The sequence below is a fragment of the Narcine bancroftii genome, chromosome 7, assembly GCF_036971445.1.
Source record: "Narcine bancroftii isolate sNarBan1 chromosome 7, sNarBan1.hap1, whole genome shotgun sequence".
NCBI classification, from domain to species: domain Eukaryota; kingdom Metazoa; phylum Chordata; class Chondrichthyes; order Torpediniformes; family Narcinidae; genus Narcine; species Narcine bancroftii.
The window spans coordinates 98,174,576-99,328,008 of NC_091475.1; the positions used below are offsets into that span (position 1 = coordinate 98,174,576).

Consider the following 1,153,433-nt stretch of genomic DNA (forward strand, 5'->3'; position numbering starts at 1 on the left):
GGGTCATTTACAGTGGTCAATTAACTTAACAGCACATCTTTAGGTGAAGGGCTGGGTGGGGAGGGAGTGAGACCAGCACACCCAATGAAAAGTAATTCACAGCGAGAACCTAAAAGCCTCACAAAGACAGCACTATAGGCCAGAAACGAGCCTAGGTCTCTCGAGCTATGAGCAGGCAGAACTTCTGCATCCCCATGCTATCTGCAGTGGAAATTAATTTGTTGAGAGGGCAAGAAGATGACTTTGCTTTATCAAATACACAAGAGTGAACAGCCATGAGCAGTGTGAGAGTTTGATAAAAATCTCCCATTGTGTTTTTTATTAGAACAGAAATGCGTCATGCCAGCTCTTACAAGACATGGAATTTTCCCTTCTCATTCTAATCTCAGGTGTGAAAAAATGACTAGAAATTTGTTTCCAATTAATAAGAAAATAAGCAGAACAACATTAGAATTAGGACCATCAGTCAGCCATCTGTTCCTTCAAGGCTATTCTACCATTCATCCAGACATCTGAATTGGGTCAATTTTCCTATTTTGTCCACATATCTTTTGATTTCCTCAATATCCAGAAATCTATCACTCATGATTTTGAATGAACTCAAAAACTTCCCTTCAGCAGCTCTCTTGGGTAGAGAATTCCAAACATTTGCAATCTTATGAAACCCTGGGTGCAGGAACATGTTGAGGTAAAGAAAGAAGTAGTCATCCAACATCTTAAAAACATTCACATTCAGAAGTCCCTGGGACTGGGAGATATACCTCCCTGTCCACAGCAGAGATCCTGGAAGATTGGAAAATGGCAAATATAGTCTTCTTGTTTAAAAAAGGAAATAGGGAGTATCCTGAGAATTATGGATCAGTGAGACTTATGTCATTGGTGGGAAAACAAGTGGAGAGAATTCTTAGGGACAGGGTTTATGAGCATTTAGAGAAGTCTAGTCTTCTCAGAGATAGTAAGCATAGATTTTTGAGGAGCTGGTCATGCTTCACGTGCCTAATCTAGTTTTTGTTTTAGGAAGTGACAGAAGAAATTGCTGAAGGTAGGGCAGTAGATGTGGTGTATATGAATTTTTGTAAGTATTTGATAAGGTTCCTCATGGTGGACTCGGAGAATCATGGAACCTCAACTATGCAGATTCAGAATCAGCTTCCATGCAGAACACAGAAGGTCGTAGTAGATGGTACTACTTTCTGCTTGAAAGTCAATGAAAAGTGGAGTTTCACAGAGATTGATCCTGGGAACCCATCCTCTTTATGATACATTGTTTATAAATGGGCTGAATGAAGAAGTGGAAAGCTGAATCACTAAGTTTGCAGATGACACACAGGTTGGAGGTGGTGTGGATCGTGCAGAAGGTTGATGCAGATTACTACAGCATATAGGCAGGATGCAGGGTTGGGCAGAGAAATGGCTGGTGGAATTCAGTCTGGAAGAAATGCATTTTGGAAGGTCGAATTGTAAGGTGGAGTACATGGTTAATGGCAGGGCAGAGGGATCATGGGTTCAAATCCATTGATCCCTTAAGGTTGCTGCACAACTTGAGTGGGTAGTTAAGAAGGTTTATGGTATGCCCGTCTTCATTAGTTAGTGGATCGATTTCGAAAGCCCTGAGGTAATTAGAGTAATTTCAATCCAATAAATAGTTGCTTGAAGGCTAAATGAGACATTTATTCGTGATACATTTTCAATTAGTTTCAATAATAGTCCACTTGTGTTTTAATGTTTTACTTTAACACAAGCATGAAATTATCTTCTTAAACATTGAAATGAAATATCCATAAATAATATCTGTATAAACTTCCAGGAACATTTATAATCATGGTCAACTAAAGTTATGAGTGTTTCACTCGCCCTTTTCTTTGTCACTGGCACGTTTTAACATTCTATCTGAAATCTCGATTTGTGTTCTGTCCCTCCGCGCATGCTCAACTGGCACTAAAACACCCAAAGAACTGCACATGTGCACAACAACAAAGAGGACCTTGGAAAGTAAGACTAACTCAGGATGCCTCTGACACTCACAGAACTAAACCGGATACCAATCTAACACAGTAAGTCACAATTTGGCCACTACAGTAATGTTTCATCATATAAAATTCTGGTTGGACCACACTTGGAATATTGTGTTCAGTTCTGGTCACCTAATTACAAGGATGTGAAAGCTTTGGAGAGGGTGCAAAGGAGATTTACCAGAATGTTTCCAGTATTGGAGAAAATGTGTTATGAGGCAAGGTTAGCAGATCTATGACTTTCCTCTTTGGAGCAAAGAAGGATGAGAGGTGACTTAATAGAGGCCTACAAAATTTTGAGAAGCATAGATAAAGTGAATAGCCAGTACCTTTTTTTCCCCCCAGGGTGACAGAAGCAAATATCAGAGGATATCTATATAAGGTGAGTGGAAGAAAATTTAGCGGCAATGTCAAGGATAAGTTTAAAACAAAGAGAGAGTAGTGAGTGCCTGGAATGCATTGCTAGGTAGAAGTGACTGTTCCAAAAGGGACATATAAAGATTTTTAGGCACATGATGCAAGAAAAAGAGGGTTTTGGGATGAGGGAAGGAAGGTTTAGATTATTGAAAGGGTTATATAATTCAGCATAATTTCTCCTCATTCTCTGTTCAAAATGGCCTTGACATCATTCTGAGACTGCAATCCCTAATTTCCAGAGTCTTCACCTTGGGAAAACAGCATTTCTGTATTTAGCCTCTTAAGCCCTGCAGATAATCACTTTACCATTTCCCCGCGGGTGAATACAGGCCTGGTTTATTTAGTCTCCCTTTGTGTGCCAAACCTGTCATCCTGGGAACCAAACTGATAAAACTTTCACCACACTCTCCCTAAGGCAAGTAACATTTTCCTAAGTAGTAAAACAAAAGTATACACTATGCTCCAAATGCAGTCTCACCAAGAAGCTGCAATAGCTGTTCAGGCTGTTATTTGCATTCTACCTGGGAGATCAGGATGGCTATTACAGACAGAACATAGGTGATGTGTGAAATGGTTGTCTGCAATGGTCATCCTGAATTTCCAGTTGCTTTTAATTTTAACACCCCTTCGCATTCTTGGTCTCGACCACTGCCAGGGGGATCCAATGCAGAAAGCACTCCTCATATTCTGCCCAACGTCTACAGGGATGAACAATTAATTTTCTGATTTCAAGCAACTCTCACCACTTTTCTTGTCCTATTTCCCTCCACCCTCTCTGTCTTCCACAGTCATTTCCCTCCTCCCCCTACCCCTAACCAAACTCACCCTACATTGAAATGGGCGGGTAGAGATGTTTTATTCACTAGATCCCCTCTCATTCTGGTTCCAACTAGCTCCAACTTTCCCTTACTACTAGATTAAAGACCTGTCAGATTTTGTTTCCACTTATTACCCTCCATCGTTTCCATCATTGGACACCCCTGGCTCATCCTCCCTCCACCTGACCCTCTTGTTTTGTCTCTTTTCTTTGCATCTGGGCCAACTCCTTCTGCTTCCAAAATCCTCTCTTGAATTCCTTCCTTTCCTCCCACACAAGCTCCATTGGTCCATTACCCTTCACCTCACTCTGGCCACCAATCCCAAAGAGGACTCTTTCTCACCTCCTAATCACTCCCCTCCAACCTTCAAGATCAATTTTAATAAAGAACATTGACCCAAATGTTGACAATTTCTTCTACTCCTTGACCCAGAGTTCCTTGAGCACTATATCCAGTCAGAGTAGTAGAAACAACATTTGAAATGTTCAATTTATGGTATCAGAAGGATGCTTGTTTTGAAATGTGCCTGAAGCTTAATCTGCATCATCCAACCTTTGCCACCTGTGAGATTTAAGATGAATAAATGTGTGATTTAAAGTTACCCTTCAGTACATCTTTAACATATGGCACACCAATAGCACTAAGCATAAAGCCCTCCAAAATGTCATGGAACCAGCCAGAACATCACAGGCAAACCTCTCCCCACTATGTTGTGAATTGAAATGTGCAGTAGAAGGGAATCTAAAACAATTTTAAAGAATTTGATATACTGTAAAAATTAAAATGTTGGCATCATGGGGAATAAGTAAGATGATGACATTATTTGGAATGCTCTTTTAAAGCTCTGCCATAAACACCATGGGTTTATGGGCTTCCCTGTGCTGACAGCTCCTAAAATACAGTATCAGATCTTCTATGACACAGTCACTCAAAGGTGACAATTGAGATGGTGTGGGACATCTACATTGAACACTGTCGTCGGAGAGCAGCAGCAATCAGCATGGACCCACACCACCCAGCACATGATCTGTTCGCACTTCTGCCATAAGGAAAGGGATTTAGGTGCCACAAGGCCCACAACACCAGGTTCAGGAACAGCTGCTACCCCTCCACCATCAGACACCACAACAACAAACTCAATCAAGGACCCATTTAAGGAATCTTACTTTTGCAATTTATTGATTTAAAAAAAATAAATTATCTCCACATTGCACTTTGTTTACATGCATATCTCGTGAGGTTTTGTTTGCATTTCCAAGAAGAGGTGATTCTGACTTGCATGCAGGAAAAAATTATGTATGAAGTCTAAAAATTTGAAATCATCAAGGACCATCCAGGACTTTTCAGTAAAAAGTCCCACACCATCTCAATTGTCACCTTTGAGTGACTGTGTCATAGAAGATCTGATACTGTATTTTAGGAGCTGTCAGCACAGGAAAGCCCATAAACCCATGGTGTTTATGGCAGAGCTTTAAAAGAGCATTCCAAATAACGTCATCATCTTACTTATTCCCCATGATGCCAACTTTTTAATTTTTACAGTATATCAAATTTTTTAAAATTGTTTTAGATTTCCTTTTACTGCACATTTCAATTCACAACATGTTAAAAAATTCTTCCACTCTTCATCGGAAAATAATTTAAAATGCTGATTACTGACCACCAAAGCAGTGGAATTGTTATTGTTGATCTGCTCTATCAAAACCCCTCAGAAATCTTGGTTTGTAACACATGGGATTTTTACTCCTGCCCTATTTACCATAATTTGTACCATTTTTTCCACATTTATTGGACAATTCCAATATAAATCGGTAGAAATTTACACACATTATTTTGATTTATTTACATCTTTCTAGAGTTTGTTGCTTTTCTTAACCTGTGCTTGAGTTTCATTTTACAACCCTCTGGGGATCTATTGGTATTTATATTCTTGTGTATATCAGTTTAAGTATTGCAAATAATGTTTGGCTTCAGGAAAATTGTGACATTTCTTCAATGGATCCGATGTTCTTCAGTGGCATCTGATGACAGTTAATAAATCTCAGGTGTAAGGGCCAAATACTGATGCTAATTAAGTGTGTCGGGCATGCAGTTTTCCATAATCATCAGTTTAGACTTAAAGGGAATGCATATAACACATTTGATTCCATTCCAGGAACACTAGGGAGTTGCAGAACAGTTACATATTCCATACTACTTTCTTTGAAACCCCAATCAGCAGATGTATGCGAGCATCTACAGTTGGCTTTAAATGAAATGCAATGCCTGCCTATAAAAAAAAGTTTAAAATAATGAATTAACTATTACAAAATGAGCTGCAGGAGGAACTTATTAGGTCCTTATGGAGGGGAAAAGACAGTTGACATTCTGGGCTGAGATACATCATTAGGTTGGTCTGTTTGGAGGTCGACAGGTAATCTTAAGAATGGAATCAGAGAGGCCCCTCCTGGAACATATTCATTATTTGGATTTAAAAACACAAATGACTTTGGCAACATGGTTGATATGGCAAAAAAATGCTTTAACAGTGGACAAGATGGGCACAAAGGTGAATTGAATCAAAACATACCGTAATGCATTTTGGTGATAAACAGAAAAGAGAATGGATCTATGAAAATAGATTTTTTAGATTAAAATAGAACCGTTCCCTTTAATTTCCTGTTTGTTTTTTCTTGTGAACCAGATACACCTCTGTCTGCAACCCAGGAGAAAGTTTTAGCTGTTATCCTGTTAATTGCCAGACGAGCAATTTTAATGAAATGGAAAGATGACTCTTCACCTACACATATACAGTGGTTACATGATGTAATGTCCTATTTAAGCTTAGAGAAAATTAGATACATGTAGTAAACCACAGTAATGCTCTGATTGGCTACTGCTGGATGGACACGCCTCTTGCGATCAATCCTACCCACAATTCCTTGCATGCTCCCATTCATTCTGCCAGGATCAGTCGATGAGGACCATGGAAAGCCTATCGATTTCACAACCTCAATCTTTTGTAGTACCTAATGGTGCATCACAACATTAAAGATCATTAACCTTTCAATTTGAAACCATGTGGTCCCCATTCATAGAATATGTCATGATTTGAAGATTTAAGAAGTTTGGATGCTCCGGTGATTTTCTGTCTAGTTTCTGAAGGTTGCTATTTGATCCATATCTTTACATTCTTTTCTACACAGTAATCTTGATTGGATGCTGGGGGGGGGGGGCATAGATTATATTTACTTTCTGTTTTTTTGCTTTTAATTTTTTTTTAGATTAACATTAAATATGGTTTTAAATATGGATGTCATTGATCACATCATTAAATTAGACAGAATTTACCCTTTGTTTAGATCAAGGGATTGTCAAATGTAGTTTTACTATTTTCTATCCAGAATTATTTTTTAAGAAATATTGTTAAATAAACAAATATGGATAGGTTTTCGATTTAGATTTATATTCATTTTTGTGATATGTACATGATATGGCTGTTATTTGTGTAATTAGAAGATTTTGTATGTAGGATTTATAGGTTAAACTCAAAAATATTTTAAATAGAAAGAAAATATATGTGCTGAGGATAAATGGATTTTGGATTAAATGCCTACTAATTACTGAAGTTAATGGGAAAAGTAATAAAAGAAGGGGAGAAGAAGGCACACGAGTTATTTGTCTTGTCTATGCAGTTCTGAGAGATTTCTATTGGCACTGGAAACTATGAAACTGATGAGCTCCCTTGAAATATTAGTGTTTTTATTCCCATGAGTTCATTGAAGACAATACCTTCATCTGTCCCCGAACAAGCTATCCAGACTATAGAAATTCATCAAAGAACTGTAATTGAGAGTCACGTGACCTCTTCAGCAAGCTTGAGATTGGAAAGTGACCTCACCTGCCAATCAATGGTTAGATCTACCCACAGGTGAGGCTGACATGCGATTGGTTCTTGTAGATCACGTGGACGGGTCCTGCATGAAAAAGCAGCATGTGTTTTTCTTTTGCTCTCTGTTTTGCTGCTGCCTTGGAGGTTATCACTGAACTCTAGACTGAGAGCCACAGGAAGCTTCGGAGGGCCAACTGCAATACGCCTGTCCTGGATCCTGAGCCGTGGATGACACTAGAGACCAGGTTCATGTGCATGTATTTGTTTAGTTACATGGGTGGATGAGTATGTGATAGTACAGATCTATCACCAATGTATATAGTTACAATATCTAGACTGTGCTTACAGCGATTGGCTAAGAGCTAAGCATGCCTACTGTCTGGGCCTTAAAGGGTTGTGTCCATAGTCAGGTCGGATCATTCCAGACTGGTCGGCCACCTGTGAAGAGCTTCTGTCTTTTGCTAATAAAAGCCTTGGTTTTGATCAACAAGTCTTTGATTCTTTCGACGAGCTCTACAATTTTATTAGCAAAAAGAATTTTTTTTGAAAGGGATGGAGCGTTTAACTCGGCCAGAAAAAACTTGATATCGACCCACAGTTAGCTACAGCCTTCAAAGCCTTCAAGTTCTGGCTGCTGAATTTTGAAAACTTCCTGAGATTCATTCAGGTAGAGGAAGATAACCAGCGTCTAACAGCATTACTGTCTATGGTGTCCTTGAGAGTCTACGAGAGCATTCAGGATGAGACCAGTTACACCGCAGCCATAAAGGTACTGAAAGGACTGTATGATCAACCGGTGAACAGAGTTCATGCCCGGCTCGTGCTTGCGTTGAGGAAGCAACAGCCCGGAGAGTCCAGCAGGGCATATTTACAAGTATTAAAGGCATTGGGCAAGGACTGTAACTGTGTGGACAAAACTGCTGCTGAGATCACAACGATCTCGTCCGGGATGCCTATGTGGCCGGGCTCCGATCGAACGAAGTGAGGCTCCGCTTGCTCGAGCAAGGGGTAGAAAAACTAGAGGACGTGGCCCGGATTGCAATCACAATGGAGGATACAGCCTTAAAGTCCACCGAGTTCTCTAGGGACTGGACCACTCATTCTGATGTGAGTAGAGTGCCCTTCTACCCTACCACCCCCCGAGATACTGACGGCCTGTCGGCTGCTGCTACACTGCCCCGTGCGAACCCAAAATGTTATTTCTGCGGGAGGGACAAGCACAACAGGTCCCAGTGCCCAGCAAGAAAAGCCAGGTGCCAGAAGTGCCTTAAAAACAGCCACTTTGCTGCAGTCTGAAGGTCTAAAAGGGTCGCCGGCAAACACGGTGCCTCATGTGAAGCCCAATCGCCACTATCCCATTCAAACTCTTCTTCCCCAGAGCTCTCATCCAATGAAAGTGAGGGCTCCCCTGCACGGCAACGCCTGACGTCACGGAGACGCTAAACCCAGAAGGGGCAGCCCATCCTCGCAACCATGGTGTTGGCCCGCCTCTCGCCCCCGACTGTGGCAACCGCTGCTGCTGCCGCCGCCACAGCCACCCCCGCGGCCGACGCTACTGCTGCTGCTGCCCGCTCCCCGTCTGCCGCTGCCTAAGCCACCGCCGATGGGGCCACCACGACCGACTGGGGACCCGCTGCGGCCAACCAGGTACTCACCCTAGCGTCCATCGCTGACGACCGCCGGGGCCCGACCGCCGCAACTGACGACCTACCCACCGCCAACCACGAGCAACTACAAACCCCACTACTTACCTTTCATCTGCCGACGCCGCCACAACAGCACTTCCGGGAGGTCCTCCAACCTGCTCCTCCAGCGTTGACTATGTCTATTATGTCATCCCGTTGCGTGACGTCATCGCGCGGAACTCCCCTGTCAACTGCTTCAATAACACTAAACCAGCAATGCTCTCATCCCCTCACCAGAGCAATGGAACTGATTAAAGTGCATGGACACTTCCCCAATTGCTTATTTGACTCTGGGTCAACTGACAGTTTTATCCAGCCAGATCTGGCCCTCCGTTGGGGACTTGACATTATCTCCACTACCCAGAGGATCTCATTAGCGACGAGATCACACTCGACCGGGATAAAGGGGTATTGCATTGCCACACTGGAAGTACAGGGTGTAACGGTCACCCACTTCAAATTATTCGTCCTTCCCCAATTGTGCGCCCCAGTGTTGCTGGGATTAGACTTTCAGTGTCAGTTCCGAACAGTGTCCGTACACTTTGGGGGACCCCACGCCCCCCTCTCGGTCTGCCATCGCCCCACCCCTGAAGTACCCGAGCAACCCGTCCCCGTGCCCCGGGGCCAATCCTGCAGCCTTTCCACACTCCGGATTGCCCCGCCAGCACTCTTCGCAAACCTCACCCCTGGCTAGAAGCCTGTGGCCACAAAAAGTCGGCAATATAGTTACGAAAACAGGCAATTCATTAGGAGTGAGGTTCGTAGATTGTTGGATGAGGGCATCATCGAACCCAGTTCAAGTCCCTGGAGAGCCCAGGTGGTGGTTGTCAAGAACGGGGAAAAACTATGGATGGTGGTCGACTATAGCCAGACCATTAACCGCTTCACACTCCTGGATGCGTACCCCCTGCCACGCATCACGGATGTGGTGAACCAGATCGCCCAATACCGCATATTCTCCACCATTGACCTACGTTCGGCCTACCACCAGCTCCCGATCCACTGTGAGGACCGACCATTCACGGCCTTTGAAGCAAATGGGCGGCTATATCAATTTCTCAGGGTACCATTCGGGGTCACGAATGGTGTCGCGGTCTTCCAGCGGGAAATGGACCAGATGGTTGACCAGAATGGGCTAACCGCTACCTTCCAGTATCTGGACAATATCATCATCTGTGGCCATGACACGTAGGACCACGATGCCAACCTAGACAAATTTCTTCAAACTGCCCGTCGGCTGAACCTGACTTACAATTTGGACAAGTGTATCTTCCGGACCACACGACTTGCTATTCTAAGTTGTGTGGTGGAGAACAGGATAGTCATGCCAGATCCTGACTGCATGCGTCCCCTAATGGACTTACCCCCCCCTCCCCCCCACCCATACCCAGAAAGCGCTCAAACGCTGCCTGGGCCTTTTCTCGTATTACGCCCAATGGGTTCCACACTACGCCGACAAGGCGCGTCCTCTTATCAAGACCACCTCCTTTCCCCTCTCGACCGAAGCCAGAGCGGCTTTCGGTCGAATCAAATCCGACATCGCCGCTGCAACGCTGCACGCGATCGATGAGTCTGTCCCGTTTCAAGTTGAGAGCGATGCATCCGACTTCACCCTGGCAGCCACCTTGAACCAGGCCGGTCGGCCTGTACCCTTCTTCTCCAGAACCCGCCAGGGTCTAGAGAGTAGACACTCCTCGATCGCGAAGGAGGCCCAGGCCATAGTTGAAGCGGTGCGTCGTTGGAGACATTACCTCGCTGGGAGGCTCTTTACACTGCTGATTCTCAACGAACCACCTGACGCGCTCTCCAGGGGGACGTGCGCCAGCATACAGATGGACAGACTACAGAAAGTCCATGAGGCGCTCTGTCATCCAGGGGTCACTAGGTTTGCCCACTTTGTGAAGGCGCGCAACCTACCCTACACAGTCAAGGAGATCCACTCCATGACCCGAGCCTGTTCAGTGTGTGCTGAATGCAAGCCCCACTTCTTCCGTCTGGATAACTCCCAAGTTATCAAAGCCACCCGCCCCTTCGAGCGTCTTCGCATAGACTTTAAGGGACCCCTACCGTCGACCAACCGTAATACATACATCCTTACGGCCATCGACGAGTCCTCCCGCTTCCCGTTCGCTGTGCCCTGCCCAGACACCACTGCCACCTCAGTGATACAGGCCCTTCACAGTATTTTCGCCATTTTCGGGTACCCCAATTCCATCCACAGTGATAGGGGGTCCTTATTCATGAGCGCAGAGCTGCAACAGTACATTCTGGAGTGTGGTATCGCTTCAAGCAGGACCATGAGCTATAACCCACGCGGTAACAGCCAGGACAAGAGGGAGAATGCCACCATATGGAGAGCGGTTACACTGGCTCTCCGGTCTAAAGGTCTCCCCACCTCTCACTGGCAGGAGGTTCTCACTAGTGCCTTACACTCCATCCGCTCCCTCCTATGTACTGCAACAAATGCCACTCCCCACGAAAGGATGTTCCTTTTCCCGAGGAAATCCGAATCAGGAACCACTGTACCGGCATGGCTCACCGTCCCTGGCCCCGTCCTTTTGCGACGCCACATCTGGCACTCAAAGAATGACCCCTTGGTCGACCGAGTGACTCTACTCCACGTGAATCCGCATTACGCCTACGTTGAGTTCCCAGACGGGAGGGAGGACACTGTTTCAGTGCGGGACCTAGCTCAGGATGCGGTAGACCCATCAAACCCCCTAACCCAACCTTCCCCAATCCTTTATTCCCCAGGCTCCATGCCGCAACAGAAGGACCAACAGCACCCCAATGACCCGGGCCACCCTGCCGACAACACGACTGGGGAATTGAGCGAGGGAGTGGTCGCACCTGACGAGCCCGCTGGCGAAACCACTCCAGAGACCCCAATCCCGGCACCACGGCGGTCACGCCAGATGGTCAGACCCCCTGACCGCTACAGTCCTTAACCTACCCCTTCCTTTAATTCTCTCCCTCGTTTTTTTTTCCAGGGTCAGTTCTCCAAGAAGGGGTGAATATGATAGTACAGATCTATCACCAATGTATATAGTGTATATAGTTACAGTATCTAGACTGTGCTTACAGCGATTGGCTGAGAGCTAAGCCACGCCTACTGTCTGGGCCTTAAAGGGTTGTGTCCCTAGCCAGGTCGGATCATTCCGGACTGGTCGGCCACCTGTGAAGAGCTTCTGTCTTTTGCTAATAAAAGCCTTGGTTTGGATCAACAAGTCTTTGATTCTTTCGACGAGCTCTACAGGGTACTATAAAAGTTAAACCCTTGTTGATTTGTTAGTTGATATACCGTAACTGTGCGTGGATGGGTAGTATGGAAATTTAGCTCTAATTTATTTGAGAACTCAGTATACATGTTTGCCTGAGTATGTTCTTATTTTTTGTGAATTTCCCTATGTGTAAATAAAGACCACTGTTTGGTTAATAATAGAGGGTCAAGAACTTGAAATTCCTGGAGGTCAACATCTCCGAGAATGTGTCCTAGAGTCACCATGTCAATGCAATCATGAAGAAGGCTCGCCGGCAGCTATACTTTGTGAGGTGTTTGCAAAAATTCAGTACGTCACCAAAGACTCTCGAAAACTTCAACAGGTTTACTGTGAAGAGCATTCTGGCTAGTACAGAGGTGCCACCGCTCAGACAAGAAAAAAATTCCAGTGGTTTGTTAACTAAGCCTGCGACATCACAGGCACCAGACTTCACTCCATCAAGGACATCTATAAGAGGTGGTGTCTTAAGAAAGCAACTTCTATCCTCAAGGACCCCCACCACCCAGGCCATGCCCTCTTCACTCTGCTACCATCTGGAAAAAGGTACAGGAACCTAAAGCACAAGGACACCTTCTTTCCTGCTGCCATCAGATTAATGAATGATCATGAACAAAAATCACTGCCTTTTTTTGTGTATTATATTTATTTATAAAATATTTATTTATTTTTGAAAGGTGGTTTAGATGAATGTTTGCATGCCACAAAACAACAAATTTTGTGACTTGTTCATGACAGTAAATTCTGATTCTAATAACACGTGTCCAGCCTTGATTCTCTTTGAACTTGTTGAATCTATTCTAATTTAACAAAGACTGCAGTCAGTACTTGGCCCTTCCAAGATCATAAGTGAATGTTATCATTCTTCATGAATATCTGGTGTTTCTGAGGAAGGGGAGCAGTTTCTCACACTCCGTTGGTAGCCACTGCTTAGTGGTGGGAAGCCAATTATGCTGAACTGTAAGGGTCCATATTAGGTGTTTATTCATTATTCTTGATGTGTTGTTATATTTTTATTTATAATTTCTGATATTTGTTCATACATCAAAAATTCGAGGGGAGATTGAAAAAGAAAGATTGCAAGCCGGAGGAGATTCATTCTCAAGTGAGTTCCCTTATTTGAACTTCTAGTATTCCCTTAATTTTTTTTTAAGGCTATGAAAACAGACAAAGGATAACTATCGCTAGTCAAGGCACCTTCCAATTTTCCTTCATCGAGGAAATGCAAGTGATTGAGCATTGTTGGGTGGTATTCAATACAGGGGATGTAGATATTCCCCTCCTTCAGTCCATTCAGAGGAACAACATGGTGAATGTACCTCATGAGCTTCCTGATCTATTGCAGATGAATTAATTTAATAGATGAACAAAATCAATTCTGATTCTGTTGCAGGCAATAAAAGCTGATGTTTGGTCTGTAATTACAGAAAGGTAATTTCATAGGGAAATTTTCATGCGATAATAAGTTAAAGTATATCATGTATGTTACAATTTTTAACTTTTAGCTGCCATAGACAAACAACAAGTCACCATGAGCATTGCCTGGCACTCTTAACAATAGGAGAAAGAGAAGCAAAAGTAAGCCCTCCAGAGCTTCTGTGGATTTGCCTCCAGTGCTTCCGCAACCTCTGCATCCACACAGTCTCATTGGCAACCCCAACTCCAGATTCGAACGTCCAACAAGATAAGGAAGCTTTCAGCACCCAAACCCCTTTGCCCTCAGCACCCTCTCAAATCCCGGCACCGATACCCAATTCCCATGAGACAGTATCCAGCAACCCACAGCCCATACAGGTTCTCCATTCATAAGTTGCCTGGAGTCTGCATGGGTCCATCAGCTGCCATTGTCCTACGTGAGACAGTGCACTGCAATGGGCTTCCTTTCCAGCTTGTTAATTCTTCCAACTCTTGAGGCATGTTGAAGCAGAAATCTTTTAGTCGTTTTGTAACCTATACTGATTAGGCACCCACAAGGGATGCAAGGCATGATTACAAAACCATATTTTACTTGCTGTTCCAGTTGCTCTCTCCACCTTGGTCTGAGATGCAACTCAAGTTAGTCAAATTCTACTAAAGATACCTTAATGTTCTCTGACAGCACAGATTCCTTTGGCTGAGCTTATTGAATTATTGAATTATTACATTTTAAGTAGACAAAATGTTAAGAAATGGCACAAAAAGTATAGTAAAGAATCCTCATTCAGATTCAGGGAGTGATATTGCTCATAATTCATGAAAAGTCTATTACATCCAGAGCTTTTGGAAATTCATAATGCTATCAAATTTACCTACCATTCAGCCCTGCAGAAAAAGTGGGTAATTTCTTTGGGGGTAACCTCTAATTCTCAGCTGAATGGAAAACAGAAATCGTATTGTTGCGCTGCTGTCACCTGGAAAAATAGGGATGTTAGGAAGTCTAGGTTGATTTTGTACTTTATGGACAGGGCAGATCTGGCAGAAGTGAGTAGCCAGAACTGCAGAAGGTGCAAGTCTCTGATACCACTGATTTTGTCAGCTGTTTCCTCCGGAGCCACCGGTCCAAGGAGAGCTTAAGAGACAAGAGTATATCTGTTACACTCTTTTGGGGTATCGGATCTGTGAATGTGAACACTTTCAGCAGATTGCCTTCCAAAATTCCAGGCACGGGTTGGAGCTGATGGACAGATGTTAGACACCTTGTCTCCAACCACTGTCCTCCAATTCCAATTTACATAGCAAACTGAACAGGCAACAATGTAAAGGGGGTTTAGGCACAAAAATAGCAATGGACCTGACATAATCTTTGCAGTTAATAGCAGCAGTACTCACAATCACCAATCGTCCTCCACAGTAGATGTTTATTCAAAAGGTTACTGAGAGGTCCGATAAACTGAAAACTCATCAAACTACACCAAATTATATCAGTCATTGGTCCATGTGACCCAAGTTTTCAAGGGAAAATGTCACACAAAGCTTTACATTATAAAGAGTGAATGGGCCCTCTGTGTATTGCAATGGTCAGTGCCAGGTCTAATCTGTGGAGTTGTACCTTCTGACCACAAATCCCTACAGATGGCGTTGAACATTGCATCTGGGAAAAGCGTGGCACCCACAAATGAATTCCTATTTATAATCCTCCTTACGTTCTGCAGCCAATTTCATTATCAAGTCAAAAAAAGTATAGGTATGCACAGCTTAACATCCACAATACATTCTGAGAAATAGGGCATTATGCGATGTGAATGTTATGTGAACACCATATTACTGTACGTACTGTACTTAGCAAAGCTATATAGGATACTGAATTTATGCTAAATTAAACTCTTGATTTTTTAAAACTTTTTAAACACAATTTAAATACAACTTAACAAAGAGGATCGGGATCATCCACATCACCGTTCTCATCTTCCTCAGTGTTCCACTGGAAGAGTTTCAGGTCAAATAAACTCCATTGATGAACTGTAATTCCATAATGTCTTAAGGACCTGGCGGAGGCTCTTCTTAGGGAGGTGTTGGCTTCTTCAGCAATATGTTCAGTGTTGTTTGCTGAGATGAGCATTCCTCTCTATCAGTGAAAACTGTTCAGTGTTTAGAATCCTGGCAGAGGTATTTGCTAGGGCTACTCAGGATTCTTTAAACTAGAATGGTTGGGGGGAGGGAACAAAATAGTACAGAGCAGTAAGGAGAAGGTTAGAATGCAAACAAAGAAAGTTTGTAGTAAGTATTTGAATATTGATGGGCAGGTGATAGAGAAGGGAAATGCTCTGGAAGAAGATGAAGGGCAATTGGCAGGAAAAGTAAATAATGTTGTTATTAAAGATGAGGGAAAACAGGGATTAAAAATTGGGAAATCTCTGAAATTCATATATTTTAATGCCAGGAGTATTGTAAAAAAGGTGGATGAGCTGAAGGTGTGGATTGATACTTGGAAGTATGATGTGGTAGCGATTAGTGAGACATGGTTGCAGGAGGGATGTGATTGGCAACTGAATATCCCTGGGTTTCGTTGTTTTAGGTGTGATAGAGTCAGAGGGGCAGGAGGAGGTGGGGTTGCATTGCTTGTCAGGGAAAATACTACAGCGGTGCCTAGGAAGGATAGATTAGAGGGCACATCCACGGAGGCTATATGGGTGGAACTGAGGAGTAGGAAAGGAGAGGTTACACTTGTAGGGGTGTATTATAGACCACCCGAAGGGGACCGAGACCTAGAGGAGCAAATCTGTAGGGAGATAGTAGATATTTGTGATAAGCACAGGGTTGTAATTATGGGAGATTTAAAATTTCCACATATAGATTGGGAAACACATTCTGTGAAAGGACTGGATGGGTTAGAGTTTGTGAAATGTGTGCAAGATAGTTTTTTACAACAATATGTAGAGGTGCCGACCAGAGAAGGAGCAGTGTTAGATCTACTGTTGGCAAATGGGATGGGTCAAGTGACGGAGGTTAGTGTTGGCGAGCACTTCGGGTCCAGTGATCATAATGCCATCAGCTTCAATGTCATTATGGAAAGAGAGAAGTCAGGGCCAAGGGTTGAGGTTTTTGATTGGGGAAAAGCTAGATTTGAGGAGATGCGAAAGGACTTGCAGGGTGTGCATTGGGACAATTTGTTTTATGGGCAGGATGTAGTAGAGAGATGGAAGTCTTTTAAAGATCAGATTTTGAGAGTGCAAAAGCTTTATGTTCCTGTTAGGTTAAAAGGAGGGGCAAAAGGTTTGAGAGAGCCGTGGTTTTCAAGGAATATTGGAAACTTGGTTCGAAGAAAAAGGGAGGCGTACATTAGATATAAGAAGCATGGAGTTAAGGAGATGTTTGAAAGATACATTGAATGTAAGAGGAATCTTAAGAGAGGAATTAGGAAAGCTAAAAGAAGGTACGAGGAAACTATGGCAAGCAGGGTGAAAACTAATCCAAAAGAGTTCTACAAATATGTTAATGGTAAGAGGAAAGCTAGAGACAAAATTGGTCCCTTAGAAAATCAGAGCGGAAAACTGTGTGTGGAGCCTAGAGAAATGGGGGAGATATTGAACAGTTTCTTTTCTTCGGTATTCACTAAGGAGAAGGATATTGGGAGATGTGAGATAAAAAAAAAGCAATTGGGTAAATATGGGGAATATAGAGATTACAAAAGGTGTAGTTTTAAAGCTTTTGAAGAATATAAAGGTGGATAAGTCTCCAGGACCAGACGGGATCTTCCCCAGGACATTGAGAGAAGTGAAGGAGGAAATAGCAGAGGCTCTGGCGGTAATTTTCCAAATGTCATTAGATATGGGGATAGTGCCGGAGGATTGGCGCATTGCGCATGTGGTTCCGTTATTTAAAAAGGGTTCAAGGAGGAAGCCTGGCAACTATCGGCCTGTAAGTTTGACGTCTGTGGTAGGTAAGTTAATGGAGAAAATTCTTAGAGATAGTACTTATAAACATCTGGATAGACAGGGTCTGATCAGGAGCACTCAACATGGATTTGTGGGAGGAAGGTCATGTTTGACCAATCTGATTGAATTTTTTGAAGAGGTGACTAGGAATGTGGATGAGGGTAGCGCAGTGGATGTTGTCTATATGGACTTCAGTAAGGTCTTCGATAAGGTACCACATGGAAGGTTAGTTAGGAAGGTGCAGTCTTTAGGTATAAATTTTAAGATAGTCAAATGGATTGAACATTGGCTGAAAGGGAGAGGCCAGAGAGTGGTAGTGGATAATTGTCTGTCAGGTTGGAGGCCGGTGACCAGTGGTGTGCCTCGAGGATCTGTATTGGGCCCATTGTTGTTCGTTATATACATTAATGATCTAGATGATGGGGTGGTGAATTGGATTAGTAAATATGCAGACGATACTAAGATAGGTGGAATAGTGGATAATGAAGAAGGTTTTCAAGGATTGCAGAGGGATTTGGGCTGCTTAGAAAAGTGGGCTGAAAAATGGCAGATGGAATTTAATGCTGATAAGTGTGAAGTGCTTCATTTTGGTAAGAAGAATCAGAATAGGACATACGTGGTAAATGGGAGAGCATTGATGAATACAGAAGAGCAGAAAGATTTAGGAGTAACGGTACATCGTTCCCTGAAGGTAGAAACTCACGTGAATAGGGTGGTGAAGAAGGCTTTTAGTATGCTGGCCTTTATCAATCATTGCATGGAATATAGGAGTTGGGAGGTGATGTTGAGATTGTATAAGACGTTGGTGCGGCCTAATTTGGAGTTCTGTGTGCAGTTCTGGTCGCCTAATTATAGGAAGGATATAAACAGAGTGGAGAGAGTGCAGAGAAGGTTTACCAGAATGTTACCTGGGTTTAAGCATCTAGAGTATAGGGAGAGATTGGACAGATTAGGTCTTTATTCTTTGGAGCGTAGAAGGTTGAGAGGGGATTTGATAGAAGTATTTAAGATTATGAAAGGGATAGACAGAGTGGATGTGGATAGACTATTTCCGTTAAGAGGAGGAAAGATTAAAACAAGAGGACATGAGTTAAGAATTAAGGGGCAGAGGTTTAGAGGTAACATGAGGGGGGACTTCTTTACTCAGAGAGTGGTAGCCGTGTGGAATGAACTTCCGGGAGAAATAGTGGCAGCGGAGTCAATTGTATTATTTAAGAAAAGGTTGGACAGGTATATGGATGAGAAGAAGATGGAGGGTTATGGGCATTGTGCAGGGAGGTGGGACTAGAAAGGGGTGTTTGGTTCAGTGCGGACTAGAAGGGCCTAATGGCCTGTTTCCGTGCTGTAATTGTTATGTTATGTTATGTTTAGGTCCATCTCTTCAGCACACTATTAAGGTCTGCAAAGAATTTGGCTAACCCCTAAACAGTGAACCTTTTCTGCACCTGCTCTTCTCCTTCTAGCTCCAATTTGTTAGTTCCTCAGGAGTTCTAAGAGTCCTTCAATGACCTCATCATCTACGTCAAGGTTCAGGCTGCTGTTAACCATGTCAACAACAACTCTATTAACCCTTGCAATTTTAGCTTCTTTTTCAAATCCATTAAGATCATGCACAAACTGCTTCAGTATTTTTTTTCCATATACCATTCATGCACTCTTTGGTCACATCATCCCAGGCCCAAGCAAGGTTCTTTATGCAGTGGAAAATGTTGTACTCCTTCCAGAACTCCATCAGTACCTTGCCAGTGTCATCAGATGCAGCAACAGCCTGAGCAAAGGTCCTCCTCAGGTAGTAGGCCTAGAATGCTGCAATTACCTCTTGGTCAATTTGCTGGATTAAAGAGGTGGTGTTTGATGGGAGGAAAACCACTTTGATGTTGGGGTGAAGGTCACCAATGAAAGGGGGATGTCCAGAAGCATTGTCTACAATTAACAAAATCTTGAAAGGTATGCCTTCCTTCGACCAGCACTTCTCCATTTCATTGGCATAGCAATCAAGAAGGGCATCCTGAAACAGCATTTGTGACATCCGGGATATTATTGTTCCTGTAATAAACCAGTAGGGTGTGTCTGTTAATATTCTTGAAAGCCCTGGGTTTTCACTATGCCAAAAAATAAATGACTTTAACTTGTAGCTAGCAATATTGCTTCCTAACAATATGGTCACCATGTGTTTAAAAGCCTTAAAGCCTTTCAATGACTTGGCCTCCATGTGGATGAAGACCTTTTTTGGCACGTAAAGGTTAAAACCTTGTGTTTTTGATTCTTAGTTAATTTTGTGCCTATCTCTTAAAGAAAAAGTATTGTTTGTAGTGCTACCATAGTGACTATGATGTGATATGTCTTAATATCCACGCAGACTAAGAGCTTGCATCTCATTCTTCGACGAATGAAGCTTGAGGTAATTTTCTTTGAATTAATCTTTTGTCTTATTTCTTGTATATCTCTTTAAAGTTAAATAACATTATCTTTAAATACAGTATAAGCTTTGTTTATTCATCATTATGAAAATATTAATATGATAATGCAAAATGTTTATCCACTTTATCAGTAAATTAAAGTTGTAAAGCTACAAATTTTGGTTTATTGGATTAATAAGATAGTAATTCTGAATATTGTCCACATTTGTCCTTGAAGATGACATGGTTTTGAAATTAGAAAATACTAGAACCTGGAAAGTGTTGTCTATATTTTGATTCAAAGAAAATTATAATTGTGAACTTTGTTTGGAAGAAAGGCTCGTAAAATTTGTCTGAAATAACTCAACTTGTTAAAAGGCAAAGAGACATTCTCGCTGAAAAATAGAATATTTCAGAAGCCTCTTTTAGAATATATCTGTGATTGTGCAGTTTTAAAATTGAGCCAAGTCTTGCAAGACACTTGTGAGCTTGGAAAGATAAGATACAGCTCTGATTTGCAGAAGCCCAGAAGAATGTGTTCATTAAAGTTATAAACAACCAGAGAACCACAAAGCTTGTGCGTAGAATCACACAGATTCAATCAAGCAGAGATCCTCTTAAAGGGACCAAGCAAGATACAAATTTGTTTACAGTTCCCAGGAACCAGGAGAAGCCAGACTGTTGTGTGAAGAACCCAAGATGGAGAAGTAGTAATCCCATCAGGCTAAAGACCTTAAGCAAACAACTCCTCTCAAAGAAATGCTTGGTTGTGAGTTGAGCAAGCAAGGCAGGCCAACCACACTTGACAGGAGATTGATGCCAACCACCATAGAAGAAGTGGCTTCAACTACCAAGTGAAAAGAGAACACAATCAATGCACTGCAGGACTTAATAGCTGGCTTAAAGTTTAGTGGAACTGGAACAGATGAATGTATGTTGCAAAGTCCCATTGGTGCTGTTCCAAGTGTAATGCAGAAGATAGAGACTCAATGAGTAGTATCTGAAAGTACAGATGTGAATCCTGATGATAGTATTTCCAAGGTTACGTGCACTGGAGCATCTTCAAAGGCAACTAGAGCAAGTACAGCTTTGCGTGCTTCAAGCATATCAGTTATGCATGGTAAGGTGCAAGCAAACTTGGCTACTGTCTGAGCACAATGCGAGTGGTTTGAGAAAAGACATGCTCTGGAAGATATGGAAGCTGAAATGAAGAATCAGCAAGAAGAACAAAATAGATTACTGAAGAGAGAAAATAAAAGACGAGTGCTTGAGGAATATGTTCTGATGTGGCCAAAGTAAAAGCATTAGCTTAGGCTCCTGCAAGAGCTATCACTCAAAGGGCTAACACCTAACATTCCAACAGATCAATGGGTACTGCAGCCACAAGAAATGAGAATACTCGAGCAAGGAGCCACGGTGCTGCTACTGGTGCTCAAATGACAATGACCAACACTGTGGAAAGAGCTAGCAACATTAATCTCTTCCGAGCGCATAATATATGAATCTTCGTGAAAGGAGAGTATTTCCAAAATGTTCAACCATGCGAGTTGATCAAACTCAAACATTAACGTCTCTTCGTGTTGCTGAAGAACCAGCGACAAGTCAAAGATCTCCACAATGCCATCACTTACTGCCAAGGATCCCTATTAAGGCCATCACTTTCAACTCAAGGTCCTACACCTAAGGCACCAGTTCAAGTTCCATATGCTTCATTTGCAAGATAACCAGTCACAAACTATGGTGGAGAAGACAATATATTATCACTCATTGCGAACAAAATGAAATGTCTAATATATTAGCGAAGCAACAAGGTTCATATGGTTTACTCAAGAAGGAAAGTCCAGTTTTTAAAATGATGATCCATTACAATATTTGATGTTCAGGAAATCCTTTGAACATCACATCGAAAGTAATACTAAAAATGCTAAAGATTGTATGTATTACCAGTAACAGTAAACTGGAGGACAGGTGAAGGAGTTGGTCAAAAGTTGCCAATATATGAATCCAGAACAAGGTTTAAAAAGGGCAAAAAAAAATTATTGCATTATCATTTTGGCGATGAACATAAAATCACAAGGGCCTACATGGACAAGATTATTTCTTGGTCAGCAATAATATCAAAGGATACAAAAGGATTTACAAGCATATGAGAAGATGTTGTAACACAATGCAAAGTAGTGTTCATTTGCAAGAGTTGACTTGTTTGCTAATTTGTCGATAATTGTAAACAAATTGCCTGATAAGCTGAAGGATTTATGGAGAACCAAAGTTGCAGCGCTCAAGATTCTTCCCAGAATGGATGCCACTTTTGAGGATGTTGTACAATACTTGGAATGGCATGTTTACACCATACCAGCATTTGCTAATGGATGCTTCAATAGTTCCTAAAGATGTAAAGAAGTCTAAGTCATTGTCTCAAAAGAAACCAAAGGGAAGTCCCTTTCTTACTGCTGTATCATATACAAGCACAAGAAAGAACAAGGAAACAATAGAAAAAGATCAGACTGTTCAGGAAAGCTGTTATATTGCAAAGATAAGCATGCTTTAGAAAGATGTTCATGTTTGGAGAAAAAGTCACATGACAAGAAATTAACCTTTTAAAAGAAGAATAGAATATGTTTTGGTTGCTTGTGTAAAGGATACATCAGCAAAACGTAGTAAGCGACTCATTCATGATATATGCAGTTTAAAGCATCCCAAGTTACTGCATACTCAAAGAAGTTGAGAAGGAAGTTAAACAATCTGAATCCAAGACTAAAAACACAGTCAGAGAGGATGCTTCAGCTTCAGTTCAGACAAACAGTCTTACTGGGGCCAATGACAAAGCTCTCTTAATAGTTTCTGTGCAGGTTAAAGATTTTTTTTAAAAAGGGAGCTTCATACTGAAGACCTGCACATTTCTTGATCCAGGAAGTACCATCTCATTTTGTATTGTTGAATTAATTAATAAACAATCTTCATGGTAAAATATCACAGATCTTGTTGAAGACAATGAATGATGAAAAGAACATAGAAACTAATGTAGTTTCAAGTTTATAGATTGTTGCAATGAATTTGATGATTTTTCAAGTGTATGTATTCAGAAGTCTATGCCTGTGAATAAGGAGAATATTCCATATTAGGATGATTTCAAATAGTGGGATCATTAAAAGCTGTTTCCTTACCTAAGACTGATGCCAAAATCGAGATGTAAATTAGATTAGATCTACCAAAGGCTCTTGAACCTCTAGAAGTAATAAGGAGACAAAATGATGTACCTTATGCTGTGAGAACATTATTTGGATGGAAAATTAATGAACCATTAGGTGGAAAAATGAATAATGATCAGGAGATATTGATCGTGAATGTCAACAAATTTCAGTGGCCAAATTTAATGATCTATGGCACACATGACAAAGTCATGCCCGTGGGCCAAATTTGGCCCATGATATAATTATATTTGGCCCGCAAGATCATATCAAATATGTATTAGAGCTGGCCCGTTGGCCGCCGCGCCAGTATAGCGCATGCACAGCTAATACTACAAATCCCAGAATGCTTTGTAAATGCGTTGGTGCCGGTCCGTCAGCCCGCTAATCGCTCCCACCTCCTCTGTTTACTTTCATTAGCATCTGCGACCTGTCGCCGAACTCACATGTAATAAACCCCTTACGAAAAATGGCCAAACGAAAGACAGAAAACAGGACCTTTCAAGACAGGTGGGAGGCAATGGAGCCAGCGTGTCTGTAGTTAAAGAATATAACATACGACGACACTATGAAACGAAACACCAGGACAGGTATAAAGATCTGAACGAGAAGCAAAAGCTCCAGAAGGTGGAGGAGATGAAAATAAGTCTGGTTTTACAGCAAACTTTATTTTATATTTTATTTTTCATGCTTCTTCTGGAAAGAATTTAACCAAAACTATTATTAAACATTTATTTTAATAAGAAAAAGTTTAACATTACATATGTTGAAAGAAGAGAAAACATGCAAATGTTGTTGAAAATTTTCAATAAATATTTTGATTGGCCCACGACTTAGTCCAAGTTTTTAAATTTTGGCCCTCTGTGAATTTGAGTTTGACACCCCTGATCTATGGGAAACACAGTTTAAAATGGATTTCCCTGAATGTCTCAAAGATATTCAAGAACCGTCGAAGGAGGACAAGCAGTTTCTGTATTTAGTTTCAAATTCCAGTAAACATGTCAATGGTCATTACTGTATAGCATTTCCTTTGAAGAAAATGGAAATTTGTATGCCAGACAACAAAATAATTGCAGAAAAGCACATGCTGAATCTGAAGAGAAAATTCAAGAGAAATTCTTCATTTCATTTGGAATATACCATTGTTTTGTTGGACATGATAACCAAGGGTTATGTAGAAAAGTTATCTGAAGGTATCTTGGAATATAAAGATGGTAGAAAATCGTATTTACCTCATCATGGAGTTATACATCCAGAAAAGGAGAAATTACATGTAGTATTTGATTGTGGAGCATCATTTCAAGGAGTTTCATTGAATTCTCAACTTCTACAAGGTCCAGACTTAACCAGGACTTTAATACGTGTTCTGATAAGATTTTGTAAAGAGTCTATTGTAATTGCTGCAGATATTGAAGCGATGTTTCATCAAGTGAAAGTACCATCAGAAGATCATGATTTTCTACGATTATTATGGTGGCCTAATGGCGATTGCAGCAAAGACATGATTCAATACATATTGAAAATTCATTTATTTGGAGCAACTTCATCACCGAGTTGTGCAAATTTTGCTCTCAGGAAATGTGCTGAAGATAATGAAGAGCAATTTTGTTCTCGAGCTATAAGCATCATCAGAACTAATTTCTATGTTGATGATTATCTTACTTCAGTAGTTTCAGGAAAAAAAAAGCAATAGATTTTTATCATGAGTTAAAAGAAATCTGTAATAAAGAAAATTTCATCCTTATGAAATGGTTTAGCAACAGTTGAGATGTGTTGGCTGTTACTCCTGAGGCAGAAAGGGCAAAGGAGATAAAATATCTTGACTTGGATTGTGAACTTCTACCTATCGAAGAATTCTAGGGGCACAATGGTGTGTTCAGTCTGATGTTTTCAAATTCAAGATTGTTTTGAAAGAAAGGCCTTTAACAAGAAGAGGTATTCTTTCAATTGTAAGCTCAATATATGATCCTTTGGCAATATTGACACCAGTAATATTAATAGCAAAGAAAATTCTGCAAGAATTGTACAGAAGAACATTTGGAGGGGATGAAACTATACCGGATTCCATCGCACAAAATTGGGTGAATTGGATTGAGAGTCTTAAAGTGTTAGAAAATTTTGATGTCAACAGACTTTGGAATTGCCACATTTGCTCAGTTACACCATTTTGCTGGCGCAAGCGAAGGTGGTTATGGTACTGTCACTTAGTTAATACTGCAAACTAATTACAAGCGAGTCCATTGTGGATTTGTAATGGGAAAAGCCAGAGTGGCTCCATTAAAGCCAGTCACCATGCCTCGAATGGAATTGACTGCCACTACTACGGCAAGCAAAATGGACACTATGTTAAGAAAAGAATTACAGATAGAGTTAGCAGATTCCATGTTTTGGACTGATAGTACATCAGTGCTTAAACACATTAATAACAAAACCATGAGATTTCCTACCTTTGTAACTAACAGAATTAATGAAATTGAGAATGTTTTGCATGTTAATCAATGGAGATATGTTAAAACAGTGGATAATCCAGCTGACATGGCTTCACAAGGATTAAAAGTTCAATTGTTTCTGAGAAGAGCCAACATTTGGGTGTCGGTCCTCAATTTCTTTTACAATGTCAAGAAGATTGGCCTCAAAATCCAGAATTTTCAATGGAGGATCCAGAAATCCAAAACACTAATGTGATACTTTTCAAATATCTAATGAGAATGATGCAATCAATTAATTTGCTATCATTCTTCATGGTTTCATAGTTTCATTTGAGAAAAGCAAAAGGATGGCTTTTTAGTTTAAAAAGTATGCTTTTACATCATATCAAAAAAAAAGAGAATCTGAAGTCTTGAAAAAACCGTTACCTAACAGTTGATGAGAAACCGAATGCCGAATTGGAGATAATTGTTTTTAACCAAAAAAAGGGTGTTTAATAATGAGATATCAAAATTGAAGAAGAATCTGAATGTTACAAAAGCAAGTCATGTTTACAAACTAAATCCTATTCATGTAAATGATGGATTGAGAGTAGGAGGAAGATTTGATAAAGCAATAATGCTAGAAGTGAAACATTCAATTATATTAGCTAAGTACTTTCATATTTCTGAATTGATTGTTTGACATATACATGAAAAAAAAACTGATCATAGTGGTTGTAATCACATGCTTCAGCATTGATCAAAAGAATGAAATCAAAATGTGTTAATTGTCAATGTGAAAATGCTAAACCTGGACAACAAGAAATGGTCGATTTACCACAAGACAGAGTTTCACCCGATAAACCCCCATTTACATACCTGGGAGTTGATGATTTTGGTCCTTTGCAAATAAAACACGAAAGAAGTGTTGAAAAATGATACGGAGCTATTTTTACTTGATTAACTATGAGAGGAATTCATATTGTGTCATTGCTTGATACAGAATATTTTATCAATGTTCTTCGACGTTTTATTGCCAGACACGGACAAGTAAAGGAATTACGTTGTTAATAAATTTAACTTTACAGCAGCTCAATTAGAATTACGAAAAGCAACATAAAATTCATGATGCATTACTTCAGAAAGAAATTAGTTGGATATTTAACCCACCCACAGGATAACATCATGGAGTGTGTGGGAAAGGATGATTAGCTCAATTAAGAAAATTCTTAATTCCATTTTGAATAGTCAATGATGACAATCTTCAGACAATATTGTGCAAAATCGAAGCTACTTTAAATAGTCGTCCAATAACTAAAAATTCTGTCGATTCAAATGACATTGAGGCACTTACACCGAATCATCTCTTACTTCTTAAATCTAAACCTTTAATGCCTCTGGATCAATTTCAAAAAGAAGATATTTAGCAAGATGTAGATGGAAACAAGTGCAGTTTATTGCAGATTTGTTTTGGAAAAAATGGATTAAAGAATATCTTTCATTATTATAACAACAAAAATGATCTAAAGCTAAACACAATTTTATATGCAGAGATATTGTAATCATTATGGATAATTCTGCACCAAGAAATTCTTGGTTGCTGAGGAATATCATGGACACAGTTCCAGACAAGAAAGGTTTTGTTTGGCAGGAGCGGATTAAAACCAAGATTGGTTACATAAATCGACCTATTTCTGAAATATGTCTTTTACAAGAATCATAAAGTTTTGATTTCTAATTTTATATTTACCATAAGTACTTTTGTATCTGCAATAGAATTTTTTTATATATTAGCCATTAATATCTATTATAATAATTAGGGCCGGAATGCAAAGGTTAAAATCTTGTGTTTGATTCTTAGTTAATTTTGTGCCTATCTCTAAGAAAAATTCTTGTTTGTAGTGTTACTAGAGTGACTATCATGTAATATGTAATAATATCTGTGCAGAAATAAGAGCTAGCATCTCATTCTTTGATTAACTATGAAGGAGACGCGAGCTCAAGATAATTTTCTTTGAATTAGTCTTACTTTGTCTTATTTCTTGTATATCTCCTTAAAGTTAAATATAATTAATTATATATTTAAATACAGTTTAAGCTTTGTTTATACATCATTATGAAAATCTTAATGTGAAGTTATGCAAAATGTTTATCCACTTTATCAGCGAATTAAAGCAACATGAAGCTGCATCTATGAAGGTTGGTTTATTGGATTAACAAGATAGTAATTCAGAATATCATCCCCACATTTCCTTGAAAATGACATAGTTTTGAAATGAGGAAATACTAGAACCTGGAAAATGTTGTCTATAAGGCATTTGCTTCCAGAATAAGGAGGTTTCGTCCATATTAAAAATTTGCTGGGGCAAATAGCCTCCTTCTGCGATTAGTTTATCTAATGTTTCAACAAATTCTTCTACTGCCTTCGTATTGGCACTCGCCGACTCACCACTCACTTTCACATTAGGTAGCGAAAAACAATGTTTGAAACGCCTGAACCACCCAGGCCTAGCACTACACTCGATATCGTAGTCTGGTCCTGCTTTTTCTTTAAGCATCTGGAACAAACTTCATGCCTTAGCAGTGCGTCAACATACTGAGAGGCACTTGTTTTTGTATTTGATCCTCAATCCACATTATTAGCAATTTCTACGCATCTGATACAGGTCCTTCTCACATTTTTGTTAGCTTTATAGCTTTCAGTGGATCTGATCCTTTAACAGCTTGGAGAATTTTTTCTTCGTTTTTGATGATCGTTATGATTGTCGAGTGCGACATGACTAAATCATGAGCAAGAGCATTCACCTTTGTCTTGTTAAAGATCTTGTTTCGCTTTCAAATCAATACTCTTCCTTTACCATGAGCTGGTGCTATCACTAGCACTTGTTTTTCTGTGTTTGGGAGCCAGGATAGATAGAAAGTACAGTTCAGTACCTACATACATAACCTTTGTATACAAAAACACGAGATACACGGGTTGCAGGCAGGAAGTTGTTCCATACGTCCGTTAACATCCACTACATCCTGTTCTCTAATTGAATTTTCTGATCTCTTTCATAACAATAGGGGATCATGGATGACAGATGTATATGCAATCGAACAATATCCAAATGGACGCCAAGTGGAATATTCCTGCATTGGAAATTTTAGAAGAAAGTATTGGGGTACTGCACGGTCTGCAGAACCTTTGGAGTGAAGCAGTTCAGGCAACATCCTTGTGAATTCCCTCTATAATCTCTGCAGCACAATCACATGATCAAATCTCCCAACATCCTTTTATTTTCATAACTAAATGCATAGAAATTTGCACAGTTAATTAGAGACTCACATTTCTAACTCATTTAATTAAAAAAGGCACATTTTAAGATTTAATCATGTAATTGCACTGGTGAGAGTGTTGGGTGACTCAAGGAGACTGAATTGGAAAACATCAGTTATGGAAAATAATTGAACACATTGGACCTCTTTCCCAGAAAAGGAAGCTGAGGGGTAACTTGATAGAAGTGCAGAAGATTATGGAGCGGAAAGATAATGGTAGATATTTTTGTTCCAAAGGCAGAGATAGAAACAGAGAACGTAGGTTTAAGGTGGGAGGAAATGGTTTAAAGGGGATCTTTGAGGAAAGGTTTTGTTTTTAGTGAATATGGCGGTTATGTGAAACACACTGCTAGATGAGGAGGTGGAGTCAGATTCAATCACAATGTTTATGATGAATACCGACAAGCACTTAAATAGGTGCGTCATAGAAGAATACAGGACTAGTGTGGGCAAATGGGGTAAGTGTAAATGGGCAACAGATATGGGAGGGAGGAGGTTTAAAGGGGATCTGAGGGGTAAATGTTTCACAAGAGTGTCTGGAATGAGATGCCAGAAGGAGTGGTAGAGGCAGAAACAGTAGCAACATTAAAGTAGAATCTTGGCAGGTACTTGAATGAGCAGGGCACAGAGGAAAATGGGATTCATGCAAGCACATGAGATTTGTATCGATAGGCATATTAGTTGGCACAGATGCCATGGGTCGAACGTTCTATTTCCATGCTGAACAACTCATCTTGCTATATGCAGATTCCCATATCTGCTCCTACCTGTGTCATCAGTGCATTTTAATTTGGAAAAAATATAATTGGATATGAAATAACGTGAGATGATCTGGGATCATGAAAAGCAGAATATGCATTCCAGTTCTTTCACAATTCCTCCCAACTATTCTAAAAGGAGATTTTAAACAAAGGGAATGTAGGAAAGGAAAAAAAAAATATCCCCAGTACCAACAGCTTAAGGATAAGATGGATTTTATTTGCTTGCTTGGAATTAATGGCCACTTGGGAATTTGTCATTCAAACTTTAAGATTTGTGTGAATTGAAATGTGCCTTTCATATTGTGAACAATCATAATATGAGAAGATGGGTCATGTTAGTTGCATGACCAGACTTGTTAAGTCTACTGAAGGGAATTGCAATGTTTTTATACCTTCTTGTTAGTCGTATATGGAGTTGGCAATAACAGAAAAAAATATATTACTGATAGAAAGCTGTGCTATTGGCATATAAAATTAATTGGCTGCTCCAATTGAGTCTATTTGACAAACAAGATATGAACAAATGTATCTTTGTGTGATCAGACCTTTGAATTTCTGTAATCTTGTCCAACATATATTCACTAAGTGGTGTAAGCTCATTAATTACTAGGAATCAAATTGTAATATCATACTGTGCATTTCATTTTAAATAATTAAAAAATATATATGATTAACAATTCGCCTGAAGTATATTATTCCTGCCACAAAGAAAAATAAGCAAATGTTTGCATTTTTGTAGCACCTTAATTTTGTTGTTCCCAATTACCTCAAAAATATAAATGAGGAAATGTTTTTTTTTTCAAGTCAATGAATGAAATACGAGAGGTAACAAAATATTTACTCATGAATGTTGGTTTGAGGTAACAAAACATTTAGTCAAGGAGGCGAGCTTTAAATGAATGTTCGAGACAAGTCTGCTTGCAGAAGCTGTCATTGTATCAGGTATGTTGTTTCAAAAACTTAAAAAATTGACGAACACAGAAAATGATGGGATGAAGGGAAGAAATTGCAGTTTTTGGATCGATAGCTGAAAGACTGGCCACGAACCGTGAAGATATTAATGGATTAAAAGATTCTGAGAACCAAAGGGTTTTAGGATTCCAAACATCTGTAAGGAGTTTGTATGTTCTCCCCATGTCTGCGTGGAATTTCCCTGGAGGCTTGGATTTCCTCCCACTGCTCAAAAATGATCCAGGGGTGTAAGTTAATGGTAAGTCAATTGGATGGCACATGTTTGTGGGCCAAATGGCCTGTTACTGTGTGTATGTCTAATTTAAAAAAAAAATTAAAATGTTATTGAGAAAGAGAAAGAGCTTAAATTCAATAAAGATTTCAGAGTTCAAGGTAGAGTCTGCTAGAATTATTTGTAGCCAGTGAACTCTTGATCCATCCCAAAAGATATTCAGAAAGTAGACTAAAAACAATCATAACTTTGGCCATTGAAACAGAGCAAATGATGTAAGGCGGCCCATTTCATAGTAGTCTAAACTGCCAAAATGTTTGGCCTGGAAGTCAGCCTGAAGAAAACTGAGGTCCTCCATCAGCCAGCTCCCCACCATGACTACCAGCCCCCCCACATCTCCATCGGGCACACAAAACTCAAAACGGTCAACCAGTTTACCTATCTCGGCTGCACCATTTCATCAGATGCAAGGATCGACAATGAGATAGACAACAGACTCGCCAAGGCAAATAGCGCCTTTGGAAGACTACACAAAAGAGTCTGGAAAAACAACCAACTGAAAAACCTCACAAAGATAAGCGTATACAGAGCTGTTGTCATACCACACACTCCTGTTCGGCTCCGAATCATGGGTCCTCTACCGGCATCACCTACGGCTCCTAGAACGCTTCCACCAGCGTTGTCTCCGCTCCATCCTCAACATCCATTGGAGCGCTTACACCCCTAACGTCGAAGTACTCGAGATGGCAGAGGTCGACAGCATCGAGTCCACGCTGCTGAAGATCCAGCTGCGCTGGATGGGTCACGTCTCCAGAATGGAGGACCATCGCCTTCCCAAGATCGTGTTATATGGCGAGCTCTCCACTGGCCACCGTGACAGAGGTGCACCAAAGAAAAGGTACAAGGACTGCCTAAAGAAATCTCTTGGTGCCTGCCACATTGACCACCGCCAGTGGGCTGATAACGCCTCAAACCGTGCATCTTGGCGCCTCACAGTTTGGCGGGCAGCAACTTCCTTTGAAGAAGACCGCAGAGCCCACCTCACTGACAAAAGGCAAAGGAGGAAAAACCCAACACCCAACCCCAACCAACCAATTTTCCCCTGCAACCGCTGCAATCGTGTCTGCCTGTCCCGCATCGGACTTGTCAGCCACAAACGAGCCTGCAGCTGACGTGGACTTTTTACCCCCTCCATAAATCTTCGTCCGCGAAGCCAAGCCAAAGAAATCCAATAATTAAAAGGCTCAGATTCACACACGTGGCATCATCAACAGATACAACATGAGGACGATTTGAGAGATATTACACGGAATTCCTTCAGTAATCAATCCTGAACGTTTTATGGCTGGAAATCCTCAAGAGCTTACATTGAAAGCAGAATCCGACACAGAAATTTACTTTAGGTCTCTTGAGACCAACATTAATGGCAATGGAACTTCTTACACCATTTCCAAACTTTACACTGATTGATGATACCAGAACCACCTAAGCCTTTAATGCATATGGTCAAATAAATTTCTGCCATAAAATTTTGTCAATAATCACCCTCAGAGTGGCCGTATATATGGGGGGGGGGGGGGGGTTAGACTGATTTAAGTTAGGTCATTAATCCTGTGTTGTAATAATTACTTTATTTTTGTTTTTCTTTAAATATAATTTTTTTTCTTTTTTTCATGTGATAAAATTTTTAAATAAAGTTTTAAAAGATGTATGATTTTACCTTTAAAAATATATCACCCTCAGAACTCCAATTTTGTCTGCTGCTTGGTTTGCTGACTGCTTCCAGCATTTTCAGTTCTTTTTGAAGACTGCATACTGCTATGTTCTGATCAATAATGGCCCTTCTAATCTTAATAACCTTTAGGCTGGCCCTAATGCATCATCTGCCATGAAAATTGATAGAATTGCTCAAGGAGTGATCCAACTGCTCGGTGACCCATCTCAGTCAGCAAATGGAAAACAAAAATGCTTTTTGATTATACTAAGCTGGAAAAATGACCCAGCCAGTCTTAAGGTTATGACATTGTTGGGGATCCCATGCAGTTAAAAACTTCATAATTTCATGTAAACTACATTTGCAAAATATGTAATTGTACAAACATTTTCCAAAGTAGACTGCAATATCTCTTCACATGGACAATGACACAATTTCTTCACATGATTTTTTTTTCTGATCAAGTTTATTTTTGCACCAGAAAGCCCAGTTTATCTTTATTTAGTCAGATTATAACATCAGGATATTGGTTAAAAAGCTTGTAGGTAGCAGATGAAAGATTATGTGAACAATATGTGACCATAATTATATGAATCTGACATTTATGTTGAGAAGTGGTGGGTGAGTCACAAATCCAAATTTATAATTTTGGTGAGGCTAATTTTGAAGGGATGAGATTGAAATTGACTACAGTAAACACTTGTCTGGGAATCAACAGGGCAAGGTATTCAAAAAGTCTTTAGTACAAGATCTGTACCTAAACAGACCTCATAAACAAGAAAAAAAATCTTACAAACATGGAGATGCTATAAACTGAGGTATATGCGCTAAGAAATTAAGTTACATAATACCTTTTTTTTGCACTAGCCATAGAAAATGGCTTTAAACTTTTCAGTATGTGATTGTAACCATTTGATTCCAAACTCAAGCTCCCCTTAAAAACTAAAACCTCTAATTTTGTGCAGGCTTCAACTTGCCTAACCTCCAAGTCATTGTGGACCATGGAAAATTATATTCTGGTCATTGAATTTTATCCAAGAAGTTCACTCAAATCCTTTAATCCTCAAAAGTCCACTTGTCATATATGTTTAACAGAAACCATCCCCTAGAGGGATGGATCTTCAGTGACAAGATTCTGGCTTCTGACAAGTTGATGTTCTCCATCAGAGTACAACCAGGGCGTGTGCAGAATGCTGATTGCACGACTGGCATTCATAATGTCGAGATCCATAAATTCCTAAGGATTTCTCACGGGATACAATATTAGAGCTAAGCCTGACCCTATATCACAGCTGTCTACATTCTTCAGTGTTCCCCTGGAATTCGCTTTCCATTCTGATGGGGCAATACTGAAATGCTGATTAAAAATTCCATATTATAGTTGTTCAGTTAACAGAAAATTGCCCTTACAGATATCACAAATTTGAGATAAAAAAATAAAATTAGATGATGTGTAATTTATGTGTAAAGAGTAAAAAAGAAATTATTATTTTTTTAAACTTTAGTTTGTAAGAGTGGATACTGAAAGGAAGCTGAGTTGTGATTAATAATTCCACATTAAATAGCCATAATTTCTTTGTGCCTCTAATATGAGAGAGTTTTGCAACACTGCAAGCTATGAACACATGCCCAGATGATGAGGCTTTATCATACAGAAAAATCACAACACAGTCAGTTTTCTAGGAATGCAATCCTCGCCATAATGTAGGGGCCACTCGAAGACTGACCAGAGGAATTATCTATCCATTTTTGCAGAAGGGTAGTCATATCCCGGTAACTCAGAAAACGTGTCAGAAGATTGCATAGCATGGGGAGATGCACAAGTTGGTAGGGAGCTGTAATCAGGCAGGAGATAAAGTGAAGCTCTTCAATGAAGGGGAAATCCACACACCCGGTTCTGCATTGGAAAATGGATGAGGATGGTGATCATGAGGTTTAAATGTCTGGTGCCAATCCATCCAGGCAAATGTTGATGCAGCAACCAATTAAATTCCAAGAGGTGTTGGTATGAACATGGGTGATGATGGATGTGGGTGAATCTGAATACCTTTGGGAATGGGGTTTATGGGTGTTATGGATGAGTATGTATTAGTGAATGTGAATGAACATTGGGTGGGGGTGAGGATATGTGATTGCTGTGACTAGAGCATTTCAAGAGCTGTAGTTCTTGCATATCTTGTGAGGTTGAGGTAATTTTTTTTTCAATTTTAGTTCCAAGCTCTGCAGAATGTCATTTCTGGAAGGCAGGATTTCTACCACCTTGAGCCATCCTCTTCTGATAATTTGCTTCTTCCTCTCCCTTCTAGTACACAATACTTCCCTGTTGACAATGATTCAACAACCAGATTTGTAAAGTCTTGATATGTAAAGAACTGCTCTTCCTTCCCTCTGGATTCTGACTTCAGCTGTTATTCCTGCTGAGCTGCAATGCTGTGTCCCTTTCTGAGCTGAAACCCTGCCGTGACTGCAATGCAGTAAACTGCCAGGGGCTGCTGGGAATTTAATAAGAAGACGTGGTTTCCTTGCTCGTGTGGAATGTTGCTTAAAATGCATCCTTGTGCATTTAGACCATTAATGTGTCTATTAATTGTTTTCATATTTTGCATGTGACATAACTATCAAATTCAGAGTAGGAAAAAAATATGCTGATATATTGTGGAATGGTTAACCACAATACATATGCCCACATGCTCCAGTTTCCTCCAATAGTCCAAAGACATGTGGGTTCAATAGATTAATTGGTCACATGTATGTATTTGTACTCTCCTACCATATTGATATACATCACAGCACACTGTTAATTTATCTTAATGACTGTACAAAATTCATTGCAATCTTTTCTGTAACTATTGGAGGTGAAAACAATACTCCATACACATTCTTCATTGCCTCATTTATTTCAGTGGTATTTGAGGTATTCACCCTGGGTTTGCCTGTTTTCTTGTTTCCTTGCCTGCCCTGAACATGAACAGGAGCTTTTACTGTTTATTATTTTCTGCTTGCTTTTGTGAACTGTGCAAAATGTCCTATTTTACTGTGATTGCATTAACTGACTGATTCTAATGGGCAAACGAAAGTTATGTAATTTTCTTGGAACTCATAGCAGGGGCTTCTCTTTCGTAGCCATGTGATCAATTTGTTTTCTGACTTTCGGGATGTAGTTTTTTTTGATATAAATCATTGATGTATTAAAAGTTGGGAGAGATTAGATGGTGGAGTAGAAAAATATGAATTTCACAATCATTTACGTATGATAAAGGTATCATGGTGTGTGAGGAGGTTAAACAAGGATGGGGAAAATAATAGGATAACTGGAGGGCATTTTTCAACTTGAAAGTTTAGTGATTTAAACAAAATTCTAAGTCACAGCTTGTTCCAATCCAAATAAAGCCTGGGCATAAGTATTTTGGAGAAATAGCTTTTGAACCATTGAACATCACAGCACAGAAACAGGCCTCTTTGGCACTTCTAGTCTATGTCTGTAGTGATACACCACTAGCCTACTGCAGGGGGTGAACTGTGTACCTGCAGGAAGCAGCACTCGAGGACAAGACAACACATTGCTAGCTGTCAATCAGCCGACCTGAATGGACCAAGCCACATCCAGTCGGCTGCCAATCATCCGCTGGGATACAAGCCACATCTGGCCCCTCGAGGTCGGTCACTCAGAGCTACAGCTAACTGCAGCAGGGACTTAAAGACTGATCAACAGGCTTTATTCCACTTAAAGTTTTGTCTGCTTTTCTGTACAACAGCACACCACAGTGTCGAACCATTTTTTTTTGCCTAGTCCCACTGACCTGCATTCAGTCCATACTTCTCCCATCCAATTACCTGTCCAAATTCCTTTTAAATGTTAAAACTGAGCCTGCATTCACCACTTCAGCTGGAAGATTGTTCCACACTCTCACTACTCTGTGCTGGTCCTTCCAGCCCAGAGCCCAGACCAGCCAAATACTCCAATGAACCTACTGTCTGTAGCGAGCTGCATGACTGCACGGTTAGACAGGCCGAATCACCACACCAGTCGCCCGACCCAAGATGGTCCAGGCCCCCATTCACTACAGAGGAGAAGCCCGTGGTTGACGCCACATGTGGACTAAGGGAACTCCCTGCTTCAACATAGCATACCACTGACCAAGGAGTGATGCTGTGATGCGCTGACATCACTTCCTGAAGCCAGCGCACACGTCACCAGAAGTGGGCATCCACTTTGCGCAACGCAGTGAATTCTAATGATAAAATCAGTTTACTGGTTCACCCTCACACTGTGTGGATATCTCTTTATTCCATAATGCTGCCGTAGCTGATGCTACATGATGACCGTGACAGTTCCAATGTTTTGGAACCTGCATCAAACCCAACAGGATACAAGACACTGCTACTACTACAGTCTCAACAGCTGTGACCAACATGGTGAGCATGCATTTGCCATCCTTCTGGATAAACCAGTCCAGGAACTGGCTGGGTCCCAGTTCCACATCAGGGAAATTGTCTCAGAGAACACCAAGTTCTGGCACGTCATCAGCGTGGGACACTGCCACCACAGCCAAAGTAAGCTCCTTCATGGACAACCCTCCAATGGTGCGCAAGTATGATTAATTCCAGTGGTCTCTCGTTGACTCCCTAGAACTCAGCTAGCACAAACATGTCGTTCGCATCTTAAACATGCAGGGCCTGGGCGACAGAAACCCCTCCGATCTCATGCACAAGATTTTGGCCCTAGCGAACGGACACACAGACTGTTCCCTTTTCAAGGCCCTGTTCCTCTCCAAGCTGCTGGTACACGTCTCCTCAATGGTTTCTGACATGGATTTCAGCACCCGCACCTGGTAGTCAAGGAGGAAGACAGACTTTTCTGTACCCCACAGCAGAGCTCCATCCATGTGCAGCCCATCTATGTCGTCAGTGCCACCGCCTCAACACCCTGTTGGCCCCCCCGCCCCCTGCAGTGGCTGCGGCACAACCACAACACGACCGGTGTCCAGAGAAACAAAATGGATACTGTTTCAATCACAGCAAATGGGGACAAAATGGCTGGCGGTGCACCCCCTCCCCCCATGCTTCTACCCCACCGCCAAACCTAACACACTGATAGGAAATGCGCAAGCCAACTGCCAATAGTGGCTTTGGTGGTTTTAAAGGCCTATTCTACCTTAGAGACCAATGGACAAAGAGGGATTTCCTAGTCAACATGGATGAAGAAATCAGCCTCATTCCACCAACATATTTTGAGGCCAGTCACAACCCCAAGGGCTTCCCCCTGGAAGCAGCCAACGGATCTTCCATTCCGAACTACGGAACCCACCTGGTCACAATCCACGTCACAGGCATAGTCTTCGAGTGGGAGTGTACAATCGCGGCCGTGGGACAGGCTCTACTCGGAGCAGACTTCCTCTGTGCACGCGAACCGCTGATGGATGTGACGAGATGCCAGTGGGTAAATGCTACGTTTCCCTCTCACCCTGCAGCAGCACCCTTTACTGCCATTAGGGAATCATGCCCTGGACCGAGATGTGTATGCCCACCTACTCACCAGGTACCCAGCCTCGCTAGTGCCCAACTTTCACAACTCCAACCCACCACATGGCGTGGAGCACTACATCAATACTGCTTGGCCCCCAGTGCAGGCAGGGCCCCGGCACCTTCCACAAGCCAAGGCAGAGTTTGCTGCCATGGAGGAGCTGGGGATTGTCCGCTGTTCAAACAGCCCCTGGGCCTCCCCACTCCACATGGTGCAGAAGAGCTCCGGTGGTTGGTGCCCATGCAGTGACTACAGGTGGGCAAATGATGCAACAGTCCCAGACAGATATCCCATCCCACATGCCCAGGTCTTTGCCATGAGGCTACAAGACTGCTGAACATTTTCTAAGATGTACCTCGTAAAAGGATACCACCAGATTCGAGTACACACCAGTGACATTCCTAAAATGGCAAACATCACACCCTTAGAATTCCTGCAAATGCCTTTTGGACTGAAGAATGTATCCTAGACATTCCAGCAACTGATAGATGTGGTCGGCAGGAACCTCAACTTCATTTCTGTCTACTTAGATGACTTCCTCATTGCCACCCCTGATGCCAGGACCCACAGGACACACCTGATCGACAGACTGCTGCATTTCAGACTCATGGCGAACCCGGACAAGTGCCAATTCGGCCTAGACTTTCTGGGACATTGCATCACCCCAGAAGGAGCCACGCCAATGCCAGACAAGGTTGAGGCCATCCAAAACTTACCCAAGCTGAGCACAACCAAAAGCCTACAGGAGTTCCTGGTGTTGGTAAACTTCTATCATCACTTCCTACCGGGAGCGGCCACCCTCATGCAGCCCCTGTTCAACCTTGTCAAGCTCAGCGACAAGACACTCCAGTGGACGCCAGACACCTCAGAAGCATTGCACTCCATAAAGGCGGCAATGGCAAGGGCCATAGTCCTGGTGCATCCAAACTCAACCTCCCCCTGGCCCTGACAACAGACGCGTTGGACAGAGCGGTGGGCGCAGTGCTGGAACGATGGTTTGATGAGCACTGGTGCCCCCTTGCCTTCTTCAATAAACACCTCTGGACTCTTGAGCTCAAATACAGTGTGTTTAACCGCAAACTGTTGGCCCGGTACCTTGCAATACAGCAATTCTGATACATGTTATAGGGAAGGGTCTTCACCGCCTACACAGACCACTAACCTAAGCACTCAGCAGTGCCTCGGGCCAGTGGTCAGCATGGCAACAGCATCACCTCCCTTACATCTCAGAATACACCATGGACATTCGCCATGTCGCGGGCAATCCAACATGGTGGTCAACATACTGTCTAGACCCACGATCGTGACAACCTCAGGAGGGCTCGACATCGCCCAGCTGGCCAAGGACCTGATGGAAGATGTGGACGTCCAGGCCTACCGGACTGCCATCACCAGCGTGAAGGTCAGGAACTTCTGCCCCTCACCAGGAGGCTCATCCCTGCTGTGTGACATCTCCACAGGGTTTCCCAAACCCACCCTACCTGCGAACTGGCGATGGTGGGTTTTTGGCCAGATCCACGGCCTGCCCAACCTCTTCATAAGGTCCACAGTCCACCTGGTGTCTGACAAGTTCGTGTGGCATGGCCACCGCTGAGAAGTGACCCTATGGGCCAGAACCTGTTTGCAGTGCCAACTCATCAAGGTACACAGACACACAAAAGTCCCACTCCAGACTTTCAAGCTGATGTAGCTCCGGTTCAAGCACATACACATTGTCAGCTCACTCCCCATGGGCCAGGGCATGTGGTACCTGTTCATAATGATTGACCATTTTACCTGTTAGCCAAGGCCATGCTCATACCCATGTGTGACATGGAGATGTGTGCCAGAGTATTCTTATCCACCTGAGTTGTGCATTTTGGAGTCCTGATCCATATCACCTTGGACTGAGGGGCACAGCTCACCTCCTCACTCTGGACTAACCCAAGTTCTGCAGCAGCCAAGTACTCCACACCACAGCCTCAAGCAAATGGCCTAATCAAGTGTTTCCACAACTACCTGAAGGCTGCTTTGAAAGCCCAATTGCAAGGCCCAAAATGGGTGGACAAGCTCCCATGGGTGCTCTTAGGCATTAGCACAGCACCCAAGGAGGACCTGCCAGCCTTGTCCGCTGAGATGGTGTACAGTTTTCCACTCACCATTCCCAGGACCATTCAGTTCAACACCCCCCACCCCCCACTCCTGACCAACAGCCTAGTGCCTTAGATGTCCTCCAGAGGTTGAGGGTACAAGCAGGTGAACAGCCCCCCACCCCAGTTATGACACCGTAGACCTGCAATCCGCCCACTACATCTTCATGCAGAGAGGACAACAAGGAACACCCTTACAGTATCCATACGAAGGCCCATTCAAGGTGCTGCAGAGAGATGGTGTTGTGTTTACACTGGATATTGGTGGCCGACAGGACAGATTCACAATTGACCGCCTCAAGGTGGCACATCTAAACTCAGATCTGCTGTCCTCAGATGCCCAGGTCAGGCGCAGAGGCCGACTGCCCAGAGACTACAAGTTAACCTGCTCAAAAAGGTGATAGCGATTCCTAGAGAGGGGTGGTGCTGTAGCGGGCCGAGTGACCACGCAGTTAGACAGACCAAATAACCACACCAGTCGGCCAACCCAAAATGCCGGAGGCCACCCATCACTACCATAGGATAAGTCCGTGGTTGACGCCATGTGTGGACTAAGGAAACTCCCTACTTCCGGGTGGCATACTGGTGGCCAAAGAGTGATGCTGCGACGTGCTGACATCACTTCCAGAAGCCGACGCACACGTCACCGGAAGTGGGCATCCCCTTCGCGCAACACAGTGAATTAAAACAATAAAATCAGTTTACTGGTTCACCCTTACACCATGTGAGCACCTTTTTATTCCATAGCGCTGCCATAGCAGACAGTACAAACCCCTGTATATTGTGAAAGGTGGGAAGAAACCGCAGCACCCAGAGGAAACTCACAAAATCACTGGGAGAACATACCAACTCCTTACGGATAGAGCCAGATTTGAACATCTATAGGGAACACTATCGTTGGAGAGCAGAAATCATTAAGGATCCGCAATACGCTCGGTTCACGCAGCTACCATCTGGAAAGAAGTACAAGTGTCACGAGACTTGCACCACCAGGTTCAGGAACAGCTGCTGCTCCTCCACTATCAAACTCAACAAAAAAACCTTAATCAAGGGGCTCATTTTGGGATTCTTAGTTTGCACTTCATTGATTTTTTTCCTCTCTGTATTGCAGTTTACATTTATTTACATGTGTACATTGACTATAGTTTTTCTTTGCACTACCAATAAGATTATGCTGCCTTGCCCGCCGGAAAAAAAGAATGATGCTATGTATGTAATCTGACAATATATCTGAAAACTAACCTCTACGCCAATCATACCTCCCAGCACCAACTCAGGAGGAAGCAATAACCAAGATTCAAAACTGGAAAAATTAGTATTTTTACTCAGCAGCTTCATCACAATTCAGATGAGTTTTGCCAGTGAAACAGTTCACAGCATGGTCTGTTGGAAGGAGTCACATTAACCAAACCAACACATACAAACTCAAGGTGGATCTCTGGTTTCCTCTGCTTCACAGCCAGCCAAAAATTGCTGAAATTCCCTGCACGTCATTTAAGTTCATGTCACTGAATGGTGACCACCTAGCCACATTATGAACTTTGTTAATGAATGGTACAACTCTTCTTTCTACCATAACAGCTCTGAAATGGGAGTCTATCAACCATTTTCCTGCATGGTACTCCTAACAATGAATTCCATCCTCATTGATCATGGAGGTGTAGGTTATTAATTCACCTGTAACAATAAGGTGCCTTGCTGGTGATAATGGAAGAAATAGAGAGGTCATGCAACAATGTACAATGTTCCGAATGTACATGACACTAGGGGTGTGAAGAGACGTTGATTTTTTTTTTGTAAATATTTTATTGAGAATAAAGTGTATTCTTAAGGAAAAAAATAATTCACCAAACCCTTGATTCACCAAATGATCAACTTGTGATCAGGTTGCACCTATTTGATTGAGTTTTGAAAACAAAATAATAATTAGCTTCACATCTTTGGAACAGTGATACAATTTCACAGAATAAAGTATATTTCAGAAAAAGGGGAACCCAAAACAAAAGTACAACTTTAAAAATCATTGAAGTGTGAAATTAAGAATTATAAGTGGTCACAGACATCGGGAAAACTCTGTCCCAAAAGAACTGTGTGCTCAAGGGCCTGTTGTACTGTTCGATGAAGCATTCATAATCAAGGTATTTCTAATGTAAAATAGTTAATTCAAAGAACATGGAGCAAAGTCACAGAACATTATAAAACCGTACAGGCCCTTCGGCTGACAATGTTGTGCCGACCTATATAAATATACTTAACAACAATCTAATCCTTCCCTCCCTCACACCAGTAACTCATTCTCCACCTCCACCTCACAGGATGAGGTCTCCTAATCCCAGACATCTGAGGTGACCTTCTAAAGGAAATATGGCTTCCCCTCTACTGCCTTTAACTCAACCCTCCCGCATCTCTTTTTCCCTTACATTTGTCCTGGCCCCTTGCACCTCCCACCCTCCCCAAAAAAACTCAACAAGGATGTGACAACTGAAAACAATGACTACCTTTGACTTTCTATAGACCTGCTGAATTTCTCCAGCACTTTTGACCTGTACACCTTTCTCAAAATCAAACTCCAGCAACACCACCACTCCAGCTAATAAGAAAGAAGAGCCCAGTATCAATATCTTCAGATAAATAAGGGATGAGTTAATGAAATTGATGCGAGAGTGAGATTATCTGAAATAGTTGTTTACAAAGGTCATACCAAGATCAATCGAATTAGGCCAAAGATAATGAGAGATTACAACCATGTTACCAAAGCTGTAATACCTGATTATTTGTGATTGATTGATCAATTAATAGCATGAAGTAATTAGGATATTGATGGATAGCAAGCATTTGTTGGCTCCTTGGAAAAATAAATGATCAGATAGACCTCAAAGAAGACAATCCAGCAGCTGACCAAGAGATCTTTGAGAGGGACCCTTCATGTTACTCTTGATTTATATTGGCTTAATAGCTTGATGAGATGAAGGAGAGGAAAATCAAGGAGGAGCTCAATGTAGTCTGTACTAACGCTGAAATACTTTGCTGTTTCCTGCTTAACAAACAAGTCATTACAAGCGAGGCAACATTTTCATAACATTTTCACATATCAATTTTATTTTGTTATACTATGATAGGCATAACTGCCATTTCTTTGTAAATCAATAAAACCACTATTTTTCTTGACATTTCAGTAACTTCAGATCTTTGGAAAAAGTCATTGGATTCAGAGTTAAAGGATAAGGGCTTGCACAATTGTAATGATGTATGAAAGTTAACAGATTTTAGTTAGGACTTTTCAGAGAAGGTAAGAGAGTAAATATCTCGTGGGATGTCAGAGGGTGTCAATGTTGCCATTTTAACAAGGAAAAATTTCTGAGAAGAGATATTACTCCAGAGAAAGGAGGGAAATGTGTTTGTTAAGTGGAATTCCTTATACAAAGATCAATATTTTCAAGTTGTGTGAAGATAAGTTTTAATGTTTGTGGTTTGTGTCCCAGTCTTTGAAAAAAAAAGAATATTAACTATTAATGCTTTAGCAAAGGACTTCAGCATGATTTTTCACAGATGACAACTCGAGAAAAAGATTTTAGCATTAAGATGCAACACTGAAAGTTCTAGTTTTACTATGGACTCATTTTAATTAGTTGGATGACAGACAAGTTACTTTTGTTTCATGGAGAATGAGTTAAAATTAATGAATAATAAATTGCTGTGAATTTTTTTTTCTTTTGAGTAGCTAGTTCTGCTATTCAAATCAGCTGACGAAAATTATTGGCTGAATTAAGCAGTCAGTGTTCATCCTTCCATTGAGCTTATCTAAAAATAAATTAATATTAATAAAATAGACCTGTTTCCAATTTACAAATCAGCTGTAAAAAATGTCTTTTTTTTTTCTCTCCAGAAATGTTACTTGATTAACTGGTTATTTCTACTATTTTCTCATTATAGAACAAAAGTGAGGTTGTTTTTTCCTTTCAGTTAAACAGTTATTCACATCTTGAACTATTTGCTAACAATCACTAGAATGGGGCGTATTTTACACTATCGATAATATCAGGCTATTGATATTTTTCTCTCTAATGGTTGGTTTCATCAATTAAAAAGTAACTTTATAAATCGTTTCAATATTGGTCTATTTGCTGATAGTACTCTATTAAGTCCTTGACATTTATTAATTTAAAGAAGATTGTATTTTTTTTTCTTCAGTATTTATACCACTTAGTAAATTTGCAAAGAGAAATATCTATAGAATTATAAATGTCACAATTCTATCTGGTCATGAAGCAAACAAAAAGTGAAAAAATTAGCAAAAGCAGTGGCTTCACAAGAAAGTACAGAAATTGTGGGTTATTAATAATTTCAAAGGGAACAGAAATATTAAATTTATTAAAGCAACAATAAGTACTGTATTCACTTGAAAATGAAAAAAATAATCACCAGGAAAACTGCCAGCAGAGATTAAATGATTCTATAAGTTTCTTCTTTCTGTTTACATCACTTCCAAAGTTCCATATGCTGCCGGAATCAAATAATACTCCAACATGAGTGTATATTCTAAAAACATTTTTTTTTTTGATAATGGATACCAGAAATTCTTTCAAGTGCACAATGGAATGACAAAGCACCTTGAAACTGCAAATCTTACTCCTGCAACCATTTTCCTATCTCTAAAATCTTCATCAGTCTCTTGAACTTCCCCAGACTTTCAGTACCTATCAGGCTCTTGAACTTACCTGGACAATCCCCAATTATAAACTATTCCAGGACCACCAAAAGATCAGTCTCCACTGTTGAAACATTACATATTGTTGCACTATCTGGACAAGAATATTTATCTATCCTTTGTACACTTTATCTTTTCTTTTTCATGGTGCACTATGGTCATTTAGTTTATAATACTATTGTTTGTATATGCACCTTTGTGTCTGCAGAAAGAACTTCAATATATCTGCAAGTATATAGCAATAAACTCTCATATCATATCAGAAAGTACTAAAAAATCAATCAGATTGGCCTACTTTGTTGAGCCAAACCTGAGACTTCACAGCCCCTAGTTCAGAGAACGCACAGCTTTCACATTCCAAATTTAAAGAACACACTGAACTCATTCTCTCCATCTGGTTGTGTTGAATCTTTGATTGTTTGTTCCAAGGCCCTGTTTATTGCTAGCCTCAAAAATGCAAGAACTATTGCCTTGGTAGAACTAGCCACCAAAAATCCTCCAGTAAAAACTTTGTAACATGTCAAACACCAAGACCCTCCCCCTTTAACACCCCACCATTTTATTCAGGTGCCTACCAACATTTTGCTCAAACATTGATGAAGGGCTTAGGCCCAAAACATTGGTTATGTACCTTTATCTTTGCTATATACAGAAAGCTGTTTAATCTGCTGAGTTTCTCCAGCATTGTCACAATGTCCACAGATTTTCGTATTTCATTTGCAAAGTTTTGAACATGTGTTAAGTATTGTATAAACACCACACCCTTAATACAACCCTAATGTATATTAAGTCTCTATGTTAATTGGGAGGCTTTTAAAAATAACTTTGAGCTGCAAGATTCAAATAACAAAAGGGACTTTACTTACTGATGCCTTCCACCATCTCAGGAAATGTTTCACACACTCATATGCATACGCTCCACAGTGCTGCACTATGGTTACTGCAGGGCGAAGGGTGCATTCATATGCAGTTACAAAATAGTTCACATTATCTTGACTATATAACATCCCACCTTCTCAAGATGAAGAAAAATTTAGTGTTCTTTATCACTTTCTTTCCAAAGTAACTGAACTTGTATACTAGTTATTTATACACTATTTTTAAATAGTTCTTACTGATATTGCTCTGGTGGCAATACTTTGCTTAGCCATCTTGTGGATTTGGCTAGGACCATTGAGCTCTGTGTTGCTGGTACACGTGTAGGTGATGTAGCTTGTTGTGCTTCACCTGACAACTGCTGTGTTGATGTTTCGGTATTAGTGGTTGTGGTCTCTTCACTTGATACCTCACTTGATATTGTTGTTGCAGGCTTTGCTGGTATTAAAGCTTTCTGCTTCACCACATCTTGTGTCATTCCATTGTGCATTTGAAAGAAATTCTGTTCCTCCTCAGCTGATTGCCAGAGTCCGTCTCAACATTGTATGATCTTGGTTTCTCAGCTTCTCTGATGACCTTTGCTGGGGTCCATGTTTTTAATATTGGCTCGTGAATATGCACATGCTGCTGTCTGAAGAATTGTGGCAATGTTTGTGCATATTTGTTGTAATGCTGGTGTCCTACTTCTTGCTTGTCAACCAGTCTTCTTCTGGTTTCCCCTTGGCCTTCTGGAGGGTGTAAATTGATTGGCAGAGTTGTTTTATATCTCCTGCCATTTAGATTCTGCTGGGGACTTCATGTCAGCCCTTAAATATGTTGCTCGTAATGGTAGAAGAGCTAGGTCTGGGACTTATTTTATTTTGTGACACTTAACTAGAGTGCATTTCACAGATTGCACTTGTCTTTCAATGAACCCATGACCTTTGGGGTAGTATGGGGAAGATACAGTGATAGCAAACCCATACTCTGCAGCCAGCTTTTGAATTCTTGTCACATATTACTTGCTTGGGTATTCCTTGTTCAGCAAGGAGTGCTCTCATTTCTCAGGCTGCTATTAAATATCACTCTTGATTCTCGGTGAAGAAGTTTGCTCCCATTGTGTGCCATGGCCTGGCAGGTACTTCTATGAAAATCATTTCCTCTTTTAGTTGTGTTTATCTCTTGATCCTTTTGGATATCTTCTTTGTCTGAATCTCACAATTGACAGAGATCGACTGCAACTCCTGGCAGCTGTCTAGACCTAGAATTGCTGATCCGCTTGCATCTACCACATAGCGTATACAGAGAATGTTCTTTTCCTTATGGCAGCCATTGATCTTAGCTCTCCCTAGCTGCTTGATCATGGTTCCACTATAGCCCATTAATGTACCATTTGCTGTTTCAAATACACAGTCTTTTGGATACCCTTTTATTATTTTCTTGAGGAACATCTGACAGTAGAGTCTGAATGGAAGGACGTTGCTTTGTGATCCAGTATCCAACCATCTTCAGATTAACTATCATAGTCTTGCTCTGGATTGTCCTCTGTATTTTGATCCTTGTGTACAACTCACTTCCTTCTTTCATCTCATCTGACATCTTGTGAGGGTGCATAGATTCTATGTCCAGTATCTGCGTGTCGGAGTTATCATTCTTGTTTCCTTTTATGTGGAAGATCTCTTCCTTGTCTTTTTTCTTGACTGGTATTACTGTTTTCTTCATACCAGACTTGCACATCTTCTCCCAGTGGTTTGCTTTACCCCAGGTAAAGCAGGGCATTTGTTTCAATCATCAAAGGGGTGTTACCTGCCGCACTTCCTGCAGGTCTTGGGAGTTTACACTTTTCTGATTGTTTTCTTACCCCTTCCTTCTCTTTGCTGTGGGCGGGTATGTATAGGTAGGAATTTCATTTATGTCCTCGTTGCTTCAAATGTTCTGGCTGTGTCTATAGCTTCGGCCAGCTTCAAGCTAACCTTCTCTGCAAGATATTTTTGCACTCCTCCATATTAGTTGATTAACAAATCTTTCCTCTATATCCTTAAATCTACATTTTGCAGCAACAATTTTTAGTCTAATGAGGAAGTTAACAATAGTTTCATCAGCCTCTTGAATTCAGCTTTGAAATTCATAACATTTAATTCTATGATTAGACCTGGGTTCAAGGTGAGAAGCAAACTTTACAAATATCTCCTCTGGATCATTTTTCTCCACCTCTGTAAGCTCCCAACTAGTAAATAAGAAAAAGGCCTCACTCCTCTGTCCAGAAAAGTATATAACTGAACATCTCCTCTGCTGTGGCATTTAAGAAATAGTTTGTGAATGCAAAATGGCAATTTTGCAGAAAGTTTTTAAATGATTCAATAATGTCTTCAGGCTCCCAGCCCATCACTGGGTGAACTGCTGTTGCTCCAGCCATTTTTTCAGTATTTTTTTTCCTCTTCTTGCCTTTTGTATTTCAATGACTGACAATCAATTGTATGGCTTTATTGTTCTCTTATACTGCTTATACAGCGTTGTCTCCGCTCCATCCTCAACATCCATTGGAGCGCTTTCATCCCTAACGTCGAAGTACTCGAGATGGCAGAAGTCGACAGCATCGAGTCCATGCTGCTGAAGATCCAGCTGCGCTGGATGGGTCATGTCTCCAGAATGGAGGACCATCGCCTTCCCAAGATCGTGTTATATGGCGAGCTCTCCACTGGCCACCGTGACAGAGGTGCACCAAAGAAAAGGTACAAGGACTGCCTAAAGAAATCTCTTGGTGCCTGCCACATTGACCACCGCCAGTGGGCTGATATTGCCTCAAACCGTGCATCTTGGCGCCTCACAGTTTGGCGGGCAGCAACCTTCTTTGAAGAAGACCGCAGAGCCCACCTCACTGACAAAAGGCAAAGGAGGAAAAACCCAACACCCAACCCCAACCAACCAATTTTCCCCTGCAGCCGCTGCAACCGTGTCTGCCTGTCCCGCATCAGACTTGTCAGCCACAAACGAGCCTGCAGCTGACGTGGACTTTTACCCCCTCCATAAATCTTCGTCCGCGAAGCCAAGCCAAAGAAGATACTGCTGCCTCCATGTTATGCCTCTGTGTTACTTGGGAAGCTTCTTAAATAACAAAGATGCAAAATTCAAATAACAAAAGAGACCTTACTTACTGATGCCTTCCACCATCTAAGGAAACTGTTCATACACTCATATACCCCACAGGGGGAAGGGTGTATTCTTTCGCGGTTACACAATAGTTCACGTTATCCTGACAATGTATGTCATTCTTGACTCACCGATCACTTTGTGTTTGCTTCTTACAAACACTTCTCAACCCAAACCGCTGCACACCTTTTCATCCTGGGAATTATTATTTTTTCACTGTATTGTGGGGTAGGTGAGTTTCTTCTGCAGTTCTTGCTTGGAGAATTATGCTGGGTTGCTCAGAGAATTATGCTTTGTTGCTTTTAACATTTTCCAGGCACGTGTGGCTGAAGAGAAACGGTGCCTCGAACGTCTGTGTTAGTGCATTTATCTATTGCAACAGGCTGGTTAGAAATGCAAATATCGATAGGTGTAAGAATTGGTCATGTTCGAGACAATCTGAAACAACGTGTTATGCAATGGGGGTAAATTCCCACTGGAAATAGAGGGTTAGGACTTCTGCAACTTGGTGGTAGCCCAGCACTGGCAACGACCAGCCAGAAGGGCCGCAGCCGATTCTTGGGCGTGAAATCTGACTGGCAGCTACACTGGCCCGGATCAAACGTAATTTCCCCATTAAAGATCCCAGGACGGAATTCGAGGAAGAACAGTGGACTGTGTTCTCGTCGGCATGTTATTCCCCAATGGCAATAAAGCGGCGCTCGGTTATGGCTCTGCCCGCTTTGAGAGCAGCGACTAGACCTGAAATAGGCAATGACACGTTGGGATGTTCTGGGCTGACGGTGCTGCAGAAAGTCAGACCTTTAACTGCCGCCGTTTGGGTTTGAGACTTCAAAACAATCTTTCTCTCGGATTGTCTTTCCTCCTTCAACGCCCTTCGTCTGCGCACCAATTAAATCAGCATGGCTGGAGATCCCCCTCCCTCCCTCCCTCCCTTCGTTCGTTTTCCCTGGCTCGTTGGAGAATACAGATCCTCGATAGAGTTCCAACCTGGCGCTGGCCGATCATTCAAGCCCAACTGTTACCAAACGTCCGCGCACGTTTCTTTTTGCTGGTTTTTACTGATAGCCGTTTGTCAACCGGGAAAGAAACTAAAATATGCTAAGTGTGGCAGGTGTAGATTGTGAGAAAATTATGACCACGGCGCACGGTTCCACTTCTTGACTTGTCTGAGTCGACCCCAGAAACGTGCAGGGTGAACGACCCCCCCCCCCCCCCCCCCAATCTGATCACTTAACAGGTCGCACTCCGCAACAGCGGCCGCTGCCTGAAGCAACCCAGCGACCTGCCATCTCCTGTTCAATGCACACTCCGAAAGGATTGGAAGCCCCAGTTTGGTGGAAGCTCACTGCAGTCACTGTTGCAGGACTGTGTTTCGGAACGGACGGCTTCTGAAGGGCTGAGTCGGACTCCGGTGTGTGCTTTCTCAGGGGTTCACGGTTTGCTTTCCTGCCCTGACTGCGCAGAGCAGAGCGGGGCACTCGGTCAATCACTACGGGATCTCTCGCCTCTCGTTAGCTGGCGGCCAGAGTTCACTTCTTCAGGGCGAACGACGGAGCCGGGGATATATAAAGGGCAAAGACTGACAGAAGAGTCTGTTCAGCTCTTCGAAACTTCGCTCGGGGAATCTTTGAGACTGGATGTGACTGCGTGGCGAACCTCGCTCGAACTGACCTGATGGACAAGTCGGTGGAGGGTTGATGTGAGTCTCCCTCCCTCCTCTCTTCGACAACCCGCAGATGAATGTGGAAGAAGGGAGCTCACTCGGAGCTGGGATGACGCAAGCCATCGTCCTCAACCGCAACCCCCACCCTCCGCCCAAAACTAAGAAGAGGTGTTTCTGGGCGAAGATGGCCGCAGTTTCCATCCAACGCGAAGATCGCGGCGCTCCAAATGCCAGGGCGAGCGACGTTTCGTCGCCGTCGGGAGAAATGGCTAAACTTTTCTCCGCTCGCATTTGATCAGGTGTTCGTTGGGCTCAGATGTGTGGTTGGTGTGATCTGAATTGGCAGAGTGGGTAGGAACGAGAAGCACACCGGCTCCCAGAGCATGCTGTCACCCAGAAGTAGGCATCCCCCGGACTATCATGGATAAGTCTGATTTGAGCGTGTCTGGTTTTAGCTGCCCGCTTCCACGGATTGGATGGCAACAGTTGACCAGACGCGGAGAGTGAGAGGCACATCCGACCCCAGCAAACGTCCAGCAGAATAGCAATCAAACAGACCCAGGAAGACCCCCTCGGTCAATGTCTATTGGGACAAAGAATCGCTCGCCGTGGAGCCAGCCGGAGCTGCACTTGCCCACAATATGACCAAGGGCGCTTGGATGTGTCGGCAGCAGGATGACGGGTTAAAAATCTGGTATGTCCCCCGACAAAACGACAAGCCCTGCACGGATTCCGAACGAGCCCAGAAATGGCGACTGTCTTTAGCCTCTCTGTTGTTTTTTACGGTCCTGCTTTCTGATCACTTGTGGCTGTGCGCAGAGGCGAACCTGACCAGAAGCAGAGTCCAGGAGCAGAGCACCTCAGCAGAGCCGAAAGGGGGGAATCGGGTACTTTCCCCTGCCGCCTTCAGAGCTCGGCAACCAAGGAAGACCATCAACCGTGACAAGCGTGCTTTTTTTCTAGGTAATACCACGACCAAACCTGTCTGCCAACTGGAATCGTGTCACCCACCTTCTCCCTCTGAGCAGTGTGTAAGTATTGAAGACGCGGAGACTGTCTGCGGGAGTGTGAGGGAGGGAGCGAGCGATGGATCCCCTCCGCCGTCTTTCAACAATGTTCACCTTTCCTTTTGCGACTCTTACACCCTCTCGGAACTGTTCGTCGGGATGTCGAGACCTGAGGGCTCGAATTGCGACTTGAGCCTTGCGCCGGATGGCGATGCCACCGTTTGCGTTCAGTGCGTTGAGATTTATCAGCGGTTAGATCAACATGCCCAAGAAAAATATGAGGAGTTCCAGAGCACGTTTCAGAAGTATTTACAGTCTGGAGAATACTCTGTGAAAAGTTGCATCGCTGACTGCAAGGTAAGAGCGTTGACTTTTTATTCACTCTATTTGTGGCTTGGCCTCGTTGGAGACGAGGAAGGAAGTTGGAGTATCTTGCTGTGGGCACGGCAACGATTTCGGTGGCAGGCGTGCGCCGGGATTCCTCCGCAAAGGCTGTTGTTTGGAAGATGTGATGCGTTGAGAACGCTGTTCGTTTTTTAAAATGCTGTGGCCGAGTGGTCTGGCCGGAGAATAGAGCTGTTGATTTTTGTTCTGCGCGCTTTTAAAGTGCGGACAAGGGGCGCAGGTCAATGGATCTTGCTAAACCTGCGGGATCTTGCCAGCTTCGTGATCCGAGGTACCGGAGGGGAGGGTTTGTGGAGGAAGCGGCGCTTGTGGAGGAGCGGCCCCAACCACCGGTTGAGGTCTGAGTGGTGACTGGGCTCTCGATTATCTATTTCCATCCAAACTTCCAAAGGATCCATGAGCTCGCCCCGGGCTGCCTGACCCACGCCAGACGCGCACTGGCTGCAAATCGCACTTGTGCCTTTTCTCACCCGAACCCAGTCGAAGTGGGACTCCGACAGCCACATTAGCATCCAAATAAATATTCACGCCTGATTCCCTCCTACCGCTTCTCTGGCATCTCTTCCCCGATTAGGTAGGCAAATATATTGTACAATGGAAATGGGCAGAAGAGAGGGGAAAAAACTTGGTTAATTTCCTAATTTTAGCTGTACCTTACTGCTTGCATATTCACCCAGTGTCAGATTATGTATGCAAAGATATTGTACAATGGAAATGGGCAGAAGAGAGGGAAAAAAAAACTTGGTTAATTTCCTAATTTTAGCTGTGCCTTGCTGCTTGCATATTCACCCAGTGTCAGATTATGTATGCAAATATATTGTACAATGGAAATGGGCAGAAGAGAGGGAAAAAAAAACTTGGTTAATTTCCTAATTTTAGCTGTGCTTTGCTGCTTGCATATTCACCCAGTGTCAGATTATGTATGCAAATATATTGTACAATGGAAATGGGCAGAAGAGAGGCGAAAAAAAACTTGGTTAATTTCCTAATTTTAGCTGTGCCTTGCTGCTTGCATATTCACCCAGTGTCAGATTATGTATGCAAATATATTGTACAATGGAAATGGGCAGAAGAGAGGGAAAAAAAAACTTGGTTAATTTCCTAATTTTAGCTGTGCCTTGCTGCTTGCATATTCACCCAGTGTCAGAAAAGTTGAAATCACAAGAACGTGACGCCCAAATCTGGGGTTATTAGAGTCTGCAGAGGCGATGATATCCGCCTTGTGTAACTCAGTGTTTGTCCGCCCTCTTCGCATGCAGTGGAGAGCAATCACGGGAGTGTAAATGCGAGTACAAGGATATCAGAAGTGCGATTAAAAGTAGATCAATCACAAGCTTTGTCAGATCACTTGCAACTACTTGAGAGAAGGGGAGTCAGCAAGAAACTTTTTGATTTACACTCCGCATTCTTATTTAACTAATAGGATTGTGACAGTCGTTTCTTATTGTTCATCCTCGCAATGTTTTACCAAGGGGAAAAGCAGAGTAAGAAAGAAAAGGGAACTCAGAGAAGTCAAGGCAATGAAAGTAAACGAGTCACGAAGGAGAAAGAAGTGTTTTTGGACGGGGCAGGAGAAAAGGTAGAGAACAGGTATTGAGAGTTACATTTCAAATACATTTGGCTAAATTACCACAGATTGTTAGTGCACTCCTCGGTGATGAATCTATATGCCATTTCAAGAATGATTACATTTATCTTTCTGGCGAAAGTTTCAAATTAACATTTATAGTACTTATTTTTGTAAGATAATTTTACTTCTGTATTTACAGGCCATTTTAACACTATCAATTTGAATGTTGGTCGTCGAAGGCATATTTAATTAGGTTGCCAAAGAAGTTATCAGTTCGAATTCAAAACTATCTCAGTTTACATTAGGCAACCCATACTTTTTTGATCATGGAAAGTTGAATCATTTTTCTGAACATTTTATTTCATTTTAAATGTTTTGAATGGGTGTTAGTGATATTTTTTTAAAAATCTTGTTCATCAGAATAAATTACATAAACTGGAAAGAGCATATGGCAAAGAGTGTAATCTTTCTGTGGTATAATTGTTTAATCTGCAAAATGTCAATCTGGGATTGGGTATTGTTCATTTAATGTGTTCTATGCAGATGATTGAGATTCAAAATTAATTCCTAATAATGATATTTTGATTCCATGTATAATTAGTTTTCATTATACTCTCTGAAAGCCCCAAACACTTGAAAAAAAGACATGGCTTGTAATCTTTCTTTATTGATATTTTTGTCTCTACAATGTGATGGATATGCACTGTTCTTGTTATTTGGCTTGCTGATATGTTGACAAACACTTTTGATACTTTGATCTTAAACTATAACAGTAAACACATTTTTAGAAGTTCCCATTGGAATCTTGTTTATTGATATAGGATTTGCAAGAAGAGCAGTGTTATTTTCCAGAAATAGGGAGGTATGGAACCATTTTGTGCATGCATGGGATTTCCACACTCTTATCCCTTTGCTGACCATGACAATGGGCAAACAGTAACAGGAAGGTCGGTCTTCTACATGATATTGCTTAGAGATCTTTTTCAGTAAGTTGCATCCTCTGACAAAATTATTGCACTGTTGTTCTCTGAGGTATATTACAAGTGAGAGAGCTGCTGTAATCCAATAGTTTATAATTCATTCATACGCACTATAACATGAATAACAGAAATATTTCAGATATTAGTCGTCACATAATGCCTCTTTTCCTCATTTAGAAAATTGAATGCCTTTTTATTACATCAGAATGATAGATTTTGTTCCTAATAAGGACTTGATTTGAAATATCATTGCATTTCTTTCACTCTTTTTATTTCTATGCTTACCTCATTGCTAGTTCTTTTTGTCTTCATCACCTTATGACATTTAATCACTCCAGCTCTCCACCCAAACAAAAACCTTTCCTCTTGTTCTTTACCTGCCCTCACATTTGTATCTGCACTTTGCATCTTGCTTTTCCCTTTTTTCACCAGTTTGAAAAGGCAGCCTTCTTTTTCACTTTTTTTCTCCCAGCAGTTTGTTTATTTTCCACAGTATTTTGCTTTGTGTTCAAAATTTGTTCTGCATCAAAATAACAAGGTAACAATTTGTTTTCAGAAATAACCACAAAGAATAAAGCATGAAATGTCAACATTTCAGTCCAACAAAAATGCAAAGACAAAACAGGCTTAACGTTCAAAAAGTGCCAGATTCATTGAAAATGGAAATTGGAGTTCTGTGATTGCAAAAGAGAATTGTAGTGAGAGTTTTAAAGTGAACCTTGTGCAATATACTGAGGGCGATCCTGCTGTTACTTTTATATTTGGGAGGTTAGGAGAAGCAGAATAATTCTGCCAAACTCTGAAGATCTTTGGCCGCTGTTGCTCTACTCTTGTAGAGCTTAAGATCTGCACTTCATTCAACTGACTTGTATTCTTGGTACTGGGCTCAGGTTTGCTGAGGGGAGAGATGGGGATGGGTGGCCCAGAGTATTTAAACTCCAGTAGTAATCTGGTAGTTTAGCAGCATACTTAGCCTTCACTATTCAGTTGGACAAGAATCTACCCTGAAGGAAAATGAGTCCTCAGCAGAATAGGGTTACAATTATTATTGTTTATTGGAAAATGAAATAGCCACTATCAGTTAAGATAGAATGATGTTTGATAGTCAATAGTGTTTGAAGGCACAATTGCCAAAGAACACAATGAAATATAGTTATATCACACTTAGTACTAAATGTTAGTAGCATTGACCTGTGGCTTGTGTCTGAAAGAAATGAATATTTACTGCATACAAAATTACCATTTCTAGTGGTTCAAAATGTTGACTCCTTTGTGTTTCCGCATTTTGTTAGGTTAAACAGTGTCTATGGATGCAAAAGTTGCAAGTTCAGGTTTCAGGTTGAGATCCTGAATCGGGACTAAAATGGAAAAAGATTGCCAGTGTAATAGCACTGCTAGGGGTGGGATAGAGAAGGGTAGGTAGAACTAGATGGAGAGCGAATGATGGGCAGGTGGAACAAGATGGAGAAGGAAATGGGAAAGGTGCACAAATGCAGAAGAAACCTAGTTGAACAAATATGGAGGGACAGTACAGTGTGTGGGTTACCTGACTTCAGAAAATTTTGTTTATATTATTAAGATGTAATCCACCCATGTGGAAAGAGATTTTACTCTTTTAATTTGTGTCTGGCTTTCCATATGAATTAAGATTGAAGATGAACAAATCAGCTAGGAGTGGGAAAGAGATACAAAATGACAGCTCATGAGGTCCACTGCAGCAGAGCACAGATGCTGTACAAAATGGTTGTCTGGATAACATTTGGTTTCTCTCAACGTAATAGACCAAGTTAGAAAATAGGCAGGTGAACTGCTGCCTCACTTGGAATAGATGTTTATATCCTGGAAGATGGTGAGGTAGGGGGTGAAAGGAAGGACAGGTATTACACTTCCTATTAATGCATAGGACAGTGGTTAAGTGAGGAGAACAGCAGGTGGGGAGAGGATGATCGAAATAATGGTTATTTGTATTTGATAATCAGGAACCGGTATTATGTTGCATGAGAGATGCATTCTGAGAAATAGATCTATATTTGATTTATTTACATTCACATCACATTTCACCATCTGCAGATTTGGGTTAAAATTGGTGGGAAGATTGAAGCAGTAGGGTATGATTTATACTAAAATCAAAATGTAGATGTTTTATTAGATGCCCATAACTGTTGTGTAAAATCCTAGCTATAAAATTTCTATTTCAATAACAGTATTTGGTGGGTGAAAAGTCAGGTTTAAACATGCATGGCCTATTATTCTGTGAGATGTCTTGCAGTATGTACGGAAGGTTTTTTAGTGGTTTAACACGCACAAATATTTCATCTAAGTCATGTAAGTGCATAACTAATTGCAGTTTGTGGAGAGTGCAAGGAAAATTGGGGAAATCTAGGGGTACATCAGAGAGTAATTGAAGTGATTTTATGAAAGGATATTTGTAAAAGGATTGCAGAGGAGATTTGAGGTGGTCATGCAAAAGGCCAGAGAAGAGACCAGGAGAGACTGGGTCAGAAGCAAGGGAGTTTGAAGGTGGGGGCATAACTTAGAGAGTAATGAAACCAGGCCTAATTGGAAGTAATTGGATTCTTTTCTCCTGGCAATTGTTTAGTTAAGGTCAGTCCCCTTTTATCTCAATATAACATATGTTTCAGGTCTTCCAGTTAAGATTGGATTCATAGCATTGGCCTTAAATTGGCAGAACCAAATGTTTATCATTATGCTTGAAATTGGTGTGTCCTCTGGAATGATCTGAGATAGCTTTGGGCAGGCAACTGAGATGTGCAGAAATGCAAGTGGCATCAATAACTAATCTACCCTTCTTTAGCATTGTTCAGATATACTGCTGGTCCATGGCCCAGTGGATACACCAATGACACATGCCATTGTGGAACTGCACACTTTCTCTCAATTCCCTGCTGATGTTTAACTTTGATTCTTGCTAATTTGACTAAGCCAGATGGGACACATGTTGTGTTGGGCTCTGATTTGGTTGAATGTTTAAAAAAAAATTGATCAATGAGATTGAGATACATCAGGTCTTCAAAAATGCACATGATCACAATACTATGAACCTTGATATGGGGGACCACCTAAAAGTAGACCAGAGGTTTGCAGACAATACTTGTAAGTGCAGAAGAACACAGCTATATATGTTGGGTTCTAGTAAACATGAAATAAAATGTCTCAGAAGTAATCAGGAGATTATGTAGCTTAGAAATTGATTCCAATTAGTACTTGAGGGAACTTGGGTGTCTAAATTCATAGATGGGGTAGTTAAAAAGGCCAATGGTATGCTGAACTTCATTAGTGGGGGGGCGGGGGGGCGGGGTTGAGTTCGAGCTGAGAGGTAATATTACAGCATTATAAAACACTGGTTAAATGACACTTAGAATATTGTGTTCAGTTCTGGTCACTTCATTAGAGAAAGGATGTAGTAGCTTTAGAGAGGATGCAGAGGAGATTTACCAAGATGTTACCTAGATAGGAGAACATGACTTGTGAAGTCAGGTTAACAGAAGTAGTTCTTGTCTTTTTGGAGTGAAGAAAGATGAGGGGTGACTTAACAGAGATCTGTAAGATTGAGAGGCATCAATAGGATGCAAAGCCAGAACCTTTTTTCCTAGAGCGACACCTTTTCACCTAGGGCAACAAATATCAGAGGACATCTGTATAAGGTGAGGGTAGGAAATTTAAAGGGAGGTGTCATGGATAAGATTTTTACACAGGATGTTGTGGGTGCCTGGAATGCATTGGCAGGAGTGGTGGATACTTCTATCATACGGACATTTAAAAGGTAGGCATATGATGCAAGAAAAATAAGAGGTTCTGGGCGTGAGTTGGGAAGATTTAGATTGTTCAGGAGGTTTACATAGGTCGACACAACATTGTGGGACAAACCGCCTGTACTGTGCTTCTATGTTCCAAAAGTAATTTCTGTGATCATTAGCTGCATTTGTCCAGTAGAAGTTGTATGGCATTAACACAGTCTTCATCTGCAGTTTTGCACATTCAGTGGATGAAGCAAATCTTTGTGACAGATTGCAACTTTGTTTTTTTTTAGAATTGCATTAACAATTCCAAAGAAACACAGGAAAGTCTAATCCTTTGCAATCTGTGGTTGAATTTCTTTCATGGCAAATCTTTTTGAACTATGATGAAATTTCATCCCAAGTGTTAAATATGGAAACTTTATACTTGAAACAGTCGAGTGAATTATGGATGCATCCAATTAAAATAATTCTTAACTGGCAGGATCAAAATTCCTCAAACAACATTTAAACAATTGAGTCTGAATTTTTGCATAGATTAAACTTAAAAAGTGGCAGTAGTTTTCTGTCCTGTTGAGGACGAAATCTTTGTTCTGAAGCTACATCAAAAGGAGGCAAGATGGTAAAGGTTGTGCCTTAATTTTTCTTGGAGAAATTAACTGATTCTTCAGTTGTGATCAGAAGCAAAGTATTCTATAGATTTAATTTTTATCATTGTATTTTGAATTTTTTCATATAAATTAACAGTGTGATAATGGCCTTGAAATGAAGTTGGCAGATTTACAATCCAATTATTTTTGCTGTTGCCCACAGACATTTTTTGTAATCAGAGTTGTAAAGTTCCACAACATCAAACAGGCTTTTCAGCTCATCTTGTCCATGCCATCCAAGCTTCAGAATCAGGATTTATTGTCATGAACAAGTCATGAAGTTTAGTGTTTTGTGGTAGCATCGTGCACATAACCATCTTATGACATTACTATAAAAAATAAAATAAAAATAATAGTGTACGAAAAGTAAGGCAGTGTCTTTGGTTCATTGATTATTCAGAAATCTGATGGCAGAGGGGAAGAAGCTCTCCTTGTGCCACTGAGTGCTTGTCTTTAGGCTCCTGTACCTCCTTTCTGATGGTAGTGAAGCGGGAATGGCCTGGATGGTGGTGTGGGGGGGTGGGGGGGGGGTCTTTGAGGTGAGAGGATGATTTCTTTAAGACACTGCATCATGTCGTTGTCCTCAATGGAGTGAAGTCTGGTGCCTGTGATGTCACAGACCAAATTAACAACCCTCTAGAGTTTATTCTTGTCCTGAGAGTTGGCATCTCCATACCAGGCAGTGATGCAACCAATCAGAATGCTCTCCATGTTAGAAGTTTATGAGAGTCTTCAGTGACATACCGAATCTCCTCAGACACCTCAAAAAGCATAGTTGCTGTCACATTAGCCTGCATTTAGCCCATATTCTTCTAGATTTTTCCTGTCTATATATGGGTCTGAATCTCTTTTGAACATAACTGTTATCCTGGCTTCTACCACTTCTGATAGCAGCTTGTTCCACAAACCCACAATCACTTTGTCCTTTTTTTAATCACCTTAAATCTATGCACTCCAGTTTTAGATTCTCTACTCTTGGGAGTTGGAGGCTGTGACATGTTACGTTAACTATGCCCCTCATGATTTTGTATATGTGTATAAAGCTCCCCCCACTCCCTTCGCCTCCTCCAATCCAAGGAGAAAAGTATCAGCCTGTTGAGAATGCTCTCCAGTGTCCTACCATTCTCTAAAGTAGTCTGTGGTAGAGTGACTGAAGTGTTGATCGATGGTTGTTGCTAGGATAATGGAAGCCCCATGATGTCCATTGAATCAGATTCAGTTTGGAGCATCTGGACAAGCCCAAGCAGTGAAAGAGATGGTTGCAAACTTCATATAGATAACAGGTGAGGTCAGGATTGAGGCTGGATCCTTGGTGCTGGAGGCAGCAACACTAACTGCTGTACCATTCTAATCAAACCTCTAACAATTTAGTATTTTTATAAACTTTTTTTATTTTCAGGTTGTTGAATTTGCCATAAGTTTTCAATTTTTTTTGTCAATCAGGCACTACTTCACAAGAATCAAATCCTCTCACTGACCTTTATCAACTTGCTCAGCCAGGAACAGTAGCAATGTTATCCTTTGGTTGATCTGAAGTTTTACAAAGTGAAATTGTTTTGCACTTTTTGAACACTGAAGGCAAAAATACTTCTGATTAGATCTCTATCTGCTTTATCACAGATACCATTAAGTATGAATAATATTTTAAAACTGCAAGTAATCCAGAAAAGGGAATATTGGCTGGGACACTGAATTTAACTCCTTCCATCTTCTAAATAGTATCATCTGAATATTCATGCCTGCGCAAGTGGGAAGCAGGACCTTTGTTTTGCATTTTATCCAACTCAGTAATATTTTACATTTCAGTAGTTGGAACTTGAGCCTTCAACCTCCAGACATGTCAAGAATGCTACCACTAAGCCATAGCTGAGAATTGCTGCAGAGCTACTCTCAACACTCAATGCTGACAAATACATTGCATGCATGCCTTCTGGTTATTCCTTATTGCATTCATGATGTATATTTGTCTTTACAGGTATTTATAATAAAGTTTTGTGATTCCCATGTGAGATCTGAAGTTCCATTTGTAAAACTCCAGGAAATGCATGATCCACAGCGTGATTTTTTTTGATTAAAAATTAAACTGCAATTTAATCAGCTTGATGATTGATTGGTCATTCCTGAGAGACTTTAATTTTCATTACGTGAGGTAAAATTTGTAGAGTTTGCAATAATCAAAATCCATATAAGTATCTTCCAAACTGCTGAGTTTCAACAGCTGCTGCTGGGGATGGGAGGGTGGGGGGGAGAAAGAGGAGGGCATCTGCAAAAATGACACTTTTTGCACAAACATTAATGTTTATTTTATTGCCCTTGACATGTTCAGAGAATGCAAGTGTCATTATCCAGACCAGCATTCATTGCTTGTACATCAGAAAATGTGATAGCGAGCAGTCATTGTGAAGTAGTGCAGATTACTGAACAGTTTGCTGGAATTAGCAGTCAATCAGATTGCTTTGAGCTTGGAGATGTATGGAAGAACAGGCAAGGGCAAGAGATTCTCCTCTGTTTGTGTTTGTCAACAAATTCAAGGTCACTATTACTGATGCTTGTTTCCGTTCAAAGATTAATTTAATAGTTCCATAAGAAATGGGAGCAGAAACAGGCTTTCTGGCCCATCGAGCCTGCATTGCCATTTAATGAAATGGTAGGACAAGGGAACTGCGGTTGACTAAACAAGTGAGGCAGCTAGTCCAGAGGAAGAGGAAGCGTATGTTAGATATGGGAAGCAGGAAGGGCTCTTGAGAAATATATATTAGCTAGGAAGGAGCTTAAGGGACATAGGAGAGCTTGAAGAGGGCATAAGAAGGCCTTGATTTGTAGGATTAAAAAGAACCCCAAGGCATTCTATGTGTAAATGAAGAACAGAAGGATGATGAGAATTAAGGTGGAGTTGATAAAGGAGGTAACATGCGGAGACAGAGGTTGGGGAGATCCAAAGTGAATACTTTGCTTCAGTATTCATGAGAAAAAAACCTGGATTAGAGTCTGATCAGAATAGGCTTGTGCGCTGGACAATAGTGAGATTAAGGAAGTGTGGGATCTTCTTAAAAACACTTAAATTTTAAGTCCTTGAGGCAAGATGCAATATATTTCAGGTTGCTGTGGGAAGTGGGGGAAGAGATAACCGGGCAGGGTTATGATCTTTAAGTCCTACTTGGCCACTGCGGAGATACCAGAGGATTGGAGAATGGTAAATGTCATCCTGTTGTTTTAAAAAATATAATGGGGAAAATCCTGGGAATTATAGACCGGTGACTCTTACCTCAGTGGTGTGCAAACTATTGGAGAGGATTCTTAAGGAAAGGATCTATGAGCATTTAAGAGAAGTACAGTCTATCGAGGATAATCAGCATGGCTTTGAGAAAGGAAGGTTGTGAGGAGGTAACCAAGAAAATTGATGAGGGTAGGGCAGTAGTGTGTGTATGTATGTATATATATATATAATGTGTGTATATTTTTAAAGTCAGGTATTTGACAAGGTCCCCCATGAGATGCTTGTTCAGAAAGCCATGAGGCATGGAATCTTGGCTGTGTGAATAATAATTAAAAAAAAATGGATTTGCATGTAGAAATCAGATTAGTAGTGGAAAGAAAGTATTCTTCCTGGAGATTGGTGACTAGTCGAGTTCCACAAGAATCTGTTCTGGGATTTTTGCTCTTTGTGATCTGTATAAATTCTCTAGATGAAGAGGCGAAAGGAGGGTTCAGTAAGTTTGTGGATGATATGAAAAATGGAGGAGTTGTGGATGGTTCTGAAGGTTGTTATAGGTTACAAAATGATATAGATAGGATGTAGTGTTGGGTGAAAAAGTGGCAGATGGAGTTCAATCCACATAAATGTGAGGTGCTGCATTTTGGAAGGACAAATCAGAAAGTTGAGTACAGGGTTAGTGTTCCATTACTTAGGAGTGTGGATAAACAGAAGACCTTGTGGTGGTGGTGGGGGGGGGTCCAAATACGTACAAGATCACTGTGAAAATTGATGGGATAGTTAAGAAGGCCTATGGATGTTGAGCTTCATTAATGGGGTATTGAATTCTAGAGTCAAGAGGTCATTTTGCAATTCTACAAATCTCTGAAACCACACTTAGAGTAGTGTTCATTTTACGAAGAATGCAACAGGTATGGAAGGGGTGAAGAGGAGATTTACCAGGATATTGCCTGGATTTTAAAATAAGCCTTATGAGGCAAGTTTAGCAGAGCTGGGACTTGTGACTTTTGAGCATGGAAGAATGAAAGGAGACGTAATTGAGATCTACAAGGTTATGAGAGTCGTAGATAGGGTAGACAGCCGGCCCTTTTTTCCCCAAGGGTGGGAAGAGCAATTACCAGAGGACATGCATGTAAGTATAAAGTGAAGGGAGAGAAGTTTAGGGGAGACATCAGGGGTGTTTTTTTTATATAAAGAGTTGTGGATGCCTGGAATCTCTTCCTAGGGTTGGTGGTGAAGGCTGAGATATTGGGGGCATTTAAGAGAGTCTTGGGTACGTTGGTGGAAGAAGAGGTTTATAGAGTAGAGAGGGTTCAGAATTTTTTTAAAGGAATATATGGGTCAGTACAACATAAAAGGTTGAACGACTTGTACTCTTCTGTAGTGTTCTATGATTCGGCTCCACCTACCTGCCTTTTCCACATAACCCTTACTTTCCCTACCGTGCAAAAATCAATCTAACTGTGTCTTATATTTTATGAGGCAGTCTCTAGTGCTTCCTTGGGCAGTTCCACTGCTATACAGTGATATTTGAACTTTGGATTATTCGCCCAGAGGATTTTGTCAGAAATGTAGTCCACAGCCTTGGGAATATGAAAAAAATATTTAGTTGAAGCAATCAGGATATGTTGACATGAATATTCTTGAATCCTCTTCCCCGCCCCCATGGCATTCATACATTATCTAGCTTTCAAAGCAGATTTATGACTTTCTTTATATTTTCCATGGAATAACACGTCATTCCACATGGGACATTATTGGTTTTCTTAAATTCTAAAACATTTGCTAATTTGTACAATTAATAATTTAGTTCTCCTCATTAATAAGTTTCCTTTGGTGCCCAATTTTTCCCTTCAAGTCCTGATTGTCTTGGATTTTTGTCCCCTCTTCCCTATGAGCCACTAGTCCTTGAATGTGACCCACACTCCTCCTGTAACCCCAGTAGCTTTTTAGAAGCTTCTTGAAAGTAGATTTAGGGGGAGAATGTCAAAGTTTAGCTATTTATTAATAGGTACCATACTATCCATGGGAAGTTGATAAAATTAAGATGTAATCAAGATGCCAGGATTTGAATAGTGAAGATATCTTGCAACATTAAAGGACTGGGAATAAATTACTGCGGGGCAAGAGGAGGAGCCAAGGAGGGATTAGAAATCAAGGTTAAGAATTCCAACATCAAGATTTTGCTTAGTGAACCCAGAACAGGTGACTGATCACAGAAACATTGGATACATGAGACTTGACATGATCAGAACTTGAATAGTAGCATTCGAGGGAGTGGTTATCATTGGCTTTGGTGAAAACGGGTAAGAGGTGAGGGATAGTTGAAGTAGGAAATGGTTGCAGGCGCCTCCTCATCCCACTCCAGGTCCTCGGGCTGGACAGAAGATCATTTGAAGAGTGACTGCTCGATCCTGGCTGCCGCTGGTAGAAAACAATGGTAGAAATTTGCCGTGCCTACAAATTTCTGCAGTTCTTTAACTGGAAGGCTGGGCAAACCTGAGTACAGCTTTCACCTTGGAAGGAAGTGGCACTGCCCAAGGAAATTGATGGTTGTAAACCCGATCTGGCATTTGGTAGGATTGACAGCCAGTCTGATTTCACTAAGGCGCTGGGACAGGTTCTTGTTGTGCTTCTGATGGGAGTGGCTGGTATTAAGAATATCATCCAGGTAGATGAACACAAAGTCCAAGCCATGGCCATAAGCCTCTGGAAGATTTATGCCACATTATTTAACCCAAAAGGCATACGCAGGAAGAGCCCAAAAGGAGCGAAGAGCGACGTTTTTGAGACATCATCAGGGTGCACTGGAATCTGATGGTGTCTCCTAACCAAATTGATTTTCAAAAAGATATTCATGGTGTGAAGAATGGAGGTGAAATCCTGGATATGGAGAATTGGGTATCTGTCTGCTGTCATGATGTTACTGAGCTGGTGAATCATCACAAGGTCTCCAGCCACCAAATGCCTTGGGTACCATATGTTGGGGGGGGGGGGGGAAGATACCCATGGGCTGTCAGAGCTTTGAACTATCCTCATTTCTTATGGAATTCCTCCTTGGCAAGCTTAGCTTGTCAGGAGGCAGCCTAGGGGCCAGGGCATGTACAGGTGGTCCCTCTGTGGGGATGTGGTGTGGATACCATGCTTCAGCATGGCTGAGAAGAATTAGGGGGTGACTATGCTCAGAAACTCTGAGATCTTGGCATGAGTTGAGAAAAAGTCAGAGTTGAGGTGAGGTACTGGTAGAGTGACCTGGTGTAGGTAGAGGGACTGGGAGATCTTGGAGTTCTCTAAGCAGTGCCCTTTTAAGTCTATGAGGAGGCATTGTGCTCAGGAAGTCTGTGGCATCAGGGATTGTGATATGTCTGGCAGTGTGAAGATCCATAAAACCAGCAGGGGCTGAATTCCAGAGGAATGGTCCACACTCCATATGAATGGATATTGCTGCCATAGCTGCAGTGAGGCAAGGCTCAGTCTTTCTGGCGTGAGTGTTCCAGATTGCGGGAGGCAATAAGTTGATCTCTGCTCCCGTGTTGACCGTGAAACGCCGACTGGAATGCTGGTCCCAAAGATAGAGCAGGCTGTCTCTGTGGCTGACCGCTGTAGTCATCAAGGATAGCGAGCCAAGGCATTTCCCAGATGCAAGCAAGGTGGTCGGCAGCAGTAGCCCAGCACTGATGGTAGTAGCACCACCATTCCTTCTCTGAGCTCTCCCCAGCTGTGTTGGTCTTTCTCTCTGGCACTGGAACAGTACAAGGACCTGGCGTGACATAGCAAAGTAGTCGATGGCAAGTCCACAACTTTGCTTAGTCTTCCACAGGGCATTGACTAAGGCAGCTAATCTGCCAAAGTCATCATCAGCCAGGAGCAGGTGAATGTCCTCTGGCACTTGTTCTAGGAATATTTGCTCCCACAGTGGATGGGGTCCGTGACCATCCATCAATGCTAGCATGTCGTTCATGAGGGAAGATGATGTGCAGTTGTCCAGGCCGTCCCTATGCAGCAGTCTCACTGCTCACTCGTGGCGCGGAAGGTCAAAAGTGCATATGAGGAGTGCTTTGAGTGCTTCGTGTCTTCGGGGAGTGGGGTGGTGGGGGGCTGCTGCAGGAAATTGACAATCCTGCCGATGGTCTCTTGGTCTAGCAAACTTACCATGTAATAGTATTTTGTGACATCAGAAGTGATTGGTGTAACATAAAACTGAGCCTCAGCATACTGGCACCAGCCCAATGTCTCAGGGCTCTCAGCCTCTCGTGAGCCTGCATCTCAGTGACCCGGTTCAATTGCAGATCGGTGCATCCTGCGACAAATTCAGATTCTGTTTGCCATTCCCAGAGCTATCGCTTTTCAATTTCTCTTTGTGGGCTACATTTGCAGCACAACACTTGATTATCCTAAATGGTTGGGACTGGGCCTATGTCAGTTATTTCCCCCCCCCCCCCCCCAGAGAACTGGTAAGTTTAAAAAAAAAACATCCCAGTAGCAACAGCAAATCACTTGTATCAATATTTAAATAACAAGGGAAGGCTTTTTAAGCATTACAATAATCTTTAATTCTCAGCAATAAAATGCTGGCCGCCTCCGATCACAGAGGCCTTCCAACTGCAGCCAATCCCCAATATATATGCACTGCTGCCGTTGATCCTTGGTGAGGCTTCCCAGGCTAGTACTCACTGACAAATCGGCAGGCTCCTGTTTTCCCAGTCGCTGGAGCTCCCAATCCTGCCACCCCCCCTCCCCCATAATGCCCAAGTCCTATTTCCAAATCCTCCCCTGCTAGGCTGACCACAAACCCACACTGGGGAGTCCACTATGTGCTGTGATAGTAGGCAGAGGGGAGGGTTCAAAGTCAGTGTTGTGGAGTTCTGCTGTTCTGGGGAGGGAATGGCACTGATCCCAAGGACCTGTTCCCGTCCATGATGACGCTAGGACGGATGATTCTTCCGACAGCTATCTGCTGGGAGACCGTGGCATGCAGTTTGAGAGGGAGCGTTGGGGAGAAAAGTAAATAGGGGAAGGTAAATAAGAAATGGAATGAGAGAAGGGAGGGAGGTACTGAAACGAGGATAATGGTCAATCTAAATTCATGTCGGGTGAATTTTCTTTGTAATCTGTTAGTCAGTTTGACTCCAAAAAAAAAAATTGGATAAATTTGTTTTGGATATCCTTATTTATCTGAATTTTTAAAAAAATTGTATAAATGAGAATTTTGGAGAATCCCATTTTGTATAATTGGAATTGTACTGCATATGAAAGTAATTGGGTTTTATTTATGTTAATCTTGTATCCTGATATTTGACCATATCATTCAAAGGATTGCATCAATTTGGGTAAAGAGTATGTTGGTTGCCCTAAATACATCAAAATGTCATTCTCATAACAATTTGTGCTCTGACTCTTAGATAGTAATTGTCTGATATCTTCATTCTGCCTGATGTATTGAACTAATGGTTCGAAATACAATGTGAAGGGTAGTGGTGACCAGGCACAATGCTGTATCGTACCCCTTTCGAGTATAAAACTATTTGATAAATATCCATTGATTTTAATCCTATCAGTAGGATTGTCATATAGCGCCAGTATAGTTTTTAATAGTTGTATCATTTAAATCAAATCCATGTAAAACTCTGATAAAAATTCCAATTAACCAAATCAAAAGCCTTTACAGCACCCAGACTATTAACTATTGCTTTAATTTAATTTATTGTATGATCTATAATGTGAAGTGTCCTTCATATTATCATGTTTGGCGTTGTTATATAAAACCTGTCTGATCATTATGTATCAATGTGGGTAAAAATTCTTCTAATCGTTTGGCCATAATGGAGGTAAATAATTCTTAATCTACATTAAGAACAGATATTGGTCTTTGTGATCCACATTCCATTTTATCCTTTCCATCTTTTGGTATAGCTGTGATTATCACCTCCTTCCAACTGGTTGGCATTTGTGCCCCTCTAAAAGTTTTATTTCAGGAGTAAGACTGGAATGAACCCCTCTCCAAATTTTCTATACCACTCTGCCCTATATCCATTGACTCCTGGTGACCCACTCAATCCAAGCCTACTAATTGTAATTTTTAGTTCAACTTCTTTGCTTAAAATGGGCAATCCCAAAGAATTCAAGAAGGTGTCAATTTGGGTTATGCTCCACCCCCCCCTCCCAGAACACAGTTTCATAAAACACCTCAAAAGCTTCTTGAATTTTACCCAGCTTTTTTTTTTTCAATCACTTGTTCTTGGATGCCCAATTTCACAAGCAGTATTCTGCTATCATTTTTCTCAGCTTCCATGCCAATACCTTCATATATTTAGATACACTTTAATAGAAAGTTCCAGAAACACCAAATCCTTACCAATTTCATGTGCTGTCAAACCATGAATTTCACTCCTAATTTTTTCAATGCCCTCCAATGTGTCCCATGCCAAACTCAATCTGTGCACCCTCTCCAGTTCCTTCATCCTGTAATTCCTCCAATGTTTTATTCCTTATCCCTTTCCTATATGAAGATATTGCCATAATTTTCTCTCTCAAGACAGCCTTCAGAGCATCCCATAAAATAGGGGATAAAACTTATCACTGTACTCCAAGCACAGATTAATTTCCTCTTTGATTTGTTCCCTAAAATAGGGATCATTGGAGTAGATTTGAATTTGGTTTCCAAATAACATTCTTTGGTTGTAGGTCCTTTCAAAAATATTTTAATATATTTTTACAATAGAAAAGATGAACAATATTAAAATGTTCTAAAAGTCCAAGAAGATAAAAAGTTACAAAAATGATAATAAAAGTTCCAAAACACGATCATGATATTAAAAACACAACAAAACAAAAAAAAACAAAAAGGAAATAAATTTCAGGACCCATCCCTTAAACAAGGTTGAAGGTTAATGCTAATAAATCAAAGTGGCACAATCCTAGACTGGGACAACACAATGCCAAAATTTCACATCAACACTAAATCTTAAAGTTGAGGTATTAGTCCATGAATGAGCCCCATATCATTTGGAATTTAATGCTTGAATCAGTGATTGTATATCTAAATTTATCCCTAATTTAAACATGACATAATGTCCTTTAGCCATTGTGCATGTACAGGTGTGGTATTATCTTTCCACTTAATCAATATTGCACATCTGGCCAGCAATGAAATAAAAGATAAAATGCAGCATTGAATTGAAGTTGGTAAAGCATCTTGGAATTTTCCAAAAAGAGGCATTAGAGGGCTAGGTTCCATTTTTAATTTGAGCATCGCTGATAATGTTTGAATTCCATTTTTTTTCTAAGTTAGGGCATTCCCAGAACTTGTAAATTAAAGAAGCACCACCTGTTTTATATTCATCAGTTCAAGGATTTATGTCCAAATAAAAACAAGACAATTTAACTTTAGACGAAGGAGCTCTGTATCACTTTGAATTACAACAGACAATCCCAAGCTCAAAGAGGTGTAGTGTTAATCAGTTTAAAAATAGAATCCCAAACCTCAATGGACAGTGAAAGGTTCAAATTTTGCACAAAAGTGAACTTTTACCCTTAAATGCTCCGATAACACAATTTAAAATTGTGAGAGATCAATTTACTTATCTTGGTATTACAATTATGAAGAGTTATAATCATCTTTTTTAAGGAAAATATTTCTACTTAAATTGTTAAATTATCCATAATGAGATGATACTTTATCTATTTCTATGATTGGTTGTATTCAATTAGAATGATTTTACCTAATTTTTGTATCTTTCTCAATCTTAAACCAATTTCTATACCTAACTTTTTTTTTAAATTCACTTGATTCACTTATGTGCAGATTCAAATTGTACACCAAAAAATGAATAATTTGAGGTAGAAAAGATGGTATGAATGGTAAATATCTTGATTGGATATAAAAAGCAAAAGATCATCTGCATATAGGTAAAACATTATGTTCAATAATTTGGTTGTAGGTCAAAATCAACTGATAAATATATAGGTGCATGGTCACTTATATCTGTCATCCCAATTTCACAGGTGTTTAGTTTGTCTCCATCTTTTCCAAATATTATAAGATGGTCTATTCTTGTACATAAAGAACGGAAAGCAGAGTAATGAGTGTTATCCCTTCTATCGGAAAAGGTCTCTCCATATATCAATCAGTCCAATATCCTCAAAAAGTTAACCCTCTTATTTGATGATTTTAACTTTTTTTTTATTGGAAGAATAACTTTGGTTGTAATTGTAAATTTAAGTCTCCCCCACATATCGAAACCTTATGTTTCTGCTACCATAGCATTAGTAATTTTCTGGAAGAAATTAATATCGCTTCTTGGAAGTGTGTGTGTGTGTGTATTCAATAGAGTAACTGGATTCCCATCGATATTCCCTTCCCCCTTACTAGAATATATCTGCCCTCCTTATCTTTCATTACAAATACTTTTTTTTTCAAAATTTAGTTTGTTTGAGATGAGAATAACGACTTCTCTCCTATGTCCTAATTTATGTTAGAAAAGAAAATTAGTGAAGTCCATTCTCTTTAGATTTCCATGCTCGTTATCATTTAAATGAGTTTTCTGTAAATATACTACATGGGCTTGTTCTTCATTTTGGATAGAATTTTACTATATTTGATCAGATTTGATATTGACATTAAAAGAAATGAAATTCACCTTATCCTCTATCAATATATCTTTTTAAATTTTTTTTAATTTTTCACACTATAAACCATACTGACAAAATGCATACAGACATTTTTGCTCTTGAATATATACAGTGTCATTTTCTCCCCTTTCCCCCCCTCCCTCCCTCACCCCCCTTCCCATTTATTTAAAGTTCAATCTATAAGATACATTAAACCCGTTAAACAATGTCGTCACTTAATAAAAATAAACAGAAATTTTTGTCTTTTACTTTTATATACTGAGTCAGTTCATTTTGTTGTCTTCTCCTTCTGTCATTTTAGGTGGTAGAGGTCTGTGGTAGGATTTCTCTATTGTATTTCATGTATGGTTCCCATATTTGTTCAAATATTGTGATATTATTTCTTAAATTATATGTTATTTTTTCCAATGGATACATTTATTCACTTCTATGTACCATTGTTGTATTCTCAAGTTGTCTTCTAATTTCCAGGTTGACATAAAATCACAAAAAGCAATATACCAAAAAACCCAGAGATCTTCCTTCTAAGTAATATAAGAAATAAAGAATTTGGACTTGATTTAGATGGAGCACAAAAAAGATTTATTATGATAGCCTTACCTGTAGCAAAAAAATGTATTATCAATAAATCATTGAAATGAGCAGAATACAACTTTATCTACTCCCTGAACACATATGAAACAAGTTATGTGAATGACCACGTCTCGGGTCACTAGTAAATGACCCTGAATTGGACTAGAGCATAGATTCTCAAGGAGGGGTGTCTGCCCCACTGGTGGGGTGTGGGAATATTTTAGGAAAAATTAAAAAGTTAGTTTGAAAAAATGAACTCATTATGTTGGTGTGAAAGATGTGACTTTGCAAAACTCTCAGTACAACACAATTATGGTAACTTCCAAGTAAAATTGTTTTGTTCTTTTATTTTCATAATGTGTTTTTGTTTCTCTTATTTTAACAGTTATCCTTGGTTAACATAATTTTTTCAGTCTATACCTCTTTATTTTTTCAGTTCAATAGTGAGTGAGACCTGTATCTGTATGTGTCTTTGTACACTAGCATTTGGATGGGGGTGGGCTGCCCCAGGTGCCAGCCTGAAGGGGACACCAAAATCAGGAAAAAAATAGGGACCCAGAAAAAGCTGTTGGATTAATCGGTTTCGGGGAGCTCGCGCTGTTGGATTAATCGGTTTCGGGGAGCTCGCGCTGTTGGATTAATCGGTTTCGGGGAGCTCGCGCTGTTGGATTAATCGGTTTCGGGGAGCTCGCGCTGTTGGATTAATCGGTTTCGGGGAGCTCGCGCTGTTGGATTAATCGGTTTCGGGGAGCTCGCGCTGTTGGATTAATCGGTTTCGGGGAGCTCGCGCTGTTGGATTAATCGGTTTCGGGGAGCTCGCGCTGTTGGATTAATCGGTTTCGGGGAGCTCGCGCTGTTGGATTAATCGGTTTCGGGGAGCTCGCGCTGTTGGATTAATCGGTTTCGGGGAGCTCGCGCTGTTGGATTAATCGGTTTCGGGGAGCTCGCGCTGTTGGATTAATCGGTTTCGGGGAGCTCGCGCTGTTGGATTAATCGGTTTCGGGGAGCTCGCGCTGTTGGATTAATCGGTTTCGGGGAGCTCGCGCTGTTGGATTAATCGGTTTCGGGGAGCTCGCGCTGTTGGATTAATCGGTTTCGGGGAGCTCGCGCTGTTGGATTAATCGGTTTCGGGGAGCTCGCGCTGTTGGATTAATCGGTTTCGGGGAGCTCGCGCTGTTGGATTAATCGGTTTCGGGGAGCTCGCGCTGTTGGATTAATCGGTTTCGGGGAGCTCGCGCTGTTGGATTAATCGGTTTCGGGGAGCTCGCGCTGTTGGATTAATCGGTTTCGGGGAGCTCGCGCTGTTGGATTAATCGGTTTCGGGGAGCTCGCGCTGTTGGATTAATCGGTTTCGGGGAGCTCGCGCTGTTGGATTAATCGGTTTCGGGGAGCTCGCGCTGTTGGATTAATCGGTTTCGGGGAGCTCGCGCTGTTGGATTAATCGGTTTCGGGGAGCTCGCGCTGTTGTATAGTTGTATATTCAAAATTAACATACCAAGCAAGCAAAAGATTTGTCAAGATTCAATGGAGTTCTTGGAAGTTTGGGTTGATAGCTGCTGTACACGAAGAATGTTCACCTTTTTGCCTATTATGCCAACAGACTTTGACAAATGATCAATGAAAGCAGGCTATCTTGAAGCTAATTTGAGGGTAAAACAGCCTAACCATGTCAATTCAAAATTGGAACTTTTTAAATCACTAAAAGAGAAATTTGAAAATAGATTTAAAAAAATTACTTCATTATTCGCTGCACAAACTACAGCCCTTAAGCATACCCTTGATCCTAGCTATGAAATTTCTCTACTGATACCAAACCATGGGAAGAATCATCTGATGGGGAGGAACTGATTATACCACAATATCATTGTTTCTCAAAACACTACTGCAAAATGATGACAAAGATGTCCGAGCAATGCCATTGAGTAATAGTACTGTCTGCAACAGAATAGATGACGTGGGTCAAGAAATTGAAAAACCTCTATTGAGAAGTTGATCCAGTTGTATTTAGAACTTTTGTGATTTCAATCTACCATATGGAACAGCGAGGCTCTGTTATTGGCATATGTGAGATATATTGATCAGGAAATGTTTCAAGAGAAGTTGTTTTGTGGATCATTAGAAACAACCACGACTGCAGTTTATATCTTCAACAAGCTTGAAAATTATTTCCATGAAATACCAAAAGGAAACATTGTATCATGTGCTGCAGATGGCGCACCTGCTATAGTTTAAAAAAAATGTTTAAAATCAATGAAGGAAATCACTGAGAAAACATAGTTGCCAAGAAAGTTTCCCCTGTTCTACATGAGATGCACTTGATCACAGAATGCAGTATCAATGTCATCAAGGCTAATGCCAAATGTGAACATTTGTTTAAGCAGTTTTGTTTTGATAAAAATGCAGAACATGTGAGACTATTGCTTCAAGCTGAAGTAAGGTGGTTGTAAAAAGGAAACTGTTTCAAAAGGTTTATTGAACTGTTTGCTCTCGGCGAGTTTTTGAAGGACAAAGCTGAAATGAAGCTCTTGCTGCCAACAGATGGCAAAGCTTATGTGACATTTTTGAGAAACAAAGTACATTGAACAAGCAACTCCAAGTAGCAAATATGACACTTTGATGCAAAAACAAAGCTATTTGGATTCATGATACTCCTAGAGTTATGTCAAAATAATATTTTTGCAGGAAACTTCAATCAATTCTATTGGTTGAATAAGTGTGAGGTAACTAATGCTGCTACAAATGTAATTGTTGACCATTTGAAAATGTTGGTTACTGATAGATTTTGTGATTTTTTTTATATATATAAAGGCAATGGATTTTCCATCTTGGTTAACTCAGCCATTGTGGGAGGACTTACTTTTCCAATGTAACTTCTGTCATTTTTTTCCTTTCCAAATTTCCTTACTTAGTTCTTGAAAAACATTTTGATGGTATAAATGTAGGTAATATTTGAAATAAGTATTGTACTCTAGGAAATGTACTCACTTTTTTAAACAATTAATCTTTCATATTAATGTTATAGGTAGTTCCTTCCATTACTGTAAATCTTCTATTTTCTTAAACAATGATGTATAGTTCAATTTAGTTAAGTTGTGTAAATTGTCAGTTTTAATACCTAGATATTTAATTGCATCTCTTTGCCATTTAAACTGACTTTCCCTTTTACATTGCTCATAATCTGCCATGAGTGTAGGCGTTATTTCACTTGTATCACAATTTATTTTGTAACCAGATACTACACAATATTCTTTTAATCTTAAATACAATTAAATAATGACCTTTCTGGTTCAGTCAAATACATAACATCTTCTGCAAATACACTAATCTTGTGTTCTTTCCTGTGTACTTTAAAACCTTTTAATATTATCAAGTCTAATTAATTCTACCAAAGACTCTGTTGTTAAAATAATAATGGTGACAATTACATACTGTCTACTTGATCTAGTCAATAAAAAAGATTCTGATGTTTTTCTATTTTACTACTTTCACTTTAGGTTTATTCAACAGAGCTCTGACACAATTTAGAAATGTGGGTACTATTCCAAATTTTCCTAAGACTTTAAGTTTAAAAAAAATCCCATTCAAGTCTATCAAATGCTTTTTCAGCATCTAAAGTAACTACTAAACTGGGTTCCTCTCTTAACTGTGCTCAGTGTATTTTACTCATTAAGTTGTTTCATTAACAAATCCAGCTTGGTCCAGATTTATTAATTTAGATAAATATTTCGCTATTCTATTTGCTAACATTTTGGATATTATTAAAATATGCATTTAACAATGAAGAAGGTCTATATGATAGCTTCAAAGGATCCTTACCTATTTTTGGAATCCCTTATTATTGCTGTCTTAAATGGTTCTGCTAAATCATTTGTTTCTCTCCCTCTTCTAATACTTCCATAAATGGAGGAATTAATAAAGCTTTAAATGCTTTAATCAGAGGGAAAACCAGCTTCTCACAGAGATTTATTATTTTGTAATGAATCCAATGCTTTTTTAAATCTCCTTTTGAGTAAATGAGTAAACTTTTAAAAAAATTTGGTAAATTTATTCGTCAAATTATTTTATTTTTATCTTTTAGCAATTCTGACAAATTTTTAAAACTCTTTATAAAATAAATTCATTTATTTTTTGTGATTTATAAGTAATCCAATTTGATTCTTGGTTGCTCTAATTGTTCTAGATACTTGTTCTGCTTTTAATTACCATGCAAGAACCTTATCTCTCCTAATCCATAATATATTTGCTTAGTTCTCATTATATCTTTCTGTTTTTTTTGCAAGTATTATACTTTGATTTCTTATTACCAATTTTTTTCTTTCATTTGATTGAACATGTAATTTTTTTTCTATTATCTTTTCCAGTTCTGCTTCCATGTAATCTTTTCTAATCTTAGATGTATAACTTATTATTTGACCTCTTAAATATGCTTTCATTGCATTCCATAAAACAAATTTATTCATTATGGAATTAGTATTTCCATAAATCCACAAAAACATCCTTTTTAACAAAATAGAATCAAATCTCCATCTATAAGATGGTTTCTCTCCATTTTCTATTGATATTGCTAAAAATAGTGGTCTGATGAATTCTTGCTTTAACCTCAACTCTTATTCTTTCCTGCAATTGTGCCAATATTGTGTGCCGATATTGAGAAAAAAATCAATTCTGGAGTAAGTATCATGCCTTTTTGAGTTTAAAAAAAAAACTCCATGCATCTATTAATCTCATATGTTTCATTAAGGATTGTAAAATTTGGCTGCTTTACTTTTAATAATCTTCTTTCTCACAAATCTATCCAACAATGGGTCAATACAAAAATTAGTCTCCACCCTTTAACACATTTTCATTGGCATTTGCTAAATTGAAAAAAAGTTTCTTATACAAATTTCTCATTATCTAAATTTGGTGCATATATATTAAAAAAAAGTCCAAAATTCAGAAAAATCTTAATGTACTATTATATCTACCTACTGGGTCCATAATTTTAACATTAAGTTTTTATTAATTAAAATTGCTACCCCTCTAGACTTGGAATTAAATGAAGATGCTGCAACATGTCCTACACAATTTCTTTTCATTTTTTTAATGTTCAATTCAGTTTTTAAAAAAAATAAGTAATATCCACTTTCATCTTTTTCATATGTATTTTATTCCTTTCAATTATTTTAAATCCCATTAATATTAATACTTACAAAACTTGCCATTTCACGCATCAAGTATTATGATAATACCACCTCTCACGCATGCCTCTCGTTCCAAATACTAGTTCTACTACATTATCATATTTCTTTGGCTTGGCTTCGCGGACGAAGATTTATGGAGGGGGTAAAAAGTCCACGTCAGCTGCAGGCTCGTTTGTGGCTGACAAGTCCGATGCGGGACAGGCAGACACGATTGCAGCGGTTGCAAGGGAAAATTGGTTGGTTGGGGTTGGGTGTTGGATTTTTCCTCCTTTGCCTTTTGTCAGTGAGGTGGGCTCTGCGGTCTTCTTCAAAGGAGGTTGCTGCCCGCCAAACTGTGAGGCGCCAAGATGCACGGTTTGAGGCGTTATCAGCCCACTGGCGGTGGTCAATGTGGCAGGCACCAAGAGATTTCTTTAGGCAGTCCTTGTACCTTTTCTTTGGTGCACCTCTGTCACGGTGGCCAGTGGAGAGCTCGCCATATAACACGATCTTGGGAAGGCGATGGTCCTCCATTCTGGAGACGTGACCCATCCAGCGCAGCTGGATCTTCAGCAGCGTGGACTCGATGCTGTCGACCTCTGCCATCTCGAGTACTTCGACGTTAGGGGTGTAAGCGCTCCAATGGATGTTGAGGATGGAGCGGAGACAACGCTGGTGGAAGCGTTCTAGGAGCCGTAGGTGGTGCCGGTAGAGGACCCATGATTCGGAGCCGAACAGGAGTGTGGGTATGACAACGGCTCTGTATACGCTTATCTTTGTGAGGTATTTCAGTTGGTTGTTTTTCCAGACTCTTTTGTGTAGTCTTCCAAAGGCGCTATTTGCCTTGGCGAGTCTGTTGTCTATCTCATTGTCGATCCTTGCATCGGATGAAATGGTGCAGCCGAGATAGGCTATTGTTATTAACTATTCCATGAGAAAAAGAAAAGAAACCCTGTAAAGATTTAAAAAAAACCATGCTAATGTTGTTAGACTCATAAACAACATTACTCCCCTCCATGTTGCAGGCAGTGGCTTGTGCCACAAATGCACACAAGAATTGACAGCTATTGTTGTGGTTTGTCAAACACAAAGAATGACCAGGAGACGCAGAAGATTCATGAAGTTTTAAACTTTTATTTACAAACAAAAGCTGTGTCAGTCAGAGAGCTGATTACTGACTGCCCACACAACAAAGAACATAGGCTTTTTATATTATAACCCTAACTTAATCACACTTTTGCACCCAATCATTCATAACCACTTCTTAGCAGTATGTCATCTCTTGGCTCACCACAATTGTTTTCCTTATTTTCCACCCATTAATCTGATCATGTTCTGAATCACATGTTTCATCATATCATGCCATCTGCTACCTTCTTCTTGACCCTTTAACTGTGGCATAGTGTAGTAAATAAATGATGAATTGTTATTTTTGTATAGTGTAAGTAAATTGTTACATAGCAATGGATTAATGAATACATAGTGAATAGTACAGGTGCATAGTTTCTGTGGTTTATTTTACATATATTTCCCCCCTTTGAGATCCAAATGGTCTCACATAGAGAAGACCGAGCCACACACAAATGGTCAGAATAAACTTAAGTAGTTATCCCCAAAATTGGTCTATTTAAAATTTTCAGGTATAGATCTCTAACCTCCCTGGTCATTTGAGCCAAAAAACCCATCTCTGTGTATGAGACAGGAAAAAAGACCCAGAAACCCTCACAGGCTATTTTCAACATTATCACACTCTTCCTGAATATCTTGTATGTTGTGTAGATTATGACAGTACATCAGTATCTGCCAGTGGGATTGTCTGATTATCCCACTGCCCCCTGGGAATTGAACCCTGGTCTCCCAGCAAACAGAAAATCTGTACAGAGAACCTGTCACATATTTCTAATCTGCATTGCCTGAAATACAAAGCCATCTGTTGGTGGCTTATGAAGGTTGTACCAGTCTATATTATATTCATGGAGCCTCTCCTTAATCTAGACATCAAGATTACATTTTGTGTTTTAATTCACTTTAGTACTTTGAAGTTATTTTATTCACTTTAATACTACATATGGACTGCCTTTTTTATCATGGGATGATGTCTACTAAATTATAATATCAAAATGGTTCTAGATGAGTAATAAAGGTTGGGAGGTTAATACGATAATGACAGTGGGATAGAGGCAGATAATCGTGATGTTAAGGTTTTACAGCCGATATTTACACAAGTAATTGCAGCAGAGAGAGCATCTAACCCTGCAGCTAATATCACAATTGCATGTAAGATGTATAACCCCCATAACCCTCCACATGTTTTCAGGTTAGCCAAACAAACCATCCATTCTGTTCCCGTGATCCCTGTCTGAAACTGTCTGTCTGATTATGGATATCTTGTATAGCCTTGGAGATGTTGAAGGAGTCATCTGTAACTTTAGTAATGCACTTATCCCCTACAATCGAGCATTCACCATCCTGGGTAGCAAACTGGTAATCTACGGCATATCTGGTTTGTTGTCAAAAAGAGCCTTAATTCGATCAGTTCTTGATTAACAGCCTCCAACTCTGCCAGTCTCATTGGCCAAGATAATTAAGTCACAGATTAGATCATTGATTCTTGGCAGCCATCACCACAGCTGATCTTTTGAGGGCTAAAGATCTGAGGACCCTCCATCTGATGTCAGATCTTAGGGTAATAGGATTGGTATAGTCTGCACAAATTCCTTCATCACTCCTGGGGTGATGATCCGTCTTCTGAGCATGGGACAAGAAAAGGTCCTAAATTCCCAACCGCAAACAAGGCAGAAGGCTATTTCCTGTCATAGCATTAGTAAAAGTTCCATTAAAGAGGAATGCACAGCCTTTCTTTAACCGATCGGTACATTTGTTGGTGCTGATGTCTGGGATTTGTATATATCTACCGTTTATATTTCCCATTGTTTTTCCCAACAGCATCCCCACAAACCACCTGAGTTCATAGTTAGATTCGAACAGTCCTTTCTTAAACAAGTGCATGAGAAGTGTTCTTCCTTAATCCTACATTTGTGTTCCCAGCAAGGCAAATCCTCTTTCAATTTTACTATCCCACATCCCCATTCCATACCATCAAAATATATGGGGTAGCTATTAAAAAATATGCTGACTGTTTGTAGTGTGAATAAAAGCTCTCAGAACTGCAGGGAGAGCAAATGTTTTTATTAGCTTATAATTATGGGTAGGGTCTCACAGAAGTCTTCAGATGGGTTCTGGGTTTAGGTGGGAAACCAGGGTTATAAGTGAGCAGATGGGGGTGGAGCTGGGAGGTGGGGCCAGCCATCAGCACAACACCCTACCAGTGAATCCCATTTCACTGCATTCACCCCTTTGTGTAGAATTGTGTTGAAAAATAGTTATTTAAGCAGCCTGGAGAGCCTTGTGAAGCGCTTTAGCACGGGGGAGCCTTGGACTCCTTATGAGGAAGGAGAGGTGGCCTGGGTCTCCAGCTCAAAGGTGGAGGGGAATGCACTTTCCTCCTGAACTGAATCCCCTGAGGCCCTGATTAGGGGCAATGATAACGATCTCCGTGGCTCGCAGGGCACTTGAGGCACTGCTCCAGTGGGTGCCAGGTACCTAATGGTGACTGTGTCCTCTCTGCCATCTGGGTACTCCACATAGGCAAACGTGGGATTGGTGTGAAGCAGTTTCACTCTTTCCACCAGGGGAGTCGGACTTGGTTCTCCTTGTGTTCTTCCTGAGAAGGACTGGACCAGGAATGGTGAGTCAGGTTGGGAGTGTAGTTTCTGATGCCGACCTGCTTTTGAAAGTGAATAGGAGCTTGTGAGGAGTAGCATTGGTCACGGTACATTGTCATGACTGGATGCAATGGAGTGCTAAAGGGAGGACTTCCTGCCATTGTGAGTCTGGAATGCCTTTAGACTTCAGAGCTAGTTTGATAGCCTTCCAGACTGTGGCGTTTTCATTTTCAACCTGCCTGTTTTGTAGCTAGTAGTCCTGCTGGACAAGATGCCCCTCACCAGCAGGTACTGATGTAGCTCGTTAGTCATAAAGGTTGAGTCCCGGTCGCTATGAATATAGCTGGGATACTGGAACAGGTCAAAAATTGAGCCTGGGTCCTTTATGACTGAAGTGGATGTGTCTGAATAGCAAACAGGAAGTGGGAGGACTTGTCAATGATGGAGAGGAAGAAGGTGTTCCAGTTCATGGAGGGGAGAGGTCCCTTAAAATTGACATTGAGCTGTTTAAAGGGCCTGGATGACTTGATCAGGTGTGCCTTTGTGGGGTGGTAGAAGTGTGGCTTGTACTCCGCGCAGACCTGGCAAGACATCGTTATTTCCATGGAGTAGGGCAGATTGTGTGCCTTGACAAAATCAGCCATGTGGGTGACCCCTGGATGGTAGAGCTCATTGTGTAGAGGCACCGATTCCTCTGGATAAGGCATCTAGAGGGTCACTGAGGGCTTCTGACCAATAGGCAATGTCATAATAGTAGATGGAGAGCTCAATCCTCCATCTAGCAATCTTGTCATTCTTGATTTTGCCCTTCTTGACATTATTGAACATGAATGCGACTGAGCACACATCAGTGAGGAGCATAAGTCTTCTACCAGCCAGGTAGTCCAGTGCCTCACGGCTTATAAACTGGCTTGAATCTCCTTTTCCACTGATGGGTTCCGGAGCTTGTGGCCTTGGAATGTCCATGGGGGGAAAAATGCAACAGGCCTGTCCATCTGGTTTAGGGTAATGGCCAGGGCTACGTCCGAAGCATTGCTTTACACTTGGAAAAGTACATTCTCGTCCACTGTGTTCATGGAGGCTTTTGCATTGTGGTTCCGGAAGTAGTCAAAAGCAGTTTGGACTTCAGCTGAGTGGCCTTTAGAGAGGGCGAACCTTATCAGCATATTGAGGGATCTACTGGGTGTAATATGAGAAAAAACCCAGGCATCCCTCAAAGCCTTTGTGATCCTGGGGAGTGGGAGCTCTAACAGGGGGTGCATCCTATTGGGATCGGGGCCAATGATGCCATTCCCCACCACGTAGCCAAGGATAGCCAGCATTTAGTCCTGAACACGCACTTGTTAGAAGTATAAGGGAAGATCCGGGCTTTTGCCATTTGGAGAAAACTCTGGAGGTTGGTGCCATGATCTTCCAAGATGTGGCCGCAGATGTTGATGTTATGGAGGTAAGGGAAGGTAGCCTTCAACCCATACTTGTCCACCATTCTCTCCATCTGCCTTTGGAAGATACAAACGCCATTAGTAATATTGAAAGGGACGCTCTGGAATTGATAGACGAATGTTAGCCTCAAATGATGTATATGGATGGTCCTCGGAATGTAATGGCAGCTGCTGATGAGCTGCTTTCAGGTCAATGGTCGAATAGACCAGATACTGCGCAATATCATTCACCATGTTCAAAATTGGAGGGAGTGTGTACCGATTAATATTTTGGCTATTATCAATTACTAGCCTCGACTTGTTTTCCCCTTTTACCACTTGTGCTCTCCATGGGCTGATGCTAGGTTTGATGATGTCTTCATCGCGCAGACATTTTTTCTCAGACTTTATAAAAGTCTGCTATACTGTACCTCCTGCTATCAATGGGTTTGCAGTCTGAGGACAGATTCGGGAAGGGGGAGGGCGCAATATTCAGTGTGAAGAGGCTGCATGTGGGTTCTGATTTTAGCGGCCCTCTGTTCTAAACTGTTACAGGTGGGGAGGGAACCAGAATGCTTCAAAGGTCTCTCATTTCAGGTGACACAGGAAGTCCAGACCCACAACACCAGAGCACACAATTCATCAAGTATTATATACAAGCAAAATTTACAGGATTCCTCCCCCCCCCCCCCCCCCCCCCTCCCATGTGCAGAATGCGAATGAGACACAAGGAATATGCAGTAATTAGAATGATACATTTTCAGGTTGCATTTTTTTGCTCAGTCCATGAGTCTATGAAGCTTTAAGTAGATCCCATGTCAATTATGCATTTAGTGGAATGTCCGTTTATCTTCACAGCACTAAGGAGTTGCCGAGCTTATGAGATCTGTCCTGATCTAGGACCATTGAGGGTGGGTCCCTGGAGACTCCATGCTCCTCACTCAAGAGGCCCCCAGTGTCCTGGGTTGGATCACCTTCCTTTAGGTGTGCTTGTTGTAGCTGTGAATGCATCTTTCAAAAGTGTTTTAGTTAGGTTGCTCAAATATTTACTTGGAGCATCACCTAATAATAAATCCATCCCTACTGGCAGTGTGGGCTTTGCTCCCCAAGATGTCAGTATTGGGTGTGCGTGGACCATCTCTGCACCAGATAGCCCTGACTTAGCCTGCGGTGTCATCCACATTTTAAACAATGCTAGGGGTAGCACTTTTTAACCAATTTTAGTCCGGTTTCCTCAGTCAATTTATCCAGTTTAGTTTTTTTTAATGTTTCTTTTGCACATTCCACTATTCTTGTTGCCTGGGGTTAATGAGAATAATGGAACCACTGAAATCTCCAATTCCTTATACAATTCTTCATTCATCTTGGCTACAAAATGAGACCATTACCTGAACTCAGTGCCTCAGGCGGACTATTAACGGGGAATTATTTCCCTTAACAAAATTTTAAAATAATAGTCAAAGCAGTAAAACAAAATCTTAACTGAGTCAAGGCAGTATTGTCTTTAAATAAAAAGAAAAATGTGGATGTAATCAAGCAACACATATATCAAGTACTGGACGCCTGGTTTGATTCTCCATCATAATCTTCTGAGTATTTGTCTGCAAAATTTGCTATTTGCATATTTGTTTAGTTATCTTGTCTCTGTTGCTGTGTTTCAATGCATTTAGAAGTCGTATGATCTTATTAATTTTTCAATATAACCACTTATTGATTGCATTACTTTTGATGGTTTGCAGGAACACTAGGTTTATTTATGATTCACCTTGGACTCCTCATCTTAAAAAAAATATTGGAGTGTTTAGGTCGTCATGATTCATACTCAATGATTATTAAGCATTGTTCTACATCAAAGCACTGGGCTGGAGGAGGGCCACATGCTGCCACCAATGGGTTCCTCAAAATGTCTGTGTTTCCTGCACCTGAGAGTGTGAACTGATGGTGCTTTGGTGAGTTGCTGTACATAGCTGATGGTTTTGTTATTTAACTCATTTTGTTATTTAAGACGTAAACCTAAAGTAACATCAAGTCAGTCGTAGGATTTTAACGCTGTACTGCCTTGTGGGTTTATAAGCATTTCAAATAAAGCTAACAGCAATACCTTTATCCAATTCAACCCAGTTTCGGCTGACAACTTAGCTTATTTGTTAAGGTCCCAGGCAAATCAATAATGACAAGACAATTACAGTTGTGTACTTTAAGTAATTTTATAAAATCAATCTATATACACTCAAATGGTAGATATACATGTCTTTCCCATAGGGCACTTATCTTTCCACAAAATAATCCTGGTAAAGAAATTGATACTATCCTTCCTTTGGTAGGTATTCTCAAATTATTGATGTGGCACTCCTCCTTAGTCAAATATTATTGCATGTATATATTCAAGTAATAGAGGTAAAAAAAAATTGCATTATGTACAGAAATTATCCAGCATGGGTGGTTCTTGATTCATTTTCTGGATTTCTGTCACAACCCCTAGTGTTTACAGAGCTTGATGAAATTAGGATAGGGGCATACCCCTGGAAGTTATGTCATACTTCATCCCAATGTCAGGCATGACTGTTCTATTTTCACTTTTTGAATAAACAGTCGCTCGGTGTAATCCAGGAGGAAGAGATGCAAACAGACAGCAGTCTGGGTTGCTTGAAGGAGAGTATCTCAAAGCTGGGGAGCAGGATGAGGGCAGGAAGGAGTAGAATCAGGATTTGGTTATGGATGAGCTCCCTTCTCCCAGGGGTGGATCTGTGGGTTCAAACCACCTGCTGCCTTGCAGGTTTTGCCTCTTCAGGCAAAGGCTAGGAGAAGGTTACTCTGACTTCAAGTCCCCGGGCTTGGCTAGCCCAGCCGTCAGTACATGGAAAGGGCCCCAGCTATGGGCAAATAGCACATGTCACTCTGGCAGCAGGGGCTGGCAGCTGTGACAGAGCACAGGAAGCAGTTTCCCTAGTGGTCTGCAGTCAGTAGCAAACTCAGTGGGTAAAGGATCTGTAAGGACAACAGCCAGCGAGCACAGTCTTAGAACAGACCACTGCGGGGCAATCCTATGTCACTCTGGCTGTCGTGCCTCGCACTCCTCCAGGCCCAGTGGCGTGGGACCCAGAGGGAGGTGTTTGTCCTGAGAAAGCACTTGCCTCCAAGTCTTTGCCCTGGCACATGGTGCCTAAAGCTCCATGAAAAACAGAACAATTTTCAAGTTCTGTGAGGACAGAAGAGCTACAATACTCGGTGCTGTTTGAAAAATTAGCAGAACTGGGGGTTAAGTCAGTCATGAATGGATAGCAGAGAATGTGTTACAATTTTAATCATAAATATCTTTAATCTGAAATTCTAAATCAGTTTCACATTCTGTAGTTGGTACTGGTCTGTTCCTTATTTAAATTTAAATTTTTATTACACATCTTATCTGGAGAAAAGTTTTATTACAGCCTTAAAAAATATCCTGCACAGAAAGGGGGTGAGCTTCCAATCATTATTAACGTTGCTTACGAAGTAATATGCCAGACACAGAATTAACATCCCCAAAGTTTCCTCCCCTGTGGCTCCTATGATCTCTCCAGCCCTTATTTTTTCCCCCACCTTAGTTGTTTTGCCTCGTCTGTATTGCTTCCATAATAAATTCTTCCTCCTGCTCCATGTAATTGGAACAGTACTAGGAAGCTAGACATGGATGGAACTGATCCCTTTTCTGATATATCTTTACCTTTTTAACTCTATCATAAATTTTCCTATCCAGCCCTTTTCTGGCCTCAATTCCTATTTAAAAAAAAGTTACACAACTCTCTGTCCATTTTAAGTTTCTACCTTTAATCTTTAACATATTTCAGATGCAAATAACACATTGGCTGACCCAGTGTCCCCACATCACTCACTTCCAACCTTTTACCCAGAGTGTTTACTCTTGATTTATCACACACTTGTCCCATGTTGTCCTTTTGTTCCACTGCGCCCACTTCAGGGTCTTGACCTGCACCTGGGGGATTTCCCCTCTTAACAACCAGTCTAAGGCAGGGCATCAAAACTAGGACAACACATTATGTTGGACAGCACTTCCCCTAAGTGAATCCTCAAACCCTTATTTTCTCTTTCCCCTGGTCAAACCCTCAAGCCCTGCCTTTTGTGTGCTCAAGATGTGACACTTTTGGTTCATCTAGAGTCTGTCAGAGTTATGCTACAGGGAGGGAGGGATCAGTTGATCTAACACCTTAAGAGAAGAACAGGGGTCCCATGGGCCCATTTTCTAGTCTTTAGATGCTAGTTCAGCCAGTCACTGAAACCATCCAGTAAGCATTTCTCAATCTTGGAATCCTGGCTGGCTCACCAAATGTTGTCTTGAAATTGATGTTTCGCGATGTTAAGCACACATCACACTGAACTGGTACAGTTAACTCTTCACTGGACACCAAGTTAACCTGCGAGAACCCTAACTGCTTTCAGCCTCAAAAGCAGTCTCTGGGGATCTCTGCTCAACAGAGGGATGCATCAACTTTTATACACTCAATTAAACAAGTTGAACTAAAAGATGACATCATTATTCTACAATTAACATAAATTTCCATTATAGACAAGGGAAATCTAACCCCTTATACATCCCTTGTAGCTCCCTCCCCTATATCCCTGTATCAAGTTTGAATAAGAAGAATACTGAGTTACATTTACTTCACATTCAGCAAAAACACACATTCCTTTTAGATTTGTCTTTTGGTTTGTAATTTTTAATTAGTCCTTCCATCTCATCACATAAATTAACATTGAAAGTTCCTTCTTTTGGTCAATTTGTAACTAGATTTTTGGTTCTCTTTTCCCATTTCTCCAAAATTTCTATAATATTTTTGGATATTGGGAACTTTTTACTCCTATCTCAATTGCAGTTGTTGTACTCATTGTGCTATGTTATTCAATTCAACTAATCACTACACTATTTTCTATACTACTTCCATTTTCAACCTTTTGTCCCAAATTTATCACTTACCAATTTCTGCTGGCTTTTTCTAATTTTATGAAATATTATCCAATTGGTTCAGATTTATCTAACCTACCTATTCTGCCCGAGCAGATCCCTACTCTCTAGGGTGGTATCTGCAGGATGGCTCATCCACTCAGACCGCTACTCTATAGTGTTGTATCTGCAGGATGCCTCATCCATTCAGACCCCTACTCTCTAGGGAGGTATTTACAAGGACCTTCTCTGCCCTGACCATACAGATCCTTGTTACCCGTAGGGCAGTATCCACAAAGACTTAACAACACCATGTGGAATTTTTCTTTACTTATTCTATGTTAACTATATTCACTCCCACTGCAGGTTTTCCTGATAAATCTTCTGAGCTTCCTTTAACTTGAATTTTGCCAGATTCCTTGGGACGGAGAGGCCCTTCAGCAGTTGTTTCACACTTCTGTGTCCCTGAGACCTCACAAAACCAACAGAATTTTTAGTCCAAATTTTAGCAAAAGCCCTTATTTTTTTTTTCTGGGTGCACCTTTAATTCTGTTAGTCTTGTGAGGGTCCCTGAGGGACTGGGAAGCGTCCTCAACCTGCCATTCCCTTTTTTTTGCATGTCTCTTTCCGACCCTGCTCGCAGCGCCAAATTTTGTCGTGGTCTGTCGAATGCCAAGAATGACCAGGAGATGCAGAAAGTTCTTCAAGAAGTTTTGAACTTTTATTTGCAAACAAAAGCTGTGGCATTCAAAGAACTAGTCACGGACTGCCCACACAACACAACACAACACATATATATTAGTCCTGACTTGATTACATTTCTCCACCGAATCATTCATAGCCACATATCTTAGCAGTATGTCATCCCTTGGCTCACCACAATTGTTTTCATTATTTTCCACCCATTAATCTAATTATGTTCTGAACCATGTGTTTCATCATATCCAGCCACTTGCTGCCTTATCCTTGACTTTCACTGTGATGCTTTTTAAAAAAAAAATCTACATCTATTTTCTCCATTCATGCTTCCTTTATCAGTTCATATATTTTTGAGAACTCTTGTATTTGGCAGATTAATGAGGTAAAATGTTATTTTTTTCCTGAAGGGGCTATTTTAAGATGCCATTCCGAACTATGACATTGCTGGAGCCCCGGGCCACCCTTTTCAATGAAGAAAATGGATTCAGCAGGTAGTCATAAGTAAGGGTAGTTTTTAGATATCATATATTTTGTTCCTCTAGTCATAAACAGTGATAATGGCAGTCAAGGCAAGGGAATGCTCCTCTTGCAGAATGTGGAAGGATAGGGAAGCCAGCAGTATCCCTGACGACTTCATCTGAGAGAAGTGCATGCAGCCGCAGCTCCTGACAAACCAAGTTAAGGAATTGGAACTGGAGTTGGATGGACTCTGATCATTCGAGAGACAGAGGGGGTGATTAGGCAGGAGTTACCAGGACGCTATCACACCTAGGAGGCAGAAGGAGAATACATAGGTTACAGTCAGGAAAGGGAAAGGGAACAGACAGGCAGAGCAGAGCAGCCCTGTAGACAATCCCCTCAATAACAAATATACCAAGGAAGTCACGTGATGGAGTAATGACCGGTAAGAAAATACCAGCCCTCTCCAGAAAAGTAGAAAAAAGGTAGAGAAAAACTACAAAACAGACAGAGATGAAAAGATGTAACAAGAACAAAAATGACAACAAACTATATATATATAAATAAAATAGAGTATAAGTAAGAACTAAGAAGGGAAAGAAAGGAAGTAAGGAGGGAATTAAGAGAATGACCTTGATATATGAAGATTAAAATCTTTTCTGGGGGGGGGACTGGGTGGGGAAGAATAACAGTCACTGTGAAATCAGTTGACGCTTGTGAGCAGATTCGCAAATCCAAATGGAGAGGGGAGATGTGGTTGCCCAACAAGGGACAAAGGGCTACTCAGAAAGGGGAGGGACTATTGGGGTTAAAGGAATTTTAGATATGAGAATAGTGGAAATATTTTATGTTTTAGAAATGTTGTCTTTAATGTGTTCAAAAAAAGAAAGCAGACATGGATAAGAAGGGAAGGTGGTGATGAGGAAATGGAAAGGAAAGATAAACAAAGTATGAAATGACTATGTTGAACTATATGACTTTAACTATTAATGGAATACATAACCAAATCAAAAGGAAGAAACTGTTAAATTTACTGAAAAAAATAAAAAATTGATATAGCATTCGTACAAGAAACACATCTAACTGAAGTGGAACACAAGAAATTAAAGAGAGATTGGATAGGACATATAACAGCAGCATCATATAATTCAAAAGCCAGAGGAGTAGCTGTATTAATCCACAAAAATGTACCAATCAAAAAAGAGGAAATAATAGATCCAGCAGGGAGATATGTAATGATAAAATGTCAGATATATTCAGAATTTTGGAATTTACTCAATGTATACTCACCTAATGAAGAAGATCAAAAATTTACGCAAGGGAACATACTAATAGGAGGAGATTTTAACCTTAATTTAGACTCAAACATGGATAAAACTGGAAAAAAAAACTAACAGAAAGAACAAAGTAACCGAATTTATAATTAAATCGATGCAAGAAATGCAACTTTTGGATATATGGAGGAAAGAACACCCAAAGGAAAAGGAATATTCATATTATTCGGGTAGACACAAAACACACTCAAGGATAGACCTATTCCTATTATCAGCCCACATTCAAGGGAGAGTTAGGAAAACAGAATATAAAGCTAGACTATTATCGGATCACTCATCCCTGTTATTGGCAATAGAGCTAGAAGACATCCCACCAAGAATGTATAGATGGAGATTAAACTCCAGGCTACTTAAAAGACAGGATTTTAGAAAATTAATTGAATAACAAATTAAAATGTACTTTGAAATAAATACGGAATCAGTGAAAGATAAGTTTATAGTATGGGACACAATGAAAGTGTTCATCAGGGCAAATAATAAGTTACGTAACTAAGATGAAGAAGGACTACAATCGGGAAACAGAACAGTTGGAAAGGGAAATAACAAATACAGAAAAAGAATTAGCAATAAAGAAGATACAACTAAAAGAAGAAAATTGGCAGACAAAAAAATAAAATATGAAACACTACAAACATATAAGGTGGAGAAGAACATAATGAAGACAAAACAGAAATATTATGAGCTAGGAGAAAAAACGCACAAAATCCTAGCGTGGCAGCTTAAGACAGAACAAACTAAAAGAATTGTATTGGCATCAAGGAAAAGGGACAAACAAATTACATATAATCCAACGGAAATCAATGAAAACTTCAGGGAATTCTACGAACAACTATATCAAACTGAAAACGAAGGGAAAGAAGGCAAAATAGATGAATTTCTAACTAAAATTGAACTACCAAAATTACAAACAGAGGAGCAAAATAAATTAATAAAACCATTTGAAATAGAAGAATTACAGGAGATATTAAAAAAACTACCGAACAATAAAACACTAGGAGAGGATGGACTCCCAATAGAATTCTATAAAACATTTAAAGACTTATTAATTCGTCCCCTCCTGGAAGTAATCAACCAGATTGATAAAAACACAAAACATACCAGATTCATGCAAAACAGTAATAATTACAGTAATACCAAAGATAGGGAAAAATCCACTAGCACCAGCATCATATAGACCAATATCTCTACTTAACACAGAGTATAAGATAATAGCTAAACTATTAGCAAAAAGATTGGCCGACTATGTACCAAAAATAGTAAATGTAGACCAAACTGGATTTATTAAAAAAAAAGACTAAACAGACAATATCTGTAAATTTATTAACTTAATTCATGCAGTAGAAGGAAATAAAACTCCAACAGTAGCGGTTGCTTTAGACGCAGAGAAAGCCTTTGTCAGAGTAGAATGGAATTATTTATTCAAAGTACTACAAAAATTCAGCCTACCAGAGAAATATATTAATTGGATTAAAGCATTATATAAGGGGCCATTTGCGAAAGTGACAGTAAATGGATATATATCAAACCAATTTAAATTAAGCAGATCAACAAGGCAGGGATGTCCACTATCTCCCTCACTGTTCGCGTTAGCTATAGAACCACTAGCAGAATTGATAAGAACAGAAAATAAAATAAGAGGGATAAAAATAAAAGAGAAGAAATATAAAATCAGTCTATTTGCAGATGATGTTATAATATACTTAACAGAACCAGAAATATCAATAAAAGAATTACATAGGAAAATGAAGGAATATAGAGAAGTAGCGGGGTACAAGATCAACGCAAATAAAAGTGAAACAATGCCAATGAATAATGCAGATTTCACAAAGTTTAAGAAAGAATCACCATTTTGATGGCAAACATAAGCAATGCGATACCTAGGTATACGACTAAATAAAAATCTCAGCCATCTATATAAACTAAATTATCATCCATTAATGAAAAAATTACAAGACGACTTAGAGCATTGGAAAGACTTACCACTAACACTGATAGGAAGGATAAACTGTATTAAAATGAACATCTTCCCAAGGATACAATACCTATTTCAGTCATTACCAATTCACCTAACAGAGAAATTCTTCAAGGAGCTATCGAAGATAGTAAGGAAATTCTTATGGAAAGGGGGGAAACCGAGGATAGCACTAGATAAATTAACAGACAGGTATAAACAAGGAGGCTTACAACTACCAAACTTCAAGAATTATTATAGAGCTGCACAATTAAGATACCTATCAGATTTTTATCAAACAAGGGAAAAACCAGATTGGACCAGATTAGAACTAGATAAAATAGGGGAGAAGATACCTGAACATATACTATATAAATGGGATGAAATATTGGTGCAACGTACGAATTTATCGGTATTGCATCATCTGCTCAACATTTGGAAGAAGATGCACGTAGAAAGGAATAAAACAAATTACCAGCTACCAAAACTAATTTTGATGCAAAATGAACTAATCCCTTTCACAATAGATAACCTTTCCTTCAGAGAATGGGAGAGAAAAGGGATCAAAAGAATAGAAAATTGTTTTTCGGGAAATAAATTATTATCTTTTGAACAAATGAAGGACAAATATAATATAACTAATGATATAATGTTTGCATATCACCAACTGAAAACCTACTTGAAGGACAAATTGGGAAACAGTCTGAGGTTACCAGAAGGAAGCAATTTTGAATATGTGATTACAGACACAATGATAATTAAAAAATTTATAACAAACATGTACATGAAACTGCAAGAAAAGTTGAACGAGGAAACAAATGGTAAACCTAAACAAAAATGGGAACAAGATCTAAACATAAAGATAAAGAATGAAACATGGGAAAAGCTATGCTCCGGAACTATGAGAAATACAATAAACACGAGGTTACGCATGATGCAATATAACTGGATACACAGGCTGTACATCACACCTCAAAAGTTAAATAAATGGGACCCAACAGTATCAGACAGATGTTTTCGCTGTAAAAAGGAAACGGGAACAACAATTCATGCAATTTGGACATGTGAGAAAGTGAAAAAATTTTGGGAAGATCTAAATCAGATATTAAGTAAAATCACAAAAAGCAATATACCAAAAAACCCAGAGATCTTCCTCCTAAGTAATATAAGAAATAAAGAATTTGGACTCTATTTGGATGGAGCACAAAAAAGATTTGTTATGATAGCCCTAGCTGTAGCAAAAAAATGTATTATGTCAACCTGGAAATTAGAAGACAACTTGAGAATACAACAATGGTACATAGAAATGAATAAATGTATTCCATTAGAAAAAATAACATATAATTTAAGAAATAACATCACAATATTCGAACAAATATTGGAGCCATACATGAAATACAATAGAGAAATCCTACCATGGACTTGCACCACCTAAAATGACAGAAGGAGAAGACAACAAAAAGAACTGACTCAGTAAAATTTCTTGTTTATTTTTATTAAGTGACAACATGGGTTTAATATATCTTATAGATTGAACTTCAAATAAATGGGAAGGTGGGTGGGGGAGGGAGGGAAGGGAGGGGGGAAAAATGGGGGGGAAAATGACACTATATATTCAAGAGAAAAAATGCCTGTAGGTATCTTGGTCAGTGTGGTTTATAGTGTGAAAAATAAAAAAAAATAAAAAAATAACAAGTATACCATTTTGGAAACTGTTATGGGGATGACCTATCGGGCACAAGCCATAGTGCTCAGGTCTTAGCCACAGAGTCTGGTCTTGTGGCTAAGAAGGGAAGGGAGGAGAAGGGGTGAGCTATAGTGATAGGGATTCCATAGTTAGGGGAACAGATAGGAGGTTGTTAAAATTGAGCTCCTGTCAAGATACAAAAAGTATATCCAAGTCACACAGAACAATCCAAATATACTTTATTCAAATAATGCTAGTGGGAATGAGCAGTCTGTAGTGTTGGGTAGACAAGGTCGCCTCACTAAGACTGTTTCATCTCAGTCGCAGGGTACAATATTTAAGGCATTTTTCTGCAGACAAATTGGCTAACATTTCTTTGAAGGTATTGCTACAGCTTATGTTTTACATTTTGCTTATTCTTTTCCTAAAGATAAGGAAATGATTTGTTGTTGGTCATTTAATCCCATGTACCCAGTTATAATTAAGAACATCTTTCTGGCATACAAAAAATCAACAGAAGTCTAGAAGCGTTGCTCACAGTACAAATCAGTATCTATTCTCTGCCTGTCTGATTTCTGGTTTCCAATTTACACATGTAAATGGATAGTTTCATAGTAATCTTAGATTCTTGAAATTGACAAGGGTGGCCAACAGTTTAAAGCAGAAACCATGCGATTCAGGGACTGAGTGGTGCTGGATGCTTGTTGCAGCCTTTAGATTGAATCTAACAAGTAGTAGTCAGCTAGCACTGGATATGGCTCCGTAGAAGAGGTGAGAATTGATTCATGTCTAGAATGTCCTTACTCTCTTTATCATAGTTCCCATAACTAGATATTCTATAGCTAATCTACAAGATTCTGTGGAAGAGATTGAGTATCTTGGATACTCAACAGAGGTATGTTGCCTCCCTGCTGCTAGGGTCTGAGATATCTCAGATAGAGTTCACACCATTCTCAGGAGGGAGAGTGAGCAGCCAGATGTCGTAGCCCTGGTAGAGTCAAATGACATGAATGGGAAAGATGGGGTGGTCCTGCAAGGAGAGTTTAGGCAGTTAAGCACTAGACAGAACCTCCAAGGTAGTGATCTATGCCACATGCTAGTGAGGTTAGAAATAAGAGGATAGTTCAGCTTAACATGATGCAGGAGGAAGGGCTTCAGGTTTCTGGATCATTGGGCTCTCTTCCAAGGAAGGTGGGACCTGTTTTGATGTGGCAGTTTGCATCTGAACTGGAGGGGGACTAATATCCTTTCAGAAATTTTGGCTAGTGCTGTTCCTGTGAGTTTAAATTAGATTTACAGGGAGATGGGAAACAGAGTGCCAGAGCAGATTAGAGGAGTGGAGGATGGAAAAGATGTGAAATTTACATGCATTATTAGAAGTCAATGGGTTGTACGTGGTGGAAATTTTCTAAATTTCATCAATTTTGATGCCAGGAGTATTGTAGGAAAGGCAGATGACCTTAGAGCATGGATTTGCATGTGGAATTTTAACATGTGGCCATTAGTGAAACTTGGCTGTAGAAGGGCCAGGACTGGCAGCTAATGTTTGGAGCTTCCATTGTTTTAGATGCAAGAGAATGAGGTGTATAACAGGTTTAGACAACATGGAGCAAATGAAGTACTTGAGGAGTATAAAAATGCAAGAAAAACCTAAAAAAAAATCAGGATGGCAAAAAAAAATGTTGAGGCTGTTTTGTGAAGGAAAATGCTAAAGGTTTCTACAAGTTTATTAAGAGCAAAATGATATTAAGGAACAAAATTGGTCCCCTTGAAGATCAGAGTAATTGGCTTTTTATGGACTCGAGATGGGGCATATCTTAATTTTTTTGCTGCTTTCCGTATTCACTCACGAAATGGGCACAGAGGAAAACAAGCAGTGAGGTCATGGAACATCTACAGATTAAAGAGGAGGAAGTGCTTGCTGTCTTAAAGCAAATAAGGGTGAATAAATCCCCAAGGTCTGTCAATATATTCCCTTGGACCTTGATGAGGGTAGTGTAGAAACTACCGGGGTTCTGGCAGGAATATTTAAAACTTCCTTAACCACAGGTGTGGTGCCGGAGGATTGGATGGTAACTTGCTTTGTTCCGTTGTTTTAAAAAAAACTCCTTAAATAACCCTGGAAATTATAGGCTGGTGAGCCTGACATTAGTAGTAGGTAAATTATTGGAAAATGTTGTAAGAGATCGGATATACAATTATTTGGATAGCCAGGGATAATCAATGAGCTTTGTGCATGGTAGGTTGTGTTTAACCAATCTTATAGAATTTTTCTGAGGAGGTTCAGAATCAGAATTTATTGTCATGAAGAAGTTATGAAATTTGGTGTTTTGGGGCAGTATCATAGTGTGAACAGTCATATTAAAAGCCATCTTATAACATTACTATATAAAAAAAAAGTACACAAAATAAGGCACTGTCTTTGGTTTATTAATTATTCAGGAATCTGATGGCAGCAGGGAAGAAGCTGTCCATGTGTCACTGAGTGCTAATCTTTAGGCTCCTGTTCCTTTTTCCCCCAATTGTAGCAGAGCTAAGAGGGCTTGCTTTTTTAAGACACTGCCTCATGTAGATGTCCTCGATGGAGTGAAGTCTGGTGCCTGTGATGTTGTACGCCAAGTTCACAACCTTCTGGAGTTCTTTTTTGTCCTGAGAGTTGGCGTCTCCATATCAGGCAGTGATACCACCAGCCAAAATGCTCTCCAGAGTACACATACCGAATCTCCTCAGACACCTCATAAAATGTAGCTGCTGGCATGCCTTCTTTGTGATTGCATCAATGTGGAGGCTCCAGGACACATCCTTGGAGATGTTGACACCCAGGAATTTGAAGTTCTTGACCCTCTCCACATCTACAATCATCTCCTTGGTTTTGCTGATGTTGAGTTCACGGCTGTTGTCATTACACCATTCAATGAGCTGATCTATCTCCCTCCTGTCCACTTCTTTATTGCCATTTGTGATTCTGTCGACAACTCTGGTGCCATCTGCAAATGTAGATAGCATTGGAATTGTGCCTGGCCACACAGTCATGGGTGTATAACGAGTAGAGCAATGGGCTAAGCACACATCCTTGGGATGCCTGTATGGATTATCAGTGAAGAGATGTTGTTTCCAATTTGTACTGATAGTGGTCTTCCAATGAGAAAGTCAAGGATCCAGTTGCAGAGGATGGTGCAGAGGCCAAGAGTTTGTAGCTTCTTGTGCTGAGGGAAATAATGGTATTGAAGGCTCAATACGCGATGAAGAGCAGCAATATGTATGAATTGCTGTTTTTGAGATGATCCAGAGCTGAGTGGAGAGCCAGCGATATTGCATCTGCTGTGGAGCAATTGTGATGATTGGCGAATTGCAATGGGTCCAGATCTTTGCTGAGGTACATGTTAATTCTGGGCATGACCTGCCTCTCAAAGCATTTAATCACAAAATAAGTTGGTACTACTGGGCGGTAGTCATTGAGGCAGCTCGCACTACTCTCTTGGGTACTGGGATGATTGATGCCCTTTTGAAGCAGGTGGGAATCTGTCTGCTGTAATGAGAAGTTGAAAATGTCCGTGAACACTCTGGCTAGTTGGTTGGCACAGCTTTTTAGTACCAACGCAGGTACACTGTCAGGGCCTGATGTCTTGTGAGACTTCATCCTCTTGAATGATGTTCTGACATTGCCCTTGGAGACAGATATCACAGGAAAGTTGATGAAGAAATGACTATGGATGTTGCGTACCTGACTTTAGTAAGGCCATTAATAAGGTCCCAACTGGGAGGTTAGTCAGATAGGTTCAGATGCTAGGTATTCATGGTGAAGTTGTGAACTGGATTCAATATTGGTTGGACAGGAGAAGCCAGAGAGTGATGGTGGATGATTGCTTCTCAGACTGGAGGACTGTGACTCAGGGATCAGTGCTGGGACCTTTGTTGTTTATCATCCAGATCACTGATTATAGATGACAATGTGGTAAATTGGATCAGCAAGTTTGCAGAAGACCCTAAGATTTGATGCCTTGTAGACACTGAAGGAGGTTTTCAAAGCTTGCAGTGGGGTTTGGGCCAGCTGGTAAAATGGGCTGAATAATGGCAGATAGACTTTAATGAAGACAGGTGTGAGGTGTTGAATTTTGGAAGGACAAACAAAGAAAGGGAGTACCTGGTGAATGGTAGGGCACTGAGGAGTGCAGTTGAACTGATGGATCTGGGAATACATGTACATAATTCCTTGAATGTGGCATCACAGGTGGATAGGATTGTAAAGAGAGCTTTTGACATATTGGTCTTCATAGATCAAAGTATAGAATATAAGAAATGGCATGATATGGTAAGGTTGCCTAAGACATTGGTGATGGCAAATTTGGAGTATTGTGTGCAGTTTTGGTCACCTAACTACAGGAAAGATATCAATAAGATAGAAAGAGTGCATAGAAACATTTCTAGGATGTTGCCCAGATTTCAGGAATTGAGTTACAGGGGAAGGTTAAACAGATTAAGACTTTATTCTCTGGAGCGTAGAATAATGAGGGGAGATTTGAGAGGTATTTATGATTATGACGAGGATAGACAGAGGAAACATCGACTTTTTTCCACTGAGGGTAGGTGAGATAAAACCCAGAGGACGGATTAAGAATGAAAGGGGAAAAATTTAGGAGGAACATGAGGGGGAATTCTTCACACAGAGAGTGGTGGGAGTGTGGAATGAGCTGCCAGCTGAGGTGGTGAATGCAGGCTCAATTTTAACATTTAAGAAGAATTTGGACAGGTATCTGGATGGGAGAGGATGGAGGACAATGGACTGGGTGCAGGTCAGTGGAATTCTATTTCATTTTTTTTTTGGACACAGACTAGAAGAGCCATATGTGCCTGTTTCTGGGCTGTAGTTTTCTATGGTTCTAGAAAGTTATCAATTTTATTATGACTGCATAGAGTGAAACCACAGTGGTGTATTGGAATAGTCATGCCTGAGGTACCATTTCACCAGCAAATGAACTAACGCAGAGCTGGAAGTGGGAGCTGAAAATATTTGGACTTGGAGATGAATAGAAATGCAATTTGAAGCAGATTTCAGGGTCAAATATGACTTTTGCAGTAGGTTTGGTCAGTTTCAGACAAAATTGATTCAACTTCCCAAACTAGATTTCCTGCCTGAGTCTTGACTTTGCTATTTACCTCACCTCCCACTGGTTCCATCTAGCAAGAATAGCCAGATCTGATTCCAAAATAACTGCCTTCCTTTCCAAACCTAATTTCACACTGGAGGTTTGAGCTTCCTCAAGATTACTTATTGGATATTTTCCTGTTGAACTCTGACATTGGCTCCTTATCACATCCAATGGAACCTGTGCCAGATCAGTCAATGAACCAAATTAATGGAGAAAAGACAAGTATAAAATGACTAAACTACATTTAATCAAGTTAATTTTAATGTATTTTGCTTTAATTTATTTTATAATCATTTGTTAGTTTGAATATCCTTGAGTGTTTAAAAATGTGAGAGACATTTATAAACATTTGATCTCTGATGGCTTTGACAGTCGACATCCTTTGGCATTCCTGCACTGACTGTCAAAATGTCTCCTGGGTCCGTTATTTAACTACTGGGAAATTCCTGCACGATCTTGCCAATCGGCTGCAAATTGTTTTTCTTGATACAGCTTTGCCAAATGACCTGCAGGAATTAATAGTGGGTTTTACAGGCAAACGAAAAGTGAGGCTGATCAGCTTGCTGCATGTAATAAAATCCAGAGCATGGGCCACTTGCCTATTTTTAGTTGGTGGGGATTTTTGTTCCATCAATTTTGGATACAGTTTTAACATTTGAAGAGAGTTGAGGTATTGAAAATGGGCATGTTGATGCAGAGCTTTTTGTGAAAGTTTGAGGAAAAGGATGAATTAGATGCTGGAAGCTAACAGCAGGGGAGGCAGAATCAATGGAGAGAGAACCATAATTGAATGAATGGAGAGAACTTATTTTATCTCCTCAGGAGGAGGTGTGGGAAGAAAATATAAATGTCAGCAGCATTGCTTCCATTGAGTTGAGCTATTTAACTGAAAGTGAATTCACCTCAATCCAATACAGCATGCTTCATAATATATTTTAACTTGTGTTTGTGCACTTGACATCTTCCATGTTTTGTTTGGAAATTGCATCTTGGTCACTGCACATAAGATGGAGCATTTGAAAGGATCTCTTATTTTCTAGGCAGAATACAACACAAATTTTTATGGTTGTTGTTGAACATCAGTCTTCAAGCTGCCTCTTCACAGGATCCATGCACTTGTCCACTCTTTATCCCAATGGAAAATGACAGTGGCATTGATAAGTTACTGGTGATGTTAAAGACTTATTCATTCATGCCTAATTTTTCTCATCCCTTCACCTCACATATTCTGCATATAAAACAGCAGTGATTCCAAAGTGAAATCAAAATATCGGTTCTCTAGTGCTGCAGCATAACACTTGTTTTCTCTACAGATTTTCAAAATCTGGAATCTCCACAGTCAGAAGAGGAGAATGCATTTAACTTTCTGGTTAGCAGCTCTGAGAGTGATATTAGTTATGAAATATAGTCAACTATAGGAAGCCTGTTTTTTAATCTGGAAATACTTGGCAGAATATATGGCATCTGTGAAAGAGAAACCGTTTACATTTCAGGTTGGAGACCCTTAGAACAAAAGAAGCCTGTTAAGCTGTGGGGATTGGGAATGTCTCTGATGTGACTATGGGGATAAACTGTAAAGATAGGTGGCATAGTCAGTGATGTATGGGAGCAAGTAGAGAATGAGAACATAGATAAATAGTGGGAGCAGGAGGATTTGTCGAGTTGGACAGGCTGGATAGGTCTCCACCCCCAGAGGGGGAAAAAGAAATAGAAGGGAAACAAGGAAGCTGAACTAATAAAATAGGCAATGACTAGTGCAGGCAGAAATCCTGTAAAACCTGCAGAACTTACTATTGAGTCCAGAATGCTGCAATGTGCCCATACACAGAATATGAGATGTTGTTCATCAAGCTTGTGTGTAGACCTCATTGTTACAGTGTATGGGACCACAGGCTGAATTGTCAGAGAAGGAGTAGGATGGAGGATTAAAGTAACAGGCAATGGTTAGCTCAGTGTGCACTGAATATATAAAAAAAAAATCACAAATTTTTCACCCAATCAACATTTGGTTCCTCCAATGCAGAGGAGATCATGTGAACATTGAATTCAGTACACTCTTTTTAACTAAAAGTCAATCACTCTTTCACCTGAAAAGGCTGCTTGGGTCCATGGATGATCAGAAGGGAAGAGGTGTACAGAAGTGTTTATCATCTCTGGGTGCAAGGGAATATGCTGTAAGTGGAGTGGCTGGTAGGAAGGGAAGAGTGGCCAAGGGGGTTGGGAAGGAATGGTCCATAAAAATTGCTGAATGAGAAGAGAAGATGTATGTAATGTTGGAATCTATTTCAAGGTGACAGGAATTGCAGAAAATAATCTGTTAAATGTGGAGTCTGAGAAATAGGGCAACTCTATCCTTGTTGTAGAAGATATGGAATGAGAAAAGGGGCACAGAAAATAGATGGGAAGCTTTCAAAGGCTCTGTCAACAATGGTGGAGATGAAGCTGTGGCTTAGGAAGAAGAACATTCTAGAGGTACCTGTACAGAAAGTGGCAACATAAGAGCAAAGAGGATTGAAATTAAGGAACTGGGTGAATGGAGTCTTTACAGGTGGCAACGTCAGATTTGGTAGACATGCAAGTGATGTTGTTATCTAAGATGGAGGCAGAGAGATGCAGAAACCAAAGGGAAGAGTCAAAAGTTGACTACATGAAGGTGAGGGAAGGTAGGATTAAGCAGCATAAGTAATGAAATTGTTGGATTCAGCATGATGAGTGTAAGGGTCAAAGAAATTAACACTGAGCTGGAAGCGGGTTAAGAAGCATTTAATGTTCTGTGGAGCTTGGAATTTTTTGAGATGGGGACATTAAGGGAATGAAGCCGAGGCCTATGAGAACAATTAGTTTGGAATCAGTGAGGAATGATTATAAGGGATGATGAAACACAGCAGGGGTTGGGACTGGGGGAGGGAAATGGGAGTCAGAGGAAATTGGTGCAGGAGGAAGATCAGGAGGGGTATTGCAATGCAGGAACATTTTTTTGACATCTAAAAGGAAAGTAAAAAGTTGTGTTGCAACACTGAATGCAGCAAAGAATCAACTATAGACCAGTGGTTTTCAACCTTTTTCTTTCCACTCACATACCACTTTCAGTAATCCCTATGCCATCGGTGTTCTGTGGTTGGTAAGAGATTGCATAAGGTGGTACGTGAGTGGAAAGAAAAAGGTTGAGAACCACTGCTACAGACTGACATTATAGTTGGCGTTATTGTAAGGAGAGAGCAGGACTCTGTGCTGAGGTGAAGAACTGAGCATATGAAGAGAATGGTGCCTTGCAAGCTGTTGGACATTTTGCACGCTGTTGGACATTTTGCACATACTGATTGATGATCCAGAGTAAGCTAGAATTGGAAAGGGCTGAGTTTCAGTCTCCCTGAGAGTTTGTTTAAACAAAAAGCTGAAGTTTGGAGTTTAGATCGCAGTAAATGCAATGTGAAATATAAAGGGCTTTTTCTTTGTTACTGTCTATTTTCCTCCTTGTTCTGAATATTTTTAGCTTGGAGCTCTTGGGAACAGCCTCTCATTGTGGTGAAGCAGGAAGTGAGTGGCAGTCAATTACAGATTTGGAGGACAGTTTAGAATAAGGATCTAGGGCAGTGGAACTATCACCTGAGATGTTGATGTTGCTTTTGGTAATACTCCTGCAGACATCATGGTCCTCTGTGAAGGTAATGCTGTGCTCTGCAGCTATTTGCCAGTTCCTCAGTGAAGAATTGAGACATAAACAGAGGTAATGTCTCTTGTCACCCTGCAACCTAGCAACCTGCTGACTAGGTTTGAATAAAGATAGAACAGGGGGCTGAAAACATTACTGACCTTGACAAGCTTTCGTATGGGGATCTGAACAATATGCTGACAATTTGAAGGAAAAAACCATTCAAGTGATTGCCACAATTTGTGTCAATGGTGGAGAAAACCACCATGTTGAAAATTTTCCTTGTCTCCTTCTATCAGTCAATTATGAGGAAGTTTTTTGTGTTCATTGCATCAGTGCTGAATCAATGGAGTGTTAAAGATATTCCATGTTGCAGACTGAGAACTAAACACTGAAATGCTGGAGGAACTCAGCTGGTTTTTTCAGTATCTAAAGGAGACAAATATACACTGCTGACATTTTGGGCATGAACGCTTCAAGGAAAAATCAGAAATGGCAGAAGCAGAATATATTAGAAAGTCTCAGAATTCAAACAATGGGGGAGGAATCCAGACCAACAAAAGATGTTAATTGGACGTGGTAAGGGACCAGGGAGAATTTATTGTCTGTGCGAAAGGGGAAGGGAATGGAGAGATGATGGGGGAAGAAGGATGCTTTTTAATGAAAGCCATTGAAGTTGATATTTATGCCATCCTGTTGGATGGTGCCCAGTCAGAAGATATGGTTTCTCCAATTTACAGGTGGTCTCATTCCAGTGGTACATGACACCATGGACAGATATGTCAGCAAGGGAATGGGATGGATAATTGAAATGGGTGACCACTGGGAAAGCCGATATGCTCAGTCTGTGTCCAGTCCCTCTAATGCAGAGGACACTACAGCGGGAACACTGGATGCAGTAGATGACCCCTGCAGATTCACAAGTTGCTTCACTTGGAAGGTCTGTTTGGGACCATGGTGCTGAGGGAGGATGTGTGGGTGCAAATGGAGCATCTCCTACAGTCACATGGGTAGGTACCGAGGGGACAATTGATGGGGAAGGAGGAGTGGACAAGGGAGTCATGGAAGGAGCAATGGCAACCTGGAGAGGGGAATATGTGTTGAGTGATGGGATCATGGTGGAAATGGTGGAGGAGGATGTGTTGGATGTGGGTGGAATTTCAATCAACACCTTTTGTTGGTCTGAATTCCTCCTCCATTGTTTGAATTCTGAGACTTTCTGATATATCCTGCTTTTGCTTTCTGATTTTTTCTTTCCATTAAAGAAGGGCTCAGGCCTGAAACATCAGTAATATACCCTTGCCTTCTATTAATGCCACAATTTCTTTTCTCCCACTGAATCTCCTCGCCCCACTGAATTCTTTCAGCAGATCATCTTTTACTCTTTAGTCTCACTTGTTATTAGGAGCACAGAAGGATGAGCATTTATAGATCTAACTTTCCATGATTATGAAGCAAATCCATGCTGAATAGCGACACACATCCAAGTATTGATGACATGACCAGGACCAATCACATTGATGTGTCTCAGCAAGCACACCAATGCCTCTACTTTCTTCCAAGACTAAGGAACTTCAGCATGATCCCCACATCATCAACAAATACCACCTCAGTCCCTACAATCACAGCATCTACAGCCTATCACGTTTCACTCAAGCTATTGAACAATTTATGTCATGGGGATGCAACAGCTTCCAATAAAACCATGCAGATAAAACTAAGACATCACATACATCGAGTGACAGTAAGGGTATGATGAACCAAGTACTGTTTAAAGACCCACTGCTGATTTAGCAATCTGCTGAGGGTTACTTCCTTTTCTCTCCTTCCGGCATTGGCGACCCAAACATTCAGTGGTTCCTGAGCTTTTTGAAGTCTATAACAACAAGATGAAAGCAAAAGTAGCCAACCCTCTACTATTGAAGGTGAAATCTGAAGAATAATGCCACAAAGCTATGATTAAAATGAAAATAGCAAGTATAACACCAGCAACAAGTAGTAAAATTTTCATTGGCCTTTAAGTATTGGTCATCTTTTAATTATAATTGACCAGTGGGTCTTCCTGCAGGTTAGCATCCTGTTCTGAGAAATAAGCTCAGCATGTAACATCTAATGATCAAAACGTTGCGTGAATTCTGCAGCCTGTGGGTGCCCCTCACTCGAACAGATTATTTCTCAATTTAAATGATGTTGCTGCAACCACACTTTGAATGCCAACCCCTGTTCCAAAACAATATCTGCCATTTTGGACTCTTCAGCGATTGTGTTTGGGAAAAATATGCACAGCCCAATATGTAAAGATTGTTAAACATTACAATGCTTGATATTAAATCCAGTTTCAATGAAATGGTTGCTCACATTGTTCACTTGAAAAAGGATATTTTTTTAAAATTTGGGATCTGTACTGATGGTGGAATAAATTATCTTCAAAAATACTTCTTTAAATACTTTTGGTTTCAGCTAATGTTTTTGCTGAAATCCTGCTGTTTTGAGTTTTAAATGAAACCAGTTCACCTTGAGGAAATCAAACAAATGCAAATACTATAAAAGAGCATTCTATTTTTGCAGCGATACATGCCCATTCTATTTTCAGAATGTTTATCAGAGTGTATTCTCAAACAAAAATCAGTAGTCATTGGGTTCAATAAATTTTCAATGGTTAGGTAGATTTTTCTCAGGTTGCAAAGATCATGGGAAGGAGGAAATGGGGGTGGGGAGGATTATTTTGCTAAAAGTTCCAGTATTTCTTGAAAGAAATACAGATTAGCTTTGCATCCTGCATGCTTAAATTTGTTTGTTTGTCGTATTATCTCGTAGAGTGATGAGGGTTCTTCCACAAACTGTCTAACAAGTTAACTAACATTCAGGTCGCCCTGGAAAGTTGAAGAAGAGGATGGCTTCAGAGTATAGAGTTACAATGATGCTAAGTTATTTAATGCTAAGTAAGAGCAGCATTAAAGCACTGTTACGGAATGTGTTCAGGAGTCTGATGGCTCCAGGGAAAATGGTCTTCCAGCCTATTGCTGTGTGATAGCACACTATTGAGCCTTCTCCCTGATGGGAGGAGAGAGGAGAAAATGTTTCCATGGCATGATGAATCCTTCAGTGTATAGGTTGCATTTTCCAACCAGCAGAGTATGTAGGTAAAGTCCATGGAGGGGAGGGAAGTTTGAGTAATGCTCTGATATAATTCCAGCTTCTGACCTTGAGCAGATCAACTCTCATACCACATTGTAATGGAAGTATCCATCTGATGATACACCTGTAGATGTTGTTGATGATGTGGGGATCATGCTGAAGTTCCTTAGTCTTGGAAGAAAGTAGAGGCATTGGTGTGCTTTGCTGAGACACATCAATGTGATTGACCCTGGTCATGTCATCAATACTTGGATGTATGTAGCTATTCAGCATGGATTTGCTTCATATTCATGGAAAGTTAGATCTATAAATCCTTCTGTGCTCCTAATGACAAGTGAGAGTAAAGAGTAAAAGATGATCTGCTGAACGAATTCAGTGGGGCGAGGAGATTCAGTGGGAGAAAAAGAATTGTCAACATTTCAAGTCAGAACTCTTCAAGACTGATTAAAGGCCTGAGACGTTGACTGTCTTTTTTTTCTCCCATTGATGCTGCTCGACCTTTTGGGTTTCTCCAGCAGATTGCTTTTCCCTCCCCTCAGCTTCCAGCACCTACAATCTCTCATGTGTTACGAGTAAAGAGAAACCTCCCCTCATGCATATATCTGCAGTAAAACTGGTATCTGGAATTCAAGCATCTGGCAGCCTCAAGCAATTGGCAAATAAATCAAGGAAAATAAATAATTTAAAAAACAAATAAGAAGAAAATAATAGGTAAAAATACGTAAGTTTAAAATGGTGAATATTCTTCAAAGTAACACACAAACCTTTGCTGATGATGCGAGCAAATATTCAGTCTTGGTCATGCTTTGCTCAAAGCAGCTGTTTAAATAAAGTTGTGTTTAAATAAAATGGCATTGCCCAGGATAAAGAGCTGGTTGTTGATACTTGCCGTTGGGATGACTCTCTTAAAGCATCTCCTTATCCATGCTTAGTAAGAATCACCCTGGTCAGAGACTTGATCTGTAAACTGGGTGGGGTGGGGGGGGCGGAAGAGGGGAGGAGTAGCTATGTTATTGTTCCTCTCTTAGGCGGCTCCGTGGAGGGGGAGGAAACTGCAATGCAGTGACAATTAAATATTTTCAAAGAGTGTGACTAAAAATAAAGTAAAATGCTTTAAGGTTTATATATTAATACAAGTGAAGTTTGTTCAGTGTCAGTACAGTATTTTTGTCTTTTAAACTTTTTTTCTTAATGCAGGTGTATTAGGCATTATTAAAGTAAGTCTCAAGAAACTGGAAAATACATTTATCCGGCATCTACCAATTTGCATAGGTGGTGGATACCAGGGGCTTTATTGTATATTTGTAAATTTTACCAGCATTTAGCCCCTGAGAGGGTACTTGTTAAGTGGAAAAAGATGCATGGAAAATTATGTGCATCCATTGACATGATTTGTGTCGTGTATTGGCAAACCTTCCTCTGTCTGGCTACACCATGCACTTTACAGCTTCATAGGGTGATAAATGGGGAGATGTGATCTGAAGAGATCCCCAAAGAATTCATGCTGTAATGTTTTGGAACTACAGTGGTCACATTCAAGAAGAAAAGATACTGGATGATGTTCTGAAGCATTATTCCCATCCAGTTTCACTGAAATGGGGAGACCTCCTTAGTTCAAGTTTATTGCCATGTGAATAGAGAGAGGTACAATGAAAACTTTTGTGCACTGTCCAGCAAATGAATTGGTAAGTACAGAAAATAAAACAAAGTTACAGAGAGAGATCAATTAGAACAGAGCAATAGTAAAAATAAACTTTCTGTGTTTCGCTTGGGAGTCTCATGGCAAATGGAAATGAAACTACTTAAATCTGGTTGTGCATGACTTCACATTCCTGAATCATTTTCCCAACTAGAGAGCATCAGAGCCACTGCACGATAGTATTAGATAAGTCTTGTGATGTATTTGCAATTTCTCCAAGCCAGCATGAAGTGTAGGTGGTGTTGATGAAGGAGAGGGCAGTTTGTGATGGTCTGAGCTGTGCATAATTCTCTGCAGTTTATTTCTGTCTTGTATGGACATGATCCACTGAGGTACACATCTCATCAGGGCGCTTTTGATGGTGCATCATGAAACTAGATGAATTTCCTCAGGCCTTAGAGGAGATGGAGGTGTTGGTGCTCTTTCTCAGCTATGGTGTCGATGTGTTTCAATCAGGATAGATCATTGGAGTCCATAATGTCTACCTTAACTGACAATAACCACTTCAGATATCCTATTGGCCTTCCTGAGTGTGAACCCATTGCAAGTGCCTGGCTCAGTCAGAGGCTCTGGACATGTCAAGAATTTATGCAGATTAGTTGGTAGGACTCACTTTCTCTTTCCCCCCCCCCCCCAAAAAAAAAACCAGCACATTGATGCAGTCTGGGCAATGAGCTCTATTCCTGCTAGTCTGACCAGTTCCTTGTCTTGCTAACATTGAAGGAGAGGTTGTTGGTTCCAAGCCTCGTGACTCCCTATCTTCCTTCTATAATCTGTCTCATTATACGAGATCCTGCCAAAAGTTGTGATTTATATAAAAAAAAAATTGTGAATTTGTAGATAGAATTGGAGAGCCCCCTGGAATTATGGCAGGGGGTTGAGTACACAGCCTTCTGGGGTCCCCGTGTTGAGGGTGATCATGGAGGAAATGCTGTCATTAATCTTCACTGATTGCAGTCAGGAAGTTGAGGACCAAGATGCTGAAGGTATTGCTGGTCATGGAGTTGAGGAGGTTTACTTGGGATGGGCATATTGAAGGTGAAGCTGTTGTCAGTGAATGGTAGACAAACACTGTTATACTCGATGTCCAGATGTTCCAGGACTGACTAGATTGCAAGAGAGATTATATAATTTGTGGAACTGTTGCAATGGTCAGTGAGTTTCTTTTAACCCCCCACCCCACTTTCCACCTCCCCTCTCTCTCTAATCTACCCCCAAAAAAGAAAAGAAAGAAAGGAGATCACATAACATAAAATTCATTCATGGTTCAGAGCAACACCACTAATGTTCAGAAATAGGATTTAATAATTCAACCCCATATAATCCAAATACGGGTTCCAAGTTTGACTAAAAAAGGAATAATTATTATGTAAATTATGTTATCTTTTCCAATGGAATACAAGATCTCATCTCCATATGCCATCTCTGAATACTCAAATCAATCTAATTTTTCCAAGTAATTGCCAAACATTTTCTAGCCACACCTAATGCCAATTTCAAAAAAAGCAATTTGAAGTTTAATTTCAATTCTTATCTAATCCTCTTAATATTACCCAACAGGAACACCACAGGATCTAATTAAAATTTCACTTTCAAAATAACTTCTTAAAAATTCCTTAAGTTTAATCCAAAAGGATTTCACAGTCTCACATAACCAAGTAGAATGTAAAGAAGAACCTACCTCCTTATGACATCTAAAACATAAATCTGAAGAAATAATATTCTATTTCCTTAATTTTTCTCGAGTTAAATATAATTGATGAATAAAATTATAATGAAACAATCGATAATTTGCATTTACAATTTTAGTCATACTATCCTTACATGAATTCATCCAATTATCCTGAGAGAGACATATAGCTAAATCTTTCTCCCATTTTAATATAGATTTATGAATATCTGGCTTAAGCATTTTATTCTGTAATTAAGCATATATCTCAGATATAAATCCCTTCTTGTCACCCTCAGAAAGTAAAATTTCAAACATAGATCATCTAGTTAACCATAAAGTATGTCCAAAATTATACAAAAATAAGGCTTTAATTTGATAAGAAAAAGAGTATTCAAAGATGTATCATATTTCTCTTTCATTCTTTGAAAAGAAATTGAATATCCTGCTTCACAACAATCTTGCACCAATTTAATACTCTTTTGATCCCATAACTCCAAAAGTTACTTTTCCCTTCTACGCTTAATAATCTTATTTTGATACAAAGGAGTTTTACCTGAAATTTTGCCTTGAGTACCTATTATTTCATTTTTTAATACCATAAATCCATTAGGTGTTTCAAAACAGGTAAATTATAATTACTCAATAATTTAGGATTCCATCTGTAAATAAACTGATCCATCTTCTCACCAATCTGTGATAATTCAATATTAGCCAATATCAAAGGTTTATCCACTTAAACACATTACAGAAATTAACTTAGAAATATGAATTAGGAAGCTTTAAAAAAACTAATTTTCAAAATTATGAATCAGCTCAATTAAAATTTGTTAATAGGATGTTTAAGTTAATTTCTGTAATGATACTCTTATCATTTTATATTTCCATAAAAATGTCCTCATCAATGCATTTAAATCCTTAAATTTTTTTGAGAAATCTTTAAAGGAATAGACTGAAAAAGATATTGAATTTGAGGAAAAATATTCATTAAAATAGAATTAACTCATCCAATTAATGTAATCAGTAAATTTTTTCGCCGATTCAAATCATTTAATTTTAGACAATAAAGGCAAATAATTCAATTCATTTAAATGATTGTAATTACAATCTACCTTAACACCTAAATACTTAATCCAATCTGACCATTTAAATTTCACAATATGCCTACATGAAGAATAATCCATTTCAGCTAAAGGCATAATCTCACTCTTTTCATAATTAATTTTATAACACAGTACTTCGCCATACTATTCCAATCTATCATGTAAGTTCCTCAAAAAATTCAGAGGTTTTGTTAAATATTTCAAAATATCATCTGCAAACAAATTTATTTTAAAGTAATCAGATTTCACCTTAATACTTTTGCTATTACTATCTTGTATAATCATCTGAGCCAAAAGTTCAATAACAAATGCGGTCAGTGAATTGAAGTGGGTCAACACTGGCAGAGAGGCTGGATTTATCATAACCAGCCTCTGAAACACTTTGTGATGATGGACATCGGAGCCACTGACAGGAGTCATTAAGGCCCCTTATTTCTTTTTGTATTGGGATGATAGTGGCCTTCTTAAAGTAGATGTGTATTAAACCTGTAGCAGGAAATAGTTCAAGATGACTGTGAGTAGTCCCACCAATTGATCTGCACAGATTCTCAACGTTCAGGGCCTCCGACTGAGCCTGGTACTTCCCACGGGTTCCCGCTCAGGAAGGCCGGTATGATGTCTGCGCTAGTTACCGTGGGTACAGGTTTAGTGCAGGTGGTTGTAGTGAGTGCCATTGTCTAACTGGCCTCTTGTTGGAAGTATGAAATGCATAGAGTTTGTCTGAGAGGGATGTGCTGTGGCTTGCTCTTCTGCCTGGCCTGGCTTTGTGATCCATGATAGCATACGTGCCCTATAATATGTAAACTTTGAATCTGGATATTAATTTTTTTTTTAAAAACTTTTCATTTTGGATGATGCTTTTGAGGATAGTTAAAAGGAAGTTGGAACTTGGGTTATATTGGAATTACGGTCCATTCTTTTTAATAACCACTGCTGCTTAACTTTTATTGCTGTATTTATTTCTAGTTATACTTTATTACAATTTGGTTTCATCCCATACTTTAATCAAAATGATGGAAAGCATAATTACACCATTCCAAGGACCAACAAATTACGATAATTACATTTTGAAGCGGAAGATCATAATTGAGCTGACATCCAGCCATTTGAATGAAGACATTTGTTCCACCAGCTACTGATGATCCCAGGAAGAAATGTTTATCAACTAACGATTAAAATTACAGACAATTCGTGATTCAAGTGACTACATATGCTACTTTATAGCATATGTATGCTAATAAAGATGTCATCTATTAATTACAATAACTTTCTACATTTGTTTTTGCAAAAACAAGAACAATTATGGTTATCAATTATACCCCATAATTATATATAGGCAACACTGATAGCAAGATGCCTAGTTGTTTATTAAACTATTGTATTTTAATTACATGATGTGAACAAAAGAATATGAACATAAAAGTTGTATTTAATTGTCATGTAGGTATAATTACTAACTTCAAAAATATATGCTACATCAGTAATTTCTTTCCCTCATGAATGAAAATGGAATTCCTGAGGAATTCAAGCCAGTTCACAGTCAATAGTAGATCAATGTCAAATTGCTACATATCTGCAATTAACTATGAGAATATGTAAGCACTTCTTTACAAAACCATTTTCACATAATTCTATCTTTTATATTGTATTGAAGTTATAATTCCATTCAAATGGTGATGTCAATATAATAAGAATCTTGTTCTACTCTGTATCTTGAGGTGAGTGAACAGGAGCACAGATTTCCTGTAATTTCCTGTTAAGCAGGTGCAGTAACACCTTAATGGACTGAGTCTATTTGGGGAATGTAAATATATTTACTGCTTGAAATTTAAAATCCTTTAATAATTGCTGGCTGAACTGTAAATCCAGGTATTTTTCCAGAGTGAAGTAAGGGATAATTTTTCTTAAGCCATGCTGCATCGAACCCAACATGAACCCTGACCTCTGAGCAAACATACATCCAATTTAATGTAACACGCTGCCTTAACTTTTCTGCAACTAACAACTTAATGAACTTAAAATTCCCAAACTTCATTGATTTTACATGAACCTTTCCTAAAATTGACGGAGGTCCACTTGTATGTCTGATCTTGAATGCACACTTTTTTAAATAGATAATGAGGATGGTAGGGTGACCAAGACCAATATTACGTTATGTGCGTGTGAGTCTGCTGAGCACTCGTAGCTCTGCTTGGCTCAACCCAGTGTCTGATTTTTGTGGCTCAGTGGAGATGGGGAGAAGGCCTGTTATCACCCAGCAGAACCCAGAAGGTCCATCCCTATTCACTCTACCAGTCAACCAATTGCTCATTTATATGCAAGACATGTCCTTATGACTGGTGTTTGTAATCAGAGAGGACTTGTCCAAGCTTATAGTGGAGAATTAATAAGTAAAAGCAGAATGCTGGAGAAACTCGGCAGGTCAAAATGTACTTTATGCAGCATAGATGAAGATACTTAACCAATGCTTTGGGCTGGAGCTCTTCATTGAGGTATGAAAAAATGTGGGCAGGTGCCCAAACAAAATGATTGGAGGGAGAGGGACAGGGGGAAGGAACAGTCCCACAGGCAGGAGAAAATAGGTAGATAAGGAATAGAGGGCACACCAGCAAACAAGGGGAGGGTAGATGGCTCTGTGAATGGAAAGGGATGGGGTATTCATTGTATCTGTTCCCCAGATAAGGTCTTCCAGACCAAATCATGTCCTCCTCCTTCCTAAAACATGGCTTTCCCTCCACCACCATCTACTCTGACCTTACCCTCATCTCCTCCATTTCCCACTACTCTGCCCTGGTCCCTTCTGCCTGCAGATTCAATAAAAGCAGGATTCGTCTTGTCTTCACAAACCACCCCAGCATTCAGGGTTCCGGTTACGATTGGTCAAGTGTGAAAGGCCAGACCCCCATTCTTACCCTGGGACAATGAACGGCCAATTTAGTGGGATGCAAGCGTGAAAGAAGCTAATAACTGGTCAGCCAAAATTGGCATCCAATCCTCAAAATAACAATTGTTTCCCTTCGTGTGTAACAATTTAGCACTGTTTTTATACAGTGTTCAATGTTAACTCAATTGTTTAGAGCAGCCATTCTCAACTGGGCCCTCTAGGGGTCACAGCACATGTTAGTAAGAGCCTTGATTTCTTTTTCACCTCCCGTAACATTTTTTTAATGCAGTTGGTAGAGAAGTACAGAAGAAACCAAAACTGAATTGCTTCATGGGGTAGGGGGCCCATAAATTTTGAGCAGAGTTCTAAGGGGACCATAGCCAAAAAAGGTTGAGAATGCTTGGTTTAGAGGTGAATTTGAGAGGCAAGCACCAAGAAATTATGCTAAAAATTAATTGGAGTCATGGTGGGGGTAGCTGGTCAGCTTTGTGTTTCCAGGGTCTGGGTTGGTATGATTTTTCAGGGAAAACTGAAAAATATGATCAGCATTGGCGGAGGGCTGTAGTTTCCATTTGCAAGAGGGCAAGATGTAGCCTATGTGTGCACTGTTCATGTTTAAAAAGCAAGTCTGATCAGGGGCACTTAAAGCAGTTTTGGAAAAAAAAACAAAACCATCATTGTTGTGCTTGATGACAAGAGACACTAATTTCCTATGGATTGTCCTGAAAAATAAACCTCCCCGTTCAGTGCTTGCTTTTTGGAATCTTGCTCTTTACAATTGCTTGGTAATGCTGACTGATTTTTCTCCTGCATGGCAAAGAGCTGTGTAGAGGGACCCAGTTTGTAGTTTAGCAGCAGCATTTAAATGAGGAGAAAACTAAAAAATGGTTTGTACCTCCCAGAACCAAAACTGATGGGAAGCTGAATGATTTAAATGGTTCTCCTGGCCATTTTAGACAAACGTCCAGGGTATCTTTACCTTTGCTACATAAAGGCACTGCTTGACCTGCTGAGTTTCTCCAGCATTTGTGTGGTTTTTTCATTTAACCACAATATCAACAGAATCTTGTTTTACCTCATTCTCTTCTGGTTGGAAGCCACACATCCTTCTCTGCCCGCAATGGTAGTCACATCTTCAGCTGTCTTAGCCTAAGATCTGCTATTCCATTCTTGAAACTCAAACATTTACAATACTTCTGCTCTTTTAAATACAACTTAAAACTGACGATTTAAACCAAGCTTTAAAAATATATTTTAAAAATGTCTAATAGCTCATTGTTTGACACATGCTATTGCTTGTTTAATTACTCTGCTGTGAAATTCCTTGGCATATTTTAGTATGTTAAATGAGCTGTAATAGTGGTTTTTGTTGGAGTAAAGGTGCTTGCTCTTGTACCATATATCTAGCTGGGATTTTCTAAAAGTGCCCACCATTTCTGAATGAAGAGGAAAAACACTTTTAATTCTAAAATTGTTTTGGGTTTGCTTCTTTTAAATTCATTGCTTTGTCTGCACGCTTGCAATGATGTGTTTCCTCCATTGCATATAGTTATTATTGTCGGTTGTATATATGGAGCTGGCCCGCCCACGGATGACTCGTACCCAGTGGTTCCTCCCCTGTGGTCCTGGGGCATAAACGTTGAGCCACCATTCCTATCCTGGGATCCAGGCTAGCAAGGTTCTTCTGTGTACTAAGCCTCAGCTTGTCTCTGTGGTTACTGGTAGTGCCCTACAACACTAAATTCTGTACATTCAATGGCTCCTTTAAATTTTGCAGGTACAATTAAAAATGCATTTGTATTTAATTGCAAAAGCCAATAGATGAAAGATATTTCATTTTGTTTAGCATTTCATCAGAATATTTTGTTAAGTGGATCTTTCAAACCACCGCCAATGAATCTATATTCTGTGTATTTCAGACTAAAACATGTAACAGAGGAAGTTCTTGGTTAATGTTGGTGTTTGTTACTAACAAAGGTCAACCAATGTACAACTTCACAATAACTCTTGTAGTCATTATTATCACATCTGAAATACTTTCGAAATTTTACACTTATTGTAAAGCTATTTTAAATATTTTCCCAACTGTGCACTTGGAAAATTTCAAGTCAGCATATTAATACATCAGTCTTCACTGCAGTGTTGCTGTACTCTGTCGTGTAGTTTTTATATCTGATTGGTGAAGCAGTGCTTGCCATGAAGGTTACAGTAGACTTGTGTGCATCAGATGCTTGATGTCTTTAGGATAGCAGATACACAGCAATTTTTAAAATGCCATTAAGTGAAATGCCAAGGCCAAAAGTATAAAAATATATTTTGCATGTTATTTTCCCTTTGTTGAAAGAATCTCCAAAAATGATCATGCTTGCTGTCAGTTAAAAATGTAAATGTATTCTTGATGGCAGTAAGATGGATAAAATTGTTTAGCAGCTTGGTAGTGAATTGGGAAATCACTACTGCTGTGATGCTCTAAGGACTGGCTCCCCCCCCACATATCCTGATGTAAACCCTGAACCCCCACCAAAACCCCAGTTCAGTCCACAGACCATATGTACCATTCTTACTGAATAAAAGCATGTTGTACTCTCTCTGGTCTTGAGTGCTCTTAGTCGCACTTCAATTATATTCAATAAAGAACGGGATGGAAATACTGTAGAAGCCCGCAATGCTCCTCATCGACTCTCTTTCCCTGTGGTCTTCGGAAGAGTTCACATACTGGCTGCAGTGCCTCCAAATGTACCTGTCGGCCACGCAAGAGGTCTACTCAACGGATGAGCTTGAGGTCGGCGCTCCTCTCTCGCATTGGACCTAAAGTATGCCCGATCATCAGGGACTGTACAACTTGCGCAGTGGCTGATGAGAAGCTGAAGGCTCACTACGATGCCTCAAAACATCGGCTGAGCGAGGCATCAACTCTTGCAAAGGAAGCAGCGGTCTGGTGAGTCCATTGAGGACTATGTCCTCATCCTACAAGCACTCATGAGGAGCTGCGGGTATGAAGACGGCACAGCCTGAGAACGGGAGGATGAGCAGATCTGGGATGCTCTGGTCACTGGAGTGTGGTTCAAATGCATTCAGCAACAGTTGCTGGAGAAAGGCAGCATGGTGCTGCCTGACAACGTACTACTGGGCTAATCGCTGGAGATGGTCCAACTGGGGGCTGACAATTTGGAAGGCAGTAGCACCCTTGGCTGCATCAGCTCTGACGGTGGCAGCCTTGGGCACTAAGGGATGCTTCTTCTGCAGTCGGCAACAGCACACAAGAACTCTATGTCCAGCTAGAGACTCCATCTGCTCTGGTTGTGGTAAGGGACACTGGGTGAAAGTCTTCATGGCTGAGAGGTCTGTTGCTTGTGCAACCTCTGAAAGGCCAACTTGGGCCCAAACCCCAGTCTCCTGGTGCCAATATTGTATGCCATGGCCTTCCTACAGGGCCACGCAATGAGAACAGTGATGCGGGAAAACCTAGCGGTCATCCTGCTGCATTTTGAAACTGGCACCATCTTCATCCAACGAGGAGGAAGCACGGCCATCTTGTTGCACCGCATGGTCTCTGCCATCTTGCCGGCATTAAAATTCTGCACCATTTACAACTGAAAGGAGGAGGAGGAGGAGGGTGGCCATCTTGCCGTGCTTCATGGCCCCTGCCATCCTGCCTGCATGATGATCTGAATGGTGGGAGCGACTCCAGTATGGGGAACAACAGTGTCTCTTGAGTCTTGGCAGCGATGGTGTTGGACCAGGAGAACGCATTAACTGAACAATTCCACGAAAAAGATGGGGGTTAACAGGCATAAAATGAGAGCTTTATAGATGCAGAGACGGTCCAAAATCTCGATCTCAAAGTGTATCCCGCTAACTATCGTATTTATTTAATGTCCCATATGTAGTCTATAAATATTCAAAACATTGTATATGGTTCATTTATCTTTGAAGGAGGGGGGAATTCTGTAAGTTCAAACTGTATGTACTTAGGAATTTATGTGCTCTGGTTTTGCTGGGTCTTGACTTGTGTCACTTTAAAAACGTGACCCTGGAGTATTCTGATCCTCTCCCTCCCATTACGGTTTGGAACAGAATGTTTCAAAACTCTGATGCCATTTGCTGTCTCTCCACACTGAATATAGATCCACCCCCTCTGTTCCCCAATTTGAGAGCCGATTGCAGACCAATTACTACAAAAAGTAGACACTACAACACAGAATCACAGTGACTGCTTGATGAGAACATTATTGAGCACAGTACTGGCCCACGGAGAGCACAGGTAGTTGTCTTAAAAGAAGAGGAAAAGTCCAGGCTAGTAATTGACTATAGCCAAACTATTGATTACTTCACACTCCTGGATATATACCCCCTTCCTCGCAATTCAGACAAGGTGAACGAAATTGCGGAGTAGCAGGTCAATTCAACAACCGATCTTAAATCTGCTTACCACCAGTTCCTAATCCATTCTGAGTTCCATCCCTACACCTCTTTTGAGGCTAACGGGAGATTTTATCAGTTCTAGAGGGTCCCATTTGGTATCACAAATGAGGTCTCAATCTTCCAGAGACAGATGGATGGAATGGTAGATGAATTCAAGTTTAAGGCCACCTTCACATACCTCCACAATGTTACCATTTGTGACATCACTCCCATGGTTCATTTTTTTTTCAAGGCACGCAATTTACCCTACTCAATTGAGGATGTCAGGAAAATGACCAGGTCATGCCAGGTCTGCACGGAATGCAAGCCACACTTCTACTGTCTCAGAAAGGCACACCTGATAGTCATCTAAGCCCTTCGAACAGCTCAGCATCGATTTCAAGGGACACTTCCCCTTCATGAGTGGGAACATATACTTTCACACTATTATTGATAAGTACTTCCATTTCCTGTTCGCCATTCCCTGCCCAGAAACACCAACACCGTCCATCATTAGGGCCCTAGAGTCTATTTTTGCCCTGTTCGGGTTTCCTGGCTATATCCATAATGACCTGGGCTCATCATTTATGAGCGAAGAGCTATTGCCAGTTTCTGCAGGTAAGAGGCATTGCATCCAGCAGGTCAACGAGCTATAACCCCCAGGGGATCCGACAGGTTGAGAAAGACTGGATTACAAAATGGACACTCATTAGTGGCCTGACAACCCCATGCAGTTGCACCGTGATTTAAAAAAAAATCTCTCTGGTGGAGGGAGGTCTGCTTTGTCATTCATCCATATATGTCATCTTTCTGGTCAAAAAATGATTAAATTCCCATCATACCTATCTTAATTATTTGAGCACATCACTAGTCATGTAATCTTGTAGACTGACTGCACCTTGAGAATTATGTGTTGCCTCAGGTGGGCATGGTGAAGTTGCCCTTGCAGCAACATCATGACACAGATGGTGGTATGTTATTTATTTTAAACAAAGTTGAGTTTGCTTGGCACCATGCACATGGTGCTCAATGCATAATCCAAATCTGACCTTGTTTCTACCTCTGGCTGCTCGCTCCATCTTCTATTTGAGTGTTTACAGTCTTTTTTGTGAATGGTTTTTAGTTCTTATTTTCCTCATCTATATTATGCACTCTTTCCCCTATACACAATGAATTTGATTTTAGTTGTTTGCAGTTCAAAATTCTGATCGCACTTGAACAACCTTGGCTACATTTTCCCTTTGTGCTGTTTGTTTGACACTTCCTGCTGTTGACTGTCCTGGCTGTCGAAAGCTCCACAGATTTAAATATTACATATTTACATAATTTTCATGAAATTACTATTGAAATAAAATAAATAAATAAAGCAGAACAACCCTTTTCTATGATGAAATCCAGCCTCTTGAACTGTCCTCTGATCCTGGTTAACATTATCTCAGGTGGCCATTCACAGGTTGTATTCCCAGATTCAACAAATAATTTCCAATGACCAACTCATTCAATCTGCCTATCTGCAATTAATGAGTTCCATTAAGAAAGTATCAAATGATTATAGCTGAGCCTGGTTACATTTAACAAAAAAAAACCAACAATGATTCTTTGAACCAACAGTGGGGCAACCTTTTAATTTCTAGATGGGTTACAAATATATTTTCCAAAGTTTCATTTGAGAACATTATGGTATGATACAATTCTCTTTCCTTGTGAACAGCAAGATACCATTGCCATCCTTTGCCATTTCTGAGGAATCTGCTATAAACAGTTACAAGCTCATCTGTCTTTGTATTTTTTTCTCTCTCACAAATAATAATAATATGCAAAACATTAGTTTTTACTGTGACCTTCAGAGATAGTCTTGCAGGTTCCACACTCAACAATGTCTTTATGTAGCTGGTCCTTTCATAAGTCTCAGCGTGTTGAAGGGATTTTCGTGTTGAAAAGCCATTGCATCAGGAGGTGGCCTGATGAGCTGCTGCAAAGAGAATCGCATTTGATTTGTTAACCAACAGGTGATCTTCAAGTTTACCTGTCAATTTAAAGGTTAAACTATTGGCATCCATTTTCATTACCACATTACAGACCGATAAATACTAGTTTGGAAGATGTCTTTGTAGATACCCAAGTGACTGAAGGAAAGGAACCTAGAAATTCCAGCTTGTAATTGATCAGATAAATGTTAACTAATTATTGGGGAGGATTGATTCTCAGAACTCTCGAGGCACAAGGGAAACTGCAGATGCTGGAATCTGTCCTGATGAAGGAGTCTGATCCGAAATATTGTCCATTCTTTTTCTCTCACTGTTCTTCTTTACCTGTTGAATACCTCCAGAATATTTTTTTTTGTTAAAGGAGACTCTGTGGTTTTCTGTGTTCTTGTAATGTATTTTAAACATCACTCATCTGATGTTTCTTTTTCTTGTATCGTGGTTGTAACTTGGACAGTGATCATGAATTGTGAACCTTAATTGCCCTTAAGAAGATGGTGCTGAATATTCTTCTTATAATACCATACCATTGTGCACTTGAGCAGGGATTTGAGGCTATTGAATCAACAATTACTAGGAAGTTTACTAACAGGGATTCAAAGGAGATAACATTGTCCACATGCTAAAAATTACTCTTTATCAACCAGAATTGGATGGTGGCATCTCCATATGAGGTGATATCACTCTGAAGTTATTTATCAGACTCTAAATTGAAATTGTATATTAATTATAAATATTTTTCAGGAAGTCATATTTAATTCTTTAGTCTAAGTATACGGCAAACAATTTTATGCTTGCAACTTTAGTAGAATTATTATTTAATCTCAGTGTTCTAAAACTATGACCCTCACACAGAAAAATGCAGTGGAATAATTTCATGAGGAAAATATCTCATCTGTGGTAATTACAATTCAGGATCTCTGAAGGGTTGAGAGCACATGCCAAAACAGACTATCAGTATTTCCTCAACATGGATCCAGCTATTGTTTTGTTTTTAATTTTGAGGAATGGGACAGTGGTTAAGAGAGTGAAGAACACAATTTGTCACAGTGGCTTCAGCAGACAGCTTGTTGGAAGAAGCTTAAGCCATTAGGAACTGGTGCAACTAGTCATTAACTCTGATAATTTTCACAACAAAATAAACAGGAATCAATTATATTGGACTGTGGCTCAATGTGAATGCTATAAATTGGATAGAAATAAGTTAATTGACTATCAGTAAATAAATGGATTATTTCAATCGGCAGCTTTGCATGAGACTATTCCTAAATCAGGATATTATTATTTTATCAGTTTGACTGGAGGAAAATAAATTAGGTTGCTATCATTTTTCATCTTTAAACTGCATCTGATTTTTGCTGTTTAATTTGCCTGCAGGAAGTTTATTTTAATTGTTTTGTGAAAGGAAACATACCATTGAAATTAGATGAGATGATTAATTTCAGTGTCCCTGTCTGTGTATATGAATTATATAGAAAACATTCACATACTCCAAACTCTGACTTTGGGATCATTCCAAGTTTTCCAAAATTATTTTTATTTTCAAGGTTTTCTAAAAGATTCAACAAATCAAGATTTTTTTTTTGTTTCTGATCACTAAAACCGTGGACTTTGACAGCTGAGGTTTTATTGAACTTGCAGTATTTTGAGGGGATACCAGATGTCTTGAACTACCCGAATGAGGATAGAGGGGTTATGTCATTGTATCTTGTACAGAATTGCTGATTTTACACCACCCTTGCATTCAATAATCTGTGCATACATTACTAGATCTTCTATTGGTGAATTTGATAGCCAAAGTTTCTGCAATATTAACCCTTCCGTCAAGTTTTCTTGGGCCAGGATTTTGATGAAATTTCCAGGAAAGCCTATTAACAATATATTAGATAATTTGATATTTGCAAAAAAAATAAACACCATAAATGATTGCAGGAATGTTGAATTGGTCACATCTCTTTTAAGTCATTTAAAGCTTCATGATGCATATCACTGTGAACATAGTAACAGGCCCATTGTCCCATGAGCCCATACTAACAATTTCACCCCATTGGACCTATACCCTGGTATGTTTTGAATGGTGGGAGGAAAGCAGAGCACCTGGAGAAAACTTGTGCAGACATGGGGAGAACATACATACGCCTTACGGATAGCGTGGGATATGAACCCAGGCCACTGGCGCTGTAACAGCATTGCACAAACGGCTATGTTAATCGTGCCACCCAATTGAAACAGTTAGGATTTCTGAGCATATTTTTCAAAGTAGGAATTTATCACGCGATGCTATAAAAATTTTCAAAACTGAGGAATAGTTATAGCTGATCCAAAGGCCAATGCAGCATTTTTTCTAGAACAATATTGATGGTGAATGGAGGTAAGAAAATTAAGAGTGAAAATGGTCTTGAGATGTTTATTCAGAGCTCTATTGTTTTGGAAGTTATTGGAAGAGTGTACACAATTCTCACAGCCACATGGATTCAAAATACCAAATAGAAAAATTCAAACAACTTTGTTAGTTTTGTTCATTTTCAGTCACTTCCAGAATGTCTCTAAGATTATATAAATCTGCCAGTGTGAATCTATCCAGTCTGACTTAATTCTTAAGGACTTTCATTATATTTTCACTACATTTTCCAAGATTGATCAATGTTTCCTCACATATACAATTCAACTCTATATGGAAGCATAGAATCTAGCAGTACAAAAGACAATACAATCAATTATTTTAAAAATACTGGGGCAATGTGGCTGACTGTTCTGCTTGCAACAACTGATTTCAAAAGGCACCAAGCCTGCTAATTTAACTCTGGAATTGAATTACTAATATCCATTATCCAGAATTACAGAGCCCACATTTTGACTCAAACCAAGAAGTGCCATGGAGCACATAAAGAATTAAGGCAACAGAAAAATGCATTTTCTGGCAACATATGAAGGTGTTCAGTGTTAGGATAGATTCGTTTGTCCTCTGGAATACTGCAAAATAAAAAGTAGCCATCATATCTTACCCTAATAAAATTTTTAATTTATTACACCAAGAATACATGCATGGCCAATTTTTTTGTCATTACCTTGTCCTTACCTACATTAAGAAATTCCTTCTTTATCATATGTGAGTTTGCATATTAAATTTGTCACATTATATCTGGTACAAGCAGTCAAACTGGTCAACTTTAATATTCATACAGCTATATAAAGTAGAAGGGCAAAAGCACAATCACAGAGCAGAGTTGCAATGGAAAAAAAATCAGTTAGTACAAAGCAAGGGCAGCATGAGAACATGGTTATTGGATTCATTCAAGAGCACATTGGCTGCAAGGAATAAATGGTATTAAAGCCTTTTATCGCATAATTTCACATTCAAGCCTTCACAATGGAAGGAGGGAGAAGCAAGTGTGTCCAGGGTGGGATGGGTTCTTCAATATTTTGGCTTCCTTTCCGAGGCACGGTGATGCAGATGAAGTCCATGGAAAGGAGGGAAATTTGTGAAATGTTCTGGGCTACATTCACCACTCTTTACACTTACTTCCAATCCTGAATATAGCTGCTGCTAAACCAGACTGTAATGCAACTAGCAATTAGGCTTTTGATCCAGTACTTGTAGAGATTGTTGAGGGATGTGGTGAACATGCTGAAATTCCTTAATCTTCTCAGAAAGTAGAGATGTCAGTACATTTTCTTAACTGTACTGTCAATCTGATTGTTCCTCGTCAGCTCAATGAAAATGCTTACTCCCAAGAACTTGAAACAGTCTGCTGCTACCTCTATTTCAGTGCTATTGATGTGGATAGGGGGATGGTGCTGAGCCCTTCCCCTGAAGTCTATGCTGATCTCTTTCATCATATTGATGTTGAGAAACAGGTTGCTACCTTGGTAATGTGCCAGTTAAGGTTGTCTCCTTTCTGTATCATTATTTGATATCTGGCTATGACTGTATTAAAAAAAAAATTGGAAAGCAAGTTGGGACAGTAATTGGATGTATGGCATTGAGAGTAGAAGGAGTATAGTTAAGGACTGTGTACACATCCTTGAGGAGCACCAGTGTTGAGTATAATCATGCTGAAAACATTGTTCCACATCTTCACTCTTTGTAGTCTGTTATACAGGAAGTCTAGGATCCAGTAACAGAGAGGGATAATGAGGCCAAGATTCTGAAGCTTGAGGATGAATGTACAGGGACTTTTGAATTGAGGGTGAATCTGTGTGTCCAGGTGTTCCAATGAATGGAGGGCAAGGAAGATGGTGTCTGTCATAGATGTGTTTGGACATTAGGCAGATTGAAGTGCCTCATGGCTGGACAGTAGGCTCAAGTGGCTGTGAGCCATAACTAGTCTCTCAAAGAACTTCATGATAGTAGACATCAAATCTACTGGTCAGGAATTATTTAGGCCTTTTATTATACTATAATGCTATTACCCTGTATTCTGAGTTAGTATGATGGTGGTCTCTTAAAGCAAGTAGGAACAATGGTCATGCTCCTCCCTTACCATCTATTGGGAAAATATTTTTTGTTCCTTGTGTTTAGTTCTTAATATTGTTACAAGATCAAACCAGCAACCACAAAGAAGGCATATCACACAGGGGTAAAGATGAGCAATTACTTTATTAACAAAAGTTCACCTTCAAACTTTAATTCAAAATCCCCCCCTTTTATAAGAATGCCCACTGGTTACTATGCAAATTTCTATAACAGTGTAAAACTAATAAATTCCCCAGCCTAAATATAACATATGTAATTAAAGTCTAAGTTATATTTCCAACCAGCCCACAGAAAAACTTAGACACAAGACTCACAAAACTCAACCGAAGCAAAGATCATAAACAAAATTCAGTTTGTTTGGTAAACTGAAGCCAAAAGATCTTTGAGAGAGAGCACAAAATTTGAAATTGTCTTCTTGTGTTGCTTGCAGAGAGAGGAACAATGGCTTGGTCCGGATCCTTCTGGCTGCCTTCAGAATGTTCATCCCTTTTAAAATGCCCAACATTCTAAACTGCCTCCCAGACAATGACTCTGCTTGGGCCTCCTTCCACTTCACAGCCACACCCAGTGGTGGTTTGTCTTCCAAGTCCAGAAATTTCTAGATCATCTTCTGCATATGCCCAGTCCATCTGCCACTCTCTCAGCAGACCACCTTCACCTTGGCTCTCTAAGGCAAACTGTCACTTTCCAACACAAAACCACACAACACATAGGCCAATACATAACACAGAACTCTGTAACAATATTAATTTGAGTCCTAATCTTTTTCTTGCCCTGTTTAGAATGAGTAAGCCAATTGCTATGAATTTGTCTGGGCTACAATCCCATGTAGTTGCTTTTGCTCTCCTTATTGCTTCGAAGAGCTATATTAGTGAGATGGAAAGATGCTGTCACTCCTACTCATATTCAATGGCTGTCTGATGTGATGGCATGCTTGACTCTGGGGGGGGAAAAAGAGATGTTTTACTACTAAAATAAAATCTAACTTTGTAAGTTTATTGTATTCTTTTCTTAATTATTTTGTTGGATCCCATTTTGTGGTTTAATTGATTTCCCTTTTACAGTAGTGGAACACATATCTTCAACCAATAACTTCACAGGGGAAGGTTTAGATTATTAGCATATTTTTTTACTTTTTTTTTTAATGTATCATAGGTTTTTTTGTAGCCTTATGTAATAGTATATCTACTTTGTTGGATACTTATTGTTACCTATGTATGGTTTACTTGTAAAATTCAATAAAAATAATGAAAAAGGGGAAAAAATGAATTAACTCTGCTGGAGTCGAGGAGGAAATCTATGATATCCTTCTCAGAGAAGATGGAGATCAACAATTAATGCTCCCTTTCGATTACTGCCCATATTTCCCTCTATTTAAAGTTTGTTCCCTTGTGATCTAGCTCTCATAATCAAGGCTAGCATTTATTGCCTATGCATCATTGGAAAATGTGGTGGTCAGCTGATAACTTGAATGGCAGCTGTCTGTCTGGTGATGATACTAACACCAGTGAGAGAGGTGATGAGAGAAGCATAAGCGCCTTTCTGAGGAAAGATGTGATTTGGAATGGATTCCACAGCTGCCTGCTGTCTGTCCTTTGTAGCAGAAATTTCGGGTTATTGATACGCTGGCAAAATCAACCTTGAATTAATACAGTGCTTATTGAAAATGTTGAGAATGCTGTTTCATTCTGATATGGTGGGCTTCTTAAGTGTTAAAGGGAAGACTAACAGGTATAACAAATTAAAGAATCAAAGTTCAGATTTATTGTCAGATGACATAAATGACATAGCGTTCAATCCTGAGATTTTTTTCATGTGGACGAGGCACAATTTACCACTTATTGGTAGTGCAAAAAAAAACTACTGAATGAAAACATGCAAGCAAATAAAGAAATGTAAACACCCTGTGCAATACAGAAAAAAAAATCAATAATGTGCAAAAGTAAGAGTCGTTAGATGTGTCCCTGATTGAGTGTTGTTGAGTCTGATGGTGGATAGCAGCTGTTCCTGAAACTTGTGATGTGAATTTTGCAGTACTTGTACCTCTTTCCTGATGGTAGCAGTGAGAAATGAGATTGTGCTTGGTGAGTTGGATCTTTAATTATTGCTGTTGATCTCTGACAGCAGTTTACCTGTTGATGGTAAGGAGGGTTTTGCCTAGGCTGTATCCACTACCTTCTGCAAGGCTTTGTGCTGAGGTGAATTGGTGTTCCCATACCAGCCCATGATGCAGCTGTCAGCACACATTCCACCACACGTCTTTTTGATGTCATTACCAAACTTATGCAAACTCCTTAAGAAGCAGAGGAGTTGACGTGCTTTGTTCACAATCCCATTAGTGTGTTGGGCCCAGGAAAGATCCTCCCAGATAGTGACTCCCAAGGACTTTACATTTGCTCATGCTTTCCTCCTCTCATCATTCTCTGCATCATACACCTCTGATGTGCACCATTCAGCCAAGTTTTCATTCTCCCTCCTGCATGCTGATTCATCGCGCCATTCCATGCAACCCACTACCGTGGTATCATCAGCGAATTTGTAGGTTGTGTTGTTGTCTCACTGAGCCACACAGTCATAGATATATTGTGAGTTGATGGGGCTAAGAATGTCACCCTGTGGGGCTGCGGACTGATGGAGATTGTGGAGTAGATGTTCTTATGTCATTGATTGTCGTCTGGAGGTGAGGAAATCCAGGATCCAATTACACAGTGAGGTATTGAGACCCATGTTAGCTGATCAAGTAAGGTAGAGTGGAAGGTAGACTAATGGTTATAGCAATTTTTGGTTGTTTTTTAAAAAAATTTAGCCACCTGTCTGTTCTTTTTCTTATTCCAGATGAAGGGCTCAGGCCTGAAATTTTGGTTATCTTTTACTTACAATCGATTTTGTATGACTTGTTCAATTTCCCAGCAACATTTGTGTATTGCACTTGACTCCAGCATCTGCAGGTTTTCTTGTTTAAATTTTCAAGGGATATTGAGACCCTGGTTTGAAGAAGTAACAATGTGCACACAGGTACGGGCAGCAAAGAGATATACATCATGCAAGAGAAGGAAATCAGGAGGGTAAAAAGAAGGCATGAGTTTGCTCTGGCAAACAAGTTGAATAGAAATCCCAACAGCTTCTTTAGATAGATTAAGAACAAAAGGAGAGTAAGGGACAAAATTGGTTCTATAGAAGACCAAAGAGGTAATTGAAGCAATGAATCAAAAGAGATTGGGGGTGGGGGGGGGGGGATCTTAAATATTTGTTTTCTTCTGTAGTTACTCAGTTGATGGGTGTTATATATTAAGGAATAATGTGAACCATTTAGTGCACCACTGTAGGGTATATGTATATGGGAGTGTGTGAACAATTTCCTGAGATGGTGGAGGACATCAGTAGGTTATTTGAATCTTGCATCTCTAAATTACTTAAGAAGCCTACCAAGTAACATAAAGACATGGTGGCAGCGATATAAGAGAACAAGAATAAAACCATACAATTGATTGTAAGCCACTGAAATAAAGAAGAGAAAAAACATTACTGAAAAAATTGGCTGGAGCAACAGCAGTTCACCCAGTGATGGACTGGGAAGCTCAAGACATTGTTGAATCATTTAAAAAGATACAGCAGAAGGGCAATTTAGCATTCAAAAGCCATTTTAAAAATGCAACAGCAGAGGGGAAGGTCAGTTATAAACTTCTCTGGATAGGGGAGCGAGGCCTTGACTTATTTACTAGCTGGGAGCTTACAGAGGTGGAGAAAAATGATCCAGAGCAGATATTTGCAAAGTTTGCTCTCACCTTGAACCCAGGTCTAATCATAGAATTAAATGCTTTGAATTTCAAGGTTTAAGAGACTGATGAAACTGTTGATAACTTCCTCACTAGACTAAAAATTGTTGCTGCAAAATGCAGATTTAAGGATATAGAGGAAAGATAAGTTGATCAACTAATATGGGGGAGGTGCCCATCCCAAAGTGCAAAAGTCTCTTATAGGGAAGGTGAGCTTGAAGCTGGCTGAAGCTAAAGACACAGCCAGAGCCTTTGAAGCCATGAAGATGCAAAATAAATCACTATCTATGCAGACCCACCCACAGCAAAGAGATGCTATAAAGAACACCATCTGAAAAGTGCAAACTCCCAAGACCTACAGGAAGTGCAGCAGACAACACCTCTTCAATGAGCGAAACAAATGCCCCGCATGCGGTTCTGAATGTAGAGCAAAGCAAACCACTGGGCAAAGATGTGCAAGTCTATTATGAAGAAAACAGTAATACCAGTGAAGTAAAAAGACAAAGAGAAGATCCACCACAGAAAAGGAAACAGCAATGAGGATTCCAACATCCAGATACTGGACGTAGAATCCATACACTTTCATGAGATATCGGGTGAGATGAAAGAAGTGAGTTGCACACAAGGATCCAAAAACAGAGGACCATCCAAAACAAGCTTACCATATTTAACCTAAAGGTGAAGCAGGATACTGGATCACAAAGTAACACCCTTCCACTCAGACTCTACTGCCAGATGTTCCCAGAGAACATAATAAAAGGGCATCCAAAAGATGGTGTATTGGAAACAGCAAATGTCACATTAACGGTCTATGGTGGACCCATGATCAAGCAGCTAGGGGGAGCTAAGATCAATGGCTGCCATAAGGGAAAGAGCATCCTCTGAACATTCTATGTGGTAGATGCACACAGACCAACAATTCAATGTCTGGATAGATGCAAAAAATTGCAGTTGATCTCTGTCAATTATGAGATCAAGACAAAGAAGATATCGAAAAGCATCAACAGAAACACACAACAAAAAGAGGAAATGATTTCCATAGAAATACCTGCCAGGCCATGGCACACAGTGGGAGCAGACTTGTTCACCAATAATCAAGTGGTATTTAATAGTAGCCTGTTACTACTCTAAGTTTCTATTCGTCAAAAGGGTGAAAGACCTGAGAACGTCCACTAACACCTCAGAAATGACAGCGCTCCTTGCTGAACAAAGAATACTCGAGCAAGTAATATGTTGCAGTGGAACACAGTTCACATCACAAGAATGCAGAAAGCTGGCTACAGAGTATGGGTTTATCACTACACCATACCCATACTACCCCAAAGGTCATGGGTTCATTGAAAGACAAGTGCAAACTGAAACACAACTGCAAAACAAAAGACCCAGACCTAGCTCTTCTGACATTACAAGCAACACTTTAAGGACTAATATGAAGTCCATGGCAGAACTTCTAAATGGCAGGTGATATAAAACAACTCTGCCAAGCAAAATACACCTTCCAGAATACCAGGAGGAAGCCAGAAGAAGACTGGCTGATGTGCAAGAAGAAGGACACCAGCATTATAACAAACATGCGCAAACATTGCCAGAACTCTTCAGAGGGCAGCATGTGCATATTCAAGAGCCGATGTTGAAAACATGGACCCCAGCAAAGATGGCGAAGCAGCGTACTGCCGCCAGTGTAATATTGATAAGAACTATTTAAAAATAGTTGTGTAAATAAACTAGTGTACAAGTTTAGTAACTTAATTTGTACTTGAAAGAAAGTGATAACGTACACTTTTTCTTTATCTTGAGAAGGAAGGAAGCTATATAGTCAGGATAATGTGAATGATTTTGTAACAGTGTAAGAATACATCCTTCTCACTGTAGAAACTGTAGTGCACCATGGTGGGATATATGTATCTGTATATGAATGTCTGAACAGTTTCCTGAGATTGTGGAAGACATCAGTAGCTAAAATCTTTTCTGTTATTTGAATCTTGTATCTGTGAGTTATTTAAGAAGCCTCCCAAGTAACACAGAGACATAACAATGAGCACCGTCAAAAGAAATAAGGTAAAGAAATTAGGTCATGGACCTCACAGGATTTCACAGGAGGAGGTGCTTGCAGACTTGAGGCCAATAAAAATGGATAAATTCCAAGGGTGATAGGGTCAAAAAGAGAGCTTTTGGTGCATTGGCCTTCATAAAACCAAGTATTAAGTACAAGAGTTGGGGTGTTATGTTGAAGTTGTATAATATATTTGTGAGACTAAATTCCTACCTGGAGGAACAATATCAATAAGATTGAAAGAGAGCAATGTTGCCAGAACTTGAGGAGCTGAGTTCTAAGGAAAGTTTGAATAGGGTAGAACTTTATTCCCTAGAGCATTGGAGAATGAGAGAAGACGATAGAGGTGCGCAAAATTATGATAAGTATAAATTCACTGAGGTAGCCTCCACTGCTTTAATAGATAGTGAATTCCACAGATTCACCACCCTCTGGAAAAACAGTTCCTCCACATCTGTCCTAAATCTACAACCCTGAATCCCAGATGCCAGCTACCTGGGTGTTGAGACTTTAATAAAGCCCTGCTTGACCACAAACTAATCACAGATTAATGCCATTTGATGGTACTGTAGATGATATTTTCCTCCTCGTTGAGAATAGGTTCAGTAGGTAGTCTGATTAGATTTCTCCATATTTGTGGAATTACATGGAAAAATATCCCACAATGAATAAACAAATCAGTTCTGCCGAGCTTGAGCTGAAAAAAAAATTGGTATTCCAAATATACAAAGTAGAATGGAATTTTGCAGCAAGTGGAACAAGATGTGCTTTGTCCCACTTGAAAGTCAAATTGTATGTTAAATAGCAAGAACTATATTAAGTACATTTCACTAAATTATAAATATTCAAATTGAATAGATCATTGGTACAAACATTTCATCCTAGCACATTGCATTATAACATGCCTGAAAGAAGAAGATGATTAATTGCAAGTAATTTTAACCTAATTTCCATCTAGATTTGGGAAACTAAATTGAACAATGTGTCAAGTGAGCAGGCAATCTGATCATACCAGTACAATGCTCATCAAATCAGCCTGCCCTGTAACATCTTATCACTCCACTGAGCTGGTTCAATTTAAACTCAAGGGAAGCTGTAAGATTGATTAAGTAGTTGAAAAAAAATGTTTCAGTAGATGCTGTGGAAAATCAAATGGGAGAAGCCAGGATCAGTCTTCCACCTCATTTGCTGAAGTCCAGTGGAAACTACAGGAGCAACTCATGCATGGTTATTTAATGTCTGTCTGATAAACTCTTTATTTATCTCTTTAAAAAATGAATGAGGGAAGAATCAAATCATGAGTGGAGAATTATTTCAACAATAAGAGTTAGATACATGCAGGGTAACTGGTTAATTGTTCCATTGTTAACGTATTCATATGACTGGGACATTAAAATTAAGATTGGGAGTAAACTGTCTGGCCCATTTAGCCTGATTCACAATTTCTCAAGCTCATCGCTGATCTTTTACCTCAGATCTATTTTCCTGCATAATCTCCATAAGCCTTGATTAGAAATTAGAAAGGCTGAAATGAGATATGAGGCTGCCTTGGCAGGCAAGCGATCAGGACTGGGGGTTTAAATTCCACACTATCTGTAAAGAGTTTGTATATTCTCCCCGTGTATGTGTGGGTTTTCTCCAGTTTCCTTCCACTGTTCAAATAATGTACTGGGGGTGTAGGTGTAGTGTAAATAAAAGCTCTTACAACAGGAAAGAGAACAAATGCTTTTATTATCTTATAACTGAGGAAAGTGTCTTACAGTGATCTTCAGATGGGCTCAGGGTTTAAGCAGGAAAGCAGGTTTTTATATATGGATAGTTGTGGGTGGAGCCGGGAGGTGGAGCCAGCCATCAGAATAACACACCACCAGTGAATCTCAGTTCACTACATTCACCCCTTCCTGCAGAATTTAGGGTCTATGGATGAAGAAAGAGAAAAATTTAAAAAAAACACAATTATTTACAAATTTAAGCAGTCTGGGTATCTGGAGATCCTGGTGGAACACCTAAGCATGGGAGGGCCTTAGGCTCCTTGGGTCTCCTGGTCCCCTTGTGAGGGAGAAGATGCAGGCAGAGTCTCCGGTTCTATGGTGGAGGGGGATGCACCATTTCCTCCTGAACTGGATTCTTTGAGGTCCTGAATGGGGGTGGTGAGAATGAACTCCATGGCTCACAGGTCACTTGAGGCAGTGGACCCTCTGTTCCGGTGGGTATCAGGTTCCTGATGGAAACAGTGTTCTCCCTGCCATCCAGGCAACCCACATAGGAGTTTGTGGTGTTGGCATGGAGAGTTTCAGCCCTTCCACCAGGAAGTCGGTCTTGCTTCTCCTCGCGTGCTTCCTGAGAAGGACTGGACCAGGAGTGGTGAGCCAGATTGGGAGTGTAGTTCCTGATGCCAACCTTATTTCAAAATTGAATAGGAGCTCATAAGGAGTAGTGTAGTAGCGACTGGATGGAATGGACTGCCATAGGGAGGACTTCCCACCAGCGTGAGTCTGGAATGCCTCTAGACTTCAGGGCCAGTATGATAGCTTTACGGATCGTGACATTTTCCTTTTCAACCTGCCTGTTCCCCTGGGGGTTGTAGCTAGTAGTCCTGCTGGATGCGATGCCCCTCACCAGCATGTACTGATGTAGCTCATCACTCATAAAGGATGAGCCTTGGTCGCTATGATTATAGCTGGGATACCCGAACAGGATGAAAATAGAATCATTTATGACTGATGAAGTGGATGTGTCTGGACACACAAGGGGAAATGGAAATAGGAGTGCAAGGGGAAATGGAAACTGGAAGAGTTCCCGTTTGTAGAGGGATGAGATCCCTTACAATCGACACTGAGCCGTTCGAAGGGCCTGCATGACTTGATCAGTTGCCCCTTTGCGGGGCAGTAGAAGTGCGGTTTCCACTCCATGCAGACCTGGTCATTTCCCCAACATCTTCTATGGAGGAGGGCAAATTACACGCCTTGACACAATGAACCATGCGAGTAACCCCTGGATGGCAGAGCTCATTATGCAGAGTCCACAGTTGACAGTGTGTGCAGAGATACAGCTTCCTCTGGATAAGGCATCTGGAGGGTCATTAAAGGCTCCTGGTCGATAGGCAATGTCATAATAGTAGCTGGAGAGCTCAATCCTTCACCTAACAATTTTGTCATTTTTTGATTTTGATTATTAAACATGAATGAGACTGAGCGCTGGTCAGTGAGGAGCGTAAATCTTCTACCAGCCAGGTAGTGTCTCCTGTGCCTCACGGCTTCTAGGTTTCCAGAGTTCATGGCCTTGCAATATCCAAGGGAAAAAAATGCAACTGGCCTGCCCACCTGGTTGAGGGTAGCGGCCAGCGCTATATCCGAAGCATCTCTTTCCACTTTCCACATCTCATTCTCGTCCACCGCATGCATGGTGGCTTTCGCAGTGTGATTTCAGAGATAGTTAAAAGCCGTTTGGGCTTCAGCTGAGAGGGGGGATTGTAGTGGCTTTTAAGAGAGGGCGAACTTTATCAGCATATTGAGGGATCTACTGGACGTAATATGAGAAAAACCCAGGCATCTCCTCAAAGTCTTTGTGGTCCTGGGAACAAGGAGCTCTAACAGGGGGTGCATCCTATGGGGATCAGGCCAATGATGCCATTCTCCACCATGTAGTCAAGCATAGCCAGACGTTTAGTCCTGAACGCACTTGTTAGAGTTATAAATGAGGTTCAGGGCTTTCGCTGCATGGAGAAAGCTCTGGAGGTTGGTGTCAGGTTCTTCAAGGTGACATTATTGAGGTAGGGGAAGGTAGCCTTCAACCCATACTCATCTACTATTCTGCTCCTCTGCTTCTTGAAGATAGAAACCCTGTTAATAATACCAAAAAAGACCCTCCAGAATTGATAGAGATGACTGTTAGCCTCAAATGCCATACAAATACTGTAGCTTTCAGGTCAATGGTCAAATAGACCTAATACTGCACGATATCATTCACCGTGCTTGAAATTTGAGGGAGGGGATATGCATCCAGAAGTGTGTACCAATTAATAGTTTGGCTATTGTCAGTTACTAGCCTGGACTTGTTTTCCCCTTTGACTACCACCACGTGTTCTCCATGGGCTGGTGCTAGGTTTGATGATACCTTCATCGAGCAGACGTTGTGTCTCAGACTTTATGACATCTCGGTCTGCAATGCTCTACCTCCTGCCCTTGGTAACAATAGGTTTGCTGTCAGAGGACAGATTCAGGAAGAGAGGGGGGGGGGGTCAATATTCAGTGTGGAGAGGCTGCATGTCTGTTCTAATTTTAGAGACTCTCCGTTCCGAACTGTTACAGGGGTGAGGGGACCAGAATACTTCAAGGTCATGCTTTTAAGGTGACACAGAAAGTCCAGACCCAACAGCACTGGAGCACACAATTCATCAAGTACATACAGGCATATCTTACAAAATTCCTTCCCCCCCCCCCCCCCAACCCCCCCACAAATGACAAATGTACTATACAATATTGTTGAATACACAGATTGTGACTGAGACACAAGGAATATGTGATAATTTGAAGGATCTATCTTTAGGTTGTATTCTTGCACAGTTCGTGAGTCTATGAAGCTTTCAGTAGAGCCTGTGTCAGTTAGGTATTTAGTGGAATGTCCGTTTACCTTCACAGTCATTATGGAGTTGCTGAGCTGGTGAGGTCTGTCCTGATCAAGAACCATTGAGACTAGGACCCCAGGGACTCCATACTCCTCACTCGAGTGGCCCCCACTGTCCTGGGTTGCCCTGCGTGGGTAAGCGTGTTAACCTCGTGGTTCGGAAAGATGGCCGTCCTCCTTCGTCCTCTGACGATGATCGTGGCAAATTTGAATTTGGGTTGTAGCAAGGTGGCGACCAAGCCATTTCCTCACTGCCACTGCCACCCTCCGTCGGCATGTAGCACAGCATATTATTGTTCAGGCGAATTCGGGGCAGACAGCTTGGTGCTGCAATCTGATCCGGGAGCGGTGCAGTCCACAGACTTCCCTGGGCAAAACCTTGCCTGATGACCTTTCTTGCCACAGCTGAAACACAGTGTTTAGCTGGGCAAAGAGATCGGGGATGCTGACTCTTGATGCAGAAAGATCACTCCCTAGTGCGGGAGCGCTCCCTAGCATGGGAAGTGGGAGCTGTTAGGGCAGGGGTAGTGGGAGCAGACGGTCCTTGGAAGCGGTCACCTAGATGAGCGAGCTCGCTGGCTTCGAGGTCATCATTCTCAAGCTTGGCCTGTTCCAACGATTTGGCCAGTTCAACATAGCAACCAGGTCCTTCTTACCCAACTTGAGCAGTTGCTGCCTCATGTACTTCAAGCGGACGCCCGCGACTAGAGTGTCCCAGATCTGTGCTTCCGTACGAGCATGGCCTGTAGCCTATTCATACCTGCACTTGGCAAACGTCCAAAGATCCAGAAGGTAATTATCTCCTGCCTGCTGAAGATGTAGAGCAAGTCGATGCCTCGCGAGGACCTCGTTTAGTGACTTCAGGTACCGAGCCTTCAAAGGTTCGATGGCACCGTCATATATAGTGCAGTCCATGATGACTGCGTATTCTTTTGTTCCAACCCTCGAAATGAGTGTGGATCTCCTGAGTTCATCAGTGTGGAAGACTTCTCTGGTCACGTTCCGGTAGACCTAGAAGCAGTCTAGCCAGTACGTGAACTCCTCAGCTGCATCAGGGGACAAAGGGTCTATCAGCAACATCCCTGGCTTGAGTTGCACTTCCATCATATAGGGAATAAGCTAGTAAAATTGTAGCGTGAATAAAAGCTCTCATGACTGGAGGGAGGGGGCGTGGCAAGCTGGCGTAGAGTTAAGATGTGTAATCTCAACCTCTCTGGCCAGAATTTTAAGTACCTCTTTTTTAACTGTTTGTTTTCAAGTTTAAACTTTTTAAATTTTAGTTTAAAGTATCAAGGAATTATTATGGCCACTAATTGAAAAAGATTAAACCTCAAGTACAGAAGAAGTTACATTTTTGAAATGCTGAAGATTTGGGGCCAAGATGTCTTGATACAGCCTCAGGCTTAATCTCTTCAGTGTCTAAACCTCAAAGACTGCCTGTGGGAGTTGAAAAAAAATGTCCATTACTCACCAAGTGAATGAAGGCTCTGGAATTACTCGTTCTCTGGAAGAAGGTGCGTGTTCACAAGAAGTGGACCCTGATTTGGAAAGCCTTTCGATTTCAACAGAGGGAGCACGCAGGAAGACGACTCCATTGTTGGAAATGCATCAGGAAGCACTTCAATCGTGATTTCATGAAAAAACAACGAGATGTGGGGGGAGACTAGCAGCGACTCCCTTTGGAAGTCGAAGTGCCGTCACTGGGAGTCCAGACCAGCAGTAAAACTTTTAAAATGCCTTCTGTTGAGTTGCAGCAGGAGCTGCAGTTACCTTGTTCTGTCACTACATCAGAGAGAGCAGGGCTGAGCTTTTCTGACCTACAGTGTATGCAATTAAATGATGTTGTTCAAGCTGTTATTATGCCTTTGACATCTCAAATGAATGAAATGGCTCAAATGATTGCTGGTATAAGTTCAGAATTAAATATGGTTAAGACACATGTGGGTGCATCTTATGAAGAATTAAAAAAAAATTCAGACTGCTTTTATTTGGACTGTAAACAACAAGTGGCTTCTAACACAGAAAAAGTGCTGAAGGTTGAAAAATCAGTCATAGAATTTGGAGAACATGAGAAGAAGCTAGAGAGGAAAATAGACTACTTGGAGAATCAAAGCAGAAGGAATAATGTGAAAATTGTTGGTTTGCCAGAAGGTATAGAAGGACAAGATCCTCTTCGTTTCTTTAAAGACTGGATCCCGCAAGTATTAGGGCAAGATTTTTTTTCTGGGGGTTGGTACTGGAAAGAGCCCATAGAGCTCTAAGAAGAACACCCTCAGCTGGTCAACCACTGAGACTGGTAATAATTTAATGTTTGAATTATTTGGACAGAGAAGCAATACTTTGACTAGCAGTGCAAAATGCGAGACAATGACAAACTCCGTTATTGATTCAGAATAGCAGAGTTTTCTTTTACCCTGATTTGAGTCAAGAGGTCATTCAACATCGACGTCGATTTAATCCAGTTAAAGAAGTTTTGTGGCGTAAAGGTTATAAGTCTACTTTTCGCTACCCTGCAGTGTTGAAGGTGTTTTATGGAGACTATCAATTTCGCTTTTTTGAAAATGATCGTGAAGCAATGATTTTTGCTGATTCATTGCCAGATATAAGAGGACAAACACGTAGTCCACCATTATCTCCTAAAGAAAAATCTGGTTGTTTTGGAAATGGAAGAAATGGCAGAAATGGGAAAAACGGGAATGGAAAAAGTCCAACTTCTGAAATGGGATCTTCGAGATTGGAATCTCATGGATGAAAAGATTTTTTTTTTCTTACTCTATTTTTTTGTTATGATATTTTGATGTTATTGATTATTTGGCTGAGGAGGGAGAGATTTGCTCTAAGTTCTTTACTCATCATCACCCACGGGTAGGTGATCCACACCCAATTTTTGCTTAGGGGATTACTACCTTTTGGTAGTTTTTTGGGGGGTTGGATTTTCTTTTTTTTTCTATTTTTTTTTCTTTTCATTTTAGTTAATTTTTAATTTGTGATTTTTTTTATCCTATTGGGGGGCCTATATACGTTGATTTGAGTTTTCATATAAAGATATTATTTGTATTTAGTAACAATAGTAAATATGACAAAGTTGAGATTTGCTACTTTTAATGTTCGAGGATTAAACAGTCCGATTAAGCGTAAACAAGTTTTGGCATATATTAAGAAAATGAAAATGTTGCTTTTTTACAAGAAACACATTTGAATGTGAAGGAAAGTATGAAATTAAAGAGGGACTGGGTTGGGCATATATATTCTTCCTCATTTAATTCTAGGGCTAAAGGTGTGGCAATTTTGATACATAAAAAATTATCTTTTGAATGGAGAAAAAGGCAGGATGTATTCTTAAATTGAATTGTAAGATTTTTAGTGAATTTTGGACTTAATTTTTGCCCCAAATGCAGTTGATGAAATATTTATTTCAGATGTATTTTTATGTTTGGGTCAGGCTAATGATAATATTTTAGTTGGTGGTGATTTTAATTGTGTTTTGGTACCTCTGAAGAAAGTTAAGAAATCCAAGATGACAGTTCAGGTTCAGGTTCAAGAGTTGATGAAAGATCTTAATTTAGTAGATATTTGGAGACATCTTAATCCGACAGAGAAAGATTTCTCTTTTTATTCATCTAGACATGAATCGTTTTCAAGGATTGACTTCTTTTTAGTATCGGCACATTTACAAGGGAAAATACAACAAGCGGAATATAAAAGTAGGGTGATTTCAGATCATTCTTTGTTGGATTTTCTCAGAAGTTGCATATGTAAAATATAAGTGGCCTATCGTTGGAGGTTTAATACAATGTTGTTAAAAAATATGGAATTTATTGATTTTTTGAAAAAAACAAATTAATTTTTTTTGAAAGAAAATTCTAATTCTGTTCAAAGTAAGTTTGTATTATGGGATGCTATGAAAGCCTATTTGAGAGGACAAATAATTAGTTATACTTCTAAAATAAAGAAGAATCAATTAAATCAGAGTTTTGAATTAGAGAAACAGATTGATGAGTTAGAAAAGGAATTTCAGAAAGATGCTACAAAAGATCATAAATAGAATTATCTCGGTTGAAATTGGAATACAATACTTTGCAATCTTATCAATTTGAATGTGTGATTAATAGGACTAAGCAAAGGTATTATGAATGGGGAGAGAAATCACATAAGGTACTGGCGTGGCAATTGAAAAAAGAACAGATTTCGAGGACTATTAATGCTGTTAGATGGAATCCCCTTATTACTTATAAACCTCGTGAGATTAAGGTTAAATTTATTCATTTTATAAAAAGTTATATACATCTGAAGGAAAACAAGAAATTGGATCGATTGATCTTTTTTATTAAATCACAATTGAATTTACCGATATTAGAAGATGCAGATATACAGGAGTTAGAAGAACCATTTACTGATTTGGAAATTAAAATGGCTATGCTGGAAATGCCGAACAGTAAATCGCCTGGTGATGATGGATTTTTGGTTGGATTTTATTAAATTTTTTATGATGATTTATCTATAGTGTTTGGGGATATATTATGTCAAGTTGGAGAATGTTATGAATTACCTGAGTCTTGTTCCAGTGCTTTAATTACAGTAATTCCAAAAAAGGATAGTGATCCTTTGATGGTATCTTCATATAGACCAAGTTAATTGTTAAATGTAGATTATAAAATAATAGCTAAAATATTAGCGAATAGATTGGCTAAATTTTTACTGAAGTTGATTCATATGGATGAAACAGATTTTATAAAGAATAGATATGCTTCAGATAACATTTTGTGTGTGATTAATTTGATTAATAGATTTCGACAATCTTCAGATCATCAATGGTGAGATCTCTAGATGCAGAAAAGGCATTTGATAGAGTTGAATGGAACTTTTTGTTTAAAGTTTTGGAGAAATTTAGGTTTGGTCCTTTTTTTATTGGTTGGATTAGGGCTCTATATAGTAAACCGGTAGCTAGAGTATTGACAAATGGTTTGATTTTGGAACACTTTAAGCTATCTCGATCAACTCATCAAGGTTGTCCTTTATCACCGGTTTTGTTTGCATTAGTGATTGAACCTTTAGTACAATTGATAAGACAAAATACACAGATATAAGGTATGAAAGTTTTAGATGAGTATAAAATTAATTTATTTGCTGATGATGTATTAGTGTATTTAATAAATCCAGCTCAGTCACCTTTGCACTTGAAGGAGTGTTTAATACAATATGGATGTCTTTCTAGACATAAAGTTAATTGGGAAAAAAGTAAAATATTACCAGTAAGTGAAGGAGATTATTCAGTTTTCAGTTTTTAAGAATATCATTAATTTGAAATGGACTGATCGAATTAAATATTTGAGTAGAATTTTGAATGTTAATTATCAATCTTTATATAAATTATGTTCCGTTAATGAAAAAAATTAAAACTGATTTGATCAAATGGAAAAATTTACTTATTAATTTAGTGGGTAGGATAAATACAATTAAGATGAATATCTTTCTGCGTATACAATATTTGTTTCAATCTATTCCGTATTTACTTGATAATATTTTTTTCGAGATTTGAGTAAAATGGTTAGGGTGTTTTTATGGAGAGGTACATTTCCGAGAGTGGCTTTGAATTAATTAACTTAGAAATATGAGTTGGAGGATTACATTTACCACATTTTCAAAATTATTATGAAGCAGCCCAATTTAAATTTATTAGTTCATTGATGGATTTGGTACAATACATAATCAAAGTTTATTGCATTGGAGATTTAAAAGTGTGAAAAATTTGGGAGATTGTTTTAAAGAGGGTAAATTTTTTATCTTTTAATCAGATGAGGGAAGGTTTTGGTATTGATAAGAATTCTTTGTTTCTATATTGGTAGAGATATGATTTTACCTGAAATGACTACATTTGAGACTTTTCTTATGAAGGTACCAGAGAAGGGTTATATTTCATTTATGTATCAAATATTACAGGATGGTATGGATAAAAAGGGTTGGGATAGATCTAAAAGTAAATGGGAAGCAGATTCTGGTTTTATTTTTTTCCGAAGATGATTGGTTAGATATTTGTTATGATAGTGTAACTAGATTGATAAATGCCTGTTATGTAATGATTAACTATAATTTTTACATCAATTATATTTAACACCTGAAAAATTAAAAAAAGTATGGTTTTCATGAAACAGATTTGTGTTTTAGATGTGGTGATACGGTTGGAACTTTTTTTCATGCCGTTTGGTCATGTATGTGCAAACTTTTTAGAAGAAAATTCAATCGTTTTTAGAATATTTGTATAAGATTAAAATAGTTTTAGATCCAACAGTATTTTTATTGGGCAGTTTGCAACCTTTGAAAGATTTTGGGTTAGATAAGTTTGAGCTTGCTTTTGTATATTTAGCTTTTTCCATAGCGAAAAAATTGCTAGTACATGGAAAGATACAAATATGATTGATATTAATAGATGGCATAATGAGATGAAATATTGTTTAATAATGAAAAAAATTATGTATGTTTCACATGGTAATTATAATTTTTTATTAATAAATGGTAATTATATTCAGAATATTTACATTTCAATTTACATTGGTTAGATCTTAATATGTATATTTAATTTTTCTTTAATATTTTTTCTTTTTTTCTTTATGGCTCTCCTTAGGCGGGTTGGCTGAAGGGGGGGGGTTTCTTTTCTCTTTTTTAACATATATATATAAAAAATAACATTCATGTTTATGGTTAATTGTTGTATATGTCATATTGTTTTTTTGAATGAATAAATAAAGTTTAAAAAATATTACTGGAGGCAGAACATATGCTTTTATTTGCTTATAACTGAGGGTATAGTCTTACAGTGGTCTTCAGAGGTGCTCAGGGTTTAGGTGGGAAGCCAGGGTTATATATGGGTAGAGGTGGGCAGAGCCGGCCATCAGTATAACAGACAACGAGTGAATCTCAGTTCGCTGCAATAAGTTAAGGATGTAACTAGGCAGCATGGACCCGTGGGTCAAAATGGCCTGTTATATCTAAATTTAAAAGGTGCTCATTAAACTACAAGTGGGGTAGGAAGGAGATTGAGTCTGATAGGATATTTGACTTGAATTTTTGTTTCTCCATCTACAGATGCAGCTTGATGGAATGAATATTTCCCACATAATGTTTTTATCTCTAGAGTGTGAGGCCAGGTTATTGAGTCCGATGCAGGGAATTTAAAAAAAACCCAGCCTCCTTATTGAACTTTAGAAGGATTTTGTAAACTAAAATGCAATCACCATTCATTCTTACAAATTTTAAAGAATGTAAGCCTAATCTATTCAATTTCTCCTCAAAAGCAGTGTATCTAGGACTATTCTGGTGAATATTCACTCTGAATATTACTGAAAGAGTTCTGACGTCAGAAATAGGGATGCTCGCTAATGATTGTACAATGTCCAATTCTATTTGCTATTACTCAGCAGATGAGTCACAGTTCCCTTTTTGGGGATAGAAGACCAAAGCTATATACAGTACATTGTAGCCTTACCTCTGTTTAATTTCATTGCTGAAGACATTCAATTGTAGGTAACCCCTCCTCCATCTGGTTCCAATGCTCCTATCTCTTCTTTATTTACTTACCCTCTCCCCTTTCTAGTGATCTCTCACTCCAAGTCTCTCTACCTCCTGTCTTATCACCTCTATTCCCTTCTTCAGCTTATTTGACCCTTTATATATGTAAGATCATCTTCTTAGTCTTGATAAAGGGTCCAGACCCAGAACAGTATGTCATGGGCCCAGAGGATCCCAAAACCCAGCAGCAATAGGAATTCACTGACAAATGGTTACTTAAACAAAAGTTGCTTTTAATTATCTTTAACTTTGAAAACAGGATCAAACTGTAACTTATTACTATTAACTTAACCTAAATTAACCCCTTCTAATTCTAAGTGCATGTGTATTTAATATGTATGTAATGTGTATAAGTTCAGAAAAGTTCTTTGATTCACAGTCCAATCTCACTTCTCACTCCTCCAAGTTCACCAGTATCTGGCAATTGTATACTGAACACAGAATTTAACATTTATGAATCTTCACCAGGCATTGGTGCTTGAAAGGTAAATGGTTACTGCTCTGAAAGGTTCTTGTCAGTTTTCAGAGAGAGATTTGTTGCTCGTTGGACACCAACTGATTCCTTCCGATCAGCCACTTTAGTGCCTTGCTGAAAAAACTTGCCCCGTCAGGGTTTTCAAGATGATAATCTCTTTCTTTCAGGTCACCATAGAGTTCTTTTTCTGTTTCCCTTATTTCAAGTGAAACATTATGCAGCCAGCCATCTCCTCTTGTATGGACTAGAAAGCCTTTGAACAGGCTGAACTAAGAACTCATCACCTATCTTCAAAATGAGGTTTTTCCACAAGCTTGTCATGTTCCAGTCCAAGCTGTTGCTGATGAACCGTAGAACTGAATTCTCTCTCTGAGATAGCCACATGACCCTCTTAGAACAGCCAACTCCACTCAGACAGACTGCGGCACCAGAACTAATCTTCCAAGTCTGTTCATCTGTTGTTTTCCAAAACAATAATCCATTACTCCACAGCATGTCCAAGTCTTTCTAGGCATTCTTCAAAGATTTTGCAAAGGCACTTGGAGCCTGGACTGTCTGGCTTGAGCCAAGCTCTTGCATTTTAAATTAGATCTGATTGAAGTGTTTGTATCTGTATGTGACCTAACTAAAAAACCCAAAATATATTTTCCAAAAACATATCTATACATAATATAAAGTAAAACAGTCTGTCACAAGTGACTGATCATTTTTGCCCATGGATGCTATCTGACCTGCTAAGTTCATCCAGTGATGATCTGCGTAAAACTGCTTTAATCCTTTTACAATGAAACCCAGAATGCCAATTGTCCTTTCAACTGCCCCCTCTACTTAAATATTGGCTTCAGTGACTGATGTACAAGTACACCCTGGTGCCTTTGAACATTAACAATTCCCAGTCTGTTACCATTTAAAAGATAGTCACTTTTTCCTGTTTTATGCACTCAAGGAGCAGACCTCACACTTTTAAATAATTTCCATCATCAGGTACTCTCCAAAATCATTTATATTGAAGCTACTTTATACCTTCCTCCCTGCATACAACACTGCCGATTTCAATATTATAAGAGTACTTGGACATGTGGTACTTAGTCCCATTGTTGGCCAAGTCACCAATGTAGATTGTGAATGGGCACCAATTCCCTTGAAATTGGGACATTTGACTTTGCAGAAGATTGTGAGCACTCAGGTATGTTTAATTGCTGCATTGTTGCAGATGTAAGTGACCTAGGCTTGCTTTTGATCATCTTTGAAGACTGTAGTTTCCATTTTTCAACATGAGGATGAGAGTTGCACCAATAAAAGACAAAGAATAAATAATGAAGACAGAAAAATCAGAATATAACCAAAAGAGATATCACCTAAACATTAAGATTACCAAAATCAACTGTTTGAAACATCAGTAATTACAAAGGGACTGGAAGGCCAAGGAAGACCTTCAATGCTGATGAAAGAAGAATTCTCATTATATTGAAGAAAATTCCCAAAAGCCTATTCAGCAGATCAGAAACACACTTCAGAAGACAGGTGTGGATATGTCAATAAGTGTTGTCCACAAAGGACCATGAACAGAAATACAGAAGCTAAACTGCATGATGCAAAATATCAGTTAGCCACACACAGGATGACCTGATTACAGTTTGCCAAGAAGTATTTAAAAGAGCCTGTCAAATTCGAGAGAAAAAATATCTTGTGGACAGATGAGACCCAGATAAATCTGCATCAGAGAAAACTGCACAAGATCCAAAGCATACCACCTCATGTAGGAAACATGGTGGTGGGGTATTATGACCTTGGCATGTTTTGCTTGCCACACTTATCTTCATTGATAACGTAACTGATGATATCAGGAGAAAAATGAACTCTGAGGTGTATAGAAATAACTGCTCAAGAGAAAACTTAAGGGGACAAGTCTTCGAAACAAGCAGGATCTGAAGATGGTAGCAGTACACACCTGGTAGATCATCACCAGTGAAGATATTCAGCACCTGGAGTAGTCTACAAATCACAGATTTCAAACTGTCATTACATTCAAGGGATATGCAACAATGTACTAAATATGATTACTTTAAATGAGGGTACTATGTGTAAAATGTGCTGTAATTTCTACATGGTCGAACCAAAATGTAAACAAATAATCTTGTATAAAATCTGAAATGTGCATTTTAATCCACTGTGTATTTTGACTACAAATAAAGGAAAAAAACTGTCTTTGTCCTATGGAGCTTGCTCACTCTGTCTCTCTTGCTTTTCTTTTTTTCTTTCTTTCTCTCTCTCCTCTTCCTCTCTATATAAATATATCTATATAGTTACACGTGTGTGTGAATATATATATATATATATATATATATATATATATATGTGTCTACATACTCACATACAATTTATATATATACCCATCTATCTATCTGTCTACATACACACTCACACTCACTCACTTGATACTGAGTAATGATGAAATGGTCAAGGCATTGAACAAATATTTTGAGTCAGTCTTCATGGTGAAAGACATGTCCAGCATGCCAAAGAGTGGTGATAGGGATGCAAGGGGAGGTGAGGGCTCTAATGAAATAATTGTTACAAAAGATATAGTGATGAGCAAACCAATAGGACTGAAAGCAGACAAATCCCATAGTCTTGATGGGATGCATCGCAGGGTACTGAGGGAAATGGTAGGAGTTCTAGTCGATGAGTTGGTAGACATTTACCAAAATTCTCTGGATTCTGGGCAGGTCCTGGCAGATTGGAAGACAGCAAATGTCACACCACTTTTTAAAAAGTGATGTAGGCAGAAGACTGGTAACTATCAGCCAGTTCGCTTAATGTCTATAGTCGGGAAAATGCTTGAAGCTGTCACTAAGAACAAAGGGTTTTCATTAGGCAGACCCAGCATGGATTCAGAAAGGGCAGGTCTTGTTTGACAAACTTGCTGGAGTTCTTTGAGGATATAATGGGTGCAGTAGATAGAGGGGAGCAGGTTGATGCTGTATATTTAGATTTCCATAAGGTGTTTGATAAGGTACCACATAAGAGACTTATCAATAAGGTACAGAAGAATGGAGTCAGGGGAAATATATTGGCATGGATTGAGGATTAGTTAACTAATAGAAGGCAGAGAGTCAGGATGAATGAGTGTTTTTCTGATTGGCAGACAGTGGTAAGTGGGGGGGCCGCAGGGGGTCGGCGCTGGGCCCACAGCTGTTCACCATTTACACTGATGATTTGGCGGAGGGGACAGAGTGTAGTGTAGACAAGTTTGCAGATGATACTAAATTGAGTGGAAAAGCAAATTGTACAGAGGATGTGGAGAGGCTGCAGAAGGATATAGCTAAGTTAGGTGAGTGGGTAAAGGTCTGGCAGATGGAGTACAATGTTAGTAAATGTGAGGTCATCCACTTTGGCAGGAAAAATAGAAGAGCAGTTTATTATTTAAATGGTGAAAAACTGCAGCATGTTGTCATGCAAAAGGACTTGGGAATACTTGTGCATGAATCTCAAAAAGTTGGGTTGCAGAAAAAGAACTCTATGGTGACCTGAAAGAAAGAGGTTATTAAGGAGGCAAATGGAATGTTGGGTCTTCATTGCTAGAGGAATTGAATTCAAGAGCAGGGAGGTCATGCTGCAACTGGTCAAGGTATTGATGAGGCTGCATCTGGAGTATTGGGTGCATTTCTGGTCTCTATACTTGAAGAAGGATATACTGGCCTTGGAGATTGATCCCAGAGATGAAGGGGTTGACCTATGAGGAGAGACTAAATTGTATGGGATTTTACTCACTCGAATTCAGAAGAATGAGAGGAGGTCTTATATAAACATAAAATTATGAAAGGGATAGATAGATAGAGGCAGAAAAATTGTTTTCACTGGTAGATGAGATCAGAACTAGGGAACACAGCCTCAAGATTCAGTGGAGTAGATTTAAGACAGAGATGAGGAAAAACTGTTTTTCCCAGAGAGTAGTGTATTTGTGGAATTCTCTGCAAAGGGAAGCAGTTGAGGCTACTTCATTAAAGATATTTAAAGTTCAGTTAAATAAATCTTTACATAAAAAAGGAATTAAGGGATCTGGGGGGGAAAAGCAGGTAGGTGGAGTTGAGATCACACACATGCACACGCACACACTTTCTCTCTCTCTCTTTCTTCATGGCAGGTTTCTTAAAATCTTCAATATACAGAGGGATCTGGGGATCCAGGTCTTTAGCTCACAGAAAGTAGCAATGTGTGTTGATGTGGTGTTAAAGAAGCCATATGGTGTGCTTGGTTTCATTGGATGGTGTATTGAACATAAAAATAAAAAAGTCATTTTGAAGCTCTATAAAAATTTGGTTTAGCTGTACTTGGAATATTGTGAGCAATTCTGGTCGCCCCATTACAGGTATGGTGTGGAGGCTTTTAAAATGGTACAGATGAAATTTATCAGAATGTTGCCTGGTTTGGACGGTATGTGTACTTTGTTTAGAGACTGAGGGTAGACCTCATCAGGGTGTCTCTCATCATGAGAGACATTAATAGGGTGAACAATCAGAATTTTTTTTCACCCTATGGATGAAAGCAATGCATCACAAGAGGACATGCACTTGAGATGAGGCTAGGAAATTGCAGGGAGATATGTGGTGCACATATTTTACACAGAAAGTGGTAGAGCTTGGAACGGTCTGCCAGGGGTTGGAAGCAGATGCAATAGTAGCATTTGAGAAGTTTCTAGATAGATACATGAATATGAAGAAGATGGAAGTATCAAGTGCAAGCACCAGATTTTTAATGTGTGTGTGTGTGTATATATATATATATATATATATATAGGTTACCATAGATATACATATATATATATATATATATATATCTATGGTAACCTATGTCTGTCCTCCTTTGGAATGGCCACCCTACTGAGATATCAGTCCCACACAAGTCAGATTACAGTAACTATGGTTCTAAATGGAATTGACATGTTTGACTGGTGCTTAGTGATTTTAAACTGCCAAATTCACAAAGACTCTACCAGCCATGGAATTGATACTCTTTCCACTGGTCTCTAAAGCAGCCATTCTCAATGGAGGTCCGAAGCCCCCACCCACCACTTGAGGGCTACAGCACATTGAAGTAAAAGCTGCCTTTTCACTTCAAGTAACATCAATTTTTTTATGTTTTATGTAGTCCGTAGAAGAGAAGTACTGAAGAAACCAGAACTTGTCTGCTTCACAGAGAAGTTGGGACCGTGAACGGAGTCCTAAGGGACCATAGTCAAAAAAGGTTGAGAATGGCTGCTATAGAGATCCACAAGTAAAATGCAGTCTTGGTAAGATGCATTAACACTGGGGAATTGCTTCCCTGATGGTAAATCATATGGACGTGGCAGAAAATCCAAGACCCAATGACATCTGATTATTTATTAATTTAGTGTTTTTCACAATTTACCTGATGAATGAATGAATATTTAAAAAATTATATTTTGAATGTTTTTAATGTTGCTGTGTGTCAAAGACATTTAAAAAATAAGCCTTCCTTTTGGGCTTATGGGACAGTGTTTGCTATTTTATCAATGCATTGCTTTAATCATTTTTACATGCTTCTCATCGAGAGGAGAGTCATGTAATACTTGTTCTTGCACATATGAAAATATTGTGTTTTAAAAACATTTGTTCCTGCCATATTCCTGGGTGGCAATTATATTCAATGGCACTTTTCTACTTGCCCTTTGTTAGGCACTGCAGTGATAGCAAACACTAAACAACCTATGTTATGCATCAAACAAAATGGGATGAAAAAGAAGCCTTTGGTTAAAAATTTCTTATTATGACTGTTGTGTATATACTCACACAATTAATACTCGGAGACATGATGCTTTTTCATCCTTTACTTCTATTAGACTAACGTGCTACTGACACAAAGGGTTATATATATGGAAGGGTGAAATCATGACGTGGGCGTTATGATGTCCAGCAGAGGGTGGGCTTGTAGCCAACGCTCTTTCTTCACCCCCCCCCCCCACCCAGGTGCACTAAGTGCTGACTGGGCCCCTTCGAACTAATAAGATTACATCGGGCCCAGGACTACAAGAGAGAATTAGAATACATCTCATGAGTAATTATAATTATAAAAAGGAAAGTATTTAATAATAATCAGGGCAAATAGTCCTTAAAGCCTTTAGGTGGTCTTCTTTCTCTTTTGAACCACCTCGGCATAGTTTGCATTGCCGGTCTTTGGTTGGGACCTGTAGATAATGGGGTTGGCGGTCGAGTCGGCGGCGATTGCCTACCTTCGCTGCTCTCCTGGCTGTGTGTCTCAGTTACTGGATTCCTCACTGGATTGCTTGGCTCCACGACCGTCTCAGCCCCCTCCCCCCCTCACTTGGTCAGAGGGGTGGGGTAGTCAGGGCAGACCATAGCAGGTCTGATTCCACCTCCTCCAGTTCATGAGGCAGTTCATTGACCTTAGTGTCAGTCAATGCTTGTAATTGGTCAATGTGTCACTTCCACAATCTGTCCCCCACTAGAACACAGTATGAGCAGGGGCTCAATTTTTGTAAGATTACTCCGACCACCCATGGGTCTTTATATTGTCTATAATCTTGTATGAAAACTCTCTTGCCCACTTCAAGTGTTTTAGGTGAAGGACTGTGGCGATGCTGTTTTTTGCAATCGGAGACCCAAATTTGGATGACTATGGACAGCCTGGTCTTCAGATTGTGGCCAAACATTAGTTCTGCTGGGGTGCATTTTGTGGTAGAACGTGGCGTGTTTCTGTACCCCAATAAGAAATCTGAACTTTTGTGTGTCCAAGAGGCATTTAAAAGTTTCAAGGTTTTCATTGCTTTTTTGTATGTTTGTACAATACCTTCTTCCTCCCCATTAGTAGTTGGGTGATAGGGTGCGGACAAAATATGTCTGATATTGTCGGTCATAAATTTTTAAAAATGTTCTGATGTAAATTGAGGCCCATTGTCCGTAACTAATTCACAAGGCAATCCATAAGTAGCAAAGATAGCTCGTAGGCAGTCAATCGTGAGAACTGCTTTGGTAATTTTCAGCTGTGAAACTACTGTCCATTTGGAGTATGCATCCACAGCTATTAGGAAAGTCTCACCCACAAATGGTGCAGTGAAATCTACATGAATCTGATGCCAGGGTTTGGATGGCCATTTCCATGGGTTAGCTTCGGCTTGTGACATTTTTGGCTGCATTGACTGACATACTTTGCATTCTCTTACTGTTTCAATGTCTCTGTCTATGTAGGGCCACCAGAAATGCATCTGGGCCAGTGCTTGATGGTTGTGGTGCAGTTCTGATAACATGGTAGTTTGTCATTTGGCTGCAATGATTGTACGTGTACCCCAAAGTAACCATCCTTCTTCAACTGATAGTTCATGGCGGCATGTGTGGTAAGGTTCTAGATATTCTGGAATGACTTCAGATTTCGGCACCCATAAAGTGTGAAGTATAGGATCTTGCTTATTGTTGCCTCTTTTTGGGTTTCCTTTCCAGTCATCTGGGCTGTAACGGGCAGTTGTTGAAGTTGTTCTTGGTTGATGTCTGCTGCCTCTGCTGTCCATTTAATAATTTATTTTTGTTGTTTTGTCTCGGGTGGTGGCATGCGTGATAAGGCATCTGCATGACTGTTGAGTGTTCCTGGTTTATTTTACGCTGCTAGTAGCATGACCCATCTTTGAATTCTGGCTGCAGCTAATACTGGTATACCTTTGTGTGGTCCCAGGATTAAACTAAGAGGCTTCTTGTCTGTGATCAGGGTGAATGTTTTTCCATAAAGATATTGGTGGAATTTTTTTTTACACCAAAAATGATTGCCAATCCTTTTTCTAGTTGGGCGTAAATTGTGTTCGCTTGTGGTTAATGTTCACCTAGAAACTTCTCCTAATTTAGAAACCTTGGTAGAAGACACCTTGGTAGAATGACCTTTGCAAGGGGAAATAGGCTGGGAGCCACAAATCAGAGTCTGAATTTGTTTTGTGTCTCCAGTTCAACCATGTTATAACGTGTAGTTTGGGTCCACAAAAAATCGCATCATAATCATGCTAAATCAGGGTTTCAATTAATCATTGCAGTAACAGTTGAAATTAAAGCACACATGAATTTTTAGTAAACTGACATCCCCATTCCCAGCACCAGCCTTAAGTCCCTGTTCTCTTCAGCAGCCCAAAGTCCCCATACTCGATCCTGTTGGCTGCCCATCGCCTGAATCAACTGTACTTCATCTGATAATGAGTTTCTTGTCATATTCATTGTACAATATAGCAAAATACTTACTTGATTCAGATGAATGGAAAGAACAGCTACAATAATATACATTAGATTTTAAAAAGCTATATGCCAAAAAATAATAATATTGTGGTGGTGTCATCATGCAGACAGTGCTTTTATTTTGTCAGAGCAGTCCATGATTAGTGCAACAAAAAGAGCTTCAAGAGCCTGATAGCTGATGAAAAGAACTGGTTCTTGAACCAAGAGGTGCTGGCTTCTGTACCTCATACCCAAAGATTACAATGAGAAGAGGTTGTGACCAGGGTGATGGTTTAAATATAAAGATGTCATACAGCATGGTAATAGGCCATTTTGGGCCATGAGCCCATGCCACCCAATTTACACTTGGTATGTTTAAAACAGTGGGAGGACACCAGATCCCCTGGGAAAACCCACGCAGACATGGGAAGAATGCACAAACTCCTTATAGACAGCGCAGGATTCAAACCCCAACCCCAATCCCAATCACTGGCGCTGTAAATCCATTGCGCTAATTCCTACACCAACCATGCCACCCTTTCAGTTGTCCATTACAATGTTGGTTGCCTTCTTGATGTCGTGCCTCACATTGCCTTTAATGGATTGACAGTCTCTACTAAAGGACATTAGTGAATTAGGTTTTTTTTAATGACATCTCCCATTTGAAATCTCTTTTTTTTTTAACTTAATTTATTTGAAAGATCATTAGTAATAATACATCATACATTCCGTAAAGACAATTTTATACAAGTGTATGTATATATATATATATATATATATATATATATAAAATAATAAAAAGAAATTTAAAAAAAATGAGTCTCCACACCCTCTCACCCCATCTGCCAGCTCTCTTAAGGAGAGCCAAAAATGTATAAACAGAAAATAAGAATATATAATAAATCTAAATGCATATATTCCAAATATGGTAACCACTTATTAACAAAACAATAATTATCATGCAGATTATATGTAATTTTTTCCATAACAATACAAGCTTTCAATTCATTATGCCACCGCGTTATATTAATCACTGTTATCTTTCCATGTACTTGCTACACATTTTCAAGCTACAGACAATGCTAAGCGTACAAATGCAATTTGAAGTTTATCCAACCCTTATCCCTTTAAAGGAATCATATAACCCATTAAAAAAAAATAGATGGATCTAGTAGTAAAACTAGCGTCATATAATTTTTCCAAAGTTAACCTCTTTCTTTTCTTTGGCTTGGCTTCGCGGACGAAGATTTATGGAGGGGGTAAAAAGTCCACGTCAGCTGCAGGCTCGTTTGTGGCTGACAAGTCCGATGCGGGACAGGCAGACACGATTGCAGCGGTTGCAAGGGAAAATTGGTTGGTTGGGGTTGGGTGTTGGGTTTTTCCTCATTTGCCTTTTGTCAGTGAGGTGGGCTCTGCGGTCTTCTTCAAAGGAGGTTGCTGTCCGCCAAACTGTGAGGCGCCAAGATGCACGGTTTGAGGCGTTATCAGCCCACTGGCGGTGGTCAATGTGGCAGGCACCAAGAGATTTCTTTAGGCAGTCCTTGTACCTTTTCTTTGGTGCACCTCTGTCACGGTGGCCAGTGGAGAGCTCGCCATATAACACGATCTTGGGAAGGCGATGGTCCTCCATTCTGGAGACGTGACCCATCCAGCGCAGCTGGATCTTCAGCAGCGTGGACTCGATGCTGTCGACCTCTGCCATCTCGAGTACTTCGACGTTAGGGGTGTAAGCGCTCCAATGGATGTTGAGGATGGAGCGGAGACAACGCTGGTGGAAGCGTTCTAGGAGCCGTAGGTGGTGCCGGTAGAGGACCCATGATTCGGAGCCGAACAGGAGTGTGGGTACGACAACGGCTCTGTATACGCTTATCTTTGTGAGGTTTTTCAGTTGGTTGTTTTTCCAGACTCTTTTGTGTAGTCTTCCAAAGGCGCTATTTGCCTTGGCGAGTCTGTTGTCTATCTCATTTCATTATCGATCCTTGCATCTGATGAAATGGTGCAGCCGAGATAGGTAAACTGGTTGACCGTTTTGAGTTTTGTGTGCCCGATGGAGATGTGGGGGGGCTGGTAGTCATGGTGGGGAGCTGGCTGATGGAGGACCTCAGTTTTCTTCAGGCTGACTTCCAGGCCAAACATTTTGGCAGTTTCCGCAAAGCAGGACGTCAAGCGCTGAAGAGCTGGCTCTGAATGGGCAACTAAAGCGGCATCATCTGCAAAGAGTAGTTCACGGACAAGTTTCTCTTGTGTCTTGGTGTGAGCTTGCAGGCGCCTCAGATTGAAAAGACTGCCATCCGTGCGGTACCGGATGTAAACAGCGTCTTCATTGTTGGGGTCTTTCATGGCTTGGTTCAGCATCATGCTGAAGAAGATTGAAAAGAGGGTTGGTGCGAGAACACAGCCTTGCTTCACGCCATTGTTAATGGAGAAGGATTCAGAGAGTTAACCTAATTTCTTGCCAAAATGGTTGTACATGAACACAAGACCAAACAGCATGTAAAAAAAAATACCAGTACATACACTCCATCTCAAACAAGAGACTGAATTATTAAAAACATTTTTTTCAATTTCTCTGGGGTTAAATACAACTGATGTAAAAAGTTCTAATTAACTATTCCATACCACACATTCGTCAATTTAGTAACACTATTATGACACGTATCTACCCAATAGTCTTCAGGAAAAACAAAGGTTCAATCATTTTCCCATTTAAGCTTAGACTTCTTCCATTCTGGTTTATCCATGTTGTCTTGTAATACTTAGTACATAACAGAAATATAACCGTTTTTTGGTATAGAAAAAAAATCAAAGACCCAAATTCCGTCAATACAGGTAAAATCATCTCTCTACCATACATATCTTTCACCAAAGCTCGAAGTTGATAATAAACAAACATTGAATTTTCAGCAATATCAAAACGCTCTTTCAATTGATTGAAAGAAATAAACTGTCTTTCTACAAAACAATCCTGTAACATCTTTATACCCTTCGAGTCCCAACTCTTTAAATGATTATTAAACATTGAAAAAGGAATAAGCTGATTGTTATATAATGAGGTTAAGCAGGCGGAGGCCCCGGTCCGGGCTGAAAGAAGGAGGCGGCGGCACCGGCCCCAGTCTGAGCAGAAGGTAGGCGGTGGCGGCCCCGATCTGGGCAAAAGCGAGGGGGAGGCGGTGCTGATGTTGAAACAAGCCAGGAAAGACCTCAACAATGAAGACGGTGTTTACATCCGGTACCGCACGGATGGCAGTCTCTTCAATCTGAGGTGCCTGCAAGCTCACATCAAGACACAAGAGCAACTTGTCCGTGAACTTCTCTTTGCAGACGATGCTGCTTTAGTTGCCCATTCAGAGCCAGCTCTTCATCGCTTGACGTCCTGTTTTGCGGAAACTGCCAAAATGTTTGGCCTGGAAGTCAGCCTGAAGAAAACTGAGGTCCTCCCTCAGCCAGCTCCCCACCATGACTACCAGCCCCCCCACATCTCCATCAAGCACACAAAACTCAAAACGATCAACCAGTTTACCTATCTCGGCTGCACCATTTCATCGGATGCAAGGATCGACAACGAGATAAACAACAGATTTGCCAAGGCAAATAGCGCCTTTGGAAGACTACACAAAAGAGTCTGGAAAAACAACCAACTGAAAAACCTCACAAAGATTAGCGTATACAGAGCCGTTGTCATACCCACACTCCTGTTCGGCTCTGAATCATGGGTCCTTTACCGGCATCACCTACGGCTCCTAGAATGCTTCCACCAACATTGTCTCCGCTCCATCCTCAACATTCATTGGAGTGACTTCATCTCCAACATCGAAGTACTCGAGATGGCAGAGGCTGACAGCATCGAATCCACGCTGCTGAAGATCCAACTGCGCTGGGTAGGTCACGTCTCCAGAATGGAGGACCATCGCCTTCCCAAGATCGTGTTATATGGCGAGCTCTCCACTGGCCACCGAGACAGAGGTGCACCAAAGAAGAGGTACAAGGACTGCCAAAAGAAAGCTCTTGGTGGCTGCCACATTGACCACCGCCAGTCGGCTGATATCGCCTCAAACCGTGCATCTTGGCGCCTCACATTTCGGCGGGCAGCAACCTCCTTTAAAGAAGACCGCAGAGCCCACCTCACTGTCAAAAGACAAAGGAGGAAAAACCCAACACCCAACCCCAACCAACCAATTTTCCTTTGCAACCGTGTCTGCCTGTCCCACATCGGACTTGTCAGCCACAAACGAGCCTGCAGCTGACGTGGACTTTACCTCTCCATAAATCTTTGTCCGCAAAGCCAAGCCAAAGAAAGATATAATGGGGTTAAAATTTACAATTTACCTTTTGATCCTAAAATCTTTTTTTTATTCCATACCTTTAATAGATGTTTAATATCAGCATATTATATTCCTGCAACAAATTTACATTCCATCAAAATGTAAATTGATGCACCTCAACTTCAAAAATACAAGCCATCTCAACTTTAGCCCAACTGAGAGGTTGGTCCAAATCCATCAGTCTACTAATAAATTTCAACTGGGCTACTTCATAATAATTTTGAAAATAGGATAATTGAAGCCCACCTAATGCATACTTCCAGTAAGTTTATATAATGCTACCCGTGGTAATTTGCCTTTCCATAAAAATTCTCTCATAGCTTTATTTAAATCCTGAAAAAATCCCTTTGAAAGAGAACATGGTGTTGATTGAAATAAATATTGAATTTGAGGAAAAATATTCATCTTAATGTAATTAACTCAGCCAATTAAAGTTAACGGGAGATCTTTCCACTTTATCAAATCTGCTTTAATCCTTTTTAATAAAGGAACATAATTTAACTTATATAAAGATTGATAATCAACATGACAATTATTCATAAATATTTAATTTTATCAGACCATTTCAATTTGATAATATTTTTATATTGTGAATAATCTCCTTCTCTAACTGGCAAAATTTCACTCTTATCCCTATTAACCTTGTCTCCAGATAATGCTCCATATTTTAATAAACATTCCCGCAGATGCGGCAATGATTGTTCTGGATTTGTCAAATGTGTCAAAACATCATCTTATATTCTTCATCCATAACTCTCATCCTTCTTATCTGTTCATTCTGTCTTATTGTTTGAGTCAACGGTTCAATAGCCAATGCAAACAGGGCTGGTGACAATGGACACCCTTGTCGGGTTGAACATGTCAATTTAAATGGTAATGAAACTTAACCATTTATCACCACCCTGGCAGTCGGGTCCGTATATAAAGCTTTAACCCAACCAATTAAAAAAAGGGCCAAATTTAAACTTTTCCAACACCTTAAATAAAAAAAATCCCATTCAACCCTGTCAAACGTTTTTTCGGTGTTGATATGCATTGACCAAAGTAATTAATCGAAGAATATTATGTGAAACATTTCTATTCTTAATAAAATCTCTTTGATCAATATGTATTAATTTAGGTAAGTACTTGGCAAGTCGATTTGCTAACACTTTCGCTATGATTTTATAATCTACATTCAGTAAAGAAATAGGTCTATATGAAGACACTTTCAACAGATCTCTATCTTTTTTCAGAATTACAGTAATTAAAGCACTAGAACAAGATTCCGGCAACTCATGCTCTTCAGTTACTTGTTGTAATACCTCCTCAAACACAGAGGATAAATCTTCGTTAAAAATTTTATAAAATTGCACAGAAAATCCGTCATCCCCTGGTAACTTCCCATTTGGCATCTCCGATATAGCTTCCCTAATCTCAAATTCTGTAACGGAGCTTCCAATTCCATAACATCCTCCTCTTCCAATGCTGGTAGCGTTAATTTAGATAAATAAGATTCAATATAACCACTATCCCGTTTCCCCTTAGAAGTATACATTTCTTTGTAAAATGAATAAAACTGGTCATTGATTTCCTGAAGTTTATAAGTAACTGTTGAATTCTTTTTAACAGCATTAATAGTCCATGAAACCTGTTCCGTCTTTAACTGCTACTCAGCTAAACGCACCTTATGTTCCCTCTCACCCAACTCAGAATAATTTTGCTTAGATCGATTAATTAAACGCTCAAATTGTTAAGTTTGCAATGTATTATAACGTAATTTCAAATTAGCCAAAGCAACTTTTTTTTTAATCTTCCAACTTTTTTTTAAATCTTCTGTCACATCTTTCTGAAATTCCTCCTCCAATTCAGCAATTTGGTTCTCCAGTTCCAAACTCTCTGCGATATACTTTCTTAACTTTAGTAGTATAACTAATAATCTGCCCTCTTAAATAAGCTTTTAAATCATCAATACAAAACGACGATCTACAGAATTAGCATTCTCAGTCAAAAACAAAGGAATCTATTCCTTATCAAAAGTAACAAATTCTGTTTCTTTCAACAACATTGTATTAAATCTCCATCTATAAGATGAACATACCACTTCTGAACTTACGCAAGAGAAAAATAATAATGATCCGATATAACCCTACTTTTATATTCTGCCTGTAATACTCTTCCTTGTAAATGTGCCGATACTTAAAAAAAAATCTATTCTGGAAAATAAATCATGTCGGGACAAATAAAAAGAGAAATCCTTATCTGTAGGATTGACCCTTCTCCAAATATCCACCAAATTTAAGTCCGTCATCAAGGCCCCAATTTTTGTCGCCATCTTTGATTTCTTTATACTTTTTGGAGATCTATCCAATTAAGGATCCAAAACACAATTAAAATCTTCCCCCAACTATGATATTTTCATTAGCTTGATTTAACAATAAAAAAGCATCAGAAATTAAATACTCATCATCCACATTAGGTGCGTAAACATTGATCAAAGTCCAAGGTTCAGCAAAAACTTTACAATTCACCCTTAAGACCTGCCCAACATTTCCTTCCATATTTTGTAATTCAAAAGGAAAATTCTTATGAATTAAAATTGCTGCACCTCTTGCCTTCGAATTAAATGAAGAAAAAAACACATGACCAACCCAATCTCTCTTCAATTTCAAATGTTCTTTTAAAGTCAAATGAGTTTCTTGTAAAAAGGCAATGTCAATTTTCATTTTCTTAATATTATTTAACCCCTGAACATTAAAAGTTGCAAATTTCAAATTAGACATCCTTACAAATTAACAATATAAACTCTCACTACAAAATATCACTCCCCTTATAATAACTTAAATCACTATCCCTCCCCTAGATATTTAAAGAAAATGTAAAAAAAAAGGAATATTAATTATCCCCCCCAAAAAACTACCCAAAGGTAGTAATGCCCTAAAAAACTGGGTGTGGTAAACGCCACTAGTGGTGGATGACTATAAAATATTTCAGTGCTATCCACCACCCACTCCAGCCAGAAATACACAATTAAATGCTGTAAATATATTCAACCCAGTGACTCCATTCTCAATGATTGTTCCAGATCTTCAATGTCAATAAGACTTTATGTTAAAACTTTTTCTTTCCATTCTTCCCATTTTTCCTGTTCTTCCCATTCCCATTTCCATTTCCATTTTCATTTGCCTTTTTAGGTGACGGCAGCAAAGATCTTCCATATCCTTGCAAATCTGTTAGTGAATTAGCAAAAATTAATGCATCATGGTCATTTTCAAAAAATTGAGATTGAAAATTACCATAAAAGACTTTTAATCCAGGGTAATGTAAAGCAAATTTGTAGCCCTTCTGCCACAATATTTCTTTAGCCGAGTTAAATTCCTGACGTCGCCTAATAATCTCCTGACTCAAAACTGCATAGAAAAATACTCTGTTATTTTGGACCATCATTGGAGTTTGACTTTGCTGTGCCTTCTGCACCGCCAACTGTAATATTTCTCTGTCCTGGTAATGGTTTCTTTCATAATGCTCGTATGTGCCCGTTCCTACACTAGGCCTTCTGAAAAAAAACTCCTTGTCCAACACCTCAGGAATCCAGTTTTTAAATTTTTTTATTGGATCAAATCCTTCAATATCTTCTGGAAGACCCACAATTTTCACACTATTTCTCTGACTTTGATTTTCCAATGAATCATTTTTTTTCAATGTCTTTCTTCTGAATTCTCCAATTTTCAAAGGAGTCTTCCATTTTTCCCTATTACGTTCAACTTGATTTTTGCATTCAAGAAAAGCTGTTTTAATTTAAAAAAAATTTTTTGCACTGCATCCACTGATTTAATACACTTATTAACATCATTCTTCACTGCAGACATATCTTCAGACATAGTAGTCATTTTGGTTGTCACTTCTAAAAATCCTTGAGTCATTTGTTTAAACATGTTGTCCATTTGATAAGCAATTCCTTCCAGGACTGTACACACAGACTCCATTCCAGATTCCAGTTCCACTTTTTGAGGCCTACCTTCTGTGGTCTCCGCCTCCAATTGTTCCTGTAAGCTGCTCAGTAAAGGGAAGTCATCATCTTCCAGCGTTGTCGGTCCCCTCTCGGTGCGGCTGTGGGTCCAACAAATCCCGGATCCTAGAAGCACCATGCATGTCCGGAAAGGCGCAGGTGCGACTTCTGATGCCATTCTGTGCGTACCCAGCCCACCTGATGGCAGCCTGGTCTCAACAGCTCTTCTCAGCCAGGTCATCTGCGTGCCCGACGTCGTAGATGTAAGGTTCGGCACCAGCTGAACTCATTGCCAATCCAGTGCCATCTTGCGGAGGCAAGATCGGTGCCGGCATCATACTTAGCCAGACAGGAGTTCTCTGCGCCTTGGAGGTTCAAAACATCGGTTCCATGGCTTCAATTGAACAGGTAGGCCTCAATTCTTCAGCACTTTTAAAAGGTAGTTTCTTCTGCAGTTGAGTTTTTCTTTTTTTTTACATTAGTAGCCATTATAACCCACTAATGTTCCCAAAAGTAAAAATAAACTTTTAATCACTTTTATAAACCTTAAAAACGGGCACTTTAAAAAAACTAGCTGAGGAAGGGTAGGACCGCGCGTCTGTTCTCTACGCCATCTTGCCATGCCCACCCCCCCCCCCCCCCCCCGCCATTTGAAATCTCACTTGCTATTTGATTAATCTGAGAAGAATATTCAAGGGGACAGCTTGGGTATGAATTTTGTGTTGTTTGATTCTTTTTGGCACAGGGTAAATAAGATGTTATCTACATTTCCATTACAAGACAGCACTGCCAATTGGACAGAAAAATAGGATGCTGAACACCCTCTCTGTGCATCTGCTCCAGTTCCAGTTTCCCTGGATTACAGCTCTGTGAAGCAGCTCCAAGAAAAAGAATGTTGTTCTGGAAGAAGGGTGATATCATCAAGCTTATTTTGAATCCCATCAACACTGGAAGATTGGCATATTCCTTTGAGGCCCTCAAGATCTTAGAGTCACCCTCAACATAACCTTCAAGAATTAGATGATCACTGACTTTTGAAGCCAGGAATAATTTTCCATTCCATCAATATGAAAATGTGAGAGGATGTTCTCTTCTATATCATGTTCAATATTGAGAGCAGCCACCTCCTTGGATGAATTAGTCCAGCTCCTTATAATAAAAAAAAATCCGCTGCTGCCACTACAAGCCTTGTATGATACAGGTCTGCATGGTTCTTGAAATATTCAAGTCTGCTGCCGCTGTCCTTGAATATATCAGCACTTTTATCATCTCTGTTACCCTGACTGATTTTATCACATGATCATTGAGGTGGAGAGGGTGAACAAATTTAAATTCTTGGGAGTTACTATCTTGGAGGATATTTCCTGGACTCAACACACTAATGGCATTGTGAAGAAAGCACGTCAACGCCCCTACTTGCTGAGGAGTTTGCTGAGGTTCGGAATGACATCATAAACCCTGGCAAATTTCTTGATGTGTGGTGAAAAATGTGCTGACTGGTACAGGGACACCAATACCCCTGATATTAAGGGCCTGTTAAATGTCGTGGACACAGCCCACGACATCACAGGCAAAACCCTCCCATTCATCGAGAACATCTACAAGGAACATTGCCATCGGAGAGCAGCAGCAATCATCAAGGATCCACATCACCCAGCACATACTCTATTCTCACTGATACCATTGGGAAAGATGAAAGGTGCCAAAGACTTGGGAACACCTGCTACCCCTCAACAACAAACTCAATCAGCGACTCATTTAAGCACTCTTACTGTTCCACTTTAGGAAGCTTTGTCTCTCTGTATTTCACAGTCAGTTTGTTTACATATCTTTGTGTATGTTGAGTGCATTTTTTTTCCACTACCAATAATTGGTAATTCGGCCTCACCCACAGGAAAAAGAATTTCAGGTTGTATGTGATGTCAAGTATGTACTCTGACAATAAATCTGACATCTGAATCTGACAAAAGTGAATAGATTAAGCAGAGGTCATTGAATGCTTCAATGACAAGTCTTGCTCGAATTATTTCATTTTTTTCCTGAGGTGGTCAACATCAAATTCGGGGCACAACATTGATTTTGATCTATTTACTAACCATTTACTTTATTCTCTGTTAGCACACCTCTGTTCTCCATGATGCACTTCCAGGGATAGCATTCTACCTCATCCAATGGAAGGCGATGCAAAAAAAGCCAATTTTATCAGCAGTCAGTTATATAAATAGGTTGTGGTTTGTTTGAAGAGCCACTTCTTTTAAGGTTCTGTGTAAATAGCAGTGCATGCATTTCAGCACAGCTGTCAATCTAATGGACAGCAATCTTTGTTGACGTAACTGATCAAGTGTTTTAATTGCTGCTTTCTGTTAACATGTCATTGCTTCTGACCCATTAGAAACAGAATGCTATGGCACAGAAAAAAGGCCATTTGGCCCTTCTAGTGTGTACCAACTATTATTCTGCTAGTCCCATTGACCTGCTTCAATTCCATTACCCTCCAGGCTACTCCTATCCATGTATCTGTCCAATTTATTTTTCAAATGTAAGATTGAGCTTACATTCATATCATCAGGGCAGCTCATTCCACACTCCCACCACTGTCATTGTGAAGAACTTTCCCCTAATGTTCCCCGTAAATCTTTCCCCTTTCAGCTCAAAACTATGATCTCTCATATTTATCTCCCCCAATCTAAGTAGAAAAATGCCTACTTGTATCCACTCTGTCTCTACCTCTCCAAATATTGTAAACCTCTATCAAATCTCCCCTCGTTCTTCTTCACTCCAAGGAATAAAGTCCTAACATATAATCTTACCCTGTAACTTCACTCCCGAAGACCTGGGACAACATGAGCTACCCTCCAATCCTCTGACACCTCACCCGTGTCTGAGGACATTTTGAATATATATCTACCAGGGCCCCTTCAATTTCTGCACTAGTCTCCCTCAAGGTCTGAGAGAATATATCTGGCCCAGGGGATTTATCTTCCTTTATTCACTGTAAGGCAGCAAGTACCCCTTCCTCCTTAATTTCCATATGTTCCAAGGCCCTTCTGTTTATTTCCCTTCTTTCTTATGAACCATGCCAGTTTACTGAGTAAATACTGATGCAAAAAGAAACTTTTGAAGATCTCTCCATTTACATGAGGCTCTACCACTCTGATGCTCTAGGGGACCAATTTTGTCCCTTACTATCCTTTTAATATACTTGTAAAAACCCTTCAGGTTTACCATTACAATATTTGCCAAAGCAACTTTGTGTCTTTTTGCCTTCTATACTCTACAAGTACCTCATTTGCTCCTTGATGCCTGTACCTGTTATACCCTCTCCTTCTTAACCAGATTGCCAACATCCCTTGAATTCCAGGATTCTTTATGCCTATTAACTTTGGCTTTATGATGAAAAAGACTTCATAAAGGTAGGATGAAAATCAAAAGGACTCAATTGTGTTATGTAAATGTTTATGAAGTAGTTTATAAAGTTTTCTGAGATGCCTGTGTAACGATGTGATGCTCTTGAAGCCGTAAATGACTTAGCCTTATAAAGATGCACATATTTCCTCAAAAAATGATTGCGAAGGCAGAAGCCATTTTCTTTATCACCACCTCAAGCTCCAATCAATAATTAGTGACACAAACTCCCACGTGTTACAAGCCCAAAACCCAGCAGCAATAGATATTCACCACGAAAAGTAATTACTTAAACACAAATTGTTTCTAATTATCTTTAAACATTAAAACAGAATCAAATTTCAACTTATCTCTATTAACTTAACTAAACCCAAATGAACCCCCTTCTGATTCTAATTCTGTGTGTAAATTTAAGGAAAGTTCTTTGGTTCACAGTTCAATCTCATGTCTCATTCTTCCAAGTTCACCGGTTGTAGGCAATTCTTATACTGTGCACAGAATTTAACATGTATAAAGTACACCAGGCTTTGGTGCTCGAAAGGTAAATGTTTGCCGCTCAGGAAGGTTCTTTGGACGTTTGTAGAGAGAGATTTGTTGTTCCAGGATTTCCACAACTGAGGTACCACCATTAGTCACCTCAATGTCTTGCTGATTAAACTTGCCCCATCAAGGTTCTCCAGATGATAACCTCTTTCTTTCAGGCTACAACAGAGTTCCTTTCTGTTCTACTTATTTCAAGAGAAACATCAGACAGATAGCACTCTGGAGCTTTCTGTTTCAGTTCCAACAAGCTTTTCCTGCTTGCCTCAGCTGTGACTCTTCAGTCTCTCTCTCTCTCTTCAACTGCCAGAAAGCCCATGTGACTCTCTCACTTGCAAACCCCCCCCCCCCACTTCTTCAGCAAACAATAGGAGTTATCGTTCTGCTCCCATCTGTTGCTTTAGGTAAACAAAATTTCTAATTGACCTTTGAGTGAGCACTTTGTAGAGATGTCCCTGCCAGCCAGCCTGACTCCAATCCAAAACAATGGTCTGTTCATTTTATGATGTCATTTCAATTAGCATATACTTGTGAAATGTGCATAGCATTCTCCATAGTTTCTATAAAGTTCACTGAATATGAATTCTTCAGTATTTCAAATAAGATCTGTTTTTAGAATGTGTGCATGTATGTAACCTACTCTAATTTTACCAATTTATCACAATATTTATCTACATTACACTAGGTCTGAACCTGAAGAAGACATTTACATCTTAAATGTTACATTTGTTCCCTTCATTCAAACTCTCACTCTTTTCTCAGGAGCACATGATTCAACTCATCTGCTGATGAAGCCCTGCTGAATGTGTTTGTTGCCATTCGATTTATTTCATTATCTATTTCAATACTCTTGGTCTCTTTTTTTCAGGAAGATTTACAATTAAAAAAGAGTTGTGTAGGTAGATCCTTGCAGATTTCTCGATTAAGCCTTGAAATGTAATGTGGTCTTTGGTGCAAAAGAGACTACACTCTTCGACCTCTGTTCTTGAAATTTCCAAAGCTCTGCTAAAGACTAATGCAGCATATTAAAGCATGTAATAGATGCTGTGTTTACAAATGGTGATGTACATATCAGATTTGTTAATGTAATCAGGATGTCTAACCTTTTGAATTTGCAGCTTTAGATCGTTTCCTCTGGATTTTCAATGTCTAAATTCCAGTTATACAACTATAAAATCTTCCATACCTGCCTGGTGTATTCAACAATCATTTCATTAACCTTCTGCAATCAAATGGCAGACCATTCTCGGGTCTTTAGAACTGCTGAAATTCCTGCAGTTCTTAACATTTCACCTCCTTATTGCAGTCGATTCTCTAATCAGCCTTATTATTAGGGTATGTGGGCAAATTGAAAAACTACCAGATGATGTTGCCAAGGATACCTAGCAATAAGCTAAATGACTGTTACAGTCAAAGATATCTGGTCAGAAATGTTACTGTTCAAGCCATCATATGGCTGAAATGTATCTGAGGTAGACAGGAGACAAGAATCAATACACATCAACTTGATGTTATACACTGTGCTGGTCAGAAATAATGCGCACAAATGCATTTCTGGATGCACAATGATGGTTTGACCTCTTGCAAAGTTTCAAAACTCCAAATGCTTTTGCTCGTGTCACATCAAAGATTTAGCCATCCTCGGTTTTTATGACATGCACCTTCAGAGGAGAAGGCAGGTTGACCAGACCTTCGATACAAACATTGAGAAGATCTTTGGTGATGTCTTCTTGATTTTAGAGCTGTGAGATCCTCTCAATGGTCACCTCCACTTCCACCAGTGTCAGAGTAGACCTGGTGATCAAAAGGAAAGTGATTAAAAGGGTTACTGATTAATAAGAAGGAATCCCCATTTCCATAACCAGTCTCCAGCATCATGTTCATTGCCCTCCTTGTAACTCTACCAGCAGACATGCTGTTGAACACCTAAATCAGTTAATGATCATCTGAAGCTGGAATACTTGTCATTCCATTGAACCTTGCCTCCATAATGTGCAAGTCATAGGCCAGGGTCAGAGTGGACTTGTTGGATTGCAGCATAATGCTAAAGGATAGTAACCACTTTTTGATTGCTTCAAAGGCCTAAAAAGTTAAGTTGGAGGCAGGCCTTTCACCTAGCTTGCAAAAGTGGACATGTAGCACAGCTATTAGAGCCATTCTCCTTTATCCACAATCATGGTTGAGATGCCAAAGTTATCAGATGAAAACTTAACTCCACTGGATGGGAGCCCAGAGCTATGTGTGGATATGCTGGGATCCCCTCTGAGGAAAGTCCATCTGAAAGTTTCTCCTGGAATAGCAAAGGTCCTGTGGAAAATTAACAACATAGATTAGTACTTTCAAGATAAGAATAATTAACATATAATCACTCACATCCATACAAGTGGGTTTTTCGCGCAGTTTGACTGCATGTGCTATAGTTCTCCCCATAACTAGTTGTTGAAGCCTTACCTGAACCATTTATCATCATATTTTTGTACATGCTGCTATCCAGATCATATCTGTGGATTTATCTCTGCCAGAGATATCAGCTGGGTATTGGATGAAGTCCTGACTGCAGTTCTCTGACTCCCCTGGTACTCAATGATCTCTTCCTCTGCAAACATGGAAAAAAATACAAATAAGAGTAATAATGTGTGTTTAATAATTGGAAGATTGGAGGTATTGTGAGCAGTTAAAGTACTTCTAAGAAGTAGGATGTTGTAAAAGGCAGCGGTGGCTGGACAGGTGGAGCTCTGGGGAAATACATTAACAGAGAAGAATAAATGTACTTGTAGGCTGAATAGTTACAAGGAATAAACTTAGAAGGGCAAGTGAGAAGATTGGATCAATACATGGATCAGTATGCAAGTGAAAGTGACGTCCTCAACTTCACTGATAATATCGCACTAGGAAGCAACTTGTGATACTGAATCAGAAGTGGAGACAACAGTCATTCTGCGGACTTCTGTGACCTCCTCCAGCTATTCCTCTTTGATGTTCACTGAAACTTCATATAACCATCTGTTGGGGAAACAATCTACCTGCTGGCTTTGATAATGTCCATGTAGTGAAGCTTCAGAGAATATGAAGGTTAGGGTTGCAGTATTCCTTATTCATTTTCTCTTGTTTAAAGCCAGGAATTCTGAAAGTAATATTTTCAATGATGTTTTTACTTAACATAAAAGAATTTGAGTTATATGCATAGTTCTCATGTTCATTCTGCCTCACCACTGATAATGCCAGAACTGTTGGGAGGGCAGTTGACAAAAGTCAGTTCTGACAAATTTTCCAGCCAAACAAAAACATAAAGCATGTTGTGATCAGGATTGCAGCATTGTACAAATTGCTTCTAGTACACGATGAACACTCTCTCCCATAGTGTCCACCCCAGGCGCAGTCGAGTGGAGACATATAGGATTATGAAGGGTATGGATAGGATAGATGTAGGAAGGTTTTTTGAGTTGGCAAGGGAAACTAAAACGAGAGGACATAGTCTCAAGATTCCGGGGAATAGATTTAGGACAGAGATTAGGAAAAATAGTTTTTCCCAGAGAGTAGTGAATGTTTGGAATTCTCTAACCAGGGAAATGGTTGCGGCTGCTTCATTAAACATATTTAAAATCCGGTTAGATAAATTTTTACATGATAGAGGTATTAGGGGATATAGGGAGAAGGCAGGTAGGTGGAGTTAGGTCATAAATTAGATCAGCCATGATCTTATTGAATGGCTCAGTGGGCCATTTTTGGCCTACTCCTCTTCCTACTTCGTATGATGATGAGATACTGCAACTCTGGATTTTCTGAATGGAATATACTCTGCAGTTTATGTTGACTATTGCTTTCTGAGAAATGGTTCCATAGTGGTTGATCAAGACAATAAGAAAGAAATTTCTCTTGGGAAGTCATGGAAAATTGAATGCTTTACACTCGGGACTAATTAAGGGAAACACCATTACAGCTTTAAGAGAAACCATTGATCACGACTTAAAGCAGCAGGTGATGTAGAGTTTTGGGGTGAGCATGCCTGGGAGGTGGGTGTCTTTGAGGATAGAGGCTGCTTTATTAAGACACCGCCTCTTGTAGATGTCCTTGATGGAGTGAAGGCTGGTGTCTGTGATGTCACAGGCCAAATTAACAAACTTTTGGAGTTTGATCTTGTCCTGAGAGTTGGCGCCTCCATACCAGACAGTGATGCAATCAGCCAGAATGCTCTCCACGGTGTACCTGTAGAGGTTTTTGAGAATCTTTGGTGAAATACTGAATCTCCTGAAGTACCTCACAAAGTATAGCCGCTGGCGAGCCTTCTTTGTTGACATGGAAACCCCAGGACAAGAACATTGGAGATGTAAACACACAGGAATTTGAAGTTCTTGACCCTCTCCACCACTGAGCCTTCAAGGAGGACTGGTTCATGTTCCCCTGACTTCCTCCTGAATTTCACAAACATCTCCTTGGTTTTGCTAACGTTGAGTGTGTAGTGTGCGCTACCACAAAGTGTGGAAAGAATGACATTCATCGAAGAAGTCAAAGTCGAAGATTGATTTATTTTTACTGGTAGCTTTGCTTATATTCTCTCCCTGCTGCTGACGAGAGGAGTGAGGTCATCACAGTGCCAGACTCAGATTGCTTGGCATTTGCTCATTGTTTCCCGTCATGCAGGTGGTAACCTGGGACAAAGGTCATTGACTTCCGCTGGGTCTGCGTGGTCGCAGCATTCGTCGGCCATCTTGTGTTCTGAGTCATGATTCAGTTGTTGAGCTGCTACAGGACCCTTACCCCTAAAGAATCATGGATCGGAGCGCTGTCTTCCACTTTCAGTGGCCTACCTCTGCATTGCAGGGGCTGAGTGGAGACCGGTTGGCTAATGTCCAGATGTGCTAGTTTGAGGCGGTAGATGGTGAAAATCTCTTCCTTACCGTCAATATCCAGCACACGTGTCAACCCGTTGTGTCTGACTACTTTATATCGACCCTCATATGGCCGTTTCAGAGGTGTCCAGTGTGCCTTCCTCCAAGCGAAAACATCCAGGTCTCTAAATTTTGGGGGACATAGGAATTAACCTGGCCAAACCACATAGGCTGTAGAGGTGCTAGAGTGCCCAGTCTTTCCATCAGCTTAGTCAATGAGGCTGTTGGGTCCTATGGGTCCCTGGTAGCAGCCAAGAACTCTTCTGGTATCGCTGACGGTGGGCCGTACTCCATCTCGGATGCTGAGGCATTGAAGTCTTTTTTCAGCGTGGTACGGATACCTTGGAGGACCCAGGATATCTTGTCTGTCCATTTTGACCAGTTGAGCCAAGCCATTAAGGCTACTTTTAGGTGTCTGTGGTACCTCTCCACCAACCCATTGGCCTGAGGGTAGTAAGCCATGGTATGGTGGACCTGGGTTCCCAGCAAATTGGCAAGTGCCACCCAGAGTCCTGAAGTGAACTGTGTATCTCTATCGGAAGACTCTGAATCTCAATACCCAGGTGTTAATTAATGTACTGGGCAGGTCTTGGTGGCTGTGTTGGTCAGCGGGACCACTTTCAGCCATCTCACGGAGTTGTCAATCATGGTGAGAAGATAGCTCGACCCACGGGAGACCAGTAGCGGCCCTACAATGTCAATATGGACGAGGCTGAACCCATGTCATGCTGGCTCAAAAGTCTGGCGGGGGGAGATTCCCTTGATGTGTAACTGCACTTTCTATGCATGGCAGAACGTTCAGGTTTTGGCCCGCTAACTACCTGTTTCTGGAGGCCGTGCTAGACAAACTTACTGGCCACCATTTTGACAAGTTCTGATGGCTAGGTGCACCAGGTTGCACACCGTGTCGAAATCTGTCATCTCCGTGCTGCTGGAACAATGAGGCAGGGTTGCCGGTGGAACATTGCAGAAGAGCATCTGGTTACCAGGGCCAATGACGACATCCTCCAGGCTGAGCCCAGAAACTGTCGTTCTGAATGCCAGGATCTCAGGGTCTTCCTGCTGTGCCCTAGCTAGGGCAGAATAGTATATTCCCTGGGACAGGGGCTGGACGGACTTGACTGTGAGATGGACAGTGAGTTGGCCACCATGTTGGTCTTATCTGTGATGTGTTGGATGTCCATGGTGAACTCAGACACATATAAGAGGTATCACTGCTGCCTGGCCGATCACTGACCCGACACTTTATGGAAGGCAAAGGTTAACGGTTTCTGGTTCATGAAGAACCTGAATGGTCTACCTTCCAAAAAATACCTGAAGTGCCTGACTGTCAATGCACAGATAGCTCCCGTCAAAGGTACTGTATTTAAATTTGGGTGGCCAGGGGTGCCTGCTAAAGAAGGCCAGGGGTTGTTATTGCCCTTCAATAAATTGCTCCAGTACCCTTCCTACCACTGTGCTGAAGGCATCCACTGTGAGAGTGGTTGGGACCTCTAGCCTGGGGTGTACCAGAATGGTGGCATTGGCCAGAGCATCTTTGGCCTTCTGGAACGTCTCCGTGGTCTCATTGTCCCAAGTAATGTCTCTACCTTTCTCCACCATGAGTGCGAAAGGGGCCACATGATGCGGGCCGCTGCCAGCATGAATTGGTGATGAAAGTTAATCATACCAGTAAATTCTTACAACCCCATTACTGTGCAGAGCTTGGTGAAGTGCTGAACAACCTCTATCTTTTCAGGCAGTGGTTTTGTTTCATGCCTGTGAAGTGCCAGTTGATGAAGGAGACAAAGATGATGCCGTCAAACAATATTCATGGCTTTTATTAGCAGAAACTTAATGGTACAATCATGTAAGACAATGGGTGCATACACAGTTATACTCAAGGGGAGTGTCTTTAACGGTAGAGATAATGCACAGCCAATGTTAGTACAGCAAGGCTTGCCAGAGGGGAGACAGGCAGCTTAGCAGAGATTCACCACAGCCTGTTGATTTGATGCCCCAGGAAGTCTATCATTTCCAACCTAAACTGGCACTTAGGGTTTATAATTAGTCCGAATTCCTGCATCCGGGTGCACAGTCACCTTAGACGGGCCGCGTGCTTTGTGTGATTGCAACTGTGGATGAGAATATCGTCCAAATAGATGTAAGTGAATGGAAGATCCTGACCCACCATATCTATCAGCCTCTAGAAGGTCTGGCCTGTATTCTTAAGTCCAAAGGGCATTCTTAGGAATTCAAAGTCTAAAAGACGTGATGATGGGGGTTTTAAGAGTCATTGGGATGGATCTCGATCTGGTGATAGCCCCTGATTGTAGGTTGTAGGTTAGTGGTAAAGTCTTGGATATGAGGCAGCAGGTATCTGTCAGATACAGTGGCCTCGTTGAGATGGCATTGGTCACCACATGGCCTCCATCTTCCTGCCACCTTCAGTATCATGTGCAGGGAGGAAGCTGAGGGGATGTTGGAACGCCGCTCTATCCCCAACTCTTCCATTTTTTTAAACTTCTTTTTGTCGAGGGTGAGCTTTTCTTGGGAAAGATGACATGCCCTGGCATTGAACGAGAGGCCCCCGTAGAAAATACGGTGCCTTACGCCATACTTCGGTTCGGCAGAGAAAAATGTGGTACTAGGATCCATGTAAATGCATTGTCAGATTGAGTAACTGAATCGAGTTGGGGGGGGCAAGTAACTTGTCTTCCCCCAGGGGTATTGTTTGAAAAGTCCTGGTGTGTAACAAACGCCACCCCTTAAGGTGCACTAGTTGGCAGTGGGCTTGCAGGAAGTCTGCTCCCAGGATCGGTTGTACCACAGCCACAATCGTGAATGTCTACCTGACCAGTTGCTGCCAAAGGAGAGGGGGACAGTGCAGGTGCCGGAAGTTTGTGTGGTGGTGCTGTTCGCTGCTAATACTGTTGGGTCAGGGGGTCCACTTTCCTCTTTATTTGCTGTGGCCTTGTTGCCAACTGTGTGTGGGGCCTAGCAACCTTGTCCATCAAGGTGCCGTTTTCTTTCTTCGCTCTCCAGAGCACGTCCTGGGTCGCTGCAAGAATCGGATATCCTCAAGTAGGTGCTCCAGGAAAATCTGCTTGAAGAACAGGCAAGGTCTGTGTCCCTCAGCAAGGGCAAGCATTTTGTTCATGAGGGCTTATGGGGCCCTGTCCCCCAAACTGTTCATATGTAGCAATCGGGTGATGCACTTGCACTGTATGAACCCGAAGGTGTGGGTTAATAGCTCCTTGAGGGCATCGTATTTGCCTTGCTCTGGAGGCTGCTGCAGGCATTTGATGACCCTTGCTGCTGTCTTCTGATCGAGCCACATAATAGTAACGTGTGTCGTCAGTGTTGATCTGTCGAAGGTGGAACTAGGCCTCTGCCTGTTCAACAAAACCACGTGAAGAGCTGCTTGGTCCATCATCTTTGGGTCCAACTGGCAGTTTGACCTGCCAGGGTCACCAATGTATCGTGCGTGCTACCACAAAGTGTGGAAAGAATGATACACACAGAAGAAGTCAAAGATTGATTTATTGCACTGGCAGCTATTCTTATATTCTTTCCCCACTGTTGATGACAGGAGTGACGACACTGCAGCGCCAGCCTCCATTGCTCATTGTTTCCTACTGTGCAGGTGGTCACCTGGGGTAATGGTCGTCGTCCCCTGTGGGGTCTGCACGGTTGCTGCATTCGTTGGTTGCCTTCTGGTTATTGGGATACTACAAGCGCAAGATTGTTGGAATGACACCACTCAACGAGCTGATCTTTCTCCCTCCTGTACACTTCCTCATTGCCATTTATGATATTGCCGACAATTGTTGTGTCATCAGCAAATTTGTAGAAAGCAATGGAATTGTGCCCGGCCACACAGTCATGGGTGTATAATGAATAGCGGGCTAAGCACGCATCATTGTTTCCAATTTGTACTGACTGTGGTTTTCTGATGGAAAAAGTCAAGGATCCAGTTGCAGAGGCCCAGAGTTTGTAGCTTCTTTATCACCACTGAGCTGTAGTTGATGAAAATCAGCCGTATGTATGAGATTCTGTAGGCGAATTGATGTGGGTCCAGACCTTCGCTTAGCTACGTAGAAGTAAGAGAGCTGCAGGGGTTACGGATGGGGAGCAGTGAGAGAGAATCACTTCCGAAGCAAAAGTGCTTAGCTTATATATGTGTTAATTCTGATCACGACCAGCCTCTCAAAGCATTTAATCACATTAGAACTTAGTACTACTGGCCGATATTTGTTGAGGCAGCTCACCCTGCTTTTCTTGGACACTGGGATGATTGATGCTCTTTTGAAGCAGGTGGGAATTTCTGACTGCAGCATTGAGAGGTTGAAAATGTCCGTGAATACTCTGGCTAATTGGTTAGAACTCGTTGGCGCAGATTTTCAGTATTCTGCCAGGTATGTTGTCAGGGCCTGACGCCTTGTGAGGGTTCACCCTTTTCAATGATGTTCTGACGTTGACCTAAGACACTGATACCACAGGATCCTCAGCCTTTACAGGTATTCTAGTAGACACTGTTTGGTTCTCTTTCTCAAAGCAGGAATTTAAGGTGTTCAGCTCATCGGGTAATGAAGTGTCACAGCCATCTATGGTGTTCACCCTCACTTTGTTGGCTGTAATGGTCCCTGTGCCTAGATGAAGCATTCACAAGAGGAATGAGAAAAAAGATGCAGTGATTTTTCTTATCTCTGTCAGTTGAAAGTAATGTTTGCAGCATGCAGTGAAAGAGAGCATGAAAACACGACCAGTGTGCATAAGTTACTGTACTCTATGCTCCAATATACTATTAAACAAAATGGTATATTTTAAATGCCAGATTACTGACAACGGAAGCAATGAATAATTTATTTTATTTTAACAATGAAAACAGTAAAGTTTCCTCTATTTCCAGCCTGCCCTAATGCTGTAAAAATATAGTCAGATTCTGTTACTTTTTGCCCTTTAATTTCCAAATAAATGTTTCATGTCAGTTGAAAGTCTTGATCAGAGAAGAGTATAGAATCTAATATGGACAATATCAATTTACATGTAACAATTACATATAAAATAGAAGCTCTTTGAGAAATTTCTTTGCCCAGATAATGTCTCTACATTGATCTTTGAGAATGGTTATAACTGCACTTTTGACTGTTTTAAATACAAAATGTATATAAATATTACAATTTACTATAAATGTTTCACTGCGACAAAAACTGCTTGACAGATCTTTAGATCACAGAAGAGGTTTATGTGAAATAACATGAAACATGAGCAAGACAGCAGATATAAAAACGATATTTTTCTTTGATGTTGTTTGCTCTCTCTTCTACCATATTTAATACCAAACAAAGAACTTGGCAATCCACCTGACGAATGTACTGCCACCCATGCCATTATAAGGGTTTAGATTTTGATTGGGCAGGGCATTGTGCAATGCATGCAATTGCACTATTGGAATCCAGAATCCTTCTCTGCACCTTTCATTTTGATCAATTATATACTGTAGGGTGTTGGAATTACTGAAATGTAGGACCTAATTTGGTGAATGATAAGACTAAACTTCATTTCCTTGACCTGATTTGAGGTTGAGAAAAAAGGACAAGATTCAAAATAATGTGAATCTGAATAAAATAGGATTGAAAGAAGAAATAAGAGTGAATAAAAGATCAGATTAGATCAAGACATTGAAAGAAAGAATAAAAGAAAATGTTCAAACAGACAATGGTAACTTGATGTTTCTTAAGTCTGAATAACTTTAAGCAGGAATGAAATTAAAAATTTCAACTTGTTTAAACTTGAGCACACAAAGGTTATTTGTCATAATTTTAACAAAATTCATATTCTTAAAAATGTACAATGCTCTAATATTGAGAACATGATAATGTCGTGTGATTTTTTTAATAAAAAGACTACAGATGCCGGAAATCTCAAACAAAACCAAAAAAAAAATGCTGTAAATTGTCAAAGTCAAGTTGTATCTGTTGGAAGAGACATAGGGTAAATATTCAGTCCATGGGAGGGACCCTGCACATCCTGTTGTCTACCACTTTAATTCCCCATCCCACTCTGACAGATTGGTACATGGCCTCCTGCATTTTAAGTGTGAGGTTCATTGGAGCACTTTAGCATGATGAAGTCTTCTGGACTCGGTATCAAATTCCATAATGTTAGGTCATTTGATTTCTCGATGTGTCTCCAGTTTACTACTCCACTGCACCCCTGAGGCCTCCAACTTGATTTCTTTCTGTGTATCAATTATATTAGCTCACCTTGTTTCTGTTTCCATATCTGAATAGCCTGAATAGTAGGGTTTGTTCTCCTACTTCCGTATTACAACTCCCATTATTTTTTGCCTATTTTCTTTCCCTTAAACTGCTCCCATTCACACAATGGCCAGAAATCTTCTTTACAGATTAAGCCCCAATTCACCCCTTATCAGTACTTTTTCTGAGGGGGGGGGGTTCTTTTTGAATTTTTTGGGAGATTTCTTTTCTATATTTGGAGATGTTGTTTGTTTTTAAGATTAGCTGTGATCTGCCGGAGCAGGAGACGAGAGTTATATATTCTTAAAATTGTGGTAAATAATTTGAATTATGTAAATTTAATGTCAATGGGCTCAATAACATAATTAAGAGGAAGAAAAAAGTTTTAGTTTATTTAAAAAGTTGAAAGTTGATATTGTTTTGTTTATTCTAACTTCCCATGCTGTGCCTTATAAGGCCACCCATAAGTCCTGCCCACGTGCTAGAGATGACGTCGTGCTGCAGATCCATGCATATATGTACCCGACCCAACCAACAGAAAATACGCTCCCGGTGGCACCATCATGATGCGGCTGCTCAACTGCAGTGGCCATAACATGCAGAGCCAGTTCACCTGCCGTCATAGATGTGCCCAACCACACAAGCCCCCCCCAGAACCGGCACTAGCATGGAATGCCTCCAGAGTCACTGTTGGTCTCTCTGGTTGGCTGAGGTCGAGGTGTGCACACTTCAGGTGGTCGGCTTGCCCCTAATGTCCAGTGTGAAAGTCTTATCCATTCTGTTGAAGACTTTAAAGGGGCCCTCGAAGGGCCTTTGGAGGGGTGGGCTCTGCAGCAGCTTTCAGCAAGTCTTGGGGCATGGAAGTGAGTTGCAACCCGTGGTGTGGGGGAGGGGTGGTTGCGGTGCCAGGGAGGCCAATCTGTCTTTCCATTTTTGCAGTGCAATCCCTCCTTCAAGCCTTTGGTGCGGAGGAATTCATCCGGTAGGGTCAAAGGGGTGCTGCACACCAACTTTGCCAAGGATGCCTGTAGGTCCACTTTGGGTACAATGTGGATGCCCAATAGCACCCATGGAAGCTTGTCCACCTAGTTAGGTCCATTCAGGCAGGCCAGGAGTGCTGACTTTAGGTGCCGATGGAAGCGTTTTCCAGGCAGTTGGACTGAGAGTGGTAGGAAGTGGTGTGGTGGAGTTTTGTGCTGAGGAGCAACATGACCTGTGTCCATAAGGCTGAGGGGAATTGAGCCCATCTGTCCATGGTGATCTGGCTCAGGGTTCCGAATTGGGATATCCAATGAGCAAGCAGTGCCCTGATGCAGGACTCTGTGGATGTATCCTTTAGAGGAATGGCATCTGGCCATCTCGTGGCTTGGTATACCACAGTGAGAAGATACCAGGCCTTGCATGAGATAGGCAGTGGGCCGATGATGTCTACGTGGATGTGGCCAAATCATTGGACTGGTAGCTCAAAGTGTTGGATGGAGGCCCTCGTGTCCGACAACTTTGGAGGCCTGACAACGTGTGCGCGTGTGGGCGCATTGGATGACTTGTTTCCTTAAGCCATGCCAGACAAACCGTGCTGCAACCATGCGAGCTGTGGTTTTGATGGATGGCTGTGCGAGGTTGTGAATGGCTTGGAATACTCAGTGCCTCCAGTGTTCTGGGATCACCAGGCATGGTGAGCAGGTGGACATGTCACCCAGTAGGGTGTTGTCGCTTTCTGGCAGACTGATGTCCTGGAAATGGAGGCCTGTGATGGGTGTTCTGAAATCCTGAGTTGCCTTGTCATCCTTCTGTTCTACACTTGCACCAGCTCGGAGTAGTCTAAATCCAGGGACAACACCTGAATGATGGTCCTGGAGACGGTGTCCACGTCGACGTTGTCCTTGCTGGAGAGTTGGTGACTGGTGGTTGTGAATTCCAAGATGTACGCCAAATGGAACTGTTGATGTGCTGACAAGGGATTTGAGACCTTGGAGAATGCATAGATGAGGGGTAATGTGGCATATTTACCTTCCTCTGGTAGGTTTTGCACGAAATCGTCCACTCTGGCCATGGTTTCCTGTTGCAGGGAGCTGATAATATGGTAGTATTGATGGAGTCTGAGGTAATTTGTTTTATCTGGAATTGTGCTTCAGCTATGCCTGAACCAAGTGTGTGGGTGAAGCATCTAGAAGGTTAAAGTTTGAGGGTGACTGCACTGACTGCTGCAGCATCCATGCTGTTGAGTCCAGAGATGTCTGGACCCGTTGGGGGTCACCAAATGTAGCGGCAGCTAGATGAAGCTGAAAGAACGAGACCAGCACTCAGTAGGTTCGTCTGCACTCCAGTTGTTTATTCTAACTTCCCAGGCTGCGCTTGTAAGTCCCACCAATGCGCCGGAGGTAACGTCATGCCGCAGCTCTGTGCACATGTGGACCTGACCTGAATGGCAGAAAAGATGCTCCAGGTGGCGCCATCTTGATGCGGCTTCTCCGTTGCCGCAGCCATAACATGCGGAGCCAGATCGCATGCCATCATAGATGTTCCCCACCACAAATGTATAGAACAGAAATTAGTTGAGGGAACAAAACAGAAAAATTGTGAATTGGAAGAAAGACACATATGGTTTTGGCTTGACAATTGAAAACAGAACAAACATCAATAACTATTAATGCTGTTAAAAAGAATTCAAAAATTTATTATAAAGCTCAGGATATAAATGCCATTTATAATTCATTTTTAAAGAATTTTATACTAATTTATATAGGATAGCCCTCCTTAACAAGGAGGCAAGAATATCCATAGAACTCCAAGTGGTCGTGTACAATTTACAAAACTTCCCAACCTCTACTCCCACTGTAGTAAAAAACATTCCATTGTTTTCCAAATTGCTTGATAGATCCCCATACTAACCTTTTGTTACACGTACAGAGACACTCACATCTGACTGCACCTCTTCTATTCTTCCCAACAAATTAGATAAGCTTTCATTATAGTGTGTCTTTGGAACTTTTAGTCATTCACATATCCCATTTACAGTACCCTCCATAATGTTTAGGACAGTCACTTTGTTACTTTATTTGTCCCTGTGCTCCACAGTTTTTTAAATTTGTTATCAAACAATTCACTTGATTAAAATGCACATTCCAGAGTTTATTCATGGTTATTTGTATACATTTTGGTTTTATTATTTAGAAATTACAGCATTTGTTTTACACATAGTCACCTCATTTCAGGGCAACAAAATCTTTGGGACATTTGGCTTCACAGACATTTGTCAATACTCAGGTATGTTCAATTGCTTCATTTGTGTAGGTATAAGAGAGGTAGGCTTGCTTCTAAGCTTTTTTAAAGCTTTTGATCACCTTTGGAGTCTGTAGTTGCAATGTAATCAACATGAGGACCAGAGTTGAGCCAATGGAAGTCAAAGAAGCCATTATGAGACTGAAAAACAAGAATAAAACAGTAAGAGACATCACCCAAACCTTCAGATTACCAAAATCAACTGTTTGGAACATCCTTAAGAAGAACGAACGTACTGCTGAGCTCAGTAATCACAAAGGGACTGGTAGGCCATGGCGGACCTCCACTGCTGATGAGAGAAAAATTCTTATCATAATAAAGAAAAATCTCCAAACTCCTGTCCGACAGATAAGAATCGGGCTTCAGGAGGCAGGTGTGAATGTGTTAATGACTACTCTTTCCAGATGACTTCACTAACAGAAATACAAAGGCAACCACTGGTTTGCCACAAAAAGAGGATGGCCAAATTTCAGTTTGCCAAGAAGTATTTTCAAGAGCCTATCGAATTCTGGAAAAAATAATCTTATGGACAGATGAGACAACAATTAACCTGTATCTGAATGATGGTAAGAGCAAAATGTGGTGACATAAAGGAGTTGCTCAAGATCCAAAGCATCCCAACTCATCTGTGAAATATGCCGTTGGGGGTGCTATAGTCTCAGCATGTATGGCTGCCACAGGTACTGGCCTTCTATCCTCATTGATTTAACTGCTAGTGACAATAGCAAAATGATTTCTGAGACATATAGAAACATCTTACCTGCTCAAGTTAGAGCAAATTACTTCCCACAGCAAGTTAATGGTCTTAAACATATTGCTAAAGCAACAAATGAATTTTTCAAAAATAAAACCTGGAAAATGCTTGAATGGCCAAGTCAGTCCTCAGTCTTAATGCAATTGAGCATGCATTCTATATGCTGAAGAGAAAGCTTAAGGGACCAGCCCCCGAAACAAGGAGGAGCTGAAGATGGCTGCATTAGAAGCCTGGTAGAGCATCACCAGAGAAAATGCTCAGCACCTGGTTATGTGCATGAACCATAGACTCAAACAAGGGTTATGCAACAAAGTATTAACACATGACTATTTTAAGTAGCATACCATAGCTATTATAGCTACCTGACATGAGGGTACCATGTATAAAAACTATTTTCTGCATAGTCAAACCAAAATGTACACATATGCCCTTCATTAAAATCTGGAATGTGCATTTTAAACACGTGAATTGATTGATTACAAATTTAAAACCGTGGAGGATAGAGGAAAATAAATGAAAAACGAATGTTTGTCCCAAATATTAAAAAGGGCTCTGAATATCCCTTCATTCTTCATCACAAGTTACTTTCTGATCAAACTCCTTATTTGGTTCTAATGTGCTCAGTGTCTTATTTCAGCGAATTCACTTATTACAGTGAATCAACCTCAAAATAAGCCATTTATTCTGACTCTGTGTTTTCTTTTAGTTTGACTGTCCACATAAATATTTTACTCTCAACGCATTTTGCATGGCCACTTATTGATACCTTTTGGAAATTTAACATACTTTGTCTACGTTCTCCCTTATTGATAATTATTCTTCAAAGAACTCTAACAAATATATCAAAATGCAATTCTCTTCCTTCTGTCCATGTTGACCTGCTTAGTTTTCCTCAAATCTTATAGTGATTTTAATAAAATATTAATGTGAAAATAGATTTTTTCAAAAAAATTATGAATGCTAAGGACAACATGTTCTTTGTCAACGTAAATGGTGGAATAGTGTGAATCAAACATCAAGTTGTGATGTATTTTTAATCTTCAGTTTCTTGGCCAGGTTACATTACACTATTAACACACTATTCCAACAGCATTGGCCCTAATACTGTTTGTTTCTTTAGTTAAAAGATGGAAATAAGCTGAATGAAACTGAAAAAAATGATGGACGATTGGTACTGATTTGTATTGGTTGTTGATATATGAATATATTTTTGGTTGCTGGATATTGGAATCTCTTTTATTAGAAAACAAATATCAACCATTGGCTGGGGAATGAAATGAGGTTGATTCTTCTATTATCTTTCATCAGAACTGTAAAATGTAGAAGTATTGCAGGTTCAAAGCAAGTAAAAGATAGAAAGAGAAACAAACTAGAAAGCAAAATAAAAATGTAGGAAATGAAAATGAAAATACAAGAAAAGATAAAGAATATAATGCAGAGAAAAAACTAATACATAAAATTCTCTTCTTGCACCATCCATAATCACAACAGAGTTAACTAATTTTAAGTGTTAATGTTGTTAGATTGGCAAACCTGGCAGTATAAAAGTATCTTCTGTGGAAAAATTGGAGAAATAATCAGTTTATCTGTTTTTGTCATGTTGATTGAGAGTAGAATGTTAGACTTGTCAGCTCCTTGCATGTCTTCATATTACATCAAGATCTTTGATAGTCAGCTGAAACGATGGATTGGACATCAATGTAATGTTTCCTTTGAAGGTCAATCTCTGCACGAAGGTAATACTTTATCTTAAAATATTGTGGCAAGTCCTGGAAATGTCCTTGAATCTATAAGCTTCGGAACAAGCAAGCATCCCTTCAACAAATATATCTGAAGTGTACAGTGCTTTAGCAATCCGTCATCTTTTAAGTGAAGAGAATAAGAAGACATGAAAAGAAATTCAAGAATTAGAGCAAGGTACCAAAAAACAATGACATATAAAAGCAAAAAAAAAAGTAATTTTCTCGTAAAAATACATTTTTTTTCCTGACTGCGCTGTTTCCACTGGGTAGTCAAAGGGAAGTTCAACTGTGGGGTTGAAGTAGGAGTTGGGTATGTTACTGACAGGAAAGCATATCTTGGGCTGTAGAGAGATAACAGGATATGGGATTTACTACATTGCACTGACTTAAAGCCTGACAATAAGAACTGCATCAGATATCCCTAAAAGTGAAAAGATGTTTAAACGTACCATACCTTTTAACAAAAGCTGCCGTCTGGTGTGTCTGACAGGCACAATTATTGCCTCAGTTTGCAACATGCTTAATGGCATTACTTTGTATAAAATCTTTAGGTCTCTAAATCAGTGGTGCACTTGACACTGTGGCTTGTTAATTAATCTTGTTAGACTATCTGATCGCTTTATTTTATTGTCTCCAATGGAAAGAACCATGAAATAGACCTTTCACTAGTTTTACCCCGCGTTACACCACATGCATTGTATTTCAAGATTTGACAGGCTTCAGAATAAGGATATTGAACTGCTGAGTAATATTAATTTTAGCAAGATTATGCAAGTTGTGACTATTGTCGAGAAAAATAAGGACATTGTTATTAGGATACCTTGATGAATAATGCATTTTAACTCTGAGATCTATAGTGGCTTATTCCTGTGGTAGAGAGGAATATGTTTCCAATGACCTGTGAATTTGGAAGTTGGTGAGGGCTCTTGTAAAAGTGGCAGTGATCAGATTGTAAAATGCATTCTATTGACTTCTGTATTTAACTTCTGCATGTTAGAATTTGTGACGAGTTATCAATGTTGTGATCTGTAAGTGAGTTGCTGTGAGGAATAGTGTGTGCTGAAATGAATGCGTGGGGTGTATGAGTGAAGTATCTGTATTGCTGCAAAGTTCTCCTTCATTTATGCAGCATCATTAAAATGCCTTGTGCACGTCTGGGTCTCATTTTCCTTGCAGTTAGCTCTATGTCTGGTTAATAGTTGGCACAAAAGTTCTTATAAATTAATTGATTATAATTATTTATTTAGATATACAGCACAGTTACAGGCCATTTCTGTCCAGGAGTCTGTGCCGCCTAATTACAGCCAATTGACCTACGATCTCCGGTACATTTCAAACGATGGGAGAAATCCAGAGCCACTGGAAAAAACCTGTGTAGACACAGGAAAAAACATACAATATTCTTACAGACAGCATGGGATTCGAACCCAAGTCCCAATTGCTGGCACTATAACAGCATTGTGCTAACTGGTATGCTAACCATGCCACCCTATGACTGACCAGAACAGCAAATAAAGGGCTTTGTCCTTGGAGATCATCTTTGTCTCTGGCCCCTGACACCTCTTGTTGCAGGCTTCTGTTATTTTTATCTTCATTTTGTATATTATATTTTAGTGTTACTGTGGGGGGTTGGAACAGGGTAAGACACAGATAACAACCTTTTGAAAAAGACAGCCTGGCACTTAAGCCAAAGCCATAAAACTAGTGTTATTGTTCTCGATTGAAAGACTGAAACAATGAATGTTTACTAAGGAAGACATCTGTTCAAACAGAAGGCCATCTGCCATATGACTCAGTATTTTTGGGGAAATTGAAACTGAAAAAGCAAGTCATGTGATTGACATGAAAAAGCAGCATTTTAGTTCCTCAGAAAATCATCTGGGGAGACAGGGAAGATGGTCACTTCTGCTGCATCTCCTTGTCAATGGATCATTGTAATGGTTATTACAATTATAATGCTTATTTTTGATTTACCCATGTCTGGGTAAAGGAAACAGGATCAGTCCTGTATTTGGATCATAACCATTCTAATGGTTATTTCGTTTAACCCTTGTCTGGGTTCATGGAGGCATCACATTATGGCAGTCATAAGTTTTGTAACCCCTACACAAGGAAGAGGGGAGTTGTGACAAATCATTTGTATGAAAAAAAATTCTCTGCAAGCATCTCAACAAGAATTTGTGAGTTTTGAAAATTCTGATGACTTGGTGTCTCACCTTCATAATTACTTCTGAACATCAGTTTAAAGTTCTGAGTTTCAACACAAAATTTCTAAGACTTAGCTTTGAATTGACTTTTCAGAATTGTGTCTAAGGTGTTATGGTTTGGGTAATCCACACACACATATACTTTTGCACATAATTAGGGTTAGGTTTAGATTTAAGTAGGATGTTATTTATAGTTATTAATAAAAATTATTGTTTTAAGTATTGTCTTGGTGAATTTCTTTTGCTGCTGGTCTATAACATAACACACCCCAGCATTCCATATTTTTCCTAGAACCTTTTGGTCCATCGAATGTTTATCATCATTGAAAGTAATGAATACTAACTAAAGCAGATGATCATTTTATCTGTCACTCATGTTTATAAAAGCTAATGTATGGGAGAAGGACTTGTGTCATCTATAAATTGTAAAGTACTTGTGAACATTCTGACAATATGAATATAAATATTACATATCCATTTTACTCTTTCTCCATTCTATATAAAATTGAAGCAGAATTTTAATTTTGATAATATCAGGCAATATTGCAGTTTATGTTCTTGGGGAACACATGGCATAAGCAGTCAAAAGGCTGACTCACAATGTCATACCTGGGTTTAATTCTGACCTCTGTTTGGAGTTTGCAAATTCTCCCTGTAACTGTGAATTTCCTCCAATATCTCAAAGACGAGGGACTTGGTAGGTCATTTGGCCAGAATAAAATTGCCCATCGGGGATAGATGAGTCATATAATCTGGGTGAAATTTATGAAAGTTGGATTGATGCAAGTGGGTAGTTGATGGTTGTGCAGATTCAATGGCCAGTTGACTTGTTTCTCGTTGTGTCTCTCTGTCCACTACCTTTAGCAGGGATATCTGCTCAATGGTATTGGTGCTCCCAGACCAGGCTGTGATGCAGCCGGTCAGCACACTTTCCACTGCACATCTGTGGAATTTTGTCAAGGTTTCTGATGACATACTAAACCTCTGCAAACTCCTGTGGAAATAGATGCTTTGACGGTCTTTCTTTAAGATGGCATTACTATGATGGGTTTAGGAAAGATCCACTGAGATAGTGACCTCCAGGAATTTGAAGTTGCTCACCCTCTCCTCCTTTGATCCCCCAATTATCACTGGATCATACACGTCTGGTTTTCCTTTCCGAAAGTTGACAATCAACTACTTGGTCTTGTTATCATTGAGTGAGAGGTTGTGGTTAGTGCACTATTCAAGCAAGTTTTTAATCTCCCTCCTGTATGGGTGACTCATCACCCCATCTTATTCAGCTCATTATGGTTGAATTGTCAGCAAATTGGTACATGGTTGTTGTTGTATTGTGCAACGCAGACATGGGTGTAAAGTGAGTAGACAGGGGACTAAGTACACAACCCTGTGGTGCTCTGGTGCTGATGGAGATTGTAGAGCAGATGTTCTCACCAATCTGCACTGACTGGAGTCTGCAGCTGAGGAAATCCAGGATGCAATTGACAAGATGCCATTAAGATCCACCCGGGCTGAACTCTCTTGTGCAATCTAGAAGGCAAAGCCAGGGTACACACAGAAGTTCTACAGTCAACTGTGTGACACCGGTAATACAAGGCACATGTGGCAAGGGATTAAAACTGTAATAGACCACAAGACGATCTTGCAAGTTAAAGATAATGATGCCTCCCTTCCAGCCAAACTGAACACCTTTTACTTGCATTTCAATAAGAACATGTTGATGCCAAAGAAAGCTTAATCTCCCCCTGATGAACTGGTCTCTTGCATAGCCGTGGCCAAAATGAGGAGAACTCTATCCAAGGTAAACCACACAAGGCAGTGGGACCAGACCACATACTCGGTTGTGTACTGAGGGACTGTGCAGATCAGCTGAAGGAGATGCTTATGGACATCTTCAACACCTCACTGAAGCAGTCCATCATCTCCATGAGTTTCAAGTCAGCCACCATTATCCTGGGTGACAATAACAGGCCTCAATGACTACAGCCCAGTGGTACTCTCCTCCATTATTATAAAATGTTTCAAGTGTCTGGTGATGGAATGCATCAAAAGCACCTCCCAGATATTTTGGATTCATTTCAATTTGCCTACAGATGGAACCATTCCACTGATTATGCTGTAGCCTTGTCCCTCCACTCCATCCTGTCACATCTGGAGAATGACACTTCACACTCCAAGCTGCTCTTCATTGACTTCAGTTTGCGTTCTAAAATCATACTCGAGATGCTGGTGGTGAAGCTATCCTCGCTGGACTCAACACTCCTCTCTGTAACTGGATTCTGGACTTCTAAACAGAAAGATCACAGTCTGTCAGGTCATTAACAGAAGATCGAGCATGGTCAAGCTGAGCACTAATGCTCCTCAGGGCTGATGCTCAGCATCTGGTGATCCACAGCTGCATCACCAGATCCAGCTCCAACAGTATCATCAAGTTTGCAGATGAAACAATAGTAGTTGACCTCATTGGCCACAATGATGAGTCGCACTACAGAGAAGAGGTGGAAAATCTCGTAAAAGGGTGCGAGAACACAACCTGCATTGTCAACTTGAAAGAGATTGTGGACTTCAGGAGAACCAGGGATGTCCTCCTTCCACTGCACGTAAATAGCTCAGTAGCGGAGAGAGTAGAGAGCACCAAGTTCCTTGGAGTCCACTTATGAAGTAACCTATTGTGGACACTCAACATCTTCTCACTTGTCAGGAAATCACAACTACCACTGGACTTCTTGAAAAGACTGAGGCAGACAAGGCTACCGGCCACCATCCTGTTAACTTTCTATAGGAGCTCTAACAAGAGTATCCTGGCCAGCTGGATCACACTGTGGTATGGTGGCAGTAGGGCATCAGATTAGAGATCAATCTACAGGACCATAAAAGCAGCAGAGAGGATCACTGTGGTCCATCCAACTTATTACCTTATTTACCGGGATCATTGACTGAAGAGGACTTGTAAAATCAGTGAGGACCCTTACCACCTGCACACAGCTTCCTTCAGCTATATGAGAGCCAGAACTGCCAGGTTTCTTCCCACAGGCAGTGAGACTGCTGAACAACTGAACTGCTCTTACAAAACCCTCTGTGACTCGACTATTTATTTAATAATAACATATATTTTTTGATATTTGTGTATAAGTGCTATGCAAATATATTGTTTGTCTGGATGTATGTTTGCAGCATGAATCAGAAAGTACTATTTTGTCAGGTTGTACTTGTACAATCAGATAGTATATAAACTTGAACACAAAGGGGTATTCAGCCCCAGGTCTTAGAGTTTGCTACTATTCTGGTTGGCTATTTGCAGCTATACTGCTTGACTATCAGTGCCAAATACAAAATGGTTCTTTAATCAAATATGATGTGTAGACCCTTTATCCCTTTCTGTAATTCAAATTACAAATTGCCCTTTAAAAATACTATGTACATCTGGTGAGCCCTTTGATAATGACTCTTCTATGAGTTGTCTCACAGTGTTAATTGCTGTTGAATTTTGAGTAGTTGTTTCATGGAGTGATTCCAGGAATAGGTTATGAATCTCAAGTGGTCAAATTCCAGTTTATTGTCATCTGATTGCACAAGTACAACCTGACAAAACATTGTTTTCTGATGCAAAATACACAGCCAGACATAATACATACGCAGACAGACAGTGCATATACAGGGTAAGTACGTATTTACAGAGTCCTTATTTCCCCCCTCATTACGCCCTCCCCTCCCTATCCCTTAAATTATACTAATACCAAATTATAAAAATACATGTACAAACATACAAAAAAACCCTAAATATAGACAAAGACAATGATCCTCCTCAAAGCTAGATGACCTTGGATATTAAATTAAAAACAGGTAGGGACAAAAACACACGTTGTCTGCACCACATTCCCCATTTCATACTCTTAAGCCTTTACTTACTGGGACAGATTGTTTCTTTTCTCTTATTTGGGCTGAGGGGGGTGGTGGATGGGTGTGAATTATATCTGTGCACCTATGTACCTCAGATACGGTTGCCACACTTCAATGAACATGTCATATCTCTTCCGTAAATTGTAGGTGATTTTCTTCATGGGAATGCAACACTGTATTTCCATATTCCATTGTGTGATGTTTAACAGGGAGTCAGACTTCTACATATCTGCTATACACTTCATGGCTACTAACAAGGAGACTTTCACAAATTGAATTTGGTGTTTGAAGGAGCTGATTGTTGATTTCAGGAAAGAAAAGCCAGAGGTATACAATCCAGTGATCACTGGGAGATCAGAGGTGGAGAGGGTGAGCAAATAAATTCTTGGGAGTCAGTATCTCGGATGATCTTTCCTAGTCCCAGTACACCAATGGCATTGTGAAGAAAGCACATCAGCACCTCTGCTTCCTCAGGAGTCTGCAGAAGTTTGATATGACATCAGAAATCCTGGCAAATTTCTACAGAGGTGTGGTGGAAAGTGTGCTGACTGGCTACATCACTGTCTGGTATGGGAGCACCAATACAGACATCCAGGACAAAAGGTAATGGATACAGCCCAGAACATCACAGGAAAAACCCTTGTACTTTTGAGTATATCTACAGGGATTGCTGCTGTCGGATATCAGCAACAATCATCAAAGACCCACACCACCCAGCACACGCTCTGTTCTCACTGCTGCCATCAGGAAAGAGGTATAGTGCCACAAGACTCACACCATCAAGTTCAGGAACAGCTGCTACACCTCCATCATCAGACTCCTCAATTATTAACTCAGAGACTCATTTAAGGACTCTTGTGCACTTTATTGATTTTCTTTTTCTTCTCTCTGTATTGCACTGTCAGTTTGTTTACATTCATTATCTGTTTAGAGTTATGTGTTTGTTAGCATGTTTACACTGTGTACAGTTTATTTTTTGCACTATCAATTAATTGTAATTCTGCCACAACCACAGGAAAGAGGAATCTCAGGGTTCTACGTGATGTGAAAAAAAATCTGAAATCTGACAAGTGAGGAATTGTGTGTCCACGATAGGTCACTAGTTAAGTGGATGCCAGGGAATGTGGTGGGGCTTTTCACTCTCTATACTACAGAATTATTAATGTGTAGTGGTAAGTGCTCATTTCTAGTCCTCTGGAAGTCCACAATCATCTTCTTTGTCTTGACCTATTTCGCCTACTTCAGAAACAAAGGGAATCTAACTGAAATTCTGTCTCTTCCACATCAGTATTAGAATGCTGCTAACAAGGTATTGAATCCAAATACTTTTTAAATTTAATTTAGATTATTAAAATGAAATTGTCATAGGAAAAAAAACAACAGGCTTTGGATAGAAAAATAGAGTGAATGTTCCAGAACCATGTTGGATCACTATATATATGACTGCTTGAAAAGATTTGCAGTTATTATGTTCTCATCTTTAATTTTAGAGCAGCTACCATTGCTGGAACAGCAACCTAAAAAGAAACAGGTGGAAAACAGATGAATACAAATTTATGCTATACATATCCTCCAAAAATACATCACAATCACAATGTTTTCAAGTGAATTGAAATAATGGGGAAAGTGTGTTTGCATATGTTTTTTTTTTGCAATACTGTTTAAATCTTACAACTTTATTTTGAAACACACTGTACAGGCATCCAGTGGTGTCTCAAAGCAAAATTACTGGCCAATGTCGCTACCCATAATCTCTCACACAGCTGAAACAAATGTACCAGCTCCAGTGCAGGGGAACTGAGAAGGGCGGCATTACCTGGGTTTGACACAGTGGGGTGGGGGGGGGGGGCAGGAGGAGAGAGCAACTCAGGCAGATGGGCAAATGGTGGGGGAGGGAGACGGCAGCGTGACTTGGGCGGGCAAGTGAGCAAGCAGGGGGGAGAGGGAGACAGCAGCGCGACCCAGTTGGGCGAAGGGGAACGATGGCAGCACGACTTAGGCAGGTAAAGGGGAGAGAGACAGTGGTGTGACTCGGGCAGTCGAGAGGCGAGAGATGGCAGCAAGACTCAGGCAAGTGAGGGGGAGGGAGAGACAGCAGCATGATGCAGATGGGTGGGTGGAGGGAGGGAGAGAAGGCAGCATAACCCAAGCGGGCTTGAAGGGATTTTAAAATGATTCTGAAATCTGAAAGTTTCCAAACAACAGCAGATCCCAAATAAGAGGTTAGGTTAGGCACCTGTGTGTATATATATGTGTGTGTGTGTGTGTGTGTGTGTGTGTGTGTGTGTGTGTGTGTGTGTGTGTGTGTGTGTGTGTGTGTGTGTGTGTGTGTGTGTGTGTGTGTGTGTGTGTGTGTACAACATGTTTGTGTGTGTCTGTATATATGTATTTGTGTGTTTTGGAATTTTCATCATAAATTAACTACTGAGCAGTATAACTCTTCATAGGAGCACTGGAAGACCTATCTCTGCTCTCCTGGCTTGCTTGCACAAGTAGTAGCATGATACACCATCAATGACTCCAAAAGACTGAAGTTGAACAAACTGAATGGCTTTTATTATCTTTAGAATGGAGCACATCCATGCTGCTTGATTGTCTGTATTGGGCAGAGTGCTGTGGAACATTCTGGAGCCTGTGGGAGGAGCTACAGGCACAATTAACCAATGGGTTTGCCCAAACAGACAAATATGTACATACAGTGGTTTACCACACAGCGCTGCCATTTTTTAAGTTGAAATGAGAGACCTGATATTCTGTCATGTTATTTATCTGCAAATCGAAGTGATTGGCCAATCGTAAAATAAGTGATTTTCTTTAAATGCTATTGAATTAAACTGCGTGACACTTTCAATACTTTGCAATGTTTTGGACAATGGAGATTCTGCTGTGTAAAGAAATCTGATCTCAAACAATTTCATCAATTCAGTTTGCTTCATTTCGTGGGCTGTGTCTCCCAACCATAGGCCCATTTCCAACATGAAATTTTCATTGCTGAACCTTGGTGGAATATGATTTTTAAAATGTAAGGATAGGATTGATTATTTGCTCTGATGTGACTCCTAATTTAAATAAGTATTCTTCTCCCAAAGATAATCTACCCAACACTTCCAAGGCTGGGAAATGTTGATGTACAGGCAGGGCTACTCAAGTGATACCTCATGGGGGAACAAAAAAGTGTTGGCAAAATGAAGAGTTAGGAATAGAAATAGAAATAGAATTGAAACATAATGGGGCAGAGATAAAGGTCTCAAATGGGAAGCAGTAAAGAGAAAACACAATATGGAAGCTCTTGCAATGCAAGAGCCCTGGCACAAGTGTGAGACCAATCCAGTCTATTACAGATCCATTTGACTGTACATCAGGAAAAGAAAATACACATTATTACTAATAATTTTACAGTGCCTGATGTAGAAATTTAATCTGCAGTATCAACATGATGCATGCCATCCGAGAGATAAATATGAAAGGAATAAGAGTGGGAAAATGCTTCATACTTACAAGTCATTATTCATGTTGCATATTTACTGTTTGCTCTGTCATTGCAACAAAGTCCCAAGTTTGTAACATATTTCGAACAATCTTTTGAAGAATTGAGGTTTTGAATATCTAATCCAGGGGTTGCCAATCTTTTAATTTTTAATTTAGACATCCAGCACACTTACTGGCCAGTTCGCCCCTCGAATCGGTGCCACCCAATTAAACTCCACCATTAAGTTATTCAGGGAGTTGAGCAAGATTTAGAAGGAAATAAAATTTATCATTTGTTTTGCTGAAAGATTTGTCTTCAACTTTTAATTGTGGGTTGGAATGAAATTTCACAGATTATGTTTGTTCCACTCTGAAATACTTTCAAAATCGTTCAGATTTCCCATGGAGTTTGGATTTCCTCCATTGGTTGTTGGGTGCTCACTGCACTTTTACACAGACATCATGGGCAAAAGGATATGTCCCTCTACTGAACTGCTCTATTTTTTTTATCTATAGATAGGAATTCACTCACTGCAATGATGTCTTCTTAACCCTAAATTATTTATCAGGGCAATTTAAATGCCAAAATCTGATATCTTCAATCACCTGAGTTATTCTTGCTTGACCAAAGTACCAGAGAATTGGAGACTTGGTTCCATCTAATACAAATTAGGTTTCTGTGATTTAAAAAAAATGCATTAGCTTGTAAACCATCACAATAGAAACAGGCCCTGTCCCAAACTATCCAGACTGAATTAGCCAAATCAGTGACTAACTGCTGATTAGGCCTATTTGACAGCCTTATACCCATGTTTCTATGGCATAACAAAAGTTAAAATATTAAAATAGGAATTAATTTGTCAAGAGTCTGAATACTATAACTGAATAAACCATGTTAATGTTTCTATGTAGTTTTAATGTTCACATACTCATAAATGGAATAGTCACTGATAATCCATTATGCACTCCAGTTAAAGTGATTTTAGTTGTGCAAAAATATTCCATTATTTTACAACCATAAATAGATCACTGAATGTTCAAAGCTGCACGAGAAATGATGCATTCTAAATGATTGCTCAATGCCCTGCTTCACAATCTATTTGAGAATCAAAGGTCATGCAGTGATACAACACAGAATGGGCCTGATGGCCCAACTTAACCAGGCATATCAGATTGTTGACCTGAGCAAGTCCTATTTTGTCCATATCCCTCTAAAGAAAATATATTTTCTCTCCAGGTACTTGTTTAAATGTCTTCCCAAGGCAGGACATTTCAAAGACACTGTGTCGAAAATAGTTGTCCATTAAGTGTATTTTAATTCTTGCCCTATTTACCTTAAAACAATTCACTCACATTCAATGTTCCTAATGTTCCTATGATTTTGTAAAGTAATTAAGTCTTCAATCCATGAAAAAAAATACTCAAGCATTCCAGTAACATCCTCATGAATCTTTTCTGCACCTTCTCATCTTAATTCAGCTTTATTGTCAGAGGACATGTTTGATATCACAACCCTGTTGTTGAGGAAGAATTACCACTCATTGGCAGTGTTTTTAAAAAAAATGTACTCAATGTACACATGTAAACAAATAAAGAAATGTAAACAAAAGTAAGAGTCCTTAAATGGTCCCTGATTGAGTTTGTTGTTGAGGAGTCTGATGGTGAAGAGGTTGCAGCTGTTCATGAACCTGGTCAGAGAATCTTGTGCCACCTACATCTATTTCCTGATGGTAGCAGCAAGAACAGAGTGTGTGCTGGGTGATGTGGATCCTTGATTATTTCTGCTACTCTCTGATGGTAGTGTTCTCTGATGGTCTTGGTGGTGGGAGGGATTTTCCTGTTATGTCCTTGGCTCTGTCCATGACCTTTTGCAGTGTGATTAGGGGTATTGGTGTCCCCACACCAGACTTTGATCCAGCTGGTCAGTACACTTTCCACCACACATCTATAGAAATTTTCCAGGGTTTCTGATGTCATACCAAACACAACAAACTCCAAACAAAATGACATCTTTTCTACAGTTTGACAACCAGTACTGTATACTCAGGTGTGGCCTCATCAATATCTTGTGCAGCTGTAAAATGATGGCCCAATTCTTGCACTTAATGCCTTGACTGATGAAGGCATCAGCAACTGTATCACTGCCCCTAATTGTATCTGTTCAACAAAATTCTTCTATGAGTCCCAGCCTGGTTTAACCAACCAAAATGCATCACCTTACACTTGTCAAATTTAAATTCCCTCTGCCATTATCCTTGGCCCAATTCCCCAGTTGATCTAGATCCTGTTGTAATATTCAAATACATTCATCACTGTTCACGTCAGCGCCAATTTTGATCTTGTCCGTAAACTTGCTAATCATGCCAATTGCATCGTCATCTAAATCATTGATATTGAAGACGATCAACAGGAGAGTCAGCCCATATTCCTGCAGTATGTCATTGGTTACAGTCCTCCCATGTTAAAACAAAATGACTACAACTTTCTGACTCCTGTGGGGTTGAACCTTGTGGATTTGACCATGCATCAGGATTGAAGAACTGACTCTGTCTAAATGTATGATATTGAAAATTCAACTCAGCTGGTTGCAACAAGAAATTTTACAATAGCCTGTGTGACATGGATTGCCCTCCATAATGTATGGGACAAAGACACTTTTTTTCCTTTTTTCCTTTATTTGCCCCTGTGCTCAACAGTTTATTAATCAAACAATTCAGGAAAGTTTTCTAAATTAATACATAGAAGAACTGACCAAAGAGGGGGCAGTATTGGATCTCCTATTAGGGAATGAGATAGGTCACATGACAGAGGTTTGTGTTGGGGAACACTTTGGGTCTAGCGAGCTTAATACTATTAATTATAGGGCTGGGGCTCAGGTTAAGATTCTGATTGAAATAAGGCTAATTTTGAGGAGATGCAAAAGGATTTAGAAGGTGTGGATTAGGATTTTTTTCTGGGAAGGATGCAATAGATAAATGGAAGATATTCAAAGGGTAAATTTTGAGAGTCATTATGTCCCTGTGAGAATTAAAGGAAAAGTTACAAAATACAGTAAAACCTCATTAGAACACGGTAGTTGGGGTCCAAGATTTCATACCGCGTTACAGTCAAGTCGCGGAACAGATGCATATATGTCATGATTCAGGAAGCAGGAAAACAGAATACCTAAAATAAGACCTTTAATATCCACATATTAACATACACATCTTGTAAATGAGTTATAAGAGTCCATTTTCGAGTTTGTGGCTGTTAGTCACTGTTAGCCTGGCTCCTAAAATCAATGTTTGGGGTCCACAGACACTCACTCTATAAGCAATTCCGCAGATTAACGAATCGCGTTCTAATGAGGTTTCACTGTATAAGGAGCCTTGATTTTCAAGGGATATTGGAAATGGTTCAGAGGAAGAGAGATCTGTACAATAGGTTATAAACAGCAGGGAATAAATGAGGTTCTTGAATATAAAGAGTGAAAAAAAATTCTTAAGAAAGAAATTAGAAAGGCTAAAAGGAGATGCGAGGCTGCTTTGGCAGTCAAGGTAAAAATAAATCCAACGGGTTTCTACAGGTTCATTAAAAATAAAATAATAGTGAAGGATAAAATAGGGCCCCTTGAGAATCAGAGGGGTAGGAGTCAGAAGAGATGTAGAAATTCCCTCAGGAAGGGAATATTGAGTGAGGTGAGGTAAGGGAAACTAATAGTGAAGTCATGGAAAAATACAGATTAATGAGGAGGTAGTACTGGCTATTTTAAAGAGAATAAAGGTGGATAAATCTCCATGTCCTGACAAGATATTTCCGAGAACCTTGACAAAAGTTCATGTACAATAGTGGAGGCTCTCACAGAAATATTTAAAATATCATTAGTCATTGGGGAGGTGCCAGAAGATTGGAGGGTAGTTCATGTTGTTACACTGTTTAAAAATGGTTCTAAAAGTAAACTGGGTAATTATAAGCCTGTGAGTCTGACATTGATGGTAGGTGGTGTTCTTAGAGATGGTATATTGTAGCGGCTACTATGGTAGATGCTACTAAATGAAGGCAAACACACTCAAAGGTAGTCAACTCCAGACTGATTTATTGCAGACATACACAGACTTTTTACTCCCTGCCTGTTAATGAGCTCATTAGTCTACAGGACCAGCAGGTTAAAGCTATGAACCATTAGCGCCCCGCGCCTTTTGGCTGGAGAATGTACGGACGCCATCTACCTTGTCTGATAATGGAGATATGCCGTCTGCTGTTATTTTATGGCTTAAGAATTCTCTATGGTTGACTTGCCAAATTGACACTTGTCAAGGTTAATTGTCAAAGTCTTAGAGCTGTTGGAAAAGGTGGCGCAAATGCAGGCATTGACCTTGCTTATTTTGACTTGCTACAAGGTTGTCATCCAAGTAAATATACGCAAAGTCTAAATCTCAGGCTAGAGCACCCATAAGCCACTGAAAAGTTTGCGCGGCATTTTTTCAGCCAAATGGCATTCTGAGGAATTCAAAAAGACCAAACGATGTAATAATTGCTGTCTTGGGAATATCATTTTCATGAATCGGTATCTGATGATAACCCTTAACCAAATCAATCTTTGAAAATATGTGGCAATGATGCAGATGGGTGGTGAAATCCTGTATGTGTGGAATTGGGTATCCATCAGGTGTAGTGACATTATTAAGCCTATTAAGCCTGGTCTCCATCCACCTGTCTTCTTGGGTACAATATGCAAAGATGAGGCCCAAGGGCTGTTTGAGCGTCGGATGATACCCAATTCTTCCATTGCTTTAAATTCTGCCTTTGCTTGCCGCAAATTATCAGGTGCCAGACGACGAGCCCCGGCATGGACCGGTGGGCCTGATGTGTCTATGTAATGAGATACACCATGGGCTATCCTTCAGGCACTGAAGTTATGGGTGAGAATATGGGGAAATTCATTGAGTAGAGCAGTATATGCCTCCTTGTGTAACATATGTACTCTGAGCTGTGAAACTCTCCCCTTGATGCATGCCATCTGCCATCTTTCATCTCACTTTTCTAACTGGCCTGTATCCCACTACAAGCTTTGAAAACCTTCTTCACTGTCCATGACATCCAGATCATATATGTGTGTGTGTGTGTGTGTGTGTGTGTGTGTGTGTGTCTGTGTGTGTGTGTATATATATATATATATATATATATACACACACACATATATGACAAACAAGAATGGACCCTTTACCGATCCCTGAGGTATTCCACTAGTCACCAGCCTCCAATTTGACAAACAATTTTCCACCTCTACTCTCTGGCATCTTCATCCAACCATTGCTGAATCCACTTTACTACTTTAACATTAATACCGAATGCTTGAACCTTCCTAACTAATCTCTTATGCGGAACCTTGTCAAAGGCATTACTAAAGTCCATTATAGACAACATCCACAGACTTCCCTTCATCAATCCTCATCTTTCCAGACGTCACTTCTGCCTTCCTGGATGACATCACTTCCACCTTCTTCCTCCTTCTCGCCCAGGATGACCGCGTGGTCAAAATGGAGGCCACCATCTTACCAATCGGGCGCCGCCTCCAACATCGATGATGATCCAGTTCTGGCATCCGTGATCAAGGCAGCCCTCAGCCGATTGCTCACTTGACGATGGACATTGAGGTAAATGGGAAAAGAACTAATTGCCTGTTTGGCAGGGGGAGCACAGAGAGCATCATCCACCTGGACACTGGATGCAAACACTCTCCTCTGTGAAACCAACAAGCGGCACGATCTATGGCCACAAAGGACCAATCTGCTGAGATCCACGGGTACTGTATTGCATCATTAATGGTGGGGGGTGAACATTATGATAACTTTCATTTAATTGTAATGCCACGGCTCTGCGTGTCAATCCTCCTGGGCCTTGACATCCAAAGCCAGTTCAGGAGTATCACAATAGCATTCAGAGGACCACAACTGCCCATAACAGTAGACAACCACCAGCTCACGGGACCCCACCCCCCCCCGGCAGCCATCCCTGCTTGTGTCCTCTCTACCCTCCGCGTACTCCATCCATTATTATTTGAGAACCTGACCCTGGACTGCAAGCCCATTGTGATGAAGAGCAGGCGCTGTAGCGCTAAGGACAGGGCATTTATAAAGTTGAGGTGCAGCACCTCCTGGAAGAGGGGGTCCTAGCCCACAGTTCCAGCCCATGGAGAGCCCAAGTCGTGTGGTCAGGTGTGGGAGTAAACCCCGTATGGTGATCAGCTACAGCCAGAAGATCAACCGCTTCATGCAGTTGGATGCTTACCCCCTCCCTTGAATCATCGACATGGTCAATAAGATCACTCAGTACAGGGCATTCTCCACTATTGATCTGAAGTTGGCGTATCACCAACTCCCCCCTTCACACAGGGGACCGCCAATATATCACATTCAAAGCGGATGGCAGGCTCTTCCACTTCCTCTGGGTACCCTTCGGAGTCACTAACGGCATTACGTGTTCCAGAAGGAGATGGATTGGATGGTAGACAGGCACAAACTGAAGGCCACGTTCCCCTACCTAGACTATGTCACCATCTGTGGCTACGACCAGCAGGACCACGATGCAAACCTTGCCAAATTCCCTCAGGCAGCAAAGCCCCTCAATTTGACTTATAATGAGGACAAATGTGTATTTGGCACAACTTGCCTGGCCCTCCTCAGATGCATTGTGTCACATGGTGTCATTCCCCTGTTACGGTCACAAAGGACTTCAAAACCAGCAGCAATAGAAATTTACCGACAAATGGTTATTTAAACAAAAGTTACTTTGAATTTTCTTTAAACATAAAAACAGGATCAAACTTTAACTTATTACTATTAACTTAACCTCCTTATAATTCTAAGCGCATGTGTATGTAAATATATTCAGAAAAGTTCTTTGATTCACAGCCCAATCTCACTTCTCACTCCTCCAAGTTCACAGGTATCAGACAATTCTTATACTGTGCACAGAATTCAACATTTATGAATTTTCACCAGGCTCTGGTGCTTAAATAGTTACCACTCAGGAAGGTTCAGAGAGAGATTCGTTGCTCATTGGGCACACACACAAACTGATTTACTTCTATCAGTCACTTCAGTGTCCTGCCTAAGAAACTTGCCTCATCAGGGTTTTTCCAAATGATAACCTTTTCTTCCAGATCATCACAGAGTTCCTCTTGTTTTCTTTATTTCAGGTGAAACTCCCCAGCCATCCATTTCCTCTTGTAAGGACCACAAAAGTTATCAACAGGCTGAACTCAGAACTCACAAATGGAATGTAAACAAGCTTCCAAAAGCCACTGCAGAAGCCAGTTCTCTCTCTCTCTCTCTCTCTCTCTCTCTCTCCTTACAAAACGACATAACCTTCTTAGAACAGCAAACTGCAACTGCGGCCCCGGCCCCAATCTTCTGCGCCTGTTCATCTGTTGCTTCAAAACAATAATCCATTTACACCTACTTTTGAAGTTTCTTAGCAAAGCATTTCCAAAATAGTTTTTATTGTCTTTGCCAAGGCTCTCAATGTCTCACTTTCAGCAAAGCTCTTGCATTTTAAATGAGATCTGTTGTGCGAAGTGCTTGTTTGTTTGTGACCTACATTCTAACACCCCCCCCCCCACAATCTATCTCCTTTAAAACATATTTATATATAATATATGAATCACAGCCCGACCCTGACCACATATGCCCCCTCATTGAGCTCCCGATCCCAGACAATCTCAAGCACTAAAAAGGTGCCTGGAGTTATGTTCCTACTATATCCAATGAGATCCCAATTATGCTGATAAAGCCCACCCCCCTGGAAAGATCTATAAATTTCCCCTTATTGGAAGAAGCCTGGGCTGCATTCACCCAAATCAAAGGAAACATCACTAAACCCATTATGCATGCTTTATATAAATCCATCCCATTCCTGGTGGAAAGCGATGTCTCAGACTTCGCATTGGCCCCCTCTCTCAACCAGACGGGCAGACCAGTGGCATTTTTTTCCCCGCACCCTCCACGGCTCTGAGACATGGCACTCCTCAAGAAGGAGGCACAGGTGATCATTGAGGCAGTGCGCCACTGGCGTTATTACCTGGCCAGGAAAAGATTTACCCTGCTAATGGACCAACAAGCCATGGCCTTTATGTTCAACACCAAATTGTGGGCTAAATCAAGAATGACAAAATCCTGAGGTGGAGAATTGAGCTCTCCACCTATAACTGCGATATACTATAATAGCCAGACAAGCTCACAACCTCCCCAGATGCCTTATCCTGGGGGATGTGTGCCAACGCGCATCTCAGCCATCTTTAGTCCCTCCATGATGACCCCGGAGTTACAAGACTGTTTCACTTCCTAAAATCCCAGAACTTCCTGTACTCCATCAAGGATGTCAGGTCTCTGAACAGACTCTGTAATTTCTCTGCAGAATGTAAATCACAGTTCTTCCAGCCCGACAAAGCCATGTGCCCCTTTGAATGACTCAGTATTGATTTCAAGGGGTCCCTGACCTCATCTAACAGGAATATCTGTTTCCTCAAAGCCATCGATGAGTTCTCCAGATTCCCTTTTGCTATCCCCTATCCTGACATGACCTCAGCCATTGCCATCAGGGCAATCCATAGCATATTCACCATCTTTGGGTACCCGCACTATATCTATAGTGATCGGGGGTCCTCCTTCATGAGCAATGAGCTGTGGCAGTACCTGTTGGCTAGAGGCATAGCCTCTAGTTGGACTACAAGCTACAACCCCAGGGGCAACGGCCAGGTATAAAGAGAAAACACCACCATTGGAAGGCAGTTCTCCTGGCCCTCAAGTCTAAAGGCTTGACATTGTCCCTGCCTCAAGCACTGGACGCCATTCACTCCCTCCTATGCACTCAACCCCACATGAACGCATGTTTTCCTTTCCCAGGAGGTCTCCCTAGTTCTCATTTCTGGGATCCGTCCTGCTGTGTGGCCACAGGACCAATCTGTTGGTCGAAGAGGTATGCCAACCCTCAGTAGGCCTACGTTCTGTACCCCAATGGCTGGGAGGTCACAGTCCCTATCTGGGACCTGGCTGGTTCCAGAGACCGCTACCCACCCCCACCCCCACCTTAGCCAACCCAGAAATATTACCTTTGTTACTGATAAGCTCTATCAATGACTCCAAAGACAGTGAGTGAGAAACGATGGGCTTTAATAAACTTTAGATCGTAGCTGGCCCGATTCCATGTGCTCGAATAAATGGATAGGTGGAGGGAGGTTGACCTTTATGGGCACCTCAGGGACTTGGTGCAGGTTCGCGACACATCCCGGGCACCCATACCACACCCCCAAGACTCCCTTCCAACTGCTCCAACCATCACGACTGCCCCCATATACAACCAAACTCCACCTTCTGTGGAGTCAGCCCCCCTCCCCAGTCTCAAGACATACGACTGGTGATGGAACTACCAGTACACAACCGGCAGAGCTGTGCAGGTCCTGGCTGAGCCTCTAGGATTTTGACCCCGCATGGTTTTTTTTCAAATAGGTGTTAAATGTGATGACGTGTATTACAACTGTGTACTAGTAGTTGGCCCGCCCACTGATGACTTGCTCCCTAGTAACTCCTCCCCTTGTGACCTGCCCATAAAGGTCAACCTCCCTCCACCTATCCATTTATTCGAGCACATGGAATCGGGCCAGCTACGATCTAAAGTTTATTAAAGCCCATCGTTTCTCACTCACTGTCTTTGGAGTCATTGATAGAGCTTATCAGTAACAAAGGTAAGTAAAATGAGTTAAATTGTATCGAAGTACAGGCCTAATTATTGAACTGCATTCTTATGTTCCTGTTGTTACAACTCTTACACATCTTTTTCATGTTATAGCTGTTGCAATCAACAATATTAGCAACAATGCCAACTTAATACAACAAAATGAGTGGTGTTTCTGCCTTGGGCTTTTATGACTTGGAGGCTGAAATATTACAAGCAACTTACTGATTCAAATTGATTTAGGAAACATACTCTATTTCATTTCCATTGGTTTATTTATTTTGGTTTGACAGAAATAACAGTGGCAAGCTATGCCAGCTTCCGGCTCTTTAGAATTCCCAGAGCATTAATCCTTTAAAATTAGCATTATTATAGTTATGTTAACAAAAAGCCTATAATTACAGTGAATTTAAAATTGTCCAGAGCTAAACTGGGACAGTGGCATTTTATTTTATTGGATTTTACAGTTAAACAATTCATGGTTGGCACAAGGCTATTAGAGAGCCAGCAACCTGGGTTTGAATGCCGCTGACTGCAAGGAATTGATAACTTCTCTTGTGTCCATATGGCTCCGGACCAGGTACTCCAGTATCCTCCAATGTACCAAAGATGTATGGGTTGGTTGGTTAATCAGATCACATGGGTATAATTGGGCAGTGCAGACTCATGGGCTGGAAGGGCTCGATACCATGCTGTATCTATTTTAAAAAAAACACATTATTTAATTTTGTCCTGAGTGATGAAATGGAACAGATTATATAGACTACATTCAAGACACAATACCATATTAAAGTAAAAACAAAAATGGAAATAAGGCAGGAATAAAGCTATTTGATTGAAATAAAATAAATGGTAGCAAGATAAAAAAAATAATGTGGCTCAAATTAAATGGAGGAAAAAATGTCATTCAGAAGTTGTGACAAAGATTTGCAATACAGAAACAGAAAATTTATGAAGGGCAAGAAGGTTTTGTATGGTTCTATAAAGAAAAAGAAGCTTGTTATAGCGTGAGAAGAAATAGACCAGCTTGTGCAAAATATCAGGGAAATAATGGATGCAATGAAGTATATTCCCCCTCATTCTGAAGAAGGTTAATATCGAGAAGACTTGAAGCAAAACCTTGTTTAGGTATAAGCTGTCTTCACAGGCAACTGAAACTTGTCAGTTGCCTGACACAGGAGTTCACTGTTTCTTTCAACATGGTCCTGGTACAGTCCTCTGCTTCCCAAATGTGAACAAAGGGGATAATGATAAAGTGCTTCTCTGAATGGACACCAGTGCCACCTCCAACCTCACCAACAATGAAGCCTTTAATTGAAACCAAATGGTTGTGAATATCTCTGATATTGTCAAATGTAAAAAAAATGCTGGAATACCATTTAAAAAAAGTCTTTAAAGAAAGATTGATTACTTTAAAAACTGGAACACTAGAAGCAGTCAACTGCATAAAAAGGTGAAATTAATTTAGATGAATTGAATTAAAATTTTAACAGTGACTGCTGTTACTAGGCATTCCCAATAATGTCCGGAGGATCACTATGCTTCAATGAGATCTAAACTCAGGCAGATTTTCCAACCCAATTGATGGGAGCCTCAGAAGGACAGTTTTAACTCGAGATTTCATGAAGAGTGGACAAGCTGAGGTATTGGGACAAAGACAATCAATATGGACTCTTCTGCTTTGGCCCTCAAGATCAGCTACATCCAGTTAAGTGCTGCAAGCAGGTTCTAATCGATCTAAGCTTTTAAGCAGATAATCCACCTTTTCCTTGTTCAATATCTAAGACTAAAGACCTTTACCAAATCTGTTCAATGAACACACCTTTACCAATGCATTTGGAACCTGAAGCTGGTCATCCACTTTTTTAATACTCTTGCTCGCTACTCCATCCGCACTGGATACTTTCCTTGGATTCTCTCTCCTCAAGGCAGACCAAATGTCATCCTGGGTTACAGAGAGAGGATCATTAGGGGACATGGGAGTGTGCAGTGTTGTTCCTTCCTCGTTCCTATGGCCGAATTGGGCATCAAAGGCAATGAATTCATCTGTGAGAGAGTCTTTGCCATCTCCTACTGCACCAGATTTAGGTTTGTAGCATGTAATGTCATTTAGACCTTGTCACAGCTGTCAGGTATCCTTCGATGTATCCATTTTTGTCTGATAACTTTCCAAAGGTCATACCTGCTCCTTCTATAGTGACCTGGATCTGGCTCTCAACTACAGCATTTGATACTTTAGGGAAAACCAAGATCTCAAGGGATGGCAGATATTGTGGACAGAACAATTAACTGTATTGTCAACACAAATAAAAGTGCAGATCTTCAGCCTATCATCTATACCATTATCATTCCAAGCAATTGGACTTCCCAATGCTGTATTTCTCCTGATCAATTCCTGACAGACTTCTTCGGACACTCCCAAATAATAATTTCCTTATCCACAAGAACAACATCACTGGAAGAGCTGCTGCTTCACAGCTCAGGTGACCTGGGTTCAATCCTAAGTAGTGTTTGCAGGTTCTCCTTGTTACTGTTTGGACTTCTTCCCTCCCCCATTCCAAGAATCATGAAAGTTGTTAGGTTAATTGGACTCTGGTGTCCAGGTGAGTACACAATAGGACAATGGAATGTGGGGAAAAGAATGGTGTAAATAGGTGCTTGATAGTTGTGGTGCAGCAAGCAGACACAAAACACAGAAAGACTGTATTACAGGCTTTAATCCACTTAAAGTCTTGTGCACCAATTTTAATCTCTATGGTTCCATGTGTGACTGGTGTAAGGTAAAACATCATGAGATGGGAATGTGTAAGGAGTTACCCTGTGCAGGGCTGTAACAAGATGTGAATGCATCCTTGTACTTACAAGATAAGAGAGACATTGATGGATTGAGAGGCAGGAAGCTAGCAGGGAAAGGATAGCAACAGTTTTAGTCATTGGACAAGTAATGATATGATGATGTTCTAAGCATGTATCCAAGGGTATAAAAAATCACCATTTTGCTGATAACGGCAGAATGCATTCTCCGACTAACATTGTTAGTTGCAAGTGTTACAATCCGGTAATAAAGAACAAAGAACCCTGATTTCGACTCAGTCTGGTGTTTGTCTCACTCATTCATGAACAAAGCAGACCTAACACTGGCCAGGGAGGGGCTGGCTCAAGGTCTATATTCAGGTTGGTTGATTGACAGCCGGTCTTCTTCCAGGTATAAAGCTTGCCCCCTGCATTAGGCTGGTGGTTGTATCACCACATTCACCCCCTTAAAATAAGTCAGGAGCGGGAGTAGAGAGTGCAGAAAGGTGCCAGGTTGTATCTTGCAAGTTCAGACGGTCTGATGGCCATCTGTACCTCTGAGACCATTGCATGGTCGGCTCCTGGTCAAACATTGCTGAGGGTGGGGTTGCCTAAGGGTCGGCTGAGCTCGGGGTGGCTGGGGCAGGTGGCGGTGGGGGCAGGTGGCGGTGTGGGCAGGGTGGTGTCTGGCAGTGAGGGGATGGCTGGGTGGGTCTGGTCCACAAGGAGTGGGCCCTCTGGAGAGACGGAGGAAGGAGGTTGGCTCCCAGTGAATCCTGAGTGGACCAAGGGTACCCATGGTGGGGAGGTTGGGTGGGGTATTCATGGTATTGGGGTGGGGTGGGGCCCCTGCTGGTGCCAAATCCCTGGTCAAGATGGTGGCCTCACATCCATTGGGGTACCTGATGTAGGCGTAGTTCATGTTTGAATGGAGAAGGAGCACCTGCTCGTCCAGGGGGTCAGACTTGTGGATCCACTCGTGCTTGCGGAGGAGCACCAGTCCCAGAGACATTAGCCATGTTGGGAGGGAGACGCCAGTTACCAATTGCGTAGGAAAGGAGAAAATCCAATCATGCGGGGTCTGATTGGTAGCCATGCACAAGAGTGACCGTATGGCAGGGAAGGCTTCTTGCCATTAGTCAACGGACCAGCCTTTGAATCTCAGGGCCAGGAGGACTCCCTTCGAGATCACCACACTTTCACGTTCCACCTGGCCATTACCCCTGGGGTTGTAGCTAGTCGTGCAACTAGCTGCAATGTCTCGCACTAGCAGGTACTGGCGCAGCTCCTCCCTCATGAAGCCAGATCCCTAATTACTGTGGATGAATGCCGGGTATCTGAACATAGTGAAGATTGCATCAGTGCCCTGATAACGGTAGCTCTGGAGGTGATAGGGTAAGGGATGGTGAAGGAAAAACAGGAGTATTTGTCTATGACCACAAGGAAGTAGACGTTCTTGTTCGTGGAAGGCAAGGGGCCCATGATGTTGATACTGAGCTGCTCAAAGGGCTGAGTGGCCTGATGACGTGGGCCTGTGGCAGGCGGAAGAAGCATGGTTTGCACTCCGCACAGACTCTGCATGACTCGGTCATGGTCCAGCCTCCTTGGACAGTAAAGAGGAGGTCCTGGGACTTAATGAAGTGATACAGGCATGTGATGCCTGGATGACAAAGGGTGTAGTGCAGCACATGCAATTGGTGGGACTTCAAGCTGGCGTAGATCCGGGACAGGACTTCGGGTGATTTGTTGAACTTCCCAAGTCTGCATGGGATGTCGTAGCTGAACATGGCCAGCTCGACTTTCCAGTGCAAGATCTTATAATTCCTGATCTTGCCCTAATAGGTGGTGCTAAACATGAAAGCCACTGCATGCTGGTAGGTGAGAAGGGTAAACCTCCTGACTGCCAGGTAGTGGTGCCAGTTGCGGACCACTTCCATGATAGCCTGGGCCTCCTTTTCAATGGCAGAGTGCCCGAGCTCTGAATCTTGGGGAATCCTGGAAAAGAAGGCCATGGGTCTGCCCTCTTGGTTGAGAGTGGATCGCTCTCCACCTGGAATGGGGTGTCCTCATCCATGGCATGCATCGTGGCATTGGCAATGTACTTTCTGATATGAGCAAAGGCTGCTTGCACCTCAGGGGGAAGGGGAAAAGTGGTGCCTTGAACCAGTAGGCAGACCTTGTCTGAAAAATGGGGAACCCACTGTGGGTAATAGAAGAGCCCTAGGGACCTGTGGAGGGCCTTGAGCATGTGGTGGAGGGGAAGTTCCATTAGGGGGCGCATGCATTCGGGGTCGGGGCCAATGACACCAGGTTCCAAAATGTACCCTAGGATGCTGAGGCAGGTGGTGCAGAACACGCACTTCTCTTTGCTGTAAGTGAGGTTCAGCTCCTCGGCCGTCTGGAAAAATCCTCTCCAGGTTGTCCTGGTGGTCATGGCCGCATATGGTTATATTGTCCAAGTATGGGAAGGTCGCTCTTAGTTTGTGCTGGACTACCATGCAGTCTATCTCCTGCTGGAAGACAGAGACCCCATTAGTAACCCCAAAGGAAACCCGGCGGAACTAGTAGAGGCCCCCATCTGTCTCAAAGGCACTATACAGTTTATCCCAGGAGTGGCTGGGGAGGTGGTGACAAGTCAACTTCAGGTCAATCATTGTGAAGACCTTATAGTGAGCTACCTCGTTGACCATATTGGCTATTCTGGGTTGGGAGTAGGCGTCCAGCTGGGTGTACCGATTGATGGTCCAGCTATAGTCAATGACCATCTTCGATTTGCTGCCCCCTTTTAGCACCAGGTCCTGGCTCTCTGGGGGCTGGTGCTGGGCTTTTGCCAGAAGCTGCCTCACCTCTGCCTTGATGAAGTCCCTGTCAGCCGTGCGATACTGTTGTTAGGTAGTTGAAGAGGGATGGAGGGGGGATCCACAGTGTGGAGAAGCCCTAGGTGGACTGGGGGTGGTTGCTGGGCTTTGTGCTGTGGATGGTGAGTGGGAGAAGTGGGCTACTGAAGGCAAGGGTGAGGCTGACACTGGAAGCCCAGCCCAAAGATGATTGGGGCACAGAGCTTGGGTATGACCAAGATCCTGAACCCTTGATATGTTTCCCTACCCATTGTCAGATCTGCTGAGCAGCGCCTGAGTGGTGTGATAGAGTGGTCCTGGGCAGCAAAGGTTATAGAGAAGTTCGTAGGTTATACCTTTAATTTCAGTGTCTAGGCCACATTCAGGTGCACAAAGCTCTCACTGCTGCCACTATCAAACAGGCATTTTATTACCTTGCCGTTGACAGCGATGTCAATCATCGAGTGCCCGAGTCCATGGTGAATGTCCTTCTTTAGAGTGGTGGACACTAGGACCCACTAGGGGTCTGACTCGCTGCTCCCCGATGGTTGTGGCAAGTAGTGGCTAGCGGCTTCCTTCTAGGATATGGGCTGTGTTGGGTGTGCGATCCTTTATGCGCACATGCTGACCATGTCATACTGTCTAAGAGGTGAGCGAATTGTGGTGGTCGGGGGCTGGCTTGCCCATGATGGTGGTGCCCAGCGGACGCACATGCCCTCCGTGCGGTTGGGCCACCCGACCGGAAGTGAAGCCAGAGGTGATGTCATCATTGCTGGTGGACATTACTTCTTCGGGGTAGGAGGAAGTCGAGTGGAGGAAGATTGTGGCACCCAAGGTGACTACACTGTGGTGGTGTAAGCGGGTGGCCAGACCCGAAGTGGTGTCGGTGTTGCGGACAGAAGTGACAGGCCGAGTAATGGCGCTGCCCAATCCTCGCATGTGGCAACATTCAGGAGGGCTCCCAGCTGGTCATGGAGAGCAGCAGCACTCCCAGCAGGTCTGGAAAGGCACACCTTAGCGGTGGCTTTTGGGAGCACCTGTCTGACCCACACTAGGACCTGCAATATTTACAGCAGTGGGCTGCATTGGCGATGGTGATCATTTCCTCCCTGTAGGGCCCTTCAGCGATGTCAGTTGTCGGCATTGGCCAAGCAGAAGGTTGGGAGAGTCAGGCATCGAATACCTCCACATGGTTGGCTGCAGCTGCCAGAGAGCGACCTACCTCCATTATTCTGGCGAGGGAGGCAGTATTTTCCTCCAGCAACCTCCATCGGGTACCCCTCGATCATAGCTCTCGCATGCAGGCATCCTGGATGAGTCGCTCCACCTCCCCTTCGATTAACCCAGTCTCAGTCAGGCACAGGTGAGCTCACTCATGCAGAGCCCCAGATAGACATCTGCTGTCTCACCTGGCTGCTGCACCCTGATGCTGAGCAGGTACCGGGTGAAGAGCACGTTCATTGTGGGCCTGTACATGCTTTCCAGTATGGCCATGGTATGTTCATAGTCCGAGCTGTCTCTGGAAAGCGCAGGAGCCCAATTTAGTGTGGAGTACCATGAGGTATTTCTGGTTCATGTTAATTACCTCAGTCTGTGTCTGGATGATCGCCTCAATTGCATGCTTCCTGATCTTGAAGCGCGCTGGGGCATCCAGGTGTTGGAAGTCGATTTCCAGACTTCCGACGGTGAGGAACTTCTCCAAGGTCTTTACATTTTTAAGTGGATTAAATTGTGGTGTATTGTGGTGCTGCAAGCAGACACAAAGCACAGAAAGATTGTACTACATGCTTTAATCCACTTAAAGTCTTGTATACCAGTTTCAGTCTTGTAGATTCCACATGTGACTGGCCTGGGAGGGGGCGGCTCAAGGTCTATATCCAGGTCAGTTGATTGACAGCCATCCAGGTGGAATCAGCCTCCCAGGTGGACTTCCTGCAGGTAGAAAGGTCGCCCCCTGCTGTAGGCTGGTGGTTGTATCAGCACAATAGTCAGCCAGACCTTGTTCCCACCATCTTCCGTCCAAACCTGACCTGAAGTCCTCCTGGATCTTCTTTTAAAACTGGCTCCCCTAACCCCTTCCCCACCCCCCTCAACACTTGTCATTTTGCAGACATCCATCTTCAACTTTTCATCCACCAATCAGCTTCTTATCAATGGCACCTCATCACCACCCGCCTGTTTCCACACACTTCTTCACCCCTGTCCAAAATCTTTTCCTGTTCTACCATCTCTCTGTTCCCCAGTTGATGATATCTTGCACCTTTGCTCCTCTCCTTTCACTGAGTGCAGTTTGCTTCAGCAGATTATCCACATCCCGCCTGTGCATCCAAATAGAATTTATCAGCCCAGCTGACTGCGGTCAGGGAATACATTTTTCAAAATGACCATTGTGTTCTGACACTTAATTTGTCAGGTCCTGACCTCATCACTAAACTGTAGTACCACTGCACCCTCCCCTATTCTGTACCTGACTCCCTCTAAGGTTTGAGGCCAATGTGATTGATTACTGTATAATATGTAGCTTGCAGATCTAGTGTATTGACTCAGTATTTTGAGGAAATTTAATAAGGCTGAGTAATCCACAAGGAACAAGATTCCTTTCTGAAATCTAAAACATGAAAATAAAGTAAAATGCACTTCAAAGTTCAAAGATCAAATGTCAGAGTACATAAATGACATCACATACAACCCTGTGATAGCTTTTCCTGCAGGCCAGGCAGAATTTCTATTTATCAGTAGTGTACAGTATAATAAAGAAAAAAGAAAAAAGATTCCACAGATTCACCACCCTCTGGGTAAAGAAATTCCTCCTCATCTCGGTCCTAAATGGTTTGCCTATTATCCTCAAACCATGGCCTCGGGTTCTGGATTTTCCCATCATTGGAAACATCCCATCTGCATCCATTCTGTCCAGTCCTGCCAGAATTTTATATGTCTCTATAAGATCCCCTCTCAATCTTCTAAACTCCAGCGAGTACAATCCCAATTTGCGCAATCTTTCCTCATAAGTCATTCCTGCCATTCCAGGTATCAGCCTGGTGAATCGCCTTTGCACTCCCTCCATTGCAAGAACATCCTTCCTCAGATAAGGCGACCAAAAATGCACACAATACTCCAGGTATGGTCTCACCAAGGCTCTGTACAGCTGCAGTAAGGTATCCTTATTCCTATACTCAAACCCTCTTGATATGTAGGCCAACATACCATTTGCCTTTTTAACCGCCTGCTGTACCTGCATGCTCACCTTCAGTGACTGGTGCACAAGAACCCCTAGGTCTCTCTGCACTTCCCATCTCCCAATCTATTGCCATTCAAATAGCAATCTGCCCTCCGGTTTGTATTACCAAAGTGGATAACCTTATATTTATCCACATTGTAGTGCATTTCCATGTATCTGCCCAGTCCCTCGATTTATCCAAATCACACTGGAGCTTCCTGACCCCCCTCTTCAGTGCACACAACCCCTCCTAGCTTAGTGACGTCTGCAAATTTGGAGATATTACATCCAATCCCCTCATCTAGATCATTAATGTAAATTGTAAACAGCTGGGGTCCCAGTATAGATCCATGTGGCACCCCACTGGTCACTGCCTGCCACTCAGAAAATGAGCCGTTTATCCCAACTCTCTGTCTTCTATCTGCCAGCCAGTTCTCAATCCACATCAATACCTTGCCCCCAATCCCATGAGCCTTGATTTTGCATGCCAATCGTTTATGAGGGACCTTATTGAAGGCCTTTTGGAAATCCAGGTACACCACATCCACTGGCTCTCCCCCCATCTATTTTACCTGTCACTATCTCAAAGAATTCCAATAGATTTGTCAAGCACGATTTACCTTTTGTAAATCCATGTTGACTCTGTCCGATGACTCTGTCATCAGGAAGGAAGTGTAGGTGACACAGGGCTCATTCAGGAACAGTTGCTATCCATTTACCATCAGAGTCTCATTTAAAGACTCGTACTTTGAATATTATTTATTGTTAAGTGGAAATTCTGCCTGGCCCACAGGAAAAAGGATCTCGCAGTTGTATGTGATGTTGTATACATACACTAAGAATAAATTTGAACCTTAAGTTTTGAATTACATCATTTCATGGGTGCTTGTTGCTGAAAAAATGGCATAAATGCAAGCAGAATTCATAACTGTAATTCCTCATTAAATTTCTGAAGTGCTATATACTTCAACAAAAAAGTGTGGGGCTGTTAAAATAATGTGATTCATCAGGTTTTCTAATGCATATTTTATATTGCCACAAACAAGAATCATGTGCCTATTTAGATGATATGTGTGTTGTGAATATTATACCTATGCCATAGAGATTACTTAAGGTGGTATGTGAGTGGAAAGAAAAAGGTTGACAACCACTGAATTAGCACATGGCCAGGGCAACATTGGAAAACTAGTGTGAGGTTCATTTAGGAGCCTGATAGCTGCAGGGAAGAAATGGTCTTAAAATTTGTCAGTATGCAATTTAATACTCTTGAACTTTGCCTCTGGAAGAGGGAGAAGAGGATGTGGCTGGGGTGAGATGAACCCTAAAGTATGATGGCACAGCAACTGGAAATGAAGATGGAGGGGATGGAGGTTTAAATAATGTTCTAAGCTGTATTCACCACCTTCTGTAACTTATTGGATGAACAGTTCCCATACCAGTTTTGATGCATCCAGTTTGGATGCTTTTGTAGGTGCACCTATAGAAGTTGATATGAGACAAGGAGGACATGACAAATTTTGTTGCCCTTGAAAATATGCCATAAAATGTGAAACTAATTCTGATTTTATTACATGGGTTAAATGATTGTATTCACATCCATCTGCCACAATTCTTTCTAATTTACAATCTTAACCTTTGAATCTGCAATGTGGCACTTGTCAAGGTGCCCATTGAGTCCTTTATTATTTGATCTGGTAATTGAACCATTAGCAATTGCATTTCATGAGTGTACGGATATTTCAAAGATATGGAGGGAAGGGATTGAACATAATGTCTCCCTTTATGCATTTTGGATTCAGTTGCCTCCCTTCCCCAAATATGTCATGACTTTCATAATTCAGTCAATTTTCAACATATAAATTGAATTTGCATAAAAGTTAACTTCTTCTGTTGAATTCTCTAGCTTCAATGTACAATGGTTTTCCTTTTAAGATTGTTAAAAACCAATCTTGGTATTACAATTACAAAGAATCATCAACGCCTTTTTAAGGAGAAATACCTTGCTACATATAAACTAGTAATTAAATGGTCACCTTTACTAAAAACTTTGTTGGCCATATAAATTCAATTAAAATGAATATCTTACCTATTATTTTTATATCTTTTTCAATCAGTTCCAATTTTTATTCCTAAATCACTTTTTGACTGACTCGGCCATCTCATCTTTCATATGGAAGGGTAACCATCCTTGCCTTAACAAAGTTCTTCTATAGAGATCTAAGAGAGATGGTGGAATGGCTCTACCTAACTATAGATTCTATTATTGGGCAATCAATATTTAATGTCATACGTTTTGGTCTTTTTTGCATAATCATTCTGACCGTCCAATGAATATCAATAGAGCTGAATTCCCTCCCATATTATTTTTTTTCCCTGTGTAGCACTTATTGGTTCTTTATTTACACATTTAACTAAGTTAATGAGAAAATTCCATTGTTAAACATTCAGTGAGAATTTGGGCACAAGTTAGAAAACATTTTGCATTTCATAATTTCTCTTTCAAGCACTATCGTATCAAATCACCTTTTTCAACCTTCTTTACATGATGGTATTTTTCAGAAATGATATAGAGAGGGTTAAGGATCTGTTCATTGAATGATGTTTTGCATCATTTCAGCAACTAACTGCTAAATTTAACCTGCCCAAATCTCAAATTTTTAGTTATTTGCAAATCTGTCATATTCTTGAATCACAGTTTTTCATTTTCCCAAGAGTCAGAATCAAATTATGTAGATCATTTTTTTAGATTAATGCCTTTTCATAAAGATTTATTATCTATTATTTATGAGAAATTACTCTATTTAAAACAACCTTTACTAGTTAAAACTAAAAATGCTTGGGAACAGGATTTAAATTTGACTATATTGGATGTGGATTGGGACACAGTTCTTAAGTTGGTTAATAGCATTAATAGCTCTTTGTTATGTGCCCATCATTGTCTATTACAACTTAAGGTAGTACACAAAGCATTTATGTCTGAGGTTAAATTGTCTCACTTTTACCCTGATATGAATCCTTGTGTGATAGGTTTAAGAGCAGTGAAACGTCATTAATTCATATGTTCTGGACATCCAATTAGAAAAATACTGGAGAGAGCTTTTCTTGCATTTTGTGTACAATTTTTAATTATGATTTAACATCAAATTTTTTGGTAGCCCTCTTCAGTTCAATGGGAGGAAATTATTCTTCTTTGTCTCTGATTCAGAGTTGTGCTATCTCTTTTGCCTCTCTTTTAGCGAGCAGTGGGATTTTACTAAAAATGGAAGGATGCTTCCCCACCTACCTATGATCAGTGGTGGTGTGACATCAAGTCCTGTTTGAATATGTAAGAGAATGAATATTCAGTTTATAATTCACATATAAGATTTCAGATGTTGGGGCGGGGTGGGGGGGGTGTTATTTAAGACTCACTTTCTTACTCTATAATTTTACTTCATTATAATTGAATTGTCTGATATGTGTCTTTTCCAAGTTTTTTTTTTCTTTTCCTTTATTTTTCTTCTAATGCTAATCATATATAGCACCTGGCAACACTATTAGGGAGAGGTACTGAGTTATCTCTTTTTGTTTCTTTTTTTTCTCCTCCTACCTTTTCCTATTTTTTACCTTTTTTATTATGTTTTTTTAATACTATCTGGATTATGAATTATGGATGTGTTTTACAATTTATGTTTTGTTTTTGATATACTGATTATTTTATTAATTATGTGTAACTATTCATATCATCTTATTGTATTTTAATATGATATTATATGCTGTTTATAAACAAAAAAAATATTTTTAAAAGAATGTGAAACCCTAGCATATATATGCATGTGCATTATCAAAATGCAAATTTACCATTTTTTAAAAGATTGTCATTTTGCAAATACCTGAAGGATTTTGCTGGGACATTAAAAACAGTTATTTTGCTTTTAAAATATCAGGCATCATTGCACATTACCATAGAACTGAGAAATCTTGCACAGATGAAATTTTGTTTGCAATGTCAGCTTAAAGCTAGGAAATAAAATGCATTTTACAACTGCTACATATCTTGTCATTTATTTCAAATCATTCAGACTCATTATTGTTGAATATTATTATGTGTTCAGGTGACATAAAGCCATCGTTAAATGGATTTTGAGTGGCATATTGATATTTTGGCATACAGGCAAAACAAACTGAAAAACCTGAGGAGTAAAATGTAGGAAAACTGCAGATTGGTTTAATCTTATTTGTATATTTATGATCCTGTATGTAATATTGCTGAAAGCATTTTTGTTTTGCATATTTACATTATCAAAGTGTTTGACTATTCATGATATTACTCAGGAAAGCTGTTTATTTGGGTATAAGTTTTCCAGTAAGAATTAAATCTATTAAAATCACAGCTGGATTAAACCTGTTCATTTTAGAATGCCAGTAAAGTGCACAGGTCACTGTAATAGCAATAGAAATCATGTAAGCATGGATACTGTGTCCGAATTAGCAATATGGCATAATGTTTCTTGTTGCCAGAGCTGATCACTTTGATGGTTTTCAATTGACTCTTTTGGTCATCAAAGATGCTCTCCCTTTGTTTCCTCTGCTGACTGAGTTAGCCTCTCATTGAGGTTTAATGCTTTCACTTTCCAAATATGGCCCAAACAAATATAAGCTATAGCCATAGAAGTTGAAAGCTATTTAAACATCAGTTTTGTCTTCAGCTGACATCCAGCACAGTCTGGATAACAATCAGGGGCCTTGGCATACTTTTCCTATTTTCCTTAACTCCAAACCAAAGTTCTGATTATTTTACCTGCTCTTACAGTACATTCATTAACCACTGGAGTTGTGTCTTTGCACTAATTTCCATGTTTCCAATAATTTTCTACAATAAGCATTTCTCTCTCTTTGGCTTGGCTTCGCGGACGAAGATTTATGGAGGGGGTAAAAAGTCCACGTCAGCTGCAGGCTCGTTTGTGGCTGACCAGTCCGATGCGGGACAGGCAGACACGATTGCAGCGGTTGCAAGGGAAAATTGGTTGGTTGGGGTTGGGTGTTGGGTTTTTCCTCCTTTGCCTTTTGTCAGTGAGGTGGGCTCTGCGGTCTTCTTCAAAGGAGGCTGCTGCCCGCCAAACTGTGAGGCGCCAAGATGCACGGTTTGAGGCGTTATCAGCCCACTGGCGGTGGTCAATGTGGCAGGCACCAAGAGATTTCTTTAGGCAGTCCTTGTACCTTTTCTTTGGTGCACCTCTGTCACGGTGGCCAGTGGAGAGCTCGCCATATAATACGATCTTGGGAAGGCGATGGTCCTCCATTCTGGAGACGTGACCCATCCAGCGCAGCTGGATCTTCAGCAGCGTGGACTCGATGCTGTCGACCTCTGCCATCTCGAGTACCTCGACGTTAGGGGTGTGAGCGCTCCAATGGATGTTGAGGATGGAGCGGAGACAACGCTGGTGGAAGCGTTCTAGGAGCCGTAGGTGGTGCCGGTAGAGGACCCATGATTCGGAGCCGAACAGGAGTGTGGGTATGACAACGGCTCTGTATACGCTTATCTTTGTGAGGTTTTTCAGTTGGTTGTTTTTCCAGACTCTTTTGTGTAGTCTTCCAAAGGCGCTATTTGCCTTGGCGAGTCTGTTGTCTATCTCATTGTCGATCCTTGCATCTGATGAAATGGTGCAGCCGAGATAGGTAAACTGGTTGACCGTTTTGAGTTTTGTGTGCCCGATGGAGATGTGGGGGGGCTGGTAGTCATGGTGGGGAGCTGGCTGATGGAGGACCTCAGTTTTCTTCAGGCTGACTTCCAGGCCAAACATTTTGGCAGTTTCCGCAAAGCAGGACGTCAAGCGCTGAAGAGCTGGCTCTGAATGGGCAACTAAAGCGGCATCATCTGCAAAGAGTAGTTCACAGACAAGTTTCTCTTGTGTCTTGGTGTGAGCTTGCAGGCGCCTCAGATTGAAGAGACTGCCATCCGTGGCCAGGAATCCTGGGCAAGCATGGCGTCGGCAAGTGCAACGACAATGGGCGCCTCCTGTTGGAGCTCTGCGCAGAACAGCGGCTTGTCATTACAAACACCCTTTTTCAGCAGAGGGACAGCCTTAAGACCACCTGGATGCATCCCCGATCCAAACACTGGCACCTCCTGGACTACATCCTGGTGCGAGAAAGTGAAAAACAAGATGTGCTCCACACCAGGGTCATGCCTAGCGCGGAATGCCACACTGACCACCGGCTGGTTCGCTGCAAGCTCAACCTTCACTTCAAGCCAAAGCCCAGGAACAATAAAGCCCCCAGAAAGAGGTTCAATGTTGGAAAACTGCAGTCAGACGAAGCGAGAGGAAACTTCCAGGCAAACCTCAAAGCAAAGCTCGACGTTGCAACCCGCCTCACGGACCCGTCCCCTGAAACCTTCTGGGATCAGTTGAAGACTACCATACTGCAATCCACTGAAGAGGTACTGGGCTTCTCCTCCAGGAAAAACAAGGACTGGTTTGACGAAAACAGCCAGGAAATCCAGGAGCTGCTGGCAAAGAAGCGAGCTGCCCACCAGGCTCACCTTACAAAGCCGTCCTGTCCAGAGAAGAAACAAGCCTTCCGTCGCGCATGCAGCCATCTTCAGCGCAAACTCCGGGAGATCCAAAATGAGTGGTGGACTAGCCTCGCCAAACGAACACAGCTCAGCGCGGACATTGGCGACTTCAGGGGTTTCTACGAGGCTCTAAAGGCTGTGTACGGCCCCTCACCCCAAGTCCAAAGCCCGCTGCGCAGCTCAGACGGCAAAGTCCTCCTCAGCGACAAGATCTCCATCCTCAACCGATGGTCAGAACACTTCCAATCTCTTTTCAGTACCAACCGCTCAGTCCAAGATTCCGCCCTGCTCCAGCTCCCTCAACAGCCCCTAAGGCTAGAGCTGGATGAGGTTCCCACCCTGGATGAGACATATAAGGCAATCGAACAACTGAAAAGTGGCAAAGCAGCAGGTATGGATGGAATCCCCCCAGAAGTCTGGAAGGCTGGCGGCAAAACTCTGCATGCCAAACTGCATGAGTTTTTCAAGCTTTGTTGGGACCAAGGTAAACTGCCTCAGGATCTTCGTGATGCCACCATCATCACCCTGTACAAAAACAAAGGCGAGAAATCAGACTGCTCAAACTACAGGGGAATCACGTTGCTCTCCATTGCAGGCAAAATCTTCGCTAGGATTCTACTAAATAGAATAATACCTAGTGTCGCTGAGAATATTCTCCCAGAATCACAGTGCGGCTTTCGCGCTAACAGAGGAACCACTGACATGGTCTTTGCCCTCAGACAGCTCCAAGAAAAGTGTAGAGAACAAAACAAAGGACTCTACATCACCTTTGTTGACCTCACCAAAGCCTTCGACACCGTGAGCAGGAAAGGGCTTTGGCAAATACTAGAGCGCATCGGATGTCCCCCAAAGTTCCTCAACATGATTATCCAACTGCACGAAAACCAACAAGGTCGGGTCAGATACAGCAATGAGCTCTCTGAACCCTTCTCCATTAACAATGGCGTGAAGCAAGGCTGTGTTCTCGCACCAACCCTCTTTTCAATCTTCTTCAGCATGATGCTGAACCAAGCCATGAAAGACCCCAACAATGAAGACGCTGTTTACATCCGGTACCGCACGGAATAAGCATTTAACCCACTTGCAAATCTATGCCTCTATAATTGTCTCATAATGATTTAAATAAGCCTTTCTTTATTATCACGCATGCCACCAAATTGCTACTGCTTTTGGTTCAAACACAATCCCTCCCTTTTTTTTTTACATTTATGTTTTAAAAATTTAATTATACAACACAGTGACAGACACTTCTGGCTCACGAGATCTACTGCTCAATTAACCTACAACCTCTGAACATTTCATACTCCTTTTCCTTGACCTGTTCATCCATGAGTTCTTTCTGTTTTAATGAAGGATCACTAAACTCAAATGTATGTTTTTGATGCTTTTAATATTCTTAACTCATTGTTTTACTCATAACTTGGAGAATCTTTTGTTTACTCAAACCAATAGATGGTGCACATACCAATCTTAGGTGTGTCTGAAGACAGATGGCATCCGATGGAAACATAATTTTTAAATTGCATGCTGTTTCAATAAATAGCAAGATTTAAATTTAATTAAAACAACCATAATTGTTCTATGCTTTTTGAAGAATATTTTATTTAGATGTGAAAGATCTGCCATCAAGTGTTCCACATATCTATCCATCAATGTATCGCATTGAACACTAGGGCAGACTTACAAAAGCAATGCCAGAGATGAACATTCACTTAATGACATCACATGTTGTGTGAACTTTCAACATCATTGTACTATGAGGTAGCACCTCCATAAGCTGCCTTAGTTAATGTTTTATTATAGGACTTTAGTCATAACTTATTCAAGCCAATTTATGCCAGCACATTGCTCAGAATTGCTTAGATTATCTGGTCCATTTCATCTGAAATTTTCCAAAGGGCAGTTCTCTAGATTTACATCCAGAAGTTTAGGGCCAGGGTGAGAAAAATTATTTGACTTGAGCATGCCTGACATTTTGAAGTTGAGCGGTGCTTTTGTTAATGTGTTTTGTTTTGGTAAGAATTTTTAATCAGACTGCATTATCCTTAATCAAGTTTCTGTCTGTTTTTGTTTGCTTCAAATAATGGGATGCTGGATTGCTTTTTGTAAAAAGGATAATCTGCAAAGTAAAATCAATCAAATTAAAGTAGCAAAGATAGAGCTGACTGAAGCATCATGTGGAAACAGTAGTCTTCTTGCAATCATTGCTGATTGATTGGTGGTGTTTCCCTTTATTCAACACAGATACATGTGTAGAATTATATTGATTCTAAAGAAATAGTGCCTTTCACAAGATCAGCTTTATCACTAATGTTTTAAAGCCAGTGAAATACTTTTGAAGTGTCAGCACTCTTGTAATGAAGAAATTCTGGTAGTTTGTGTGTTGTTAATCTGTGATGATGACCAGATAACCAATATTTTTAATGTTGATTGAAGGATAAATATCAACAAAACTTATTTCTTAATGGAAAGGATTTTTTTTCTGTTCACGTTAAAGGGCAGCACTCCCCCGATGCTCCTCCTCGATAGTGTCAACTTTTTTTTTGCAGTGCAGTGTTACATTTTAATTTAATTTAACATTCAGGTGAAATTGCTGATGTAGCACAGGATATTCAGCCCAATTGTTTTATGTCAACAATTTATATCTCTCTCAAGCCTACCCCGTCAGACTTCATTGAATCACATCAACTAATTGTGCTGTCTCTTTCACCTGAAATAACAAAGTCAGGCTTTTCTTTCAAAGCTTCCTGTTTGCCTCAGTTGCTCCCAGTGATATTAACAAACATATCGTCAGCACTTTTACACTCTATTTCAGGTAAACAGGCTTCGAGGATGTACAACCAGTGTAAATTTTAATGCAACTTCTGGACCATCCAGAACATTTGTTGTGATATGTATCATTAATTCTATTAACATGCTTAAATTCAAAAGAAATTTGTGGGAATGATGCTTCAATCAGCCTGTGAAAGAGGCTCTCTTGGGAGATGGTGGAAGCAATTAATATTGATTTATTCAAGTTCAAATATGGCTTCATTCAGAATGTGGGTAATTCAGGATATAAATGGGATAAGGAGGGATCAGTGATTCCTGAAGACCTCTACAATAGGGTTTTCCTTATATCACCCATTGAGAATTCTATATGTAGTCAAAAGCACAATATCGTTTGCATTGTGTGACTCAGGGAATGGCAACAATTTAATTAGGTAACCTGTTAATGTCTAGTTGTTCCAGAAAATTAGTTGGTTTGATGAGAATGACCAGAAGATCCAGGATCTTATAAAACATAAAAACAAGGCACCTCTCAACTGGAAATAAGGCTGAGGTCGAAAGAAAAATAAAGATCTGAGAGTGTGTGGAAATTAAGTGGTTGACCTGTGTCGATTCTTCTTCATTGTTAATTGCAGCCCCAGCCCAAATACATCTGGATGCACATAGTTAAGAGGGAAGAAGAGTGGAGAGCTTAGCAAGAGCAGTGGATCAGTTAGCATTTCAAAGATCTCCTCCACTGAGATTCCCTTCAATGTGAGTTTGCATGATTACATTACACAACTTTGGTGTTATCCTGACCTGGCACTAAGGTAAAACAGCATCCAACATCAGAGAAAAAAAATGTTCCTAGAGCAGGCAAAACAGAGTTGAGAAGTTCTGGCACAACTCAATGAGCTCATCTCCCTCTTCTGGAAACAGGAAAAATGCCATGAAATCTGAGAGATGTTGTAATGACAACCATATTCAAGAGAAGAGAGAAATCTAATTTTGGTAATTTATGGGATGTCTTTCGGTTCTCTGCCATGGGGAATCACGTTTGCATTTCAATCACTCCATCCCATTGCAAAAATGCAGATTCTTTCCATCAAAGATTCATGTGCAGATTTTTCACTGAGAAACCAGTACATGACAATGTTGGGGGAAGCAGCAATAACTATAAATTGACCTTTTTTTGATTTTCAGAAGCTTTTAATTCTAAGGATTTTGATTTTTTTTTCACACATTGTCTTCACAAAATATCTTAACCAATCTGCATCAGCTCCCTAAAGATGTGCAAGCAGTGATCCATTCATGATCTAATTCTAATGGAGATTGAGGTCATTGCCCAGCCCTCTTCTCAATTTTCATTTTTGCAATATTTCACCTCATCTCCAACACGTAACATGATTGGAGTTGATCTATGTGATGTCAAAAACTATTCAGTCTTGATTGTTTTCACACTATCATTAAAATCACTAGAATTTCAGGCATTAATTTCAGATAACATACAGAAGCTGGGCATCAAACCAAAGTTGACTTCTTTACCAAAGTATATAAAAATATATTGAAAATGGTCGGGGCCAGGCCTATGTCGGATAAAGGTTTTTTTTTTGGAGAACTGGTCATTTTTATTAAAAAAAACAGCCCATAGCTACAGCAAATCATTTGTAACAATGTTTAAACAACAACAAACAAGAGAAGGCTTTTAAGCATTAAGATAATGTTTAATTCTCACCAAAAAAATGCTGTCTCCAGCTGATCACCGACATCTCCCCACCAAGGCCCCACTGCTGCAGGGAGCCTGCCACTGCCAGGAGTCTGACGTCCTCACCCCTCTCAGCAGCCCGAAGTCCCACTGCTGCCGCTCTCCTTGATGATGCCAGGACAAGGGTTTCTTCTGACTGCTTGCAGCTGGGAGACAGTTTGAGAGGGAGAGTTGGGGAGAAAAGTCAATAGGGGAAGGCAAAGATGAAATGGAAAGAGAAGGGAGTGAGTTAGCTGAAACAAAGACAATCGTCATTCTAATTTCACGTCAGGTGATTTTTTTTCAATCTGTGGGGTCAGTTCAGCTCTGAAAAAAATTGGATAAATCAGGATTTCATAGAATCCAATTTTGGATAATCAGAGTTGTACTGTATCTGGGATTCAAATGACCATCAACCTGTGAGCACTCCAACCGTAATCATGATCAATAATGAGACTCTGGTTTGTGTACATCATCTCCAATGAGGGAAAGCATCAATAATTGAGTTCACCATTACCCCCCCCACGATGATCAAAGGCGCATTTACACCTCTTTCTTTCTAAAATATTTTTTATTGGTGTTTATACATTATAAATACTTAAATGATACAGTTAGATATTATGCTATAAGATTCAAAAGAAAAATAAGTAATTACTTCAGCTTTTTATGACAAAAAAATCCAGAGCACAATCATATTGAAGAATAGAATTAACCACTCAAGAAATCCCAAAAATCTCCAAAAAAAACCTCAAAAAAATCAAAGCCCCCAAATCAAGGTTAAAAGTTAGCATATAGGAATCAAGTGATAACTACTTGGAAATGGACAACACAGCACCAAATTTTCTTAATATTTTAATTTTAATGGCATATCTAATTTTTTTTCTAAACTTAAATGAGAAATAATATCATTTAATCATTGAGTATGTATAGGTGGAGTATTATCTTTCCATATAATCAAAATTGCAAGTCTGGCTATCAATGAAGTAAAGGATAAAATTTAGTTTGAATTGGAGTCAGTAAAATGTCATCTTATTGAAATGATCCAAATAGAGCAATTAAAGGGCAAGGTTCCAATTTAAACTTGAGAGTCACCAATAATGTTTGAAAGATATCTTTCCAAAATTTTTATAAACTAGGACAAGTCCAGAACATGCAAACAAAAGAAACTTCACCAATTTTACATTGGTCACACAGAGAATTTATACCTGAATAAAAATGAAATAATTTACATCTCAAACCGAGAACTGTTATAATTTCCTAAAAAGTCTTGCTTCCCACTCTTGTGTATATTGGAGGCATAGACACCTCAAAACACTAATCTTTGTAGATAACACCAGTGACTTTACTGCAACATCTTCAAATGCACTGGTAGGACAATCATAACAATATCAATTATCTCCCTCAGGCCAACTTCCCAGCAGAAGCTCTGATTTTTTCTCAAATAGCTGCTTAGGATGTGCTACAAGAAGTTGAAGTTTATTATCATCTGATTGTATAAGTGCAGTTGGACAAACGCATTCTTCAGTCCTCAGTGCAAAAACGCGCAAACATACCAAATAAAATAAATAACAATGTTGTATTACGCCAAACAATAATATTAGGGCAGCATGGTTAGTGCAACACCTTTACAGTGCCAGTGATCGGGACCAATGTTTGAATCCCAAGCTGTCTATAAGGAGTTTCCACATTCTCCACGTGTCTGCATGGGTTTCCATGGGGGCTCCAGTTTTATCCCACCATTCAAAATGTGCTGGGAGATGCACATCAGTTGTGTGGCATGGACTTGTGGGCCAAAATAGGCTGTACTCATGCTGTATGTCTAATAATAATAACATAAATAAAATAAAATTTTCAAAAAACAAACCAACCAGTAGATCATGCCGATTGGAGGGAGGGAGACCCAGTGATCCTCTCTGAGGCTATTTTGGTACTATATTGATCTCCAATCTAATGTTCTACAATATCTATACCACAATGTGATGCAGTTGGCCAGGACATTCTCAATAGAGTTCCTGCGGAAAGCTGACAGGATGGTGGCTGGTAACTTTGCCCACCTCAGTCATCTCAGGAATTGCAGTCACTGTTGCATCTCCATGCCAAACACCTGACTCTGCAAAAAGCTCTCCATTCAAGTTCCATCAAAATATTCCCCTTCCATTGAGTCAGAGAAAATTGTTTAAAGGCATTCTGAAAGGCTCATTGGAAAAACCTGTTGCAATCCCAGGGATTGATGGGAATCCCTGGCCCCAGACTGCTGAAGCCAGCACTTTGTTACTCCATTGGGACAAGAAGAGGATAAGCATAGACGGAAAGTGAATGTACCATATCCCAAACTAGAAAACCACTCTATCAAACTCTACCTGCCCAATTTGTGACAGTCAAGTGATCCTCTGTTTAAGTTATCAGCAACCTCAGTATTTATAGAAACTGGATGTTATCTGCAAATATTACCATGTTGCATAGGATAACAGGAAATTTAAAATTGTGTTGTCTTGTACAAAGGGTCTAAAATTCTTGCCTTGTCAACAGTTACTACACTAACACCATCTTCCTGTTGCCTCTGACACCATCTAACGCATGCCCTGTTCATTATTTGTGAAGTCTCAGCGCTCCTCCATGGGGGTCTATCCACTTGGCAGACTGGTGTCAGCTCTGTACAGGCTTTAAACAGTGGTTTATTTTAAAATATCCAAATAAAATTTAAACTTTAAATGATCACTTATTATTGAAATATTGTGATTTGCTTTTAATAGCTTCCACTGGTCAGCAGTAAGTGCCAGATTCGGGGAGGTTGTCGTATGAAAACCAACACTTTAAGGTGGAAATTATGGGGTCGTTGTATACATGAGTCTTCTTATATCATTATACCATGGCATATAGTCTAAGGGAATTCTTAAGAATTCCTATTTTACTGAAAATTTTAGAGTGAAATCTTAATCTCTTCATAACAGATGGATTATCCTGTTGAAATTCTTTTGTGGAAAATCATATTAACGCCATTCATCCATAACTTTATAGAAGTTTAAAAATGAGGTCAGATCTTAGACAGATGTTATCTATTAATGTGGCTTTAAACTTCAACCAGTTGTTGAAGATAGATTTTCAAGTGCTTAAAGGCAGATATTTGATCTCGGCGATTAAGGAAAAAACAAGTAAGTAAATTATTGAATAATTTTCATGGAAAAAGACTTTTCAGGACAGATTCATACCCTGCTCCTTTATTGGAGCACCACATGCAGAAATTAATGATGTCTGGTCCAAGCATAACTAACTTCAAAGGAAACCAGAGTGAAACACCAAAATATGCGGATGTTGTGCTTGTCGTAAAAATACAATGCCGGAGAAACTCAGCAGTGCAAACGTCAACTTTATATAGTGAAGATAAAGATACTTAACTGATATTTCAGGTCTGATCCCTTCATCAGGGTAATATTAAAATGTAGGCAGGTGACTGAACAAAATGATGGGGGAAGAGTCAGGGGGAGGAGCACAATCCCACAGACAAGAGGTCAGAGATGGACATGGGAGGGAGACCACAAGAGGGAAGTTGGGGGGCAAGGGAGGGGAAGAGAAAGTGGAGGGCTGAGGAGGCCAGAGGGTGGAAATGCAGACAGGGCCTTCCCAGCCCTCCATCTCCCTCCTCTGACCTCCCCAGTCCTCCACTTCCTTCTCCCCACCCTGCTTCCCACCATTTTTCCTCCCTCTTGTGCTGTCCTTCCCGTGTCCAGCTCTGATCTTGTGCCTGTGGGCTGTGCTCCTCCCCTTCCTTCCGCCATTTTATTCAGCTGCCTGCTTACACATTGATCATACCTTGGTGAAGGTCTCAGGCCTGAAATATGTAAATATGTAAAATATACTGTTTGATCAGCTGAGTTTCTCCAGCCTTGTGATTTTTTTTCTCAAGGGAATCCCATTACTCAAGGGCCTCAGTTAGTGCCTGAATTTATTTTTTACCAAGCTAGTGGAAAGAACCCTGCTCTTCCTTGGCCATGACATTACCACCAAGCAATTTCCACGTATGAGTTGAAAAGTTATAACATCCTTAAATACAAATAGCATGTTGTAACTTGTTAGAGCAACATCATGGTGCTGCAAGTTGTCGCACAACTCCTGAGACCCTAGTTTGATCTTGACCTCTGGTGGTTCACACTTTCACCCTTTGATCTCAAGGATTTCCCTTGCGTGCTTCCACATCCCAAAGACATGTTGGTTGTCATGTGATAGGCTGTAAATTTCCATTAGTGCAGGTGGGTGGTAGAAGAACTGTGTTTGAGGGTGGGATAGTTGTTAATGAATATGTGTAACCAGAGGTTCAGTGCTATTTTTTTAGGTGCTGGAGCTCATCAAAAATGGTGACAAGGAGGTACCTGGAGTGGTACTCCAGTGACTTCTGCCAGTACTGCACCCCTGTACGTAAAGGACAAAGTTTTAAAGGAATAAGTGATTTGAAAACCCCCATAGATGAGGGGCTATAGATGTCTGGTAAGGAAATTAAAAAATATATATATTTCACATATCCCACGCCATAGGAGAAGGGTATTCTGCTCTTCAAATGTATGCAGCTCTCAGAGCATTCCTTTCAGTCTCATTTCCCCAATAATTTCCCCTGTAACCTATTCTCTATCACATGCCCATTCGCCTCCCCACTGCTCGCTAATTATTCTGACACCCACATACACTAATGTCAATCTACAGTAGTAAATTAACATACTAGCTTGGCTTTCAGATGTGTAAGGAACCAGAACTCTAACTTTTACAGGAAAAATATGGAAATTCCATCCAGGAAATCCCAACATCATAACTAAACCTGAGTCACTGAAGCCAATAGGTGTTTCACTGGGCCGCTCTATCGTAAGCATGCAACATTCTAATTACTTTTCTGCTAATTACTTTTCTGCTTGTTAAGAGGAGATTACTAGCCTTACTGTTAAACCAAAATTTAGTGCATTTGGGCTGAATCATGAAAGGGGTCCCCACTTTCAGAATTTAACTTGTTCCCTCCCACCTATTCTGGGGAGTTGCAAATTTCTTCACTGTGCATTGAACTAGTAACTTTGGCAGGCATAACAAGGAAAAAAAAGTAAATTGCATTTTCCTTTTCTTTTAACATTGAGATTGTGTTGGGGACATTCAAACATCCAGTTTACTACCACTTGTTGCAATTCTTCCAGTTCTGACATCTTTTTCTCCACAGAAACCGTGAACGTGATGTTGATGTTTCTGGGGCAGGGATTTGTCAGCATCATGTGATAATTTGCTTTGGGCATTCTCTAGTTCTCCCAGCATTATAATATTTGTAGATAACCACTGCATTAAGTCAGACTTAATGTATAACCCCTTTCACACTTGCATCCCACTAAAATGGCCGTTCAGTGTCCCAGGTTAGGAATGAGGGTTTGGCTTTTCACACTTGGCCACTCATAATTGGGACACTGAACATTTTCACACTTGCAAAGAGCCATCCCTGGGGTTAGGACTATTCTACCTTCCACTGGTGATATCATGATGCATCGAGTGATGGTGGATCTGCCCGAAATCCTGATCAATGTATTATGATTTCATATTTGAACAAAATTAATCATGCATAATTTTAACATAAGCCATTCAGCCCCCGTTGTTGTTGTGCCGACCTATATAAACCTTTATAAGGGACCATGCGAAAGAGCGAGTAGCAATAGCGCTCAATTTATATAGCGTGGGAAAGTTGGTAGCACTATTGCGTACAATTTATAAATACCTTGAGAAAAAGCAATGGCAGATCTGCCCTCCCAGAAATCCATGCGGCAGAGAAAGGGCTGAATGCCCAGCTGAATGCATGGAGTATTCATAGAGAAGCTTCTCTGCGCATGGCATTCTGGGAAGTCAGGTCTGCCATTGCTTTTTTCCAACAGTCTTTATAAATTGTGCATTATAGTGCTGTCAATTTTCCCATGCCATTTAAAAATTGTCCATTATTGCTATTGATTGCTGTTCATTGCTATTTATTTCCTCTCTTTCTCCCCCACTATGACTTTCTCATAGCAAAGTTTACCTTCATTTTAATCTTTTCTTCCTGCACTCATGCAAAATCTTGGGTCATTACAATCCCACAATGCAATTACCTGTTTCAAACTTTTCTGATCACCACACCAGAATCTGCAGATCCCGGAGATTGTACTAGGGGTTGAGGCTGTCAATCCCTGGCATGAGATGACGTCATTTGACGCTAGTGTTGAGCTGATTTTGCTTTCACGCTAGACACTTTAAAGGCCGATTGGTGGTTAATTCCTGGGATCACTTGCAAGTGTGAAAGGGGCTTATAATTAGTGCCTGATAAGCAGGCTTGGCAGAATTATTTTCTTTCATTTTTGTCTGATTTCAACAGAGAAAATAATAATTTAATTATTGATATTTATTTCAATATTTATTGATTTGTATTTTGACAATTGAATAAAAGAAAGCTGTTGGATCATGGAATTTATTAATAACAATATACAACTGACTTTATATAATTGATAGACAAAATATGAAAAATATAGGAAGATCAATATAATAATTCCTACCTCATTGTGTTGATTTTAAAACTGGTGTAATGGCTCAAAATATCGTGAAGCTAACCTGCCACTCAGTGTTTTCTTTGGCTACAAACAATATATCTAGTAATGTTATTAGTTAAATTTATTTTCTCCTTAGCCTGTGAGATGATCTCAACAATTCATTGAGATTAACTGGCAAAAGTCTTATTGTTCCAAACCTATTTTTTAGTGTTGGGAGAATCTGTTACATTCAAGCTCAGAAAATTAATGTTTTTGGTAATATTTAAAGTCAATACACATAGAACTTTAGAATTTGTGGACATTTGGCATGACACCAGAAACCCTGCCAAATTTCGACAGATGTGTGATGGGAAGTGTGCTGACTGGCTACATCATGGTCTAGTATGAGGACAACAATACCCCTGAGCATAAAGCCATGCAAAAGGTAGTAGACATAGCCCTGGATATCACAGGCAAAACCCTCCCCAATATCGAGAACATCTACAGGGAACTCTGCCATCGGAAAGCAGCAGCAATTGTCAAGGATCCACACTTCCCTGCACACACTGTTCTCGCTGCTGCCATGCACTAAGTTCAGGACCAGCTGCTACCCTTCACCATCAGACTCCTCATCAAAATAAAGTCACATTATTTGAACAAATTTGGGAACCGTACATGGAACATAACAGAGAGGGCTTGCCTCGGACCTCCACCACCACTGTGTATATTTAAGAGGGAAATGTTTGTATGTATTTTGATTGATATGGTTCACAGTGTGAAAAATTTAAAAAAATTAAAAAAACAAAGTCAACCAGGTACTCATTTAAGGACTCTTATGCACTTTATTGATTTTTTTAATAATCTCTCTGTATTACACAGACAATTTGTTTACATTTGTTATCTGTTTACAGTTCTTTATTTGTTTACATGTATACACTGTGTGCATATTTTTTGCACTTCCAGTAAATGGTAATTCTGCCTTGCCCGCAGAAAAAAAAAGAATCTCAGGATTTTATTTGATATCATGTATGTACTCTGACAATAAATCTGAAATCTATGATTGTTGTTAGAGATATTTTATTGGTTAGTAGATAAAGAAATGAAAACAACTGCCAGGTCAAAGGGTGTAATATTGTGCTTTTGTAGTTTATTTTATCTACTTTCCTATTTAGTTTAGTTTAGTTACACATTTAAGGCAACTCACGTTGACCAGAGTGCTATACAGATCATAAATTACATTTTCATTTAAGCAACTATTTAAAGTGCAGTATAAAATGGGTACTCGAGTTTCAGAATTGGACAAACAATATGGTAACAATCAACAATCATTTCAAAATGCTTGCGAATGAAAATACAACTTCAACCTGGATTTAAAAGAGTTAAAGGAAGGGGCTGATTTTATGGAGGGAGGAATATTGTTCCACAGTTTGGGGGCGCAAAGGCTCGATCTCCCCTGAGTTTGCGATTTTTAGTGCGGAGCACCAAGTGCCCTAAATTGCCCGATTTGAAGGGTCTTGAAGTGGAGTAGGGTGTTAGGAGATTGGTGATGTAGTAGGAGGCTGGTCCATTAATGGTTTTGTAAACAAACTGGAAAATTTTAAAATCTATTCTGATCCGTACTGGCAACCAGTGAAGGGAGGCTAGAATAGGGGTGTCATGGTTCCTCTTCTTGGCTGCTGTCAGGAGCCTTGCTGCAGCATTCTGAACCAGTTGCAGATAGGATAATGATAACTGACTAATTCCCGTAGAGAGTTAGAGTAGTCTTAACGGGAGAAAATGAGGAATAAAGCAGAAGTTCAAATACAACGAAATAATTCCAGTGCAACAGTAATACTAAAGAACACAAGGTTAGGCAAGTGACATTAAAATTTTCATTTCTTAATTACATTAGTTCATTATACACTTAGTGATTCAACTGCAACATTGGATGTAACATATCAGATGCATGACTAATTATATTGTCAACATTTCACTTTCCTGAGAATACGTTGCTTATTTCAGAAGATGAAATGTGGCAATTCATGCTGAATGCAATTTGATCAAGGGCTGGGTGCTACATTACCTGAATCGATAAAGAGGAACATTGCCTGTGACAACTGTCGTGTTCAGCACCATATTAAAGAGAAAATAACTGTTGCAGGATTAAAAGGGACAAAAAAATTGAATTTTAAAATAATTTTGCAGCCAATGAGATTTTTTGAAACATATGAAGAGATTTGCTCGAAGAAACAGACCATCATGTTTCGGATTCATTTCAGGGATTAGCAAGGTGTTTGGGTTTTGATCATTTGGAATGCTGAGATAGAAAGCATTCTTAAACTTATGTCATTTTTTTATCCACATATGGGATTTATAATTGCTCATGGGGTTCCAGTAATCACAAAAATTCACATAATTCTTTTTTGTTCACTTTGTCAATGTTACAGCAAAATAAAATTTCAGAGTACAATGTAAAGTTTTGATAAATGTTAGTCTTCATTAATCTGACAGAGCATTCAGCTGTTTTTCTTTTGAAAAAAACTATGGTAATTAACTCCCCATTTCATTAAACTGGCAGGTTATGATTTCCATCAAGATTTTAGCTCATTGGTGCAGGTGAACATTTATCCTACTGAACAGAGAATTTGAATAGAAAAAATAGATAATGATATTCAACATTGGAGAATGTATTGGATTGCAATTATTTTTATTCAAAATGTAAAACTGATTCTGTTTGTCCTCTCATTCCTTAAGCAGTTGTCAGTCTCTAAGTGCATGTGGTGCTCATATGTCCTTTACAATTACGTTTATCAAAACCTCAATCCATAAATTTGATCATGCGCTTAGTGGGAAAATTAATTTGGCCCTCCATGTAAATGAACCTCAAACAAATACCAAGGGCAGTGGGTGTTCGCTCTGATACTAAAACAACTCAAAATATTTATTGTATGTCATGTGTGCAAAATCCCTCCACAAATAAATGTTTGGGCATGATGCAGACCATGAATGTTGAAGATGTTGAGCCCCAAGTTAGATGTCTGGTATTGTTTAAAGGCAGCCTGATTTTATATGATTCACTTACAGGGAGAATGATGCATCCATCATCTTCTGAGTTTGACCTCCTTTCCTTAATGTTTGTTCCAAGATTTACCTCATTGTCAGTGTCCACAGGGCAGCTGATCTGTTCACTCAATCCATCCAGTCTGATGACAATCTCTGATTACCTCCATAATCAGACACAAATCTATCTGACCAACCACCTTAAAAACCAATCTGAATATCTCTCCAAAATCTCAATTCTGACCCTGACCCTAGCTCTTCCTTATATCTCTCTGGGTCAAATCCCACCCATTCCCTTGACTGTCACTATCCCAGCCAAATAATTTCATCTCTCTTCTCATCCCCAGGTCCACTATCCTGGAATTCCCAGTCTGTCCGTTGATAACCTGTAGCAGACATAAGTTATGCAAGGACTTTTTCATCATGCATAATTCCTTGGGCACCAAACTGAGGGGCTTTAACTTTTGGCGAGGACTTAAAATTTAGCCAAACAGCACTGTAACAAGCCCTTCCAGCCTACAACCCCGTGCTAACTGTTGCCCAAAACCAATATGATCCTCCTGTCTTGTCAGGCACCATTCACGTTCTGCTGAGAGAGATTAAACATCCTGATGCTCGACTTTATCCACCCTGCTCATTTTAGTTTATGTTTCTTTTTGCACGCCATGCTATTAGTGTATTTATTTCGTGTAATGTTTGTATCTGTGAAGCTGCAGCAAGCAAGAATTTTAATGGATCTTTACACTGTATTTATGTACATGACAATATACCCTCTTTCATTCATTCATAACATGAGGAAAATTTGCTGTGATTAAACATTGTCGCTTCAGGTTCAGCCAGAGCCAATAAAAGGTGACCTTTCAATGATCCCATGGTACAGCATTTCCAATTTATCATTACAAATGCTGATCTTCTCAATCAGATATTAAATAAAATAACAGAAAACAATATACCAAAGAATCCAGAGATCTTTCTCCTAAGTAACATAAAAAACAAAGAATTTGGAATTGATTTGGAGGATGCACAAAAAAGATTTGTTAAGATAGCTCTAGCCGTAGCAAAAAAATGTATTATGTCAACCTGGAAATTGGGAGATAATTTGAAAATACAACAATGGTATATAGAAATGAATAAATGTATTCCATTAGAAAAAATAACATATAGTTTAAGAAATAATATTGAAATATTCGAACAAATATGGGAGCCTTACATTAAATACAATAGCGAAAACCTACCGGGGACAAACATTACCTAAGTTGATGGAAGGAGAAGGAAAGAAAAGAATGGACTCAGTAGAATTTCTGGTGTATTTTTGTTGAATGACAACATTGTCTGACTGGTTTAATGTAACCTAGATTGTATACCTAAAATGGATGGGAGGGGGGTGGGTGGGGGGGTGGCTTGGGAGGAGGGAGGGGGGGGGAGAAAATATCACTGTATATGTGTGAAAAAGAAAAAGTGTGTATCATGGCTAATGTGATTTATGGTGTGAAAAATAAAAAATTTAAAAAAAAGTGCTGATCTTGACATTATTCATCATTTTTTACTGCTTTCTGGTATTTGAAAATCCAGTGGCAGAAATTGAGATTTTTCTCTGCTGGATCCTGAAGGCGAGCCTTCAACATGGCATCACTCCTTCAATGAAAGGCTTTCATTGGTGAAGGAAGCTCATGAATGAGTGAAATAAGGAAAGTAGTCAAATGGAATTGAAGAAGAGATCAGCCATGATCTACATCTAATGATGAATTGCGCTCTAATATTCTGACCTTAGAAGCACATTTTGTAGCACATCTATTGCAAAGCAGCTGACACAACCACATGATTAAAACGTAGTGCATGACTGGAACAGGCCCTTCAGCCCACGATGCCAATGCAAACTAAATCTCTTCTGCCTGTTCATGAATCATAATCCTACTTTAATGTATTTATCCAGGAGACTTTTAAATACAACTATGTGCTGCTTCCATCTCTACTTGGTAGCCTGATCAGACACCCACCACTGTCTGGAAAGAAATAAAAACCCTACATTTAAATTTAAATGAGACCTGAGGGTCAGCATTTTCATACAGAAGGTGGTGGGAATATGGAACAAGATGTCAGAGGAAGTGGTTGAGGCAGTATAATTATAATATTTAACATGCATTTTAACAGTTTCATGTATAGGAAAGGGTTGGAAGGATATGGGTCAAAGCAGTCAAATGCAGCTCAGAAAGGCACATTGGTTGGCATGGATGAGGGACTGAAGCTCCTAATTCCATGACCCTTGCAACTCAATCCTGGATATTCAGTTCCTCCACCATCAGCAGGCTTCAATCTGGACTACTTGCAGTTGCATGCATCCAGTGAAATCCAAACTGGACATCATTGAGTAGGTTTTTGATGAGTGGGCACCTTTTAAAGACTTGAAACAATTGTGATGTATCAAGGGCCCCCTATGGTTAAGTATGATTCTGTGAGAATAATTTCACAAGAAGAATGTGTGTATTTCTTTTTGTGTACTGGAGAAACTTTGAGTATAGTTTGAAGTTCAAGTAGTTAACATACACAGTCAAAAGAATAGAGACAAGACCCACATGACTTGATAGAGTGAGATCTAAAACTCAAGTGGTTTATTCTTCTAGCGCATGGACCAAGCGGTGGTCAAGTCACATTCCAAGGCGGTTCAGTCATAGCTGTACAGAGTTTACATTTTACCATATATGGTTATAGTGGAACTAATTATGCTACAGATTATTGACATAAAACAATGAGATTAATGACTTAGCATAATTACATAGTCACAAGATAGTTATATCCACATGGATGCTGATTTATAGGATACTACATTCCTCCCTTCTAGATTCTGACTTCTAGAATTCTTTTCAGTCATGAGTCTTCAAGAACACACATGTTCACATTTTTCAACTTAGTGTAAGTGCATACAATAGATATTGTACCTTATCTTTTTAAAAAGATTTAGTTTCTGCTGTTTCAATTCCAAATCAATTACACAATGACTGAGTATTATTGCTTATTAGGGTATTTTTTTTAATTTATGAGGGTGCGTACCAGGTCATTTCTGACCTTACTTTAAATCTGGAAATATAACAGAACATACATAGGCCAATCATAACATTTTGGAGGTTGATCGACTCTGCCTGACCGTGTAACTAACTACAAGTGAGATCAGAATTAGGTGTTGAGTGTGAACATAGTGTCCGTACCACATCATCATCTGATTCAATAAGTATGTGTGCTTCAGACTGATCATCTACAGGTTCATTACTCCTAGAATCATCTTGGATTGGATGATCTTCATCTAGAGTCCGAGAGTCATCTGAAATCAAATGATCTGCATGAACAACTCTTCCATTGTTTTCTGGAACTCTAACCAAGTATGTGAGTGGCCCCTTTATTAATACTATAGTCCCCGGTAGCCATCTTTCCTTCCCTCCTCTCACATTTCTGACTCTAATTGATTGATAAAGATCAACTGATCTTATTTTGCGATGTGCCCCATCTCTTTCATCTTTGGATGAAATTTGTTTCTCCTCTACTTTCTGCTCGAGACTGGGCTTCAATAAAGAAAGTTGAGTGCGCGGAGCGCACTTGAGGAATCATTCAGCTGGAATTTATCCGGTGTTTGTGTGCGGTGTATTTTTGTAATGAAACAACACGTTTGCTACTTTATGTTTGATGGGTAGCTCCTTGTCAGATTTTTCAAGCAGCTGCTTGAAAATCTGAACATGCCTTTTGGCTAAACCATTGCTAGCTGGGTGGTATGGCAGGCAAAGATGTGCTTGATGCTGTTACCCTTGAATAATGATGCAAACTCCACAGATGTAAACTCCGGGCCAGTACCTGCGAGAGCAATCCAAAACAGTCAAACTGGGATGGCAGCACAGTGATGGTTGCAGCTGATGTAGTGCTACTCATCGGAAATGCTTCCAGCCACTTCAAATGGCTGTCTACTACAAGTAGACATTGCTGACTTTTGACTTTGGCAAAGTCAGTGTAAATTCTCTGCCATGGATCCATAGCCCAAAGCAATGGAACTTGTTTAGGTGTGTCATGAGTTTCAACACACATGGAACAAGTGCACACTGTGTTTTTGAGATCCTGGTTGATACCAGGCCACCAAATGAATGATCGTACAAGAGCCTTCATTTGGTTCATGCCAGGGATGACATTCCTGTAACTCAATGAGTATGTGTTGGCTTTGTACATCTGGAATGACAACTCGTCTACCCCATAGACTGCATCTGTCTTCCAAGGACTGCTAATGTCGGCGTGTGTGTGAAATCATCCTCACCATCCCAACAGGGTGTGCCCATATACCTTTGCAAGCAGCTGATCTTTTCTTTCTCGATCTGCAATTTGCTGTGCAGTTACATGTACCTGATCTACAGTGGTTTGGTGCTCATACACCCCATCTAGATGAGGAGGAGGAGTAGTCAGGGATAACCAATAGATCTGCATTTGGTTGTGAGACAAAGATGGATATTCAATCTGATATTGATAACCAGAGAGGAGCAAAAACCATCTCTGCATGCAAGCAGAGGGGGGAATCCCCGATTTCAGACTGAAAATACTTATAAGAGGCTGATGGTCTGTAATGAGAGTGGAATTTCTACCATAAAGGTAGTGGTGAAATCTCCACATGCCAAACACAATTGCCAAGCCTTCCTTGTCTATTTACACATAGTTCTTTGTCAGCAGCACTCAGTGTTCTCCATGCATATGCGATTGGCTTTTCTGAGATGTCATCCAGTTTGTGCCTTCGGACAGCCCCTAGTCCCTAGGGACTTGCATCCACACTCAAAATTAGTGGTTCAATGGATCGTAATAGACTAGAACGTGGTCACTAGCTAACCTGTCTTTTTTTGCAACTCAAAGACTTCTTTGCATTTTATGCACGATTTCCACTCTGCGGAGTGTTGCAGCAGTGCATAGAGTGAGTGTAGTTTTCCGCTCAGAATCGGAACAAATTTCCCATAGTAATTCACCATACCAAGGAAAGATTTCAGTTCAGAGACATTTTTGATCACCTCTACCTTGTCCTGCAATGTTTTAATGCTGTCAGCAGTGAGAATGTGTCCAAGGTAACTGATAGCTTCAGAAATTGTCATTTCTTACAATTGAGTCGCATATTCTGTTTGTCCAGCCGGGAAAACAGCTTTGATAGCACTTTCATGTGCTGGTCATAGATATTGGTAACAATCAAAATGTTATTGACATAGCAAAAAAACATGCTCCATGCCTGACAAAATCTTATCCATATTTGCTTGGAACAAGACTGGCATGGATTTCACTTCAAAGCACAAGCATTTGGGTGCCAGCAAGCCTTTGTGAGTGTTGAGCACAAGGAGTTCAGCCAACTCCTCATCGAGAAATAGCTGGTTAAACACTCCAATGACCATATACACTTTCTGCATAATACCATCTTATACAAGTTTCATGAACAAATCTTATGCATTGGGCAGCTTGTAGCCATCATGGTCAATTTCCTTATTCATGCACTTGTAGTTGCCGCACAAGTGAATATTCCCTTGGGACTTGGAAATGTGAACTATGGGCAAGGCCCACTCACTATGTGCATCAGGGGTCAGTATGTCATTATTTATGAACCACTCATACTCTTATTTACAGTTTCCACCAGTGTATAGGGCATAGGTCGCACATTTTGAAACATTGGTTCCATCTGGCTTGCATTTAATTGAAGCAGTAAACCCTTTTATGCCTGATCCTACATTCCCAACATTTTGTCATGCCTTCTAACTCCGACTGGGCAGAAGATGTGGCAACCTGTTTATCGTGTGATTTTGGGGTTGGCTTGGGCTGAGATTTGGTCTCATTACCCCGATCATTAACCACCAAAATGTTCTCCCAATTCAAACTGATTTTGGTGAGCCAATCTCTCCCAAAGAGGGTTGGATGACTTGTTTTCACAATCAACAATTCTAGCAGGTATGTTTCACAATTTTCAAATCACACTGGGACTGTTATCTTACCGAGGAATGGTACTATCTCCCACAGTACCTCTTATGGATGATATTTGTTTCTTCTAATAGAAACTCTGACAATTTTGCATAGAACACTGAGTCGGACAGAGTGAACCGGGAAGCTCCTATATCTACCTCCATCTCAATACATGCATTTCCTACATTTACATTAACCTTATACGGTAGCGCTCACCCTCAAGCTGACACAAACCATTGTACACATTGTACACTCACAGTCTTAGCATCATCGTCAGAATCCGTTTCACCATATTTTGTCTTCTCATGGCCATGCTTTGACGAAAAATACCCTGAGTGACTATATCCTCACTTATAGCATCTGTGGCATGTAACGTCTTTGAATCGGAAGGTGTCAGCCCGATGTTTTCCTCCATAGCACTTGCACTGCATCCCCTTGTTGAATGAGTTAGAAGGAAATTTGACATCTACTTCTTCATCCTATGACCTAGCCGATGTGCCTCATCATTGCTGGTTGCTTTCCCCATGTATTCCTGGTTTGCCGCCCCTGCCATCTCATCATGATGCCTTTAACTCTTGCGTCATTTAACTTCAAATTACGAACCAAAAGAAGATGTTGGGACATTTTGGGATGTAGTCCCAAAACAAGTCTGTCTCAGAGTGCCTCTTTCAAAAAGGTGCCAAAGGAACATGTTGAAGCCAACTGTTTCAGTTGGACAACAAAGTCTTCCATGGACTCTCTGTCTCCCTTTTGTGCTGTCCAAAACTTATGCCTCTCTGCAATGACAATAGGCTCTGGCTTAAAATGTTCAGTAAGCAGCTTCTTCAAGTCTGCCTATTCCTTTCTGCTAGGCTGATCCAGACTGCACAGATTTTTCAGCAACTTGTATGCTGCCAGTCCCACACTTGCAAGAAATAAACTTGTTTTCTTGCCCCCAGCAATGGTATTGGCATTGAAAAACGCATCCATGCAATCAGCATAATCCTCAAAAGACTCCATAGTCTCCTCAAACACAGCAACGTTACTGAAAGCTCCCATTGCCAGGACTTTAAAAGACTTCATCGCCAATTTTGTGTACTGGAGAAACTATGAAAATAGTTTTAGGTTCCAATAGTTAACGTAAACAGTCAAAGGACAGAGATAAGGCACTCCTGACTTGATAGAGAGAGATCTAAAACTCAAGTGGTTTATTCCCCTCGCACATGGACCCAGCGGTGGTCAAGTCATATTCCAAGGCGGTTCAGTTATAGCTATAGAGAGCTTACATTTTACTATATATGGTTATAGTGGACATTCCTAATTATGCAACAGACCATTGACATAAAACAACAAGGTTAAAGACAGCATAATTGCATAGTCACGAGGTACTTATATCAGCATTCTTGCTGACTTATAGGATACTACATTGCCCAACACAGTTACTCAGCCTGCTTGTATGTGTACTATCATATTGTATGTCTACGCTGACTACATGAGGCATTGCCTGTTGAATCAGTCAATTTAGGGTGACTGATTTCAGAGTTAATTCATTCTGCTAAGACATTGTTAAGTGAAGTTACAGGCTTGACATTGTCAATATATCTTATAATTCAATCAACTCATTAAAGTTGCAGACGATGTTCCTGCTTTTATTTAAGCTGTCCAACAAAGCTATATAGCATCATAGCCTAAGAGTGGTCTTTATCATTCAATGAAAACCTGCACTTGATTACTTCTTAACATTGTGCACGGTAACAGGCCCTTTCAGCCCATGAGCCTCTTCCGCTTAATTACACTCAATTGACCTACAATCCATAGTATATTTCAAACTGTTGCACCTGAAGGAAACCCACGCAAGACAAGGGGGAGAAAGTACAAACTATATAATATAGTTTTTATTTTATATTTATGTTTTATGTGAGCTACATTTCATCCTTGAAATAGTGTTGGTGCAGCATCTCTTTCTAGCTAATTGAAAGCTACTGTATTGTTTTAAAAAACATTCTTTGATGTATTCATTTAGTTCATTATTTGACATCATGTCATGTTATTGTTTCAGAAATTAAAGTTTTTTTTTCTTTTCAATCTCATAACAAGGAAAGCTGCTGTGTTTCAGCTTGAGTCAATTTAATTTCCAGAAGGTCTTCTTTATGCCCAGGATCATTTTCCGTCTCATACATCATCCCCACAATTACTGAACTTCATTGGCTTTGAGTAACAAGGACCAGTGATATAATTCAGTCCTCTTAAGTTTCCAGTTCAGGAACAAAGCAATATGATGTTCAATTCCACTTTAATAAACAACCATTGTATTCTAGGAAAGTTGATGAGAATAAGTGGAAGTAAGTTATTTTCCATTCAGTTTTTTAGTTTACTGTTTAAATGTCCACCTGTACCCACCAAACAAGTCAAACCCACCACAGGTGATTAGTGACCTCAACAATTGTGTACATACTCTTAATCCATAGCACTCATTCTCAATCACTGAGCAAACAATGAGAAACTGGATGAATTTAGCAGGTCAGGCACCATCCATCGGCTGAAATGGACAGTTAATGTTTCAAGTCAGGATGCTTTCTTGAGGCTATCCATTGAGGAACTGGAGGTCCTCAGCAGGTCAGACTGCATTCTTGGAGAGAAATGAGTGGTCACTGTTTCTAGTCAGGACCCTGTTTTGAGATTAGCTGCAGTTTTGCAGTTCTTGCACTTTTCTCGCACCCAATCACTGTACAGAAGCCTGTCCAATCCAACAAAACCTATCGTTCGGGAATTTCTTGTTCATTACTCTACCTGCGACACAGCCCTGTGTATTTTTATGTTATACTACAGTGCTTACTTTGATTGCAGTCACCATGGTTCTGATCTCCATTCGGCAAATAGCTCTTTATTTTTGACAATTCAGCATTTTTGAATGATGGACTGTTGTTCCTCCAAAACTCCTGAGTTATTTTTTTCTTGAATCAAGTCTTTGTCTACTTGAATGTTAGTTCAATATGGCAATTGTTATAAGCACATTGCATTTGGGGTGTGTGGCAAGGTGGAGTAGTGGAAAGACATGTGGTTCCACCTTTCCCCAGTTAGACTTCTAAATACCTGAAGTTAAAATTTGTAAAAATGGTTAAAATAATATTTACAGACTTTGGAATATTGGAGGATTGCAATGGCTGCAAATGTGAAAAAATCAAAAGCTCAATTGCAAAAGAAATTACCTTTCAAAAGTGTTGAAGAACTGAGGCCTACTTACCAAGTTGAAGCCACGGAGTCGTCGATTGGAGTCACCAAGCCGCAGAGGATTCCTGCATGGTTGAGTATTGTGCTGGCGCCGATCGTGCCGTCATAAGATGGCACCGGCTCAGTGACGGGCTCGGCCAGCCCTGACTCATGCCCCCATGAGTCCGGGGGTGCAGGAAGGTTGGTCAAGCGAAGACAGACCCGGGAGTGTGCAGTGTAGTATCGGAAGATGCACCTGCGCGGTCGGTGTCTTTGCCGGGCATGTGCAGAGCGTCGTGGGTCCAGGAACTACTGGACAAGGTGTGGACTGTGGGGGAGCCTGAACATCAGCGGGCTGACGGGGTTGGCACACTGTTGACGGGTGTCCAGACCCGCAGCCGCTCTGGAAGAGGATCTATGATGTTAGAGGAGGAAGAACGATTAACATTATAGGAACTTACACAGGAAGAAATGGGGATTGGGACCAGAGAAGATAGGCCTCAAAGGGAGGTGATGGAACCTGGACTGGATTTTGTGTTCACAATTTTGGAAGGGATTGCTCATCAAATGGAATATATGTCAATACCGATGTTAACTCAGACAACTCAAGGATTTATGGAAGTGAAAACTAAAATGACTACTATATGTGAAGAAATGAGTTGTATGAAGCAAGATATTAATGTAGTTAAAAGTGATGTTAGTAGATGTATAAAATCAGTGGACGCTGTACAAAATAACCTTAAAAAGGTTGAAGAAGCTTTTTTTGAATGTAAGAACCAAGTGGAGAGTAATAGGGAAAAAAATGGAAAAAGTGAAGGACTCGTTCATGGATTGGGGGATTCAGAAGAAGGAATTATTGAAGAAGATTTATTCATTAGAAAATCAGGGTCAAAGAAATAACGTAAAAATAGTAGGTCTTCCAGGAGATATAGAAGGTTCTGATCCAGTAAAGTTTTTTAAGAAATGGATTCCTGAGGTGTTAGGCAAGGAATTTTTTCTGGATGGTCTGGAGTTAGATTGAGCACATGGAGCACTAAGGAAGAAACCATTTCCAGGCCAACCACTACGAGCAGTTTTGATTCGCTGTTTGAAATACCAGGACAGAGATATCATTTTACGAATGGCGGTGTAGAAAGCACTACAGAATCAGACTCCAATGATGGTCCAGAATAACTTTTTTTTAATGCGGATTTGAGTCAAGAATTAATTAGAAGGCTCCGAGAATTTAATTCAGCTAAAGAAGTGGTGAAAAGGATATAAATTTGCCTTTCGTTATTCAGCCGTGTTGAAAGTTTTTATGGGAATTTTCAATCTCAATTCTTTGAAAATGATCATGATGCTTTAATTTTTGCTAATTCTTTGCCAAATTTATGAGGAAATGGACGATTGTCATCACTGTCACCTAAGGGGAGGGTAAATGGCAATGGAAATGGGAAGAATGGGAAGAAAGTTGAATTGACACAAAGTCTTCTTGATATTGAAGATCTGGAACAATCATTGGGACTGGAATCATTGGGTTGGTTATTTTTGTTTCAGTACTTTGTGAAAGTCTGACTGGGGGCGGTGGATGACACTGAGACCTTTAGTCATCTGCCACTAGTGGGTTTTACCACACCCAGATTTTTAGGGGGCTACTACTTTTTTAGTAGTTTGTTTTGGGGATTGTTAGTTTTTTTTTTCTTTTTTTTGGAATATTTACATAAGTGGGGTTCGAATATTAAGGGAATTAGAAGGGGAGCATTATTTTATAGTAGTGGAATATATTATTAGATTAAGATATGTTGAATTTGAATTTTGCAACTTTTAATATTCATGGTTTGAATAACCCAATTAAGCATAAACAACTTTTGGCTTGTATAAGAAAAATGAAAATTGATATTGCTTTTTTGCAAGAAACACATTTGACTGAAAAAGAACAATTGAAATTGAAGAGAGAGTGGGTTGTTCATGTATTTTCTTCTTTTAATTCTAAAGCAAAAGGTGTAGTGATATTAATTCATAAGAAATTACCATTTGAATTGGAATCGTTTGAAGGAAATGCTGGGAGGGGTTTTGCTGAATCGTGGACTTTGTTAAATATTTATGCACCTAATGTAAATGATGAATGATTTATGTCGGAGGCTTTTTTATTGCTTAATCAGACCAATAATAATATTTTGGTCGGGGGAGATTTTAATTGTGTTTTGAATCCTTTATTGGATAGATCTCCAAAAAGTATAAGGAGATCAAAGGCGGCAACACAAATAGGAGCTTTGATGAAGGATTTGAATCTGGTTGATGTCTGGAGGAGAGTAAACCCTACAGAGAAAGACTTTTCCTTTTATTCCTCTAGACATGATTCCTTTTCTGGAATATATATATTTTTTTGGTTTCGGGACATCTGCAAGGCAGAGTATTACAGATTGAATATAAAAGTCAGGTGATATCAGATCATTCTATGTTATTTTTTTCATGTTTAGGTTCAGAAGTAGTACAATTGTCTTATAGATGGAGGTTTAATATAATGCTTTTGAAGAAACTGGAGTTTATTACTTTTGGTAAGGAGCAGATTACTTTGTTTTTGGCTGAGAATGTCAATTCAGTACATAGTAATTTTGTATTGTGGGATGCTTTGAAAGCATATTTACGAAAGCACATTGCATTTTACACAAAGTTCTGGAAAATGTGTCCTCTTTCATTATGTCAGCAAAATTTTAAAAATATATAATTTGAAGTATAGAATTTGGAATAATAAATAAAACTCACTACAATGTCAAGGCTGCTTGTTCCAAAATCAAATGTAACAACTTCTATTTCTGCTGCCAATCACATCAGTGCAGCTTTCTTAATTCCTGATTTTCAAGTTACATCTTGCTTGTTTGCTAAAATTGACAATTAGAAATTTCTGTTGTGTATGTAATCAGCAAAAAGAATTACCTGGAAATGATATTAAAATTTGAACAATGTTCTTGGTGGGAGGGAGGGCTAAGAACTGCCCACTGTTACAAGATCAAACCAGCAACCACAAAGAAGGCATATCACACAGGGTAAAGTTGAACAATTACTTTATTAACAAAAAATTCACCTTCAAACTTTAATTCAAATTCTCCCCCCCCTCCCCTTTTATAACAATGCCCACTGGTTACTATGCAAATCTCTATAACAGTGTAAAACTAATAAATTCCCCAGCCTAAATATAACATTTGTAATTAAAGTCTAAGTTATATTTTCAACCAGCCCACAGAAAAAAATAGACACAAAACAAACACAAAACACACAAAACTTCGATCTCAACTGAAGCAAAGATCATAAACAAAATTCAGTTTGTTTGGTAAACTGAAGCCAAAAGATCTTTGAGAGAGAGAGAACAAAATTCAAAGTTGTCTTGTGTTGCTTGCGGAGAGAGGAACAATTGGTTTGGTCCGGATCCTTCCGCCTGCCTTCGGAATGTGTTCATCCTTTTTGAAATCCCAACATTCTAAACTGTCCTCCAGACCATAACTCATGCTCTGGGCCTCCTTCCACTCCACAGCACCACCCAGTGGTGGTTTATCGTCCAAGTCCAGAAATTTTTAGATCATTTCTGCACATGCTCAGTCCGTCTCCCACTCACTCAGTAGTCCACCTTCACCTTGGCAAACTGTCACTTTTTAACATAAAGCCACACAACACATAGGCCAATACACAACACAGAACTCTGTAACACCATACAACCAAATAGTCTCAGAAGTCTGTGAAAGTGTCTCATTATGGTATTATCAATGTGGCATTCTGGCAACCTTCTATTTTACAATGAAGGGACCAGGCTTTCTGTCACCAATGATCTGAGAATTTCCTCTAAAGTGGATTCACTACCGCCTTTGATTCTGAGAGGACAGCTCATTTATGCATTATATTTGGTTGCAGCACAAAGCTATATTTATAGTGGCTTTAAAACAGTTTGTGATCATGATGATTGCAGTCGTTTTTTCATTATAGAGTTTCCTACTAAGGAAGCCCCTTAATGTGGTGTTTATTTAATAAGATTAAAAGGCTGAATTATCCATAAAGGTTTTTCCCCTGCACCCTTTGCAATATCCTGTGTGATTGTAAAACAAGTTAAGTTAATCTCAGTCATTTGCAGATGTTAGTGTATATTGATTGTTGCAGTGTCACTCCTACAGTCCAAGCATTGAGGTATTATTGTCAGATTCCTCAGTAATACAAGTACAACCTGATGAAACAGCATTCTCCGGTCCTCGATGTAAAAACACGCAGACATACAACCAGACATTACACACAATGCTTATGCTGGCAAGTATTTAATCTATACAAATAAAATAAATAGATTTTGTTTCGTGAACAAAATGGTTAGTGTGAGGATTTCATTTGGTTGTTCTGCTATCTCACTGCCCATGGGTAGAAGGTGTTCCTTAGCCTCGTGGTGCTGGTTCTCTTTCCCATAGGAGTAGCTGAAAGATGCTCTGTGCGGAGTTGTAGGGCTCTCAATGATTTTGTCCGCCCTCCAGACAATGATCCCAGTAGATCACATTGAGAGTTGGGGAGGGGGAGGTGCAATGGGAGACCCCAGTGATCATCTCTGCCACTCTTGTGGTCCTGTGGATTGACCTCCAATCCAATGCTCTACAGCAATTGTACCATACTGTGATGCATGGCCATCTGCTTTCAAAAGACCTCCTGTAGAAAGTTAACAGAATGGAGGACTGTAGCCTTGCCCACCTCAGTGTTCTGAGGAAATGCATTCACTGTTGGACCATCCTAACAAGTAAGGAGCTGTGTGTGCAGGATAGGTCACTTCTTAAGTGGACTCTGAGAAACTTGGTCCTCTCCATTTTCTCTACTATCGAGCTATTAATGCATAAAGGAGGGTGGTTATCCCCAGTCCTCTTGAAGTCCACAATCATCTCCTTCATCTTGTCCACATTGAGACGTAGTTTTCATTAATGCATAATTTCAGGAGATTTTCCAACTGTTTAGTGCAACTCATTCTTGTTGCTGTTGAGGCCAACTGCTGTCATGTCATCTGCAAACCTGATGGCTCTGTTTGAGCTGGATTCCACTGAGATGGAGCAACCATGAGAATGTAATGGAGTCCTGACACTAGCAGGGTTGCAAGTGGCTTTGCAAGAAAGCTGCAGCAGTTGGTGACTTTATCATGGACATTGGTTTCTGAGATGTAAATAGAGATGTAAATGAAAAGAGATAATGAGTTAGATATGGAGCATGGAAACTGGCTGCAAATGTATTGAAATTCCTGATTGCCTCAGTGGGCCTCAACACCTATTTTTGAAACTGAATTGTGGACTTCCTAAAGGAAAAATAAAATCACAGGCTGTCTGGAGCAGCAGCAGAATATTGAGAACCATTATGCTGAGCACTGGCGTACCTCACCTCTGTGTGGTAATTCTGCTCCTGTTAACACACCAACGCAATGCCAAATTCAGCTCCAATAGAGTCATCAAGTTTGGAGATGAGGTAGTTGGCCTATCAGCAACAAGGATGAGTTGCAATACAGGGAAGAGGTGGAAAATTTTGTGATTATGATGCAAAAGTAACAACCTGAGTCTCCAACCTGAACAAGATGAAGGAGATGATCTCGGACTTCAGGAGGATGAGAAATAGCCACAGTGGAGAGAGTAGAGACCACCAAGTTCCTCAGAGTCCACATCATCTCCTCAATTGTCAGGAAGATGGAACAGCAACTGCACCTCCTGACAAGACTGAAGCAGGCAAGGCTACCATCCACCATCATTCAACTTCTTGCATGAGCTCTATCAGGAGCACCCTGGCAGGCTGCATCACAGCGTGGTATGGTTTCTGTAGAGAACTGGATCAATGGTCAATCCACAGGATCATAAGAGTGGCAGAGAGGAACACTGGTGTCTTCCTTCCACCCATCAATATGATGTACCGGGATCGTTGTCTGAAGAGGACGTGCAAAATCATTGAGGCCCCCTACTGCCCACACAGCATCTTTCAGCTGCTCTCATCAGGATAGAGATACAATACATGAGGATCAGAGCCAGTAATATGAGCTGAGGATCAGCTTAATCTCACAGGCAGTGAGATGATTGAACAGTTAAATGAATTGCTCAATTAACCCTCTAAGACAGACTCTACTATTTATTAAGCAATTTTTATTTAATTTTATATATGTATGTTTGTTTTGCATATGTATCATTTGTCTGTCTGTACCATGTCTGGTTGTGTGTTTGCATGTTTTTGCTCCAAGAACTGAAGAACGCAGTTTCATCAGGTCATACTTGTGCAATCAGATGATAATAAACTTGAACTTCAACTATATAAAGCAGCACAAATACAATTACAGTACATTTCCCCATATCCAAAAAACTTGGGATTCAACGTTTTTTCAGTTAACTGGATTTTTCAGATAACCAAATAATGACTGTAAGTAGCCCAGTAGCACCTGAAGAATACTTGTATCAGTGGATAAACAACAACAAAAAAAAACAATGGAAGGGTTTTCATGCATGAAATATGTTTAATTCTTACCTAAATATAATGTGATTTCTTTTAACAAAATAAGATGACATAAGTATTTCCTCCTTCCTTTTTTTTCCACTGACATCAACAGTGCTATCTGCAGTCCTTTTCACCATTGTGCAATACGCGAGAACTCTAATGCATTCAAAATGGCACTAACAGTGCATTAGAGACCCACATGAGCACATCAGATGATTTTTTTTCAACTTGTGATGTCATGTGACCGATTAAAAAGCTCAGATAATTGAACTTTGTGGTTAACTGAATTTTGGATATGGGGAAATGTACTGTATCTATTTAGTTGAAAAAGAGTTGCGAGAGGGGACCAAATTGGACTGATCTCGGGACTGTTTAACATATACAGTAAAGAAATGGGCATTGATTGAGATCATGAGGTATAACTTTTGAGATCATATGCATTACCAAAGATACAACCTTGAATTTGAGAAAATGAATGGAGCTGAGAAAGATGTTGATCAAAATAAACTTAAGTTCAGCCCTCTGTAGGAAAATGATGGTGGAAGAGACTATAGCCTCTTTTATAGAAAGAAATGTTAGGCCTTCACCTGATGTGTGATGGAGGTGTAGGGGGATTGGATGACCCTGCTGAACCAGATGAAACCAGGAAAATGGACTGTTAAGCTGATGAAGTGTCTCAAAGGTGCCACCAATATAAATTGGAAAGATCTACTCAAGGGGACTCAATGCAGCAAGAAGTGAGTGGTCTGCATGGTATTAGATTTTCCCATTGTCTGTTCCATGAGACTGTGGAGGCTGTGGCTGGAAGATATAATGAATAAAAAAGAAATGTAATGGCCTGATGTTATGAGTGGGGTTTGGACCAGTAGAATAGATGAGAGTGCCTGAGAGATGGGTTCAATATCTGAAAAATAGAAGTCCATTTGCCAAACCACAATGGCATCAACTTTGTCAGCAGATTTGATGAAGATATGGAGGATGGCAGAAGAACAGAATTTATGGGGAAGTAGAAGGGAGGAGAAGATGAGGTTGTTGCTGAGGAAGAATTAGAATTCATGATTTATTGGTTTACAATCTTTAATAACGTCTGAAAGAATATGAAAAACACCAAATGTGGTGGAGTGTAATTGAACTGTGGACCAAGAGAACTTTGAGATGAAGTGAGGTGCTACTGTTGCAGAGAAAGATTGTGCATAAGAAATAAAATAGGTGTGAGCTTCTTCCCATGGCAGTCAGAATGCTAAATGACCAAAGGAATTTCTTACACATCTGAGATTCTCATATTCATGAAACAATATTTATTTATTTGTATAGATTAAATATTTGTCCTGCATATGTATTGCTTGTCTGTATAGGGTTTATATCTGAATGTATGTCTAGTTTTGTTTGCACTGAGGATGGGAGATTGATTGGTCAGTTTGGACTTGTACAATCAGATGACAATAAACATGATTTATAATAGGCTCTTTAAGTATGCTGCACCAGTCAAGTCTCATTTGTTCCTGTGGCTCAACCCCTTTCCCTACTATCCACTTAGTGTCCAGAAATCTAGAGATCATGACCTGGAATATACTCAGTGACGAAGCATCCATAATAGTCTGTAGAGAATTACAATGAAGAATAAATCTTCATCACATTCCTAAATAACTTACCCAATCAGAGGACTATGAGCTGCTGGTGGAGCTTCATGGATCAGGCATCATTCATGGGTAGAAATGGCCAGTCAATAATTTGATTGGAACGCTTTGTGTTTTTTTTTAAATAGAAAAAAAAATGGCCTATTATTGAGCACTTTACATTCTCTTCAGGACTGCCTCACTTTGGATCTTGCTCCTTCGCATTAAAGGTCAGCATATCTGTGGGCTTCCTAACAGCTTGTCATGTTGGCCTATTTACTTCTGGATGTCAGGATCTAGCACACCACAATCCCTTTGTACACCAGTGGGCTGTTCTATTAATGCTGACTATCCAGCCATGTTATATGAATGTTTAATGATTCTCCATGTTTTGTTTTTTTGTCTTTTTTTTAATATTATTTGGAATTCAACAGAAAATCATTATCCTACTGGTACATTATACATAATGGATTATATTCAATTATATTCAAGAGATTCCCATTCTCTTGAAAACTTGAACTTAGACTAGTGGAAGCATACAAATATCAGCTTGCACTGCAATGTCTGTCATAATTAAGTAGCTCTTAAAATATGTATTTTGCATGAGTTCTTTATTAAAATTGATGAATGCCTCAGGTTGAAACTGATCTTCTCAGCAATGTCATTGCTTGTGGAATATACAATGAAAAATTATATTTGTGATGTTTCCATCATAAATGTGAAAGACCCATAACTCATGAATGTCTAATGCAGGAGTAAATTACATTGGGAATGTAGAGTAAGTAATGGTACACATGGAGCTTCTCATCATTGTTGGGATGTGTTAATGGTATGAATGTGCTTTACCCAGCAGAATCATTTACATCCTGCTAATTAAGTTATGGAACACTGCCACTGGCTATTAATTCAGAGATGAGAAACAATAGTTGATCATTTTATGACATATCCTTACTGAATTATTTCTTATTAATCATTGGAGAAGGTTGATCATTGGTGAGTACCTTGTACTTATAAATCCCAAAGCTTCCCATTTTATTTTTGGAGACACAGGACTCTTTGAGGCCATCATGTTAGATGAGAAAAAAAGACAAAGATTAGAAAGATGGATTTTTTATAATCTTTTGAACAATGTGTAAAACTATAAATAGGATAAAATAGACTGCAGATTGAATACAAATGCACATTGAAACCAGTTACCTGTGTGCCATTAATTCAAAGTAACTTCTTTGGCTTGGCTTCGTGGACGAAGATTTATGGAGGGGGTAAATGTCCACGTCAGCTGCAGGCTCGTTTGTGGCTGACAAGTCCGATGCGGGACAGGCAGACACGGTTGCAGCGGTTGCAGGGGAAAATTGGTGGGTTGGGGTTGGGTGTTGGGTTTTTCCTCCTTTGCCTTTTGTCAGTGAGGTGGGCTCTGCGGTCTTCTTCAAAGGAGGTTGCTGCCTGCCGAACTGTGAGGCGCCAAGATGCACGGTTTGAGGCGATATCAGCCCACTGGCGGTGGTCAATGTGGCAGGCACCAAGAGATTTCTTTAGGCAGTCCTTGTACCTTTTCTTTGGTGCACCTCTGTCACGGTGGCCACTGGAGAGCTCGCCATATAACACGATCTTGGGAAGGCGAAGGTCCTCCATTCTGGAGACGTGACCCACCCAGCGCAGCTGGATCTTCAGCAGCGTGGACTCAATGCTGTCGACCTCTGCCATCTCGAGTACTTCGACGTTAGGGATGAAAGCGCTCCAATGAATGTTGAGGATGGAGCGGAGACAACGCTGGTGGAAGCGTTCTAGGAGCCGATGGTGATGCCGGTAGAGGACCCATGATTCGGAGCCGAACAGGAGTGTGGGTATGACAACGGCTCTGTATACGCTTATCTTTGTGAGGTTTTTCAGTTGGTTGTTTTTCCAGACTCTTTTGTGTAGTCTTCCAAAGACGCTATTTGCCTTGGCGAGTCTGTTGTCTATCTCGTTGTCGATCCTTGCATCCGATGAAATGGTGCAGCTGAGATAGGTAAACTGGTTGACCGTTTTGAGTTTTGTGTGCCCAATGGAGATGTGGGGGGGGCTGGTAGTCATGGTGGGGAGCTGGCTGATGGAGGACCTCAGTTTTCTTCAGGCTGACTTCCAGGCCAAACATTTTGGCAGTTTCTGCAAAACAGGTCGTCAAGCGCTGGAGAGCTGGCTCTGAATGGGCAACTAAAGCGGCATCGTCTAATGGTAAAATAGAGGACCAGTACTTGCAATTTTTTTTTGACTGCCAAGGATAGAATCACAAGAACATTAGCACCACACCAAACAAGCTTGGACAGTGAGAATATCACATTATAGATCGTCTTTATGCAACTGATACATAGGCATAATTATAACTTTTCATGGTAACAGGCAAAAATTGATTAACATAGACAACCCAATTCCCAGCACCTTCAGTCAGTTCACCTGATTTTAATGGAGATGGGTTGGAGCATTAAGAACAGGAGGATGGTTATTAAACTATTCCAAAGAGGTTAACTGCCTTCAGTTGAATTTTAATATCTGCAGGCTTGCTTTCTTGAGATTGGCAATCCCTGCAGTGGAAGAGACTCAAAAATGGCCATACACCAAGTTATGGCTTTTATGGCAATACTCATGAACCAAGGTGTCATCGAATCCTTTTCACTCAACCAATCTACCTTACCTACTTCTGGCATATATCGTTGGCTCAGGGCCACTCCCTCATCTGTGATCTCTGATATCCTCAATGTGTCTAATGCTATTCCTGCCATATCTTAGCAAATCTCTTCTGTACTTTTTCCAAATCCTTCACACCCTTCCTACAATGGGGCAACCAAAATTGCACACAATACTCTCAGTGCAGCATAACCGAGTATATTGCTACCACAATTTGTGAAAGAAGAAAATAGGATTGGTTAATGAAAATGTAAAATTGCAGATGCTGAAAATCCAAAATAAAAATATAAAATGTAGAAAAACAAAACAAGTCACTATGTTTACCTCTCCATATATTTTGCCTAGTCTGCTGGGTATTTACACTCTTATCTTATCCATCTATTTCAAACTTTCTAATATGGCACAAAATTGCTTATCAGGTGACATTTGGAAGAATTTGCTTTAGGATTCAGATTAGGAGGATAATTTCCATTGCACCTGTTCACAAGAAACTCTGGACAAGCACTGTTCTCTTGGCTACAGAAAGAAACTACACAATTAATAGTAGCTTCACATTAGACTCAGATTCCAAAATTAACTTCCACTGAAGTCATTTTGTACAGTTCATTTATTTTCTCTTATGGTTGAAACAGCATCCATAATTGTCTCAATTTTGTGACAAACCATTATTCTCATTCCAAGCCACTTTTTAAAGGGGAATTTCATTGGTAAGGTTGCGATCATTATAAAATATTTGGATGATGGTGTGATCTTCATTTTGTTTTAGGTAACAAGCCAAAATGAAAGTCCATGTTGTGCTTCTGTATTTACACATTACAGAAGATTACAGTCAACATCCTTGCATTATGCCTCTTGTGACTTTAAATTCATTGATCAAAGGACTACCCATTGGGGCAGATCTGTTCAAATTATTGTATCTTTTTTTAAATCAATTGAGATTATTTTAGCAGGGGTAAAATAGGGGGCTTGTTAATAAATTTGGATTGAACACACAATTTTGGACTATATTGCTAGAGCCTTTAAAGGATAAACATTGAATTTTAACATTAAACATGTTCAATGTTTAATATTAAACATTGAACATGTTTTTTTATAACATCAACAACTCTGAAATAGAGAAGAGTGGAAAGCACCAAATTCCTTGGAATTCACTTAACTAGTGACCTATCATGGACACTCAACATCTCCTCACTTGTTAGGAAGGTGCAACAGCACTAAGAAGGCTGAAGTGGGCAAGGCTATAGGCCATCATTATGTCAGCCATCTATAGGTGCTCTATCAAAGTATCCTGCCCAGCTGCATCACAGTGTGGTATGGTTGCTGCAGAGAAATGGATCAGAGGTCAATCCACAGGTCCATGAGAGTGGCAGAAAGGATCAATGGAGTCTCCTCCCCCCATCGACCTACTAGGATCTACCAGAATTGTTGTCTGAAGGTGCCGCACAAAATCATTGAGGATCCCTTCCACCCTGAACGCAGCATCTTTCAGCTGCTCCCATTGGGGAAGAAATACAGGATTATCGGAGCCTGCACCACTAGGATGAGGAACAGTTTCTTCCCATGGGCAGTGAGAGCACTGAACAACCAAAGAAACTGCTCACACTTACCATCTAAGACTCTCATTTGAACAAAATATAATTGATTCATTTTTATTGATATAATACCTGTCCTGAATATGTATTATATGTCTGTATGTGTGTTATGTCTGGTTGTGTGACTGCATGTTTTGCACCAAGGACTGAGTTGTTTTGTCAGGTTGTCAGATGACAATAAACTTGACGACTTCATTGTATGTGGGCTTCTCCCATGCGCTTATGACACTTTCCCCCAGATACTTACATAGGTTGCCTATATGTGCAAATACACAAAAGGTAGCAAGTTGCTCAACCTATTCACATGAAGTTTTGAATATAATTCTTCAAAAACAATAAACTGGGGGTCCCCGAAACAGCATCACTTTGTGCAGATTTTCCTGTAAACAGAAATATCACGTTAAATGAAGTTCACACTCCCAAAATCCCTACATCTCGGCTCCAGCTACCAGCTGATTGGAGCTCCTGACACCTCTGACATTTCAGACACTTACCGTGGTCCTGATCGCCCCCTGTAGTAGGACATAGAGTATGTTTTGAAGTGCAGAACCTATTATTTCTTTATTTATTGTGTTTTTGCTCTTTATTTGTTTAGAGATCATTTGACCTTCTGCTACTAATGTGGTATTTTGGATTCGATTGTGAATTTCAGCCCCTCAAAAGTATCCATGTAATAGTCAACCCCATAAATTTAAAATTTAAAATGGTCTATAAAATTCAACTTTTACATATATATAGTAAGGATTTGTTTATACGTGTTTCTTCTTCTCCATGTTCAAAGTAGTTGTTTCCACAAAATGCAAGAAGCTGATATAAAGACATGAAACACTGGTGATATACAGTAGGACAGGTGGGATCTGAGAAGAGAGAAATAGTTAACTTTTCATGTTAAAGGCTCTTCATCAGATTGGAGTGGTGACAGATTAATTGTGTTTGCAGTTGGAGAGTAGTGGAACAGTGAAAAGAACCAAGGGAATGACTGTAGGAAAACATCTTCAAAGTCGGCATGCCTTTAAGTGACTTTGCAGTGGAGTGATAAACTGGAGATGGAGAGACTGCGGATGCTGGACTTTGGTGCAAACAATGATCTGCCAGAAACTGATGTTTGGAAAATTGATTCGTTTCTCCTATTAATGCTACTCTACCTGCTGGATTCCTCCAGCGGATTGTTTTTAGCTGTAGATTTCAATACTTGCAGTCTCTTGTGTATGACTGAGATTGGGCGGAGACCATGGTTGTCCAGATAATAGAATGATTTCAATACTGTTTTGAAAATGGTAATGATTGCTTGTTAATCATTGCTGTTTTTCCTGGAGGTGAATAAATAGAGGGACAAGAAGGAGAAAGAGAGAAAGAACAACTTGCTGGGATTGGGTGAAGCAGATCAGAGTAGTTGCTAGAAATCCAAAATAAAAAAAATATATAGCTGGAAAATCTCAGTAGATTAAGTTGCATCTATTGGAGAGGACAACATTGAGTTAATGTTTAGGGGGATGACCTAATATTAAAATGTATCAATTCAGAAAAGATTCATGATCTGAAATTATTAAGTTCCATTTTAAGTACCAAGGGCTACAAGATGGAGGAGGAGGTGCTGTTCCTGAAATTTACACTGAGCTTCATTGGAATATCAAAGGAGTGGAATGAGGGTAGAATATTGAATGTTGTCATGCCACTGGAAGGTTTGGATCATTCTTGTAGATTAACTTGAACTGCCCAATAAAATTATTGATTTGGGGCTCACATGTAATTTTCCCACACACACACACACTCACACACACATACTTCTTTAGTAATGATAAAATCTTGTGTTGACAGCTGAGCATGGTTGGTGCAACAGTTAGCGCAATGCCTTTACAGCCCCAGCAAATGGGACTAGAGATCGAATCCCATGCTGTCTTTAAGGAGTTTGTACGTTCTTCCCGTGTTTGCGTGGGTTTTCCCTGGGGGCTCCGACTTCCTCCCACCATTCGAAACGTACCAGGGGCAGAGGTTAATTGGGTGTAAATTAGAGTGGTACAGGCTCAAGACCCAAAATGGTCTGTTACCATGCTGTATGTCTCATTTAAATTTTAAAAATTAAATTAAATTTTAAAATCTGCAAGCAGGCCTTCTGAATATATTTTCCATTGGCTTGCACATTTTCAACGGACAGTTACAAAACCAATTTCAAGTCTGATCTTAGAATGCAATGCCACCTAGTCTTCTAAATTATATGTTGAGGTACATTTGAAATATTGAAGGGCATTGCTGGAAGACTATTTTATCATTTAATTTTTGGGAGATAAGCATCAGTGATAAGGCTAACATTTATGATTTTGCATAATTTGCCTTGGAGATGATGATATTGGGCTGCCCACTTCATACAGTTAATTCTGCATGCTGACGGTACTGTCAGCTGGGCAATTCCAGGATATGGATTGGCAACAGTGAAGTGGGAAAAGTGACCAAATTAAGTTGCAAATAAGTACCTAAGATTTGTATGCAAATTGAGAAGCTCAAAGGGGATTTCAATACCACTTAATCACAAGGAAAGTTAACTTTGCTTTTAATGGTATTTACTAAGTTGATGGAGGTTTAAAATAATTCCATTATTGAAGTATGACATTCTGTAACCCAGTGGTATTCGAAAAAGATCAATGCTGGGACCTTTGTTGTTTCCAGCAGTGAGAGAATGAGGCTGGAAAAACACCATTATTTCAGAATAAAATGATTCCATTTTCCATGGGAAATAATTCTTTTAAGATTTGGCAATGTCAAGGAATTAAGATAGAAGATGTTTTGAAGCAGGGAAATGTATTTAGTTTAATACAATGAAGGATGTATTGCCAACTTAGAAACCTAATACTGATCTGGGTATAGAAAGATGGGTGGTGAAGTTCGGAGTTGTATACCACTTGAGAAAATTACTTATAATTTATGAGACAAATATATATTTTGGAAGATATGGAGTCCTTATTTACAAAATATGGGTGTTATATTTAAAGGAAGCTCTGACATTATAAGAGTCCTTAAAGTAATAGCACCCCCCTATTGAGGGTCTCTTGTCCCGTTCTTACTCTTTTCTTTTGTGGGGTATAGAGGGGGGAGTGGTGGTATATGGTGGGGGGGGGGTTCTTATTTTTATTTTGTATACCACATTGTATTTGTATTGTTTTGAATTATCTTTAATTATGTTTTATTGTGTGGTTTTAAACTAATATTTTTTTACATGAAAGAATGAGGTCATCTGATTTATCAGTTTAGAAAACACAAAAACTGCAGATACTGGAATATTGAGCACACAAGATGCTGCTGGAGGAACTCAGTAGTAGACAGGCTGGAAAGCAACAGGGATTATAGATCAGGAGCATGTTTGGAGAACAAAGGAAAACTTCCTGAGGCTGCAGGAAGTGCCACGCCTCCTCCCTCACCACCATTTGGGGCCCCAAACAGTCCTTCCGAGTGAAGTTACACTTCACCTGTGTATCTACAGGAGACATCTACTGCATCTGCTGCTCTCCTTATGGCCTTCCCTACATCAGAGAGACTGGATGCAGAATGGGAGATTGCTTTCCCGGGCTCCTTTCCTCTGTCCACATCAGTGACAGGGATCTCCCAGTTGTCAACCATTTCAATGCTGCACCCCACTCCCACACTGACATGTCTGTCCATAGCCTCATGCTGTCAAACCAAGACCACCCGTAAATTGGAGGATCAGCACCTTATTTTCCATCAAGGCACAAACCCACTGACTCCCACAGCTACCTGGATTCTACTTCCTCCCACCCTGTCCCTTTCTCCTCATTCCTCCACCTCTGCCGCATTTATTGCGAGGAAAAAGTCTTTCATCCCCAAACAATTAAAATGAAAAGTACGGATAGAGTAGATCGACAGAATATTTTTCCCAGGCTGAAATGTCAGATACCAGAAGACATCACATTAAGGTGAAAGAGGGAAAATTTATAGGAGATCTGTAAACAGACTTTATACACGGTCTATAGTAGGTCCTGGAAAACACTGCCAGGGGTGGTTGTCGAAGCAGACAGATAGGATCATTTAGATTAGCCTTTTGGTCTGCATAGACATGACAGGCTGAAGGACCTGTTTCTGCACTGGACTGTTCTGTTTCTTGCTCTACAAACTCTTTTTGGTTCGTTTGAATATTGGCTTCAAAGCACTATGATCTATGAGAGTGGCCTGACTTTTCTTTTTCCCAGATCAGCAATCTTTTTAGCCTCTTTGAGGGAAATTGTCAGTTTACGACCAATTATTCATTCGCTGTGAATGAACCCGTTGAGAACCAGGATGATAGTGTCAAAATTAATTTCACTCCAAGTACATACAAACTGTCAGAGGAAGGGAACATTTTTTATTCTGCATCAATATCAGAGTTGAATGAACTTTCTTTTTTAAATGATGAAAGCTATAATTTTGTGATTTTTTTCCACATGAACTCAATATGTTTTGTTCCAATTGGCAATATTAAGCATTGAGTTTGCTGGCTACATTCACCTTTTGAACATGTTGTAATATAAGATATTAACATGTCCTCTGGAGAAATGAGGCAGCCACATCCTTTTTTCTGCATATTTGTCAAAATTATTCTGATTAATTTTACCTTTTCCCTCAAATCAAAAATGTAAAAAAAAACACTTGTTCTTCATCATCAAAACATGTAATTAGTCGTTTGCTTGCAGGACAAAATAGAAAATTGTGCACTATTTAACATGCAGTGATGAAGTGTGTGCCTACCCATTTCTTTGGGAATAACTGAGGATCACTGCAAAGATAAAATGTTCAGAATGTTTAACAATGCAAAGCAATGTAAAGTATTTAGAATTAACTCTTAGATTCTAGATTGGATGTCAAGTGTATAATATAAGTCTTGTAATTAAGGGGCACTGGAAAACATATAGAATAATGATATATGTGCAACTTAGAATTCAAGTACAAATCCAGTCAGCAAAAATAACAGAAGTGTAATTTTAGGAACTGCTTTACACCAGCTAAAATTAACTGATATTCGCAGAAGGCTTCCCTGCATTGCTTCAAGAACTATAACCACTTACAGCACAGAACAGGTCAGTTTGGCCCTACTAGTCCATGCTGGAACAAATCCCCACCCTCCTAGTCCCACTGACCAGCGCCTGGTCCATAACCCTCTAATCCTCTCCCCTCCATCTAATTATCCAGTCTTTCCTTAAATGTAAATAACGTTCCTGCTTCAACCACCTCCGCCGGAAGCTTATTCCACATCCCAACCACCCTTTGCGTGAAGAAATTTCCCCTCATGTTCCCCTTATAATTTTCCCCCTTCAATCTCAAATCATGGCCTCTAGTTTGAATATCCCCCACTCTTAATTGAAAAAGCCTATCCATGTTGACTCTCTCTGTCCCTTTTTAAATCTTGAACACCTCCATCAAATCTCCCCTCAATCTTCTATGCTCCAGAGAAAAAAGCCCCAGGCTGCTCAACCATTCTCTGTAACTCTAACCCTGACATCCTGGCAGCATTCTCGTGAACCTTCTCTGCACTCTCTCTGTTTTGTTTATTTCCTTCCTATAATTTGGTGACCAAAACTGCACACAGTATTCCAAATTTGGCCTCACCAATGCTTTGGACAATTTCATCATAACATCCCAACTCTTGAATTCAATACTCCGATTTATGAAGGCCAACATTCCAAATGCCTTCTTCATCACTCTATCTACCTGAGTATCAACTTTGAGGGTACTATTTACCATAACTCCTAAATCCCTTTGTTGCTCTGCACTCCTGAATTGTCTACCATTCAATGTATATGACCTATTTAGATTTGCCTTTCCAAAACGCAACACTTCACACTTATCCATATTAAATTCCATCAGCCATTTCTTAGCCCACTCCTCTAGCTTTCCTATATCTCTTTTTAAGCTACGGTAATCTTCCTCACTGTCCACAATACCACCAATCTTTGTATTATCTGCAAACTTACTTATCCAATTCACTACCCCTTCTTCCAGATCGTTAAGATATATAACAAACAGTAGTGGACCCAGGACCGATCCCTGAGGAACTCCACTAGTCATCGGCCTCCAATTTGACAAACAATTTTCTACCAGTACTCTCTGGCACCTCCCATCCAACCATTGCTGAATCCATTTCACTACCTCCTTATTTATACCTAATGCCTCCACCTTTTTTCCTAACCTCCTTGGGGAACTTTGTCAAAAGCTTTACTAAAGTCTAAATAGACAACATCCACAGCCTTCCCTACATCAATCTTTTTTGTAACACCCTCGAAAAACTCTATAAGGTTTGTTAAGCATGATCTACCCCTGACAAAACCATGCTGACTACTTCCTATCAATCCCTGTTCTTCCAAATATTTGTAAATGCCATCCCTCAGAACACTTTCCATCAACTTACCCACCACAGACGTCAGACTCACAGGTCTATAATTTCCTGGCTTACATTTGGACCCTTTCTTAAACAGTGGAACAACGTGAGCCACCCTCCAATCCTCTGGCACTACCCCCGTGCCCAGTGACATCCTAAATATCTCTGTTAATGGCCCCACTATCTGTACACTAGTCTCTCAGAGTGTCCTTGGGAATACTTTGTCCGGACCCAGAGATTTGTCCACCTTTATCTTTTTAACACTGCCATCACTACCTCCTCGGTTATCCTTATATGATTCATGACCTCCCCACTATTTTTCTTTACTTCAACTGGTTGAATATTTTTTTCCCTAGTGAATACCGAGGAAAAGAAATCATTTAAAATTTCCCCCATCTCCTCTGACTTTTCACATAGCCTACCCTCCCTATCTACAAGGGGTCCAATTCTATCCCTCACTAATCTTTTACTTTTAATGTACCTATAGAAACTCTTTGGATGTATTCTTACTCTGTTTGCCAAAGCCTCTTCGAGCCTCTTTTTGGCCTTTCTAATTTCTTTCTTAAGATTTTTTCTACACTCCTTGTAGTCCTCTTTCAATTTCTCAGCACCCTGCTGTTTATACCTCTGTACTCCTCCCTCTTTCTCCTAACCAAATTACTAATATTCCTTGAAAACCAAGGCTCCCTATGACTTCCAGCCTTTCCTTTGATCCTCACTGGGACATATCTACTCTGTACTCTCAAAATTTCTTCTTTGAATATTCTCCGTTTTTCATTTACATCCTTTCCTGAAAAAAATAATGTCCCACTCAATACTCCCCAAATCCATTCTTATTCCTTCAAAATTTGCTTTTCTCCAATCCAGAACCTCAACTTCTTTGATCTTCCCTAAAACTACCCTAAAACTAATAGAGTTGTGATCACTAGACCCAATTTGTTCTCCAACATTAACCTCAGACACCTGACCTATTTCGTTCCCTAATAGGAGATCCAGTATTACACCGTCCCGAGTCGGTTCCTCTACATATTGATTAAGAAAACTATCTTGTACACATTTGATAAACTCTAGCCCATCCAGCCCTCTTACTGTATGGGTATCCCAATCAATGTGAGGGAAGTTAAAATCTCCCATGATCGCTACCTTATGTTTATTACACATATATGCTATCTCCATACAAATTTGTTCTTCCAATTTTCTTGGCCCATTTGGTGGTCTATAATACACTCCCTCATGCCTCCTCCACCCCTCAATTCCACCCAAACAGCCTCACTGGACGATCCCTCCAAACCATCCTGCCACCTCACGGCAGTAATGTCCTCTTTAACAAGCAGAGCAACTCCTCCCCCTTTTTTACCCCCTGTTCTATCACATCTAAAACATTTGTATTCTGGAATATTTAGTTGCCAGTCCTGTCCCTCCTGTAACCAGGTCTCACTAATTGTCACAACATCATGATTCCAAGTGCCAATCCATGCTCTAAGCTCATCTACCTTGTTCACTATGCTTCTTGCATTAAAGTACATGCATTTCAGAGAATGACCCTCACATATATTCCCTTTTCTACCTTTTACCTTAACCTCCATCCTTCCTTTGTTATCTTTATCATTCTTAACTAGGTGACAATGCACCCTAGACACTGCTCGCAAACTCTGCTCCCCACCCCCCTGCCAAACTAGTTTAAACCCACCCCCACAGCTCTAGCAAATCTGCTTGCCAGGATATTGGTCCCCCTCCAGTTCAAGTGAAGTCCATCCCTTTTGTACAGGTCTGACTTTCCCCAGAAGAGATCCCAATGATCCAAAAATCTTATCCCCTGCCCCCTGCACCAGCTCGTTAGCCATGCATTCATCCTCCTCATCCTCCACATCCTCCTATTACTACCCTCTCTAGCGCGTGGCATTGGCAGCAATCCAGAGATTACTACCTTAGAGGTCCTGCTTTTTTAACTTCCTGCCTAATTCTATGTTTTCCTGTTTCAGGACCTCATCCCCACTTCTAACTAAGTCATTGGTCCCCACATGGACCACGACTTCTGGCTGCTCACCTTTCCCTTGCAGAATTCTGTGAACTTGATCAGAGACATCCCTGACCCTAACAGCAGGGAGGCAACAGACCAACCTGGATCCCCGATCTCATCCAACAAACCTCCTATCTGTCCCTCCCTCTGACAAGTGAGTCCCCAACCACAATTACCCTGTTCTTATCCCTCCTTCCCTTCTGAGACTCAGGGGCAGCTCCTGTGCCAGAGACCTGGCCCCCACGACTCATCCCTGATAGGCTGTTTCCCCCCAGCAGTATCCAATGCTGAATACTTGCTGAGGGGCACTTCCACAGGAAAGCACTCATTGCTTCCAAACAATGCTAGATATCATCATACATCTTTGAAAATGTTGATGCATTTCCTAACAGACCAATGACAAGAGTGAACATCTTGATATTTCAATGCTATTTTCATAATATTAGTGGAGGTGGGGGGCTCAAGAGAAATCCTCAATGCCAAGGGGTGCAGGAAACACTCAAAATCAGCTTTGAAGCTGTAGTGGGAGTTCTTCAGCATGATGTCAACACTGTGCGCAAAGTACTAAAACCCTGGATGTGGTTTAATTTTATTTTATTGATATAGCACAGTAGAAGGCTTTTCCAGCCAAGAAACCCAATTACACCCAACTAGCCTACCAAACCCATATATTTTTTGGAGGATGGGAGGAAACCGGAGCACTCAGAGAAAACTCACACAGGTCACAGGGAGAATGTACAAACTATTTACAGATAGCGATGGATTTAAACCCGGATTACTCACACTGAAATAGTGTGAGCTAACCACAATGCTTACCATGCCAGTTGTGTTGTGTGTAGAGGAAATGTGACCTCCCTACCTGACTGGAATGTGTGTAATGTGGGTGGTCACATATCCATCCCCGTCTGGAACTTATTCAGAAATCACATCACCTGTCAGTCGAGGTTGAACTCCAGCTGCTAATTAGTGCTCACCTCGCCATTGGCTAATTCAAATCACTCAGGATCACTATTGGCTAGACACAGATTAGTACTGTATTTAGCCACATGGTCTGAGACCCAGGCACTTTTCCATGTCAGCTCTCTACTGTGAACGTCGCTTGGAATGGTTGTGGGTAAGGTGTGCACTGTACTGAAGCTGAACTGTAGTATTGCTATAGATCAATAATTGGAGTAAAGCTGCACCTCCTGACAATCAGGGGTCCAGAAGTGTGTGCATACTCCTGTGTGTACATTGTGTACTAGAGCTATCTGCAATTGATCAGAGGTCTGGGAGGATGTGTATACCCATGCGTACAGAATATATTAGAGCATCCTCCCAATAATCAGGGGTCTGGGAGTATGTGTATTACCCTTGCTTATAGCGTGCGATTGTCGGCACCAACTGCATGAATTAGTAATTGTGTACTGCTTAATATTTTCCCATTCTCTTTTATAAATTGTGCGTGTTTTATTCCTATTATAATTTTCCCATGTAATTCTATAAATTGATGTGTTAATAAAAGTTACGTGTGATTTCAAACTCTTATGTCCAGACTCATCTCTCTGTGAACCCACCAACCTTGATACTCTTTCTCAACTCAACACTTTCTCCATGTCTCTCTCTCCCTATCTGTCTGTCTCCTTTCCTCCTGCTCTCCACATCATAATCCTTCCTTCTCCTATCAGAGAGCTACTTTCTGCCCTCTCCCACTCTCACCTCAGCTATTTCTCTTCTACCATCCCATCTGTATCCACCTATGACTTTTCAGCCTGTTTTCATCCCCTTCTCCTACCCCCCCCCCTTTCCTTTTTGTTCAGGCATCTACTTGATTTTTCTTATGCCTGACGAAGGGCCCAGACCTGAAACGTTGGTTATCTTTTATTTCCTATGGATGCTGCATGACCTGCTGAGTTTCTCCAGCACGTTTGTGTATTGCATGCAAACTCAGCATCTGCAGATTTTCTTGTTTAACTCCCATTTAGTTGCAGGATTGATCAAGGCTATCCTCCATAACCAGCTGCATCCTACTCCACTTCTACGGAGCACCCTTCTCTAACTTGGGGGCACTCCTTCAGCCCATGATGTCTAATCCAACTATGAGGCCAATATAAACTAATCCCATCTGCCTGCTTATGGTTGATAAACTTCCTTTGCAAATGCACAAGGAAGTAAAATATTCAGATTTGTAAAAGTGTGATTGGTCAACAGATGTATGCACTTGCTATTGATTGGATGTATAAATAATATTTGTCATATTGATTCGGTGGATCTAGTACTCAAAATTTAAAAACATCAAGACATTAACATTATGAATAAATGGCAGGAAATATTATGGAAATTTTGTTCCTTTGGGAATTCTGGTTAATCTTCACTCATATTCAGTCACAAACAGAAGTATTTAGTGATCATTCCTAATTACCCTTGATTGATAGGTAGGATTCTTTGTTTGACCTGCTATAGAGTTGTTATCTTTCTATATGTTAGTCTTCCAGATGCTGTTGAGGAAACCTTGATAAGTTAATGACATTTGCATGGTAGGTTGTACACCTTTCTGCCAAAATTAATCTTTTATTGACAACAAATCAACATGAAAAACTATGATGGAATTGTTATTCAATTCATGCTTTAATGTGATTGGAGTTTCAATCATCTAAAGAAGTGGTTTTCAAACTGCACCCCTAAGCTCACATTCCACATTACGCAATCCCTATGCCATAGGTGCTCTGTGATTAGTAAGGGATTGGTTAAGGTGGTAAATGGGTGGAAAGTAAAAGTTTGAAAACCACTGTTTTAATTATATCTCATTGACTTGTTATGTGCACGGTTACATAACTCCAAAAAAAATGGACCAATGACAATTTTCATCAAGCAAACTATTTCAGTAACAATTGGGTCTACAGCAGTGTTCTCAACCTTCACTTGCCACTCAAATACCACCTTAAGCAATCCTTTGCAATTCACAGTGCACCTATGGCATAGGGATTGCTTAATGTGCCTCTTTTTCACCAATACTTGCTATTGCATTGTATTTTCTACAGATCCTGGTAATTTGTATTTTCCAGGAAACCTTGATCACATTCCGTCACTGTCCAGTATCTCCTATCAAAATAATTCTTCAAATGGATTAAGTGTACATGGTACAAGGTGCAAACTATTTAATACTGTACTTCCTAAGAGCACATCTGGCCCAACAATAGATCTTGTCCCAACAATGACTCTCAGAGGCAGTATATTCAATTCCTGTCTCGATAGTCCCTTTGGATATAATTATGGATCAGCACAGCCAACACATTGTGATTTTGTAAATTTGCATGGCATTTAAAGCAGACAGAAGGAGGTATTACATTGCACTACAGGGGACTGAATTTAAATCTTAAACACAGGTTATAAAAGGACCAAGGACTAATCAATTGTTAATTTCCATTTATCACCAGATTATTTATTTATTAATTTCCTGGTCTCATTGACAAAAGACTAAATGGTAGTGAATCATTCCTTTGGTTAAATTATTATTATAAATGCCAGATGATTGTAAATGACTGCGATGCTTATCTAGAGTATTTCCATTTGTCTACATTGTGCCTGTATCACTCCCTTTTTATCCAAGTCCAATTGTCTTTTAAACATTGCATTTGTTTCTGCCTCTTACACCTCTTCTGACAGCTTGTTCCATGTAAATATCCATGTGGAAAAATTTACCCCTCTTAAATCTATTTCAGACTCCTCTACCTAAGGGAAAAAAAGACTGACTCAGTTGATGCCCTCATTATTTTACAAATTATGAGTTTTACAAACTTCTACGTCCAACACGCTGCTTAAAATAAACCAGGCTATTCAATCACTCTGTAACTGAATTCCCCCCATTCCAGGCAATGTGATTCACTCTATCAATGACTACGAGGTCATAGAGTGAGGAATGATAGGCTTTATTACACTTTAGACTTGTAGCTGGCCTGATTCCAAGTGGTCGACTGAGGGCAGGGAGAGGGAGGTCGATCTTTATTCCAGGGCTATAAGGGGAGGAGTTACCAGGGAGCAAGTCATCAGTGGGGGACAGGCCAGCTACCCATTGACAGTCATATTTGCATATACTTGTATCACCACACAACTCTGCCACATCCTTTGTGTAATGTAACAGCCAAAACTGCACAAGACACTCCAAGTGTGGTCTGACTAATGTTTAGTACAGTTGCACTATGACATTCCAACTCATATACACAATGCATCTTTTGTATCTGATATTGTTTCCCCTTTCTCAGTTTTCCCAATCTACTTCCACCAGGTCCTATTTCATATTACAAAAATCATTCCCACCCCCAATTTAAAACTCCTCCTTTTAATTCCCTTTAATAAATGATATTTTATACCTGTTCACATTAAAGACTATGTCCTTCCTGCTCTCTGCACTACTCTTGACTGATATTCATGATGGAGGAAGAAGTTTGAAAAAGTTATTAGTGAATTTTAACTTTATATTTTAAGAACACTCAGGGAATAATATTAAATTCCATGCATACTGAAAGATACATTACCTGTTAAAATTATATTTGATGAGATTAAGTTCTTGGATATTTACTCCTTCAGTGTGTTCATCAGATTGAATGGAAACTGTGATTGCTAACACAATAATTACTGATTGAGCAAGCATGATAGGAACAGAGAAATTGTCCCCTCTCTCATGTTATGCAATGACCTGATTTTCTTCCTATCTGCATTCTGTATAGTCAAAAATCCTGGTGTTGAAGGTGTAGAGAAGAATGGAGCAGCTGATGATAGGACATAGTTTGTACATCTTCTGGTAGGTTGTCTTCTGTCACTGTCAAATTGAAATGCCAGTTCCCTCTCCGAAGACTCAACTGGGAGTAATGCTTAACTCATGGTACAGATGCAGAATCACTTGCAATTTCACACTCTTTTGATTTGCACTGATCTTTCATTTAATAGATTGTCAAGTCTATTTGCCAAAATATAATTGTGCTGCACTGTGCAGCAGGAGTTATCACTTCAGCATCGAGCTAATCTGCCTTCACTGTGTGCTGTCTTTTATCATCAGATGATTGCTGTGTAAATATAAATAACCAGAGGGTCACTTGGCTTCAGTGTCTGAGCATTTCACCATTGGAACCTGCTTGTTTTTCTGTATTGTGTAAAAACAAAGTAGTGTATGAATAGTGATCGTCAGAGAGTCACTGGACCATCCACATAGCACACATTTGTCAGCAGAGGTCTGCTCAATGACAAAATTAGAATCGTAATGAACCAGAGCAAAACCCATCCTGAGCTCAAAGATGCAATTTATTTGATACTCGAATAAGAACTGCATTCACAGCCAGTCCTGAAGGCTGTGTGTCCAGACTCTCATGGAAAGGCATGCGATTCAAGCTTGGAGCTGCATCAGTTCAGCAACATTTAGCCTGCTTCCCATTTGTATTTCATATATTTTTGTAATCTTTACTTACCGATATGTTTATTCATATTTTCCTGTGCAAAAGACAGAGGCAATTTGGCTCATCAAATCTATGTTGACTCCCACAACAACCCCATTGATCTGATTCCCCCACTTAATGCCCTGCAAATGCATCTCTTTCACATTTCCATAAACTTCTCCCAATTTTGAATTATGATCATTTATAGCAGCCAATTAACCTACCAACCAGGAATAAATGAGGCAACTGGAGAACCTAGGAGTGCCTCTGGAATGTGCAAACTCCACACATCACTAAAACTGTGAGGCAGTAGGATGACTTGCTACACCATGGTGCTGCCTACTGTGGGGGAATCCTTGCCACAGTCTACTTTCCTTGCCCTGACTGCTGGCCTCAGGGAAGTCCCTCATTCTCACCTCCATTGTGTTTTTACCTCTGATAACGTGTTGATGTATTCCTGAAGCATAGAAAAATCAAGGAAGATTTGATAGAGGTATATAAAATGATGAGGGTATAGATAGAGTAAATGCAAGCATTCTTTTTCTCCTGAGGTTAGGTGAGACAAGCTCTAGTGGATGTGGGTTAAGGGTGAAAGGTGACTTGTTTTGGCGGAATATTAGGGGAAACTTCTTCATGCAGAGGGTGCTGAACATGTGGAACAAGCTGCCATAAATGTTGAAATTGACCCACATACATCGCTTCCGCTGGTAGCTTGTCCCTCAAATGTTCCCCTTAAACATTTTAACATTCACCCTGTATCTATGTCCTCTAATTCTTGTCTTAACCAACTTTGTGGGCAAAAAGCCATCTACACCCTTAATAATTTTATATACCCCTAATAATTTTATATACCTCTGTCAACCCCCCACCTCACCATCCCATTTTCAGAAAATACAATCCTAACTTGTTCAACCTTTCTCTCTAACTCAGCTCTTCAAATCCCAGCAACTTTCTCTCTGCACACTTTCAGTCTTATTGATATCTTTCCTGTAGGTAGGTGAGCAAAACTGCACACAGTACTCCAAACTACTCAGTATCTGATGATGAACTGACCTCCATCTTTTCGAGGCCAAATATCTGCTCTACCCAAACTCTCCCTCCAGACCTTGATCATGCCATCATCTCCCAGAGAGTTATTTCCTCAGGAGATCCTCTATTTACATCCAACACTGTTACAGATTCCTAATCTTGCACAGCCCACTTTTAATTCTTTTTCCAAGATTCATAAAGGGAGGCATTCATTATTTCAGCCTTTTCTTACTCAAGCATACTTATGTCTTCCTGACACCTTTGATGACCTTTCATACTCTGTTTGCAATTATTTGATCCCATCTGGTCCATCTTCACCATCTGTACCTTCATTCCATATTAGAAATGTCTTAGGACAATCCACTTTTCTTCCTTAACTGACTGCCCAAGCAGTTCTCTACAAGCACTCATTCATTTTGCTGAAATTATGCTCACATTGACATTTTCTTCAGCTCCAGTCACACTTTCCAAATTCATGGTTTAGCTAAGGAAACCTTCATCTGCATCTGGTGGTCAGGTGAAAGAGTTCCTTTTTCAATCATAGGTAGCCTCCCTCAATCTACTATTTTTCCAGTACATTTAGGACTTGATCAATGCTGCTTCCTGCACTAATATAGAACTCAAGAATCTCATTGCTTTTGCTGCCAATTTCTACCCAGCTCTCACATTCACTTGTTCTATATCTAACCCTTCCTTTCCCTTTCTAAATGTCTCCATCACCATCTCGGGGCTAGGTACAGATTCCCTCAGTCTTCTCAACCATATTTCTTCCCACCCTTCCTCCTGCAAGGATTCCAATCTCTCAGTTCCTTCATCTCCATCATATTTGGTCAAATATTGAGCTTCCACAGAGGTGCTCTTCTTTCTTAAACATGGTTTCCTCTCTACCATAGTTGATGGAGCTCTTGGGTGGATCTTATCTATTTATCACACCTCTATTCTCAGCCTCTGTCCTCCCAAAATGAGCAAAAATAGCAATCCCCTGGTTCTCACTGTCTACCCCAAAGTCTTCCCCATTCAACAACTCTGCAACTTTACCACATTAAGCAAGATTCCACCAGCAGTCAATTTGTTTCCTTCCTTTCAGCATTCCTAATGCTTGATAACTTTGCAACGCACTGGTCTGCTCTTCCATCTCTCGCAACCATTCCCTTGTTAAGGCACCTTCCCATGCAATTTCATGAGATGCAGCACCTGTTCTTACAGTTCTGCCCATCTCTCTATCTGGCAATCCAAACACTTCCTTCAATCTCATGTACTGCATTCCACTGTTCACAATGTGGTCTTCTCCACAGTGCGAAAATCAAATGTTGTTTCGTAATATTTTTGTGTTGAAGGCAATTGTATCATAAGCTCCTGTGATATCATTAAATAGAAGGAATTATTCATTGATTTTATCACCAACGTGTATTAAGTAGCTTTAGGAGCTGTTTCAATTCTGTGCCCTGGCAGAGAATGAAGCTTTAGGAGCTGTTTCAATTCTGTGCCCTGGCAGAGAATGAAGCAGAAAGACTTAAAAAGGGAGTTCCAGGTGAGAGAGAGGATTTAGACTAAAATATGTTCAATATATACTCTCCACAGTCTCATTGTTGGAAGCTATTTTGTGTAATCTTCAATATGCAGACTGTGTGCCATGTAACTTATTGTGATTGAAGGTTATCAATAACGACATTCAGAACTTGCAGACAGAAAACACTCTGTTTAATAATTGCATTTGGAGGGCTACCGACTGAGATATTATCGGAGAATGTATCTTAGTTTGCAGAAATGCAATATGGTTAATGTCTATGCAGTCTCTCATGTTGTATAATAAATAACGCATCTTTCAGTGGAGTGACATAGCTTCAGAGGAGTAAGAAAGGAAATCAAGGAATGAAGCAAGAGAATGTAGTGACACCGGCAACGTGTAATGGCACCAGTATCGTGATCGTGTGAACCGCTGGTCAAAACGTTAGATGGAGGGTTAGGGCGGAGCTGTGCTCTAGATGGCGCCGAGTCGCTTTCTTCAATGGCCAGAAAGACTACAAACAGGGAGCATGCTGGGATGATGCAATGATGTCACTTCTGGCTGAGAAGCTTGGGACATGAAGTGGTGCCATTTTTAAATTTAAATCCTTCTTGCTTCAGCCACAGAGGTGTCTGTGTGTTCTTCCATTAGCTCTGTGTAGCACCTCAGTACAATTAATGACCCCAAAGGTCAAAATTACTTTGGGCCAGATATGGATGCAGCAGCATTGAATGCCATGTCAATAAAATTGCCAGCCTTCTGGCCTCTCAGAGCCCGGTTGTACTTTGACCAGGCAGAAGCCCAGTTCAACTTATGCCAAATTACAGCTGAATCCACTAAATTCTACTACATGGTGGCTGTGTTGGACCAGGAGACTGCTACCAGAGTGGACGACTTTATTCATGTGTCACCGGAGGAGGGTAAATAGATGGCATTAAAAGCTCCACTGTTGAGAACCATCAGCCTGTCCTAATGCGAATGTCCTCATGCATCTGGATGGGTTGGGAGATAGAACCCCCTCTGAGCTAATGAACGAAATGCTCGCGCTGGCTGAAGGCCACTCAAAATGCTTGAACAGGCATTCTTCGAGCAGATGTCAGATGACGTTAGGCTCCTATTAACTCATGCCAACTTCACCGACCCTGTGGAGTGGCCCTCCTGACAGACTTATAGTGGAAAGTTAGGCAGGACAGAGTATCCTCTGTGCTCCAGGTTTTGCGACCCCAGTGTTGGTCCAGTCCACCGGCAGACCATCCACCCTGCAAGGACAAAAAGGCAGAATGGCAGCATTGATGTTTTTACCATTGTCGGTGGGGTTCAGATGACCACTGGTACATGGGCCCCCCTTGCACCTATATGGGAAACGGCAAGGCCAGCTGTCAGCAATGGCTACAACGGCTGGCCACCGTGACAGCCTTTTGCATGTGTGGGACATGCAATGTGTGGCCCTGGTGGATACCAGGGCCAAGATAAGTGTCCTACCACCTACAGCGTAGGAAACTCGCAACAGGGCACAGGAGCCCAGACTCGTGGCTGCCAACTGGGATATAATTTGCACTTTTAGTAAGCGCAGGGTCCAGTTGCAGTTTAGTTCCACCCCTTTCACATAGAACTTCACGCTCGCTGCAGTGACATGACCACTGTTAGGAACCGACTTTCTACGGGTACACAGTATTCTGGTTGACCGGAAGGCTAAGCAGTTGGTCCATGCACGTATGTTCCAATCCATTTCCCTGAATGTGGCATGAGCCCCACACCTGGACTCCTTAGCCCTTTTGGACAACGAATTCACCGTGATCTTAGCCGAATTCCTGTCTATACTGATGCCTCAGTTCAGCACCGCCATGCTGAAGCATTGGGTGCAACATCATATTTCCAACCAAGGCCCTCCTCTACGTGCCAGGGTGCGCTGCTTTCCTCCTGACAAACTCCACCTAGCTAAGGAGGAGTTCACATGCATGGAGGAGTTGGGAATAGTCCGGCAGTCTGACAGCCTATGGGCCTTCCCTTTGCACATGGTTTCACATGGGCTGGAGGTCTTGTGGCGATTACCACAGGCTCAATGATTGCATGACCCTGGACCGCTATTCTGTCCCTCATATCCAAGAGTTTGCATGAGGCATACATTTTTTTTCAAAAGTGGATTTGGTGAAGGGCTACTGTCAAATTTCGATACATCCTGATGACATACCCAAGATGGCCATTATTACACTTTTTGGCCTATTTCAGTTTATGTGGATGCCTTTTGGATTGAAAAACATGGCACAGACGATCCAGTGCCTTATGGATATGGTGGTTCGAGGACTGGATTTCAGTTCATATACCTTGATGACATACTGGTCACTAGCAATAGCTACAAGGAACATCTGGTGCACCTCCTCAGTGATTTCGGCCTCACTGTCAACCTTGAAAAGTGTCAGTTTGGCTGCACTTCCATTGATTTTTTTTAGGCCACAGGATTCCCAGTGATGGGGCGGTACCCTTACCCTCTAAGGTTGAAGCCATTCAATGTTTCCCAGACCATCTACAGTCAAGGGCCTCCAGAAGTTCCTTGGGATGGCCAATTTCAATCATCATTTCCTACGGTCAGTGGCCCGCATCATGCATCCACTTTTTACCATAATGGCGGGTAAAGCCAAGGACTTCTTGTGGGATGCTGACTCGACAGCGTCTTCAAGGCAGTGAAGACAGCCTTAGCCAATGCAACTCTACTTGTCCACCCCAGGACTGAAGTTGAAACCGCCCTCACAGTGGGTGTATCTGACAGTGGTCAGCAGGGTGCTTGAACAGTATATTGATGGATGCTGGCAGCCCCTAGCATTCTTCAGCTGCCATCTCCAGGAGCCAAATACAGTGTTTTTGACAGGGAACTCCTTTCCCTGTACATGGCCATTTGCCACTTCCGTTACTTCTTAGAGAACAGGGTTTTTACAGTATTCACTGAATCACAAGCAACTGACTTTTGCTCTTGTAAAGATTTCAGATTCTTGGTCCACACGCCAGCAACGGCACTTGTCCTAGATTTCTGAGTTCATGACTCGGGTTCTGCACATCTCAGGCAAAGATAATGTTGTTGCGGATGCCTTATTGAAGCCATTCTTGAACTCTCTGATGGAAAGCATTGATTTTATGAAGCTAGTGGCCATGCAAAAGGATGATGAGATCTTCAGTTACAGGACCACAGTTTCCAGACTCCAATTAGAGGATGTGCAGTTGTGTTCTAGGGATCATACGATCCTGTATGATGAGTCCACTGGTCAACCCTGTCAGATAGTCCCAGCTTCTTGGCAGCAGCCCATCTTTGACTCCATCCATGGACTCTCCCAGCCTTCTATCTGAGCAACAATCAAGTTGGTGGCCAGTAAATTTGTTTGGCACAGACTCCAGAAGCAGGTCACAGCATGGGTGAAGACATGTGTAAAATACAGGTCCACTAAGGTGCAGCGTCATACTAAAGCCTATCCCTGCAGCAGTTCATGCCTGCAGCCCATCGTTTTCACCACGTCCACGTAGACATAGTCGGGCCCCTGCCAGTCTTGCAGGGCTACCAGTACCTCCTCACTTTGATGGACCGGTTCAGTCATTGGCCAGAAGCTACCCTGCTGATGGACACATCTGCAGGGTTGTGTTAAAAACTGGCTGGCCCGCTTTGGTCTCCCTACACATATCACTTCAGATCATGGAGCCCAGTTCACCTCCAGCCTATGGTTGGCTTTGGCAAAATTATGGGGGTCGTAACTCCACCACTCAACAGTGTATCATTCCCAGTCCAATGGCCTGGTAGAATGCTTACACCAACATCCTAAATCAATGCTGATGACTCGTCTCGCCGGACCAAATTGGGTGGATGAACTATCTTGGGTGCTGTTCAACATCCACATGACTCAGCTACACTGCTCTTCGGCCAAATTGGTTTTGGTTCACCCCTCATTGTTCCTGGAGATTTTGTGCCAGCCGCACAGGGGCAGAAAGATCAGCCTTCTATGGTGCTGAACTGACTCCGTGATAAGTTATGTAACCTGGCACCAATTCCTACTTCATGTCTTGGTCAGCCACAGTCACATGTTCCTGCTGACCCACTTTTGTTTTGGACATTGGGGACCGGGAAGAGATTTTCACCATGGACCACCTTAAGCCGGCCCATTTGGACTTAACTAGGCCAGTGGAATTTCTAGCCCCACGATGCTGAGGCAGACCTCCCAACTGGATGACCACTCTGTTGTGAACATTTGTGTTGATGGTTCTGGGGGGAAATGGTGTAGAGGCAATGTGTAACGGCACCAGTACCGCAAACCCCTGGTCAAAATGTCAGATGTAGGGTTAGGGTGGAGCTGTGCTCAAGATGGCGCCGGGTCTCTTTCTTCAATGGCCAGAAAGACTACAAACAGGGGCTACAAACACTTCTGGCTGAAAATGTTGGGACAGGAAGTGACTTAAAAGTAGTACATTTTTAAAATTGAATCCTTCTTGCTTTAGCCATAGTGATGTTTGTGTGTTCTTCCATTAGCTCAGTGTGTAGCACCTCATGACAAGAATGTCATAAAAGAAAAAGAATTTGAAGACAAATGCAAGAGAGAAGGATTGTTGTGTGAGGGAAGAACAGCTGAAGTAATTAAAAGATTAATCTTTCTTGATGCCATATTTTGCAACAGTATTTGTTAAAAATGAATCATTGCCTGTAAGACACATCACCCAATTGAGAGTAGGATGACAAGGTTCAATAATTGATAGGAAGAAGTCAGGTAGGGCAGGGTAAGGAATCAAGGCCCCATAAAAAGTAGGACTGATAATTAAATATAGAAACATTTAGCATATTCACAATGTTGAGGTAAATAATGGGGAGAATGAAGGCTTGAATGGAGGAGTTGTGCAAAGTAATGGGAGGCAAGAGGGAGGTAACATGAAATAAAATCAAAATTCTTACTGATTGGGATAATGGAAATAATTGAAAAGTGTGAATGGGAAAATCTTTGTTTATGAATTTATGAAGAATGACTATTGCTAGTCAGGCCATCCCCAATTGCCCTTGAACAAGTGTCTTCTTGAATTATTATAATCCTTCTGGTGCATTGCTCCCAGCCAATTACTGAGCACATTGTTCCAAGATCCTATGGCAAGTAAGATATTTTGATACAAGTTGGAGAGAACCTGCAGATGCTGGTCGTGGGTTTGTGATGTGCTGTGGTAAATACCTTAGGTGAGTTACAATGGTGATTCTTATAGATGGTGCCCCTGTAATCATTTGCAGATATTTAGGTGTTGTATGGGATGCCAAATCAAGTAGTTTAATGTTGGTCAGGTGCCCTTCGTCTAGTTAAATGAGATTAAGTCATGAAAATCCAGATTTGTTTCAGACTATGAATGCTTTGGGGTGTCAGATGAATCATTCACTGCAGGGCATCCCTGCTTCTGACTGCTGCCGCCCATGTTTTCCATGACAGAGGGCAGTACGGTGCAGAAGCAGCAATGTTGGTAGAGGCCATCTCTCTTGTGAAGTTCAATGACATGCAGGGGGCAGTCTTAATCTCTATACAATACATTCTTGTTTCCAACCTCACTAAAGTAATTAACCATGGTCAAAATCAATGGATCAACAACACAGCTGTTCTCAATGAAGGTTGATATGAACAGTTCTGTGTCATTGTCCAAATAACTTCCTGAATCTTTCTTATGAATAAGAGCTGATGAGAAAGGAAAGAGGCATCCATGGAATGTTAATAGTGGACAACTTAGTTGAGTCAAATGGATTGTTGAAATTGAATGTAATACACCATGAGAAAATCTGATTTTGAACTAATTTATACAGACAGCCTTTTGTATCCCAGGTTTCAAATATACATTTCAAATTAGTTCTCTCATTTCATTTTAAATTTGTGTTTCAATACTGTCACCTTGCTGTGGGCTGTTAACAGTCTCTGTCCATGGATCCAGAATAAGCAATATAATGGGACAGACACAGAAATAAAACTCTCATTAGTAAGAACATCAATGAAGTCTTGATAACTGGGAAATTATTTGATAATCTCTTGAATATATGAACGTCTATTTAAAATTATGTCATGCATTTAATTTTGAACTTTTCTGCCATAATTATAGAATTGAATGAGATAGAAACATATTGTTGATTGTGTTTAAGTAGCACAATATCCTTTTTGTTATTACCTCTTCCAAAATAAAATATATTTGCCAAACTATTTTGTTGATGAGGTCATACATCTTAAAGCTTAATTGTTGTTTCACCGGTGGGTTTGTTGATTAACCGCCTCACCAAGCTTTATTTCCATTATGACCTAAAAGATTGCTTGACTGTAAATATGTTATTGTCAACTGATATCTTCCTTTCCAATTCATCCGCAGATCAGCAAGCTGTTCCAACTAATGCTGTAGAAATGATGGATAAATTAATCGAATATCCAGCGCTTAAAGCTGTTGCACTTACTGCACATAAAAGCAGTAGGCCATTCAGCCCCTCAAACCAAGTTCATCATCTAAACACATCATGGTTAGTTTAGTTAGCATTTCTCTAACAGATAATGTGTCAACTATTGTAAATAAAAAGAAGTACAAATCACCACCTGGAATGGGAAGGGAAAGAATCTGGTCATAGTAAATTTAATAACATCAATAGAAGGTTCCTGGAAGATTTTCAAAGCATATTTAGATACACCAGTGTTTCAGATTCAAACTGTCAGTGCTTAATTTGACAAAAATGCATTCAAGCATATAATAACACAGAAAAACAACTTTGCAAAATAAAGCACACATGCTGTTAACAGTGAGATATGAAGAAGGGCATGGAGGGCTACGAGCTGGGGACTGGGTAGATTACTAGTTCAGCACAGACTAGATGGGCTGAAAAGCTTGTTTCTGTGTTGCAGTGTCCTATTGTTTGTATGGTTTCTAAGAAAAAGAAAGTGACAAAATTGATTTTCCTGTTAAAATGAAATTTGCAAAACTATCAAAATAATGACAAAAAACCTGCAAATGCCTGAGGGAATTAATGTTATTCAGGAGAGTGTTATGAAATCTTTTGTTTTAAATTATTTTGATTTTGTAAATGAGAGTAGAGTTGCTGCAATGAATTAGACTAGGACCATAGCTAAAAGAGGTGGAAGAGGCCAGGTATCCCTTGTAAAATAATACTGATCAAATATATCTTCTCCAGAAAATTAACATTAGCAGAAAAAAAGCAGTCATGAAGAATAAAATGTGCTGAAGATTTCAGTGAAGTGTCATTAAGATTGGAAATTTGGTCATATTAATATTTAAGAAAGGACAAAGGAAAATGCAGTGTCTGTTATTGTGGTTTATTTTGTTTTCAAATAAACATAAACATCTAGTTTTTAAAAATGAATTTTTAAAATGATGGGACATGCCTGAAAAATGGTTTCAATATTTTGAGGAGTATTTTTTTAAAGTAATGGTTGAGAAATATCAGTGGAAGCTAATCATATTGACTTCCGTTTGGTTTTTAATGAAGACTGTAGCATGTGTACTACCACAAAGTGTGGAAAGAAGACACACCACAAAGAGTTAAAGTTGAAGACTGATTTATTGCTCTGGCAGCTCGACTTGTATTCACACCTCGCTGCTGACATCAGAATGATGTCTTGGCAGTGCCGATCTCCGACTGGGCGGCGTTCCCTCTGTTGCTCGCTGTTTCCCATTGTGTGGGTGGTCACCTGGGGTGAAGATCATTGACCGCATTCATCGCCGCATTCGTCGGCCGTTTTGTGTACCGGGTTGCATCGTGGTTAGCAGGCTGCTGCGCAAACCTCCACCCTTCCAGAACCGGCAATCGGAGTGCTGTTCCACACTTTGCCACGTGGGGAGACCAGTTGGCTAATGTCCAGGTTTGCGGGTTTGAGGCTGTCGATAGTCACTTCCTTTCTGCCGATATCCAGCACACATGTCAACCTGTTGTGCCACAAGTGACCATTGCAGAGGAGTTTGATGTGTCCCACTCTGCACGAAAATGTACTCACAGGTTTCTATGTTTTTGGGAACGTAGGTTTTGTCCTGGCGGTGCACTAGAGGCTACGGAGTTGCTAGAGTACCCTGTTTTTCTCTCAGTTTAGTCAATGATGCCATGGGTCTTCTTGACGGTGGCTAAGAAATCCCCTGGTATTACTAATGGTAGGCTGCATACCATCTCGACTGAGGAGGCGTTGAAGCCCTCTTTTGGTGCAATGCAAATCCCCAGGAAGACACAGGGTAATTCGTCCACCCAGTTTCGCCCCTTGAGTCAAGCCATCAAGGTTGCCTTTAGGTGTCTGTGGAACTGCTCCACCAACTCAATGGCCTGAAGATGATATGGTGGAGCTGGGTTCCCAGCAACTTGGCCAGTGCTGCCTAGAACTCCGAAATGAACTGTGTACATCTGTTGGATGTACCAAACCTCGACACTAGGTGTTAATAAGTACCCTGGCGTAGGTCCTGATGGTTGTATTGGTCAGCGGGACTGACTCTAGCCACCTTGTGGAGAACTCAATCATGATTAGGAGATATTCTGCCTCATGGGAGACTGGCAGCAGCCCTATAATGTCAATGTGGATGTGGCTGAACTAGCATTGCGTTGTCTCAAAAGTCTGGGGGAGAGTGCGTTGACGTGTGCCTGCACTTTTGATATCTGGCAGAGCTTGCTGGACTTGGCCCACTGACAAACCTGTTTTTGAGGGCCATGCCAGATGAGCTTATTGGCCACCATTTTAACAAAATTCCTGATATCTGGGTGTGCCAGGGTGTGCACCATCAAATAACTGCCACCTCCATGCTGCCGGCATGATGGGAGGGGGGGGTGGGTTTGCCGATGGAGACATTGTAGAGGAGTGTCTGGTTGCCAGGACCAATGGCGACATCCTCCAGCCTGAGGCTGGATACTGCTGTTCTGTATGTCAGGATCTCAGGGTCTTCCTGCTGTGCCTTGTGTGCGGGACCTAGTGACCTTCTCCACCAAAGTGCTGTTTTCTTTTTTCATTCTCCAGAGCACATCTGCCTAGGCTGCGACTTTCCTGTGGTCACTGACGTGCTCATTGGCAAGCGAGAGTCAGATATTTTCAGGCAGCTGCTCCAGGAAAATCTGCTTGAAGACCAAGCAATGCCTGTGTCCCCTCAACATTTTGCTCAGGAGGGTGGATGGGGCCCTGTCCCCAAACTGTCCATATGTAGTAATCTGGCAGCGTTCTTGCACCTTGGAAGTCTGAAGATGCAAGTTAATAGCTCCTTGAGGGCATCGTATTTGCCTTGCTCCAGAGGCTGCCGTAGGAAATCATGACCCTTACTTCCATCTCCTGGTCGAGCGAGCTCACCATGCAATACTAATGTGAGTCGTCGGCTTTGATCTATCGGAAGTGGAACTGGGCATCTTTGAACCACGAAAGTTGGCAGCTTCAAAGAAACCATGTGAAGAGCTGTTTGTTCCCATTGGGGTCACCAATGCAAAGTGTGGAAAGAAGACACACCACAAGGAGTTGATGTCGAAGACTGATTTATTGCACTGGCAGCTCTGCTTATATTCACTTCTCACTGCTGACGTTGTGAATGATGTCACAGCAGCACCGATCTCCGACTGTGTGGCATTTCCACTGTTGCTCACTGTTTCCTGCCATGTGGAACAAAGGTTGTTGGCCCCCATGGGGTCTGTGCAGTCACCGTGTTCATTGGCGATTTTGTGTACCTGGTCGCATTCCAGTTAGCAGGCCACAAATGGACTCTCATAAGAAAGAGCTAATGTTTAAATGCTACAATTGAAAGCAACTTATTTGTCTAATTAACCATTTAGTTGAATTGCAGGAGATAGAATTCCTGTTGGTATTCTAAGGATGTGACCATAATGCCCCAATGTAATTTTGGGACTTTAACTATTTATTTCATTTATTAACAATTTAGATTGTGAAGTGGAGAGATCAAGTTTGCCAACAATATAGAGATAGCTAACCAGTCGAGGGTGATGCATTAAATTACAGGAGCTCAATGGGTTTGCTGAATAGAAAAAAAATGGTCTGGAATGAGCTCATCTATTTCTGTTCAAAAAAGTATAAATCTGAATTCTTTCAAGGCAGTAAAAAAGATAGAAACAGGAGAGACCAAAAGAGATGGGCTTTTATAAAGGCTAAAAGACTGCTTCTGCATCAATCTAAGGTGCTCCAACTGCTCAGGACAATAAAATAAATTACTGTGGAGTGATGAGAAGTTTAGTGCAACCAATACAGACTATACGAATATAATTGTCAGCAATTCTGGGCACTAAACATTAGAAAGTACAACTTGGCCTTAGAGTGACTGCAGAAAAGATTTAGCAGAATGATGCCTAGTCATTGTTGCATTAATGAGATTTTATTCCCTGAAAATTAGAGGGTTAGGAGATGATCGGTTATCAATATATCAGAAAAGCTATTTTGACTGGTTGGACAGATGAAGACCAAGTGAAATTGTCTAAAAGTTGGAGTTAGACTTCTTTAGATTCGAAGGTAGGAAATACTGCCACATACAGGAAGTGAGAGAAGTTTAAAACTTCTGGAAAACATGATTTTGCTTTCACTTTTATGATTTAAAGATATTTGTTTGAAAAAGACATTAAAGAATATGATGCAAAGGTGGGTTTTCAGAATCAGCTCACAGATCAGCCTTGATGGATTAAATATTGAAGGGATAAATGATTCTTCTTTCACTGTGTCTAACTTAAAACCATCTTGGGTGACTATTCCCAAATGGCAAAGATCTGACCTGCATTTGTACATTGCCAAAACAAATCTAAACTGTAGAGGGTACAAAATCAATTCTCATTATGATTACAGTAAGCGAAGAGCCGTGTAATTGCATGGTTCATTCAACATTAATAAAAATTGAAACAACTGCAGATGTTGGAAATCTGAAATGAAAACAGTGAATGTGATATCACTTTGTGTCTGCTGAAGAGATGACCTTTAATCTCTGGGGAAAATAAGATGTCATGTGATCAATGTTCCAATGTTTGTGATAGCAACGGGTTCAGTGGGCATTAAAGTAAGTCATTAGATCATGTGAACACAACTAACCATTTTTTTGTATATTTTATTTTTCATTTGCATCAATACAAATACAGTATTAAACATCCATCTATAATCTATATTTTGCTCTTCTTCATATAAAATTGACAGAACTAAAAGTGAATGATCAGACAATATTATTGCTTGATATTCAATATTTTGAACTCTTGCTTTTAGTTAAGAGAAGATTAAAAACATATCTATACATGTATAAGTCTTGTGTCTAAAAGAATAAAATGAATAATCTCTAATACCAGGATGCATTTTCCTCCACTGTCAACAAGTTTCATTTCATTTATAAAATTCTTCACTGTTTTAACTACCTTGTTTTTAAATCATAATTCCACCTGATCTATCCAACTTTGAATTAAAATTAAAATCTCCTCCCATATTTATTTTCCCCTTTGCATTATCTAATTGCATAAAAACATCTTCTATAAATTTTTTATCATCTATTTTCAGTGCATATATATTCAATGTCCAATATTCCAAATAAATTTCATAATTTACCATCACATATTTTCCCACTTTATCACTAAATACATCCACTATTTTAATTGGTAAACTTTTATTTTTTAATATCGCTACCCTTCTGGCTTTAGAATTTAATGAAGAAGACAATACCATTTTTGCCCAATCTCTCGATAGTTTTGCATGCTTTATTTCCGTTAAGTGAGTTTCTTGTAAAAAACACCACATCTACTTTAGTGTTTTTTCATATGACTTAATTACCTTTCTCTCTTTATCGGATTCTGAATTCTGTTAATTAAAGACAATTTCCCTGCCATTAAATACCAATATTAAAACATATGTCCATCCAGTATCTCCCTCCCTCATCCCTGATCACCCTAATTCTCATTATATAACATACTACATACATTAAAAATTCCAGGCTTGAAACAAAAAATAGAAAAGAGGTAAGAAGAAGAAAGTGAAGTAAAACCCCAGAGGTGCCTGATGTTAAAATATCTTTAATCCCCTGATCTATATGGGATGCAAAAAAAATCACATTAATGCCCTTGATTCCGCAGTGGTCAGCAGCATATTCCCCTCTAACTCACTCGATATTCCATACCATCCCATACTATAATTTTTGCAATAAATCTAATAATCCATTAAACTTAACAAATATAATAGATCACACATATTATAGGTTAAACCTCTCCCCCTTTAAACTCTATTGAAACACAATATAATTTCAGTTATAGCAGTATTCTTTCAGTTATATATTTAATTCTAGGATGAATACTTTCAATACAGCAGGGTATCTCCAAACAAAGGCTTAGTCTTTTTATCCATGGCACATCTTTAACCAGATTAAACTCTTTTCTCTTTTTTAACAAATTAAAATTTACGTCTGGATAAAAGAGAATCTTATTTCCATTATAAATCAAAGATGATTGTCTTTCTTTAGCTTGTTTTGCTGCCAACTCTAATATCTTCTCTCTTACTTCATATCTAAGGAATCTGTCAAGTATTGGATGGAACTTTGGTAAGGCTGAGGTCTCAGTGCTCAATCTTTCAATCTCCTTGAAATTCAGTCTGACCCAAAGATTCTGGTATCCATCGTTGTAATTTTTTTTTTCCAAATCTTGATTTCATCCCCTTCTTTAAGTTGAACAATCTTGATATTATCAATAAAAAAAAATTTCCAAAATGTCTATATTTTGCATTAACTGATCATTCTTGGCAGCAGCTTTTGCTTGTACCTTTTTTTCATTTGATCTTTAATATTTTGAATCTCAAATTCATTTCCTTTAATTTTGCCATCCACAATTTCAAATCTAGTGTTAACTTCTTGCATTAATCTCTCCATCTTGTCACCATTCTTCCTCACTTCCTCAGTTAACACCACCATAGATTGTTGAAAATTACTTCATTTCTCCAGAAGATAAAAAAAACTTCTGCACCTTTTTCTGCTTTTTTTTCTTGATTATAGGTCATTCTTGACCTTTGCTTTTCCAGGTCCTCCTCTTGATCACAGGAGCTGTGGTATCTTGTATTTTTTAAAAATTTCCTCCTTTTTTTATGTGCTCTACACATGCGCAGAATCAATTCTTCCGTCGATGTTGGTGGCCATTGTCGGAGGAAACCTTGTGCAGCAGTGTCCAAGGTCTCCCCGGTGTTTGGCCTCTCTTTCCTTTGGATGCTACCTTACGGACAGCTCCAGGATCCTTTCTTAAGGTAGATATCTCTTCCTTTTCTTGCTCAGTTTCTTGTATTGCAGTAAGGCCTTTATCCTTCTTTGGTGGTATTGTTAATGTCTTCTATTTCTCTTTAAACAATCCTTCCTTATAATTTCTGTAACTTTTATAGTCTTTTTTTATCACTTTTTATCACTTTTTCTCAACTTTTTCAAGGAAAGAAGGGATTACCAGTCTAACCCCTCGTCATCACGTGGCACGCTCCCACAACTAACCATTCTTGATACAGGATGTCATCCACACTAAATGACACATCTGTAATTGAAGAAACTTATAGATCCATACATGAGTGTACAATTTCATTTCTTCCAAATCACTAGGTATTATATTTTATAAATGAATCCCAAATTCTGTGACACCCATGTTATTTTTTTTGTGTGGGGGGGGGGACCTGCATGTTTGTGATCTGTGCCTGACATCAAAAATTCAAATCCTTTTCTCTCAAATTGGCTACGAATTAATCTGCACTCTCTCCATTTTGCAGCCATTCTTGTCTTTATACTCTTTAGCCAAATTACTTCTAAGAGCGTGAGGAAACATACAATAGCTTCTGTGCTCTTATCTGAGATTGTTGAAGGCTTCAGTCCAATTCTTTTTTCTCTCTCTCTGTTCTGTCTTTTCTATTAACTTCATACTTCTTTGTCCTGCAAGATAGTGGAAGAGCAATGGGGTCACTATGATCTTGGCAAATAACGTGATGTTAATCTGTCCCAAACAATGAGAATTAAATGTTGAGAAAAGTATTATAGAAGAAAGTAAATGGAAATAAAAGTGAAATCAAATACAGTAAAGGAAAGATAAAAGGAATAGAGAATTGAATTCTGATACAGAGACAAGAAGGATAAGTAAGGAAAAAATATAAAAATATATATTTTTTGTTGAAATCAAACATTTAAATTTGAAATCTGCAGAAGTGAAACTTTATATTTTCAATTACTTTCCTCCTGGAATTGATACATTTAGGGTCTTTGCAGTATGTACAATGACGTAAATCTAATCACTAAAACATGTTAATGCTACTAAGCCCCAGCACTATCAAGTTTAATTGGTAATTAATGTAGAAATGCAACAATTTCTCTTCATCTTTAAAAAAAAAATTCAGACTTTCTGTTGTTCTCACAATTGCTTTTTATAATTCATTTTCAGTATTCGGGTATCATTGGGCTACACCAGTCTTTTGCTAACAGTTAATTATCCTCGAACAGAGTGCCTTGTGAGATCATTTGAAAGGACATTTTAGAGTCAAACATGTTGGTAGGTGTTGATCAGATAAGGTAATTATGGTAGATTTCTTCATGTGAAGGACATCATTGAACCCAATGTCTTCTCACAATAAACATCAGGTTGTTCGTCTTTAGCAGTCCTTGCTATTTTTTCCCTTCAAATTCCAAATTATTAATTAATTTTAAATTCTATACTGCACGGTGAGATTTTATTTCAGGTCTCCAGATTGTTAATCTGAGCCTCAAAGTTAAATAGATTGTTAATTTTACACAAAAATTGTAAAATTCAATTATTTTAAATTTTAAAATTTAAACATATAGCATGGTAACAGGTTCTTCCAACCCACAAGTCCGTGCCCCTACTCCACCCGTATTCTGTTGTGAGACAAACTATCCTGAGATATGGCAGTTCATAATTCATTGACGATCACCTCCCTTTCTTATCGTGATCTCTTCGTTCAGGAACAGAGATATTAGTGCAGATGACTAAAGCTTGCAGTGACAATGGAAATGCGAAGAGAAACCTTTGTCAATAATGCTCAAAGAATAGAGAGTTAAAGAGTCACTTGTATTTTGGTCCCAGCCAGCTGCATACTGGAAGAGAGGATGGTGATATGCCAAACCATTTCAAAGGATACAGGAAGGTTGTGGGGGGTGGGGAGGGAAAGGTTTATTAGCAGCCCCATAAAATAGAATATGTGATTTTGAATGTGGTAGCAATTGTAAACTTTGTGGGATTGATGTGGGTAGATTTGGAAGATGACAGCACATTTAGAAATACTGGCAATATTGGTGACATTGCATTGTGTATGTATAACCCCAGCTGTGGTTATACATTCTTCCTGGGAAGAAGATTTGGGTGGTTGGTCATTTAGTGGAAATAGGCTCATGGGTGCAAAATAAGGCTTTGTGCACAAAATGAGTATGAGATAGGGATGAGGTGGGGATGGGAGATAAAAAAAAATATCTATATAAACTTTTACTGTCATTTTTTATGTTCCGTGCTGGCTTTCTCTCATAATCCCTTTTACCTTTCTTAATTATTCCCTTTGTCCTCCTCTGTAGAACTCTGAATTTCTCCCAATCCTCAGGAATATTTTTTTTTTTGGCTAACTTATATGCTTCTTCTTTGGATTTGATACTTTCCTTGATTTCCCTCATTAGTCACAGATGTGCTACCCTCCTTGATTTATTATTTTTAACAAACTGAGATGTACATTTGTTGTAATTTCTCCAAGCTATCTTTAAATGATTACCATTGCATTTCCGCCGTTAGTCCTTTCAGTACCATTTGCCAATTTATTTTAGACAATCCTCATCTCAGAACATCAAAGTTACCCCTCTTCAAGTTCAGAACCTTTGTATCTAAATCATCTCTGTCACATTCCATCCTAATGAAGAATCCACCATATTGTGGTCACTCTTGCCCAAGGGATTCCTCACAACAAGTTTGTTAATTAACCCTCCCCATTACTCAATACCCAGCCTAGAATGGCCTGTTTCCTCGACATGCTGATTTAGAAATCAATCCTGCATACGTTCTAAAGAACTCCTCTTCCTCCTTACCAATTTGGTTTACCCAATCTACATGCAAATTAAAGTCACTCCTTATAACTGCTATCCCTTTGTTGCTCGCATTACCAATTTTCTGCATAATGCCATGCCTAACCTCATTGCTACTATTAGGTGGCCTGTACACAACTCCCACTAGCATTTTGCAGCTTTACCCATATTGATTTCACATCCTCCAAACTAAAACAAATAGCACTCTTCTGACAACTTGCAGGGCAAACTTTTACCACAATCTAGAATCCTTCCGCTACCAAACTTTGATGGGCCGGGATTGGAGGGGAAGCCCCCCTCCCCCAACCCCAATCAATGGACAGGGAGTAACCACAAGGGATCACCTTAAACCAATGCACATTTTAAGATCCACTGCCTTGGAAAAATATTGTGACCTTTCATTGTATTTATCCCCCTTCTGACTTTGTTTAAATCTTTAAAGACATTTCTCAGTTTCCTACCCTCCAGGGAAAGAAGTCTCTTGACTGTTCCAACTCAAGCTCTCCTTGTAAATCTTTTCTGCACCTTTCCAGTTTAATAACAACCTTCCAAATAGTTGTGCAAGCAGAACTACACACAATCCTCCCTATGTGGTCACATCAATGACCTGTAATATGATGTTCCAATTCTTGTACTCGGTGCTCTGATGGATGAATGCAAGCATGCTGAACAAATTCTTCACCCCCTTGATAATCGGTGAAGTTGCTTTCAGGGAAGTTTGCATCTGTGCCATAGGTCTCTCCATTCTACAGCACTCTTCATGGACTATACCTTGCTGTGCAAGTCCTGGCCTGGTTTTATTTGTCCAAATGCAACAAATTGCACTTGTCCAAATTAAATTCCCACTACTGTTCTTTCCCCAGTTGATTAGATCCAGGTCAAACCTGAGATAACCTTCTTCACTCTCCACTACACCATCAATTTTGGTGTTAACCACAAATTGTCATGCAAATCATTAATATTGATAAGAAACTGTGAATTCAGCATGGATCCCTCCTGCACACCACTGACCACTGTCCACCAATATGAGAAACAACCATCCACTTCCATCCTCTGACTCCTGCCATCAAGCCAAGTTTGTAGCCAGCTGAAGCAGCTCACCCTGGATACCATGCAATATAATCTCCTACCCTGATTTGTAGTATCTTGTCAACATTCATGTAGACAAAGTCCACTGCTATTCCATCTTCTTTGTTGCTTCTTCAAAAAATTCAAGTCAAATTCGTGAGACATGATGGTTTTACAGGCTCAAAGGCACACTGATTATGTCAAAGGGCCTGGCCTTTCCGAAGGCTACTAGGTCCCTGTCCCTCACAATCTCCACCAATATCTTTTCCAGATTAATCAAAATTAAATTTTCTTGTTAGTATAATTAATAGCCAATTAGGTACTTCTGAAATGAAGGATTATGGAAAACAGAGGAGTAAGTGGTGCTGAGTCTACTGGCTCGATGGGCCAGGTGTCTGACTCTTGCCCCTATATCTTATATTTTGGATCATTATATAAGTACACCACAAATTACTTGCTAACTTCATAAATTTCAATTTATCTAGGTCACACCAGCACACATTATAGTTGGAGGAAGGAAGGAAACATCACAGCGGCTAAGCGAACACTTTATATTCAGTTATTAGGCACCATCAATCTTCTTAAAGTAGCTCCAAATGTTTAGATCTATGGGGATGAGCAATAACCTTTGTGCTTAATGTGCTATATTATCTCTTATCAGTTCCTCTGATTAGGCATAATTCTTTCTGAGCTATTTTTGCTCTACCCAGGAGCCTTTAAAACAGAAGAAATTCATTGCAGGTCCAAAGCAGCAAGAATGGTTTCTTTCTAATGACCACATTCTGCACTGAGACAGACCGGACAATTTACAAGGATGTGAAACTGCTCTTCTTGCAGGCAGAGGAACATCAATGCTTGACAGATTTCTGCACCCTGCTGACATGCTCAATAACCTTGACAAATTAGTACAGTTTGGGAAAATGTCTTTGTTCCTGCCTTGTGTGGTTTCTTGGCAACTGCTACTAAAATTTGTTCATTTTTTTGGAGGAAATGCAACAGTTGATTTCTTACTGCAACTAGTATCTTTGATTGCTTGTCCTTTCAGATTACACCTGATAACAACAGGAAGAGAAGCACAAGTCCATTGTGCTCTTAACTGCACCTATGGTGGGAAAGGAAAGATTTGTCATACCTTAGCCAATTTGTATAACAGAATTATGTCAGTTATGAGAGAGCATGGACTTTATATTACCTATATCATAAACTCCAATATCCCAATGCTTTATTACCAGATACCCTCTCATAGAGTTCACTAGCCAGTGATCAGAAAATTATCAAAAAACATCATTTTTGTAATGGTGGTAATATTAGCCAAATAAGAGTGAAGTGTCCTGCACGTTATATGTTCATAACACAAAATAGTTTAATTGTACCATGCTAACTTTTGGGGGGGGGAATATAAAATGGGAAATCTTCGCAGCAAATCTATGAAGAATTGTTAAAAAGACAAACTACCCGTAATATGAACTGAGAGAAAATCACGTACAAAAATTAAAATATTTATTCTTTGAAATATTCTTCCCATTATTTTAAAATTATTTGCAGAATTCTATGATAGTTTTTGAAGGTTGTGTTAAAATGATGTGTTTTGATGAATATTTAATGTGCTCAAACAGCTAAGCTAAATTTACTAAATTTATTTAAATTACTATGAGAACAAAATATTTAGTTTAATTAATCCTGGAGGATGTGGATTAATGTGTTGTCCTGATGAGACTCAATTCAGTTAATTTATCAACAATTAAATTTATCCTCCACATTACTGAATGGTTGTGAATGGAACAATTTGCTCCTCAACTGTATATTCAAGAGGGAAATGTTTGTGTGTATTTTGGTTAGTATGGTTCATAGTGTGAAAAATTAAAAAATAAAAATTAAAAAACTTTGGTTGAGACAGGCAAGTTATTGTTAGCTCAGGCCTGTTTTGCTTCAGTCAGTTGTCCTAATGCTCCTTCTTGCCATGTGCCCTTGGCTACATTCTCTTATAATGTAACCCAGTTTGAGAAAATTCAAGTAAAGGAGAGAATGGAGTAGAAAGAAAGAGAGAGAGATTTGGATTGGCCACAAGAGAACAGCACCAGAGGCAAAAACTATTTTTTGGTATACAAACATTCTGGAGTTTGCAGCCAGAATTATTGCTGTTACATTCGATAAATATTTTTCAACATCAAAGTTCAAAGTTCATATTTAATGTCAGAATACACACATGACATCACATAGAACCCTGAGATTCTTTTTCCTGTGGGTGCAGCAGAATTACCATTTATTAGCAGTGCAAAAAAAATGCACTGAAAAAGATACATGTAGTTGTAAACCAATTAAGAAATATAAACAAACTGACTGAGCAATGCAATGAAAATCAATGAAGTGCAAAAATAAGAATCCTTAAATGAGTCTCTGAGTTGTTGCCAAGTCTGATGGTGGAGGGGTAGCAGCTGTTCCTGAACCTAGTGGTGCAAGTCTTTTGGCACCAATACCTCGTTCCTGATGGTAGCAGTAAGAACAGTGCATGTGCTAGGTAGTGTGGATCGTTGATGATTGCTGAAGTGGAAAATCTGGATGAAAATGGAAACAACACCTGACAGCTGTGGCCAGGCCTAAATGCCATAAACTGTTACAAAACCAAATCCAGTAAAGCAGCAGCTGGCAAAGCATCTCTCCCAGAGGAACTCAATGCCTTCTATGTCCAATTTGATTATAGTATCAGTGAAGAACAACATCTCTACATCCCTTCATGATCCCATCCTGTCTGTATCTGATGATGATGTGCATGCTGCCTTCAGGAGAGTGAATCCAAGGAAAGTATCCAGCCCAGATGGAGTACATGGCTGAGTATTAAAAATCTATGCTGACCAATTTACCAATGTATTCACAGATATCTTCAATATCTCACTCCATCAGGGCGCGGTACCAACCTGTTTCAAACAGGTGTCAATCAGACCAGTTCTCAAGACGAGTATAGTAACCTGCCTTAACAACTATCGACCAGTAGCACTTTCATCAACAGTGATGAAGTGTTTTGAAAAGCTGGTGATGAAGCAGATCAGCTCCTGTCTGAGCAGTGACACGGATATGTTTCAGTTCACCTATCGTAATAACAGATCTATAGTGGATGCCATCTCACTGGCTCTACACAAAGCCCTGGAACACCTGGACAGCAAAGATGCATACATCAGGATGCTCTTTATCAACTATAGTTCAGCTTTTAATACCATCATGAAGAAAGCATGTCAGCACCTCTACTTCCTTAGGAGTTTGTTCAGGTTTGGTCAGAAACTCTGGCAAATTTTGACAGATGTCTGGTGGAAAGTGTGCTGACCGGCTGCAACACAGTCTGATATGGGAACACCAATATCACTGAGTGTAAAGACCTCTGAAAGGTAATGGGCATAGCCAAGGACATCACAGGGAAGCCCCTCCTCACTATTAAGTACAGGTGGTCCCTGACTTGAGATTGTAATTGGGACCGAAGGATTGGTCGTAATGCAGATTGAATGTAAATCAAGTTAACACCACCGCTCACGGCTTAACGAGGTCTAAAAGCAATTTATTCTTAAAGATTTTCAACAAATTAACCTTTAATGAGGAATGTCAACAACTGTACAGTACAGTACCTTTAATAACATATGAACTTCTAGTAAATAATAGTCATTAGCCTTGAGTGTTAGGCTGCTGCCGGGAGCAGGGACCTTGGGCTGCTGCTGAGAGTAGGGACTTCAGGCTGTCATAGGGAACACGGATATCAGGCTGCCTCCGGGAGCAGAATCCTTGGGATGCCGCAAGGAGCAGGGACCTCAGGCTACTGCCAGGAGCGAGGACTTTGAGCTGCCGCTGCGAGTGCGGACCACTTATACAGTCTTTTAATACAAAATATGTACTTGTACAGTAGTTTTAATTTTTTTTAAATTGGTCGTATGTGCAGGTGGACGTAACTTACATAAGTTAGAAGTCGAGGCGGCGTTCCCTATAAGATTGTTCTTAATAGTGGGGAAGGTTTTTCCTGTGAGGTCCTGGGCTTTGTCCATTCCATTTTGCAGGGCTTTCTGCTCAGTGGTATTGGTGTCACCATACCAAACTGTGATGTAGCCAGGCAGCACACTTTCCACCACACATCGGTAAAAAATTGCCAGGGTTTCCGGTGTCATACCAAACCTCCGCAAACTTCTGATGAAGTAGAGGTGCTGCTCTGCTTTCTTCATGATGCCATTAGTGTTTTTTGGTAGAGGAAAGATAATTTAAGATATCCAGTTAACAATACGAATACTCCCCGACATTTGTCTAAGTTCCATTCTGACCAACCGGTGGTATCTTAAAATGGACGTATGTTAGAAATTAACTGTATCCACTTTATCATTTGTCCATTGGGAGTGGTATCGTTGTGGGGGCTAGTGACAGACTGTGAGGAGGGAGCAGGGCAGCGGGCCACTGGGAGAGAGCGGGGCAGTGGGACCAGTATGGGGACTGACAGCGGGCTGCCGGGAGAATCTCCTGACAGTGTGCCACCAGCTCCCAATGATAGATGGCAGAGATGCTCATTAATGATGTTAATTTTTACAATATTTTTTTTGGTGGTAGGTAAGTCGCATAGGTCGTAAGTTGTGGGGAGTCTGTTTGTTATTTTGCACGATATCCAAATGGCCTTGAAGCTGTTTTCGGGTGATATTAGCAGGTTCCTTCATCTGGGGCTCATGTTCATTTCTATATTCTCTACATCTGATCCTCCAATGATCGAACACCTCTGGTTTTCCGTTCCTCAAGTCAAATATCAGCTCCTCGATTTTGATTATATTAAATCTGAGGTTGTTGTTGGTGCACCATTCAGCCAAATTTTCAATCTTCCTCTTGTATGCTGACTCATCGGCCCTTTTTATACAACCCATTACCATGGTGCTGTCAGTGAATTGGTAAATGGTATTGCTATATCAAGCCACACGGTCATAGGTGTACAGTGAGTAGAGCAGGAGGCTAAGAACGCAGCCCTATAGTGTTCCAGTATTGATGGAGATTGTGGAGGAGATGTACTTACCAATCCTCACTGATTGTGGTCTAGAGATGAGGAAATCCAGGAGACAATTACACAGTGGAATATTAAGGCCCAGGACTTGGACTTTGTTGATCACTTATGAGGGGATGATGGTGTTGAATGCTGAACTATAGTCAATAAAGAGCATTCTTTATTTTTCAATTTTTTAATTGGTTTTTATAATAAATACAATACAATGAATAAAAGGGAATGAAACTGAAAAAAAAATCATTATCACATGCTATGTGTGTAGACAGAAAAGACATCAAAAATATTGATTATAAAATACTGTATTTTATAATTATATATATATATATATATATAAATATATATAAAATAAAAACACCTACTCTATTAGAAAAAAAAGCTAACTAAAATAAAAACATCTGAGCAGCTTATCCTGAGGCTTACACATATTATGTAGCTTTTGATTCATACCGTGAATCAAAAAAAAAGGTAAGTCTATACCTCATCTAGAAGAGTAAATGCATCTAATCACTTTAAAAACATTTACATCAAATGAAAATAAGACATAAAAGACATATAAGACATATCTTCAAATTTCACTGATGAATCAGATACATTATGTCTATTTTTTCATAAACTTAAACAGGACGCAATATGAGAGAACCATTGAAACATTGTTGAAAGACTAGAGTCTTTCCATTTGAATAAGATGGCTCTTCTAGCCAACAATGTAGAGGAGGCCACAACCCTTTGCACCAGAACAGAAAAGGTCCCTTTGTCTGGTTCAATAAAAGAGCAGTTATTGGATGGGTCAAAGCTCCATCTGAAATACAATTGAAAAGAGATTAAAAATTTATTTCCATTGGATTTCTAAGGATGGTCAAGACCAAAACATATGTGTCAATATAGCAATATCATATTTGCATCTGTAACAAGTATGGTTAATATTAGAAAAGATACAAACTAGCTTGTCTTATGTGAGCGTGATGTACCACTTTGAATTAGATCATATATTCACCAGTTTAAAAATCTTGACCCTTCTTCTTTGGCTTGGCTTCGCAGATGAAGATTTATGGAGGGGTAATGCCCACGTCAGCTGAAGGCTCGTTTGTGGCTGACAAGTCCGATGCAGGACAGGCAGACACGGCTGCAGCGGTTGCAAGAGAAAATTGGTTGGTTGAGGTTGGGTGTTGGGTTTTTCCTCCTTTGTCTTTTATCAGTGAGGTGGGCTCTGCGGTCTTCTTCAAAGGAGGTTGCTGCCTGCCGAACTGTGAGGTGCCAAGATGCACGATTTGAGGCGATATCACCCCACTGGTGGTGGTCAATTGGCAGGCACCAAGAGATTTCTTTAGGCAGTCCTTGTACCTCTTCTTTGGTGCAACTCTGTCTCGGTGGCCAGTGGAGAGCTCGCCATATAACACAATCTTGGGAAGGCGATGGTCCTCTATTCTGGAGACATGACCTACCCAGCGCAGTTTGATCTTCAGCAGCGTGGATTCGATGCTGTCGGCCTCTGCCATCTCGAGTACTTCGATGTTGGAGATGAAGTCGCTCCAATGAATGTTGAGGATGGAGCGGAGACAACGCCTGTGGAAGCATTCTAGGAGCCGTAGGTGATGCCGGTAAAGAACTCTTGATTCAGAGCCGAACAGGAGTGTGGGTATGACAACAGCTCTGTATACGCTAATCTTTGTGAGGTTTTTCAGTTGGTTGTTTGTATAGATCCTCCAATAATGGTCTTGCAAGTTTCAATTCCCAAGCCTTTTTAATCTTATTGTGAAATTCTGGATGTTATTTAAATAATCTACTATATATAATTCCAATTAATCCTTTATGAGAAGGATTCAATTGAAAAAAATATTATCAACTAGATCTGGTGGATATACAAATGGAAAGTCTGGTACTATGGTATTTAAAAAAAATTCTAATATGTAAATATCTAAATAAAATGAATAGTTGGTATGTCATATTTACTTGTTAGCTGTTCAAAAGACATTAAACAACCTTAATAAAGAGCAGAAAAATAACTACAAGAAGTGTTAAAGGTGGAAAGAAGGAAGAAGAAACTCCTTTATCTATGGAGAATATCACTTCTTTGTTGGAACACCACAAAGTCAGTAGCTCATGGTTTTAAAGGCATTTTTGGCTCAAATTGATGTTAAATTGGATGCTTTAAGAAAGAGAATGGATGATTATGAGGAATGGATCTCTGCTGTTGAAAACAGTGGAAACAGCTGATGTGACAGTCGATAATATGGAGGATATCTGCGGAAAACTAACTAATACTGTTTAGAAATTAGCACGGAAGCTTATAGACTTAGAAGGAAGAAGTAGAAGGCAAAACATGTGAATCGTGGGCTTGAGGGAAGATACTGAAATTGGACAGCCTAATAAGTTCTTTGCTGACACTTTGTGAAGCTCTTGGATCGGCGGTCTTACCGTCTCCTCTAGAGTTGGACCGTGCACACAGATCTTTAATGCCTAAACCAGTTTCTGGATATGGACCCCATTCGTTTATTCTAAGACTGCACCATTACCAAATAAGAGATTCTCTTATACATGAATCTTGTCGTAGAGCAGGGGTGTCAAACTCAAATTCACGGAGGGCCAAAATTAAAAACTTGGACTAAGTCGAGGGTCGAACTAAATATTTATTGAAAATTTTCAACAACATCTGCATGTTTTCTCTTCTTTCAACATATGTAATGTTAAACTTTAGGATATAACTTTAGGAGGATAATGTTACAGGTCAGGAGTAGGTAGCTCAAGTTCACCCTTTGCTTGACCTGAGGGAAACATATTTGGTCCCTGTGGAGATGTAGTCAGCATTCACAGGCTGTGTCCATTTTGGCCTGCATCAGGACTCAGCATTTCCTGCTCACTCCTCAGGTTCTAGGCCTCTATTCACCCTCGACCCACCATCTCTCTACCTGACCAGTCCTTTACCCAACCTCTACTCACCCCTCACTCCACTCGCTATGCCTCTACCCACCCCATCCTATACACGCCCCTTTACTGCCTCGCCCCTCTACTGCCTCTCCCCTCAACCTGTTCCTCCCTCTACCCATCTCTCACCCTCTAATCACCCCTCCCCTACTCGCTCTGCCCCTCCCCTTTTACCTCTTCCCTATCCACCCCTCCTTCTACTCATCCCTCACTCTAACTGCCCCTCACACCACCATAACTTCCCCTGCCCATTACTCTTCACCTACATCCTCTGCCCAGCCCTGTTTACCCACCCACTCAGGCCCAGCGCGCTGCCGATCAGCCTTTGTGGAACAGCGGGTGCCGTGCGCAGCCTGCCATGTCCGTCGCGCCGACAGGAAATCACAGGCGCTCGCCAATCCGCCGCACCGCTCGACAGGTGGGAGAAGTGACTGGTTGTGCGGGGAGCCTTCCAACTGGCTTGCCGGCTGATGACATCGACAGACGTCTCGTGTTACAATTTTGTTTTCCCCTTTCTCAAAGTTTGCATGGTCAACCTGCAACACTCTTGCTCCCTCCGCGTCCTGTGGATCTGATGCCCAGGTGTTGTTAGGATTCCCAGCAGAAGGTTTGTGGAACTTTACCATTCTGGATTCCTTTTTGAGAATATTCTGGCCATCTTTTAAGGGGTGTGGTTTTAGGGGGGAGGGGATAGTTACGGGGTGGGGAAGGATGTGCAATGAAGGGGGAGGATGGTGGGGGTGACATTACCAAAAAACAGCATCGGCTCTCGCTGCAGGGCGGGCCACCTCTAATACATTTTTGAAATGATCTTGCGGGCCAAATATAATTATATCGCGGGCCAAATTTGGCCCGCGGGCCAGAGTTTGACATGTGTGTCGTAGAGGGTTGCTTGTATATCATGGTCAATGCATCAGAATTGTGGAAGACTTCTGCTCTGAGGTATTGAAGGAGCATGCTGCGTATAAAGAAGTTATGTCAGAACTGTATAAATTTGGTTGAAAACCTGCATTGCTGTATCCTAGGCATTTTCAAGCCTTATTTCCTGATAAGTCTTAATGGCTATGTTTGGTACAGGAAGCCCAGGAATATTTGGAAGACCTTTTGTCTATTTCTCGACCTTAGTAACTGGACTGAAAATGTCTGATAATGTCTTTTTAAGTTTCCTTTAAAATCAATAGAGGATTTTTTAAGTGTAAGGATGTTTCAGATTTTCTTTGCAGTTTCAATAATAATATGTGGTAAGAATTTACTTAAAACAATAACATTTAGGTAATGTTTATTATTTTTTCAATCATGTGAAAAAAATTAAAATAGTTATAAATTGTCCTTGGATTTTATTGGTTGCAAGTCACAGATTGTTTTTTTTTAGTCTGGAAGTACTAACAAGATTATATTAGAATTAGAGCTATGTCAGTAGGAAGATTAGGGTGTTAATTCAGTTAGTTTATAGTATATTGCCCTTCTTTAAGACAAATTTCTGGTTTTGGGAGGGGGGAAGATCGGAATTTCTTTGAGAGTTGTATTGGCCTTTCATAGACATGTTTATCTTAGTCCTTTGTGACTTACTTTGATTTCTATGCTAATGTTAGCCATTTTGAATTTGTGTCTTTTTTTCAGAACAACTTTCACTATTAATTGGAGATAATGAATATTGATAATAACCCAATTAGTTTGAGTATTAATGGCCTTAACTATCCTGTAAAGCGAAGCAAAATATTTGAACTAATTAAATGGTTGAAGGCTACAGTTATATTTTTGCCGGATACACAATTTTGACATGGTGATAGTTAGCGGTTTATCACAAAGTGGAGAGGGAGAGGGGCAGTACTTGCATTCGTCATAACAGGCTAAAGTCTGAGGTGTGTTGATTTTTATGGACCAAACCATACCCTTTGTTCAGGATAATGTTGTGTCTGATATTAATGGTCGTGTTGTGATCATAGCTGGCAAATTATATTAGTTGGTTGCTTTCACCAATGTCTATGCTCCTAATACTGATGATCTGGAATTTTTTGAACATTTTTTTTTCTCTTTTTGCCTGATTTGAGTGTATATTCCCTTATGCTGGGTGGAGACTTTAATTTCTGGCTTGACCCTATCTTCAAACGCTCATCCTCCAACCCAGTGGTTCTGAAAAAAAATCAGCCTTTATTTTATTTATTCCATTTTATTAAAATATGGTATTTTAGATGTTTGATGTCTTTTGCATCCAAAAGACAGTGAATATTATTTACTCATGTCCATCATACTTATTCATAGATTGATTATTTTTTTATTGATAGTCAAATGGTTCCATCAATTAAATCCTGTGAATACAAGACCATACTAATTTCTGACTATGCTCCCATGTAATTATCATTACGTTCTCCTGGTATATCTCAAATTAATAAGCATTGGCATTTTAATTCCACCTTATTATCTGATAAAGTATTTAAAAAAATTTTTACAAGAACAAATCCATTTATTTTTTAAACTAATATTTCTGATGAATCTTCTAGTCTGATTGACTGGGATTCTTTGAAGGCTTACCTCAGGGGCCAAATTATTATCTTATACTGCAAATGTTAAAAAAAAGTTAATGGGGGGGGGGGAAATGAATTAGTTGACATATTGAAACTATTAGATCAACAATATGCTTTGGCTCCAAACCTTGATTTATACAAGAAGAATGATGAGCTTAAATCTAAGTTTGAGCTTTATTTGACATATCCAATTGAAAGTCAACTCTATGCAGAAATAAATGATTGCTTCAGAAAATTTTATTCTAAATTCTATACTTCTGAATTTCTAAATGATAGCAGTTTAATGAATAGCTTTGTTGAATATTCCTATGCTATATTCAGATAATCAAATGCAGTTAGATAATCCTATACCACAAGAGGAGATAGCAAAGGCATTTTTTTTCTTTACAACCCATGAAAGCACCCAGTACTGATCGATTCCCAGCTGAGTTTTTCCAGGCTTTTTCTCATTTACTTGCATGCTGCTTACAGTCTGTCCTTTCTGACTCTTTTAAATTGGGCAAATTGCCAATGACATTTTATGAAGCTTCAATCACTCTAATTGTGAAAAGGAACAAATACCTATCTAATTGTGCATCTTATAGGCCAATTTCTTTATTAACTGTTGATGTCAAAATTTTAGTTAAAATTTAAGACCACAGATTAGAGAATATCATGCTCCCTATAAGTTCAGAAGACCAGATGGGTTTTATTAAAAATAATTATTCACACTTAAATATATGTCGCTTATTGAATATTATATATTTACCTTCCACTGTGGTCCCGGAATGTATTATTTCTTCAAATGCAGAGAAAACTTTTGACTGTGCTAAATGGAAATATTTTTTTGAGATTTAAAAAATAATTTTCAATCTGGTTTCATTACATGGATTAAGATATATTTATCTCCAACAGCAGCTATTCTTACCAATCTTATCATGGTCCTAGACAAGGCTGTCCTCTTAGTCCTCTACTATTCAACTTGGCTTTAGAGACTTTAACTATTGCACTTTGAGAATCTGAGAGCATTTCAGGAATCTGTAGGAAGGAACTTCATAATGTCTCTCTTTATGTAATTAGTTTTTTTGTTTTTTCATTTCCAACCCTGCAACTTCTATTCCTTCCATGTTATCATTGTTTATAAATTTAGACAAGTTTCAGGCTATAAATCAAATCTTCATAAAAATGAGCTTTTTCCTATTTATGCTGATCTTTCTTTTAATTTTGTAAGAAATCAATTAACTTATCTTGGTAGCATAATTACAAAAAAATATCTATTTAAAGAAAATGTTCTTAATTTACAGAAACAGACGAGGCAGTCGTTGTTGAAATGGTCACCCCTGTCTTTGTCTTTAGTTGAATGAATTAATTCTATTAAAATAAAATATTTTACCTTTTTTTTAAATATATTTTTCAAGCTATACAACGTTTATTCCAGAATATTTTTTTTATTCACAATTCTATTTTACAACCATACATATGGAAGAATAAACATCCTCATTTAAATAAAACCCACCTTCAAAAATCTAAAAGAAATGGAGGTTTGGCTTTACCTAATTTAACATTTTACTCTTGGGCAGTTAACATACGTAATATCATGTTTTGAACGTATAGTAACAATCGATTGGATTCCCCAAAGTGGGTCACACTGGAGTTGAAATTGGCAAGAAAATTCTCCATTACTGCACTTCTTGGATATGCACTATCCTTTTCTTTAATTAAGTTAAATAAATTAATTGATTACCCAGTGATTAAACATACAGTGAGGATATGGTTGTAATTCAGAAAACAACTTTGGTTTGAGCAGTTTTTCTCTTTCCAGACCTATTTTATCCAATTATTTTTTTCCAACCTTCTATGAATGATTTAACTTTTTTTATGACTGATATAGAAGAGGTATTACAAGTTTTAAAGATTTATTTGTTGACAATAGTCTTACTTCATTTGAACAATTGGCAAGCAAATTTGCTTTACCTAAAATCTATTTTTTCAGATGTTTGCTGATTAGAAACTTTCTTCATTCTCCTTGACCTGAGTTTCCCAATGCTCCTCTTCTGAATATTATTGACACAATTTTAATTTGCAACCTTCACAAAAAGACTCAACATCTACTATTTATAATAAGTTGATCAAATTGTATCAAGCTCATTAAGTTAAATTTAAAAGAAAGCATGGGAATAGAACTTCTATTTTTCAATATCTGAAGAGAGTTGGGATTTGATCTTTAAAGTGGTTAATAACTCATCATTATGTGCTTGTCATTCTCTTACAATTTAAAATATTCCATAGAGCTGACATGTCCAAAGATAAACTTTCTCGTATCTACCTGAATACAAGTCCTCACTATGACAGATTTTAATAATGGGGATGCCTCATTAATTCGTATGTTTTGAGCCTTAGAAGATCCTGGATGGAGATTTTTTTTTTACTTTATCACTAATCTTGACTTAAACTTAGAGCCTAATCCTTTCATTGTTCTTTTCGGCACTACTGGAGAGAACAGACTTTAATGCAAACTGAATGTCAATAATATGTTACTTTCCTCATGGCAAGATGTGTAATGTTACTTAGCTGGATGGATGGTCCTCCACCCACTTACCCTCATGGTTATGTGAAGTTATATCTTGCTTTAATCTAGAGAAAATTTGATACTCTGTAACTGATATGAATATGAATTTTCAAAATATGTGGGGACCATTTGTAAACTATTTTCAGAACTTCTAAAACAACAACAATTTTTTTGATAATTTTATGTTCTTTTTTTTGCGCACTCTTTTTCTGAAGTAGAGTGCTAATCTTCTAACCACATGACTCCAGTCTAGATAGTGGGGATAGATATATATTATAATAAACTATTTCATATCATTCCTTAGTTTAGTGTTTAGAAGTGGTTAGTGATATGGGTACTGATTATAATAGCTTTGAATAGAATGTTGTGTTATTTTCTGTTCTTATTATGCATTTACGTGTTTTATTATTATTAGATCAATAAAAAGATTGAAAGAAAGACAATGAAACCAATTTTTAATCCACACAGCCAAAGTTCAATTGATCTCACGCCTCGTGACATTCTGATGTTTCTCATGGGGTGCGGTGGGGGGGGGGGTGTTTGTCAAATGCCTTACTAAATCCATATAGACCACATGTACCTTCATCAATTCTTTTGTTACTTCCTTAAAAACTTAATTAAGCTTGTCAGGCATGAGCTTCCCCTCACGAAGTCAGGAGTAGATTGTACTTCTCTCAATGCTCATAAATCCTATCCTTAAGAATCTCTTCAATAACTTGCATGACACTGAAATAAGTATAATCCACCAGATTCTCTCTTTTAAACAAGGGGACCATATATACCATTCTCTAATCCTCCAACATGTCCCCAAGGAGAATACCAACAAGGACTCGAAGATCATAGCCAATGTATCAGCTTTCTTTTCCATCCCTTCTCCCAGCAAGCTGGTGTATATCACATCCAGTCCCAAGGACTTATCTTCCCTTATCTCAACATCATTGAGCATACAAGCCTGTTCTGTTCTGACTTGATCAAAGTCCTTTTTTCTGGTGAATACTGAAGCAAAGTATTCATTTAGGAATTCCCAACCTACTCCGCCTCCACGCATATGTTACCTCCTTTATCATTAAGCGGCCTCATTCTTGTCATCCTTCTGTTCTTCACATATGCATAGAACACCTTGGGAACACCTTGGGGTTCTTGTTAATCGTACTTGCCAAGGTCTTCTGATCCCCCCTTTGAGCTCTCCTAAGTCATTTCTTAAGTTCCATCCTGGGTACCATATATTTTTTATGAGCCCTTCGTGCTTCATGCTTCATTCTTCTTAATTATCTACCTCACCTATTTTGTCAGGTGATGGTCACCTGTTTTCTGACCATCTCTTCCCTGTCTCAGTGGGACAAAGCTTTCCTGAACCCGGTGCAAGTGCTCCCTAAACATCCTCAACATTACATGTATACTTTCCCTGTAAGCATCCTTTCCCAATTTACTCTCATTAATTCCTGCCTCATCCCATCATAATTAGCCCTACCCCAATTAAACACTTCCCCATTTTGTCTGCTATTTTCCTTGTCCATATCTATGCTCAATCTTAGGGAGTTGTCCTCACCATCACCATAATACCCCACTTCACCGCACGAAGAGGTCTGCCACCTGACAAGATTCATTACTGAATAGTAGATTCAGTATGGCCTTTCCTCTCTTCGGCTGGTCCAAACACTATCAGGAATCCTTCTTGGACACACCTGAGGAATTATACCCCATCTATCCCTCTTACAGTAAGGAGATGTCAGTCAATATTAGAGAAATTGAATTCTTCCATAAAAACAACCCTGTTATTTCTGCATCATTCCAAAATCTGCCTAGTTATCTGTTCTTTGGTGTCCTAAGGGCGATTTTGGGGCCTATAGACTTCTCCCAATACAATGAATTGTCTACTGAATTAATTCTCAGTGAATTATCAGATGCTGATTTTTCACAAAATGTTGTATTTAAAATATCCATTAGATCAGCTTTATTGGAAACTTGTGAGTGTTTCTTACAGATCCAGTGCAATACCTGTCTATCATGCTCCAAGATTAATTGATCCATGAGTGGAGTCAAACTAATGTGATTAGATAAACATTGGAAACTGAGGAGAAGCTTTTAAATATTAACCTGCTTTGAGATTATTGCATCTCAATTTATTGTTACTGAAGTCAAAAACTGTGCTAATGTTGTATGGATTTCATGACAGGAACATTGCAGTAGTTTGAAATGTAAAACTTGGTTTTGATTGAGATTTGTTTAAATAGAAAATGTGATAAATTATGTAGCATTGATGAGGACAAACTGAAAGTAAAAAAGTAATATTTATCCTCTCCAAATAGAGCTGATATATTCTGAGGTGATGTTCTAGAACCATCAGCAACCCCCTCCCCTCCAACCTACTGATTCCACCCCATCTCCCCCATCCTCCATCAAACCACTGCAGAAGAAGTCCAGTGTGACTCTCTGTTAGGTGCATTAATTTTTTTAATATAGTAATATTGGCCACTTTGGATCCTTGTGTTCAGAAAGTAAGAGTGGGTTCTTGGATGCATACATTAGACCATTTCCAAAAGCAGTTGAGAGTCAGCCCAAGTCATATGTAACTGAAATCACCATGTACAGACCTGACTGAGTGAGAAAACCAAACACACTGGAAAATCGGTTGTATTTCTGAATTCTTTTATTATCAGATTTTATTAACTTAAAAATATTGCATTCACGTTTCACAGAAATTTTTGAATACACTTCTCTTGTGTTATTTGAAACACGAGTGCACTGTGATCTTTGAGCAGGTAATCACAGCGTGGCAATCAAGCACAGAACCAGGCTGTCTTCCACTCCTCATATCCTATCCATCTCCTTCAAATTTCAATTGCAACAAACTTGATGCACAGCTGTTGCTTTGGCTGAAATCAATTCACTTATTGAGAACCCTGTGATGGAGTAAATCATCCAATAATATGTACAAATATTAATTTTAAATTATATCTTTATGTATATAATTATGTACGGTGTGTGAGCACCATGGTCAGAGAAATGCTGTTTCATCGGGTTGTCCAAGATTTCAGATTTATTGTCAGAGTACATACATGACATCATATACAACACTGAGGTTTTTTTTCCTACGGGCGAGGCAGAATTACCACTTATCGGTAGTGCAAAAATAAACTGTACACAAGGTATACATGTAAACAAATAAAGAATGGTGAGGAATTTAAACAAACTGACTGTGCAATACATAGAGAATTTTAAAAAATCAATGAAGGGCACAAGTCATAGTCTTTAAATGAGTTTGTTGTTGAAGAGTCTGATAGTAGATGGTAGACGGTTCAATCCGATGATAATAAACTTGAAATTGATTGGTAATCAAACCTGGTGTGAATTCAATTATTTATCCACCACATCGTTCCATGTGTCTACCCTACTGCTGAATCTCTTCACATCCTATACCAACTTACTCTATTTAATGCTGGCCTCATTTTAGTTTCTATTACTGACTTAAGAAAAAAATTCCACAGCATTATAGACATAGATTTTTTTTAAAAATACCTTGTACTAATTTCAAATCCTAATAGTTAAACTACCAATATACCTTGATTTTGGCCCTTTTAACAGATGGGAAAATTGTCCATCATCTCATTTCCAGCCTCCATTGCTATGCTGTGAATGTAACCACAATAAAATGGAATTCATAAACAAGTCACATCATAACTGCAGCTGAGGTGAGGAGAACACTATCCAAGGTGAACAAACACAAGGCATCAGGACCAGGCAGCATATCTAGTCGGGTACTGAAGGATTGCGCAGACCAACTGATGAAGCTCCTAACAGATATCTTCAACACATCACTGCTGCAGTGTATCGTACTTTCAGGTTTCAAGACAGCCAGTATCATCCTGGTACTAAAGAGGGCAAGGGTAACAGGACTCAATGACTACTGCCCAGAGGCACTGACCTCCACCATTATGAAATACTTCAAGTACCTGGTGATGGAACACATCAAAGTGTACCTCCCAGAGATATAGAACCCATTTCTATTCACCTACAGATGGAACTGTTTCACTGATGATGTAATAGCATTGTCTCTCTACTCCATCCTGATCCATCTAGAGAGCAATGCCTCATATATCAGGCTGCTGTTCATCAAATTCAGCTTGGCCTTTAATACAATCATTCCTCAGAGGCTTGGGGAGAAGCTGTCCTTGCTGGGACTTAACACCCCTTTCTGTAACTGGATTCTGGATTTCCTCTCCAGATCGGCAGCAGAGCGTCGAGCACTGTCACACTGAGCACTGATGCACCTCAGGGCCATGTGCTCAGCCAGTTCCTGTTTATGTTATTGACCCACAACTGCATCATCAGTATCAGCTCCAATGGAGACATGAAGTTTGCAGATGATACAACAATAATTGACCTCAGCAGCAACAATGGTAAGTCACACTACAGAGAAGATGTAAAAAATCTTGTGCAATGCTGCAAGTATAACAACCTGATTCTCAATGTGGACAAGACAAAGCAGATGATTAGGGACATCTGGAAGACCAGAGATGATCACCCTTGACTACACATTAATAGATCAGTTGTGGAGAGCACCAAGTTCCTTGGAGTCCTCTTAAAAAGTGACCTAACACTGCATCTTTCAGCCATTGGGAAAGAGATAAAGGAGTATCTGAGCCAAACCTATCAGGCTGAGAAACAGCCTCTTGCCATGGGCAATGAGACTACTGAATGACTGATGAACACCTCATACTAACCCTTTGAGACTCCACTATATATTTAACAATTTTTTTTATGTGTGTGCGTGTGTGTGTGTGTGTGTGTGTGTGTGTGTGTGTGTGTGTGTGTGTGTGTGTGTGTGTGTGTGTGCGCGCGCGCGCGCGCGGATATATATTTATATATATATATATATTTTTATTATATATGGAATGTTTGACCGTATGTGTGCTATGACTGTATATGTGTTTACATGTTTTTTTTGTACCGAGCACTGAAGAATGCTATTTTATCCACTTGTATTTAGACAATCAGATGATAATAAACTTGAACTCAACAAAACTAGACACAACTGATTTTGTCCAATTCCAGATAAATTCTGAAAACTTTGAGTGGGAGCTTAAGCCAAGCTCAAATTCACGGAGGGCCAAAATTAAAAACTTGGACTAAGTTGAGGGCCGAACTAAATATTTATTGAAAATTTTCAACAACATCTGCATGTTTTCTCCTCTTTCAACGTATGTAATGTTAAACTTTAGGATATAACTTTAGGAGGATAATGTTACAGGTCAGGAGTAGGTAGCTCAAGTTCACCCTTTGCTTGACCTGAGGGGAAACATATTTGGTCCCTGTGGAGATGTAGTCAGCATTCACAGGCTGTGTCCATTTTGGCCTGCATCAGGACTCAGCATTTCCTGCTCACTCCTCAGGCTCTAGGCCTCTATTCACCCTCGACCCACCATCCCTCTACCTGACCAGTCCTTTACCCAACCTCTACTCACCCCTCACTCCACTCGCTCTGCCTCTACCCACCCCATCCTATACACGCCCCTCTACTGCCTCCCCCCTCAACCTGTTCCTCCCTCTACCCATCTCTCACCCTCTAATCACCCCTCCCCTACTCGCCCTGCCCCTCCCCTTTTACCTCTTCCCTATCCACCCCTCCTTCTACTCATCCCTCCCTCTAACTGCCCCTCGCACCCACCATAACTTCCCCTGCCCATTACTCCTCACCTACACCCTCTGCTCACCCCTGCTTACCCACCCACTCAGGCCCAGCGCGCTGCTGATCAGGCTTTGCGGAACAGCGGGGGCCGTGCGCAGCCTGCCTTGACCGTCACACCGACAGGAAATCACAGGCGCTCGCCAATCCGCTGCACCGCTCGACAGGTGGGAGAAGTGACTGGTTGTGCGGGGAGCCTTCCAACTGGCTTGCCGGCTGATGACATCGACAGACTTCTCGTGTTATAATTTTGTTTTCCCCGTTCTCAAAGTTTGCACGGTCAACCTGCAACACTCTTGCTCCCTCCGCGTCCCGTGGATCTGATGCCCGGGTGTTGTTAGGATTCCCAGCAGAAGGTTTGTGGAACTTTACTATTCTGGATTCCTTTTTGAGAATATTCTGGCCATCTTTTAAGGGGTGTGGTTTTAGTGGGGAGGGGATAGTTAGGGGGTGGGGAAGGATGTGCAATGAAGGGGGAGGATAGTGGGGGTGACATTATCAAAAAACAGCATCGGCTCTCACTGCAGGGCGGGCCACCTCTAATACATTTTTGAAATGATCTTGCGGGCCAAATATAATTATATCGCGGACCAAATTTGGCCCGCGGGCCAGAGTTTGACATGTGGGTTCTAGATAGTGGAGAGGGTTTTTCCTATGATGTCCTGGGCTGTGTCCACTATCTTTTGGAGGGCTTTATGGTCAGGGTTATTGGTGTCCGCATTACAGACTGTGATGCAGTCAGTCAGCACACTTTCCACCACATATCTGTAGAAATTTTCCAGGGTTTCTGGTGTCTTACCAAACCTCTGAAAACTCCTGAAGAAATAGAGGCGCTGACGTGTTTTATTCATGATGTCTTTAGTGTGTTGGGTCTAGGAAAGATCCTCTGAGATAGTGACTCTAAAGAACTTAAATTTGCTCACCCTCTCCAACTCTGATCCCCCAATGATCACTGGATTATATACCTCTGGCTTTCCCTTCCTGAAGTCAACAATCAGCTCCTTAGTTTTGGTGATATTGAGTATAACATATATAATGGGAAAAATAGGGATCCTACCACTGATCTATTGAGTACACAGGAATCAGATCTTGTTACAGGAGTCGGCAACCTATGGCCCAGAACCCAACACTCAGCAATTAGCGACATGTCTTTTGTTAAACCTTGCCAAATTTGGCAGCTTGTGCAAAAGTGTTTCATTTTGCTACCATAGTGCAACATTGTGGGACAATCGAGTGTTGCCATGCTTAATTTTGATGGGGCAACCATTGAGTTCGCAACACGTGGGTTTGGCTCACCAGTGTGCTTACGTCATTGAGTCGGCAGTGCAAGATTTGCACCACAAGGTTTAGGAACCACTGCTACCAGGTGAATAAGTGAAGCTCGTGTCCGGATCCTACAGGCTGACAGCTAAGGTTTGCTGGTGGGTGCAGTCAGGGCTTCCCCGCATCAGTGGGCTATAACTGCTTGGTGCTGCAGGAAATCATTCCGGGATGAGGAGGTTAATGACCACAGGACAGGGAAGAGCTTCAAGCGAAGGCGGGAGACAGGCAGAGAGAGTAGACATGGACTGGGGTGGAGATTGATCCAGTGTGTCCTAATGTTAACACCATTTGCATCATTGTAGTATTTTGGAAGGAACACAGTTGATCTTGTTGCTTGAACTTTTTCTGTGGATTGTTGTTTGATAAATTATCATCAGTTATACATTGTACATTACATACTTCAAGCAGAGCCAATCAAAAACTTAAATTAGTTTATGTCTGTGTTTCAGTATTTATTTCATTTATGGTGACATCAGTGCGGACCGCCATTCAACCACTGACACGTCATTTGGCCCATGCATGGTAAAAGGTTGCCCAGCCATGACTTGCAATTTTGTAATGAGCAAACAAAGAATTTCTGGAGACACTCAGCTGGTCAGAGAGCATCCCTGGGTAGAAATGGTCAGTCAACATTTTGAATCAAACCTTTATCGGGACACATATACAATGGGCAAAATTACATACATAAAAGGTGGAAAGAATCTGGGAGAGGGCCCCATGGAGTACAGGACAGAAGGGATAGAGAGAGATGAAACCATTAAGAAGGCCGGTGGGGAAAGAAAAGTTAGAGAGAGAAAGATCAAGTCCAGAATTAGGTAAAGAAGAGATGGAAACAGTTGTTAGAGATTCTAGAGTCTTAGGAGCATAGAGTTATAAACCACGGAAACAGGTCCTTTGGCCTACTTATCCATACTGGCCAAATTGCTTTGTTGAGCTCATTCCATTCACCTGTGTTTGGCCCATATCCTTCTCTGCACTATTTTGAAGAAACTTTCCTTTTCTTTCATTCATCATTAATAATTAGTCTATTTGGCCATTGTCATATTTTGTTAGTTGTGGAATATTGGATTTTGCAAAATACCTGATGTACTTTCTAACATACCAGTGGAACATTCTTCATTGTTTATATAATGTTTTGGGTTATCTTGAAGTCATGAAAGATGCAATATTATTGTTCATGGAAGTTGCATTTAATGTTGTCAGGCAATGAAAAACAAACAAAAGGAGAAAATACTGCAGTGAAGAATTTAGCATTCCAGGAGTAATTCCACTTATGTCAAAAATATCCATTTGTAGGCAATTTAATACACAATTTAGCCCAAGGGTATCTTGTATGTTTATGAACACTAATCCTTTCAAGTCTATTATTTTTTTGTTTGATGTAATATAAGATCTCTGGGCTATTATGGAGGTATGTTGCAAAAAACAACATTCCAGGATAAATGATCCAAAAAACTATTCATATTTGAATATCTGGTTGAGAGATTCTTATACATATAAAACTTTCATGGTTTCAGTTGAGCAGATTGTTCCATCTCTGGCAACACTCTGTCCTTCTTTGATCTATCTGTTTTCCACATCAGGAAACAAACACTTAACAAATATCTTCTATAAACCCACTAACTCCCACAGTTACCTCAATAATACCTCTTCTCACCTTGTCTCCTGTGAAGATTCTATTCCTTTCAGTTCCTCTGTCTCCATCACAAGGTCTTCTATTCCAGGTCATTCAAGATATCCTCCTGCTCCAAAAAATATATTTTTTCCTCTACTGCTATTAACTCAGCCCTCATGGTGGCATGGTTAGCGTAGTGGTAGTGCAACACTGTTGGAGCACCAGCTATTGGGTCCAGGGTTCAAATCCCACGCTGTCTATAGGAGTTTATATGTTTTCCCTGTGTCTGTGTGAGTTTTCCCCAGGGGCTCTGGTTTCCTTGCACTGTTTGAAATGTACCAGGCGTGTAGGGTAATTGGGTGGCACAGGCTCATGGGCCCAAATGGCCTATTACCATGCAGTATGTCTAAACTCAATCCTATCTCCTCTAATTCCCACTCATCTATTCTGGTCTGTTCTGTCCTAAAATGGAGCCAGAACAAGAGCCCTCTTGTCCTCACCTACCACCAATTCAGCCTTGCTATCAGCATATTATCCTCAGCAATTTCCATCATCTACAACAGGATTCCACAAGCAGACACATCTTCCCCTCCCCTCTCCTCTCCACTTTCTGCTCCAATCCCTCATCCACTTATCCCTTCCCACAAATTGCCCCCTTCTTACCTATCTGCGACAGCAAGAAATGCTACACTTGCTTTCACAGTTCCTCCCTTACCACCATTGTGGTCTCCAAACAGTCTTTCCAAGTGAAGCAACATTTCACTTGTGAATCTGTAGGGGTCATTTACTGCATCTAGTGCTCCCAATGTGGCCTTCTCACATCAGTAAGACTGTTTGTAGACTGGGGGATCATTTTGTTGAGTACCTTTGACCTTGCTGCAACAGCAAGGACCTCCCAGTTGTCAACCATTTCAATTCCACAAACTGTTGCCAGAGCAACATGTCTGCCCATGGCCTCATGCTCTACCGAACTAAGACCACCTGTAAATTGGAGGAACAACACCTTCTATTCCATTCTTGGCAATCTCCAACCAGAAGATATTAAAATCAACTTCTCCAATTTCCAGTAACTCCCTCCCCATCTCTCTCTCTTTCCATTCCTCTCTTGCAAGATATTTATTTATTTTCACTACACAAGTGTTAAATCCTGAGCAACCATTTCCATACCTCATTCAGATAACTGCTTGAATGAGAATCAGAGAATTTGTAACCTGGTGTCATGTTTGAACAAGTTGAGTTTCAGACATTATATTTGTAATATGAGTAATACTGTTTTGTTAACCATAGAACAGCGAAACACCATCCCTGTTTCAGTTCATCAGCCATTGCTTTGTTATGTCCAGATTTGTTTTTCTCAGTGCACGACTGGCTAGACTTCCTCCGCCTTTCTTCCCAAACACCAATTCCAAGTTTTATTCATCCTTCACCATTATGTTTTTTTCCCCTCGAATATATTTTAAAGACCCTTCTCCTCTCTAACTCTATACCCTTCTGTAGCCCTTAGTGCAAAGAAGGCACTTCATTTTTAAGATTGTGATGGGTGGACTTGCAGTCAGTGTATTTCTTCTTTCTTCTTTCTTTCTTTGGCTTGGCTTCGCGGATTAAGATTTATGGAGGGGTATGTCCACGTCTGCTGCAGGCTCGTTGGTGACTGACAAGTCCGATGTGGGACAGGCAAGCACGGTTGCAGCGGTTGCAAGGGAAAATTGGTTGGTTGGGGTTGGGTGTTGGACTTTTCCTCCTTTGTCTTTTGTCAGTGAGGTGGGCTCTGCGGTCTTCTTCAAAGGAGGTTGCTGCCTGCCAAACTGTGAGGTGCCAAAATGCACGGTTGGAGGCGATATCAGCCCACTGGCGGTGGTCAATGTGGCAGGCACCAAGAGATTTCTTTAAACAGTCCTTGTACCTCTTCTTTGGTGCACCTCTGTCTCGGTGGCCAGTGGAGAGCTCGCCATATAACACGATCTTGGGAAGGCGATGGTCCTCCATTCTGGAGACCTGACCCACTCAGCGCAGGTGGGTCTTCAGCAGGGTGGATTCGATGCTTGCGGACTCTGCCAGCTCAAGTACTTCGATGTTGGTGATGAAGTCACTCCAATGAATGTTGAGGATGGAGCGGAGACAGCGCTGATGGAAGCGTTCTAGGAGCCGTAGGTGATGCCGGTAGAGGACCCATGATTCGGAGCCGAACAGGAGCGTGGGTATGACAACGGCTCTGTACATGCTGATCTTTGTGTGTTTTTTCAGGTGGTTGTTTGTCCAGACTCTTTTGTGTAGTTTTCCAAAGGCGCTATTTGTCTTGGCGAGTCTGTTGTCTATCTCGTTGTCGATCCTGGCATCAGATGAAATGGTGCAGCCGAGGTAGGTAATCTGGTTGACCGTTTTGAGTTTTGTGTGCCCGATGGAGATGTGGGTGGAGCTGGTAGTCATGGTGGGGAGCTGGCTGATGGAGGACCTCAGTTTTCTTCAGGCTGACTTCCAGGCCAAACATTTTGGCAGTTTCCGCAAAACAGGATGTCATGCACTGGAGAGATGGCTCTGAATGGGCAACTAAAGCGGCATCGTCTGCAAAGAGTAGTTCACGGACAAGTTGCTCTTGTGTCTTGGTGTGAGCTTGCAGGCGCCTCAGATTGAAGAGACTGCCATCCGTGCGGTACCGGATGTAAACAGCGTCTTCATTGTTGAGGTCTTTCATGGCTTGTTGCAGCATCAGGTTGAAGAAGATAGTAAAGAGGGTTGGTGCGAGGACGCAGCCTTACTTCACGCCGTTGTCAATGGAGAAGGGTTCAGAGAGCTCATTGTTGTATCTGAGCTGAGCTTGTTGCTTTTCGTGCAGTTGTTTAACCATGTTGAGGAACTTGGGGGGGCATCCGAGGCGCTCTAGTATTTGCCAAAGCCCTTTCCTGCTCACAGTGTCGAAGGCTTTGGTGAGGTCAACAAAGGTGATGTAGAGTCCTTTGTTTTGTTCTCTGCACTTTTCTTGGAGCTGTCTGAGGGCAAAGACCATGTCAGTCAGTAGTTCCTCTGTTTGCGCGAAAGCCACACAGTGATTCTAGGAGAACATTTTCGGCGACACTAGGTATTAGTCTATTAAGTGTATTTCACAGAGATGAGATTCAACAGCCTGCCTACTGTAAACTCATTCAGGTGGCGGCATCTCTTATAGGACTGAAACCAGCAATTTCTTCAGGCCACCAATAGCTCTACAAGAGGTGTCTGCCCAGTTGCCTCCACAGCCAAATGCAATAATTAAACTTGAAATCAATGGTGAGAATATCTGTCTTCCCTACCTGATTCCGCCTTGAAAGCATTCTCAAAGGTTTCTGAACTTTGGCTTGACTCCAGCTGTGACGTGAAATCAATGTTGTGTCAGACTAGTCTTCTGTGAAACACTTTGAGTTGATTTTGCTATTGATTTGATTCCATTTAATGAAACCAATAAATGCTTTGTGATGGAAGTTGTTGTTGCATAGATATTTTGATATTCTGTTGCTAAACAGATCAATTAATTTTCCTTTGGGTTGGCTTAGTTTATGTAGTATGATTGAGACAGCATGCTACTTTTATCTTGGGAGCACAAATATGAGCTCATGATTGCAGCTTGCAAAATTGTTTTTTTTTAATTTAATTGAGATCAATATAAATGCCAGATGTCCAATTTTTAATGAAAATTACACCTCCAGAATGATGGGTATTTGCACAGCAAAGGTAATTGAATATGGACTGAGAAACCGGTAATGAATTAAATAAGATTGTGATTTATTTGTAATTGAAAGAATTCTCTCTCTTATTAGTAAATGATCTTGGTTATATGCCATTTTTCTAATTATACCTGACAACTAATTAAATTTGTTGTAATATTTTTTTAAAAATTCCTTGGTTATTGTACATTTTTCTCAGATAAGATTTATATTTATTTGTACATTCCTCAGTCCTTTTGTTAAATCAGTAATTCACATTTCTATTGCAAACAGACCATTTTTTTAATAAGTTTCCCAGAAGACTCTGAATGTTGGTTCCTCGTTAGAAACACATGGGGAACCTAAATGTTTTTAGGTGTTTACATTTTGGGTATAATATTTATTCACTTTCAGATTGAGAGCTCCACCTATTTCAAATTGCCTCAAAAATCTAGTGGCAGATTTTTTCCTTGAAATGCATTGGTCCTGTAGCTAATGATATACCCACAGTACTGTTGCATGGTGAGTTCCAATATTAAGGCAAAGAAATGGGTGTAAATTTACAAGTCAGGATGATATACAAGTTCAAGATGGTAGTGTCCTAAGTGCCGAGCAAAATTATGCCAGTTTTGCAAAGTGAGCACGATTGATTCTGTTTCCTTTCAACAGCCTGCCTGATCTTCATTTCCATTGATTTTAAGATCTGTTTTAACAGTATAAGGGTGGAGATGCTGTCAGACAACAGCTGCCACCAGTCTTTTGAAAGTCCTCTGTTTTGGTTGCGATGAGTCATGGATATGGCTATCAGATAGAGTTCAGTGGGTGGTTAAAAAAAATCTAACAAAGAGGACAAGCCTCACGAGTTTATCTGTATGTGGTGCGCTTTCGGTCAGAAGCAATCACAAAACCACAAGACTGTACAACAGGCTTTCTTTGGCTTGGCTTCGCGGACGAAGATTTATGGAGGGGTTAAAAGTCCACGTCAGTTGCAGGCTCGTTTGTGGCTGACCAGTCCGATGCGGGACAGGCAGACACGGTTGCAGCGGTTGCAGGGGAAAATTGGTTGGTTGGGGTTGGGTGTTGGGTTTTTCCTCCTTTGCCTTTTGTCAGTGAGGTGGGCTCTGCGGTCTTCTTCAAAGGAGGTTGCTGCCCGCCAAACTGTGAGGCACCAAGATGCACGGTTTGAGGCGTTATCAGCCCACTGGCGGTGGTCAATGTGGCAGGCACCAAGAGATTTCTTTAGGCAGTCCTTGTACCTTTTCTTTGGTGCACCTCTGCCACGGTGACCAGTGGAGAGCTCGCCATATAACACGATCTTGGGAAGGCGATGGTCCTCCATTCTGGAGACGTGACCCATCCAGCACAGCTGGATCTTCAGCAGCGTGGACTCGATGCTGTCGACCTCTGCCATCTCGAGTACTTCGACGTTAGGGATGAAAGCGCTCCAATGGATGTTGAGGATGGAGCGGAGACAACGCTGGTGGAAGCGTTCTAGGAGCCGTAGGTGGTGCCGGTAGAGGACCCATGATTCGGAGCCAAACAGGAGTGTGGGTATGACAACGGCTCTGTATACGCTTATCATTGTGAGGTTTTTCAATTGGTTGTTTTTCCAGACTCTTTTGTGTAGTCTTCCAAAGGCGCTATTTGCCTTGGCGAGTCTGTTGTCTATCTCATTGTCGATCCTTGCATCTGATGAAATGGTGCAGCCGAGATAGGTAAACTGGTTGACCGTTTTGAGTTTTGTGTGCCCGATGGAGATGTGGGGGGGCTGGTAGTCATGGTGGGGAGCTGGCTGATGGAGGACCTCAGTTTTCTTCAGGCTGACTTCCAGGCCAAACATTTTGGCAGTTTCCGCAAAGCAGGACGTCAAGCGCTGAAGAGCTGGCTCTGAATGGGCAACTAAAGCGGCATCGTCTGCAAAGAGTAGTTCACGGACAAGTTTCTCTTGTGTCTTGGTGTGAGCTTGCAGGCGCCTCAGATTGAAGAGACTGCCATCCGTGCGGTACCGGATGTAAACAGCGTCTTCATTGTTGGGGTCTTTCATGGCTTGGTTCAGCATCATGCTGAAGAAGATTGAAAAGAGGGTTGGTGCGAGAACACAGCCTTGCTTCACGCCATTGTTAATGGAGAAGGGTTCAGAGAGCTCATTGCTGTATCTGACCCGACCTTGTTGGTTTTCGTGCAGTTGGATAATCATGTTGAGGAACTTTGGGGGACATCCGATGCGCTCTAGTATTTGCCAAAGCCCTTTCCTGCTCACAGTGTCGAAGGCTTTGGTGAGGTCAACAAAGGTGATGTAGAGTCCTTTGTTTTGTTCTCTGCACTTTTCTTGGAGCTGTCTGAGGGCAAAGACCATGTCAGTAGTTCCTCTGTTTGCGCAAAAGCCGCACTGTGATTCTGGGAGAATATTCTCGGCGACGCTAGGTATTATTCTATTTAGTAGAATCCTAGCGAAGATTTTGCCTGCAATGGAGAGCAACGTGATTCCCCTGTAGTTTGAGCAGTCTGATTTCTCGCCTTTGTTTTTGTACAGGGTGATGATGGTGGCATCACGAAGATCCTGAGGCAGTTTTCCTTGGTCCCAACAAAGCTTGAAAAACTCATGCAGTTTGGCATGCAGAGTTTTGCTGCCAGCCTTCCAGACCTCTGGGGGGATTCCATCCATACCTGCTGCTTTGCCACTTTTCAGTTGTTCGATTGCCTTATATGTCTCATCCAGGGTGAGAACCTCATCCAGCTCTAGCCTTAGGGGCTGTTGAGGGAGCTGGAGCAGGGCGGAATCTTGGACTGAGCGGTTGGCACTGAAAAGAGATTGGAAGTGTTATGACCATCGGTTGAGGATGGAGATCTTCACAAAACCACAAGACTGTACAACAGGCTTTATTCAATATAAAACTCCACAGAGCCAGCTGTGAGAGTGTGCTGCTGTGAGCTCAGAGAGTGACTTCGAAAAGAGCGGCTCAGGCTTATATTCCGGAGGGTGATTGACACTTGACCAGGTAGGGCTTGGTCCATTCAGGTCGGCTGAATGGACCATTCAGGTCCTGTAAGGTAAAACATCATGAGATGGGAATGTGTAAGGAGTTACCCTGTACAGGGCTGTAACAAGATGTGAATGCATCCTTGTACTTACAAGATAAGAGAGACATTGATGGATTGAGAGGCAGGAAGCTAGCAGGGAAAGGATAGCAACAGTTTTAGTCATTGGACAAGTAATGATATGATGATGTTCTAAGCACGTATCCAAGGGTATAAAAAATCACCATTTTGCTGATAACGGCAGAATGCATTCTCCGACTAACATGGTTAGTTGCAAGTGTTACAATCCGGTAATAAAGAACAAAGAACCCTGATTTCGACTCAGTCTGGTGTTTGTCTCACTCATTCATGAACAAAGCAGACCTAACAGTCCCCATGCTCTTCTGCAGATACAGAGGTTTCCCCATGCAGTAGGTCAGTGGTGTACCACCACACTGTAACAGCTGTATTTGTCCAAGGTCGAAATATCCACACACAAGTTATTGGCTTCATTATATGGGCTTTGTGCCATATGGCTCTATCATTATAGAATGGATTCAAACAGATTGAGCAACACACATTTAGGGAACAGGCAGGATTCAGGACAACCTGGGCCATTGATGCACTTCCTGAGTGAAAGCCCACTGCAGCATTTTTTTTACATTTTTACTCTCCTTCAAATGATTGCTCAGGCAGATGTGAACACTGAATTAATATATATGTACTTGTACTCATTGACCAAATAAGGTTATGCTCAGCCATTGATTATTGTAATTTTTTTCAACAAAATAACAAATTGTTCATTCAAGCATATGTTGTGTGAACATGTGTTGAAATCATATACCCAATGATTGTCTATACTCATACTCTGTCCTTTTCACATGCAGATCAGAGATATAATTATCCTCAACTAGATTCCTGATTAATTCCAAGCATACAACCTATTGGATAACAAGTTTAAAATACTAAAAATGAGAGAAAGGCAGCTTTAGAAAATGTAATTATTCTGCTGACAGAAGTAAAATTTTCAGTGTATTTGTGTGAGAATCTTAAGGCCCAGATGGTTAACCAGTTGTTCTGTTGTATTCTACATTTATCATCATAGTTTCAGACTGAACAGACACAAACAAAATTAAAATATTATCCAAGTTATTATTTTAGTCTGTAAGACAGTTTAATTATTTCTGTGTTATTTCTATTAAGGTAAAATGTTTTAGCCTGTAAGATAGTTTGATTATTTCTGTTATTTCTTGTATTTTGATCATTTCATTATCTGCAATTTACATTAATAATCTCAACACCATATTACTTGGTTATTGAGTCATCATGATAGATTTGTGATTCTAGAAAAGATATGACTATATTATATTTCAACAGCTCTCTTATCATAAATGATCTACTTCCCACTAATGAACTCATGCACTGAACAAAACGTCAATTTTGAACCAACAAATATGGCAGTCTGGTTTCCATCGGGCACACAAAACTCAAAACGGTCAACCAGTTGACCTATCTCGGCTGCACCATTTCATCGGATGCAAGGATCAACAACGAGATAGACAACAGACTTGCCAAGGCAAATAGTGCCTTTGGAAGACTACACAAAAGAGTCTGGAAAAACAACTAACTGAAAAACCTCACAAAGATTAGCGTATACAGAGCCGTTATCATACCCACACTCCTGTTCAGCACCGAATCATGGGTCCTCGACCGGCATCACATACGGCTCCTAGAACGTTCAGTTTTAATTTAGGTTTAATTCATCTAACATCTCTTTAATTAATATAACTACTCCTCTTGCTTTAGAATTAAAAGATGAAGCGATAACTCAGTCCACCCAATCTCTTTTTAATTTAGAATGTTCTTTTTTTCTGTCAATGAGTTTCTTGTAAAAATGCATATCAACCCTCATCTTTTTCAGATAACTTAATTTTTTCCCTTTTAATTGGACTGTTTAGCCCTAAATCATTCCTAATCCTGCATTTTAGCATTTTTTCTGAAAAAGTCACAAATCGTTTGTTACACTTCTGCTGTAATCCATGGTCGAGCCACTTTTCCTATTCTGATTTTGTCCTTGAAAGAAAGGTACCTTTCATACTGCATTATGTCTTTAAATGCTACTGCCTGTTGACTGTAATGGAATATCCCAGCCAACTTTGTGTTCATAACTTCAGAGATTGCTATACTCAATTTGAAAAGCCTGAATTCAGATTGAAACTCTACTATTTTTAAACAATTAAAAATACTATTATATTATGATTATTCTTTACAAGGGGTCCATTTTCATCATGGTTAACTAATCCTTTCTCACGTTAATAAATCTAAAAATAGTCTGATCTCTAGTTGCTTCCTTCTGCTTATCTGGAATTCCACCCCATAAACATTTCACAAATTAATTGCTTACATTTTAATAATAATTTGGTTTGCCTATTCTACGTGCAGAATTAAGTCCGCCATTATATTGATTGCATAATGGCTATGTGCCACCTGATATATTCTGTGCTTGATATCACTCATACAATTCAGTCATGTGAGCTCCCATCAAAGTTTTCAGCCCACTGCTGTTTCTTAGTTCCTTACACACTGATTCAAAATGTAACACGATCTGTACAGTCAAGATGTTGTCTAACAAGCGACTGATGTTATCCTCACCAATAGCATTATCTGACTTCCTTTAGTTTTCTGACTATCCTTCCAGAATGTCAAATAGAATTCCATTTCCAATTTTGATCATCCTGCAGCCATGTTTCAATGGAAATTAGATTATACCTATTTCTAACGACGTGGAACATTGATCCAGCCACCTCACTGCGGATGGAGCACATATTAAGATAAAGGCTTTTTAAAACTGGCCTTCGATAATTTTTAAAATATTTTCTTTATTTCTTTTTCCTTACTACTAACTTATTTACCATACTAGTTTTATAACTTCCATTTCCAGCTTTACTTTTCCACTCCTATTTCTCCTTGTTAGTTCCCACCTCTTGACCAAGTAAGTTTACACCCCTTCTGAAAGCACTGCAAAAACTCTCTGCAGATATTTTTGTCATGTGACCTCTCTGACACATACACGTCCCACCTGACCTAGACCTGGTCAAAAAGGTTCAGAAATTAAAAGCACACCCGCCTTCATCACCTTTCCAGCCGTGCATTGATTTCTGTATTGATTAAAAAAAGTAATTGTGAGTAGGCCTCAGATCTGGCTTTGTGACGTTTGCCGAGCTATCTAAAATCTACTTGTTGGACCTTCTTCATAGTTCATTGTTGACAGTGTGGATAATATCTTCAGCCTCTCCCTCTGAATGCTCCACAACTGTTCAGTATTGTTCTGGACTCTGCCTTCAGATAAGAAGTCCACCCTGAAGTCACTGTCAATGGCATAATGGCTCCCTCACCCCTAATCTATGATGTATCCAGGTCAAGTGGTGTCCTAAAGCTGCCACTGACATTAGCACCCCCCACCCCTGTTTAAAACAAAATGTACAAAAACCGCCACACACACACAGATTGTGACTCTATGATGTAACATATTTACTTAAGATTTTATTCTATACTTTGAACTATATTGTTCAGTGTGTTGTTCCATTAAATAAAACATCAATGAGTATTTCTTAGTTTTATATGATGCGATATCTAAATTAACTAATATCAACACCCATCAATTCACAGAATATATATTCGGTGAGGTATTAATTGGAAAATCTCTGCAGGCAGCTGTGGTAGGCTGCTGTCGGCACGGCTGGGGCAGGGCAGGCTGTTGACAGGGCTGACAGCGGGTGGTGGGGCAGCCAACGACGGTCAGCAGGGCTGTCCACTGTCAACCCACTCCATCAGCCACCCAGCCTCTGGCACCTCACTGGGCCGCTTTGGCCTTTGGGACCACTCATCGGTGTCAGCGGCTCAATGCAGGATCAATGGGAAAAATGGCCATCTTCCCAACCCATAATCCCTCACACACATTTTCCCATTGATCCGTATTAAGCCACTGCTAGGTGCCACTTGCATGCTAGAGCAGCCCAGAACCAGCCTGATGAGATGCCGGCTGTGAGCAGCACTCCAGTGTGCTCAAGTGAGGCCTGACAGCACAGGACTGCACCCCTGGGATGGAATTTAATTACTGGGCTCGGGACTTGGATATTGGGTGGATAAGGCGTGAACAGTGGTGCCTCCCTAAAAGTGGCATCCCTGTTCTCTGCCCCACCTGCCATACCCTAGACATGCCTATGCCCCTAACTATGGAATCACCTTTCATTATTGCTTTCCTCTTCTTCCTTGGTCAAGTTGAGGTCAAAATAGAACAAGTGTATGTGCTAGACCATGTTGAGATTAAGAGGAAATGCTGGCTGGATCTTATTAAAAGCATTATGATTGACAAGTCCATAGGACTGGATGAAATATACCCCAAGATGTTATGGGAGGGCATGGAAGAAATTGAAGGGGTGTTGTCTCCGTCTTCTCATCCTCTTTAGTCACACCCTAAGTGCCAGAGGATTGGAAAATGGCACATGTGTTTTTATAAGGTAATATGGAGAATCCTGGGAATCATAGACCAGTGAGTCTTATGTCAGTGGTGGGGAAATTATTGGAGAGGATTTTTAAGGATGGGATTTACGAACATTTAGCAAACTATGGACTTCTCAGAAATGGCATGGCTTTGTGAGGGGAAGGTCAAACCTCACAAGCCTAGTTTTTTGAGGCGGTAATAAAATGACTTGATGAAGATAGGCTGGTAGATGGGCTCTAGGTCAGAGATTAGTGGAGTTCTGCAGGGATCTGTTCTGGGACCCCTGCTCTTTGTCATTCGTAAAAATGACCTGGACAAAGAAGTAGAGGGATGTGTCAGTAAGTTTGTGAAAGATATGGAGGTTGGAGGTGTTGTGAATTCTATTGAAGGTTGACATAGGTTACAACAGGATATTTTCAAAATTCAGATTCAGATTTCAGATTTATTGTCAGAGTACGTACATGACATCACATATAACTCTGATATTTTTTGCAGCGGGCCAGGCAGAATTACCACTTATTGGTAGTGCAAAAAAAAACTGTACACTATGTATGCATGTATACAAATAAACAAATGTGAACAACTGGCTGTTCAATGCAGAGAGAAAAAAAATAAGCAAACAAGCAATAAAGTTCAAAAGTAAGACACCTTAAATGAGTCCCTGATTGAGTTTGCTGTTCAGGAGTCTGACGGTGGAGGGGTAGCAACTGTTCCTGGACTGGTGGTGCAAATCATGTGGCACCTATGCTTCCATCCTGATGGTAGCAGCGAAAACAGAGCATATGCTGGATGGTGTGGATCTTGATGATCGTCGCTGCTCTCCGATGGCAACGTTCCCTTTAGATGTTCTCGATGGTGAGAAGGGGATTACCTGTGATGTCCTGGGCTGTGTTCTCTACCTTTTCTAAAGGCCTTACATTCGGGGTTACTGATGTCACCCTACCAGACTGTGAAGCAGCAGCTCAGCACACTTTCCACCACACCTTGGTAGAAATTTGCCAGGGTTTCTGATGTCATACCAAATCTCCACAAACTCCTGAGAAATTTGGGGCATCGGTATGCTTTCTGCACGATGCCATTAGTGTGTTAGGTGCATGTTGTGTTTGGAAAATATCAGGTTCGGTGGGATCACAGAGAGACGAGTTTGGACACAAGTATAACAACCAAAGATTTTCAAACACACTCCCGATTCCCTATGCCATTGGGGGTGTGGATCTCTGCAAGCACTGATCTATTGCAGTATTATGATTCAACTCATTGCAGTGCACACCTTACCTATGACTTCTCCAGCAAAGTCTACAGTAGTGACTTGGCATGGAGCAATGTCCATGACTTGGACCAAGAAGCAGAGAGAGGGAAATGTGCCATTTGTTGATGTTTATACTGTTCTGAGCTGGGTGTCTGGCCATTGATGAAGTGGAATCATTTAAATAAGTTGTGCAGTAATAGATGGCCAGAGTCCAACCTTGATTGGCACGTGCGACTTCCAACTAGGTTTCAGACAGGGAGGTCATATGATTCTCCACAATCCACAATGTTCCAAACAGGGAAGCCACGTGTTCCTCCACAGTCCAGGCAAGATCCTCCAAGTTAGTGACTCCCAAGGACTTAAATTTGCTCACTCTTTCCACCCCTAATTCCCAATGATCACTGGATCATACACATCTGGTTTGCCTTTCCTGAAGTCAACAATCAGCTTCTTCTTTTTAGTGATGTTGAGTGTGAGGTTATTGTTGGTGCACCATTCGGCAAAATTTTCAATCTACCTCCTGTCATACCTTCAATCTACCTCTTGTCATACGGCCTATTATCATTGTATGGACAGCAAATTTGTAGATGTACCGAGCCATTATCGAGTAGAGCAGAAGGTTAAGAATGCAGCCATGTGTTGCTCTGGTACTGATGGAGATTGTGGAGATGTTCTTACCAATCTCCACTGATTGTGATTTGTAGCTGAGGAAAGATGAGGTCAGAACCTGACAGGATGCAGAGTTGGCAGAAAAGAGGCAGATAGAGTTCAATCCAGATAGGTAAAAGGTGATACATTTTGGAATATGAAATTAGAGTACATGTTTAATCGTAGGATACTTAACAGTGTGGATGAATTAAGATACCTAGGGGGGGTTGAATCCACAGATCTCTCAAGGTTGCTGCATAGATCAATAGGATTGTTAAGAAGGCCTGTGGTTTACTGGGTTTCATTTGTCAGGGAATTTATTCAGGAGACATTAGGTAATGTTGCAGCTTTATAAATCTTTGGTGAAACCACATATAGAATATTATCTTCAGTTCCAGTCACCACATTACAGGAAGGATGTGGAGACGGTGCAGAGGAGATTTACCAGAGTGTTGCCTGGAAGAAAAATATGCCTTCTGAAGCAAGTTTAGCAGAGCTAAGGCTTTGGAGTGAAGAAGAATGAGTGGTGACATAATATAAGATTATGAGAGGCATACTTAAGGTAGGTCATCAGAACCTTTTTCCCAGGGCAGGAGTAGCAAACACCAGAGGACATCTGTATAAATTGAAAGGAGGAATGTTTAGGGGAGACATCAAGGGTAATTCAAGGGAATTGTCAGGGGGGGTGGAGGCTGGAACAATTGGGGCATTTAAGAGACAAGCACATGGATGAAAGAAAGGTAAAGGTATAAGGTATGAAGGGTTTAAGTTTTTTGGAGGTCAGTAAAACATTATGGGCCCAAGAGCCTATACTGTTTTGTAATGTATTTGAAAACCTTATTTTGTAATTAGACTTCCTGCTGCAGTGTTCCAGCTTCTTTTGGGTGAGTAAAAAGTCTCCAAGTAAAGGTTGCAAGTCATTCAGTGTTTCTCACAAAAAGGCACAGTTGCTGCTTCTCTCTGTTTCTCTCTTCGCAGATGGAGCCTAACGGGGTGTGTATTTACAGCACTTGTTTTGTATTAAATTCAAATTTACAACTTATTTTGTATTTTCTTGTAATGACCTTTCTGTACCTCTGGTTGCATTAGATCCACATTCTATTCTGGGTGAAAATAGTATCTGCAATTATTTACACGCATAATAACACATCTAAAGTCACAGCCACTGATTGTGTAAGGAGAGTACAATCAATATTAGGTCTGTGTGCATTTAAAGAGCTCAACCTGGTGAAAATAGTTTCCGTACTGGCTTCGCAGACTGAAGATAAGCACACAAAATTCATGGAAAAAAAAGGATAAATACATTGGAGAAGTGATACCTAATATACAGAGAGAATCAACCTCATTACATGACATGACAAACTAGAAAATGAGTTGGCAAGTAAGGATGCCTTTTTAAGCCAGCTCGAAGACAAAAACGCTTACAGCAATGTTTGGATCTGGCTGAACAGAAAATGGAGCAAACCATAGAGACCTTTACACAGCCGCTTCATTCCAGGATATTTGTGGCTTTTTTACACTCCACCTGCTGCATAAAAAAACACTGACACAGAATGGTGGGGTCATTCCAGTCCCAGCATTTTTCTGTCAGCTCCGGAATGCCATCTGCATAAAAGGGAAATCCGGGACCAACTCGGGTAAGGATGTATACATGTACCATATTTATTTTAGTGTATTTATGGGTAAGCATTTAAAACTTGGACAAAACATGCAAGAAGGACAACAAGAAAAATCTTTTTAATAATAATACCGCTGTCCTGCTCTCTCCCGGTGGTCCAATATTAGAAAACAAAGGTAAAAGGCAGAATCAATCTGGCTGACAGTGAAGAGTTCACTCAGGAACACATGGGGTTTAGCCTATCTCAGATGTCTGTGAATGCTCCCATAAATGAAGAATTAAATGACCTGTAGATGAAATGGCAGGAGCTGGAGATAAAATGAGCTGCTGTCGAATTAGTGATGCATCCTTGACTCGACTCACGTTTCGTTAGGTGGGTGAAGCACTGATGTGTTGCTCGGAGGAGAATGAGAGATGATTTAATTCGTAAGTACATAATTCTGGTCTTGACAGGATAAATGTGGGGTGGTTGTTGGTCTTTCAAAATAGGGCTTGATCATTTATGAATAAGATAAAAAGTATATATCAAAGGGTACTGAATCTGGAACTCTACAGAAGGAGGCTGTGAATACTCGGTTACTGATTGTATTTAAGACAGTCACTGACAGACCTTTAGATATTAAGGGAGAGGAGTAGTGTTAGGGAGTGCCATTGTGATAAAAAACCAGACCCCACACTGATCCCACCGCCCCGCTCTCAGCTGTCCCCAGGTGACTCTAGTCACCTTGTGCTGTGAGCAAGGTGGTCCTCAGTTTGAACAGTCTGAAGCTCACCACCCCACTCCCCCCCCAATAGCTCATCACCAGCTCCCAATGAAAGACAGCCCTTTCGCATCACTTTTGTCTATACCTCTCATAATCTTGTAAACCTCAATCAAATCTCCCCTCATTTTTCTTCACTCCAAGGAATAAAGTCCTAACCTGTTTAATCTTTCCCTGTATCTCAACTCTGAAGACCCAGCAACATCCTAGAACATTTTTTCTGCACTCTTTCAATCTTAATGTTAACTTTCCTGTAGTTAGACACCCAGAACTGCACACACTATTCCAAATTTGGCCTCGCCAATGTCTTAAACAACTGCAACATAACATCCCAACTCCTATACTCAATTCTTTAAATTTATAAAGGCTGAGGTATCAAGAGCTTTCTTTACAACCCTGTCCACATGCAACGCCACCTTCAGGGAATAATGTATTTGTATTCCCAGATCTCATTGCTCCTCCACACTCCTCAGTGCCTTATCATTTACTGTATATCTCCTACCTTGGTTTGCCCTTCCAAAATGCATCACCTTACACTTGTTTGCATTAAATTCCATCTGCCATTTTTTGGCCCATTCTCCTAGCTGGTCCAGAACCCTTGCAAGCTTTGAAAATCTTCCTTACTGTCCTCCTATCTTTGTGCCATCAGCAAACATGCTGATCCAATTTACCACATTATCATCCAGATCATTGATATATACAACAAACAACAATGGTCCCAATTCAGATCCCTGAGGCACACCACTGGTCACAGGCCTCCAGTCTGAGAAGCAACTATCCACTACCACCCTCTGTTTTTTTCCCACGCGGCCAATTTCGAATCCAGTTTGCAACCTCTCTGTAAATACCTAGTGTCATAACCTCTGAACTAAACTAATCATACTTAATTGATTCGGTATGTGCACGGTTTCATAACTCCAAAGGAAATGGGCCAATGACAATTTTTCTCAAGCAAAATATTTCAGTAACAATTGGGTCGAGAGCAGTGATTCTCAACCTTCCCTTCCCACACACATACCACCTTAAGCAATCCCTTACTAATCATAGAGCAGCAATGGCATAGGAATTACTTAAGGTAGTATGTGAGTAGAAAGAAAAAGATTGAAAACCACTGCTATAGATCAATACTTGCAGAATATTTTCTCAAGCTCTTTTATAAATTGTGTGCATATGTTTCATTAAATGGTGCGCATAATTTTCCATGCTCTTTTATAACTTGTGCACTTGTGTGTTTTACTCACGCTATGATTTTTTCACGCTCATCTATTAACTGTTTGATGTTAATAAAAGTAACATTTGATTGCTGATCCTTGTGTTCAGACTCATATTTCTTGAACCTGACACTTTCTCAATACAATAATGACCAATGGGGGGACAGATAACTGTGTTGTTAAGGAGCCATGGAGTAACAATGATCACTGTCGTATTACTCACCATTATCACTCTAATTTCAACTTTGCATATCAAACTAGGGGAATATTTTGGGGGGAAAAAAGTGAGTCTAACATGCTGTCAAATATGGTATAAGTGACACTAGACACTGATGCCGACACTGTTGAGTTACACGTCCCACCTCTTTTGCTCCCAGAATGCTGGCTTAGTGTGTAAAAAGACATCATGCCGGCTTTGTTCGGTTGGGTATAAATGACCAAAGTTGGCTTAATACCAGATCTTCTTTATGCCCATATCACGCAAAAATCTGTGCAAAAATCTCCAATGAAGTGAGCAGAAATGTTACTGGATGTAGAAGCTGAACTTACTCAGCAAATTGCAGCTCTGACCAAGGCTGAAGAGTGGTATAACAGCTTGGAAGAATGTTTGAGACATTTAAAGACTAAGCTTGACTCTAATGAATGACTTCAGCTGCATCTAAAAGAAAGAATGGCTGCATTAGAGGATAAGAATATATCGATACAATAATCTGAACTCTTAAGAAAACAACAGAGTCTCTTCATGGTAAGCAAGTGGAAAATGCAAACCATCTTCTTTCAATTACAAAGCTTAAAGGAGCCACCACAACTATCAGAAGAGGAAATCATATTTTACATGAAGATGAAGTTGGTTCTGCTGACATAAACAATTCCTTTGAAGTGATTTCCCTGGATCTGGTGACCTACTGTAATGTTGAGGAACTGCACTAGGAAAATCAACAGCTACTGGTGACTGTTTTTGAACTTTCTGATAAACAGGCACCTCTTCATAGATTTCTGAAATTCAGCTGAATCTTTCAGATGCTCTGAATGTTCTTGAATGCCCTCATGTAGTCAGAAGTCATCAGATGGAACTGTGGAAAGAGACTCTCTACAGATTGTAGATAGTTTTGCTGCAAACATAGTGTTGTGTTTGTGTTTTTTTTTGTTTTTTTTTAAATGGGAAAGGTGTTACTGTGCATTTAAATAAGAGCTACATTTCCCAGCATGCAGTGCGCATGGTTGGGTGGAACCAGATGTGCCATAAGAGGGCATTGTCAATAGATTGTCAGTGATTGTCAGTTGGAAGTCACTGTGTCAGTTTAAGCAGCTCATGGAAAATAAAGTTGGTTAAGTGTTAAACCCACATAAGGTCATTTGCCTTAAAAAAACAAGCATAACATAAGCTAGACCAGCCATTCTCAACCTTGTATTAGCTGTGGCCTATATAGGATTCTGCTCAAAGTTTATGGGCCCTCTTCCCTGTGAAGCAGTCAAATTTAGTTGGTTTCTTCCGTATTTCTCTCATATCCAGTGTATAAAAATATTTTATCATTTCAGTCCGACTCCCCTTACATGTGCTGTTGTCCCTGTTGAGAATGACTGCACAGGACTATTATGCAACATGGACCTTTTCATTGAAAGTCTAGTCCACATCCTTAAGTGTGGAGATCTACAGATCATATCTGCAGAGCTAAGTCCCTGCCAGGCATAGTTAAATATCCATTTTAACATTTGATCTTGAAGTGCCATGAGATATGTATATTGAACATTGTTTTAAAAGTAGTGTTAAAGCATAAAATGTATTTGGTTGTATTCTGCAGTTTGCCTTTATAATCCTTTTTGGTTTCATTTTATTAATTGAACCTAATCTTGTATCAACAGGAGGTTACAAATTAAACCAAAGTTAAGATAGTTAAAGTCCTAAATGTCCCAGTCCTCCATCATGTTGCCATTAATTAATCATAAACATTTTTAGATGGTGTTTCATTTATGCATATTATTGTTTTGCTTTCTCTCATTGGAATTCATTTTTTTCAACCATCATGAATTTAAACTGATCTGCTCAGTTCTGAAATTGATGTCACCATCCAAAGTTTCCTTCTCCTCTTTATAGATGGCCTCTGTCAAAGCTCTGATAATGATCCATCCACTATATCCATGACTTACCAGTGTACTTTTGTCAGTTGGCTGATCGAATATGAACAATATGGGGACAAAGACAACAGTGGCCAAACTGGTCCTGCCTCAAAACTGGAAATAATCACTGGCTGGACATTTGTTTAGGGTCTTGGTAAGATCAAAATATTTCTTCTGTAAAAGCAAAAATTATTGGAATGATTTATTCAGCACCCTTATTTTTCCTGATCCAATGTTTAAATATTTAAGATGTCCCCAAGGCTTATGCTATTTGCATGCAAATTATCTAGGTAATTTAACTTTGAAGTTATGAATTTTTCAAGGTTGCAGTTCATGATTATCTTGCAAAATATCCACTAAATGGTTCTTATCATTTTTGCTTTGAAATTTTGAACTTATCAGGGAATAACAACAGCCTTAAATGTGCATTTAACCTGTGATGCCTGGACTGAGACAGCATGAATCAAACATTGTGCAAAACAGCAGAATGATATTGAATTATTTGTCCATAAGTTTTCTAAGGATAAGAGGTAAGTCATTTAGGATTATGATAAGGAGAAACCTTTTCACTCCAAGTTGTAAACTTGTGGAACTCCAAACCACAGAAAATAATTGAGGCAGTCTTTAGATATATTCAAAGGCAATGGATGTGGTCCTTTTGGCTAAAGAGATCAAGGGGTATAGAGAGAAAGCAGGAAGAGGGAACCAGAATTGTATGATCAGTAATGATCATCTTGAATTTTGGAGCAGGTACGAAGACCTGAGTGGCCTGTACTTGCTCATATTTTCTATGTTTCTTTATTTAAACTGGCAATATCAGGTAACAAAAATCAAAACAAGGATTTGTGTAGCACCTTTCCAAGCCTCATTACGTTCCCAAATTCTTTATAATCAAGGTGACACTATTGTAGAGTTGTTACTGTTGCACTATGTGCTATCACACGAGAATAATTTACAGTAGCCATTTAACCTAGCCTGCACACACTTTTGCAATGTGGGAGGAAACCTACATGGAGAAGATACATCTACGGGTAGCATCAGAGGTCAGGCCTAAACCCAATTTGCTGGAGCAATAAGGCAACACATTTATTTCCTGTGCCGGTGAGCTGACCCTCAGAGCATTGTGTATATCGGGGATGTTCGTTATGGTTGTGTCCATTAATCACTTGGAATTCCGGCAGTTTGTGAATTGACCCTCATTGTGCGCCTTCATTGCTGGATCATTTGATGATAAATATTGCCAGCTAGCCCTGCTATGATAGAAGGATAGCATATGGTGGACGTTTCTTTTTGTAGTGCCAGATTATATGTAGCAACAGAGTTAGTTCCTCTCATGCTTAAATGATAATCATTTTGATGAACATGCAAACAAGAGCCAACAAAGATACGGTACAAATAAAAGAAACAAAATGTTGAAAAGGTTGGAATTCTGAAAAAAATTGGAAATGCACAGATGAACAGGATTGCATAGCAATGTTTTCTTAGCCCTGTAGAAGCATCGTAAAGCACTTAGTACAAATGATGTGCTCGGTACTGACCAACCCAGAGCATAAATTGAAAACTACCTACAGTGAGGCAAATAATATATGGCTTCCATTTTAACAGTTGACCCAGAAATATATTATAAACATGCCTGTAATTGTGAGATAATGCTATTGAACCACATTTAAGCAAACAAGTGCAATAACGCTTCAGATTCAGTTGCACCACTCTCTTCGGTTTCTGGGTACTAATGGAACCTAAGGGATCAGCAAATAGTGGTTGCTGACAGTCATTCTTTGAGGAGTCATGGGTTATATTGGTTAGTTCTTCAGTCTTTTATCCTCATTCCACTCTACTCCACTCTCTTTGAAATTGGTTTTAGCCACCGCCTGTTTCCATGAGTTTTTGTTTTCCTTTTTTCCAAATCTCTCTACATTGGGCTTCATATGAATTAATCTTTTGAGATGTAGGCACCAGCATGGGTTGAAGGTGGTTAACCAGAAACCATCACTCAGCTGAAAGTTGTAGGTGCTGAGTGGTCATAAACTTGGGTTATTAGTTGTGTTCTGTGGAGCCAGGAGAGACAAGCCACTGATTGACTTTGTAGAACTATACAAATGGAAATCACTTTATTACTATCTGATAATTGAAGTCAGTGGTGAATGTGCTAAGTATCCAGAATACAGTGAAAGAAAAATATATTATTTTTTTCCTTTAACATAGAAGAACAAACACAGCATCTTCCATCCCAAAATTGCAAGTACTTAAAGTTACTACTGACCATTTAACAAAACTTCCCTGGAATTACCACTGGCATGATCCATTGTTGCAGAGAAATGAATGACTAAATAAATGGAAGCTACAATGATAGGAGTGGATAGAATAGTCCTTCAAAGATGGCAGAAGGACATCAAGAACTGTTGAAAAATATAGCCTTGGGAACATAAGTTCTTCTTACAATGGGTCGTGGACATCTTCCTGGTCCTCAGTCAGTGCTAATTCTAGGAAGGTCTTGTTACAATAGTCAGTAATAACTTTAAATACTTGCAATTTGGAGATGTTAGGCTGTGTCTGTTCTTTTTATTCCTCTATATTAAAGGAAAAATAGTGTATTTTCTTTCACTATGTATTCTGGGTTACTGAGCGAATTCAGCATTGAGTTGTGAGTTGATAGATATAGCAGGGATCAATAGCAGCAACGTGGATTAGGCTTGAAGCCAGAAAAGTGTGTGTGACTGTAATTCTGACCTCCACAAAAGCAAATCAATTACAAAGCATAACTGAGGTTGTGTTTGAGTTTGCAGGAGGACAAAGAATGCAGGCTGAATGTTAACAAGAATCTTTATTTTTCAGTTCAATATGGCTGAAAATCTCACAACTGGATAAATTAACCACATCAATATTAATTGGGAATTTCACACCAATTTAAAAAAAAATTAACAAATGAAAATCCTCCAGAAGACTCAGGAATTGAACTTCCCTCCAGGAAATTAAAAGTGCCAGCAAAGTTGGTCTACTCCAGGTTAAATTCATTTTCAACAGGTGTTACAAACTGTGCATAACGAGCAGCAATAGGCAATGAACCAGACAGTATTTAATAATTTAAAAACACTAATTTTATTTCTAACTATAATCTGAACTTTTAAACTATCCTTAACAGTAAACCTATCCCCAGCTGTGCACAGTTGTGTGTGTGTGTGTGTGTGTGTGTGTGTGTGTGTGTGTGTGTGTGTGTGTGTGTGTGTGTGTGTGTGTGTGTGTGTGTGTGTGTTCAAAGTTCAATCTTTTAAATTCAGTGTTGAAGTGTTGGTCTTTGAAATTTGATGCCCAGAATTAATGATGAACTGATGCAAAGACTGGAGTTGTGGCTGCTACAGACCCACAAATTCTTTTGGTGTTGCCTTTGAAGAAATGTCCATCAACACGAGCTATGGTCATAACATTACTGGTCCTTTTTTAGGCAAGACTAGTACTGTACTGGGTGGCTATGGTGGTACACCACCAGCCTACTGCAGGGGGAAACCTCTGTACCTGCAGGAGTGTAAGGGGACAGGACAACACCTGGCCGGCTGCCAATCAGTCGGCCTGAATCGATCAAGCCCCACCTGGTCAGGATATAAAACTGTGCCGGCCTCCCGAGGCCTCACACTGAGTTGCTGCAGCCACAGCCAGTCTGGCTCTGTGGAAGTCTTTGTGGATTAAAGCCTGTTGTACAGTCTTTACCTTGTGTGTGTCTGATTCTGTCTAACAACACACCACAATTTAATCCACAAAATTTTCCCACGGCTGCCTTGGAAAAACTCCTGAGCACAGGGAGTCTCGAGGTCGACCCACGCCACCCGGAAGCCCAGACACGCTTCGAGATCTGGCAGCACGCGGCCGAGGCAAACATCGATGGAAACTCTTGAGAACTTGTACAAGCCCCCCATGAATATGGTCTGTGTAAGGTACCTCCTCAACACCTGAGCCCAGCAACTCGGGGAGACGGCTGAGTCTTACCTGGGACACTTGCGAGAGTTGGCCCGACCGTGTCTGGCTGAACCTCGGGTAGGTGTAGAGGAGGTCGAGAGGCTGATCTGGGACGCCTTCATCCAAGGGCTACGCTCGAGGGCCATCCGGCAGAAGCTGCTAGAGGCAACAGCTATGCCCTAACCAGGACTGTGGAAATAGTCCAACCTTGGAAGCAGCAGCTCTTCATGTTGAGACCTTCAATTCCGGTTTTCCCCAGGCTCCCTCATGGCCCTCTCACACTGCAGTTGCAGCCCCAGGCCGCTGGGGAGGAGAACGTCACTGCGCCAGGCGCCCAGCGCCCCTGTAAGTCCTGTGGGTCCTGGTGCAGGTCAGATTGTCAATCATACCAAAACTGCCCATCTAGGAACCTGTATTGTTCCTGATGCAGCATTAAAAGCTACTTTGCGAAAATGCGCCTCTCTCAACTTGCCATCAGCTCAGCAGCCCTCTATAACCTCCCTACCTCCCCCACGGAGCCCCCATGTGCGCTTGCAGGACGGCCCCATTGTCCCCGTGACAACTTCCGCCTTTCTCGACTTCAACCGCGCAACATCCGGCCCCATCAACAACCATTGCAGCATGTGCCCCGAGCATCTGCACCAGCTCTCGCCCTTGCCACTCACTGAGAATTACAGCAATGTCACTTCTGGCTCATGGTGTGACATCACTTCCGACTGACGTAATGACATCACTACCGCTGGCCGTGATGATGTCACTTCCCCAGCTCAGTGGACATGGCTGGGGAAGGAGGCCAGCCACGCAGCGGCTCCCCATGTGCCACTGCCATCTTGGGCCAGGCAGCGCCCAACATGGAGGGCCCCCGACGATGTTGAGAACAGAGTGGTCAACATGGGCGATGACCAGGCCGCCCTTCTGATGCTCCCCATGTCTCCGGGTGCCAGCAGCTGCTGCACGCCACACCCAGCGACTGATGGCAACATGGTCAACATGGGCGATGACCAGGCCACCCTACCGACGCTCCCCACGCCTCCAGAGTCCATCGGCTACTGCATACTGCACCTCACGACAGATGTCGATGTGGTCAACACGGGCAATGACCAGGCTGCCCTATCAACGCTCCCCATCCCTCCGGATAGCAAGGACTCCGACTCCGAGATGGTCCTGACTGCCATTGTGCTGACCAGGGACTTTCCCCACGATCTCGGGCACTTGATGATGGACGTGCAAGTCAATGGGCAGGTAACAAAGTGCTTCTTGGATAGTGGCAGCACCAAGAACTTCATTCACCCAAGTGTGGCCCACTCCCTAAGGTTAAAGGTCCACCCTACTACCTGCTCGATCACCCTCGCCACCAAGGATAAGACTGTTGGTACCCTCGAGCACCCCTCGGTTAATATAATGGTGGGAGGAGAGTCTTACACAGGATTCAGGCTCCTGGTCATGCTCAAACTCTGCGCACCACTCCTCCTGGGCCTGGATTTCGAGTGCCACCTGCAGAGTGTCACCCTTGCCTTCGGGGGGCCCCAACCTCCACTCACATTGCACAGCTCACCAACCTACCAGCCCCGGCCAAGCTGCAGCCTCTCCACACTGCGCATTACCCCACCGGCGCTCTTCCCACATCTTGCGCTAGGCTGCAAGCCGATCGCCACCAAAATTATGTGCTATTGCACCGTAGACAGGGACTTCATCAAGGCAGAGGTGCAGCAACTCCTGGCGGAAGGTGTTATAGAGCCCAGTAAACAGCCCTTGGAGAGCCCAAGTCCTGGTGGTCAAAGGGGGAAGTAAGCCGAGGATGATCGTGGATTACAGCCAGACCATTAATCGGTACACCCAGCTGGATGCCTACCCCCTGCCGAAGATCATCGACATGGTCAATGAGATTGCCCGTTACCGGGTTTTGTCAACGATTGACCTTAAGTCGGAGTATCACCAAATCCCTATCCACCCGAAGGACAAGCCCTACACTGCCTTTGAGGTGGACGGGTGCCTGTACCAGTTCCACTGCTTTCCTTTCGGGGTCACAAACAGGGTCTCCATCTTCCAGTGGGCGATGGATAACATGGTAGACCAGCATAAGCTAAAGGCAACGTTCCCATATCTGGATAACGTCACTCTCTGTGGCCGTGACCAGCAGGACCACGATGCTAACCTGGAAAAATTCCTCCAGACGGCCGCGGAGCTGAACATCACTTACAATAAAGAGAAGTGTGTGTTTAGCACCACCGCCTTGCCATCCTGGGGTACATCATGGCCCATGGAGTCGTTGGCCCAGATCCGGAATGGATGCACCCATTAATGGAGTTACCTCCCCCCCCCCAACACTAAAGGCATCCACGATTGCCTGGGCCTGTTTGCTTATTACTCGCAATGGGTCCCTCACTTCTCAGACAGGGTCCACCCACTGGCCCAAATGTCCTGAGTAAACTTATACCTCTCATTTTGTTCGTTTTAGATTGCTCACAGTGTTTGAGCTACCGAAAGAAAATAGACACACACACACCAAGAGCAGTTCAGTTTATACAAATGTTTATTACTAATTCAAAAGCTGATTTCGCACTACAATATGCAAGCCCTTCCCAACTATACTTATCAATGCTTGGACTGGTCCCAACTGCAGAAGCGAGGCAACGACTGCACACTTGTAGTAGGTTGTCAGGGCGCCGGTAGCAGCTTCTCCACCTCCCCCGACCGGGACATTGCTCGGACTCTGGCTGTTCTTCCTTCTTGACAAGGGGTGTTCCCACCTCTCGGAGAGTCTAAACTTCAGCAGCAGGACCTCAGGCTTATATACCCCAAAAACAATTAATCATGCGTCTACTCCTTCTAATATTTGTCAGTCAAAATCAAAACTGAACATTATATTCTACAATTTAGAAGATTAATTATTATGGAACCAGGATGTTATGATTTCCTGGTTTATCTCGTAGATACAAAGACTTATTAAAACTTCTCGAGCAAGACAGGTTGTGACCAATTCGTCAATTTCAGAGTGTTCCATTTGACAACTGCTTTCCCTGGGCCTCACAGTGGAATTCCATTTCAAAGTGTATCTTCAGATGAGTCCCCGTGGCTGAGTTTAATTACATCTGCTAGTTCTGAAAGTAAGGTGACCTGCGTGTGGACCCAGTGTCGTCAGTTCCACATAAGCAAAAAGCATCTGGGTACATGGTTTTAATCCTCCATTACACCAAGCCACAATTTTTACCCTCCCACCTGAGGCGCAGGCAGCCTTCACCCGCATCAGGCAAGACATCGCAGACGCCACGATGCAGGCTGTGGATGAGGACTTCCCCTTCCAGGTGGAGAGCGATGCCTCCGAGGTGGCCTTCGCTGCTACCCTCAACCAAGGGGTGCATCCTGTCACCTTCTTTTCCAGGACCCTCCATGGCTCCAAGCTAGGGTACTCCACCATTGAAAAGGAGGCCCAGCCGATTATGGAAGTGGTCTGCCACTGTTGCCACTACCTGGCCGGCAGGAGATTCACACTCCTCACGAACCAGCAGGCCGTGGCGTTCATGTTTAACACTTCCCACAAGAGCAAGATAAAGAATGACACGATCCTGTGCTGGAGACTCGAGCTTACAACTTACAGCTACGACATCCAGTACCGCCCCAGGAAATTTAAAAACTCCTCTGATGCTCTCTCTCGCACCTATGCATGATGACAGGTTGCAGGCATTGCATGAGTCCCTCTGCCATCCGGGCATCACCCAGTTGTACCATCTAGTTAAATCTCGAAATATGCCGTACACCATTAGGGACATCAGGGACATGACCGAGGCCTGTTGGGTCTGTGCGGAATGTAAACCCCGCTTCTTCCGCCCCCCCCCCCCCCCCCCACTCCCAGCCCCACATTGTAAAGGCTACTTGGCCTTTTGGACTTCAAAGGGCCCCTGCCTTCCACGAACCAAAATGTCTACTTCCTCACGGTAGTGGACAAGTACTCACACTTCCCTTTCGCCATCGCTTATCCGGACACCTCCACGGCCACTGTCATCAGGGTTTCGGGGCAGATCTTCACCATGTTTGGCTACCCCACCTTCATCTATAGTGACCGGGGGGAGTCTAGTTTCATGAGCGACGAGCTGCGCCACTAACTGATGGCAAGGGGTATCGCGACCAGTTGCACGACAAGCTATAACCCAAGAGGCAATGGGCAAGTGGAACGCGAGAATGGGGTGGTCTGGAAGGCAGTCCTCCTGGCTCTCAGGTCAAAAGAGTGGGCCATTGAATTCTGGCAGGACGCCCTGCCCGAGGCGCTCCATGTCATTCAGTCACTGCTGTGCACGGCTACCAACAAGACGCCTCACGAACGTCTGTTCTCATTCCCAAGGAGGTCGGTGACTGGAATGTCACTCCCAGCATGGCTCACGTCCCTGGGACCGGTGCTTCTGCGTAAGCATGTACAGACACACAAGGCTGAAGCCCTGGTGGAGCAGGTTTTCCTCCTTCATGCAAACCATAACTACGCTTACATTAGGTTCGGCAGTGACAGGGAGGACACCTAACCCTAACCCACCATCTCAACCAGGGACCTGGCACCAACAGGAGCACCCAACACACCACGCCACCCTTCAACCCAGGACGATGCTGACCGGGCATACATCCCGTCCGCATGCAGCTATGGGGCATGCAGGGCCTCCTTGACCACTAGGGGCCCACTTCAGCCTTAGGAGACAAACCCGCCCCCCCCACCCATCCTATACGACCCGCATATGTTGACCCCAGCCCCTTGGCCACCCCTCTGCGCGATGCCACACACACCCCTGCCGCCAGCCCCCCCACTTCCCCTCTGACCAGTGACCAGGAGCCAGTCCTATAACGGTCACAGAGACCCCGGCGGCTGCCGAATCGTCTCAACCTTTCAATGTTGTTTGTACATAGTTGGTGTGATTTCTTGTTACTGACACCCCACCCCCAACCACCCCAGGACAATTTTAAAGAATGTGGTGGTACACGACCAGCCTAATGCAGGGGGCAACCTCTGTACCTGCAGTAGTGTAAGGGGGACAGGACAACACCTGGCCGGCTGCCAATCAGTCGGCCTGAATGGATCAAGCCCCACCCGGTCAGGTGTCAATCACCCTCCAAGATACAAGTCTGCGCCGGCCTCCCAAGGCCTCACACTGAGTTGCTGCAGCCACAGCCAACCTGGCTCTGTGGAGGTTTTTGTGGATTAAAACCTGTTGTTCAGTCTTTACTTTGTGTGTGTCTGATTCTGTCTAACAGTGCACCATAGCAGCCTCCACGAAGCTTCCAAGACCCTGGCACCGGTCTCTCCAAACAACGTCACTGTTAGTTACACTTAAAATGAAACAGTCACTCAAGTGAACTCCACTGTTAGTCACAATCAAAATGAATCACTTTGCTTCCCAAAAAGACCCTCCCGGCAAAGGTCAATCCACTGAAAAGGCCCAGTCATTCACAGGGCAGGCTTTGCTCTGAATTCCACAAAATGGCTGGCCAGAAGAACTGCTTCAAAAAGCTGCTTTCTCTTCAGCAGTCAGATGGTTCTCCCTTGCAAAATTACAATGTCTTTGCAAATGTATCGAATTCTGGAACAAACTGACAACCTTTCCCTAGTTCTTCCAATGTATCGAATTATCATTGGGGTGTGACCTATGTTGTGCTTGTACGAAATGTTAGATGTTAACTGTGACCATTCAGTCCTTCCTGTCTATACTGCCCCTTACAGTGATAATCCCATTTTAGTAAAATAGGAACTCATAATACAGGATAGTACCTTGTTTAAAGCAATGAAAAATAATTCTTGCTCAAAATAGTTCAGGGCTTCCGATTGGACTATCAGGGGCAATACCAGATGGATGGAGCTAATACAATACAAATTCTACTCAAGTAGACTCAGCTTTTGTATCATATTATTTTATCTGATTTGATCTTCATTTATGTATCTAATATCTGGACATCTGATAGACATCTGCATTCAAAATAGTGAATCAAGCATCTACTGTACATCATGAACCAATTTTCATGCATCTATGAAAATATCAATTAGGTAAAAATGAATATTTTTTTGTTATTCCTGTCCACAGACTTCCTTTGAGTTTTTGCACTGTGTCTTGCAATTAATATGGTGATATTTCCACAGAGTGCCCCCTCTCCCTGCACAGCTATGTAATTCCTTCATCTCTTAGGTTGTACAATGGTTAATAAGCACCACAGAAAATTAATTGCATTGTTTATTGTCATGTTTACCAAGATACAGTGAAAATTTTTATTTTTCATGCAATACAGGCAAATCAACATATTTGGATACTAAATGCACTCCTGCTGGAGAAACTTGGGTACCATTTTGCAGAGTATCTGCTTTCTGTCTGCAATGGCCATCCTGAAATCCAGTTTGCTTTGCATTTCAAATCCCCCACCCATTCCCACACAGTCTGGGGTCTTCTCAATTGCCAGAGTAAGGTGCACCTAGAGGAAAACCTTGTAGTAGGAACATAGCATTTTACCGTTCTCATCCCTCCTCCTCTTTGCTTCCATCCCATCCACTCCCATCTCCCCCATCCACTCCCATCTCCCCACTGAAGTCTTCAACTCTCCCCCCTCTCAGTTCCACCTGGTCGTTCTTTCTACTGCCATTGCCACCTTCTCTAACTTATCAGATTTGAGCATGAGCAGCCTTTGCCTTCTAATCACTCACCATGTTTTTTGACTCATCTTCCTCCTCCCAACCCCTTTGATTTCCTTGGATTTCTGTACATTGGTCTGGTACCTGTCTGTCAATTTTTCACCTGTCTCATTCACTAATCCCATGTGGGGTTCTGTCCCACCACTCCCACCCTATCCTCTTCTTTTACTGGCTTCTCTCAAGACATTTTCCCAGATTTAATCAAGGGGTTTTAGCTCAAAGCCGACCTTTCTGTTTCATCCATCGATGTTGCTTCACCTGCTGAATTTCTCCAGCAGATTCTTTTTAGCTTCAGATTCCAACATCAACAGCCTTCTGTGGATCTGCTTCTTACTTTGGTACAGTAATTAGTGTAATAACAAATAAAATTGCAGGAAGTAGTGTTGAACAAGTACACAATCTTTTATCCGGAACCCTTGGGGGACAGTGTGTTCCGAATTTCGGATTTTTCCAGATTTCAGAACAAAAGCCAGCTGCCCCATAATTAAGCCCACCCGAATTGTGCTGCCGTATCCACCTCCTTCCAGTCACGCTGGCGTCTCTCCCCCCCACCCGCCCGAGTCACGCTGCCCTCTCTCCCCCCCCCATCCACCCGAGTCGCACTGCCGTCTCTCTCTCCCCTGCCGACCCTAGTCACACTGCCGTCTCTCTCTCTCCCCCCACCCACCCGAGTTGTACTGCCGTCTCTCTCCACCCACCCACCTGAGTCACGCTGCCATCTCTCTCCTTCCTCGCCTACCCGCCCACCCAACCTAGTCGCACTGCTCTCTGTCTCTGTCTCTGTCTCTGTCTCTGTCTCTCTCTCTCTCTCTCTCCCTCTCTCTCTCTCTCTCTCTCTCACTCTCTCCCTCCGCTGTACCAGCACCAGGAAAAAAAATGCCAGTTTTGGAGCTTTCTGGGTTTTAGATGTCCGGATAAAGGACCGTGTAGCTAGTTAGTCAAAGAGTACAGGGTAAAGTGTTACAAAACATGGTACAATGAGATGTCCATAAAGGAAAGAAACTTGACCCAGGATATATTGTTTAAAAATATGTAATCATGTTCAAATACATCAAAAAATGCAATTTTTAAGTTAGGATGAAACACGAAAACAAAAGAATTCATTTTTAAAAATTTGGATCATCTATGAAAACTGTGCACGGCAGATACAGATTGTTTATTTTTGAATGTGGATATCAAGAAAATTGAAAGAGTGCAAAGAAAATTTACTCTGATGTTTCTAGGACTTGAGGAACTGAATTGAGGGGAGATCTGTTAGAGCAGTGGTTCTCAACGCTTTTCTTTCCACTCACACACCATTTTAAGTAATCTCTATGCCATAAGTGCTCTGTGATTAGTGAGGAATTGCTTAAGGTGGTATGTGAGTGGGAAGGGAAAGTTGAGAATCAAAATCACTGCTCTAGACCCAATTGTTACTGAAATATTTTGCTTGAGAAAAATTGTCATTAGCCTATTTGCTTTGAAGTTATGAAACCGTTCACATAATGAGTCAATTAGGTACAATTAAAACAGTGGTTTTCAAACTTTTTCTTTCCACCCACATACCATCTTAAGCAATCCCTTACTAATCACAGAGCACCTATGGCATAGGGAATACTTAAAGTGGCATGTGAGTGGAAAGAAAAAAATGTTGAAAAGCACTGTGAAAAAGGTATACAAAATTATGAGGGGTATAGATAGGGTAAACACAAGTAGGCTGTTTCCACGGTGGTTAGGTGAGATCCAAGACAGAGGACATAGATTAAGGGTGAAAGGGGGAAAGGATAGGGAAACATTAAGTGGAATTTCTTCACACAGAGAGAAGTAGGAGTGTGAAACAAGCTGACAGTTGAAGTGTTGAATGCAGGCTCAATTTCAACATTAAAAAAAATAATTGGACAGTTACATAGATGGGAAGGGTATAGAGCGATATGGACTGGGTGCAGATCATTGAGACTAGACCAGTGGTTCTCAACCTTTTTTTTCCACTCACATACCACCTTAAGAAATCTCTTAAATGACCAAAGGAACTGCTCACACTAATCACCCAAGACTCTCAAATGTACAAAACAATATTTATTTATTTATTATATAGATAAAATACTTGTCCTGCATATGTATTGTTTGTCTGTATGTGCATTATGTCTGGTTGTGCATCTCCATGGTTTGCTCCAAGAACATTGCTTTGTCGGGTTATACTTCTAGAATCAGATAACAATAAACTTGACTTATTAACCACGGGACACTTATGGCATCCAAGGGGAACATAGGTGAAAAAAAGTTGAGAATGGTTGTTCTATGGTTCTCTGGTTCTATTTACAGATGTTAATCTTCAGAGCTACAGGGACTGTGGCATTAATTCATAGTTGCTGCATTATGCAAAGAGCACTTACACTTGGATAGTCAAATCCTCTGGTTAACTTAGTGTTTATAAAACAGCATTTTGTCAACTTCACACTGATCATTCAATGCTGAATCTCTCAGCAAGATATAGCAGGAGCTATTTTTAGAGGAGCAGACAACTTTGATAACAAGTTCATTATATCCAAATTTAACTGTTCATGTGAAGTGTTGCCTCATGTTTGCTTTAATAACAATGAATACTGATAACTTTGTGATTATGTTTTGTCAAAAGTGCCTGCTGATATCTGCTTATCTTCCAACTGAGATTAAAACGCCATTTAGCCATGTGACCTGGCTGCATATTTCACTTTGGACTTTATGTTTTTTAGCTGATAATTATCTTTTTCCCTTTGCAAAGACTGCTGGAATTACAGCACAAAATTCCATCATTTCCCCACACCCATTCATCACTGGCACCAACAGTAAGAACAATGTTCCCCACAACTGAAGCTGATCTGAGAGCATCCAAATGAATCAGGTTAGGTGCTCATCAACATCAGCACTGACTAGTTCTATTTCCAGGCTATTTTTCAGTGGATCCATGAACATTGATGATAAATTTCAGTAAATCTTAAAGGAGAAAGAAAACTATCTGTGAATTAATTGAGAATCCAAATTGCTTGATTATTCACGTACATCCAGAGAATAACTTGATTTGAACTATTTTAGTCACAGTTTAACTTTTGTTGACCAGCATTGAAACTAAAGGTGAGTGGGGAACCATGTGTCATTACAACAATGTTTCTGGGCCAGGCATGATTTCTCAATGCCAAATAAGATCCCCTATAATCCGTATTTCTCTGCTTCAATCACTGTGTAATCTGTCAGATTTTCATTCATTGTTCTCTACACTTTCTTCCTATGATTACTTTTAACATCGGTCATCATTCAGTACCTCACCTACTCTCAGTGGAAAAAAAAAGCCTATCTACCTTTACTCTGTCTACCACGCTCATAATTTTAAATACTCTATCTAATCTTCCCTCATTCTTCTATGCTCCAGGGAATCAATTCCTAATCTGTTTAACCTTTCCCTGTAACTCAGTTCCTGAAGTCCAGGCTACATCCTGATAAATCTTCTCTGCACTCTTTCTATCTTATTGATATCTTTCCTGTAGTTTGGTGACCCAAACTGCACACAATGCTCCAAATTTGGCCGCACCAATGTTTTATACAACTTTACCATAACATTCCATCTCCTATACGCAGTACTTTGATCTATGAAGGCCAATAAGCCAAAAGCTCTCTTTACAACCCTATCAACCTGTGATGCCATATTTAGGGAATTATGTATCTGTATTCTCAGATCCCTCTGCTATACCACACTCCTCAGTGCCTTACCATTTACCATGTATGTCCTTTCTTGGTTGGTCCTTCCAAAATGCCACACCTCACGCTTATCTGCATTGAATTCCATCTGCCATTTTTCCAGCTGGTCCAGATCCCTCTGCAAGCTTTGAAAAACTTCTTTGCTGTCCACAACACCCCCAATCTTAGTGTCATCTGCATACTTGGTGATCCAATTTACTAAAGTATCATCCAGATCATTGATATAGATGACAAACAATGGTCCCAACACTGATCCCTGAGGCACATAACTAGTTACAGGCCTCCAGTCTGAGAAGCAATCATCCATCACCACTCTCTGGCTTCTCCCATCCAGCCATTGTCATATCCATTTCGCTACTTCACCATGAATACCTCGTGTCTAAACCTTCCTGGCTAACATCCCAAGTGATACCTTGTCAAAGGCCATGGAGACAACATCTACAGTCTTTCCTTCATCAACTTTTCTGTTAACATCCTCAAAAAACTCTGTCGGTTTGGTTAAACATGATCTACCACGCAAAGAGCCATGTTGATTATCCCTAATCAGTTTCTAGCCATCCAAGTAATTGTATATCCAATCTCTCAGAATACCTTCCAAACATTTACCTACTACTGATGTCAGGCTCATCAGCCTATAATTTCTAGGGTTACTTTTGGAGCCATTTTTTAAACAATGGAATAATGTGAGGTACCCTCCAATCCTCTGGCACAAGACCCGTGGCTAAGGAAATTTTAAATATTCCTGCCAGAGTCGCTGCAATTTCTACACTAGCCTCCATCAAGGCCTGAAGAAATATCTTGTCAGGCCCTGGGGATTTATCCACCCTTAATTGCTTTAAAACAGTAAGCACTTCCTCCTCTGTAATCTGTATAGATTCTTTGACCTCACTGCTTGTTTTTCTTACTTTCCATGACTATGTGGCCATTTTCTGAGTAAATGCTGATGAAACAAAACCATTTAAGATCTCCCCCATCTCATTTGGCTCCATGCAAAAGCAGACTACTCTGATCTTCAAGGGGGTCAATTTGTTCCTTACTAACCATGCTTAGGGAATTATGTATCTGAATTCTCAGATCCCTCTGATGCACCACACTCCTCAGTGCCTTACCATTTACCAGTGCTCTTAATATACCTGCAGCAGGTATATAAAGCAGCAGGTATGGATGGAATCCCCCCAGAAGTCTGGAAGGCTGGCGGCAAAACTCTGCATGCCAAACTGCATGAGTTTTTCAAGCTTTGTTGGGACCAAGGTAAACTGCCTCAGGATCTTCGTGATGCCACCATCATCACCCTGTACAAAAACAAAGGCGAGAAATCAGACTGCTCAAACTACAGGGGAATCACGTTGCTCTCCATTGCAGGCAAAATCTTCGCTAGGATTCTACTAAATAGAATAATACCTAGTGTCGCCGAGAATATTCTCCCAGAATCACAGTGCGGCTTTCGCGCAAACAGAGGAACTACTGACATGGTCTTTGCCCTCAGACAGCTCCAAGAAAAGTGCAGAGAACAAAACAAAGGACTCTACATCACCTTTGTTGACCTCACCAAAGCCTTCGACACCGTGAGCAGGAAAGGGCTTTGGCAAATACTAGAGCGCATCGGATGTGCCCCAAAGTTCCTCAACATGATTATCCAACTGCACGAAAACCAACAAGGTCGGGTCAGATACAGCAATGAGCTCTCTGAACCCTTCTCCATTAACAATGGCGTGAAGCAAGGCTGTGTTCTCGCACCAACCCTCTTTTCAATCTTCTTCAGCATGATGCTGAACCAAGCCATGAAAGACCCCAACAATGAAGACGCTGTTTACATCCGGTACCGCACGGATGGCAGTCTCTTCAATCTGAGGCGCCTGCAAGCTCACACCAAGACACAAGTGAAACTTGTCCGTGAACTACTCTTTGCAGACGATGCCGCTTTAGTTGCCCATTCAGAGCCAGCTCTTCAGCGCTTGACGTCCTGCTTTGCGGAAACTGCCAAAATGTTTGGCCTGGAAGTCAGCCTGAAGAAAACTGAGGTCTTCCATCAGCCAGCTCCCCACCATGACTACCAGCCCCCCCACATCTCCATCGGGCACACAAAACTCAAAACGGTCAACCAGTTTACCTATCTCGGCTGCACCATTTCATCAGATGCAAGGATCGACAATGAGATAGACAACAGACTCGCCAAGGCAAATAGCGCCTTTGGAAGATTACACATAAGAGTCTGGAAAAACAACCAACTGAAAAACCTCACAAAGATAAGCGTATACAGAGCCGTTGTCATACCCACACTCCTGTTCGGCTCCGAATCATGGGTCCTCTACCGGCACCACCTACGGCTCCTAGAACGCTTCCACCAGCGTTGTCTCCGCTCCATCCTCAACATCCATTGGAGCGCTTACATCCCTAACGTCGAAGTACTCGAGATGGCAGAGGTCGACAGCATCGAGTCCACGCTGCTGAAGATCCAGCTGCGCTGGATGGGTCACGTCTCCAGAATGGAGGACCATCGCCTTCCCAAGATCGTGTTATATGGCGAGCTCTCCACTGGCCACCGTGACAGAGGTGCACCAAAGAAAAGGTACAAGGACTGCCTAAAGAAATCTCTTGGTGCCTGCCACATTGACCACCGCCAGTGGGCTGATAACGCCTCAAACCGTGCATCTTGGCGCCTCACAGTTTGGCGGGCAGCAACCTCCTTTGAAGAAGACCGCAGAGTCCACCTCACTGACAAAAGGCAAAGGAGGAAAAACCCAACACCCAACCCCAACCAACCAATTTTCCCCTGCAACCGCTGCAATCGTGTCTGCCTGTCCCGCATCGGACTTGTCAGCCACAAACGAGCCTGCAGCTGACGTGGACTTTTTCTTCTTTTTTCTTTGGCTTGGCTTCGTGGACGAAGATTTAAAGGACGTGGAGGGGGAGGACGTGGAGGGGGAGGACGTGGAGGGGGAGGACGTGGACCTGTCCTCGGGCCTGCGCAAAGGAGCTTTTAGGTGGAGTGCAGTGCGCGCAGTACTGGCCCCACCCTTTACACCCATGGTTCGTGTGCCGTGGCCAAGCAAGCTGGGACGTGGCAGCGAGGTCCTTGGGTCGTAGGTTTTATATCGGAGTGACCTTCTCCTATGCAGGTTTCTTACCCGGGCTGGCGGTGTCTGCCTCCCCTCTTAGGTTGGTCCATACTGCCCGGACCGGGGCCGAGGCCGCCGCCGCTCTCCCTGTGCCCGGACCGGGGCCGCCACCCACAACTCTCCGCCCGGATCGGGGCCTCCGCCTGCCCCACCCGACCGAGGCCGGGGCCGCCGCTTCCCCCCCCGCTCCTGCCCGGATTGGGGCCGCCGCCGCTGCTCCCCCTGTGCCCGGACTGAGGCAAGGGGGAGGCGGCGGCCCCGGCCCCGTGGACTTTTTACACCCTCCATAAATCTTCGTCCGCGAAGCCAAGCCAAAGAAATAATATACCTGTAGAAACCTATAGGAATTTCCTTTATATTGTCTGCAAAGTAACCTCATGTTTTCTTTTAGCCTTCCTGATTTCTTCCTTGTGGTTTTTCTTGCATTTTATATTCTCCTCAGGTACTGTACTTCATTTGCTCCATTTTGCCTATACCTGCTATGTACCGCTCCCTTCTTCCTAACCAGATCTTCAATATCCCTCAAAACCAAGGATCTCCCTGACAGCATACATACTCTTTATTCTCAAAATTTCACCTTTGAACATCCTCCACTTACCTCGCACAACCTTACCGAAAACAACTTATATGGTTCGGTGCGGACTAGAAGGGCCTAATGGCCTGTTTCCGTGCTGTAAATTGTTATGTTATATGTTATGTTAATTCTAGATCCTTTCTCACATCCTCAAAATTAGCCCTTCTCCAATTTAGAATTTCAACCCAAGGGCTGAGACACATCCTTCTCCATAATTAACTTGAAACTCTCCTCCATTATGTCTCTGTATCCCACAAACATCCTACTCTTTTGTTCCCCTCTCACCCACACCCCCATCCCCAAATGTGATGTTTGTTTGGTTCTCATCTCCTGTGCTGACTTCACTTCCACCATTGCTCTATCTCTTTGTTTGACAGCACAACCACTCCTCTCACAATCTGTCTCCTCTTCACAATCTGTTTATCATTTCCTGCAATCTATGCAGTAAACCTACTGGCCAGGAAACCTAGTGAATAAATTGAACAATGATGCAAAGTTGAAACTCAATGATTTTAGATTCAGATTTTTTGAGCATAACTCCTCACACCTACTTGCTGATTTACATCTTAATAAATGCCAGGCCCATTTCTTCAGACATCATAAATGTCATACCCAGGACATAACTTAAATGTTACTACAGGACAATTAATACAGATCAATAACTTAAATAAACAATTATGGCTATGCTATAATTGCCATAATTATTAACTGTAATAAAATGGTGCAATAATTGCTAAATTATGAAGGCATTATCTAAAAGGAGGTATGAAGGCCAAATGATTTTTTATATTACTTTATTTAATTTAGCTGCAGAATTATGCATGTCCATACCACAACAGGTACCTCCTATATCTCTTTTAATTGCAGGACATCACAATTCTTAGTTTGTATAATTAAACAAATTGAAAAGAGAGGAGTATTGCAGTTAAAGGTGCTTAATGTGTTGTAATCTGAGACAAAGGAAAAAAAGATTGTTTATACTCTGCAGCTTGCATTTAAGCAAGCTCCTTTCACACATTAGATTACCTTACAGTCAATTCAGTACTTATTCAGTCATTGTTATAATCTAAGAAATTTGACAGCCAATTTCCCATATTAAAAACAGAAATTATATAGTGACCAGATTAACTGTTTAAAAAAGTATTGTTTGATTGATTAGCAAGTCCTCATAGGTATTCTGTGGTTAGTAAAGGATTATTTAAGGCGGTATATGAGTGGGAAATAAAGGTTGAGAATCATTAGTCTCATGCTTCACTGAGGAATTTGGTACCTGTGAAATGCTATCACTCTTGCAACAAAAAGACAAAGAAACATAATTAAACTTAGATTGAATACTTTCTTAAAGATATTGGCATTCACTCAAATAAATATTCAGGTCCAAAGATAGACCTTGTCCCAGATCAGTATCATCCAAATTATTAGGACATTTGCACATATACTTTTCATTGACTTATTTTTAGTTTAATATTGCAAGACTCTTTGGATAAAATGTCAGTGCTATGTTGGGGAAGACACAAAAGTGCTGCAGAAATTCAGCAGGTTATGCTGTATTTTGAATACAATACATTCAAAGGAAACAAAGCCCACTTTTCACAGTCTAAAGTGGGAGTGAACAAATGATACAGTGAATCATTTTGAACTGAGCGCAGCAGGTTCTCAGTGGCATTAGCAGTATAAAAAATTAATCATCTTTATTTTGAGAAGGATAGATTGTTGTGAAATGTACAGATTGTACCAACACAGCTCAAAAAGGATCCGTCAGATTGGAGAATGTGCAGAACCAATAATGTTGCAGCACAGATATTGACATCACTGCTCCCATTACAGCACCACTTGAAAGTACTGGGCTCTCCAGCGCTTCAGTCTCTGATATTCAAGTTGAGATGTCTCTCAATCTCTTATCCAACAGTAGTTCAACAGTTTGCAAAAATGGCTGAATGACTGCCCTGGGTGGTAGCACTGCCTTTATGGTTCAGGATTCTTGTTTCTTCTCTTGGGATGACAGTTTTTGTTATCCCACCATTGTCCGTCATCCAGTGTTTGTCCTGTTGCCATTCAATCAGTTCACACTGTTCCTGCTCATGCCGAAACCATGCAATTTATCAGCATGACATGTTTAGCATCCACAACCAAATCATTCCACACTTTACCCCATGAAGGCAATTTCAGGGAAGAACAGATATCAATACACATTCAATGAATTGTTCCTTGAAGGACAAGGTTGATATCTTAACCAACTAGGAGCTCTCCTCACCTCCTTCTTCTTCTTGTAGCAGCATGGACTAATTCTCATTTTATCAATCAGACTGCATTCCAAAAGATGAATAAATAATCATGCAGATGCTGGAAATCTGAAATTAAAAATAGGAAATGCTGGAAACACCCAGCAGATCAGGTATCATCTATGGAAAGAGAAATGGTTAACCTATCAGATTGAGGAACCTTCATCAAAACGGAGAAAGAAAGAGAGAAAGTCTGAGCAGCAGAAAAAGTGGGGAGGGCAATGTGAGATATAAACCAAATCTCAAAAATAGGATAAATGACTGTGGCCAACTTTAGATAACTCAGTCTGCATTAATGTCTATAACTCGACTGCTTGTCATTCCTTTGTCCTTTTATTTTCATTCCTTCATGTATTTGAGGCTTGCTCAGCTATTCTCAAGCTACATTTGCATTCTCCAATGTAGAGGAGGCCAAATTGTGAACACTGAATGCAAACACTAGATTGTTAGGTTGGAAGTAGTATGTGAATCTCTGCCTGGAAAGACTGTTTGAGTTCCTGGAAGGTGGGAAAAGAAAATGTGGAAGGATAGATACTTCACCTCCTGTGAAAGTGCCCTCCAAGAGAAATGTCTGTTAATTCAATTAATTGTTGGTGTAGAAGCTACGCATCAGCCAAAACTTTATGGCACTTCACAGGTGCCAAACTGCTGACTATAATGTCTTTTAAGGAACTCCAGAAAATACCAAACCTTTGTACAATTTTAACATTGTAAAAGTCAGCCAGGAATGACGTATTTAATCACTTTGTCAAATGACAGCCATTCATAACAGATACGCACAAAAAAAAGGTAATAGGAAGAATATAGGAATTATAGAACAGTGAGTGTAATATCTGTGGTGTCAACACTATTGGAGAGGATTCTTATGGTTAGGATCTATGAGCATTTGGACAAGTACAGACTACTCAAGGATAGTCAGCATGATTTTGTGAAGAGAAGGTCATGCCTCACAAGTCTACTTGAGTTTAATGAGGAGATAACAGAAGAAATTGATATGGGTAGGGCAGTAGATGTGGCCCACATGGATTTTTGCAAGGTATTTGACAGGATCTCCCATGAGAGACTCATCCATAAAGCCATGAGGCACAGGATCAGTGAAACCTTGACTGTGTGGATAAAAAAAATTGGCTTGCAGGAAGAAAGCAGAGAGTAGTAGTGGAAGGAAAGTATTCTGCCTGGTGGTCAATGACTAATGGAGTCATGCAAGGATCTATTCTGGGGCCCCTGCTATTTGTGACTGAGTTATCTAAAGTTGGCTACAGTCTTTCATCCTATTTCTGAGATTCGCTTTATATCTCACTTTTTCTGCTACTAGATTTTCTTTCTCAGTTTTGATGGAGGTTCCTCAGTCTGATAGGTTAACCATTTCTCTTTCCATAGATGAAGAGGCGGAAGGATGGGTCAGTAAGTTTGTGGATGACGCAAAGTTTGGAGGAGTTGTGGTTGGAACTGAAGGTTGCCAAAGGTTACAAGATGATATAGGCAAGATACAGAGTTGGGCAGAAGGCTGAGTACAGGGTTAATGGTCGGTTACCTAGGAGTGTGGGTGAATAGAGGAACCTTGAGGTTCAAAACCATACATCCCTCAAGGTCGCCGCACAGGTTAATAGGATAGTTAAGAGGGCCTATGGGATGCTGGGCTTCATTAATAGGGGGATTGAGTTCAGGAGTAGAGAGATTATGTTGCACGTTCTGCCTGTGTCTGCTTGAGCTTCCTCCCACCCTTTAAAACATACAGGGTTTATTGGTCAATTGGTGCATTTGGGGCAGCACAGGTTTATTGGCCAGTAGGAGATTCTACCATGCCGTATGTTTAAAAAAAGATGTTCATCAGACTAATGTCTGGACCATCGTATAAGCAGAACTCAGGTTGAATAGGTGTTTATTTAATTGAGTTTAGAAGAATGAGAGGGAATTTCAATGAAGCATACAAAATTGTGACTAGGATTTACAGTCTGAATATAAGAAAAATGTATCCCCTGTACTTGGTACTTGTAACAAATAAACTTAAACTTAACATAAAACTTGGTTTCATTAAGATTCACAGTGTCAGGATTCATGTATGAGGTTTAGGACTGAGATAAGGATAAAGTTCTTCCCTCAGTGAACCTGTTGGATTCTTAACCACAAAAAGGCCAAATCACTGAATATATTTAAGAAATAGTTAAATAGACACAGGAGCAAAGATGTGATAGGGTTGAGGACAGAATGCATGAGAGATGGAGGGACAGATAGAGGGAGTGACCAATAGGAAGGGAGTGAGAAGAAAATTTAGAGAGAGAAAAAGTAACAAAGGAAGTTGATATAAAAAAATAGATGAAGGCAGTGGAGCCAGATGAGAATGGGGGTTAGCTAAAATTGAAAAAAAATTCAGTGTTTGTGCTGTGAGGTTTAAGGCTGACCAAGAGGAATAAAAATGTTGATCCTCAAGTTTATGGTTGGCTTCACTCAGACAATGGTAATAGTGTGGGAATGGAAAAGGGAATTAAGATGGTTGGCTACAGGGAATTTAATCTAAGACCCACAGACAGAGCTCAAGTATTTGGCAAAATAGTGTTTGGCATCACTGATGTTAAGGAGGTTGAACTTAGTGTTATAAAATTGTTCTCTATGCTCACACATTCTGTGTCTCAATGGAGGAAAACAGCATCTATGCCTTCTTAAGCATGTTCTGTATCTGTGCAACCACCTTTATGGATGATTGCCAGCTGATCCTGAAGCCAGAGCTCAAGAATTCTCTCCGAAATCTATTAATCTTTCCACCTCTCTTCTTTTAAACCTACACTTTGACTACGTTTTCAGTTATCCATCTTCAAATTTGACTTACATTAACTTCTACCTGATTACATTCCTGTGAAATACATCAGGATATTTTACAGATGTAAAGACTCCAGGCCAGTGCAAATTCTGTTATTAACATGCTGGTTAAATATTCCTAGTTAGACATGATGGGCTAAATCATTTTTTTTTTCTGTTCTGAATCATTGTACAGTTCAACAATCCAATTTCACACCTTGCCAATAATGTTAGTAGGAAGGGTTAATTGAATTAAAATGAATATTTTTCCACAAATACAATATTATTTTCAAACCTTACCAATACTATTACCACAAATTTTTTCAAGAATTAAATAAACACATAAGGAAATTTCTTTGGAAAATAAAATGTCAAGAGTTTTTATAGAAAGATTAACATGGATTAATATGAATTGGGAGGTTTACAGCTTTTGAAATTTAACAACTATTATCAAGTGGCTCAAATGAGGTTTCTGACTTCTTTTTCAGAGGGATCAGAAAAACGACATGGGTCAAAATAGAGTTGGACAAAATAGAGGAGAGAAAACAGCAGAGGAATTTATATATAAATTGGATTCAAAGTTAATAAATGAGTGTAAAAGATACACCATTATTGAAACACTTGATTGCTATTTGGAATAAGATAAATAACCAAATGGAACAAAAGGAAGTATATCTCCTAAAACATCTTTGATTCAAAATAATCTTATATCTTTAACTAAAGATTTTTTTAAATTGTTTCATGAAGGCATTAAAAATATAGAAGGTTGTTATGAACAAGGTCAATATATGTCATTTCAACAATTAAGGAATAAATATGGAATAACCTGGAATACATTTTCTTTGCCATCTTCAATTGAGAGGCTATCTGCGGGAAAAGTTAGCTCCAGCAATGTTTTTACCGACTTGTAGTGAGTTGGAAATTCTTATTATTTATTTCTGTAATGTACCTTTTATTACAAGCAGGCACTATTAAACAGGGAGATCACAAATCTAGACAGAAATGGGAAACAGATCTAAATATTAAAATTGATGAGAAAAGATGGGTCAGATCTTTGTTGAGGCTGTATAACAAACATTATAAATGTAAGGTATAGATAAGTTCAATATAATTATTTGCATCAATTATACTTAACGTCACAAAAATTGAATAAAATGAAATCAGATTTATCAGATAAATGTTTTAAATGTGGTGAAGAGAAAGGAACCTTTTTACATTCTAGTTGGTCATGTTCTAAAGTGAAGTCTTTTTGGGTGGACTTATGAAAATTTTTTTTAGAACAAATTACTGATATCGTATTTCCACAACATGCAGATTTGTTTTTATTGGGAAATATAGAAGGAACAAGACCTAAGTTAAAATTATAATTTTATCAAATGACATTCATTAAGTGTATTGTAATGACTTGGAAATCTGATGCATATTTAGGTATGGAGAGTTTGACTGCATAAATTCAAAGTTGTATTCCTTTGGTGAAAATGACACATAATTTAAGAAATAAATACACTGCCTTTTTACAAATTTGGAGCCCATATTATCCAAAGTTTAGGCCTCTTAAGACCTGTGTTAATCTTCTTCCCTAAAATTGTTGTATAAATACTGTAGGATCCCAATGTGCAAACCAACCCTTTCTGCAATCCTGGAAACTATTTTTCTCTCTTTTCTATATTTCATATAACTATACATCGCACATCTATATTTTTTGCATAGTTTTTGAGTGGGAGGGGGTATAAGCAAGGAGGGAGAGGAAGGTAAGGGTGGGGTAAAACCAGCATGTAATCATTGTAATTTTAAATTTAATCAATGTTTGTTTATTTAAAAGTTAATTAATTACATGTATGGAAAATTTAAAATAGATATTTTAAAAAATCAATTACACAATTTTGACTGAAAATGGAAAAAAGGAAAATGCTGAATTTATCGGTACATTTCAAACCTTATGGTGTCCCAAGAATGCAAATAAGTTTTACTTAAAAATGGTCAATATGATGTTGTCAAGATCTGCAAGTGCACAAGTTCAACACTGCAATACAAAGTGCAGTGTGGAGAATTACAAAATTGCAGAGAGAAATCATTAGAACAGAGCAAAGGCTTCATTATTTTACCGGTGTGAGGTTTGTTCGTTCAGGAGTCAGATCATGGCAAAAGTCCTTGAAGCTGGTGGTGTGTGATCTCATACTCCTGTTGGGAGAAGAGAGTATGGCCACAGTTTGATTTCTAAAAAAATGGTGGCTACTTTTCTGAGGCAGCGGGAAATGTAGATGGAGTCAATAGAGGGGAGGGTGGCTTGTATGATGGTCTGAATCTCTGAAATTGCTTGTGCTTTTAGGCAGAGCTGTTCATATAGCATACGGTGATGTATGCTTTTTGGATACCTCTGATGGTGCAAAGGAAGCCAATGAGAAATCAATTAATCTGCTTTGCTAATGCTAGTTAAGATATGAATATTGACAATAATAAAATAATGTTTTATTCTCTTCAACCAAGAGGCCTTGAGCCAACTTGAGATCTAAGCTTTGCCTGTATCCTTTTTCTGATCCTTAATAAGTGATGTGATTGTATAAACTAGGAGCATGAAATTGATTTAGCAATCCAGTTTTATTTTGTTGTCATATTTGCTTTCACTTTGAGTTTGAAATAAAGAAGAAAATCTGTATCTGCCATGCATAATATTGAAAACATCTCCAGTCGTATTACAAAATTAGTTTTGAAATGCAGGAAAGGAAATGAATATGAAGTAAAGAACAAGGAGCTCACTGGAACTGAGTGTTCACTTCAGCTCTCTCTGAATATGGACACGCTCCATGGTCAGCCAAACTGGTCTGGCTTCACTTTTTTTCTTGGATGCAAGTCAGGAATGAAAAAATAACTTTTCAATATTATTTGCATGACTCAAAATTATATAATCCAGGAAAAATATATTTGTTCTGTTATTCTTGGAAAATTCAAATGTAATGCTTTCTTCCTCTTTAATTATCTTCAAAGTAAATTAATTCTTTGTAGAATTACATAAGCATTTTTAAAAAGTATATTAGCTTTAGACAAAGGCTAATTTTGATAATGAATAATGATATAAATGGGCAATCACATTAACTGTTCTTCATATACCAATCATTGTGATCAATACAAATTAAAATGAACAGCTATCGTATAATGTGTTTGAAGTCAAAACTACTTATTTGAAGTTTAGTGCTAGACATTAGCCTTCTGTTCTAAGTTAGTTTACATCTTGTCAAATATACTTTTAAAAGCACGGGGACTATTATTAATTTCCCACCTTTCTTGTTCTGTTACAGTGCCAGCAACTCTGGTTGGAATCCGGTGCACTCAGAAAGAAATTTGTACATTCTCCTGAGGGATGTATAGAGAATGTACAAATTCCCTTCATCCTTCAAAATGTACAGGGATTGTAAGACACTTGGGGTCTTTGGGAGGCATGGGCCCAGAAGGGTCTGCTACTGTACTGTATGTATAAACTAAAAATAAAATTTAAAATTTCTGTGCTTTGGATTTAACAAAAGACCACAGAAAGTCAGAGCATAAAGCTCAGTTATGAAGTCCGAGTGAAAATTTGAATGAGTCAATTATATTTAATATCCAATGGAGCTGAAAATGTGGCAAAATATTCAGAGAACCTGACGCAAATATCATCAAATATAACCATACAGTAAACCAAAATACAAACCAAAGGATATTTAAATTGAACTGTTGGATCCCAATGTACTTTAATTACTTTTTGATGTACAGTACTTGAACTGTCAGTGATTGAACTGTCAGCAATAAAACCTGGCTTCTTAAATCTAATAGCATACGGTAAGTGAAAAATTCAAATTGACATTATCCATAGCAACTGCTAGGGCAGTTTTGAAAATAAATATGTGTTTACAGTACTTGCACATGTCAACATATTTTCAGTATTATCTGTACAACAAGAGCATAGACTATGTAATCTCTCAAATTAGATGGCACAGTGGCACTGCTAGTAGAGCCACTGCCTCATGGCACTAGGTTCAATCCTGATTTCGGGTGCTGATGTGTGAAGTTTGTCCATTCTCCTGATGACCACAGGGTTTCTTCCACGTTCCAAGGACATGAGTTGAGGTTAATTATCGATAATGAAGTCCCAGCAACTGGTTGGAAAGGAGACAACAATCAAAAGTGAAACAACCCGTTGCATCCAATCATTTGAAAATCATCCCAGAAGGTCCCGACAGCCGCACACAGGATTCCCACCCAAGCCTCACCGTTCCTTCACATTCAGTGCATCTCAGCACACCCTTCAAGTCACCCGACGCTAGGCATGGAGGCACCTGAGCTTGAGTCAGAGGCTGTGCGTTCGTTCAGCTTCCAAGATCAAAACACAGAAAGCAGAACTGCCGTTTCCGTGCTCAGATGGAGACTACGCTGTTGCTTTTTCCCCAAAATGCTTTTACTTTGGGATGTCATTATACCAAGGGCCCATTTGCTCTCTTGGAGTCCTTGGTAAGTGCAAGATATCCAGTGGCATCAGTTTAAATATCGGCTAAACAACAGCTGGAGGCTTGTGTGCAGCTCCAGTCAACACCCTCTAGGCAGAACGTGCTGCAATGGATAGAGTCAGAGCAGATTCACCTGATGATGCCTTGACTACAGTGAGAAAGCTGTGTTTGTTTACCCTGAATGCTGGGGTGGGGGTTGTATGGGAAGGGGAGTGTTCAGGTAAAGGTCTACAACATAATGAGGGGAATGGATAGGGTAGTTAGTACATTTACCAAGACAGACATTAGACTAGCTAACACTAAATAAGGACTAGATGTACCTGTTCTGACTTACCTACAAATTTGACTTAAATGACAAATTTAGGAACGGATCTCGTTCGTAACCCAGAGACTGGCTGTATTGGGGGAAAAAAATGATAGGATGAATTTTCATCATTTTTTCCACCATTTTCAGGATGATGCTTTTATCAACTTCACCTCAGTATTTAATACAATTATTCCCCAGAGGCTGGTTGAGCACTGTCACACTGAGCACAGGCACACCAAAGGGCCTGTCTTCTCAACCTGTTCCTGTTTACACTACTGACCCATGACTACATCACTAGATTCAGCTCTAACAGCATCATCAAGTTTAGAGATGGCACAACAGTCGTTGGCCCCATCTACCACAACGATGAGTTGCACAACAGAAAGGAGGTGGAAAATCTCATGATATGTTGTAAGAGTAACAACCTGAGTCTCAATGTGGACAAGATGAAGGGGATGATCAATTGTGGACTTAAGGAGGCCCAGGAATGACCACCCTCCACTATACATCAATTACTCAGTATTGGAGAAAGTAGAAAGCCCCAAATTCCACAGGTTCCATTTAACAAGTTGACACACAACACCTCCTCACTTGTCCGAAAAGTGCAATAGTGGCTGCATTTCCGAAAAAGACTGAAGCCAGGAAGGCAACCAGCCACCATCATGTCAACCTTCTATAGGAGCTCTGTTGAGAGATTCCTGGGTGGTTGCATCATAGTGTGGTGCAGTTGCTGTAGAGTATTAGATTGGAGATCAAACCACATGACCATAAGAGTGGCAAAGAGGATGACTGGGGCACTGGGTGTCCCTTTCCCCCCATCCCCCACCCATCGATGTGATCTACCAAGATCATTATCTGAAGAGGGCTCACAAAATTGCTGAGGATCCCTACCACCCAGCACATGGCATCTTTCAGCTGCTGCCATCAGGAAAGAGATAGAGGAGTATAAGAACCAGCAACATCTGGCTGAGAAACAGCTTCTCCTGAGCAGTGAGAATGCTGAACGACCAAAGGAACTGCTCACACTATCTGAGACTCCAATACTTATGAAATAAATTTTATTTATTTATTTTTATATACTTCTATGTCTTTGTCCTGTGTATGCATTGTTTGTCTGTATTGTGTGTCATGTCTGGTGGTGTGCTTGCATGTTTTGCACCAAGGGCCAGAGAACGCTGTTTCATCAGGTTGTACCTGTGCAATCGGATGATAATAAACTTGAACTTCCTAGCAACAATAAAAATAACAAGGATACTAACAAATATATTGATTATGGAATGCAAAATACAAGATCAATCACAATCCATTCAGCCATTTAATGATTTATCTGACACAAAGCCAATACTCATCAAAAGGAAGTATGATTGAAAGATAAAGACACTCAATATGCAATAAATAATTCAGAAACTGAAGATCCATTTTGCTTATATAATAATTATTATGCTTCACAATGTAGAAAAATAGGTCTTTGAAATATCCACAGAGATCTGACAAAATCTAATATCAATGGACACATTTTTTAATTTTTTCAGAAAATATAAAAGAGTACAGTCCTATAATGGCAGACACAAAACTTTTTCCAGGAGCTTGACATGAACATGCTAATCTGGATTTCCATCTATTAGGCTGAACAGGCACATATGATATTTTAGATAGATATAAAATTGAAAATTCTGTCTCCTCTCCTTGGTGGATGTAAAAGTTGAAGTCAAGGGAGTAGTCTCTGATCCAGTGACAAATATTCATTTTGCAATCAAAATTGTTTTTTGAGAGCTCGCTGGGCTCTAAAGTGATCACATTTAAGGGCTATCAAGAGCTTTGACCTGAAAGGAAAAGGAAGGCAATCTTTAATTTTATTTCCAGTGATGATAATTCTCTGATCTGCTCTTGTGGGTCGTCCATCTGAGTTTGTAAACAACTATTTCTGGTTATCACATGGAGTTAATTTAATTGACTGAAGTCTGGCTTCTGTGTTGGTGGGGATCTCAGGAAAAGCTGAGATGAATCAGCTATTAGGCACTGAATGTGATCACTATTTGTTTTTTTTGCAGTAAAACAGAGCTTCAAAGTAACTGAATCAGACTTCCCACCAGGAAGATTACTAAATCTCAATTGCGATAAGAAATCCCATCAATGGAGCTAGCCACAGACAGAACAAATCATAGTTTATGATGGCAAGATTCAACCTCCTGGAGTGTTGCTAGTGTGCACAATGCACGATTTGTATTGATGAAGATAGAAACTGGTCTTAACCTTTATTTAGATGCCTGCTGGTTGCTCTCACAATCCTGATTGCTTTTGTGAAAAATATTCACGGCAAGCTCAAAGTTCCAGAGAATGTAGGCATGAGAGAGGTGAAGGTTAGAGAGGTGGGGAGTTGCATTTTTAATGGGGGAAGCATCAAGGCAATAGTAAGAGACAATATTGTTAGGAATTTTATCTGGTGACACAAGTGAGTGGAACTTAGAAATAAGAATCATGCCTTAAACTAATGAATAAGGGGGAAAAAAAAGGATGATCACTTTGATGGACTTGTTTTCTAGGCTTCCCAATTGTCAACAAAATTACAGAATAAAGTATGTTGGAAGATTACTTTCATTTTAAATACACTATTATGAGAAGAAGACTGCAGAGATTATTTTGCCTAAAAATTAAATTACACTTTTGTATATTATACATTTCAAAATATTTGCCAAATCAGAGAAGTCGTATAATTATATCCATATAGTCTATACTGATTACGAGTCGAATACTTCCATTGGCTTTTTGCCCTTCTGTTTTTTTTTTAAATAAAAAAAATCAACATCTTATTGTGAATTCCAGAAAGTCTACAATATCTTTCTGCATTCTCATAACAACAAAAAATAGGAGCAGGTGTAGCCATCTGGCTTATTGGACCTGCTCCACCATTTAATATGATCATGAATGAGTTGTGGACTGACTCATTTCCATCTATCTTCATTTTTTTCCCATAATTCTTGAATCCCATATTATGCAAAAACATTCAACTGATAAATAAATATATTTATTGAAGTAGCATCTGCTATTTCCTTGGGCAGAGAATTCCCACAAATTCAGTACTCTCTGGGAAAAATAATTCCTCCTCATCTCTTTCCTAAATCTATTCCCTAAATCTTGAGCCTTTAACCTTTAATTCTGCTCATACCTCCCAATGGAAACAATTTTCCTGGCCCTATCTTATCTAACCTCTTCAAAACTTTAAATGTTCCAATAAGATCTCATTTCTTTCTTCTAAATTCCAGCAAATATAGTCCTAGGTAGTTCAATCTCTCCTCATGGACTAACTTCGCATATCACAATCAACGGAGTGGACCTCCTCTGAACTACCTCCAAAAGCAGTATATCATTTCTTAAGTGAGGAGAATGCATGTGGAACTCCAGGTGCAGCCTCACCAGTACCCTGTAAAGTTGCAGCAGTCTCCTTCCCTGCTCTTAAATTCAAATCCCTCTTGAAACATGTACTCAAGGCATAAATGCAGACTGTGGAATTTTAGTTCCAGTGCACTTTTTTTAGGGCAACAAAAGTCACATTCTGCTAATTAGAGCATCTTCCCATTTTACTTATACTTTCCTGTGGTACATAACATGCATGGGTATTCTCCTGTCCGGTTCTTTTATTAGTCCTTAAGAACAAGTCTGCCTAGTTCATCAGGCATAATGTAGCCTGTATAAGCTCACACTAACTCTTTCTGATCAAATAAAAATTGTTCAAGTTCCATGCTTAATTTTCCCTCAGTTTGCTGAGAGGTATTTCCCCAGTCAGTTAGTTGTACTCCAAAGTCATTCTGTTGTTGTCTTTCCAACAATGTACGGATCAGGGATGAATTTCTAGGTTTTTATTTTTAAATATAATTATTCCATACATCTCTCTTTCTTTCCTTAAAATGTGTTGATGTATTCATTCAAAAGATTTGGCACCATTTTCAAGAGATTGTTGAAAGTTTGTAGTGTTCTACAATGTTCTCGGTACATCTAAAAGGGAATTGCTGGTCCTGTTCTTTTTTTATTCCTTTGTACCACAATTCTTCATTCTATTTTCTAAGCATAACTTTGGTGACTTTAGTTTCCTTGTGAAGTCCAAGCATTTTATTCTTTCCTCATTGAAGTATGGGAGCAAAGAATTGTTTAATGACCCCCATTTCCTTATTTTAATTTGAATTTAATCATTATTAGCTTTCAGGAACTGCCCCACCGAACTTGCATTCTTTTTCATTGATTGATATATACTGTATGCTGATTATATTAGTCCCTTTTAAATATTTTTTATTGTTGTTATAATCTGTTTTTATCTTGTTTTATTTTTTCTTTGTGCATTTTATTATTTTTGCCATTTTATATGGTTTTATTTAGTTTTATGTGATGAAACTCATTAGTCATTCATTTGGCAACCAGGGCTCTTCTCCCTTCAAGGTATAAATTGATTCCGTTTCATGTTATATTTCCCATGACTACCTCCCACAAGTGTCTGGTTTCAAATCAATTTATATGTGCTCAGCTTCCTGTGGACAGTCTCCACCTGATTAATGAAAGCCAGCATTGCTAAATGACAGAATCTTGACAGCTGTTTCATTTAAATTAGTCTGTTCAAAATATAATGATACAGTAATGATGAATGCTATAAGATAAATGTTGACACATTATAAGGTTGTTTACTCAATCCAACTTGTTACTCATTTTTAAGTTTCATCTGGCCTATCCTTTGTGGATTCTAAAACATATTGTCCTAAAAATATCTTGAACATGAGCACTCAAGAAATTCACAGTCTTTCTGATATGATGTGATAACACCAATCTGTGTGAAAAATTAACATTTCCCCCTTCACATTACCACTTTAAAAACATGCTGACTTTGTAAAAAAAGCATGTGTATTTTGGCATTTACACATTCCACTATTTCATTGGCACTTCAGAATCTTATGCATCCTTGGACTCAAGGCTGAATAGTAGTGGTAGAAATATTTGAATTGGTTGATATGCAATGAGTCATTGAGCATTTTGCTCAATCACCTGCCACTGCAAATCTATGAATGTTTCAGACCACAGAAGGTCACATTTGGAATACGAGAGGTCATGGTGGAGGGTGGGGGTGTGTAGGTGGTGGAGGCTTACCAACTGAGTGATGGGAGGAGGGTTCAATAATTAAGTCATGGCAGTTATCAAAGGTGAGGGTCATGAGGAGCAGGTATTGGTGTGGGGGATTGTCATTAGGACCAAATGGTCAGTGAAAGTCTATGAGTGAAAGATAGGGAGTGGTGCTCAGCATCAGATTGGCACATCGGTCAGGCATCCTGATAGTGATGTGGACTTAGGCCGTAAATCAGTAGTAATCTATCAGATCAGTGGACTGAATGGGATTGAGTGAGAAACATGAGCTGGGAAATGCTAAAGTGAAAGTTTTTTTTTCCCTAATACTGAACATCACAGCCTTTGTTTATTCCTTGAGTAAAAGAAAGAAGAGGGAACATTTTAGGCTTTCTTGAACTCACAAAAAAATTATTTTCAAGGTTTTTTTTTATTCACTTTTAGAAAATGGAAGGATAAGAGGCCGATGAGATTGTTCTACTAGGATGGTTGGCCAGGATGATGTCGCAATAATTCTGATTTTAAATACTATGAGCAAAAATATAGATCTGTTTGATTCAACTTTTAGGCAAAAGAGTCTTTTTTACTTCTCATTATAGTCTTTCTAAAATGAAAGTAATGCCTGCTTTATCATTAATCAATTAATCTCCAGTTTTTCCACTGAGAGGAAAACACAGCATATTTTCATGCAAGTCTTCACCATCTTAAAGTGATGCTTCAATAATAGCTCCTTCTGTCATTTTAGGCGGTGGAGGTCAGCAGTAGGACTTCTCTGTTGTGTTCCATGTATGGTTCCCAAATTTGTTTAAATACTGTGATGTTATTTCTTAAATTAAATGTTATTTTTTCCAATGGAATACATTTATTCATTTCTATGTACCATTGCTGTATTCTCAGGCTATCTTCTAATTTCCAGGTTGACATAATACATTTTTTTGCTGCAGCTAAGGCTATCATAATCAATCTTTCTTGTGCTCCATCCAAATCGCCTAAAATGACAGAAGGAGAAGAAGACGAAATGAACTGACCCAGTATGTAAAAGAAGAAGACACAAATTTCTTGTTTATTTTCATTGTGTGATGACATCGTTTAATGGGTTTAATGTATCATATATGTTGAACATTGAGTGAGTGGGGGGGGAGTGAGGGAGGGAAGGGAGGGGGGAAAAGGGGAGAAAATGACACTGTATATTCAAGAGGGAAATGTCTGTGTGTATTTTGATCAGTATGGTTCATAGTGTGAAAAATTTTAAAAAAAATAATAATGGCTCCCACATCATAACCATCCATAATATTTTAAAAGCAAATGATTACATTTTTTCTGATATGCTTTGTTTTTTTTTGCCATATATTAGGGGTGGTAGCGGTTAGCACAGTGCTGTTGTAGCACCAGCGATAGGGACATGAGATCGAATCCCGCACTGTCTGTAAGGAGTTTGTATGTTCTTCCCGTGTTTGCGTGGGTTTTCCCCAGCAATCCAGTTTCCTCCCACCATTCAAAACGTACTGGGGTGTTGGTTAATTATGTGAAATTGGGCAGCATGGACTTGTGGGCCAAAATGGTCTGTTACCATGCTGTATGTCTAAATTAATTTTTTTTTTAATTCTTATATTTCTCTGCTTTAATGCTTAAATGTAATTTTCATGACAATTTATTTTATTCCACTCTTTATTTTAGCTTTGTGAGAAGAGTTATTCGTGCCACTAATTTCTGTAGCATTTAGCAGAAATTCAATAGAAGTATGGAGCAGAGAGAAAAAAAGGTAGTTCAAATAAATTATTAGGCTGAAAGATTTAAATGGCATGCTGCAATGTCTTTAGGATATGCTCTATTCGTTTGTCTAAAGATTGATTACTGTATGTGTTTGGCACATTTACTTCAGCATAATGCAATTAGGTGAGGAGTAACACATTTCTTTGGCACAGAACATTCTTACACGTGCGTGCAGTTAAAATGCCATTCAGGTGGGGTCTATAGTCCTGCTCCAGAACTTATACTTGCCTAAGCAGCAGTCAGGGAGTCTATTGGTGAATTAAAGCCTGGAATCTTCCAAGATTGACACATGTGTTCTATTTTCGTTTTCACTTCCTTTTTGCTGGGTGATCTAGAAGGAAAACTACTGTCTGAAGGGGCATAAAGTTCCCATGGCAAGCGATTTCACTTTGCAATAGTTTCTGCACATAATTGAAGAATAAATCCACAAGTTACAAGGCACGTTGCTTATCATGTGCCTATTCTGCTATGACCCTTCTAAAAAAACTAGCTATTTTAACATGTTTATAAATACAGAATTTCTTGTGCCTGACCTTTAGTGTAATCTTTATAAAGTATCTAGTTTCTTAGGTGGATTTGTTTCATGAGCCCAGTGACATTCATGAATGGTCTTATCATTGAGCTGAGCTAACCATGATTTGGAGGCTGCTTTGTCTCCTAATTCATCCCTTCCATCGCTTCAGTCATCTTTATCCAAACTTGCTTCAATTTAAAGATTGAATCCTCATTGGCTGTCCTCAGCAGTAACAATGTAGGGTGCCCACCATTGTACAATGTAGGGTGCCCACCATTGTACAACTCAGAAACAGAACTGGTTTTGTGCCAAACTCTCTTCAATAATCATGTCAAATATGACCCACTTTGCCGGATAAGAACATACTTAAATGCATTATTTGTGCGATGGATTATTTCACCAATAATATTAGACTGCTTTCATTCCTCTCAATACCTAGCAACAGTGACCAGGCTTCACTAAAAATGGCCTCATTCTCAGGTACAGTCAGTGTTTGGTGATGAAGTAGTTGTGAATAACGAAGGGTTATTTTCCATTTTCTATCTTTAGTAAATTATTAGACAGGACTATGAGGCAATGTTTCCAGCTTCATTTCGCTAAAAATAAAGTTGGAAGGGAAGGAAATAGCTACAAATATCAGCTGGACAATTCTTATCATTTGTTGTAAACATTCAATTTTAGTTTCACCCTTTTTTTAGGTGGTTAATTAATAAATATATTATTAAATCTGCATCATATAAACTCTGTGATGGTGAATACATTTCAGCTGATGCTGGACAGTGGAAGCAGTTTTGCTGATTCCCCCCACCCCCCTCCGCCTCCCCACCCCAGCTATCAGAGCCTTTGACCTACATGCTTTAATTGCCCTGATATCTGTTCTCTGGGAGATATTATAAAAGTGCAGACAGCTGCAAACAGATGACAATAATTTAATCCCTGAAGTATCAAATTGCTTTCAAGTCAACTTTTTACTGGCACACTGGGGCCTGGAAAATAGCACATTTCTATTTTGCTCCCAGGTAAAATCTGCACATTCTTTTCAGACACATAATTGCTCCACTTATTCCTAATCATAATTCCCCAAGGTGCCTTCCTTGCTCTGGTAAAGTGGGTCATCAGAATGCTCTGCAAGCAAGAACACCATTATCCAGCATTAAAAAGTAGCAGATGCCGAGAAAGTAGAAGTAGATTCAACCTCTTGAGGTTCTTGCCATTCATTTTGGGTTTGCACAAGGCCAGATTCTAGTGGATTAATTCGTGTAGGGATGAGGAAATATGAGAGGCAGAATAGGTATGAAGAATGCACCACTTATCCTGTTAGTTCTTGGTTGTTATTTCCAGAATCAAAAAACAGCATACCATAAATGTTCTGCAAATGTGACTGCAGGCAAGATTCTGTCAGCAGCAGCAGCATCCTACTGTCAGTAAAGTCTTCTTCTCTCCTTTCCACAAAGATCATTCTCTCTGTGACTCATCCCTTCCATTCCATTCCCTGCAATTATAGAAGATGCAACATTAATCACCACACCATCTCCCTCACCACTATTCAGAGATGTAAATAACTTCCCTGGTGAGGGAGAGGTTCTTGTGCACCACTATCAAACTCATCTATGCTTTTGGTGCTCTCTGTGGCCTACTTACATAGGCCAAATCAAACATAGATTAGGTGACCCTATGTCCTCAGAGGTCACCTTGGGCTGCAGGTTTTATGCTGCTTTAATTCTCCTTTCCATGCTGATCTGTCTGTCTTTGACCTTCTCCACTGCCACTATGAGCTCAACACAAACTTGAAGCACACCTCATATTCACTTGGGTAACCTGTAACCCAATGGTATGAACAATTAATTTTTCAGTTTCAGGTAACCCACATTCCCTGTTTCCCTTTCCTGCTCCTTCTGGCCCAACTTTCTCCCACCCTTTCTACATCATTATCTGTTCCAACAGTCCTTCACCCACATCACTGTCCACGTGAATTTCTTCTCCCCAACCTACACTTTCTATTCCCTCCATCAGCTTCCATCTGCCTGTCATTCTCCCCTTATCTGGTTTCGCATTGCCTTCCAGGTTCTATCTATGCCTTCCTTTTCCATCTGGTGCTCTCTGCACCCCTCCCGACTTGGCTCCACTTGTGCTTTTTTTTTCTTATCTGTTCCATCTTTCATTCATCATTCTCCAAACTTCGTTCTTTTTCTCCCACCTGATTCCATCATTGCCCACCACACCTATCATCTGCTAGTCTCTGTTTCACTGCTGGTCTCTGTTTCACCTCTTGTGTTTACCTCTTTATATTTATTCTCTTCTCTCTAGGCAGATGCAGGCTCATGACCTGAAATATCAGCTTTCCTGTTGCCTCCACAAATGCTGCCTGAATGTTGAGTTCCTCCAAATTTGTTTTTTTTTGCTCCAGATTCCAGCATCTGTAGTCTTTGAAACATTTTGAAACTTTCTAATTCTTGAATACCATTTTTTTCTTTCAATAAAGTTCAAACATGGTGGTATTCATGTTCAGTTATTCTTCTGCGCTGGGTGGGTCACGTCTCCAGAATGGAGGACCATCGCCTTCCCAAGATCGTGTTATATGGCGAGCTCTCCACTGGCCACCGTGACAGAGGTGCACCAAAGAAAAGGTACAAGGACTGCCTAAAGAAATCTCTTGGTGCCTGCCACATTGACCACCGCCAGTGGGCTGTTATCGCCTCAAACCATGCATCTTGGCGCCTCACAGTTTGGCGGGCAGCAACCTCCTTTGAAGAAGACTGCAGAGCCCACCTCACTGACAAAAGGCAAAGGAGGAAAAACCCAACACCCAACCCCAACCAACCAATTTTCCCCTGCAACCGCTGCAACCGTGTCTGCCTGTCCCGCATCGGACTGGTCAGCCACAAACGAGCCTGCAGCTGACGTGGACATTTACCCCCTCCATAAATATTCATCCGCGAAGCCAAGCCAAAGAAGAAGAAGAAGAAGATTCTTCTATATTAATATGTATCACAATACTTGTACTGAAACCACATACGATGAAATGAACCAACTTTATGATCTAAGTAACTCTAGCCAACCTTGTCCAACTGCATAGCTGTTCATGACCAAAGCAGACAAAGTTGAAAGCCTTTGGAATTATGTGGAGAACAAATGTGATGGCAGGTAACATTCTACCAGCTGCAACAGCAAAAGCTGGAACATTATCAATCTGGTAATCTTAGACAATTTCTCCATTAGACTGATTCTCATACTGCTCTCAAAGCAAAATGAAAACTCCCACCCATTATACCCAACAGCCATTATAGAATCTTACATTTTACTAGACCTTTCTTTGTGTTTCAACAGCCAGCCATGATCACTTTGGCCCACATCTTTCATTCAGGTGTGCTTAAGAAACTAACACAGAGGAATTCAATGAGCCCTGTGGTGTAAATGTCCCCTTTGCATCAAGGCAACAACTTTGGCACCATATATTTTGCAGAATGTTTCATAATTATGCTGTTAAGCCCACATTTATGGCATTCAAGAAGTGTGTCGCTGTCAAACTGAGCAGAGTTATAAAGAACAAAAAATTGTCAAAAACCAGAAAACAAAAGGCACAGCATTTGATTAATCATTTGAATTATTTTGCACAAACTTAACTAGAATTTTGTGTATGATTAAGTTGGTAGTTTAAATATTTAAAAAAACTTTTTTTTAAAATCAAGACAGTTTCAACTTATTCTGAAGAATGAACACTCCATGTTAATACTTTTTGTAGTCAGGGGGATTGTTCAACTGTAAAATTTCAGATTTCAGATTTATTGTCTGAGTATATACATGACATCACATACAACCCTGAGATTCTTTCTTCTGCAGGTGAGGCAGAATTACTACTTAATGGAAGTGCAAAAGAAACTGTACACAGTGTATACAAATTAAGAACTATTACTAGATAACAAATGTAAACTGACTGTAATCTAGAGAGAATAAAATAAATCAATAAAGTGAACAAGTAAGAGTTTGTTGTTGGAGAGTCTGATGGTGGAGGTGCAGCAGCTGCTCCTCAACCTGGTGGTCTGAATCTTGTGGCACCTAGACCTCTTTCCTGATGGCAGTGTGTGGTAGGTGGTGAGGATCCTTGATGATTACTGCTGCTTTCTTTGAGCAATGTTCCCTGTAGATGTTGTCAGTAGTGGGGAGGGTTTTGCTGTGATGTCCTGGACTGTGTCCACTACCTTTTGGAGGGCTTACCATCAGGGGTATTTGTTTCTCCTTCCAGACCGTGATGCAGCCAGTCAGCACACTTTCCACCACACATCGGTAGAAATTTGCCAGGGTATTTGGTGTCATAACCAAACCTCCATAAACTCCTGAGGAAGTAAAGGCGCTGATATACTTTCTTTATGATGCCATTACTGTGTTGGGTAAGGTCATTCTGGTGATGGTGTTATGTGGAGAGTTCCAGGATTTAGATCTTGGACCGGTGAAGAAATTGTAACATATTTCAATGACTGATAACACATGACCAAGAGTACAATTTTACATATGATCATGTTCCCACATGCCTACAATTCACTCTGATGATGGGAATCAAGGATTAGGAAGATTTTATGGAAAAGAAGAGTGTGAAGAAAAGAAGATAGTGAATTCATGCATAGTGATGCATATCCATCAATGAGATCACCCTGTCTTGAACAGTATCTTGCTTATATTTTATATCTGAAATTAAATTTCAATGCTTGGAACCAGCTTTTCAAAGTGGTTCCAATTCCTACATGTGACTATATTGTGTACTTTCATTGAGAAAGACTGATGGAGACAGTAGTAGTGAATGTTCTGTCCCTTTCAAACTTTTACGTGCTGAATGTTGGCTTTCCAGAAAATATTTTGTTCATAAAAATTAATTACAAATGTTTGTTGTCTTTCTGAAAATCTGAGGATGAACTATTCATGATCTTCCACTATCAAATGCTTTGAGCATTCACACATATAATTTAATACTGATTTCTCTTACTGACCTGTTAAATTAATATACCAATCCCTTCAGCTGCCATTCAGTATTGAATGCATCTCTGCCTGAATTTGTCTAAGAACTGTAAAACAAAAAGATGCAAATTTCAGAGTAGATTCCAAACATTTAAATTAGTTATTAAATCATTAAGGCCATGAAAATTATTAAAAGCTGCATGTTGAAATCATTATGCATTTGAAATGCTCAGGAATGGGATGCACGGTTGATGGAAAAATAATTTAGTTTTATTTGCGTTCACAAGTACAATGGAAAACCTCCAAGATCACATTTTGAAATATGCATTTATACTATATTAGCACTATCCACAATACTGAGAGGGCTGTGAACCTTACAGAAATAGAATCATTGATTATTATGGCCTGTAATTTAAATCTCCAGCTGAGATACCACTCCATTGACTTGGGTCAAATCCTGCTCAACTCCTCATGAGAAGCTTAGGAGTTTGCAGGCTCTCCGTGTGACAGTGTGGCTTTTATGCTAGTGTTCCAGTTTCCTTCCACATCCCCAAGATAAACAGGTTGGTGGGTTAATTTCCCCTATTATGTAGCTGTGTGGTAAAAGCTTAGGGAAGGTGATGGGAATTTTGGATTTAAAGAATGGTGCAAGACTTAGTGTAAATGCGTACTTGATGGATGACACAAACTCAATAGCCTGAAGCATAACTCTGTAATAGTTGTGTAAATGCAATTTGGCATTGGAGGTAAAGGTTTTGGAGACTTATTCTTCAACAGATGGAAGAAACAGTGATAAATTCCATCCAAACATCATTCTTTGATAGTTGGAAGTTGAGAATAAAATGGTGGATGTTGTAAATGTTAGCTATCTTTTTCTTTGGCTTTGCTTTGCGGATGAAGATTTATGGAGGGGTATGTCCACGTCTGGTGCAGGCTCGTTGGTGACTGACAAGTCCGATGCGGGACAGGCAGACACGGTTGCAGCGGTTGCAAGAGAAAATTGGTTGGTTGGGGTTGGGTGTTGGGTTTTTCCTCCTTTGTCTTTTGTCATCTGCGGTCTTCTTCAAATGGTCAATGTGGCAGGCACCATCAGGCATTAATAAAAACTGTCATAAGAGACAGTTATTGAATATCATTAGAAATAATTTTATTTTTAAAAATTGCAAATTTTTTAATGAAAGTGAAAGTCTAACAGGCTTTCAGAGCTGATACTGAGATTAATAGTTGCTCAGCAACTTGGAGAATAAGTGGCAATTAGCAGATTCACTTGCAATAAGTGCACATACTAAGCCAGAAGTATTAGGTTTTGAGAAGTACAGAAAGCATGTTCCTTAGTCATTTGATTAATGGGTAAGATAGCTAATCTTCTCTTACTAAATGAGGAAAAAAAAGGATCTTCTTTCCAAGTCATTAAGAGTTTTCTTCCTATGGTGTTTTTGATTTATGACAGTAGAAGTAAAATTTGTGCCAAAATATAGCTTCAGGAATGCTCAAACTACATATAACACAGCAACTAAATTCTCTCCTCAGTCTAGCAATAGATTAGATTGTTATCCACAATAATGTAAAGCATCTCACATAAACCCTATCCATATGCGTAAACAATTCGCTCAGCTAAATTACAGTTTCTTTTGAAAATTTATTTCAGAAAATTTGTTGGTATTCAGTGTGAGAAATTTCTATTTGGTTTTATGTTCTCTTTTTTGTCAACTTTTTATGACTATCAAGAAGTTACATGGAGAGGAGAGGACTGGAGGGGTATGGATCGGGTGCTGGTCAGTGGAACTAGGAGGGTGGGAATTTGTTACGGCATGGACTAGTAGTGCCGAACTGGCCTGTTCTGTGCTGTAAGTGGTTATATGGTTAAGTCCTAAGCACATAGATTGTTGCTGAAAAGAATTCTCATTAGGTTTTCAAGAGAAGAGTTCCAAATGAAGAACTGTGCTTTGAATACTTCTATAATTATGGTTCCTGTTTATTTTGATTAATGCATTTTTTTTTTACAGTGTAATAATAAGACTGTAAAGGCTAGCCCTAAGAATCCTGTTAGCTCATTACTGATAAATAAAGGAAACTGGGACAATATAGGACCTCTTATTAAGATGTATAAATTATTTTCGGGAGCAAGGATTAAGTGATTATGCCTAAACATTAGTGTCACTTATTTCAATTTCAGTTATGATTGGATAATTCTTGCTGTTCATTTCACTACTTATACCTGGTAATTTTGAAGTATGGTATGTTGTAGTTCATGAATTGATGGCACTGTTAATGCACTTTATTCCTTTCACAGTGACTGGAACGTCAAAGTCAAGTATAGTCTTCAAACAAAGCAGGGTATATAGTTGGACAAGGTTGTACTGATATAAATCAATTGTATCTTGAAATTCAATAATTCTGCTCTCATTTTTATGTGAATTCAATTTTATATAGTTATTCAAAATCAAATAATAAAATCCATTTAATTAAGAAGAAAAAATAATTGGAGGGTAAGTTTCAGTCTAGTGCAGGTAAGGATAAGTATAGAAAAATTATTGGCTTAATTGATCCTAGAGAGATATGACTTTAACTGGGGATTGGAACTGACAAGAAATTTTATGGACGGTGAACCCACAAGTCTGAGAGATATGGATTGGAAGCACTAGTTTTTTCAGTGCTGTTTTACATCAGACTTTGAACTTGTCAGATCACTCATATGTATTACCCTGTCAAACAGTACCATTTTCAGTCAGAATCTTGGTACCATTATAACATCAGACTAAACTTAACACTGCATTTATTTTGGGCTAATACTCCAATGACCAACAAGGATAATTAAAATTCATTAATTTGACTTAAAAAAGGGATGGAATTGTCTTCGTGCCCCTTACTTTTCTCTGATGAGTTCCCACAAATGAGAGATATGAGAAATGTGCTTATTGCTGTTTCCAACACGAGGATGAAAGAAACATTCTGGATCTACCATAAAGGACCAGAAAAATTGCTTGAGCAAGTCAGCAATATTGCAGAGCAAAAGAGAGGAGGAATGAAATGTGAAACACTGCAGACTGAGTGACTGTAGTAAAAGCACAATGCTGGAGAAACTCTGAAGGTCCTACATGTACTTTATTTTATATCTCCGAGACTCACTATGTCATGTTGTGCCAGTGGTTGTAAGCTTCTTGCTGACTTTTCATAGTTTGCTTTTTGTCTCCATTGCAGACGCTTTTGTTTCTGTTTAACATCTTCAATGTCTCTATTCTTGTTTGGATCTGTAGAGTAGTTAAATGTGGTGTGTAGTCTATATCCCATCAGGAGCCCAGCGGGTGACACGCCATGTTCAAGTGGCGTAGCTCTGTAACTCAATTGAGCTAGATATGGATCTGAGCCACTGTCTAGTGTTTTTTGAGCGACTGTTTAACTATATGAACTCCTTTTACTGCTTTACAGTTTGACTGTGGATGCAGGGGACGAAATCACATATCAAAAATCATACTCTTCTGTAAGTCTGGAATTCTCTACAATTGTAGCATGGTCCATTATCACTGTAGACAATTTGAGGAATTCCACGTCTTGCAAAGATTGATTTCATATATTTGATGACACAAGCAGCAGACATAATAGGAAGCAGCGCTATCTCTGGATGGTTCGATAGATAGTCAATAGGCAACAAGTAATTATTTCCATCAGGGTGGAACATTTCAGTCTCACCTTTACGCCTGGTTCTGCTGGTACATCAGTTATTATCATGGGTCCCTTTGTCTGCTTTGCGTGGTGTTTCAAATAGTTCTCATAGCTGGAAACAATCCTGTTGATGTCAACATTTATCCCTGGCCAATAAACAGCAGTACTGGGCTCCTCTTGTATTTTTCCATTCCAAGGTGCACCTCATGCACTCTTTTCAGCATTTCTTGTTGCAGCAATTGAGGAATGACAATTCTGCTCTGTCTGAGTAGAAGCTCATCGACAACTCTTAGTTCAGCTCTGATGTTGCAGTATGGCTGATATTCACCTCTAGGCAATCCTTCATTCAGATTCTTGACCTTCTGTAGAACTATGTCCTTTTCTGTTTCAGCTGTGATCTGCTTGGATTTCATGTTGGATATGGGAAGAGATTCATTGATCATGTTCACGTGGGGATTCACACCTGTCTTTGTGGAACTCTCATTATGTGGTTCACTCTGTCATTGCCCTGGATAACGCATCAGCTAACATAATAGGATTCCCTGAGGTGTACACCTTTTTGTCTAGGCTTTAGTTTTCACATGCTTTGTCACCAAGCAGTGATTCATGGCCATCTGGGACTACTGTGAACCTGAGATGGTGCTCATTATCTTTAATTTTCACCTTGAGTTTACATAAACCTTTTATGTCAAATTGCTGTCCATTGTAGACTTTGAACTGTACAGGATATGCATGGATGTATGGCTTTATCTTCATTGCCCTGATGTTGAGCTCACAAATCAAATTAACCTATGCCCCTGTGTCCAGCTTGAAAGAATATGCAATGACACAGACCACTTATCCTGCTCGACTCTGTTCACTTTGGCATTTTAGTGTCTGTTGGTTTATAATCTTTCTGCACTACCATGGAAACAAAAAATGTATCACTCAGAGCAGTTTTTCTATAGTGTATACAGTGTGCACGCTTTCACTTCTGTTTTGCTTTCCTTTGGAAAAACATTGCTTTGCATTGTGATTCTGCCCTTTGCACTTATTACAGACTTTTCCATAGGCTGGGCATAGGTTTTTTTGCATGTTGAGTGCCATATTACTTACAATGGAATGTCACTCCAGCTTTTTTGTTGTTTCCTTTATCTTATTTTTTGTTTGTATGCGTCCCCGGACACTGCCTTCATTTTCACTGGCATTTGCACTCACACCAAACTTTTTCACGTGCTGCAGATTCACTGGCATGGCATATCTTCACAGCTCCAGCTAAAGTAAGCTCTGTCTCTCATAGCAACCTCTCTCTTGCTTTCTTAACAATAATCCCAAACACAATTTGATCACAGATCATTGAATCTTGCAGCGATCCAAAATTGCATATTCTAGTTTTTAAATTTCATGTCCTTTAAAAAAAGTATTAAAGTTCTCTCCCCGCAACTGCATACATGAGCAAATCATGTACCTCTCAAACATTTTATTCTTTTGTGAACAGTGCTCATCAAACATCTTGATAACCTGGTCAAACTTGCCCTCATCAGCTGCCTCAGCTCAAAAAAGTGTTGAAAACCTTTAGTGCTGCAGTCCTGTTTTGATAAGTAACAGTGAAATCTTCTGTGCATCAGATTTTCTATCAAGTCCAATGGCTTGCAGGCACAGCATGAATCTTTGTTTGAACAATCTCCACTCATGGTTGGCATTTCCAGCCCAATTTACAGCATCAAGAGTCTTTACACTCTCAATATCTCTGCTGATAAAGACTGTTACAAACTCTGCACACTCCTGGTGTTTCTTCCACTCCTGGTACCATGTGATGTTTATTTTATGGTAATAAATAAATGGTTTTTTTTAAAACAATTATACTTTATTAGCTATAAGCTCAAGACCGTGTGGAGGCATCCATCTTGAATCCAACTCAAGCTGCAATAAACTAGTTCCTGACTCCCTCTAGATAACAGGAGAATCACTAGCATTCCATCACTTCATCTTCCATCCACAAAATCTCTCATTTCTCTTTTGCTCTGGGACTTCTAGCTCTAAAACCCTTAAATGATTCTCCAACTCTGTCATTTTTTTTAAAATCTTGCTCACTTTTTCAACTAGTCAAGAATTGGTGGATAGCTGAGGGATTTCTATTTGAAATGATGTCCTCATTAAGGGTATCCTGTTAAGTATCATTCCTGTGCAAAGTTATCCAATTATGTGTAAAATAAAATATGACATTTGATAAAATATTGAAATCTTTTGCAACAATATTACTTCCATGTGAATTATGATTTAATTAGTAGAGTCTGTCATCAGTTTAAACCGGAATGCCTCTTTCCAATAAGGATTAAATGCAATTGGGAAATAATATCTTCAAACAGTATGCATGGACATGCGCTTTAAAGCAGTTTCTGCCTTGAGAGTTCAGGTGATGAATCTTCCACTTTAATACTTCATTTAAACTCTCAAAAATGCAAGTTCCTTAATCAAGCTATTCATTATAGTAAATACAAATAAGATTTTGACTGTTATTATGAATCTTAGGTTAGTTTGAAACACATTTGTGAGCAGAGACTCTCACGGCAGCTGCAAGCATGGATTTTCAAGCATCAGTAAATGTGCTACAGATGTCATTTATAATCCTGCCTGATGAGTGAAATCATTCACAAGTTTACTGCATTTTCCAAGTTCTGGTGGCACTTCTTGATATATGTGTGTGTGTGTGTGTGTGTCATATATCAGCATAGAGCAGTGGTTTTCAAACTACCCTGCTAAACGCACATTCCACCTTAAGCAATCCCTATGCCATCAGTGCTCTGTGATTAGTAAGGGATTGCTTAAGGTGGTATGGGAGCGGGAAGGGAAGGTTGAGAATCATTGCTCTAGACCCAATTGTTACTGAAGTGTCTTGCTTGAGAAAAATTGTCATTGGCCCATTTCTTTTGGAGTTATGAAACCGTGCACATATCAAATTAATTAGATATGATTAAAACAGTAGTTTTCAAACTATTTCATACCACTCACATGCCACCTTAAGCAATCCCTTGCTAATCACAGAGTACCTATGGCATAGGGAATACTTAAATTGGTATGTGAGAACATACATGTACCTGTTTGTGGTTAAAGATCATTTTACCTATTTTAGGGTTAAGCTGACCAAAACATATGAAGATCTACATAAATTTAACTTTTTCTTTCTTTGATAGATTATGCAAAACAATCTCTTTCTAAATGATCTCCATTGCATTTATGTTTAATAAGTTATATTAATGTTATTAAGATGATAATCTTTCCTAAATTTTTGTATTTATTTCAAGCAGTCCCTGTTTTTATTCCAAAATACTTTTTTGATAATATGACTCTAAAATATCTTCTTGTGGCCATTGGAATTGCAGTGGACACGATGAAATAACCGCACAAGGCATTTCCAGAGTGAATCAAATGGATTTACTCTTCTTCACCTATGCAATCTTTTAAAAGCCACAATCATACACTCGACACATGTTGACGTCATCGTCCACTGATATCATGTGGTGATCCCTTATGGAAGTTATAGTGCCGCCATAGCACTGCTACATTGCACCCACTCTCCCTCCCCTCCCAGAACCAGTAGAAAGATTTATCTGTCTTTTAGGTGGTTGACCTCTGTGATGGACTGTTGGCTGCTGCAGTGGGGAAGACTTGTCCACATGAGCTGGTTTAAGCCTGTCAATAGTGAAAGTCTGTAGCTTCCCTCCATTGTCCAAAATACAGGTCGACCTAGTTTGTCTGAGTATCCTATAAGGTCCTTCGAAAGGCATCTGCAAAGGTTGACCAAGTGTTCCCCTTCAGACGAAGACATATTTGCAGTTTTTGAAGGTTTCAAGTACAGAGGAAGAGTGTTCTCCATGTGAAGATGGTGGTATAGGGGTCAACTTTTCTACAGTATCCCTTAGCCTCCTCAACTGTTCCTTAGGATCATCGCTGGAGTTGGAATGGTAGGGGACAAATTTCCCTGGGTCAACCAACGCTGTGCCGTACACGAGTTCCACAGATGAAGCTTGGAGGTCCTCTTTGGAGTTGTTCTAATGCCTAGTAATACTTAGGGCAGCTCATCAGCCTGGTTCAGGTCTTCTAACTGAGGCATCAAGGCTGACTTGAGATGTTGATAAAATCTTTCCACCATTCCATTGGCCTGGGGATGATAGGCATTCATAAGATGAATGGTTGTACAGAGCAAGCTTGACAAGGATGTCCACTGCAAGGAAATATATTGTGGTCCTCTATCCGAAGTAATGTGCTGGTAAACCAAAACAAGTCCCCTAGGAACTGAGGAACGCCCTAGCACAAGTGTCTTCAGTAGCATCTATCATAGGCACACCAAAATGAAGTGTAGGGAGTGATGTGCTAAGAGCTCTAGAGTGTGACATGGGGTCAATATTGGAGGGTTTACTTTGAGATGGTGAAATTGTGCTTCGTCCTGTTGGAACCACAGTTTAGGCTCTGCTGTCTAGAAAGTTGGTAGCTTCACAGCAATGGCTGCAGAGTCCATGTTTGTCCAAAAATACATTTTTTGGACTTGTTGGGGTCACCAATTGTGGCCACTGGAATCATAGTGGACATGACAAAATAACCACACAAGGCATTTCTAGAGTGAAACAAATGGATTTACTCTTCATCACCCATGCAACCTTTTAAAAGCCAGAATCACGCACTCGACACACGCTGATCTCATCATGCACTGATGTCACATGGCCAGTTCAATGCCTTCTGGGAGTTGTAGTGTCCATTTGGAATAAAAATAATACCAGATTGAGTAAATTCCATCTACATAAATTAAAGAAAGATAGTTGTATGGCTTTACTTAAATCTTAAACTCTATTACTGGATAGTTAACATCCACTATATTATTTTCTGCATCTGCTATTCTGATAAGTTTGAACACCTTTATTGGATAGATTTGGAATTGAATTCCATGCATAAAGCCTCTTTATTGGGAGTATCTCTTCCTTTTACACTTCCTAAGATTAGTAGGCATATATTCAATCCAATACTTAAACATACATTAGGATTTGGTTTCAATTTTGGAAGTTCTTTGAGTTGAACATTTTTATTTTATCTAATACCATTTCTCTTAAATATTTTTTTTAACAGTCTATAATTGATCAAGCCTTTTATTTTTGGAAAGTTAATGGAATTGTCTCTTTTTCAGATTTGTTTATAGATAGTAGGTTAATGTCTTTTGAATAATTATCCAATAAATATGTTATATACCCAAGTCACATTTTTTTTAGATATTTCCAAATTAAATATTTTCTGATTATTTTACTGTCTAGCTTTCCAACATTGTACCAACTGGATTTGATTGATACTCTTTTTTTTCATTTGAATCAGTCTCATAAGGGTTTAGCAGGTAACATTTATAATAAGTTATTAAGGTTGCAATCAAATACTAATGACAAAATTAAAATTGCCTGGGAAAAGGAACTTCAGTTACGTCTTCCAGAGGAATCATGGGAGTAAATTTTTGGATTGGTTAATACCTCTTCAATATATGCTCATCATTCTTTGATTCAATTTAAAGTTGTACATCGGGCTCATATGTCAAAAGACATATTGGCCATTTTTTTTCCCTAACATTAGCCCTATTTGTGATAGATGTAAATCAGGCTTCTCTAAATCATGTTTTGCCCCATGTTGAAGATGTATTGGATAGATTTTTTAAGATTTTGTCAGCTATACTGGAATTATAGTTCCAGAGGTCAACAAGTTTCCACTTTTACACATTGAGTTGTAGCCTTTTCTACATTGTTTGCTAGATGAGCTATTTTATTTAAATGGAAAGATTCTAATCCACTTACTTGAGAGTGGTTCTCTCAAATTATGTCATGTTTAAGTATCTAGAAAGTTAGGAGTCATACATTTGATACTTCAGTTAAATTTGAAGAGACTTGGCGACCTTTTATAAATTATTTCCATGTGACTTAGTATAATTATTTTCCCTTCTGGACTACATTTAATTTTATTTCCTTTCTCTTTGTTGGTGAAGATCAAACAATTAACTTTTATTTAATAAATTCTTAGGATAGGCTGCCCAGTCTTTTTATTTCTTAGATTAGGTGGGATTTTATATAATAAAGAAAAAATCTTTTTTTTTAAGATTTCAGTTTGAGGAAATGAGAACATATTTGTTAATTGTGGTGTAATTCATTATGTTATATCATATGATGTCACACAGTGTTCTATTTCCTTCTTGATTATGAATTCCTATTCTCCTTGTGTATTGTTTACCTATAATATAATTAATAAAATGATTGAAAAAGAAAGGTAGAATGTGAGTTTAGGGGCAGTTTGAAAACCACTGGGAAAGAGCAAGAATTTTGGATTTGTGGGAGATTAGGATGATGTTTTATTTATTAATTTTTTGGGGGGGCAGCACTTCACTGGCAAAGCCAGAATTTCATGTCCATTCCAAGAGATTGGATAATTTACAAACCTTTTCAAATGCCCATATTGCCTGGAATAGAATTGTTCAGCTCTGAGAAGAGACAGGATTGGTTGTGTTTGGTTTCCTGGCAGAGAAGAATGCCTGTCAACAGATTGTATTTAGGAGAGCAGTTTTGGTCACGAACATCACCAAGAGCTTGTTCATAAATAAGGAACTACCCTTTGAAATTTTGTCTGCACTGCTCTCTTTCAAAGCACCATGCAATGTAGCCACAGTTTCACCATATGCTTGAATGATACAAGAGTCTTGGTTACAAGTCTTGAGAGACGAACGCTTGCAGAATGTGGTAGTAGAAGTATTGAACTAATTGCAGAAACTGGGTGTTTGTTTAAGGAGAAGAATGTATTTTCTTGGGGAATGTAACGGTATCTGGGACACTGTGGTAGTCCTGAAGGAACAACTAGTTAGAAGGAAAGTGATAATGCTCTTGCTGCAACTAACATAACGGAACTAGGGTCCTTCTGAAATTATTGAATTATCCAAATAAATTCTTGCCAATTCTAACATTTGCAATTCTATTGGCCAATTGTTGTAAAAAGATGTGGAGTGGAGGAGGACTGAAACCAAGGAAAGCATATTCTGAAGAATCGCCAGTCTGCTGATGTACTATTAGAATTCTTCAAAGTTAATCTGTGACACATCAACAAATAGTGTTGTGTCTGTGTTATCCCATCAAATGGAAGATGTCTTTTGAAAAAACAATGTCCAGAATGCTGACAGCAGTAGTGATAAAATACTCTGGGCTTCATAAAGGAGGCTTACTCATAGAGTTTGGAGTGCAGTGGCACCATAAATAAATATTGAACATCACTTCACCAATACACAGATATTGTTCCAGGAAAAGTACCCAGTATTTCAAATAGTTTTCCTACAGATTCAAGGTTGTCTATGACCTTGAGTATTATGAAAAAACTATTTCCAAAATAGGAAATAAAGTGGAATTGCCAATACTCATGGATGGTGTCAGAGAAGACTGTTGATGAAGGAATACAGTTCCAACTGCTGTTGATAACCAGTATCATCTATAAATATTGGGCAAATGAGGCAATAAATCCTGTACTTAAATATCAAAAGGTCTTATGCAGTCACAAATTCATGAATGTATATGAAATGAAAGGATCATAGTTAATGCCTTACCTTGGACTCTAGATCTTAGCATAATTGATAGATGTATCATATGATTGGGCTCGATGTGAAAATTGTCATTGCATTGCTTAGGAAAGAAGTGTATCAAGCTATTAATAATAATAAAGGGTTAGTCAGATTGTAGATGTATTCTGTCATTGAGCAAGAATTTCAACCTTGCCCTCCAGGTCAAGACAAGAAATGTATCTGCTTCTACTCTCTTGTACAATTGAGACCAGTCAAAGCAACCATGTGCTTTGGAGACTCTTTGGTTAGGGGGGGGGGGCAGAGGGGTTGATTAGTCTAAAATTTTACATAGATAAAAACACAGTACCAATTTCTAATCAATTTTTTTTTTAGTGAATGGATGACGCACAGTTAGCACAAATCACACAACATGCAACTTAAAAGAAATATTGTTTTCCCCAATGTTTTGTCTGAATTTTTTGGGGGAGTGTCCCCCCCAAAAAAAAGTTGTACACCCTTGAAAGCAACCATTGGATTGACACCATGTTGATTCTGCTGGACCATTCTTAAGGTAGATGTTCCTGCTGATTAATTAATGCCCATTTGAAGTGCATTAACATATATCTAATGACTATTACAGGATCAATTCAAAATCTTAAGCAATCATCCAGTGTTCATAGATTGCCACACATCTATCGGCCTGTAAGTTTGACGTCTGTGGTAGGTAAATTAATGGAGAAAATTCTTAGAGATAGTACTTATAAACATCTGGATAGACAGGGTCTGATCAGGAGTACTCAACATGGATTTGTGGGAGGAAGGTCATGTTTGACCAATCTGATTGAATTTTTTGAAGAGGTGACTAGGAATGTGGATGAGGGTAGCGCAGTGGATGTTGTCTATATGGACTTCAGTAAGGCCTTCGATAAGGTACCACATGGAAGGTTAGTTAGGAAGGTGCAGTCTTTAGGTATAAATTTTGAGATAGTCAAATGGATTGAACATTGGCTGAAAGGGAGAGGCCAGAGAGTGGTAGTGGATAATTGTCTGTCAGGTTGGAGGCCGGTGACCAGTGGTGTGCCTCAAGGATCTGTATTGGGCCCATTGTTGTTCGTTATATACATTAATGATCTAGATGATGGGGTGGTGAACTGGATTAGTAAATATGCAGACGATACTAAGATAGGTGGAATAGTGGATAATGAAGAAGGTTTTCTAGGATTGCAGAGGGATTTGGGCTGCTTAGAAAAGTGGGCTGAAAAATGGCAGATGGAATTTAATGCTGATAAGTGTGAGGTGCTTCATTTTGGTAAGAAGAATCAGAATAGGACATATGTGGTAAATGGGAGAGCATTGAGGAATACAGAAGAGCAGAAAGATTTAGGAGTGACGGTACATCGTTCCCTGAAGGTAGAAACTCACGTGAATAGGGTGGTGAAGAAGGCTTTTAGTATGGTGGCCTTTATCAATCATTGCATGGAATATAGGAGTTGGGAGGTGATGTTGAGATTGTATAAGACGTTGGTGCGGCCTAATTTGGAGTTCTGTGTGCAGTTCTGGTCGCCTAATTATAGGAAGGATATAAACAGAGTGGAGAGAGTGCAGAGAAGGTTTACCAGAATGTTGCCTGGGTTTAAGCATCTGGAGTATGGGGAGAGATTGGACAGATTGGGTCTTTATTCTTTGGAGCGTAGAAGGTTTGAGAGGGGATTTGATAGAAGTATTTAAGATTATGAAAGGGATAGACAGAGTGGATGTGGATAGACTATTTCCATTAAGAGGAGGAAAGATTAAAACAAGAGGACATGAGTTAAGAATTAAGGGGCAGAGGTTTAGTGGTAACATGAGGGGGAACTTCTTTACTCAGAGAGTGGTAGCTGTGTGGAATGATCTTCCGGGAGAAATAGTGGCGGCGGAGTCAATTGTATTATTTAAGAAAAGGTTGGACAGGTATATGGATGAGAGGAAGATGGAGGGTTATGGGCATTGTGCAGGGAGGTGGGATTAGAAAGGGGTGTTTGGTTCGGTGCGGACTAGAAGGGCCTAATGGCCTGTTTCCGTGCTGTAATTGTTATTATTATTATTATTATTATTATTATCTTACCATCAGATAATGGATGTCCAAATCAGATACTGTTTATTGTCATGCAATAAAGCAGAAATGTAATATTACACAAAATTGCATTTAGTTTTCAATAAGGCAGGCAAAAATTTGCATTTGCCTTAGTATTGCCCAGCCCTTACGAACAGAGAAAGTGAAACGAAACAGAGTTACCTCCAGGGTCACCAAGTGTCTGTGGATTTGCCTCCAAAACCCCTGCAGTCTCTGCAGCTTCACAAGACACCAGTTCAGTTCAAACCATCAGCAACCCGAACCCAGATCCAAACCTCCAACACGATGAGGAAGCCATAAGCACCCAGGGCCCTTCGGGAGCCCTTCTGACCCTCAGCACCCTCTTGCATTTCAGTTCCAATACCTGCTGCTTGTCATGGGTGTGTCACCACCAGTCCACAACCTTGTTACAGTAGCTTCAGCAGCACTTTCTTTTAGGATTATCTGAAGCAAATTACACAACTCATGTGACATCAGCACTTTTCATAATCTTCATGAATTAGCTGGGAAAGCTATTTGTAGCTTTGAAGAAGGAATCCAGAAAATTCAATGAATCAACATTGAAACAAAAAAGTCTAAGTTGATCTAACATTCCTGTGCCCATACCCTTGTATTTAGCCCCTAACCTCGATTCTCTTACCAATTAGAAATTCATCTCTCTCTAAGCCTGCACTGTTCTCTGCAGCAAGGATTTCCAAAGACTATGCCTTGTGGTTCTGGGTTCTGCCATCAGAAAGCAGCATGGTTAGTGTAGCAGTTAGCCAAATGCTGTTACAGCACCGGTGACCCAGGCACAAACCTGCTGTTGTCAGCAAGGAGTTTGTACATTCTCCCATAAATGCATAGGTTTCTTCCAGATGATCAAATTTCTCCCACATTTTAATGAGATATGAGGTTAGTGCATTAATTAGGCACATGGGTGCAGGCTCTTGGGCTGTATGGGTTGAACCATGCTTTTTCTCTTAATTATATATATTTTTAAGCATCCTCTCAGCATTTACCTGTCTAGTCCACTGAGTCTTATGTTTCAATAAACTCTACATTCCCCCTCTCCCCCCAAAAAAACTAAAGTTCTAATGAATAGGCTCTCAACTTGCTTAAACTTTCCTCATAGGGTAATTCCTCCATTTTTGGGATCATCCTTGTGAAAGTTCCCTAAACAGTTTCCATTAAATAATATCTTAGTTATAATATCTTATAACAATAATTTAACAAGGAAAATCAATATTGTTCATTTTCCAGGTAAAGGCGAACTGATCCTGTGAGACCTCAGCTATAAGAATACTGAAGAAGACATTAGCGAGAACAATGACAGCATACCATGTTCCTGAGTTTCCAGTAGCAATGTTTTCAATAAGGGAAACAATGTCCGGAACTGCCGAAGCAAGTGGTGGGGCATGTTTGTTCAAAAATGATAATCAACTGTCATTCTCCAGGAGCCATCCGGCTTCTGGACTGGCCAAACAGGGCTATTAAAGGGTGACGTTGTGGGCCTCACTACCCCTTCTTCTTGCAAAGCATCGATGGTGGCAGTATCCTCTTACTGCCCTCCAGGGAGGCGATACTGTGGAATGCATACTGGTTTCGGGGGGTTGGGGGGGAAGGCACCATCACAGGATCCCACTTTGCCTGACCCTCCACTAGTCTTTTTGTAATAGTCCGAATTCCAAATGCAAATCCCCCTTGACTAGTATTAAGGGCCGTACCGGCCAACATATTAATACCTAGGATACACTCATCAGTAGCAGCCACCAGGGCATGTAACCAGACAGGGGAAGGGCCATCACCCACCATGGCATGGACTTTTATTTCCTTCACCAGGGTGATCGCTCCTTCCATCCCCTCTATTCGAAATGTCGGTCCAGTCCAGAGGTCGGGGTTACCAGGAATCACCGAGTGCTCCGCACCGGTATCGACCAAGGCCACATATTGGTGGTCATTACCCCCACCCCAATGGATTGTTAACGGTATGTAGGGCTGCGGGTCTCCGTGTATCTGCCGTATCTCAATGGAGTAGACATGGGTATCCTGCCTGCACCCTCATGCCTTAGTAGGGTTCAGGGGCTTCCAGGACCACATGCTACTATTATCCAAAAGAGCCTTTTTAACCAAATATTGTATCTCATCACGGGTAACTGGAGCAAGAGAAGCTGGCTCGATAGGAGCATCAGTGGGAGCAGAAGGCACAGCTGGGTCAGGAGGACTCAACAGCTGGGTATGATGTTCCCCTGCCTTCCTGCCGAAAGAAAACAGAGACACACGCCGAGAGAACTTCAGTTTATACAAATCTTTATTATTAAATCTAAAGCTGATTTCAAACGACAATATGCAAGCCCTTCCCAATTATACTTATCAACACCTGGACTGGTCCCAACTGCCGAAGCAAGGCAACGACCGCACACTTGTAGTAGGCTGTCTGGGCGCCGGTAGCAGCTTCTCCACCTCCCCCGACCGGGACATTGGTTGAACTCTAGAAGTTCTTCTTCTTGCTGAGAGACGTTTCCATCCTTCAGAGAGTCTCAAACTTCAGCAGTGGGACGATGGCTTATATTACCCAAAAATTGTTTACTCATAGCTTATCTCTTTGAATAAATGATTTACTTATCTTCAAGGTCTCCTGACAGTCTGCAACCAACAAAAGACAACTACATCTCTGGGCCTCATGGTGTAAATTAGATTATGTCTACTGATTCAACTGCATACATTATTCTCAAAGTAGGTGGAAATTAGATTATGTCTTCTGATTCACATGTATACATTCTTGCATAAGCTGGTCTAAATCCTCCATTACAGTTATAATATCTTATAATAATAACTTAACAAGGAAAATTAATATTGTTCATTGTTTGCAGTACTTAACAGTTGCCTTGAGACTTCCTTTTATATTCTAACCTCCAGTATGCCATACATTTTCTTGACTATCAGTTGGACTTGTGCGCTAGCTTTCATTGGATGATGCCTGCTGATCAAAATTCACAGTTCCAGGATACTGAGAATGCTACTGTGACAGATTATGTTGTATTTTATATTGTATATAGATAAGTTTTAAAGGAGATAAATAGTTACAAGGGTTTTTTTTATTGTAGGTCATATAAAAACACTTCAAAACAGATCTCATTTAAAATACTGGAGCTCTGCTCAAGCCAGACAGGTTGGCTCCAAGTGCCTTTGCAAAAGCCTTGGGGAGTGCCTATAGAGACTTCAGAAATGGATTGTTGTTTTTGAAAGCAACAGATGAAAGAACTCTGGGTATTAGATCCAGAGCTGTCTGAATGCAGTTTGCTGTTCTAAGAGGGTTATGTGGCTTTGCAGCAGTGAGAGAGAAAAAACAGGTTTTTCTCTGAGAGAGAGAGAGAAAGAGAGAGAGAGAGAGAGAGAGAGAGAGAGAGAGAGAGGATTCAGTTCTACAGTTGTTACAGTCAAGTCAAATGGCAAGAACACTAAAATGCAAATTATTGTTGTGAGCCAGAGGATATTTACTTTCACTTAATTCCTACTTTTGATTTAAGTGGCCCATTCAGCAATTCTTTAATTCAAGTAACAACACTCCATCAATAATTTGACTTGTTCCACATTTTATCCAAGTAATCTTGCAGTTTACGACAATCTCCAGAAATTCCCCAATGCCCACAGTAGGAGCAAGTTCAACTGTCACTATATGATGCACAGGTATTTCTCAACTTCTAACCTACACAAGTTACGTCTACCAGCACATAATACCAATTTTTTTTTAATACGTGTCTGTGCATATGCAGCACAACATTATTTTGGGCCATGTGCACAGTCGCCATTCTGTAGGTATGCTGGAAACATGGCAAGCAAGAGGAAAAACATATCCCTTGCTGATAGATCTGCTAAGAGACCAAGGTAAACATACCTTTGGAGGTAAAAATGAAAGTCATTAATCAACATGACGAAGATAGAAAGGTCAATGATATTGCACTCAGTCTGCAGTTGTCGCATTCTACCGTGTCAACGATTATAAAAGATGAAGATAGAATACGCAAGGCTGTAAGAAGATCTGTAAGATTGAAGAGCACAATTAAAGTTTAAATGTTGACAATCTTAATTAAAACTACTGTATAGGTACATATTTTGTATTAAAAGTACCGCATATATGTTGATATTCTTTATTATTTACTAGGTTCAAATGTTTGAGTATCTTTATTAAAGGTACTGTGCATATGCTGAGATTCTTTATTAAAGGTTCATTTGTTGAAAATCCATTTAAAAAAAATTGGTTTAAGACCTCGTAAACCCATGCTTGGTGGGGTGAATCCGGATTAAGACCAATCCTTCGGTTCCAATTATGGTCGTAAATTGGGGACTACCTATACCAAACTGCCTTGGTAGTAGGCCTGATGTTTAGAATTTTAGTGACATCCAGGGCTTGAGGAGTCAGGTGCAACTGACACATGGAGTGGCTCAAGGCAAGAGAGATTTAAAGTGGTTTCAGTAGTTAGATAGGTGTTGCGAAGATCAGGACCTTGAGGGTCAAGAAAGTCCCATATTCATCAGTGTCATAAAGGACTGGGGCCTCAGGCTTGAGTACAGACTGCTGGAGGAATCCAATGGGTCAAGGAACATCTGTGAAGGCAAACTGATAGTTGATTTCCTGCCTCAGAACTGAGAATGCAGGGAGCTAGTACAATGGGGTGAGAGGGATGGGTGGGACAGCCTGCTTGGTGATGGATGGAATAAGATTAGCTCGGGGATGATGGGCAAAGGAGCCAAGAGGTGGAGCGTTTTGAGAGGGAGGCTGGTGGGTGATGGTGAAAACAGGTAAGGAAAAGAAAGTGACAGACGGTGCTATGTTTGCAGGAGGCCAGTGGAAAGGTAAAGGCAGAGTCTGTAAGGTAATATTGGAACCAGATAAGGGAGACACAATGAACAGATGGAGGAGGGAGAGTGTGAGTAATTAGCAGGTGGAACCAGGTAGAGAGGAAATAAATCTAGATAATGGGGAATGAGAAAATGAAGAAAAAAGGTAGAACTTAATTGGGAAAATGGGAATGGGAAAGGAACATAGTGAGTTAACTGAAATTTTTAAAAACCCAATGTTTATACCAGTGGGTTGAAGACTGCCCAAGTGGAATATGGGGTGATTTAAGGTGCAATTGTTCAAAATGTACACTTGGAATGTGAGCAATGGCTCATGAGAGTCCCAATGTATTTAATTATATATATAAAACTAATAATCTCCATTCTTTCTTTCTTAGGGGTAGTTATAGGGGAAGGAGGGTGGGGATTAGTGGGGAGGGATAGAAGGTAAGTTTTTTTGTTATATTATCCACATTTTTTATGTATGAATTTATTAAAATTTTATATAATTGTGGTTTTAAAATTTTAAAATTAAGTATTCAAAGAAGAGAACAGTGGGGATAAGACAGTTAATTATAGGCTGGTGAGTTTGAGTTCAGTTGTACGGGAATTAATAGAAAATATTCTGAGTGACAGGATTCCTTGAGGAAGCAGGGAATGATCATAAATAATCAGCACGGCTGTGATAAGATGTCCTATCAACGAATTTGATTATACCTCTTGAGGAGGTTAACGTGTGCCGATGAGGGTAGAATGCTTGATGTAGCCCATATGGCTGATGATAATGGCCCACACAGAGATTGTTCCAAACATTTAGAGTCCGTGAGATTCAGGACAAGTTGGCAAATTCGATTCAAAATTGGGGTGGGGGGGTGGGGTGGTGGTAAAAGACTAGCACAAAAGCAAAACTGCTAGACGAACTAGAATGAGCAGCATCACCAGATGGAAAGGAATTGTTGACGTTTCACATTGAGATCCAACTGCAGGGATTGGTGTTGGGAGCCTTACTGTGTGTTATATACATGAATGATCTGGATGAGTGTATTGGAGGTATGATTAGTTAGTTTTGTGGATGCCTCAATGATTACTGGCATTGAATATAGTGAGGAGAACAGTTTTTGACAATAGGCAATATTGATCAGATGGTAAATTGCACAGAGAAACGGTAAATGGAATTTAATCCTGAAAAATGTGAGGTCTTGTATATTGGGAAGATGAATAAAGACAGAATATGCACACAAAATGGTAAGGCATTAAAATTTTTTGAAGAATAGAGGTACACTATCTTGGTGTGCAGGTCCGAAAATTCCTGAAAGAATTGAACAGATGGTGAAAAAGGCATATGGAATACCTTCATGAGCAAAGGTAGAGAATGTAAAAATCAGTAAGTTATTACACCACTGTATATGGTTCTGCCACAGCTAGAGCATAGGTCAGTTCACCACTGGATAGGAAGGATATGATGGCACCACAAAGGGAGCAGAGGAGTTTTAACCAAAATGTTGCATGGAGTGATTCAGCTATGAAAAGCAATTGAATGGGTTGGGATTTTTTTTTTGGTGCAGAAAAGACTAAGGTGTTCTAAATGAGACATGCAAGAACTATGAGGGACATAGATGTGATAGATAATGAGAAACTCTTCCATGTAGCAGAAGTATATCTTAAATTTCAGATTCCTTGTCAGAGGACATACATGACATCCCATTACAACCCTGAGATTTATTTTCCTGCAGGCAAAGCAGTATTTACCACTTATTGGTGGTACAAAAGAAACTGTACCCAGCATATACACGTTAGAGTCTTTAAATGAGTCCCTAATTGAGGAGTTTGATGGCGGTGGGGTTTTAATCGGGGGGGGGGGGGGGGGTGGGATAAACACAGACGTTCAATATGGTTTTTCATTGTTACTGCAGAAAGATGAAAACAAATGTTGGTTAATCATTCATAGTGCCGTCATAAACATGGGGGCCTTTTAAAATGCAGGGCCCATAGCATATGCTACTATCACTACTCTGTTAATCCAGCCCTTTTCCTTGTGCTAATAAAACATTTCTGATGTAATAGAGCAATAGTGCGCAGAAAGACTGCTGTGATACAAATGTACAGCAACAACTTGTGCATGAAATTTAATGCAGATTTATGCATATTAATCAATAAATAAAGCAATATTAGTAAGATGTCAACCATTATTAAGAACTAATGATTAAAAGGTAAAGCATTAAAACTGTTGTGAACAGAGAACAAAGGCATACATTTCAGCAGGTTTACTAATTTATAAATGATGGCATATAATTAAGAGACGTTGTGGCACTCAAACCTGCCACGTAGAAACACTGAAGAATTTTGTCATAACATTTGCCACCTGACAATCGTTTGAGCTCATTAATAATTCAGCAAGGTGTATTATTTGAATGTATTAAGTTGCACATGCAATGAACCGCTATTGGGTCAGCTGTAGTACCTTCAAATTGTCTCTTAATTGATTAGTTCATTCATACATCCAAATCAAACTGAGTTTATTTTCCTGATTACAAACAGTAGTTCAAAGATGTGGGCAAACAAGATTGCAGGTGCCAGATTCCAAACTTTTTCTGGCATGAAGCACTATTACCTTCCATGGATGCTGCTTGACCCATTGAATTCCTCCAGCAATATGTGTGTTGGTCCAAAATCATTAAAATGTTTGAATCATGAATCTTGCAAGACATCATCTTCTTGCAATGGTTGATTCAAGACACAGTGATGAAGGTTTTTAAGAGTAGGAGGAAATAATAAGAGAATCTTAAATCTGAAGACATGGCTCGGAACCCTCCATATCATGTGGAATACTCAGACTGCAAGAAGAGATTTTTGATTATTATTTATTTTGGGATCACTGATATTTTGTGGGCACTTATATTTTGCTGCACATACAAAATACTAAGTAGCACAGCCAGTGGAGCAAGTCAGATTCAATCCTGACCTCCAGCCCTGTTTGGATGGAGTCTGTTTGTTCTCCCTGTCTTTTTTTCAACGGTTCCTCTTGTTTCCTACCACCTTGCCAAAGATGTGCAGGTTTGCAGGATTAGTGATCACTGTAAATTGCCCTTTGTGCTTTTGCAAGTGGTAGAATCTGGGGCAGTAGAGAAGAATAAATTGAGATTAGTGGTTGGGCCCTTGACAGACCAAAGGCATATTTTCTTGCTGTATAACTCAAGAATCCTCTGCTCCCTTTGTGGTTCTATGGTGCTTGACAGCTTTGCACACAGGCAGCTGGCTACAATATTTTACTACTCCTTTGGCCTGAGTAATCCTTTTTGGTGAAATAAAGCATGCAAGTGGAAATCTTTCTTCCAACCATTCCACAGAATTGTAGTAATTCACTTTTCTGCAGAAGCATGGTTGAGAAATGGTAGAAGGTGATGAGGGAGGGTGGAATCAGTAAAAATGGAATCCTAGCTGGAGAAAAAAAATGGATAACCTAATTTTAGTTCTAGTAGAATCAGATTTCAGATTTATTGTCACTGTACATACATGACATAACATACAACCCTGAGATTCTTTTTACTGTGGGCGAGGCAAAATTAGTAGTGCAAAAAAAAACTGTACTCAAACTGTACACAGATAAAGAAATATAAAGAAATATAAGCAAACTGACTGCAATACAGAGAGGAAAGAAAAATCAATGTGCAAAAGTAAGAGCCCTTAAATGATTGAGTTTGTTGTTGAGGAGTTTCATTGTAGAGTAATAGCAGCTGTTCCTAAACCTGGTGGTTTGAGTCCTGTGGCTGCTATACCTTTTTCCTAATGGCAGCAGGGAGAACAGTTGGGTGATGTAGATCTTTGATATTTGCTGCTACTCTCCAACAGCAGTGGTTATAGTTAGAAATTGAAATAGAGATTGAAAACTTGGCTGAATGGTCCACCAACAGCAACCATGCACTTAATGTCACCAAAACTAAGGAGCTGATTGTTGACTTCAGAAGGGAAAGCCAGAGGTATATAATCCAGTGATCATTGGGGGATCAGAGGTGGAGAAGGAGAGCAATTGTAAGTTCTCGGGAGTCACCATCTTGGAGGATTTTTTCTGGACCCAACACACTAAAGGAATCATGAAGAAAGCACATCAGTGCCTCTACTTCCTCAGGAGTTCACAGATGCGTGTGGAAAGTGTGCTGACCGGCTGCATCACAGACTGGTATGAGGACACAAATACCACTGAACTTAAAGCCCTCTAAAAGGTAGAGGACACAGCCCAGGACATCACAGGCAAAACCCTCTCTCCACTATGCAGTACATCTACAGGGAATACTGCCATCAGAGAGAAACAACAATAATCAAGGATCCATACCACCAGCACAAGCTCTGTTCTCACTGCTGCCATCAGGAAAGAGCTATAGGTGCCACAAGACCCGCACCACCAGGTTCAGGAACAGCTGCTACCTCTCCACCATGAGAGTCCTCAACGACAAACTCAATCAGAGACTCATTTAAGGACTCTTATTTGTGCACTTCATTGATTTTTTTAAAATCTCTGCATTGCACAGACAGGTGGTTTACATTTGTTATCGGTTTACAGTTCTTTATTTGTTTACATGTATACACTGTTTTTTTTCTACAACCAATATATGGGGATTTGTCATGATGGAATAGAGAGTTAGAAGCAGTGTTTCTGAAATCAGACAGCATTTAACTTGTGATTTCCATGTGCAATTTATGCTTACAATAAATACCTGAAAATTCTCTGTATTTTTTCTGGATTCCTTTACATGGATCATGGGCACAGTACAGGCCCTTTAGCCCATAATATTGTGCTGGCCTATGTAAACCTATTCCAGCCATCTAACCTTCACAACCTCACAGTTCAAAACCATCTATTTTTCTACAAGTGCAAAAAAAATTAATTGTTATCCTCCCAGGCCTAAAGGACCTTGGGATTAGTTAATCATGAAAGTTTCCATTTATAACCCATTTACATCTCTTTGGCTTTGCTATGGCATCTTTAAGAGGCTTAAAATTGAGTCATAGAATGATACAGCACAAAAAAAAGCCATTGGTCAACTGAGTTCATGTAATCATCAGGTAACCATTTGTGCTAATCCTACAGTATCTCACTATATTCTCCCAACATTTGTATATAGAGCACCTGCAGGGAGAATGTGCACTCTCAACATAGAGAGCATTGGAGGTCACGAATGAACGTGAGTTGCTGTAGCTATGAGACAGTAGCTCCACTAACTGCACCACAGTGTCGCTCTAATGAGATTATAGTAATTTAGAAAAAAAAATGCTAATTAGCATCCTCTGTGACTGGGTATGTATGGATCTCCTCTTGTAATGAAATTTACTTCAATCATCCGAAAGGCAATAATGTGTTTGTGTGAAATTTTGAATGAACACATTTCCCTGCAGCAGAAAACATGAATAATTAGAGCACAGCAATTAAGCAAACAAGAGGGGAAAGTGATAATATCACATTATTGAAGAGAGAACAATAAAACAATTATACACAGCAACAATGGGGTTGAAGATTACTTCCTACGCTAAATACTCTTGTGCATTAGAAAATTCTCAACGTGAAAATTTCTCAGCCTTATTTAGTGTACGTCCATTCCTGAAATAGCAGAGGAGACAATTTGCTGATGTGGCGCTCATATTTTGGAAATAATTGAAAGGGAAAGGGTCTATAAAAGAGATTTTTGCTGACATAAGAAAAGCTGAGTTGATTGGCTTTGGTCAATGCAAGATATGATTTTGTTTGGTAATCTACTTATACTTTCTTCTTTCTAGCAACGCTTTAGCCAGAAAATGTTTTATGCAGGACACGAGATAAATTTACTTTATGGATCCATGAAGAATGTTGAGCTTTTTTTAAAGGCATAAAATGAAAATAAAACTGCAGATGTTAGATCATAATTAAAGCAACAATATATAAAATGCCACTGAGTGCTAGGAAGAAATGCAACGCTTGTGATGTTTCAAAGAAATCTTTCACAAAGTCTCATTCAAATTGGAATTCCTTTTGGGGGTTTAATTACATTTTTCATGTTTAATCAGTTCCCTTACTGAAGGCCAAAACCACATGAATAAATGAAATGTAAATTATGTACAAGTATGAGTGTGTGACTGTGACAGAGAAGCCCATGAACAGTGTCCTTAACCTGGAAGATCTTTCGTGTCGGTGTTAGCCATTGTGAATTTTGCAGAAGAATTCTGTGCTGCTCTAATCCCTGTAGGATTGTGATCATTAGAACAGGCTATTCAGTTGTTGATGTGCCGAGAGGCACTCTTTGGGCCCAGATATAGTTTGGGTGGGTAAGGGATCATGATGAAGGGAGTCCTGAGGTAGGGAGGGAAGGTTCATGTAGGGGTCAAGAAGATTGAGATTTTCAAGATCACTTTGGGACCACAGAGGATTAGAGTTGAAACATAGTGATAGGGAGGAGTGAGTCAAAGCCAAGGCAGGGAGGTAGGTGTTAAAAATTCATTGCATCCACTGCAGCTGGACATTGCAATTTACTAACTTGCCTTTTATGCCAGAGATTCTCTCCTCCCATTAGGGAGAAGGCTCAAGGCTGTTAAATCATGCATCAATGGCCTAAAAATGATTTCTTCCCTGCAACCATCAGACTACTAAACAAACAGTGCTCCAGTGCCACCCTTTTGATGTGCGAATTAGTTTCTCATTGCAACCTTGTGCTCTGTAACTGCACTCTCATTTATGCAGCTCTAGTAATTCTAGTCTCCTTGCAGAAGATACCTTTTGAGTTTACCAGGCATAATGTGAAATACTGGAACTTGAACTTAAGATTTCACTGAAGTAAGCCTTACATGCACCAAGGACTGGAGAATGTTATTTTATCGGGATATACTTGTACAATCTGATGATAAATAAACTTGAACATGCTGTGTGGAAGTTTTATGATTTTGCAGTTTTGATCTCTGCAAGTGAAAATCAAGAAGATTTTCTGTCCAGATGTGCCATGCATGCACTTTATTCAATTTGCTGTGTGAAAATGCTCTCTTCTATTTCTGTCTCATTAATGGAATCCTTTGATGCTGCTCTAGTTGGGCAGTAAATATAGAATGAGTTAACTACAGAAAGTTAAACAAATAATTTCAAATCTGAGACTGTTTTATCAATACAGCACCTATTCATTATTTTCAATCTTTGTCTTATAATCAACTATAATCAGACACATGTTTGCTTCCCTTTGTATTTGACATGTTATTGTTGATTTTGAAAGTGCACAATTAAATATTATTCTTTTTCTTTTCTTTTTTTTCTCAACCAATTCATCTTTCTTCCCTCTTCCTATTTCCCGTTCTGAGCCTAATTTGGAATTATATTCCTAATCTCATAATCCTTCATCTTGATTTGTTGTCACATTTTTTCCAGTCACGGATACCTTGTTCTTTGACAGAACTTTAAAAAAGATACCTTGTTCTTTGACAGAACTTGAAAATCACTTTAATCTCAGCCATCTAGCTGGATTGAAAATTCACAAAAATACCAAGCAAGACCAATTCCAACAAATAGTAGATGCTCCTGGATGTCTTAAAATTACATAACTTGATCCATAATTTTAGCCATTAACAACAAATGTGAATTGTTCCATTAGTAAAACATGAAAATTTGCAGACACAGCGGTTGAAGTAAAAATACAAAGCTGGAGAAACTCAGCAAGTCAAGCAGTGTCCTTTATTTAGCAAAGATAAACAAAACAACATTGACGTTTCAGGCTAGAGATCTTAATCAAGGTATGGAAAAAAGATGGCATGCGACTGAACAAAAGAGTATGGGGGGGAGGTGTGGTCACAAAGGCTGGAGGTGATAGGTGGAGCAGGGAAGGAGGGGCCACCAGTGATTAAGGGGAGGAAGGATGGCTAGGTGAATTGCTTCAATTATAGTCAAATAAAGCTGAGTTTTGAATAACAAATTTCCAATGAATTTAAATATTTATTAAATCAACAAAATTAATGTAGAGCCAATCATTTTACAGATAGTATGAATTGGATGCAAATATATATTTAAAAATTACTTTACATATATAGATTTTTAATCATTCAAATTTAATAAAATAGCAAAACAAGGTGCTGTAAAAGAGCAATTGAAGATAAAATCATCCTAGTTTATTTTCATGTGTTTTGTTAAGTTAACTTGTTACCATTTTTAAAATATGTTCTCTTCAATTAAGTTTGGGTTGAACACCACATCTAAAGTGTTAGGTCTGCTTTGTTCATGAATGAGTGAGACAAACACCAGGCTGAGTCGAAATCAGGGTTCTTTGTTCTTTATTACCGGATTGTAACACTTGCGACCAACCATGTTAGTCGGAGAATGCATTCTGCCGTTATCAGCAAAATGGTGATTTTTTATACCCTTGGATATGTGCTTAGAACATCATCATATCATTACTTGTCCAATGACTAAAACTGTTGCTATCCTTTCCCTGCTAGCTTCCTGCCTCTCAATCCATCAATGTCTCTCTTATCTTGTAAGTACAAGGATGCATTCACATCTTGTTACAGCCCTGTACATTCCCATCTCATGATGTTTTACCTAACAGGAGTACAAGGACACCTCCCCTTCTTGTTACTGCCCTGTACAGGGTAACTCCCTACACATTCCCATCTCATGATGTTTTACCTTACAAAAGTGACCGAGTTTTTTTTTGAAAGGTCTCTTTTAAGTAATGTGGAGATATGTTTACATATTTTAGAATGTAGTTTTGTAGAGTGAATAGATTAAGTTGGATGATAGCATGCATAATTCCTGTGGTGATGAACATATATAGGGGCTCCCTACTTATGATAGTCTAACTTTTGATTTTTCGAAAGTACGGATTCAAACCATCATAACTACAACTGCGAATTCCGGTCTGTGCCCACACTTGCGATATATAGTATGTGAATCACCTCCCAGCAATTAATTTTAGTTCTTTATGCCCAGTGTGCTTTCAGCTGTGTGCATTAATAGTTTTTTTCAGTGTGGAATAAAGGTATTCAAAATGTATTTCTAAAAATGGTAGATGCGGTAGTCTTTTACGACTTACGATATGTGTTCCAGAACGCAGCCCTGTCGTAAGTTGAGGAGCATCTGTTGAGCCTGTGTGAGTCCAAAATACACCTTAATACATTAAGTCCACAAGATTAGAGAGGTGTTCCATTAATATTCACTTACAAAATTTATTACAATGAACTTCAGAATGGTTGCCTCTTTACATGGTTACAAATGATGGCCATTAAACACAGTTTGACTAACATTGAGCCGCAAACAAATGAAAAGTAATTTGGACTAAAATTTGGTTTGGTTTATCCAATTCAATTTTAACAGTTGCTTAACTTGATTGGACTGTGAAACTCTTTCGTGGTGATGGATGGCTTCTTGCCAACTGAAGTTGTTCTATACAGTGACAAATGGTTTCTTCCCACTAATCCTTTCTCATCCACTTTTTCCAGCAGTGTTGTATTTTTTTAAAGTTTCAGATTCTGTATTTTTTTTAATTTTCATTTATTTTATTCCTCAAATGGTAATTCAAAATTTTACATGATAAAAATCTATTGCAGTCTAGTCCTGATTTTGTTGAGCTCATATTCCTAACCATAGCAAAAAAAATACATTTTGTTTTCTGCTATGAAAACAATGCTTCTTCTGAATGGCATAATTCAAAGTCAAGGTGATTAACCACTTGTTTAGTATAAAGGGTGCACCTCTGTCACGGTGGCCAGTGGAGAGCTCGCCATATAACACGATCTTGGGAAGGCGATGGTCCTCCATTCTGGAGACGTGACCCACCCAGCGCAGCTGGATCTTCAGCAGTGTGGACTCGATGCTGTCGACCTCTGCCATCTCGAGTACTTCGACGTTAGGGATGTAAGCGCTCCAATGGATGTTGAGGATGGAGCGGAGACAACGCTGGTGGAAGCATTCTAGGAGCCGTAGGTGGTGCCGGTAGAGGACCCATGATTCGGAGCCGAACAGGAGTGTGGGTATGACAACGGCTCTGTATACGCTTATCTTTGTGAGGTTTTTCAGTTGGTTGTTTTTCCAGACTCTTTTGTGTAGTCTTCCAAAGGCGCTATTTGCCTTGGCGAGTCTGTTGTCTATCTCATTGTCGATCCTTGCATCTGATGAAATGGTGCAGCCGAGATAGGTAAACTGGTTGACCGTTTTGAGTTTTGTGTGCCCGATGGAGATGTGGGGGGGCTGGTAATCATGGTGGGGAGCTGGCTGATGGAGGACCTCAGTTTTCTTCAGGCTGACTTCCAGGCCAAACATTTTGGCAGTTTCCGCAAAGCAGGACGTCAAGCGCTGAAGAGCTGGCTCTGAATGGGCAACTAAAGCGGCATCGTCTGCAAAGAGTAGTTCACGGACAAGTTTCTCTTGTGTCTTGGTGTGAGCTTGCAGGCGCCTCAGATTGAAGAGACTGCCGGTGCACCAAAGAAAAGGTACAAGGACTGCCTAAAGAAATCTCTTGGTGCCTGCCACATTGACCACCGCCAGTGGGCTGATATCGCCTCAAACTGTGCATCTTGGCGCCTCACAGTTTGGCGGGCAGCAACCTCCTTTGAAGAAGACCGCAGAGCCTACCTCACTGACAAAAGGCAAAGGAGGAAAAACCCAACACCCAACCCCAACCCACCAATTTTCCCCTGCAACCGCTGCAATCGTGTCTGCCTGTCCTGCATCGGACTTGTCAGCCACAAACGAGCCTGCAGCTGACGTGGACTTTTTACCCCCTCCATAAATCTTCGTCCGCGAAGCCAAGCCAAAGAGTATAAAGGGAAAAGGATGCTTGAACTCTGGCATGTAATCTGAAGTCCTGCAAATACTCAGAAAACTGGATTTCTATAGGGAAAGAACAATGAAAGCATATGGGGCTCTCTTCACTTCTGTGATTGGTTAGGTTTAGCAGCAGATTTAAATTTACTGAAAGTAATGGGTGTCAACATTAATGAGAACATGTCATGCTGCAAGTAGGAACTCCTTGTAATAATATCATAACTTGGAATTTTAATTGCTATGAACTTTATTTCAGTGTATATGGATTCCTAGAGTTTCTTGGATCTCATTAGAAAGCTCAGGAATAACACTGTGACAGTGGAGGGGTGCTAAGAAGATGACCAACATTTTATCAATAATCCCTCTTAAGGAGGGTAAATAAAGGGTATTGAATTGAATTGTTATTGTCATATGTACTGAGACAGAGTAAAATACTTTGTTTTGCCTGATATCCATCCAAATCAATCAGTCATTGAGTACAACAGGAAGTTGTACAAACAAAAGTGCAAAGTATCAATTACATTGAAAAATGTTCAGTTCGAACAGTGATTGGGATGCATAATTTTACTAATGAGATGATCATTTAAATAGTTTGAAACTATTCTGGAATCTGAAGATGTGAATTTTCAAACTCATGCATCTTATGACCAATGGGAGAGAGGGAGAAGAGAGTGGGTGAGGTGCGGTGGTTCTTTTAAAATGTTACCTGCCTTCCTGAGCAGTTGATAGTGGGGAGATTGATTTGTGTGATGGCCTAAGCTGTATTCACAACTCAATGCACCCAGACCAGTGATTCTCAACCTTTTTCTTTCCATTCACATACCATTTAAGTATTCCCTATGTATTGGTGCTCTGTGATTAGTAAGGCATTGCTTAAGGTGGTATGTGGGTGGAAAGAAAAAGTGTGAAAACCATTGTTTTAATTGTACCTAGTTAACTCATTACGTGCAGTTTCATAACTCCAAAGGAAATGGGCCAATGACAAATTTTCTCAAGCAAAATATTTCAGTAACAATTCAGTCTAGATTAGTGATTCTCAACCTTCCCTTCCCACTCACCTTAAGCAATCCCTTACTAATTACGGAGCACTCATGGCATTGGAATTACTTAAAGAGGAATGTGATCCACACAGAATATGTTTTATGCTGCTTCTACATCACTTGGCCTGCAAGAGATGGAAGTGTGTCACAACTGCATATTCATTTGGGTGTTGAATCTGTCTTAGTTGAACAGCTGACAACGAGTGCAGCTGTGAAGTATGGGTGTGAGACTTTCAGCACTTGTAAGTGTGTAAAGTTGATGTCTATTTTTGAAGGGGAGGTGTGCATCCAATGCACAAAAGGCAGGTTGGCGCCTGATATTAGAGACTATTGGTGGGTGTGGCTTCTAACACAAGTGGAGCAATGGATTGAGATGTGATGTTTAAGAATTCAGTCACCAACTCTACAGTGCTATGGGGGTCACTGAATTTTTTTGGTAGTAGCTTTTTGCATCTTTTGAGGCTTGATCCTTGGCATTGATCACAACACCAATCCTTGACTGGAGAATTGCTCATTTCTACAAAGGATTAAATTTCTTTATCTCCCTCTTCTTAGAGGCTTGCCAGGCTGTTGCCTGTATTAGAGGATATGAGCTATGAAAGGCCAAATTGGATTGTTTTCTCTGGATCGGCAGAGACTGATAGTTGATGTAATCAAGTATATAAAATTATAAGAGGAACAGATAGGTTATATTCTCAGAGTCTTTTTCCCAGAGTAGAAATGTTAAATACTGCAGATTATAGGTTGAGCGTGAAAGGGCAAAAGTTTAAAGAAACTGAGAAAGGCAAGTTTTGTTGACATAGACAGTGGAAGATGATGAGGTAAAAGAAGCAAATACAATATCAGTGTTTAAGAGGGATTTAGACAGACACATGACAGGAATAGAAGCATTTGGATAATGTGAAGGGAGATGCAATAAGTTAAGATTGGCATTATAGTCAGCACAGATATGGTGGGCCAAAGGACCTGTTCTGGTGCTGTGCTTTTTTAAGCGGTGTAATTCTTTACACTTTCCTTGGTCAGTTACTTATGATTTAAGGCCTGTCAGCAAATCACTTTAGAGGTGATAAAGGACTTCAGGAATTACAAGTAGTCATTTTGGTTCTGGCCAGTCACACTCTTGGGTCCCTGGGTGTGTGGATCAACCAGCATATAGTGTGATTAAAGTGGGGATTCCATTTAGATATCAATTATGTTAGTTAGCAAGCATCGTGAAGTTGGGTTGAAGTCTGTTTGGAAGCAATAAGCACAAGTTAATTGCCTTTTACTAACTCTTCTGATGCCTGTGCTTGTGTTGGGACAGCTTTTCAATTTAACCCCAAATATGTTTTTCATTGCATGGATTTCAGCCATCTGTGCATGTGTCAAGCTATTATAATGTTCTGTAAACATGCAATGTGGTGTAACTTTTTCTGCTTCACCCATTAATTTAGCCCAATTGGTTTACTTGCAGAGCTCTTGAACATTAATTATGTGTGCTTAGGGCAGCAGATGAAGGACTTTATTTTGTATCATGTTTGTGAGCTTGGATCATTGTCACAGACCCAGATTTGGAAAATAATGTTATAACCTGTGGCATGCTTACTGTGCAGCCTAACAGCAATGCAGAATTGATTAAGCATTTTGAGGTAAGCAAACTCGAGGGATGTACAGCAATGATAAATTAATACTGTATCATGAAAAACCTTCTGGGGAAATGCAGCTTCTCAAGAAATGCTGGAGACATTTTGATGGAGTGTCAATGTGAATTGGCCTCTACATCTCAATGCCAGCCTCCAAAACTAAGGAAATAAACCAAAGTTCGACAGTTAATATTGTTGAAGAAATCTAGTTTGCTTTCCGTGAGTTATAGAATAGCTTCGCACATCTATCATTTGATGCACCATCAATAACTCCAAAAGACTGAAGTTAAACGAACTGATATGCTTTTATTAGCTTCAGAACAAAGACACATCCGTGCTGCTCGATACAATTTTATAGTCTATATTCAATAATGATATGTCTATATGAAGAAGGTTGTAAACAATCTTTCCCTTTTTTTGGAATTACAGTTATTAATGCTGTTTTAAAAGATTCAGGTAGATCGTAAACCTCTTTCATTTGACCATCAATACAGGTATTAATAGCTCCTTAAACTCTTAATAAAATTCACCTGATGCCTTATTATTCTGTAGAAACATTAAACTTCTTTTTCTGAAAAATTCTGGGACAATCTTATCTTTTTGATTTCCTTTAACACCGATAATTTAATTTGTCTCAAATAATCTCTTATTATCATCTCTCTTTGACTCTGAATAATAAAGTTTAGCATAAAAGTCTTTAAAATTATCATTTATTTCCTGCATTTTATGTTATCTGACCTGATAATTTCATTGTGGCAATTACTGTTTTAAAATCTGTGCCGTTTTTAATTTCCATGCTAAAACTTTATGGGCCCTTTCACCCAACTTGTATTGTTTTTGTCCTGTTCTCATTATATCTCTCTCCACTCTATCAGTCCGCACAGCATTAAGTCTTAATTTCTTCAACTCCAACAATTTTCTCTTCTTCTCATCTTTAGAAAATCCACGTAGACATGAGGAGAATGTACAAACTCCTTACAGACAGCGCGGGATTCGGACGCAGGTCTCGATCGCTGGCGCTGTAAAGGCATGTGCTAACTGCTATGCCAACCATTATTAGTTCGGAATGTGGACAAAGGAGTAATAGGTGGAATTTTACTTTGACAATTGTAAGGTATTGTACTTTGTAAGTCAAACCAGGGTAGAATACTAAATATCAGGGTCCAGGAGAGTGTTGTAAAACGGAGAGACCAAGGCGTACAGGTGAATAGTTCGGTGAAAGCAATGATTAAAATGTACAGGGTGGTGAAAAAATTGTTTGGCATATTTGCCTTCATTGGATAGGGTATTGAATACAAAAGTTGGGATGTCGTGATAGAGCTGTGCAAGACACCGGTAAGAGTACTGTGTGCAATTCTGGCTATCAGTAAGCAGGAGCGAGTGCAGAGGCAATTCACTGGGATGTTGCTGGGATTGGCCTGAGTAATAGAAAGAGCTTGGAAAGATAACTCTGCAGTATAGGAGGCTGGGTGACCATAGAAAGGATTATAAGATCATGACGGGCATGATCTTTTTCCCAGAGTAGATGATTCTAGACTCGAATGCATAGGTTTAAAGAGAAGGTAGATATTTAAGTGGTGCCTGAACGATAGCGTAGTTTACTCAGAATAGATAGTTCATATCTGGAACTAGCTGCCAGCAGAAACTGTAGGTGGGATGCAATTACAATGAAATTTGGGAAAATATTTGGATGGGAAAGGCACAGAAGGATATGGATCAAATACAATCTAATGGGATTAACCCAGAATGTCAACTTGATTGGCGTGGTCAGAATGGCTTTTTCTTTGCTCTATGACTGCATGTAGATGACATTGAATTTACTACCCTCACAGCACAGTCAGTCAGAAAAAAAATCTCCCTTAATTATTTTTTTTTTTAATTTAGATGTGCAGCACAGAAACAGGCCCATGACCCTGTGTTGCCAAAAAACACCAATTAACCTACATTTTTTTTTGTAGGAAACCAGAGCACCTGGAGAAACCCAATGCAAAATGGGAAGAATATAGAAACCCCTTACAGACAGCGCAGATTTGAACCTAGATCTCTGATGCTATAATAGCGTTACGCTAACCATGCGGCTTGATAACTTCATGCTTTATGCTGGATATTCTGAGTTAACCTGTGCCTGTCTAAATATTGAACCTGCTCAAATATTTTATCAATGTGGCCTGCCACTGATATTAGGCTGATACACAGCCATCCACTTCACCATTTTCAAAACAAAACTCTCATTAATTGTTTCTTGTCCTTTGTCATCACCTCTGATGCCATACTGGATTGGAAAGTCAAACAGACCTTTATTACTTTTTCTTGTGCTTTTTTTTCAAAAGTTCCTTATATTGTCACATAATAGTACATTAAAAATGTAATACACATGACATACTTTGATTTTCGTCTACTGTAATGCAAACAGTCGCCGTGAGCATTGGCTGGTGCCCCAAACATAGGAGAAAGTGAAGCAGTGGATGTCTGTGGATTCCCCTCCTTAACTCCTGCAGCTGCACAGATTCCAGTTCAAACCACTGGCAACATGTGCTCCAGATCCAAACCTCCCATACAATCTGAAATCTTCAGTGCCTGAGGCCCTTTGGGAGCTTTTCTTGCCCTTAACACACACTCTAATCCCATTTCCGATATCTGGTTCCCTTGACCCAGTCGCCATCGGCCCGCAGCCTGTGTGAGTCCTTCGACCACACGTCAGCAACTTCCTCGAAGCCTGTGTGGGTCCTCCAGCCACTCATCCCCTCAATGATCAGTTTGTATGGTCACTGCCCTCTTGGGTCATCTCTTAGGTTTCTCCTTCTCAATGGGAGGGGGAGGTGTGTTCACCATTTCTGGTGCCTTCCGCTAGTTCCACTCACGGTCACTGCCTTGTACAGGTGTTACCATCTTGGGCACAGACCCCATGGTTGCAAGATTTAAAAAAAATTAAAGCCTATATGGAGCCACTAGCATTAGGAGTGGGCAGTGGGACCCTGTGGAGCAGTGCTGTATCTCTGCTCCCCTTCTTTGATCATTCCCAACCCCCATATAATAATACCCCAAAAACTCTCCCAGCCAATCAAACAGTCCCAATCACTAACCACCACCTCAGCTCCTCAATTTTCTCCACCACTGAACTGGTGTTTGTCATTTAAGGTCTTTTCTTTCCCCTCAATTCCCCTTATGAGTTGATGTCTCCATTCCCTACCACTTTCATTCGTTTTCCTAGATCCTTCTCATATCCTCGAGGAAGATTTAATCAACAAACCAATCTCTTCATGAAATTACTAATCCCCTTCCCTCTTTCCCACCCCCCCCCCCCCCCACTTTCCAAGTGCTTCCTGGTGCTGAGAAGATAACCCACTCATCCCTTGACTGCCAGCCAGTTCATTAATTTGGAGAGAAGAATCCTAACTGGTGCTGTTGTTAAAAGGATACCTCGCCCCTCCTTGCTAATATCCAGAGCGCAGCTCCAGCTAATGTTTTAATTCATTGATTCAACATAACTTTCTAGCTCTTGTACTATATACCTTGTCATTCAAGCTAAAGTTCCACATGATTTAATGCCCTTCTTAATTTTTTTCATCATCAGAGGTTTCAGTGGTGCCTATGTACCCCATTGATTTTGGTGTTCCTAAATCCTCATGAAAACATTATCATTCAATTAATATGACTCCTTTATTCTGCTTAGATACTATCCAATACCAAACAATGGAGAATCCCCTGAACATAGTTCTCTTCAGTCTAATAAACATTGTTCACATCTACATTCTGCTAGCTATCTCTCAGCCAAGTTTGTAACTATATTATCATTCTCCTGGGCTTTACGTTCTAAATATCATGAAGCACTTCATCAATTAGTAAAATTGAGACCCATGGAACAAATAGGACTGAAAGCAGAGTTCTGTTATCCACTGGAGATGGACAGAGTTGGATCCTTTGGTGTTATTTCTGGTGAGATTACTTTGGTTTGCTGTATTTTAATGATCTGGATGTGTGGGGTAACATTTCAAAATCTGCCAAATTTGAAGTTCTAGCAAAAATTGAGAAGGATGGAAATAGTTCAAAGGGAACATAGATGGTTGAAAAGATTGTCAAACAAGTAGCAGAAAGGATTTAATGCCATGTGTGAAGTGACAGATTGTCATGGAAAGAACGATGAGAGACAATCGAAATCACAATCGAAATACTATTCTGAAGTATGTGTTGGAACAAAGGGATGTGGGTGTATATGTGCACATATTTCTGAAAGTGACAGAACGTGTTTGAGATGTGATTATTAAAACAGATGAGACCCTGGAGTTCATAAAGGGAATCTTAGAGTAGAAAAGTAGGATGGTTTTGCTGAACCATTGCCGGCTACCATTTTGATTATGGTTTTGCCGGCTACCATTTTGATTATGGTTTTGCCGGCTACCATTTTGATTATGTGCTCAATTCTGGAACACTTTAAGAAGTGTCAAAGAGGATGTAAAAGAGATTTACTAAAATGCTTCAAGGGTGAGGTTTTACAGATGCAAATTAGACTAGAGACTTCAAGCTAAGAAGTTTTGAAAGGAGAAATAGGTATTCAAGGCAAAATAATTTGGAGAGCATTGGGAGAATGAGGCTCTGAAGACAACCTGAAGTGTTGATATGGACTTGATGGGCCTAATGGACTGTTTTTGTTCTATAATCATCAAGGATGACAAGATAAATCATTTACTCTTCCTTCATCAGATGAATGATAACACTGGACAACAAATTGTTTTCAAAAGGTTTGCTTCTTAAAAAAAATGTGGGGATTACAATAGACAATTTCCAAGTTGAACACAAAGATAATTTTAGATTTGCTGCATCACATAGGACATTGGAGAAACATTAAATTAACTTTTATAAAATTTAGCATGTTTAATCACATAATGATGCTGACACATTGCATTAGTTCAACTCACCTAAAAATGTTTTTCTGTTGATTTTTGTTTGTACTCAGCATCTGATGACTCTTGCGTTAATGTCCAATAATAGTCGGCCAGTATTGATGAATTTCAGTTGCCTTGATATTGCTTTTCCATGGTCGCAATTGTGATATTTCTTCTATTGTGGTAAAGAAACAGGTTCTTTTTATTACTTATATTTTATTATCAATTCATGACCTTATGTGACACATCCATTTTGTGCATCTCACCTGTGAGGGTGACATTCCATCTCTGTTGCCTTCTAATGGTCAGGAGTATCACCAACTCACAGTAAGCACATCCCTTTTCCTTAAGATTTTCAATCTAGCAAAATTACATGGTAATACAGTATTCATTTCAATTTAAAGTTAAATACAAACTTAAATAGAAACATCAACAGCACAAACTTTTTAAGTGTGGATCTTCTCAACACAGTTGCATGTGTTAGCTCTGCTGATCCACAACTGTCCTCTGTTGCTGTGTAGGTTGAATCTTCTGCATTTGACTGTTCTTGCACGTGTTTTCAACAGACTTTCGATTCCTCCTCAGTATTTGACCATCCTCTGTTCTGTCAGTGTAGGATCTTGGATTTGCATCTTCTAAAACAGTGGCCTTCTTGTCCCAGGTGTTTTATTTTCTCCAAGACTCACTATGTCGTGTTGTGCCAGTGGTCTGACTTGTCATAGTTTGCTTTTTGTCTCCTTTGTAGACACTTTAGTTTCCATTTGATATCTCTGTCATTGTTTGGGTCTTCAGAGTAGGGAAATGTGCTGCATAGTCTATGTTCCTTCAGGAGCCCAGCAGTGACCTTCCATGTTCAAGTAGTGAAGCTCGGTAACTCAACAGAGCTAGAAAAGGATCTGAGCCAATGTCTTGTGCTTTCTTGAGCAGCTGTTTAACTATAGACGAGATACATTTAATTGTAAATGATGTGGCACAACATCCACCAAAACAACAGCCAGCCTATGGAAAAGTCTGTAAATAGTGCAAAGGGCAGAATCACTATGCAAAGCAATGTTTTACAAAAGGTGCTTTACTATTTGACTGCAGATGCAGAGGACTTGAAGTCACATGTCGTAAATCCCAGTCTTCTCCCGCAGCCTGAAGTATGGCACCTATTCTATCATTTGCAAAGTTCGTAGATATTTTTATCCTTCTGGATAGATCAAAGAATGTCAAAAGTACTGATTCTGTAGTCAGAATTGTCATTCCCATTCTTCCTTATGCTTGGCTGTCCACTTGAATTCACATTTGTCATGTAACAACTCCCTCCGTTACATTTTTTTGAAAGACAGCTTTGGTATGCATTTATCAAATAATTTGTCATTCTCAGCACACTCAATCTATCATTTTAGTCTGTGGGTCTGGGCATTTCTAGAATTGCTTTCACTTTGCTCTTGTCTGGCTCCACACTTGCCTCCAATAGCTTATCTCCCAAAAAGGTGATTTCCTTTACACCAAACTGAAATTTTACTCTGTTTAACTTTAATCTATACTTCTGAATGTATTGTAGCACTTTGTTGAGCCTCTCGGTGTATTGCTCCTGTGTAGATCTACATAAGATTATTTCATCCATGATGTGTACCCCATTTATCCCTTCTATGATGTGCTCCATTGACCTGTGGAACACTTCAAGAGCTGAGTAAATTTCAAAAGGTATCCTTAAACAGGAATATCGGCCAAACAGTTTATTGAATGTGAAGTATTTTATAGTATCTTCATGCAGTTTTAATTGCCAGAAGCCATGGGATGCATCCAATTTGGTGAAAAACTTTGTACCGGCCATCTCACTTGTAATTTCATCCCTGGTTCATCCCTCTTTATATTGACGTTCAAGTCTTTTGAGTCCATGCGCACACATAGGTCACTGTTCTTTTTGACTCGCACCATTGAATTCACCCATTTTGTGGGCTCCTTCACTTTCTTTATGACGAATAATGACATTATTTGGTCGAGTTTCTGGTTGAGCTTGTGTTTTAATGGCATTGGAACCATCTTTGGGGCATGTACTACTGGCTGTGCATCCTCCTTTAACTATGCCTTATAAGTGAATGGTAGAACACAAACCCCTTGAGGATGTCTGGAAATTGATCCAGTATTTTCTCTACGTTGTTCTGTGCATTGGCACTGTTAATATGGTAACCCTGTTAACCCTCTTGACTAGGCCCAAGTTTTCACATGCTTTGTCACCTGGCAGTGAGTCATGTCCATCTGGGATCACTGCAAACATGAGGTGGTGCTCTTTACCTTTAACTTTCACTTTGAGTTTACATGTGCCTTTCGTATCAATGTGCTGTCTGTTATAGCCCTTAAGCTGAACAGAATTTGGATGGATGTGTGGCTTTATCTTCATTGCACTCAAGGATCAAATTGGCCTTTTCCCCATGTCCAGCTTGAAAGGAATATCTGCTCCATTTGCATGCAATGGTACCATCCACTTGTTCTGCACAACTCTGTTCATGCTTGACTGTTCAGTGTCTGTTGGTTTGAAACCTTCCTGTGCTACCATGCCCATGAAGAATGCATCGCTGAGGGCAGTTTCTTCTATAGTGTGCACACTTTCACTTCTGTTTTGTTTGCCTTTTAAAAAACATTGCTTTGCATTCTGCCCTTTGCACTATTTACAGACTTTTCCATAGGCTGGCTGTTGTTTTGGTGCATGTTGTGCCACATCGTTTACAATTAAATGTATCTCGTCTATTTGTTGTTTCCCATAGCTTGTTCTCTATTTAAGTTTGCGAACAGACTCTTGGCTACAGATGTGGCTTTGTTTTCACCAGTCCTTGCACTCTCACCAAACATTTTCGCATGTAACAGAGCTAATTTACAGGCATGGTTTAATTAATGTAAACTCTGTCTCTCAAAGCAACTCCCCTCTTACTGTCTCATCAGTAATTCCAAACACAATTTGATCACGGATCATTGAATCGTGCAGCAATCCAAAACTTCATGTTCTTGCTTTCAATTTCAAGTTTTTTTTAAAAAAAGTATCAAGCTTTCTGCCTGCAGCTGCATGCGTGAGAGGAACACATATCTCTTGAACGTTTCATTTTTATTTGGTGAACATTGCCCATTAAACATCTTGATAACTGTCAAATTTTCCCTGGTCATCTGGCTCAGCAAAAACAAACACATTAAGAACCTTTAGTGCTTGAGGTCCCGCCACGGTAAGTCTCAGTGCAATCTTCTGTGCATCCAGTTTGCTATCGAGCCCAGTGGCTTGCAGACTCAGCATGAATCATTGTTTGAACAACCGGCACTCATGGTCAACATTGCCAGTCCAATTCGCAGCATCAGATGGCTTCATACCTCCCATGTCCCCTGCTGATAACCATGTGATGGTTCTACTATTGTGATAAATAAACTTGGGTTCTTTTATATTACTTATACAGTACAACTCTGATAATCCAAAATCAATATCTCCAAACTCCTCATTTATCCAAAATGTTTGGAGCCGAACTGACCAGAGATGTTAGGCTCCCGGTGGCAGCAGCAGTGAACCTTGGGCTCCTGGTAGTGGGATCTGCATACTTTGTGTTTCTATCACCAGCAGCAGTGAACATCGGGCTCCTGGCAGTTGTAGCAGTGGACCTCTGGCTCCCATCACTGGCAGCAGCGGACTTTGGACTCCCAGTGCCAGAAGCAGCAGACCTCAAGTCCCTGGCAGCAACTTCAGTGGACTTAGGGCTCCTGTTGCCAGCAGCAGTGAACCTCGGGCTGCTGGCAATGGCAGCAGTGGATCTCAGGCTCCCAGCGGCCACAGCAGTGGACCTGTGGCTTCCCACAGCAGTGGAGACCTCGTTCCCAGCCAGGAGTGGGACCTTTTAACTCCCGGCATGAGCGGGGCCTCAATGGGGATGTGTCGGATAACGGCGGCAGTGGCCAGCATTTTTTTTCGTGAGAATTATACATTATTTTAATGTTTTAAATGCCTTACCTTGTTATTTGTTGTTGTTCAAACACTGTTACAAATGATTTGCTATTGCTACTGGGCTATTTTTTTTAAATGACTGGTTCTCTGAAAAAAACTGTTTATCTGGGATGGGTCCAGTCCCGACCATTTCGGATATTCGAAGTTGTAATGTATTTTATTATCAACTCACGAACTCGTGTGACACATCCATTTTGGGCATTTTACCCAAGGGGAACATTCTGTCTCTGATGCCATCTTGTGGTCAGGAGGATCACCAATTCCTAATCACCACAGCAATGTACTGATGAAACCTTTCATCATGTTTGTTATTGACTGCACCAAGATCAGCAGGAAAGAAATCCAAGTGTGAATTCAGAAAATGAATTTTCAATGACATGCTGGTTTTCATGGTTTTGTACGCTTGAAGCATGTCGTCAATCAGCTGGATGTAGTTTGGTGCTGTGTTGTTGTCAAAAGAATTCTCAACATCTTTAACCCTTCCATGCTATTTTCTCTTGCCTCATGGTCAGTCCAGGGACTGACCATAACAGCTTGCTTTTTGGGCAATATGCAAGTAGATTTAAAATATGACCGGAAATCACAAAAAATAGGTTTCATTTTTAAAAATTGGTATATGGTAGGAATATTTTTAGGTGAGTTTCATGATGAGCAGCCCAAAATCCATAAAAAGTGTCCAGGAAGCAAAATCTTTGCTGTCCACTGTAATCAAACATAGTTTATCTTTGACAACCCATCTTGACCTTTTCCAATGCTGTTGGTGAAAACATTCCCTCTCAATGTTTTCCCATATAGTTGATTTGTTTGCACTTGCCAAGTTTACCCACTTATCCTTTATATTAAAAAAAAACTGAGATCTTATAGGATCCATCAGTTGTCTCAATGAAACAGCTGACCAGGAATCCAGATGTATTCTCCTCTTTTGTGAAATTAATATTAATGTCCTTGATTTTCCTATTTTCCCTTGTGTTCTTGACTTCACTGCCATGGGAATTATTTTCTTTGTATCTATTCAATGAAATCCTTTCAGCACTTTAAACTCGTGTTGAGATTACATTTACACCTTAATTAATAATGCTCCCCTCCTTCAGTTTCTTTCCCCTTTCTGTTCAGTAATGTCTGGGCCCCTCCTTCCGCTTCAATCCCCTTTATGTATGTAACTCTTCCCGAAATGGTTCTGCTGTTTCCATTTGTTCTTTACCTACTTCTGTACTTATTTTTCCCACTCTAACTTTTTTCATTTCCCACCCTCCCCCCTTTGCAGTAGTCTCTCCACCTGACACTTTTGTCTTGTCAGCTCTGAGCACCCCCTCCCCCCCACCAGCTTCTTTCCCCCTTATGGACATGATATCACCTGTAAGGGTTGAAACCTTGTGTTTGCGATTTGTGGTTATTTTATGACTAAGAAATTTTGTTGTTTTTGTAGAGTTACCATAGTTACTATGACATCATATGTTGTAATATCCAAGCGGATGAGGAGTTCATTCTTATTCTTGGAATAACCATGGAAGGAGAGTAAGCTCACTTGAGAAACAATTCTTTGAACCATTATTATTCATTTATTAATCATTTATTATGCTTTTAATTCATTTATATTATTTGAAGTTGAGTATTGTTATCATCTACAATATGCTTTATTTTACTCATCGTTATGAAGTGCGAAGCTATGAAAATGTTTATTCACTTTTATCAATGAAAATAAAAGCTATTTACAACTGCAGTTACAAAGTTTGATTTATTTGGATGAATAAGATGTAATTCAGAATATCGAGGCTTACTTTCCTTGAAGATGACATGTTTTGAAAGTGGGACATATTAGAAGGATGGAAGTGTCATCTACATCACCCTCCTCCCTCCCTATAGTCTTAAATAAAGAATTCAGTCCTGAAACATTGACTGACCATTGTTACCCATGGATGCTGTCCAACCTGCTGATTTTCTTCCGCAATTATTTGTTCTTTATCAATGTAAAAGTGGAGTAATATAAATGTAAACTAATTATTTAAGTGAAACTAGTTTGAATTATTTAAATGGAGAAAAATGAAGAATAAAGGGTAAGTACTCCCCAGTTCTCCTAAACAGCACATGTAAATAAAGGTATAAGTAAAAAAAATCTTCTACTGCAAAAATTCACAAGAGAGATTCAATCAAACAAACAGGAAAAAGTGTAGATGTTTGAATCTGAAGCAAACAGTGAGGTGCTGGAGGAAGTCAGCACTTCAGACAACATGGTTGGCTGGTGCCTAACTGGCTGAGCTCCTCCAGTGGCTCGTTGTTTGAGAATCTAGCCAAGAATTGTATGTAAAGATGGGGAAAGAAACAGATGTCAGTATAGTTTTTGTGTTTCTTCTTTGTATTGCTGGAGCAGTGGATTGCCAGTAATGGGATCCAGTTAGCTAAAGTTATATAGACAACCATTCTCAATGGGGCCCTAAGACCCCTTGGGGGCCACAGCATATTTAAGTAAAAGCCTTCTTTTCCTTTCACGTAATATAAATATATTTTCTATGTCGTTGGTAGGAGTGAGGTATGGAAGAAAACTTGACTGTTTCACAGGGAAGGGGGCCCATAAACTTTCAGCAGGGTCCTAAGCAGAAAATAGCCAAAAAAAAAGAGACCCCAATACATTTCATTTGGGTTTTACAAAACCGATAAAGAGTAAAGAGAATAACATACTTTGGCAAGGATTACCGGTATGTAAAAAAAAAGAAAGTCAGGCCAACAGTGTTAAATAGATTAACAAAAGTGATCCCACCAAAATTTAGATAGAATAAATGACAATGAGCGAGAAGGAAAGAGCAGTCTTTAAACAAATATTTTACATCTATTGTCTGATTGGATAGTTCTAAAAGGAAACCAAAAATAGTAGAACATGAGGAGGAGAAGGGCAAAACTTAAAATAAACTTTATCACTGAGGAAAATAAAAGTGTGTGTCATAAATTTTAAAATGACATATCTTCAGGACTGATTACCAATATCTTGGAGTCTAAATTGATTACAATGAGAATCAATGTACTGATTGTGACCATTCCTACTTCCTTAGGTTCCAGGTGAAAAAAATGCAAATTTAACATGGTAATTCAAGAAATTAGGAAAAAAAAAAGTAGAAAATTGTGAATGAGTTAGCCATATACTAACCATTGGGAAAAATCTGTAGTCTGGTATCCATTATTAAAGAAATCACAACATCAATGGAAAATATGAACACACTACTCAGCAGATAGAGCAGCATCAGTGGGAGGAAAAGAATGGTCAACATTTTGGACTGAAACCCTTCATCAAGATCAAGCCACAATCTTAGTGGACAACAATGGAAGGATTTGTTTGAATGGGTGGGATAGGAAAGGACTAGGCGATGATAGGGAGCATGTGGAAGAGGGAATATATGATCGATACACCATACTGGTTGCAAAGAAGAATAAATCATGCACCTGCGATGAGCTTGTCAATTTCATTTACTTCACGGCCAACTTCCACCCCGATCTCAAACTTGCCTGGTCCATCACCGAAAACTACCTTGACTGCACTTCCTCACAAGCTGTCTCCTGCAAGGATTCCATCCACTTCTCTCAATTTATCTGCCTCCATTGCATCTGTTCCTAAGGTGAGGTCTTCTAGTCCAGATCTTCTGAAATGCCTTCTTCATCAAACGTGGCATCCCCTCCACCACCATCAACTTACCCCTCACTCGCATCTCCTCCATTTCACGATCATCTGCCTTGACTTCCTCCACTCCCAGATGCAACAAACATAGAATCTTCTCACCCTCCACCCCACTAGCCTCTGCATCCAACACATTATCCTCCAGAATTTCCAGCAAATAACAGGATCCCACTACCAGACACATCTCCTCTGCTCCCCTTTCTGCCATCCATAGGGACCACTCCATCCATGACTCTCTCATGCACACATCTCTCCCCACCAATCCCCCCCCACCTCCCCCCCCAGGATCTTCACCTGTGGTCGCAGTTATGCCACATTTGCTTTCACACCTTCTTCCTCACCACACTTCAAGGCCCCAAACAGGCCTTTCAAGTGAAGCAACACTTTACTTCTGTATCCATTGGACTGACTTACTGCATCTGGTGCTCCCTTTGTGGCCTTCTCTACATCAGAGAGGTGGGATGCAGACTGGGAGATGGCTTCACAACACCTCACTCCATCCATACAAGTGCGAGGGGCCTCCCAGTAGCCAACCATTTCAATTATGTGTAACCCTCCCATACTCACATGTCTGTCCACAGCCTTATGTACTATCACACCAAGAACATCTGGGCACTCTTCAGCCTAGATGGTATTAACATCGACTTTTCCGGTTTCTGCTAACCTGCTCTCCTCTTCCCCCCATTTCCCTTCCCCATTCCAGCTCTCCTACCCCTATCCTTTCTAATCACCCATCTATCCCTCCTCCCCTTGATTGCTGCAGTCACCTCCCTCCCTTCTCCACCTAGCATCTCCTGCCTTTGCAACCACACCTCCCCCCCTACTCTTTTGTGTGGACACCAACCGACATTTTTCCATACCTTGATGAAGGGCTCAAAACATTGGTTATGCAAAGAACACTGTTTGACCTGCTGAGTTTCTCCAGCATTGTGTTTTTACCTAGAATTTTTTTTAAAAAAACCTTGTTGGTTTTGGCTTTATCTCATGGATGTTTAGTCTATTGAAGAAGACAATAATGTGAATTGCTTTGATTAATTCCATGCCCAGCCAATGTTAAATAAATCACAGACCTCTGGGATTTTTACCCTAGTGCTATCAACTTGAACTGAGAGAAAATATCAGCAAGCCATGAGGAAGACTTCTTTCTAATTCAAGTTTGAAAGAGAAACTCAGATTCCAACATCTGTAATTTCACCCCCACCCCCACCCTTGCTGTCTCTCTCTTTCCTTATCCCTGTCTCCTTTCCCTTAGCTCTTCTCTCTCTCTCTCTCTCTCTCTCTCTCTCTCTCTCTCTCTCTCTCACTCACTTCCCATTCCCCTGCCTCCTTTCCTTCAGCTCTGCATTCATAGAGTTGCACCCCTTGCCAAATGAATTCTCACCTTTCCTTTCCTGTCCTCCCATTCATGTCCAATTACAGTGGATTACAATTTTTTTCAAATGGTTTTCTTCCTGATAAAAAAATAGGGATTATGATAGATAACTTCAGGCTGAACAAAAAGAAAATGTCAGAATTGCTGTATTTTGTAGGAAATTGGAGAAGCATTAAATTAACTTTTATTGAATTCAGCATGTTTAATCGCATAATGATGCTGGCACATTATGTCAGTTCAACTGACCTAAAAATGATTTGCTGCTGATTTTCATTTGTACTCAGCATCTGATGCCTCTTGATAGTTGGCCAGCATTGAAGGATTCCAGTTGCCCTGATACTGCTTTTCAATGCTGACAATGTCCTGGTGAAGCCTTTCACCATGTTCATCACTGACTGCGCCAACTTAAGCAGGGAAGAAGTCCAAGTGCAAATGCAGAAAATAAATTTTCAATATGTTGTACTTCATGGTTTTGTATGTTGAAGCATGTTAAAAATGGCAAGAATCAAAAGAATAAGTTACATCTAAAATACTGTGCATGATGTGAAAAATTTAAGGTGGTTTTCATAATCAGTGGTCCAAATATCATAAAATACACCCAAAAGTGTTCAGAAAGCATACTTTTCATTGTTTGCTGTTATTGCCTTTTGCCTGTTGGCCTATGCTCTGCCTCTCCCAGCCTTTTTATTCAGGTACCTGCCTGCTTTTTATCCATACTTTGATGAAGGGCTCCGGCACGAATCATTAGTTATATACAGTATCTTTACCCCCTCACAATGCACATTTTGCCTGAAATGTCTGCAGTGGAGTGGAGATAGTTTCCCGTCTCTTTGCAGAATGTAGATTCGCAAAGAGTGTGTTGAGAAGAATGTAAGGGTCCTTGTCACAGGTCATCACCTGCAGCAGTGTGACAGATTACTCTCTAATTTACAGGGTGTTCCTGGTGATGCACACAAAGTCAGACTCAGTGAAAAGGTCTACCTGAAACCTGTTAGTCTTCCAGCACATGGCAATGTTGATGAGGGAATGCTGCCAAATGATACATTCCAGGCTGCAGGAGAATGTACTTAAGAACACACTTTTGTAAATAATTTATTGTGAATAAAGTCTATTTTTTCTTTTAAAAATTATACATACATGCACATAAACACACACATGTGTGTATATAATAGATACCATATATATAAATTTATCTATATATATTGTATATTTTATATATATAGAGAGAGAGTGCATAGTACATGTGTGTATATAATATATACATGCATTTAGATAGATATTGTATAGATATATCCATTTATATAGATACACACACACAAACACACACACACACACACACACACACACACACACACACACACACACACACACACACACACACACACACACACACACACACACACACACACACACACACGCACCTGCTGAGAATAGAAAATACTTTCCTTATTCTAATATAGCATCATTTCAAAGTGTCTTCTTTCAAGGTGTGAGCTATGATATTTTGATCTCTATAATCCAACAAATCAAACTCTGTGGCTTTTAATTTATGTAGCTTTAATTTGTTGATAAAACAGATAAACATTTTGCATAGCTTCGCATTAAGACTTTAATAATGATGAATGACAAAGCATTTAATGTATGATTATACAAAAACAGAGATACTAGCTTGATGAAATAAACAAATATTAAAGAGAAACAAAAAAAGTATTTAAAGAGATCCAAATAATTCAAAGAAAAATTTCTTGTGCACATGCTTCTTTCACATTTTGTCGAATAATGAGCAAGTCATTAGTCTGGGTGGATGTTATGACATATTACATCGTGGTCACTACAAATAATAGTTCTCTTAAAGAGACAGGCACAAAATTAACTAAAAATCAAAACAAAAGGTTTTAACCTTTACTCTGAGTTCCTGCAGCACTTTTGTGTTTTTATCTGCAGTCGTGTGTGTGACTGTGTGGGGGGTGTGCATGTGTGTGTGTGTGTGTGTGTGTGTGTGTGTGTGTGTGTGTGTGTGTGTGTGTGTGTGTGTGTGGGGGTGGGGGTGTGTGTGTGTGAGTGTGTATGTGTGGTGGGGTGTGTGTGTGTGTGTGTGTGTGTGTGTGTGTGTGTGTGTGTTCAAAGTTCAATCTTTTAAATTCAGTGTTGAAGTGTTGGTCTTTGAAATTTGATGCCCAGAATTAATGATGAACTGATGCAAAGACTGGAGTTGTGGCTGCTACAGACCCACAAATTCTTTTGGCGTTGCCTTTGAAGAAATGTCCATCAACACGAGCTGTGGTCATAACATTACTGGTCCTTTTTTAGGCAAGACTGGTACTGTACTGGGTGGCTATGGTGGTACACCACCAGCCTACTGCAGGGGGCAACCTCTGTACCTGCAGGAGTGTAAGGGGACAGGACAACACCTGGCCGGCTGCCAATCAGTGTGTTTGTGTTTAAAATCCAAGGCATTTTATACTATCTGCAAACAACTTATTGTCTACTCCATGTCACATGATTTTTGTTCAGCATAAACCCTTATGTAGTCTTCCATTAGGAGTACTGTTCCCAAGACTTTGTTTTGCCATGTAGAGCACTGGGTCCAGCTTAACACAGGTAGACAGATGGCTTCATGGAAGCACTTTGGCAACAGGCAGGTCTCTGCCTTCATAGGAAACATAGTTTGTTGAAGTATAACACAATGATGGAGAAAATGAGCTGGTCAAATAGTGTACTTTATGTAGTAAAGATAAAGATGTATAACCAATGTTTCAGACTTGAGCCCTTCATCAGTTTGTCAAAATATGACTGGGCCATTGAATACTTCTGATATTTTTTAACATTCACAAACATTTGGTGACACTCAGAACACATTAAAAGGAAAAGAATGTTGTTTACAAAAAAAAATTCTCCACATTTAAAAAGAACAGCCACAGCAGAAGTCAAATACATTGAGTGAGAATAAATTCTAAATAGAATCATAACTACATGGTTTTCTCTCAAGAGTTGATGCTTCCCCTTCTCCAACTGAGGATTACATGCTTGAGATAGGTTTAATAAGCTCAGTGCACAGACTTCCCATCCAAAAAGCTGGTTGGCCAGTAAAAAAAAAGTCACACTAAGAACAGAACTACTGCCTTTGTCTAATGCTGAAAAATGTGTGCTAGCAGGAAACCCTGGTTTATTCCAACATTAAGGCTGGTTTGACTCTTATCCAGAGTCAAAATGGCTTTATGAAAAAGAGATTTTATGTGTAAAATTATGGGGTCTTTCTGGATGTAACTCCTAGTTTAAAAGGGAACAGTAAATGTAATGTATGTGGATCTCTCCGAGGCATGTAAATGTTACTCCACACTGTATGAGCATGTAGTTTTCAGAGTAAAATATTGGTATGGATAAAGGATTAGCTAATTGACAAAGAGAGAGAAGGGTCTAGAAGCTCATGTACAGGTTGGCAAGTTTAAAAGTGGTGTGCTACAAAAATTGATGCTGGACATCAACTATTTACAATTTATATTGATGCCATTGATGAAGGGACATGAAGTATTGTCCTAAACTTTGTTTAAGGTGTAAAATTAAGTGAGAAGGCCAGGTATGAGAATATTTTAGGTCTGAAAAAGGACACAGACAGTGAAGTGAGTGGTCAAAAACTATGACAGACACATAATGCAAGGAAATGTTAGGTTTCAACTTTAAATAGAATAGTCAAAAAATAGCAATCATGTACATGGTATGATTCTAATGAATGTTGGTTTGTAGACATTCAGTTGTTCAACAATCACAGAAATATTGGATCAAGTACAACAGGTAATAAGGAAGGCAAATGAAATGTTATCTTTTATTGCCAAATGGATGGAATTGAAAAAGTTCAGAAGTCCTTCAGCATATATGGAGGACTTCAACAAAATCACATTAGAGATTCTGCTTATGGTTTTTGGCCGCCTTCTGAAAAGAAAGGTTTACTACTCTGCCTTGGAATCAGTGCAGGGAACGTTCAGCAAGTGATTCACATGTGAAGAGATAGCCTTATGCAAATAGACAAAGTAGATTGGATGAATATTCCCTTGACTTCAGGACTGGATTATAAAAAAATTCCAAGGAGGCTTGTGAGGACTCAAAGTGGGGCCATAATCCCAGGATAAAGATGAATAATATAAGGAGAACTTTCTTCTTTGAGAAGGTTGGAATTTTTGGGGGGAATTTTGTGCCTTGGGGGTGTGGGTTGAATGATCTGGATTTTACAAGTACTGGGAAATCAAGGATTATGGAATACATTGAAAGAAAAAGAAAGTTAAAGGCTCAAAATGGCCTACTTCTGATTCCGCTTCTTATGCCTTTATATTCAAAAAATTGTACCCTTGAGTAATCTCTCCTTCCGTATCCTGTCTGTTGGATTAGTAAAAATGTAAAAGTGAACAATGTTGAGGGCTTGCATGTTTCTTTCTTTGTTGCCCGAGAGTCTTGCACAAAGGCTGTCACAATTGCATGAAAGCATTTCTCTTTATGATAAATTGATTGCTCAGTGTAAATTAATTGAAAAGGTAGATGAGCAAACACTGAAAGAGACAATAAAAATGAATTCTTTGCCTGTTAGAATGACATGCCTTGCAGAAGTACCTCAAGTTGATCTGCTTCCTTTATTGTCAGCTCATTTGTGGCCCAGCAAAGAGCAATTTAAAAACCAGTGTGTGATCATAGGGAATGTAAACCAAAGAAAATCACTATAATATCAATGCAGGATATAAAGTTGTTTAATGGGACTTTTCTAAAGAAATCAGTTTTGGTGAAAAGTTGTTAAAAATAATATAATGGGTTATCTACACATTAAAGCACAAAGCATGAGCAAAAAAAGTGGTGAAAATTGTTAAGCAGAGATTTTTTTCAACTTGTCTATATTGGCTGAACAAGTAGTATCATCCTTGAACAAGGTTATGAAGAGGTTGAGTGAAGCATTCCATAATGTTGAGTGACAGGCAATGTTCAATGGTTGAGATGTCTCCAACTGTTGGTCACTTACTGGTTCCGTAAACTCTGATCCATGATTCAAGATTAATTTATTGTCAATAAAAGTGACTTATGATATGAAATTTGTTTTTCCTGCTGCAAAGCAGACAAATTTGCCACCAGCAGAAATTACCTAAGTGCCTCTTACATTTCTTACAGTCAGACCTACACTTACAGACAGAGTTCCCCCAGAGTCACCGCATGTAGATGGATTTAGCCACCCACTCTGTTGCTTCAGTGCTCTTGAAATTTATTATGCCTTAAGGAGGAATGGAGGTGGGAGTCACGTGATGGAGTAGTAGCCAGTAGGAGAATACCAACCCTCTCCAGAAAAGAAGAAATAAAGTGAAGAAAACACAAAGTTCAAGAAACACAAAACACAACAAATAAAAGATAAAGTTGTGGAGAAAAGAAAGAAAATGGCACCCAAGAAGGAAAAAGCAAAAACAACGGGAAAAAAAAGAAGAAAAGATGCCGGAAGAGAAAGGAGAAGGCCTTACCTGCATGAGGAAACAGGGAGCCGTCGTGGAGAAAAGAGTCCACTCCTCAAGGTTGGTGATGGCCCTGCAGAGTCACGACATCCCGACCGCTGAACTGCAAAAATGGCTCTCTAAGCCAAACAAAAGTGCGCAACTGTGCATGTGCGAGGAGTCACGTATGAGCAATGTGCACACTAAGGAAAAAGGAAACACCGATGGGAGGGGGGCCCAGCTGAGGAGTGAACTAACACAGCGCGACCAGCTGAGAGATGCCCGATAGCAGGGCTCTCAGCTGGAAGAAGAGGAAAGCAACAGGAAAGGGAGTGATAGGAAAGAAGAACAGCAAAAGGAGGCCCTACAGATGACTAGCCCAGAAGAAGAGGACCAACAGCAAGAAGCTATGCAAAAAAAAAGCAAACTGAGGCAAGCAGCTCAACAAGAAAGTCAGAAGAGACACAGATACAAGGAAGAGAAGTAGAAGACACAAACACAGGTGCAAACACAGAAGAGAAAGAAGACCAAGCTCTACACAGAGGAATAGAATGTAAAATAGATGGACAGTATATAGATTTTAAAGAAATGAGAGCATTAAAAGAATGGTTGACATTAGAATTTAGTGAAATGAAAAGAAAAATGAAAAGTACAGAAGAAAAAGTGAGTAGAATAGAGCTGGTCATGACAGAAATAGGGAAAAGATTAGAAAATGTGGAAGAATGAGAAATGGCTGTAGAAATGGAAGTAAATGACAAGAGAAAATTGGAAGACAGTGACAAAAAAGTTAAAGAAACTCAGAAGATGGATATAATGGAAAATTATAGTAGGCGAAACAACATAAAGATAGTGGGCCTAAAGGAAGATGAAGAAGGCACAAATATGAAAGAATGTATAAAAGAATGGATCACAAAACTCCTGGGAATGCCAGAAATACAGGAAGGTATGGAATTAGAAAGGGCACACAGAACATTAGCCCCGAAACCACAGTCACAACAAAAACCAAGATCCGTTTTAGTAAAATTTCTGAGATACATGACAAGAGAAAATATACTGGAGAGGGCAAGGAATAAAATTAGAGAAGACAAAAAACCATTGGAATAGAAGGGTCAAAAAATATTTTTTTACCCAGACATAAGTTTTGAATTTCTAAAGAAGAGGAAGGAGTTTAACACAGCAAAATCGATCCTATGGAAAAAAGCTATAAATTTATGCTTAAAATATTTATCCCGGGGGAGCAAAACTGACTGTTCTTGGATACGGAGAAAGCACGAGAATTTGGAGAATGCCTGCAAGACAGAAAGAGATTTGAAGAGATGTAACAAGAATGAAGAACGACAACAAAGTACATATAAAGATGTAAAAATAATATATAAGTGAGAACTAAAGAAGGGAAAGAAAAGGGAAGAAAAGAAGTGAGTGGGGGGGAAAGAGGGTGAGCTTTGTTAAATGTGAAGATAAAAGTATTTTCTGAAGGGGCTTGGGTGGAAGAGAATAACAGTCATTGCGAAATCAGTTGATGATTGCGAGCGGGTTCGCAATGCAAATGGAGAGGGGAGTTGTGGTTTCCTGGCAAGAGACAAGGGACAACTCAGAAAGGGAGGGGGGGAACACTTGGAGTTAAGGGAATTTTAGATGTGGGAGTTGTTGAAGTATTTTATGTTTGAGAAGTGTTGTCATACATTGAGTTCAAAAAGGGAAAACTGAGAGATGAAAATGGGGAAAAGGGGGAAGGTGGTGGTGAGGAAGCGGAAATGAGCTGTAAACAGAATATGAGATGGCCATGATGAACTATATGACTATAAATATTAATGGAATACATAACCAAATTAAAAGGAAGAGGCTATTAAATTTACTGAAAAAAGAAAAAAAATAGATATAGCATTTGTGCAGGAAACACATCTAAATGAAGTGGAACATAATAAATTAAGGAGAGACTGGGTAGGGCACATAGCAGCAACATCATATAATTCAAAAGCTAGAGGTGTGGCTATATTAATCAATCAAAATAAAGGAGGAAATAATAGATCCAGCAGGGAGGTATGTCATGATAAAGTGTCAGATATATTCAGAATTCTGGAATTTGATCAATATATATGCACCTAATGAAGAGGACCAAAAGTTTATGCAAGATATTTTTTTGAAGATTGTAGATATGCAGGGGAATATATTGATAGGAGGGGTTTTAATCTTAATTTGAATCGAAAGTTGGATAAAACTGGACAAAAGACTAGCAAAAAGAATAAAGTGGCCAAATTTATGGTTAAATCAATGCAGGAAATGAAACTTATGGATATACGGAGGAGGCAGCACCCAAGGGAGAAGGAATACTCATATTATTTGAGTTGGCATAAAACATACTCAAGGATTGATATGTTTTTGTTGTCAGCCCATATTCAAGGGAGACTTAAGAAAACTGAATATAAAGCTAGATTGCTATCTGATCATTCACCCATTATTAGCAATAGAACTGGAGGACATCCTACCAAGAACATATAGATGGAGGTTAAACTCCATGCTACTTAAAAGACAGGAATTTAGAGAATTTATTGAATGCCAAATTAAAATGTACTTTGAAATAAATACGAAATCAGTGAAAGACAAATTTATATTATGGGATGCAATGAAAGCCTTCATTAGAGGGCAGATAATAAGTTATGTAACTAAGATGAAAAAGGACTACAATCAGGAAATAGAACAGTTGGAAAGGGAGATAGTAAGTACAGAAAAAGAACTAGAAACAAGGGAAGATATAACAAAAAGAAGAGAATTGGCAGACAAAAAAAATATACGAAACATTACAAATGTATAAGGTGGAGAAGAACATAATGAAAATAAAGCAAAAGTATAATGAGCTAGGAGAAAAAACGCACAAAATATTAGCCTGGCATTATACAAGCTAAAAGAACTGTATTGGCATCAAGGAAAAAGGACAAACAAATAACATTTAATCCAATGGAGATTAATGAGAACTTTAAGGAATTTTATGAACAATTATACCAAACTGAGAATGAGGGGAAAGAAGACAAAATAGAAGAGTTTTTAGCTAAAATTAAACTGCCAAAATTGCAAGAAGAGGAGCAAAACAAGTTGATAAAACCATTTGAAATAGAGGAAATACAGGATATATTAAAAAAGCTGCCAAATAGTAAAACGCCTGGAGAGGATGGATTCCCAATAAAATTCTGCAAAATATTTAAAGAGTTATTAATTCCTCCTCTCCTGGAAGTAATGAATGAGACAGACGAAAAACAAAACTTGCCAGATTCATGTAAAACAGCAATAATTACAGTAATACAAAAGATGGGGAAGGATCCACTAACACTGGCTTCATATAGACCAATATCTCTACTTAATTCAGATTATACGATAATAGCAAAACTATTATCAAACAGATTGGCTGACTGTGTACCAAAAATAGTAAAACAAGATTAAACTGGATTTATTAAGAAAAGACGAGCAGCGGATAATGTCTGTAAGTTCATTAATTTAATTCATGCAGTTCAAGGAAATAAGATACCAACAGTGGCTGTTGCTTTAGACACAGAAAAAGCCTTTGATAGGGTAGAAATGAATTATTTATTCAAAGTATTACAGAGGTTCAACCTACCAGATAAATATATTAATTGGATTAAAGCATTATATAATGGACCATTGGCAAATGTGACAATAAATGGATATGTATCAAACCAATTTAAATTAAGTAGGTCAACTAGGCAGGGATGTCCACTATCTCCCTCACTGTTCGCTTTAGCAATAGAACCTTTAGCAGAACTGATAAGAACAGAAAATAAAATAAAAGGGATAAAAATAAATGAGAAGGAGTACAAAATCAGTTTATTTGCAGATGACATCATAGTATACTTTCTTTGGCTTGGCTTCGCGGGCGAAGATTTATGGAGGAGTATGTCCACGTGTGCTGCAGGCTCGTTGGTGACTGACAAGTCCGATGCGGGACAGGCAGGCACGGTTGCAGCGGTTGCAAGGGAAAATTGGTTGGTTGGGGTTGGGTGTTGGGTTTTTCCTCCTTTGCCTTTTTTCAGTGAGGTGGGCTCTGCAGTCTTCTTCAAATGAGGCGCCAAGATACACGGTTGGAGGCGATATCAGCCCACTGGCGGTGGTCAATGTGGCAGGCACCAAGAGATTTCTTTAAGCAGTCCTTGTACCTCTTCTTTGGTGCACCTCTGTCTCGGTGGCCAGTGGAGAGCTCGCCATATAACACGATCTTGGGAAGGCGATGGCCCTCCATTCTGGAGACGTGACCCACCCAGCGCAGTTGGGTCTTCAGCAGCGTGGATTCGATGCTTGCAGATTCTGCCAGCTCGAGTACTTCGTTGTTGGTGATGAAGTCATTCCAATGAATGTTGAGGATGGAACGGAGACAGCGCTGATGGAAGCATTCTAGGAGCCGTAGGTGATGCCGGTAGAGGACCCATGATTCAGAGCCGAACAGGAGCATGGGTATGACAGCAGCTTTTTACACGCTGATCTTTGTGTGTTTCTTCAGGTGATTGTTTTTCCAGACTTAAGTATACTTAACAGATCCAGAAATATCAATAAAGAACTACATAAGAAATTGAAGGAATATGGAGAAATATCGGGGTACAAGATCAAAGCAAATAAAAGTGAAGCGATGCCAATGAGTAATGCGGATTACACAAAATTTAAAAAAGAATCACCATTTAAATGGCAAACACAAGCAATCCAATACCTAGGTATTAGATTAGATAATAATTTAAGCCACCTATACAAATTAAATTTTCAGACATTAATTAAGAAATTACATGAAGACTTAGAACATTGGAAATAATTGCCACTAACATTGATAGGGAGGGTAAATTGCATTAAAATGAATGTCTTCCCAAGGATACATTACCTATTTCAATCATTACCAATTCCCTTAACAGATAAATTCTTCAAAGAACTAAAGAGAATAATAAGGAAATTCTTATGGAAAGGGGGAAAACCGAGGATAGCATTAGATAAATTAACAGAGTGGTACCAACAAGGTGATTTGCAGTTACCAAATTTAAAAAATTATTATAGAACAGCACAATTAAGATATTTATCAGATTTTTATCAGACAAGAGAAAAACCAGATTGGACTAAGATAGAGCTAGATAAAATAGGGGAGAAGGTACCAGAACATATACATTATAAGTGGGATGAAAAACTGGTGCAATATAGAAGTTTACCAGTACTGCATCATTTACTCAATATATGGAAAAAGATTCACTTAGAAAGGAAAAAAACAGATTACCAACTACCAAAATTATTATTGATGCAAAATTAACTAATCCCTTTCACAATAGATAACCTTTCCTTTAGAGAATGGGAGAGAAAAGCAATTAAAAGAAAAGAAAATTGTTTTTTTGGGAAATAATTTATTAACATTTGAACAAATGAAGTAAAAATATGGAATAACCCATGGTACAATGTTTGCATGCTATCAACTGAAAGCCTACTTAAAGGACAAATTGGGAAGCAGACTGAGATTACCAGAAGGAAACAGCTTTGAATATGTGATTACAGAAACAACGATAATAAAAAGATTTATAACAAACATGTACATCAAGCTGCAAGAGAAGGAAAATGATGAAATAAGCTATAAACCCAAACAAAAGTGGGAAAAAGGTTTAAACATAAAGATAAAAAATGAAATATGGGAAAAGTTATGCTCTGGAACTATGAAGAATATAATAAACACAAGGTTATGCATGATACAATATAATTGGTAACACAGGTTATATATCACGCCCCAAAAGTTAAAAAAAATGGGATCCAACATTATTAGAATAGATGTTTTCACTGTAAGAAGGAAATGGGAACAACAGTACATATAATTTGGGCATGTGAGAAAGTGAAAAAGTTTTGGGAAGATCTAAATCAGGTATTAAATAAAATCACAAAAAGCAACATACCAAATAATCCAGAGATCTTCCTTCTAAGTAATATAAGAAGTAAAGAATTAGGCCTCAAACTGGATGAAGCATAAAAAGATTTATTATGATAGCCTTAGCTGTAGCAAAAAAATGTATAATGTCAACTTGGAAATCAGAAGAGAGCCTGAGAATACAGCAATGGTACATGGAAATGAATAAGTGTATTCCATTGGAACAAATAACATATAATTAAAAAAATAAAGTCACATTATTTGAACAAATTTGGGAACCGTATATGGAACACAACAGAGAGGGCTTGCCTCGGACCTCCACCCCCTAAAATGATAAGAAAACAAAATGACTTGATCCAGTGTGCAAAAGTCGATGACACAATTTTCTTGTTTATTTTCATTGTGTGATGACATTGTTTAATGGTTTTATTGTATTGTATATGTTGAACGTTAAATTGGTTTGGAGAGGGAGGAAAGGGGGGAGGGGAGAAAATGACACTGTGTATATTTAAGAGGGAAATGTTTGCATATATTTTGATTGATATGGTTCACAGTGTGAAAAATTTAAAAAAAAATAAGGAGGAAAGGAGGTCAATCTAGCCATATAATTTCTAATTAAATATGCAAAATCATAAGTAAAATGGCTTTACAAAACATTTGAGAAAAGTAACTTATTCATGAGCAGAATTATAATTTGACTAAGCCCAATTCCTTGAATGAGAAATTGATCGCATCATGTCAGTCACCTATTTTAGAAGCTGTGCATTTGTGTCTTCAACTGATTGCCTTGATTAAGAGAAAATAAGCTACCATCATGAGCATGCAGGTCCATATTAGTTCTAAGAAAATGCAACAAAATAAAACTTCATCCTCTGTAACACTACACGAGTAGCATAATTACATTTCTGGGAGCCACTATTTCAGAGGACTTTTGCGGACCCAATATGCTGATGTCATCATGAAGAAAGCAAATCAGCACCTCCACCTACCTATACTGACCTCAGAAACCTTGGCAAAATTTGACAGCTATGTCGTGAAAAGTGTGCTGACGAGTTGCATTGCAGCCTGGTATGGGAGTACCAATATCTCTGAGCAGAAATCCCTGTAAAGGTACTATAGTGGACACAGGCCAGTACACCTCAGGCAAAACTCTCCCCATTGAAAAAATCTACATTGGACACTGCCATCAGAAAACAGCAGCAATTACCAAGGATCCACACTACCCAGGACATTCTCACTGTTGCCATTAGGAAAGAGGTATATGTGCCACCAAGTTCAGGAATGATTGCTATCCTTCTACCATCAGACCCAAAACAACAAACTCATTTAAGGACTCTGTGCATTATTTATTACTGAATATTTTTTTCCTATTCCAAAGTTAGTTTGTTTACATTTCTTTCTTTGCTTACATGCTCTCTTTTGCAAATGTATTGTTTTCTTAAGTACAATTTGAACTTCTGATAAGTAGAAATTTTGTTTGGCCCGCAGGAAAAAGAAGCTCAGGGTTTTATGTGATGTCATGTACATACTCTAACAATAAATTTGAACTTTGAATAATTAACAATGTTAAAGCTTGTTCAGAAATTTGGTTCCATTCACATTGATGAAAGCAAATTTTAAAGGTGGAATTCAATAGTCATGCATTGTAAAATTGCATATTTAATGTATTCAATAGGAATAGATAGGAAACTTCTTTACACATCATACTACATGATGCTGTTGTGGTGTGAAATTTTCAAGTTAAATTCTGGAGGCTGCATGAAATTTTGAAGTTTATATGTTTTTAGTGACATTTTATGCACCTTATGGTTTTGCTTTTTTTTAAATCAATTATTGAATTGCAATGGAAAATCACTTCGGGATAATTGATCAGATTTACTATTTTGAGTGCTGCATGTGCTAAAGTGGTATTTGACCCATCTGCATATATCTGTGGCCTGAGTTTTTTTTTGAATACTGGGAAGGGAGCTAATAGCTAAGCAGTTAGCGCTAACCAGAAATGTCTAAAGTAGTCAGATTATAATGCCATTCATTGTTCAATGATATCTAATGCCAGCCATCATGTAACTATGGTTCAGCACTCCAGCTAACACCTTTGACTAACCTCACACATCCAAATATGCATTCAACATTAGGAAGGAGGGCCAGTAATTGCATTGAAAAGGATCATTGACTAATATTAAGATAATTACTGACAGATGTTTTCTGAATATTCCAATAATTTTACAGGCATTTAAATCTTTCCACTGTTTGGAATGAACGGTGCAGCAGATGTTGAAGGTCACGATTTAGCTAGGGGAACCAACCATTTATTTGTAGCCTTCATTGAATTAATAAGCCAGCCTCCTTGAAAGTATTAATGACAAATGACACACAGAGCAGAATAAGCTGGGAGGGAATTGAGAAAAAGTCTTCAAATAGAAAGTTATTTAGGTCTTGGATGCTCATCTGACTGAATCACAGCATGGAATAAGATGTTGGTAAAAAGGAAGTCCTCACTGAAATCTGTTATGAGTAGCAGCGAGAGATACAGTATATGAGAAACTTAAGATGATGGAATGGGTGTAATTCAAACACTAACATTATGGATGGAGCTTTACAGCACAGAAACAGGCCTTTCTGCTCAACTTCTGTCAATACCTACTAAGTTAAACCCATTTGCCTATGTTAAAGTAATATCCCTCAAAACTTATTTCTACCCATATTCCTGTCTAAGTGCCCTTTGAATGTTACAATCAACCCCTCTTCTACCACTTCCTCTGGCAGCTCTTTCCATAAATCAATAACTCTCTGTGTGAAAGAGATGCTCTCAGGTCACTTTTAAATCTATCTCCTCTCACCTTAACTCTGTGGCTTCTACTTTTAGATTGCCCTACCCTAGGAAAAGACCTATTTACATTATCTATGCCCCTCGTGGTTTTATAAACTTCTATAAATTCTCCCCCCCCACCGAACCTCAATGTTCCAGGATAAAAGCCCAGATTATTCAACTACTCCTTATAACTAAAAGATATTAGTCATGCCAACATTCTCACAAAACTTTTCTCCAACTATTCCAGCTTAGTGATATCTTTCCTATGGCTGGGTGACTAAAATTGCATATAATATTCCAAGTATCATCTCAGGAAAGTCCTGTACAGTTGTGATTTGGTCTTCCTGCTCCTGCTTTCAATGCCCTGACTGATTGAAGTTAAATATGTCAAATGCCATCTTCACCACCTTATCTATCCATGTTGCCACTTTTATGGAATAATGTACCTGTACACCCAAAATATCTTTGCTGTACAACACTCTCCAGGGATCTCTCAATCCCTGTGTACCTCTTCCCTGGTTTAACTTCTTAAAATTCAACATCTCATAGTTGTCCAAGTTAGAATTCATTTGCCATCCCATGGCCCACATCCCCAATTCATCTAGATCCTGTTGTGATCATAGATAATCTTCTTTGCTGTCCACTATACCTCTATTGTTGGCTTATTCCGGAAAACTTATGAACCATGTTAACTATGTTGTCATCCAAATCATTAATATGGATAATAAATAGTGGGGATTCTGCATGGAACCCTGAAGGACATTGCTGATCACATACCTCTAATCTGAGTAACAACCCTCCACCATCACCCTCTGTCACCTACCATCAAACTAATTCTCCATCCAATTGGCCAGCTCATACTGGATTCCATGCGATCTGACCTTCAAGACCAACTAACCATGCAAAACCTTGTCAAAGGCCTTGTTAAAGTTCATGGACAATGTTTCCCATTCTGACATCGTCAATATTCATAATCACCTCTTCAGTAATTCATTCGAGTTTGTCAGACATTATGTCCCACACACAAAGCCATGCTGATATTTCCTATTCATTTATTGTCCAATTTTGAAATTCCAGCAACTCTGCACAACCATTACTTATTGTAGTCTATCATCTGCAAGCTTGCAGATAATTTAGATCTGCATTAAGGACAGGGTGGATTGCTGAGTTCTCCAAGCATGGTTTGTATGTGTTGTTACTTGATTGTCACCACCCAATTTGGTAATGCTGACCATCAAATTAACATTCCATGTATGTTCAGTCTCTGCTATGAGAACAAAATTGGCATCTGTGGAACTGAAGCAACTTCTTTGGAGTTTAAAGATAGAACATCATAGCACAGTACAGGCCCTTTGAGCCTTGATGTTGCACTGACCTATATAAACCTACTCAACTAACTAAACCCACCCTACCTTAAACCCATAACCCTCTATTTTTCCAGCATCCATGTGCCTGTCTAAGAGTCATTTAAATGTCCCTATTGTACCAGCCTCCACCACCACCTGTGGCAATGTACTCCAGGCATCTACTTCTCTTTGTGTTAAAAAAAAAACTTACCATTGACATCACACTTAAACTTTTCTCCTCTCACCTTGTTCAAATGTCCTCTGCTTTTTTTTATACTCTCACCCATTGAAAAAGGTGCTGGCTATCCACCCTATCTATGCCTCTCATAATCTTAATTCTATTAAGTCCCCTCTCATCCTTCGTTTCTCCAAAGAGAAAAGCCCTTGTTCTGTTAACCTTGCCTCATAAGACACTTTCTCCAATCCAGGCAACATCCTGGAAAATCTCTTCTGCACCTTCCTCATAGCTTTCATATCCTTCCCATAATGAAGAAAGCAGAACTGAACACAATATTCTAAGTGTGATCTAAGCAGATTTTACAACCCAGGCTGCTGGAATGTAATTTTCTGAGCATTAAACAATGATTAATAGATTAAGTCCAACTAAGCACAACAGAATCAAGCTTAGCACAGTTAGTGTGCAAAAGAAAGCTTAATTCAATGAACTGAACTCACTTCTGCAAGACTAAAGGTCTAAATTTCTTTTTCCCTTCTAATCTTAATTTCTTTCTCAGGATAATCAATATTTTGAGTCAAAACCCTGTATCTGGACAAAGGGCTGGTAGCTAACATGGCGAGTCAGGTGAGGTGAAGGATGCTGGGCAGTTGAGGCTAATCTGGAGAAGGAGAGAGAAAATGTAAAGACCTCCCCTTTCCCAGCCACCCACCTGCTCCATTTTCTCATTATCCCTCATAACACTTGTATCCACCTGTCACCTACTAGCCCCTGTCTCTTTCCTCCCTCTTAACTTCATATCAGCTAGCCTCTGTTTATATTCTGTCCTGTTACAGAATCTCAATCCGAATCATCAACCATCCCCACGCTTCCACAGATGATGCCTGACCTCCTGTTTGTGCATCAGCATCTGCCATCTTTTGTCTGTCTTTATTTCTTTCTTCATCTCTTTTTTATCTTTCTTTTTCTCTTCTGTTTTCCATCATTTACTCTTTTCAGTTTCACTTCTATTTCTATTTCACTTTCCTTTTCACACATTCTATTCTTTTTTCAGTCTTTTTTCTCCATATCTTCATCTCTTTTAGAACTTTCTCTTTTACTCTTCCTTTCGTTATTTTTTTCTAAATATCTTACATGTTCTATTTCTCTGTCTCTGTCTCTCTCGCTCTCCTTTTTCTCTTTCTTACCTTTCTCTATTTCCTTTCTCCTTCTGTTTCAAAATGGTTTATGATGTACATTATTTCTAATGAACCTAGTTAAGCTCACCTCCTGCAGCACCAAGGGACGTTAATTAGATAGAAGTGACAGAAGAGGATATTTGGACCAGAAGGGCTTGTGTTAGGGAAGTGGAATTAAAATCCCAGGCCAGTGGTTTCACACAGTAACAATTTTGCCCTGTCACAATACTTGGTGCAATGATATGGCAGCATGAACCGCATCCTTATAATATCTGGCGTTATGACAAATTGTTAGAGACAGATTTCCTGCTGGAACCAAGAAGAGTGATAAAACTGTGTGTTGGTGTTTCATGCAATGTTTCTTATTTCTGAGGATGTATCTTGAGGCATTTATCTAATGAGCCACTGGACATATAATGAGCATGTGTAATTGTTTTACATCTTTTAAATCATTTTGTAAAAGACTCATAGTAGATACAAAATTGACTTGCTTTGTTGTTTTCTAATCAGTGAATTATTTTGTCAATAATTTCAGTTCCTTCATTTGGCTGGTACTTTACTATCGACATAGATGTTAATGCAACACCAGCCACCCAGATTTGAATTCGGCTCTGTCTGGACAGAGTTTGTACATTCTCCCCATGTCTGCGTATGTTTCCTCCGGACATTCCAATTTCCTCCTGCCGTTCAAAAATGTATTGAGGTTGTAGGTTAATTGGGTGGGACAGGCTTGTGGGCTGAAAGGGCTTATTACTGTACTGTATGTCTGAAAAAAAAACAATGTAATATTTGGCATTCCCTGTCCAATTCTGCTGATTTGACTTTTTTTTAACTTTTGGATCGATTTGATAAACCTGGGTATAAATTGAAAAGCCTCTAAAAAGAGGTGCTGGGATTATGATGTGCAGTTAATGCAGACCTGTTGCTTATCAATTGCTGTGTATGGTCAACACTAATCACATGAATGATAGGCTCGAAGATCTGCAAAAATCCCTTTGCCAGGCTGGAATCGAACTGGTCCATTCTACTTAACAGTGTATGCAGGAGTTCAGATAAAGCTGACTATTGTTAGGTCTGCTTTGTTCATGAATGAGTGAGTCAAACACCAGACTGAGTCGAAATCAAGGTTCTTTGTTCTTTATTGCCGGATTGTAACACTTGCAACTAACAGTGTTAGTTGGAGAAGGCGCATTCTGCCGTTATCAGCAAGTGGTGTTTTTTTTATACCTCAGGATACGTACTTAGTAAATTATCATACCATTACATTGTCCAATGAATAAACTGTTGCTATCCTTCTCTGTTAGTCTGCTGCACATCATTCTTGTTAGTGCAAAGCTTATCTTGAGTGTACAAGGTCACATCTGCATTCTGTTACTCCTTAGTACTGGGTGACTCCTTCTCCGGTCCCATCTCATGATGTTTTTTACCTTACACTATGCACCAAGCAGTTAATTGTTTTCTTCTGTCAGCTACTGAATTGAAATCTTCATTTTGGTTCTAAATATCACACTTTATGTGCAATTTCACTGGGCAAAGAGTTGGTGCCTACAATATGTTTGCCCTCCCAAGCTTTCTTCTAATCTACCGTTATCTACCTGCAGTATCATTGTTTCACGTGGTTGCTATGAATGTGCATTTCTCTGTCATTCATGCCTCCCTATCATTCCACCTATTGTTTTTGTAGTTTTTCTGTAACTGGAAGGCCAATAGAAACCAGGAGAGAGAGAAAACACATGCAGTATTTCTTCCTCTCTGTCTCCTTCCCTATCAATTCTGGATGAAGCAACCTGAACCTCCTCAGTTTGCTGTTATGCCATTCTTTATCACATTAGAATGAGTTCCACAACAACTGGCAGGACATATTGAGGCACAATTCAAAATGTACAGCCTGACTTTGTCATCCAAGCCAGTTTGACAACTTGGTTTGTGTCATTACACATTGCAAGGATGATAATTAGCAGAAAGCATGAAATTGACATTAGACCAGCATCTGTAAATTACCCTTAAGGTGTAGGAGAGTAGTGGAATCTGGAGGGAGATGACAGGGTGTGTAGAATAAAATTGGATTAGTACAGGACTGATGTAAATGGTGTGCTTGATAGTCACCATGGACTCAAGGGGCCAAGGCCCCTTTGGCTCTGTCCTGAAGTCTCCATTTAACTTTTTCAATGCATGATATTTATGCTGAAGATCTTTAGGCACCATTTGAAAATCAGCAGGATTTGGTCCATATGCAGAGAGACTATGGCATTTGTTCACTCATTTCAAAGTGATTAATTATTGCTGATGCTTGCAACAAGACATTATATAAATACGAATCTTTCCTTCCAGCTACTCATGAATTTGATTCCTGATTTTCTTGACAGTGTTTACGTCATGAGTCTCATTTGGACTCACTCAGTTGAGCCTTGATTGAAGCACTTATTTTAATTGCGTCAAAAGCATGGCATTCCCTTTATTGTGTCTTGTACCACTGTGTGTGGTTAAACATTAGATGGGTCAAATCATAGATGAGATGCTTTGTTTGGAGAGTAAAACAATGACTTCAGTCCACAGATCAAATCCACTGGTGAATTGGTATCATATGGATGCAATATCCAATCCATTAAATTCTTATTCACTAAAACAAAAAAGGTCTGATTTTATGCAGTTCACTGATTAGATTGCATAGAGATTATTATACCCAGATTTGGTCAAGCCACACTGGAAAAGTCTTGAGGATTACGGCCAAAATATTAAAAGAGCCTCAACTAATCAGATGGTCAGATGGTACACATGCCTTGCTTAATTTACTATTGAGGGAATTAATTGAGGCCAACAAAATAATTAAAAGGTTGGCTACGATTCTGTTCATAAAAGCTGTTCTCTCTCTCGCTTCCCCCTCCCCCTTTCTGCTCACTCTGTCTGTCTGTCTCTTTGTCTATCTCTCCTTCTTAATCTCGAAAGTGTGTGTGTGTGTGTGTGTGTGTGTGTGTGTGTGTGTGTGTGTGTGTGTGTGTGTGTGTGTGTGTGTGTGTGTGTGTGTGTTTATTTGCAGGATGGGGCTTTATAGGAGCAAGAACCTTTGCTCACCAAACTGCGGCCATTGCAGAGAGTGAAGATAATTAACAAAGAGACATCTACCCTTGTCATCCGTGACATTACTAACCTGTAAGTTCCCAAACATCAAAATCCTGGAAGCTCAACTGGACCAGCAAGTTAATACAGTGACTGTAATAGCACATAAAGACAGGGTATCTGCAAATAGTTATTTTCCTGAAAGATCTTGCAACTGTCTACATGGCATAAGTAAGAAATGCAGTGGAAAGTTCTCTCCCAGTTTAGATGGTAGCAGTACCAACAACATTATAAGACAAAGGAGCTTGTTTACTTGATAAGCACCACATCTTGTCATCTTGTAAGCATGAATCCCCTCTGCCATAGGTATACTGTAGCTGCAGTGTGTACCACCTACAACATTCACTCCAGCTACTCACTCTGACTTCTCCAATTGCACTACCCAAATCCAAGTCCTTGACCAAGAAGAAAGGCAGCAGAGGCATGGAAACAGTGCCATCTGCAGGTTGACTTCCAAGATACACCGCAGCCTGACTGAAAAATTCTGATGCAGAGTATAGACCCTCTTCTTTCTTTGGCTTGGCTTCGCGGACGAAGATTTATGGAGGGGTAATGTTCACGTCAGCTGCAGGCTCGTTTGTGGCTGACAAGTCTGATGCGGGACAGGCAGACACGGTTGCAGCGGTTGCAAGGGAAAATTGGTTGGTTGGGGTTGGGTGTTGGGTTTTTCCTCCTTTGCCTTTTGTCAGTGAGGTGGGCTCTGCTGTCTTCTTCAAAGGAGGTTGCTGCCCGCCAAACTGTGAGGCGCCAAGATGCACGGTTTGAGGCGATATCAGCCCACTGGCGGTGGTCAATGTGGCAGGCACCAAGAGATTTCTTTAGGCAGTCCTTGTACCTCTTCTTTGGTGCACCTCTGTCTCGGTGGCCAGTGGAGAGCTCGCCATATAACACAATCTTGGGAAGGCGATGGTCCTCCATTCTGGAGACGTGACCTACCCAGCGCAGTTGGATCTTCAGCAGCATGGATTCGATGCTGTCGGCCTCTGCCATCTCGAGTACTTCAGTGTTGGTGATGAAGTCGTTCCAATGAATGTTGAGGATGGAGTGGAGACAACGCTGGTGGAAGCGACCCAAAACATTAACTATATCTCTTTTCCCTCCCTGTTACTGTCTGACCTGCTGAGTTCCTCCAGCAGATTTTTTTTTATATTGCTCTAGATTTCAGCATATGCATTCTCGTGTCTCTTGAAAATATCATTACTGGGTGCATATTCTGGAATTTTCTGCTCCACAGTATTGTGCCGTCCATAATGTTTAGGATAAAGATACTTGCTTCTTTTATTTGCCCCTGTGCATCACAGTTAACCATTTGGATTCTAGCTATTTTTAACCTTTCATGATATATACTCCAGATTGGGTCAATGGATAAATTATAGAATGAACTAGCTGGTGGTTTGGTTTAAAAAACAGTCCAAGAAAATGGGGACAAGGAGTACATGTGCCTGTTGGAAGTCCCTGAAAACTGGTACACAGAGTTTATGTGCTTGTTAGTAGTCCCTGCAATCAGGGACAAGGAGTCCAAGGGGTTACATTTGTAATCAAACAATTCCCATGTTATTAAAGTGCTCATTCCAGATGTTATTTATGTTTATTTGTATATATTTTGGTTTGAACAAATAGAAATCACAGCACTTTTTATACATAGTTTCCCCATTTCAGGGCACTATAATGTTTGGGACATGTTGGCTTCATATGTGTATGTGATTGCTCAGGTGTGTTTAATTGCTTCCTGGTGCAGATATAAGAGAGCAAGGATTGCTTCTAAGTTTTGGAGTCTGTAGTTGCCACTTTTCACATTGGGACCAGAGTTGTATCAATGAATGTCAAAGAAGCCATTTTGAGGCTAAAATCAACTGTTTGTACATGATTAAGAAGAAAGAGCATCCTGGTGAGCTCCGTAATTGGACAGTGACTGCTAGGCCAAGGAAGACCTCCACTACTGATGACAGAAGAATTCTCACCATAATCAAGAAAAATCCAAGGGACGTCACTTGAAGCCATAAGATCAACACATAGGCTCCTGACCCTCTTGGTTAATTAGTAAAAAAGTGCTCATTTAAAAATATTTTAGTTATTAACTTTTTTTAAAAAGACTTTTAAATACTTCTACTTTTCACTAACAATGCTTCCAAAAAAAGAGAAATTACAGCTGCATCTAGAGCCCAACAAGAAGAAAAGAGGCTTGAGGCCTACCTCAATGTCGAAGCATGGACCTGGCGCCTGGGCTTCCCCCTGATTGAGTGGGTCTTTTGAAGGGCCCTCTACCAGGGTCTCCCATCTGTGACAACAGAGAGGAACCCAGCACTGAATAATGCATGGGCGAGTCGTCACACATGCATGGTGGGGGTGTGCACAAAGCATTACTGAGAGTAGGGCATCAGAGGTTTTGAGAAGTCAGCCCCCAATGATGAAGATTCAGGCTCCAGAGGAGGATCGAAGACTGAAGATGAGGGGGAAGAAGAAGAATTTTAAAGTAATGAAGGGGGAAATGAAAGAAGGTTTGAAGGCTAAAATGAAAGAAATGAAGGAGGAAACAAATAAAAGTCTGGATGTTGTGAAGAAAATGAAGAAGAGGTTGGAGAAAATGGATGAGAAAAGTACAAGAGTACAGGATCATATGCAACATGTTGAAGACAGGGTATCTACTGTGGAAAATACAACTACTAGTTTAATCACAGTGAAACAAAAACCTTTAGACAAAGTGAATGTATTGGAGAATTTCAACAGAAGAAATAATAGTAAAATTGTAGGCCTTCCAGAAGGAAAAGAAGGTCCTGATGCAATTTGTTTCTTCCATTTGCTAAAGCTTTAGGAGAGTAGAATTTTGAAAAACTAATTGAAATTAAAAGAGCTCATAGGGCTCTGAGATCAAAGCCTCTTCCTAATCGAAACCACGTTCTGTATTATTTTTTTTAATCAAGACAGAGAGAAGGTTTAATGTCTTGCTGTGAAAGGGATAAGAGAAGAGCAAGGCCCACTGCAATAGGAAGGAGATACAACTTTATTCTATCCCGATCACAGTGAAGATTTGTTGAAGAGAAGGAAAGATTTTAACCCAGTTAAGAAAATTCTCTATGTCAAAAACTATAAATTTGTTCTTCGTTACCCTGCGACTGAAGAATATTGTGCATGGAGACCAAAATAGATTCTTTACTAACTTTGCTCAAGCGGTAGAATTTGCTCATAGTCTCCCTGGAGCACAGCCTCAGGAGGATATTGTATCATTGATGGTATAAATTATTTTGTTTTGCTTTCCTCGTTTTATTATTATTTGAAATGGGGAAGTTTGTGAGAGGGAATAAATTGAATAGCAATTATTCTTTTTACTTCTTTCTTTGGATTTCTGGGATGCTATTTTAATTGTGGTAAATGATTTAAATAATTAAATATTATGTATTAAATATACCAAGGGAATTGGGAAGAGTGGGGAGCCTGCTGATTGCAGTTGGAATTTATGTGTTTTTGTGACTTTTGTCAAACCTGTAAAATGGAGGTAGTGTTGTACTTTTAAACAACACTTATGGGAAGGGTTTTCTTATATATCAATATAGTTATAACTATGGGATTTTAAATGATTTGTGTCTTTATTCATATTTCTATTTTTTTTAATTTTTGGATTGCTGGAGTAGATTCGTACTGGCACAAGAAGTATTATTGGAATTAGAGGAGTCATATGGGGAGGTGTTGGAAGGGGATTGATTATATCTTATATGGATGAGTAAATTATTAAAGTTAGTAAATTATAGTGTATATGTGTTAAATGGGCTGTAAAAAGAAAGAGGGTATTAATAAATATTAAGAAAATAGGAGCTGATGTGGCCTTTATTCAAGAAACTCATCTATCTGAAAAGGAACATTTAAAATTAAAAAGGGACTGGGTTGGACACATGATGTCTTCTTCATTTTAATTCTAAGGCAAGAGTTGTAGCAATTTTGATTTAAAAAAAATCTTCCAATTAAAATTCAAAATGTTGTGACAGACCCACCAGGGAGATATGTAATGGTACACTGCCAAATGTTTTCTGAATATTGGACTTCTTTAAATGTGTATGCTCTGAATATTAATGATGAGAGATTCATTCAAGAAGCATTTCTTAATCTAGCAGAGGCACATGACAAGATTTTCATGGGATGGGATTTTATGTTTTGCTTAGATCCATTGTTAGATAGATCTACTTAAGTAATGATGAGAACAAAAGCAGTTAAAGCAACATTGATTTTGATAAAGGATTTGAATTTAATAGATATTATGGAGAAGGATTCACCCAAGCGAGAAAGATTAATCATTTTATTTGAATAGGCATGATTCTTACTGTAGAATTGATTTATTTTTAATTTTGGCACAAATGCAAATTAGGATTCTTGAATCTGATTATAAATCAATGATTTTATCAAACCACTCGCCTTTGGTAATAACGATGGAAATGCCAGATAAGGAAAATATGATTTTTAGATGGAGATTGAATTCTTTGTTATTGAAAAGATATTTTTGTGAGTTTGTTCGAACACTACCTTGGATATTTTGTTATACAAATTTGAATTTGGTAAATTATAAGTTTATTATATGGGATGCTTTAAAAGTGAACATAAGAGGTCAAATTAAAAGTTTTATTTCCAAAATTAAAAAGGAGTACATGAGAGAGCTTGACCAATAGAATGAGAAATAACATTTTTGGGAAAAGATCTTCAAAAGTCTACCTCTGAAGATAAATATGGACAATAAATTAATAATAAAAAAGACCAGTATAATGCATTGTAAATTTATAGAACTGAGAAAACAATTATAAGAACCAAACAAAGATATTGTGAATTAGGTGAGAGATCACATAAAGTATTAGCTTGGCAATTAAAGGTGGAACAGACCTCGAGAACAAACAGTGCAAATAAAATGGTTAATAACGTGGTTACATATAAGCCTCAAGAAATAAATGAATAATTTAGAAAATATATTTGAAATTATATAGTTTGGAATCTTTAAAAGTTGAAAATCAAATAGATAGTCATTTGTTACAGATAATGTTCCCTAGGTACATTTGGAAGAGCAGACTGAATTAAATACTCCTTTTACTGACCAAGAGGTGAGGGAAGCCATGGATTTATTGGAGAGTAATAAGTCCCAGGGAGAAGATGGATTTCTGACTGAATTTGATAAATAATTTAAAGATTTGTTAATTCCTATATATATGCAAGTAGTAGACCAGGCATCGGAAACTAATACTCTCCCAAAATCGTTTTCAATGGCAATAATGACATGTGATCACAAAATAAAAGGTAGAGATCCTTTACAACCTTCATTCTATAAACCTAATTCACTTTTAAATGCAGATTATAAAATTGTTGCAAAAGCTTTGGCAAATAGAATGAACAAATTGTTGCCTAAATTAATAAACACAGATCAGACAGGTTTTGTAAAAAAAAAGATAGTCATCAAAAAATGAAGCTAGATTATTAAGTGTACTTCATCTAGCACAAAAAATAGTGGTGATATAAGTGTTGCAATGGCCTTAGATGCAGAAAAGGCACTTTAGAGATTGGAATGGGATTTTTTTTAATATTGGAGAAATGTGGATTTAGACTGAACTTTATAAATTGGATTAGGGCATTATATAATCCTAAAGCTAAAGTAATAACTAATGGACAAATATCTGCTCCATTTCAATTAGTGAGTTCAAACAGGCAAGGACACAATTTATCCCCAGCTTTATTTATTTTAGATATAGAACCACTTGCTCAAGTAATGTGGAATGATTTTGAAATTAAGGGTATTAGGGTAGGTCAAGAAGAACATAAAATTATTTTATTTGCAGTGTTAAAGGCCCAAAATCCCCAGCAGCAATAGAAATTCACCAAGACAAATAGTTACTTCAACAAAACTTATTTTAATTCTCTTTAAACATAAGAACAGGATCAAACTTTAACTTATTATTATTAACTTAACTTAACACCCATCTAATTCGAAGCGTGTGTGTATGTAATGTGTACAAGTTCAGAAAAGTTATTTGATTCACAGATCAATCTTACTTCTTACTCCTCCAAGTTCACTGGTATCAAGCAATTCTTATACTGTGCACAGAATTTATCACCAAGCTCTGGTACTTAAATGTTTACCACTCAGGAAGTTTCCTGTTGGTTTCAGAGAGAGATTCGTTGCTTGTTGGACACACACAAACTGATTTATTTCCATCAGTTAATTCAGTGTCTTGCCGAAGAAACTTGCCCCATCTGTGTTTTCTAAATGATAACCTCTTTCACCATAGTGTTCCTTTTATGTTTTCCTTATTTCAGGTGAAACATTCTAGCCACTCTTGTATGGACCACAAAGGTTTTTCAACAGGCTGAACTCAGAACTCACAACCCTTCTTCAAAATGGGGTTTCAACATGCTACCTGCTTTCCATGACTGTTTGGCCTCCCCCCCCCCCCCCTCTCTCTCTCTCTCCCTCTCTCTCTCTCTCTCTCTCTCTCTCTCTCTCTGCTTGCAAAACCACATGATCTTCTTAGAACAGCAAACTGCATCCAGACAGATTGTAGCGCCTGACAAGCTTGAGCCCGTTCACCTGTTGCTTTCAAAACAATAATCCATTTACACCTGTTTTTGAAGTTTTTTGTGCTCAGGTTCTCTGTTTGCAGCTCCTTGTGAAAACCTTCAGCAAAGCTGTTTCCATTGTCTTTACAAAGGACCTGGGCCCAGAGTGTCTGGTTTAAGCAAAGCTCTTGCATTTTAAATGAGATCTGTTTTGCGAAATGTTTGTGTTTGTTTATGACCTACCCCCATAATCTATCTCCTTCATAAACATATCTATATATAATATATGATATAATCCATCACAGCAGATTATGTTTTTCAAGATACTGGACTGAATCAGAGATATCTTTATGTAAATTATTTGTCCAATTAGAAGAATATGGTCAAGTTTCAGCTTATTGAAATAAATTGGGATAAAAGTGAAATTATGCCATTAATGGAAGCTGATTATACTCAATGTCAAAAGAATACTCAGTTCAAATGGCCAAAAGAGGGTCTGAAATATTTAGGCATACATATGATAACAATACATAAATTGAATTATTTACCATTACTTAAAAAGATTGAGGAAGATTTTTTTAAATTGATTAATTTATCTATAACTTTAGTGGGAAGGGTTAATTGTATTAAGATGACAATATTCTCAAGAATACAATATATTTTGCAAACATTACCTAATTTAATACCTAAAAAAACCTTTTCAAGAATTGAATAAATATATAAGGAAATTTATTTGGAAAGATAAAATGTCAAGAGTTTATTTAGAGAAGTTAACATTGAAATATGAATTGGGAGGCCTACAGCTTTCTAATTTTACAATTTATTATCAAGCGGTGCAAGTTAGATTTCTTGCATCCCTTTTCCAAAATGCAAAATTGGCATGGGTTAATATAGAATTGAATAAAATAGGAGAGAGGAAAGCAGAAGAATTTATACATAAGTGAGAATTGAAATTGATGGTGGGTGATAAGAATACATCATTATTGAAACATTTAATCAATATTTGGAACAAAATAAATAACGATATTGGTGCAAGAGTAGCTATATCACCCAAAATGCCTGATTCAAAATCCCTTTATATCTTTTTCAAAGGATAATCCATTTTTGAATATTTGGTTTCATAAGGGATTATAAATGTTGGATTGTATTGAAAGGGGTCTTAATGTTATTTGAGCAATTGAGAAATAAATATGGTATAACTTTTCTGCTACTTTTAACTAAGAGCATATTTGAGGGATAAGTTAGGACCAAATATGTTGTTGTCCAGCTTCAATAAAGTAGAACTTCTTGTTGGGAAAGATTGCTATATTCTATATGATATATTCTCTTATTACAAGTAGGAACTGCTAAATGAGGAATTTATAAGACCAGACAGAAGTGGGAAACAGATTAATGAACAAGTATGGACAGACTTATGTAAGGATTGTATGACTAATGCTATCAATGTAAGATATAGATTAGATCAATATAATTTTTTACATCATTTTTATCTTACACCACAGAAATTGAATAGATTGAAATCGGATTTATAGGATCAATGCTTTAGGTGTGGTGAAAATGTAGGAACTTTCTTGAATTTTATTTGATAAGGCCCTTTTGGGCAGATTTAATTTTTTTTTTGGAATGAGTTACAGGACATGTTTTCCCACAAAGTCAAGATTTATTTTTATTAGGAAATATTGAAGGCATAAGACCTAAATTAAAATTATCAATATACCAATTGGATTTTGTTAATTAATGTTGGCGGTGGTGAGGAAATGTATTGCAGTTAATTAGATATCTGATACATCTTTAGGTACGCCAAGATGGCATGTAGAAATTCAAAGTTATAACCCTTTGGAAAAAAATACATATCGGTTGAGAAATAAAAACACGATGTTTCTGCAAATTTGGTGCTCATATGCCCAAATATTAGGATTTAATTTGTAATAATGTCCTCTCTATGCCTCGAGATCAGCAAAATTTTCCTCTGAATTGAAATGAAGAATTTTTATTTATCTGTGTTAGACAACATCTCGCTGTGAAATCCTAAAATAAATATTTTCTTATCTTTATGTTTATATAGCTATGTTATATCTTATGTGTTCATTGTTTTGGGGGGGTGTGTTGGGAGGGGTGTGAGGTTTAGTATAGGGGTGAATACCATCACATATATATATAATTTTTAGTTTGATTTTTTCTGGAACTTGTAAAATGATATCAATTTTGATTACTACACGTATGGAAAATTTTAAAATAAAATATTTTTAAAAATAAAAATCCTCAAACACCTGTCTGACGCATCAGAAACACTCTTCAGGAGGCAGATGTGGATTTCTACAGGTATGTGGTGAAAAGTATGCTGACCGGCGTCACCACAGTCTGGTATGGGGATACCAATACTCTTGAGCATTAAGCTCTCCAAAAGGTAGTGGTCATAGCTCAGAGCATCACAGGCAAAACCCTCCCCACCATCAAGAACATCTTCAGAGAATGTTGCCGTTGGAGAGTAGCAGCAATTGTCAGTGATTCACTCCACCCAGCACAAACTTTGTTCTCGCTGCTGCCATCAGGAAAGACATATAGGTTCCACAAGACTCTCATGATAAGGTTCAGGAACAGCTGCTATATCTCTACCATCAGATTCCTCAACAACAAACTCAATCAATTACTTATTTAAGGACTCTCGTGCACTTTATTGATTTTTTAAAAAACTCTCTTTGATTGCAGTTTGTTTATATTCGTTATCTGTTTGCAGTTCTTTGTTTACATGTATATGCCATGTATGGTTTTTTGCACTACCAATAAGTGGTGATTCTGCCTCTCCCACAGGAAAAATGAATCTCAGGGTTGTATGTGATGTCATGTATGTACTCTAACAATAAATCTGAAAATCTCATTCTGGATGTGTAAATGACTACTGTCTGGAGAGGACTTCATGAACAGAAATACAGAAGCGACACTGCAAGATGAAAACCATTAGTTAGCCACAGAAACAGGATGGCCAGATTACAGTTTGCCAAGAAGTATTTAAAAGCACCTACAGAATGCTGGAAAAAGTTCTTGTGGACAGATGACAGACCAAGATTAACCTGTATCAGAGTGATGGCAAGAGCAAAGTGTGGATCCAAGATTCAAAGCATACCACCTCATCTGTGGAACATGGTGGTGAATGTTTTTTGGCCTGGGCACATATGACTGCCATAAGTATTTTCATTGATGATGTAACTGCTAATGGCAGTAGAAAATTGAATTCTGAGGTTTATCGAAACATAGGCTCAAGTTTGAGAAAACAACTCCAAACTCATTAGGTGGCACTTCATCCCACATCAAGACAACGATCCAAACATACTGCAAAGGAAGTTTTTCAAAAGTAAAAGCTAGAAAATTCTTGAATGCCAAAGTCAGTCACCTGATCTTTATCCATTTGAGTATGCCTTCCATATGCTGAAGAGAAAACTTAAAGGGAAAAGTACCCAAAACAAGCAGGAGCTGAAGATGGCTCCAGTAGAGGCCTGGCAGAGCATCACCAGAGAAGATACTCAGCACTTGGTAATGTCTATCATGCCACCTAATGAGTTGTGGACAGATGACAGACCAAGATTAACCTGTATCAGAATGATGGCAAGAGCAAAGTGTGGATCCAAGTAGACATTGCATGCAAGGGAAATTAAACAAAGTACTCAACATGAACACTTTAATATACATATAATTACTATGTTCTGATTATTGGGAAGCTGATCATTGTCAGGGGAATAGTGTGGATGGAAAGAGAAATGCAGGCTGCAAGAGATTTGGAGAGAATGGAGAGAAATAATAACCTGCGAGAGTCTTTGAGTTGAGAAGATGATTGCAATGAAGATATGATCTGGCAGAGGAGAGAGTATTGAAAGAATAATGAAGGAGACCTGAAAGAGAAATGATTGGGAGTTTGAAATAATTGGTAATCTGTTAGAGAAATAATCAGATGGATTTGGGATGATGATCAGGAAGTGACTTTGAGGATCTGCAGGGAGAGTTGATAGGGGATCAAGATAAGGGGAATATAGAAATAAAGAAATAAACTTGACTGGGTGAATTCACTACAGTAGTGAATTCCTGGTGCAGCCCAGGTAAAGTCACGCCTTTTATAAAGTTAAGAGACATAGCTCTACAGCACAGAAGTGTGCCCTATGACCCAAATTTTCAATGCTGACCAAGATTGGGCCATTTGCCTGCATTATATGCATCTCTCTCTAAATCTCTCCTATCCATGCACCTGTCTCAATAAATTTTAAATGTTACAAATGACCTTGCTGCCATCACTTCCTCTGGCAACTCATTCCAGAAACACACATCAAGACCCTTCTACATCTTTATCATCTTAAGAGCCTATTGATGAGCTACATTCTCAAACAGCTCCAGTGTTTCCACTGTTTTGTTGAAGAGGGAATTCGAGGAATTAAATCCAGCAATGTTGAAGAAGTGTCAAACTACTGCACATGAGTAAAATGTATGACTTGGAGGGAAACCTGCATGTGAAATTATTCCTATATGCCTGCTACTTCTGCTTTTGGTGGTGGAGGTCATTGACAAATTAAATATCTTGTTCTATGTAGGAGAGTTTAGAGGCCATTGTTTCTTCAAGGAGGTGCAGGATGTATAATAAAAAAAGAAATAACCCTTTGGAGAACATTAGCCCTCTTTGATTTCCTGGACTTACCTGAAGGAATAGGAGGTGAATTTTACAAAATACTTCTTCATCAACATGGTATCTTTTATCTGCATTTTGTCTGTGAGAGAAGACCTGTGGCATTGTGTAGAAGATGGATGGAAGAAACATGATTGGCAGATAAGGGAGGGGGAAAGAGCTAAGCTACAATAGTTCAGCCATCAGGATATAGGTCACGCTTCAAGGCCCAAGCTTTCTCATTCTTATGATCCATGCATGTTTGTATAGCAAATGACATTCAAAGAACTGATGAAGTTAAAAGGAAAAGTAGTTGATTAATTAAATTAACTGAAGTTAATAATATTCAATTGTTTATTAACTAGTGCATTGTGATTTTTATAATTAAAATCATAAGATGTTAGAATTATATAAATAATTTTCAAAAGAGATACAAGGATCAGCCAAAAAGCATACAGAATATTTTGGCTTTCCAGTTTGTTTCATTCTGAGTGCCTATTCCAATTAGCCCATTATAACGCACTGGCCTCAAAATACATTCTTGCTTAAAAATTGTGTAAAAATGTTTCTGTAAGGGGAACTCCCTGCAGTTTGATCCAAATATGCTAAAGATAATTGGAACTGTACATAAGCCATTGTGCATATGCCCAGCATGAGTTGTAGTTCATTTGTGTATTTTTTTTAAATTATTTTTCACACTATGAACCATACTAACCAAAATACACACAAACATTTCCCTCTTCAATGTACACAATGTCATTTTCTCCCCTTTATCCCCCCTCCCTTCCCTCCCTCCTTCACCCCCCCATCCCACCCACTCAGCGTTCAACCTATATGATACATTAAACCCATTAAACAATCTCATCACACAATGAAAATAAACAAGAAATTTGTGTCTTCTACTTTTACATACTGGGTCAGTTCATTTCGTCTTCTTCTCCTTCTGTAATTTCAGGAAGTGGAGGTCCACGGTAGGACTTCTCTGTTGTGTTCCATGTACGGTTCCCAAATTTGTTTGAATACTGTGATGTTATTTCTTAAATTATATGTTATTTTTTTCCAATGGAATACATTTATTAATTTCTATGTACCATTGCTGTATTCTCAGGCTATCTTCTAATTTCCAAGTTGACATACTACATTTTTTTACTACAGCTAAGGCTATCATAATAAATCTTTTTTGTGCTCCATCCAAATCGAGTCCAAGTTCTTTACTTCTTATATTAACCTCCTATAATTTGGGAAGCTGACCACAAATGGTGAATCAAATTGCCCTTCCCCCACCCACAAACCTCCCAACCATGTTTTTGATGTGGTTCAATGTAGAAGCTGCAAATATTTGTTGTATGACAATTGACAAATACTGGCATCCTTTATTAAAGTTCATTCTGCCTGTTATGGACACCATATGTCCTAAAATTGATTTTATTCTACAATCAATTTGCAAAGTACATTAAAATCATTAAACTGACTGAATCACTTGGCTGGTAAGGTCATTAAATTTCCACCACTGTTTTTGATTCAAATTTCATAAGACAAAATTCAACAAATAGATTTATTGCTAGAAATATTCATCAAGACAGCCTATATGAAAAGCATGTCTGTTTATGGTAATTTATGTTTGATTTAGAATTTCTTTCTACACATGTTAATATGGGTACAGGGTAGTATTATGGTATTGAAAGTTCTATTTTTTCTCTTCAGATTTCTTTTATACTGGTGAAATTTTGACAAACTGAACCAAGATTGGTCATTATTTTGTGTCATTTTCAGTTTTACCAGAATGATGCAGCCTCTTCAATATGAAATATTGAATAATATTTCCCATTACAGGGGTTCTTAATATTTTTCCTTTTAATTTTTTTACATATACTGTGGTAACAGGCCCTTTCAGCCCATGAGCCCATTTCATCCAATTACAGGAAATTGACCTGCAACCCAGATATGTTTAGGACAGTGGGAATAAACTGAATCGACCAGAGGAAACCCATGTGGACCTGTGGAGAACGTACAAACTCTTTACAGACTGGATGGGATTTTAACTGTGGTCACTAGCACTGTAACAGCATGACGCTAATCGCCTCACTAACCGTAGCACCCCAAATTTCTTTCATTTCAAGCTTCTTAATGAATGCACACAATCCATTTTTAATTCATTTGAAAATAATTTATTTTTACATGCTTAAATTATAGTTGACTTTTGACATGAATTTTTTAAGTATATTAAATTAATAATTAGGATTGTTGCAGCATTAACATTTCATTTTATCTTCCATCACATACACATTTCTCACACAATGTGAGTTATCTATCTTAATAAGATCAAATTCTGCACAGTTCATATGAATTAATGTAGAATATTACGAGCACAACTTATTTTTTTTCCTGCACTGTTTGCCAATTAATGATTTCTCAGTTCTACAGCATACAATAAAAATCCAAATGAAATAAGACCATTATCCTTATTATAATATTTTCAACCATTTTAGTAGGTCCTATAATAATAGTTATTGTTATTATTAGAACAATCTAAGAGTTCTATAAATTTGCTATTTTTGACTTGAAAGATCCTCATCATCTGTGTTAGTATTTTAATCATTTTAGGTAAAAAATGTACACACACACACACACACACACACACACACACACACACACACACACACACATTTATTTATACACATATATTTAAAAACTATATGTGTGTGTATATGTATATAAAATGTGTATAAAATATATAGATGTATTTATGTACTCATGTGTGCATATATATACATATAAATATATATTTATATATTTATTATATTGTTTTATACTGTGTGTGTGTGTGTGTGTGTGTGTGTGTGTGTGTGTGTGTGTGTGTGTGTGTGTGTTTATTTAATGTACTTATGTGTGTATATATAATGTATCTCTAAGCTAAGCTCCCAGGTTGACTGTAAATGTTGCATAACCAATGTGAGGAGTCCAGGGTTTGTTTTGTTCACCAATATTACAACCAAAGTAGAGTTCATAGGCTTTCTCAATGAGTGCAGACATGCTGCATCTTTGAGCCTTAAATGTATACTCACCACAAATGTAACACATTACATTGCAAGCTGCTACCACATTGACAAGACATTTCAGCTGTATTGAATCTTCCTGAAAACAATAAATGCCATTATTAATTAATTACTCATACTCTGCTATTGCCTGAATAACCTGTGCATCAACATGCATCAACATGAGCTGTTTTTATAGCCTGTCTGCATCTATTCTGACTAAGCATGCCCAGGCCTAAAAAAATTGCATAGCACTTGCACTGTGTACATGCCAGGCATGCTTGGACTGACCAAAACAACTCGCTTTGAGGGTAATATGCAAGTTGACTTAAAATATGACAGGAAATCACAATAATAGATTATATCTTTGGGTCCATATTCTTAAATAATGAAATTAAAATTATTTTATCAATTTCCTTCTTGATCAGTGAAGTTTTCTCCAAAAATATAACAATTTTATAAAGTTTTTGAGGTCTTTGAGAGTCAACTGACGCAATCCGAAGTAATTACTTGTAATCGTTTTATAATGAAATATCTTATATTTTAATTTTGAACTAGATTAGTTTGGGGGAGAGAGGGTCAGTTGGGTTTTTTTGTAGTTTTTAGACTTTAGTACTTTAGTTTTTATATATAGACTTTCAGCATATATTTGTTGATATTTTACTATGTATTTATGCTATAATATTCTTAATGTGGAATTAATAAAATATTCCAAAAAAATAGATTATATCTAAAAGAACAGAATGTGATAGGAAACTTTTAAGGTGATTTCCATGATCAGTAGTCCAGAATCTATAAAACCCATCCAAAAGTGTTCAGGAAACAAAATCTTTGTTGTCCTGTGTAATTACAGCTAGTTATCAAGTAGAAATGTGTATTAATTCAAAAGGGTGCTGCAGGCCAACAAATTTTTCTCTGTTCTGGAAAAGGCCTGGCTTCATATATTTAATGCACATAAATGTTTTCTGTTTAGATACCCACTTGAGGTATAGATACAATTGGATCATGATTGGAACTAATGGAATCAGGGTTGGGATTGTATTTGGATTAAATGTTGAAGGGGTCAAGCTGTTAGTCACAGTAGTTGTGAGGATTAGGCTCAGATGCACAGTTGAGAGGTAGCAAGGAATAGGCTTGCAGTTGATTGAACCAAGTGTGGGCAGACCTCGTTTTGAGGGTCAGAGTGAGGAGAGTTAAACTTGCATTTTTTAAAATTATTAATTACTAAGTTATGGAATGTGCAAATATCATATTCCTAAATGAAACTTAGGTATTTATTTTTTTATTTGATCAGTCTTACCAAAGATCAGAAGACATATATTTAACAATGAGCTCTTCACTGGTTTTGTGAAAAGCAAGATACATTGCTGAATGATGAAAAAACAACAGGGAAACAAACACAAAAATTCTGGAAATATTCAGTTGTTCTGGCAGCATTGATGGAGAGAGAAGTAGGGCCAAATTCAATAGATTAAAAAAAAAAGATGAACCAACGCAGCATTATGCCAGGTGCCTTGCTAGTTTTTTTGACTCTTGTTTTTTTGTGCATTCATTTTGTTCCAAATTAGGATATAATGCAATGTTTTGCACTTTAACACACAATTTTTGCATACTAACAGTCCTAATCTCATGTTGAAACTAATTATCATTGACTGATGTCATGCCTGCACCTTTGAAAGTGGTTTTGAAGACTGATTCTAGTAGCCACTAGAAGTTATTGTGCAGCTTTGTCGTGTGCTTGCAGCAGTGGTGGCAGGACAGGACATTCAGTTTAATTGACACAGGCAAGGAACTCCCGGTGAAACAGGAGAGCGCTAAAAAGGGGTTCTGTACACCAGAGATCTCAGGAATGTAATATAAACAGAAATGCAGTAGATCCCTTACCATGCCCAGATGCACTTCTATCTGAAAATAAGTATTTGTGGATTTAGCCACCATAAGTTCACTATCATTTGATGGTAATGTTATCATCCTTCTACCAACCCATTCAGTCTGTTGTATTTCTCTGTATAACCTTTCTCAATTCAGTTATGCAAGAAATGTCACCTGATCAGATCTTGGCTACAACGTCTTGAGTCAGAGGAGAATGAGAAGGATAACAAAGAAGCTGGTGGCAATGCATCAAAGGATCTGATGCTTGCAGCAAATAGCTTGGTTCAGAATCAGAATTAGAATTTATTGTCAGAAAAAAGTCACAAAATTTGATGTTTTGTGGCAGCATCATATAGTGCAAACATTCATATTATAACCATCATACGACAAGTATAATTAAAAAAAATAAAATAATAGTGCACAAAAAGTAAGGTAGTGTCTTTGGTTCATTGATTATTCAGAAATCTGGTGGCAGCGGGGAGAAGTTGTCCTTGTGCCATTGAGTTCTTGTCTTTAGGCTTCTGTACCTTTTTCCCGATAGTAGCAAAGCGAAGAGGGAGTCTACTGGGTTGTGAGGAAAGAGGCTGCTTTTTTAAGACATTGTCTCATGTAGATGTCCTCGATGGAGTGAAGTCTGGTGCCTGTGGTATCAGAGGTCGAGTTTACAACCCTCTGGAGTTTAATTTTGTCTTGAGAGTTGGAACCTCCATACCAGACAGTGATGCATCCAGCCAGAATGCTCTCTACAGTACACCTGTATAAGTTTACGAGTGTCTTCAGTGACATACCGAACTGTCTCAGACACCTCACAAAGTAGAGCCACTGGCGAGCCTTCTTTGTGATTGTATCAACATGATGGGTCCAGAGCAGATCCTCGGAGATGTTGACACCCAGAAATTTGAAGTTCTTGACCCTCTCCACTACTGAGCTCTCCATGAGGACTGGGTCATGTTCTTCTGACTTCCTCCTGAAGTCCATAATCATCTCCTTGTTTTTACTGACATTGAGCACAAGATTGTTGTCATTACACCATTTAACGAACTGATCTCTCTCCCTCCTGTACGCTTGTGATTCTGCCGACAACTGTAGTGTCATCGGCAAACATGTGGTTGGCTTTGGAATTGTGCCTGGCCACACAATCATGTGTGTATTTCGAGCAGAGCAGTGAGCTAACCATGCATGGGTACAGACTCATCCATCCAGGTTTTGATGAAGTCGGTGTCATTTGTTGCATATTCATTCAAGTCTATGGATGAATTATTGAATCTGTTCCAATCCACTGATTCAAAGCAGTCCTGCAGACACTCTTACACCTCCCTCAATCATACTTCCGCCAACTTCACCAATGGGGCTATGGTCTTCAGTCTCTGCTCGTATGCAGGGAGCAGAAGTACAGCCAGCTGATCAAACTTACCGAAGTGCAGTCGTGGTATGGCTTGGTATGTGTTCTTTGTCATGGTGTAGCAGTGGCTCCTGTTATTTTTTTCAATAGTGGAGACTGGTTTTGTGCTGGGACCTAGATGTAGGTAATCTCCAACTATGTGGACTTTGTCCAAGCCCAATTGAAAGGGTGGATTGTGTGCAACACCACAAGGACTTGATCCTACACATGTTCTGGCCCAGAGGACTCAGGTGAGGTTCAGGATGAGAAATCTGCAGAAAAAAAGCAAATGCATGTGCTTATCAGATATACAGGAAAACCTTCCTGAACTTGTCCAGGAGCATGTCAAGTTGAGATCCATTTTTTTGGTAGATCTCTGGGTAGAGTGCCTTTAACCCACCTTTTCCACATACAAGCCTGGTTAACTCCATGTCAACACTTGCAGAACCAACCATTGTACAGCATCTGAAGAGCGATGACACTACTTCCATTCTATCAAATTGTACCTGTGTGTATGGTGCAATGGAAACCCCACCTTTTATTAGAAGATGCTTTGAGGATATAATTACACTCTAGAGCTATGTCTTGACAAATTGCAACTTCAGCAGGAGAATAGCAGTGGCTTTGTTATCTCCAACAACAATATCACAGATTATTTGCAGTTCCTTTTCAGTCAATGAGTCCATACTGTTGTCACTTTCTGTAGTCTGTTGTTAGGCCATTCAGGCCACAGAATGGCCTGAGATGAGCAGCATAGTGTGCCTCTAATATTCCCAGTCAAGAGGGAACAGAATTTTGATGCACAGATGACTTGAGTTAATTGAAGGAGCTTTACACAAATGACTCAGGGCTGTATAATTATGCGGCAACAGTCAGAAAGGAATCTCTATTTATTGCTATCTTACATCTCCCTCCACTTTCACGTCTTCCTCTTCAGCCTCATGTTTATTGGCCAAATGAAGGCTCAAGGATTAAGAAGATAGTTTGGTTTCACAAAAACAAACCAGAGGACATGGGTTAAGAGTGAAAGGAGAAAGGTTTAGGGGGAACTTCTTCACAGAGAATGGTGGGAGTGTGGAATGAGCTGAGGTGGTGAATGCAGGCTCAATTTTAACATTTAAGAAGAATTTGGGCAGCTACATGGATGGAAAAGATATGGAGGGCTAGGGACCTGGTGCACTTCAGAGGGACTAGGCAAAAAAAAATGATTTGGCATAGACTAGAAGAGCCAAAGGGGCCTGTTTCTCTGTTGTCGTGTACTGTTTTCTATGATCCTAACCATCCATCTATCCAGCAATGAGGCTGTAGTTTGCTAGGCTTAGAATGAATATATCATATGATCTTGGTGCATGGGTTAACTATCATGGACTCACACAGATATAGGACAATGGCTTCAAGTTGTGCTGAGCAAGATGGAAAAACTCTGGCACTGCTGGTGGAACACTTTATCCTTCACATACTATTATCTGCAGATTTCTGGGATACAGAGTTTAACCCTAGAAGATTTTGTTGGATAGACGCTCCAAATCAAGGTCAATGTCCTTCCACCTTTGGAGTATTCTGGCAAATTTCCCTATCATTTGACATGACACCTGTTTCTGATGATTATCCAGTAAATCCAGCAGGATATTTCTAAGTTCTCAGAAATGCTACGAGAAAAGCTTTAGCCAAATCCACTTCAAGATATCATTGTGCACAATGAAACAACAACAAAAAAATCAGTCCGATTGATTCCTCAACAAATTGGTAATAGATGATTCCTTATATTTCCCTTGTAAAAATTGGAGGTAAAGTGTTTTTCATTGTTCATATCTTCTTCCCATTGTGTGGCCAGGGAAGGAGATATAGAAACTTCTGTGAAAACTTTTATTTATAGTACTCAAAGTAGAACTCTTACTTAATAAACAATTTTCTTCTTAACTTTTTATTTGATAATCCAATGTTGTTTTGGTGTGACATTATTCTAGATGATACAGATAGATGGAGGGACAGGTAGTGAGTAGGAAATGGAGAGGCTGGAGAGAGACTTAGATTATCAGAATGGACAAAGGAGAGGCAAATGAAATACAATGTTGATAAGTGTACGGTCATGCAGTTGGTAGAAGGAATAAAAGGGAAAGAAATGGAAAGAAAATTCAAAATTCAGAGGTGCAAATGGACTTGGGAGTCCTCCTGCAGGATACCCTAAAGGTTAACCTCCAGGTTGAGTCAGTAATGAAGAAGGTCAGTGCAATGTTGGCGTTCATATCTAGAGGAATAGGATATAAGGGCAGGAATGCGATTTTTTTTTTAAGGCTTAATAAGGTACTTGTGAGACCTCACCTGGAGTACAGGATGCAGTTTTGGGCTCATTATTTAATAAAGGATGTGTTAGCATTGGAGAGGGTTCAGAGAGATTCACAAGAATGATTCCTGGAATGAAAGGATTAGCATATGAGGAAATTTTGATGGCTCTTGTATTGTACCCCTTGGAGTTCGGAAGAATTAGGGGGGACCTCACAGAAGCATTTCAAATATTGAAATTTCTGAACAGAGTAGGTGTAGCAAAGCTATTTCCATGGTAGGGAAGTCTAGGACAAGAGGACACAACTTCCAGATTGAAGGGTGCCCATGTAAAAAAGAGATGCGGAGGAATTTCTTTAGCCAGAGAGTGCTGAACCTCTGGAATTTGCCATCACGGGCAGCTGTAGAGGCCAGGTCTTTGGGTGTATTTCAGGCAGAGATTAATATCTGAATAGTCATGAAATGTTATGGGCTGAGTTGGAGGATGGATCAGTTCATGATGGAATGGCGGAGCAAACTTGATTGGCCAAATGGCCTGCTTCTACTCCATATCTTAAGGTCAATTCAACCTTTTGTTATGTACTTCCATCCATTTTCTAGCTCAAATGGTTTCAATAAATTATGTATGTGAAGAAATTCTCATGTTAACTGTACTTATTCTTTGTATTTTTGTGGTGTATCTGAAGCTACATATCTAATTCTCCCATTTCTCCATCTGCCATACTAATGTAACTCCAGCAGGATCCTAACTGCAAATTATTCCCTTTTAATTGTTGCATTACAGCATTCATCATTGTATTCAATGTGCCTTATTAGAGACATTTTGCTGGGACAGTATATCAAAAATAAATGGATTAGCATTTCAAGAGTCAATTCCCCATTTGGCATGGACACATGGACTGAAATGGCCTGTTACCATGCTCTATGTCAAATTGTTTTAAAAAAAAACAAGGTCTGAGATTGCTGTAACGTTGGAGGTGGTGTCTCTCCAAACCTGTTTTGTAAAATTCAAATTATCCATATCCTAATGTGGAATTATTACCTATCTGTTGTACATTATTTCCTAACGCGGACAAATTAATCGTTCATCACTTTGTCTTCTCCAGTACTGTTCCCCCTCTAAATAATATAATAAAAACAAAATAAAAATGCATCGCTCCTTCCGTTGCCTCACATTTAACCATATAGCCGTTTACAGAACGGAAACAGGCCATGTCGGCCCTTCAAGTCCATTCCGGTTCACTCTTTTGAAAAATTATTCTCTTGGCCCAGACAGCATTCAGAAGTCAGTTCATGTCAACCAGATTCCTGTGGTCTTGTGTTACTTGGGTTTGATGCAACATTCTGAAATGGGGGCTTCATATTTAATAGTAAATATATTGAGTATCAAATCATTGTTCTGTTTCACCTTGTTCTGAGGGACTCTGGGGAAATAAGGAGAGGTGCAATGTGATTTATGGAGTTAGTCTGCTGGGATCAGTATTGACCTGACAGGCAAAACATTCTCTTTCTGCATTGTAATATTTAATTAAGAATATGATCACTTTGAAAATTGTTGTGAAAAATATTTATTATCATAACTATTATGAGAACTATGTGTTTGCCAGAATGGCAATAAAAATGCAATAAAATTATTTTATTTTGGGCAGGAAACTTTGTTCAGCAATTTTTTTTTTGTAGATACAGTTCATTGAAGGCATATTTAACTTCCCTTCGAAGAAAGTGAAATGTTTCCAGATGTTCCCACAGTAAATAATTTTACCAATATCTGAAGCTTTGTCTTATCACTGATTTCTGAAGATTTTACTGGAGAAAGTAGCAGAAGACCAAACACTATGGGCCAATTGATGATCCCAAGTTTTATATTTTTATGGTCAACAAGAAACTCCAGTCCCCTCCAACATGGGCTGATAGGACCTAGTGTTAGTTGAGTGGAACTGTGAACTTTTTGGACACTGTTTCACCACAGAAAAATGAACTTGCAAATAATGGTTCTCATTCTTTGTTGCAATCAACTGAACATTGCATATTTTTTGTGAATAATGTTCTGTTGCCTGGAACCCCACTGCCAAGTGAATCTCACAACACTTGTCCAGTAGCTTATCACTAATTAAATTTCGAAGGAAAATTAAAGAGTAACCAATCAGTAACAACTTTAATGAAGTTCCTCAACTGTTTTACCTGTGAGGTCAGTTATACCAATATTTTTAAAAAGGTATTGGAATTTTGTCATGAATCACGTATATCTGTTTAGTCTGGTTCAGAATGGCTATTTAGTGTCTGGTTTAGTTCTGTTTTCATGTTTTCATAGCAAGTAAAAAGCTGTAAATTAAATAAGTTTAAAAAAAACTCAGTTTACCAGACAAGAGCAGCAATGGCCCTCAGAGCTGGAGCAACATCGTGCTCCTGGCAAGAGCCGAAACCTTGGCCTACCAGGCAGCAATGGCGATGACCCTCAGAGCTGAAGCAGTAACATCGTACCTCCAGCGGGAGCAGGAACCTTGGCCTACCAGGGATCAATGGTGATGGCCCACGGACCTGGTGCGGTGATGTTGTGCTCCCAACAAGAGCAGAAACCTTGGCCTACCAGGTAGCAACGGCAATGGTCCTCAGAGCTGGAGCAGCAAAATCATACTTCCAGCAGGAGCAGGAACCTTGGCCAGCAATGGTGATGGCCCACGGAGCTGGTACAGCTATGTTGTGCTCCCAGCAAGAGCAGAAATCTTGGCCAACCAGGCAACAACGGTGATGGCCTCTGAGCTGGAGCAGCGACATTGTGCTCCCAGCGGGAGCAGGAACCTTTGCCTACCAGGCAGGAGTGGTGACGGCAACATCAGGGTCCCAGGTAGATGCAGATATGGCTGCATATGGGGAGGTGTCAGGGAGCAGCGGCGCCAGCAGTGGGGGGTACTTCCAACATCGACTTATACGCTGAATTTACTTAATTCTGGTTTTATAGGTGAATTTAAGGTCTCAAAAGTATATTTGGCATATGTCAACCTACATTTATTAAGTGAATTTTGAGGGTTTTATGACTCAACAAATGCTAAAATATACGGTATAATTAATTCCTTAGCTCTTAATAGCCTTCCATTACAAAAATTACTTGCTGAGATACATTACACTTTTATGACTTTATTGTCATCTGCAGCAAGTCTGTAATTCTGACATATGCCATATAGAAAAAAAACAAGCGGAGTTTTTCATGTCCTCTGCCAGTTTTTTTTTCACCTAATGATTAGAAATGCATTTTTTTTTGACATGGAATACTGAACTGGAGTGTGTCAATAACCCAGTGTAGTTGAGATAATTTAATTCAAATATGCACAAATTTGAGATCCAGCAAAGGTCTGTTTCTGATGTAATCAATCTTATTATTTAATGTGGGTTTAGATTGCTTATATTATAAATATTATTAATGGAACATTTGATAACTTCTTGGAAGAGTTCAAACCCCTCCCTTCAAAACAAAGAATTGTTTTCCACCTTGCTGCAGCATTGATCATGGATCCCAGATCAGGTTAAAGATGATTAACATTTCACTTGTGCATCTGCAGGGGTCATCTATTACATCTGGTGCTCCCGCTGTGGTCTCCTCTACATCGGAGAGACGGGATGCAGACTGCAAATTGCTTTGTTGAGCACCTCTGCTCTGTCCACCGCAATAACGTGGATCTTCCAGTGACCACCCATTTCAATCTTCCATCCCATTCCCTTGCCGACATGTCTGTCCATGGTCTCATATAGTGCCAGACTGAGACCACCTGTAAATTGGAGGAACAACACCTCATCTTCCAACTGGGCATCCTCCAACCAGATGGCATTAATATAGACCTCTCTGGCTTTTGTAATAAAAGATCCCCCCTTACTTCCCCTATTGGTCGCATCAATTCCCACAGACATGATAAATTCCACCTAGACCCTTATCACATCCAATTAATGCCTTTGTTGCTTTGAATTCCTCCCCCATTATTTTAATTTGGAGACTTTCTGTTATATCTTGCTTCTGATTTTCTTTTCTGATTTTTTTTCCTTGAAGAAGGGCTCAGGCCAGAGTTTCCTGCTGGTGGAGCATGGGGTAGCATACTCGTTTAGCTGCTCCTGACCAAACTAGCTCCCACATTCTACATTTTAAACTACATTTTCCTTAATGGGGTTTTCTTTTAGTTTTAATTCATTTTCTCCAGCAATTTGTTTTTTTTTAAACATACCAGTTCTATTTAGTTACCACAATTTCTTGTGGTGCTAAAGCCGGGAGGAACAATGAGGAAGCTCTATTCCTGAAAATGTTTCCACTCTGATGGGATGTATTAGGGACTTAAGTAAAGATGTCAACAACTTTAAAAAGGATCCAAAAGAAAATGAAAGCCTCTCTTAATCAAGTCACTGGGAGCATGAAAGAATTACAAGCCATCAGAGAGGATCATGACTCCAAAGTTAAGGACTTGGAAAAAGCTGCTGAAACCCATGATTCCCTAATGGATGATATTCAATGAAATAACTTTGAGGTAAGGAAATCCTGCAATTACCTCACTTTCAAAATTATTATGAAAAGGCACAACTAAAATTTTTTAATAGAATGTTTGAAGTAGATCAATCTTTGGTTGGGATAAAATTGAAATGGCTCAGAGCAATTTATTTATAAATGGAATCCTCGGCTTTCGAAAAATTACAATTTACCTGTGTTGAATTATGGTGTAAGAAAAATCATACTACAGGGACTGAATGTAAAATCTCAGCTAAAACTCATTTGTACCAGAATAAGCTTTTTTTCTTTTTCAATGAATAATCAGCTTTTGAAACTTTGGGAACAGAGAGGTATTAGATTGGTGGAGGATTGTTGTGAAGCTGGGTATTTTATTTCATTTCATAGACTGAAGGAAAAATATGGAATCTCTTTGAACACATTATTTACTTACTATCAGATTCGAGCTTTGTTGTTAGATAATTTTGGACGTATTCTAAGGTTACCTAGACGAACCAGATTTGAAAGCTTACTTACTGAAGGAAGTAAAAAGGGGTTTATTTCAGAGATGTATGCTTTATTGCACCATAAAATGTTTAAACTGTATGTTTATAAATTGAGAATTAAGTCGGAGAAGGACTATTTCAATTTCTCAAGATGACTGGATGACTATATGTGAAGTTAGTATGACTAAATTATTGAATGTAAGATACAAATTAGTTCACTGTATACATCAGCTTTATTTAACTCCTGAGAAGTTAAGGAAATATGGATTGATTTATTTGGATTTGTGTTTTTAATATGGTAAACAAGTTTGGGTTTTTTTTTACATTCAGTGTGGTTGTGTGAGACAATGAAGCCTTTTTGGAGTAGAATTATGGAATTTTTGGAAGATTTATTTAAATTTAAACTGTCATTTGATCCTTTAATATTTTTATTGGAATATATTAAAAAACTGGGTTTGGAATTAAAATTAGATAAATTTCAGATTGCGTTTATAAAATTAGTGTTGGCTGTGGAGAGAAAATGCTTAGTAATTACTTGGAAAAATGAAATTGAGTTAAGTATTTAAAGATGGCACATGGAAATGAGATCCTGTATTCCATTGGAAAAGATAACTTATAATTTACATACTTTTTCTTTTTTTGTTAAGGTGTGGAGTCTGTATATGAAATATATGGGTTTAAATATGTGGTCGAATTTTTTTTCCACTGTTGGGGCAGCACCAAACATTGCAATTGGTTGATTGTTATATGTGATTAATTATTTTTTTTTCTTTTGGGATAGTTAGTGTGGAGGGGGGGAGGGAGGGGGAGATTATAGTGGAGAAAATTATGTATATTTGTATTCTATATTTGATTGTATGTCTTATTTTGAACAATAAATAAAATATACAAAAAAATAAAGAAATCCGATGATATATTACTGAAGAAAGTCACGGATTTGGAAGCAGGGAGCAGAAAGAATAACTTAAGAATTATTGACTTAAAGGAGAGAATCAAATCAGGCCAGCTTTCCCAATTCTTCACTGAGTTTCTCCATGATGTTTTTGGGTCAGATTCTCATTGAAGTCAACAGGGCATATAATTTGTTTTTTTTTTCCTAACCCTCTTTCTGGGATGAAACCTCGATCCATCATCCTCTGTTTTCATCATTTCCAGATAAATTATCAAGATCATTCATGTCTACCCAGCCAAAGTTATGAAAGAGCAATCTACTGTGACAGAATATGTTGTGTTTTTATTGTATAGGTATGATTTTGGGAGATAAAGTGTGACAGGCCTTTTTTAGTGTAGGTCACATACAAACACTTCAAAACAGATCACATTTAAAATACTGGAGCTCTGCTCAAGCTAGACAGGCTGGCTCCAAGAGCATTGGCAAAAGCTTTGGAGAGTGCCCAAGAGACTTCACTAATGGATGGTTGTTTTGAAAAGCAACAGATAAAAGAACTTGGAGGAGTAGGTTCAGAGCTGCAGGGTGTCTGGGAGTGCTGTTTACTGTTCTAAGAGGGTCATTTGGTTTTTGCAAGCTGAGAGGAAGTCAAGCAGGCTTTTGTCTGAGTGAGTGAGAGAGAGAGAGAGAGAGAGAGAGAGAGAGAGAGAGAGAGATCAGTTCTGCAGTTTTATAGTCAGCAGCAACAGCTGGGACTGGAACAGGACAAGCTGGCAAGCATGTGGAAATCCCCCATTTGGAAGACAGGTTGTGAGTGCTTATTTCAGCCTTGTCAAAGCCATTACAAATAATTTTAACTCTTGAGTTAAAATTCAGTTATAATTAAATTGACTTTAAAATCACTAAAGAGATAACAATACACAATATATAACATGAATTTATAAATGTTAAATTCTGTGCACAATACAAGAAGTGCCTGCAACCAGTGAACTTGGAGGAATGAGAAGTGAGATTGAACTGTGAATCAAAGAACTTTTCTGAACTTTTACACATATTATTGTAACAAACCCAGAGGGCTCCAAAACCCAGCAGCAATAGATATTCACCAAGACAAATGGTTACTTAAAGAAAAGTTGATTTTAATTATCTTTAAACATGAAAATAGAATCAAACTTTAACTTATCGCTATTGACTTAACTAACCTAACTTAACCCCCTTCTAATTCTAAGCACATGTGTCTAAGTTCAGAAAAGTTATTTGGTTCTCAATCCAATCTCACTTCTCATTCCTCCAAGTTCATTGGTTGCAGGCAATCCTTATACTGTGCACAGAATTTAACATTTATAAAGTTCACCAGGCTTTGGTGCTTGAAAGGTAAATGGTTACCGCTCAGAAAGTTCTTGTTGGCAAAGGGTTTGGAATTAGTAGAAGATTGTTTTGAAGCAGATTCATTTATTTCATTCGATAGACTTAGAGAGAAGTTTGGTATATCACAGAATACTTTGTTTGCTTATTATCAAGTACGTGATTTTTTAATGAAGTGCTATGCCGAGAAATAATATTGCCAAGTCAATCGAAGTTTGAGATGTTACTTATGGATAAGGGAAAAAAAAGGGTTTGTTTCAGAAATGTATTCGTTGTTGCAGGTAAATGTGAAAAAGACAGGTGTATTGAGAATAAGAGATAAATGGGAGCAGGAATTATCTACTTCTATTTCTGAGGAAGAATGATCAGATTTGTGTTTGGAGAGTGTTACAAAATTAGTTAATGAACATTATAATTTAGTTAATTATAATTTTTTACATCAGTTATATTTAACTCCTTAAAAATTAAAGAGATATGGTTTTAGGGATTCTGATATGTGTTTTCGATGTGGTGATCAGATTGGTACTTTTGTTCATTCGTTGTGGGATTGTGTGAAAGTTAAACCTTTTTGGGAGTAAATGGTTAAATTTTTGTGAGATTTATTTCAAATGGAATTGTATGTAGGTCCATGGTTCTGTTTACTAGGTTATATGAATCCATTAATGGCACGTTTGGATAAACCTCAAATTGCATTTATTTGATTGAGTCTGGCAATGGCTAGGAAATGTATAGCAGTAACCTCGAAAAATGTTGTGGAGTTAAATATACAAAGATGGCATAATGAAATTCAATCATGTTTATGTTTAGAGAAAATTACATGTAATTTACAAAATAATTACTATTTTTTAGAAAATGTGGACTTTGTATTTGGAATGTATGAATTTAGATGTTAAGTAATATTTTACTTTTGTTTTGACTGGGGAATCGGTATATTGTAACACAACCCTATTATGATTCTGTATAAATATTTTCTGTATGTATTTTAAGCTCCAAGGAGGGGAGAGTAGTTATGGGTGGGATGGTGGGTTGGGGGGGTGGGGGTTCCTTGGGGGTAGATTTAGTTTTGGTTTTTTTTTCTGTATTTTATTTTTGTATCTTGTAAAATCTTAAATAATCTTTTTTTTTAAAAAAGGAAGGTTCTTGTCATTTTTCAGAGAGAGATTTGTTGTACCAGGATATCCACAACTGATGTACTTCCATCAGCCACTCCAGTGACTTGCTGAGGAAATTTCCCCTTCAGGGCTCTCAAGATGATAACCTCTTTCTTTCAGGTCATCACAGAGCTCCTTAGTTTTTTCTCTTATTCCAAGTGAAACATTAGACAGCCAGTCCACTTCTTTTGCATGATCCACAAGGGCATTGGCCAGGCTGTCTTCCAAACGGGCTTGCCAGCATGTCCTGATCCAGTCCCAGCTACTTCTGCTGGCAGTAACACTGTCAAGTGATCTATCTCTGTCTCTGTCTTACTCTCTCTGAGAGAAAGCCTGTTTGACTCTCTCTACTTGCAAAAACCACAATACCCTCTTACAACAGCAAGCTTTCTTCCAGACAGCAGTGGCTCCAGCATGCTCTTTCATCTGTTGCCTTTGGTAAACAGCAATCCATTAGCAAAGTCTGTTGAGCACTCTTCAAAGTTCTTACAAAAGCTGTGTAGCCGATATGTCAAGCATGGGGCAGAGCTCCAGTATTTCAAATAAAATCTGTTTTAAAGTGTTTGTATGCGACCTATTCAATTTCCCAATTGATCTCCCAAAAACATATCTATATACTCTGTTACATTACATATATGTGCGCTTTGAATTAGAAGGGGGTTGTTTCGTTAGTTAAGTCAATAGTTATAAGTTAAAGTGTGATCCTGTTTTCATGTTTAAAGGTAATTAAAATCAACTTTTGTTTAAGCAACCATTTGTCTTGGTGAATATCTATTGCTGATGGGTTTATGGGTCCTCTGGGCTCGTAACACCTGGAGCTGAGACCATGCATTCAAAGCAGTCCAAACTGTAAAGCTGAGTTCTAAATGCTTAATATGGGCAGTGCCCAGATTACAAATGAATTTCATTACCTGGGTCTGACCATCTCACTTCTCATTCCTCCAAGTTCACTGGTTGCAGGCAATTTTATTACCTGCGTCTGACCATAAGCCAAATTTGTACATAAGGCGGAACAGGTACTTACGGTTCTTATTTAGCATTCATGAGGTAACATGCGCATCCACAAATTAGGGCATAATTATGTGCGTGTGTGAATTGGGGAACAGCCCATTTGTAAGTATGATTTGTTCATAACACTAACATTCAGAACACAGGGACTACCTGTAATCTATAATTTAAAATTGATCAAGGAAGATGCCAGACTGCCATAAAAAAATCCATCCATTATCCTTGAGAGAACAGCCCAATCACTCTGCTGTGCAGCAGAACCGAAATTAACGAGGCCTAGGCAATAAGACTCTTTTGTGTAGTCTTCCAAAGGTGCTATTTGCCTTGGCGAGTCTGTTGTTTATCTCTTTATCAATCTTTGCATCAAATGAAAAGGTGCAGCCGAGGTAGGTAAACTGGTTGACTGTTTTGAGTTCAGTGTGTCTGATGGAGATGTAGGGGGGCTGGTGGTCATGGTGGGGAGCTGGCTGATGGAGGACCTCAGTTTTCTTCAGGCTGACTTCCAGGCCAAACATTTTGGCAGTTTCCACAAAACAGGATGTCATGCGCTGGAGAGCTGGCTCTGAATGGGCAACTAAAGCGGCATCATCTGCAAAGAGTAGTTCACGGACAAGTTGCTCTTGTGTCTTGGTGTGAGCTTGCAGGCGCCTCCGATTGAAGAGACTCCCATCCGTGCAGTACCGGATGTAAACACCGTCTTCTTTGTTGAGGTCTTTATTGGCTTGTTTCAGCATCATGCTGAAGAAGATAGTAAAGAGGGTTGGTGCGAGGACGCAGCCTTGCTTCACGCCGTTGTCAATGGAGAAGGGTTCGGAGAGCTCATTGCTGTATCTGACCCGACCTTGTTGGTTTTCATGCATTTGGATAACCATGTTGAGGAAAGAGTCTGAAAAAACAACCACCTGAAGAAGCACACAAAGATCCGCATGAAGAGAGCCGTTGTCATACCCACGCTCCTGTGTGGCTCTGAATCATGGGTCCTCTACCGGCATCACCTACAGCTCCTAGAACGCTTCCATCAGCGGTGTCTCCGCTCCATCCTCAACATCCATTGGAATGACTTCATCACCAACATCGAAGTACTCGAGCTGGCAGAGTCCGCAAGCATCGAATCCATGCTGCTGAAGACCCAACTGCGCTGGGTGGGTCACATCTCCAGAATGGAGGGCCATCGCCTTCCCAAGATCGTGTTCTATGGCGAGCTCTCCACTGGCCACCGAGACAGAGGTGCACCAAAGAAGAGGTACAAGGACTGCATAAAGAAATCTCTTGGTGCCTGCCACATTGACCACCGCCAGTGGGCTGATATCGCCTCCAACCGTACATCTTGGCACCTCACAGTTCGGCGGGCAGCAACCTCCTTTGAAGAAGACTACAGAGCCCACCTCACTGACAAAAGACAAAGGAGGAAAACCCAACACCCAACCCCAACCAACCAATTTTCCCTTGCAACCGCTGCAAACGTGCCTGCCTGTCCATCATCGGACTTGTCAGGCACCAACGAGCCTGCAGCAGACGTGGACATACCCCTCCATAAATCTTCATCCGCGAAGCCAAGCCAAAGAAGAGGCAATAAGTGCTGACTTGTTTTCCCCATCCCCAGGGATAACAGGATAATCATTATATTTAACCAAACCAACATCAAAAAAACCTGTGTAAAGCTGAAATAAAAAATCCACATAAATACCATGCAATAATAATATTGTTACTTATGGAACATTCAGTCATTATTCTGGACAAAATGGTTTTCCAGTTAAATACAAGAAATTAACTACCATTTATATCTCTACCAATGGAATACAGTCATTGAGATTAATTGTTCAGACATTATATGAATGATATAGGGTTGTAGTTTATTTCTCTGACAACAATCAACATATAGATCTTTCCCAGAATCAAACTTGTGAAGGACCATCAACAGGTAAATGAGCATGTACCAGGCACATATCAAAGCAGGTCACTCTAGGAGTGGTGCATTGTTCCACCACTGATCATTTTTGTGTGGCTCCAGGATAAGGATGGCTTTTGTCACACTGGGTCCCAATATGTTACTATCTTTCTTACCTCATAACCTTTATTATATGCTATATGCCTATTTTTTTGGGTAACTCTGGAAGGAAATGGTTAATATGTACTTTTTCACCAAAATTTGCAAATGACCCTTTATGGATTTTGACTCGACATTGTCCAGCATTTTGCAAGAAGTGAGAAAGGGATTAACTTCTGTCCAACAATGCAGAAGCCATCGGCTCAGAATGCAAACTCGAGTCTCAAATGTCTAATCAGTGATAGGTGAATACTGAAATTCACAACTTTTGAATCAATGCTTTACAATTATCCTGTGAAGAATAAAATATTTTGAAATACATTGTATTGGTTAAACCCTTTGTAGCTAAATACAATTTTTAAAACTCCATCACCCATTCTTCTATCAGATTTTCATGACTGACACCATAATATTTTTTTTAATCTTGAATGGACATATCATTCAGAGCAAACCCTGGGACAAAGCATGAGTAAAGATAAAGCTGGCATGAATAAAGGAATGAGAACAAATTAGAAAATATCAAGCAGACAAAAGATAAAATGAGGTTGAGGAACGGAGGCAGCTGCCTTAAATATTTATCTCCCCATGTGGCAGCTCTACTCTTAGTATTGATTCATTGATCCATGGACAGCAATTGTTCTTATCTAACATGCCATTCAGTGTTTCACAAATAGGAAAAGGCAGTTCAACTGATTAATTCAAGTTCTCCCTGATGCAATGTGATTCCAGATATCAAGTCTTGTGCCCATGAACTTGAAATCCATGAGCTTGTGCTCACTTGGAATGAAAAATAAATTGAAGGCAATGGAAAGCAGTAGCTCATAGTCAAAACACTGAAATGCTACAGGAACTCAGCTGGTCTAGCTACATCCATAGGAGATAAAGATATATTATTGAAGCGTCAGGACTGAGGCTTCCCTCAAAGTATGGGCTCAGGTCTGAAATGTCGGTAATATATCTTTACCTCCTATTGATACTGCGATTGGCAGAGTTCCTCCAGCATTTTTGTGTTTTGACTACATTTGTAGCATTTGAAGACTTTCATGTTTCACTCCTCTCAGTTGCTCATAGAAACAGACTAGGACTTATGATAGAAAGGCCAATTAGCACAATTAAAGATTTAAATTTTAAATTTAGACATAAAAAAACGACAGACCATTTCAGCCCAATTTCACCCAATTAACCTACAACCACCAGTACATTTCGAATAGTGGGAGAAAACCAGAGCCCCCAGGGAAAACCTATGCAGGCACGGGGAGAACGTATAAATTCCTTTCAGATAGTGCAATATTCGAGTCCTAGTCCTAATCACTGGAGATGTAACTGCATTGTGCTAACCACTACTGTAACTGTGCCACCCCAAACAATTAATTTATGCATTGCATTAATATAGCTTGCATTGTTTCAAAATGAGTAGTTCAAGAATGATCTGATCGAATAGTTTTAATGATTTGGTAGAGGAGAAAATATATTCCTGGGAAATATCATAATCCTAAAATTAAATCCTGAAGAATGAAATCAGTGTTTGCATCTCTCACATAAAAAATGGAAGAAATTTCAGCATATTTTCCCCCCAAAATGCTATTGATCATTGTCAGTTTGAGCTTCTGATATGAGTTTGAGTAGAGAATCAGAGGCAGGAAACTGGAGATGAGATACAAATCAAACAAGCAATAATTAACAATCTGTGCTGCCTGGCTACATGTAGTTCTTAATCTTCCTGTGGTGCTAGATTGGATTTCATGCCAAACCTTCCATGGTTAAACTGCAAATTACAATAGCCACTTGTGAATCTACTTGCTGTTCAATCGTGGGCTTTCATATCAATTCAAATCATCTTTGAAAAACACAATAGGGGCTGCAGATGCTGTGATTGTAGTAAAAACACCAAAATGCTGGAGGAACTCAGTTGGTTTATTCAAAATCTAGGATCTTTTTGACAAAAATATATTGCCAATGTTTCAGGCCTGAGTTTTTCTCTTCCATTTTTATTAATTACATTTAGTTACTGTTACATAGGTAAATAAGCATGAAGAGAACAATAATCAAATTTATATGATACAACAAAGGCAAAACCTACATTACATTAAAAAATACATGCAAAAAGAAAGAAAAAAGTAACTGCTATTCTATTCTACAAATTTGACCCCCTACCTACAGAGGCTATTGATAAAATGCATTTATTAATGAAAGAAAACCAATGAGGTCAAGAATAAAAAATTAGTTAAGCTTACAAATTTGGGAAATAATTAAGGAAAGAACCTCATAACAAAATAAAGTTTACATTCATTACAGTAGTGGACCATCTAATTTTTTTTCTAAGGGCAACAAGCCATCATATCAGACAGCCATTTAGTGTGACTGGGAGGGACAACAACTATCCATTTCATTAGTATGGCCCTTCTGGCAATCAGGGAGGTGAAACCTACTACTTGGGATTGTGAAAAATTCAATATCAGGTCATTGGGCCCACATATTCTGAACAAGAACTAAAGATAGTGTACAAAATACATCTTCCCAATAATTGAGAAGGACATAACTAAAACATATGATACAATGAACCATCTTCAGTTTTACATTTATCGCATTTTGAAGATAAGTGAGGATGGAATTTAGCCATTGGATTTTGGAACAGTGAGCATGACGTACTACTTTAAATTGCAATAGCGAGTGTCTATCGCAAAGAGAAGATGACTGAATGTCTTAAAAATAGAATCCCATGTAGCCTCAGAAAATATTTTTTTGGAAATCTTGTTCCCATCCAGGGAATTATCCTTAGATAGTAAAAATGGTTCATACATGGCAGACAGCAGCTGTTTATGGTCCAGTTGAAAATTATATATTTTACCTATAACATTTAAACTCAAAGTCCTGAGAAAGTCTCAAAGATAAAGAGTTCCAAAAAAAAATCCCAACCTATAAATAATGGAGAAAAAAAATGGTGACTGGGTATATTAAATTTAGCAGATAGTTGTTGGAAATAGGCAAGATTATGGTTAATCAAAAGGTTCAAGAAAGATTGGATACTTAAGTTAGACCATTGATAAAAACCAATTTCTTGAACTGAAGGAGGAAAAACAAGAATTACTTAAGACAGGACAAGCTAATAAGAATCTATGGAATCCTGAATTGAAACCAATTTCTCAATGTATGTCTGACAACAAAATTATCCGATAATCTAGAAGCAGAGAAAGGTAAAGGTGCTCCAAGTTTTGAAATAAGGGAGAGCTTGTTTAGTAGATTTAATTTCTAAATTAATCCAACCTGAACCACCTGAAAGAACCTTATGATAAATCCAAAAAATAATGTATCTGATATAGGTGCCCAGTAGTAAAATCTAAAATTAGGTAATGATAAGCCTCAATTTTTCTTAATATTTTAAAGGAATTCTTTTTTTTAAAGGTGGGGAAGCTTATTATTCCATAGAAAGGAAAATATAAGAGAGTCCAAAGAATCAAAAATGGATTTAGGAACAAAAGCTGGTAGAGCTTGAAAAAATGTATAAACATGACTCAGTGGAGTAAGAAAATTTTCCTTAAACAGGTTTTTAGATTTCCTCGTGATGGCAATACCCATTAATTAAATTGATTATTGACTATTTTAAAAGGAACAGTGGAATCTAAAGAGTTAGAAGAGTCCAATACAAATATCCCACTTTTCTATATCCTGAAAAATTGATCAAATTGTTGAAAAAGAAATAGAATAGAGGGAATCGATCAATCCAGATTTGGTACATACAGCAAAAGGTCATCTGCGTAAAGAGATACTTTATGGAACCTCCAGCTCTGATAATTCCAGATATTTCTTCTGATTGTTGAAAGGCCACAGCTAAAGTTTCTAATGCCAGGTTAAATAACAAAGGGCTTAAAGATTACCTTGTCTAATTCCATGATCCAATTTAAAAGGTTTAGTTTTAATTGAGTTAGTAAAAACGGAAGCTGTAGGAGATAAATATATCAATTTTATCCAATTTTAACTGAATCAAAACTGTATCAGCATGATTATTTATAATCTTACCGTCAGACTTACAGATCCCTGTAATAAGTCATTTAGCTGTATAACTTTTAATTTCACTAGCTACTAGTTTCCCTGCCTTATCTCCAACAAAGCATTTAGATTTAATTTTTAAGAGTTGAATCTGTATAGGGTAGATAAGAAGTAAGTCATGTCTAGTTTTGATTTCAACCCTCCTTTTAAAAAGCTCGGGTTTTGGAGTTAAGGCATATGTTTAATTTGATTAGCCAAGTCATCTTTCTCAGAATTAGCTTTCTTTTTAATGTTGGCCATAAAAGAAATTATTTGACCTCTAATGAAGGTTTTAAAAGCATCCCAAACTACTAAACAGGATGCATCTAGAGTAAAAGATCTACTGGGAAAAAAAAGTGATTAGATCTTTCATAAATTTTAAAAAATTAGGGTTTGATAGTAATATTAGTGTTAAATTGCCATTGCTTGGTTATTTTAGGCAAATCAGGTGCATTAATAGACAAGATGATAGGAGCATGATCAGAAATCACTATAGTTTCATATGTACAGGAATTAACAGAAGAGATCATAGTTGTTCTATAAGAAAGTAATCAATACGTGAATAGGTATGGTGGACATTAGTGAATAAAGAAAATTCTTTGTTAGTGGGATGGAGAAATCTCCGGACATCTATAACACCAGATTGTAACTTAAAGGAATTTATGAGTATGGCAGGCTTATTTCGGTTAGCAATTCTAGAAGAAGGACAGAATCTAGCCAACAATTTAAGATATTATCAAAAAATATACATTTAAGTCTGATAGAAGAGAAAAAAAGCTTTTCATAAAAATGAGAGTGATTAATGTTAGGTCGATAGATGTTGATTGATTGATCAGAATTGAGATTCCCCTGGCCTTAGCCAAGAATGCAGAATGAAATTGCTGTCCTTTCAAAATTTCAAGAGCCGTGAGGTATCAGGTAAACAAAGATGAGTTTCCTGCAAGAAGACAATATCGGGGTGAAACTTTCTAATATGTGAAAAAACCTTATGAAATTTAACCAGATAGTTTAACCCCAAAATATTCCAAGATTAAACCTTAACACCTGTATCCATCTAATAAATTAAGAATCAGTAAACCATAATTATTGAAAGTAATGGGTTGTCCAGTAACAAAAAAAACAATCTTTTAAAAGACCCCGTACTAAATTTAAAAATCCCTCTCCCCTCCCAGAAAATTCCAACTGCTCAAGACAGCAGCTGGTAAACAAAATGTTACCCCAACACTCACTGCTGGAAGAACTGTAAATAAAAGATAACAAAAGTTCCCACAGCTGCAAAAATATTTTGACTAACGAAAGAAAAAAACAAATTAAGATTCCAACAACCCAGTAACTCTATTAGAAAGTTAAAAATGTAAAGACAAGCAGAAAATCCTTCCTCTTTTATAACAGAATTAAATATTTGAGAGAGCGATTTAATAAAAAAACAGCATTTACGAATACTATAAAGCCTTAATTATTCATCATCTTTCTGCATTTTAAAACCATAAGATCTGAATATTCATATCAAAAAAGCCAGGGGGGAAAAAAACAGTATAAAGAGAATTATAAAATAACTATTACTGATCACCAGGAACTAAAGAGTCATCTTTCAAAAATTTAATCTCAACATTGGGCAAGCTCAGCTATTTCTTGTTGTTATCTGATAAAGTAATTTTCATCTCAACTGGAAAATGCACTGAAAGTGGTTTGAAACTTGTGGTGTAAAGCTGGTACATAACATCTTGTATGTAGTGCAACAGAATATGTTGTGTTTGTATTGTATATAGATAAGATTTTGGGAGATAAATTGGGGCAGGTTTTTTTTAGTGTAGGTCACATACAAACACTTCAAAACAGATCTCATTTAAAATACTGGAGCACTACTCAAGCTAGACAGGGCCGGCTTCAAGTGTCTTTGCAAAAGCTTTGGAGAGTGCCCAAGAGACTTCACTAATGGATTGTTGTTTTGAAAACCAACAGGTGAAAGAACTCGGAGGAGTAGTTTCTGAGCTGCAGGCTGTTTGGGAGTGCTGTTTGCTGTTCTAAGAGGGTCATGTTGTTATTGCAAGCAGAGAGGAAGTCAAACAGATTTTTCTCTGAGTAAGAGAGAGAGAGAGAGAGAGAGAGAGAGATCAGTTCTGCAGTTTTACAGTCAACAGCAACAGCTGGGATTGGAACAGGACATGCTGGAAAGGTTGTGGAAAAACTCCATTTGGAAGACAGGTTGTGAGTGCTTAGTTCAGCCTGATCAAAGCCCTTGTGGTTCATACAAGAGGAGAGGACAGGATGCCTAATATTTCACTTGAAATAAGAGAAACAAAAATGAACTCTGCAGTGACCTGAAAGAAAGAGGTTATCATCTGGAAAACCCCAATTGGGCAAATCTCTTTGGCAAGACACTGAAGTGGCTGATTATAAAGAATCAGCTGAGGGTGTCCAGCGAACAACAAATGTCTCTCTGAAAACCAACAAGAAATTTCCTGAGTGGTAACCATTTACCTTTCAATAAATGTTAAATTCTATAGACAGTATAAGAATTGCCTGCAACCAGCAAACTTGGAGGAATGAGGTGAGATTGGACTGTGAATCAAAGAACTTTTATGAACTTACACATACATTACATACACGTGAACTTAGAATTAGAAAGGGGTTAAGTTTGCTTAGTTAAGTTCAAATGTGATTCTGTTTTCATGTTTAAAGATAATTAAAAATAACTTTTGTTGAAGTAACCATTTGTCTTGGTGAATATCTATTGCTACTGGGGTTTGGGGTCCTCTGGGTTCGTAACATTTTTTGGGGGCTAGTCCTTTCAGATTGAAAATTGGAGTTTTTAATAATTTATTAGTTAATTGTTTTGTTTTCCCACGCTAATTTAAAGCTTGTGTGTGGGGAAACAGCAGCAATGGATGTCAGTATATTTTTGTCACAACCATCAACTGCAGAGCTGCAGAGCAAGAGAAAAGAGGGAATGATGGTTATTTCTAAGGCATTGAAGCTGACTGAAAAATCAAGCATTGAATGAGAAAAATACAAAATCAGAGGATTATAGCAAAATATTATATAGATGAGGGGAAATTTATTGATAAAGTCTTAGAATATTTTCCAGAAGATAGATCTTTTGAATTGCAACTGGAGTTGGAGAAACTGAGGGTGGAAGAGGAAAGAGAGAAATTGAGGGTGTTGGAGGCTGAGAAACAGAGACAATATGAGGCAGACGAAGTTGAAAAATGGAGGAGATATGAGGTAGAGGAAACAGAAAAACAGGAAATATGAATTAGAGGGAGCTGAAAAATGGAAGGAAGATGATGAAACACAAAGAAAATACGACTTGGAAAAGATTGAAAGGGGAAGACAGTTTCAATTAGAGAAGTTAAAAATTGAGATGGAAGGAGGTAAGAGAATTGAGGCTAGTAGAGGGGTCAATCTAGTTCCTCCTTTTGATGAGGAAGATATAGATACCTATTTTCAGCTTTTTGAAAAGGTTGCTGAGAGCTCGAGATGGCCAAAGAAAATGACCTCTTATGGTCCAAAGTGTATCAAAGGGAAAACCACAAATTGCATACTCTGATTTGACTACAGAGCAAGTGGCAAATTATGATACTGTTAAACAAGCAGTATTGAAAGCTTATGAGTTGGTTCCAGAAGCATTTAGACAAAAATTTAGGAGTTTGGTGAAAACATGGAGCCAATCTTACATGCATTTTACTCTGCAAAAATCTGTATGTTTTGACCGTTGGTGCGCCTCAAAAGGAATAAATAAATGACTTTGACAGATTGAGAGAATTGACATTAATTGAGGAAATTAAAAGGTTTGTTCCAGATGAGATTAAATTATATTGGGATGAGAGCAGCGTGGGGACATATCACCAAATGGCTAGGTAAGCAAACAAATTTGCCCTGACTCACAAAAATAAATTTCAGACTAGTAAGAATTTTCGGAGAGTTAATGTGTAACAGATTAGTCAGCCTATTCAGCAGGTTAATGTGGAGCAGGGTACAGCTCAGCAGACTAGAAAACTTGACAGGATGATAAAAACCCTAAAGGGTAGAAAATAAACAAAATGATTTCCCATAGTGGGCTCCCAGACTGTCCGCTTCAATGAAAACCTATAGTTCTGGGAGTGCCAAACAGCAGATGTTTGAAAGATAACATGGATCAGTTTTCCCCTGGCACAGGTCAAATGGAGCACTGTACTATTATATAGTGCACACCAGATGGGCGATTTATGTAAGGGAGTTCCTGGTAGAATTTATGTGAGGGAGTCCCTGGTAGAATTTATGTGAGGGAGTCCCTGGTAGAATTTCCAGACTAAGCATGAAATGGATGTTTTTCCTTTAGGTTTTGAAGTTGCATGATGATGAAATAAACACTGTGTGAATGAATTTCTTCGCCTCTACATTTTAATTATTAGCTTTGCTTCTGCATGAATCTTAATCTCACTCCAGACATTTGAGCATTTAATCCAGGATGACAAGTGATTGTGACATTGTTGAAGGTGCCATGTCTGTCTTTAAAATTGTTACAGAGCTAATATCAAAAAGCATTTTCTTATGGAGCGATGCCACATTGAAGGCGACTCGACAAGGAAATGAAAAGGCGGATTTACCTGTTACGGAGAAGGGCTATAAGGCTGATCCAGTGTTGCTTTTATGGAGAATGGCTTTGGGGCCCTCCCTCCGGAGCTGAGGGAGGTGGAGCGAGTGGCACAATCGCGCCATCTGTCATCATAAGAAATGGCCATCATTGTTACCCATAATCCCCCATGCAGCTGGAACTGCTCTGGGAAATGCAGAGCGGTTCCAGCTGCATGGTGAATTAAGGGAAACAAAGATGGCCATTAATACCACCTTAAAACAAAAAGGCTTGACCCACTGGGCTCCACCGTGCCCTTGTCTGCCTCCTTCTGGCCTGGCTTTATGAAGGAGTGAGGGGCGGAGGAGGAACGGGAAGAGGACATCTCCTGGTGACAGGAAGGAGCCCTAACCCCTGCACTAAACGGGCTGATGGTATCAGTGTGACATCATCAGCCTGCCACTTTACAGCCGCTTGCAGCTGCAGTGTATTTATGGATAAGGTGGATTGACTGTGGTTCACCTCTGTCTGTACCTTCAGGACGGATTGGAATTCACATGCTGTATCCACCCTTGGAAGTTTTATGGAGGCAGGTTTAGCAATGTAAGGGCAGAGAAAATCCGCCTTTACACTCTCTTATTTCTTTACTATAAAAAGGCCTAAAGAGAGTTCTGTCAGCTAGCACAGAACAAAGTCCGATCCTTAAAGGGTTTTTGCAGTTTTAAATCACAATCCGATAGCTTAGTTGGTTATCGTATTGCCATCTTTAGAATGTTCCAGTGAGCACGATTTTCTTCTAAACATAAAGATAGAAATTAAATATCAAAAGTAATTTATTAGAATTGGCTTGTAATACCCTATCCAATGAATATCTCATTCTCTGAGATTAGTTGAGATTTTAATTGCAATCATGCTCCAAATTTGGATACGGTTTGCTCTGTCGCTGCCAATGTATGGAAGGGAGGTGTCATCAGTCAGAAATGTAAACACTCAACAGAGCAGAATACATTGAGCAGCTGCATAATTTTCTGGTTGTTAAAATAAATTAATTGAAAATCAGGTGTGCCACGAATAAGCCACAGTGATCTTCGGGTCAGTAGTTTTCAAATTGGCCCCCCTAAATTCACATACCACTTTAAGGAATCCCTATGCCATAGGTGCTCTGTGATTGGTAAGGGATTCCTTAAGGTGGTATGTGAGTGGAAAGAAAAAAAATTGAAAACCACTGTTTTAATCGTACCTAATTGACTCGTTATGTGCACAGTTTCATAACTCCAAAGGAAATGGGTCAATGACAATTTTTCTCAAGCAAAATATTTCAATTGAGCAGTGGTTCTCAATCTTCCCTTCCCACTCACATACCATCCTAAGCAATCCCTTACTAATCACAGACCACTTAAGTCATAGGGATTACTTAAGGTGGAATGTGAGTTTAGAGGGACTTCAGAGTTCCATTGTCTATGCTGGTTGTTCTAAACATTAAACACCTGCACAACTAAATACAACTAAAATTAACAGGGAACACATTTTCTTTCTTTAAATATATCCTCTGCTTTACCAGAACACCTACTTCTCAAATTCTTTCCCTCATTCTCCCTACATTCTCATTCTATTATCTCCTAGTTTTATTATTTCAAACCAGCATTCTATTTTAAGTCATGGCAGCAACAGGGAAAGGGGCAGATAAAGGAAAAGAAAATGTGCATCAGAGAAATGGCAACCATTCAAGACTACAGTACAGAATCAGGTCCTTTGGCTTTTTTTGTCTGTGCCGGACTATTATTTTGGCTAGTCCCACTGAGCTGTAGCCCTCCATACTGCTCCCATCCTGCATTCCTCATTTCACCTGGCACCTTGTTCCACACACCCATCAGGCTGTGTGTGAAGAAGTTCCCTCTTATATTCCCCTTAAATTTTTCACCTTTAATGTTTAACCTATTTCCTATACTTTATATCTCTCCTAACCTCATTGGAAAAAGCTGGCTTGCATTTACTCTATCTATACCCATCATAATTTTGTACACCTCTATCAAATCTCCCCTCATTTTTCTATGCATCAAAGAATAAAGTCCTAACCTGTTTATCCTTTCCTGTGTAGCTCAGTTCAAGTCCTGACAACCTCCTTGTAAATCCTCTTTTAAGTTTTTCAATCTTATTGATATCCTTTGTGTAGTTAGGTGACTAGAACTGTACACAATATTTCAAATGTGGCGTCATCAATGTCTTAGACAACTTCACCATAACATCCCAACTTTTTATACTCAATAATTTGATTATGAAGGTTAATGTGCCAAAAGTTCTCTTTAAGACCCTATATACCTGTGATGCCACTTTCAGGGTCTCAGATCCCTCTGTTCTACTGCACTCCTCAGTGTCCTACCATTAACAGTGTTTTTTTCCATGTTGGTGAAAGTTTGTTGAAGTGGAGAAGATCACAAAAATGTGGAGAAGATCACACAAATGTGGAGCAGAAAAGCTATGATATATTTTAGGTAGGCACCTTTTTCATATTTGAAGACTTTGGGGACAAGGTCCCAATGTATGATATCAAGGACAGATCATTATTACAGAATAATATGTTGGCAGTAGGGTTCTTGAGATGGATAATGAGAGTCCCAAACCAGTGTTCTGTCAGATTATGAAAATTGAATTGTTAAAATAATGTCATGAAAATTATCCTAAATTTGGAGTGCAAACCATAGGTTAAATTCTGAAATGACTCAGAAAAGCAAGCAAGTTCCTGATCAAACCCTGATGCCAGATTCCGCTGACATTTTATTATAACAACATTGGTAGCGAGAGTGGCTGGCTGGCTGGCAAACTCTTCTTCTTACACTTACAGCTATCTCTGTGATCCTCTCCCACATACAGTTTTTGTCCATTTATGACCTACTGTAAATTTGTGTTATGAACAGTTCTCAGGAATGGATAGCCTTGCATAACCCAACGCCTGCCTGCAGTGAACATTTATAATTCACATTTATGTTTATATTCATATCTGGGATGCTATCATTGAGGCCAATGCTAATTGCCCGTGAGAAGGTGGTGGTGGTGAATCATTTTCTTGAACTGTACAATTCTTTAGCTGAAAGAACTTCCATGATGCCATTGGGGGAAAGTGTTCCAGGGTTTTATGACAGTGAAGATGAAGGAACCACAATATATTTCCATGTTTGAATGGAGCACATCGTGATCAGGATTGTCACCCAGCCGATTATCTGCTTTCTTTAGACCATGAGGACAACTGAAACAGATTTTCATCCTGAATACAATTACCTTCTTACATTCATGGAATGTAAGTTGAAAGGCTTGCAGAATAAAGAACTGTCAAATAACACAAACATAACAAAAAAATCCTCCAAAATGATTAGCAGCTGCAGTGTTCAATGTTTCCACCAAAGCAGAATTTTGTGAGAGACGGCATACTCTACAGAGTTGCCTATGACAGTCACTGTCTAAAATGAATGCCATTGATAGGATGAACTTGTGATAATGTCAAGAACCCATTAATTTCATAATCAACATTGCGATCGAGGAAGAAATTCCAAGTGAGAATTAATTGTTATCAACGTTGACTTGGCACATAGCACACATTAATTTCCAGAAGATCTGTTCTAATGTGCATTTTGCAAATGCTCCAAATATTTGGACTTTTTATAAATCAATTATGTTGTATTATGTGCATGCAACTTCATAATCCCAGCAAATTATTACTATTTTCTTAATTCAAAATCACCTTCCTCTTACCAAAGCTAAATATGCAAATACATTCTTGAAGATTATAGTTAGCACACTGTAATAGCCTACTGGAATTTATGCAGCTGGATGACATGATGCAGTGTAATGAGCTCTTTCTCTTTCTCAACTGGTTCAGTCTCAGAAATTATAAAATAATTAAGTTCATCACTGAGAAATTGTATTCGTTAGCTACTTATCAATTCTAAACCAATTGAAAAAATAGCCTGTCTGTACCCAACAAAGCATTAAATAATTCATGATAGCAAAATCTCTTACTTCATTGGCTTGGCAAAAGGAAATATATTTTCCAGATAGTTGCTCAGGTTGACAAAATTACTTAAAGTGTTTAATTATCTTTGTGGAGGAAAATATGGATGAAGACAATCTGCAGGTGAGAGGACTTAAAGGATATGACTAAGATTTAAAAACATTATCAGCATCTGAAGCACATGATAAAATTGGACAACTCGCTTACAATAGATAACTGCAGCTTTTTGATATATTTTACAGGATGGACGCTTTATGGCCACTGTTGCATAGAAGCTGATTAGAAATGACATTATTTGTGAAGAAGCTGTGCACAGCTTCAATGACATTTTACAGTTTTGTTATTTCAGCAGACCTGGTGCCTTGAAGCAGGTAGTTGCAGTATGCATATCTGAACTCTGCAATCTGTGCAAGGATGGTGTCTGTCATAATCCCACTCTCACTGGATCACTGTCTGTCATAATGTACCTAAAACTCCACCTGCACCACACACAGGGTACTGGTATGCATGGGAGGAGGAAATCTCTCACGTGAGCTATCAAAAGCAATTCCAAATTGCTTTTAGGTTTGCTAGTGAGTGACTTGAAGAAGAGGTTGTTGGGTTTGTATTGGCTGCAAGATTTTGAAAGATTTATGCTCCTTATTTAATTTGTTAATAAGTATGCTGAAGTAATAATCGCACTGGGCTTTCAAGTAAGATTAGGTACAGTCAGAGAAGGTCTTCCTAACAATAGAGAGACAGAAAAGACGAAAAATGGAAGTAGGAGTATTCACTTAAGTCTGTGCCATTATTATGATCACAGCTGCTCTGCCCAGACATCAAAACATTCAAAAATATATCTATCTCACCATGAAGTACCTCCAGTGATGTAACCTCTGTTATCTAGTGACCTGGAACATTGCAGATATTTACCACACTCTACAAGAAATTCCTGTACCCCTTAGATTTAAATGACCACCCCTTTATCATGTAATTATGTTCCCACCTCACTGACAAAAGGCAAAGGAGGAAAAACCCAACACCCAACCCCAACCAACCAATTTTCCCCTGCAACCGCTGCAACTGTGTCTGCCTGTCCCACATCGGACTTGTCAGCCACAAACGAGCCTGCAGCTGACGTGGACTTTTTACCCCCTCCATAAATCTTCGTCCGCAAAGCCAAGCCAAAGAAGAAGAGAAGAAGATGTTCCCTCTTGCAAAAACAGGAGCTTTTTATCTACCTTGTCAAGCCTCCTTAGTATATTGCATGTTTCAATAAGGTAATTCTTCTAAATTGTAAAGAATACAAATTTAATATTTTTAAGCCATTCCTGATAAGGCAACATCACAGCCCAGGAATTAGCCTGATGAATCTCCCCTGGATTGTCTCTGATGCTAGTGTATCCTTTATTTATTAATGACAGTAAATTTGAATGCTGCACTCCACATTTGGCCTCACCAGTAATCTGCACAATTGTAACAATACCATTCTATTTTCAAACCCTTGGAATACATGTCAATATAGCCTAATTATTTTCTGTACCTGTCACTTTTTGTGTCTCATAGAACACATAGATCACTCTATTTTCTGCTCATTTGCAGTTTCCCTTTTTAATAGAGAATAGTCTCCTTCAAAAGTTCATGACCTCATTTTTCTTCATTAAGTTTCATTTGCCAAATTTTCACCCACTCAATCAACTAAAATAGGGCCTATTTCCCCAAGTGTACTGTGGAATGATGCTATTTGGTCATTAAGAATGTAGGCAGGACACCAGCCATGCATCTGTTCATGAGTGGAGCTGAGATCACCAAGCTGTGATCCAGATCCTTTTTTTTAATGCAGCAAAGTTTTCTGCATTCCCCAGTCTTCAGGTAGTGAGTTCAGGGCCTAGCTCTCCACCACTTGTTGAGTGAGATTCACTCTAATCCTTGCACTAATTAAGTTTATTTCCTGCTGATACTGACTACGTTTTGAGGGAAAAGGTTGCTTTCTCCTTACTCTGTCTAGGTCTCCATAATTCTATATAACTTAATTAAATATCTGCAAGACACAAAAATGCTGGAAAAATTTAGCAGGTTATGCAATACCTATAGGAAGTAAAAGGTAACCAATGTTTTGAGCCTTGCCCTGAATAAAAAGCTGAAGTGTCTTCCTGCCTTTTGCTCATACCCTGATGAAGGGGTCAAGTCCAAAACATGGGTAACATTTTACTTCCTTTTGATGCTGTTGGACCTGTTGAGTTTATCCAGCACTTTAGTGTATTGTACTACAACCCCAGTGCCTGCAAATGTTCCTGTTTAATTTAATTAAATTTCTTCTTTGTTTCAAGAAAATGATCCCAGCCCAGCTTGCCTCTCCTCGTGACTATAATTGTCAAGTACTCACTATATCCTTTAAATCCACAGTTCTTTCTTTTTTCTTTGGCTTGGCTTCGCGGACGAAGATTTATGGAGGGGGTAAAAAAGTCCACGTCAGCTGCAGGCTCGTTTGTGGCTGACCAGTCCGATGCGGGACAGGCAGACACGATTGCAGCGGTTGCAAGGGAAAATTGGTTGGTTGGGGTTGGGTGTTGGGTTTTTCCTCCTTTGCCTTTTTTCAGTGAGGTGGGCTCTGCGGTCTTCTTCAAAGGAGGCTGCTGCCAGCCAAACTGTGAGGCGCCAAGATGCACGGTTTGAGGCGTTATCAGCCCACTGGCGGTGGTCAATGTGGCAGGCACCAAGAGATTTCTTTAGGCAGTCCTTGTACCTTTTCTTTGGTGCACCTCTGTCACGGTGGCCAGTGGAGAGCTCGCCATATAATACGATCTTGGGAAGGCGATGGTCCTCCATTCTGGAGACGTGACCCATCCAGCGCAGCTGGATCTTCAGCAGCGTGGACTCGATGCTGTCGACCTCTGCCATCTCGAGTACCTCGACGTTAGGGGTGTGAGCGCTCCAATGGATGTTGAGGATGGAGCGGAGACAACGCTGGTGGAAGCGTTCTAGGAGCCGTAGGTGGTGCCGGTAGAGGACCCATGATTCGGAGCCGAACAGGAGTGTGGGTATGACAACGGCTCTGTATACGCTTATCTTTGTGAGGTTTTTCAGTTGGTTGTTTTTCCAGACTCTTTTGTGTAGTCTTCCAAAGGCGCTATTTGCCTTGGCGAGTCTGTTGTCTATCTCATTGTCGATCCTTGCATCTGATGAAATGGTGCAGCCGAGATAGGTAAACTGGTTGACCGTTTTGAGTTTTGTGTGCCCGATGGAGATGTGGGGGGGCTGGTAGTCATGGTGGGGAGCTGGCTGATGGAGGACCTCAGTTTTCTTCAGGCTGACTTCCAGGCCAAACATTTTGGCAGTTTCCGCAAAGCAGGACGTCAAGCGCTGAAGAGCTGGCTCTGAATGGGCAACTAAAGCGGCATCATCTGCAAAGAGTAGTTCACGGACAAGTTTCTCTTGTGTCTTGGTGTGAGCTTGCAGGCGCCTCAGATTGAAGAGACTGCCATCCGTGCGGTACCGGATGTAAACAGCGTCTTCATTGTTGGGGTCTTTCATGGCTTGGTTCAGCATCATGCTGAAGAAGATTGAAAAGAGGGTTGGTGCGAGAACACAGCCTTGCTTCACGCCATTGTTAATGGAGAAGGGTTCAGAGAGCTCATTGCTGTATCTGACCCGACCTTGTTGGTTTTCGTGCAGTTGGATAATCATGTTGAGGAACTTTGGGGGACATCCGATGCGCTCTAGTATTTGCCAAAGCCCTTTCCTGCTCACGGTGTCGAAGGCTTTGGTGAGGTCAACAAAGTCCACGTCAGCTGCAGGCTCGTTTGTGGCTGACCAGTCCGATGCGGGACAGGCAGACACGATTGCAGCGGTTGCAAGGGAAAATTGGTTGGTTGGGGTTGGGTGTTGGGTTTTTCCTCCTTTGCCTTTTTTCAGTGAGGTGGGCTCTGCGGTCTTCTTCAAAGGAGGCTGCTGCCCGCCAAACTGTGAGACGCCAAGATGCACGGTTTGAGGCGTTATCAGCCCACTGGCGGTGGTCAATGTGGCAGGCACCAAGAGATTTCTTTAGGCAGTCCTTGTACCTTTTCTTTGGTGCACCTCTGTCACGGTGGCCAGTGGAGAGCTCGCCATATAATACGATCTTGGGAAGGCGATGGTCCTCCATTCTGGAGACGTGACCCATCCAGCGCAGCTGGATCTTCAGCAGCGTGGACTCGATGCTGTCGACCTCTGCCATCTCGAGTACCTCGACGTTAGGGGTGTGAGCGCTCCAATGGATGTTGAGGATGGAGCGGAGACAACGCTGGTGGAAGCGTTCTAGGAGCCGTAGGTGGTGCCGGGATGCCACTACATCTTTTCTGCTTTAGGGTGACCAGAACTATCAAGTCCTCCAAATGAGGCCAAACAGTTCCAGCATAAAATCCTGGGAATTTACTTGGTAAGCAAAGGCACACCCCACACATCTTCTAAACCATAGAATTTGTGAACTTATACTCCAGTATTCATATTTTCTTCTCCACTTCTCAAAATATCACTATAGTATAATGTCTGGAGGCAATTAAACAATGGTGGGCTTATTATCAGGACATCTATTTTTGAAAATAGAAAGTTCTTAACTTACCAGTGACCTCCAGTGTACTTTAGACTGCATACATTCTGGTTCCATAATCAGCTGTGCACTTCCACCAGCACCATCAAATATTTCTGTTTTGACTGTGACATTGTGGATGTCATCTTGGTGAGATAGGCAGCTAAAAATTCATTGTGGCATTCTATCCATTACAGACTGAAATATCAGTGGGGTGAATGAGATCCATATGGTAACTTGATGTCAGCTTACAACCCTATGTGCATTTTGTCAGATAGCATTTAATTTTTGAGTCCACCTTCAGCTGTGCAAAGACATGGGACAGGATGAGCTTGCCAAAATTCCCAGAACATGTTATTTATTGCATGCATGACCTCGCAATCACCAAATTGCTATACGCTTGCATCTATGTACCAATTGTTAGGGTCCCTGGAGAGTCCCTGTGGATTGCCTCTCTGTGGCTGATTTTGGTACCTCGGCCATACCGGTCTTTACTGCATTTCAGACCTTTGTGAGTGAAGAATTTCCCACTAAAGCTGCTGGCTGTGAAAAATGTGACAAGTTAAGAACTTTACATTACCACCCTCCTTTTGATAGTCCAATATTTGAACTCACAATTATAGTCTCATGATCATAACATCATAACAATTACAGCACGGAAACAGGCCATTAGGCCCTTCTAGTCCGCACCGAACCAAACACCCCTTTCTAGTCCCACCTCCCTGCACAATGCCCATAACCCTCCATCTTCTTCTCATCCATATACCTGTCCAACCTTTTCTTAAATAATACAATTGACTCCGCCGCCACTATTTCTCCCGGAAGATCATTCCACACGGCTACCACTCTCTGAGTAAAGAAGTTCCCCCTCATGTTACCTCTAAACCTCTGCCCCTTAATTCTTAACTCATGTCCTCTTGTTTTAATCTTTCCTCCTCTTAACGGAAATAGTCTATCCACATCCACTCTGTCTATCCCTTTCATAATCTTAAATACTTCTATCAAATCCCCTCTCAACCTTCTACGCTCCAAAGAATAAAGACATAATCTGTCCAATCTTTCCCTATACTCTAGATGCTTAAACCCAGGTAACATTCTGGTAAACCTTCTCTGCACTCTCTCCACTCTGTTTATATCCTTCCTATAATTAGGCGACCAGAACTGCACACAGAACTCCAAATTAGGCCGCACCAACGTCTTATACAATCTCAACATCACCTCCCAACTCCTATATTCCATGCAATGATTGATAAAGGCCAGCATACTAAAAGCCTCCTTCACCACCCTATTCACGTGAGTTTCTACCTTCAGGGAACGATGTACCGTTACTCCTAAATCTTTCTGCTCTTCTGTATTCATCAATGCTCTCCCATTTACCACGTATGTCCTATTCTGATTCTTCTTACCAAAATGAAGCACCTCACACTAATCAGCATTAAATTCCATCTGCCATTTTTCAACCCACTTTTCTAAGCAGCCCAAATCCCTCTGCAATCCTTGAAAACCTTCTTCATTATCCACTATTCCACCTATCTTAGTATCGTCTGCATATTTACTAATCCAATTCACCACCCCATCATCTAGATCATTAATGTATATAACGAACAACAATGGGCCCAATACAGATCCTCGAGGCACACCACTGGTCACCGGCCTCCAACCTGACAAACAATTATCCACTACCACTCTCTGACTTCTCCCTTTCAGCCAATGTTCAATCCATTTGACTATCTTAAAATTTATACCTAAAGACTGCACCTTCCTAACTAACCTTCCATGTGGTACCTTATCGAAGACCTTACTGAAGTCCATATAGACAACATCCACTGCGCTACCCTCATCCACATTCCTAGTCACCTCTTCAAAAAATTCAATCAGATTGGTCAAACATGACCTTCCTCCCACAAATCCATGTTGAGTGCTCCTGATCAGACCCTGTCTATCCAGATGTTTATAAGTACTATCTCTAAGAATTACCTACCACAGACGTCAAACTTACAGGCCGATAGTTGCTAGGCTTCCTCCTTGAACCCTTTTTAAATAACGGAACCACATGCGCAATGCGCCAATCCTCCGGCACTATCCCCATATCTAATGACATTTGGAAAATTACTGCCAGAGCCTCTGCTATTTCCTCCTTCACTTCTCTCAATGTCCTGGGGAAGATCCCGTCTGGTCCCGGAGACTTATCCACCTTTATATTCTTCAAAAGCCTTAAAACTACACCTTTTGTAATCTCTATATTCCCCATATTTACCCAATTTGCTTTTTTTATCTCACATCTCCCAATATCCTTCTCCTTAGTGAATACCAAAGAAAAGAAACTATTCAATATCTCCCCCATTTCTCTAGGCTCCACACACAGTTTTCCGCTCTGATTTTCTAAGGGACCAATTTTGTCTCTAGCTTTCCTCTTACCATTAACATATTTGTAGAACTCTTTTGGATTAGTTTTCACCCTGCTTGCCATAGTTTCCTCGTACCTTCTTTTAGCTTTCCTAATTCCTCTCTTAAGATTCCTCTTACATTCAATGTATCTTTCAAAACATTTTTTTCCACACTCGTAGCCAATTTTAATGTACCCGCAAATGTTAAGCCCCCTGCATTATTATGGTTTACATAAATCCTCTCATCAATCAGTGCACATACTTCTCAAAGAATTCCATCATCATTCATGACAATATTTTTTTTTACAGGGACCTTCCTTGCCTGCCCAACTTTATACCAAATCCCTACAACTTAGTGCTTATTTTACAGCCTTTTAGGTGGAACATTATAACCTAAATACAGGAAAATCCCTATTATCCAAAATCTGATAGCCTCAAGCAAAGGGCAAAAAAAAATGAAGAAAATAAATAGGGAAAAAATACAAAATTTAAAATTGGCACCCCCTAGTGCTCGGTTTGCCAATCCGTGCAACACATAATCTCAAGCAACCAGCAAATTCACTTATCTGGCATCTACAAATCCCCATAGTTGCTAGATACTGGGGGTTTTACCATATTACAATGTGGAAGATGGCCAGTTAACCCATCACATTAATGCCATCTCTCAGATTAATCCAATATACCCACATGTTCTATCACATGCCCATACATTCTCTGAGTCACTTGTAACCCATCTGCAGAAGAAGTGAAACATGAGTCCTCTTGCATTTTTGTGTTTTTACATTGACATAAAGAGCAATTTAAGCACCTCTTTAACTTACCTCAATATTTTGGGATAAAATAAGAAACCAGAGCACCTGGTAGATATCCACAGTCACACAGGGGATGTATCAGATCAGATTTTATTTATTGTCACGTAATAAAACAGAAATGTAATACTTCACGTGTTACAAGTCCAGAGGACTCCAAAACCCAGCAGCAATAGAAATTGACCCAAGACAAATAGTTACTTAATTTTCTTTAAACATAAAAACAGGATTAAACTTTAAATTAACCTAACTTAACCTCCTTCTAATTCTAAGCGCATGTGTATGTAATGTGCGAATGTTCTGAAAAGTTCTTTGATTCACAGTCCAATCTCACTTCTCACTCCTCCAAGTTTGCCGGTATCAGGCAATTCTTATATTGTGCGCAGAATTTAACATTTATGAATTTTCATCAGGCTCTGGTGCTTAACGTTAAATGGTTACTGCTCATGTAGGTTCTCGTTGGTTTCAGAGAGAGATTTGTTGCTCTTTGGACACACACACAGACTGATTTCCTTCGATCAGCCACTTCAGTGTCTTGCCGAAGAAACTTGCCCCATCATGGGTTTTCCAAATGATAACCTCTTCCTCTGGGTCACCACAGAGTTCCTCTTGTTCCGCTGATTTCAGAAGAAATACTCTAGCCAGCCATTTCCTCTTATAAGGACTACAAAGGTTTTCAACAGACTGAACTCACAACCCATCTTCAAAATGAGATTTAACAAGCCTGCCAGCTTGCCATGTTGCAGTCTCCAAAAGCCACTGCAGAACCCAGTTCTCTCTCTCAAAAAGAGAAATCCTGTTTGGTTTTTTTCTCTCTCTCTGCTTGCAAAACCACATGTCCCCTCTTAGAACAGCAAACTCCAACTAGACAGATTGCTGGCATCAGAATCAGTTTGTGAGCCTGGATATCTGTTGCTTTAAAGACAATAGTCCATTTATTCCATACATCAGTCCAATTAACACCAACTTATGAAGTTTCCATAGGCATTTTTCAAAGTTTCTGTCAAGTCACTGTGGATATGAAGTCTCTGCTCATGCATTTCAAATGAGATGTCTTCTGTGAAATGTTAATGTCTGTTTGTGAAGTGACCTATACTAAACCCCACAATCTATCTCTTTTAAATACGTATTAACATATAATATAAAACATAATATACCCTGTAACACACAAAATTGTCTATAGTTGCCAGAAGGCAAAAATTCACTATTAGTATTAGCATGGCCTGTCAAAGGAAGAAAAACAAAAAAGAGTCACCGTGTATCCTCCGGGCACCTCTGCAGCCGCACAAAACAAAAAGTTCAGTTCAAGCCATTGAGAACCCGATGCAAGATCCAAACCTGGGAAATGAGAAGGAGGTTTTCAGCACTCGGGGCTCTTCGGGAGCCGTTCTTGCCTTCACAACCCTCTCGATTCCCGGTTCCAATACCTGGTTCTCAGAAGCCAGTCTCCAGCAGCCTGCACCCGGGTGTGAATCCTTTGACCTCAGTTGGAAACAGCCCGGAATTTGTGTAGGTTACTTGCCTGCAAGTTGCAACAGCTCGCCGCCAATGTGTGTTCTTCAGCCGCAGAGCCCAATGCCGATCACCACCGTGGACACCATCCTATGATCATCTTTTTTTTCTATATTTTTATTAACATTGAAATTTCACATAAAAATATAGAGTACATAAGGATATATGTTCAAAGTAATAAAAGATCCATTACTCTTAAATCATATTTCATCCAAAGTACCCCACATTTTCAATCAAACAAATTATATTGTATTAATGTTTTATTATTGTATTATATTAAAAAAAGGAAAATCTAAACCCACTACCAAGAAGCTGTTTGGCCAAAAAAACCAGAATTCTTATCAGTGATAAATTACCTCATTAGTCAACATTTCTACCTTAATAACAAATCAAAGATAATGAAAGTAATTCGTAAAGTGTCCACACAGTGTTTGAAAATTTGAATTCAAATTGAAAATTGAGCATCTAATCGTCTCTCAGTTTAAGCATGATGTCATCATGTAGCCATCAAGCATGAGTAAGCGGAGCAATGTCCCGCAATCAGAGCAGCATCACCTGCCTAGCCATAAGAGAAATAACAGTTAATACATGCAGATCAGATCCCATTAATGTTAAGGGATTAGGTTAAAAGTTAACTTTAAAAAGTACAGAAAAAGTTTGAAATATTTTGTTCTCAAGTCTCTGATATGTCCAAAACACGAATTAATGAAGCATCTTCATTGTTGCATTTATCACAACAAGGAGATACGTCCACATAAAAGTGAGATTGTTTGACTTTGGACATGTGAGCCCAATGGACTACTTTAAATTATAGGAGAGGGTGGCAGGCACAAAAAGATGAGGTAGTAACCAATTTGAAAATTACATTCCAACTTTCTTCAGAAATTAAAAGCTGTAGGTCCTGTTTTTTTTTTAATTTATCTGAGGGAGCCTCTATTGTTCCCAATAAGATATCATAAATGTTAAATATTGAACTGTTATAGAAAGGTTGTAAATTAAAAATTACATCAATTGACTTCTTATCAGTCTTCTTAGGAAATGTATGTAATTGAGATGGTAAAATTCTATCTGTAGATGATGAAAAAAAGAGTATTTGGTTGTCCATATTTAGCTGAACATTGAATTTCTCTTTCTCTACGGGGTTGTTCTTCCCATTACTGATGCCCTAGGCCAGTCCACTGCCTCTCCAGAGTCTGCAACTCCTTGAGACTGCTGCCAATTACAGGTGCCACCATCTTGGTCCCAGACCACACGATCGCAGGATTTTAAATAAAACATTACCAGCAACTTTAATGAACTGGCTGTAGGATTAGGCAGTAGGACCCTCAGGCGGTGTCCTGTGCCTCCGCTCCCCACTCTCCCCAGGTCCGCACCAGCGGCAGTGCTGCCATTTCATAGTTCTGATAGCATCTCCATTTTTATTTCCCCATTAAAGTTTTCCATTGTTTAATTGTGAATATGGTTTCAATTATTTTCAAAACATTGTTTGCTTATTCCCAAATTGCAAATCCAAAAATAAATAGTTTATCTGTCCAAGACCACAAAGAAGTTCTCAAATGTAAAATTTAAAGACAATGGAAATTCATGAAATTAAGAATAAAATGAAAGTCATATCATTTGACCTAAGGCTTTTCTGACTGTTATATGTTGTCCTTAACTGGCAGAAAATAAGATGTTAAAAAAAGAAGAAAGAATAATTTATTCTGTTTCATCATGCCTTACTTATCATGAACAAAGTGAAGAATCTGCTGAATTCTCAGCCTGACATCAAAAAGGCTAATTGCTGCAGTCAAATTCAAGCAATTAGTGATTCAATGTGCTGCATCTTGACAGCTGAGATTATTAATTGTGGATTGTTTCCTTTCATAACTACAAACTGCAGAGTATTATTGCAGATGCACAATATTCCTTCCTCTTACTGTCTAAATGTAGAGGAGAAACAGAAAAAGCTGACAAATTTTTAATACCTTTGGGGAAATGCACAAGTTTCAAATTTAATTGCACTTAAAATAAGACGTAGTATTGCTTCAAGTTTATAATCTTGCTGGGGGCTCCTCAAATCCCAAGGCAGCACTTTGAAAAGGCTCACTTGGACCAAATGTAGTACTGAACTTTTGTCATGTGTCCTGAGATAATAAAGAGCACTGTCCATTACTGAATTTTTCATCTTGCTTACAAGGTAAATCTGTTCAATGTTCAGCCTTGTCTCTGTTGGTTTTTTTCCTGGGAATGTTTCTGATAGGGTGATACTTGTCTTTTTGCTGCTGTTTCTTGTCAGCTTGTGGAGTAGATTCTAGCTGTAATACAATCACTCTGGTGGTGTTTGTGTGGAGTTTGGACATGGCTCTGTGTGTTTCAACTGGGTTCTCTAGTTTTCATCCTCATCCAAAAAACCTACTGGTTGGAAGATTGATTGACAACTGTAAATTATCCCTTGTGTGCAGGTGAGTGATAGAATATAAGGGGCAGTTAGTGGAAATATGAGGAGAAGAGAATCATATTTATTTGTCTAAGGTAAGGCAGAGGAAGGAGAGTTGTGGGGAAAATATTTTACATTGAAGGTGGTGGAAGTGTCTGGAACACGCCAGGAGCAGTGATGTAACCTGATACAATAGCATTGTTTAAGAGGCTTCTAGATAGATGCATGAACCTGAAGGGGATGGAGGGAGATCTATCAAGTGCAAGTAACAGAGTTTTGTCTTGATATCAGGCTTATGTATGGGCCAAAGGGCCTGTTTCTATTGCTGTACTGTTCTATGGTTTTTTTTGTCGAATTGGTGCATTTGTGCTAGATGGGTCAAAGGGCCTGTACCTCTGGTGTATTTCAATATAAATTTCATTGAATCTGTCTCCTAAGGTGTGGTTGTTAATTTGCAGTATTTTGCAGCTCACAGTGAATATTTTCATTGATGAGGTGTTTCAAACTTTTAACCCTTGGCCATGTTAAGGATACGTCTGAGGAGTGGGCTGGATAAAGTATGATCCAACGTGGTTTTTTTTCATGAAAGAAGGAGCTTTCTTCTCCTTGGAACAGAATATCCAGTGACTCAGACCAATAAATAGGTGGATATTTGCCACGGAGTCATATTTGAGATCTGACTTGAGTGAGACAGCTTGAGATTAGTGTTAAAAGACCTTGAACACTTTTCTCCCTGACATAAACATCAGCTTGCTCAACGATAATGGCAAGATTGTATCCAAAATTGAAATGGTTTGCTTAGAGATTTATCCAACCTATTGTACTGAATGAAACACTGACAATAATTTCACCTTTACACTTTTTATATGGATATTCCAATTTTAGAATATGAGAGCAAAATATACTACTCCTGATAACTTAATCTTTTTATCCTCACTGAAGGATTTTTGTTTCAATCCATTTGTCATGTTTATTGCTTGTTCTGGTTCATGGCCAGTGTTGTCGCTGAATGCACTCCCTTGATCAATAGTTACCTTCAATATCCCACCCCAAATCTAAGGAACATTTTCAACTCTAGGATCCACACTAAAACCTGTTTCTCCAAAAGTTAAAAAAATGTATACTTTTGATGATGAATAATACTTTTAGCATTGTGTAATGCAAATGACTGATGTAAATAATTTGAATTAAGGGAATGTGCCTGTGTCTTATGTATAGTCGCCCACATACTCCACACATAGTCTTTAATGGATGTATGGAATCCTTGCAGAACATGTCCAAAATAGCACAGCAAGGAGAACAAAATGGCAAAGAAAATCAGTTCATCAAAAGTTATGAAATTATTATATATCAATCATGTGAGTCTGGGGCATTCATGGTCAAAAGCAGCAAATTGCAATTGATGGGACTCCCTGAATATTAATAAAAGGAACTCAGCAAGTGTTTGGGACTGGGATGATGGACTTCTGTCAACCACAGCATATACAAAGTTGAGAGTTATATTTGTACAAACTTTAACTCTCAGCAATCAGAGTGTTTACTTTTGATACCCTTTAACTTCAGAGTTACCATGGTGCCTTGATGCCACATGTAGATTATTGGTAAGTGGTTCTTAAGAGAATTGTTAACACCAGCTTCTATCATCTTGTTCATTATTTTAAGACTGATTGGAGAGTAACGGATTTGTCCTGCTTTTTGGGAAAGGACATAGATACACATCTGTCCACATTGTTGGGTAAATGCCAGTGTTTGAAATGTAGTGAGGTGTAGGTATTTCTTTTTTTTTAAATTTTTTTTATTTTTCTCACTATGAACCATATTGACCAAAATACACATAAACATTTCCCTCTTGAATATACACAATGTAATTTTCTCCCCTTTTACCCCCCTCCCTTCCCTCCCTCCTTCCCACCCACTAAACGTTCAACATACACAATTACATTAAACCCATTAAACAATGTCATCACACAATGAAAATAAACAAGAAAATTGTGTCATCTACTTTTACACACTGGGTCAGTTCATTCCGTCTTCTTCTCATTCTGTCATTTTAGGTGGTGGAGGTCCGCAGTAGGCCCTCTCTGATGTTTTCCATGTAGGTGTAGGTATTTCTGAAGCACAGTCCTTCTGAACTAAAGCTGGGGTATTGTATGGTCTGATACCACTGGACAACAATTTTTTTTTCCAAAAGGTTTTCTTTCTTTATATTTTGACATTAGATGCAATCAGGCAAAAAAACTTTGAATACAATTTGAAAATATCTCTTAAAAATACTTTTGTAATATTTACAGGAATTGTGCAATTTTATTCATAGATCAAAAATGGTTTTATCATAGCAAATAAGCATTTGTAACAAACATATTCAATAAATGAGGTAGCACTCTGCAGTTGAAAATGATATTCAAACTTTACAACTTATTTCCTTGTTTCATTGATGTATAAGCAATCAGTTTCTTAGTAAATTAAAGATACTTTTAAATCCAATAATCTTTGGCATGAAATCATCATTGCATTCACTTCATTCATAAACAAAAAAATCGGAGGAGGGTGCAAGTATCAACATTTTGGTCAGTTCTCCCCAGCATATAAGTGTTTTATAAACTGTAAAGAAAGACTGATTTCAACTGGTTGTAATTTTTTACATTAAATTCCTCAATCTTTTGCATTATTTCAGTGAAAATACCAACAAGTCCTGGTGGAAACTCATCCATTTCATCTTTTGTAAGATAAATTAATTGAAACTCTTTCTTGTACTATTTGAGGAAGCACTGAGTTCTCATGATGACGTGGCCAAAAGTTGTTCTTCCATCTACACTAAAAAAAAAGTTCTTGGGCAGGATTTTGTGTGCCTCATAGGTAGTGTGACCAGAAGTTATTGTGAAAAATAGGGCATTTTTTTTTAAAATGAGGGAATGTGAATATAATGTTGAAATATAACAACATGCAAAGGGGTCTTCAGCCTTGCTTCAACTGATGCATACAAGCAAGAGTAGAGAGAATTGAATGAATGCCTTGGGTAGCTTTACACCTGCCTCCAACCCCCCTCCCCCCCAAAAAAAAAATCAGTACTGTACAATTTCAATATTTGCTTAATATAAATGTTCAATGAATAAGGGCTGTTCTCCAATAAAGGACTGCATATTTTTAATCAATTGAAGTTATCTTTAGTAGTAATAAAGATTGATCACAGTTGTTGCATGAACTTATAAAACTTATTAAGCTTTCCATATTTCCAAGTACATAAATATTTCCCTCAATATTCCACAAATTCAGTGCAACAACATTGATGGGGGGGGGAGCAGGGGGGGCGGGGGGGGTGGTCAGGATGAGCTGAGCTGAGCCAAGTCAGACCAAGCAAGGCAGGGTAAATCCTAACCTGACATAAGTTAGAACTTGCATATGCAAAGAGGAGCGAGCAGTTCATTCTTGCTCAGATGAACTTCTTTCTTACGCACTTTAGCTGTGTTTTCCAGTATTCTCCAGTCCCTAAAATGGGAATTTCAGCCAAAACTTCACTTTACTTGGGAGAACAGACAAGGGGCAATCCTCCAATCTCAAAATATTTGTTTTGGAGCATCCAGTATTCATTTACTTAAGTGACTTTAATTAAAAATACAAACATTATTCCTTATGTGGACATTATATTGATACAGTTTGTTGCTCATAAAGAGACAATGTTCTTCAATTTAGTGGCAATTAATCTTTAAAACAGTTTAATTACTTGCAAATGTTAATAAAAACATTTTAATGACTTTTGGCATCTATTGTGAAGTGTGCAATAGCAACATACTTCATTAAATATTTTCTCATTTTCTAAACTGAACAGATATACACCTAGGAAAACTAGGTAGCAGATAATTGTCACAAAGAGAAATACTGGAAAAAGTTTGCAAGTCAAGCAGAATCTATTGAAAGGGAAATACTTAATGTTTCAAGTCCATGATCCTTCATCCAAACTGAAAAACAGAGAGACAAGTCAGTGAAGATGGTCAAGAAGTTGAGGAGAGAAACAAGAAAGGTGGAACAAAGGGAATTTATCCAACAGGATGGAATCATAGTGTAGTTAAGAAATTATTAAAGCTTTGTCATCTATGTAATCTCTTGCTAATGTCATGTTGCTCAGAGTGACTAAAAATAACACAGAAAAAGGTACAATAGGAAATCAGTTTAATTGGCTACTTTTCATGCTAAGAAAAAGAAACTGCGAGTAATCTAAAGCTGGAAAATTTGATGTCGAGTTCTGACAGCTGCAACTTGTCTATTCAAAAGATGAGTTGTCTCTCAAGCATGCATTGGGCCTCATTGTAACAGTACTGTGGAGGTCGCCTAACATCAAAACTCTGACCAACAGCACTCATTCCAAATCACATTTTATTTACGTTGGCACAAGGGGAGCACTATGGCCCCTGGCACTCAGCTGCTTTGTGGAATTCCAAACAGATGGTTACTGTGATGTACATTTACTCCAAAAGGAACTGTAGATGTCCTCAAATAACTTTAGCACCAGCTGGAGTTACACACGGCCAATAATAATTAATTAATGCAGCATCTATTGTATGTTTTCTTATCAATGTGAATAATTTCTTATGCACATCAATAAATTGTCAATCAAGAATTTAGCTAAAGATTATTTTCAATGTCTTTCTATAGGCGTCTTCTGTTTCTGCATCTTCAAAGCAATCTTCCTAGTTCTTATTTTCCATAACAAATTCTGCTAAATACTAAAATATTCTGTCTACACATTCTGACATGGAGTTGAGTAAATTGCTTTAACCCTTATTGTACTGCAACATCCACAATGGCGGAGTGGCCAAGCTCGGAACCGTGGTAGGTCCTGGAGAAAAAGGCCACAGGTTGGCCATTTTAGTTGAGGGTGGCCGCAAGGGCAACATCAGAGGATTCCCATTCCACCTGGAATGGGGTGTCCTCGTCCACAGCATGTATCTTGGCATCAGCAATGCCCTATCTGATATGAGTGTAAGCTGCGTGTGCCTCGGTGGGGAGAGGAAAGGTGGTGGCTTGGGCCAGTGGGTGGACCTTGTCTGAAAAACAGGGGACCCACTTGGAGTAAGAGAAGAAAAGCCCTAGGCACCTGCAGAGGGCCTTGAGTGTGTGGGGGAAAGGAAGTTCCATTAGTAGACGGATGCATTCTGAGTCAGGACCAGTGACACAATGTTCCACAATGTACCCTAGGATAGCGAGGTGGGTGGTGCTAAACGTGCACTTCTCTTTGTTGTGAGGTTCAGCTCCTCAGCCGTCCAGAGAAATCCCTCCAGGTTGTCATCATGGTCCTGATGGTCGTGGCCGCAGATGGTGACATTGTCAAAGTACGGAAAGATCACCCTTAGGTTGTGCCAGACTACCATGCGATCCACCTCCTGCTGGAAAACAGAGACCCCATTAGTAACCCCAAACGGGACCTGGCAGAACTGGTAGAGGTGCCCATGTTAAACTATATACTAGATAGGGAGCTGGTGGTAGGCCAACTTTAGGTCAATTGTCAAGAAGACCTTATAGTGGGCTATCTCATTGACCATGTTGGCTATTCGGGATGGGGATAGGCATCCAGTTTGGTGTTCCGGGTTATGATCTAACGATAATCGATGACCATCCTCGGTTTGCTACCTCCTTTTATCACAAGGACTTGGTCTCTCCGGCGACTGGTGTTGGGCTCTATGATACCTTCTGCCAGAAGCCGCCTCACTTCTGCCTTAAAGAAGGCCTGGTTGGCCACGCAATAGCACCTGCTCTTGGTAGCTATGGGCTTGCAATCTGATGTAAGGTAAGTTGAAGAGGGCGAGATAGTGATGTCCATCATTGAGCGCCCGTGTCCATGGGGAATGTCCCTTTTTAAGGTGGTGAACGTTAGGACTATCTTGGTGTCCAGGTCACTGCTCCCCAATGGATGATGCGAATAGCGGCCAGTGGCTTCCTTCCAGGGCATGGGGTGCGTTGGGTAAGTGATCGGGTATTTGCCACCCATGAACCATTTTTGGTTGGTGTTGATCACCTCAGCCTGTGTTAGGATGATCACCTCAATCGCATGCTTCCAGATCTCGAAACGTGCCTGGGCATCTGGGTGTTGAGGGTCGATCTCCAGGCTCCTAATTGTCAGAAACTTCTCCATGGTCTCTCTTTAAAATTTTTACTGGAATAAATTGTGGTGCACTGAGGTAGCAGCAAGCAAGCACAAAACTCAAAAACTGTACAACAGGCGTTATAGCAGTAAAAGTCTGAACACCAGTTCAAGCCTTGGTGGCTCCCCGTGTGACTGGTTCAGGAGGGCCCGGCTCAGTTTATATTCAGGTCGGCTGATTGACAGCCAGCCATATGGAGTCAGCCCTTTAGGTGGTCTATTCAGGTTGTCTGATTGACAGCCGGCCAGGTGGAGTCAGCCCTTTAGGTGGTCTATTCAGGTTGTCTGATTGACAGCCAGCCAGGTGGAGTCAGCACCTTCGGTGGTCTTCCTGCAGGTACAGAGATCGCCCCCTGCAGTAGGCTGGTGGTCATATCACCACATTAATGCAAAGGAAGCCACACTATGAACATCAGATGCAGTTCACCGGATTGGAGAAAGTGCAAGAAAATTGCTGCTCCACCTGCAAATAATGCAGGTTCCTTAATGGTAGAAAAGGAAGAAATGAATGGTCACTGCAAGTGCATTATACAGGCAGTCCCCAGATTAAATATGAGTTCTGTTACCTAGATCTGTCTTTAATCTGAATGGTGCTGAGGGAGAAAGTATGGGTAGAAGTAGAGCATCCCCTATGGGAAGAGTTGTGGCTGTCATGTGACAGCACTGCCCCTAACTAGATCGAGGAAACACCAGCTGCCAATCAAGGCTTGGTCCACCCCATCCATTAGTGAACATCTTGCTGTTGGAATTACCTGGTCTGCATTCTCCAGCCTGTCTGTTCTTGGCCTTGGGCCATTGGCTGTTGGAATTGGATTAACACTCATGGCACTGAGCCATTGGCATCCTAGAAAGGATCTGGGCTGGACCCTTCAGCACTATAAAGATGCCACGTGCTCTTTATTCTCTCTCTTTGCCAGTTTGGGACCACCCTGCTTCAGTCCAGGCCTAGAGGTGTGGAAGGGTGCTGGAGAAATTGTTGGTATGATGGGCACTGTTGAAAGGTTTGGGAGCGTTTAATTAGTTTCCCTTCTAGTCTGGAGCCATGCCTGTACTGAGTCAAGGGGCGGTGGGCCATCATAGTGATTTTTTTTGTTGATTATTGTATGTATCAGTTCATTGTATATGTGTGTAATTAGTTCCCATTCTATTTTCCCCATGTTCGTTATTAATTGTCTTCTGTTTCTTTCCCACAGCTGGTGTAAAGTGTGTGTGTGTGTGTGTGTGTGTGTGTGTGTGTGTGTGTGTGTGTGTGTGTGTGTGTGTGTGTGTGTGTGTGTGTGTGTGTGTGTGTGTGTGTGTGTGTGTGTGTGTGTGGTGTGTGTGCACGCGCGCGCTGCACCAGTTACCGTTTCCTACATTTGCTATCTGTAAATAAAATCCTTAACTAAAAAAAAGCTGTGTTCAGAGTCCTTGCCTTTGAGACCTACCAAACAAGTTTCCTCACTCACAACAGTCTCAAGGGGTCAATTGGTGGGGAGGGAGGAGTGGACAAGTGAGTCATGGAGGGAGCAGTCACTGTGGAAGGCGGGAGATCGCGTAGTAGGTGGCAGAAATGGCGGAGGAGAATGTGTTGGATGTGGAGACTGGTGGGGTGGTAGTGAGGACAGGGGGAATCCGGTCCTTGTTGCGTTTGGGAGCGGAGAGGGCCAGTGCAGATATGTGGGAATGGAGGAGATGCTGGTGAGTGCCAAGTTGATGGTGGTAGGTTGTTTCAAGAAGAAGGACATCTCTAATGATCTGGCATGGATGCAGATGAGATGGAAGAATTGAAAGCATAGAATGGCATCCTTACACTGGACAGGGTGGGAAGAGGAATAGTCGAGATGTGGGAGTTGGTGGATTTATAGAAGGTGTCTGTTGAGAGTTTGTCTCCTGAGATGGAGACAGAGAGATCGAGGAAAAGGAGTGCATTGCCAACATGGTCAATAGTGAAGTTGAAGTTGGGGTGGAACTTTGTTTCTTCTTTGTTGAGGAGATGGGATGAGAGTAAAAGTGTGAAAATTAGATAAGATGTGGAGGGTGAATTGTAAGTCAAGGTTAAAGAAAAGGGAAGGTATTTGAGAGAATGTGGAGACATCATCGCAATTACGACGAGTGTGATGGAGATAGAGATAGAGGATAGAGGATAGAGATAGATGATAGAGGATAGAGGATAGAGAGAATGGAGATAGAGATAGAGGACAGAGATAGAGGATAGAGGACAGAGAGAATGGAGGATAGAGGACAGAGAGAATGGAATGGAGATAGAGGACAAAGAGAATGGAATGGAGATAGAGGACAGAGATAGAGGACAGAGGACAGAGAGAATGGAGGATAGAGGACAGAGATAGAGGACAGAGATAGAGGATAGAGGACAGAGATAGAGGACAGAGATAGAGGATAGAGATAGAGGATAAAGGACAGAGATAGATAGAGATAGAGGATAGAGGACAGAGATAGAGAATAGAGGACAGAGATAGAGGATAGACAGATAGAGGATAGGGATAGAGGACAGAGATAGAGGATAGAGGACAGAGATAGAGGATAGAGGATAGAGGACAGAGATAGAGGATAGAGGACAGATAGAGGACAGAGATAGAGGATAGAGGACAGATAGAGGATAGAGGAATGGAGATAGATGACAGAGAGAATGAAATGGAGGCCTTGCAGGAGGCAGGATAGGTGAAAGTAAAATCAAGAAAACTGTGAGCTTGTCGTGGATGTTAGCGTATTCCAGATAGAATCAAACATGGAGAACTTGGAGATGTGAGCAGGATAGAAATTAGTTGAAAAACTGTTGGCATTGTTGTGTTTGAAATAAGGGCTGGAAACAATATGGATACAATGTGGTTGTTGTTTGAGTGAGCCTGAGTGTGACCAAAACAAAGACTGTTCCAGGCAGAGTTTGGGACATGCCAATGCCCATGGCTACACCTTTGAGAAAGTGAGTGGAGTTGAAGGAGAAATTGTTCAATGTGCAAACACATTTAGCCAGGTGAACAAATGTGTTGGTGGAATGAAACTGGGTGGGCCTCCATTGGGGAGAAGACCATACTAAATGCGCTGGAGGTGTAGAGGATTGTATGTCCATGGCGAAGATGAACTATTTCACACCAGGAAACTGGAAACTGTCAAAGTGGTGAAGGGTATCCAAAGTCTCATGGGCATAAATGGGGAGAAAGACTGGAGCAGTGCAGGGGTTTCTTCAATCTCGATTTAAACGTCATGATAATATTAAACATTTATTGCTACTATCTTGCCTATGTTGCTTTTTAAGCTCTGAAATTACTTTTCATAAAAATCAATACATATTGCAATTGTAATACCAGATGTCTCACTTTTGAGCTTCACCATTTGTTATACCTTACCACCTTTGTAATATCTATCAGTGCTCACCTTATTACATGGATGCTGATATAAATAGAACAAGTTGTTGGCTGGAAGCTAAAAAAAAATGCTAATTTGAATAAAGAAATTACCATGTTATAGATTCTTATTCTCGCCTCAAAAAAGTGTTGAACAGAATCCTAATTTTTTTTTAAATCAAACTTTGACAAATTAACTGGGATATTTACCACTTGAAAGGATGTTTGAGAAATCTTTCAGAAAAGCAATTTAGAAGCATAATTGACATGTCGAACTTGAGACCCTGAATTGTTCCCCCAAACCATTAATTCATCTTATCAGCCTTCTATTTTAACTTTCTGGAGAATAGAGATTTTGAGACATTTATTTCCTAAGCTTGCATTTCACTGATCTTATGGTTCTGTCAACTGAGTGAAAATTGGAAACTCTTCTTAAAACTGTTTTGCTCCAAGTTCATGCTTAACTTGTATGAGGAGTAAATAATAATTGATTGTTTTGACAGCCGGTGCTCCCATCTCCTGACTGGTCTGATTGGTTAAGACAGGCTCCTTCCAACCTTCAACCCTAACTGGCTCTACATTGCAGAGTGCAGCCTCGTGCTACACCCAAATAGATTGGATCTGACAGCTTCCAGTGCCACACTGCAATTGATCTGACTGGCTCTGGCAGTTTCCCCGTTGACTTTCCAGCTGATCAGAATAGCTGAAGCTGAAAACCTCCAATTTCAGCACAAATAAAATCAGATTTTTCCATGACCCACTAACGAGCTGACATACAAGCGGAATCATTGATTGTCAACTTAAAATGCTGACTGTTGGCATGTATGTAATTTGACATTCACATTTAATTTAGGCTATTGGATGAGTATTAGACTGTGAAATAAAAAGTCTCCATGCCGTGAGACATTACAGAGATTGCTGTGTGATCATTCCCCAATTACTGAGCTTCTGACCCTTGAACATTACAACCGATTCATTCTATTGCTAGGTCTGTTATTGAGTCTGTCAATCAACACACATAATGCTTGCTTTTCACAAAGGAAAGGTTAAAGTTCTCCTCCACTTCACAGGTAACGTAAAGCCATCAGCGATCCTAATATTATTTTCCAAAATGACGTGATCCAGTGAAAATATTTCATCTGGAGAAGGACTTTTCTTTTGAGCAGGAATGTCAAAGTATGTCAGCAATGAAACATGATAGTAAATTAAAAAAGGACATTTAACCTATTTTTTTTTCCTTGTTAAACAGCTGTGGATCAGCTGATTTCAGCAAAATAATGGAGACACACGGGACTGAATCTGGAGCTTAAGGCATATGATGGAGCAACTCAATGGGTTAAGCAGAATGAGGTGGGGGCGGGCAAAGAAACTCTGGATGTTTGTGGGTTGATGTGAAGCATGGATAGGTCCTATCCCCACACAGCTGCTGATCACACCATGTTGATTTCCTCCGGTGTCTTTTTTTTTCACTCTAGCAAAATTATGCAGTGCTTTAAAGAGGACAACCTCCACATGATATAATTTTTTTACCACGACACAGTGTTCCATAGTGACATACGACAACTAAGCATTTCTGAGTTTTGTAGGAAATCTGACAGGCACAAAAAACAGTAATATAATAATCATTTGTACCTCAGAGATGTTCTGCCACAAACACTGTGCAAAGGCCAAGATGTCTTAAGGCGTCATATAAAATATAGTCCAGCGAAAAGCAACAAGTGTCTCAATTTTTATTTGCTCTTAATTTGGGTCAAAGGGAAAATCATAATAAACTACTGTGGATGTCAAAAATCAAAAATAAACAAGCAGGAGAGGCTAAGAGTGAACAGCAGGTGAGACAGGTTCTGTGGCGAGAGAAACAAAGTAAAAAAGCCATTCATTTTTCATCCAACCCCCTGATTGATCTATTGCTGTTCATTTCCAAGGAATGATTGATGCAAGTGTTTCCACATCAATGAGTAATTATCCTGCATGTATCAAGTTAGTGTGTACCAGAAGGAGTTTTCCTACCTGATACAACAAGCTCTTGCTCATATCAATTGCCTTGCCTTTTATTTTACAAAGAGCTTTTGTGTTTCCTCTATGTACTCAAGCAGCAATAAATACTAACTGTGAACTCTATGTAACATCTTCCTCACATCACTGACCTTTAAAGGGATGGGAAGTAAGTTGTGCTGTGGGAATATCCAGTTAGCTCACAGTCTCTGAACTTTTCCCTCCCGCCCAAATGGCCCGGAACCCACTGAGTAAAAAGATTTGAAAGGACATGAAAGTTTTTTTTTAAATGTGGTGGTGTCAAAAATTTCCTTTTTAACTTTTATCTCCTTGTATGAAATGAAAAGTAGAACCCAAAACTGCTTTTATATATTTAAGTGATACAAGATTGTAGGATTTAAAATTGTCTCAGAAACCGATGTCACTGTCAATGAGGCAGTGTTAGCCTAGATTGATAGCACTGATATGATGCACATAATTAAAATGATTTTCAAGCATTTTCTCATGAAATTAAACTCTCTTTAATGTTCTGCCATTAAAATATTTACAAAATGTAAATTTTAACTTTTTGAGTGCACCTGTTTAAAATTGAAGCAAGGCATATCATTATTATTAATTATGATTAAATTGCTCTGATTGATATTAGATTTAAATTTCCATTGCAATTTTTTTCTTTTCTATTTAATTTTAAAATGGCTGCTTTAATACTCAACTGAACAGCAGTGGCCAGATACAAGAGCAAGAAAAATTCAGTTCAGGTTTTTTTAGAGTTTCCATGAAAGTACATTGGTTGTTAAGTCACTGCAGTGAGTTAAAATGAATAGAGAGAGCTCTAAGCAGTGAATTCAGACATTGCTAATTGATTAGTTTCAGTCCTAACTTCACATTCAAGATTTTGCAGGGATGTATTTTCATTTTTCAACACTCTGGCGCACTTGGACAATTGTTGTCTCTCTCCTCCATTAGTTCAGCATCCAAATTGTTGGCTTCATTTATAAATCACTTCATAGCCTCAGTCTATGACACACCTTGCCTCCTCATTCACTCTTCATTTTCTGCTCTGCCTACTCTGTTCTACACTACTTCCTCAATGATAACTTGCCTCACTGTCACTCTCTGGAATTTACTTCCTAAATTTCTCTCATGTGGCTGTGCATTTCTTTCACAATCATACCTGTTAGATTTCACATTTCAGATTTCTTGTCAGAGTACTTGCTTCTTCACTTAGAGAGAGGTGGCTGAGTTGAATGATCTTCCAGAAGAGGTGGTTCTGACAGGGTCATTTCTGTCATTTAAGAGGAGGTTAGATGAGTACTGTGATGTGAGGCGGTTGGAGGGTTATGGGCAAGGGAGTGTGTAGGTGGAACTAGTGGAGTTTCATGAAGATTGGTGTGGACTAGAAGGGCTGATATGGCCTGTTTCCATACTGTAAATTATTATGGTTATAGGACATTACATACAACCCTAAGATTATTTTTTTCTGTGAGTGAGGCAGAATTACCTCAAAAATAACTGTACACAGCATATACATGTAAACAAATAAAGAATTGTAAACAGATAACAAATGTAAACAAACTGACTGTGCACAACAGAGAGAATTAAGAAATCAATGAAGTGCACAATTATGAGTTTGTTGTTGAGGAGTCTGATGGTGGAGAGGTAGCAGTTGTTCCTGAAACTGGTGGTGTGAGCCTTCTGGCACCTATACTTCTGTCTTGGTGGCAGCTGCAAAAACAGAGCATGTGCTGGGATTTGTGGATCCTTGATGATTGTTGCTGCCCTCTGACAGCAGGGTTCAATGTTCTCGATAATGGGGAGGATTTTGCCTGTGACCTATTCTGGAAATTTAAATTCTTACTCAAGCCTTCAGCACTTTTTACTTATTTATTTACCTATTTTTGATGGAGTCTCATGTCTATTCATGGAGTTCCTTAAAGTTTGGCTTGATAATTTATTGTTAGTTGTTTTGTAATGACAAGGAATTTCTTCAATCACATCATGCAAAATTCTTTAAAAGGATGTTATTCCTTTATTATTCCATGATTAATATACATCTGAATTGTGATTGTAGTTTCAATTTCATCGAGAGTGGTTTCCCCAAAGCATGTTAGTGATTACATCAAACATGACAATGGGTTTTGTATAACCTCAATTGTGATTCACACCAAACACCTTATAACAAAATATCGCAATGCAGCTAGGTAACAACAAGCAGGTATGCCTGACATTAGTGGTAGGAAAATTATTCGAGAAAATTCTCACAGGCAATACATTTGGAAAGGCAGGAAATTATAAAAATAGTGAGTATGGCTTTGTGTGGGGAAATCCTGTCTCACTAATTTGATTGAATTCCTTGTGAAAGTAAAAAAGAAGGTTCAGGAAGGCAAGAGAGGAGATGTTATCTATATGGCCTTCAATAATGCATGTAACTAGGTGTCACATTGCAGGTGGTCCAAAAAGTCAAGTTGCATGTTTCTTTCTTCTCTTTGGCTTGGCTTCGCGGACGAAGATTTATGGAGGGGTATGTCCACATCTGCTGCAGGCTCATTGGTGACTGACAAGTCCAATGCGGGACAGGCAGGCACAGTTGCAGCGGTTGCAAGGGAAAATTGGTTGGTTGGGATTGGGTGTTGGGTTTTTCCTCCTTTGTCTTTTGTCAGTGAGGTGGGCTCTGTGGTCTTCTTCAAAGGAGGTTGCTGCCCGCCAAACTGTGAGGCGCTAAGATGCACGGTTGGAGGCGATATCAGCCCACTGGCGGTGGGCAGGAATAATCCATTGTGAACTGGCTAATATAATCCAAAATTAGCTTGGTGTTAAGAGGCAGAAAGTAATGGTGGAAGGATGGCTTTCTGATTGAAAGTCTGTGTCTAATAGTGTGTCACAGAGATCAATGTAGCAGCTATTGCTATCTATGTCTTGGATGAACATGCAGGAGTAATGGTGATTAAGCTTGCAGATGGCATGAAAATTGGTGATGTGTATAGCAAGGAAAATTGCTGAAGACTCTACAGCAAGATACAAGATGGTGGGAAAGTTGGACAGAGCATTGGCAGATGGAATATAATCCAAACTAGTGAGATAATGTCATCAAATAGTGGCAGAACCTAGAAAGTGCAGTTCGAGTTTGTTTATTGTTGCACACACTGATGAATAGAGAGATGGTTTGTTTTGTGAGCAAGACAGCTGGTCAACCCATTCATAAACAACACATGGTAGGACACTAAAAATGCTGATGAATAAAATGGTATGGGAGTCCAGCTCCAAAGTTATTTAAAAGTGACAGCACAAGTCTACAAATGGTGAAGAAGGCATACAACGTGGTTACCTTTATAAGTCTGGGCAAAAGATTAATTTAGCCTCACAAGCAGTATTATGCACCATTCTGGTCTCCATGCTATTGGAAGGATGCAGTTGTCCTGGAGAAAACTCAGAGGAGATCTATCAGGATGTTGCCTGGATTGGAGGATTTGGTTATGGGGAGAAATTGGATAGGCTGGGCTTGTTATTTCTGAATCAAGGGAGACTGATGGATGACCTGATATATTTATATAAAAGGCATAAATAGGGCAGATAATCAAACCTTTCTTCCGATGGTATGGGTATCAAAAACAAGACATAATCAGTTTAATGTGAGAGGAAGGAGGTCTGATGAGTGTGCACAGAGAGTGACCGATATCTGAAAATGTTCCCAGAGAAAGAATTGGTGGAATCAGATACAATTACCATGTTTAGGAAGCATCTAGCAGACACTTAAGCAGACAAGGGTTAGAAGGATAGAGACATAAAGGAGCGTAAATGGGATTATTGCAGATGGGTAAAATGATTAGCATGGACATTGTCAGCTGTAGGGCCTGTTTCTGTGCTGACTGGATGACTGTAGAGACAGGAAATCACAGCAAATACCAAAAAAGAGGCATGAAAGAGAAAGTAGTGATGGTTCAAAACTGAAATTTTGTTAATCATTACTACCTTGTGAGAAACACTTTGAATGAATATTTCTATTAATAGTCAACATTTATATCTGGGTTATTTTACTTTGAAACGTACGGGGGAAAAATTGAGTCACATTATGAAGGCGTCATCAGGGCTATTTTAATTTCTTGTTAATGCTGCAGGCTCATGGTCTTTTTTTTTAACTTGTTCCTACCTTCCTTCATTATTTTCATTTTTAATTTATGCACTTCATCACTCAATTTGTTTTGAAACAATGATCTAAAAGTTCAAATATGTGGATAGTATTCTGGAATGCAGAATAAAATTGAAATGTAAAATAGATCACAAAATACATTTGACATCTCCAAGTGCATCTCTGTGAATTGTATAGTCCTGAGCAAATGAAAAATCCAGGTATGAGGGAATGGCGCAGACCATAGTGATATCAATTATCTTGCTGCTGTAACATGAGATTGCAACTATTCAATTTGTGAGTCCCAACCAGCAAAACAATCTCTCATGGAAAGAAAATAAGACAGCTACTCAAGATTCCTAAAGGGATAGATCTTACCTGCATCACTTTTAGAAGTCTTCCACAGAAGAGAGCAATGGACTGACATCGAATGCAGTGCTGGACCAAATCTCAGGTGAGACTTCTACTTATTTGAAGGACTGTTGTGGGTTTAGGGAGAGGAGGCAGAATACAAGGGCATCTCTACTCTGTGATCCTCTCTTTAGGTATTTCACTGTGCCACAAAATGTCCAATACAGTATTCAGCAATCTAGCGATATCCTGAGGCTGGGTTGTCACGTCTTTCCGCACTGGTTAAAACAGATGCAAATGATCATGATTAGGAAGAATCTAGTCAGACACTTAAGCAGACAAAGCATAGAAGGATACCGACCCAAAGCATAATTTAGCGTTCAGATCTCTATCCTCATTGTCCAGAATTTTAGCTTTCTATTCATTTCCAGTGATTACCTGCAGTTAATGTGCCCATCTGTAAACTTTGATTGGAGTCGGTTATCCACATAATATATTGAATATTGTCTGCAATTGAAAAGTATTCCCTGTAGTTCCAAATTAAATTGGAGATATTGCCCACGCAACGCTTTCTTGGCATAAATTTACATGCAGAGTGCCTGCTGCAGTGTCCCCAATGAAAATTCATGCTTTCAATTTTATTCCAAATTGCAAACCAGCTGTTGCAAAATTCCATGACTTAAATTTAACTTTGATTTGTGGCTGCCTGGACTTTAAAGACTGCTTCATAAATTTTACTGTGAATGATATCTAAGTGATGGCATTTTGTTTTGAGGCTTGAGGGATGTGTGAGAAACTGAATTAAAACATTGAGGGGTTGAAATTTACTTTTGGTCACTTGCATTAATTGCATAAACACATGTAATCTCCTTCCAAAGTTCTTTTTCATTGTCTTTAATAGAATCAAATTTCAAAAGTTAGTACAATTTATATTGTGTGTGTGTGTGTGTGTGTGTGTGTGTGTGTGTGTGTGTGTGTGTGTGTGTGCACACATATGCACACATGCACATACATACAAACACACACGTGCATATTGCACATTTACTAAACGTAATCAGAATGGAACTTGATTTTTCAGTTTATTAACGTATAATTATATTCAATGACTGTCAATCCCATAATAGAATATGAAACATAATTATCATTAAAATTTACTATAAATTCTATTTCAAATGCAAAGATAATTCTGACTGTACCTATGGGCTGCATTCCATTTTATGGTGCCATCATGCTAATGTGATGTTACACTGGGCCCTCTCTGCCATGTCGGGTGCATTTCAACAAAGTGCAGATGTGTTCCCTACAATGCTCTGGACAATATGTAACTTCAAACAACATTACCATACCAGATTATCTTGGGAGCTTGCTGTGCACAAATTGCACAGCATTATTTTTCAGAAATACCCTACAGACTGCATTAAGAAAAAAAATCATTAATATGTTGCCATTGGTTGAGTGTTAAGCACTGAAAAGTATCAGGGCTATGAATTAAACTAGCCATGGCTTTTGGTTAATGCCGGTATGGAATTTTCCTTGTTGCTCCAAGAAAGTTGAATCTGAGAATCTAACTTCCCTCAGTAGTGGACTGTAATGTTGAAGTCTCAGAGAGGAATTTGATCAAATGCATCCTGGCACAATAAAAAAAAAGGATGGTCCCCTGTGTTAAACTGACACATAAATACATTGAGTAAATCAGTGGCTCTCAACCCACAGCCCACCAGCCACTTGTAGCCCAATCATTGAATGATTGTCTGTTAAGATTACTGCTTGAGGTTTGTTGGAGTTGATTTGAGTTGAAGTGTGGGATGGACATCTGCTGAACATTAAAAAAAATGATTGTTTTGTAGATCAGAGAGAAATTATATGGTTAAAAAAGTGAAGGTTAAAAGGCAGATGAGAGAAATGGTGTGGATAAAACACATTTTGAATGGGTGAAAATGAAATGAGTTGAGCTGATGCATCCCACCAATCATATTGATGGCTGCTAATGTGGTGCACTGTTGCAAACAGCATGAGTGCCATTGATTTACATAATTATTCTTGGTTGGAATTGCATGCATTTTTTTTCTGGCTTTCTGATTCTACAATCTTAATGTGACCTTTGCTACATTATGATGATGTAAAATGATTGTACTGTCTTTTATTGAGAAACCAAATGAAGGATCAAGGCCAGTAGCACGGTGAATCAACAAAGTTGAAACGATTTAAAGAGAAAAAAATGAGATAAAAACAGATTGCCATCAAACATTTAAAAGCTGGAAGATTGTAAGCCAAAGGAAAAATATCAACTAAGGTAAGGAGTTCGCAATATCCTGAGGTCCAGAGAAAACTAGTGTTGGGTGTGGTCTTATTTTTAGTTTGCAAATAATAATTGTGTAGAAACACAGGAAGGATGAAGAATATGGGTGATGACTGGTTTGCTGGCCAGAAGTAAAAATAACTTAATGTTGACAACATTGAATGCAAAGAAAATTGGTGTCTAGAAATGAATGAAGTTCTTCTAAATTAAAAAAAAACTCAAATGAAATCCAATCAGTTGTGGAAAATGGTTCATCATCATCTGTTACCATTCTATCATGCAATTATGAATGAATCCCAATCTAAATCACTTCTTTTGATCGTCCAGCAACTCAATGTTTCCTTGTCAGCGTCATGAGGTATGCAAAGAGAATGCAAACCTTAAATTAATGCATACATTGTTTGAAATTTGAAAAGCAAAGTGATTTCTACAAATAAAAGATAAAACTTATGATTGATATTCATTAGAAAAGCAATGGTTGGAATTTTAGTCCAACCCTGTGTATTATATTAGGCAATCAAAATCTCAGTTGACTCAGAATCGTTTAAAGGTTATTTACTATTATTCCTACCCCAGCATTCTTTATTGCCAGTGCATTCAAAAGTGATTCACTGTTAAAAGAAACCTCCTTTTCTCCACAATGGTGTTATCTCATGATTCTGTTTTCTAATTGGGAATCTTGGAGCCATTGAGAAAAATTTGTTTTTTTTTTCTTAATAATTTTTGGTATCTCCATTACATTTTAACCAATCACAATTCTTTGGTCTCTTAAACTCTCATATATGAGGGACCAATCTAACCACTTCTTTGGAATGAGTCAGAGGTCTTGACATCTTTTCTAAACTACATGAAAACTGGATATGAAACTCAACTGAGGGTAGGTCAGAGTATAAAAGTCTTTATAATAGAAAAATAATCTTTATTAATATAGTAGTCAATAGTTTGTTAATAGAATATTTAACAGAGACCTATTTTAACAAATACTTCTTCCATTCATGAGTTGCATGAACTTTTAGGCATGGGAAGCAAACACTGCTAGTGGAAAATCTTCAATGTAGTTTGGAGTCTTCTGCACCAGTACTTTATGATAAATTTGTTGCAGTTTTGCAAACATTTTATTCTTGAAAGTTTGCACCAAATGTACTTTGCAAGCAGGGCTCCAAGTGCATGGTAAAATGTTTTTGCTGAGGAATTTGTACGGGACAGTGGGAGTACATGACCATGATTTTCCTCTGCTTTTATGTCACCTTTCTCTTTTGCAGACATTTTTTAATTTTGTTAACCTATCCACAAGAGCTAAAGATGTGAGAAACCATGAGACAAAATGAGTGGCACAGTGGCATCATGGTTAATGTTGCTGCCTCAGATCCAGTAATCCAGGTTCAGACCTGACCTTGCATGTTACCTTTGTGGAGTTATCTTGTCCTCACTATGTGGGTTTCCTCTTAGTGCTTTTGTTTCTTCCCACATGCTGAAGATCTGATACCTGGTGGACTCATCAATGACTATAAATTATCCTTAACGTAGGTGTGTGCTTGATGGCTGGCATGGATAAACTGGGTTGAAGGACCTGTTTCTGTGTGGTTTTACTTTGACTTTTGATAAAATGCAGGTGTGGAAAAAGATGGATTGTTTATTTTTGTGAAATAATTGGAGCACCTCAAGATTATTTACAGACCAATTCAAATTGTTGGTCTGGCTGCGACAGAAACTACAACTCACACATCCCACTTTAGACTTTGAAGTACAGTATAAGAAAAACACAAGTTCTAGCCTCTACAATTTATTTCCTGGTCAGTGATGTTGTTCCTAAGATTGGGAAGGTTAGCAATACATAAAACATGCAGTACAACTGTGCTCAGAGAATAAAATGGCTTCACACTCTTAACAGTGTTAAGCAGAATCAATTCCTTGTTTAGTGTTCCATTCTTTCAAGATTTTTGGCACTGTAAAGTTGTTAATGGTATTAGAGGCAGTAGTACTGTTGAAGATATTGAGTGAAACACAAAGCCTGCAGATTCTGTGATCATAGTAAAACCACGTCAATGCTGGAGGAACTCAGGAGGTCATACAGTATCCTTAACTTGGAGGTATTGATAATGTTAAAGGTGTCAGTACTGTAGGAAATAATGGGGATATTGAAGATGCAGTGCAATTACTGTATATAAGCATGTTATAGTCGAGTTTTGTGAAACAATTTTTAGGGTCAAATTTAGGGGGCTATTGCATGCATGCAATAAGTGATAAGTACCAGCATTTTTCAGGGTGTCAGGAGATCGGATGGGTGGGTGGAAGGCCAGGACCAGGTGGTAAGTCTGCATTTGGACCTTTGGAGGCTTGGATAGGTGGACAAATGGGTCCTTGGTGAAAGTCCATGATCGGGGCCTTGGGAGCTTGGATGGGCATGCAGCCAGGTCCCAGGCGAGAGTTTGAGGTTGGGGCTTTGATGGGTGGGTGGCATGGACCTAGACAAGAGTCTGCGGTCCGTGCTCTAGTGGGTGAGTGGCTGGAGCCAAAAATAGGTGGGTTAACTTTTACATACAACATATGGAAAATACCAGATTTTGGGGCAAAAATAGGGGGGGGGGTGACTGTTACATGGTATAGACTATTACACGCACATATACAGTAAAGGTACTGGTACAATTAGAATTACTAGGACTGAGAAAAGAGTACTCTGGAACACATCAATAAAGGAGGTATTTGTTATGTTCGAGATCCAAAGCTGCTGCATTTGTTGAAGAACTGTTATGCTTATTGGAAGTACGATTGCTTTAACTGTGCTAATACAGGTATTCTAACTATTTGAGTAGTTTTGCTCTTGGAGCTGCCAATGTTGGAGGTACCAATGTTGGTGGAGCTACAGGCGCTTAAAAAGATGCTGGAGATATAAAAACAGGATATGCTTGCTGTTGGTGGAGTTGCTGATGACCCATTGGAACGCATCATGATGTTGAGGGGCTTGGTGCTGATAGAGAGAGCAGTGCCTTCAAAGAAATCAGTTTGTGGGGTTACCTGTGAAGTTGAAGATCTCAATGCAATAGGAAACATGATTGGAGGAGATATGTGAACCTTTGTCCACTTGGGAAGCGACTGTAGGAGACACAGATGCTATTGGAGTTTCCAACTCTTTTTGGAGAAATTAAACGATTGGACATACACGTGCTGTTGATAATACCCCACTATGAGAGGTGCAGGTGTAACTGAACGTTCTAATGTGGTTGATGTTGGTGCTCTTGGAGGTCCAGATATGCACTGGAGGTACTGATGGGGCTGAAGATACTGGTGCTGTTGGAAACATGGTAGAGATTTTGGTGCTGTTGGAGATGCTGTAGAAGGTACTCGTGTTGCCTGAGGTAACCATGCTTTAGCAAAAATGATGCTTTTGAAGATGCTAATGCTCTAGAAGATGCAGCTGTTTTGATGGAAATACTGGTGCTGTGAGAAATACTGGAGTCTTGGTGGGAACCTTTGCAATTGGGGGTACTTGTGCTGTGGAGGTTACCCATACTTTTGGAGATAAAGGTGCTGTTTGAGTGGTACTTGTGATACTGTTCTTGGCACTGGTATTCAGATCTGCAAGGAAGAATCCATTCTGGGATTTGCTAGTGAGAAAATGCAACTATTTTTAATTTGCAGTGATATCATACAGAATGACCAAATGGAGTGCAATGCAGAAAATGGCAAAGCAACCAAATGAATAATACTGTGCTCTAAATCTCCTCTGCTGAGAATACACAGCTTGCCAGCTTGCTCTCAAGCAGCTTCTATGTGCAAGTATTATAAACACTGCCACAAGTGGAGCAGGATGCTTCATGTTTGGTAATCCAGTTTGATAGCTTGTGTACAGGTATTTCTACGTACACCCAACACAGTTTGAATTGCTATCCCAAAAGCATTTTTTTTTTAATTTATTTTTTTTATTTTTCACACCATAAATCACATTAGCCATGATATACACTTTTTCTTTTTCACACATATACAGTGACTTTTTCTCCCTCCCCCTCCCTCCTCCCAAGCCACCCCCCCACCCCCCCCCCCTCATCCATTTTAGGTATACAATCTAGGTTGCATTAAACCCGTCAGACAATGTTGTCATTCAACAAAAATACACCAGAAATTCTACTGAGTCCATTCTTTTCTTTCCTTCTCCTTCCATCAACTTAGGTAATGTTTGTCTTCTTTACGTTAACCACTCATGGCTAGTCCATGATTATTTAATAGTTTGTCAAGGAAGCTCTGAGAACTTCCTTAAATCATTTCCCTCTTCATGGTACTTTCTTGCAGTTATTGAGCTTGGATCTGAGCACTTCTTTTAGGAACTTAAGTTGGTGATATAACCCATTCATTGGAGCTGGCTGAGTGTAATTATAGCCTCAATTTCAGGGTCCACAGCTTGGGAAAGGATCCCCACATTAGCAATGCACAAACATGCTGGAGAAACTCAGCAGGTCACGCAGCATCCATAGGAAGTAAACAGTAACCAATGTTTCAGGCCTAAGCCCTTCATCAAGGTACGAGCAAAAATCAGGCAGAGATATGGGGGGGGGGGGTGAGTAGAGGAGTGAAGAAGGGGCAGGGGGAGAGCACAGGCATTTGTGCGGAGACACTCTCTAACGAGGATGCATTCAAATCAACTTCTCACATTTCCATTAAACCTGTCCCCAAATCTGTTTTCTTTCTCATTCCCTCTACCTCCTTCCCTCCTCAGTACCATTTCAAAATAGCTGTCTTCCAGAATCTCTGAAACCATTGTGGCATGTTATTCTGATGTCATTTGATTGCTACCTGCTAATGACCTGCATTTCTTCCTGTATATCAAGTTGTCATTTTCATTCCTCTAACTCCACCCATTAGGACTGATGTTAGGATGAGGACCCAATATTCTGTACAATACATGAACCATTACTGGTTCCCCCATGTATCAACAATTCCAATACAGGAGCATGAGGTATTATATTTCAGTAAACTAAAAATATAAAGAATAGTTCTCATTAAAATAGCAGCACCAACACCAGTATATAAAAGTGGTTATGCAGTGATTTCTGAACTTTGTCATATTTTTCTTTGTTGTTCATTTATGAAATAATTGGATGAAATGCATTTTTTTTTGTTTCCAGCATGTCTTGAATGTGTGGTGCAGAGCTGTAGTAATCAACTAATTCTAACTGATTAACTAAGATTTTCTCTTCTTTGGCTTGGCTTCGCGGACGAAGATTTATGGAGGGGGTAAAAAGTCCACGTCAGCTGCAGGCTCGTTTGTGGCTGACCAGTCCGATGCGGGACAGGCAGACACGATTGCAGCGGTTGCAAGGGAAAATTGGTTGGTTGGGGTTGGGTGTTGGGTTTTTCCTCCTTTGCCTTTTGTCAGTGAGGTGGGCTCTGCGGTCTTCTTCAAAGGAGGCTGCTGCCCGCCAAACTGTGAGGCGCCAAGATGCACGGTTTGAGGCGTTATCAGCCCACTGGCGGTGGTCAATGTGGCAGGCACCAAGAGATTTCTTTAGGCAGTCCTTGTACCTTTTCTTTGGTGCACCTCTGTCACGGTGGCCAGTGGAGAGCTCGCCATATAATACGATCTTGGGAAGGCGATGGTCCTCCATTCTGGAGACGTGACCCATCCAGCGCAGCTGGATCTTCAGCAGCGTGGACTCGATGCTGTCGACCTCTGCCATCTCGAGTACCTCGACGTTAGGGGTGTGAGCGCTCCAATGGATGTTGAGGATGGAGCGGAGACAACGCTGGTGGAAGCGTTCTAGGAGCCGTAGGTGGTGCCGGTAGAGGACCCATGATTCGGAGCCGAACAGGAGTGTGGGTATGACAACGGCTCTGTATACGCTTATCTTTGTGAGGTTTTTCAGTTGGTTGTTTTTCCAGACTCTTTTGTGTAGTCTTCCAAAGGCGCTATTTGCCTTGGCGAGTCTGTTGTCTATCTCATTGTCGATCCTTGCATCTGATGAAATGGTGCAGCCGAGATAGGTAAACTGGTTGACCGTTTTGAGTTTTGTGTGCCCGATGGAGATGTGGGGGGGCTGGTAGTCATGGTGGGGAGCTGGCTGATGGAGGACCTCAGTTTTCTTCAGGCTGACTTCCAGGCCAAACATTTTGGCAGTTTGTTAATTAAATCCATCACTAATTAACCTACAAGTGCCACTTTGGTGATCTCAGCCAAATGTGTTTCTGACTTGTGGAAGCTTTGGGTGATGGACATTTCTTAAAACTCTAACGAAACACAAGGACTGTCTACATGGATTTCCTCTGGGTGCTCAGAGGAAGATCTTCAGGAGGCAATTTCTGTGGTGCAGTATTTCCTATGTTTTTAGTGGTCTGGTATTTTTGGTGGTCTGGTATTTTCTGCTATCTGACATTTTGGTGGTCCTGCATTTTCTGTGGTCCTGTAGTGCTCAAACTCAAAGGGTGCCAGATGACAGAGTTCCCCATTGTAATTAGTGAGTTTTAACTATTAGCAATCCTCTTCTTTAATTTAAAGTTTATTTTTGAAGATTTTTATATTCTATTCCACCTTTAATAAAACTAGTTATGGAGCAATTGCCTCCAAATACAGAGGGAGGTGACCATTTTGCACCATTATCTCAAAATCTTGTTAAAGGTAAATTCGAGTCTCTCCAGGTTATTCACATCATATTTTAAACACTTTAGCCCACAAAATTGTAGAATGTCATCATGCTACCCAGTCCAACATGCCATATTAGCTCTTTGAAGAAGCTTCAAAACAATCCCACTATCCAGCCTTGCCTTTCCTTAATGCCAGCAAAATGTTTTATTTTCATTTATGAAAGGAATATCCTTTGGCTTATTTTTGAATTTGCTTCAAAAAGTCTTTCATATAATGCTTTCCGTATCAGAACAAATTGATAAATAATATAAATCTCACCTATTCTTTTTTTATGCCAATGAGTTAGTTTGCCTTTTCTTTTTATTCACTTTCCTATCTCTTTTGTCACTCTGTAAATATATTCATAATTTTGAAACTTTGTGAAAAATAATTCCAATCTCAAATACTGATATTTTGAAAGTGCAAATTTTCTATCCATATATATTGTGCTATTTAAAATTATGTCCTTAATTAAGTTCACATTTCATTAGTCGTATGCCACTGTTAATATTCATTTGGGTAGTTCTCTCTATTTCCTGTCTTTTGGTTTTTTTTACTCTTTATCTCTTTCTCACCTTTATTTACATATATTTTAAGCTTTTCTGTATAAAAAAAAATAAAATATATATTAAACTGCATTTTTAATTCTTCTGTTTGGAGATTTGAATGAAAAATCTTATGCTGAACTGAGGAACTGTTATACTAAGATCTGTCTTTCACTTGAAAGACAGCATATAAGATTTCAAATTCTGATAGATGTAAAAAGGTCTGGTTGGAAATTAATTCACACAGCTCAAAAATTTGCAATTGAAGTTCAGCTTAACCTAGAATGCAGCAATTTTGTGTATATTGCCAATTAGAAAATTAGATGTCCAATCTTTTGGCAGGATCTTCATTTGTCTTACTGCCCTTTATTCATCAAGAAACGTCACAAAATAACATCAAAACTGCCAATCTTTTGCCGGAAATGTAGTCTGAGAGAGCTCTGTGGTTACCATGCACATGGAACATGCCTCCATCCAGCACTGTTCTCTAGCTTCTCTGCATTATCACTGAATCCCTGAATATCTGAAAACACCATCTCCCCCTCCCATCACTACGATATCCATTCTTTCAGTAGCCATGTGCCCCTGTTGTTGGAGTATCATTTGCCCCTTTAAGAACTCACTGTTGAGCTCCCATCTGCTGGGCTAAATACCATCAGCTACGAAAACTTGGATATCAGTTGTTACATTTCCAACATGAATATATTGGAATAATGAGTTAGTGTGTATAAACTTTGAGATATCCTGAGCTACTTAAACACAGCATACAAATACAACCATTTCCCCCCTCCCTTTTCTTCCCCCTCACTTTCTATCCCCCTCTTTTTTTCCATGTCTTATTCCTCACGATCCCTAATCCTCTTGCTTCTGTTCAATTTTTGGTTGCTTCCTGGCCCTTGATTCCATATTATATAAAATTACATAATAGGTGACATGAAGGGAATTTGATGGGTAAAAGAAAAGGCTAAAATGACATTCCTCACACTTCCCAAAATGTCTACATCTATAGTGCAAAAAAAAGTATCAAAACTATAACTGTGAATAATTGACAGTATATCCACCTGAAGCTCATGCAACCAATCACATTTTAATGAGAACATATTTCTGAAGTCTTGTTTAATATACAGTTTTATACCCACATTATTAATTGTTACATAAAAATTAAAATTTCTTGTTTACTTTGCCAGTTGATCTCCAACTGGTGAGATTACAACCTTTTTTGTTGCTCCCAGTGTACCTAAACAGGAACAGTCTACTACCCAAGTACTGCTCTGCCTCCTGGGTGGCTATGCCTTGGGTTGTATATACACTTCAGTTTCATGTCTCCAGTTTGACCTCATTCAGTTTCACATTTCTAATAAGATAGACTCCATGGAAGGGATAACTAGTTCATGGTCTACAATACAAACTTAAGATCTAACTTTTGAATGTTTGAATTTCTGATACATTAAACTTCTCTACTGATGCATTAAACTTGCCCATCTTTAGTGAAGTATTTAATAATATCTCACGGGAAAACCATTTATGGGGAAATGGTAGATGTGGGTTCAATTGAATACCTTTATCAATGGTGGGCACTTGCTAGTTCAAGTCATCTTTACCTTGCAATTTTTGGATACTCTGCAATATCTTCAAATATTTCAGTGAAAGCATCATCAAATTTTAAGTATAGGGCAATTTTCTGCCAAAGAGAAAACTCTTTTCCTGTCAGATATCGAGATGTCTCTGGTAGTTCTTCAGTAACTATCTTGACTAAAATTATATTATTGAGTTCAATTCAACAGTTAACTCACCATCAAAATGCATCAAGTCTGAGATAAATTAAAACCCTTGGCCAAAAAATCAATCACAGAAAGAGTAAAGTTCTTTTTGAAAGGAAATACATTGTTGGAAGTTTGTTCATTGTGTTTTAAATATTGTTTAATATTAAATTAAATATGTTCATGCCAAATGTTAAAATATTTCTTCTGATTTGAATATCATTGGACAAGAAATCAAATTAATTCAAAAAATTGTCAGTGTTGTTCATTGTGGTGTTGACATTTGATATTCTTGATGAAATTGCTTAACAGTGAGAAATTTCAGCCAGAGATGTGAGAGATGATGCTAGCACAACACATTAGTTTCCAAAACGTAGTCATTTGTTGCAGAATATGGTAAAAATATTTGAAGAAGGACCCAGCTAATCCCCACTTGTATATGTGGAACACTTGGACTACTGAATGAGTAATTAGTTACTTTCCTCAACATTTAGAGATTATCCCACAGCATAATCCAGCCAAAAAAGTGCATTTGAATAAGAAACAGAGCATCTTGTTTATGTCAGCAACTTTTCCATAAACTAAGATGTAACAATGTTCATTCATTTATTGTAGGCTGCTTGCTCATAGTGAAATATTGTAAAGGACATGTCTTGAGTTCATGCATGGGATATTTTTATGTCCACCTGAGAGCATAGAGGGAGTACTCCTGGGGACACAAGCCAAGATATTTAGCTGCAATTTCATGCATGGATCTGTAACTCCACATCCTTCAGATTCAAAGGCATGCATTAACAGCAGAACATTAGTTGATAATTCTACATATTGAAATATACTGCCATGTATATATATTTTTGAGCAGCATTATTAAACAAATCTTTCAGTGATAAATCAGGGAATGATCTGCTTTCCTGAAATATTGTGAGGGTCCAGGAATGGGAATGTACTGGATGCTTCTTAACAGCAACAATATTAAAGAAGCAATAGAGTTGAGTGCAATGAGCCATTGTATTTTAATTGGTGCCAACAAGAAGGGAGATGTGTTAACCAAGACACCTGCTTGCCTTTGAAATGTAGCAGGAAAAATTAGATGGAAGGTCTTGGTTTATTGACTTATTTGAATAAAGGTTTATCATACCATGTAAATATATCTAATGTGCCTCTCACAATAATCTGTGCTAGGACATAATTGGAAAATTAAAGATGCAATTCTGGGGTAGTGGTGTGAAATCCAACCATTATCAATGCAGTTCCAGATGGTGGGAATCGGTATCTCATTTTCTTATAAGGCCTATTTTCCTTTCCCTTTCTCTCTATTTCATAGACAGTGGGAATGGTAGGCAGGACAGGGACATGATCCTCTTGCAGAATGTGGAAGCCAACAGTTTCCCTGACAACTTCATCTGAGAAGTGCCTCCAATTGCATCTCCTTATAAACCACATTTTGGAAATGAAGCTGGAGTTGGATGAACTCCATTTTATTCAGGAGGCTGTGGGGGGGGGGGGGTATAGGAGTAATAGAGTTGCACGTAGGAAGCAGGAGAAAGGTAGTAGTTGGGTGAGAGTCAGGAGAGGGAAAGGGAACAGGCAGTCAGTGCAGGGCATCACTGTGGTCATTCACCTCAATAACTCTTATACCATTTTGGATATTGTTGGGGGGATGACTTACCAGGGACAAGCCATGCCACTCAGATATCTAGCCCTGCAGCTCAGAAATGAAGGGAGGAGAAAAGGCAAGCTGTAGTATCAGGGGATTCCATAGTTAGGGGGACAGATAAGAGGTTCTGTTGAAGAGATCAAGAATCCCAATGGTATGTTGCCTCCCAGGGCTTGGAATATCTCAGATCGACTTTACACATCCACAAGAGGGAGGGTGAGCAGCCAGTTGTCGTAGTCCATGTTGGGACTAATGACCTGGGTAGGAATGGTGATGAGGACCTGCAAAGAGAGTTCAGTGTGTTATGTGTGAATTTGGACAGACCCGCAGGGTTGTGATCTCAGGTTTGTAATCCGTGCCACATGCTAGTGAAGTTAAAAAGCACCTGTGCCAATCAAGTGATTACCTTAGACATTGAGGGAAGATTATATAGATAATTGCAGGGGCTCTAGCAGATAATTTTGTATGTCCTTAGCCACAGGTGAAATGCTGGAGGATTGAAGAGTAGCTCATGTTGTTCCATTGTTTTTTTTAAGGCTCCCGGAAGGTTGAGTCATTTGTTATTCATGGTGAGGTAGTGAACTGATTTCTACATTGGTGGAGAAATCAGAGAGTGGTAGTCTCTCAGAATGGAGGCCTGCAACTATTGGGGTGCCTCAAGGATGGGTGTTGTGTCCTTTGTTGATTGTCATCTATATCTGGATGATAAAGTGGTAAATTGGAGGTGTAGAGGACTGTGAGGAAGGCTTTCAAAACTGAGTGATCTGGACAAGCTGAAAAAATGGCAAATGGAATTTAATGCAGACAAGTTTGAGATGTGTCATTTCGAAGGACAAACCAAGATAGGACATACATGGCAAATGGTAGGGCACTGAGGAGTATGGTAGAATAGAGGGATCTGAAAATACAAATACGACATTGGTGTTCATAAAAGTATTGAATGTTGAAGTTTGGATGTTATAGTAAAGTTGTATAAGATATCGGTGAGGCTAAATTTGGAGTATAGTGTGCAGTTTTGGTCACCTAACCACAGGAAATATATCAATAAGATTGAAAGAAGGTTTACAAGAATGTTTTGGGGACTTGAGGAAATGAGATACAGGAAAAGGTTAAACAGGCTAAGACTTTATTCCCTGGAGCATAGAAGAATGAGTGAAGGTTTGATAAAAGTAAACAAGATTGAGGCTTATAAAAAGTAAATCCATGTAGGCCTTTTTTTTAACTGAGGTTGGGTGAGATGCAAACCAGAGGACGTTGGTAAAGGGGGAAATATTGAAGGTGAAAATTCTTCACACAGAGTAGTGAAAATGTGGAACAGTTGCCAGATGAAGTGGTGAATGTGGACTCAATTTTAACATTTAAGAAAATTGAACATATACATGGATGGTAGGTTTACAGAGGGATATGGTCTGGGTGCAGGTCAGTGAGACTAGGTAGAATAATTGTGCTGTAATGTTCTACAGTTCTTTCATTTCATTCTGTGGTTCAAATGGTACTAAAATATAATGCATGTATATGTCAATGAGTATAGGATATTAATGGATAAATTATACTTAAGCCATGACTGTGTCACATTGAGTATTCCAAAGTATATTACCAAAAGAATCCTTGGCTATGATGCAGGGTTAATAAACCAGTGGCTTAATAAATTGGGAGGTGTCGAGATGAAATTTTGCAGTTGGATGGTTTAATTAGATTTTGGAAAAAAATTATCTCCAAAGGATGGAGCTATTGGACTATCATACATCCTTTACAATATGAATTTTAGTATCCTTAAATATGACCCCCTTGTTCTAGCTGTAATCTATTATTTGCGCAGTAGCCAACCAGATTCCATTATTCTGTTTTAAAACAAGTAGAAAGCCCACTAACTGGAAATGAGGAATGAATCTTGCATCCTAAGAAAGAATACAAAAATAAGATTTTTATTTTAGGAAATCCTCCAACCATTTAAATCAATGTCTCATTTATTCTTTGAATTAAAAAAAAAAAGCTGTATTCAGTACTCAAACCACTAAGAGAACTTACAAACATTCAGGTTCTCAAGTTTACTAATCCAGGCCTCTGATTTTTACTAATCCTGTCGTGAAGCACAAAAGTCTGCAGATGCTGTGATTGTAGCAAACTTTCATGTTTCTCTCCATTTGTTGATCCACTGCCAAATCTCTTCAAGAGATGCCTTCGTGAATGTTTTCCTCCTTTCTTTGAAGAGAGTTCTGTTAGTCTCTCTCACTGCTCCCCATCTGTATTCCCTGCTGCTCTCAAGCTCCATGACCATCTTCTCACCCAGAATCACTTTCACAGCTTTGTGTCTTTCCTGGCTACTTGCCTTCATGCATCTGGTGCCACATGGATTCCAGCTGAGTTCAAGGCCTCCCAGTTTGGCCCCCACTGCGAGGGTTCTCTGGTTTCTGCGCTACCTTGACTCCTGCTCTCTTTTCTCTCTCATCTTATCCTATGGACTACCATCAGCTTTGTGCAGGTACCAGTGGACCCTCATTCACTTGTTACCACAGCTCGATACCTCACTTGCCCTGAGCTGCCATGGATCTCTCCTACCCTTCATCCACTGCCAAATCTACACATTCAACTGTTGATTCTATGCAATTCTGGCATCTGTCAAGAATCAAAAGCTCGCCTTCCAGGAGGCTGTCATCTCTCTGACCTTGCATGTGGATCTCCACTCTGGCCCTGGTAGGTTACTGGACTGAGCTCCTGATGCAGGTCTCTACCCTGGCCCCAGTGAGCGTCTGTTGTGAGCTCCCATGTTGGCCTACAGCACCAAGCCTCTGACATGAACTTGCACCTTGAACACCACCCTACAAGACCAAGCAGAAGTGGGTCTCCACCATGGCCCCTGTGACTTGCAGAACCAAGGCTCCATTGCAAACACCCACCCTGGCTCATGGACCCTCCCCCTCCACCCTCTAATTTCCCCAACCCTTCCCTCCTTCCCTTGAACCCTTCCTACCCTCCATCTCCTGATCCACCCAATCCTTGTCCTTACCCCGACACTGACTATCCATTGACCCTCTCTCCAACCCCTGCCTGGTCTTCACCATCCTCTCCAAATTTCCTCTCTCAGAGACTGAAAGCTTTGTCCTCAGTAGAGACCTCACCTTCATCCTTCTTCACCAACACTCAGAGTACTGCATTCACCATGAAGCTGAACTCTTCTTCCATTGGCTTCCTCTCCATGCCCTCAACTGCAACCAAGATTCTCCATCCACCCTCCCCATTACAAACCCCCTTCTCCCACTTTAAATCTCCTTCCTCCTCTTTGACACTTTATTCCAGTCTTCTGCCTGCTCTGCACCTTTTATATTTCCAACTATCACTGTGACATCAACTTCACTACTCCCCTCACTCATTCACATATTACCCGCTTGGAATGCCTGGCCCTCCATTCTCTCCATACCTATCCCAATCTCACCATCGAACCTGCAGATAAGAGTGATGCTGTTGTGGTCTGGTGCACTGATGACAACTCTCAGACATCTTGTCTTATTTACCTCTCCAACAGGATTCCACCAAAACTTATCAAACCATTGTATCATGCATTATCTCATCACTTCTTGTCATCTCCCTGGCATGGCTTCCAACCTTATTGTTTCCCAACCCTGTACCACCCATTTCTACCTCCTACCCAAGATCCATGAACTGAATTGTCCTGGTAGACCACTGTTTCATCTTGTATTTGTATGTGTTAGATCTTAGACAATGCACAGATGAAGGAAAGTGTTCTTTAAAGTTGTTGTAAACAGATCCATGAGGCATGTCATGATGATGCAAGCCTCCATTACAGATACTGTTTACTATCTGTCCACCTCCTGATGGCAGCCAAATCTAATCAAACAGTAAGGCATTGCTAGTTGCACTGCAACAATGATCACTATCATTACAGCTCCTTTCCTAAAAAAAGTAGTTTACTTTTAACTAACACAAGGAACTTGCATTTTAAATATTATCAACATTGTTAACATTTTTTAAACTTGTTTTGTGTGTTCACATTTACATACACTAAAACTTGAAGAGCAAATAAGATAGCACTACTTCATTCTATAACAGGAGTCTTTAAATTTGCTCATTGAGTCTCTTAGGAGGATTTACATGTCTTGAGGATCTCCTGGTTGATTGTCCTTGAATCTGAGTTGTTGCCTCAGATGTCTTTACAAATGTATATTCAGGTTGTTCAACAGTATCCATCTTCCACCTACTGTGGCTGGTCCCATTTGAAGGTCTTGACGATTTCTTCGCAGAACAGTACCTTTGTCTGTCTGAATGGTGTATGATCTTGGTTGGACTTCACTAAGGACAGTTCCCTTCTGAGTCCATAAGTTTGTTTTGTCTTCTAGCCTTACTTCATCACCAGTGTGGAGTTCCAGTAGTTTTTTTTGTCCCTCTGTTAAAGTAATAATTTTGCTTTTCTTTCTGTTGTTCTTTGAATTTCTTCACTTTCTCCCCCTCTTTTGTTTTCAGGAGTTTCTCCTGAATGGTTAGGTTTGATCTTAGCCTACGTCCCATAAGGAGTTGTGCTGGTGACATACCACACTCGAGAGATGTTGTGTGGTATATTAGCATGCTCTGTTCTACTGTCTTTGCCTTGTTCATCAGTCTTTTCACTACTGTACTGATATTTTTTCTCACCCCCCCCCCACCCCCCACTAGACCATTGGACTGTGGAAAATGAGGACTTGATGTGTGTACAAAGCCCCAATCTTTGGCAAACTGTCGGAAATTTAAGTTGCAAAACTGGAGTCCATTGTCTGTGAAAAACTTGCTTGCCATGTCTGGAGAATATGGCTTTCATACCTGTTATTACAGCATCTGCAATGGTGGTGTTCAGTTTACACACCTCTGGATACCGAGAATAATAGTCTGTGACTACAAGATAGTCCTTCCCTTGACATTCAGATAGGTCAGTGCCTACCTTCTGGTAAGATCTGTATAGTTCTGGGTGCAGCTTTAGTGGTTCTGCAGGATTGCTTGCTTGATATTTCTGGCAATTTGTACAATTTGATGCTTCATTTGTTATATCATTGTCGATTTTTGGCCAGTACATCACCTCTCATGCTCTTTTGTTATACTTTTTGATTCCGAGATGTCCTCCATCGATCGTTTATAGCATCTCTTTTCTCAACTCTTTGGGATAAGGATTTTGCTTCCTTTGTAGATGATGTCTTCAACGACTGATAGTTCCGCCCTGCATTTCCAGTACTCTGAAATGTCAGGTGAGCAGTCCTGCTTCATGTTGGGCCATCCACCCAAGATGTTTTTTCTCAGTGTTTCATTTTCGTTTGTCTCTGACTTTATGACCTCCACTTATGCATCTGATATGCGCAGTGCACTTGTGATCATGTCCACGAAGGCATTCACTTCTTCATTCAATTTGGTGTTTGCAGGCTCTCTTGTGTCAACAGCCCTAGACAACGAGTCTACTGTGTACATTAGTTTACCTGGAGTGTACACCACATTCAGTGTATAGCATTGTAGCCTAGTCATCATCCTTTGTATTCTAAATGAACATTAATTTAATGATTTTTGGAACAATGCAATCAAGGGCTTATGGTCAGTCTCTACACTGATTGCTTGTCCTGACACAAACTGATGAAATCTTTCACAGGCGTATGTGATGCTGAGCAGCTCCTTTTCAATTTGAGGGTATCGTGTATCCACATCTGTCATTGAGCGTGATGCATATGCAGTGGGTTGCCAGTCATCATATTTTTGCTGAAGAACTGCACCAAGCCCACTATGTGATGCATCTGATGATAACTTGATGGGTCTCGCTGGGTCGTAACCCTCAGAACTGGTTCCTCTGTGAGCAGTTTCTTTAGTTCCCTCCATGACTTTTCATGCTCATGATTCCACTCCCATTCAATGTTCTTTACTGTTAGTCTTCTCAATGGAGCTGTCTTTTCTGAGAAGTTGGATATGAATTTACTCATATAGTTCACCATTCCATTAAACCTTTGTATGTCCTTTTTGCATTGTGGCCTTGGCATGTTCCCAATGGCGGATACTTTTCTAGGATCTGGTCTGATGCCCTCACTGCCAATAATATCTCCTACAAATGTTAGATCAGTCACCCCGAGCTGGCATTTCTCTCTATTTTGTTTCAGGTTTGATTTCCTTGTTGCTTCCACAACTTTCCTTAGTCTCTCATCATGCTCCATTCTTGAGGTTCCCCATATTATGATTTCTTCTGTTGAGGAATCAATTCCGTCCAGGTGCTCATAGACCATATGGATAGTTCTGAATGGTAACCTTTGGAATTTGATTCTGCCAAATGGACTATTGAATGTGCACAGTCTTGAACTTGATTCATCCAATTTTAACTGCCAAAATCCTGATAATGCATCTAATTTGCATAAAAAAAACTTTGCATTTGCAAACTGTGACATGATTTCTTCATGTGTCAGAAGCTTAGAGTGTTCTCTCTTTATTGCTCTGTTTAGATCTCTTGGATCCAAGCAAATTCTAAGCTTTCCATTCTTTTTGTCACTCACTCCGTTAGCTCATCTATCTTCTGAATCACGTTCAGGCTTTCCATCCTGTTCAACCTTGCCTTTAGTTGCTTTTGAAGTTTAAATGGAACTTTTCTACATGGGTGTATTACCGGTGGTACATGTTTATCCACTCTGATAATGTGTTCTCCTGGAAGGCAGCCTAGATCCTGAAATAGGTCATTGCATTCTTTCATGAGTTCATCATAGACTCTCTCTCCTTTGCTTTCCACCACAAAGACTCTTTTTACCAGGTTCAGTTTCTCACAGGCTGTTAAACCTAGTATGGCCTGTACATCCTTTGATACCATGATGAATGCTAGCATATGCTCTTTGTCCTTGTCTTTCACTTTGACCGTGCATTCTCCTTGCACTTGTATATCAGTACCTAAATATCCTGTCACCTTCAGTTTTGTGCCATACATCTTTGGCCTTGGTCTAATCTTCTTAAGATCAGTCTCTGATATTTTGTTAGTTTGTGCTCCAGTTTCCAATTTAACTGAAATGTATATCATTCACTTTTAGTCTCCACATTCAGTCTCTTTCTTTCTTGTTTTCAGTCACAACACCTACATAAATTTCCTCTCTCCCCTCTCATCTACTGCATGAACCTTGATTTGTTACACATATAGCATGTTTTACCATACGCTGGATACTTTTGGTAGGTGTTGTGAATCGCATCACTGACATGATTTTCGATTGTTCCTTTCATTTTTGTTCGCTGGCCACGCCTCTCTTTCCACTTTGGCGAGCTTTTATTAAACGGTTTATGTCTGTTATTGCTCACTGCATCCACGTTTCAGCTAGTTTCACTGAACAGCTCTTTTGCCTGCAGTCTTAGTTTCTGTAGCTCTGCAGAGTGATTTTACTTTTTCCAGGTCTTGATTTTGCTCTTTTAGGAGTCTTTCCCTGATACTATTATCTGGAACACCACACACAAATTTTTTATAAGTGAGTCAATCAGTCCACAAAATTCACATGTTTTGCTTCTATTTTCAATTCTGTCACATATTGATCAATACTTTGTTCCATTTTCTGAACGTGAAAAATCTGTGCCTCTCAAATGTCACGTAACGTTTAGGTATGCAGTATGCCTCAAACTGTTCCATTATTTTTTTCCAGTTTCATTTTGTCTCCTTCAGCAGCAAATATGAAGTTATTATGCACCTCCAGGGCTTCACCACCCATGACATGCAAAAAAGCGGATGCTTTCACTTTATCACTTTTCTTGTCAGCTCTGACAGGCACTAAATACATTACCTGTCAGCTGAGTTTTGCTGGTAGATGTAATCCTTCCATTTTTCACTGTTCGCTTCTCTTCACTGATCAGTTACTGACTTTAGATTTTACCTATTAAAGTATTTCCTTCTAATTTTCATCCCACTTTTAACACCACATTTCATCTTGTATTTGTATGTGTGAGTTCTTAGACAACACATGGATGAAGGAAAAGGTTCTTTAAAGTTGTTGTAAACAGCACCATGAGGCAGGCCATGAGGCTGCAAGCCTCCATTACAGATCTGCATACTGTGTGTGTCAGCCCCCTGCTGACAACCATCTAATCAAACAACAAGGCATTTCTAGTTGCATTGCAACCATTATCTCTATCATTATATCCATGTGCTCCTGCCCCAATGAATTGGTATCTGCTTATTTTGACATATCCTGTCACCTTCAATGCCCCTCCTTGTCCAGTCCCTTCCCACCTACATCCAGGACTCTTCATATACCCTCCATAACTTCAACAACTTCCGGTTCCCTGAATTCAATTGGCTCATGTTTATCATGGATATCCAATCAATATACACCTCCATTACCCATATTGCAGTTCTCAAAGCCCTTTGTTTCTTTCTGAACGATATACCCAACCATTCCCCCTCCACCATCACCCTCCTCTGGTTGCTGAACTTGTCCTCACCCTCAATAACATTTCCTTTGACTCATCAAACTTAATGCAGGTATGAGGGGTAGTTATGGGTACCTGCATGGGCTCCAGCTATGCTTGCCTTTTTGTTGGCTATGCAGACCAGTCCATGCCACAAGCCTACACAGGCAAGGCCCCTCAATTATTTGCTATATCAAAGACTACTTTAGTGCTGCCTCATGCACCCATGATAATGTCCTTGTTGACTTCATCCACTTTGCTCCAATTTTCACCCCAATCTCAAATTCACTTGGTCCATTTCTAGCAACATTCCTCCTTTCCTTAATCTCTGTCTCCATCTCAAGAGAAAAAGTCTCGAGCGATATCTTCTATAAACCCACCAACTGCCCATCTCTTCACACCCTATCCCCTGTAAGTATTCCATTCTCTTCTCTCAATTCTTGTGTCTCCACCACATCTTCGTCCAGGACATAGACATCTATGCCAGATCATCAGAGATGTCCTCCAAACAATGTAGATTTCCCTCTCCCACCATCATCTTGGCTTTCATCCATATATCCTCCATTACCTGTACATTTGTCCTGGTTCTCTCTACCCTCCAGCGCAACCAGGACACGATTCCCCTTAGCCTCATGTACCACCCCACTAGCCTACTCATCCAACATATCCTCCTTTACTACATGACCCCACCACTAGGCACATATTCCCCTCTCTGCCTTCTGCAGGGACCACTCCCTTTCCACTCCTCCCTCCCACCAATTGTCCCCTTGACACCAATCCCTGTGACTACAGGAGATGCTCCACTTGCACCCACACATTCCCTCTCATCACCATTTGGGGTCTCGAACAGTTCTTTCAAGTGAAGTAACATTTCGCTTGTGATTCTGCAGGGATCATCTGCTGTATCTGATGCTTCCATTGCAGTTTCTACATTGGAGAGGCTTGGCACAGTTGGGGAGATCACTTTGTTGATCACCTCGGTTCTCTCTGCCACAATATAGTGGATCTGCCAGTGCCACCTACTTCAATTCCCCATCCCTTCTCTTGCTGATCTCTCTCTTTTTTCTCTCTCTCTCACATATATCCCTCTCAGGGGGAGGGTCAGCAGTGGAGCGCTGTGCTCTGCCACCTAGCCATCAATGTAATGCTCCTGCAAGCAGTTGGCTAGGGGTGGCCTGATGATGTTGCAGTTATGTCATCACCCTCTTCCTCCATGACCCCTTAAGGCAGAGGTGGGCTGCGACAGACCCACTGGTCGCTTCAGCCTACAGCACCTTACCAGTCAATTTGGTCTTCATGGCTGCTCGTCAGCACCAGCGGCTCAATACACAGAAGCGTAATGGCCATCTACCCTACTCATAATCCCCAATGCAGCTGGAACCATTCTGGGAAATGCAGAGTGGTTCCAGCTGCATGAGATTATGGGTAATGAAGTCAGCCATTGCTCGGAGTGTATGTATGGTGACATGGCACCAGTAGCCATGCCTCCTGAATGCCACATCAATGCCCCAGTCCCCTCCAGGCTGAAAGAGGACATCAGAGCAGGCCTTTCTGAGCCTGCATGCAGAGGCTGACTATGAAATGACCTACTATCTCTCTTTCTCCCTCTCCTCCCCTTCGTCTCAGTTTTAAAAAAAATCAATTCTCACCTCTTCTCTTATCATATCCAGTTAACACCTTTATTGGCCTGGACTTGGAGCCCTTCTTCAGTCTTTATTCTGACACCTTCCTGTTCTTTGCTTATTCCTTGAAGGTTCCAGGCATGAATCATTGGTAATATATCTTTACCTCTTATGGATGCTGCATGACTAGCTGAGCCCCTCCAGCATTTTTGGGTGTTTTTTTTTCTTTTCCTGTAACGTAGCATGGCTCTATTGTCATATTACTGCTTTACTGGTCCAACTAGTTTTCATAAGATATCAAAATGGTTTTGAACAGCAAGCAAATGAATCATAATATTCATAATATCATGTGTTCTCATTTAATTCCTAATGTAAGCAAAGAACATCAACATATTTTCAGAAGTAGTGTTCTCAGAATTGTTCGGTATTAAATTGAAATCAGTGCAAACAGGAACAGTAACCATTGTCGAATCAAATGTCTAGACAGTTTAAAAACATTTCCAGCAAACTGACAGGGTGGAGATGAAATCTGAAAGTCAAAGTTAAGGGTGCAAATTCAATATTGTTTGGGCACTTACCTCTTGTGCATGCGCCAACTGAAAGCAAACCCACCATGTATGCACCAACCGAAGATGTGTGCATGTGTACAGGAATCAAGATGGCTGTGCCCAGCTTACGGACCCCAGAATGCCAACTAACAAGGTAGGTATGCACATTAGGGTTAGGGTTAGATTGGCTCAGGCATGCCTTTATCCCTGTTATAGTTTGTCAAATACAACATAAATTTGTAAATTTTATATTTTTTTTAACAATTATATGTAATTCCGACGTCCATTCCGAGATACGGCCCAAACCTGTAATTTGGGTCTCCAACTCGAGTCATTTTTTTTTACATTCAGACTGCTTATCCTCCCATTCCATTTGAAAGCCCTCAGGTTTGAGATTGACATGTTATATTTAGATTAGGTCTGTGATTTGTAATTTATTTTTTTTGCTCCATAACCTTTCCAGAGGTTTGAACTTTTGAAATGCTTTGAGAATTAATAGTTTTCTATCTGGGCCTATTCTTAAGTCTGACACAAAGTCAACAATTTGAGGAGCATAAAGGAAAATAATGGATGCTTTGAGAAGTCCAGTGACCTCAGACAGAATACAAGATATACCTGTGATACCCACGGGGATTGTGGATGCCCGAAATGTGAATGTTCCAGTTGACTGAGACTCACTCTTCCAATGCCTAACTAATACAGCTACTTTAAGAATACACCATTTATATAAAAAAAAACAAAAGTGAAAAATGAAAAGTAATTTGAAAGAAAAATCAGCATTGTCGTCTTTCATTATGTAAAGTTCACTTTAATCAAGTAATTCCTATAATTTACGAAATTTGAATTTGAATCCTGGTTGCTGGCAATGTGTTGCACTTGCTGCTATGCTAACCATGCCACCATCATAATTAACCCCCCTCCCCCAAGTTTACAGATATAGCCTTACTAATTTACTTAAAATAAAGACTCTGACTGGGCAGAGTTGCCCTATTGGCATCAATCAGCTCTTCATCCTGGGTGCCACCATTTCATTCCAATGCAACTTTTTTGACACTTTATTCAAACTGCTGCTGCAGGCAGGGCATGTCTGTGGTGCTTTGCTGACTGAATGTTTGCTCCCAACTTCACCAAAGCATCCCAACTCGCCTCCACGCAAGTGTCCCAGTCAGGCCCTTGGCGCGTCTTCCTCTCACTGACAACCCAAATTCACCTCCACGTTAGTGGCAATGGCGAAAAGAATGCGTGCACATTGAGGGGGCATTGCTAATTCAGTGGGGCAAACCTATGCATGTCCAATGAAGTCTCAGCGCTTCCCTTAGGGGTCTATCCGCCCAGTCTTATTCATTCAAAATGTTTATTTCCTTTTATTTAATGCCGGTTGTTTGAGTTTCGGCAAAATTGTATTCCAGATTTCACTATGTATCCAGAAATTCTTACCTTTGGGGAAATTGAGAGTTCTGGTATTTCTGGTGATATAGTTTATTCTGGGTTTGTAGCCAGAAAACATACTTCAAGTTCACCACTTCCTTTCAGCTCAAATGCAGATTATGGCAATACCATTCAAGTAAATCTAAGGATCACAAAATAAAAAGAAATACTTCTACTTTTTTGATGGGTTCAGTGAATAGTTAGATGTTACCAGAGAACTGAGATTTCAAGTATGTAGGTCGCAAACATAATTTAGTGTTTTGTGTTCATGACATGCAAGATTTTTTTTTTTAAGTGAAGGATGAACCTTGAATGTAGAAGCAACCCTTAAAAAAAAAATGAAATATATGAAAATTAATGCAAAAAGGTACAAAATCTATTATGATAATCAAATGGGTTAAACTAATGTACCACACAAGATGGAAATAAACTTGGTTATTTATTATCAAAGTTAATTCATTGAAGCTGCTTTCAGATGTGATGAGACAATACAAAACTACAAATGAGGTGCTCAAAACTATAAAATAAAAAAAAACTGATAATTAAAGCTCAGTGAATATTCTTCATTAATTTTATAATATAATGTATACAAAACCACAATACTTTGTGGTATCTTCCTGTTTATGGGTGCCTCAGGTCACTAACTAGCCAATTAAACACTTTTGAGATGTAGTCGTGATCTAATGTAGGTATTCAAATCATGTGTTCCATAAACAGCACTAGTTTAATAGCTGGATAACTATAATGTACCCCTCAGAGGATAGTGTTACGAGCCCAGAGGACCCCAAAACCCAGCAGCAATAGATATTCACCAAGACAAATGGTTACTTAAACAAAAGTTGATTTTAATTATCTTTAAACATGAAAATAGAATCAAACTTTAACATATCACTATTGACTTAACTAACCTAACTTAACCCCCTTCTAATTCTAAGCGCACGTGTATGTAATGTGTGTGTAAGTCTCTCTCTCTCTCTCTCTCTCTCTCTCTCTCTCTCTCTCTCTTAAATGGTTGTTACACTGTCAGTTGCACTAAAATTGCACTGATCCCTAAAAATATTTTAGCCAATCAGTAGCCAATAAATCTTTGTGTCCTTTCAGAAAATTCAAATAATATGAAGAAAATTTCATTTTGGAGCAAAATGAGGTGATCAATGGAGGGTCAGAATCAGGATTTATTATCATGAACAAGTTATGAAACGAGTCGGTGTTTTGCAGCATCCTATGTAAACCTACATAACTATTATAACCATCTCATGACATTATTATATTTTAAAAATAATAATAATAATAGTGGGTGAAAAGTAAGGCAGTGTCTTTGGTTCATTGAATATTCAGGAATCTGATGGCAGCGGGGAAGAAGCTGACCTTGTGCTGCTGAGTGCTCCTCGTTGGGCTCCTGTACCTTTTCCCCGATGGTAGCAGAGTGAAGAGGGCATGTACTGGGTGGTGGGGGTCTTTGAGGATAGAGGCTGCATTTTTTATGCCTCATGTAGATGTCCTCGACGGAGTGAAGTCTGGTGCCTGTGATGTCACAGGCCGAGCTAACAACCCTCTGGAGTTTATTCTTGTCATGAGAGTTGGGGCCTCCATACCAGGCAGTGATGCAACCAGCTAGAATGCTCCTCTCCACTTGTAGTCTTTGATGACATACTGAATCTCCTCAGACACCTCACAAAGTATAGCTTCTGGTGAGCCTTATTTGTGATTAGATCAATGTGGAGGCTCTAGGACAGATCCTCGGAGATGTTGACACCCAGAAATTTGAAGTTCTTGACCCTCTCCATGACTGAGCCCTCGATGAGGACTGGGTTGTGTTTTCCTGACTTCTTTCTGAAGTCCACAATCATCTCCTTGGTTTTGCTGATGTTGAGCACAATATTTTTGTCATTATACCATTCAATGAGCTGATCTATCTCTCTCCTGTATACTTCCTCATTGCTGTTTGTAATTCTTCCTACAATTGTGGTATCATCGGCAAACTTGTAGATAGAATTGGAATTGTGCCTGGCCCCACAGATGTGGGTGTATAATGAGTAGAGCAGTGGGCTGAGCATGCTTCCTTGGGTTGCCTGTTCTGATGATCAGTGAGGAGGAGATGTTGTTCCAATTTCTACTGACTGTGGTCTTCCAATGAGAAAGTCAAGGATCCAGTTGCAGATGGGGGTACAGATGCTTAGAGTTTGTATCTTCTTGACCAGCACTGAGGAAATAATGGTATTGAATGCTGAGCTCTACTCTATGAAAAGCAGACTTGTGTATTAATTGCTGTTTTCGAAGTGATCCAGAGTTGAGTGGAGAGCCAATGAATATTGCACCTGCTGTGGGCCGATTGTGAAGAAAAGAAAATTGCAGTGGGTCAAGATCTTGGGTATGTGTTAATTCTGGCCATGAACAGCCTCTCAAAGCACTTCATCACAGTAGAAGTTGAGTGGTGGTTATTGAGGCAGCTCAAATTCCTCTTGGGTACTGGGATGATTTATGCCCTTTTGAAGCCTGAAGGAACCTCTGACTGCAGCATTGAGAGGTTGAAAATGTCCGTGACACTCCAGGTAGTTGGTTAGTACAAATTTTCAATACTCTGTTCGGTATTCTGTCAGGACCTGATGTCTTGTGAGGATCCAGCATTGTCAATATTCACCAATATTTTTGTTGACATCTGTGATTTAGGGATTGGTATGAAATGACTATTCATTGATTTTCCTCAATACTTTTAATTAAGAAATTGCAGATTCAATTCAATAAAAAAGCAATGTTAGAATATAATTTGTGACCTACTATGGAAATATAAACATGCAAAATAAAACAAAAAATTGAAGATTTTAACCCATTTATTGAATGGATTTCTGTATCATGAGATTCTTGTAAATATGACATATACATTGTAAGAAACAATTAAACAAACACCAAAATTGTAATTTAAAAATGTAATGGATTATATACATTTTTTTTTAAAAGGTCAGATGTTGGTAGCATGTTATGCAAGGTTTGACTTGGTTATCACCAATCAGAAAATGTGACTAATGGCTCTTCTCATTTATAAACTTCATAGAAGGAGCATTCCATGGATTTATGATCTGAATAACTCACTTGGTGTATGCATGTATTTTGAACATTTTTCTGCAGTTTTTGGTTAAAATTGAGCGAAGTGGAACAGGTTCTCCATTTACTCCTTGCTTACTTAGCTCCCAAATGAATAGGAATGTTTGTAAATATTCACAGGTGGAGAACATGATCACTTTGGTAGAATTACTTGATTTGCAATCACACAAATGATCTGAATGAGTTGGGCAGAAAACTGTTTAAAGCCACCCTTCTGTTGAATTAGCAATTTCTTTTGGGTGATACTATTGGTGATCATCAGAAAAATCCAATGGATGGTATATTTGAATTCCTTTTCACCCAATCCCCTTTTTGTTGATTCTGTTTAATAGAAACTTGGGTGTAATAGATGATCTTTATTATAGATAAATGTTGCAAGTTTTAAATGGGTCTCTAATCTCTCATTAAATTGTCATATGCTGAGTTCATGCACAAATAAGAGAAGTAGACACTGTAAAGTTTGGTAATATGGTGAGATAATTTCACCACAAGTTTCATCAGCAAGACACTGGAGTGCCTGATGGAAGTACATCAGTGGTGGATGTCCTGGAGTAACAAATCTCTCATTATGGGATATGTTTCGTAAAGACCAATAGTGTTGAAGGGTTTAAAATCAAGTGAATATTTCAACAGCCAGGCTTCCCAATATTGAATAAATATTGATTTAGTAATTTCAACAGTCACTTGGTCAAGGCAAATGATGGTCCCTGTCACATTTGTGGCCCGAAATGTGAAGTTAATACAACATTAAAAACAAGTTTTATCAGGTAAACTTCGGTAAACTTCTCAGTGGCTTTATTTTCCCGTTTTCCTTTGTTCTCCTGCTTGTGTTCTTATCTCTCTCTCATACCACGTGACTTCCGGTACATCTCATACATATTCATTATCATGACATCCCTCCTTTAATCAGAAATAAACTTTACCTTCACTTACCAATATCCCTCGGAAACATACAAACATCGTAACTAATGGTAATACTATAACTCAACTACATAAAGTTTACTTCCTACAGCATTCATACATGCACTTTATGATATAAGATTAAAATACTGTCCCAAAGTTCTTATCAAAACTATGGCACAAAGTCTTCGTATCGTTTGGGCACTTTACGGTTTCGTTCCGGCCTGCCTGCGATATTGTCGTCGCTTCTCAGTTGTTCACTCTCAGCGTCGGAAATACTGCTCACCATACTGCCACTTCTGGATACGACAGTATAGGGTTGATGGTTATAAGGTGTGTCTAGCTTACCACCAGTTTCATGCCTCACTAGAACATTATCTCCTGGCATGATGTCTGAGTACTTGGCTCCACGTTTCGAATCTGTGTACAGCTTTGCTGCACATTTCTTTTCAGCATCGTGGTCCCTCATCTCCTGGTCGTCTCGGATTTCCTTTATTTCTGGCATTTTTGTGCAGATTTTTCTTCCAAAAAATGCTTCTGCAGGACTTTTTCCAGTGATTGCATGAGGCGTTGCTCGATAGACAGCCACATAAGATAGCAATGCTTCTCGCCAATTTTGTCCTTCTGCGTGTGCAATCCTCAATCGTTTTTCAATGGACTGATTTTGTCTCTCTACTTCTCCGTTGGCTTGCGGCCATTTCGGAGTTACTTTATGATGGTGGATACCTGTGGTCCTCATGTATTCCGCAAATGTCTCTGAAATGAATTGTGGACCATTGTCAGAGTATAATGTAACAGGTAATCCATATCTTGCGAATATCTCTGCTAACGCTTGTATTGTTTTTTCAGTGGTTGTGGACTTCAACACCACGTACTCAAAGTATCTGCTGTAGTAATCTATCACTACCATAATTGATTCACCCGTCGGTAAAGGTCCAAGAAAATCAACAGCTACGTCGATCCATGGTCCTGTCGGAAATTGCGTACTCCGGATCGGTTCTGGCGGATTACTCCTACTTGTGATTTGACATCCATGACAAGTTTTAACAAATTTCTCTGTGTCTTTATCACAACCTGGCCACCATACCTTGGTCCTGAGGTTTTGCTTGGTACCAACAATGCCTAGGTGTCCTTCATGCGCTAAGGATACGATCTTCGGTCTCAATCTTTGCGGTATCACCAATCTGCAACCTTTCAATACACACTGTCCGATGCAACAAAGTTCGTCTCTAATGGGAATGTAAGCCTTGTGAGTACACTTGTCCCATTGTCCACTCTGTATGCATTCTCTTACTTCCATGAGTCCTGGATCACGTTCGGATTCTCTCTCGACTTCCTTCGTAGTCACAGCTTTCGGTGTCGCCTAAATAGCTACGAAGCGTACAAAGCTCTCTGTTTCTGTTCCCAATTCTGACTTGGATTGTGGACCACCAACCTTCACCAATCTGGACAGCGGATCAGCAATATTGTTTTCCCTGCAATGTGGATTACTTTATATTTGTAGGGTTGTAGTCTGAGTACCCATCTCTCTATTCTGGCACATGGTTTGGATCTAGGTGCATAGATCACCTCTAATGGCTTATGATCTGTGATGAGTTCAAATTCAATGCCGTATAAATATGCATGGAACCTCTCACAGGCCCATACAAGTCCGAGTGCTTCTTTCTCTGTCTGAGGGTATCTTCTTTCCACATCTGATAACGATCTGCTGGCATAGGCAATGATTCTTGGTCCTCCATCATGCATCTGGACTAACACTGCTCCTAAACCAACTGGGCTGGCATCCGCTATGACTTTGGTTGATGCCGCCGGATCGTAATATCCAAGAGTTTTTGCATCTGTCAGGCTTTGCTTCAGCGCTGTGAACGCTTTCTTCTGCTCAGATCCAAAATGAAATGGTACACCTTTCCTGGTTAGTTTCCTTAGTGGTTCTGCCACTGTAGCAAAATTAGGAATGAACTTTGCACAAAAATTAACCAATCCCAGGAAACTCCTCACCTCTGTTGTGTTCTGAGGTGCACATGCCTCTGCAATAGCTTTCACCTTGGCCTCTTCAGGGTTTAGTCCTTCCCGTGTAAAGTCTGTGTCCCATGAAGTCCATTTCTGACACCCCGAACTGGCACTTGTTTCCATTCACGGTAAGGCCTGCCTCCTGTAGTCTAGATAGTACACGCCTCAACCGTTTGTCATGCTCTTCCTTCGTTGGTGCATGGACTATGATGTCGTCAGAAATGTTGGCAACTCCAGGAATGCCTTGAATCACTCGATGGATTTCATACTGGTAGATCTCCGAAGCTGCATTAATTCCAAATGATAGTCTATTGTAACGATACAATCCACAGTGAGTCACAAATGTTGTTACATCTCGGGAACCTGGATCCAAGCTCTAATTGATGATAGCCCCACTTCAGATCAATTTTTGAGAATACCTTGCTGGTAGTTAGTTCTTGAAGCATTTCCTCCACCGTTGGTATAGGGTGTCGTTCTCTAATTATAGCTTCATTGGCCATTCTCATGTCAACACATAGTCTTATGTCACCCTTTGGTTTGGGCACAATCACTACGGGACTGACCCATTGTGTCGAATGTTCCACCGGTTCAATAATGTCTTGTTCGATCAATTCTTTAATTTTGGCTTTGACTTTCCCACGAAGTCCAAACGGAGTTCTGCGCATTGGTTGTGCCTTGGGTTTGACCGTTTCGTCTACCGCTAGCTTCAATTGTCGACCTTTCAGCTTTCCTACTCCTTGGAAGACTGCGGGGAATTCTTGCTTCATATCCTCGTATGACTGAATTGAATTGACACAAGTTCCAATATGAAGTATTGCCAGGTCTTGCACTGTGCTTCTACTCAGCAATGGTTCTCCCCTCTCTTCTATGACCATAAACTCTGCTTCGGTGTACTTATCTCCAGCTTCAACAGTTGCAGTAAAACATCCAATGGTCTGCAATGGCTTTGTTGCTGTGTATGGATACAGTTTCTTGGAACACTTCTTTGAGGTACAGATGATCTTTTTCCTTTTCAACTTCTCCCATAAATGTTGATCAATCACATTACTGTCACTGCCTGAGTCTACAATGACCTGCACTGTCACTCCACCTGTGATCACTGGGACCTTCTCATGACGTACTTCATTCAACGTAAATTGGTAACAACTCTGTTCCTCCTGGGTATCATCATCGTCACCGTCTATCTGGCGAATGGTATCTTTCTTTCCAGGATACTTTCCTTTCCCCCAGGCTTTGCCTTTGGAAGTTGTACTCTTCCTCTTCTGGTCTGCATTGGACTTGCTTTTGCACTTCTTTGCAAAGTGGTCCTTACCTCCACATTTTCTGCAAACTTTGCCTTTGGCCGGGCAATATGGGTCTTTTCCAAAGTGACCTCGGTTTCCACATTGATAACACTCCACATCCTGTGTCGACGTATATCTTGGCTGGTTATGGCGATGTGAGAGCCTCTTAATTTGCTGGCTTGAGTTGTCTTACAGGGTCATGGTATGAAATTGCCCTTCAACAGCTTCTAATGCAGCAGCAATGGTTTAAGCATCGGTGAGTTCCAACTCACTCCCTCTTTCCAGTAGACGTCTTCTGAGTTTATCTGATCTGCAGTGCTGTACGACTTTATCCAATAATTGGTTGTCCAAATCAGCTGGCATGTAATTGCATCCAACAGCTAGCGGGCGTAGTCTCGTCACGTACTGAGCAATTGTCTGGCCATCTTCTTGTCTCGTTCTCCGAAACAAATGACGTTGAAATGTAGCATTCCGTGTCACTACATAGTGTGCATTTAATGCATCTACCGCTTTCTGGTACTCATCCTTTCTTCCAGTATTCAAAAGTGTCTTAAATGTTTCCCAAACTACGGGTCCAACAGTGAAAAGAAGTAACACCCTTCTCTGCGCTTTTTGTTCAACTGTACTGGTATGTAAAAATAGGCCACGACTGTCGGCGTAGGATTCAAATTCTTCCAGCCATGCCTTCTACTTCACACTTACAGTGCTTGCATCACCCGTTGGGTCAAAATGAGCAATTCCACTATGTGTTAGAGAGTCACTGTCTGCACCAGCCATGAGGAAATATTCCAGCCCCAAAAGTACTGAGACACAGAGAAAATTCTTATCACCTTGAAGTTGTCTGTAATCCTCTGTAATCTTGTTTAGTCTTTAATTTTCTTCAAGCTTCTTTCATCCTCGTCGCCAATTTCACATTTGTGGCCCGAAATGTGAAGTTAATAAAACATTAAACACAAGTTTATCAGGTAAACTTCTTAGTGTCTTTTTATTCTCCGGTTTCCTTTGTTCTCCTGCTTGTGTTCTTATCTCTCTCTCATACCACGTGACTTCCGGTACATCTCATACATATTCATTATCATGACAGTCCCCACCCTCTCAGACCTATAACTGAGAGAAGGTTTAAACAAGATTGGTGACATTGGTATATCAATGGGAAAGGAAATCTGTTTTCTTCGTTACATTTCATCTCCCTTATATTTTAATTAATATCCATGTTGCTCCTACTGAAAAGGTTACTTTGAAGTTTTCACTGAATCTTGATCTTCCCTATTGCATTGTTTGGACAGCTGGATGATGAGGTTGGCTGGGTACTTTCTGGAATCGTTATTTGAATTTTCATGTTAGTCCTTTGGGACTGAGGTTGGCTTTGCATTGACTCTGAATTTGTGAATTCTGAGGTGTAGGAGGTCCAAGTGGAAATCAGAGACACACTTCCACAGATGGGGCAGGTAATGATTGACTGGGTGGGGAAATGGTTCCTCAACCTGAGAATGTTGAGGTGGTCCAAAACTTCTGCTGCTTAACACCAGATGTTCCCAACACCTAGATTTAAGGTTCTAAATGTCATTGCAAATGCTCCTTCTCCATGTTCAGTAATCATGAGCCAGGGATATTCAGGATTCAATGGAACTGCTACATTTCTTCATGGAGACTCACCCCATCATTAAATCTCTTGCTCTGTCAATCTGGTTGTCCCTTCCCATGGCAGACTTAGGATGTACTGTTGGGAATCTGGTGTTGGGCATGATTATAATATGGCATGTCCAAAGTAGGTCACTGATTGTGACAAGAGCCTCAGCCTTGGGTATATTGGCCTCGAAAGGATACTGACATTGATCAATGAATGGCAGTAACCTCATTTTCTTGAATAAAAGAACTTAATGCACTGGACCATTTTAAACTAATCATGTTGACATCCTTTTTATGTTGCGATTATTAGTAGAATAGCAAATTAAGCAGTAAACCTTTTTTTAAAAAGTGCAAATCTCTAGACTTTAAATACTGTATATGATTTAATTGAGATTACATAGTGGTGCATAACTTTAAAATATATTTTTGCTGGAGTTTACCATTTTGCCCATCAACCGCTAAGGACAATTGATGATAATTGAAATCTGATGAATTGAAAAATCAGAAGGATTCTAAGATGATTTGATCAATTACTTTCACTTTAAGAACATTATTCTAAGCAGAGACATTTATTAACACAATAAATTTTGAATAAATAATCTGTAGAACTGTTGCAATTGATGTGTATTTTGAAGTTGCAATGCATAATGTAAATGGATGGGGAAATCATTTGGTGCAATAATTTATTTGATAGTTAAAGTGTCCTCTCCAAGATGTTGGTGACAGAATGTAAATGAACAACATTCCATGATACACCCCTTGAGAAACTCTCAAATCTGAGTTCAGTTCTTGTTCTTTTAAACATGGAGTCAAATAATAGAATTTTTTTTAAATTAAATGTTTTTGCGTAGAATTACAGAACATTACAGCACAGAAAATGGGCTATCCGGCCCTTCTAGTCTGTGCTAACCATTATTTTGCTATTCCCATTAACCTACTCTCATTTCATTAGCCTCCAGACCCCTCCCATCCATGTATCTATCTAATTTATTCTTAAAATTCTTTATCGGGCCTGCATTCACCACACCGGATGGCAGCTCATTTCACACTCCTTCCATTCCCCTAATGTTCCCCTAAACCTTTTCCCTTTCAGTTTAAAACTGACCTCTCATATTTATCTCCCCTAAGCTAAGTGGAAAAAGCCTACTCGCATCCACTCTATCTATATCTCTCATAATTGTGTAAATCTCTATCAGATCTCTCCTCATTCTTCTTTGCTCCAAGGAATAAAGTTGTCACCTGTTTAATCTTTCCTTGCAACTTTAGTCCTGAAGACCCGGCAACATCCTAGTAAATCTTCTCTGTATTCTTTCAATATTATTGATATCCTTCTTGTAGTTAGGTGACCAGAACTGCACACAATACTCCAAATTTGGCATGTCTTAAACAACCTCAACATAACATCCAAACTTTGATTTATAAAGGCTAAAATGCCAAAAGATTTCTTTACAACTCTGTCCACCTGTGACACCACCTTCAGGGAATTATGTATCTGTATTCTGAGATCTCTCTGCTGCTCCACACTCCTTAGTGCCTGACCATCTACTGTGTATGTCCTACTTTGGTTTTCACTTCCAAAATGCATCACCTCACATTTGTCTGCATTAATCTCAATCTGACATTTTGGACCCATTCTCCCAATTGGTCCAGATAGCTCTGCAAGCTTTGAAAATCTTCCTCACTGTCCACAATGCCTCCTATCTTTGTGTCACCAGCAAACTTGCTGATCCAATTTACCACATTATCATCCACACCATTGATATATGCAACAAACAACAATGGTCCCAATGCAGATCCCTGAGACACACCACTAGTCACAGACGTCCAGTCTGAGAAGCAGCCGTCCACTACCAATCTCCCACACAACCAACCAATTATGAAACCAGTTTACCACCTCTGAGCTAACCTCCCATGTGGATCCTTGTCAAAGGCTTTACTAAAGTCAACGTAGACAACATCCGCAGCTTTTCATTCATCTACCATCTTCTCAAAAAAAAACTCTACAAGATTCATTAACACAACTTACCCCACACAAAGCCATGCTGATGGTCCTTAATTAGCCCAACACTGTCCAAATACCTATATATCCCATCTCTCTGAACTCCTTCCAATAATTTACCTATTACTGACATCAAGCTCACCAATCAGTAATTACCTGGTTTATTTTTGGAGCTATCTTCCAAACCTCTGGTACTTCACCCATGGCGAAGGACATTTTTCAATACATCTGCCAAGGCCCCTGTAATTTATACTCTAGTCTCCCTCAAGGTCCGAGGGAATATCATATCCAGCCTGGGAGATTTATCTACCTTTATTCACTCTAAGGCAGCAAGCACCTCCTCCTTCTTAATCTCCATATGTTCCATGATTTTTCTCTTTGTTTCCCTTCCTTCTTTATGCATGATGCCAGTTTCTAGAGTAGTTAATGATGCAAAAAAACTGTTTAAGATCTTCTACTTGAGGCTCCCACATAGTTGACCACTCTGATCCTCTCGGGGACCAATTTTGTCCTTTACTATCCTATTACTCTTAATATACTTTTTGAAACTCTTCAGGTTTACCTTCACACCATCTGCCAGAGCAACCTCGTGTTCATTTGCTTTCCTGAATATTTTCTTGCATTTCTGTACTCTTCTAGCTGCTCATTGTTGCCTATACTTGCTATACACTTCCCTCTTTTTCCAGAACAAATCACTAATATCCCTTGCAAACCATGGTTCCCTATGCCTGTTAACTTTGCCTTTAATCCTAACAGGAAAATGCAAACTCCGCACTCTCAAAATTTTGTCTTTGACGGTCATCCATTGAGTTAACACATCCTTGACAAAAAACTTATCCCAATCCACTCTTCCTAGATCCTTACTCATTTCCACAAAATTTGCCTTCCTCCAATTTAGATTCCCAACATGAATACCAGACTTATCTTTTTCCATAATTATCAAAGTTACTTATATTATGGTCCATGGACCCAAAATGATCACCTACCTGCCTTGTTCTCTAATAGGAAATCAAGTACTTCAAGTTCTTGTTGCTATCTCTATATATTGATTTAGAAAACTTTCTTGAACACTGATCACAAACTCCAAACCATCCAGCCCTCTTACAGTATGGGAGTCCCAGTCAATATTTGGAAAGTTAAAATCTCCTACCATCACATCATTCTGCTTCTTGCATCGGTTAGCTCGCTCTTTCGCGCTCTTTCGCGCTCTTTCGCGCTCTTTCGCGCTCTTTCGCGCTCTTTCGCGCTCTTTCGCGCTCTTTCGCGCTCTTTCGCGCTCTTTCGCGCTCTTTCGCATCGCTCGCTCGCTCTCATCTCTCTCGCTCTAATACAACTCTATCAGTTTGAGGGGGTGCTGCCTATCTTGAACCTCCTCCGTGCACCCCCAATGCCCGTGAGTTCCCCTGCCTTGGGACCAACCCTGGGTCACACCCTTCATGAACCTCAACTCTACCCATATGGCCTCTTGGCTGTCCTGACTTCACACACCTGAGATATTTTCCCTGACAACCAATGCCACCTTTCCCCTTTTCATCCCTCCCCTCTATCATGTCGCACTAATAGCAATAATGTCATAATCCCATGTGTCAATCTATGCCCTAAGCTCATTAGCCTTTCTAAAAATACTCCTTGTATTAACATAAATACACCTGAGAAAATGTCTATCGTGTACAAACCTTTGATTTCTGTCTGCACATGACCTTTATCTTCCTACTTCTCTCTAACTGCTCCAACATTCTGGTTCGCATCCCCCTGCATATCTAGTTTCAACCTATCAGGACAAAACTAACAAACCTACCCACAAGAATATTGTTCAGATACAACCTGTCCCTTTGGTACAGATCCCACCTTCCTTGGAAGAGAGCCCAGTTATCAAGAAACCGGAATCCATTCCTACTACACCATGTTCCCAGCCACATGTTAAGATACCTTATCCTCCTATTTCTAACTTCTCCAACACATGGCACAAGAAGCAATCCTGAGATCACTACTTTGGAGGTTGTTGTCTTTAAACTAGTGCCTCATTGCACCCTTCCAACCTATGACACTGGACTGTGACATCTGGCTGATCACCCTCCCTCCTAAGAATGTAATGAACTCAATCTGAGATATCCTGGACCCTGGCACAAGGGAGGCAACATATCATCTGGAATTCACTATCTCCTCCACAGATCCTCTCATCGTGTCTTCCAAACTATGCAATTCCCTATCACTACAGCTCACACTTTTTTCCCCTTCCCTTCTCAGCCACAGCACCGGACTCCAAGCCAGTGACCTGTCTGCATGATAGGTCATCCCCTCAACAGTATCCAAAATGGCATACTTGTTTTTCAGGGGGATGCCCACAGGGGGACCCTGCTCAGCCTGCCTGTTCCTTCTCTTAACTGTAACCCATCTACCCTCTTCCTGTCACCTAGGTGTAGTAGCTCCTATCTATTACATGTTTCTGCCTCCTAAATACTCTGGAGTTTATCCAGATCCTGCTCCAAAGCCTCAACACAGGACCATCAGTTGGATGCACTTTTCCCCTTTGTAGTCATCAGGGAAACTACAGACTTCCCTAACAATCCACATCATACAAGAGGAGCATTCCCCTGCCCACACACTCTTTCTCTATCACCACTACAGTACTACTCTGCCTACTGTTGCTGGTAATGTTTCCTGGGAGAGACGAAAAACCAAAAAGGAAAAAACCTGTGGTCAATTTCAGGGGGGAAAAAAAACTTTGGAAAATTTCTCCCCGGCTCCCTAGTAGCAATCAAACAAAGCTCCTTTGCCTTTCAAGGTACTCTTCTGAAAACAACAATGATATGTTTTTTACTTCAAAAGAAGCAAGTCTGCATTGTATATTATACATGGGCCTCTGCACCAGATACGATGACGGTTCCTCATCTTTCCTTTGCCAGCACGCATATGCTGGGAAGCATAAACCTTTTTAATATCATTCGAGGCCTTCAGTTTTTTAAGCATCAGAACTGCCTCCTTGGTCTTTTTGTTGCTCTCAATCTTCAATCACAAGTGGGAGCTCCGGAATTTCCTCAATACAATTACCTTTTCATATCACCAAGGAAAGAAGGGAGGGCAGATGCAGCAAGAGATGAGCAGATGGCGTATCGCTTCTGGGTTATGTTCACCCTGCGGTGCCAACGTCGCCAAGTTGTATGATCCTTCAGGAACATCCCAGCAATAACTCTTCTCAATGTCAACAAATTAAATGTTCTTCGACTTGCTCCTGGTGGACACGTAGGCTGATTCTTAATCTGGACAGCGAAAGCCTTCCGTAAACTGGATGAGTTGTATGGAACCTGGCATAAACCTTCAAAATTGAAAGTTGGATTTAACCTTCCCATTCATAAAATGGCCAACACAGATCTGAGCCGCATCTTAAAGAGCCAGGAAATCCAGAAAGCTCTTCGTCCTCCAAACAAAAAGATTCATCGCAGAGTACTGAAGAAGAACCTGCTGAAAAACCTGAGGATTATGCTGAAACTGAATCCATATGCCAAGACTGTGTGCCAACATCCAATTCTTCATCAGCAAAAGAATCTCAAACTCAAGCAAGAGAAGAAGCAAAAGGTGGCTGCATAAATCAAACCTGTTTTACAGGCATGTGTTTGCACTTTGCAGTATAGTTTCCATCAAAATAAGCATCAATTTAAAGTTTTAAAAAAAAGCAAGTCTGCACACCATTACTTGTGAGCAGTCTAGGTGATTGCAATGTAATCTATCTCTTTAGGTTAACTGTTTCAAATAATATAAAAAACTGTAGCTTGATGGAAAAATGTTGTAAATGTGACTAATGTTTGTGTTGTGTAGAATGCAAGCTTCCGCTTCATTAGACCCAGAGAGAAACGACAGACACCAGTTTTTCCCAAGTCCAAAGAATAAACTCTTTTATTTACAATTCGAGAACTTTTTGTTACTTACAAGGCCCTTGGTCCCGATGGAACTCTCGTGAGCCCTCTCACACGCATGTGACTGGATTAGTTGATTGATTGAAGTCCAGAGAATCCACTCCTGGCACTGATGGGGTCACTCTGTTTAGGGCATCTTAGGTCCTCCCTCTTTGACCTGGTTACTCTGGACTGGAGTCTGGGATCCACTTGGAAGGGCTTCACTGGTCTTTGAACTCCTTGAGAGTTCTTGCGGATTCCAGTGATATAGAGGGTATAGGCTCATTTCCATGAGATGGGTGTGATTGGTGGTTCAATGGTTTCTGAATTTCAAATGTGTCCAACAGGGCATCCAGGTTGAGTTGTGCAAATGTTGTTTCAGCAAGGTTGCAATCTGTTTGTCGCAATTGGTTACCAATCTGTCTGGTCCAACTTCTACGTAGTAGAGAACATCTCTAATTTTTCTTTGGATTCTCACCAGCTGCCATACATGTTCTCTGTATGTTGACTGATCTCTGTATTTACACACCATCACATGTTGACCATCATGAAACATGCTTTCTTTGGATCCATGCTGCTGATTGTACTATTGTTCCATATCTCTCTGTCCAGATTATGGTCTTTGTGGAAATATTATATCCTACGATGCTCGTATTTTCTCACAAAAGAGGTTTTTAGCAGGCAAAGTGCCACCTGGAGTTCGTGGGTTTGGAGTGAGCCTATAATTTAACAAGAATGTCTGCAGGATCTCCTCCATTGGACGCTGCCCCTTAGCCTTGCTCAGAGCTCATTTGAATGTATCCACAAAACATTCTGCTTGACCATTGGACTGAGGATGATATGGAGGTGAGTGTATATTTGTGATGCCATATTGCTTGCAAAAAGAAATCTAACCCGGCTGCAGTAAATTGGGTCCCATTGTTTGAAACTAATGTTACAAGGGAACCAAAGCGATTGAATATGGACTTGAGTTCCAGGATTGTAGCCGATGCAGTTGGTCGAGCTTCTTTGATCTCAAGTCATTTGGAGTAAGCTTCCACTACGATTAGGTAGTAGTCCCCATTAATGGGTCTTGCATAGTTAATATGAAGTTCGTTCTATTGCCCATTTGGTTGAGGCCAGAAATGTAGCTTTGTCTGAACAGGAAATTTTGCAGCCAAGGCACATTGGATACGTGACTGTGTCAGTTGTTCAATCAAAGGCTGAAAAACATAGCTTCGTGCAAGTGCTTTTCCCTCAATTCATTCTAGGATGTCCACTGTGAAATTATTTGAGGATTGTAGGTTGCAGAGCTTTGGGAATCACAATCCTTTCTGCAAACAAAAGACAACCATTAGTGGCTGCCAATTATTCTCCTTTTGAAGAATGGCTGGATTTCCATCCATGGACAAGTTTTTGGCCACCCTGAATGATGGTAATGCATTATCTCTGTAGGAGGTCATCTTCGCTCGTTGCTGTTCTAACTCTTTCTGCTGTAACCAGCAGTCAGTTAATAACATTTTGAATACCTAGTTGACCTCTGCCTCTACAGAGAGTTCCGCAACAAGAATATCTTCTGGCTCGGTTTTCCGCTTGTTGATGAGTCAAAACAATCCATCAGTTTGGCTGATATTTGTGGTCACCAGGTATTCAATTTTGAAGTCATACCCAAGTAGCATGGTTGCCATCTTTGCAGATGTAAATTGGAATTCCTTTCTTTGAATGAAATACTACTAGGAGCAGCTTGTGACCTGTTAGAAGAATGTATTGCCATCCATAGAGCATTTTATGAAATTTCTTCACCATCAAAAGGATTGCAAGAGCTTCCTTTTCAATTTGTCCATAGTTACACTTTACTGCTCTAAGACAGTATGCTGCATGTGCTATGGCCTTTTGATTCCCATCTGGGAATATATGAGAAATTACTGCTCCCAACCCAGATTGTGATGCATCTGAAGCTATGACCATCTCCAATTTTGGACCATAGTGCATCAAAAGATGGTTCGAGTTTAGCATTGACTTAATTCAATTGAATGACTCTTGACATTTTGATGTCCATTTCTATTTGCTACCCATGGTAAGGAGCTTGTTGAGTGGATCACGGAGTTTATGCGTCTCTGGCAGAAATGAACTGCAGTGACTGATGAGACCCAGGAATGAACTTAGCGTAGTCACATCAGGCATGTGCTTAATAGCATCAGTTTTTTGTGGATCTGGATATGTTCCATGCTCATCAATGATGAAACCAAGATATTTCACTGACTTCATGAAAAATGTGCATTTTTCTAGATGCACTCAAAAACCATAGTCTTTGATGTGCGACACAACACAATCAAATAATTTTCAAGCATGTGCTCCCATGACCAGGATGTCATATAGGTACACTATCGGTTGAAAGATAGTTGGAGCAGTCTTCACTCCGAATGGTAGACAGATGTATCTGAACTGACCACGGTGAGTGTTGATGGTTAGCAATTCGTTGGAATCATCATCAACCTCCACCTGTAGACAAGCCTCTGGTAATTTGATCTTCACAAAGCCTTTGCCACCATTCAAAGAGGTGATCAGGCAATGGCAGTGGGTATTGATGGGTGTCCAATGCTGCATTAAAATCAGTTGAAAAATCAGCACACAGACGTATGGAGCCATTTTGATTTTTTTTTTAACCACCACGATAAGTGTAGCCCATGGTGAGTAGTTGACCTGTTCAATTCTTGCTCTATTTCATGCAGTGCTGTGTATGGGACAGGTCATTTTGTCTTGAAAGTCAGTTTCATGTTTGGCAAAAGAGTTTCACCTTTGTTTTAGTGCACTGTCCGAGGCCGTTGGAAAATACTGTTGCATGGCGTTGCTGGACCAGCAACTTTTGTGGAGTATTTGCTGCTTGCTTCTTGTGACAAATATTGTTGAGTGGTTGGTCCAGAAGGTTCAATCTTTCGATCCAGTCAAGCCCTATGAGATCGAGGTTAGGATGTTTTACCAGAATACATTCCATTTTCTTCTATGCCTTTTAAGCTGATGGAACAGTCAGCTGAACCTAATAACTCCAGGGTCCTCCCGGAAGTGTTCTGTGCTGTGTTTTCGGTTGGAGTCGCCTCTGGAATACCAATCAGTTACAACATTTTCTTTGGTATGAAGGTATCCTGTATCAATTTGAAACCACACTGGGATGTCGTTAATGTGCAACTATCATATATTTTCTGCATTTGGCATTAGCCACTTTGAAAGTCGCTGTGATAGGTTTCACTTTTGAGGGTAAAGTGAACTTATCAGGTATTTTCCATCTACCATCTCAACAGCATTTTGCTTTATGCCCCTGACACTTACATTTACTGCAGTGTTTACATCTGTTTGGGCATTCACAAGCTTAGTGCCACTCATTGCAGTTCCTACAGGAACTGTTTGGCTGGACAGACCACACTTTTATTTTGTCTAGCTGGGTCTGCTGACTTCACTGTCTGGACACAACCGCTTGAAGATAGTGTGCCATTTTGCTGTGGTGTTTTAAATTAATTAAGCTTTGGCATTTAGCTGTTAATTTTTGGAGAGTCATATCTGATTCCTGCTCAATCTTCACAAGCAAACATGTTCTGATGTTGGCATCTTGGTATGACTGCATTCCTGCTATAAAGACTAGGCACTTAAATTAGTCTTCAGTCAACGTAGGGAGTTTAAAACTCCGGCACCGTCAATTCATCATACCCGTGTATGTCACAAAATCTTCAGTTACTTTCTTGGTCACTTTGAGGCACTAATATCGAATGTTTGCTCATCTAATAATTCTGCCAACACGTTAAGTGTTTCCCTGAAGCTGAGCTCACAGGGAAGTTTTGGCAGAATGATGATTATGTAGGCTCGTGTTCTTGAGTGCCTAATTTTCACAACAATAGCCTAATTTTCCACGCATTATTGAACTTGGCAAAGTGGACTGCAAATAAGTCTTCATGCATTTTGAACCAAGTTTCAAATGTGCTTGACTTTGGGTCAAATGAGAACTTGGTGATAGAGCTCATTAGAGCATCTGCTGAATTTGAATTAACTTCAGACTCACCTTCTACAATGGCTAGGGTCCCAATGGACATTTTCTCTGGAACTGGTCAATTAGCCTCACTTGTATTTCAGTATTTTTCTGCTGCTGTTTGAGGACAGCCTGCAGCTGTTCCATTGTGATTGACACTGTCACCTCGTCACCAAAATGTTATAAATATGCCAAATGTTTGTGCTGTACACGCTTTGCGTGGAATACAAACTTCCACCTCATTAGACCAAGAGAGAAATGATAGAAACCAGTGTTTTCCCAAATCCAAAGGACAAACTCTTTTATTTATAATTCGAGTAGTATTTATAATGCCCTTGGTCCCGAGGAAACTCTCGCGAGCCATCTCTCACACATGTGACTGGATTAGTTGATTGATGGCTCAAGTCTTGAGAACTGGTAACACCCACTCCTGCTGACGGTGGGATCACTCACTTTAGGGCATTCTAGCAAAAGGTTGTTTACATTTTATTCTTCAAGTTAGTAATTAACATTATTTTTAAATGAGTGAAAAAACATACATGGTGAAAGCCAGGTAAATTAGGTTGTGTGAGGCAAGATGTACAGTATTGTCATGCTGAGGTGTTTATTATCTCTGTAGGGTCCAAAATCTAATATCTGCTGCACTCGCATTGCCTAGGATCAATGTCTGTTCATTAAACTATAACCATATAACAATTGCAGCTTGGAAACAGGCCAATTTGGGCTTTCTAGTCCACAATGATCCAAGTACCTTCCTCTAATCCCATTTACCAGTACTCTGTCCATATCCCTCCATCCACCTCCCATACATATACTTATCTAACTCTTTCTTAAATGACAAAATTGACCCTGCCTCCACAACCTTTCCTGGAAGCCCATTCCACACAGTAACCACTCTCTGAGTAGAGAGGTTCCCCCTCATGTTACTCCTAAACCTTTGCCCATCAACTCTCAACCCATGACATCTTGTATCCATCTCTCCTACTCTCAATGGGAAAAGCTTTTCCACATCAACTCTATCTATCCCTCTCATTATCTTAAACACCTCTATCAAATCCCCTCTCAGCCTTCTACGTTCCAAGGAATAAAGAGCTAATTTGCTCAATCTCTCCTTGTATTCCAGATGCTGAAACCCAGGCAACATTTTGTAAATCTTCTCTGTACTCTCTCTATCTTGTTAATATCCTTCCTATAAATCGGTGACCAGAACGGCACACAGTACTCTAAATTTGGCCTCACCAATGCCTTGTACAGTTTCATCATTACTTCCCAACTACTATATTCTAGGCACTGATTTATATAGGCAAGCATACTCAAGGCCTTCTTCACCACCCTATCCACATGCGCTCCTACCTTCAGGGAACAATGCACCGTTATTCCTAGATCTTTCTGCTCCACTGCATTCTTCAATGCCCTCCCATTTACCACATATATCTTGCTTTGATTATTCTTTCCAAAATGAAGCACCTCACACTTATCAGCATTAAACTCCATCTGCCATCTTTCTGCCCACTCCTCTAAGCAATTTAAATCCCTCTGCAATTTTTGAAAACCATTTTCATCATCCACAATTCCCCCTATTTTAGAAGCATCTGCATATTTACAAATCCAATTTACCGCCCCATCCTCCAGATCATTAATATATATGACAAACAGCAATGGTCCCAATACTGAACCCTGAGGTACACCACTTGTCACCGGCCTCCATCCTGACAAACAATATCTACTACTACTCTCTGGCACCTTCCTTCCAGCCACTGTTGAATCCATTTGACGATCTCCAAATTAATACCCAAGGACTTAGCCTTCCTAACTAACCTCCCATGCGGAACCTTATTGAACGCCGTAATGAAGTCCATATAGACAACATCCACTGCTCTACCCTCATCAACATTCTTAGTCATCTCTTCAAAAAATTCAACGATTGGTCAAACACAACCTTCCACGCACAAATCCATGTTGAGTGTCCCTGATCAGACCCTGTCCCTCCATATTCTTATATATTTACTATCTCTAAGAACACTTTCCATCAATTTACCTACCACAGACGTCAAACTTACAGGCTGATCATTGCTAGGCTTGCTCCTCAAACTCTTTTTAAACAAAGTAAGGACATGCGCAACATGCCAATCCTCTGGCACTATACCCGTCTCTAATGACATTTGAAAAATCACTGCCAGAGCCTCCGCTATTTCGTCACTAACTTCTCTCAAGGTCCTGGGGAAAATCCTGTCAGGACCTGGAGACTTATCCACCTTTATATGTTTCAAAAGCTCCATTAAAACCTCTTAATCACTATAGTCTCCATATTTACCCCCTTTGCTTCCTTTACCTGCACAGTTCAATATCCTTCTCAGTAAATACTGCGGAATAGAAATTGTTCAAGACCTCCCCCATCTCTTTTGACTCCACACACATTTGTCCTTTCTGCTTCTCTATTGGACCAATTTTGTCTCTCACTTTCCTTTTGCTATTTACACATTTGTAGAAACCCTTTGGATTTATTTTCACCTTGCTTGCTATAACCACCTCATACCTTCTTTTAGCTTTTCTAATTTCTTTCTTAAGATTCTTTTTACTTTCAATATAGTACCCAAACATCTTTTTTCCATGTTTCTTATTTATTGTAGTACTCCCTCTTTTTTCAAACCAAGTTTCCAATATCCCTTTGGCTCTCTCAAACTTTTGACCTGACCTTTCAACCTAACAGGTTTATAAAGATTTTGTACTCTTAAAACCTCTCCTTTTAAAGACCCTCCATTTCTCTATTACATCCTTCCCAGAAAACAAATTGTCCCAATCCAGCCCTTGTAAATTCTTTCGCATCTCCTCAAACCTAGCTTTTCTCCCCTCAAAAACCTCAACTCTGGGGCCCAGACCTATCCTTTTCCATAATTACCTTGAAGCTAATGGTACTAAGATCACTGGACCTGAAGTGCTCCCCCACACATACCTCTGTCACCTGACCCATCTCATTCCCCAACAGTAAATCCAACATAGCTCCCTCTCTAGTTGGTTCCTCCACATATTGATGTAAAAAGCTATCCTGAACACATTTTACAAACTCCAACCCATCCAGCCCTTTCATGGAATGGGTTTCCCAATCAATATTTGGAAATTTAAAATCCCCCACAATCACCACACTGTGTTTATAACAAATATCTGCTATCTCCCTACTAATTTGTTCCTCTAATTTGCATTCCCCATTTGGTGGTCTATAATACACCCCTATAATTGTAACTTCCCTTTCCCATTCCTCAATTCCAACAAAATAGCCTCCCTGAATGAGCCTTCTATTGCACCTAAGCAGCATTGTAATATTTTCTCTAACAAATAGTACAACCCCACCCCTTCGCCTCCCCACCCACCCCCCCCCCCGGTTCTATCACTCCTAAAGCAACTAAATCCAGGAATATTTAGCTGCCAGTCACATCCCTCCTGTAACCATGTTTCACTAATCATTACCACATCATACTTTCAAGTGTCAATCCATACCTTCAGCTCATCCACCTTCCTTACAATGCTCCTAGCATTAAAATATATGCATTTTAGAGATTTCCCACTTTTTACTTCCTGTATGCCCCAATCTTTACCAAAAGCTCTCATGATCTTTTGCAATCGACCTCTGTCCATCTTCGTATAGAGCATCCCCCTTTTCTACACCTGCCTTTCCCCCCTCAAACAATTTCTACAAGCTTTCTCTGATGGCACTCTAACCTTCTCCTTGCTGTTGTCCTTCATTTGGTTTCCTTCCCCCAGCCATTCTAGTTTAAAGTCTCCCGACTAACCCTAGCAAATGTCCCCGCCAGAATCCTGGTCCCCCTGGGGTTCAAATGCAACCCATCCTTTTTGTACAGTTCACACCTACCCCAAAAAATGGTCCCAGTGATCCACAAACTTGAATCCCTGCCCTTTGCTCCACCCCTTCAGCCACGCGTTCATCCTCCATCTCATTCTATTCCTGCTCTCACTGTCACGTAGCACAGGCAGTAATCCCAAGATTACTCCCTTTGCAGTCCTCCTTTTTAACTCTCTACCTAACTCCCTGTACTCACTTTTCAGGACCTCTTCTCTATTCCTCCCTATGTTGTGGTACCTACATGTACCATGACTTCTGTCTCATCTCCCTCCCCATTTAGGATGTCCTGGACTCAAGCAGCAACATCCCGGACCCTGGCACCAGGAAGGCAAACCACCATCCAGTTCTCCTTGCTCTGTCTGGAGAATCCCGTCTGTACTCCTGACTATCGAATCCCCTATGACTATTGCCCTCTTCTTCCTTTCCCTACCCTTCTGAGCCTCAGAGACCAACCCAGTGCCAGAGGCACAGCCACTGATGCTTTCCCCAGCTGGGCTGTTTCCCCCAACAGTACCCAAAGAGGAGTACCTGTTGTTGAGAGCCACAGCCATAGTGGTCCTCTCTATCACCTTACTATTCCTCTTCCCTCTCCTAACCGTGACCCATCTGTCCTCCTCCCATGGCCCTGGCGTGACCACCTGGCTGCAACTCCTATCTATGACGACCTCACTCTCCCTGATCAGAGTGAGGTCATTGAGCTGCAGCTCTAGTTCCCTAACATGGTTCCTGAGGAGCTGCAGCTCAGCACACCTGGTGCAGATATGGACATCAGGGATGCTACAAGACTACATGACTTCCCACATTTGACAGAGAACAGCCAACTGCTCTCACACTAATCCCTTCTCTCTTCTCCTTCCTCAAATAAGTAGAAATTACAAAAGAATATGAAAGCAATTAAACAGTTTTACCTTAACTTGACAAGCTCAACCTCCGCCTCTGCTCGCCGAAGCCTCTTGAGCCAAAACCTGAATTCCCCACTTCTTCCCTATCCACTCACTCACTGGCCGCTCTTTTACCTTGCTCTCTTTTTATTTGCCTTTACCAGTTAACCCTGTCAGTCACTCCTCGCCCCGCCTCCCCTGAAACAGCACAGATTCAAAATGTTTATTGGATTCACATTCCAGGTCAGGACATCTGTCGCAGTATATCTTTCAGATATCACCACATCTAAAGAGAATTTAAAACTTTTATTTTGTATGAAAGACTTCTGAAGAAAATGATGGATGAAATCTTGAATTAATTTCAAGGCAAGATTACCATGACTCTACCATGTATGAATGTGAAATGCGCGTTATTAAAAATGCATGCTTCCAGCTCCCACACCTCCACACAACCTAACTTTCACCAAACTCATACACATCCTTATCCTCTACCTCATCACCAAGCCCTTTCCTCCACAAACCAGTTCACAAGCCTATAAATAAATGGTGGAAACTTGCCACTGACTTGTTCTTCTCATTTCAGTTATTGCAGACCAATAATAATCCACCAAGACAGGATGTAGACCCTCTTCAAGCTGGAGGGATGGTCTGTCTCCTGCAAGTGCAATGTGGCCCAAGTCCAGGTTGGGAAGTGGGATGGGGTGGGGGGGGGGGGGGTGGGGGCTGGGGTGGGGGGGGGGGGATGTGCAGAATCTTCCTGGCATTCATTCCAGAAATAGTTCTTCATTGTAAATCCATCACTGATTAATTCTGAAACAAGAATAGTCTATTCAGTCCTCAAGTTTGTTCTGCTATCAGAAATATTGTGGCTGACCTTGCACCTCGGCCCTACGTTCCTGCACTATCTTTACATTTATTCCTCCTGATACTGAGAAGACTTTTTTTGTCCTTCTGCTCATAGACATTTCCGGATTTCATACCAATCTTGATCATGAGCAGAAGGGCTGAGCAGGCTAGGACACTTAGCTTTGGAGCAATGAAGATGGGAGGCAACACAATAAACGTGTATAAAACAATGAGAGACATCTAAAATTGTGAGAGGCATAAATAGGCTGGCACCTTTTTACCCAGGGTGTCAATGGCCAATATCAGAGGTCATCTGTTTAAGGTGAGAGGAGGAAAGTTGAGGGGAGATGGCAGAGGTAGATTTTTAACACAGAAAATGGCAGATTCCTGAAATGCATTGGTGAGAGTGGTGATGGGGGCTGGTAAAATTAGGGCATTCGATAGGGTACCTGTAGGTATATGGTTGTAAGAAAAGGGAGGGTTATGGGCTATAAGGGAGGGAAGAATTGATGTAGAATAGGTTTATATAGGTTAACACAACATTGTGGGCTGAAGGGCCTATATTATGCTGCACCATTGTATGTAAATCCTCTGAAACTGAGTTAAGAGCTGACTCTTTGCAAGAGATTGCAGGGCCCAGAAGGGATGAGTTACCCACCAAGTGATAACATCAATTATCAGGTCTCATGGGAGGACATAGTATTGAGGAATGAAGCACTGGAGCACATCTCACAATGATTGTTTCAAATACAATTTTCAAAAGGGATACTTATTCTGCTGCCCTCTATAGTGCAGCATCAAGTCTCATTGGCCTTTCACCTTCAGCAATATTGTAAAAGAATAGTCCAAAGAAGGAAATACTTAACAACAGGGAGATCTGTTTGGAAATATGAACAGATTGAATTTGCATTACTACTATGATCTTGCAGAAACTGATCATTATCAGAATAGTCAGGGCATCAAAGATTATCGGATCAAGGCAGGGGAGTGGGGCTGAGTAGAAGAATGAATCGGCTCATGATGGAATAGTGGAATAGACTTGATGAGCCAAACAGCCTGCTTCTGCTCCTATATCTTATGGTTATATAGTCTTAACACTTATTCCTAGCAACACTTCAGTCTAAAATGAACAGCTTTTTCAAACTCGTGTATGGGGCATATCATTTGAGATCACTGTCTTTTGAAGGCAGGTCTCATCATGACCAGATTTGGTGATATTTTGTGAAGGCGACAATATTTATTTCCATACAGAAATTGCATTATTTTCTGATGTCAAATGTAGGCTTCAATTTTCAAGACTAATTGTATAAATCTAAAGCAATGACATTTCTCATTACTTTTGGATTGCTTTTAAATCCATGTCAGTAGGTGAGAAAAGATTCAGAGATGATTTCAAAAGATAAAAGTAACTGGTTGTAAACCAGGTTCTCCATTAAGTCTTTTACACAATGAAAATACATTCTACAGACAATGTTCTTTACTAGCCTGAGTTCCTTAGTCCATTCACCTAACCCACCTAATCATTTTTTTTAATTTTTTTCATTCATTTATTCATTCACAAGCAACAACACTCCCCTGAGTACAAGTCATTTGTATTATGTAATGCGTCTTTAAGAGTGGATAAGCAAAATCACAGCTGCAGGTCAAATGTCTGCAGCTACAAGAACTTGTATTGAATCAATAAAGTGAACTCATGAACCCCACGACAATGTTCCACAGGAAAATCTAACAGCCTTGTTCTGTGATCCATGCATTTGAAAAATCACCATTTCTATGGACTATTACAAACAACATTAAGGTGGCCCACAATGGTGTTTTACAAAATGTAACATTTCAATTTCTGAATTCTATTTGCATATTAAATCTTTGCTGTGGTCCCTGACATAGCCTTAATTGTCTGCAATGTTCAACCTGAAACTCTCAATCAAAGAATATTGCTGAAGATGAGACTGCAGGAGTAGTCATTATATTTAATGAAGAGAATATTTATTCCAAAAAGTTAGATGTTAGAAAGCTGGTTATTTTGTAGGTTTTGAAGTGATTTCCAGGAAGTTTCAAAAATGATTTAAAGCTGTGGTTCTCAATCTTTTTCTTTCAATGCACACACCACTTTAAATATTCCCTATGCCCTAGGTGCTCTGTGATTAGTAAGGTGGTATGTGGGTGAAAAAAAATGTTTGAAAACCTCTGTTTTAATTGTACTTAATTGACTCGTTAAGTGCAGTTTCATAACTCCAAAGGAAATGGGCCAATGGACAGTTTTTCTCAATCAAAATATTTTGGTAACAATTGGGTCCAGAGCAGAAATTCTCAACCTTCCCACCCACATACCACCTGAAGCAATCCCTTACTAATCACAGAGCACCGATGGCCTAGGGAGTACTTCAAGTGTTATGTGAGTGGAAAGAAAAAGGTTGAGATCCACTGGTTTAAAGTATTATATTGTTCATAGTGGCCCTTTAAATTATACTTTAATGACTTGGAGGGCAGTATTCTTATGGCCATCAAATATCAATCATGTTGAAGGTGAGAAACAAAACTAGAAAAAACTTGGAACCACTCAGCAAATCGGGCAGCATTTTGGAGAAAAGGAACATTTCAAGTAGAGTACGTCAGACTTTGGATGGAAAAAAAAGTAGAAGAGGAAACAAAGAAAATGAGGCCAAATCATTTAATGTGGCAGGTGAGATCAATAAAGCTCCTTTGGGTAATGTGTTACTTATGATAAGGTTCTAAGATGTGTCCAGAAGGCCAGACTATACAAAAAAATACAGTTGAAGTTCTAGCAATAGGCAAAAATCATGAACATACTAAATATGGAAAATTCATTATTGGGCCCTGCAGGCAGCAACAAGTTCAAGTGGAAGATGAATTATTCATTAATTGTGTTGGGCCTTATTGTAATGGCAGAGGAGCTAGTAATAGAGAGAGAGATGGACAATTAAAGTGGCAGGCAACCAGAAGTCTGCATTCACTCCAGCAGATTAAGTGGTGCTTCACAAATCAGTCACCCAATGTGTATTTATTGTAGAAGAAACTATATTATAAACAACACATCCAATGCATTAGAGTGGAAGAACTGCTTCACCAGGAAAGTCCATTCAGGTCCCTGGAGAAGCCTGCAGTTGGAGAATTTGATGTTGAGACCTTCAGGCTGCAGGAAGTGGAAGTGTAAGTTGAGATGTTATTCCACTTGGGCCTCATTGAAAAGGTACAGGAGTGACAGACAAAAAGGTCCATGTGGGAATGGATGAGATGCAAGGGCAGTTGCAGGGGAAAGTGCATGCAAGGAGGAGTGGTGGGCAAAAAATGGAGGAGTGGACCAGAGGATCTGTAAAAATAAACAATCTCTTCAATGTGCAAAAGGAGGAGGGGAAGGGAAAATGTGTCTGATGGAAGAATCTTGTTGGAGCTGGTAAAAATGTATCCTCTGATGGAAGGTGAAGATAAAAGAATCTATGTTCTTGGTCCTGGAGAGCATAGGCCAGAGCAGAGGAGAGAGAATTAATTAATATACAATGTAGGATTCCATCCACTATGATAAATGGGATTTGAAGTAAACCAGGGATATGCAATCCAATTTCTGGACATTAGCTGGTTTCCTGTAAGGTTGCTTAAACTAATTCAAATCATAAACTTTGATTATGATCTATGCTGCTAAATGTATTATTATGCTGCAAAGATGAAGAATCCAGAATCTATTTACTCTTAATTAATTGCTCAGGTCAACTCAGTGCTCTGATTTTCTAATTTGTACCACAGCTTAACCAGATTAAATCCAAATCGAGCAAATTTCAGGTTTGCTTCTTCCCTTGCTGCAACATTAAGGATAATGAAATGTCTCATAAACTTGAAAGATATTGCAAAATATTTTAAAAGACACAATGGTGGAAAAATTCACCTCAATAAGGATGCATAAACAGACAAGGTAAACTAAATGAAGCAACTACCAGATGAATATAATTCGATTGCAATGAAAGGCAAACTCTCAATAAAAGTCCACAAAATTTGCTTAAATTTAGTCTTTTTTGTTTAACTTTGGTTTTCTGGCTTTTCTCTGCATGAATGTATTTTACTTGAAACCATGTAATATTGGCAGATACAATTTTGAAATCAATCTAACTGTAAATTAAAAATTGTCCATTCAAATTCTAAAACATTGCATATGATCAGAAAACACAAGAAATATTCTGAAAATAAGTTCCATCCAAATGCCAAAGACAAATGACAAAAAATATCTATGATTAGTCATGTGATATTTGTTTAGTGATTGCTCTCTTCTTTGCATCCTTTTATATTAGCCATTCTCAACCTTCATACAGTTACAGCACCTCCTAGATCTCTGTGCAAAGTTTCCACCTAAAGCAGTCAAGTTTTGCTTTATTCTGTACTTCTACCGACTACTTTTTTTTTAATGTAAAAAAAATTATGTTGGGTGATGTGAAAACAAAACAAGACTTTTACTTTAATGTGAAATGGCCTCTAGGGGAGGGCAGTGTACAACCCTGTGGAGAATGCCTGTTTTATTGTGGTAATGGAGCAGAGATGCCTTGTTTTTACCTTTGCAGTGTTTTGTATTTGTGCTGTTTGAATCAAGCTGCCTTGAAACAGATGAGAACAAGGCACTTCAATTCCTGCACACTAGATTTATCCTTGTTCAGTGTGGCACATAATAGAAGTTTATAAATTGTGCTAACAAATGGAACTAACAGTTTCACTGTTGGGTTGCCTTAAATTTAAGAGGTAGGAATAATAGGTTGGCCAATCTAACAATATGCAGAGAAATGCAGTTGGGAGAAACAGTGTGTGAATTAGCAAAGGTCAAATGGGTGGCAAAGAAATTTCTAACCAATGGTAATATTTATCTCAAATTGTTTTTTATAAAGTGCAGGCAGGCATTCTGGATGATGTGAACATTAATAGGCTGTAGCAAGTAAAGTGGGGCTTTGAAGATATAAAAATAGTGATTTACTAATTTCAATAATTTTATGAAGGATATATTAGCTTTTTAAAAATTCATGATATTTTCATGCATCTTCAAATTGCATTCAATTAGTTGATTAAATTTCTTTAGTCAAATCCATTCTTTTAAGAAAAAGCATTTCTTGCTGTTCTCATTTTTTTCATCTTCTTCTTTGGCTTGGCTTCGACGAAAATTTATGGAGGGGTAACGTCCACGTCAGCTGCAGGCTCATTTGTGGCTGACAAGTCCGATGCGGGACAGGCAGACACGGTTGCAGGAGAAAATTGGTTGGTTGGTTGGGGTTGGGTGTTGGGTTTTTCCTCCTTTGTCTTTTGTCAGTGAGGTGGGCTCTGCGGTCTTCTTCAAAGGAGGTTGCTGCCCGCCGAACTGTGAGGCGCCAAGATGCACAGTTTGAGGCGATATCAGCCCACTGGCGGTGGTCAATGTGGCAGGCACCAAGAGATTTCTTTAGGCAGTCCTTGTACCTCTTCTTTGGTGCACCTCTGTCACGGTGGCCAGTGGAGATCTCGCCATATAACACGATCTTGGGAAGGTGATGGTCCTCCATTCTGGAGACGTGACCTATCCAGTGCAGTTGGATCTTCAGCAGCGTGGACTCGATGCTGTCGGCCTCTGCCATCTCGAGTACTTCGATGTTAGGGATGAAGTATAAATTTAAATCAATCCTTGACTACCAGGTTTTGAAGCGGCAGGTGATGTCTTCATGAGCTGCAGCAGCAAAGTCCCTAATTTTTCCCTCAAGAACTGAAATATTCCTGATTCCACTTTGTTGGGAGGACCAATAAAGTTCTGGATCTTATTATTGTATGAAAAGAGTAACCATTACCTTGATGAGGAAAAAGTGATGAAAGTTCAAATCCATACAAGAACAATGGTGTTTACTCATGTTACAATCGTACCAGAGTCCACATTTCAGACTTTTCCATTGACAAGATGAAGCTTTTGAAGTGAAATCTGCATTTTATTGCCTTACTAATGATGATGGATAAGGCTGATAGGAACTAGTTTGAACTGGGGTGGCAACAATCCAGGAGGAAAGCAGCATGAATGTACATGATAATTGAAACATTTGAAAAATAAGTAGGATATTGAATTAAGGCTATGAAGAAAATAATATAGATCATTTGATCACACCTAAAATTACCATAGTGGTCTGCAAAGAGTGGCACAATGACAGCTTCATAACATAAATCCCAAATATCACCCACTGTGAATGTACCAAAGGCAAGTGGCTAACCATGGTCCAGTTCACAGTTCTTGCTGAATGCCATCCTTTTGACCATAACATCTCCATCCCTCAAACACTTGTTCGGTATTGGAAGCCTTTGTGGATCTGTATTGATTGATTTAATTCTCTTTTATCCAGGAAATCACTCCTGCGCTTTCAAAAACTGGTTTCCCAAATCCAGTTTTGGAAGAAAACCGAACTATTATTGTGTGATTTCTGAAAGGCAATAAAAAAAAAATTGATTCTTTCTGAAAACACATCACTAGTCTTAGACTCTGGCCCTTCTCTCTATTAAATACCTGACTGTTCCGAATCTTGGTATCATATTTGACCATGAAATGTGGTGTGGACTTTTCATAATATATGTTTATTTATTGACTGATTCCATGACTACTTAACATTTATGATGGTGGATGATGAGCTTATCAGTAACAGGACCAATGGCCCACGAGCCCGTGCCAACCAAATACCCCAATTAACCTACAATCCCATATATTTTGAAGGCTGGGAGGAAACCAAAGCACTCTGAGGAAACCAACACAGACAAGGGGAGAACGTACAATTACCTTTCAGATAGTGTCGGGTTCAAATACAGGCCACTGGCACTGTAATAGCAATGCATGAACCTTATGCTAACCATATCAACCTTGTGTTGAAACCCTTTTCTATGTTATTATTAGTTCTCAACTTGATATTCTGATTACATCATACTTGCCCATTTTATAAGGTTGGGGTCATGGAGAAACCCATTAGTTGTGCCTTACCTTAACACCAGTCTTGTTTACTCATCATCCTTGTGTTCATTGAACTTCAGTGAGTGGCACGGTTGACGTAATGGTTAGTGCAACACCAATCAATACCAGAGTTTGAATTATGTGCTGTCTGAAAGGAGTTTGTATGTTCTCCCCATGCCTACATTGGTTTTCTACGGGGATTCTAGTTTCCTCCCACTGTTTGAAACATACCAGTATGTTAATTGAGTGGAAATTGGATGGCACAGACTCATGAGTCAAAATGGCCAGCTATTGTGCTTTGTCTTTTTTTTAATTGATAATGTCTTCTCTTAACCAAAGGTCTAATCTTAAATTTCTCATTTGCTTTCAAATGCCTCATTGTTCTTGCTCCATCCTGTCACTACATTCTTGGACAACTCTGTCTGTTATCTTTACCTAATTATTGCTTCATGAGCATTCACAGCTTCAGTTGCTCCTCCTTTGGGGGCTATGTCATCTCTTGCCAAAGTCCCAGCTTCGAAATTCCCTCACTAAGATATCTGCCTTTTTTTTTAACAAATTCCTATAAACTTCCTCCTTGAGCAAATTTCTGACCTACGTTGTCCTTCTGGTCAAATTGTATAAGAATATGCATCAGCAATAGGCCCTTAAGATGTTTACTATTGAAATGCATATTGTGATATGATGCCAACTATTTTGGTGATATCAGTTAATCTGAGGGTTTTGCTGCTCACCGATGATTCAGAAATGGAATGTACTACTGATGTTGAGGCTATTTCATTGGAAGGCTGATCATAATGAGGCTCAGTGGAGTCATTTTTAGTTCTTGTACCGCCATGGATTTGCAAGTCTTGGGACTTGGTAATCATGGCCATTTTTCTCCAGGAGACCTAACATCTGCTCTCCATTTGTATCAAATCTATTGCCTCTCCAGCCCAATTCAATTAACTCAGCAAAGACGGTCATGATTTATGAACAGGTTTCAAGGACTTATTTTACAAAGGAGCTGGGTAACTGTTTGCAGACCAAATTGATTGAGGGATTCAGAATATGAGCATTGTGAACCATTTCTAATTTGTTGGACAGCTACTGGATGACAGTTGTCTTTTCCAGTTCATTATGGTTTTGTACCTGAAAATTCAGTTATGCAGTGCAAGCTTCCAATGTGCTGCAAGAATGAAAATTGATCACCAGAAATAAGTATGGTGCATAGTACACAACTGAGTCAGATACTTGTGACACTATTGCAATTATACATATACCTTGTGGTGTTCAGTTGTCATTCTCCAGTGCAGACTTAGTACAGATAGTACATTAAAAGTTCAGAAGGCTCCTAGAATTTATTAAGTTCAGTGTTTAGTGCACACCCACTTACCCTCACTCACATACACACATGCACAAACACAGACAAACAAACAGATAGGCTCAGGCACACAGCCAATACACACTTTCCTCACCCACCTTTGACCAAGTTCCACATTGCATGTTAGTTTGGAAAGTGAAATCACCGGGGATTCGAAGTGATCTGGCCAACTGGATTCAAAACTGGCTGTTTAAGGATATGTTGGCACAAAGGGCATTCCCATTGCCCCCCAACCGAGGTTTTGTGCCTGCCCCAAACCACACACGGTGACACACCCACTTGCAGGCCAAGCCTTCAGCACAAAACTTACCAACTTGCTTGTTCTCTAAATGAATTTAAATGAAATGCAAACTGAAATAGGAAAGGAAAAATACTTATGCTTGTGACATCAAAAGGAAAGTTGCATTGTAATGCATGCAAAGCACATGTGCATGTGATGTCATTACCACAGGGCCACATTAAACAGAGGCAGACGAGTGTTGCCCCCATAGAGTTGCCCAATGCAACACTCACTCTGGTGCCGACCCTGATACAGAAGGATATAGATCAGTTGGAGAGTTGGGTGGTGAATGGAAGATGGAGTTTAATCTGAATAAGTATGATGAGTTGTAGTTTGGGTGATTAAATGTGGGGGGAATGCATACAGTAAATGGTTAGTCCCTTGTGAGCATTGACATGCAGATAGATTTTTGGGGTGGAAGTCCAGAGCTTCCTGAACGTGACAATATAAAGAAGGTAAATGGCATGCTTGCCTTCATCAAAAGAGGCAACAGTCAGGAAATCATGATACAGTGTATAAAACTTTGGTTAACTCAACTTTTGGAGTGGCTTCAGAGGAGATTCACCAAGATGGTGCTTCAAATAGCTTTGTGAAGAGGGTGGACAGATTATTTTCTCTGGAGCATTGGAGACAAGCTTATAAAGTTAAGAGATGCATTGATAGGTTATATAGTTAGTCTTTTTCTCAGGCTGGAAATGTCATATATGAAAGGACATGACTTTAGGTGGGGGGGGGGGGGAAGTTTAAAGGGATGTGGAAGATAAGTGTGTTTTACACAGAATGACAAGAATGTACTGCCAGAGTAGGTGCTAGAAGCAGACACAACAGTGATGTTTAAGAGGTATTTAGAAAGACATGAACATGCAAAAATATAGACCATAGGCAGGCAGATAGGATTTCTTTAATTCAATGTCAGGGTCGACACTGGTCCTGTGCTCTACTATTCAAAGACCTCAATGACTTCTTTCATTCTCAGATCTCTGAAATGTGATTTAGATCTTCAGGAGGAATCTGAAAAGAGTCAGGCACATAAAATTTAATAGCCATAACTTGGTAACTTTGTTTAAAGCTGCCTTTCTCCTCTTAATGGTTTTAGTTCTGACTTCAGCAATTAGCAAGCTTCACTAATGACCCTTTGAGTGAGTATAATGATTTCAAGCTTGAGTCATTATTGTAGTTAGATAAGATAACTGAAGCTAAGCACTCTTAATAGATTTGGCTCTTTGCAGTTTTTTTCATTTCTTTCTTTTTACCTCACCTGCGTTCTCTTTTCATTCTCCCAGTCATTTCCCATTCCAAGAAAGCAGTCACCCAACCCACTCATTTCTAGAGGCAACTTATTTCTGCATAATCAAGTACATTGTGATGTAGTATAAAAATACTGATATGAGGTCCTTCAATTCATTTCTAACAGCTGCCTAAGCTGGGAAGGGGAGTGGTGGGAGTATTTTTAAAAAAAACATTGCACTGATAAATGACTGAATTACTTGCATGTCAGGTGACTATTAGTGTCACAGGCATAAATTTCTGACCAAAATTGTTATTGACTTACTTCCTCTGAGAAGTGAACCTCAAACACTATTTTTGAATGTTAGTATACTGCAAAATTCCTAAAGGTGGGTTTCCTTGCTTTCCTGCCTTCATGCTCAATTTAATACATTTTACTCTTTAAAAAAAAAAAATGTAAAGCCACAAAATACTTTGAATGCAAAATCTGCTCCTAAGTATTGAGTACAACAGTTAAGATGAGCATTCATTTCTTGTCTGTGCTCAGGAGCTGCATGCAAAATGGGTAACTAATTTTTTACATGTGTAGATCACCAGTTTGAGATCAACTCTGAAGAAAATGGCTGCATTCAGAAACCACTTTCTATTTGGCCTCTCCAATTCTAGACCTTTGGAGATCTTGATCCCACACATGTTAAATGTTTTTAAAAGAACAATAATATTATATTTTCAATGCTTCAACCTTTCATCGACTTTGCCATTTTTGCTGCACCCTCTTATCTGGCATCATTCTAAGGTGTAAAGTGGTTCTTTGCGCTAATGGACATTATATCAGTGCTGTTGTTCTGTCTCCAAACATGTACACAATCAGATACTTGTGTCTCTTTTGACCTTTCTCTTTCTTCAATTAGTTTTATGGAATTTGAAACAACTTTCTCAGTTTTTAAAAAGATTGGGGACAAAGCGGTAGGCTTGAATTTCCAGTCCATATTACATTTCTGGAACTTGCTACTTCTGATATGAGCGTTATTGGCATTGTTTACTGTGTCAAATTGACATACATTTGTAGCCATAATAAGTTTAAAACTGATTAATTCTGCATATGTTTAAAATTCATTATAGACCAATGTAATATATTTCATCCAGAAAGCAAATGATTTGCTACTTGACTTTTTCTTGGAAAAATATCCCAGTACTTTGAAGTTGAATTTTTTTTATAAGTGTGATGCCACAATTTGTGGTTCTGGCCTCAACCCATTACTTCAGCATTCTGTACATTAATTCAAAAGTAATACACAGATTTTCAGGCTTCTAGAGTAATATTTTTAATCAAGAAATTCAAGAAAGATGTATGAATCTGATCAAGGTGCTCAGATGACAAGAAACCAAAAGAAACAAAGCAAATTTCTGAACTCAGTATAATTTTCTTGCAAATACTTCATAATATTGAGCATTAAAAAAATCTCTTCACATCGTAACATTGATTTATGAGAACACTTGAGAGGTGCCGTACTGCAGAGCCTTGAAGACATAAACCAGGCTGAAGTTTCAATGCAGTAATTGGGCAATGCTGTGCTGGAGATGTCAATATTCAGATGAAATGTTAATTTGAGGCCAAGTATTCCATTTCAATGGTTTATTTATTTAAAGAACTGGGGAGGTTTTCCAACCAAAATTATTAAAGAAGCAAAAATGGGATCTTGAAAGATAGAACACACGATGTTGTGCAGACCAACCATATATTTCCGTGTACAAGTTGAATTGTGAAACCCTAAAAAAAATTCTCAAAAAGGTTGCGTGTGTCAACATGTATCCCGGATATATTTTTGAGACCTTAAATTAACTGGAAAAAAATTCATTGACGTTAATTTGGCATACAAGTCAATGTTGGAAGTAACTCCCCACCACCAGAAATGCTGCTCCCTGACACCTCTCCTCTTCTGGGCACCACCATAACAGTTCCTACCTTGGACCATGAGGTTGCCATCACCACTAATGCCTGGTTGGCAAGGTTCCTGCACTGACTGGGAGCACAATGTGAGCACTCCAGCTCAGTGTCACCGCTGCTGCCTGGTAGGCCGAGGGTTTTTTTTAAACTTAATTTACGGCTTTGTTACTTGTGATTGGGGTGTTTTTAAACATTTCTGAGTTGTTCCTTGGAGGTCTGAACAACCCAAAAAGCGGGGGTCCACCTAAACACCAGATATAACAAAAAAAACATTAAAATGAGGCTTAAAAAAGAGGTCAACCTATCTGCAGATCAACGTACACTGAAATATATGGTAAACATTCCGACCAAAAATAAACTAAACCCTTCCTACCTCGTAGGTCTATTTTTCTTTCATCCATGTGTCTGTCTAAGAGTCTCTGAAATTACCCAAAAATATTTCAGCCTCCACCGCCAACCACCCTTAGCAAGGCTTTCCAGTCACCCACAACTTTGTGTGTAACAAAACCTATCCCTGATATCTTTCCTAAGCATTCCTCCCTTCATTTTGTAGAAATGTTCCCTGGTGTTTGCTATTCCCACCCTGGGGGGAAAAGGCACTGGCTGTCCAGCTTATCTATGTCTCTCAAAATCTTGTAGACCTCTATTAACTCTCCTCTCATTCTTGTTTGCTCCAAAGAGAAAATTCCCAGCTCTGCTAACTTTGCTGCACAAGACATTTTATCAATCCAGGCAACATCCTGGTAAATCTTCATCTTGTTATCCCATTTTTCCATCTCCTGACATTGAATTGTAAATGTTATTTTATGTAAAAACCATAGAACATTACAGCACAGGAGCAGACCACCTCAGCCCCTCTTGTCTGTGCCAAACCATTTTGTTTTGCCTAGTCCCACTGACATGCACCCAATCCATAACCCTCCATACCTCTCCCGCCCAAATTCTTAAATTTTAAAATTGTGCCCACTTCAGCTGGCAACTTGTTCCACACTCCCACTCAGTGTGAAGAAGTTCTCCCTAAGCTTTTCCCTTTTCACTCTTAACCCATGTCCTTTGTTTTATATCTCACCTACCCTCAGGGGTAAAAGCCTACCTATATTTATTCCCCTCATAATTTTAAATACCTCCATCAAATGTCCCCTCATTCTTCTATGCTCCAGGGAATAAAGTCCTAACCTGTTTAACCTTCCCTGCAACTCTGTTCCTGAAGTCCAGGCAACATCCTAGTAAATCTTCTCTGTACTCTTTCAATCTTCTTGATATCTTTCCTGTAACAAGGTGACTAAAACTGCACACAATATTCTAAATTTGGCCTCACCAATGTCTTATACAACTTTACCACAAATCTCAGCTCCTAGACTCAATACTTTGATATATGAAAACCAATATGATTATTAACCCTCTTCAGATTAAAGAGGAAGTGCCACTTTCAGGGAATTATGTATCTGTATTCCCAGATCCCTCTGTTCTAGTGCATTCCTCAGAGCCCTACCATTTACCATGTGTGTCCTTTCTTAGTTTGTCCATCCAAAATGCAACACCTCATATTTGTCTGCATTTCATTCCTTCTGCCATGTTTCAGCCCATTTTTTCCAGCTGGTCCAGATCTCTCTGCAAGCTTTGAAAACCTTCTTCACTGTCCACAACACCTCCAATCTTAATGTCATCTGCAAACTTGCTGATCCAATTTACCACATTATCATCCAGATCATTGATAGAGATAACAAAAAACAATGGTCCCAGCATCAATCCCAGAGGCACACCACTAGTCACAGGCCTCTGGTCTGAGAAGCAATCAGACTACTCTAGCTTCTCCTGTCCAGCCTTTGTTGAATCCATTTCACTCTTCACCATGAACACCTAGTGCCTGAACCTTCTTGACTAACCTCCCATATGGGAACCCATCTCTTTGACTCCACACAAAGCCACGTGGACAACATCCACAGTCTTTCCTTCGTCAACTTTCCTGGTAACCTCCTGAAAAACTCTAAAAGATAGTTAAACATGATCTCCCATGCACAGTCATGTTGACTATTTCTAATCACTTTATGGCTATTGAAATAATTGTATGTCTGATCTTTAAGAATACTTTCCATTAATTTACCTACTACTGACATCAGGCTCACTGGCCTATAATTTCCAGAGTTACTTTTGGAGCCTTTTTAAAATAACAGAACAGCATGAATTACCCTCCAATCCTTTGGCACACACCCATGACTAAAGATATTTTAAATATTTCTGACATTGCCCTGCAATTCCTATGCTAGACTCCCTCAAGGTTCAAGGGAATAGCTTTTCAGTCCCTAGGGATTTATCCACCCTTATTTGCTTTAAGACAGCAAGCACTTCTTCCTGTTTAATCTGTAGAGGTTCCATGACCTCACTACTTGTTTTCCTTGCTTCCCATAACTCTGTGCCCATTTCCTGAGTGAATACTGATGAAAAAAAGAAATTTAAGATCTTCCCACCCATTTCTTTGACTCCACACAAAGCTAACTACTCTGATCTTAAACAGGACCAATTTTGTCCCATTTACTCTTAATAGACCTGGAGAAAACAGAATTTTCATTCATATTGTCTAACAAAGCAACCTCGTGTCTTTTAACCTTCCTAATTTCTTTCTTGAGGTTTTCTTACATTTTTATACTCCTTAAATACCTCATTTGCTCCATGTTGCCAAAACCTGCTATACACCTCTCCTCTTCTGAGCCAGATCCCTAATATCCCTCAAAAGCCAAGTTCCCCTTTAATCCTGATAGGAACATATAAACTCTCTACACTCAAAATTTCACCTTTGAAGGTCCTCAACTTACTTTGCACATCCTTGCCCCAAAACAACATCTCAAACCATGTATTCTAGATCCTTTCTCATTCCTTCAAATTTAGCCTTTTCTCAAATTTAGAATCTCAACCAGAGGTCCTGACCTTTCCTTCTCCATAATTAACTTGAAACTATTGGCATTATGATCACTGGACCCAAAATGTTCCCCTGGACATGCTTCTATCACCTGTCCTGTCTCGTTCCCTAATAGATCAAGTATTGCACTCTCTCTAGTTGCTATCTCCTGAAAAGCATCTGAACACATTTGAAAAGCATCTGAACACATTTGACAAACTCCAAGCCATTCAGCCCTTTTACAGTATGGGAGTCCCAATCAATATGTGGAAAATTAAAATCTCCTATCACAACTTTGTTTCCTGCAGCTGTCTGCTATCACTCCAAATTATGTACATTAGTTGTTTCCTCCCCCTGATTAAAATTGATGAGATTGACCAGAGCCATAAAGTTAATTTATTAATTGGTATTGTTTACAGCTACTTAAAATTACACCAAAAATCCAGGTAAAAGGGGTGAGGGGAGGCTGTTGAGGGTGGAGAGGGGATGTCTGATGCAAAAACATTGGGAGAGAGTTAAATTGGATCCTGTAGTACTTGTTCTTGGACCCACAGGGCAACTGAATGTTCAATAATAGGGGATAGGCAATGCACACACATATCAGGGGGAAGATGATGACACATTGGTCAAAATGTTTGGATATGTACACTGACAACTACCAGCACCTTACAGTACTGACAAAGTTTTGACACCAGATCATTTGTAATGGTGATATTATACCAGCACTGCCATTCTCTTTTGATTTTTTTTTGATTTTTCACTCTATGAACCATATTAACCAAAATACACACAAACATTTCCCTCTTGAATATATACAGTGTTATTTTCTCCCCTCCCTCCTTCCCACCCCCCTCCTAACCCACTAAACGTTCAACATATACAATACAATAAACCCATTAAACAATGTCATCACACAATGTAAATAAACAAGAAAATTGTGTCATCAACTTTTACACACTGGGTCAGTTCATTTTGTCGTCTTCTCATTCTATCATTTTAGGGGGTGGAGGTCCGCAGTAGGGCCTCTGTTTTCCATGTAGGGTTCCCAAATTTGTTTGAATAATGTGACTTTATTTTTTTTATTATGTTATTTTTTTCCAATGGAATACATTTATTCATTTCCATGTACCATTGCTGTACTCTCAGGCTCTCTTCTGATTTCCAGGTTGGCATTATACATTTTTTTGCTACAGCTAAGGCTATCATAATAAATATTTTTTATGCTTCATCCAGTTTGAGGCCTAATTCTTTACTTCTTGTATTACTTGGAAGAAAGATCTCTGGATTTTTTGGTATGTTGCTTTTTGTGATTTTATTTAATACCTGATTTAGATCTTCCCAAAACATTTCCACTTTCTCACATGCCCAAATTGCATGTACTGTTGTTCCTGTTTCGTTCTTACAGCGAAAACATCTATCTGATACTGTTGGGTCCCATTTATTTAACTTTTGGGGCATGATATATAGCCTGTGTAACCCATTATATTGTATCATGTGTAACCTCGTGTTTATTGTATTTCTCATAGTTCCGGAGCATAGCTTTTCCCATATTTAATTTTTTTATCTTAATGTTTAGATCTTGTTTTCATTTTTGTTTGGGTTTACAGCTTATTTCATCATTCTCTTTCTCTTTCAGCTTGATGTACATGTTTGTTATAAATCTTTTAATTATCATTGTGTCTGTAATCACATATTCAAAGCTGCTTCCTTCTGGTAACCTCGGCCTGCTTCCAAAACCAGAACATATCCTCTATAAGTGGATGAAAAACTGGTGCAATATAGAAGTTCACCAGTACTGCACCATCTGCTCAACATTTGGAAGAAGATTCACATAGAAAGGAAAAAAACAAATTACCAACTACCAAAATTATTATTGACACAAAAATCAACTAATCCCTTTAACAATAGATAACCTTTCCTTTAGAGAATGGGAGAGAAAAGAGATTAAAAGAATAGAAAATTGTTTTTTGGGAAATAATTTATTATCTTCTGAGCAAATCAAGTTCTTTTCTTTGGCTTGGCTTCGTGGACAAAGATTTATGGAGGGGGTAAAAGTCCACGTCAGCTGCAGGCTCGTTTGTGGCTGACAAGTCCGATGCGGGACAGGCAGACACGGTTGCAGGGGAAAATTGGTTGGTTGGGGTTGGGTGTTGGGTTTTTCCTCCTTTGCCTTTTGTCAGTGAGGTGGGCTCTGCGGTCTTCTTCAAAGGAGGTTGCTGCCCGCCAAACTGTGAGGCGCCAAGATGCACGGTTTGAGGCGATATCAGCCCACTGGCGGTGGTCAATGTGGCAGGCACCAAGAGATTTCTTTAGGCAGTCCTTGTACCTTTTCTTTGGTGCACCTCTGTCACGGTGGCCAGTGGAGAGCTCACCATAAAACACGATCTTGGGAAGGCGATGGTCCTCCATTCTGGAGACGTGACCCACCCAGCGCAGCTGGATCTTCAGCAGCATGGACTCGATGCTGTCGACCTCTGCCATCTCGAGTACTTCGACGTTAGGGATGAAAGCGCTCCAATGGATGTTGAGGATGGAGCGGAGACAACGCTGGTGGAAGCGTTCTAGGAGCCGTAGGTGATGCCGGTAGAGGACCCATGATTCGGAGCCGAACAGGAGTGTGGGTATGACAACGGCTCTGTATACGCTTATCTTTGAGAGGTTTTTCAGTTGGTTGTTTTTCCAGACTCTTTTGTGTAGTCTTCCAAAGGCGCTATTTGCCTTGGCGAGTCTGTTGTCTATCTCATTGTCGATCCTTGCATCTGATGAAATGGTACAGCCGAGATAGGTAAACTGGTTGACCGTTTTGAGTTTTGTGTGCCCGATGGAGATGTGGGGGGGCTGGTAGTCATGGTGGGGAGCTGGCTGATGGAGGACCTCAGTTTTCTTCAGGCTGACTTCCAGGCCAAACATTTTGGCAGTTTCCGCAAAGCAGGACGTCAAGCACTGAAGAGCTGGCTCTGAATGGGCAACTAAAGCAGCATCGTCTGCAAAGAGTAGTTCACGGACAAGTTTCTCGTGTCTTGGTGTGAGCTTGCAGGCGCCTCAAATTGAAGAGACTGCCATCCGTGCGGTACCGGATGTAAACAGTGTCTTCATTGTTGAGGTCTTTCATGGCTTGGTTCAGCATCATGCTGAAGAAGATTGAAAAGAGGGTTGGTGCGAGAACACAGCCTTGCTTCACGCCATTGTTAATGGAGAAGGGTTCAGAGAGCTCATTGCTGTATCTGACCTGACCTTGTTGGTCTTCATGCAGTTGGATAATCATGTTGAGGAACTTTGGGGGACATCCGATGCGCTCTAGTATTTGCCAAAGCCCTTTCCTGCTCACGGTGTCGAAGGCTTTGGTGAGGTCATCAAAGGTGATGTAGAGTCCTTTGTTTTGTTCTCTGCACTTTTCATGGAAGTGTCTGAGGGCAAAGACCATGTCAGTAGTTCCTCTGTTTGCGCGAAAGCCGCACTGTGATTCTGGGAGAATATTCTCGGCGACACTAGGTATTATTCTATTTAGTAGAATCCTAGCGAAGATTTTGCCTGCAATGGAGAGAAGCGTGATTCCCCTGTAGCTGCTGGCAAAGAAGCGAGCTGCCCACCAGGCTCACCTTACAAAGCCGTCCTGTCCAGAGAAGAAACAAGCCTTCCGTCGCGCATGCAGCCATCTTCAGCGCAAACTCCGGGAGATCCAAAATGAGTGGTGGACTAGCCTCGCCAAACGAACCCAGCTCAGCGCGGACATTGGCGACTTCAGGGGTTTCTACGAGGCTCTAAAGGCTGTATATGGCCCCTCACCCCAAGTCCAAAGCCCGCTGCGCAGCTCAGACGGCAAAGTCCTTCTCAGCGACAAGATCTCCATCCTCAACCGATGGTCAGAACACTTCCAATCTCTTTTTAGTGCCAACCGCTCAGTCCAAGATTCCGCCCTGCTCCAGCTACCTCAACAGCCCCTAAGGCTAGAGCTGGATGAGGTCCTCACTCAGGATGAGACATATAAGGCAATCGAACAACTGAAAAGTGGCAAAGCAGCAGGTATGGATGGAATCCCCCCCAGAGGTATGGAAGGCTGGCGGCAAAACTCTGCATGCCAAACTGCATGAGTTTTTCAAGCTTTGTTGGGACCAAGGAAAACTGCCTCAGGACCTTCGTGATGCCACCATCATCACCCTGTACAAAAACAAAGGCGAGAAATCAGACTGCTCAAACTACAGGGGAATCACGCTGCTCTCCAAATCAAGTACAAATATGGAATAACTCACGGTACAATATTTGCATACCACCAACTGAAAACCTACTTAAAGCACTGCCATTCTTGAACCCTAATTCACATTGTAACCCCACACATATTAATGTGATGCATGAAGGACCAGATATACCTAAGGAACCAATATTTATTCCCCTCACTGATCAGCTGCAGAAAAATTGAATTTTACACATTTTATGATTTTTTTAATATATGTGTGTATTTGTTAGGAGGTACTGGAATTTTTTTTGCCTATTTAAAGAGTATCAACCACTTGCTTTCAGACATGGATGACATAGAAGTTGGGGTGGGTGAGGAAGAGGACTTTCCCTTGAGATAATGAGAATGTGGAGGTGATAGAGCAGATACAAACTGCCAGAATCAGAATGAGGGCAGACAACAAGTTGCCAGGTATGAGAGAGTACAGTTTTCACATGTGTATTCTTGCAATGTGTGAGACATCTATGCTTCACTTTAGAAGCTGTTTTTAAAAGTGACCATGGATATGAACATTTGTGCATCTGGCTTCTTCCAGCAGCTGGTGAAGTTAAAGCAACATTTTTGCAGTTTGGTGATAGGTGGGTACATGAAGAAAAACACTTGTACTGTTGATGCACAGAGGAATATCTTTATATCATTGATCTTGCCAGCACAATAATTTGCTTGAATTGCAGGCATCATTTGGGGCATGGTGCTTTCAATTGTTTTGTTTTGGATGTGCCTCGTATTTACTAAGCCATGTATCTGAACCAACAAGAATTCCACTCTTTTAATGTGGTTCTGAAGTGCAAAACATCATCCAAGCCAATTCTTGGTCTACATTTCTTCATTCCTTGACAGTCCTGAATACCAGGTTCATTTCAGGCATCACGTCAAACCAAATGGAGGTTTAGGATTAACAGCGATGGTTCTCTCCTGATGTGGTTCTGTGGTCCAGAGGCAATACAAATATGCACAGCAAAAAACACAAATGGAACAAAAGATGCCCCAAATCAAAATTCTCGTGCTGAGATCACATAGGAGAAGCCCCTGGTACTTAGCGGACCATGGTCTTTAAATCAAAGATGTGTCATATTTCCCATGACTTCTAAGGAAATTTGATTTGTCCCTCAACAACTTGTACATTGCAGGCATACTTGCAGGTGGCATCACAGCATGGCATAGGAGGAGCTTTAATCAAGATTGGATGAAGCTGCAGAAGGTAATGAATGCAGCTCAGAACTTCACACAAACTCTCTTCCCCTCCATCTACATCACACTGCCTTGGAAAGGCAGCTAACATACTGAAAGACACACCAAACCCCAGACTGCAACTGATCTGTAGGTGGCCATTGGTTCCTTAGCTATAACTTGTCCTTCATGCTGCTTTGCATCATATTAAGTTGTGTGAAGTTACAATATGAATTAGACTTCAAGAATGGCAGTGCTGGCATAATATCACCATCACCAAACTCCAATTGGAGAGAAGATTCAAGAGCGTGAAAGCCCCTCTCAGCAAGTAGCTTCTTTTCCACAGCCATCGGGCTATGGGATGAATCCTACAAAATGCTGCCCTCGCTTGGGACTAATTGATCTTTTATTTCATTGCAACTCTGTACTGTCCAAGTTGTGCTGTCCTATTTTTATATGCTGTATGAATGTTGGATCTAACCTATTAGTTTGTTCACTGAATAATCTTTCTCATTGTACATGACAAATAAACTAATAAACTGCAAGGAAAAGTCAAAGGCACAGAAGATGAGGAAGGATTAAGATGTGAAAAGTGAGGAAGACAGCAATGAACTGTGACTGAGCATCGCTGGAAAAAGCTTGCAGATATTCAGTAAACAACAGATGGCCTTGGAGAAGCACTTAGTATTGGTTTCAGTTCAGGGCTTTGATCTGGAAAAAAATTACACTACCTGGTGGGAATTCTCTAATTCTGAAAGAGGGAAGAAGACTGAGCTTCAAGTCTGATACCAATACTGCTGAAGAAAATATTATTGAAAGGCTGTTGCGTGGAAGTCACTTTGCACATTGGCTTCCAGAACCATGATAGCAGCAATTTAACTTTTGACATTAGAAAACCGTGAGATTCCTTTGTAAAATATGGATGCTGAGGTTCTGTTGCTTATACTTTAAAGGTAGCTGAGACCCTGCCCATCAAGGTGGGTCATAGCTGACTCCAAGGGGTGAGTAATGTTGGTGGACACCAATTCCATGGTGAAAACACGAGGATGATGATTTACCCAGAACACTCTGACAATTGATACTAGGCTCCTCAACAAAGCTTGATATTAAATGTGAGATTTCTGTTGAGCTTTTAGTTATATCGAACATGTATTGGTTACTAAGCGCATCAAAGTCTTCTCCCCAAATTTTGACAGCTGAGCTGTAGTGCCACTTTGCCCTCCAAGGAGTTGGAAATTCCCAGATCTTCCCTCACTTGACTTGATTTCAGTGTCGAACCTTTCATCACAAAAAGGTTCCACCTCAACAGTCTCTCTCTCTCTCGCAACTTTCCTTCAATGAGGGAAACTTGACTATTGAATTTTTTTTTAAAAAAGGACCAGAGTCGGGTTGTCGTCATCACAAGAGAATGTGAGGACAGCATACTTGTACCATCCAAAACTTGGGGGGGGGGGGGGGGGGGGGAAGAGTTTGGAGGGAGAAGAGGATGAAGAGAAAGTGGGAAGAAAAAAGGACAATAAAGTATTGTGCATCCTAATATTGAATATTTTTGCCTTCACTGGTGGTTGCAGCCTCTGGTCTAGTTTTTTTTCCTTTATGATAATGATTTTGTACATAAGAATAATGTACATATGCACCAGAATTCTTACTTGCTGTAGCCAAACAGACACTTTGCGTTTTTAAAAAAAAAAACACCAACTACAATATTATTACATAAAATTTTAATTGTGCCAAAAGAAATAATAAATATACAAGCTATATTGATATTCACAGTTACAGTTAGTACAAGAAAAAAGTGCAGACAGGTCCTTTTGATGTCCTGGAGCAGTTTATTGTTAGGATAATAAGGATAGCGTTTTGGGGAAAAGAAAACTCTTGAATCTGGAGGTGCTAGACCTTGGGTTTCTGTGTCTTTTTCTGGTAGGTAGCAGGGAGCAGAGGTTGTAACCTGGGTGATGAGGGATCTTTATGATGTTGGATTCTTTCTTGAGGCAGCACCTCATATAAATGTCTTTATTTGATGGGATGTTATTGTCAGTGGTGGACCTGCTATGTTTACTACTTCAACCAGCTTTCTATGTTCTTGGTGATTCAAAGTATCAAACCAGGTTTTGATGCAATACTTTCCCCAGTGCACTGATAGAAGTTTGATAGAGTATTCAACAACATGCCAAATCTCAGACTTCTTGGAAAGAAAGCATAGTCATTGGTGTAAAAATACAATGCTGGAAAAACTCAGCAGGTCAAACCATTCATCAGGGTGCTGGTGTGCCTTCTTCATGGTTGCCTTGATGTGCTAGCTGCAGACTAAGTCCTCTAATACGTGAACTCCTGGGAATTTGAAGGTACTAACCCTCTCCGCTCTGGCCTGTCAATTCAGAGAGGGGCATGGTCCCAAGGCCTCCTCTTCCAAAATTCAACAATGCACCCCTTGGTAATATTGACACAGGGATTGTTAAACTGGCACCATCCAACCAGATTTTCTAACTTCATCCTATATTCTGACATCATTTCCTGTTATTTAGCCAACAATAATGGTGTAACAGCAATTTTATAGATTGAGTTGGAGACAAACTTGACAATGCAGTCATGAGGGTACAGGAAACTGTCAGGGGACTCTTACTGGGCTGTTGACTGCTGGAGACTGGCTGAGGGGGTCCCAGGTATCAGAACTGGGATGCATGTGGGTGCTGAAAGTGCTAAAGGGTTCCTGATCATGTCAAATGTTTGGATCTGGAGCTCAGGTTGCCAATGGTTTGGACTGGACTCTGTGTGGCTATAGAGGCTGGAGGCAAATCCATGAACACATCGTGATCCTGAGGGGACTCTCTTTTTCTTTTCTTTCTCTGATTGTAAGAGGCACTTTCTGCCGATGGCAAATCTGTCTGCCTTACTGCAGGCAAAAGCAATTCCATGTAATATGACACTGTTTTTATTACATGATAGTAAATTTAATCTTGAATTTTGAAGCTAAGGACACAATATTGGAGTGCCCATGCATTGACAGTCAACAAAGAGAAGTTTGATGTTGCCGTTCTGCACTGATTGGAGTCTCCCCATGAGGAACTTGAAAACCCAGTTGCAGAGAGATGAATCCCTTGGTTTCATCATGGACTTTTCTGGTATGATGGTGTTGATCCCTGAGTGGTAATCAATGAATACTACTATGATACAGATGTTCCTTTGTCCAAGTGATCTAATGCAGAGGGATGGCCAGCGAGATGGCATCTGGCATTGACCTATTGTGAAACAAGGTGAATTGAAAAGGGTCCAGGTCCTTCCCGAGACACAAGTGGATTTGCTCCATAATCAACCTCTCAATGCACCTCATTGTGATGGATGAAGGTGCCACCTGCAAATGGTCATTCAGCAGGTCATCTTGCACTCTGTTTAATGGATATTTTTCTGAATCAGCAGGGGGAAACTTGAAATCATAGTAGGATTGATTGAAAATATCTGCAAAAACTCCTGCCAATTAGTCTGTGCAGGATTTGAGAACACAGCCAGGTATGGTGTCTTGGAGGAACACTTTCTGAGGATTCACTCTCCTGAAGATTGTTTTCAAATCAGCATTAGAACTGGGAGCTCAGAGACATTGGGGGCAGTGGAAGTTCTTTTTATATTTTTCCTCTCGAATTGAGCATGGAAGGAATTGAGCTCATCAGGGAGAGGTATATGACACTTAATGATACTGCCTTGTTTCACCTTAAGATGTACTGGCACACAAGCCCTGCCAGAGCTGCAAAGTGTCCATCTGAAACATCAGCTTGGTCCTAGATTGTCTTTTTGCATTGAGAGTGGCCTTCCGGAGATTGTACCTGATCTTCCTGTATATTTCTGAATCTCCTGATCTGAATGCCACAGATCTCTTGGTTCATTTCCATCTGGTCGGATTAATCTTGGTAGGAACGCAACCATCCACACATTTCCTGATAAAGTAGGTGACAACTGTGAATGTTCATTCAGATCCACCACCAAATCCTTGAATATGGCCCAATTTACAGACTCCAGAAAGTCATGTTGCTTCTCCTCTGCCTCCCCAGATGAGCTCTGTACATTCTTCACCACCTGTTCTCTGCTCCAGTCTTTTGTACTGGAACGAGGAACATTGCCAGGTGGACTGACCTTCCAAAGTGCAGGTGTGGATAGCTATATAGCATTGGTTAAGAGAGTTCAATCCCTTGGTGTTGCAGATGTGTTGATGGTAGTTTGGGAATACTTTCTTTAAGCTGGACTGGTTGAAATCTCCAGCAATGATTGAGAAGGGATTGATACCAAACAACGTTTGTTGATCACGGTGAGTGGATTATCTGGTTCTAGCTGAATGTTGCCTATGGAGGTATGGTGACTGCTGTCAGAGCAACAGAAGTGAATTGCTTGTGCAAAAAAAACCCAGCTCTGTCACCTATTGGAAAGAAGATCTCTCCTTCCCTCTCCCTCTCCATAATTCCTTATCCTTGTGTGTTACCTTCTGTAACCATCAGTCATTGTCTTGCAACATGCATGAGCTCTGGATGAATAGATGAAATAGTTTTGACATGGGTTTGCAACAGCATTAAATATCTGTAGTGGAGGTGAAAATTGGTTTTGTTCAGTGTTGAATGTGCGGTGAACAAATTGTGTGGCCCAGTTCAAAGGCTATGATGACAAATTTATCAACAAATTATGTGTAATCATTTACATTTCTTTCTGATCCAAATTGTTTCAGCTAAATTCTTGGGATGGCCTTTATAACTTTCTTTCTGCACGTACTTCCCCAATTCCCAACCTGAGGAAACCAGATATGTTTACATTTTTTCAATCAAGGTTTTCAGGGCAACATTGTTATTACATGCTTTTCCTGCTAATTCTTCTGGTGGATGAGATTTTGGAAATCACAAGAAATCTATGATAATTCGATATCCAGTCATTCAGAAATCCTAATGTTTGGCTTCTGTGTCAATCATTTGACTGGAGTGTGAACTGGGGATCTGGTGAGCAGCTGGGGGTCAGGGTTGGAATACCAGAATGTTGTAGAGCTGGCCAATGCACTCATCTGGTCTTATTTTCTGTGCATCTGACCTCCCCTTCCCCCAAACTGACCAGTTTCCAGCTCCCTTTAAACTCCTGTGTTTAAAAACAAAATGAAATAAAAGTGTGGGGTTTTAATCAGAGTTACATCGAGTGGTACAGAGAATCTACTACTTCAAATGCCAAGGGCATGGCATTATTGCCAGGTAAAGTTGCCTTGCAGTGCAATCTTTCGATGTTGGTTACTCATGCATTCTCATCATGTTTGCTTATCTGTGCAATGTCTTTCATATTTTGTACCAAAATAGTCTGGAAATCTTGTTATTTGCTCTCTTGCATTATTTGGTTGACAAAAAGCTCTCATCACTGTTTTAAACCACAATCTGTATTCCCCTTTAAAAGGTCAAGATTGCCTCAGACAATCCTAAAGCACTAATTTCAGTCATGGAGACTCTGGCCACTCAATGTTTTCCAGCAGCCTGCTCTTCCATTTTGATTGAAGGACATCATTAAAGGGCAATCATTTAAAAAAGCTGGGAGCACTAATTAGTATAATTTTGAACAGACATGATTAAGAAGAATACTGCAAGATTATTGATTTTAAAGCAGCCAATAGTGGGACCTCAACCCGCAGAGTAGTGAATCTATGGAATTCTTTGCCCATGGAAGCAATGGAAGCGACTTCAGGAAACTTTTTTTTTTCATAACTTTATTTATTCGTTCAACAAAGTTATTACATACAATAAGAAAAATACATATTATGAATAATTTTTTTAAAATGTCTTTATATATAAAGAAACCCCCCTCCCCCTCTCAGCCTACTCTCTTTAAGAAAGCCAAAGAAAACTGAAATATATTTACTAAAATCTAATCAATGTAAATCTAAATGTAAATATTCTAAATATAAAGATACTTATTTAAAAAAAAAGATTATCATGTAAAACGTATGTAATTTTTTCCATTACTAAACAAGTTTTCATCTGATTATGCCATCTATTAGTATCAATCACATTAGCATTTTTCCATGTACTTGCTATACATTTTTTTTGCAACAGATAAAGCTAAATGCACAAAAGCAATCTGAAATTTATCTAATCTTAAATCTTTCAAAGGATTCAACTCACCCAACAAAAATATTGTCGGATCTAGAGGTATTTTGATCTTATATACAAATGTTCCAAATACAACTGAATTGCTTTCCAAAAAGATTGTGTGTGTATATATATATATATATATATATATATATATATATACACATAACCAAATAACGTGAAAAGAAGTTCCAACCGAATTACCACACCTAAAACAAGAATCTGATTCACTAAAACCATATTTTTAAAAACTTTTCAGGTGTTAAATACAATTGATGTAAAAAATTGTAATTAACCATTGTGATAGTACAGACCTATCACCAATAGTTACAGTATCTAGAGTGTAATGACTGTGCTTACAGCAATTGGCTGAGAGTGTAGCCATGCCTACTGACTGGGCCTTAAAGGGTCGTGTCCCTAGCCAGGTCGGATCATTCCGGACTGGTCAGCCACCTGTGAAGAGCTCCTGTCTTTTGCAAATAAAAGCCTTGGTTTGGATCAACAAGTCTTTGGTTCTTTCGACAAGCTCTACAATCATTGCATAATGAACATTTATCAATCTAGTAATACGATCATGACCAGTCATCCTCAGAAAAAGTAAAATTGATATCCCTTTCCCATTTAATCTTAGATCTATTCCATCCCTTTTTTTCCATACTTTCCTGTAATATTTGATACATCAATGAATTATATCCCTTCTTTGGTGCAATCACAAGAAAAGATTCAAATTTAGTCAATTTAGGTAAAATCATATTTCTACCAAATATTTGTTTTACTAAAGATTGTTGATAATAAACAAATAAAGAATTCTCATTAATACCAAAATTATCCCTCATTTGATTAAATGATAAAAATTGACCTTCTTTAAAATAATCCCCCAAGCTTTTTATACCTTTAGATTTCCAATGTAATAAACATTGATTATACATTGAAAAAGGAATAAGTTGGTTATTATATAATGGTGTTAAAGTCAATAATTTACCCTTAAAACCTATCATTCTATTTTTCCTCATCTATAACCTCATTAAATGTTTTGGTATAGGCACATTATATTGTTGTAATAAATTTAAATTCCACCGAAACAAAAATTGATGTATTTCAAATTCAGAAATATTCGCCATCTCAATTTTAGCCCAATTAGGGGGCCGTTCCAAATCCATTAATAAACTAATAAATTTAAATTGAGCTGCCTCATAATCATTTTGAAAATGTGGTAAGTGTAATCCCCCTAATGCATATTTCCAGGTTAACTTATTCAAAGCTACTCTCGGAAATTTACCCTTCCATAAAAATTCCCTAACCATTTTATTTAAGTCTCGTAAAAAATTCTTAAGTAAACACGGAATTGATTGAAACAAATATTGTATATGTGGAAAGATATTCATTTTGATTGTATTTTTCTTCCAATTAAATTTATAGGAAGATCCTTCCACTTAATCAAATTAGCTTTAATCTTTTTCATTAATGGTACATAATTTAATTTATATAAAGAATGATAATCAACATCCACATTTATACCCAAATATTTAATTCAATCAATCCACTTCAAATTAATAATATTCTTATAAACTTAATAATCTCCTTCACCTATCAGTAAAATTTCACTTTTTACCCAATTAACTTTATATCCAGACAAAGATCCATATTGTGTTAAACATTCCTTCAAGTGTAAAAGTGACTGAGCTGGATTTGTTAAATACACCAATACATCATCAGCAATAAATTAATTTTATACTCCTCATCTAAAACTCTCATACCTTGTATCTGTGTATTTTGTCATATCAACTGTGCTAAAGGTTCAATTACTAACACAAACAAAGCTGGAGTCGAAGGACAACCTTGTCGAATTGAACAAGTTAATTTAAAAGGTTCCGAGATCTGACCATTTATCAATACCCTGGCTATTGGTTTACTATATAAAGCTTTAATCCAACCAATAAAATAAGGACCAAACTTAAATTTCTCTAAGATTTTAAATAAAAAGTTCCATTCAACTCTGTCAAAAGCCTTTTCTGCATCAAGAGATATCACCATCGGATGTTTAGGGCACTGTCGATGTTTATTAATCAAAGTAATCACTCTAAGAATATTATCTGAAGTATACCTATTCTTTATAAAACCTGTTTGGCTAAATTTTTACCTAAGTTGATACATGTTGATCAATCGATTCGCTAACACTTTAGCTATTATTTTATAATCTACATTCAACAAAGAAATTGGTCTATAAGAAGACGCCTTTAATGGATCTCTATCCTTCTTAGGGATTACAGTAATTAAGGCACTTAATCTGTCATAATACATCTCCAAACACTGTAGACAAATCATCATAAAATATCTTATAAAATTCAACCGAAAACCCATCAGCACCAGGTGATTTTCCATTCAGCATTTCCAACGTAGCTGATTTAATTTCTAAATGAGTAAAAGGATTCTCCAGCTCCAATATATCTTCCTCTCCTAATGCCGGTAATTTCAACACCGATTAAAAAGGAGTCCATCGAACTGCTCTCCTGTTTTTCCTCAGAAATATATAATTTCTTATAAAATGAGTAAAACTCATCATTAATCTCATGAGGTTTGTAAGTAATAGTCGAATTCCATCTAAATGCATTAATAACCCTTGATACCTGTCCTTTCTTTAACTGCCATGCAAGTACCTTATGTGCTTTCTCACCCCCATTCATAATACTGTTGTTTAGATCTATTAATCAAACATTCAAATTGATAAGATTGTAATGTATTGTATTTCAATTTCAATCTAGACAACTCTATCTTCTGATTTTCTGTCACATCTCTCTGAAATTCCTTTTCTAATTCATCAATCCGTTTCTCTAATTCAACACTTTCGATCAAATAATTATTTTTAACCTTAGAGGTATAACTAATTATTTGACCTCTCAAGTAAGCTTTCATAGCATCCCACAATATAAATTTATTCTGAATGGAGTTAGCATTTTCTTCCAGAAAAAGATTAATTTGTTTTTTAAAAAAATTCAATAAATTCCACTTTTTTTAACAACATCGTATTAAATCTCCAAAGATAAGCTACACGAACTTTTTCAGAACTCTCATAAGTAAAATATAACAAAGAATGATCTGAAATTACCCGACTTTTATATTCTGCTTGTAGTATTTTCCCCTGTAAATGTGCCGATACTTAAAAAAAAATTAAATTCTGGAAAAGGATTCGCGTCTAAATGAATAAAAAGAAAAATACTTCTCTGCTGGGTTAAGATGTCGCCAAATGGCCACTAAATTAAAATCTTTCACAAAAGCTCGAATTTGAATTGCCATTTTAGATTTTTTAACATTTTTTGGAGATTTATCTAATAAAGGTTCCAAAACACAGTTAAAATCTCCTCCAACCAGAACATTTTCATTAGCTTGTCCCAGAAGCAGAAATGCATCCAAAATAAATGCTTCGTCATCCACATTCAGTGCATAAATGTTAAGTAAAGTCCAAAATTCATTAAAAAATCTTACAATTCAACTTAAGAATACATCCTGCATTCATTTCCATTGATTGTAATTCAAAAGATATTTTTTTTATATATCAAAATTGCTACTTCCTTAGCTTTGGAATTCTTCTTTGGCTTGGCTTCGCGGACGAAGATTTATGGAGGGGGTAAAAAGTCCACGTCAGCTGCAGGCTCGTTTGTGGCTGACCAGTCCGATGCGGGACAGGCAGACACGATTGCAGCGGTTGCAAGGGAAAATTGGTTGGTTGGGGTTGGGTGTTGGGTTTTTCCTCCTTTGCCTTTTGTCAGTGAGGTGGGCTCTGCGGTCTTCTTCAAAGGAGGCTGCTGCCCGCCAAACTGTGAGGCGCCAAGATGCACGGTTTGAGGCGTTATCAGCCCACTGGCGGTGGTCAATGTGGCAGGCACCAAGAGATTTCTTTAGGCAGTCCTTGTACCTTTTCTTTGGTGCACCTCTGTCACGGTGGCCAGTGGAGAGCTCGCCATATAATACGATCTTGGGAAGGCGATGGTCCTCCATTCTGGAGACGTGACCCATCCAGCGCAGCTGGATCTTCAGCAGCGTGGACTCGATGCTGTCGACCTCTGCCATCTCGAGTACCTCAACGTTAGGGATGAAAGCGCTCCAATGGATGTTGAGGATGGAGCGGAGACAACGCTGGTGGAAGCGTTCTAGGAGCCGTAGGAATTAAATGAAGAAGAAAAGACATGTCCAACCCAATCCCTCTTCAATTTCATACTTTCTTTTCTCATTCAAATGCGTCTCCTGTAAAAAAGCAATATCAATCTACATCTTTTGAATGTAACCCAAAACTTGCTTACGCTTGATCGTATTATTTAACCCCTGAACATTAAAGGTAGCAAATTTCAAATTTGACATATCTAAAACAATTGCTAGATACCAAAAATAGTCACAAAATTAATAATAACAAAGAAAAAAAATAAAAAATGTTTTTATATATAGAACCCTCAAATTAAAATATATAGGCCCTCCAAATAAAAATAATATTCCTTAATAAGAGAGAAAAAAAACAACAAAAAAAACTACCAAAAGGTAGTAACTCTCTAAAAATACTGGGTGTGGATTACCCACTAGTGACTGATGACTAACAAAGAAATTAGTGCAATCTCCTCCTCCCCGGCCAGCCGGTCAGAAATATTAACTTTACAAAAAAAAAATCGCCTTGAGATTCCAGTCCAGATGATGAACTCATTTCAAGAGCAGATTAACTCTTTCCATTCCCGTTCTTTCCATTTCTGCCATTTTGTCCATTTCCAAGTCTATCAGATTTTCTTTTAGGAGATAATGGTGGACTCTTTCTTTGTCCTCTGACATCCGGTAATGAATTAGCAAAAACCATTGCCTCATGCTCACTCTCAAAAAATTGAAACTGATAATTTCATAAAACACTTTCAACACAGCAGGATAACGAAAAGAAAATTTGTAACCTTTACGCTATAAAACATCTTTAACTGGATTAAATTCACATCGGCATTGGATCATATCTTGACTCAAATCAGGATAGAAGAAAACTCTACTATTCTGAATTATCATTGGAGCTTGTCTTTGTCTTGCATTTTGAACTGCAAGTTGAAGAATTGTCTCTCTATCCAAACAAAATTGGCGTCTGACCAGATAAAGGTGGCCTTCTTAAAGCTCTGTGCTCTTTCCAATACAAGTCCATCAGGAAAGGACTCTTCCCCCAACATCTGGGGAATCCAATTTTTTTTTTTAAATTTGGCGGTATCTTGACCTTCTATACCTTCTGGCAAAACCAAAATTTTCACATTATTTCTTCTGCTTTGATTTTCCAAATAGTCCATTTTTTTTATTAACTCTTTTTCCCGGGCTCCTAAATCTTTAACTGAATTTTCCACCTTTATTATTGTTTCTGTATTGGATTGTTTACATTCAGAAAGAGAAGCTTCAAATTTTTTGAAGTTTTCCCGGTTTTCTTTAACTTCTGCCTTAACCACATTTAAGTCTGAAATTATATCAGTATTCGTTTGAACTACCTGGTTCAATTGACAAGTAATAACATCCAAATAGGAAGCAATACCTTCAAACATCATGTAAACAGGCTGAAGTGCAGTTTGAATTACAGGATCCAGTTCCATAATTTGTAACTCACTTTCATCCAGCTCTTCTTCCATTTCCTGTACAGCAGTAGCGTAAGGTAAGTCGTCTTCTAGTTGCTCTTCAAAAGGTAGCATTCTAGTTGTTTTACTGCGAGTTTGGACACCCAACGACAACCCCCTGACGAAGCGCCATCTTGAGACTGGTGAGTAACTGTTACCTTTGCTTTTGTCCCCACCAGCGATCGTTGAAGCTTGGGAATAGCTGAAAACGGATCCGAGGCTGTTCCAAGTTGTTTATGCCCCAATTCTTCTGCACTTCGAAACTGTATTTTCTTTTGTAACTGAGACTTAGTTTTTTTTTATATTAGTAGCCATAATGGCTCACCAAAATATCAAACTAAAAATTTAAGTTTTAAAATTAAAAATAAATGTTTAAAAAATGGGCATTTAAAAGTCTGACCAGAGAGGGCAGGGATTACACGTCTGATCTCTACGCCATTTTGCCACGCCCCCAGGAAACATATTTAAGACAAAATTGGATAGATTTTTGCATTGTCAAGAAATTAAAGGATATAGGGAAAAAGGCAGATAGCTAGAGATGAGTCTATCTTCACATCAGCCATGATCTTATTGAATAAAAGAGGTTTATGGGCTGAATGGACTACTGCTCCTATTTCTTATTATTAGATGTTTATTCTTATTATTTGTTTCTCCTTTTATGTGTTGTGTGCTTTATATCTCTTGGAAGCAGCAGCAAGTAAGATTTCATTACATCTGAACATTATACATATGTATATGACAATAGACCTCATTCATTCACTCACTCACCCTGGTATGTGAATAACAGTCCAGTGAGAGCCATTATGGCACTTTATCCCTGACTGTTAATCCTTTTATTTAAAGAAAAGAGGCTGGCATATAACTTCAAAACTGAAAGCTGAGTTAATCCATAATGCAAAAGCAATTAATTTAAAAGTTGGAAAATTGCTAAAAGATGGATAGAATAGTTTTAATATTGTTTAGCTTTATGCCATCAGTGCTCTGTGATTGGTAAGGGATTGCTTAAGGTGGTATGTGAGTGGAAAGGGAAGGATGAGAATCACAGCTCTAAACTCCATTGTTACTGAAATTGTTGTTTGAGAAAAATTGTCATTGGCCCATTTCCTTTGGAGTTATGAAACCGTGCACATATTGAGTCAATTAGGTATAATAAAAAGGTTGGAAACCACTATTTTACTTTCCACCCACATACCACCTTAAGCCATCCTTACTAATCACAGAGCACCTGTGGCATAGGGAATGCTTAAAAGTGGTATGTGAGTGGAAATAAAAAGGTTGAGAACCACTGGTTTAAAAGGAAAAAAAAATAAAGAACAAGAACTCGGTGGGAAAGTATGACCAATACTTTAGTATGGAAAATGCTTCAGCTCCCTTTAGTTGTATATTAACTGCAGCATAAAAAATAAATAAATCACAGGATATGGAGCTAAGATGACAAGATCTTGGGGAATGTGGAAATGCTCAATGAAGAGGATCAATTCAGGGATACGCATAAATTTAAACATGTGAAGTGAAAAGTTAGCTCTGAATCAAAATTGATGTATGTTCTTAACCATTTCACCAATTGTGAACTACTGCTGATACAATGTAAAATCAGATTCTTGTCACAGCTGCATACCTAAGACTAGTTGGTCATTCTGAATTCATGTATTCAAGACCTGCATTATTCTGATTTGATTCAAAGTAATGGTAACTTATTCTGTCACTTCATATGAACTCACTAGTGTATAGCTCTATTACTGAACATCATGCCTGAACTTGCCTGGAAAACTCAAATTTGAGTCTATGAAGCAAATGACACAATACCAAAAATGCCTCTTCAGCTTGCCCTATATGCCCTATATGTTGCCATCTGAGCTTTAACCTTAGTGGATTTTTCAAAAATGGGTTTTCTTCCTTTTTTTTTCAAAAAGAGGCAAATTGAACCCACAATCCTATTCTTTCACAAATCTTGCAGAATCTAGGCAATTGTAGACCTCTCCACATTCCATTAATATTTTAAAATAAATTACTGTATGATGACAAAAAAATACTGAGAAAATAACTTTTTGTGGATGACTATATTACTAACTTGACGTAAATTTAATTTTTCATACGTGATTTCTTGCCAAATCTCCTAATGGCAACATTTTCATCTAAAACACAACAATGTTTGTTTAGAACTTGTCCCTTTGAAGATCGTGATCTTTTTACTTCCTATGTCATTAACTGGAATAGAATGCACAGAGACTTGGGAAGTTTCAAGGCAAATTACTTAACTTTTAATAACCTCTATTAACTCCTGCATTTTCTCAGTGGCAATTTCTCAGTGCCTTCTCTCAACCTTTTCATCCATAAACTTTTTTTAAATCCTTTTAAATAAAAGGATTAACAGTCAGGGATAAAGTTCCATAATGGCTCTCACTGGACTGTTATTCGCATACCAGGGTGAGTGAGTGAATGAATGAGGTCTATTGTCATATACATATGTATATGATTTAAATTTAAATTTTTCAAGGTCAATTCTTTGATCTCATCATTACCCACAATATGTGACCTAAATTACGTGGATTTCTTCCTTATACTCATGACCACCCGCAGTTCTTTGGCATTATTTCCTCTGTAACTGTCCCAGTAAGATATGTTCTCTTAGTTGCTGCACTTTCAAACTTGTAATAATACCTGAAGCTTCATAAACTGCATTACCTCCATACTCACTTCTTCATCATGTCACCAAAATTAATGTTCTTGTACCAAGAGAGTAATTTTTACCATTCTTCAACCCAGTTATTGTCCTTACAGTGTTTCATCTGTGCTTCTAAATTCTATGGAATTTCAGAATTTATTCTTCGATCAGGTCAGATCAATCTCAGTAACCTCTGCTTCAAGTACACTATACTGCAAATCTCAGTGAATTCTTGGAAATCTGATGGTTCATCATCTTTTTCATGTTGCCCCGCTCCCATGCTCCTTTAAGCATACCAGAGTCTCATTCCTATACTCCTTATAAACTCACTGTGACCTAGCTCCCACACTTCTTATAAACTCAATGGGACCTTTTTTCCCCGCATTCCTTATAAAATCATTGAGGTCCTTTTCCCCTGTTACTTTTAAACTCTCCATCTTTCCTTTGTCATGTTTCTGACGGAATCACCATGGCCCTAAGTCACTGAACCCCATTTCCATACTCCCATAAAGTCACCTGGGCCCTTCCCATACTTCCTTTAAATTAATTTGGTTTTATTTCCCATATTTTAAACTCACCTGATCCACTGTAATATGTATGACACTACTGTGTAACATCTAAAATGATTAATTAAAAGCACTTATTAAAATTTAATGTATTAATTATGAAAAACATCCAATAGAAGTGGGGGGGGGGGGGGGGGAGAAGTTTTGCTGAAGTCTCAGTGGTGCCAGATTATCAGAGTTCACTTACTTCTCAGATTATCCAGATATCCAAAGGTAATGGCTAAGAAAACTCTCAGCCATTTTGATGCTTCACTACAAGGTCCAATCTGGCACTGTCTGTAAGGAGTTTATACATTCTCCCCATGCCTGTGAGTAGTGCTTCTGGGTGTTCCAGTTTCCTCCCATATTCCAAAGATGTACAGGGTTTGTAGATTAATTGGTCACCTGGATGTAATTGAGTGACATCGTCTCATGGCCTGTTACTGTGATGCATCTTTAAATTTAACTTTTTTTTAAATATTCACACATTAACCAAATGAAGCTGGCTTTGCCTTACCCAACCTTCTACAATGATTAAGGCAAGTAATTGGGAGAAAAATGCAGGAAAGACTGTTTTAAGATGATCTGCAGATTAAGGTTACTGGGGACATGATTCGTGAGAGCTGATCAAGAAGGGAATTTAAGAAACTGGGGAGGATGAGTAGAGGTTGACAATTGTCACAGGAAAAGATGGTATGAGTAGGTAAGAAGATTGTTGATGGTGTAGGGCAGGGGTAGCCAACCTTTCTTTTTATTTTTTAATTTAGACATGCAGCATGGTAACAGGCAATTTCAGCCCACGAGTCCATGCCAGGAGTGAAGGTTAATTAGGTGGCACAGACTCATGGGCCAAAATGGCCTGTCTAAATTAAAAAATAAAAATAAAAATGTTGGCTACCCCTGGAGTAGCGTGTAACTCTGCTCCCAGCCTCCTCTGTCCCAGACAAATCAATCTCAGTTTCTCCAATCTTGTATTTTCAATTATATTCTTCAAGGATTTGCAACAATGTTATAAATTACTTCTCTGCAGCATCTCCACGGTAATCATATCTTTACTTTGATGTACCAATGACCATATTCCATACTGAAGTTGTGGTCTAACTCATATTTCTGTCTTTGCACGTCTACCTGTACCTTGGCTAATAAAGGGGAGTATTTTCACTTTTTTTAAACTTTTTTTTGCTATTTTTAATAATTTATGAACAGATATTCCCTCTTACTCAATTTCCTACTATATATTTTATATGCCCATGTGGAACCTACCCAAATTCATCTATTCATGCTTCTCTGAATTACATTTGCCACTTTTCTCCGAACTGTCTAAAGCATCAGTATTTTCTTGTGACATAAAGTTTTCAACCTCACTATCAACCATGAGGCCAAATTTTTTGTCTTGCCCTCAAGCTATTGCTAACATATTCTAAACAATATTGAACTTCTGGAACCCCACTGGTATCACAAATTTGTAACCTTTTGCTTCTTGACACAGACCTAATTTTGTATCCAATTCACCATTTCCCCGATGGATTGAATGGCCTTCACATTTTACAGTCTGCCTGCCGTTGGCCATATCAACAGCATTACCTTCATCGATTCTAATTGTTATCTTTTCAACAAATCCAAGCTGATTTTTCATGATTAAACTTTCTATATATACTGACTCATTGTTGTTCCAGTAACTTGCCATGTATTAAAGTTAAACTATCAAGCCTGTAATTGGTTTATCCTTTATTCACTTTCAAAATAATTGTACAGTGTTAGTAATCCTCAAATACTTTAGAGCAGGGGTGGCCAACCTTTTTATTTTAATTTTTTAATTTAGACCTACAGCACCATAAACAGGCCATTTCGGCCCATGAGTCTGTGCCACCCAATTAACCTTCACCCCCAGTATGGACTTGTGGACCAAAATGGCCTGTTACCATGCTGTATGTCTAACTTAAAAAATTTAAAATTAAAAGGTTGGCCACCCCTGCTTTAGAGAATTCTTAAGAAACAGGGATGGATTTTCTCCCTTTTAATAGCAAGGAATATATTCCATCAATGTCTGGTGAATTATTCACCATATATTCCAAATGCTGCAATATTTCTCTTTCCCTATGTTTGTACTATCCATAATTTTACTTTATTTCCCTTTCACCGAATCTCTCCCTTTTGTGAAATTATTTGCAAAATATTAATGAAAAAGTAACCCATATCCTCTGCCTCCATGTGTAGGTGAGTGGTTTGACTCCCTATCGGCCTATTCTTTCTTTGGTTGCTTTTTATGCACATAAAATATCTTTATATTTTCTCTGATCATGTTTGCTGATTTAATTTCATTTTACTGCCATATTTTCAGCATCTAAGAGACCTTCTGTAACATGAACTTTCAATGTGTTGCATGAGCTTCACTTTATAGCCTATTTTACAGCTCGTGCACTTAATCATTCACGGGGCTATAATTTTTTTTGTATAGAATGTTTAACCTGAACTCTTTTAAGTATACTTCTTAAAGACTGATTGACCTTTTTTTTAAAAAAAGTTCCAGTCCATTTTTGCTAAATCATTCTCAATCCAGTAAAATTGTTTCCATCTGGATTTGCAAGCTTTATTCTCATTCATCCTTTTCCATAACTGTGCTAAATCTAATTGAGTTATGATTACGGCTTAAAACAAAAGTCCTTCCATGTGCCTATACCTAAATTCAGAATGATTTGGTTTTCAATAAGGAAACATTTCTTGGGAATGTAATCTGTCTTCAATACTTTTCACATAGACATTTAACAAAAAGGGAAGTGAAATTAGCTGCTTTTGCTACCAGTGCCTGTCAGAAATGTTTCTACAAATTTGCTCTTATTCTCAGACTGTTTGCATGTGTAAAGTTTAACCCCAGCAGTATGAATTTGTTTTTCATTATGTATTTTAATCCATGCAGTCTTGTTTACTGATCCTCTAAATTATCATTTTTTTTTCTCACAGCTTTAACCAATCCAATTCTTTTATTTATCATCCTGGTCCTAAAACCCTATAACTAGAAAAATTTACCTATTAGTCTTGCCCCTCATTGTCATGTTTCAATAACAGCTAAAATATCTTACAACACATTGCTTATTGCTTTCAATTTGTCTTCTCTGTCAGTAAAATCATTGTTTTTAATGTTTCCCATTCAGGACACTTTATAATTTAGACAGCACAATTGGTGTATTGATTAGCACAAACTGTTACCGTGCCAGCAATTGGGACTGGGGTTTGAATCGTGCACTGTCTGTTCTCCTGTGTCTACATGGGTTTTCCCTAGGGCTCTGGTTTCCTCCCACTGTTTGAAATTTACTGGTAGTTATAGTTTAATTGGGTGGCACAGGCTCATGGGCTGAAATGGCTTGTTACCGTGCTGTATATCTAAATTAAAATTAAATAACTTTTACTTGTTCTTCCTTTCAAAATATCACATTTTTCCCCTTTTTTCTATTTAATATTTTAGTTTTACATAAATAAAAATGTATGTACAAAACATTTATGGAATGCACAATAAAAGTGACAAATTACATAGCTCAGCAAAAAATATAATATTAAAACACATCTAATAATAATTTTATCATGGATAGCCATGTCTCTGAACCCCATCCCCATATGAACATTGTATGACTAAAAAAAAATTGTTCTTTTTTTTCATGTAGTAAAACAGCAAGTACTGAAATTCAGGTTTTATATTGCACCTAAATGATGTGGAAATAATTCAAGAATGGTCCCCACAAAATTTAAACCTTATATTTGAATTATTAATTGGGTAACAAATCTTTTCTAAATTTAAGCAGGACATAATGTCCTTCAGCCATTGAATGTGAATGGGTGGGGCAGCATCCTTCCATCTAAGCAGTATCAAATGTCTGGCCAAAAAAGAGACAAAAGATAGAGTATGATATTTGATTGGAGTTAAAAGAACATCATCCTCTTCAGTTCTACTGAAAAGAGCAGCCAAAGGATTAGGTTCTAGATTTACATTAAGGATTAAAGATAATGTTCGAAACACACCCCTCCAGTATTTTTTCAAGCCAAGGACACATCCAGAACATATGAATTAAAGAAGTGCTCCTCTCTTACCTTTATCACAACGAGAATTTACTTCTGGATCGATGAGATAATTTAACTTTAGACATATGGACCCTATGTACAATTTTAAATTGTAACAAACAATGACAGGAACATAAGGATATAATGTTAACCATCTTAAAAATTGAATCCCAAACCTCGTCCTATAATGAAAGGGCTAAATCATGTTCCTAGGCATCTTTAAATAGAGGGGAAAATTTCAAACCCACCAACTAATCATAGATAATAGATATTAAAGCTTTGCAAGAAGGTTGTAAACTAAAAAAAAAATACATTAACAATGTTCGCATCAGGTGCCCCAGGGAAATCAAATATCTGGGATTGAAGAAAATGCCTGATTGGAAATGTCTGGAGGAAAAAAAAATGAGTATTTGGTAAATTGAACTTTTCAGAAAGCTATAAAAATGACACAAAACTGTTATCAATGAACAGAACTTTGAAATGTTCAATACCCAATTTGTGCCATTCATGAAAAGCAAGATCATGCAAAGAAGGTTGAAAAAAAAACCATGAAGTCCAAAATGTTTTCTGAACTGCACCCAGACTCTCACAGTGTACCGACAGGATTTTCAGTTGGTTTATTTAAAGAAAGGAAAGTGAGGATCCAAGAAATACTGAAATGGACAGTCTACTCCATCATGAAAATAGGCCCTTTCAAACTGCCTGATTAGCACCCCAGTTACATGGCAATTAGTATGGATCCAAATGGGTCAACCTTGAGGTAGTCAGGGAACCCAGTTAAATTTACCTAGGTCTTACCTATGGCTGATTTGAAAACAAAAGTGGCTGACCCAATTATTCCAGTGATGTCAGCGCTTGCGAGCGTGCATCACCGGGCAGCCAGCATCTGAAAATCCATGAGTCCGTGATGCAAAATTGTAGGGGGCAGGATTACCTCTTAAATCGCTGGATTGGTGATTTAATGGGTCAATCCCCCACAATTTAAAATGTGCTTCCAGCACCTTTGCCCTAGTAATCACATCCAAATCCCAGGAGGGCTATGGGTGCTGCAATTTAAAAGGGACTATTGTAACCAAAACATACGGTTATGTATATTACCTATTATGTAGCATCTAATAACCTGAATATGCCTGAGATTGTCTGATCTCGGAAGCTAAGCAAGCTCAGGACTGGAGGGGAGACCGCCTAGGAACATCAGGTGCTGTAGGTTTCTGTGAGGGGTGCCAGACAAAGTGGTAGACAAAGTTAAAGAATTTCATGTATAATACATTCTAAATGTAGTATTACATGACAATAATGGAACCTTTACCTTTATTGACTACCCAACAATAAAATCTGAAATTAGGTAGCACCATGCCTCTGTTCCTTTAAGATTTTTGAAGATAAACTTTGTTTAGATGAGGGAGCTTACCGTTCCATATACAAGAAGATATAATGAAATCAAGTGAATCATAAAATGATTTCAGAATGAAAATTGGTATAGATTGGAAAAAATATATAAAAAATTAGCTAAGATATTCATTTTGATAGAATTAATACAATCAACCAGAGATATATAAAGGGTGATCATTGTGTTCAAGACTGTTACACATGAAAGGTACTTATGAATCTTTTAAAAGGTTTAAAATTATTCTTCCCAAAAATCCCTAAAATATCCTTGCCCTCTTGAAAGGCAATCACTAAAGTCTCTATGGCCAAATCAAAAAATAATCGACTTAGAGGACACCCTTGACAGGTTCCCCATTGGAGATTGAAAGGTTATGACTTTTGAAAGTTGGTAAGAATTGAAGCCATAGGGCATGAATACAATAATTTAATCCATCTAATAAAACATGGTCCAAAATTGAATTTTTTTAAGATGGTAAATGAATACATCAACCTGACCTGATCAACATATATCCTTAGGAGGAGCACTCAGTTGAATCTTTACCTTTCTTTACTATGAAAAATATACACACTTTGTTAAATGATGTTGGGAGATTACCCTGCTTAAAGGAATCAGATAACATAGAACCTAATTGAGGTGAAAGCAAATGAGAAAATTATTTTTAAAAGGCTCCACTGGAAGCCCATCAGGTCCTGAAGACTTTCCAGAATACAATGAAGAAATGGCAGCAGCTGCTTCATCTTGTGAGTATAGGTTCTCTAATCTTGTTTGGTCATATAAGGAAGGCATGGGAATATTTAGGCAATCTAGAAAACTCTTCATCGAACTGCTATCATTTGTGAATTCAGAAGTATAAAGTCAGGAATAAAATTTCCTGAATGTATCATTTATATCAGTTTGATTTGTAGTAATGTTATCGTTATCCATTTGAATATTTATAATTTGCCGCTTGGCTTCAAAACCTCTCAACTGATCAGCTAAAAACTCAGCAGATTTGTCTTCATAAATATGAAACTGGGTTTTGCTCTTCAAAAGTTGGCATTCAATTGGATACATTGAAAGGAGATCAAATTTAGTTTGAAGTTCATTTTGCATTTTATATAATTCAGGATTTTTAACTTTAATGTATTGTTTAATTTGATTAATGAATACCAATCTTTCTTAATAGGCCTTCCTTTTTTTATATTCACAGTGTAACAAATAATTTTCCCCCTAAAAAAAGCTTTCAAAGCTTCCCAAATAATCAAACTAGAAATTTCTAATTAAGTATTTGTATCAAAGAAAAAAGTTTATCTGATCCTCCATAAATTTCAGTCATTATCTGACAGTAAGGTTGAATTGAAATGCCAGTGTTTTATTTGAGGGAGGCCATGAATAGATAATACAACAGGGGTATGATCTGATATTAATATACTCTGATAATTGCAAGCGTGAGTCAGTAGGATCAATTGATTATCAATAAGAAAGCAATCAATTCATGAAAAAGTGTGATTAATGTGTGTAAAGAAAGAATACTCTCCTATTTGGATAAAGAAAATGCCAGGCATCAGAAATACCATAATTTGATTTTTTTTCAAAAGAAAGAAAGAATTAATGAAGCAGATTACTCATTGTGGTAGGGTTAGGAGTTGAACGACCCAAAGCCAGGTTTAACGAACAATTAAAATCCCCCCCTCCCCGCAAGCACAAGATTGTAGCAGCAGTGTAGTGGGCCAAGCAGGCACACAGCAGAGCAACACGAAACTGTCACTGGCAATGCAAACCCTAATGCAGACGTCTGCCTACTCACCTAATGGACTGCATGCGAGGGATACTGAGTGACGAGGAATGGCACGTTGAGCTGTTGAGTCTCCTGCCGGAAGACGCTGGACACTTACAAGGCTAAATTTAAACCTGCCAGTCCCTTGGATTAGCAGCAATCTCATAGTGACGTCCCACCTTGTCCCGCAGAGCCCGAGACACACAGTATATAAAAGAAGCCTGTAAACCCTGAATAAGTCAGACTTGAGTTGACTACTCTGGCGTGTGTTTGTATTTCTTTAGTAGCTCTACCATAGTAGCCTTTACAAGAGAATATAAATTCAAATCCTGTAGGGAAGGAAAAAATTGTTCAAAAGAAAACCCACATCTTCTACATTAGGGCCATAAACATGAGCAAAAACTAACATTTTATTATACAATTTCCATGAAACAATGATTTAATGACCATTTGTATCTGATACGACATTGGGATGAACAAAAGGAATATTTTGATTAATAAAAATTGAGACCCTCCCTAGCTTTAACCTGAAAGTAAGAATGAAAATTCTGCCCGCACCTTTTTATAAGGTGAAAATTATCGCAACCACAAATAAGCATTTCTTGTAAAAATGCAATCGTGGCTTTAAGTTGTTTAATATGTGAAAACATTTTCTTTCACTTAACCAGATGATTTAAACCTTTTACATTCATACTAAGAAAATTAATGAAATTATCCTTATTTTTTTTTGTTAATAATATGTTGATTAGCACAAATAATATCCAAACTCCATGTGTTAGCCTTGAGGCAAAAACCTAGAAGCAAGTAATAAATTGAAAGTAAACCTTACAAGGTTAGAACTTGTACAGATACCTAAGTTGCCCTCTCCTTTCCATCCCTTCCCTCCCACTCCAAAGCCAGACAGCTGCTAAAGATGCCAACAGCACACTCTTCACAATAATAATTTTCAACCCAAACAAATATTCCTGCAGGACATATATTCTCTACCTTCATTCTTATCAATGTAACTTTAATTCAGTACTTCCAAATTATACTTAATTATGTTGAGATTACAACCATATAAAAATATTTATTTTAGAATTTCTCATACTTTTTGAAAAGTAAAAACTTGAACCATTATTACTGAGAGAGAAATTAATGTATAAGTCTCAGTATTTTCATTTTTAAAATTATTCGCTCAATGGATTTAATACAAAAAAAAACTTCAATTACTACAACCCAAGTTGGTTTATTACCCCATAAAATGTTGCCAACCAGACCTAGCCCAATAATATAGAATCCTTAATAATAATGATAGGCTATCAGTTTCTGTCATTGAGTAGAAATTCACACTGGGTGCATTGTAGTAGGGAGACTATCCAGGTAGAACTGAGCGCAGCCAGTTCTTTTTGTAACACAGAGATGCGCAAGATGCAACGAGGAAGGCTTAGAAACATGCTTGTACTACTCTGACATTACTTCTCTGTATTCGGCATGCAGCTTCAAAACCTCGGGACAGTAATCCTCTACAATCCAGATCTGCTGGCCACGATATTCAAATTTCCCGCTTTGATGAGCTTCACAAATCAGAGAATCCTTTTATATGATAACTATGCAACTGAAGAATGATCGAGCACGGTCTCTGCTCCGGAACCGGCTTAAGTATTAATGCGTGATGAGCTCTATCAATCTCTGGCGGAGATGGGAGCAGCATCTTCCCAAACACCAAACAAAGCAACTCTGGGGCGGGAAAAAAAAATTGTAAATTGCCCACTTTTAGAAGATTCAGCCAAGCCCAGAACATGTAAATTTTACTGTCTGTTTCTACCTTGTAGGTCAACGACTTTCGCCATTAGCTTTGAATTGCTGTCGCTTAATCTGGAGCATACATTTTCTACTTTGTCGATATGTTTGCACAAATTGTTCAATTTGAGCTCAAAGGATGATAAACATTCACAGTGTTCCTCAATTCCAAACTTGATAAAGTTTAACATCAATCTGACTTAAGATACCTTTAAAATCTCTGTCTGTGCTGATTCAGTAGCTCTGAAATAGCCACCATAGTCAGATTAGTGGGCACTTTCTTCCTTGATTTACCACTTCTTGTAACCATTTTAATGCAAGTATATGTAAAAGAAAGGAAAGGCTTATAATTTCAAACACTCTGGTTGTAAAATAAAGAACCAAGTAATTGGAACAGCTGCTGTTGCACCATGTTGTGGGCAACCAGGTCTTCCTTTCTGTTTTTAATTCTTTTTTCCATTTCTGAATCTATGCTCAGCTTCCCAACTCTTTCCCTCCTGTCAAGCTCATTTATACCCTCACCACCAGCACTTGCAATCCTGCCCATGAAACCACTGGTGAGAGACCAGCACCTGGGGAAATCTGGAGACAGAAGATGCAGGGATCAGTGTGCACCATCCCAACCCATTTATGTTCCATTAGCTGTGGCAGTAACATCCTATGAGTGGAATAAAACAATACTTACACAATAAACCAGTAAGGATTACTTAATTTGTGCATGACTTGAAACTGTACTACTGCCAAAAGTTCAATATAAATAAACATCCTATTTCAATAGTGTGAAATCCACCGTGAATACAAAACAATGCATTGATTCTTGACTTGTCTCTGAACTTGTTTTCCACTTCCTGTTCTGGAGAACAGAGTAGCATACGATTTTTAATCACCACAGCATTCAGTTTCCAATTCTTGGCATTCTTTAAATGATCTGTGACCAAACTAAGAAACAAAATTTAAATCTTGTAGTTGCTTATCATTAAATTGTGTACCTAATAAAATATGAATGAATGAATGAACAGATGAGTGGATTAATAAATTAAACATTGCAACTGTAATTATTTTCACTGTGCTCAGTGACTCCTTTTCCTATTGAGGGCTCAGTGCTGTTTGGCAAGTTCTTTTATTCCAATATATTTCATTCCACGCACATCAACACAGCTTAAACCAGTAGCAATCCACCAGAGCATACAAAACAAGTCTTCAATCACCGAGAAGCTGTGCATCCCAAAGAAAGTGAGAGTTCGACTGTTCCTTCATTGCGAATAATATAAATAAGGCACAGATGAAAGATGATTCCTCCCACTATTTCATACTTACGATAAAAAGATGTTTATGCCAAGGGCCTGTTCAAAATAATGGATTCTTGAAATGTGTTCGCTGTGAATTGCTACCTTCCTATCCCTCACTCCTGAAGCATCATTGTTTTTTTTTCAAATATAATGAGGCTCCTGGGATGGTGAGTGCAAAGTCGCAAGAAGACAGAATATTTCAGAATTGTTTTAAGCTCAAAACTATTGTTCAGTTACAGGAGCTAATTAAGCTGTTAGTTTTAATAAAAGGATGGCTAAAAGATGTGGACAGTCATAGCTGAACAATGCCTAGTTTTTCAAAATGGCATGAGATAGTGCCTTTTGGGGATTATGCTCTTTCTACTGTATTTTAAATAATGCAGCTATTCCACAGGGAAGCAATTCAATAGCATGGAACCATTCAGTCAGTTAAGCATTGTGCATTATTTATGAGGTACTTCAATGTGCAGTTTCTTTTCCAGGTCCTTTAACCACTTTGGTTTAGTGCGAAGGATGTAGTAGCAATGGGTGGGGGAGGGAAGGGGGCAAGATATTTTGATCATTTATCATTGGGAAAGTGCTAATCAAGCACATCGACTGTAAACTTTGCCAATCAGGGATTCAAATTCATTAAAATAAATTTATGCCCAGTTCTGAAAAGTTCATTGATTTTTGAACTCTGGCATGGTCCAATCCATTCTGAGCAACACTGGGAAGGAAAGTCACGGCTAGAATGCAGAGCTAGACCAACAATCTGGTCAGTACTATTTCCTAATGAATGTAATTTTCCTGAGCTCCCCCTTCCCTTCCAATTTCCAATGTAGACGTTGGATCAACAAAAGTGAACATTAATTTAAACTTCCTGTTTAAATTCATCTGCCATCTCCTCATTTTCCTTTATTGTATTCACAGACACTTTGTCTATAGGACCAATTCTCATTTGGTAACTCTTTTTCAGATAGTTAGGTTTCTCACAAATTTTATCTCACACTCTTGTTTTTCCTTCCTTAATTAATCTTTGAGTCATATTTTGCTACCTTTTCTATTCTGTCCTGCCTTCTGACCTGCAACTGATGCCTGCACAATTTTATATATTTTTTTTAATTGACCATGAACTTGAACCTTTTTACTTACCAAACGATGGAGGGTCCTCCCTTTGGAACTTTTTCCTTGTTGAAATTGATCCCGTGCATGCCTTCGGAAGGATACCTTGAAATGCCTGCCACTGCATCTTAATCGACTGATTCCTTAACCTAATTTATCAGTTCATTCAAAAAGCTCTGCTTTTATTGTCTTTAAATTTAACTCATTCCTTCTCCCTCAAATTAATGTAAATTTTTTATCATATTATGATTGTTGCTTCACAATATAGCTCATGATTTTTGTTATTAATCCCATCTTGATGCAAAATACTTGATGTAGTACAGTCTGGTCCATGGTTGCTTCCAGAGTAATCTGTGTTAAGAACCTGTTCCCAGAACACCTAATCTTGGTTACCTCTGCCCATCTGAATTTTTTCAGTCTCTTTGTAAGTTAAAATCTCTCATGATTATCATTTCATTTTAACCAAACTTCCATTCTTCCTTCATACCTCCACTACTAAGTGGTAACTGTCAGCAGCACTTCCACAGGTAATTTCTTTCATTTATCATTTCTCAGCCTCCCTCAGACCATTTATATATTCTGGTTTCATGAGATTAGTTCATCTCTCGACATTGTGATAAATTAATAAAGCTACCCTTTTCTTAACTTCCTGTCCTTCCTAAATGTGAGTATCCTTGAATATTTTGGGCCCACTGAGTTCTGTATTTGAGCAATGTCTCAAAAAAGTTGCCAGTTCTTGGTATCATTCTCAGTTTTATCTATTTTATTTTGAAAGATACAGGCATTCAGATACAAAGCCATTGGTCCTTTTCATTATTCTTGCCACTTCTAGCTAAATCTGTTGATTGACTTTCAGATTTATAATCACCATTTGTTCCTGTCATGATCAGATTGCTGTAAGCAATCAATTGCTTCATTAATAGCTTTCTACTTTGTCTTCCTCCACTCTGATTTACCACATCTTAATACTTTGATCCTGTGGTTCCACTATTAACTGTAAAATCCTCTCTCGTCCTCTGGTTACGTGAATCACTAGAATGCTGGTCGCAATAGTTTATGTGTAGACTATTCCAGCAGTACAATCCCCTTTTCCCAGGACTTTACTATCCAAAACTCACTTCTAATGCATATTTTCTTAGCCTGGCCATGCATTCATTTCAATGCCAATTCCATGTGGTTCAGACTTTGAACTTCTGCTTCCTACTTTGGTGCAGAAGTCTGCTGTTTTCTTCCACCAGCGTCTCCAAATTTGCACTCTCGTACATCTCTCTCCCTCCTTCATCTTCTCCATTGCTCATGTTAGGTCATGTTCTTAAAAAAAAATGATTGATTTGTGATGAGGTGCTGTCAACTTCATGGAGTTAAATGATGATATACTGTGTTTTGTTGTTCTTCCCTTGTATGGAAGGCTTATTACAAAAACACTCATTGTTAGACTGGAAATAAATTCCAATTTTTGCGATATTTATATGCTGATCAGATGTGGTGTGAATGCATCAATGAAGAACTGATGAATTTCTTGAAAGTTATACCTGTCAAAAGGTAGAAGGGGTGAGCTAGAAATGAACAGCTCCCACAGATTTGAATTTTTTTTACGTCAAATGTTTTAGTGAACTGACTGTACTTGGTAACATTTCAATGATAGATGTATTGCAGAGCAATACATTTTTAATACTTCTCTGGAAAGTTGCATTAACAAGTGTTTCAGTGTTAGAGGTAATGTATACCAACTTTCATAGTGGGAAACCTGACACTATTAAAATACAAATATTTTAGTTGCAAATCAAAGAGTAATTGGATTAAAGAGGCTTGTAAATTAGTTTGTAATGAATTGCATCTGAGAAACTTAACTGGATTGATTTGATATGGAGTGGTATCACTTTTACTTCATGCTTTACTACGTTAACATGCAAACCTCCAAGCATAGGGAACAGGAAAGATCTCAAGCAGGATGATTCCCGACAAAGCACCAACCAACAGCAGCACTTTCAACTGGAAGCTGAAAAATGATTAAAACTGCACTGAGAGAAAGGAAATATAGAAAAGTACTGATGCGATCAAACCAAGCAAAGAGACCACATGAAGGAAGTACGCTGAAAAAATGGAAAGGGTGCATATTAAACATTATTGTGAGTAATTAAACCCAGGATCACTGAACACATTTGGAAACCAAACACAAAGTTGTTTATAAAATATTACAGGGTGTTATAAGATTTACCATGAGGAGCAACTTTCAACTATCCATCACAACTTGAGCAGCACATCTACTTTTGTCCAAGGTTCCTTTATTTCATCTACATAATACACCAAGTTTGTTCACTTTTATTTGCCTGTAAAGGGACACAGAAAGGTAAAGGGAAGTAAAAGATAGTCCCTTCAGAGACATCAAGTGTCCATGGATCCAACCACCTGCTCTGACAGTGTTGCCTCCTTTGCTCCTGTAATCTCTGTAGCCACACAGCCACCAGCAGTGAACCCGAGCTTCAGTCATCCAAGATACTCTATAGTCAAGATAATGTGAACTATTTTGTAACCATATAATAATATACCCTTCTCACTGTAGTGCACCACTGTAGGGCATATGTATATGAGTGTGTATGAACAGTTTCCTGAGATGGTGAAAGGCATCAGTAAGTAAAGTCTCTTTTGTTACTTGAATATTGCAAATCTAAGTTATTTAAGAAGCCTCCCAATTAACTAGAGACATAACATGGGGGCACTGGTATAAAAGAACAAGAATAAGGCCATACAATGTCACTGAAATACAAAGGGGAAGAAGAGAAAACAAACATTACTGAAAAAAATGGCTGGAGCAACAGCATTGCACCCAACGATGGACTGGGAGGCTGAAGATATTGGTGAATCGTTTAAAATGTTTCAGCAGAAGTGCAATTTAGCATTCAAAAGCTATTTTAAAAATGCAACAGTAGAAGAGAAGGTCAGTTATATACTTCTCTGGACAGGAGAGTGAGGTCTTGACTTGTTTAATAGTCGGGAGCTTACAGAGGTGTAGAAAGATCCAGAGGATATATTTGCAAAGTTTGCTTCTCATCTTGAACTCAAGTCTAATTATAGAATTAAATGCTATGAATTTCAATGATTAATGCAAGAGACTGATGAAACTTCCTCACTAGATTAAAAATAGTTGCTGCAAAATGCAGATTTAAAGATATAGAGGAAAGATTAGTTGATCAACTAATATGAGGAAGCGCCCATCCTGAAGAGGAAAAGTCTCTTGTAGGGAATAATAGCTTGAAGCTGGCTGAAACTATAGACACAGCCAGAGCTTTCATCTCACCCGATATCTCGTGAAGGTGTATGGATTCTATGCCTAGTACCTGGGTGTCAAAATCCTCATTGTTGTTTCCTTTTATGTGGTGGACCTTCTTGTCTTTTTTTCTTCATTGGTATTACTGTTTTCTTCATCCCAGCCTTGCACATTTGCACCCAGTGGTTTGCTTGACCACAGGCTCTACATTCAGAACCGTATGTGGGGCATTTGTTTCGGTCTTCGAAGGGGTGTTGTCTGCCGTACATCCTGCAGATCTTGGGGGGTTTGCACTTTTATGATTGTGTTCTTTATAACATTAACACTTTCAATATCTAAAAATATGACCTTAAACAGCAGATCATTGCAGGAGTTCCAACACTTCCATAAAAGCAAACTAAGCAGTAAGATTTATTCTAGGGATAAAAATGAAGAGTGTATTTGCTGGTATGAAATGGATATAAAGGTACTTGAGAGGTTACATGGATGATACCAAAAATGCAAGGGTTTCTCAGAAATATCAGTAAAGGAGCAATATAGCAGTTCTCTTTTCTCTTTAGAAAAGAAGGCTGAGAGGTGATTTAATAAAAGTAATTCAAATTATGAAGAGTTTCAAAAGAGTGGATGCAGAGAAGATGATTCCACCTGTTGTAATGATGGAGATCATGTTTGCATTTGCAAATAGCAAGGTCTTCAAGATCATCGTTCCTGTTTGATTATACTTGGCTGCCAGGAGGGGGCTCACACGGATGAAGTGACTATTGTATGAAGGCTTGAAAACCTCATTACATGCCTTATGGCAGTGGTTCCCAACCTTTTACTTTCCACTCACATACCACTTTAAGTATTCCCTATGCCATAAGTGCTCTGTGATTGCTTAAGGTAGCATGTGAGTAGGAAGGGAAGGTTGAAAATCACTGCTCTTGACCCAATTATTACTGGAATATTTTGCTTGAGAAAAATTGTCATTGGTCCATTTCCTTTGGAGTGATGAAACCGTGCACATAACAAATCAATTTTGAATGATTAAAACAGTGGTTTTCAAACTTTTTATTTCCACCCACATTCCACCTTAAGCAATCCCTTATTAATCACAGAACACTTATGGCATAGGGAGCCTTATGGGCTTCTTACAATAACTTAAAAGTAAAGAACTTTTTTCCTTCATGCATGTATTGTCTAAGAACTCACATATGAATACAAGATGAAACATGGTGTCAGAATTTGGATGAAGGAAATGAAAAGGAAATACTTTAAAAGGAAAAATCTAAAGTCAGCAACTGATCAGTGAAGAGAAAATAATGAAGTGAAAAATGGAAGAAATACATCCACCAGCAAAACTTCAGCTGGCGGGTAATGTGGTTGAAAATTGGAGCAGATTGAAACAGAATTTCAGATTGTATTTAGTGGTAGTCGGAGCTGACGAGAAAAGTGATAAAGTGAAAGTATCAGTTTTCTTACATGTCGTGGGTGATGAAGCCCTCGATGTCTATAATAACTTCACGTTTGCTGCTGAAGGAGACAAAATGAAACTGGAAAAAAATAATGGAACAGTTTGAGGCATATTGCATACCTAAACGTATTATGACATTTGAGAGCCACAGATTTTTGACATGTACAGAAAAAAGAAGAAAGTATTGATCATTATGTGACTGAATTGAGAAACAGAAGCAAAACGTGTGAATTTGATGGACTGACCAACTCACTGATAAAAGACTTGTGTGTGGTGTTCCACATAATAGTCTAAGGGGAAGACTGCTAAGAGAGCAAAATCAAGAACTGGAAAAAGCCATAACACTCTGTAGAGCTGCAGAAACTGTAAGATTGCAGGCAAAAGAGGTGTTCAGTGAAACTAGTTGCCACATGGATGCAGTGAGCAAGAACAGACATAAACCATTCAATAAAAAGAGTGCGAAAGTGGAAAGAGAGGCATGGCCAGTGAACAAAAATGAAAGGGACAATCGAAAGCCATGTCGTCAATGTGATGCACAACATCTACCAAAAAAGTGTCCAGCATATGGTAAAACATGCAATATGTGCAACCAAAAGCAACCATTATGCCCATTGCTGTAGGATCCAAGTGCAACAAAGCAAGGTTCTTGCAGTAGATGAAAGGGAGATAGAGGAATTCTATCTTGACATTGTGACTGAAATCAAGAAAGAAACAAGAGATGGATGTTGAGATTAAAACTGAATGGCATATGCATTTCAGAAAAATTGGATACTGGTGCACAAATTAATGTAATATCAGAGACTGATCTTTAAGAAGATTAGACCAGGAGCAAAGATATATGGAACAAATATGAAGGTGACAGGATATTCAGGTACTGATATACAAGTGCAAGGAGAATGCATGGTCAAAGTGAAGCACAAGGACAAAGAGCATATGTTAGCATTCATCATGTTACCAAAGGATGTACAGACCATACTAGGTTCAACAGCTTGCGAGAAACTGAACCTGGTAAAAAGTGTCCTCATTTTGGAAAGTGAAGGAGAGACAGTCAATGATGAACTCATGAAAGAGTACAATGACCTATTTCAGCATCTAGGCTGTCTTCCAGAGGACACATGATCAGAGTGGATAAAGGTGTGCCACCGATAATACATCCATGCAGAAAAATTCCATTTGTGCTTCAAAAGCAACAGGATGGAAAGACTGAATATGATTCAAAGATAGATAAGCCAATGGAGTTGGTGAGTTCACTCGTTGTTCTGGACAAAAAGAATGGAAAGCTTAGAATTTTCAAATTGGATGAAGTAAGCTCAATAGTCCATTTGGCAGATACAGATTCCTAAGGCTAGCATTCAGAATTGCTTCAGCTCCTGAATTATATCACAAAATGATCCATATGATCTATGAGCACCTGGACGGAGTTGATACATCAATGGATGATATCATAGTATGGGGAACCAAGAGAATGGAGCATGATGAGAGACTAAGGAAAGTGCTGGAAGCAACAAGGGAAGTAAACCTGAAGCATAATAGAGAGAAATGCCAGCTCGGTGTGACAGACCTGATATTTGTAGGAGATATTATTGGCAGTGAGGGCATCAGACCAGATCCTAGTAAGGTGTCTGCCTTTAGGAACATGCCAAGGACATACAGAGGTTTAATGGAATGGTCAACTATATGAGTAAATTCATATCCAACCTCTCAGAAAAGACGGATCCATTGAGAAGACAAACAGAAAAGAACATTGAATGGGAGTGGGATCATGACTATGAAAAGTCATGAAGGGAACTAAAGAAACTGCTCACAGAGGAACCAGTTCTGAGGTTTTATGACCCAACGAGACCCCTCAATATATCATCGGAAGCATCACATCGTGGGGTTGGTGCAGTTCTTCTGCAAAAATATGATGACTGGCAATGCATTGTGCATGCATCACGCTCAATGACAGATGTGGAGACACGATACACTCAAATTGAAAAGAGGCTCCTCAGCATCACATAAGCCCTTGATTGCATTGTTTCAAAAGCCATTAAGTGAATTGACACTTAGAATACAAAACTGATGATTGGGCTGCAACACTATGCACTGAATATGGCATACACTCCAGATAAGCTAATGTTCACAGGAGACATGTTGTCTAGAGTTGTTGACATGAGAGATCCCGCAACCACCAAAATGGATGAAGACGTGAATGCCTTCGTGGACATGATCACAAGTGCACTGCCCATATCAGATGCAAAAATAGAGCTCATAAAGTCAGAGGCAAACAAAGACGAAACACTGAGACAACTGACAATAAAAGTATCTTGGATGGATGGTCCAACATGAAGCAGGACTGCTCTCTTGATGTTTCAGAATACTGGAACTGCAGGGTGGAACTATCAGTGGTTGAATATATCATCTACAAAGGAAGCAAAATCCTTCACCCAAAGAGTCTGAGAAAAGAGATGCTAAAAATGATCCATGGAGGACATCTCGGAATCAAAAAGTGTAAGTGCACAAGAGGTGATGTACTGGACAAGAATCAACAATGATATAACAAATGAACTGTCAAACTATACAATATGCCAGAAAAATCAGGCAAGGAATCCTGCAGAACCACTAAAGCCGCACCCAACACCATACAGACCTTACCAGAAGGTAGGTGCTGATCTATTTGAATGTCAAGGGAAGGACTATCTGGTAGTCACAGACTATGACTCCCTGTATCCAGAGGTGTGTAATCTGAACACCACCACTGCAGATGCTGTTATAACAGGTATGAAAGCCATATTCTTCAGACATGGCATGGCAAGCGAGGTCTTCACAGACAATGAACCCCAGTTTTGCAATTCAAAGTTCCGACAGTTTGCCAAAGATTGGGACTTTGAACGCACCACTGTCCAATGGTTTAGTGGAAAAATTGGTACAGATAGTGAAGACTGATGAACAAGGCAAACGACAGTGGAACAGACTTCTACCATACCATGCTAGTATACCGCACAATGCCTCTCGAGCGTGATATGTCACCAGCACAACTTCTTATGGGATGTAGGCTAAGATCCAACCTACCCATTCAGGAGAACCTCCTAAAAACAAAACAAAGGGGGAGAAAGTGAGGAATTTCAAAGAACAACAGAAAGAAAACCAAAAGTATTACTTTGACAGAGGAACAAAAAACCTACCGTAACTCTACACTGGTGACCAAGTAAGGCTAAAAGACAAAACAAACTTATGGACTTAGAAGGGAACTGTCCTTAGTGAAGTTCAACCAAGATCATACACCATTCAGACAGATGAAGTTGCTGTTCTGTGAAGAGATTGTCAAGACTTTCAAATGGGACCAGTCACCACAGTAGATTGAAAGACGGATACTGTTGAAGAACCTGAATACACATCTGAAAAGACATCATCTGAGGCAACAACTTAGATTCAAGGCAATCAATCAGGAGATCGGCAAGACATGTGAATCCTCCAAAGAGACTCATTGAGCAAATTTAAAAACTCCTATTATAGAATGAAGTAGTGCTATCTTATTTGCTCTTCAAGTTTTAGTGTAGGTAAATGTGAACACACAAAACAAGTTTTAAAAATGTTAACAATGTTGATAGTGATCATGTTTGCATTTGCTACTAGCAAGATCTTAAGGATCATAGTTCCTGTATGATTATACTTGGCTGCCTGCAGGAGGCTCACACAGACAGGCTGTATGTGAGATCTGTAGTGGAGGCTTGAAAACCTAATGGCCTGCCTCAGTTTGTTTACAACTTTAAAGTTAAGAATCTTTTCCTTCATCCATGTGTGGTCTAAGAACTAACACATATGAAACACCCATGGGGAAAAACATAACAAGAGCCAGCATTACAGGATAGATCCAGAAAGAAAGGAGGAGTATCTTCCTTATGGCAAATGTTATGAGAACACAGAACATGCTGTCACAGGAAGTGGATGAAGCAATGTATATATTTGAGGTGACTAGACAGACTGGAGAAGGGAACAAGATAGTTGTGCAGATAGATTTAGATAAATAAATATGGAGGAGAATTGAATGACCTTATTTGGTGCAGTATGCTCTAAGTCAGGGGTGTCAAACTCAAATTCACGGAGGGCCAAAATTAAAAACTTGGACTAAGTCGAGGGCCGAACTAAATATTTATTGAAAATTTTCAACAACATCTGCATGTTTTCTCTTCTTTCAACATATGTAATGTTAAACTTTAGGATATAACTTTAGGAGGATAATATTACAGGTCAGGAGTAGGTAGCTCAAGTTCACCCTTTGCTTGACCTGAGGGAAACATATTTGGTCCCTGTGGAGATGTAGTCAGCATTCACAGGCTGTATCCATTTTGGCCTGCATCAGGACTCAGCATTTCCTGCTCACTCCTCAGGCTCTAGGTCTCTATTCACCCTCGACCCACCATCCCTCTACCTGACCAGTCCTTTACCCAACCTCTACTTACCCCTCACTCCACTCACTCTGCCTTCTCCCACCCCATCCTATACATCTACTGCCTCTCCCCTCAACCTGTTCCTCCCTCTACCCATCTCTCACCCTCTAATCACCCCTCCCCTACTCGCCCTGCCCCTCCCCTTTTACCTCTTCCCTATCCGCCCATCCTTCTACTCATCCCTCGCTCTAACTGCCCCTCACACCACCATAACTTCCCCTGCCCATTACTCCTCACCTACACCCTCTGCCCACCCCTGTTCACCCACCCACTCAGGCCCAGCGCGCTGCTGATCAGCCTTTGCGGAACAGCGGGGGCCGTGCGCAGCCTGCCATGTCCGTCGCGCCGACAGGAAATCACAGGCGCTCGCCAATCCGCCGCACCGCTCAACAGGTGGGAGAAGTGACTGGTTGTGCGGGGAGCCTTCCAACTGGCTTGCTGGCTGATGACATCGACAGACTTCTCGTGTTACAATTTTGTTTTCCCCGTTCTCAAAGTTTGCACGGTCAACCTGCAACACTCTTGCTCCCTCCGCGTCCCGTGGATCTGATGCCCGGGTGTTGTTAGGATTCCCAGCAGAAGGTTTGTGGAACTTTACTATTCTGGATTCCTTTTTGAGAATATTCTGGCCATCTTTTAAGGGGGGTGGTTTTAGGGGGGAGGGGATAGTTAGGGGGTGGGGAAGGATGTGCAATGAAGGGGGAGGATGGTGGGGGTGACATTACCAAAAAACAGCATCGGCTCTCGCTGCAGGGCAGGCCACCTCTAATACATTTTTGAAATGATCTTGCGGGCCAAATATAATTATATCCCGTGGGCCAGAGTTTGACATGTGTGCTCTAAGTGATCATTTGTAATGCTATATAGAAGAGACATGAAGAATTGATCTCTTAAATAAATTAATTTACAACACTGTTGTGGTCAGAATGTACAGAGGAACTTACCCCAGTTCACAAAACTGGCATTCTGTGCTATTGAGCATGTCTGATTATTGATTCTTCAAATTCTCTGAATTGTAACTTCCCCTCATTTCCTCAACATCTTCCCACCTTGCTGCCCAGATATCAAATCTCTAACCTCTGCACAATCTCTTGCTTCACCCCACACACCTAGCTTGACGTAGTCTGAAATTTCCAATGCCCCTTAATCTCCAATTTCTCATTCCTTGTATGATTCTATTTTCCCCCACCAATCCACAATCTCTTATTTCCACCCCTATTATCTTTAGCTTGTTCACTCTCCATTATGTCCAATTCTCACTCACTATGGGTACAGAAAATGCCCAATCTCACAATCACTTTTCCTTTAGCATGGTGAAGTCCATCATCTGAGCAACAGTTAAAAGCAAGATTTGACAATTTCACTGTTTCATTGAAAACATGAAACTATTCTCTACATTCTTTCTTTGATTTAATCACTCCCACCCTCCATTCTACCTTCTGAATTATAGTTGAATGTATTAAACCAGAGGTTCCCAGTTTTTTTTTTCTGCTATGACTCACTTTCAAGAGATTTTTATAATCTGTGATTACAGATGTTGAATAAAATGTCTTCATTCCTTTTGGGTATTTGAAAACTGGAGTTCTATTGTGAGGAAATACAATTGTTTCATTCCTGCATCATCTTAACATGGGAGAAAATAGGATTGGGTGGACCAATTGATACTAAAATTGTATAGTTATGGTATTTGATCGACCAATTGGTTCAATGGAACACAAAGACTAGTTTAGCCCAGGTCAGAAAGTGTAATACCTTTGTGGATCATTCCCAAGCTCTTGTTATGCTATTGTAATTCCGTATGGCATTAGTGCACCTTAAACGCCAGCAATAAATCTTGGACACTGACCAAATAATTTAACATGTATTCACCACCAAAATTAAGAAAACAAAATTTGCGACCAGGAAAAATGCAATTTGTTGAGTTTAAACTATTAAATGTCTCCACTTTCATCTTGCATTTAATTTTATAACTTTTGTATCTTTCTAATTTTTATTAAGGGTTCAATTAAATCTATTTTCTTGCCTTTCTCACCATTTTCTGGTTATCCAAACATATCCCACTAAGTTCTGATTGTGAGATTTTATGACTCAAAATACTTGCTCTTTTGGGTAAGTGAGGCATAAAAGGAGAATGAATTTACATTTGGAGTGATTATTATAAATCTAAATGCAAACCTGGGGAAAATGGCATCTATGTGAACTGTACTTTATACTGAAGCACAATCAAATTCATTTGAAGACGTTCAGTGTTAGATTGTGAACTGTGAAATAGAACTCACTGAACAATAACTCTGATTGTAGCCATTAATATCTTAGGGATTGTTTGTGCTCAGTGGAAGAAAATGATAATCCTGGCTTTGTAAGAAGAGTTGGTACAAGCTTCTAGGTACTTTTTATTCTGTGTTGATCAGTCCTATGAAATTGCCCTACAAAATTATCACAGTGAATTGCAAGCTATCAAAACTACTGGCACATAAATACTGAATTATTTTGAGCATGGGTAATTCTCAAACAAATTTGCCTGTAGATATTCTTCATCAAAGTAACATGGAAGTTTAAACCCCTTTGTCAGATTTTTTTCTGTCAGTGTCAGACTTTGCCAGCTCAAATCTCAGTCAAGCATTGTTCACAGTTAATGAAAACCTCATTTTCAGGCATTTAAAAAAAAACAATCCAATATAAAGGATTAAAGCACCAAGAATATTTCTCAATTTCACCAGATATTCACAGGTCCATTCAGAGAAATAGGCATGTTGCCATCTCCATCAGATGAAAGACATCAACTATGTTGATTAACTCCCTCTCTGAAGCAATTGTGATTTTCAAATTTGATTTGTACGGCCTTCACTCCAGTACGAAATGAAACATAAAAGTCTGCAGATGCTGTGACTGTAGTAAAAATGCAGAAATGCTGGAGGAACTTAGAGGGTCTCACAGTGACAATAGGAGGTAAAGATATATAACCAATGTTTCAGGCTTGAGCCCTTCTTCAAGGTATGATTGGTATATTTCTCCTTAAGTTTCTTCTACAACAAACATTATTGTGCCATTTTTACTCTGACTCTGGGCTGCATTCATTTCTACAATAGGCTTTGGCGAAATTGTGAATCTTCTTCACAAAAGCTTTAACACCTAAATATTTATCACCGAGGAACACTGGAAGAGATATAGCCCAAAGCCTTCTGCTGATGTTCATTGGTGCCTGACAAACGAGTAACCACTTCATGAGCCTGATGCTGACTGGTTCAGGACAGAGTGGCAAAAATAGCCAATAGCTATAAGGATTGCTGGCCCAGATGTTCACAGAAACATGTATTTATGCATTGTAGTATAAATAGTAGGGGGGATATTTTTATTTACTCTGCATGCAAACACTGTGAACAAGTATGCTTACTTAACTTTGAATATCAAACACAGTGTTGAGATGTATGTTATTCTTACAAAATCATCTTCAATATTTGAATACCAAACCTTCAAGGAATTAAGAACATGAGTGGAAGGGCAGTACACTAAAACAAGGTTTGCTTACCCAAACCAAGACCAACCCGACCCCAATATGTTACATTCCAGTCAGGCTGGCTTTGCAAAATATCCTCCCCTTGGCTGCTTGATATCAGATCAAGTTTTAATCTTATGCACAATTAAACCTTTGCCCTAAAACATCTGTCATCAGTTTTATTTGCAGTGTTAAATGAAGCAGAATCTGATTCAGACAGGAAACATCTTTGTGAAATGCCATTTGAAGTCTGTGATGTACAAAGAGGGCATACAATGTCAAATGGAAGATGCAGTGTGCGATCTAAACACAGTGAAGTTCTACATCCAACTATTAACATGCCTATTACCTGCTATAATTGACCAAATGTTTCCGGACTGTTGTTTTAATGTCTTACTTGGTTTAATGCTCTTTGACACGCAGTAAATAATTTGCGAGGCTGAGACTGAGTCACTGATCTATAGGCTTTTATTCACAATAGACGGGGACCTCAACCTGTGCTGTGACCTGGGCTTTCTGGGGAAAGGTCATGTTGTTAGAGGCATTGAAGAGTCAAAGAAGGAGGAGCCACAGGTACAGTCACAGAATGTGGTGGAGCCAGGTAATCAGAAATAGAGTAATTCACCACACCCTTGCTTATACAATTTTAGTAAACCCTACACTTCAGCACGACAGTATTCTGACGCATCCTCGTGCTGTTCTAAGTACAGTATGCTCTCTATCATCTTGTGTGCATGAGAAATGGGGGATGAAATTCTCTGATGCACCATCCAAAAGACTGAAGTTATGTAAAAATCGATAGGCTTTTATTCATCATAAAATGGAGTCGTGTCTATCACGGTTGACTGTCCTGAACTAGGGAGGGGGGCTGTGGAACAGTCACCTTTATTCAGGAGTTGGTGGGAGGTGCCACAGGTACAGTCAGTCAAGTATACAGACAGTGGTTTACCACATATTGGTTGCATGAGATTTGCTCGAACAAAATCTTACATTGCACACGAGTATGCACTCCATAAACGTTCACTAAATTGCCAGACCATTTAATCTCTTTACCCTTTTAATTAGCAATGTTACATTGCAATTCTATATTTGAGGCTAAAAATGTATGAATGTAAAATCTTATCTTTGGCTTGGCTTCGCGGACGAAGATTTATGGAGGGGGTAAAAGTCCACGTCAGCTGCAGGCTCGTTTGTGGCTGACAAGTCCGATGCGGGACAGGCAGACACGGTTGCAGCGGCTGCAGGGGAAAATTGGTTGGTTGGGGTTGGGTGTTGGGTTTTTCCTCCTTTGCCTTTTGTCAGTGAGGTGGGCTCTGCGGTCTTCTTCAAAGGAGGTTGCTGCCCGCCAAACTGTGAGGCGCCAAGATGCACGGTAAAATACAGTAAAAGTAAATCATATGAATACAGTATTTGTACTGAGTCCTGATGCAAGTCATGATCCAAAATGTCAACTGTTCTCTTGCCTCCCCAGATGTTGCTTACTCCGATGAATTCCTCCAGCAGTTTTTTTTTTGCTGCAGATTCCAGCATCTGCAGTCTCTGTGTCTGAATTACTCTAATCTTTGGCTTGGCTTCGCGGACGAAGATTTATGGAGGGGGTAAAAAGTCCACGTCAGCTGCAGGCTCGTTTGTGGCTGACAAGTCCGATGCGGGACAGGCAGACACGATTGCAGCGGTTGCAAGGGAAAATTGGTTGGTTGGGGTTGGGTGTTGGGTTTTTCCTCCTTTGCCTTTTGTCAGTGAGGTGGGCTCTGCGGTCTTCTTCAAAGGAGGTTGCTGCCCGCCAAACTGTGAGGCGCCAAGATGCACGGTAAAATACAGTAAAAGTAAATCATATGAATACAGTATTTGTACTGAGTCCTGATGCAAGTCATGATCCAAAATGTCAACTGTTCTCTTGCCTCCCCAGATGTTGCTTACTCCGATGAATTCCTCCAGCAGTTTTTTTTTTGCTGCAGATTCCAGCATCTGCAGTCTCTGTGTCTGAATTACTCTAATCTTTGGCTTGGCTTCGCGGACGAAGATTTATGGAGGGGGTAAAAAGTCCACGTCAGCTGCAGGCTCGTTTGTGGCTGACAAGTCCGATGCGGGACAGGCAGACACGATTGCAGCGGTTGCAAGGGAAAATTGGTTGGTTGGGGTTGGGTGTTGGGTTTTTCCTCCTTTGCCTTTTGTCAGTGAGGTGGGCTCTGCGGTCTTCTTCAAAGGAGGTTGCTGCCCGCCAAACTGTGAGGCGCCAAGATGCACGGTTTGAGGCGTTATCAGCCCACTGGCGGTGGTCAATGTGGCAGGCACCAAGAGATTTCTTTAGGCAGTCCTTGTACCTTTTCTTTGGTGCACCTCTGTCATGGTGGCCAGTGGAGAGCTCGCCATATAACACGATCCTGGGAAGGCGATGGTCCTCCATTCTGGAGACGTGACCCATCCAGCGCAGCTGGATCTTCAGCAGTGTGGACTCGATGCTGTCGACCTCTGCCATCTCGAGTACTTCGACGTTAGGGGTGTAAGCGCTCCAATGGATGTTGAGGATGGAGCGGAGACAACGCTGGTGGAAGCGTTCTAGGAGCCGTAGGTGGTGCCGGTAGAGGACCCATGATTCGGAGCCGAACAGGAGTGTGGGTATGACAACGGCTCTGTATACGCTTATCTTTGAGGTTTTTCAGTTGGTTGTTTTTCCAGACTCTTTTGTGTAGTCTTCCAAAGGCGCTATTTGCCTTGGCGAGTCTGTTGTCTATCTCATTGTCGATCCTTGCATCTGATGAAATGGTGCAGCCGAGATAGGTAAACTGGTTGACCGTTTTGAGTTTTGTGTGCCCGATGGAGATGTGGGGGTGCTGGTAGTCATGGTGGGGAGCTGGCTGATGGAGGACCTCAGTTTTCTTCAGGCTGACTTCCAGGCCAAACATTTCACTGTCACATGAAGTGCCCAATCCTCAAAGGGGTTACTGCTTCTAATTAGCCAACAACTCTCCTGCTCGGTACATTTTTGAGAAAAAATGCATGAAATCGCTTAATATTGTGAGAAACTTTTCCAATTGCAGGTGAATTTCAAATGTATAGAAACAAGAGGTATGAGAGTTTAGGGTACAGGACAATTTGCTTTCCATATCACTTGCTGTATTGTATGCTTCTGTGCTTCATGCACAAGGACCCTTGTAGCCCTTTCGAACTGCAGCCTTCTGTAATTTCTCTCCATTTAAACACCATTTCTTCTGTTGTTCCTTTCAAATGGACGAGACATTTTCCTACTATACTAACTTTGCCAACTGTTTCCTCAGTTTCATAACAATGTCTCTCTGTAAATTGTTTTGTCCTTGCAACTTGCCTTCTCATCTATTTTTGTGATGTCCATTAATTTACCTACTATGTATTCTCCTTCCCTACTCCAAGATGTTTTGCAGCACATCAACTTAAGCAGCTGCTTTGCAATTCCAGCAACCTGGTGCCGATCCTAACCTCCAATCCTGTCTGTCTCAAGTTTGAATTGATCCTTTTGATAGATTTGAATCCTTTGTTATTGAGTGAACTGTGGAAAAACTTTTTTCATTTACAGGTGCATCAATCCATTCTTAAGTACTGCAAGGAGAGCAAAATAAAACAAAAGTACAGAGTATGATGCATCAGAGAGAAAAAAAAAATCAGTTGAAACATTGCAAGGATATCATCAATTTACCAATGAGAGGTCCATCAAGAATCTGATAATAGCAGGAAAGAAACTTTCCTTTTATCTGGTGCTGGGAGTTTTCAAACTTCTTTTCAGTGGGATGGGTGGAGAAGAGTATGTGACAAAGGTGGGATGTATCTTTAAATTTGATGGCAACTTTTCGGAGGCAGCGTTTTTCCCTGTGACTGCGCAAGTTTCCTCCAGGCACACCATTTTCTTACTACGTTGAAAAGACGTGAAGGTTCATTGGTCATTGTCCACTGTGGGGAGAATAAAGTGGAATTGGTGTATATGGGTGCTTTCATATTCAAGCCTCATTCTGTAATGTATGTCTCCATGTATAAACAATGTGGTTCCATCACTGATTCCTGTATTACCCTATTGGTAACAGGTTCCCAATCTGAAAATAACCCCCTTATCCCTTTAGACTGCATCTTTCTGTTAGCCAATCCTCAACTCATGCCAAATATTACCTCTGCACCATGGGCCTTATCTTGTGGCCTAACCTTTTGTGAAGCACCTTGCTGAATACCTTCTATAAGTCTAAGTTGATCAACTGGCACCCCCTGGTTGACATTTTTTCAAAAGATTCTCATGACCATTTCCAGATGTGATTTTTCCCTTTACAATATTATGCTGATTCTGCTTGATTATGTTTTTTTTCCAAATGTGCTGCAATAATTTCCTTAGTAATTATTTGTAATAATCCAACCATTCTCAATAGGGCCTTACCACACAAACCACCCCCTCCCTGGGGGCAACAGGACATTTAAGTAAATGCCTTGTTTTTCTTTTCACCTTCCATAACATAAATATTTTTTTTATGTACTTGATAGGAGAAACCAGAACTTGACTGCTTCATAGGGAAGAAGGTGATAAATTTTGAGCAGAGTCCTAAGGGACCACAGCCAAAAAATGGTTGGAATGACTGGGTTAATCAATAAACATAGAGAGATGTGATTAGAGAACCAAACTTAACTTAAAGAAAGATTTGATGGCTTCGTGAATGTTATGGATTTCTACTGATATGGATATTGCTGTGTGAATGAGATTTACTTTGATAGCTTTTGAGAATGAGCTTAGGACTTGCTTTGCACTATCTATTTGGATGAAGGCTTCCGTGGAACTGTTTTTGTTTTCAGATAATGTGAAGATTTACATGAACGTTAAACTATGGATGAGAAAAAATTTGACTATCGTCAGACCTATTTTATGAAGTGAGAATGCACCCATATCTGACAGATGACATTTGGAGTTGATAAATGTGCAGTTAAAGTAATAAAAGGCTTAGTCTGCATTCATGTGGATAAAATATTTGAATTGGATAGGTCACATGGACCCAATGAGATTTTCATTTGATGTACAAACACAGAATTAGGTTAGATGGTAGAATTTTTTTTAGCGTATCATCAAGCTCGTGTACTAAATGAGGATTCATTGCAAATTCTTTTGCACAATGTCAGAAGTTTTTCTTCCAACTCTGCTACCATTTTGAGTGTAAAATTTCATCCACTGAGAATGAACTGTTATTACAGTGAAAAAATGTGTTTGTCTGAGACGATAAATCTCCAGATTAAAACTGTATTTCTTTTAAAAGGATAGTCAATCAATCAGCTGCAATTGCTTTATTAATTTGTATCAGACTTTAAGGCAAATCCTTTTAAGATTCATAAAATGACATGTATTTCTCACAAAGCACAACCATTATTTAATCATTTACGTTTTAGCACAGTCAGCTTCAGTGGTCAATTTTTTTTATATATTAAAGATTCTAGGTTAACACTTCCATTATTCCATCTGGGTACTTGTACCAAGTGCTGATCTCCCTTTATGCAAAGTAAAATGTTCTTGAAAGTTGTCTTTAATTTGCCTGAAACAAATATAAAATATTAGCTACTGTTGTACTCCAAAATTCACTACATTATTTATCCATAGGTCTATATCTACTTCTCACATGCCTGCTTTTAAAATTGGAATACTAAGGATTGTAGTCTTCGGGGTCGTTAATAGTCAAGCAGGTAAATTTGGGAGTGAGCATGAAGCCAGAATTGAAAGTTGATCTTGAGTCATAGAGCTGGGTGAACTAAAATAGAAATGGATAAATGAGACACTGGAACTATTTAAAAATGTGTGAGTGCATTTTAAAAGCAGCCTCTGTGGTCAGCAAGTACAGAGATGGGTGAATTGAGTTAGAGAGGCCGAAGATCAACTCAGATTTTTGGGGGGATAGATTGAAGGAGGTCATCATCAAGGAAGTTGAGGTTTTCCGCAGCAGCTGAGGTAAGATTCAGGCCGTGAGAAAGCAGTGAAGCGAGGTGATCTTGGTTATGTCGCAAACATGATAGCCACCTTGAATTCAGTGTCACATAGGGCAACAAACACTGAAAATAGTCTAATTTCACTTGAGAAGCTGGTGCCCATTGAATGGATCAAAGTCTATGTCTGAATACTAATTTGATTGATGCAAGGCCAACTACTATCTGTTGTCATTTTATCAAAGAAGATGATTACTTAAGCAACATACTTGCTTTCTGGACATTTTATCTACTCTTTATTAAATAAAATTTGTGTGGATAAAATTGTCCAGTGAGTAACATGTGGAAGAAGTGAACAATAAGATCTGATATTTAGTGAATCTCAGCTTTCAAATTAAAATTATTTTGTTTTTGTTTTTAAATTATCATGATGGGATCAGTAGACAAGCCTATGCATTATTTGGTGACCAGGAATGGGATCAAAATCTATGTCCATGTATTAACTTCATTGCTGTAAAACCAATCATTCTCTGGTTATCATTTATTTTTTTGTCAAAGAAGGATAATGATACTGGATATCATCTTTCTGAACATATTTATTGAAATGTCTTTTACTTCCAGGTAGAAGTTGACATGATTTCTGTTTGAAATCCAGCCATTATACATAGCTAAGACTTATTAATGTCCTGATGATTAACTACAAATGGGGTGAAAAATGTATAAAGTGGTCTTTTGATGTCCATTCTTGTCAATAAAAAAGCAGGAAAACTTGACTACAGAAGTAAATACTATCCTCATGGGACCAAACTCTTGGTCAAACAAACTTAAATTTCAGAGATATCTTCTGGATCCTCTATTTCTCCCCGAGAGGCTTTTCTGAATGGTGTTGAGGACATGCAAAGTAGGATTTTAATGTGTCATTGTGGAAGAAGAGCCATGATCAGCAGATGCTCATGGAAAGCCCACCTGAATCAGGCAGGGCCCTGACCTCTGGTAATGACTGTGATATTGTTGTTTGGCACCAGTATTAATGTATTGGGTAATTTTCCTGGGAGTGAGTTTTCTATTTCGTTGGCATGGTTAGTGCAGTAGTTGGTACAATTCTATTACTGTGCTGGTAAAATCTGACCTTATAATTAATGAAGAAAGAAGACTTGCATAATGTTCGAATATTATGTAGTTAATTGTTATTTATAATTGATCATATAATTCTGTAATTATTATTAGAATCATTACGTCTCATTATGATAATTGGGCTGGTGTAAGAGCCAAAAACATCAGCAGTGTCCTGGGGTCCATAGGCCTCTTCCCACTGGCCGCATGCATGAAGGCCTGCACCATCTATGGAGTAAGTAGGAGCCTAGTGGTGCATGTGCAATTGGCTCGGCCCCAGCGGCAGCGAGCAATTGGAGCTAGGTCCAGTGCATTCTTCAATGTGCATGTGCAGGGTTTGCACACGTTGAAAAGGAGGTTCGCTAGCCTGCTTTGTCAGTTTGGTGATCTGAGGAGGCTGAGTTAAGTGTTGATAATTTCTGTTGGCCGTTACATGGAATGTTACATGGATGTTGTATGAATGTTAGAATGTTACACATTACATGTTATGATTTAATTGGTATTTCACTATAACGTTAACCCTACAGTAGTTTTTGCTATTGATTTTGAATGTTACTAAGGTGTTCGTTCTTTTGTGTTCGTTAATAAAGACCTTTGATAAAATTCATTTGGGCTTCATTATTCAAGAAATGTGTTGCAGACAACTGCCTCATTCAGCCTCTAAGCAACTATTTTATTGATCAAAGTCACTACATAAGAATTGAACTCGCCACTTTGGTGCATCAGGCATCAAATTTTCTGGTGACTTCATTATGCGCCTGATGTTAAATAATTGAAAATACTGGTTTAAAAAAAAAACGAATGGACATATTCATTAGATGAATTGGCAAACAATACTCTGTTTCTTATAAGCTCAATATTACTTTGCTTAATTGACCAGAATTAGTAGAAAAATATCATTTGGTGATTAATACGAAAAATTTATCTGACTGTCAAATGCTCATAAGTATCGATATGTATCTGCTTTCACCATCTCCTGGAACTGAACTCCAGGCCCCTGTCCATGGGGGAAAAAAAATGCCTTCCATATCTACTTTAAACTTCGCCTGAAAGTTATACTCTCTCGTATTTGCCATTTTCGCCCTTGAAAAAAATTCAAATTCTCCAGAAAAATATAATTCAAGCTTGTTCTACCTTTCCTGATAACTAATACTCTCTAATCTAGGATAAATCCTGGTGAATCTCTTCTGTAACCTCTCCAAAGTCTCCATATCCTTCCTGTAATGTGAGCACTAGAACTGTACACAATCTTCTAAATGTGGCCTAACCAAAGTTTTATACAACTGCAACATAATATCCTGACTTTCATACTCATTGGCCTGATTGATGAAGGCATGGATGCCTTTTGCCTTCTTTTTCACCCAATTCTCCTGTATTTCTACTTCTCAGGAGCTACAGATGTTCACCCAATTTCCTTCAGTACAACATTGCACCTAAGGGCCTGACTACTTATTGCATCCTTTTTCTTATATTTGACCTACAGAAGTGCAAAATCTAACACATTAAACTCCATCTGCCATGTTTCTGCCAAACAGATCTATAATCTGCTTTCCCTTTTAACAGTTGCCTCCACTATCCCTAACTCCAACTATTGTTGTCATATGCAAGCTTATTTATCATCTCATCTCCATTTTTATCTAAATCATATATGGATATTATATCTTAAAGAGCTATGTGCATTGTGCAATCATTATCCAGCATCTCTACACATGATCTTATGATGAAAGATAGGTCTTTGGCAAAGCAGCTAAAGAAGATGTTGGACTTGGATATGGTCCTGAGAAACTATAATGCTCTGAGATTGGGACGTTCGACATCCAACAACAACACCGATATTCCAATGTGCAAGGTATAAATTCAACTATTGGTTTTTCACTGGATATCCAAATGAGGAACAATATTAAGACCATTCTTCTAGTCTCCTAGAACTAGTTAATTGCAGAATGAATATTACCTCAGGCAAAGAGACATGCTAATATTACACTGCTGTAGGCATTTGCACATTAAATCATAAAGCCTCTTCTATTGTGTGGTGGAAAAAAATGTCAATTCTTCTCTCGTGGGTTCCACCTTAAGCCTGACCAGGATAAAATTCCATCTGAGCCTCTTAGGAGGGATGAAAATACATTTTTTTTATATGCTTTCTGCAGCTATGATTTTAAGTACAGTTGATGGAACCATGATTTTAATGGCAGAGAAGACTTGATGGGCCAAATGGCCTGAATCTGCATCTTATGATTTAATGGCAATACCAGCATTCTGCCATTTGAAGCTTTTTAAGTTCCATTGATAATTAATTGGTCAGGAAACAATAAATCCTTGAGCTAATTAGGCCTTTTTTTACTTTCCTTCCTCTCTGCCAGCAACAGGGAAGAATATTTGAGACAAAGTTAGCATATACTTTGTATAATAAATTTACTTCTGTACACTGTCTGTGATATTTATCCCTCTTACAATATTTACAGATTCATCTATGTGTCTTTCTATTTCTAAAGTTTATGTATTGGAGCCTCTAACTCTTTCACTTCAACTTTTTTTTTTACACTTAATCATTTGATTTGCGTGTCCTTTCCCCATTTCTCCTCCTATAATGCTCTGCTCCATGTTAAATTTTAACAGAAGTTTGAGTTGCATGTATTAAGAAATATGGTTGGTATGCCTAGTTGTGGAGGTGCTATTATTTTAGTGATGGTGTCGCTCTATTTGACTTATGGTACAGCTGCTAATAACTTTATGAATGTTCCTACATCAGACTTATTGCCATGAATTAATGTTATTAATTCATAGTTGGTAGAAGGCACTATTCTGGAATGTCGTTGGGCTGTATGCAATGTCGGATAAAGTGTTTGGAAGCCATATCTCTGTTTCATAACCTGAAACGTCCTTCACATCAAATTTTTGAGTTGTTAATTTTGTTAAGTAGGGAAATGTAACGAGCTGTTCACACAGTCTCAGTACTTTCCGAGGGACTTCGTGAGATTGGTTGAGGGATAAGTATCAGTTCATCAGATGGCAGAGGAGCATCTTTATCACTTCAGGAACTGAGAGTAGCTAGCAATATTGCATTCAGTGAGGAGTATACTTGAGTATCACCCTTGATTATATGAATGCAAGATGAACTGAGAACCTTCTGATTTAAAGATCAGACTGCTGGTATCAATACATAAATGAAATCCTCTTTTTTTTTCTCTGGCATAGAGCCAGGGCTCTTTGAGCCACCTGAAGTCCTAGGATCAGCATCATGTTTAGCCTCATCACTGCTCCAGATAATGTATCAAGGGTCTCTAAGAGTTTTCCAACCATTTAAATAATTCTGACAAATGCCCATATGTTTAAATTTAAAAATTAAAAGCACATGACACTAGGTCAAAATTCAAATGCTTGATTCCATATTCTGATGTTACTGACTTTTCACAATTACCACTAATTCTAGACTCTAAGATCATTGCTTTAAATTTCTGCACACCATAAATAGTCAAGTTAACAGTTTTTATAGGAACAATGAAAAGATGGAATATAAACTAGAGGCCAGAATTCTAAGCAGAGCATAAAAGCAGAGAGGGATGAGGGTACATCTGCACAGTTCATTGAAAGTAGCATGCAGGTCAAGAAAATAGATTAAAAAGCAGACAAGATACAGGGCAGAAACCGCTAATCACAAATGATACATTTTTGGAAAAAAGTAAAGATTTTGGAGGAAGTGCAGCTGATATTTTACAGAAGTAATTCCAGAGATGAGGACTTCAGTTATCTGAATCAAATGGAGAAGCCAGAATGGTTCTCCTTGCAACATGCCAGTAAATGGATGAGAGGGTATTCGATAGAGGCATTTGAAATCATAAAGTGTATCGGTGGAACAGGAATAAAGGCAGGGGATGTAGAATTAAGGTGACCTACAAAATAATTGAAAATGAAACAAGGAAAAGCTCTTTTTTACAAAACGAGTGTTTGGAATGTGGAGTGTTCTGTCAGTAGTTGTGGAGGCTCTTTCAACTGAAGCATTTATAAAAGAGCTAGAAAAGTATATGAAAAGAAGGACTTTCAGAGATATGAGGAGAGGGCAGAAACTGGGATTAGATGGATTGTTCATATTGAATTTGATAGAGCCGCACGGTTAGCGCAACACTTACAGCGCCAGTGATGGGGATCAGGGTTGGAATCCCATGCTGTCCGTTAGGAGTTTATAGGGATCAGGGTTGGAATCCTGTGCTGTCTGTTAGGAGTTTATATATTCTTTGTGTGTCTATCTGGGTTTTCCCAGGATGTCCCATTTCCTCCCACCCTCCAAAAATGTACAAGGGTTGTAAGTCAATGTATGTCTAAATTTATAAAGAATTTTAAATTTTAAAGATGTATAATTTCCAAATGGCATTTTTTTTAATTATTTGATGATGTGAAGTGAGGAGAAGCGACAAATCTTGGTTGTCTGGTAGCAGGACTTCCCAAATAGACAGCTAAACATGTGTTCCTTCCATCACTGCCAGAGGAATGGGGCATCAGAAGTGCTTGATCCACTGACCATGCATGACATACCCTTGCAGGCACAGCCTGCTGCTCAGATCCCAACCCTCACTGATCACTACTAAAGTCCTTGAGTAAATCAATTACTATTCTCAGATTTTACTATGCTTCCCACTTTTGTATCATAAACAAAAACAGTCCATGCCTTTAGATTACCTCCTTATTTCTGCATGATGCAATTTTTTAGAGGTAGTGTGACATTTGTGCCAGCAGATTTGCCAAGATTTTCCCACACCCCTGAACATCTCCACACTTCGTGTATTCCCATTTAAATCTTGGTCATATTTGCTTACCTGATATTGATGGTGACCATGGCAATGGACCAGCAAGGTTCTCAGCAGTTCAGGTACTCATATAGGCTGCGGGAAACTTCTGGTCAGGGGACCCGCTTGGGCTGCGGGCTGCTGTAAATTGGCTCATGGGAACTAGGTACCAGAGCAGAGATTTGATGGGCTGCTGAGGGCAAGGGCTCCCAAAGGGCCTTGAGTTCTGAAGGTTTCCTGATCGTGACGGAGGTTTGGATCTGGAGCTTGGGTTGCTGACGAACAGGAGACTGTGCAGCTGTAGAGCCTGTGGCGAATCCACGGGGACTCGGTGACTGTTGAGGGACTCTCTTTTGCTTCCCTTTCTCTCTGATCGAAAGGCGTACAGGGTGACACTGATGGTGAGTTTTTGTCTGCTTTAGGGCAGTCAGAAGGAAATTTCATGCAATATTACTTGTTCTGTACTATTACATGACAGTAAAGGAATCTTGAATCTTAAAATGTTTGATTGTCATTAACATCCCCCACCCAACAATAAAGGGCACAATGTAATACAACCATATATGCAAAACAAGTCAGTAATGACCATGCAAAGTATTGCTGCTATCTAGGCATTCCAGCCTACTCATTTGGATTTTACAGAAACACAAGGTCTTGGGCATAAAACACCAGGCATGTTGGTACTTGGGACCCGAAGCTTACTTGGGGCATCAGCCATGGAGGGACCATTTGTTTATTTGGGGAATCATTAGCAGATAGTAACAGATATCAGATTATCACAATATTCTGTTCTGGAGAAGTTGATCCCTGATTACATGTTTATCGTGCAATCAGAAGCCATTGAGAATTAATTACTGCTTCCTAGGTATCTGGAATATAAATGGTGAAAATGAATTCCTTGCTGGGATAGATCACATTTCAAGCCAATTTGAATATTGGATTAATGGCCACAGCTGCTTTCTTAAATCTCCCAGATGGCATAAAGGAAGAGTGTACCAGATGTGCAAGAATTGGCTGCAGAGGTCTTGTGTGTGTTGCAAGAAAAGCCATTTCCACCTGCAATCACGTGGAATAGGATAAATATGAAGCACACAACACCAATTTAATCAATCACATTGATGCCTGCGATGCAAGGAATACCGTGCTCACAATGGATGAAAATAACAATCATGTGTTTCCATTCTCAACACACTTACACCTTGAGTCCTGTCGCCATAAGAATGATGTATTCCCCTCCCTACCTAACTGTACAAAAGGCTTCTAATTCAATTACCACCTGCCAATTGTACAGAAATTCTGATTACCAGATTTCAGTGAAAAAAGACCAAAAAATTTTTATTTTGTTATCAAATACTTTCACTTGAATGAAGAAATTATAATAACTTTAACACAAGAGCAGACAATATAAACCTTTTCCTTTCTCTCTAGCTCTATTTTCCTATGAGCTGGGCCTCTCCCACATTCATAACTATTTTAATAGGGAGGTGAAGGGAAAGCAGTCAACCCACTAACAATCTAACAAAGCATCACATGTTGATCCTTTCACATCATACATATGGTTAATAGTGATAGTCTGTTTCCTTGAGAAGGAGACTCTAAGATGAGAGGTTCTATAGTTATCAGGTGAAGGGGATAGAATTCAGGAGGGACATGAGGAGATAATTCTTCACTAAGATGTTGGTGGGCATATGGAACAAGCTGCCAAACATAGTGGTAGAGGCAGATACGTTGGCTTCCTTTGAGAACTACATGGATAACAGCATGGATGGGAGGGACTTGCAGGACTATGGGCCTAATGCAGACAGGTGGGACTAAAGCAGGAGAGCTTGTTGTTTGGCAAGAAGAAGCAAGACATATGGGCCTGTTTCCTTGCTGTAAGAATATAGAACTCAATAATTGCAGTCTATTGGCCAAAAGATGACCAAAAATACATGAAAACCTTTCTTCCTGTCATTTAGACACTTTGGTCTTCATTTGAAGGCATACGATCTCATGTGAGGCAATATTGAAAGTGCATGGTATTACTTAAATTGTTGCTTCCTACCTTCCTTCAGTTGTGTGAATGTTGCTGTTATTTAAAGGTATATTTTAGAGTGTAGGTTCTTTACTCTGATCTGCAATGAAAGCAAGTTTTTTTTTGAGTTAGTCTTTGTGTGTTTGAAGGATGATTGGTATTATTTTGAAGATAATAATAATTTGATCTTTAGTCTTGTTTTTCAGGGAGTATGCAAACTGTGCTATTTTGTAACCAACATTAGCTTGTTGACATGTGTCAGTGCTGATTGTTACAGTTTATGTTGTTTGACTAGGCCCTATCTAACTGCTGTGTAAAATGGAGTTAACCAAGTAGTCAGAAAACCCAGTTAAACTTACCTAGGCAATTTGAAAACGTCAGCGCTTGCATGCATACGTCACCGGGCAGCCAGCATCTGAACATCCGGTATGTCCGTGACATGTCGTTGCAGGGTCGGGATCCCCGTAAATCACTGGGTTGATGATTAATGGGTCAATCCTCCTACAATTTAAAAGGTGCTTCCAGCACCTTTGACCCAATAATTGCACCCAGGACCCAGGAGGGCTACCCAGGTGCTGTAATTTAAAAGGGGCTATTGAGATGGATGAATGCTGCCATTTTAAAGTCTGTATTATTCTATTATTCTGTTGAAATCTGCAAGCTCCATTCTGTCAGGTAGGTGCACTTATTAATATAGGGAAGCCATTCCAAAGGAGGACATGGTCATAGGTTACTATATATATGTGTGTGTGTGTGTGTGTGTGTGTGTGTGTGTGTGTGTGTGTGTGTGTGTGTCTCTATGTGTGTTTGCATTTGTTGTTTCTACAATACTGTTTAAATCTTTATAAAAAAATTTTTAAAACGCTGTTTATATATAGTAATATATGGAAACCTATGACCATGTCCTCCATTGGAATGGCCACCCTATCTCATCTAATTAATCAGAGGCCTGAAGAAATATGGCAAGCCCTTCACAACTTCTGTAGATGTACTGTTGAAAGAATCCTGTCAAGGTGCATCACTGTGTTGTACAGGAACAGCTCCAAAAGGACTGAAACTGCAGAGTTATGAATGCAGCTCAGTGCTTTACACAAGCCCCTCCATTGACTGTCTTTCTCATTACCTTTGTAAAGCTATTAAAAGACTCATCCCACCCCGGCCATATTCTCTTCACCCTCCTCCCATCAAGAAGAAGGTTCATGAATGTCAGATTATGCATCACCAGATTTAAAGGCACTTTCTTTCCCATGATTATCAGTCTCACACAAGCAAAATAATGTTGTTTTTTCTCTGTACTAACTGACCTCTCTCTGTAACTCTGCCCTTCTGTACTCCATTTTACTTGACGATTAATGGGTTTACAAGCTGGACTGATGGCAAAACAAACTTTCTTGTGCACTTGATACATGTGTCAATAAACTTAAACATGATGCTATCGTTGCTTAAATATCCCACTGAATTGTCACAATGAAAATTAGGTGCTTCTCTCTTCAGAATTATGTGTCTTTGTTTGAGTGCCTGTTATTTTACAATCCATATTGCTGTATTGGCAAGTATGACCACTGTTATTTTGCTCTATTATGGAATTGGGAATAGAGTCCATATTGTTCTGTTTGGCTGTGCCAGGACTTTGGATCTTAGATGCCTGTTGGTAGTTTTCTGTGTATGAAATGCTGGTGGTTTGTTTGGGTGTGTGAGTGATTCATATTGTCTCAGAATTGGATTGTTCATTTCAACTCTTCAGTTGCAATTCTTTTTTTAACCCAGGCTAAACATATTAGTGACCATTTCCTAGTAAAAATTATGGCAATCAGGGAATTTGACCTGGCTCTTCACATTGAAAGGCCCTTCTCAGTCCCAACATGATGGCTGTCTTGTGATAATTGACATTATCTCTTCTGTTCAGAATCCTAAAAGAAAAATTTAACATCTGAACCATCTATTTCCACATGAGAACGTGCTCAATACTTTCATTCAAAACATCCTTTGAGACATTTTAGCAGTTCCATTAGCTTTTTGTTGTGTAATAACCAAACTAGGTATTATTCTATATCTAACTGTTTCAGCATTTTGCTGACTGCCATCTTATCTCACTTATTTTTGTCATTGATCAAGTCAATGGAAGCAAAGATAGCAGCAAGCACATCCATACTCTCACTGTTTAAACAGTCATCATATGGGTCCCAGTCTGTATCTGATGAGGCGGTTTCAGCTTCGTCGTCTGTGTCCCACAATAAATCATCTTCCATGCCATCAATTACACAAGAGATACCACACTTTGTAAATGATTTTATCACAGCCTCTACTTTAACTTTGTCCAATGCCTTGAGCATAAAGTTACACAGCACATCAAGTAATGCAGCACACACTGCCCCACCTTTTGTAAACAACTTTTCTGCACATGACATCCATGTATTCCATTCCTCGTGCACACAGTCTTTGAATGATTTATTCAAGCAGACATCGAGAGGTTGCAATATAGACATCAAACTACCCAGGATAACCACTATTAAGTATTATGTAGTGCTTATCTCCTTTTAACGTTCACAATTAAGTGGCTACGAAACATATCCCAGGCCAGCAAACTCGGTTCTTTGCATAAACCACCTGGCTGCCTGTTCCACAGATTGTCTATCCATAGTTTTACACCATTTTCATCCATCCATCCTTTATCAAAGAAATGTACAAAAATAACTGCAGGGTTAAACCTTACAACTTTATGATCAAGATTTTTTGGTAGTTTCTGTGCAATTTTAATTCTTTGACGTAAATCCAGATTTTTCTTGTTCATGAAACAATTGCACCAGCCTACTGTAGCCTCAAATTTATCAGTAAGGTCTGGGCACGACTTGAGCCACCGTAGTGCAAATGTTCTTATTTTGGATGACTATGCAGCAATCTTGCCTCTGTTCCTGTACCTATTCTGCAATGTAATTTTACAACTCTGGCCAACGAGTGATCCCTTTTATCAAAGAAATTGCCTTTTGGTATGTTTCTTAAAGTCTCTTCTATCTTCCTCCAATCTCTTACCAATTTCTCATGCACATCAAATTATCTGGCAGCAACGCAGTTGTTGGTAATTTGACAATTTCTGTCACTTTCAACTTAAAGCTCGCTTCATATTTTCTTCATACTGCGTTGTATTGATGGACCTTCCATGATATCAGTCACCTCCAGATAATGCCCTGCAAATCAATTTGCCCATCTCAGGTATCACAAGCTATAGGGGTTGACTTATACACCAGTCAACGGACACTTCAGGCAACCAGAAAATTGGGGTTGACATATGCCAGATATACCATAAAACCCTTAAAATGAGGCTGTGGGGAGGGGGAGGTCAACTTGTACACCAAAATATACTGTAATTCATCAGTCCACTTTCATCCTCTTCCTGCATTAAACAATCCCCAAATCTTTGACCCAGAGCTCCCTTAGCCCACACCCCTTACTTCACTTTCATCTCAGCTTCCAGTCCTGATATGCTCCCATTTCAAACATGATTTTGGTTTCCCCAAATACCTTGTCTGAGTCTGTTCAAAATCCCAACCCTTTTCCTTGATGGTGGCAGTCTCCAAATCCTGCTGGTCTCCCCGATTCCAATGCACATCTGCTTTCCTCTGTTATTCTGATCATTCTCATAACAGACTTGATCTGCTGAGTTCAGATTCAACTGAAGAGTAGCAAACAGTGCCTTCAATACAAAAACATGCAATATCTATATCTTTGTCTTGGTTGCAATTTAATGCACTAGCACAATAATTATATTTAAAACACTAAAATGTTATTCCTACATTTATTTTACAATGCACTATAATTTTTAGGCAAATGTTCTGTCAGTATTAAAGCGATGATGTTCTGGAGACCATTGTCTGTTCACCTTTGTGCATGAGTCGTGATATACTGGGACTAATACTGTTCTGCACAGATTTACGCCTGGTGGTAAACGAGGTTCAATTTTCTCTCAAGGCAGCACTTTTAGTTCAGTTTTCTGTGCAGGTATGTAGGGACAACAGTCTACTCTGTTTTCTGGATAGATATGTGAGGGGCAGTATATTAGGATCAGTGTTCTTTACAGGTGTGTATTTTCCGGCTTTCTGGATCAGTGTTATTTGTTCTTTATTTAAATGTTTTTAGACTTGTTGTCTGTTCAGTAGTGTGAGTTCTGTCATTTTAGAGTGGTTAGTTCAGTCTGGACTTAGTGTTCCATTATTTTTGTATTAACGTTTGGGAAGAGGAATTTCTAGATGACTAAAGTCTACATCATTTATTATCTAAATAAGCCAGGCTTTTTAAAATGGAATGCAACCGATTCCAAAATGAGCTGAGGCTAACACCAAGTAGAAAACTAATTTGCCCAAACATATTCTGTTGACAATTTTCTCATAAGTATGTAAGAAACAGGAACAGGAGTAGGACATCCAGCCCATCGAGCCTGCTCCACCATTCAATGAGATCATGGCTGATCTGATGATAGGCTCATCTCCACCTACTCGCCTTTTCCCCATATCCATTAATTCCCCTCCTTTGTAAAAATCTATCCAACCTTGACTTAAATATATTAAATATATATAAGTGGCCTTCACTACTTCAATGAGCAGCAAATTCCATAGATTCACCACCCTCTGGGAAAAGCAAATCTTCCTCATCTACGTCCTAAATTTACTACCCTGGATTGTGAGGCTATATCCACTAGTTATAGTCTCCCCACCAATGGGAACAACTTGGCTACCTCTGACTTATCTAATTTTATAGGTGTCTGTAAGAACCCCTCTCATTCTTTTAAATTCATGTGAGTACAGCCCCAGGTGACTTAATCTCTCCTCATAAGCTAACTCCCTCATCTGTGGAATCAACCGAGTGAACCTCCTCTGCACTGCTTCCAAAGCCAATACATCCTTCAAGTAAGGCGACCAGAACTGCATGCAGTGCTCCAGATGTGGCATCACCAGTACCTTGTACAGTTGCAGCATAACTTCAATCCCTCATTCATTGTAATGCAAAATGTTTTTTTGTCGAAGAAATCTAGTTCATTGCTTTTGAATACATTAACACTAATTTCATCCATTTCCCATGAGAACCTTTTCTATGAGTTGCCAATTGATTTGTTTCTAGAGGTAACTTTTGAATTTAACCCTTCTCAAGTATGATGTTCTCTAGTTCTGCTGTGTCAAACAAGATGAACCATCATCGGTCCCTTTATAATTCGAAAAGCAGCAAACACTTAACTTCTGTTTTCCAATGAATACACGTTCAATTTACATAACAATCCAATCCTTCCATTCACTAGATCGTTCAAGTTGCCTTTACCATGTACTTTCAGCAGTTTCAGGGGATTTTTTGTTGTTTTAAGCAAAAATAGATATTATTCTGTCCACTTTTAAAAGCATTTTACAGAAAATGTGAGGTATCTCTATTAAGACATTCCAGCATCTGATGTGTTTGATTTGACACTGATGAGCATTAGTTGCAATCACTTTCATTTATTGTTAACATGAACAGCTAAATCTGTTCTATTTTCCATCCAGATTTTTTGTTTACGATCTCTGTCTTGCCTAATTCCCAAGTACGCTTGACAATCAAAAACCTACTGATGCTGGAAATCTGAAATAAAAACAGAAAATGCTGGAAACATGAAGTGGGTCAGTCAGCATCTGTAAAACAAGAAAAAAATCTGTTTCTCTTCCCACAGCATTTTCTGTTTTTATTCTAAATATATTCAGTCCTCAAATAGTTTACCTGTGAGCATTTGAGTCTGTCACCTTCATTATTTTTGTATATTTTCAAATTTAGTCAGTATGCTTGTAGCTCCTAGCTCCAGAATTTTACAAAAATGTTAAAGCAAGGTGGCCAAAGCAGACCATTCTGATCTCACTGGTAAGATTCTCCTAGGCATCTTTTGATCCATGTAACACACATAATCGGTTCTGACGGTCAACCAATTACGTATCCATTGTTAAATATTTCCACTGATTCCAGCTTTCTTTATTTTCAGTACCAGCTTATCCAGAAGAAGTGTCCAAGACCTTACTGAATCCAAGTACTCTTCAACCACAGCCTTACCCCGATCAAGCTCCTTTCTCACATCCTGAAAGAAAACCAGTAAGTTAGAATGGAAAGACTTTCCCTTTGTAAATCCATAATGATGATTTTATGCCTGCTTCGCTTTGTTCGGGAGATGTGAGTTTAGAATCAGTGTTGCACTAATCAGGCATGTGAGTGCTGTTGTTTTAAGTCAGCTTTGGTCCACATATTAAATATGAGTTTTATAATTTGGTTTTATGACGTGTTTTAGAGTCTAGATTCTACTTTTTGAGCACATAAGTGATACTATTCTAAAACTGATGTTGTTAAAAACTGGTGTAATCCTTCTATAATTATTATTTTTGTTATTTTAAGATAGGTTTTTCTATTTATGGTAAATGTGCTTTTACGTTGATACTTTTCCTGTGTTGGGGAATGAGCCCAGTTACTTTGCAATTAGCTTTGGCCTTTGGGTGTGTAAAATGTAGCATGTTTTCTTATGTACGTGTTTGAATCACATTCTATTAGATTAGTTTTTACTCAAAATGGATGTGTAAGTTTTGCAGTTTTATGGCTAGTTTTGCTCAGTTTGGGATTATGTGCTATTTTCTAGTGTTGCAGTTGCTCCAAGTGTATGCATTACTTTCTAGGTGTTTTTACCGCCATACAAGTGTTATTGGAGAAGGTGGAGTTGGCATCATCCTATTTGGAGTAACCCTATTCAGTAGAGTGTATGCATCTGCATATGGATTTGCTCAGTTTGGAAGGATGAAAACTTCTGTAAATGCTATCATTCTGGAGATTGTGTGTGTGTGTGTGGGGGGGGCGGGGAGGAGGAGGCGGGGTGCGTGCACGAGTGTGTCATGTAGTTTCAGCCATTTTGATGGTGTGAACATTGCTGTTCTGAAACTAGATTTGATATTTGTACCTATTAATGATGTTAATCTTCTGATTCATATTCTCTGGACTTTTTTTTATATGAATATTTTGTAACCTTGTACTGTAGTCTGAGTGTAACTTCCATTATTCTAATGTTAGTGTGACTCGATTTTGATGTCCATAATTATTTTGGACATAATGTAGTTTTTTTCACTGTGAGTCTTTCATTATGAATTTGACTTGCCCTATTTGGGAGAATGCTAGAACAGATTTGGCCCAACTTTGGTGTGGAAGCTGTTAATTTGTAGTTATTATTGTTTTGTTCCACTGGGGGTAATATTATGCTGGAGTCTGTTTCTTTCTTATGCAGAAGAACAAGTGAGATCTATGCTTAATCTAGCCAGATTCTAGCTCCTCGGCTGTGATTTTTATTGCTGTGTTATTTCCAGAGTCAGCCTGGCTTTTCTTGGTTTATGTGGATGCATTAGAATTTGTGTTATTTTCCAGATGTTCTTGGTGTCAGCCTGAAAATACCTGCTGCTTATATTAGTTAGAAATGGCTATTGCTTATTGCTTCTGGATGAAAAGTTGTGCTGCTTTAGAACAAATTACGTCATCTGAAGCTGATTTTCCACCATGTGTCTTTACATTTAAATTAGAATTCCTTTTGGCTCTTTGATGGCATTGTTCTGGAGTTTGTATTTTGCAATGAGAACCTTTTTAATGTGGAGTTGATTTTGCTCTGCTCCACTGTGAATGTTGCTTTGTTGGAAAAAAATGGCTGGATTTGGGGTGACTAATTAATGTTCCTGTGGTAAAACCACAAAAATGCTGAGGGAACTTAAGCAGGTCTTGCAGCATTCATAGGTGTTTCTTGTATTTCTCAGTATTCAAGATTCCTTTACTGTCATGTAATAAAACAGGTGTAATATTGCATAAAATTGATTTTAATCAGCCGTAAGGCAAAGATTTGCCATCAGCGGAAATTGACTGGTGCATCTTACAGTCAGAGAAAGAGAAGTAAAAGAGAGTCCCCCAGAATCACTGAGTGCCCATGGATTCGCCTCCAGTGCTTCCACAGCCTCTGCAGCCACACAGACTTCTGTCAAAAACATTTGCAACCCGAGTACCAGATCCAACATCCGACATGATCAGGAAGCCCTTGACATAATCTCGCATCCTGGTTCTGACACTTGTTATTCCTTCAACCAGCCTCAAGCCTGTTTCCGGCAGTCTGCAGCCTGGTGTGAGTCCTTTGACTGCAGTTGCCAGCAGCCCGCAGCCTGTGTAGGTTCCTTGAGTCACCAACAGACTGCCATCTGCATTTTCTTCAGCCCCTCACTGGTCTGCCACCGTGGTCTCCTCTGCTTCTCCTTCTCAAACGGGGGACGATCTCCCCATTTTCTGGCACCCTGAACCAGTCCCCTGCTTCTCTGAGGTCTGCAAACTCTTGAGGCTGCTGCTAAACACAGCAGCCGCCATCTTGGGCCCAGACCCCACGGTCGCAGGATTTTAAAATAAACCATCGTTGGCTCCTTTAACAGGCCATTTAAAGCCTGTACGGAGCCGCTGGTAGTTGGACTGGGCAGGAGAATCCTACGGAGGAGCACTGTGTCTCCTCTCCCCACCTTCCATGAGTCTGCATTGGAGGCAGCACTGACGGCACAGTCAGTTGTGATGTTCTGTTTGAGGTTGAGCCAACAATGTTATTCAGGTGATGGTGTTGCTATTTTCAGGATTTTGTATTATTTTGGCATAGATTTTGCTCTATACAATTATATGTGTTATTCCTGAATTAATAATGTTGTAACATTCGGCAGATCATGTAGTGTTTTAAATACCATGATTTATATCTGAATTAATGATCCTTGATTTGGGAGTGAATATTAGTACTTTAGATTTGGTTTTGTGTTCAGATTCATTTTTATTTTTTAGATAGTCTAGGGTTGCTGTGGCCATATTGGAATTGTGTTTGATCTATATGAATGTCTAAGAAGAATCATTCAGAATTTACCTTTGGGTGTAAACTACTCTATTATTCCAGAGCTGCTGCTGTTGTCAGTCTGGAGTAAGTGTAGTTTTCCTTGTGTCATATATTTTAAATCTGTAGTTTATATTGCTCTGTATGAGCTTCTATGTATTATTTTGGAGTTGGGATAATTCTATTCTGATGGTCAAGTTGTTATTTTAGAGATGGTGTTCCTCATTTGACTGTAAGGGCTCTTGCTCCGGAATTGGCTTCATGACGTTGTATATGCTTGACTTTATGTTGGATTAGGTGTGCTTTCTTTTTTAAAAAAAAATGTAGACATGGCACGGTAACGGGCCATTTCGCCTCATAAGTCTGTTTCCCAATTTACACCCAATTAACCTCCACCCACCAACACCCCCACCCTGGCACATTTTGAACAGTAGGTGGAAACCAGAGCCCCAGGGGAAAAACCATGCAGACACAGGAAGAATGTACAAACTCCTTACAGACAGATCGGGATTCAAACTCTAATCCCAGTTGGCACTGTAAAAGGCATTGCACTAACCGCTATGCAAACCGTCTCGCCCGAATTGTTGGAGTGTTATTTTGGGGTTGATTTAGTAGTTTATGTTGTTCAGCTTCTGTCATTTTGCTGTGTTCAGTGAAAGTGTCAAGCTGAAGTCGTTTTGTTGTGTCTCATTATAATGCACTGTCATTCTTGAGCTGGCCTTTTCCTTGTTTGCTATTGAAATCAGAGCCCATCAGAGCCCACCTCACTGACAAAAGGCAAAGGAGGAAAAACCAAACACCCAACCCCAACCAACCAATTTTCCCCTGCAGCCGCTGCAACCGTGTCTGCCTGTCCCGCATCGGACTTGTCAGCCACAAACGAGCCTGCAGCTGACGTGGACTTTTACCCCCTCCATAAATCTTCATCCGCGAAGCCAAGCCAAAGAAGAGAAAGTAGTTATTCTGAAATAGTGATCCTTTGTTGAAGTTATGAGCCACTGTTATTTTGTAATTGATAAGGGCTCTATTCAGTTGTGTATATTTTTTATTATTTTGAACATTTGTCCTTTTTCAGCAGTTTGTTGCAAACATTGCTCTGGCTGGGTGAGACCAATATCCTGATTTTGAAGTTGCTCATTGGAAATGATTATTATTGATATGGATTTGGTGTTGCTCTGTCCAGTAGTTAATATTTATGGGTTTTTTTTTTACACAGCTGCTGTGTTCAAGAAAATTGTTCCAAAATTTTGGAACGCAGTCTGTGTAAAAGTTCCTGGAGGTAAAATATTAGAACAATATTTTACTCTGGTCCCCTAGAGAATTTCATGGAATACCTGAATCTTAAAAACAGCAGCTATAGGTTAATGAATGGGACGTTATTGATGACTTACGATGCTGTAGGTCCCACGTAGGTTATACGTCACGGCTGGTGTGTCCGTCCTCCAAAAATAACGCACCTCAGTTATTTAATGTAAATGTGCGGTGAGTTCTGAATTTTTGCCGTTCTGGTTGTTCCAGTGTGAACGGCCACTCTGGAAAGTAGGTGTGATAATTACTAATGGAAGGGAAACATTAGTAATATGTAAAACAAAACATAATTATTCTACAGTAGCTGTTGTTTTTATCCTCTTGTGTTTGTTTAACTCAGTGATCAGTTGCAGTGATTAGATTCTGACACGTCATGGATGATCTCTATATATTGCCAACCAACCACGATTCACATATAGGCATATGTAGCAATGTATCAGGGACATCACAGTTTCAAATCACATATTAGTGGTTTGTGATCTTGAAAGTCAAAGCAGCACAGTCTTGGAAATTGCTCCTTTTCAGGCCACCCCCAGGGTGTGTGTGAATATCCTGGCAGCACACAACTATTTGGAGTAGATTATTCTAAACTGCTGTTGATCTGAGTAGATTGGTAAAGATATTAATTCCATAAGGTTGCTTTCTTTGGGCTAGTTGTTTATAAATTAAGTTGAAACATTGTACTGTCGGTCACTAAATCCTCTTGAGCTGCTGCCTTCATGAACCACTGCATCCTTTGCAGTGAGGGTACTGCCACAGTGGAATTAACTAGGTACCGAAATAGAACATCAAATCCAAAATTTAAATCTTATTCGTTGGATAGAGCAATGCCATAATAACATAAATTTATCTCCATGGTAATTATTCCAAAGATCTAAATGATATGTGACTCGATGGGAACCCTGCCTTCAAGTGATAATCCCAGGAATTTCTCCTTCCAACCAATGGAAGATGTTTTGGATTTGAACATGTTGGTTAACACATTTAAATAAGTTGTTATTATGCAGTTTGTAGATGGTGTTCTCTGCAACTATAGAACACTGTTGGGAGAAGTCATCAAAGGTTAGAGTGATGGATGAGCCATCACCATCATGAGACTGCTTCAACACGGAGGGCATCAAGTCTCGAGCATATTTGAAGTTGCTCTCCTCCAGACAATTATAGGGTCTTCCAATAACATACTTATCATGAACTTTTGCAGCTGATGGAAAGGCTCTGGGGACTTAATATGGACGCAACTTGCTTTTGAATATCTATTTTCTGACCTGTTCTGGCAGTTCAGGCAGAGATATTGTGGAGAGTGGAAAAAACAGGACTCTTGGGGAAAAGCTGGAGGAGGGAAATAATCTCGTAAAAGATTATTGAGAAAGATGATTGCACTGAATAGGTTCGTAATTGTGCCAAATGGGGGACTGAGGAGAAGTTTGGGTAGAGGTTTGAGGAGGAGGTCAAAATAACAAGGTTATAAGAGGTTATGGGAGACATGAAGGGGCCAGAGGGACACTGGCAACAATTGGAAAATAGTTGTGTGCTGCCAGGATATTCACACACACCCTGGGGGTGGCCTGAAAAGGAGCAATTTCCAAGACTGTGCTGCTTTGACTTTCAAGATCACAAACCACTAATATGCGATTTGAAACTGTGATGTCCCTGATACATTGCTACATATGCCTATATGTGAATCGTGGTTGGTTGGTAATATATAGAGATCATCCATGACGTGTCAGAATCTGATCACTGCAACTGGGCAATTTAAATTCACGGTAAATCAGCAATAGAAGTGAGTATCTGAAATATTGACTATGGAGTGTTGATTATCTAATCACTGATGCACATGGCAGTTATAAAAGAAAATCTATTGTGTATACCTGATCTAACCAATATACAACTTTAGAACATAAACCATGTGATTACCTCAATTGCCATATGGCATGCCAAGTAAACCATTCCATTCATTGGGCAGTAAGTAATAGACAATATTTAATAACCTACCCAATGACTCCTATAACATTGATAGAAAATATATCAGAGATTCGTGTTTTGTTCAGGTGTGAATGCAATTATTCTAGACTAGATGTTGCTCTGACAGATCCAACGTTGATTAGAGGATGTCCCATTGCACCCAATCTAGCAGGACAGTCCTCCATTTTGTTAAAGAACCTGCAAGTGCTGTTTAAACACCTCACTCCTCTCTAAGTTTGGAGGGTGGGGGATTGGTATCGTCTTTTCACCAGGGCAGCGTAAGTTGTATCTTATCTTTAACTTTTTGTATTCCTGTCATCTAGATATAAAGATCAGAAGTCCAATAGCATAGGTTATTTTCCATATCTACCCAAATCTTACATGAACATGAACCTCCGTTTTTGGGACCTCCACTTCTTCCATCTTTACAGCAAATATTCTTTTCTTTCTTTTAAATTTTTAGACATGCATGGTAACAGGCCATTTCAGTCTGCGCTGCCCAATTTACACATTTTGAACAGTGGGAGGAAACCAGAGCCCCTCCCCCCCACCCCAGGGAAAACCCATGCAGACATGCAGAGAATGTACAAACTCCTTACGGATAGCATGGGATTCGAACCCTGGTCCCCATTGCTGGTGCTCTAAAGACATTGTGCTAACCGCTATGTCAACTGTGCTGCCCCCTCGGATCAAAATGAATAACCTCACATTGACCACAGTTTTACCAGTTCATTTTTTATGAATTTCAGAACACCACCCATTGATGCAACAAACTTGTATATATTATTCGATATTTGGCATCATCTAAGTGATGTTTTAAATATTTCAACAACATAGAATCTTGTGAGACCCATCATTCATTCCCATTAAATTCTTTTACTCAACCTTCTTCCAAATATAATTTCATGATTAGGTTTTGTTTCATTCAATTCAGTGAAGAGCTCACGTGTAAGATATTATCAAACACATGGAAAATCAAATCATCAACACTTTAGCCAACTCTTCAAAAGTTCAGTCAGGTTCATCGGATGAAATCTATACACTTTATAAGACCATGCATCATTTTCAATCAGCTCAACCTTTCCAATACATCACTATTGTAATACATTCATATATTCCTGCGAAAAACGTTTCCATATATGGTTATATTTCCTGGTCACAGATGTAACACCAACGTTTTTTTTTAAAACCTCTTCCCCCCTCTCAGGTCTTCCTCAAAGAGTGCAGCAGTCCCTCAGTTCTGTGCGAAAGCGCCATTATCATTAGTAACAGTTATTCTGTCGCATTTGTAATTCTTAGAATGATCCTGCTCTGTTAAAATATTCTGCAGCAGATGCTCGTGGCATACTGTTCTATTAGGATGAGCACTTCATTCTCTTGGTGAGGACTGTAGGGCTGATGTTCTTGAATTGATTTGCTCTTTTGCAGTGTTAGTGCTGTAAACTTGGAGAGCTGCTGTTCTATTCAGGTTTGAATTCCGTGAATCTGGAGTTGGTGCCCCGCTGATCCAGTGCGTGTTTCTTTGGAATATGCTAATTCTCTAATAGAATATAAATGCTATTCTTCTGAAATTGACACACTTCTCAAGCACGTGATGTTATTCTGAGGCTCATATCACTTCTTTAAAATGTGAATTCTGCTATTGCTCTGCCAAGGTGTGAGTTTGAAGGTTTGATGCTGCCTGGGCTTATTTTAGTTGTGAGTGATGGTATATAATGGAGCTCAGGTTGTGAATAGGATTCCTCCGATGTTAAAGAGTGTTTTTTCCTGTGGTGGCATACATGCTGCTAAACCAGAGCCAATGCTTCAGTGTGCAATCAATTTTGCACAACAGGTATTTGTTATTGTGGAGCAGATGCATATTCCTTTTGGGTGTGTATTTTATTCCAGATTTGGTCCAACTTTTTTTGAATCGATGGAATTAGGGACGATCATTGTGCTATTTCTCTGCTCAGGAGTAAATACGCTCATTCTTTATTTTTTTTAGTTCCGCTTGCATGTCATTCCCAAGTTAGTGATGTGGTGTTTTCCTGTGATTGCTTTATTCCACATTTGCTATTGTTGCAGCTATGCTGGGATATGCATGCTATTATTCTGATGTTCATTTTGTTTTGCCCAGTTCTGTACACAACCCTTCAGTCAGGCTGGTTGCTGATCGGCAATCAGATTCAGGAAATTTAATACTAATCTTTCTGTATTCTTAAGAATTTTAGTGCTGCTACATCCCTATTATTGCTGGCATCAACATTGCACTGATTTGTTCAAAAATAATGTGGCAAATGAGCCAAAAAAAAATCAGATTCTTTGGTGCACTTGGAGTAATTGGGCTGGCTCAGCTTGTGGACTGATAGGTCCTCTGTTGGACTCCTGAGATGCAGGTGCTGTGGTGCAGCATGTGGGGAGGGGAGGGGAGGGGGGTGTGCAGTGGGAAGGTACGAGAGTGTCATGTCAAAATGAAATATGACAGCACCAAAAGATTTTTACCCTTGATTTGGTTGAGACTGATTTGAATATAACCATAATCTCTTGAAAAAAATAAACCAAAATAAATGTCTTTTGGAGATGTCAAGAAAGTCAAGTCATTTATTATCATGTGATTGCACAAGTACAACCTGACTTAACAGCGTTCTCCAGTCCTCGGAGCAAAACCACACGGACACACAACCAGATATAGCACACGTACAGACAAACATTACATATGCAGGACAAGTATTTCATCGATATAAATAAATAAATATTGTTTCATGAATATGAGAAAAGTGAAAGGTGGCTGTGACAAGTGGATAATTTCTTGGAATCTAGAAACCCTGTATAGTAGAATAAAAATAATAATTAGACAGAATGAATTTTATTATTTTACGAGCAGAAATTCTCAGGAATTAGGAAGTATCTCTTGGGAAATTTAATGAAAGGCAAACACTGAAATAATTGCATCATGTATTGAAACTTTATCATGGTACCATGTGTATAATTGATGTAACATTCCATTAATGCCCTGTCAGTAAAGGTGCATTTCTGAGTTGATGCCAGATGAAAAACAAAACTTCCACCACTCATATGCCTGTTGCATGTTTACTGACTGGCCATTATAGCTCCTGAACCATCTTGCACGTAATTCATGTGGTTTGCTCCGTTGAGCACTAGGTGCAACCTCTTTTCAGTGTCAACACTGAAAGCATCTATTTACTCTGTTTTTATAGGAGAAGGCTGTAGGAGAGGGTGAGGAGAATCTGAGTGACTTCGTGTCAATTCATCAAGGTAAGTGTAACGTCAGTCACATCTACTAGCTAACATCTAATTCTCAGTCAGTGACCATCATGTTTTGCTGAACGTTGCCCTCTTGATCTAATTTATGTGTGCAGAGCTAGAGACTGCATATCCTCTGCTCACCCGTGTTCCCTTCCTCTTACTGTGGGAGTGTTACAGGATTAGGAAGCTGTCAGCAGAATGGAAAAGAAGAATACTCATTGTGAGCACTCTAGATTCCACAAATACCGTGACCTTAGGGGAATTAAATGGGGGTAGTTAGATGGGAACACCAGGCAAGATACTTGCTGAAAGAAAATGAAATGAAGGTGAAAGGAGAGGAACAGAAAAGAATGGGATCATGTGATCAACTGTCCAGGGGCCCACGTTTTCCACCTTTACACTGAATGCACATTGAACTGCATTATTCAATCAGCAGAAACATTTTTTTTGGAGAACCTTGTTGGAATGTTAGATAACATGGATATGTCTGATACACTGAGCCTGCAGAGCTCAGCACACAGAAGGTGGAAAACCCATGGTATCATGTGTAATCATAATATGCTTCTCACCACCACAAACCCCATCTCTCACCTTCCCAAATTTCTTTTCCAAATTTTTTCCCCAAAAGAGTGAATGAACACCAATGTCATTTTGTTCATTAATATTGCTTCTGATGCATTTATTTGGATTTGAATTTACTGAGGTGCTCACTTCTATTTTATAGAAAGTTAAGAGTCACTTGATCAGAGCTTTTTAATGGGCTATTCTCTCAATGGCAACTGAGGATTTATCTCTACACATTTACAAAGGACTTCCAGCAGCTCTGCTAAAACATGATATTGCTAAGGATCTGACATCTTAAGGTGATAACTTACTTAGGCCTTCATTTCAACACATCAGGGGAGGAGATATGGGAGAACAGCCAACCAGCATGGAGAGTGAATTATTGAAGGTAATGGCCAACAAAAACACAGAAGTCACACATAGAGTTCAAAGGTTTCCTTTTGAAAAAGGAATTGTGGCACCACACTTGAATCTTCTTTAACCGCCAGCACAATATTAGAAAGTGTGTAACGTACAAGTAATGCTGTAAAATAGGGGAAAGCAGATGTAATGCAAATATTAATGCAGTTTGTGCATGGATCAAGTGAATAACTTACATGCATTGTTTTTGGAGTGCCTGACTAAGATATGACAGAACGGCCACCCATATGCATATTACTATTGAAAACATGTGCAAAGTTGGTCATGAATATTGGGAGCAAGGTGCACATTCAGACAATCATCTGTCTAAGTCCAATACAATAAAATGAAAACAATAAGATGCAGGAAGAAGTTTGAAGAGATCTGATGAATAAATGAAAATTCTATTAATCAGTTTCTGTTGCACCTTTCCATCTGGTAGCATGTCATTCTTGGCTTTCTTTCCTTTCTTTGCTGCAGCTAAGGCTCTCAACCTGTATTGCTACATGTTTAGCTGACTCTCTCTCCTGGATGACATAGTTGTACAACACTTGAATTGAATTCAGGCAACACCTTAATTTGCTGGTGAAATATTCCTCCAGGGTCCTGTGGAGACATATTCCTCATCACAATTTATTACCACCTCAGGGCAGGAATGTTCTTCATCGAGGCTGAAAAGGTTGTCCTTGTTTCTAGTGATTCTCCATCCAGTTGGTTTTATTATTCCTAGGGTTACTGGGGGAAAAAATGGAAAATAAAATCAGTTTATTGCCTTCCAAAAATAGCTCCAAAATGTTTGATGAAGATTCTCTCAGCCAGGTAGAGTTCCCTAGTTGTAAACAAATAATGACAGAAAAAGTGAGATTGAGATCAAAGAATCAGAACTGCCTCAGCTTAAGATGTGTGGAAGACTTGGACCAGATTTTGGAAATGGTTGAGTTTGCACATGCTGGAATGCCTACTTTATGTCTCTCCATGTTGTGCAGGTCACAGATTTGAGAGGTGATGTGCAGGAACCCTTGCTGAGTTATTGCAATGCAAGTTGTATGTAGTGTATCCTGCCGCCACAATGCAATGGAGTGAGGGCAGTGATGTTTAATCTCAAGATGTCTTGCTCTCTAAATTAGTTATAACATTCAGCTGTGTTGCAAGATCAGATTATTGTGTTCTTCGTCTGCAATGATACTGATAGATTGGTAACTCATCGGCCACTGGAGTGCTTCATGTGTTGATGTCTAATTAAAGATCAATTCCTCTTTTGGGAACTATCCAATTGAATGAACTCTTCATTCCACAAGAATTCTCCTTTCACCTCCTGATCCAGTGAAACTTCCAGATAGTTGAAGGTATATCCATGTTGAGTGTCATGCTTGCAGGATGCTGTTGATGTTCATCGCAGCAAACAGCAAAATAAAACCACTAACTGTACTGCCTGGTACTGCAAAGAGTTAATTCACTCAGTTGGAAACAACAATCCAAATGTCAGTCTTTCAGATTTAACAACTAAAATAGCGTTCTGGTTTGAATGATCCACATCCCAACCAATCCTTAGTTTACATGGGTTAGCATATCAAGAATTACAATTATTTGAGTGAAAATTGCTAAGGGTAATTTGTATCTGTTTATGTAATCTGTAAGAAAGTCAAGATAAATCTATTCTTTTTTTTTACAAAAATTGCAGTAAAATCAGTGAAAAATCTTCCAACTCTGTAAACCTATAGATGATTACTGATAATCTACATTAGAGATTATTTTAGTTTACAATTTGCAGTGCATAGAAGTTCACATGCTACAAGAGTGACTATTTTAGAAATTTTTTGGTTATGTGGCACTATTTCAGAGTATTTTGTATGACAATCGGTAAGTTTGTGCTTTTGCTGCTCCAGCATACTCATGGCTAGTTTACCACAGAGCTTTCTCTGTGGATAAATAAAGTTATTCATTTTGGTCTTATGTACTGGTAGAGTTTGTTAATCACCGTCCTCTTGGTATGAGGACAGTGTCATTCTCTCTCAACATCCATTGGAGCGCTCACACCCCTAACGTCGAGGTACTCGAGATGGCAGAGGTCGACAGCATCGAGTCCACGCTGCTGAAGATCCAGCTGCGCTGGATGGGTCACGTCTCCAGAATGGAGGACCATCGCCTTCCCAAGATCGTATTATATGGCGAGCTCTCCACTGGCCACCGTGACAGAGGTGCACCAAAGAAAAGGTACAAGGACTGCCTAAAGAAATCTCTTGGTGCCTGCCACATTGACCACCGCCAGTGGGCTGATAACGCCTCAAACCGTGCATCTTGGCGCCTCACAGTTTGGCGGGCAGCAGCCTCCTTTGAAGAAGACCGCAGAGCCCACCTCACTGACAAAAGGCAAAGGAGGAAAAACCCAACACCCAACCCCAACCAACCAATTTTCCCTTGCAGCCGCTGCAATCGTGTCTGCCTGTCCCGCATCGGACTGGTCAGCCACAAACGAGCCTGCAGCTGACGTGGACTTTTTACCCCCTCCATAAATCTTCGTCCGCGAAGCCAAGCCAAAGAAAGAGAAGAAAGTATGAATGTTAAGTTCTGAATTCTTTGGTTTATGGATGCTGAAGATTTTCATGTTTGAGCTGCTGAAACTATATTTGGTAAATTCCATTTACTGCCAGACTGTCATTCATTTATCCTGCCCCTGTGTCCTCTTTAAAGATTTTAAAAAATATATCGCAGGTTGCTTATTTTAATCTTAAGATGTAGCATTGTGTAATTGAACTTCAGAGTACAGTACGATTGTGTGCTACACTGTTGTATTTAGAATTATTCAATGGCATATTTGCAACACTGGGTCTCACATAATATTTGCTTTTGTGATATCTGAAAAAGTTTTAAATCATTTTTGTAATGGCCAGTGAAGTCATCTGTGAATAATACAAATAAAAATGTATCTGATGACGTTCTCTTCACTCCAATTGCCCATTTATCCAAAATTCTTGTTTCACAAACAGCAGCCGCTCTCAATCTTGATTTCTATGTTTATTATGATGCATTTTGACTTACATTATGGATGATTCAAAATATGTTAGAAGCCTGAGGATCTCTTGTCTCAAATATTTAAATGTTTGAAAAATCACTGGACTGGACGCAAATTAAGGGATTTTCATTCACCCTCGGCCACGTGTAATAACATCTAAGATCCATTTTGGAAACTAATGCTTTAACTCATTGAATATCAGATCTTATTTAGCTTTATATTTCCTCCTTAAACCTGAGGGTGGATCATTTTATTATATACTTTATGATTTCTGTATTTGTATATGACTTGCACAAGAAGAATTTATGAGTAAATAATGAATGTGAAATGAATGATAATGAACAGTTGATACTACCATATAATCACTTAAAGTGTGAATGTAGAGATTTTTTTTTAAATCAGTGACGTTCAGGCATGTTCATTTTGTCATAGAAAATAGTTCTGGTTTCATTTCATTTTATATAATGCTTAACATTCCAATGATTTTGTGTAACTTTCTCATTCTTCTGAGTGTGTAACAAATTAAAAAACATCATATCGTACCAGTTACTGAGAGGGCAGGGTTTATAAATTAATATAAGCTGAAGGGGGCAGCATGTTAATCCGTTTTGTTCACCTATCTGATCATATACATAGAAGGTTTTAAAATCTTGTAACTGAAAAGTGCTTGCACAGTTATGACATAAATTGTGCAAAATATACATGTTGTCACTTGCTATTCTTTCTGCCACAGGGGAATGCAATAACTGGAGGAAATTATAACATGTAAAATCTTGGTTGATGTCCTTCCCAGTTGAAAAGGTAAAATATTCACTAAATTGTTCAATATGATGAGCATGACTGCATACATGCTTTTCTCTCTGGAAGAGTACACCTGTCGGGGTACAACTGAAGGATACACAGGACCTGCTCTGAACCATTTCATTTTCCAATGGAGAGTGAAGTCCTATTGCCAAAATGTACATGTCCTAGACTTGGACCTCCCTAACTGGATGAGCTCTGAAAATTCTGTTTTGTAGATCCACTGAAGATATATTTCCTTGGCTGTTCATTCCAGTTTCCCTCACTGCTGCTTACCTGTTTGCTGAACCACCAAGTGTAGATATTGTTGAAACAACCCCTGGAGTTATATAAATGTTTTGAGACACAACTCTAACTTCCAAATTTGTAGAATGAAAAATATGTTGAAGATTGAAGGGGACTGGGTGGGGGTAGGCAAGTGGTGGTTCACATCCAGAGAGTTATTCACATTACTCCCATGCCAAACACCAGCTGAGCAGTAGTAGAGCTGTTGAACCATTTTAACTTGGGAAAATATAGAAGAATAAAAGTAAATATAATAAAGTTATGAGGTAGATTGGCATAATAGCATAATGAAGCCCAGGAGGCAGGCTACAAGAGCGGATCGAAAACTTAAAGCTTACCTTTCATGGAATAGCCCTAAAAGGCTACTCCAACGTCACATTAATATTAAACGGCACCTCGTAGTGCCCTCCGGATTCGATGGAAGCGTAGTAACTGGTGCCATAGTGCCTCCTGTCATGGCAGAGCAATGGCTATCTTTCCTATCCATAATCCCCCACACAGCTGAAAACACTCTGTGTTCCCAGAACAGTTCCAGCTGCATGGGAGATTATGGGTAGGGAAGACAGCCATTGCTGTGCTGTGTTTGAGCCACAGAGAGTGGTCACGAAGGCTGAAGCAGGCCGGTGAAGCTGATACAGCCCACATTGGCTGCCCCTGATAGCTTCCGCCAGCCCCTGCTGCCCCAACAGCCCCCACTACCCGATGGCTCCCCCCATTCCCACTGCACCGACGGCTCCCACCTGCTGCCCCTGCCTCAAGGAGGTCATGGAGGGAGAGGAGTGAGTGGGGAGATGGGTCACAGCTGATGGAGTCATCAGCCCATCCCTAACCATCCGCTTCCAGCGGCTATACATTCGGGTCAGGTGGCGAAGTGCAGTGCTCTGCTGATTATCCTTCCCCAAGAAGGGTTGAATTCAGCGCCTCAGAGTCAGCCATGGCGCATTCAGAGAGGTAAATCTTTAGGTGTAAGGGTGAAGAACCTCCGCCTTTACAGATGAGTGTTTTCCTTGCTTGAAAGGCCCTATAGTTTGGAGTTCAGGTGGAGAAGAAAGTGTGGCATAAAAGGAATTGTTTTTTTTTTAAATGGTCAGCCAATATACTGTGGGCAACTTTCACTTCATCATCTCCAAAGCTTTGTCCCTTTGGTAATCTTTCAGCAATTCTTGTAATTGATTTACAACCAAATCCCTTAACTGCTTTTCTTGGAGTTTTAGAAGCAGATGTAGGATGTTGTAAACTGGCGTGGACTTGTAGGGCTAAAATGGCCTGTTTCCAAGCCATAAACTGTTATATGATTATATGGTTGTCCGGCTTCTGCTCATTGGATGAGAGCTTTTACCACCCTGATGGCTAGGAGACCAATTCTTCTTAGATGGAAGGATGCCACTCCACCTACTATAGGTCAATGGTTTTCCCAAACCATGGCCTGTTTAAATTTAGAGAAAATTAAAAGAGCTACATTTGATCCCTCTGTTAAATTTGAAGATGCTTGCTGTCCATTCATACAATATTTTCACATGATATAATTCTAATGTTTTTGTTGATTCATTGTCCCTTCCTGATTCCATTAAGTTTCTCTTTTGGATGAGAAGCAGGCTTCTGATATTTGATCCAAAGATTTCCATCTTATTTTTCTCCTCTTTAGATTAGTACAAGGGGTTTTACTATAATGTCCATTTTTTCCTTTTCTTGTTTTTCTCTTTCATTGAATATGGGAAGATAAAGATATTATTATTATGTACTGATTGTTGTATATTGTAATCTTTATTCCCTCTGTATCAATAAAAGGATTGCAAAAGAAAGTAAGAGAGGAAACATCACCTGGTGAGCCAGGTGCCAAATCATCAGGATTTCCAAATAGACAGGTAATAGATTATTTAGAAAGCGGATAGTTAGGTATAATTAGCTTAGTTCTTTAAGACATAAGAATACAGAGTCCTTTCCATCAAATCACCTGTAATTCCAGTAAAAAAAAATGCCTTGGTGGTTATGTTTGTTATACAAATCTCCTTTCAAGAAAAAAAAATCTTTCAACATGGGACCAGTGTTATAGCAGTGATTCAGCAATTGCTTGAAATGTACATGTCCCTTTGTTCATTGTTAATTCAACTATTCATTTTTTGGCAAAAAGACTTTGTACGTTTGTAGTCATTTTACCAATAGGACGCAATAAGACACCAACATGTCTCCACGTTTAGCATTATGACAGAAGAACAGTTTGGGATAGCTGAAGTTATTTATGGAGCAATTGCTTGGCACCCACCTATGGGAAAGAGAGATTTCTTCCTTGTCTTGGATTGGATTTTATTTACACTACAAAAAATTTGGAGTTCCTCAGTGACTGTTTGTCAGTATTCCTAACAGCTCTCTGAGTAACTATCTCTTAATTTCACTTCATTCTGGTATCTGTTACTGTCAGGTATTAGAGATAAGGCAAATACTGGAATCCTTCCAGACATGCATTTCAAACTATTGTCAAAGGCAAAAGAGAAACTTCTTAAATTTACTTTCATGGGTCGTCTGAGATTTATGATCCAGCTCCAGTTTCCAACCAAGGGAATGATCACAGATTCCACGAAAGGAATTGGACATGTAGGTGAAGGAAAATTTAATAAGGAGAGGGTGACTGATTGGGGGGAAAAAATCAGGATCTTACTGCAGCATAACAATCTAAGGTTCTCATAATTCATTGTATGATTTTATAATTATAATGAATATAATATAGCATTAGTCTGTATTTTGTTATTTTTTTTTGTTCATTTGCTAAGGATTGCAAATAGTGTCATTTCAAACTGGAAGGAGATTTTTCTTTATTTCAGAACTTGGTAGGAAGTTGATCCACTAACACCGTGATCGCTGTAACACCGAGTAGACATACAGGCAGTGGGAAGCTTTTACATTGAGGCAAATAGCCAAATCCAGATTTTAGTCAATTAACTAACAGAATAGAGAAAACACCAGCACTCATAACTGTAAGTCATCTTTGAGTGATTTGGCAGATCTGACAATCAATCTAGAAATTAATTATTTTCCAATAATTGGCAGACCAAATGTTTTCCATCAGATTTGCAGTAATGTTAAAGGTTTCCAATTCTCCACATTTGATGGGCTATCACTGAAATTGGTACTTTTGAAATAGACAAAAAAATTATTAGTTCTCTACTAGCTTAAAATTTTTACTATTCTTAAAATTCTGTTAAACAATTTTGTGCATAAAAATGTGGAAGAACATTGCCAAACCATTTTGAAGATGATAATAATCATGATCAAAAAGAAAAGTCTCATACTTGCAGTATCAGATCAAATGATTTGTGCATTACCACGTGTATTGTTTAAACATGTTGCCATCAGGTAGAGAGGCAGTTTGTGATGTTGGTCTTTATGCAGTCAGTGTTGATGGGAATAAAGAGCACAGAAAATTGAGTGAGGACAATTGGCATCTGATATTTTTTTGCTTGCATTTAATCCTGTGACCAATAATAAATTTCTTCCCCAAATCTCTCAAACAATCCAATTTTACTAAGTCAAATACATCTCAAAAACAAACCCAAGCAGGTTCCTGTGATTGAAAAGCTTTATAGGCTGAATACTGAAGCAACAACAGTAGGATATATTCATCTAATGGTGTACTGTCTTCCAATCATTTCCAAGAGTGACTACAATAACTTGGACATATTTAACTCCTTGATTATTTTTATCGAGGAGAATATTTGGCATGTTTCACTGTTTCACATGACCATGATTTTTTTTTGAAAATTTTAGTTATTTAGCTAGTTTATTGTATGTTGAAACATACAATTAATGAATAAAACTTTGAAAAGACACAAAATGCATACATAATATTTTAAAACTAAACCCTACAACCCCCCCCACCCCCTTCCCTAGCCCTCCCACCCCAATCCACCCCCTCTAACCTACCCCAAAAGAAGAAAAAAGGGAGGAGCTCATCCATAACAACAAAATTCATCAGTTAATTACCATGGTTTGGAGTAACACCACTACTGTGCAGTGAGGGGATTTAATAATTCAACCCCATATAGTCCTAATACGGTCTCCAAGTTTTTTGATAAAAAGATAATGATCACATAAATGCTATGTTATCTTTTCCAATGGAATACAAGATCACAACTCTATATGTCATCTCTGAATACTCAAATCAGTCTCATTTTTCCAAGTAATTGTCGGACATTTTTTAGCTACAGCTAATGCCAATCTCAGAAAAGAAATTTGAAATCTATTTAATTTTAATTCTAAACTGATCCTCTTAATATTGCCCAACAAAAATATGAAAGGGTCCAATGAAAATTTCACTTTCAAAATAACTTCTAAAAATTCCTTAAGTCTATTCCAAAAAGGGTTCACTGTTTCACATGACCAAGTAGAATGTAAAAAGGAACCCACTTCCTTATGATATCTAAAACATAAATCCAAAGACATAAAATTATATTTCCTTAATTGTTCTGGAGTTAAATATAATTGATGCAAATTCCAAGGTTGTAGCCAAAATTTAAAATGGGATGGTCACTTAAACATACAAAAAATAGAGTAGGTAAGGAAAAAAAACTCTCATGAGAGGTGAGGGGATCTGAGAGAAAATTGAGTATGAAATTTGTAAAGGACAGATAGAAAGTAAAATTGGGTGGGTGGGGTTTTGGTGGCGGGGGGAGAAGGGTGTGAACTGAAACTGGAAAGTTTATGCAGTTGAGTTTTAGGCTGCCCTGACGAAAATTTGATCTCAAGTTTACATTTGTATCCTAGCAACAGATGAAGCCCATGGGAAATTGAGGTCATTTGGGAATAGGCATAGAAATTAAAATGACCAGCAAACAAGAGTTCCAACTTGCCCCTGCAGACAGAGATCAGGTGCTTGGCAAAGTGGTCACCTAATATAAATTCATCTCACTAACGTAGAGGAGGCCACATTGAGTGCACAGAATACAGTCGAATGCATGTATAACTCTACTACTTCACATAACTCTTGTAGGAGGGAAGAGAACATTTTCTTCTCGCTCTGACAGGTGTTCTGTTAAGTTCATAAATTGGGCCCAGGTGCCCAAAAGCACTTTACAACCAATTTTGTATTTTTGTCATGGCGCTATTGTAATTCAGGAAATGTTGGACATGGCAAGCCATATTTGAGATGCAGCTTTCCTGCAAATGTTCCTTACCAGCAGAACCAGAAACGTAAAACAATTTACAACAGAGAGCTAAAAGGTACACTTGCTGCTCCATCTTAAAATTAATTCTTTGAGTTTGTTTGCTCCCAGTACCTTTCAAAAAGGAGGTTTAATTCTATGCAGAAAATACCACGGATCAAAGTTTTGATGAATCTAGAAAAGCACAGTGAAATATTTGGTATGGTGGGATGGTGAGCAGCCGTCCCAGTTTAAACGCTCAAATTAGGCGAGATTTCAACAGAGTAAATTAGTATGCTTCCACTATTAGCTGTGCCAGATGTCATGTCAGGGTTGAAGTGAGCAAAAGTTAGCTTTTGATCCCTCTCTTGACCTTTCATTGAACCTGGAAGAAATCGTCTTTCTTCCAAATGAATCCATCTTTCCAAAATATCACAGGAATTGCCAATAATGAAGGAAGTTGCTGTCAAAATCAAGGGACACTGTGATAACTGTGGCAAATCCAGTATCTGTCCTTTTTACAGGTTTGTTATAAATCATGCTTATTATTTATGTAAAGGCCATGAAGAAATTTATTATCCACCAATGTGATTAGTGGAAACAATTTTTGCATTTTAATCCTGCCATGTGTTTGTTGCAGGAACATAGGCAGTCTTGGGGCTAGAAGGCACATTTTTCTCTGGGTCTGGTTGCACTGTACTGAATTTAGTTGAATATGGGTGCTTGGAGTTGACTGTAAATGGATTTTAATATTGCATTTATTACAAAGTTAACCTGGCATTCTGAGTTGAAATCCATTCCTGGCCTTTTACAAATTTGAATGCATAAAAAAAATTAAATTATAAATTGGACCCATTTGTGCCCATGATTTTTGAGCAAATTGCATGTCATAGCTAATTCACTCAGATGAAGTTCAGTGCGTAATTAATTTGCAGCAGGGTTTTCCAGATGCAATTCACTGTCATGTGGATGAGATATTTTGCAGCATCATTTTTGCGGTTAATGATCAGTGTGGCTGACTTTCTCATTTTTATTCTGCAACTGAAGTTGAAGCAATAATATGCAACCCCTGATTGTTTTTAGTTCCCAGCAAATGCCACAGCATCTAAGCAAGGAGTCACAAATTACAAAGGAGTCCACTGGATGGGTATCTGCATCTTTCTGCCTGAAATTTTAATATTCTGTATATTTCAGACATCGTTGATGATACTCGAAGTACTTACTGCATTTAATGCACAACAGAAATACATACTGCATTCTCTAAAGGGTTGAAGCTCACACCTCGAAGTGGGTTTGGACTGTTCACAGAACTGCTCACCTAGTTTTGAGCCAAATATATTTGGATCTGAGCATTGAAAGTAGTTTGTATGGCCATAGTAAAAAAAAAGACTCATAACTCACTTCCTGCATTTTCTATTCACCCTCTTGTATTAGTGTACTGGACTACTGTTGTCAACAGTGATTTTTGTTCTATGGTGTTGATGTTTGGCACAGACTGATGGAGTACTTCAGTTTTGTTCAGCTTGAAGCTCAGGCCAAAGAGTGTAGCAGCATCTGAGAATTTTTTCAGCATTAACTCTAGGTCACTTTCTTTGTGCACCAAGAGCACACAGTCATCAGCAAATAGTGTTTCTTGAATGATTGTGCAGAGGCGCTTCATCCATGCGTTCAAGCCGTGAAGGTCAAAGAGAGAGCTGTCTCTGATGTGTACCTGATGTACACTCCCTCCTCCAGACCTTGGATAGCATGTGACATCATGCAAGTGAAGAACAGATTTAACAAGACTGGGCTTCACTCCATTAGAAATGACGAATGCAGCTGATGTGTCACCACTTTAGAGGACCTGTCCTGTCATTCTGTCGTGGAGCAGCTGAATCAATTTTATGAATTTCCTTGGGCATCAGTAATGATCTAGAGAGCCTCCCTGTTTACAGTGTCAAATGCCTTTGTCAGGTCAATGAAGACAGAGTAAAGAGGCTTGTTCTGCTCGATGCACTTCTCCTGAACTTGTCTCACAGCAAATATCATGTCCACTGTATTCCATTCTGGCTGAAAGCTGCACTGTGCATCCAGGAGATTCTTTTCCGAGACAGTGACAAAACTGTTCAGGAGGATGCAGGTGAAAATCTGGCCTGCGATGGACAGCAGTGAGATACCCCTGTAGTTTCTGCAGTTTGATTTTCTTCCCTTATTTTTGTAGAGAGCCACAATGAGGGCATCACAGAAGTCATCAGGCATCTCCTCTGTGATTCAGATGTCTTCCAGAATATCTTGGAATTCCTGTAATGCATTTGGGCTTAGAGGTTTGTAGATATCAGTAGGAATCTCATCCTGCCCTGTTACTTTATTTGAATTCATCTGCGAGATCACTTTATTGATCTCATCGTTAGAGAGCAACAGGTCTAGGTCATCCAGGATTGGGTGCTGAGGGATGTGCTGTAAGACATCAGGATCAACTGTGGATGGCCTATTGAGTAGGTTGGAAAAGTATTCAGCCCAGGAGTTTTTCAGTCCTTCTTGGTCTTTGATCAGGCTCGACCCATCAGAGGTCCTTCTAAATCAAGATGCTGATTTAGAAGGATCATAAACTAACTTTATGGTGCTAAAAAGCTCTCTGGTGGCTCCATGTCTGCCTAGTGTTTTCTCTGCCGCCATTTGTCCCTCATTTCTCGCAGTTCTGCATGTACTTTGGACTGTAGATGTATAAATTTGTCTTTCTTTGAGACAGATGATAGATCATTTTGCCAGTCTGCACAGGCCTTGTTCTTTGCCTGAAGGGTAGCTGAATGGTCTCATAGTTTTCATCAAACCAATCTTGGTGTGCTCGGGTTTTCATTCCGCATATAGTTGTTGCAGTCTGCGTGACAACATCTCTGAACTGCTTCCACTTTTCAGAACAGGTTCCCACAGCAGTGAATTGATGAAGAGTTTGTCATTAAGTGCATCTTGAAAACATTGGACTTGACCTGAATCTTCCAGTCTGCCGATATTGAATGATTCTCTGACAATCTTTGATTGTTTACAATGCAAAGGGGCTATGACTAGGTTGAAGACTAATTGAACAAGCCTGTGAACTTCCCAGCACTCACATGGCCTGAGTGATGGTGACGTCGTGAAGGTCACGCTGGCTTACTGTGATACAGCTGAGTACCTGTCAGTGTTTGAACCTAGGATGCATCCAAGATGTTTTTGTACTTGTTTGCAAGTCTGAACATTGTGTTAGTGATGCATGGATTGTGTTCAGCAGCAGATTATTATTTAAATGGTGAAAAAATGCAGCATGTTGTCATGCAGAAAGACTTGGGAGTGCTTGTGCATGAATTGCAAAGTGTTGGGTTGCAGGTACAACAGGTTATTAAGAAGGCAAATGGAATGTTGGTTTTCATTGCTAGAGGAATTGAATTCAAGAGCAGGGAGGTCATGCTGCAACTGTACAAGGTAAGGTGAGGTTGCACCTGGAGTACTGTGTGCATTTCTGGTCTCCATACTTGAGGAAAGATATATTGGCCTTGGAGGCAGTCCAGAGGGTGTTCACCAGGTTGATCCCAGAGATGAGGGAGTTGATCGGTGAGGAGAAATTAAATTGTCTGGGGTTATACTCATTCGAATTCAGAAGAATGAGAGGAGATCTTATAGAAACATAAAATTATGAAAGGGATTGATAAAACAGAGGCAGAAAAATTGTTTTCACTGGTAGGTGAGACCAGAGCTAGGGACACAGTCTCAAGATTCAGGGGAGATTCAAGACGGAGATGAGAAAGAATTGTTTTTCCCAGATAGTATTGAATCTGTGGAATTCTTCATCCAGGGAAGAAGTTGAAGCTACTTCATTAAATATATTTAAGGTTCAATTAGATAGATTTTTTATGTTTAAAAATAAAAGGAGTTAAGGGATATAGGGAAAAGGCAGGTGAGTGGAGTCAATAATCAGATTAGCCATGATCTTATTGAATGTCAGATCAGGATCAAGGGGCCTAATGGCCTGCTCCTGTTCCTAATTCATATTTTCTTATGTACTCAGAAGCAGCAGGCCATTACTGTTTGATTTTCATACTCCATCTCTCTCAAGGACTCCATCCCAGTTGTCCCTTTCTATCCCCACACTAGCATTGAAGTCATTCAAGATGATGAGTTTGTCACTGGCAGGGGTTGTCCAAAAGGTCTGGTCCAGGTCCTTGTAGAAACTTTCCATATCTTCATCTGAACTCACGAGAGTTGGTGCATAGACACTGACAATGGTGATATGCCAGGACTTACTGAGAGGAAAGCGAAACTTACCGGTAATTGATTCCAGTGGGTAAGTAGGGATGTTCTTCAGTAGAGCAGTTTTGATTGCAAAACCTATTCTGTGGATCCTGTTGTCAGTCTGTGGTTTTCCTTTCCAAAAGAACGTATATCCACGCTCTTTCCTGTAATGAATCCTCCTTTGAAAGTTTGTTCTCACTGAGCGCAGCGATGTCAATCCAATAACAGCAAAGTTCAGCCCCTATGAGTGTGGTTTGTCTAAGAATCCTTGCCATCTTGTCTCTATCTAGCAAGGTGTGGACATTCCAGGCTCCAAAAATTAGTTTTCTTTGATTTATTTTTCTTGTATGTCAACTGCTTAAAAGATTATCTGCCAGCCATGGTTAGTTAGCCAGATGCTGTTGTAGGGCAGGCAACGTTTGCGGTACCTTTTCTAACCCCCCTCCCTCATATGAGGGTGGGCAGTGATGTCCTAAAAAGGTCTGCCCAGTTGCCCTGGATGCTCTAGGACATCTCTGCTACCCCAAATACAGAGACGAATGACCACTGGTCCAAATCCCACCTACATACAGGTTTGTGGCTACAACTGCCAATGGTCATCTGTTGCTTCGCCATTCCCCCATTGCCACAGGAGTTGATGAGTTGAGTTAACTGAGATGAATCGCACAACAGTGCGTGATGGAGTTTTAAGTTTATAGGGTGTGTAGGGAGGGGTAGCACCTCTGGTGGTAGGGTGGGGGCTTGTCGTGCCCTTTTCAGAAAGCTCATCTACATTTGGTCCCCACCTGACACTGTAGCACATGCAGCACCCAGGTAACCATCTTGGCAGATGAGCTAAACCAGATGAGGGTAGCCGATGGGTCTTCATCCCTCAGTGAGGTAGGGGATATGTCCATCCTAGTGTGTGAAGTCTGCTCCTGACAGATTGAGCAGAAGAGACAAATTAATGGTCCAATGGTCAAGAAGACAGGCCCAGTGGAGTGCTAAGAGCATGATAAGACACTTAAACTTCCTGGTCATCCAATGCAGCAAGGGAGGTCTCCAGCTGTAATGGTTGTCTGTGCCACTGGATCAAGGTCTGTTCTGCTGAGAGAGTGTGAATGGCCCTGTCCAACAGCTGTTCCACTTAAAACTCCATCACACACAGGTTTCTGTTTTGTGATTCATCTCAGTTTTTATCCCATATCCATTCATTAATTGACACTACCACTCTGTAGGCAGAAGTAGGATGCTTGGATAAAGATTTTAATTTAATTTTAATGTAGACATAAAGCATGTTGCCGGCCAATTACACCCAATTGATCTACAACCCCAGTACACTTTGAAGGGTGGGAGGACACCAAAGCACCCAGTGAAAACCCACACACACACGGGAAGAATGAACAAACTCCGGTCGCTGATGCTATAGCAACATTGATGCCCCACGGATATGTTGCTTTTAAGGCCTGACTACAAAAAGCACACGTGCTATGTAACACTAACAGAGAAAGACTGAAGTGCATCAATAGGGTGGGCAGGGTGAAGCTCTTGAGGTTCTTGTACTATATTTCACTTTCATAAACAGTATTAGATCACCCATAAGTGAGGAAAGAATGGAGATTCAAAAAAATGAATCACTCATCACAGATACCAAGTCTCTGACTCCTTCGACATGGTATTGAGATATTCTATTTGGCCTATTTGTGTTTCTGATCAGTCCAACACCAAAGATGTTGAGAGCATAGTTTTAAAAACATTGTAGGTCTATTGTTAGATTGTTTTCAAGTTGGAGATGACCGTAGTTTAATGTACACTTTCTTCACCCTCCTCCCACCAGCGAAAAGATTCTCAAGTATAAAATCAGGCACCTCCAGATTCAAGGACAGTTTCTTTCCAGCCGTTAAGTCTTCTGAATGAACCCCAAAATAGTAAAATTATGGTGCTTTCTGATCTCTCTCTGTAACTCAGCACTTTTTATATTTTTGCTTCATGCCTTGCTTGTTATACTATGCATGAGATCTACTGTCTGCTTGCAAAGCAGCCTCTATCGATGCACCTTGGTTCATGCGATAGTGGTTTTTAACTAATAGATGTGCCCGAATATTGATCCAGTTCTACTGCACATGGATAGGATTTATTTTGAGTAAGAATGCTCATCCTGGTGCAAGAAGCTTTCCCAGGATGTACCCATATTTCTGTGCTTTGCTATGAATTTGAAACCAATGGATTGGAATATTCTTGGGTAATAACAATTTCCAGATTTCAGAGCTCACTGAGAAATCTGCCACTAAGCCTGCTCAAATATCAGACATAAATAGTATCAGCCTGGAATAATCCTGAAGGTAGGCAGCTTTGAATGGCTCTGATATGACATCTATGAGCAAAGTTGTTAAGGCACACAAATGAGCTGTGCTGAGGTTGTGGGAAACAAAAATCTTGCAAAGGGAAAAAATGTCATTCAAATGTTTGCCTTTTAAATTGCAAAGTTTCTGGAGTTATTTGGTCAATAAATAAGAGCTCCCATTTTTTTAGTCCAGAAACTTGAAAGTTTCATGCCAGCTGAATTTCATGCCTGTGATGAAACAGATGAAATTATTTGGGCAAGCTTTATTCCAGAAAATCTTCAAAAGAATTTTTAAAAATCACTGCAACATGAAGAAACAAATTGCCTGTTGAGTCTTAAAGTATTTAGGAATGTGGAAAAAAATTTGCATTAATGTATCATGGCACATTTTTTTATATATTATACCGTGTATACACCTATAATAGTTGATAGCTCTATTTTTGGCCCCAGCCACCCGCCCACTAAGCTCCCGATACCCCAACTGCAAGATCTTACCTAGACCCTGGCCAACCGCCCATCGAGCTTCTGATGCTCCCATCACAGACTTACCACCCAGTTCTGGCCACCCGGCTACCCATCCAAGCTCCTGATGCCTTGAATGACACAGGCATTATTGCGGTCAAAAGTAGTCTGTGTGTAATAGTCAACCCCTTAAATTTTACCCTAAAATTTGGTCCACAAAATTCAACTATTATGCACATAGATATGCTGAATTGTAAATACTAGAAAATCATAGCAGGTCAGGTAACCTCTGCAGGGAGAGAAAGAGTGTTGATGTTTCAAGTCAATAAATTGCCATCAGATATGTAAAAGTGAGAAAACAAGTGTGCTTTAAGTTTCAGAAATGGGGACGGGACAACTTTGGTCTACACCCTGTCACAGATATTCATGTTCTCACCACCCCTTACTGCTTCTTAAAAAGATAAATCTTTTCTCCCTCTGCCAGTACTGATAAATGAAGAATGAACTGAAATATGCTTCCTAGCCGATTGAGTTTTCCCAGCATTTTAAGTTTTTGTTTTGTATTTTTAGCATCCACAGACCTTTTTGGTTCCAATTGTTATTTTCTGAAGTTAAGTTGTTTAAACACATTTCTGTTTATATACAATAATCATATACCCACTAAAACTGAGAGTAGCTTCCACAGAGCCTGCAGAAGTAAAAGAAAGAAAGTCACTACGACCTTCCAGAGGACAATGAGGGACACATTATACATGCAGGCCTCACCAATGATGTACACATCCTCTCAATTTTTATTTTGTAACCAACTATGCTTCAGAAGTAATACATTATTAATGAAGTGTTTGCAAGGTCAAAAAGCTGGGAAAATGCTGTGTGAATGTGAGTTCCTTCCCTTGCTTGCATTCAGTTGTCTACGCATTAATAAATTCTCCTTAAATTATCACAAAACAAAGGAAAGAAGCAGGCCACTAGGATCAAGACATTTTTGGGGGCAGTTGTATATTTTCTCAACACGAGGCAATGATAACTGAGATTTTAGAAGCATTTCCAAATAAATACTTTGGAAGAACTTTCATTTTAAAAACTTCAATTATAATGAAGAAGAACAGATGATATGAATATAGCTCACTCTGACAGTTGCACTCTAAAGCATTTATCAAAACTGTCAAAATTAATAACTCATGATCCCTTTTAAAATTTATCATTACTTGATTTTCACATTGTTAAATTAATGGTTGCGTTCATTTGTTAAAATGTGTCTTTGCTATGACTGTAATGTGGACACATATCAAAGTTATATTAATGTGAATTCATAACATTGCCTTCCAATTTTCAGACGTTCTTCCTGGTATGTTGCATTAAGAAACTTGAGGTGCTCAAACAGCAGCTCCAATTTTAAATTAAGACATTAGCTTTGCCTGTTGTTACCGCCATTATCAGGATATAAATCAAGACCTGACCCAAATTGGTGGAGTTTCTTTGAGCTTGATAATTATCATGATGTAACAAAAGTTTACGTGACAATAAACCTGATAACCTTGTGCAAGGGGAGTAGGAATACTCCTCCAGGCCTCACAAGCAAATCCTTGGTTTATGCTCTCAATCCTACTCTAATCATATCCAAAAAGAAACACCACCACTATTATGTGGCTTTAAGCATGGGATGTGCAGCTGTTGGTGTATTTTTATGTGCTTGGGATGCAATCCCATTGGGCAGCAGAATTGTGTTCCTTTTCAAATAATGTAACAGTTTCACAGTTAAGTTTTACATCAACAGTTCAGACACAATGTAAATGTTGTACTCTTGCAGATAAACATTGTTTGGATAGATTTGCTGTGTTTCAATGTATTCGTGAAGATATTACAGCTATTGACTTCGTCCCACTTGAGCCCATGAGATTTTCTTCCTGTCTTAAGGTCTCATACCTTAGCACCTCTTGTTGCCAACATTACAATGGGGGTCTACTATAAAAAAGCCTAACCATGAGATATCAATGAACTACAATTAATATGGCAGTTGTATTATTTTGCCATAAAAGCAATTAAGTTATCATTCCAAATGGAGTCTGAAACAGGGTCATGTTTCCTTGTTAACAGAACAAAATCTGTGGATGAAACAACGTGTTACATTTTGCAAGCAGAGGCTCCAAATTCAAAGTCAGTTTAAAATACTTCTCAAAATAATACATTGGTTTATTGTTCTGGAATGTGGATCATTTTCTGACCTGAGAAGAAGTAATCTTGCTTCACGAGAAGAATTGCTTTCTCATTTTCTGATCCACTTGTCGCATCTAGTAGTAACATAATAGAAAATAATATTTTGTACAAAATCAATAACAGCTACCCTCAACTCTTCCTCGCCAATATCGTTGACTATTGATGAGCTCGTTGACTTCTTCCACCCCGACCTCAAATTCACCAGCCACACTCTCCCTTTCCTTGATCTCTCTGTCTCCATCTCAGGAGACAAGCTCTCAAAAGACATCTTCTATAAACCCATCAAGTCCCACAGCTACCTCAACTACACCTCTTCCCACCCTGTTCCCTGTAAGGATTCCATTCCATTTTCTCATTTCCTCTGTCTTTATCACATCTGCAGTCAGGATGGTGACTTCTGTGCTAGATCATCAGAGATGTCCTGCTTCTTCAAACGACATGGCTTTCCCTCTGCCACCATCAACTCGGCCCTCACCTGCATATCCTCCATTACCCGCACATCTGCCCTGTGCCCCTCCACCCCACATGCAACAAAGACAGGATTTCCCTTATCCTCAATACCACCCCACCAGACTCCGCATCCAACACATCCTCCTCTGCCATTTCTATCACTAGACACATATTGCTCTCCTCCCCTCTCCATCTTCTGCAGGGACTACACCCTCCATGACTCCCTTGTCCACTCTTCCTCCCTCCCTGTCAATCATCCCCTTGGGACTAACTTAATTGAGCAGTCCTTTTTTGCCCTTTTCATGATGTTGTGCACATTTACCTTCCCTGCTTTAGAACTCGATAATATAGAAACACATCCAAGGCCAAATCAGGAAAAATCCTTTACTCAATAAATAGTTAAGATTTGAAAATTAGCTTCCCACTGAAGATATGGATGATATGGGTAAATAGAGCTATCAAGACAAATTGATGGAAATTTTAAATTTGTTAAGCCTATGAAGATGATTAATTGAAGAAGAAATGCAGATCAGCAACTGAGTAGCAGATCTGGTTTTACATCCCTATCATTTGTTATTTACCCAAAGAAACACATTGCTCTAACCGAGTAAGAATTACCGTGAAAGAGGCAAGCACCAAAGCATATGTTGCACTTGTAAGGAATAGTTCTTTCTGCCATTGAGCCAGAGAAATAATCAGTCCAGATATAAGAGCATAGTAATTTACAAGCTAATTAGCTGCTTAAATTTTGTTATTAGCAAGACTGACTCCATGAATCATGACTCATTTATTAAACTTAAATTGAGATGGCATCCTTTTGGGAACAAAATGTTATGAGATGTTAAATATGTACAATAAACAAATCAGAAATGCAACCCGAAACTGATGGATACCTATGGGTATTCTACATATTTTCTCTGCCATCAGCTCTAATCTTGTGTACACTTTAAACCCATGAGCAAGTGTACTGTTAATTATATAAACTTCATAAAGCTGATCTAAATATGTGTGATTTATTCAATAAATCTTTATCTTTAATATTATCATTTTCTGGTTTCATAATTTGTTTTGATTTCTATACAAAACATGGATCTCATGAAGACTAGCATTAAATACCAATCCCTAAATGCCCTTGAAAACTGGTGATAATATGCTGCCTGGAATCATTTACAGTGTGTGCAGTTAAAACAAAGATACTGAATGATTGACAATGCAGGAAAAGTGATAAATTTACAAGCTAAGGAAGGGACTTCAGTGTTGTGGAGATTCCATGTACTGCCCTGCAGGTTGATGTCAGTGATGGAGGCTGAAAGTTTGGAAAGTCATGTCAAAAAAGCATTGTTGTTTTGTTCCTATGCATTATGCCAAAGGTGGAAGAAGTAAATTCAAGGAGTATTAGAGTGTTGAGTGCTTTTCCTGGATTATATTGAATGCCTTGAGTTCTTAAGAACCTGAACAAACTTGGATAGCCAGATGCTGCTATTGCATTTTTGACTTTGACATTTTAGATGGTGGAGCGACACCGCCTGCCTAGCCATAAGAGAGATAAAAGCTAATACATGCAGCTCAGATGCTGTTAGTTATGTCGCTCTCTCCAACAATAACAAACAAAGCAGTTAAGGGATTAGGTTTAAAATTAACTTTAAAAAGGGCAAAGAAAGTTTGCAATACTTAATTGTACTGTTTGTGCTATGCACACCAAAGCCTTGAAGTCAAGACTGGTTTACTGCACTGGCTGTCGTGTTTCTATAGGCCCCAGGCACCAGTGTCAGGGCACTGCATCATTGGAGCGGCAGCCTGGGACTGGCCGGCGTTCCCGCCACATCACCCCCCAGATCTGCGCAATTGCTGCATTCATCAGCCATCTTGTGACCCGGTCCATGTCTCCATGTGCTGGCTGCTATACAACAATCCTTCCCCCTCACCCACCCCACACACACCAAATCAGAGATCAGACCATTGTCCATCTGCCCCTGCATTATGGGGAGGAGTGGAGACTAGCTGCTTACAATCCAATAATGCTGGATTCAGGCAGACGATAGTAAAGGTCTTCTCCTGACTGCCAATGTCGAGGATGAAAGTGGAGCCATTGTCCCTGATGACTATATAGGGGCCCTTGTAGGGGGGGCCCTTGTAGGGGTGGCCCTTCACACAAACACATACTGACAAGTCCTCAAGTCCCTAGGGATGTTATGTTTGGGTTGGCTGTATGGTGGGGGTTGTTGCAAGACCAAGGACCCCAGTTATCACTGCAAGTCCTCAAAGGAAGCTGTAGGGTCTTCCGGGTATTTATTGGGCCCAGAAACTCCCCCAGACTGGTTAAGGGTGCACTGTAGACCATCTCCACCACCAAGACTTTGAAGTCTTCCTTCAGCACGGTGAAAATCCCCAGCAGGACCCAAGGCAGCTCATCCACCCAGTTGGAACCCGTGAGCTGGGCCATCAAGTTCCCCTCAGGTACCTGTGAAACTGATCCACCATCCCATTGGCCTAAAGGTGGTACACCGTGGTCTGGTGGAGCAATGTCCCCAGGAAGTCAGCCAGCTCTGCCAAAAAACCCAGAGGTTAATTGTGCCCCCCCACCCCCCATCTGAGGTCAGATGCTCTGGGACCACGAATCTGGACACCCAAGTGTTGATGAGTTTTCTGGATCACGTTTTTGTGGTGGTATCAGCCAAGTGGCACTGCCTCAGGCCCCTCGTGGAGCGGTCAACCGTGGTCCACAGGAAGCTGGTAGCGGTCCCACTATTTCAATATGTAAGTGGATAAATCTGCACTGCACTGGTTCAAAAGTCTGTGGACGTATTTGTGTGAGTCTGCACTTTGGAGGACTGGCAGTTTGTGCAGATCTTGGCCCACTGACTGGCCTGCTTGCGGAGGCCATGCCAGACAAACCTGCTAGCCACCATCTTGACTGTGGCTCGTGTTGCCGGATGTGCCAGGTTTTGTATGGCATTGAAAACCAGACACCTCCATGCAGCTGGGACAATGGGGCAAGGGCTACCAGTGGAGATGTCGCACAGCAATGTCAGATTACCTGGGGTGACCAGGACATCTTCCACTGAGACCAGAGACGGCTGTCCTATACGCAGGGATCTCATGGTCCTGCTGTTCTGCTTTGGCAAAGGCCATGTAGTTGACCCCCCGGGACAGAGCGTGGACTGACTCAATTGCAGGGCATGGCAGATCGTCGTCTACCACATTGCTTTTCCCCGCCATATGCTGTATATCTGTGGTAAATTCGGGCACATAGGACAAATGTCTCTATTGTTGGACCGACCATGGATTCAATACCTTATGAAAGGTGAAGGTCAACGCCTTGTGTTCGGTGAAGACCTTAAATTGCTGACCTTCCAAAAAATATCTTATCGCCAAGTACAGCGCCAATAGCTCTAGGTCAAAAGCTCTGTATTTGAGTTCTGGAGTGGAAGTGTCTGCTGAAAAAGGCCAGGGATTGCCACTGGCTCTCAGTGAACTGTTCCAGTATGCCTCCTACTGCTGTGGTGGAGTCATCGATGTCAGAGCAATAGGTTCCTCTGGTCTGGGGTATACCAGGAGGGTGGCATTGGCCAGCACGTCTAGCATTCTGGAATGCCCTTGAAGGCTCATCTTCCCCCGTAATGTCCTTTGACGTGCCCACCATTAACATGAAGTGGGGTGTATATTGCAGGCTGCTGCTGGTATGAATCTGTTTTAAATGTTTATCATACTGGCGAATTCCTGTAGTCCCTTTACTGTTCATGGCTTGGCGAAGTGCCAGACCACCTTGACCTTTTCAGGGAGGGGTGTTGCCCTGTGTTTGTTTATACTGTGCCCCAGGAAAGCAATAGCTTCTAGGCTGAATTGGTACTTTGCAGGGTTAATTGTCAAACCAAATTCACTCAACCAGGTGCACAGTTGTCTCAGGTGGGTGGCGTGGTCTTTGCTGCTGCGGCTAGCAATGAGGATATCATCCAAATACATGAATGCAAATGGGAGGTCCCAAACCACTGGACCCATCAGCTGCTCGAAAGTTTGGGCCACATTTTTCAGACCAAAGGACATGCATAGGAATTTGAACAGGCCAAAGGGGGTTAGAATGATGGTCTTGAGGACATCCTGGGAATGAACTGGGATTTGGTGGTCATAATGTGGTGCCTTACCCTGTGCTTTGGCTCAGCAGTGGAGAACTGTGGCAACACTATTGAGGAGAACTCTGCCAGGATGCGGCAAACTCATTATCTGAAAGTGTTATAGAGACAAGCTGGGGTGGGGGGTGGGGGGGTGCGGGTAATCTGGCTTCCCCCAGCGGTAGAATTTGAAAAGTTCTGGCATGCACCATGCGCCGCCCCTTGAGGTCTACGAGCAGACAGTAGGCACAAAGGAAGTCAGCCCCCCAGGACCAGTTGCGCCTCTGCCACGAGTGTGAAAGTCCATGTCACCGGCTATTGCTGAACCGAAGGGGGGTGGTCGAGTACCAAAATTTGGATGGAGGAGCTGTTAGCTGCCTTCAGTGCTGGGTCCTGCTTGCTGTTCCAGGTGTTGAGGACTGCAGGGGGCAGGATGCTTATCTCGGTGCCAGTGTCGACCAGGAAATGCCTGCCTGACGAGGAGTTCCAAATATAGAGGAGGTTATCATGTGGGCCAACCATCAATGATGGTTGACCAGGGCATTTCCTGGAAGCCAGTATGGTAGGCGGCATCAACGGGCCTCCACACCCCATCGCTGATGATAATAGAAGAATTGTCCTGGGGTATTAACTTGCCTCTCCTCTGGTCTTGGTCTTGCATTTGGCTGTTCGTGGGGCTTGCTGATGTGTTCTTTGATGTCGCTGGTATCCTTCTTCACTCTCCAGAGCATATGCACCTGGGCCGCAACTCCGGGGGTAGCTGAAGTCCTCATCCATGAGCAAGAGACTGATATCCTCGGGAGTTGCTCCAGAAAGATCTTCTCAAAGAGCAGAAAAAGCTTGTGGCCCTTGGTCAAAGTGAGTATCTCAATCATTAGGGTGGATGGGGCCCTGTCCCCCAATCCATCCATATGCAGCAATTGGGCGGCCCGCTCGCGTTGGGAGAGACCAAAAGTGCAGGTCAACAGCTCTTTGAGAGCTGCGTATTTGCCTTGTTCCGGAGGCTACCATAAGAAATCTACGACCCTTCGCGCTGTGTCTTGATCGAGTGTGCTCATGACAGAGAAGTAACGGTGTCATCAGCAGTGTGTCAAAGCTGGAACTGAGCCTCGGCCTACTCAAGCCACAGGTGTGGCTGCAAAACCAAAAATGCTGGGAGCCTGAGTGAGACCATGTGGATGGTCACTGGCTCCATCTGGTCCATCATCTTCAGGTCCAACTGCTGGATGGACCTATTGGGGTCTCCAATGTAGCGTTTACACTACATGGATGTGGAGAAGAATGACATGCACACCAAAGCCTTGAAGTTGAGACTGGTTTATTGCACTGGCCATCGCATTTATATGGGCTGCAGGCACTGATGTCAGGGCACTGCATCACTGGAGCACCAGCCTGAGATTGCACAGCAGTTCACCGTCTTCCCACCATGCGGGAGGTCACCTGGGATGATGGCCGGTGTCACCCCCAAGTTCGCACGGTCACCGCATTCGTCAGCCATTTTGTGGGCCAATCCGCGTCTCTGTGCGCGGGCTGCTACAGTTCCCCTATTTCTCAAGTCTCTTGCGTGTCCAGAACATATGAATTAATAAAGCATCTGCATTGTCGCATTTTTCACATCAAGGAGATGCATCCACATAAAAATGAGATCGTTCGATTTTGGACAAGTGAGCCCTGTGGACTACTTTAAATTGTCGGAGAGAGGGGCGGGCACATAAATAAGAGGTACTAACCAATTTTAAAATTACATTCCAACTTTCTTCAGGAATTAAGAACTGTAGGTTTCCTCATTCTTTTTTATAATATTTTATTTAAAATTTAAAATCCCATAACAATATTAGTTACTATATATTGGTACAAACATAATGTGATTAATAATTTTTATATAAAAAACACCCCTACTAATACCCTTCCTCCTCCCTTCCCCACCTACAAAAGAAAGAAAAAGGAGATCATCATCTACTACAATCATATTTAAACTTTTCGTCTGCAAAAGTGGTGGCATCCATTGAAGCGGACCGAGAAATCAAATTTTAACACCAATAATTTTCAGATAAGGGCTCCAAACTTTAATAAAGAAAAATTATTTGTCTCTTAAATTGTATTGAATCTTTTCTAAAGGAATACAAGCTCTCATTTCAATATGCCATCTTTTCATATTTAAAACCATATCAGATTTTCATGTGATAGCTAAACACTTTTTTGAAACAGCAGGGCTGATACATAGTCAATCTCAATCTTAGAGCTATCGACTTAATATTTCCTAGTAAATACAACAATGGATCTAAAGGTAAATTCACTTTTAATACCTGTTCTAAAAATGATTTAATTAGTAACCAAATACTTTTAACCTTAGAATGAAAAAAAGTACATATTTCTTGACCACATCTAAAACATAAATCTGAAGAACTAAGTTGAAAGTTTTTCAACTTTTGTGGAGTTGAATACAATTGATGTAAAAAATTATACGGCACCATCTTATAGCATGCGTTTATTACTTTAGTCCTACCATCTCTACATAAATTTCTCCAAACATTTTCATCAATCTTTCTATCTAAATCCACTTCCCATTTCATTTTTGATTTATGGGTTAGGCATTTTATTTTGTAATATTTTATACATTTCAGAAATAATTTTTTTGGAATCATCTTTAGCAAGTATTAGTTCCAAAGAAAATCGTCTAGGTAGTTTTAAACTATAACCCAATTGCTCTGATAAATATTTTTTAACCTGATAATTTTTAACCTCCTCATTCTTGAATGCTCCAGAGAGTAAAGTCCTAACCTATTCACTCTTCTCTTATAACTCAGCTCCTCAAGTTCCGACAATATCCTTGTAAATTTTCTCTGCACTCTTTCAAACTTATTGATATCTTTCCTGTAGGAAGGTTGCCAGAACTGCAGACAATACTCCAAATTTAGTCTCACTAATGTCTTCTACAACTTTACCATAACATTCCAACTCATGTACTCAGTGCTTTGATTTATGAAGGCCAATATGCCAAAAGCTCTCGTTACAACCCCATCGACCTGTGCTCCCACTTTCATCAGTTGTGTATCTGCATTCCCAGATTCAACAGGAATCCACAGTGCCCTATTGTTTACCATGTAAGCCCTACCCTGGCTTGTCCTCCCTAAGTGCAACATGTCACACTTGTCCGCATTAAAATCCATCTACCATTTTGCAGCTCATTTTTCCAGCTGGTCCAGATCCCATTGCATCCTTTGGAAACCTTCTTCACAGTCCACTGCTCCTCACTCTAGCACAATCAATGACCATTTGCAGACACAAAGCAAGCAGTCAAAAGCTTTATTAAGCAGAAAACCCAGGCATTCCACTACATGCTGCTGGCTCATGTCCAAGCCAGGAATAAGGGAGGAGGCAAGGGCTCTCAGTCATTATTAGGGGATCTTATGTGGAGGGGCTACAGGTACAGAAGGCGAGCCAGCCTGCCCAGCCCAGTGAGGACATGCCTGTAGTACCGTATTCTACCACATTCACCCCCTCTTTTGAATGAAGTTCGTATAGGGCACTACCAGTAACCACAGAGACAAGCTGAAGAAACGATAGGCTTTAATACACAGAAGAACATTGCTGGCCCGGATCCCAGGATAAAAATGACAGCAAGGGAAAGGTGGCTTGATCTTTATGGCCCAGGACCACAGAGGAGTAGTCTTGGGGTATGAGTCATCCATGGGCAGGCCAGCTCCATATATACAATCGTCAATTGTCACTATATACAATGGAGGAAACATATCACCACAGTCCAGCAAGGTGATGTGGGGCAATGTCCATTGGTATGAGTCTTGCTCTCCATACAGTTCATAGGTTCAGCCGCTCCGACAGCTTTATTCGGCACTGAATCTCCGAAGTACTGCTGGCTGTATCGATGGTTCCAACAGAACGGTGGCTTGTTGGCTCAGCTGAGTGTTGGAGGACTGTACAGTGTCTGTGTCTACCAGGTCCATAAGGGGTGGGAAATTTGTTTGTAACAGTGGGGTGGGGGGGGGTGCGGGGACACACCAGTGGGGGGAACACTTGGGGGGCCGTGTTGGAGGTGGGATCACTACTTCGTCTGTCAGGGTGATCCCTGGGGCCGACTGGTCACTGCCTGGGGATATCTGGTTCACCTCGCGTGCCGGAGCCCCCTCTCCCGGATGGACACTGTATTACTTTGTCCGTCTGGGTACCTTACCACCACCTACTGGGGGTTTGCGTGCAGGAGGTGCACTTCCTCGACCAGTGGGTCTGCCTTGTACATTCTAATGTGCTTCTGCAGGAACACCGGCCCTGGGGTCATCAGCCAGACCGGCAGCATGGTTCCCTACACCAACCTCTTAGGGAAGGAGAACAATTTTTTATGGGGCCTTGCAAAGTAGGGACGTGGTGGTGTGCAGCACTTTAGGGAGAACCTCTTGCTATTGGAATATGGGCATCCCTTTTGACTCGAAGGGCAAAAAGACTGCCTTCAAGATCATACCATTCTCCCTCTCCATCTGCCCACTCCCATGGGGGTTGTAGCTGGTGGTTCTGCTCGTAGCTATGCCCTTGGAAAGGAAGTATTGTTGCAACGCCTCACTCATGAAGGCAGATCCCCGGTCACTATGAACGTAGCTGGGGTATCCGAACAGAGTGAATACTGTGCGGAGTGTTTTAATGACCATGGATGTGGTCATGTCAGGGCAGGGGTTGGTGAATGGGAAACGTGAGTACTCATCCACGATGCTCAAGAAGTAGATGTTCTAATTTGTGGATGGGAAGGGCCCCTTGAAGTCCATGCTGAGATGCTGGAAGGAGGTGAGTAGCCTTGATGAGTTGGGATCTCTCTGATCTTTGAAATTGTGGCTTGCATTCTGCACAGACCAGGCAATTGCAAGTCAGCTCCCTAACTTCCTCCACTGAGTATGGGAGGTTACGGGCCCTCACAAAATGATAGAGCCTTTTGACCCCAGGGTGGCAGAGGCTATCGTGGAGTGCCTGGTGATAAACTTTCACCCTGGAGCAGGTTCCCCTGGACAGGGCATCGGGTGGCTCATTGAACTTGCCCGGCCATTACATAGGTTGGGAACTTGGCCCAGCATTCGGGTAAGTGATTGGGCCTCTTTGGGTAGGGGGAGGGGAGGGGCCTCCATAATTAGTTATTACTGATGATGAGTGGGGGGCCATCAAACTGCATCAGCACACCCTTAAGCTGGAACTGGAAATCCAGTGCCAGTATGATGGATGTGCAGAAGTGGGGCATCACCAGCAGTCTGAAGCTGTTATATTTTGTGTCCCTCACAGTAGGGTCATGGTGCATCTCCCGCAGATATCTGTAGAGAGGGATTTGGAGGCTGGTGCTACCTTGCACTTGGCTAGGGACACAGTCAGGGAATAATGTTCGCCGTGCCCAGGTGTATGAAGCTCTTCGTGCTTCCTATGTTGAACAGGCAACCAGTGGTGTGACCATTCACCTCACTGTCCATCATTAATTGACCCAGCTGGTGTGGTCCAGTACAATGGAAGCCAACGTCAGTTCATTTTCTGAATCTGCTGCTATGTAGTTGGGTTGGCTGCTGCCAAGATAGCCACCAGAAGATCGTGAAGATGGCCACACCTATGGATTGCATGGAGTGGAGTCCGGAGGTGAAGCCGAATGTGATGCCCCTCCATGACAGTGCGCCCTAGGCCCGTAAGTTTGGTTCTCAGCAATTGAGAATAACGACTGAAGTGGGTCGGCCCAATGTGGCAACACGAGTTGTGGTCCACTGACACTGCTAGAGAGGGGGCTTAGAATGACATACCCTAGCATAGTGTTCTTTCCTCCGGCAGTTCGAGCAGGTCACGCTACAGGCTGGACAGTACTTACGTGGGTGTTTGCTTTGGTCGCAGTAGTTGTACCTCGTGTACTTGGCGGTGCAAGTCATAGACCCTGAGTCCCAAGATGGTGCTGCCCATTCTCTGCACCTGGTGGCGACGTGGCCCACTGAGCAGGTCTCCACATTATGTGATGGGAGTGGAATCCAGCAACTAGCCCGTCGCGGATGAGATCCTCCTGGTAGGTTGTCACAGTCACATCCCAGCACCCGCAGTCTGGTCCCAGCTCCCACGTGGCCCTCACAAAATCGTCGCCTGACTCACCCGGCCCCTGGCATCGGGAGCCAAGCTGGAAGCATGCATACATCGTGTTCCTCAGGGCTCTGTACTGCTGTCGGAGTTGGGCCATTGCCTCTTCATCTTCAATACAGTCACAAATTAATTGATACGCTCGGTGGCCTGCAGCTGCAAAGAGCAGTTTGTATCGATCACCATCAGCTGTGATTTCGTGGCAACTCAGGTAGACCTTCAAGCAGTGTAGTCACATATCAAACTTTACGGATCCTTTGGATCGATCTCCAGCTTCTCCAGTTGGATCGCTTTGTCTATACCACTTTAAAATTTCTGATCAATAAATTGTGGCACGATCAATGACTACTCACAGACACAAAGCAAGAGTCAAAGGCTTTATTGATCAGAAAACCCAGACATTCTTCTACATGCTGCTGGCTCACGTCCAAGGCAGGTATGAGGGAGGAGACTAGGGATCTCAGCATTTATTAGGGGATCTTATGGGGATGTATAGAATGCAGGACAGCCTGCCCAGCCCAGTGAGGATATGCCCGCAGTTCTGTGTTCCACCACACCCACCACCATGCCACCTCCCACCATCTTTATGTCATCTGCAAAATCCTTTTTAATTGGCTTCCAATGGAGCAAACAGTTTTGAAAACATTATTAACAACAATGGTTTAACAACAGGAGGAAAACAAAGCAAGAGGCCATTTTGTGATCAGAAGTGCTTATTCTTTCATCTTCCATTGAAAGAAATCAAGAAGAAATCAAGGGAAGTGTTTAAATTGATGGAATTTCATCTCAAAAATCATTTGCATTATGATTAAAGCACATAGAAGCACAATGTTAATATTTCTTGGACTCTTAACCATATAACCATATAACAGTTTATGGCATGGAAACAGGCCATCTCGGCCTTCAAGTCCACACTGGTTCACTCAAACAACTCCGCTAGATCTCCCCACCTATTCTCCGTTCATAACCCTCCAACTTCCTCTATCCATGTATATATCCAGCCTCCTCTTAAATGAAAGAATTGACTCTGCCTCAACTATTTTCTCCTAGGATGATGAGTCTTTGAGGGCATTCCAGAATGCTAAAGATGGGCTGGCCAATGCCACCCTCCTGGTCCAACCCAAGCTGGAGGCACCTATCGCCCTGTCAGTCAACACCTCCAGCACAACAGTAGGGGACGTACATCGAAGGCCAGTGTCAACCCCTAGCCTTTTTCAGTAGGCACCTCTGCAGCCCCTTTCCCCCACCCCCACCCCCCCCCAAGCTCAAATACAGCGCTTTCAATCAAGTCCTATGGCAGTAAGACGCTTCCGTTACTTTTTGGAAGGTCAGCAATTCAAGGTCTTCACCGATCACAAGCTGCTAACGTTGACCTTCCATAAGATATTGGGTCCGTGGTCAGCCCAACAGAGACACTTGTCCTACATGTCCTACTATGACAGAATATAGATATGTTAGATATGTGCCTACTGCACATACATACTTACTTTTATTGACTGGTATACAAAGACACTGAACCATTTTCTAATCTATTGCTGTTCAGATAATAATTTGCTTCACTTGTTTTTGCCATTGAAGTGATTAATCCCACATGTATCCACAATGTACTGTATCTACGATAAATATGCCTACTCAATCAACCTTTCCAAATCACACTGAAGCCTCTCCGCAACTTTTAAATATTTTATTGGGCTTCCATCTGATCCTTTCAAAATATTCGTTACTAGAAACTGAATCTGGCCTCCTTACAAAATTCTTTGCTGAGTTTCTCCGCAAGGTGTTTGGGCAAGACTCGCTGCCTACAGTATCATGGGTCGACAGAGCGCATAGATTGCTAATTCTTAAACCAGCTCCAGGTGGCAAGCCTCACAAAATTATTCTCTGCTGACTTTGCTTTTGATTAAAGACCAACTTATATGGGAATCCTGGCATAAAGTATGTTATCGTATTGTGGACAGAACATTCAGATCATTGATGATTACCCTGTAGAGGTCATGAAGGAACATATTAGGTACAAAGAAGTTATGTTTCAACTCTACAAAAGTGATTTTAAACCATCTCTACTTTTACTTAAGTATATTCTGTTGGCGTGAAAACCTCATATTTGTTGCAACTTGCTTTAACACATTAAACTTCAATGCTTCATGTTTTGGCAAATGCATATTTTCTAAGTTAACGACATTTAATCACAAGGTATTATTTTTAATTCTCCAACTGACACCATTTCATTTTGTGATTAACATTATGATTTTTATGTGATTCTTAGCTCAAGATTGATGGTGCCACCAAAAACCAATTCAGTTAAAATTAAAGGAGATGATTTAAAACCAAGTAAGAACTGATAAAGACTTGGTGGTAGTTTAGCTATAGAAAATTAATGCAGGTTTTCTGAAGAATAAGAGAGTAGAATAAGGAGTTACGGTAAAACAGCTCCAAAAATCAAGTATCGTGGTGAAAAGAACAAGGTAAAATCCAGAAACACTGTATTAACTTCATCCTCTATTTGGACTGTTGTAAAATGTACACCAGACATATTGCCGAGGTCCTAATATTTGAGAGCCACCACATTATCTGCAGTAGAGAAAGTTACTTCATAGTCAACCATGCAATTAGTCCAATTTCCACAACTCATGCACTGTACTGACTGTTCATATCGCAATGTTTTATTTGATACATACTCTATAAGTTGATATTACTTGCAAAAAGGATACAGTAAGATTCAGGATGTACAAGTTTGGGTGAGGGATGAAAAAATAGCAGCAGAGAATTATTTTTCAATGTAATTAACAGTGACAGGTTATTTCCCTTCATGCTAAACCAAATTTATCTGCTGGTGTTAATACCTACTTGTCACAGAGACATCTAAAGTGAACTATTTAATTCCAAATGCAGTGCTGTTCCCATGAGCCTATGAACCTGAATAAATTCTATTATTTTCTCCTAATTTAGGTCAGCCTTCCTTAATGCAATAGTGACAAGTATTTGCCACTTAACAAAAGAGCTTTTCTGTCATTCTCAAGCCATATTTTATTCTCTCTGGAGAGATCAAAGCTGCAGAAGATGAAATATTAATTGTAAGACTTTGCTGTAATCTGTAGTAGAAAATCTGGTGCATATAAAAAGGATTGTACACTTCACAAATCAACTTGCATGAAATTCTGACACAAAATACCAAATGGATGCCAAATTGTATATTAGGATCCTGAGACCTTCAATGTATATCTTCACATTTTTTATTACATATATGTGAATAATTTGGCCCACCAACCTTGAGCATCACAAGAGCACCTGTATTTGCATGCTTTAAAGGAGACTTTACTGGGGAAATTCTCAGGCAGGACTGGATCAGGAGTCCCCCATTAAGTAATTTAGACACAATGAAATCCCAATCTTCCATCACTCCCATAATTACAACTCCTAGCTCTTCTCCATTTTAATTTCTGCAGTTCTCACCTCCAGCCCATAAATCTTCTCAAGAGACCAAAGCTAACATCTCTGATTTTTAACCTCCATTCCAACCACCAATGACCATGCCCCTTCACATCTCTGAATGTTTGCTGAAAACTGGTCCTCATCTGATCCTGACCTACCTCCCTGCCCCTGGTTCTCTCTTTTCCATGATACAGCCTCACTGGTAGAAGTAAATAGGAAAGGTTTTGGGTTACTGCTCGGTAACAAATGGTTTCACATTTTTGCAGGTGCTCTGAAAATTCCAGTCCAACTTTAGAGAAGACAGCTTTGCTGGATTGGATCAAAATTTATCATCATCAATAGAGAATTAAAGGGGTTGTTTTTGTGGTGTTAATCATTCACTATTTTCATTATTGTAGCACTGAGTAACTGATTAATTGAATTAAACAAGGAAGTCTGCAAATGCTGATTAATTGAGTAGCTTTTCCAGCTCCATTTCTTTCCTCGTATATTTACAGTGGAGAAGGTTGTAGAAGCAAGGGATTTCTCAAAAGAGAATGTGACATCCTGAAACATAACAACAACATTACAAAAGAGGAGGTGTCGACAACATTGAGGCACTTAAAGGTCAGGTGTGGTGAAATGTACCCTGGGACATTGTGGGGAGCCAGGGAAGAAATCACTAGGACTCTGGCAGAGATTTTTCTTTCTTCCTTAGTCATGGGTGAGATAGTGGAAAACTGGAAGGAGGCTAATGTTGTGTTTTTAATTATGGACAAGCCAAGGAACTACAGGCAGGTAGGCTTAATATCAGTGGTGAGAAAGTTCCTAGACGTCTCTATGTGGAAAAACAATACTAATTAAAGATGGACAGCAGCGCTTTGTGCATGGAAAATTGTGTCCCAGGAATTTGATTAACTTTTTTTGAAGGGTAGCCAATAGGATTTACAGAGGGAGGGTAGCACACATTGTCTACATGGACTTTTATAAGGATTTTCCCAAGGTCATGGAAGGTAGGTTAATCCAGAATTTAGGTATAGGGTCACCTATGACACAAAATGGGCTTGGAGGAAGCAGAAAAAAGGCTGTAGGTGATGAGTTGTTGTTTTAGATTGGAACCCCATGATTAGTGGTGAGGTGTAGGGCCCACTGTTGTTTGTAATCTATAATCTAGAAAGTTGGTGCCATGTTTAGTATGTTTGCAGATTCAACAAATTCGATGGTATGGACAGTGCAGAAGGCTAAGGCTACAACATAGTCAAGATAAACTGGAAAAGTAATGAAAGGAATGGCATATGGAATTTAACTCAGAAAAGTATGAAGAGATGCACGTAGTCAAGTCAAGTTTGTACTACTCGACAAAACCGCGTTCTCCTGTCCTTGGAGCAAAAACATGCAGATACACAACCAAAGATAACTCACATACAGACAAATAATAGATGCAAAACAAGTATTTTAGCTATGAAAATAACTAAATAAATAAATATATTTTGTTTTATACAAATGAGAGTCTCGGATGTTCAGCTTTCTTACTGCCCGTGGGAAAAAACTGTTCCTCAGCCTGGTGGTGCTGGCTGTGTTACCTCTGTATCTCTTTCCTGATGGGAGCATATGAAAGGTGCTCTGTGCAGGTTGGAAAAGGTCCTCAGTGATTTTTTGCGCCCTCTTCAGACAATTCTGGTAAATCACATCGATGGGGCGGGGGGGTGGGGGGGGAAGACTCCAGTGATCCTCTCTGCCACTCTTATGGTCGTGAGGAATGATTGCCAATCATTTCTCTGAAGCAACCATACAACACTGTGATGACATGACATCTCCATAGAGATCCTATAGAAGGTTGACATAATGATGGCCAGTAGCTTTGCCCATTTCATTCTTCTCAGGAAGTGCAGTCGCTGTTATGCCTTCCCAACAAGTGAGGAGATGTTGAATGTCCACAATAGGTCACTAATTAAGTGAAGCTCTCTACTACAGAGCTGAAGTGGAGGGTGGTCATTCTTGGTCCTCCTGAAGTGCATGAAGTTAAACCAGGGTAGCACATACACAATTTACAGCAGGGCCCAATGGAATGTTGTAGAATAGACACCTAAGATACATTCCTCATTCCCCAAAATTGCTGTCTCAGGTAGATAGAGTGGTGACAAAGTCTGAAAGCATTCTTGCCATCATCAAATAAGATAGCGACTGTAATGCACTATGAATAACTCCAAAGAAAAGAAGTTACCTGACTAATAAGCTTTTATTACCATAAACAGAAGGCACATCTCGTGTTGCTGACCCGAAACCTGAGCTTGTTCCGGGGAGGGGTTATGATGTTGACAGCTTTATTTGGAGAATCAAGGTGGAGGAACCTCAGGCATAATCGGCAAGGGGCGGGCCATCCATGCACATACAAATTAACTGTGGTTCCACTGCAGACCTCAGGAATTGGAACATCATGTTACAGCTAGACAAAAGATTGGTGAGACTGCAACTGGAATATCGTGCAGCCCTGGTCACCAAATAATAGAAGGTACGGTGTCCTCCATAATGTTTGAGACAAAAACACTTTTTTTTCTTTTATTTGTCCATATGCTCCAGCTTTACATTTATAATCAAACAATTCCCATGTAATTGAAGTGCACATTCCAGATTTTATTCAAGATTATTTGTATATATTTTGGTTTGACCATGTAGAAATGACAGCACTTTTTAGACAAACTCCCCTCATTTCAGGGCACCATAATGTTTGGGACATTTGGTTTCACAGGTGTTTATTTCATTTGTGCAGGTATAAGAGAGCTTGGCTTGTTTCTAAGCTTTAGATCACCTTTGGAATCTGTAGTTGCCATTTTTCAACATGAGGATGAGAGTTTAAAAAAAAACATTTTGAGGCTAAAAAAAAAAGGAAGAGACGATAAGACTATCAAAATCAACTATTTGGAAAATTATGAAGAAGAAAGAGCGTTCTGGTGAGCTGATATTCCAAGGAAGACCTCCAGTGCTGATGACAGAAGAATTCATATCATAATGAAGAAAAATCTCCAAATGTATGACTAACAGGTCAAAAACCCTCTTCGGGAAGCAGGTGTGGATATATCAATGACTGTCCTAAGAAGACTTCATTAACAGAAATACAGAGGCTACACTGCAAGTTGCAAACCAGGGCAAAGTTGATGCTCTTTGGATCTTGGGCAGTTCCTTTACCACCTCTACATTTTGCTCTTGCCATCACTCTGATACAGGTTAATTTTGGTCCTATTTGTTCACAAGACCTTTTTCCAGAATTCTGCAGGCTCTTTTAAATACTCCTTGGCAAACTGTAATCTGCCCATCCTTTCTGTGGCTTGGAATCTTGGAGTACAGCCTCTGTATTTCTGTCATGAAGTCTTCTGCAGACAGTAGTCATTCACATTTCCACACTACCCCTTGAAGGGTGTTTCTGATCTATCAGTCATATGTTTGGGGATTTTGCTTTATTATTATGAGAATTCTTCTGTCATCAGCAGTGGAGGAATTGCTGGGAATACCAGTCCCTTTATGATTACTGAGCTCACCAGTACGCTTTTTCTTCTTAATAATGTCCCAAACTGTTGATTTTGGTCATCTGAAAGGTTGAGCGATGTCTCTTACTGTTTTATTCTTGTTTTTCAGCCTCATAATGGCTTCTATTACTTACATTGGCATAACACTGTCTTCATTTGGATAAATGGCAATGACAGACTCCAAAGATGATCAAAACCTTAAAAGCAAGCCTAGTTCTCTTATACCTGCACCAATGAAGCAATTAAATGTATCTGAGTACTCACAAACACCTGTGAAGCCAAATATTCTAGCCATAATGATGCCCTGGAATGAGGGGACAATGCATAAAAAGTGTTATAATTTCTACATGGTCAAACCTAAAAGAATACAAATAAATTTGAATAAAATCTGGAATGTGCACTTTAATTGCATGTGAATTGTTTGATTACAAATTTAGAGCTGTGGAGCACAGGGACAAATAAAGGAAAAAAGTGTCTTTGTCCCAATCATTATGGAGAGCACTGTATGTGATTAAGCTGGGAAAGGTGGGGAAAGAATTCACAAGGATGTTGCGGGACTGGAAGGATTGGGATATAAGTAGAGACTGGACAAGCTGGGACTGTTTTCTCTGAAGCAAAGGTGGCTGAGGGGTAAGCCCCTGTAAAATCATTTGGTTTGTCACAGACTTTTTCCATGGGTAGCAGAGTCTAAAACTAGAAGGCTCAGATTTGAGATAAGAGGGGTGAAACACAAAATTCTGCAGATACTGTTAAGCTGAGTTTTTAAGATGAGAAGGGAAATATGTTTTTAAAACCCTGACAGGCAACTTTTTCACTTCAAGGGTGATAGGCATATGGAAAGAGCTATCAGAGGAAATGATACTAGCTCAGGAAGACACCTTGATTGGCATAAATGAGAGGGTTGAAGGACCTGCTTATGTGCTAAACTTCGAATGTGATTTGCAGACTCCCGTTTGATTTCCCAAAGGCCTAACAACATTTACTCCTCTTTGCTTTCTGGATGGGTCCAATTTAACCCTTGCCTTAACTCTTCATCTCCATAGTGGCTGACCTTATCAGCTAGATATTCCTTTGGAATATAGCACATGAGGAACTGGTGCAAGGATCCTGGGTAGCAATGCACTTTATCCAGAACATCATAGAGCCATAACTCTTATTTATCTTTCATAATTTCTGCACATACAAGCTGCTTAAGCCTGATTTATTTGCTGCACTTGCGATTTCACAAGAAATCCATTAACCAGCCCACTGAATTCCTCCAAAAGTTTTTCTTTGATCAAAAAAAAATATTTGTTCATTGAATTTTCCAGTGCAGAGATTTTGGAGATTTGTAGCGAGGTTCATTTCATGGAAATTCTATGAGTACAAAACAGAAAATGATTTGAGTGCAAAAGCAAATACTGATTGAATTGTCCACAGTATCTTGTCCAGTCGATAGAAGCAGTACAATTTGTAACTAATACCTCTGGTAATAGTTGGTACTATCTACTTATATTAGATGATTACCCACATCAGGTTTGATCAATGTAAATGGTATTTAATTTGACTTTAACAAGGGGAAAAGTATTTCAGACCTCTCCAGTCCAAAGGATACTGGTGTTTACTGGGCTTAAAAAAACTCCTCCCTTCATTCTTCAGATCATCTTAAGATGTATATATTTTTCAGTATTTAATTTCCTGCCCTACACTTAAAAGAAGATTTTTTTTTCCTGTGGGAAGTTGAAAAGAAAATTGTGGTAAATGAGAAAAGATGGAGATGCTGTGTTTGGTGCAGTAAACCAAATTACTGGAGAAATTCAACAGGTCATACACCATCGATTGGAAGTAAAAGGCAATCAACGTTTTGGACATGATACTTTCTTCAGAAGTTCCAAAAATTGTTAGCAAAATTGGATAAAATTATAACTGGTAAGAACAGGCAGGGGGCAATATTTGTTTTGATTATTGGGAACTGATATTCTCCTGATTAACAATAAAACTGCAGCAGGGATTTCATACTTTGATGAAGGGCTCAAGCCCAAAACGTTGTTTATGTATCTTTATCTTTGCCATATAAAGTTCATTGTTTGACCTGCTGAGTTTCTCCAGTATTGTCTCTTCACATTCTCTTAATTAAGTCAACTTTTCTTGGAAGGCAGTAGTTCTTCCACCACCACATCCAAAACTCATTACCTAATTTCCCAGGGCATTTCTATTGAGAAACAAAATAACTTCATTAATTATTTCTTCAGGAAGGTCACAATAAATGTTACACTTCATGATAAAACCAGATTAATTACAATTGAGACTCATAAATTGTAACTTATACACAGAAAATCAGCGATCAAAGATCATAGTTAGTTGTGATGCATTAATTGGAAATATATTAGCTTTCAAGTAGTTTTACAACTAATTAAATTTAGAGCAATTATCAAGCTGTTTAATTTATCTTGTACTTTTTAAATTGCATGCTGGACCAGCTTTGCTTTGTTTTATTCATGCTTCCAACTGCAAATATGTAAATTCTGCCTTCAAATGATTCTGTTTGACTAAACTGTAAAGTTTGCCAATGAACTGTTTTCATGCTTGCAGAACAGTTTCTTGTGCCCTTTACATTTTATAGTTTTAATTTGCTCCAAACTTTAAATCCATTAATCTCTCAGAATCATCAGCTTATCTATCATTTAATGTGTTCTTTCCAGAACTGATCATTATTGGAACAATTCACTTTTCAATTAGCAAAATCAGCTTGAATTCAATGTATTTCCTTCGAGATGCATCACCAAGTTTGCTGCAAGAGAACTATTCCATCATAAATTCTTGAACATTTCATAGATTCACAATACTTAATGTCTTGATTTGATTCATGGAATTTAAACAAATTTGGATTTTTTTAATGCATGCATCAAGGGATAAATATTTTATATGCAGGTATTAGGGACCATTATTGTTAAAATGCTATCTTGTTTCGCATAATACCAAATCTCCAACTGTGCATACCTTTTACTATGGAATGGGAAATTTAAGGATTTAAATGTTAGTCTAAATTGTATTTTTAATTACACTGATCTCTCAACATTATACTTTTGACAATCTTGGCTATTGTTCATTGTGCAAGGTATGTCTACATCAGTGGAATGTTTCCTCCTTGATCATTGACCTCAATTTTACTATGGCACTTTGATGCCATACTTAGTCATCTGCTGCTTTAATGCCAAGCAAGGGCAATCACTCTCACCTCTTCCCTGGGATTCAGCTTTTTGGTCCATGTTTGGATCACAGCTATAATGAGGATTGAAGCTCTGCAATCCTGGTGAACCCAAAACTAAGCATCACTGATTCAGTTACTGGTGAATGAGTATGATCTGATAATTCTGTTGGCAACCGGGTCCATCATCTTGAAGATGACTGAGAGTTGATTGAAAGGGTAGCCATTAGTTGGACTGGATTTGTTCTGCCTTTTGTAAAAAGGACCATGCTGTTTGTTGTCAGTGAACAGCTTGGCTGGAGGTGCAGCCAGTTCAAGTGCAAGATATCAAACTTCAGTTGTCCGGTCCCATCTTTTTTGCAGTATCCATTGCTTTTCAGCTTTTCTTCACTCAGAATGAATTGATTTAGCTGGAAAATTGTTTGAATTTAGAAAAGCTGAAATTAATATTCTATTTGACCACTGCTGTATATCTTCTTCTTTGGCTTGGCTTCGCGGACGAAGATTTATGGAGGGGGTAAAAGTCCACGTCAGCTGCAGGCTCGTTTGTGGCTGACAAGTCCGATGCGGGACAGGCAGACACGGTTGCAGCGGCTGCAGGGGAAAATTGGTTGGTTGGGGTTGGGTGTTGGGTTTTTCCTCCTTTGCCTTTTGTCAGTGAGGTGGGCTCTGCGGTCTTCTTCAAAGGAGGTTGCTGCCCGCCAAACTGTGAGGCGCCAAGATGCACGGTTTGAGGCGATATCAGCCCACTGGCGGTGGTCAATGTGGCAGGCACCAAGAGATTTCTTTAGGCAGTCCTTATACCTTTTCTTTGGTGCACCTCTGTCACGGTGGCCAGTGGAGAGCTCGCCATAAAACACGATCTTGGGAAGGCGATGGTCCTCCATTCTGGAGACGTGACCCATCCAGCGCAGCTGGATCTTCAGCAGCGTGGATTCGATGCTGTCAACCTCTGCCATCTCGAGTACTTCGTCGTTAGGGATGAAAGCGCTCCAATGGATGTTGAGGATGGAGCGGAGACAACGCTGGTGGAAGCGTTTTAGGAGCCATAGGTGATGCCGGTAGAGGAGTGTGGGTATGACAGCAGCTCTGTATACACTTATCTTTGTGAGGTTTTTCAGTTGGTTGTTTTTCCAGACTCTTTTGTGTAGTCTTCCAAAGGCGCTATTTGCCTTGGCGAGTCTGTTGTCTATCTCATTGTCGATCCTTGCATCTGATGAAATGGTGCAGCCGAGATAGGTAAACTGGTTGACCGTTTTGAGTTTTGTGTGCCCGATGGAGATGTGGGGGGGCTGGTAGTCATGGTGGGGAGCTGGCTGATGGAGGACCTCAGTTTTCTTCAGGCTGACTTCCAGGCCAAACATTTTGGCAGTTTCCGCAAAGCAGGACGTCAAGCGCAGAAGAGCTGGCTCTGAATGGGCAACTAAAGCGGCATCATCTGCAAAGAGTAGTTCACGGACAAGTTTCTCTTGTGTCTTGGTGTGAGCTTGCAGGCGCCTCAGATTGAAGAGACTGCCATCCGTGCGGTACCGGATGTAAACAGCGTCTTCATTGTTGGGGTCTTTCATGGCTTGGTTCAGCATCATGCTGAAGAAGATTGAAAAGAGTGTTGGTGCCAGAACACAGCCTTGCTTCACGCCATTGTTAATGGAGAAGGGTTCAGAGAGCTCATTGCTGTATCTGACCCAACCTTGTTGGTTTTCGTGCAGTTGGATAATCATGTTGAGGAACTTTGGGGGACATCCGATGCGCTCTAGTATTTGCCAAAGCCCTTTCCTGCTCACAGTGTCGAAGGCTTTGGTGAGGTCAACAAAGGTGATGTAGAGTCCTTTGTTTTGTTCTCTGCACTTTTCTTAGAGCTGTCTGAGGGCAAAGACCATGTCAGTAGTTCCTCTGTTTGCGCGAAAGCCGCACTGTGATTCTGGGAGAATATTCTCGGCGACACTAGGTATTATTCTATTTAGTAGAATCCTAGAGAAGATTTTGCCTGCAATGGAGAGCAACGTGATTCCCCTGTAGTTTGAGCAGTCTGATTTCTCGTCTTTGTTTTTGTACAGGGTGATGATGGTGGCATCACGAAGATCCTGAGGCAGTTTTCCTTGGTCCCAACAAAGCTTGAAAAACTCATGCAGTTTGGCATGCAGAGTTTTGCCGCCAGCCTTCCAGAGTATATATTGCCTGCTTGTAGGTGCAGAACAGGGAAATATTTAGGAAGTTGGTTTGTTTTTCCACAAGGAGACATGTTCTTTGTGCATGAAAGCCAACAAGACCATTTTAGACTATATCCAAGTAATTCTGGCAGGAGATAGTGAGGAAAGTTTATGCAAGGACAAGAGTGCTGTGTTTACATGCCGCCACGGTGATGTTTATGCTCTGCAGTTAAATGCTTGGTCTCCCAATTATATGGGCTGAAAGAAAAGTTGAGGATTTCTCTTTTTCTTGAATTTGGAGTTTGGGTGTGTTTTGTTGAGAAAATCTCCAGGTTCATGGGTTCAAAGAGAGATGAGTTAAGACACAAGGGTTTGCAATCAAACAGATCTTTATTAATACCACAATTAATAAGAAAGAGTGTGGGAACATACAAGCACAAATTATAAGGGAGTGTAGGAAAAATTCATAGTGGAAACAAACAGGAGAGAACATTAAACAGTAGACAACTATTAATTCAAAGGCAATGCAGACTTTCATACACTATAAGCAGGAGTTATACTTACCCTCCTATAAGCAGGAGTTATACTTACCCTCCTAGACCCCTGTGTAGGAGGAAGTAGATCTGGTACCACTGTACCTGCAAAGTTATACACACATTCTTGGACCCCGGATCAGTTGAGAGGTGGATCTAGTACCTCTATACCTGCAGTGGTGTATGCATACTGTCAGATCCCTGATCAATGGAGAGTAGCGACTCTAATGCCAGTATTCATCTATAGCAGGATTTCCTAACCAGGGGTGGGAAATAGCATTCCAGGGGATGCAAGATAACATTTCAGTTTTTTTGTTTATATTAAGGGTACTGTCCTATATATTCAAGATTAAAAATATCGATTTTTTTAAAGTCAAAATTAAAGATGGGGATGTCCTCTTTTTTCCTCTATTCAATAGAATGAGATTCTCTATGAATTTTAGTGCATTTCAACACGCTGTTTCCTTTTAAATGGCATCGCCCTATAACTTTTTTTTTAATCAGGACATTTAAAATGGGGGCCAAACTTGTTGTTTTCTGTTTTGTAGTGAATTACATTCGATTTTTATTTCTTATTATTTATTTGTGTTATGTAAATTATTAATTAACCCTTTATTATGTCAAAGAAAAGGAAATGGAATGATGATGATGTGCAGTATGGTTTCACTTGCACCAGAACAACTGAGGATCTGCAAAAACCCCAGTGCATGCTTTGTGAAGCTGTCTTTCCAAACACACATTTGAAGCCATCTTAGCTGCAGGAACACTTCAACAACCAGCATGGTGGAGCAGATGTTGCAGGCCACGATGCTAAAAGGGCCCGCTTTGATTCTCGAGTAACCCTTCCAAAATTAGGTTTTATATCTGCTGACAAACCACTGCTGATGGCTTCATAAAGTAGCCAAATCCAAGAAGCCCCACAGAATTGCAGAAGAGGTGATAAAACTGTGTGCATTAGAAATGGCAACAATTGTTCTGGGAAAAGAAGCTTCAAACAAGCTTAAATTAGTGCCATTATCAAATAATGTTATTCAGAGCCAAATAGGTGATTTGAATTTGGACATTTTGGACCAAGTTATCGCAGATATCAGAGCTAGTCACTTGAAAATCTCTCTCCAGTTGGATGAAACAACTGATGTTGCAAGTTACAGGCAACTCATCGCATTAGTGAGGTATGTCCATGATGATGTCATAATGGAAGATTTCCTGTTCTGTGAAGATCTGAGAACAAATACAAAAGGGAAAGATGTCTTCCAGTCTGTGAAGGACTTCTTTGCGAAATAGGACTTAGATAGCCAAATTATTGGTTCTGTGTGTACTGACAGTGCCCCTGAAATGCTAGGAAATAAATCAAGATTATTTGCACTGATGAAACAAGAGATTCTCCACTTGTAAGGTACCCACTGTTTTCTTCATCAACATGCTTTGGCATCAAAAACATTGCCTCCAAAGTTGAAAAAGGTCCTTGACACTTCTGTGAAGATCATCAACTGGATTAGGGGTCGTGCTCTGAACCACTGCCTTTTCAAGTCGCTTTGTGAAGATTTTGGAAGTGAGCATTCAGTTTTGGTTTTCCACACAGAAGTCCGCTGGCTGTCACGTGGGAGAGCTTTAACGCGCTTCTTCAAACTGATTTTCTGAAGGACCATGACTATGATCTGCCTGGAGAAATGGAATCACAAGAATTCAACTAAATGCTAGCCTATTTGAGTGATATTTTCATTCGTATACGTGACCTGAGTGTATCTATTCAAGGGAAAAACATAAACATATTGAAATGCTGCGAAAAGTTAAATGCTTTCAAAGAAAAGTTACATCTTTGGTGTCGATGAGTTAAAAGAGGGAATCTTTCAAATTTTCCATCACTCGAAGAAATGGTTGATGACGATGAGTCCCTAATTCCAAGTGAAGAAATTGTGGAACATTTGGAAATACTATCAAAGTCATTTGATGGATATTTTGGAGGAGGAGAACTGGAAACTTCTGAAGAATGGATTATAAATCCATACTCCTTCAATTTGGATAATATGTCGGATGATGAAGAGCTGAAGGAAGATCTTATTGAACTGCGCACAAATCGTGTTCTTGAAATGCAGTTTGAAAGCAAAACTTTGGAACAATATTGGTGTTCGGCAATGGACATGTTTCCAAGAACTTGTGAAAAAGCACTAACTGTGATCATCCCATTCGCGACGTCTGGATTTAGTGCCCTTTTGTCAATCAAGACAAACCCTAGAAATCACTTGGGTGCACAAGAAGACATGTGGATTGCTATCAGCAACAAAGTGCCATGTTTTGAAAATCTCAGCAATAAACAGGAACAAAAGAGTCATTAAATTTAAATTGGCTTATGAACATTTGAACATTAGTTCTTTAATTTTTTTAAAGAAATTTCATGCATGGGTGAAAATTTAATTTTTTTGTAGGGTTTATGCAACTTTTAATTTGTTGTAATATTTTTTCTTTTCCATATGTTTCATTTTTGTTTATATGTTATTAAAAATTGATTATACACATTTGTTTTGGTCACCTTCACCTTTATTCTTAAATAAATTATTACCTTAAGGGGTGCGAGAACATATTAATTTTTTTTAGGGGTGTGGGGCATAAAAAAGGTTGGAAACCATTGATCTATAACAATTTGAGGTAGAGCAATACCATGCCTCAAGTTTCATGTTGACTTTACCTGCAACCCTTCTAAGCGATATCTAGCATTGACCTGGCATGGAACAGTGTCCGGGACCATCACCACAAGGCAGAGAGGGCAAATGTCCTCTGTGATGGTGCTAAATACAGGGCTCTATCCCAGAAGTTCTCAAGCTTTTTCTTTCCACTCACATACCACTTTAAGTATTCCCTATGCCATAGGTGCTCTATGATTACTAAAAAGTGGTATGTGAGTGGAAAGAAAAAGATTGAGAACTACTGCTCTAACCAATAAGAACTCTAGGTAATTTGAACCAGCCAAAGGCAAGGTGTGCACTGATCAGCAGTCAGAGCCCCATCTTAACTGTCACTGCACCTGCAAACCATAACTTTGTCTCTAACTTTGTAACTTTGAGTGAAACAAAAAGTACACCACATACTGACAGGTGATGTGGCTTCCAAATGTGTTTCAGGTAGGCCATGTGACCACCAGCAATAGGAAGGGAGAACATGTGCCCTCCACACACAACAGGGGGACATCCCTAAAATATCAATTACAAGCAATTTGTGGGAAATAGCAAAGATTAGCAACATCCGCTTGCAATGATCCTAAGGTGAAGAAGCCAAGAAGACAATGAACCTCACCTCTAAATGTAATGCTGTCAAAGTACATGGATAAAGTTGTACGTGGAGTTGTTGGAGATCAAAGAGATCTGCAAAAACAAATAATGCTGTTTGATTTTAGTGTTTTACAAATCTCAATCTAGGATAAATTAGGTTGTTACAATCTAACTATTTTGGAAGTGAATAAGAACTTATGATTTTAATATGCAGAATTTGGATGGTACACAACTTGTTGGGGGGGATTTACAATGGAAAAGTGTTCAGAATAATAGTGTTGAGAGAAAAGCATATAAAAGGCTATAAATGGGATTTCACCTTTTCAAATTTGTTCAATGAGATCCATGATGTCACCTAATGCCAAATCAAAAGTAACTAAAAAAAAATTGTAGAATTAGAGCATCCTTGCTTTAATATATCAAGATTTCAATCAATATTTCAGTTTTCTCTCTTTAGAAGTGATAAAGTGTGATCCTCACATTTATAGAAGGCAAATGTCTGCAGAGCAGCATTTATGTTGCTGTCTAAGAGAAGGTCAACTCAATCAAAGTGCATATCACATGGCAGCCATGTTATCATCACTATGTCGTGTCGAGATGATAGAAAGCAAGGGAAGAGGAAAATTAGGATGCAGAGGTGATTTGATAGCTAGAAACAAAATGACAGTGATTTCTGATGTACACCCATATGCTCGTGTTCCTGGATTAGGCCACTCCTAATATGAAGAAGGTCATTGATTACAACATCTTTAATTGTGCAAAGATGATGTGGCTTTTCTCCTTTTCTCAGTTCTGCTATGTTCAAAATGGCAACATATGACAGTAAATGATATCCACGCCAAGTAGAATTCTATAAATGTTGACCTGCCTCTTATGCAATAGAGATGATCGTAGGCTGGACATTTTCATCTAATTTCTATTGTTATGTTATAAGCATGCAACCAGCTTGGGTAAGTCATAACAGGAGGTCCAATTTCCTGATGGGCAGAACCTCAAAAAAGGTCATCAAAACATTAAAAATATTTGTGTGGCTGACATACACATGAAGAAGGTATAGCTGGCTCCAATAGTTAGGCTGAATTTCTCATCATGTGCCAAGTATGTGTCAAAAGAGTGCACAACGTTGCTCTACACCTGATTAAGGTGATTTTCAACAACATAACATGGTTTCTTTTGAGTTAGAGAAATACATATCTAATCCTTCCAGGTGCTGTCAGCACATTTCAATTAATTTAAATGATGTTGTAAAGCACAATGAAAATATTGAAAAAAAATCAGAATTTCTACAAGTAGGTCTGATAGGACAAGTTTTAATAGCGTGTCTAGAAACTTTACTGGTTTGAAACTGTATTTTGTTTTTGTTATCAGAATTTGTTCTACTTACTAAGGCACTGTCAAAGTTAGCATTTATATGTCATTTTGATAACTGTTAAATTACTATTTGCGAGATTGTTGTACTCATGAGAGATTATATAAGTAACAGAGAGGCGGGTGATTAACCTGTCACCTAAAACTTTTAAAAATAAAATGACAACAGATGTTTTAAATATTTGACATTAATAATAATTTCAGTCCATGCAGTAAATCAAAGTGGATGACAGGAATGGGCTTAAGTTTATACTGACATCAATATTGGGATGATTGCAAATAGCATAAACATGGTTAATGGAGATATGCTGCCATTATATAAAAATACCACACTTTGGACATGTGAATGAAAAAATTATAACATTGCTGTTCTTTCAGTATTCTGTGATAGATGAAGAATAACCTCAAAGATATTTCCTTCTTTTCTCTGTTACTGGGGGAAGCAGTGTGATTGTGGAATGACCCAGACTGATAACCAACCACTCGAGATATTTGATTTATAGAAATGGTAAGAAAAATGGGAAAGGGAGACGGGTCAGCTCTGCTCAGGAAGGTGAGAAAACAAGGGAGAAGGGAGCTAGAAAGGACCAGGGGTGGGAAAATCAAAATGCGAAAATCAGTCATGAAAAGAAGGTCAGAAAATACAAATGGGAGAAGTTTGTGGGCCTAGATTTGTAATCACTGTGTTGGACAAAGTGTTACTTGGAAAATTACTGGTGCAATGTGTGGCATTGTCCATGCTGAATCTACCATCTAAACAACTTGCAAATCACTATTGACACTAATTTAAATGGACAAACCAAAAGAACGTGAAAGATCAAAGCCAAGTTAAAGGCCAATTTCCTTCATAAAAAGTTAGTTAATTAGCTAATGTAAATGATCCCAAGTAGAGATTCCTAGTGGGAGGATTGGTGATCTAAATGAAAGAAAATACATTACAGGATCATTTCTGCAGCAAGAGGATTAATAGGGTTGTTCTGGGAAGTGATATTGATCCACTGGACAAAATGGCCTTCATCCATGTTGTAAGAAATACTAAATATAAGAATAAAAGATACAATGAAGAACTCTACAAAAGCTTCTTTCATAACAACTCCTAAATAGTAAGGTGGTAGAGAGGACCCCTATGGCTGTGGCCCTCAACAACAGGTACTCCTCTTTGGATACTGTTGGGGGAAATAGCCCAGCTGGGGAAAGCATCAGTGGCTATGCCTCTGGCACTGGGTCAGCGTCTGAGGCTCAGAAGGGTAGGGAAAGGAAAAAGAGGGCAATAGTCATAGGGGACTCGATAGTCAGGAGTACAGCCAGGGGATTCTGTGGACAGAGCAAGGAGAACCGGATGGTGGTTTGCCTCCCTGGTGCCAGGTTCTGGGATGTTGCTGCTTGAGTCCAGGACATCCTAAAGGGGGAGGGAGATGAGACAGAAGTCATGGTACATGTAGGTACCAACGACATAGGGAGGAATAGAGAAGAGGTCCTGAAAAGTGAATACAGGGAGTTAGGTAGCGAGTTAAAAAGAAGGACCACAAAGGGAGTAATCTCGGGATTACTGACTGTGCCACGTGACAGTGAAAGCAGTAATAGAATGAGATGGAGGATGAACGCGTGGCTGAAGGGGTGGAGCAAAGGGCAGGGATTCAAGTTTATGCATCACTAGGACCATTTTTGGGGTAGGTATGATGTGTACAAAAAGGACAGGTTCCATTTGAACCCCAGGGGGACCAGGATTGTGGCGGGGACATTTGCTAGGGTTAGTCAGGAGACTTTAAACTAGAATGGCTGGGGGGAGGGAACCAAATGATGGACAACAGCAAGGAGAAGGTAGAGTGCAATCAGAGAAAACTTGTAGACAGTGTTTGAGGGGGCAAAGGCAGGTGTAGAAAAGGGGGATGCTCTATACGAAGATGGATAGAGGTCGATTGCAAAAGATCATAAGGGAGCTTTTGGTAAAGATAGGGGCCTACAGGAAGTAAAAAGTGGGAAATCTCTAAACTGCATATATTTTAATGCTAGGGGCATTGTAAGGAAGGTGGATGAGCTGAAGGTATTGACTGACACTTGGAAGTATGATGTGGTAATGATTAGTGAAACATGGTTACAGGAGGGATGTGACTGGCAGCTAAATAGCTTTAGGTGTGATAGAACTGAGGCGGGGGGGGTGCAAGAGGGGGTGGGGTTGCACTACTTGTTAGAGAAAATATTGCAGCATTGCTCAGGTGCGATAGAATAGAAGGCTCGTCCAGGGAGGCTATTTGAGTGGAATTAAGGAATGGGAAAGGGGAAGTTACAATTATAGGGGTGTATTATAGACCACCAAATGGGGAATGCGAATTAGAGGAACAAATTAGTAGGGAGATAGCAGATATTTGCTATAAGCACAGGGTAGTGATTGTGGGGGATTTTAATTTTCTGAATATTGATTGGGAAACCCATTCCATGAAAAGGCTGGATGGGTTGGAGTTTGTAAAATGTGTGCAGGATAGCTTTTTACATCAATATGTGGAGGAACCAACTAGAGAGGGAGCTGTGTTGGATTTACTGTTGGGGAATGAGATGGGTCAGGTGACAGAGGTATGTGTGGGGGAGCACTTCAGGTCCAGTGATCATAGTACCATTAGCTTCAAGGTAATTATGGAAAAGGATAGGTCTGGGCCCAGAGTTGAGGTTTTTGAGGGGGGAAAAGTTAGGTTTGAGGAGATGCAAAAGGATTTACAAGGGGTGGGGTGTGTTACAAGATTAAACCAGCAACCACAAAGAAAACATATCACACAAAGTAAAGATGAACAATTACTTTATTAACAAAAATTCACCTTCAAACTTTAATTCAAAATCCTCCCTTTTATAAGAATGCCCACTGGTTACTCTGCAAATTTCTATAACAGTGTAAAACTAATAAATTCTCCAGCCTAAATATAACATGTGTAATTAAAGTCTAAGCTACACTTTCAACCAGCCCACAGAAAAACTTAGACACAAAACAAAGACAAAACACACAAGACTCACAAAACTTTGATCTCAACCGAAGCAAAGATCATAAACAAAATTTAGTTTGTTTGGTAAACTGAAGCCAAAAGATCTTTGAGAGAGAGAGAGAGCACAAAATTTGAAGTTGTCTTCTTGTGTTGCTTGCAGAGAGAGGAACAATGGCTCAGTCCGGATCCTTCTGGCTGCCTTCGGAATGTTCCTCCTTTTTGAAATCCCGACATTCTAAACTGTCCTCCAGACCATGACTCATGCTCTGGGCCGTCTGCCACTCCACAGCACCACCCAGTGGTGGTTTATCATCCAAGTCCAGAAATTTTTATATCATTTTCTGCACATGCTCAGTCCGTCTCCCACTCTCTCCACACAACACAGGCCAATACACAACACAGAACTCTAACAATTGGGAGAATTTGTTTTCTGGGAAGGATGTAATAGAGAAATTGAGGTCTTTTAAAGGAGAGATTTTAAGAGATCAAAATCTTTATATACTGTGAGGTTGAAAGGTAAGGTCAAAAGTTTGAGAGAGCCATGGTTCTCAAGGGATATTGGAAACTTGGTTCAAAAAAAGAGGGAGTACTACAATAAATATAAGAAACTGGGAACAATGAGATGTTTGGGTACTATATTGAAAGTAAAAATAAACTTAAGAAAGAAATTAGAAAAGTTAAAATAAGGTATGAGATGGCTATAGCAAGCAGGGTGAAATCCAAAGGGTTTCTACGAATATGTAAATAGCAAAAAGAAAGTGAGAGACAAAATTGGTCCAGTAGAGAATCAGAAAGGACAAATGTGTGTGGAGCCAAAAGAGATGGGGGAGGTCTTGAACAATTTCTATTTCTCACTGTTTACTGAGGAGAAGGATATTGAACTGTGCAGGGAAGCAAAGGGGGTAAATATGGAGACTATAGTGATTAAGAAAGAGGTAGTACTGGAGCTTTTGAAACATATAATGTTTTTGAATATTTTAATATGAGATTTCACATCCAAAGTACAGAGTACCTATGGATAGATGTTAAAATTCTCAAAGATACACTACACTTAAAATCACCAATGCCTGAAGAGGGCGCACAAATTCAGTGAACCGGTGCGGACTCGAAAGACCAACATGGCCTGTTTCCACTCCATAAATGGTTATATGGTTATATAAGGGTGGATAAGTCTCCACGTCCTGACAGGATTTTCCCTAGGACCTTGAAAGAAGTTAGTGAGGAAATAGCGGAGGCTCTGGCAGTGATTTTTCAAATGTCATTAGAGACGGGTATAGTGCCGGAGGATTGGCGTGTTGCGCATGTGGTTCCTTTGTTTAAAAAAGGGTTTGAGGAGCAAGTCTAGCAATTATCCACCTGTAAGTCTGATGTCTGTGGTAGGTAAATTGATGGAAAACATTCTTAGAGATAGTATATATAATTATATAGAGGGACAGGGTCTGATCAGGGACACTCAACACGGATTTATGCGTGGAAGGTCGTGTTTGACCAATCTGGTTAATGAAGCTAGTGGAGTGGACGTTGTCTATACAGACTTCAGTAAGGCCTTCGATATGGTTCCGCATGTGAGGTTAGTTAGGAAGGCTAAGTCCTTGGGTATTAATTTGGAGATAGTCAAATGGATTCAAAAGTGGCTGGAAGGAAGGTACCAGAGAGTAGTAATAGATATTTGTGTGTCAGGATGGAGGCCGATGAAAAGCAGTGTACCTCAGGGTTCGGTATTGGGACCATTGCTGTTTGTAATATATATTAATGATCTGGAGGATGGGGTGGTAAATTGGATTAGTAAATATGCAGATGATTCTAAAATAGGGGGAATTGTGGATGATGAAGAGGGTTTTCAAAAATTGCAGAGGGATTTAAACTGCTTAGAGGAGTTGGCAGAAAGATGGTAGATGGAGTTTAATGTTGATAAGTGTGAGGTTCTTCATTTTGGAAATAATAATCAAAGCAAGACATATGTGGTAAATGGGAGGGCATTGAAGAATACAGTGGAGCAGAAAGATCTAGAAATAATGGTGCATTGTTCCCTGAATGTAGGAGCGCATGTGGATAGGGTGGTGAAGAAGGCCTTTAGTATGCTTGCCTATATAAAGCAGTGCATAGAATATAGGAGTTGGGAAGTAATGATGAAACTGTACAAGTATTGGTGAGGCCAAATTTAGAGTACTGTGTGCAGTTCTGGTCACCGATTTATAGGAAGGATATTAACAAGATAGAGAGAGTGCAGAGAAGATTTACAAAAATGTTCCCTGGGTTTCAGCATCTGGAATACAAGGAGAGATTGAGTAAATTAGCTTTTTATTCCTTGGAACGTAGAAGGCTGAGAGGGGATTTGATAGAGGTATTTAAGATAATGAGGGAGAGATAGAGTTAATGTGGAAAGGCTTTTCCCATTGAGAGTAGGAGAGATGGATACAAGAGGTCATGGGTTGAGAGTTGATGGGCAAAGGTTTAGGAGTAACATGAGGGGGCACTTCTTTACTCAGAGAGTGGTTACTGTGTGGAATGGGCTTCCGGGAAAGATGGTGGAGGCAAGGTCAATTTTGTCATTTAATAAAATGTTGGATAAGTATATGGATGGGAGGGGGATGGAGGGATATGGGCAGAGTGCTGGTAAGTAGGATTAGAGGAGGGCACTTGGATCAGGGTGGACTAGAAGGGCCAAATTGGCCTGTTTCCATGCTGTAATTTGTTATATGGTTATATACAGCCTTTACCAACTGAGAGGAGAAGGCTGCAAGACAAAATTACCACAACCTGAACACAATCTTCCCTCTAACTTACAAACCATTCTCACTTGAAAATATTGCTTTATTGTTGCTGGGTCAAATTATGTACCTGACATATTGGTTAGCTTATTGAAGGCAGAGTTAGTAGTAGAAGACTGTGACCTGTGGTGTTCCACAGGAATTCGTGTAGGAATCCCTGTAATTTGTAATATGTATAAATGACTTGGATGAAAAAGTAAGTGGCGGGTTATAAATTTGCAGACGACTCTAAAATTGGTGGAGATGTAAATAGAATAGAGTGCTATCAAAGAATACAAAAGGATAGAGATAATCTATAGGTATAGGCAGAGAAATAACAGATGGCATGTAATCTGGACATGTGTGGGATGCTGCACTTTGGGATGTCGAGTGTTTAGGGTATGCAGTTAATGGCAGGACTCTAAAACATTGATGTGCAGAGGAATGTGGGGTCATGTCATAGCTCCGTGAAAATCAACATGCACTATCTCGGAGGATCTTTCCTGGACTCAACACATCAATGGCATCATGAAAAATGCACATCAGCACCTCTACTTCCTTCGGACTTAGTGGAAATATGGTATGACATCATAAACCCTGGCAATTTCTACAGATGTGTGGTGGATAGTGTCCTATCTGGCTTCATCATGGTCTGGTAAGGGTGCACCAATTCCCCTAAGTGCAAAGCCCTCCAAAAGGTAGTCAACACAACCCAGGATATAACAGGCAAAATCCTCCCCACCATTGAGAACATCTTCAGGGAACTCTGCTGTTGGAGAGCTGCAGCAATCATTAAGGATCCACACCTCCCAGCACATGCTCTGGATTCACAGCTGTCATCAGGAAAGAGGTATAGGTGCCACAAGATTCGCACCACAAGGTTCAGGAACAGCTGCTCCCCCTCCACCATCAGACTCCTCAACAAGAAACTCAATCAGAGACTCATTTAAGGACTCTTACTTTTACATTTTATTATTTTCCACAGTTCGTTGTTTACATTTTGTTTTTTGTTTATACGTGTACATTGTGAACATTTTTTTTATTTGGACTATCAATCTGTGGTAATTCTGCCTTGCCCGCAGGAAACTCAGCATTTTATGTGTTGTCATGTATGTAATCTGACAATAAATATGAATTCTGAGATAAGATGGTAAAGAAGGTGGCTAGATGGGGTATTGTGCAAGGAAATCACGTTGCAGCTCTATAAAACTTTGGTTAGGCCACACGTGGTGTATTTGTATGCAACTGTGGTTGCGTACATTTGGGTTGTTTTCTCTGAATGTCAGCAGAGGGGAGACCCTCTAGAAGTTCATAAAATGTTGAGAGGTATTTAATAGGATAGACTGAATCATTTTCCAAAGGTAAAAATGTCATATACATTCATCTGTTTAAGGTGGGAGGGGGTGGAGTTCAAAGGAGATGTGCAGGCAAATTTATTACACAGAAAGTAGTCAGTGCCTGGAATATGCTGCCAGGACTAATGGTGGAAGCGGATACAGTAGTAGATTTTGAATCAACCAAAGGAATTCGAAAGATCAAAGGGCAAATAAAGGCCAATTTGGAGGATTGGTGATCTTAAGAGAATTTTAAGAGGCTTCTAAAAATGCATCAATATGCAGGGATAAAGGTGTATGTATAATGTGCAAGCAATAGAGATTTAGTTTATTTTTTATTATGTTTGGCATAGACACATGGGCTAAAGGGCCTGCTCCTCTGTGTTATTCTGTGTTCCATTTGGAAACTAAAACCTAGGCAAGGGAATTTTTTGATTGTGCTGGATATTAAACAATTTACTACTCTGTGGATATGATGACCTGTTTGTGGATATGTCATCTGTTTCTGTTTGTCTATTAGAGGTTATGGACCCTGGACAACTTTATTTTCAGAGCAGGGACAGGACTGAAATGCAATGGGAGAGCGGGAGGAGCGTGTTCTTTAGGAAGTGCTTGAGCCACACACTGGTAGGATTGACAGTTGTCAGGAGTGCAAGAACCATGCACTGGGAGAATTGACAGCTGTCAAGAGTGCAAGAGCTCCGCGTTGAAGCTGGTGGGTTTGAGGAGAGCGCGCCTGCTGTTGTCAACCACTCTCCGCCATTCAGGAGAGCTGAAGGCATGCACTGGGACAGTTGAAGAGCCCAGCGCACTGAGTTTCAACAGTGAGAAAGACAACAGTTAGTTGGATGGTGGCTAGTCAGATGGTCAATCTGTGTGTGGGTGCCTGGTAGCTTCAGCAGGTAGGAGGCTGAGTTGCTTCATTCATGGGTGCAAAGACTGCTGTGTCTGTCAGTGTGCTCACCCAGCAGCTTCAGTTAGAAGAAAGGAGACTGAACTGCTTTGTCTGTCATGCCAGCACTGTTGTCCTGACATCAGTGTGAGGCACTCTGACTGTCAGAGTGTTTGTCTGACCTGTGCTTCTCCAGTCCCCTTTCAAGAGGAGGACTTTATGTGGCAGAAGTCACTTGACAACCCAAGACAGGGTTTTAGATAAGAAGACTCATATGACAGAAGGTCACTTGGCAACCCTAAAAAAAAGGGCTTCGGAGGTGCAGACCTAGTGTTAGTGACTAGGAGGTCATTGGGTAAAAATTCCCTTTGTGAAGAAATTAAAGGTGGTCATTACCACATTAGAAAACTCAGGAAAGTCTCTCATGTCCCCCTGCCAAGGTCACAAGTCTGCAGTGATAACAGTCATCTCTCTCCACGTCCAACTGAAAGACCTGTGCACAATGAAGAAATCAACACCTGGAGACCAGATTCTGTGGACTGTTATTTTGAGTGACTGACTTCACGTGACTGATGAAGTTTTATTTTGGGAGTTTTCTTTTGGAACATTTTGGGCTTGGACTGTAATGGTCTGGGGATTTTGTTCCCCCACATACACAATATGAATATCTGTGGTTAGTATCTAGTTGCCATAAAGGCTTATGTTGCCATAAAGGTGTTAAGTTTATTGAGTTAATTATATTATTGATAATTGTTAATAAATTTTGAGTTAACATTGAAGTACTATGTACTAGTTACAATCATGAATAAACAAAGCTGGCCAGCACAGCATCTCTGGCCATTCTCATCCAATGTGGTGTGCCAGAAATGTATAAACTATGAATTTTAATAACTAAATTTTTGGGGGCCATGGGCTGGTGGGCCAAAAGGACCTGTTACTGCACTGTACATCTAAATTTTAAAAAATAAATAAGTAAATAGATAGCTAATGAGTACCATTGTAGTGATGTGCTACACACAGTACTGAAATAATGGCAAAGTGCAGGTTTAGAGTCATACTCAAGCATGCTTTCTTTCGGCGTGCTGTCCCAACTTGATAAGTGCTTCTGTTTCCATTGTTGCTGGTGGAAATGATGTCACTTGCAAATACAAAAGATTCTTCCCACACCATCTTGGGAGGCAGCCAATGTGCAACTGCCATATTGGGAGCCAGTTCATTTTCATAGTGAGTGGGCTGCCATATGACCTCCCCCAGAACTGGTGACGCCCCACCCAAAACCCAAAGTTTGGATCAGTCTTGGTTTCTGCAGTCTGCCCCTACGCCACGGTGCCTGGACTTCCACAAGCTGGGCCAAGTCTACATGGGGCAGTTTAAGTTGGTCAAGCTTGAAGGCCTCCTTTTTTCCCCAATGTCCGAAATGATCATGGATCTATTGTTCTTAAGCACCTTTGATGAGCCCTCATATGGTCTCTGCAATGGCGCCTGATGTGTTCCACTTCTCACAAAGGCAAACTTACAGTACTGCAGATCTTTGGGTATGCAGGTCCGGGACTATCTATGCTGCGGTATTGGCATGAGGGCCAGGGTACCAAGCCTCTTGCGTTGTCTGTCCAGGACCACCGCAGGTTCTTCCTCTTGCCCCCATGGGGCTGGGACGAATTCGCTGGGGACGAACAGGGGAGCTCCGTAAATCAACTTGGCTGACTAGATGTCCAGATCTTCCTTGGGGGCTGAATGGATTCCTAGTAGGACCCAGCGAAGTTCATCTACCCAGTTGGGCCTCTTCAGGCAAACCATAAGGGCCGACTTTAGGTGCCCATGGAAACACTCTACTATCCCGTTTGACTGCGGGTGGTATACAGTCGTATGGTGTAACTGTGTTCCCCAAAGGCTGACTTGGGCTGACCTCTGTCAGAGGTTATGCAGGCCGGTAGTCACCCAGGATGCAATCAGTTCTCATGCACAGGAGTTGACGATTGTGTAGGTGAGTGTGCTCCCTCTGGCCATCTCATGAAGCGATCCACCATGGTGAGGAGATCCCATGCTCCTCACGACACTGCCATGTGCCCCATGATATCTACATGGATGTGGTCAAACCTTCGGCGGGTGGGTGTAAACTACTTTGGTGTGCTGCTGTGTCTTAGGTGCTTAGCATTGTGTACATGTTTTTGCCCATTCTCTGACTTGTTTCCTGAGCCTGTGCCACACAAACCTGTTGGTGACCATCCAGATGGTTGTCCTGATAAACGGGTACGCCAGTCCATATATGGAATTGAAAACTCACTATCTCCATCCTGCCAGGACAATGGGGCCAGGCTGACTGGCAGCAATGTCACACAGGAGGGTCTTCTCGCTGGGGGCTACTGATATGTCTTGTAGTTGTAAACCCGATTCTGCAAGTCTGGGCATTTCATTGTCTGTCTGCTGCGCATCCGCTAGTGATGCAAAGTCTACCTCTGGGTCACAGCCTGGATGGTCGACCTGGGAAGTATATCTGCCAGGTCATTGCACTTTCCCAAGGCGTGTTGGATGGTTATTGCATATTCGGAGATGTAGGACAGATGCCGCTGCTGGTGGGCTGGCCGGGAATCAGATCTCTTCATGATTGTGAAGGTCAATGGTTTGTGATCTGTAAAAGTGGTGAACGGGCTACCCTCTAAGAAGTATCTGAAATGTCGGATGGCCAGGTACAGTGCCAACAACTCGTGGTTGAAAGCAGTGTACTTAAGCTTGGGCAGCCTTAGATGTTTGCTGAAGAGTGCCAGGGGTGTCCAGCGCCCTGCAATCAACTGTTCAAACACCCCACCGATTGCTGTGTTAGAGGGAACCACTGTGAGGGAGGTTGGGACGTCTGTCCTGGGATGAGTCAGCAGTGTGGCATCTGCTAGTGCTTCCTTTGCTTGCACGAAAGCGGCTGCGGTGGCGTCATCTTTGGCCTTGCCCAACATCAGAGCGAACAAGGAGCACATGATTCAGGCCGCTGAGGGGATGAAGCAGTGATAGAAATACACCATGCCAACAAAGTCCTGCAGGCCCTTGACTATGTTGGGCCTGGAAAATTGGTGGATGGTTTCTACTTTAGCAGGCAGTGGCGTCATGTCATCTTTGGTAATCTTGTGGTCCAGGAATTCAATGGTGTTGAGTCTGAACTAGCATTTGGCCAGGTTGATCATGAAGTTGAACTCGCTCAGATGGGTGTAGAGTTTGCGGGGGCAAGACAAATGTTCCTGGCCACTGCTGCTGGCTACCAGGATTTCATCTAGATAGATGAACGCGAAGTCCAGGTTATGGCCCAGTGGATCCATTAGCCCTGAAATGTCTGTGCTCCATTCTTCAAGCTGAACGGCATGCAGAGGAACTCAAACCAGCCGAACGGGGTGATGATGGCTGTCTTGGGGATGTCTTCAGGGTGTACTGGGATCTGATGGTATCCCCGGACGAGGTCTACTTTGGAAAATATTCTTACCTCATGCAGGTTCACTGTGATGTTCTGTATGTGTGGTACAGGTTAGTGGACTGGTGTTGTAGCCTTGTTCAGTCGATGGTAGTCCCCACATGGTCTCCAGCCCCTGGCTGCCTTAGGCACCATTTGCAGTGGGGAGGCCCATGGGCTGTTGGATCCCTAATTCCTCCATCCTCTTGAACTCATCCTTTGCTAGGCTGAGCTTGTCTGATGGAATTCTCCATCTGATGGTATGGAGTGGTGGTCCCTTTGTCTATATGTGATGTTGCACTCCATGCTTGTACATGGTTGATGTGAACTGTGGGGCCATCACCAATGGGAATGCCACAAGAATCCTGGTGAACATCCTCTGAGAGCATGATGGAGTCCAGGTGTGGGGCTGGTAACCTGGCTTCACCCAAGGATAATGTCTGGAACATCTTGCCATGGACAAGTCTTCTCCGTTGTAGTCTGCCCCCAGGAGCAGTTGGGCCACAATGGCCAGTGTAAAGTTCCATGTGAATTTGGTGTTGCCAAACTGCAGCTGGACCATGTGGTGTCATAGGTCCATATTGTGCTGCTGTTTGCTGCCCTCAGAGTGGGTCCGGTCTTCTTGCTGTAGGTGTCGTGCCCCATTCGTGGCAGGAAGCTGATCTCCGCTCCTGTGTTGACCAGAATGAAGTGCCCAGACTGTTTGTCCCAGACATACAGGAGGCTGTCCTGGTGGCCATCCACCATAGACATCAGTGGCTGCTAGCCCTGGTGTTTCTCAGGAATGTGCAGGGTAGCTGACAATGGCAGGCTTCTGTGTCCCATCACTGGTGGTAGAAACACCACTGCTCACTTGGTTGTGGGTGCTCTGTTGCTGGACTCAACCTGACCTGTTGCTGCTTGTGGGGCCTCGTAACTTTCCCAATGGCTACAGTGCTCTCTTTCTTGACCCTTCACAGTACATCTCCCTTGGCTGCCACCTTTCGAGGGTTACTGAAATCAGCCAGTAGTAGGTCTATGTCCTCAGGTAGCTGCTCCGAGACCGCCTGCTCGAACATGTGTCTTTCAATCAGGCATCTCGTTCATCCATGCTGACAGGTGTCTGTCCCCCAAGCTGTCCAATTGGAGCAGGCATATGAGCAGCTCTTTAAATGCTGCGTATTTGCCCTCTTCCTGAGGTGACTGTGTAAAGTCTGTGACTCATCTTCCTGTCTCCTGATCCAGGGAGCTTACTACATAATAGTAACATGTCGAGTCTGAGGTTACTTGCCAAATTTGAAACTAGGCTTCAGCTTGATCAAACCACACGCGACTGCAGGTATGGATGAGTTAGTCATCGTTGGTCCAAATAGCGTCTGGAATGTCGTGGTCACCAATTGTAGTGATGTAGTGGGTCTGAAATAATGACAACATGCACATTTAGAATCGAACTCAAGAATGCTTTATTTGGGCCTGCAGGCCCAACTTTATACACACTTCCATTTCTGTCTTTGCCAGCGGAAATGGTGTCACCAGCGAATACAAAGGGTTCTTCCCACGCGCGGGCTTCCTCTCCTCAATGAAGGAAGCCCCGTGTCATCTTGGGAGCCAGGTCATTTGCCAATGCGCGACCACTATTTTTGGAGCCGGTTCGCGTGCATAGAGAGTGAGTCACCACACTGTCACTTATTTCATCCAGCGAACTCTGGGACGGTGAAGTGTTGGGATAAAGCTACAGTGAAATGAATAATTCTGCCATTGTCATTCAGTTGTCCCTGCCCTCTTTCATTTGCATACACAAAAACAACTAACAATGGAAATCACAAGAATGTCAAACAAGCAATAATCTGGCTCTGCCATCAAGAAAGAGAACCCAACAGCGTGACCTTCTCTTTCCAGATAACTGAATATATCTGGAATTTCTCTTACTTTTTGACTTTGAGGCTGAGCTCGGAAATCAATTTCTTTCTGAAAAAATGTGCTTTTTGAGAGTCAGCACTCTGTCCTAATCTCATGGTTATCTTGAAGTATATTATTCTTGATTTATCTCTCTACTCTGTTTATCTTGTTTGGTATTTGAATAGGACCCTTTCAATTCCAGGTTTCTAAATATTTCTCCAGACCTCAATCTGCTGCTACAAGCTCCTTTTTTTTCCCATAAATTCGAAAATTGTATGCATTCTTGGTAATTTGTTAACCTAAATCATCCACCAATTGTAGAGTGCTAATTCAATATCTTGATTTACTTTATTAGTCAAAGTTCCTCTGTAATGTGATCAGTTCAGTGTTGAAATGTACCCCCTGTACCTATAGATTGGGAGACTACTTCATGCTATTCAGTATCTGCAATCATTTTCATTTACAATACTTCTATGTTACATTACTGCCAATTAGTTTGGTCATTTACCGTTTTTTTTGTTTACTTTTTTAACACAGAATTTAAGAGTTTTTTTTAATTTATTATTCTTAACTTTGATCGATCAGAATCCATGATCAACACTTAGTACTTGTGTTAGATCAAGACAAGAGTTTGATGCTGATGTTGATACAGTATGGCATAAAATAAGGAAACACCTCAGTCTCTGTGAGTTTTTTGTCAATGGGATTCGGGTGTTACATCATGTACTTTTAATGGGGTAATTTTGAATGACACTTTTGAGTGGAGAAGTCATTGGAACTGCAGTAACATTTCCAAAGGATCCAGTTATTACGTTTTGAGTCCATGGTTTATTTTCATTCATACTTTTATCAATGTACCAACTTAAACTATTGAATTGCTGCAAAAGTTTACAATGGTTAAAATTTGAGAGACTGAATTGATGAATAAGGTGTGTTTATAGATACTGTTGTCAAGGTTTTTGCGTGAGTGTGAGTTCAAGGCAGAATTAAGAAAGTTGAATGGGAGATAAACATTGAGCAGGATACCATGGACAACTTCACTTCTCTGTGCAAGTGTCATGAGAAATTTGAAGAACATGTATGAAAATAGACTGAAATGTCTATCAACAACTCTGGGAAAAAATATGGTTTAATGCTGTTCAAAATCAGTCTGATTTGGACTGGAACAATATTCACACATTCCCGCAATTCTTAGTGCCAGAAGAAATTTGCTTCTTGACCTTTTGGCAACAGTTTCATTTCCTCAAGCAGTTTTATTTAAAAAAAAAACTACCTGTGTAGTTTTACAACTACCTAGATGTCAATAAACATGGCATGTTCAAAATAATTTCCGACATCATTTTCAATCTCACTAAAAAAAATCATCAGAAGTGTTTCAGATTTCTGAAATTTTGGAAAAAAAAGAACCGAATGCATCTCTTGACACCTACCCAGATTGAACACTATCTGCCATTTTTCCAAATGTATACTGGTTTTGGGGGGGGGCTGGCACCATCACAGGATCCCACTTAGCCCGACCCACCACTAGTCTTTTAGTAATAGTCCGAATTCCAAATGCAAATCCCCCTTGGCTAGTATTAAGGGCCATACCGGCCAACATATTAATACCCAGGATACACTCGTCAGTGGCAGCCACCAGGGCATGTAACCATATAGGGGAAGGGCCATCACCCACCGTGGCGCGGACTTTTATTTCCTTTGCTAGGGTGATCACTCCTCCCATCCCCTCTATTCGAAATGTCGGTCTAGTCCAGAGGTCAGGGTTACCAGGAATCACCGAGTGCTCCGCACCGGTGTCGACCAAGGCCAAATATTGGCGGTCATTACCCCCACCCCAATGGATTGTTAATGGTATGTAGGGCCGCGGGTCCCCGTGTATCCGCCGTATCTCAATCGAGTAGACACGGGGACCCTGCCCACACCCTCATGCTTTAGTAGAGTTCGGGGGCTTCCAAGCCCACGTGCCACTATTATCCATAAGAGCCTTTTTAACCATTTGTTGTATCTCATCACGGATAACTGGAGCAAGAGAAGCTGGCTCAATAGGAGCAGCAGTGGGAGCAGAAGGCACAGCTGGGCCAGGAGGACTCAACAGCTGGGGATGATATTCCCCTGCCTTTTTCTTATAAAGGGCATAAAGGACCGCAGTAGGTTTCCCATCAATATCACTTTTAGGTACGCCTAACTTTAACAAGGTTAGAAAAAGGTCCTTTCTTGTCGGTCCGTTATTAGCAGCAGCCCCTCTCTTTTCATCCTCCTTGTCTGATTTAACCTGGGTTGTACGTGAGTGGATTTTACCTCCAACTCTAATTCTCGAAGCCCAGATAAGGCGTGCACCGCCTCAGACACAGGGTGCCCAATTAGCGGACTAGTTACAGACAGAACCAATCCCCGTACAGTGGGTTGGGCGGAACGAACCAATCTAGTATGCATTCCGGCCGTGAATATCTCTTCATCAGGGCTCCCCCCATGTACCCACAGCCTCAAACGCCCTGCATACAAGGCAGAGGCCAGGGCCTGTTGACGAATTACTGCTATACCCTCCTCTGGGGTGCCCCAATTGTTCTGTAAATGTAAATCCCAATCTACTGGTGATGGGTATACTCATAGCAGGGCATCCCCTAGAGTGACAAGTAAGTAAACCACCTCTCTTCCTCTACCCTCCAGCTCAGTGGTGACCTGGATATCAGTAGTCAATGTTCCTAATCCCAACAATTCCTCAGGGGTTAAATATACATTAACGCCTCCTTGCTTCCAAACATGCAGGAGCCAGGCTGCCAGAGTTTCACCCGCCTTTTGCCTAAATCGATCTCCAATGGCAGCCAGCTATTTTATAAAGAAGTCACGTTTCATTGACTGCTCTTGACCTCTGCTCCCACTTTGGCCCCAGGTCCTTTGCCCAGTGGACGGGACGAGGGCTAGGCCTTCCCATAGAGGGGGTGTACCATTGAGCATAAGCAGGGGTTCGGGTACTTTCCCCTGGATCCTCTAGTGAGATCATGGGATCATTTACCTCTTCAATCTCGTAAGTTACATTCCACCCCTCTCCCTCTCCGTCTGTTTGGAAAATCTGCTGCCTTACAAGGTGGGCGTGAACAGCGGATGTAGAGGTTACTATGTTAGACACATGCTGAGGAGTATCTGCATTATTACCATTGTCATCATTCCAGATATTCCCATCCCAATCATCAATTACATCAGGATCGTCGCCATTCCCTATCATGACACGAATATGATGTGGATCGGGTTCTACTCCATGTCTTTCTTTATCTGCACAGAGCTGCTGCCGGAGTTCAATATTATGGCAGATCGTTTGGACGTGCTTATCCTCCCATTCTTTGGCTCTGTCCTGACTGGTGCGAACAATCTCACTCATCATGGAACAGCATTGTCACAGGGCTTCTAGCTCCTCCTCTAGTTGCTCTCTCTTATGCTGAGATTCTACTTCTCACTGAACTGATTCTGCTTCATGCTGAAAGGAGTGGCGTAAGGCTGTGGCCAGCAGCCAAAAACCATCTGTCAGCATCCTCTTTTTAACAGGAAATTTACTTTCTCGAAGGAGAGTGGCAACCCACTCTCCCAGAGGTGCACTTGATGGATCTAACTTCTCATCCCAACTGAGGGGTGGTCCCAACAAAGAGAGGGTATTGGCCAACATGCCAAACCCATCGTCTTTGGAAGTCCATCCCGGAATCAAGAACTGATCAGGGCTCACCTCTTTCTTTCAGCGAAACATCTTGAGACCAACCCTGCTCACTGCGCCAATGGTCCTGAGTAAACTTATACCTCTTACTTTGTTCATTTTAGATTGGTCACAGTGTTTGAGGTACCAAAAGAAAACAGACACACACACCGAGAGCACTTCAGTTTATACAAGTCTTTATTTCAAATTCAAGGGGGGCGTGGCAAGATGACATAGAGTCTAGATGTGTAATCTTGACCTCGATGGCCAGACTTTTAAGAACCCGTTTTTAACTCTTTGTTTTCCAGTTTAAACTTTTTTAAAACTTAGTTTAAAGTATTAAAGAACTGTTATGGTCATTAATGGTAAAAAGATTAAACCTCAAATGCAGAAGAAACTACATTTTCGGAGTGTTGAAGATTTAGGGCCTAAACAGCCTGCTACAGCTTCAGCTTTAATTTCTTCTGTGTCTAAACCACAAAGATTGCCTGTGGGAGCTGAAAAAAAAATGACTACTACTTACCAGGAGAAGGATATTGCTGGAATTACTCGTTCTCTGGAGGAAGGTGCTTGTTCCCAAGAAGTGGATCCTGATTCTGGCAGCCTGCCAACTCTAACAGAGGGAGCACACAGGAAAATGACACCATTGTTTGAAACCACTCAGGCAGTACTCCAACCTGAAGAGCTCGATCTTATCCGTGAGTTCTTGAAACAACAGTGAGTTGTGTGGGGAGACCAGCATCAATCTCCTGAGGAGGTCGGGGTGTCATCGCTGGGAGTTCAGACTCGCAGTAAATCTGTTAAAATGCCTGCTGTTGAGGTGCAGCAGGAGCTGCAGTTATCTGGTTCTGACCCTACGTTAAAGAAAGCAGGGTTGAGTCTTTCTGAATTACAATTGAATCTGTTAAATACTGACACTCAGCCGATAATGCAAGAGTTGGCTCAAATGAAAGGTAGTATGAGGTCAGAATTCACTACAGTTAATGCACGTGTGGAAGCATTTTCTGAAGATTTTTTAAAATTTCAGTCTGATTTTTTGGAATGTAAACAGCAAGTGGCCTCTAATACAGAAAAAGTGATGGAGGTGGAAAAATCCATTAAAGAATTGCGAGAATGTAAGAAGGAGTTAGAGAGGAAAGTAGATTATTTGGAGAATCAAAACAGAAGGAATAATATAAAGATTGTTGGTTTCCGGATGGTATGGAAGAACAAGATCCTCTTCGTTTTTTTACAGAATGGATCCACAAATATTGGGGCAAGAATTTTTCTCTGGAGGGAGCTCATAGAGCCTTAAGAAGAAGACCTCTGCCTGGTCAATCACCGAGACCCGTGATAATTCGATGCTTGAATTATTTGGACAGAGAAACAATACTTCGTCTAGCAGTGCAAAATGCGAGACAACGACAAGTTCTGTTAATGATTCAGAATAGTAGAGTTTTTTCTTTCCCGATTTGAGTCAAGAGGTTATTCAGCGTCAGCGTCGATTTAATCCAGTTAAAGAAGTTTTGTGGCGTAAAGGCTATAAGTCTACTTTTCGCTATCCGGCAGTGTTTTTTTTAAACTTTATTTAAGATTTTATAACATGAATAACATATAGGATTACATTTTAAAAAAATTAAGAATAAAATAATAAAATTACAATACAGTATCAGTAATCTAAATAAACTATACCCTCCCCAATAATTATTACACCTTAATAACCCAACTCAAATTAGTCCAACCCCCCCTTTCCCCCCCAAAATAAAGAGTGAAGAATTAATAAAGTTAATAATATATGTGAGAAAAAAACCCACTTACAAAAAAAAACAAAAACATAACCGATTAAAATACTAACAAAAAGAAAAGTAATTATTACTAAAATATCAGACTTAAAAAACATATTTAAATCAAACTTAAATGCATATATTTAACAAACGGGGTTAAGATGAAACATATATTTAACTCAAACATAAAAACTTAGTAAAGTTAGTAACATTATCTATCAAAAATTCTTAAACAATAATCAATTCTTAAAAAAAATTGTAGCATGAAAAAAAATGAAAAAAAAACTTTCTCTATAGATAAACATTCACCAAATATCAACTAACTTCACATCTATCATCATATTAGTTACATAAACCACCATCTTAAAACAAAATTCAAACCTCATTAAGCATTGTACAATTCAATTTTAGTACTCTTCCACCATTTTTCCCTTTTACTCTTGAATAGTTATCCAATAAAAGCTCCAATACCACATTTAAATATCCCCAATCATTACGTTAAAATTCAGATATCCAAATAATAAAAACACATTTACAACAAAATCTATATCTTCAACAAATGGAGCATAAACCACAAACAAAATTCAAGCCTCATTAAGAATTGTACAATTCAATTTACAACTTTCATCATTATTCCCTTCGTTCTATAACTAAAATAGCAAAATAATATACACCAGAATTACCACTCCTTTCACCTTAAAGTTAAAGAAAAAATATTTTTAAAAACTTATCCATCCCATTCTCATTTAAATTTCAAATATTCCTTATCTACTGAATAAACTTTACAAAAAAAAAACCACATCAATTTTTAGTTTTTCAAACAATCAAATACTTTCTTATGCTTTTTTTATATTTAAACAAAAAAAAACCCTTCACTCTTTAATCTAATAATACAAAAAAAATGAAAAAAAAAACGGGTAGGAGGTTAAAAGTACCCTCTCCCGTCTAAACCACACAATGCGGTAACTCCCCCAAAAAAATGGGTGTGAGATAACTCAAACGTAGCAGATGACTTTCAGGAAATAATGCCTATCCAGTTCTCTCCCCCAACTCTCACTTCATCTTAAACTAACATCATCATTATTTAATATTCCTTTTTTTAAAAAAAAAAATAGAAAAAAAAAGGACAACTCTTCTTTTAATCAGCTCCAACTGCCGAGTCACCATTACAACCATTCCTTCTTGGAGCACGGCTCTTTTCTTCCATCTCTTGTCTCCTTAGAGATCGCAGCGGACTATGTCTCTGTTGAAACTGAGTAATTGGCAGCTCTTGAGCAAATGCTATAACTTTGGTTGGCAACCATCTTGGAAAACCTTCAAAACAGCTGGATATCTAAAGGTTGCCTTGTAACCTTTCTTCCACAACAACTCTTTAGCAGGATTGAATTCCCGTCGTTGGAACATAGCTTCTTGACTCAAATCCGCATAGAAGAAAACTCGATTATTTTGAATCATCAAGGGTGATTTTCTCTGTTGTGCATTTCTAATAGCCACTCGTAAAATTATTTCTCTGTCGTAATAATTCAAGCAACGAACCAAAACAGGTCCTGGACTTTGACCTGAAATAGGTCTTTTACACAAGGCTCTGTGAGCACGTTCCAGTATTATACCTTCCGGGAAATGTTCTTGACCCAGCACCTGTGGAATCCATTCAGTAAAAAATTTTCTTGGGTCTGGTCCCTCCATACCTTCCGGCAAACCAATAATCTTTATATTCTTCCGTCTGGATTGGTTTTCCAAATAATCAATCTTTTTCACCAAATTTTTATTTTGAGTTTGTAAGTCTTCGACCCTTTTGGTCACATCAAAAACTTGATCCCGTATTTCGTCTATATCTTCTTCACACGAATTAAATTTATCTCTCACTTCAAGCTTAAAAGCTCCAAACTCAGCCATCTGTTGAGAATGTATTTTCACCAGAGTATTAAACCTAGTACCAAGTTCAGTCATAATCTTGGATAATCCCTGCATTGTATAAGATAATTTAGATTCAAGATTCACAAGTCGTTCATTCATAACATTGCCGTCAGATGCTACTTCACATGTGCGAACCTGAGTAACTCTTTGTTCTAAAGGCTGTTTGGCGCCCTCTTTAGGGGGCTCTACCGATGTAACATTGATCTCTACATCCGAAAGCTGTATCTCTCTCCTGGGATCCATTTCAGGCTGAGTCCCGATGTTTTTTTCTGTAGGTAGGCTCCAAAACTTGAACTTTTAGAAAATGTAGTTTTTTGATGATCTGTTGTCTTTTTTTTTTGCTCTTTTTCACCAATTGTACCGTCAGAAGTTAAATTAACAGCACTGAAGTTATCTAAACTTTTAAAGAATTTTTACGGGCATTTCTAGACAAAACAATAAGATAGAGTCAGGAGAGGACTGGAAGGCACATCTGATCCTTACGCCATCTTGCCACGCCCCCGCTGTCCGGCAATGTTGACGGCGTTTTGTGGAGACTTTCAATCTCGGTTTTTTGAGAATGAGCGTGAAACAATGATTTTTGCTGATTCGTTGCCAGATGTAAGAGGACAAAGACGTAGTCCACCATTGTCTCCTAAAGAAAAATCTGGTTGTTCTGGAAATGGAAGAAATGGGAGAAATGGGAATTGAAAGAGTCTAACTTCTCTTGAAATGGGGTCGCCGAGTTTGGAATCTCTTGGATGAATAGCTTTCTTATTCTTACTTTATTTTTATGTCATTATGATGTCTTGTTATTCTTTGTTTGGCTGGAGAGGGAGAGATTTGCTCTATGTTCTATTAGTCATCAGCCACTGGTGGGTGATCCACATCCAAGTTTGGTTTTTTTTTTAAATTTTTTTGTTTTTCACACCATAAATCACATTAGCCATGATATACACTTTTTCTTTTTCACACATATACAGTGACTTTTTTCTCCCCCCCCCTCCCCCCTCCCAAGCCACCCCCCCCCCTCTCATCCATTTTAGGTATACAATCTAGGTTGCATTAAGCCAGTCAGACAATGTTGTCATTCAACAAAAATACACCAGAAATTCTACTGAGTCCATTCTTTTCTTTCCTTCTCCTTCCATCAACTTAGGTAATGTTTGTTCCCGGTAGGTTTTCGCTATTGTATTTAATGTAAGGCTCCCATACTTGTTCGAATATTTCAATATTATTTCTTAAACTATATGTTATTTTTTCTAATGGAATACATTTATTCATTTCTATATACCATTGTTGTATTTTCAAATTATCTTCCAATTTCCAGGTTGACATAATACATTTTTTTGCTACGGCTAGGGCTATCTTAACAAATCTTTTTTGTGCATCCTCCAAATCAATTCCAAATTCTTTGTTTTTTATGTTACTTAGGAGAAAGATCTCTGGATTCTTTGGTATATTGTTTTCTGTTATTTTATTTAATATCTGATTGAGATCATCCCAAATTTTTCTACTCTCTCACATGTCCAGATTGCATGAATTGTTGTTCCCATTTCTTTTTTACATCGAAAACATCTATCAGATACTGTTGGGTCCCATTTATTTAACTTCTGCGACGTAATGTATAGTCTGTGTAACCAATTATATTGTATCATACGTAGCCTCGTATTTATTGTATTTCTCATCGTTCCAGAACATAATTTCTCCCATGTTTCCTTTTTTATCTTTATATTTAAATCTTGTTCCCATTTTTGTTTAGTTTTACCATTTGTTTCCTCATTCTCCTTTTCTTGCAGTTTAATATACATATTTGTTATAAATCTTTTGATTAACATTGTATCTGTAATCACATATTCAAGGTTACTTCCCTCTGGTAAACTCAAATTGCTTCCTAATTTATCTTTCAAGTAGGATCTCAGTTGGTAATATGCCAGCGCTGTATCTCCAGTTATATTGTACTTATCTCTCATTTGTTCAAAGGATAAGAATCTACTTCCTGAAAAACAATTTTCTATTCTTTTAATCCTTTTTTTTCCCATTTTCTAAAGGAAAGGTTGTCTATTGTAAAAGGGAGTAGCTTATTTTGCGTCAATATTAGTTTTGGTAATTGATAATTTGTTTTATTTCTTTCTACATGAATCTTCTTCCAAATATTGAGGAGATGATGTAATACTGGAGAAGTTCTATGTTGTACCAATTTTTCGTCCCATTTATATAATATGTGTTCAGGTATCTTTTCCCCTATTTTATCTAATTCTAATCTCGTCCAGTCTGGTTTTTCCCTTGTTTGATAAAAATCTGATAGGTATCTTAATTGTGCGGCTCTATAATAATTTTTGAAGTTTGGCAATTGTAAGCCTCCTTGTTTATACCATTCTGTTAATTTATCTAGTGCTATCCTCGGTTTCCCCCCTCTCCATAAAAATTTCCTTATTATTTTCTTTAACTCTTTGAAGAATTTTTCTGTCAGTTGTATTGGCAATGCCTGAAATAAGTATAGTATCCTTGGAAAAATGTTCATTTTAATACAGTTTATCCTTCCTATCAGTGTTAGTGGTAGATCTTTCCAATGCTCTAAATCGTCCTGTAATTTTTTCATTAGTGGATTGTAATTGAGTTTATATAATTGGCCTAGATTTTTGTTTATTTGTACACCTAGGTATCTTATTGCCTGCATTTGCCATCTGAATGGAGATTCCTTCTTAAATTTTGAGAAATCCGCATTATTCATAGGCATTGCTTCACTTTTATTTACGTTTATCTTGTAACCCGACACTTCTCCATATTCCTTCAATTTCTTATATAATTCTTTTATTGATAGTTCTGGTTCTGTTAAGTTTACCCCCTCCATAAATCTTCGTCCGCGAAGCCAAGCCAAAGAAAGAAGTACACTATAACATCATCCGCAAATAGACTGATTTTGTATTCCCTGTCTTTTATTTTTATTCCTTTTATATTATTATCTATTCTTATCAATTCTGCTAGTGGTTCTATAGCTAGCGCAAACAATAACGGTGATAGTGGGCATCCCTGCCGCGTTGACCTGCTTAAGTTAAATTGTTTGATACATGTCCATTTACTGTCACTTTCGCTAACGGTCCCTTATATAATGCTTTAATCCAATTAATATACTTCTCCGGTAAACTGAATTTTTGCAATACTTTGAACAAATAATTCCATTCTACTCTGTCGAAGGCCTTCTCTGCGTCTAAAGCAACTGCTACTGTAGGTGCTTTATTTCCTTCTACTGCATGAATTAAGTTCACATCCAAGTTTGGTTTAGGGATTACTATCTTTTGGTAGATTTTTTGGGGTTTTTTTTTTACTTTATCTTTTTTTCTATTGTTTTCATTTTCATTTTATTTAGTCTTTAATTTGTGGTTTCTTTTTCTCCTGTTGGAGGGCCTATTTACATTGATTTGAGTTTTTATATTTTGATATTATTAGTTCTTAATAATATTAGTAGATCTGTCAAAGTTGAGGTTTGCTACTTTTAATGTTCGAGGTTTAAACAGTCCGCAGAGATTCATTTGATTTTTTTCTGAGGATGATTGGTCAGATATTTGTTATGATAGTGTAACTAGACTGATAAATGCACGTTATGCAATGATTAATTATAATTTTTTACATCAATTATACTTAACACCTGAAAAGCTAAAAAAAAATATGGTTTTCATGAACCAGATTTGTGTTTTAGATGTGGTAATACTGTTGGAACTTTTTTTCATGCGGATTGGTCATGTATATATATACAATCTTTTTGGAAGAAAGTACAATTGTCTCTGGAATACCTGTATAAGATTAAAATACCTTTAGATCTGACAGTATTTTTATTGGGTAGTTTTCAACCTCTGAAAGGTCTGGGATTATATAAATTTCAACTTGCTTTTGTATATTTAGCATTATCTGTAGTGAAAAAATGTATTGCTAGTACGTGGAAAGATACAAATATAATTGATATTAATAGATGGCATAATGAGATGAAATATTGTTGAATAATGGAAAAAAATCACATGTTTCGCGTGATAACTATATTTTTTTATTAATAAGTGATTGTTATATTCAGAATATTTACATTTTGATTTACATTGATTAGATCTTAATATGTATGCTTAATTTTTCTTTAATTTTTTTTCTCTTTATGGCTCTCCTTAGGAGAGTTGGCTGAAAGGGGGGTTTCCTTTTTTCTCTTTTTCTTTCTTTTTTTTCCTTTATATATATAAAATATATCGTTCATGCTTAGTTTATTGTTATATATGTTACCTATTATCTGTATTTTGAACGAATAAATAAAGTTTTTAAAAAAACAAATTCAAAAGCTGATTTCAAACTACAATATGCTAGCCCTTCCCAACTATACTTATCAATGCATGGACTGGTCCCAACTGCTGAAGCAAGGCAACCACTGCACACTTGTAGTAGGTTGTCGGGGCGCCGGTAGCAGCTTCTCCACCTCCCTCGACCGGGACGTTAGCTGGACTCTAGAAGTTTTTCTTCTTGCTGAGAGATTTTGCCACCACATGGCTTAAATTAGCCAAAAGTTGTTTACTTCATAGCTTATCTCTTTGAACAAATTATTTAATTATCTTCAAGGTCTCCTGACAGTCTGCGACCAACAAAAGAAAACTACATCTCTGGGCCTCATGGTGGAATTTAGGTGTATCTACTAATTCATATGCATCCATGGGCCCCATAGTGTAAATTAGATTATGTCTTTTCCTATTCAACTGCATTCCTGGGCCTCATAGTGTAAATTAGATTATGTCTGCTGATTCTAAAAAACAAGCAGGTTCTCAGCCTTGCAGAAGCAAAAGCTGCAAAAGTAGAAAACAAGCAGGTTCTCAGCCTTGCAGAAGCAAAAGCTGCAAAAGTAAAAAAACATGGTTTAAATCTTCCATTACAGAAGTGTTTCTGATTTCTGAAATATTGGAAAAAAAGAACCGAATGCATCTCTTTACACCTACCCAGATTGAACACTATCTACCACTTTTCCACTCAACTCTGCCTCCTATCTATATCCTGTTGTAATCTATGACATTTATCCACAACACCTCCAAACTTTGTGTCATCTGCAAACTTACTGACCCATCCCACCATTTCTTCATCCTGGTCATTTATAAAAATCACAAAAAGCAGGGATCCCAGAACTCCATTCAGGAAGGATATGTTACATCCACTACTACCCTCTGTTTTCTGCAGGCAAGTCAGTTCTCAGAATCAGAATTAATTGTCATGAACATGTCACTAAATCCATTGTTTTGTCGCAGCATTCTTCTTCTTTGGCTTCCATTGGCTGTAGTCGACTATGGGTATTGTGTCTCTGGTAGTCACTGTGGAGTTGCCTCTCCAGGGCACAAGCCAGGAATAAGTTTATATGATCCATCTGTTGCCCATGCAGTGGTACACCACCCCCCCCCCTCCACCATGCTAATGACAGGTCCATACTAATGACAAAGGTTGATACAATTTGGTGCCGGTGAGTACAACAGTCAACCACCTTTGGGATTCCGACTCTGGATTTTTCCTTGGGGTTTACTCCCAAAACTTTTCCCATGAGCAGGTATAGCCACAAGGCAGCAGAGATTTGAAATCGGAGTTTTCCCTCTCCTAGATGAGTTACCGTCTGTCATTAGCAAGTCCCATCTGCCCGGAGGAACTGGTTTTAAGGTGCCAGTGGCCTGCCTTTGCCCCTTATGTCAGTGAGAACAGCTCTGCTGGGCATAAGAACTACGCCATATATGAAAGCCTGGAGTTGGACTTAGTTCTCAGAGGCTGTTTGAGATGCCCTCCATGAAGAGCATTTGTGCAGCAGTGGGAACTCATCCTCACTACCACCATTTTGCTATGACAACCTTTAGAGCCATTACAGTGCAAATATCACTATAAAATTACATTTAAAAATAAATAATTGCAAAAATAAGAGAAAATTAAGTGTGTGTGTGTGGTTCATCTTCAGGCTTCTGTACCTCCTTCCCAATGGTAGCAGTGTGAAGAGGGCATGGCCAGGGTGGTGAGGGTCCTTGAAGATGCAGGCTGCTTTGTAAAGACACCACCTCTCGAAGGTGCCCTCGATTGACTGGATACTGATAGCTATGATGATTCTGGCAGAGTTCACAACTCTCACTAATTTGTAATTGTCCTCTCCTCCATACCAGATGCAACCAGTCAGAATGCTCTCCACTATACACACAGCCAAGGTTCCATGGATCGAATGCCTCGTGGCTTTCTGAAATAGTCTACCAAGTGGGTCCTTGTCAAAAGCCTCACTAAAATCCATATACACCTCACCTTCTGCCCTACCGGTATGGAATGAGCTTCCAGACCAAGCGGTGGAGGCCAGCTCGATATTAGCATTTAAGGAAAAGTTGGATATGTATATGGACAGAAAGGAATGGAGGGTTACGGGTTGAGTGTAGGTTGGTGGGGCTAGGTGGGAGAAAGTGTTTGGCTTGGACTAGAAGGGCCAAGTTGGCCTGTTTCTATGCTGCAATTGTTATATAGTTATATGGTTAATTTATTTTGTCGCTTCCTCATGAGGAAGGACTGACCCTTCACAAAGCCATGCTGACTATGCTTAATATTCTTAATATGCTCATAAATTATGTCTCTGAGAATCCTCTCCAATAGTTTGCCCACCACTGATGTAACAGTCACTCATCTATAATTCCCAGGATTCTTCCTCTTACCTATTTGAAACAAGGTGACCACATTTGCCATTCTCCAATCCTCTGGTACCTCCCGTGTGGTTGGGAAGGATGCAAAAGTCATTGACAAAGCCAAGCAATCTCTTCCTGCAGTTACCTGGGTATCTTTCATCCAGTCCTGAGGATGTGTCAATCTTAATGTCTGTAACAAGATGCAGTACTTCTTCCTCCTTATACTCAACATATTCCAAAACATAAGATTTCTCTATGCTAACCTTACATTGACTAAGGATCTCTTTCTGGTGAACTCTGAAGCAAAGTATTAATTTAGGGCCTCTCCAAACTCCTTTGCCTCCGGGCACCTTGCCTCCTTTATCCTTAATTGACCCCACCTTCAATGTCATCATCCTTCTATTTTTCAAGTATGCATAGAAACCCTTAGAGTTTTCATTAATTCTCCTTGCCAAGGCCTATGCATGTCATCTTCTAGCTCTCCTAAGTTCTTTCATGGCTACCATATAATTCTCATGAGTCTTTCCTGCATTTTGCTTGCTAAATCCTCTGATTGCTTCCTCTTAACTAGATTCCTCACCTCTTTGTCAACCATGATTCCCTTATCCTACCATGTTTTCCCTGTCTCAGTGGGTAAAACCTATCCAGAACACACACAAGTAGTCTCAAAACATCCTCCACATTACTCCATCATTTCTCTGAGAATGTCTGTTGCCAATTTACTCTCCCCAGTTCCTGCCTAATCCCATCGTAGTTAGCCCTTCCCCAATTAAATAGTTTTCCATTTGATCTACTTGTATCCTTGTCCATAGCCATACTAAAGGTCAGGGAGTCACTTTCACCAAAATGTTTCTCTACTGACAGGTCTGTTACCTGACCAGGTCCATTACCCAATACCAGATCCAGAATTGCATCTCCTCTAGTCAGCTGCTCCACATACTGCGTCAGGAATTTCTCGGGCACACCTGACAGATTCTGCCCATTCTATCCCTCGCAGTAAGAAGGTGCCAGTCAATATTTGGGAAGTTGAAGTCTCCTATAACAACAATCCTCTTATTTCTGCACTATTCCAAAATCTGCCTACTTATCTGCTCTTCAGTGTCCCGACAGATATTTGGAGTCCATAGGGTACTCCCAATTTAGTGATCACTCCCTTCCTGTTCCTGAATTCCACCCGCACTGACTGGCTCAGTCCACAATCCCCTGACAACGTCCTCCCTTTTCCCTTGCAACCGCTGCAACCATGCCTGCCTGTCCCACATCAGATTTGTCAGTCACCAACGAGCCTGAAGCAGATGTGGACATACCCCTCCATAAATCTTCATCCGCGAAGCCAAGCCAAAGAAAGAATACTGCGACTTTCCCCTCCCCTTGCCTTTTACCCTATCCCCATCCTATCCCTTTTAAAACATTTATATCAGTGGTTTACCAATTGCCCCCCCTAAACTCACATTCCACTTTAAGTAATCCCTATGCCACAAGTACTCTATGATTAGAAAGGGGCTGTTTATGAGTGGAAAGAAAAAGGTTTGAAAAGCACTCTTTTAATCATACCTAATTGACTTGTTATGTTTCATAACTCCAAAGGAAATTGGCCAATGACAATTTTTCTCAAGCAAAATATTTCAGTAACAATGGGGTCTGGAGCAATGACTTCCACTCACATACCACCGTAAATAATCCCATACTAATCACAGAGCACGTGTGGCATAGGGATTACTTAAGGTGGAATGTGAGTTTCGGGGGACAGTTTGAAAACCACTGATCCAAAGCCTGATACCTGTATCAGCCAATTCCTGTCCTTGCATCAGCCAAGGCTCTGTAATGGCAACAACTTTGTAATTGCACATACTGATTTGTGCTCTAAATTCATCTCCCATGTTCCTAACACTTCTTATATTGGAATAAACACATTACATACTCTCCAACTGAATACATTTATGTTCCCTCCACTGCCTGCCTGACCTTCCTCACAAAATCACTACACTTTTCTCCCATCTGCTCTATTCTCCATCTTCTGGTTCCCATCCCCCTGACAAACTTAATTTACTTTTACTTTCACTCTCAAGGATAGGGAGAGGTTTCTTGAATTATAGACTGTATCCATTTGGTATAATTCCTTACTGAGACCATCCTTGCAAGTTTCTACCAACAGATCCCTATGTGATCCCAATGGGGCCATGTGACCATCTTGCACAAAAAAAGACCTCCATGAATTCTATTCTTTACCAGCCCATCCAAGATACTCAACCCCCTTGGAAGCACCCTAGATCATCCCCCACACCTCTCCCAACATTTCTGCATATTTTTTGGGGGTAACAAAACAGACCAGTTATTAGAATAGTTTGTTTCATTGCAGCATTTGCTGAAACCTCCATTTCCAAACTAAATGTTAACACCTATGAGAACTTACAGTAATTGTTCTGCCCAACACCAGAAGAAACTACAGACAGTTTTGAATATGGCTTAGGGCATCACACACGCACACATTTCCTCCATCAACTCTATTTATAAATGCCTTGGTGTAATGGAGGATTTAGACCAGCTTATGCAAGAATATACACATGTGAATCAGAAGACATAATCTAAATTCCACCATGGGGCCCAGAGATGCATATGAATCAGTAGACATGATCTAATTTACACCATAAGGCCCAGAGATGCAGTTGTCTTTTGTTGGTCGCAAACTGTCAGGAGACCTTGAAGATAAGTAAATCATTTATTCAGGGAGATGGGCTATGAGTAAGCAATTTTTGGGTAATATAAGCCATGGTCCCACTGTTTGAGACTCTCTGAGGGGTGGAAACTTCTCTCAGCAAGAAGAAGAACTTCTAGAGTCCAACCAACGTCCCGGTCGGGGGAGGTGGAGAAGCTGCTACTGGCGCCCCGACAACCTACTACAAGTGTGCGGTCGTTGCCTCGCTTCAGCAGTTGGGACCAGTCCATGCGTTGATAAGTATAATTGGGAAGGGCTTGCATATTGTAGTTCGAAATCAGCTTTAGATTTAGTAATAAAGATTTGTATAAACTGAAGTGCTCTCGGCGTGTGTGTCTGTTTTCTTTTGGTAGCTCAAACCATGTGACCAATCTAAAACGAACAAAGTGAGAGGTACAAGTTTACCAGGACACTTGGAAAACAACTAACATATTAAAAGTCTCAATACATCTACCCCATACTTACTCAGTTGGTAGTACTTTCTTAGGTACCCAATATAGTACAGACTGATGCTATGATCTGTCCAATATGAGAGGCAGAGCCAATACCATGTGGTTCAAATTACCTTTGCAAAGGATATAAATTATCCTAAATTTGTGATTATACTACAAGATCCCAGGTACCAGAAGTGCAATCTGTACTACATTTTGCTGTTTGAGATGTCTCTGCCATTCAAATGTTACACTGAACAACAATTTTTTTCAAAAGGTTTGCTTCCTGAAAATATATTTGGGAACACAAGGATCATTTCAGAATTGCTATATAACATAGGAAGTTTGAGAAATATTAAATTAACTTTTACTGAATTTAGCATGTTTAAGCTCATCGTGATGTTGACACATTGCATTAATTCAACTGACCTAAAAATGTTTGCTGCTAATTTGCATTTGTGCTCACCATCTGATGCCTCTCATGTCAATGTCCAACAATAGTTGGCCAGGATTGATGGATCCCTGTTGCCTTGATACTGCTTTTCCATGGTAGCAATGTTCTGGTGAAACCTTTCACCATGCTTGTCACTGACTGCACCAAGATTAGCGGGGAAGGAGTCCCAAGTGCAAATGCAGAAAATGAATTTTCAGTAATATGTTGTACTGCATGGTTTTGTATGCTTGAAGCATGTTGTCAAACAGGGGTTAAAGAGGTTTTATCTAAAATGTGGTACATGGTAGGACATTTTTAAGGTGATTTTAGTGATCAGCAATTAAAAATCTATAAAATACTCCTGTTTAGAAAGCAAAATCTTTGTTTTGGCAGAATGGAGATAAATAAGCTTGAAGCACATTATGCTAATGCCCTAATGATGTGTTTCTCTTCTCCCTGAGAGTTTGTTGGAGGACTCGAATCTATTTCTGTTCGAGGAAGTATGAAATTAGGTCTATAGTTGGATAGATGGCTGGGTCAACAGAGTTTCAATTTTTCAAAGTTGCTTCCAATTTCAACTAAGCGATTCAAGTAAGTCTTGATCAAATTAAAAGTTTGACCATGACAACTGCTGCCCTCATGTTGTATTGAATCAAGAGGAAATTAAGTGCCTTTCTGACCTCTGTGTAACTATAGCATTTTCTATTATTCTGATCTTAAATAGTTGTTTTTTTTTAACTGGGATATTTACTGAGAAGCAGCAGGCTTTTAAATAGAAACAGCTGATCAAAGAAGCAGCATTCACCTTCTAGTGAGGTGATTAAGGTGAAACAAGCATAAAGCATCAAAACTGAAGGCAGGGCACAGTGACAGGCATAGTTCAGTTGGCTTCATTTTGATAATACTGATTTGTTAATGATGTGGGATCTCTCTTGAGACGGAGAATGATTTGGATGCTTCCGCATGATGTTTATGGGCATGAAGGTGCATGTTCGTTTTAAGCAAAGTCACTCTCTTGAAATAATTTATTTTAGCAGCACGGATACAGTAAAATGATGGGAGTAATTGACTATTTCTTGAGCTGAATGCTGCTCAAGCCATCATATGAACCAGCCACTCTCTTGAACCTATCTTCACCTCCCACTGCCTCAGGAAAGGAGGCAACATATTGCAGGATATCCATTCACACCTTGGTCTCCCCCTTCCAGGAGATTCTTTGGCTTGGCTTCGCGGACGAAGATTAATGGAGGGGTAATGTCCACGTCAGCTGCAGGCTCGTTTGTGGCTGACAAGTCCGATGCGGGACAGGCAGACACGGTTGCAGTGGTTGCAAGGGAAAATTGGTGGGTTGGGGTTGGGTTGGGTTTTTCCTCCTTCGTCTTTTGTCAGTGAGGTGGGCTCTGCGGTCTTCTTCAAAGGAGGTTGCTGCCCACCGAACTGTGAGGCGCCAAGATGCGCAGTTTGAGACGAGATCAGCCCACTGGCGGTGATCAATGTGGCAGGCACCAAGAGCTTTCTTTAGGCAGTCCTTGTACCTCTTCTTTGGTGCACCTCTGTCTCGGTGGCCAGTGGAGAGCTCGCCATAGAACACGATCTTGGGAAGGCAATGGTCCTCCATTCTGGAGACGTGACCTACCCAGCGCAGTTGGATACATAAGTTTCAAAGCACACACCTTCAGATTCAAGAACAGTTTCTCTCCACCTGCTTTCGGAATCTTGAATGGACCTCCCATTAGTGCACAACAATGCTGTTTAACTACTTTTCTCATTAACCACCAAACCTTGTATTTCATCTTTTGCAATTCTGTACCTTGCACTTTAGTTTTATTGTAACACTATGCTTTTTGCATGACCTTATGTACTACTTATAGATTGATTTGCTTGGATAGCATGCAAACCTAAGTTGTTACCTGCCTTTAGGTATTTGACCATAAACAATTGAATTTAAGGTAAAGATTATTCCAAAGTGTCATATTTTCTTTTTCCTTCTACTCCTATTTGTGGTTGTCCTGGTAGAAACTTTCCACCACACTGTTATTGCTGATACAAAAAAACCTGTTCGAGGAACTAGGCAGCATCCATGGAAGGAAACTGACTCTCAGCATTTCAGGTCAAAACTGTACATCAAGGTTGAGGACTGCTTCAGAACGTCTTACTGTGTCTCCTGTCTGCTGCTGCTGGCCCTCTGCTTCCTTCATCTCAACAGAAAATGACTGAGTTCCTCTGATGGCCAATTTATGCAGTTGCACAGATGTGACACATGATGTTGTGATTGTATATAGATATGTTTTTGGGAGATAAATTGGGGCAGGTTTTTTTTTAGTGGAGCTTCAAGTGAAGTGAGTGGAAATTTGAGGAGGATGGACCCTGAATGAATAATTTAAGATTCCTTTATTGCCATGTAATAAAAACAGAACAATATTGCATGGAATTTGCTTTCATCTGCCATAAGGCAGACAGATTCGCCATCAGCAGAAATGACCTGAAGTGCCTCTTACAGTTAGAGAAAAAGAAGCAAAAGAGCGTCCAAATGGTCACCGAATATCCGTGAATCACCACCAGCAGTGCTGTGACCTACAGAGCTACAGAGAGTCCAATTCAAACCATTAGCAGCCCGAGTGCCAGATCCAAGCCTCTGGTGTGATCAGGAAACCTTCAGTGCCCTCGACACCCTCTTGCATCCCAGTTCCAATACCTGGTACCCCTTCAGCCAGTCTCAAGCCAGTCTCCATAAGTCCTCCACCTAGTGTGAATTCTTCATCCGCAGTCACCAGCAGCCTGTAGCCTCCGTGGTTTCCTCATTGAGTTGCCAGCAGCCCACCACCTGTGCGTTCTTTAGCCACAGAACCCCCTAAGCGGTCCACCGCCGTGGTCACCATTCTGTACGTCGTCTCCTCTGCTTCTCTTTCTCAAAAAGAGAACGTTGTCCCTATTTTCTGATGCTCTGCACCAGTCTTCTGCTTCCCCGGAGTCTGCAATTCTTCAGGGCTACCACCAATCATAGGTGCTGCCAACTTGGGCGCAGACCCTACGGTCGCAGAATTTTTAAATAAAACCACCTTTTAAATAAAACCTCCTTTAACTAGCCATTTAAAGCCTGTATAGAGCTGACAGCAGTCAGACTGGGCTGTTTAACCACGCGGGTCTGCTGAATCTTCACTCCCTGCTCTCCCCAGGTCTGCACCAGCAAGCAGTACTGCTGTAACAGCAGCTCCGGTACCACAGCTATTTACACATGATGATTAATGAGAGCTAGCACCAGCCCTGAAACAGGCCATCAATTGAAAGGATGTACTCTTTTCCCAACTAAGCATTCATAGCCCTGTAGAATAGAACCATTTGAAACTTCTCCTAATTTCAGGCCTAGGTGGCCAATTCCATATCCTCAGGCTTGCCTTTAATTCTAGATTCTCAGTTCAGAGAAATGACCTCCAGACCTTAATTCTGCCAGTTCCTCTCAGAATCTTAAATGCCTCGAGAAATTGAAAGTGTACATATGATTTTAATAATGATTATTGATGTCGTGATACAATCTTAGCACCCACAAAAGAAATATTTGACGATATTAAATCCATTCTTGCATACTGTATGTGGTTATGGAAGCTTTTTTAAAATTATTTTGTTGGCAATATCTAATTTTTTTATATTTATCCAATCTTTTCCTTTATTTCTTTTACTGTAACTAATGGCACTCAAATTCACTCACTTTCTCTCTCACTACTTTGTTACTTTCTGAATCTTTAAATCTCCATTAGTTTAGGAGATAGATTGATGATTCTGTTTTTCACTTAAGGGGCCCTAATGGTTTATTGATTTTGCCACCACACTAACAGCTCAAAATACCAGAAAGTTATAGCACAAACTTCTGACCTGGCAATGCAAGAAACTATTGTAATACAGTGGTTCCCAAACTTTTTCGGGCTGCCTCCCCCTTGGCCTCCAGGCCACATCTCGAGCGCACCCCCCCCCCCCCGACCAAACAATGGTGCTAGGGACGGGGGATTAAGTGGTGGTACTGAGCGTGGGTTGGGGGTTAATGGCAGCACTGAGCCAAGTGGGGAGGGTGGTGGCAGTGCTGAGAGGTGGGGTGTAGTGGCAGTGGTGAAGGGGGGTATAGTGGCAGTGTTGAGAGGTGGGTATAGTGGCGGCACTGAATGGAGGCCTAGCAGTGGCACTGAGCAGGGGTTAATGATGCCAGTACAACATGGGAGCCACTGAGACCAACTCTCGCGAGAACATCTTTTTGCCGTTTATTTTTCTCACTACTGAGTCTGGTCAGAAAATTACTGCACTGGCTTCTTTATTAAACTTGGCAGCAGGCTGAATAGCAAGAAGACTGAAGATCTGGAATGCCCCCATTTTCCCTCACCACCCACGTAAATCTTTCCATTGCCTACAGCAGGTGGCAACGCCCACTTTGGGAATCATTATTTTAATGGAGCACTTTATGTAGTCAAGATTTCGTCTATTTATTAAAAATGGATTTTTCTTCATTTACATTTTGGAATATCTGTGACATTTGGTCACCTCCTTCCCATATGTATTTTTTATTGATTCATTTAAGATGTTTACAAAGAATGGGGTTTGTTTCTTATAGATACTGATTACTATGTGACCACAGGTGTTTTGGGAAATAGAATCCAGATTTAAAATCTGTTAACATGTGCCATTTATAGTGGGTTTTTTTATAAGTAACAGAAAGTTTTACTTTTTATCATTTGTTCATCTTGATTCTCATTTGTCATTTAGAATGCTGATTTGTCATTTTTGAAGGCCAGAATTTTAAAAGGCACTATCCAGGAGAAATTGATTGTTTCAGTTTCAATTACTTTGTTGAAGTTTATTTGTCACAAAATACCTAATGTAGTGAGAAGGGTTCTTCTGCAAACAGACCAATTTGTCATCTCTAACATTATATAAATCAAAGTATTGAATATAGGAGTTGTGGTAAAGTTGTAAAGACTTGGTGATGCCAAATTTGGAGTATTGTGTACAGTATTGGTCTCCTAACTACAGAAAAGAAATCAATAAGATAGAGAAGATTTACTAGGATGTTGCCTGGACATCAGAAACTGAGTTACAAGGTAAGGTTAAACTGGTTTGGAATTTACTACCTGGAGTGTAGAAGAATGAAGGAAGATTTGATAGAGGTATTTAAAATTATGAGGGGTATGGACAGAATAAATGTAGGTGGGCTTTTTTCCACTAAGGGTAGATGAAATACGAACTAGAGGACATGGATTAAGAGTGAAAGGGAAAAAGTTTAGGGACAATATAAGGGGAAACCTTCATATAGAGAGTGGTGGGAGTATGGAATGAGCAGCCAGCTGAAGTGGTGGATGCGGGCTCAATATTAACATTTAAAAAGAATTTGGACAGGTACGTGGTTGGGAGCATATGGAGAGCTATGGACTGGGGGCTAGGCAGAAAAGTAGTTTGGCACAGACTAGAAGGGTCTGTTTCTGTGTTGAAATGTTCGAGTGTTCTATTCAGCTGTGTAAAGAGCACAATTTAGAGTATAAGATTACAATGAAAAGGCAAATTAGCAAGGACAGCAAAATACCATTGTTATGGGATTAAATCAAGAGCTTGGTGGCTGTAAGGAAGCCATATGATATTTCATCCAAGTTCCCATTCTTATTGATTGATTTTTTTTTTAGCTATCAGAAAGCAGTAAAGTCAAAAGAGAGCATTTCAACAAAGATGGGCTGTCTGTATTCTGTGAACTCAAGAACATTTTATAATCAAGTAGAATTTTCTCTCATTAACCAGGAATCAATTGACAAGGCTGTGGATAATTATCAAGGGAACAAGCTAAGGGTCAAACATGAGGGTCAGAAAATGAAATTATGCATGACTCATTTTTAACAGAGATACATTCTCTAAGGTAAATCAAAGATTGACAAGGAGGTTCATAAAGTTTATGATTTTTAATTGTGCTTGATGCCCTGTCACAGGAAGGAGCTTAACATGTCAATGCTATCCAATGGCTGTAATATATTCATCCACACCATTTCTATATTTTTGATCTATGCTATATAGCAGGCTTTGAAACTCTCTCAGTAAATAACATTTGTCTCAGTGCACCCCATGCTGGGAATCCATCTCAGGTGGGACTTTAAAATACTCTTCACCTCTCCCCCACCCCCCCTCCCGCCCACAAATTCAATCCCATGGGACCCAAAGCCTAAGATGAACTCCAAGACCAGCCTCCAGAATTGGACACTGACTTTTACCTACTTCAACCCTTGCTCTTGACACAATCAGTGATTCTAGCTCAATCCAGGACTATTCCCTCTTCTCTAAAATCTCTGGCTGTCCTCCATGGAGCCCCTGATTGCTGAGATCCCTCTCTAATGCAACCACTCTGATTGAGAGACTAAATGAAATACCTCCACACACTCCAACCAAGTACTGATACCAATCATGTCCAACCCTTGAAACATTCCCTGCTCCTGAACCTGAGCGTTGTAATTACCCTCCTCCCCTCCATCATTTATAGACCTAACCCCCATAATTTACTCCAGCCCTTCATGACCCCCATCCTTGCTGAATTATCAGGCACAAACCTTGAATTCCTATTTACCTCCCAGATCACAGAGTCCTGTGATGGGAACTCACCTCAAGCAGATCATCTTTAAGTAAAGCCTTTCCCCTCATGCTAACTCTCCTTCAGGGCCCTGAGCTACCGCACCACTCCTTCTCTACCACTTACTCAAAAGCACCCCACCATCAAAGAGATTGCAGAAGCAATGACATTGAGGATAATGTAACAACTCAGGCCTCACTTGGTATTGAATTTTGAAGTGATGGCGCGGTGTCCTTTGCCAATAGAGTTTTTGGAAAAAACATAAAGCTATTTTTAAAATCTTTTTTTCAGTGTATAATGTGATAATTCAATAATAGAGTGCCCTCCACAGGTCAAATTATGCTAATTAAGCCCAAGTTACTGCAATGGAAAATAAAAATTTGTAGATGCAGGAAAATGATATATGCACAGAATAATGCATCAGGAGCAGAACATCAGTGGAGATGTAAACAAGATTTCAATGATCTTTCATAAGTATTAAGGAAAAAAGAGTAAAATACATTTCAAGCAGCAGTTCTCACCTCTAGACCACAATCAGTGAGGATTGATAAGCACATCTCTTCCACTATCTCCATCAGTACCAGAGCACCAAGGGCATTGTTCTTAGCCCCCTGTTCTATTCACTTTACACTGACAACTGTGTGGCTCAGAATGACAGCAACACCATGTACAAGTTCGTTGATGGTCCCATGATAGTGGGTTGTACAAAAAAGGGGCAATGAGACAACATACAGGAGGGAGATTGAAGACTTGGCTGAATGGTCTACCAACAACAACCTCACACTCAAGGTCACCAGTCCGGTGATCAGATGTAGAGAGGGTGAGCAAATTTAAGTTCTTCTAAGTCACTATATCAGAAGATCTTTACTGGACTCAACATTAAAATGGCATTGTGAAGAAACCACGTCAATACCTCTACTTACCTCAGTAATTTGCAGAGGTTTGGCATGACATTGGAAACCTTGGTAAATTTCTACAGATGAATGGTGGAAAGTGTGCTGACCGGCTACATCACAGTCTGGTGTGGGGAGACCAATGCCTCTGAGCAAAAAGCCCTGGAAAAGATAGTGGACAAAGCCCAGTGCATCATAGGTAAAACCCTCCCCAACATTGAGCACATCTACAGGGAACTCTGTCTTTGGAAAACAGCACTCGACCCACACACACTGTTCTCACTGCTGTCATCAGCAAAGAGGTCTAGGTGCCACAAGACTCGCACCACCAGGTTCAGGAACAGCTGCAACCCCTTCCATCATCAGACACTTCAACAAGAATCTCAATCAGGGACTCATTTAAGGACACTTAGTTTTGTACTTTATTGATTTTTTTTTCCTCTATTGCACAGTCGGTTTGTTTACATTTCTTTATTTATTTACATGTGGATGTTGAGTCAGTTATTTTTGCACTGCCAAGAGATAGCAATTCTACCTGGCCCGCAAGAAAAAGAATCGTAGGGTTGTATGTAATGTCATGTATGTACTCTAACAATAAATCTGAAATCTAAATCAGAAAAGCAGAAGTGGAGACAATGAAGGAACCAAAACATGACAGCAGGTTGAGTTTTAGAGAAACAGAAAGACTTCAATGGCAGTGCTTTTGACTGGTAGGAGAGTGTTAAAAATTTGTCATTTATAATCTATCTGTGTGAAGTATGTGTACAAATGAAATATGGGTACAAAGATGAATGAAAAACTGGAATGGGAAAAGTAATAAGGCTGCATTTTCTAGAATTTCTTTCTTTATCACCTTTACCAACCCTGATAAGGGCTGATTAGTATCAAGTAACATTTGTGCCACAGAAGTGCAAGGTAATATCATCCCTAACAAAGGACCCTCACCATTTAACCCTGTACAAGGAATGTCATCACCTCACCATAACCACCCTGTAGGTCACCCGTAACTCGACTGGATCAACCAAATTAATGCAGCGGCCAGAGGAGCAGATCATCCACTGAGTATTCTGTGGTGGATGACTCGTCTCCTGATGTCCCAAAGCCATTTCATCATCTTCAAGATAGTAGTCAGGAATCTGATGTCTTACTATACTTGCCTGGATGAGGACAGCTCCAACAATGCTCGAGACATGCAGTGCCATCCAGGGAAAACTACCAGCTTGATCCCAAACCACCAGCCTAGATACTAGCAGTATCCACTGCTGATGAACTTTTGCTATAGAGTATACTATCCACAAAGTGCACTGCAGTTATCCAGTACACTTGGACAGCAATTCTTAAACCCATGACCACCACTATGCTGAAGGACAAGAGGAACATCAAGAAATGGTGAAGAGCACTGTATATGGTAAATTTTATTAGACCAGACAAGCCTGTAGTAATGAAGACTCACAGTCCAGTAGAAGCTACAACTTTAGCAAACCTGTTCCAATACAATTAACTAATACAACTAAAAGCTGTTAGTGTGGCAGTATGACCTGTTTTCGAAAAGAAAGACTATTCCATTCTGGCAAATGAAACCACAGTCGCCTTCACTCATTAGCAAAGTGAAAGGATCTGTCACCACTTTCAGTGTTATGAATATAGTACACATCAATAATCTTCTTTCCTTTGCCAAGTTTAGAATTTAACAGGACTTCTAGATGACATCACAGCCAATCATGAAGAGTTAAATTTAAGAGTAATGCCCTTGGCATCAAGGGATCATTTGACCAAGTGCAACATCAGGATGCCGTGGTAAAAATAGTCAATAGGCAGCAGGGGAAAACCCTCCACTGGTTGGAACTATTCCACATACAAAGTTTGATGGTTGTGATTGTTGAAAGTATCAGCCAATGTATCACTGTAGGACACCATCTTAGACCTAATCATCTTCAGCTGCTTTATCAATGACTTTCCTCCGTCGTAACATGAGACATGCAAATGTTTGCTGATAATTGCATCACGTTCAATTCCATTCAGAGCTCTGCGGCAAATGAAACAGTCCATATTTGCATGCAGACCACATTTATTCATGAGCTGATGTGTCAAATTACCTATGCTCCACAATAATGATCGGTGATATGCATAGGGTTACCTTGTCACTTGCTTATAATTGGCACCTCAATGTGACCCCAGTTAACCTTCAACACAATTAGGAACAGAAGAGTGGTGAAAGGCAGTGATGTCTTCTCCTGGCTGAGAGAATCTTGAACCAGATTTCCCCTGATCTTATTCCTAAATGGTTGACCTATTTAGGACTAATCAGGGCAAATTTCTTCAATCAAAGAACAGAATCTGTGGAATATTCTTATCACTGAGGGTAGTTGACAATCAGTTATTGAATTCATTTCAGAGATTGAGTTTTTCTGATGTCAGGGAATTAAAGGGCATGGGAATAGTGAAGTTTTTAATAGTTTCCAATGATCAAATGAATTAATTTGCACAATTATGGAATTATATTCCATAATTATTATGGAAGTAAATTTATATCAAAAATTAACTTTCTTTATGTAATCAGTACAGGAGGTGAAATTTAAATGAAGTACCTTGTATTTGAATTTTGAGAATTAACTCTTGGGAGTTATTCGTAATTAGGCATTATGAATATAGGCATTATTATTAATGTCAACAGTTATTGCTTTTACCCAGTTGTAGTTAAGAAGGTGGTTGTGGGCTTCCTTCATTAATTGTTACAGTGTATGAAGGATTCTACTGTGGTAAGTTGGAAATTTCAGGATTTACACTCAGTGGCCAAGGGGGAAATGTTTATCCACGTCAGTATAGTGTGTGAATTAAATAATAAACTTGGAATTGAATCTGTGCAACAGTCATCTTTGTCTTTTAGGATGGGAAAGATTGTGGATAATGAAGGTACCTGTCTATTTACATTTGGACATTTATTACCAAAGATTCCTCACTAAAGGGTGACCTTAGTTCCTAACTAAAGGGTTAAGAAATGCCTCTTAAAATGTAATTGATTAACATAAAAATACAAATTTTCCTTTAGATTAATTATATAAAGTGACAGAAACAGGGGAAATGCTTTCATTCAATAGAATTCAGAATAGAAATGTGGCATTTCCTGGAATGATGTATGTTGGTTGTTCAAATTAATTCATCGTTCTCCATACAGTGCTCTTTTTGAATAATTTCAGGGAAATTTAGAACATTTGATTTCAATTCATTTGGTTCCAAGGATTGCAATTATCACAATTCTGAATTACCACAAGTATTTTGTAATTAAGCATCCATCTGAGGAGATAGTTTAATAATGAATAATTGGGAATGCATTGTATTATGATATTGACATGGAATTTACAGTAAGAAACAAATGGTGTAGTTATCAATACTAACTGTTTAAATGGAGGAAGTCTGGAAGCAACATCTGATTCAACATATACAGTAATAACTACATCAATCCAGAACTTACTGCCCACAATTCGTGCTTCTCCACAGTGAGACCAAAAAAGCCCTGATATTGCAGTAATAATGAGGAAGAAAATGGCAACGTTTGCTGGCACCATTCTGTAAAATATTTTCTAAAAGTTTGATTTTGAGAATTGCGTGTCAATTCTGATATTATTAACACTGATTATTCACACATTCATAGGATCCTTCTGCACCTTTTGCCAGAATCATACTGAAATTAATTGAAATGGTAATAATTTATTCTATTTACTAATAATTCCCATTATAAAATATCATAACAACTTCATATTTAATTACATAACAGTTATAATTGATATTAACTGCTTCAAAACTATGAGGTCTTAAAAAATAATTCAAATGTTCTGAACATTTAAAATAAATAACGGATTTTAAAGTATTTCAAAATAAAATGTGGCATTCTTTATAGTGTTTGAAAAAGTTATTTCATTTCTGATTTCTCCCTTGGTCTGAGAGTACTACACCACAATTGATCACTCAATGATTTTATTATAGCATAGCTCTGGGGAATCAGGTATCCGATTGAACTGATGCTTGACACTAGCTGTCATTTTAAAAAATAGAACATTTTGCCACTGGACATGTTAAACCTTTGTGGGAATGCTTTTTTTTGAGGTTAACAGGAAGTCTTATCATTAATTCTGAGCCAAAGGATTTACAAACTCTCACTGTTTAAAAAAACATAAAAACCTTACATGTTTGCATTATGTACAACTGTGCTTTAAGGCTCAGTTTAAAATTATAATTACATCTCAACGAACTCTCTGGTCCTAAATGGAATTGAATTGATATTCCCTTTAGTAAATATTTCAATATTCCTTACCTGTTTAAAATAACTTTTTAAATCTTATTTGTAAAGTTTTTTTATTCGAACCTCTACCTTAGTTGTGTATATTTTCTAATTATTTATGAAAAGATATGTAAAGGGTTAAAGGGTCTTTGGTGTGAAATGATTTTTTTTTCACTTTCCATATACTCTGATTTGCTGAATATTTCCAAGATTTTCTATTTTTGTTTCTCCTTTCTAGAAATCCACACTAATTCTGACATGATCTGGTATTCCATCCACCTAGTTATTCCCCTTTGAACTATTAATTCACAGACAAGCCTGGTTTTTATTGCTATTAACAATTCCAAACTTGCATTACCTCATCTTTACCATATCTTTCAATTCTGCAAACATCTGAACTGCAAGGGAGTCAGAGGGTGTGGGGGCAGAAATGGTGAATGAGATCCTGGGTAAACTTATATTTCATTGAATGGCAGAATTGACTAGAAGACTGAGTTCCCTAATCCTGGTTCTTTTTCTTATGCTCTAAAGCTATATGTTCAAGGCTATCAATGACAAGGAATGTGGATGATGTATCACTGAATATTACTCTTTTATCTTTTATCAAAATGGTTTGTCATCAGTGGGCTGAACAACTTCCTTCTGGTCTAGACCTATGTAAGGATTCTATGATTCACATGGAAATCAGTAACTTTCCTTCCTAGACTGCCTTCCCCAGTAGATATTCAGATTTATTATCAGATTACATGCATGACATCACATACCACCCTGAGATTCCTTTTTCCTGTGTGCGTGGCAGAATTTCTACTAATTGGTAGTGCAAGAAATAAATTGTACACAGCATGAACATGTAAACAAACTGCAATACAGAGAAAACAAAAGAAAATCAATAGAGTGCACAAGTAAATGAGTCTCAGATTAAGTTTGTCATTGAGGTGCCTGATGGTGGAGAGTAGCAGCTGATCCTGAACCTGGTGGTGCAAGTCTTGTGGCATCTATACCTCTTTCCTGATGGCAGCAGTGAGAACAGAATATGTGCTGGGTGGTGTGGGTCTTTGATGATTGCTGCTACTCTCTGACTGCAGTGTTCCGTGTAGATGTACTCAATAGTGGGGAGGGTTTTGCCTGAGATGCCCTGGGCTGTGTCCACTACCTTTTGGAAGGCTTTAAGCTCAGGTGTATAGGTGTTCCCATATCAGCAGACTTACCACCACACCTCTGTAGAAATTTGCCAGGGTTTCTGATGTCATACCAAACCTTCACAAACTCCTGAGGAAGTTGAGGCGCTAACGTGCTTTCTTCACGATGTCATTCGTGTATTGGGTCCAGAAAAGATCCTCTGAGCTAGTGACTCCAAAGAACCTAGATGTGCTCATCCTCTCCACTTTTAATCCCCCAATTATCACTGGAATGTAAACCTCTGGCTTTCCTTTCCTGAAGTCAACAATCAGCTCCTTAGTTTTGGTGACATTGAGTGCCAGGTTGCTGGTGGACCATTCAGCCGAGTTTTCAATCTCCCTCCTCTATGCTGATTCATCCTCTTCCTTTATACAACCCACTACCGTGGCATCGTCGGAAAATTTGCAGATAGTGTTCTTGTCGTACCGAGCTACACAGTCATAGGTATAAAGTGAGTAGAGCAGAAGGGTAAGAACACGGCCCTGTGGTGCTCCGCTACTGATGGAGATTGTGGATGAGAAGTTCTGACCACTCTTCACTGATTATGGTCTGGAGGTGAGGAATTCCATGATCCAATTACATATTGGGGTGTTAACTCCCAGGTCTTGGAGTTTGCTGATCAATTTTGAGGGGATGATGGTGCTAAATGCTGAACTATCATTGATAAAGAGCATCTTGATGTATGCATCTTTGCTGTCCAGGTGTTGCAGGCCTTTGTGTAGAGCCAGTGAGTTGGCATCCACCATAGACATGTTTCAATGATAGGCGAACTGGAATGGATCCATGTCACTGCTCCGACAGGAGCTGATATGCTTCAACGCCATTCTTTCAAAATGCTTTATCACTGTTAATGTAAGTGCTACTGGTCGATAGTTGTAAGGCAGGTTACTGCACTTTCCTTGGGCACTGGTATGATTGATCCCTGTTTGAAACAGGTGGGTACCACAGTAAATGTGGAGGGAATTAATATGTTGGTTATGTGAAGTCAGACCAAATAAAAATAGCAAGTTTATTGTTCGATAGAGTAAAATAAAATATTGACAATAGAACACCTTCTCATTCACCAATGCCAGATTTTCATTTCCTGTTCTATATTAACTTAAGACATTTGAACTTTCATGTCAGGATTATGAGTTTGTCATCTCTGGACTATGAGCGTAACACCATATTAACCAATACCCAAATTACTTGGTATCAAGAAGCACAACAGTTTTTGGATAAAATGCAACTAAGTCCTTGGTTTGAGCCAAGGAAGATGATCCAGGGATATTGGGACTCATCTCAAACAAGTGCTCACTGGTGGAGTGGATCTTAGAAATTCATCCCAATTTGTAGCACTGTGATCCCATTCTTCAGAAATAGAGCCGTCATGATGCAGTGTATTTAGCTGCACCAACTGGGGATATATTTCATGCTATTTTGCTTTGATCAGACAGCTGCCATTCATCAAGAGCATGCTGCCATTCATCCAAGCATGTATTCATTTCTCACTGCCTATTTTGTGAAGTTAGAAAATCATCCTGTTACTTCCCCTAATGAAAAATGCAACTTATTATCGTTGAGCTGCCATCACTGAAATAAGCTGTTAACTGTCAATTTCAACATGTACATTCACTTTTATTAAGACAATCTGGGAGGGCTCTTAATGCACAAATACAGGTATGAAAATTCCATCTTTGGATCTCATTTTCAATGAAAGGGTATACAGATCTTTAATGATTTCTGACTTTCAAGCAATCCTGAGATGGATGTTCAGTTGTAAAATATTTGTGACACTTCATAAGTTGGACAGTTTTGAACCCTGGAAACATATTACAATGAAGGCACATACAGTCATAAATAAGCAATCAGCTGATACCTGAGAGGTGACCAAAAAAATAATCCCTGTTTAAAGACACTCTTTTTGGAATCGGTGAGGGATTCATCCTTCTCCATGTAAAATAGCTGTCAGATTGAAAACAACAGCACAGGACATCATCCAAGAAGAGATGCAATTAAAATATCTTCAACCGTGCCAAAGCAGCAGTTTTAGTTTGTGTGGAGCAGATGGTTATAGGACATTATCAAACTAAAGTGGTCAGTGAAGAATCTGACTTGGGAAATGTATTGACATTGAGGCAATTACACAGCAATCAGCGATCCAGAGAACAGCTGAAAATGCTATTAACTCTGTTTGGGTAATAAAATAGATATTCAAAAATTGTTGTTGGGTATATTGCAAGCTATATCAATGGAAAAATCTGTGTATATGCTTGTCACTGAGCAAAATTCTCAGCTGAGTCTGTCTGCTCTTGTCCACTGAACTCATCTCTTATCTTGACATCATTTTTCCTCACTTTTCCAGTCCCTTCCCACCTATATCCAGGATACCACTCACACTCTCCACCTCTGAAGAATTTTAATTCGCTAGCCTCCCCTGTCTCAATTCACCATCGATCAGCAATCCCGATACTTCCATTGCCTTCAGGAAAACCTTGGAACTCTCCACTTAATTCTTGGATGCAGAGCCATTCAGTCCCCTTCAAATAACACCTTCCACCACTTGGCGGTGCTTGTCCTTACCCCTAACAACTTCTCCTTCAACACTTCCCATTTCCTGCAGACCTAAGGAATAGCCATGGATAAACTTGTGGCCCCAGCTATTTCTGCCTTTTTGTAAGATATGTGGAGCAGTCGATGTTCCAATTTTATTTGGGTACCATTCCTCCATTACATTAATGACTGCATTTGTGCCACCTACTATATCCATGCAGAACTCGACAATTTAATTAACTTCACCGCCAACTTCCATCCGCCACTTAAATTTACCTGGACTGCTTCTGCCACCTCTCTCCAATTCATGGATATTTGTCTCCATCTCAGAAGACAAACTGTACATGGTGATCTATTACAAAACCACTGACTCCTACAGCTATATGGATTATACATCTTCTTGCACTGTCTCTTGTAAGGATGCCATTGCTTTCTCCCTGTCCCTCTGTCTCATTTGCAGTTGTTCCCAGGATGAGGTCATCCACTCAAGAACATCTGAAATGTCATGTCATCTCCCCAACCATCGTTAAAAAAGATCTGCAGCCATATCTCTTCCATTTTTTGTAATTTCTTTCACCACACCTACTCCCACAAAACAAGGACAGAATCCCTCTGGTCCTCACGTCCTACCCCTCTAGCCTCTGCATCCAACATTTTATCTTCTGACACTTTAACCAAACTAAGTGCAAACACACCACCAGTCACATTGTCCCTTCCCTACCCCTGCTCAATTTCTAGAGAGATCTGTCTCTCTGAGGCTCCTTGGTCTGGCCTTTCTTCCTCTTCCATCCTCTTAAGTGCTTCCCTCTGTAATCACAGCAAGTGTAATATTTGTCGCCACATCTTCCCTGCACCTCCATCCACAGCCATAAATGGACCTTCTAGATGAGACAGAGTTTTGCATGCACATTGTCCAACCTGAAGTACTACATTTGGTATACTTTGTGTGGCAAAAATAAATCATATTCCTCCTGGGCAGCATTTAACATAATTTCATGAAAATTTTCTTTATTTTTCTCATTGTAGGTAACCCCATCTCTATTTGATTCCACTATTTTCATCTCTTCTTTACATACCCCTATTCCTACTTTTCTCTCTAACTGATCCCCACCCCCTCTCCAGGGTGTCTCCATCTACCATCTACCTGTCTGTCAACCTCTCCTACTTTTCCCCAATGCCCTCTCACCTCTTAGCCCCTCCCCTGGTTCTTTCACCCTTCATATACATTATAGTCGATTCAGGGTTACAATCTAAAATGTTTACTTGACCATTTCAACCCATGGATGCAGCCTAACCCATTGAGATCCTCTGGCATCTCATTGTATGCTCAAACTTCTCAGATCAAACATTCAGAGAAATCCAAAATATGTGTGTTTGTGTGTGTATATATAAAATATATGGACTAATAGCAGAGAGTAAATATAGGCCCAGATTTCCCTGGTTAGGGGCAAAGGAATGAAAATTGATGCTGACCTCAAAGAAACTTGATCACAGGAGTATGCAAGGTCAATGGTGTTGAATTTATATTCCCAAAATTGATTTGATGTCTGCTAGTGTTTATAGGCATCTGAAAACAAAAAGGAGGTAGATTGAGAAAGTCCACCCTGATGACAAACCAGGAAATAAAAAGCATTCTTTATGTAATTTGTGAAATATTTGCAGAAATTAAAATTTGGATTCAAGACAGAAGCTATTTTTTAATTTAAAAAAGCACTTAATTATATCTCATTTAGGAGGGATTAATGCTTTAATGGCTTTTCACCCAGGAAAGTATGCAAAATATTGACATTTGTACCGAATTACAATGAATACCGCGACAGAGCATTCCCTGAAGGACTAAGGCATCACTGAAAGTGATTTCCACATGTGCACATGCCAGAAAACGATTAAAGTATTATAAAGCCAATAAATGTGCGCACTTTCACCATTATTATATCTGCAAGTTCTGAATTTGGTCCATAACAATTCATATCCTATGGTTATAAAAATATTTGAAGCTCTAAGCAGAGAAGGCAAATCATTTTTATCTATTTATATAATTTGTTTAGGGTATTATCTATAAAAGGAATAAAAGAGAATAGAGGTTAAAGTGTTTCCTGAAATGTGAAGTTACTTTGTATCAGAGGAAAGAAAGGACATCATGAACTCAATTATTGCTTGGATGTTTGATTATTTACTGAACCAATGAGCTAGTTCTTTATTACTGTATTTTTGAAGATATTGTGGTATCTTAATCTGACAATGCAGAGAATTCTAATAAAAAGTGAAGTGGATGCAAAAGAATCATAACAGGTAGCAATAAATCTGAATGTAATCATTTGATCATAAGTTCTCACATGATACAAATTGAAAAGGGAGGAATATTAATGCCAGTAAGAATTTTCACATTGAAAGTATTTGGTTGTGATGGGAGCACTGTAGGCCTAGGCCAGAATATCAGGATTATTCCTGTTTTCTATCATAACAACCTCCTGTTTTCTCATCAGAATGACTGCTGATTTAGAACATGTAAAGTATGTCTTTATGTTGAGCCTCTTGAATGGGCATGAAAGTCAGATTTTTAAAGAAATGCTCAAATAGCTGAGGATCTGAGGGAAAAATGTCTGGATATCCTTTTTTTCAAATTTAGTTCGACTAATCATCTTCATAACCAGAATCTGAATTTATTGTCATCAACAAGTCATGAAATTCGGTGTTTTGCTCCAGCATCACAATGTAAGCCTTCAAATTATAACCATCTTACAACATTTACTATTAAAAAAATTTAAATAAAAATGCACGAAAAGTAAGGCAGTGACTTTGGTTCATTGATTATTCATGAACCTGATGGCAGTAGGGAAGAAGCTGTCCTTGTGCTGTTGAGTGCTCATCTTTAGGTTCCTGTACCTTTCTCCTGATGGTAGCAGAGTGAAGAGGGCGTGGCCTGGGTGGTGGGGGTCTTTGAGGATAGAGGCTGCTTTTTTAAGACACTCTCTCATGTAGATGTCCTCCATGGAGTGAAGACAGGTGCCTGTGACGTCGCATGTGGAGTTAACAACCCCCTGGAATTTATTCTTGTCAAGAGATTTTATGCTTCCATATCAGGCTGTGATGCAACCAGCTAGAATGGTCTCCATAGTACACCTATAGAAGTTTATGAGAGTCTTCGGTGATGTACCAAATCTCCTCAGACACCTCTGGGATGATTTATGCTCTTTTGAAGCAGGTAGGAACCTCTGACGGCAGCAATGAGAGATTTAAAATGTCTCTGTGAACACTACGGCTAGTTGGTTGGTGCATATTTTCAGTATCCTGTCAGGTACACCATCAGGGCCTGACGCCATGCGAGGGTTCACCCTCTTGAATGATGTTCTAATGTCATCCTTATATACAACAGGGTCCTCAGCCTTTTCAGGGATTCTAGTAGGCATTGTTTTGTTCTTCTTCTCAAACCGGGCATAGAAGGTGGTCAGCTCATTGGATACTGAAGCATCGCACCCATCTATAATGTACACCCTTGCTTTGTAGGCTGTAATGACCTGCAAGTCCTGCCATAGATTGCGTGTATCTGCCTCTGTCTCTAGCTTCCTCCAGAATTGTCACTTTGTTTCAGAGATGGCCTTCAGCAGGTCGTACTTGGACTTCTTGTAAAGATCCCAATCCTCAGCCTTTAATATCCATGTACTCACCCTCAGCATGTTGCAGATTGTCTGATCCATCCATGGCTTCTGGATGGGGAACACCCAGGATTTGCATATGGGCACACATTCATCCATGCAGATCTTGAAGTTGGTGATACCTGTTGCATATTTATTCAAGCCTATGGATGAGTTCTTGAATATGTTCCAGTCCACTGGTTCAAAGCAGTCCTGCAGGCACTCCTCCACCTTCCTCGACCATAATTTTGCCACTTTACAACTGGTGCTATGGTCCACAGCCTCTGCTTGTACGGTGGGAGTCGAAGTACAACCAGGTGATCAGATTTGACAAAATGCGGTCATGGTATGGCTCGGTAGATGTTCTTCATGGTGGTGTAGCAGTGGTCGAGTGTGTTGGTTCCCCTGGTCTTGCATGTGGTGTGTTGGTGGTAGTTTGTCAGAGACTTCTCCAGGTTGGGCTGATTGAAATGTCCCACAATGATCGGGAAGGCATCAGATTGTGCCAGCCTGACGTTAGCCTGGGGCGGACTATGCACTGCAACCAGGATGATGGCAGTGAACTCCCTCAGCAGGTAGAAGGGGCAACCCTTGATCGTCAGATGTTCTTGGTCAGGGGAGCAGGACTGGGACTTGATGGTCTCATCTGTGCACCATGATGAATTGGTGATAACACAAAATGCCACCTTCCCTAGTTTTTCCAGACACCAATGTTTGGTCAGTGTGAAGGAGGTGTAGCCCTTGGGCTGCAGCACCATATCTGGAATGTCTGCGTTTAGCCATTTTTCTGTAAAGTACAACACTCTGATGACTCTCTGATGTTGAAGTCTGGCTCGGAGTTCATCAAGACTGTTCTCCAAGGATTGCATACTGAGATCGTCAGTACAGAACAAACATGTGAGAGGTGGTAGACTGCTCATATAAGCAAGTGATATAAAGCACAACTGAAGGAATTATACTCAATAGAGTAGTGCATTTGGCCAAATCTTATTTGGAGTGATGTGCTCATTTCTGGGCATTGGTCCTCAGAAAGGATATTGATACACAATCAATTACACAAGTTATTGGAAACTGAAGGCTTTTATTTAGCAAGAGATGGACAGCATTCTTTGTGTTTTTGGTACACACTGACCCTGGCTCAAATTGGGGACAGGCTTGTGGCATGACAGCCTTTATGGGGGAGGTGTCACAAGCCAGCCAGTGAGAGCAGGGTCAAACATAAAAGGTCACGTCATTTACATAAAATGGTGGTTTCACCACATTCACCCCCTCTTTTTAAAAAGAAGTCCGAGGGGGGTGCTGTCCACCAACCTCATAAGTTCAGTCTGTCTGGTGACCTCCTTTGGCATTGTGACCAGCATGTTTCAGTCTGCGGGTCCATGGCAGACTCCGGCTGATCCATCTCGGTTGGCCTGGCTGGGGTACTTGGTTGAGTCTGGAGGATGGGGGTGAGTGTGTTAGTTGCCAGATTGGCCAGGATAGTCGGGGTGGGGAACTGAGGCCCTGGAGAGCTGAGGTGAGTACATGTTGTCTGGTTGGGTTTGGGGGGGGGGGGGGGGGCGTTGTCCAGCTGCTCCCTTATGTGCTAGGTCCCTGATGGATACTCTGTTTTTGTGTCCATCTGGGAATGCTATGTAGGTGTACTGTGAGTTTGCATGGAGCAGCTGGACCCTCTCAACCAGAGTGGCAGACTTATGGGTACTCACGGTGCCTGCAAAGTAGGATCAGCCCTGGGAACGTCAACCAGGTGGGTAGGGTGGTTCCTGACACCGATCTTCTGGGGAATGTAAAGAGTCTCTCGTGCAGTGTCTCGTTGGTGGCGATACTCAGGAGGGACTGGATAGGGTGGAGGACTTCTGGGGGTTGGGGAGGCCTTTGGACTTTAAGGCCAGTAGTACTGCTTTCCAGATTGTGCCATTCTTCCACTCCACCTGGTTATTCGCTTTGGGGTTATAGCTGGTGGTTCAGCTAGAGGCAATGCTCTTGATCAGCAAATACTGGTGCAGGTCGAACCCCTTTCGCTGTGGATGTAGCAGGGATATCCAGAAATGGTAAACAGGTTGTTCAGAACCTTTGTGACGGTAGCTGCAGTCATGACCATGTAAGGGTTGGAAAAGGGGAACCGCGAGTACTCATCGATGATGTTGATGAAGTACACATGGTGGTTCGTGGAGGGCAGGGGTTCTTTGAAGTCCATGTTTAGATGTTCAAAGGGACAAGTGGCTTTGATCAGGTGTGACCATTCAGGCTGGTAGAACCATGGTTTGCATTCCACACAGACCTGGCAATTTTTTATCAGCATCCTGATGTCCTCGATGAAGTAGGGGAGATTACGGGCCTTGATAAAATGAAAAATCAGGTGATCCCTGGGTGGCAGAGACTGTCGTGCAGTGCCTGTAAACAGTCTGTCTGCACATTGCCACAAGTTCCCCGATGGGCGTCTGATGGCTCGTTGAGTTTTCCGGGCCGGTACATGGTGTCGTAATTATAGGTGGAGAGCTCGATTCTCCATCTCAGAATTTTATTGTTTTTGATTTTACCCCACTGCTGGTTGTTGAACATGAAGGTGACTGCCCATTAGTCAGTTAGCAGAGCAAAATGCTTACCGGCGAGGTCGTGCCTCCGGTGCCATACTGCTTCAACAATAGTCTGGGGCTCGATGGAGGAATGCTGGATCTCAGGGCCCTGGAGGGTGGACGAATAAAAAGCCACGGGCCTGCCCACCTGGTTAAGTGTAGCGGCCAGGGCAAAGTCCAATGCGACATTCTCCACCTGGAACGGGATGGACTCATCCATTGCATGCATCATGGCCTTTGCAATTTTGCTTTGATACAGTCGAATGCCTCGCAGGCTTCTGCTAACAGGGGAAACGATGGCCCTGATGGGCCTTCTCTGCATAGCTGGGGACCCACTGGACATAATAAAAGAAAAACCCCAAACACCTTTTCAGTGCCTTGAGGCATTGGGGGAGTGAAAGTTCTAATGGAGCACATGCAGTCAGGGTCAGGGCTGATGACTCCATTCTCTACAATGCAGCCTAATATACCCAGGCATCGTGTGCTGAAAACATCAGTTTGAGGCGTTTCACGTTTCGCGATGTGGATAATTTTTGGAGGTTCCTATCATGGTCCTGCTGATCATGGCCACGGATAGAAATGTTTTCAAGGTATGGGAAAGTGTTTTCAAGGTATGGGAAAGTGGCTAACAGGGTGGGTGGGGTCTGGAGTGTGGAGAGGCCACATGTCGGCTGCGGTGATTGGGTTTGGGGCTGCTGGTTGACCCCGTGGGTTTGGAGCTGCTGATCAGCCATGAGGTGAGGGAGGGGATTAAAAACTGCTTGTCACTGACTGTGAGGGGCAGGTGGAGCCTATCATACTCCATGGTGACACTCTAAGTTGCACTGAAAGTCTGATCCCAGTAGGATGGGTGCGCAGAACTGTGGCAGTTCTAGGAACCTAAAGTTACAGTAGGCCATACCCTGGACAGGCAGTGTCATAGTACAACTGCCATGAACTTTAGCAGAGTTTAATGGGCTTTACCCGAGGGAGTAGTGCTGTACAGTGTTTGGCTGAATGAAGTTATGTGCTCCCACTGTCAGATAAGCAAGCGGTGGGGCGGCTGTTTACCTGGACATCCATCATGGACCTGGAGAGTTGATGTGGTCTGCGTTGATTCAGGGTTACCAGCGATGACAACTCATTGTCTGAGTAATTCCTTTGGCTGCCAACGGTCCGGTAAGATGGCAGTCGAGATGGCACCCCCCCCCCCCCCCATGGCACGCATGTGGCCCCACTGTCATTCACCGGAAGAGAAGTGGAGAAGTGGGAGAAGATGGAAGTGACATCATCACGATTGTTGATCTCCATGGTGCACGTGCGCGGGCGTCCCAGGTCCGCAGAAGTGACTGCATCAAAGATGGCACCCTCCACTTGCGTTGCTGGGCTTGGGGGTTTGCTTAGACTTACAGACCTTTGCGAAGTGTCCCTTCTTCCCGCTGTTGGAGCAGACGGCGTCCTTGGCAGGGCAGCATTTCTTCGGATGGTTGCCCTGCCCTCAGAAGTAGTATGTTGGGTGATCGCTAAAGGCAGTGGAGGTCAGCTCAGGATGGGAGGGGGCTTGCGATCCTGCCTCCCATGATGGCGGCACCCATGTTCCCCACAAGGTGACCATGTGCTCATTGGAGAATGATTCAGCGTTGTAGATAGCCACTTCCAATGTGTTTGCCAGGTCGATGATTTGAGAGAGGCTCAGTTGTTTCTGTTCGAGTAGCCTTTGCCTCACGTAATCGAAGTGGACACCTGTTACACAGGCGTCTCTGATCAGCAGCTGAGTGTTTTGTTCTGCACTCACAGCCTGGCAGCTGCATTCCCTTGCAGAGCCCTGACAAAGTCATTTAATGTTTCCCCGGGTTGCTGCCTGCGTGAGTGGAGTAAGTGCATGCATAGACCTTGCTCACTGGTCTTTCAGGGTGTCCATGACATCTCCACATGTCTGGCAGTCCCAGACCATCCTGTAGACTCGATGCCCAATGTACGAGATTAGCAGATGGAGCTTGTCCTTGACATCATGGATCACAGCTGCAGAGGCTGTGAGGAACTTTTCAAAGCAGTGGCGCCAGAGTGTGAATTTGTTGGCTGCTTCGGGTTCTCTCGGGTCGATTTCTAAGTGATCCAACTCCAAGTATTTGTCCATTTTCCAACGGAAACAAATTCTTGCTAATAAAACTGATGTATGATCAATTACACAAAGACTGAAGTTACTGGAACTGAAGGCTTTTATTAGCAAGAGATGGACACATCCCTTGTGTTGCTGGCTCACACTGGCCCGGAATTGAACTGGGGGCAGGCTTGTGGCATGGCAGCCTTTATGGGGGAGAAAGGGGAGGAGTCACGAGTCGGCCAGTGAGAGCAGGGTCAAACATAGAAGGTCATGTCATTTACATATACAGTAATGGTTTCACCACAGATATTTTGCCATTAACAAAGGTTTAGCTGAAATTAACCAGAGTGGCAAGAAAAGAATCAGAGAAGATTGCATAAAGTTAGCATGCATGTGTCTGATATTGAATGATTGAAGAATGTTATAACTGAGGTGCATAAAATTATAAAATCATTCAACAAACCAAACAAGATCTTCTGGAGAAACTCAGCAAGTCAAGCATCACGAGTCAGGAGGGGGGGAATGTTTAGCATTTCAAGCCAAAATTACACATCAGGACTGAGAAAAATTAGAACCGACGCAGTGAAAAGAGGAGAGAGTGGGAGGGATGAGACAGGGGGTTTACATGCAATTGGACAACAAAACAGGGGTGACCAACATGATGAACAGAGGCACAGGAGTAGCAGATGTCAGACAAAGGAAGCCTGGAAGAAATACAAACAAGTCAGGTTGAGCACAATGAGTCATACTGGGTAGGAGTGGGCAATGAGAAGACAAAGCATGCCAGTGAAATCTGATAAGTATGGAAGGTGAGAATGGTGATATAAAAGACCAGAAGAAATTAAAGGGGAAGGGGGCCACAGAGAGAACAGAAGAATCATGGGGAGAAGGGACTAGGGCTGATTAGGGGTAGGTAGGAAGGGGGATCAAATAGGAGGGGAATGAGAATAGCAGAGGGATACAGAAGAAGATTGAGGGGCCTCCTGAGATACAAGATGTTGTTACTCTGGTTTGCATTGGGCCTCACTGAATCTGTGGAGGAGACCCAAGACAGACAGGTCAGTGTTGGTTAAAATGGCAAGCAATGGAGAACTTGATGGCCATTACAGACAGAGCACAGAATTTCTGCAAAACGGTCCTGAAATTTGCCTCTAGTTTCACTGTTGTAGAGGAGGTTACATCAAATGCAGTAGATGAGGTTAGAGGAAACGTATGTGAATTTTTGCCTCAAGTGGAAGTACTGTTTATGAGCCTAGATAATGGCGAAGGAAGAGGTGCAAGTGTAACACTTCCTACAGTTGCAGAAGAAAGTACCAGGAATAACGGAGAGATGGATGGAGAATGTGAGGATCATTCAATCAGTTAAAGAAACGTTGGTAGGAGAAATTCTTTAGACTACACCATTTTGTGTTCTGAGCTGCACTTATGCATTTCTGTAGCTTTTTCTGACCTGAGGAGAACAGCCATGTACTTATTAATTGATAGGATGAAAATGTGATAATGATGTAGAAAGGAAACTATATAATAAGAATAAATTGATTAATAATTAATTAACTGTCAAATCCTGAGGTGCCAAATAATGCAGAAGATGTATATACTGTTTTACAGATTCGTTCACATGGCTCCATTTTATACCAAACAATGAATTGCAACCAAATATTGTAACTATACAATATTTAGTTTTTCTTCTCCAGTCTTTTTCTAGTAAATATGCTGTAAAGATCTCTTACCGAACTCCTGTAATCTCCACCTGTACCCTTTGCATCATGGGAATAAAACCCCAGGGCCAGATGTATCCTATCCCAGGATGTAAAGAGTACATGAGTGGAGAGTACAGGAGTTCAGTAAGAGATCTTTACATCATTTTTACTGGAAGACTGGAGGATGGCTAATACTGCATACTTATTTAAAGAGACCAAAAGGTATACACCAGGAAGAAGAGGATGGTGAGCCTTTCATCAACATTTACAGGCCTTTTGGAGGTAGAATTGGAAGACTGGACTCAATAAGGACAAGTTCATTTATAGTTTTAAAAATTATTAAATGCTTCAGATATATATGTTTTAAAATCTTTATGCTTTTTATAATTTTATTGCTTGTAATTTGTCTTTCATATATTTTCAAGGTTAGAAACATTCACACATTTGATTTCTTTGATAGTGCGAAATGTCAGTGTACAGCTTAATCAACTGTTAAAGTCATTTCATTATTATTTTGTGAGCATGTCCAGTTCTCCCTTCTGGCATTCCAGCCATTGTGATTCCATTACAAAGCCAAAGACTCATTCATAGAGCCAAACCTCTTTTGAAAGTTCTATTGTCTGGATTATGCATGTTTTACTTCATTTTATTCAAAAGTAACCAGTGAGTGTGGCTGTGTGCTGTGACTTGAATTTTGTTTCCTAATCTCTCTAAAAGTATTATTTATTTAATTAATTATGGTTGGCTTGCTCATGTTTGAATGCATATCAGGCTATCTCTGTCTATTTATTTCCTAATTCCTATTATTTAAATAACAATTTATGGAGATATCCATTCACCCTGGAGTACAATTGTTGCCTAACTTGCTAAAGAAACCTGATATGTCAAATGTCCTTGAAATTAATTGCTCATACCATTACAGTATACAATATTTTATGTTTCAGAAAAGCAAGGACATATGATCAAGTGCAGAGCATTCACGTACTGACGCTAGTTTGATTACATCTGTGCTGAATCATGCCTCAATTTACCACCTTAGCTCAAAGACCCTTTATTTTTTTTATTTAGCAAAAGTCTATGTTACACAGATTTAAAACCATATTTATTTAGGGAGTGAGATTCAGATTTCCAATATTTTATGTATTTTTTAAAAAGTGGTTCTTCCCATCAACCCACAATTATCTAACACTAAAGAGGAAATAGTTCTTTTTTTAATTTTTATTATTTATTTGTCCTATCAAATTCTTTAATTGTATTAATCACCTTGATTATGCATTGGATGAGTGATTTGGACAATATTACGTGTTGAAGCAGTTTACATGAATCCAGTGGAAAACAAGAAGTTATTTACTGTGATATCATCCAAACTATAACCTGTAAAGCCCATGTTTTGTGGCACCTGTAGATAAGAGAAGAAGTCTCTTAACATAATGTGATACTAATATACTTTCCATAAAGACCAAGTGTTTCTTTATCATTTTTTTCTCGACTGCACAATATCATCTGTATTACTTTAAATGGCAAACACAAGATGTTTATGCATTTATTGTTGAATAAACTTCTTAAATTTACATCTACAAAAGAAATATACTTCTGCATTTTTTTAAAGAGGTGAAATAGTTGGTGAGGATTCTTCATGCATAAATGTCCTAAATATATTTTTTAACAAATTGGAAAATATTAGCAGCAATCATATATCAAATATCACTTCAAACTTCAGATGAGAGAGATTTCAGATAAAATCTTCTCATCCCATTTGCAATAATGGATACAGAGCATATAAAAATAAATGTAAGAAATGCACCTTAATGTCAGAACCAGAGACTGTTTAAAATAAGATATGAAGATGTAAATCAGCTTCGACTGACATCCTTAAAGAGTCAGCCTTGAGTTTAAAAAAAATCCTGCAGTGATAATTGTGTGAAACTTTGATCCTTTAAGGTGTGATTTGTTTAGAATTTAGAATTCTTGTGCTTCTTTAGCTGGAAAGTTACAAATTGTTTTGAAATCGGATTCATTTTTTCATTCAAAAAATTGCATTTACAGACAATAATAATTGTGCTTTATTTTGTAGTTGCTTTTAATGGAAATAAAAGAAAAATCCATGGCCAAAAGTGCCAGTCTAGTACATTTTTGACCATTACAATGAGATCCAAAAAGTATATTAGAAAGCTGAAGTATGGTTCAGTAGCAGACCTGAGATTATCAAAGACAATGAAATGCTGATCCCAGTTTGTTAAATTCTCTTTTGAGATCTTGTTTCATTGAATAAAATAAAAGAGCCAATGGTATACAAATTGGATTTGCATTGAGATCAGATTCAGGTTTGGTAGATACACAGGTTACATTAAATAATTAACATGATGGTCATTGAATTTGAAACCCGAGACACGGTCTCTTGTTCTATATAAAGTATCCTTTGAGTGCCACGTTGGCCACATCCAGGTTTGCATGATATGAAGGAACATAATTCTGACTTGTATTATCCAGTAGAATATGCTACTCTGAGGAAGAAAGTGTCTTGGAGTCATGGAACTCTTAAATTTTAATTGCATTCATAGGAACTTTTGATTCGGTAATGATCAAAATTGCCTTGCAGTCCTTAAGAGTGACAGCAGGCAAATCCCTTATTTTCTTTTCTTCACTAGAGTTTTTTTTCTGAAGCAATAGGAACATTTTTTAAATGATTATTCCCAATCAGCTGAATGGCAAGATTTGCAAAAGGCTTGGGGACACAATATCTGCCCATTCTCTTGATCCAATGTGAGAGAAAACTAATTGATATAAAAATTAAATTGAAAAGGAATAATATGGAACACCAATCTTAGACTCAATTCACCTAAATATTTATGTCTTCTCCAAATCTCTCATTTAAAAGTTCCTACCCACAGTAATGACCAGCCCATGATCATCTTACTTTGTGTTAGTTTTTTTTGCTCCCATGATCTTGAACACATTAAAGGCCATCTCCAGCCAATTCCTTGAAACGTTTACAATCAAAACCTTCCTTGCCTAATCTGCCTACCTTCCACGCACTTTCAAAGTTCTATGAATGCTACTGGAACCAAGGGAAGAGATCACTCAGGCCATAATGAAGATGTTTGAATCTTATTTAGCCCAAGGCAAGGGTCCAAAGATTGGAGGTTCCTTTATTTGACAGGCGGCAGGGATAAGCCTGTAAGTGCTGATTGGTGATGTTTATGTAAATGGTCAGAAATTTATTGGACAAAATAAAGACAGGATTTATGCTCATTTTGAATGCCAATAGCTGAGCATAAAGAGTGGCTTTGTATTGGGGAAATCCTGCTCACTATTCTGATGGAGATTTCTGAGAAGGTAACCAAGGAGATTGATTAAGTAATTTGGTATATATTATATATTTGGATTTTAGTAAGGCATTTGACACATTTCCACATGGTAGGCTGGTCCAGCAGGCACATGGAATCCAAGTCAAGATGGTTAAATAGATCTAAAAATGGCTTATTTATAGGAGGCAAAGAATAGTGATGGATAATGATATTTTTCTGACTGGAACCCTCTGACTCATAGTGTGCCTTAGGGATCAGTGCTGGGACCTTTGTTTGCAATATATATTATCAACTTGCATGTGAATGTTGAAGGAATGATTAGTAAGTTTACAGATGATATGAAATTTCTTATGGATAGAAAGATTGATCTGAGGCTACAGCAGGACATTAGAAAGTTGATCAGAGCTTGGCAGATGGAATTTAAACCCAACAAGTGCAAGAAGATGTATTTTGGGAACTCATACAAGGCATATACAGTCAATGGTAGAGGGCTAAGGAAAGAGCATAGAACACAGGAATCGACAGCTCAGGCCCTTCAGCCCACAGTTTTGTGTGACCTCTTAACCCAGTGGTTCTCAACCTTTTTCTTCCCACTCACAAACCTGCTCTGTGATTAGTAAGGGATTTCTTCAGGTGGTATGTAGGTGGAAAGAAAAAGTTTGAAAACCACTGTTTTAATCATACTTAATTGACTCATGTGCACGGTTTCATAACTCCAAAGGAAATGGGCCAATGACAATTTTTCTCAAGCAAACTATTTCAGTAATAAATGGATTTGGAGCAGTGATTCTCTTTCCACTCACATACCTCCTTAAGCAATCCCTCACTCATCACAAAGCACTTATGGCATAGGGATTACTTAAGTTGGTATGTGAGTGGAAAGAAAAAAAGTTAAAAATGATTCTATTAACCAACTGTAAGAGCTATCAAGAAGTTCAAAGATCTGCATAACCCTCTATTTGTTCTAGGTTCCATGTATCTATCTAATAATTTATTAAAATATCCTATTTTACCTGCCTCCACCATCATTGTCTGCAGTGCATTCCATGAACCCATCACTCGTTATGTGAAAAACTCACTTCCTACATCCGCTTTGTGCTTACTCCCAAGCACCTTTAAACTATGCCCCCTCGTGTTTGTAATTTCAGCTCACAGAAACCTCTGGTCATCTGCAGGATCAATGCCTCTCATCGTTTTGTACATCCCTATCAGATCATCACTCAACCTTCATTGTTCCATTGCTCAAAGGAGAAAAGACCAAGTTCACTCAACCTGTCCTTCTAAGGAATGCTCCCCAATCCAAGCAACATCCTTGTAAATATCCTCTGCAACCTCTCTGTAGCATACACATCCTTCCTGTAATAAGGTGATCAGAAATCAATTCCAGTTAATGAAGACCAACACACCATATGCCTTCTTCACAGACTGTCCACCTTGCAGCAGCTTTGATCTTCTCCAGCATCTTGCCCACTGAAGTAAGATTCACTGGTCTACAATTTCCTAGGTAGCAACTACTTCCTTTCTTGGATGAGGGAGCAACATTTGCAACCATCAAATCCTCCGATATTTCTCCTGTCCCTGGAAACAATGCAAACAAAGATCATCACCAGTGGCTCAGCAATCTCCTCTCTCACTTCCCACTGTAGCCTTGGGCAAATCTCTGGTCCTTCACGCTTTTCAAAAGCTCCAACTCATCTTTCTTAATGTCAATGCCCTCACGCATTTCAGTCCTCTTTAAATCATCCAAGTTCCTTTTCTTTAGTGAATACTGAAGAAATGTATTAATTCAAGGACCTCTGCTACATCCTGCAACTCCATGCACACACTTCCACTATCACCCCTGCTTGGTCCTACTCTCGCACAACTCATCATATTGAGGATTTCCTGCTTGCCAAGGCCTTTTCATGGTCTCTTCTAGCTCTCCTAAATCATTTCTTAAACTCTTTCCTGACAATCTTGTAATTCTCTAGGTCTATCTTTTCCTATCTTAAGCCTCTCATAAGCTTTTCTTTTCTTCCTAACTAGATTTTCTAAATCCTTTGTACACCATGGTTCTATGACCTTTTCAACTTTTCCCAGCTTCAATGGAATATACTAATGCAGAGCACCATGTAAATTTTACTTGAACATTTGCCACATTTCTGCCATACTTTTTCCCAAGTACATCTCCTCCCATTTTATATTCCCAAGCTCATGCCTACAAGCATCATATTTCCCTTATCCCAATTAAATGTTTCCCAATTTGACTATTCTGTCCTTCTCCAGCATTATAGAAAGAGGGTTGCGATCATTTTCTCCAAAATCTTTGCCTATTGAGAGATCTGACACATGACCTGGTTCATTTCCCAATACCAATTCAAGTATAGCCTCTCCTCTTGTTGGCCTATCCACATATTTTGTCAGTAAATTATTCCTGTACACACTGAACAGATTCTATTCTATCAAAATCCTTTACTTGAAGATGGTGCCAATAAATATTAGGAAAGTTAAAATCACCCATCACTATAACCTATTGTCTTTGTACCTTTCTCAAATTTGCCTTCGTCTCTGCTCCTTGATATCTCTTACTATTTGGACATCTATAGTATAAAATGGACCCATTTCCCCCTTCCCTGGGCCAGTGCCAGACTATTTTGTGGGCTAGGCAAGGCCAACTATTTGCTCTCAAAAAAAAATTAGAGTCTTACCTGCGAATGTTCAGTTGGTCACTGTAGGAATCGAAACCATTTACCCAGGGTTTAGCATTGAACTGGAACTCCAGAGGGGAAGTGAAGTGGGGAGGGGGAAAACGGAGACCAGGGAAGGAGGAGTAGAAATTGGGGCAGGAAGAAATTGTGGACTAGAGAAGACTGGGGAGCAGGGGGGGAGAAGCAGAGACTGGGGAGGGGGTGGGAGCAGAGATCGGGGAGGGGGTGGGAGCAGAGACCGGGGAGGGGGGAGAGAGGGAAGGATGTGCTGGGCACCAGCGACCCAGCACTGAGCCAATATAGCCAAAATGAGCAAGGGCATTTGAATCCCCCACCCCCTCACTCATTGGACAGTGCCTCCCCCCAAAAAAATTAAAGTCTTACCTGATCACCTAGTGTTGGTTGGGGCACTCTGCAAACACATAGCCACACTTGAGTTGAACTTGTCTGACAGCTCAGCATTAGTAAAGAGTGCCAAGGTTTTGAAAACATTCCAAGTTTTCAAACCTGTGCGTTCGAAAGCCCGCATTGTTGGGCCCAAATCAGCTGCCTGGGCTGAGGAGCAGAGCATGCATGCATCCCAGTCTGAGAGGCAATTTCAAACCATAGCCAGTCTCCAGCAGTGAAACTGTAGTGAGGGTATTGGGCACGGAGAGGGAGGGAGTCGCCTGGCCCCAACAACATTGAACCACTACACTTGCACCTGATGCGGAAACATATGGACCCCAGGATGCCTCAAAGACTAAAGCCAGACTGTCCGACCTGGTTGTGGCCCTCTGAGGTCTGCTCTCTAGGTGGCTGCCTAGTTCGCCCTGCCCCTTCCTATACCTGACTTCCAACTACACTGACTCAGTTGACAATTCTTCAACTACTTCCCCCTTTTCTGCATCTCTGATCAACAATGACATGCACCCACGTCTTTTATCTCCCTCTCTGTGCTTATCTAAAGCCTAGCAATTTCATCAGCCAATCCAGCCCCAAAGATAGCCAAGTCTCTGCAGTGGCCACAAATTCATTGTCCCATGTATTGACACACATCCTCAGTTCATGTGCTCTATTCCTAATACCCCTTGCATTAAAGTACACACATTTCAACTCATTTAACTTATTGCATTTATGCTCGTCTACTGTCTGTCCTTTCTTACAGAATCACTACTCATAGCATTTGCCATTTCTCCATCATCCAATCTAACACTCTGGTTCACATCCCCCTGACATGTTTAAACCCTCCCAAAAAGCTCTAGCAAACCTGCCTGCAAGAATATTGGTCTCTCTCCAGTTCAGGTGCAACTCACCCTTTTTGTACAGGTCACACCTTCCCCTGAGCAAATCCCAATGATCCATAAACTTGAATCCCTGCCTCCTGCACCAACTCCTTAGTTGTTCATTCATCTGCTATAACTTCCTATTTTTGCCCTCAGTTGCGTGTGGCACAGGCAACAAATCAGAGATTACAATCCTTGAGGTCCTGCTCTTTAGTGTCCTTCCTAACTCACATACTCCCCCTTCAGAACCTCATCACTTTTCCCATCTACATCATTGGTGCTGATGAATACTGTGGCATCTGACTGCTCACCCTCCCTCCCAAGAATTCTATGTATTCAATCAGAGATATCTCTGACCCTTAATCCTGGGAGGCAACATACCATCTGATTATCTTGATCCTTTCCACGGAATTTCCTGTCTATTTTCCTAACCAAGGGTACTTAGGGTTCAAGTACAGAATTCACTGAAAGTGACAAAACAAGTAGAAAGGGTGGTAAAGTAGGCATATGGCTTGCTTGATTCATAGATCAGAGCAGAGAATTTAAAAGTTAAAATATTATGTTGTAAACTCACAAAACACTGATCAGACTTCACTTGGAGTATTCCAGTCACCACACTACAAGAAGGATAAAATAGTGCTGGAGACAGTACAGGCAACATCCCTCAAGAAGTTGCCTGGATTGTAAGATTTTTAGACTGGAGAGAGATGACATAGGCTGGCCTTGTTTTCGCTGAAACATTTTACCACAATAGCTCTGCAACCATTGACCTATTCAACAGGCTCTTGTCTCCTCCAATTAAATCATCATTGCCTCTATGCTGTGTACTTCCATTCTAGTCATTCCTCCAGGTTCAGTATCTGTCATCACTCCTTTCATTTCATGAAGAGTTTGCTGGAGAATGGGTTTAACTATATATCCCCTGCTGAACACTCTCTCTCTCTCTCTCTCTCTCGCTCTCTCTCTCTCTCTCTCTCTCTCTCTCTCACGATTCTCCTACTGCAACACATTAATTCTTCAAAGAAAGGCAGCCATTCACTTTGAGAATCAAACATTATTGCATTATATAAGTTATGTAACTAATATGAAGTCAATTTATAACAATTTATTACATGTAATACATGTAACCCTGTGATTGCAGTAAAAACACAAAAATGCTTAAATTCAGCAAGTCATGGACCATCCATAAGAGGTAAAGATGTATTGTATAACCAACGTTTTACAACCTGAGCCCATCTTCAAGGTATGAGCAAAATGCAAGCACTCTTGTATGAAACATGAAAGTCTGCAGATACTGTGATATTGTAAAAACACAAAAATGCTGGATGAACTCAGCAGATCATGTAGTGTGCATAGGAGATAAAGATATATAATCAACATTTCAAGGAAGTCTCAGGTCTCAAACATTGGTTATTCAATTTTTTTTTGTCTCTGAGCCTGTGCTTGTTCTTTTGTACATTCATCTAATTAAATCCACTCCCCTTCTCATTCCCTGTAGCATTATATAATATTTCCTCAAGGTGCTTTTTCCATGTTACTGTGGGACCTGCTTCTACCACTATTCCAGAGAGAGTATTCAAGTTCAGGTTCTTTGTCGCAGTTGTGCACTCATCCTAATTGGGAGTGGCTTGACATAGTCAAGAAACATTGGCACAAAACCGCATTGGCACAGAACCTTATCCATACAGGCTGTCAAGCTTACAAAGCAAGGCACACTGCCGAAGCACAAAATAAGTGCGAGCTGTGTTAGTCCAGAGATATCAGCACAACTGCAGTGCCTACACACACATGTGCCAGAAGATTCCGTGCCTGAATTGGCTTGACCAGTCATCTTCGGACACACTGCATTGACTAATGGTGCCAGATCAGCAACAATGAAAATTCACTAAGACAATGGTGTCTTCAAAACAATTTTTATTATTAATTATTAACAACATAACACTTCTCACTTAACTCTAAACATTACTAGAACTTGATCCCCCTATGCACAAGTGTGTGTGTGAGTGTGAGAGAGAGAAAGAGAGAGCGAGTGACTAAACCAAAATCATTACAGTTCAGGCATAATTCTGAAGAAATGATTGTAAAGTTCAGTCAGTTCTGTTTTGAAACTAAATTGTTCCTCAAAAACAATTATGGAGTAGGCATGAGGAATCAGACTTCTCAAAATTCACTAATTTCTGGTAGAGTTGTTTACAGAGAATTATTTCTTCATATGAATGATTTCCTACTTTTGCATGGAGGTTTCAGTACTTGTGATCTCTACAAGATGATTTCACAAACCCAGGCAAGGGTTACATGAAGTGCACATGTAGAAATGGACACAGCAAGACTGCCCTCTCTCCCATAAAGAGACAGTCAGAATTTATCATTCTCTTTTGAAAGCCACTTATTCTGTGTCTCCTTGATCAGAAGCAACAAAACATTCCCTTTCTGGTTACTGTATCTTCAAATCTGTGTGGCTTACATGTTGTCCAAGCAATTTCTTCTGATCTCAATATGTCTCTCTGTTTTCAATAATATGTTCTCTCAAAATGTCTTTAATCATGTGACATAACAACATTGCTATCTTTTTGAAGTTTATTTCAAAGTTATTTCACATCTATATGGTAAAAGCATATGACTATGTCCTTTCCATGTTTCACTAGCCAATGCCTCCAAGCTGTCTGCTGACCAACCAGCAGATGGCTTCTTTGTATACACAGCTGCCATTTGAGTTTCCATTCTAACAACATGGGTAAATAAGCAAAGAGCCTTTTGTTTAATTAGATGTCCTCCTTGAGGAATCCCATTGTCCTAGATATTCCAATGAACAAAGACTTTTAGTTTTATTGGGGTTGCTTATCAGACTTTGTGACTTTGAAAATGGCTTCACACGCTGAGTTTCATTGTGTGTGACTGTGAGTTCCTGTGTCCAAACCCACAAAAATAACTAAAAATACATATATTTATAACTAAAGATTAATAATAGCAACTCCATCACAGTGTCGAGGTCTTCATTCACGATGATGGGCAAACGATTCAAGTCCATAGTTACTCATGATGGGTTTTGACACTGATTCTGATTTTAATTCCTGGCAGTCAGTCAGTTAAGTAGTCATATCTCTGATTTCCAAGGATGCCCTGTGAAAAATGAAAGTCTGGAACATCATGACAGATTTCAAAAACTGCATCTGTTTGCTTCATGCTGTGCTTCCCCAGCACAAAGCTCATCTGAATTCTTAGATCTGTGGCATGAATTGAAATCCAATAAATTTCAGTGGAGATTAGAAGCTTGCAGTATTGGTTGGCTAAGGAAGTGGCAAGAACATTTCTAAATTAATTATTTGCTTTAGTTTAATATTTTTAATAATTTATCAGCTTTTCTGTTTTTAATTATTGATGGAGGCATCTAAAAACTGTCAAAGTGGCCTCAGTTTTCCACTCTGTCCTCAGCTTTGCCAGCTAACAAGACCTGTCAGGAATGAACCGAGGGTGGGGCTTTCTGCACTTGACTTCCAGGTGTCAAATGGATGCTGCTGTTGGGTTTCGCTATGTACAGAGACAGCATGATGTATTTTAAAATATTTTTGTTGTCACCTCAGGTTCTTTTGTTAGTTTGGAAATTTATTACCAAATCTTCATCCACTGAAAAATGTTACCTACATGCATACAAATTAGGAAAAGCACCATTCAGCCTCTAAAGGCTGCACTCCTTTTCAATGAGATCATATCTGATCTGATTGTAACTTCAGTGTTACATTCCTGCCCATTTGCAGTAACCATTTGCTAATCAATTATCGATCCCCTTTTGCCTTAGAAATATTCAAAGAAATTGGTTCCACTGAGGAAGAGACTTCCAAAGATTCATGTTCCTCTGAGAGAAATAATTTTGCCTCATGTTGTAATAAATGAAGAATCCCTTAAAAGAGTGGTCCCTAGTTCTAGAAAATCAGCGGTTTTATAACTGCCACTCTAAAATTTGTAAGGGATTGCTTAAGATGGGTATGTGAGTGGAAAGGAAAAAAAGTTTTAATCATACCTAATTGACTTGTTATGGGGAAAAGGCAGGTAGGTGGAGTTGAGTCGATGATCAGATCGGTCATGATCTTATTGAATGGCAGAGCAGCCTCAATGGGCCAGATCTCCTACTCCTGCTCCTATTTCTTATGTACTTATGCTATGTTCACAGTTTCATAACTCCAAAGGAAATGGCCCAATGACAATTTTTCTCAGGCAAAATATTTCAGTAACAATTGGGTCTAGAGCAGTGATTCTCAATCTTCCCTTCCCACTCACATAACACCTTAAGCAATCCCTTACTAATCACAGAGCACTTATGGCATAGAGATTGCTTAAGAGTTTAGGCAGCAGGTTGAAAACCATTACTTCTCCCACATATGGAAGCATTTTCTCCCCCCCACCTCCCCCACCCCCCATCAAGACACTTCAAGATATTATTTGTTTTTACTATCCACACACTCCTCCAAATTCCACCAGGTCCAAGCCAACCACATAATACATACTCATCCACCCAAGAATACAATTTCTGCACTGCTTTCAACACCTTAACACCCTCCTTACATTTGGAGGCAAACACTATAAATGATACCTATATGCCTTATAAAGAATTTTCCTTATAAAGAATTTTCCTTGCACTAAATGATAAATTCTATTTACTTGCCCAATTACTAACCACACAAGCAAACTAACCTTTTGTGAATTATGGACTAGAACATCCATATCTCTCTGCATCTCAGAAATCTGCAATCTCTCACTATTTAAATATTTATTTTATTTTCCTGCAAAAATTGCTAATTTTGCATTTCCCCACATTATACTCCAGATCTGAAATAAAATTAGAAAATGCTGGAAATATTCAGAAGGCCAGGTGAGAACTATGGGAAGAGAAACAGAATTAAAATTTCAGGACAAAGACCCTTTGCTGGACTTGATGAGGAGACAAAAGCTTCAGGAAAGGTGGAATGGGAGAATGTATCCAATTGGATTAAAGCAGAGTGACTATTATGTATCTGTAAACAAGGATATCTGACTAATGAGTGAAGGGAGCAGTTAGAGGATGAGAATATAAACAAAATAATGTAAGAGTTGCAAAATGCAAAGCAGGAAAACATGCCTAGAAAAGAAAAGGGGAAAAATAATTTAAAAAAAGATATGCCATTATCTATAGCCCTTTTCACATTTGCAAGTGATCCCAGGAATTAACTGCCAATCGGTCTTTAAAGTGGCAAGTATGAAAGCAAATCAGCTCAATGCCGGCATTAGATTATGTCATCTCACACCAGGGATTGATGCTCTCGACCCTTAGTACAATCCCAGTGTCTACAGACACCGGCGTTTGAAATGACCCAAGTTTTTGTGAGAGTGCAGGAAGAAAAGATTAAAATGAAGGTGTAAAGTTTGCTGTGGGAAAGTTGGAGCGGGGGAGAGAGAGAGAGAGAGAGAGAGAGAGAGAGGAAATAAATAGCAATAGCGGACAATTTTTAAACAGCGAGGGAAAATTGGTAGCGCTATAGAACACAATTTATAAAGACCATGGGGAAAAAAGCAATAGCGGACCTGACTTCCCAGAATGTCATGCGACAGAGAAACCTCTCTATGAATGCTCCATGTATGCAGCCGATCATACAGCCCTTTCTCTACCACATGGAATTCTGGGAGGGCAGGTCGCCCATCATTTTTTACCACAGTATTTTATAAATTGTACGTGATAGTGCTACCAACTTTCCCACACTGTATAAATTGAGCGCTATAGCGCTACCAATTTTCCTACCCTGTTTAAAAATTGTCTGCAATTGCTAATTATTGTTCACACTTTTCCATGGACCCTTATAAAAGTTTAGATAAGTAAATTTATTCACATGCTTGATATCCTTCATAATATGAATAGTGCACCTACTTTATTTTATAAAGGTTTCACAAAACACTATCATTTTGGTATTTTACCTTCTATTAATTACATTAAAGAGAGTATGTGCTACATTGAGCCTCTTTTCTAGCACATAGTCAATGGCATGGTCTTTGCATTCTGCCAATCTAATTGTAGTCCCCAATGGTTTTCCTTTGCTTCTCATTGTTGTGTCTGAGGTCCCTTAAGGATTTATCATTGATTTTCTCACCTTCCTTAATGAGTAATTATCTGCATCAACAAGTACCTTGATATGTTCTGGTACCTTCTCCCTTATTTTATCCAGCTCTAACCTGGTCCAATCTGGTTTTTCCCTTGTTTGATAAAAATCTGATAGATATATTAATTGTGCTGCTCTATAATAATTATTAAAGTTTGGTAGCTGTAAGCCCCCTTGTTTGTACCATTTTGTTAATTTATCTGTTAACATTCTGTTAACGTTATCCTCAGTTTCTCCCCTTTCCATAAGAATTTCCTTATTATTTTCTTTAGCTCATTGAGGAATTTCTCTGTTAAAGAAATTGCTAACGATTGAAATAGGTATTGTATCCTTAGGAAGATATTCATTTTAATGCAATTTACCCTTCCTATCAGTGTTAGTGGTAAATCTTTCCAATGTTCTAAGTCATCTTGTAATTTCTTCATTAATGGTTGATAATTTAATTTGTATAGATGGTCTAGATTATTATCTAGTCTAATACCTAGGTATCGGATTGCTTGTGTCTGCCATTTAAATGGTGATTCTTTCTTAAACTTTGTGAAATCCACATTATTCATTTTTCATTGCTTCACTTTTATTTGCGTTGATCTTGTACCCCGATACTTCTCCATATTCCTTCAATTTATTATGTCGCCAATATAATTTAAAAAATAACGTCACAGTATTCGAACAAATTTGGGAACCGTACATGGAACACAACAGAGAGGGCCTACCGCAGACCTCCACCCCCTAAAATGATAGAATGAGAAAAAGACTAAATGAACTGACCCAGTGTGTAAAAGTAGATGATACAATTTTCTTGTTTATTTTCATTGTGTGGATGACATTGTTTAATGGGTTTATTGTATTGTATATGTTGAACGTTTAGTGGGTAGGGAGGGGGGTGGGAAGGAGGGAGGGAAGGGAGGGGGAAAAAGGGGAGAAAATGACACTGTGTACATTCAAGATGAAAATGTTTGTGTGTATTTTGATAAATAGTTCATAGTGTGAAAAATTAGAAAAATTTAACGTATCTTGATAAGCACTGTTTTCCAACTGTATTCAGTTCCTGCTGAGCTGTTTTTTCCCCTTATCTGAAAGATTTAAATTAACATCTTCAGACCATGTCATTAGCACCATCATTTCACTATATTCCTTTGCATTGATTATTTTTGGTCTCAAGGACCTCTTCAATACTGAGCAAACCTTCTGACCACCAAAGGAATCCAATACAAGCTTCTCCACTTACACCTCAGTAAAATCATCCATCTGCTCTTCTATGACATTACATTGCTACATAAATCTCTAGCCACACGTCATCCATCAATTCATCATAAAATGTCACCTGTATCCAATTCCTCACTTTGTCCTACTTTGTTCCCAGTTCTCTAAATATTCCAGTATAAAATGTTTACCTTCAGCATTCATATTATCTTTGCCCTCCATTCCAAACTTCTTCTGCAATCTTCTTCCATAGTGAGTTTTCCAATGCTCGAACTCTGATATCTGCCACATTTATTTTCCCATTTGTTTTCAATAGGGTCATATACCAATTCACTCTGTTATCTTCCCTAAACACCTCCACATAACCATCTATTTCTCCCCGCAACAGCCTTCTGCTTTTTATCTTAGCACACAATTTATTTTGTCTGGCTTCACCTCTGAGAAGGGCCTCAAATGTTTTCTCAATTGTAATAACTATATAGGTTGCCTGTTTTTGTTGTGAGCTCTAATTAAAAGTTAAACATTCAAAAAGGGTTGATGAGTAGTCACTCATTGCATGTATAAATCCTTACAGTCATAGAACAATAACATGTCAGCTTTGTTATTATTTCCTACCCCACAATATCAATCTTAAACATCAGTTTTCATTGAAGACATTTTGATAGCTGACATCATAAATGGAAATAAAATAATAGCAACTCTATCAGATTAACAAAGTAATGAGCCAACATTTGTGGCGATGGCTATGTTTTCATTTTGCTACCTAGCAACCATCCATTAGAATCAATCATATCAAGCAGCAGGATGAAATTACAAAATCTTCTCTGCTGGAAGAATCTAATGATCTGAATTCTGATAGTTTCATTTAAGTGGAAATCTCTGTCAGGTTGTAATAAAAATTTAACTTGTTCCAGCTTGCAGATGGTTTTCCTGCATTTCATCAAATCAAAAGTATGTTGTGTTGCTGTTATGTGAAAAAGTAAGAAGCATAACATATAGTTTAATTGTTTTCTTTATCTTAAGTGGGTTGAACTTGAATATACATTGAAGAAGAGCTCAGGCCTGAAACATTGGTTTTATATTGTTACCTCCTGTGGGCACTGTGAGACCTGCTGAGTTCCTACATTTTTGTATTTTTATGACAATCACAGCATCTGCAAACTTCCATGTTTCACTCCTCAATATTGATACTCATGCCTTCAACTGTGTAAGCATCTGTCTAAGATATACTCTCCAAGCCTCCATCTCCTTCCCAGTCCTTAATATTCTCCTTGAAAACTATATCTTTCACTTAGTATTTGGTCACATCCCAATAGATCAGTCCACTGATTGACACCAATTATTCTCTAACATTTTTCTAAAAAGCACCTTGGGATACTTCACCTTGTGAAAGTGGTTATATAAATGCAAATTGTGTTTTCCTTCTTTGCTGTGGTGTACTTGAATAACTATATAGTACTACTTAGGACAAAATGAGATCAAGTAAAGAAGAATAACTTTTTACACAGCATGGATAAAGTGGTAAAATATTTCAATGCACTGCACAGAGAGAAAATTTAACCACAATTGATATAGATGCAATACAAGAAGGTGTTGGAGTAACTCATCAAGTCACACAGCTTCCATAGAAAGTAAAAGACAATCAACGTTTTGGGCCTGAGCTCTTTGTCAGGATTGGACACAGATGTCTGTGCCTAAAAAATGAAATACTTTATTTCTATTGTCACATTAACACCAGTGAGTGACCCCAGTTACAATTCTGATCTTGATTGTAATTTTTGTGGGGTTTGTACATTTTCATCTCCCATCTAGATTGTATTTAATTGGAGAGAGGTAATTACTGCTTGGTCTAAGTAAGTGACCGGAGAATCAGAGGGAGTTGATGTGAGAGAGAATAAATTACATAGAGAATAAGTGGGGAAATGGGGCTTAAGGTCAGTGCAGGATTCAGCTTGTAGGGTTGCTGCTTCACAACTCCAGACACCTAGGTCTAATTCTAAATTCTATCAAACAAGTGTAATTTGCATCTTCTTTTTGACTCTGAATGGCTGGTTTCAATCCACATCCCAAAGGTGTGCAAATTGTTGGCTTCAAATTGCTCCAAATGTGTAGGTGAGCAGTTGAATCTGAGTAGTTTAATAATCTGAGTAATTGCAGGAAAAATTAGTGGAAAACAGGATTCTTGCCTTGATGTACCAAAATGGTTCCTTCCATGTCATAAGTAAATATGGAATTATGAATCCTCTGAGAGTCAACATCGGTTCAGTGGACTAAACGATCTTCAGAGTTGTAAGAAAATATGAGAAGTGTGTTATGGGAACGTTCACCTAAACATGTGTGAAATGATATTGTCCCCATGGTCTGCAGTTTTTTGATTGAGATTCATTACTGCCAATCAAAGTAGAATTAAAATAGTATTATGAGCCAAAGTCATTATGACAACAGCAAAATAAAAGCAATGTGGAAAATCTTTAATTTAGGATTATTTCCTTTGTGCTCTGATTATTTTCGTACTGGCTGAGCAAAAATTTACTCTGGCTAAATATTAGGGTGTCAGAAAACATGAGCATCAAGGAGTCACATGATGGAGTAGTGGCCAGCCCTCTCCAGAAAAGAAGAAATAAAGTGAAGAAAATACAAAAAGTTCAAGAAATACAAAACATAACAAATAAAAGATAAAGTTGTAGAGAAAGTAAAGAATATGGCACCCAAGAAGGAAAAAGCAAAAACGATGGGGAAAAATGAAGAAGATAAGACGCCAGAAGAGAAAGGAGAAGGCCTTACCTGCATGAAGAAACAGGGAGCTGTCATGGAGAAGAGAGCCCATTCTCTAAGGTTGGTGACGACCCCACAGAGTCGCGACCCCCTGACTGCTGGACTGCAAAAATGGCTCTTTGAGCCAAACAAAAGTGTGCAGTGCATTTACTAAGGAAAAGGAAAACACTGACAGGAAGGGGGCCCAGCTGAGGAGCGGTCAAACACAACGTGACCAGCTGAGGAATGCCCGACTCCAGGGCTCTCAGCTGGAAGAAGAGGAAAGCGACAGGAAAGGAAGTGAAAGGAAAGAAGAGCAGCAGCAGGAGGCCCAACAGATGAGTAGCCCAGAAGAAGAGTACCAACAGCAAGAAGCCAAGCAAGAAGAAGCCCAGCAAAGTGAGGCAAGCAACTCATCAGGAAAGTCAAAAGAGACACAGATACAAGGAAGCGAAGAAGAAGACACAAACACAGGTGCAGACACAAAAGAAGAAGAAGAAGAAGACCAAAATCGGCACAGAGAAATAGAAGGTAAAATAGATGGACAAAATATAGATTTTTAAAAATTTCAAGAAAAAAATTAGAGCATTAAAAGAATGGTTGACATTAGAATTTAGTGAAATGAAAAAAAAAGAAAAGTACAAAAGAAAAAGTGAGTAGAATAGAAGTGGACATGACAGAAATAGGGAAAAGATTAAACAATGTGGAAGAACGAGAAATGGCTGTAGAAATGGAAGTAAATGACAAGAGAAAATTGGAAGAAAGTGACAAAAAAGTTAAAGTGTCACAAGAGTTGTTAACTCAGAAAACTGATATAATGGAAAATTATAGTAGGCAAAACAACATAAAGATAGTGGGCCTAAAGGAAGATGAAGAAGGCACAGATATGAAAAAATTTATAAAAGAATGGATCGCAAAGGTCCTGGGAATGATATAAATACAGGAAGGAATGGAAATAGAAAGAGGACACAGAACACTAACCCCGAAACCACAGACACATCAAAAACCAATATCCATTTTAGTAAAATTTTTGAGATACATGACAAGAGAAAATATACTGGAATGGGCAAGGAATAAAATTAGAGAAGAGAAAAAAACCATTGGAATACAAGGGTCAAAAAATATTTTTTTACCTAGACATAAGTTTTGAACTCTTAACAAGAGGAAGGAGTTTAATACAGCAAAATCGATCTTATGGAAAAAAAGGTTATAAATTTATGTTAAGATATCCAGCTGTGCTTAAAATATTTATCCCTGGGGAACAAAACAGACTGTTCTCGGATCTGGAGGAAGCACGAGAATTTGCAGAATGCCTGCAGGACAGAAGGAGAGATGAAGAGATGTAACAAGAATAAAGAACGGCTATAAAATACATATAAATATGTAAAAATAATGTAAATGTAAGAACTAAAGAAGGGAAAGAAAAGAAGTGAGGGGGAAAAGAGGGAGAGCTTTATTATATGTGAAGATAAAAGTCTTTTTCTGGAGGTGGTTAGGTGGGAGAGAATAACCATCACTGCGAAATCAGTTGGCGCTTGCGAGCGGGTTCACAATCCAAATGGAAAGGGGAGTTGTGGTTGCCCAGCAAGGGATAAGGGGCAACTCAGAGAGGGGGTATATTTGGGGATAAGGGAATATTAGATGTGGGAGTTGTTGAAGTATTTTATGTTTTAAATGTGTTGTCATACGTTGAGTTCAAGAAGGGAAAACTGAGAGATGAAAATGGGGAAAAAGGGGATGGTGGTGGTGAGGAAGCAGAAATGAGGTGAAAACAGGATATGAGATGCCCATGTTGAACTATGTGACTATAAATATTAATGGAATAAATAACCAAATTAAACAAAAGAGGCTATTAAATTTCCAGAAAAAAAAAGATGTAGCATTTGTGCAGGAAGTGCATCTAACTTAAGTGGAACATAATAAATTAAAGAGAGACTGGGTAGGGCACATAGCAGCAGCATCATATAATTCAAAAGCTAGAGGTCTGGCTATATTAATTAATAAAAATGTACCAATCAAAATAGAGGAGGAAATAATAGACCCAGCAGGGAAGGTATGTAATGATAAAGTGTCAAATATATTCAGAATTTTGGAATTTGCTCAATATATATGCACCTAATGAAGAGGATCTAAAATTTATGCAAGATTTTTTTGAAGATTGTAGATACGCTGGGGAATATATTGATAGGAGGGGATTTTAATCTTAATTTGGATCCATTGTTGGATAAAACTGGACAAAAGACAAGCAAAAAGAATAAAGTGGCCAAATTTATGGTTAAATCAATGCAGGAAATGAAACTTATGGATATACGGAGGAGGCAGCACCCAAGAGAGAAGGAATACTCATATTATTTGAGTAGACATAAAACATACTCAAGGATTGATATGTTTTTGTTGTCGTCCCATATTCAAGGGAGAGTTAGGAAAACTGAATATAAAACTAGATTGTTATCTGATCATTCACCCCTGTAATTAGCAATAGAACTGGAGGACATCCCACCAAGAACATATAGATGGAGGTTAAACACCATGCAGGAATTTAGAGAATTGATTGAATGCCAAATTAAAATGTACTTTGAAATAAATACAGAATCAGTGAAAGACAAATTTATATTATGGGATGCAATGAAAGCCTTCATCAGAGGGCAGATAATAAGTTATGTAACTAAGATGAAAAAGGACTACAATCAGTAAATAGACCAGTTGGAAAGGGAGATAGTAAGTACAGAAAAAGAACTAGCAACAAGGGACGATATAACAAAAAGAAGAGAATTGGTGAACAAAAAAAATACGTAACATTACAAATGTATAAGGTGGAGAAGAACATAATGAAAATAATGCAAAAATATTATGAGCTAGGAGAAAAACACACAAAATATTGGCCTGGTAACTTAAAACAGAACAAGCTAAAAGAACTGTATTGGCATCAAGGAAAAAGGACAAACAAATTACAAATAATCCAATGGAGATTAATAAGAACTTTAAGGAGTTTTATGAACAATTATACCAAACTGAGAATGAGGGGAAAGATGATAAAATATAAGAGATTTTAGCTAAAATTGAACTGCCGAAATTGCAAGAAGAGGAGCAAAACAAATTGATAAAACCATTTGAAATAGAGGAAGTACAGGATATATTAAAAAAGCTGCCGAACAATAAAATGCATGGAGAGGATGGATTCCCAATAGAATTCTATAAAACATTTAAAGAGTTATTAATTCCTCCTCTCCTGGAAGTAATGAACCAGATAGAAGAAACACAAAACTTCCCGGATTCATGTAAGACAGCAATGATTACAGTAATACCAAAGACGTGGAAGGATCCACTAACACCAGCATCATATAGACCAATATCTCTACTTAATTCAGATTATAAGATAATAGAAAAATTATTAGCAAACAGATTGTCCGACTATGTACCAAAAATAGTAAAACAGGATCCAACTGGATTTATTAAGAAAAGACGAGCAGCAGATAATGTCTGTAAATTTATTAATCTAATTCGTGCAGTTCAAGGAAATAAGAAGCCAACAGTGGCTGTAGCTGTAGACGCAGAAAAAGCCTTTGACAGGGTAGAATGGAATTATTTATTCAAAGTATTACAGAGGTTCAACCTACCAGAAAAATATATTAATTGGATTAAAGCATTATATAATGGACCATTGGCGAAGGTAACAGTAAATGAATATGTATCAAACCAATTTAAATTAAGTAGGTCAGCTAGACAGGGATGTCCATTATCTCCCTTACTGTTCACTTCAGCAATAGAACCATTGGCTGATAAGAACAGAAAATAAAAGAAATAAAAATAAAGGAGAAGGAGTATAAAATCAGTTTATTTACAGATGACATCATAGTATGCTTAAAAGGACCAGAAATATCAATAAAGGAACTACATTAAAAATTGAAGGAATATGGAGAAATATCGGGGTACAAAATCAACGCAAATAAAAGTGAAGTGATGCCAATGATTAATGCAGATTGTACAGAATTTAAAAAAGAATCACCATTTAAATGGCAAACACAAGCAATCCGATACCTAGGTATTAGATTAGCTAATAATTTAAACCACCTGTACAAATTAAATTATCAGCCATTAATAAAGAAATTGCAGGAAGACTTAGAACATTGGAAAGAATTACTACTAACATTGATAGGGTGGGTAAATTGCATTAAAATGAATGTCTTCCCAAGGATACAATAGTTATTTCAATCGTTACCAATTCCCTTAACAGAGAAATTCTTTAATGAACTAAAGAGAATAATAAGGAAATTTTTATTGAAAGGGGGGAAATCAAGGATAGCGTTAGATAAATTAATAGAGAGATACAACAAAGGTGGTTTGCAGTTACCAAACTTTAAAAATCATTATAGAGCAGCACAAATAAGTTATTTATCAGATTTTTATCAGACAAGGGGAAAACCAGATTGGACTAAGATAGAGCTAGATAAAATAGGGAAGAAGATACCAGAACATATACTTTATAAGTGTGATGAAAAACTGGTGCAATATGAAAGTTCACCAGTATTGCATCATTTATTCAATATATGGAAGAAGATTCACTTAGAAAGGAAAAAAACAAATTACCAAATACCAAAATTATTATTGACGCAAAATCAGCTAATCCCTTTTACAATAGATAACCTTTGCTTTAGAGAATGGGAGAGAAAAGCAATTAAAAGAATAGAAAATTGTTTTTTGGGAAATAATTTATTAACATTTGAACAAATGAAGTACAAATATGGAATAACCCATGGAACAATGTTTGCATACCATCAACTGAAACCTACTTAAAGGATAAATTGGGAAGCAGACTGAGATTATCAGAAGGAAGCAGCTTTGAATATGTGATTACAGACACAATGATAATTAAAAGATTTATAATGAAAATGTACATCAAGCTGCAAGAGAAGGAAAATTATGAAATAAGTTATAAACTCAAACAAAAGTGGGGAAAAGATTTAAACATAAAGATAAAAAATGAAACATGGGAAAAGTTATGCTCTGGAACTATGAAGAATATAATAAACACAAAGTTACGCATGATACAGTATAATTGGTTCCACAGGTTATATATCACGCCCAAAAAGTTTAAAAAAAATGGATCCAACATTAACAGATAGAAGTTTTCGCTGTAAGAAGGAAATGGGAACAACAGTAAATGCAATTTGGACATGTGAGAAAGGTAGAAAGTTTTGGGAAGATCTAAATCAGGTATTAAATAAAATCACAAAAAGCAACATACCAAAAAATCCAGAGATCTTTCTTCTAAGTAATATAAGAAGTAAGGAATTAGGCCTCAAATTGGATGAAGCACAAAAAAGATATATTATGCTAGCCTTAGCTGTAGCAAAAAAATATATAATGTCAACTTGAAAATCAGAAGAGAGCCTGGGAATACAGCAATGGTACATAGAAATGAATAAATGTATTCCATTGGAAAAAATAACATATGATTTAAAAAATAAAGTCACATTATTTGAACAAATTTGGGAACCGAACATGGAACATAACAGAGAGGGCTTGCCTCGGATCTCCACCCCCTACAATGATGTTAAGACAAAATGACTTGATGCAATGTGTAAAAGTAGATGACACATTTTTCTTGTTTATTTTCATTGTGTGATGACATTGTTTAATGGTTTTATTGTATTGTATATATTGAATGTTTAATGGGTTTGGAGGAGGATGGGAAGGGGGGGAGGGAAGGTAGGGGGAAAAAGGGGAGAAAATGCCACTGTGTATATTTAAGAGGGAAATGTTTGCATGTATTTTGATTGATATGGTGTGAAATGTTTTTTTTAATTTAAAATTTTTAAAAAATAATAAAAAAACTTGAACATCAATCTCCATTATAAATTATGTTGCTGAACCAAGCAGCTGTCTCAAACTGAACCATAATCATCCCAGATAAAAATGTAAAAAATTGCAGATGCTGAAATACAAATTAAAACGAGAAACACTCAACAGATCAGGCAGCATCTGTGGAAAGAGAAACAGCATTAACATTTTTGACTGAAGACGTTCATTAGATGTGTTCTCAATGACACTGTGAGATTTTGTCCATGTATTCATGGACCATTAGTTTCCCATAGCCATTCCATTGCCTGTATCTGTCCCACCTCAGTTCACCTGCTGCTAACCCTCATATAGCTTTCTGATTCACCCATCACTGAAGTGTTTGTTGACTCACACTGACTCCCCATTAAGTAATGCCTACATTTTCAATTTTCACCCACGTCTCCAAGATCCTCCATGATCTCAAACCCTCCTTTCCCTGTAACCTTTTCCAGCCCAATATCTGTATGAGTTATCCACACTGTCTTTTGCACTGACTTAAATTTAGACCACTGGCAGTGTGATATTTCCGGCCAAAGACACAAAATTGGCAATTGTACCCAAAAGCTCTACTCCTTTGAAATTCTCTTCACTCCTTTAGGATTCTCTTTAAAACATATTACTTTGGAGTAGCATTTGTCTCAGTACCATTTTTTTTAATTTCACCAACTTCTCTGAAACATCATTTGATGCCTTTTACGAGGCTCTAAAGGCTCTAAAGGCTGTGTACGGCCCCTCACCCCAAGTCCAAAGCCCGCTGTGCAGCTCAGACGGCAAAGTCCTCCTCAGCGACAAGATCTCCATCCTCAACCAATGGTCAGAACACTTCCAATCTCTTTTCTGTGCCAACCGGTCAGTCCAAGAATCTGCCCTGCTCCAGCTCCCTCAACAGCCCTTAAGGCTAGATTTGGATGAGGTCCTCACCCGGGAAGAGACATATAAGGTAATTGAACAACTGAAAAGTGGCAAAGCAGCAGATATGGATGGAATCCCCCCAGAGGTCTGGAAGGCTGGCAGCAAAACTCTGCATGCCAAACTGCATGAGTTTTTCAAGCTCTGCTGGGACCAAGGAAAGCTGCCTCAGGACCTTCGTGATGCCATCATCACCACCCTGTACAAAAACAAAGGCGAGAAATCAGACTGCTCAAACTACAGGGGAATCACGCAAGCAAAATCTTCGCTAGGATTCTCCTAAATAGAATAATACCTAGTGTCACCGAAATTGTTATCCCAGAATCACAGTGCGGCTTTCGCGCAAACAGAGGAACTACTGACATGGTCTTTGACCTCAGACAGCTCCAAGAAAAGTGCAGAGAACAAAACAAAGGACTCTACATCACCTTTGTTGACCTCACCAAAGCCTTCAACACCGTGAGTAGGAAAGGGTTTTGGCAAATACTAGAGCGCCTCGGATGCCCCCCAAAGTTCCTCAACATGGTTATCCAACTGCACGAAAACCAACAAGGTCGAGTCAGATACAGCAATGAGCTCTCTGAACCCTTCTTCATTAACAATGGCATGAAGCAAGGCTGCGTTCTCGCACCAACCCTCTTTTCAATCTTCTTCAGCATGATGCTGAAACAAGCCATGAAAGACCTCAACAATGAAGACGCTGTTTACATCCGGTACTACACAGATGGCAGTCTCTTCAATCTGAGGCACCTGCAAGCTCACACCAAGACACAAGAGAAACTTGTCCGTGAACTACTCTTTGCAGAAGATGCCGCTTTAGTTGCCCATTCAGAGCCAGCTCTTCTGCGCTTGACGTCCTGTTTTGCGGAAACTGCCAAAATGTTTGGCCTGGAAGTCAGCATGAAGAAAACTGAGGTCCTCCATCAGCCAGCTCCCCACCATGACTACCAGCCTCCCCACATCTCCATCGGGCACACAAAATTTAAAACGGTCAACCAGTTTACCTATCTTGGCTGCGCCATTTCATCGGATGCAAGGATTGACAACGAGATAGACAACAGAATCGCCAAGGCAAATAGCGCCTTTGAAAGACTACACAAAAGAGACTGGAAAAACAACCAACTGAAAAACCTCACAAAGATTAGCGTATACAGAGCCGTTGTCATACCCACACTCCTGTTCAGCTCCGAATCATGGGTCCTTTACTGGCATCATCTACGGCTCCTAGAACGCTTCCACCAGCGTTGTCTCCGCTCCATCCTCAACATTCATTGGAGCGACTTCATCTCCAACATCAAAGTACTCGAGATGGCGGAGGCCGACAGCATCGAATCCACGCTGCTGAAGATCCAACTGCGCTGGGTAGGTCACGTTTCCAGAATGGAGGACCATCGCCTTCCCAAGATCGTGTTATATGGCGAACTCTCCACTGACCACCGAGACAGAGGTGCACCAAAGAAGAGGTACAAGGACTGCCTAAAGAAAGCTCTTGGTGCCTGCCACATTGACCACCACCAGTGGGCTGATATCGCCTCAAACCATGCATCTTGGCGCCTCACTGTTCGGCGGGCAGCAACCTCCTTTGAAGAAGACCGCAGAGCCCACCTCACTGTCAAAAGACAGAGGAAAAACCCAACACCCAACCCCAACCAACCAATTTTCCCTTGCAACCGCTGCAACCATTTCTGCCTGTCCCGCATCGGACTTGTCAGCCACAAACGAGCCTGCAGCTGACGTGGACATTACCCCTCCATAAATCTTCGTCCGCGAAGCCAAGCCAAAGATATTAAAGGTACCTGTGGTCATTGTATTATATGGTATGATCATAGAAGCTTAAGAGTATAACTTCATATAGAATTTCTGAAACAAAGAGCACCCAAACCTTCAGTTAATCTACAGTATGAAGATGACATATGCACTTAGTACCTTTAGAGATTGACTCATTCATTGAAATGCAGAAGAGTTTGCCCTTACACTCAACATCCTTAAGACAAAGGTCCTCTACCCACCCACCTTCACTGCACGCTACTTTCTTCCAGCAACAAAGGTTCACAAGAAGACCTGAAAAACTTATACCATTTCCCCTAACTCAAAAGCTTCTTCCTGGAAAAAGCAGATTTTCACCACTGCATAACCTTTGATTGATTGTGAAAAAGGGTATTCGCAGATTAGATTAAAACAGGGGTGCAGTGCTAATTTTTTAGGTGCCAGAGCTCACAAAAAACAGCGTCAAAGGAGGTGCTGGAGAGACCACATTGGGTGCCGGAGTGGCACTTCGCTGAGCTCCGGCAGCACTGCACCCCTGAATACAAACGCAGAAATGCTCAAGGAAGTCGGACGATTTTGTGTTCAAGCCTCAAACCTCATAGTTCACCAAGGAACTTTGTCCTCATGTATGCTCCTGGACGACTGAAGGCAAGCAACTTGAGGGACTGGAAAAATAATGCTGTCTTCAAAAATGTTCTAAATTTACTGGTAGGTTAGGTAATTCCTTCCCAGAATTGGTAATTCCAATACCCAGACCATTGTTGTCTGAGCTACGCTCAATTGGCTTTGATAATTTGGCCCATCGTTTGCATACCTAACACCAGACTCCCAAAACAGACAGTATATTATGAGTTTACTCATGGGAGATTATGAGGCAGACAGAGAAAAAGATTCAAGTGTTTGCTCAGAGATTTCTTGAAGAAGTGCAACATTTGCACTGAATGATTCGAGGGTGCCCAGATGGATTATGAGTTATTGTTCCTCCAAATTGTAGGAGGTCTCAGATGAGATAATGGACAGACATGTCCACATGGGAATGAGACGGGAAATTTAAATAGTTGGTTACTGGGAGATCTCAGCTATTGGACAGAACAAAGGTGCTCAATGAAGTGAAGCCCCAGTCTGCTTCCAGTCTCTCTGATGTAGAGGAGGCCACAATGGGAATACTGGATGCAATAGATGACCTCTGCAGACAGTGTTGCTTCACTCGGATAGACTGTTTGGGTTCAAAATGATGATGAGGGTGGAGGTGTGGGTGTTAGCCCTCACCATCCCCAATCTCTGCTATTCCCCATCTCCATATCTGCATTCCTCATGCTCTCTCTTTCCCTATCCCTCTGTCTCCTTTCCTACAGTTCTGCATTCACAGAGCTATCTGTTCCCCGATCAATTCTCAGCTTTTCTCTCCTCCCTTATATCCATACCCATCTACGGCCTCTTTGCTGTTGGTCTGTGCTCCTCCCTCTGCCCTTTTTTACCTTCTCCTCCCTGCTTTTTATTCAGGTGCCTGCCTACTTTTTTGCTCATACCATAATGAAGGATTCAGGCCTAAAATGCTGACATATATCTTTGACTCCTAAGGACACTGCAGTATTTGCCGAGTTTCTCCAGCACTTTTACATAATGTTGTTATAATCTGGAAGAATTGCGTGGTAAAATGAAGGATAAGTATGTGAAGAGACCAGTGGCCCCAATTGCACTAAATAATGATTGCAGTTCACAATCAGGAAAACTTACATGTATGGTGTGAAACAATGAAGTCTGCAGACACTATGATTGTAGAAAAAGTTTTGAAGAAGAGCTCAGCCGCCAAACGTCAGCTATATATCTTTACCTCCTATGGATGCTTCAGGACATGCTGACTTCCTTCATCATTTCTGTATTTTTACTGGCTTACGTATGAATACATATCATTCAAAAGTTTCATGCTGAAAGGAGTAAACTAGAAAATTAGTTGCTCGCAAATTATGTGATATGTAACCTAAATGCTTTGTGAGCTGGTGAGTTTAGTTTCCTTTCCACTCCTCATTGAACATGAATGGGTTTTCAGTTCAATTCACAATTGTTGTGGATCAGGCAGCTCCACTTCCTTTTCATTAATTTTGATTGATAAATTGAATTCTTCTTTAATCCAACTGTAAATAATCCTACTTGATTGATATTTGATATAATTGATTGCTTACATCAAGATTAAAAAGTCTTGCATCTCTGCAGTAGCATTCAGATCACCTTCTGGATATCCCAGAGTGTTTCATACTTCATGAAGAACTTCAGTTGCTATTGGAATGAAGGATCCATGGCAACTAAATTGTATTCAGCTGCTCCAAGCCAATGGAAAATGATCAGATAATCTGTACTGTATGATGCTACTAAAGGATAAATATCAGCTAAGATATCAAGGATAAATGTCCTGCTATTTTATGTCAAACTAAGGGTATATAAATAAGCATAATATCCCACATAAAGGCTGATCACTGGTGAGGCAGCTAGCAGCTGAACCACTTATAGACCATGTTGATGCAAATCAGAACTTGTGTGTATTAGCATTTTCATATTTTTCAATCTGTTAGTATTGTCACACTTGACGTTTTATCCTGTGAAACTTTACTTTTCACTGTCTTGTAAGCAGTAAATCACACATTTATGGTTTTGTGGGGGACTCTTTTATTATAACCACATCCAAGTATTGTATGGAATGCTGACAATTGAGTATATTGAGAGGATTATGGGAATGATGGGGGTGAGTTGACCATATTGTTCTTTGGCCCCAAATGTGCCTGACATCTATAGATGTTCCTGAGTTCTGATCAAAGGCAAGATGATGCAGACTGTTTGCAGCAAAATGGGAAGTTGCAAATCCCCAACTTCTTGATGAAGAGCCCAACAAAAATGTTGACTATTTCTCTCCCTGGATCCTGCCTGACCTGTTGAGTCCCTCCAGCTTCTCGATGTTTGCTCACAGATTCCAGTATCTGCAGTTCTTGTGCTGAACTCGACTATCTAAATTTTCCATTGACAGCTACCTTGCTGGCAAAAATAAATAGAATGTGGAACATTTTGTGAAGAAATGTTCACAACACTTGAAAGCTGTTAAAATTTGCATATTTAATATGCATTACCTACAGTGGAAAGTATAAAAATGCAAGAAACTAATAATGAGTTAGTCATTTTTTCCATAAACCCCTTACTGTGCTTGTTAATTAAGAATCGCACTATCCTGGCACATTCTCTTTAATTCATATTATTGACTTTATTGTTTCAGTTTCTAGGAAGCAATAAGAAAAAGCATCTCTGGTAATCAGGTATTTAGATAAGCTTGGATAGCTAAATAATATTCTTGACGCTATATAATTTTGACATAGGCCAATAACTTGGGTGTCTGCCATCCACTAAGCATATCTCCAAATTTTAATTTAATTTGATTTAATTAATTTGTCACCATCATTTACTGGAATAAAAATGATTTTCAATGAGCTGGAGGTAGTGCCCCTGCACCCAAACTTGGATTGAACTTGGTGTAAATACATTGAAGAATAACATATATAAGCAGAGTTAACTTGACCCCTAGGATTCAGTAAGAAATATAATTATTCCTCTTTTCGTCATTATCTAGCGTCTCGGCTTTGGATATGACTCTGGTTATTTGGATATGACTACAGTAATGCACACATGCATATCCATCTACGTCATTTCATCCTTAGTCACTGAGCTATTTCCAGTAATTGTCAATTGGTTCACTGAAATCTATAAGAGCAGAGGTTATGCAGGTACACAATCCTTTATCCAGAACCCTTGGGGACAGTGTGTTTCAAATTTCGGATTTTTCCGGATTTCGGAAAGCCAGATTTAAGCCCACCCAAATTGTGCTGCCGTATCCACCCCCACCCCCTTCCAGTCACGCTGCCATCTTCCCACCTGACTCGTGCTGCCGGTCTCTCGCCCGCCTGACTCGCGCTGCCAGTCTCCCTCCCTCACCCGCTCGACTCACGTTGCCGTCTCCCTCCCCACTTGCCATATTTTAGAGCTTTCCAGATTTTAGATGTCCGGATAAAGAATACCTGTATTAAATATCCAGAAAAGAAAAGACCACTACCAATTTGTCCAAACTATGCACCACCCCCTGCAGAAAAAGAGGTCCTCAATAATACCATAAACAATGTCAGGACCCAATGCACGAGTGCAATCACAATACAAAAAAATGTGCTGGAGAAACTCAAAAGGTCACACAGCATTCATAGGGAGTAAAGATTAAGCAAAGGTTTGGGCCTTTGTTAAGATATGAGCAAAAAAAGATAGGTCCTCCATTCTCATCGGTCCTCTCCTGCCCCATCTATGGTAGTGTCTGTGGGGCCCACATTGGTTTCATTGATTGCATCAGATGCACAATATAGTCGCCCTCAACCAAGAAAAAGAAATGTTATGCACGTATGGCTTTGATGTAACACACTACATTGCTTTTCCTGATTCAGCATTGTTTCCAAATTTAATGAGTTTATTAAGTTTCTTTGATCATGTCTTTACCATTACTTAACTTGATGAGATGTTATTCTTGAATCAGTTCAGTCAAACCTTGTCTTTCAATCATCTCCACTGGAACTACTTCTGGAATATACATAACATAACTTTTTAATGTCTTGCAGAAGCATAATCATTGTACTATTTTCATAAGATACCTCATTTAAGTATGTGGCTATCAGATCTAATTTCCCATTTTGAACATCAGATTTACCAAATGGGGTTAATGCTATCATGTTGCTTCCTAAGTCCCTCTCCATGGTTATGTTGACATTTTGTTTCTGTCTCAACTGCTTTTATTTCTATTCTCCACTCAGGATTTAACTAATTCAGTTCAATCATATTCAGAACTAACAATAGCTGGAGGAACACAGCAGGTCAGTGTGATGATTCCACTGTGATGCTGTTATGCCATTAGTACTGTATCTCTGAGTATGGCTGGCCCACCTCTTCCCTGTAACTCCTCCCCCTGGAATTCCCCAATAAAGGCAATGGCACCCAGGTCCCTCCCTCAGTATTATCTTGGAACAGCAACAGGAGCATGTGTCAGTCTCGTGGTAATAAAAGCTTGTTGTAAAGTAGGTCCAGTCTTTTGGCATAATTGATAGGGTATCATTCAGCCAGCAACATGAGTAGAAATGGTTTGATGTTTTCCACCCATGAATGCTCTCTGACCACCACCAATTCTTGGCTCAAAATTCTTGCATCTGCCACTTTTGTGTTCTTAATAATGTTCAAGTTCTTCTTTCCATTATTAACTCAGCAGGATTGTAACCTGTTGCAGAATGTATTATGTGGCTTAGTAAGAAATTTGCTAATTACTGTCTCTGTTAAACTGGACAACAAGGACACTTATTGGAGGTGACATGGAGGTGACATGGGTTCAATTCTCACCTCCAGTGCTTTGAATATTTTTTCAATGGTTACCTTTCATATGTTGCTATTTCCTTTTACACTCTAAAGACTTGTGGATTGGTTTGTTAATTGGCTACAGTAAATTGCCTCTGGTTGAGGTTATATTTAGCATAAAGATGGTCACAGATTTTGAGGTGAAGAGGCCTTTTCCATCCAGTATGTCTCTATGATTCTATAACCTGTTAATATTTGTTTGTTAAATGCTCCTTTGACATGTCACCTTCTATACATCACATTGTTGAACAGTCTTGCCCATGTCAGGCAATGCCATATGGTATCTTATCTTAATTCCAACTCTGTTCTATTCCAATTTATCTCTCTTCCTGGACCTGGTTCTTCAGTGCACGTGAAAAGATTATGTGAATAGTTTTGAACCTGGCTTAATCTGGATCTGAATATTGTCCTGGGACATTTATGCATTTTTTTTTTAAGTATCCAAACTGAATCAATCTTTCCAATCAGGATTCAATTTTCTGACTATATTTTTTGCCCACAAATGATTTTTGATCAGAATAATCACCTACATCTTCTTGTAGTTCTATTTGCAAATTGTTGTGATGCAAAGCAACTCAACGGAAAAAAAATTTAATGTGCCACTTAATTATGTTTTCTAATTCAGTGTGGTTTTCATCAGTGATACTTAACCTAATTAGCTCTGTATCATTATCTATGATTGATCAATCAGCCGTTGTGTTGATACTCATGTCAATGCGCTGACCATTCAACCATAATTTTATCTTCAAATCTTGCTGCTTTCCACCAAGGGTGTGAATGGTGTAAATGCAATATAACCTCATTTCTCCATTTTTCAGATTGGTTTCAAATCTGGAGAGATTCTGTTGCTGCAGGGTCTGGATTCGTCCAACTGTAGTTCTCAAGGAATTGTAAGAGTAAATTACAGGAAGTTCAGTTGAAGAACTGTAATATTGAACATCAGTTACATGTAGTTGAAAGTGGCTCTGGCTCAGGCTATGTGTGGTTGTGTGTACTTGCATGTGAGGACGTATTAGTGTGCATTTGTTCTTGTTCTCTTCAAACGGTCTCATTTTCTCTGTCTTGACAAAAGTTTGTGTAATCTGTGACACCAAGCTAAAGTGTATGTTTTTTTGAATGTCAGTTTTGGTTTCTGGAAAGGAACGATTAAAGAGAAGCCAAAGTCAATATTTTAAAATGAGTTTAATAGATGGCTGATGGAAAATGGAACCAAGGTAGGGGAAAGTGGGAGGGGAAAGGGAGCAATTTGGTTACTGCTGGTGTGACATTCAACAACCAAAATTCAGAAGACATCAGTACCATGTTTGCAGTCTGTGATGAGACAAAATGACCATGATTGTCTTTCTTTGAGCAGAGAAAGTCAAGGATAGATTGTTTTTATGTGAAGGCTTTTGGTAGAATAAATAGTTTATTTCTGTCCATAGTTTGTTAGATCTGTGACTGAACAACACAAGAGTAATTAATGTAACTGTCAAAAGAAACCAGGATGAAATAAGAAGAAATATTTTTTTCTGCAGTAAATTCCTATGGTCTAGAAAGCAATGTCTGAAAGGATAGTGACAGCATAAAAAAAGATTTCATAATTAAATTTATGAAGGATTGTTTGTCGGGCTGTGGGAATGAAATTATGGTATTATTGAGATAGTTGTTTTAAGCCTGATGAGCACAATGGCCTCTTTCACTGATAATCCTCACTCCATCAATTCATTTTACTGCATGCTCCTTGTTACAATGTGTCCTCCCTGATTTTGCTCAGTAACAGCCTAATTGCACATTTCATTATTATAAACACCTCAGCGTTCTAAAGTCCAATGTACAAATCAAATATGTAAAATTACATTCATGATAGCAGAATGTGAATGGCAATTAGTGTGTGTGTGTGGACACACATTTAACAACATACTGTAATATTCATCTGATTTTCCAGGCTAGGCAGTAACTCTGCAGTTTGCTGGTCTATCACGTTGGTGTAACAAAATCTATTTTGTTAAACTGTCAAATACCACCATCTAATGTGGAGAGGAGGTATTACATATTTTATAATATAAACAGAAAATGATGGAAATAATCAGCAGGTCAGGATGCATTTGTGGGAAGTCAATGTTCCATAAGGACTCCATTATATGTTCTCTTTGCTCTCTCTAGGAGGCAATGTAAGGGTTTCCCACAAAATCTATTATATATAAAATAGATCCAAAAACTGTACCTAATCCCAACCATGAATGGAAATATACTGATTCAACTTGCCTTATTAGCAGTTTTTTGCTTAAATCAGGAAGAATGTAATTTTACAGACCTTAGTTAGCTGGTGATTATTGAGCAATTGGAAGAAACAATGAGGAAACCATCATTAATTTTCATGTTGTGGATACTACCCTGGATTTGCTGCAGCCATTGCTATTTCCCCTTGATGAAGGAGTTATGGGGCAGAAGGATGACAACACAGTTCGACAGAATGGTAAAGAGAGAATTTAGGATGTTTGCTTTCATCAGACAATGCATTGGAAACAAGTGTTGGGATGTCATATTAAAGTTATACAAGACATTTGTGAGGCCACACCTGAAGTATTGTGTGCAGGAAGGATATTATGAAATTGGAAAGGATACAGCCAAGGTTTACAGAGTTGTTGCCAGGAATAATAAAGTTGAGTTATTGTGATAGACTGGAAAGCCTAAGCCTGTTTTCCTTAGAGCACAGGAGGTTGAGAGGGGATCTTATTATGGCCTATAAAATTATGAGAGGCATAAATGAGGTGAATACTGTCTATTTCATAGAGTAGAATAATCTAATATGAGAGGGAATAATTATATGGTGAAGGGGTGGGATTTAGAAGGGATGTGAAGGTTAATCTCTCTGAGGGTGGTGAGCAATCTGTCAAAAGTGGTAAAGACAGGTACATCAGCTTCCTTTAAAAAAAATTTGGATATTTATATGGATGATAGGGAGAGGTATGGGCTTAATGGTGGCAAGTAGGACTATAATTGGAGTCCTGTGATGGTGAGAACAAGTTTGGAGGGTCCAAGACATGATGAATCAGAGTGCGGTTTAATCACAAAGGAAATCGCAACAGGGGTCTCACTCAATTAAACAGATTGCACACATTTCACATGCATCAGATGCAACAAAACAACTGATACTTACAACAACCCACAATTCCCACAGATAATATGAAAAGACGATATAAACAGTATCCACCACCCCTCAGTAACTGGCAGGAACTCCGATTGATTATAGATAAATTACAATGATTGCAATAATGGACAAGTTACAACAGTCCTTTTCAAGCATTTACCACTGTAGCTCCCCGCCCTTTAATGGCACACATCTTACAATAAGTTCTCAAGCGTCATGCAAGACTCGCCATTTGGAGTGGAGGTAGGGTTCATTCCTCAGGGAAAAGAGGAAGAGCTGCATCATGTGGTGGGTTTTATACTGCAGCTAGCTGGAGGGGCTAGCTCAAGTATGCCCAAAATAGTTAAAGTGATTAGGAGAGCCATTTGCAAGGTGTCTGCTCATCTGTGGGTGGACTAAGCCTTGAATGGCAGGTGAGGTTACTTCCAACTAGGAAGGAGTCATGCGATCCTCCTCATTCCTCCCCCATCAGAAGTCACAACATCCCATCAATCTATTTGTGTTAGTACAGCTCCATTGGACACCAAGCAATTCCTTACTATAGTGAGGCCAATGGTAGTGGCCTAGTGAATAATAGTGGCACACCAACATCCCAATGTCTCAAACAGCCACCAGCTCCCCCATGACGTGCTGTATTCAAGGTACTAGTTCCTTTCTGCAGCCTCATTACAGAGACCTGGCTGGCACCTGGGCAGGAATCAATTCTGAATATTGTTGGATTTCTGTGTTTTAAAAGGGATAGAGATGGTGGAGGGTGGGGGGGGGGTGGTATGAGGAGGGTGGCATTACTGGTCATGGATACTACTACAGCTGCAGAAAGATTGGGGAAAATATAGCACGATCATCTTTTGAGTCAATATGGGTGGAAGTTAGGAACAGAGTGGGAGCAGTTATTCTGTTGGGAGTATTCCATAGGCCCCCTGGTAGCAGCAGAGCCACCAAGGAGTAGATTGGGAGGCACATTTTGGAAAGATGCAAAAATAACAGGGTTTCTTCAACTTCCCTAATATTGACTGGCACTTGCTTAGTGCCAAATGTTCAAACAAGGCAGGGTTTGTTAAGTATGTCCAGGATGGATTCATGTCACAGTGTGTTTACAGGCTAACTGGGGGAATGCCATATTAGATCCAGTATTAGGAAATGAACCTGGTCAGGTCACAGATCTCTCAATAGGTTAATATTTGGAGGACAGTAGCCACCATTCCATAGCCTTTAGCATTGTCATGAACAAGGATAGAGTCAGAGAGGATAGTGTAATTGGGGAAGGGAAAACTATGAGGCTATAGGACTTAAACTTGCAGGTATAATTGGGATGACATTTTTACAGGAAAATATACCATGGAGATGTGGTCAATGTTCAGGGATCTCTTGCAGGATGTTAGGGATAAATTTATCCTGGTGAGGCAGAGAAAGAATGGTGAGGTGAAGAAACCGTGGTTGACAAGAGAGGTGGAAAATCTAGTCATGTGGAAGAAGGCTGAATGCATGAGGTTAAGACAGCAAGGATCAGATAGGTCTCTTGAGGAATATAGGGTAGCAAGAAAGGAGCTTAAGAGGGGGCTGAGGAAAGCAAGAAGGGAACATAGAAGGCCTGAGCGAGTAGATATAAGAAAAACCCCAAGGCATTCTGACTTACGTGAAGAACAGAAGGGTGGCAGGAGTAGGACCGATTAGAGATAAAGGTGGGAAAATGTTCCTAGAGGCTATGGAAGTGGGTGAGGTCCTCAATGAATACCTCTCTTTTGTATTCAGCAAAGTTAGTGACCTTGATAACGGTGAGGACAATATGGGTAGGGGAAATGTTCTAGAACGTGTTGATATTAAGAGAAAGCAAAAATTTAAAGGCATTATGACAGATATGGGTTGTATAGGTTGTGAGAGTTTTTTTCTTAAATCTCACTCCTGGACCAGCTCACTACTAGCTCAACCTTGGAATTACATTAGATTTGGGATGGAGTACAGCCATCTGCTCACAGTCTTGAGGCAGGTTGGCCATTTAGATGTTACATTGAAGCTATGTGCTTCATGTTTTATCTCTCTTCCAGATGCACCCTGGCTGCTCAGGTTTCCTGGGCTTCAAGAAATCCAGCAGTTGAATGAGGTGAGGACAACTGCATGGAAACAAAATGAGTGTCTTTACAGAACCATGTGTGGGTCAATAAGCAAAGGAATAGTTTCTCCTGAATCCCACATTAACTGGCTTACCTCAATAAGAATGTTAAACATCTTTTTACTTCTGAATCTTGGTGCCACAAACAACATCACCAACATCCCTGTAATCACCGACACACACACACACACACACACACTAATCCTTCATGGATTGTCAATGACCTTCCAGGATTTTTAACCCTCACATGAGTGTACATCTTCCCCAGGCTCAAACTCATTTGAACCCTGGCTTCTTCCATTCTGTTCTGTGCTCAGTAGAAAGTTGTGGCTGTGAATCAGGATATCTTCCAGGAAAGGAGAATGTTGGGGGGGGGGGAAACCTAGGTTTCCAAAGAGCAATCACTTTCCAACTTCCATCTCTTTCAGGAGGCAATAAAAGCCTTTGCAACACAAAATATGATTATGTGAAGCATGAGTGATGTTCTCTTAAATTTGGCGGAAAGGTGGAAAAAGAATGCAGATCAAAACAGTGATGAGCCAACCAATCATAGCCAGGGCTTTATAAGAAACGTTGGCTGCTTTGGGAAGAGAAAGTCAGTGAATGTTCTTTTCCCTATCTAACATCAGGAATGGAGCAGATAGGGTGTTCTTTTGGAATAGTTTATTGCCAATTAAGATCCACTAGTAAACATAAACTTGTCTGCATGAGACAGCCAAGAATTATCCATTTCAATGAGGCATGAATTCCTTCTGGGAGGAAGATGAGTGAAAATTATCTGGTTAAGTTTGCCAAGAAAATTCGGAAGAAAATCATAAAGTGTGTGTTTGAACTGAGTGAAGAACAGGTAGCTGGATAAAATGGGTCAGGCATTCCTCCATGTTCATTATTACCCATCATTAGTATCATAATCAAACTTTACATTTATGTAATATGGGATGCACTGACAGAATCAGAAGCATGACAGCAGAATCACTCCACATAATCACTGAATTGCTAGTGTTTACAACACTATCAGTGCAAATTGGGTGTCAAAAAAACAGCATAAAATGCATGAAAACCTACTCTACCCAGGAATCTCAGACTGCTTTAGGTTCAGACCTTTATTCAGACCTGATCTCTCAGGATTGAGATGACTGGCTTCTTCTCTGATTCTGAGTTAGCTAGTGAGACCAATAAAGGACCAACAGGCCCTTCCACAGATGGGCAGAAGATGCATGATTGGGTTAGTGGGAAGATAGTTTGTAAGATGGCCTTTCATTGCTTGCTCAGAGCTTCTATATGCCTCAGAAGCAAGAACTCAAAGCTTCTCAAGTACCATCCCAAATGCTCTTCTAATTTGAATGGCCATGATTTCCTTGAGTAAATGATAATGTTACAGACTTTGAACACATACATTAATTTTCTAAACATAACTGAGTTCAGAACAGAGTGTATTTTTTTTTGGAGCCTCGAATTGGGCGAGCAAACATGGACTGCACAAAGTTGTCAATTGAGTCTAAATGAGGCCTCAAAGTGAGAATATTGACTGGAAGAGGAAGTGATATCGGATCCATTTGTCCTTCCAGGAAATTTGGAGGATTTTGGTAATATTTTAGCAATGCCTTGAGCAGCCAGCAGAAGGAAATCCAGGACTGACAAGCATAGGAAAATAGGGATCAGTGCTGCCCAATAGATTATCAGTTTTGTTAACCTTCAGAACTAAGGTGTCCAGAACCTCAGGTGAGCTGCAATTTACAAATTTTATTTATAGGCAATATTTATGTGTGGTCTCGCCATCGACAACATGTTTGCCAAAGCATACAAGAGGATGGGTTTGCACTCAATGAGACAATGGTCCTCTTACAACCTACTCTTGCTGCACCATACTGCCCTCTGACAAGAAAGGTTCATAGAGAAATGCCAGAAAATGTAAATCACTTCCCATGACTCAGGATCTCCCTTCAGCAAAGGTAAACATTAATGATGAATTTCTCACCTTTTTCAATGCCACAGCACAGCCTTTGATCAGAAGAGCAAAAGAGTATTTGAGGACTTAGACCTGCGTTCAGATATTAAGTTCAGAACAACATTTATCCATGAAGTGCAGGACTGTTTCAAAGTGAAACATTTCATACTGTGCTGCTACTGCATTGTAATAAGTACTTTTCAGCAAACACTGGCGCATGGAAAAAATCTTGAAACTCATGCAAACATTTAACATAATTTATCTATAATGTAAGACCAATTTGTTGTCATTTTTTGACTGGCATTATTCTTTTAAAAGACAATCAATTTACATCAGTGAACATGTTTGATTCCTCCTCACACTGTCCCATGTCTTATTTTCACAGATTGTCTACAAAGCCTGGTTGTGTTCCCAGTTCTTTGAGGCCGCACAGTTTCACTGTAGTTCCCGAATTCCCTGCAGGCAGTATTGTTCAGAGGTCCAGACCAGATGTCCATTTGTTTTACCAGACAATGAGGACCTTGTCTATGGTGGACTGCCAAGTTTCCTCTGTGCAGGTGAGTAATTTGATATGAAGTACATTTAAATGAATATGTGTGAAAAAGCATGTCTATATTGCAAGTGTCATGTTGTAATTATAAATGTTTATTTCATGTACATTGCAGTCTATGAATTAATGTCCCTGAGTAAATTACTTACACAATTGTAAGCTGCAAATATGAATTCTCTAGGGTACCACATTAACCAGGAAGTTGTCATCTTTTTTGTGTTGTTGGGCTTTAGTTGGAATGGTATATTGGGCTTTTTATGGAAGGAAGAGTGTAAGCTAGAAAAAATAAATCTATCTGTTGGCAGCCAATTGAAAAGGCAGATACGAAGGGTGGATGGAGGGGAATCTTTTAAAATCATGGTGTTACCTTTGACTCCAGATGCCTTCATCTGCAAGCTGACAAGGCCACACAGTAATGAAATGCACCTGAAATGAAAATGGAATGTAAATAGAAAAGCACCAGACCGCATCTCTTTGAGTGCAGAAGGTTGAATTAGAAGAAAAAAAAACAGTTTATAAAATCAAACTCTTCACTGGCAATGTGACATAGGCAGAAAGGGATGAAGGAATACAAATACCGAGAAGACAGCTGGAGAACAGCAGGTCAGATGATCCATCCTGTTTCTGCCTACTCTAAGTACCTTGAAGATCAGATTAACTCAGTATAATGAATAAAACAAGCAATAATCTTCTCTTCTTTACTGTAGTTGGCTTCAGAAAGCAAGTTTGTTGATCCGTGCTGATTTATTACAAATGAAATAATGATAATTTCATGGAAGTTTGAAGCACTTTGGTGTAAAGTGCACTTTGATGATGTGCCATACTCATGTAAATGCAATCGGTGGTTTATAAGACTGTCTTACTGATTCATTTGCTACTACCTCAAGCATAAGTAATGTGAATTATAATTAAAGAATGAGCTGTTCTCTGCCATTTGAATTGCACAACTTTGGACTGTCCCGTCATGAAAGGAAGCAGTGGAATATCTTGATACCAGGCTGCTGTTACGCATGGATTTCAAGTAGAAAAGAAACAATAACAAATGTCTAAAATATCTTGGATACTTAGTATTAAATAAGAAGATGGAAATTGAAAACATTTCAGCTCAGGTTCTCTTCATTATTCATTACTTCTTTACACAGTATTCTAGATGTAATGTTCCAGACATAATTTCATCCATAACTGAAGCAAAACTTCTATACTTAGATATTCAGTTCCTTTTTGCTTCTTGATTCAAGCACATCAGTCTTTTGTCATTCCATTAACCTTTCATTTAAATAATTTCATCCACCACCATCTTTCTTCAGTCTTTAAAGATTGAAAATAATTTGCTTCCACTCTAGTTCTGCACGTTCTAAGGTAATCATTTGAGACCATTCAAGACCAACATTATTGAATTTAAGTACTTATTGTCACATATACAGAAATAATGCCAAAAAACATTATTTTGCATGCTATCCAGACAAGTCAACCTACACTTAAGAACAGAAGGTAAAGCAATAATAAAACAAAAGTGCAGTCGGGTTTAGCAAGCCAAAGAAGGCAGGGTGTAGTATTACAAAGACAAATTAGAGACAATAGAGAAAAGTACTGTTAGTAGGGTGCAATGGCATCATCTTTTACCATTGAGGTCCATTTAATAGTCTGCTAAAAGCAGGAAAGAAACTATCCTTGTCTATGTCCTTTATGTCCTTAATATGGGAGCTGGTGCAGTCTTTCTATCTTTTAAGTTGTGAGGTTCTCAATGATTTGACTCACTATTCTCAGTGCAATTCCAAATTCTTCCAATTTGTAAGCTCTAAGGTGGAAATTCCCATGCGTTAGTGGAGATGGTATACATTTTCAAGGAGGCTTTAAAGTATTTGTGAATAGTTTTGACTAAAGACCTGGCAGTTTTTTGACATGACAGAGCTCAGATCAGAACCTTTGTTTCAAGAGCCTAGATTTAGACATGAAATTGATGTATTCTGGCCATCAAAATTAAAATAATCAGGGTATCAATGCTGAAGAAGTAACTGTCTTTGGTTCATTTATTTTGTCATGAGATTTGGAAGATTTTCAAGATAAAGTGTGGTGGAAGAACTTTGATCTTTTAGATGCCTGGTGTAGCCAGTCCTTGGCACAGCAATATGCAGCAGGGTTTAGTGTTGCTAGGTAGACATTGCTCTTTGTGCTAAAATCAAAGTTTTGTCTACAAATATTATAATCCTCAGACAGCCAAAGGTTGTGCAGATGCACTGAAAACAAAGATGATTTTCATCATCAATGTCTGTCTTTATGGAGGAGTCCCTCACATTCGATAGAAAGTCGTCAATGTTTTCCAGAAATTCTTTACACATCATGATTGTCATGGGGCAATGTCATACAGCAAGGAAGATTACTAAAAGACATTTCTTTCTTGGATGGTAAGTGAGCAGCCTGTTCTTTTTCAGTGAACAAGTCCATGATAACTTAGAGCTCAGCCTCTAATTTGGCTTTTTAATGTTATTGGGATGTCAGTGAAAGTGTTATACAGTCATGGGCCCTCAAGTCATGAACCATAGTGAGCATTGACTGTACCTTGATAAATTGGCTCTCACTGGTATAAGCCCTTGTGAGAATGTGAATCATTAAAGAATCAGCATCTTTGGATTATCAGTGAGTCGCTGGCCCTCTTGTTTGCTTTCCACCCACTGACTGTTGTTTAGATCAACAGTATTCTGTCTGTCTTCATTTCTCATGTGGCTTTGGAGCTGTATCTCGTCTTTTGATGAATTGTGAAGTTTCTACTCCAGGAACATCTTGCAATTGCCATTAGTTGGCTTCTGAAACTCATGATCATTCTGATTGCAGCAGTCCTGATCCTGCCTGCTAGAAAACTCAAAAGTTTCTTCACAGTTGCAAATTATGGTGGATTTCAAGGCCAGCTAAAGGTCATAGACTTTCTGTGGCTCATGTTGTTGAGAGTCATCAGATTACCTGTGAGGTGCTTGCTGAGGTGAGCTATCTCTGAGGAGTGTTTGAGGCATTCAACTTTATTTTTTTTTGTGGCAAAGTTTTCAGTTGCCAGCCTTATGAACTTCTCCTTCCCACTATTAAGCAATCTGCTCTCTGCCACTCACTCTATGGTTTTTCCTTAAAGTAGTTTTCCTCCGCAGTATTACTTCATCCTATGAAAAATACACAATAATTAGGCTGCTTTCTTCATCTCTCCAAATCTAAAGCCTCCCACTTCATTCTGAATGGTAAAAGTAATCCAGTGAGCCTTTTAATTGTAGGCAATGCATGTCCTACAATTCTCTACTCTAAAGTCAGGAGAGAAGAGTTCGTGTTTGTTCCCACCACAAAATGAGATAATCCTTTCAGTTGCTTCCTCTATTTGCTTGTCTTCTGCATCCTGGCAACTCCTTTGTCTATCTCCCAGGCTCTTTCAGATGCTGACGTTTACAACTCTGTTGGTTCATACCTATTCTTTATGACACCAATCCTGTCACCTTGAGTCTGGAACATCAAAATCCTGATAACCAAACTATCCTTTCTGTCTCCAGTAATAGGATGTTCTCAGCTCTTTCCGGTTGCTGCCCACCCCCCTCACCACCATTAGAGGAGGGACTTTTTCAAGTGGTCCGTCACTATTTTTATTCATCTCTTTTAATTACTCTGAAATCTTGAGTTTCCTTATGCTTTACCTTGTCTTCTCCACAGTTCCATGCTCATATCCCTTCACTGGAATGGTTGTACTTTAGGAGGTAATGTCACTACTTATTTCTTCACATATCTTCTTTACATATCTAAGCTTTCTGCAGGCTTTTATGATAGGATACCAGCCAACTTTGCAATATGTTTTTTTTGTGGCCTGAATGCAGATTCCAAAATTGATAATCATTTTTATTTTTTTCCATGCTTTGTAGATACCCAACCACACCATCTTGAGAGCTCCCTATCAATCTACTCAATAGTATCACAGTCAATGTGTTGATCCAGTAGCTTAATGCAAACAGGAAGCCAAGGCTGATTGTAAAGACTTGGACCCACTGTAACTTGCCCACCATCACAGTTCGACAGCAACTCCTCTCCTCTCAGCTAGGCAACAGGATCAGATATATCAAGCTATATCGACTACAGCTCAACTTTTAACAACATCCTACCTTCAGTGCTGGTCAACAAACTCCAAAGCTTGAGCCTCTCCAACCCCCTCTGCAACTTCCTTATCAGAAGACCACAGTCAGTATGAATCAGGAGCACCAAATCCTCCTCACTAAAAATCAACACAGGCACACCTAAAGAATGTTTTACTCACTCTACACCCATAATTGTGTGGCTAAGCACAATTCAAAAATCTATAAATTTGCCAATGGCACCACAGGTGAATCATAGGTGGCAATGAGGAAATCTACAGGAGGGAGATAGATCAGGTAGTTGAGTGGTGTCACAACAACTTTATACCCAACGTTAGCAAACCTAAGGAGCTGATTGTGGACTTCAGGAGAGGGAAATCAGGAGAACATGATCCAGTCCTCATCGAGGAGCCAGCTTTGGAAAGGACTAAGAACTCCAAATTCTTGGGTGTCAACATCTCTGTATCCCTGGGACCTCCTTGTTGATGGAATCATGAAGAAGGCTCGCCAATGGCATGAGGAGTTTGAGGAAATTTTATACATCTCCAAAGACTTGCAATTTTCTACAGGTGTATTGTGGAGAGCATTCTGACTGGTTGCATCACTGTCTGCTACTACACAGGACAGGAAAAAGACTACAGAGGGTTGTGAACACATCAGTCTTCACTCCATCGAGGACATCTACAAGAGGCGGTATCTTAAGAAGTCATCCTCTATCCTCAAGACCCCTCATCACCCAGGCCATGCCCTCCACACTGCTACTGTCCGGAAGGAGGTACAGGGGCCTGAAGGCAAACACCCAGTGGCTCAAAAACAGCTTCTTCCCCTCAGCCATCAGATTTCTAAATGGTCACTGAACCACAAACTCTATGTCAATTTCTCTTTTTTCTCACTATTTATTCTTAAAATATAACATAGCAATATTTGTACCTGTAATGTTGCCACAAAACAACAGATTTTTGGACATGTTCATAACAATAAATTCTTTGACAATAATTAAAATAATTTTTTTTAAATATTAAAAATGTAAAATAAATTTGGTTCCTCCTTCTAATGAGCAAATAACATGCATTGGATGCCTTTTAACAGTTCCATTGCTGTTGGATACTAACTCAGTAAACTATCAATATGGCAGTCTCCTTCCATAGATTTCATAATACTACCTTCAGTTAACTTAATTGCAACTGCATGATATGGTCTGAATATTTAATCATTTATTTCTATTTAATGTTTTACATAATGTTTAATTTCTTCCCTCTGCATTGTATTCAAAGGCTGGAGATTCATGCTTGCATTTTTGAGCCATACAATTAAATTGTATGAGGTTTGGAAAGAGTTTAAAAATTGATGCTTTGTCTGTGATTCAGTACTGCAAGAAATCTTATCATATTTAAATATTTGGTGGTGGTTGTTTTTTTTTTTGGCAGGAGTGCCCAACAATCATCCAACTAATACTGAGCCAGAATGCTGTGATGTCAGATGGGAGACCCAACTTGCAGCTTCAAATAAACAACCCAAAGGCGGAAGAGGAAAGAACAAGCCAGTATTGTGCCACAGGTCATCACTGACTTCGTCAGCTTCATCAAGACTGTGTAACTCAAGACTCAAGCTGTGTGTCCTGGTACTTATTCTGTTACATACTGTGGTGACAGTCTCTGCAACACAGACTAGCACTGGATTGGGCTCTGGAGGGGTGACCGCTTGGGAAGATAACTCAGCTAATGATGAGTAGGAACCTGTGCTCTTTTTCACACAACAAACCCTGTGTTCAAAGGACCACAGTTAAGACTGATAGAAATTTGATCCTTTAGCCTCTGAATCACACTTTGCCAGATCATCTGGATGACTGAAATAAACACGTGAGACAAATTCATATCAAGAAAGATGCAAAACAAGCTTTTACAGATTGAAAGACTGTAACATGACTAATTTCTCATGCCATTTTATACAAGTGTTTTAATGTTTAGACTTTTTGTTTGTTGAACAGTTTCTCTAACCTAAATTCTATCTGTATTTTCAGTCATAGTGTTCCTGCATCCAATAGTTCTTCTCCTGTTATGTTACAGTAAGGCAAAAAAAAATACTACATCAACACAATACAGAAGATATTATTCTTCCTTTCTCCCATAATAAAGTTCTTTGTTCCTGTTTTATGTCAAGTATTCACAAATTGATCTGTTCTACTCAAGGGTAAGTGAGAAAATCAAGCCAAATCATATTCCATGCAATATATGCCTGCCTCTGCCACTCTCCACTAACCAGACGAATGGAACAAAACAAGTCAGGGGACATTAGTCAGTGAAGCAAAATGTTGTGTTTTTTAACTGTTACGTGAAAATGGCATTGAATCATTGTCAGTTTCTTGAACTTTAAGAAATATTCTGGCCAGTTCCTCAGTCAAATTCCAAGTCTAGAACAAATCAAATTATATAAGCTATCTCATTGTCAACCTCATATTAGCAGTCAGCTGGATTCTTTTTTTTTGTTTTCACAGGATAAACAATTCTTTCATTAGCTCCATAGATTATTTACTTCAGTCGAAGACGAATGCTGGGGACTTCAGTAGACAACTTATCGAAACACCTGAAGGTTATTTGATGGCTCAGTCATAAAAATTAGCACAATGCTATTCACTTTTCAGTTCATATTATGTTCCCAAATGTCATTGCTATCAGCAGTAACGTTTGGAAGCCAAACTGGTTTCCCACACAAACATCTCTACATTTTTTTTAATGCCTGTGTCGCATAATAGGGTAGAAGCTGCATGTTCTACTTTCTAATAAATGCGCTATATCTTGAAACAAATTATAAGAAGCCAGTTTTTATTTTTCATTGATGAACCAGAAAACAGGTTTTTGATTAAAGGGAAAATGAATTTCTTTAGTTTGCCACTTTTCCATTAAGTAGCACCAAACAAAAAGAAAAATGGTTGGAGAGATATTCAGTTGTGCCTCCTGATCTGTCAGGTAATTGCTAACAAAGTGTCCAGATGATTCAATATATGTCACTAGATCTATATATAATTAAGATCTACTTCATGGAAGGAGCCACATATGAGAAAAGCCTTCAGCACCTTGATTTATCTGTAGAGCTAATATTCATGAATATGCCCCCTTTTCAAAAGATGGCATTGGTTATGTGATTTTAGCAGTTAGAGTTTGGGCATTTACTAATGAAATTCTCCAATTTGACATTACCGTTGTCAGAAAGTTGTTTTTCTGTAGGTTTCAGCCTAGTTGAGTTCCAATTTATGGTTTTGTTTTGGTCATTCCATGTAAACATTCTTTATCATTATTTTACCTTGACCAGGGGCAAAGATGGTGTAATTGCATTGCACCACTGGCAGCGAAACACATGGAAGGGTGAATTTTATGTCTTTCCCGATGCATGTAAAGTCATGGCTAAACTGAATAAAAAGTTTTGTTTTGCATGTTATTCAGGCTCATCAACTTGTCCTTAAATACAGCAGATAGTGCAATGATAAAACAAAAGTGCAGGGTGTCATGTAACAGAAAGTTAGAGAGATCAGAATATAATTGAACAAGACAAATTGCAGGGTCTAGAGAAATATACAGTTAAAGCAGTGCAAGGGCATCATCCTTTCTCAATGGAAGATCTGTTTAAGGGCTTGATAAAGATAAAAAGAAGCTGTCCTCAAATCTGAAGGTTTGTGTGGAAATGTATCAGCTGCCTGATAGAACATTACTCCAGTTTTGTAGATTCTGGGGGGAAAAAAATGTTTCAAATTATCCATTCATTCTGACTTCAAAGAACAATAATGATAAAGTCAATTGTTTCTTCTTTATATTCTTTAACACCATCATTTCCACATTTCCCTTCTGCTGTGATTAAAAAAAACATTATGCATTTATAAACAATTCACCAAAGCAATTTGTATTTTAAATGTTTTCTGCTATATATGCATTGGCAAAGTAAGATGAAGAAAAATCAATTCACATGATGAAAATGAAATAATCCACACAAAACTAACCAACTTTCTGTAATTAACTACTATTCTATAGTCACTGTCTGAAAAAACTTGAAGCAGGAATCATCTGTCCAAACCGTAAATGAATTGGAAAAGGTTGGTTGGCAGGTACAATAGGTTATATAAAAAAAATGTCAAATGGGATGTGGATCTTCATTGGTGGAGTGATTGAATTTAAGAGCGGGGGGGGGGGGTTGTCTTCTACAGTTAAGGGCACAGATCCTGGACTTCTTTCTTGATAAAAGATACACTGGCTTTGGAGGTGGTGCAGAGATCCACCAAGTTGATTTCAGAGATGAGTGGATTGCCTATCAGGAGATATTGAAATGCCTGAGGCTATACTTGCTGGAATTCAGAAGAATAAGAGAACATCATATGGAAACATAAAACAATGAATGGGGTAGATATGATAGAGACAGGAAAGCTATTTCCACCTGTATGTGAGTCTAGAGTGTGTGTGTGCGTGTGTGTGAGAGAGAGAGAGAGACAGACAGACTCAGATAGAGTTTTGCATAGTAAGAGACTTGATCTTTTAAAATTTAGATATGCAGCACAGTAACAGGCCCTTTCGGCCCACTAGCCTGTGCCACCCAATCACACCCAATTGACCTACAATCCCCAGAATGTTTTGGATGATGGGAGGAAACCAGAGCCCCAAGGAAAAAACCCACGCAGAAAAGGGGTGAACATACAAACTCCTTCCAGGCAGTGCAGGATTTCAACACCAGCTCCAACTTTTGGCAATGTAACAGTGTTGCACGAACAACTATGCCACCCAATGAGCTAAAAGTTAGAGGAACAGTCAGAGAGGTGGAGCTGAGTCCATGGTCCAATTAGCCAGGATCTTACTGAATGGCCTATTCCTGCTCCTATTTCAAATGGACTCTTCATCACTTTAGTCTATCAAAGCTTTGGTCTGGACAGAACCATGAGTGGTAAGACAGAGCAGGATAGATCTTGTTATCAAATGATGTTAACCAACAGCAAATTTATCCAAGAGAAATATTAAATTGAGCTTGCCACAGATCGTTGAACAGGAAAATTGATGGGTTTAATCCAATATGAATGACAAACCTTTGGTAGGTTCTGCTGCCACCATAGATTATGCCCCTTCAGATTGAAGCCTTAGTGTTTGTCCCAGGCATGTTTCAACAAAGTAACAGCAATATTCCATTTTCAATGTGTGTTGCCAGTGAAATATAGAACAATGAGGAAAATGCTGAATATTGATTTCCAACTGAATTATTGCCCTGAAAATTTTGTGCACTAAAAAGAATGGGGTGGATAATGCATTGGCAACACATTAACCAACAACAGTTCACCCCTACTGAAGGTTTCAGTTGCATCTTGTAATATGCTACCAAGCCCTATGTTTGATTTGTGGTGTCTGGCCATTGGTCTATTTGTGCTTATGCTTGACTAAGGGGATGAAGCATTGGAGCCTTATCATCTAGATGGGGAGAGATGGAGACAATAGATCTGGAAAAAGGATGGTGATGGGTAGGAAAATTAATGAGAAGCTATCAAACTGAATCTTAGGCACCAGTGGATTTAAAGGGGAGGGGTTGCAGGCCACTGGATTCAATAGGGAAAGTAAAGGATTTGGGGGATCAATAGATTCAATGGAAGGAACAATTGGGAACTGGCAGGTATGATAAGGACGTTGGAGGACTGATGAGGTGATTGGAGACCAGATGGGAGTAGGGGGTGAGAAGGTAAAAATTAATAGCCACCACATTCACTTGGGAGATAAGGATTAAATTCAATGAGCAGGGAACTCAGGATCCAGAAGATTCAACAGGTAGATTGCAGCGTTCAGTCTCGGGAAATCATAGGGTCTTTGGATTGGTAAAAATGTGGAGCTGGGGTTGGGAGTGTCAGGGAGAGGGCAGGCTGTACAGGAAAGCTATTTTGGCTCCAAATTGGAATGACACTACTATTAAGTTTAGTCACTGAGTTCCATGGATCCTAGATATAGAACAGAGCTTACAGAGGATCAGTGGCACTGATTTACCTGGGAGCAGTGGAACACCAACAGTTCCATGTACAGCCAACTAAAGTCAACCCAATAAAGACCAATATGTCAAGAACCTAACCTTCAGATTATGTTTATACTGATCACCTCCCAAAAATAATAGCAGACTAATAACATTTGCAGGACAGGATATCTTCCTGTCTTTATGAAGCAAATGCATTCAGAGTTTAGAACCAGAAGAATGAATTTCCAGCGCTGTGGTTCCCACTAATTGCAGTCCAGTTGGTGCCTGATGTGCCAGCAAATTGTTGTGTATCTGGTGACGTGAGGTGGTAAATTCAGGCAGGTTATATTTTCAGCATGCAATAATTCTTGTAAAATTTTTGTATAAGCAAGACCAGGACAATGTCTGATACCAACTGATAAATACTTAAATTTACCACGAATACGTCCTGAGATGGAGATGAAGCTAATGAGTCAATGAATTATGCTTTCCAATGTTGTATGCTTGCAAAACATTCCACACCTTAAAGTGTTCTGTATAAGATATTGACTCATTTGTCTTCTGGGCTGAGTTGTTGTTGCTGCTACACTGCAAAGATTAACTGTATCTTTTCCAAATAGATTACTATGGTTACACTGGACAGACCATGTAAATTTAATGTGGAATAGACAAATAGACAATGGCCCTAAAAGGTGAGGAACAGGGTAACAAAAATTATAGTTCCATTTAAGTCCACAATCTACTTTACAGTGAATCTTCATCAAAAAAAATTACAGTAGGCATTGGTCCATATGGGGACTGGATAAAAAAAGGTAAATAACAGAAAAATAATGTTAATTCCAATATTTTATACTTATTAATGAATATTTTCCAATCATACATTTGCAAATTTTTCTGATTTTTAAATTTAAAAAATATTGGGTAGAAATAAAATGTATTTGCTTCTCAAAAAATATGATACTTTTGAAAATGTAATTTTGAATCAACAATTATATTCTCAGCTTGTCATGAATGGGATATCAGTTTACTTGTCATATCTTCTCAGAAATTGCTCCATATGTTTGCAGAAATGTGTTTTGTTTTAATCTGTTATATTTGCAGATTTTGCTATAAAGAAAATGTTTAATCAGTTTCTTACCTTTTTCATCCAATTATTGTTTTGTGCTTAATAGAGAAAAACAAAATTCCCCTTTATGTCAAAATCTGTTCCTTGAACAATTTGCTTTACTGTTGTACTTTTAAAAGGAGCACATCTAAGGGCTATTTTTTCCAATTATACACAATTATGTTTCATGTACTTGAACTATCTGCCTCTTTTCCCATATTTAATGAGGAATACACTGGATTTCATTCAATTGTTTAAGTACCACGAAAAAATTAATTTACGCTGGTATGTGGGTCAGTAACTGGAGATCGTAAGTTTAGGATAATTTAGGAAAAAAGGTCCAGAGGGGAAATGCATTAAACTTTTTTTATATACATATATTAGTGAGTTGTTTCCTCTGGATTGTATCCATCACAGTGGCAGACACATTTGTTAGTAATTTTAAAATAAGAATTGAATATCAACTTAAAAATTTTGGAAATTCATCAGGAAATAGTGGGAAGAAGAACCTTTGATTATCTATTTCAAAGATCTAAAACAGTTTGATACTCCAAATGGTCTCTTTCAGCTCCCTCAAACTTGTTCGTCAAAACTAACCAGAACAATACTATCCCTCAAAATCATGGTTTAGTTCATTTCACAGTGTTTTAGTTTCCCTTGAAATAGATTAAATTACTACATGGAAAATGTTAAAATAATTAGAAGTGTCACTGGTAAGTAATAATGTTTGTCACAACTGTACACGTACATTTATTATTTCAAGCTGCAACAAAACACAGAAATGTTGCATTGAAAATGTGTACCTTAATTATGCAAAGAGGTCCCTCAGTCCTTAGAAACTATTAGTGTTCTTTTCACTTTCTTGAATTAAATATCTTCAAAAAGATGAAAGTTAGGAAAATTATTTGATACCAGCTGTGACAACTATTAATACAGTTATTCAAGTTTATTCTATATAGTGTTAACAAAATGGTGACCTCCTGCAGAAAGCGAAAAATACATTGTTTAGCTAACACTGAATAAAAACACTGAAACTTCATTAAAACATATGTAGCAGTAGCTCAAAGGTTGAGAATCCCTTTTGATTGTTTTCTTCAATCAAATAAGTGTTCAGTCAGATAAGATTAGGATATATTAAAACACAGAAACTCTTGGTATTTTTGTAAATGTCATTACAAGTTCCCTTTGAATGAAAGTAGAAGTATTTCTGTCCTGGTAGTATACTTTGTTAGATTTGAGTACATTTCGTAAAAACACACAGATCCTGTGATTTCTGTATTCTGAAATTAATTTGAAATGTCAAGCGGTTATAAATTATTGGATAAGAAAAGTTACAAAAAGAAGAACAAATAACAATAATATTACTAATTTTTAAGTAAACAGAGAAAGATTTAATTAGATTTTGTATATTTAAATAGGATTTGCTTCCTGCCCAAATGACAATGCAGAAAAGGTTTTGCATTTTGTTCTGACTATGAAAGTAATAAAAAGTTTTGCGAAATTGGTATTAAAAATCCTTTAGTGATGTGTGAATGTGATTTTATTCAAATGGCAAAAAATATAATAGACTCTCAAGTCAATTATTATGATGAAAAGCTGATATTGCTTTGACAAGGGCTATAGACTGAACTAAATAAATCTCATTCTGCAAATGTCATAGCATTAGCATTGCAATCATTTCCACGTCAGAAACTACCTCAGAATTTGTGAATATATAAAGCACATTGTTCTCGACGTACAAAATTCCAAGCAATTAGTCATGAGGAAGAGGAACAGTTGTCACGAAACACTGAATGATTTAAGCATTCCATTAATGTTATAAAATTGGAGCTCATTATTAACATTATTGACAAAAAGGGTCAAGTGTATTTCAGAGATGTTTCAAGGAATTTTATTTCAATAATTAAGTCAGATATTTCCTAATAAATTCAAAACCTTAAATCTTTTAGATGGAGACACATAGTCCCTTGGTTTGCCAAAGCTCCAAATGGCCCATTCATATTTCTCTGCCCTTGCTAACTCGCACTTCAAACAATTTGCAGCATTAACTTAATTGAAGCTGACGAGGAAACTTGCTCACAGTTCCACTTGAACAAAAGTCTTGGCTATTATTACATGGTTTAACATGCATCAATAACCTTTCCATGATTGCACCACAAGCCAGTATTATATATGTAAGACAGGTGGACCCTATTTTATCAGGATTGTTTAAATTTTAGCCAGTCATGTTATTTTCATCTGGAAATTTTTCAGCAGAAAGGTTTATCTTGGCATAAATTCCAATCGATTTGTTTATTTCAACTTGATCCAAGCCCAAAGGAAACAATATTGAGTTTAAATCATTTTGGGGCAGGCTAGCTGGATGCTTCTGATAAAACAAATTTATCAGCAATCTTTCATTTGACAAGAAATTCACTCATGCAGCATAGTTTATATATCATATGATTGAAAAAAAATTCTTTTCTGAAGTAAAATGTAGTAGAGACCATTTCTTGCTTGTTTTGTGCCATTTTGAAAAGACACCGAGTTCCTTCCTGCTGTGCATTGAAACTTTGCATTGTTATGTGATATCTGCATTAGTCAAATGAAGCCATTCCCCAAACAAAATACCCTTTACTTCATTTACACATCAGTGAAGTGAAAGGAACATTGTCTTGAATGTGGACACTGCTGGGTACTGGCTGGATCAGTGTGACTTCAGTTTCCATCACTGGATTGAAGGCCCTATGCAGGCAGACCCCAGGTCACGTTTGGTACTCTCCGTCAGATGACTTCTCCAAAAGTCAGAAACATGAAGGCTATCCTTCATTCCAGATACACAAATAGCCATCTCAACACGATATCCCATCATTCATTCAAGTGCCTTGCCACTTGGTGTGGGTGATCATGTCTCTCCATCCATCACAGTCTCTGACCCTCCAAATAGTTGTTGTTGCCTCGTCTGTTTCTAACCATCATGTTTATACATCTATCATTTTCATTCTCTATCTGCCCATGCTTCTTTTTTTCCTTCCAGCTTTCCAGTTTTAACTAAATGTTCTAATGTATCTCTTCACATGATGTGTCCAAAGCATTTTGATTGCTGTTATCTGATTCTTTTTAGCCCATAGCTAAACAAATGAAATATTTATTTTATCCAGTTATGAATGAATATGACAAAAGATTTTATTGTTTCTTATTATTTATTAAAATTCTGTAAAAATGTACAGGAGAATTCAAGTAAAGTCATAGTTCCATAAGTCAGGGCATCTGTAACCTAGACAGCCTCTTTGATCCCCTTTGATCTCCAGCTTATCCCCCTCAAGCCATCCATCATGTCCCAACATCCTGACTGCTCTGACCCAACCTTATCAGGCCATGACAACAGAATTGTCTCTGCACCCATTCCCCAAGCTCCGTCACTTCACCCCAGCCCTAAATCCTGCAGCAAACCTCTCCTGCAGGTCTTGTTCGATGTAACCTGATAGCTACAGATGATGCAGCACCCAGCTGCTCCTGGTCCCAGTCAAGCCTCCGATTAGTTGCCCACTCATCTACCCTAAGTCCCTGTAACCACCCTTGGTTCTGAATGCCACACTTTCCTCATGCACAAAGAAAAATAGCTTGCAGCAATTTAGAGATGAACGAGAAAGCATGTACATGCTGAAAATCTGGAGAAACACACAACTCACTGGGTCAAGCAGAATCCATGGAAGGCAATAGATATTCAATATTTTAGTCCTAAGCCCTTCAAGAATAACAAGATATGGGGAGAAGCCTGAATGGGGTGGGGGGCATGGAGAGGAAGACAGGCTGGAAGGTGGTTGGGGGGGGGGGGGAAGAAATGGGGAAAAAATGAGATACTAAGAAGTGATAGAAGGGAGGCTGAGAGCTGAGGAAGATGTACTTTGAGAGAAGGGATGGGGTGGTGAGCTGGAGGAAGGGAGGTGTGGGTGGCAGGCAAGTAGAGAGGGTATGAGAAGTGAAAGAAGAAAAGGAAGAATGGGGGCAGAGAGATAAGGGAAAGGAAGACAAACCCATTCCAAAATGGACATGTTTATCCATGCCCTACTGCATTGCCACTTTGAAGCTGTAATGTTTCTTCTATTGTGATAAAGAAACTTGGGTTATTTTGTATTACGTATATTTTACTATCAATTCATGACCTTGTGGGACACATTGGTTTTGTGTATCTAACCTGAGGTGGGCATTCTGTCTCTGACATCCTCTAGTAGTCAGAAGGATCACCAACTCCAAATCACCACATCCCCTTTTCTTAAGATGTTCACTCTAGCAACATTACAAGTTAATACAGTATTCATTTCAATTGAAAGTTAAACATAAATACAAAATCAACAGCACAAGCCTTGAAGTGTGGGTCGTGTATGGATTTTTCAACACGGGTACATGTGTCATCACTGCTGGTCGACTACTGTTGAGCAGTGTGGTGTTTCCTCTGTTACTGTGTAGGCTGGATCTTCTGCATTTGTCTGTTTTTGCAGCATCACTTATGTTTTCAGCAGAATCTTTTAAATCCTCCTCAGTATTTGACTATCCTCTTTTCTGACAGTATAGGATCTTGGATTTACTCCTTCCAGAACAGTGGTCTTCATGGCCCAGTTGTTGGAATCTCTGAGTCTCACTGTGTCATGTTGTGCTAGTAGCCCTACGCTTCTTATTGACTTGTCTTAGTTTGCTTTTTGTCTCCTTTGCAGACACTGTTGTTTCTGTTTGACATCTCTGTTCTTGTTTGGGTCTGCAATGTAGGGAAGTGTGGTATGTCGTCTATGCCCTATCAGGAGTTTAACAGATGACATGCCAATGTCTTGTGTTTTCTTGAGCAGCTGTTTAACTATTTTACCACTTGACTGAAGATGCAGAGGTCTTGAAGTCACATGTCAAAAAATCATACTCTTCTGCAAAGTTCTGGAATTTTCTACAACTGTAGCATGGTCCATTGTCACTGTAGATGTTTTGAGGAATTCCATGTCTTGCAAAGATCAATTTCATATATCTGATCGCACAGGCTGCAGACATGTTGGAAAGCAGCACAATCTCTGGATAATTCGATAGATGGTCATTAACTAGCAGGTAATTTTTTCCATCCAGGAGAAACAAATCAGTCACAACTTACTACCATGGCTCCTCTGGTAAGTCAGTTATGGCCATGGGTTCCTTTGGCTGCTTTGCATGATGCTTCAGAAAGGTCTCATAGCTTGATGTCAGCATTTATCCCTGGCTAATAAACAGCAGTTCTGTCCTTCCTCTTGCATTTTTCCCATTCAAAGGCACCCCTCGTGCAGCCTTTGCAGCATCTCTTCTCACTGTGATTGAGGAATGACAATTCTGCTCTGTCTGAGTAGAAGCTCATTGATGGGACTCAGCTCAGTTCTGATGTTGCAGTATGGCTGACATTCACCTCTAGGCCATCCTTCATTCAGATTCTTGATGATCTTCTGTAGATCAGCAATGAACTGGAATTCACTGTCTGGATATTGTTCTGATGTCTGGCTCCTCATTTGGCTCCACCCTCACTTACCCCAATATAAACCCTGGCTTTCCCACCTTACCTCCGATTCACCTGAGGAATATTGTGTCTACTGGCCATTGATTGTGAGCTATTAATAGCTTGTTTGTACTCCTCATTTGTTTCTGAGTGCAATCAGTTGTGTTACAAAAACCATGTCCTTTTCTGTTTCAGCTGAGATCTGCTTGGATTTCATATCAGATACAGGAAGAGATTCAGTGATCAGCTTCACATGGAGATTCACTTCAGTCTCTGTGGAACCTTTATTGTGCTCACTCTGCATCACTCTGGATAATGGATCAGCAACTACAATAAGTTTCCCTCACCTGTACACCCATTCAGAATCATAAAGTTATGCGGAGAAGGCAGGGGAGTGGGACTGAGTAAGAGAATGGATCATCTTATGATGGAATGGTGGAGTGGTCTTGATAGACCCACAGGAACTGTGGACGGAACTGGGGATACCAGATAGAATCCCAGCATAGTCACTGAATTTAAATTCCAACAATAAGTTAAAGCTGGAATTTGATACCTTTTTTATTTTCTTTAAAATGTTGACATACAGCATGGTAATAGGCCCTTCCAGCCCACATGTCCCTTCTCCCCAAATACACCAATTAACCTATAACCCCCATCCGTTTTTGAAAGCTGGGAGGAAAATGGAGCACCTGGAGGAAACCCATGCAGACACAATGTGAACATACAAACTACTTACAAACAGCGCTGGATTAAAACCCAGATCACTGGCACTGTAGTGCTTTGCACTAGCTGCCGCACTAACCCTCCCACCCCACCACCACCAACCCCCCCCCCCAACCACCACCACCCCCCCCCCCAATCCTCTAACCATACAGCCCCCAACGTTCAGGTATAATTTTCAAAAACTGCAGAATTATCAGAAAAAAAATGTGTTTTACATATCCTTGATGGGGAAAGAAATTTGCCATTTTTTATCTTAATGAAACCACAGTAAAATGGTTGATTGTTAAGTATCATTCTAGGATCTGGCACTGTGCAAGACCCCTCCACTCAGATCAACATGCTGTACATTCAATTGACAATACATCTGGTTCAACCAGCAACACCCATATCCATTGAATGAATTCATATAAAAATCAATTAAAGCAGTCCATTCATGTACTGAATGATAGCAATCTCAAAACATTGGAAGTTAATAATAAAGCCACAGGTTTTTTAAAAAATCCTAGCAATCAAAACCCCTTTTCCACTGGCATCTTGTCCCAGGAAATAATTAGGAATTAATCGGTTTAGGGTCCAGTGGAAAAGGAAAACAATTAGCATGCCGGCATCAAATCAGGCCAGGGATTGATGGCCTCTACCCCTATTCATATCCCTGGCATTAGCTGACACCAGAGTATTAATTAAACCTGTGGAAAAAGGACAACTTCCATCCATTTCATTCTGTTCGAAGGTAGGGTCTCCAATGCCCGGGATGAGTTGTGTTCAGTCGAAAAGCAGTCAGTGTCCTGGTTAAAGGTGGCTCAGTGGAAAGAGCACAAACAGCTTCCTATCCCAGGACACGGCATGGCCAATTAACTGTAATGCCAGTGGAAAAAGGGCTGAGGGAAAGATTGAATGGTGCTTGACCAAAATTACTAGGTTCACAATGCACATGGCAATAAAACTCAATGGGGTGCACAGTTTTTCAACCACATTAATATGATTTCAGCAATGAGGCTTCTCTAAACTGATGGTTACTGGTTAATACATAATAGCATGGAATCATTTTTATAAATTACTAGACAATGGTGATTAGAGCAAGACTTCACTTCTCAAAACTGAGGTGCACTGTCGCTGCAATTGATGGAAGAAATCACTTCAGCTGCTTTGCTGGAAAATTTGACCAATCAAGATCAAATTGGACAACCAGAATTTTCCAATAATTTCCCCAAGATTCCTCGAGATCTTGTCAGATGACTGATGAGGAAGAAGGAGCCCCTCTGCACAGGGCAAGACATTGCAACAGTGTTTCTGTAGAAGCAGCCTTTGGGGGAACAAGCGAAGGCAGGGATCTGGCACATGCCTAATTTGCTGCTGAATGAAGAAACTAATCAACAAAGTCCATCCCCCAACATTATGCCACTAGCATCACACAAATGTTTCATTTAACACACAGCCTTCATTTATCTACCAATACTCCCTTTCCGTCAGTATTTGGACTGAGCATTCAAATAAGCCATCCACTCCAAACTTGTGTCTCCCAACTTATGCAATCTATCATAGTCAGGTCTTGTCCGGTATGGGGACACCAATTCCCCTGAGCATAAAACCCTCCAAAAGATAGTGGGCACAGCCCAGGATATCACAGGTAAAACTCTCCCCACCATTGAGAACACCTACAGAAAACATTGTTGTCAGAAAGCAGCAGCAATCATCAAGGATCCACACCACCCAGCTCTGTTCTCGCTGCTACCATCAGGAAATAGGTACAGGTGCTACCAAGACTAGCACCACCAGGTTCAGAAACAGCTGCTACCTCTCCACCATCAGACTCCTCTACAACCATCTCAATCAGCGACTTATTTAAGGACTCTTGATATTTTTCCCTGTATTGCACAGTTTGTTTACATTTTTTAAATTTGTTTACACGTGTACATTGTCAGGTTTTTTTGAACTGCAATAAGTAGTGATTCTGCCTCGTCTGCAGGGAAAAAAAAACTTGGTTGTATGTGATGTCATGTATGTCTTCTGACAAGAAATCTGAATCTGAAGCATGGCAGGCTTACACTGTGAAATACTGATCAACACATTGCCTTTCCCTGATGGGAAAATGGCTCAAAATAAATCTTGCCTCTGCCAGACATCTGAGATAGCAAATATAGCTTCAATGGTTGGCATCCTTGGAGGTGAGATTATGAGAGTTGTTACCACAGAGTTCGTGATCAGGAACAGCAACATTTATATTTATCTAATCGTCTTTTCAATGTCTTCTGATTTACTTTAACATTCCTCTCTAGTTTACCCCCACTTCAGCTCAATCTTGGCATTTTTGCCCTTTTTCTGGAAGCTGAGAACGTTCACCTAATCTGGTGAAGTAACTGATTACTGAAAATGATGATGTGGCATCTCAGGGTGGAATAGGATCTGATGGAATTGTCAATTATTTGCAGACCTGGAACAGGATCTGATGGAATTGTCAATTATTTGCAGACCTGTGATGCACACTTTTCATAATGCCACCATGGATGGAAGAATCCAGCACAAACATTTGTGCAATGTGTTACAGGCCGTTGAGGGGAAGTTAGATTTCTTGGTAATTAGCTGGTTAGGATTACCTTTTTATGAGTGACATGATACATTCTCCTGATTACTGTTTGAAATTAATACTGTGTTCCCTGCTTTACAGCCAATGAGTGGTCACTCATTTCTCCCTTTCAATTTAAAGAAACCCAAAAATAGGCAGTGAGGACCTAGATGTGGAGGGATCATGAAGCTAATATATTGTGGGTAGGAGACTTTGGGAAGAGGACCACTCAGAAAATGGTCTTCACTCACATTGTATTATTCAGTACCTGCATGCCCTGTTATACCAAATCAAATTATGTATTCCTGCCACTTTAAATATAGGCGGCAGAGAAGTTATCCATGTAGACATTACCAATCTAGTCCAAGATAAAGTTCAATAGAGAGGCAGAATTAATGTTTTAATGGTCTATATGAGGAACAAGGAGAAAAGAGAATAAAACGTAAAAATTTCCCATGCATTGACATTCTTCCAAAATGCAGTCTCACTTAGGACCAGTATCTCTGCCCAGCCTCATCTATCCCTACTCTGCTGGAAGTAAGCAGTCTATGACAGGGCCTTATTCACTCTTACACTCTTCAGAATTTGAAGCAAGAGATAGAGCCACCTGCGTTTACCTCTTCAGGGTAACTATCGGATTCTGAATGGAGTCCAATGGTGCAAGGGTTTTCTGGGAATCCCTGCTTTCCAATAGTTCCATAGGCCCATTTTTGGGAGGGAGGAATAAAGATGAACGTAGTTATTTACTTCAGAAATATTTGTTTTCTGTGATATTTCAATCATTCAAGTGTTCTTCATGTTTTGGTTGACTACATTTTATTTTTTAACAATTTTCTAATGTTTTCATTTGTAATAGTGTATAAACATTTCTAGATATTAGGAACACACAGGTCATTGAAAAACTTTTGACAATTTTAACACACACTAAACCTGGGGCTCTGAATTTTCTTTGGAGATTTAGTGGAACCATTGAAAGGCCCCTCTGAAATACATCACTCCAGGATCTGGCACCATTCAGCATCAGGATAGTGAAAAACAAGATTACTCTCCCAGATACAATCAAGATAAATGCACCACATTAAAGTAGTTTAGTGGCATATTGCCATTTGCGGATCCATCCAGGTTAATTTTTTTCCCTCAGTTTTGCCTCATGCTTTATGAAAATGCACATACTTCCCACTAGAGGGCTCAATAAGACCAATCTCCATTTGCAAGCTGTTCTAAAGCAATGGAGAAATATAAAAGCTAGAGATGCTGGAATCTTGAGCAAAAAAAAAATTGCTGGAGGTACTCAGAATGGCATGGTGAGTCAACTTTTTCAAATTTAGACATACAGCATGGTAACAGGCTATTTTGGCCCGCGAGTCCATGCCGCCCAGCTTACACCCAATTAACCTCCACCCCCAGTACGTTTCGGATGGTGGGAGGAAACCTGAGCCCCCAGGGAAAACCCACGTAGAGAGTACCATAATCACTTTTCCCCAACCTCCGTGCCACCTTGTTCCCCTCTTCCTAATAGTTTCTCACTCTCCCTATATCTCCATCTCACACTTTCTGTCTCGTACCGCATTAGCTCCGGGCTTCTTCCCCAACTTCTTTACCCTTTTATATATATTAATTCACCTTTTTTTCATAATCTTGAAAAGGTTGCAGACTCTAAACATTTCTATCCATGGATGCTGTCTGAAATCTGCGCAATTCTTTGTTTGTTCTAAAAAACCGAGTGGGAACATTTTCTCGTATGTTATACATTTCAATAAAGTGTGTGCTCTTGCTGACCTCAAAATAGGCTTGAAAGGTTTGTCTGCTTTAAACATTGATCAAATATATTTTAAAAAATAGCCATAAGCATTGTAAATCATGTATTTATAACTAATTATCTGCTTCTCCATATTATCTGGTGTCTGCCAGAACACTTATCAGAACATAACAGAAATTCATTTGAATTTATGGAGAAGTCAGCTGTGTAGATTATGCCCATTTTCTTTTTATGATAGTAGTTAATCACCAGAGGAAGTGAAAATCAAGAGGAAGATGGATTAATCCAGATCACCATAACACCATGGCAGTTATAATGAGGTGAAGGTTGGAATAAGTTTTGGCAGCAGAAGTTCCTGTACCTCCCACAAGAAATTACAATTGGGTGGCAAGGGAGCCATGAAGTAATATTATAAGTTCTAATCCTAGAATTGTTCTTGAGGTTCATGAGTACAGACTGTTAATAGGATCTAATTTCTAATAAAGCATTTCAGCTCAAGGATGTTATTTTGGGCTTCTGTCTACCCTGTCCTTTGCTGCCAGCAAAAATTGTCAAATTTTCATCATTATGCTCCAATTAAAGCTGTCAATATTCACTATAATATTTAACAGCAAGCCAACTGCCATTTCAGGGTTCCCTATAGCTCTCTGGCTGTAAATAGCCATTGAGGCACTGGACGGGACACCATGAATCCCACTCAGCCAGCTTCATCTCAAACTCCACCAATCTAGAAGAAAGTAATCAGCAGTAGAACGCTGACAGCCAAAAAATGGAGGGGGAGTGGGCACAAGAGGGATGATTGTGAGATCCATGCCCAGCCTGTTCCTCCCCTGGGTCGCAGTGCATTGCTGTAGAGGCTTTATTTATCTTCCCATCTCCATGGTGTCCTGTGAGCTATAATCAATAAACTGGCAATTTCAAAAATGAACAACCAGGTTGTTGCTGCAACCACTGTCGATACGTCAGCTCCTCCACAGGCTATCTGTGTGCAGAACCAAAGATTGCAGGCTTAAGAGAATCAACCAGACAGATGATGTGGAGAGGAATGTTTTAGCAGTCAACTGTTAGGATCTGGATATACTACCTGATCAGATGATGGAAAAAGACTCATTTGTTACAGTTAATTCTTACAAATGAATCTCCCTGCAGGAAAACAAATGTTCAAGACAAATTCTGGACCACCTTGCAGAATCTCAAGTCTAGTATCGACATCACTTCAAATTCCTTTGACTCTCAAACACCCAACCAATTTTTAAAAAGCGAAACATCTAAGTAACTGACTTTAGTTGAATAAGACTGACTCTCCAACTGTTCACATCTGCTGATGTGGTCAACTTTTGCTCTGGATCACAGAAATTACACGGTCATTATAATATATAATTCCATTATATCAAATAAATAATTGTTTTTCTGAAATTAACCAATAATAGTTGGACTTAGTTACAATAGGCAACAGCTGCAGTCCCAATAAGGTATTCTGGTCTCCAAGAGAGCTGTGGCTTCAGACTATCATTTCAGAGATGTAAGCTGAAAATTTCATGCTGACACACCACAGCGATGTACTGAGAGAGTGATGTACTGTCAGAAGTGCTGCCTTTCAGAGGAGAATTAAACCCAGCTACACAAAAAACATGAAGTATCTCACAGCATTGCACTGAAGATAAGGAGTACTGGCCAATATTTACTCCTCATTCAATGTTACTCATGAACAGATTTTGTCATTCCTGCTTTGGGATGTTGCTCTGTGTAGATTGTCTGTTATGTTTCCTCTATTACAACAGCAAAACAATTCAAAAAATGATTTAATTGTCTGTGAATCACTTCAGGATATCTGTTGGTCGTGAAAAGCACAGAACATACTCAAGTTCTTTCTTCTGTTGGTCATTGCTGCGAATCCTGCCATTTTTGTTTTGTATTTTCACACACCCACACACACACACACACACACACACACACACACACACACACACACACACGTATCCTTAACTAAGTTCAAAATTCAAATTTATTGTCAGAGTACATACATTACATCACATACAACCTTGAGATTCTTTTACCTGCGGGTCCTGGAGAATTTCTACATATCAATAGTGTAAATTATACTCAAGATAAAGATATGTATACCAAATAGTGAAATATAAAAAAAGTAAAAAAATGTAAACAAACTAACTGTACAATATAGAAAAAAAATCAGTAAAAAATAATGTGCAAAATATGAGTCTCTTACCCTTTTTACACTGATATTTAAAGCCGGGTATAATCTCTCTTTCATATGTCTCACCTACCTGTATAAATGCAATGAAGGCAGATTGGGGGATGATTTCAGACCTGTCTTTTATCTGCCAAGCAAGGCAGTATCAGACGCAAAGTGTAAAAGAGCAAACTGTGTTGCCGGGTCCAAAAAGGAAAAGAATATGACGTCATGATGACGTCTTATGTGTGCGACATACATACGGGAATTTTAAATTTAACTGACAGCCACAAAGTTGCCAAATGTTATATTCAGATCTCAATATGTCTGTCAATTGGGAAGATAATTAGGTCCGGGAGCTCCTTACCCTCAGAGCACAGGATGAAATTACACTGCACTTAACAGGAATAGTGAAAGATGGCCTGATATTCAAAAGTCTAGCTACATAACTTAGGGACTGGGCCAAGGTGCAAGTAATAACCAAGTTGGAGAGTCTGAGGAAAAAATTTCATCAGGTCATGGACAATAATGGCAGGAATGGCAGAGGGTGTCTATTTTGACCTGTGCCATTCCATCTGGGGGACAAACCACTCTGCAAACCCAGTTGCTCTTCTGAGCAACATGGAGGATCCAGCTTCCCCCGACACTATTCCTGCTGCATCTCCCTCCTCCAGCAGACGTGCTGATGCCAGAGACGTTAGCAGCTTGGAGACAGACACCATCATTAGAACCAATCAAGCTGAACCTCATGGTCAGCCAAGTAAAACTTATTTTTTGATGTGATTACCATCTTTCTCATGTGCTTTTGTGGGTGTGTTTGCCCCTAAAGACCCATCTCACTAATGTCAGTTGTATTGTTTTGTTCTTTAGAAAGCCAGCCGCATCCAAAAAAAAACAGAAATTAACTAAAGCGCAGGTGGTTACAATGGAAACAAAGGATCTGCTGCTGTCAATAGACCATGATGATGCAGAGAGGGATGGCCTTCATTTATAAAAGCAGAGGGACCATGAGGAGTGGATGAGGAGAGATGTGCAGGAGGTGGAAATGGCGGCATGGAAGGCCGATAGACAGGAGCGTGCAGATCAGATAAATAAATGGGTTTGGCACCATGCTCCAAGACATTCAGTGTGAGATGAAGAATCAGGCTTCACTTCCGTACCATGGCACCCTGCTCCCTCTCCATAGCATCAAACTCCCACAGGCCAGTACCACACTCCTGCACCCCAGAGGCAGTATTATTCTTCACTACCACATGACAATAACAGCGAGGATGAAGCATGTGAGTCATTTAATCCACCTTCTTCCTCCTCCTTCCACCAGCTGCTGGAGTGTTTTAACAGTTATCCACACTGTGTTGTGCCTTATTGCTTTTGAACCTGTTAATAGGTAACTTCTTAATTTGCACAGTTGTAAAAAAGTCACTTGCAGTTGTATTTGCCCTCTTTATTGTTATTGTTACTTACATGTTTTCTGTGCACTACAAATTTCTGACATTGGCTAAATCAGTTTACAGATTTAGTTTACACAATAGACCTAATCAGTTTACAGAATTAACTTACAGAAGGGACATAATTGCTTTAAGTACAGCCTGGTGACTGTGTGCTTGTGCACCCTGATGAGCAATTCCATCAAGCTCAGGCAGATCAGGTAACTCAGTGGTCAACTCTGGCAGGAAGTGTTCCTTGTTGATTTCACATATATTGTGTAGAAAACAACAAGCAACCACAAACATCAGATACAAAAGTGGTACAAATATCAAGTCGCTTGGCCAGACATCTCCAGCGACCTTTGAGACAACTAAAAGGATTTCCTACTACCGTCCTTGTCAAGCTCAAGTGGTAGTTAAAGAGTTGTTGACATTGATCGAGTGTGAGGTAGTTACCAGTCACTTCCTGAGGGGGTAAGCTGGGTCTCTGATTAGATGCATGGAGATTTGCAGTCCGTTAACAGTTTTGGATTTCTGTCGGCAGAGCAATCTCTAAAATCACAAATCAATCAGTTAACTAATGTTTTCAAGTGTCCATTTTACAATAACAGGATAGAACCCGACCCTTGGACGTCATAAGTTTCATTTGAAATAGAGTCAGTCAACCATTCCTTCAGTTTAACACACACATATATCCTATATATTTCACTGTCATTGTATCCGATATGGTTCTTTGGCTTGGCTTCACGGACGAAGATTTATGGAGGGGTAATGTCCACGTCAGCTGCAGGCTCGTTTGTGGCTGACAAGTCCGATGCGGGACAGGCAGACACGGTTGCAGCAGTTGCAAGGGAAAATTGGTTGGTTGGGATTGGGTGTTGGGTTTTTCCTCCTTTGTCTTTTGTCAGTGAGGTGGGCTCTGCGGTCTTCTTCAAAGGAGGTTGCTGCCCGCCGAACTGTGAGGCGCCAAGATGCACGGTTTGCGGCGATATCAGCCCACTGGCGATGGTCAATGTGGCAGGCACCAAGAGCTCTCTTTAGGCAGTCCTTGTACCTCTTCTTTGGTGCACCTCTGTCTCGGTGGCCAATGGAGAGCTCGCCATATAACACGATCTTGGAAAAGCGATGGTCCTCCATTCTGGAGACGTGACCTACCCAGTGCAGTTTGATCTTCAGCAGCGTGGATTCGATGCTATCGGCCTCTGCCATCTCGAGTACTTCGATGTTGGAGATGAAGTTGCTCCAATGAATGTTGAGGATGGAGCGGAGACAACGCTGGTGGAAGCGATATGGTTACATATGGTTACATAACCGATATGGTTACATGTGACAAAAATACACAATTGATTGATCCATACATACATTACTGTACAGTGGGGTAAATAAACTTATTTCACGTGGGAAGAGGTACCTGCCTTGATCTTTGGCTTTTCTGTAGATGGGTGAGTTGGCTAAAACTCAAGCTTCATGCGTGCCACCAGGCTAACCGACATACACATCTGTGAAACTTGAACAACAAAAATATGAGTGTATAGGTGGACATATGATACACGTTAATTGATAAGTAACAGATAATTGTAACTCTGACCAAGAGCCTTACCAGTAGTTGTGGTTAACAACAGCTTGAAGAACAATTGAGTACCACCTTTTCAGATTGTAGTAGACTTGTGCGTCATCATGGAGGGGCCATGATGGGAATAGGTGTGCCATCAATGGCACCAGCACACATTGGATATCCCCATTCTTCAAATCTGTCCATTGTCTCCTGAAGTTGTGCACCACCTGACTTTTTGACAAAACGTTTATAAAGGGCCCTCCTCAATGCTCCAGTAACCTGGCATACCAACACACACACACAGTGGTGACACTGACACCATAAATACAACTGATGGATCGATATCCACATAGGTAGCTACAACCACAAAGCAACAGTGAGTTTAAGATGAGGTTCCAGAGGCTGTCACCAATATGTTGCCCTGTGCTCCAATACAAGGTCAAAAGTGGCCCGAGACATATGAAAATGACTCCGCCACTCATCTTCTTCCAAGTTGTTGAGGGCATTAGACCAGAACACGGGCCCATGTCATCTCTCTCTCCTCCACATTATTCTATCCAAAACAAGCACAAATTGACTCAGAAGAACCAAACATTTCCATCTTTGGCGTTTGTGTGCCTTTATGCCTCAAACTGCTCCCTGATTCTCTTGAATATCTCCTCAGGAAGTTTTTCTGATGGCATGAAAATGTTGATCACAGGAGAGCAATATTGCACACTTCAAAAAGTTTAATATGATGCGCAGAAGATTTGTTTGCATTTGAAGAGTGCAAAATGTGTACACGGTTAGCACAAGCACATGCTGTTGAACCACCATTATTGTGTATAGAGCCAATGTCACTGCCCGGCACTTATGTTTTACATCACACTAGACATCATTGCTGCTGTGTTGCACATTGTAACTTGACTGATTGTACTCAGAGTCAAGTGAGTTGTACAAACACGCTTTTAATAGCTAACAATCAATGGCCGGTGAATCTGAGATAAGGAGGGAAAAGGAGCAATACACAGACAGTGAATTCCAGTTCACTGCATTCACCCCTTCCTTCAGAATTGAGCCTGTGAGTGAAAAACAGAGACCATACATTAAAAAAATACTTTACCAATATTTACATTAAGTCTGTCAAGGAGTCTGGTAATTCTGGTCGCACGCCACAGTACTGGAGGACTTTGGGCTTCCTGAACTTCCTGGACCCTCTTTGGTACAAGGTCAGTGGGTCTTGAGAGATCCAGTTCTAGAGTGGATTGGACCATTTCCCGAGCAGTGTCATCCGAAACCCTGGGTGGGGTACTCGGTGGTTTCTAGCTCGCTTGAAGCATTGAATCCTAAGTTCTGGCGGGTGCCAGGTCTCTGATCGAGACAGTGTCCTCTCTACCATCAGGATATGCCACGTAGGCATACGTTGGGTTGGCGTGCAGCAGGTGCACCCTCTCAATCGGAGGTCTGTCTTGTTCCTCTTCACGTGTTTTCTCAGCAGGACTGGCCCTGGTGCCATTAGCCAAGCAGGGAGCGTAGTCCCAGATGTGGATTTCCTCTGGAACGTAAACATAAGCTCCTGAGGACTTGCGTTGGTCACTGTGCAGAGGAGTGACCTAATGGAGTGGAGAGCCATGGGTAGGACTTCTTGTCAGTGTGAGTCTGGAAGGCCTTTGGACCAGAAAGCCAGTTTCACGGCCTTCCATACAGTCATTCTCTTCCTCAACTTGTACGTTCTCCCGGGGATTGCAGTTATTCGTCCTGCTTGAGGCAATGCCTCATGAGCAGGTACTAGCGTAGCTCTTCGTTCATAAATGATGAGCCCAGGTCTCTATGGATATAGCTGGGATACCCGAACAGGGTGAAATTAGAGTGAAAGGCTATGATGACCGTGGTGGTGGCCATGTCTGGGCAGGGGATTGCGAATGGAAAACATGAATACTCGTCGATGACATTGAGAAAGTACATGTTTCCATTGGTGGAAGAGAGAGGACTCTTGAAATCCACACTGAGTCGTTCAAAGGGGCGGATGCCTTTATCAAATGCACTTTGATGAGATGATAGAAGTGCAGCTTGCACTCCGCACAGCTCTGTTTGGACCTGGTCATTTTCCTGATGTCCTCAACTGAATAGGGCAGGTTGCATTCTTTGATTAAATGAGCCATGCAAGTGATGCCCAGGTGGCAAACCTCATCATGCAGTAACCGTAACTGGCCGGTGTGTGCAAAGGCACAGCTTCCTCCTGACAGGGCATCTGGATGTTCATTGAGAGTATCTGGCCTGTATGGTGTGTATTAATTAAAGGTGGAAAGTTCAATCCTCCACCTAGAGATCTTCTCATTCTTTATTTTGCTCTTTTTTTACATTATTAAACATAAATGGCACCCATCGCTGGATGGTGAGCAGTGTCAATTTTCTGCCGGCCAGGTAATGTCTCCAGTGCCTGATGGACTCCTTAATGGCTTGAGCCTTTTTCTCCACTGATGGGTTCCAAAGCTCGTGGCCTTGTAGGGTGCAGGAAAAAAAGGCAACTGGCCTGCCCACCTGGTTAAGAGTAGTGGCCAGAGCTACATCAGAGACATCACTTTTCACCTCGAAGGGTGCGTTTTCATCCAGCAGATGCATGGTGGCCTTTGCGATGTAGCTCCGAACGTAGTCGAAAGCCACCTAGGCTTTAGTCGATAATGGGAAAGATGTGAACTTTAAGAGGAGACAGACCTCATCTGTGTAGTGAGGGACCCAATGAGCTGGCTACCAGAGACGAGTCGTCTATATGGCATTAATGTGGGTTTTCTAGTGGAAAGATTGTCTGATTGAATGTGTTGTTTGGAGTCTGATGATGGAAGGGTAGCAACTGTTCCTGAACCTGAATGTGAAAAGGTTTCTATGTTATAGAGCTAGTGCAAAGGAAACTGAAGGTTGCAGATCTCTGTAGTATTCATTAGGTGCTTTCAAGCTGCCTTGTAAAATGGGCAATTTCCCAGTTAGTGCCCCACTCACAAGGAAGCTTGAAAGGATCTGACCCGGTCAACATGCTCCTAAATCAACCAGGTCCCTGCCCTACCATGGAGGTAGTCAAGGAACCCAGTTAAATTTACCTAGGTCTTATCCACTGGCAACTTTAAAACAAAAATAGCCGACCCGATTATTTTGGTGATGTCAGCGCTTGCGTTCGTGCATCACCGGGCAGCATGTTGGTGCCAAGTTCAAATTTAGAGAAGGAACTCAGCAGTGCAGGTCAGGTCAGCAGTGCACGTGGTTTAAACATGTTTCCCAGGAAGAGTACGGTTAAAATCTTTTACTTCATTTTATCCGGTGAGTGCGTGACACGTCACTCACCACGTCATCACAGGGACGAGATCACCCTTAAATCACCGGATTGGCAATTTAATGGGGCGAATCCCCTGCAGGTTAAAAGGTGCTGGGAGCACCTTCGACCCACTAAACACACCTGGGTCCCAGGAGGGCTACCCAAGTGCGGCAGTTTCAAAGCGCCTATTACTTCACAGCAGAAGGCGACTGTGGAATTTCAGTGTTTGGTTTATATTAGTCATTGATTGGTTCTTAGTGAAGTGACAAACTCCAAAATATATGAATATCAAGAGAATGCCAATGGCTGCAGATATCTTCCTGTTTCTTCTCATTTGGTTCTGTCTTCAGCTTGCAGTTCAAAGAAACCAATTGTTCACCTACAGAATTTGCATGTATTTAACCTGATGCAGCCATTGGCCTACAATATATGGGTGTGACAATCCCAGCACCACTCAGCAAGCAGAACATCAGCACTTCCCCAATCTTCAGTAGCCATATTTTACTGCAAGAAACAACTTTTTTTCTTTTGGAGTTTTTTAAAACTACAATCACACATAATAATGTAAGTAATGTTGTATAAATTATTCTAATTCAGAAGTGGAGTATTGCGTGTTTGTAGCTCTTCACCTGTTGATGAAAAGGTGTCTTTTTTTGTAATACATGTTCTTGAATCATGTTTGACTGCACTTATCACTTATAGAGGTGTATGTTATTAAACAGGAGTTTCAGATTTGATGTTCTTGTAGAACTTCATCTGTTTTGGTAGGTAATATATAAGCGGTAAAGTGAGGTGACAAATGTCAGTAAATCCTGTCTCTGGTTATAGGGTAACCGACAATATTCATTTAGTAGGTCCACTCAGAGATTCAATAGGGAATTAATTAACGTTGCAGTATTACTTTTGAAGTTTGCAGCTACGTGCAGTGAAAACTGAAAATATTTGTGGGGGAGATTACACTTGAAAGGAAAGGGAGTGGCAGCAAAGGGTTCAATGAATTATTTTTACATTAATCATTGAGCGAGTCCAAAGTTGATCTCGGCAGTTTGGGTCACTTTCAGGTGCCCGAAGGTAGGGGATTTCTTTGTGCCCTTTGCCTTTTATTACATTCTGTGAATCTGATCCCTGTGTGGCCCTCTTGAGGAGGTGACTTTGTACAGTAGTTTCACCAACACAATTTCTTTTGCTGGATTCTCAAAGATCATGAAATCGAGATTTTTTTTAGAAAGTACAAAACTTCATGTGTATGGACCCTCGTTCAGAAATAAGATCCGTGTTGTGTGAATAGAGACCCATCTCTCCAACAATATTGTTTGTTCAGAGTCTCTGTTCTGCAGCAAAGTGCAGTCACTTGAATAGCCAGGCCTTTACCTCACTGCCAGATTTTTAGAGCATAAGGATGGGACCTGGTCACTCATCCCCTCAAACCTTACACAGCAGCTACAGGAAGGATTTAATTCACCTCGAAAGGGTGCAAAAGATGCACTGGAACAGTGGTTCTCAACCTTTTTCTTCCCACTCACATTCCACCTTGAGCAATTCCTATGCCATTGGTGCTCTGTGGGAAGGGAAGGTTGAGAATCTCTGCTCTGGACCCAATTATTACTGAAATATTTTGCTTGAGAAAAATTGTCATTGCCCATTTCCTTTGGAGTTATGAAACTGTGAACACAAGAAGTCAATTAGGTACGATTAAAACAGTGGTTTTCAAACTTTTTCTTTCCACCCATGTACCACCTTATGCAATCCCTTATTAATCCAGAGCACCTATGGCAAAGGGAACATTTAAAGTGGTAAGTGAGAGGAAAGAAAAAAGGTTGAGAACCACTGTACAGGTACTAGAATGTTACCAGGACTAGAGGCCTTGAGTTATAAGGAAAGCCTGGATAGACTGGATCTTTCTCTTGAGGGGTATATGAATGGAAAAGGTATGGAGAGCTATGGATTGAATGCAGATCAGTGGAACTAGTGAAGTAAAAGTGGTTTGGCACAGACTAGAGGGGCCAAAATGGCCTGTTTCTGTGCTCTAATTGTTATATGGGTGATCTTATGGAGGCATATTCACTCATGAAAGCAGAGATAAGGTTTTTTTTTCCCCACTGGGTAGGGGGGTGTAAAGCCAGAGGACTGATTAAGGTGAGAGGGAATAGATTTAAAGAGGATCTGAGGGGAAACTTTTTCACACAAAGGGTGATAAGTAAGTGGAATGAATTTGTAGAGGCAGATACAATTACTACATCTAAAACACATTTGGACAGGTACTTGTGTAAGTGATGGTTCAGAGGTGTATAGCTAAACACAGGCAAAGAGATCTTCCTCAAGTAGTTAATTTTGTCAACATGGGCAAGTTTTGATGCTGTATAACTCTTTGCCAAGTAAATTGTATCAGGTCTAAGCCATATCTTAACCATCTGCTCAACTTGTTTCTGTACCTTTTAAAATGAGTTAAGTTCATAAGTGTGTCAACAGGACAAAGATCCATATTTCCATCACCATTTGTGTTACAAAGCAATTCTTGACTGCGCTGAAAGTGTCTCCTAGGAGAGGACTCCTTCACGAGCAAATCATTTTGCTCAGTCTACCTGATCAAATTCTTATTTTTGCTCTATCTACCCAATCAATTCCTTAACCAATTCCTATTAGCTTTATCCTCTGTCCTAAAGAGGAACACAAGCCTTCGTTTTGTGGCAAATCCTCAAAAGTTTTAGTGTAGGTTTTATTTTGATTATATTTTATAAATATAACTCCTTATCAGGTGTGATACATGCAATGGATTTCTACCAAAGGTTCATAGTTTCTTTTTTTTCATGCTAAACCATCCCAAAAGTTGTTAGCAGTGGCTTGGCATCACTTCAAGTCCTCCAATTGTATTACATAATACAACAATTAGCTGTGATTTTTGGTGGATGATGCAAGAAGATCAAAGGTCCTCTCCTGTTCTTTCAATGGCACTTTTTCCTTTGTTTCAGGAAACATTAATTGGCATCATCAACTGCAAACTTTTGGGGGACATGTATGGTTTCCACAGCTCTGTGTCTTGGAAAATGGGTAGTTGATCAGTATTGGAGGGGTCAGTGTTAATGAAGAGGCCATTGAAGATGGTCCACATTACTGCTTAATTTGCCTCTTGTGTCCCACTTCCACCAAGTTCTATAATTTCTTTTCTGATGAAGAATATTTATTGTCATTATTGTTTATTGTAAAATGTACAGATGCACAGAAATGTTTGCTTATTCCAGCTACATCGATATATAAAATATGCTTACAAGCAATAAGTATAAATTAAACTACCAGACAAGGAGGGGTGGGGGAGAGATAAATATAAAAGGATAGGTAAATATTCACAATTGGAATTAGTGCAAGAAAAGTTATAATAATGCACACAGATCTTTGTTGGGTCCTAGCGTAGTGTTAAGATTAAAGAGCTTGAACCTAGGGATGATGGATTCCAGGCTTTGAAAGTAGCAGTGAGAAGAGATTGTGACCTGGTGTTTTTTTTTGTTTTTTTTTTTTTATTATTTTTTTATTTTTCACACCATAAATCACATTAACCATGGTACACACTTTTTCCTTTTAGATTGTGACCTGGTTGATGGGGATTCCTAAATAGATCTTTCTTGTTTCCAGAATTCATCATGAATCTACTGATACATTTTTTCTTTTAATCCCCAAAGTCTCAAATAGCTCATCACACAACCTGTTCAGATCCTGGCTCTCTGCATGCACACCCCATCAGAGATGCCCTCTGTTGTAAGTGGGAGGATCAACCTGGAGCTAAGGCAATGGCAAAAGATGGCCATAATTCTGAATCCTTAGCAGGTGAGGTCATAAGAGATCACCTGTTTTACCTTGCATTGCCAACCCCACTACACTCACCCCCCATTCAATCTGCATCTTGACAAATTTGTTTTGTCCCCTTATCAATTCTGACAAAGGAATTTATACCTGAAACATTTACTCTGTAAATCTGGCATTTTTTTAAATTTATTTTTGATTTCCACTATTTGCAGTTTTATTTTTAACTTCCATGTTTATCTGGCCAACAAGTGAATGGGAGGGTGAGAATATGGACAAAATAAATGAAAGTAGGAATTGTGAAATGAGGAGGTGGAAGATGTGCCAGGCAGGTCAAGCTGTGCATGTCCTCCACTCTCAGTGGGGCGGGGGAGGTGGGGGGGGGGGAGGAGGGGGGGGAGGAGGGGGGGGAGGAGGGGAAAGAGGAGGGGAAAGGTGAAAAACAACCAGTTGAACCAAGGTACAGATGAATGATTGATACAGACAAGAATCAATTTGCTTGATGTTTTGGGATTCAGTAATGAGCCCAGAAGGTTGCAAAAAGCTGAGATGAGGTAGTATTCCCTCATTTTGTTTTGGGGCTCAATACAGGAGGTGACAGGCCCATCAGTCAGAGTGGGAGTAAGTGGCAAAGAATGGGAAGTTGGGTGGTAATATAAAGTTTTATTGTGTGATGCACCATCAATTACTCAAAGACTGAGGTTGAGAAACCAATAGGCTTTTATTCACTAAAGAACAAAGGCACATCCATACTGCTTGACTGTCCTTCGCTAAGGAGGAGTTGTGGAACAGTCACCATTATACAGGAGCCTGTGGGAGGGACCACAGGTACAGCTGGCCAATGGGTGCACCCAAACAGACAAATACATACAACAGTGCTTTCAACATTTACCTCTCATTTTTTTTTAAAAAGAGTCCAGCGGGGTGAAGTGATGCTTATAAAGTCACAAATTAAATCCTCAGGTGGTCTGGTCATTCGTTGGGACCGTTGTAGGACCAGTTGAGACTGCGGTCATTGGTGCTGTGTGCTGGTGGGTGAGCAACAATGAGTCTTGTATAGCTTCTTTTGGGGAAGAGGCAGGGTACCAAGGTTCAGGTGCATTGTGCGTGTGGTCAGGGGAGTGTGGATGATCAGTGGAGGTTTCCATGGCCCCGGAGGAGCTGGATCCCTAACAGAGGCAGTGTCCTCGTGTCTGTCAGGATATACCATATAGGCATATTGGGGGTTGGCATGGAGGAGATGGACTCTTTCAACCAGAGGGTCAGACTTGTGGTTCCTCGCATACCTCTGGAGTAGGACTGGCCCTGGGGATGTCAGCCATGCTGCAGTGTAGTCCCTGTTACAAATTAGTGGATTGTTGGCCTTGTGGGATGGTGGGTTGGGGGGGGGGTGTGGGGCTGAGGGGTTGGTGGAGCACAGTGGTTGATTTGAAAATTTCTGTTTAGAGTGTTATGGGCCCAGAGAACCCCAAAACCAGCAGCAATAGAGATTCACAAGACAAATAGTTACCTAAACAAAAATCATTTTTAATTTTCTTTAAACATAAAAACAGGATCAAACTTTAACTTATTACTATTAACTTAACTTAATCCCCTTCTAATTCTAGGTGCACATGCATGTAATGTGTCTAAGTTCAGAAATGTTCTTTGATTCACAGTCCAATCTCACTTCTCACTCCTCCAAGTTCACCAGTATCAGGCAATTCTTTTACTTTTTTTTAACGAGCTATGGTGCTTAAAGGGAATTAGTTTCTCTGTCTGCTTTTTTATTGTACTTTGAAGAAGGGCTCCGGCCCAAAACATCAGTAATACTTGATGGGAGGGGAAGAATTCCAGACCCAAAAGGTGTTAATTGGGTATGATAAGAGGAAAGGTAAGAATTGATTTTGGATCTGTGAAAGGAGATGGGGTGGGGGTGGAGGGGAGAGAGAGAGAGAGAGAGAGAGAGAGAGAGAGAGAGAGACACACACACGCACATGCAGCGAGACAAAACAAGAAGGAAGGAGATGGGAAAGAAGAAGGGGGTTTCTTGACAGAAATCGGAAAAGTCGATGTTAATGTCATCCAGTTGTAGGTTGCCCAGATGGAAAATGAGATGTTGTTCCTTGAATTTGCCAGTGGTCTTGGTTTGGAAATGTATGAGACCATGTACAGATATGTTAGCAAAGGAATGGGAGATCCACATAGTTGTAGTGGTTCAACAAGGGATTAAAACAAGGAATTGAAATGGGCGGCCACAGGAAGATCCACGCTGTTGTGGGGTACCCCTTCACATCCTGTCCCCCATAAGAATTCTATTCCTTTTTCTCATTTCCTCTGTCACCATTGCATCTGTCTCCAGGATGAGTTCAGAGATGTCCTCCTTTCACCCAGACTTGTATTTTTTTTCCACCAGTGTGAAGGACTCTAAAACTGGAGAGCATAAATTTAAGTGAGAGGGGAAAGAATTAAAAGGGACCTGAGAGTCAGCTTTTCCTCAGAGATTGGGAGGAATGTGGATCAGAGGAAATGGTAAAAGTCCGTACAATTACAACGTTCAAAAGACATTCCGCACAGTGGCACTGGCCCCACGTGTGAACTGGCAGGTGAATGGCAAGGGCAGCTTAAAGTGCAGTGACCCCCAAAATGGCACTGGCCTTGCTGCACAGCCAACAGACAGGTCAGCGCGTGGGAAAGAAGGGCAACCCACTTTTGTTATGCATGTTGTAACATCAGCCAAAGGGACCATGGTGGGAATAGGACAAGTATAAAAGTCAGGCCTGAGCCCTAATAAAACTCAGAGCTTAACCTGACTACATTATGTGTGTGTATCTTCTTTTGAGTAGTGCCCAGCTACAATTGGTGACCCCAACAGCATCTAAACCCAGCGATGAGTGAACAGGCACCAGTCAACATGGTCTCTCTCAAGCTGCCAACCTTCTGGACAAATCGACCACCGTCGATGGTCGACAGCCCATGTGGTTTGACCAGGCTGAGGCACAGTTCCAGATCCAGCAGATCACAGCAGAATCCACCTAGTACTACCACATGGTAAGCACCCTGAACCAGGACACAACAGGCCGGGTGGCCAACTTCATCCAGGAGCCTCCATCGGATGGTGCATACACTGCCTTCAAGGGCTTGCTGATCGAGACCTTCGGGCTCTCATGGCATGAGAGAGGGGCACGTCTACTCCACCTGAATGAGCTAGGAGACAGACCCCCATCAGCCCTCATGAATGAGATGCTGGCCCTCCTGGGCAAACACGAGCCCCGCATCATGTTTGAGCAGGGATTTCTGAAGCAACTGCCCGAGGAAATCCAACTGCTCTTAGCTGACACAGATTTCAGCAATCCCAGGAAAGTCACAGCACAAGCAGACATTCTGTGGAAACAGAAGAGAGAGTGCTTGGCGTCCATGGGGCTCATCACTAAACCCTGCAGCCAAACACATGCAGAGCCACCGAGAGAACGACAGAGCCCCAGAGGAGGTGATCCAGATGACCAGTGGTGTTTCTACCATGAGAGATGGGGGTGCAGGAGCCCACTGGTGCAGGCTGCCATGCACTTTTTAGGGAAACGCCGATGGCTGGCCACCAAGACAGCCTCTTGTATGTTTGGGATTGCCAGTCCGGATGACGCTTCCTCATGGGCACAGGAGCAGAGCTCAGTGTCCTGCCCTGTTGGGACAGGACACCAGGAACAGGCAGTCAGGTGCCAACAACAGCACAAAGCCCAACTGCAGTTGGGAGGCAGTTCTCATGGGTGTTCATCCTGGTTACAGTGGAACAGCTGCTCCTCAGGGCAGACTTCCTGCATGTCCACAGCCTGCTAGTGGACCTCAAGGGAAGGAGATTGGTTCATGCCAAGACTTTTCAACCTTACTCTTCAAAGATGCCAGCCTCACAGTGCTCCACCTGGACTGCATAGAGATCGGACAACGAGTACTCCAGGTCCTGAATGAGTTCCCTGCAGTGCTCATCCCCCAATTCCCCAGAGTGATGCCTGACATGGAGTAAAGCACCACATCCTGACCCAGGGCCTGCCGCTCCATGCAAGGGCAAAACGCCTTCCTGAGGAGAAGCTCCAGCTGGTGAAGGGGAATTCAGGAAGCTGGAGGAGCTCAGCATTGTAAGGTGGTTGGATGGCCCATGGGCTTCTCCCCTGCACATGGTACCCAAAGCAGATAGGGGCTGGAGACCATGCGGCAACTACTGCTGGCTCAACAAGGCCACCACACTGGATCAATACCCCGTGCTGCTATCCAGGACTTCATGGCTAACCTGCATGGGGTAAGGATCATCTCCAAGGTGGACCAGATGCAGGGATATCATCAAATCTCGGAACACCCCGATGATATCCCCAAGACCACCATCATCACCCCGTTTGGCCTCTTCGAATTCCTCCGAATGCCATTCAAGTTAAAGAATGCCGCACAGACCTTCCAACGACTCAAGGATGCTGTGGGCTAAGTCCTGGATGGCACCTTCATGTACCTGGACAACATCCTGGTGATGAGCAGAAACCAACAGGAGCATATGGCACACCTCTACACCCGACTGAGTGAGCTCATCCTGATGATCAATCCAGCCAAATGCCAATTCAGATTGGAGGCCTTCGACTTCCTTGGGCCACAGAATAACCAGGGAAGGAGCCACACCGCTACCCAGTAAAGTGGAAGCCACCTAGAAATCCCAAGACCCAACACGACCAAGAGACTACAAGAGTTCATGGGGATGATCATTTTCCATCATAAGTTCATCCCCTCAGCTGCCCAGATCATGTGACCCTTGTTCGCCCAGGCAAGGCAAAGGACAGCACCTGGGGCAAGGAGTCAGCAGAAGTCTTTGTGAAGGCCAAGGAAGCCCTGGCGGACACTGCTATCCTGGCATATCGCAGGCCAGACACTCCAATGACTCTGACGGTCAATGCCTCAGGATGGTGATTGGCAGAGTTCTGGAGCAGCAGATCAAAGAAAGTTGCCAGCCACTGGCTTTCTTCAGCAAACATCTGCAATCTCCAGAACTGAAGTATAGCACTTTCCACAGAGAGCTACTGGCACTGTATTTAGCCATCCTCCACTTCAGGTACTTCCTAGAGGGCAGGTCCTTAATGACTTTCGCAGATCACAAGCCCCTGACATGTGCCTTGGCCGAGATCTCGGACCCGTGTTTGGCTCGCCAACACCGACACCTGTCTTACATCTCAGAGTACACCACAGCCGTAAGGCTCATCTCTGGAAAGGACACCATGGTGGCCAACGTACTGTCCACAAGAGTGGACTTTGTGGCACTGGCAAAGGAGCAGCAGAAAGACTAAGAGATGCCCCAATAATCGGACTGCAGCTCCAGGATATCCCAGTTGCCACAGGTAACCACGCTCCTGTGTGACGTAGCTTCCAGTTAGGTCAGACCCGTGGTCCCGGCGGCTTAGAAGATGACAGGTTTTCGACTCCACCCATGGACTGGCTGACCCATTCATCAGGACCACGGTCTGGCTGGTGGCCAGCAAATGCATGTGGCATGGATTGTGGAAGCGGATCAGCGGATGGGCAAGGCGTGCACGCAGAGTGAAATAACCAAGGAACAGCAGCACACCAAGACCCCACCTCAACACCGAGCCTGCAGAACGAAGGTTCGACCACATCCACATGGACATAGAAAGACCCTTGCCGGTATCCCAGAGTTTCTGCTATCTGTTCACGATGGTTGACCGCTTCACCAGGTGGCCAGAAGTAGTCCTGCTGGCAGACACATCCACAACCTCATGTGTTAGTGCCCTCATCTCATCCTGGGTGGCACACTTCATGTTACCATCCCATATCACATCCGACAGAAGAGCCCAGTTCTCCTCCAGTCTGTGGTCCGACCTCGCCAGTCTGTGGGGTGCCCAGCTGCATCACACAACAGCTTACCACCCACAGTCCAATGGGTTGGTGGAGCGCTTCCACAGACACCTCAAAACCGCACTTATGTCCAGACTCCAAGGACCTAAATAGGTAGACAAGCTACCATGGGCATTGTTGGGCATCTGCATGGCATCCAATGAGGACCTCAACATCTCTTCAGCCGAACTAATCTACGGAGCACCACTGGTGTTCCTGGGAGTATATGTACCATCCCCAGGCGGACAGCAGGATAACTCTGCAGCATTCCTCAGCAGGTTAAGGGAAAGAGTCGGCAGCCTCACCCTTATTCCACCTTCCGGGGACGGACATGTGAGGACCAACATACCCAGAGATCTGCAGAAGTATGTTTTCATTCACAGGGGTCCACATCATCCTCTGCTTCAGAGGCCATACAAGGGTCCATTCCAGGTCATCCGCAACAATGGGGTCATCTTCAAGTTGGAGGTCGGAAGCAAGATGGAGCTCTTCACCACAGACAGGCTGAAGCCGGCACACCTGGACCCGATTGAGACACCAGCATAATGCCAAAGAGGCAGGCCACTGAAGGCTGGAAAGTCTTTGCATCCAGATACCAAGGACAATACCACTGGTTCTGGGGTGGAGGTGGGGTGGGAGGGTCATTTGGCTGCCTGCCACCATGGCGACTGAGCCAGTGCTCCGGGTGGTGAGTGCAACCAAAGGCCAGCAGCCCGTGCAGTGGCACTGGTCCCAACAAGTGAACCGGCAGGTGAATGGCAATGGCAGCTTAAAGGCCAGTAACCCCAAAATTTCACTGGCCTTGCTGCACAGCCAACAGACAGGGACAGCGCGCAGGGAAGCAGAGCATTTTTATGCAGGAAAGTACCCCTGCATGGGAAACCCACTTTTGGTATGCATGTTGTGACGTCAGTCAAAGGGGGCCACGGTGGGAACAGTTCAAGTGTAAAAGTCAGGCCTGAGCCCTATTTTTTTTTTTAAATGTGCAATCCAGGGTGTTTTGGCTGTGAATTAGATTCTCATAATGTGGGGGCAGGGAGGGCAATGTACAGTGCTACTCTTAAGAAATATCTTTGTCCAAAGAAGATTTTTTTGAATCTTTTCAGTTTCATAGACTCGCCAAATGAACATTATAATTTTTTTTAAAACATATAACATACAGTGTACATTTATTTCCCTCCCCAACTCTTGTACAACTGAAAGTGTACTTAAATTACATTGATAACATAATGAGAAACGGCTCATAAATTTCCTCCCCCCCCACCTCCTCTTTTCCCCCTCCCAGTTTATCTTTACTCCATCCCCGGCACCAATAACCAAGCTATTGCTGCTAATCCCCTTGCCGTTTTGAGACTTGCCCAATGCAATCATCTATTACTTACACCTCCCTCAATTTCTTTGAGCTTCCCCTATTCATTCTTACTTCTAATATACATTCATCTTTAAACATTATCATATCCCCCCTTGCATTCCTCATAATTATAATATTACAGTCCATCTTTCTCCTGATTCCCTCTTTCCACCTTATTTACATTTATTATCTAAAGATTTTGTGGACTTCATTCTGTTGTTTGCCTACGCTTTGATCCTATCATTATTAAAGTTTTATGGTAGCCATTGCTGCTTGTCAGCTATGTCTCTGAGTTGAGTTCTGCTGTCTGCTCCACCTCAAACAGGATATTCAAATTCACAGTGACCTTTGCACCAAGTGTCTGTCAGTGTGCTACGCCACACAAAAAAAAACACACCAGGAGTTATCATGGAGTTTGTTTGAAGGCTGTTCTCGTATTTCATTGAAAAGATTCCAAGGTTCCAACAGGAAAGAATATTGTAAGTCATACTCACCTCAGCCTGTTAAAAGGGATATTGTTGATCTACATAAGTTGAGTTTTGTGTTAACCCTATTGTTGTTGTAAATTAGTAGTCAAAAGGAATGACCATAAATGTTTTTGCTGTTACGGGTATTATCAGAAGCAGAATGAAGAGAAAGAGTATTATGATAATTATCTAGATTTCCAGATACCAGATTTAGTCTAAATTATATTATTCAAACATTAATGACATCTGGTGATGCAAAACATAATGGGACATTTGTTTCTTTACATTTCACCACTAGCAACATTTAAAATAAACTTTGAGTATTTTATATTAGTTTCATTAAAAATCCTTTAATTTTTTTCCCTGTTGTGTTTTAAATGTTGTTTCTATTTTCATAATAAAATAATTTAAAAGCAGAGAGCAAGTGACTATGCTTGACATTAAGGTAGCATTTGGGTAACTGGCATCAGGGATCCTAAATGCAATTGAAATCTAGGAGAAACAAGGAACTGCAGACAAAGGTCATTGCTGTCAGAGAGCGACCCTTCCGTTTTCAACCTTGGATTTCTACACTTCTACCTCCGCTTGCATTTATTTAATACTTCAAATATGGTTTTAAAAAAAATAGTCTCAGGATGTACACAAGAGGATAATCACTGAGGGGGAAAAAAATTCAACAACATTATAGTCCGACCAGGTCCATAAATAGAAGTCAGTTTTGGAGCCATGCAGGACAATTTGGAGAGGTGAAAGAAGGGAATTCTGGGAATGAAATAGCACAGGTGCACTTAAGCATGCAGGAGTTCAGAAACAAAGTGCAGTTTTCAGAATATCATAGGGCTACAGGGGTAAGGCTGAAAAATGTAATGTCAAATCTTGTCTAATATGGGAGCCAATATAAAGTCAGCAAAAGATGGTACTACTTAATGGTGCATAAGAAATGTCATTCCAATAAATGGATCTCAGAATGCCTGATGTCAAAACTCAGCCGTTCTTGCAGCATCCATAGGAAGTAAAGATATATTGCCAATGTTTCAGGCCTGAGCCCTTCCTCAAGGTATGAATGAAGAGACAGGCATCTGAATTAAAGGCTGTGGAAAGAGAGGGGAAAGAATACATTCACTAATCTGAATGCCTGACTCCCGGATGCAACATTTGTCTGCCATCCGAATCCAGTCTTGCTTTAAACATGGATAGAAGACTTGAATTTCAAAGATGAGTGGAAAGTTTATTTCCTTGACATAGAGACAACAGTTAACTGAATGCGGTATTCAGGAGTATTACATTTTTTTTAAGGTAACAAAAGAAATTGATGAAGATAGGGTGGTAGATGTGGTGTACATGGATTTTAGTAAGGCAATTTTACAAGGTCCCCCATGGGGGACTCGTTCAGAATGTTCTGAGGCATGGGATCCATGGAATCTTAGCTGTGTGGATTCAGAAATAGCTTGCCTGTAGAAAGCAGAGAGTAGTAAGTAATGGAGGGAAAGCATTTTGTCTGGCGGTCAGTGACTAGTGGAGTGCCGCAAGGATCTATTCTGGGAACCCCACTCTTTGTGATTTTTATAAATGACCTGGGTGACTAAGTAGAGGATGGATCAGTAAGTTTGCATATGATACCAAGCTTGGAGGTGTGGATAGTGCTGAATGTTGTCATAGGGTATCAACAGAATGCAGATGGAATTCAATCCAGGTAAGTGTGAGATGATGCATTTTGGAAGGCAGAGTACATGGTTAATGTTAGGGTACATATTATTGTGGAAGAACAGAGGGACCTTGGGGGTCCAAATCTGTAGATCTCTCAAGATTTCCGCAGAATTTAATAGGATAGTTAAGAAGGCCTATGGAATGTTGGGGTTCATAAGTCAGGGGATTGAGTTCCGGAGTTGAGGTAATGTAGCAGCTCTAAAAATCTCTGGTGAGACCACTCTTAGAGTATTGTGGGTGCCTGAAATTCATTGCCAGGGGTGGTGGTGGAGGCTGGAACAATAGGGATATTTAAGAAACTCTTCGGCATGCTGCCAAAAGAATAGGAAGTATTGCAACACATTGTGATTTCTGTACCCATCTGGCTTGGTTAAGATATGAGCTTATAAGTCTAAATAGATGAATACTGCTACTAAAATGCCAAAAAATTTACTGTGATATTTACTAGGTTAAGTGCTTTGTAGGTCTTTATTCCAAATAATACTCAAAAAGTGTTGGAGAACTCAACAGGTCATGCAACTTCTATGAAAAGCAGCAGGCAGTTCCTGTTGGAATTTCCATAGCACTTTTGTATAATATTCTAGTTCTCCACCAGCAGCAGATTCCTTGTTACCTCGAGGTCTTCATCCCCAAAAATATTTGTAAAGATTCTTAAATTTGTGTACTAATTCATGCATCACCTTTGGAGTTTTTAAATGAATATCTGTCTGTTCTCCTACTTTGCTATAAACAGTTGCCTAGCATTATCAAAAGGAATGGTAAAGGAAATACCCTTGGTGTCCTGGTCAATATTTATCCCTCATTTCATTTTGCTACAGCAGGTTACCCAGTCATTTGAGGAAACTTATTTCAAAACTGGCTGTCATGTTTTCCACATTACAAAGGTAAAGGTTCCATTATTGTCACATAATACTACATTTAGAATGTACCATACATGAAGTTCTTTAACTTTGTCTTCCTTACAAGTGCCCCTCACAGGGAGGAGGCCCCAGCGAGGAACAAACTCACAACCCCTGGTTTACAAGATCAGTGCTCTAATCACTGAGCTATCGGAGCCTATGGAAAGGAAACTATATTTCACAAAAAAACGTCATTGATTGTGAAGTACAGTGGGAATGCACTGAAATTTTGGATGTCTTTTTCACTTTAATATCACAATTGGATAAGCACTGTATATTGGAAACCTGAATGGGCTGAAATTGCCTACATCCAATTCCCAACAGCCACTGGTTGCTCTTTTCAATTTGACACCACACCCTTTGTTGCTAGGAGGGGTTTGTTTTCCATGTGCTAAATGCTGGCAATATTTTGAGAAGCTACTTTCCCCCAGTGCCAATAGACCCTTGTATAGAGGGAAAAAATGTGACTGTATTCTCTGCCCTTGCATCACAGAACTTGCCTTCATAAATACTCCATGATTGGCTCCAAGGCATCAACTCCAATCCCTCTTCTACCTACTGTCAGCGATGGAGCAGAGCGCTCCGCGCATGCATCGATGAACAGCCACCGCAAGCGGCTGGCTAGGGGGCAGACTAATGATGTCGCGATGACAGGGTCAGACCTAACAAAGCTGTTCAGTGAATCTGTGCTAAACAGTTGTGTCAGGCAGAGCTCTGGGTAATTCCTGGAGACATTTGTTTAATGAGCCTCCCCTGAAGTTATTGCTCCCTCAGCTGCTTGTGCCAATAGTTATGGTACACATTGGTACCAATGACTTAGAAAGGAAAGGAAATGAAGTCCTGCAAAATTAATGTAGGGAGTTAAGACAAAAATTTTAAAAGTTGGATTTTTGGATTATTACCATAAACTTGTGTCACTGAAAGTAGGAATAGAAGGATAGAGCTCATAAACATGAGATGGAGCAGTTGGTACAGGTGTGACCTCTTCTGAGGTAGACATGACCTGTGCAAGAGAGATGGATTACACCTGAACCAGAGGGGGACCAGTATTTTGCCAGGGAGATTTTATATATCGACCCAAGAGGCTTTAAAATAGTCTGGCATGGAGTTCAGATTGAAGATGGAGAGAGGGGGTCTGACAAGTTTAAGGATATCAAGGAAAAGCGAGGAAGCATGTTGGCCCAGAGCAGGAATGTGGAGGACAAGCATCAAGATGAGACACATAAACTTTGTTAAATTTCTTTTAATATTGCCCCAATTTAGAATTTTTTTTGGTCTTAATAGTTCTTCTCTGGCGACTCGTGTGGATAATCATTTTTTTTTTGAACCGCTAGTGATGGATGTTGGTTTTAAGGAATAGTTTAGTTTAGGCATTCAAAATTATAATGATCTTTTTATTCAACATAACTTTGCTTCCTTTGAACAATTATCTGCCAAATTTAATCTTTCTAATAGACATTTTTGTAGATATTTACAAATGAGACATTTTGTTCAATCTAAGCTTTCCTCGAATTTGGGACACCAATATTCTTGATTAATTTTTTAACTTACAGTTTTATTTTCAAAGAGGATTAATATAATTTATTTACAATGAATTATTGGATTTAACATCACCCTCAATGGTTGGGATTAAGAAAGATTGGGAACGAGATTTGAATATAACCTTTTTCAGTTGAAGACTGGTAATCTACTGTCAGCTTGATTAATGATTCTTCATTTTATGCAAGGCACTGCCTTTTGCAATTTAAAGTGGTACTTAGAATACACATGTCTACATTTATACTATAATTTTTACACAAATATTAATCCATTATGTGTAAAATGCAAAATTTTTGAAGCTTCATTGATCTACATGTTTTGGGAATGCCCAAATGTAGAGAGCTTTAGAAAGATATTTTCCAAATGTTATCCATGATTTTTGAAATCAGAATAGAGCCTTGTCCTTTAATTTCTCTGTTTGGTTTTACATGCGACCCAGATTTTGCTCTGTCTGCAACTCAGGGAAAAGTTTAGCTCTTACTATTCTGAAGCCAAATGAGCAATTTTACTGTAATGGAAGAATGATTCTTCACCTACCCATGCACAGTAGTTACATGATGTAATATCTTACTTGCACTTGGAGAAAATTAGATATTATAGATAGAAAATTTCAATTTGTAAAGATGTGGAGACCATTCTTGGAATACTATTATGACTGAAAGAATTAATAACTCTGAAGAGTCTGGGAGTTTGCTGTTCAATGCCTGAGGGCACTATTTGATTCCAAACTTCCTTTTGCATAACTAATGGTAACCTTGATTAGAGGGAGGGGGTAGATTAGGTTTAGTTTTATAGGTTTTCTTTTTTAAAACCCAAATAATTTGGTAAATAGGTTTAATTATGTACATTAAGAATATGTTACAGGTAGTCCCTAACTTACTGTAATGGAGACAGAAAGATTGTTATAACTCCGGGTTGGTCGTAAGTCTGGAAACAGGTACCTTGGGCTGCCGCCGGGGAATGGGGACTTTGGGCTGTCGCCAAGAGCGGAGACCACTGTATATGGTACTTTTAATACAAAATATGTATTTAGACAGTAGTTTTAATAATGATTTTTTTTTAAATTGTCTTGCATGTAGGAGGCTGTAACTTGCATAGGTCAGAAGTCGAGGACCACATATTATTTGCTTTGTTTTTCATATGAATAGACAACTGGCTAACACTGTTCTATTATTCTTTACGATTTTCTTTACATGTATATGAGATGATTGGTTACATATCTTGCTGAATTTTGTATGTAAGTTTATATATTAAAAAAGAAAGACATTTATCGCAAGAAGCATGGTAGGTAAAGGGATAGGCTTTAGCATAGATATATACAGAATAATGGGATATCATAGCCATAATTGAAATGTAGTTGAAGAGGGTCCTGAACAGGTAACTCATTGTTTTGGGGCACCATCATGTGTGAAGGGAAGAGGGGGTTTGGGGAATGGGGCAGAGATTACTCAAAAGAGATATCACTTTGAACAGGCAATTACTAGAGAACTATTTTATGAGGTAGTGTGGTGGAAATCAGGAACTGAAAATGAATAGCACCTTCATGGGTGTATAACCCACAAAACAGTTAGCAGGGCAATATCAAATATGAAGAGAGATTCCTGTTGTCTATAAAAAAATAGCAGGACTCCTACTGTAGGTGATTTCAGTGAGGGTAATGGATAGAATGAATTTGGTTCAGTGTATCCAGAACTTTCTGTAGTAGTATGTGGATAGGCCTATCAGGGAAGGGGCAGTATTGGACCTTGTGCTAGGGAATGAAGCTGGTTGGGTAACTGAGGTATTGGTATGTAATAATTTGGGGACAGTGATCACAATTTTATAAATTTTAAAATAGTTATGGAAAAAAATGGTCCTCAAGTTAGAGTCCTATCTTTGAACAAGGGCACAAGAGTAATTCAGCAGCAATTACTTATAGTTGACTGGAATCAAATGTTCAAGGGCTAAAGCTTAACTGCAAAATAGAAGCCATTTAAGAGTGTGAAAAGGAAGCTCCAGGCAAAGATATGACCATGAGACATCAGAGGAGTAAAAGGCTATTCAGCCCATCGAGTCTGATCCATTTTCCCACATGACTCCACTGCCCAGACTTCTCCCCATAACCTTTGATACTCTGGATAAACAAGAACCTATTAATCCCAGTAGGGTGAATGGCAAAAATGGCAAGGTAAAATAACTGCAGTTAACAAGTGGCATTGAAGTACAGAACAGAAAGAAAAACGAGGCACGTATTAGATGCAGGAAGACAGGTTTGAGGGAATCCGATGCAGAGTACAAGGTCTGTAGGAGAAGAGGAAAAGAGCCGGACTTAGTGATAGGAGTCAGAAGTTGGGGTAAAAGCCCATGACCGGTGGACTGCCTTCAAGGTCCAGTAATAAGACCCTTGTTTGGACAGGATATTTGTGGCAAGGTGAAAAAGCTTGCTGAGGACACAAAAACATGCTATGATGTACAGTGAAGAAGGTTACCTGGGTTTGCAAAGGGATCTTGATCAAATGGGGAACTGGGCTAAGGTATTGGCAGATGCAATTTAATTGGGAAAAATACAAGGTGCTGCATTGGTAAATTGAACCTGAAGAGGACATACTCTGTTGATAGCAGTGCCCAAAGGAGTGTGTGAAGCAGAAGAACCTTAGGTTCCTGTTGTATAGCTTTTTAAAGATGACAGCATATGTCATCAAAAATTAGCAAAGAAAGCATTTGCGATGCTTACCTTCATTAGTCAGACAATTGAAGAAGAGTATTGGAACATCATGTTGAAGTTGTACAAGACGTTAGTGAAACCATACTTGGAATATTGTATGCAATTTTGGTTGCCTAACCATAGATATAATATAAAGTTGGAAAGGGTTTAAAAGAGGTTTGCAGAGTTGGTGCCCAGATTAGGGAAACTGAGTTAAAGTATGAGACTGGAAAAACTAGACCTGTTTTCCCTGGAGTGCTGGACATTGAGAGGGGATCTTATTGAGGTCTATGAAATCATGAGTGATTAAATAATCTGAATACTAACACTTTATATCCTGGAGTGGGAGAATTAAAGAAGACAGGTGAAGGGATGGAATTTAGAAGGGTTGTGAGGACCCAGTTCTTCATTGGATACATGGAACAAGATGCCAGATGAAGTGGTTGAGGCAGATCCATTTGTTTCTTTTAAGAAGCACTTGGATAAATACATGGATGAAAGAGGTTTGGAGTGGCATTGGCCTGACATGGGCAAGTGGGAAGCATATTGTTTGACATGGAACGGTTTCTTTGCTGCATGATTATAATTATGACAATGAAAGATGCATGGATAAAAAATGGAATAACTTCCACTGATGCAAATACCTGAGGTTTGTCCAGAACCACCTTGGCACCTAACCAGGGACTGTCTAAGGTGTATGAATTAACGAGCACAATAAGCTCCCAGGGTGGAGCAGTACTGCAAAGCTATTATAGCATCAGTTAACCCAGTTTCTAAACCATCCCTGTCTGTAAGGAAGTTGTATGTTCTCTCTGTGACCCATGTGGATTTCCACTAGATGCTCTGCTTTCCTCCCATTTTCCAAAGATGTACGGGGTTGGTAGGTTAGTTGGTTACATGGTGTATGTGGCTGCTGTGGGCTCTTGTTACCTCATTATATCTCGACATTTAAATTTTAAATTAAGAAATTATATATTTAAATATAAAAGAGTGAATAACTAAATTTGCCTTTGGTGTATATATACCTGTATTGAGGGATCAATACTGACTAGAGCACCAAAGGTGGTGCTCAATTTTAGAAAATAATGACATGAAATTTTTTGCATCCACCTGGGAGGACTTGTTCTTGTGTCTTATCTAAAAGATGACATGAGAAATGTATGGCACTCCTCAGCAGTGCATGCATTGTGCCTATCTGGAAGTGGTCACCCTATCAATAATAGAAAATATGTTTGATCTTCATTCATATCATATCTTTCAAACAAATGGATTGATGCTGTGGCTTGGTTCCACAATGACCAGAAATGACCATATCCTCGCCTTCAAAAAAAATAAATAATTTCAGCACACCTAAGTACCTCAATTTTGGATTAGCAAATCTATCATCTAACAGAGAAGATAGATTTTATCTGTGCTCCTCTGTTCATGACTTGATACATGCGGCCACATTCTTCAGAATAATTTATCCTGGTGTGGCACAAGGCTATTACTGCTACCAGACAAATTCATTGGAACAGCCTCCATCTTCGTACAATATTAGAACTTTTTCATTGGAGAATTTGTGTATTTCTACCATTTCTTTATAATCATAAGACCTTTACTCTTATTGGAAAACAAAAAAAAAGATGGTGCTTTCTTTGTATTTTAGTGGTGGTTGTTTATAAAAGGTAGAGTTTTTACAATAGAAAGCTTTTCTATATCTGCCCTTGGTTCAAATACTTTTGCGTGTTGGGTAAACTCAGTGGTGAAGTACAGGAGATGGAGGAGAGCCAAGTCATTAAAGTCCTCTGCTTTAATTGTGCCAAACATGTTGATCATTCAAGTGTGCTTTTTTAATTTTTAAAAAAAATTTCCACACTATGAACCATATTAACCAAAATACACACAAACATTTCCCTCTTGAATATACACAGTGTCATTTCCTTCCCTTTTACCCCCTCCCTCCTTCCCACCCCCTCCCTACCCACTAAATGTTCAACATATTCAATATAATAAACAATGTCATCACACAATGAAAATAAACAAGAAAATTGTGTCATCTACTTTTACACACTGGGTCAGTTCATTTTGTCTTCTTCTCATTCTATCATTTTAGGGGGTGGAGGTCCGCAGTAGGCCCCCTCTGTTGTGTTCCATGTACGGTTCCCAAATTTGTTTGAATACTGTGACTTTCTTTGGCTTTGCTTCGCGGACGAAGATTTATGGAGGGGGTAAAAAGTCCATGTCAGCTGCAGGCTCGTTTGTGGCTGACAAGTCCGATGCGGGACAGGCAGACACGGTTGCAGCGGTTGCAGGGGAAAATTGGTTGGTTGGGGTTGGGTGTTGGGTTTTTCCTCCTTTGCCTTTTGTCAGTGAGGTGGGCTCTGCGGTCTTCTTCAAAGGAGGTTGCTGCCCGCCAAACTGTGAGGCGCCAAGATGCACGGTTTGAGGCGTTATCAGCCCACTGGCGGTGGTCAATGTGGCAGGCACCAAGAGATTTCTTTAGGCAGTCCTTGTACCTTTTCTTTGGTGCACCTCTGTCATGGTGGCCAGTGGAGAGCTCGCCATATAACATGATCTTGGGAAGGCGATGGTCCTCCATTCTGGAGACGTGACCCATCCAGCGCAGCTGGATCTTCAGCAGCGTGGACTCGATGCTGTCGACCTCTGCCATCTCGAGTACTTCGACGTGAGGGATGAAAGCGCTCCAATGGATGTTGAGGATGGAGTGGAGACAACGCTGGTGGAAGCGTTCTAGGAGCTGTAGGTGGTGCCGGTAGAGGACCCATGATTCGGAGCCGAACAGGAGTGTGGGTATGACAACGGCTCTGTATACGCTTATCTTTGTGAGGTTTTTCAGTTGGTTGTTTTTCCAGACTCTTTTGTGTAGTCTTCCAAAGGCACTATTTGCCTTGGCGAGTCTGTTGTCTATCTCCTTGTCGATCCTTGCATCTGATGAAATGGTGCAGCCGAGATAGGTAAACTGGTTGACCGAGTTTTGTGTGCCCAATGGAGATGTGACTTTAATTTTTAATTATATGTTATTTTTTTCCAATGGAATACATTTATTCATTTCCATGTAACATTGCTGTATTCTCAGGCTCTCTTCTGATTTCCAGGTTGACATTATACATTTTTTTTGCTACAGCTATCATAATAAATCTTTTTTGTGCTTCATCAAATTTGAGGCCTAGTTCTTTACTTCTTATATTACTTAGAAGAAAGATCTCTGGATTTTTTGGTATTAGATTTTATTTAATACCTGATTTAGATCTTCCCCAAACTTTTCCACTTTCTCACTTGCCCAAATTGCATGTACTGTTGTTCCCATTTCCTTCTTACAGCGAAAACATCTATCTGATTCTGTTGGGTCCCATTTATTTAACTTTTGGGGCGTGATATATAGCCTGTGTAACCAATCATGCGTAACCTCGTGTTTATTGTATTTCTCATAGTTCCGGAGCATAGCTTTTCCCATTTTCATTTTTTTATCTTTATGTTTACATCTTGTTCCCACTTTTGTTTGGGTTTACAGCTTATTTCATCGTTCTCTTTCTCTTGCAGCCTGATGTACATGTTTGTTATAAATCTTTTAATTATCATTGTGTCTGTAATCACATATTCAAAGCAGCTTCCTTCTGGTAACCTCAGTCTGCTTCCCAATTTTGTCCTTTAAGTAGATTTTCAGTTGGTGGTATGCAAACATTGTACTGTGAATGATATCATATTGTACTTCATTTGTTCAAAAGATAATAAATTATTTCCCAAAAAACAATTTTCTCTTCTTTTGATCGCTTTTCTCTCCCATTCTCTAAAGGAAAGATTATCTATTGTGAAAGGGATTAGTTGATTTTGCGTCAATAATAATTTTGGTAGTTGGCAATTTGTTTTTTTCCTTTCTACGTGAATCTTCTTCCAAATGTTGAGCAGATGGTGCAGTCCTGGTGAACTTCTATGTTGCACCAGTTTTTATGGTACCTTCTCCCCTATTTTTTCTAGCTCTAACCTGGTCCAATCTGGTTTTTCCCTTGTTTGATAAAAATCTGATAGATATCTTAATTGTGCTGCTCTATAATAATTCTTAAAGTTTGATAGCTGTAAGCCCCCTTGTTTGTACCATTCTGTTAATTTATTGAGCGCTATCCTCGGTTTCCCTCCTTTCCATAAGAATTTCCTTATTATTTACTTTAGCTCATTGAAGAATTTCTCTGTTAAGGGAATTGGTAACAATTGAAATAGGTATTTTATCCTTGGAATGATGTTCATTTTAATGCAATTTACCCTTCCTATCAGTGTTAGTGGTAAATCTTTCTAATGTTCTAAGTCATCTTGTAAGTTCTTCATTAATGGCTAATAATTTAATTTGTATAGATGGCCTAGATTATTATCTAGTCTAATACCTAGATATCGGATTGCTTGTGTTTGCCATTTAAATGGTGATTCTTTCTTAAACTTGTGAAATCTGCATTATTCATTGGCTTCACTTCACTTTTATTGCGTTGATCTTGTACCCCGATATTTCTCCATATTCCTTCAATTTCTTTATTGACATTTCTGGTTCTGTTAAGTATACTATGATGTCATCTGCAAATAAACTGATTTTATATTCCTTCTGTTTTATTTTTATCCCTTTTATTTTATTTTCTGTTCTTATCAGTTATGCCAAGAGTTCTATAGCTAAAGCGAACAGTGAGGGAGATAGTGGACATCCCCGCCTAGTTGACCTGCTTAATTTAAATTGGTTCGACATATATATCCATTTATTGACACTTTTGCCACTGGTCCCTTATATAATGCTTTAATCCAATTAATATATTTCTCTGGTAGGTTGAACCTCTGTAGTACTTTGAATAAATAATTCCATTCTATCCTGTCAAAGGTTTTCTCTGCGTCTAAGGCAACCACCATTGTTGGCGTCTTATTTCCTTGTACTGCATGGAAGATCTAAATCATGGCAGTAGTCATGGGGGACTTTAACTTCCACATAGATTGGGAAAATCAGGTTGGTTGTGGGAGTCTGGAAGAGGACTTCATAGAATGCATCCACGATAGCGTTCTTGAGCAGCATGTTAAGGAACCCACAAGAGAAAATGCTCTCCTGGATCTAGTGTTGTGCAATGAGATAGGTAGAGTAAATGATGTAATAGTCAGAGACCATCTGGGAAATAGCGATCATAGTATGATTGAATTTCTCATTCAGATGGAAGGAGAAATAGTTAGATCTAAAACTAATATATTATGCTTAAACAGGGGTGACTACCATAGGATGAGGGAGGAATTGGGCAGAGTGGACTGGGAGCACAGGCTAATTGATAAAACAGCTGAGGAACAGTGGAAAATTTTCAAATAAATATTTTGTAATGCTCAACAAAAATATATTCCGGTTAGGAAAAAGGGCAGCAAGGGAGGGAAAAATCAACCGTGGTTAACAAAGGAAATAAAGGAGCGTATAAAATTGAAGGTGCAGGTGTACAAAGCTGCAAAGTGCAGTGGGAAACTGGAAGATTAGGATAACTTTAAGAGACAACAAGGGGTTACAAAGCGGGTGAGAAGAAATGGGAAAAAGGATTATGAAAGTAAACTGGCACAAAATATAAAAACAGAAAGCAAAAAATTTTATAAATATATAAAACGGAAGAGGGTGGCCAAAGTTAACATAGGACCCTTGGAGGATGAAAAAGGAAAGCTGGTAGCAAAAAATGAGGAAATGGCCGAGGCATTGAACAAATATTTTGTGTCAGTCTTCACGGTGGAAGACACGTCCAACATGCCCAAATGCGGAGTTAAGGATGCGAATGTTGGGGAGGGCCTTGATAAAAAAATTGTTACAAAGGAAGTAGTGATGGAGAAACTAATGGGACTAAAGCCAGACAAATCACCTGGTCCTGATGATATGCATCCAAGGGTTCTGAAGGAAATGGCAGAAGTTATAGTTGATGCATTGGTGGTCATATACCAAAATTCCTTGGATTCTGGGCAGGTCCCAGCAGACTGGAAGACAGCAAATGTCACGCCACTTTTTAAGAAGGGATGTAGACAGAAGACTGGAAATTATCGGCCAATTAGCTTGACATCTGTAGTTGGAAAAATGCTTGAAGCCGTCATTAAAGATGAAATAGTGAAACTTTTGGAACGTAAGGGTTCAATCAGGCAGACGCAGCATGGTTTTAGAAAGGGAAGATCTTGTTTGACAAACTTGTTATGATTCTTTGAGGATGTAATGGGTGCGATGGATAGAGAGGAACAGGTTGATGTTATATATTTGAATTTCCAGAAAGCGCTTAATAAGGTGCCGCACAAGAGACTTATCAGTAAGTTACAGGAAAGTGGAGTCCGGGGATGTATATTGGCCTGGAATTAAAATTGATGTCTGACAGGAGGCAGAGTGTCGGGATAAGTGGGAGTTTTTCAGGTTGGCAGAGAGTGGTAAGTGGGGTGCCGCAGGGGTCGGTGTTAGGCCCACAACTGTTCATCATTTACATTGATGACTTGGAGGAGGGGACAAAATGTGGTGTTGCCAAGTTTGCGGATGACACCAAATTGAGTGGAAGAGCAAATTGTAATGAGGACGTGGAGAGTCTGCAGAGGGATATAGTTAAGCTGGATGAGTGGGCAAAGGTCTGGCAGATGGAGTACAATGTTAGTAAATGTGAGGTTATCCACTTCGGCAAGAAAAATAAAAGAGCTGAATATTATTTAAAGGGTGAAAAACTACAGCATGCTGTTGTGCAGAGGGACTTGGGAATGCTTGTGCATGAATCGCAAAAAGTTAAGTTGCAGGTGCAGCAGGTTATTAAGAAGGCAAATGGAATGTTGGCCTTCATCGCTAGAGGAATTGAATTCAGGAGTAGGGAGGTAATGTTGCAACTGTATAAGGTACTGGTGAGACCACACCTGGAGTACTGTATCCAGTTCTGGTCTCCATATTTGAGGAAGGATATACTGGCTTTGGAGACGGTCCAGAGGAGGTTTACTAGGTTGATCCCTGGGATGAAGGGGTTGACATGATGAAAGATTAAATCGTCTAGGATTGTATTCGCTCGAGTTCAGAAGAATAAGAGGAGATCTTATAGAAACATATAGGATTATGATGGGTATGGATAGGATAGATGTATGAAGGTTTTTGAGCTGGCCGGGGAAACTAAAATGAGAGGACACAGTCTCAAGATTCGGGGGAGTAGATTTAGGACAGAGATGAGGAAAAATAGTTTTTCCCAGAGAGTGGTGAATGTTTGGAATTCTCTAACCAGGGGAGTGGTTGAGGCTGCTTCATTAAACATATTTTAAAATTCGGTTAGATAAATTTTTACATGATAGAGGAATTAGGGGATATGGGGAGAAGGCAGGTAGGTGGAGTTAGGTTAAAAATTAGATCAGCCATGATCTTATTGAATGGCAGAGCAGGCTCGATGGGTCATTTTTGGCCTACTCCTGTTCCTACTTCCTATGTTCCTAATGAACTTACAGATATTGTCCGTTGTTCGTCTTTTCTTAATAAATCCAGTTCGATCTAGTTTTACTCTTCTTGGTACACAGTCGGCCAATCTGTTTGCTAATAGTTTTATTATTATCTTATAATCTGAGTTATGTAGAGATATTGGTCTATACGATGCTGGTGTTAGTGGATCTTTCCCCATCTTTGATATTACTGTAATTATTGCTGTTCCATAACTTATTATTTGCCCTCTGATGAACGCTTTCATTGGATCCCATAATATAAATTTATCTTTCACTGATTCCGTATTTATTTCAAAGTACATTTTAATTTAGCGCTCAATGAATTCTCTAAAATCCTGTTTTTTTAAGTAGCATGGAGTTTAATCTTCATCTATAAGTTCTTGGTGGGATGTCCTCCAGCTCTATTGCTAATAACAGGGGTGAGTGATCCGATTACAATCTAGCTTTATATTCCATTTTCCTAACTCTCCCTTGGATATGGGCTGACAACAGGAACAGGTCAATCCTTGAGTATGTTTTATGTCCACTCGAATAATATGAGTATTCCTTCTCCTTTGGGTATTGCCTCCTCCATATATCCAAAAGTTGATTTAACCATAAATTTGGCTACTTTGTTCTTTCTGCTGGTCTTTTGTCCAGTTTTATCCATCTATGAATCCAAATTAAGGTTAAAGTCCCGTTCAAAAAGATACCTTGCATAAACTTTTAATCCTCTTCATTAGGTGCATATATATTGAGCAAATTCCAAAATTCTGAATATATCTGACACTTTATCATTTCATTCCTCCCTGCTGGATCTATTATTTCCTCCTCTATTTTGATTGGTACATTTTTATTGATTAATATAGCTACACCTCTGACTTTTGAGTTATATGATGCTGCCATTACGTGCCCTACCCAGTCTCTCCTTAATTTCTTGTGTTCCACTTCATTTAGATGCGTTTCCTGCACAAATGCTATATCATTTTTTTCCTTTTTTCAGTAAATTTAATAGCCTCTTCCTTTTGATTTGGTTATGTATTCCTTTAATATTTATAGTCATATAGTTCAACATGGCCATTTCATACTTTGCTTACATCTCATTTCCGCTTCATCACCACCACCTTTCCCCTTTTCCCCATTTCAGTTTTTTTTTAACACACTGTATAACAACACTTCTAAAACATAAAATATTTCAACCATTCCCACATCTAAAATTCCCTTAACCCCAAGTGGTCCCCCCCTCTCTGAGTCGCCCCTTGTCCCTTGCTGGGCAACCACAACTCCCCTCTCCATTCGGACTGCGAACCTGTTCGCAAGTGTCAACTGATTTCACAGTGACTGTTATTCTCTCCCACCCAACCCCCTCCAGAAAAGACTTTTATCTTCACATTACAACAAAGCTCCCCTCATTTTTTCTCTTTTCTTTTTGTTTTATTTATTTACTATTAATTTTTTTAACCCCTCTTTTCCCCCCCTTCTCCCTTACTTCCTTTTTCTTCCCTCCTTTAGTTCTTACTTATACATTATTTTTACTTCTTTATATGTAGTTTGTCATCGTTCTTTGTTCTTGTTACATCTCTTCATCTCTCTTTCTGTCTTGCAGGCATTCTGCAAATTCTCATGCTTTCTCCGGATCGGAGAACGGTCTGTTTTACTGCCCCGGGATAATTATTTTAAGGACCGCTGGATATCTTAACATAAATTTATAGCCTTTCTTCCATTGGATCGATTTTGCTGCTTTAAACTCCTTCCTCTCCTTCAGGAGCTCAAAACTTATGTCTGGGTAGAAAAAAAAATTTGACCTTTGTACTCCAGTGGTTTTTTGTCTTCTCTCATTTTATTCATTGCCTTCTCCAATATATTTTCTCTTGTTGTGTATCTCAGGAATTTTACTAAAACGGATCTTGGTTTTTGTTGTGTCTGTGGTTTCAGGGCTTATATTCTGTGTGCCCTTTCTATTTCCATTCATTCCTGCATTTCTGGCATTCCCAGGACCTTTGGGATCCATTCTTTTATAAATTCTTTCATATCTTTCCCTTCTTCATCTTCCTTAAGGCCCACTATCTTTATATTGTTTCACCTACTATAGTTTCCCATTATATCCATCTTCTGAGCTAACAACTCCTGTGTTTCTTTAACTTTCTTATCACTTTCTTCCAATTTTCTTTTTAAGTCGTTCACTTCCATATCTACCGCCATTACACATTTTGTAATCTTTTCCCTACATCTGTTATGACCAGCTCTATTCTACTCACTTTTTCTTCTGTACTTTTCATTTTTCTTTTCATTTCACTAAATTCTCATTTCAGCCATTCTTTTAATACTTTCATTTGTTCTTGTCCATTAATTTTACCTCCTATTCCTCTGTGCTGAGCATGGTGTTCTTCTTCTTTTCTTCTTTGTCTTCGTCTTCATCTGCTCTTGGGTTTGTGTCTTCTATTCCTCTTCCTTGTATCTGTGTCTCTTCTGACTTTCTTGTTGAGCTGCTTGTCTCAGTTTGTTGGGTATTTTTTTTTCCATGGTGTCTTGATGTTGGTCCTCTTCTTCTGGGTTGGTTATCTGTTATGTCTCTAGTTTCCTTTTTTCATTCTCATCCCTCCCGTTCCCATTGTTTTCTTCATCTTCCAGCTAGGAGCCCTGCTGTCAGATCTCTCTCAGCTGTTTATGCTGTGGAGTTTCACTCCACAGCTTGTCCCCCTTCCCGTCGGTGTTGTCCTTGTCGTGCGCATCGCGCACCCCTGTTTGGCTCCGTGAGCCATTTTTGCAGTCCTGCAGTTAGTGGGTCGTGACCCTGCGGGCTCTCCACTAACCTCGAGGAGTGGGCTCCTGCTTTTTTCGTGCAAGTAAGGCCTTCACCTTTCTCTTCCGGCATCTTTCTTTCTTCTTTTCTTCCCGTTGTTTTTGGCTTTTCTTTCTTAGATGCCATTTTCTCCACACTTTTTTATTTGTTGTGATTTGTGTGTCTGGGCTTTGCTTTTCCTTCACTTTTTTCCTTCTTGAGAGGGCTGGTATTCTCCTACCGGCCACTAGTCAATCACGTGACTCCTCCCATTCAAGTGTGCTTAAAGCATGAGGGAACAGGTTCTTGACTTATTAACTAACTCTGTTGTGTTTCACAAGGGAGGAACATAGTGTAGTGAAGACACTACTGTATGTCTTTGCATCCCATATGTAAATGTCACAACCTTTCCTGGTTGATCCTGCTCTCATTGGCTGGCTCGCAATTCCTCCTCCTTTCTTCCATAAAGTCTGTCATGCCACAAGCCTGCCCCCAGTTCGAGTCCGGGTCACTGTGAGCAACCAACACAAGATGCTGTCTATCTCTTTTAAATAAAAGTCTTCAGTGTTGGCAACTTCAGTCTTTGTGCAATTGATCATGCAACAATTTTACTTACAAGATTTTTTTGAGAATATGGACAAGAACATGAAGTTGGATCACCTGGAAATCGACCTGAGAGAATCTGAGGCAGCCGACAAATTTGTGCTCTGGCGCCACTGCTTTGTAAAGTTCCTCACAACCTCTGCAGCTATCCAGGTCAATGAGGATAAGGTTCATTTGCTATACTTGTACATCAGACACTGGGCCTACCAGATGTACAGAGCCGCAATGGACATCCTGAAGGACCAGTATAAAGTCCAGGTGAACAAGATCTATGCACAGCATGTACTCCACTCATGCAGGCAGCAACTGATGGAAACTGAACACCTTCATCAGGCCTCTGCAGGAGCTTGCGAGGGCTGTAAGTGCAGAACAGCACACACAGCTGCTGATTGGAGATGCCTGTGTAACAGGCATCTGCTCTGACTACATGAAGCAGAGGCTACTTGAGCAGCGACAATTGAGCCTACCTCAGACCATCAAACTGGTGAACACTCTAGAGATAGCCATTCTCCGATGTACATATGGCTGCCTCGTGGGGAACATGGAGGCCACCATCTTGGGAGGTGGGATCACAAGCCCCCTCCTGCTCTGAACTGACCACCGCTGCTGTTAGCAACCAACCAAAATTCTACTTCTGCAGGCAAGCTAAGCACCCGAGGAAATGCTGCCCTGCCAGGGATGTTGTCTGAACCAACTACAGGAAGAAAGGACACTTCATGAAGGTCTGAAAGTCCAAACCATTCCTGAGTTCTAGCAGTGCCACATGCAAGGGGAGGGGGGGGGGGCAGCCATCTTCGATGATGTCATATCCACCGTCACTTCTGGGGACCTGGGACAGCCACACGCACACACACACACCATGGTGACAGCCGCCTTTGATGATGTCACATCAGCCTTCTTCGCCTTCTCTTCTGGTGAACTATGATGGGGCCACGTGTGTGCCATGCGATCTGCCATTTTGGGCACCATCTTTCCAGACTGCCAGCAGCCAGTGGAACTCCTCAGGTGATGAACTGATGCTGGCATTGATAACCCTCAATCAGGATGGACCCCATCAAATTTCCAAATCCATGATGGACATCCAGGTAAACAATCACCCCATCGCTTGTGTATTTGTCAGTGGAAGCACCAAAAGCTTCATTCACCCAGACACTGTACAGCAGTATCCTCTCAGGGTAAAGCCACCGGATCTCCATGGCATCAAATTCTCACTCAGCAGAGATTCATGGCAGTTGCACCGTAGCACTGACTGTCCTGGGCATAGTATACCAGGACTTTAAATGCCTCATACTGCCACAGCTCTGTGCACCTATCCTACTGGGATTAGACTTCCAGTGCAACATGAAGAGCGTCACCATGGAGTATGATGGGCCCCATCCTCCCCTCACGGTCTGCAATGAGCAGTTTTTAAAACCACCCACCATCCTCTCACCATGTGGTGACCGTCAGCCCCAAACCCAATCACCGCATACGACATGCAGTCTCTCCATGCTCCGGATCTCCCCCCCACCCTGTTCACTAACATCATCCTTGACTGTAAGCCCGTCACCACTAAAAATTGGCGATATAGTGCTGGGGACAGGGCATTTATTAAGTCAGAAGTGAAATTTCTCCTTGCTGAGGCTGTGATAAAACAGAGCCCCTGGAAAGCCCAGGTAGTGGTGGTGAAGAATGGGGAGAAACACCAGATGGTCATCGATTACTCCCAGGCCATCAATCGGTTCATCCGGCTGGATGCATACCTCCTGCCCCACATAGCCGACTTGGTGAGCCACATGGCACAGAACAAGGTATTCTCCACCATAGACCTTACATTTACATACCACCAGCTCCCCATTCACCCCAGAAGACTGCCAGTATACCACCTTCAAGATGGATGGCCAGCTTTAACACTTCCTGAGGGTCCCCTTTGGCGTCACGAATGGAGTTTCAGTCTTTCAGAGGAAAATAGATCCGATGGTGGACAAAAATGGGCTGTGGGCCACTTTCCCATAACTCGACAATGTCACCATCTGCGGCCACAACCAACAGGACCATGATAGAAACCTCCAGAACCATGATAGGAACTTCCAGAAATTTCTCACCACAAAATGCCTAAATCTGATGTATAATACAGGGAAGTGTGTTTTCAGCATGTCACCTGGCTGTACTAGACTATGTTGTGTAAAATGAAGTCATCAGCCCTGACCCAACCACATGTGTCCCCTTTTCGAACTCCCACCCACTGCCTCGAAGCCTTGAAAAGATGCCTGGGTTTTTTTTTCTCTTATTGTGCTCAGTAGGTCCTCAGCTACGTGGAGAAGGCCCAAACTTTAATCAGGGCCACTGTTTTCCTTCTGTTGACAGAAGCCTGCGAGGCATTCGATCATATAAAAGACGACATTGCAAAGGCCCCGATGCCTGCAGTGGACGAATCCATCCTATTTCAGGTGGAGAGCGATGCATCTGACTTTGCCTTGGCCACCACACTTACTAGGCAGGCAGGCCGTGACATTTTTTTTTAACACATACCCTCCAGGGCCCCGTGATCTGGCACTCCTCCATCAAGAAGGAGGCCCAGGCTATCGTTGAAACAGTATGGCACTGGAGACATTATCTTGCAGGTAAGCATTTTACCCTGCTGACTATTTAATGGACAGTCGCCTTTGTTTAACAATTAGCAGCAGGGTAAAATCAAAAACAACAAAATCCTGAGGTCGAGAATCAAGCTCTCCACCTACAATTCTAACATACTGTACTGGCCAGAAAGCTCAACAAGCTCTCGAATGCCGACTCAGGGAACTTGTGCCAGTGTGCAGATGGACTGCCTGCAGGCACTCCACAATGACCTCTGCCACCCCAGGATCACCTGTTTTTTTTTCACTTCATCAAGTTATCTCCCCTACTCCATCAAGGACATCAGGTCACTGACCAAAAATTGCCAGGTCTGTGAAGAGTGCAAACCACGCTACTTCCAGCCTGACTGGTCACACCTGATCAAGGCTACTTGGCTCTTTGAATGTCTAACCATGGACTTCAAATGATCCCTACCCTCTATGAACCTCAGCATGTACTTCATCAATGTCATCGATGAGTACTAGCGGTTCCCTTTTGCCAACCCCTGCCCAGAATTAAAGGTTCTTAACAACCTGTTCACTATTTTTGGGTACCCTTGCTATGTACACAGCGACAGGGGTTTGTCCTTCATGAGCAACGAGCTGAATCAGTATTTGCTGTCCAAGGGCATTGCCTCTAGCTGGACCACCAGCTATAACCCCAAAGGGAATGGCCAGGTGGAGCGGTAGAATAGCATGGTCTGGAAGGCAGTACTACTGGCCTTAAAGACCAAGGACCTCCCTGTCCCCCACTGGCAAGAGGTTGTCCCGGAAGTGCTCCACACAATCTGGTCCCTCCTGTGTATGGCCACCTCGTGACACCTCATGAAAGACTGTTACGTTTCCCAGGAGACCAGCATCGGGAAACACCTTACCTACCTGACTGTCGTCCCTGGGGCCCGGTATGACTCCATAGGCATGTGAGGACACACAAGTCCAACCGTCTGGTCGAGAGGGTCCAGCTGCTCCATGCGAACCCGTGGTACACCTTCATGCCATTCCTGGAAGTTGCGAGGACACAGTGTTTATCTGGGACCTGGCACATGTGGGAGGATCTGGACACCCCCTCCCCCAGCTCTCCAGGGCCCATCTACCCAATGCTCACCACCCTGGCCAGGCTGACGGTTGACACACACACCCCCCCACCACCCCCCCCCCCCCCCCCCCCCCGACCCAGCCATCACTCCGGTCAGGCCAACTGGGATGGACCAGCCAAAGCTGGTGGAGACTATCACGGACCCCTGGATGGGGACTTGCCGGTCGCAGTGCCAAAGAAGACATCGAACAGACTGGACTTGAGGGATGGTTAACCACACCACATCTCCCCCCCACCACTCCACCCCGGACTTCCTTTTAAAAAGAGGGGGTGAATGTGGTGAAACCACTTTTGTATTTATTTGCATACTATATGTAAATGACATGACCTTTCCTGGTTGACCCTGCTTTCACTGGCTGGCTTGTCACCTCTCCCCCTTCCCTGTAAAGGCTGTTATACCACAAACCTTCCCCCAGTTCGAGTCCAGGTCAGTGTGAGCGACCAACGCAGGGATGCTGTTCATCTCTTGTAAATAAAAGCCTTCAATCTCAGCAACATCAGTCTTTGTGTAATTGATCGTGCATCACATAATATTTCACAAATTAAATACACTTAAAAAATCAAATTGACTTGATGAATTTTAGCCCTCAGCTTATCTCCAGCTGCTGAAAAGGGGTACACATTCATTCGTCATCAAAATCTCTTGAAACTATAGCTGACTGAAGTTGTACATTGGTACTTCTGCACATTGAAGTAAAAATTGTGTTTTTATTTTATTATATTTATTATTTATAAAATGAATAACTATTTTATTACTGGTATGCATGCAGAGCCAAAACTCCAACTTTTTTGTTGTAATACAGACCTGTAAAGATGGCTCTTCAAGTGCAGCCCAAATGCAGATAGTGGTCTAACTGACAGGAAGTAAAGGCAGAGTGTGATAATATGTCATGTCATGACATTTACACTCTGGGACTTTGACTTTCTATATTTAGGTGTTGTTGGTAGATGTTGTAGGGTTTTCATTTTCCAAATCAAATTGATGATATTTAAAGGTAGAGTTGCTGCCTTTAAGTCCTGCTGTTGCAGTTAAAACCTGGCTAATAAACTACCATTATAACCACAGGATCTCATTTACACTTGTCAGCTGCAGTTTGAAAACTGATCATGTGGTTTTAATCATCTTCATACAGAGTAGTTGAGTAGTTCTCTGAAGATTTGTCTCTCAAGTGTATGATTCTTTACTGTTATAATATCTCTTTTTTTTGAAATATGGTAAATTCTAACTGGGAGAACTAATATACATTATTTGGTATCAGAATACTTTGGAAATCTTTCAGCATCTTTGCATCAAATTTGTAGTTTTAAAATGTATGCACATTGACAACCACTGGCATTTGGCTCTTTACATGATCCCACAACTAACCTTTTTATTATATTATTATTAATTATACACTTTTTAACCTTGTGGTTTTCTATGAATTTTTAAATTCAAAATGGCGCAGGATACGAGCAGCTTTTTTTTGCGGGTTGCCTGGATAGCACAGAAAACTGAGCATCATGCTGTATACCTGTACATGCGACAGAACAGACAACTAATTAACTGGCCTGAAAAAATGCTGAAAAAATAATTCCCAAGTGTTCCAGTTCAACTATGTTGGTTCCAGAGCTGTTTTAAATCCCATTTAAACATGTTTGTCCTGACTGATTAACGTGTTCAGCCAAAGAACACTGTATGGTGAAGACACTGAGATTTAAACACAAAAACAAAAGAAATAGGAGCAGGACCAGGCCACCAGCAACTTCCCCTCCCTGCTTCCCACCCAAGCCTCCTGTGTATATGCAATATACTCATGCTGACCTATGATGGCTTCAACTCCTTTTCTATGTTAGTTCCCCATCACCCTCAATTCCTCAATTTTTCATTTATGTATTACCAATACATTGGATATTACCAATGATCTGACTCCTACCACTTCTGGGACAGTGAATTTCAGTTTCACTTCCCTAGCAAGGAAGAAATTTCCATATACATTAATTTTAAATGAACAGCCCTTTTTGGCACCTTTCTCTTGACTCTCCTATTGGTGGAATCATCTCAACGCCTACTCTTCCAACCCCCGAAGAACCATGTATGTTAGAATAAGGTCAAGTCTTGTTCTTTGAAACTCAAAGGAATCCAGAATTAACCTGGTGGATCTCTTGATAATCTCTTCCTGGGATTAGCCTGGTAAATTGTCTTTGGAATGACTGCAGTGTTACTATATCCATTTTTGGTTATGGAGACCCAAAATTGGGCATAGAACTCCAAGTGTGACTTTACCAACACGCTGCACAATGGTGACAAAATCTCAGCTGATAAACTCCAATCCATTTGCAATAAAAGTCAAAATGTCTTTAGCCTTCTTCACTACTTGTTAGACCTGTTAGCTGATTTGTTTTTTTTTTCCGCGTAGTTCATGCGCTCAAACTTCTACGTCTGTACTTCATTTATTTGTAGTCCCTCACCAAATACTCATGTAACTACACCTCAATGTTTATAAAATGCTATTGCACTATATCCTTGACTCTTACACCCGGTAGTTTGATTGATGGAATGAATATTTCAGGGAGAAGCTTCAGATGTAATATCCTTGTCAATGAAAAATAGCATCAACTGTAACATAGTACCAAGCATTAAATTTACTCCCCATTAAAATGAAATTCTGGAGCCAATGCAGAATTTTAAGAAAATTCTTGATCCCAGAAATTCAGCACATGTAAAATGCCCATTTTTTCCCACAAACACTTTAATTGTTTAATAAATAATATAGACAATTTTAAATTTCCCTTTCACAATAAACATATTCTATTTCCTGACAAGAACCACATTACAAGAGCTTGACGACAATTATTCTGTGACAGACATTCCTCGAGGAATAAGCTTAAGATTCAGTGCACATTGACAGTAGGAGCTAAAATTTGTGCTTATTCTTCACTGAGACTTTATGGTGACTGCACCATATTTTACTTTGTCCTTTGGCACATAAATCTGGGTGTTGGAATGTATGAGTTTGCAACATTTATTTTTGGACTATTTCTTGTTTGAAGCTACAAATTTCAGGCAGATTATAGTTGATAACCTTCTAGCAGCAGTTAATATTTGTCTCTTTGTGTGTCCCTGGGTGCAACCAGTAAAGCACAGAAACCTGTGTTGCACAAGAGTTTGGAATGATACTTAGCAAATCTCATTGAACCCCTTTTCAAAATGTGTTGGGAAATATACATTCCAGAAGGAGATGGTCAAAGTTCCCATTCTTATTATATCTTTGTCAAAAGCAGTGTGTGCTAGTACTGAGACATGGATGTGTATGAAGGGTCTGAGAGAAGTGGTCCCTTATCACCATCAGCCAATCAAAGTGGCAAGTTTAGCATAGCAGTTAGCACAAAGCTGTTACAGCTGCGTTCGAAACCACTGCTGTCTGTATGGAGTTTGTACATTCTCCCTGTCTCTGTGGGTGCTCTGGATTTCTCCCACCCTTCAAAATGTATGGGGGTTGTAGGCTGATTTGGTGTAATTGGCCAGCATAGACTGATGGGCTAGAAGATCCAAGCTATATGTCAAAATTTAAGTTTAAGCAAGGTATTGGTGCTTTTTTGACAATTTGCTTAGAGACCCACCTCAAAGATCCCACAGGTGGCACACCATGATGCTGGTTTTCCACAGATTCAAAGACCCTAGTTTGATCCTGACCCTAGGTGCTGTCTTTGTTGACCATACACATTCTCCAGGTTGCCATGTCGGTTTCCTCCAAGTGTTTCAGTTCCCACTCAGAATGTGTTGGTCAGTGGAGAAGTTGATAACTATAAATTGCCTGAAGTGTGGTGGGTGGCAGGAGGAACATGTGAAACATGCGAGGGAGAAGTTAATGGGGATGCGAGAGGGAAAATGTTGTGCATATAAATGGGCCCCTAATAGTTGGAATAGATGAGGTGACTGAGTCTAGGACATTTTGACCTCCATAATTTGTCATCAACAGTTTGTCACTAGATTTTGGTGCTAACAGTTGGGTGGATTTCACTGCAGGGAGAGGGGAGGGCCGAGATGTTACCATGGGGAGAGGGGAGTTCTGTGTCACACTCCCACATTCACATGTCTGACCATGAGCTCATGTACTGTCCCACCAAGACAATACCTGATTTTCTGTCTGGGCAGTCTCCAGCCTGATGGCATTAACATTGATTTTTTTTTTTTTAACCATTTCTGCTAATCTGCTCTCCCCCCTTTACAGTGCTCCTCCTTCCTTTCACCTAGCCATTCCTCCTCCTCTTGGTCACTCCCTCCCTTCTCCATCTATCACCTCCTGCCTTGCGGCCACCCCTTGTCCATGTTCTTTTGTTTGTACGCCTGCCAAAGTTTCCCCATATCTTGATGAAGGTCTCAAGCCTGAAATGGCAGTTATGTATTCTTACCTTTGCTATAAAGGACACTGCTTGACCTGCTGAGTTTCTCCAGCTTTGTGCTTTTACTTCAACCACAGTGTCTGCAGATTTTCATGTTTTACAATACAGATATTCTGCTGATGCTACTCTGCGGCTAGTTCCATTGTTCTGAAAACCAAAAGAAAATAAAAGAATGACTGGTCCCAAGCATTTTGGATACAAGGTACTGTACCTGTATCCAGCAAGCCAAAGATAAACAGAAGGCCCTTTCATGCAAAGATAAAGCCTGACTGTAAAGGCAGAGATTCTCCGCCCTTACATCAGAAGAGTTACCTTCTTGAATGTGCTGTAGCTGGCTCTGAGGCTCTGACTGCAATCCCTGTTGGGGAAGGATAATTGGCAGAGCGCTGCACTCTGCCACCCCACATGAATGTACAGGCGCTGCAAGCAACTGGTTAGGGGTGGGCTGATGATGTCGTCAGCCCATAACCCATCTCCCCACTCGCCCCTCTCCCTCCATGACCCTCTCAAGGCAGGGGCAGCCGGCGGGAGCTCTCAGGCAGTGTGAGCCTTCAGAGGGTGCCTGGTGCGGGCCTCACCCTGCCACTTCAGCCTTTGGGACTGCTCTCTTTGACTCAAAATGTGGCAGAGCAATGACTGTCCATAATCCACGCAGCTTGAAGTGTTCTGGGAAACACTTGACAGATGGTGATACGGCACCAGTCGCCCCGCCTCCATAGGCTCCAGCAGGTACTATGAGGCGCCACTCGACATCTCTGCAGTGCAATGGCAACCTTTTAGAGCTACTTCATGATAGGTAAGTTTTATGTTTTCCCACTGTGCTTGAAACCGGCCTCCACCAGAGGTTGGCATGAAAAGTCTTGGAGACTACAGATACTGGAAAACTGGAACAACTCACAAAATGCTGGAGGAAATTAAATAGGAAAGTCTATAGATGCTGTGATTATAGTGCACTACACAAAAGTGCTGGAGAAACTCAGCTGGTAACCCAGCATCCATCAGAAGCAAATAAATATAACCAATATTTCAGGCCTGAAGCTTTCAATGTTTGTTTTATCTCTTTACTTCTCATGGACACTGCATGACCTGCTGAGTTTCTCCAACACTTTTGTGTATTGAGCACAGAAGAATGACCTTTAGCCCATGATATGTGTGTTAACAGTAATGGCAATTTAAACTAATTCCATCTGCCTGCCCATGGCCTATATTCCTCCATTTCCTGCCTGATCTTTTACATGGTTATTGTATCTGCTTTCATCACCTTTGCATCAGTATATTAAAAAAAAATCTTCGCTCCTCTCAGCTTAAATCTATACCCTCTAGTATCTGACAGATTCCCCCAAAATAGACTGTGGTGCACTGTTAGACAGAATCAGACACACACAAGGTGAAGACTGAACCACAGGCTTTGATCCACAAAAACCTCCACAGAACCAGGCTGCCTGTGGCTGCAGCAACTCAGTGTGAGGCCAGAGGGTGATTGACACCTGACCGGGTGGGGCTTGATCCATTCAGGCCGGTCAAGTGTTGTCCTGTCCCCTTACAATCCTGCAGGTACAGAGGTTGCCCCCTGCAGTAGGCTGGTGGTGTACCACCACATAGACTTTATTATAAATTACTTACAATAAAGAAAATTGTTTTGTCTCTTCACACCCATAGAGTCAATCATATCTATACATTCCCATCATTGTGCATTGTTACATTTCTTCTCTAAATACACGATTATCACCTCTGTGGACCATGTCGTTTCTGCCCCCCTGCCTGTTGTTTGAAGGAGTGACATTTTCACCCTGGGATCCAGGAGTAGTCTTGATGTGGATTTAACGTATATTGTGACTGTGGATGAGTAGAATCCACAATGGATTCAGGGAGCAGCTTTCCAAACACTGGGAAGAGATGGGCCCTTGTGATATCTATTTGAGATGAACTCCAAATACATTTGTTTGTTCTTTCACTGTGTTATTACTGAGCAAGTCATTTCTCAGGATGCAGGAGTAAAGATAATTATGCTCAAGTCGATAAGATTATGGAGGCTAGCAGGCAGGCACAGGCAGATCCAGCTGCTGGTATGTACAGTGATTGGCTGTCTGGCATTTGCTTGCACTGTGAAATTGGATACCCTGTTGGAATGGTGAGCAAATACAGGGAGGTGAGAAGCAATGTGAGAGAACTGGATTTTCAAGTCCTGTCAAACAATTGCTTGCTGTTCCTTTTGGTTCATTCCAGTATCTGTGAGTGCGCACATTGACAGCAAAGTAAGAAGCGGCACAAAGTCCTTTCTGAAGCCACACTGAAATAGATCAGTGCTGTGAAGGTAAGGTAAACGGTTGCAATAGAAATGTCTCCTATTTGCTGGTAAATACACTAGAGGTTGTGCTGCAAACTCCATCGCCTGCCCTTGTGTATGTTGAAAAATGCAAATCAACATTGTAAATGGAGCCATTTCTTTCAAAATTTTACCAAATCACATTTGCCATGAGCAGGTTTTGAATGATGTCTTGGTTCTCAGGAGTTCTTTGCAGTGGGGCACAAATTAAAAGCAAACCAATGAGGGCAATAGTAAACAAATATAACAGCTGACTTTGGGAGTGAAGCGGCAAAAGGGATTTGCAGAGGGGTGTGGTATATTCTATACTGTTAAAGGTTGAAGTAAACAGAGTAATGAGAGTTAAAATGTTGTAGCTTTTCGAAATAATGCTGATTCTCCAATATCATGATCTGTTTTTAAGCTATTGTTTGAGTATTACTTGGTGTTTTCTTGGATGAAAAGCTAAAACTACTCAACTCTGCTAAGTTCTTAGGGTCAAGTCCTCCCACTTGCACCATCAACAGGGAATGCATGTCACACAAGATGAATTGGTGGATTCTTTATTCCTTGACCAGTTTATATATTTTCTTTGTTCGTTCTCTTTTCATGTGGTTTTCCTCAACTACTGAACTTGTTCTTGCTTGTTTGATTTCAGTCATTCTCCAAAAGTGAGCTCTCTCCCTGCCCCCCTTCACTCCCCACTTAACAAAAATATCCAGGGAGTGTCTTCATTTTGTAGGTACATGGAGAAGTTTTGCTATCATATTTCAGAATTGTTTTTAGCTGCTATATATGGGTGCAGATCAACATGTGGTGTCAGATCCAGACTGTCAGATCTCACCAATTAGGAGTGACAATCTCATTGGTTTCAGATGAGGCCTGTTTTAATATCATTGGAGTGTCACTGGGTGAATTTAATTTCTGTCTCTAGCCCCTTTCACACTTGCAAGTGATCCCAAGAATTAACCACCAATTAACCTTTAAAGTGCCAAGTGTGAAAGCAAAATCAGCTCAACGCCAGCATCAAATGACGTCATCTCACGCTGGGATTGGCAGCCTTGACCCCTAGTACAATCCCCGGTGTTTTGCAGACATCGCGTTGCAATCAGGCAAGTGTGAAAAAGGTAATTGGATTGTAGGATTGAAATGACCCAAGTTTTTGCATGAGTGCAAGAAGAAAAGATTAAAATTAAGGTATAAACTTTGCCCTGGGAAAGTCGCAGTGGGAGAGAGAGGAAATAAATAGCAATAGCGGACAATTTTTAAACAACAGGGGAAAATTGGTAGTGCTATAGCGCACAGTTTATAAAGACCAAGGGGGAAAATGCAATAGCGGACCTGACTTCCCAGAATGCCGTGCGGCAGAGAAATCCCCCTATGAATGCTCCAGGTATGCAGCTGGTCATACAGCCCTTTCTCTGCCGCACGGCATTCTGGGAGGGCAGATTGGCCATCATTTTTCCAACAGTATTTGTAAATTGTTTATGAAAGTGCTACCAACTTACCCACACTATAAATTGTGCACTAAATTGCTACCAACGTACCCACACTGTATAAATTGTGCACTGAATTGCTACCAACGTTCCCACACTGTATAAATTGTGCACTGAATTGCTACCAACGTTCCCACACTGTATAAATTGTGCACTGAATTGCTACCAACGTTCCCACACTGTATAAATTGTGCACTGAATTGCTACCAACGTTCCCACACTGTATAAATTGTGCACTGAATTGTTACCAACGTTCCCACACTGTATAAATTGTGCACTGAATTGCTACCAACGTTCCCACACTGTATAAATTGTGCACTGAATTGCTATCAACTTTCTCACACTGTATAAATTGTGCACTGAATTGCTACCAACGTTCCCACACTGTATAAATTATGCACTGAATTGCTACCAACTTTCCCACACTGTATAAATTGTGCACTGAATTGCTATCAACTTTCTCACACTGTATAAATTGTGCACTGAATTGCTACCAACTTTCTCACACTGAATAAATTGTGCACTGAATTGCTACCAACGTTCCCACATTGTATAAATTGTGCACTGAATTGTCACCAACGTTCCCACACTGTATAAATTGTGCACTGAATTGCTACCAACGTTCCCACACTGTATAAATTGTGCACTGAATTGGTATCAACTTTCTCACACTGTATAAATTGTGCACTGAATTGCTACCAACGTTCCCACACTGTATAAATTGTGCACTGAATTGCTACCAACGTTCCCACACTGTATAAATTATGCACTGAATTGCTACCAACTTTCCCACACTGTATAAATTGTGCACTGAAATGCTACCAACGTTCCCACACTGTATAAATTGTGCACTGAATTGCTACCAACATTCCCACACTCTATAAATTGTGCACTGAATTGCTACCAACTTTCCCACCCTGTTTAAAAAATTATTCGCTATTGCTATTTATTGCTTGCACATTCCAACGGTCCCTTATAAAGTTTTATATAAGTCGGCACAACGACAACAACAGAGGCTGAAGGGCTCATACTGTGCTGTACATAAAGCTTAATTATGTTATAATTATGCATGATTAATTTTGTTCAAATATAAGATCATAACACATTGATCAGGATTTAGGGCAGGTCCACCATCACTTGATGCGTCATGATGTCACCAGTAGAAGGTAGAACAGTCCTAACCCCAGGGATGCTCCTTGCAAGTGTTGAAGCGTTTATTGTCCCAGTTAGGAGTGGTCAAGTGTGAAAAGTCAAACCCCACCCATCCCATTCCTATCCTCGGGCACTGATCAGCCAATTTAGTGGAATGCAAGTGTGAAAGGGGCTAATTACTCATTGTGTAATTCACTACATGATTTTCATCATCGATATTCTACTTTAATCTGAAAATGAGCAGTACAGAAAATAGTCTCAGAATGCAACATTTTGACTGAATATTTACTGGCCAGGTCACATCAAAAAGCAGAGTTTTGGGCAGGAATCTGAAGTTGGGGCATTCAAGGATCTTTTAATTGTCATGTAATAATACATTAAAAATGTAATCTACGTGTTTGTCCTGCGTCCAGCACTCCACAGGCTTTGCAGATCTTTTAATTGTCATGTAAAAATACATTAAAAATGTAATTTACGTGTTTGTCCTGCGTCCAGCACTCCACAGCCTTTATAGCTGCACAGCCTCCAGTTCAAATCATTGCCAATATGAGCTCCCAATCCAAATTACGAGTGCTTGGGGCCCTTCAGAAGCCCTTCTTGCTCTCCGCATTCTCTCAAATCCCAATTTCAATACTTGAGCCAGTTCCAGCCATCTGCGTAGGTCCTTTGACCAAAAGTGACCAACGGCCTTTTGCCTGCTGAGACTCTCACTCATCTGCTGCTGTGATCATTCTCCTACAGGGTCATCTTCTATGCTTCTCCTTCTCGTGGGGCGGGGTGGGGGTGGGGTGATGCCTTGCACTGGTCAGCTGCTCACCTGGACCCTGCAACCTCTTGTGGTACATTACCAAGCAGATAACAGCGCCTTGGGAATAGGATTGCAAGACTTAAAAAAAAAAAAATTGGGGGCTTGAGAATATTATCATCTTTCTGATCTGTCTATGATTCAGTTTGCAATATCTTTCTGTTTTTCTGTCCTCATCCAGCTGAGTGGACGAAGAGCCCCCGCCTCCATTCTTATCTATCCAATAGGACCAGGGAATTGTCTTTAGTGGTTTTTCATCTCAACCAATTCTTACCTTATCCAGCTCCAAATCCCCTTCTTATTTTGCATTTACAATTTCGAGGAAACAGCATTTGTTTCTTTATATTCACAAATAACCATTAATTCAACAAAACCTCTCTTGTCACCCCCTATGCTTTTAAATTGTTTGACAGTTTATCTGATATTTGGCATTAACTGATGAGCAACTTCCAACTAAACATTACAAGGACTAAAGCTTCATTCCCAAGTCACCAATCACAACCTTCCTATTTGCATCTGCCTGAAACAGTGAATGGCCATATGTATTCTCTAGCTCTTTAACTCACCAAGACATCTTGCATCTGCAATTCTGAGCATCTTGACATTCACTAAGCCACTTCTGACAACCATGTCTTCTGTAAACTTGGGCAATTTCTGTGAGCATTTTTTTTAATTGTCATTTTCTCAGTTGCGTAGGTCTTTTGGCACTGTTTGTTCCCTCTTTATGTTTCACAAGCTTGGCTTTCAATGAGATTGCAGGGGAGGCAGGGAAGAGGGAGCAAATTTTGGAATTTCTGACCCAATGGATAGGGATTCTGATCCTGTTATTCAGCTCCTGTTGTGGTTGATGTCTTTGATCCTTACCTAGTTATCTCTTTGAGTGACATTTTGTGGACCAGATGAAGGAGCTATGTTCCTGATCAAGGTACAAGAAGGTGGTTACCTCATCAAATGAGTCCTCACGCTGGTGCAGCTACCTGGTTCCCCAAAGGTTCACGAAGCACAGTGATCCATGTAAAACTACAACTTGGAGGTTTCCAGTTCAAATTAAATATTTAAAATTTGAACTCCCACTTGTCATCTCAATAACATTCATAAGTGAAAAAATTTGACCTTTTATCCTAATACATTGTCATAAATGAGGAAGAAATAGGACATGAAAAAAGAATTGGGATTTACTCCATTGTTATTTTCAATGAGTTGTGCCATTGCTGGCAATGAACTCAGTGGAAGTGCATCAAAGGTCTTAAGTGCTTTCTCCTTGAAGATTCTCTCTGAGCCATAGAATCAGAGATCCATACACCACAGAACTAGCCCTTTGGTCAACACATCTGTGCCAATCAAGCTGGCAGTCTGAGCTAATCCCTTTTGATTGCATTTGGCCCATAGCCTTTACACCCTTCCTCTGCATTATATCTGTCCAGATATCTTTTGAATGTTGAAGTTGTACCTGCTTCTACAGTTCTTTGTTCTTCTACACCTGTTTAGTTCACCAGAGAAGGGTGAATTATTCTGCGTTCCACCGTGGCTTTCTACAAACTTCCAAAACTTGTTGGGTGACTTTCAGCAGGAATTGTAGATATCGTTGACAGGTCCTGGCATGTTCAGGCATCACTGGTCATCTTCTGCTGCTACTTCCATTTTGAATGTTGAGCTAGAAACATAACTGTGCTGGCTCAAATGCCAACCAATCAAGTTTAAAGTTCAGATATATTGTCAGAGTACATACATATGACCCTGAGATACTTTTTCCTGTGGGTGAGGAGGAAATCAAAGGAAATAAAATTGAAATTGTTAGTTGACAATGAAAATAATCTTGTATCTGTCAATGTTACTCATTTTAATTTCGTGCATTCGCATGAGATGGTAAAGAGTTCAATGCAATTTGACGTTTTGAGGGTGAAAGAACGATGACTGACATCATGAAACATTCAATAGACAGGATAATATTTTGCCACCTGATTTGTATGGAAACAATTGATTAATTTTGCTCCATACTTCTGCATCTGAATCCACAATGGTAAATTTGTTGAGGTTATTTTATTAAAAATTCAAATAATACTGATATTTTTCTGTTCTTTAATATTAAAAATGGCCTGCTTGCATAGTTCTTAAGCAGTTCAAGTTTTTGTATCTCCTTCCATTTCCAGCAGTACATAATTTTTACTTTCAAAATATCCTCCAGTACGTGTGCAGAAATAAAGAGAACACGCAGGAAATCAGCAACAGGTCCGATCATGTCCATGAAGTGAACTGGCAAGTTAATGATTCATGCAGACACCCCTCTTTAGAACAGGAAGATATGATTGACAAATAGTCAGCATGACCAAAGTTCTCTCTAATCTTTAGTAGTCAGTGTACACTAAAATTTTTGTACTTTTTTTTCCCTGTGGCAAAAGGATGTGCGCACTGAAAGCTTGTGCAAAGTAAACTTGAAATTGTTTCAAGATAATTTGGGTACATCCTATCTCTCATGGCTAGTAAAATTGTATTGGCATGTTTTAATATACAAGTATGATTGCATTCTATGAAGTAAAATAAGTATAATTATTAATTACTATATTATTTTAGGTCGCTAACCTTTTGTGCACACAATGCCTTCCTTTGTGTGCAAAATGTGTGTGCATGGACACAACTTAGAGGGAAATAGAACATGACTGCAGATCTGTATGAGGAAATTTTGTGCTGAATAAGTTAGTAAATGGATTTGAGTTTTCATAAATGAATGGACTGTCAGGAAACCATAGTGGTCACGGCGATAAACCCACTCTTGCTTTTTGCACAATTGAGTTGTTCTTGGAAAGCTTGAGCATTAAAATCTATTGAAGTTTCTTCTCCAAGAGGTTTGATAAAATGTCAGTGTTATCACTGGCACTGCCATCATGTTGCCTTCAAAACAGTTCCTTGTGTTCTCTTATTAAGCCTCCTCCATGAAAAATTCTGTCTTGCTTCATGCCTAGTATTACAATTGACCTCTCATTCGGTAATGATAAACTTTTACAGAAACATGGCTGCAAGGTGATCAAAGCCAGGAATATTCCAGGGCATGTGAGATTTAGGAAGGACAGGGGAAAATAAAACTAAACAAGATGGAACAATACCTTTAATAAATATTAATCAGCGATGTTAGATTTGACATCAATAAGGAACTCGATGAGGTACTTATCAGGGGTATTATAGTAACCATGGGCGATTGTCTTCGATCTACACATAGACTGGGCAACTAAATTAATTCTAACAATCCAGAGAATAAATTCCTGGATTATTTACAAAATGGATTTCTTGATCAGTACGTGAAGGAATCAATTCAGGAACAGCGTATTTTATCGTGTCAAATGAGAATGGATTAATTCATAACCTTGAGGCCCAAGGAAAGACTGGCCATGATATATTAGAATTGCATATCATGTTTAAAAGTAAGGTAGCTGAGACTGAAACCAGGTTTTTCAATCAAAGGAAAGGAAACAATGAGTGTATAAGGAAGTAAGGTGGCTGGAGTTGGTTTGGAAACTAGATTCAGGAATATGACAGTGATTGGTTACTGGCTAACATTTTTTTTAAAAAGTAATGATTTGCAGGTGTGGGAGTGTGGTCAAAGTGCATTGTGTTTGTGTGTGGTCAGAGTGCATTTTGTATATGTGTGGGTGCGTGTGTGTGTGGTCAGAGTTCATTTTTTATGTGTGTGGGTGCGGGTGGTCAGAGTGCATTGTGTGTGTGCGTGTGGTCAGAGTGCATTGTGCGTGTGGTCAGAGTGCATTGTGCGTGTGGTCAGAGTGCATTGTGTGTGTGTGTGTGGTCAGAGTGAATTGAGTGTGTGTAGTGAATTGAGTGTGTGTGTGGTCAGAGTGCATTTTGTATATGTGTGGGTGCGTGTGTGTGGACAGAGTGCATATTTTATGTGTGTGGGTGCGGGTGGTCAGAGTGCATTGTGTGTGTGCGTGTGGTCAGAATGCATTGTGTGTGTGCGTGTGGTCAGAGTGCATTGTGTGTGTGTGTGTGGTCAGAGTGCATTGTGTGTGTGTGTGGTCAGAGTGCATTGTGTGTGTGTGTGTGGTCAGAGTGAATTGAGTGTGTGTAGTGAATTGAGTGTGTGTGTGGTCAGAGTGCATTTTGTATATGTGTGGGTGCGTGTGTGTGTGGTCAGAGTTCATTTTTTATGTGTGGGTGCAGGTGGTCAGAGTGCATTGTGTGTGTGCGTGTGGTCAGAGTGAATTGAGTGTGTGTAGTGAATTGAGCATGTGTGTGGTCAGAGTGCATTGAGTGTGTGTGTGGTCAGGGTGTAATTTTGTATGTATGGGTGTATGGGTCAGAGTACACATGTGTGTGTGGGGGTCAGAGTGCACGTGTGTGTGTGTGTGTGTGGGGGTCAGAGTGCACGTGTGTGTGTGTGTGTGTGTGTGTGTGTGTGTGTGTGTGTGTGTGTGTGTGTGTGTATGTGCACCTGTGATCAAAGTGCATTGTGTGTGTGTTTATATCGACAGAGTGCTATGTGCTGTGTATGTGTGAATGGACTGCACCACTTGTGTGTTTGTCTATCTCTCTCTCTCTCTCTCTCTCTCTCTCTCGTCCAGTCATCTCAGAATTTTTTGCCAGTGGACACAAACTGCACTCTGTCAAGTTGAGTGGCAACCGTACGTTTGGCATTTTGAAATATTCATGCACTGCCATCTTCCAAAACCTGCATTGAACCATTCTATCGTTGACCAAGGGAGACTGCCTTTGAAGTAGAGGATGCTTTGCGAAAATAGACTGGAGATTTAACAGCAAGAATAACAAAATGACAGAGGAATGGATAAAGAGTTCACACTATATTCATGGAAAAAGACCAAAAAAAAAGGATGTAAAGGAAAGAAGCAAGTGGTAAACTCTAGATTTTAATGAGCCTGAACACCTGCAAGTCCAAGAATCTAATAATCAACATCTGAGAGTTTGGAAAGAAGTAACTATGAAGATTGTGGGTCCACTGGTTATCATTGTCCAAAATTTCATAGATGATCTATTGGCTCTCACTGACTGGGAATAATATGATCTTTACGGTTTAAAAAGGAGCGGGAAAGAAAAAAAAAGAAACCACCTACCTGACATCAGTAATTGGGAGAGCTGAAATCTTCATAAATGAAAAATGATGTCAAGATACTTAAAAAAAAAATAAGATTGAGCTGAATCGACCTGGACTTATAAAGAGGAAATCATAATTGACCATTCTATTGTACTTCTTTAAAGATGTATCTGGTGGAGTTTGTGAGAGTAAACTCTATGATGTGGTTGTGTGGCATATGTGGATACTCAAAGATCCTCACTGGAGGGACATAAACAAGGATGGAACGTATGGATTTTGGGGTTTTATACTAGTGCAGATTGAGTTTTCAGATTGGAGAGGTGTTTGCACAGTAAGCTACCACAGGGCCCAGACCTTTAGGTGAGGGAGCCAAATGTAATATTTCCAAGTTTTCTGATGACAACAAACCAGGTGAATGTAAGTGTGGGTGTTCCCAGATGTGAATAACCAACATGAGGAGAGTCCTTATGCCTTTGGAAGACGAGCAAGATGGATTTATCTGGTGCTGTGGGCACCTGCTGCCAAGTTGGAATGGAGCAATCCTGTATGGCCCCTCTCTACCCCCACTCCCATCCTCTGAGCTACAGACTATGGTGAGCATGCTCACTTGCTCAGAGGCCAGCTGGTGGCCACTCTTCACTGTCCCATCACAGCAGTTCCTAATCTTCTCACAGATAATGTCTTTGTTCGTTTCTGATAGACATACAGTTTGTATTGCACACAGTTATTGGGAACAGAACCCTGTCAAACTTGAGAATGACCTGCAATGATGGGAATGCAATGAGGCTTTAAGGAAGTACAAAAAGGGTAGATGGAGAACAAAGTGAAAGCATGAGGTCCTGCACTTTGGTGGACAAAACAGAAGTACTGTAGTGCCTGCTAATGGCAGCGCTACCGAAATGAGAGACGTCCCCACAGCACGAGGTGAACCAGTGCTGCACAAGGAGACCATTCACTTCCTATGAGGGGTGCACTGGCCTTAGGAGATGACATTTCCATCCAACGGCATGCAATATGGAAGGGGCGCTCTCCACTGGGCAACGCGTATCGCCAACCGTGGGGTTCTCCTTGGAAGGGAAGGGGGGGCCTGTGCCATCTTGTGTTGGACAACTGGGGCAGCGATTCAGCCTGTCTAACCATGCGGTCACTCGGCCTGCTACACCCCCCCCCCCCAAGAATTGCTGCCACCCTTTAAGCAAGTTACCATACTGTCTTTGAGCGGGGTACCTCTGTGTCTGACCTGGGGATCCAGGGCAGGTTGGTTTGAGTCCAGATGCGCTACCATGAGGCAGTCAATGGTAAATCTGTCCTTCCGCCTGCCAATGTTCAAGGTAAAACAACACTGTCGTGCTGCAACACCTTGAATGTGCCTTCGTAGGGGCATTGTAGGTATGTCCTTTGCTGTCCTCTCCGGAGTAAAACAAATTTGGTGGACTGCAGGTTTGCCAGGACATGGCAAGGTAGAGATCCATGTTGGGAAGTTGGTGGAGATTTCTGTTTACCCATTTGTTCCCTCAATTGCTGGAAGACGTCTAAAGCACTGGGTTGTGGGCCAAGAGGGTTGATGTGAATGTCCCCTGGGATGGTAAGTGGGGAGCCATAAACTATCTCAGCTGACGACACTGGTATATCTTCTATTGATGCTGTGCAAATTCCTAACAGCACCCATGGGAGTTCGTCCATCCAATTTGTGCCTTGTGGTCGAGCTTTCAGGGCTGCTTTCAGATGGTGAAGGAAACTATTGACGAGGCTGATTACCTGAGGGTGGTAGGCCATGGTGTAGTGTAACTGGCAGATGCAGAACTTGGCTAGGTTGGCCCAGAGCAAGGATGTGAACTGGGCCCCTTGGACCGAGAAGGCGTGGGTCAGGACTCCAAAGTGTGAAACCCAAATGGACAAGAAGTTTCTGACACAAGTCCCTGTGTTGCATGTGGACAGGATTGTCACTTCTCGCCAACAAGTAAAACAGTCGATAACTGTGAATAAATACTGGATTCCTTGGCTCATGGGGAGCAGGCCGACAATGTCCACATGCACATGGTCAAAATGGCGCTGAGCCGGGTCAAAACTCTGGAGCAGAGCCTTGGTGAGTCTGTGCACTTTGGTGCGTTGGCAGTCCAAACAAGTCTTAGCCTACAGGGTTACATCGTGGCGGAGACTGTGCCACATGAACTTGTTAAACAGCAGGAGGACTGTAGACCTTATGGAGAGATGTGACCGACTGTGTACTTGGTTGAACACCCGCTGTCGCCAGGTCGCTGGTAGGATGGGTCTGGGGAAGCCTGTGGCCATGTCGCACAGTAACGTTGGGCTCCCCGGTGAAGGACAGAAACCGCTAACCTTCAGGCTGGTGATGGTGGTACGGTTGGCATGGACATCTACATCCTCTGCTTGGTCGTTGGCTAGCTGAGCAACATCGAGCCCTCCTGAGGTAGGGGGGATGGCTGGTCCAGACAGCATGTTGGCCACGACATTGGATTTACCTGCAACGTGGCAAATGTCCGTTGTATGCTCTGAAATGTAGGAGAGGTGTCATTGTTGTCTCACCGACCACAGGTCTGAGACCTTGTTGAGTGCATGGGTGAATGGTTTGTGGTCGATGTAGGGGACTAAAAACCCTTCCTTCTAACACATAGCAGAAATGTCGTATTGCCAGGTACAGGCTCAACAGCTTACGATCGAATGTACTATATTTGAGTTCTGGTGTCCTGAGATGTTTGCTGAAGAAGGCCAGGTGGCGCCACTGTTCATCAACCCACTGCTCCAGCACCACATTGACCGCTCTGTCCAATGCGTCTGTTGTAAGGGCTGGGGGAGGAAGGGTCTGGATGGGCCAAAGATGTGGCCTCTGCCAGTACCACTTTGGTTGCCTGGAATACATCAATGGTTTCACGTGTTCACTGGAGCTCCTTGTCGCCAAGTTTGATGAGGTCGAATAGGGGTTGCATGAGGGTAGCCGCTCATGATGATAGAAGTTCACCATCCCTAGGAATTCCTGTAGGCCTTTGATCGAGCCTGGGAAAACGTTGGGTGGTTTCCACCTTATTTGGCAGTGGTGTGGCCCCTTCTTGGGTGATACAGTGACCCAGGAAATCGATAGTTTCCAGACCAAACCGGCACTTAGCCAGGCTCACTGTGAGTCTGAACTTCTGCAACCTGTTTAAAAGGCGAGTCAGGTGTGTCCTGTATGTGCTGGCGTCGGGGCTGGTAATGAGAATGTTATCCAGGTAGATGAATGTGAAATTGAGGTTCCTGCCAACCACATCCATGAGATGCTGAAATGTCTGGGTTGCATTCTTTAAACCAAAAGGCATCAGAAGGAACTTGAAAAGGCCGAAAGATGTAATAATGGCCATTTTGTGGATGTCATTAGGATGCACTGGAATCTGATGGCACCTTTTGACGAGGTCCACCTTGGAAAAGATCTGGCAGCCCTGGAGTCACATGGCAAAATCCTGTATGTGTGGGATGGGGTATCTAACTGGGACTGTGGCGTCGTTGAGTTGCCTATAGTCACCACACGGGTCCCAAATGCTGGCGTTCTTCTGGACCATGTGCAGTGGGGACGCACAGGGGCTCTTTGAGCGACAGATGACATCCAACTCCTCCATGGCAACGAACTCGGACTTGGCTTGAAGGAGTTTCTCCTGTGGGAGGCACCGTGCCTGTGCATACACTGGGGGCCCGGTGGTCTCGATGTGGTTTTCTACACCATGTGTGGTTTGATGTCGTGGAAGTTGGGTGCCAACAGTGACTTGGGTACTTGGCCTGTAGGCGGGCATATGCATTATGGTCCAGAGCGTGTATTCCTAAATGCAGAAAGAAACGTTGCCATAGAGTAAGGGGGTCTGACTGGAATGTGGTAGCATTGACCTAACGACATCTGTTCATGTCCACCAGGATCTCATGTGCCTGGAGGAAATCTGCTCCGAGTAGGGCTTGTCCCACGGTCGCAATCATACACTTGCGTTGTGAAACCATGTCTGCGGCGTGGATTGTGACCAGCCAGGTGCCGAAATTCAGAACGGAAGAACCGTTTGCTGCAAGGGGAAGGCCCTTGGGATTATGTTTGAGTTTGAAATACGTTGGCGGAATGAGGCTTATCTCTGCACGCATGTTGACTAGGAAATCCCTCTTCATTCATTGATCTCTGAGGTAGAGAAGGCTTTTATGTGTACCAACTACCAAGGCCACTGTTGGCAGACGGCCTGTCCATTCCCTGCTGCCATGCTTGACTTGGCGATGGGATACGAGCATGGAGAGATGCACCACCGGGTATCACAACCCCATCTGCAGTTGTCGAAACAGTGATTGGTCTGTTTGTCAGAGCACTCATTATGTGGCGGCTGGGCCAGGGCCACTGCTGGGGGGCCCAATGGGTGGGGCTAAACCAGCGGTGCTGATGGCATAGATCGGTTGCACATGTATGGAGCTCTGTTGCAGGGCGGGGAAAAGTCTGTCAGCTTCTTTGCCTGCTAGGTGTGGGGCACTGAAATCCATGTCGGATAATGCTGAGGAAACGCGCACCAGTAGCTTGGAGAAGAACAGAACCTTGAACAAGAAATAGATCGTGTGTCCGTACGCTAAAGTCACCATTTCGTGCATGAGCTTTTCGAGGGGTTTCCATCACCTAGACCTTGCATATTCAAGATGAATGCTCATGCCGGCTGAGTTCCAGGGAATCAAGGAGGAAACATCAGAATTGTTCGTACTTACACTCCATAGGAGGATTTTGCACAAAGGAGCTTACTTTGGCTGCGGTAGTGGTGTCCAGGGCGCTGATGATGTGCCAGAACTTGGTGTCCTCTGAGACAATGTCTCTGATCTGGAACTGTGATTTGGCCAGTTGTAACCAGTTCCTGGGCTAGTTGGACCAGGAGGGCGGCAAATGCACGCCCACAGCGTTGGTTGCAGCCATTGCGACTGTAGCGGTAGCAGCATCCTGTATTTTGTTGCATTCGAGGTGGGTTCCAAAGACGTTGGAACCATTGGGGTCACCAGTGTAGGGTCTGCTAACGGCACCTCATGGGGTGAGCTTTTTTGGTGAGCTCCGGCACCTAAAAAATTAGCACTGCACCCCTGCATAACATGATGAAAATGATGAGCAGAAAATGTGTAAGAAGCCTGGTTCTGGAATTTGAGGGGTGCAGCAAAGAATTTGATTTGCATATTTTTTTTCATTTCATGATTAAGACACTCACCAAAGTTATCTTGACTTTAAGTCAAGGCTTCCTGTTTATGAAACAGATAATGCAACAGCAAGGGAACTCTCAGTGAAGGGGTATATGCGAGCACAGCTGATTAAAAACAAAAACAGTGTAAAATGAGTTGTCCAATGTAAATTTACATGGTGGCCTTAACGTTTGTATTTCATAGATACTGACATGAATTGGAAACATAGTTAAGCAGTCTATGTGAAAATTTACAGATAGCTTTAGTGTTAAGAGTTATCTATAAATGTTTACCAAACCTTTGACATCCTACCCCGTTAAATATATTATTTGGGAAGCTATGGAACATGGAATATTACAGCACAGCACAGACCCTTCAGCCCATAATGTTGTGTTGACCCATATAAACCTTCGAAAAAAACAAAACCCTCCCTGTCTCACAATCCTCTATTTTTCTTTCATTCATATGCCAGTCTAAGATGCTCTTAAATGCCCCTATTGTTCTAGCTTCCACCACCACCCAGGCATTTCAGCTCTCTGTTTAAGGAAAAAAACACCCCTGATGTCTCCCCAAATTTATTTCCCTTCACTCTGAACAGATGTCCTCTGTTTGCTACTTCCACCCTGAGAAAGAGATGTTGACTGTCTAGCTTATTGTGGTGTGAATAAAAGCTCTCATGACTGGAGGGAAAACAAATGCTTTTATTAGCTTATAACTAAAGATAGGGTTCAACAGTAGTCTTCAGAAGGGTTCTGGGTTTAGCCAGGAAAACAGGGCTATATGTGGGCAGATGGGGGCAGAGCTGGGAGGCGGGGTCATCCATCAGCACAACACACTACCAGTGAATTCCAGTTCACTGCATTCACGCCTTCCTATAGAATTTGGGGTCTGTGAATGAAGACAGAACAGGGTTCAGAAACAACTTGTTAAAAAGTATTTAGTTATTTACAAATTTTCAAATTTAAGTAGTCTGGGGGTCTGGAGATCCTGATGAAGTGCCTTAGCATCAAGGGCGGGGGCCTTGGATACCTTGGGACTCCTGGTCCTCTTGTGAGGGAGGAGAGGCGGGCTGGGTCTCCGGCTCGACGATAGAGGGGGATACACTTTCCTCCTGAACCGGATCCCCCGAGGCCCTGACTGGGGGTAGTGAGAATGAGCTCCATGGCTCATAGGGGACCTGAGGTGCCAGGTCCCTGATAGAGATGGTGTCCTCCCTGCCATGCGGGTACTTCACATAGGCATACATTGATTGGCGTGGAGCAGTTTCACCCTTTCCACCGGGGGATCGGTCTTGCTTCTCCTCACGTACTTCCTAAGAAGGACTGGACCAGGAGTGGTGAACCAGGTTGAGAGTGTAGTTCCTGATGCTGACCTTCTTTCGAAAATGAATAGGAGTTTGTGAGGAGTAGTGTTGGTCGTGGTTGATAGTAGCGACTGGATGGAATGCAGCACTGTAGGAAGGACTTCCTGCCCACGTGAGTCTAGAAGGCCTTTTGACTTCAGGGCCAATTTGACAGTCTTCCAGACTGTGGTGTTCTCCTTTTCAACCTGCCCATTCCCCTGGGGATTGTAGCTAGTAGTCATGCTGGATACAATGCCCCTCTCCAGCAGGTATTGACGTAGCTCGTCACTCATAAAGGATGAGCCGCAGTTGCTATGAATATAGTTGGGACACCCAAACAGAATGAAAATGGAGTCTAGGCATCTGGGGGGGTCATTAAGGGCTCCTGGCCAATAGGCAATGTCATAATTGAAGGTGGAGAGCTTGATCCTCCACCTAGCAATTTTGTCATTCTTGATTTTTCCCCTCTTGACATTACTGAACATGAATGTGACCGAGCGCTCGTCAGTGAGGTGCGTAAATCTTCTACCAGCCAGGTAGTGTCTCCATGGCCTTATAGTGTCTACAATGGCGTGCGCCTCCTTTTCTACCAATGGGTTCCAGAGCTTGTGGCCTTGTAATGTCCATGGAAAAAAATTACAACTGGCCTGACCACCTAGTTGAGGGTAGTAGCCAGGGATACATCCGAAGCGTTGCTTTCCACTTAGAAAGGTACATTCTTGTCCATCGCATGCATGGCAGCTTTTGCAATGTGTTTCTGGAGGTAGTTAAAAGCTATTTGGGCTTCAGCCGAGAGGGGGAAATTAGTGACTTTTAAGTGAAGGCGAACCTTATCAGCATATTGAGGGATCCACTGGGCATAATATGAGAAAAAATCCCAGGCATCTCCTCAAAGCCTTTGTGGTCCTGGGGATGGGGAGCTCTAACAGGGGTGCATTCTATCGGGATTGGGGCCAATTATGTCATTCTCCACCACGTAGCCAAGGATAGCCAGCCGTTTAGTCCTGAACACGCACTTGTCAGAGTTATAAGTGAGATTCAGGGCTTTCACCGCGTGGTGAAAACTCTGGAGAGGTGGCCACAGGTGGTGACGTTATAAAGGTAAGGGAAGGTAGCCTTCAACCCATACTCTTCCACTATTCTGTCCATCTGCCTCTGGAAGATAGAAACCCCATTAGTGATACTGAAAGGGACCCTCTGGAATTGATAGAGACGACCGTTAACCTCAAATGTTGTATATGGACAGTCCTCAGAACAGATTGGCAGTTGGTGATAGGCAGCTTTCGGGTCGATGGTCGAATAGACCTGATACTGTGCAATATCATTCACCGTGTCTGAAATACGAGGGAGGGGGTATGCTTCCAGGAGTGCGTACTGTTTAATAGTTTGGCGATAGTCAAACTGCTAGCCTGGACTTGTTTTTCCCCTTTACCACTACCACTTGTGATCTCCATGGGCTGGTGCTAGGTTCAATGATATTTTCATTCAGCAGACATTGAGTCTCTGACTTTATAAACTCAGCCTGCTGCATTGTACCTCTTGCTTTTGTTAGCAATAGGTTTGCAGTCTGGGGACTGATTTGGGAAGAGAGGAGGGGTGTCAATATTCAGTGTGGAGAGGCTGCATGTGGGTTTGGATTTTAGGGGCCCTCCATTCTGAACCATTGCAGGAGGAGGGAACCAGAATACTCCAAGGTCATGCTTTTAAGGTGGCACAGGAAGTCCAGACCCAACAACACCGGAGCACACAGTTCATCAGGAATATACAAATGAAATTTACAGAATTCCCCCATTTCAAACGACAGGTGTACTATACAATTTTGTTGAACACACATAGAATGTAAATTAGACGTGAGAAATATGTGGTAATTAGAAGGATACATCTTCAGGTTGGACTTTTGCATAGTCCGTGTCTATGAAGCTTTCAGTAGAGCCTGTGTCGATTAGGCATTTAGTGGAATGTCCGTTTACTTTCACAGTCACTCTGGAGTTGCTGAGCTAGTGAGGTATATCCTGATCTAGGACCATCGAGGCTAGGTGTCTGGAAAATCCATGCTCCTCATTCGAGTGGTGCCAACCTTCCTGGGTTGCCCTGCATGGGTAATGTCTCTTATAATCTTGTAGACCTCTATTAAGTCTCCTTTCTTCCTTTTTCACTCCAAAGAATAAAGTCCCAACTCTGCTAACCCTGCCTCATGTCGAACTTTGCAATCCAGGCTACAGCCTGGTAAATCTCCTCTGTACCCTCTCCTTAGCTTCCACATCTTTCCTGTAATAAGAACTGAATAGAATATCTAAGTGTGCTCTCACCACAGTTTTGTAGAGCTGTAACATTACCACGTGACTCTTGAACTCAATCTCACAATTCGTGAAACTCAGCATACCATAGGCCTTCTTAACTGTCCTATCAACCTGCAAGGCAACTTTGAGAGAGCTTTGGATTTGAACCCCAATGTCCCTCTGGTTCTTCTATAATGTTAAGTATCCAACTGTTGGATTTTTTTTTGTAATGGCTATCATACTGAAAAAAGTACCTGAATTAATCAAATATAGCCTTACCGTATATACTTGTAGAATGGTCAAGTGTTGGAGACCAATTTTTCAGGTCAAATTGTGGGGGGAGGTCAACCTTTACATGGATACTACTTTTAAATGTGGTAAGTACCTGCATCATTCAAGGTATCAAGAGCTTGGATGGGCAGGACCAGGAGGCATCCATGTTCGCTGTGTCAGGAGCTCCAGTGGACGGCCAAGGCGAGGATCTGGAGTTGGGTTGTCAGAAGCATGGATGGGTGGCCAAGGTGAGGATCTGCACAGTCAGGAGCTCTCAAGTTGTTAGCAGGGGAAAATGGCTCAATGCCAGCAGGGTTAATCCAATTACAACAGCCAAGGACCAAGGCCAAGTACAGGCAGACTGGAGAGTCCAGTCCAGGTAATTTACATGGACACAGTGGCAAAGTGTGCACTAATGGGTGAGGCGGAACCAAACCTTGATTGGCAGCTGATGTGTCATGTGACAGCCACAGCCCTTCCCAATACAGGTGTCAGGAGCTTGAATGGCTGGGCAGCCAAAGCGGGGGTCTGCAGTTGGGGGAGGGATGAAGGTCCACTGTTGGACCGTCAGAAGCTCAAATGGGTAGGTCATTAGGGCCAAAAGTTGGGAGGTCAGTGCTTGCTTGCGATATATGGAAAATACCTGATTTTTGGCCCAAAGATGGGTGGTCGACTTTTACATGGGATCAACTAGTACACTAGTATATACGGTATATCGAGATATAGATCTTGATCTGGTCCGATGTTAAATACAATGTTTTCAAATGCAAAATGAATTGAAACAAGTAAAATGGGCAACCAATTCATCATCATCTATTTTACACAATGAGATGTCGTAAAGGTTATCCCTCTGATGTTGTCTTTAAGGTTGGATTGAGCGTATGATCCTCTCTAATATGCATATTAGTTTCTTCCTAATTATTTTAAAATGTTCACAGCACTTTTTGTATATTTCTGATTTTTGGAAATGTTTTTTTTGTTTCTTGTGAACTGAACAATGAAAGGTCAAAGCCTCTAATTGTTTTGACCAGACACTATTGTTACAGATGCATCTGAATTACCGACATCTGTATTTTCTAAAAAACAATTTTCGTGTCACAAAGTACAATTAATGCTCAAAAGTGAATTTGGTCAAGGGCCAAATGATAATTCTCTCGGCATGAGGTTAATAGTGATAAAGGCAAAGTAAGGCAAATTCAGTGACTGCAAAGCCCCAGCTTCAACATTATATCTCAATTCTACAAGGATATAGCAATACAAGGTATAAAATATTTCTTGGTCATATATTCAACAAAGATTGCTTGATGAAACAGCTCAATATTTGATACAAGTTGGAAGAGCACTGAGGCACATCGTCCACCCATGTGCCCTTACCATTCAATCTGGGGTCCTAATTAACCCATGAAGCTCTCAACTGCATTATCAAAAGACTCATTGTCTTTATATTGGAGGAATTTGTATAAAAATTTTCAGTGTCATCTGGATGTTCATCAAATTATCCATTTTGTGGCAATTATCCATCTTCCAGCAAAGTGTCAAAGATTTTTCTGTTGCCCTAACTAGAATTTTCCATTTTAATACATAGTGGGAACATAATTCAAAAGAGCAAGGAAGAAATAAGGAATTATTCTGCTGAAATCCGCTTGCATTAAAATCTAATGCAAGTGCAACCTGATAAAATGAAATGTCCTGAATCAAGTAGTGCAAGATTTAATTTTGTGCTTCACCACCAAGAGTTTTTTTTTCTTGAAGTGGATCAACCGGTATTAAAAGTAGTCTGGAGTTCACCATCATTGCCTGAGGAAAAGTTACGCCCATTAATTTTTGTAAAACACCCCAGTAAGTTTCTTGGGAAATCATTGTATTAGTATCTCTGACACTTCAGCAGATTATTTATTGCTGTGAATATTTATTCATAGCTAGAACTTTAATGAAAAAGGAGTTAGTGAGATGTTAAATCTCTTGGTGCCTGCCACATTGACCACCGCCAGTGGGCTGATAACGCCTCAAACCGTGCATCTTGGCGCCTCACAGTTTGGCGGGCAGCAACCTCCTTTGAAGAAGACCACAGAGCCCGCGGTCCTTTGACAAAAGGCAAAGGAGGAAAAACCCAACACCCAACCCCAACCAACCAATTTTCCCCTGCAGCCGCTGCAACCGTGTCTGCCTGTCCCGCATCGGACTTGTCAGCCACAAACAAGCCTGCAGCTGACGTGGACTTTTACCCCCTCCATAAATCTTCGTCCGCGAAGCCAAGCCAAAGAAGAAGAACATAATCAACATGACAGGCAGCCTTTCTTGGATTTATAAGTTATAACCATGCTTTGGTACTCTCTGTTTCTATTCATGAATTCTGTTTGCTGTATCAGTCTTATATAACACCTTCCAAGATAGTGTATGTGAACCCTCCTTGCTCTCACTTTAAATTTGTATACTATTGCTGCAGTTACCCTCTCAGTTATTTTGAACAGGAGTTGATCACCAATTTCCAATCCTTAACATTTGCATTTCCAGAAGAGATTTTTCCCTGAATTCCATGCATTTAATTTAAAAGTTGGCTCAACTCTTACACACCAAATATGATCAAATTAGTTTATTTTAACATTAGTTGTCCTGTCACAGAGTTCTTGCACAGCCCTATATATTGTATTTTGAATTGTTTGTCTGATTTAACAAAACAGGTCAATCTCAACCAAAAAAAGTTAGAAAAAATAGATTGTTAAATTAATCATTAACTTATTTTCTACTCTTGAACAAGAGTTGTATTTCTCATGTAAATTTATGGAGAATGTTTGTCTGCAGTTTCTGGCTTGCCATGACGTAGACAATGCTGTTTCCTTCCTGCTTCTTGCAAGGTTGTAACAGAGATAAGGGAACAGCAGAAAGCTGCTAAAGGTTGTTTTGTAAACACAAAATCCCATGAAGACTCTTCTGAGATGGCCGATAGGATTACCTTGAGAGTATTTTTTTAAATCGTCTTGTCATCAGTTGTTGGGCAAGTCATCCCTCTCTGAATGGAATGTGGGAAAATAATTACAGTTATTAACTGTGTTCATGAAATTTTGACCAAACTTTTGTAAAAGACCAAACTTTAGTCTCTAGTTTTATACGACAATAAATTTAAAATTGAATAAAACCATTGGCTGTGATCTGAAGCATTCATATCCTTAACTTCCATTACAAACTTGCTTTAAATGACATAATCATTTTTTTTTTCCAGAATTGAACAACTTGGACTGTACAGGAAACATATAAATGTGGAAACAGGATCCAGGACAGGAACTCACTGCTTTTACATCCGAAGTTTCATAATCCTCTTTGTTGCTTTGGGAATTTTGAATTTCTTTGGGACTCCTATCAAACTGTAAAGCTTCGATTTATTCCTGGCTGTGAACTGAAATATCTGTAGTTTGATGGGAACCGATTTTCTTTGATGAAAAGGACATTTCCCCATATCAAGTGGACCAACTCATCTACTGGTGTGGCGCAAGGAATGCACTGCTATGGCGACAGCAGTTGGAAAAAATGAACTGCTATTTGAGTTTGCAAGTAATGACATGGAAAATGCACAGGAGGTAAGATGTTCCCCAGTCATAGATTTTCCACAGAACACCTGGAACAGTAAGGAAATATCTTCTATGGTGAATGATTAACAAACTTCATTTCCGGACAACAGTAACTTGTACTCATTGCTGGGTTGTTTACAGGAAACCTGAACTCTTTACTTCAGGCATAAAGTTAGTGTGTGTGATGCATAAAAATGAAATGGGTCAGCCTCCTGTCATCCAGTCAGTTTATGCTTGCAGAGACTCAACTTGGAAAATGCAAATACTTTGTAGTTTTCCACATCCCTCCTTGAATTAAATCATCATTAAACTTTTAAAGTTTAAGCTGTTACGCAGTGTGGAAATAGCATGCAGAGTGATAAGAGGGACACATGGAGGGCTTCAGAATGTGTTTCTGATTTATCTGAGGTTGTCTCGGTCTGTAAATGAACACATTTAGTAAAGTCCTATCTTAATCACACTGAAAATGTTTGTTCACTTGTGATTTTCTGGACTAGTCTGGTACAAGGGGCCCACTCCCTCAGATACTCTGCATTCATGACTTTTGTTTCTAAACCTGGACCTAGCATTGGGCCTATATCATTTGATCCCAATGCTGACTAGCTAGTCTCCACACACTTTGAGCCATCCTGCAGATCAGTTACTGAGGGGTCCCCCTTTATACGTGTGTCATATTACTCTCTTTTAACTCGTAAAGGGTTCTGACCCGAAACATATGACTGATCAGTTCTACATGAGTACTGCCTGGTTGACTGAGTTCTTCCAGTAGATCATTGTTTGCTCATTGACATTGATCTGAGCATCATAGGAATCCACTCATCTTAAATCTACTGATGACAGTCTTGTAACAGCAGAGAGCAGTGGAGTGTGACTGCTGGATGATACAAAAGCAGATAATTAGATTTTATGTTAATATTTATTTATAATAATCCTATTAGAAATGTTCTGTTAACTTTTCTCCCTCTCCACATATATATGTAAATGTGTGTGTGTGTGTTTTGTGTGTATATATAAATCAATAAATGTACGTATACAACCTTTGGAAGTGCTATCAAAATCTTTGATTGATATCTTGTTGATATATGATGATATATAACATCTAAAATTATAAAAGGGGAATCCGCTTAAAAAGGTTGGCCGATAAATTTTGTATCTTTGATTTCTGATGTAGTTGTGATTGAAATTAATATCTAAATGTGAGATAAAGGAAGTAATGGTCAGACATCTTAGACTTCACTGAGTTGAATTATATTTGAGTGGATAATATCAAAAGTTAATTGTGAAATATACAGTAATACATATGACAATTCTGATCAATTAGATAGAAGCCATTTAATTTTCACATTTAAAAAAAATGTAGTAAATGTATAATTTCTGGTGAGGTTATTGAATTGGAATAGCTGCATTTGGGAAAAAAGGTACAGAAGCCTGAAGACGAGGAAGTGAAATCAACAAAATGAATCTGGATTATCAGGAATTCTGTCAGTGTCTGCTGAGTTTTGGTTTGATAATATGGCTAAGTATTTAAAGAACTGATATGTGTCTCCTTCTAACTCACTGAGAGATTACAATGAATTATCTGTGAACTTGGATGCCAGAAGTAGAACTGCATTACCGTGCTATTTAAAAACCAACTGTCTGGAAGGGATAGTTGGACAATCCTGTTGTATCAGGTCTTATTTACTATCCAGTTTTTTTTCTTCCACCTTTATTCATGTCTGAGATTTCTGATTTTCCAATCTTGACAGAACCCCACAGTATAAAAAAAATTACTCCATAAAGTAACTTGTCATTTCCTCCCTGGTTCTTTAGGAAATTTTAGATCTGTATTTTCTAGTGAACGAATGAATTTATGCTCAATGTAAAATAATAATTGGGTTCAATGTCATGTTAGTGACAGGTGTCATGACTGGAACGGTTATTTTCTCTACATTCACCAAGAACCTGGCACCATCTGTTCTGCTTGTGATATTTGTGCTGCTGTTATCTGATTGTAAAACATGAACTGCTTGAGGACCTCACATTTCCGGGTTGGGGGAGAGGAGAGCAGTGCAAAATTGTCAATGTTTTGGGCCAAAACCCTGCATCTAATTGATTTGAAAGAGAGGTGATGAGCACCAGAAATGAATCAAAATCAGAATTTATTGTCATTTAACATGTCACAAAATTCATTTTGCGGCAACATCACAGGGCAAATGTTTATATAAACTGCATTACAATATAACTAAAAATAGTGCAAGAAAAAAATGAAGTAGGGCAGTATCTGTGGTTTGTAGTTCATTCAGGAATCTGATGGCAGCAGGGAAGAAGCTGCCCTTGTGCTGTTGAGTCCTTGTCTTCAGGCTTCTGTACCTTTTTCCCGATCATAGCAGAGAGAAGAGGGCATGGTCTGGGTGATGGGGGTGTAAAGGATCAAGGCTGCTTTCTTAAGACACCGCCTCTTGTAGATGTTGTGGGTGGAGTGAAGTCTGGTGCCCATGAAGCCACTGGCCAAGTTAATAATCCTCTGGAATTTTTTCTTGACCTGCTTTCATATATGCATAGTTGATTTGAACAGGAAGAGTTTTTTTTAAATATTCTCCCTTTTTAAGAATGCCACCATTTAGAACCATAGAAAATTACAGCACAGAAACAGGACACTTCGGCCCCTCTAATCTGTGCCAAACCATTTTTTCTTGCCTAGTCCCACAGACCTGCACTAAATCCATACCTCTCCTATCCCTTAAATGTTAAAATTGATTTGCATCTACCACTTCAGCTGGAAGCTCGATCCACATTCCCACCATCCTGAGGGAAGAAGTCCCCCCTCATGTTCCCCCTAAACTTTTCCCCTTTCACCCTTAACCCATGTCCTTTAGTTTGAATCTCACCCATCCTCAATGAAAAAAGCCTATTTACATTTACTCTTGTCTATTCCCCTCATAATTTTAATTACCTCCATCAAATATCCCCTCATTCTTCTACGCTTTAGGGAATAAAGCCCTAACCTGCTTAACCTTTCCCTGAAACTCAGTTCCTGAAGACCAGGCAACATTCTAGTAAATCTTCTCTGCACTCTCTCTATCTCTCTCTTTCTTATTGCTATCCTTCCTGTAGTAAACCTCATGATATCTTATACAACTTTAACATAACATCTCAGCTCCTGTACTGTAATGATTTATAAACGTCAATATACAAAAGGCTTTCTTTACAACCCTATCCATATGTGATGCCACTTTCAGGGAATTCTATATATTTGTATTCCCAGATCCCTCTGTTCTAACTCACTCCTCAGTGGTCTACCATTTACTGTGGATGTCCTTTCTTGGTATGTCCTTCCAAAATGCAACACCTCACACTTGTCTGCATTAAATTCCATTTGCCATTTTTCAGCCCACTTTACCAGCTGGACCAGATCCCTTTGCAAGTTTGAAAACCTTCTTCACTGTCCACAACACCTCCAATCTTAGTGTCCTTCTGCAAATTTACTAATCCAATTTAGCACATTATCATCCAGATCATTGATATAGATGACAAATAGCAATGGTACCAGAACAGATCCCCAAGGCACACCACTAGTCACAGGCCTCCATTCTGAGAAGCAATCATCCACCACTACTCTCTGGCTTCTCCCATCCAGCCATTGTTGAATCCAATTCACTACTTCACCATGAATACCCAGCGCTTGAACCTTCTTGACTAATCTCCCATGCAGGACCTTGTCAAAGGCCTTACTAAAGTCTATGTAGATAACATAGCCTTTTCTTTGTCAACTTTTGTGGTAATCTCCTAAAAAAAAAATGTTATTACTGGTGGGGGGGAAACCTTTTACCATATGTGGGCTAGATGGTGAGTAAATGGTTGAACGGTGGGCTGGATTGGAGTGGGGGGGGGGGAATGGTGGTAGTGGTGTGGAGGTGTCGGGGGAGGGTTGGCGGCAGTGGATGGACAGGTGGAAGCTGGTGGCAGTGCTGTACATATAAATTTAGATTGCAGGCCGGATCCAGAGGCCTGCAGTCCACATAATATCCAGTCTGCAGGTCTTCGAGCCTCCATAGGTTGCCAGCCCCTGCTCTACAAGATTGATGAAACATGATCTACCAAGTGTAAAGCCATGTTGACTACCCCTTATCAGTCCCTGGCTATCCAAATAATTGTACATCCAATCTCTTCGAACACCTACTAATAATTTATCTACTACTGGTGTCAGGCTCACGGGCCTATAATTTCCAGGGTTTCTTTTGGAGCCTTTTTTAAACAATGGAACAACATGAGCTACCCTTAAATCCTCCATCACCTTCGCCCATGGCTAAGTACATTTTAAATATTTCTGTCAGGTGCTCTACTATTTCTACACAAGCCTCTCTCAAGGTCCAAGGGAATATCTTGTCAGGCTCTGGTGATTTATCCACCCTTATTTGCATTATAGCAGCAAGCACTTCCTCCTCTTTAATCTGTATAGGTTCCATGACCTCACTGCTTGTTTTCCTTATTTCCCATGACTCCATGACTATTTTCTTAGTGAATACTGAAGAATAAAACATTCAAGATCTCCCCCAATCTCTTTTGGCTCTATATATAACTGACCACTCTAATCTTCAAGGGGACCAATTTTGTCCCTGACTATCCTTTTGCTCTTAATATACCTGTAGAAATTCTTAGGATCTTCCTTCATGTTGTCTACCAAAGTATCCTCATGCCTTCTTTTAGACTTATTTTTTTCTTGAGATTTTTCTTTCCTTTTTTATACTCCTCAAGTACCTAATTTTCTCCATGCTGCATCTACCTGTTCTACCATTATACCCAATATTCCTCAAAAACCAAGGTTCCCTATAACTTCTAACCTTGCCTTTGATCCTGACAGGAACACACAGTCTCTGTACTCTCAAAATTTCACCTTTGAAGGTCCTCCATTTACCTCGCATATCTTTGCCAGTAAACAACTTCTCCCAATCCACACATACAAGATCCTTTCTCATTTCCACAAATTTAGCCTTTCTCTAATTTTGAATCTCAACCTGAGGCCCAGACCTATCCTCTTCCATAATTAACTTGAAACTAATGGCATTATGATTACTGGATCCAAAATGTTCCCCTACACATACCTCTGTCACCTGTCCTGTCTTTATTCCCTAATAGGAGATCCAGTATTGCACCCTTTCTTATTGGTACCTCTACATATTGATTTAGAAAACTTTCCTAAACACATTTGACGTACTTCATGCCATCCAACCCTTTTACAGTATGGGAGTCCAATTCTCGCTGACTATTGGGGAGTCTATAATACAAACCCATATCACATCTAAAGCAACGGAAGCCAGGAACATTGAGCTGTCAGTCGAGCCCATCCTGCAAACAAGTTTCACTAGTGGCCACAATGTCATAATTCCACTTGCTAATCCATGCCCTATGCTCATCTGCCTTTCCTACAATACTTCTTGCATTGAAATAGATGCACAATGTTCAACCCATTGACTTCTAACAGTGCATGCAATTTTAACATCATCTTTTCCCTCTTCCACTCCTCCAACTGTTTTGGCATTCTGGTTCCCTTCACCCTGCAAATATAGTTTAAACCTACCAGAGCTGCACTAGCAAACCTGCCTGCAAGGATATTTGTCCCCCTCCAGTTCAGATGCAAACAGTCTTGGCAGAACAGGTCCCACCTTCCTGAAAGAGAGCCCAATGATCTAGAATGCTGAAGTCCTCACTCCTACACAATATCTTTAGCCACTTGTTAAGCAACATTTTCCTCCTATTTCTAACCTCACCAGCATGTGGTAAGGGTAGCAATCCTGAGATCACTACCTTGAAGATCCTTTTCTTCAACCTAGTGCCTAACTCCCTGAACTTGCCTTGCAGGACCTCTTCACCCTTCCTAACTATGTCATTGGTCCTTACCTGGACTACGGCATCTGGCTGCTCACCCTCCCTCCTGAGAATGCCATGAACTTGATTGAGATATCTTGGACCCTGGCACCAGGAAGGCAACCTACCATCCATGATACTGGATCTCCTCCAGTGAACCTCTTATCTGTCCCCCTGACTATGGAATCCTCTATCACTACAGCTCATCTCTTCTTCTCCTCCCTTCCCTTCTTAGCCACAGGACCAGACTCCGAGCCAGAGACCTGATCACCATGGCTTGTGCCTGGTAAATCATCCCCCTCAACAGTATCCAAAATGTTATTCAGGGGAACACTTACAGGGGTGTCCTGCACTGCCTGCCTGTTCCCTTACCCTCTCCCTTTCTTAACTGTCACACATATACGCTCCTCCTTCCTCTTAGATGTGATAGTGTTCCTGTAATTCCTGTCAATCACGCCTTCTGCCTCCCGAATGATCTGGAGCTCATCCATTGCCAGTTCCAAATCCTTAAATTGGTTTGTCAGGAGCTGCCACTGGATGCACTTCTCACAGACGACCCACATCCTGCAAGAGGAGTATTTCCCAGCCTTGGCTGCCATATTCCCCTCCTCTCTCTCTCCCCCTCTCTCTCTCTCCCCTCCTCTCTCTCTCCCCTCCTCTCTCTCTCCCCTCCTCTCTCTCTCCCCTCCTCTCTCTCTCCCCTCCTCTCTCTCTCCCCTCCTCTCTCTCTCCCCTCCTCTCTCTCTCCCCTCCTCTCTCTCTCCCCTCCTCTCTCTCTCCCCTCCTCTCTCTCTCCCCTCCTCTCTCTCTCCCCTCCTCTCTCTCTCCCCTCCTCTCTCTCTCCCCTCCTCTCTCTCTCCCCTCCTCTCTCTCTCCCCTCCTCTCTCTCCCCTCCTCTCTCTCCCCTCCTCTCTCTCTCCCCTCCTCTCTCTCTCCCCTCCTCTCTCTCTCCCCTCCTCTCTCTCTCCCCTCCTCTCTCTCTCCCCTCCTCTCTCTCTCCCCTCCTCTCTCTCTCCCCTCCTCTCTCTCTCCCCTCCTCTCTCTCTCCCCTCCTCTCTCTCTCCCCTCCTCTCTCTCTCCCCTCCTCTCTCTCTCCCCTCCTCTCTCTCTCCCCTCCTCTCTCTCTCCCCTCCTCTCTCTCTCCCCTCCTCTCTCTCTCCCCTCCTCTCTCTCTCCCCTCCTCTCTCTCTCCCCTCCTCTCTCTCTCCCCTCCTCTCTCTCTCCTCCTCCTCTCTCTCCCCTCCTCTCTCTCTCCCCTCCTCTCTCTCTCCCCTCCTCTCTCTCTCCCCTCCTCTCTCTCTCCCCTCCTCTCTCTCTCCCCTCCTCTCTCTCTCCCCTCCTCTCTCTCTCCCCTCCTCTCTCTCTCCCCTCCTCTCTCTCTCCCCTCCTCTCTCTCTCCCCTCCTCTCTCTCTCCCCTCCTCTCTCTCTCCCCTCCTCTCTCTCTCCCCTCCTCTCTCTCTCCCCTCCTCTCTCTCTCCCCTCCTCTCTCTCTCCCCTCCTCTCTCTCTCCCCTCCTCTCTCTCTCCCCTCCTCTCTCTCTCCCCTCCTCTCTCTCTCCCCTCCTCTCTCTCTCCCCTCCTCTCTCTCTCCCCTCCTCTCTCTCTCCCCTCCTCTCTCTCTCCCCTCCTCTCTCTCTCCCCTCCTCTCTCTCTCCCCTCCTCTCTCTCTCCCCTCCTCTCTCTCTCCCCTCCTCTCTCTCTCCCCTCCTCTCTCTCTCCCCTCCTCTCTCTCTCCCCTCCTCTCTCTCTCCCTTCCTCTCTCTCTCCCCTCCTCTCTCTCTCCCCTCCTCTCTCTCTCCCCTCCTCTCTCTCTCCCCTCCTCCCCCTCTCCCCCGCCTCTCTCCCCTCCGCTCTCTCTCCCCCTTGCTCAATTCCCCACACCCCTGCTCTATTCCCCCCGCCCCCTCGCTCTCTCTTTCTCTATTGTGAATCTTATTCTAATTGCTAAAAGATCAAAAATTGGACTTTCCTTCGCCGCTCTCTCACATATCTTTGCCATGTCTGGGCTGTTCCTGCCGGGCCTCACCTTGCTGAATCTGGCTCTTTGCTGCTGTTCCGGCTCTCACTGGTACATCATTTGAAATGATGATGGCCAATTTTTTATGATTGGATTTGCATATTTTGATATGTTGCCTTGGGTTTATTGAACTGTTGTTATTTCAGTAAAGTTAATGAGGTCTGTGATTGTCTTGAACCTCTTACCCTTATTTGGCAGAATAAACCACAAGTGCTCACGCCCATGAAGTAGGATGCTGAATTTTTTATAATTATCTGGTACTAAAAAAGTATCATACAGTCCAATATTTGTTTTAATAAATTAAACAAACAAATAAATAAATAGAACTTTGTATACCAGTAGCACCTGACAATGTTGTAAATTGTCCAAGTACAGGCTGAAATATAATCCAGTTAATTACCCTCAATAACTTTGCTGAAAGCTGAGTCTGTCTGTTTTCTATTGTCAGAAAAGTTTATGGAAGAATCACCACTTCCCCATGGAAGAATCACCACTTCCCCATTAATGCTGAGCTCAGTGTTGGACCACTTGGCTCCTGGTGTCTTTGCAGCTGTGACAAAATGTGGATGAAACAGCTGAATTTTGGACAGTGCATGCCCTTAACCTCAAGACAGCACTTTTTTGAACAAGGAGTTGTTTTGGAGAGTTGATGTATTATTATTGTTACAAGCCCAGAGGACCCATAAACCCAGCAGCAATAGATATTCACCAAGACAAATGGTTACTTAAACAAAAGTTGCTTTTAATTATCTTTAAACATGAAAACAGAATCACACTTTAACTTATCATGATTGACTTAACTCCCTTCTAATTCTAAGTGTACATGAATGTAATGTGTGTGCAAGTTCAGAAAAGTTATTTGGTTCACAGTCCAATCTCACTTTTCATTCCTCCAAATTCACTGGTTGCAGGAAATTCTTATCTCTCTCTTTGGCTTGGCTTCACGGACGAAGATTTATGGAGGGGGTAAAAAGTCAACGTCAGCTGCAGGCTCGTTTGTGGCTGACAAGTCCGATGCGGGACAGGCAGACACGATTGCAGCGGTTGCAGGGGAAAATTGGTTGGTTGGGGTTGGGTGTTGGGTTTTTCCTCCTTTGCCTTTTGTCAGTGAGGTGGGCTCTGCGGTCTTCTTCAAAGGAGGTTGCTGCCCGCCGAACTGTGAGGCGCCAAGATGCACAGTTTGAGGCGTTATCAGCCCACTGGCGGTGGTCAATGTGGCAGGCACCAAGAGATTTCTTTAGGCAGTCCTTGTACCTTTTCTTTGGTGCACCTCTGTCACGGTGGCCAGTGGAGAGCTCGCCATATAACACGATCTTGGGAAGGCGATGGTCCTCCATTCTGGAGACGTGACCCATCCAGCGCAGCTGGATCTTCAGCAGCGTGGACTCGATGCTGTCGACCTCTGCCATCTCGAGTACTTCGACGTGAGGGATGTAAGCGCTCCAATGGATGTTGAGGATGGAGCGGAGACAACGCTGGTGGAAGCGTTCTAGGAGCCGTAGGTGGTGCCGGTAGAGGACCCATGATTCGGAGCCGAACAGGAGTGTGCACAGAACTTAACATTTATACAGTTCATCAGGCTTTGGTGCTTGAAAGGTAAATGGTTCTTGTCGGTTTAAAGAGTGATTTGTTGTTCCAGGACATCCACAACTGATTCCTTTTTAATCAGCCACTCCAGTGTCTTGCTGACGAAACTTGCTCCCTTTAGGGTTCTCCAGATGATAACCTCATTCTTTCAGATCACCACAGAATTCCTTTTTTGTTTCTCGTATTCCAAGTTAAACATTAGACATCCAGTCCTCTTCTCTTGCATGAACCACAAGGGCTTTGACCAGGCTGAAATAAGAATCTGTCTTCCAAATTGAGTTTTCCACAAGTTTTCCAGCTTGTCCTGTTCCAGTCCCAGCTGCTATTGCTGATTGTAACACTGTAGAACTGATCTCTGTGTCTCCCTCTCTCATTCTCTTTCTCTCTCTCACACGCACACACACACAAAGCCTGTTTAACTCTCTCTGCTTGCAAAACCACATGATCCTCTTAGAATAACAAGTTCCCTTCCAGACAATATGTGGCTCAAACAAGCTCATTCATATGTTGCCTTTTTGTAAACAACAATCCATTAGTGAAGTCTCTTGGGCACTCTCCAAAGCTTCTGCAAAGGCTGTGGAGCCGATATGTCTAGCATTAGCGGAGCTCCAGTATTTCAAAGAAGATCTGTTTTAAAGTGTTTGTATGTGACTTACTCTAACAAACCTTTCCAAATTTATCTCCCAAAAACATATCTATATATTCTGTCACATTAGACCAACGGCAAAGTACTTCCTCGAATAAAGTTTTTGCATCAGACAAAGGAAGATGATTTTGCTTGTTGGAAGTCAATAATCACTAGACCCCAGCATCTGCTATTTCCCTTGTTCACCTCAGTAACAAGCCCAGGACCATAATAAAGCAATCCTGAAGGGCAGTGCCCCATGTCCAATCATCGTCATCAATTTGACCAGAAGCAGGTCTGTTTTCTGATGATTGTGCAATGTTTAATTCAGCTTGCAGCACCTAAGAAAGAAATTATAGTTGTATTTGTTTGCATGCAGGAAGTCCTTGAGTACCTTCAGAAATCAAATGATGCCACATAAGTGTCAGACAATGAACACTTCCTATGTGACAGAATCTAACCATCAGGCCTAGAATTTGATGGTCTCCCACCATCAACATCTGGGTAGTTATCATTGACCAGAATTTGACTGGACCAGTAACTTGGAGTTTGTGGCAGCAAAACCAATGCCTTTCTACAAACCAGTTGTGTGATCAAATAGTCTCCATCTGAGTGGATGATGAGTATACTTCCAATAGAGTCAAGACGCTCAACACCATCTAATACAAATCAGTTTTAGAGTCACCGTGGCTGTATTGTGTATCAGAATATGGGCAGCATGATTAGTGCAACATCATTACAGCATTAGTGGCCTGGGATCGAATCCCGCGCTGTCTGTAAGGAATTTGTACGTTATCCCCGTATCTGCCTGAGATTGCTCCAGACACTTTGGTTTCTTGCTACCGTTCAAAACATCCTGGTGTAAGGGGAGTGTTGGTCATTTGGGTGTAATAGGGTGGCACAGGCTCATGGGCAGAAAAGGCCTGTCACTGTGCTGTATCCCTATCCCAAGCTGCACACAATGCTTGCGAGTAAATCTGTCACCCTCCCTGCAGTCCCAATGATTCCAAGTCCTGGTATTCCCAACTCAACAGTACCTTCATCACACAGACAAGTTGTTGTTCAAGTATGGTTACTCATCACTACATTCACATCCCCAAAGTAGAATAGAAGTCTTCGATTCAGTCCAGAATTCCACAGACTTGAAAAATGAAACTGTTCTTAACTTGAGAAGTAACTACTAATTTAGCAAAAGTTAAAGAACCTGGATCATTATTAGGATGTTGGAGGTGTCCACTTTCCCTTCAACCTACTTATTTGAAACCTGCCCTATCTCATAACCCTATATTTTCCTTTCATCCTTGTGCCTGTCTAAGAGATTCTTCAATGCCTCTAATATTTCAGCCTCCCCTACCATTCCAGGCACCCACAACTCTGCTTATATATTAAAAAAAAACTTACCCCTGATGTCTCCCTCAAAATTTCCTCCCTTTTTTTGTGGAGGTGTCTGCTCGTGTTTGTGTTCCTGCCCTGGGGGTTAAAGTTGTTGGCTGTCCAGCTGATCTATGCCTCTCAGAATCTTGTAAACATCTACTAAGTCTTCTCTCATCCTTCTTCACTCCAAGGAGAGAAGATCCAGCTTTTCTAACTTTGCCTCATAAGAGTTGTTTTCCATTCCAGGCAACATTCTTGTAAATCTCCTCTGTACCCTCTCCTTAGCTTCCTCATCCTTCCAAAACTGTACTTTAAGTGTGGTCTCACCAGAGATTTGAAGAGTTGTAATATGACCTCTTGACTCTTGAACTCAATCCCTCTATGAATGAAGCCCAGCATCCCATTGGCCCTCTTAACTATCCTATCACGGCAAGCTAGAGATATGCATGGATTTGGACCCCAATGTCCCTTTGTTCTTCCACACTGTTAAGTATCCAACCATTACTCAGTCTTCTGGTTTGACCTTTCAAAATGCATCACCTCACACTTTTCCGGATTGAACTCTATCTGCTACTTTTCAGCCCAACTCTGCATCCTGTCTAATTATTTTTTTACAGAAACCTTCAGCGCTATTCACAACTACTTTAATCTTGGTATCATCCACAAATTTACTGACTCATCCTTCTGCCTCTTCATTTAGGTAATTTATAAAAATTATAAAGAGCAAGTGTCCCTGGAGCTTGGGGCTCTGCCCAAATTCCTGGTAGAAGAGTGGGGGAGAGGTGGGGATCCACCCAAGGTCTCATAAAACAAAACTAAACAGAGCAGGGGTCCCAGAACAGATCCCAGTGGAACTCCACAAATCACTGACTTCCAGGCAGAATGCTTTCCATCCACAACTACTCACTGCTTTCTACCTGCAAACCATTTTTAATCCACAGAGCCAAAGTTCTGTGGATCTCATGACTTTCTGAACCAGTCTCTCATGGGGGACCTTATCCTTAAAAATCCCCTTCAAAGGTTTGTACACTGCTGATGCAAGACTCACTGGTCTATAATTCCCAGTATTCTCCCAATTGTCTTTTTTAAACAAGGGAACCACATTTTCCATTCTCCAGTCCTCCAGCATCTCTGGATCATAGCCAATGCCCCACCTATTTCTTTCCACCCTTCCCATAGCAACCTGGGGTATATCACATCTGGACCCAGGGACATCAATCTTAATATTTTTAAGAAGATCCAACAATTCCTCTTCCTTAATCTCAACATTGCCCAGCATAGAAGCCTGTTCTATTCCAACCTCACCCTGATCAAGGTCTTTTTCTCTTGTGGATACTGAAGCAAGGTATTGATTTAGGATCTCCTCAACCTCCAGGCACATGTTGCCTCCTGTATCCTTTAGCGGCCCCACCTTCGTTCTTGTCATTCTGCTGTTCTTCACATATGCATAGAACGCCTTCTTGTACTCCCTTCAAGCTCTCCTAAGCCCTTTCTTAAATTCCTTCCTGGCTACCATGTAATTCACATGAGCCTTCCTATTTTCTGCTTCATAAATCTAATATAAGTTTTCTTCTTCCTCTTAACATGCTGCCTCACCTGTTCTGTCAACCACAGTCCCCTTTTCCTACCATTTTCTCCCTGTCCTAGTGGGACAAACTTATCCTAAACCCAGTGCGTGGTCCCTAAACATATGAGCTTTCGCCCATGAACGTCCATTTTCATTGGTCACTATTACTCCTGCACACCCTCCCTGCCAGTCTTCAGGCTTCTTGACAACTTTTATCTTCTAGTCTCCCAAAATGTTTCTGACTAATGCCCCAATATAAGGTTGCTGCTGGCCCCACACTGATCTTCCCTACCTTACGCATTCTTGATCTTGATATCACTTTCTCCAGACCTTGAAACACTTCCTCACTCGCCACAGAATCATATTGTCTCTCTCCCAGTCCAGCCCTTGCACACTTTCTCAATGATCCTCACTCTCTGAAATGTTCAGGGCGCAGCACCAGCACCTATGGCCTTTCTCAACCTAATCAAGCTTTTCACTCCATCAGTCTGTGAAGGCCCTGTGGATGCCTCTCCAAATTCAATGACTCAGAGATTCATCTGTATCTTACTCATTTCAATTTGGCATGCAGTCGAGGACATTAAGGAACTGCACCACATCCAGAATAATTCCTTGTGAAGATTAGTACAATTAAGGTCATGCCATTCCTCCAACTATTTTCTATGTTTCTTCCTTGCTGCAATGGTGCATCCTACCTCCAATAAACTTCTGTGGGAATGAATCTAATCTTCAGAACTAAGGGGAAATTGTTGAAACTAATAATTCTCTCCTGAACCAAGGTTACCTAACCTCCTTGGTTTGCGTTTGCTCATAAACCATCACTAATTTAATGTAGACATGCAGCATGGTAACAGGTCATTTTGGCCCACAAGTCTATGCCGTTCAATTTACACCCAATTAATCTACACCTCTGGTACGTTTCAAACACTGGGAGGAAACCAGAGCCCCCAAGGAAAACCCATGCAGACACAGGGAAACGTAAAAACTCCTTACAATACAGCGCGGGATTCAAACCCCGATCCTGATCGCTGGCGTTGCGTTAACCACTACGCCAAATGTGCCATTCCTAATGTTTCATTGAATATGTATAGAGGGCTTACACTCACCCCAGAGCTTGGGTTGTGCTGACATGACCAGCAGGCTGAGGTCGAGATGTGCAGTCGGCTATGAACAGTTCCTCGCTACCCCCAATGTCCAGTGTGAAGGTTTTGCCCGTGCTGCATTGGACTTTGTACAGGCCCTTGTAGGGTCGTTGGAGGGGGGTGGAATGCAGTCTGTGGCGGACAAAAACAAAGTCTGCGTTTAATAAGTCCTGATGAATGGACGCAGGCCGGCGCCCATGGTGTGAGGGTGGGGGGGCGGTGGGAGTGGTGTGAAGGAGGCTAAACTGTCCCCTAGTTTGTGCAATACTGCTCTCCCCTCGGCACCTGGGACTTCGGGCAGTGGGAAGAATTCACCTGGCAGGATTAATGGGGCGCCAATACCAGTTCCACAGAGGAGGCATGCAGGTCCTCTTTGGATGCAGTTCAGATGCCCAGGAGGACCTAGGGGAACTCATCCACCCAGCTGGGGCTGGTTAAACGGGCCATGAGAGCTGTCTTCAGGTGGCAGTGGAAGCGTTCAATGAAGCTGTTAGATTGTGGGTGGTAGGTGACGGTGTAGTGCAGTTTAACACCTAGGAGAGTTGCCAGCTGTGCCCCTCTGTCAGTGGTAATATGAGCAGGTATCCCAAACCTCGCAATCCAATGCGTGAGTGGTGCCCTGGTGCAGGAATCAGTTGAAGTGTCTTTTAACGGGATGACTTCTGGCCACCTAGTTGTACGGTCTACCACCGTTAGCAGGTACCGGGCATCCCGGGAGACAGGTAGTGGGCCCACAAAGTCGACATGTATATGCTCAAACTGCCTCTTCAGTGGGTCGAACTGATGGAAGGGGGTCTTGACATATTGGTGGACCTTGGAAGTCTGACACTGGGTACAATCGTTGATGGCCTCAAAGACCTGGCACCTCCATTGCTGTGGTATGACCGTGTGTGGTGAGCCAGTGGAAACATCACACAGCAATGTGCGGAGCTGCCTGGCAGGCTGATGTCTTCAAAGTGGAGGCTGGTGATGGCTGTGTGGAAAGCCTGCTTTTCCACATCCTCTTTTTGGGCTTGCGCCATTTAGGAATAGTCCAGCCCGTGGGACAGTGTTTGGATGGTGTGTCGAAAGAGGGTGTCGGCCACGATATTGTCCTTACCAGAGAGGTGCCAGATGGTGTTAGTGAACTCTGATATGTATGATAGGTGGCATTGCTGCCATGCTGACCAGGGATCCTTGAACATAGAGAAGGTTTGCGTGAGGAGCTTGTGGTTGGTAAAAACCGTGAATGGCCTGCCCTCCAGAAAATAGCAGAAATGTCTAATGGCAAGGTAGAATGCCAGGAGCTCCCTGTCAAACACGCTGTATTTAAGCTCAGGGGGGCGTAGATGGCGACTGAAAAAGGTAAATGGCCTTCACTAACTGTTGTTCAATGACACCCCCGAAGGCTGTTGCTGATGTGTCAACAGTGATGGCCGTGGGCACATCTGATCTGGGGTGTACCAGCAAGGTGGCATTGCCACGGCGTTCTCAGTTGTGGTGAAAACTGCATCAGCCTCCTCTGTCCAAGCTAGAATCTTGCATTTGGCTGATATCATGGCGAACAGTGGTCACATGATGCGTGCTGCCCCTGGGATGAAGTGGATGTAGAAGTTAACCATCCTGGTGAATTCCTGGAGGCCTTTGAGGGTGTTGGGGCAGGCCAACGGCGTATGGCTGCAACTTTTTCCATTGATGGTGTTGCCCCATTTGTGGCGATCGTGTGGTCCAGGAATTGCATGGATTCTTTCCCGAACTGGCAATTTGCCAAGTTGATCGCGAGGCCGAAGTCAGACAGGCATGTATAGAGTCTGCGGAGATGATCTTTGTGCTCTTCGTGGTCCCTGCTTGCAATGATTATGTCATCCAGGTAGATGAACACAAAGTCCAAGTCTCTGTCCACTGTGTCCATCAAGCGCTGGAAGGTTTGTGCCGCGTTCTTGAGGTCAAACGGCATGCAGAAAAATTCAAAGAGTCCGAATGAGGTGATGGTGGCTGCCTTTCCAATGTCATCTAGGTGGACGGGAATCTGGTGATAGCCTGCATTAGATCAACCTTTGAGATAACCAACATGCCATTCAGGTTGGCCGTGAAGTCTTATATATGCAGGAGGATGTACCGCCTGAAAACTTGGGGACCTTATGAAGTCAGGATTCCCACAGACTGTCAGACCTACAGACTATGCCCAACTCTTGCATCTGGGAAAATTCTTCTTTGGCCAATTGCAGTTTATCTGGGGGAAGCCTTCTGGCTTTGGTGTGGAGGGTGGGGGCCTTGGGTTGGGACATGGTGTTGCACCCCGTGCTGTGGCATGGTGGAAGTAAACTGCAGCCTGAGGTTAGATGGGAATTTGTCTAGGATGCAACCGTACTCATCTTTTGGGGTGCTCACCATGGCCACACGTGTTGCGAGCATTGGTTGCTTTGAGTTGGACGGTTTGGAATGTCTGGGCATGGATCAGGCATTTGGCCTTCAGGTCCACCAGCAGGCTGTGCGCTTGTAGAAAATCTGCGCTGAGGAGTGATGTGTGAAATTCCACCGGAAATTTTCTCTGCCAAGTTGTATTTGGACGTTGCGCATGCCAAAGTTCTTGATGGTGGTGTTGTTTGCTGCCCGAAGAGTGGGACCTCATGGACGCGTTCATGTCTCCAGGGCAGTTGGTGGGATGACAGTGAGTTCGGCACCCTTGTCGACCAGGAACCGCCAGCCACAAGCCTTGTCAGTGATGTGCAATAGGCTATTGGTGTGGCCAGCTGCCGTAGCCATTAGCAGCGGCTGGCCTGGGCGTTTTCAGAAAAATAGCAGTGTTCATCTTTGCACTTGTGCCCCCCAGCATTGGTGATAAAAACACCAGTTAGTGTTGAGGTGCGGTTGTGCTTGGTTCGGGTGGAGTCCGGTCTGCTGACCTGGGTGGGGACGAGTCAACTGGTTCATAGTGGACTCGTTTTCGTGTTTCATGCACCACAGAACGTCTGCTCTGGCCATGGCCTTGTGTGGATCTGAGAAATATTCGTCTGGCAACTGTTCCAGGAAGGACTGCTCAAACATGAGACACGGCTGTGGCCCTCTGCGAGTGCGAGAATTTTCTCCATAAGGGCAGATAGTGCTCTGTTGCCTAAGCAGTCTAGGTGCTCCACTGCCACGGCCGTAACAGTGCGGAGCCAGTTTGCTTGTGTCTCGATGTGCACCGCCACATAATATCATATTAAGAACTTCAAAGGTCACTCATCTGGACCACACACAAGTTTTACTTCATCTCACAAACCACCTTGCCTGCCCTGTTTTTTTTTGTTTTTTTTTTAATTTTTTTATTTTTCACACCATAAATCACATTAGCCATGATATACACTATTTCTTTTTCACACATATACAGTGACTTTTTCTCCCCCCCCCCCTTTCCTCCCAAACCACCCCCCCACCCACCCCCTCTCATCCATTTTAGGTATACAATCTAGGTTGCATTAAGCCAGTCAGACAATGTTGTCATTCAACAAAATTACACCAGAAATTCTACTGAGTCAATTCTTTTCTTTCCTTCTCCTTCCATCAACTTAGGTAATGTTTATCCCCGGTAGGTTTTCGCTATTGTATTTAATGTAAGGCTCCTATACTTGTTCGAATATTTCAATATTATTTCTTAACCTATATGTTATTTTTTCTAATGGAATACATTTATTCATTTAAATTTAGTAGTTTCTTCCTTTTAATTTGGTTATGTATTCCATTAATATTTAAAGACATATAGTTCAGCGTAGCCCTTTTATATTTTGTTTATCTTCTCTTTCCGTTTTTCCATCATTACCTTTCCTCCTTTTCCATTTCTGTTTTCTTATTTTCAACTCTTTATAAGACAACATTCCTACAACATCCAACATTTTCCTTATTCTCCTATTTCTATCTTATTTATCCCCAATCTCCCCTTCACCTCCTGAGTTGTCCTTTATCCCTTGTCGGACAACCACATCTCCCCTCTCCATTTGGATTTGCGAATCCACTCGCAAGCGTCAACTGATTTTGCAGTAACCGCTATTTCCCCCCACCCCGCCTCCCCCAGAAAAGATTTCACTTTTCATATGTCACAAAGGTCACTCTTTTAATTCCCTCCTTATTCTCTCTATTCCATTACCTTCCCTTATTAATTCTTGTCTATACTATCTATATTTTCCTCTAAGTACAGATACATTCATGTATGCTCATTGTCTCTATTCACTCTTATACCTCTTTACCCGCATACATATCAATCGTGATCATTTTTACTCTCATTACCCGTCTTCATCCCTCAGTCTATTTTTGTCTTTACCCACATACATATCAATCGTGATCATTTTAACTCTCATTACCCGTCTTCCTCCCTCAGTCTATTTTTGTAATTGTTCTGCAAATTTTCGTGCTTCTTCTGGATCCAAGAATAGTCTGTTTTGTTATCCTGGAATAAATATTTTCAATACCGCTGGATGCTTTAGTATAAATTTATACCCTTTCTTCCATAAAATCGCCTTTGCTGTATTGAACTCTTTTCTCTTCTTTAGGAGTTCAAAACTTATATCTGGATAAATGAAGATTTTTTGCCCTTTATACTCCAGTGGTTTGTTGCCCTCTCTTACTTTTTCCATTGTCTTCTCCAGTACCTTTTCTCTTGTAGTATATCTTAGGAATTTTACTACAATAGATCTTGGTTTTTGTTGTGGTTGTGGTTTAGAGGCCAATACTCTATGTGCCCTTTCTATTTCCATTTCTTGCTGTAGTTCTGGACATCCTAGGGTCTTAGGGATCCACTCTTTTATAAACTCCCTCATATTCTTGCCTTCTTCATCTTCCTTAAGGCCCACTATCTTTATGTTATTTCTTCTGTTATGGTTTTCCATTGTATCTATTTTTTGAGCTAGTAGTTCTTGTGTCACTTTAGTTTTTTTATTAGATTTCTCCAATTTCTTTTTTAAGTCTTCTACCTCCCTTTCTGCTGCTACTGCCCGCTCTTCCATCTTGTCCATTTTCTTTCCCATTTCTGTTAAGGTCATCTCCATTTTATTTATTTTCTCTTCTGTGTTGTTTATTCTTTTTCTTAAATCCTTAAATTCCTGTGTTTGCCATTCTTTAAATGACTCCATGTATCCTTTAATAAGAGCAAGTATATCCTTTACCTTGCCTTTCTTTTCTTCTTCTATTTCACTGTACTCTTCCTCTTCCTCTTCTTCTTCCTCTGGGTTGACCATCTGTTGTTTCTTTGGTGCCCTTTCCTCCTCTTCTTTCTTGTTTCTATTGTCTTCTGTGGTCTCTTCTTGCTGCAGGTGTTCTGCAGCTGTCGTTGCCGGCTGTGGAGATCGACTCCCCAGCTGGTCCCCCCTCCCGTCGGTGTGTTTTTTTTCATTCGCTTCGCACTTTTACTCGGCTCTGCGAGCCATTTTTGTAGTCCATTATTTACCGACCTGAGGGAGCGGGTTTCTCTCTCCGCAGCGGGCCTCTTCGGACAGGTAAGGCCTTCACCTTTTTCCTCCTTTGTCTTCTCTTCCTCTTCTTACCGTTGCTTTCGATTTTTCTTTTTTTGTCGCCATCTTCTTTCCACCTTTATACTCACTTTTCTGTAACTTTTATTTCTGTGCCTTTGTGTTTTCCTTTGTTTTTCCCGACTTTTCTGGAGAGGGCTGGAGTTCACCGTCCGGCCACTACTCCATCACGTGACTCCTCCCTTGCCTGCCCTGTTGACCTCAAACTGATTCAGCTATGGTAGAGTTTGCAATTTCCACACTGTGCTTGTTGGATATGGCAGAACACACAAAGACAAAGTGAAAGTCATCCCTGATCCTAAATTCTGACATGGATGTCTGCAGCTTTCCATTTTTTCCTTTTTTTTTGAAAAACATTATTTATAGATTTAAAAATACATACAAAAAACCTACTAAGAACTATACCCCTACTAAACCCCCCCCCCTCCCACCCCTGCCCCCATACAGGAGCCAAATACATATTTTGGGTAATTATCAGTTGCTGTGGAGTGTGCCAACCCTTTACATCTTTTTTTTTAAAAAGCACAATATATCCAAACACATATATATTTCAAATATGTTCACATTTTAACAAAAAAAGGTTATTCCGTAAATTATAAGTTATCTTCTCTAAGTAGAGACCCAATTTTAGTTCATTATGCCATCTTTGTATATTCAATTCAACATCATTCTCCACGTAACAGCAATACATTTTCTAGCTACAGCTAATGCCAGACGAATAAATGCAATTTGAAATTTATCCAATCATAAACCAGTTGTTAATATTACAGTATAACCCATTTAAAAAAAGTAATGGATCCAGTGTCAATCCAATCATAAATAAATCTTCCAAAAACTTCATAATTTTCTCCCAAAAAGATTTAACTTTTTCACAAGTCCATACTGAGTGTAAGAAATTACCTGTCTGTGTTCCACAATGAAAACACAAATCTGAAGAAATAAAACCGCATTTTTTCAACTTCGCAGGAGTTAAATGTAACTGATCCAAAAAGTTATAATTAACTATATCTGACATTAATTTATTTTGTAACACTATCTACAAACATATTCTTCCAGTCCTCCTGAGATAGTAAAATAGATAGATCCTTCTACCTATTCTTCATTTTGTATAAGTCAACCTTAACTGTCTTCTTTTGTAACAAAGTGTACATTTCAGAAATAAACCCTTTTTTTCCCCACTGTTGACAATTAAAATCTTGAATTTAGATTGTCCAGGTCATACCAAAGCTCATCCAAAATTTTCCATCAATAACTCACGAGGTTGATAATAAGCAAATAAAGAACTTAATAATATCCCTAATTTTTCTCTGAATCTAGGAATAGAAAGAAACATACCAGCTTCAAAACAGTCCTCTACCAATTTAATACCCTTCAGTTCCCAAGCTTTCAAATAGGAGTTATTCATTGAAAAAGAAATTATTTTATTCTGATATAACAGTGTCTTAATTGAGATTTTACCTTTAGTCCCTATATTTTGATCCCTTTTATAGCAGATCTCCATTGTATGTCTCAATACTGGCAATTTATACTAAGGATTCCATTTATATATAAATTGATCTACATTAAATTCAGAAATCTGAGCTAATTCAACTTTAGCCCATATTGGAGGTTGGTCAATATCAAACATTTTACTTTTAATTGTGCTGCTTCTTAATAATTCTGAAAATTTGATAATTAAAGTCTTCCCAAATCATACCTCCATGTCAATTTTTGTAAAGAAACTCAATAATTTACTTTTCCATAAGAATAATCATACTGGCACATTTAATTCCTTAAAAAAGTTATTTGGTATTGAACAAGGAATAGATTGGAAAAGATATTGAATACGAGGAAATATATTCATTTTAATGCAATTTACTCTTCCTATTAAAGTTAAAGGTAAGTCCTTCCATCTATTCAAATCGAACTTAATCTTATTTAATAAAGGTACGTAATTTAATTTATATAGATTTTGATAATCAATATCAACCTTTACACATAAACATTTAATTTTATTAGACCACCTGTACTTCGTGATCTGTTTACAATCTGAGTGATCCTCGTCAGAAATTGATAGTATCTCACTTTTATCCCAATTAACTTTATAACTGGACATTTCTCCATATTGTTTCAATAGATTCTGAAGTTTCCCCAGGGATTTTCGAAGAAGTGTTAAATAAATTAACACATCGTCTACAAACAAGTTAATTTTGTACTCTTCTTCACCAACTTTAATACCCTTGATATTAACATTCTGTCTAATTACTTGAGCCGATGGTTCTATAACCAATGCAAATAAGACCAGTGACAATGGGCAGCCCTGTCTAGTTGATCAAGACAAATTAAATATAGATGACAACTGTCCATTTATCATCACCTGAGCAGAAGGATTTTTATATAAAGCCTTCACCCAACCAGTAAAGAGTGGTCCAAATTTAAATCTTTCTAACACTTTAAATAAAAAATTCTATTCAACACGATCAAAAGGCTTTAAGCATCTAAAGCTACTATCATTGTTTGGTTGAGTTGCTTTCTTGATGCATTAATTATTGTAATCAATTTTGGAATATTATTGGCTGAATATCTATTCTTAATAAAACCTGCTTGATCCACGTGTATCAATTGTGGTAAATATTTAGCAAGTCTATTATCTAAAACCTTAATTACAATTTTGTAATCTACATTTAATAAAGAAATTGGTCTATATGAGGCCACTTTCAGGTGTTGGAGTCTCTGTCTTTCTTTGGAATAACTGTAATTAATGCCCTAGAAAAAGACTCCGGGAATGAACTCACTTCAACACATCCATAAGTACTGGAAGTAATAATTTTTTCCTTTATGAACTCTCTCAGTGCGGTCTTGTTCTCGCATAGCTTTTGAAGGAGCAGATAGGTAAAATGCCAAAAGTTATTGTCCAGTTTACTCCTATTGCACTTGTCCATATTTCATGCAAGAGGATATTGTTTTATTAAAATATGACAGTAAATTGAATTGAATCTTGAAGATTCAAAGACAAAACTACTGTTTCAATAAGAATTTTTAAAAACACTGCAACAAAATTTTTTTCCATAGAATAGGATATTGGTTTAAAGGCTTTCAAATAAACCCAGGTGATCAAGGAATACAGATGGAATCATGAAAGATGCTCCTGAGAGTGGGGTCATTGATGGGATGAGATCTTGGGAATCATAGTGAAAAACTAGATGTGGGAAGGAAGAAAATTGGAGAATTTCTTTAGCATTTTAACAATAATTGAGAAAATAATAGCTTTCATCAGTGTCCAATTAGAGTGTTGAATGTGAGAGTTAAATATTAACTGTTAATCTCTGCCATTAGAGTTATGGAGTCATGCAGCGTCGGCCCAACTTTGCCTGCACCAAGCAAATTTTCCCACCCACGTCAGTCCCACCTCCCTGTGCTTGGCTTAAATCCCTCCATCCATTTGGCAGCCTTTTCCATACACCCACCACTCTGTGTGTGTGTGTGTGTGTGTGTGTGTGTATGTATATATTTTTTAAAAAGTTATCCCTAAGGTTCCTATTAAATTTCTCCCCCTCACCTTAAATCTATGTCCTCTAGTTACCAATTTTTCATTATTCTGGGCAAAAGACTTTTTACCCAATCTATCCTGCTCATGATTCTTTACACCCTTCATCCACCTATATGCCATGGAAATAAAACCCTAGCCTGCTCAACTTCTGCCTATAGCTCAGACCATTGAGAAAGTGCATAAGGTTGTTCAGAGTAGGATAAGTCAGTTGAATATTTACAACATGGGTTAATTGTCAATTCTCTGTTGTGTAGCAGACCTGCTGTTTAGTGAAATCCCTTGAACAGAGACTCCTATTTCACAGTCACTTCCACGTGTAAACAAATGTTTGATCGAACCAACCCACTTGCTGCCTGTACCTGCAAAAACTAATGAACATTGGAAAGATAGTGAGGAAAAAGGATGGCATATTAATATTTTATTGAAAAATAAGTTGGGTGATGGTTTGTTTTCAGTTCAATTCATTGCAGTAAATATTATTTACGTAAAAAAAATGTTTAGGCTAGAACATATTTGAATTGAGTTAACCTTTTAATTTCTCAAGTTGTGTGCAATAAATCCTGCTGAGTGACAGAGTTGATATTGCTGCTCCCTCACAGCTCCAACAATAGTGACCTTGCTGGCTGTCTGGGTAGAATTTGACCCTCTCCGTCTAATTGTGTAGGTTCCCTTCAGATACTCCAATTACCTCCCACATCCCAAAGATATGCCATTAGGTAGGGTTAATTACCACTAGTGTAGATGGGGGGGCAGGATAATCAGGGAGTGTTAACGACCATGTGAGAAAGAAGGGCTTGCAGAGTAATTAGTGGGAAGTGGGATAGGAAGATTTCCTCTGAGAACCAGCTTGGGATGCTTCATCACAAGGAGCTTTTCTGGTATGGATAGTTTGAGGTGAAACTACCCATTATACTATTCTCTTTACCAAATCTTTAATATTCTCCAAAATAGATCTGGGATCATTCAAAATCCAGGTCATAATTTTCCTTGTTTTAAGGAAGCATAATTAGTCAAAACAAAATAGTACACATGGAGGCACAAGAGACTGTGGACAATGAAATAAAAAACAAAGTGCTTGAGGAATGTATAAACCTCTGTAGAAGAAAAGGAATTGTCGATATTGTTCTCCTACATCAAACTGAGATTTGAGAGGGAAGGTGGTCAGTATAAAGAGGAGTAGATGAACAGAGGAGGTGTGAAGATTGACAGACAGGTGGAATCGGATAGGGGTGGCAGGTGAGTGATAGGTAGTAGTAGTCAAAGAGAAGAACAGGGCGGATGGACCCAGGTGGGGGAAGAAAAGGGTAAAGGCGGTGACAGTGCTGATGGATAATGGGAATACAAAGGCTACCAGGACTGGAATCTGGTAGGTGATAATGGAGACCTTTAAGGGAGCAATGTATGGCAGAGGGAACCAGATGGAGGAGTAGAATCTAGTGGATGAAATGTATGGGTAGTGGGTGGATTGAACCAGAAGTGGAAAGAGGATGTTAATACATGATAGGGAGGGAGGGAATAAAAAGAAATAGGAAGACTGGAGGTAGATCAGATGGAAAGAGTGAGGGAATCACTGGATTAAGGGTTATTTAAAATTCAAAAATTCAGAGTTCATATCATTGGCTTGCAAGAGGAATAGTTTCTCCAGTTGATGTTGGCCCTCACCTTGGCCGTAGAAAAGGCCATGTATGGACAGGTCAGTGTGGGAATGGGAACAGGTTAAAATGACATCCAACTTGGAGCTTGAAGTAACCATTGTGGACAGAGCACTGGTGCTCTGCAAATCAGTCATCTTGTCTGTACCTGATCTCACCAATCTAGAAGAGGTGGCATCAGGATCACCAAATGAAATAGATGAGGTTCATGTGAATCTTTACCTCACCTGAAGTGTTGTTGTTCCTTGAATGATTGTGGGTGAGAAGTGTTAAGAACTGGTGTTGCAGTGGAAAGTGCCAGAGGCCAGGGAAAGTCAGGTAGGGAGGGATGAGCAAATCCAAAAGTCCCTGAGGGAGTGGTACCTGTGGAAAGCAGAAAGGTGTGCAATGGGATAGAATGCAATACACAGGTGCTGGAGAAACTCAGCAGGTCATGCAGCATCCACAGAAAGTAAAGGACAATTAATATTTCAGCCTGGGCTCTTCAGGCCTGAAATGTTTGTTGAAGGGCTCAGGCCTGAATCATTGATGGAAGAAATTTCGCCTCATCTGTGTTCTAAAGGGATGTCTTTTTATTTTATGGATGTGCCCTCTGGTCCTAAACTCTCCCACCATGGAAGTCTCTTCACCATGTCCAGTCCATCTAGCCCTTTCAATATTTGGAATGAGATTCCTTACTCTTCCTTCTAAACTCGGTGAATACAGGCCTAGAGCTGTCAAAAGCTCCTCATGTGTTAATACTTTCATTAATGGGATCATTCTCACAAACTTTTTCTGGACAACAGTAGCATGCCTTTCCTTAGACATGGGGCACAAAACTGCAATACTCTCAATGTGGCTTGATGAATGCTTTGTAAAGCCTCAGATTACATATATGCTTTTATATTTCAAAGAGGTATATAAAGACTGAAAAGGACCAGGGAATTTCAAGTTGTCAAAATGGTTCAGGACATCCAAGGTATCTCAGATATAGTTGGGAAGGAATTGCACAAGGATACACAGGATGGAGTCAAGGTACAAGTTCAATGGGGCAAGAACAGGCAGAAACAATAGGCCCACCAGGACAGTCCTGTTAGTGCATCTTGGGTAAATACAGTGGGAAGTGCTAGGTTGGACAATATCAGATTGGAGGTGAGAGAGGGGAAATTTTCTTAAGTGAATGACAAAAAAAATCTGCTGGAGGAACTCAGTAAGATGGGTTCCAGCCTGAAAACTTCCACTGATGCTGCTTAACCCATTAAGTTCCTCCAGCAGATTGTTTGTTGCTCCAGATTCCAGCATCTGCAGTCTGTGCATTTCCTGACATGAGGTACGTGTGCGGGAGTCATTAATGTGTCATGTTCCAGGGAGATGCAAGAGGAGGTATCTGAAAACTGCTATCTGGCTTCTGCAAGGTAGAGGTCAGTCTGCCAAGCTACGACAGCACCTCCCCATCTCCAAATTTGATGACTAAATTAGGATTGGTACAGAGTGAGTTGAATGCTGTCCTTTTGAATGGGGTGAGGTTGCAGTGGGGAAGGAAGAAAATAGCACTTATCATGAATCAATAAATTAATTAGAACTCCATTGGAACAAATGAAGCATTACATTCACTAAAGGTTAGTTATGCCTGGGCACTTATACCAGGTCTTTGATGTCATCAATGTACTTTTTGCTTTTATTTTAGACTTGCAATAATATATCTCCTATTATCGAGCTATTTCACCTAGTTTTAAACTGCTCATTCAATATTAAAATAGTTGCATTTCAAAAATGGAGAGACAAAAATTTTAACACAGTCTGCAACATAAAACCACTGTTTGAGGCTACTTTTCATGGTCCTGATTCTCAACCACTTCCAGGTGAGTGAATGTACCATGGGCTTAATGTCAGACCCTGGATGCCATCATTCTTGTGCAGACTTGTCAAGTAACATGAAGATGTTACAATGCCAAACACAATTCCAATGCCATCTACAAGTTTGCCAATGACACCACAGTTGTCGGCAGAATAAGAAGCGGAAATGAGGAAGCGTACAAGGAGGGAGATAGATCAGTTCATTGAATGGTGTAATGACAACAACCTTGTGCTCAACATCAGCAAAACCAAGGAGATGATTGTGGACTTCGGGGTAATATGACCCAGTCCTCATTGAGGGCTCAGTCAAATTCCTGGCTGCCTCCACATTGATGCAATCACATAGAAGGCTCGCCAGCGACTATACTTTGAGGTGTCTGAGGAAATTCAGTATGTCACTGAAGACTCTCATAAACTTATATAGGTATTTTGTGGAGAGCATTCTGAAGCGGCAACTCTCAGGACAAGAATAAACTCCAGAGGGTTGTTAACTTAGCTTACAACATCACAGGCACCAGACTTCACTCCATTGAGGGCAGGAGGTGGTGTCTTAAAAGAGCAGCCTCTATCCTTAAAGACCCCCAACACCCAGGCCATGCCCTCTTCACTCTGCTACCTTCAGAAAGGAGGAACAGGAGCCTAAAGACAAGCACTCAATGGCACATGAACAGCTTCTTCCCCATTGCCATCAGATTCCTGATTAATCAATGAACCAAAGACACTGCCTTACTTTTTGTGCATGATTATTTTTACTTTTTTGTAGTAATATCATAAAATGGTTATAATATGAACGTTTGCTCTATGATGCTGCCGCCAAACACTGAAATTCATGATGTGTTCATGACAATAAATTCTGATTCTGAAAGATGTTTTCATGCTTTATGTTTCTAGATTTTACTTCCTAGGTGTTGATATCACCAATGATTTCTGTGGTCAACCACATTAATGGTTTGGCCAAGAAAGCTTGCCATCACCTCAACTTCCTCAGAACCCTGAGGAAATTTAGCCTGTCTACAGGGTATGACCAGTTTTTATAGATGCACCATCCAGATGCATTGAATTGAGATGTAACACACCTTGATATGGAAACTTCTCACTAAGACCACAGGAAACTCTAGAGCTATGAATACGGCTCAGCCAATCATGCAAAGCAATCTCCCTCAATTGACTGCCTTTAGTTTCCACTGCCTCCTGAAACTTGTCATCGTACTCTGGTTATACTCTCTTATGCCCTCTCCTGCTGTTCTCAGACTCCTGAATAGACCTCTCTCGATCTCTGTATACATAACAAAAATAAACAATTAAATTCAGTATAATTCAGGCAGACTCAGTGCAGTTTTCTCTTCCTACCTTAGTAGATAAATCTCCAGTCTGAGGTTTCCAGCTGATCTAGTTTGGGGTGCTACACGGAGCAATACACCAGCACTCTAACATTTTTCTTTTATCTTACTGGAAGATGATAAGCGGAGATCACAAGAGTGAATTTTATCTAGTGATGAAAATGTTTAGCTGTAGGATGGAACATCCATTCTCTATAACAAGTTTACAGTGTATTTCAGATGTAAAATGGAATTAAAGGATTATTATCCAATTTTCCTGCACTTTTCAAAAATATTGCCCAATAATAATATTTCATTTATCCAATATCAAAGATGCCAGTGGATGTCCTAATGCCTGTCAGTCTTCTACTAACTGGTACTGATGGTTGAATGAATTGTTCAACCTTCCACAGTCTGAGACCCCACAAGAAATCTGCCTTCATCCAATTATCCTTGACTTTCTTTGTGATACTGTTGGTGAATGTACCTCTAATTTAGCCTCTGAAATCCCTGCCCAAAAATATTTACCTCTCCATCTCCAGTCAAGCAGTTGATTAAAATCAATCCATTTGGCATAAAATCCTGATCTCTTATGTGTTTTCTTATACAATAAAGTCACCTGGAAACATTTAACTTGTTCTGTTACTTAAGACATCAGAGATAATTGCTGTTATAACAAACTTTTAGTTGCTCTTAAAAAAGTGTTAGGTTCATACAATGCACCTTGGGATGCATTACCATATTCACCATGTTGTGTAAACGCAGGGAGTCATTCTTGCCAGATGTGGCTGAAGACCAAAAGTCACAACCATGGTATCCTTCACTCCTACTCTGCAATGTAGTTCCTAAGATGGATGTTGACTGCCAGTTATGTATCAGCAGGTAATTCTATCCCTGCAACCTATACAGAACAAAGTGTCTAAAAAAAAGCCACTTAAATGAGAAAGTCTGCAGACACTGTGATTGTAGTGCAATACAAAAAGGTGCTGAAGAAACTCAGCAGGTCACACATTATCCATGGGAATCTAATACCCCTTTTACACAGAAAACCCACATAATTGGTGTGTGAACGACCCAGGATTACACTGAACCAAGAAAAGCAGGGTCAGGATGACTCAGTAGCAACCCAGTATCTTGGAGCAAAAAGAGGCAGGACCTGTAGCAGTACCGTATTGGTGTCCTGCGTGATATATAATATACATGCCTGGCAGTGACATTGTCACGACCTCGTTGCTGCTGTTTCAAGTTTGAATCTCCCTCTGGTAAGTCACATGCATTCAATGTCATAAATGCGTCACAGCCTTTGACCCTCCTGGACCTGGGAAGGTGAAACGCCCAACTCTGATGCTACCTAACTTGGCGGGTAATACATGGGATGAAAATGACCCCTCCCATCCCACATTTGTTGCATTCACACAGATAAATGAAGCAGTTAAAAGGCAGTTAATTCCCGTCTTTTAATGCTGTGTAAAAGTGGTAACTATTTCAGGCATGACCCCATTCCCAACAAAGGGTTCATGTCTGAAACGTTGATTGCCTTTTCTTTCTATGAATGTCATGTTGAATTTCTCCATCACTTTTGTGTATTGGATAAAAGCTGGATCTCTTCTGACATTCCTAAGTCGATGGACTTGGTATGAAGAGATGACTGTGAGCATTTTTATAATGTTTATTTTTTTTCAGAGGTAGTGTTCTTTAAGTAGGGGATTGTGTGATTATGCCCTTAAAATTCTTCTGTTTCAACTTGGGAGAATTAAAACTCAACTCATCCACACATTTTTATTTATCAGCCTGTGACTGGGGATGAATTCTGTCCTTTGGATATCTTCATGTGTACCTTACATGAATTTTAATTCCATTGATGCTGATGGAACAGCCAACAAGAATGTGCTCTTTCCTTTCTATTTTGATTTCAAAGTTAGCTTCTTGCAAATATCAATCAAACAATGCACTTGCTACTGAGAGTTGATTTATCTTATAACGTCTCAGGGAATAATATTATAAAGAATGTTCTCCAGATTATGACAATTACGGCTGTTTTCATATGAGATATTTTGCATAGAATCGACTGATACAAAATTTCTGTAATGCTCCTCTGCCTGGGAAGATACCATTTTCTGTTATCTCATTATCAACACCTTGAACCTGTTAATATCTACTGATAGCATTTGAACATAGTAAATTCTTAATAAAGGGAAAATCAAGTTTAATCTCACTTTTAATATTAATTACTGCAAATCATCTCCTACTTAGTCTTAAGGAGATATAACAGAAGGAAAATGCTCATGGTTAAGAACCTGGAGAACCATTGTCCAAATGCATCTATTTTTCTAAAGCTTGCAAAACACCTGATCATATCTCAAATTCTTTATACAGTATACTGCATCGCACCATATCGCTGAAATAAACATCAAATTATATTTGAATTATCATTCCCAACTGTTTCCACCATCACCTCAGGCTTTCACTTCCATGGATGGGTCATTCACTCAGTGAAATAGCATTTTATACTTTTGTTCTGAATGATCCCCTCTGCAATCACAAGCCTGTCCTCTGGTTTTGCGGTTTTGAATAGATGAAATGTTTTGCAATGATCTGTGTTATCTATTTCCTTTTGAATACAATTATATCAGCAGGGTTATGCTTGAGGGTTTCAACTTAACATTTGACTGATGATGTGAATTCAGTATACTGGGAAAAGTGTTGAATTAAAATCTAGGTCCTTCCTGTGTGACTGTAAAACTGTGGACACTGGATATTTTAGCTCAGACGGAACATAGGAAAAGCTTCAAGAATGTGTTAAATTTAATGACATCAAATCCCACAACTCATGGCTGCACCATTTCATCAGATGCAAGGATCGACAACGAGATAGACAACAGACTCGCCAAGGCAAATAGCGCCTTTGGAAGACTACACAAAAGAGTCTGGAAAAACAACCAACTGAAAAACCTCACAAAGATAAGCGTATACAAAGCCGTTGTCATACCCACACTCCTGTTCGGCTCCGAATCATGGGTCCTCTACCGGCATCACCTATGGCTCCTAGAACGCTTCCACCAGCGTTGTCTCCGCTCCATCCTCAACATTCATTGGAGTGCTTTCATCCCTAACGTCGAAGTACTCGAGATGGCAGAGGTCGACAGCATCGAGTCCACGCTGCTGAAGATCCAGCTGCGCTGGGTGGGTCACGTCTCCAGAATGGAGGACCATCGCCTTCCCAAGATCGTGTAATATGGCGAGCTCTCCACTGGCCACCGTGACAGAGGTGCACCAAAGAAAAGGTTCAAGGACTGCCTAAAGAAATCTCTTGGTGCCTGCCACATTGACCACCGCCATTGGGCTGATATCGCCTCAAACCGTGCATCTTGGCGCCTCACAGTTTGGCGGTCAGCAACCACCTTTGAAGAAGACCGCAGAGCCCACCTCACTGACAAAAGGCAAAGGAGGAAAAACCCAACACCCAACCCCAACCAACCAATTTTCCCCTGCAACCGCTGCAACCGTGTCTGCCTGTCCCGCATTGGACTTGTCAGCCACCAACGAGCCTGCAGCTGACGTGGACATTTACCCCCTCCATAAATCTTCGTCCGCGAAGCCAAGCCAAAGAAGAAGTTAAAAGTAATAGACTCTACTGCACACCTTGTAAAAATTAGTTTCTGGTATTTATATTTTCTTCCTTGAACATAGTAAAATAAAATATAGAGTTTAACTGAATACTCTGACAATTTAGGTGAAGCAGTCACCCAATCTATGTTTGGTCTAGCCAATGCAGAGATGGCCTTGTAGGATGCAGAGCCTGGTTGGGTGGAAAGTGAGGATGAGAGGGATCCTGACTTAGTTCTGGTGAGGTAAATAGAAGAGGTATGGCAGTTAGAGGGCCTTCTCTACATTGATTAGACCTGGATTTCCCACATTTTTTTTCTTTCCACTCATATTTCTTCTTCTTTCTTCTCTTCTTTGGCTTGGCTTCGCGGACGAAGATTTATGGAGGGGGTAAAAAGTCCACGTCAGCTGCAGGCTCGTTTGTGGCTGACCAGTCCGATGCGGGACAGGCAGACACGATTGCAGCGGTTGCAAGGGAAAATTGGTTGGTTGGGGTTGGGTGTTGGGTTTTTCCTCCTTTGCCTTTTGTCAGTGAGGTGGGCTCTGCGGTCTTCTTCAAAGGAGGCTGCTGCCCGCCAAACTGTGAGGCGCCAAGATGCACGGTTTGAGGCGTTATCAGCCCACTGGCGGTGGTCAATGTGGCAGGCACCAAGAGATTTCTTTAGGCAGTCCTTATACCTTTTCTTTGGTGCACCTCTGTCACGGTGGCCAGTGGAGAGCTCGCCATATAATACGATCTTGGGAAGGCGATGATCCTCCATTCTGGAGACGTGACCCATCCAGCGCAGCTGGATCTTCAGCAGCGTGGACTCGATGCTGTCGACCTCTGCCATCTCGAGTACCTCGACGTTAGGGGTGTGAGCGCTCCAATGGATGTTGAGGATGGAGCGGAGACAACGCTGGTGGAAGCTTTCTAGGAGCCGTAGGTGGTGCCGGTAGAGGACCCATGATTCGGAGCCGAACAGGAGTGTGGGTATGACAACGGCTCTGTATACGCTTATCTTTGTGAGGTTTTTCAGTTGGTTGTTTTTCCAGACTCTTTTGTGTAGTCTTCCAAAGGCGCTATTTGCCTTGGCGAGTCTGTTGTCTATCTCATTGTCGATCCTTGCATCTGATGAAATGGTGCAGCCGAGATAGGTAAACTGGTTGACCGTTTTGAGTTTTGTGTGCCCGATGGAGATGTGGGGGGGCTGGTAGTCATGGTGGGGAGCTGGCTGATGGAGGACCTCAGTTTTCTTCAGGCTGACTTCCAGGCCAAACATTTTGGCAGTTTCCGCAAAGCAGGACGTCAAGCGCTGAAGAGCTGGCTCTGAATGGGCAACTAAAGCGGCATCATCTGCAAAGAGTAGTTCACGGACAAGTTTCTCTTGTGTCTTGGTGTGAGCTTGCAGGCGCCTCAGATTGAAGAGACTGCCATCCGTGCGGTACCGGATGTAAACAGCGTCTTCATTGTTGGGGTCCACCTTAAGGAATCCCTATTCCATAGGTGCTCTGTGATTAGTAAGGGATTCCTTAAGGTGGTATGTGAGTGAAAATAAAAAGTTTGAAAACAACTTAATCGTACCTAATTGACTCGTTATGTGCACGGTTTCATAACTCCAGAGGAAATGGACCAATGACTATTTTTCTCAAACAAAATATTTCAGTAACAATTGGGTCCAGAGCAGTGATTCTCAACTTTTCCTTCCCATTCACATACCACCTTAAGCAATCCTTTACTAATTACAGAGCACTGATGAGATAGGAATTATTTAAAAGTGGTGTGAGTGGGAAAAAAAGGTTAGGAAACCCTGGGTGACCATTACGCCAAACACCTACATTTCCTTTGCAGGTCTACACTTGAGCTTCCTGTAGCCGACCCTTTGAACTCTGCCAAACAGTCCCACACAGATATATCTGTCCTTGGTGTCATCCATTGTCAGGGGAAGCCAAACATAAACCCAAGGTACAACACATCATATTCCTCCTGGACAACCTGAAACCAAATAGATAATCCCCATCCCAGCTGGTTCTGTTTCCATTTTCTTCTTTACGTATTCTATACATTTTTTTCCCCTAACTTTTCTTTCACCCCTCTCCCCAAACTCTCTCTCGCTCCCTCTCTTTCTACCTGTCTCCACTTCTGACATCTTTTGTACAAAGAATATCACTTTTAAGTTCCACTACTTAAAATGGCCATCGATAACATGGGCAGTTGGTTAGGGAATAATTTATCTTAGAATGCAGTGAAAGTATTACACAGTTAATAACATATTCCATTTTTAAAAAAAATCCCTGCAGTGTTGAATTAATAGTGAATTTGGAATTCATAGAAATTGCATCCAATAGTGCAGAAAATCTGCAAGTAAAACACCGCCAAAAGTCCAGAAAGTGAACAAAGAATTAAATAACTATTTAGTATTCTCTCTGGGCAGTGGTAATCCCTGATAAGGCCAGCATTTATCAACCTCCATTACAATCAGGAGGTTGCTGTTGTTGGGGATGGAGAAAGTGAGCACCTCCTCTCCATCCCCCACAACAGTGACCTCCCAATAGCCAACCATTTCAATTCTGAGACACACTCCCAGACTCGCATAACTGTCCATGGCCTTGTGTACTATACCACCTTAACCACCACAGATTGGAGGAACAACACTTTATTTTCCGCCTGGGCACTCTCCAGGCAGATGGCGTTAACATTGACTTCTCTGCTTTCTGCTAAACTTGCTCATCTTTTCCTTCCCCTCCCCTTTCGTGTCTTTCCAGTTTTTCCCCTCCCTTTTTCAACACCCAGCAATCCCTCCTCCCCCTCACTCACCCAGCCATCCCCCCTCCCTCTCTTTTCTGCTGTCCCCTCCTTCTTTTCTGCACCGATCATCTCCTGCTTTTGTCACTCCTTCTCCCCCCCCCCCCTCCACCTTTTTGCTTGGACACCTGCCAGCATTCTCTCATACCTTGATGAAAGCCTCAAGCCAGAAACGTCAGTTATATACCTTTACCTTTGGTACATAAAGGGCACTGTTTGACCTGCTGAGCTTCTCCAGCATTTTGTGTTTTTACTTCAACCACGGTGTCTACAGTTTTATGTGATTTACATGATTGTAAATCTTGGATTTGGAAGATGTTTTTGGTTAAGTCTTGGAAAGGTGTGGTTGTATGACTTATAGAGAGCATGTAGGTATGAAGGAAATAGATGCTTCAGATGCCAAACAATCAGAAAATTTAGACCATACTTTGATACAAATTTTTCAATCTTAAAATAAATTATAGCTTTAATGAAGTGCCCTTAAATTAATGCTAATTTTCTTGTGTAATAGAACATAGAATATTCAGGTTTCAACATTGCAGTTTCTACAACTATCTGAATGATCAATGAACCAAAGACACTGCCTTACTTTGAGTTTCATGCTCTATTTTTATTTTTATGAAGTAGCTTAGATGAATGTTTACCCTGTGATGCTGCTCAAAACAACAAATTTTGTGACTTGTTCATGACAATAAATTCTGATTCTGGACCATACTTTACAGAGACGTGATTACACTGTATTGCATTTAAGATTTTGATCCTTACAGTTTCTGTTAGTCCTGACAAAAACATAATTGTGGTTGATCAAATTATTTAAAAAAATTAACAATATGCACTTGCTTAGATTGATGTTGTTTGTTTAATTTTTGACATATGCATGTTGGATTAAGGCCTCAGTTTAATGCTTCATCTAAAACATCCCAACTTGCAGGACTGAAGAAATAGAATGCAGCTGTAGCAACATCATCTTTACTGTGTTTAAGTGCTCCAAGGAGATTCACAGAATATTCTCAAATAAAACATAATACCAAAACCCTGAGGACATTTTAGAGCAAATGACTAAAAGCTTATTCAGGGAAATAGTTTTAAAACAAGAGGATGAAATTGATGGAAGTAATACCAAGGCTGAATTGGCATGGAAGCTGAAAGCTTGTGTGGGAACGGTGGAGCAATTAAAATGGGAGAGATGACTTGGGTATTATAAGGTGGAGGGACCTTGCACAAAATGACAAGTCAGTACATGCTTGATTGTGAAACCAAGGAATCAGAATAATGAAATCAAGGCATGTTTAATAATGAGGCAACACAACATATTGCAAGTTAAGACAAGGGCAGCAGGTTCTAGGTCACCATACATTTATACAGGGGACATTGAGAGAGCCAAAGATGAGTCTGGAGTAGTCAGGTCTAGAAGCAACAAGTATATGGATCTCAGTTCAGGACCAGACATGATGGGAATACATATTTTCCCTGTGAGTGTGCAGCTTTCACTTGGGTGCTTCAGTTTCCTCCTACATTTCAAAGACAGGCTGGTTGTTAATTGGTCATTGTAAATTATAGCTACTATAGGTGGAAGGGAGGAGAATATGACTGGGCACAGGGGAGAAGAATAAGTTATGAGGTAATAAGTGGGGGAATGGGATTGATCAGATTCCTCTGGGAGATGACAGAGAATTGGTTGAATAGCCTCTTTTCATGATGTAAAATACAAAATGAATATATAATCTAAATGTGTGTGTTTTATAGAGATGAAAAGAGGTGGTCATAGAAATATCAAGAATATGTAGTCTGAAGTACAGTTTGAGATCTAATATGGCATGAAGGGTTGGTTTCAAATACTTACAGAATTGTAGTCACAGAGATATATAGCATCTCAACCATAAGACCAGAAGATAAAGGAGCAGAATTAGGCCATTTATCCTATCAAGTCCATTCCACCATTCCATCATGAGCTGATCCATTCTCTCTTCAGCCCCATTCCCTTCCTTTCCCCATAACCTTTGATACCTTGACTATTCAGATATCTATCAATTTCTGTCTTAGATACTCCCAATGACTTGGCCTCCACAGCAGCAAATTCCAGAGATTCATCCCTCTCTGGCTAAAGATATTCCTCTGCATCTCTCTATTCAAATCATAGTCTTCCCTTTTATATGGGCTCCCTTCATTTCTGAAGTTGTGCTCACATGTCCTTGACTTCCCTACCATGTGAAACAACTTTGCCACATCTACTCTGACCAGGCCTTGCCAACATTCAAAATGCTACTCTGAGATCCCCTACCTTATTCTTCTGAACTCCAAGCAGAATATTCCAAGAACCATCAAATGTTCCTTCTATGCTAATCCCTTCAGTTCCAATAATCATTCTTGTGAATCTTCTCTGAAACCTCTCTAATGCCAGCACATATTTTCTTAAATAAGGAGACCAAAACTGTACCTGTACTCTAAGTGAGGCCTCACCATTGTCTTGTAAAACCTCAACATCACATCCCTGCTCTTATATCCCATTCCGCTTGGAATGAATGCCAATATTGCATTTGCCTTCGATAACTGACCAACCTGGTTAACCATGAAGATATCCTGCATAAAGACTACTGAGTCCCTTTGCACCTCCAAATTTTGAATTTTCTCCCCTTCCAAGTAATTGTCTGCCCTTTTATTCCTTCTACGAAAGTGGATGACCATACACTTTCCAACATTGCATTTCATTTTCAACTTCTCTGCCCATTCTCCAAATCTATCCAAGTCTGTCTACAGCCTCTCCATTTCCTCATCACGATCAGCCCCTCCACCTACCTTGGTATCACCTGCAAACTTGGCCACTAAGCCATTTATTCCACAATCTAAATTCTTAACAAACAATGTAAAAAGTGGCCCCAATACAAACCCCTGCAGGGGTGGCACAATTGGCATAGCAGTTAGCGTAATGCCTTTACAGCTCCATCTATCAGGACTGGGGTTCGAAATCCATGCTGTAAGGAGTTTGTACGTTCTCGCCATGTCTGCATGGGTTTTCTCCTGGAGCTCCAATTTCCTTCCACCACTTGAAACATACTTGGGGTGTAGGTTAATTAGATGTAAATTGGGCTGCACAGCCTGAACCAATCTACTCCAACGATCTTGTCAATTATGATAATAATTAATTTAAATTTCTGATCATCTAGCTGTCAGTAACCCATTTGTTATTTCCTTTTGCAGGTTGGTGGGCAGTGTATTTTCCCTGCAGTCATTGTGGAACAAGTACCCAATGCAGACCTGTTACAGGACTATTCTGGTCTTGCTTGTGATGAAGAAACAAATGGAATGCTTCACGATAGTTCACTGGATGTTGTTGAAGAACAAGTTATCGGAGAGGAGATCACAGTTTCAGGTCAGTGTGTTCTATTTAATAAAACTCAATGGTACCACTAGGATCATAGGGAAAGGTTTTGCACTGACAGCAGTAAAAATTGAACATAGAAAATAACAAAACATCTGCATATAAGGGAAATTAATAAGAGTGAAGAAACACAAGAACAAATTAGAAAAATGAAAAAAATGACTATTTAGAATGAAAAGAGGAAATATGGTTAATTGTAAATGCTTCAAAGAGGATGAAGGAATAAAGATACTCAGGGTATACCCATACATCTTTGAAATCAGCAGTGGAAGGTAATGATCTTAATGATAATACACTGCAGTTCGTAAAGAAAGGTACGTTGTCCAAAAGCAGTTAAGGCTCATTTAGACTATTGTAGCCAATGCTGGGCACCGCACTAAAAAGAAATTGTAGTCTTAGATAGGTTACCATGGGTGTCTGGAATGATACAAAGATATTGAGATTTACAGGAGTACAGGTACAAGATCCTTTATCCAGAACCCTTGGGGGATTTTTCCAGATTTCAGAAAGCTAGAAATATCCACCCCCACCCCCTTCCAGTGGCCCTGCCATCTCCTCCCACCCCCCCCTTGCCCACCCGACTCGTGCTGCCGGTCTCTCACCCACCCGACTTGCGCTGCCAGTCTCCCCCCGCCCTTTCGCCCTCCCGACTTGTGCTACCGCCTCTCTATCCACTTGCCAGATTTTGGAGCTTTCCAGATTTTAGATGTCCGGATAAAGGATCGTGTACCTGTACCCAGATAATTGACAAAAACATAGGAGTAATAATGGATTTTGTTTTATTCAGCATGATCTCATGGTCTTGAATATGTAGTGGAACAGCAAATTGCATTAGCTGAAATTAAAGGCAGAGCTTTGCTAATGAACCAGCACAAGGATGTTAACCTCACTTGCTTGTCATTCTATATCTTACGATTATGCAATGAAAGAATGACAAAAAAAATAGCATAAGCCACAAGTTTAAATGGGAAATCTAATACCACAAAGGATTCTGAAAATTATGAGGATATTCTGATCAGTTATGATGATGAAATAGATTTATTTCTGATGAAATTTCAGAGACTTTAACCGAGTCACGTTCAATGATTAATGATCAATTGCAGTCACATTCTTGGCTGTTTTTAGCTCCGAATTCTGAAATATTTCTGCTAACCATTGTGCAGTATGCATTTGTTATCTTTCAACTTTTATTGAAAATAAATGGCATGGACAAACAACAACTGTATTATGGCATTAATGGTATAATTTATGTCTTGCTCTGTGTTGTTGCTAATTGCAGAGCAGAGTTCTTTTGACCAATCCATTTTATGATAAATTATTACAGTTGACAATCTTAGTGTGAGTGGGTTGCCGCCTGGAATTTCCAACACCATGAATGTCAACACAACCATGCCATGAAAGGCAGTAATATAAATTGTACCACCAAAGGCAGCCATACAATCAGTACTTACAGATAAAGCAACATAATAAATGTTACAGACTGAGATATAATCAATGGCAACAGTGGTAAGTAGAGCCACCAGATACTACTGAATAAATAGTGCCACCAAAGACAAGACAAATAGTATGGCCAACTTTAGCAATATAATCAGTGTTCCCCAGACAACAGTATAAAAATGACACGACAGGCAGCAATAGAAACAATATAAATATGGCAACAGAAAAAAAAAATGCTATAATCAGTGTCTTCAGACAAATGGTGATGGAGTGGTACAAATAAAGCCACCAGAGAATGCAATACAAATTCTGCCCCTGGGTGCATTAGCAGAAATTCTGCCTCCAGAGATTCTACTGGCTGGCACCAGCATAAAACAATTCACCAGTGGCAGCAAAATAGACTGGACCAACAGTGTCAATAACAGATACAATAACAACAGAGCAACTACATAAGCAGCAGTTCATAAAATGCCACTGATATAAGCAATTTCAGCAGAGAGGACAAAAGAAACAAAACAGTGCCTCCCTGTACTGGAGGTAGTTGCCATAAGAGACCACAGTGGGCATCATGTCAGAAGATATGGCAAAACAAAGAGCATCAAAAGAGATGGCAACGTTACACTGCTCCAGCAGAGGGCGCAGGACAAACTGCTCCAGCAGAGGGCGCAGGACAAACTGCTCCAGCAGAGGGCGCAGGACAAACTGCTCCAGCAGAGGGCGCAGGACAAACTGCTCCAGCAGAGGGCGCAGGACAAACTGCTCCAGCAGAGGGCGCAGGACAAACTGCTCCAGCAGAGGGCGCAGGACAAACTGCTCCAGCAGAGGGCGCAGGACAAACTGCTCCAGCAGAGGGCGCAGGACAAACTGCTCCAGCAGAGGGCGCAGGACAAACTGCTCCAGCAGAGGGCGCAGGACAAACTGCTCCAGCAGAGGGCGCAGGACAAACTGCTCCAGCAGAGGGCGCAGGACAAACTGCTCCAGCAGAGGGCGCAGGACAAACTGCTCCAGCAGAGGGCGCAGGACAAACTGCTCCAGCAGAGACTGCGGTGCAAACTGTTCCAGCAGATATTGTTTTTACACATAAGTTTATTTTCTTTAAGAAATTAGCATATTTACCTCTGGAATGGTTGTTTACATAGTTATGGCATTTACCCCGAGTTGTGGTGATTTTGGAGGCTAGACGTTTGAGGTGGGCGTAGGGTAAATGAAATTTACCTTCAAATACAACTAAGTTTTTAAAATGTTTTGCAAATACTTTCCGTTTTCATAGGGCTTCTCTCCTTGTCCCCCATTTAATCCCCCCCCCCTCTCATTGCCACTGTCGTCCATACCCCCGTGTGTGACCTCTCTTACTTTCAGGGGAAAGGTGTCTCTTTGTCCTGAGCACCTGGTGGAAGAGAAGTAGGAGGTGGTTGACGGCTGGCACAATGTGGGATCAATGGCCATCATAAAGCTGGAACCGCTTTGCATATCCCTAATGGGGGATTATGGGTAAGAAAAATGGCCTCTGCTCATGTATTGAGCTGTTGCTGTGAGCAGGTGCAGCACCCTAGTGAAATCCAGGCTTGTGGGGGGGGGGGGGGGGTGTGGGTGACAGATATCCTTGGGAGGTTGACAAATGGCCAAGGATGTCGGCAGGGGAGTAGGTGGGGGTGGAGGTTGACAGACAGGCGGGGACAGGAGGATGAGGGATGGCCGGGGTCAAGTGGAGAGAGACGGATGGCTGGGGGTGGTGTGAGGTCTGGATGGGGTTAGGAATCGACAGGCAGCCGGGGTGGGAGGCAATTGACAGCCGGTGGGGATGGACGGTGGGGGCTAGGAGTGAGGCTGTCATGTGTTTTGTTGCGGACAGCCTGCAATTCAGTTTAGACTGCAGGCTGGCTTCAAAAATGTCTGGGGTTCCTGCAAGAAAAATGCCGAGATGGAAATTAGTTACTAATTTCTGTCTCAAACTATTTACACAGCCTGCATTATGGAAAATATGCGCAAATTTCTTGCTTCACACCAGGGTGTAAAAGTCATAATAGACAACAGTATAATCCTTGGCTCCTCTTCCACTACATCAACAAGTACATTCATGCTGCCCCTGCAGCCACAATGTGCTCCTCAACCTTCCAGCAATCTATGCTCTTTGGCTTGGCTTCACGGACGAAGATTTATGGAGGGGTATGTCCACGTCAGCTGCAGGCTCGTTTGTGGCTGACAAGTCCGATGCAGGACAGGCAGACACAGTTGCAGTGATTGCAAGGGAAAATTGGTTGGTTGGGGTTGGGTGTTGGGCTTTTCCTCCTTTGTCTTTTGTCAGTGAGATGGGCTCTGCGGTCTTCTTCAAAGGAGGTTGCTGCCCGCCGAACTGAGAGGCGCCAATATGCACAGTTTGAGGCGATATCAGCCCACTGGCGGTGATCAATGTGGCAGGCACCAAGAGATTTCTTTAGGAAGTCCTTGTACCTCTTCTTTGGTGCACCTCTGTCACAGTGGCCAGTGGAGACCGTGACAGAATCTATGCTACAAACCAACAAAAGCAAGGCTCCTCAATTATTCTGCTACATTGTCAACTGCATCGGTGCTGCCTCATGCACCCATGAAGAACTCGTCAAATTTATCCACTTTGCTGTCTTCACTTTGTCCATTTGTGGCAACACTTTCCCCTTCCTCAATCTCTCTGTTCCATCTTGGGAAACAAACTCTCTACAGACATTTTGTACAATTCTCACCAACTCCCACAGCTACCTGGACTGCACCATCCCATGGAAGGATTCTATTCCTTTCTCTCAATTCCTCTCCCTCCATCAAATCTGCTACCAGGACGAGTTCTTGCATTCCAAAACATCCAAGATGTCCTTCTTTAAATATCATGCTTTCCCCTCCACTGCCATCAACAAACCCCTTATCTGTATCTGCCCTATTTCCCACACATATGCCCTGACCCCCTCTGCCTTGAGGTGCAATGGCAGGATTCCCTTTGTCCTCATCTACCACCCCACCATCCTTTACATCCAACATGGATCACTATAATGAGTACAGACCCTTCATCCCTTGATGTTGGGCTAACCCATATATTCCTTTATAAAAAAAATGAAACTCTTCCTACCGTGTAACCCTCTATTTTTTTCTTTCATCCATGTGTCTGTCTAAGGATCTCTTAAATGGCCCATTGTTTCAGCCTCCATCACCGTCCCTGGCAAGGTATTCCAGGCACCCACAACTCTCTGTGTAACAAAAAAAAACTCATCCCTGATCTCTCCCCTAAATTTCCCTCCCTTAACTTTGTATATATGTCCTCTGGTGTTTGTGTTCCTGCCCTGGGGGATAAAGTTGTTGGCTGTCCACCTTATCAGAATCTTGTAGACCTCTACTAGTGAAATAGTAGAAATAGTGAAACTTTTGGGAAATAGTGAAATTTTTGGAACGTAAGGGTTCAATCAGGCAGATGCAGCATGGTTTTAGAAAGGGAAGATCTTGTTTGACAAACTTGTTAGGATTCTTTGAGGATATAATGGGTGCAGTGGGTAGAGGAGAACAGGATGATGTTGTATATTTGGATTTACAGAAAGCGTTTGATAAGGTGCCGCACAAGAGACTTCTCAGTAAGTTACAGGAAAGTGGAGTCCGGGGAAGTATATTAGCCTGGATTGAAAATTGGTTGTCTGAAAGGAGGCAGAGAGTCGGGATAAATGGGAGTTTTTCAGGTTGGCAGAGAGTGGTAAGTGGGGTGCCGCAGGGGTCAGTGTTAGGCCCACAACTGTTCATCATTTACATTGATGACTTGGAGGAGGCGACAAAATGTGGTGTAACCAAGTTTGCAGATGACACCAAATTGAGTGGAAGAGCAAATTGTAATGAGGACGTGGAGAGTCTGCAGAGGGATATAGTTAAGCTGGATGAGTGGGCAAAGTTCTGGCAGATGGAGTACAATGTTAGTAAGTGTGAGGTTATCCACTTTGGCAAGAAAAAATAAAAGAGCTGAATATTATTTAAAGGGTGAAAAACTACAGCATGCTGTTGTGCAGAGGGACTTAGGAGTGCTTGTACATGAATTGCAAAAAAAGTTAGGTTGCAGGTGCAGCAGGTTATTAAGAAGGCAAATGGAATATTGACCTTCATTGCACGAGGAATTGAATTCAGGAGTAGGGAGGCAATGTTGCAACTGTATAAGGTACTGGTGAGACTGCACCTGGAGTACTGTGTCCAGTTCTGGTCTCCATATTTGAGGAAGGATATACTGGCTTTGGAGACGGTCCAGAGGAGGTTTACTAGGTTGATCCCTGGGATGAAGGGGTTGACTTATGATGAAAGATTAAATCGTCTAGGATTGTATTCGCTAGAGTTCAGAAGAATGAGAGGAGATCTTATAGAAACATGTAGGATTATGATGGGTATGGATAGGATAGATGTAGGAAGGTTTTTTGAGCTGGCTGGGGAAACTAAAATGAGAGGACACAGTCTCAAGATTCGGTGGAGTAGATTTAGGACAGAAATGAGGAAAAATAGTTTTTCCCAGAGAGTAGTGAATGTTTGGAATTCTCTAACCAGGGAAGTGGTTGAGGCTGCCTCATTAAACATATTTAAAATTTGGTTAGATAAATTTTTACATGATAGAGGAATTAGGGGATATGAGGAGAAGGCAGGTAGGTGGAGTTAGGTCATAAATTAGATCAGCCATGATCGTATTGAATGGCGGAGCAGGCTTGATGGGCCATTTTTGATCTACTCCTTTTCCTACTTCCTATGTACTAAGTCTTCTCTCATCCTTCTTCACTCCAAAGAGAAAAGTCCCAGCTCTGCTAACCTTGCTTCATAAGACTTGTTTTCCAATCCAGGCAACATCCTGGTAAATCTCCTCTGCACCCTCTCCATAGCACCCACATGCTTCCTATAATGAGGTGACCAGAGTTGATCACAGTACTCTAAGTGTGGTCTTACCAGAAATTTGTAGAGTTGCAACATGGGCTCCCTACTCTTGAACTCAATCCCCCTATTAATAAAGCCTTCTTAACTATCCTTTCAACCTATGTGACAACCTTTAGGGATGTATGGATTTGTGTCCCCAAGATCCTTCTGTTCATCCACACTCTTAAGTAACTGACCATTAACTCTGTACTCAGCCTCTGGTTTGTCTTTCCCAAATGCATCATCTCACAATTTTCCAGATTGAACTCCATCTGCCACTTTTCTGCCCAACTCTGCATCCTGTCCATATCGTCTTGTAACCTTGCAGCCTTCATGTCATCCACAAACTTACTGACCCATCCTTCCACCTCTTCACAAAGAGCAGGGATCCTAGAACAGATCTTTGTGGTACTCTACTAGTCACCGACCTCCAGGCAGAATACTTTCCTTCCACTACTACTCTCTGCTTTCTTCCTACAAGACAATTTTTTAATCTACACAATGAAGGTTCCACTGATCCTGTGCCTTATGACTTTCTGGATGAGTCTCTCATTGGGGACCTCATTAAATGCCTTGCTAAGATCCAATGTAGACCACATCTACTGCCCTACCCTCATCAATTTCTTTTGTAACCTCCTCATGAGGCATAACCTTCTCTTCACAAATCCATGTTGACTATCCTTGAGTAGTCTGTACTTCTCCAAATGCTCATAGATCCTATCCTTAATAATCTTCTCCAATATTATTACAACATTTTATCTATTCTCCACAATTTCCACAAACTACAATGTGATCTTATCACCAGACACATCTTACTCTCTCCTCCACATTCCACAGTTACTGGCCCCTTCAGAGCTCCTTTATCTATTCCTCCCATCCCACCAATCACCCTTGCGCTATCTATCTCTGTGATGGCAAGAAATGCCACACCTACTCCTTCACCACCATTTGGGGCCTCAAACAATCCTTCCAGGAAAAGCAGCACCTCACTCGTCATTCTGCATCCAGTGCTTCTGTTATGGCTTCCTCTCCATCTGAGAGTCTGGATACACTGGGAGATAGTTCTTTTTGAGCACCTTTGCTCTGTCCACTCTAATAACATGGACCTCTCAGTGGCCAACCATTTCAATTACACACCTCATTCCCACATTAACATGTCTGACTATGGCCTCATACACTGCAAAACCAAGGCAACCCTCAAATTGGAGGAACAATACCTAATATTCTGACTGTGCACTCTCCAACCAGACGGTATTTACATCGATTTCTCCAATTTCTGTTACATGCCTCCCAGGTTCTCTCTCTTTCCCTGTCCCTGTCTCCTTTCCTTCAGCTCCCCATCATCTTCCCTCTCCATTCAGAGAGCTATACCCTGTCCTATCTCGTTCCAACATTTTTATTTTTTACCCTCCTGCCCATTTCCATCTCTGACCTTTCTCGTCAGCTTGTCCCCTGCCCCCTCCTCTTCTCTCCTTCCCCAACCGTATTATTTGAGTGTCTGCTTGCTTTTTGCTCATACCTTGATGACGGCAAAACCATTACTTATCTTTTACTTCCGATAGATGCTGCATGACCTGCTTGTTTCTTCAGCCCTTCTGTGTATTGCATGACAATCACAGCATCTGCACACTTTCCTGTTTAACTTGAATATAACCTGCTCTACCACTTGCAGCAAGCAGTACCAACTCTCCACCACTTGCAGTAGTTCTGACTGCTCCACCAGGGTCAGCAGTATCAACTGCCCCACTAAGTAAGTTCTTTGGCTTGGCTTCGCGGACGAAGATTTATGGAGGGGGTAAAAAGTCCACGTCAGCTGCAGGCTCGTTTGTGGCTGACAAGTCCGATGCGGGACAGGCAGACACGATTGCAGCGGTTGCAGGGGAAAATTGGTTGGTTGGGGTTGGGTGTTGGGTTTTTCCTCCTTTGCCTTTTGTCAGTGAGGTGGGCTCTGCGGTCTTCTTCAAAGGAGGTTGCTGCCCGCCAAACTGTGAGGCGCCAAGATGCACGGTTTGAGGCGTTATCAGCCCACTGGCGGTGGTCAATGTGGCAGGCACCAAGAGATTTCTTTAGGCAGTCCTTGTACCTTTTCTTTGGTGCACCTCTGTCACGGTGGCCAGTGGAGAGCTCGCCATATAACACGATCTTGGGAAGGCGATGGTCCTCCATTCTGGAGACGTGACCCATCCAGCACAGCTGGATCTTCAGCAGCGTGGACTCAATGCTGTCGACCTCTGCCATCTCGAGTACTTCGACGTTAGGGATGTAAGCGCTCCAATGGATGTTGAGGATGGAGCGGAGACAACGCTGGTGGAAGCGTTCTAGGAGCCGTAGGTGGTGCCGGTAGAGGACCCATGATTCGGAGCCGAACAGGAGTGTGGGTATGACAACGGCTCTGTATACGCTTATCTTTGTGAGGTTTTTCAGTTGGTTGTTTTTCCAGACTCTTTTGTGTCGTCTTCCAAAGGCGCTATTTGCCTTGGCGAGTCTGTTGTCTATCTCATTGTCGATCCTTGCATCTGATGAAATGGTGCAGCCGAGATAGGTAAACTGGTTGACCGTTTTGAGTTTTGTGTGCCCAATGGAGATGTGGGGGGGCTGGTAGTCATGGTGGGGAGCTGGCTGATGGAGGACCTCAGTTTTCTTCAGGCTGACTTCGTGGCCAAACATTTTGGCAGTTTCCGCAAAGCAGGACGTCAAGCGCTGAAGAGCTGGCTCTGAATGGGCAACTAAAGCGGCATCGTCTGCAAAGAGTAGTTCACGGACAAGCTCTCTGAACCCTTCTCCATTAACAATGGCGTGAAGCAAGGCTGTGTTCTCGCACCAACCCTCTTTTCAATCTTCTTCAGCATGATGCTGAACCAAGCCATGAAAGACCCCAACAATGAAGATGCTGTTTACATCCGGTACCGCACGGATGGCAGTCTCTTCAATCTGAGGCGCCTGCAAGCTCACACCAAGACACAAGAGAAACTTGTCCGTGACTAAGTAAATAGCAGCAGGATAAATGGATAGCCAAAAATAGGCATGTGAATTGGCATGGATAAAGTGTATGATTCTATGATTCTGTGAATCAGTGCCATCAGGAATAACAATATAAATTGTGCCACTGGAGGCACCATTGTGCCCTTGAATGAAGTGATGTGGATCGTGCTGTGAGATTCTGCAACATAAAGAGCCTGAAGTAACAGTGAAATCTGAGAAGTAGTATAAACATTGCCTCTAAATGCCTCAGCTTAAATTGTGCACTGGATGCAGGGAAAAACAATGTCTTCAGACATTGCAATATAAACCATCCAACCAGAAGTTATAATATAAAAGGTACTTCCACACATACAATATAAATAGAACTCCTGGGACAGCAGACATTTTCTTTTTTTTTCACCAGAACTCTGCAGCTCCAGTGCCACAGGCTTCATAATATCTTCTTTCATTAGTGTGAAAATTAGCTGTAATTTATTTCATTTTTAATTTTAACGATACAGCATGGTAGAAGGTTCTTCCAGCCTCTGAAACTTCTGCTGCCCATTTATATTCAATTAACCTCTCAACTCCATACATTTGGAGGGTAGGAGGAAACTGGAGCACCTTGAGAAAAGGCGTGCAGGTCACAGGGAGAACATTACATTCTTTACAGACAGCAGTGAAATCGAACCCGAGTTGCTGGCACGGTAATGGAGTTGTGTTAACCGTTATGCTAACTGTTCCACTGTTGTAGAATTGAATTGTAGAATTCATGCCTTCCAATATTTATTGGTTAATCAAATTCTGTATTACTCAGCATTAGAAGCCACTGGCAATATTTACATGGCACTAACAAATATATCATTCATATTTGATTCATACGATATAGCACAGTACAGGCCCTCTGACCCTCAATGTTGTGCCAACCCAAATATTTCTTTAAAAAAAATTCTAAACCCACCCTACCCCATAACACTCTATTTTGTTGCTGCCTAGAAGTCTCTTAAATGCACCTAATGTTTCAGCCTCCAACACTATCCGTGGTAAGGGATTTCGGGCACCCACAACTCCTGAGTGTTTAAAAGAAAACTTATCCGATGCCTCCCTAAACTTACCTCCTCCACTTTGTTCTCAAGTCATCTAGTTTTTGCTACTCCTGCTCTTGGAAACAGGTGCTGGTTGTCCACCCTATCCATGCCTCTCGTAATCTTATAGATCTCTATCAAGTCTCCTAACATCTTTCTATGCTCCAAAGAAAAAAAGTCCCAGCTCTGCTAACCTTACCTTACAAGACTTGTTTTCCAATCCAGGCAACATCCTGGTAAATCTACTCTGCAGCTCTCCATAGCCTCCACATCCTTCTAGTTATGAGGTGACCAGAACTGAACACAATGCTCCCAGTATGATCTCACCAGAGATTTGTAGAGAGCCACATGACCTCTACTCTTGAACTCAATCCCCCATTAATGAAGCCCACCAGCCCATTGGCCTTCTTAACTATCCTTTCAACCTGTGAGGTGACCTTCATGGATTTTGACCCCAAGATTCAAACTGGAGGCCTGTGGTGCGCTGTAAGGATCGGTGCTGGGACCATTGTTGTTTGACATCTATATCAATGATCTGGATGATAATGTGTAAATTGAATCAGCAAATTTGCTGATGACATAAAGATATGAGGTGTTGTGGACAGGGAAGAACGGTTTCAAAAGGGTTTGCAGCTGGAAAAATAGGCTGAAAAATGGAAGATGGAATTTAATACAGACAAGGGTGAGATGTTGCATTTAAAAAGGACAACCAAGAAAAGACATACGCGGTAAATGGTAAGGCACTGAGGAGTGTGATAGAACAAAGGGAACTGGGAGTTGCAGATACCTCACTCTCTGAAAGTGGTGTCACAGGTAGATCAGATCAAATTTTGTATTTATTGTCAGTGTACATACATGACATCACATACAACCTTGAGATTTCTTGAATTCCCAGAACATATGTGGATAATTTACTGTGGAATGTCACTGTATACATCTTAATATTTTAATGTTTTATTGTGTTTAACATCTATTCTAACTTATATAATTATATTTATGTACCATAAATATGCTCCGGGATCCTAGAGAAACACTATCTTGTCTTTACTGTGAGAGCATGGTATGAACGATAAATTTCAATCCCGTATGCTGATTCATCTCCATCCTTTATACAACCCACTACCGTGGTTTCGTCGGCAAATTTGTGTTATTGTTGTATGAGCTACACAGTCATGTGTGTAAAGTGAGTAGAGCAGGGGTCTAAGAACACAGCCCTGTGGTGTTCAGGTACTGATAAAAATTGTGAGAAGTTCTTACTAATCTTCACTGATTGTGGTCTGGATAGAGATATAAAGAGAGATTTTGGCATATTGGCCTTCATAAATCAAAGTATTGAGTATTGGGATGTTATGGTAAAATTGTACAAGACATTGGTGAGTTCAAATTAAGAGTATTGTGTGCAGTTTTGGTCACCTAATGACAGGAAAGATATCAAAAAGATTGAAAGAGTACAGAGAAGATTTACTAGGATGCTGCTGGACTTCAGGAACTGAGTTACAGGAAAAGGTTAAACAAGTTAAGACCATTCCCGGGAGCATAAAAGAATGAGGGGAGATTTGATGGAGGTGTTTAAAATTATGAGGGGGATAGACAAGAGTAAATGTAGATAGACTTTTTCCACTGAGGGTCAGTGAGATACAAGCCAGAGGACATGGGTTAAGGGTGAAAGGGGAAAAGTTTATAAGGAATATTATGGGGAACTTCTTCACACAGAGAGTGGTGGGAGTGTGGAACGAGCTTTCAAATGAAATGGTGTATGTGGGCTTAATGTTAATTTTTTAAGAAGAATTTGGACAGGTACATGGATTGGATAGGTATGGAGGGCTATGGTTGGGGTACAGGTCAGTGCAACTAGGGAGAATAATCGGCATGGACTAGAAGGGCTAATGGGCCAGTTTCTGTGCTGTATTGTTCTATTCTCTTATTAGGTTTTTTCATTCACAGAAAAAGCCCAACTGTAAAGGCAGAGATTCTCCACCCTTCCACCGGGAGACTTACCTTCAAGACGCTGACTGTAATCCCTCTTGGGGAAGGATAATCAGTAGAGTGCAGCGCTTTGCTGCCAGACATGAATGTACAGCCGCTTGTAGCGGCTAGTTTGGGGCGGACTCATGACGCTATCAGCCTGTGATCCATCTCCCCACTCACCCCTCTCCCTCCATAACCCGCCACAGGACAGGGGCGGTTGGTGGGGGCTGTCAGATCAGGGGGTGGTTAGCAGGGGGTCATCAGGGGGTGGGGCCTCACTGGGCTACTTTGGTCTTTGGGGCTGCTCTTTGCAGCTCAAAATGCGGCAGAGCAATGGCCACCTTCCTTACCCATAATCACCCACGCTGCTGGAACTGTTCTGGGAAACACAGAACAGTTTCAGCTGCATGGGAGATTATGGGAAGGGAAGGGAAAATAGCCATTGCTTTGCCGCGTATTTATGATGGGTGGCACCATGGAACAAGTTGCTCCGGAGGTTCCACTCAACATGAATACGGTGCAGAAGCAGCCTTTTAGGGCTGGTCTATGAAAGATAAGTTTTATATTTTCCTTCCTCATGCGGAAGCCTGGCATGAATGGGTCTATTGACTCAAGAAGCATCTGTGCTAGAGTAATGTGCAGAACAATTGCCCAAGAGTCATTACAAACATGGAATCAAAATTAGCCCTAAACCTCACTAAGTATTTCACACTCAATCAATTGCTTTTCTACAGTGTAAACCATGTACAAATGTAAGTAAATGTGGCAGACAATTTGATCCAATTCCTTGTATAGTTTCACGGTCACATTTCCTAGAAACCGGCAGGGTGCAAACTCCATATTTGTCATTGGTTCTCCGATGAAATTTGTTCTCTGTGCAATACTCCAGATATGGGGCTGTTTTCCTTTCCCAAGTACCCATTTGGGAGGTGATTGAACATTTTTTTCTAAGAGTTGGCCAGGAAACCTTGGAGCCCAGCATTTGCGAGAGAGACTGAGTAAAGTCCAAAAATTGATACTCAATGGAGGTGAAGGTGAAATAAAAAAGGACCAGTAGTGTGTTTGATATGGGGGTGGGGGAGGTGGCATTGGGAGCATCAGGCCAGCTGTTAAAGGAATAAAGGATGAAAAGTGTGCCACAACATTATGCAGGGGTTTAGTTCAGAGTGGTAGGAAAGGGGATTAGTGAAATTTAGCAAGAATGAATAATTGTAGAAAATGCCTGTTGAATTATCCAGTGACACAAGCAACCAAGAAGTGACCTTAAGCAAGTTTCACTCCAGAAAATAATCAATTTCCAGTTTCAAAACTTTGAGTAAAGCTTTCATACAAATGAATTTTTAACAATGTGTCAACTTAACAAAGAGATGGGCCAAGGGGTTCAAGATCTCACCAAATGGAACATTTCAAAGGGGTTAAAGATCTCACCAAATGGAACATTTCAATGCTGCACTGAGTTGTCAGTCAAGGTCTGGGGTACTTGCAGCACCAGAGATCTTGCACCAGTGAGAACTTTAAGATCTGGGCTAAATCTCTTTATTGAGCAGATTAACCCTTGCTCCCTTTATTGAGCAGATCGGTAGCTCATAGTTGTGTTAAGAAACACATTTCCAGAAACCTGAAGATACAGAGCATACTGTCAGTGTTGCCTTTTAACCTTAGAGATAGATTAAAGTCCACATCAACACAGTCTCATGCATTTCAAACTTTTTCTTTCTTTGATGGCTTACCAGCTATAAAATTGCTACCTGGAGACTTCGAAAATATGTTGAAACCTTGTTTGAAATGATAATTGCTCAAGTTTAATCTTCTTCAGACTTGACAAGTCAGTAATGTTTCATTTGATTGGCTAGAAAATGGATTATTTGCAGAAGAAAGTCTTAAGATGGAACACAGATAAGATCAGACTCATGGAGATACAAGTAAGGTTGGGTTCATTTGTGAAAACACCTTGAAAATTAAAAGAAGACAGTTTAAATATGAAATAATTAAAAATCAAAAAGTGAAAATGGGAGATGAAGAGAAGAAGACAAATTATGATCTGTGAGACACAAGTTGCAATGTTCTCACTCACTCTGGTTTGAGATTAATGTGCACAGCCTCATGTTCCAAACCATGCATGTAGATCCATACACTCTATTCAAGTCCACATGCAAGATTCCAATATGCTGTTTAGGATGAAGATCACAACCCCAAATGCCAGTTCATTTGCCTACCTAATGCGCACACACAGCCTTGACTTACTTCCCACATGCACAAACATGATTTGCAGTCCACAAGAACAGTACTCTGTATGAGTTAACAGCCCTGAGTCTGGAACAACACACACTGAACTGAGTTCCATTCCACATGCACATCCCAAACGTTATGGTCCACAAGCCACTGAGCAAAAATACACCACCACAAGTTTCAGCTATACACATAACCTCATGTTTCAGTCAATAGTTTTAGCCTCAAGCAGACCCATGTGTGTAGCCCATGTTCATACTAAACTCCAAGATCTTCCCATAATCATAAAACTCATGTGAGGTCCACAGGTAGGGATCTAAGTTATAATCCACATACACAATCCTTCTAGAATCCACGCGCCCGGTCCCCAGGTACCGAGCCACGCGCCCGGTCCCCAGGTACCGAGCCACGCGCCCGGTCCCCAGGTACCGAGCCACGCGCCCGGTCCCCAGGTACCGAGCCACGCGCCCGGTCCCCAGGTACCGAGCCACGCGCCCGGTCCCCAGGTACCGAGCCACGCGCCCGGTCCCCAGGTACCGAGCCACGCGCCCGGTCCCCAGGTACCGAGCCACGCGCCCGGTCCCCAGGTACCGAGCCACGCGCCCGGTCCCCAGGTACGAGCCACGCGCCCGGTCCCCAGGTACGAGCCACGCACACAGTTTCAAGTTACCAGTCCAGGCGCACTGTCCCCAGGTACGAGCCACACGCACAGGTCCAAGTTACTAGTCCATTCACACAGTCCTGAATTACAATCCACGAGCACAGTCCCAAGTTCTAGTTCCCAGGTACAGTCCACGTGCACAGTCCCATGTTGTATATTAATAACTTGGATTATGGAATGAATAACTGTGGCCAAGTTTGCAGACATCATGAAGGTAGATAGAGGAGCATGTCCTGTTGAGGAAACAGGAAGGCTGCAGAAGGTCTTAAACAAATGGGCAGAAAAATGGCAAAAGGGGTGCAATGTTGGAAAGTGTATACTCCTGCACATTGGTAGAAAAAAGTGAAGAGGCAGACTATTTTTAAAAAATGGGTCCTCGTGCAGGAAAGATTGAAGGTAAACTTGTATGTTGAGTCAGCGGTGAAGAAGGCAAATGCAATCCTGGCATTCATTTCAAGAGAAATAGAATAAAAGAGCAGGGATGTGAACTTGAGGCTTGATCAGGCACAGGTTTAAGAAAGGATATGCTAGTGTTTAAGAGGTTTTGGAGAAGGTTCACAAGGATAATTCCAGGAAAAAAAGGGTTATCGTATAACCATATAACCATTTACAGAGCGGAAACAGGCCATGTTGGCCTTTCGAGTCTGCACCCGTTCACTGTACCAAGATACCATGAAAATCTTTGATTTGGGTGCTACCCAGGCCAGTCAACCTCGACATAGGACTTTAGGCAGCGCAAGAATAAAAATATAGCATTACAAACAAAAACGAAGGCACAGGTGCGAGGAGAAAACTTCAACAGTGCAAGGAATCATCTTATTCAACAGAGAAAAAGAAACTGCCCTTGAGTATTTTCAAGCTCTTGAACCATTTGCCTAAGCCAAAAGAGGTTTGCTCATTTTGCTTCCCCAATGCCCTGGTGTGGGACAAGAGGGCACAACTTCAGGATTGAAGGGTGTTCGCTAAGAACTGAGATGCATTGGAATTTTTTCAGTCAGAGGGTGATAAATCTGTGGAATTTGTTGCCACAGGCCATTCCTGACTGCTGCAATTTAAATAAATGTACCTAACCTCCATCAAAAGTTAATCTTTGAGGAATATGCTCCCTAAAACACTTGGAAGACGAGCACAATGAGGTGACCGTGAAGAAGGCAACATCTACCTCCACTTTCGGAGAGGTCCAAGGGGATTTTGCATGCAGTCAAATCTACTGTCAGATCTCTGCAGGTGGACCTGTATATACTAACTTGGTTGCATCACAATTGAATGCCCTGAAACGCAGAATGCTGCAAGAGGTAGCCAGGTCTCATTATAAAGAACCCCATCACCCTGCTTTTTTTTCTCCAACCATAAACTATACCAGCATAAAAATACCTATCTGCACTATTGAAATGCCTCTTTTCTTGCACCAAATGTAACTGAATTTTTATCATCTTTCAATTCTATTCATCTCTTTACTACATAGGTAATTTCAAGATTACCATTGAAGTCACTGCTTGGCTGCAGCAAGTAAGAACTTTGGTGCGCATGTTATTAAAATGACCCCCCTCCCCCCCAAAAATCACTACTTTTCGAATAAATTGCGATATTCGCTGAAATGATCAGAAATGAAGAGGCAGTGGACGTGGTTGGGGGGCAAAAACGCCTGGCCCTCCCCACGGTTGGCTCCTTGTGATCAGGGGAGCCGAGCAAAGGGGGCTCGCTGCCCGACGGGGACTGGGCGATGCTTCACCCAGTGGAGCCGCTGACTTCACCAGCCGCCGCTTCACTCTCACATGGATCGACCTTTCTCCAGGAAGTCCAGCAAAACATTGGCGTCGACCATTGCACCAGACGCTGGAGGTAGCCATGCTCCAGCCCCGCCGAGCCCGACCACGACCCGGGGCACGGGGTGGCGAATGCGGCCACCTCATCGCGGTGGGCAGCTGACGGAAGGGACGCCCGGGCTCCGGGCTCGCCGCTTGCCCTTGGGCCGGAGCCGTCGGCGGGGTGGGAGCCGAGTGCGCTTCCCGCTCCACCCCCGCCGAGTGTTGCAAAGCTTTGGTCTGCAGCTGATTTCCGGATGGTTTCCCCCTTTACTTTGGCTTCGGAAGACTGCATCATTTCTGGATCCCTGCAGTTCGAGTCCCCGGCCCTCTTTTTTGGGTCATCTGCTGAGGGGCGGGTTAAAATGGCCACAGCCCTTTACGAGGGACGTAACCAGCTGGATCTGTTGATAAAAGCAGGTAAGAACTCGGACTGGAAGTGGTGTCAGGGGGGAAAAGGGGTGAGATCCTGTTTGAGGCAATGCACATGAGAGGGGGAGGGACGGGAGCAGTTAGGAATTTTGAGACCAGGAAGTCAGACGTCTGATGAACGAGTAACATTAATGCAAGAGTGGCTGAGTGCAAAGTGGAGCAAATCCTTATGGTTGGTGCATCCGAGAGAGAGCATTGTTCGAAAGCTGCGTATTTGTAGAATGCACTATTTCCAAGCAGCACTCCTCGGTGCCAGGTACTCAAAACAGTCGCACCGTCACTATTCTACCCTTTCAACTCCCATCCAACAGTCTCCTGAGAAGTATTTCCCATCACTTCCAGATATTTAGAACTTCAGAAAGTTTTGTATGATATTTGATTCACTTTTTATTCCCATATCTGGACTTCATTCCCTGGAGCTGAGAAGAATGAGGGGAGATTTGATTTGCGGTGTATAAAATTATGAGGGGTCTAGATAGATACACCAGGCTTTTTCCACTGAGGCTTACTGTGGTGGTTGGCGCGATGCGCTTGCATTCCCAGCGACCCATTGTGATAGTACAGATCTATCACCAATGTACATAGTGTATATAGTTACTGTATCTAGACTGTGCTTACAGCGATTGGCTGAGAGCTAAGCCACACCTATTGTTTGGGCCTTAAAGGGTTGTGTCCCTAGCCAGGTCGGATCATTCCGGACTGGTCGGCCACCTGTGAAGAGCTCCGGTCTTTTGCTAATAAAAGCCTTGGTTTGGATCAACAAGTCTTTGGTTCTTTCGACGAGCTCTACACCCATGTTCCAATCTGACGCTGCCTGTCAGGAGTTTGTAGGTTCTCCCCTCGTCTGCATGGGTTTTCTCCACTTTTCTCCCACTTCCCAAAGATGTGCGGGGCTAGTATTTGGGTCAAATGGGCTCGTGGGCCAGAAGAGCATGTTACCTTGCTGTACCCCAAAAAAAAGGGACTTGGGTGAAAGGTGAGATGTTGAGGGGGAACTTCATGAAACAAGTGAGTGGAATGAGCTGCCAGCTGAATTGGGGATTGAGGGTTCGTTTTTTGAAGTTTAAGAAAAATTTGGATGTATATGGTTAGGAGGGGCATGGAGAGCTATGGTCCAGGTGCAGGTCAATGGGACCAGGCAGAATAATAGTTTGTCGTGGACTAGATAAGGCCGAGGAGCTTGTTTCTGTGCTGTAGTGTACTGTGGTTTTATGGTGTCATCAAATATCTCATTTATTTGCTGTTTATCCCTGGTTCTGGATTCCTCTTCCTTTTCTTCCTTTACTGTGCTCTTTAAAAATCACTTTTTTTCCATTGATCTCACACTTGTCTAAGCTTCTCTTCTGGGGCATTTCAAAAAGGTGGAGGTACCAAGTAAATTGTTCAATAACAGAATAAAATGTTTCTGGTTGAATTTTGTGTGGAAAGCAAATTATGACAGGTGAATAAGATTGTATGTGGGGTAGTGAGGATGGTATTTTAAAGCAGGAAGTATGTGATGTCACATAATTTAAGCTCGCCTCTGCTATGTTGACTGGATGATTTCAGCTCTGTCTCCAGTAGATGCAGTGCTCAAGATTTCTGCAGTGTCTTGCTTATGATTTCTGATGTTCTCAGCAAAATCACAAAACCCAAAATTGTAGGCTTCTTTATCCAGGTGGTGAACAATTACCTCTTCGATAATTTGTGCAACCACCATCAGCGCCAGAGTGGTGTCTGATTTTTAATTATCTGTTTCTGCTTCTACTTGAGTGGTTGATTGTCCTGTAAAACATTGAGTTTAATAAATGGATTTTTCAAAAGACCATCAGGTGTTTGAGTTGCCTCTAACTCTTCCAAATCTCCATAGGAAGCCATACTGATTCCAAATTCATTTTAAGTGATCAAGAAATCAAGCTTTTTATTCTTCAATGCCATAGGTTTATTTCAAGAGCAGACAACAACAAACTTGTCCCATTATTAGACCATTCAATGCCAAAATAATGCACAAGGTAAAAGAACTTATCAATGGAGAAGTGAGAATGATGATGATGTGCTGGCATTCTTGCTAAACTCTTCTTGTAGTGCATCTCCATTTATGTACACTGAATTAATGTCAACACAAGTTTCCAAACTTAGCACAGTGTGCGAAGTACTGGTGTCTGCCAAAATAATGGGCAGCTGATTAGAGCTGAAAATCCTACCCTTCATACATTGATTTGTCTTCAGTGGCAATAGCAAACAGGAGTAATCAAATGCACTTTCTTTCTAATTCCAATTATACTCTCATGGCAGATTATTTATTACATTTAAAATGTGCAGAAATGTATTTTTCAATAAACATATTAGTTATTATTTTGGCAGAATTTCAGCTTACTGCTGTAAGTTTTTAGAAAAATCAAATAATTTGTATATTTTTCAGCATCATTGTAATTAATTATCTTTTTATTGATTTTTGTTTTATTTCATCAATCAGTTGTGCTGATATTGAGGGTAACCAGCTTTGAGGAATGACTGACTTTATTATAAATTCAACAACTCTTTTGGTTCAGCTTCTTGTGATGACCTAATTGTACTGTTGACTTAAGTTGCATAATATTTAGATTGAGGATAACACTTCCACTGCAGGTCAAGATGATAAATGCTATTTTGAAAATACAGTAAAATGCCTGGTATCTGGAATTCCAGCAACTTGCAGCCTCTAGCAACCATCAAAAAAATCAAGGAAAATAAATTAAAAAAATTTAACTAAATAAGAATAACATTATTTGTAAAAAATATATGTTTAAAATTGTAAAAGTAAATGTTCTCTGAAGTAAACAAACCTTTGATGAAGATGGGAGCAAGTGGGGTGCATGGTTACTGTTGAGTTTAGCGCAACATTGTTACAACCCCATTGACTAGGGTTCAAATCTGGCGCTGTCCGTAAGGTGTTTGCACATTCTCCCCATGTCTGTGTTGCAGTGGTTTCTTCTGGGTGCTCTAGTGTCCTCCCACCCTTCAAAATGTGCCGGGGTTGTAGATCAATTAAATGTAATTGGCTGGCATGGGCTTGTGGGCCAGAGGACCTGTTACCATGGTGTACGTCTAAATTTCAATATTCAGCCAGCTGAGTGCTTTGGTTGTGCGTTGCTCATAGCAGCTGTTTGAATTCAATTGTGTGAAACAGTAATGGCGTCGTCCAGGATGAGGAGCTGGTTGATGCCACTCGCCATTGGGGTGACACTCACAGTGTCTCCTTATCTCTGCTTAGTAAAAATCATTCTGGTCAAAGGCTTCTTCTGTAAACTTGGGGGAGGGGGAATTAATTATCTATAATTTTATTGTTCATCTTTTGGGTGGCTCCATGGAGGGAGAGGAACCTGCAGATGCAGCATCAGTTAAATATTTTCAAATAATGTGACTGAAACTAAGGTAAGTTTGTTCAGTACAAGTTTATTTTTAATGCAAGTGTATTAGTTAAGCATTGTGAGAGCAAGTCTCAAGCAACCACGGAATACACTTATTCAGCATATACCAATTTCCATAGGTACCAGATACCAGGGGTTTTACTGTATTTGAACAAATAAGAGTTGAGGACATTTGGCTTTGAATGTTACAGCATTTAAGTGCGCATGTTTTAACCAGTTTACTACCTTTAAAGTTGCAAGTGATGCAAAATATATTTTTTTATCTGAGCTACAATTTAAAATCATGCCGTTTATCAACAAAATGGCATCAGCAAATAAATCGAAGGGGAGCATGTGTTTCATAGCAAGTTGTCCATTAGACAGCAAACAAAGATGATTCATTCAGAAAATTTAGAAAGTAGAAGAAACATTAACAACATCAACTTCTTCCAAAAAATAAAGTAATTTCTTCAAAAAAATGCAGTGAGTAGAGAATATTTACAGATAAATTATGTGCACAAAATCAATCTCAGTCATTTGTGTTGTCTCCAAGCTCGGTTAATGAGCGAATTACCCACTCATTTCCATAGTGTCTGGTTGTAGCATTGTTACAATATGTAGCTGTTTTTAAAAGTATTGAGCTGATGAATTTATTAAGGAAGAAAGGCTTGGTCAAAGAAGTGAATTTTTGAAGGCGCTTTAAAGAAGTGTTGTTTAAAATATTTTACAGAATATTCAGTTGATGCCGTTGCGGCATTTATTCCCCATTCCTAACTTCCCTTGAGAATTGATGATAGGCTATCTTCTTGAACAGTTGCAGTCTTTCTGCTGAAGATGCATCTACAGCGCTGTTGGGCAGGGGAATTCCCAGATTTGGATCTGACAACGATGAAGAATTTGAACTATGTTCCAAGACAGGATGGTGTGTGAGTTTTAGGGAAATCAGCCACTGATGAAGTTCTATGCACCTGGTGGCATTGTCCTTCATGGTACCATATAACCATTTACGGAGCGGAAACAGGCCATGTTGGCCTTTCGAGTTTGCACCGGTTCACTGATTTTGTGCGCCTTCTTCAGGCAATGGTCCCGATGGGTTTGGCCCTCGAATTCCAACTTCAGTGGCTGAATTATTCCGTTATTCCACCTTGGCAAACTCCAAGAGTCTCTTTTGCAAAACCACAGGAGGACTAATTTGTGGACTAATCTGAGTAGGTAACAAATGAATTTTGTAGATGGGGCAATACCGTTAGCATAGCAGTTAGCGCAACGCTGTTACAGTGGGGTTCAAATGCCGCACTGTCTTCACGCTCTCTCCATGTCTGTGTGGGTTTCCTCTGGGTGCTCTGGTCTTCTTCCACAGTTCAAAAAAATGTTCTGCGAATGTGTTTGGGCTAAAAGGACCTGTTACCATGCTGTATGTCCAAATTTAAAAAAAAAAACAAAAAATAACTCCAAATGCTGTAAAACTGGAGTAGTTGGTTCCTCCAGGATTTTGTGCGTTGCTGCATTTTGTAGATGTTTCAGACTGTGTGCTGGTAATGGAGGGAACAAATGTTTAGCAGAGGAATTTGGAGGGGGGAACCACAAGGAGTTGGTCTGTGGTGGCCTCAGGAAGGGGAATATATTTCAAGTGAGAATTCAAAAGAAGAGGAAGGTTGGTAACAGGTGGTATGATATTCCCAAAATAAGATGGGGCCTTTGATCTAAACATGCAGTCAAAATTAGGAAAGCAGGAGTTGATCTCAACAAGATCAGTGAGATAGTCGTATCATGTACAGGATTTTTTTTTTTAATGAGAGGTCATTCAGGAGGACACTGGTGGGGGTGACAAAACTGAGAAGGTTTTGTGTTGAACAAATGGAATTACTTGCATGAGAAAAAGGAGTTGTAGGACATAACCATCATGGTGTAGATAGAAGCTGGAAGACCTTGTAATGCATAGGAGATGCTCATGTGTGGTTGAATGGGGTGCCAAGGCTGGGTGTAGTTGGACTGGCAAAGTGGTTGCAGAGGTTATTTGAACTGCTGTTAGGTAGGAACTAAAGACTTAGCAAAACTGCATTTTTATTTTTTTTTAAAAGGGAGAAGGTAAGATCTGTATTTTAAAATTTGTTTTAGTTTATGATCATGTGACATTATGACTGATCCAATGCATAAACATGTTTTAGTGTTGGAGTTGTCACAAAGCAGGGCTTTTGCTCAATAGTTCTGTCATTCTGTAGCTGGATGCTTTGTCCTGAAATTTGCAACTGTAATTTCTAATTGACCAATGGGAGTGTGGGATGTGGAGGGATGGAGGAAATAAGCACAATTCAGCCTTGAGAATTTAGAGTTTAGCCAATAATTTAATAGAGTTGGGCATATGGGGGAGGGGGGGGTGAAATACAGCTCATTCTAATTTGAAATATTTGCCTGTATTTTTGATCAACTGGAGGCTGATTACATTTCATAGTAAAGTTATTTGCTCATTGCTGGTATATTCAAAAGTTGAACATAAAATAATGGTCTGAAAATAAGATCAGAAAATCAAGCAGTTTTTAACCACTCAGTTTCAGTGTTTCCTCTGTAAGAATTGCAGAGCCACGCGGACAGAACTGAAGGTGAGTTTACAGGGTAATTTTCAGAATGTACTGATTGGTTGCATTTCTCAGACTTTGATGAACAAATATGCATCCTCTGGTGCCTCCTGCATTACAAATAAGAGGCATCTGCATATTAAACAAGAAGCTTTCCTTCTGAGCCAAAATATGCAAGTGAATTCCTTTGCCAAAATCGGAATAGCTTGAATTTAAAAACACATTTGAAAAGCAGTCCTAATGAGAAGTCACAAGCCGAAAGCATTGAACTTGCCACTATATTGCCAGATTTGTTAACTACTTCCAACATTTCTTGTTTTTCTTTCAGCTTTGCATTACACACAGTTTGTAATTGTATTTTCAATGTGAACAGGAGAGCCGATTTAGTTTCTCATCTCTTCTACGGTTCGTTTCCTGCCCTTTCTTTGAAAATGTGTTTCTAAACTTTCCACTAGACTGCCAAGTTTCGGGTTTAGGCAGTGTCTTTTTTTAAAAACTTTATTTAGGGTTTAGGCAGTGTCTGATGAAAATGTTTCCCTGCATTGTTCTGTTTCCGTTTTTTTCAGCTCATCAGAAGATTGACTGGTGATTTAACACTTCTTTCTGTTAGGTCACCAGTCTATCTTCCACACTGAAGCCAGGTTTATAATCCTCATAAAGTGTGGCATTGTTCTAATTAGCACACTCTTGAGTACACCTTTGAGACGCTTGGCACCCAATGCCTCTGTCTCCTTTCATGTTTCACCTTCTTGAGATAAAAGTCAGTGATTCTTCTTAGTCAAACTACTCTAAAACTCCTGTTATCTGGAATTCAAGCAACTGACAGCCTCAAGCAACCAAAAAAAATTGAAGAAAAAAGATACAAAAGTTTAACATTGACGCATCTCACCATTAGTTTTCCCGTCCAGCAACATGTGGTTGGGAAGATACTAGAGTTGATCCTCAAGGATGAGGTGATGAAATACCTTGAGGTGCATGGCAAGAGAGGTTCAAGTCAGCATGGTTTTTCAAAAGGTAGATCCTGGGGGCGTGGCAAGATGGCGTAGAACAGGGGTGTCAAACTCATTGAAAATTTTCAATAAATATTTAGTTTGGCCCATGACTTAGTCCAAGTTTTTAATTTTGGCCCTCTGTGAATTTGAGTTTGACACCCACCTGTCTTGAAAGGTCCTGTTTTCTGTCTTTCATTTGGCCATTTTTCGTAAGGGGTTTATTACGTGAGTTTGGCGACAGGTCGCAGATGCTAATGAAAGTAAACAGAGGAGGTGGGGGCGATTAGCGGGCTGATGGGTGGGCGCCAACGCATTTGCAAAGCATTCTGGGATTTGTAGTATTAGCTGTGCATGCGCTATACTGGCGCGGCAGCCAGTGGGTCAGCTCTAATACATATTTGATATGATCTTGCGGGCCAAATATAATTATATTACGGGCCAAATTTGGCCCGCGGGCCTGAGTTTGACATGTGTGGTGTAGAGTCTAGACGTGCAATCTCGACTTCTCTGGCCAGACTTTTAAATACCCGTTTTTTAACCCTTTGTTTTCAAGTTTAAATTTTTTAAATTTTAGTTTAAATTATTAAGGAATTATTATGGCCACTAATGGTAAAAACACTAAACCTTAAGTTAAAAATAAGATACATTTTCGAAGTGTTGAAGATCTGGGACATAGATAACTTGAAACAGCCCCAGGTTCAATTTCTTCATTGCCTAAATCCTAAAGATCGCCTGTGTGGGCTGAAAAAAACCCTATTACTCACCAAATGAAGGATGGCGCTGGAATTACCTGTTCTCTGGAAGAAGGTTTGATGAGAAAACAACAAGATGCAGGGGGAGACCAGCGGCGACTCCCTGAGGAAGTCAGGGTGCCATCGCTGGGAGTCCAGACCTGCAGTAAAACTTTTAAAATGCCTTCTGTTGAATTGAAGCAGGAGCTGCAGTTACCTTGTTCTGCCACCATGTCAGAGAGAGCAGAGCTGAGATTTACTGATTCACAATGTATGCAATTGAATGCAGTTATTCAACCTTTGTTGACATCTCTAATGAATGAAATGGCTCAAATGAATGCTAGTATAAGTTCATAATTAAATATGGTTAAGGCACGTGTGGACGCATCTTATGAAGTTTAAAAAAAATTTCAGACTGCTTTTTTGGACTGTAAACAACAAATGACTTCTAACACAGAAAAAGCATTGAAGGTGGAAAAATCAGTCATAGAATTAGGAGATCGTGAGAAGGAGCTAGAAAGAAAAATAGATTATTTGGAGAATCAAAGCAGAAGGAATAATGTGAAAATTGTTGGTTTGTCAGAAGGTATAGAAGGACAAGATCCTCTTGGGTTTTTTTAAAGACTGGATTCTGCATATATTAGGGCAAGAATTTTTCCCTGGGGGATTGGCACTGGAAAGAGCCCTTAGAGCTTTAAAAAGAATACCCTCAGCTGGTCAACCCCCGAGACCGGTAATAATTTGATGTCTGAGTTATTTGTATAGAGAAGCAATACTTCGAATTGCAGTACAAAATGCGAGACAACGACAAACCCCATTATTGATTCAGAATAGCAGAGTCTTTTTTAATCCTGATCTGTGTCAAGATGTCATTCAACGTCGACGTCGATTCAATCCAGTTAAAGAAGTTTTGTGACGTAAAGGTTATAAGTCTACTTTTCGTTACCCTGCAGTGTTGAAGGTGTTTTACGGCGACTATCAATTTCGGTTTTTTGAAACTGCTTGTGAAGTAATGATTTTTTGCTGACTCATTGCCAGATATAAGAGGACAAAGACGTAGTCCACTATTATCTCCTAAAGAAAAATTTGGTAGCTCTGGAAATGGAAGAAATGGGAAAAAAGGGAATGGAAAGAGACTACCTCCTTCTGAAATGGGATCTTCCAGGTTGGAGTCTTTTGGATGAAAAGAAGAATTTTCTTATTTTATTTTTTTCTCTTGTTATTATGATACTTTGATGTTATTGACTGTTTGGCTGGGATGGGAGAGATTTGCACTAAGTTCTTTTCTAGTCATCAGCCACTGATGGGTGATCCACACCCAAATTTTGTTTAGAGGATTACTACCTTTTGGTAGTTTTTTTTTGGGGGGGAGGATTTTTTTTCTTTATTATCTTTTTATTTTTATTTTTTTAAACTTTTTTCTTAGTTTTTAATTTGTTTTTTTTTTATTGGAGGGCCTATATATGTTGATTTGAGTTTTTATATAAAGATATTATTGGTATTTAGTAATAATAGTAGTTATGTCAAAGTTGAGGTTTGCTACTTTTAACGTTTGAGGATTAAATAGTATGATTAAATGTAAGCAAGTCTTGGCGTATATTAAGAAAATGAAAATTGATATTGCCTTTTTACAAGAAACACATTTGTAAATGTGAAGGAAAGCGTGAAATTAAAAAGGGATTGGGTTGGGCATGTATATTCTTCATTTAATTATAGAGCTAAAGGTGTAGCAATTTTGACACATAAAAATTTATCTTTTGAATTACAATCAATGGAGGAAAAGGCAGGATGTATTCTTAAATTGAATTGTACGATTTTTAGTGAATTTTGGACTTTACTTAAATATTTATGCTCCAAATGAAGATGATTAAGTATTTATTTCAGATGCATTTTTATGTTTGGATCAAGCTAATGATAATATTTTAGTTGGTGGTGATATTAATTGTGTTTTGGAACCTTTATTAGAAAGTTTAAAAAATCCAAAATGGCAATCCAGGTTCAAGCGTTGATGAAAGATCTTAATTTAGTAGATATTTGGAGTCGTCTTAATCCGACAGAGAAAGATTTTTCCTTTTATTCATCTAGACAAGAATCGTTTTCAAGGATTGACTTCTTTTTAGTATTGGCACATTTACAAGGGAAAATACAACAAGTGGAATATAAAAGTAGGGTGATTTCAGATCATTCTCTGTTATATTTTACATATGAAACTTCTGAGAAAATTCAAATAGCTTATCGTTGGAGATTTAATATAATGTTGTTAAAAAATACAGAATTTATTGATTTTTTTGAAAAAACAAATTAATTTTTTTGAAAGAAAATTCTAAATCTGTTCAAAGTAAGTTTGTATTATGGGAGGCTATGAAAGGCTATTTGAGAGGACAAATAATTAGTTATACTAAAATAAAAAAGAATTGATTAAATCAGAGTCTTGAATTAGAGAAACAGATCGATGAGTTAGAAAAGGAATTTCAGAAAGATGCTACAGAAGATCAGAAAATAGAATTATCTTGGCTGAAATTGAAATATAATACTTTGCAATCTTATCAATTTGAATGTGTGATTAATAGGACTAAACAACGGTATTATGAATGGGGAGAGAAAGCACATAAGGCATTGGCGTGGCAATTAAAGAAAGAACAGATATCGAGGACTATCAATGCTGTTAGACGGAATTCTCTTATTACTTATAAACCTTGTGAGATTAATGATGAATTTTATTAATTTTATAAAAAGTTATATACATCTGAAGGAAAACAGGAAACTGGATCGATTGATTTTTTTTAATCACAGCTGAATTTACCGATATTGGAGGATGGAGATATACAGGAGTTAGAAGAACCATTTACTGATTTGGAAATTAAAATGGCTATGCTGGAAATGCCAAATGGTAAATCGCCTGGTGATAATGGATTTTCGGTTGAATTATATAAATTTTTTTTATGATCTATAGTGTTTGGGGATGTATTACGTCAAGTTGGAGAACGTTATGAATTACCTGAGTCTTGTTCTAGTGCTTTAATTACAGTAATTTCTTAAAAAAAAGATAGAGATCCTTTGAAGGTATCTTCATTTGGACCAATCTCATTGTTAAATGTAGATTATAAAATAATAGCTAAAATATTAGCAAATAGATTGGCTAAATTTTTACCAAAGTTGATTCATATTGATCAAACACATTTTATAAAAAAAATAGATATGCTTCAGATAATATTTTGCGAGTTATTAGTTTAAATTAATAGATTTCGACAATCTTTAGATCATCCAATGGTGATATCCTTAGATGCAGAAAAAGGATTTGATAGAGTTGAATGGAATTTTTTTGTTTAATATTTTGGAGAAATTTAAGTTCAGTCCTTCTTTTATTAGTTGGATTAGGGCTCTATATAGTAAACTGGTAGCTAGAGTATTGACGAATGGTTTGATTTCAGAATCTTTTAAGTTAACTCGATCAACTCGTCAAGGTTGTCCTTTATCATCAGCTTTGTTTGGGTTAGTGATTGAACCTTTAGCACAGTTGATAAGACAAAATACACAGATACAAGGTATGAAAGTTTTAAATAAGGAGTATAAAATTAATTTATTTGCTGATGACGTATTGGTGTATTTAATAAACCCAGCTCAGTCACTTTTGCATTTGAAGGAATGTTTAATACAATATGGATGTCTTTCTGGATATAAAGTTAATTGGGGAAAAAAGTGAAATATTACCGGTAAGTGAAGGAGGTTATTCAGTTTATAAGAATATTATTAATTTGAAGTGGACTGATTGAATTAAATATCTGGGTATAATTTTGAATGTTAATTATCAATCTTTATAGAAATTAAATTATGTTCCATTAATGAAAAAAATTAAATCTGATTTGATTAAATGGAAAGATTTACCTATTAATTTAATGGGAAGGATAAATACAATTAAGATGAATATCTTTCCGCGTATACAATATTTGTTTCAATCTATTCTGTATTTACTTGATAATGTTTTTTCGAGATTTAAATAAAATGGTTAGGGAGTTTTTATGGAGGGGTAATTTTCGAGAGTAGCTTTGAATAAATTAACTTGGAAATATGAGTTAGGGGGATTATGTTTACCACATTTTAAAAATTATTATGAGGCAGCCCAACTTAAATTTATTAGTTCATTGATGGATTTGGTACAGCCTCCTAGTTGGGCTAAAATTGAGATGGCAAGTATTTCTGAATTTGAAATACATCAATTTTTGTTTAGGTGGAATATGAATTTGTTACAACAATATAATGTGCCTATACTAAAACATTTAATGAAGTTATGGATAAAGAAAAATAAAATGATAGGTTCTAGGGGTAAATTATTGGCTTTTACTCCATTGTATAATAATCAACTTATTCCTTTTGCAATACATAATCAAAGTTTATTGCATTGGAGATTTAAAGGTGTGAAAAATTTGGGAGATTGTTTTAAAAAGGGTAAATTTTTATCTTTTAATCGGATGAGGGAAGATTTTGGTATTGATAAGAATTCTTTATTTTTTTATTATCAAATTCGATCTTTGGTAAAATGTATGTTTGGTAGAGATATGATTTTTCCTAAAATGACTAAATTTGAGACTTTTCTTATGAAGGTACCAGAGAAGGGTTATATTTCATTTATGTATCAAATATTACAGGATGGTATGGATAAAAAAGGTTGGGATAGATCTAAAATTAAATGGGAAGTGGATATTGGTTTTATTTATTTCTGAAGACAATTGGTTAGATATCTGTTATGATAGTGTAACTAGATTGATAAATGCACGTTATGCAATTTTTTACATCAATTATATTTGACACCTGAAAATTTAAAAAAATATATGGTTTTAATGAATCAGATTTGTGCTTTAGATGTGGTGATACGGTTGGAACTTTTTTTCATGATGTTTGGTCATGTATACATATACAATCTTTTTGGAAGAAAATTCAATTGTTTTTAGAATATCTCTATAAGATTAAAATGGTTTTAGATCCAACAGTATTTTTATTGGGTAGTTTGCAACCTCTGAAAGGCTTGGGATTAAATAAGTTTCAGCTTGCTTTTGTATATTTAGCTTTATCCGTAGCGAAAAAATGTATTGCTGGTACATGGAAAGATACAAATATGATTGATATTAATAGATGGCATAATGAGATCAAATATTGTTTAATAATGGAAAAAATTACATATGTTTTGCATGATAATTATAATTTTAAAAATTATTAAGTGGGTGCTATATTCGGAATATTTACATTTCAATTTATATTGATTAGATTTTAATATGTATATTTAACTTTTTTTAATATTCTTTCTTTTTTCTTATGGCTCTCCTTAGGAGAGTTGGCTGAAGGGGGGGTCCTCTTTCTTTTCTTTTTATATATATATATATATATATATATATATATAAAATGTTCATGTTTAATTACTGTATATGTCATATTATTTGTTTTTTGAATGAATAAATAAAGTTTTAAAAAAAAAGGTAGATCCTGCCTGACCAACCTATTAGAGTTTTTTGAAGAAATCTCGGGAAGGATAGACAAAGGAGAGGCTATAGACAAAGGAGAGGCTATAGACAAAGGAGAGGCTATAGACAAAGGAGAGGCTATAGACAAAGGAGAGGCTATAGACAAAGGAGAGGCTATAGACAAAGGAGAGGCTATAGACAAAGGAGAGGCTATAGACAAAGGAGAGGCTATAGACAAAGGAGAGGCTATAGACAAAGGAGAGGCTATAGACAAAGGAGAGGCTATAGACAAAGGAGAGGCTATGAATGTTATCTATTTACATTTTCAAAAGGATTTTGATAAGGTGCCACATATTAGGCTGGTAAATAAGATGAGGGCCCATGGAATTACAGGGAAGTTATTAAACTGGATAGAAAAGTGGCTGATAGACAGAAAGCAAAGGGTTGAAATTAAGGGTTCCCATTCTGGATGGCTGCCTGTAACTAGTGGTGTTCCACAGAGGTCAGTATTGGGGCCACTGCTGTTTACAATTTATATTTGTGATTTGGATTATGGTATGAATGGTTTTGTGGCCAAGTTTGCGAATGAAACCAAGATAGGTGGCGGAGTAGGAAGTGTAGTAGAATGCGTAAAGTTGCAGAAGGACATAGACAGATTAGGAGACTGGGCAAAATTATGGCAGAGTAGATTGAGCACAGAGTAATGTACAGTTGTACATTTTGGCAGTGGAAATAAACAGGCAGAATACTATTTGGATGGGTGAAAATTCAGACCTTGGGTGTGCAAAGGGACCTGGGTGTCCTCGTGCAGGGAAACCTAAAAGTTAATGACCAGGTGGGATTGGTAGTGAAGAAAGCAAATGCTATGTTGGCATTCATTTCAAGAAGAATAGTGTATAAGAGTAAAGAGGTGTTGATGAGGCTCTATGGGGCACTGGTGAGACCTCATTTAGAGTACTGTGTGCAGTTTTGGACCCCCTATCTTAGAAAGGATGTGATGTTGTTGGAGAGGGTGCAGAGGAGATTTACTAGGATGATTCCCGGAATGCAAGGGCTAATGTATGAGGAGCGTTTGGCAGCTCTTGGGTTGTGTTCATTGGAGTATAGGAGAATGAGAGATCTCATAGAGGCATTTTGTATTTTGAAAGGTTTAGATAGGGTGGATGCGGGTAAGATGTTTCCCTTGGTGGGTGAATTGAGGACAAGGGGGCATAGTCTAAAAATTACAGGTTAACCATATAAAACAGAGAATAGGAAGAACTTCTTTAGCCAGAGGGTTGTGGAACTCACTGCCACATACAGCAGTGGAAACCAGATCACTGGGAATATTTAAACAAGATATAGACAAGTATCTCATTAGTGAGGGTATCAAGGGATATGGGGAAAAGGCCGGAAATTGGAACTAGTGTAGATTTATGGAACAGACTCAATGGGCCTAGTGGCCTGATTCTTTTCCTTTGTCTTGTGATCTTGTGAAGTTGTTCTGACACAAATGGAACGGAATCATTTCATGGATGTGCACGTACTTTACTTCCATGGTTAACAACAAAGTCATCTTCATTTCTTATGAGAGGTGGCTTTGATTTTTAAGTTTTTAATCGTGAAAAATCTCATTGTTTTTGAAGCTGTTTTGGGTCAAAGCTTTAATATACTAGTTGTGTGACAGAGTATTTGGAGGTTGGGATGATTGTGAGAGGAGGTTGCACACAAACATTTTAAAACTGAATTTTTGCAGAGTGCTATTTTGCAAAAGGCAACAAAGTAGCAACATATGACAGCAGCTTGTCTGGAAGAGCATGTGATCTTTGCAGGCAGAGGCAGATCAGTTTTGCTCTCAGAGAGGGAGGGAGGGAGGGAGGGAGTGAGAGAGAGGAGAGACAGAAACTTCAGTTCCAGAGGGACAAGCTGGTAAACTTTGGAAGTTTGCCTGGTCAGAGTAGAAGACTGGCTGTCTGATGAAAGGAACTCTGTGGTGACCTGAAAGAAAGAGGATCATCTGGAGAACCCTGAAAGGGAGCAAGTTTTGTCAGCAAGACTGATTAAAAAGGAATCAGGTGTGGATGTCCTGGAACAAAAGGAATCTCTCTCTGAAAACCAACAAGAACGCTCCTGAGTGGTAACCGTTTGCCTGTTAAGCACCAAAGCCTAGTGAACTTTATTAATGCTAACTTCTGTGCACAGTACAAGAATTACCTGCAACCAGTGAGATTGGACTGTGAACCAAAAAACTTTGCTACACTTATACACATTAGACATGAATTGGGGGTAGATTTTGTGACATGTTTGTTGAAGATGACAGTAATATTCCATAAAGATTTGCACTTGAAGAAGCTGATTTTGCATATTGTAATTTGTTTATGGCTTTTGTACCCATAACTTCATTGACATCAGTGAGTCCCTTGAAAAGGGAATCAATTCCCACTTCAGCATGAATTGGGGGCAGATGTCAACTTGTCCGATGCTCACTGCTTTGACTTTCTAGTTGTGGATTATGACTGGGCGACTGGATAATCAGGATGACTAATTGTGTAACTGCCATGCTTGTCAGGCAAGACTCAATTCCTAGAAAAAAGTTCTGGCATAAATGTACCCTCATCATCCCTCTGAATTTAAATGATTTGACAATAGGTGAAGAGGCAGAGGTTAGAATTTATTCTCTATTTAATTCTGCGGAAGTTCTATTGATAGCAATTAAATCACTGAGGAATCTTATAAAATTGAATTGCATGTGTTGGAAACTGGCAGTAATAGTGTCTGACTGTCCTTTCTTATTGGATAACATAATAGCAAGGACGGCTGTAGCAACAGATGTCTCATAAAATTGACCCAGATGGTGATTGCAGGCAGTACAAAAAAACTGCTGAATTTTTAGGCAGTAAGTCATAAATTTTGCATATTCCATCAAAGGTCAGTTCGTGCTCCATCTGCATGTCGTGCAGTTGACTGATTTTAATTTAAAGTTGTTTAATTTGATTGACTAATTTTGTTCAGAAACTTTTAACTCCAAGAAATTAATGCATTAATGAGGTCCACTGGATTCCCCTCTGTCAAAATGCTCTCTAAAGTGGATCTGAAAGAGGCAGGAGATGGGAGAAAGTGAACCCCGTACTTCACTGAGTGATGCCTAGGTATTTCAGTTCAAGAGTTCACCTTCAGGTGTTCCAAATTTGAAAGAACTCAGGAAGAAAGTAAGAATTCTATGCCTTCTTTTGCAAATGACACCCAGTACTTTTTGCTGCTGTCCTCTGACCAAATCTTTGATTGCCAGATAAGCATTAATCCCTTTGCCCCTCCTTCGCACCTATTGAGATCCAGTTGATCTTACACTGAAAGCCGGGCACACATTGAAGTTACCACATCATTAGCTCCTTCACTTACTTACCTCTCTTTTATAGAACAAAGTGGTAAGATATTTTTACAATAAAGGAGAGGAGCAAAGATTGATGAGTTCTAATTTTCTTCTAAGTAGGAGCAAGGTAATCTTTCTGGCATGCAATTATCTAAAGCTTTATCTGTATTTTTCTTTGGCTTGGCTTTGCGGACGAAGATTTATGGAGGGGTAATGTCCACGTCAGCTGCAGGCTCGTTGGTGGCTGACAAGTCCGATGCCGGACAGGCAGACACGGTTGTAGCGGTTGCCAGGGAAGATTGGTTGGTTGGGGTTGGGTGTTGGGTTTTTCCTCCTTTTGTCAGTGAGGTGGGCTCTGCAGTCTTATGCAAATAAGCAGCCTGGTCAGCCAGATAGCTCCATCACTCTAATATTTAATGAGCATCAATGCCACGTGTCTGGCAGGAGACAAAGGCCAAAGAAAAAGATGAAGGAAAATTGTCAGCTTCCAGAAAACTTGTGGACAACTTTTACAAAGTTCCTCTGAGAGAATATATTCAAAGAAGATTGTGGATCATTTCCTATGTTTACAAATAATAGAAAATAGTATAGCACGAACTTATCAAAGTTTAATATAATCAGCATGGAGATTCTGCAAGTAACGAGGGAAGTTAACAGAGTTTTATGGTTTATTGCTGGGGGAACCAAATACAAAAATTAGGTGGTTATACTTCATTTATAGAGAGAATTAGTGAGTCTGCATCTGAAATATATAGTGGTCTTGTTTAAGAATGTTTTCTCGGTGGTAGAATTAAGAACTAGCCTGACTATTTTAAAATAAGGAGCCAACGGTTGAAGACAGAGACTAGGTGAAATAATTTCTGAGGGCCATGAGCCCTTGAATATCAAAGGGTGATGGAAGCAGTTGTGACTTATTTTAACGGCAGGGTAGACAAATGCTTGATAAGAAAGAGTGAAAGGTTACCATGGGTAGATGGGAATGCAGAGTTGAGGTTACAGTCAAATCAATCATTTTAGGGGAATGAGTGGCCTACTCTTGTAATTTGTCTTTATCACATTCAAGAGAGGCTTAGAAATATCAACACGTTCAACTAAATAGCAATTGATTTTTCTGTCTCTGTTATTATCAGCCTTGGGTTGTATTTCTTGATTCCACCAACTTGCACAACTCTGCCAAGCTCAGTCTTCACAGGATTGTAGAGGGTGTGGCTACCTTTGCCATGGCCAGGATTATTGTCCATGTCTCGTTTAAATTTGATTTGGCAGGAACTGATCATTGAAGAGAATACTCAGTGATGACATTCTGGTATCTTTCAGAAACCTATGGTCTCTAGTTCCACACTAGAGATGACCAAAAATCTGGGCAGATAATACAGTGCAGCTCTGTAAAATATGACAGACCCAAAGTGTTTTTGGAGAAGAATAGTAGAGTTATATTCGGTGACTTGACTAACAATTGTTCCTCAATCAGCTAATAAACAGATAATGTGATCACTCCCCCATTGATCTTTGTGAGATCTCTCTGTTCCTAAGAACAATAACTAGCTGTAAAACCCTTCAGGTTAACCAGAATTGTGAAAACGGCCTTGTAATTGAAATTGTTCTTTTATTGTTGTGCATGCTGCAGAAATCTTTGTGCTGGGGACTAAAGTATTTAAAGATCTTTCAAAGTGTACTCTGTTTTCTTGAGAGAGTTGATGTTAACAAAGTAAATAACAATCAGAGGGACATTTCCAAGGGGGGAGATGCTCATTCTTGAAAACCACTTCTTTCACTCTTTCAGCAAAGAGCGACTTTTGGTGTCACTTTTCTCTCTCGTCAAATTTTCCTTCATTTCCTGTTCATTCTGCTTCCATTTGTTAATTAATTTTACTTGATTTTTTTTTTCTCTTTATAACTTGTTCTCCCTTTATTTGTGTATGACTTCTTTGGCATTTGATAATTCAATTACACTTTTTTTCCATTAGTACTTATGCATACATACTTGGTGAATGTATAAGCTGTCATTATTGTCGTAATATATGCTTAATTGAATTCCTTTCCTTTTTATCCCCTCAAAGTTTTGAATGTCATTTGCTTGTTAAAGTATTGAGGGACTGTTGAACTAGTTAGTGTGTGCAGACTTTAATGCTGCTGTCGAACAGGTCCCATTATAGGTCTGTTTTTCACAGGAAAAGAAATGTATTGGAAGTGGAAGAGTCTTAAAAAGTGAAACTGTTGCCAATCTTTGAAGCACTTATTTTGCAAGGCTACATCAGATGATCTGATGGTCCCTACAAGTGCTGCTCACACTATTGTTCAACTAATCTGCTTGTGTGTTCATTTTCAACATTTGTATGTCTCACCATCCCTTTATGTACTTTCTGTTCCTTGCATGCTCTCTTTGTGTTCTATTACCCTGTTGTTAAGTATTGTCCCATTGCATTTCATGCTTTCCCCTCTCATGCTTGTACAGTCTCTTATTCTCCTGTGTTCTATCTTTATCTTGTTTTCTTGACCCTCTCCATATCCTACAGTGCTTTATGCATGTTTTAATAGTTCCACCTCATTGTATGACACAAGCATTGGTGGGCCAGAACTATTACAGTTATCCATGACAATTTAGCATCTTTTTGAAATAGTGAATCTTTCATAGACACTTCATGGGGATGAAATGGGGAGAGGCAAATCATTTTGTGCTCTTGACAGGAGAGAGGCTTTGATGGGACTGTTGGAGGTGGGTGTGTTTAGCTTTGATCTGAGGTAAATAGACTGAATGTTAGCAGAGAATGGAGAAAGAAAAGTAGAATGGGGGAGTGCATGGATATAAAGCTGGATAAGATATGGTAGAATTTTATTGATCACTTTGGGTTCGAAGGTCCAGAGCAGATCAAGTAATTGGGATTAAATTAATGCAAATTTTTGCAATCCATTCTTTGGAACATTGGATGAGTTTGATTTGATGAAGGTAGGATTTGTTAGACTATCAGACAATTCAATGGAAATATTTTAAATAATCCAGTTCTTTGACTAGATTGTATGAGTACTTTAAAGAGAAAGTAGCAGGTTTTGATCACTGGATCATGGCCACTTTAATCTGCTGAACAAACTCTTGAACAAAGCAGAAATAAATGATCAGAAATATTTTCTTTGACAACGAAAGATGTATAGTAGATGTGTGTGAACATAGAATGTATATGGATTTATTTAAACTTTGTTACACAGTATCACTGAATGAGATTCTTGTTTCACTCGACATGAGTCTTGTGTCAGGATTCCGTCAAGCTCTGTTCTGATTGTTTGCAGTGGAGGCTTCCTGTCAGAATGGAGATGAATCCATGGAAACAATTGAGGCTGCTGAGGCCCTTCTCAATATGGACTCGCCTGGCCTTGCCATAGAGGAACGGAGGATAAGTGAGTGCCAGTTCAATACTAATTATGAAGTTTTTTGATAGTCACAGAATAACTGAAATAATAATAAATTCTAAGTGAATATTAATCCGTGACAGTACAAAGAATAATTTGGTTATATAGGCCCTTCATCCCACTGAATCCATAATGGCCATCAAACACCCATTTGCACTTGTCCTATTTTATTCTCTCCACATTCTTGTCAACTCTCCCCAGATTCTACCACTCACCTACACACAATGGACAATTTACAATGGCCAATTAATGCACCAATTCAGCACACCTTTGGGAGGTGGGAGGACACCAGAGCACCTTGAGGAAACCCAGACAGTCACAGGAAGACTGTGCAAACTCGACATGGACAGTGCAGGAAGTTGCTGAAGCGGAGGCAGTAGCTCTTCTCGCTGTGCCACTGTATAGAATCACAACAGAAGGAGTTCCAGATTTTTCAGTTATTTTCTTTGCGCTTGTTTTCATCAAACTTGCATGATATTTTGCCCATATCCGCTCAGCTTTTCAGATCAACTTGGAAATTTCTCTGCCTAATCTGAATCCACCAACACAGAGCTTCACTCACGAGATCTGAGAATAGATCATCTGGAAATCTCTCACATGTCCCTCCTACATGTTCTCTGAGTTCCACTTGCAGCTCTGTTTAAAACTGTAGATTTAACAAATAGCTGAAGAATTCCCTTTACGTGCCCATTTTCAACAGTGACCAAGTCATAATATTTGCAGACTTCCATTTTTTGATCTGCTTTCAACCCCTGCTTCAGCTCAACTGGTTTGTGCTCTGAGTTGTTAGTATCCAACTCCTCTCTGCTTACACATTTTATTCCCAGATACATCAATCTGACACTGGTTACCAAGGAAAACATCTGGATTGTGCTCTAGATGGGCAACCATTAGCAGAATGAGCAAATTCTGCAGTGTTTCCACATTATGATGCGATGCCCATAAGACATTATCAACAGAGTCCCCTCATTTCAAGGAAGACCTCTGCAGTTTTTCACTGATGGACACTGAGGTGGCTTAGACCCACAGATACAATGGAAAAAATGTAATTTGTTTCTTTGTTTATTGCTAACATATACTACGGTTTCAATAGTGAAATGATCAACATCACATAATCACGAGGTTAACATGAATCTCAGTTAACCATAGAAATTGAAAAAAATGTTATTTGTTTCATTGTTTACTGCTAACATATACTACAGTTTCAATAGTGAAGTGATCAACATCACATAATCACGAGGTTAACATGAATCTCAGCTAACCATAGAAATCCTGGTATTTTGAGGTAATTCTTCTTATTGAAAGAACAGGGCTTGAGTGTTACCAAAGAAGAGATGAGACCCACCCTTTGTCAGACAATCTTGCAGGTGTCACAGAGAGAATGACTTTATTGAAGAAAGGGTAATATGGAATACACTGTTGGTAATGTGAAGTCTCTCTTCAGCTGCAGAATGAATTTTGAGCAATGAACTGATACAACAATATTTTTAATAATCTGCTCACAATTCCGTTTTTCCAATTTGTTGCTGCAGATTCAACATGGATCATTACAGTACAGGTCTTTCAGCCCACATTGTTGTGCTTAAAGCTAAAACTTTTTTTTAAATCCTTTATTTTTCTTCCATCCATGAGCCTGTCTAAGAGGCTCTTCAATGCCCCTATTGTTCCAGCCTCCACCACTACCCCTAGTAATGTTTTCCAGGCATTCTCAACTCTGTGTGTGTAAAAAAAAAAAAAAAAAACCTCTTACCCCTGATGTCTCTGCTAAATCTTCCCCGCTTCATTTTGTACCTCTGGTGTTTGCTGCTGCTGCCCTAGGAAAAGGGTACTGGTTTACTACTTTATCTAAGCCTCTCATAATCTTGTAGACCTAAGTCTCCTCTCATTCTTTGCTCCAAAGAGAAAAGTCCTAGCACTGCAAACCTTGCGTCATGAGAGATATTTTCCAATCCAGGCAACATCCTGGTAAATCTTCTCAGCACTCTCTCCATAGCTTCCACATCCTTCCTGTATGAGGAGTAGAATCAGCTATAATTCTATATCAACTCCTATAATTCTATATCAAACAATGGTGTAGATTTATCACAATAGCTATTTTGCATTTATTTGGGAAATTCTACTTGCTATTTAAATTGTCATAGACTATAGTTATTTAAATTACTGAAAGTACAGATTAGAGGTGTTGATAATTGATTTTTATTTACTTTCTCACAAACACCAGCTCATGTGTTCATGCCATCAGCGAGTGGGGTAATCACAGCTCCCATCACACACATCTCTATGCAAACAGATGGGGTTCCTGAGGTGGTGGAGAATGAAGAAGAGATTATATTGATGGAGGAAACTGCCCAGCAGGAGATGACTAGTGAATCATTGGAACAGACCAGAAAAAGAAAAGGCAAGTCTTTCATAAAGCTGGCATGAATTTCCTCATAGGTGCAAATGAAGTGGTTGTCAATTGGATTGAATTGTCCACCTTGCTGGTGTCTCAGCTCTTGGGTAATAGAGCTTCAGTCTGTGAACTTGAAATATTTTAATTGAAACTATATTTGAGGACTACCACACCAGGACAACTGAAATGTCTTCTTTCCATTATAAATTTGGATTTCCCCTCTCACTAATAAAGCTCAGAATTAGAATTTATTGTCAGGAAATTTGGTCTTTTGCAGCACTAATCATAGTATTCATATTATAACCATCTTATAACATCTTACTATTTAAAAAAAATCAAATAGTGCATGAAAAGTAAGGCAGTGTCTGGTTCAATGATTAATCAGGAATCTGACGGCAGCAGGGAGGAAGCTGTTCATGTGCTGTTGAGTGCTTGTCTTCAGGCTCCTGTACCTTTTCCTAAAGGTAGCAGGGTAAAGAGGGCATGGCCTGGGTGATGGGTGTCTTTGAGAATAGAGGCTGCCTTTTTAAGACACAGCCTCATGGAGATGGCTTGATGGAGTGAGGTCTGGTGCCTGTGATGTCGCAGACCAGGTTAACCACCATCTGGAGTTTATTCTTGTCCTGAGAGTTGGCACCTCCATATCAGGCAGTGATGCAACCAGCCATAATGCTCTCCACGGTACACCTGTAGAAGTTTATGAGAGTCTTCGGTACATACCGAATCTCCTCAGACACCTCACAAAGTATAGCTGCTGCCGAGCCTTCTTAGTGATTGCATCAACATGGAGGCTCCAGGACAGATCCTTGGAGATGTTGACAATGAGGAATTTGAAGTTCTTGACTGTCTCCACTACTGAGCCCTTAACAAGGATTGGGCTGTGTTCCCCTGACTTCCTCCTGAAGACAACAATCATCTTCTTGGTTTTGTTGATGTTGAGTGAAAGCTTGTTGTAATTTATGCTTAATTGAATTCCTTTTTTTTTCCAAACTTTTGAATTTCATTTGTTTGTTAAAATAGCCAGGGACTGTGCAGGCTTTAAATCTGCCATTGAACAGGTTACATTATAGGTCTGTCTTTTACAGGACAAGAAATGTATTGGAAGTGGAAGAGTCTTAAAAAGTGAAACTGTTGCCAATCTTTGAAGCACTTGCATTGCAAGGCTACATCAGATGATCTGATGGTCCCTACAAGTGCTGCTCAGACTATTGTTCAACTAATCTGCTTGAGTGTTCATTTTCAACATTTGTATGTCTCATCATCCCTTTATGTACTTTCTGTTCCTTGGATGCTCTCTTTGTGTTCTGTTACCCTGTTGTTAAGTATTGTCCCATTGCATTTCATGCTTTTCCCTCTGCACGCTTGTACAGTTTCCTTTTCCTGTATTCTTGTTATCTTTATCTTGACCCTGTCCATATCCCACAGTACTTTATGCATGTCCTCATGTGTTTAGTTCCACCCCACAAGCATTAGTGGGTCAGAACTATTACAGTTATCCATGACGATTTAGGATCTTTTTGAAAGAGTTGAAAAACTATTTGGTTTTGAAAAAGCTTGCACCCATATCTCCTCTGTTTCTTATACCTTCCCCCTTACCCCACCAACCCCCAGATAAAATAAGGACTGAGTTCCTCTGGTCCTCATTGTCCACCCAACCAGCCTCTGCACCTGACTTTTTGACCTCCAACACTTCTGCCAACTTCTGCATGACCCTCTCAGTTTCTCCAAGATCCCCAATCCACCCTTCCCTTATCATAAATTCTTTACCCCTTCAGGTACCTCCTGCTGTAAATTGCCTAAAGTTCAAAACTTGTCCCTACATCTCCTCCCTGTGCTCCATTTAGGACCATGAACAGATGTTCAGACAGACAGAGCTTTACCTGTGCATCATCCAACATAATTTACTGCATTTGATGTGCCCAGTGTGGCCTCCTTTGCATGGACAAGACCAAATGAAGAATGGGTAACTGCTTTGCCAAACACATTTTTCTGTGTGTGATTTGAAACAATGGCTTCCTGTTACCAAATAGTTTAACCCACCACCACCCCCTCCCCCAACTCTCTCACCAACTGCTCCCACGTAGATATATTTGATTGTCATCAACTTGATTCTCATCGATTGTCAGGTTGACACCAAACATAAACTTGAGGATCAAAGTGTCGTATTACTCTGGTCAGCCTTAATCCTCACAGCAGGATCAATGATTATTTTTAATTTTAGGTAATCTCCAATCCCCACTGTTTCTATTTCATCTTTATATACTGTTTACTTCTCCCTTCATCTCTCTCTAACTTTTCTTCTCCCCCATTTACCCCCTTCCTAGTAGTCTCTCTCCTGCCACTCCATCCTTCACACCTTCTGACTTGGCTTCTTTTCCCCCTTTATGTATTTCACCTTTTTAATCTTTATTATAGAGTTGATAAAAGTTCCAGAACAGAAACCCAACTTTTTGACATCCTTGTTCACCTTAATTTACCCATAGGTGCTGTTTATCTAAGTTGGCAGATCAGGTTATTATTTAAATGGCCGGGCAGAAGGACTTGGGAGTGCTTGTGCAGGAATCGCAAAAGGTTGGTTTGGAGGTGAAGTGGGCTATCAAGAAGGCAAATGAAATGTTGGTCTTCATTGCAAGAGGGATTGAATTTAGGAGCAGGGAGGTTATGCTGCATCTGTACTAGGTATTGGTGAGGCCGCATCTGAGTACCGTATTCAGTTCTGGTCTCCTTACTTGAGGAAGGATGTACTAGCTTTGGAGGTGGTGGAGAGGAGGAACATCAGGTTGCTTCCAAAAAGGAGTGGGTTAGTTTATGAGGAGAGATTGGGTCGTCTGGGGCTGTACTCGCTGGAATTTAGAAGGGGATCTTACAGCAAGACATAACATTATGAAAGGCAGAGATGAAATAAATGTAGGTAACCTGTTTTCATTGGTGGGGAGACCAGAACTAGGGGACATAGCCTTAAGGTTCAGAGTTGTAGATTTAGGATCGAGATGAGGAGGAACTGCTGTTCCCAGAGGGTGGTGAATCTGTGTAATTTGCTGCCCATTGAAGCAGTGGCGGCCACTTGGTGAATAAATTTAAGACCAGGTTGGATAGATGTTTACATTGTTGGGTAATTAAGGGACATGGTTGGGGGGGGGAGGGGGGGGCAAGTGTGTGGCGATGAGCCTATCATCAGATCAGCCTACTCAATTTTATTGACATCCTTTCCTATTATTTATATCCAGTTTGTTAATTTGAATAAAAGAATATCAACTGCACTTTCTAATTATACTCATAGTGGTTTGGGGGTAAAAAATGAAACCCCTCACTCTTTAATATCAATGTACACTTGCTTTAGATTATATTTTGGTTGAATCTTATAATGAAAATAAATCAGCATATATGAAAGGATCCAGTTTTTATTTATTGCACTACTTCATTGCAAGTATTAGGCACAGTGAGTTGAAGGAGGTGTTGTTCTCACTGGTTTTATTTCCAGCTGTTATTAGATAATTGTGAATCCATAAATATCATCACCAATGGGCCGTGGAACGATTCCAAAGCTCATAACTTGTTCCTCTGAAAGTTAATACTTTGCTTTCAGCCTGTGGACTGGAAGATGAGTGGGTGTTATTTCTCGTTAATAATTGTGTTTTTTTTGACTACTTTCCTGTCAGAATGACTTCACATTTTCTTTGCCTTGCGATTTGAAAAGCCCTGAAACAAAATTGTGTTTCACTTTAATAAATACATTGCTATTTTTGCACTAAATTGAAATTATCAGCGTGCTCCATTTTAAAAGCAAATAAAATTAAGAACTATGTCATGTCTTGAATGGTTGAGATTCTCCAACTGCCTTGCAGTTAGTCTGCCTTAGTTTTGTTGACTTTCCTGTTGATCTGCCCTACCAATCTTGCAGACTTGTTAGGATCCCTGCACTATGTTAGTCAAGCTTCCTCCTAGTATCTTTTCATTCATGAATTTGGGCGAAGGAGTATGATGAGATTGGCTGGGCCACATTTATACATGAGAGCCTGAGGTTACCTAGTTATATGGTAGCATAGAATCATGAGGCCACTGGTTCACACCGAATAAATTTCTCTTGGTCTGAAGCAGTACAACTAGTCAGTACACCTATAAATTTAAATTATTAATTTATATAAATTTAAAATTATAGGTAACAACAGGCCTTTCCACGAGCCCATGCTGCCTAATTACAACTAATTGACCTACAACCCCTTTACGTTTTGAAGGGAGGGAGGAAACAGAATCACCCAGAGGAAATCCATGCAAACACTAGGAGAAGGTACAAACTCCGTTCAGTGCCGGATTCAAACCCCGGTCGCTGGCTCTGAAACAACATTGTGTTAACCGCTATGGTAACCATGCTGCCTCCTCCAGCATATAATATTTCTCATAACGATGTGCCCTCCATTTCCTTTACCCCATCATTCGTTACCTTCAACTGTTCTTTCCATACTTCAATGATTTCCTCCTTTTGTGGTCCCCAGAACATACCTCTCTGAGCTATGTTAATGTCTTCTTTGAGGTCAAGTATTATTTTCATTTTAATTGAAAAACTTTAATATATCATGGCATTTAGATAATAATGTAATTTGTAACAGTATCTGTTAACGCAACCAATTACAAATCCTATTTTAATTTCACTTATACAAATATGCTCTCAGAAGTCCTACTTGAATAAGACTATCTGATCTGATTGGTATTTTGTAGTCCATGTGTCCAAAACAAACCTGCTTGTTAGTGCAATGCTGTGTAGGTGAAGAAGGAATGAGTACTTCATTTGATCTACTGCTGCACCTATGGTCTGCCTGCTGACAGCAGCAGTACTTTAGCGCCGGTTGTATAGTTATCTATCGAATGCATGGTTAGAACAACATTTTGTTTTTAAGTCTTTGGAAGTGAGAACCTAAATCACTGCAGAGTTTACATTGCTTACATTACTCTATAAATTGAAACAAACCTGCTGGGAATCATCCAAAGGTCTGGAAACAGTGTTAGGAGACGAGCATGGAGAATAGGGAATAATGTATTCTGAATTAAAAATGTGCTGTAATTGAATAGTTGATGCCAACTTAGTTCCATTGAGTGTTTGTAATCTGATTTAAAAATAATTTCCTGTACCCCCTGTGGCTTGTGAAGGAAGTGACTTTCGTGTACATTCATTATGTAATATTGTCACCAGTGCACTATTTTGTGGAAGTAGGAAATTTTGAGCAGAAAATAGGCTGTCAGGTGCAGTTATGTTGATCTTTAATAGTTTAAACTAAAGCATGTGAAGTCGAGGCCAAGACACACACAAAACATCCATGTCTCTCACATGTGTTTAGTCCCATCTCTATCAAATTTCTTCTGAACCTTTTGATTTTAGTGTGGAATTTTATTTCTTTTGACTCTGAAAAATATTCTTCTGATATCATCACTGGATTGTTAAGTATCTAATGCATTCTTAGCATGATGTTCAGTTGCACTTGAGAGCTTGTTAACTTCTCTCTCTCTCTCTCTCTCTCTCTCTCTCCCTCTCTCTCTCTCTCCAACTGACACTGACAGAAAGCCCATGTGACTCTCTCACTTGCAAAACCCCCATCTTCTTCAACAAACAACAGGAGTTCTTCTCCTTGGTCAAGATGTTGTCTTAGATAAACAAAACCCAGGAGTGACCTTTCTGTGAGCACTTTGCGGAAAGGTACTTGTAGCCAGTTTATCTCCAGTCCATTCATTTTATGACGTCAGTTCAATTAGCACCTACTTGTGAAATGTGCATCACATTCTCCTGAAATCCTGCAATGTTACTAAATATGAATTCTTCAGTCTTTCAAATAAGATCTGTTTTAAAATGTGTGTATATATGTAACCTTACTCTAAATCTTACAAATTCCCCAAAATATTTATCCATTACACTAGGGAGAACATGCAGATTCCACGTAGTCAGCATCAGATGTCAGGTGTACTACTTGAACGTCGAATGCAAATTTCAAGGTGAAATTGGATAAATATTTGGAAAGATAAAGGTACTGAGCCAAATGGTTGGGGCAGGGGAGTGGGACAAATGTTTCAAAGAGTCAGCACTTACTTCTTTTTCCACTTAAAATATAATTTTATTTGGAAAAGAACAATGACAACATTAATTAAAACTTTGAATATTTTATTTCAAGGGCGAAAATTGAAACCACCTCGCCCAGCTTCACCGATGGTAAATCCAGAATTCCCTGTGAAAAGGAAAAACAAGGATGGCAAAGGTAATCCCATATAAAAGTAGCACTTTCACAAATTCATGGTTGAGGTTTGGCTCTCAAGTTTGTGAGCAAGAATATTGTCAGAGATGAAAATGCAAATACAGTTTTAAAGGAAGTGAGTTGAGCATTTGACACTGAAATAAAATAATGAGGTTATTTGTCTCCATTTTAAATTTTATTCCAACATGAGCACTGGCAAATTAGAATAGCTTAAGCTATGAGAAGATGTGACCCGTTTGAGAGGCAGGTCAAGTTGGAGTGCTTCCTCCAGGCCACAGGCACAATTTACAACGTCTTCCTCAACCCTGCCCTCTTTGACTCTTGTCTGGAACATAGGTGCTTTGGGAAGCTTTTGCATTGTGACTTTGGCACCTCGCTAAAAGGAGTCCAGCCTGTCCGTCACGCCACCAGTGAAACAAGTTAATTTCTGTGGAATGCACAGGATTCATTTTTTCCTCTAAAAGGGTATGCTAAATGGATTCAGTGACAGAGTGCCAAAAAGGTCATTTGACCGTAGCCTTGCAAGATGGTGAGCAATGCACATTTTTAAATTTCATTATTCCCTCCCAAATTCAGTATTAAACAGTGAGCCAGTTACTGCACAATTTGGCCTGCTCTTCATGACATTATCACAGCTGTGTCTGTTGTTGGTGGGTCTGTCCTCCAGGCTTTGTAGCTTAAAGAAATGACCTCAGACTAGGCCCAGGGGCTTTGGAACTGCTTGTAAATATCTGATGAGTGGAGATATTTCAAAAACATGCAGACAATTTGATAAAAGTAAAAATCAAAGATTGAAATTATTTGAAAGCATTAGGAATAAATAAAACAACATTTAAAAAGAATCCGATCTCTGATGTGAATGTGGCCATCAAGGGCAAGTACCAAGACCATCTTGATACTTAAATTTACTTGCTCAACTACCAGCTGCATCAGTTATTTAAAAGAAAACTATTTTAAACGAGAGGGACTATAATTTTAATTATGATATTGGGTCAAATTTAGGCCTTTCAGTTGTAAAATTCACTGCAGTTACTTCTCAAGGCTACTTCAACAGCACCTCCCAAACCTGTAGCTGCGAGGTAGGAAAAGAGAAGCAAGTGCATGGGATCACCACCACCTGCAGGTTCACCTCCACGTCACAGATACCATCCTGACCTGGAGTAAATTTCAATGCCTTCATTGCCACTAGATCTAAATCATGGGCCTCACTCCCCAACAGCACACGATAAAGTCCGTTTTAGTTGGAAGCTTACTGCTGCCTTCCCAATTATGGTCAGGGATGGGCGATGAATCCAGATCTTGCCAGTGATGCCGAGATCCTGAATAATGAACAACTTGTTTAAAAAGAAAAATCTTTTTTATTACATATCAGCAAAATTAATGAAGATGTGCTGCAGATAATGAGTTGCATGTGGATGCTTTAATTCAATGGTTCTCAACCATTTTCTTTCCACTCATACCACTTTAAGTAATCCCTATGCCATGGGTACTCTGTGATTAATAAGGGATTGTTTAAGGTGGTACATGAGTGGGATGGGGAAGTTGCAAATTAATGCTCTAGACCCAATTATTACTGAAATATTTTGCTTGAGAAAAATTGTCATTGGGCCATTTCCTTTGGAGTTATGAAACTGCACATAACAAGTCAATTAGGGACGATTAAAACAATGGCTTTCAAACTTTTTCTTCCCACCCACATACCACCATAAGCAATCCCTTACTAATCACAGAGCACCTATGGCATAGGAAATACTTAAAGTGGTATGTGTGTGTGGGGAAAGAAAAAAGTTGAGAACCACTACTTTAATTCCATCATTGCCAGTGGTGAATCCACTGAAGGAGAGGTTTGATGCACTTTGCAGTGTGCAGAAATGAAACTTAGGAGTGACCTCACTTTAGCTCATTGGTTTTGCTCGACATATTACAGTGAGAAGACAGCATTGAATCATTTCAATTGTTAATAGAAAAATCTATTTTTTTTTTCATGTTTTTGATCTGGATTTCCCCTTTGATAAAATTCTACTACGTTGCCAAACATGAAAATAACATCTGTCAAACAACACTATCTTTATTATAATGTTGTTTAACTGCTAAACCACAACTGCTCATATATTGATCATAAATGATGCACATCTCTTTATTCTCTCATACCTCAGTAGTTTTGCAAATTAATTTTTGCACATTTGTGCCTTTTTGTCAACTAATAATAATTTAACTTGTGGATAGAATATTGATCTCATTGATAGAGATGGATTATCCTAATGTAATGTTTGTGGATTAATTGTGCATGATCTGAGGAGCGAGGACAGACTATAGCACAAAATTTTAAAAACCTGGTAGAATTGAGTAACTTTGATGAAAGTTGTGATGTGTATTGTGACTGTTTAAATGCTTCCATTTACCTCCCCAGAGTTAATGTGTTGAAAACCTGTATATGTTTTGAGAGACGGTGAGAGAAAGAAGCTGAATTGCAGAAAAGAATGGCTGATGTTTCAAGTGGAAATGAATTTTGAAGTAAATACTGGTGCTGTCACATCACCCTTGCACTCTTTTCAATATCACTTTTTTCTTATAAATGCCTCTTGCTTCCATTAACTGATATTGAGCACCACTTTTATATTTCAACTTGTGTAATGCAACTGCTGATGGTCAAATAGGAAAAGTATGTTGGGGTTTCCAAGGAATTCCTGGAGGTAGTACCAGTATTTCCGGCCTGTTGGAAGTTTAGTGTTTCATCCTCCTGCATGGGTACCAGTGTGAACACATCTTCATTTCCATGCTCTGTATTTCACAAATACTACCTGTTTATTCTGCTTGCTATTAAAGATGTTGAGGCAGGATCCACAGAAGAATTGGTTTCAAGTCTTATGACAGGTGTTCATCACACATTATCATTGTGTTCACTCAGCTTCAGCAGTAAGCACTCTTGTCTAAGCCATATTCAAGTTACTTGAACACGTATCTGGGTTGATCTTGGGAAGGTGGAAAAATTCAAAAATGAGCAGAGGAACCAAATGTTAAGTTCCCAGCCTACACTTACAGATTCCCTGCTGCTATCTCACTGGTGGCGAGAACGTGGTGAATGACAATTGATTTTCATATTTCCTTTCTAACTCTCTGGTTTGAAAACTACCTTGAACATAAAATACCACAGGATATTCAATTATAAGGAAATTATAATATAAATGTTGCACATACCTTGCATCCAGCAACTTTAAGCTGCTCCCGTCGGGAAGAGATACAGGAGTATCAGAGCCAGCACCACCAGTCTGAGGAACAGCTTCTTCCCATGGACAGTGAGAATGCTGAATGACTAAAGGAACTGCTCACACAGACCATACGAGACTCTCATATTCTTGAAACAAAATTTATTTATTTATTTATTGTATCGATTAAATACTTGTCCTGCATATGTATTGTTTGTTTGTATGTGTATTTTGTCTGGTTGTGTGTCTGCAGGTTTTGTTAGGTTGTACTTGTACATTCAGATGATAATAAACTTGACTCAAAATATGAATCCATATTTTAGGTCATCAACGGTAGATCAGTGGACTGCGTGCCACAATGACTGCTTCTCAAAATACAAAACCTCAATACATGAATATTTAGCTTAGTTTGCATAATACTTCATGTTAAATACTTGCAGGAAACACAATCTACCTCTGGAAGTTCCTTCTGGCTTTGCTCCAAGACAAGAATACATGTCCTCGATATATCAAATGGACTCAGAGAGAGAAGGGCATCTTCAAATTGGTTGACTCGAAAGCTGTTTCAAGACTCTGGGGTAAACACAAAAACAAACCTGACATGAATTATGAGACCATGGGCAGAGCTCTCAGGTGCGTTGTATTGGTGTGGTGAGTATGTTGATGCACAATCATGTGTGAACAGTCCAGTTCATATGTGGAATTCTTAAAATGTAGTTTTGTTGTCAGTAATTTCCTTGAATGGTCCTGATTCTTTCTCAAGTTTCTTCTAGGCCACCATGTAATTCTCAGAAGCCCTTCCTGGCTTTTGCTTCTAAAACCTTGTGCTTGCTTCCTCCTTCTTCTTGACTACCTATCCCACTTGCTTGTCAATCATGGTCATTTACCCTGTTTCTGTGCAACAAATCTATCCAGAATATCGCAGAAGTGATCTATAAACATCTTCCACATTTCTGCTGAGTATTTCCCTTAGAACATCTGTTCCCAATTTACTCTTCACACTTAACTTCATGTTGGTCTTGTTTAGGCAGAGTACTGGGTCTCGTGGTTAAAGTGGCAAATTACACTAGACAACACATTTTTACCAAAAACTTTGCTTTCTGAAAAATAATTGGGAATTATGATAGACAAATTCAAGATGAACACAGATAATTTCAGATTTACTGTTGGAGAAATGTTAAATTTTATTGAATTAATAAGTTTAATCTTAAAGATGCTGGCGCATTGTGTGAGTTCATCAGGCCCAAAATGTTTTGCCGATGCCTTTCGTGTCGGTGTCTGACAATAGTCAGCCATCATTGATGGATTCCAATTTCCCTGGTTGCAATTTCCTGATGAAATCTTTCACCATGTTTGTCACTGACTGCACCAAGATCAGAAGGGAAGACGTCCAAGTGCAAATGCAGAAAATGAATTTTCAATCACATGTCGCACTTTGTGGTTTTGTATGCCTGAAGTAGACAAAAAATTATAGGAAATCACAAAAATAGGTTATATCTTTAAAAAAAAAAGGTACAAGATATGAAAATTATGAAGTGATTTCTGTGATTAGCAGCCCAAAATCCATAAAATACATCCAAAAGTTCTCAGGAAGCAAATCTTAGTGTCCAGTGTTTCTTCACCTACAAATCCTGACAAGCCAGTGTTTTCTTTCATGAGTTTCTTGTCCACAGATAGCTGTACCCTACCTGTGACATATTTCAGCACCAGATAGACCAGGTGTCTGTGCAAAGTTTGCAGTCTTACAGCTGCTGCCAAAACTTGATATTCAAATTTTTAATCCAGATCTCTTATTTGTCAGATAGAGCTTTACTGTCCACCATCCAGAAGTAGCTCAGTGAGGGCTTTTTCCTGTCATTTTCTGGCAGATGAGGGAGGATTGACTCATGTGAGAGCTTGAGCGGAAGAAGTCAAGCTGGTGCTGATGTTAATATTTATAGCAGGGCAGAAAGCCACAAATTCTTCTGGTTCTGACAAAAAAACTGGGTGAACCTTTGCCTTTGGTTGAGCCAAAGGGCCCAGGTAGCAGTAATTCTAAATTTTTGTTGGTTGCCCACATTGAGATGGCCCTGGAATGAAAGTCTTCAAGTAGGGTTGAGGAAATGCTTCTTTGACTAACCATCAAAATAAGCCCAAAGTGAGCATGATGCATAACACAATGACAATTTGTACTAATAGTTTGTATTTTCATAATAAAAATAATATTTCATATAATTTTGGAAGCATTGAATGTTTAAAAATCACCAATGAGATGCTCATTAGACCAGAAACCCAGTTTTTATTTTGGAGCTTCTAATTCTGATGAAGGCCATAAAATCATCTGAAGGAAAGTCATCAAATACATTGAAAATGCCAGTTATAATTCTTGGAAATCAAGAATTTTTGGGTGTTTTGCTGATTAGTGGCAGTCTAAATAGAAATTAAGCTATTAACATTCGTGAAGCCAAAAAGGCTGAACAATTTCAGTACCTGGCTCGATTATGGTTAAAATAAAAAGCATTTCAGGTAAGAGATCCTCTGAAGTGATCTGGAGTGTCAATCTGGTCCCACCCCCATAAACTAACAGTCCAGGACATGTATCATTGCGGGAGATTTTGCAGAGAGCTTGTGGGTGACAGGCAGTGATGCAATTACGGCCAGTATTCAACTCTAGGAGATTGAACAAGGTGAAGGCCATGTACAAGTACAGTCAAAGCATGTTCAATTGCCATTCACTTTAACACATTAATTAAGTTTTGTTTTTTTTCTGTTACAGCTCATAGTGTTTAAATTAACCTAGAGGGACTTTGGGAAGGCGAGAATGAGATTCCAGGATTTGCAAATGTAGTGAGCAATTTATAATTTTAGTTTATGATGGGTTTCTGCTTGCATGACTTTCTAGACAATAATCCCTGTACAAAAGGGCACAACTGTACTCCATTTGATAGAAATTTTGATTCGACTGAATATTAAAGGAATTGTGAGTCAGTTTTAACCCCATTGTTTTCTTTCATTTGCAGATATTATTACCAACGAGGAATCCTTGCTAAGGTGGAGGGACAGCGTTTAGTCTACCAATTCAAGGAGATGCCCAAGAATCTCATCTATATTGATGATGATGATCCCAGTTCCATTCCTCAAACCCAAGAAAATCCTCCAAAACTCACAGCGTACAAGTTTCCTGAAGCTTCAGAACCCCCTTTGCCTCTGACTGTCCTGCCATCAGTGGTCACAAGTTGCATCCAAACTCAGAAACCCAGGGTTGTCTCACAGGTAATGTCAAATGTGAGGGAAGCTTCAACCCAGCCCTCTACTGTAGTCAAGTCGGTGAAGGTGACTTACGCTGGAGAGACTGAGCAAGAGTCGGTGCACCTACTGTCATCAGAAATGTTGAAAGATGTTCAGCCCCTGCACAAGCTGCAGCAACCCAGTGTTCTCAAGACAGTGCAGGTTGTACAGTCAGCTCCACCTCACCATGAAGAGCAGAAGGTCAGCGACAGAAGCATCCCATTTTCAGCATCAATGACTCAGTCAACACAGTCAGTGAGGTAAAGAGGAAGTCGTGTTTTAAGACTCGGGTTCTAGAGTAGGTAATGCTGTAGCCTAAGTTCCAGCAATCAAGGTTCAATCCTGACCTTCGGTGTTGTCTGTGTGGAGTGTCACAGCCCTTCCTCATCCTGTTTCTGGGCTATCATAAATTGTCCCGAACTTAGTGGAAAGAGAATCAGATGAGATGGGGTAATAGGATTGTACTGGGGGCTGGTCAAGACTCGATGGCCTGCTGACCTTTTGTAGTACATGTTTAAATCAGTAGTCTAGCTCATCCCATCCCTTTGGGTTGTTGACATCCTTGGTTATGTGTGGTACAATTGACGTGTTCTCCATATCAGGCAAATGGAAAATCTACCAGTGCTCTTTTCCCTGTGATTTGTTTTAGAGATTTTTGGGGAATAGTACTAGGTAGTGAAAACACCAGACTTGAGCTTGGGTGGGGGTAGTGGGAAAATCTCAATTACATTAAAGAAATATTAATGGTTATTGTTAACCAAAAAAAAAATAAGCAGACCCCGTGAGTTGAGTGCAAAACACTCAGGTCACATAGTGTCCATGGGAAGTAAAAGATAACCAACATTCTGGGCCCTGATTCTTTCATTGGGAAAGTATTAAAGATAAGTTTCTCTTCCCTACTATTTGATGACCCAGATGAATGGAGGCAAAAAGATTCCATAGACACATAGGGCTGTGACTAACTGCTACTCATGAATAATCAAAATGCAAGCATCTCATAAATGGAATGATTTTTTTTGGATTTTATCCACTACCTTATGTGGGATTTTGTTGTAACATCTTTTATCCTTTCTCACTGTCCAGGAATATCTGGAACCTTTAGGTGGAGAGTTGCAGTGCCATATACCAAGAGGGCATGCTGCAAATTGTAGCTAGATGAGTCTTTAATCAATGTCTGTACAGTTGCACTTCCCATAGGAGCCATAAGCCAAGAATAGGGCTTTTGATGCTTATAGAAGTTTCATTGTTGAACCAGTTTGGTTAGTTTTTTTTTGCACTGCCAATAAGTCTGATTTACCCACTGGATTAGCATTGGGTACGGTAAAGCCAGGTTGAGTTTTCACAATCTTTCTGTGGCTGTGTGAATTTTCCTGGGGTCCTCTGGTTTCCTCCCACAACCCAGAGACATTCAGGTTAATTACCACTGGGAGTAAGAAAGGGTAGAATCATAGGGTGGGAGGGCATAGCAATTGATGGCAATCTGTGGAGCATACAGGTTCAAAGTTCCTTTTATTGTCACGTAATACATTAAAAATCTAACATACATGGTATGCTTTAACTTTTTCCTGCTGTCAGGCAATCAAATGGTCACCATTATTGTTGCCTGGCATCTGAACAATATTAATAAATGGGTTGGGATAGGAAGAGGGGGAAATTGTGAAGGTGGTCAACAGTCAGGGTAGGCCAAAGGACCTGTTTCTTGGCCGAATGACTGATTAAGCTAGACCAGTAAAATCTTTCCCACCCAACAATCCCTCAGGTTAATAAGTTGCTGCAAATGAAAACACAATTAAAAAAGAAAAAACATCTTTTGGAATTCAGTCATGGGGCACTCCGAGGCAGAGGTGGTGGGGGGGGGGGCAACTAACGATTTACAGCTATTTGCCGTAAATACGGTTGCAAATGTTGATTGAAAACATATTTGTTCCTCAAACTGTGAGTGACTTTCTTAAGAGGAACACAAGTTTTCATTTTCGTATTCCATCGTATCCTAGGCGGGAATCAGACTTTCAGGTAACTGCTATGTATTTCCTGGCCACTGTCAATGCCATCTTTAAAAATTGTGTTTGAAATTTGGACAGCCTCATGATAGGTCTTATGCCTGCAATGTTTCCCAACAAAAACAATTCTGGGTTTTGCGAAAAATGTTTTCCTCTAATTTGTTCTAGGAAATTCCCTAGATCTACCTAGAAGGGTCTCACCTTAGAACAAGACAAGATTGAATGTAGAAAAGTTCCCACCTCTGTGCCATATCTAAAACATTGGTCTGAAATTTCTGATTTAAATTTATTTAATTTTTGTGGTGTGAGATATAACTGATGCAAGAAATCATTCTGTACCACTCTATATCGAACATTAACAGCATTTGACATACTGTCTCAATATAGATTAGACTCAGCACTGTTCTCCAATTACGCCCAAGTCTGATTCCCACCTCTGTCTTGGCTAATGTGCCCCCCCCCCCACCCCACCTTAGGAGTTTTTGCTTGAAATTAGAAATAGTGCTGAAATAAATTTCTTTATAATCCCCTTTCAAATCAGAGTTTCCAAATCGCTGCACTTCAGTAAAGTCATTGAAGGACCTAATTTGTCCCTTAAATAAGATCTCAGTTGAAGATAGGAGAGAAAATAATTATTTAACAAACCATATACCCAGATTTTAAAATCCATTATTGGGCAGCCTAGTCAAAGTTTATCACCTCTCTCTTTGAGGGGGGAAATAGGCCATCCTTGGCACAAATTGAGCTGCACAAGGTGGACGAGAGGATAGCAGGAGATTTTATTTATAAATGGGATGCTAACTTGGTTTCAGGAATAAGATAAGCCCCACTATTAAAACATGTAATTAGTGTTCAGGATAAAATAAATCAGCAGATTGGAATTAAGGTGTGGTTATCCCCAAAAACACCCTTGATTCAAAATAGATTAATACCATCAATATTGGATAACAAGATCCTGGACACCTGGTCTCAGAAAGTGATCAGGGGAAACTTCGTCATTCCATCAGTTAAAAAATATGTATGGTGGAAAACTTTTCTAATCTGATTTTGTTCTTTCCCCAGAACAATAAAGACTCCATCACATGTTCCAGTTGTTGTCTCACCAGGAGCCCAACGAATCGGTACTGTTACGCTGCAAACTGTCCCTCTCACGACTGTGATCACAAGCACTGATTTAGCAATGTCTTCTCCCAAATTTATTTTCCAAACAGTTCCATCTTCCCACCAAGAGACTGTGCTGAAAGAAAACATTACATTGCAGGGGGACACGGTCATTGCAAACATAGTTACACCCACCTCTCTTGCAGTCCATGGTGCCAACCTTGACCAAGTTCTTCCAACCAGTCCTCATCTGCCAGATAATACAACACAAGCTGTGTCATTGTCAAGTGCAGTAGGTGCTGCCACACCTGTGGTGACCTTTGCAGCTACCAGTCAGCAGGTTATAAATCAACCACAAGGCACAGTCTTCACGTCTGTGATCAAAGCACCAGAAACCAAGCAACCTGTTATCCAGACTACAGCCAAGCAACAAGAGCAGAAAGGGCCCATGGGAAGCAGCCAGAGTGAGCTGAGAACACAGCAGTCCCATGTTATTGTGCTCACAAACACAGCTATGCTTCCTAATCACATGCTGTTTGGAGGAGGGGATCACAGGGAAGTGGACACATAGTGACATACAAAGTTTCCCTTCTATGTTTCCTTATCTCCATTCCCAATTTTAAAAAAAAACCAAGAGCTGCAAAGACTAATTTCTGGGTGGTTTACTTGAAGTAATGTTCAACTCAACTTGTGATTAGTTTTAATGTTATAAATAGAAAGTTACAGGGCAAAGGTGCTAAACTGGAGGCAAGGGCAGATGTTAGAAATATAATCTTAAGAAGCATTTGCTCTTAGTTTTTTTTATTTCTAGTTGACTTTGTTATTAGCAGAATTAATTGTCTTCAAATTGAGTTACATTTCTTTCAATTAAAGTGCCACAGGAACTAAATTTAGATGCCTTTTATTGATTGGCACAATATGATCTTATGTAAGTGCAGATGAATACATTTGGATTGTTTAATGCTGAATGTTGTCTCTGCCTGGTCAAAGTGTTCAGTTGAATTTAAAAGTTGGCTCTTTTAATACTTCGATCCATGTGATTAAGCTGTTTTAAAACTTGATCATACAGAAATCTGTTGATTTTTAAAAAGCAAGCTGAATATCCAAAATATTTGACTGGCCTGTTTTACCATGACTTTCATTCCTCTTTCCTTATTACAAATTAGAGAAACTACTAGGAATCAAACGGAAGAAAGGAATCAGTTAGATGGGCTTTTGTCAGTGTTTTTTTTAAAGAAATTATCCAAGGACTTTTTATTTGTAGCAACAACCTTCAACCCCACAATGTAAATATTAAAGAAAACATTTCCTTTTGTAAATAATGTATTTTGTGTTCTATTTTTGAGGTTGGATATTTGAAAATTCTGATTGGCAGCTCTTTTTTTTAAAAAAAAAGGTACATTTTGTATAGTTTTTGTTAGTGTTACATTCTCCTTCAAATGAAAGTGTTAAAGGCAATAAATAAATAATTTTAGTTGCTATATTTGTGTGCTTGCAATTTTACATTTATAGTAAATGTACAGTAAAAATGGATGGCTGATCCAATTGAGTTGATTTCTCGTCAATTTGTATACACTATCAACAATGCAACTTGACCTCTTGTGTTTCCAGGCCAACTTTTTTTCCTACACAAGTAGATCAAAAATGGTTAGAGTCATAGAGCAGGCTTGTGAATCCCCGTAAATCACTGCACCCTCTCTAGTTTATTGGAGTTTCTCTTTAATTTCCATTAACAATCTGTCATCCAATTGTTCTGAAACCCCAATTATAAAACATCTTAGTCAATCACTAATTGAAAATATGGGCCACCTGCACCCAGAGTCGGGGGTCAGGAACTTGGATACTATTTTATGTTGCTCCCTAGTTCTTAGTCTTTTAAAGCTTTGTTTCATGGTCTCTTTCACTCATTGGATTGCTGGAAATGTCATCATACTAATACGTAATGTGGAGAAAGGTGGGTGGTATTACTAGGAGTGACATCAGTAGTCTGCTAATCCAATTCTACAAAGTCCCAAAGTTGCTGGATTATTGGAGCTTTGCAGGACATCCATAATTCTGCAAGAACTATTTTTAGTGCCTTGACTACTTGTGTGAATCACTTGAACCCATGTCAGTTTTTCTTTGTGCACCCTTATTATCTCTGTTGGCCTCTCCCACATCTAGATAGTCACTTTTCACTAAAATATGATGAGGTCTTTGTTCAGGATCTTCAGCAAGCCAGTTTTTCTATGAGAAATTGCTAAGTTTTAAAATTGCATTTATGTGATCAGTGAATTCATTCACTCTAGTTTTTTTTCCCAAAATACCTCCTGTGAAGGGTGTGTTTAAATCATTTCATCGTTTTAACTTGTAGATTCCAGGAACCTGTAGTTTGCATTTAAGTAGTCACACAAAGCATTTCCCCAACTAGCAGATGTTCTAACAAATATACAACATTATGGGTCTGTTTTGACAGATGCTCGATAGTTTGTAGGAATCTCAGATCATGTTTAATTAATAGATGAGGTTAATGTATCAATATTGGTGATTGAGGAGTGCTGTGGTAACACTGGACACTACACTTCATGGCTCTTGGAGTTTGAATGATGGAAACAATACGATTATAATTTATCTGATCTCTGGCCTCAACTGCATTGTACTTCACTCTCAAACACTTAGATTTTTGAACTTGGTAGGAATCAATCATTGTCTCAAATAAAGTGAAGCAGCGTTCTCTGCTCTATGCAGTAAAGGATCCCAAAGATTTGCAATACTGTACTTTGAGACAAGAAATTACTCCTCATAGTCTGAGGTGGCAAAGCTCTTACTGTATGTCTTATTCAGTGCCTAGAATTTGGATTAGAAAATAATTTTTTATTGAAGAACCAGAAATGAATATAAGGTAAAATGGTACAGAATCACAATTTTGACAAGAGCTCGATGATTGGTGGTCTTCAAAGAAAATACATTAATCTCCCATTGGACCAATCTGTAGGTTAACTACACATCCATGAATTGTAGACTTTAATGTTGATTCTTACCTTTGTTTTCTGTCTCATGGGTGTGGAGGCTTCCATCAATTTTGGACTCTCAGCTCACAAAACAATGCTCCATTCAGCCTGCTCCCTTAATCACTCTTGACAATACTCTTGCAGTTCTGTCAAAGATATTTTGAACATGAGGGGCATATAAAAGGATTGGAAATCTGGCAGATTTTTTAAAATTAAAAATGTACCGGGTATATCAGTAAATTTATTACAATTGCTGCAAATTACTTCAGATTAAGTATTTGTTTTTAAAAGTACCTTTTCCATTCATGGTGTTGCTCCATCCAATAAATAGAGTTGTGCTACATGCATTAGCCACATCCCTCAGCTCCGATTGTTTCTCCTCTGTTACTGGAAGTTGCAAGGTTCAAAGTTCCTTTTTATTGTCACGTAGTAATAATAATACATTAAAAATGTAACATAAATGATATACTTAAACTTTTGTTCCATGAGCACAGTACCCCTAACAATAGGAGAAACAAAAGCAAAAGAGAATCCGTTCAGAGTCACTGAGTGTCTGTGGATTCACCTTCAGCACCTTCACAGTTACACAGACTCCTGTTTCATTCATAGGCAACCTGAGCTCCAGATCCAAACCTTCAATATGATAAGGAAGTTTCCGGTGCCCGAGGCCCTTCGGGAAACCTCCTTGCCCTCAGCATCCTCTCGGTTCCCATGAGCATGTCTCTCGCAGCCCATGAAGGTCCTCGGAGTGCATCACCTGCGACCCATGTGGATGCTTCAGCCACTGACTCCCTCACTGTTTCAATGACGTGGTTATCTTCCTGTTGGGACTGTGTACCATGCTTCTCCTTCTCAACGGGAGTGTTATCACATTCCCTGGTGCCCTGCACTGGTCTACTGCTCGCCTGGGGTCTGCAACCCCTCTTCATATTCTTCTATCCATTTTTTCAATGCTGCCTCGCAGAAACAATCACATTCATCCTTTTACTCCTACAAAGAAAAAGTTTATTAAACTCATCATTTATCGAGATCAAGGCCAATCTGCATCTCAAATACACATCTCTCAAATCAAATTCTGTTAAGACAGTAAATGGCAGGGATCTCAGGAGTATTGATGAACAGAAAAAACCTTTGGATGCAGGACCATCGGTCCCTGAGATTTTAAAAAGGGCAATTACTATGTTTGTCTACATACTCCCAACCCAAGGCATTGAGTTTGTTGGGATGTCATGTTGCAATAGTACAAAACATTAGTTCAGCTGCACTGAGTGTCGTGTACAGTTCTGGTTGCCACATGGGAAGAAGAGTGCAGCAGTGGCGAGAGAGCAGAAGAGATTCACTAGGGAGTTGCCTGAAATGGAGGGCTGTTGTTAGGAGAAATTAGACAGGCTTGGTTTATCTTTACTGAAACATGGGGATTTGTGGAGATACGTTGTACAACTTTATAGATTATGAGGGGCATAAATAGGAAAAATGTGCTTTTTTTCTGCAGAGCAGGGAAATTCAGAACTGGAGGGTTTTGGGTTAAAGACTATCACATGGAGCATGGTGAATGTCTGGAATGAGTTTGCCAGACAAGGTGCAACTATATTTAAAGGACATTTGGGATATGAAAATGCATAGAAGGACATGCGTCAAATACAAGCAAATAATATCATGGATAGGCAACAGTGGAATACATAAGGTGGCCAATAAGGGCCAGATTTTAATGCTATATTATTCTCTGATGACCCTAAACATTTTTGTAAGTTCCAATGTCTAAGTGAACAAAATCTCTGCAAGAGGTTTATAAACTTTTGCACAAAAACTATTCCCTACTTTTACCAACATCTAATTTTTAAGATTTTTTCTTAGCACTCCAAAGAAAATAGTTTAATTCAATAAACTTTTTAAAAAACACTTTAAACATATTAGGGTTCCATACACTGTTACATACTTAAAGGTGAAACTGTACAAGAAAAAGGCTTGCACTTGTGTAACACACTTACAGCCAATAAAGGGACTTTGGTTACAATTAATTAGTGTAATTGCTGTTGTAATGTAGGAAAACTCAAGTGCAAGGAAAGATCCCAAACAGAAATTTACCATTTTAAAAATATGACAAAAATAGTTTGTTTGCTGGAGAGCTGAAAACAGAAAACGCTGGAAAGACTTGCCACTCAGACAGCAACTTTGAATAAATTCTCATTGACAAAAAAAAATTCTTTTACAATGTGAGTGGAAGTATCTCCAGTGAGATTGACTCCATGGATGTACAATGCCTAAATATTACTTCTCAAAGCTTGACAGCTGGTTTTGACAAGTTTTGATTTTTGTCACGAGGGCCCATTGCCTAAGAACCCTCAATTGTGCTGACCAGGTCCAGATGCAGATGCCCTTTCTTGTTGAACCAGGGTGTTTAAAATTCCTGTGTTAAGGCCTGAGGAGCTGTAAAGTCTCAAAAACTTTGCACAGATGAAGCCACACTTACAAAATTCCCTTGAAAATTTTGACAGCTGGCAAATCTTTACTCCTCCCACCTACTTAAAGTTATACATCAATGGAAACAGGTCCTTTGGCCAAATTGCCCACGCTAACCAAAATTTCCTTCTCACACTCATCCTACCTCCCTGCATTTGGCCCACATCCCTCCAAATCTATCCTATCCAGTTATCTGTCTAAATGTTTCTTAAACTTTGCAATATTATCGGCCTAAACAGTTGTTTGTCTGATAACTTATTCCATACACCCACCATCTTTTGTGGGGAAAAAATGTTACCCCCTCAGGTTCCTATCAAATCTCACCCCCACCTCCTCACTTTAAAACTACAGCCTTTAGTTTTAAATTTCCCTCATTATAACCATAACCATAACCATTTGCGGAGCGCAAACAGGCCATGTTGGCCTTTCGAGTCCGCACCAGTTCACTAGAACAACTCCACTAGCTCAAACCTCCCGCTCTCCGCCAATAACCCTCCAACCCCCTCTCCTCCACGTACACATCCAACTTTTCTCTTAAATGACAGAATGGACCCTGCCACAACTAAATATCAAAAAAATGTTTTAAATAAAGCCATAGTTGGACAAAAGACTGCATTCACCTAATCTATTCCTGTCATGATTCTATGAGATCACCCCTCATCCTCCTGTGTTGCAAGGAATAAAGGCCTAGCCTACTCAACTTGCATCCCCGTAGCAAGTGTTTAAAAGTATTGGGATCCACAAAAAAATCTAGAGAATGGCCTCAAAGCAACTTTAGGTACATTAACGCACAGTTTTAAAATATTAAAAGCAGTACTCAAAGAGGAGATGAGTGTGACATAGTGGTGTAGTAATTTTAATGAACTCAAGTATCCATTTAGAATTCACTTTAGCTCATAATACTCTGAAACAGCTGTGTTAAGCAGGCAACACCCCCCCCCCCCCTGTGTTCGCACATGTCCATTTCAGATATACCAAATTAGATCTATTAATAGAAACTGCAGCTGCCCTCAAAGGTACAATTTCTTAAGAGTAGATAAAAATATCCTCTTACAATCCTTTATTTTTATACATTTCATTTGAATGTTTAACATTTCAGTTCAACCATTTCCAGTTTGACAGCTTCATATCAGGACAGAGTTTGTACAAGTGAGACTTTCAAGTTCAGTAACTGATCATAGTACTTACAACCTCGAATATTACATATGCCACAGTCATACCCCTACCCACCCTTACATGAAAAACATTTATGCATTTTTAAATGAATTCTGCTTGTGTTCATGTTGCTTTAGCTGGTATCCCCTCTGAAAAGTTGTACGTTTAAATATTGCAACCAATAGCTGACATCAAATATTTAGGCTGAAGTTCTGTGAAGTTCTAAAGATGGACACCAATATCTTAAGACTGGGGCTTCATTGCTTAATTGGTGGATGTAATTAACTTATGGGCACCTCCATGTTAGACTTACTGGAAGAAATTCAATGGCTATGAAGCATAAAAAATAGATCTACAGTACATGCCTTCAGTCCAAAGTATTGGGCTGACCTAATAACCTCCTCTTAAAAACTGCATAACCCTCCATTGTTCTCAGTTCCATGTACCTATCTAAAATTCTTTAAAGATCCTATAACACCTGCCTCCACCATCATTGCCAGCAGTGCTGTAATGCTACAACTATATAGTTGTATGTATGTACTGTATGGGCTGACCTGTGACTCTTCCCTCCCAGATATCCCCATAAAGACCGTTACACTCAAACCCCTCCCTCAGTACCTGCCTTGAAACCAGGCCAGCAACATGCAAGCTGTGCTGACACTTTAAGGCGATTAAAGCCAATTAATCACAATTCTCTGTCTGATTGGTAGTACAAGTTCATCACCTTAATTTTCAATCATGGATAAAGTAGAACAAACAGATAGATTAGACACTGACCGCAAGGATCCGGAGGCTTCAACTAAATTCAACCAGTAGGTTCACTGCCTCAACATGAGGCGCAATGACGTGTGGAGTAAAGAAGACGAGAGAGAAGTGCTCTTTGCTCAAGTTGGCCATTGGATTTTCTAGGCGATAAGAGACCTTACTGCTTATTCTGAAGTGATGGAGTTCCAGCAGAAGGAGTACTGGGCCCCAACAAATGTCACAGATGCACAATTCCTCCTAGGCAGCCGAAAACAAACGCCGGGTGAGTTGATTGATGAATCCATGCGGGCATTGGGGCAAGCTTGCGACTCCCGAGAAATCTGTTGCTGTCGACCTCAGTCTAATACAGGACATGTGCATGACCAGGTTCAGCACTGCCTACATCAGACAGAGGCTACTAGAAAAGGGCGATCAGAGTCTGCAGGAGGTAGTGGACCTGGCTAAATCACTAAGACAGTGAAGCGGAGTGCTAAAGTATTTTCTTCAGGTAACATGGCCACCACATGGGGGAAACACGGGCGCCACCATCTTGGGATGCAGAATCCCATATCGCTGCCATTACCATCAAGCACCTGAAGTGCTACTTCTGCGGGCACAGGAAGCATCCCTGGAAGAGCCAAAGTGCCACCTGCTCTGCATGCAGGAAGAAAGGTCATTTCGTGAAAGTTACTACACCACTATGTCACACTCATCTCCTCTTTGAGTACTGCTTCCCCCAGCAGCGCCGCATGTGGCCAACAACCATCACCATCTTGGACCGCCCCACTTCCGGCTCGACCATAGATGTCACTTCTCGTGGCTGGGGTTGGATCAACACGGCCCTGGGGCTGACAAGCCGAGGTGGAACCACTTCCAGCTCCACTTCTGGGTGGTACGAGACAGCACCGCGTACGCAACATAGGCCTGGCCATTCTTGGCAAATGCCTCCAAACTAACAAAGCAGTGACTCGGACAGCGACCACATGCTCACCTCCATCATCCTTGATCAAGACAGCCCAAACAAACTGGCCAAAGCCATGATGAACGTTGAAGTAAACAATCACCCTACAAACTGTTTATTTAACACAGGAAGCACCAAGAGCTTCACCCACCTGGGTACTCTATAGCAATACTCCCTCGTGGTAACCACAACACAAAGTAAGGCCTCCCAATCCCACTCGGCTGAGATCAGCAGCTGCTACCCTCTGAGGCTGATGGTGCGGGACACCGAGTAGAAGAATTTTAAACTCCTCTGTGCACCGGACATACTGGGACTGGATTTTCAGTGCCAGCTATAGAGCGTCCGCATGCAGTTCAACAGCCACCTCCCACCCCTCACAGTCTACAACACCAACTAGCCAACCCCTCTGAATACGATCTGTGGCCTCTCTACTCTCCGTGTCTATCCACCTTACCTATCGACTGCAAGCCGGTAGCAACTAGGAGCAGACGGCACAGTCCTGGGGACAGAGCCTTCATTAAAGCAAAGGTCAAACGACAATGGAAGGAGTCATTAAAAACATGCATCAGAGCATGGAGAGCCCAAGAAGTGGTGGTAAAGAGAGGAGAGAAACAACGCTTCCCCGCATCGCCAACATGGTCAACGAGATCGCCCAGACCATCGACCTTGTCAGCTTACCACCAGCTACCAATCCACTTACACTGAATTTTTTTTATATAATTTTTTTTATTTTTCACACTGAATCATATCAACCAAAATGCATACAAACATTTCCCTCTTAAATATACACAGTAGCATTTTTTCCCATTTCCCCACCCTACCTTCCCTCCCCCCTTCCCACCCCCTCCAAAACCAATAAACATTCAACATATACAATATAATAAAACCATTATACAATGTCATCACACAATGAAAATAAACAAGAAAAATGTGTCATCTACTTTCATTTTGTCTTCTTATCATTGTAGGGGGTGGAGGTTCGAGGCAAGCCCTCTCTGTTATGTTCCATGTACGGCTCCCAAATTTGTTCAAATAATGTGACTTTATTTTTTAAATTATATGTTATTTTTTTCCAATGGAAATACATTTGTTTATTTCCATGTACCATTGCTGTACTCTCAGGCTCTCTTCTGATTTCCAAGTTGACATTATACATTTTTTTGCTACAGCTAAGGCTATCATAATAAATCTTTTTTGCACTTCATTCCTTACTTCTTATATTACTTAGAAGAAAGATCTATGGATGTTTTGGTATGTTGCTTTTTGCGATTTTATTTAATACCTGATTTAGATCTTCCCAAAACATTTTCACTTTCACACATGCCCAAATTGCATGTACTGTTGTTCCCGTTTCCTTCTTATTGAAAAAATATCTTTATGTTGAATCCCATTTTTAAAAACCTTTTGGGCGTGATAAGATAACCTGTGTAACCAATTATACTGTATCATGCGTAACCTTGTGTTTATTATATTCTTCATAGTTCCAGAGCATAACTTTTCCCATATTTCATTTTTTATCTTTATGTTTAAATCTTTTTCCCACTTTTGTTTGGGTTTATAGCTTATTTCATCATTTTCCTTCTCTTGCAGCCTGATGTACATGTTATAAATCTTTTTATTATCATTGTGTCTGTAATCACATATTCAAAGCTGCTTCCTTCTGGTAATCTCAATCTGCTTCCCAATTTATCCTTTAAGTAGGCTTTCAGTTGATGGTATGCAAACATTGTACCATGAGTTATTCCATATTTGTTCAAATGTTAATAAATTATTTCCCAAAAAACAATTTTCTGTTTTTTTAATTCCTTTTCTCTCCCATTCTCTAAAGGAAAGGTTATCTATTATAAAAGGGATTAGTTGATTTTGCGTCAATAATAATTTTGGTAGTTGGTAATTTGTTTTTTGCCTTTCTTAGTGAATCTTCTTCCATATATTGAGTAAAGATGCAGTACTGATGAGCTTTTATATTGCACCAGCTTTCATCCCACTTATAAAGTATATGTTCTGGAACCTTCTCCCCTATTTTATCTAGCTTTATCTGTCCAATTTGGTTTTTCCCTTGTCTGATAAATACCTTAATTGTGCTGCTCTATAATAATTTTTAAAGTTTGGTAACTGCAAACCACCTTGTTTGTACCACTCTGTTAATTTATCTAACGCTATCCTCAGTTTTCCCCCCTTTCCATAAGAATTTCCTTATTATTCTTTTTAGTTCATTAAAGAATTTCTCTGTTAAGGGAATTGGTAACGATTGAAATAAGTATTGTATCCTTGGGAAGACATTCATTTTAATGTAATTTACCATCCCTATCAATGTTAGTGGTAATTCTTTCCAATGTTCTAAGTCTTCCTGTAATTTCTTCATTAATGGCTGATAATTTAATTTGTACAGGTGGCTTAAATTATTAGCTAATCTAATACCTAGGTATCGGATTGCTTTTGTTTGCCATTTAAATGGGGATTCTTTTTTAAATTCTGTATAATCCGCATTACTCATTGGCATCGCTTCACTTTTATTTGCGTTGATCTTGTACCCCGATATTTCTCCATATTCCTTCAATTTCTTTATTGATATTTCTGGTTCGGTTAAGTATATTATGATGTCATCTGCAAATAAACTGATTTTATACTCCTCCTTTATTTTTATCCCTTTTATTTTATTTTCTGTTCTTATCAGTTCTGCTAATGGTTCTATTGCTAAAGCGAACAGTGAGGGAGATAGTGGACATCGCTGCCTAGTCGACCCAGTTCTTTTAGCTTGTTCTGTTTTAAGTTGCCAGGCTAATACTTTGTGTGTTTTTTTCTTCTAGCTCATTATACTTTTGCTTTATTTTCATTATGTTCTTCTCCACCTTGTACATTTCGTATTTTATTTTTTTGTCCGCCAATAATCTTTTTGTTATATCTTCCCTTGTTGCTAGTTCTTTTTCTGTACTTATTATCTCCCTTTCCAACTGTTCTATTTCCCGATTGTTGTCCTTTTTCACTTTAGTTACATAACTTATTATCTTCCCTCTATAGAAGGCTCTCATTGGATCCCATAATATAAATTTGTCTTTCACTGATTCCGTATTTATTTCAAAGTACATTTTAATTTGGCATTCAATAAATTCTCTAAATTCCTGTCTTTTAAGTAGCATGGAGTTTAATCTCCATCTATATGTTCTTGGTGGAATGTCCTCCAGTTCTATTGCTAATAACAGGGGTGAGTGATCAGATAGCAATCTAGCTTTATATTCAGTTTTCCTAACTCTTCCTTGAATATGGGCCGACAACAAAAACATATCAATCTTTGAGTATGTTTTATGCCTACTTGAATAATATGAGTACTCCTTCTCCCTTGGGTGCTCCCTCCTCCATATATCCATAAGTTTCATTTCCTGCATTGATTTAACCATAAATTTGGCCACTTTATTCTTTTTGCTAGTCTTTTGTCCAGTTTTATCCAACATTGGGTCCAAATTACGGTTAAAAATCCCCTCCTATCAATATATTCCCCAACGTATCTACAATCTTCAAAAAAAATATCTTGCATAAACTTTTGATCCTCTTCATTAGATGCATATATATTGATCAAATTCCAAAATTCTTAATATATCTAATGACACTTTATCATTACATACCTCCTTGCTGGATCTATTATTTTCTCCTCTATTTTGATTGGTACATTTTTATTTATTAATATAGCTACACCTCTGGCTTTTGAATTATATGATGCTGCCGCTACGTGCACTACCCAGTCTCTCCTTAATTTATTATGTTCGACTTCAATTAGATGCATTTCCTGCACAAATGCTATGTCTATTTTTTTCTTTTTTCAGGAAATTTAATAGCCTTTTTTGTTTAATTTGGTTATGTATCCATTAATATTGATAGACATATAGTTCAACATGGCCATCTCATATTCTGTTTACACCTCATTTCCACTTCCTCACCACCACCTTCCCCCTTTTCCCCATTTTCATCTCTCAGTTTTTCCTTTTTGAACTCAATGTATGACAACACTTTTAAAACATAAAATACTTCAACAACTCCCACATCTAAAATTCCCTTAACCCCAAATGCCCCCCCTGAGTTGCCCGTCAACCACAAAACCCCTCTCCATTTGGATTACAAACTCACTCGCAAGCGTCAACTGATTTTGCAGTGACTGTTATTCTCTCCCACCCAACCCCGTCCAGAAAAGATTTTTATCTTCACATATAACAAAGCTCACCCTCTTTCCCCTCTTACTTCCTTTCTTCCCTTTGCTTTCCCTTCTTTAGTTCTTACTTTTACATTATTTTTACATCTTTATATGTAGTTCATCGTCGTTCTTCATTTTTGTTACTTTTGTTCATCATTCCTCTGTCCTGCAGGTGTTCTGCAAATTCTCATGCTTTCTCTGGATCCGAGAACAGTCTGTTTTGCTCCCCCAGGATAAATATTTTAACCACAGCTGGATATCTTAACATAAAGTTATAGTCTTTTTTCCATAGGATCGATTTTTCTGTGTTAAACTACTTCCTCTTCTTTAGGAGTTCAAAACTTATGTCTGAGTAAAAAAATGTTTTTTGACCCTTGTATTCCAATGGTTTTTTGTCTTCTCTAATTTTATTCCTTGCCCTCTCCAGTATATTTTCTCTTGTCGTGTATCTCAGAAATTTTACTAAAATGGATATTGGTTTTTGTTGTGTCTGTGGTTTCGGGGTTAGTGTTCTGTGTGCTCTTTCTATTTCCATTCCTTCCTGTATTTCTGGCATTCCCAGGACCTTTGGAATCCATTCTTTTATAAATTCCTTCATACCTGTGCCTTCTTCATCTCCCTTTAGGCCCACTATTTTTATATTGTTTCACCTACTATAATTTTCCATTATATCCGTCTTCTGAGCGAACAACTCCTGTGACTAACTTTTTTGTCACTGTCTTCCAATTTTCTTCTTAAGTCATTCACTTCCACTTCTACAGCCATTTCTCGTTCTTCCACATTTTCTAATCTTTTCCCTATTTCTGTCATGACCAGCTCTATTCTACTCACTTTTTCTTCTGTACTTTTCTTTTTTTTTTCATTTCACTAAATTCTAATGTCAATTTGTTCTTGAAATTTTTTTAATCTATATTCTGTCCATATATTTTACCTTCTATTTCTCTGTGCAGATCTTGGTCTTCTTCCTCTTCTTCTGTGTCTGCATCTGTGTTTGTGTCTTCTATTTCTCTTCCTTGTATCTGTGTCTCTTCTGACTTTCTTGTTGAGCTGCTTCCCTCACTTTGCTGGGCATCTTCTTGCATGGCTTCTTGCTGTTGTTTCTCTTCTTCTGGGCTAGTCATCTGTTGGGTCTCCTGTTTCTGTTCTTCCTTCCTATCACTCCCTTTCCTGTCACTTTCCTCTTCTTCCAGCTGAAAGCCCTGATGTCGGGCATCCCTCAGCTGGTCGTGCTGTGTTAATTCGCTCCTCAGCTGGGCCTTCCTCCCATCGTTTTTTTCTATTCCCTTAGTGTGCGCATTGTGCATGCGCGACTCTTCGTGCATGCGCAGTTGCATGCTTCTGTTTGCAGTCCAGTGGTCGGGAGGTCACGACTCTGCGGGTTCATCACCAACCTTGAGGAACGGGCTCTTTTCTCCACGACGGCTCCCTGTTTCTTCATGTAGGTAAGGCCTTCTCCTTTCTCTTCCGGCGTCTTTTCTTCTTTTTTTCCCATTGTTTTTACTTTATCCTTCTTGGGTGCCATTTTCTTTCTTTTCTCCACAACTTTATCTTTTGTTTGTTGTGTTTTGTGTTTCTTGAACTTTGTATTTTCTTCACTTTATTTCTTTTTTTCTGGAGAGGGCTGGTATTCTCCTACTGGCCAGTACTCCATCACGTGACTCCTTCCCACTTACATTGACTTTGAGGCATATGGCTGCCTATACCACTTCCTCTGCGTCCCTTTCAGAGTCACCAACAGGGTCTCTGTCTACCAGAGGGAGATGGACTGTACAGTCGATGATTATGGACTCGAGACCACATTCCCATACCTGGACAATGTGACCATCAGCGGCCATAATCTGCAGGATCATGACGCTAACCTCCAAATTTCTCCAGGTGGCTAAACGCCTCAATCTGACATAACCAAAAGTGCATCTTCAGCACTACAAGGCTGGCTATCCTGGGCTGCGTGGTGGAGAATGGCACCATTGGACCAGACCTAGACCACATGATTCCTCTGTTGGAACTCCCATTACCCCAGACCCTCAAGGCCCTGTAAAGGTTCTTGGGCCTCTTCTCCTACTATACCCAGTGGGTCCCCAATTACATGGACAAAACCAATCCACTGGTGAAATCGGCTACATTTCATCTGTCAGCAGAAGCCCAAACGGTGTTCACATGCATCAAGGGTGATATCGGCAAGGCGGCAATGCATGCTGTAGATGAATCCATCTGCTTCCAGATGGAGAGTGATGTGTCCGACTTTGCCCTAGCTGCAGGTGGGCAGGCCTGTGCCTTTGTTTTCCAGAACCCTCCAGTGCCCTGAGCTTTGGCACTCTGATGTTGAGAAAGAGGCCCAAGCCATAGTGGACGTTATGCGCCATTGGAGGCACTACCTGGCCGGAAAACCATTCACCCTGCTGACTGGCTGACATGGAGTCACTTTTATGTTCAACAACAAACAGCAGGGAAAAATTAAGAAAGACAAGATCCTGAGGTGGAGAATTGATCTGTCCATCTACAACTACAAGGTCTTGTACTGGCCTGGGAAGCTCAAGGAGCCTCTCAATGCCCTGTCCTGGGGAACATATGCCAACGCATAACTGGATTGCCTCCAAGTCATTCCCAACAACATCTGCCACCATGGAGTCACCAGGCTCTATCACTTTGTTAAAGCCCGCAACCTCCCCTACTCGGTCGGAGACATCAGGGAGTTAACATGCAACTGCCTGGTCTGAGTTGAGTGCAAACCCCAGTTCTATCAGCTGGACAAAAGCCACCTGCCCCTTCGAACAGATGAGCATGGACCTCTCCCATCCACCAACAGGGATGTGTACTTTCTGAAGATCGTGGACGAACACTCCCGCTTCCCCTTTGCCATCCCGTTTGGATATGACCTCGGCCACCATCATAAAGGTGCTACATAGCATCTTCGCTCTGTTTGGATATCCCTAATATATCCAAAGTGACTGGGGATACTTCTTTATGAGCAAGGAGCTGTGCCAGTACCTGTTGGTCAAAGGCATAGCCACGATGAGGACCATGGACTATAACCCCCGGAGGATCAGACAGGTAGAGAGGGAAAATGCCACCATTTGGAGGGAGGTTCTCTTAGCTCTTAAATCAAAGAGACTACCCAACTCCCTGTGGCAAGACGACCTGCCTGACACACTCCATGCCACCAGGTTCCTTCTCTGTGCAGCTACGAATACAACACCACATGGAAAGGCTCTTTTCATTTCCCAGGAACTCGGCATATGGAATTACACTACCATCCTGGCTGACGAACCCTGGGCCGGTGCTGCTCCGAAGGCACATCAGACACCACAGAACTGACCCTCTGATCGAGAAGGTCTACCTCCTCCACGCCAACCCCTAATATGCCTACGTGGACTATCAGGATGGTTGACAGGACACCATCTCCATCCGGGTCCTGACACATGCAGGAGACCCCTCGACTGATCAGCCAATCCCTTCCCCAGTGACTTCGATCAATCGGCCCCACCTGATTTTGTGCCCCAAACGCCAACCAACCTGAACAGCACCACTGTACCAATACCTCATCAGCCACTGGAGGCACCGCTTATTGCTCAGGAAATGACAGCTATGCCACAGCAGACCCTGTGATGGTCCCAATGACTGACGAGACCACTGGACAGGCTAAAACTGTAAGGGACTTTGGAACTGCAACGAACACTAAACCACATCACCCTGCCAGACTTTTTTTAAAAAGAAGGGGTGAATGTAGTGCTACCACTATGTGTATATACAGATGTATATATGTGCTCTATGGACTGGCCCTACCCCTGAACTCCTCCCTCCAAGATATCCCCATAAAGGCTGTTATGCCAAAACCCCTCCCTCAGAACATGCCTTGGAACCCAGTTATTCCACCCTGCTCGAGTTCTACCATTAACATTACATATTGCCTTTAAATTTGACCTGCCAAGATGAACCACTTCATACTTTTCCAGGTTAAACTCCATCTGCCACATCTCAGCCAAGCTCTGCATCATATCAAAGTAACCTCTGACAATTCTCCAGACTACACCATGATTGGTTGTGTTGTGCATAATTGCAAACTTGCTAACCCACTTCCTTGTCTGGGTCATTCATAAAATTCACAAAGAGGAGGGGTCCCAGAACAGATATTTTTTTTTTTATTTTTTTTATTTTTCACACTATAGATCACATTATTCAAGAAATACACATTTCTCCTTTCAAATATATACAGTGTCGTTTTCTCCCCCCTCCCTCCTCCCCTCCACCCCCACCTCCCCCTCCATCCATTCAAAACTCTTGAGTCCAAGATACTTCAAACCCATCAAACAATGTTGTCACTCAACATTCACGAACAAAAACTTCCACTGAGTCAATTCTTTCCATTCCCTTTTCCTTTTGTCATTTTAGGTGATAGATGTCCCGGTAGGTTTTCTCTATTATATTCCATGTACGGCTCCCATATTTGTTCAAATAATGTTATATTATTTCTTAAACTATATGTTATTTTTTCTAATGGAATACATTTATTCATTTCTATATACCATTGCTGTATTTTCAAATTATCTTCCAATTTCCAGTGTGACATAATACATTTTTTTGCTACAGCTAGGGCTATCGTAACAAATCTTTTTTGTACACCCTCCAAATCAAGTCCAAATTCTTTATCTTTTATGTTACTTAGGAGGAAGATCTCTGGATTTTTTGGTATATTGCTTTTTGTAATTTTATTTAATATCTGGTTTAGATCTTCCCAAAATTTTTTCACCTTTTCACAAGTCCAGATTGCATGAATTGTTGTTCCTATTTCTTTTTTACAACGAAAACATCTGTCAGATACTGTTGGATCCCATTTATTTAACTTTTGAGGAGTGATATATAACCTATGTATCCAATTATATTGTATCATACGTAATCTCGTATTTATTGTATTTCTCATAGTTCCTAAACATAACCTCTCCCATGTTTCCTTTTTTATCTTTATGTTTAGATCTTGTTCCCACTTTTGTTTAGTTTTATCATTTATTTCCTCATTCTCCTTTTCTTGTAATTTGATATACATGTTTGTTATAAATTTTTTAATTATCATTGTGTCTGTAATCAGATATTCAAAATTGTTTCCTTCTGGTAACTTCAGACTACTTCCCAATTTATCCTTTAAATAGGATTTCAATTCCAGAAAAGATACTTGAAGAACACTGATCACCGACCTTCATGCAGGATAAAAACCATTGGCACCACTCTCAGCCTTCTGTGCACAAGCCAATTCTGTATCCACAAAGCAAGGCCACCTTGGATTCCAAGCATCCTTACTTTAGGAATGAACCTTGCATGCAGAATCTGATCAAATGTCCTACTGAAATCCATACATAGTATATCCACCACTCCATCTTGATTAATGTGCTTTGTTATATCTCCAAGGAATTCATTCAGATACAAGACCTTCTGTGACAAAGCCATGCTGACTATCCCAAACCAGATCATGAATGCTTTTAAATCCCATCTCTCAGGATCTTCAACAGCTTGCCCACCACTGAAGACTTACTGACCTATAATTTCCTGGGTTATCTCTAGTCCAGTTCTTGAAGAGGAAAACAACATTTGCAAGCCTCCAATCAGCCAGTGCTTTAGTTTCTAATGCGAAAATAGTCATCAGTGGCTCAGTGATCTCCTCCCTTGCTTCCCACAGTAGCCTTGGGTAAATTGTGTCTGGTCCTGGTAATTTATCCAACTTCAAGCTTTTTAAAAGTTCTAACACCTCTTCTTTAATCCTCTTGTAATTCTCTAGTGCTCTATCACTTCCTATCCTCTCAAACCTTTCATAAGATTTTTTTCACTAGATTTTCAACATCCCTTTTACACAGTGGTTCTTTCACCTTACCATCTTTTCCCTACCTCAATGGAATATACTTGTGCTGAGTGCCATGCAAATGTTCCCACATTTCTGCTTTACATCTATCAACCTCTCTTTTTTCCAGGTACATCTGCTCCCAAGCTCCTGGTGAATAGCATTATATTTTCCCCTACCCATATTAAATGCTTACCCAAATTGTCTACTCACCTTCTCCAACACTATGGTAAAGGAGATGGAGTTGTGATCCCCTTTTCTGAAATGTTCGCCCACCTGAGACCTGACCTGGTTCATTTCCCAATACTAGGTCAAATATAGCCTCTCCACATGTGTCAGGGAACTTTCGGAACACACCTAACAAATTCCACTCTAAGATGATGCCAATCAATATTAAGGAATTTAAAATCATCCACCACAACAACCTTATTATTTTTTGCACATTCTGTAATCTACCTCCATATCTGCACCTCATTGACTCTTTTTCTATTGGGGGTCTATAATATACACCTGTTGGATTATTGCCTTTTCACATTCTTGACTTCCATGACACTGACTCAGTAGACAATCACTCCACTACTTCCTCCTTTTCTGCAGCTGAGATAGTATCCATGATCAGCAATATCATTCTCCCATCTCTTTTTTCTTTGCTCCCTCTCCAGCACATTCAGGAGCCATTCCTGCCCCCAAGATAGCCAAGTCTATGATGGCCACAATGTCATAGTCCCATGCCCCAAGTTTGTCTGCTCTGTTCCTAATACCCCTTACATTAAAGTACACTCATTTCACCCATCCAACTTACTGCATTTACACCCCATTCACTGTCTGTCCTTCCTCACAGCCTCACTACACATAGCATCTACCATTTCACCAACTGCTCCATCATCTGATGCAACACTTGAGTTGCCATCCTGCCTAGCAGGTGCAAACCCACGCACAAAGATTTTGGTCTCTCTCCAGTTAGATGCAACCTGTCTTTTTTGAACAGTTTATACCTATCCCAGAGGAGATTCTAATGAACCACAAACCCGAATCCCTGTACAAAATCCTCAGCCATATGATCATCTGCCATAACTTCCTAATTATGTCCTCACTAGAGTGAGGCATAGGCAGCAATCCAGAGATTACAACCCTTAAGGTTCTGCTCTTTAGCTTCCTTTGCAACTCCCTCTCTTCATTTTTCAGTACCTTATCACTTTTCCTATCTACATCATTGTGTAACACAATATCTGGCTGTTCACCCTCCAAGAATTCTGTGGCATCTTTGACCCTGGCACTTGGGAAACAATTTGAAACGATCTGAAAGGTACTATTCAAACTCAAATATTTTCCTTTTTCCTTGCGAGGAAGTAGCACACAAAGCAGGCATACAACATCATGAAGACTCTACGCTTCCACATGGTGCAAGATGCTATTTACTGCAGCAGCTACACAAACCGGAGGTGCATTCGCAAGTGAAATGGATTCCATTCTCTGAACATCCAGACTTTAAAATTATGCACAAATCATGGAGAATTGTGTCCGATGTCCTTCTATTTTTGCTTGTACCAGTGTGCTTACATATTAAAATTTGAACTGCACAAAAAACAAAAGTTGATAATTGTGAATAGTAGTGTGCCTCAAGGATCAGTGTGGAGTGCATTGTTTAATAATAATTTATTATTATCATCAATGATCTGATTGAATATGTGGTAAAATAGATCAGCAAATTTGCAGATGACAGACACAAAGATTGGAAGTGTAGTGGACAGCAGGGAAGGTTTTCAATGCTTGCAGAGAAATTGGGACCAGCAGGAAAATAGGAGTGCAAAACAATAGGTGGAATTTTATGCAGACAAGTGTGAAATGTTGCACTTTGGAAGGACAAACCAAGGTAGGACATACACAGTAAGCAGTAGGGCAGAGAGGAGTGCAGTAGAACAGAGGGATCGGAGAATACAGATGGATAATTCCCTCTCTTTGGGTCGCAAAGAGAGCTTTTGGCACATTGGCCTTCATAAATCATATTGCGTCTAGGAGTTGGAATGTTATGGTTGTACAAGATGGAGGCAATGCCAAACTTGGAGTACTGTGTGTGGTTATGGTCACCCAACTACAGGAAAGATATCAATAAAGGTTGGAAAAGTGCAGAGAAGATGTTGCTGAGACTTAAGGAAATGAGTTACAAGAAAAATTAAACAGGTTGGGACTTTATTCCCTGGAGGGTAGAAAAATGAGGAGAGATTTGATAGATGAATACAAAATTATGAGGGGATTAGAGTAAACACATTGAGGTTAGGTGATATGAAGAGATAGGGACTCTGTGTGGGTCAGTGGGACTAAGCAAAATAATACTTTGGCACAGACTAGAAGGGGCGAAACACCTGTTTCTGTGCTGTAATATTCCATGGTTCCAACTTCAGAATATTTATGAAAATCCACATGATTCACTAATGTCCTTTGGGAGGAAATTCACTCAACTCCAAAATGACTAGGTCGGTCTCCAGTATCAAGGGCAATTGAGGATGGGAAAGCATCCAACACAATACAAATTAAAATGAATACCATACTATCGATTGCAACTTGTTTTTTTTTGATGAATAATGATGACAAGGAGGATTATATGGCATCCTGCATATTCATTAGAGATCAAATTCCATGGTGACCTGGTACATGGTGTACAAATTTATAATCAAGAAATTTCCAACTTTTACACCAAGCATGAGGGGATGGCAGTCAACCAGGAGAAAGAATAAAACCCTTCCTAATTGTGCAGTCCAAAACCAGCTCATTAGACTCTACATGCAAAAATGTTCTCAATCCCCAATTTTCAACAGTTCCTCTCCTACTTTCCATTTACCGCTGATCAATTAAAAATTAAAACAAGTACAAAATCAATATTCCAGGCCAAATTTATAAATCAAGCAAAATGAAATTCCACTATCAGCAATATTAAATGCCCTTCACAATCCTAAAGCTGTCCACAAGTGCTACCAAATGATGTGAAAGGTGGAAGTCTACAAATTTGCAAATGAGATTACAGTGGTTATGCAGAGCATCCTTGATTAGTGTAGAGCCGGGAAAGGAAAAAAAAACCACACCTTTAATGCACTTTCTCAATACAAGCATCATTGTATGTCTTGGCTGCATGGCAGACAACATCAGTGTTGTGACAGCAGGAAGATTAATGGAAGAGATAACAAATTTGCAAACATGTAACTATAATTACTCCCAATGAGACCTCAGGAATCTCAGTAATTTGTTGGAGAACAGATTGCTGAAAAATTGGGAGGTATTGCATGTCCCTTTGAAACCAACAATTCACTCCCATTGTGACAGGAGTCTGAACTTTCACTGTAGCTATAAATGTTAAGTGGCTTCTATTTGTACTTCTGAAGATAGAGAGATTGTCGATTAGGCTCTGATTGTTGAGACCACCAGTTAATAAAATTCTCTGCTGAATTCTATCTCTGATAGATTCCACAATTTACTCAAAGTAAAAAAAATGTTTCTGAATCACTCCAAGCTCATTGGCATTGTTCTTAAGGACTGATGAGATTGATTTATGTTTGGAAAGAGGATAAGATAAATGCAGTCTGCATTAGGTGTGACATCAGGGGCTTCAAGACAGCCACAATCATCCTGGTACCAAATAGGGTGACGGTAACAGATTTCAATGACTACCGCTGTGTTACTGACTTCCTTCATTATGAAACGTTTCAAGCATCTGGTGATGGAACACATCAAAGTGCACCTCCCAGAGACACTGAACCCCTTTCAATTCACCTATAAGAAGAAACCATAGCACTGATGATTATTATGCCTTTGTCCTTCCACTCCTTCCTGACCCACCTGAAGAATATTGCTTATACACCAGGCTACTGTTCAGCTCATCATTTAATAGGACTATTTTTCAGAGGCTGGTGGAGAAGCTGTCTTGCTGGGACTCAACACCCCTCTCTGTAACTCAATTCAGAACTTCCTGATGGAAAGATCACCGTCTGCCTGAGTCACCAGCAGAACATCAAGCACCGTGACTGGCGCACCTCAGGGCTGTGTACTCAGCCCACTCCTGTTCATCCTGCTGACCCATGACTGCAACACCTGATCCAGCTCCAAGAGTCATCAAGTTTGCAGATGACATGACAGTAGTTGACCTCCTCAGCAACAACGATAAGTTGCACAACACAGAAGAGATGGAACATCTTGTGAAACAGAGTGAGAATAACAACCAGAGTCTCAACATGGTCAAGATAAAGGAGATGATTGTGAACCAGGAGGATCAGAGATGACCACCCTCCACTACACATTATTAGCTTGGTAGTGGAGAGAGTAGTGAGCCCCAAGTATAAGTGGACTTACTTGTCGAAGTCCACAAGTAACAACCTATCCTGGTCACATGTTTTCTCACTTGTCAGGAAGGTGCAACTGTGATTGCACTTCCTGAGAAGACTGAAGCAGCCAAGGCTACTGGGAACTATCCTGTAAACTTTCTATCAAGAGGGTCCTGGCTGGCTACATCACAGTGTTCTATTGTTGCTGTAGAGCATAGGATTGGAGGTCAATCCACAGGTACATAAGAGGGGCAGATGGGATCACTGGGATCTCCCTCCCTCTTACCAACGTGATCAACTGGGATAGTTGTTTGAAGAAGGCTCACAGAGGACCCCTATCACCCTGTACACAGCACCTTCCAGCTACTCCCATCAGGAAAGAGTACAGAACCATCAGAGCCAGAACCACCAGGCTGAGAAACAGCTTCTTCCCAAAGGCAGTGAGATTGTTAAATGAATGATGAACTTCTGATACAAATCCTCCCAAACTATATTATTCATTTAAGAATATTCATTTATTTTTCTATATGTAGATACATACTTTATATATATTGTATGTATGTTTGCATGTTTTTGCACTGAGGACCAAAGAATCCTGTATTTATACAGTTGATAATAAATTTGAACATGACCATCTGTGCATCATAAAGACCAATGGGACTCAACCACAACTGTTCACCACCTGAAAAGATGTTTGGTTTAGATCTGATGAGGTAAGTATGAGTTGAAGGGCTCAGGCTGATTTGGGCTAGGCAGGCTCATTATTTTGCCATGATGAAGGGTACCTGCTAGTTTAACAAAAATTTCTTCTTGCCTAAAATCCTGGACAGAATAAGTGTGTGTCCAGGTTGGGATTCTCTGGATTATAACATTTATGGCAATGTTTTGCTCAAATTGTAAAAGGCAAAAGATGCAAGTCTCTGAGCTTTGATTGGATTTAAATTGTGTTTTGTTCGATTGGATTCATCTCAGGTTTTAATTTTCTATCCAAACAGATTACCATGCTAAAATCCTCTTGCACATTTTCCATTTAAATCTAAAAATAGGTTCTCTGCACCTATTTTTACATGGACTGTGTAATCTTAACTAAACTAACTGGCAATTATTTCTAGTATACATACCAGCATGACGACTATATAAGCTCTTAACAGTTTTAACAAGAGTTTTAAAAAAAACTATTAATCTGGTCCACTCAAACTTTATTCATGCTGGATTCACAGATCTTTCATACTATTAGGTGCTATTCTATTAATATTCAAAATTTGATTAGCTTATTTACATAACATGTTACATAATAACATTTCAGTAAAAGTGGAATTCCCAGAGAACAGCGATTTATAAAGAGAAATGGAACGGAGTAAAGTATCCAAGAAAACGAGGTCTTATAAAGAGAATCTATGAGGACCTGGAAAATCTCAGGATGTACCGACCTAAGAGAGCCTCTGCTTCCTCAGGAGTTTGCGGAGGAGCTAGTGGAGTTGTTCAAGTGAACTGGTACGGACTTGAAGGGCCGACATGGCCTGTTTCCGTGCTGTAAACAGTTATATGGAACGTTTCAAGGCAGTGAAGGAACAGAGGCCCCATTGAGCAGACGGTGGGGGGGGGCAGGGGAGTAGGGGTCCTGCAAGTGGTCAGGCTACAGAGACACATCAACTGGAGCTTAACTGAGTGGATAGAGAATATGGGAACTGGGGTCGTAGCAACTGGATGGGGGAGTGCCATTACCAGTATCCCGATGAGTTGAAGGAAAACACAAATATAATCTTTGCAGTGAACTGGAATTCACTGTCTATGATTTGTTCAGATATCTGGCTCCTCCCGTGGCTCCACCCTCACCTACCCCAATGTAAACACTGGTTTTCCTACCTTACCTCAGATTCACTTGAGGACTATTGTATCTACTGACCATTGATTATAAGCTTTTAAAAGCATGTTAGTACTCCTCATTTATCTCTGAGTGCAATCAGTTGCGTTACAATTTTAATAGCTTAACTTTGAAACAGGATGGAAGCCCTGTTGATCCTCTGTCCTGCAGCCTCGGAGGAATTTGCCTACTGGCTGGAGTGCTTCCAGTCCTACCTGATGGCCACACAAGACATCTTCAACTCTGATATAGTCTCCGGAGATCAGCACTTCTCTCTCAAGTTGGCCCCAAAGAATTTGTGCTACATACAAGTCAGCCATAGAAGGCCTGCTACATGAGGCCCCAGAACAACATGCTGGTGAGGCACTGACTCTCTCAATGTCAGCAGTGTCCGGGTGAGTTGCTGGACAATAATGTTCTTGAACTGTGGGCCCTGTCCAGAAAATGCCACTACAAAGCGACCATGGCACAGGTGAGAGAGGAGGAACAAATCCGGGACACCCTTGTGACAGGAATAAGATCGAGGTATGTGAGGCAGAGACTGCTAGAGTTGGGGAAGAAAGACTGGGCCAGCACCCTGGAGCTGACAAAAGTGCTCAAGCAGGCCCAACTGGGAGCTGACAGGTGAAAGCAGTGCCTTTTCAGATGACCAGGTCATTAGGGCACCAGTGACCACCTCAGAACTAGTGCTGACCACTGCAGCAACACGTTATTGGGGATGCTACTTCTGCGGACAAGCACTGCATCCCTGCACCCAATGCCCCATGAAGGACTCTGTGTACTCAGGATGTGGTAAGTGAGGGCACTGGGTAAAGGTTTGCTGGGCTAAAAGGAACTCAAAGAGGGCATGTGCAAGCCCCGAATCATCGCTCGATCCATGCCCAAGTCCCGAAGTGGTGCTCACCACCAGCGTCTTGTACCTTGTGGCAGGACCCACCACTGCAAGTAAAGCATTGCAGGAAGCTCTGACGACCATCTTGCCACACCTTGAGGTCAACACCACCTAGACCTCCTTCAGATCAAGATGGAGGGTGGCCATCTTGCCGTGCCTTGTGGTCAATGCCATTTGTCTGCCCACTGGCCAAGAGGAGAGTCAAAATCAGCATGGGGAACTACAGGGTTTCTAAAGGAGCACTGGCATCGGTCATCCTGGATCAGGCAATACATCACCAATTGAATAACTTGATGATGGAGGTGAGGGTAAACAGACATTTGACTGATTACTTAGTAGACACTAAGCTCTGTGACTGCTCTGTGGTACAACTTAAGAATGTACCCGATGGACTACTGTATTTTCCTAGCTTCGCACTCACACTCTGCGACGATCCAGGGGTATTGTATAGTACATCTAACTATAAAAGTTGGGGGGGGGGGTGGAATTTTGTAAGTTCTGTTTATATGCACTGAAGGATTTGTGTGCTCCTGTGTTGCTGGGCCTGGACTTCCCCTGTCATCTTAAAAGTGTGACCATGGAGTACTCTGGCCCACTTCCTCCAATCATGGTGCAGAACGAAAGGTGCCAAAACCCAGACACCACATGCGATCTCTCCATCATAATTATTGATTTCTCCCCACAACTGTTTCCGAACCTGACTCCCAAATACAAACCAATAGCTACGAAGAGCAGGTGATACAGTGTGGGGGAAATCGGGAATTTCTTTTAGACCCGAGACATAGCGGCTGCTCTAAGAAAACATAATTGAGCCTACCAACAACCCTTGGAGAGCCCAGGTGGTAGTCATGAAAGGGGAAGAAAAGTCCAGACTAGAGATTGAATATAGCCAAAAAATTAATTGTTTCACTCTCTTGGACGCATACACCCTCCCTAAAATTTCAGACATAGTAAACAAAATTTCGCAGTATCGGGTGTATTTGACCATCGACCTGAAAACTGCATACCACCAGTTACCGATCTGTTCGGAAGACCACCCCTACATAGGACTTGAGGCAGGCGGAGAGTCCGTTTTGGCATAACTAATGGGGTCTCAGTCTTCCAGAGACAGATAGACAAAATGGTCAACAAGTACAGGTTGAAGGCCACCCTCCTTTATCTCGACATCATCACGATTTGTGGACACGCTCCGGAAAAGCATGATGCCAACCTCCAGAGGTTTCTCCTCATGGCCAAGGCCCTGAACCTCATGTACAACTCTAGTAAGTGCATGTTCTGGATGAAACATCTGGTGATTCTGGGCTATGTGGTGGAGAATGGCATATTTGGCCCTGACCCTGACTGAATACATCCCCTGTTAGACCACCCAATCCTGAAGACCATGAAAGCCTTTAGGAGGTGCCTGGGCTTCTATGTCCAGTGGGTCCCTAACTACGTGAATAAGGTCCGCCTTCTCTTAAAATCCACCTCTTTCCCATTTTCATCTGAAGCCCAGGTGGCTTTTGACTACGTTCGGAGCTACCTCGCAAAGGCCAGCATGCATGCGATGGACGAGAATGCACCCTTCCGGGTGAAAGCGATGCCTCTGACATAGCTCTGGCCACTACCCTTAACCAGGTGGGCAGGCTGGTTGCCTTTTTCTCCTGCACCCTACAAGGCCATGAGCTTTAGAACCCATCTGTGGAAAAAGAGGCTCAAGCCATTGTAGAAGCCATCAGGCACTGGAGGCTTTATCTGACCTGCAGAAAATTTACACTGCTCACCGACCAGTGATCAGTGGCATTTATGTTAAATAATGCAAAAAGGGACAAAATAAGGAATGATAAGATGCTAAGTGGAGAATCAAACTCTCCACCTTTAATTATGACATAACATACAGGCCAGGTACTCTCAATGAACATCCAGATGCCCTGTCAGGAGGAAGCTGTGCTTTTGCACACACTGGCCAGTTATGGTCACTTCATGATGAGCTTTACCACCCGGGCATCACTTGCATGGCTCATTTAATCAAAGAATTCAACCTGCCCTACTCAGTTGAGGACATCAGGAAAATGACCAGGTCCAAACAGGTCTGCGTGGAGTGCAAGCCGCCCCGACAAGGCACACATGATGAAGACATCCCACCCCTTCGAACGACTCAGTGTTGATTTCAAGGGTCCACTCCCTTCCACCAATGGAAACGTGTACTTTCTCAATGTCATCCACGAGAACTCATGTTTTCCTTTTGCCATCCCCTGTCCAGACATGACCACCATCACAGTCATCAGGGCCTTGCACTCTATTTTCACCCTGATGGGGTATCACAGCTATATCTATAGCGACTGGGGCTTGTCATTTATGAGCAAAGAACTACACTAGTACCTGCTCATAAGAGGCATTGCCTCAAGCAGGATGACTAGCTACAATCTCCGCAGGGGGAGGCGGGGGGGGGGGGGGGGGGGGTAGCGGACAAGTTGAAAAAGAGAACGTGACTGTATGGAAGCCACGAAATTGGCTCTCCGGTCCAAAGGCCTTCCAGACTCACGCTGGCAAGAAGTCATACCCACGGCGCTCCACTCCATAAGGTTGCTACTCTGCATAGTGACCAATGCAACTCCTCATAAGCTTATGTTTACATTCCAGAGAAAATCCATGTCTGGGACTACTCTCCTTACTTGGCTAATGGTATCAAGGCCAGTCCTGCTGAGAAAGCATGCAAGGAGGAGCAAGACAGACCCCAGATCGAGAGGGTGCACCTGCTGCATGCTAACCCATCATATGCCTACGTGGCATACCCTGACTGTAGAGAGGATGCCGTCTCGACCTGGCACCTGCCGGAAATGAGGATCTGATGCCTCAAGTGAGTCAGGAACTACTGAGTATCCCACTCAGGGTCCCAGAGAACACTGCTTAGGAAGTGGATCAATCCTCCCCACAACCTGAGCCGGAGCCCTCAAGACCCACTGACTCTGTACCACAGAGATCACCAGGAGGTTCAGGAAGCCCAATGTCCTCCAGTACTGCAGTGCTCGACCAGAATTACCAGACCCCCTGACAGACTTAACTTGTAAAAATCAGGGTGTGTTTCTCTCAGACTATATGGACAGAAATGTGGAGTAGCCACAAGGAACCTTGGCACAGCCCTGCATTCAAGATTTCAGAGATATGGGACCAGTCTAAATGCAATTAAAATGGTTACTGGATAATCTTATTTTCATTGACAGGCATATATTTCTGATGACTAGATACGAGGGACTAGCTACTATTACACTGATCTATCATCATCATGTTTAATAATAGCTTAGTATATACCTGAAGGATTCATCACTTGGCATCCATTCAACAGTTGTGTATGATTGTGGGTGATGGTGGGGGAAAGAAAGGAGTTGGACTTGACATAATGTCCCTTATACTCAATAAATAGTCGTGTTTTTGAGAAGTACCTATATTTGCACAAGTCTATCTACTAAAACTTGCACCAGAGAAATCAGGATAATCTCCACAATTGTTAATCTCCTTCATTTTTATGGCACTTAGTAATGCAAATAAATTAACTTGCCTACCTCTCAAAGCAAAGGTGGTTTATTAGCATCAGTGGAAGGCACCAAAAGACAATTAAAAAAATCTTAACCTTCAAATTCCTGTTACATCTCAGATCTACCCTAAAAATTCACTCTGAAAACTTTGTTATAAAATATTTGATTTTCCATTTTCTTCATTTGGTTTCCTTTGGATTTTGTTGTACTTTCTCGCCACAAGGTGGCTGTAGAATTGCTTCAAGCATGATGTTCAGGCCAAATTGAATTTGAATAAAGAAGGATGCGTGAAAATACAGCTGAATGACTTATAAAACCCATCATTTCATTTTTGTTTGCTTTCGTGTTTGTGCATAGACTTTAAGTAAAGATTTATTTTTAATGAGAGGGTTGATATTGGAATATGATGTTTCTTGGAGTTGGTTGAGTAAATTCACTTTATGTTCTATGATAAAGATATTACCACAATTTTTATAAAAAATTGAGGCTGTGAAACGGTTTGTGGTGATAAGAGATTGAGTGGAGAAAGGACTGAAGGAGAAAAATTACAATTTATAGCAAGGTTGATAGTGAGTGGTGAGAACCAGAAATGTGCATGGGACAAGATATGCTTGAAATAAAGGGAGCTGTATTTTTATAATGAAGATTTTAACCAACTGAAAGCTATGGTAGACAAGTCGAATATCGTTTAAAAGAAAAGGATTTTAGAGGAGTGCTGTGATTTGCTGAATAGGCCTTCATTTGATTACTGCATCCATTTTTGGACACTTCTGTGTAGCAAGGCTGCCAAGGCCTTGGATAAAAATGAAAGGAAAATTGCTAGAATGTTACCTGTTATGAGGAAAGACCAGTGAAAGTGGGAAAATACTTTGCAGAATAAATCTAATAGGAGTGTTAAAATATATAAAGGCACATAGCATAGAAACAGATCCAATGTAACTAAAATGTTCCACCTCCATTTGTCCCATCTGCCTGTAATCCACCAAACCTATCCTGTTTATTACATGCCCAATATTTTTCCTAAATATTCCAATAGTATCTGGCTAAACCACTTCTTCTAGTAACCCGTTCTAAACACTCACCTCCCTCTGTGAAAAAATAAAATTTATCCCCAGATTCCTATTAAAACTCATCCCTCTCAAGATGAACCCACGTTGCCTGGTTATTGATTTCCCTACTCTAGTTCAAAAACTCTCTGCCTTTACTTTATCTATTCCTCTCATAATTTTGTATACCTTCACAAGATCATTTCTCATCATCCTGCATTCCAAAGAATTATGCCCTAACTTGCTCCTTGTAAATTTTCTCTGCACCTGTCCCAGCTTGACATCTTTTCTGCAGCACAGTGGCCAAAACTGAACACAATACTCCAAACGAGCCTTATCAACATCTCATACTACTGCAGCATGACCTCACATCTTCAATAATTTAATTTTTAAAAATGTAGACATACAGCACAGTAATAGGTCATTTTAGCCCATGAGCCCATGCCGCCCAATTACATCGAATTAACCTACAAACCCTGGAATGTTTTGAATGGTGGAAGGAAACCGGAGCCCCTGGGGAAAACCCACACAGACACGGGGAGAACATACAAATTCTTTACAGCCAGCACATGATTTGAACCCCAGTCCTGATCACTGGTGCTGTAACAGCATTACGCTAACTATGCCACCCCTAATGAAGCCAGCCAATGTACCAAAAGCCTTTTTTTTTTGTTTGAATACCTTATTTTAAAACCACAATTACATAAAAATCTGATAAATTTCATACCTAGAAAAATATATGTGGATCATATAACAATCCCCCCCCCACCTCCCTTCCCCTCCCCACTAAACCCCAACCTCCTTCCCCTAAACTACCCCCTAAGAAAGAAAGGAAAAGGAGATAATCAATTTTATATATATAATACAACACTTCAGCCATGGAACCAAGAATCATCACCGGAATGCATTGAGATCTCTTCAAATCTTCAAAGCAACAATTTTAAAATATGGGCTCCATATTTTCATTAAAAAAATTATATTTGTCTCTTAAATTATGTTATCTTTTCAAGTGGGATACAAAATTTCATTTCAGTGTGCCATCTTTGCATTCCCAAAACTAAATCCGATTTCCATGCAATAGCTAGACATTTCTTAGATACAGCTAAAGCTAAATATAAACATTCAATTTGATAAATTTGATACATAGTCAATCTTAATTTTAAACCAATCATTTTAATATTTCATAATAAAAACAACATTGGATCAAATGGAAGTTTCATTTTTAATAATTTTCCAAAAATAATTCAACTTGTATCCAAAATGTCTTGACTTTAGGACAGATCCAGATCGAATGAAGAAAAGTGCCTATCTCTTTTTAACACCTTAAAGTCTGAAGACATTAAGTTCAATCCCTTTAATTTTTGAGGGGTTAGATACAATTGATACAGAAAATTATACTGTACTAATCCATACCTTACACTTATAACCTTAGTCATGTTATCTTTACACAAGTTCCTCCAAACATTTTCATCTATCTTTCTATTCAAATCAGTTTTCCATTTCAATCTTGACTTATGAATATTTGGTTTAGGCATTTTACTTTGAAATAATCTATACATTTCAGAAATAAATTTATTTATATCTCCTTTAATAAGTAATAACTCTAAAGCTGATTGTTTGGGTAATTTTAAACTATAACCTAACTTTTCAGTTAAAAAAGCTTTTACTTGGTAATAACAAAAAAAGTATTATTAGGAATCTAATATTTTTCCTTAATTCGATTAAAAGATATAAATGTCCCCACTTCAAAACAATCCTCCACCTTTTAAATCCCCAATTGATTTCATAACCAAAAATTGATTATTAACAGTGAAAGGATAAAGTTTATTTTGAAATAAAGGCATTTTAGATGAAATCTTACCTTTTCAACCTATCTCATGATCAATTTTATTCCATAATTCAATTAGATGTTTCAATATTGGTGGGTCTCTACCAACTAACAATTTTGAATTCCATTTATAAATAAATTCTTGCATACACTTCTCATCAATTTTAGTTAACTCCATATTTGCCCATACTGAAGATTTATTTAAATCAAACATTGCACTAATAAATTTCAATTGTGCAGCTTTATAATAATTCTGAAAATGTGCAAGTTGTAAATGACCTAATTCAAATTTCCAAGTTAATTTTTCCAAAACCTTTATGACACCACTTTCCAATACTATTTATCTATACTCTAAGATCCCTCTGCTCTACAACACTCCCATAACCGTGTGTAGGTCATACTAATGTTAGACTTCACAAAATCTTTGGCGACCATCCTCACCGTCGTCAATACCGAGACACTAATGCCATCCACAAAGTTACTAATTGTTTCATCCAAATCATTCCTATTTTTTTAAATTTAATTTTTTAAAAATTTTTCACGCTGTGAACCATATTGACCAAAATACACAAACATTTCCCTCTTGAATATAGTGTGATTTTCTCCCCTTTTTCCCCCCTCCCTCCTTCCCACCCCCCTCCCCACCCACTAAACATTCAACATATATGATACATTAAACCCATTAAACAATGTCATCACACAATGAAAATAAACAAGAAAATTGTGTCTTCTACTTTTACACACTGGGTCAGTTCATTTCGTCTTCTTCTCATTCTGTCATTTTAGGTGGTGGAGGTCCATGGTAGGACTTCTCTGTTGTGTTCCATGTATGGTTCCCAAATTTGTTTGAATACTGTGACGCTATTTCTTAAATTATATGTTATTTTTTCCAATGGAATACATTTATTCATTTCTATGTACCATTGCTGTACTCTCAGGCTATCTTCTGATTTCCAGGTTGACATTATACATTTTTTTGCTACAGCTAAGGCTATCATAATAAATCTTTTTTGTGCTTCATCCAATTTGAGGCCAAGTTCTTCACTTCTTATATTACTTAGAAGAAAGATCTCTGGATTTTTTGGTATGTTATTTTTTGTGATTTTGTTTAATACCTGATTTAGATCTTCCCAAAACTTTTCCACTTTCTCACATGCCCAAATTGCATGTACTGTTGTTCCCGTTTCCTTCTTACAGTGAAAACATCTGATACTGTTGGGTCCCATTTATTTAACTTTTGGGGCGTGGTGTATAGCCTTTGTAACCAATTATATTGGATCATGCGTAACCTCGTGTTTATTGTATTTCTCATCGTTCCGGAGCATAGCTATTCCCATGTTTCATTCTTTATCTTTATGTTTAAATCTTGTTCCCACTTTTGTTTGGGTTTACAGCTTATTTCATCATTCTCTTTCTCTTGCAGTTTGATGTACATGTTTGTTATAAATCTTTTTAATTATCATTGTGTCTGTAATCACATATTCAAAACTGCTTCCTTCTGGTAACCTCAGCCTGCTTCCCAATTTGTCCTTTAAGTAGGTTTTCAGTTGGTGGTAGGCAAACATTGTACCGTGGGTTATACCATATTTGTACTTCATTTGTTCAAAAGATAATAAATTATTTCACAAAAAACAACTTTCTATTCTTTTGATCCCTTTTCTCTCCCATTCTCTAAAGGAAAGGTTATCTATTGTGAAAGGGATTAGTTGATTTTGCGTCAATATTAATTTTGGTGGTTGATAATTTGTTTTTTTTCCTTTCTACGTGAATCTTCTTCCAAATGTTGAGCAGATGGTGCAGTACTGATGAATTCCTATTTTGCACCAGCTTTGCATCCCACTTATATAGTATATGTTCAGGTACCTTCTCCCCTATTTTATTTAGCTCTAATCTGGTCCAATCTGGTTTTTCCCTTGTTTGATAAAAATCTGATAGGTACCTTATTGTGCTGCTCTATAATAATTCTTAAAGTTTGGTAGCTGTAAGCCCCCTTGTTTGTACCATTCTGTTAATTTATCTAGCGCTATCCTCGGTTTCCCCCCTTTCCATAAGAATTTCCTTATTATTTTCTTTAGTACCTTGAAGAATTTCTGTTAGGTGAATTGGTAATGATTGAAATAGGTATTGTATCCTTGGGAAGATATTCATTTTAATGCAATTTACCCTCCTATCAGTGTTAGTGGTAAATCTTTCCAATGTTCTAAGTCATTTTGTAATTTCTTCATTAATGGCTGATCATTTAAATTGTATAGATGACCTAGATTATTATCTAGTTGAATACCTAGGTATCGGATTGCTTGTGTTTGCCATTTAAATGGGTGATTCTTTCTTACACTTTGTGAAATCCGCATTATTCATTGGCATTGCTTCACTTTTATTTACGTTGATCTTGTACCCCGATACTTCTCCATATTCCTTCAATTTCTTATGTAATTGTTTTATTGATAATTCTGGTTCTGTTAAGTATACTATGACATCATCTGCAAATAGACTGATTTTATATTCCTTCTCTTTTATTTTTATCCCTCTTATTTTATTTTCTGTTCTTATCATTTCTGCCAAGGGTTCTATAGCTAACGCGAACAGTGAGGGAGATAGTGGATATCCCTGCCTAGTTGACCTGCTTAATTTAAATTGGTTTGATATATATCCATTTACTGTCACCTTCGCCAATGGTCCCTTATATAATGCTTTAATCCAATTTCTCTGGTAGGTTGAACCTCTGTTGTACTTTGAATAAATAATTCCATTCTACTCTGTCAAAGGCTTTCTCTATGTCTAAGGCAACCGCCACTGTTGCCATCTTGTTTCCTTGTACTGCATGGATTAAGTTAATGAACTTACAGATATTGTCCGTTGTTTGTCAATTCTTAATAAATCCAGTTTGATCTAGTTTTAATATTTTTTTGTACATAGTCGGCCAATCTGTTTGCTAATAGTTTAGCTATTATCTTATAATCTGAGTTGAATAGTGATATTTGTCTATACGATGCTGGTGTTGGTGGATCTTTCCCCATCTTTGGTATTACCGTAATTATTGCTGTTTTGCATGAATCTGGCATGTTTTGTGTTTCTTCAATCTGGTTCATTACTTCCAGGAGAGGAGGAATTAATAAGTCTTTAAATGTTTTATAGAATTCTATTGGGAGTCCGTCCTCTCCCGGTGTTTTATTGTTCGGTAGTTTTTTTTTAATATATCCTGTATTTCCTCTATTTCAAATGATTTTATTAATTTGTTTTGCTCCTCTTCTTGCAATTTCGGTAGATGAATTTTAGCTAGAAACTCATCTATTTTGTCTTCTTTCCCTTCGTTCTCAGTTCGATATAATTGCTCATAAAATTCCTTTAAGTTTTCATTGATTCCGTTGGGTTATATGTAATTTGTTTGTCCTTTTTCCTTGATGCTAATACCGTTCTTTTAGTTTGTTCTGTTTTAAGCTGCCAAGCTAGTATTTTGTGCATTTTTTCTCCTAGCTCATAATACTTCTGCTTTGTCTTCATTATGTTCTTCTCCACCTTATACATTTGTAGTGTTTCGTATTTTATTTTTTTTGTCTGGCAATTCTCTTTTTGTTGTAAATCCTTCCTATCTTGACAAAGAAAGAGAAGCTTGCCTCAAAGTTAATCTCTGGTTTTAGTGTTAAATGCATTGTATCTGCATGTTTCATTGAGTTGCAAAGGCAGTTATATAAAGAGGATGAATTTCTAAGCTATTGGATTCACACTTGACAAGAAAGGAAAAGAGAGAACAAAGGTGGCATAAGGAATGCTGCTAATTAGTGGTAGAAGCAGAATGAATAATAACTTAAAAAGAGAAATGGAAAAAAAAACTTGAAAAAGAATAATGGCAGGAATAGGAGATCAGAGTGGTTTTCATCAGATATTCTTAAAAAAAATGAACACATGGAGGAATTTTTGGAGAACCTGAATATGAACAAATCAATAGTATTGTTGGAGTGTTTCATGGCAGCATTTTGAAGAGAGAATGGAGTGTGCTATGTGACAGATTATGTTGTATTTGTATTGTATATAGATGCGTTTTTGAGAGGTAAATTAGAGAAAGTTTTTTTTAAAGTGTAGGTCACATACAAACACTTTAAAACAGATCTTATTTCAAATACTGGAGCTCTGCTAATGCTAGACATATCGGCACAAAGAACCTTTGCAAAAGCTTTGGGGAGTGCCCAATTGACTTCACTAATGGATTGCTGTTTACAAAAAGGCAACAGATGAAAGAACTTGTCAGAGCCATAGACTGTCTGAAGGGGAACTTCCTGTTCTAAGAGATTCATGGGGTTTTGCAAGCAGAGAGGGTAAAACAGGTTTTCTCTCAGAGAGAGGGAATTCAGTTCTGCAGATTTACAGTCAGCAGCAGCAGCTGAGACTGGAACAGGACAAGCTGGCAAGCTTGTGGAAAACCTCATTTGGAAGATGGCTTGTGAGTGCTTAGTTCAGCCTGGTCAAAGCCCTTGAGGAAAGGACTGGCTGTCTAATGTTTCACCTGAAAGAAAGAGGTAATCATCTGGAGAACACTGAGGGGACAAGTTTCTTCAGCAGGACACTGAAGTGGATGATTAAAAAGGGATCAGTTGTAGGTGTCCAGCGAACAACAAATCTGTCTCTGAAAACTGACAAGAACCTTCCTGAGCGGTAACCATTTACCTTTCAAACACCAAAGCCTGATGAACTTTATAAATGTTAAATTCTGTGCACAGTAAATTGCCTGCAACCAATGAACTTGGAAGAATGAGAAGTGAGATTGGACTGTGAACCAAATAACTTTTCTGAACTTGCACACACATTACATACATGTGCGCTTAGAATTAGAAGGGGGTTAAGTTAGGTTAGGTAAGTCAACAGTGATAAGTTAAAGTGTGATTCTGTTTTCATGTTTAAAGATAATTAAAAGCAACTTTTGTTTAAGTAACCATTTGTCTATTGCTGCTGGGTTTTGGGGTCCTCTGGGCTCCTAACAGCTATATTATTTTAATTTGTGGACAGTGTGATACCATTACTACAATTTTTAAAAAGTACCTTAAGCTCCAAAAAGCTTTTTGAGACATCCTGAAATTCTAAAAGGTACTCTGTAGAGTCAAAATAACTTGTTCTAAATTATTCACACTCTCCACGAGATAGCAAATTGCTGGAAGCCAATGGAAATTTTTTGGGCTGTGACTGTAGCAACTAAACATTAGTGATATGTTGAGCATGGAATCATTAATATTTATGGACAACAATATTAAATTTAAGATTTAAAAACACAGTCATAAACACTTAAGGAAAGATTCTGCAGTAGGGCTTAGAACAACAGATCAGGTTCAATTACTTTGGGAAGATGGTATCACAAGGAATCATTTGAGATTCATACAGGCAATACCCATGGAATTTAATTTAAAATGATGTATTCTGTCTCACTGTAGCATTTTCCCTTTTGAGATTTTTATCTTTTTCTTTGTATTTTAAATTTAAAATTGGTGTCCAATCTTACTGATGCTACAGAGAAGGGATAAAAGCAGACTTTTAATAGCATGGCTTTTATTGGAGTCGAAAGAGATTACAGATACTGGAAATATGAACCAAAAAACAAACTATTGGAGGAACTTACCAAGTTGAACAGCATCCGTGAAAGCTGTGTGATGGAAGGGGGAGGGGGGCAGGTAAAAAGGGAAATAGGAGTTGTTAATGTTCAGAGTAGAGTATTATTTTATTGTCTACATTATCTCATGTTTTCTAATATGATTCGCTTAAAATGGCAGTTTAGTTGTAATATACTTCACAGCCCACTGAGTGGCACTCTCTACCAAAATATACTATTGTCCTTTAATTGCAAATTATATTATTCATATATATTTAAGTAAACAGGTGGTCACTTCAATTCACTTGAAAAAAAAATCAATGAATAAACAGACATTTAGTTATATTTCTTTCTCATGCATTTTAGCAGAATATAATGATACTCTAAGCTTAGGGCTTCAATAACTATTCATGCAGGATTAATAAATTTTGCTTCAATATATGTCCATATGAATAGTTACGCAACATTAAAGCATGCCTAGACACTGTCTACAAGCTGCAATTCACCAACCTCCATAGAAACCGATGGAAACCTGAGAAGGATGTTAATTTTTCACTGAGGTCATAAAATGGAAAACGCTAGAAATATTTTGCTGGTAAAATCTGTGAAGAAATGGAGATAACTGTTCAGGTTGGTGAAATGTGAAGGTTTTCAGATGCTGGAATCTGGAGCAAAATATAAAATACTGACAGAACTCAGGGCCAAGTAGCATCTGTGGTGGGAAAGAGACATTTTGGGTTGAGACCAGTCTTGCAGTCCTGTTCTAGAGTTTTGACCTGAAAAGTCAGCTATCTGTTTTCCTCCACATATGCTGCTTGACTTACTTAATTCCTCCAGAATTTTTTTGTTTTTTTGGTGGTGAACTTTTAATTCTGTTTCAATTTCTATTCTGCTTCAACTGCTCTTTGAGAAACAGAACTCCAAGATCAATGGCCCTCAAAAAAAAAACAAATGGGTCACTGAGTTCAAGATTCTTCCACAGGGAAAGCTTCCTCTCTAAATCCACCCAATGATTAAGACACTAATGAATAGAAAACTTGCTTCATTGAAACCTTCATTGATCTGCTTTCAACACTAGGATTCTTATTTAAATAAGGAGACTAATATTGCACCCATTATTTCAGAAAAGCAGAGACAGAGCTCCAGCTAGATCTGAATGAGACCATAATCAAAGCAGGAGAACTTTGTATTGCCTCCTACTGTGCTGCCACTCTAGCTGTCACCTGGCCCATACAGAACTATATGAAGGGATGGTCACCAATAAAGAAGCATACATGACCTCCAAAACGGAACACAGTCTCTTGCAAGAACTTGGAGATGAAATACTTTTTGTCAACTTCTCCATTCAGAGAAAGGACTGACAGCTCTCTGAACACATCACAATAATGATCATTATTGGAATATTCTGAGATGATCATGAAACTCCCTCATCCCCTTTAGCAAACCATCTATATCCTGTACGTCTTCCTGTGATGCATTTCTCAATCTAATTGTTCATCCCTTGCAATCCCCGTCTTTGGTAGGGTGCTGTGAGGAGTCAGGAATAACAATATAAAACAGTCATCATTATAATCAGCCCCCCCCCCCACCCCTCCTCATTTTCTCTTTTCCCTTTAGTGTCCGCTGGTTCTGCATGTTCTCTTCCTTTGGAAAGGGAGAATCGTGTGGCCTATATCGAGGCACTGCAATGAAAATATTTATATTTGTAAGCTGCATGCAACGAACATAGTGATGCAAGGATAACAATTAAACAATGTCGTGAGCATTCATAATAAACTACTTATCAAATTGCTCATTGAATGATCCCCTCTATTAGAAGGTGTGTTTTTACATGTGCTGCACACTATTGTGTGCTTTTGGTTGCCTGGACTTTTCCACCTCCTATTCTTCAGAATCTTTAGCAAAATTGAGTTCAATAATTGTTCTTTAGGGGTAAATGGGTGTCAAATGTGAATAACAAGATGAAGGTAGAGTATATGAGAATTTGATATGTGGGAATGGAGTAATGACGGACCTTATGATTACTAGATTATTTGACAACATAACTAACATGAATTTATTCTCACCTTGACATATCTTATTATGGACATGAGGTTTTAAAAAAAAAATTCAGCACGATTTCAGGAATTCTCACTTCTTGACATTCTTCCTGCTAGGTCCACTGACCCTACTTGCATGACTCATGTACCAGAAGTTCGACAATGAACAAAACATTGAGCACTATTCCTTTTCTGGGTCACACCTTTCATCATAGCTATTGTGTATTGGGTGTGGGCATCTTTCAGGACTGATACCCATCGCACACATGAATACTCATCACAGCATTCATGACACATTGTTAGGGATGCATTATGATGCATGGGGATAGTTTGAGCAGGACCTTTGAATAAATTAATTTCCTGATGTCTCACCTGAATCACTCAATTCACTCCGCAAAATAATTTATCCGGGCAAGAACAGGAACTCACCGAGTACATATTGCCAAGAACAGGAAAGCAAAGAATCTCAGTTATTAAAAGTGACAAAGTCATTGAGGACATCAACTGACAACATTACTATGTCTGAGAAGCTCCTTATTCAAATCAGGGATGAAGACTTTGAGCACAAGGGAATAATAAAGACAGTGCCTGCAATATTTGTTGCAATTAAAAGAAAAGTCTTGTAACTGTCAAAGTGAATTGAAGCAGAAAATGACAGTCCAATTCCACACTACTTACATTAGAAATCTCAGGGGGTACAACAAAGTCCTTCAATTCAGAAATCAAATGTATGGAAATTTTCTTTTTGGTGAATAACATCACTGAACTAAAGGATGAAGGTGAAAATGCTTGAAGCAAACCCATGGGAATGAAAGGAAGTAACCCATTGGTGGAAATACACTCAGATATTTCTGCTAAATTTGCAAACTTAACCAAATATTTAACTGTCCAAGGATTAAAAACACAGCAAGATCATTTCAGTACTGCTGGAGATTGGGAAACATTCCACATTTGGAAACCAATGCCAGAGGTCAGGAGTGATTAGCCCCTTTTCCACTGGCATCTCAGTTAATTGGCTGTGCAGTGTCCCGGGATAGGAAGCTCTTTGTGCCATTTCCACTGGGCCACCCTTAACTGGGACACTAATTGTTTTTCCACTGAACATAACTCATCCCCAGGGATCGGAGTGTTCTATCTTCAACCGGAAACGGGTGATTTTTTGCTATCCCTTTTCCACTGATTTTATTAACGCGCCGGCGTTGACAAACACCAGGGATACGAGTAGGAGCAGAGGTAGTTAATTCCCAGCATGAAATTATGTCATTTGACGCCAGGATTCGGATAATGTTCTTTTTCCACTGGACTTGTCCCAGTAAGTTCCTGAGACAGGATGCCAGTAGAAAAGAGGCTATTGATACGGGGTATATTATAGATTATTCAGGATTTCTCTGAGAGAGAGAGAGAGAGAGAGAGAGAGAGAGAGAACTGAGTTCTGCAGTAGCTTTTGGAGGCTGCAAAATGGCAAGCTGGCAGGCTTGTTGAAAGAACTCACAACCCGTCTTCAAAATGAGGTCGAGTTCAGACTGTTGAAAACCCTTGTAGCCCTCACAAGAGGAAATGACTGGCTAGAGTGTTTCTCTTGAAATAAGGGAAACAAGAGGAACTCTGTGGTGTCCTGGAAGAAGAGATCATCATTTGAAAAACCCATAATGGGGCAAGTTTCTTCAGTAAGACATTGAAATGGCTGTTGGAGGAAATCAGTCTGTGTGTGTGCCCAATGAGCAACAAATCTCTCTCTGAAACCAAAGAGAACCTTCCTGAGTGGTAACCATTTACCTTTAAGGACCAGAGCCTGGTGAAAATTCATAAATGTTAAATTCTGTGCACAGTACAAGAATTATGTGATGAAGGTGAACTTGGAGAAGTGAAAAGTGAGATTTGACTGTGAATCAAAGAACTTTCCTGAATATATACACATTACATACATGTATGTTTAGAATTAGAAGTGGGTTAAGTTAGGTCATGTTAAGTTAATAGTAATAAATTAAAGTTTGTTCCTGTTTTTATGTTTAAAGAAAATTAAAAGCAATTTTTGTTTAAGTAACCATTTGTCTTGGTGAATTTCTATTGCTGCTGGATTTTGGGGCCCTCTGGACTCATAACACTATTAATGGCAAATACATAATCTTATAATAAAGTTGTCACTGCATTGAAACTTCTGTTCATTATTGGAGTCCATGCTGTCAGGCAAGCTAGATCTTCTAAAAAAAAAGGCATTGGAGTAAGGCCAACAGGAGCAGTAGTGAGTGAGTGATCAGACAACAGGTCTGAATTATGTGAGGAGGTGGATGGAAATCTTGTCACTGCTGCAGTGGGAGCCATTTTTGCAATAAACCACCAGTTCACAGTAGCAAAATGCTTTAGTTGTAGAAATAGCACACAATTCTGTATACAAAGCTAACAGAATAACAAGTCAGTAATGTCAGTCAACCTATTTTTAAATGAAAGTAAAACTTTTGTGGCAACAACAACAAAAAAAAATCACAGAAGGGAAGTTTGTATGACATTGTTGCAGATGAACAATGCCAGGACTGGTTTTTATATAGCAGATATACCATAGAAATGGTCAGAGTCATTGCATCATACAGCACAGAAACACATCCATGTCAACCAAGTTGCCTCTCTGAGCTAGTCCCATTTGCCTGTTTTGGTTCTTTTATCTCTAAATCAGCCCTGTCCTGATACTTCTCCAAATATTTTTTTCAATGTTGTAATTCTACTACCTCTGCACCTTCTTCTGGCAGTTCATTTCATCTATACCCCACCCTCTCAGGTCCCTTTCAAATCTTCCCTCTCACCTTACATCCATACCCTCTAGTTTTAGACTTCCTTATCCTGGGTAAAAGACTATGACCATTTACCATATCTAAGCCTCTTAGGATTTTAGATTCCTCTACGAGGTCATCTTTCAGCCTCCTACGCTCGAGGAATGAAAGTTCTAGCTTATCTAGTCCATTGTTATATCTCAAATCTTCTACTCATGTTAACATCATTATGTCCTTTTTGTACCCTTTCTGCCTGTACCTGGTTGACTGGAACAGCATATAATACTCCAAATGTGCCCTACCAATATCTTGTAAGCTGCAACATTTGTCATCTTCTGACCTCAGTGCCCTAATCAATAAAGGAAAGGAAATCAAGCACTTTCAAAATCCAGTCTACTTGTGTCAGCTCTTTCCGGCAAGCATGAACTCGTACCCTGGGTCTCTATTCTACCACACTCCTCTTGAGTCTACCATTTATTGTGTACTACCTACCTTGGTTTGACTTATGAAAATGCCAAGCCTACCAGAATTGAACTCCATCTGTCATTCCTTTGGTCACTTGCCCAAATTAGATCCTGTTGGCATCTGAGATAACCTTCTTCACTTTCCACTATATCATCAACTTTAGTATCATCCTCAAACAGTAACCATGCCAATTCTCATCCAATTAGTTACTATAGATGGTGAATAACAGTTGGCATAAATAAAATGATACAAGTGATGCCAGAGTTGAAAATAGAAAAGTAACAGTTACTTTAACATTAAGGATTTATAATCAAAACCTAGATATGAATCATCACTGATCATCCTTCAAGTAATACACAAGATCAAAGATTTAGTAAAGTGCCGTGAGCAAAAGCATAGTAAATTTGACATTATATTCCAATGAGATCCTGTGACAATTGGAATGTCTAGTCCTCCATTATGAGGAAAAAGCAAGTTCACTATGTGACAGAACAACTCTACTGGGGAGGGATTAGGAGTCGCAGTTGAAGATGGACTTGAAAAATCATATTTTGTATGAATATATAAAGACCATGTTTAAAAAAAGCTTCTGGGACAAATGAAGATATAAATAAGGCTTCATACAAATACATTAAAGAGTGCTTTAAAGTCACATACGTACTGAACAAAACATTAAACCAGACTATTAATAACCAGATCAATCCTGTTGGCACCAAAAACCTGAAAAAAAGCAAAATGAATTGGAGCAACACAATGGATTGATGAAAGTGTAAAAGCTCTGTATAAAATATAAAGTAACACTTAATGGAGTGGTGATGGTGAACAATTCGTTCCGCCCACATCTTGCAGTTGGCATGACAATATTTCAAGGCTATTATCTTTATATCAGACCTAGAAAAAAATGTTTTATTCTCAAGCGAGGCACAGTCTAACTCCAAAGCAGTAGTACTGAGGGGAGACAAGCCTTGATGACATGGAAAAGATGAGCAAGACCATACAGCCTGTGTGAGAAAGGCTTCAGCCGAGAGCTGTATTTTGATATACAATTGTGTGCTAAAAAAAAAACTTTGCCATGATTCCAACCATGGAGTTGGGCAATGAGAGGCTAGACGTTTATAATAACCAAAAGTAATAATAACCATACTCAAATGGAGGAGGAGACTTTAGTGTTTATATTTAGTTTCTGGGTCTCATTTCTTCCTGGAAACAACATTCACACTAATTATTGCCACAAAGCTTTATTGGTTATTCCAGTGCCAAACTCTGTTATTCCATAAATGATGGATGCATACATCCTGTCGCCATATAACACGACCTTGGGAAGGCGATGGTCCTCCATTCTGGAGACGTGACATACCCAGCGCAGTTTGATCTTCAGCAGCGTGGATTTGATGCTGTCGGCCTCTGCTATCTCGAGTACTTCGATGTTGGAGATGAAGTCGCTCCAATGAATGTTGAGGATGGAGCGGAGACAATGCTGGTGGAAGCGTTCTAGGAGCCGTAGGTGATGCCGGTAAAGGACCCATAATTCGGAGCCAAACAGGAGTGTGGGTATGTCAATGGCTCTGTATACGCTAATCTTTGTGAGGTTTTTCAGTTGGTTGTTTTTCCAGACTCTTTTGTGTAGTCTTCCAAAGGCCCTATTTGCCTTGGCGAGCCTGTTGTCTATCTCGTTATCGATCCTTGCATCCGATGAAATGGTGCAGCCGAGATAGGTAAACTGGTTGACCGTTTTGTTTTGTGTGCCCGATGGAAATGTGGGGGGGCTGGTAGTCATGGTGGGGAGCTGGCTGATGGAGGACCTCCGTTTTCTTCAGGCTGACTTCCAGGCCAAACATTTTGGCAGTTTCCGCAAAACAGGACGTCAAGCGCTGAAGAACTGGTTCTGAATGGGCAACTAAAGCAGCATCGTCTGCAAACAGTAGTTCACGGACAAGTTGCTCTTGTGTCTTGGTGTGAGCTTGCAGGCGCCTCAGATTGAAGAGACTGCCATCCGTGCGGTACCGGATGTAAACAGCGTGTTCATTGTTGAGGTCTTTCACGGCTTGTTTCAGCATCATGCTGAAGAAGATTGAAAAGAGGGTTGGTGCGAGAACGTAGCCTTGCTTCACTCCATTGTTAATGGAGAAGGGTTCAGAGAGCTCATTGCTGTATCTGACCTGACCTTGTTGGTTTTCATGCAGTTGAATACCATGTTGAGGAACTTTGGGGGGCATCCGAGGCACTCTAGTATTTGCCAAAGCCCTTTCCTACACACGGTGTCGAAGGCTTTGGTGAGGTCAGCAAAGGTGATGTAGAGTCCTTTGTTTTGTTCTCTGCACTTTTCTTGGAGCTGTCTGAGGGCAAAGACCATGTCAGTAGTTCCTCTGTTTGCGCGAAAGCCGCACTGTGATTCTGGGAGAACATTTTCGGCGACACTAGGTATTATTCTATTTAGGAGAATCCTAGCGAAGATTTTGCTTGCAATGGAGAGCAGCGTGATTCCCCTGTAGTTTGAGCAGTCTGATTTCTCACCTTTGTTTTTGTACAGGGTGATGATGATGGCATCACCAAAGTCCTGAGGCAGCTTTCCTTGGTCCCAGTAGAGCTTGAAAAACTCATGCAGTTTGGCATGCAGAGTTTTGCCACCAGTCTTCCAGACCTCTGGGGGGATTCCATCCATACCTGCTGCTTTGCCACTTTTCAGTTGTTCAATTGCCTTATATGTCTCTTCCCGGGTGAGGACCTCATCCAGCTCTAGCCTTAAGGGCTGTTGAGGGAGCTGGAGCAGGGCGGATTCTTGGACTGACCAGTTGGCACTGAAAAGAGATTGGAAGTGTTCTGACCATCGGTTGAGGATGGAAATCTTGTCGCTGAGGAGGACTTTGCCGTCTGAGCTGCGCAGCGGGCTTTGGACTTGGGGTGAGGGTCCGTACACAGCCTTTAGAGCCTCGTAAAAACCCCTGAAGTCGCCAAGGTCTGCGCTGAGCTGGGTTCGTTTGGCGAGGCTAGTCCACCACTCAGTTTGGATCTCCCGGAGTTTGCACTGAAGATAGCTGTATGCGCAACGGAAGGCTCGTTTCTTCTCTGGCCAGGACGACTTTGCAAGGTGAGCCTGGTGGGCAGCTCGCTTCTTTGCCAGCAGCTCCTGGATTTCCTGGTTGTTTTCGTCGAACCAGTCCTTGTTTTTCCTGGAGGAGAAGCCCAGTACCTCTTTAGTGGATTGCAGTATGGCTGTCTTCAGCTGATCCCAGAGGGTTTCAGGGGACGAGTCCGTGAGGCGGATTGCATCCTCGAGCTTTGCTTTGAGGTTTGCCTGGAAGTTTCCTCTCACTTCGTCTGACTGCAAGTTTCCAACATTGAACCTCTTTCTGGGGACTTTACTGTTCCTGGGCTTTGGCTTGAAGTGAAGGTTGAGCTTGCAGCGAACCAGCCGGTGGTCAGTGTGGCATTCCGCGGTGGCCATGACTCTGGTGTGGAGCACATCTCGTTTGTCTCTTTCTCGCACCAGGATGTAGTCCAGGAGGTGCCAGTGTTTGGATCGGGGATGCATCCAGGTAGTCTTCAGGCTGTCCCTCTGCTGAAAAAGGGTGTTTGTAATGACAAGCTGCTGTTCTGCGCAGAGCTCCAACAGGAGGCGCCCGTTGTCATTGCACTTGCCGACACCATGCTTGCCCAGTATTCCTGGCCAGGTTTCTGAGTCTTTGCCGACGCGAGCGTTGAAGTCACCAAGGATGACAACCTTGTCGGCTGTAGGGGTGCATTGAATGAGGTTGCGCAGATCAGTGTAGAACTTGTCCTTTTCTGCTGGTTCCGCCTGGAGGGTTGGAGCATAGACACTGATGAGGGTGATGCGACGCTTGTTTGAAGGGGGAGTCGCATGGACATGATCCGGTCCAAGTGGCCTGTCGGGAGGTTTTCGAGTTTGGAGGCAATGGAGTTCTTGACCATGAAGCCTATACCAGATAGGCGATGTTCATCCATAGGCTTGCCAGGCCAGTAGAGTGTGTAGCCCACGCCGCACTCTTGGAAGCTGCCTACATCTGCAAGGCGGACTTCACTGAGAGCGGCTATGTCGATGTCAAGTCTGAGGAGTTCATGTGCGATGAGGACAGACCGACGTTCAGGTCGGTGGCTGTCAGCCTTGTCTAGCATGGTTCTGATCTTCCAGCATGCTAGCTTGAGTTTGTGGGGGAGGACGTGGAGAGGAAGGACGTGGACCTGTCCTCGTGCCTGCGCAAAGGAGCTTTTAGATGGAATGCAGTGTGTGCAGTACTGGTCCCACCCTTTACACCTATGGTTCGTGTGCCATGGCCAAGCAAGCTGGGACGTGGCAGCGAGGTCCTTGGGTCGTAGGTTTTATATTGGAGTGGCCTTCTCCTATGCAGGCTTCTTACCCGGGCTGGAGGGGCCTGCCTCCCCTCCTAGGTCGGACCATAGCTGGTCGCAAATCACCTGTGGACATGGCCTAGGTAAGTTTAATTGGGTTCTCTAACTACCTCTGAGATAGGTCAGGGACCCGGTTGGATTCTGACGGGGTTGATCGAATCACACCCTTTCTTACTGCTGTGTAACTGGGGTGTAAAATGTAAAAAGCGAGGGGGAGGCGGCGGTTGAAGATTAAACCTGGCTCAAACCTCAAGGACTACCTGGCAACAGTAATACACTTACAAAGTGGAGAAGATAGTGAGAATCTCCAGACTTTTCATCAGGTAAATGGAAGGTTAGTGAGAATGGCAGAAAACCAAGAAATAAATAAAAATAAAAATACACTGTACAATTTAGATGACATTATCTTATTCTTAAACACTCCTGGGATTCGGACCAAGTGCTGGATTACAAGATCAGGTGACATTACTCCTTTACATTAGCCGTGGACAAAACGTTAAATTACTTCTTTTGGTTTTGCAAGTTTTCAATGATTATAACTCCTGATATGCGAATTCTAATTTTATATGTATAAATTGTGCTAGCTGACCTCAAATTCCATTCCAATTAATGTTGCTATTATTAAATAGCCCTATTTATAAATATTGTCACTTTTATCCAGAAGCTGGATGGCATCTTTTATTACCTAGCTCTACTAGATATATCTTTGAATATTAGAAATGCAAATAGGTGATTTAACCCCATTGAGTATGTTCCATTACCTACATTGTTGTTTATCCTGTACAATTCTATTTGTCTGCAAATACTCCATATCATTCACATTTTTCCCCATTTAACTTTTAAAAGTGCCATTTTTCCATCATCTAGTCGTTAAGAAATAAATTCACATATTTTTATTATCCCTTCTATGATCTTCTTGGGATTATTCCTGAAATCTTGCTTCATTAAATTCATTCAACAAATGTGTCTCTGTAACATTGATATTACAAATGACGGATCTTTGGTCAATTCATTGATGAATTAGGTGAGAATATTTTAAGAGAAATATATAAACAGCAGTCCTCAACCATGGGTTTGATATTTTAAATTTACTCAGTGACTCCTATCAACGAAATGCTCAAAATAATATTCTCCTTTCATATCCTGGCCCTATGAAGTATAAATCCTGAGACAGGCCTGTTGAATGAGAAATACCCCAATTCTTCCCCATTACACAGTCATCTCTTTTACACTATGACCTGTACAGGTTCTTGTTTAATTTTCCCTGATTTATACAATAGCCTGGATTTTAGGAACAGTTTGTGTAAAATACACAATATTAGATCTCAACTTTCATGAAACCAATCAGTTTAGTGTTTGACAAAAAAATTAATGTTAACAGAATAAACATAACTGCTTTGTAAGGGGTACTAGTAAACATTTATTGGGTTATAAGGAAACTGTAGGCAGGAGATTCTCCTGCATAACTCATTTTTGTGCAAGTGAATTTCACCTAAAACCCACTTACTAAAAGGAAGTTAACCAGGCAGGAACTGCGCTGGGTGGGTCACGTCTCCAGAATGGAGGACCATCGCCTTCCCAAGATCGTGTTATATGGCGAGCTCTCCACTGGCCACCGAGACAGAGGTGCACCAAAGAAGAGGTACAAGGACTGCTTAAAGAAATCTCTTGGTGCCTGCCACATTGACCACTGCCAGTGGGCTGATATCACCTCCAACCATGCATCTTGGCGCCTCACAGTTCTGCGGGCAGCAACCTCCTTTGAAGAAGACCGCATCGGACTTGTCAATCACCAACGAGCCTGCAGCAGATGTGGACATACCCCTCCATAAATCTTCGTCCGCGAAGCCGAGCCAAAGAAAGAAGACGGCAAAATACATGCAATGTATAACTGCTCAACTGAAGTTTAAAAGCTGCATGGGCACCCAACCAAAATACATCTTAAATGGACAAATGAAAATTGCAACATTACTGAAGATAAATCATTTACCTAATCCAATGCTCTTGACCACGAAGTATTTATTACCTTGTAAGAGACCTTCCTTTAAGTACTGCCAATGGTATTTGATTGCACACTCTAATTTTCACTAACAATATTCAGCTGGTCTCTACACTTCCTGGCTAATTGTATGTCAGCTTCATCCCACCTACTCCAGCATCATTGCCTAATCATGCATTTGAAACTTCAATCCACAATGTCCCAATTCTTAATACTTTAACCCTTGGTTGATAGTTCTGATAAATCAGCCAAAATATAACAGTAGAGATAACAAACCAGATGCTGCCCAAAAACTGCTGCTGATTCAGATCCCTCCCAACACTCAATAAAGATACTATGTGGGTGGTGGTGGAATGACTAGCTTTCTGGGTTTTGATGTCCAATTTTGGGAGAGAGGAGAGTTACTTGTATTAAGATGAATATTTTTCCACTGTTACGAGCCTAGAGGACCTAAAACCCAGCAGCAATAGATAGTCACCGAGACAAATGGTTACTTAAACAAAAGTTACTTTTAATTATCTTTAAACATGAAAACAGAATTACACTTTAACCTATCACTATTAACTTAACTAACCTAACAACCCCCTTCTAATTCTAAGTGCACATGTATCTAATGTGTGTCCAAGTTCAGAAAACTTCTTTGATATATAGTTCAATCTCACTTCTCATTCCTCCAAGTTTACTAGTTGCAGGCAATTCTTAAACTATGCACAGAATTGAACATTTATGAAGTTCACCAGGCTTTGGGGCTTGAAAGGTAAATGGTTACTGCTCAGGAAAGTTCTTGTTGGTTTTCAGAGAGAGATTTATTGTTCGCTGGACACACACAACTGATTCTTTTTAATCAGCCACTTCAGTGTCTTGCCGAAGAAACTTGCCCCATCAGGGTTTTCCAGATAATAACCTCTTTCTTTCAGGTGACCACAGAGTTACTTTTTGTTTCTGTTATTTCAAGTGAAAAATTAGGCAGCCAGTCCTCTCCTCTTGTATGAACCACAAGGGCTTTGACCAGGCTGAACTAAGCAGTCACAACCCGTCTTCCAAATGGGGTTTTTCCACATGTTTGCCAGCTTGTCCTGTTCCAGTCCAGCTGTTGCTGCTGACTGTAAAACTCCAGAACTGATCTCTCTCTCTCTCTCTCAGAGAAAATCTTGTTTGACTCCCTCTCTGCTTGCAAAACCACATGGCCCTCTTAGAACAGCAAGCAACTCCCAGACACCCTGCGGCTCCAAACCTACTCTTCCAAGTTCTTTCATCTGTTGCTTTTCAAAACAACAATAATTAATGAAGTCCTTTGGGCACTCCAAAGTTTTTGCAAAGGTTCTTGGAGCCAGCCTGTCTAGTTTGAGCAGAGTTCCAGTATTTTAAATGTGATCAGTTTTGAAATGTTTGTATGTGACCTACACTAAAAAAAAACCCAATTTATCTCCCAAAATCATATCTATAATCTGTCACACCACAAATTCAATATTTATTTCAAATGTTAGCTATAGCTTTACCTCAAAATTTTTTTCAAGATGTAAATAAGCAAATTAGGAAATTTCTATGGAAAGGGAAGATAGTAAGAAAGTTATTTAGAAAAATTAATATGGAAATATGAACAAGGAGGATTACAACTTATCAATTTTAAAAATTATTACAGAGCAACACAATTAAGGTTTTTAGTTTTCATGTTTGTTAAAATTAGACCATTAGGGGTGGATATTGAACTAAATAAAATAGAAAAAGTTAGTCCAGATGAGTTTATTTATAAATAAGATTCTAAATCTAGTGTAATAGATAAGGAAGCTCCAACCTTAAAACATTTGTTGAATTTTTGGAATAAAGTTAAATTAAGTTAAATTAAATTGGAAATACCCTTTCACTAAAAACACAACTAATACCTTATTGATTTTTTTCCAGAAGATAATCCATTTTTACATATATGATACTAAAATGCAATCTCTAAATTTGGAGATTGTTAAGATAATAATAAATTGATGCGTTTTGATCAATTAATGATTAAATATGATATACCTCATAATAGATTATTTTGTTATTTTCAATTGAGGGCTTATTTAAGAGAGAAACTAGGATCAGAAATTATTTTAAAAGGTCCTTCAAATTTGGAACAAATTATGATTGATGGAAATGATTAAAAAGTTTATTTCAATTGCGTATATATATTATTTCAAGAACAGACATCTAAAGTAGGCTTGTTTAATTCAAAAGAAAGATGGGAATGAGATTTGGAGACGATAATAGATCAACAAGATTGGCAAAACTTGTGTAAAGAAGTTATGACAAATACTATTAATGTAAGATGTAGATTACTTCAGCATAATTATTTTTACACCAATTGTATATTACTCCTCAGAAATAGAGTAGATGGAGATCAAATTTATTGGAACAATGTTTTAGATGTGGAACAAAAATTGGAACTTTTCTTCATTCTATGTGGTCTTGTTAAAAGGTCAACCCTTTTAGGGTTTCTACAGGTACAAAATCCTTTATCTGGACATATAAAATCTTGAAAGCTCCAAAATCCAGCAAGTGGGTAGAGAGACGGCAGCGCGAGTCAGACGGGCGAGGGGGAGAGACTGGCAGCGCGAGTTGGGCGGGGGAGAGACCAGCAGCACAAGTCGGGCGGGCAAGGGGAGGGGGAGACCGGCAGCGTGAGTCGGGTGGGCGAGGGGGGAGACGGGCAGCACGAGTTGGGCGGGTGAGGGGGGAGATGGCAGCACGACTGGAAGGGGCACAATTCAAGTGGGCTTAAATCTAGCTTTCTGAAATCTGGAAAAATCCAAAATTCTGAACATACTGTCCCCCAAGGGTTCCAGATAAAGGATTGTGCACCTGCATTAGTAAATTTTTGCAATGGTTAATAGGGGTGAACTTTCCTTTAAACGCTGAATTACTTATATAACCATATAGCCATTTACGGAGCGGAAACAGGCCATGTTGGCCTTTTGAGTCCGCACCGTTTCACTGATTTTGTGCACCCTCTTCAGGCATTATGTTAGGAAATTTTGAAAGAGTCACTCCTAAATTATCGCTGTCAGATTTTCAATTAAAATTTGTTAAATTGGTCTTAGTAATAGCAAGGAAATGTGTTGCTGCAACACAGAAATCTGATGTTTCTTTAACATTAGATAGATGGCATGCTGAGATTCAAAGTTGTATTTTATTAGAAAAAAATACATATAATTTAAGGGATAAATATTCCTTATTTTTGCAAATTTTGGGTCCATATACTAAAATAGTGAAATTAAAATTGTTTTTTTTGCCTATTCAGTGAAGTTTTCCCTGAAGGTATACTAATGTTATGGTATCTTTGAGGTTTTTTAGGTTCAACTGATGTAATCTGAATTAATTATTTGTAATTGTTTTAGAATGAAGTATCATATATTTCAGTTTTGCGATTAGTTTGAGGGGAGGGTGGGTTAATGGGGGGGGGGTTTAGTTTTTATTTGCAGATTTTAAAAATTTTTTTTAGATATTAGATTTGCATGTAGTTTCAGCATATATTTGTTAACGTTCTATTGAATAAATATTCAAAAGGGCTGGTCTTTTCCTGCACACAATATAGCTCATACAAAATCCCAACTTTCAGAGCGAGTCCCTAACCAGTGAGCAGGACTAAGGAATGTTTGTATTTAGTACGGGGTCTTTTAAGAAGTTGTGCTGTTTTTTTTTGTTCCCAGATAAGCTATTATTTTTAATAATTATGGTTTACGGATCTTTATTAGATGGCTGCAGGCATTAAGGTTTTATCTTGGAATATTTTAGTGTTAAACCATCTGGTTAAATGTTGTTAGGTTTATTTTTTCACATATTATAGTTTCATCCCAAGATTGCCTTCTTCCAAGAAACTCATCTTTATATACCTGATATCTCGTGTTTCTTGAAATTTTGGAAGGGACAGTAATTTCATTCTGCATTGTTGGCTAAGTCCAGGGGAGCCTCAATTCTGGTTGATCAATCAGTGCTGTTTATTAAGCATGAGGTTATCACTGATGCTAATGGATATTTTTAAAATTTTGTCCAATAAACTTTATAACAAATCTTAAGTTTTTGTAAACATCTTTGGACCTAATACTGATGACCCACATTTTTTTGAAAAACTTTTTTTCCTCTTCAACTGGACAATAATAACCAGCGACTTGAATTGTTGGCTGGACCTTGTCCTTGACTGTTCTCCTGCTAGAATTGCTCACCTAAATAAGTTTTCTATACTCATAAATTCCTTTATGTTACAATCTGGTGTTATGGATGTATGGAGATTTCTCCATCCCAATGACAAGGAATTTTCTTTTTTCTCTTATGTCCACCATACCTATTCACATATTGATTACTTTTTTTATTGACCAACAACTGATCTCTTCTGCTCTTCTGCCAGTACATTTGAAATTATAGTGATATCTGATCATGCTCCTGTGAGTTTGTCTATTAATGTACCTGATTTGCCTAAAGTAACCAAGCAATGGCAATTTAACACTATATTACTATCAGACCCTGATTTTTTAAAATATATGAAACATCAAATCACGTTTTTTTTCCCCAGTGAAACTTCTACTCCAGATGCATCCTGTTTAGTAGTTTGGGATGCTTTTAAAACCTTCATTAGAGGTCAAATAATTTATTTTATGGCCAACGTTAAAAAGAAAGCTAATTCTAAGAAAGATGACTTGGCTAATCAAATTAAACGTATTGATCAACAATATGCCTTAACTCCAAAACCGGAGCTTTTTAAAAAGAGGGTCAAAATTAAAACTAGACATGACTTGCTTCTTATCTACCCTATACAGACTCAACTCTTAAAAAGTAAATCTAAACTCTTTGTTCATGGAGATAAGGCAGGGAAATTATTAGCTAGCAAAATTTAAAGTTATACAGCTAAATGATTTATGACAAGGATCCTTAAGTCTGACGATAAGATTATAAATGATCATGCGGAAATAAATGAGACCTTTTCCCAGTTTTATTTTTATACAGTTCTGATTTGCTTAATGATCGAACTTCTATGATGCAATTCTTGGATAGAATGAATATTCCCATTGTTTCTTCAGAGAACAAACTAAAACTGAAACAGCGTATCTCTGTAAGTGAGATAGCTGCAGCTATTAACTCTTTGCAGTCCGGTAAAGTTGCCGAGCCAGACAGCTTCCCTGTCGAGTTTTATAAAATATTTTCCCACTTATTTGTACCTCAATAGGATTTAGTTTTATCTCGATCCTTACTTAGCAAGTGGGAATCTACCAGAAACTTTTTATAAAGCCTCAATTTCTTTAAAACTTAAAAAGAATAAGGACCCATTAAACTGTTCCTTTTATAGACCAATTTCACTTTTAAGTGGGCACTAATATATTATCTAAGATTTTAGCCACCAGGCTAGAAACTATTATACCTCTTATTATCTCTGAAAACCAAACCGGGTTTATTAAAGGTCATCATTCTCAATTTAATGTTCATTATTTGTTAGATATTCTCTACTCCCCTGCTGTTGCATCCTCTGAATGTAGTTTTTCTTAAATGCTGAAAAAGTATTTGACTGGGTTGAATGGGATATCTATTCGCTGTGTTAGGAAAATTTAATTTTGGTCCCCAATTTATGAATTGGATAAAAATGATATATTTATCTCTTTCAGCTTCAGTTTTTAATAACTCAATTAAATCCAAACCCCTTTTAAATTGCATCATGGAATTAGACAAGGTGCCCTTTAAGCCCCTTGTTATTTAACCTGGCATGAGAATCTTTAGCTGTATCCTTCAACAATTGGAAGAAATATCTGGAATTACCAGAGCTGGAGGTGTATATAAAGTATCTCTTTACGCAGATGATCTTTCGCTGTATGTATCAAATCCAGATCAATTGATTCCCTCTGTTCTATCTTTTCTTCAACAATTTGGTCAATTTTCAGGATACAAATAAAATTTACACAAAAGTGAATTGTTTGCATTGGACTCTTCTAACGGTTCCTTTTAAAATAGTCAATAATCAATTTAATTATCTGTGCATCCCAAGGAAATTTAATAACCTGTTTAAGGAACTTTTTTTTTAAACCCTACTGAGTCATGTTAAGAAGTCCTTGATTCAGTGGTCCCTGCTTTGGTCTCCCTAATTGGATGTGTTAATATTATTAAGATGAATATCCTACCAAAGTTTTTTTTATACATTTTTCAAGCTCTACCAGTTTTTGTTCCTAAATCCTTTTTTGATTCTTTGGACTCTCTTATATCTTCCTTTCTATGGAATAATAAGCTTCCAATCTTAAAAAAAAAACCTTCCTTCAAAAATTACAAAAAATAGAGGCTAGGCTTTACCTAATTTTAGATTTTACTATTGGGCAGCTAATGTCAGATATGCTATTTTTTGGGATTTATCATAAGGTTCTTTCAGGTTGGATTAATTTAGAAATTAAATCTACTAAAAAGTTCTTCATTACTTCAATACTTGGAGCTCCTTTACCTTCCTCTGCTTCTAAATTATCGGATAATTTTGTTGTTAGGTTGTTGTTGAGAAATTGGTTTCAATTCAGGAAACATTTTGGATGCCGTAGGTTCTTATTAGTTAGTCCTGTCTGAAGTAATTCTTGTTTTTCCTCCTTTGGTTCAATATATTGGTTTTTATCAATGGTCTAACTTTGCCATTCGATTTTTCTTGAACCCTTTTTATTGACTATAATTTTGCCTCTTTCAAACAGCTATCTGTTAAATTTAATATACTCAGTCACCATTGTTTTTTGCTATTTACAGGTTAGGAGTTTTTTAAAAACTCTTTATCTTTGAGACTTGGGAGTTTAAATGTTACAGGGAAAATATATAATTTTAAACTGGACCATAAATGGCTGTTGTCTGCCCTATATGAAGTACTTTTAGTATCTAAGGATAATTCCCTGGATGGAATTAGAAAACTATGGGAACAAGATTCCCAACAAATATTTTTTTGAAACTACATGGAATTCTATATTGAGATGTATTCATTCATCTTCTCTTTGTGCTAGACACTATTGTAATTTAAAGTAGTACATCGTGCCCACTATTCCAAAATTCAATGACTAAATTCTATCCTAACTTATTTTCTAAATGCGATAAATGTAAAACTGAAAGTGGTTCATTGTATCATATGCCTTAGTTATGTCCTTCTCTTCTAAATTATTGGGAAGGTGTATTTTGTACACTATCTTTAGTTCTTAATATTAATTTGGCTCCATCTCTTTTTATTGCCTTGTTTGAAATATGTGGGCCCAATGATCCGATATTGAATTCTTCACAATCCCATGTAGTAGCTTTTGCTGCCCTGATTGCCAGTAGGCCCATACTAATGAAATGGAAAGATGCTGTCCCTCCCACTCACACTAAATGGCTATCTGATATGATGGCTTGTTTGTCTTTAGAAAATATTAGATGCTTCACTACTGTAGTGAATGTAAACTTTATTTCTTTATGGGGTTCTTTCCTTAATTATTTCCCAAATTTGTAAGCTTAAATAATTTTTGATTCTTGACCTTCTCATTATCAGATAGAAGACTATGTACTTGACCAATAGCCTCTGAAGGTAGGGGTTGGAATTTGTCGATTAGTCACTTTTTTTTTCCTTTTTGCATGTACTCTTTTTTTTAAAAATGCAACGTAGGTTTTGTCATGACTGATTATCATATAAATTTGATTATTGTTTTATTCATGTTTATTTACTTATGTAACATTTGGTAAATGAAATTCAATAAAAATGTTGAAAAAGTAATGTTTGTGCAGCAGCAGAACTAGCACTGGTCCAATCGGCAGTGGGAGAATGAGCAGGAACAGCATCCAGACACGAAAGTCTGCAGCCAATGATCCAGTGAAAGTGTGTGCTCCCAGGGCACTGAATGGTACATCCTGGATACGCAGCTGCTGGGCCGATCCATGGCTCCCTACAGGATGGTATGGCTGCTGTTATCCAGGATGCGTGCTACCATATACCTCGAAAATTTATGGGAGCACCCAGATGAATGGCTACCTTGATGGTAAAGCTGTCCAACAACAGCTGTGGCACTTCGGCACAAGGACAAATCAGATAGCTCTGCTCACAGGTGCAGGTGCTGTGGTTGGTAAACAGTGCTGTACTTGCATTCCAGATCATTCAGGGAATATCACTCACTTGACATATAGGAGATTTGGTGATGTAATGGAGGATTAAAACCATGTACCCAGATGCTTTTTGCTTATGTGGAACTGACGACACTGGGTCCACACGCAGGTCACCTTACTTTCAGAACTAGCAAATGTAATTTAACTCAGCCATGGGAATTTATCTGAAGATACACTTTGAAATGGAATTCCACTGTGAGGCCCAGGGAAAGCAGTTGTAAAGTGCAACACTCTGAAATTGACGAATTGGTCACAACCTGTCTTGCTCAAGAAGTTTTAATAAGTCTTTGTATCTACAAGATAAACCAGGAAATCATAACATCCTGGTTCCGTAATAATTAATCTTCTAAATTGTAGAATATAATGTTCAGTTTTGATTTTGACTGACAAATGTTAGAAGTATAATTGTTTAATTGTATAATTGTTTTTGGGGTATATAAGCCTGTGGTCCTGCTGCTGAAGTTTAGACTCTCCGAGGGGTGGGAACACCCCTTGTCAAGAAGGAAGAACAGCCAGAGTCCGAGCAACGTCCCGGTCGGGGGAGGTGGAGAAGCTGCTACCAGCGCCCTTTCAACCTACTACAAGTGTGCAGTCGTTGCCTCGCTTCAGCAGTTGGGACCAGTCCAAGCATTGATAAGTATAGTTGGGAAGGGCTTGCATATTGTAGTGTGAAATCAGCTTTTGAATTAGTAATAAACATTTGTATAAACTGAACTGCTCTCGGTGTGTGTGTCTATTTTCTTTCGGTAGCTCAAACACTGTGACCAATCTAAAATGAACAAAATGAGAGGTATAAGTTTACCCAAGACAGTGAACAAATTAAACGAGCCAGGGATCCGTTTTTTGAACACAACACTTTAAGCGGCAGCTGGTGGACTTTTGGGACAATTTGGTGTACCACAGTAATTCACTGATTACAACTATTGGGTTAATAATAGTGTGCATTATCCTCTTCTGTTGTGTGTGTATATACCATATATAAACATGTAAAAGTTGTCACCATGTAAAAGTTGACCCCCACTTTATTGGCCCAAAAAACCCTTATTTTCCATATATTGCATGTAAATGTCGAACGCCCCCCACACACACACTTTGGCTCCAAAATCATGTGTTTTCGAGATATCGCATGTAAAAAAAAATTGCAAAAATAGAAAAATGCTGTCGCGTGAGGAAGGGACACAACCTCTCTTTGCAGCTTTGCTCCCATTCAGCACTCGTGGTTTCAAAACTTTGCTATTTTGTCCTCCAGATAAAAACCTAGCAAATATACAGCAGCATTTAAACTAAAAGTTATTAAAATAACTGTGTTGCAACAAGAGCAATTTGTGTATCGCATAAACGTGTGAGAGACTGGAGAAAGCTATCAAACAAACTTCAGACAATGCCAAGAAGAAAGTGCACTAACAGAGGTAATCCAAGCAAGTGGCCCAATTGAGAAAAAAGGTTGCTGAGTGGGTGATTTAAAATCGTCAAGATGGAAAATGTGTTAGTTGTGGTGCCATTCGAATACATGTATGAAAGGAAGGATAGAATTTTGAATTTCAAGGCAAGTGCTGGATGGTGCACGAGGTACATGAGGCGATATGGTTTAGCACTTCAGCAGAGAACTACAATTTCACAAAAGCTGCCTATTGATCTGGATAATAAGATATTACAGTTTCACCAGTTTGTATTCAGACATCGGAAGAAGGAAAGCTACAAGTTATCATGCATTGGGAACATGGATGAAACACCAATTACACTCGACATGCCAGAGAATTGAACAGTGATGAAAAAAAGGAGAAAAAAATAATATTGGTTGCTTTTAAGAGAAAATTTCCAGAAGGAATTGCTGCCCATGTACATCAGCAAGGCTGGAAGGTGGATGTAGAAAATAGATAAAGGAAGCTTAGAATTTGTGATCTGGTGGCCTATGCAAGAAAAAATTTGCTTGTCTAGGGCACATCGAGTGAAGAATATTGTTGATTACCTCCGATAACAAAACACTCATATGGCTGAAATTCCCAGCAAACTTACAAGTGTTTTCCAACCAATGGATATTTGTATCAATAAGCAACTTAAGTACATCAGAATGAGTTGGCGTGACTGGATGCATGAAGGAGAAAAAACATACACAAAAGGAGAAAGTATGCAGGCTCCATCACTGTGTTAGATCGGAGAATGGATCACTGATTCATGGAAAGAAATGAAAACTGACATTGTCAAATCATTGAAGAAATGTGGAATTTTGAATGCATTGGATGGTACAGAAGACATTTATCTATGGGATGACTGGGATGATGTACTAGCTCACTACGAACAGCATGGATGATGAAGGTGAAGAGGATCCATACAATTACAGTAAAATCCCCATCATCCAGCATGTGAATAGAAATGTGAATTTTCCAGTTGACTGAAACTCACTCTTACAATGCCTCATATACCTGCATTAAGAATACACCATTTAAAAGACAAATGACAGTGCAAAATGTAATATGTAAAAATAAATCAGCATTGTAGTCTTTAATTATGTAAAGTTCATTTTAATCAAGTAATTCCCATAACTTACAAAATTTAAATTTGAACTCCGATCGCTGGCACTGTAACATCATTGCACTAGCCTCTACGCTAACCGTGCTGCCTTCATAATTAACCACCCCCCCCCCCAAGTTTACAAATAAAACCTTATGAATATACCTAATACAAATGAAAGATAAAGACTCTTACTAGACAGGGAAAGGGAGATACTTTGGGAAAGTTGCCCCAGCAGCAAACAATATCCACTGGTCTTCATCCTGGTGTCCTGGTCAGACCCTCAGCACCTCCAACTCACCTCTACACCAATGTCCTGGTCAGACCCTTGGCGCAACCCTACTTACCTCCTCGCAACTGTCCCAGACAGGCACTTGTTGCAACCTGACTCACCTCCATGCTCATGTCCTGATCAGGCCCTCGGCACACCTTCCCCGTGCTGACAACTCAACTTACCTCTACACCAGTATCCCGGTTAGGCCCTCAGCGCACATTCCTTTCAATTTGAACCCCCAGTTGCTGGTACTTTTAAGGACTCTTAATTTTGCACTTTTTGGATTTTTTTTTTCCTCTATGATTTGCAATCAGCTTGTTTACATGTTCATGTTGAATACAGGGTTTTTTGCCTCACCCACAGAAAAAAAGAATCTCAGGGTTGTCATGTATGTATTCTGACAATAAATCTGAAATCACTTTGAACTAGTTCTCCACATCATACCTGCTTTTCAGGCATTTTACTTTTTGCTCCACATTCTGGCATCTTGTGTCTCCACTATCAAATACCTGCTGTCCTGATTCATCTGGCACTATGTAACAGTGAGACACAGAGAGATAGATCTGTGACTGAATTTTTTCCAATTATAGATTTTATTCACAATAAATCTAAGTACAAAGGAAAACAGTGCAGCCTTTTGCATCCTTAGTGTCATATTCATATGTTCCATTAATTCTCCAAGTTGCAATGGAGCACCATTGCTATAATTATGGGCTCTTCTCCCCTCCTGTCTCAGACTCTCAATACTAGTAGCAGAAGGACACTAGAGTGTGGTCCTTCCTTTCAAAGGCCTCATGTTGGCTGTGCCAAGCCTCTGTGTGCCTCTCAGCATGTACTCCTGCAGCCTGGAATGTGCCAATGGACAGCATTCTCTCACTGACATGTTAGTGTGTGAAAGACCAACAAGTTAGACAGACAATAGTATTTTTGAATGAATTGATCATCTTCAAGCAGCTCTTGATGTCTATCGCTGCATGCGGCCCTGGGATCAGTCCATAAATCAGAGAGTACTCTGTCTTGGGAGATGAACCATGACAAGGTCCATTGCACCCTTCACTTTGCAAATCCACAGTCTGAAAAGAGGTGGGCAACTATCTCCACTTCAGTGCAGACATCTCAGGGGCATCATGGGTGATATTCCGATCTCACAAAAGGATCTAACCAGGAGATCTCGTCTCACCATCAGCTAGGCCAAGTCCTGGTGCTCATTAGTGAGCTCTGGTAATTAGGTATTCTGCCAAATGACCTTGACAGTCTGCTCAGGGAATCATCCAGTGTCCATTAAGTCCTTGTCCTTCAGTATCTGCAGGAGGTTCCATGGTGACCACTGCCTGATGGACTTCTGTTCAAAGGTGTTTGTTTGGGGAAAACTTTTCCACGAAGAATAGGTAATTCAACAAAATCCAACTACCTGAGAGACTGTGTGGCAACAGGGTCAGGGCTCACCCTTAACATTAGCTGGGACAGGTAGAGCCTCAAAGAATTGCAGCACTTGGTGCCCTCATAATTTGGTTCCACACACAGCCTGATGCAGCCACACACAAAGGAATGAGGGCTATGCTAGGTACACAGTCGTTTCAGTTGTTTGGCAACTTATATATTGTGACTCTTCAGACCTTTTCCATTTGGATCTCTAGATAAACTGAAAGACAGCTCTGGTAACCGCCAGGACAGCTGTGCAGGGGATGGCCACACCTGTGACATGTACAGCACCTCACACCTGATGATTAGGTTATTTTGTTATTGAGAGGAAGCATCTGCGCCATAGACCCAATTTCCCATGGACCTTTGCAATCTGCTCTGACCAATTTTTGGTATATGCCTCAGCACCTCAAAATCAGATCCCCAGCAACTTTATGTAGTCAGATCTGAATGTGCAAAGAATGGCAGACTATTTAAGCTTATTACCAAAGAACATCGCTTCCCTCTTCCGCATCAGAAGACTGCAGTCAGGATGAATTGGAACCAACGTCTCTTCCTCACTGATAATCAACAGAGGAAAGCCTCAAGGATGTGTGCTTAGCCCATTGCTCTTACTTGTTCCACATCCATGACTGCATGGTTAAGCACAATTCAAATGCCATCTACAAATTTTATATGGCAATGAGGAAGTGTAAAGGAGTGAGAGATCAGCTAGTTGAGTGGTGTCACAACCATAACCTTGCACTTAAATGTTATTTAAACTAAGGAAATGATTGTGAACTTCAAGAGGGGGAATTCAGTAGAACACAAACCAATCCCTATTGAGGGGGTCAGCAGTAAAAAGGGTTAAGAATTTCAAATTACTGGATGTCAAAATCTCTGAATATGTATCCTGGGACCTCTATGTCAATGCAAACATGAAGAACCAGCAACTATACTTTGTGATGAGTTTGAGATATGATGTCATCAAAGACTTGAAAATTTCTGTAGGTGTACCATAGAGTAATCTGACTGGTTCAGTATGGAGAACAGGGAAAGACTACAAGAAAGCAGCCTGTCCTCAAAGACCCCCAGTACCAGGCTATGCCTTCCCTTCACTACTACCATCAGAGAGGACGAACCGGAGCCTGAAGACAAACACCCAATGATGCAGAAACAACATTTTCCCCTGTGCCATCATATTTCTGAATGGACAACCAATCAAAAATGATAGCTCACTTTCTCTCCTTTCACACCAATTTATTTATAAAAATGTTATTTATAGCAATTTTGCACCTGTAACTGTTGCATAGCAACACATTTTTGTGATATGTTCAAGACTATAAATCTCAATTTTTTTCTAGTTTACCCTGGCACTCAATGCCAACTCAAATTGGTCACAGAAACTAATCATACTGCAGAGCAGAAGACAGCAACTTTGTCTAAGTATGGGGAGACTTTGACCCAAGTATCTCCACTCTCCTGGCAGTGTCACCCTCTTCTGACAGAGCTCCATGCAGCACACAAGCAAGACAGAAAAGAGCAGGTAATCCTATCTGACTAGACAGTGGGCGAATCTAGGTGTTTCCCACCCAGATATAATACAGGTCTTTTGTGAAGTCTTCCAAAGGCGTTATTTGCCTTAGCGAGTCTGTTGTCTATCTCGTTGTCGATCCTTGCATCCGATGAAATGGTTTAGTTGAGATAGGTAAACTGGTTGACTGTTCTGAGTTTTGTGTGCCCAATGGTCCTCTGATGGAGGACCTCAGTTTTCTTCAGGCTGACTTCCAGGCCAAACATTTTGGCAGTTTCCACAAAACAGAGCTGTTGTCATACCCACACTCCTTTTCGGCTCCGAATCATGGGTCCTTTACCGGCATCACCTACGGCTCCTAGAACACTTCCACCAGCGTTGTCTCCGCTCCATCCTCAACATTCATTGGAGGGACTTCAACTCCAACATCGAAGTACTCAAGATGCCAGAGGCCGAGAGCATCGAATCCAAGCTGCTGAAGATCAAACTGCGCTGGGTAGGTCACGTCTCCAGAATGGAGGACCATCGCCTTCCCAAGATCGTGTTATATGGCGAGCTCTCCACTGGCCACCGAGACAGAGGTGCACCAAAGAAGAGGTACAAGGACTGCCTAAAGAAAGCTCTTGGTGCCTGTCACATTGACCACCGCCAGTGGGCTGATATCGCCTCCAACCGTGCATCTTGGCGCCTCACAGTTTGGCAGGCAGCAACCTCCTTTGAAGAAGACTGCAGAGCCCACCTCACTGTCAAAAGGCAAAGGAGAAAAAACCCAACCCCAACCAACCAATTTTCCCTTGCAACCATGTCTGCATGTCGCATTGGACTTGTCAGCCACAAACGAGCCTGCAGCTGACGTGGACATTACCCCTCCATAAATCTTCATCCGCGAAGCCAAGCCAAAGAAGAAGATAAAACAGGTACATATATCTGAGATATTAAAAAGGGCAAGAAGGCACTGGTATGCCAACCGGGGATCCACAAATCAACCAAGCGAAGAGCGTTATAATACAAGAAAATAGCCCTCAAAATACCACCACCTGGTTATGCAGCGCGCAAAAGTGCTGGAGAAACTCAGCAGGTCACGCAGCAACTATAGGAAGTAGTTTCGAGTCCCAGCACTTCCTCCAGACGCTCCGTGACCTGCTGACTCTCTCTCGCACCTCACATTACACTCACTGCAGGCTCTCCTGTTTAACCACCTGGTGATAGCCCGTGGGGAGAGAGAGAAAAACCTCATTTATAATTGCTCTCTCCGACCACACTTTAACTATGGCTCCAGCTCGTTAACGTTTCGCTTGCCTTTTAATCTCATTGGTCCTCCCAGCCACGGGGCCCACGTCAACTCTCACCTCGACGTCACCTCGTTCTCGCATCCCGAATTCACATCAGTATCGCTCATATCTGGAGCAAGAAATACGTATCGACGTGCACCCAGGTGACTGGGAATAAATTCACTCCCTCATTTCAAACAAAAGGGTCATGATCGTTCCGCCCCAATCCACCGCCCTTCGGCGCGCCCGCTCCTTTACAAAGATGGCCGCCACGCCGCCGGCTCGTCAGAGCCTTCTGCGCATGCACAGCACTCGCGTCATTGGGTTTCGGGCTCCAGAAGTTTCCAATTTAGCGGCGGCAGTGCAATGGCCGAGGAACGGTGAGGGAGTTCGTTTAGCTGCAGGCGGTGGCGGTTTGCAAGGCGGCGCGACAGTAATAATGATGTGGTTTTACTTTTGTAGGTCCTCCTGCCTGGACAGGGTTTTCACGGATGAATTCGTGGCTGAATGCCCCGAGGAAGCTGTGGAGGTGAGTTACCATCTTCCATGGAAACGCGACGGCCTCCTGGACCAGCTGGGACCTCTCTGGCCACAAATTCTGCCTTGCTCCACTTTACAGGGGCGTCAGGTTGCCGAAGCACAGGGCACGGTTCAGGCTCGGGACGTTGGTGCAAAATTGATCAAAGCATGTGGCCTTGATGTTTATTCATGAAAGATGATAGGCTAGCTTTGTCTCCTGTGTTTCCATAGACTTTACAATCCTGAAGCGGGGGTGCTGACTTGTAAAGAACTCCTGGAGTGTTCCTGATTGGGAAGATTTAAAATCAATAATGCTATTGCATCCCTGTCAAAGTTTGAACGTTTTTTTGTTAAAAAATGCACACACAAAAGTGCTGGAGAAACTCAGCAGGTCACGCAGCCTTCAAAGGAGGCCAAGGCTTGAACTGTTTGTCAAGGGGTGAGCAAAACGCAGGCAGGTGTCTGAATAAAAAAGGTGGGAAGAAGGGTCAGGGAGGAGCACAAGGTCAGTTGGCAAGATGTCACAGGTGGATACGGGGTGGCAGAAGAAAAAAATAGAAATGATGGGGGGGGGTGATACCTCGGAATGGAAAGGGGAAGGGGATGATGAGCTGAGGGAAAAGGGAGAGGGAGACAGGGAGGGGCCCAACAAACAGTTGACGTTAATGCCATCTGTTTGGAGAATGGCCAGGCGGAATATTAGGTTTTTCTCCAATATGTGAAAGGCCTTCGTTTGGCAGTGCATGATGGACATATCCGTTTGGGAATGAGGTGCACAATTGAAGTTGTTGGCCACTGGGAGGTCCCGACAGTAGACAGAGCAAAGATGCTTAATGAAGCCATCTCCCAGTCTGTTTCCAGTCTTGCGTAGAGGAGGCCATAACTGGAGCACCAGATGAAGTGGATGACCCTGCATATTTACAAGTGAAATGTTGCATTTCCTGCAGTTGCAGAGGTAGGTACCAAGGGGTCAATTAGTGGGTGAGGGAGTCATGGAGGGAGCAGCCCCTGTGGAAGGTGCAGAGGGGAAGGATGTCTGATGATGGGATCACATCTGATGATGGTGGAATTGAGGGGGATAATGTGTTGGATGCACAGGCTGGTGGGGTGGAAGTGAGAGCAAGGGGAATCCTATCCTTGTGTTTAAGGGCAGATGTACAGGAAATAGATGAAATTCAGGTAAGGGTGAGTTGATCTCAATAAATGGAAGCTTTTTTGTGGTGAACTATAATCACATCATCTGCTGACTTTCTGGTTTAAATCTGTACATTTGTCTTTGATTTAAGAGTTTGCATTCTTTTGATGTAGTTTAAGTAAAATCTTCAGAGTTTTCCTCAAAGTTCAAATTTATTGTCAGAGTTCTGTTACAAGCCCAAAGGACCCCAAAACCCAGCAGCAATAGATTTTCACCACGATAAATGGTTGCTTAAACAAAAGTTGTTTTTAATTATCTTTAAACATGAAAACAGATTCAAACTTTAACTTATCACTATTAACTTAAATACCCAACTTAACCCCTTCTAATTCTAAGCACACATGTATGTGATGTGTCTGTAAATGTAACAAAAGTTCTTTGGTTCACAGTTCAATCTCACTTTTCTTTCTTTGCAAGTTCTCTGGTTGCAGGCAATTCTTGTACTGTGCACAGAATTTAACATGTATAAAGTTCACCAGGCTTTGGTGCTCGAAAGGTAAATGTTTACTGCTCAGGAAAGGTTCCTGTAGGTTTGCAGAGAGATGTGTTGTTCCAGGATTTCCACAACTGAGGTACCACCATTAGTCACCTCAATGTCTTGCTGATTAATCTTGCCTCATCAGGGTTTTCCAGATGATGACCTCTTTCTTTCAGGCTATCACAGAGTTTCATTTGTTCCCCTTATACCAAGAGAAATGTCAGACAGATAGCACTTCCAGTCATCTGCCACTCTGGAACTTCTGTTTCAGTCCAACAAGCTTCTCCTGCTTGTTTCAGCTATGTGTTTCTCACTCTCACCATCTCAGACTCCAACTGCAGCCACATATCCTCTCTCTCACTTGCAAAATCCCCCACCTTCTCCAGCAAACAATAGGAGTTAGTCTATTGTTCCCATCTGTTTTAGGTAAACAAACCTCTCAATGACCTCTGAGTGAGCACTTTGCAGAGAGGTCAGAAGCCTTGCCAAAAATGTCCAACACAGATGACCTGTCTCCAGTCCATTCATTTCATGACATAATTTCAATTAGCACCTACTTGTGAAATGTGCATAGCATTCTTCATATTTTCTTTAAAGTCACTGAATATGAATTCATCAGTATTTCAAATAAGATCTGTTTTAAAGTGTGTGTATGTATGTAACCTTCTCTAATTTTACCAATTTGTCTCCTAAAAATATATCCAAATATTCCATCATAGTACATAGTGTCATATTTCTTTTTGCCTGCTCCAAGGCAGATAGATTTGCCACCGGCAGGAATTGCTTAAGTGCCTCTTACAGCCAGACCTTCAGTCAGAGATAGAGAGAAGCAAAAGAAAGTTCCCCCAGAGTCACCAAGTGTCTGTAGATTCACCTCCAGTGCTTCCGCAGCTACACAGAGTCCAGTCCAATCCGTTGACGACCAGAGCTCCAGATCCAAACCTCTGACATGATCAGGAAACCTTCAGCACTTTCTCGCATCCCAGTTCCGATACCTGGTATCCCTCCAGCAGTCCACAACCTGGCATTGATCTCCTGACAGCAGTCTCCAACAACCCAAAGCCTTCGTGGGTTCATCGCCTCGAGTTGCTAGCAGTCTGCTGCAGGCACTGGTCCCTCAGCTGCAGAGCCCACTCACTGGTCCATCACCATGGTCACCGAACTCATGGGTCATCTCTACTTCTCAGATGGGTGTGATCTTTCCATCCTCTGGTGCCCTGCTCCGAGAGTTTGCAACCCCTCGTGGTTGCTATTGATTAATGGGTGCCACCATCTTTGATGCAGTCCCTCAGCTGCGGGATTTGAAATAAAACCACCATCGGCTCCCTCAACAGGCCATTCAAAGCCTGTGCAGAGCCAACGACTGGTCAATGGGTGGCTGGATCCCGCAGGAGCACTGCATCTCCACTCCCCTGCAGGTCCACACCAGCAGCAGCGCTTCCTCTACAGTGGCTCTGGTAGTGCTGGCGTATTTTTTTTTTATTGCTACCTCAATATTGCAAGAGGAAGATATTTCACAGTCTGGAAATTTGGAGCAATTTATCAAGAAAAAAAAATGTTTGAGGGCATATTTCCTCCTTGAGAAAAATAATTTTGTTTCCATCAGGTGGTGGATGTGTGTTGCCTCATGAGCAACATAAATGTTGTATATGTTTGCATATTTATTCAACATTGCCATTTTCAGAAGATCCATCACTCTCCTCTTGTTCCTTTAAGAATTATCATGATTGCTTTTTCCTAATTCAGTTATCAAAGTAATCTTAAAGAACTGATTTTGATCATCTACCAATGCATTTTGCTCTTTTCCATTCTCGCTATTATAACATTTTAACTATTTAGAAGATTATATTCTTTTCTTTTCACTGCCGGGTTGTGGACTGCTGGAGGGGTACCAGGTATCGGAACTGGGATGCGAGAAAGTGCTGAAGGTTTTCTGATCATGTCAGAGGTTTGGATCTGGAGCTCGAGTTGTTCCATGTTTTAAGAATTGTTTGTATCATTGAATGTGTGAAAGGATTTTTTTTTTGCTTCTGTTAATTCTGCATCTTGGCATTTGAGGACTGAGCAATGGGACATTTGGTGATTTAATGGTGGTGACAAAAAAATTGATCCTTGAGAAAAAGAAAAAAAACGTGTTGATCTCAAAGTTGTGCAAATAGTTTGAATTTCAAAGGGGAAAGTATTGCTTGGCCATTCCTCAATTCTTTAAACAAACTATGGATTTCTAAGCAAAATCTTTATTATCACTTGATAATCATATTAAGTAATTTTATAATTATGGTTGTTTAGAACTGATATTACTTTAGGAAAACCTGTTGAAGGCACCTGCTCCCATTTGTTCATACTTTGATGAAAGGCTCAAGCCCGAAATGTTATGTATCTTTACCTTTGCTGCACAAAATACAGGTATACTGTTTGACCAGCAGAATTTCTTCAGCATTGGGTTTTTACAAGATGTAGTACATCTAAATTATCTAGATTTTCAAAGCCATATGTTATGTTGCTTCATAATTAAATTGAGCAAGTGGAGATGGTGAACAAATCACAGGATGGGTGGGTATTTGGTTCAAGGAGGAACATTGAAAAGAGTATCCAGTCAAAATGACAGTGTGGAAAAAATGCACATGAAAAATGTCAGTTTTGTTTGCAAGTTAAATCCTTCAGTAATTTGAAAAATGGTTTCTATGGGGAAGAACTACAAAAGTATCGTAGAAGAAACACAGTCACTGTACAATTTAAAAGTGGTGTATTATGGATTTTTAAAATAAATAACTCAAGTAGACAGCTTGAATTAGAATACATTTTGAGCTGTATAGTATAGAATTTGTTGATTGTCCCCATATGGAAGGATGAGGTTGTTTTACATAGGTGCTGAATCTCTAGAATTCTCTAACCTAGAGGGTTGTGGAGACTAGATCATAGAAGTATTTAAAGAGGATATTGGAAAATACTTTAGGTGGGAGAATTAAGAGTTATGGGGAACTGGCACAAAAAATATGTTAAGGCCTGGGGTAGATCAGCTAGCCATGATATGGAATGGTGGAGCAGGTGTGAGGTGCTTGGTGGCCAACTCATCTACCTATATTTCATTTTATTGTGTTGATTGGAAATAAAGTAGATAACCTAGGTATGACTGTGAGGCCACACTTCAACAAAATCTATCCTGATTTTTCTTATGTGGAGGGATTGTGCCATATAGGAGACCATGCATGGGTTTCACAAAATTTAAAAAAAGTATTCCTCTTTTCAAGTGAAAGGTGACTAATCAGACAAGGTGTTTACCCAGGTTGATAATAATGAATTTATTTTCATGAAATTGCACAGTTAACGTATGCAGCAAATTTCTTGCTGCAGCTGAACGGGTACTTGTAAAGAAAATCTATGCAGTATGTTTCCGGTCACTCAAAAAGTTTGGGACCGGATGTTTTCTTTCAGTTAACTGGATTTTTTGGATAACCAAATAATGGCTGTAAGCTGCCCAGTAGCATTAGCAGAATAGTTTTATCAGCAGATAAACAAAAAAAACAATCAAAGTGTTTTCAAGCATCACATGATGTTTAATTCTTACCTAAAACAACTTGATTTCTTCTTTCAAAATAAGATAACTGCAGCAACAAACACTAGAAATTCTCCTCAACATTTTCAAATGTTTCCTCTAGTGTCATCTGCCTTGTTATCTATAGTTTTTTGTCTTGGCAGTCGGTCTTTGATTTTAAACACTGACATGATAGTTTTGTCCTGTTATGAATCCACGTTTCTCTAGTGCATCACAAGTCCATCACACATTTTCACAATCTCGTCTATAGGCACTTTTTCTGCAGGGTCAATACTTCAGAAGTATATAGTTTCTCATAAAATAAACCAAATTCATCATTAATAATTATAAACCTCAGGATATTAACGAGTCACATCTAATAGCATTTATTGTCCTAGAAGCCTGTTCAGTCTTTAATTGCCATGCTAATACTTTATGGGCTCTTTTACCCAACTCATAATAACGCTGTTTAGTCCTCTGCAATAACTTCTCAAATTTATAAGCTTATGATGAATTATACCACAATTTCAAATTAGTTAAACTTTGTTTTAGCTTCTGTAGCATCCCGCTGTAATTTTTCCATATCTCTTTCTCTAATTTATTAGTCTCCGCCAAATGTTTTTTTTTAAATTTTAGCTGTGTAACTAATAATCTGTCCCCTCAAATAAGCTTTCAAAGCATTCCATGAAACAAATTTAGTATCAACTGAATATACATTAATTTTCAAAAACAACTGTGTATGATCCCTCATAAACTTGATAAAAATCAGGGTTTTTCAGCAACATAGAATTAAATCTCCATCTGTACACATTCTTCACTATTTCTGAACCAGTACAAGTAATTAACAACAAAGAATGATCAGACAAAATCCTACTCTTGTATTCAGCTTTAAAAATTCTTCCATTTAATTGCGCTGATATTAAAAATAAATCTATTCTAGAATAAGTAGTGTTGAGATAAATAAAAAGAAAAATCTCTCTTGTTAGGATTTAATTTTCTCTAAATCTCCACTAATTTCTTATCTTTTATTACTGTCATTTACTGTTTAGCTGTTTTTGTTCTAACTACCATTTTTGGAGATTTATCTAACAATGGATCTAAACAACGATTAAAATCACCTCCAACCAATATTTTATCATATGCTTGATTTAAATTAAAAAAAAAATCCACTATAAATTGTTCCAAAACATTAAAGTCCAAGATTCTGAAAAAAAATTGCAATTAACAATCAAAAGCCTACGAATGGCTTCAAAAACTGAATCCAATGTAAAAGGTAACGTGAATTAAAATAGAAACCCCCCCCCTTGCTTTAGAATTAAAATAAGATGCTATAACTTGTCCAACCCAATCTCTTTTTAACTTTTGATATTCCATTTCAGTCAAATAAGTCTCTTGCAAAAATGCAATATTAACTTTCAACTTTTTAATATAAGATAATACCCTTTCTCTTAATCAGATTATTAAGCCAGTTAACATTAAAAGTAGCAAAATTTAAATTAGCCATAACAAGCTAAATTTACCTCCCACAGTGGCGAAGCACATGCCCCCCCCCCCCCCCCCATGGCTCCATTACGAACATAAATAAATATCTCCTCAAAGAAAGAAAAGACAAAAAAAACCCATTTATAAAAAAAAAAAAAAAAAAAATCCCTTGAAAAACTACAAGAATATAAGTGTAATACCTCCCTAAATTATGTGGGATGACAAATGTCACAAAGAGACTGTCAACTTCAGAATGATTGGCAGTCGAAACACCTGCCCCTGAACTGAACAAAGATTAAAAAAAAAACAGTCAATTCAGGTATGATGAGCTGTTCCAAATCATGGTTAACTTGATCATCATTAATACCAACGTCAATTAACTGTTGAGTCTCCATTTCTCGCTTTGCATTCTTCCCTTTTGGAACCAAAACAAGCTGTTGAGAAGAATGATCTTGCCCCTGCTTACTAATAAGCAAAAAATTAGCAAAAGTAAGAGCCTCAGCATCATCACTTTTTAAAAAAAAAACTGAGTTTGATAATCCCCTTTCAACACAGCAGGTTAACAGAAAGCAAATCTTCCACAAAACAGCTTTAGCCGAATTAAATTCTTTGCGACATTTAATTACAGCCTGGCTCAAATCAGCATAAAAAAAAAGACTTATTCTTAACAAGCAAAGGCCCCTGATTATGTCTAGTATTCTGTGCTGCAAGTTTTAAAATCAATTCTCAATCCTGACAATGCAAACATCGAATCAGAACAGATCGTGGCGCTTGACCCGGAAGTGGTTTCCTTCTTATTGCTCGATGAGCTTTGTCCAGTTCCAAGCCATTTGGAAAATAAACTGTTCACAAGACTTCAGGAATCCACTTCTGAAAAAAATTGAACTGGATCCGAGCCTTCAAAATCTTCCAGAAAACCACCAATTTTAACATTATTCCTCCGACTCTGATTTTCCAAAACATCATTCTTCTTCAACAAATCACTCTTCTGAATCTCCCAACCAGTAAATGAATCCTCCATTTGTCCTTTTTTTTTTTTACACACTGCTCCACATGATCTTTACAGTCAAGAAATGCATCTTCAATCTGCTTAAATTTATCTTGAACCTTATCCACTGATCTCAGGCACTTAGTAACATCCATTTTAATATAATACATTTCACCCTTCATCTCAGTCAATTGCTCCTTTCCAACTGAGAACCCTTGGCTCACCTGCATGGCCAAGTTCTCCATTTGCTTGGATAAATCAGACAAGGCAATATCAGAATGGGAAGGGTCAGACGTGAGCTTAAAAGTCTGCCTCAACACAGGCCTATCCCCAAACAAGCTTGCTTCCTTCTCCACAAGCTGCTCCTCTTCATCTTTTGTTCCAGTGACATCCTATTCTTCGTCCATTGAAATAGGAATCGGCATGGCCCGACTATGGGCACCCTGCCAGCCCAGAGTCACTGGCCTGAGGAAGGTTGGGTCCCCGTGCAGTCTGGGGTGTTTCAAATGCTGCACGCATACGTGAAGTTTTGTGTATGTGTGATTGATCCGGAGGAGATCGATGTTGATCGCTGGTGCCATCTTGCACGACAGTACTAGAGGTCGACGCTGACATGGTATGGACCCTACTCGTTGATGACCGCTGTGGTCGGGGCTGCGTTGAAATCAATGCTGGAGCCCATGTGCACAGTAGGCAGAGTTTCTTCAGTTACTGGCTATTTCGTAGCTTTTTTTTTTAACTCTTTGAGCTTTAGTCTTATAACTATTTGTAAGGTATAGTCAACAGTTCTTTAAAAAATTTTAAAAACTTTTAAATGGGTTTTGAATAGTTCTGCCAGGGGGCACGCAGCCCCCAATGGCTGCATTCGTGAGGCAGTGCCTCACATGGATGTCTGCAAAGGATGGGAAGTCTGAGCCTGTGAGGGACCTAGCTATGTTTGCCAGCTTCTGCAGCCTTCTGCATTCCTGGACACTTGAGTTGGCAAACCAGGCGCTGATGAAACCAGCATGTGCACTTTCCATAGTACATCTCAGGAAGTATCCTTCGACCTGCCAAATCTCCTCAGACTTTGAGAAAATAAAGTAACTGTTGCCTTGATGCATTGGCTCCAGGAAAGGTCTTCTGAAGTATGGACCTGGGAACCTTTCTGATTCTCTCCCATCAGTGCAGGCAGGTGTGTAGTACCTTGGCCTCGCCTTTCAAAAATGCACAATAAACTCCTTGGTCCTTTTGAAGTTGAGTGCAAGATTGTTGTTTGTGGCACCATCCTTTGGTTTGTTCGAATTCCTTCGCAAGTGCTTTGGCCCAAAAAATGTGGTACAAACTTTCCAGTGGCTGATGGATGCAATGGGCCGGGACGTCCCATTTGCGTTCATCTATTTGAACGATATCATCATTGCCAGCCGCAGCTGCAAATACTACGCTGCCACCTGAGACAGCTGTGAACCCGGCTGAGTGAATTTGAGCTGACCATCAACCCTGTTAAGTGTCAGTTTGGTCTGGAGACCATTGACTTTCTGGGGCACAGAATTAACAAGCGTGGGCCACAACCTTCCCCGAGAAGGTTGACTTGGTCCGGAACTTCTTTAAGCTATGCACGGTGAAAGGAATGCAGGAATTTGCCAATATGATAAACTTTTACCACAGGTTCATTACCGGCAGTGTCATGTATCATGTGCCCTCTTTTTGTGCTGATGACCAGCAAGGCAAAAGACGTTACTTGGGAGGAGGAATCCTCTTGGGCATTCCAAAGTGCCAAAGATTCTCTAGTCAATGCCACCCTCCTGGTTCACCCCAGTCCGGAAGCATCTAACTGTCGACGCCTCCTGTGCAGTGGTAGGGGGCGTGCTAGAAAAATTCATAGAGGGCCTGTGGCAACCCCTGACCATTTTCAGGGGGAACTCAAATACAATGCTTTCGACCTGGAGCTGTTACTTTTTGGAAGACCGGCAATTCACTGACCACAAGCCACTGACTTTTGCTTTCCATAAGGTATCGGAGCTGTCGTCCACCCGACAGCAGAGGCACTTATTCTTCATGTCTGAATTTACCACGGACATCCAGCATATTGGGGGGAAAACAATGAGTTGATACACACCCTGTCCCAAGGGGTCGATTACATGGCTCTTTCCAAAGCACAGCAACAAGACCCTGAGATCCCCGCTTAAGGACAGCTGTTTCCATCCTTGGTGGAGGATGTCCCTGTCATCCTAGGTAATCTGTCACTGCTGTGTGACATTTCTGCTGGTAGCTCCTGCCCTAGCATCCCAGCCGCATGGAGACGCTAGTTTTTTTTGAAGCTAATGAATCCTGCCATCCATGCCATGGTCAAAATGGTAGCCAACAGGTTTGCCTGGCATGGCCTCCGTAAATAGTTCAGCCAGTGGGCCAAGACCTATATGAACTGTCAATCCTTCAAAGTGCAGGTTCACACACAGACATTTGAGCAAACGCGTGCAGATTTAGCCACATACATGTTACTAGTTTCCTATGGGGCGAGATACTACTTGACCATGGTAAACTGTTTCATGAGGTGGCCAGAGGCAGTCCAGCTGGCTGATACCACCACAGAAACTTGCACCAGGGTACTCGGTGACACATGGGTGTCCTGTAGTACCTTGCCACGGATAGGGGGACACAATTTACCTCTGGGCTTTAGGCGGTGCTGGCTAGCTTTCTGGAAATGCAGCTCCACCGTTCCACCGTATATCACCTGCTGGCCAATGCGTTGGTGGAGTGCTTCCACAGGCCCCTCAAGGCATCCTTGATGGCCCAGCTCAAGGGGCCCAACTGGGTAGATGAACTGCCTTGGGTCCTGCTGGGAATCTACTATGCCAAAGGAGGACTTCAATGACTTGGAAGTGGAGATGGCCTACGGTGTGCTTTTAATCAACCCTGGGGAATTCCTGGCCCCCAATGAATGCCCAGAAACCTTGAGAGCCTATGGCGGAAGCTGGGGTCCCTGGTCCCACGGCAATCCACACCATATGGCCAGCCCAAGCGTAACATCTCAAATTACTCAAGGACTTGCCATTATGTGTTCCTGTGGAGGGGCGCACACAGACCACCATTAAAACGACCCTATGAAGGGTCCTACAAGGCCATTAGAGATAATGGATCCTCCTCTGTCCTCAACATCAGTGGTAAGGAGGAAACCTTTATCATCGACCACTTGAAACCAGTATATCTGGACTGTAATGAGCCAGTCTGCAGTCCATCCCTGCGATGTGGGACAAGGCCACCGAAAGCTCTGAACAATTGCCCGGTCCTCACTTCTGGAGGGGATGCCTGCCCATAGAGACACGAATCAGCCTGCAAAATGGCTGACTACTGCGCAGACCTGGGGAAGTGATACTTGCCATCATCCCAGGTGACCTCCGCGCCTGGGACTCTGGCAGGAATGTCAGTGCTCTAATGACACGGGCCCCTGATGTCAGTGCGAAGGACCCATATAAGCAGAGCAAAAAAAACAGTCTTTGATTTTGATATGTGTGTCTTCCTTCCACACTCGTCGTAGCGCGTGCACTACACCAGCTCCTTTCCGAGATAGTTTATTCATTCCAAAGCCAAACTCTCAAAGCACTTTTATCACAGTAGACATCAGTGGTACTGGCAGATGGTTATTGAGGCAAGTCACCTTGCTCTTAGACACTGGAATTGCAGGTGTCTGTGAGAAGCAGGTGTGGACCTCTCACTGCTGTAGCAAGAGGTTAAAAATATCTTCAGAACTTCCAGCCACTTGGTTCAGGACCCAACCAGGTGCACCATCTTGGCTGGACAGTTTAAAGATTGACAGACCTGAAGGTTCTATATACCTTTCCTTCAGAGAATGGGGGCTTGTGAGCATTCTTGATTTTTGAAGTATGGAGAAGAGACATGTAATTCACCAAGAGGTCCTGTAGAAAGTAAAGAATCTGCCATCCAGTAGGTGACAGAGTTTGCAAGTCCATTGTAGACTGCAATTGAGGTAAATTAATGTGATAAGTAAGGGAGGTTAGTTCTTGGCGAGAAGGAATTGGTTACATGCAGATAGAATTAGGTGCAGAAATTAGCGAGAGTCCTGAACTCAGAACTTCAACCTAGGTACTACTTGGGCTGAAGGGCTCTGCTGTGAGAGACATCATGATCTGATTTTTGATTTAGAGTTATGCCTGGAATTTAGTGCCCAGGTCTGATCCTCCAACCAAAGGAAGATGTTTGTGATCAGAATTCAGCTTGGATTAATCAAATTGATTCCTGGGTGTGGTGTGAGAAGAGAAATTAGATGTATTGTGAGGAGTTTTTGGCCCCATATAGAAGAATGTGCTGGCATTGGTAAAGGGTACAGAAAAGTTCTGTTAAATTATCCAGGAGATGAGGGGGTTAATATGCAAGATATGTTTGATGGCTCTGTGCCTGTACTTGCTGATGTTTAGAAGGATGAGTGGGAATCACTTTGAAACCTACTGAATATTGAAATGGCTGGATAGAGTGGACTTGGAAATGATGTTTGCAGTAACGAGAGTGACTAGGACAAGAGGATGCAGGCAAATAAAAGGATGTTCCTTTAGAACAGAGGTGAGAAAAAATTCTTCAACCATATATGGTGGTAAACTGCGTAATTTATGTCCTTGGGCAGTTATGGAGGTGGCCATTCAATAGATTTGAAGTGGAGGTTTTTGGATTCTTGGATTACTAAGAATGTCAAAGGTCATGGGAGAAGGCAGGATGAAAGGACGAATACATCACCCATGATTCGAATGGTTGAGCAGACTTGATGGGATGAATGGCATAATTTTGCTCCATCTTTTTCATTCTCTGGAGAGGAAAAACATACTAGGCCTAAATTCTTGAGTTTAGAGGAATAAATGATGAACTCATTCATAGCTATAAAATTCTCAAAGCAGATGATGTTTGCCCTGTCTGGGATTCTTAAAGTAAGAGATTCACCACTGACATTTGTTTCCTCAGAAAGAAGTAAATCTTTGTAATTCTGTACCCAATGGGGGTAGGATAGTCTAAGTTCTTGAGTTTGTTCAAGACTGAGATTGATATTGAGAATGTTTGGAATGATGATGTGATAATATCAGTGTGATCTAATTGAAAGGGTTGACATGAGGGGCTGAAGTATTTGTTGTCATGCTCTGGATCTCCCTTTCTTTCACTTGACACCTGGAATCTTATTGGTTTGTTCTCATCACAGAGATCTTGTATTCGTGAGGCATGTTTTCTTTAAAATGACAAATAATGCTGGTTTGTTGACATATACATGTGACCCACATTTCTCCCCTCTTTCCCCCCCCCCCCATGTTATTTCTGTTTGGAAAGAGGAAATTAGCCCTTGCAGAGTTCAATATTTTGAAATATGAAATAAAATTCACGTTCTCAGAATTTGAGGGTTAAAAAAAAATAACACATTTCTGATGCATGTGCAGATGACATGTGTCTTTTCTCCCTTGTTACTAGGAAATCCTAAACTTCCTAAACAATTCTGTCAGTGATATTTGAAGAACTGGGGAACCGGAAGAGTTGCATTAATACATCCAAAGTTCCAGAAAAACTATCAAAGTTAACACAGCCCTTAATAGAACCAACAGCCTGCAATATGGGTATGGGGTTTGCAATCCTGGTAAAGTGGTTATCGTGATTTATCATAGTACAAAGCTTTTATCTTAATTCCACATGCATCAAGAAATGTGTTCATTTACTTTTATCCCCCTCACAGATTGGCAGTATTGTGTAGTTCATTTTCTTTCGTATTGGTTAACTGCATTGTTCATGGATCAGAGATTTATTCTTCCAGGAGTTGAATGCAGCAGTCGAACAGGATTTGGACATAGCAGAATATTATTGCCAAAGAGCATATGCACATATATTGCTTCAGAATTACAAAGGTATGCTTAATATATGATGATTATATTCCTCGCTTTGGTTTATTGACAAAATTGGTCTGTTAGTGGGGGGTTGGGGGAGAAAGTGGATAAGCAAATTGCTTTTGAGCTGTCAATTTGCAGGCAGGCCCCTTTGATTTTATTATGTAATGAATTCAAAGTTTAACTAAATGCTGTTCAAATTAAGTGGTATGTTCAAGAATTCCACTTCATTTTTATCCCCAAACAAGAAAAGCATTCCATTATTTTACCATTTGAGCCTTGGAAATCTAAATGTGGTACTATTGGATAAAGAATTCTACACATTCTTAACAAGATCACAAGATATGGAAGCAGAAGTAGGCCAATTGGCCCATTGAGTCTGATCTGCCATTTTAAAATGAGCTGATCCATCCACCCATTCAACCGCACTCCCTGGCCTTCTCCCCATAATCCTTGATGCCCTGATAAATCAAATACCTGTCGATCTCTGCCTTAAATTCACCCAATGACCTCTTCCATAACTGCCTGTGGCACCAAGTTTCACACACACTTGACCCTCTGTTTAAAGAAATTTCTCTGCATCTCTGTTTTAAATTGATGCCCATTGATCCTGAAGTTGTGTCCTTTTGTCTGAGGCTCTCCAACCATGGGAAATATCCTTGCAGCCTACTCTCTCCAGCCCTTTCAGCATTCGAAATGTCTCTGTCGTTTCCACCTCCCTTCTGTACTCGTTGAGTACAGACCAAGAGCCAACAAACATTCCTCAAATGCTAATCCTTTCATTCCTGATATCATTCTAGTAAATCTTCTCTAACCCTCTCCAACATCAGCACATTCTTTCTCAAATAGGGAGCCCAAAATTGTACAGAGTGGCCTCTAGATTCTCAACGTTACATCCCTGCTCTTGTACAAGAAATGAATGCCAAAATTGCAATTGCCTTCACCACCAGCTCAACCTGCAGGTTAACCTTTAAAATTTTGAATTGTTTCCCCATCTAAATAATAGTCTGCCCATCTAATTCTTCCACCAAAGAGTGTGATTGTATACATTCCAACATTGTATTTCACCTGCCAACTCTTTGTCCATATTTCTAATCTATCCAGGTTTTTCTGCAGCCTTCCGGTATCCTCAGCACCATCTGTCTGACCACTTTTTTGTATCATCTGTAAATTTAGCGACAAAGCCATCTATTCCATAATCTAAATAATTTTTATACTGTAGCTGCACGCTACTCGAAAGAAGATAGGCATAGTGTAGTGATGTTAATAAGCTCTGAGTTTTATTATGGCTCAGACCTGACTTTTACACTTGCACAATTCCTGCCATGCCTCCCCCTTGGCTGATGTCACAATATGCATAACAAAAGCGAGTTTCCTGCACGCAGGTAGTTTCCTGCATGACAATGCCCTTCTTCCCCGTGTGCTGTCCCTGTTACTTGGATGTGCAGTGAGGCCAACACCATTTTGGGATCCCTGGCCTTTAAGCTGACCTTGCTGTTCACTTGCTGGTTCGCTTGTTGGGGCCAGTGCCACTGCATGGACTGCTGGCCTTTGATTGCGCTCACTGCCTGGATCCCCACCCTGAACCGGCAATTTTGTCCTTGATACTCGGAGGCAAAGTCTCTGCAGCCTTCGGTGGCCTGCTTTTTTGGCATGGTGCTGGTGTCTTGACTGGGCATATCGGATCCAAGTGTGCCGACTTCAGCCTGTCGGTGGTGAAGACCTCCATCTTGCCTCCGACCTCTAGCTCAATGTGGCCCGGGTGTTGCGGATGACCCAGAATGGACCCTTGTATGGCCTCTGAAGTGGTGGACAATGTGCCCCCTGCGAATGAAAACCCAAAGTCCTGCAGATCTTTGGCTATGTGGGTCCTTGCGTTTCCAGACCTGGAAGTTGAAATTGGGGCCAGGTTGCGACTCTTTCCCGTAGCCTGCTGATGAACAGTGCAGAGTCGTTCTACTGTCTGCCTGGGGATGGTACGAATTCTCCTGGAACCACCAGTGAAGCTCCTTAGACGAGTTCGGCTGAAGAGGTGTTGAGGTCCTACTTGGGTGTTGTGCGGATGCCCAACTGGTCTACCCAGTTGGGTCCTTGAAGACTGGTCATGAGCACAGTTTTGAGGAGCCTGTGGAAGTGCTCCATCAACCCATTGGACTGTGAGTGGCAAACTTGTGTGATGTACCTGGGCAGCCCACAGGCTGGTGAGATTTGACCAGAGACTGCAGGTGAGATGGGCCCCTCTGTCAGATGTGATGTGGGTTGGTAACCCAAAGCATGCCACCCAAGATGAGGTAAGGGCCCTGGCACATAAGGTTGTGGATGTGTCTGCCAATGAGACTGCATCTGGCCACCTGGTGAAGCAGTCAACCATCGTAAACAGATGGAAGAAACCCTGGGATAGCGGCAAGGGTCCTACTATGTCCACATAGATATGGTCAAACCTTTGTTCTGCAGGCTCGATGTTCTGAGGTGGGCCCTTGATACCGCATGAATACTTTGCCTGGACAGTGTGTCGGCCACCTTGATGTCCTTGCTGGAGACGTGCCTTACATTTGTGGTGAACTCTGAGATGTACGACTGGTGGCGATGCTGGCAGGCCAACTGGGGGGTCTGAGATCTTAGCCAAGATGAAAGACAGGAGCTTGTGATCTGTGAAAGCCATGAAGGACCTGCTTTCACAGAAGTACTTGAAGTGGCAGATGGCTAAGTACAGTGCCAGTAGTGCTCTATCAAATTTCTGGGTGGTCTCCATTTTACTGGGTAGCAGTGTGGCTCCTTCCCTGGTTATCCTGTGGCCTCGGAAGTTGACTTCAATTCAAACTGGCATTTGGCTGGGTTTATCATCAGGCCGAACTTGCTCAGTTGGGTATAAAGGTTGTGGAGGTGCGCCATATGTTCCTGTTGGTTCCTGCTAGCCACCAGGATGTCATCCAGGTATACAAAGGTGCTGTCCAGGTCTCGGCCCACTGTGTCCATGAGTTGCTGGAAGGTCTGTGCACCTTTCTTTAGCCCAAACAGCATTTGGAGGAATTTGAAAAGGCTGAACGGGGTGATGATGGTGGTCTTGGGGATATCGTTGGGGTGTTCCGAGATCTGATGATATCACCATACGAGGTCCACCTCAGAAGATCCTTGCCCTGTGCATGTTATCTGTGAAGTCCTGGATGTGCAGCACTGAGTACCGATCCAGTGTTGTGGCCTTGTTGAGGCGGCAGTAGTCACCAGTTCTTGGGCTCACCGATCGCCCTATGATGCTGAGCTACTCCAGCTTCATGAATTCATCTTTTGCCAGCTGGAGCTTCTCCAGAGGAAGGCATTTTGCCCTTGCCTGGAGTGGCGGGCCCTGGGTCAGGATGTAGTGCAATACTCCATGTCAGGGCATCACCTTGGGGGTGAGCACTGCAGGGAACTCGGCCAGGTCCCTGGCATACTCATTGTCCAATCTTTGTATGGAGTCCAGGTGGAGCGCTGGGATCCTGGTGTCTTTGAGGGGTAAGTCGGCTTGGACCAAACTCCTTCCCTTGAGGGCCACTGTGGGCATGTAGGAAGTCTGCACCGAGGAGTGGCTGTTCCACTGCGGCCAGCGTGAACACCCACAATAAGAGGCTGCCTCCCAACTGCCGTTGGACCTTGCTTGTTCTGTAGGTCTGAAAAATGCTATTGTTGGCTGCCCTCAGCATGGGACTCGACTGCCTCTTCCTGGTGTCCTATTCTGAAGGGGGCAGGATGCTAACCTCTGCTCCTTTGTCCATGAGGAGGCATTATCCGGACTGGCGGTTCCAAACGTACAGGAGGCTGTCTTGGTGCCGGAGCCAGTTACCACATTTAAGGCAACTAGGTTGTATATATTTTTTAAAAAAAACACACTCTGGAGGAGGGGAAAGAATGTGTTTCACAGATTTTTATCTGTATTGCATTTCCTGATGGGGGAAACTGAATTAATGGTAATCTTACAAATGAATTCAAAATTGAAGAGGGATGTGAAAAATCAATGAGTGCTTTAAGCATCTGACACAGGTGTAAAGTGCTGTAAAGCCTACTGTGCCTTGATTCTGCAAAACAAAGGAAATGGTGCCATTTAAAAAAAGTTATTTTTGACAGCAGATGTGCTGAGGTTTTTAAATTAGTAAGCATAATAACATTTATCTTGAGCCACAAAATATTGAAATTAAAGTGCATTTGACATTGTTTGCCTTTTGCATTTGACATTGTTTCATTAAAAATGTTATTCTGTAAAGAGGGGATGCAAAGTTCTCAAATGTGAAGATTTCAATTTGTTAATTAAAATTGTATTCAATATATAGCCATTATTGAAACAGCAAAGATGATACAGCAAATCATGCGTCAACTTACAGGTGTTTTGGAGCTAGCTACCCCTTTTAACTGTTATTAGATTTCTGAAAATTGTCAAATTTATTTCCAGTTTCTGTGTGTTCTGAACTTATTTCCATTATTATACTTTGCCTCTGGGAAATGCCTCTGAAAACTTGCCACATTACAGCTAGCAGTTACAAAGTAATGCTTGTAAATTTGTACTTCTGTTTCATGAACTATCTACTCTTGTATCTACTTATCACTGTCCAACTGGCTTTGCAGCTCAAAATTGTTGGTCAAATTCCTGACCCTCGTTAATATTTTCTTTATTTTTCTTAATTTTCTATATGCAAATATGTAATTGTTTGACCGTTACAGACATACAGCATGATAACAGGCTATTTCGGCCCATGAGTCTGTATCACCCAATTTACAACCAATTAACCTAGACCCCCAGCACGTTTTGAATGGTGGGAGCCCCTGGGGAAACCAATGCAGACACCAGGAGAATGTACAAACTCATTACAGACAACGCAGGATCCAAAATGCAGTCCCAATCACTGGCACTGTAAAGGTGTTGTGTTAACTGCTGCGCCATCATGCTTTCTCTCTCAAGTCAGTTTTCTTGGTTGTTGCCATCACCAGCTTGCAGGACCTGTTTTTGCTTTCAACTTTTGATAAAGTTGTGAACTGGTAGCTAGAGGCATCTCTCTTGTTTATGAATGCGTAACATTCTGGGAAAACAGATAAATTAAAAAATGTTATCCATGATTCAATTGGTTGTTTCCAGAGCTCACAAATATTGGTTAAAATAAACATAGCAATAAAAAAGTGCAATTATTAACAATAACTTCAAAATATCAATAAATGTAAAATCACAATAACATAAGATGCTGCTTTTGTTGTTCTCTCAGCTCCTGCTCTTTCTTCAGCTCCACCTTTTCCAGGTTGCAGTTTCTGCCTCTTGAGCTCTCTTGCTTTCTCACATGTTGGCTGTCTTAGTTTGCTATGAATTGAATAGTCTCCATTCCACTGAAATTTCAATTGACTAGGGTATCAATTCAAGATTTCATCTTCGTATTCTGTAAAAAAAGCTTCTTAAATTGATGACCCACACCCTTATGGAGTACATTGCATTATGGAGAACTTTCACAGAAGGACATTGTTAAATCAAGGGAAACCAACTCTCTTTTGGCCTAAGAATGTTGCTTTATTTTAAATTTTAGACCATTCTTTGATGCTAAATTAATAACCGCTTCTGTGCTTATCTTTTAGGTATGCAGATAGTATCTGGTAGCTTAACGTACAATTTCTAATATGTACCCCTCCTGATTCATGGAGTCATATCAAACAGAAAGACCCTACAACATGCCATGCTATCTTTACTGATATCACTTATCAGCACTGGTTCCATAACCGACTATGCGATGGCAATTAGCTCGTACAGATGTTTCAATGCTGTGAGAATGATGGCCTAGATTAGCTGTTCTCAACAGCGGCGCAGCACTGTTTTCTTGTTTTCTTTTCATGTCATGTAACAAATATTTTTATTTGTTTTTTGTTTATTCAGTAAGAGAAGTACGGAAGAAACAAAAATTTGACTACTTCACTGGGGAGGGGGCCATAGCCAAAAAAAATGGTTGAGAATGGCTGGCTGAGATATTTTTTAGCAGCAAGTTTAATATTGTAACCAGCCCAAGGAGAAAAATTCTTCCTAAAATCTCCAATTCATCCTCACAATATGGAATCTTAACTGGTAGTGGAGGAGGGCAAAAGAGTAAGGAGTGATGAGTGCTGATGCTACTTTCCTTGGCTTGTCCAAACTTTCATGGCATCAAAAATATGATCTCTGCTGAGGTTGATGTTGTTTGCATATGAAAGGTTTACTATCTCTATCCAGTAAAACAGAATGTGTTTAAAGGTGAGAGACATTGCCTTGATATTAAGAAAGAGTTGTGTAATTGTAGTCACTACTTTCTTTTCAAAAGATGCCTTGTATTTTTAATTTTGCATGTAAGCAGGAATGTAGTTTTAATTAGATACTAAACATCAAATATGTACATCAAAGATTTTGATGAAGTCTTGGACTTAATACAAAGGCAAAATAAATGCAAGGTATTCTTTGAGACAAAATATTCTAGTGTAATGCCACATTTTTACCAGTGTTTAAATAGCATATTGATAAGCATTTTTAGGAACATGGGTTGGATTTTAAAATTGAAATTAAAATTAAAATGGAAATAAACTCTGTCAAATGGCCTTCCTTGCTTTATAGAGGTTGTGAAGGATGCCAACAAAGCCCTCGAGTTGAAACCAAACTCTGCTTTAGCATATCTTAGAAAAGGGTGAGTATGTTTTGTTTTGTATGCTGCTTGTAATTTATTCCTATCACACCATTTGCATAGTTCTAGATGTTGTAATTTAAAATGTTTTTTTGTCCCATACAATAATTTCTCTGCTTGTAAATAGTGACATAAATTGCGATGCTTGGTGGTATGTATCTTTCAATTTCTTTTAAACAGCACACCGCATGTGCAGGAAAACACTGCATTGAAGTGCCATTATTGCATTTCAAACAGAACAAAATGTTTAATTTTGAACAATTCTCTGTTGTGAGCAGAATGTAGCTGAACTTCATTGACTTATCCAAGTGAACATAAGTAATTTTCATCAAATTTTTGATTTAAACTTTTGATAAACTTTCTGAGTATTTGATCCAGGTAAAATATTTCAGTATTTCAAAGGTTTGGAAAATTGGAGCTCTTTTTAATGCAAATTCATAGGGATAGAAGAGTATTTGGTTACTATTTTTGGAGATATTCTTTGGATTCAGTTTCCAGAAAACATCAAGTTGATACACTTAATACACTTAAAAGGCTTAAAAATGGTGTGCCCTTAACTGAGTGTGGCATCTCTTCATTAAATAAAATAAAACTATGCTGGAGATTGGAAATCTTCAAAGCAGAAAATGCTGAACACACTCAGCAAGCCATGCTGCAAGAAAAAACAGTGAACCATAACCTTTTGTCAAACTTTGACTTAGTTTTCTTTCCACCAATTCTGCCTGACTTGCTTCGAGCATTTTCAAGCATTTTTTTAATGAAAAGAATAGATACATGTTGACTGGAACACAGGGGACTTGCAGGTCCCTTTCGAATTTGTTTGTGATCCTGTTCATACATCCTTTTGTACATAGCAATTTGTAACCATAATTGATCCAGCTGTCAGAAGTCAGAAAAGTTGCGTTAATTAGAAATGAACCTGTAGTACTGTGGCGGCATGCCATTAGGCAGGCGAACCGGCCCTGCATGTCACGCATGCGGCAGGGCAGCCAGCCAAAATGGTGCCGTCGGGGGTTTCTTCCCGGCCTCAGCACCAGGCTTAGAAGCCTGCGCTCTGCGGCTCATGTGACGCCCTGATGGTGTCCGGGCCCACAGCGTGGCTCTCAGTCAGGTCTGGGCTGGGAGTACAAGAATAGCCAGGCAGACCTCAATAAATCAGTTTTGCTCACTAAACTCAACCCGTTTGGTTGTGCAGTTATTCCGTAAGCAGAGTTGCCGTCACTTCAGTATCTAGTCAACATTCTGTTGTTCACACCAAAGCTACTTTAATCAGTTGGGGAAAAAAAACTACTTTTTTATTGGCTTCTTTTTGCGTTTGCTTACTTGTATAGAAATTAATTATTTTATAATTGTCAATTCTGTATTTATGCTTATATTGAACTCAATAAATTTTTTTTTTAAATAATGAAAGAAAAAACTAAATAGTCATTTCTGTTTGTAATTATAATCTTACAACAAAATAGTGTGAAGAGTTTGCAGAAAGAGTGCTAAAAATGACATGGTAATAATGCATTTTTCTAATTACAGAATTGGTCATGAGAATATTGTCATGTATTTGGTAATCTCGTGTACTGTAGATTATGAAGAATTGTGTTGCAAGTTGTTCATAGTTTCTTAATTACTTTGGAGAATGAACAAATGCTTTTGACAATCAATAAATCAGGAGGTAAACAAATGTGCAGATGCTGTGGTGTAGTGCAGTACACAAAAGTGCCAGAGAAACTCAGCAGTTCACATAGCATCCATAGAAACCATAAAGCCTGAGCCCTTCATAAGGAGTGCTGAAAATCAAATAGGCACCCGTATAAAAATGTGCAAGGGTGTGGGGAGTGCGAGGAGCACAGGCTAGCGGTGGATCAGTGGATACAGGTTGGAGGAAGAAGAGAAAGCAGAAAAGAGGGCTAAGAGAGCTTGCTCTCTGATGAAAGAAAGGTAGGGGCTGACAGGGATGAACTAAAGTGACACCAAAGAATGGGTTTAATTAAAATTTGAGGCTGATATTTATGCCCTCTGGTCAAGTGTTGCTTTACTTAAAAAGGACTGTTTGGGGCCCTGAATGGTGGTGAGGGAGGAGGTTTGTATGCAAGTGTGGTACTCCCTGTGATCACACGGGAAGGCTAGTGAGTAATGCAAAGGAATGAGCGGATGAGGGAATAGTGAAGGGAGTGGTTCTTATGGAAGGTGGAGAGGGGAGGAGGGGAAAGATATGTCTGGTGGTGGTATCATTTTGTAGGTACGGAAATTGGCGATGTGTAGTAGGTGAGGACGAGGGGAATGCTGTGTTTGCAACATCGGAAAGCAGAGGGGACCAGGGCAGATGAGTGGGAAGTGAAGGAGATGTGGCAAGGGCTGAGTTGATGGTGGTGGAGGGAAAGCCACATCTGTGGAAGAAGGGGGACATTTTGGATGATGTGGACTGCAAGACTATCTTGGGAACGAATACGACTGAGATAGAGATATTGAGAGAAAGGAATAGAATCCTTGCGGGGGATTGGGTGTGAAGAATTATAGTCAAGGTAGTTGTGGAAGTAAAGTGAGCTTGTAAAATATGTTAGTGGAAAGTTTGTTTCTCAAAATGGTTACCGATCAAGAAAGGGGAGAGTGTTGCTGGAGATGAACGAGGTGAATTTGCGGTCAGGATGGAAGTTGGCAGCAAAATGAATGAAGTTAACAAGCTAACAAGCTAATCACGAGTGCATGAGGCAGCAACAATGTAGTTGTCAACATAGCAGAGGAAGAGTTGAGGGGCCTTGTCTGTGTAGGCTTGCAACCTGGATTGCATCACAAAGCCCACAAACAGGCAGGCATAACTGGGACTCTTGTGGTTACCCATGGCTACTTTGATTTGTAGAAAGTGGGATGAGTCAAATGAGAAGTTATTAAGAGTGAAACAAGTTCTGAGAAGAGCAATGAAAGGTGACTGCTTGGATCTCTTATCAAGAAAGAAGCAAAGAGCTTTGAGACCTATATGGGGGATGGAGGTGTAAGCGGATTGGATGTTTCATGAATTTAAATGAGGAAGGATTGCACAGGGAAGAAAAAAAATAGTCAAGGTAATATTATACTGGTTTGGTGGGGTAGGAGTATGCGGAGACAATTGGTCATTTTGGATAATTGGGCTTGTGTATCTTGGGTAGGGGATAGAACTGGGCAGTCTGGGAATAGGAAACAATGAGGTTGGAGGCCATGGGAGGGAGGTGACCAGGGATGATTAGGTTGGAGATAGTGGCTTGATGGGGTCGCATGGAAGGAGTAAGTAAAAGTAGGTGTCTGAAATCTGTTGTCTGGCCTCCGCAAGATAGAGATCTGTGCACCAGACAGCAACAGCATTACCTTTGTGGGTTTGATAGAGGTTGGAATTGTTGTAGAGAGAGTTGAGACCATTCAGAAGGAGTGAGATTGGAATAAGAAAGGGGAATGGTGAAGTTCAAATGGTTGGTGTCTTGGCAGCAGTTGAAAATAAAAAGATCCAGAGCAGGCAGCTAGCTAGGACGAGTAAAAGTGATCTTGAGTGGGGTTGTGAAAGTGGGCAAAGATCCTCCAAATAGCCCCATTGCCCTTGTTCTATTCACTAATTAATTATCCATGCAAGAGTACATAATCAGTCCATTGTTGTATTTGTAATTAGGCAAGGCTGCAGATCATTTATTACAATAGCTGCCCATGGGTTCATGGCACTGACAGGCAATGCTCTCTCTTTTTAGCAAAGCCTCAACTTGCACCAGCTCTTTAATTTAGTTCAGTATGTGATGGGCCCAGAGGACCCCAAAACCCAGCAGCAATAGAAATTTACCAAGACAAATGGTTATTTAAACAAAAGTTGCTTTTAATTATCTTTAAACATGAAAACAAGATCAAATTCTAACTTAATCCTCTTCTAATTTTAAGCGCACGTGTATGTAATCTGTGTACAAGTTCAAAAGTTCTTTAATTCAGAATCTAATCTCACTTCTCACTCCTCTAAGTTCACCGGTATCAGGCAATTCTACTGTGCACAGAATTTAACATTTATGAATCTTCACCTGGCTTTGGAACTTGAAAGGTAAGGTTATTGTTGGTTTTCAGAGAGAGGTTTGTTGCTCGTTGGACACAAACTGATTCTTTCCGATCAGCCACTTCAGTATCTTGCCCAAGAAACCTGCCCCATCAGGGTTTTCCAGATGATAACCTCTTTCTTTCAGGTCACCACAGAGTTCATTTTTGTTACTCTTATTTCAAGTGAAACATTAGACAGCCAGTCCTTGTATGGACCTCAAGGGCTTTGAACAGGCTGAACTAAGAACTCTCAAACTGTCTTCAAAATGGGGTTTTTCCACAAGCTTGCCAGCTTGTCATGATTCAGTCTCAGCTGCTGAACAGTAGAACTGAATTCTCTCTCTCTCAAAACCACATGACCTTCTTAGAACAGCAAACTATATTCAGACAGACCAAATTTTCTGAGTCACTTCATCTGTTCCTTTCCAAAGCATAATCCATTACTCCACAACATTTCCAATTAACACCTACTTTTGAAGTTCTTCAGCAAATCAGTTTCCATTGACTTTACAAAGGCAGTGGGAGCCTGGACCGTCTGGCTTGAGCAGAGCTCTGACATTTTAAAAGATATCTGTTTTGAAGTATTTGTATTTGTGACCTACACTTTTTAAAAAAAAACAACCACAATTTATCTCCTTTGAAACCTATTTATATACAATATAAAATATAACATAATCTGTCATAAGTGGTTCTCACCCTTTTTCTTTCCACTGACATTCCACTTTAAGTTTTCTCGATGCCATAGGTGCTTAGTGATTAGTAAGGGATTGCTTAAAGTGATATGTGGGTGGGAAAAAAAATGTTTGAAAACCATTTTTAATCGTACCTAATTGATTCATTATGTGCACAGTTTTGTAACTCCAAAGGAAATGGGCCACTGACAATTTTCTCAAGCAAAATATTTCAGTAACAGTTGGGTCTAGAGCAGTGATTCTCAACCTCCCTACCCACTCACATATCACCTTAGCAATTCCTTACTAATCACAGAGCATCGATGGCATAGGGATTACTTAAAGTGCTATGTGTGGGAAAAAAAGGTTGCGCAGTACTGATGTAGTTAGTTCTAGTGCAATACCTTTACCTGAAGTAGGAAATTTGATTGTTACAAGGTAACAGACTTGTTTCTCATTTCTTCAATTCTCTTCCTCCTGTTCTATATTATTACATGAGGGATTACATCCAGCAGTATTAACTTGTGCATTACAATGAAAATGTGTACCTACAACTATTATACATTTTAGTCTGTAATGACTCTGATTTACACCAATTTACAAAGAATACACTCACTTGTTTCTTTCCAACACTGCTCACAAAACACTACTCAATCAAACCCCTCTGACCTCATCAGCTCACCTCCACACAGGTGATCCTGATGCTCTGAGATCCATTACTTGTAAGCATATGTGTAACACTCCAGCGCAGTGCATAGCTTTGCTTGCGTCATCAGTGGTGACTGGCACTGCTCCCAATGCAGGTAAGACTGAAACAGCCCCTAGCCTTAACACCCCCACCCCTCCTCCCCAAGACATGCAAGGAGACAACTGATTAAAACTGTTCTGCTATGTAACAGTCAACAGGGCTGAATATTCGGCTTGACCTCACATGATACTACAAAACAGGCGCTGCATGGTTTGTCTAGCAAGAGTGCGACTGGTCCCCTGACACTGGCCTCAGGGTAGAACATGGACTGTCGATGGAAACTGTGTCAGCATTTCCATTCCTGTTCATCACAAAAATCTTTGGGTTGTGCTGTAAGACCTGGAAAGGACTATCAAAAATGGGCTGAAGTGCTTTGTGAACAGCATCATGCTGAAGGAACACAGTACAGCATTGTAAATCATTCAGCACATACACTGCTGGAGATCCATGCCGCGTAGGAGTAGGTCGGAATAATCTCATATTTTCTCGAACATTATCAACATAACTAGAGCACTAGACTCAGATGCACAAATTTGCCTGGCAAGGTTAACTTAGTGCTAAATATTAGCTGTGCCACTGAACATCTAAGATCTGTCTTAACAGCAGTATATACACCAAGGAGAATCACTGGCAAACATTTGCTCCATGTTAATGCACCATCACCTGCTGACAATTGTCGATGGAAACGCTCAACGAGACTATTGGCCTGTGGATGGTAAGCTGTAGTGAATATACATGTAGTGCCCAGAAGATCAGTGAGAGCTCAGAACAATGCCAACTCGAACTGAGATCCTCTATCTATAGTAATAGTGACTGGAACACCGAAAGATGGAATCCAATGATCCACGAAAGCCTGAACAACTGTCTCCACATAGATGTCAGTGACAGGAATGACCTCCTGCCACCTGGTAGTCTGGTCTTCACACGCAAGCAGATAGTATATCCTTGAGATGACAGAAGTGGGCCTACCAAGTCTAGGGGCTGGAAATGGGGATCCAGAACAACAAAATCCTCACTCCCTTCAGTTTGGATTTTGTATGTCTGGAGAGTTTAGAGCGTTGACGTGATAAACAGATCCTTGCCCATAACCTATCATCCCATTTAACAAGAGGCCAGTTAATATGTTTCATAACCAGTTGGGATTGTTCTTCTATCAGCATGTGATAGATTGTGAAGAAACTCAAAAGCGCCAACACAGAGGTCTAAGTCTTCCTTTGGAAAAATTGTAGACTAACATTTCACCCGATTCATTCAGGGTCACACCTTGAAGATGGAGACCAGAATTGATCTGGTGATTATGGATGCAATTGGGATCAGTGCGCCATGCACGAGACATGGTGGTGAAATCGATGGAAGTTATCTGTAAGGCATCAACCACGACATTTGCTTTTCCTTGGATATGCCTATGTCTCATGAAAGTGCCAAATTTTTCTGTGCTTGTACTCATGGTATGTGCCTGGTGATCTGTATAAATAAAAACAGAAATGTTTCAGTGTGAGATAAATGGCTAAGAGTTCTTGATCAAATGTACTATACTTTGCCTGAGTTAGTGTCAGCTTAGCTGAAAAAATGCCAGCGGTTCCAATTGCCCACGGAGTTGCTGTTCTAATACTGCTCCCATCGTACTGACAGATGTATATGTGGTAAGAGAGGAAGATGTTTGGCTTTTTATGTACAAGCATAGTGGCATTCGCAAGCGCAATCTTCACATCTTTGAAAGCATTGCACTGCATTTCTGTGAATCTACTAATATAGCACACTCAACTATACCTATCGTACCTATAGTTCTGAGAAGTAGAGCTGAAGATTGAGTTATATCTGAATTTAGCAGAATATTGAACGAGATATGACATCCTCCCTTGTTCATGTTCCCTGATCCCAAACTAACTTTGGTCTTTTTCCTTGATCAATCTTTTGGATCCATTTTGTATCTGATCTTTCTCTGGGCTAAAATCATGAAAAAGCCAAGTACTTAGTTGTATTTTTCAGTCTCATAATCAATAGTTTACAGTAAACCTGGTAGTGTTATCACCAGATGCACCTTTTAGGATCTTAGAATTTCCTGAGCAATCTATTCTATGTAGGAATGTGTTTTCCGAAATGTATCAAGATGGAAGAAAAAGCTGGGGAAGAGTAAAGAAAGAATAGGTAGAGAGATGGAAACAGTGGAATCCAATAGAAATGGAGGTTACCTAAAATTTTAAAAATCACCGTCTTTCTATATAGGGGTGTCCACGAGAAATATGATGCGTGGTTCTTCAAAGTTGTATTTGAACTCACTCATGCTGACAATGGTTGAGACAAAGTCACACATGATTGTGTGAGAATGATGAAGGCAATTGAATTGATTGGCTTCTGAGTGTTCTAGCTCAGACCCACAGATATACCACAGATGTTCACCCAATCTGTGTTTTATCACCTTGTCCTACTTTAATCTTGATAGAGTCCCAACTCAGTGATCATTTTCACCCACAGATATTGCCTGAACATTCCAATATCTACAGTTTTTGTGCTTTACCACAGACTATCATTGGTTGTAGGGGGCAGGGGAGAGCAAAATTAAAAAACAGGAATGCCATAATAAAATTATACAGGATGCGAATCCCTGGCAAAGGACTATTGGAAATTAGCAGGATAAAAAGCATGCCTCGATCAAGAAAACTGCAGGGAGCCTCTGATGTTCCTTTTTCTGTGGTTAAAACCATATTCTACACAAAAATTTGTCACTCCCCTGAGGCACCAGAATTTATGGGTTTTTAAAAAAAAAAATCACAAGAATATTGATAATGAACTAAACAAAGAAGATGTGTCCAGAGAAAATGACTAAATAAGAAATAACACAAATAAAATTTTGTTCTTTGTACTATAATCTCAGAGGCTAAATATTCCTTTGTATGTCAATGAGCTAAATTTGCTATCTGATGGGTGAAGTGGTGAGTGTGGTCTCAAACTTCGTTGGACCTTTTGTCATTAATCTGCTATCTGAAGCTGACTTGATCATAGTGGTGTATTTCCTTCAACCAGAAAAGCACTGACAGTAGGCCCTTTCATACCGTCAAAAAGCCCGAGTGTAAAGGCAGAGATGCTCCACCCTTACATCGGGAGACTGAACTCCATGAATGCGCCCAGACTGGCTCCAAGGCACTGACTGCAATCCCTCTTGGGAGTTGTGTCAACAGTGGAGCATTGGGCTCTGCCACCTAGATTGAATGAAATGCCACTGCAAGTGGCTGGCTCGGGGCTGGTTAATGACGTGGCGGAAACGTCATCAGCCCACAACCCATCTCACTCTCCCCTCCCCCCCATGACCCCATCAGGCCAGGAGTGCCTGGCGGGGTCCATCAGGGGGTGACCGGGGCTGGCTACTCCAGCCTCCGGCCCCTGACCAGGCCACTTCGGCCTTCGGGGCCGCTCGTCAGTGCCAGCAGCTCAACGCACAGAGCGGTTCCAGCTGCGTGGAGTATTAGAGGTAATGAAGTTGGCCATTGCTTGGCACATAAGTATGGCGTCATGGCACCAGTAGCCACGCCTCCTGAAAGCCCCATTAACACCCCAGCCACCTCCAGGCTGAAAGGGGACATCGGAGCAGGCTTTTCTGGGCCTGCATGAAAAGGTAAGTAATAACTTATCATTCAGCTTTTGAGGCCGACTATGAAAAGGCCAAATGAAACAAGTTTAAAAAAAAAATCCACACCCGTAGACAAATCTGTCAAGAACTTCAAAGCTGAAAATTTCGGAAGATTCAAAAATCTTTCATATTCAATAATTTTAAAATAAGACTTGTGTTAGCATAATTTAAAAAAAAACTAAATAATTAAAACATTTAATTTAACTCTGGTAATCTAATTATTTAAATTGGCCAACAGCAAATTGTGCTTTCTGTCAATTGTCAAAAAGCAATCAGTTGGGAAGTTCAGATGCTTATGCATTTTTATAAGAAATGTTGGTAGTTTGTCTCTAAACACTTCATACTTTTCAGCAGTTTCAACCTCTGAGAGTTTAATGAGTAGACAGTCATTTTTAAGGTGATTGACTTAAGAATGATGTCAAGTTACACTGAATTTAGCTGGAAAATTTGGGGCTTGTGAATAATATTGACCTGATCTTCTGACCAGGTGTTAGTGATAAAAGTAAATTGGTATTTTCCCATGGTAGTCTTAGTATCCAGTGGTGAAAGTCCTTACTTTGTGAGTTTTGCCAATTAATGACTTGTGGAATCTGCCAAGGCTTGGGGATATTAGTGTCCCCTTATCATCCGGTCACCTCACATCTGTAGAAATGTCCCAGTGTCATACCAAATCTGCAAATTCCTGAGGAAGTTGAGGCACTGATGTGTTTTCTTCACGATGCCATTAGTGTGTTGTCTCCAGGAAAGATTCTCCAATATAGTGGCTCCCAAGAACCTAAATTTGCTCACCCTCTGCACCTCTGATCCCCAACAATGATCACTGGTTTGTATACCTCTGGTTTTCCCTTCCTGAAGTCAACAACTAGCTCCTTGGTTTTGGTGACTTTACATGCAAGGTTGTTGTTGGTGTACCATTCTGCCAAATTTTCAGTCTCCCTTCTGTATGCTGACTCATCACCTTTTTTTATACAATCCACTAATTTTTCTATTCACTGTTCAAAATGTACTGGGGGTGTAGGTTAATGGGTGTAAATTGGGGAGCACAGACTCATGGGCCAAAATGGCTTGTTACTGTGCTTAATGTTAAAAAAAATTAAAATTGTGAATGGTATTATTGTCATATAGATATAGGTGTAAAGTGAGTAGAGCAGGGCCAAGAACACACCCTGAGGTGCATCAGTTTTGATGGAAATTGTGGAGATATACTTATCAATCCTCATTGTGGTGTGGATGTGAGGAATTCCATGATCCAGTTGCACAGTAGGTTGTTGAGTCCCAGGTCATGGAGTTTGCTGATCAGTTTTTAGGGGTTAATGGTGATAAGTACCAAACTGTAGTCAATAAAGAGCATCCTGGTGAATGCATCTTTACTATCTGCATGTTCCAGGGCTTGGTGCAGAGCAGTGAGATAGCATCTGCCATAGACCTGTTGCTACGATAGGCGAACTGGAACCATGTCGCTGCTCGGACAGGAGTTGATATGCTTCAATACCAGCCTTTCAAAACACTTCTCCACTTGAGAAGATGATTTATAATCTATGTAATAAATATCAGTTTTTCTGGAAAATATTGAGTCCATATTTACAATATATTGGTTTAAAAATTTGGGGGACTCTCTGAAAGCATGTCCTGTTGGTAACCTCCAGGTCCATTATTAGTATTGAGATATTATGTTTTCTTAACATTCTCCAGACTTTCCTATATTTTTGGTATATTCTAAGGGGGTGGGTGTTACGTATTTATCACGTGTAATTTTTGTCATTTCATTGAATATTGTATACATTGATGTGGTTTTTAAAAAAAAGTTTGTGTGTGTGTGTGAAAACGAATGCTTCATTACTGTTGATGTTAGTGCTACTGGTTGATAGTCATCAAGGCAAGTGACTACACTCTGCTTTGGCTCCAGTATGATAAGATGCCTGTTTGAAACAGGTGGGTCCCACTCCCTGCAGGAGTGAGATGTTGAAGATATGAATACATTGGTAAGTTGGTCAGCACATATTTTTAACGGCCAGGTACTTCATCTGGGCTGGATGCTTTCCTCCGAATCACTCTCCTGAAGGCAGCACGCACATACGGACAGGATGGGAACATCAGGACATGGGGGTCCAGAGGGTTTTTTTTGTTGTTGCTACTGTGATCATATTGGGCATAGAAGGTATTGAGTTCCTCTGAGAGTGAACCTTTGCCATCTACTGCTGTACTAGATTTGGTTTTGTAGCAGGTTATGGCATTTAGGCCTAGCCACAGCTGTCGGTTGTCCTTTGTTGTTTCCATTTTTTCATCCGGAATCTCCAGCTCGTCCAGAAGTTAGCTTTTCACAGGTCATACCTGCTCCTTCTGTATTGATCTGAATCTCTGGATTAAATGTCTGTGATTATGGCTCTCAGCAGGTTCTGGATTTCATTGTTCATCCAGGGCTTCTGGTTGGGGAAAACTCTGAATGATTTGGTGGAAACACATTCATCCACAGCTGTTTTGAAAGTTTGTGACAGCCCTGGTGTAATTGTTCAGATCCTCAACTGTGTCCTTGAACAACACCCAATCTGCTGATTCAAGGAAGTCCTGTAACCATTCTTCAGCCTCCTGTGACCACCTAGCTGTCCTGATCTCTGGAGCTTTTCTTTTTAGACTCTGTATGAAGGCAGAAGGAGCATAGCCAGGTGATTCAACTTGCCAAAATACCACCTCGGTAAACAACAGTAGGCCTCCCTTATCTTGGTGTAGCAGTGATCGAGTGTGCTAGCACCTCTGGTACAGCAGGTTATGTGCTGGTGGTAGTAGGGCAGGGTTTTCTTGAGACAAATTTGGAAAAATTTGCTGACTTAGATTTGTAGGGCATTGGGCAGGGCTGTCTCTTGTTTACTGACTACTTTGTGTAGCTCTGCAAGTGCCTGTTGTAATTTGCATCAGAAGGGATGAGAATCACTGATGAGAATTTTTGGGGTAGATAGAAAGGTCTGCATTTAATCGAGATTTGCTCTAAGGCAGTAGAGCAGGTGGTTGACATACCGCAAAGTACATTGGATAGTATTTAAATAAGTGTTAAAAATCAGTAACTGGAAAGTTCAAATATGCTTTCGTATCCTGTAATAAGTTATAATTATAATTTTTAACAGCTTTTTAGTGATTGAATATTCAGACAGTCCTTCACATTGACATTATTGATCAGTGAGAAATGTGCTGATCCTTACTCGCTTTCAAAGCTACAATGTGAGTGCAGATGTCTGCTTCTTCTGAGAACTTCCTATGCTGCACTCTGGAAGAAACAGCATTTTGCAGGAGTGGTTAGTTAATAATCTTGGAACAATAAAATAACTGCTCTTTGTTTGGTATGGTTAAAACCTAATGTGCAAAGGAGCTCCATGTTTTGTGAAAATTGATGTTAAAATTAATTGAAGTACTGATTATTTAGTTTTTTTTTTAAAAGAGTTTAAGGAATACTAAATGCTAACAAATTCAATTCCACTCAAGGACCTCATTTATAAAAATAGTATCTGAAAGATAATATTCCCTCTGATATTACTTTGATATTATAGGGACTATTTTTGATAATTCACAAATAATGTAGTTTCAGCAATAGTCGTTTCGTTTGATGCTTTTCTCTTGATGGTGCAATTTTAACATATTTATCTTTATTTAGAATTGCAGAATATCACTTAAAAATGTATCAGTCATCAATGGAGTCTTTTACAAGAGGACAGGAACTAGATGGTAAGTATTTCAGTGCTTAATTATTTTAAATTCTTTTGATTGCATTTTAAAATGGGTATTTTAGTAGGCTATGTCTCAACATAGTATTTTAATTGAATTATGGTAACTAGATCTTTGCTGATTAAATATTCTTTTTCCTTCCTGTCCTGGTATCTGGTAGCTTGCAATTTGATTTGCATATGACTGGAATGGGGTTGGTTTATTGTTCTTATTAAATTAATTTGATCTATCTCCCCATATTAATGTATATTATTGATTGAAGTTTGATGTGGCTTGGTATCTTGATATTATGAAAAATATAGCTGTCAATATCAAGCAATATTTATGTTTGGGGATGTGTGGTGATAATAGAATTGAGCATGGAGATGACCCTCTGATCATTGAACACACTAGGGCTGAGTATCAAGAAAGCTTGCTACAATGGAGAATGGAATCCCACAAAATCTTGGTTTCTGGATGAGATTTAACATCCAATTGAAACAAAGTGTTTTCCACATAGTCATATTATTTCAGAGGTTACTTAAATAATTTTGCTCTTTGGAAAGTAAAGCCGTAAAGAATAATTGTGGAATTATGATCAATGTTTCAGACAAGCATTCACCAAGACAGTTTTGTTTTTAAAACAATATATTTATTGATAACTACTAATAATTTAACACATTAGTTAACTTGACCTCAAGAGTGTGTGTGTGTGTGTGGTGGGTTGGGGGGGGGGGGGTATTACCCAAATTATTACAGCTTGGGCATAATTCTGGAAAGTAAATTCAAAGTTCAGTTGTACAAATCCTGTATTGATACTCAGACTTTTAAACTGATGATCAGAAGTAATTACAAAGGAGGTGAGAGACCGAGTGATCAGACTGCCGAAAACTCTCAAATCCTTGTCAAATTGCATCAAGAGAAATGTCCTTTTATGTGAATGGTTGTCCCAACTCCCTTTTTCCTTGTCTAGGGGAAACGAAATATGACTTCCATGATGCTTCCAAAACTCAGACATAGGTCAGTCGAAACACCATCATAATAGTCATGATCCAATGCAGGAATTCTCCGATTTCCTTTACCCAGATATGGGTCACTCAAAATGACCATTACAATTTTCACCGTGATTAAAATTCCCCTGACAAGAAGAATCACCAGACCATTTCCGCAGTCATTCCATCTCTGTGTTTATCAGATGACTGACTCCTCGATTCTGAACTTTGTTCCTTTAAATGTCCCAATAACATGACTCATAATCACATGATCCTCACTCACCATCTGTATTTCCTGAATAAACAAACATTGGTCTTGTTCTTAGTTGAGAGCGTCAACCTTGTTTATAATTTGGACTTGATGGTGCCATGCAGCCTGTAAATGTTGTGAAAGCTGAATGTTTGCAGTCTGTCCCACTAAATAAATTAGGAGCTTGTTATACCTTGTTAGATTCTATTATTCCTTGATTCCCTCAAGACCAAAAATAATTCAAACCCTAATCCTCTGGAACAGAGAATTGCCTTGTTTCAATATTAAACCCATGAAGGCATCAAACTTTTGTTTCAAGTGGATCCGCTCCTATTTTTAAGGCCAGAGAGTTTAGGCATTCTCCTCTTGCTCACTCTCATCCCAAAAAATGGCTTAGGCAGGGTTTGTTGTATTGCCTCTTGTGTCAAATACTGTATTACCTACCATGAGTATCAAGACAAAAATATATATATTTCTGGCTTCATCAAAGTCAGCTTCAATTTTAATGTGTCAATGTAGCAGCTCTATGGCGGCATTACAACTCCCAGAAGGCATCAAATGTGATGTCAGTCTGTGATGACATCAGCGCGTGTTGAGCATTTGATTTGGGCTTTTAAAAGGTTCTGCGGTGATGTAGAGTAAATATATTTGATTCACTCAAAAAACTCCTAGTGTGGTTATTTTGTTGTGTCCACTGCGCTTCCAGTGGCCACAATTGGTGACCCTGACGAGTCAAAAAATGTATTTTTGGACAAACATGAACTCTGCAGCCATTGCTGCGAAGCTGGCACCTTTCTGGACAGCTGAGCCTGAACCATGGTTCCAACAGGCTGAAGCACAATTTCACCTTCACAAAGCTGAATTGGATATACACATAGTGTAGCAGAGAATTAGCCCTGCTTGTCATGCACAGTCAACAGGGCAGCTGCAGCAAAGATGGCATCGGGTGACCTTCTCTTCCGGTCCAGACCGGAAGAGTGTGTGCATGCTTGTGTCAGTGTGATGTACGCGCCGGAATGCACGGGTCAGGCCAGACACAGCCTTAAAGGCTGCGGCACGGAATTCAAAGTAAAGCAATTGTCTTAAAGGAGCTCCCAGCCTGTTGTCTCAGTCTTTTCACTGCACTCACGCACAAGCCACTACACTGGTGACCCCGACGAGTCTCCACGTCCTGAAGACACTGCACAATGTTGAAGCTGCCAACTTTCTGGATGAACAGGCCCCGCACTTTGTTTGGCCAAGCAGAGGCCCAGTTCCAGGTCAAACAGATAAGACAATTCGACAAGATTCTTCTACATCATTAGCTCATTCAACTAGAAAGCCACTTCACGGGTTGATGACCTCATCCAGGCACCGCCAGAGGAACGTAAATACATGGCTCTTAAAAACCTCCTCATTAGCATGTACAAACTTTAACAGCGCGTGAGGTCCGCCAGGCTTCTTCACTTGAATGGCCTAGGCAATAGGACCCCATCCATCCTCATGGACAAAATGCTCACCCTGGCAGAAGGGCACAAGCCCTCCTCATGTTCCTTGAGCAGATACCCGAAGACATCAGACTCCTATTGGCTGATGCTGATTTCAGTGACCCGCACGGGGTCTCAGCATGTGCAGATATTTTCTACTGGTTAAAGCGCGAGACCATAGACTCGGTCAATCACGTTACACAGCCACTGCTAAGGTCAATGCCCTGGCCCAGTCCACCATGTGAACAGGCCCCTCCCTGCCAGAAAACAGAAAGGCCTAACCTAAAATGTTGCTTTTACCATCAGTATTGGGGCACTGCAGCGTGCAGGTGCCACCAGCTGTGCTCATTTCCGGGAAACGAAGGAGCCCACTGTTAATGGCTGAGGCGGCTGGCCAACCATGCAGCCTTCTCTATATATGGACAGGATCTCGGGCTGCAGATTTCTCAAGGATACAGAGGCAGAGATGAGCATCATTCCCCTATGTTGCTCAAGACACGCACGAGACCTTATGGCCCCTCCCTGCCCACAGCCAACAACTCCACCATTAAAACTTTTGGCAAGAGGTGTATTCTTGTATGTTTTGGCAAGACCATTTTCACACTGGCTTTGGTGGACAAGACTATTAGGCGTAGATTTTCTACAGTCATACTCTCTACTATTGGACCTCCAGGGCAGATGACTAGTCCACACAGACTTTCCAGATAGTGCCCCTTGGCACGTCCAATGAACCGTCAACCCAGCTCGCCTCCGTGGAGGCTCGACACAGTCAATACAGTTGCCTCCTTGCTACCTATCCCTTCATCCTGTGCCCCCAGTTCACTGCCGTCATACTGAGGCATGGTGTTCAGCAGCACATCACGACCATAGGCCCGCCATTGCATTCATGAGCCCATCACCTAGCCCCAGACAAAATCAACCTTGCCAAGAACTCTACATCATCTGTTATTCCGACAGCCCATCAGCCTTACCCCTTCACTTAGTACCCAAGTTCAACGGCAGCTGGAGGCCCTGTGGAGACTACGGATGCCTCAGCGATGTGACAACGCCAGCCGCTACCCGATTTCTCCACATCCAGGATTTTGTGGAGAATTTCCATGGCGCAAAGCTTTTCTCTAAGATCATCCTGATTTAGGGATACCACCAGATTCCCTTGCACCCAGACGATGTCCAAAAGACCACCATCATTGCCTTTTTGGCCTTCGAGTTCCTCCACATGCTATTCGGCTTGAAGAATGCTGCCAAACTTTCAAGCCCCACGTTCAGCAGTTTGACACTCCAACCTGCAGGTTCCAGCATGTCCATCTCAACATCTCCGAAGTTTGTGCTACCTGCTCACAGTGGTGGACAGGTTCATTCGATGGCCAGAGATCATTCCTCTCCTGGACGTCACCACCAATACTTGTGCCAGGGTTTTCCTCTCCGACTGGGTCTTCAGTTTCAGTGTCCCAGCATACATAATAACTGACCGAAAAGCCCAATTCACCTCTCCTGTGGAATGAGTTCTCCAAACTCCTGGGCACCCAACTACAACACACCACAGCATACCATCCTCAGGCCAAAGGGCTAGTCGAGTGCTTCCATCGGCAGCTGAAATCAGCACTGATTGCGCGGCTCGAGAAGCCCAACTGGTTAGATGAACTACCCTGGGTTCTCCTGGGGATATGCACAGTGCCTAAGGACAACCTCCAAGCCTCCTCAGATGAGCTAATCAATGGCGAGACTCTTGTAGTCCCGGGCCAGTTCCTTCCCTCAGCACCCTGTCAAACCATTGACACCACTAGAGAGACTGGGCTTGCTTGCTCCACTGCCACCATCACAGCACTGTCACCCACCTTTCAACTACCCCGCAGACTTATCCACCTGCGACTCTGTGTTCATGCAAAGGGGTAAGCACACGTCTCTGAGGGACCCTACAAGATGCTCCAAAGGAATGCATCCACCTTTACAGTGGGGGCACATAGGAACTGTTCACACTGGACTGCTTGAAACCGGCCCATCTGGACTTGTAAGAACCAGTGCAGGTTCCCTCCACTGGTATGTAGGGGTCGGCCACCAAGGCAGCAGACTTCACCCTCGAGCATCATGAGACCATCACTGCCGGTTATGTGGGGGTGAGGTTTTGTGGTGACACACATAGTTGTAGTGGTAAATCGGCCCCACTTATGCACAATCAGTGGGGCAGCTGTGGCAGAGATGGCGTCGCAGGACCTTCTCTTCCAGTCCAGACCAGAAGAGTGTGTGCTTGCGTCAGCATGACGTAAGCTCTGGAACACGAGAGGTGGGCCAGACACAGCATTGACAGCTGCAGTGTGGAATTCAAAGTAAAGCAGTTGTGTTAAACAAGCTCCCAGCCTGTTGTCTCAATCTTTTTGCTGTGTTCATGCACAACCAATTGCAACCACTCATTATTATGATGTTGTCAGTGCCCTGGACCAGGCTGTCACTCAGAGGGTCAGCAACTTCCTATGGGATCCACCATGTATTAGCAAGTATGATGCTTTAAAAGCATTTTTATTACATGTGTATAGTATATCCCTAGGGAAAGGGCAGCCAAGCTACTACATCTCGTTAGGTTGGGAGACGGTGCCACTTCAGAACTAAAGGATGAAATTCTGTTCCTGGCATCTGGTGAAAGGCCCAATATGTTATTCGAGCAGCTTTTTTTTAGAGTGAATGGCAGATGATGTAGGCTCTTGTTATCCAAGTGTTCATTTGAAGACCCAAGGGCTGTAGTGACAGAGGCAGACATTCTATGGCTGGCTAAAAAGACAAGTCTGCACAACCAACCCTTCTGATAGTGCTTTTAGCACATCATTCTCTACAAGCAAGCAATGCCCAAGACCAGCAAGCAGCCTGTGGATACCTTGTCTTGTTATTACCACAGGCATTGGGGAGTAAATGCCCACATTTGCCTTCCACCCTGCTCATTTGCAGAAAACACCCAGGCCAACCACCAGTAAGGGTTTTGGTGGTTGATGAGAAACCTGCATGTATGTATGGGACCAGTTGCCCAGCAAAAAATTCTGGTGGACACAGATTCAGAAGTTGGTGTATTTCCACCTACTGGTTTTAACACATGCCAACCTACCCTAAACCTGAAACTATGAGCAGTTAACAATTCTAACATTTTGACCTTTAGCACCAAGAAGATGAATGTCAAGTTGGACTAAAGAAGAATATTTTCATTCATCTTCAAAACTTTGGACTGACCATGAATCCAGATAAATGCATTTTTGGACAGGAAATTATTGATTTATTGGGGCAAAAATGGCCAGTTATCTGAAAAATTCAGTCATCCGAAATAGGTCTGATCCCGAGCATTTTGGATAATTGGAGTTGTACTGTATTTAATATCAAAACAGAAAAAAAAGTCAAGTATTAAAGGCTAAGAAAATGACTCCTAAATGACCCCCAGAGCATTTGAATTTTTTTTGTATATTTTATATTTCATTTGCATCAATACAAGTACAGTATTTATCCATATCAGGAATTATAAAAAATAATGATGCAAAAAGAATACATAATTTCATATTTGCTCCCCCACCCTCCCCCCTCCATCCCCAAAAAAGTAGGAAAGATAGAAAGAAAAGAAAGCCTGCCTGATAATCATATAACATCTTAATTAGTTAAATTTCAGATTTACATAATGATCTTGAACCTTAAATTAACTAAGGTGAGATGGAGTGGGAGTCGTAGATGAAGTCGTAGCAATAAAATCCATATAAGGTTTCCAAATCTTTTCAAGTTTATCTGGTTGATTTCATAAATTATACGTTATTTTCTCTAATGGTATACAGTTTAGTAATTCCGTTTGCCATCTTTTCAATGCCACATTATTGTCTAATTTCCATATTACAGCTGTACATTTCTTTACCGTTGCTACACTTAGAAACTTCTTCTGATAACTATCTAATTTCAAATCAAAAATCTAATAAAAATATTTTGGGATCTTTCAAAACTCATCACAGTAAAATACTTATATCTTCCCAAAAATGTCCTATTTTTTCACATTGCCAGACTGCATGGAAAAAAAGTTCCTACTTCTTTATTACATCTAAAACATTGATTGGTAGAGTACTTTATATCAGGTTATAAAGTAAATATTGATAAAAGTGAAGTGATGCCAATGACTGAGAAATCTTACATCTGAATTATTAATTGAATAACATATCTTTTTCTAAGTTTTAACATGACATAATGTATCTCAGCCTTTGAGCATGAGTGGGTGGGGCAGCATCCTTCCTTCTAAGTAATATCACACATCTAGCCAAAAAAGAAGCGAAGGATAGAGTTTGACATTTAATTGGTCAAAAGAGCAGAATCCTTTCCCATTTTACCAAAAATAGCAACCAAAGGATTAGGTTATAAATTTATGTTAATTAAAGATAAAGTATGAAAGACATCTCTCCAATATTTTTCTGGACTAGGGCAAGTCCAGAACATATGAATTAAGAAGCCTCTCCTCTTCCATTTATCACAGCAAGAATTTATATCTAGATAAAAATTAGATAATTCAGTTTTGGATACTTGTACCCTCTGCATCTCAAGAAAGAGCACATTCAGGAACTGCACTGGGAGGTAAATACGAAATATCGAATAAGAGTCATATATTAAAGTTAGAATAACTTTTAATAAAACCAGTCTTGATCTTCAGAAATGATTGATCATAGAATATTCTCCAATCTGTGGACCAAGACTTTCACCAAGATTTTAACATCAATATTTAATAAAGAAATTGGCCTGTAGGAGGAGCACTCAGCTGGATCTTTACCTTTCTTTACTATGAGAGATATACATGCTTCTCTCATTTCCATTTCCAAATTAAACAATGTAACAATCCAGCCAGGTACCTGTACTTTTTCCAGATCCTCAAAACGTACTTTAATGTCTTCCCTTAATTTTTCAAGGTGTTTTATGTATATCTAATGGAGAGGCTGCAGCCACCACAGGGTGGAGCTGCTGCGCTCCTATTCAGAGGCCACATTGTATGTCAGTCAAGGTCAAGACTCACCCCAAGTCATCAAGGTGACCCTTGTGATTGGCCCACCTGAATTACCAGGTGCTGCAGTCCAGGCAGCCTGCCTGGACTCAGCCTTGACCTTCACCCAATTGGCCCAGGTGAATCACCTAGGCTGACCCCTGCTGAGCCCCTGCACTTGGCTTCGAGCCATTGGCCACAGCCTGCCCTGAGTGATTGATTTCCCCCTCCCCCCCCCATACCAGCTGCAGAACTATAAAGGACCATGTGCCCCTTTCTTCTGCCTCTTTTGACCCCTCATAGCATATAAGTATCACTTTTTGCACTCGATGAGGGTGAGTCCAAGGAGTGGAGGCACTTAGTATCGCCTTGATTCTGACTGTTGATTGTATATACTTAAGTAATTTCCACAGTTTCTGTCATTTTTCCCTCACTATCTGGTGTATATTTACCTCTTGTGTATTGTGTGTGCAGGCAAAATCTTCGCTAGGATTCTCCTAAATAGAATAATACCTAGTGTCACCGAGAATATTCTCCCAAATTCACAGTGCGGCTTTCGCGCAAACAGAGGAACTACTGACATGGTCTCTGCCCTCAGACAGCTCCAAGAAAAGTGCAGAGAACAAAACAAAGGACTCTACATCACCTTTGTTGACCTCACCAAAGCCTTCGACACCGTGAGCAGGAAAGGGCTTTGGCAAATATTAAAGCACCTCGGATGCCCCCCCCCCCCCCCCAAGTTCCTCAACATGGTTATCCAACTGCACGAAAACCAACAAGGTCGGGTCAGATACAGCAATGAGCTCTCTGAACCCTTCTCCATTAACAATGGCGTGAAGCAAGGCTGTGTTCTCGCACCAACCCTCTTTTCAATCTTCTTCAGCATGATGCTGAACCAAGCCATGAAAGACCTCAACAATGAAGACGCTGTTTACATCCGGTACCGCACGGATGGCAGTCTCTTCAATCTGAGGCGCCTGCAAGCTCACACCAAGACACAAGAGAAACTTGTCCGTGAACTACTCTTTGCAGACGATGCCGCTTTAGTTGCCCATTCAGAGCCAGCTCTTCAGCGCTTGACGTCCTGTTTTGCGGAAACTGCCAAAATGTTTGGCCTGGAAGTCAGCCTGAAGAAAACTGAGGTCCTCCATCAGCCAGCTCCCCACCATGACTACCAGCCCCCCCACATCTCCATCAGGCACACAAAACTCAAAACGGTCAACCAGTTTACCTATCTTGGCTGCACCATTTCATCAGATGCAAGGATCGACAACGAGATAGACAACAGACTCGCCAAGGCAAATAGGGCCTTTGGAAGACTACACAAAAGAGTCTGGAAAAACAACCAACTGAAAATCCTCACAAAGATAAGCGTATACAGAGCCGTTGTCATACCCACACTCCTGTTCGGCTCCGAATCATGGGTCCTCTACCGGCATCACCTACGGCTCCTAGAACGCTTCTACCAGCGTTGTCTCCACTCCATCCTCAACATTCATTGGAGTGCTTTCATCCCTAACGTCAAAGTACTCGAGATGGCAGAGGTCGACAGCATCGAGTCCACACTGCTGAATATCCAGCTGCGCTGGGTGGGTCACGTCTCCAGAATGGAGGACCATCGCCTTCCCAAGATCGTGTTATATGGCGAGCTCTCCACTGGCCACCGTGACAGAGGTGCACCAAAGAAAAGGTACAAGGACTGCCTAAAGAAATCTCTTGGTGCCTGCCACATTGACCACCGCCAGTGGGCTGATATCGCCTCAAACCTTGCATCTTGGCGCCTCACAGTTCGGCAGGCAGCAACCTCCTTTGAAGAAGACCGCAGAGCACACCTCACTGACAAAAGGCAAAGGAGGAAAAACCCAACACCCAACCCCAACCAACCAATTTTCCGCTGCAACCGTGTCTGCCTGTCCCGCATCGGACTTGTTAGCCACAAACGAGCCTGCAGCTGACGTGGACATTTATCCCCTCCATAAATCTTTGTCTGCGAAGCCAAGCCAAAGAAAGAAGATTGTGTGTGCAGAGGTTCATTTAGTATTTTGACCCTGTTGCCCAGTTTGCATCCCCAAAATAAATATGTTTTGTACCTCGACCTTGTGGGATCCACACGAACCCTTTCAGATCAGTCTGAATTTTTTTTTCATCTTCCAATTGCCGTAAGTTTGAAAAATACTTAAAATCTCTATGTGCCAATAAGGATTTAAATAGGCCTGTTTTGATTTACAAACCTATTACCATTGTTCAGGCTTTATTGTTTCTGTACTTTATTGAATTTTGAATATAGGTCTGCCAAATAAATGGTTCTTACATATCCGTAAGAATTTCCACAGTTGAGTCATACAAGTCAACAAGTCTTTGCAAGCCATCACCTCTTGATAGCCACCTCAATGTGCAAAAGTAATTGATTCAAAGTTTCATTTTTTTTTCCACGCATCAATGTAGTCCTGAATTGAGAGGGTATGATTTAATTTTATTGACCTGATACACACTTTTAAGGCATCATACAGTTCACTATTGAGTTTCGTGGCTACAAGATGGTGTCTGTGTATATCACATTGAACAGTACCTACATTGGGAACCTTTTCCTTGAGTAAGGCGGCAAATCGTCTGTAATGGCCAACCATCTCAGCCACCGTTGGTAGCCACTACAGTAATATTCCTGAGGGGAACATTGTGATTCTTCAAATGATCCTCCAAAAATTTAAAAAATTGACTCATCTTTCGCATCACCTTTAAGGTACTTGGCAAACATAAACTTGTCAACAATGCACTGTAGGTTTGGACTATAATACCACATATAGGCCATGAGAATATTTGAACTGCCGAAAGTTGCTTCATCGAGTTGGATGGAAAACTTGCAATATTGAAGCTGAGATGCCAAGGGTTTCTCCACATTATTGGGCATCTTATATTTGCACCTAATGGGATGCATTTTAGAACAGGTTGAGAGTCTCTCTTCATAGCATTTTCAATCACATCTTTAATTGCTGGTATTCTGATCTCCTCACCAATTGTATATGATTTTCCTTCGTTTGCCTTCACTCCTCCTTCATTATCAGCACTGGCAGATGCTTAAAAAATGCCTTTAAATTTGGTTGATTTCTGATTTTTTTTCTTTCAGCACCTTAAAAAAGATCTTTGTTTTTCTTATCAGAGTGAATCTTTTTGAGACGGTCTTTCATCTCTGTAGGTTTTATTGCATCAGTACTGAAAGCCTTTTAACATAACAGCCACATATGCATTGTTTCATTTGTAAATAAAGGTACATATCCAAATTTCAAATTCTCTTGTGAATATTGTCAGCACTTATTCTTCGTATTAGCGGCCGCTACTGGGCTTACTAGAAATGTGGCCAATTTACACAGTAAATGCACAGCTATCAGTTCACTGACACTGCTCCAATAGCTAAAGGTGTTAAGTAGGCACTGGCTGTCTTTGGATTAGTTGGCGCCGTTGGCCAGGAAGTGATGCAGCCGGGATACTCAGCTTAGCATTTCCACAACCCAGGTTTTCGTTAGGTGCTTGAAAATAAAGCTCAGGTTGAGCTGAAATGTTTTAAAATTTTACAAGGCTACAACACTAATGATAAATAATATAGTTAATATGTTTATCAAGTATTTAAAAAGAGCATATGAGTAAAGAAAATCCAAGTCAATTCATCCATGTGGAAATAGTTATTACAATGTCCATTGTGTTTCCAACTAATAATAAATTATTATAACTATTATTGTCATTGTTTCTGTAAACTAAATATAAAATAAATATGCAATAAAAATAATTATATATAAATCAGAAATGTGTATCAGCAAGTTGTAGTTTATGTATTTTTATTTCTTATATGAATGTCAGCTTTCAACCACCACCCCTCCCCCTTTTATTTTGACACCCCCTGTCATTTATTAATTCCCTGGATAGTCCCATTGACCCCAAGGAGTCAATATTGACCACTTTGAAGACTCCTAATTTAGACCATGGTTTAATTTGTAGGCAGTGTTGCTTTATTGTAGCCTGCACTGAAATACTTATGTTGCTGGGACAATCTCAGCCTCTGCTTTCACATATATTTCCTGTCCATTCATTGCCCACTGCAAGTTAAAATATCTATTTGTTTTTCTTTCTTTTCCAATTCTGAATAAGAGCCATTTTTATTGTCAGAGTACATACATAACATCTCATACAACCCTGAGATTATTTTTTTTCTGCAGGTGAAGCAGAATTACCACTTTTTGGTAGTGCAAAAAAATTTTCACAGCGTATGTAAACAAAGAACAGTAGACAGATAACAAATGTAAACAAACTGCAATACAGAGGAAATAAATAAATCAATGAAGTGCACAAGTAAGAGTCCTTAAATGAGTCCCTGATTGAGTTTGTTGTTGAGGAGTCGATAGTGGAAGTGTAGCAACTGTTTCTAAACCTGGTGGTGCAAGTCTTGTGGTACCTATACCTCTTTCCTGATGGCAGTAGTGAGAGCAGAGTGTGTGCTAGTTGGTGTGGATTCTTCAGCATTCCCTGTAGATGTCTCGATAGTGGGGAGGGTTTGCCCTGGGGTGTGCCCACTACCTTTTGGATACCTTTGCACTCGGGTACTAGTGTCCCCATACCAGACCATGATGTAGCTGGTCAGCACATTTTCCACCACTCAGCTACAGAAATTTGCTAGAATTTACAATGTCAAACCTAACCTCTGCAAACTCCTGAGGAAATAGAGGTGCTTACAGTTCTTTATTTGTTTCTTCACAGTGCCATTAGTGTGTTGGGTCCAGGAAAGAGCCTCCGATATGGTTCTTCATATGAGTCTTGTGTTAAGTCATTACCTCTTGTGCAATATTGTATAAAATGTGATTTAGTGTTAACTGTTTTCATTTTTATATTGCAGCAGAAAATGTCAGCTTTAGCACTTGGATCAAAACCTGCAAAGGAAGCTTGGATTGTAAGTTTAATTTACTCGTGGACTCTATTAATTAAGAAAACATTCAGAGAGTTTAAATTATTGGCCTTCTGTTGATATCACTTTGAAATGTCCAAAATTGTTATTGTTTGTACATTGAATCTGTTTTTTCTGTTACTGTATCTACTGTCTTGTACAATATTTGACTAATTAGAGTTAGCCTTGAACCTCCTGATCTTGGATACTTGCAGGTGATTGATAGATACAGATAACCGTAGGAAGAAGCAAAAGGAGCTGAAAAGTGATGAGGAAGAGAGCAGAAAGCTGAGAAAGATGTTCTCTGATAGCAGGAAAGGGGTGGGAAGCTAAAAAGAGGAGGATATAGGTGCTGGTCAGGGAAAGGAGAGAAAAGGTGTGCAGTCAGAGAGATGAGGGAAAACGAGGTGAAGAGAAAAAATGGTGGGGGCGGGGAAGGATGTTACTGGAAATTGGTAGTTGATATTGATGCTGTCTGACTGGAGATGGCCAAGATGGAATACAAGATGTTGTTTCTCCAATTTGTGTGAGGTCTTATCTTGGTAGTACATTCAACCTTAAGTTTTGAATTCAAATTTATTGTCAGAGTATATTCATGACATCATATGCAACCCCAAGATTCTTTTTCCTGCGGGCCAGACAGAATTTCTGCTTATTGGTACCTGTAAACTGTACTAGAGAAAAAGATATACAAAAGAGAGAAAAGTAAACAAACTGCAAATACAGGAAAATAAATGTTCAATAATAAATAATGTACAAAGCAAGAGTCTTTAATTGAGTCTCTGATTGAATGTTGTTAAGGAGTCTGATGGTGGAGGGAAAGCATCTGTTCTTGAACTGTTGTTACAAGTCTTGTGGTACCTTGTATCTTTCCTGACAGCAGCATTGGGAACAGAGCATGTCCTGGATTGTGTAGATCCTTGATGATTGATTGCTGCTGCTTTGCAGGGCTTTCCACTCAGAACTATTGGTGTCCCCATACCAGGCTATGATAGTCAGTTAGCACACTTTCCGCTGTGCAGCTGTAGAAGTTTTCCAAGGATTTTGATGTCATACCAGACCTACGTAAACTCCTGAAAAAGTAGAGGCATTGGCATGATTTCTTCACTATGACATTAGTATGAGGCTATGGACAGACATGTCTGTGGAAATGGGATTGGAAATGAACTGGCTGTCCACTTTGGAATGGACAGAGTGAAGATACTCAATGAAGCTGTCCCCAATCTATGTGCAGTCTCCCCATTATAGAAGAGGCTTCATCAAATTCATTAAATGACCTCTATAGTGCTACTGTACATGGTAGGTCATAATCTCTTTTTCTTCACTTTCCATCCCAACAGCCTTTTGCACCTGGCACACAATCTGCTGTCATTTCTGCCACCTGCAGAGTGACTCTACCACCAACCACATCTTTCTTTACTCAACCCTTTCTTATTTACAGGGATCAGTTTCTTTGAATTCCCTGGTCCATGCTTCCAGCTATTATTCCCAGAAGTGCAAAACATGCCCTGCATTTCTTCCCTCATTTCCACCCAGGGTTTTAAATAGACCTTCGAGGTGAGGCACATCGTCCAACCTAAATTACTCCAATTGGTGTGGCCCCCTCAATTTCATTGTGACCAAATGCAGATTGCAGGACTGCTTCACTAAACTCCTGCAGTCTGTCTGAATTTAATCTTGAACTCCCAGTAGCCAACCATTTCTACATAAACATGTCTATCCTCAGCCTTATCCACTGCCAGGTTGAGGCCAAGTCTCAACTTGAGGGAGAAGACATAATATTGCTCCTAGACAGCTTTAAACCCATCCCGATGAACATCGAATTTTCAAGTTACCTTCACCTCTTATTGCACTGTTTCCCTTAATTTACCTATTTAGTTTTTACTATTTTTCCCATTCCCCCAATGTCGCTCATCTCTCCTTTTGCATGCTTTGTCCAATACATTATCACTTCTTAGCTCCTCTCCATCTCCTGTCCCCACTCGTTTTTATTTTCCCCTTTCAGAAACTTGACCTCACTCCTTCCTACTTCAATCTCAATAAAGGGTCTCCATCATTGACCATTTCTACCATGGATGCTGTCTGACTTATTGAGTTCCTCCAGCTTCTCAGAGCTACACCTTGTGTGAAAATTATTCTTCTCAAAACTTTGCAAGATAAACAACATTTCTGGGTATTATCAGAAATGGTTTAAGTTGACATAAATTCAGGAATTGAAGATGGGCTTTTAAATGAAATTTTCTTTTATATTTCAAATTGGCTTAAATGTGAGGGGGCTGCACAAGATTCTCTTGGGAAAATGCTTCATAAAAGTTTATTAATCAGAAAAGCAAAATTGTAGATTAAATTGTTTAGCAACTTGGTATCTAACAGATACTTCTATTCTAATTTCAGTAATTGGGCAACAAGATGGAAACACTGAAGAGGTAATTGAAATAGTTTAATTCACATCTTGATTTTTTTTAATTAACACAATTTTGTTTTTTAAATACAGTTTGTGTTTGGAATACAACAAACTTCAACTTTGTTTAAACATTTAAATTATAACTCAAAAGGAATTAGGACAAAGAATATTGTCACACAGTACAGGCCCTTTGTCCCATGATGTTGTGCTGACCTATATAAACTTTCCTGACCTGAGACCCATAAACCTTTTTTTTTTCCTGCATAAAGGTTGTGCCTGAATAAAATGAGTTGGGGGAAGATGATAGGCAGGGGAAGGAGCAGAGGCATACAGGCAAGAAGTCATAGGTAGAAATGGGTGCAAGGGCACAAAAGAAAAAAGCTGATGAGTTATAGGAAGAGGGGATAGCTCTCCTTATAAGGAAGGAGAGCTGGAGAAAAGGGGATGAGGGTAGTGGAGGAGGATGGAGTGGGTGGGGGGGGGGAGAAGATGGATGGGGCCTAATGAAACTGGAGGAGTTAATGTTAATGCCATAGAGTTGTAGAGTGCCCAATGAAATATTAGATGTTACTCCTCTAATTTTCAGATAGCCTTGATTTGGCAGTGGACATATGTCAGCAAGGGTGTGGAATGCAGAATTGAAATGGTGACCACTAGGAGATCCCCACTCTTGCAGCAGAGCAAAGATGCTCAACAAAATTATCTTTTTGCTGTGTCCAGTTTCTTCAATGTAGACAAGGCCATAACATAGATGACCACTGCAAATTCACAAATGAAGTATTGGTTCACTTGGAAGAACTGTTTGGGGCCTTGAATAGTGGTGATGGAGGAGATGTAGGCCTTTCCTGCACTTCCTGCAGTCACGGGTATGTGCCAAGAGGGCGATTAGCAGCGATGAATGGATGAAGGAGTCACGGAGAGAGTGATCTCTAAAGGCAGAGAGGGGAAGATGTGTTTTGTGCTTTGATCACCAAACACATCTAATGGAAATTGTGGAGAATATGTTGGATGTGGAGGCTGGTGAAATGATAGATGAGGACAGGGGAAATCCTGTCCTTGTTGTGTCTTGGGGCAGAGGGGGCCAGGACAGATCTGTGGGAAGTGGAGCAGATGTAGGTAAGGGTTGAGTTGATGATTGTAGAGGGGAAGCCATGTTTTTTGAAAAAAAGATGAGATCTAAATTGAAATACCTCATCCTGGGATCAGATACAACAGAGACTTAGGAATTCAGAAAAAGCAATAGAATCCGTACATGGGACAGGGTATGAAGAGGTGTAGTTGAGTTAACTTTGGGAGTTGGTTGGTTTGTAGAAAATGTCTGTTGAGAGTTTGTCTCCTGAGATGGAGGCAGAAAGATCAAGAAAGGTGAGAGTATTGCCAGAAATGGATTGTTAATTTGAGGTCAGGGTGAAAGTTAGCAGCAAAGTGGATAAAGTTGATGAACTCATCGTGTGTGCATGAGGCAGCACTGATGTAGTTGTCATTGTAGTGGAAGAAGAGTTGAGGAGCCTTGTCTGTGTTGGTTTGTAGCAGCAGGCATAGTTGGGACCATGCAGGTACCCATGGCTACCCTTTGACTTGGAGAAAGTGGGGTGAGTTGAGGGAGAAGTTATTGAGAATGAGAACCAGTTTTACGAGTTGGAGGGTGGTGGTGTTGAAGGGGGTCTGGTTGGGTCTGTTGTTGAGAAGGAAATGAAGGGCTTTGAGACTTTTGGCATGGGGATGGAATGTATAGGGGTTGGATGTCCATAATGAAAATGAGACAGTTGATTTCAGGGAATTGGAAGTTGTTGAAGTGATGGTATCACAGATGTAGGTAGGGATTGGACCAGCAGAGTGAAAATGGAGTCGAGGTAAGATGATACCAGTTCGGTGGGGCAAGAACACGTAGAAGCAATGGGTCAGTCAGGCAATGGGGTTTATGTATCATGGGAATGAGGTAGAACCTGGCAGTGCAGGGTTGGGGAAACTAGGTTGGAGGCCATGGGAGTGAGATGATTGGAAGTGATGACGTTGGAGATTGTACGTGAGATGGTGGCATGACGTTCTTTGGTGGGGTCCTGTAGAAAGGCCAAGTAAGAGGAGGCTTTGACAAAGGAGAAGTCAGTGCGCCAGACCACAACTACACCACTCTTATCTGCATGTTTAATAATATGTTGAGGATTGAATAGGAGAGAGCGTTCCACGGGCGTGGGATTAGAATAAGTGAAGTAAGTGAAGTTGAAGCAGTTGATGCTTGGCAGCACTTTGGAAATGTAAAGATCCAGAGCAGGCTGATGGACAGGAGAAGTGTCCAAGAGGAAGAACGCTTAAGGTGGGAGAAGGATTTCCCCATTTCCGCCCCCCCCACCACACCCTGCAATCCACTGACCCTCACTTTGACCTCTGCCCAGACTTTACTATCCACTCCGATCTTCCCATCAGACTGAACACTCTGTCCTCACCTTTTTCCGTCTTTGTGCACCTCAACCAATTCCACTTCCTGCCACAATTCTGAACTCTTCTTCCGTCATCTCTATCTTTATCCGTTTCTTCCACCATGATTGTTTACCCACTATTGAAGACCCCTTCTCCTGCCTTCAGTTTTCTCCATCCCTCCCCTCTCCATTTCAGAGAGATAAACCCTCCCCCATCACCCCTCATTTTTTACTCATGTGCTCTCCCATTCATGTCCACCTATGACAACTTGTTTTTTGGCTTGTATTTTTTTTCCCCTTGCCCCTCCCCCACCATTTTATTTGGGCACCTGCCTGCTTTTTGTTCACCTTGACAAAGGGATCAGGCAAGAAATTGATCATGTATCTATATCTTTGCCTCATAAAGAATGTTTTGTGACTTGATGTTTCTCCAGCAATTTTGTGTAAACTACAGGTACACAATCCTTTATCCGGAACCCTTGGGGAACAGTGTTCCAAATTTCGGATTTTTTCGGATTTCGGAAAGCCAGATTTAAACCCACCCGACTTATGCTGCTGTATCCACCCATACCCCCTTCCAGTCGCGCTGCCGTCTCCCCCCATCTCCCCTTGCTGGCCTGACTCGCATTGCCGGTCTCTTCCCCTCGCCGGCCTGCCTCGCAGTGCCGGTCTCTCCCCCTCGCTGGCCCGACTCGTGCTGCCAATCTCCCCTCGCCGGCCCGACTCACCTGCCAATCTCCCCACCCCTCGCTGGCTCGACTCGCCTGCCAATCTCCCCTCCCCTCGCTGGCCCAACTCGCGCTGCCAATCTCCCTTTGCCGGCCTGACTCGCGCTGCCGGTCTCTACCCCTTGCCAGCCCGACACACACTGCCAGTCGCTCCCCCTCACCAGGCCGACTCGTGCTGCTGGTCTCTCCCCCTCGCCGGCCCAACTCGCGCTGCACATCTCTTCCCCTCACCGGCCCGACTCGCGCTGCCCTTCTCTCTGACTCGCGCTGCGGGTCTTCCTCTCTTGCAGCCCAACTCACACTGCCGGTCTCTTCTCCCCCTCGCCCTCCCGACTCGCGCTGCCATCTCTCTCCCCACTTGCCAGATTTTGGAGCTTTCCAGATTTTAGATGTCCGGATAAAGGATTGTGTACCTGTACATTCACAGCATCTGCAGAATTTCTTGTTTAACTCTACAATCCATCTGCATCCTTCTGTAACCTATGACAACCTTTTCGACTATCCACAAAACTTCCAACATTTGTGCCATCTGCAGGTGTATTCACCCATCCTTCTATTCATCCAGGTCATTTATGAAAATCAGAGAGAAGAGGTCCCAGAATAGATCCCTGCAGAATTCCCGACAGAATACGTTTCCTCTACTGCTACCCTATGCTTTCTACAGGCAAGCCAATTCTGAATCCACACAGTCAAGGTTTCATGGCTCATGATTTGCTGAATGAGCTTTATCAAAATCCATATACCCCACATCTACTGCCCTATATTCATCAATTTCTCTTGTCACTCCCTCAAAGAACTCAGAGGCTCGTGTGGCACAACTTTCTCCTATCAAAGCCAAGATGACTATCTCTGTGGTTCTCTAAATGCTCCTACATCCTCTCCAATAATTTTCATTGTCCTGACATAAGACTAATTGGTCTATAATTCCTAGGATTCTCATCTTAAGCAAATAAACTACATTTTCCATTCTCCAACCTCTAGGCTCATGTTCTCTCCATTGTTCTGAAGTAGCACAACCTTCACTCTAGTCATCCTTCTGTTCTTGTATGCATAGAACACCTTGGGGTTTTCCTTAATCCTACTTGCCAAGGCCTTCCCATGCTTCCTTCTAGCTTTCCTAATTCCTGTAGTTCCTTTTTGGTTACCATATAATTCTCATGACTCTTCTTAGAAGCTTATGTATTCTTCCTTCTTCTTAATTATCTGTCTCATCTGTTTTTTCAACCATAGATTCCTTCCTCTTCCATCTTTCCCCTGTCTCAGTGGGACAAATCTGTTCAGAACCCCGTGCAAGTCGTCCTTAAATATTCTCCATATTAATTCTGTGCTTTCCCCTGAGATTATTGGTTCCCAATTTACTCTCCCCAGTTCCTGCCTAATGCCATCTTGATTGGCCCTTTCCCAGGCCAAGATTCCGTGCTGTAATTATTTTATGATTATGATATGATTAAGCAGTTTACCATTTCTTCTGCTCCTATCTTTGTCCATAGCTAGGGAGACTGTCATGTGACCAGGTTCATTACCCAGTACTAGATCCAGTATGGCCTTTCCAGTCGGCTTACCCACGCACTGTATCAAGAATCCTTGGACACATCTGACAAATTCTGTCTCATCTATTTCTATTGCCATCAAAAGATGCCAATCAAAATTTGGGAAGTTGAAGTCTTCCATTACAACCCCATTAGTTTTGCACCATTCCAAGCTTTACCTTCTTATCTGTTCCTTAGTGACCTGAGAACTTTTTGCGGCCTATAGACTTCCCAATAGAATGATTGACCCCATTCCTGTTTCTGACCTACCCATGCTGACTCGGTAGACAATTCCTTCGCAACATCCTCCCAGTTGTTATACTATCGTTGATTAGTAATGAGACTCTCTGACTCCCCCCCCCCCCCCTTCTTTTTATCTCCCTTCTTATCCCTTTTGAAATGTCTAAACCTGATACCTGCATCAACCAAATCTGCGCCTGTATCAGCCAAATCTCTGTAACCGCCACAACATCGTAATTCCACAAACTGATCCATGTTCCAAGTTCATGTCCATTATTCCTAATACTTCTTGCATTGGAGTAAATACATTTCAATCCTTCTAAATGACTGAATTTATGCTCCCTCACTGCGGCTCCTTCCTCACAATCTCATTGTGACTCCATCCCATTGCCAAACTAGTTTAAACCCCAACTGCTCCAGCAAACCCTCCACCAGGATACTGGTCCCCTTCCAATTCAGGTGTAGCCCATCCTTTTTGTACAGATTGTACCTTCCCCAGAAGAGATTCCAGTGATCCAGAAACTTGAAACCCTAGCCACAACTCCAATTATACAACCATACATTCATCAACCATATCATCCTTTTCTTGTTCTCACTGGCACAGACAGCCATCTTGAGGTTAATTCCTTTGAGGTCCTGTCTTTCAGCTTCCTACCTCGCTCCTTGCATTCTCTCTTCAGGACTACATCCTTTTTCCTGCCTTTGTCATTGATGCCAATATGTACTTTGATTTCTGCCTGCTTACTCTGCCTTTTCAAGATGCCATTGACCTGATCCAAGACATTCCTGACCATGGCACATAAGAGGCAATCACCAGGGTGTCTCTTTCATGGCTCTTTACCCTGGTGCCTGAGAGGCAACAACTATCAGGGTGTCTCTTTTGAGACTCTTTACCAAAAAACTTATTGGAATCTCAACTAATCACTGCTCAAACAAATTAAAGAATGGCGTTTCATTCAGCCTCATTTTCCCATTTCCTTTATTTATATTGGAGGAATCTTTGCTGCCTCATAACTTGAGCCTGGATATCTAATTCTTTTGTGTGGTTTGAATTCTTAACAGAATTTGCTAGTAACTTTGAAGAATTAAGAGCATAGCTTCAGAACACTATTTGCCCTCATTGTGACATTGCAGATTTTTTTTTTTCTTTTGAATGATTGTTAATGTTGGAATTGTATATTTCCAAGCACCCCCCCCCCCCCCCCCCCCCAACTTCCCTTCTGAGTCACAGGGCCACCATACTTAGTGTCAGAGATCTAGTCACTGGAGCTTTGTCCTGGTAGGTCTTTCCCCAACATTATCCAAAGTGGTATACTTGTTGAAGGGATCAGCCACAGGGGTATCCTGTACTACCTGCCTGTTTGTGTTTGCTTTCCTTCTTCTGACAGTCACCAAGCTACCTGCTTCCTGCAGCTTCTGTGTGACGGTCTCCTTGTAGTTCGTCATTCTCCTGTACGAGATGAATGTCATCATGCTGCAGCTCCATTTCCATAACACTACTTGTAAGGAGGTGCAGTTTGATGCATCTCATGCAGATGTAACTATCACTGAGATAACAAGTCTCCAGAATTCCCACATCTCACAAGATGAACACTCCACAAACCTTGTTGCCCTTCTGACTTCTACTTTGGCACTAATATTTTGTCAAAGATGAAATAATAATAGAATCTCAGCAGAATTTTACCTTACTCTCCACCTCTTCTCACCAACTCTAGCTCTGGCCCATTCACACAATGGCTACTCCCATGATGAGTTTTTCACTTCTACCTCTCACTTTAAACTGCCCCATTCTCGCTCTAATTCCCGTTTGATGGGAAAGAAACTCACCAGCACAGCATTACCTTCTTAAGTTATCATCCTTTCACATTCCCACTCCAACTCCTGGGAATTTTTGGGAAAGAATCAGAACTCAAGTCTTTCTTTCACCATGCTCATCACATTTGACCTATGTAATCACATTTCCTATTCCTCCATGTCCACTTTATTATTTTCTTTAATTTTTATTTCATTACTATGTAAAATGTGATTGACTTGATCTTCATACTTGTAATGCTGCAGAATTTTGGTGAATCAGTACCCATTGTTTGGAAATCTTGATGATTTTGTGTTTGGTTCGCTCATTTGTGGGCCTGCTATCCAAAGACCCATGTCCATGTGAAGTTGGTCATGTATTACTGGGAGTGTGATCTGAATGTGTGCCTGGAGCTAAGGTACAGAATGCTTGCATGTTGCCATTTGTTTTACAAGTTAAGTTAGACATACTATTAAATTCACTAGTGCTCAATTTCCTGCTCCCTTCAAACTCTAATTCATTGAACATAAATAAAATCAAAATTAGTTTATTATGGTAATTGGATCAACTTCCAATTGTTTTATATGCTAGTAAAGTACAACAAAAGAACACATATGATGATCAGAGTTTATTTGTTTATTATGTTTTCATTTATGCCATTTTACCTTTTATTTATCATTTGACTTTTCTACATATCACTGCATAGAGCTCTAGCTTTTAAGTTCTCTCAAGTTGCAATATATTCTCTTGTCTGTGTGATATCTTAGCAGAAAATCTACACTGTGCCCATTCTAATGGATTCCAATAAACTGCTGGGGTTTTTTTCAGTTATGCTCTGGCATTGTCAAAAGCAAACATTGCTTTGGAACAGCTGAATGGAGTTAACTCTGTTCAGCTGCTCCATTGCAAAGTGTCTTTGAAGGATTCCTACCTTGAAGTTCTCTGCCATTAACTCCATACCATTGCATTGCACACTTGCAATTTTTTTTTTAATCTGTTTTTTCATGACACTGTTAGATGTGCAATACATCTACATTTCTTGGACAGCACATTTGTTTGTGAAACATAGTTACCAATGATGACTGTTGAGGGAAAGATTACCCTCCATTGATGGAAATGAAAAAAAAATAGCAGTAGGTCATCTTTATTAAGATGGTGACTAATTTGGTCTGGATCTCAACTGCTTTTCTATCTATTCCTTTAATTCTTTATTGTCAGAGCAAACATCTGCACAGAGTATATTCAAAAAGTCAGCTTCTGTAACTTTGAAGTATAGAATTCCAAACATTAACAATCTTTCGAAAGAAAAAATCCTCAACATCACCTTATGGGCAAATCATATTCTGAATTCTGAAGCTCTGCTGCCAGTTCTGCAGAATTACTAGCAAATTCACTTTAGGATTCACACCACCCCTATAGTGTATCACACATAAGAATAAGATATTCAGACTATTATGAAGATGTCTACTACAATAGTAGTAATTAATTGGGGGATATGCTAAATTAGGCAGATTGAGATTCTGGAAAGATTTTTGGCAGAGCCTCAAAGCAAGAATTCTGCCAGTGATTTGTAATACAGTTCAAGCAGAAATAATTCAACAAAAGATATTATCCTTGTTGAATGTTCAGATACCAGCAAATTCAGCTACATTCTACAAGAACATGAGGGGACAAATGCAGTAATGGCTGAGATGGAATATGTTTAGGTGTGCAATTTTTTTCTACTAATCCCACATTAGAAAGTCCAGGACTGGTGAGATGCTACTCAAGCTGCGCTATTGATGATCTGCTGCAATCAAGTATGATTTGAGATGTTTTCTTTCCGTGTATCGCCCTTTAATTATTATTTTAGCTGGATGTAAAAATAAACCACAAAAGCATCAGTGTCTCAATGGGTAGAAATTGACGATGAGGCAATCAAGAATAACAAACAAATGCAGAATGAGGAGCAAATTCCAGTGTGAATTATTGAGGAATTAAGAATTGAGGAAACAGCAGAACAAAAACTTTGTTTAAAAGTAAATAATCTGTGATTTTTCAGCATGTGTCTTCTCGTTCAGTTTTCAATTTAATTGCACTGAGAAAGTCATCTTTATTATTGAAGCTTTTATAACAAAAATTAAACTATTTTGCTGTAGTCAGGTCAAATTTATTGTCCTCCAATTCAGTAATTACAACCCAATGAAACAGTGTTCTCCAGTCCTCAGTGCAAAACGCAACCAGACATAACACACATACAGACAAACAATTACCATGCAGGCCAATTATTTAGATGTATGTATAAATAAATAGATTTTGTTTTATGAATTTGAGAGTCTCGGATGGTTATTGTAAGGAGTTCCTTTCGTCATTCAGCATTCTTACTGCCCATGAGAAGAAGCTATGTCTCAGCCTGATGGTGCTGGCTCTGATACTCCTGCATCTCTTTCCTGATGAGTACAGCTTAAAGGTGCTGTGTATGAGGTGGAAGTGGTCCTCAATTATTTTGCATGCTCTCTTCAGACAACAATCCTGGTTAATCACATTACTGATAGGGAAGGAAACTCTAGTGATCCTCTCTGCCACTCCTCTGATCCTGTGGCATGACCATTGATCCATTTCTCTGCAGCAGGCATACTACACCGTGATGTAGTTGGCCAGGACACTCTCAGTAGAACTCCTGTAGAAGATCAACATAATGGTGACCGATTGCCTTGCCACCTTCAGTCATCTCAGAAAGTGTAGTCGCTGTTGCTCCTTCTTGAGAAGTGAGATGCTGTGCGTCTAAAGCCCCTTTCACACTTGCATCCAACTAAATTAGCCGTTCAGTGTCCTAGGATAGAAATGCGGGGGTGTTTGGCTTTTCACACTTAACCCCACCTAACTGAGACACTGAATGCTTTCACACTTGCAAGGTGCTATCCCCAGGGTTATGACTGTTCTACTTTCTACTGGTGATGTCATGACACCGAGCAATGGTGGACCTGCCCTAAATCGTTGATCAATGTTTTGTTACCTTATGATTGAACAAAATTAATCATGCCTAATTATAATTAAGCTTTATGTACAGCACCGTTTGAGTCCTTCAGCCCCTGTTGTTTTGCCGACCTATGCAAACCTAAATAAGGGAAAGTGATAGCAATAAATAGCAATAGCAGGCAATTTTTAAATAGGGTTGGAAAGTTGGTAGCGCTATAGTACACAATTTATACAGCGTGGGAAAGTTTGTAGCACTATCACGTACAATTTATAAAGACCATGGGGAAAAAGCAATGGCGGACCTACACTCCCAGAATTCCATGTGGACAGAATGCTGTATGCATGGCTGTATACACTTTTGCTTTTTCCCACAGTCTTTATAAACTTTGTGTTATAGCACTATCAACTTTCCAACACTGTTTAAAAATATTTCTATCTCTCTCTCTCTCTCTCTCTCTCCCTCTTGCTGCGACTTTCCCATGGCAAAAATTATACCTTCATTTTAATCTTTTCTTCCTTCATTTTAATCTTTTCTTCCTTCATTTTAATCTTTTCTTCCTTCATGTTCCTGCGCTTATGCAAAAATTTAGGTCATTTCAATTCCATAAAGCAATTGCCCACTTCACACTTGCCCGATTGCAACACTGGCGTATGAAGACACCAGGGATTGTACTCGGAGTTGAGGCCATCAATCCCAAACGTGAGGTGATGTCATCTGATGCCGGCAATTTTGCTTTCACACTAGACACATTAAAGGCCGATTGGCCATTACTGCCTATGATCACTTGCAATTGTGAAAGGGGCTTAAGATAGGTCACTAGTCAAATGAACTCCATGGAGGGTGGTAGTTCCATGTCCTGAAGACCATGATCATCTTATTCTTGTCCACATTGAGACTCTGGTTGTTATTCTTACATCATATCATGAGGTTTTCCACCTCTTCTCTGTAGTTCACCTTATTGTTGTTGCTGATGAGGCCAACTACTTTTGTATCATCTGTAAACTTGATGATTCTGTTGGAGCTGGATCTGGCACTTCAGTCATGGGTCAGTAGGATGAACAGGAGTGGGCTGAGCACACAACCCTGAGGAGTGCCAGCGCTCAGTGTGATGGCATGAAAAAACAACGAATACCACAAAAGCACCCTAGAACAGAACTAAAATATGAAACAAAAAAAATTCAAGCTTTAAATACAAATGTTATTCCATTGCATGTCAAAGATAAATATTTTCAATGGTGAAAGGTTTTTTAAGTTATTTAAGTCACTTTCATGTTTGCTAACTTTATTTTTTTTCTCTCTCTTGCACTGGTCCTTGGAAAATAGACACACAAACATCAAATGACAACACGCAAAATTAAGTAAGTTAACTAAATGCACTTTTCCATAACTGTTGCAATAAAAGCCTCATGTGAATTTAAGTTTATGGCACTGATCATGATAATTTTAAAATTCCTGAATAATTTTACTAAAATGTGCTTTGCTTCAAACCTTTGCTGAGATCTGTTTTCAAAAAATAAAATTAGCATGTTTTGTTGTGCCTAAGCTATATATTGTCTGCCTGATGTGTGAAGCTTATGACTTGGATGTGAAATTGTATACTTAACTATTTGAGCATCTTTTGATGCCTTGCTCCATTCCTTTATTATTTATCCTTTGCCAGCTTAGGTGTCTTAATAAATCTTAACTTTGAACTATATCATTGTGATATTGTGGTAGAACTTTTTTTTCCTGACTTCATCTGCGCACTGCACAGAGCTGAACCATAGGCTACCTCAGCACAGAGAACAGGCCATTATAATCTGTGCTGAAATATTATTCAATTAGTCTCATTGACTTGTACCAAGTCCAAAACCTTCTAGATCTCTCCCAATCATGTATCTATCCAATTTATTCTTAAAACATTAGAGTGAGCCCACATTTATCAAGTTAGATGGCAACTCATTCCACACTCCCACCACTCTTTGAGTGAAGTTGTCCCTAACCCTTTCCCCTTTCATCCTAAAACCATATCCAAAGTCATTTGAATTTGGCTCACCACCAAAATAATTGACATTTAGGATAAATTTCCATTATCCATCAGTAATATTTGAAGTACTATATTGCTTTTCTTTTTTAAGACTTTTTTCATTGAAGTTTGCAATAATACAAAAATTAAACAATGCAATCATATTCTTCTTTCTTTCTTTCTTCTTTGGCTTGGCTTCGCGGACGAAGATTTATCGAGGTGTAATGTCCTTGTCAGCTGCAGGCTCGTTTGTGGCTGACAAGTCCGATGCGGGACAGGCAGACACGGTTGCAGGGGAAAATTGGTTGGTTGGGGTTGGGTGTTGGGTTTTTCCTCCTTTGTCTTTTGTCAGTGAGGTGGGCTCTGCGGTCTTCTTCAAAGGAGGTTGCTGCCCGCCGATCTGTGAGGCGCCAAGATGCACGGTTTGAGGAGATATCATCCCACTGGCGGTGGTCAATGTGGCAGGCACCAAGAGATTTCTTTAGGCAGTCCTTGTACCTCTTCTTTGGTGCACCTCTGTCACGGTGGCCAGTGGAGAGCTCGCCGTATAACACGATCTTAGGAAGGCGATGGTCCTCCATTCTGGAGACGTGACCTACTCAGCGCAGTTGGATCTTCAGCAACGTGGATTCGATGCTATCGGCCTCTGCCATCTCGAGTACTTCGATGTTAGGGATGAAGTAGCTCCAATGAATGTTGAGGATGGAGCGGAGACAATGCTGGTGGAAGCGTTCTAGGAGCCGTAGGTGATGCCGGTAGAGGACCCATGATTCGGAGCCGAACAGGAGTGTGGGTATGACAACGGCTCTGTATACGCTAATCTTTGTGAGGTTTTTCAGTTGGTTGTTTTTCCAGACTCTTTTGTGTAGTCTTCCAAAGGCGCTATTTGCCTTGGCGAGTCTGTTGTCTATCTCATTATCGATCCTTGCATCCGATGAAATGGTGCAGCGAGATAGGTAAACTGGTTGACCGTTTTGAGTTTTGTGTGCCCGATGGAGATGTGGGGGGGCTGGTAGTCATGGTGGGGAGCTGGCTGATGGAGGACCTCAGTTTTCTTCAGGCTGACTTCCAGGCCAAACATTTTGGCAGTTTCCGCAAAACAGGACGTCAAGCGCTGGAGAGCTGGCTCTGAATGGGCAACTAAAGCGGCATCGTCTGCAAAGAGTAGTTCACGGACAAGTTGCTCTTGTGTCTTGATGTGAGCTTGCAGGCGCCTCAGATTGAAGAGACTGCCATCCGTGCGGTACCGGATGCGAACAGCGTCTTCATTGTTGAGGTCTTTCATGGCTTGTTTCAGCTTCATGCTGAAGAAGATTGAAAAGAGGGTTGGTGCGAGAACGCAGCCTTGCTTCACGCCATTGTTAGTGGAGAAGGGTTCAGAGAGCTCATTACAATGAAAAGGAATAAAAAGATGTTAATTCAAAATCCCAACTGCTATACAAGGTTGGAAAAAAACTTTAAGTGTGGATATCAAGTGGGCAACAACCTGGAAATAGATGGGACAGCATCAAAGCATATAACAATCCTAAAACTTTAGATTATGGTCTGGTCCATAAAAGTGCCCTATGTCTTTAGCAAATTAGTATTTGAATCATTAATAGCATATCTAATTTTTTTCTAAACTTAAACAAGACATTACATCATTTAACCATTGTGTATAAGTAGGTGAAGTGTTATCTTTCCATTTAATCAAAATTGAACATCTGGCTATGAATGAAGTAAAAGGTAAAATTCAGTTTTGAGTTGAAGTCAATAAAACGTCATCATCTTGAAATGATCCAAAAAGAGCAATTCCAGTTTAACCTTAAGAATCACCGATATTGTTTGAAAAATATCTTTCTATTTTTTTTTAATGAGGCAAGCCCAAAACATGTGAATTAAAGAAGTCTCAGCAATTTTACCTATGTCAAATAGAGGATTTATATCAGAATAAAAATTAGATGATTTAACTTTAGACATATGTACACTATGGACCACTTTAAATTGCAATAAACAATGTTGTGCACAGAGGAAGGTCGTATTAATCAGATTGCAAATAGGGTCCCAAACCTCATCAGAAAATGAAAGATTCAAGTCCTGTTCCCAGTCTCTCTTGATCTTAACTAACTAGGCCATTCTTAAATCAAGCAAATTGTTATAAGTAAGAGGTATCGAACTTTTGAGTAAGTTTTAAATCAAGAATATTTGCCTCAGGAATTTGAGAAAGTCAGGGATCTGAGGTTGAGCAAAATATCTAACTTGTAGATATCTAAAAAATTGAGTGTTGATAATGTTAAATTTTACCACCATTTGTTCAAAGGATGCAAAATTGCAATGAATTAAAAGGTCTTTAAAGCATTTAATGCCTAATCTGTGCCAATCATTCAAGACAGTTCTTTGCAAAGGTTGAAAAAGGTGATTAGGTATAATAGGGATTGCAAGAGAAAAATTATGAAATAAAAAAAAACCTTCTAAATTGTGCCCATATTCTCAAACTGTGTTAATATATCAGGTTATCTTTTAATTTACATAAAGAGGAAGATAAAAAGGACCCTTAAATTTCCAACAAAGAAGTATTCTTTCTAAAATTTAATTCCATTTCTACCCATGAAGGGCAGTCAACCAAATTATCAAAATGTAACAAAAGAATTAGCTTATGAATAATGATGACCCAATAATAATTTAAACTTGGGAAATGCCAGTCCACCATCACTTTTAGCTTTTTGAAGATTAGCTTTATTTTAACAAGGGCATTTCCCTTGCCACATGTAGAAAGATACAAGCGAGTCAAGTGAATCAAAAAAAGATTTAGGGATGAAAATTGGTATGGATTGAAAGGCACGAAAATTTAGGTTAATTGTTCATTTTAATTGAATTAATACGACCAATTATTGAAAGTGTTAAAGGCGACCATCTAGATAATAAAAATTTAATCTGATTAAACAAAGTAGAAAAGTTTTCCTTAAAAGATTGTAATGCCGAGATAAGTAAATTGATACTGCACAATCTGAAAAGGAAAATTAGAATAACTTGATGTAAAACCATTAAAATGTAAAAGTTCACTTTTATGCAGATTCAACTTGTATCCAGAAAACTGATTAATATGAAAAAGCAAAGCCAATATGCTTGGTAAAGAAACCTCTAGATTAAAAACAAAAAGTAAAAGATCATCTGCATATCAGGAAACCTTATGTTCCTAAGGATCCTAGTAAAATCTATGCTTGCACAAAGAACAATTGGTAAAAGTTCCAAAAACCAAGTCGAAAAGTAATGGACTTAAAGGACAACCCTGATGAGTACCCCAGTGAAGATTGAAAGGTTTTGACTTTTATTGATTATTAAGAATTGAGGCATTGGGACATAGATATAATAATTTAATCCATTTAATAAAACATGGCTCAAAATTCACTTTTTACAAAGTAACACATATATAGCCCCATTCCACTTGATGAAAGGCCTTCTCTGCATCTAAAGAGACAACACATACCGAGGCAGGAGTGGGAGGTAAATATAAAATATTCAATAAACAATACACTGTATATTAAAATAAGAATAACAGTTTTTAATGAAACCAGTTTGATCTTCCAAAATGATAAATGGTAAAATATTCTCCAGTCGATGGGCCAATATTTTAGACAAGATCTTCATACCTACATCAAGTAAATAGATAGGCCTATAAGAAGCGCATTCAATTGGATCCTTCCCCTTTTTCAGAATAAGAGCAATACATGCTTCATTAAAAGATGAAGAAAGATTTCCTTGTTTAAATGAATCATTAAGTACAGAACCTAATTGGGGCACTAGCAGTTTGAAAAAGGATTTATAAATTCCACGGGGTGTCCATCAGGTCCTGGAGATTTACCAGATAGTAGAGAAAAAATAACAAGAAGTATTTCCTCATAAAGAGCAGTTTATTCTGAGAAAGTGACGGAAAATTAAGGTGGTCCAGAAAATCCAAAATTGAAGTATTATTATTAGAGTCAGAAGTATATAATATAGAATAGAATGCTCTAAAAGTATCATTTATTTTAAAATTATCGGTAGTATCTGTACCATCTTCCATCCGAATCTTATTAATTTGTCTCTTAGTGGCCATTCCTTTCAATTGGCCAGCCAGAAGTTTACCAGACTTTTCACCATGGATGTAAAACTGACTCCTACTCCTCAAAAGTTGCTGTTCAGTGGGATACATAGTAAGAAGATCAAATTTACATTTTAAGTTCAACTCTCCTTTTATACAAATCAGGATTTTTATCTTGTGCATACAGTAAATCAATTTGTTTGATCTGACTGACCAAATCTAATCTTTCCTTTTTATATTAGCTGTATAATAAATAATTTGCCTTCAAAGATGTGCTTTCATAGTATCACATACAATCAAGTTATAAACTGTTGGAAAAAAATTTGTGGTAAATAAAAACTGAATTTTCTCCTCCATAAAGCAGTACAATATTGCAAACTTTAGTTTCAGGAGAATTGGTGTGTAAGCAGGGATGTCATGGATTATTAGCTCCAATTTGTATTTGTTTTGTATTTTTCAACTCTTAATTGCCTTTATCTGATGCAAATAACAATGGCATTAAGAGCAAGAAATATTGCCAAATTTTAAGTGCTATAAATATTTTTATAGTTGTCAACTAATGTTTTGACAGCATTTTCTTTATTTCTTTCAGTAGTGTATTTTGTCTTATGGACAGTGAATCGGAAAAATGCATGAATAGGTTGTGCTGATAATAATATTGTGGTCACTTCTGGTTACAGTATTTTCCAGAGATAGAATGTGATGAGTGCTGTTAATATCCTAGGGATAAACTGTTTGCCGTGGTGGCAATATATTGAAAAAGACCAGCGTGTTGAGGATGTTACAGTGATCAAATGCTACCCAGGCAGGACAAATCAGAAACCTTGTCTAGACACCGAGGTTTGGGCATTGTTCAGGCTTGTGACGTTGCTTTCAAGTCACGTGATTAGATTGCATTAAGGTTACCAAGGCTCAACTCTCCCATGCAATTAGGAAGGCACAGGGAATCCACAGATACCTGTGTGACCCTGTCAACATGGGCGCATGTGGCAGGGTATTCAAATCGTAACTGACTGTGTCAATCTTGTGGGTCAGTGACAATAATGCCCCTTCCTTCCTGACAGGTTCAATACCTTGTATGTGCAATTTAATGAGAAAAGCAATGTGACCCCAAAGAAAGCTTCAATTTCTCCTGAAGAACACCCGCTGTGGCTGAGGTGAGAAAGATTCTATCCAGGATGAACCCACGCAAAGCAGCAGGATCAGACTACATAACTGGTCTGGTTCGAAAGGACTGCGCAGCCCAGCTGGCGGAAGTCCAAATGAACATCTTCAACATCTCAATGCAGCAGTCCACTGTCCCCTCAAGGCAGCCACCATTATCTCGGTGCTCAAGAGAGTGACAGTAGCTAGTTTAAATAGCTACCAGCCAATGATACTGATTTCTAAAATCATCAAGTGCTGATTGACTGGTAATGAAGCACATTAATTTGGAATGACCAGTGCCATTGAACCCATTTCAGTTTGCTTACTAACCAAAGTGGTGCACACATGATGCAATAGCCTTGACTGTCCAGTCCATCCTGATCCATCTGGAGAATGATGCCTCATACAGCAGGTTGTTGTTTATTGACTCAAGCACAACATTCAACACGATCATACCTCAGAGGCTGGTCGATAAACAGTCCTCACTGGAACTCAATACTTCTCTCTGCCACTGGATTCTGGACTTCTTGACAGAAAGATCACACTCAGTTCGGGTTCATAGCAAAATCTCAAGTTCCATCATGCTGAACACAGGTGCTTCTCATGGCTGTATGCTCATACCACTACTAGTCCTGCTGCTGACTCACGACTGCACTGACATATTAATTTCTAACAGAATCATCGAGTTTGCGGATAATACAACGCTGGCAACAATGATGAGTCGGCTTATAGAGAGAAGGTTGGAAGAGTTGTAAAATGGTGCGAGAACAACAGTCTGAGTCTCCACATAGAGAAAATTGTGGACTTGAGCAGGATAAAGGTTGACCATTCTTCATTACACGTCAATGGTTCTGTCATGGACAGAGTGGAGAGCACAAAGTTCCTTGGTGTGTACACAAAGGACAACGTATCCTGGACCCACAATACCTTCTCATTGGTCAGGAAGCCACAGCAGTGCTTACACTTACTGAGAAGGTTGAGGACGCAAGGTTACAGGCCCCTAACTTGACAACTGTTTACAGAAGCACAGTTGAGAGTGTCCTTTCTGGCTGCATCATAGCTTGGCATAGTAGCTGAAAAGTATCGAACTAGATCAATACAGGATCATCAAAACAGCTGAGAAGATCACTGAAGTCTCCCTTTACTCTATTAATGACATTTATTGGGAGTGTTGCATAGAGCTCAGAATTATAGAATATCCTTTCCATCTTGCATAAAGCATTTTTGACCCACTACCATCAAGGAAGAGGTACAGGAACATCAAAATCTGGCTAGCTGAAAAATAGCTACTTCCTGCAGGCTGTGAGCTTTAAGAATAGTATCTTGTAACCGAGTGAATCGGCCCAAAGTATTAATATATATTTATTTTAAAGGCATCTTTTCATAATAATCATAGAGATACAATTGTATATTGTGTGTGTGTGTGTGTACATCGTGGACTGGAGAAACGTTGTTTCATTGAGTTGTATATGTATGCACCATTTCATCGGATGCAAGGATCGACAACGAGATAGACAACAGACTCGCCAAGGCAAATAGCGCCTTTGGAAGATTACACAAAAGAGTCTGGAAAAACAACCAACTGAAAAACCTCACAAAGATTAGCGTATACAGAGCCGTTGTCATATTCACACTCCTGTTCGACTCCGAATCATGGGTCCTTTACCGGCATCACCTACGGCTCCTAGAACGCTTCCACCAGCGTTGTCTCCGCTCCATCCTCAACATTCATTGGAGTGCTTTCATCTCCAATATCGAAGTACTCGAGATGGCAGAGGCCGACAGCATTGAATCCACGTTGCTGAAGATCCAACTACGCTGGGTAGGTCACGTCTCCAAAATGGAGGACCATCGCCTTCCCAAGATCGTGTTATATGGCGAACTCTCCACTGGCCACTGAGACAGAGGTGCACCAAAGAAGAGGTACAAGGACTGCCTAAAGAAATCTCTTGGTGCCTGCCACATTGACCACCACCAGTGGGCTGATATCGCCTCAAACCGTGCATCTTGGCGCCTCACAGTTCAGCGGGCAGCAACCTCCTTTGAAGAAGACCGCAGAGCCCACCTCACTGACAAAAGACAAAGGAGGAAAAACCCAACACCCAACCCCAACCAACCAATTTTCCCTTGCAACCGCTGCAACCGTGTCTGCCTGTCCTGCATCGGACTTGTCAGCTACAAACGAGCCTGCAGCTGATGTGGACATTACCCCTCCATAAATCTTCGTCCGCGAAGCCAAGCCAAAGAAGAAAGAAGATATGTATGTACGGTCAGATGATAATAAATTTGAACTTGGAGCAGTTTAGAATGAATCCTGCTCCAAATGTTTCTCAGTCCAGATAAACTGAAAGTTACACCTGACCAACTCAATTGAGTAGTGTCAGATCAATAAACAGAAATCCATGAATAGTCTGAACATAAATCAAGAAATAGGTCCCACAACCATTAGAGCCAATTCCACTAATTATTATGATAGGTTGTGTTTTAATCTTTGGCCTTAATTTTCCAACTTGATTCCCTCCTGCACCATTTCCTTACTACATGTGCACAGTTACTTTCATCTAGAAGTTTATCACTGCTGCCTTAAATATATCTCATCTTAAATCTTTTGCGGTTGATCCTATATCCCATCATTATGCCCCAGCTCAGCGACCCTGCAAGAGGAAAAGCCTTGGTAGCATCTACCAAATTTGTCCTGAATCTTGGGTACATTAATCTTGTTATGATTATGTCTACAACAGTGAGAAATGATGGTCAAATAAAGATTAAATTGTATTTTTAACTCTAACATGTATTCTATGTACTAATATGGCATTCAAAATGGATAGTCAAGCAGTCAACTAATTTTTAGAAACCTTCATCTCCCCATATGGCATCTCACAGTCATGTCTAGAATGCTTCATTGGAGGAAGTTTGTCAATGGGTTATCTGTGAAGTTATTTTAACACTAGTTTGATACAACTTTGTCATTCTTAAACCCACGTGGAGTGTAATACTTGAAGCTTGCTGGCCATTTGCTCAGAGAGATCTTAGCAGTGTGCTAAAATTTCTGACTGTTTTGTACCTTAAAGTTTGACTTTGGGTATGCAGATAATTCAGATGGCAAAAAAAGTTATTTTCTGTTACCTCGTGTGTGCATAGATGTTTCAGCAGAAATCTGTTCATGATCAATAAAGTATTAAAACATTTATTGCAGAGTTTTGCAACTTTCTTTCCTCTGGTATCTGTTACAGCATCTTCTTGACTGTAACCTTTCATCCAGTCCCTGCATTGTCTTTTTTTACCATTTGACTACCTTTCAGTCATTTCACCTTACTCTTTGGAATGCTGGAAACCCATCTTGCTCTGCACATGTAATTGTGGTTTAGAAACCTTCTAAAGTGCATCTTTTAAACGAGTAGCTTTCTTTGATCATCTCTCCCTTCATTGCTCAACACTTTTTTTTCTTATTTTAATTTTTCATTTGTGAAATACTGAAACATTCCTAGTTTCACAATGAAGACTCATAACTGCAAATTTTTAAATTGAGGTTTATTAAACGACTGGAAAGAATTAGACCAGAAGACATAGGACCAGAAATAGGCTATTCAGCCCATCGAGTCTGTCCCATTCAAATCGTAGCTAATGTGTTTTCCCACTCAGCCCCACTGCGTGGCCTTCTTCCCATAATCTTCGATGCCCTCGTCGGGAGGAGAATGAGAGTGTCAGGATCACCCAAGTGGCAGTGAAGCCGATGTAATTTCCGCCCCACAGGTCGTGAGCCTCTTAAGCATGAAATTTTGAATTAGTAAATCAGTTGTACTGAAACTCTGCTTGAATCAATGTGTTTCTTTCTCTTGCAGTGGCATACCAGCCACAAACTCATCAGTCTCTGTCTTAAATGCACCCATTGACCTGGCCTGCATGACTTTCTGTAGCAACAAATTCCACAGATTTACCACCCTCAACCTTTGACACCCTTAGGTATCAAACAGTCCTTTATATATACCCAGTGTATATATAGCTGTCTTGCATTAAATTTCACAGATCCACTACTTACTTGGCTGAATAAATTACTCAACTGTGTTTTGAAGGTTCATCCTTTTAATTCTGAGGCTGTGTCCCCTCTGGTCTTCGACACTCCCACTATTGAAATAGCTTCTCTATGTCCACTCTTTTCAGCCCGTTCCATATTTGGTAGGCTTCAGTGAGATCCTGCCATCCCCTCCCCACACCTCTTCTTACTAAATTCCGATGAGTACAGGTCTAGAGCCATCAAACTCACCTCCTTTGTTAATTGTCTCCTCTCTGGGACCATTCTTATAAGCCTCCTCTGGACTCTTTATAATGTCTTATTGTTCATTAAATATGCAGTCAATACTCCAAATGTGTTCTGACCAATGTTTTATGAGCTTTAGCATTAGATCTAGATTTTATATTCTAGCCTTCTCAAAATGAATACTATATTGCATTTGCCTTCCTTGCTACTGATTGAACCTGCAAGTTAACCTTTTGTGAATCCTGTGCCAGAACTCTATATATAGAGTCTCTTTTGACCTCCGCTTTCTGAATGATCTTCTGCCATTCACTTTAGTAGAAGGAATAAAGACAGAGACTATTTTCTAAATGGAGAGAGAATTCAGAAAGTGGTGAACCAAAGGATCTTGGGAGTCCTAGTGCAGAATTCCTAAAAGGGTAACTTGCAGGTTGAGTTGTGACAGAATATTTTGGATTATTTTTGGGAGATAAATTGGAAAAGATAGTGCAGATTACATGCACACACTTTAAAACAGATCTTATTTGAAAATACTGGAGATTTCATATTATGAGTAACTTTACAGAAACTGCAGAAATAAATGGACTATTGTCTTTAAAGCAACAAGCAGGAGACATGATGTCTATTGATAGCTCTTTGCAGAGTTTTGGAGTGATCACAGAAAGGTCACTAATGGGTTCTTGTTTACCTAAAAACAACAGATGAACCAGAAGACTGACATCTATTGTTTTCTGGAGAAGGTCAGGTTTTTTTTGCGAGAGAGAGTCACACGGGCTTTCTGGAAGTTTGAGATAGTGTCTCAGAGAGAGAGGGAGTCTGAACAGTGTCAGCCAGGAGAAGCATGTTGGAACTGAAACAGAAGCTCCAGAGTGGAGGACGGCCTACTCTTGTGTGTCATGCTAGAGGAGAAAATGAGCTGTCTAATGTTTCTCTTGGAATAAGAGGAACAGAAAGAAATTCTGTGATAACCTGAAAGAAAGAGGTTATTATCTGGAGAACCCTGATGGAGCAAGTTTTATCAGCAAGACATTGAGGTGACTAATGGTACCTCAGTTGTGGAAATCCTGAAACTACACATCTCACTCTACAAAACCTACAAGAACCTTCCTGAGCGGTAATCATTTACCTTTCGAGCTCCAAAGCCTGGTGAACTTTATACATTTTAAATTCTGTGCACAGTATAAGACTTGCCTACAACCAGAGAACTTGGAAGAATGAGAAGTGAGATTGGACTGTGAACCAAAGAACTTCCTTAAATTTGCACACACATTACATACACGTGGGCTTAGAATTAGAAGGGAGTTAAGTAAGTTAAAAATAGAGATAAGTTAAAGTTTGATTCTGTTTTCATGTTTAAAGATGATTAAAAAAACTTTTGTTTAAGTAACTATTTGTCGTGGTGAATATCTATTGCTGCTGAATTTTGGGGTCCTCTGGACTTGTAACAGTCTTTAGTAAGGAAGCTAAATACAATTCAATACTTGCATTCATACAGTTCCCTACGGTCTATTCTATCTGCCGCTTCTTTGCCCATTTTCCCAATCTGTCCAAGTACCTCTGCAGACTCTCTGATTCCTCAACCCTGCCTTCACCTATTTTTGTATCATCTGCAACTTGACGACAAGGGTATCAATTTTGCCATCTAAATCATTAACATATAATATGAAAAGTAGCATACCAAACTCTGACCCCCTGTGGTACACCACTACCAACTAGAATTGGACAATTTGAATCCTTGAAATTTCATGTCTAAATTTATTGTTGGCCTCATTGAGATTGGATGAAATGTGTAAGGTCATTTTCCTAAACTAAAGATTTTAGCTCTTGAATAGTTGAAAGAGGTTTTTATAATTGTGCTGTATTTGCTGCCTCTTACCTGTTGATGGCACTGTTTTTCTTTCTGTAGACAATCCTGTAAAATCTAAGGAGTTTTTTGAGAGAATTACAGATGCACCTCTAGTGTCATGAAATAATTATTTGCATTTCTTTATTAAATTACTAGCCCTTAACAGAGATGCTAGAGTTTATATATGCAGTTTGGTATTGTAACCAATATAAATTAGATTTCTTCAGAAAATGTTTGTAAATTATTGAGCTTTGATGTACTTTAAATGTGGATCAGTAAATATTTTGTGTTAAGAGAGCCCCAGAGCACAGGAGGCTGAGGAGTGAATTTAGAGGTTTATAAAATCATGAGGGACATGAATAAAGTGAATGATTAGTCTTTTTTTCCCAGGCTAGATGAATCTAGAACTGTAGGACAATAGGCTTAGGATGGGAAGGGAGAGATTTAGAGGGACCTGAGGGGAAATTTCTATTCAGAGGGGAAAACATTGTGTATGATCCAGTGTTGGATGTGATTTCATGTACGTACTCTGGCAATAAATTTGAACTTTGTATCTGGAATGAGCTGGCAGAGGAAATTGTAGAAACTGGCATAGTTTTGGTATTCATAAGACAATTGGATAGACATATAGATAGGAACGGCTTTGAAGGATATGGACCAATATAGGCAAATGGCTCTATATAAGAAATCTAGGTACAGCTTGTTCAAGGCTAACAGCACAGTACTGAAACTGAATTGAGACCCTAATGAAACTCAGGCATTTGTGGCAGGATGTGTATCATCATAGGCTAGAAAATGAAACTGGGCAGATGATGCATCTCTCCTATATGAGCTCAAAGCATTTGATGTTCTCTTCAAGCAGGAAGCCAGTGCTTCAATCTCTGGTGCACCAACAACTATGGTCACTGCAACAGATATCAGATCAGCTTTCGGAAGAGAGAATCCGTGAAAAGCAACTGGCCCAGCCAGAAGCCCTGGATGTACTCTGTATGTCTGTGCAGAGAACAGCTTGTGGGAGTATTCACAGACATCATCAACCTTTTTCTCCTGTAGGCTGAAGTACCCGCCTGCTTCTAGAAGGTGTTTATCATCCTGGTGCTGAAGAAGAATATAGTGACAAACCTGCCAGTGGTTCTGACATTAGTCCACTTGAAGGGCTTTGAGAAGTTGGTCATGGCTCACATCAACTCCAGCCTACCAGCCATCCTTGACCCAGTCCATTTTTGTATACTGCCACAACAGGTCCACAGCAGATGCTATCTGTCTGGCTCTATTCTCAGCCTTTGAACACCTGGATAACAAAGTTACCTATTCATTGATAATAGCTGTGATTTTAATGCCTTCAACACAAAAGTATGAAATAAACCTATCTCCAAACTCCATGGCCTTGTTCTTTGCACTCTGCAATTGGATTCATGACTTCCTTTCCTGAAGACCACCCATCAGCACCTCCTCCTTGATCATCCTTAATACTGGGGCCCTTCAAGCTCTGTACTCGGATCACAAGTATATTCCCTGTAAAACCATGTTGATGAGCACACACCATTCCAACTCAATCTATAAATTCATGGATGAAATGCCACTGGTGTGAATAGGATCTCTAACAATGACATCAGAGTGCAGAAGGGAGATGGAGGCACCAGTGGCTTTGGTGCTTGGATATCAACTATCACTTGTCAGAAAAATCAAGGACCTGTTCTCAGACTTCTGAAGAGGAGCTTTCTCCTCAGCCAACAACATGTAATGGAGATGGGAGACAGCTTTACATTCTTGGGAGTAAATATCTCCATTGATATAATTTGTTCCACCCTCTTTGTAGCAAAGGGCATGAAAGCACATCAGTGTCTCTACCTCTTAAGAGTTTGACAAAATGTGGCATATCACTTGAATCCCTTAACCATTTCACTGAAGTTATCCTTTCAGTATACATCACTGTGTGCTATGGGAACTGGCATGTGGTCTGCCCAAGACTGCAAAAAAAATTGCAGAGGATTGTGTATGCTGCTCAGGCCTAGACAAGTGATTTGCTATTGCTACTGAGCTATTTTTAAAAGATGACCAGTTCTCTGAAAAAAATATTTATCCAAAATAGGCCTGGTCCTGACCATTTTGGATAATTAGAGTTGTACTGTTCTTGAAGTCCTGCTTCAATACTGGATCTTTATTCCTGCTTGGTTTAACTTGCTGTTGGGATAAAAAGTAATAAATTGTACTCATCTTTTGGTCATAGGAAATTGTTGAATAGTGACAAGATGACATGGAATTTGAACCTCTTATGGCCTAAAACCAGTCATTCTCAACCCTTTTTGTTGCACCTACTCCCCGTTTTCCCCCCCCCCCCCGCCCCCCAAAACTTAGGACTCTGCTCAGCATTTATCAGCCCCCTTTCCCGTGAAGCAGTCAAGTTTAGTTGGTTTGTTCTGTACTTTTCTCCTACTGACTACATAAAAAGTATTTTATGACTTCTGTCCGTGCCTCCCCAGCCTTTAAATGTGCTGTGGCCCCCATTGAGAATAGCTGGCCGAAACCTTTGAAAACAGTAATATGAAAAGAGGTGGGCATTGCGTAAGAATTTTGAGTTGCACAGAGGATTGAGTAAGCAGGGTAGTTGAGGAGGGAATGGGCTATTTAATAAAATAGCATGAGCAGGATTATGAAAGGATTATAAGAGCTATGTCTGAGATTTTAAGATCTGGGTGATAAAATGGGGTTCGACAGTATTGGCTGAATAGGAGAGAAAGGGAGTTACTGAAATTTGTGTGATGTGTTGAAGCTGTCCATCAGTTGGTCTGCACAGTTGGTGACAGTTGTCCAGGAATCTAATACAAAGGAAAGCATGAGTTGAGTATTAGATGAAGGGAGACTGTTTCTTTTTAAAATATTTTTATTGAGTTTAACATATAAATCCTACATACAAAGTCATCTAATCAAGGAATCTCACTTATATGTAAGTGAAAAGTCTGGGATGGAAAAGAATTGTGATACATTAAAATAAATACTGATCGTAAAGTTGAATGCAGAGACTCAAAAAAACAGTTATAGTTTGTTTTCTGCAATACAATGTTTTTATTTGATGCCTGTTTAATATTTATATTGCCTCTAGAAGTAGGCATAACTTGTTAAATTCTTCAATTTATTAGAGCAATTGCTGGATGCTTGTGAATTTAATGTGATTGTGTCAGTCTATAGGTTTGAAAGTTTCCTCAGAATTTAACTTGACAAATGTTTTCCAAAGAGTAAATCAGATTTTCAGATTTGTAGAATTTTTTTTGTGGCTTTTACAATCAACCATGCTCTGCTTTGAACATATTACATTGCATTCAACAATGTTTATTATGTCTTTGTGAATAAGCTTGTATGTGTTTTATTCCATAATGTTTAACATTATTCTTTAGAAATGCTTTCTGGTATATAAATATCATACATTTTACAACCATTGTGAACTTTATTTCTGTTGTTCCATGTTGATGGATTCAATTTTTTTCTTTTAATTGGCATTCATTTTCAGCAAATTTTGTACGTGTACAACAAACCAAAACTCTTGATTTATGCTGCATTTGTCTCAAGCCAATTATATTTGTGCACTTAAGTTTTTTTTAGTCCCTTTCTTAGTCATTTTATTCAAAACTGGATCAAACAACCTTCAAGTTTAACTGGATTTGCTATTTCAAGATGAGTTCCATTTATAATTTGTTTTGTAGAGTAGAGGTGACAACAGTTTTAATAACCAAGCTTTTACAGTTAGTGTACAAGTCATGACAAATTAAGACAGTTTCAGAAAAATGATTATTTAGGATTTATTTATAGTGCCCTCCAGAGTGTTTGGGACAAATACACTTTTTTCCCTTTATTTGCCCTTGTGCTCCACAGTTTTAAATTTGTAATCAAACAATTCACATAATTAATGTGCACATTCTAGATTTTATTCGAAGTTTTTTGTGTACATTTCGGTTTGATCATGTAGAAATTACTGTACAACACTTTTTAAACATAGTCCCTCATTTCGGGGCACCATAATGTTTAGGACATATGACTTCAAAGCCCTTTTATAGAGAAAAAAAAGTGAATATAATGACAAAGATCCTTCATCTTTACCTCTCTTCACCTACCTCCATAAAATACACTCCAACTTCCATCCAGGGGTGGGAGGGAAGGGAGGGGTACACTTAAAGTGGAGTGTAGTTGCTCCACCTCTTTCATAAAACGAATACCACTGAAAGTGGCTGCAAAGGGGAGGGCAGATGTCATCGTGATGACGCCGTCAGCCCGCGATCCAGGAACACAAATTTAAAAAACATCCATATGGTTAACAGAGGCTATTACATTGCACAGGAGATCTGCCCGAGTCTCAAAACTGCTTGCATATATCTCCACTAGCGCACTTACCTGTTCTTAGGTCACCATTCTCGAGTATAGGTCACTTTTCCTTTTCAGCATGTAAGTTTGATGTCACGGTGGCAGATGGAGCAACTGCACCACTCACCCTGTCTCCCTCAGCTCTGGAAGCTGGCTCCTGACTCAGTTGTGCATAAAGGGATCATGGGAACCGCCTTATAGGTCATCAGCATAAAAGGTAAAATTGGCTTTTTTTTTAACTTGAGACAGCTATAATGCAGGGTTTCACCATTAAAAAAGGCCTAGAAATTGCATCATTGGTACATGTATAAGAGAGCTTGGTTTGCTTCAAAGCTTTTGATCACCTTTGGAGTCTGTAGTTTTCATTTTTCAACCAGGGTTGTGTCAATAAATGTCAAAGAACTCATTATGAGGCTGAAAAAAAAACCAAAAATAAAACAGTAAGAGACATCACCCAAATCTTAGGATTTCCAAAATCATCTGTTTGGAACATCATTTAGAAAAAGAGCAGACTGGTGAGCTCCGTAATCACAAAGGGACTGATATTCCAAGGAAGACCCTCCACTGCTGATGACAGAAGAATTCTCATCATAATGAAGAAAAATCTCCATCACCAATCAGAAACACTCTTCAGGAGGCAGGAGTGCATGTCTAAATGTCCACTGTCTGCAGAAGACTTCATGATCAGAAATAGAGACTACACTGCAAGATGCAAACAACTACCTGTAGTTAGCCACATAATAATGATGGTGATATGCCATAGACATGGACCAGTCAAGTATTATACTAAAACAGGGCTTTTATTAACAGACTGGAGCCACCTCTAAACTGGCCAATGGGAAAAGCATCTCCATCTGTTATACCAGTAGGGTGGAGTATCTCTACAGCCATAGCCTATAGCAAGCAGACAGTATAATATTGCCCCCTCCCCCCACCATTACATCATCACAGATGGCCAGATTACACTTTGTTAAGAAATATTTAAAAGACCCTGCAGAATTTTGGAAAAAAAGTCTTGTGGATAGATAAGACCAAGATTAACCTGTATCAAAGTGAGAACATAAGAAAACTGTGGAGACGTGAAGGAACTGCCCAAGATCCAAAGCATACCATCTTTGCCATGGTTTGCATCTTTACTTCTGTTCATGAAGTCTCTGCGCACAGTAGCCATTGACATATCCACACCTGGCTCCTGAAGAATGTTTCTGATCTGTTGTACATGCGTTTGTGAATTTTTCTTCATCATGATGAGAATTCTTCTGTCATCAGCAGTGGAGATCTTCCTTGGTATACCAGTCCCTTTGCGATTACTGAGCTTACTAGTATACTCTTTCTTAATGATGTTCCAAACAGTTGATTTTGGTAATCCAAGGTTTGGGTGATACCTTTTATTGTTTTATTTTTGTTTTTCAGCCTCATAATGGTTTCTTTGACACAACTCTGGTCCTCATACAGACTCTAAAGGTGATCAAAAGCTTAGAAGAAAACCCAGGACCAATGAAGCAATTAAACATACCTGAGGACTCACAAACACCTGTGAAGGCAAATGTCCCAAACATTATAGTACCCTGAAACAAGGGGACTATATCTAAAAAGTACTGTACAGTCATTTCTACGTGGTTAAACCAAATTGTATACAAATAACATGGAATGTGCACTTTAATCACATGTGAATTGTTTGATTACAAATTTAAAACTGTGGAGCACAGGGACAAATAAAGGGGAAAAAAAAGTATCTTTGTCCCAAACCTTATGGAGGGCACTGTATATTTTGTAGATTCAATCCTGTCATGTTCTTGTTTGAACAGGTATGATTGCATATTGCACTAATAGGGGCTTTTGACCCATTCATATTGAGTATTCCACAGGAATAAACCTCATTATCATTGTCACTGTCTAGCAACTTGCAGTATCCATCTCAACATTTCTAATTTAAGATCTGTTTTAATTTGTATTGTCTGCTTGTGGAATAATGTTTTCATAAAATGAAAGTATTTTATCTTCAAAACTGATGCACCTTATTAAAAATGTGGTAAGAAATAACTTTTCTAACAAGCCGAGAAGCAATAAAAATATATTGTGACAATACTTTGTTCTTTGAAACATTGAAGCAAAATGCAATTAATTGCTACTCAGCAAAAAGCATTTGCCATTAACAAATGCTTTGAACAATTAAGCAGTCACACTGTAGTTGATGGTAACATTGCTTCGTGCTGACAGAGAAATAGAAATTGGCTATTAAGTAACTTGATTTTATTATCTAATTAAACATTCCTTTTTACTTTAGACATGACTGGTACCAGACAGAGTCTCATGTTACCATCACAATAATGATCAAGAATGCAAACAAGGATGATGTGAAGGTTGAATTTGCTGAAAAAAATGTAAGGTTCCTTTAATTATCAGAACTTGCTGCAAAGGCTGATTTAAATATGAGAGTCGGAGTTACTCTAAAGTGAATTCTGAATCAGAGCATCATTGTGAAAATATTTTGTACGTGTGAAGTACAGTATATTGTTAGATCATGTCCTTGTTACTTCATGTCTCTTATAAATTCTAAATAGAAGTGTCAAATCTATTTAAAAAAAACATGATTTTAAAATAAGATAAGTTTTATAAATTATCTGTGAATATACGTTTGACAGATTTTAAAAATTATTTTGGTAAAATTCTATTGGAAATGAAAATTAATCAGAATTAGTGGTACATTTTGTTTTTTTAAAGAAAATTAATAAAATGAGAACATTCTAATTTTGGGGAAGAATTGTTATTTCTGATCAAAGTGAGTAAGGTTGCTTTGTAATCAAGAAAAAACAATGCAACATTTTTATTTGTACTTTGTCACCTGTTACACTAATTGTTTATAGCTCCAAAGCAAAGGGCAAACTGCTCTTCTGTACTATCAGAGGAATCTGATGAGTGTGTTATGAGGAGGTTCAAGAGTCTAGTAGCTGTTACAAAGAACCTAATCTTGAACCTAGAAGTGTGGTTTTCATGTGTGAATCCACTAAAAAGGCTGTCATTCCCAGAGCATACTTTGCTCTTAATTCCACCAAATGGCTGGCCACAAAAGCTGCTTCAAAAAGCTGTTTTTAGTAGTCAACGGGGTTCTCCCTTGTAAAATCACAATGACTTTGCAAATGTATCGAATCTGGAACAGACTGTGACAAGCCCTCCCTCAGTTCTTCCAATGTATCAAATTGTCGCTGGGCTGTGACGTGATGGTGCTTATGTTAAATGTTAATTGTGACCATTCATTTCCTCCTGTCTATACTATCCCTTACAGTGATAATCCCATTTTACTAAAACAGGAGCTCATAATAGTGTACTATCCACAGTACACCTGTGGAAGTTTGATGGAATATCCGACGACTTCCCAAATTGCCTCACTCTTGGAAAGTAGTGATGTTGGTTACCTTTTTCACAGTTATCTCAGAGTGGTAGTTCAAGGAAAGGTCTTCTGAAAAATTGACTCCCAGGAACTTGAAGACTCTCTCCACCTCCTTCCCATCAATGCAGATAGATCTGTGGTCCCTTGGCCTCTCCTTCCTTGGAGCAAGATTATCATTCTTGCACCACATATCCTGTATTGTTTTCAGCCAAAAATGATGATGGTGTCAGTGTATTTGTAAATTGAGTTGCATCAGATCTTGGCTACACATTCATGGATATGCAAGAAATAGAGCTGAGGACTAAGCACACATCCTTGGGGAGCCCTTGTTCATGGTCAGCGAGGAGGAGGTGACGTTGCCAATCGTACTGATTGGATCTGCCAATGAGGATCTGGTTGTAGAGGGATAAAATTAGTCTCATGTCCTTAAATTTGATCATAAGCTTTGCTGCTATGATAGTGTTGAAATTTGATTGATCTACAGCCTGTTGCAGGTGTATTTGTGGTCTAGGTGATCTAACTCAGGGTGAATGGCCAGCAAGATGATATCTGCCATTGATCTATTGTGACAACAGTTGAATTGAAGTGGGTTCAGGTCCTTTCTGAAACAGGAGTTGATTTGCTCCATAACCGACCTTTCAAAACATCTCATCATATGGACACAAGTGCCACCACTTGATAGTTATTGAGACAGGTCAACCAGCACTTCTTGGCCACTGGTATAATGGATTTCCTTTTTAAGCAGGTAGAGACCCCAGACCTTTGTAGCAAGAGGTTAAAAATGTTGTCAAACACTCCAGCCAGTGGGTTTACATGAGTTTTTACGAGGTGATCAGCTGCACTATCTGGCTAGACACTTTGCGAGGATTCACCCTCCTGAAGGTTCTTTTCACATGCAGAAAGCATATCATGAATCCCTGTCCTCTCTATGAACTGGAAGTGAAATTGCCGCCTGCTATCCCTCCCTCTCATTTCTTGTAATCACTGTTCCCTATTTTTATTCATTACTTTGTGAATTTCCTCATTTTACACATGCATCCATCTACCTTTTAAAAAGAAATATTAAATTGATTCAACTACCCTTTGCATTCAACTAGTATCATTGGACTTTTTGATTTTACCGGTCCAGTAATTTAGAAGTCTGGACTATTAATCCATGGCATGATTAGAGCAACGCTATTATAGAGCCAACAACCCGTGTTTAAATTCAGTGCACTCTGTATAGAGTTTGTACACTCTCCCTGTGTCTCTGTGGGTTTCTTCTGGACACTCAGGTTTCTCCCCACCCTTCAAAATACATTGGAGTTGTAGGTTAATTGCTGTATTTGGGCAGCATGAACTCATGGGCCGGAAGGGCCTGTTACTATGTTAATGGCACACTTTCAGGTGTGCAGTAAAAGTTAGTAAGCCTAAAACAGTGGTTTTCAACCTTTTGTTCCCATTCGCATACCGCCTTGGGAAATCCCTTACTAACCACAGAGCACCAGTATTAAAAAAAAATTGAGAACCACTGGCCTAAGACTTGCATGGAATTTTAGGAATGTTTCCATTTAAGAGTTAACACAGTGATATACATATTGCATATTTTCTGCAGATTACTTGCAAAAAGGGAGGTACATGATAAATTTGAGTAACAATATAAGTAAATGGTTTTTGATTTAATTTTATAGGTGAATGCATCAGTGAAGCTTTCATCAGAAGATGAATATAGTTTGAAACTTAATCTTCTGCATCCCATAATACCTCAGTGTAGTGCTGTCAAAGTGCTAGGAACAAAGGTAAGTCCAATAAGAATTAAGTTGTGGTAATACCGTGTACAATTCTAATAATCTTGGAGCATTTGAAGTCCTGTAATTGAGTAATAGTCCTGATAAATTTCAAACATTTTGCATTTGTATAACTGCAACTTTGTTGTTTGTTCATTTGTGTCCTACTTTAGAGATGAATCCTTGTAATTTCTTGTTGATACACAAATATTATTTTTTTAATTATAATTGAAACATTTGTTCTGCACAGCTTGATTTTGAGTGTTTGCTCCAGAATCTGGTGAACCTTTTCATAATTCTGTGCAGTTTAATGTGTTTACAATGATTTGTTGTATATTGATTTCATTTTTCATTTGTTGCATGTACTCTCTGGCACAATATCAAGTTACCAATGAGTAATTGTGAAAACATTGCCCTACTTACCTGGCCTGAATAAATGCAATTAGGAGTAGACAATACATGCTGTCAGTGACACACCCATGAATTAAAAAAAGGAAAAACAGTTCTTCAATGCTTTATGTTAAACTCTGTGCCAAGAGCACTTTTATTACCTTTTCCACACCATAACTTCTATGGTAACAAAGAATATGGTGATATGATACAATTTGTAATTCTTTTGCCTGTGTAGTGTGGGCTCCCAGAGGTTCTGCTGATCAACTTGAGGGAATAGAATTTCTTAATATCATAACTGAAAAGTGTATCACTTCAGTGTTCCGGGTTTTAAATACTATGCTTTTGTTCATTTAGTTATGATAATGCATGTGACTTTTTAGCTTTAAAATTCTCTTCAATTAATGTCGACTGTATTCCGAGGAGTGAATGTCAAAGATATTAAGGTTAAAGAACAGGTCAGTTGTGAAATTTATTATAATGCCCATAATTAAATGTGTGCTTGATGGTAATTATTGTTAATGGTGGCATTAGTTTGAACTTTTCAATGATTACTGCCAACAGAATGAGAAATAAGATTGTTTCTCAATGGTGACTTTGAATAGTGAGCTCAAAAGACCAACCAAATTTGATTCATCTATGCAGTGTTCAAATTGTGATCTTTGGAGTGATGTGTCAGATTGCTTCTGGGGGAATATTCTGCATTTGTTCAGTTGATTGGGGGTGGGGAATAAAATCTCTTGTAGCTGGTTATCCATGTAAAGGTTTATAAATGTCAGAAACCAGAAGGTAGGAACTAAAATAGTTAGTTTTAATAAGTTGAAAATAGAATAGGGTGTTTTCCAGGAAATTAATAAAGACAGGCATACATTGAATTTCTGCAGATGTGTGAAAAAGGAGAATGCAAACAATAGTTTAGTACTGTAGCAATTGAAATTATAACTCCTCCATTTTTAAAAATGTATCACTAAACTCTGCTAAAGAGCTTGTTATACACATGAACTGAAATACTGTAGCCAAGCAAGTATTTTGGGTTTTTTTTTAATTCAAAAATGTATATTAAATTACTCCAGGTCATAGAGAGAACTAAAAAATATAAATATTGTTACAGTTAGTGTAAGTAAAAAGCTTAGTAAATGAAATAGTCCCAACAGTACACGTAGGTCTTTGTATGGTCCTGCAGTAGTTTAAGGGTAATAAGGGAAGGATCAAGAGAATTTTAGCTGTTGGGGTTGGGGGGGGAATGTTCTTGAACATAGAGGTGCTGGACTTCAGGATTCTGTACCTTCTATGTGAAGGTAACAGCATGAAATGGTTGTGACCAGGATGATATGAGTCCATAATGGTTTTGGGTGCCTTCTGAAAGCAGAAATCGAGAAGATAGACACGTCAGGAAGCAATGTAAGCTAACAAATATGCAAAGATACTGAGGAGAATTTATTGTCATATACATAAATGCAATTTACAGATGTAATGAAATTATTGGTTCAGAAGGAGAGGTGCATAAAACATTAACAATTGGCTTCAATCAAATTAACACAATGCGTCATGAAGAATAAATCGAAAAGAATACATGTAATTTTTTGGAACAAATTACGGGTCGAATTCCCGCAGTATCTGATGTTATTTTTATTGAGTAAAATTAAATATTCATCAAATTGAATGTGTTAATTGTTTTAGCATTTTCTTGGAAATTATAGCAATATCGTGAAAGTCAGAAATAGAAATGGAAAGATGGCATGCAGAACTTCATAGCTGTATGCCATTAAAGAAAATTACATAATCTAAAAGATAAATATCTTTTTTTTTTGGAAAATATTGGGCCCAAATTTGCAAAATATTGGTTTGCTTGTATAATTTGCTGTCTGAAAACCTCACTTCTTGGTAGCCTCAAATAGACTTTATTGTATAAATGTTTTATTGGCATTCTCCAGTTTTTCTTTATTTTCTTTAGGGGTGGGGGGATGGGAGATGGAGGGGTTGAAATAATTTAGAATTGAATGTAATGTAACTATTATTGTGGTTTAAAAATGTATAAATAAAGTATTAAAAAAAAACATTTTCACTGTTGCAGTAGCACAATAAATGTGCTGCCTCAATATTGCAGACAGATCTTTATTGTTCTTAGTTAGGGTAGTACACTGTGGTACCAGAGCTTAATAGCTTTTGGGTGGGAGGGGGAGGAGGAGAACTTCTGGCTGAAGGTAGCAGTGAGTGGTGTGCTTGGCCAGGTTAACGGTGTTCTTTGTTGTGGATTGGAGAAATTAAAAATAAAAAGCTGACAAATCCATTCAACCTGAGAGTCTGCACCCCAGGGTTATTGGATTTTGGAATGGTCTCAATAGGTTAGACGGTATTAAATATAGCACTGCTATTTAATAAAGCAGAAACAAAATGATGAACTATGGACCACTTACTGGTAAAATCCTGAAATTAGTCTTTAAAATGTCTAAACATTAACTGCATAGTTTCATGAAGAGAAAATTGGTTTGAGAAATTAAAGTTTTAGAAAATTTAATGTAGAAAAAAGGAAGCCATTGAATATGATATAATCTAGATTTTCTTGGACTTTATGGTTCCACATAAGATGAAGGCGCACAGAATGAAGGGATAACATCTTAACACAAATAGACTTTGATTAAAATGTGGAAAAAATCCAATATTATTATGAAATAACTCTGAATTTATTTAACTTCCTAACCAGTTGTTCAACTTAAATGCTTGTTTAAGTTCTCCTAACTCTTCTGCATGCTGCTTCTTAAATTCACTGGTTTATATCACCTCTAGTGTTTTTTATTCATTTTCATTCTGATTGATGTACTACAGTTATGATTGTGAAGTAGTTTGATTGTGATAGTTTTTTGTCTTAAGAATTTAGAAAATGAAAGTGTTGCTGTGTTCTGTAGTTGAACTCAGTTGTCTTTTTAATCGTTCTGGCTGTTGTTTTGGAAACCATACACAAATCTAAATCCTACCTTTGCCAATGTGATCCATCAGATTATCCAGTTGATCTTAGTGATTTCTATTTACAGCTGTGGAGTTCACAAGGTCTAGTTTAATTACTAGAATGGAAATGTGTTATCTTTTATTTAATAATTGCCAGATGCATAACCTGGACACCCAAGGAAAATGTTGAACACTGCTGCATCGGTATTTGATCTGAGGAAACCAAGCAATTGGGTTAGCTAACCCACAAATCAATAGAAAATAAATTTAGAGGCAAGAAAATGGGGACACTAGTGTGACAAATGTGCTATGATTCATCTGTAGTCTAATGTTAAAACTATATTCTATATATGTGTGAATAGTAGAAGTCAGTTTTGGGTGGACAGGGCTCATTTACATTCTACTGACATATAGTTCTTTGCAGTTCAGCATAGAGAAACACATTAAGATTTTAAACTCATCAGGTTCTTTGAGATGGAAGGCTGAAGCCAGTTTGAAAGACGGAGTGGTTGCTTCTGCAGTTGAAGCCAAAGAGATGAAAGGATTTATGATGGTTTTTGAGATACTGAAAACAGTGGGTGTTATCTCAGAAACACTCAGAACCATTTGATTCTGTGAGTAAGAGGCCTTAAATGTGCTTTTAGCCCATCCATGTGAAAAGCCATTATGAAATTCAAAGTGTGACATGGGAAAATTGCAAGAAATATATTATTGAAATCTGAGACAAAGAGGTCAGTTTAAGGAAACTCACTGTTCTGTTGCAGAACTGACCAGCAGCAATATTTCCTGCAGAAGGGGAAAAGCTGCCAGTGTGTTAATCCTAACAAAAGAGGGACACAATGATTTCAAAAAAGAAACCGACTTTTGACTTATCTCTTTAAGATAAAGAGGGCAGTTTCATCATTTGGAAAACCAATTCCAAAGTCTTAATTCAAAAGAAGAAGCTTTAATCCTGTAAAGACTGGACTTGTATTATCCTATTTACAGGAAATGCATATGTGGCCAGAAGATGGTCACTTCTGTTTGAAGAATAGCTCTCAGGGAATAGAAAGAATTGAGAGTTTAAAGATGCCTGAGATACATTGTTTAAAAGCACTTTATAATTATTTCTGAACTTGCACCAAGAGCATTTGATGCACCTGTGCCAACTCTTCCGTCACCTGAGTGAATATGGCCTGGCCATCAACCCCACAAAGAGTCAGGTTGGGTTGTCGGCCATTGATTTTCTTGGGTACTGCATCGACCGGAATAGAGCGATTTCCTTGCCGGCATAAGTCGAGGCCATACGCCAGTTTGCCAAGCCCAGTACAGTCAAGGGTCTACAGGAGTTTGTGGGCGTGATCAACTTTTATCACCAATTTCTAACGTAATCAGTTCAAATCACGTGGCCCTTGTTCGGCCTGATGTCTGGCAAAGCCAAGGAAATCACCTTGGACAAAGAGTTAGCAGCAGCTTTTGAGCAGGCCAAGGACGCCCTTGAAAAGCGCCACCCTCCTGGTACACCCGCGGGTGGATAATTGTGCCTTCATGGATGATGATTCCAACTCACCAGTTGGCAGCACGCTGGAACAATCAATTGAGGGTCAGTGGAAACCACTCACATTCTTCAGCCAGCATCTGTGACCCCCCCCCCCCCTGCAGCTGAAATACAACGCCTTCGACAGGGAGCTGCTAGCCCTCTACCTCGCCCTCTGGCACTTTTGGTATTTCTTGGGGCGGGAGTTCACTGTCTTCATGGACCACAAACGTCTTACCTTCGCATTCGCCAAAGAGTCGGATCCATGGATGGCATAACAGCAATGCCATCTGTCATACATCTTGGAGTATACTACCACCGTCAAACACACCTCTGGGACAAACAATGTCCTGGCTGACACAATCTCTCGCACTTCCATTCACTCAGTGCATTCCCTGTCCCCAGGGTTGGACTACGCAGCACTCACCAATGGACGGCAGCTGGATGAAGAAATGGTGGCCTACCACACCGCAGTCTCAGGCCTGCAACTTGAGGATATCCCCATTGACCCAACAGGCAGCAAACTCCTCTGTAACCTGTCCACCAGCCGTCCCTGGCCCATCATTCCAGCTGCTTGGAGGTGTTACATTTTTGATGCACTACATGGTTTGGCCCACCCGTCCATTCAGACAACCATCCAATTCATGGCAGATAGATTTGCTTGACACAGCCTATACAAACAAGTCGGACACTGGGCCATGACATCCATGCACTGCCAGGCCTCAAAAGTCCAAAGACATGTGAAGACCCCCCTTCAACCCTTCCAGCCGATGCATGGAAGATTTGAGCATGTCCATGTGGACATCGTCGGTCTACGGCCGGTCTCCTGGGGGACAAGGAACACGTTCACCATGGTGGACAGGACCACCAGAAGCCATACCACTCAGTGACACGTCCACAGAGTTCAACGCCAGAGCCCTCATTGCAAGCTAGGTTTCACGTTCCAGCCTGCCTGTCAACATCACCTCAGACAGAGGGTCATAGTTCATGTCTAGCTTATGATCAGTGCTGGCACGGCTACTTGGGACCTAGCTGCACCACACTACAGCCTACCATCCGAATACACCGGCACCTGAAGTTGGCCCTGATGGCGTGCCTTCAAGGACCAGATTGGGTGGACATGCTCCCATGGGTGCTTCTTGGCATCCGCACAACTCCCAAAGAAGACTTAGCCATATCTTTAGCAGAGTTGGTATACGATGGCCCATTGACAGTTGCAGGCGAGTTTGTGCCAGCAGCCACTTGCACAGAGGAGACACCCACAGCAGTGTTCACAAGACTCTAAGAAAAGGTAGGAACACTAGCTCTTGTCCCAACCTTATGCCACAGCCCGACACCTATGTTTGTTGCCAAGGACCTCTTGGACTGCGACTACATCTTTGTCCATAGGGGCATGCACCGGACTCCACTCCAGTGGCTGTACGAAGGCCTGTGCAAGGTGGTGCATTAGAACGGAACCACAAGCGTCCTTGACATGAGTGGACACGAGGAGACCTTCACCATTGACCACCTCAAGCTGGCATACCTAGATGTGGAACACCCTGTGACTGTGCCATCCCCATGCCAATGAGGTCAGCACCCAAAAGGACGAAAGAGATAGTGGCTATGGACTCCACACCTCCTAACGCAGGTTCTGGAGAAGGGGTTGAGGGGGTCGTGTGGTGGTTTGCCCACACATCAGGAGTCACTAGCAAGTCTGACTGTGAGAGATCCAGGTGCAGGCCAAGACCACAACCCAGTAGCTTATGTTATAAAGGTCCCGGGAAATGCAAATGTCATCAGGTTCCAAGGGATTTAAACATGTGCGAGAGTTCTATGAAAGTCAATTTGCTCAATTCACTTTTGATCCTGTGTGATTCTTTTGCTTGCTGCGTGCCTAGTGCGGTGCAGTATATAGTATATATTTTACCTTTCTTTCTTTTCTTTGGCTTGGCTTCGCGGACGAAGATTTATGGAGGGGGTAAAAAGTCCACGTCAGCTGCAGGCTCGTTTGTGGCTGACAAGTCCGATGCGGGACAGGCAGACACGATTGCAGCGGTTGCAAGGGAAAATTGGTTGGTTGGGGTTGGGTGTTGGGTTTTTCCTCCTTTGCCTTTTGTCAGTGAGGCGGGCTCTGCGGTCTTCTTCAAAGGAGGTTGCTGCCCGCCAAACTGTGAGGCGCCAAGTTGCACGGTTTGAGGCGTTATCAGCCCACTGGCGGTGGTCAATGTGGCAGGCACCAAGAGATTTCTTTAGGCAGTCCTTGTACCTTTTCTTTGGTGCACCTCTGTCACGGTGGCCAGTGGAGAGCTCGCCATATAATACGATCTTGGGAAGGCGATGGTCCTCCATTCTGGAGACGTGACCCATCCAGCGCAGCTGGATCTTCAGCAGCGTGGACTCGATGCTGTCGACCTCTGCCATCTCGAGTACTTCGACGTTAGGGGTGTAAGCGCTCCAATGGATGTTGAGGATGGAGCGGAGACAACGCTGGTGGAAGCGTTCTAGGAGCCGTAGGTGGTGCCGGTAGAGGACCCATGATTCGGAGCCGAACAGGAGTGTGGGTATGACAACGGCTCTGTATACGCTTATCTTTGTGAGGTTTTTCAGTTGGTTGTTTTTCCAGACTCTTTTGTGTAGTCTTCCAAAGGCGCTATTTGCCTTGGCGAGTCTGTTGTCTATCTCATTGTCGATCCTTGCATCTGATGAAATGGTGCAGCCGAGATAGGTAAACTGGTTGACCATTTTGAGTTTTGTGTGCCCGATGGAGATGGGGGGGGGCTGGTAGTCATGGTGGGGAGCTGGCTGATGGAGGACCTCAGTTTTCTTCAGGCTGACTTCCAGGCCAAACATTTTGGCAGTTTCCGCAAAGCAGGACGTCAAGCGCTGAAGAGCTGGCTCTGAATGGGCCTTTATATGCATATGAAACACTTCCCAATACACTAAAACATCTTAAATATAATAATACAGGTAATAATACTTTTAATCACACTTTAAGGCTGAGCGATGACCATTTTGTGGGGCCGAGCGGCGACCAATTTCCCCCCCTCCCTCCCTCAGTCACGCAATCGCATTTTAAGGCCCAGGGATGGCCATTTTGCTATTTTGCCCAAGCCATATGAGGTGTAGCATGACAACGGTGCCACGATTGCACACGCCGCTGCTGCCTCTTTTTTCTTCCCCATCCCACATCGCCTCCACTGGGCTGTTCATCCCTTTGCCTGCCCGCTCTCTTTGCCAAGGCTGTGTGCAGCATAGTCTGACATCAGCTTTGCAATCGCGCACACCGCTTCTTCTTCTCCTCCTCCTCCACCCCACCGCGCCCCCCCCCCCCCCCCCCCCCCACGCCTCACCTGCAGGAAAAAAGAATCTCAGGAGTTAATATAATGTCATGTATGTATTCTGACAATAAATCTAAAATCTGAGGTTCACATTCTGACACCATGCCATTAGATTCTCCATCTCTTTCCTGTGTGATGTCAGTATTGTCACCTGCAATTTTGTAGATAGAATTACAATAGTAATTAGTCACATATTAATCAGTGCATAGAGAGTACAGAAAGGACTGAGTACACACCCTTGGGAAGCACCAGTGTTAAAAAAGATTATTATGGATGATTTGTTGTCACTAGTCTTTACAGCTTGCAGGCTGCAGGTCAGGAAGTGAAGATCTAGCTGTAGAAAGGAGATCTTAGAGTTTGATGATTAGTCCATTTGGGGCTAGGAGTCTGACAAAGGTGTCATCCAGGTGAATGGAAGAAGAGTGCAATGACGGGGAAATGGCACGAACCTTGGACCTGTTGTAACTATAGCTGAACTATAATGGATCAAGACTGTCCAGGAGAGGAATAAATGTGGGCCATGTCCTCTGCAATTGGTGTCTGAACTGCTCTTGATTACTCATGCTGTTGAATTTCAGATAAGCAAAAACCTAACATTGGCCTTATTGCACATTTCAAATTTCAGATATATTGTCAGAGTGCACACATGACATCACATACAACACTGTGATTCTTTTTTTTCCTGTGAGTGAGGCAGAATTACCACTTCAGTAGTGCAAAAAACTTCTCCACATACACATGTAAATGGATAAATAAATGTAAACAAATTGTGCACTGCAGAGGAAAAAAAAATCAAATGAAGTGCAAAAGTCAGTCTTTAAATGAGCCCCTGATTGAGTTTGTTGTTGAGTCTGATGATAGAGGGTAGTGGCTGTTCCTGAACCTGGTGGTGCAAGTCTTGTGGCACCTATACCTCTTTCGGTAGCAGTGGTGTGGATCCTGTCAGTAAATTTAATGTAAGCAAAATTTAAATACAAATCAAAAATGAAAACTTTTCTTGTTTAATTCACTGATGCTATAACCAACCAAAGACTGCACTTTCAACTCCAAACAAGACAGTTGCTCTTTATAAATCTATTTTTAAAAAAACTACAACATACACCATGTCAGTTTAAAAAAAAAGATGCTATCAAACCATTAGAAATATAGCTTTGCAGCATAAATTTGGCCTACAAATTTATATTTGTAAGGTTGCACTTGTGATGCAGAGGGAGTTTCATTTCCACCATAGAAGCTAGAGAACTTAATTTCAGAGCTAATCAATATTGGTGATCAATTATGGATTGTCTTGGAGACACAACACCACAAAATTGGAATGCACAGCAATAAGCAAACTACTGGAAGACTTCTGGGCCAGGAAATATCCATGGAGGGAAATGAACAATTGAAACCCTTTAGAAAGGCTGAGAAAAGAGAAGGGAATCTACAGTATTAAGAGGAAAGGAAGACTTGTCAGTGGATGATAGTGGATTCAGGAAGGATTAAAGGTGACAGGTTGATGGAGCCCACTGGGGGACCAGGAGGGTTGGAGTTAGGAGATAGAGTGATAGTTGGAGATAGATGCAGAAGAGGTTAGGGAGGATGAAGGTGGATGACTCTGCCGAAGTAAGAGGATTGGGTTGGGGGGGGAGGGGGGAGGTGAGTGGGTTACTTAAAATTGTAAAACTCGCTGATTGTGCCATTGGGCTATTGATCAATAAGATGGACTATGAGGTGCTGCTCATTAAATTTGTATTTGGCCTCACTCCAGTAATGGAGGAGGCTGAGGGCAGATGGGCTGGTTTGGGAAGCGGAACTAAAATAGCTAACAACAGAGTTCAAGGTGGTGTGAGGACAGAGCACAGGTGCTCAGTAAAGCAGTTGATTAATGTATTCCCATTGACTTATCTGTATTTGGCCTCCATGCCTGAGTAAGGCTGAACACAAATAGTAGCACCTTGTATTCTGTTTTTATAGTCTAAAAGCCAACAGCTTTCCAATTCACAAATTTCAAGTAATCTGCTTTCTCGTGTGCCCTTTCCTTCTCATCCAACTTGTTTCTTCCACATATACCCTTCTTTCTAATCACCTCTTCTCTGCCAATTACCCAGTTTTTTCCTCTTCCCAACCTTCTCTGCTTGCCCACTACACTAACTCCCATTTCGACCTCCTTTTTCCAAATGGTCATCATCCTTCCATTAAACACTCCCTCATATCTCTTTTGACAACAGTCTCCACCTTCCTTCAGCAACTGTGTCCACCTGCCCTCATTTTTCCAGACTCCATCTGTCTTCCCTCTTTGCTGCCAACTATTACATTACTGACAATATGTTGTAACTCCACCTATCTAACCATCTGATTACCATCCTCATCTATCAGCTACTGACCCCTGCCCCTCTCATTTTTAATACTCGTCCTGAAGCAGGTTTCAACTCAGTCATTTGTCCATTTCCCTAATTGGATGCTGACTGATCCGCTACGATCCTCCAGTGATTTGTTTTTACTGGGTTGTCTTCCTGGAAAGGAAATCTGACAGTCTTTCTCTGGTTGGCATATTGGTGACTGTACTCACTAGTATGACTAACTCATCACTGAAATAGCATAATAAATTAATCAATGCATGTGCCACAAAAATGGAGAAGAAATACTGGCATTCCCAGAAATGTGCACATCCCTTGAATAGATTGTTGAAAAATCATTCCTGGATTGAAGAGATTAGCATATGAGGAAGATTTGACAGTCTTGACTACACACCTTGGAGATCAAAAGAATGGGGGGTGGGGGGGGGAACTCTGAGAAGCATTTTGAATGTTAAAATGTCTGGACACAGTAGATATGGCGAAGTTGTTTCCCATGGTAGGAGAGTCCAAAACAAGAGGGCACAACTTCAGGATTAAAGAGTGCTCATTTAAAACCGAGATGCAGAGGAATTTCTTAGGCAGTGAGAGATGAATCTCTGGAATTTGCTACCATGGGCAAAGGCCAGGTTGTTGGGTATATTTAAGCAGAGATTTATAGGTATCTGAATAGTCAGAGCATCAAAGAAGCCAGGAGAGTAGAGCTGAGTGGGAGAATGGATCAGCTCATGATGGAATGGTAGAGTGCACTAGATGGACCAAATGGTCTACTTCTGCTCCTATTACCTCATGATCTTAAAATACTCGTCATTTCCTCTGCCATTACCTGGTCTCCCATTATAATTTACCCAGTGTCATTTTCTATCAGTCCTCTATCTACTCTTGCCTTTTTTTCACTCTTAATATATTTTTTTAAAAATTAATCTTTTAATTCCTTTTCTTTCAGTATCCTCTTTAGTATTATTTGCTAGCTTCCTTCCACAAGTTCATCTTTTCCTTCCTGAAGACCTTTTTTGGTTGCCTTCTGTTTGCTTTTAAAAGCTTCCTAATGTAGTAGCAGAAGGGGGCAGGGCTTAAGACAGAATTGCCACCTGTCATGGCAGGTCTCTGGGGACATTTTAGACCAACTCAAAGATGGCGTTGGGCCACCTTCTTCTCCAAGAGAAAGCCCACGTATTGTGGGGAGTGTCGGGTGACACGATTATGTCACTTCTGGTTTCAGGCCATCCGAACAGGAAGTGACTTAAAAAGCCTGTGTAACTCGAGATTAAACAATTTGGCAGTTACTTGAATGTGTCAGTCGTCTTTCCTTAGCTCCACAACTGGTGGCACTAAATTGGTTATCCCGACAGTGTGTTCAACGGTAATTGAGCCCCATCAATGGAACACAGCTCCACAGCTACAATATGAGTGAAGTAGTAGATCTACAGGCAGTAGCAGTTAAGCTGCCCAGCTTCTGAATTCATGACCCACTCTCCTGGTTACAGCAAGCTGAGGTTCATTTCAACCTAAGGAACATTACCAACGCAGCCACTAAATACTGGCACGTAATAGCCTCGCTGGATGAACACTCTGCTGCCAAGGTAGACAACTTTATTAATAACCCGCCTTTGGAGGGACAATACAACACTTTCAAGGCACACCTACTCACTTCTTTTGTTATATCGGAGCAGGAACTGGATAACAGAGTGCCAACTGAGCTGATGAACGAGATGCTCGCTTTGACAAACGGGCATTTCGATTATTTAATGTTCAAGACAGCGATTTTGGAATGCCTTCTGTGCAAAATTGCCCTGTACCTTTCTTCAGCTGATTTTTCTAAACCAAGGGCAGTAGCGAGAGAGGCAGACAGAGTTTACTGAGTGCCACAGCCTCTGGTCTAGAAGTTCAAGCAAGTCGCCTGAGACAACCAGGTGAACGCCGAGTCTTCCGCTGCAGGCACACCCGCAAGCTACCGAGGGAGAAGCAAACGAGGGAGTGTGGTGAGTGGTGCTTCTACCACAAGAAGTTTGGAAGTAATGCCCACCGTTGCATGTCACCATGCAGCTACTCCGTAGACATTCAGTGAAATTACAGCATCAGCCGCCAATAATGGCCTCGGCAGATGGCGACCTGACAGGCCTCCTATACGCTACAGACAAGTGCACTGGTCACAAATTCCTAGTCACTACCGGCGCCCAGCTCAGTATTCTCCCACCATTGGTTCATGAACAGAACTTGTGAATGGGCCAGCCTGATCTGCATGCTGTGAACATCACTGCCATATGCAGTTTTGGCACAAGATAGATTTGGCTACTATTAGGAGACATGCCCTACCAGTGGACTTTCACGATAGCGGCTGTACATTAACCTATCCTGGTTGCAGATTTCCTGAGGGTGCACAAATTATTAGTTGATGGTAAAGGGCGTCGCTTAGTACACGCCACTAATTTCCACATATACCCACTCTTTAGCCATCGCCTGGCAGCATCGCTGCATGTACAGACATTGACCAGCAATGACTTTGTGAGCATTCTCGCTGGGTTTCCTGAGCTCCTTAACCCAGATTTCCATTTTCATGCCCTGCAACATTACTAACCCACTATGGGACTTTCCCTGCATTCCAAAGCCCACAGGCTACCTCCCAACCAGCTTCAGCAAGCTAAAGAGGAATTCCAGTCAATGGAGGAACTAGGAATTGTCAGAAGGTCAGATAGCCCCTGGGTGTCACGTCTTCACATGATCCTGAAGACATTGGGCAGTTGGCATTCTTGTGGTGATTAACATTGACTCAGCAAAGCAATGGTACCGGACAGATATCTGATTCTTCACATACAGAATATCGCGGCAAACCTCCATGGGAAGTGCATTTTCTCCCGGTCAAAGGTTACCTCCAAATCTCCGCCCACCTAGAAGACACTCTTAAAATGATGATCATCACTCCCTTTTATCCATTTGAATTTCTGAGGATGCCTTTCAGACTTAAGAATGTGGCACAAACATTCCAACGTTTGATAGATGGCGTGGCCAGGGACCTGCCTTTCCTGTTTGTGTACCTTGACGACAACCTCGTGGCAAGCAAATCTGCAGAAGACCACAGGCAGCATCTTCATCATTTATTTGAGAGACTCTGGGAGTTTGGCCTGATAGTAAATCTGGCTAAGTGAATTCGGCAAGTCCACTATCGATTTTCTAGGGCATCATATCTCTGCTGTAGGGGCAGCCCCGCTGCCAAGCAAGGTGGCAACCATTCAAACCTTCCTGAGACCATCCACAGTTAAAGGCCTGCAGCAATGGTGAATTTGCAACAGATTCATCCCAATGGCAGCAGACATTATGCGGCCCATTTTGATTCTAACGGACAAGTCGAAGACTCTTATTTGGACCATAGAGACAACAGTGCCATTTGAGGAAGCAAAAAGTGCTCTGTTGGATGTGATCATGTTAGCCCACCCATATATGAATGCTCCTTTTGGCGTTTACATCAGATGCATCAGATACTGCCATAGGTGTGGTTCTTCAACAGAGAGTGAGTGATCGCTGGCAAACTCTTGTATTTTCTAGCCATCACTTATGCCCACCAGAATTAAAATGCAGCATTTTCAACCAGCGTTAGTGCTTTACCTGGGCATTAAGCATTTCTGTCATTTTCTGGAATGCAGACATTTTTCGTATCATTGACCTTTGCACTTGCCAAAATTACTGACCCTTGGTCGGCGTGACAGCAGAGACACTTGTCTTATATTTCCGAATACACCACGGATGTGCAGCATGTTACCAGTAAAGACAATGTCATTGCCAATGCCCTATCCAGTCCTGAGGTAAATACGATTACTGGTGGACTTGACCTGAGATCACTTGCAGAGGTACAATGCGACGATACTGAGATGCAGGTTTTTTTGCACAGCTGTGACGAACTTACAGTTCGCATATATTCCTTTGGTGCCTGATAACGTCACTTTACTCTGCGATGTGTCTGTGGACTGACCATGGCCAGTCATTCCACTTTCCTGGCAGAAAAGATTGTTTGACCACACCCACGGTCTTCCCCACCTCTCGGTCCACACTACGGTAAAGCTCATGGCATCCAAGTACATTTGGCACGGGCTGCATAAGCAGGTCACTCAATGGGCATGAACGTGCTTTCCCTGTTAGACATCTAAAATTAACGCCACACAGAGGACCTCTGCAGCAGTTTCACCAACTACTCAAAAATTTTAACACATTCACATCGATATCGTGGGACCTCTACCTGCTGGCCAGAAGCCGCACCAATGATGGACATTACTTGCTACCTGGGAGGCTCGATTTGGAGTACCAGTTCACCTGACTTCTGATAGGGGGTCACAGTTCACTTCAGCTTCGTGGTCCAATCTGGCGAGACTGTGCGGTACACAGTTACTTTACACAACAATGTATCATCCACAAGCTAGTGGGCTTGGGGAACGATTTCATCTCAAGCAAGCTTCGCGGGCGAGACTTATCGGATGACAGTGGGCAGATGAATTACCATGGGTGCTGTTGGCAATTCGAACATTGCCAAAGGACAACCTGCAAGCTTCCTCAGCAGAACTCGTTTATGGCACACTCCTACTAGTACTGGCTGGCATTCCCCTTTCATCCACCTCAGGCAAACTCTCCACGGCAAAGGAATTGAGGCATCTTCGCGACCGGATGGTTTCTCTCTTTCCAATACCCATCACTCATCATAGTTTGCAGCATACACATGTTCCCGCTGTTCTTGATTCTGCTCTTTTTGTCTTTGTCCATCGCTACAGCAACCTTATGAAGTGCCGTATAAGGTGCTGCGCAACAACAGTTCCACAATGCTACTGGACATTGGTGGTTAACAGGAGTTGTTTACTTGTGATAGACTTAAACACGTTCGAGGATGCTTCTGAGACCATGCAAACACCGCCTCCCAAATGCCAGGGACACCCTGTAAAGAACCATAACATTGAGACTGGTCAATCGGCTGTCGAGCCTTTGGGGGGGGACTGTAGCAGCAGAAGGGGGCGGAGCTTAAAACAGAATCCCCACCTGTCATGACAGGTCTCTGGGGACATTTTAGACTAACTACAAGATCACGCTGGGCTACCTTCTTCTCCGAGAGAAAGCCCGCGAACTGTAGGGAGCGTTGGGTGCCGCGATGACGTCACTTCCGGTTCCGGGCCATCTGAACCGGAGGCAACTTTAAAAACCTAGGTAACTCGAGTGTCAGTTGCCTTTCCTTAGCTCTGCAACTGGCAGCGCTAAACTAGTCCTATATCTTCCCTCTAATGTTTGCTTCATTGTAAGCCCTTTCTTTTGCTTTTACTTTGGCTTTGACTTCTCTTGTTAGCCAAAATTTTTCCATTCAAATATTTCTTTTTTGGAATATACCTGTCCTGTACCTTCCTTATTTGTCACAGAAACTCCAGCCATTGGTGCTCTGCCATCCTCCCTGCTCGTATGCCTTTTCTATCAACATACCAGTTCCTCTCTCGTACCTCTGTAGTCCCCTTTATTCCACGGATATACTGACACCTCTAATTTTAGTTTCTCCCTCTCAAACTGCAGGGCAAATTCTATCATGATCACTGCTTTCTAAGGGTTCTCTTACTTTCAACTCCCTGATCAACTCTGGGTCATTACCAATCAATACCCAATCCTGAATTGCCTTTCCCCTGATCTCCTCAGCCACAAGCTATTCTTAGAAGCCACCTGATAAATTCCTTCTCCTGGGATCCAGTACAAAACAACCTGCATATTGAAATCCCTTATGACTATTGTAACATTGCCCTTTTTTGCATGCCTTCTGTACCTCCCTATGCAGTTGGCACGTCATATCCTGGCTTCTGTTTGGAGACCTATGTACATCTCCAATCATGGTCTCTTTACTCTTGCAGTTTCTTCATTCTATACAGAGGGATTATATTTCTTCTGGTCCTATGTCTCCTCTCTTCAAAGATTTAATTTCATTTTTAACTAGCAGAACTACCCCATCCCTTCTGCCTCCCTTCCTGTCCTTCCAATACACATGTACCTGTGGATATATAGTTTTCATCTGTGATCTTCTTTCATTCACGACTCAGTGATGGCCACAAAATTGTACCTGTTAACTTCCAGCTGCATTACTTAATCATATAGTTTAAATACAAGACCTACATGGCTGTATCCTTCACTCTTCCTCACACTATTGTGAATCTTATGCCCTATTCAATGCCCTCTTATTCTAGTTTCCAGCTCCCTGCCAAACTATGTTAAACCCTCCCAACAGCTCGAGCAAATCTACCTGCCAGGATATTGGTCCCCCTTCTTTTCCAGCTCAGATGCAATCTATCCTTTTTGTACAGGTCATAACCTTCCCCAGAAGAGTGCCCAATAATCCACAAATCTGAACCCTTGCCCCAGCACCAATTCTTCAGCTGTGCGTTCATCTGACATAACTTCCTATTCCTACACTCACTAGCACATGGTGCAGGCAACAATCCAGTGATTACCACACTTGAGTCCTGCTCTCTAGCTTCCTTCCTAATTCCCTATATTCCCTCCTCAGGACCTCATCTCTTTTCCTATCTATGTCATTGGCACCAACATGGACTCGGTGTCTTGATGTTGTTCACAGAACTTCCTATCTGATTGCCTAACTATTTAATCCCCAATTACTGTAGTTCTCTTCTTCCACCGCTCCCTTCCCTTCTGAGCCGAAGGGTCAGTTTCTGTGCCAGAGACCTGACCACTACAACCGTCCCTGGTAGATCATTCCCCCTCAACACTATCCAAAATAGTATACTTATTGTTGAGGGCAATGGCCACTGGGATCCTCTGCACTAGCAGACTATTCCCTTCACTTCAATCTGCTCCACTCTGTATGATTCATCTTCCACTTGACCTCTCTCTCCTTTTGGGAGCTGCCAGTCAACTGCCTCTGTTAACCTTCATCTCTTCCTGGTTCACCCATGTGCCCCATGTCCAACCTTTCCCACAATGTGCACATTATACCATGTATCGCTCCACAGCACTCAGTCATCTTCCACTGACTTACTAAGTTCATCCAGCTGATTGTTTGTTCCTCTAGATTCCAGCATCTGCAATCTCAGTGTCTCCATCAAGTCTTTTGTCTTGCACCTCATTCTTTGCCCCCTTCCTGGCTCTCCTTTGAAAACAGATGCTCAACTTTTCCCAATTTCTGAGGGAGGGTCCAAATGTTCCTGTCCTAAAACATTAGCATTCTCTTTCCACAGATGCTGCTTATCTGGCTGAGTTTTTCCAGCATTTCTATTTTTGTTTCAGATTCCAGCATCTACAGTTTTATTTTCCATAGAATGAAGGTGATTGGCAAAAGACAGAAGTGACACAATGGGTGAGTAAATAGGATTTAGAATGTACTGAGACAGAGACAGTAGAAGCAAATTCAATTGTGCCATTCAGAATGGAGCTGGAAAGGTATCTGAAAGGAAAGAATTGGAAAGGTGGAGTCCTGCCAGCAGAATTATTTATACTTGGAACTGGTTTAAATTCTATAAATTTACCAGCCTCCTTGCAAGCTATAAACATTCTGATAACTGCACAATGGGTCCAAAAAAAATTCTTGTAATGTTTTGGCCTGAAATGTATTTATTTAGTTGTATTCAAAGTGACAAATTAAGGAGTTAATTAATCTGAATTAACCAGTGACAGGATCCCACTTTTTCTGTGTTAGAGGTGCTTTGTGGCTTTATGTTTTATGTGAATATTTTCCGATGCTTCCATTTAGTAAGGCTATTGTTTTAAGTTAAGTTCAAGTTATTGTCACAGTCTTGGAATACTGCAAATGATTCTTCCGTGAGCTATCCAACAGGTCGCCTCTAGCATTCACACATCAGTACAAAGTAGCAGGGCAAAAGCACAGGGTTACAATGTGAAAGATGAATTAGTACATAGCATGGGCAACATGAAAGCACTGTTAATAGCTGAAACAAGAAAGGAGTCACAAGAGATTTTTTTAAAATTCAAATGTTTCAATTTTTCTGTTTCAGTCTGTCTTCCTCCCTCATTAACAGAACCTTTTTTTCCAAAGCTTTTATTTCCAAGTTTGGCCTGAATTAAACATTTTTTTCCTGATATTTAAACTTGTCAGCCACTTGTGCACTCAGCCACAAATGCATCATTACACACACACAGTGGTGTTAGGTGTTTGCATTTCCAGTCTTAACTTACTAAGAAAGCTGGCAAAATATTACAAGAAAATCCATATTGTCCGGTGCCTACAGGGATCACAGATAATGGAAATGCAACTCACTCTTCCAATGCCTAATGAATCATTTGGAATACAGAGTCTTAGGGATCGATGATGAGGAATTACAGGGAGGTAGCCACACCTACAATACAGGAGGCAGGTTGCTGGGTGACCATTAGGAAAAGTAAGAGGGCAGACAGATCTGGGTTCCTTTGTGGCCCTTTCCCTCATGTTCTGTATTTGCCAACATATAAGGACCCACTGGCATATAAGGACCCCTCAACCCCCATTTCAGCAGGGAATATTAAGAATTTTTTTGTGTATTTACGGGTAAATGTCTCTCAATTCCCTGACCCACCTGTACAAGTAACTGTAAAACACTTCAAAATAAAGCAGTTTAATTTTGTACAACAAATCAGAATCATAGTTTTCACTTGTAATATCACCTTAATACCACATAGAATCTCTCCCAACAGCAAGCGCTGCATTCCCTCTGCACCCTCACAGTGACCACACTCCTTTGGTCACCGTGGCTCCTTACTTCCCCTGCCGAAGCAGCAGTGTGGCCACAGCGCTGTTCAGGCCACTAGACATGGTGCACACACCCGGCGTAGCAACCTGCTCATCTGCCATCAGGCCTGGGTCAGGCCACTGCTTCTCCTCGGCAGTGTTCAGTGCCGAGGTCCGCTGGGAAACTGCAGCCAGCAAGCAGGAGCTGCACACAGAGTCGGCCAGCAAGCAGGAGCTGCACACAGAGTCGGCCAGCGAGCAGGAGTCCACACAGGGTCCACAGAGGGACTGCGGCTGGTGAACAGGAGGTTGGTTCTCTGTGTAACAGCTCTCCATCCCCCGGTGTCGGGAGCGGGAGAAATTTCAACTTTGCATATAAGACCCGGGGAATATTTTTAAGCCAATTTTGGGGGGGAGAGTGGGTCCTCTATGCCGTCAAAAACAGTATGTCACTTTGGATATTTCTGGGGAGGGTGACCTACTAGAATCCCACTATAGCCAAGTCACTGGCACAGAGTCTATCTTTGGCTCAGAAGGGAAGGTAGAGAGGAGAAAGTGAAAGGGGATTCATTAATTAAGGGAACAACAGGAGATTCTATGGATGAGTGCAATAGAAACTCTGCAGGTTATGCAGCATCTATTGGGCCTGAGCCCATCTGCAAAGTATGAGCAAAAAACAGACAAGCACCTGAATATAAAGGTTAATATTTCATATTGATGACATTTTAGGAACTGGAAAACAGCAGATTGTAAGGAATACTTCAATTTATCCTTCTCTTCTGTCCTAACCCTCACCCAGTTCCCCTATCAAGTTTCTGCTTGCTTAAAATTTGTTATGCCTTTTTTTTTCATGAGTTCTGTTGATTGAATCTGAAGGATTTACAACTTACTGCACCACACCTCACATGCTTTTGGTGTTTTAATTTTATTCTGATTGCTTGCATCCATGCTATTTGTATCTGTCATTATGAAGAACTTGCTCTTATTGCAACTTTATGCCATAATGATGTTGATGTTATGTTCTTTGAACTAATAAAAGGAATTGAAGCTCCTTTGGAATTTATACCAGACTTTTGGTGTATTTCAGTTTCTCAGCATACAATTGTGAGACTCCTTAGACATAGATGTAGTGATTTCTCTTCACTGTAGGAATAAAACATGAGCTTCAAATGGGGTGTTTTGTCAATGATGAATATCCTAAAAATATTCAAGGGTGTACAAATTTATTGTACGTATTTTGAAATGGAATTTTAAAAATGTGTGGGAATGTAATAACTTTTTAATAAAAGATTTAACCAATTTTAACTTAATTTTGAATTTCTGTATCAGTTAGCAGTAAAAATGCTTCCTATTAAGAGAAATGCCTCTTGGTTTGTTATGCAACTTTTTCAACTAATCCTAGTTTACTGAACAAAAATTAAGAAAATAATATATTGATAATTTTTTAAATTTTACTTTGGTTGAAGTCAACAGGGACTGCACGGTTATCACACAAGGTGGTCTAGTTTTGTTGTTTCACCGTAATACTGCAGATTTTTCTGCTGGTTATATGCCGCAAGCCAGCTTGCACAAAGGTTTGTCTGTTCTGAGGTCTAAATGGTTCCCTAGGTTCGACTGGCAAGTACCAGTGACACATCTAAAGATTGACTATGTAAAAAAATAAAATTATACAGATCAATATACATGTAGTGATACTGAAGGAATGTTGCATTTAATTTATGTTTCAGTTTTATTGTTGAAGTTTTCCTGTCAAATTGAAGTTGAAGGATCATGTACTATTAACTGGAGTATTTGGTAAAATGCAATATTTATCTTTATCTTAAAACCTCTGAAGTAGATCATCTTTAGTTGTGTTTGAATTGGTCTCCTCCTGCTTTATTTTGCTATTGAGGTGAGTAAATAGGAACAGTAGAGAGAAAGATGTTGAACACAGCAACCGCAAGAATTGGAAATACGAGCAGATCAGGTAGCATCTACAGAGGTAAAAAATGAACATGTTGTTGATGCATAACCTTGCATCAAAATCGGTTAGTTCACACACATATAAAGGCTGGTTACATTGGAATTATTGAACTCAGTATTGACCTTTGAGGACTGCAATATGTCTAGATGCATTTGGAACAAACTGGAGTCTCAGACAGATGCTAGACAGCTGCAACAGAGCTTGCATGCCACTACATCTTATTTGGTGAAACAAAGCAGTAAATCAATTGCAATACAACTCTTCCAGTTCAATGGCTTCCATGTTTGTTTTGAAAGAAAAATAAACAATCAGGAAGCCTTCTCAACTCCCAGTGAATCTGTGCTCCCAGTCTCTGAGACTGAGGTGAACAGTACCTTTAGTAGAGTCAATCGGAGGAATCCTCCATATTTGATTGGATATCCTCGATCCTTGTTAATATCTTTGTCTGCACAAGAGGTCATTGTTTTTACAGTTGAATTGGAAATAGATTTTTTTCTATATTTTGAGATGTTAAGATGGCAATTATAAACCAACTTTTTATACTGAGAACTCTTGCATGTTAATGTGACTTGGAGCTGTTTCCACATTAGATGCTTCCCAGAGGCAGTTTGTCCAATATATTCACCATTGCAGTGTATGTCTTTGCAAGTACAGTATTTTGAAACCTTCTGCTCGGTAGTAAGGATATGTCCAGGCATGTTAAATGACTTCTTTGATATCCAAGAGTTTTTGGTATTATAGTTATAACATCTGTCATTTTCTCTGCTTGGTTTATTTGGACTAGATATTTTTGTCTACATGAGGCAAATTAATTTTTCCTAAGTATCACAAAGTAAGATTATTGCCCAATAAAATAGCCTGGATAGGACTTGTAACATGGAAGAACAATTAACTGCACAAGGAATTTGGCAAATGGTTGATGAGCACTTTCCCTGGTGATGTTGAAGAAGTGGCTTTATATGAGTTTCATTATTAAAGCACAGACTGTGCTGGATTCGAGAACTGCACATTATTAAGGATTGGATTCCTAGCTAAATATATGGGGTCATCTAAGTTTCAAGATTCTGACGTAGAATTTGCCTTTTAGAGATATTTAAGGATATATTTCCTGTTACTTTAAATTCAGTAGTTAAAGCTTTTAAAATTCTTGTAATATTGTGGTACCAAATTGAGGGTGTCAAACTTATAACTGTGACCTTCTATTTCAGTAACTAATATTGTATTTCATGTAGTTATGTATTTTCATTGATCCAGATAATTGTGTTTTTTTTTAAGAGAAAATGTCGACCTAAACTATTTAGTAGGATCGTGCTACCTTTCCTAATTTCTGTTGAGCTTGATCTTCTTGAATGCATCAAAATTAGCCATTTTAATATAGGTCTACCATGAAAAAAATGATAAATTTTCATATTTTCATTTCCCAAATTTCTCAATTTTATTGTATTGCTACTTGAAAGAATCTAAATCTTAGGCATGTGTCATATGTGGATGTTTCTTTAGAATGACCTTGTGGAAAGTTGTCGAAACCTTTGAAGAAATTTGTTCCAGTAAAGCTTTCCCAACTCCAACAGGAATAACAACTTATATATATTTTTAAATGAGTTCTGTCAAAAATTATCCCTCAGACTTGCCACCCAATTTAAAAACATTGTGGATGATCTGATCTTGGCCTTCACCTCCACTTTCATAACCCTTGTTCCCTCTTTAGTTTGAACCTTGAATATACTTAATAACCCAATATCAGTTGTTCTCAGACAAAGAGAATTCCAAAATTCATTGCTCTTTAAGACTATAAATGATCTTCTCTATTTAAATGGATACACCCCTGTCCTTAAACAATGCCACCAAGTTGTTTTTCCCCCAATGGGGAAAAAAAAACATTCCTTAAGCATCACCTTGTTGAACTCCCACCAGTAGTTTCTTTTTCATTAAGATGGTTCTTGTTCTTTTAAACTTCAGAAATAAAGGTTTAGTTTATTTAATCTTTTAAGGCAAATACTTAAATGATGAATCTTTGCTACCTGCTACCACCAAGTCATATACATTTTTCTATAAGACCAAAACTAATCTGGATATGATTTCCCCAAAGCCCTATGTACCTTCCCCATCCTTACACCATTTTTGGACCCCATCATTCTTACAATTAATGTCAAGCCTGGAGATTATATTTAAATTTTGAAAGTGAAATTGACCATTGTGATCATAAATAATTAATATACTATAAAAAATCCAAGATTTACATATTAATGATTTGTTTTGTAGATTGAGATAAAAATGAAGAAGGCTGAAGCAATTCGATGGGAAAATCTAGAAGGAGTTACACCAGATGTAAAGCACTTCATGCTAGGTGAGGCTGTGCCACAGTATATTTGCACATTTTAAAAACTTTGGGTCCTTGGGTTTTCATTATCTTTAATATCACAATAACTTATTATAATTTCATTTGACATGAGAAAACCAGTAATGGTTTTACTTTTAAAGGTTGCTCAATAGATGATGCAGAATTGCAGACCTTTGTCTTTAGTCTGTAAAAATGATAATTGTTTCATTGCTCTTTGTAGAACTTTGTAGAACTTTGTCAGCATAAATTAGGTGCAATATTTCCCAAATTGCAGTGTTGACAATAGTTCAGAATTGTATCATTTAGAGTACAGTGCATGGTGCATATCGAGGTTACTGCATAAATGGTAATCTTTCAGTAATCATATCAGTTGTGGATTATATAGCAAGTATGAAAAGGGAATTAAATAAAACATTAAAAACAAGACCATCTCCTATATATTTTTAAAATGAAGATTATTTAAAATTATTGTTGTTTTACATCTTGTTCACTTTCTTGCCGGATCCTATAACATGTGGGTACCAATGACATAGATAAAAAGGAGGAAGTACTGAAAAAGGATTACAGAGAGCTAGGACAGAAACTAAGAAATAGGACAGCCAGGGTGGTGATCTCTGGTTTGCTACCTGTGCCAAGTGCAACTGAGGACAAAAATGGAAGGTTAAGAAAAATGAATGTGTGGCTGAGGGGCTGGTGTAAAGGACAGGGTTTTGGCTTCTTGGATCATTGGGATCTCTTTTGGGGAAGGCATGACCTCTACAAGAAGGATGGGTTACACCTAAACCCAAAAGGGGTCAATATATTGGCAGCTAGGTTTGGTACAGCCGTCGGGTGCGGTTTAAACTAATTTGGCAGGGGGGTGGGAACCTTAGGGCAAAGGACAGAAAAGATAAAAGAGGAAAAGTTAGGTTAGGCAGCGAAAGTAAAAAATCAGTAAGAGCAAGGAGGGTGAAAAAAGCAAATCTGAAGGCTTTATATCTTAATGCAAGAAGCATTCGGAACAAGGTAGATGAATTTGCTGTGGAAATTGAGATAAACAAATATGATTTGATTGGGATTACAGAAACATGGCTGCAGGGTGGGCAAGCCTGGGAACTTAACAACACGGGGTATACGATATTTAGGAGGGATCAGCAAGAAAGCAAAGGGGGTGGGGTAGTATTGATGGTGAGAGAAGGGACCGATTCTATTGACAGAAAGGATATCAACTCGGAAGATGCGGAATCTATATGGGTAGAACTGAGGAATAGCAAGGGGCGGAAAACGTTAGTGGGGGTGGTATATAGGCCTCCAAATAGTAGTGTAGAGGTGAGGGAAGGCATTAAAAGAGAAATTTGAAAAGCGTGCAATAAGGGAACAGCTGTCATCATGGGAGACTTTAATTTGCATATAGATTGGACTAGCCAAATTAGTAAAAATACTGAGGAGGAGGAATTCCTTGAATGTTTACGGGACGGTTATCTAGACCAATATGTCGAGGAACCAACTCGGGAGCAGGCCATTTTAGATTGGGTATTATGCAATGATAAGGGGCTAATCAACAATCTTGTTGTTTGAGGCCCTTTGGGTAGGAGCGATCACAATATGATTGAATTCTCACTCGACATGGAGAGTGATGAAATTAAAACCGAGACTAAGGTCCTGAATTTAAATAAAGGGAATTATGATGGTATGAGACGGGAGTTGAGTAAGATTGATTGGGTGGTGTTTATGGGGGAGTTGACTGTGGATAGACAATGGAAAGCATTCACAGATCTAATGGAGAAATTGCAAAAATCGTTTATATAGGTTTGGCATAAAAATAAACCAAAAAAGGTGACTCAACCGTGAATAACAAAGGAAATTAGAGACAGCATTAGGTCCAAAGAGAGAGCATATCAATTGGCCAAAAAAAGTACCACAACCGAAGACTGGGAGCAGTTCAAGATGCACCAAAGGAGGACAAAGGGATTAATCAAGAGAGCAAAAATAAATTACGAAAGTAAGCTTGCGGCAAATATAAAAACTGACTGCAAAAGCTTTTATAAATATGTCAAGAGGAAAAGATTGGTGAAATCCAGAGTAGGTCCCTTGCAGTCGGAATCAGGGAATATATAATGGGGAATAAGGAAATGGCAGACCAATTAAATTCTTACTTTAGTTCTGTTTTTACAAGAGAGGATACAAATAACCTCCCAAGGATGTTGGGAAACATAGAGACTAATGCAAGGGAGGAACTGAAAGAAATCAGTATCTCTAAGGACATGGTCTTGGTGAAATTGATGGGATTGAAGGCAGATAAATCCCAAGGGCCTGATAATCTACATCCTAGGGTACTTAAGGAAGTGGACATTCAGATAGCAGATGCTTTAAGAATTATTTTCCAGAACTCGATAGACTCAGGATCAGTACCCATGGATTGGAGGGTAGCTAATGTTATCCCACTATTTAAAAAGGGGGGTAGAGAAAAAGCAGGGAATTATAGGCCGGTGAGCCTTACATCAGTAGTAGGCAAAATGATGGAATCCATTATTAAGGATGTAATAGCGGAGCATATGACTAGCAGAGAAGGGATCGGGCGGAGTCAACATGGATTTACAAAAGGTAAATCGTGCTTGACAAATCTATTGGAATTCTTTGAGATGGTGACAGGTAAAATAGATGGGGGAGAGCCAGTGGATGTGATGTACCTGGACTTCCAAAAGGCCTTCGATAAGGTCCCGCATAAACGACTGGCTTCCAAAATCAAGGCTCATGGGATTGGGGGCAAAGTATTGATGTGGATTGAGAACTGGCTGGCAGGTAGAAGACAGAGAGTTGGGATAAATGGCTCATTTTCTGAGTGGCAGGCGGTGACCAGTGGGGTGCCCCAGGGATCTGTATTGGGACCCCAGCTGTTTACAATTTACATTAATGATCTGGATGAGGGGATTGGATGTAATATCTCCAAATTTGCAGATGACACTAAGCTAGGAGGGGTTGTGTGCACGGAAGAGGGGGGTCAGGAAGCTCCAGTGTGATTTGGATAAATTGAGGGACTGGGCAGATACATGGCAAATGCACTACAATGTGGATAAATGTGAGGTTATCCACTTTGGTAATACAAACCGAAGGGCAGATTACTATTTGAATGGCAATAGATTAAGAGATGGGGAAGTGCAGAGAGACCTAGGGGTACTTGTACACCAGTCTCTGAAGGCGAGCATGCAGGTACAGCAGGTGGTTAAAAAGCCAAATGGTATGTTGGCCTTCATATCAAGAGGGTTTGAGTATAGGAACAAGAATACCTTACTGCAGCTGTACAGGGCCTTGGTGAGACCCCACCTGGAGTATTGTGTGCAGTTTTGGTCACCTTATCTAAGGAAGGATGTTCTTGCAATGGAGGGAGTGCAGAGGCTATTCACCAGGCTGATACCTGGAATGGCAGGAATGACTTATGAGGAAAGATTGCACAAATTGGGATTGTACTCCCTGGAGTTTAGAAGATTGAGAGGGGATCTCATAGAGACATATAAAATTCTGGCAGGACTGGACAGAATGGATGCAGATGGGATGTTTCCAATGATGGGAAAATCCAGAACCTGGGGCCATGGTTTGAGGATAATAGGCAAACCATTTAGGACCGAGATGAGGAGGAATTTCTTTACCCAGAGGGTGGTTAATCTGTGGAATTCATTGCCACAGAGGGCAGTGGAGGCAGGTTCATTAAATATATTTAAGAGGGAATTAGATATATTTCTTCAGTATAAGGGTATTAAAGGTTACGGAGAGAAGGCGGGGACGGGGTACTGAACTTTAAGATCAGCCATGATCTCGTTGAATGGCGGAGCAGGCTCGAAGGGTCGAATGACCTACTCCTGGTCCTATCTTCTATGTTTCCATGTTTCATTCTCATAACATTCAAAAAAATATTCAGATTTCTAGAGTGGAACACAAAATTACCATTCTCTTTGGAAGAGAGTAACCAATGATCAGATGCCAAAGAAATCCATATTCTTTTTTACTCGCCAATACATTTCCAAGAATGTTTACTGCTTTTATTTTACTTGGTCTCCTCATTTTAAGATTGACATATTACAAGAAAAATGCTGAATGTCATTATCCTGTGAAGCAAAAATATCCTGTGAGATTGCCTTGAATAGAAAATTCCAAAGTTTCACAACAGTAAAGTAAAGCTAAAGCTATTACTTAACTGATCTCCAACTAGAGCAACCATTCTGAATCCTGTCAGTCTCTTTCAGAATCTTAAATGGTTCACTGACACAGCACAGTTTGCTGACTCTCAGCAAGTATTGGCCTATCATATTCAATCTTATAAGGCATCCCAAAATTCTACCAAACTGTCTCAAAGCAAATGCTTCCAAACGCAAATCAAAATTTTACCCACAAGCCTATGCAGAATTATGGTAAAGCTTTGTAGAACTCCAGATATTCTTTTCCTTGTATTCCAACTCCAAATGTGTCATTCATCTTTCAAAATTTTTGTTATACCCAACTGCCTGTTAACTAATTTCCTGTGTTCCATAAGCTGGCAAAACAGGATTACATCATTCTCTCTTTCCAATATTTTTATTGAATTTTATTTTAAATATATGTCTGTATTTATACACACACACACACACACACACACACACACACACACACACATTCTTGTTATTTTGTAAAATAACAAGGATACAATACCACTCTGATTATCTGAAATGTCAGGACTGGGCCTATTTTGGATAAATTTTTTTCAGAGAACTGGTCATTTTTTTAAAAACAGCCCAATAGCAATAGCAAATCACTTGTAACAGTCTTTAAACAACAACAAACAACAAGTGAAGGCTTGTTAAGCATTAAAATAATGTTTAATTTTTATCAAAAAAATGCTGGCTGCTGCCAGGTGCCCAAGATCTGTGCTCCTGCCACCAAGAGCCCAAGGACTGTGCTCCTTCCACTAGGACCCTGAAGTTCTTGTTCCTTCTGCTGGGAGCCTGAGGTCCCTGCTGCCACCAGCAGCCTGAAGTCCGCAATGTCACCGGCAATCCAAGGACCCCGGTCAGTTTGGCTCTTAAAAAAAATCTCAGTAAATGAGGATGTCAGATTTGTATCGGATACTCTCATTTATCAGAATTTTTTTTTTAAAATTTGGATAATTAAGGATTTTGGAGAATCCGATTTCATATATTCAGAGTTGTACTGTATATATCCAACAAAGTAAATGTATATTAACAAATACCTGTAAACAATCTTTGAAAGAGACAAAAAAAATCAAACTGTATATAAAGCAAAAACTATTCTTATAATCTAACCCAGTGGTTCTCAACCTTTTTCTTTCCACTCGTATACCACTTTAAGTAATCCCTATCCCATCGCTGCTCTATGATTAATAAAGGATTAAGGTAGTATGTGAGTGGGAAGGGAAGGTTGAGAATCACTGCTCTAGATCCAATTGTTACTGAAATATTTTGTTTGAGAAAAATTGTAATTGGCCCATATCCTTTGGAATTAGGAAACTGAGCACATATCGAGTAATTTAGGTACTGTCGCAGGGTCGCGACGGTTATAGCTCGGGTTATAGCTCGAGGTCAATAGCAGACTCACACACCAAGGGAGTGTAATCAACACTGCTTTATTGGGTTGCAGCACTGCCTTTTAAAGGCAGCCAGCCGTGTCACCACCGGGACGGTCTTGAGCAAGACCACCTGCTGACTGGTTATCCTTGATGCGTGGGCCTGGAATGGAGCCCCTGATATCCACTGGCTGTGATTGGCTGATTCAACTGTTATTCCTGCAGCCTATGGGAGCGGGCATCTCATCCCATATGTTGTCCGACAGTTCATTGTGTTCGATGACTGTTTGCTGTGTCAGCCTGTGGAGTGACCCCTCCCACCCACCCCTGTGTCAGACAAAAACATAGTTACAGTCTGCAAAGTTTTTTGGGACAAAGGTCCTGTCTTGTCTGTGAGCTCTAGGCTTAACTGGGGCTATTGAGCCCAGGCAACATGCGCATTCGAGGCAATGTAGCCACCGGGAGCTCCCCCAAGTCCTCAGAAGCTGCCATGAATTCGCTTGAATGACTAGGGTGCGCCATAGACCAAATCAGCAGAGAATGCCTCAAGATTCTCTTTCAGGGCAGTGTGGATGCCTAGTTCATCTGCCCAGTTTGGTCTGGTGAGTCGGGCCATCAGAGCTCTCTTCAGGTGCCTGTGGATCCTCTCCATCAGCCTGGCCTTCAGGTGGAATGCTGTGTGTGTGGTCCACAGGCTGGAAGTGAATTGGACGCCGGTCAGATGTTAAGTGTTCGGGGATCCTGAAACGTGCCACCCAGTTGTTCTGTAATGTCCATCCACATCTCCGTGGATATTTCATATAGCGTCTACCGTGAAGGCGTTCGGGGTGTCTATCCTGAGATCCACAATGTGGGTGGCTTTGGCTAGGACACCTTTGGTTGCTTGGAAAGCATTGGTCACCTCCTGTGTCTATTTAATATCTTTACCATGAGGAGAAATAGCAGACTCATGATGTGGGCCGCTGCAGGTAGGAAGTGATGATAAAAATTGACCATTACTGCAAACTCTTGCAGTCTCTTCGCAGTCATTGATCTGGCGAAGGAACGAATAGTGTCAACTTTGGTGGGCTCAGAAAATCAATTGTCTTTTGGCCAAACTGGCACTTGGCCAAATTGATGGTTAAATTGAACTCACTTAGCCTGGAGAACAATAGTCTTAAGTGAGCGGCGTGCTCGGTGCAGGTGTGGCCAGCTATTAAAATGTAATTGAGGAAGACAAAAGCGAAGTGCAGATCACGCCCGCTGCGTCCATGAACCTTTGGAAAGTCTGAGCTGCATTTTTCAGCTCTAATGGCATGTGGATGAATTTGAACATTCCAAAGGGCGTTATGATGGCAGTTTTGGGAATGTCATCAGGGTGAACTGGGATCTGATAACCCCAGATGAGGTCCACCTTAGAGAATATTTGTGCCCCTTGCAGATTAACAGAGAAGTCCAGGATATGGGGCAAAGGATATCAATTGGGTGTGGTGGCCTCGTTAAGGTGACGGTAGTCTCCAAACGACCTCCAACCTCCAGCTGCCTTAGGTACCATATGGAGGGGGGAGGTCCATGGGCTATCAGAGCACTACACAATACCGAGTTCCTTCATATTTCAAAACTCTTCACTCACCAGGTTGAGTATCTTGAGGGGAAGACACCTTACCCTGGCATGAAGGGGAGGGCCCTCCATAATAATTTGATGTCTCACCCCGTGTTTGAGTTCTGCCGAGTTGAAATAAAGCATAGTGACTCAAGCAAATTCATTGTCAACAGTACTCACAGAGTGTAGATGGAGGTTAGTATGTTTGGTGCCCTTGATCAAGAGTGTCTGAAATGTTTGGGCATGTACCAGCAGACACCCTTTAATGTCCACCAGCAGCGAGTTGGCTCTCAGGAAATCGACATCCAGTAGTGATTGTTGTACGGCTGCCACTGTAAACTTCCAGGCGAATTGTCTGTCCTCAAAGCGAAGGGGAATTTTACAGGTGCCAAATGTCTGAATGTTGGAGCCATTTGCTGTTCGAGGCTCTTGGCCCACCTTGCTGCTGCGGGCTTCTAGGCTGGACGAGGGAAGGACACTGTACTGTGCCCCGGTGTCCACCAAGAAATATTGGCCCGACAGGGAGTCTTGGATGTGAAGGAGTTTGTGCAGTTGGCTGGTTGTCACAGCCATCAATGATGGCCAGGCTTGGGCATTTCCTTTGAACGTGCAGGGGGAGCGACATTGACAGGCTTCTACCCCTCCATTGATAATAGAAACAGTACTTCTCACCATTGGGGTACGTTGATCAGGTGGTCAGTCAGTCAACAGGCTTCTTGGCTAGGCGTTGCTGACAAGGTTCCGTCACCTGTTCAAGCGAAACATAGGGGTCCCTCTTTGCGATATCCAGTAGCCCGGCAGCTTCAATACTACAGTGTTGATTATAGGTTGTTCCTCCATTGTTGGGTCCAAAGTACCGTTTGGACCAGTCAGAGTCACCACTGTAGCAGGGTCACTATGGTTATAGCTCAAGGTAGAAAGAAGTCTCGCACACCAAGGGAATGTAATTGACACTGCTTTATTGGGCTGCAGCTCTGCCTTTTATAGGCAGCTGGCTGTGTCACCACCGGGGCATGGCTTGAGCAAGGCCAGCTGCTGATTGGTTGTCCTGGATGTGCAGGACCGGATTGGACCCCCTGCGATCTGCTGGCTATGTTTGGCTAATTCGTCCACTATTCCTGCGGCCTATGGGAGCAGGCATCCCTGCGTGATGTCTTCCTGATCCTCATGTTCGACAACTGTTTGATGTGTCAACCCGTGGAGTGGGCCACGGGCCAATATAGTACGATTAAAACAGTGGTTTTCAAACTTTTTCTTTCCATCCACACACCACCTTAAGCAATCCCTTACTAATCACAGAGCACCTGTGACATAGTGAATACTTAAAGTTGTCGGTGAATGGGAAGAAAAAGGTTGAGAATCTCTGATCTAACCCTTGCCTTGTGAAGTTATGATTAAACATATATTAATGCATAAAAGAAATGACAACCAAACCATAAAATGGGATCCAATAAATCATAAATTCTGAAAATAATTAAGAAAAGGACCCTATAAATTTAGAAAATTAAGGTTCATTACATTAGCAGAGCACCTAATTTTTTTCCAGAATCAAGCATGCCATCACATCAGATAACCAATGACTATGTGTTGGAGGGACAACATCCTTCCATCAATAAGAGCAAAGCCAATTACATGGAATTGTAGCCCAGACAAGTTTAAATCAGCTGATTTACTTATTCCAAATAGAGCAAGAAAAGGATTATGAGCCAAATTAATATTAAGAACTAAAGACAAGGTACAGAAGATACTTTCTCAATAATTGGAGTGCAAGAAGCATGACCAATACATATGAAATAATGTACCTTCTTCAGTCTTACATCTATCACATTTTGACGAGAAATTAGAAAGGAATTTAGCCAATTGAACTTTGGAAAAGTAAGCTCCATGTACTAATTTTAATTGCAATAATCAATGTCAGGCCCAAAGAGAAGATGAATTAACCAATTTCAAGATAGAATCCTATGTAACATCTGAAATTTCTTGTTGAAAATCTTGCTCCCATCGTTTCTTAGTCTTGCCCAGGGAATTACCACTAGACATTAATAATAACTCATAGAGAACTGATAATTTTTTGTATTTGGTTTAAGATTATAATTCTTTATCATCTTTAATTCCAAATCTTGAAAGAGTTTTAATACCAAAGAATTTAAAAAGCTCCTAATCTGTAAATATCTAAAAAAAAATTATGTTTAGTTATTTTAAATTTAGAAGATATTTGTTCAAAAGATGCCAAATTTTGGTTAATAAAGAAATCTTGGAAAGATTGGATACCAAACTCTTGACCAGTGACAAAAAAAAAAATCGTGTACCAATGGTAAACTGATGTAAAGATTTATTTTACATCCATTCCAAAGAATAATAAGGGGTGTTAGTCCATGCACAGATAAGATGTTTTCTCCTTCATTTATTGAAAAGTGATGTGGAATTGTCTTGAAACTTTCATCTATCATTGCTCTGCTGTTAAGGAAATAGTATCTTAGCAATGTTGTTTCACCATGTATTATTTCTGGAATTAGCAAATGACTTAGTGATGGAAGAATCTTAGATATTGTCTGAAGTTGGTTATTCTGCTTGATTGTTTTGTTGAAGTTTTTCCAATTTTTGTATATCCCCAAGTGGACTTGACAAGCTTGACTAGATTGAGTTAACCTTTGTTGTGTCTGATGCTACGTAGTTTTATTTTTGCTATATCTTTGCATCAAAGTTAGTGCCTAGCTGGTCCGTTTTACTGTCAATCACAATATTTCTCCAGGGTTGCATGCAACCCAGACAGATAAAAATGGCAAGTTTCCTTCACTCAAGTTTGCTTGATAAGTTTTTATGAAAAAAATGACCATGGTGGTGAGCTCAGTGATGCAATCACAATGACTTGACTTAATAACTTGCGTGTTTATTTTTAAAATTCATTTATTGAAGGCACTTTTCCAGGTTATTCAGGTAACTGATATTATTCATTTAATTTAATTTGTATACAATCCAACTTTAGATCAGCCACAACCATATCCATCTTCATCCCATCACACAAAGAATTGGGATAAACTAGTAATGGAGATTAAAAAAGAAGAGAATGAAGAAAAGCCAGAGGGAGATGCTGCTCTAAACCAGCTCTTTCAGAAGATCTATGCAGATGGGTCTGATGAAGTAAAGCGTGCAATGAATAAATCATTTGTAAGTATTACACCTGGTAACTATTTTATTTTTCAAGTGTTTTTACTTTTTAATATATTTTGCAGAATACATATTTTTTAAATGTATTTACAGCAATTTTTTTCCTTGCTGTAAATCATTGGAGTTTTCAAATAGAAATGTTTTGGAATAATGCATTTTTTGAGGGTATTTGTTTTAATGATATGTGCACTACCAAATCACCGATTGACCCAATTTGCTCATTCCTGAAAGCACCAAAATACATTAAGTGGATCACCATTTTTTAAAAAAAACTAGATGAACATCTGTGATGTCCTGACCATTGCTTCTTGGAATCTTTGTTATTGCATAGTTCATTTGATTTTAGGATCAACTGTCAATGTAGCTTTTTTTAATATGCAAAGGAAGTTTCTTTAAAAGGGGAAAAACTTGCACTGAGGTCAAATTTCCCCTTTTCAATTTGTCCTCCTCTCTTTTATCATTTCTTCAATTGTTAAGCTCAAATCTTTTTTTGTAAACATGAGAGGTTTTTACACAGAAATCCTGTGATACTGCTGTAAGGAAGACCCTGGATTAAGGTGGCTTTGGTCGTTTACGCAGAACCAAACAAAGCCGACATAATGCCAGATTAATATGGCTTTTTGCCCAGGAAGCTGGCATTCAGAGGTGGGACATGTAACTCAACAGTGTCTAGTGTCAAGTATAACATACAGTATTTGATGGCATGTTAGACTCACTTTTTTCCCCCAGAAAATGGCTCAAAAATATTTCCCTTGACTTGTATGAGAAATTGAAATTATGATGATAATTGTGAGTAACGGCAACAGTGATCGTTGTCACTGTGCGGCTCACTAGCATCACTGCTCTCAGTCCCCGCACTGGTCACTGTGTTGGGAAAATGTCAGGCTCGAGTGAGATGGGTCTGAACTCGAGGGTTTACAATCAAATGTACTTTTATTAACACACAATAATTAATAGAAGAGTGTGGGAAAATTGTAGCAGGAATAAAACATCTTTCTTTTCTTCTTTGGCTTGGCTTCGCGGACGAAGATTTATGGAGGGGGTAAAAGTCCACGTCAGCTGCAGGCTCGTTTGTGGCTGACAAGTCCGATGCGGGACAGGCAGACACGGTTGCAGCGGCTGCAGGGGAAAATTGGTTGGTTGGAGTTGGGTGTTGGGTTTTTCCTCCTTTGCCTTTTGTCAGTGAGGTGGGCTCTGCGGTCTTCTTCAAAGGAGGTTGCTGCCCGCCAAACTGTGAGGCGCCAAGATGCACGGTTTGAGGCGATATCAGCCCACTGGCGGTGGTCAATGGGGCAGGCACCAAGAGATTTCTTTAGGCAGTCCTTTTACCTTTTCTTTGGTGCACCTCTGTCACGGTGGCCAGTGGAGAACTCGCCATATAACACGATCTTGGGAAGGCGATGGTCCTCCATTCTGGAGACGTGACCCATCCAGCGCAGCTGGATCTTCAGCAGCGTGGACTCGATGCTGTCGACCTCTGCCATCTCGAGTACTTCGACGTTAGGGATGAAAGCGCTCCAATGGATGTTGAGGATGGAGCGGAGACAACGCTGGTGGAAGCGTTCTAGGAGCCGTAGGTGATGCCGGTAGAGGACCCATGATTCGGAGCCGAACAGGAGTGTGGGTATGACAACGGCTCTGTATACGCTTATCTTTGTGAGGTTTTTCAGTTGGTTGTTTTTCCAGACTCTTTTGTGTAGTCTTCCAAAGGCACTATTTGCCTTGGCGAGTCTGTTGTCTATCTCATTGTCGATCCTTGCATCTGATGAAATGGTGCAGCCGAGATAGGTAAACTGGTTGACCGTTTTGAGTTTTGTGTGCCCGATGGAGATGTGGGGGGGCTGGTAGTCATGGTGGGGAGCTGGCTGATGGAGGACCTCAGTTTTCTTCAGGCTGACTTCCAGGCCAATCATTTTGGCAGTTTCCGCAAAGCAGGACGTCAAGCGCTGAAGAGCTAAAAGACCTTGGGAAAATACATGCATAATTTAATAAATCATGCATGCACAATTTATAAAAGAGCGTGGGAAAATCTACTGCAAGTATTGATCTATAGCAATGGATTTCAGACTTTTTCTTTCCACTCACATGCCACTTTCAGTAATTCCTTACTAATCTCTGCTTTCTTGGTTTTTAATCCTGTGGGGGGAGCGGGGCAAACTGTTCAAACTGAAGACAAACTACAGACCACCTTGCTCACGGCACAAGGAGACGAGACACCTGGGGACAACTGAAAGCAGGGTGGTGTGATCAGTGTGGGGGATGGTCTTTTATCACAATGGCACTCCCTAACACTACTCTCCCTTAATATCTGAAGGTCTGTCAGTAACTATCTTAGCCTCCTTCTGTAGAGTCCCAGATTCAGTACCCTTTGATATATACTTTTTATCTTATTCATAAATGATCAAGCCCTATTTTGAAAGACCAACATCTGCCCTGTCAAGACCATGAATTATGTACTTATGAATTAAATCATCTCTCATTCTCCTCACAGCAACACATCAGTGCTTCACCCACCAACGAAACAGTAAGTCTAGTTGAGGATGCATCATTATTTCACCACCAGCTCATTTCATCACCAGCTCATTTCAGACTTCTGCATTTATGGGAGCATGCATAGACATCCGAGATGAGCTGAACCCCAAGTGCCTGCTGGTTAGGTATTCCCTAGTGAATTACTTTTTTTCTTCAAATGTTAATTTATTAGCACATGTAACAAAATTGCATACAGAATGAGAAAATTCTATATATCAATATCAATACATGCTTTTTTTAATCATTACCACCTGCTCCCTCCCACACGAAAAAACCCCTGAAGAAAGCAAAGAAAAGGAAAAAAGAACAAAGAAAGAAAAAGGGAAAGAATAAACTTTTTTTTTTACGGCCAACCCATCAGTCCTAATACGGAGATAAGTCGGGAACTACCTGAAAACGAATTGAGCAATGGGCTAAGCACGCATCCTTGGGGTGCACCTGTGTTGATGATCAGTGAGAGGAGATGTTGTTTCCAATTCCTACTGACTGGTCTTCCAATGCAAAAGTCAAGGATCCTGTTGCAGAGAGGGGTACAAAGGCCAAGGATTTGTAGCTCCTTGATCAGCACTAAGGGAATAATAATACTGAAGGGTGAGGTATAGTCTATGAATTGCTGAGTGGAGAGTCAGCAATATTGCATCTGCTAATAGGTGAATTGCAGTGGATCCAGATCTTTACTTAGGTACATGTTAATTCTGACCATGACCAGCTTCTCAAAGCATTTAATCACAATTTAAGTTAGTGATACTGGGTGGTAGTTGTTGAGGAAACCCATGAATACCGGGATGACTGATGCCCTTTTGAAGCTTGTGGAAACCTCTGACTGCCGCAGTGAGAGGTTGAAAATGTAGTGAACACACGGGCTAATTGGTGACACAGATTTTCAATACCCTGCCAGGTACTCCATCAGGGCCTGATGCTTTGTGAGGGTTCACCCTCTTGAATGATCTGACATCGACCTCGGAAATAAACATCACAGGGTCCTCAGCCTTTGCAGGGATTCTAGTAGGCCCTGCTTGGTTCTTCCTCTCATAGTGAGCATAGAAGGTGTTCAGCTCATCAGGTAGTGAAGCATCGCAATCATCTATAGTCTTTGCCCTTGATTTGTAGGGTATAATGGCCTGCACTCTCTGCTATAGCTGGTGTGCATCTGACTCAAGCTTCCTCATGAATTGCCACTTTGCTTTGGAGATGGCCTTCTGCAGGTCGTACCTGGTAAAAATCTCGATCCCCAGCCTTAAATGCCTTTGATCTCACCCTCAGCAAGTTGCAGATTCTCTGATTCATCCAGGGCTTCTGGTTGGAGAACACCTGGTATTTGGATATGGGCACACACTCATCCATGCAGGTCTTGATGGTTGGTGGCACCTGTTGCATATTCATTCAAGTTTATGGATGAGTTCTTGAATAGGTATATTCAACACATCGTTGTAGCAGTCCATCATCTCCATTTCAAGACTGCCACCATTATCTTGGTGCCAAAGAGAGCAGTTATTAAGGCTCAATCACACTGCCCAGTGGCACTGACCTCCTCCATTATGAAATACTTAGAGCATCTGCTGATGGAATGCGCCAGAGCTCACCTCTCAGAGACACTGGGACCCATTTCAATTTGCATTCAGTTGTCCCTCCACTCTGTCCTGTCCCACCTCAACACCTCATACACCAGACTGCTGTTCATTTATTTCAGCTCAGTGTTTGATATGATCATATCCCAGAAGCTCTTGGGGAAGCTGTCCTTGTTGGGACCCAACACCCCTTTCTGTACCTGGATTCTGGAATTCTTAACAGAAAGACATGTCCTGAGAAGATTGAGGCTACCGATCACCATCCTGTCAACATTCTACAGAAGCTCGGTTGAGAGCATTCTGGCCAGTTACATCACAGTATGATTGCTATAGAGCAGCAGATTGGAGGTCAATTCACAGGACCATAAAAGTCCAGAAAGGATCACTGGGATCTCCTTACCCCCATTGATGGAATTTACCTGAATCATTGACTAAAGATGGCTTTCAAGATCAATGAAGACCCCTACCACCTTGCACACAGCATATTTCAGCTTCTCCCTTTGGGAAAAGAGACAGGAGTACCAGGCTGAGGAAAGGCTTCTTCCCACGGGCAGTGAGACTGCTGAACAACTGATTCAGCTCATACCGCAGAAAAAAAGAAATCGCAGGCTTGTATGTGATGTCACGTATGTACTCTGACAATATATCTGAAATACTGACCTTCGGTGACTCAACTGTTTTAACATACACTAGAGTACATTACAGGCCCTTCAGCCTTTGATGTGCAGACCTATATATTTGTTTAACAATATTTTTAAATTTTAATATTTGTATATGTGCACTGTGCATATGTATCATTGTCTATATGTGTGGTATGTTTGTATATGTGTTTGCAGTGTGTTGCCCTGAGGACCAGAGAATCCTGTTACATCGGGTTATATAATCAGACAATAAATGAACTTCAAATCAATAGAATTCAGGGTGGATCATCCCTTTCAAATTTTCTGTTATCTGTAATTAATTTTGTTATCCCTTGCGTATCTTTGTTTGACATTTGATGTCACTATATAATTAAATTCCAGTCCTGACCTAGCTGCAGACTAACACTCTTACCAAGATTTGTACTTAATGAGTCTGATCCCTTGATTTATTTCATGTACTCGTGTTGTAAGAGACAATTTTTGCTTGAATTTCCCCGTAATTGCCATGTCAATATCTCACAAGATCTTCTTATTGATCTCTTTGCCTTTTGAATTGCCTCATTACTGAACTTCCTTTTTCAAGTAAACTACTCTCCCAAGCAACTTGTTATTTTCTGATGATTTTTGTGGAGTTAATTTTTCCACGTGGGTTTAGTTAACTTCTGAACTAGGAATTTGATTTCATTCTGCTTTTGTGTAGATTAGTTCATTGATATGATTACTTTTTCAGATCTCCAGAATTTTATCTCTTATCCTGGGTGTTGTTTCAAGTCATACATACATAATGTTAATCTGGGAACAACTGTATCATGAGGTGTGGATCCTACTTGCTTTCCACATTCCTCTTTTTAAATTGGCTAGGTCAACAACTTTTCCTTGTATATCTGTTTTGTGCTTTTTGCTTCTAGCAGATGGGATATAATTTACTGTTTGGGATAACGGAATATAGGAGCAATTGTTTTTTTTTAAAGATATACCTGTTATTACATTCCTATTCTCATTTATTGTCTTTTCATTCCCATTTCATTAACAGCAAGCTCATTTTCCTTGCTAGATTGTTGTCTTTGGAACTAAAATTAATATTTAATTTTTCATCTCTTTGTAGACTGAATCTGGAGGCACTGTTCTGAGCACTAATTGGACAGAAGTCGGCAAAAAAACAGTAGCTGTGAATCCTCCAGATGACATGGAATGGAAGAAACTTTGAAGACTAAATGTAGCCTGTTGGTTTCCATCTGTAATTCAGTCTTATGCATACAAATCTTCTGTTTATTTCTATGCTGAAGTACTTGGCCTTAGATGATCTTTGCATGGATTGGTTGCATTCTTCAGTTTAATATTTGGTTTAGAGAAAATTAAAGGTGTTTTTTTTTCACTTTTGTTTTTAATTTTCAAGGTGTGAACTGTTTCCTACCACAGAATAAATTGAATATATATCTATAAATTACATTGTCTGTGTGTGAATGGTTTTATATCAGCCCTTGGCCCTTGGTTGCATGGCGTTGATTTCATATACTGATTTTTTTTGGTAATTTAAAATAATATAACACAAGCTTGATCCATCTCACGATGATATGGTTCTTGAATCACTGAAATAATTACATGATTGTATTAAAACATCATGGTAATTTTTTAAATGAAAATGTATGGTTGGGTAAAAATCAAAAGTGCAATTGTAAAATGACACCAGTGTTTTGAGTTGAATATTTTTTGATAGATCAATTTTGATAAAAATTTCCTTTGGATACTTGTGCTTCATTTTGTACTTTATGCTTGACAACAGTACATTTTCCATATTTGTGTGGTTTTTTTTTCCAGTTTTCATAGGCAATCCAAGTATAAAATCTGAGCTTGAATAGGTTATTATTTGTAAAATCATGAACCATAGTAATTTAGCTCAGACTTCCATTTACCATAGATCCTGGAATAGCTAAAAGAAAATGTAAGCTTATGATGCTAGTTGGCCTCTTAAGCTGACTCTTCCACTCAGTAACACCACTTTCCTACTCTTCCCCTATCCTCTGGATTATTTATTTAAATAGCTGTCATGCTTCACCTTGAATATGTTCAATGATTGTCCACAGCTTTCGGATAGAGGTTTCCATCTACTTATAACCCTCTGAAAGACTAAGTTCATTCTCATCTGTCTTAAATGGGCAGCCCCTAACTCTGCGGAACCTAGGAGAAATATCCTCTTGGTAACTATCCTGTTAATTCCCCTCCAAATATTATTTCATGAATAAGATTATCTATCATGCTTCAATGTACTCCATTTACTTTAGGACTAATATGACCATTTATCAAATGGCAGCAAATCATACAAGTTTAACAACACTGCCTGCTCTTAAAATAAAGGCCAAAACTCCATCTAGTACTCTAGATGCATTCTCACAAGCACCCTGTGATGTTGCATCAATGCCTCCCTAGTTATTCACCATCATTTGGAGTAAACAGAAAATAGAATCAGACAAAGGCCCTTCAAGCCTGCTTTGCCTTTCAATATGAGAATGACTGACCATTCAAATTCAATAACTTGGTTCAATTTTTTTGCCATTTTCTTTGGTCGCTCCACACCTAAGAACAATATCCAATAATTTGGATTCAGTTACTTTCAGAGAATTCCAAAGAGTCTCCACTCTGAGAAGAAATTTCTCAGTATTTCAGTTTTAAATGGTTTGTCTCTTGTATTAACAGCAAGTCCTGGAGTCCTTTGCCTTTATGAATGTCTTTCTGACCTGACCAATCATATTTGTTAGAATTTTGTGGATTTCTTTGAGATCCCCTTTTGTTCTAAATGCTAGTGAATATGGGTTAAATTGACAATATCTCCACTCCTTTTTACTTCTGCCATCCCTGGAATCTAGTAAACTTTTGCTAAACTCCCTCCACAGGAAGAACATCTATAAGTAAGGAGATCAGAATTTCACATAATTGTTGAGCTTGCCCATAAACTTTGAGCAGTGTTCTGAAGAGGGGGGGTGGGGGAGGTGGGTTGGCCATTTTTTTTTTACTTTGGAGGGTAGCCAGTGTACTCTAACCTTTTGATGCTGTTGAAAAATGACCACTAATGCAATCCACTGAAATATTCTGAGGTGAAGACATTTGGGCCTAGAAATTTATTAATGTTTAATTTTCTTAACACCATTTCCACTCAACACTTTTAGAAGGTATTTTATCCTCCAAAACGGTAGAATCAAAGTATGAATTTAATTGGTCCATTATTTTTTTCTAACTGATGATAAACTTCACCCTTATTTACCGTAATACGATGTTTGTCTTTGTTGGTCTTTTGTTCCTTGCAGAAATATAGAAGCTTTGGCCATCAGAGGTTTACTCTTGTGCTCTATTTACCCCTCCTAATCAATTCATTTGGCCTCTTTTGCTGAAATCTAAAGTAGTCTCTTACCATCTGACCTATTGTTTTCTATATCCTACTTTGTTAATGTTACATTTTTAGTTTCCATTCTTCTGAGACACCTCCAGAATTTAAGATTATAAACAAAATATTCATGATCTCTCGCCAAAAGTGAAAACACAATGTTGGAGAAATTCAGTAGGTCAAACAGTGTCCTTTATACAGGTACTCCCCTACATACATCCAAGTTCCGTTCTGACCAACCGGTCATATCTCAATATGGATGCAAGTTGAAAGTATGTTAGCATGGCATGTAAAAGTTGTAAATCAGGTCATTTTCAATTCCAAATCGAGCATCTTCTTGGGCTTCTTGCCAGATCTATCAGCAGGGGATGGGATTTTCTACTTCTTCGCTGTCTTCTTTGACAAGCTGACTGTGCTTGCCGAATGGCAACTGAGAGACAGTTACTATCATATGCACACAGCCATTTTTTTTGGTTATATGTACGGATGGTCGAAAATCACATAGGTCATAAGTCAGGGAAAGGCTGTATAGCAAAAATAAAGATACGTAGCCAACATTTTGTACAACATCCTCATAAGTCTCGTCTGCTCCCTTTCCAAAACTTCCACATCCTTCCTATAATGGGGTGACCAAAATTCAAAATGATATTTCAAATATGTGTTAACCTAAGATTTATTGCTGCAACATGACTTCCTTACTCTTAAATTCAGTTCAATCAGGTTCAAAATAATGGAATATTTAAGTGGCCTAGAATTTGCTCCCTTTGGTACACAAGAAAAAAAGAAACCTCTCACCACCCCGCCCCCCCCCCCCCCCCCCCACCACCCATCATTAAGCAGCAGGAAAGTTTTGGCAGAGTTGTTAATGTTTCTGAATATCCCATAAAAAAATAAAGAATTTCAAGTTTAAGTTTATTGTTGCATATACCAAGAGACATGATAAGAACATAAGGAATAGGAGCAGGAGTTGGCCATCCAGCCTGCTCCACCATTCAATAAGATCATGGGTGATCTGATCATTGATTCAACTCCACCCACCTGCCTTTTCCCCATATTCCTTAATTTTTTTTTATGTAAAAGTCTATTTAACTGAACCTTAAATATATTTCATGAAGTTGCCTCAACTGCTTCCCTAGGTAAAGAATTCCACAGATTCACTACTCTCTGGGAAAAACAGTTTTTCCTCATCTCTGTCTTAAACCTACTCCCCTGAATCTTGAGGTTGTGTTCCCTTGTGTTTCACCTATGTAAGGTAAAACATCATGAGATGGGAATGTGTAAGGAGTTACCCTGTACAGGGCTGTAACAAGAAGGGGAGGTGTCCTTGTACTCCTGTTAGGTAAAACATCATGAGATGGGAATGTGCAGGGCTGTAACAAGATGTGAATGCATCCTTGTACTTACAAGATAAGAGAGACATTGATGAATTGAGAGGCAGGAAGCTAGCAGGGAAAGGATAGCAACAGTTTTAGTCATTGGACAAGTAATGATATGATGATGTTCTAAGCACATATCCAAGGGTATAAAAAATCACCATTTTGCTGATAACGGCAGAATGCATTCTCCGACTAACATGGTTAGTCGCAAGTGTTACAATCCGGTAATAAAGAACAAAGAACCCTGATTTCGACTCAGCCTGGTGTTTGTCTCACTCATTCATGAACAAAGCAGACCTAACACCTACCAGTGAAAACAATTTTCCTGCTTTTATCTTATCTATCCCTTTCATAATTTTAGATGTTTCTATAAGATCTCCTCTCATTCTTCGGAATTTGACGGAGTATAATCCCAGGCAAGTTAGTCTCTCCTCGAAGATCAACCCCCTCATCTCTGGGATCAACATGGTAAACTTCCTCTGGACTGCCTCCAAGGCCAATATATCCTTTCTCAAGTATGGAGACCAGAACTGCGCCTCACCAGTACCTTGTACAGTTTTAGCAAGACCTCCCTGCTCTTGAATTCAATTCCTCTAGCGATGAAGGCCAACATTCCATTTTCCTTCTTAATAACCTGTGGTACCTGCAACCAACTTATTTGCAATTCAGGCACAAGCACTCCCAAGTCCTTCTATGTGACAGCATGCTGCATTTTTTCACCATTTAAATAATAATCTACTCTTCTATTTTTCCTACCAAAGTCGATGACCTCACATTTACTAACATTGTACTCATCTGCCAGACCTTTTCCCACTCACCTAACTTAACTATATCCTTCTGCAGCCTC

General features: G+C 40.2%; 4 protein-coding genes and 1 long non-coding RNA gene across 17 annotated transcripts; 4 read left to right on the plus strand and 1 right to left on the minus strand.

The window, feature by feature from the left end:
- Positions 1-38,537: 38,537 nt before the first annotated feature.
- On the plus strand, positions 38,538-38,879 carry LOC138740028 (uncharacterized). Its single transcript, XM_069892472.1, has one exon. The coding sequence runs from the start codon at positions 38,538-38,540 to the stop codon at positions 38,877-38,879; it is 342 nt and encodes a 113-aa protein (XP_069748573.1).
- A 12,200-nt stretch (positions 38,880-51,079) lies between these two features.
- LOC138739133 (NALCN channel auxiliary factor 1) lies at positions 51,080-786,744 on the plus strand. 3 transcript variants are annotated; one of them, XR_011342029.1, is made up of 10 exons: positions 497,497-497,583; positions 499,608-499,863; positions 501,909-502,053; positions 551,549-551,705; positions 627,856-627,962; positions 637,215-637,272; positions 641,973-642,040; positions 644,114-644,190; positions 777,574-777,629; positions 779,972-780,053. XR_011342029.1 is itself a non-coding variant. In XM_069890630.1 (3 exons), exons 1-3 carry the CDS (start codon positions 51,080-51,082, stop codon positions 785,963-785,965), a joined length of 1,200 nt encoding a protein of 399 aa, XP_069746731.1. In that variant the 3' UTR covers positions 785,966-786,744. The 3 variants fall into 3 exon arrangements, 1 of the variants encoding a protein (XP_069746731.1); XR_011342028.1 differs by lacking the exon at positions 551,549-551,705; XM_069890630.1 differs by lacking the exons at positions 497,497-497,583; positions 499,608-499,863; positions 501,909-502,053; ... (4 more) ...; positions 644,114-644,190; positions 777,574-777,629 and adding exons at positions 51,080-51,802; positions 785,661-786,744 and having other exon boundaries at positions 779,972-780,143.
- A 24,027-nt stretch (positions 786,745-810,771) lies between these two features.
- Positions 810,772-965,702, plus strand: LOC138739134 (ETS-related transcription factor Elf-1-like). 11 transcript variants are annotated; one of them, XM_069890631.1, is made up of 11 exons: positions 821,679-821,781; positions 824,295-824,360; positions 849,698-849,785; positions 870,575-870,929; positions 908,488-908,659; positions 945,897-946,004; positions 948,238-948,414; positions 954,567-954,650; positions 958,294-958,486; positions 960,853-961,380; positions 964,183-965,702. In XM_069890631.1, exons 4-11 carry the CDS (start codon positions 870,858-870,860, stop codon positions 964,790-964,792), a joined length of 1,944 nt encoding a protein of 647 aa, XP_069746732.1. In that variant the 5' UTR covers positions 821,679-821,781; positions 824,295-824,360; positions 849,698-849,785; positions 870,575-870,857; the 3' UTR covers positions 964,793-965,702. The 11 variants fall into 11 exon arrangements, with proteins under 11 accessions (XP_069746736.1, XP_069746737.1, XP_069746733.1 ...); XM_069890636.1 differs by lacking the exons at positions 821,679-821,781; positions 849,698-849,785 and adding an exon at positions 810,843-810,858; XM_069890633.1 differs by lacking the exon at positions 849,698-849,785.
- Positions 965,703-967,241: 1,539 nt separating this feature from the next.
- LOC138739135 (uncharacterized) lies at positions 967,242-1,028,554 on the minus strand. Its single transcript, XR_011342030.1, has 3 exons — positions 1,028,392-1,028,554; positions 967,506-968,201; positions 967,242-967,357 (listed from the first exon to the last, which is right to left on the minus strand). It is a non-coding gene; the product is annotated as an uncharacterized lncRNA (long non-coding RNA).
- Positions 1,028,555-1,028,637: 83 nt separating this feature from the next.
- LOC138739136 (protein SGT1 homolog) lies at positions 1,028,638-1,149,275 on the plus strand. The gene is made up of 13 exons (XM_069890642.1): positions 1,028,638-1,028,693; positions 1,028,776-1,028,842; positions 1,042,293-1,042,383; positions 1,048,952-1,049,021; positions 1,061,744-1,061,814; positions 1,074,365-1,074,418; positions 1,076,807-1,076,838; positions 1,087,805-1,087,839; positions 1,106,437-1,106,533; positions 1,109,211-1,109,318; positions 1,132,729-1,132,813; positions 1,142,909-1,143,090; positions 1,148,937-1,149,275. The coding sequence occupies exons 1-13, from the start codon at positions 1,028,680-1,028,682 to the stop codon at positions 1,149,036-1,149,038; spliced, it is 1,008 nt and encodes a 335-aa protein (XP_069746743.1). The 5' UTR covers positions 1,028,638-1,028,679; the 3' UTR covers positions 1,149,039-1,149,275.
- Positions 1,149,276-1,153,433: the final 4,158 nt, after the last annotated feature.

Bases quoted from the DNA above. Each gene is read 5' to 3' on its own strand.
- LOC138740028 (XM_069892472.1), top strand. From the start codon at position 38,538: ATGGCGAACCCGGACAAGTGCCAATTCGGCCTAGACTTTCTGGGACAT.
- LOC138739133 (XM_069890630.1), top strand. From the start codon at position 51,080: ATGACCAAGGGCGCTTGGATGTGTCGGCAGCAGGATGACGGGTTAAAA. The intron at 51,803-779,971 runs GTAAGAGCGTTG...TTATTTTCACAG, and splicing joins GTTGCATCGCTGACTGCAAG to ATTGTCTACAAAGCCTGGTT. The intron at 780,144-785,660 runs GTGAGTAATTTG...TTTTTTTGGCAG, and splicing joins GCCAAGTTTCCTCTGTGCAG to GAGTGCCCAACAATCATCCA.
- LOC138739134 (XM_069890635.1), top strand. From the start codon at position 870,858: ATGGCGACAGCAGTTGGAAAAAATGAACTGCTATTTGAGTTTGCAAGT. The intron at 954,651-958,293 runs GTAATCCCATAT...AAATACTTGCAG, and splicing joins GAAAAACAAGGATGGCAAAG to GAAACACAATCTACCTCTGG. The intron at 958,487-960,852 runs GTGCGTTGTATT...TTTCATTTGCAG, and splicing joins ACCATGGGCAGAGCTCTCAG to ATATTATTACCAACGAGGAA.
- LOC138739136 (XM_069890642.1), top strand. The intron at 1,028,843-1,042,292 runs GTGAGTTACCAT...TTATTCTTCCAG, and splicing joins GCCCCGAGGAAGCTGTGGAG to GAGTTGAATGCAGCAGTCGA. The intron at 1,087,840-1,106,436 runs GTAAGTTAACTA...TTTTTACTTTAG, and splicing joins ATGACAACACGCAAAATTAA to ACATGACTGGTACCAGACAG.